General features: G+C 34.8%; 5 protein-coding genes, 9 long non-coding RNA genes, 1 other non-coding gene and 1 pseudogene across 24 annotated transcripts; 6 read left to right on the top strand and 10 right to left on the bottom strand.

Moving 5' to 3' along the window:
- Positions 1 to 10,324: 10,324 nt before the first annotated feature.
- LOC141449900 (noggin-like) lies at positions 10,325 to 99,064 on the bottom strand. The gene is made up of 4 exons (XM_074119837.1): positions 98,770 to 99,064; positions 16,459 to 16,721; positions 13,696 to 13,908; positions 10,325 to 10,570 (listed from the first exon to the last, which is right to left on the bottom strand). Exons 1-4 carry the CDS (start codon positions 98,770 to 98,772, stop codon positions 10,366 to 10,368), a joined length of 684 nt encoding a protein of 227 aa, XP_073975938.1. The 5' UTR covers positions 98,773 to 99,064; the 3' UTR covers positions 10,325 to 10,365.
- Positions 99,065 to 139,759: 40,695 nt separating this feature from the next.
- On the bottom strand, positions 139,760 to 172,723 carry LOC141446010 (noggin-like). Of its 3 annotated transcripts, none has more exons than XM_074112345.1 (5): positions 172,611 to 172,723; positions 157,861 to 157,935; positions 147,059 to 147,299; positions 141,563 to 141,831; positions 139,760 to 140,535 (listed from the first exon to the last, which is right to left on the bottom strand). In XM_074112345.1, the coding sequence occupies exons 2-5, from the start codon at positions 157,881 to 157,883 to the stop codon at positions 140,361 to 140,363; spliced, it is 708 nt and encodes a 235-aa protein (XP_073968446.1). In that variant the 5' UTR covers positions 157,884 to 157,935; positions 172,611 to 172,723; the 3' UTR covers positions 139,760 to 140,360. The 3 variants fall into 3 exon arrangements, with proteins under 3 accessions (XP_073968446.1, XP_073968448.1, XP_073968447.1); XM_074112347.1 differs by having other exon boundaries at positions 141,563 to 141,828; XM_074112346.1 differs by lacking the exon at positions 172,611 to 172,723 and adding an exon at positions 158,170 to 158,306.
- Positions 172,724 to 185,754: 13,031 nt separating this feature from the next.
- On the bottom strand, positions 185,755 to 186,251 carry LOC141451548 (uncharacterized). The gene is made up of 2 exons (XR_012456883.1): positions 186,036 to 186,251; positions 185,755 to 185,937 (listed from the first exon to the last, which is right to left on the bottom strand). It is a non-coding gene; the product is annotated as an uncharacterized lncRNA (long non-coding RNA).
- A 9,415-nt stretch (positions 186,252 to 195,666) lies between these two features.
- Positions 195,667 to 215,721, top strand: LOC141446009 (sodium-coupled monocarboxylate transporter 1-like). Of its 2 annotated transcripts, none has more exons than XM_074112344.1 (14): positions 195,667 to 195,765; positions 200,468 to 200,671; positions 202,749 to 202,908; positions 203,013 to 203,078; positions 203,168 to 203,216; positions 204,428 to 204,495; positions 204,791 to 204,945; positions 205,220 to 205,360; positions 207,151 to 207,259; positions 208,023 to 208,132; positions 208,426 to 208,609; positions 213,776 to 213,862; positions 214,075 to 214,229; positions 214,423 to 215,721. In XM_074112344.1, exons 2-14 carry the CDS (start codon positions 200,481 to 200,483, stop codon positions 214,751 to 214,753), a joined length of 1,806 nt encoding a protein of 601 aa, XP_073968445.1. In that variant the 5' UTR covers positions 195,667 to 195,765; positions 200,468 to 200,480; the 3' UTR covers positions 214,754 to 215,721. The 2 variants fall into 2 exon arrangements, with proteins under 2 accessions (XP_073968445.1, XP_073968444.1); XM_074112343.1 differs by lacking the exon at positions 195,667 to 195,765 and adding an exon at positions 198,573 to 198,885.
- Positions 215,722 to 218,098: 2,377 nt separating this feature from the next.
- On the top strand, positions 218,099 to 222,679 carry Pus10 (Pseudouridine synthase 10). Of its 2 annotated transcripts, none has more exons than XM_074119724.1 (9): positions 218,099 to 218,292; positions 218,373 to 218,504; positions 218,597 to 218,907; positions 219,005 to 219,216; positions 220,046 to 220,171; positions 220,789 to 220,981; positions 221,160 to 221,416; positions 221,510 to 221,649; positions 222,575 to 222,679. In XM_074119724.1, the coding sequence occupies exons 1-9, from the start codon at positions 218,155 to 218,157 to the stop codon at positions 222,635 to 222,637; spliced, it is 1,572 nt and encodes a 523-aa protein (XP_073975825.1). In that variant the 5' UTR covers positions 218,099 to 218,154; the 3' UTR covers positions 222,638 to 222,679. The 2 variants fall into 2 exon arrangements, with proteins under 2 accessions (XP_073975825.1, XP_073975835.1); XM_074119734.1 differs by having other exon boundaries at positions 218,122 to 218,292; positions 218,644 to 218,907.
- Positions 222,680 to 223,840: 1,161 nt separating this feature from the next.
- Positions 223,841 to 1,129,987, top strand: MESR6 (misexpression suppressor of ras 6). 3 transcript variants are annotated; one of them, XM_074119813.1, is made up of 8 exons: positions 223,841 to 223,930; positions 226,335 to 226,480; positions 230,413 to 230,562; positions 599,410 to 599,524; positions 672,843 to 673,022; positions 910,892 to 911,004; positions 1,127,857 to 1,128,072; positions 1,129,812 to 1,129,987. In XM_074119813.1, exons 2-8 carry the CDS (start codon positions 226,422 to 226,424, stop codon positions 1,129,930 to 1,129,932), a joined length of 954 nt encoding a protein of 317 aa, XP_073975914.1. In that variant the 5' UTR covers positions 223,841 to 223,930; positions 226,335 to 226,421; the 3' UTR covers positions 1,129,933 to 1,129,987. The 3 variants fall into 3 exon arrangements, with proteins under 3 accessions (XP_073975914.1, XP_073975894.1, XP_073975905.1); XM_074119793.1 differs by lacking the exon at positions 223,841 to 223,930 and adding an exon at positions 223,941 to 224,118; XM_074119804.1 differs by lacking the exons at positions 223,841 to 223,930; positions 672,843 to 673,022 and adding an exon at positions 223,941 to 224,118.
- Positions 281,714 to 308,865, bottom strand: LOC141449935 (uncharacterized). 3 transcript variants are annotated; one of them, XR_012455776.1, is made up of 4 exons: positions 308,359 to 308,860; positions 286,599 to 291,331; positions 283,150 to 285,803; positions 281,714 to 283,051 (listed from the first exon to the last, which is right to left on the bottom strand). It is a non-coding gene; the product is annotated as an uncharacterized lncRNA (long non-coding RNA). The 3 variants fall into 3 exon arrangements; XR_012455777.1 differs by lacking the exon at positions 281,714 to 283,051 and having other exon boundaries at positions 283,159 to 285,803; positions 286,599 to 288,014; positions 290,833 to 291,331; positions 308,359 to 308,862; XR_012455775.1 differs by lacking the exon at positions 281,714 to 283,051 and having other exon boundaries at positions 283,159 to 285,803; positions 308,359 to 308,865.
- On the top strand, positions 366,720 to 567,187 carry LOC141449991 (uncharacterized). The gene is made up of 5 exons (XR_012455832.1): positions 366,720 to 367,124; positions 412,852 to 412,906; positions 523,398 to 523,452; positions 564,078 to 564,135; positions 565,458 to 567,187. It is a non-coding gene; the product is annotated as an uncharacterized lncRNA (long non-coding RNA).
- On the bottom strand, positions 397,317 to 406,164 carry LOC141449961 (uncharacterized). Of its 2 annotated transcripts, XR_012455793.1 has the most exons (6): positions 405,342 to 406,164; positions 405,048 to 405,128; positions 398,683 to 398,851; positions 398,469 to 398,530; positions 398,207 to 398,378; positions 397,317 to 397,906 (listed from the first exon to the last, which is right to left on the bottom strand). It is a non-coding gene; the product is annotated as an uncharacterized lncRNA (long non-coding RNA). The 2 variants fall into 2 exon arrangements; XR_012455794.1 differs by lacking the exons at positions 405,048 to 405,128; positions 405,342 to 406,164 and adding an exon at positions 398,886 to 399,162 and having other exon boundaries at positions 398,683 to 398,806.
- LOC141446334 (U4 spliceosomal RNA) lies at positions 405,813 to 405,927 on the bottom strand (annotated as a pseudogene).
- Positions 541,949 to 542,021, top strand: TRNAR-CCU (transfer RNA arginine (anticodon CCU)). Its single transcript has one exon. It is a non-coding gene; the product is annotated as a tRNA-Arg (tRNA).
- Positions 588,565 to 597,363, bottom strand: LOC141449977 (uncharacterized). Its single transcript, XR_012455810.1, has 4 exons — positions 596,972 to 597,363; positions 591,630 to 591,845; positions 590,678 to 590,885; positions 588,565 to 589,300 (listed from the first exon to the last, which is right to left on the bottom strand). It is a non-coding gene; the product is annotated as an uncharacterized lncRNA (long non-coding RNA).
- Positions 621,519 to 695,011, bottom strand: LOC141449967 (uncharacterized). The gene is made up of 5 exons (XR_012455796.1): positions 694,763 to 695,011; positions 693,676 to 694,685; positions 627,834 to 627,983; positions 625,891 to 626,102; positions 621,519 to 621,860 (listed from the first exon to the last, which is right to left on the bottom strand). It is a non-coding gene; the product is annotated as an uncharacterized lncRNA (long non-coding RNA).
- Positions 695,512 to 699,369, bottom strand: LOC141449988 (uncharacterized). The gene is made up of 2 exons (XR_012455821.1): positions 697,733 to 699,369; positions 695,512 to 697,617 (listed from the first exon to the last, which is right to left on the bottom strand). It is a non-coding gene; the product is annotated as an uncharacterized lncRNA (long non-coding RNA).
- Positions 699,767 to 703,625, top strand: LOC141449974 (uncharacterized). The gene is made up of 2 exons (XR_012455808.1): positions 699,767 to 701,403; positions 701,519 to 703,625. It is a non-coding gene; the product is annotated as an uncharacterized lncRNA (long non-coding RNA).
- On the bottom strand, positions 866,953 to 869,735 carry LOC141449981 (uncharacterized). Its single transcript, XR_012455812.1, has 3 exons — positions 868,880 to 869,735; positions 867,229 to 867,319; positions 866,953 to 867,092 (listed from the first exon to the last, which is right to left on the bottom strand). It is a non-coding gene; the product is annotated as an uncharacterized lncRNA (long non-coding RNA).
- Positions 1,129,988 to 1,153,433: the final 23,446 nt, after the last annotated feature.

Genomic DNA, 1,153,433 nt, shown 5'->3' with positions numbered 1-1,153,433 from the left:
CTTTAATTAAATATTTTTAGGCCGTTTTCCAACATAGATAAGACTATTCACTCCTCAGCACCAAATTATGATTTCTGTTTAATTTCAGAATTTGGGTTGGTTCTAGAGAGAGTATATTTTCTTCCAATAACTTGTAAAAGTTCCCCAAGGAAGAACTTGGAAAAGCATGTAGCTGGCCAGCTTCTAGTAGAAGTTGTTTTGGGAGAATATTAAGGGAGGGCAAGATCAAGTCACACCTCAAATTTGTACTTATTTTATTTGTTTGTTTGTTTTTTTAATTATATTTTACACATTTCAGCCTACCCTACACACTTTTTGATGTCCTCTGTGTAACGCAAAATTTAATCTAAAAAAAAACGTGAAAAGTGCCTTAACTATTCACTCTCATCTGGAATTTGCTTTCTATTATTTAAACTATCTCTTCCTGTACGAGGTAAAAGAAAGCATTGCGATTATGTTAATAATTTTCCAAAGGGACTTTTTACAGGGAATATCCATTTTGAAGCTACTTGAATCCAATAAAGTGGGATTTACTCACTGGTCTGTATTTATCACGCTGTGGACTGGTCAGCAGAACTTAAAATATCCAAAAATCGCTCTTGAAAGCAATTTATTTGGGTCTGGAAAACTGGAGTCTCCATTATTCGGAAAAATGCGATACAGCAAAGCGTTGCTTTTTGGCAGCTTGGACAGAAAGTGTAAATTTTACCAATAGATTATTCTATGTGCTCAAAGAAAACAAATCAAAACTTTGAATAAACAATTCAAGGTGTGTTCAGAATAAATTTCTAAATACAGTTTTGACGGAGAACTCTTGTACTTAGTTTCAAAAGTCTATTGTTAAACCAAAAATGGAATCAGTCTTCAATTATTGATTTCTTTATTGAAATAAATTCCATTTCGTTTGAATGTAAAAGAACATGACTAATTATTTGTTTTATGTTGTAGTGATTTCCACAAATAGTATCTTTTTATGTTAAAGAAAAAAAAGTACCTTTATTTAACTTAACTCTATTCAGATTTCAGAGATGAGTAATGCATTAATAAATGATCATGGTAAGATCATAACAGAAATTTGATTTTAAGTGTTCACAGAAAATGTACGAGGAGATCGAATCAGAATCAAAAATTCGGTGCCAATATATTTAAAAATAACCCTGAAATTCAACTCCATTGGTTTCCATAAAAAAGTACCTTTTAGAAACTTTAAAACTTTTTAGAAACCACAGAAAATCCAGGGATTTTCCAGGAATCTTTTCCTGCAATAATTAATTGCATTTTCTAATCAACACCTCTTCTAACATACACTTTCATTAATTTCTTAATTGAACAGACCAAATCAATACTTTTTTTTTTCTTTTCTTCATATTTCCCCAACGTCTTCAATAATTTTTGAGTAATAAAGGACAATCCCGTAAAATAAAAGACTTAAAGTAATCGCTAATTCTTTCAGGCGGAGCTAATTCTTCCAGAAGTCAACTTAGGGAATACACAAGGCTTAAGAGTATCTAACGAACATTATGCAATAGCTGTCCTTGGTTATAGTATGATGAGGAACATTTATATGTAAGTCATTATATTGTATGTTTATCTGCTATGATATATAATATATATTTGTAGATTATTATAAATTTCTGTTGTCATTATTAAAAATAATATTTGCTAGATAGTAAATTGAAGTTTTAATAATATGTCCTATGTTCTTTATCTTTCATAAATCCTTGTCATTAATTTAATTAATAAAAATATCTTAGGCAAATATTAATTTAAATCAAACTTAGAAGTTAGTGTTTTGTTTGAATGTATACAAATGAATTCATATAATTATTTTTTTGTGTGTTTGGTTTTAATATAATCATTTATACACAACTGAAGTAAAGTCAAGTGAACCAGAAATAATTATAAATTCGTAAAGTGGGCGCACCCTATGATATAATTAGATTCATTTGAATACACTAATGTGTGATTGATGACTATCTGAATGGAAAATTTCAGACTGCCCGTCGCCACCGCATTGAATTTAATAGTATCATCCGAAGATATTAGTTTTTTTTTTTTTTTTCTTGACCACATTCTTGAATTATTGAAGTTCCATCTGATAATTGTGAATAAAATTGATAAGTCTCTTTAATTTAAGTAAAAATGAAAATAAATTCAAGCGAAGAGAGCATGGCTCAGTGGTTAATTCACTGGACTCCCTCGGGGAGATCCCGGGTTTGAGTAGCATGCCCTTCCTTACCTGTTCTCTTTTTAGTTCCAATTTTTGTTTCCGGCAGATCACTATCCAGACGTTTGTCTGGCTGTTTATCTGGCCGGCAGGGCATTGATACGGGCTCCAGGCACTAATGGCCTCACGTATCGACTTAAATAAAAAAAATAACACTAAATTTGTAAGGTAGATTTGATTTTATTCGACTTCAAGAAAAATACAGTCTAACAATTTTAATGTTTCTCTAAATTTCTCTTTTAAATGGGAAGAGCAAAGAAAAATGATGTTGCTTTTACGTTTTTTCGTTATTATTATTTTTCGTTTTGTTAAATATTGTTTGAACAGCTTTTGCTTCCGTTCTAAAGATGAAACGTAACTCGAACGTTCATGAATTACGATCATGTAGATTGATTTCCATTCGTGTAGGATGGCCTCTCCTAATCAAGGCTTGATTAGCATCTTGCATTAAGACATCTCGCAACAATTTGATTTGAACTATCTTACAGAATGCTCTATCTGTAACTGTTAGAGGCAGAAAGTGTGTTCATCAATCCGGTTTTATATAAGTGTGTAATATTACTACGTGTGTGGTTCAATTTTGTGCTACAAACAGGTGGGAAATAAAAATTAGTCCTCATGACAGGAAATTATATCATTAAAAGAAAATGAAAATTTAATTTAATCTATAAATAGATTCCATTTTCATGCTTGACGAGTCGCTCATCAATTGAAGAGTCACTATTCTACCCAGATTAAACTACCTTGCCATACTACTGCTTATTATAACGTTTTATGACCGTAGCATGTAAAGACGATTTAATGATTGTTTAATAACTAAAATGCTTAGTGACACAAATTCACCATCAACTTACCATAATAATCGTAAGCTCAACGTAATAATAATTAACGACAGCAATTAATTATAGACAATGGTTTGAATAACAATATCTACGTAGGTGGGGAATGATTGATGCTAAGCGCCTATTAACTTTAATATCTTCTTAACATTACTAGCCCTCACGTAGTATGACAACAATATAAAGTATTATACATATATAGTTTGGGCAAGTCAACGACACAAATGGTTGTTAAAACTTCGCCCAACATTTCTTATATATATATTTTTATGCATTAGTAAAAAAGAGTTATTATAAGCGTAGTGGGCAGTTCTTCTAAAACTTTGTAATGATTTTTATGACGACCCTATTAACGCCCTGTTTAAAGTATCTACCTACCTTCTTAGATTTCATCATCTTATTTCATGAAGTTAATGACAAACTCTCTTTGGGTGATCTTTCAGAACTTCTACTTGGATTATAAACGTCTGTTGATGAGAAATCTTCAAGTTCAACACTGCTGTGATTCCGCAGTGGGATACCAAAGATCAGCCAATTGCCAGTTGACCCCGTTGGCCAGAAAATAGATTTCGTTGGAATCCCGTACATCGCTTAAGTAGTTTGAGGTAGACTGTAGAGTTGTACGTACATTCCATGTTTGCCTGTCTTAAGTCAGATGGTCGACTTCTACTTGAAAGCTTCTCTCAGAACCTTCACATCCCAAATCTTACTTGGTCTTCTCTAAGCCTATTGCCTACAAGTGTAGCCCCTAGACGATCTTGCTAATTTCCTCTACGTTATTCTAGTAATTGTGGCCTTACTACCTTAACTGGTACTCTTTAATACCTTCTACTGGTTTCATATTCAGACCATCGTCTTTCCCATCAGTTCTCCTCGAATATTAATATCCTTTACTCCTCTAACAAGAAAAAAAAGCAATCCTTGGCCCCTGGGGTTGATTTCGCTGTTGGTACTCGAATAAATCAGTATGGTCGACCCTCATTTTCATTGACCACATTCTTTACATTTCACGAGACCTCTCCCTTACTTTCTTACTTATCTCATCCAGGATAAACAATTAGTTACATACCATCATCCTCATGTGGTGCCTAGAATTGCGGAGAATATTTTACTTATAAATTAATTACCGCTAGCACTAGAAAGAACTTATATCTTGTTATGTACTATCATCCTACCAAATTTTATCAAAATCGGGCTAAGATTTACAGAGTAATTAGCGATAATAATTTTGGAGGGGGCCTTACATAAAGGGGGCTAACTCCTCTCCTATTCGATGTACAGCGTCGAGACTCCCAAAAGGCACATCTATATAAAATTCCGAATCGAATGACACCTCATTCATGAAAATCGGTTCACGCGTTTAGGCGCTACGCAGTTTACAAAAAAAGGTAACAACAACAACAAAAACAACAAGAACAAGAACAAGTACATTTTTTGAAAAAGCCGTTTTTGATCATTTTCAGCATCTTTTTTCTCAAAATCTATCAGATCTAGGTTGGTGCAAAAAAAATTGCAGTTATAAAGGAGGGTTTGCCCTATATTATAAAGAAAATTTGAGAATTTTATCTTTTATAGAAAAAGAGAAAAAAATTGTCAAAGTTGGGTGTTTTTCAACGTTACGCTTTTTCGTGCAGTTTTTGACGATCAACCCTTATACAACTGTCCTACCAGACAGTTTTAATCAGAAAAATCTGCTTTTAATCTAGAAATAAACTTTACCGAAGATCTACACGAGTTTGGAATTAAAAAAAAATTTTGGAATAATAAGTAGCAATAAAAAATAAGTACAAAAATAATGCACGAATTTGTTTTTACTTTATTTTCCATTTTCTGTTTCTTTACTTCATGTTTTGTACATTATATTTATATTTATATGTATAAATAAAACATTAAATTTCAAAATATAACGATATATATCAACATCAAAAAAATACAATTATATTTATTTATTTTATTTTGTTGTTTTATTTTTCCGTTAGTTGGTTATATTTACAACTTATATAATACTGTATGGGTTTTCAAGTGATCTCTAAAAGTAATAACTGTACAATAAAATACATAATTTTTAAATACATTAAATATTTTTAAATTTTATTTTATTTCTCTATATTGGCACTTACAGGAATATTAGGAAGGTCATGATTTGCCAAAAAATAATAATAATTTCTTTTATAAATATAAATATCAAAAATAAAACTATACAAAAGTATTTACAAGGGTTAAATTAGTTTTGAATTTATTTCAAAAATAATTTGTTTCTTCCATTGTCTCTAGAAAGATTTAAGAACTTCTTAATCTTAGTTTAAACTATGATTAGTTTAAGAAAGAAGAGTAATAAAATTTGTTAAATTTTTTTGTCATGTTTTGAATACTGAACGAGAAAAATCTTTAATGGTAACAGTGATTATTTTTCTACTCATAAGTGCAACAATTTATATTCAATTTTTGTTTTATAAAATTTGTTTTGTCCTCAATATATAATTCTATTTTTTTATACAATCGGTAAAAGTATTAGAAATATATATATATTTAATTAACTATAATTTTGATTGTCGTAAGCCGATTGATTGCACAATAATTTTTGCCTACTGTTTTTTATAAAAGAAATCTCTAGTTTTTACAAGACTAGATTGTTGGGAATTTTGCAATTTTTAGCAAAAAAAGAGAATTTTCTTCTCTTGAAAAATGAATTCGTCAAAGCTAATATTAATCATGTGCTGGAGATATAAAATTTGTTACATAGCTTATGGCTTCCTCGTCACAACTTTTTTGCAGTAAAATATTGTGAAATGGATATTGGAAAATTTACGTCTGATATTTACAGAAATATGCAGGGAATTTAAAGTGAGGGACATCTTTCAGAGACAGTTTACCTAATATGTAAGCTTTACAAGCCTCTGAAAAACTGACCTCCTTTGGACAAGCAGTTGCGACGAAACCGTGGAACGTTGGAAGAGTTGAGGACCCAGTCCACAGTCTCCTCTGTCGGGTATTTTTCAGACCCACACAGCGTTTTACTATGAGGTGCAATGAATCCCGGGTAACTGCGTTAATTTAGGCAAAGAAACTAACAAAAAAAAAAACTTTAATATGCCTGCAGTTTCTAGTCTTTACTTCTCCCTTCAGTGCAAAAAATCAGTGGTCCCAAATTTCCAAGGAGGCAATCTGTTCTGGATCTACTGGATGTTGACTGGAATTCTGGGGGGGGGATGGGCATTTTTAAACTCAGGATTACAATTTGTTTGAATACAATCGGGCATTTTGAAGGAATGTTCCATTTCAAGTTTTGTTCACCTGGCCTAGAAAAAAGATCACGCAAGGACTACTGGCTAACGCTTTTGCCATTGGTGCGAGGATTTCAGTTTTGATTCCCGATGCGGACTCTTAACTGTGTTCGTGAGAAGAATTGAGGCAAGCCCTAGTCTTGAGTGGAGCTGGTAGAAACTAAGATAGGTGAGAATCGCGGCCTGCTTGATACACCTATTCCCTAATTCAGACAAATTAGCCATTTTGCAGATTGCTTTTTCGGCGTTTATAGGAACAAAGGTTTTTTTTTTTTGGTTTAAGGGTCACAAAAGGAAAATATCGATAAAAATCGGAATGTTTAGAGTATTTTTAATAATCGCTTTAGAAATTTTTCATGCGAATTTATCATTAAGGTCTGTTAAGATTTTGATATTATGCAAAGAAGCTGCGAGTCAGGATTGTGAAGAGGGTTGTCTTAATTTTATTTAAGATTTATGTTTAAGGTTGCAACTTAGAATAACATTCTCCTAATTTCTACAAAAATAAAATTTGTAATGAAAATATAGCCTGCTTCAATATCTTTTTCTCACCACGTTATTTTCAGTATTTTTTTTTTTTTTTTTTCATTTAAAGCTGACCTTTGAAAATGTTTGGTGATATTAATAAAACTGTTATTTTTTTCGGAATAATGTTGCATTAATTTTGGAATTAATGAAATATACATAATATCATACTGAATTAAAACACAGCGCTGAAAAACATCACAAAACTGATCTCTTCAAAATCTCCACCATAAATCTCGAAATGTTAACATCAAAGCTGTGTACTTACAATGTCCGTATCAACCCCACTCCTCAATTACCACCTGTTACTCATTTCCTTTGCAGCTTTGTAAAGGACGCTGCAGCCCACGATATAAAGGAATGAGAGGCCCACATATTTTATTTTATACATATATTGCTCACACACACGTACACACTTCGAGACGTGTTTCTTTTTGAATGGGTTTCTGTGTATTTTACTTTCACCCGATTCGTTTAGGTTTTTCTTTTATAATTTTTTCCCCCCACTTTTTAAGGTGGGTAATTAATTATAAACGCACTTTGTTTCTATTCTGATGGACAAAATTATACTACACTTTATTCAAGTATGTTTGTTTTAAATTCATTTAATTTTCCAGCTTGTTCTGCTAAGAAAACAGGTTCGGATCAAATGCTCATGTATTCTTCACTTTTTCTTCTATAAATTAGAGCGAATCGCCTCTGAACTCCAATCTCTCTTTTTAGCCAAACAAAGACTCTAACATACAGAGTATGTTTCTCTAAGACATACTCTTAACTATTAAAAAAAGTAGACCAACTAAGTTGTATGTTGTTTAAAAACTATCAATCACAGACCTTAAGAACTTTATGGCAAAATTCTTCCAAAGATTAAGAATTTGAAAGATCACTGACAAATTTTTATTTTTAAGATAATTTTGTCCAAGAGTATAATGAATTATAACAGTTCAATTTAAGTATACATTACTCATTTAAAAATTTGAAGGCACTTTAAAATTGATACGCATTATTATTATGGCCCAACAATTGTTTTCTTATTCTAACTGATCAACATAAAAATTTGCAATATCCTAGAAAGTCATAAATAAATTAGATACATTGCTTTCTTTGCAAAGAAGAATGATATTTGCAGTTAAATGTTAAAATGGATTCTAATATCTTTAAAATTATTTTGAAGTTAAACCAAAAATAATTTTTTAAATAACTGTACAATGATCGTACCTTTATTATAATTGCCAAACGTTTGAAATAATAATGTGTTATAGAGGAGGTGGATAAGTCACTCCTTCAAAGCTGTACTCGCTCACAACTCTAAACGTCCCTCACATATTAAAACAATGTTTCTATACTACAAATTATTTGTCTAATCGTTCATAAACTTATCGTTGAACAAATAAAAGTTTATTTCTGCAATTGACTTTTTTGGGGGAAAAAACGTTAAGCTACAATTGTGGTAGCATTGCTGTTATGCAGCATGATTTCTGTAAGTTAATTTAAGTCTGCTAGAACATTAAAGTCCATTCAATCTATAATTGGAATTAGAATAGTAATGACAGGTTGTTCCGTAGTTCACGTTTCTGCACATTGTGCAATTACCGCATAGCCCAACGTACTAATTGCATTGTGAACCAGATAGTGATTGTAATGTGTGACAACTCTACCAGACTTTGCAGAGTTATTGATGTGTGTACCTTTTTAGGTTTTGGGTATCCATAGGCAATCTCCTTCACACATTCGTGTACACCTTATACTGTGATCAAGAAAGTCTTTCAGATTAGATAAAAGTTTTTCAAATTGCTGTGGAAAGCCGTTATCTTTAACCATTTATCTGTTTAATTCATGTGATTGCAAATTAGGACATGTTCACAATTATCAACATAGAATTACATTAACAATCCACTCAAGGATACATGAACTTGAATGGCTGCTTTTTGCTGCTGCTGCTGCAAAAAAAAAAAAAAAAAACTGTTCTGATAAGATTGATTAGCCAAAGTTTTAAAACAGGTAAATTTTCTGAAATAATATTTCCCTAAGAAGAGAAGTTTCTCCCATATTTTGGGTATTCTTCGACGGAAGGAAAGATGCGAAGTATTCTCCCGAAGACTACATACGGAAAGCTTAGAAGAAGCTATCTTTTAGCACTAGATAGTAAGGGATTAGAGTATAGAAGCTTCGCTTTCATATATAACAAACTTTTTCAAAACGTTCGCAACTATAGGTAATACTAAAAATAGATTTTTTTAACAAGTATTTCGAGTTATTAAAACTTTCCGGTAGTACAGTTATTTAAGGGTTGATTGTAAAATACTTCTCGAAAAAGCCTAACGTTATATAAAACCCTTCTTTCGACAATTTTTGTTCCTTTTTCTGTAGATAAATGAACAGATTTTAAAGAGTATTTATAATACCTTACAACAGAAAAGAAAAAGTTCTGAATTCCTTATTTTTCTTATTCTGTTGTCTAAATATAAATTATTTAAATAATAATAAGTGAAATGTATATGTATAAAAAGCTGCTTAGAATTACACTTTATGGAACTTATCATGATAAAATATTTACACAATCAATTTGTATAAATTATTACATGATAATGATAATTAATTAATATTAGCATAAAAATCATAAACACGGATATTAAAAAAATAATAATAATATTAACAATATAAAGCATACAAGAATATTACATCATTTTACACAAGCTTTTTATTTTATATGATTTTCATGTTTTAATTAAAAAAATGACGTTGCAATTTAATTTAACACTAAAATATAATTAATTAAAAATTATTTTAAATATGTTAAAGCTTCTTCCAAATAAGGGGTACATTTTGGTTATTAAATTATAATTTTTTACTGTTCTGCAGTTTATGTTTTTTTCTTTTTTACTTCGGTGAACATTTAAGTTATTTCACAGTTTATTTTTCATATAATATTTTAACTCAACTTACACATTAATAATCCAAATATCATTAATAATCCAAATTGTACCACATACTCTACTTGCAGATCTTTGCGAGGTTAACTTTGCCCAGCCCACCCTTGACACCCTAACAAACTGGGTGTAAGTGTGAAACGTCGAATGGGAATATATTATGAAGAACTCTGATTATTTAAACATCTGGAACTTTCTTTTTTGTCAAGTTACAAAAGTAGTTGTTCAGATATTTTTATTCTTAAGTAGATTACACATATTTTGTTTTTGTTTTAAAAAAACTTCTAGTAGAGAGCTTATTTTAATATAGAAATATTTACAAATAAAAATCCAGCTGGGAAGCTAATATCATTACAAATACACAAAAGCTTGAAACGACTTCCCGGCCAAAGAACTGCTGGTAGCGCGTATAATCCGCTAGACTAGACTTCCTTCTCGCCTTGGATCCACTCTTTTATAACTATAATATATTTTTTAATTTTTAATGACCATTTCCATACTAATTCTTCAGCTTTTCCACTTGTCACACCCAATACTGTATAAAAGAGCACCATCCTGGGTTATGTATAGCCGCCAGAATGGTTACCGCCACCTCCACAACTGCAAGAACATTCTGACACTATTGGATATTGTACCTTTATCCAGCCGCAGGACTTTCTACAGTGCCATCTCAGCAATGATTTATGTACAGTAGCTGATGGCCGACATTTCATTCCAGCTGGCACTGAACATGAACTGGACGGGCAATGTCCTTCTTTCAACCACCTGTTACAACATATATGTTAATATTTAATATTTGGATTGTTAGAATTAATTGTTATTAATTTTTTTTTTTTCAAGGTAAATTTAGAGAACTTTAAAAATGTTGTAACTTCAAAAAATTTTTGCCAACAGTACCAACAGGAAGAGAAAGTATCAAATTTTTGAGATTGACCTTTCAGCAAATATCGTTTTGAGGTCATTGAGTATGAAACAAATATTTTCAGAAATTGATTTATTTGGAACACACTATCCCCACACTTAAAAATTGAGGAAACTTAAACTTCTCTAAGGAACTCTAATTTTACTAGATTTTATTTAATTTTTTTTGGATGATTTACTGAAATAACAATTTGCTTATAATTTCGTAAACTAGTAATACACTAAAAGGCATATAACTTTGGGTGAAAAAACCGATCACAGGGATATTTTTTAGGGAGAGAAGATCTTCTCCAGATACCTGATCAGGTTCTCTTGCAACCACATTAAGCTTCTAATAATCACCACTTGCTTAATACATCTGCTCCATCAGTTAAATTTAAAACCAAGCTTTAAAGTTAGAGGCACACTTGATTTAGGGGCAATTTAATAAGTCCACTTATTGCTCAGCTTTAAGAAAATTTGGATTTCTCAAGAGCAGGTCAAAATAGAAAAAGCTTTACTCATGAATTAAACAATATTAAACTGTACACTACTAAAAAACAACAAGAGAAAATAAAAAACAAAAGTTAGATGAGAGATTTGGTAAGCTTCTAGAGAAAGGCCTGCGTTTTCTAAAAACAAACGAAATGAAATAAGCCCTGTTATAAACCAGGTAAGTAAACGCTGTGAAAGTAGTATATATATGAGAAGAAATAACATAATTCAGTTTTATGTAAATACGGCAGAAGGGTGGGACCGAACTAAAGGTTGCATAGTTGTAGACATGCTGTAGAGTACTTGTGTGGGATTAACCTAATTTAAAGGTTGGGAAGGAAGTTGTAACTTTTAAAAAAAAAGGTGGTTTGTTTCGTGGTCCCATCAGTAACACCTCCACAATATATCCTGTATAGCGTTTCGATATCGAACACTGTGAAGATCTTGTTGTTGAGCAACATCACAAACCTCTTTAAACTGTCTCATTAAATAAGGGAAGAGTCTGATTTAACAAGATGATTGGATAAAATAGAATAACTACGAAATTTTAAAAAAGGAAGGGCTGCCCTTCATTTTGAGAGTTTTGTATAAAATTTAGAGTCTCATTTCATTTTAAACTTTAAGTTCTGAAACAAGTTAAGCACGTTAACAAAATTTAGAGCTTAGATTGCACATTGTAGGAAGACTTGGTTCGATCTAGAAGACGCTTGTCTTTTGGAGATAATGTTATAAAACAAAACAACACTTGGGTAACTTTGGTGGTGTCATGAAAATATAGTATTTATAGTCGGATTACTATCTAAATTTGGGTGATAATAGTTAATTTAGTGGCCGTTATGCATCCAGCATTAGCGAGAACCCAGAAGCGAAGATCTGGCGACTGTTCCGAGAGGCACCTTAGAAGTTTCTTAGAAGCAGCCTGCAATGTAAAAGTTTCATTTCACCAGCCTCTGCGGGTCGAGGCAAACGCTCCTAGTGGTCCTGCCGGAAACTGTACGCGGTTCTTCATCCAGACTAAGGCGAGTGCCCACACCCACTAAATCTGACTTAATGATTATTTTTGGGCATCATAGGCTTAGAAAACATCTCTAGAGGTTGCCCTACTGTGGATGGGTCCAGCTTCTGTAGAGATTGTGAAAGATAGGGGCAGGACATTCTGTCAAATAGCATTACAATCGCTAATTTGAGTCTGTCAGTAAAGGTAATACTTAAATTATGTCCAAAAAGGTCTTGCTAAGAAACCTAAATTTTAACAAGCTGAACTTTTTCTTAATGAAAGTTCTAGGGTCGGCACAACAACCACTTCTCTTCACCTGCAGCTAATAAAAAACCCATTGATTTTTGCATGTTTTTAGAGCAAGAAACAGTCTCTCATATCCAGATTGATTAGTGGAAAAGTCCCAGAACCTTGTAAAGACGGAAGGCTTTAATACTTGATGTTCATAAGACTGTTACAATAAACTTCTTAGGCGGCAATGATGCTTCATAAAATGAATGAAAATGATTCTAATTGAATGTTTGAACAATTTAATGACAGAGAATCATTCCAGAAAGATTCAGTTGGTTGGAAAGTGAATAGGTAGGAATAATATACTCCTAGATTGTGAGACTTTTAAATTTTACCATCTAACACCAGTAAATGAGATTTAGGAAGGTGTGATACAGGATTGTAATGACTTCCCCGTCCCAAATGCTGGAGATTATATCTTAAACTGCAAAAGAAAATTCAACAGCTGTTTTAAACTCACGCAAGTAATGTGGAAAAAATGAATACTAAAACAAGAAGTCTACATCCAAACCATACTTTAAGATAGCTTGTAAGGAAATGTATACGCTTTTATAAATTTCTTTTTGCATTTCCGCCAGGAAATGGAAAAATGTTAATTTAGATGAATCCGCAATTGAGAGGTGCCCCTTAGAAGTTCTACTTTAATGTAAAACACTTAAACATAAAACAATTAAGAAAATATTGTCTTTATAGAATAAGTAACCAGAGCTACACTATGTTACTTACTGGTAGATCAGTGATAATTAAGTCTCTAATCAAGTAGAAAGCAAATTGTTTATATACCGCAATCAATTATAAAACCCTGAAGCTTTTAAAGTAAGGTTTCTTCCATTACTTATTAACTTATAATCTGTTTTAGACTGGATTATGTAAATTAATACATAGTAGCCTTGAAATGATATTATGAGGTTTTTGAATACTGTCAAGTTTATGACATAGTTAAGCCATTTATTAGTGAAATAATTGAGTCTTTTGCAAAATGTTTTTGTTATTAACTGTTAGCACCTTTTTTTAAAGTTTTTAAAAACTATCTATTAGTCTACTTAAAGACTTTTAGTCTTTTTTTTTTTTTAAATACAGACTGGAACAATTGAAATAATAATTTTCAACATATAAAATGTTACTTTGATTCTTTTTTCTTTGTGTACACATAAATATCGACTCGCCTGGCTCGGTAAAAGAGGCAGACAACGGCAATATTATTTACCTGGGCCAGAATCTCGGCCCCAGATCTCGCCACCTGTGGCCCACGGGGCATGCTGTCAGCGCCCACAGCAGCTGTCTCAGCTTGCGTCGCAGCTTTGAAGGCACCCTAGTCTTCAATTTACTACCATCGCTCAATCTTACATAGCCCAATTCAACATCTTTTACATGTTTTGGCATTGAACCGATTGGTACCAGTCTTCCTTTGCGCGTTCTCCTGTAAAAATTGAAGTGACTGTAAGAATTTACTACTAAATTGAATAATATGGACCATAAAAAGTAAAGGAAGAAAGATTATTGCTATTCACTAAAATTAAAACTTATTTTACTTTTGGTTTATTAAAATTATATTTTTTACATTGTTAACATAAAAAACTTTCAAACTAACCAGTAAATAATTTGTAAAACCCGTTTTAAATCAATTCAATTTACATTGTACTCTCTGCAAAGCATACGTTCCACACCCCAGAAAATGACCTAGTCCCAAAATCGAAAGCTTGGCAAAAAAATAAAATAAAGAAAATTATGAATGAAATTGGCATAAGATTTCTTCCTTTTTGACTGAACAGTACTCTAAATAAATGGAATGATATGTTAATAATTAACTATTATTATTATTTTGTAAGGTTCAGAAAGTCAACTGTTTTTGTATAGTAATGAGCTCTATAATTTTAAAATGAAATTCACAATTAAATGCCTATTTAAAACTAATTCTATCCTTAACTCTATAATAGTACTGGTTGTTCAAATAGTTGAAATAGTAACTAAGAATATTCTACCTATTTGTGATACTACCGTTATCTCTCCCTGAAAGGAACAGTTTAAGTGACAAAGATCTTTCTTGATCATCGTTAAACCCTTTCGCAGAAAGACGATATAATTAGATCGCGGCGTCAAAATGGGCTTCCTCTGAGAGAAGGACAATCTTTTATAGAGGTCGCAGAAAAAAAAAGAGAAAAGAAATCAAAATTAACGATTAAATAGTGTTTCATTCACTAACAGTTTAATGGCCAAAATTGTTGCGCTCTTGGAAATAACTGTCCGCACTTATCTCATACCAAATCTTCTTCTTTCTCCTGTAATTGCTCTACTGTACTCGAAGTCTTGGCCTCTTCGGTCCTTAACCATGCTTCCCACTCTCCGCGAAAATCCTTCTCCATCTTATCTTGCCACCTGGGTCTCGGAGCTTTCTCCCCTTCTAGCCACTCCAGAGTGACCATTCAACATTCTCTTGGGAATCTTGGACTACCTCATACTTACTTTCATGCCCTAACCACTTATACTTTCTCCTCTTGATCAATTCCACTAAGTCCTAATCCTAGAAAGCTCTTTCAATTTGCAATTTTTATTCATTCTATGAATATATTTATTTCCCTAATCTTTGAGGCCAAAAAATGTTCTCTTGATTTTATTTTATAAGGATTTAATAACTTTTGATCCTTAAATGGAGTTGCTGGTTTGGAAGCTTATAATGAAGGTAGTCCCTCCATTAAATTAGAGGTCAAAGGGTTGATTAAAAGTGACCCGTAATTCTGAAATTTAAAGGATATGAAATCTCAATCGAAACAAGTTGTTATCTTATCCGTGAATTGACCAAACTAAATAAGAACAAATGTAACTAATTTAAAGAGCAAAAGGAGGGACCCTTCCACGAATAATCAATCTTTTTTTTTTTTTTTACTTTATTTGTCTCACCTGAGGGATGGTTCTGTGTGAGAAAACAGCATGAGTAGTTATTCAGGAAATGGTAGTTCGTGGAGACGATGAAGCAGGGTGCTGTGCCAAAGATTTTGTGTGACAATATTTTCTCAGAAACAAGACTTTAACAACAAAATTACTGGCATGTGACATTGTCACAGGTGATTGTTTTGGACTCACGGCTTTTTTTTTTCTCTGTCCATTCACAGAAACTTCCATGGTTTTGTTCAATGGTTCAAATAATTAACTAACCATATTGGGGGGAGATCTTTTTCTACGCAATATTATTTTCTAAGAATTACCACGCGCGCAAAATACCTGCTATTCTCCTGAATGAAGATAATTTAGATGTTAGATATTTTATGAATCACAATATTATTTCTCCTACGATTAAAAAATAAAAATAAATAAATTATGATTCTAAACTAAATAATTATGCTAAACGGATGTCACATAAAAAGGAAATTATTAATAATGAATTTAAAGTCTTTTTCCTTTGAACACAATAGCTCACCCACTTTCCAAGACATTCAAACGTATGGAATAGCATATATAAAACTGGATGAACGTCAACGAATATTATGTCACCCTGGTTGACGTATGAAGAAGATATTACTGAGCTGTACGAGATGAATAATAACTAGTTTAGCCAACCAGTGGCGTAGCTAGGAGTAAATGGCGCTCTGAGCATTGTCCTAATTCTAATTCTAAAGAAAATTGACCCATCTAAAGGTTTAATTAACTGAACCGATTTTTAGAATAGTCAGTTTTTAGAGTTTTGGAAAATGGTACCTTTAAAACAACAAATTTATGTAGTCAACTAATTTTCAGTACAATTGGTAAGTTTTATAAAATTGTTTTTATGTGAAATGTGTTAAAAGAAAGTTGCGTTTACTTTCATTGATGTAAGTTTTATGGAATAGAAAAATTGTAATAGCTATTGACTTTTGCAAATTTACGATTTAGGTTTAAAACGTGGTAAGTATGTTTACATAAGATTATTTAAGTAGCTCATCTGCTGCAGTAAAACAACAAAAAGAAGATATATACAGCACAAAATAAGTTTTACCTAAATGGAAAATGTTGGGTAACGATATCATTTACAGGTTTAGTCAAGCTAGAATATTCTAAATCCAAAGCTGGACCTAATTTAGCGGCTAATATAGTTGAATTTAGATCCTGCGGTCTTGGTTCGGTGGATGGATCTTGTGGTTCCATAAGTTCCACCTGGGAGGCAGCCGGGTTTGGCCGTAGTCCGCGCCCCTCTGGCGACATGCCGCCCCCGCCTAGCACTGTCGCCACTGACCACGTCATCATCAGCAGTAGTTCCATCTGTGAACACACGAAAAATAGTTCTGTCTATAATTGATTGTCTTACAAAGATAAATACAAAATTATAGTTTTATCTAGTTTAGGATAAACAGTGTGATGAACTATATGTTCATTCAGGAAATTATCTTTTGAGTAACTGATGATAATTCGATAACCTATTCTGATTTTTAGTGTATTCGCGTACCTGAAAATTTGGTCCATAGAATGTTTAGCAAAACTTTCGTACGTTGCAAATAGCCGGCGGCTGCATTGTTTTGCTCTCTTCAGGACAGTTATTCAGTCCGTAGAAACATTGTCCAAGACGGCGGTTCTCAAATTGAGTGCATTTCTTTACTCTACTAGAACTACTACTAGCGGCGCATAGCATGTCTAGGTCCTCACAATACATCTGTAAGTGCATCTCACCAAGTCTTGGAAATCTAACTGAACACTCACAACTTGTTCTACCTAATAGGTTACCTCAATGGCGGTAACCGTCTTCCTCGCAAATTTTCATAAACAACTCAAATGCAATCAGACCAGCTGATTTCAACACGCAACTGTGGCGCTGAACATTTATATTTCTATGAACCTTGGACTAGGTTAAATTATGCTTTTAAAATTAAAAGAGGATTGGTAATTTCAAATTGTAAACGCTAAAATGAACTGCAGCGAAAATTTTACAAACTGATTTAATCCAGAATTATAAAATAGAGTAAGGCACCTAAAAAAGACGCCAATATTTTTTGGCTTCTTTCCTTTTTCAAGTCATCCAGTCTCAAAGGCCTTCCTATATTTTTCAAATCCTTAAGTTTAAATCCTCGATACATTCCCATAATACCAGATCTCGCTCATCCGATCTCTCTCACCGTACCTCATCCTTTGGCAAATCCTTCATAATACGTGCTACCTCTCTCTGGAACTCCTTGCCATCATCTGTCCGCCATGCTCCTACCCTATCTATCTTTAAATCCCTTCTATTCAGTTATCTCCTTTCTATTCAGCTTCCTCCGAAATTTTAATTGTTTTAATTTATTTCCTTAATTTCGATTGTTATTTTTATTTTCACTTTTTGTAAATACTTATTTATTTATTTATTTTCTTGTTAATCACCGGCCAAACTAATAAAGCCTCTATTTGTACCTGTGTTTATTCTTAGGGGACAATTGTCCTAGAATAATAAATTAATTTTCTATTCTATTCTAAATTAAGGCACTCCAAGCTAAATTTACCTAACGGCTACAGTTATTGGAATTGTTTATTTCTGAATGAAATTTTCCTTTGGTTTCCTTCCAGTGAAAACTGCCAAAAAAAAAAAAGTGCTAGAAACATTCTCTACGACAGGAAATAAAAATATTCATACAGTCAGTTTTCTAGAAAGAGAACAGACACAATATTTATGACCTAGTAAATACAAATGACATACACGGAGCGTGGGCACAATAGGAATGCTTTGATTGCATTGCCTTAAAAAACTTCTTTTTTTTCTTTTTTACATTCATATTTACAAACTGGCGTCAACGCGACCCCAACAAAATGACGACCAAGTCGCCAGTGAATATAAAAACACGTACACACACACACACACACACAAATATATCATGTTTACATATTTTTAGCATGTTTGTTTTCCTTCTTTCCAGCCTCTAACACACATACACTCTCCTGGGCGAACCGTCGTCATCCAACCTCAATCGTCCTGCTTAGGCAGTTATCCTCACATTTAATATGATTATACAATTATTATGTTCCTGAATATTTTTTTTTTCTTTCTTTCTATCTTTAACTAACAAGTCTATTTTTAAACAACTCGTGATTTTTCCTCTCTCTTCTTCTTTAAATCACTCTTTAATCCGTTCATGTTTATAGCGGTAATAATTTTCAAATAAAACGTGAATGAAATTTTTAAAATGGATATATAAGAATGGCGCCAACTTTATATTGCATTCAATTGTTCCATTCAAAAAGCAAACTGAATACTAAATTATTATAAAAAAAAAATACATAAATTTAAATAAAGTATTACATACGAACGAGTATTGTGAATTTAAAATGTCCTCTACTTCATTATTACATTAGATGCGAACTGGAGTTTTGGTAACTTTTTTTGTTAATTTCCCACAGAAGTAAAATTTCTGGGAACTTCTTTTAAATACATATTCTGGTTACTTTCAAAGTTTTTTAGAGAAGCAGTCTTTACTTCTTTCAATAAAATTCAATTCCTGAACATTCAGTTATATTAGGACAAAGATAATTCCAACTGAAGATGATTAGAAAAAGTTTTTTCTGAATCAAAATATGTTTCTGCTCGGTAAAGTTTTGCTGAGATTGCTCTAAATAAGATACCACATTTTGACAGTTAAATAATAGCTGAATCATCCGATACAGCAGCAGTATTAGTCATGATCGCCAATCGGTTGAACTAGATTAGATTAGATTACCTGTGGTCCCACGGCAAAGAGGCTTATTGTGCCATCCCCTTTGGATCTAGTTGACAAAACCCCCCTCCTTGTACAGATGACTATGTGCCCTATGTGTACTGTGTAAATGTATTGGAGTGTTACAGTGTAATGTTGCTCATGTTCATGTTGTTAGGCCGCAGGGACGCCAAGTACCCTGAAGAAGTGGCTAATCCACTTTCCCCTACAGGATTGGTTGAACTATATAATATATTATATTATCATTAATTCAAAAATAATTTTTTTCATTTCATTGAACCCAGCAAAATGTTTTACAGATAAACGTTACGCTTTCTATTTTACCGGATAGTTTTGCGGGATTCCTTCCCGGGGTTGCCGGGATTTTAAATTCAGGGTTTTCTCCTTTAAAATGGCTGACTTCCCCATGCCTGAACAGACCCTCCTACCTATACTTATTTAATAACAACAATAATAATTGAGGTCATGATTCACATTGAAGACACTTCTTGTTCTCAGGAGTTAACACACCTTAATATTAGGAAGTGGATGTTTATAGTAATTTCTGATAGGCGAATGGTAATCTCCTTTTAATGTTCCATTTTCTTTAGACACAAGTATGATATCTAAGCTTTATTATGCACCTGATTCGTAAAAATCATTGAAATGGTAAATCTGATTGGCGGTGAAGTTTGTAACCGAAACTATCACTAGAATTATACAACTTTCATTATCCTAAAATTATTACACAATATTAGTGTTGTTATTTAATCGATTAAATATTTTTTCAAACATAACAAAAATGTATTCCAGCTTTTAAAAGATAAGTTAAATTAGATTATGGAAACTCATAAAAAGAAATCACCTAGCCGCCTCGGAATGATCATTAAACCTTCATTATAATAAAATAAATCTTATCTAAAATTATGTAAATGATGTTTTAAAACAATAATTATCTTGCCAACTAGAAAAATTACTTTGAATGACTTTCAATTTTCTGTAGTTAAGTTGGAACCAATAAATCACTTTTAAAGTTAGTTTTATTATAATTTGTCCACATTATTATTATAATTATAGATAAATATATTTAGTTATGGTTAATTGATATGTTTAAAAATGCTTGTGTAGGTGTTTTTCATAATTTTGGTCATTAATTTTTTTGTAATTCTATTTTATACAAATTAATTTTTTTTTTTAATTTACTACCTACGACTAATATTTTAAAGATTGCTCAATAGGCAGAGTAATTTCAATAAAATCTTTGTAACTGAATGGAGCAATGAGAACAGTTTGCATGTTATGTAGAAACATGCTATTAGGTGGTCTTACATCGTCTTAAAAACGAGTTGGGGCACCCACTATTAAGTGTCTTCGGCCCGAGACGTTGGAGGTAGTTGGAATCGATTGGAATTAGAATTTAATCAGAATGAAGATTGTGAATTAATATCCAGATTTTGTTAATAAAGTAATTGTATTGCACTGTTTGCGGAAACGCGATTTAAAGCACATGGATCTTGGATCAGGAGTTATCATAATTCATTCAAGTTCTAGTGTTTGTTTGAATTAGGGAATGTTGTGCCGTTCAAATCTATGAGATGCCTGCCAAGGATGCTACCAGTAATGGCGAATTTGGAAGTTTTTTTTTAAATTTATGACTTAACCACATAAAAGTTTAGATAAGAAAGCAAAAGCTACCTTGCAGAAATGGCGGGTAGATTACAGTAATGGTTACAAAGTTATGATTTATAAGTCCATGAAGGGATCTATGAAGGCTACACGACATAGTACAAAAGAGAATCCAAGTGTAAGAGTGTAGTTACGCCAGTAAATAGGTTGAAATCTAATCACACAGTTTGTGGCTCTTATCTGCATAGAATCAATAAATGGTCTTCACCGCTATGTGCAGAGCACAATGAAGAACTTTACTGTCATTTAAAAGGAACCAAAATGGTACTTGCTTACGTACAATGTTCTAAACAAAAAAAAAACTAGAAATTTTTCTTTTTCATTCTTCTTGACTTTCACAATCATCGTTCTTTTAAAAGTTCATTGTAAACTAATCTTAACTTTGTGAAGCAGAACCTAAGCAGCTCACTCTATCCCCATCAATAATCACCAAGCCACAATGGCATGAATGGAGCTACCATAATTTTTGAGTTCTATGAACGCTTTAATTTCTATTTTATCTGTGAATATTGCATATTATGCCAGAATATATAAACAGTCTTGCCGATGTAATGTGTTATCAATTAATAGATTATATAAATATTTTATTTAATTTTTTAAAAAGCTTAAATAAAATGTGTGTGGTATTAAACATGTCGTATTATTTTGACTTCCTGACTAACCAAAATTATGATCTAATTTTCTTAAATTTTCCTGCAAATTTATTTCCGGTCAGCTGCAGAATTCGCTGAACTATTCAATTGAAACTTTAAAAAAAAAATCATCTTTTAAAAAAGGTGGAGATGTGACTAATGCGATGTAATTTCACAGGCGATTAGGTAAGCGATGTGTGGTCTTTTGTCGTTTATCAATCTATTGAATGCTGACAGACAGGGAGGGAATCAATAGCCGAACGGTTTTTTAGCAGCTCCGCGGGAGGTAATAGATTGAAAAGATGCTTATAAAAATCCCAGGATTAAATATATTTAAATATGAAAAGAGATGGTATTTTATTTACGTTTGAATAGGCCACTATCCGTTTCCTGTTTCCTGTGCTGAACGTTTATGTGGCGCGTGGAGTAATGACGTTGCTGCGCGTTAGTCTGTCGCTACTTCCTCTAGACTTTCAGGTTAGAATAGTGTGAAATGTAGGTAGCTATGTGGAGCTAGAGCCAGCCAACCAACACATAGCTTGTTATTGGGTAATTCTTGGAAGTTGCTGCTGGTTGATGGTGAGCGGCTACAAAGGTATGTGTGTATAGAGGCGCCTCGTGTTATCTGACCGAGTTGATCAGCGCAACACATACCACTGTTGTTGTTGTTGCAGGAAGGCATGTACAGAAGAGCTACACTACAACATTGTTGTAGACAAAAAAAAAAAACACACTCTCTGGACGTGTTGTCTCCAGCGGCTTGGACTGGATGTCTCTCCAGTACAACACACATTTCCACTGGAATACATTAGGCAGTCTTCAAAATGGCAATCTTAAGGATAAAATGTGGTATGATGTTCATACGGAATTCTGTCTACGATTCTCCTGGTTTTCTTTAAATTCCATTTCAAATTTTTACCAAATATTACTTGGGCTGATTGTTAGTAGTCACAAAGTGGGCATGATGATCCAGAAGTTATAATTTTCATTAAAATGAAAGCGCTAAGTCTTCAGCTGACTAAAGATGTACGAAAGCTGATGAGCGACTCAAATTGCCAATTTTCTTGAAACTCGCACGATACAGTTTGGCCACCCCACCTCTTCCCAGAACTGTCCCAAAAATGAGTCATTAAAGGCAAAAAAAAAAAAAGTTTCATATGCTTTGTGATAACCGAGTTTCATTAAACTTAGTTTGACAGAGCTTTAAATTTAACAAAATGTAGCCTAAAGAGGCAAGACCTGCGACGGCGAGAGTTATTAATTTTCCTTACTATACTAAGTTACAGAGGCGCCACGATAGCCGAGCGGTTAGAGGCGAGAACTTTAAAGCTAATATGAATTTTTGGTAAGTGGGTTCGATTCCCGGTGTAGGTCCTTCGATTTTATTTAATGTTTAATATAAGAACTTTAGTTATTCGTACAGATTTTCAATTTTGACCGGAAACCTCCCCCAGTTTGTAATTAGTTTATTGCTGCCTTAAGATGAAGTTCTTCTTTCATTATATGAAACAATAAACAAAACATTTTAGTGGTTAAGGCCAAATTGTGATGCACTCTACTTTCAGGTAACAGGTGAACTATTACCTGTTCAATAACTAATGAATTAATTCTAATTTACAGTTAATTATCTACATAAAATAAAGGAAAAAGAAATTTGCATATCGCTGTTAAATAAAGGTTTTATCACAGAACGCAACAAAGCTTAACTAACAATTAAATTAAATTCTACTCTAAATAAAATTTTAAAAAAAGGCAAAAATAAGTTTAAAATGTTTTTTCAAAATGATTATTGACCTGCTGGAGATTGATTTAAAATCGGGTAGTCGTTCAGGCTTTTGATGCTTTAGACGCCTTTACAGGTTTGATCTTCTAGAATTCCAAAGGGAAACCGACTATGGGGGATCAATTTTCACCAGAATGCGATGTCCACTCAACCTGATCTTAGAAATTGTTTTAGAAGAAGGCAGCAGACTCAGAAAAAAATAAAATCTATAGTGCAGGATATTTAACTTTCAGTTTCTGCGGAAACTGTGGCAACAGGAATAGTGGAAAATTCCGATCTGAGTGCATTTGGCAACTAAAGATCTGAGAAGTTGTTGCTCAAAAAACTACGGACAGGAATGTCTGGTTATTTTTTTATAAGGTGCGTCAACATCTGAGGTTATTAGCGCCCGGAGCTTTTTTCAGTGCAATGCTGGCCTCCGTTACAGTGTTCTCTCGTTACAGACTACTCTGTCCATCACAGGACAGTGAGCAGCAAGAAGCTCCTAAGGAAGAGAAAAATGTAAGGGCCCAGCAGCTGGATTCGAACCGGGGATCTCCGCGTGGGAATCCAATACGCTAACAGAATAGCTAATCCCTTCCCTAATATCCTGTTTTATACAAAAAAGGATAGGGTTTCTTCTACTAGTCTTTCGGGTCTGTAAAATAACCATCTTCGCATGACCCAGACAGAGTAGTTTACCATAAAAACTAATATGAGTTTTAAAAAACCTGGGTTTTGCAAAAAAAGGCGATATTTCTACTGTAAGATCTGTGAGTTTGAGAGAGAATTGCTGAGGTAGGACTGCACTAAATCATTCTGAGACTAATTTAATTTAAACTGCTCTTAATTATCTTGATAATAGATTAATATTTTTAAGAAAATTTGCGGTATAGATTATTAAAATAAAGGATTTAGTTGCAACATGACCAAATGAATGAAAACTGATGAAAAAGGTATTGACCATTTACAGTAAATGAACTGAGCATTTGAACAAGTTAAATGAAAGGCGAATGTTTTTTTTTTTAATTGGAATTCTCAGTGTCTACAGAGATATATAGTACAAGACTTCTTGTGTAACAATGTACTACACTCAATCAGTAGGAAATCTTTATATGCTTGTAACGAAGGGCGAGAAAGAAAACAGAAATAAACTTGAAAGGAGGAAGGAAGATAGCGTACAGAGAATACCTATCAATAAGGCTGTGACCACATTCTTTTTATTGCAAGCAGAAGCATTTTTGTTTTCGAGAGAATTACATTCACAAAGCTTTCCGCGCAGATTCTCCAGTCTCTATATTTCTTCGTTTTGGAGGCAAAAAGATAAACACCAGAAAAGAAAAAAATTAAACAAAAAGAGAGAGAGAGAGATAGAAGACGTCGCAAAAACGTCGCGTGAACCAAAAAAGTAAAGAGTAACGCATCGGCGCCTGCGCGTACCATTTCTACTTTACAGACATGTGTTCTTTCGGACAGCGGAATGCCACTACGGGCTCCGGCAATGTTTAGAATTAATTCAATTTTTTTTCTCTTCTTGTTCTTCTTCTGCTGCTTCTTCTTCTTCTTCTTTTTGCTTGATTTTTATTTTTTGTAGTGGAGCCTTAGAGGCGCCGGGAGTGAAGAACTCGAGCCCCGTCGAGGTGGTCCTGCTCTGATGGTTATCAGACTTGCGAGTCTACATTCACACCCGGCACATGCAGTCTAAGGTTTTGATTTCAACCGCCGTTTGCCGCCTAGACACCGGTTTTTCTCTGTCCTCTTCCTCTCTGCACGTCTTCTTCAAACTCCATTTATCAACTTTATATTATAATTGGATCTGTGACTTATTAAAATAGATAAATCGCCACTTATTTCCCATTCTTTTTTCTGTTCTTTAAGCTTCATTCATTTTGTTTACACACAAAACAACTGAAAAAATTTACATAGATATTCGAACCATCTTTGAAATTTAATATCTACTTAATTTTTAACAGTTTAAACAGGACTTTTCTCTGTGTGTGTGATGAAACTGTTGAATTCCATTTAAACAGCAAAGAAAATATATTCTTTTAGATGAAGCCGTTCTGAAGGCTTCGCCAAGTCCAAGAGAGTACTTCAAACTTGATAAGAGATTGTAAAATAAGACTTAATAAAACAGGACAAGATAGAGAAATTATTCTTTTATGAATCTCTGATCATAAAGGGAATTCAAGATGAATGAATTTCCGACCAACTTAAGGCTAAATAAAATCCTTAGCCTCATTGCCTTAGATTCAGCGTTTTCCAACCTTTTTTTGGCTTGCGTACCACTTGGTAGTACATGATGCTAAATTGTACCACTTCGTAAAAATGATTGTATTTCGTGAAATTTGTTATTCTAAGTATGTTATTTTATTATTATAATCTTTATTTGTACAGAGATACAATGTTTCTGTTACAAAGAAGTTCATGTTCACTTTATATAACCTTTGTAAAGTGTAAGATCTTAGTTTTAAAACTTTTACATAATATAAAAAATGCGGACATATTTTTCTCTTCAAAATTATTAATTATTTTACGAAGTTCTTCTTTAGGATTATTATATTTGTGCCCAAATCTTCTAAATTAATTTCTTTTAAGCATTCAACTACCTGTAAGTACCAATTAAATTTAATGTTGCTTGGATAGAGCTTATTCGTTACAATAAGTTTCTAAGCAGATTTTACATAGTTATCATTTAAGTTCTGTCACATGATAATTCTACTAAATTTTCTTCATCTTTAATAGATAATGATGTAGCTTTTTCTAAATTTTCTTTATAGAAGGGGTTTGAAATCCAATTATCATTCGTGTTTTCGGGTTTTGGAAAATACTCCAAGAAAGACAATTTTAATCCTGGATAAATATGCTATTATATTTTCTTGTATATCTTGAGACAGACTAACCTTATTACCGTACAGATTAACTGTCCATATTAACAACTTTACTGTGTAAAATCAAAAATTAAAATAATTTATAAGATATTTTTATGATTTTATTTTTTTAATTTTTTATTTCCGCCATTGTTGATTATTTTTCGCGTACCACAGGTTGGGAAACGCTGCCTTAGATAGACATCGAGACTTAGGCTTTTACTAAAGCGGATAAGAACAGGAAATATTTAGCAGAACGTACGTTTTCTAATGCACTAAGGTTCTACGCGAATACGACCAAGAGATGATCCCCGGTCAGTTGTTAAACGAAGCACTGATTCACAAAAAGAAAAGGTGAACTGGCCAGAAGCTGCAGAGAAGACCAAGACGATAGGTTACGGTACCTTTAAATGTGTGTTAATTAAAGACTTTTTAAAGTTAACAGAAAAGATATTATACTAGGACATCAACTGTGGAAAGACGAAGCAAAGAGAACATCAGCTCTAACTAACATACTGGAAGATAAAAGAGCGGCATTTTACAAGATATACACCTATATATATAAAACGCACATAATCATTGAGCTGGATAGCAAGAGATAGCAAGGCTGGTAGTAAGTGGTTGGGTGCTGTTCTACAAATATATACAACGACAGTCAGACATATTTACAATACATAACCACCAGCAGAAGGGCACTGGGCAAGGTTATGTTGTTGGTTTACTACTGGTACACCTTATCTTCTACTTAGTTCAAACATAGACATGCTGTTCTAGTTTAGAAGTTTACAAGAGTAAACTGTTTACACAGTCGCATATCGTGTATAAACTATTGTTGTTATGTCACATTATTGTAATGCTATGTATACATTACTGGTGTTGTAGTCGTTCTTCTTGCTGATGGCTACTTTTCCTTTTACCTGGAATTCTTGTTTTTCTACAAGTATTATACGTTTCCATTACAGCCTGTCGTAGGAAATATTGGGTTTGTACTTCAGTTTTGGTTCTTCACATCTTCACCGGTAGTTTTAAACCATGAGAATGTCTAGTGTCTTCCTGATTGCTCCTTCCCTTACGTAATGCGAGGAAATCGCAAGATTTCAATCGATTACTTCTAATAAAATTGATTAGTACAATTAGAACTTCCTTGTACAATTTGACAATTTTGCACTCTACGAGGGTTAATAAAAAAAAATACTTATCTTGATATGATCCAGAAGATATATAAGAAGGTATTATACAGGGTGACCAAAGTTATATGCTACACCCACTTTTATTTTTAAGGCGGGAAATTTCGAAAAAATAAAAAACACGTATTTAATCATTTTTAGTCTAGTTTATTTTCAGTGATTGACCCACTTTTTGAAACCCCTGTATCTCGAGATACAGCATCCAACTTTTGTTTTTCAAATGGAACGATATATTTTTTGTTGCATATTTTTATAGTATTTGAGCTCCTAAAAAAATCAAAAAATTTTTTTTTGAAATCAGTTAGGTTTTTCAAAAGTTATGGTAATTTAAAATATGAAAAACAAATTTCAGTTTATTGTCAAAATTACGTTATTTTTTTTAAAGAATCTGTTCAAATTGGGCACAATTAACGGATAGGCAAGCCAAAACTCTGGACTCCCACGCTTTGCATCTAGCAGCACTTATGGTGGCAAAGTCAAGATCTAGGCAGGCTCGAGTTATTCGACGTTTCAGATCATCGACTAAAGCCACAGGATTAAGGTTACTGTACACTTTATTTTTTAGGTATCCCACAAAAAATAGTCCATTTGGGTTAAGTCCGGAGATCGAGGTGGCCATTGGATGGGACAATGAGTACCTAAGCAGTTTTCATGGAAATTTCAGTCCAGGTAACCTCGAACCACTCTCGCATTATGTGCCGGGGAACCATCATGTTGAAAATACATATCTAGCCGACTTTGTAGATGAACATCTTCAAGCAGAACTGGCAAAATGTCTCTTAAAAAAAGTTACGATACCTTGCACCAGTTAAGTTCTCTCTGTAGAAGTACGGGCCGATTAGTTGATTTCCTAAAACTCCACACCAAACGTTTGTAGAAAAAACAACCTGAACGTCGAATAACTCTAGTCTGTCTAGATCTTGACTTTGCCACCATAAGTGCTGCTACAAGCAAAGCGTAGGAGTCCAGAGTTTTGGCTTGCCTATCCGTTGATGGTGCCCAGTTTGAATAGATTCTTTAAAAAAAATAACGTAATTTTGACAGTAAACTGAAATTTGTTTTTCATATTTTAAATTACCATAACTTTTGAAAAACCTAACCGATTTCAAAAATTTTTTTTTTGTTTTTTTTAGGAGCTCAAATACTATAAAAATATGCAACTAAAAATATAACGTTCCATTTGAAAAACAAAAGTTGGATGCTGTATCTCGAGATACAGGAGTTTAAAAAAATGGGTCAATCACTGAAAATAAACTGGACTAAAAATGACTAAATACGTGTTTTTTATTTTTTCGAAATTTCCCGCCGTTTAAAAAAAAAGTGGGTGGAGCATATAACTCTGGTCACCCTGTATATCTGTATCTTGACTTTACAATTTTGTTCTTAGTTTTTTTTTAAGCGTCTCCAACCGTTTGTCTGTAATTTTTGACAACAAATTGCTACATCTAAATCTATAGTTCTTTTCTTGGATTGTTTCAAAAAAAGAAAACCTAATTTCAGTAAAAATATGCTAAAAATAACATAAATAACCCTATCAAGTTGAGCTGTTAACAAGCCGAGAATAACTCTCAGTAGGTAAAAATAACTGGAATTACTTTTTGAGGTAGGCTTAACGTTCCATTCAACAGCGCCGATCTTGTGCCTCAGTCGGAGGCGTTAATATATTACGAACATTTACCAATAAATTATTCATATTAATTACAACCGTATAAAATTCAAGGCCTTTGAACGAGGAATCAAACCTAGTTCAGCCCCACGCTTTATAATCTTAGACATCACACACAGAAACATTTCAACTTTTACAGGAAATCTAGTGATCTAATGGAATAACCAGGAATCATTAGTAAATTGAAGCTTATAGTTGACTGTTATCGCGATCTGAAGGACTTCATGGAATTAGCCGAATAGAATTCGTGCACGATTTGAAGAAAATTACGGCGTTTTGGTTATGTTGGGTCAATGTACACATGTCTTGGAAACTTTTAAACCACCATCCACTACAATAAACTCTCAGCTTGGGTAATAATACTCGTTTCCAACAAAGTAAACTGGAGTTCCAGGGTGACAATGAGCGAAAATCCAGTCATAAGACAACAAATTGGCATTAAATGACTGATTTTATAATTTAGACATATAATTCAGACCAGGGACACTGCTAGCAGGGAATAACGCGGAACTCAATGACTGTGTTTGGCCGCTCTTCCTTCACTGACCACAGCCATCTGTTGAGGTGGGAAATCAGTTGTTGACAAGGGAGTGCGAATAGTTTAATTTCAATCTTGTCTTCAGGAACTGAACGACAATTCTTGATTAAAAATTTGATTTACTCTTAAGTTTGGCAATATCATGACAAGATGTGGACCACGGGCTTTGTGCACCGCTGAAAGAGATCCTCTACAACCTTTTGTTTTTGTTTCATCTACAACTTTTAGTGAACTTACCTTTCTCATAGTTCACTTTTTTGCAACTAATCTACGGTGGCTGTGAACCATGTTCTTCCCTAATGAGTCCCAAATAAGTCCAAAAACTTGTGCCTAGAATACAAAAATAACACTTAACGATAACCAAGTTAATGAAAACACTGTTAGAGATTACCAGTAGGTAGCTACTTGAAAAGCGATAGACGTACACGTTTTGTGTGATGACAGGCCGGTCAGTTATCAAGATATCCTGAAGACGTTGCCAAAAGTCGGTTTTGTTCGTCGTTAACAGGTAGTGAGGAAAGAAATCAGGGAATAAATTGAACTTAATTACTTTGTTTAAAGAAAACAAGCAAAAACTGACGATATTGGTGACAATCAAGTTATCAATGAAGAATGACAGAACTTGAGATTACTTCACTAACTGCCTTACAGTTATATCCTTACATCATTTATCAAAGGATTGAAAACTTAAATAGATATGTTACTCCTGATGGAATTAATGTATGAATCAATACTAATTACATTGATGGGTCATCTGATGAGGGTGGGGAAGGGAATAAAGAAGAGCAAAGCATAGCTAGATGATGAAGAAGAAGCCGATAAAGCGAAAAGAAGTTCAGGTGCTTTAAAGCGCAGAAAAGAGACACAGCGGGAGACTTTGTAGTGCAGAGGCGCACCCACGCAGCAGTATGGGGGCGCGAGGCGGCCACCTCGACTTCCTCTCGAGATACGATCAGCGTAGGCTGGTCGCCACTCTTTCTCTTCAACATCTCCTCTCTCTCTCTTGCTCCTGATCTCTCTTAAAAAAAAGTAAAATAAATTCTCTCGCACATTCGATCTTCTTAAACTGCTTCTCTGCTCTGCAGAACTCTGCTCGATAGGAAGTGAAATCTTGTTTCTTTTTGTTTGTGACTACGGCACATGTTTTAGGTCAGTGCCTTTTCATACTCACTCGTTACGTGTTTATATATTTACTGTCACACACAATAGCGATCTAAACTATTCACTTTATTAATATCTACGTCATCTGGATTATAATTAGCGATTCAACCAAGTGTATTATTTTTCTAATCGAGAATGAAATAAATGATAAATTTCAAAAAGTGTTAGAAAAGATTAATTATTTTGTGGACAAAATAAATCTTCCACTATTTAGCCTTTAGTGATACCACTCAGTAAAATAGCGTAGTAATGTAAAGTGTATAAAAATACGTATACACCAGGCAAAGTGTGAATGGTACAAATACAGCACATGATGCGCTAAGCTCCCCGGCATAGCCGACGCGCACCGCAACCGTACAGACACAGGAAGAGAGAAATCAGCCAGAGCTGACACTCTCGGGAATTTTTTAGTTGCTGGAAAGGTCTAGGTTAGGAGATCACGAGGCCAACGTCGTTTTAGACGTCGTGGAGGATTATCAGGATGGGTTGATGAGGAAAGAGTTTTGAGCTGTTGAATTGGGATGGCAGAATAGGCTTTTGTGGAAATTGAGGAATCCGTGAATGGATTGATTAAAGTAAGTTAAGTAAAGTAATTGCCTATTTTTTCAAGCGGACTTTACATCCAACTACCAATTAGTTGTTGTGGTCAGAGGCGACTAGCAAACGTATCCTACTACAAAAGTTCTCATATTAAACATTAAATAAAACCTAAGGCCTAGACCGGGAGAATCGAACTCAGTGCCACACAATACGTGTTAGTTTTGCTGAGACTTGCAAAACCGCTTGGCTACCGTGGCGCCTACATAGCGCAGTTTATTCTATCAATGAAGCTGTGGTGTCGCTCAAATTGTTGCGTTATTTTTTAATACCGGTTTTAAATGGATTTAAACGCTTTTCAATTTACTGTATACTTTCAGAAATGACTTTTAAATTTCCAAAACAAGTGACCTAAATCCGTTAGTTGTAATTTTCACTTTCTTCCTCACAGTTAAACTGAGTAAAGAAAGAGGAAAATTCGATTGAAATATTAATAAATAATTTAGTTTTCAAATGAAGCTATATAATCTCGGCCAAAAACGTAAATGAATTCAATCAGAACTAATTTCCATGTCGATGTGTTCACTCGATTTCTTTCGATGTATTTCCAAAGACCTTCCAAAGGCGATTAAGACTAGGTCTTCATATATTAGAAAAGAACTGTGCATACAAGCGAGTAAGTAAAGTAATTGCCTATTTTTTCAGGCGGGGCTTAACGTCCAACTACCAATTAGGTGTCGTGGACGGAGGCGACTAGCAAACATACTTTACTGTAGAATTTCTTTTATTAACCATTAAATAAAATCCAAGGCCTAAGACCGGAAATCGAACCCAGTACCACAATACAAGCTTCGCAGGTCTCACCACTAACCGCTCGGCTACCGTGGTGCCTTTGCATACAAAGGATGTAATAGCAAGCTTTAAAGAAGCTGGCCTGCAGCCGTAGGTAGTACGTAAATGTATGGACTCCTAAGAGAACTAATTGCAAAATTATTTACCCATCTGGCAAAAGTGCAACATTTATTTGAGATGGAAAATAGTTTTTTTTAAAAAAAGTAAATACCTAAATGCTTTTTTGCAAATGAATAATTTTTGGATGGATTTAATACACTTCGGAGGCTGCGCGGACACCAAATAACCTTTTTTTTTTTTTTAAATATAAATCTCTCTCAAATAATTATGTATTTATCAAATAGTGGATGAACTTGAAGATTAATATAAAATCATTCAGGTACGCGTTTTATTTTTATTTTTTAATATTTTTTTTAAAATTTTTTTAATAAGATAAAGAGAAAAAAAAGTCACTGAGTATGTTTACATTATTTACAGCAGTTGACAGCATATTATAGTAAGTGTGCTTTAAATGGATGTTATTACCAAGGTCATAAAGTTATGTTGTTCAGTTGCCAAGAAACTGTCCCATGTACACATACCCACAAACACACACACACACATATATGTACATACATTTATATATATATATATATATATATTTATATGAACAAGCGACATTGATTAGATAAGAATGTAACGCCGCGTTCACCGCGTTCTTTCTGGTCTGTAATTCATTGTACTTGTCAGCCTCACTCCTCATCGCTCCATCTCATTCACACTCTCTCTGAACTCACACCAGAACAGACGAACCAAAACTGACACACTTAAAACTACTACTGGCCACTACCCCACTGATCTAGCCAATTAATTCGCTTACAAATTGATTTTTTTATTTTTTCTGATTCACTTTGTGTTTTTATTATTTGTATCTTTTCATTTCTTATTTATGGTAAATAAGTTTTCTGAACTAATACGTGGTTTACTAAAACCCGCCTGGATTGAACTGTGGGGTTCAACGAAACGCTCCAATCTTCAAAGAATTCAATCTCTTCAGTCTAAAATTCTCCGCACTATCGTTAAACAGCTCCATTTTACGTTTCAAATCTAACTATCCACCGCAGACCTGGAAATTCCGTTTGTAGAGGTCCAGATTGGCACGAACTTGCTATAAAAGTTTTCATCCAGAACTTGCACTCTCATTCCAATCCTCTTGTCCGCTGCCATTTATCATCTCATCACCATCCAGATCATCCTTCCAGGCGATTAAAATCAGCCAGTGGCCTCGCGATTTTCTCACTTCTGAAGAGAGTTGCTAATCCTGGGAGACGACTTAGGGAGTAACGACTGCGTATCTAGCACTGGTGTAACTTAACAAATAATTTTTTTTTAAAAACGTAGTTTTTTTTATCTACTTAAACGCTAAATGATAGTTCTACTTCTTTAATCGATAATAACAACCAGGAGACTCGATAGTCTTTTATCCAGGTTAAAAGGTTTAAACTAAGGAATCAGTGGGCAAAAAACAAAAAGGATCTTTTAAGGGTTGTTGTTGAGGATTTACTCAATGGGCACGTTGTGAGTGTCCTGTTTCGTAATATGGTCGGTCAGTAGCGAGCAACAGAATCGAGGGAATTAGGGGAAACGATGTGCTTTATCTGATGTTCGTTTATCCATTACTAAGCTTAATTCCGTCAGGAGAGACACTGAAGTTGATGAAGTACTGTTTATTGAATGAATCCTGATGCGCTACGAATTATTTACAAATTCATAAGAGGGAATAAAATAAAAATATAGGATGCAGCGAGACTCCATAGTTTCGATTTTAGTTCTTAAATACTCACACAAATATTATTATAACTTCACTACTAATTACACCATTCTAAGCTCACATCAAATAACTAAGTCACATTCAGAGACCATTGTGTTGTTCTAGGAAGGAATAAGCCAGTAGGCAGCGCTCAAGATATCCTTATCTCATGGAAGCCACGAAGCAGAATGTAGTAGAAGAGTGGCAGTCATGATGAAGAAAGAAGGGAAAGAGGCTGCGCTATTCCTCAAATTGTATATTGGGAAAGATAGGGCTGGTTTTCCACCAATATATAGGTAAATTGAGGCATTAGGAGCCAACTGTAACTGGGCATACCAATATGTTGGTTTTTCCAGCCCTCATAAACAATAATGGTTAATGTGCAAACAAGACCACAATAACAATAAATAAACAATAAATAAAAGTACTGTTTACATGATAATTACTGGTCTGCTTTGGCTAGGTTTTCTAATAAGGAGAATTAAGGAGACTTTTTTTTTCAAGATAAATTGTAAGTTAGGGAGGATTCTGTTTTGTACCATATAAAGAAGCACTCTCTTCTGGTTTCCGGACAAGCCTCTATATTTTAATCGATATCTCTAAATCTTATTCCCTCATTTCAATTGCTCCTAATAAATAGGTTTCCTCAAATTATTTACGCTCATCCCAATAATACTTTCTCACCAATGAACTTCTAGCCAGCTGATAAACAAAATCAGTATAAATAACCAGTTTTTATAAGTAGTTTTACAAATATAATAACTACTGAGGTAAAATATTCGATATTTTCACCATTCCGTTAAACTGAAATCTAAATTTAGAAATATGAACCCATCTAATACGTTTAAGAACTTAAATTAGTATTTCTATTATTTTTAAGCCTGTCCTAAGGCTACTGCCTTGATGCTCTTGTACCTTTCCTCCCTATAACAATTATTATGAGGTTATACTTAGTCTGTTCTAATAACTAGACCTTCTCTTCATGAATGGGTTACAATTCATTACCACTCTGTGATATATTTAGTTAACAGATATTTTGTAAACGGGTTCAAGTCTTACGAAGATCGGCGATTTAGTCCCTGCTGCCCCGAAGAACAGTAAGACCCAGAGACCTACTGAACGTATAGGAGGAGAGCAATATACTAATCAAAAAAGAAGATTACCAACAAAGAAATAAAAAAAAAAAATAAATAAATGAAAGTTGACTTGCAAGTTAGTCTTTGATTTCCTTTACTTCAGACATTTTCAAAAGAAAAAATAACATTTTCTTTCATTCATTTTTATTATTTGTTTTTATTTTAAGCTATATATTTATATATTTACAGCTTATTCTTTAAGTCCACGATAGACTAGACAGCAGACTGTTCCTTTTCAAGTCTGTTTCAAGGACATTATGGCGCCTTAGAATATTGGGACAATAAATTCTCGCCACTAAGCAGCGTAATAAAATGAATTAAAATAACTGTGACAGGTTCAATATGTATGCTATAATAAAAATGGTTTTATTTATAAAAAAGAAAAAAAATATCCTTTAGGATCAAAATCTCTCCCACTCCTTTAAGTCTATTTTGATCCGTCACCACTCATCCGAATTTAAAGCGATATATTATTCACCCCAAAAAGAGACCAAACTTGATTGTCGCATGACAAAACAGGGGTTCCTTTATCTATTTTATTTATTTTTTTGGATCCATCTCTTTAAACACAATACAAAGATCATAAAACAGATAATTGTAAAAAACAAGAAGAAAAGTATTTTGGATCAATATAGCGAACTCGTTTGATCTGTGCGGCACTATTAAGGAATTATTAAACGGACTGGTTTTTGTTAAAATAAGATCCGCAATACAGGATTTGTTCGTTTTTTCTTTGCTTTGATCAACTTGACTTTGATTCTAACAGGTTTCGACTTGTCATCCATATGAGAAGAGTGTGATATGTCAATGCAATAAAGAATTGCTTCATTGTGGTCCAATTAAAAGAAATCCTTGCGGCTAGAATACAATGTTGTTCTTATAGTATCTTCTATTCTTCTTTTCATTCAACTCCTAATTTCTTACTCCTTCAAATGATAGTGAAACTTCTAGTCCGAATAGTTTTCTACAAATTTAAATGTCCTTTAAAATTATTCGAATAGTATTTTTAAGTAAACTTAGCTAAAAATGAACTCTTTCGTCTAGCCTAGGACCAAGATTTCATCATTTCTGCGACTCTTTGTGCAGCCTTTACTTTGATGAATGTAAAGTGAGAAGTATGCCTTGCTGGAGAAGATTTCTTGAACCTTTGTGGTTCTATACGTGATCTGCTGTTTTCTTACCCCGAATTCCCGAACATTCATTCGCAAAAGATGTGTCTCGGCAGTCAATTCACATCAGAACATCCAAGTAGTTGTACACTAGTCTAGACTTCGTAGGCTATAATGCAACATTCTCTTTGCTGTTAAGGCAAGGCTATTGTTACTAACTTTGCCTAGGCATATATATGATAAACGATGATTATCTAGCCCTTTATTTCTCGTTTTCCACTCATTTCCTCTGTTTTCAAACCATCTACATATCTATGGCACCTCCTGGAATTATCCTATCTTCCTATCTTCTAAACCAGGGGTGTCAAACTGGCTGCCCGCAGGTCGCATGCGGCCCCCAAGATAATTTTTTATGGCCCACGATGTTCTAAAATAAAGTGAAAATATAAAAAAAAATTGTTAAGAAGAAAATAGCGCTTAGGGGAGATCGAGCCAATACCGCAAACACACAATTCCCTCGTTAACCCTTTAACTACTGAAACTTTACAACTTTATACTCGTGGCCCAGTGTCTTTAATGGGGGCCTGTGGGTGACTACATCCAGCGGTTGTTTAGAAACTCTCGGGGTCACGCCAAATGTGAAACTGATCTCAATAGCGAAAACCATTAAAAGAGCAATCTGGGTTGTGATGTGAATCACACTTATAAAATCAAATTTGTAAATGTGAAGTGGCTCGCGTGAAACTAGCCTGTTGCACCAAATTGTTCGACTGTTGCCTAGATTTCTACTTTTTCTGTCTTTGTCACCTACTTTTATGGACAAGGCAAAAGCAAGCATGAACGATAGCCTTCATTTGGAAAATAAAAAATAAAATACAAGGGAAAATCACAGAATTGGCTTCAAGTTCGTCTAGATTTCTACTTTTTCAGTCCTTGTTACCCATTTTTATGATCAGGGCTAAAATAAACATAAAGGGTAACCTACATTTGGAAAATGCAAGATAAAATACAAGGAAAAATCACCGAAATGGCTTTCAATTCGACTAGATTTCTACTTTTTCAGTCCTTGTTACCCATTTTTATGATCAGGGCTAAAATAAACATAAAGGGTAACCTTCATTTGGAAAATGCAAGATAAAATAAAAGGAAAAATCACCGAAATGGCTTTCAATTCGACTAGATTTCTACTTTTTCAGTCCTTGTTACCCATTTTTATGATCAGGGCTAAAATAAACATAAAGGGTAACCTTCATTTGGAAAATGCAAGATAAAATACAAGGAAAAATTACCGAAATGGCTTTCTATTCGACTATATTTCTACATTTTATGTCTTTGACTCCTTCTTTTGTGGCCAGGGCTAAAATAAACATAAAGGGTAACCTTCATTTGGAAAATGGAAGATAAAATACAAGGGAAAATCACCGAAATGGCTTTCTATTCGACTATATTTCTACATTTTATGTCTTTGACTCCTTCTTTTGTGGCCAGGGCTAAAATAAACATAAAGGGTAACCTTCATTTGGAAAATGCAAGATAAAATACAAGGAAAAATCACCGAAATGGCTTTCTATTCGACTAGATTTCTACAATTTATGTCTTTGACTCCTTCTTTTGTGGCCAGGGCTAAAATAAACATAAAGGGTAGCCTTCATTTGGGAAATGGAAGGTAAAATACACGGGAAAAATCACCGTACAGAATACGTACAGACCTTCTTTTGTCCATAACTTTGACTTTTATAAATTACTTACTGAAAATAGAAAGGTATCGAAAGACAGTATATTTGATTTATCGATTAATAATCATTTTCTTTTTTTCTCTCTATTTTTTAAATCAGACATTACTCACAATGGAACATACCTACTTGTTGTCACCTAATCGCATCTGGAATATTGATTGACAGGCGCCTAAATCCTAAGAAATAAATTAACATAAATGAAAGATAACTGCTTACGCCCAAGCAGGGTGATTACCCCGAACAGAGGAAATCCCACTTGTAAAGATTTGTTATTGTGAATGAGGTCGCATAATAATAATTAGTTCTTTTTGTTTTCTTTTATTGTTTCAAATTGCTTAAATTATTGTTTCAATAATTGCATCAAAACCTACATCATTAAATTTAATTTTATTATTACTATTATTGCTGTTCACAATTTACAATCCAAATGACGTATATTTTTTTAAATGGAGGTTTTTAAATGTATTAATTTATTGAAAAATTTGCAACTGCAAAAACTTGCATCTAGTAAATGTGATGATGGCAAAAGATGAGGGCAAGAGTGGAGCAGCTGTGCACTGAGAACCCTTCGAGATATTTACAAGTAGTGAGGGATGCAGGCGATTGATAGGGGAATGAAATGAAGGTATTTATCAGAGGGAGATGAGAGTAATTAGTAGAATAATAGAATAGCTTAGAGTTTATCTATTTCCGAATCGTAAAAGATTATATGTACTTTTTCCTTTTTCCTTTTTAGAATACAAAAGGTAACTAACATAAAACTGCGTTTTTCATGCTGGAATAAATAAAATGAAGATTGACAAATTAATTTCATTGTTTTGAGATAGTTTACTCTAGCAGAGAGTGTCATCATGCACTCGCATTCGAGAATAATTCCTAAAAATAAACCTTTTTCTATATATTTCCGGTCGGACAATAATATAAAATCTTTTGATTGGATTACTTTCTCTAACGGGCGCAATGAGAGAAGTAAAACAAACACACTTTCTCTGTTGATTAGATCTTCTATAACTTATTTGGTGGTCAACTCCTACACGAGTACATGGCAGCCCTTCAGCCCTAATAAGAGAAAGATATCCAGAGAAAGGCTGCCTTCATGCCTACACTGATAGTTCATCGGAAGTGGAGAAACTGGAGCAAAACTTTTTTGTTCACGTTGTTGAGGTTCCGGGGTTCGTGGGCGCTGTTATTTCAAGCAGTGTATCATTGTTGATGAAGCAGTTATTTCAAGCAGTGTAACATTGTTGATGAAGCCGTTATTTCAAGCAGTGTAACATTGTTGATGAAGCTGTTATTTCAAGCAGTGTAACATTGTTGATGAAGCTGTTATTTCAAGCAGTGTAACATTGTTGATGAAGCCGTTATTTCAAGCAGTGTAACATTGTTGATGAAGCTGTTATTTCAAGCAGTGTATCATTGTTGATGAAGCCGTTATTTCAAGCAGTGTAACATTGTTGATGAAGCTGTTATTTCAAGCAGTGTAACATTGTTGATGATGAAGCTGTTATTTCAAGCAGTGTAACATTGTTGATGAATCCGTTATTTCAAGCAGTGTATCATTGTTGATGAAGCCGTTATTTCAAGCAGTGTAACATTGTTGATGAAGCCGTTATTTCAAGCAGTGTAACATTGTTGATGAAGCTGTTATTTCAAGCAGTGTAACATTGTTGATGAAGCTGTTATTTCAAGCAGTGTAACATTGTTGATGAAGCAGTTATTTCAAGCAGTGTAACATTGTTGATGAAGCCGTTATTTCAAGCAGTGTAACATTGTTGATGAAGCTGTTATTTCAAGCAGTGTAACATTGTTGATGAAGCTGTTATTTCAAGCAGTGTAACATTGTTGATGATGAATCCGTTATTTCAAGCAGTGTAACATTGTTGATGAAGCAGTTATTTCAAGCAGTGTAACATTGTTGATGAAGCTGTTATTTCAAGCAGTGTAACATTGTTGATGAAGCTGTTATTTCAAGCAGTGTATCATTGTTGATGAAGCCGTTATTTCAAGCAGTGTAACATTGTTGATGATGAAGCTGTTATTTCAAGCAGTGTAACATTGTTGATGAAGCTGTTATTTCAAGCAGTGTAACATTGTTGATGAAGCAGTTATTTCAAGCAGTGTAATTAATAATTCAATACTTTCACTATAATCAAAAAATAATTACTAAATATTAATTTTTAAAAAATGATATCAATCGATATAATGTTTAAAAAATTTATTTTAACCGGATTTTCTATCATACTGTATAATACATATGTATAAAAACTGTTCTTACATAAATGACCTTTTTACCTCGGGAAGTCATTTTCAAGGTTCAAAATTCAGCCAAAAAACTAGCGCACACATACACAACAAATTACCGCTAACCACTACACACACACACACACACACACACACTAACCAAATAGTCTAACTTTCTTCTTACACTAATTGTCACATTTTTTGAAGAATTATTTATAATAATTTTAACCTGGTACATTTGTTTTTTTGAATTTTTTGGTATTAACCAAAAATTAAATAATAATATGTTTAACAGCAAGAGGAAGTCTAGCGTAAATGTTACATTTTCGAACTTGAGAAATTGCGTATTGTTTGAGTTATGAAAAAAATGTTAGTAAGATAGTACAAATCTGGAGTTCCGTTACTGACAATATCCGGAAAAATAAACTGTCAAAAATTGTATTAACTTCATCTTTTCTTTTCTTTATTATTTTTATGGTTTGAAATATCTAGGTGGTCAAATGAATGTCTTGAAAATTAGTTTCTCTCTAATGGCTAAACCTTTCGTGGCACAGATGTGTGTGCCTTCATCGGTGCCTGTCCATATGCTTTTTATGATTTTTGTTTTTAGATTTTTGGCAGTCCAAAAAAGTGAAGAACTTTGTCCTCTTATGGTGTTACATTCTTTTTGCAAATGAGCAGCCAGTCTCTTATAAATACTTCTGCAACAGACCTTCGTAGTTCTCTGATTGTAAACAAAACAGAGCATAACCTCTCTTTGTGCCATACTCTTCCGAAGATAAGAATGATTTTAAATTTTAAATTGATCATTCTTCTTCTTCTTCTTCTTCTTCTTCTTCAATGGCTTTACAACCCAGTATTGTAGAGGTTTTACACGGCCTCCTCAATTTGTTTCTTAACTCCAACGATCGCCATCATCTAATTACGGATTCATGCCAACGCTTAATCTAGGTCTTCACCCAAACCCTCCCCCTTTTCTATATCCGCTGTTCTTATAAAAAAAATTATCATTATTTTACTAAATCTTATCTGCAGTTTCAAAACCCACATCTTTCAATATATAGAGACCACGCAATTTCTATACAAGCAGTTGAAAACATAAATTATGAAAATAATTGCATTAAATCGAATAACAGATTGAAATCTATAATGATGGTTTAATCTAAATAATAATAACGATAAAAAAAAAATAAATAAATATAAATGCGGACAAATGTAACAGAAGATCGGTAGCGATCCTCCATTGTATGTTAATTTTCATTCATCGATATATTCACTAGCGTCGTTTAAATAGTAAAACGTTTTTATGTAAAATATATGTTCTGAAAATAAAAATAATCATTCCGAATAGTTGGTCATATTTCCAATAAATCTCACTTTTTATTGAGAAGTAGGAGAAAATATGATTTATATATCATTTTACAAGATCAGAATTAATAATGTATTTACTACATCTTGTATCTAAAGAAGATATAAATAAATAAAGGAGGTACTGATAGATAAATAAAGTAGATAATACAAAGCTTTTCAATGATTATGATTAGTTTTTCATCAGACTTTCATTAATTTGATTCTTTATTGAATTTATGATAGGAAAAGTGTATTAACAATTCATACAACGCATCTACCTTTTTTAATTCTTGTTTAAAAAAGTCATTTTTTTAATTATTATTATTTCATTTCATCAGAGCTAATAAATAATGGAAGAAATCTTCATTAAAGAACGTGTTGATGAAATTGTAAATAAATAAATAAAATAACTTTCTTATGTAATATCTTGTTTCCTTCGTTGAGAATTACTTTTCTAGAATTATTTATTTCTATCGTTCAGAAAGATGTGGTTACAAGTAAGCCAATAGAAATGTCCACTGACATGTGAACGATATATTGTGTCATACATGAAAGTACCACTACAAGAGCTTTGAGGAGATGGATAGCCGAGCGGTTAGAGGCGAGTGTCTTGCATGCTTGTAGTATTAGGTTCGTTTCTCCCGCTGTTAAGCTTTGGATTTTATTTAATGTTTAATATGAGAAATTTTTGTAGAAAAGAAGGTTTGTTAGTCGCCTCACGCTACAACACCTAATTCGGTAGCCCGCCTGAAAACTACGAGGGTCGTTTGAAAAGTCCGTGCAAAAATAAAAACTACTTAATTTTTTGGGGGTAAACCTTTTTTATTTTTCAACATAGTCTCCTTTTAGGCTTATACACTTCGTCCAACGCTGCTCTAGTTTGTTGATCCCTTCCCAATAATAGGATTTGTCCAAATCTGAAAAATAGCCATTCGTTTCTGCAATCACCTCGTCGTTTGAATAAAATCTTTTTCCCCTCCAGCCATTTCTTCATATTGGGGAACAAATAGTAGTCCGAGGGTGTTCTAATCGAAGGTGCCAGAGTCACCATAATGTTTATCAAGTTTCTCTTTAGTCTCCTGAGGCGTTTTGCCTTTCATAAAGTAGTGTTTAATCAACACACGAAATTCTTTTTCGTCCATTTTTTTGAAAATCACTCGACTTCCTCGATTCAAACGAATGCCAAACACAAAGAAATAGACCGATCTGGCTGAAACTTGGTGTGTGTTCTTGGTGTGCTACTAACTAAACATAACCTCGATACGCGCCAGTGGTGCTATCTCTCTGACTTTGCACGGACTTTTCAAACGACCCTCGTATACGCATTACTTGGACCTATACTTTTACAATTATTGTGAAGATGAGAGATATCGAGTTATTAGATTAGATTAGATTAAACTAGGGCGGCCCTTAAGGCCTACGCCACTGCGACCCCTTTGGATCTATTGTAGCTCCCCTCACTCTAAAGCTCACCCTCCAGACCTGTCCTTTTAATCAGACTCTTGATGCTGGAGAGCGGCTCTTGAGTAAAGCTCACCAGGCCTTGGTTTTTCCTCCCCGAGAAGTAACTATCGAGTTAGTAACTCAGCAAGGTTAAGGTGGTCAGCAGTAATGAGCTTTTCTTGAGCACTTATCTGTTAGCTAGAACAGATTTTGGTACATCAAAATACCCTATTTACCGTTCATAAATTGCTGAGCCCAAATTTCACAAATTTCTTTAGCTGAGAGGCGAAAAGCAATGACTCAGAGTAATCGCTAAAACTCAAGATAATTGAAACGAAACAATGTAGATAAAGAGAAACAAAAGACAAAATAAAACAATAATACTTAGCTATTTAACTATTTCCTCAGCTATTAACAGAACAATTAAACAAATTATTTACAATTATTAAAAGCCTTGGGAGAAGAAAAGAGAGTGTAAAAAGAATTGATGCTCAAATGAGTTAGCACATAGAAATTTGCAAAATAAATATATGCAAATTATGAATTTATGTAAATAAAATATATAGGTATTTCTAAATACTTGTTAATTGCTCTTTAATACACATAATGTTGCAATACCATAAACATGGTGGTAATTATTATAAAAAAAATCTATGTAAACAGTTTCTTTATTTTTTTTAAAATGTATTCACACCTCTGTTTATATGTAAATCAATCACAGGGTTTGAATATTCAGCACTTTTTACATCATGAGGATGGTACCTCTCATGTGATAAATAACTAGGTATTGAAATCATCGGTGCGATCTATTGGATGGGTTAATCAATATGAAGTCCATAATCTAGTGATTTAATTCTAATGAAGGAAAATTCTGAATTTTGACCCAATATGCAATTTTCATCTTTATTTTTTTACTCTGGCCTCTTGTGCAGTGTTCCCTCTAAGCTGTGCGCGTGTGCGCGCGCACATAAATTCTAAACAAAGTGCACAGGAAAAATATTCGCGAGCACAAAATTTTTTGTAAATTTAAGTAAGTTTATGCAGAATGGTTAAAACCAAAAGAGAGGAGAGAGAAATTATAAAATAAATGCCATTCATAAAAATGTAATCCTTAATTCTAAAATTGTTCAATAATAAGTAATTGTGAATTGTTGTACTTGTCTGTTTGTTTTGACAAATGTTTTAATTGTAAAAATTAGAAGCAGACAACGTTATTACATTGTAAGTATTTAAATTTTCTGATTTTTCATTTGAATTGAAAAGGGAAGCCACAGAAATCAGCTAAATTCTGTCTTCACGATCTAATGATTTGACTTGATTTTAGTGTAGATTTTTCGTTGTGTTCCGTTGTAATGTGTGGTATGCTGTAAGATCGAGTCAATGCGTATAAGTAGGAACAAAATTTGGCTGAATATTAACACTATTATTGTATTATCTCTTTTTTTTATTATATGCACTTTTTTAAATTGCCGCACAAAAGTTGTTTATTTTGGAAAAAACTGCACACACCTAAAAAAAAGCGCACACAGGTCACAAAAATTTAGAGGGAACACTGCTCTTGTGGAAGCTTAAGAATATTTTAAACCTGCCACATTTTATTTAATCATAAAATCTTACTTGTCCGACAGATATTTCCGAGTGCAAATAGGATCTTCTTACTCCCCACTTAAACATATCGACGCTGGAGTTCCACATTGCAGCATTCTGGGTCCTATTCTTTACTCTATTTACACTTCAGATATACCAACAGATCCTAACACTACACTTCTCACATACGAAGACGACACCGCCTTACTGTCTACTAATCATGATCCTGTCCTAGCACAAAGAAACCTGCAGTCACATCTCTCCTCCTTAGAACAGTGGTTCAAGAAATGGGCTATAAAGCTTAATGAAACTAAGTCGCAAAACATCACCTTCACTCTTCGTCGCATTACTCTTCCTCCAGTCTTCTAAAACCTAACACCTTTACCAGTAGTGAACGTTGCCCGGCTACCTTGGGCTTTACTTAGACCGAAGACTTTCTTGGAACCTCCACACTAGTCTTAAAAGAACTGAACTAAACAGACGCTGTCGGCTACTTAAAAGACACTTAGACGATAGATCAAAACTTTACACAACAAAAGACTGATTTATACTTCTATTTTGAAACCCACCTGAGCGTATGGAATAGAACTGTGGGGTTCAACCAAACGCTCCAATCTTCAAAGGATTCAATCGCTACAATCTAAAATACTTCTAACATATCTATCGTAAACGCTCCATTTTATGTCTCCAACCTGACTATACACACTGACCTTAACAATCCTTTTGTCACCCAAGTTGCTGAAAACACGATACAGAAAACTCCACCTCAGCCTGCAATCTCATATAAATCCTCTAGCTCAAAATCTTTCTTCTAGAACTCTTCCTGACAACTCGACAAGACGTCTTAAAAGACAGTGGCCTCATGATCTCCTCTCCAGTGAAGAGAGTGACTAAACAGTCTAATGTTTTGGAGTGTTACCACTGTGTAACTTCTCCACTCATTTACTTCTACTGTTCACTGTTATCATTGTTACTTATGTGCGCCAACGTGCTGATTGGAGCACAATAAACGCAAAATATATATATATTTTTTTTTACTTTGTGGTTCACAAAAGTTTTGCCAGATAGTTTTATAATACATTTAATGGGGAGCTTCAACGTGAACTTAAGCAATGTCTGTTATAGATCATGAAAACTGTATAGAGCTGGCGTTCTAAACTATGTGCAAACTACAGCTGGATAAGTAGATGATGTTTCTGTACAATTGGCACTTCTTTGTGATCTTCCACGTAAATGGATTCTATTTGTATATTTAAATATTTCTTGAGATCTCTAGGTTCGAATCTGAAAAGACTCCTCCTGTTAGAAGAAGGAACTGTCCCCAGTCAACCATAACCTTATAGATTATGTTCCTCACTCTAAGAAAAAGAATCAATATTCCCCACTAGTAATAAAAATAATATACTCGCATTCAGCTTGATGATGAATGATGAAATGATGCATCATATTCATCAATTTTTTTGATGAAAAGGAGGGAAAAACATAAATGTGAGCAAAAAAAAAAGATGAAAATAGTTCACGGCAACTTTTTTCCAGGTTCACAAAGCTCATCGAAGAACCTGCCCGGATGCTGCTCTTAAATTTTTCAATATTGAATCAGTAAAACAACAATTTGTTGTAATTGGTAACCCCCAACGCTGTGCCACCTCTTGTATGTTGAATGAAAGCAAAAAAAGGAGCACTTTATTTTAATAAATAAAAAAAAACAAAGTAATAAAGTAGAAATGAAAAATGATAAATAAATTGAAATAAACACCTCAGATCAATAAATAAATAAATACATAAATTTATATTATTGTATAAATCAATTAGTATAATTTTCTGTAAATATCACAATAATTAGAATGTATATCTTGTTATTATTGAAAGAATGAGACAATAAAGTGTACATACATTACATTACTAGTCATAAACAATAATTTAAAATGACGGCTATTAGTAATAATTCTCTGGAATAATGTCCAGTAATTAAAATGATGTTTTGAAGTATTCATAACATAAGAAAAAAAGTTATTTTAACTACAACAATTAATGAGAATTTATAAATCTAAAACTATAATGCACAAATCAGGAATACAATATATCTATAATCATGTAATAATAAATCAAACACGCCTCCACAATATACATGTGTATTTTTATACATATTACTTTTTATCAAGTATAAGTTCGCGGTTTTACTTTTTTTAAAGGCTAAAAAAGAAATCAATTTACCTCAGCTGATAAAAATAAAAGTGATCGAATGTTATTTACAAGATGTCTAGGTTGAAATTTAAATGGAACCCTTTGGATTGAAGCCAATATTTACAAAAATTTTCTTACTAAACTGTTGTTGATATTGTTTTTTCTTTTTCTTTTATTACTTCCTCTTACTGCTATAAAGAGGAAGTAATGCAATTTTTTTTAGGAATCTGCGCTTCTGTTATTCAATTTCCGGCCGTAAACTAGAAGTGCTTTAATCCGGAAAACAGTTCTAAAGCTTTCCGCTAAACTTGTAAAACTATCATGCACATGTATAAAACTACTTATCTGTGATTGGTAGAACTTATGTTAGAAAGAGTCAAAGAAGCATTTCCTAGCAGACAAACAACCAATCAGAGCGAAAAAAGACGCATATTGACTGCAAGACGCTGGCTAGTGGGGACCAGCTGTTAATCCCTATCATAAACAAAGCATGAGAGAACAATCTCACTGAATTCCAACTGTATGAAGCTTCAAAACTACTTCGCTTCTTGCTAAACAGCAAGAAGAGATGTAATAAAGTAATGATCAATTCCTTATTGTGTTTTATTTCGTTCTCAACTGCAGTACAGTGCTGCAACAAGTACAGCTGATACAACACGATACATATAAATACATGAGGGGAGAATTCAGCCAATGGTGAAACTCCTAAAGAAGAGCATAAAACTAGGCCATCCGCCTTATTCGCCTGACCTGGTGACTTTTATCTGTTCCCCCAAAATCAAATCTGCATTAAAAGGAACACGATTTTTCAGTCCGTTGAAGCTGTGAAAGAAAAAGCGGCACGCGTCATGCAGGAGCTCACAGAAAAAGACTTACAGTACTGTTTCGAATAATGGTAAATTCGCATGGAGCGTTGTAGGGATAGGGGAGGGATATATATTGAAGGTGATAATAACTAATTATGTATAAATTTAAAATAAAATGTTTTACAGCAATAGTCTTGTTATTTAATAGCCACACCTCGTATTATGCACATGGCAAGCGGCGCTTCAACTAACTGTTGTGGAGGATTTCTTGTCAAAGCAATAAGTTGGAAAACTAAAAAAGGACCAGGATGTGAGAAAACTGAGGCGTGAAACTTGGCATAATGGGATCTTGCAGCTTCCGAAACATAGGGAACAATGAGTTCTCGGTGCAAAATAGAGTTTGATACAAAGTAAGGAGTATTATCGATTCGATGGAGTGTTTTTGATTGGAAGGATTTGATTCTGTAGATATTGGAAGCGTTGGCTGAACCCCCAAAATTCAAATCTGTAACTCAGGATTGAACAGTGAAGATAGAAATAGAATGGGCAAGTATTTGATAATCAGAGAAGTCATGTACGAGACAAAGCTACCTTCTTGGGATTACCTGACCTTTTACAACTCATTAAACTCATTTTACTTCATCAAGGCAAAATTAAAAAAAATCTCCTGAACCCCTTAGTTAAAGTAACATTAAATACAGACAACCTAAAACATATTGGTAGAGAATGAAAGCTATGCAACAACTAATAAGGTCAAAGTGGCGCCGTCAATGTACGAAAGGTAGGGATATAACAAGAAGAGCTATGTGGTGATAGACAGAAAGGTAGATTAAGTTAAGATTGGTAAATGTCCGGTCTCCACGGATCACGGACAGACTAGCTATTACAAAATGTGCGCAGTAACCCAAGTGAGACAGAGACGACAAGTATTTTTTTTTGTATTACACATAACGCTGCTAATGTATTGTTAAAAAATCTGTGATAACGTTTATGCGTTTGGGTTAAATAGAAAAGATAAAATTAAAACGAATGATCCAGTAAATGCATTTATACACTACATAATGCAATTGAAGCTCTATGACCAACGATTTGCTAATGAAATTTCATCCGATCTTTTATTTTTTTTTTGATCTTGGAGAAGGTGGAAGTCTGAGGGTGTTTAATCTGGCAAAGAGGATGAATATTCTGAAATAATTCACGTACAGATAACGTTTTTCTAAATCCAGGACTCTTCTAAAGAACGTCCAGTTGGACAAGAAGATTTGCTGAGAATTTGCTAGTTGTAGTTCGTGAATTCTGAGAGTGTGATGCTGTAAATAGAAGAACTACATTTGAAGACGAACTTTTCAATCATTTTCAAGCATTTTTCAATCAATTTATGTTGCAGTAAACATAATAATTGTCTCTGGATGTACAATTTCTGAGCATGGACATGCTGAAAATAAGCATACTGCCAGCAAAGTTTGGAACTTCGCTCACTATTCAATTAAATATTAAAAACAATTAGATAATTCGACACAGAAGAAATTTGTCAGACATGATAGGAATGGCAGGCTGTGGTAGCTTAGTAATACTTACTTAATAATAATTATATGGCCACTTATAACCAACAATTTGAGAGCGACTGAGAGAGCGCATCAAGAACAAAGAGAGAGAGCGAATGGGCTCTAAATAATAGTGCGGTATCAGTGAATGGCATCATTAAGCATTGTTATCGCTGTTGATAATCAGTTAGTTTGTTTTTCGTTCCTCTTTATACAGATCTACGTTATGGCTTTTATATTAACGCATTAAAATAGATACTATGAACCTATAAACAAACAAAATAAAGGGATGCTATTAAATAATAATTCAGTATAAAAGTTTATCTCGAATTTTCACCCAAAGGTAAGCAATCTTATATTTTAAAATTTAAGCTTAAAAGTCTTTTTACAGCTTTATGCGTCTAATATAAGAGATTCCATAAAGGAGTTGACACTAAGTCCGTACGGTTAAGCAGGCTAATCTTAAGCGGCCTCCAAATAAATAAGTTAACTCCCAGCTTAGCATCTTCCAATTTGAAGCAGCTGGTCTTTAATCCTCCGAAATTTAAGAAAACTTTAATCAAAATATTTATTTAAAAAAATGATTCTATTTTATGATTGTTTTTTATTAATTCCACTTGAGTATTTTAAAAATAAATAAATTAAAAAAAAAGAAAACTTATTAAAGAAACAGTTTATTCTATAAACAATAATAATTGAACCAATTTAATTTAATATCATACCATTAATATAATTTTTGAAGTAATTATCAACATTGGCTGCAGTAATAACAATCGTATTAAAGACAATAACATGTTGCCTATAAGATATTTATTTGTGAAACCTACACACAAGTAATTTCATTACTACTACGTATCATTACAGGGCCTATCATTACTAAAATAGCATATAAAGAAACTGTATTACACTTGTGTAGGTTTCTCTCATAGAAATGTTTGTATTATGTAGTAATTACTTTTGTAATTTTCGGTCCCATTTGAATTGCCTAATATAACTAAGTTAAATTACAAACATGTAACAATAATATAACATGGAATTACAAACGAAGAAATAAAGGCAGGAGGAAATGTTTTAGTAGGACTACTCTGTAAACTATTTAATACCTGCTTAACAACGAAAACAATACCAGAAATATGGAAGAAAGGAAAATTGATACTGCTGTTTAAAAAGGGGGAGAGGCAAGAAATAAAAAACTACAGACCAATAAATCTTCTTTCAGTTGTCTACAAAATATTTATGGCTGTAATCACTAACAGAATAGGCGACACCCTGGAATCAGCCATAACACCAAACCAAACTGGATTCAAAAAAAACCATTCGACAAATGACAACATTTTAGTTATCCAGCAATTGATCAGGAAATCAAAAGACTACAACTTCCCGCTAATCCTGCTCTTCATCGATTTCGAAAAGGCCTTTGACCGTGTGAAAATAGATGTTATACTGAAAACACTGAAAAATCGAGGAATAGAAAAAATATACATGAATATATTCGAATGTATTTATGGAAAGGCCAAGTTGTTTTTTAAAATTGAAAATACTGGACGAGAAATAGAGATAAAGAGAGGCCTAAGACAAGGCGACGTACCATCTGCAAAAGTCTTCAATGTGATACTAGACGAAGCCTTTAGTAATATGGAAAGGCAGGGGAGAGGAGTAAGAATAAATGGAGAATGGTTGAATGTCCTGAAATTTGCGGATGATATTGTATTGATAGGGAAGAGCATATTGGAAATAAAAGCTATGTTAGAAGACTTGATTAGAGAGGTAACAAAAGTAGGTTTAGCAATAAATGGGAAGAAAACAAAAATTATGTATTTAAATTGTGACGAAAATACTCAAATACTGAAAATAGGAGAAGAAGAGATAGAGAGTACTGATAGTTTTATTTACCTGGGGCAGAAAATCACAAAAGAAGGAGAATGGGAAGAAGTGGTAAGAAGATGCAGCTTAGGATGGTCAGCATTTAATAAATATAAACATCTGTTTCGATCCAAGGTGGAAATAGAGCACAAGGCAAAACTACTCAGAACATGTGTGCTGCCAACTATTATATATGGTTGTGAAACATGGACCTTAAGTGCAAAAATAATAAAAAAACTAAGAGTGACAATGAGATCGATGGCAAGAATAATGCTAGGAATTACTAGAAAGGATAAAAAAAAGAAACAGTGGATAACAGAACAATCACTTCTGGTGGATGTCGGTAAAATAGTGACAGAAAGAAAATGGAACTGGGCAGGGCACATAGTAAGAACAAAAGATGAGAGATGGTCCAAAAAAATTATAGAATGGTATCCCAGAGAAATGAAAAGAAAACGAGGAAGACCATCCCGCACCTGGGAAGAAGAGTTTAGAAAAGTTTGTGGGGGAGTTACCTGGATGAGAGTAGCTAGAGATAGAAGAGAATGGGAAAGATTGAAAACCGTGTATTCGACAGTGTGGCTATACCAGGACTAACTCAAGTTATTAAATCAAATCAGTGTAAAGTAAATAGGTGATGATAAAATAGAAGAGTGTAAAGAGATAATAAGTGAAATAAGTAAAATTTATGAAAAATTCAATATATAAGTAATTTAAATGTATTCATGAAATTGAATTATAAATATGATTTGAATGTAAATAGGAGTAAAAATCAGTTCAATTAAATCAAAGCTAAAAAATGTACATAATAACAGGAAAGAAAAAATTATTTTATTCTGCAAAAAGGGACTTAACTTTATAATTTCTATTTTTTCACTTTATTGTTTATCTAACACATTTAACTAGAGTATTAACAGCACTCTAACCTTTAAAGGTGCCACGGCTTACAGCCGATTTGTTTATGTATTAGAACTGTGTAAAAAAAAAAAAAATAAAAAAAAAATGTCAATTTGTAAATCAAAACAATAAATGGCTATTATTATCGCTGTTGATAATCAGTTAGTTTGTTTTTCGTTCCTCTTTATACAGATCTACGTTATGGCTTTTATATTAACGCATTAAAATAGATACTATGAACCTATAAACAAACAAAATAAAGGGATGCTATTAAATAATAATTCAGTATAAAAGTTTATCTCGAATTTTCACCCAAAGGTAAGCAATCTTATATTTTAAAATTTAAGCTTAAAAGTCTTTTTACAGCTTTATGCATCTAATATAAGAGATTCCATAAAGGAGTTGACACTAAGTCCGTACGGTTAAGCAGGCTAATCTTAAGCGGCCTCCAAATAAATAAGTTAACTCCCAGCTTAGCATCTTCCAATTTGAAGCAGCTGGTCTTTAATCCTCCGAAATTTAAGAAAACTTTGATCAAAATATTTATTTAAAAAAATGATTCTATTTTATGATTGTTTTTTATTAATTCCACTTGAGTATTTTAAAAATAAATAAATTAAAAAAAAAGAAAACTTATTAAAGAAACAGTTTATTCTATAAACAATAATAATTGAACCAATTTAATTTAATATCATACCATTAATATAATTTTTGAAGTAATTATCAACATTGGCTGCAGTAATAACAATCGTATTAAAGACAATAACATGTTGCCTATAAGATATTTATTTGTGAAACCTACACACAAGTAATTTCATTACTACTACGTATCATTACAGGGCCTATCATTACTAAAATAGCATATAAAGAAACTGTATTACACTTGTGTAGGTTTCTCTCATAGAAATGTTTGTATTATGTAGTAATTACTTTTGTAATTTTCGGTCCCATTTGAATTGCCTAATATAACTAAGTTGAATAAGGTCCAAGCTATGTAATTACTTATATATTTACACATAAATATGCATAAAAGATAGTCATCTGCCAGAGTGAAAATTTAATTTAAGTATTCAGGAATAGAAAACAAAATTGAACACTTTCTCTAATAATTGGAACTAGCATACTTTCTTTGGATGAATTATTTACTAAATCGTAAAATTTAATTACTTCACGGTGGTGAAAATGCGAATTCCTGGAAAAATGCATTAAATAAGAGTAAATCAACCTGTCCTATTGGTGTTATCTCAACGAAAATACAGTCAATTGTAGTACTCAATTACCTATACAATTGAGCGATATCACTGCTTTCTAGCGGTATTTTTTAAGAAGATATAAGGTAATAAAGTTTGAGAGATTTACATTTGCTTCATATTTCGAATTATTATATCTCCTGTCCTATTGGTGTTATCTCTGCGAAAATACAGTCAATTATAGTACTCATTTAGCTTTACAATTGCCCACAATTCCAGCTTTCTAGCTGTATTTTCTAAGAAGATATAAGATAATAAAGTTTGAGAGATTTACATTTGCTTCATATTTCGAATTACTATATCTCCTGTCCTACCGGTGTAAACTCTTTGGGTCTCGGAGTTAATAAAATGACAAAAGAAAAAAGTAAGCAGAATAACAAGGCCGGAAGTGGTTAGAAATGAAAAGTTTCGAAAGCCGACACTTATTTGTACACAAGCTGCTGCTCCAAGAGATGGATTTATGCGCTATTGTTCTTCTGGCGCCTACACAATAGCAAGCCTCATTACAAGTCCGGTTTGGCTTCGATATGTAAGAGTCTGTTGGTCTCGATGTCCGTTTTTTTTTTTTTTATTAACGCGTGCTTGTTATAAGAGTTCGCCGTTAAGAGGTGCCTCGAACAAACACCTATCTCCTCTTTTCGCCACGTCCCTGCTTGTAGATTTATCACTGTCTACTGAAAGTCCTGTTTTTGATATAATTATTAATTTAAAATATTGATTCTTCCAATCTGTCATCATTGTTTTAGAAGTTATGTCAACAGAAAGAATATTAAAAATATGTTAAATAACTTTACTTTATAGTTTTGAAGATCTATTATAACTTTCTTACCAATTAGCACTCTCTTAGTGGAGAAAGATAGATGAGAAGAAGAAGCGTTTACCCCAGGGTCGCGTTGTTTCAAGGAAATTAACCATTTCAAGTATTAGACAATATTAAGATAAACGGCAGAGGTTATTGAAGGAGCCATGATCGATTACAGCATCCCTAAAGTAGTAAAGCTTATGTGAATAATAGCTAGTATTATGAATTATATTTGTAACCAAAGTTCTTAAAGAATAATTTATAGTCCAAGGATAAACAAGAAGCAGGTCTCGGGGGCATAGCCTCTCCTCTAACTAGTATACAAATTTTCAGCTGACTAGATTGGTAGACCGCAGATTGAATGAAAGTAAAAACCATAACTTATATTAAGCGTGAGAAAAATCATTTATCTAATCGACCCACACTTTTCCTTGGACTTGACTCAAACTAAACAGGTGATGGACACCAGTTTGAACGCTTCATTTGTCTTTCCCATGATTCCATCATGTTCCGGTATATTCATTTTCTGGATAAAGCCACAGTCCATTGACTGCAATTATTTTTATTTTTTTTAAAAAAATAACGCGGACAGTATTAAAATAATTTTTTCGGAGAAGGGCACTGAGGTTAGACTTAGAAGATTAAAATTACTTTTAAAAGAAACAAATCCTGTCACCAGATGAATCAGATTTCCCTCCCTCCTGTCACGAAGGGAAATGCCAAATTTTCCAAACATCTATTCCAGATAGGTCATCATTTTGTATAAATTGAATCCATCATTCGAAGCCCTTTACCAGGTGGTATCTTAAGAAAAAAAAAATCCATAGAATCCCATTTCCGCACACTCCCCGAGTTTTGAGTTTTAGACTGTAAAAAGTTGGCAATGGAACGGATTCAGGAGAGACCGGCCAGCATTCTCTCTAGCAGCCTAGGAATTTTGAATAAAGATATTTACTATTGCCCAGAAAAGGACAGAGTTTCGAACTATCTAGAATACTACTAGAAAAGAATATTCAATAATAAAATTGACTTTGGCGTATTTCATGCCAAAAAAAATTGGCATGTATTAACATAAAAAAAATAAAATCAATAGCAACGCCATCTCTGAGCCTGTCCGAGAACTTTTTCCTAAGCCTTAATATTTTTATCAATATTTGTTAATTAATTAAATAAATAAATAAAAAATACTTATGTATTCACCCCCCTTAAATTGTAAAGCAATATAATGGCAAACTAACGCGTAGAATAAAACAATATTAACAAGTTATGGAATAATTGTAGAATGAAAACATAGCGTGATGTTTACTTCGTTAGAGCAATAGTTATTTATTTAACAAGTGTGGAAAGTAGTACTTTTCCTCACGCGAGGCAGGGTTTGCACGCACGAGCGAGCGAAGCGATGCGAGTGCAAGTGCAAATTGCCGAGTGTGAGGAAAATACTTGACACTCGAGTTAAATATTATATTTTTTCTGCAACCATTAGATTTATTAACTAAAAAAATTAAAAATTTCATTTTTACAGTCTACAAAATGTAATTTATTTATTATAAACATTTATTGTTATATTACAATTATTTACATTACTTATTACATTTTCTGCTGTTTCTTTTATTGATGGAGGAGTGTTTTCTAAACAGGCATCACTAGAATCCATTTTAAATTTCTATAAGGTAACACTATAACCTTTTTAACTGTTATAATTAAAAATATCTAATTATTTATTAAAGTATTATTTTTATTTCTATATTCCTTTCAATTTTTATTTTATTGTTTAATATTCGTTTTTTAATTATTTAAATAAAATAAATTTAAATAAGCTTATTAGAGTTTTACAGAAAATATTTATGTTAATAACAAAACTTTTTATATCAAGGAAGCACAATAAAGTTTTTCCACTCACTTGTGCGGAAAGTGACACTAATGGGAATTTCCCCCCACTAGTGTGGGAAGTTGGGCATTACACAGCTGATTTTAATTGAGTAATGAGAACTTCCCTGCATGGTTGCAGAAAAAAGAAATTACCTAATCAAACAAAGCTATTTCAACCCAATCATTTTATAACCAAGCAAATGCATTAAATGTTATTTACACGTTCATTTACATGGATTATCATGGTTTTCTATAATTATTTAACTATTTATTAGAAAAAACCTGTGTGTATATAATATCTATTATTATATAGGTATTACATAGGCGAACGAATAAGCTAATAGATAATAAATACACAAATCACGTGTGTTCTTATTAAGTATGTTGGAACAGTTTCCATGCTATCAATGAATTATAAATTTATTTTTTCCATTGTGTCATCGCACAGTTATTCAGCTGATGAAGTAGTCAATGGAAACTGGTAATTATTTTATAATCTGCATGAGTGGATCGAAATAAATTTTGTACTTTTCCACAATGCCATGAGCTGTTTTCTTTTATTTTTCTTAATGCGACTTTAGAAATAAGTAACAGTTTAATTTATTTACAAAGTAAAAATATCAGAAACAATAAATCTTTCTTTATTTACACCTGAAAATGGATATAAATTCACAATTTTCTTTGTCTTTTTTCTGACAACCATTGTTTATTGTAACTGATTATAGATAGTCCAAGTGTATTATGTAACTCACGCGAACATTTATCACACAAGTGAGATATGTAGTTAAGATCTAAGAAGTATACTTACTATATGACTACCAGAATTTCAATAAAAGTAAAGTAAAGTAATTACCTATTTTTTCAGGCGAGCTTTACGTCCAACTACCATTTAGGTGACGTGGATGGAGGCGACTAGCAAACATACTTTACTATAAATTTCTATTATTAAACATTAAATAAAAATCCAAGGCCTAGGACTGGGGGATTGAACCTACTAAACCAACAATACATCTTAGCTTTGCGGGTCTCGCCTCTAACCGCTCGGCTATCGTGGCGCCTGAATTTCAATAAATTAAGATTATACATATTCATAAATTCTGCCTCTAGATTGCTTTTAGGCTCTAAAGAAGAAGGCTAAAATGGTTTTTACGTAAATTTAAATTGTGCTCTGTATGGTCAAATACTGCTCTAATGTTTTTCTAGCATTTCCTCGGTGTGTTCTACTTCTGTTTGATTAACAAATTGAAGAGTTCGCCGTTACCAAGACTAGCCTTCAACTTCTTTGGAAAGACGAAGCGCTTTACTAGTGAGTATAACGTTGTTATTTCGCATGTAAGTTACTCACCAAGTTTTCGCAGGAATTATTTTAATCAGTATCTTCATTGGTCCATTCCGGACGTACGGATTGGTTTTATTCTTGAGTTTATTTTTTTTTTGATGAAGAGTAAAAGAATTGTGATGAAGGTGCTGGGAGTATTGAAGTAGGTCAGCGTGTTCATGTCATTAATTCTATATTTAGTTTAGGAGAAGATAAACTTTGATGGGAATGACTGGAGAGATTCGGAGATCATAAGTGATATCTAACAATATTGTAAACAAACTGGGAGACTGCTTTAAATAAAGGTTAACAGTTTCTTTGAGGCCTTTTTTGAAAAGAAGGAAGGATAATAGCCGCAGAACCTTAGGCATCCGCTCTCTCGCTAACCAATTCCTTAAGTATTCCTTACCAGTATCTAAATGTTGATTTGCAGAAGGCTTTATCAGTATATTTTACTTAAGGTTCAGTTCAGATGGGAAGTTCAATGTGACATTTAGTTTTGAACCTTCCAATTTTTCTGGAAAAGTATTTCCAGTAAGGGGAACTAAGGTTGGTGAATAGTACATGAAGATTAAACGATGTCTTCTTTGAGAAGTAAACTTTGCTTTCTCTTGTCTGGTTGTGGCTGAAACAAGAAAGAGAGAGGAATATTCTGAATTAAAAGTTTGACTGGGTCAAACTTGATAAAACCACAGAAACAGAGGTACCGATCTTCACCACTAGAGTGAGACATTTTTTTAATTAAAAAAAACTGAAATAAATTAATAACAAAAGAAGCGCTCCAAGCGGATGAATCTGAAGGACGAGCATTTATTGTTAATTCAGACGCAGAGCGAATAGAAAGCGCAGTCGCCCAGATGATCTCTATTAAATTAGATTCTTCCCTTAACAAAAATCACAAATTCAATTCAAATAGTAAACTCATCCATCTTTATTTTACCGTTTCCTTATTAAATATAACAATGTAGAGTGATCGGTGACGATATTGCCTCACTTTATTGATGCACTGCAGTGTGGTGTAAGCTACAGCCCCTTAGCACACAGACACTTAGCCCGGCCATCATCTCTCTCACCCAATACCGGATGCAACACAGATTGTTCCTCATTATCGCCAGTTTCCTCTCTCGGCGAGTAGAGAGGCGCCAGACGTTTAAATTGAAACTGATTGGTATGAGCGCCACAATGGGATTATTTCCTATTATGCTATAATACACGAGTGTATCAGTTATATAGAAGGATAAGGGCCTACGACAGCAATAGCATCAGCCCTAGGGTAGCAAGGCTGCACGGAACTATTACAGGACCCCCAAGTTAATAGAGAAACACACCATTGGTGAATAACGATTTAACTTTGTATTTCCTCTGGTTATGTCTTCCGTCGAAAATACAATTTCATTCATGGTTAAATGTATTAGTTGTACATGGTAAAGTCTTGAAGAAAATTGCTTTCGACGGTACATAGACTTTTGCCTAAGTTAATCATCTAGCCTCACTCTGATAAGCCTGAATTAGGTTTAGAAGGCAGAGCGATTCTAAATGTCCTGCCCCAGGATTATGAGTTTAGTTCTGGGCCACCAATCAATATCGAATCGATCAGCTGCTAATTTTAGAAATTTTTTTTGTTAAATTGCCGTTTTTTCCCCCCGTTTAAAGTGACGAACCCGGGGATTCAATGCTTTTCCAGAAAATATCTATCATAACTTTTAACTGACAATCACTACCTTCCAAGATTCCATGTTCAAGGGAGTAAATTGTTTTTAAAAAACAGAATTAAGAATCTTTTCCTCACCATCCATAATGATCTCAAAATCCCTTTCATTACAGATCTTGCTAACACTCGTTTCTTCAAATTTCATTCCTCTACAGCAGCTCATCCTAACCCTCTCATAGAACCACCTATCTTCCTCCACCATTATCAGAGTAATCCTCTAAGGAGATTGAAGAGAAGATGGCCTCGTGATCTACTCTTATCGTGAGAGCAAAGCACGTACTGGAGTGGCATCACTGGATGCCTTCTCCATTCATGATTTTCTTTTATTTCTTTTTTCCTTCACCATATTTGCTTGTTGCAACAACTGTTGCAGTGGTAAATTACAATAAAAGATTTAAAAAAAGAAGAAGAATCTTTTCAAATTAAAATGATTTAATTTAAAAAAAAAAATGTCTATTACTGGACACAGATTGATTGAAGTATTTCCGGAACATATGTTTAAGTGATCTAATGTCCCCATTTTCAGTAATTTGAATGTCTTATAGCCGGGGCAACATGAACTAATATTGTTCAAGATGTTATTCTTACAATTTTGTATGAATAAAATTTGACTGAATTTTGGATTCTCCTTTAATTTATTTATTTTTTTAAATGGAATTGAAATATAAAAAGACCATTTAATGCCACTTCATTAAATTGCCCTTATCATAATAACAAGAAAAAAAACTAAAGCATTTTAATGAGACTTGTTATAGTAATAATATTTCTTTATTAAATAGTTGTGCCGATATTTATTACTAGAATTATCGTAAATATGAACAAGTTTTTCAAACGACTAATGGCGTTTTAATGGCTCACGCTTCATTGGTTTATAGATTTTGATTGGATGAAGCATAAAAATAATAATGAAATCCATACAGCTATTAAATATAAACAACTTGCATAATTATTTATTTATTAAAACTACTCCAGACTCCAGACTCTTTCTATCTCTCTCTTGTCTTAACATAAATTGATAACATATGTTATAGTTGCGGAATCTCCCAATGGCCTTTAAAGTCTATTAAATTATTTTTTTGTTTTTTTTTCTTTAAATACTTCTTCCCTACTTTTGAATTAATTATTTTTCTCATTCCTTTATTTATTTGTATGGAATTCTTTTCAGGAATTTATCGTGTGTGTTTTCATCATATGTTATAATTGAGCCGTTCACTACACAAATCGAGTAAGTACCTCTATTTGAAATATCTTAATTCAAGTGTCAAAGCACTTGGTTCAGTCACAGCTTTTTATATTTATAATATATTTCCCAAATAATAAAGATTAACACCACTAAAAGACAAACTTTTTCTGTGGCCATTGAATAATAAATAATTTATTTCTGGAGCCATTTTGATTAATTCCGCGCTTTAATGTAAATCGTTTCAATAATTCAATTCACATATAATTTTCCGATATACTTATTTATCTTAGAACTATTTAGGCAAAAACATACAAAAATAAAATAAAAAAAAAATGGCGCCTAAATATAGACGCGCACAATCTTCGTGCTAGTAAAGAACTTTCAAGACAATTTAATTAAATTTGTATTTCCTCTGGTTATGTCTTCCGTCTGGAATACAATTTCATTCATGGTTAAATGTATTAGTTGCACATGGTGAAGTCTTGAAGAATATTGCTTTCGACGGTACGTAGGCTTTTGCCTAAGTTAATCGTCACTGATCCTCACCCCACTCTGATTCATGATCACATTTTATTTAATACATATAACCATGAATGAAATTTTTTATTTCAGACGGAAGTCATATCAAAAGAAATACAAAGTTAATTAAGCAAACTGCGGTCCCAGTTCGCATGGAAAGTTCTCAAACTAAACTATAAAGTTTTAAGCTTCTAACTAAAAGGAAATAAAAACTTTTCAAGAAATGAATATATTGGTTTCGTGACCGTAAATAGCTAAACTTAGGATGGAAGATTTGCGAGGAATCGGTCAAATAAAACAACTCGTCTTTTTTGCCAACGTTTCGACAAAGATATTGTCCTCTTCAGGGCGTGGCTATGCGGGTTGGTTGAGTTACAGAAACTGACCGATTCCTCGCAAATCATCCATCCTAAGTTTAAACTTTTCAAGAAATTCAAACTTAGTTCTGGTCAAGCGATTTATTCAACGAGAAAATGAAGTATCTCATCAATTTTATCTTCATTAACATTGTATAAGTTACAGGTACTTTATCTATTACACTAAAATCGCAAGTTAGAGGCATTTCTCACTTTTCACAAACTGCCCTAAAAATTTGCCTAAAAAGGGTAGTTTTGGACAATGATGTGCGGATATGTACAGGCGGGAGTTTTTATGTAACGGGAATATTAACATTGAAATTATGGAGTTGAATCTTTGAAATGAATTCTTGTTCAGAACTTATTTATTTAGCAAGCGACAGGAGAGAACAAATCCTTGGAATTTTGTTCAATTCTAAGATGTTGGCTAAATATGTCTCGGTCTAACTAACATTCAACTATAGAAATATTTGTAATTATTTATACCAATTAAAATTAAAAAAGTACTAATTAAAACCTTCGAATTTAAATTACACAAATGATCAGCTAATTATTTGTAAACCATTAAAATTTAATTAGGTATTAGAACAATTTGCAATAAAAATGTATTTATTAGTTAACTAAAATCGTTAAGTAATAAAAGGAATGTCTCTTTCTCTTAAGAGTTATGACAGACTGGAGTGGAGGAAGAATTATAAAGTAAGTCATACCAGTTCCCGGTACAAAATCAGGTGCTATGAATAACTAAACAGGTAAATTATCTCTCCATTGACCTTGTCAACATTATATCAAGGGCGTTCTCTGTCTCACACTGTCGGTCTTTCTTTACAAAGGATACAAATTTTTGACAAATATTTTCACTTTTACTCATAAAAGGATAGAAAATAATAAAATTTTAATTTTTCCATTTAGAATACCTTATTTTAATGAAAATTCAGTTTATATTTTTCTTTTTTTAAGATATCTTGTTCTTTACCTTATCTTGCAATTCTATCCTTTATTCTCCTGGTAAAGAAAATACAAGAAAAGACAAGTTCTAGCAAAACCCCTTAAAGATTACTATATGACTTGACCCGCATGACATAAGTGTATTGCTTTCTAATTATTAGTATACACACTTTAGCGTTTTATTGTATGATTATTAATATTGTGCAGTAAAATCAAATAATATTGTATATTTTATTTGATTTTGCATAATAATTGTAAACTAAGCATTCAACAATAACCTCTATGTAAATTTCTGTTTAATGCGGCTTCATAATTTGTTGTAATATTTATCAACGAAAATATTTTTTTTGAATTTATGGTCGAGACTTATTATTATGTCATTAATAAAAATGTTATTATTGCTCATAATGTTGGGAAAAATTTTGTGATTCAGTTTTTGGGAACTTTAAAATGGTTTATTTCAGGGTGAAAATGTGAAAATGTTTAGTGCTTTCAAGTTGAAACAATGCTGATAATAAATCATAAATTATAACCGTGTGCACTGATCATATCATTTTGTTTTCGTTTTAGTTTAAAACTGAATAATAGATAAATTATAAATATTATATTTGTTTATACACTTTGTAAAGATTTATGTTAAAATTATTTAAATCAATTATCAAGAAGTATAATGGTTACCACAACCATGTCCAAGGTGGTTTAGAATAACCTTGATAAAAAATGGAAAAACTTTTGACAATGTCTAAAAAATTTATTAATAAAATGGAATGAAAAGTTGTATCCAAGGAAATGGGCATTCGTTCATGGTAGGCGTCTCTTATAAAGGAGTGATTTTCATCAGTGGAAGATTCACTTATCGGTTATGAATTTGGCAAATTCAAGTCATAGTTTCTATGTCTATGAAGAGTTTGAAGGTCCTTAATTCTTCTTACTACTGACTTCATAAAAGTAGTCAGGAAATACTTCGCGTTGCTAGATATCCTGAGATCCACTAGGGAAGTTTTATATTCTTCGCATTCTGTTATGTCGAATTGTCAAGGTGTAGCTGGCTCTCTTTCTTCGAGGAACAGATGTGTAAGGAGATTGTACAGACTAACAAGCAATCTGGTAATCACAACTTTGTCTCGCCGATATTCTTAAAAAAAAAGCCGACAATCAACTTCTTCAACTGTGCTCTCACCCACACGTCATGACAGTGAAGCGGTGCATCTTTTTCCAGCGCAATGATCTTCGCCGACCAATGGGAACATATCCAATAGCTACGTGCCTTTCATAAGCCTACAATACCCAAAAAAAGCAGATTCATTACGACTTCTGGAATCCTTCTGTCCTGGTTAATAAAAAGGATAAATCTCAAACGTAATTTCTTTGTTTAAAAAAAAAACCTGCGCAGGTTGTTAAAAAATAGCCATAGAAAAACTTAACGCCCTTACTTTATTGTAAACAAAGTTATAATTCACTAAATGGAAATTTTTAAACGTTCGTTTATTTGTTTTCCTTTTAATATGAAACACCAGCGGCATAATGTATGAAATATCAGAAGTGAAGGTTGTCTGCATGTTGAAGAAGTAAACAATACAGTCAACAGAAATGTGTCATCAATAAAATGAAGCGCCACACTGCGCTATTATCACTCACTAATAAAAAATGAAACTATGTAATTCTCAAAGAACTACTGAATTATGGATCAACTATTTTTTAGAAGGAAGAATTCTTTTAGTAATTTTAAATTAGTATGTTTTTATTTTTGCGTCAAATAATCTTAGCTAAGGATGTAAAAATCTTGTGTAAACCAAGTCTATAATTGGCTACTTATTTGTTTGTTTTTGTATTTTTTCCTTTTTACTTATTAGAGTATAGTTTTCCCCCACCAACTGTTTGTATAAAAATGGCACCAGCAATAAATAAATAAATAATTAGCTTGGCAAACTGGACTATTTATTAGCTACTTGATATCCTGCATCTCCTTTATTGGCTTAATAAAGACATTTATGGAAGACTTATGCAATTAGCTTCCATATCAAGGTTTTTAATGCTGTGATTTGTAGACGTTTGACATAGTTTTCTCTTGATTGTAATTTTCTGTTTTGAAAAGTAGCCATTTTTCTTTAGACTTTGAATCTTAGTAACTAACACTTTTAATGTTGTCTAGAATAATATTTAAACTATCAATCCTACCGCACAGTTTTAATTCAAGATTTAGTAAGATATTAATATAAAGTTTGTTTAAGAAAGTAACACAACTTGACTGTAATAATAAATGCTATCTCATCCAAGTGACCTTAATAAAATAACGTCTAATGGCAGGTTCGTCTAAAACATAGGAGAATTACATTACTCCTGTTAGGGAAGAAACGCAGACAAATAATTAAGAAACGAAGACAAATAATGCAGAGGAGTATCAAGAAGAATCGACCAGCCGAAAGATGCTGGATAGATCATAAATTACCAGATACTAGTAATAATATTAGTGGCACACCAGGAGCCAGGATGGTCCGGTACCCCCTTTATTTGATCTAAACCGTGAGGTTCTTTAAACCTAACTCTAGAGACCCTAACTTTGCTGAAGTCAAGAAATCTGGTTCTGCTGAAAGTGTAAATGAAGTACTGGCACGTTCCCATTAGAGTCTAAACTGGGATGGCCCAGTTACCCCTGTCCATCAATGAACCATCTCCCAAAATCCAAAAGGCGAATCGTGAAAGTCATAGGCTTTTCTTTACAAGCAGAAACTGCTCATTTGTAGAAACTGTAAACCAGCCTAGAGATAGCACTGGCCGAAGGACTCCCAAAGGGAGAGTAAAGCCCGCAATAAAGCAGGTCTCACAGATCCTAATCTGAGAGGGGTTTAATGAGCTCTTACATGAGTGTATCACGCTATGAAACCTTTGGGTCTTTGAGACCAAAGGAGATAGTAACGAAAAAAGAACTAGTAGGGAAAGTAGTCAAACTTTTTAGAAGGGGAGTTTTCAACTACTAGATCCAAAATGGGAAGGCACAATAAGCCTCTTGTGGCTGCGGTGCCGTGGGGCATAGGTCCCATCCCGTTTTTCTATTCTAATGAGTGTACCAGTCTGTTTATAAGGACAGGGTTAGCTCTCCTATTGGTCTGGAATCAGAGTGAGTTAGGGGTTGATTTCCTGAACACTTATTTCTCTTTTTCAATTTCCCCTTTGCTTTTCCTATCAACAGATTTTCCAACAGCTTTGAGTTTTTCTCACATTGGTTAAAAAAAAAAGCAGCTAATGTCCATTGATAGAGAGTGTTGTCTATCTGAAGAAAGCACTAACATCCCCGAAAAGGTAAGCCAGAAATGAAGAAGACATTCTTACGTTCTACGATTTATTAGACTAATGGAATTGATGCGGCTCTGGGGGAATTGCAAGACTCAGGTTTCAAATATCCTGATGAAATATGAGTTTCATTAGTCATCACACTGTTCCTATCCATTATAATTTTATTGGCGATTATTAAGTATAAAAACCAAGTTTGAGGAAATAAAATTTAGCATCTACTAAGTCCTGTGTACGTTTCAAAGACTTTTACCCCTTCTCTTTTTTACCTTCTTTTACGTAATTTGTTTTTTTTTTTTTCAAAACAAAAAAACCTTGAATTTTTGTGTCACCCATAGTACGGCTTTACAAGACTACCTCCACTGTTGTTGCTGTTGTTATTGTTGTTGTTGTATTATTGTGTTATTATTTGTTATTGTTATGGAATGTTTGTGCGATAATAAAGTCTCTTTTATATTCAGTGAGGCGCCAACCTCTAAGTTTCTTTGGCACACAACAAACAACCTAGTCTAGGCTAGGTACAAGTATTTTAAATGCTACACGGTAATATTGTCGAGTTATTGAGTTAGTTTTATTTGACAATGTAGTATTGTAGTAATAGTTGTTTAAAAATTAAATATAAATTCTGTTTATTTTGATATTTACATTAATTTTTTTTTTTTTAATTTGTATTTTACAGCAAGAGGAAGAACTGCAATCGAGGAAAAATTGGGACATCAAATTTCCACCGGCAATTCACGTTTTGAGGACCTCAGAAAAAAAACATGAATCCCAAAAAGTGGTTTTCATAAAATAATATTTGTGTAAATGTATGTTCAGCGTTACTAGAACGACTAGACATTTGTAGCGGCAGAGCATATGGTACTGTAACGATGGCTTCTGCGATGCTTCTTTGATGTATGATGCCATTTGAAGCAACAAGTATTAGTTTTAAAAGAATTAACCTTAATATGGCAAAATTCTCACCCTAAGATAGGTAAAAAATACAAACACACGACAATGCTGTTGTTTAAAGCTTCGCCCATCGCTACTTAGAGGTGTCTCGTTTATTTGGTAAAGCTTTTTGAGTGATATGTATGTGTGTTAGTAAAAAACCCCTTTAAAGCTCTGCTTTAAAAATTTTTTTAAGCAATGGGTACCCACCGTAACTTAGCAGCCAAAGTTCTTCAACCGTAAGTTAATAATTAATTGAGTGTATTTTTCCACTTTTCTTGAAAAGTAATTCTATGGTTTTCTAAAAAGTTTTTCGGTAGCATTACTTATTTACAAAATTATAAATTGGCATATTAAAAAGAGAAGGTGGAAAGCTCACCATTAAAGTGGCAATCTATTGTTATATTCTGTTGAATGTACTACTTAATGCCGGTAAGAACTAAATCGTTTTGACATTCGACTCTGCTTTATGCTGTATACATAAAGAGAATCTAGTAAGTGTAAGTCGGAGGTACACGCTCGATTATATTATATTTTATACATGATATCACGCAAATATAATTCTTAATGTTAGCAATTTCTAATATTGTTTTGAATTCGTCATATTTGCTTTGAAAATGATGTATTAAGTAAGGGCGCGGTTGAAGATAGCATTACTTCAGGATATACCATCATCTCTATAGTACAATTATGATTATTAATTTATAATTTGTTACTTTGATTCATTAATGACGCATTTCCAGACAGACTTTTATTCTGTGTTGGTCTTCCTGTGAATAAATGTAAAAGGAAGCCGAGAAGAGGCGTTAAGAAGACAATTGAACAAGAACTTATCACGCCTACTAAGTGACTATTACTATAAATTTAACTCATTAAAAATTTATTTAAAAAAACTGCAGATAAAATTATAAAGATGATGTTAAACAATCTATAAATAGTGTTTAATTAATGTAAATATAGTTCAATTATTTTTAGTCTAAAGTTCTGGCAATTTAAAATATTTTAATAAAGACTAGCCTGTAGATTAAACCATGCCTTGCAGCGATGTATTGTGGGGTTGCTAGACTTAAGGCACTTTCTACAGGCTACTGTATTAGATTCGTTTTGTTTTATTCTGATTATTCAGATCTTCAGTTTATTATTGTCAGCGTCTCTCCCGGGTCATTCACTGCTATCAACAAAGATATTGTCTACATCAAGCTTTTTCCTTTTCACATCAATTTATGGCTGTCAAGAAAATGTCTTCCATTATACACGATAATTTCTTTCTAATTTTCCTAATTACCCGAGATGATCATTGTGGGCTTGCCTAAGACCTGAATCTGGTTTAACCATCTCAGCCTCTTCAACCTCCTAGTTCAGCTTAGAACTCAAATTCTGATTCTTTTTTCTGGTGTGCTAACTGTCTTCTTCCATCATTAGGCCACCTACACGTCTTGTCTCTTAAGCAGTTCAATCTGTGCCATTTGCCAGACGATCTAGTTCGTCTCAACTATTCCTGCATTATATTTTTCTTGATGAGATTTCTGAGGATTGTTCTGGTTTGTACTGTACTGAGTCCTCAATGCAATACTATCATTTATTTAGGAAACTGAACTATTTTATGTATTCTTAGTAATCCATTATAGCCAGAAAGATCTATTTCATCTTTCTAGTCCACTAGAGATGGTTCGTGTTCTCTAATAAACCACTTAAACTGTGTATACGATGATGATGGACTAGAGTTTGGACGGTGGCAACTCTGAATCCAAGAAGTTGATGATTTAACTGCATTTATGTTCAGTCAGTAGGGTTCGTTTGTAAGCCTAGGAGCGCCAAGAATTGCACAGAAGAAATCAAAGGCCGGGATGTAATTCCACGATCTGAATAAAATGCAATTTGGAAAGATTTTTAGTCTATTGGGATAACACAAATCTCTTTTAAAGCCATAAGAGATTTGAAAATTTAAAAAAAGATTAAGTTTCACAAAACATCAATGGTTCTAGTGGGTAAAAGAAATTAAAGATTAGTTCAATCTGTAAATTGCACAACTTCTTGCGTAAGTCTTCCACACCATAAGCATAATCGATGGCTCTTTCACTATTAGCAATATATTAGAAAAATATTCAACAGGATTTGTATTAAAATATGTATCCAGCAACAAAATACATGAAATATCCCAGGTATATATCAAAAGAAGTGGAAGAAGTGGGGAGCAGGATAAGTACGTAGCCAAAAAAGGGAAGGACCAGTTAGAATAATTATTTAGCTCCCCCCTCCTACTCTAGATCGCTCCTTCTCCTGATGTTTTTCAAAAGAGAGATCCGTTGTCGCCGTCCTCCGTCGGCTCCGTTCGTCCCTCTTATAAGAAGAAATCCTTGGGCAGACCAGTAAGCTTCTAAGCACTATCAAACTCCGAAGGAATAGTAGAGAAAAGAGCCGCGCCGGCATGCACGGGGGATAAAGATGCCCGTTTTGGCCCTGTCGTTGTCTGTTACCACCTCCTTTCAGTTCCTTTAGTTATTGCGGCGTGTATAGAGAGTCCAGGCGTCAGAAGTATCTTCCCAGTGGCGTCCGTCTGGCCAGCTCCTAGCAGCTCGACCAGCCAGTATCTAATTTTAGAACTATATATATATATGTATATATATATATATATATTTACAGACATCACACACAACAGTTTGGCTGTTGCAAGAACAATCACTAATGCTTCACTCACTTGTGTTCTTGTGTCAGTGTGAGTTAGTTTCCCTCCCCGTAACCCCTTCACTCCTGCTGCTGCTGTCTGCAAGTATGATTTGGCGGGGCACACACACATACATGCACAACTTTACTATAAACCCCCTACCGCCTCCATTGCTAACGCCATTCTCGTGTTGTTATGATGTCCCTGCACATTTTATGCCGCTGATCTATCTACCGTCCCACTCGGCACACGGCCCACCCGATTTAAACAAGATTGCTGGGAGCAGGGAAAAGAGAGAGAAAGAAAGAGACAGGGATATTGGACATGACCTAAAGTCACTGGGCGGCAGTGACACAATACGGTCAATGGGCTCACATGTATCTACACAACACCCGCACAACATTTACTAACACTACAGGTCATAGGTCACGGAGGAAGGTCGTTCTGTACAATTATTGTTCGTATGAATGTTCAACGTGCGCGCATTTACATTTATCTACGCATGCTCAAGCAGAACCGGAACTTTGCTGCTGTGCTTGTCAGTGTCGCTCTCTCTTTCTATGATGTTATTCACTTAATTACTGCTTGAATTTATTGCGATAATTGCATCAAAAACAATAAAATACACCAATTAAATACATTTTTGCTAAATTACTTACTCATTCTATTAGTAATAGTGCCAGTTTTTTTGTAATTTTGTTTACAAGAAATACGTATTTTGAGGTCATTTAAATCAGAATTATTATTTCAGTCGTAGCACGCATGTTTTTCTTGTTTCTGACCTTAGTAATGATTTCAATATTTGACTTCCACTAGACTTCTGCCATGCATTTCTAACTTGCTGACTGGGTTAGGGAGGTGTCTGAAGGAGAGAGTGTGTTAAGCGCGGAGATCCTCTTAGTGAAGAATCAACCTGGATGAAGGTGAATCAGAAAAACCTGCTTCCTGTGGCGGATAGAATTAACAATAAATGTCCACTCGTCCAATACTAATTACTGCAGACCCAATTGCATTTTAATTGTGATGAAAACTTCATAATAGAATAATTGTTTGCCTTTAACTAAAATGTGAATGGTTGTGGGTTGCTAGATTTTGACAGTTTAGGATGGGGGTGGGGACCTGCTAACTTTTGGCCAATTTGCGAGGCTTTTTTTGCCAATTTGGTTGCTAGGCGACTTCATTCATTCGGATCCAGTAGCAATCGCTGTTACAAGGGACACCCCTTTAAGTTGATCGCTGTTACGAGTGACACCCGTTTAAGTTGATCGCTGTTACGAGGGACACCCCTTTAAGTTGATCGCTGATTCGAGGGACACCCCTTTAAGTTGATCGCTGTTTCGAGGGACACCCCTTTAAGATGATCTAAAGTGTTCAAGTTGGCTACAACGCATTCAGAACTAGAATTCAATTACTCCTTCTCAGTCACCAAAAGACTGCATTTCTAGGTAGAAACACAAAACAGGAAATCTGCACATTACGATAATATATTTTTCTTCGAATGAGATCATAAAAGACGCACAAAATTACGGCTGAATTTCTTTGACGGAAATGCTGAAATGATGTACGTAAAACACGAGCAAGTAGTTATTTGACTTTTCACAGGCTAGAGACTTTACTAGCCGTCAATACCTGGGCTTTGCAAGTTTGAATGCGATTGTCAAAAGCGTAACACATTCGAGGCTTGAACAAAGAATTTCTATCTTGAAATTTCTCACCCAATAAAGACTTCTTTATTTCGTTCAATAATCAACAAAGAAATGATTGAAGTATGTAAAAAAAATATATATATATTATATAATATAAACAAAAAGTATCATACACGGAAATCGCAATTACGCTACAGTTTCTCTAAGTAATACGTTGGGAAGACAAATTTTTCAAATCATATAGCACTCCCTTATTTTACCGGAAATGGCATCAATCAAAGATTTTTCCATCTAAATAATGAATGAAAATCGACCAACTATTTTTGAGGCTTGGCTTTTGATTAAATCAACAATAACCTTTAAGGAATGGAAGGAGTGGGGATGATGCAACGAACCATTGAAAATGTCATTTCATTCATCTTTTTTATAGAAAGCATTGCTAGGCCATCTGTACTATCTGTTCAGATTGTCGTTGTTTTGTTTTAATAACAGTGATTTACAAAATTTATTTATTTATTTATTTATTTTTACGTAAATTTTATTTAGTACGACTTTATACCTATCCATCTCTAGTTGGCTCCCAGCTGGCGAGTAATCATACAAATAAATCAATAAAAATAAAAAAACTTGATGACCCACATAATCCGACAAACGAGATTACACTACGCATCATCACATTACCTCAAAAAATTGAACTTCTGGAATTCAAAAATCTACTTGAGTTAAAACTTCTTTCACACACTCAAATTGCCCAAAACTCACTCTTTTGGATTACCAATTATTCCGATCCATGGCTCATTTTTTGTTGGGTAAAAAGTTTGATAATACATTATACAAAGATGAATGGAGGTTGAACTGAAAATCTTGTTTGTCTCCAAAGCCCTTTAGTGGTACCACAGAAGATTTGAATTACTGATACAAATATGGAATTGTATGGAATACACTTTGAAGAAGAAATTAGCTGCGTTTTTTGTTTTGTTTTCGACTGCCATTAAAGGATAATGCAACCATAAAAGCGAAGATTTTCGCTACATCCCCATGTTCGTAATAAGACCATGAACATATTAACGAAAAAAAAACTAGATAAGCACCAATAAAAATATTTTGATAGTAAAACAGGAAGTTAACCAGATGAAGGAAGTTATTGTTCAGAGATTTTAAAGTTGGATGCTTATCTAAATGGCTAGAAATTAGATGCTGTGCCATTTTTAAACTATAAGCGGGGCCATTCATCTTTGTAAATTTTTTGATAAGAACAAAAATAAAATGGTAAAGAATAAATTTAGATATTGTATTTGAATTTTTTAAAAAAAAAAACAGGAAACTAACCATCATTAGGTTTATATGAAATGCGAAAGATGAATTAAAAAACCAAGATTATTGTCAATGTTTTCAAAGCCTGCTACAAATTATTGAGAAGGCTTCATTAATCTTGCTAGTTTTAATTCTCTATTTTTAATTTATAAAATTTATTAAATTAAAAAAATTATAATAATAATAGTGGGGGTCTTCCAAAAGAAATAGTATTTTTAAATCGGCAAAAGTGCCTCTACAATTTATCCAAACGGCTGATGTTTAAGAATTTGATATTAATATAACACTTCCCTCTTGTCAAAGATTTCTTGGACATCCTAATTTGATAAAAGAGCTGTAGTATGAGAAGAATCGTCTCGAACCAGTCGTGATAAGGGGCACAAATAAACAGATATTTGGTGTTGAATGAACTACCGATATTTGGTGTTGAATGAACTACCGATATTTGGTGTTGAATGAACTACCTAAAATTATAATTAAACCTTGAAACAATGAATAGAATTTGACAAAAAAAATAAATAAAGATTCTCAAAAAAATGATCAGCTAAGTCAAAAAAAAAAAAAATAAAATAAATAAAAGACGGAAATGCCGCAGTAATATACTCAAGAAATATTAAGAATTTCTAAACCAATGAGTGAAGGGCAGTCTAATTCCAAAAACAAGACAACTCACTTAACGGCCACTTTTTTTTGGATGACTCTTTGTAGGCTGTGTTATTTCTAAGAAAAATATCGGAAGCTATGTAAATTACTGTAAGTCATAATTTAAAAAAACAATAATGACTTAAGACCAAAAAAAAAAAGAAAAGAAAAAAGTCCCATAAATCTCCCAGTGAAATGGTGTTATTGTTGTGTATATTCGGTGGCGCCGGCTTATTGGCTGACATGTTGTTTGTGTATTAAGTCGGCAACTGAACTAGCAATTATATTGAAACTGTAGCCACTGTCTCATACATTCTAATAAATGTATTAGCTAAGCAATGTCTGAAAAAAAGATACATTGTTTTCGCTTCATTATTTAGTAAGATCTATTTCCTATTATTTCTTAAAATCAAAGACTTCTGTAAGGCCGAACTAGCTTGTTAAAAACTATTGAAGTGTTTTAACAAATCAACTTAACATATTAGTCAACTGCTAAGATTAAGTCTCAAAATTTAGGCCATCTTTTTGAATAAATTGAATCTTTCTTCGAGCCAATGCATTCTGAAAGGGAGGGCTTAAGCCGCTATGACCAAGGGTGTATATTGCGAGCCAGTAATCGATGTTCTTCCGATACGCTACTCCAAACTACTCATGTACTACTCCTCAGAATTATATTTTATCATAATTTTTTCTCTACTACGAAAAAAATCGATTGTTTTTGGCACAGAGGGATGCCAGCTCTGGACTATAACCTAAATCAGAGAGAATCTCAAAATAAAAATTGGCGTTTGATGGTGTCTTGTTTAATGAATACAATTTTTTTTTAGATTAACCAAGGAGAGATCTTTCTCAATGAAAAACAGAGAGTTCGGCGTTCAAGCAGAGTTCTGGATATTCATTTGATGATAAGTAATAACTACAATTTTGTGGAATTATATTTACATAATCCAAAAGTCATCATAGTTGGGCATAAACATGCTGAACAATATTCTGGCAGCATTCTTTCATCAACCATTCTGTCTGCTGGTTGTAGCGGTTTTTTGGTTGAATAAACTGGCCTAATTCAGCTGAAACTATATTTTACGCGGTAGTAACAATTCATGTGACCACAGATGGCTCAGAATTATTGAATTTAAAGGCCTTAAATTTCGAAATTAATTGTTCAAAAAGTTTCGAGTACAAAAATTATTGTTGAAAAAACTCTCTTTGGAATTTGAACAACTTATTACAGAGTCTGGGGAATCCATCTTAGTTATTTTTTTCTTAACCAGCATTATTTTTTAGGTTTCCCAATAATCTTTAAGTAAATTATCAAGTTAAAGATTTTCTTGAAAAATATAGAGGTTTTCCCCTCGCCGCAAAACCAATTCTTACGTCAATAGAGTCCACTGTGAATCAAAATAATGAAATCAGTCAAGGCAGTCGACAAATATTTCTCAACAAATCTTTTACGATTCTCAATATCTCGCTTCAGATATTGGAAACAGCTGATATTTAAGGAACACCTTGTTTAGCATCTGACTATTCAAGGGTAGGGGTCAATTTAGAATTTTGAGGTTAAAATTTCTGTGTTAAACCGCTATTTTTTCGTTCTTTTCCAACTACTAATTAAATTACTGAAGCTTCTTTTCTTTTGAACTTTTACGAGGGTCGTTTGAAAAGTCCGTGCAAAAATAAAAACTACTTAATTTTTGGGGGTAAACCTTTTTTATTTTTCAACATAGTCTCCTTTTAGGCTTATACACTTCGTCCAACGCTGCTCTAGTTTGTTGATCCCTTCCGAATAATAGGATTTGTCCAAGTCTGAAAAATAGCCATTCGTTTCTGCAAACACCTCCTCGTTTGAATAAAATCTTTTTCCCGCCAGCCATTTCTTCATATTGGGGAACAAATAGTAGTCCGAGGGAGCCAAATCTGGAGAATAGGGGGGATGTGAAACGAGTTGGAACCCTATTTCCATTAATTTTGCGACCACAACTGCTGAGGTGTGAGCTGGTGCGTTGTCGTGATGGAAAAGGACTTTTTTTGTGGGCCAATCGTGGGCGTTTTTCTTGTAGCTCGGTTTTCAAACGGTCCAATAACGATGAATAATATGCACCTGTAATAGTTTTACCCTTTTCCAGATAGCCGATGAGGATTATTCCTTGCAAATCCCAAAAGACAGTCGCCATAATCTTTCCGGCCAAAGGAACGGTCTTCGCCTTTTTTGGCGCAGATTCCCCCTTGGTAACCCATTGTTTAGATTGTTCTTTGGTCTCAGGAGTGTAGTGATGTATCCATGTTTCATCCACAGTGACAAAACGACGCTTAAAGTCCTGCGGATTCTTCTGGAACAGCTGCAAACCGTCCTTGCAACACTTCACACGATTTCGTTTTTGGTCAAGCGTGAGCAATCGCGGCACCCATCTTGCGGATAGCTTTGTCATGTCCAAATGTTGATGCAAAATATTATGTACCCGTTCATTCCCGAGATGCCCACAGCACTAGCAATCTCACGCACCTTCACTCTTCTGTCATCCATCACCATATCATGGATTTTATCAATGATTTCTGGAGTAGTAACCCTCAACAGGGGCGTCCAGAACGTTCAGCGTCACTTGTGCCCATATGGCCACTCCGAAAATTTTGAAACCACTTATAAACTTTTCTAATCGAAGGTGCAGAGTCACCATAATGTTTATCAAGCTTCTCTTTAGTCTCCTGAGGCGTTTTGCCTTTCATAAAGTAGTGTTTAATCTACACACGAAATTCTTTTTCGTCCATTTTTTGAAAATCACTCGACTTCCTCGATTCAAACGAATGCCAAACACAAAGAAATAGACCGATCTGGCTGAAACTTGGTGTGTGTTCTTCCAAGAGATGCTACTAACTAAACATAACCTCGATATACGCGCCAGTAGTGCTATCTCTCTGACTTTGCACGGACTTTTCAAACGACCCTCGTAAAAAAGCATTGAAAAATGAATTAAAAGAAAGTAGTTTCACTTTACAAGATTTTTAATTTAAAATAGAGATAATTTAAAAACTAAATTCTTGCGGTTGGAAAACAAATTTTGACGAAAGAATCGTTCTCGATTTCGTTTGAAAATACGAAAAGAAGAAGAAAAAAAGAAAATTACAAATAATGCTAGAAGATATGATTGGGAAACTAATCTTTCCTTTTTTTAAGAAAGAAATCAAATCGTACGTCTAATTGATCGTAAATACAATCAAATATTTCATGACGCCCTCACTTCAGGGCGCCTATTACTTATCTCATTCATAACGATGATAACACCATAACAGTCGAATAAAAAATAAAAAAGTAGAATCATTCATTTTTTTTCCTTGTTTATATATTCTATTGTCCAATTCAAATTTAAAAATAATTTTTTTATTCCCATAAATTCCCAGAATATATCAAATAAGAATAATTAATAACTTTGTTTTTAATTTTTTTGAAATATTCTCGTGTAGAATGAAACAAATATCACCATAGCAGATAATAGTGTTCATAACGAAGTTATTTATATCGATCGTAAATTTATTATTTATTATTTATTATTTATTATTTATTATTTATTACGATTTTCAATTTATTTCTGTATTTTTGGTGAATTATAGGAGATAGAATCAAAGAATGTTTGGAATGTTAAAGATAGTATTCTTTATAGGGATATAAAAATTCCATTATGAAAAAAATATTTTTAGATATTAATGACTTTTTTTCTTCGCAAAATTGAAGTCGATCAAATAAATGAATTAGAGTGAAACATACGAGGGGGTACCCAAAAATAACCGGAATTGCGTTGCCGCGCATGGAGCTTATGTAGTACGCATTTCTGCCGCTAGACGTGTATAGCGCAATTCCTTGCCAGTTCAGTCCTGCCTGTGTTGTCTGCCTGGCTTGTACTGTTCATCTGCAGTGATTGTTTTTACCAGCGCTGTTTTGTTCTTTTTTCGTTTTTTATGATGGCAAGTTTAAGTGAACAACGTGCAGCTCTGAAATTTTGTTTTCTACTCGGCAAAAATACTGCTGAAAGTGTTTTAATGTTGAAAACAGCTTACAAAGATGACGCTATGGGAAAAACTCAAGTATACGAGTGGTTTACTCGGTTTAAAAATGGCGACATGTCGATTGATGACAAACCTCGTTCTGGACGTCCATCAACTGCCCGAATCGACGAAAATGTTGAAAAAATTCGAAAGCTGGTGTTCACAGACCGTCGACAGACAATTGATCAACTGTCAGAGAGTAGTGGGTTATCTTGGAGCTCGGTTCAGCGAATTTTAACGGAAGATTTGGGGATGTTTATGCCAAGTTTGTTCCTCGAGTTCTGACTGACAATCAAAAAGAACATCGAGTTGAAACATGTCGTGCTTTGAAACAACAGCTTGAAACTGATCCAGACTTTCTGTCAAAGGTCATCATTACTGGTGATGAGTCATGGTGCTATGGTTATGACCCAGAAACAAAGCAACAGTCGAGCCAATGGAAGACGTCATCTTCACCCCGACCAAAAAAATGTCGTCAAGTCAAGTGAAACATCAAAACAATGCTGATTTGCTTTTTTGATGCCAAAGGCGTAGTCCATTCAGAGTTTGTCCCCCCCAGGTCAGACCGTCAATCAAACCTTGTATTTGGAAGTTTTGAAAAGATTGCGCAATAGTGTTCGCCAAAAAAGACCCGATTTGTGGCAAACAGGAGACTGGTTCTTCCACCACGACAATGCACCTGCACACACAGCCATCTCTGTTACACAGTTTTTGGCTAAAAATGGCATGGTTCCGCTGCCCCACGCACCTTACTCGCCTGACCTGGCTCCGTGCGACTTTTTCTTATTTCCACGCATGAAAAAGGGCATGAAAGGTCACCGATTTGACAACATTGAAGAGGTAAAAAAAAAACGAAGAAGGAGCTGTCAGCTATTTCTAAAGATGACTACAAAAAATGTTTCGAACAGTGGAAGCACCGGTGGGACAAATGTATTTAGTTGTAATGGAGAGTATTTTGAAGGGGATAAGGTTGTTCTGTAAAAAATTTGTAAATAAATAGCTTTTAAAAAATAATTCCGGTTTTTTTTGGGTACCCCCTCGTATGGGCCGTCCGTCCGGTACAACTGCATACCTAGTATCCTTTATATGTACGCACCTACACCGAAAATATCTTGAAATGAGCTTTAAACATTTAAAAAGAAAGTCGTTGTCTTTATTGCTGGATTTTCCTGCAAAATAGAATTCTTGGTACAAGTTGGACTTCATTTATTGATGGATTTTTATTTATCGCAAAAAGCGGAAGTTAATGAAGTGTATTTGACGAGAGATGGTAAGAATGAATGTCCACTGATAAGAATTTGAACGTGAGCAGCGGAAATATCTATTCACAGTGTATTTGGTGAGACTTGAGACCAAGAAACGGAAGTAACAAGTTTTGCATGTATTTGCATGCAAGTTTTTTGTTTAAGCCTCAATGTAGGAGGGGCTGATTTCTGGATTGTAACGGTGAGGAAATGGTTTTTCATATCCTGAAATATAGTAGTACTTTGCAATCTGAGACCGCTGGTACCAAGAGATTGGTGGAAATATCCTCGTACTTTATTAAAAGCAAGTTTTCTTATATATTCGAGCGAAAAGATGATGTCACAATAAGCCTCAGCTGATGAACAGGAATGGGCAGTTCCATGGATTAATGGAGTATCTGGAACAGTAGGAATCGCTCAGTAATTGGAACTTTAAAAAAAAAGTAAACGCCTATTTTTTCAGGCGGAGCTTAATGTCCAACTACCATTTACTAGGTGTCGTGGACGGAGGCGACTAGCAAACGTATTTTACTATTTCTCATTTAACCATTAAATAAAATCCAAGGCCAAGACCGGGAATCGAACCCAATACCACAATGCATATTAGCTTTGCAGGCCTCGCCTAATTGGAATTTTATGTAGTTCTATAATTTTAATTCGTAAGTTCAAATTTTGTCTAATAATTAATAAATCTTAGTACATTTACAAAAAAGATTTTATTGATTAAAATTAGTTTGAATCAAATCTACATATCATTATTAAGAAAATTTTAAAGGTGCGGTTAGTTTAAGATAAAAAAAAATACTTATTGTGCCAGCCTCTTCTTTGCGGCCATTTTTTCCATCCCGGTTTTTGTTTCCAGATATATTTTTTGTTGGCGTTCAGAGACCAGGGTATGTATGCTGGTCTCACTGCCGACGTTGTGAATAGCGTGGATGAAGTGAGGGGATTTTTCATTAATGTTATGGGGTTTTGCATTTGGATTATCCACTTCTGCAGGAAATTGAGGCTGGACAAGTGTGAACTTGTAAGCGATATGAGCGCTTAATCAGGATTTTCAGGAGTAAGAGAGTTGGTGTTATATTCGATATAGAGGTCGACAGTGTTTAGAAATCGATAGGTGTAAGAATATAAAGTACATATTCGGTACTGTGCTGTTTTTTTAAATATCTTTTTGGGCAATAATCACTTAATTACTCTGTTACACAGATTGAGAAGAAAACTAAATGATGCAGTCACCTTTTAAGAAGCACATTAATGCTTTTATGTAGAAAAATATTGGTAATTCGATTATTTCTTCTATAAAAGCAGAGAATCGTGGCAATTTTAAAATTAGATTTTACAAAAATTGTTTTTGTTTATCTTGAGAATAGCAGGCGAGGCACTTTTCCCAATAGTGTTGGCAAAAATTCTTATCAATCCCCATTGATAAGAACCAAAACATTCTACATTCGTATGATGATTATACTCAAATTCTCCCTAACCCCCCCACTCATCCAATTTTACGGGCAATTAATGTGTTATCATTTATAAAATATTGGCATGACCTAAATACGGACTGATTAACATTTTGTTTTAATTTGTTTTGTTTTCCTGCAATCTTTCCCTAAAAGGCCAACTGTAATACAGGATATAGTCGAAATAATACAGGATAATACAGGGAAATAATCGAATTATTAAGCATTAACTTGCTTCTTAAAAAGTGACTGCAACATTTTGTTTCCTTCTCAATCTGTTGTAACATTGAAAAGTAATTAAGAGAATTAAGAGAAAATAACAGCACACCACCGAATATGTACTTTATATTCTTACACCTATCGATTTCTAAACACTGTCGACCTCTCTTATCGACTAATAACACCAACTCTCTTTCTCCAAAACGTCCTGATTAAGCTCATATCGTTCACAAGGTAGCTTCAATTTTCAATCAATAATGACTTAGTTTTTAATTAGTCGAAAACAAAATTATTAATCTCAAAATTTAAAAATAAATAAATTAACATCTTTTGATTAAAAATTTAATAGCAATTTTTTTGGGGAGCAAACTATGTTTTGAACTATTTTCAATTTGACAATACACTAAGTGAAAACTGCGATAATTAGTTTCTTTATGAAAATGAAAATAAAAACAATTTAAGATTAGTTCCAAACAAGCAAAAATTAGGACAAAAATTCTGGATGTAATTGTGGATTTTACTATCTATGTTTTGAGCTGACAGTCAAAGGATGCTGTTAAGATGTTTCTAGTTAGTATTCACGGATTTTTGATTCGTCTATAAAGAATTACACCAGTATTTAAATAAGTAAAAGTTAAGTAAGCGTAGATTTTTTAGATCTACAAGTCAGTACATACAAGGATTGTAGGAAAGGGTTGTTGTTACTAAACGATATTCTAGCCCCCAGTGGCGTGATTTCGGAGCCCCAAAGTGGTTCCTCGTAATTTGGGGGGGGGGGGTATAAACGCAGCCTAAACTTTAATTTTCATTACTATTGGTTTTTTTTTTTGTTACAGTAAATAAACGAAGATTTGTATGTACATGATGACTGTACGAAGTGAGACTTATCAGAAATGAAGATCTTGACGTAGTATCTGGTATAGAACGATATTAAATCCAGTCATGTGAGGAGACATAAGATGCTGCCCCCTCCACCTCTTTTTTTCACATACACACAGAGAATGATATGTAAAGTAAGACCAGTACATATACAAACTAGAGGTCATGTTTTTTTTTTTTTTTGAGATGGTCAGCGGTGGAATGGGGCGGGAAGTGTTATACAGAGGGGGGTCCTAACAGAGAAACATGTTGTATGTAACCATCGGTCTGTACACTGCCTCGAGCCAAAGACAAGACCCCCTGGAATGCACGTCACACATATGGACCCATCTTATAACTACATTTTATACCATTCATACCTGCAATTATTATTTTGAGGTTAGGTACCAAAAAAAAAAAAAAATCTGGTGCGACCAATCACACCCTTTCTCTTACTGCAATCCTCAAAGATGATGTAAGTGATATTCTTCATCTGAATATTAACTGACCTGCAATACAACGCGGAAGGGGAAAATGTCTTAAAACGGAAATAGCGCGTACGTTAAGGTGGTATCTCGACATATTTCCTTTTCCACCTTCATAAAACGTCACAAAAATATAAATTGAAAAAAGAATTAAAACGCTCTCTACCGGGAGTAGCTGGTAAACCAATAAAAATAGATATAGCTTATAATAAATTATTGTTACACCATTAAACACTATTAAACGACTACGAAAACAGCGTACAAAACACTCTGCAATTCCATAAAGATATTAAGGTTTTTAATGCAATATAACAATATATAGGCATATACAGGGAGTTCATTTTAAGACGGCTCAAACGCATTTCATGCTTAAACGGTTGATCTGAGCGAAAAATGGTAGAGGAAAAATTTGTAGCCCGTCACCTCTAGTTTCAGAATATGTGACTTGATTTTAGATTCCTACCCGCATACGCTGCTGACGCGCGATCAAAAGTAAGGGTTTGCAGTTGACCCCCATTTTCATATACACAGTTTTAAAGAGTATAAAAAGTTATGAAAGAAACCGGAAACCGCAATTTTATATCTTTAAAATTAAAGGTGCTAGGCCATTTCAAAATCTGGTATTTATTAACCCGTTGCCGCAAATGACGGCTATAGCCGTCCGATCTTTGTTGATATGTAGGCAAACGACGTCTATAGCCGTCGTGCACATTTTAATTAATAAAAAAAAAGTACAGCGTTAGTACGAAGTGTACTAACGCATACACTTGTTAATTATTGAATTAGTAAAGCAAATGCTGTATAGTCGTCACGACGGTCATAGCCGTCATTTGCTCTGGAAAGAGAAAAAATGACATGATGAGCAAATGACGGTTATAGCCGTCGAGAGTTTTTTTTGGAAAAACAGTGGCCAAATGTGATAATTTTTACTTCCAAACATACAACTTACACTTGATTCCATCTGGCAGTCATAAACAATTGAGAAAAAAAATTGCGTTTCTGAGCAAGATCATCAAAATAAAAGCGTGCGGCAACGGGTTAATCATATTTCAATTTTTTAACTTGTTATCAAAGAGAAAGAAGAGCACGCGATTGGTCATTTTCATGTATTTTTTCATCTCCTTTAAATGAAATGCATTTGAGCCGTCTTAAAATGAACACCCTGTATATTTATCAGGATGAATGTATTTATTAGTATGTATTTATTAGGATGAACGTATTTATTAGGACGAATGTACTTATTAGGATGAATGTATGAGTGTGTATATACATTTTATGTAAATAGGTGATTTTAAAATTTAGGCTAGATCTCTATGGGGTGCGAGGAATATCGTGTACTTCACCCCAACATTAGTTAGTTAGGGTTAAAAGGAAAGAGTTAGGACAACCAATAGGATAGTTTCGACAAGATTAAATGTTAAAGTAAATCAGCTAATATAGTAAAGTGCCTATTTTCCGGTATAGTTCAGGTGCAAAGGACCTTCGATGTTGCGCACCTTTCAGAACAAACAAAAAATTTAAACACTACAAATTCAGAAGCAAATACATTTTGTATAATAAAATATGATTTGGAGCTTTGAGGAAATGATTAAATATCAAGTTGTTTCTAGAAAATATATGTACTTAATTGCGAAAGAAAAAGTAGTAAAAGACGTCTTATTGGTTGGTCTAAGATAAAATTTCACATAAATTCTCCTATTATATGCGAAAAGCACCAATAAACATGCGTCCTTCGACGAATAAAGTAGAAGATATAATCCAGCAGTACTGCCAGACCTGACCACATTTTCAAAAGTTCTTAAATTGAAACGAAAACAAAGAACAAGCAGTACAAAGTAAAAAAATAAATAAAAAAAAAGTAATGGCGCTTAGTCCATAAATAGGCTGACAGACGAACAGACAAAACATTCAAGAAATGAAAATGCACCAATGTGCATTGTGATGATGCGTGCCAAGAACGATAATAATACAAGGGGATTATGGTCTACCATTGAAAGTTATAAAAAAAAAAAAAAAAAGACCCTACCGTGACAAGTAATGTCCGGTTTAGCGCCTCGTTTCAAAAAAATTGTTCTGCTCCAAGAACTTTAAGGTATAAGCTTTCTTTTTTTTGTAGAGGGTATTTAGTTTTATATCACCAAAGAAAGAGCTGGAAGAAGAAAGACCCAGTGGTTTTCTATTGACGAAAAGAAAGCCACCTCCCGAGAAATTGGTCCTACTCTCCAAACACAATGATATTTCTTCTCTCTTGGCATCATAACCGATTACAGACAAGGTACTAAACTCGTTAGGAAATCCCTAAGGAAACACGTACGCTCGTTAATATACTTTCTGTGTGAGTGTGTGCGGCGTAAGAAAGAGCAGAGAGAGATCACGTTGGGCTTCAGGTCATAAATGTCACTACAGATTTAGAGAGCAATATGTCATTCTACCACCCGCTAGGTCCAGCTCCCCCAACATCTTTAAGAGATTTTATGTGATACACTGTCTTCTAATTGAACCATTATTCTTTTTATACAACCATTCGTTTTTCTAAACAGATTAGGGATTATGGGGAAAAAAATAATCTTCATGTGGTAAAAAAAAAAAAAAAAATCTCATTTATTATTGCTGCTGAGTGTCTGAAAAAGATCTTTCCTCAACATCCCCTCTGAAATGATAGAAATCACTCGAAATTCCCTGGTCAGTCTGCAGATCTAAGTACAGTATCTGAGGTGGGCATCAACTGACCGAGATGCTCCCTTAATATCTGGCCAATACTAAATATTCTGAAGGTGGAAACTGCGCTGAATGATGATTGATACACAGCCTTCCGCACCCCATTAGCAATCACAGACGAGCGTTGGTCTCCCTTCCTCCAATCTTCGCCGCCTCCACAACTCTTGAATATTTCTTTTCCAGAGCCATCAATTCCTGTCCGAACTTAAAATTTAGGCTAGATATCAATGAGGTGCGAGGAATATCGAATATCGGGTTAAAAGGAAAGAGTTAGGGCAACCAATAGGTTAGTTTCGACAAAGATTAGATGTTAAAGTAAATCAAGTAATATAGTAAAGTGTCTATTCTCCGATATAGTTCAGGTGCAAAGGACCTTCGATGTTGTGCACCTTTCAATACAAAAAATAATTTTAAACTACCAAATTCAGACCCAAATACATTTTGTATAATAAAATATGATTTGGAGCTTTGAAAATTTATTTACAAAAATTATTACAATCAAAACATATTGATTGATAGACGAACTCCACAATGGCTAATCCCATTAAATCATTTTATATATATATACAGGGTGTCCCAAGGTATATGGATAACGACTTTTTCTCGGAAACTAAGATAGCTAGAAAAAAACTAAAAAATACGTGTTCCCTTAGTTTTTTGTTAGGAATCCAAATTTACTTTGTAAATTTTTTTCGGTGCTTCCAGAAGCGAGATACAGGCACCAACTTCATTTTTTCAAATGGGAAGGTGCGGTTTTTATTTAAGAAATAGATTTCTCTATTTTTTTTAAAGAAAAATTTACTTGAACGGTTTTTTTCTGTGAGCGATATTTTAGAAGTTATGAATGAAAACATGATTCTTATAAGAAATGTCAAAATGATAATATTATAACGGTATTTTGATTGAATAAGAAGAAAAGTACTATTTTATTATAAATTTTACTCCTCATTAATATTGCAGGTCATGCTCGAAATGGCCTCCACCATTAGAGATGCATAGACATGCTTTTCTTGCTAATTGTCCCTTGCTGCCAAAGAAATAGATTCGGCTTTAACCGAGTTACTGGCATCTATTATTCTCTGCTTTAGTTCATCTACAGATGCAATCCCGGCTTGATTCTGATGCACCTAGATTTAGAAATGCTTTTAGATAAGCAGAAATAAGAATAGAAAGAAAAAAGTTATGAATAATCACCTTGTTTTTCAGGTATCCCCAAAGGAAATAGTCCATAGGTGTCAAATCCGGTGAACGAGGTGGCCACTGAATAGCCCCCCGTGTCGATATAACACCATCAGGCATGTAAAGAGATTTCTCGGTAGGCTATTTGATGGGCATCTGTAGATGAACCAAAGCAGAGAATAATAGATGCCAGAAACTCGGTTAAAGCCGAATCTATTTCTTTGGCAGCAAGGGACAATTAGCAAGAAACAGCATGTCTATGCATCTCTAATGGTGGAGGCCAGTTCGAGCATGATCTGTAATATTAATGAGGAGTAAAATTTATAATAAAATAGTACTTTTCTTCTTATTCAATCAAAATACCGTTATAATATTATCGTTTCGAAATTTCTTATAAGAATCATGTTTTCATCCATAACTTGTAAAATATCGCTCACAGAAAAAAACCTTTCGTGTAAAAGTTTCTTACTAAAAATAGAGGAATCTATTTCTGAAATAAAAACCGCACCTCCCCATTTGAAAAAATGAAGTTGGTGCCTGTATCTCGCTTCTGGAAGCACCGAAAAAAATTTACAAAGTAAATTTGGATTCCTAACAAAAAACTAAGGGAACACGTATTTTTTAGTTTTTTTCTAGCTATCTTAGTTTCCGAGAAAAAGTCGTTATCCATATAGCTTGGGACACCCTGTATATATATATAAAAAAGCTGAACGAATACTTTTGAAAATTAAATTTTCCAAACAAATGAAGCCTGAGAATAATTTTCAGAAATTCCAATTTGCAATCAAAATAATAAATTAAATGAAATAAATAATAATTAAACAGAAAATAAAGTAATTCAAATAACAGAAACAAAAAAATACAAAAGAAATTTGCAATAAATATATACGAAGGGAAAAAAACTTAAAATTATATTCAACAAGACAAAAGTTGAAAGGGTCAAAATTTGGGGCGTGGTCTATTAATATAATTCAAAAAGGCAAAAAATTAATCAAAAAGATATTTTAAATAAATGCAATAAAATAATAATAATTATAATATTAAAAAAACAAACTGGTCCAAATCAGCATTCCTATAAATACAAATCATACATCCATTTGGCAAAATTTAAAAAGAATTAATCTCTCATTTAAGGTTTATTAAGTATGATGCTATTTTTAATGTTGTCATCAGATATTTAATTTTTTGTACGTAAACAAAAATAAAGAATATGCCATGTTTCTATAATTTAATTTAATTAATTTTTTTTTAAATATTTAATCCGCAGGTATTAAAAAATTAATATGCATAATTAATATGCAAGGAACATAGAATATGAGAGCAGGTATATTTAGACGTGATTCGCTCCCTAACCTTCTACTTTCAAGTGAGAGTTCTTTTAGTGTTTAAAATGTACCAGATTTTCAGCTAACATTGAATTTTAGTTTTCTTTTTTTTTGTTATACCTAAGTATTTAATTGGTCGCCAGTTTTTTGTGAAGTCCCGGTTAATTAATTGCATTCAGCTGGTTTTACATTGCTACCAAATTTAGCACTCTATTCTTCAAGTGGTTTTACACAGGGGGAACAAGGGACTCTATCTCTGTACAGATTAAATTTACAACGAATATCTAGGATGAATTTAAGGCGAGACGAGAGAATCTATCTCTGTATTGGCTTAGCACACTTTTCCAAGCTATCTGGGTGCTCTACACGGCGCAAATAATACAAAAAAAACGAGACGAAATTAGGCACAAATCATCTTCAATGTGCAATTTCATAGACGCTTAACAACTTAGCCAGGAGTACAACATCTGGAACAAATTTTCCTTTACAAGAAAAAATGAGTACCTGATGCTTTACTTTTCTCCCTTTGGTCTAACTGGCGGGAGCCAGCACCCGCTTCTTCTTCCTTAGCCATTATCTTCTCTATTTCATTGAGGAAAGAAAGAAAGAGAACAAAATCGACTAAAAGAACAATTGTTCCTTGGCCCGTTCGTATGCTGCACTATGGTGACAGTTATGTCTGTGGGTAAGTATGAGTTGCTGGTATTTGATACTTCTCAATATCCAAGTTCTTCTTTAGGGGGGGAGTGGGTCCCTAAAGTATATCCAAAGAGAGTATCAAAAAACTGTGGGGCCAACCTAGTCGCCAGTATGTGCACCTTGGACAAGATGATGATGGTACCGGGTAATTCCCTCATTGTTTGTTTTTGTTTTTTGGCGGCCCCCTAACATACAGCTGCGTGTGCCGTCGTATTTAGAAGAAGGCCGAACAGTTCATGAAGACAGGAGTCGCCTAAGCTGGAAAGATCTCAGTGAATGTTTCTCAGAGAGCAGGCAGTATAATATTACCGAACCGTGTATTGTTAGAAAGGGGACGGGGGCACACCACCACCACAACAACAACTGCACACACATACACCACCTCTACTATGGATCTTCGCTCTGTTCCAGCATTACTCTGGTAAATAGATACGGAGATAGCAGACTAGTACACACTGAAGAGAAGTGAGGTCTCTCTGTGGCGCCAGACATATTCCAACATGGTCCACACGTCTTCTTGATGCCTGGATGCTGTTGCTTGCTACTTACCTTTCTTAATTTTTTTTTTGTCCCTCTCTCTTCTTTAGATCTACCACTTCCTTTTACTAATATGTTAATCCATATCTTTATCTTTCACTTTTTTTGTTTAAGTTTTCACCAAAAATTCTGACTTTGTGAATTCAGAATACCAAATAGTGGACTCCGTTAAGATGGATTACTGCATCCAGATTCGCGAAATGATCCAACTTAAAGGCCTGCCACTTTAAACTGAAATATTTCCCTGAGAAAACACCGCCACCTATATAATTTTAGCACTGCTACAGTTCTAGATTTGCGGAAGGAAAGTTAAATATCAGCCATATCGGTGGTTTAACAGTTCAGTATAGAGTTTATCAAATCCGATTGTTTCTAAAAAGGAAGTAAACAGACTCACGTTTCGTATTAGCTCAATAAAAATTAATATTAAAATATTGTTTTCATTAATTAATATAACTGCCGCCATATACGATATAGATATACATAATATACATATATACCAGATATTAAGTTTAATTAAGTAATTAACAATATAATAATAATTATAGGTAATTATATCTGCTTTTATTTTGACCTTTATATCCTAGCATTTTATTATACTTAGATATCGAATACTTTATAGAATATACACTAAGTTTTGTATTACATAACTGAAGAAAGAATTTTAATGGTACCTAAGCCCTTTGTGCGCGTTTAATGGCTAAATTTTTCAATTTTGTTCACAACATAGATACGAATTTTGGGTGAAATGAGTTACAAAAGGGCTGCATTAACGTTTTGTGCAAGATCCAATCGGTGTTTAGACATAATAACGCAACAAAATTAAGTGGCCCATGTTTACCGGGACCCATAAATAGTTTCAAGATTGCCCATGTACTCGTGGTTAATAGATTTTGAAAGAGACTTCTTCTGCCTTGAACCTCTAAGATTAGAACCTCTAATGATGGAACCTCTAACGATAGAACCTCTAACGATAGAACCTCTAACGATAGAACCCCTAATGATAGAACCTCTTCTACTTTGAACCTCTAACGATAGAACCTCTTCTACTTTGAACCACTAACGATAGAACCTCTTCTACTTTGAACCTCTAACGATAGAACCTCTTCTACTTTGTACCACTAACGATAAAACCTCTGACGATAGAACCTCTTCTACTTTGAACCACTAACTATAGAACCTCTTCTGCCTTGAACCTGTAACGATAAAACCTCTAACGATAAAACCACTTCTACTTTGAACCTCTAACGATAGAACCTCTTCTGCTTTGAACCTCTGATGACCTTAGAATATATAATTAACCATTACAATCCTTTTTTAAAGAATCTGACAAAATTTGCAAATAATAAACTCTATTTTTTTTAATAAATAAAACCTGCACAAAAATCCAAATGCTATCAAAACAATCAAAGAAGAAAATTAAATATTTGCATGTACACTATGACGTAGAGAGTGGTCCCTGAGGCGGCCAAATTACACACGGAGAGACAAACTAGCAGGCAAGACACACTGGACGGGAGGAGGAGGTGGTGGCACGTTGGTTAGGCGCCACCAGCCTATTATTAGAACTGGTAACATATTTAAATTGGGCGATCAAACGTTTGTCCAATTTAAGTTGGATTAAAAAATAAAAATAATAAAACCTCAAATAAGCCGCAAAAATAAACAATACGCATGCGTGGAGGTAAAATTTTCTAGTGAACAGTTTATCAATTATGGAAAAATAAAAAAAATTATAATAAAATTAAAACCAAAAAATTAAGAGCAATTACAACAATTTCTTATTTTTGCGATTCATTTGATTATTTTTTGTTTACTTATAACTTCTTCTAAATATGTATTTAGTTGCATTCAATACTACGCAAGATGAACAGTTCTTAGCCGTCTCAGAGAAGACGTTGTAATCAATAAAATTTAGTTTCCTTTATATTGGCACACTTATCGCCAGATCGCTGATCAATCGTAAACAGAAATGGTTGGAAGCCCTTACAGTAAACTGCTAAAATACTTGACAATGTTAAGGACCTGCACTATCCAACATGCCGCTCCATCATGGAATTTCTAATGCCTAACCAAAATATGCTGGAATTTCCCAAGAATCCTGAATTAATTCTTGAAATTTGTAATTTTGTGATTCCCAAGTTACACAAGTTGCGTGCAAAGTAAAGTAAAGTAATCGGCCTATTTTTTTTTTTCAGGCGAGGCTTAACGTCCAACTAACAAATTAGGTGACGTGCACGGAGGCGACTAGCAAACATACTTTACTGTAAAATTTCTTTTATTAAACGATTAAATAAAATCCAAGGCCTAAGACCAGGGAATCGAACCCAGTACCACAATACAAATTAGCTTTACAGGTCTCGCCTCTAACAGCTCGGCTACCGTGGCGCCATCTTGCGTTGCGTACATCTTGGAGACGGGTCTGCCTTACATTCAGACTCAGAACTGAGCGAAAACCTAATAAAAACACGTTTGAATTGCTATTGTTATAAAATGTATTAGGTTTTTTTAAAATTCTTTTTTCTTTATATTAAAAAATGTTACAATTTAATTCTTGTAAGTAAATGTAACTTATGTTAAGAGATGTACCTCATGTAGAACTCTACCATTTATCTGCATAAATACGTACGAGGGTCGTTTGAAAAGTCCGTGCAAAAATAAAAACTACTTAATTTTTTGGGGTAAACCTTTTTTATTTTTCAACATAGTCTCCTTTTAGGCTTATACACTTCGTCCAACGCTGCTCTAGTTTGTTGATCCCTTCCGAATAATAGGATTTGTCCAAGTCTGAAAAATAGCCATTCGTTTCTGCAATCACCTCCTCGTTTGAATAAAATCTTTTTCCCGCCAGCCATTTCTTCATATTGGGGAACAAATAGTAGTCCGAGGGAGCCAAGTCTGGAGAATAGGGGGGATGTGAAACGAGTTGGAACCCTATTTCCATTAATTTTGCGACCACAACTGCTGAGGTGTGAGCTGGTGCGTTGTCGTGATGGAAAAGGACTTTTTTGTGGGCCAATCGTGGGCGTTTTTCTTGCAGCTCGGTTTTCAAACGGTCCAATAACGATGAATAATATGCACCTGTAATAGTTTTACCCTTTTCCAGATAGTCGATGAGGATTATTCCTTGCGAATCCCAAAAGACAGTCGCCATAATCTTTCCGGCCGAAGGAACGGTCTTCGCCTTTTTTGGCGCAGATTCCCCCTTGGTAACCCATTGTTTAGATTGTTCTTTGGTCTCAGGAGTGTAGTGATGTATCCATGTTTCATCCACAGTGACGAAACGACCCTTAAAGTCCTGCGGATTCTTCTGGAACAGCTGCAAACCGTCCTTGCAACACTTCACACGATTTGGTTTTTGGTCAAGCGTGAGCAATCGCGGCACCCATCTTGCGGATAGCTTTGTCATGTCCAAATGTTGATGCAAAATATTATGTACCCGTTCATTCGAGATGACCACAGCACTAGCAATCTCACGCACCTTCACTCTTCTGTCATCCATCACCATATCATGGATTTTATCAATGATTTCTGGAGTAGTAACCTCAACAGGGCGTCCAGAACGTTCAGCGTCACTTGTGCCCATATGGCCACTCCGAAACTTTTGAAACCACTTATAAACTGTTCTAATCAAAGGTGCAGAGTCACCATAATGTTTATCAAGCTTCTCTTTAGTCTCCTGAGGCGTTTTGCCTTTCATAAAGTAGTGTTTAATCAACACACGAAATTCTTTTTCGTCCATTTTTTGAAAATCACTCGATTTCCTCGATTCAAACGAATGCCAAACACGAAGAAATAGACCGATCTGGCTGAAACTTGGCGTGTGTTCTTCCAAGAGATGCTACTAACTAAACATAACCTCGATACGCGCCAGTGGTGCTATCTCTCTGACTTTGCACGGACTTTTCAAACGACCCTCGTAAATACGTGACAGAACGTAAAATAAACATACACAAGTAAAGGACAATAAATCGTACAAGTTTGGTAGCACCATATAGACCGAATGTAAAAACAAAATTTGGTACCAAACTTTTAACCAGAATCCAACTTTGTGGATTTAGCAGAAGACGAAACAAAGCCAAAAATAATAAAATCAGATCTTTTACTACCACATTTTTCTTTTTTTGTTCTTAAACCGTTTTCGTGAAAAACAGGAACTGTGAAAGAAAATTCTATAAAATAGCGGTTACATTTTTTCTCCCAAATTTTAAATTGTAGCACTATTGGATTCCGCAATGGTTCTGAGGTACTGCTTTAGCTGAACTGCTTCAGTAAAGTCTTACTTCCGGATTGCGACAAAAAAAAAAAAAAAATTATCTGAAGCTACATTAGAAAAGTTAATGCTGAAACCAGTTATAATTTTCTTTTGACTTTTCATTTTAAAAAGATTTTCTGTTAACACACATTCACAGACAGTTTTTCGCTTAAAACATTTTATGGAAATTAAAGCGTAGAAATTATATTCTCAGGAATTTATCGCTTATGTTCAAGCGATAAATTAGTGAACTTGATAAAGTAAAAACATAAATATAGTGCAAGGCTGTAGAGAGAGAATTGCAAGTCTAGAGGGCAACTCTGTACCCAGTATTGATGCGTCTGTATAAAGTTAAATAATAATCAAAAAAAGACGGCGACAAATTGGCCAGTCGGGGCGCCAAGATTAAATGCAAATCTTACAAAAAAAATCCTTCTGTCTAAAAAAAATTATCAAGCAAGCATTTGGATAAAAAAATTTTGTTTGTAAACATAAGTGAATTGCAGCGTTCAGCAATAACGAGCTCTTTTTTTATCATTACCCAACTAGAATGCCTATTTTTAAATCTTATGCCCCACCCGTCGTCCACTAGTACCAGCAACGAGAAACAAACACACATACATGCACGCACATACGCAAATAAAGGCATTTTAAAAAAACAGAATATCGAACTGCATGTTAACGGAAATATTTACGTCAAAGCGTAGTACAGGAAACGTCGCGACTAATGAGTGCATGAGTTACTCTATATCGAGAAGTTCGTTCTATTTTCGCAAGTTTTAAATTTCTTAAAATAAAACTTAAAAAAAAAAAAAAATAGTTCTTGCACAAACGTACAAAAAGCAAAAATTTAAAAATATAATCCTATAAACATTTCGCAGCTGAGTAAATTAACTGCTAAACTATTTATTTACATCAATTAAAACAAGAAAAAAAACTAAATATACTAACTTCGTCTTCTACACCACCTAGTTAAGTTTTGAATTGGCTCCACGAATAGGTCTCTTCCGGCTTTTATCAGGCGCTTGCGCAATGATACGTTTGAGTTCCGTTCAAATTTCAAGATTTTTCAATTATTCGTCCGCTGGTCTATCCAGAACTCCTCCTCCCAAAAAAACTGTTTTATGACCAATCAGAGCAGTCAGCAAACCGCAGCATGTGCCAACAGTTTTGGAGCGTGCGCAGTAGGCCGCTCCAAATTGTCTCTTTAACGTTACAAACTAAACTAAAACACAAATCGAAATCAAAACCAGTAAAGGATCGTACAAGCGCACTCAATAATCCAAAAATCAATTGCAATCAATCTCCATTATTATCCAGCAAAGGTTTGTAATAAAATTATCCGAAATAATACTATAAAACAAAACCTAGCAAGAACTACCATAAAATTAATGCATTTCCAGTCTATAAATAAAGAAACGATTGATACAAATCATAACAATGAAACAAGATTGAAAACAAATGATTGCGTGTCACAAAAAAATTAAAGAAATAAACTTCCTCTAAGGAATTTTTTAATTAAAAGAAAAAAAAATTTGAAGAATCCCATTTCTTGGTGAAGCAAGAAACTTGAAGTAACCATTTCTTTAAATAAAACGCATTTAACTTAAATAAAATAAAAGATAATAATATTAAGAAACCTAAAACAATGGAATCAGCTGTTTTATTAATAGTAATTAACAATCTGTAAATATTATAAAAGGCAAATGGTTACAATTTAAAGATCTTTGAACAGCGTTCAGTTTAATGAAATTAGAACGGAAAACCGAACTAGTTGCTTTTATTGTGTAGTAAATTGTGGCAAAAGGAAGTCGCCAAATGATCCCGAACAATTCTTTGGAACAACGTTAATTATCCATCTAAATTCCCCCTATAAAATTCTCATTCAGGGTGGTTCTACATGAAGGCGACCAAAATAAAGGAATAAAAATAATGAGCGATATATTGTGGAATCAAAACGCTAATAATCCAAGCTATCCTGTTTAAAACCGTTTGATATTATTTACTGTCTTTTAATAGGTCCCCCAATTAATGAGATTGTCGAAGTGATTGATACCGTGTTCTCATCCGAAAGTCCCAATTTTTGAGAGTGAGTATATCTCAAACTGAAAATCAGGGTAAACATTTTTACAACTTCAAATACACCGTTAGAACGGGGTAAATACTCTGACGATATTGTAAGATTTGACCAACTAAATCGTTATTTGTAAAAGGGTGGTTATTTTTTTTTAAAAAATTATTTGTAAAAATAAATAAAATTGATTTAATAAACAATAATTGAAATTTGATTAATACAAAAAGTGGTTTATGTAATAAGAAATTTAATGGCGAATTCGAATGCATGGGTTAAGATAGAAATAGATGCACCAGAATGACAGAAAATGTAATGTTATGGTGTCAGATCGATCTTTTTCTCAAAGAAACTACAGGAAAAAATCGTAACTTCAAAACAAATTGAGATATGATTTTAGGGTTGGTGGCGTTTTAAGGCGCCACGGTAGCCGAGCCGAGAGGTGGGACCTGCGAAGCTAATATGTAACATATTGTGGTACTGGGTTCGATTCCCGATCTTAGGCCTTGGATTTTATTTAATGGTTAATAAAAGAAATTTACAGTAAAGTATGTTTGCTAGTCGCCTCCGACCACGACACCTAATTGGTAGTTGGACGTTAAGTCCGCCTGAAAAAATAGGCGATTACTTTACTTTACTTTTACTTTTGGAGGCGTTTTATTCCATTGCCTGATTATTATTACTATTTTTTCCCGAAGTTTATATAAATGCACTTCTTTTTACGAGTAAGTAAAGTAAGTAATCGCCTATTTTTTCAGGCGGGGCTTAACGTCCAACTACCAATTAGGTGTCGTGGACGGAGGCGACTAGCAAACATACTTTACTGTAAATTTCTTTTATTAACCATCAAATAAAATCCAAGGCCTAAGACCGGGAATCGAACCCAGTACCACAATACATATTAGCGTCGCAGGTCTCGCCTCTAACCCGCTCGGCTACCGTGGCGCCTCTTTTTACGAGTATATTACATATAAATTTATTTTTCGCACAATTTTAGATTAGTTTAATTAGTTTAAAAATTATTGTAGTAAAAAAACAAAAAATCTCAAAGTAACTACCAACTTATTTAACATGAAAAACCTCTATAAAATAGTGAAAACAGAGAGAAAAAAAAATATATATATATAAAAGAACGACACTTTTTAACTGAGACGAAAAAAAGAAATAGAAGAAGACGAAGAGGAAGAAGACACAATTTGATAAATGATCCGCGAAGAATTTCTCCTGTCACATGTTAGAGGAGAAAAGCAGGAAATAGCAGTGCGTCCAACATCACCGGAACATCTAGCGCCGTTGCTAACATAGATGTTGGGACATTTTGTTTGGCATGATTCCCGCTAACTTGTTCTTATTTATTTATTGGTCCATTTAATTTGACCATTATATAAATATATTAAACGTTTTATAGTTATTTTATTGCTCTGTTTACCGACCTTTTTGCAGTTTCTGTCACTATAGTGGACTATAGTTTTGCAGTTTCTGTCACTATGATGATATGGACACTTGGGAATGTAAAATCTGATTTGCAAAAAAAAGACTATATCTTAACGCAGTTTGCCTAATTAAACTGTCTTTAAAGTTCTTTACTTGCGCGGAGAAGATTGTGCGCGTCTATTTTTTGGCGTCAATGTAGAGAAGGAAGCGACTAAAGTATGAAAACTACATTTGCCGACAAAAAGTTTCTTTTAATTTCCGTTGTAAAAAATATTCTGAACTCAAACAGGCAAATAAACATCCGCCATGTGCCGAAATATTTTTTTTGGCTACACAAATTACCTAAAAACATGATTTTAGGTAAAAAAAAACTCAAGTGCGAAAATGTGTCTAGAATCTAGACTCTAGATCGTAACATTTTTTACCAATGGTAAGAAAAAAGGGTCCCTTTGAAGAAGTTTCGTCTCTTTAAAGAATGGATCAAGGGGATGAGCAGTTTCGTGACAATTAGCAGAATGAGCTTTTGCATGAATCGGAAACTTTAGTTCGTCATCAAGTTGCAAATGGACCGAAATTCCGTTTTCCTCTTTTTATCTCTTTACGTAGGATGAACGCTGAAACAATGACTTTAATGAAGTTATTCATCTTTGGCCAATAAAAACCCTTTCAGTACTTCAGTAGAAAACTTAAGACAACTAAACTATCAACACTCTATCTGGTCCGATCCAGTTTCATCATAGAAAAACATTGCTTCGCTTCCTTGTAAAACCTCTTTAAAACGTGTATTGAAATCCCCCCACGGGCCGCAAAGGATTCAAAAAATTAAAATTTCAATTATTTTCCAGCTTTCATTGCGGTCATATTTCCAAAACCTGTTGTGTTGAAAGTTGTAAAGTTGAAGATCGATTAACAAAATTCGAAAAAAAAAAAATCAATAAAACGACTACTTCTACTTAATCGATTTTCTTCAGATTTTGAATTTTTCTCGCACGTACTACTCTCCCATAGTTTGAAAAAACGTTTGAGTAAGAATCGCGGGTTATTTTGTAGGAGCAAGTCGTCTTAGTAAATGTCAAACACTGAATAACCGATTTAGACTGCTCAAATACTTTGGTCAACAGAACAAAACTGATGGCACTAAATAAACGAGCAGTTTTTTTACCTGAGCCTACGAAAAAGAATTTATGGATTCAGTTAAACGTTCTAACCAGAAATGAGTTCAATCCCTTCAGCCCAAAATCCTTGGTACCATTATTGTTTCCATCCTCACCATCAAAAGCGACCTTAATATCATTTTTTTTTTTTTTTTACCTCATTTTATACTCTTCATGCAAGAAACTCCGCAAAACCGCTCTTTTGCTTCCCATAACCAGAGAACATTTACTAAATATTTTTTAGTTTAAATAGTTCGTTCAAACTTCATCAGTTAGCCAGAAGAAACTCTCTAATATTATCTTAATTACTATTATTTTAGTTTCAGATATACTCGTACTTGAAAGTTTTCTTTAGAACTCCATTTTCAACACCAAATCTTTTGTAGTTAATTGCTGCATACATCAAGCACTTCCGAACCAATGTATGTCAAGATCGGATGCTCTATTAATTGATTTATGTTTTGTATAAATTAGAAAGAAAAATAATGCAGACGTCAATGTGGTATCGTTAACGTTAGAGTCAATCCTTACAGCTTGCGTCATTCAAATAAATATTAAAAAACAGTAATTTCAAAAAATGTAAAATTTTAATATTCAGTTAAATCAAATAGAAATTTCCCGAAGTATCAGTCTTTATTCCTTCTCATATCTAAATTAGAAAGGAATAGATTTCAAAATAGATTTAAAATTAGCAAAAGATTGTAAGATGTTACTTTTTAAGAAGATAAGTTCTTAAAATCATCGTTTAAAGTTTCAAGGTATTTGAAAACCTCTAAAATTTAACCTCCCATATCTCAATTACTATTGTCACTAAAACATTGCAGTTTATATCAATTATACAGCTAACTTTTCTCTATAATTTGGTAAAAAATTCATTAAATTATGATAAATAGAAGAAGAGATATAATAGTTTAAAGTTTGAAGGTATTTGAAAACCACTAAAGTTTAACCTTTTATTTTTTATCAAATTTGTTTCATTTACCTTTTTTTTTTCCAAATTTTATCGGAAAATCGGAGCAAAAAGTAAATATTCTATTTTTAGCGCAAATCTCGCCTGAGTTTTCTTTGTATGAATTGATATATAATGGAATAAAATGTTATTATTTATTGTATTTTGATATTTAAATTATGACACTAGGAATGTACAGTTTATTCCTTATGTTTTTTATATAAATTTGAAAATTTTTATATTTCGAGAAAAAGGATGGAAAATAAGGGAAATGGATTTTCATAATGCGTAGCGGATGGCTCACATAGGATCTTGAGCTTTCGCTAAAGAAAATGGGAATTCAAATTGATGAAAACAAACCTCTTAAAAAGCATTCTTCAATCCCCACGGATTATATAAGGTACCTAGAACTATTCATGGACAAACGTTTAACCCTCGAATACCGGATTATGGTACTTAAATTGGTAAGAACTGGAACACAAACGTTTTTCTTTAGAGTTCACGAAACGACTACACAAACCCGTTTGGACATTCAAAATGGAACTTTAAAGCACCAGCGAAAGTTTCCAAATCTCTACAGTATCCAATCTTTTCAATATTCAAAAACACTCGACCGTCGAGAATCGTTTTTTTGGGGGGGGGGGAATACAATGCATCAAACTGTGCAACTATGCAAAATAGCTGAATATGTTTTTTTTTTAAACAAGTGAAATTGCGAGAATTTACAGTTTGACAAAAACCCGGATATGCGTCTTGTAATACTCTGCGTTTTCCTCCTAAAAAACGGCTCTATTGATCTTTTCTTGTTTTTAAATTGCAGCCACTAACTTAATGATACAATTTAATGTTTAAAAATCAAATGATTATTAATTTTTTTAATAAATTTTATTTTTTAATTACACTCTCTTTCTGAACTCTCCTCTCGAACACCGGCTTTAAATTTCTACTCATACTAATGGAATTTCAAATCAAGGCCGCTAAAATAGAATCTGTAATAATTTTAATAACACGTTCGAGGAAGTTGATTGATTTGTCTTTTAATATATTTAATATTATAAAACATCATAAATCTTTTTTCCCTACAAAAAATTTTTTGATTTTTTTCTTTTTTTTGATTTCAGCATTTTAATTTTCACGTAGAGATTTCTGTTTTTTTAAAATATGACACTCAAACACGTGTATAAAATGAGAGAGAGACAAAGATATAAGGAAGAAAAGGAAAAATATATGGAGCAAACTTGTATATATACATTAATATTAATTATCGCTGTACTTCGATAATTTTATGTCATCGATATATAATTTATTATCAGTTTAAATTTTTCAATAGTTTATTACCATCAATTTAATGTTTTTTAAATATTTTATTTGAATCTATTTATAATTTAAAATTTAATTAATGCTTTATTTTTGTAAAATCTTATTTCCTCTTTTGGTATGGGAGCATTTAAATTTTTTGTCTTTGAATTTATCCGTCACAGCTTCGCTAGTTTTCTTTAATTTTGATCAATTTATTGAGTGAATATTATTCATTCATCAACAGAGGATTTGCTCATTACGACAAAAGTACAAGAACTTGTATTCCACCTAAAGAATCTGCTCATCTGAGTCTAGTTTCATTCTGATAAAGTAATCGCTCATAATTAATGAAAATCAGCAAACAGATTTGAATAAAAGAAAACTACCCAGGCCGTAGCAGGTAAAATTAAAAATTATTAATCACCTCTTGAATTTAATAAATTTTCAATAAACAGCTTTTTTTTTCAATAAATCTTAAACAGTTAATACTTAAAAATGAAAACGTTTTATGAAATAACGTTTATAAAAAAAAATGACGCTATAAAAACATGAATTAATTTTATAAAAAGACATTAATATAAGTTTAAAAAAGTCCCAAAGCACATGCACAAAACCAGCATCTAATTAATAAATAAGTTGATAAAAAAATAAAGCGAAAAATTATAAATGATATAAAATTAGATGAAGATGTATTTAAAAATCCAAACTCACCATTTCACTGAAGTACCACAGTGCCTTGTCATACCACAATTTAAAGATACCATAATTACCAAAAAATAAAAATTATTTTTTCAAAATAAAATATTTTTTCAACTATCAATATATTTTTTCTCCAAAATTACAGCATCAAATAAAATTTAAAAAAATTAAATCAATAAATAATAAAGAAAAAGAAGTCACAATTTAAAAAATAAAAATAAAAAATATATATATATGTAAGAAACGGGTTAGAAATTAAACTGAAAACTTCACACCTACAATACGGTATCACGAACACGACTGGAGGCTGTACTGGACCGCTCCTCCTTAGGTAAGGGACAAGTAGAAATTATCGTACATTTAGGGGGAAATTATCGTATGAGTGTGTGTGGTGGATAAGGTCATACTGTTTCTTTCTCTTTTTTTGTTATTTTTTTGTTCTTTTTTCTAAAAAAAAAAAAAAAAAAGAACAAAAAATCCATTTCGCTCCTTTTTTCTCTGTCTATCATTTTTTCCCTCCAAATTCTAGTCCCCACCATTTTCTCATTCTCTCTCACTCTTCCTCTATTTTAAAAATACTATTTACCTACTTATTATTCTAGTTATATTTATTTTGCGGCTTATCACGTAATCTTTTTATCACGAATAAAAGTAAATTTTAATTACTTCGTAATAATATTATTACGGGGAATGGATTAGCTATACGATTACACTGTAATCATTACAGTATTGAATTCCCACGCGGAGGTCCCGAGTTCGAATCCAGCTGCTGACCCTTAGACTTTCTCTTTCTAGGTGCTTCTTACAAGCTCACTTCCTGTGATAAACAGTGTTGCCTTTAACGAGAGAACACTGTCCAGGGGCCGTCAGTGCACCTGAAAAAAAGCTCCGGGCGCCAATAACCTCTGATGCCTTAAATCATAAATAATAATATTATTATTAATTCAAAATTATATTCAAATTTTTAAAGGGGGGAAAATTTTATTTAATATATCGTGAAATTTTGACACCTTTATTTTTGGAAGCGTACCAACATGAAATATTCTCGCTAACGATCTCTCAGTAATTAATTCACATTAATTGAATTAAGAATGATGAGGATTTAACGATGCAGTCCAGGATTGCAAAGTTTTATCTTTTTGTTGACCATTATACGAGTATGATGCTGGTCCAAAGAGATAGGAGATCAATCGTTAATTTATGCCTGTAAAAATTGGGCCTTAAAAGTTGAAAACAGAAGGAGCCTAAATACTCAAAATTTATTTTAATATGAAAATAATTATTATGCATAAAATGCAAAAGTTGTATATATATTTCTTATAGTTTAGATTGATATATAAGCCGTTTACTGCACTAATCGATTTACTCCCAATTTTTGAAAAATTTTAAATTTAAGTGTTGAAGCATTAAGTGTCATAGCTTTTTATATGTACAAGAAATTTCCCAAATAATAAAGATTAACACCATTAAACGGGAAAGAACATTTTTGGCTATTAAGTAATAAATAATTTATTTCAGAAGCTATTTTGATTAACTCCATGCTTTAATGTGAATCTTTGCAATAATTCAACTCAAATTCAGTAGCAGGGGCTGAATCATAACGATTTATATTATTATCAGGAATTTTAAATAAACTATGTCCATTATTTCATTGCATTTCTCCACATTTTTGTTTTAATGGAGTTAATCGAGTTGTGCAGTGAAACGGCTCATATTTTGCTCCTGCCGTTTAATCAGAGTATGTACGACACGCATTGTATTGGTGTATTCCATGTTCCGCATACCCTATCTCAAACGCCGTTCTCATTTTTTCCGAAATACATTGGCAGGAAGTGAATCTACTTCTACGGAAACTGAGTATCGATTATTTTTATTTAGATACTTCCCCTTTCCTAGTGAGAGAAATTAATAAATGCATTTTTTTTTTTTTTTTTGCAGCAAGGAAAAAGGTGAAGAGCATTAATTTTTATTACTGCCATGAAATATACAGTCCAAACAGTGTGGTCACGTTTCTGCAGCTAAATGCACACTGTGCCCCTCGGCGTTGTCTCTATTGAAGGCGACAACATCAATGGCGCAACTATCATTCGCTTAATTATTCAACATCATCATGCATTCATGCATACATGATAAATTTATTATTATGATTATTTATAGTCGAATTAGCATACATTATTACTTCTAAAATACACAATAAATAAAAGAATAGAAAAAAAAGAACAACGAAAAACAATAAATTCTTTGTATATGTCACAAATTATTAAAAATATATGAATAAATAAATACAATTTGAATAGAAATTGAAATAAAAAAAAATTCACATTAAATCAAGATTATTTTATCATTTTTCTTCAGTTTTATTTGTATCTATTCTCTTTTTTTTGTATTCTATCGTAATAAAAATTAGCATATGAATTTAAAAATAACATGGCGCCACTGGTGACATAAACACACTTTAACCTGTATTGTATTTTCTATTTGAATGCAAAAAAAAAGATATGTAAAATATTCATTGTAAATAGATAGCCAATGCTACCTATATTTAGTCAGTGGCATTAAGTAGTAACTACAAACTATAATTTTTTGCTATTTCATTTGTCTATATCAAATAGAACACAATCTCTGAACATTATTGTTCCCAACTATTTGCAAGTCGAGTCTGTCTTTAGACGTAACTTGAGATTGTACGCTGATGGTTAAGCCCATAAGACGACCTAGGTACATTTGGACATATCGGACCCCTTAACTTCTTACAAGTTCTTAAAAACGTAAGACTGCCGGGCGAGTTTTAAGTGCTCATGTTACAAGTTCTTATGATAGTAAGCTCGTCACCAATTTCGTATGTTTCAAGTACATCGTGGATAAATGAGCATGCCATTACCAAGGGTCCATACTCCTTACTGCCGAAGGGCCTACGGGAGGAAGCATGGAACACATTCAGTTTCCTCTGTCATATCATCTGTCAGGTGCCAAACTGGTGGAAAAACTTAGAGGCAGCTAGTGAGGATCCTGTTCATAGAGTAGAGAAGCTGAGGGGCGCTAATGATCCTGGTTGTCGATGAGCTAAAAGAGAGTACAAAAAAAAAATTTTCTGGTTGTAACTCTGCTACGCAAGATGCACCAATAAAAAATAAAAGAAGTAAAGTAACCGCCTATTTTTTTCAGGCGAGGCTTAACGTCCAACTACCATTTACTAGGTGTCGTGGACGGAGGCGACTAGCAAACATACTTTACTATTTCTCATTTAACCATTTAATAAAATCCAAGGCCTAAATACCGGGAATCGAACCCAGTACCACAATGCAATATTAGCTTTGCGGGTCTCGCTTACCTTATAATTCCGGTAATTTTTTCGTTTTCTAATAATAACTCATTTGTTTTGACTTTTTATTTTTATTTTATTCAAAATCAAAATCCGATTCAGGCATCAGTTTGAAGTCTTGAAGCGCGCTCACCTCACGAATCGCTTTTTTTTTTAAAAAAAAATAACTGTTCAGTACGGAGCTGAAATTATTCAGCTTAATCTCTCAGAGAGCCAGTATGAGTTCACCTTGAGAGAGTTACGATGGTTGTTTAAAGTCAGAGGAGAGTTGTTGTTGTTGTTCCTCAATTTCTCCCCATTTTTAGAAAAAGAGAATTCGTATGTAACCAATGTGTAGTTTTCATATGCCAGCGAAGTTGTTGTTCATTTTATGGCCAATCTTGTGTCACAGATTCGTAGTTTTTATCTTAGTCATTCTTTCTTTACAAAAGCTCATCTCATAAATGCGCAGAATTCAACCAATAAGCAAATCTATTAAATTTGCTCTTAATATATATGATAACGCATATAATATCACCTCTGGCTTACTCAAGAATTTAATCCGATGTTCTATTTCTATTTATCAACTTATGCAAATGTTACCAGCCGATTGTTCTTTGCCAAATTCGATTTCTAAATATCGTAACTACTACAGTTTTATTTCTTCAAACATAAACCTCCAGGCCGACGGATATCCATGCAGTGATGTCTTTGGAAATTCTTCTTTAACTTGAAACTAGGCGAGTTGGTAGTCTTGGACTTTGACGTGAACTACTAGTACATTGCTATCGACCTTCATGTACTCAATTAGAAAGTGAGCACCAATAATAAATAGGAAATATTGGTAATCAATGTTGGAGCACGCTCTAAACTAAGATTTTGAATTGTAGCACCACTTTAAGAAAACAATTATTTTCAAAAAAATCGCATCAGCAGAACTAAGAACGTGAATTCCTGAGTTCCGGTGACACTGTCCGTCTTAGCTTTGCTCTTCCTAAAGCGGAAACCCTTTCACCATAAAATTTAATTTTTCTGAATTAGAAGTTGGAAAAATCCACCAATCAATATAGAAATTGGCCGGAAAGAAGATCGGAAAAGTATTGCAATTTTGGAGATAAGATTTTTTTAAAAAAATTTGATGATGATGATGAAGTGGGCGTTCGATAATCTTCGGATAATTTCGGCATAGGTTCGTTACTTCCATTCATAATAAGTATAGAGAAGAAATGATCTCATACTTGTTTCCTGTTTTGTTTCTTTTCTTTTATTTTTCTTTAAATTTGTTTTCGACAACTTTTACTTATTTTACGTTCACAATTATTATCAGAACTAATAATGCTGGAGGCACCTGTGATTTTATTTTTTTGTCCCCTTTGAAAGATTTATGTATTTATTTTTGGTTTATATAAACAAAAATTTAAATATACGAAATTAGTTCAGATTTGTACGTTAACACAACACCGATTAGTGCTATTACATAAATTTACATCATCAATTTTCAATTTTCAAGTTCATTTTGTTTTGTTTTGTTTCGAATATTGTCAAATTGATATTTTTGTGCCCTTGATCAATTAAAGTGTTTTTCAGAGGAGTGTTTTAATTATTTTTAATTTTTGTTTTTTAAATTTAAATCTTGAGGAATCAAAAAAAAATATATATAGATTTATTAATTTGATTTCCATGTATTTATTTATATAGATTATTTAGTTAATATTGATTTTTGTTTGCCTTATAATTTAATTAAACTTCTTTCAACATCTGTTCCAAAAATTCATTTGACCATTTTTTAACAAATTAATTTCCATTGACAAATATATGTAGGGTGAAGGGACCAGTAATTGACTGGGCACCAGTAATTGACATACCAGAAATAAACTGGTATTATAAGGGATATGAGCCGTTTTTAGTGGTGATTCTTTCAATTTCGTTATTGAGAAGCCTTTGGGCAGCAGTTCCAGAAAAATATTAATTATTGGAAGGTTCCTTGGTATCAGTGGAAGGTTATTTGTGTTAAAAGTTCAAAATCAAGGAAAAAACAAGCCGTTGCTATAGAGGATTGATAAGAAAATAATTTTTCTTTTTTCTTATTTTTCGTTTATTTGTTCATATATTCGTGTGGTTATCAATGTTCTGTTATAATTAGTATTACTTGTAGATTTCATTTATGTAGTTTTTTTTTTAATTATAAGAAGCATTGAGGATTTAAATGGGGCTGTCAATCACTGGTCCTTGAAACGGCAATCTGCCCAGTAATTGACATGTATGTCAATTACTAGTCCTACAGCTTTTTTGTTTGAGACCAGTGATTGACTTCCTGGGAAAATGGTAAGATAGGTTGATAAATTTTATTATAATTAAAAATTCAATCATTGTAAAATAAAATCATTGATAAAAATCGGCAAAATAAATAGTAAAACTTCCAACAAAATATGTTTAAATTAATGAATTAGCAAATGTACGCCTTATTTCAAGAGGGCATGCAAAATGATTATTCTGTACAGAACAACAATGTATGAACAACAAACTGGAATAATCGTGATCGCCGAACAGCTTTATTTATTTATTACTGTTATAAGTGCGAATGCTTACAACCTGTGGCGGGACGCGATGAACGTGCACACAATGTATAATATACATAGAGGTAACTCAGTAATAATAAACAATAAAATACTGAATAGATGCAGAAAGTAAGAATGAATTACATTCAGATAGTTTGGTTTCGAAGCAAATGACACTGGCAGCACAGATTGTGGAAAATATTAGCGAAGCGCTCCAAAAGAAGGGAAGCGTAGGAGAAATTTGGTTCACTAGAAAGCACCAACAACTCGAACACAAAGTCGCGTAGTTGCGATCGGTAGCAGCGTTATAGGCTGAATGAATAAAACAAGGATGTGACCACATAGTCTAATCGGAAGTAGAGTTTGGTAAAGTGAGAACCAAAAAAGTTCCCAAAAAAAAAGGTTTAAGTAACAAAATATTTAGCGGAAACTTGAAAGGATAAGAGAGCGGAAGGGTTGAGAGAAAGAGATAAAAGCGAGCCGACAGACATTGTGTACGATCTAACAAGCATGTTAGCTAATATCTCCTTGGTACTATTGAAAGAAAGGGCTGTTCTTCAAATTACCTGTCTTGGTTTAGATTTAATTAAAACTGTCCGGTAGGACAGTTGTGTAAGGGTTGATCGTCAAAAACTGCATAAAAAAGAGTAACGATGAAAAAATATTAGATTATTTAGGTTTGCCTATTTAAGAACTGATTGTAATTATTTATGAATAAGACTGATTTTTGCTATAAATCCAATTGAAAAAGTGATTTAGGTGATTTAAGAGATTTATTTAGATTTAAAAGTGATTTTGAATGCATACCTTATGTCGTTTCATGAATATATTTGTATGTCAATTACTGGTCCCACTCCATGTCAAACACTGGTTCCACCGAAAATTCGGTATGTCAATTATTGGGTCATTGACATACTTACAAATAAAGTCATTTTTGGTAGACATAAAGATCGAATTTACTGCTTTTAAAATATTAATAAAATAAAATACATCCTACTGGAGCGGTACAATTTTACAACCTACACCTGGAGCCAAAATAACGGAAGTTATTCTATCTTAAACTCGATTTTTTTCTTAAGCAGTCAATTACTGGTCCCTTCACCCTATATCGTATTTTAAATTTATTAAATCTTTCATCTTTCATTTACGCATCAATGAACTTAAAAATGATGGAAATGTTTTCATTTAACTATTAAGATTGTTTACTGTTTATTGCTGAATATTAAGAAGAAAAATAAAATAAATAACAACTCGAATTCAGGCTATAATTAAACAAACAGAAATTGAAAATGAAGATAGAATATGAAATAAGTAACGCTATCTAGTGGTGAACATTAGAAATTATCCATTTCATCATCAGTACCCAAATTAAAGAAATATTGATCAGAAGATATTTTTGCATAAAATTATTCTAGTGAATCTTCTTCTTCTTTTTTTCAATAACTTTAACATATACAAATTAAACTTCTGCCAAGAAAAGGGTGTTCCTTTAATTTTTTGAAACAAATTCTCTTTATTCAAAAAAAACGACAATATTTTTAAATTGTCGGTAACATTATTCTAAGTGATGGGGATGTTAACTGTATGCAGGGTAGCTGTTCTATCACCTGTAAAATTTCTATATTTATCTTCTCCTCTAAATCCCAGATTTACTGATTTTGGTAAAATCCAAAAAAAAAATCTGGTTGTAGTAAACACAATATGTAAGTTGTGGGCGCTTTTTGGTCGCAATAAAAGATACCCTTTAATTTTATAAAAAGAATGGGGCATTAACATCATAGGTATGGCCATTAAATAACGAGGCTGATGCTGCTACAGAAGAACTATGCATGCGCGCCTAATCCTAACGACCGACAGTTCTGCCGTGTAAAGCCTTCTCTTTCGATTGCAGCGTCTCACGTGCTTGTAGAGAAATCTGTCTGACCCCGGAACCGTCGTTTGTGTAAGTTTGTGTTAGTTTCGTTTTGCCGAAAACATGATAGTAGTAGAGCAACGGAATTGTCGTGAAATTTCACATGATACTTGGTAAAATCGCTACTGAAACCTATCTTTTTTTAAAAGAAGTTTATGGCGATGAATGTTAATCACGTTATCGCGAGTTTTTGAGTGGTTCAAGCGTTTCCAAGATGGCCGGAGAAGACGTCGGAGATGATGACCGCCCGGGTCGCCCTTCCACGTCCAGAACGGATGGAAATATCGATTATAATTAATCAACAATACTACCGAGAGGTACTTGCTTAACTCCGTGAAAGAGTAAGGAAAAAACGACCCGATTTGTGGAAGAACAAGTCATGGGTTCCCCATCAAGACAACCGGCGCCGGCTCACACTGCATTGTCTGTCAAGACGTTTCTAGCCAAGTACAACATCCCAGTTTTAGGCCAACTGCCTTATTCGCCTGACCCGGCGGCCAAATGTGACTTTTATCTGTTCCCTAAAGTCAAATCTGCATTAAAAAGGAATACGATTACAGTCCGTTGAAGGTGTGAAATAAAAAGCGGCACGCGTCATGCAGGAGTTCACAGAAAAAGACTTCCAGTACTGTTTCGAACAATGGTAAATTCGCATGGAGCGTTGTAGGGATCGGGGTGGGGTGTATATTGAAGGTGATAATAACTAAATATGTACAATAGTCTCGTTATTTAATAGGCACACCTTACAAATATCTGAAGGCGTTCAGTTTTTCATTTTTCTTTTGTTTCTCTCAAAAAAGCTCCGAAGAAGGTCGAAGGAAATTATCACTTTATCCGGAAATTCTAACAGTAAATTTGCCCGCAGCAATTCTCGCTCATTCGAGTGATAGGAAAAAGGTAATATTTATAATTTTTTCCATTTGCTCATCAATTAACTTCCGTGATTCACCACTTTATAATTGGTGCATCATGAAGAACAGTCTAGAGAGGTGTTGGTGCAGCGGTGAAGAGGCGGGCGCTATGCCACAGTGGGAAGCCCAATAATACTCTAGTAAACACTCCGAGTAAAACTATAAACAACAAAACCGAAGGGCTGTTTCAGAAAATAGAAATAAAAAGAATAAAATAAACTAATAAATAAACCCCACGGACTAAATACAAGAGATATAGCTGCATTTTATTTTAATGTCTATTTAGAAGGAGAATGTTAGGTAGTTAGGTCCTGTAATAATGTAAATAAGTTAAGGGGAGAGAGTATCCAGTCTCGGGATCCCCCTAAGAGGAGATAACCCTCTGGGTCCTGACTGGGAACACACACAGACACCTCTTTACAATTTATTATTTGAATTCTAAAAGAGAAAGAAAAAACGAATCCCACTTCCATGTAATTTTTCTTTTTTACGAGTTTACCAATTCAGCCGACAAATTCTGTTTTCATGTTTACAATGAAAGTGTTGTACCAGCAATGGTTCTGTCCAGTCTCGTCTCCAGGTGGCGTCCTAAACTTTTATTTTAGTGCCTTTGTTTGTTTCCATTAAAGAGATTAATTAGGAGTCCAAACAAATTACATAATCTCCATTTTTCTGTCTCTCTCGCTCAGATTTATTGAGCTTTCTTTCTTTATTTTAGTAGTATTTAAAACTAGGCCTCCAGCTGTACTAAATTTAATACTAAATTATTCTTAATTATCGTTGCGCCGCATAAGCCCCATTCTGGAAACTTGAAGCAATCTTTAACTTAATTTGGCTTTTGAAGTCTAAGGAGCACACTGACAGCTGTGTCATAGGATGTGCGCACCTACTGTTGCTCATTCTTTTTGAAAGAAACCAAAATCGCTCTGTTAGCTGAAGCCATCGACTGGTTTTGGCAGCCGGAATAACTACAGACTATGAAAAGAAAATTTCCCTTCAACTTAACGCAAAGATCATACTTAAATGTCCGATTCAACTAAATTAGCTGAGAGTCAGCTGAACCCAGGGCCGGATTTAGATGAAAAGAGGCCCTGCCACTTATGAGTCCCTTACACCTCACATTTTTTTTTTTTTTTTTTTTTTTTTTTTTTTTTTTTTTTTTTTTTTTTTGGCATTGGCTTCCGCCATACAGCCAGCATCGTCTAGGTGCTTATCACTAGAATATCACTCACTCTCCGTTCTTACCTACAAATACATTCGCTTCACACATTCATCCCTCTACTATATACAACTATTTACATAAAGTACTGCTAATGGATGGAGCAGCACTCTGTGCTCCTGCCATCCTTCTCGCTTAACCAAAATTAAAATCACGTAATCCTTCTCTAAGCATTTTGTTCCATTCATTCTAATTCGGCTATAGCTTCTAAATACATTCATATTTCATTGCTAGCTCTGCTATCGACTTAAGCACATAACTGTTGGTGGAGAATATAATGTCTTCGTAGCGAAATGGTGCATCTAAATACCTGTATATATCGTCAAACATTCGTTTCCTTTCTACCACATAACGTGGACATATCATTATTACATGTTTGAAATCTTCCTCCTCATTGCAATCTACGCAAAGAGGAGAGGACCTTTTGTTGATCCTGTGTAGATACGATCCGCACACCGCGTGGTTCGCTCTCAGCCTGCTTATTGTCGTAACAACCCATTTATTAGTGCCAGTTCCCTTAAACCATGGTTGTCTAGGTAACTGATCTGCCATAGTTTTATAGAATCTACCTTTATCACCATTATTGTAATCTGTCTGCCATTTTTGTAGTGCTGCTTTTGCAATTATACGCTTGATATCGGTGTGTGGTAATTTATAATTAGCCATTTCCCCACTATTGGTGGCTTCCTTTGCAAGTGTATCAACAATTTCATTCTCTTTTATACCACAATGACCTCTTACCCACAAAAAATTAATGCAGACTCCCTTCTCTTTAAAAATGGCAATAGTTTCTACAATCTCTGCGATAATGTGATTCATTCCTGCAGACTGGTTGTGTATATGTGATAATTTACACAACGCACTCTGGCTGTCACTAATAATGGTATATTTTTTCTCCGACAACGAATAAATATATTTTAAAGCCGTTAAAATAGCAATTAGCTCCGCTGTATAGATGGACGCCTCATCTTCTAATTTAATTATCGTAAAATAGTTCCGAACCGGATCATACACAGCACTTCCGACTTTATTATTGATTTTGGACCCATCTGTAAATAAACGATATGAGCCCGGATAATGGGAAGAAATGTAATCTTCGAAGGCCACAGTTCTCATCTTTTCCGGTACCTTTATCAAGTCGAAGGAAGTGTTAACACTTAATTCGCTCAATAAATGTTCGTATTTTAAGGTGTACACATCTAACTTATTATTCGAATATACCTTATCTCTAAAGGTAGAGATTCTAATAAAACTTTCTGTGTAAATGGGGCCTTTCTTTTTTGTCCAATATTTGTGAGTGAGGACTTCGGTATTTAATTGGCTTATTTTGTTATAAATTATTCGGTTCGTGGCTAATTTTTTTAAGACATATCGATCGGACAGTACTTCTATTCTATAAGCAAGCGGTAATTCGCCAGCCTCTGCGTACATTACGTCCACAGGTGTGCTGTTCAAGAATCCGAGACACAATCTGATACATTTATTTTGTAATACGTGAAGGGGTCGCATAACATACTTGCAGGCCTGACCGTACAGAAAACACCCGTAATCCAGTACCGCTCTTATTGTGGCCCTGTAGAACATTAGGGACACCTCCGGGTCCGCCCCCCACTTCCTATGGGAAAAGGCTCGTAATGTGTTGAAGTACTTTTCTATTTTTATTTCCATGGTTTCGATGTGTTTTTTCCAATTAAGTACTTTGTCCATTGTCAACCCTAAGAATTTTGCGGACATTTTTAAGTTTGTAAATTACATAGAGAGATAACAAAATACATCTCTACTGTGATATCTATCAGTTTGTTAAATGAAACATGTGGTTATTGGTGCTAACCTTTATAAAAAATGTGGCAGGGATAATGAATAAAAAAAGGCGAATTTGAAGGTAGGCCCTTCTTGATCTTAAGGGCCCTAGGCTGAAGCCTAGTTAGCCTATAGGAAAATCCGGCCCTGGCTGAACCTATTACGTCAGACGTCAGCACCATTCATCTAGCTCTGTCCATCTAACTTCCCGCCACACACTTAAACGAATTTGGGAATTGGAATTAAAAGAATAATTCTAAAATTTAGCCCTAAAACGATTTCAGCAGGCAAATTTATCGTTTTATCGCGATGCTTGACTTTCCTATTGACTCAATAACGCTTCAGCCAATTTGGTTTGCGATCTTGGCCTGTTTATTGACAATCGACTAAAGTGTAACGACTATACAAAACTTAGGTACTAAACAATACCAAAGGTATTAAACAGTTTACTTCTAGTGGAGACGTTCAAGGCTACCAATCGAACTCGAAACTACGCAATCTAATGTGGACTTAACATACGATCTTAAATTATTGATTTTTTTTTTTAACCAAACTCTTAATTTCTCAAATTAAAACATTTTATCTTTCCAATCGAATATTTTGCATCAAATTGCAGAAGCTGCATTTTATGTCTCTAATTCTAGTCTTTATATAGAGAACTGGCAGCTGAAATGGAACACAGGAAATAACATATATTAGTAATTTTATACTCTTGCAGAAGTTACCACAAATTCTAGAACTAAAATGAAGAAATAGATGAAGAATAAGAACATGATGGTATAAGCCTTCTTTTGATGAGGTTTCTTAGCACACTGTGAACAACGACTCGAATAGCGGTTCTTTAAAGATTGTCAAGCAACTGATCTACAATGTAGAGCTAACTTCAATTTTCCTTTTTTAAGATGAATTTTTCAGCAACACTTTCCTCCCAATTTTAGATCATAATTTCCAATAAAATAAATAGAATAATAATGTTAGATTATTTAGCACAGCATATTATTAAGGGCTGAAAATGATGATGAAATTTTATGCGTACAAAATAGTAGAAAACAGTTATCTTATTTCAAACTAAACAGTACCAACTGAACGGACATATGGCTAGTTCATCGCCTCTCTTCACGCCAAAAAAGAAATGTGTGTTTACACGTGTATAAATGTGTAAAGCTTGGCTAAACGATGACTCAAACGTTTAAAGGAGAACTGCTTTTCAAATAATCTAATTGTATACTTTAAATCTAACTGTATTCGATTACGTTAGAGACTGCAGCCTTCCATTTATTTGTTCAGCATCAAGTCTATTAATATTCATACTGCTGAAACGGTAGGAGAAGGAAATCAATTAAAAGGTGCAATTAGTCAACTTAAAATTAGTTACTTCAAAGAAAGCTCTAGTTTTCTGCACTTCAATTCACCTAGTTCTAACTGACAATGCTTAGGATTTGGAATTCCTCTAAATGCACCAGCTTTCAATTCTCTTAAATATAGATTAAGAGTCTAAATATTCTGAAATTGCCCTTATTTTACTGATTACTCTGAAACTCTAAGCTGAACGGTAATTTTAACTTAAAACTAAGTCTCAGAACTCTCAGAAGAAGGCACAAAGTGGGAAAAGGACAGTAAATGAATGAAGACACAAAGAAGAAGCAGAAGAATTGTTCTTCGCCATTTTTTGGTAAAGAAGAGGTTTGTTAATATTTTATCCGAGTGTTAAATTTGGAGAGAATTGGATTTATTTTCTGAAACTGATTCCGATTCAGCTGAAATCATTCACTTTAGTCACATCCCAGAAGAACATACATCATCCACGTTATTCATCAATCCTACGCAATATCATCATCGTATCTTACACTTCTTATCACTTCAAGCAGACATCATAACATGCAACAAAATTCAACAATTTTACGTTAAAAGATGCGTTAACATGAAATGAGGACATGAAATGCCCCTCTCTGCAATTTAAATTGGAAATCCTTAGACTTGTATATTTTCCATAAATTCATGGAAAATATACACAAGTCCACTTTTTTATTTAAACAAAAAAACTAATAATGTAAAAACTATTAAGTTAAAAAATAGAAATGACGACATTAGAGAAATAATATTTATGTTATTTCACGTTATTTAAAAGTATAAAACAGGAAATTTAACTGCAAGATGTTTAATTTATAGCGAATTATAGGTTTATAGAAGATATGTGTCTTATAATTGCCAAACTTATCGCCTTACTGATGCAGAATGAAATAATGAACTTATTACAGATGTAGATATTCCTTCTTCAGTGGTTTTACGTGATTTTATGTGATGTTAAGACCAATGAAGTTAAGACTATGTTGTACTTATATATAATTACGACGCGTTGGTGTAACACTATATAAAAACATGATCTTTCAAGACCTATAATTAATCTGCAAAATAAAGTTCAAAAGTGTAAAAGAAATTTGCAAGAAGAAATCAAGGTAAGTACATTAATGAACAGATCATAGTAGTTTCTCTCTCTGTTTCTTGTGCTATCTGTCTCTCTCTTAAATTAACCAAAACTATGTCTGTGAAGCGCTAAAACGTAAGGATTTTCAGTTTTTTAAAAAAATTTGGTTAAAAGAAACACGCTACTAGTATTGTGCCCTAGAAATGATCTAGAAGGAACACTGCAACTTTTAAAATTGATTGTTTTTTGCTGACCAAAAGGGACAGTACGCTATTCAAAGGAAATGAAGCAATCTAAAGTAAACTTTGGTCTTAGTAAATCGACTCAAACAGATGGATTTCAATATACTCGAATCATTCTAGTTTTCACAGAATAAGAGTTTTCTGTTCTTTTAATTACTTTTTATCACTCTCTCTGTTTATTTTATTTATTTTTATTAAAAGTAACACGATATTACTTGAAAGAAGGAGCGAATCAAATAAAGTAATGAAGGCTCTCATATTTCCAGGAGCGGGAAACCCGACAAGTTTACCAGTAACTACGTATTATCATTATCCTTATAAAATTATTAGATTCACTTTTCTTTTTTACTTCCCCCCTCTCTCTTTTAGAATATAATTGTTTAATTTATGTGATCGGAAAGGCTCGAAGACCTGGCATGAGAAAAGGAAGTGGAGCAAGGAGTCAAGGAGTCTGACATAAAGTGCATATATTGGAGCTATCAAAGACATAAGTACAAGAGTTGAAATAGATTTTTGTTTTATTGAGGTTTGCTAATCTAAGCTGAGATAACAAGGTTCTAAATGTTTTCCTTCTATCATGCTTATCCATTGCACACATCTTGATCTACAATTTTATCAAAATCATTATATGATTATTTATTTAACTTTAAACGCCATTGAAACCTTTGGGCTCCCCTTACAATATCAAATAAATATTTTTCTAACCAATAACTTGCAAAATATAAAGCTACCTTGTTTTGCTGTCATCTTTAACGACTCCCAACTCACTACTTTATTCCGGACGTACCGCGTACTTTTCTCCTTTCCTCTTTTATGAAGAAATTGATTGGAAAAAACGTTGCACTAGCATTGCATTCTATCCAAAATAGCAGTTATACCAGTATCCGACTTGTTGCGAACTGCAAGACTCGAAGAATTCAATACTTAGCTTACTATTCATACCTGATCTAACCTTCTCATCTTCTACTTCTTCTTCCTCGAGCTGTAGTCCTGAAAGGACCAGGGCCTCCTCAATCAAGGCTCTCCACTGAACTCTATCCAAGAGCGTATCCTTCTTTTACCCCTTTATTAAGATAAGATAAGATAGTAGATGAGACGGGACCTACGCCCCATGGCACCGCAGCCCCAAGAGACTTATTGTGCCAGCCCCTTCTTAGTTCTAGTAAGCGAACCCTCCCCTCCTCTTAAAGAGGTTGAGGACTTTCCCTACTAGTTCTTTTTGCGCTACTATCTCCTTCGGCCTCAGCGTTCCATAGGTTTCATAGCGCAAACGTTCGATTGCAACGCAATCGAACAGCAGGTGAGAGGCTGTTTCCTCCTCTTCCTTACATAATCTGCACAATGGTTTCGAGCTAATAAGCCCCAGCTTGCGCAGATGCTTCCTGAACCTACCGTGCCCCGTGAATAGGCCTGTAATCAGAGTTATCTGATTTCTATCCAAGCACAAAGTCTCTTTGGTTCTTTGCTTACACCTTTATTAAATAAATTACACTTTATGCGGTATTTGTTAGCTAATAATTTGTTTACAAAAAGGAAAGAAATGAATGTAGAGCGCGATGCATTCGATTGAAAGAACTGGAATCCATTAATACTGCAGGAAGTAACCAGATCCTGGATTAGAGCAACTGATTAGCAGGTAAATAGCGCAATATTGCCCAATTTTGGGGGGGCTGAGCCCCGCCTAATAAACGTAAGAAAATTAATAGAAAAAAAAAAGTCTTAGAAATTACATTGCGACAATAACTGCTTGCCATTTAGTTTGTTTTGTTTTACCATTTTCGGCGATGATTTAATCTGTGTCTGTGTGTGAATGAGCTTGTTTATTATTGTGCGTGTGTGTGATACTCATACTTCCTTTTCCTTTTGTTCTTTATAGTTCTTCTCATTGTGGTTACTCTTCTGCTGTAATGCTACGATCTGTCCCAGACAGCTTGGCGAGGCCGAGATATATATTTTATTCGTGTTTGTCTTACATATACAGCTCCCAGTCATTATAGTATTAGTGAAACCAATTTAATGATCTGAAAAAAAAAATTAGACAAGGAGAACCTGCTCTCTTTGAGAGACTATTCTCTTCTCTCTCGCTAGCTCACCCCCCAGCATCACTATTTCCTTCTTTCTCTCCAAACTCTTGTACTTATCTCTTTCCTTAATTTCTCTCTTTTTTACAAAAAATAAAAATTAAACACACACGACGTAATCTATGTGAAGATAATTAAAGGTTTTGGAGAAGGAATCTCACGGCCAAAGTGGTTTAGTAAAAGAGAAGGGGTGACCAAGAAGGAGGCAGGGGAAAGTAAGAACCTGGATTGGGGGCGGTGGTGCGTGAAATAGCGGATACTCCCCTCTCAAAACCTCCCCCCCCCAAAAAAAACAAATCGCTACTGTTTTGCAGCGAGAAATGTGTGCGGTAAAAACTTACAGCTTCCGCATTTTGGCTGCCACTGATTCAGAGAGAGATCAGGTGGCAGTTTTCTTCCATAATGTGAGCATTAATAACTACTCCGATTACTCCCTCTCTTCGAAAAGTGTGGGGCTGACTAAATCTCCCGGGCGGCTAGCACACCCTTCTCCCCCTCACACCCCTTTGACCTCACAATTTGACCCTCAATTAAAATAGCAGAAAGAGAGTTTTATGAGTAAAGCTAGCGTTTTTTTTGTAATTAGTACGTAGATAACTGTTCGAAAAGAAATATAAATTACAGCAGACTGCCTGGCTTTTAAGAGGAAGTCCTGAATTGGAATTTTTATACAAAGAGTCATTTCTTATTTTAAGTTATACGGTGTGTTCATGTCTATTTTTAGCTAATTATGAATGATTTTGGTTTTAGATTCGACTTTCTCTAAATTGTTATAAAAGCAAGTATTATTGGGCTTATTTCCGATTTTCTGTTTTCATTAAAAAATAATACACGTTTTAAAATTCTCGGAGGGCAAAAGAAAATGGTTTTCACAAATAGTTTTAAGTGTCTGTCAATCTGTCAGTTGTTATCGGTCTTTGTATTTGCCAATTCCTTAAAAAAAAAAAATTAAATTTTTGAGGCACCCACACACTCTAGACTTAAAATACAAGCAATGACAAAACGTGCGAAACTTCTTTACAGACTACTTGGACGACGCACTAAATTGCCCACTGAACTCAAACGATTAATATACAGTACTATCCTCAAACCTATGTGGACTTACGTACTAGTGCTGTGGGGTTCAGCCAAACCTACAAACATACGGACAGTACAGGAGATTTCAGTCAAAACTCCTCCGACAGATAGCTGACGCTCGTTTCTACGGTGACTAACCTCACTCTTCACAACGAGGAACATTCCCTTCACAGACCAACTCGCCAAGACTAAATATCAAAAATTCCATACTGCACTCTCTACTTGCTCAAATCCTCTTGTACAACCTCTCGCTTCCTCTGACATCCCTAACAATCCTACTCGCCGACTGAATCGCCAGTGGTCCCGTGACTTCCTTACAGTCTGAAGAACTAAATCTCTCCTCTCTCCTACTCATATTCTCCTCCTCACCTTCTCCTCTCTCATATAGAGAGTGCTACCGCTGGGTAGCTTCTCTCCTCCTACTCTTCCCGCAACAGTTCATCTCATTCACCTCCTATTTACTTATTGTAAATATTTATACAGATTGTAAATTACAAAATAAATTTAAAAAAAAAAAAATTAAGGCTAGCTTTACCTTCAAAATCCTGCATATATCTATCGTTATGCCAGACATCTAACATGCTTTACTCTCTATAAATTCTTATATCAACAAAATTAACCCTAATTTCGAAGCTAAACCCACAGATCTTAGTGCTGAACTCAAATTCATTAGTTTTTTTTTTTTTTAACGAAGCGAGAATTGTGCACAATTAAAGTATTTTTCCAAAGCTTTTATTGTGAATTTACAATGTTTTTTTCATTATTAAACACAATTTTATTAATTTTAAATCTGAACACTATTTAACGTCAGAGCACTGTCGTAAACTAAAGTAACACAAATAATCTAAGAAGTGAAGCAAGTTTAATTGATGGTACAACTAATTTTAATAAATAAGCATGATCTTTTATTGTAAAACATTTTCTTTAAAAACGTTACCATCATCATAAAGCATATGTTGTACAAATTTGAAAGTATCCACAAAATTGGGCATAGAAATGAAACATATTTTACTCCCACTCAGCTAAATACAATCAAAAATACAATTTGATTTGCTTTTTGGGGGGGGGAGGAGGGGACAAAAGGCTGAAACGCTAAACCAAACTGTTTATTATCTCTTTTAGTATTGTGTATATATCTGTAAAAAATATAACTTGTATGTCTGAAATAAATATGCCAGATAAAACATTTTACGTAATAATTGTTTGGCAATTCTCCCATTTACAACGAATAGGAATAATAATTTGAAACATATTATGAAGATAAAAATCCAAAAACTTCCAGTTCGATTCTTTCGAAGATTCGAGTACAAAGAAAAAGTTGGAATATTCGTCAATAATTAATTTGGCCTCTTCAAAGTGCAACTAACGCATGCCAGTGCAATGCAATTCATCGTCTTATCGATAGGATAACTTTCTTGTCTCTTTCATACCCTACGAGTATTAAGCTGGACCATTTGGCTCTGTTCTATGTACTTCATTCTTGATCTAATAGGAGCTTTCGGAATAGCGCAGAGCGGTGTAGAACGTTTGGTATGAACCCACCTTTAAATGAGATGTTTTTATGCTGGAAAAAAAAACCTAAGAGCCCATCCATCCTATGGGTAAAAGATGACGGAACGAAGTTTAAAAGTATTCAAATGGACTCCTACATCATTTTGGCTCATGAACTTCAAAGAAAGACTACCAGAGTTGCTGTGAGTTATCTAGAAGTAAAAGTAACTCCCATTTGAAATTACTGGAACATTGGAACCACCTTCTAACATTTGCTTCATTCTTGTATGAAAAACTGAATCGTTCGATATTCAGAATGGTAAAAATGATCAGGATGGACTAGACTCTCATGAAAACTCTGGATGTCCAGCTATGAGCGAGTATCATGGCTGAATCAAAATTTTAATCTAGCAGATGGAAATGGGAATGCAAAAGTCTAAAGTGTAGGAGGTTTTAACGGAGCAACTATAAAGAACTTAGTAGTGTCAATAACTAGCCTCAGACTCCCATGAGCCAAAAAAAAAAAAAAATCTTCACCAAATTAAAAACAGGGATCAAACCTACTGTTGTACTGTTGAGGAAACGAATGGCTCAGTCTTCTCAGTGAATGTTTCCCCGTTTTACCCGCCGAAGAAGGGGGTATAGGGTGTAATCACAACAAGATTAAGACCCGTTTACGGTGGTTTCATTTGGGAAGGCAAACATTTCCTACAGAGTGCTCGTTACTTGAAGCGAAGCGAGGCTTTGTTACTAGTAATTTTATGCAGCATTTATAATGGTTTCTAAAAACAACACAGAAAATTTCACAATGTTTATACTTCCGTTTGGTTACTTAACGATCTTGTCCGCCAAATGGAAGCCATTATTCAGTGGATTATTTTACTTTCATCAGATTTTCCGGAAAATAGCTGATGAAATACATTTTTTAAATTCCTTTTCTTTTTTTTTAACTTCGTATTTATTCGTGACTTATGTTATCGAATGAGTGATTTCATTATGAAGTACGTTTTTTTACTTTTGCAGTAAGTTGTGAAATGTAGAGTTTGTAACAAAAGCGTGAGTTCGAAACTCTGGGAACCCTATAAGAGAAAATCTAGCGGAGGGTTCAAACCATCTTTGAACGTTAGCTATTGACTTATTACTTTTGAAACTCACTTTACAATTAGTTGCGATAAAACAGAATGAAGCAGGAAACAAAATATAATCAAATGTTTGTTTAACCTGATCATGCGCAAAGCTGTTTTTTTAAAACAAGCATTTAACCTATATGAGTCAATCCAGAAATAAATTGAATTCAAACACAAACAAACCAAAACAAACTAAAACAAAAAATAAGGCTAATTTAATAGTAAAAATGTTTACAGCGTGTGGTGACGCCATTCATGAATCATTTCATCACTAGAACACTGTTTGCATATTGATTTTATTAATGATATTGGTCTAGAAAAACGGAATTATTACCATAAAGGTGTGTTATTGTGGAGTTATTTTTAATAATGGTGCCTATGTGTCAGAGTGTCAGTCAGTTGTTTAATGAATACAATAAAAAGATAGCAGAAAAAGGATTGAATATTGGTAATATATGATGGTTTTCTATTTAAATCAAACACAAGTAAATAGACTACTTGAAATACAGGGGAATATTTGTATAGTGGGTGTGTTCACATAAAACTGGCTAGATATTAGTACCATTAAATCATCATATATTATTTATACGTATTTAAATAGTGTTCATATATGTATATAATACAGAATCTTGGCTATTTACCAATTCTTAATTATTATATAAATTGAATGGATGCACCACATTGTTGAGATAGACGGAGTAGGAGTGCTACTTAATTTTCACATAATTAAATGTTCTCCCACTAGAAGAATTAGAGATCTTGGATGCTGTAAGGCTCTTGAATTGTCCAACCGGTCCACCTCTCAAGAACCCCGCATCTTTAACAGTGTACCCAGTACTTTCAGTCTCCTTACAATAAAGTCAGTCCGAAAGTGAATCCCTCAAGCCAACTCTCTTGATATTTCGAACAACACTCTGACAAAGATTGTTATAATTTAGTTGGAGCAAAAAAAAAAAAGGGCAGTGTTTGAGAATTGTGTTTCTGCCTGTTTAATTGCAGTTACCGAGAAAAGTAGGAAGTCAAACTAATGCCAACAATGTTGGCATCTAATGTCGCAAATTTATAGGTGGAGTAAAACAGCTCTATCTTTTCCCTTGTACATCTTACAGAGTTGTTGCTTTTGCAGCCTCTTTCACTTCTCTCTTCTCCAAAACTTCCACTTGTTAGAAGTGGCTTTCTTCCACTACTTTCTTCTTAGTGGCTTCCATGAGACAAGGGTATCTTGAGCGTTGCATGCAGTTCAATTCCTTCCTAGAAAAGAAAAAGCAATGGTAACTGAAAGATGACTTCCCGGTGGGTAACTTAAATACAAATAATTTTATACGTCAACTTTCTTTGCAGGTTTTGTGGGCGAGTATATGTGACTATTAGGGTGGGATAACAATAGGGACGGCAAAATCCGTGAAGTAGTGTAAGTTAACTACTTTAAACATTGAAAAAATGTTAATAGTGAAGCATGTGTTGGTATTAATTTATCCCAATCATCGTTCAAAATTCAGTCAAACAGTGCTCTTTGTTCGGCCGAATTTACGACTTCAAATTCAAATTTATTGAGGAGTTTGCTTTTATTCATTTGGAGGCAAAAGTTCTTGTGAGTTGACGCCCCTGATGCGGTCACCATATTGGTATTTTAATTTGCGGCGTAGTTCAATGTTAATTACTATTTAAAAAAACACAAAACAAAAACTATTTTCACTATAACAAACTGAGTCATTCTTTAAATGGCTACTTCTTAAACGTAAATTACTAGTTAGTTTTAATTTAAGCGCGGAAAAACTACAGTTTAAACTCAAAATTACACAGTTTGTACCATTAAATGCTTTTGATATTTATCTAACTTTCTCAACTTGCTTGAATTTCCATTCTGTTTTTCTCCAGACTGTAGATATTGGATACGGGTGGTAGAAAATTAGTCACAAGTTTCCGGCGGTGATTTATGATTGCAAAACTAGCCGGAAGAACTGCACAAAAATAATTTCACCTGAAAACTTGTTTTAAATACAGATAAGAATTGCTTCAGTGCTGTTGTTGTCTTAAGATTGGCGTTTATAAAATTTTCAATAATCAGAAATGCTAAATAGCTTTTTCCATGTTACTGATTTTCATAAATCTAGTATTTTCTAAATATTGCAAAAATTATAGGTAAGAGAAAACTACATTGTACTGAAGGAGCTAGAGGAAACCGTGGAAACCACTGTTTTTAAGCTTCTATTCTGAATGTATTTAACAAAATATAATACCTTGATAATATAGTTTGCATGATTTGTGACAATTTTATTGTTAGTCAGATTACATTGCCTGGATTAGCTAGAAAATGTAACAAAATAGTAAAAACAGATGTGAAAAATTATAAACTCAAAATATTTTAGGTGAGAATACCTTTTATAATTAGATCTTCCTCTACGTTTTTTAATTACCTCCAACAGCCTTCTGGGAACACTTTTTTACTAAGTTTATCAAAATGTCCTCTGGGATGTTTTCCCAAGCCTTTGTGATCCTTTCTTTGAGTTCTTTGACATTTTGAATCTCTGGCTTCTGAACGTCATAGACCTCCCTTGCCATGAGCCCCCACAAATTTTCAATGGGGTTAAGATCTGGACTAACAGCCGACCAATCCAAAAAATTGGGCCCGAAATCCTCAAGCCACTGTTTTGTGGACCTTGCTTTGTGAATCGGTGCATTTTCTTGATGGAAAATTATCTCTTCCTCTGCAGTTATGTAATAAAAGGCAAAAGAAATTCTTCCAACACTTTTTGATGACTAACTGCATTCATTTTGCCAGTGATGAATGCAATTTGAGACTTGCCCTTTTCATTGAAAACAGCCCAATCCATCACTCTTCCACCTCAATGTGACCTTCGAGAGAACATTTTTTTTTCCTTTCTTATGTCGAGCCAGTAATAGTTGAAACCGTCGGGGCCATCAAGATTAAACTATTATAATTATTATTATTCGTCACTGAAAATCACCCTGGGCCAAATTTCGCTTTCCTGGATGTGTTTTTCAGCAAACTGCAAGCGCCGTTGTAAATGATGTTTTTTTGAGGTGAAGTTTTCTTGTAATTTTACGATATTTTAAATACCTGGATTCAGCTATCCACTTCCGTATTAAGCTGGCATCACAGTGTAGGTTGAATCGCTTGCAGTGCTTCACAATCTTAGCAGAAGAAGCACCAATTTTTAAAAATTTCTCTTAAAACAGCGCGTTTCACATAACTGGAAAATCTTGGAGGCCTTCCAGCTCTTTTATTTTTACCATAATTTTCTTGGCCTAACTTTAAAAAGTTTTTAATCACACCTTGGGAGCGGTTTAGATCACTAGCGATTTACGTTTGTGTCATGCCGACTCTTATTAAGTCAATTATTCTTTGTTACTCAGTTTCACTTAATTGATCCCGCGTGGCATATTTTAAATTAAGAAAATCAGCACGAATACTTGCTCTTTGATATAAAAAGGTGAACTGAATTGATATTCTTTCAAAAACTTAAAAGTAAGTTAAAAATAAACCTTTATCAAAACATTGAGTTTTTATTTATTCACAGCTTCAGCGTACATAAGATATGTTTTCATGATACGGTTTTGTTACTGTTAGATTATCAACTAGAATAATGACCTTTGAGTACTTTCTGACATAGTATTAATATGAAATACAGTTTAAATAATAGTATTGTTGTACAGATTTCAAAATATTTCAATTTTATCTAGTGAGTTTATACTTTTTCACAGGACTGTATATAACGGAATCATTTCCAGGAACTGTTGAAGAAAAAATGGAAAAACAGCTTTTCTGAAAGGAAAGTCGCACTTTCTCTGACTGGATTTCAACAGAAATCACAGTTTCCTGTAAGCTATCGGTTACCAAACAGGATAGAATTTAGGTTATTCGGAGATTTCTTTATTTTTTGAGATAAAGGACTATAAACTTCCGTATTTTGGGATCTTCTCTCAAATATGCGTGCATTCTTTCTAAAAGGAAACTGAATGACAAAAAAGTTCGACCCCTATTGAAATATTTCAAGACTGTTGGACAAGAACTACACTTGAAACATCCAATTTTCATAAAGGTGTACAATATTTAATCTTCGCTTAACTAAAAAAAGCACGAACCAGGGCTCTGGGTTATTGAAATTCTTATATAAAGAAGTTTTACTTAAAGCTTCCCTTTCAGCCTGTACCTGGATTTCCTTTTAGACAATATTCTTTTCATTCCTTCAACAAATAACCCTTTTTTTAAATTCCAAGTCACGAAGCCAGGAATTAGAATTTTAACTAATCCGCGTAAACTAATAGTAAAACTGTTCTAATAGATCAGGCAATTACTTCCGGTAACCTGAATACTGCTTTAAAGACAAAAGAGAACCATTTAAAGCAGCTTTCAAATGTCTTCTAACAAACCTCACTATTTAGTGAGGTATTTATATTAGTATATTTATACCACACACCCTTGTAAGAATACTTCGAGTTAAATTGATGAAAAGTGTTTTTTCAGTTTCACAGGACAGTTTCAAATTCTGTGAACTATCTGGTAAAACTTGTTTTCAATAAAAACTAACGCAACTGTAAATCCATTAAAGAAATAAAATAGCAAATATTTGTGAGACTGGAGTGTGCGACGCCTTCATTTAGGCAACACGCTAGCAATAATTGTATGGCATGAAGTAGCTTTTAAGGCGCTCAGAATAAACTGCAAAGTGATGAAGGTTGATATTTATAAAAAAATTTATTATTCTAATTTGTATCTCCCTTATTTTTTATTTCTCTTAGAAAGCACCATTTCAGTATAATGTACGGTCCCATATCTAATATTAAGACAGATCGGTTGGTGTACCGATATAGAATAGAATTCTTCAACAGTAATCAACTGACTGTGTTTTCTAGTATGTTCTCAAAATTAGTTTTCAATTGGTTCCAAAAATTATTATTCTTTTATTTATTAATTGATTAATTATTTATTAATTGATTAATTATTTATTAATTTATTAATTTGTTAATCTGATACTTTCAATGCATTTATAATATGTACATCTGTAATTTTGTTTTTGCAAATAATTTTCTAGAAAAATTTAAGTTAGGATAGTTCTGTGTTTGTTCTTTAAAAGTGTTCTTTCGAAGGATTGTTCAATTTTCACAAACTGTTATTATGAGTAAGAATTAGATTTATTTCAAAATTATAAGTTTAACAAAACTTAATTAGTTTGAACTTGATAATTGCAGTATGAGAAAATTCGGTGACAGTTTTTTCTTCACTCTAAAGAAATTTTTATTATTTTCTCTTTATTGTCAAATGTTAAGTGAAGTTAGGAGGGGCTTAGAGTGAATTGGTGAGTAACCAACCTTAGGCGTTTCCTCCAGTTCTGACCCAGTGGCGACGATCGGACGGCTATTCAGAGGAACACCTCTCATTATGGTTCTAGAAGATTTTTATAGCTGGAGTGGTGAATAATTTGGACCACCATGCCATTCTGATAGTCCCATCTGGTCAAGATTAGTAGTAAAGCCTTAAGTATATTTTACTTAATGATCTGTGGGACAATGTTTAAGGTAATTCGCGCCGTGTGAACAGTGACAAGAGGGCAGGAAATGACTCCGTATACCCTTCCTGACTGCACTTTAAGTCACTAGTTGATAATATGAAATCCCTGGCGCTTGGAGACTAGTGGAGATGATGATAGGCCGACCCAGCACCTAGTAACTAGACTGTCTACTTCTAGAGTCTAATAGAGCTGTATAAGACGGCACAAGAAGTTTCTATTCTACAAGCGCGCCCCATGTTCTAATCCAGTGCCAATTACAGCCACTATCTGCTATTCATCTACTAGTCTTCACAATAATCCAGTCCCCATTACAGCCACTATCTGCTATTCCTCTACTAGTCTTCACAATAATCCAGTCCCCATTACAGCCACTATCTGCTAATCATCTACTAGTCTTCACAATAATCCAGTCCCCATTACAGCCACTATCTGCTAATCATCTACTAGTCTTCCTTCATGTTAATCCAGTCCCCATTACAGCCACTATCTGCTAATCATCTACTAGTCTTCCTTCATGTTAATCCAGTCCCCATTACAGCCACTATCTGCTATTCATCTACTAGTCTTCCTTCATGTTAATCCAGTCCCCATTACAGCCACTATCTGCTATTCCTCTACTAGTCTTCCTTCATGTTAATCCAGCCCCCATTACAGCCACTATCTGCTTATCATCTACTAGTCTTCCTTCATGCTAATCCAGTCCCCATTACTGCCACTATCTGATATTCATCTACTAGTCTTCCTTCATGCTAATCCAGTCCCCATTACAGCCACTATCTGATATTCATCTACTAGTCTTCCTTCATGCTAATCCATACCGTATTTTTATCCCCTTCCCAAATAAATCACACCCCTCTGCCGGATACCCATTTTTAAACATCTTTTCTATAAAATTTACATCTCAATTACACGCGATAATTACAGAAAATGACGTACCACTGTCTGTTATTTCTTTGCAGCCTTAATTTTCTCGTTAAAAAAAAAAACAAATGAACTTTTTTCAAAATAATTTAAGCGGCACGGCCACACCTTTAAATTATCTACACAATTGTTTCACCCAAGACAGTATGTAGATCTGTGTTAGCGGGTTTCATTCTTCTCTTTGCTTTTCTTTGTAATAATTTGTTTCTATTGAAGAAATAATACAAAAAAAATACGAAAAAAAGAAAAAAAAAAAAATTAAAACAGGTGTGTCTGTCCGTATGCCAAGTAGTTCTAAAAAAATTATTTCTTTTTTATAAATATTTATTTGTAAGAACGGAACATTTACTTGAATGTTTTCCTTTCAAATGTGTACACTTTAAAAATATTTCATTAAATTATGTAATCAGACAAATTGATTTTTAAATTAACTATAATATTATTTTACCCTCTACCAATTCAAATTGGAGGACGGCATTTTATTTTAATAAAAAATATATTATAAATTCTGTATTTATATGACAAATTATATTCCATTTATAGAAAAAGGGCAAACATATTAGTAGTTAAATCTTATTTAAGATTCTTAATAAAGACATTAGAACATATATACATATAACAGGATGTTTTATGTATATGGTAAATTTAGGTGGCCTTTAAAAGCTTATTTATAGAACTTGTATCTAACCAACCGGGCGACATTAATCAGTAAACATGCAAAACTAAATGTAAACAAACAACTTTATTGTGAACTTATAAGGTAAGTGCTAAACTTAAAAATCTCAAGTTCATTTCTCAATTTTGAGTGTGTATAAAATAGTGTTTTAAACAGTTTTTTTGAGTAGAAGATGAATTTCATCAGATTGTTTAATAACTCTTAAAGGATTCTCAACAACTAATGCACTCTAGAGTGTCAATCTATAGTGCCAATCTACAGTCCCAATCTATAGTGCCAATCTACAGCGCCAATCAAGTGCTAAGTCAAGATAGTAATAGCCTATTCTTTTCAGGCATATCTTTACGTCCAACGATCGGATTAGATGTTGTGCACGTAATAGTAGACAAGCACAGACAAACTTTACTACCAATTTCTCACATAAGCCATTAAAAAATAAAATCCAAGGCTTAGACCGGGCGGGAATCGAAACTAGTACCCACAACAATACACCTTAGTTTTGCGGGTCTAACCCTCTAACCCGCTCGGCTATCTTGGCCGAGAAACTATCTTGGTTAGAGAAACCTTCCCTTTGCAAGGTTTGGATTGTCGGTGAACGGATATAAAGTAAAGTAAAGTAATTGCCTATTTTTCCAGGCGAGCTTTAAGTCCAACTACCGATTAGGTTACCGTGGACGGAGGCGACTAGCAAACATACTTTACTATAAATTTTTTGTATTAACCACATTAAATAAAATCCAAGGCCTAAGACCGGCAATCGAACCCAGTACCACAATGCACATTAGCTTCGCAGGTCTCGCCGCTAACTGCTCGGCTAACGTGGCGCTTCGGTAAACGGACATAAAATCACATGAAAAAGTCACAATTCATTCTACGCTTTTAGGAGAAGCTCAGTTTGAGTAAAGCAAAATCTAAGAACATTGAAACCAACAATAATTATATGAACTGTTATTTTATTTTTTTTTTATTATTTGGCAAATTACCATGTGTTAAAACGAAAAGAAGAGCAAAATGCAAAAGAACCGGTCCTGTAATATTAAAATTAACTTCATTTTTAAAGTATTAAACTAAGGAAGTGTGTTTTTATTTGATTAATTAGTATAACGGTTATGACATCACAGAAATTCTTGAGTACAACTGCGGCTAACCGGCATAAAAAAGTAAAAATGGATTATATTTATTCTAAGTGGAGGGGCGGAGAAACTAATGCAACCAAATTGAGCATAACAACGTACTTTAATCATTTCCTGAAGTTCTCAATTTATTGTAAAGTCTTTATCGTAATAAAGATAAAGTTTTAATGAGATAATTACTGGTATGAACCACGCGCACTTCTTTCTCTCATTGCAACAATTCTTAATAGTTTTAATATAAAAATCTTCCGAATTTAAAAAAAGAGAAGATAAAGAGAGAGATTGGTTACAGTTTATTAACTAAAAGCTTTACTTTTAGTGATCCAAAACTTAAGTTTAAAGAGACAAGTTTAAACCGAAATTAATTTTTTTGGTTGAAACTATTTTGTAAGCGAAATCGCCAAAACCAGTTACATTCATTGTGGTACTTCCGCAAAACCGAATTCCTTCATATTTAGAATATTAAAATATTAAAACACTATTAATACATATTTCACAGGTAATAAGAGAGGCTGCTCATCACAGTAATGTATATGACTCTTTAAAGAAAAGCTCTATCTACTTCTTTTACATACAGTGACTCCCATTAATATTGGGACAGTACATACAGAAGTTAAAAATTGACGAAAATTAAAAGTGGCACCCATTTATTCAAATTTTTATAAATTCATTTCATTTTATAATTACTATTAATTAAATAAAAACTATTTAAATAATTACATAAAAATGTTTTGGTAGATTAAAAAATATATATATTATAATAAGTGCAAATTCTACCTCTCATAAATATTGGGACACTATTATAATTTATAGTTTGTCCAAGGTTTTGCCCGAATATTTATACAATTTGTAAATATTTACCTTAAGCATATATTCAATATGAAATTAATAATTAAATTAGTTTATATAAATCAAGCCAGGTGTAACATGTACAAATACAACGATTGAACAAAGAAATATTATAATTTCTTTGCACAAAGACAATAAAAAGTGTTAGAGGGACAGAAAAACTGATCGGACCTAAAACATCTACTGCGTGGAACATCATTCAGCGTTACCAAAAAGAAAAAAGAATTGTTTCAACCCCACAAAAAGGCCGTCCTCAACTGCTCTCTGAGAGAGAGCAGCAGAGAGCAGCGTTATATATTAAAAGAATTAAAAAAGATCACCGACTTAGTGCTCCAAAACTTCAATGTGAAATTTTTGACATGTTTAGAAAGCAAAAAAGGGGCAGAAACTGTTCGGAGAGTGCTAAGAAAACTCGACTATCATGGTAGAATAGCCTGGAAGAATCCTTTTGTCAGTAAGATAAATCGTGTTAAGAGAGTGAAATTTGCCGAAAAATGTTTTAATGGAAATAGTGACTTTTGGAATGATATACTCTAGCGATGAATCAAAATTTAATGTTTTTCAGTCAGATGGATGGGTTATGGGCTGGAGGAAAGCGAATGCTGAGCTCAAAAAGAAGAATTTACAGCCAACATTAAAGGGTTTTAAAGCTGCACCTCCGGGTGGAGGTGGGTCAGTTATGGTTTGGGGCTGGATGTCCGCATCAGGATTTGGAGAATTAGTGTTTATTGATGGAATGTTGGACAAAATAGTTTATAGTAATATATTAAAAAATAATTTGGAAAAAGTGCCAAAAAATTGGGTATTTTAGGGTCTTTTAAATTCTACCAAGATAACGACGCCAAACCTACGGCTTGGGTGATACGTCAGTGACTGTTATATAATTGCCGAAAAGTTTTCCAAACCTCTCCGCAGTCACCAGGTCTTAATCCCATTGAACAATTATGGCAATATTTAGCCAATGCTTTAAGTAAACACTCGTTTATCTAACAAAAATGAATTAAAACGATGTTTCCTGGAAGAATGGGAAAAAAACACCACCTGAATTAACTAAAAAACTTGTTTCATCCATGCCTGATCGTTTGAGGGCTGTTTTAAGTCAAAAAGCAATTATTAAATTATTACCAACCAAATATTAAATAGTATGAGATTTTAATATTGAACGTTTAAACTCTAGCACTTCTAGTGTCCCAATATTTTTGAGAGCCTTATTTTACACTTTTTCAAAAAGTGCTACCTAACAGTTTGGAATTTCATCGATTTATACTTATATATAATTTCCACAGATGTTGCTAATGTTATTTAAAAAAAAAAATTCCAAACTTTTGTATGTTGTTTTCATTTTCCTTTTAAATAATTTTGTAATAGGTGTCCCAATATTAATGGGAGTCACTGTAACTGCCTTTAGAAACATTTTTATGAGAAAATGTTTCGAATAAAATAATAAATTCACATGGTGAGCAATGATATGACGATTAAAGTAAATCAAAAAAGTTAATTTCCGATTCCCACGATTACGCTGATTCGAAATGTAATTCTCAGCGATTTTATTTTTATTTATTTATTTATTTATTTTTGGAGTTAAACTGACCTCAAAAATACCCAGACAGAGTAAAATAACAAAAAACCACTTATTACGCATTTTGAGGGCTTCAAACCGGATATTTCCTGTGAAAATTCGACTACAATACTTCCTCCTTACGAATGGTAAGAAGAGGAAGCTAAAAAAAAAAAAGAAGAAAGATGATGTAATGATATGTCCACGTTATGTGGTAGAAAGGAAACGAATGTTTGCCAACTAAACAGATGCACCATTTCGCTAAGAAGACATAATATTCTCCACCAACATTTATTTGCTTAAATCTATAGCAGAGCTAGCAATGAAATATGAATGTATTTAAAAGTTATAGCCGATTAGAATGAATGGAAGAAAATTATTAGAGGAGGATTACGTGATTTTAATTTCGGTTAAGCTATAAGGATGGCAGGAGCACAGAGTACTGATCCATCCATTAGCTGTAGTTTATGTAAATAGTTGTATATAGTAGAGAGATGAATGTGTGAAGCGAATGTATTTGTAAGTAAGAATGGAGAGTGAGTGATATTCTAGAGATAAGCACCTAGTCGATGCTGGCTGTATGGCGAAAGCCAATGCCAAAATGAAAGAGATAAAACTCATCACAGTAGAGGAGCTGAATAGTACAACTGAAAATTATTGGTATCTGAAGTAAATACTTGCTGTATTTACAAAACCTTTTAAAGTAACAAATTGTTTGGATGAAAGAGATTTTCTATCTTTGATGAATGAAGGTATTCCTAAATGGAAGAGGTTATACTATACCCATTACTAAACAGATGAAGCATGGCATTTGAGTCCAAAGAACACTGTTGTGGTAGTAGAAGGCGCCATGCTAACTGGGCTTCAACCTAAAGGAATTCCTTAAGAAGAAACTATTCTTTGCCAAAAAAAGGTTTATGGCTAAAGAAAATGACCAACCTCTCCGACCTTGGAAGTACAATGGAAATACATTTTTCCAATTGTACCCACCAAACTATTTGACACCTTTCTAAATACTAGACCACACACTCCAGAACTGGAGGCGCCGATATTCTTACTATTTCCATTGATTCACTTTTGAAAGGTGCTCTTTACTGTTGGGCTCTCCCTTTTTAAAAACTCTCCTTCAAATGAATGAATGAATGAATGCAGGGACTAAGAGTGATTCACAGGTAGGACAAGGTGAAAACACCCTTTTGTCCTTGTCCAGGTTATATTGTCTGCAAGTGTGAAATCTCACACCAATACCCTTCCATAGCTCTGGCACTCTCCCAAACCAAAAAAAAAAAGGAAGTGTCAAGCAAGAAGACCCGGGGCTTTGCCCCTTCCCCCGCCGTCATCACTTTTAGAATTTATGAGTAAGAACCTTGTTCTAGATTAAAGCACACCGAAATATCCACATTCTCACAGACACATAATATACAGCTTCGTTCTTTAAATAAAAGTTCTTGGAATGGAATGGTGGCGCCCACAGATTTAGTTAGTCTTCACCGGCTTCTTGGGCAAAGAGGCAGGGGTACACACATAACCATTTCCTGTCTTGCTGCGAAGAGAGAAAGAGAAAGAAATTGTTGGTACACCAGATGGCAACTCAGAATATCAAGGTAGTAAAGTTTCAAATTAAGCACTGCAAGGATTTCTTTTTTTAAAAAAAAGTTAGAGAGATATTAGAGATAACAACAGAATCAAATTCCCAGCATCGATGTCAGAGATTCCTAACCTTTTTTAATCTATCACCCAACATTTTTTCTTTGGTAGCCCACCAAAATAGATGAGACTTCATCTATTGATGTCTAACACTTCTTTAGATAAAAGAAGCTACAGAATGAGAACAATTAGTGCACATTATTGTATAGCAAAACAAGTGCATAAAGTTGGCTGGCTTTCTGATTTTCTGCGGCTCAGAGTCCTGTCTACCCTGGAAACGTATAGGACAAAGTAGGATAAAAGGAGGTAAAGGAGAAACAGGAAAGAGGGAATACAGAAAAAAAAAAAAAAACAAGAGTCCACGGACAGTTGACTCAGGGTCTCTCTTTTAGTCGCCTCTTACGACAAGCAGAGATGCTGTGGAGGTATTCTTACTCCCCATCCACAGGGATCACTTTTTCTTACATTTATTATTGTTTAATTAATAAGGATAATTTCGGGTTTTTCTTTTTTCTAAGGAGCCGAGTAAGAGACAAATATACGGAAAATAATTATGGGACTCCAGGTTTTTGCCGCTTGGCAACGCTGGCCCGGCTCTGCCACCCACTTTCTGAATGTATCATTCTGTGCATCTTCAAAATTGTGGCTAATGTATATTTAACAGTTACCAGATACTCGTACTTCATCAATGAACAATTTATGAAAAGCTGTGCACTTTTATTTCTATTTTCATGATGAAAACTTTAAAACTGATTTTGCGCAGCTTTGTTACCAAAGTATCTTTTCTTTTTTCTTAAATTTTCCTTCACAGTTTTGATACCTTAAAAACTTTATATATTATTCATTTATTGTTTATCCTGTCCCTGTATTGTTTATCCATCTTGTAATTAATTATTGATCCCATTTCAGGTAAGTTATATAAGATCGTTTAAACTCATAGGGGTGAACTGAATGGTAAATAATATTCATAAATTACAACTGAAATTAATTAAAGAAATATTGTTAAAGAATATCTCACAAAAATAAGAAATTTACCATTTACAGCAATATGCAGATATATTGGCTCTTTATAATATTTCAATGATCCATCTAATCAGTTCACAATCCACAGGTTAGTTCTATATTCCATAAGTTAAGAGTTCTGAGGATAAGAGATCAACTGGAGAAAAGGCATCATAAGAATGCTGGAATCTTTAAAATTAGAATAGAAAATATTTCTTCTCAGTTCCACAATTTAAACTTAGTCCAAAGTTACACCATAAGAGTAAAGTAATCGCCTATTTTTTTTTAGGCGAGGCTTACCATCCAACTACCAATCAGGCACCCTTAGTGTATTTAGAAAGACAAAAAAAAAGGTTGAATCTACTCATTGCAATTTTGAACTGTAATACGCTTGAACCAATATTTAGTTTCAAGTATGTTTACTAATAATAACTCTGAGTTGTGGTGACTTAATAATAACATGAGTTTGAAAGAGATAAGCCTTTTCCGTTTCAATTCCATTTATTTTCAAAAGAGAAATGTTCCAGAGCTTCTTAGAGCTCTTCGTTAAAGAGTATTAGGTCAATTGTTATAACTTCCCTTAGTCATGCTGTACCATATGCATGTTTTTTTGGAGTAATCTTTTATTTATGTATTTGAGGAAAATTCCATGTTTTCAACTAATAGTAAAATTTAGGAGCTCAAATTTTTAAATTTAATGATGATCAACGGCTATCGTATGAGTTGAAGCCGGACTCAAGAGTCATAGATTTGCCAATGAATGCAGTTAACGCTTGCTATTGGCTTCAATCTCATTACCTCCAATTAAATTACGTATGGACGTGTAATTGGTGTAACACTCTGAAGTAACTCTGCACCAATGAAAAAATTGAAAAAATAATGAAAATTAATAAAGTTAAAACAGCCTAAAACAATTTAAATGATTATTTGTAGTAGTCTTATAGTTATAAGATTTTAACTAAACTATTAGTTGGAGACACGGAATGTTTACCCCCCAAAAAAAAAAATTAGATTATTAAAAAAGTATAAGGGATAGAATGACTATGGAAATTACAATAATTGCCAAAGTCATATGACTTGGACTATTCGTTGTGATTGACTGATCAGAATGAAGATGAACTCCTGGAGACCTGACATGTTTGTCTTTTGAAAAAAAAAAAAAAAAATATATCTTGAAATGGAGTTGACAAGACTTATTATTCGTCACTTAATTGGAACCACTTCAAAAAGAACAACCAAACGATTCGCAAGAACTTGTTGGCTTTATTAATATCTTTTTTTCCTCCTGGTGTTGCTTAATAAGCTATGGTGGTTTATTCGATGCTACAATTAATATAGTGTAGTCTACTACACTGCTAATGCCCAAACTTTAAAAAGTATTACACCTTAACTAAATTATGCGTGAACTAAATAACTTAAAATTGGCCTAAAACAAACAATATATCAAGAGGAACAAACATTAGATTGTAGGTGCTTTTTACCACTGTTTTTTTTTTTTAGGCGCATCAACAGCTGAGGTCATTAGCGCCCGGAGCTTTTTCCAGTGCACTGCCGGCCTCCGGACAGTGTTCTCTCGTTACAGACAACACTGTCCATCACCGGACAGTGAGCTGTAAGAAGCTCCTAGGAAGAGAATTTTACCACTGTTCTTATAGATTTCATTACTATTAAATTCCAGTTTCGAAGATTTATTACTTAGTTCTCCAAAACTTCAATGTGAAATTTTTGACATGTTTAGAAAGCAAAAAAGGGGCAGAAACTGTTCGGAGAGTGCTAAGAAAACTCGACTATCATGGTAGAATAGCCTGGAAGAATCCTTTTGTCAGTAAGATAAATCGTGTTAAGAGAGTGAAATTTGCCGAAAAAATGTTTTAATGGAAATAGTGACTTTTGGAATGATATACTCTAGCGATGAATCAAAATTTAATGTTTTTCAGTCAGATGGATGGGTTATGGGCTGGAGGAAAGCGAATGCTGAGCTCAAAAAGAAGAATTTACAGCCAACATTAAAGGGTTTTAAAGCTCCACCTCCGGGTGGAGGTGGGTCAGTTCTGGTTTGGGGCTGGATGTCCGCATCAGGATTTGGAGAATTAGTGTTTATTGATGGAATGTTGGACAAAATAGTTTATAGTAATATATTAAAAAATAATTTGGAAAAAGTGCCAAAAAATTGGGTATTTTAGGGTCTTTTAAATTCTACCAAGATAACGACCCCAAACCTACGGCTTGGGTGATACGCCAGTGACTGTTATATAATTGCCGAAAAGTTTTCCAAACCTCTCCGCAGTCACCAGATCCTAATCCCATTGAACATTTATGGCAATATTTAGCTAGTGCTTTAAGTAAACGAGTAATATCTAACAAAAATGAATTAAAACGATGTTTCCTGGAAGAATGGGAAAAAAACACCACCTGAATTAACCAAAAACTTGTTTCACCTATGCCTGATCGTTTGAGGGCTATTGTAAGTCAAAAAGCAATTATTAAATCATTACCAACCAAATATTAAATAGTAGGAGATTTTAAATATTGAACATTTATTCTCTAGCACTTCTGGTGTCCCAATATTTTTGAGAGCTTTATTTTACACTTTTTCAAAAAGTACTACCTAACAGTTTGGAATTTCATTGATTTATACTTATATATAATTTCTACAGATGTTGCTAATGTTATTTAAAAAAGAAAAAAATTTATTACTTAGTTCAAATGGAAAAAGTCAAAAATATAAACTTACCCTAATCACTGGCTCATTTTCACAACAGTTGCTTGAATTGTACTAACCAAAAGAGAGGCGTATGTTGGACGATTTAAAAAAAAATTCGTAAAGAAAAGAATGTCGTAATTTGTTGGTATTTAAACGAATTCTATCCTCCACTAATTTAAAAATGTCCATCTTTAAAAGAAAATGGTAGAAGAAGAAAAAAAGAAAAATCAATCCAATCAAAGTGACATTAATATAGATGAGCAATGAACACGTCAGATAGGATTATGTGTCTGCAATAAATTATTAAAAAAGAAATAGCTTCAGACAAACCTAAGACTGATTATATGTGCAATATGTTCTTCAGGCACAGAGCCAACAGAGGTGAAGTCAAGTGGACTTTCATTCATCGCCACTCCTTATAAAAAAAAAATCAAATCTTTTCAACTCAATCAAAACGTATCTTTTACATTCACCCTGTTTGCATTATTTATGATTAAATATTTGTGTATTTATTGAAATCTATAAAATATTAAAGCCAAATGCAATTCACTAACTCGTAAAGGATGCATAAGGCCGACCAACTTGAATTTTGGAAATATTTTTCTAACAGAAATGCCCCTATTCATTTTATGGCATGTTCCCAGAGCTTTAAGCTGATTACTAACTGATAAAGTACTTAATATAAGGATGGAATTGATAAGCCTACGCTAGCCGCCCTGGCTCATAGCCCCTAACAGTGTTTGGGGATAGTGTTGGTTTTGAAAGAAGTATTTAAGTCCTTCGTTTTTATTCTGTGATTTGTCTCGTTTTAACACTATTCAAACATACTGTATCTTCCATTCTAGCACAGTTTTATGGACGGTTTTTGTTTTACAATTTAAATAAAATAGTATATTATCCCATATTTACTGCAGTTACCTGCTCATCTGGTACATAATATTGTAGCCCACAACGAAGCTCTCGGTTATTCGGGCTAATTTATTATATTCCTGATTTTTTTTTTATTTATTTTTTTCTCCAAATCTGTGTTTCTGGGAAGACGCCTTCAACAGGGTCACAATTTGAGCAAAACACTTCCCAAGGCAGTCTTCTGTACAAGGATTAATGCAGAGATAGTTGATGTATAACTACCATTGCGAATTAACTTGCCGACTTGGAGAGTCTAGCTAGTTTTTACTTAAAAAAGACGGTTATATCCTATAGAACCCACACTTATTATCAGGGAACGGATTCGTATGTATTTACATATTTTTTTCTAGGCAATTTACAGACGTTTTTCAACTAGAAGTATTCATACTGACACTTTTTAAGCCGTTTGAGTCTACTTTTATTTCACATATTTGGATGTTATCGCATATTTATACATATTTGATTAAAATAAATAAATATTTCTACATATTTAATAAAAATATGTACATATTTTTTATTTTGGGCATATTTTCATAATTGGGAGGTGGTTGACAGGAACTGTGAACCACAGACTGTAGGGCTGTGAATCACAGTGGGTACAATGGTTATTGTAATTTACACATAATGCTGCTAAACAGTGACGGGCACTTGTTAGTTCTTTGAAGTTGTCTGACGTTGTCTGTTCTTTCAGCTCGTTCGTTGAAGTGTCCAATTCATTTCGTTCGGTCACTTAGTGTATTCTTTTATGGGTGAAATGCCACGAAAATCGGTCTCAAACAAACAACTGGTTGCTAAATATTTTCGCGAGTTTCCAGCAGAACTTTTTCCTGGGAGTAAGGGAGATCTGATCAGATCAAAACTGGTAGAAGTACTGAGCAAGAACAAAGGGTGGGAGACCATCTGCCAGATTTCTGATATTATCAGTGGAACAGAAGTCACCTCAGAACATCGTGTACCCTTTACAACCAACGAGATAACTTCTTTCAGCAAGGCACCTATAAGATCTGTAGATGCTAAACGATCTTTTAGTCGTTACAAGTCCATCTTACGCCCAGTTCGTCGTCACTTTACGTTCCAACATTTGAAATTTCATGTGGTTGCAAACAATTTCGAAGAGTGAAGTTTTCAAAATTGAAAATTTAACACATCTTTTTATAAATAGTAAAAATGTTCTTTGTTGTATAAATCATTATAACTTGTAAAAACATTTTGTAATTATTTTGTTCCTAATAAATTATTATAAATTGTAAAAATGTTCTTTTCTTGTATAAATAATTATAACTTGCCCCCCCCCCCAAAAAAAATCATTTTCATAAAAAAAAAAGTCCATTTTACTTAAATATTCCAGAAAATATTTTAAGAAAATCACATATTTACCACATAATTGACGAAAATAAATGCATATTTTAATTAAATATTTGGCATTTTTAAATACATAAAAATCCGTTCCTTACTTATCATATAAGAGAACCCAAATGGGTCTAATTGGGGTAGATTTCGTAAACCATTTTTCACTCTATCTGCACACAGTAAAAACTTGAAAATATTATTAATATTTTGGGGATAAATGTTTGTTCTTAATATTGTTCAGTGAATTCGAATATGTTGAAATATAGTTGTCATGGTATGAACTAATACTCAGTGCAATGTAAAGTATAAATACAGAATAAAGGAGCTGAAAAAGTGATCGGATTAATTCGGAAATAAACGGCATGTTGAGGTCATTAAGGTGGGTATCATAGAAAGGAACATGGACGATCAATTTTGGGTTGGAAGAAGTTTCTTCTCTAGGTACTGGTCGGCTTGCGAATCCTCAATGTTCCGTTCTGTAGACTCATATCGGTCATAAAAGTGATTTGTAAATGGCCAATAATTCACTGTGGAATTTGGTCTAAGAAAGTCGTTTCATCTGGCTTTTCTGTTAGTAGTCTTTTCAGAAAGGCAATTTAGGTTCCAACTTAGTCTAGACTATCTAAGTGGAACACAGGTAGCGGACTTTCTCGGATATGGATATGTTCCTACTGATTCGGGCAAGTAACTTAGTCTCACGAGTAAATGTGCACTTATCAGCATTCAATTAATATTCAGGTTATTCAGATCTCAATAAACTGAACAATCTCAGAGAACAGGTAAACTATAAAATTATGTTCTCAAGCAATAAAGGAATTTTAGGAATAAACAACTTCTCCAGCAAAATAATATATTGCAACCTTGTGCCAATGCCATTCTACCTATTTAGTATACAACAATCGTACATTTTCAATTCACTTTTAAACTGATAAAATTTTGATGAATTAAGTGTCTTTTTTTACCTTGAAAATTATTTTTAGAAAAAAGGAAAGAATAATAAAACTGAGCATGAGATTGCTATTAAGCATTTTAAAAATAATAATGATGTCATTTAGAGTATGTGAGGATAAGTAGGAATTTTCTTTGTATTTAAATTTTAATGCTTTCAAATGATCCCCTTCGATGCAAAAAATAATACCCATTTCAAAGATTTTCAAATAATTTAATAACTCATCAAATATGGGGGTAAATTTAATTTGTTTTTCTGTTTTCCACTCCATTTTCTTCTTAACAACAATTAAAAGGCAATAAAATTAATGAAACCATTGTCATCAAGCTGCCTTAAAAGGTCAAAAATTAGATTGTATTCCGAAGCGGAGGCGTCCCCGAAAGAAGAGAGTAAGTAGTATATTACAAATTATTTACTTTTTATTCGATCATTTTGTATAATTTCACCTTCTTTCACAAAGTGATAAGAAAGCCCAGATATTGCCATTTTTAAAGAGAAGGGAGTCTGCATTAATTTTTTTGTGGGTAAGGGGTCATTGTGGTATAAAAGAAAATGTAAATTGTTGATACACTTGCAAAGGAAGCCACCAATAGTGGGGGAAATGGCTAATTATAAATTACCACACACCGATATCAAGGGTATAATTGCAAAAGCAGTACTACAAAAATGGCAGACAGATTTCAATAATGGTGATAAAGGTAGATTCTATAAAACTATGGCAGATCAGTTACCTAGACAACCATGGTTTAAGGGAACTGTCACTAATAAATGGGTTGTTACGACAATAAGCAGGCTGAGAGCGAACCACGCGGTGTGCGGATCGTATCTACACAGGATCAACAAAAGGTCCTCTCCTCTTTGCGTAGATTGCAATGAGGAGGAGGATTTCAAACATGTAATAATGATATGTCCACGTTATGTGGTAGAAAGGAAACGAATGTTTGACGATATATACAGGTATTTTTAGATGCGCCATTTCGCTACGAAGACATTATATTCTCCACCAACATTTATGTGCTTAAGTCGATAGCAGAGCTAGCAATGAAATATGAATGTATTTAAAAGCTATAGCCGAATTAGAATGAATGGAAGAAAATGCTTAGAGAAGGATTACGTGATTTTAATTTTGGTTAAGCTATAAGGATGGCAGGAGCACAGAGTGCTGCTCCATCCATTAGCAGTAGTTTATGTAAATAGTAGAATGATGAATGTGTGAAGCGAATGTATTTGTAGGTAAGAATGGAGAGTGAGTGATATTCTAGTGATAAGCACCTAGACGATGCTGGCTGTATGGCGGAAGCCAATGGCAAAAAAAAAAAAAAAAAAAAAAAACCCAGATATATTATCATAGCTTTTCACAAAGGTTCATCAAGCAATCGCGCATCCCACTAAAATTCTTCATTGCTCCCAAAAAGGAAGGCTTCACAATCGTCTACTAGTGTAAAACAAGATTACTTAGGAAACAGATGGATCAATAAGGATCTAAATTAGGTAAAGGACCAAAAAATCAGGTAAGAACATAAAGGTGGACCATGTTCTTTCCTTCTTCTAGTCCCTCTTTCTACTTTCTTGTTCAACAATCCTGCTTTCGTGAACATGGTGGAAATAAATGTAATTGAAAAAAAGGGAAAAAAAACCTAATATTTTATTTGAATACATACAAAAATAATTTACATACATAAATACAGTCTCTTAAAGCCGATAATAATGAGATTAACCACGTAAAAAGGAACAATTTATTTACAAAATAATAATTATAGTTTTCTAGCAAATTTTACAATACAAACCTAGGCGGAATGTAAATTTTATAGAGCAATAATAGTCTTCTTTGTTTTTTGAAAGAAAATTTGGGTATTTAATTACTAATTTTCGTAGATTTTTTTTTCAATCGAACGATAGCATTTCAATCGAACGATAGCATTTCAATCGAACGATAGCATTTCAATCGAACGATAGCATTTCAATCGAACGATAGCATTTCAATCGAACGATAGCATTTCAATCGAACGATAGCATTTCAATCGAACGATAGCATTTCATTTTAAAATATTTTTTTTTCTTAAATGCGCTAAAGATATTTTAAAACTGGAATTGAATCTTCTCCTCCTCACAATTAAGACCTAATAAACTGATTCGAGTGTAAACATTGAACTGGATGGAATAAAAACTGCATCTTAACAATTTAATCAATGACAGAACTTAAAGAAAAAAAGATGCACTGAATGCATCAACCACAGCCGCATACACAATCTCCTGGCACTGGATAAGAGGCTTTAACCCACATGCATCTATACTTCCGTCTTCGGCCTTTCCTCTTCTTGCTAGGCTCCGGTGCTTTCTTATCGTTACCAGTCCAAACGTTATTCTCTATTGGTTTCTTTTTACGGGAATTCTTTCTTAATCTGTGATAAAAAAGAAACAACAAACAAATAAGAATTGATATATATTTATTTTGGGCGTTTATTTTTGCTACAATCTATTTGGGCGCTATAAGTAACAGTGATAACAGTAACAATAAATAACAGAATTATACGAGTGGAGAAGTTACCCAGTAGTAACACTCCAAAAACATTAGGGCTATTAGTCGTTCTTTTCACTTCAGAGGAAATCACAAGGCCACTGTCTCTTAAGACGACTTGTCCGGGTTGTCAGGAAGAGTTCTTGAAGAAAGATTTTTAGCTAGAGGATTTATATGAGATTTGCTGGTTGAAGTGGAGTTTTCTGTATCGTGTTTTCAGCGACTTGTGTGACAAAAGGAATGTTAAGGTCTGTGTGTATAGTTCAGGTTGGAGACATAAAATGGAGCGTGTACAATTGTTCGAAGAGATTGACTCCTTTGGAGATTTGTGCGTTCGGTTGAACCCCACAGTTCTATTCCATACGCCCAGATGGGTGAATTTATATTAAACTGTTTTTGTAAGCCTTTGGTTTTGCCATGAATAGAAAATTATTCGTGGCGTTTTCGAGAAACAAAATATGAAATTCTAGTGAAATCCCAAAATGGAAATTCGAAATATATGTCTTTTTAAGTGAGAGATTTTTTTTTGGTAAAGCCTTCAGCTGGTACGCAACGTTTAGGTTTTCCATTCCATTCATGACGCTCGCTCAACGATGCTGAAGCTTCCGAGGGAGCTAATTAAACCATTCTCATGAATCCCAACACTAGACTCGAAGAACTCTTAGCAATGATGTCTAAAAAAAAAAACGAATTATTTTACAAGAACCGTCATCCATAAATGGCTGGGTATCAATGGCAGCATCCTGGTTGTACCAAATGAGTTTCCATTATCACAGGAAATAAGGACGAAACAATTTAAAATATTCTCACTGATAACTACGATAATCATACTATTACAGTTTGCAAAATGATATCTTTTTGCCAGAAAACCAATAGTTAATGTGCCAAAATTTATCAAATAAAATGATTACCTGCAATGCCATCTAAGTATCTGTAAGTTCTTTGGCGGCGCTGGCAGGCAAGACATGCCTGGTGGCCAGGAACAAGTTCCAACGGCCGGCCGAGGACATGTCGCTGTTTTGACATAACGTGGCCAGAAATCGTGTCCCAGATCGCTCCAAGTAAAGGAAACCGGACATGAAGCCCTGGAGACTAGCCACTCTCTCAGCGTGTCGCTAAATGGTAAATTAGCTGCCGCCTCTCTTAACGCTGCGGTCGAACGTCGTTCGCCTGGTTCCTGCTAAATTAATTGTACAATAGTCTACGTACCATTCATTACAAAGAAATTTAATGTTCAAACAAAGTTGTAATTAAAAGTGAAAACAAAATTAATTTCTCTGAACATTATTTGACATTACGTACGTCTAAAGAAATCGAATAAGCGTAGAATGAGTCGGAAGCAGAAGTGAAGTGGAATTCTCTACACTAAACTGATTAAAATACCCCTGATGACGGATGAAGACATGTATTCTCAATGAAAACTCGTTTGACATGATCTCGGAACCTCCCTTAGGAACAAGAGGAAGTTAAAACTCAAAAAAAGGTACCAAAAGGTTTAATCGAAAAAGATTGATTGTTTTTATCGACTTGATTACATTGCATTATTAATCATACTTTATAAATTGAGTTATCACACTCGAAGTACAAATTGGGAGGTGCCAACAGAGAGTTACTTAGTAAGGGTTATAGTAATTATTTCATCGTAGCCCATTGGGGCAAAATTATTACTTTCGAGGCGAACGTGAAATACAACGTGGTCATTGTGGTATAAAAGAAAATGTAAATTGTTGATAAACTTGCAAAGGAAGCCACCAATAGTGAGGGAAATGGCTAATTATAAATTACCACACACCGATATCAAGGGTATAATTGCAAAAGCAGCACTACAAAACTGGCTGACAGATTAAAGTAATGGTAATAAAGGGAGATTCTTTAAAACTATGGCAGATCAGTTACCTAGACAACCATGGTTTAAGGGAACTGTCACTAATAAATGGGTTGTTACGAAAATAAGCAGGCTGAGAGCGAACCACGAGGTGTGCGGATCGTATCTACACAGGATCAACAAAAAGGTCCTCTCCTCTTTGCGTAGATTGTAATGAGGAGGAGGTGGATTTCAAACATATAATAATGATATGTCCACGTTATGTGGTGGAAAGGAAACGAACGTTTGAAGGCATATACAGATATTTAGATGCACCATTTCGCTACGAAGACATTATATTCTCCACCAACATCTATGTGCTTAAATCTATAGCAGAGCTAGCAATGAAATATGAATGTATTTAAAAGTTATAGCCGATTAGAATGAATGGAAGAAAATTATTAGAGAAGGATTACGTGATTTTAATTTCGGAGTGCTGCTCCATCCATTAGCAGTAGTTTATGTAAATAGCAGTATATAGTAGAATGATGAATGTGTGAAGCGAATGTATTTGTAAGTAAGAATGGAGAGTGAGTGATATTCTAGTGATAAGCACCTAGACGATGCTGGCTGTATGGCGGAAGCCAATGCCAAAAAAAAAAAAATACATTTTGGCGATGAGAATGAAGTACTGTAAATTCTATTTTAAATAAAAATCGGATCAATAATCCAATTTACAAAAACAACAACATTAACTATTAATAAATAGTTCAAAGAAATAGTTGACATCTGACTTTATTTAGAAACTGTCAGTCAAAGAAATCTAAGTCAAAATGATTGGCTGTCCGCATCATACGAAAAATAGAGGAGTAAAAAACGTAATTATGCTTGCAGTACGGTACATTGAACTGAGAAGATGTAATACGGGATGAGAGATATTAAAAGAAATTAGAGAAAGAAGGTAAAAGATAGTCTGAAGTTTGCAGAGGAAAGAGAGATCATAATAAATTCTTCTGGAGGCAAGTGGAGGAATAGATACATTACAGATGGGTGGCTAAGTTGTCAGTTGCTCTCCCAATAGAAATACACTTTGTATTAAGTCTATGATGGCACTTATTCAAGCACTTACTACTTGCCACCCACGTTTTCATTCGTTAACTTGACAATTACTAGAAAATATTCCTCTAAATAAATTTTGTATTCTATAGAGTATAAAAAAAAGATCATAAATGTTTACATAAATCTATAATTTGTAAACAAAAAGAACAGAAGTAATAAAATACCACCTTCAGAGGTAATTTCATTGTTGCAATAAGTAATTCAATCTGTAAAAATGAGTTAATATTATTTAGATTGAAACGCGTAGGGCGTTTATTGCCTGTCCTTAAACATTTTTAAAGTCCTGAATATAAATTATGAAAAAGAAATAAATACGGTACTTTTATCTCTGCAAACTGTAAATTTATATTTAATCATCGCTTTGAGATATTAAAAAAAGATACAAATATAAAAACAAACACAAAACCATGCAATTCTATGCAATCATTTTTTCATGACAAATCAAATTTATTAAAGCTTTGTTTTGCAATTTAAAGATGTTTCAAATTTAACGGCGGAAGAAGGAACACTTTCCCATGTCCTGCTTATAGATTTTCTTCCTCTTGTAAAAGGGAAATACATTCTCTTCGTGCAGAATTACAATTTTTGAGGATTAAAACGGAACTACACATTTTAAGACCAATTGGATCCGAAAAATTAGGTGTTAAAGCTCAAAATTTATATAGTGAATATAGTCGATTAAAAAAAAAGAAGGATATTAAAGGATGCAGTAAAAAAAAAAATAGAAATCCATTCCAAAAAACAGTAGGGAAACAAAAAGGCTAATTATAAATTTATAATCGAATAAAAAGGGAGGCCTAAAGAATGCATTAAAAAGGTTTAGAAATCAACTACAAAAAAACAATTTCGATGTAACCATTAATTCTAATTTTAAACTTATAGTCGATTCAAATGGGAGTATTAAAGAATGCAGTTAAAAGGAATAGAAATCCACTCAAATAGAAACAATAAAAAGTAATTTTTCTGCAACCATGTGGGGAAGTTCTCATTACTCAATTAAAATCAGCTGTGTAATGCCCAACTTCCCACACTAGTGGGGAAAAATTCCCATTAGTGTCACTTTCCGCACTAGTGTGTGGAAAAACTTTATTGTGCTTCCTTGATATAAGAAGTTTTGTTATTAACATAAATATATTCTGTAAATCTTTAATAAGCTTATTTAACGTAACTAAATAATTAAAAAACGAATATTAAAAAATAAAATAAAAATTGAAAGGAATATAGAAATAAAAATAATACTTTAATAAATAATTAGATATTTTTAATTATAACAGTTAAAAAGGTTATAGTGTTACCTTATAGAAATTTAAAATGGATTCTAGTGATTCCTGTTTAGAAAACACTCCTCCATCAATAAAAGAAACAGCAGAAAATGTAATAAGTAATGTAAATACGTAAGTAATGTAAATAATTGTAATATAACAATAAATGTTTATAATAAATAAATTACTTTTTGTAGACTATAAAAATGAAATTTTTAATTCTTTTAGTTAATAAATCTAATGGTTGCAGAAAAAATATAATATTTAACTCGAGTGTTAAGTATTTTCCTCACACTCGGCAATTTGCACTTGCACTCGCCTCGCTTCGCTCGCTCGTGCGTGCAAACCCTGCCTCGCGTGAGGAAAAGTACTACTTTCCACACTTGTTAAATAAATAACTATTTAAACTGATAGTCAATTAAAAAAAAAAAATATTAAAGAATGCATTAAAAAGGTTTAGAAATCAATTCCAAAAAAACAATTTGGATGTAACTATTAATCGTACTTTTAAACTTATAGTCGATTAATATGGGAATATTAAAGAATACAGAAGAATAGAAATTTACTCCAAAAAAACAATTTAGGGAAACTAAGAAAGGTAATTTTTACCTTATAGTCGTTTAAAAAAATAATATTAAAGAGTACATTAAAAAGTTTTAGAAATTAATTCTTAAAATACAATTAGGGAAACAAAAAGGCTAATTATAAACTTATATTCAATTAAAAAAGAAAGATTAAAGAATGCAGTAAAGGAGAATAGAAATCCAGTCCAAAAAACTAATTTGGAATAACGAAGCAAGACAATTTTCTACTTTTAGTCAATTATAAAGAGAATATCCAAGAAAACAATTTGAAGAAACAAAAACAATATTCAGAACTTATAGTCGATTAAAAAAGATAAATAATACATTAAGAAGGTATGGAAATCAATTCCAAAAAACTATATGGGGAAACCATGAATGCTAATTTTAAATTTAAAGTCAATAAAAATAAAAAGATTTGGGAATACATTACATTAGAAATTAATTTAAATACTTTTTGTAGGATTCAAAATTAAAGAATTAACCAACACTGAACGTAGTCATGACGTAGCCCTAATATTAATTTGTAAGTAATAATTAAATAACATGCTATTTCATGCAAGAATAATAAAAATATAATTGAAATTTAAAATAAGAAATTGATAAGAAAGACTTACTGTGTTTAAATAATATAAAAGTCCATCAGCATCTCAGTAGATCACCAGTCCAATAGCACTTGACACTTTTTAAAATAATTCACAACACTATTCGCACTAAAACTGTATATCACGCACTAAGTATAACTTAAACACAATTTATAAAATAGTACTTCACTTTAACACGCACTAATATTCATTTAAAAAATCACGATAATAAAGAGACACACGAACGAGTTAAAGATGGCCGCCGGTAACTGATCAGCTGGTATAGTTAGGTTATCTAAGCAGAGTGACTCAACTTTATTTTTTATTTACTTTTTTTTTTGTTAATGAATGAAATAAAATCCCTCATTAGCTAATTACTCATTCTCACTAATTTCATTTTATTTTTGTAGATTAAGAATAAAAATAAATGAAAAAAAATGGGTCACTCTGCTTAGATAATCTTCATTTACCAGCTGATCTCACTGGCCAGTTATCGGCGGTAATTTTTAATTCGTTATTGGTGTTAAAGTGAAGTTCTATTTTATAAATTGTGTTTAAGTTATACTTGGTGCGTGATATACAGTTTTAGTGCGAATAGTGTTGTGAATTATTTTAAAAAGCGTAAAGTGTCAAGTTTGGAATTGGACTGGTGATCTACTGAGAGGCTGATGGAATTTTATATTCCTTAAACACTTTAAAGTCGTTCAGTAAATGAATTTTTGTAACATAAGTTTTTCAGTTTTTTTTTACTTTGTCTCAAATTCTTCTATTAGAACGTCTTTTTTTTATACACAAATGCTGAAATAAAATTAAAGAGTCCTAGTAGGTATTTAAGGGATACGCATGTTTTAGAATTGTAAAATGGAAGTTGTAAGAACGTTAGCGAGTTCACGCGTGAATAATTTGAGACGACTGCAATAGTTCCTGCTAGCACAGCACTTTAACGTTACGTAAGGAAACCCTAACCCCATATTATCCTGCCAAAATTTTATCGAAATCAGGATAAGATTTACACAGTTATTAAAAAAATCATTTACTCAATATTAAATATCCTTACATTTGCTGGTTGACGTTGTGGTTTGCTTAGGCTCATCCATTTTGGATCATAATGCGGTTGTAGGGCGGCCATCAATGTACTCTGATGTAGATCTCTAGATCTTGGACGAAGAACAGCTTTCCTAGCATTGGCCCATAATTTCAAAGGAACTGAGTCTAGCGAAGAAGGACGCGGGACTAATAATAAATCCGGTGAAGTTGTCCAAGCCGTTGTAACCACCACACTCCAAATGATATAACACCTGGAAAACCATAAAATTAATTAAAATCGATTTGTTTAGCCATAAATATGAGTAGAAGATCTTTTATTGTTCTTTAATATTTTTTTTTACCAATGCCCACCTCTTCTTAGTTAATTCAAGATTTAGTAGATTCATGTTAAGAATGAATCAGGAATTCAGTGAAGAAATAAAAATGCTTTTAAGAATGAAAATAGAGTAGACGGGAGGAAATTTATTCTCAACAACTTGGTGGAGCTGATTCAAGTTTGAATCATTGTTAAGTGATACACAGCTGAAGAGTTATTTTACTGAATGGACTTGAATCTGATTCATGGACGAGAATGTCCAAGCATTAAAGAAAAATACAACCCTATATACTAAGATAACCGGTCTATTTCTTAAACACACACAAAAAAAAAGAACACAGACACAACAAGAAATCTGGTTCTTGCAAATACGCAGACGATGCCCTTAGTATATTTGTGACAAACTACAGAACTTCGTGGGAGGCAGTGGAGAGGCGTTAAACCGGCTTTGAAACGATTTAGCGATTTAAGTAAAAGACTTGTTGTCTCTTAAATGAAGTAAATCTTAAAAAATAAAGAATCCAAACTAATATAATAAAATAGATTTAAGAAGTTTAGACTGGAAACTTAAGATCTGCAAAGATGACTTCTGAGGGAATATTATTAGCTTTCTAGACGTTGATAGTGACCATGGGGAATATATATGTATATATATGTGTGTACATTTATTTCTTTTAAGATTTAATCAAATAACAGATCAAGGAGAGAAATAAGCAGCTTGGGCGGAAATCAAGATGGAGAGGAGAGAGGATATTTTCTGGTAACTTGAAGAAGTAGAGTAACAGAAAGAATAAATAACAAGAAGAGTTCGTAGAGAAAAGAGGTAGTGGAATTCTAAAGAGAAACCTGGGAGACATCAGATCCTGTACATAAACTCCTTATTTATCGTTTTGTATAAAAATAATATGTATGTGTCCCAAAGTGTTTGGTTGGACAATTTGAATGTAAATAAACTACATCAAGCAAACTGTAGCTTTAAAAATCTTTTCTTTTAGCCCACGCTTTTACCATCCTGGGCACAACCACTAAAGGGAAATGAGTTTAACGTTTAGGAGTAAATGAATTTGATTGCTACTCCTTATTTATTTATTTATTTTTTTAATGAACGAAAAAGAGGAAGAAATTCAGGAAATAACTCTCTTTCACAGGCAGTTTTTTTTCCTTAATCCACTCCTTCAATGAATGAGTCAGAATTAAGAATACCAACGGGTCTACGTGGATAGGATTAACGATTCTCGGCTGTGCACAAAGATAATTTAAAGGTTTTTGATATGTTTGTAAAGTTTGAAATTCAAGTGGTCTATTGTCAATTTGGATGTATTTTGAGTACTTCGGTGAAGTCCAAAATTTGTTCTTTCTCGGCCGTTCATTGCCACAGGAAATCATCCAAATTTCCTGTAATTTTGTAATGAAGAAATGGGAAGGCGAAATTAAAACAAGCGTAATTCTCTTTCAAGTATTAAACTTAAGGGTGACCTCTGTAAGGATGAAACTATCTTAGGAGGTTAAAAGTACGATATTGAGCGATTGGAAATCGAAAGAGTACTGTACGTAAATTAGAAGAAGTTTTTACAATGATGGATTTTTGGTTTTTTCGACCGTTGTTGATAGATGATTTTTGGGGAATATCGAATAAAAACAACTTTTTTGCTTTATACCAACGTTTCGGTAATTTTTACCACCTTCTTCAGGGTCTGTACAAAAGGAATATTACACTAATACAGATAAAATTGAAAAAATAAAATAAATAAATAAAAATTATTTCTAAGACATAAAATTAAATAGATAGATAAATATAATAAATAATTTGGAAACACTTACATCATAAAAAAAAAAAAATTTGTGAAGTTTAATGTAGAGCTATATCATCATAACTGTTAAGGATTCACGGAAAAGCGGGTTTGTATAGAGGTAAGGGAAGGGTGAAAACAATAGGGCTGGAAAAACCTAAGGTATGTGGTGAGTAATTGTTAAGTTACTGTCTGAAGAATGTTATTGTAGAAATTTGAAAGATAAAGATAAGAAATGAATGTTTTTACGATAAGAACTATTCCAAAAAGGAGAAAGATTATTTGCATATTTCATTAATAATTTCTAAATTCATATTTTTTGCCAACCTTTTATCAAAGACTGAAATTTTGACTGAAATTGCCAATTATCTTTCTGCCTTTTAGAATAAAGAATCAGTCATCAAAAAAGTCACCAAACAAAACTCTACCCTAATCAAGAATGAAATATGTGCAAGCTTTTTGCAAGATGATGCATGCACACAAAGTACTCTTAAAACCAATTTGAACTTACGAAAGGATTACATGATTTCAATTTCGGTTAAGCTATAAGGATGCCAGGAATATGGAGTACTGATCCATCCATTAGTTGTAAGTTTGTATGTAAATAGTTGTATATAGTAGAGGGATGAATGTGTGAAGCGAATGTACGATATTTATAAGTAAGAATGGAGAGTGAGTGATATTCCAGTGATAAGCACCTAGACTAGACGATGCTGACTGTATGGTGAAAGCCACTGACCGCAGAATTAATCCGCCAAGGCCGTGGGGCCATAAGGAGAATTGCAGGCCTATTAACTGGCCACTGCAGGCTCAGGAAACACAGGCATCGCATGGGCCTGGCAGATGCTAGCCTTTGTAGGATCTGCCCGGAAGAAGAGGAAACGGCCCTGCACGTGTTGTGTCAGTGTGAGAGGCTCGTATGGCTAAGGATATTACTTCTCGGGGAGGAAAAACCAAGGCCTGAGAGCTTTACCCAGGAGCCACTCTCCAGAATTAAGAGTCTGATTAAGCGGACGGGTCTGGAGGGTGAGCTCTAAAGCCGGGGAGCCACTCTAATTTAATGGCGAAAGCCAAAGCCAAAAAAAAAGCCAAAACAAACTTACGAAAAGGCACAATAAGCCTCTTGTGGCTGCGGTGCCGTGGGGCGCGGTTCCGTCCACTAATCTATCTGTGAACTGGAGTTGAGGGGTTCATCTTACAGCTAAAACTTATACCGCCTCCAATACTTACAATGTTCCTTTATTAAGTACAAAACATGACAATTATTTCCGCTTCCCAGATCCTATTCACCCACGACCTAATTACTAACCTAGTCCAGGCATCTTATCTTTGGCCGGCCTATCCTTTATTTTCCCTTGGGATTGTAATCCTTTTTTTTTGCAGCCAGTTTATTTGCAAAAGATCTACCTATCGAAGTCTATTTATTTGGATGATGTTCTTTATTAAATCCAAATCGCCAAAAAATCATTCTTTTGTCCGTAAATTCTTTGCCGGTTCTTCTTTTAATTTAAACAACAAATCGATTCTTTGTTCGTCGGCATCATAATCCGAAATTCTGTTGTCCATATTTTAGGACTTACTGACGATTTTTTTTTTTTTAATAAAATGGCTTTTGTCTTCTTAGTAAGTAACTTTGATTTGAAAGAGTTTTGGTTAGCTCCCATTTGCGTCCTAGATTCTCTTTTAGATATCTTAGGCTGGAAACATAGTGGAGCGGCGAGCAAAGCGGCGATGATAGTGAAGAGCAAAGCGGCGAAAACAAACACTAGAAATAGATAGAGTTGCTCTATCTTCGCTTTGCTCGCCACTATGCGCGGTCCCATATGTTAACTTCTGTTTGATTTCGCCGCTTTGCTCTTCGCTATCATCGCCGCTTTGCTCGCCGCTCCACTATGTTTCCAGCCTTAGTGAGTAAGATTAAGATCTTTTCCAGCTAAAGAACTTTTATTATAGGGAACATAAAATATGAATAGAAGTTAGTAGTAGTATTTTAAACAATTTTTCTTTACTTAAACACTTTCAAAATGAACTTTAGCTCCAATTTAGAAAGAATTCGCTGTTGAAAAGAACTTTTCATACTGATTGAATGAATCAGATAAGAAAATGCAACAAACAAAACTGTACGTGTGCTATAAACAAACCAGTAAACTTTGACCCCTAACGGTAAAACCAAAATATAGATTTGTTCTTAAACATACCAGTCTCCCGTTTAAAACTAGGTGATTGAAAAGCATTACTTTTTGTTGTAAACACATCTGAACACACACACACACACACACACTAACATCGCCAGAGAAAGAAAATACTTTCGGCTATTTTTCATTCATTTACGTCCAGTTGGAATTTTTTCTTACGCAATACTAAGTAAGAAAAAATAAATGAAAACACAAAAGTTTAGACAGATAAATTACTTTTTCTGCCAAATATTTTCCAAAGCCAAATATGGGGGCGCTGACTAGGAATCACCAATGGTTTCATCATATGATTTAGTTTTTAATAATAGCCTTGCCCAGCTAACTGTGAAGGACACCCACCTATATTTTCATCTTGGCTAGAACTGCAGCAGATGTTAGTCACGTAGGGAAAAAAATAATTTCAACGCATTCATTTATTTTGAGAAGTTAGAAAGTTACTAAGTAATTACGTGGCAATGTCTAGGGTTAAAATTGCTCAAAATGCTTAGGATATGAACTGTGGTTTGCAGGAAATCAACTCGCGGCACTAAAAGAAGGGCTAGAAGACATTCCTGAGAACTGCGAAACAGGAAATGACCGCAGATTGAAACATTGAAGAGATACATACTTTGTAATTCTCAAATTGAAACTGATCTCTTTGATTAGACGAAACAAAATAGGTACTAATTTATTCTAAAGACAACAGATCAATCAGAGATCAACACATAAAATACTAACAATCCTCAGTGTCAATCAATATCTCTTTTAGGATTGCTACAATAACCCAACCGTGAAAATGCTAATAGTAAGCAAGTTTAGAGTAAAATCTGAACTCTATGTACGCGTGCTGCCCATTACGGTGCTCCTAGGAGCTCCTACAACAGAGACTGTATGAGGACTTGTCCCCGAACTGGGGCAATCCATAATCATTTACAACTTTTCATCTTATAGCTGAGGCATGGATAAATGGAACCCCTAGAATATCTAGGACAGGTGTTAGAGAGAACAGTTGATGATCTCAGGGGTGTCTCATCTCCTAAAACCATCTCCTTAATTCTTCCTGTGGCTGCTCTAGAGAGGCTAAATAGTTATTATCAAGTTTAGGAGGGGAATAAATCTCCCTACTACTAATTCATATACCCTTGCAATATCTGATTGCTCTCCCTTTATACAATCTCCCTGGAAATTCCAGGTAGGACTAGATATTTGAAGGCGATGACCCATTCTGGAGAGTGATGAGGGAAAGATGTAGTGGCACCAGGGAATATGGTTATCCAAACTAACTGTTCGCCTCTTAAACCTGAGGCTTCCCTCAAAAAACTGGATTAGTTTCCAGGCTGCTAAATTATTTGACAGCGTGATTCACCTACGTTAGAAATCTCTCACATTCAAAGTTGCAGGAGCCATCCTTAGAATTATTCATTGAAGACCTTAAAAATGGGCGGTGAACTGGTACCACCTGAAAGTGGTATCACCTGAAAGCGGTATCACCTGAAAGCCCAGTTCCTGTCTCTTTCCACAACTTAGGATGATTGTAATAACAAGAACAACCGGTTCCGGTACAAAAAAAAAAAAAAATGCAATGTACAAGATGAAAAAAAAGGCAATCATGCCGATTAAATGACCTGAACTATATTAAACTACAACTGAGTTTTTCAATCACACAAAAAAAGCTACGATATATGATTTATCGATATTTATAATATTGTGGTAATTGTTCCCAGCCTCCAACTTATGTTTCAAGTCCCTTTTTGTTCATCGAAAATGCTTTATCATTCTATCAAGAACTTCACTTTTGGTTCTTTCTCTCTTACAATGAAGCCCCAAGCAAAATCTAGAGCCTGATTAATAACTTAAAGTTTCAATCTTAATGGGAAAGATCGCGCTTAATTAGACACCCTGGGATTTATAGTAACAAAGAGACATGCTAAATTTACTAAAAGAAAAAAAAATTAAGATCATTTTTAGACTCACAAGTAGACGTCACTCTGACGTCAGTCACTTTGGGCTGCTCGCGTACATAAGGAGATAAATCTTTTATAGCTTTAAAATCAGCAGAGATTTCTTTGCATAAATATTTTAAAGATGGGAATGTATTTCCTTTGTGGTGAGGTACCACAGAGAGAGAAAGAAATGGAGCCATGATTGCGTTGTAAATCAAAGAATATCTTGGTTGCATTTCCTCAAAGGTTTATAGATATTTCCCTTTTAGAACTAGCTCTAGGTATCTATGTACAGCTATTTTCTTCAGCTTGTTTTATTACTCAGTGAAGTGAACAACCAGCCATCTGGAGTGTATTAATAGAATATAAATTTTCTTTTTGTTTTCTATTTTATCTACTGATTTTTTTACTTTAGTTTTAACTTAGAACCGCAAATAAATAGCAGGAAGCGATCTATACACCATGAAAGAAGAGGAATAAGAAAACTACCCAGACCTAGAAGATATCCAATATAAGCGATTAGTTATTACCGAAATAGGAGATTCAAACAGATGCTGGGAATGTCCAGAACGTAGTAGATGAATGTTGTAGCGAGCAAAAGTTGAAGATATTTGGACTTGACGAATTGATGAACCAAAAGTTATTGTGAGTGTAAATCTTCTACACTTTTTGGGAAGTAGAAGATACGAATAATTATGTAAGTAGGTTTTATAACATTAGCTATCAGGTTAGCCGAGCGGTTAGAGGCTAGACCCGCAAAGCTAAGATGTATTGTTGGTTTAGTGGGTTCGATTCCCGGTCTCTAGCCCTTGGTTTTTTATTTAATGGTTAATATGAGAATTTAATCGTTAAGTATGTTAGGCGCTTATAGGCTAAACCCGCAATGCTAAGAAGTATTGTTGGTTTAGTGGGTTCGTTACTCCGGTCTAAGCCTTGTATTTTATTTAATGTTTAATATGAGAATTTAATGGTAAAGTATGTTTGCTAATCGCCTAAGTCCACCACACCTAATTTATTAGGCCTGCCTTAAAAAAATTGGCATTACTTTACCACACTTACTATTTTCTATTTATCTGCTGATCATATTTTATTAACATTAAGTAATATATTTTGTATATTTACCGGTTTATTTTCCACCCAAAAGATATGCCGACGTTACCCTCATTTAGATCATTCTGCAGACCCATTAATTAGGAATTAATGAATAAAGAATGTACGCTTGTTATAGCTGCATTTCAATAGCGCATCTCCGTAGGAAGTGACGGTCAAGTTCAAATCATTGCGCTATGAGTCAGACGCGAAAAAAAACGTGTCTTGTGCGCTTAGCCTAAAACAGATTTAAACTTTACCAGCAATCCTTAAATTTACAGCTTGAAACCGCTTTACAGATCACAGATCCTAACCCGGAACTTCCTGACCAGATAATAAACCTGGTTATAAAACTCTAAACGCCCTGGTTGTCAATTAATAACTTTTTTTGTTTTTTTTTCTAAGGGTTTTCCCCACAGTGAGGACTCCATCGCCCAAACTCATTTAATTCTTTATTTTTCTCTTCCAAAACTCTCTGTTTTTTGCGTCTTCAACTGAAACGCCATATCCTCTTTAGCCATCTTTAGCCATGACAGCTTCGGTCTTGGAACCCTTCTTCTCTCTGGGACCCATTCCATGATCCGTCTTGGAATCCTCTGCTCTTCCATCCTTGAAACATGTCCAAGCCACTCCAAATCCTTTTCTCCCTAATTCTTTGGAGAATGTCTTTCTTTACTTCCATAGTCTTTCTTGTCACCGAATTTCTAACTCTTTCTAAACGAGATTTTCAAACGCAACTTCTCCAAAAATCCATTTCAGTTGCCAACAATTTCCCTCTCTCTTGACTTCCTGGAGTCCATGTTTTAACGTGAGTTAAAAGGTTGATACGAGTATATAATTCCATAGTCGAAAACATTATACTGTACTTTAGTGAAACATGGACTCCAGGACAATTAATAATAATAATAATAATGAAAATAACGTTTATTATAGGAAAATAAGCTTTAACTTCAATAAAATACCTACTAGATGAAAATGAAGTTTGGAAGCCAACTGAGGCTGCAAAGGAAATACATCTCACTAAACTTACTGCTCAAATAATCTCAAAAAAACTCTCTTCTCCTCCACAACTCAACTTACTGAAGTATAATATACTAATCCTTATATTTTATTGGTGGTAATAAATTTTAGGATTTGAAAAAGAAGGAAGATAACTGTCCTAAAAATAATTTCTGTTCCATCATGAGAGGTGTGGGTTGTGACGGTGTATTAACTTTTTTTTTAAAAAAAAACACTACCCTCTCCCTGAACTTAAGTAGGAAAATAAAGAACTTTATTAAAGTACCGCCGCTGTTTATACTTAAGTATATTAGGATTAAGAAAACTTGAATCAAGATGGGTGATATTTTTCTTTGTAAAAAGATTTAATATGTATACAAATTTATTTTAAACTAACAAGACTGTATTTATTGACCGCCTTTTTCATAATAAATAAATAAATAAATAAATAAATATAAATATATTTTTGTTATTAAGTAATTTAAATTTAAAATATTACTTCTTTTCTTTTTTATACAGATGGCGCCATATCAGCAATTTATTTCCAGATTAGAATTATAGAAATGAAGTGCATTAATGTTTACAATTTTTTAAATAGGCTGGCGAAGGCTTTGTCAGATTTAAGGTTTAACATTTTTGTTAAAATGATAAATATTTAAGAATTATTTTTATCCAAAACTAAATATTACTAAAATAAAGTGGAGGGAATTAACTGAGGTGATAGGGTATACTGGGATTTTAAAGCGGAGATCCCGGGTTCGAATCCAGCTGCTGACCCTTCTTATAGGTGATGGACAGTGTTATCTGTAGCGAGAGAACACTGTCCGGAGACTGGCAGTGCACAGAAGAAAGCTCAGGGCGCCAATGACGCACCTTACATTAAAATAATATATATATTTTTTTTTCAAATTTAATAGGTAATAATTTATCTATTAAATTGCCCAGGTTTAAAGAACTTGACTACAACAAGTTTTTGACATGTGCATTATCATTGCAAGACCCTCTAGAATGTTGGGATCCGAGTGCATTGAACTTACCCTATACCCAGGACCCAACCTATAGTCTATCCAAGCATTGCCATAAAATCCTGATTTTTTTTTTTGTAGAAAACAGTTTTTTTTTTTTTGCGTTTATTTTTGCTCCAATCAGCGCGTTAGCGCTATAAGTAACAGTGATAACAGGGTAACAACAAATAACAGAAGAATACGAGTGGAGAAGTTACCCAGTGGTAACACTCCAAAACAGGCTATTAGTCGCTCTCTTCACTTGAGAGGAGATCACGAGGCCACTGTCTCTTACGGCGTCTTGTCGGGTTGTCAGGAAGAGTTCTAGAAGAAAGATTTTTAGCTAGAGGATTTATATGAGATTGCAGGCTGAAGTGGAGTTTTCTGTATCTTGTTTTAGCGACTTGTGTGACAAAAGGAATGTTAAGGTCAGTGTGTATAGTCAGGTTGGAGACATAAAAAGGAGCGTTTACAATAGTTCGAAGAATTTTAGATTGTAGAGATTGAATCCTTTGAAGATTGGAGCGTTTGGTTGAACCCCACAGCTCTATTCCATACGCCCAGATGGGTTTTAAAATAGCTGTATAAATTAGTCTTTTGTTGTCCAGAGAGAGTTTTGATCTGTTGTCTAAGAGTCTTTTAAGTAGTCGATAGCGTCTGTTCAGTTCTGTTCTTTTAAGTCTAGTGTGGGGGTTCCAAGAAAGTCTTCGGTCTAAGTAAAGCCCAAGGTAGCGGGCAACGTTTACTACTGGTAGAGGTGTTAGGTTATAGATGACTGGAGGAAGAGTAATGCGACGAAGAGTAAAGGTGATATTTTGAGACTTGGTTTCATTAAGTTTAATAGCCCATCTCTTGAACCACTGTTCTAAGGAGGAGAGATGTGACTGCAGATTTCTGTGAGCAAGTACAGGATCATGATTAGTGGACAGTAAGGCGGTGTCATCTGCGTATGTGAGAAGTGTAGTGTTAGTATCTGTTGGTATGTCTGAAGTGTAAATGGAGTAGAGAATAGGACCCAGAATGCTGCCCTGTGGAACTCCAGCGTCGATATGCTTAAGTGGGGAGAAAGAAGATCCTATTTGCACTCTGAAGTACCTGTCGGACAAGTAAGATTTTATGATTAAATAAAACGTGGCAGGTAAAATATTTTTAAGCTTCCACAAGAGGCCAGTGTGCCATACTCTATCGAAGGCCTGCTGCACATCAAGGAAAGCCCCTGAACAACATTCTTTCTTTTCAAGAGAGGATGCAATTATGTCCACTACTCGATGACATTGCTGAATAGTAGAGTGGTTACGTCTAAATCCAAACTGATGATCTGGGATCACATAAGAGTTTTCGAGGATAGGAAGGATTTGTTTGAGAAGAAGTTTTTCGAAAATTTTTCCTAGTACAGGTAATAAACTAATTGGACGGTAAGACGAAGGATGTTGATGAGAAAACAGTTAACAATGTAAATCAGTATACTGCCATTGAACAAAATGTAAACCTACTTACCAAAGAACAATGTGAAACAACATCTGGGTAACCACAGTATCTTGCAACTTCTTAAAATTTCACATTAGTTGCTTCCTAAAACAAATGTTTTTGTTAATATATTTATCCTGGGCTAAAAGAAAATCTAGTCAAACATCTGACACATAAGAAATAAAAATGAAGAAGATAAATCAGAGGTAATACAATTTTTCCACTTAGTTGTTTAAGTTCAAATTGTAGCTTCTATTTTTTAATCTTATGCAGGTCTGACACTGGAAAGAAAAACAATAACAACTTATTTTTGTCTGATCGATAATCTAAATTTAACACCTCATTGTTTGCTGTAGGTTTTGTTAAACAGATAAGTCTAAAATTAATCTTGATCTCATCTCTTTTCTTAGATGTAATCTCATTCTAAATTGCATCAGACTTTCACAAACGTTACGGAGGAGCGCACACAGCAGAAGATATCTTACAACTGATTAAGATCTCTAAATCTCTACGCATGTTGCATTATTTTAAAATAAAAGTCGAATGGAACACTGACACGGTTTTAACTTATAGCACTAATTACAATTTTATTGATTCTTTTTAACAATTGAACTATGGTGGTATGGCCACAGGTTGTCACATAAATTAGTTCAGGTAAAAACTGATTGACAGTGTGGATGTGGTACAATTTTTGTCGCTAGGCAGCACTATCAATCAGAGAGCTAAGTTTTAATTTGGATTCTTTAGACTAGAATATCTATATAACCATTTTTTTTTAAATTAATTTTAAATACTGAATACATTTTAATTGCTTAACCAACTATCTCTTCCCAGAAGTGCAATTAAAGGAATTTTCCTAAAATTCAACAAAAGTTATAGAGCAGCACATGGACAATAAATCTTCCTAGTTAAAATAAAGAAAATTCTCGAGACAAAAAATCTCAAAAAAAGTGAAGAATCCATTCAACTTCGGTTGAGGTTTCTAGACAATTAAGTTTCTCTGAGGCAAAATCAAAATAAGAAGAAAGAGATTTTGAGTTATTGAAATATCTATAATAACATTTTATTGTTAATAAAAATATCTATAATCTTGAAAATAAAAAACCCTGTTCAAATAATAATGGTTTATCTAAACTCGAACTTATATCAACTCCAAACCAAATAAATTCCTAACGGAAGAAACTCTGTTATCAGAGATTTAAAAATAAAATAAAATCTTCTAAATTAAGTAAATATTAGGTACAATAATAACAAAATGATGAAAGTATGAAAACTGATCCAGACCAGATTTCTAATAAAAATGAAACATAGATCATAACAGGTAATACCTTTAAATTTCCTTTAAACGAAAACAGAAAGCTATTTATAAACTTCTTAAATACATTAAGCAAAACCCCTTACCAAGTATATTAACACTAAGCGCTCCTAGTGTTGTTTGCAGTCACTCCATATACTTCACGACAATTCCAAAATCATAAATGGGAGCAACTATGACAACAGGCAGTCAATAGAATAAAGACCAAGTTTTCCGCAGGATTATTAATTAGTTGAAATAGTTGCTACAACGTGACACAGTGCACAGACCTGTGTGCCCTACAATTGTGAACTAGCAGCAGAATTCAAATTTAGATTTCCTTTGCATGTTTAGCAGAGCTTTCCCTAAGTGAAGCTGTTGAGAAATAAGACAAAATATGCATTTATTTTTCTTTTAGTTAGGAATTGTGCAACTGTGCAAGCTTTGCATGAGCTACAACTTCCTGATTCCTTCAGAAGGCTTACGGTAAACCAAAAATCTGACCAGAAACGAGGTCGCTTTTAATAAAAGAAGACGGACAATGTATAAAGGTTCTCTAAGATGCGAAGGTTTGAGAATGGTGGGGCGCATAGGCGACCGAAGACAAGAGGAGGCAGGTGTTGTCCAAATCGTATGGTAAGTACCATTTCTTCTGTTTGAGAGAAGAAAAGAACTTAACACTGCTTCGGCATAAAAATAAGTATTTCTTTTTAAACAATTTTTTTTTTTTTTTTCATACATTGAAGTAATCCAATTTTGTTGGACAGCAAAAGTCAAAAATCAAAGCACACGCCGCGTATACTAGAATAATTAGTTGAACAAACTAATGGAACCAATCCAATAGATGCTTGCTGCTTGAGCTATTTGTCAAAGAAGAAAAAAGGGAACAAAAATATCCCAGCTGCCACCTAGGTGTAAAATATGCACAGGGATCTGGTGAAGAGAGAGAGGCAGGAACATAAATTGGGCGTAGGCGAGCAGTTAGCCTGGTGAGCGGATGGCCAGGAGTAGGGACTACCAGTGGTCGGACGTTTAACGCCGATACATCACCTGCTTTTCTACTTCTTCCCCGGCCGGTCTTCATTTCCACCACTACGATCCAGTCCCACCCACACGGACACTCTTCTGGACACGAAGGAAAAAATATAATAATAATAATAATAATCCAGGTATCACGTGGGAAAACAAGGATTAATACACCTAGGGAAGAGGCTGCTTCAGACAGCTGGTGGCAGCAACTCCTACATTGGCTACTAAATCTTACAGTTAGTCTGCCTCTCAGCAAGCCTCTGGTTCAACAATCGTGTTGCAATTCTTGTTTACCACCTGGCGCGAATCTTTCTCCTCCATTTTGGATATTAATGTATGTATCTTTGCCATCAACAGAAATTTCTGCTTCTTCACTTGCTGTGCCATTTCTTCTGTTTTCTCTCAAGTTAGCTAGTATACTAAACTAATATGTGACGTAATAAAATATTTAGCTGTACTGTTTACTATTAAAAATTGTCAAAGTTGGGTGTTTTTCAACGTTACTCTTTTTCGTGCATTTTTCTTAACGGTCCACCCTTATACAATTGTCCTATCGGACCGTTTTAATAATATTTATTAAAAATAACTGTACCGTGACAAATCTAGTTGTTCACAAAAGCGTCAAATTTGTTTTTACGAGATATAATCCATGAGAGATTTGGGATTTTAAAACTAGAAAATCCGTTCATCCAGCTAAGCTAGGGTAGCATATTAATGTTAGAGAGTCTGCTGGGTAGGTTTGTTCCCCACAACATTATCAAAACATCCTTTTTTGAGATATTCTGAGTCCAAAAAAGTGGTTTTAAAAACTCTATCCTAGAATGAGTTGTAAACTCAGGCTGAGTGTACTTATTTTTAGTAACTATATTGTCCTTGAAATTTTTTTTTTTTATTTAAAGCGCTTCAACATCTGAGAGTATTGGCACCCGGAGCTTTTTTCAGTGCATCACCGGCCACCAGACAGTGTTCTCTCGTAACACACAACTTATGTCCATCACCAGACGGGGGATCTATAAGAAGCTTCTAGAATAAGAAAATCTAAAGCTGTATTCGAATCCGGGAACTCTAATGCATTAATTGACTATTTATTATTAATATTTTATCAAATATTCCATTATCCCCTCGCTATAAATCTTTTATCTTACAACCAGTTAAATACATATTAAACTGTTAAATTTTCTGTACACTTCCCTCGCACTGTATTTTCTCCGAGAACACCGCATGAGAAAGACCGAATATCTCATAAATAATCTTGTGTTTGCATTGAACAAATTCAATCATTTGACGGCTGAAATGAACATTTAGAAGGCGCAAGCGGTTGGTAAAAAAAAGCCTGAGCCTTCACTCAAGGAAAGAAGAGTGTCTGACTAAAGTTAAACCTATACTGAGCATGAGCCTAAGTTACAGTAAGGTTCACTTTCTTTGGCTCTGTGATCCTTGGAATAGTTTGGCCTCCTCAATCACTTTTATCTCCTGTCACCAAAGTCATTATACCTAATTTTTCTGGTACATCCTCAACATCGACAAGCCACCTAAGTTCTCCTCTATTGATGTATTGATAGAAAAAAGAAAAAGCAAGCACATCAGCCAACCAAGAAGGCTATTAAAATGTTCTTTGCTAAGGAAAACAAAAAAAAACAATTAAAATTAAGCTGACTTACTGCAAACGTTGCAAACGAAGAGATAAATTAGGACAAGAGCACTTCAAGAAAATAAAATAAACTCTGTAATTGTTAAGTTTTTTGTTTTTAAGCTAAGGAATTATTGGATAAAGATACAAGAATATACCAATAAAAACATGATAATTCTGGCGCCAATAAACTTTTGAGTCATATGGTTGGATTAAGGGTGTTTACAATCAAAAGAGAGATCCACATGACATCATTACTGCAAGAATACGGTTACATAGTGTTTTATTTTTAATTCAAGTAAGTTATTTGAACAAATAATACCAAGTAAATACAATATTAACTAATAATAAAAATGTATCGATAGAATAATACCTGTTTCAACATATCTATCCATCATTTTTTATTTTTATCAATAAATTGAAATGCATCATTTTGTTTTTTAATGGAAACGTTTTAGTTTTTTGGGGGGATTTTTTTTCAGTAAACGGCTTCAACGATTAATAGTAGATATATCTACGATTGGGTGAAGATGAATGACAATAATTGCAACTACAAATCCGTTAAAAATATATTCCTGATTTTAAATAATGTAATTATGACCAAAAATGTAACAACACTCTCATTAAAAATGGCAACTAAATAAACGAAGCTTTTTGAAACAGTCCATTGTTACAAGCGTGTGCTGCGATCTATTGAGGAAACCGGTACTAAAACCTCAAACATCCTTGTCAGTTATAAATACTCGTATCCCCTAAAAAAAAACGTGTTAAATTCATTCAATAAATCACTGTACAACGGGAAAATTGATCTAGTATGAATACACTCAAAAGTAATAATTAAATTACTACATCAAAAATTATAAGATTCTCATTCAACATGGAATTTGATTGAACATGTTAGATAATATTAACTATGCAGTAACTGGTTGCAATAAATTTCTAACTCAGGTGTAAATGAGTGCATTTTAACAAGTTAGGATACATCGCTGCAAATTTATAGTTAAATCTAAAGCTGTTAATAACCTTTGTAATTAAGTGTAGTAATTTTCTTAGTAACATTTTCGTAAAATTATTGTTTTACAGTTCTGATTCTGGTTTTAATTAAACTCAGAAACTTATTCTGTTAATTTTTTGCTTTTTCATCCTACGTTTTTCAAGGGTGTAATATTATTATTATTTTTTTTTTTTTATTTATTTAGTAACTTACCATCTGTATACATGTACTTTTCGTGCACTTTTTGACGAGGAACCCTTATACAATTGTCCTACCGGACAGTTTTAATTCAATAAGTAAATATGAGATATGAGGAACTGGTGCGGGAAGAGCAGGAGGAGAGAAGCTACCCAGCGGTAGCACTCTCTATAGGAGAGAGGAGAATATAAGGAGAATAATGTTGTTTAAATCTTCAGACTACAAGGAAGTCTCGGGGCCACTGGCGATTCAGTCGGCGAGTAGGAGAGGAGGCGAGAAACTATACAAGAGGATTTGAGCAATTAGAGAGAGAGCAGTATGGAATTTTTGTTATTTAGTCTTGGCGAGTGGTTGTTATGAATATTATAATAATACAATGGTTTTAATATTTCCTAACTGGTAGAAGCACAAAGAAAATTTAGAGAGATGTGTACTACTAGAACCTGGGCAAGTATTTCGAGAGGCAGCTTAAATGTGACAGTATATGTGGGCATGCCTTCCATTCGGGGGCTAGGATAATCCTCAGGTTTGCTAAGGAAGAAGAGCAAACAAAGAGCCTTCCTCACCATTCGGGTGAAGTGAGTTGAAGTGGAAGGAGTGTACTGGCACAAAAGGAGTGCTGGGTTCCCATCGCTTCCTGTAACTACTTAACAAGAGCCTGGGCTAGGGTTCTAGGGAAGTTGCAGGGTTCTTAAAGTGGGTGCACCTTTTCTAGAAGCAGTGTGGAAGGGTTTGCAGTGTTAATAGCTTCAGGAATGAATGTTATCTCTGGAAACCATCTTCCTGCTCTTTCAACTTAAAGAGCCTAGGAATCTGCAACAGTCTTAGGAGTGTCTTAAAATCATTTTCATTTAGAAAAATTATCAACTTAAAGACTCTTTCTTTTTTTTTTTACACCAATTAGAGAAAGTTAAAAAAGTTCTATGTGCAAAAAAAAAAATGGTCAAAATAAAAATAAATATTATTTGTAGAATATTTCTTTAAGACGTTCATTTCATGTACACAGATTTGAAAGAAATAATATTTAAAGAACTATCTGTAAACATAGGAATCGGCCAGTTTGAGAAAATCAACATAATAAATAAATGAATACATTATGCACACCTGTTTTTCTGGTGTAATATTGTTACTGATGATGTAACCGCAAAGTGAATGTTAAACGTAGAAGAAGGTAATGCACGCGCGCAAGTAATAAAACAACGGAGAGCAGCGCTAAGTACTTGTTTGGCGAAAAAAACAGAAAGAGATTGTTAGCGTTTCTGAAAGTCAAGTTAGGTGCAGCTTTGCAATAAATGATATTCTACTATCCAAATATGGTTTGAAAATTAATACATAAAATATAGTGGTGCTAATCAAGAGTAATACTGGTTAGTATCAGACTACCAAATAGACAGAGTTGCAAGTAGGAAATATGTTAAAAACGGAAATGAAGGCCTGGAGTCTGTTTTGGAACAATAACACGAATTGCTGACACTAGAGTTCACAATTTTTGGTAGACACGTATATTTAATTGTAGAAGGCTAGAGTTAGCTTCTGATTTCGCTAATCGTAGACGTAATCATTATCAGTACTGCAGAAATAGTCATCGAATATCCTAGAACATTCTAACACTTAATCCATTTCTAGATAGCCAATTCAAGACTATCTACTACAGTAAAGATTTTTCAGTTCTGGTAGCTCGGGAATTCAGGCTATAATTCGAAAGGGGGCGCAAAGCGGTCTGTGATAGATAGATAGATAGATTAAACTAGGGCGGCCTCAAGACCTACGCCACTCCGACCCCTTTGGATCTTTTGTGGCTCCCCTCATTCTAAAGCTCACCCTACAGGCCTGTCCTTTTAATCAGACTCTTGATGCTGGAGAGCAGCTCTTGGGTAAAGCTCCTCAGGCCTTGGTTTTTCCTCCCCGAGAAGTAACATCCTTAGCCATACGAGACCCTTGCACTGACACAACATGTGCAGTGCCGTTTCCTCCTCTTCCTGACAGAACCTGCAAAGGCTATCATCTGTCACAAGCGGTCTGTGATAGTAGAAACCATCTTTGGATCAGAGTTCATCTTTCGGGAGAGTCCAAGAAGTCCTACGGCTATGGCCATCCCAGTGCATTGTTTGTAAGATCAAAACCATTCGCTTTATAAAGGCTTAAAGTTGCTCAAGACAACTTGCAACAATTCCTTCACTTTCTTGTAAGGTCAAAAGAGGTATAAGGAACTAGTCTGCGCAGTTAAGCTTTCTAGACTGTCTACGAGCTAATATTGAGCCAAAGCTTTGAACTCTTTGAAACGGTTGTGGCACGATTCCACGCACTCGAACCCATCGGCAAATGCCTAATAGATATTTGGAAGGAAGAATCCTCTCCACCTACGACTCTTACGAGCTTCTTAGCAGGAGAGGTAAGTTATTTAGTGCCAGACTGTGCTCTTCCTGGAATAGCAAACGACTCCCTTGGACAGATATGTCCCCAATTTCTTGTGACAGCTTAATTTTTCATCTCCACTGAATACTTAAGCTTCCACACACCATCACCATCTACAGCACAGTCTTCAGCAAAAGTATCTCCAAATGTAATATATTTCCGGGAAACCTGAATTTCTCTTTCTAGCAGTAAGAAAACTTCAAAGTGAACTCTGACATAGACCATACATTTCCATACAAAAAGGAGAGCTTAATGACAATTCTTCTAAGAACTAACAAACTAATAAATTCTATGACTCAACCCATAACAATACTGCAAGACAAATATATTTATATACAAATGCACTGTCATAATATAAATTGTCTTTTATAACAAACTAGATAAGTATGCAATAATCTGCCGGACATCTTTACTATATCCACATCATGTGCTATTTGTCTTTTTTTTATTTATTTTTAGATTTTAACGTACATAAAAAGTTTTAATGCAAATTATAATTTATACCGCTCATATTCATTATGATTGTGGCTATCTCTTAACAACAGGGAAGATGGAACCTATACTTATTTATGAGCTTACAGCTTTTTATTTTATTTTTATTTTTATTCTACTTATAAATGCCCACGATACATAAATATATTATTCTTTGTCCTTGTAGTTTTCGAGATACAGGAAATGTAATTTCCAAGTGTGCAATTTCTATTTATTTTTACATACCGTTAACATTTAAACGACTTTCTCTTTCAATATTTCTTTAAAACTTCTATTTTAAATAGATTTTGCAAAGATTTACCATTGATAACTGGGTGTTAAATGAAAACGCTAGTTAATACACTGTGCTATCCTAAACAGAATTAAGGTCAATACATATTTCATTAAGGTGTTGGTAAATAATTGATACTCGAACAGTAATTAGTGCACTATTTACTGTCAGTACACTTACAAAATGATGACTACCTGGGACTGATTGTAATCTATTTTTACATAGAAATAATATTTACATTTCAAGATGAAAATAACCATTCATTGTAAAGTAATTTAACACTTATGCTGGAATAAAGTGTTTTCGCGTCAATAATTAGAGATACTTAAAGGAATAAATAAGTCCTTTTACGAAGTAGAGCTTTGAAAGAAGCAGTAGAGTTGTGAGTAGAAGAAATATTAAGTTGTAAGCAGAGGAAATAAAGTTGTGAATAGAAGAAGTAGGCAGATTAGCCATTAACAACTTGGTAACTCCAATCACACTTGCGGTGCTAACCAGCATACTGATGAATTTCTCCGCTAGTCGCTAATCGATTTGAATTGTAAAGCCAATCGACTTCCAGTCCTCTTGGTATTTTATTTTATTCAAGCTCAGTGTTTGAACGTAAATGTGGAATACTACTGTTCAATTTCAGTTGGTAGTGTTTCCAATAGTTCTTCGTATTCTTTTGTTCATTATCTGAAGATCACTCTCGAGCTAATTTCTGAGGACCATTCTTCGTCTCACCATTCGCATAATTCATTTTCCTTTGCAAAGAGAAAAGTATCTTTAGACTCCCAGTTTTTCGGTGTACTCTAGAGCATTCTATAGTGAACAATGTAAAGCTCTTGACCCCAAATTGTTTCTATCTTTATTTGGTTTAAATCGTCTTAAGTTTAATAGCCACTTTTTTTGGTAGTTTCTGTCCATAATATTCAACTTCAAGCTTATTTTCCCTGAAGACATTGCTTATTCAGAGCAAAGTTCATTTAATTTTTCTTCCATCCACACCTGGACTACTGAACGACCTTTAACAAAATCTTCTAGAGAGAAAGTAGATAGATGATTGTTTTCTACTTCTACTTCTTCTTCTTGCTCTTCTTATAGTAATAGTAAGATAAAGTATTGAAATCTATCGTGAAGTTTTACGATTTTTCTGTTGTCAGTGGGAAATTCCTGTTTTCAAGTTTCAAGAGTCCGGAAAATTAGTTTTCACTATGTTATATATGTAAGTGTGTAGCAAAAATCAAAAGTGGAAACTCGCGGAAAGTTTAAACTTTTGAACAAAATCAGCCAATCAGAAGTTCTAAATATGATTTTCTCAAAAAAACTTATCCAATGATTTTTTTTTTTTGACTGAAACACTTTCCCGGAAAATGCTTCTTCTGGTAATCCTGTGTGTGTGTTTGAGAGAGAGAGAGAGAGAGAGAGAGAGAAAGAGTGAGAGAGAGAGGTTCATTAAGTTTTCCTCCAAAGAGTCAAGTAATTGAAATGAGCTGCCTTACACCACTGCAATATAATTAAACCGAAAAGCATGTAAGAAAATAAAAATTTAAAGGAAGTCAGTTGAACGGAAGTGGTAATTTTACTGAATAAATTTGATAGTTATTAACTATAGTTTCAAGAAAATTTTATAACTTCAATTGCGGAAATGGTAGGAAATAATTGAGTTTTTACACGCCAGACAACAAATTTCGTGCAGTAAAATAAATATAAAAATATATAATATATACTATATTTTTATATACACATACGAAGCTTAATTAAATTTGAATATGCATTTCTTGTGACCTTGCATACAAAAATTTTAATTTTAGCAATTACATAATATTAAGCTCGTATATGTTATATAATACTGCAGTTTAGTTAGTCTACCTATACCGGTATAATTATCTAGACCATATAATCTATACATCATCTTAAATAAAACCAACCAAGTTTAAATTAATATAAATATAATTAAATTAAGGTATAAACTTTAGGAGATGTCTGCGTGTTTGTCTTGTGTAAATGTGAGTATGTGTACAACTTGATTATCCAGTACGCGACAAGGAACAAACACATTGTGTTCCTGGTTTTTTTTTTTTTTATTACTTCCATCCTAAATCCAATTCAATATTTTGTATGTGAGTCAGTTCACTAAACTCGCATACTGGAGCGCGCAGTTATTGTCAACAATAGTTTGTTGTTGTCGTATAGCTATTGTCAACTGGACACACTCAACTATAATAGAGCTAGGAGAGTATTAAGTTGATTCTTTATGTCAATTAAATTTAAACAGTTAAATGTTATTGAAGAGTGTGTTCGAGCTAACCAGAAGGAAAAAGACATTACGGTTTCTTTTTAATCAAGAACGAAATAGAAACTGATTTTCTTCTTCGACAATTGAAGGTAACGAAAAATGCGAACTATTGAAGAAGCATTTAACAATAATGCTTGAAAAGGAAGTGATTAGCTCAATTGCTGGCTGGATTCCCACGCGGAGATACTTCCGGAGATCCAGCTGCCCGTCCTTAAATTTACTCTCCGACTGTACCACCTGCAATGAAAGAACACTATCCAGATTCCGGTAGTGCAAAGAACAAAAAAAAAAGCCACAAAAATGATATCACAACGCGACTTAATTTAATAATCATTTTCTCGCCAAAATTTTCACTTCTTCCAAAAAAAAAAATGTTCAAGTTTCCCTCGAATTTTCTTCTATTTTCTTTCGAGGTCCAATCTCCAGAATATAACACAAACAATCGATGAGTTTGTTACTTCTTGTATCTCTTGCACGGTTTCAATCCCATGTAACTTCTTTAAGTTGCAAACTATTCACTATTAATTGGATTCCAAACAATATTTCCAGGAAATCTATTCTAAACATACTTGAAAACTGTTCCAGAGGTTAAATTTTATAGATTGCTCTCCTTCTGCCTAAATATGTATTCGATTTCCTTCCTGGTTCTTAGTGTACTAAATGAAAACAAAGAATTTTATTATTATAATACAAACTGCAACTCTTGGCTGAGAAATAAATTTACTTTAATTTTCCTTTGTTTCAGACACCTTCAAGAACTGATTTGTGGAGGTAGAGAAGTTGGAATGGGAATTCTATTAAGAGCACAACCTGGAGAAAGGATATGGTGGAACACTCTAGTTTCTTTTCAATGCGATTCTCTTCACTTGTATAGTACTAATAAGAAATCATTACAGTCCAACCGCCTTCACTAAAACAGTGAGACAAGACTTCCGTAGGACCAGCAACGCTCTGAAAAGGCTTTTTCTATTATTCATAATTTCTGAAAGGTCCTGCATTTTCTCTAAAATGATCTAATCATCATAGGGTTTAGTGAAATTATTTCTTGTTTCGCCAGAAACGAGATTTCAGCAAAATCTTTTCTTTTTTTTCAGCAATTATCCTTTCACTAGATTTACCATGCTGGTGTCCGGTAGTGCACCGGAAAGATTTGAGTTATTAAAGTAAAATAAAGTAATGCCTATTTTTTCAGGCAGGGCTTAACGTCCAACTACCAATTAGGTATCGTGGAGGGAGGCGACTAGCAAACATACTTTACTGTGAATTTCTTTTATTAACCATTAAATAAAATCCAAGGCCTAAGACCGGGGAATCGAACCCAGTACCACAATACATTACTAGCTTCGCAGATCTCGCCTCTAACCGCTCGGCTACCGTGGCGCTTGATTTGAGTTATTAATGACTTTAGAAGTTGACGCGCATTTCTATTTGTAAAAGCAATATTATAATAATCATTAGTTAACCCTAGAAAGAGTAAAAGACATAAAAATAAGGTAAATAATGTACGGTCGTAAAAACCGTCACAGTAGTGCACAAATTACAAAAAAATAAATAAATATAAAACAAAATGACTTTTAAAAAATTGTAGTGAAGGCTAGACAATACTTTAATAGTTCTTGTAAACAACTATCAAAATGCATAGCTTTACAAATTTTAATTAGTAGAGACTATTTTCGCCATTGAACTGTATTAAAATTACCTGAATGGAGTACAGATTTGTTTTAAAAGCATTTCAGGCTGAATCCTCAACACAATGAAGCATCATCACCACGATTGCAGAGAGCAAACTAATTGCATCCATATTCTTTAAATGGCAAAGGTTCTTATTCCCCAAAACGGTAGAACGCTAAGATAAAGGTAGCAAAGAAGAGCACGATGTCCTGGTGGAAACACATTTGAAGGATATAAAAATTAAGTTCTGGAAAAAGGAAATACAAGAGAACTTAGGGTAGATTAAGAATAGTGTAATTTGGATCAACCTTTCTCCCAAATGCCTCCTCCATAGTCTGACACAAATAGCTAAAAATGGAAATCCATTTGTACTATACAGTGCTGCTATCTTATTCCCTTCAAGTGTGTGGCCATGCTAGTAGTTAAAGAGTTCCATGCATGTTTGGACATGCAATCTTGGCTGGCTTCTAAATGATTTTCTCATTCAGTAAATCAGAGAGACAGCTGTGACAGTTCTGACATTGGTATTCCGATTACTTTCTTATAACAGCCCTTTTTAAATAAAATTCTTATGAAGATAATTAGCAATTAAGGGATGCTAGTAATTCATTTAAATTCAAGCTTTGATTAAAGCGTCAGTATTATCTATTAAGATTTGCGCTGGATACATGAAGTAACTCCAATTCAAACTAAGAATATAATAAATTTGAATCCTAAATTAATTTCTCTTTGACAATGATTTGTTTGAATAAATACACAAAAGTGTTCTACATATAGTGAATATAATAGAACATGTCTAGCCATTTTGATGTAGACAAGCAAACTGAAATTGAGCGCAGAAACAAATGTATTTCTCATACACATAATTGTGAAGAGGCTTCTTTTTTTGCGCTGTAATCAATACTGATGAAGACAATCATTATTTTAAATGATTGATGATGGCCCAATTCATTCAATGTTACCCTCAATAATGGCAACCCAGTAAGCTGCCGTTATCAATTTGGTGGCTAGAATGATGACGAAAATAGTGCTAATTATATGTTCAATCACAGTGCATTAATTATACACAAATATTACGGGGTTTATCAGAAATGCTACATGGATAATTGATAAGAAAGAATTTTTAAACCAGAGGGAGATGGTTATACAATTCCTTACAAACTACATTATACTAAAAAATTTGATAAGAAATTTCTCTTACTGCAATTTTAATAATTTTAAAGGAAAAATTATCTACAGATTTCGATTTGTTATTAAACGTTTCACTTGTTACACCATATTTGCTAATTACTCTTTATCGTGACATTGAAAGTAGCGATTCATTAATAAATTTAGTTATCACAAGAAGTTAAAAAACAAAAAGCTGTTTGTTGTTATCCAGATAACATCAATAAAAGAAGTTGGCACTTTTTTGACAACCGATTTTCTTTCAAAATTTTGGTAACCTGTACATTCCCTGAAACGTTCAAAGAATGGTAAACATTATGTTCAAAAACTATACTAATTAATGTTCTTATCATGTGGTTCTATACACAAAAACAATTAAGAAAATCCATTCAGTTCACCAGATTGAAGCTGAATCATAGATGGAACTTGCTTTAAATTTAGCAGTTTATAAATACAAATATAACCGCACAAAATACTTGAAATACAATACTCAGTCTCAGCTCCTTCTTAAAACGTCTAAATATTGGCATTTTCCCTGAAAACTCAAGTTCATATCTCTTCAATCTTCAGTTAAGAAGAAAATAAAATGTAAAACCTACGGTACAAGATGTTTAGTTTCTTGGAGAGAGATGAATTGGGCTGATCTTCAAGTTACCCTCTTACAAATCTCAATGGTAACTTGCTGACAAATCAGCACAACAATTCATCAATAACCAGAACACATTTCAGTACAATTTTAATTAATAATCAGTCTCCAGTATGTGTAGTTTCTGAGGATCTGATCATTGACAAATTGGCTAGTAGGCCTGCTTCACGAAGTTCAGGAATAACTCGCGAATATGAATTAGAATCAGCACAAGAATACACGTTTTCAGCACAAATCTCTTTTTAAAGTTTCAGTACAGCTGAAATGATATATCAGATTAACACTGTAGTCATGTGTAGTTTCTGAGGAGCTGATCGATAGTTAACATTCTTTTGGATTTTAGCAACAACTCTTGCGAATACACGAAACAGCAAAACCCAGCGCAAAAAAAACTATTTCTTATTTTTGATCAAACCAAACACAGTTTATGAACTTAATGAGCACTTAAGAATTCAAAATAATTACTGATGTTACAAATTACTTTAGTTATTTTCACACTTTAGATTAATAATATAAAAAAAAAGTGAATTTCAAGATTTAGCAGCTAATTATTCCTTATTGTAACGTATAAAAGAAGAACGGATCCTAAATAAAGAGTGGAGTGAGGGGAAGCTATAATTTGGTAAGGAATACTTCCTATAAATGTATATATAGCCACTAATGGTTGGGAATGTATAAAAATAGCCACTTACCCAGTGATACGTAGTAGCTACAGAAACTGACTGGCGCAGACAGCTTGGCGTCTCCAACGTTGGAGAGGAGACTTCTTAGCCCGCCTATGGGTCTTTTTTTTACTGTCCAAGAGAGTGGGGAGGATTTCTTTCTCAGACACAGAGAGAGGAGAAGAAGAAGAGAAGTTTATTGTAGGCAGAAAGCATGTGTGTGTGTGTGTATGTATGTATACATATGAGATAGCCTTAGAAGGAGTAGTAGAGGGGCAAGTGGAAGTGTGTGTGAGAGAGAGAGAGATATATATGTATACATTCCAGTGAGAGGAGGGCGAACTGCAGCAGCAGGAGCAGGAGTAGGAGGAGGAGGTGGTCTACCTGGAGGAGTTCTTTTTGCAAAAAGAGGTACAAACTTCTTCAATACAGGCAAATACTTTAAACATAGGTGCTTATATACATACAGCGAACACACTATAATATGTTCCAAGGCTAGGTTGCATCGAAAACTACAACTATAACCTGCAGTTCAAAGAAGTGGCCAGTTCTGTTTCAAAAAATGCATCTTAAAGACAGAATACTAAAAATTAAAAAAAATCTGATTGGTTCACTTATTATTCATGTTCATAATAATAAAATGATTCTGTGGATTACTACCTTATCCCGTTGATGAAAAGCTATCACAAAGGTCGTTACTTTTAAACAAAGAAAGAATAGTAAAAGAGTAAGAGACCAGACCGAAGGACATTTCTAGACATGAATACAAGAAAGGGTGAACATCTTAGTCTCTTCCCAAGAGATCTAATAATAAAGGGGATAAATTGGAGTTGTAATTTGGTATTAAATGCATAAATAGCGGAAATAGTCCTGTAATTGGTTTAAAGATATTTTTATGGACAGGAATAAAAGACCAGAAAATACAGCAAAATTGCATCAATAAAGTGGCACTTTTAGGTTGACATAATTTTTTACCGAAAAATTACAATTCAAAAACGACAACAGGATCAAAATCGATTTGATATTCTTAGAGAATATTAGCTTTTAAAATTCTCACACTTACCACAAGCCAAGAATTTTGGTATTTCACGTATTCAAGCAACTGTAAATCACATTTATATTCGACGAAAACTCAATTTCGGAGTAAATCGGGGTCACTCGATGGGGAAAAGTTATTTTCTAAACTTTTAAACTTTTGCAAAAAAAAAAAAAAAAGTTAAAATAAAAAGGCCAAGTGTATAAAAAAAAAATCTAATTAATCAAAGTGCGCTATAATTCCCACGACACCTATGGTTGAGCTACAGGTTCAACTGCATGCCTTCCTTTCACCAATGTGCTTGGCTGGAAAAAAAAACAACAAACAACTAACCAGCATTGCATATAATCTACACAAATTATCAAACATTAAATAAATTTATTTTACTAACCTAAATACGAAGTTTTTCTTACATCATTGCACAATATAAATACATTTTTGGTTTGTTTTATACTATAAAGAAATTATACTCTATTACGAATTATTTAATATACTATGCATTCGTAACAAATTATACTTGATTTCTCAATATTATTATTTTTGTGCGTAGATTTGGAAATCAATTAGTCAATAACATCACTCTTGTACTTCAACGTGAAGGGGCTACAAGATCTACTCGACCAACCACTCATTCATACTTCTAGATAGTACATGATCGTATAACTTACTAGACGTACAAGTCCTGCGAAGCTAATATGTACGAGTATTGTGGTACTGGGTTCGATTCCCGGACTTAGGTCTTGGATTTTTATTTTAATAGTTAATAAAAGAAATTTGCAGTTAAGTATATTTGCTAGTCGCCTCCGTCCACGACACCTAATTTGGTAGTTGGACGTAAAGCCCGCCTGAAAAAAAAGGCAATTACTTTACTAGACGTACATACAACTGTTACCCGATTTTAAAACCTGATTTTAAAAATTCTATGTTCATTATGTGCAGGTCTATATAGAAATAAATAATCTAATTTAGATACACACGCTAATAAATAATATTTAATATATAATCTCTATTCCACATTTAAGTACTCGTAGTACCCAGGGGCGGCTCTAGCTCGTGTAGCGCCCGTGTACAATGAAACCCTGGCGCCCCTAGGCCTGACCCCCCCCCCCCGCGGCTATAACTATTAACTTTGCCGTCGTAACAAGAAAGTTTTTTCATATTAAACTTCTAAACTTTAAATACGTGAAATAAGGTTTATTTCGAGTTGAAACAAAATGTTCGAAAAAGAAGCCGCCAACTTTAAATGATATTAATCGAAACACAACTTTTTACCAAAACAAAGCGGAACTTTGCAGACAGTACAGCACCAGGAAGTGCGAATCTTGAGTGGAAGTCCAGATGTTGATGGTGCATTTGTTTCAATTAAAGTAATTAATTCTTCAGCGCACTGTTCTTTGAAATGTTTAGGTTCCATATTTTGACCCAATTTTTTATAAACAATTTATGAATTAACAAAAGAAGGGCGCTCGCGTTTGATAACTGCCGCCACCGCGCTGGCTGGCCGCTTCTGTCATATCATTGTGTGTACCATGATGGTCCAAGACGATGCTCTTAGCTGACTCAGGGAGCGCCCTGAGACGGCGGCGCCCGTGTGCATTGCACACCCTGCACTATAGGTTAAGCCGCCCCTGGTAGTACCTATTCAATCAGTCATGTAACAGCTCAATGTTGTCAGAAAATAAAATCATCTTAATACTGGAAAGTGTTCTCTAGGTACTTGATGAAATTGTTCCAAGCAGAATGCTTCTTTCTTTGTCGTATACTTACCAATCCATAGTTATGTGATTAAAGCATTATTCTATTTTATATTTCGTACAATTAGTTGACAATCTCTGACCGGTTCTGTACAGGTTGCTTCCATAAACAGCAAGCTTTGACTTTAACCTGCTTATCATAGTTACTATAAGCCTACTTCCATAATCAGCATGGACGTTTTGGAAGTTTAGGTACCAATTCCTTTATGAATTGAACTTTACTTTACTTCATTAAGACGTTTTTGATTATCTTAAAACTCTGCATTCAGTACCGGTATTTAATAGATTACTTTACCTTCGCTGCTGTTTAATGTTAGCTTTTGTTCCAAAATAAACGATAATTGTAATCTATCTCAAAACATTCAAGAAGAAAAAAAAATAATACATATAAGACAAAAACAAAACATACTCTATTATCAATTGTTGATGATAAATGCCTCTCATGAAGTCATACACTTTCAAAAATTTAATTGTAAATATGACTAAATCTGCCTCTCTAAAATTTAATCTCTTAAGGAGTAGATATTTATTGCCAGCTTGTCAATATTATTATTATTTTTTTTAAATAATTTTATTGTTCGAGCTTTCGACCTAGGTCATCTCCAGGGGCTGTGGAAAATATTTACAGATGCTCATAACAATTTACGTTGCTCAAAAATGACATCAAAAATAGTTTAACAATCTATTTGTACTTTATTTATAGTAAAAGGTTAATCGTTAAAATCGTTAACTATTTTTTATCAAAAAAATTAACGTAACTTGTAACATTTAAAGTGACTTTTAAATATGAATTTGTATTTGACCGCAAAATATTTATTTTAAGGATTCAATTTAGCGAGGAATCCTTAACGCAACTTGTAAAGCTTAAAAACAAAAACATTTTGACTCAAGCTGGCAACAATCTCTCTTCCCATTGATTAAAGAATTTGTCACCCAAAAAAGATGAAGACTTATCTCTTTAGGCTTTGGGATAACTAGTATACAAACAAAATATGTATTAAATCTTCAAAAGAATTCAGATTATGGAGAGTCAGAATGTTGTATTTAACATCATTAAAATATGTTGCGTAGTTTTACAGATATTATTACTTTTCCTTAACTGGTAGAAACACCATAACATTGATATTGGGAATGAATGAAAGAAAAACTGGAGCTAATCTGACTGGTCTTACTTATTCGGCCTGTTAGAAGAACTATTATGGAATTTTCACAGCCTCTTTTGCTACTAACAAATTGTTGTGTAATTGGTATTATTTCGAATCAAAATTATCAGCCTTTGTTTGGGTAAAGGCTGATCACTAATGGAATGAATGAATGAAATACTTATATTTAAACAAGTTTTCTCTTACCATTAATTATTGCCCCATCTAGTGGCCTAGCTTGAAACTAGGCTCCAATACTTAGCCTACTGAATTTTTTTTTTTTAAAGACCCATCAAATCTAAGGCCATTTGAGCTTTATTGTCGTGCAGATAGCCCAGTCCATCACCGGTCAGTGAGCTATAAGAAGCTCCTAGGAAGGAAAACAATCTAATAGCCAGCGGCTGGATTTGAACCTGTGATCTCCGCGTTAAAACACCTAACCCACTCAGCTAATCCTATTCCAAGATATTATTTTTTAAAAGAAGAAAACTATTAGTTTTTTAAAGCTAATTTTAGCATCTTTAATTAGATAAATTAGTTCATTACTTTATTAGTTTAAATTAACATACTTTCAATAACAAACGAAGCTCATCCATACTAAACGCTACGAGTTTTATCAGCATTTCACACCAACCCCCACTTTAGAGAATAGTCTAAAAGTGCCTCTGCTCTCTCCGGAAAAATCCTGAACTAAATTTCCACGGAGAAAGTTTCAATCAAATGTTATAGTCTTCTGAGTGAGCGGGGATAGTTTACCACATTTCAAGAAATACTGTTTTTCCTTTATGAAGAAAATCACAAAAAATTGAAACATTGACTTTGTGCTACTTGAGTCGATCGATTTTGACGAAGATCTTTTAAACTGAATGAAATATTTGATTTATTCAATCATTGCCCCTCTCATAACCGTCCACATCACAACCTCTCACCAAAGTGCTGAATCTTCTCTTACTGCACCTTCCTGTACAAAGTAAAGATAAGAGGGAGATAAAAAAATCTGTAGCCTACAACTAATGGATTTCAGGAAGTAATCATCACTGATCTCGACCAGCAGCCTATAACGTTGGAACTTTTTTAACTGTTGACATAATATACACATGTGGTGGGCTGTTTAGGATACAAGTTAGAAAATAGAGAAATAAACGATAAAAAAAAAAACAAAATCTGCATAAAGAAACAACTTAATTGCACCCATTGTAAGACTTGAATTTTGAACAGAAATTACTAAAGTTTGTGTTGTTTTTTCTTCCCTCATAAACTAGAAAATAGATTTGTTTGCTTTCTCTATTGCTACTATTCTTTAACAAAAAAGAATAAACCATTCGAGAAAGAAATAATCAAAAGGAAGCATTTCTTATTTGTTCTTTCTTTTTGCTTTAGAAAGTTGGAAGAAGTCTTTTAACAAAAAAAAAACTTCTGTTCTTGTTTTTTAATTTTTATTTAACTTTGTAGATTGTGTAAGTATAGTTTTTTGTCACTCAGAGCTAATTATTAATTTTGTTTATTTGTTACTTAAGTAGTGGGTTAGAATTTGTATAGTTTTGACTTATAACATTCTAGATCAGTGATTCTCAACCACTGTGCCGCGGCACTTTTGAGTGACGCGAAAGTTTTTGAAGTGCGCCGACAAATTTTAGAAATGCATGACAATAAAAATTATACATTAAATTGTAGAAGACGATATGAGAGTAGCATTATCAATTATACGACCAAATATAAACGAGATTATCAAAAAACATCAAACTCAAATTTCTCATTAAAAGAATTCTTTTATTAACTTGTTATTAATCCCTTACTAAACATATACTGTTGTTTTTGTAGTACATATTATTTTATTTTATATTGAAAATAAACAAACTATTTTACACAGTGTATTATGGATAAGTAAAATACTTCTAAGCTTATCTTATTGTTAGTGTACCGCCAAATTTTGAAATTGTTAAAAGTGTGCCACGACAAATAGAAAAGGTTGAGAATCACTGCTCTAGACCTACTAGACGGTTTTTTAGAGCAGATGCCGTGATTCATTCTTAATTTTTCTAAGATTGAAACAATAAACGCAGTTAGGGAAGATAGCGTTGAGTCTGCAACTTAGCAAGAAGAAAAACTGGGCAGTCCATAGTACTAATTCAAGGGAGTCAAGCTGGATTGAGTTAGGGCCTATTGGAACGAAACAAAGTCTGGTAAAACACTTACACGAAAATCTCTTACTTAAATCCTCCAGGTTCTAACATTAAAATTTAACTTTAAACTCCGAAATGTTAAACTGTACTCTGAAATGAAACCTTACAGGGAAACCTACCCCTAATCTTTCCCGAAATCTGCGCTAAATCGAATTTTCTTAGAAAAATTAATGTTTCAGATCTATAAGCGTGTAATCCAGGCGCAAATTACGAGAGATTTGTTAAGCCAGATGCGTTAAATTAAATAACAAAAATTAGAAAAATCCTCTTTGGTAAGCATGTAAGCGATAAGAGCCGTAGTTAATGTTGAAGGGGCATTTCAGCAGGAAAAGAATTTCAAAAATCTGAAATACAATAGTTTAAGTTGCTACTACTGCTTGTTCGGTACATCTGCTTATCATGACACAGCAAAAATCGTCCCGCGCTGTCAACTCAACTGCTGTGCCTCAACACATTATGATTTCTAGTTCAAACAATTGCAAAATTCTAGTGTAAAAGAGGCAGTAATATTATTGGGAAGAATTTTTATTTGAATAGCAAAAAGAATTCTCATTTTTATCAGGCGACAAAAATTTTCAAGATGGAATTCATGGACAGACAGACATTCATGCTAAAAGCATTCATGGTGTTGGCCATAAAGCTTTTTTTGTTCTATTGTGTTATCGAGTAAAAGCAATAATTAGAATTGGAATTTCTAGACTACAGTTTCGGCAAACTTGGCAATGAAATTTTAACTATTTCCGTCGATAGATTTCTTTGTTCTTGACATTGCTGAGAGTTCACTTTGGATAAGTGAGAGTTTTTGTTTTATTGTGAACCGGATGGAGGAACGATCCTGAGATAAGGACTTCTTCTTTCTTGGCATTACAGCCTATTAAGGGCTCTGGCCTCCTCAATTTCATTCCTCAACTCTCTCTCTGGCGAGCCACCCGTCTTCACCTTCTCACTCCTAACAACCTGAAGTCCTGTTCCGCGTTTCGAGCTATTCCTCTACTTCTCCCACTTCCCGGAAGGCCAGTAAAAAACTTTCTCGGGATCCTGTTCGGTTCTTACCAGATCAACCTCCCACGTTTCACCACTCCCAACAGGTCCTGTTCACCATATCGTTCTTTCAACTCCGGATTTAATCTCATTTTACATATTCCTACTTGTCTTACCGGGCTAAATATTTTCCTCAGGACCTTTCTTTTCTAAATGAAGACAAGCCGCTCGGATCTTCCCGAGTTAACGTCCAGGTTCGCTACCAAAGATGACAACCGTCTTAAACATTATCATGGGCTCCCTGGGGGGTAGAGGTTGAAGCGTAGGGTTTTCTGTAAGGAGCAGTAGCATTTAATACCGGCTAAATAGTGGAGTAAAGAACCTGTTAGATTGAACTTAATAACTATAAAAATAAACATAAATTGAAGCCAATTTTCCTCAAATTGAAAATTTAGATTACTTAAAGACCCCTTTTTTGGCGGGTATCCTACAATAAGACTTTAATTAGATCTTTTGTGCCTCCCCTAGTAGTGCCAGGTGATAAAACAAGTTACCCAGGTATTCTGGGGAAGATCGAGAACGATAAGTTGGAGCTGTCACCAGAGATAACCTTGTCTGGTGTCAAATCAACTCTTCCACCATTCTGAATCCTAAATATTCTGTGGAAAACTCCCCTAGAAGGATACTGCCACTTTTAAGAATGGCTCCCTCAAATGTGGGATCCACGCTTTCCAGGCAAGAAAATTTGTAGAAAGTGAGGGGAGCCGGTAGTCAGGTATAATCTCGTTAGTGTACTTTTCTCGTAAAACCCTTCTATGATTTCCAAAATTGGTATCAAATTAGAGAGTTTCCTAAAAGAGGGTAGCAGGGGGTTCCTGCTAACCGCCCAGTCTCTCTAGCAAAGATATTTTCTTTTGAAAACTCCTGACGAATTGTGGGATCGGTTAGCCAGTGCTTTGCAGCAGCACCTCACAGAAATAAAAGGACATAAGAAGACAACATTAGCTTTGTGCCCACGCGCTTAACTCCTCAAGAGAGGGAAAGAGAAAGAAAGAGAGAGAGAGAGAGAGAGAGAGAGTGAGAGGTCAGTGGTCTGAAAAAAGAAGAGAAAATCAATAAAAGAAAATGTCTGGTGGGTGCATCCTTCTCGACTCTTGAAGTGGAAAAGAATGGAAGAAAAAAAAAGGAAGAATTAAGACAAAGAGAGAATACGGATGTCTGTAGCTGAATAGTTCTGCAGATTGGTGAGGAGGTGTAATCTAATATGGTGATTGGATAAAAGCAATCCTCGCCAGCTCAACGGAAGTTAACCCAGCCTACCAATAAACTTGAGTAGGCGTACAAAGGTTGAATAGTTGTAAAACACTATCACTCTTTTAAGGCAAGTTCACGAGAGCCAGAAAATTCTATTGATCAGAACAAACAATACCAAAATTCTAGAGGAAAATATTTTTTAAATTAATAAATTTTATTAAGTAATAATTGCACTTACTTAAACTTTGAGAAAGTATCAAATTTCTAGCTTAGTTGTACCTCTGTTGAACGAGAAAAATAATTTTTTTTTGAATCACTAACTATTGTGTTAAGCTCGCGTCATGAAATTTTTTTAATCAGCATATCTCTACAACGAAAAGTGCCAGAAAGCACAAACTTAGTTTTCCGTTTTGTGACTATTGTCGCTTTCAGGACTCGAAACTCCAAATTCCAAACTTCGTCAATTATAAGATCAACTTTACTGTTATGATTTTTTTTTTTTTTTAACTGAAATAGAATTTGAACAAATGAACTATGCCATTATTTACATTCATTAGCTTTTCTCTCTCATCTCCCCTCTCTCAGTAGAGACAGAGAGTAAACAGTAGAATGACGTGTAAATCAGTTCATAGCAGGAAGTACTCAATCACTGCAAATAGTCTCCTGTATTACTGTAATTGCTATAATACCTCATCGCAGTTATCAACAGGTACTACAAGTGCGAGTGTTGGTGAGTACCATAAATGTAAAGGAGCATTAACACTTATACTAGCATCATCAACATCTTAAAAGTAGTTATGTAAATTTGAAAATGTATTTATTATCTGAATGATATAAATTGCAGTCCCAACGTATTAATTATTAGATACATAAAAATGTATCTTTAGTTTAAGAAGTTAAAAACTATATAATTTAGAGAAATGGCACTTAGAGACCTAAGATTAATTTCAAAACCCTCTCCCAAAGAACCACGCTTATTTATGAAATGAGAGCAATAGACCGACCAACAATTGAACCATATACGAAGGTTGGGTTCAAGAAAAACATTTGGGTTGTTTTCTAAAAATAGAAAGAAAACTGATGCATTAAAATAGGCTAGAGTGGTGCCTTTATGATATCAAGAGATTGTTTCAAATTTAAACTTATTGACTTGGGACTTACTTAGACCGAAGACTTTCTTGGAACCCCCACACTAGACTAAAAAAGAACAGAACTAAAAATAGACGCTGTCGACTATTTAAAAGACTTTTAGACGAAAGATCAAAACTCTCTCTGGACAACAAAAGACTAATTTGTACTGCTATTTTGAAACCCATCTGGGTGTATGGAATAGAGCTGTGGGGTTCAACCGAACGCACAAATCTCCAAAGGATTCAATCTCTTCAATCTAAAATATTCGTACTATTGTAAACGCCCCATTTTATGTCTCCAACCTGACTATAAACACTGACCTTAACATTCCTTTTGTCGCCACAAGTCGCTGAAAACAAGATACAGAAAACTCCACTTCAATTTCTGCTAATTCTCGAGCTCAAAATCTTTCTTCAAGAACTCTTCCTGACAACCCGGACAAGACGCCTTAAGAGACAGTGAGTGACCTCGTGATCTTCTCTCAAGTGAAGAGAGTGACTAATAGCCTAATGTTTTGGAGTGTTACCACTGGGTAACTTCTCCAATCGTATGCTTCATTGTTTCTGTTATCACTGTTACTTATAGCGCTGATTGTAGCAAAAATAAATACAAAAAAAACTTGTTGAGGTTCTGCGTTTTCTTTTTTTAGTTATAATGGATTGTCTAACACAAAGGACTCAGTATTCATAGGAACTCAAACAGTTCATTCCTGTTGTAAACTAAAAATGAAATGAAAATACCAACTGGTTTGCGATATTCCCTCTTATATGAGCTAGGAGGATGTCTGGTAACTCACAATAACAAATCTCATTTTACTAGCAACCAGTTACCGCCATTAACTTAGTAGTCAAGAGAGAACTATGTTGGCTAGACTCTGTGGACCCACTCAATCTTGCGTACACAGTGTACACGCTGAGAGCCTTGGAAGATGATGGGTTAGTTAACTTGGTGCAAGGATGCAGCTGTGTCTAATGGATTAGCCCACGGATATACTGAAAGAGTGAGACTGAGAGAGCAGAACGCTTTAGGAATTAACTGACGTACACGCACATTACCTAGAATCAGACAGGTTGGTGCGTACTCAGGTCTACCACAATTACTCGCCTGCTCTATTACTCAAACTGTCTCCTTTCCAGTTTATAGAAATACGATCTCCTTTACGATGGTTTTCCCTAATACAATTTGTATTAGTTAATGTATTTAACAGGAATGTAAAAACCGCAAATCTTTTATATACAACCAGTTACTCAGTAGGTAATTTTTAGAAATAAAAGGGGAATAATGAGCAGTTTGAAGAGAGCTAATTGCCAGATCAAATGAAAGGTAGAACATGCCCAAACTGAGCTTCTAGAGCAGTGCACTAAAGTTGATCTAGTTCTAACATACCAAGACAGGCGGAACTCTTTGCATGATAGCAGCTGATTGTGGATTAGAAACGTTGAAAATAGCATTTAGGATGACAGGACGATGAGGGAACGAATCCCACTGTATGAACACAGAAATGAACTTACGAAATTTAGATTAACCTATCATAAAAACTATTGAATTGAAAAGTTGTCTTGAACATATTTAAAAGAATACAGTGAACTAATTTTTGTTTACAAAGAAATGAGGCAGCTTAATTAATGAATTTGTAATTTGAAAGCCTGAAATAAAGAAACGAAAAAGAATTCCTGACACGAATAGTCCAGTTGGGTCTCAACTTGTATCTAAATATGCAACTTGAGGGCAAAGATTAATGGTTACTCAACTTTAAGGCCAATCTTTTCTCTTTTCAGGGCAAATTAAGTCTGAAATCTACATCCCCAATTTCTACAAAATCGTTCTTGATTTACTCATAGCAACCATTTAGGCACTTTACTCAAGAAAATGCACTAAAATCTAGGTTCAAACTCAAATCAAATATCAAAACAACTATGAAATCAAAACAATGTTTTAAATACTTTAAGAGACGAAGAATTCCATTAATATCTCTGAATTCACTGATAATTTTTTTTTTTTTTTTAATCAAATCATTATACAAATATTTAAATAACCATTCATTAATATTCACTCACAAACCGATTAGGATTTCCCTTGAGAATTTGTAGTTTTTTTTACCTAAGATAGAAATCTTGTTAAATGCATTGCTTATCTAAGTGAACACAGTTTAAATGCAAAAGCAAACTTTTCTTTGCAATATATTAACATTAAACTAGTGAAGTGAATTATTTAACCTTATCAATATTCAAGAGGAAATATTATTGGTGTGAAATAATCACATGATTTATATTCTACTGAGGTATGATTGAGAAAAATTCCGATAGATTTCAATTTTCTTTTAAAATATTAGCTTGATTATTTTTGAGAAAAGCGTGAAGCCACAAAATCTTTTAAAATCCATTTTCAAGAAAACAAAGTGGAATAAAGGCGATAAGCAGGTATTTATTTGTGTAGACGGTGTAGTAAAACTAAAAAATGATAATAATAATACTCTTTAGGTCAGAGGTTAGGGAATAGTGGATTCCAACGCGGAGATCCCGAGTTAGAATCCAGCTGCTAGCCTTTGGAGATTTCCTAGAAGCTTCTTACAGCCCACTGTCCGTTGATGGACAATCTGGAAGCCGACAGTGTGCTGAAAAAAAGCTCCGGCCGCCGATGGCCTAAGATGTTGACGCGCCTTAAGTAAATAAAAGATAAAAAACTCTTTCCTAGAAAACATTGTTACTTTCAAACCTATCATTTCAACCAATCATTTAATCCAAGTCAATATTGTGAATGTGCTCAACTTCTCAATTCACCCAAGTGACATTCTAGAAGGAAGTTCAAAATCCTAATCTTCCTCTCAACTGTCCTAAAATTAATTAATTCCAGGCAATTGTAAAAAAAAAGAAAGTGTAAATTAAAAATTGTAGATCTACCCAAAAGTGCTACAGATTTACTCTCCTTACGATCAATCCAGAAAATAAAAACCTATAATAATTCACTGAAAGTGTATTAATACTAACCAAAGCTTAAGTGAACTTTGCAAAACCCGTTAATTGATAATTACGGTTAGAGAAATTTACTGATAATTTGTGACTCGATCCAACGTAGTTTCAAAATATAAAATAATGTTCTCAAGCTTTAAATGATCCTTAATTTAGTTGGGGGCAGACAAGCAAACGTATCATTATTATTGATTTTGAAACGTAGGATAACTCCAGACTTTTTTTCCTATTTTTAAAAATTTCTCTTGCATTTTCTTGCTTTCCTTTCAGTCAGATAGAGAGAGAAAGAAATCAAGAAATTTTTTTGTAAGCTTTATACTTAGTTAGGTCTATGTGCTTTTTTCCTCAAGAGAAGTAGATCAGTTAATCGTTAAGTGAAAGGAAATAAACTTGTAAATTAAATATAGTTAATACAATGATCCCTAATAGTAAAAGTAAAACTTTAGTTTTTTCAACTCGTTTTTAAACTCTTAACTTAAATTATCTCCTGGAGTTGTGGTTAGCAAATAAACCGAAAGGTGTGAAAGAAATAAAATTGTATTAAAAAGTACAAAATAAAAGAATCGTAACTTTCTTTTTTCAAATTGTTTAAATTAATAAATTTTAGCTTGTATTAAATGTTTACATTTTATAAAAAAAAATAATCATGTTTAAAAACAGAATACATATAAAATGGTAATATTCTTTTTATTGGAATCTAAGCAATAGAAGAACTTGAAAAAACTTACTACAGAATGCGCCAGAAGATAAGGTCCCTTGGACTCTATGATCCATATAAGGTAAAGGGCTGACCTTATACACTTATAGAGTGAAATCCTAGGGATTTATGAACAGTTGAAGATTTTCCAAGCCACCAGAAAGGAGCGGCTTTGGTTGCCATGCATGGGAAAACCAGCCAATCCTGTATCTAATCTCATCAAGCCAAATAATAAACAATAAATGAAAAGCAAATACAAAATTATGCAAATCATACTTTACACTAATTCTTAAGAGAAAAAAACATACCGGAAAAGTCTGAAAAATTAACAAGAAAAATCTGAAGATGTGAAGCTAAAAACTTGGATTGAATTCACTACTCAATGTAGAACTTCCTAATGTTAACATAGAACTATCTTGCTTTTTTGTTATCTTCAGGTTTACATTTTAAGCATAGCACGATAACATATTATGATTGTGATACAAATTTATTCGCTAATGTTGGTTGATGATGACAGTTATTGATTGTTGATTAGGTTGCAACTTTAACAATAATTTATTACATGTTTTATTTATAGATTACAGATTTAAACTAAAGGGAAAACAACGAGGTCAGTTTATAAATGAAAACTATTGTCTGCTGTACAATAGAAACTATTTCCGAAACATTTCTTGCCAAAGTATGGAATAACATTCCAAGAAAACGCTTTCCAAACGCTGAAGAGATTTTGGAAAGTTGTTTCACAGCTCCTGAAAGATACTTCACAATATTTTTTTTTGTGAAATGTGGAGTTTTGGACTGGTTTTAATGGAAAGATTGAGATTTCAGCTTCAGTGACTTTAATGAGAGACCGAAACGCGAATCCTAGTATTTCTGGTGAAACTAGACGAGAATTCCTTATTTTTCCATTAATTTTGCAATCGTAAATCAAAATTAAGCCAACCCTGTGGGTACATTCTACCTCTGCCTTAATTATTAATAGACTAAAGTAGAAATCCTAATATTTACGGACAAACTAGACGAGAATTCCTTATTTTTCCTTTTATTTTGCAATCGTAACTGAAAATTCAGCCAACCCTGTGTATACATTCTACCTCTGCCTTAATTATTAATAGACTAAAGTAGAAATCCTAACATTTACGGTCAAACTAGACGAGAATTCCTTATTTTTCCATTAATTTTGCAATCGTAAATCAAAATTAAGCCAACCCTGTGTATACATTCTACCTCTGCCTTAATTATAAATAGACTAAAGTAGAAATCCTAATATTTACGGACAAACTAGACGAGAATTCCTTATTTTTCCTTGAATTTTGCAATCGTAACTCAAAATTCAGCCAACCCTGTGTATACATTCTACCTCTGGCCTAATTATTAATAGACTAAAGCAGAAATCCTAGAATTTCTGGTCAAACTAGACGAGAATTCCTTATTTTTCCATAAATTTTGCAACTGTAGCTCGAAATTCAGGCTACCCTGTGTATACATTCCACTTTTGGCTTAATTATTAACACATAGAAGAAGAAATATCTATCTTTCTAGTTAAACTGGTGGAGAATTCCTTATTTTTCCTTTTATTTTGCAATTTTATTCCAAAATTCTAGTTACCCTGTGTGTACAATCCAATTCACACCTGAATTTCGAATTGCTATTACAAATAAATTGTAAAAATAAGTAATTCTTGTCTAGTTTTGAGCAAACTTATTTGATTTCTGCTTCAGTGTATCAATAACTAAGACAAAGGTGGATTGTACAGACAGGGTCGCCTTTAATTACAAGTTACGATTACAAATGTAATGGAATAATAAGTAATTCTGGTCTGATTAAATTTTTTTTAGAGACAGAGCCTCAGCAGGCTCCTTTGTGGATGGAATCATGTGGCGACAGCCGACCAGATTAAAAATTATACAGGAAATAAAACGATCTAAATAAATAGGACACGCCCCCAGTCGCTATTCTGAAGATTAGCCGTCGTCTTCTTCTTTGGCAGTCATTCTGTTTAAAATCATGTACCTTATGCCCGGTTGATTCAGCTTCTTGATTCGCTTTAATCGCTCTCTCTGTGTCTTCCATTCGGAGGGCGGCAGTGCCGGTGGGCCCCGACACTTGCCAGGGTAAGCCTGGTGGTGACGCCGGACCTGTCAGTGGGCAGAGATGTGTTTTATTTACATTATTTTGTACTATAAATATATATATATATTAAAATATAGAGGTTAGTTAAGCCCACGCTACGTCATATTTTAAAGTTTGATTATACCAATAAGTATAAAACAGATTGATTTATCTAAATCGTGTTCAGTTGATTACTTTAAGCCTGTAAATGTCCATTTAAGTTTAATAATGCGTGAACACTAACCCACCTCCTCTTACCGCTCTGTTTTCAAGGTTTACAATCACATTTTTCTTTGGTTTTGGTGTTCAACTCAGAACATTTGAATCATATTTAGCTCTTAGCAACGTAACATAATTTGCTACTGTGGTGTACACTGATTTGAATACTTACAGAGCATACCCCTCCTTCCCCCGAGATCTGCCTTTTAACGATTTTTTGTTTTAAATGATAAATAAAAAATTTGTAAATCTTGGTGTTATGGGAAGCCATTTTCGAGAAAACGAACGATCTGCAGAGTGATAAGGAATTTTCTTCTAAATCGATATTACTAATATATTTAACGCTTATGAACTGTGCATACAAGAAATAGATCCGTACATTATAGAGATATAACACTTTAGAGGGAATCTACCAGATTCCCTTCCCCAGAAGTACCTTAAATCTAAAATGTTTATCTGCAATTAGTATAAACCACTTTAAGGGGAAGTAGTTTCCTGATAACTCAGTCTGGAAGGCCAAATTGAATAAATTGCCGTAGAATTTAGAACAGATTAAAAAATTAATCCAAGCAAATGATTTGCTCTGCGCTATTCTGAACGCTCCGATTAGAACAAAGATGAAGTAGAGCAGAACCTGATGGTTCGCGGTTATCTTGAGAATGGTGTAGCTGGAGAGGATGTTGCAGAGAGAAGTAAGCGCTCAAACCGTCCATGTAAGGAATTGAAGTGATCACATGGAGGAAGCGCAGGACAGAAACGATGTCCAAACCAGGGGAATTTTCTTTGACGTACCGACAAGGGAATAATGTTCGGAGCACGAAGTTGTTCAAAGTTGAACTGCTGTACTAAAAATGAAAACTAATTTGATTTTTAAAATCTTTTTTAATTGTAGAAAATAAAGCGCATCATAAAATAAGGTGGAATTATGCAAAAGTAAGTTTTTATTATAAGCTAAGTTTAGAATAGATCAAATATGCCCCTTCAAATAAAACTAAAGAGATAGGCAGCCAAGAGTAAGCTTACATAAAAACAAAGAGGAACTAAGAGCTTTCTGGAACTGGTTGTTCTGCTGCCGGAACAGCCAAGAAATATGGAAACTGTGCAGAGAAAGAGGTATGAATTTCTAAATTTAGTTTAAATAAACTCTTAATGTTAGATGTTGAGACAACAGAGCAAAGGATGAAACCAGGATGTCGCGAACTGACGAAGTTTATAAACGATACAGTTTTGAGGAAAATCAAGCATTTCAGAATAACTGGGTTGAATAATATGTTTGGCCATATTCAACAAAAAAGGTTCAGCAACTTATCTGATTTGTCGTGAGGCTAAAAATTACAAAAAAAAAAACAAACAAACAATAGCACATTATTGTGATCATTAATAAACAAGGCACAAATCAGTGATACTGCTGAGCAAAACGGAGCAAAATGTTTGCTGTGAGCTCACCTTGAGGAGCCCAAAACCATGTACTTCTAGACAGACCCACCCGTACTTCCCTAGTTCGTCACGAACACAGTTCCACGACGTACAGCTGTATGATTGTAATAATTGCCAAACAAAAACGTAATAAATACTAACTATTGTTTTTGTATTACACGTATTACAAGCGAAAAATACTAATTCAACAAAATCTTGTTTATTGAACAAAATATGTCCAAAAGTTTTGACACTCTGCTCTCCGTTCGACATATCTACAAAATAATTGTAGAACAAAGGTAAAGAAAAAGAAGGCATCTTTGTAGAGAAACAATCTAAGAATGCCCGAAAGTGCGCGGCCGTAAAGATCTCGGTTATGATAGGCGGTTTTTTCGGCCCAACTTGGGAAATGAACAAAAAAAAAAAAATTAAGAAATAAAAACCACTTGTTAGGTGTTTGAAATGAACACAGTAGACAGAGAGGCCCGATTTGATCTACAGCCACCTGATTTCTAAAGGCCGTGCCGACTGTTCATCTTTTTGTACTTGTTTTAGTTATTTTTCAATCCCTCTGAGTTTACACTTCATCCACAAGCGACTGAATGTCCAATTATTTCTTTTACATGAATCCACTTTTGAATATTGTCAACATCTACACGGGAAATTGAGTTAGAAGTAACGACCGTTAATTAATCATATCCGTTAGGTGTCTACTTCCAACAAGGATGTTTTACATTCGTTCCAAGTTAAAATAGATTGTATGAAAATACAATTAAATGGTAACGAAATGTAAGAAAACCAGAAACAATCAGAGGTAACCAAAAATGTTCTGCCGCTAACACAGGTAACTAGCAGTAAATCTTGATCAGATCTGACGAGATTGCCGTGCTGACTTGATTAGGTTTAATGTATTTTTCAAATGTCATTTCAGGTTCTGAAAAATCTTCGCGGCGAGTGGATGAGACTAGTCCTGAGTTGAAAGTGACCGAAGTAGGAGAAATACGAGTATTATCTCGTAGTATCTCATGTCCTGTCTGATTGAGATTTTATCGCTCGTTTACTGCGCGAAATCTAACTAACTCTAGGAGAATTTAAACCAAAAGAAACTATTGGTTAAACCTTATATATAAAAAAAAATGGTTACTCCTACTAGATCCCCCCAATTAGCGTCTTCTAGCTGGAGGACCTGTAAGACTGGGGTTCAGGAGCTTCCCAATTCTCTACATGTTCCAATTAATGTTTAAGAACTCTCTTCTAAATACGAGTGATACAATATATCTTCAGTAAGTAATTTATAAAAGCATGTAAAATCATATTACAAAAGAAAGGGTTACTTTCAAAAGCTGTAGTTTACAATTACAATTTCAATTTCTTTTCTAGGTATATTGTGATCATTGAGCCTAAAGATTGGTTTTCTCAGGGTTCCTACAATAAATATATTTCTTCGGCGCTTGGCCGGAAATGGTAGGAAACTCCCAATAACTAGTAGATTGGGAAAGCGGATGATTTCTTATACAGATTCTTGATTTAGTCAAACAAAGAAGAGAAATTAAGAGAAGCGCTCTAATGAGCAGGAAATCACAATTAGTGGGCTGCAAAATTTGTAGGCTTCAAGGTGAATTGCATATCCTTCTGTTAATTTATGTAAACAAAATAAATTTATATAAACAATCGTTGAATAAACAAAAAGGTATAAATTATTGCTGGGAATAGGGCGGAGATCAAATAGCATTTTATATAGTTGTGTATTTTACCTTTATATTCCAATATATGTCAGAGCATTATGCAAAATGAGCTCAATAAAAATCAAATTTGTCACCTGGAGAACTGGACTGGTCAGAACTTCAAGGCTTTCGGCTCCCTGCGGGTGTTCCAGCTTAATAACAAGAACTGCGCACAGCCCCACTCATGGTAAATTACCAAAGCCTGCGGAGATGGTAATCTCCGCTACTACTTGAGTTTTGCGAACTCTCAGTTGAGCTTTATAGTTACAGATTTGGGTAGATGAAAGTTCTAGATTAGAACAGCGTGTTCCTAGGCACTGAATCCAAATGAAGGCCTATTAAGTCAATTCCTTGTGCTTGTAGTGAATGAAACCTCCCTTTTCTTTTGAAGAATAATGAATTAATTTCTGCGACGTGATCTTCTTAAGGTACCATGGATCTTCTTTTAAACAGGATCGATTTCTTTCCTACTTATTTAATCATCACTTGGAATCCAATAGATAAGGTGTCTTTTGTCTCGTTTTCAGCCTTCAAAATTTATTTAAAAGATTCTTGCATCTTTTTACACACTTCTTAGTGTGTTCGGCTTTCCTTCGAAGTGCCATCTACTCGAATATACGCTATGGTTTAAACTCTTCTCTTTTTTTTATTGAAACCAGTACAGTTTCGAGACTCGTCAAAACAATAATAACGTCTCCTACGCTTCACTACGATCGTTGAAAAGGCCAAAATAGCGGAGTAGAGACCAAAATGTAAAACAATTTTGTAGTAATAGTTTTTAGATTTTCCTAAACTCGACTAACTTCTCTTTTTCCTAATACTAACCTAGACTAAGACTGTACAACTTTCAGATAGCTCTATTCTGTAATTAACCATCGAACACCTTCAAAACTTAAAAGCTCTAGATAGTTGCATGCATAGTGACTACGCCCCTAAGGCTGCAATGTATAATGTGCAAGTGCTCCAAAATAATGTTTTACTTATTACCTTTAGGACACCGTAGTTTATACAAAACGAACAAATCTACTGAGAACTGGAAATACTAAAATAGAATTTAAAAAAACTTATACTGGGCAATACACATACTTCTAAAGAACCTTCGAACTGCCGAGGCTTGGACAACACCCAAGACTCAGAGAAAAAAGTCAGTAGTAATTTTGTGACTGCATTATGTTGTCTTCTGTAAGGAGAACGAAACTGCCTGGATAAAGGCCTAAAGTAATCGCCTATTTTTCCAGGCGGGGCTTAACAATCAATTAAGAAATTAGGTTTCCTGGACGTCAATGAAGGCATGCTCTTTTCAATTAACATTTTTTCTGACAAAAATTAGCTACTCATGGGTTTCGAATTGAGGATCTCCAACTTACAAACCACGCTCGTAATCACTAGACCAACCGATTCTTAGAAAACTCATTTAGTAATTTTTAATCTGCTTTAAATATATATATGTACAATAAATAAATATGATGAAGATGTAAATGATGCGTGAAGAGCAGGAGGAGAGAAACTACGTTGTGTAGTTCAAAATATGATGATCTTCGGACCTCAAAGAAGTCGTGGAGGCCACTGACGATTCAGTCAGTGTAGAGGTTGTTAGCTGTAATAGAAGCGAAAGACTTTACAAAACGGATTAGAGCGATTAGTGAGAGCAGAATGGAACTGGTGTTATTTCGGAAAAGAGCATCAACAACTATTTGTTTTGACTGAAATATCTGCAAAATCTGTAAATTCGAAGGTTTACCTGAACCTCACAGCTCTAGTGGGCATGTCCACATAGGTTTGAGGATAGTATTATATCTCAAACGTTTGAGTTCTATAAGCAATTTGGAGCCTAAGTCCAAGTAGTCTGTAAAGAAGTTTGGCACATTTTGTCATTGCTTGACTTTTAAGTTCCACTTGATTCGTTTTTCTATGAAGAGCCCAAGGTAGCGCAACCAGATCTGTGCAAGGAAGAGGATTACTGTTGAAGACGACAGGTGGACTGAAGCCACGCCGGAGAGTTAGCGTAGGATGTTGGCATTTCTGTGGGCTCATTTAAATCCTTCACAGCTTTGCCCAACAGAAAACTAATTAATCTGTGGCAGTCAGAATCTTACCTTCAACACCTGTTGACGGAAGAGGTTAACAAGGTATAATTAATAACATAAATATATTAGAAAATTATTAAATTCACAGTAGAAGTATTTCTACCAAAATATATATATATATATATATATAAAAAAGTTAAATTTATTTTCTTACTAAAATAATGGATACTTGATTAATAGAGTGATTTAACCCACTTATATAACCAGAGATAATATATTCACCCGAGTAAAGCAAAATTTAGATACTTTTGGCGCATTGTGCCGTATCTCGTCATCATAAATAATAAACATGTAAAGATAGTCCATCACTACAATATAAAGGCTAGAATTTTCAGCCTTATTGTCCCGCATTCCAGTGTTTCTTTAAAGTGCCGCCTACGACAAATATACCAAGATAAAAAATTTATTTACAAAATTGTATCATATATTTAATACAAGTAGTTCTTTTTTCCTTAATCCATTGTGATTTTTTTTCTTTTTTCCTCCCAAGATTAGTGGGGAATTTTTATAGTGATTAGCATTTTTAACACCATCTTTATAGGTAAAATAGTTCTTAATGTAGGCGATACTGTAGGAGGTAAATATATGTTAATTTTCTTACTTAAAAAAGAAAAATAATTTCAATTTTTTCCATGAATATATTATAATAAAAACTTCCTATCTTATAAATAAATAATATTGTAGTTTCATGGCAGAGTATTGATGCAAATTATTAATTTTAATATAAATTATATGTGTCACGGCTTAAATAGATAGAGCAGACTAAAAATTACTCAGATAAACATTTTAAAAGATTCAGAAATATTGGCGTCATAAGAAATAAGAAATATCATCAAAAGAAACAAAGTGCGCTTGGCAAGACCACCATTGGATCTACTTTATCAGCAAAGTCTTCCTTGAGGGTTTAGTTTTACCAACCTTTAGGCAACTAGTAGTCAAAGTAGGCTATCTAACCACAACATCAACATCCTACCTGAATCTGAATTCATCCATAATCACTCTTATCCATTCATTCAATACTGCTCTTAATATTGCCGAAATTTTAACAATTGAAAGCTTTGTGCACACTACAGTAGTAAACTGGAAGGCAAGGAATAAAACTTCTATACTTTCTGACTACAAAAATAAGATATAATAATTACGATAAAGTGACTAATTTTTTGGTTCCTCTTCAGAACAGTACAGAAGACAAAATACTATGAAATGATTGTTTTTAAACAGCCCTTAAAATTAAATTAATTTGCAACATCATTAACTTAAGCATCTTAATATAGGCATTATTATTTTTTATTAATTTAAACTTACAAGTTTATTGCTCAAGATTAACGTAAAACTACAAAAAAATCAGACAGATTCATAAGTATTTAAAGACTACGAAAGAAGACCGACTATAATGAAGTGAACCTTTATAATATTTATCAAAAAACTACTATAATATGCAAATAAAATTTAGTATCAATGAAAGAAAAAGTTACCTTAATCAGAAATTACTCAGGCTCGCTGTAATTACATAAATGAACTATCTAACGTTATTAAACTTTTTTTTTTTAAATAAATTAATCCAAAACTATTTCACAACAGAAGAAAAAAATATTGTTTGACTGCATTATAGTTATACTATCATTGCTAGTAAAAGTCAAAGCAATAGTCTCTTAATTAACCCCTTTAAAAAAAAAAGTAATAACACTTACAGATCACGTAGAATACATTTATATTCTACTCTCCTGAAAAACTCCCTAATTGAATATTTTTTAGGCCATATTTCAACTAGGGCAATTAATGATTCAAACCATTAAATGGTTTCTATTTAAATCAATACTTAACTTCAAAACTTGCTGGGTTCAAATTCAGTCGTCTGATACACTGTTGAAAATAAGTTTAAAAAATAATTTTTTGTAAGCTATTATCGCCCAAAATCTGTGAAATACTCAAAATAATACAGAAACTTCCTTCATATTTCAAAATAAATTCTTGTCTTCAACATATTTAGGGCTCCATTTCAAACTGCACTAAAATGAAAGGACAACTAGATTAATGTAACTTATTTTTTATCATCAGCAAAAAGATGGCAATGAAAAACTGTATTTTATAAATTACTGTAGAGTTTTTCTTCATTTAATTCGTAGTCCAATATTTGATTAACTATCAAATTTCTAGTAGAAGAATAATAGATTTAGTGACTAGCTTAGATGTAGTAACATTTTAGGCAATTTGTTGAATTTTATAAAGTAACTTGACGCTACCGGTGACATATTGTATAAGACATGATTCTTATATTAATAATTTTGAATGTTATTAATGGCTAGATTTCCCCCCTCCTTTATCTTTTGTAATTTTCTATACGTTGGATAATCGAAATTAGCAATTATTCTGTCCATCAAACGTGTTTTAGCATTAGTTGAAAGAGGTTCTACAAAATTTATGTGATCATAATTAATACTGTGTTGAAGTTTTTTAAAGATTCTCACCGAGTGAGTTTTGTAAGTTGATATTTTTGCAATGATTTAGTTCCATTTAACTTTTATTTAGATTCTAGCAATATTCTGAGGTTCTATTTTACAGTTCCATTTTGTTGTGCCTGTACTGCCAATGTCTGTCCGTAAAAATGCCTGTTTTACTTGTTGTTCGTTACCAGCAGCTTGTTTACCTAAATTATTTAATACATTGATTGAATCACACTCGCAGTTTTCTTTTTTAAAAAAACATCACGTACGTCCTTCTACATTGTAGTTTTCAAACGTAGATCCTTCAAATTGTTTAGTTTGTTTTTTTTACATATTTCTTTCTTTTTTTAGTGCATCGTCTGAAATCCTTTGTTTGCTTTTAGGTACCATTTTTTGAAACCAACTTATTATGGGACTTTAGTTTTGCTTCTGTTAAGGAAGTATTGCGATTATTATATTAATGTAGACTATTTAGAGTGATCAAAAACAGTAAGGTGGAAATATCACTTAACTAAACAGATTTCCCTTCTTCGATATTTTCTAAAAACGACTGCAACGTTATTCTTAAATCTCGTTGTACAGGACAAGGGTTACACTCAGGTTGAAATATTTTTCTAAGAAAAATCAGGCGTTACTGTAAAAGAAAGACTAAATAGACTTCCTTCTAAAAGATAAAGGATAAAGTTTAGTCGTACCACTTATATACAATTAATATGGGTGAAATATGTTGGGTAAAATTCTCCAAGTACTATTTAATTTACTCCAAATGTTTTTAATTTTTTGTTTTGTTTAAATAGAATTTCGCGAAAACACCCATTGGTTTGATTTTGGTCAAAACTTTGTTCATTCATCCTACTCAAATTGATCAGCAATGTTTGTTTGAAAAAAAAAAAAACTAGCTAAAAATTCGTCTAAGAATTCTGAGAGGTTAGCTTCTCTCTAAAGTACTATTCCTGTTTACTGTACGTTCCTATGTCTTGAGAATATCCTTGAAGAGGATCATGTGTGTTGGTTTGAAACTCTATGTTGGAAGACTACCGGATGTTCTACTCTACTGAATGGATTTCCTCCTTTCTGGAACATTTTCGAATCTAGCTCCGACTATTAATACAATTGGTTCTGCAACTAAATTTCTGTTCGTTTATTTATTTATTTTTGAGAATATTGAATCCAATGGGAGTTCCATTTGAGCTGTGATGTCAATATTTATGTAATATTTAACAATAGTATTTTGTTGTAGTCAACACATATAACTGCTGAAGTCAACTGTCTTTATCAAGAAAATTCGATTACCTAATTCCGCTTAGAGCAAGTCGTGGGACTATTCATATCAGATACTTTTAAAACAATGCATTTTTCAAACTATATTTGACCCTAGTCTCTTCTTAACTAAGGTCTAAAATCTATTTCATGTCACACCAGTTTTAGTTGTCTCTGTTTTCACGGAAAACTATTGTTTTTGAAACGGAATTAATATTGTTTGTTAGGTCAGTTAACAAGAGTATTATTAACAAGACTCGTCTGCCAATCCACTCTCTCAAAAATCTTGCAATTCGTCCTCCAATAGTCAACTAGTGGACAACATTACCTACTACATTGGGAGCCAACTTCACTACAAACAAATGTTCTATTTAACTCAAGTTTGAGGCACTTTTACATTCTTCCAAATTTTTATTTGATAAGAATCTAATTTAAAAACAAAAATTCGAAATGATGTCACTATTATTTGTTATAATACAGAATTTAGACATTACTTTTGTTTGCAACTTGATAACACTGTTTATTTTGATACGTTACAGTATAGTGCATAGATATGTATATATAAATTTAATTTATTATTATTTATTCAACAACTGTTGTAATCCTTTTGAAATTGCGTAAGCTAAATCAAGCTTTGTCATTGACGGTTCCATTTCGGGCACTATTATCTTAGTAAATTGATATTTTATTGTTGCTAAAGCAATTTTTTTATAAAATTGTTGGCCTTCATTTTTTGAACATTATATTTTTTTTTATAAAGTACTTATCATTCTTAACGTTTCAACTATCAATGCATAATCTTTAGCACTTCATTTTAAAATAAAAATGTTCTAATTTTCTATTTATTTCTTTTAAATATGACTCACTATAGTAAATTCAATGTTAAAAAAAAAGATGCAACAAGCTTTTGAAAGAAGAATTCTCCGGCGGATCAACGGCCCTAGTCCAAGAGGGTACGTTTTGAAGAAGATAGAATCAGGAATTCCAGCAATTTTCCCATTAATAAAATGATCAAGCATGGCAGGCTTAAATGGACGGGCCACTCAGTTAGGATTTCTTCTGATAAGGAAGTGCCTAAAAGTTTCATGGAGGAAGAAGTATACCGGGTTAGGCGGGTAGGTGGACCCAAATTAAGATGGACGGATGGAGTAAGTGAAGATGGCAGGAAACTGCTCTATGAAAGAAACTGGGAAGGATGCTGCAACAAATAGAGATCACTGACGGATGCGGGTTGAGGTTACAGTAATGGGCTTTAGCACTAATTATTGCTACTACAATAAATAAAATAAACGAGATAAGTCTAACAATATGTAAACAATATTTTTTAACTAATAATATATTTAGTCATTAAAATTAATAATTAAATCACAAATAAAATTATTAAAGGGGTGATAGAATCCCTTCAAAATGTCATTTCAAGTAATCTAAAGCACCTATACACTAAAGTCCAATTTTAAAGAAAATTTCTGGAAATAACAATTTATTGAATGATTTTTATCCCTTTTTGGGGGGAGCAGAGATTTTTCGAAAGGGACAGCTGACTATTTTCTTTGAAACATTTTTCCAAGGATTTGTTTTAGGGTAATTCACGAAGTTTGGTTCAGCGAGGCCATTTTTTGACACAATTCAGGTCGCTTAAGGGCATCGAATAAGATCGTATTTCTTCCTGTGACACTGAGGTCAAAAGAGAGTAAAAAATAAACTATGTTATCTCAGTTTACACTATAAACCTAATATTTATTTCTCGCAAAACGTTATAATATTTACCTGTTCCCTCCTTTATTATAATTTACCCAAGGAGAAATTTATCTCAATTTCACTGTTATTTTTACAATTGTACTCATACGTCTGAAATATCTTTAAATTCGAAGAAAAACAGCAGGAAAGTATTTGCGGGTAAGTAATTATTTATCTAATCATCAAATTCATCTTCATTAAAATAAAAATCCTTTTTAGATTAAACTCAATAATCATTAAAATTATATTTGAATAGCACAAAAAATGAAGTGTGAACAATCTCTTAACAACCTCTCACTAAACTTTGTTAAAGTTCTTAATGTCTCATTTTCTAAGAACTCAATTTTAGAAATACACTATTTTTTTCTTCAAAATTATTCAGTTTGTAGCTCCTACTTTTCACCGCACTGAAGATTTATAGTAGGGTATTTACTCATAACCTAATCGACTAACTCTCCAAAAATTATAATCCTTTGAAAATAATTCAAGTAAAAGTTATATGTGTTTGTAAAAATTATGCTCAATGCTTAAAAGACATTTTTTTTTTATCGAAAAACTCTGATCAAAGCGAAAAATCTATTTGATAAAGTGACAGTAACACATTTAGTCCTAATAGAACACACGTGAAATGGTTAACACTAAGTTACAAGTGGCGCTTTTTGAACCTGTCTACCCAATTTTCCTCTTCTAGAAGTGCCGTTAATTGAATTTCCAAAGAAAAACTTACTTTGAAATAAAAGTTACAGATCTAGATTTGTCTAATTAGTTTGAAAATGTTGGAATGAGAAAAATTCCAAAAAAAAGTGACAATTTTTTTTGGCAAAGTGGTAATTCAGGTTAAGGAAGTTTACAGTGGGCCCCTCCTGGTATGTTTGAAGCGAAATATAAAGGATCAGTTCCCTGCGACTTCTCGTTCTGGAGATAGTTGATTTAAACAAACATTCAGTCACAGTCATGTTTTTATAAAAACCTATTTTTTTAGGGAACCTCAAAAAGTATCCTGGATTTTTATTAGAACCTTATTAGTTATTACACATTCACCCTATTCTGGATTTTGACCCAGAGCGAATCGAATACTTTACAAACTTTTTACTTATAAAGTTTTCAGTTTTCTATAAAAAAAAAAAAAAATCTTAAAACATCATCATCAACCTTATAGAGACTTTATCTCAACCTTCTTTCGAAACGCTATTCTAGCTCATATTGAATCCATAAAATGTTTAATTAAATTGTTACCAAGCATTCTTGGCATCTGTTTTAGCAATTCAATTACCTTGCTATGACGAACTCTGTAATAATTAATAATAATTTTTAATTCATCAGAAAGAGGTTCTCAAACAAATAATTAAGGCGGAGAGCACAAATTAAACAATTAAATTAAATATTTAATTAATTAAATTAAACAGTTTAAGAAGGTTTAAGAGTTCGAGAGGGATTAGTCGCAGACTAAATACTGATAAAGGCACTTGACAATAATAAAAGTATTAGAGTTCCGTAATTTTCGGGTTTTTCAATAATTCTAAATTTTGTCGAGTGATTGATTGATATTAATCTCCATTCTGTATAAAAATTCAAAATCTACTGATAAACAAAAATCATGGCGTTACCTATAAATAGGAGGCATCTTTTTTTATTTAATTATTTTCATTTGATTTTGTGAATACTATTAATCACATTGTCAATTTGTGACTGTGCACCAATCTCATTAATTTTTATTTGTATTTATTTTTTACAATTTAAGAACTCTTTGCACAATGGCTTCCAATGATCAACAGAGTTTCGCCTGGTATGAATATGTAGTATTCTCGTCAATGTTCGTGGCCACCGGTGCTATTGGACTGTATTTTGGTTTTACACGAAAGAAAACTGATAATACTGTAAAAGAATACATGTTTGGAGGTGGCAAAATGCCAGTTCTACCCATAGCTTTGTCGTTAATTGCAAGGTAAATATTTCTTATAATATTTTTGTTATTACTTGATGTTACCACTTCCCAATAAAACTAACTTTTTTTTCTCCGGGACAAGCTAATCATAAAGGATTATTTTTAAGATGTATGTTCAAAGTTAATTTCCATAATTTTAATTGCATTCGATTTATTTCTGATAACTATTATAAAAAGCATTCTTCAGATCTCCACTAATCTTGCCAATCTCAGGACAGTGGTTCCCAACTTCTGAATTGGTGCTACCTTTTTTTTTTTCTTTGTAAATTGTCGTGCCAATTATTTATGATAATTTAATGGATCATTAAGCAACATTGTATATTTTTTAAAGTTCTTAATAGATGAATACTGTATTTATTTATTATCGAGAAACTGGGTTATTCTGACTTATCAATATATCGGAATAAACTTCTATTTTACTTATCTCTCCAGCCTCCCTTGCATGTTTTATGACTTAATGAGGTAATGTTTACCATTTTAAGGCTTGTTAGTGCTAAAAAAATTGAAAAATTCGTGAGCTTGGAAATTGATTGTCCTACTTCAGAGAAATTGAAAGTTCCTAACTTTTTTAACAATCACTACTTTATGAATGGATTATTACTTTTTCTTATTTTGAGACTTGGACCAAAGTTGATGCTATTTTTCAGTTTTGTACCTAGTAATTACTTCATTTTTGATAAGAAGTGAAAAAAAAAATGTTGCAAAATAAAAAATCAGGAATTTTAGGCCACCTTTTAGTGAGTATTGCCTTCTAGTCTAAAGTTTACTCCACTATTTCTGCGACTCGTAATGCCATAAAGTGGAGGAGCTGTTTTTAGAGTTATGTATCCTAGTCTGGGATACTTCATACCTAAATTTGGGTTGATTTGGAAAGACTCTTGGGCGGTCGTTAGTATTTCAGAGCTGGGCAGTGACAAGCACCCAAGTAATGAGTAACTAGTGGCGATTCCGAGAGGAACCCTTCTTAAACGATCCTTGGAGCCTGCCGGATAGGTGAGGTTGTTATTTGCCAGCTACTGTAACGGCTAATTTGCGATATCAAATCTCTGGTACTTGGGAACCAGAAGAGATATTACCCAAATGTGGCTATTGGGATAACTTTGAGTGCTGTACAAAACGAAACAAAAAGTCGAACTAAAAGCCTCTTTTGGTTGCGGCGCCTGGGGAACAGGATCCCCTCTAATCTCTAGGCGAACCTGTATTCCCACTCTATCATATTAAGTGTAACATATATCCCAACCCCACGAAGTTGTTTAGGCTAGCGAATGTGGTGACAAAAGTGAAAGAACAAATCTAAAACCTAAAGGACTTTTTTTAAAATGTCAATTAAAAAAAAACAAAATTACTGTTTTTTGCAATAGATATTTACATTCCAATTTTTATTTCTATATGGAGAGAACTAATCAAATAGAATTTTAGAATAGATAAGTATAATTTAAGAAACTTAGAGAAAAAAAACAATCTTATTTTTATTATTGTTTTTACAAATTACATCATTTTATTTTCCAACAGTTATTGCCTATTTCACCTTCACGTGATTCATTATGCATTGCTTGCATATAAACTGCACTTATATGGAATATCACAACATAAGAATAAGCAATATTTAATTATAAATAAATAAAACATAAAAGTTGTTCTTGCAAAATCCAATTGCACATTTCTGGCAACGTGAAATCTAAACAATCGAAATACAATATACTTATTCTGAAGAGTTTGTAATTACTTTATTATCATTATTAAATAACTGATAAGGGTACTTCCATTTCTTTTATAGTTTTTGTTGTAATTAAACTGCAACTGTTTTCTGCCCCTACTTCGTATACCTCAGAGGACTTTGTGGGCTCCAAGACCAATTCCACTGTTACCATTAATCACCGTGACCTAAACCCCAAAACAGCCGGTATTATTCCCAGTTATCTGTGGCACAGTTATCTTTTTTTTTTTTTTGTCAACATCTTAATCCAACTAACAATCAATCATTATGAATATATATCTTATTTTAAACTCTAATTAATTTATTTAATTAAAACTTTCAAACTAGACAACTTCTAATTAATTAAATATATCATTTCAGTTTTGGATCTGGTCTGAACTTGTTAGGATTACCAGCAGAAGTATACGTATTTGGTACACAAATTGGAGCAGTTATGTTAAGCATTTTATTGGCTACGATATTTTTAAATATTTTTTTCCTACCAATTATCTACAATCTAAACGCATCATCAATGTTCGAGGTAATACAAAAAAGTAAACTACTGTAGCGAGAGAAAGTGATCATAAAAAAATATTGTTTTAAAAACTAAAAGAAGATTAAAGTAGGTTTTGTTTTTTCCTACAGTATTTAGAAATGAGATTCAATAAAATGGCCAGAAATATAGGAGCTATTTTGTTTATATTAACATTGGTAAATATTGGTAATTTTATTCAGTCTTTACATCCTTTTATTTTACTTTCGTACGTTATGACTCAAAGATATTTTTATAAAATTTTCAGCTCAACACGCCGACTGTAATCTACGCTCCCGGTTTAGCTTTCTCTCAAGGTACTAAAATTGTCTTTAGATTTTATATTCTAAATTAAGTTTTCATCAGAATTAAGGTGGTTTGAAGCCTGATAACTTCAGAGAAAAGATGTGATACATTCGCACCAGTTTCTATCATTTCCATTCTCATGGTTGGAAGTGACAAATATCCTGCAAGAGTTCCCTGTATAGACAATACTGTTCATCACTGTTCAATGAGGTATAAGAGGTTTCTAGGAATAATTACGGTAATGGGAAGCATCTGGATTAAAACCAGAATCTATGCTCGAGAGTCCAGTTGCACTAAATAAACCCTTCCTTCGCATAATTTGTCAGTAGGCTGTAAAATATTATTATTATTTATTTATTATTAGAAACAAAATTGATTTTACGAGAGAATGGCTTTTGTTTTGGTATAATTACAAAAGAAAATTATTCCTTATGTAATAATATTAGACTAAAAAAATCAAAAATATTTATTTCTTTTAACTATCTAAAATTGTCAGTAATAAACGTATATATATTGAGACTGCAGAGTTATGTAAGCTTTTCTTTCAGCAACGTTGCACAAAAGTTTTTCCTGAATTATTACGCTTATTTCCTTGATTTAAAGGCATGGATTTGTCTCTTTGTTTAAGGCTCATTTCCATTGACATTGCAGTGATTTTAGAACCCGTTCACAGTCTTAATTGTTTAATCTTAATTAATTAAGGAGGAACTAGTAATAAGATAACAGCTCGATGAAATATCTTTCCATTTAAAATGTATAAGTATACCTTGGGAGATGGATGATGTGTGTAAATTATTTCATTTAACTGTTAAAAAAACTAAAAGTATAACAGTATTGTTCATCGTTTTTGGTGACTGGTAACATGAGAAATATTATCGCCATTATTATCGCCATTTTCAATAATAATTTTTTATTATTTTTTTACCAAACTTTCGGACTAGGCATTAGGTCATCTTCAGGGCTTATACTTATTAATAATTATCATACTTTTTCTATTGTTCACGTTAAAACTTGGTGAATTTTCTTTCCTTATTGGTTAAGTACATTTATAAACCTAAACAGTCAGGACAGAAAAGTGAAAAATATTATAAGTATTAATAAATAATCATAATATTTAATTGTAATCAAGGTTGAAAGCTTAGCAAAAAATAAATACAAAATTACGCCCGGAATGAGCAATAATTTTGCTTCCTTTTGGATTAAATTCATTCTTTCTTTTTAGTATCTGGATTGCCATTAATCTACATAGTTCCAGTAATCTGTACATTCTGCGTATTTTACACAACACTGGTAAGTTTTTTTAAAAAATTATTTAAATATAGAAGTTTATTTTATTTATGAGCACTCCAAACAAACAAAAATTGTTCTAATGGTTCATTTTGCATTTTTTGGAGTGTTCTACGATTTACAGTTTTGGCTGTTATGTTCAATTTCTTCTCCAAGAAACAAAAAAAATTATAAACTTTGTAATCTACTACTTCGAAGGTAGACTAAAATAAAAAATAATTTCAATACTTTCACGCCAATTATATGTGAAAAGGAAAAATCTGAATGGTATTTAAAATCATCATTTACTTCTATCTAGGGAGGTCTAAAAGCTGTGGCATGGTCGGACGCTCTGCAAAGTATATTTATAGCTGCAGCAATGATCACGGTGCTAATCTTGGGCATTGTCCGTGCGGGAGGTATTTCAAATATTATGGCGACTGCAGGAAACGGCGAAAGATTGGAATTTTTCAAGTAAGTCATATGTAAAATATGGTTAAGTTTTTTAAAATAATAATTAGTTTTAAAACTGGCCGGATTGCAATTAACCAGTGTAAAGACTGAGTGTAAGAGCTGGATCCTGGATAACGGTTTTCTATCAGGCTAGAGAAGAGGCACATTTAGTTTCTGGTTTCCAGGCCTTAGAGTATCCGCCTCGAATTGATTTTATTAAAGAGCCCCATTCTTCCTGACAATCCCATCCTCACTTTAAATTAATTACTTTAACTACAGTTTAATATGTTTACAGTTTTGATGTGGATCCAACAAGAAGAAACACTTTCTGGACTGTAGTCATTGGAATGACATTTACTTGGGTGAAATTTTTGGCATTGGACCCAGTGTCTTTTCAGAGATACGCTTCTGTCGCAACATATCGTCAAGCCAGACAGTAAGGGAAAAATACATATATTGTAGGCCATTAAGTGATCAAGTTATATAGAATTAGCGGTTTTTTTTATCGAATTTTTATCCATCTTTAATGATAGTTGATAAAGTTTTCATAGAGATTATTAATTATATTGCTGCTATAATAATAATGTATGGTGATATTATTGTGTAGTAAGTATGAACGATAAAGAAGAAAAAAGTTATCATGATTGTGAAGCCGCGGAGAACAAAAATACAAAAAGTAAAAGTAAAGTAAAGTAATCGCCTATTTTTACAGGCGAGGCTTAAAGTCCAACTACCATTTATTAGGTGTCGTGGACGGAGGCGAATAGCAAACGTACTTTACTATTTCTCATTTAACCATTAAATAAAATCCAAGGCCAAGACCGGGAATCGAACCCAGTACCACAATGCATATTAGCTTTGCTGGTCTCCTGAATTTAACAAAAATACAATTAACTTGTATTTATTGTAATAATAACTTCCCATTGCACATTTTGTGAAAATGGGTCTACTATTTCGTAGAAGTATTGCAATCCAAAGTATTGAAGTGATGTCCAAATTTACTACACCACATGATGAACTAATCTCTGTCAATGGATGAATATCCAAAACTGGTTTGAATTAGAATATAGACAGGTGCTGCTGTGAATGAAATTAACAGAACTATCAATAAGAGAAAATTTCAACGCAATAATAATTTTAACACTGAACGGCATTAAGCGGTAGATAGTTCGCCGTCAAAAGAATAAAAGAAAAACCGGCAAAAAAAACATTACATTATGAAGACATACTAATGAAAAGGGTGGCCTGGTTCGAGAGAATTTAAGCAAGGAGCAACCCCATCCTCTTCAGAAATATTAAGGTATTGGTGAAGTCTATTTATAAGTGGAAAAGTCAAGTATCAAGCAAAGGGACTGGGACGAAATAGGAAACTACTAACTTTAAAGAAGGCAGAATCTCCTTAGATCTACTCGATGGCTTTGGCCTGCTTCAGGGCAAATACTAGGCACAATTTCCTGCAAAAGTATCTGCACCGTATTGCTTCCTTAATAGAGCATTCGCAAACGTAGATGTTGTAGTAGGTACTTGGTACTTATAACTCTTTTCATAAGTTGTACGGGGTTCTTAATGGGAAGCAAGGAAAATAGATGACGGAAAAGGAAATATTCATGGCACTTGTTGGAGCATTTTGCAGATTTATTCTTCATCTGTTTTTGGACCGTCATGCCTAAAAATCCAGTTTGCACAGATAAGAAGTTCAAAAGGAAAAAGGCATTGTAAGATCATATTACTCAATTACATGTATGGCTTTATAAAAAATTGTATTACCTAAAAAGCTTTGGGCCCTCCCTGGAAACTTTCGCTGTTACTGGGGAGGAGCACCGCACAATTTGAATGTATATATTGTAGTATCTAAAATATTGTTGGTCTGAAATAACCTCAAAAGATGAAAATGTGGCTGATTCAGCCAGTGATGCAAGTGACCATTTTTAGGTGGAAGTTAAATGCTTTTCAACCTTGATAAATCAACAAATTTGAAGATGGATAAATCTGAGCTCTTCTCTGAATTAAGAAAAACATGCCTCCTGCAACGTATGAAATCAACGATGTCATAGAAAAGATGTCAACGACGTCTGTACCAAAAATTATCTTCTATTTGACAGTTTGTGAAGTTTACGATATAATTTTAAACTAATATTTAGTTAATAACCAATAAGTGGTACTTTATGTTTTCAAAAATCATTTTTAATTAACTGAAGTGATAAACATTGGTAATTTATCTGTTAGAGTGTCTTGGATAATGTGTGCTGGAGTAATTGTCACCAAGATAATATGCTTGTCCAGTGGTCTGATTATTTACGCCTACTACCATGACTGTGATCCAGTAATGACAAAGGTATTATAGTACAATTGTAATTGTTCAACTTAACCAAACACTAATCTGGGAAAAACATTAAACTTCGTGTGTTATGCAATTTGCTGATTAATCTTGAAATAAAAATTGAAGCTAATAAAGTTCGGTTGAGGTTTTATTTATTTATTTTAATGTATTTATTGCACTTGATTCTATTTAACTTTAAAAGTACTAGAATTTTCTTTCTCGCGAAGTACTTGATACAGTACCTTAACTTCCAAATCTTCCCTGACTGGTGGAATCGCAGAACGGACAGAAGATGTAGTGGAGCCTCTTTCATCCTCCTCAGAATCTGCAAGAGACAGCTGCTTCTAGCTTAGCTCCTTCTAGGTGTTCCCAAATCCAAATGCACTGGAAGGAAAACCAGTGACAGAGCCTCAAGCTTGGATAAACATACGCTCAACATGATCTAAGCATCCAATACTTTCTGGATCCAATCTTCCAGACAATACAGTGCACCTTATCACCTGGAAGGAAACAATTTTATCTGGACTTCCTTCTCTGATCCGCAAAAAGATTTCTAATCCCAAGTTTTCGGTCTACAGCAAGTGACCTAAAAGCTCATGGATATTATAACAAGCTCCAAATTGAGAAAACCTCCTTTTCCCAATTTCTTTAAATATTTAGCACAGATTTAATCAAAACCTAAACATTTAGTATATAACTACTGATAGACCAACTTAAAATTAGAAAACACTAATATAAACAACAACATCTGAAGATATATATATTTTTTTTGTTTCAGAAAGTTTCAAAACCAGGTCAGATATTACCATATTATGCTTTAGATATTGCTGGAAAATATCCAGGATTTAATGGGATCTTTCTTGCTGGAGTAATTGGTACAGCTCTCAGGTATTAAAATACTTTAAAGAATACTTTTATGATTGCATTTTAAAATCATATAATATTATCCCACGTTAAGTTCTAACTTATTTTCCAATCAAATATCTTTTAAAAACAATAATTTTTAAAAATTTGTCTCAACACTACTGAAAGTCATTCAATATTTACTAAAATATAACTCCCACGAATAGTTTTCTTCAAGTAATTATGCTCTTAAAAGTGTTAGATATTATAGATAATGGTGTAATATTTGAAAAACTGAACTACTGGTATATAAGAGTAATAATTGAATTCAATTACAGTTCTCTGTCAACAAGTCTGAATACACTTTCTGGAACGCTGTTGGACGATTTTATAAGGCCATTGTCTCCGAAGAAAATCAACGACTCTTTGGCCAATATAATACTGAAGATGACCGTGGTTATATTGGGAATTGTTGCTGGGGCACTGGTGTTCTTGGTAGAAAAAATGGGTACCATTATGCAGGTAAGGAAGGAAAACAAATTGAACTAGTGATCACATTTTTGATTTACGTTTTCTTAAAGTACAAAGTCAGAAATCAATAGACCTAACCAATAAACCTAATGTGTACGATATAATATACGCTTGGCATTAAAGCACAATGTTAGGAACAGCAATTATGGAAATTTCAGCAAAACCAATGAAGATTTCGTATTTTTCCCTTTTTTCTGAATCTCTACATCCAAAACCAGCCGACCTAATGCATATAATATACGCTTGGCATTAAAGCACAAAGTTAGAAACAGAAATTATGGAAATTCCAGCAAAACTAATGAAGATTTTGTATTTTTCCCTTTTTTCTGAACTACTACATCCAAAACTAGCCGACCTAATTTGTACAATATATGCTTGGCATTCAAGTTCAAAGTTAGAAACAGAAATTATGGAAATCCCGGCAAAACTATTGAAGATTTTGTATTTTTTCCTTTTTTCTGAATCTCTACATCCAAAACGAGCCGACCTAATGTGTATAATATACGCTTGGCATTAAAGCACAAAGTTAGAAACAGAAATTATGGAAATCCCAGCAAAACTATTGAAGATTTTGTATTTTTCACATTTTTTTGAATATCTACATCCAAAACCAGCCGACCTAATGCATATAATATACGCTTGGCATTAAAGCACAAAGTTAGAAACAGAAATTATGGAAATCCCGGCAAAACTATTGAAGATTTTGTATTTTTTCCTTTTTTCTGAATCTCTACATCCAAAACGAGCCGACCTAATGTGTATAATATACGCTTGGCATTAAAGCACAAAGTTAGAAACAGAAATTATGGAAATCCCAGCAAAACTATTGAAGATTTTGTATTTTTCACATTTTTTTGAATATCTACATCCAAAACCAGCCGACCTAATGCATATAATATACGCTTGGCATTAAAGCACAAAGTTAGAAACAGAAATTATGGAAATCCCGGCAAAACTATTGAAGATTTTGTATTTTTTCCTTTTTTCTGAATCTCTACATCCAAAACGAGCCGACCTAATGTGTATAATATACGCTTGGCATTAAAGCACAAAGTTAGAAACAGAAATTATGGAAATCCCAGCAAAACTATTGAAGATTTTGTATTTTTCACATTTTTTTGAATATCTACATCCAAAACCAGGCGACCTAATGCATATAATATACGCTTGGCATTAAAGCACAAAGTTAGAAACAGAAATTATGGAAATCCCAGCAAAACTATTGAAGATTTTGTATTTTTCACATTTTTTTGAATATCTACATCCAAAACCAGCCGACCTAATGCATATAATATACGCTTGGCATTAAAGCACAAAGTTAGAAACAGAAATTATGGAAATCCCGGCAAAACTATTGAAGATTTTGTATTTTTTCCTTTTTTCTGAATCTCTACATCCAAAACGAGCCGACCTAATGTGTATAATATACGCTTGGCATTAAAGCACAAAGTTAGAAACAGAAATTATGGAAATCCCAGCAAAACTATTGAAGATTTTGTATTTTTCACATTTTTTTGAATATCTACATCCAAAACCAGCCGACCTAATGCATATAATATACGCTTGGCATTAAAGCACAAAGTTAGAAACAGAAATTATGGAAATCCCGGCAAAACTATTGAAGATTTTGTATTTTTTCCTTTTTTCTGAATCTCTACATCCAAAACGAGCCGACCTAATGTGTATAATATACGCTTGGCATTAAAGCACAAAGTTAGAAACAGAAATTATGGAAATCCCAGCAAAACTATTGAAGATTTTGTATTTTTCACATTTTTTTGAATATCTACATCCAAAACCAGCCGACCTAATGCATATAATATACGCTTGGCATTAAAGCACAAAGTTAGAAACAGAAATTATGGAAATCCCGGCAAAACTATTGAAGATTTTGTATTTTTTCCTTTTTTCTGAATCTCTACATCCAAAACGAGCCGACCTAATGTGTATAATATACGCTTGGCATTAAAGCACAAAGTTAGAAACAGAAATTATGGAAATCCCAGCAAAACTATTGAAGATTTTGTATTTTTCACATTTTTTTGAATATCTACATCCAAAACCAGCCGACCTAATGCATATAATATACGCTTGGCATTAAAGCACAAAGTTAGAAACAGAAATTATGGAAATCCCGGCAAAACTATTGAAGATTTTGTATTTTTTCCTTTTTTCTGAATCTCTACATCCAAAACGAGCCGACCTAATGTGTATAATATACGCTTGGCATTAAAGCACAAAGTTAGAAACAGAAATTATGGAAATCCCAGCAAAACTATTGAAGATTTTGTATTTTTCACATTTTTTTGAATATCTACATCCAAAACCAGGCGACCTAATGCATATAATATACGCTTGGCATTAAAGCACAAAGTTAGAAACAGAAATTATGGAAATCCCAGCAAAACTATTGAAGATTTTGTATTTTTCACATTTTTTTGAATATCTACATCCAAAACCAGCCGACCTAATGCATATAATATACGCTTGGCATTAAAGCACAAAGTTAGAAACAGAAATTATGGAAATCCCGGCAAAACTATTGAAGATTTTGTATTTTTTCCTTTTTTCTGAATCTCTACATCCAAAACGAGCCGACCTAATGTGTATAATATACGCTTGGCATTAAAGCACAAAGTTAGAAACAGAAATTATGGAAATCCCAGCAAAACTATTGAAGATTTTGTATTTTTCACATTTTTTTGAATATCTACATCCAAAACCAGCCGACCTAATGCATATAATATACGCTTGGCATTAAAGCACAAAGTTAGAAACAGAAATTATGGAAATCCCGGCAAAACTATTGAAGATTTTGTATTTTTTCCTTTTTTCTGAATCTCTACATCCAAAACGAGCCGACCTAATGTGTATAATATACGCTTGGCATTAAAGCACAAAGTTAGAAACAGAAATTATGGAAATCCCAGCAAAACTATTGAAGATTTTGTATTTTTCACATTTTTTTGAATATCTACATCCAAAACCAGCCGACCTAATGCATATAATATACGCTTGGCATTAAAGCACAAAGTTAGAAACAGAAATTATGGAAATCCCGGCAAAACTATTGAAGATTTTGTATTTTTTCCTTTTTTCTGAATCTCTACATCCAAAACGAGCCGACCTAATGTGTATAATATACGCTTGGCATTAAAGCACAAAGTTAGAAACAGAAATTATGGAAATCCCAGCAAAACTATTGAAGATTTTGTATTTTTCACATTTTTTTGAATATCTACATCCAAAACCAGGCGACCTAATGCATATAATATACGCTTGGCATTAAAGCACAAAGTTAGAAACAGAAATTATGGAAATCCCGGCAAAACTATTGAAGATTTTGTATTTTTTCCTTTTTTCTGAATCTCTACATCCAAAACGAGCCGACCTAATGTGTATAATATACGCTTGGCATTAAAGCACAAAGTTAGAAACAGAAATTATGGAAATCCCAGCAAAACTATTGAAGATTTTGTATTTTTCACATTTTTTTGAATATCTACATCCAAAACCAGCCGACCTAATGCATATAATATACGCTTGGCATTAAAGCACAAAGTTAGAAACAGAAATTATGGAAATCCCGGCAAAACTATTGAAGATTTTGTATTTTTTCCTTTTTTCTGAATCTCTACATCCAAAACGAGCCGACCTAATGTGTATAATATACGCTTGGCATTAAAGCACAAAGTTAGAAACAGAAATTATGGAAATCCCAGCAAAACTATTGAAGATTTTGTATTTTTCACATTTTTTTGAATATCTACATCCAAAACCAGGCGACCTAATGCATATAATATACGCTTGGCATTAAAGCACAAAGTTAGAAACAGAAATTATGGAAATCCCGGCAAAACTATTGAAGATTTTGTATTTTTTCCTTTTTTCTGAATCTCTACATCCAAAACGAGCCGACCTAATGTGTATAATATACGCTTGGCATTAAAGCACAAAGTTAGAAACAGAAATTATGGAAATCCCAGCAAAACTATTGAAGATTTTGTATTTTTCACATTTTTTTGAATATCTACATCCAAAACCAGCCGACCTAATGCATATAATATACGCTTGGCATTAAAGTACAATGTTAGAAACAGAAATTATGGAAATTCCAGCAAAACTAATGAAGATTTTGTATTTTTCCCTTTTTTCTGAATCTCTACATCCAAAACTAGCCGACCTAATTTGTACAATATACGCTTGGCATTAAAGTACAATGTTAGAAACAGAAATTATGGAAATTCCAGCAAAACTAATGAAGATTTTGTATTTTTCCCTTTTTTCTGAATATCTACATCCAAAACCAGCCGACCTAATGCATATAATATACGCTTGGCATTAAAGCACAAAGTTAGAAACAGAAATTATGGAAATCCCAGCAAAACTATTGAAGATTTTGTATTTTTCACATTTTTTTGAATATCTACATCCAAAACCAGCCGACCTAATGCATATAATATACGCTTGGCATTAAAGCACAAAGTTAGAAACAGAAATTATGGAAATCCCGGCAAAACTATTGAAGATTTTGTATTTTCGTTTTTTTCTAAACCTCTGCGAGACTAGCCAGCCTATTGTGTATACATTGATCTAGTGCCTCATTTTAACATTGTATTATTTTATTATAATACACGCTTGTCCAAATTCTCAATTGCTGGAAGTCGCTGGACCGGGCTTATTTAAGAAAGAAGCGTTCATCTTGATTGTGATAGTCTGCCTATCGCAGTTTCTTTAGATACGTTACTATACATACGGCTAAGCGCCTCCCACTCTTCGCGCTCTATCTTAAGAACGGTTGAGTGCATGAAAAATTGTATGGAACCAAATTTGTAGAGAATTTTATGCTCTACAACTTTTGTATTAACTTTAAATGTCATTAGTGAAAGAAAACAAGATATTAACACTAAAAAAATAAGATTTTCATGACCTTTGAGCATCGGTTTCCGGTGACGCGAACGCGAGATCTGTAAGACTTTTGAGTCAACTTATAAAGTGCCAAAACAAAGATTTATACAAGTTTATAGCTAATTATCTTCCATTCCGAGATTAAATCCTAATTTGACTGGGCTGTAAGTATACTTGCTGTTTCAGCAAGAAAAGATCATGAAAATTTTGTACTATTATGAATCACTTACAGTATTAATGGTTTTTTAGGGTGCTATTGCTTTAAATGGAATCGCCTGTGGAGGCACCCTCTTTATTTACATCTTTGGAATGTTCTATCCATGGGGTAACGCTAAGGTAAATATCAGCTTATCATAGATTTTATTCAATTTTTTTTACATTATTTTCCAGTTGGTAGTTTCTTGTGGTTTCTTTTAATGGCAAATTTTCGGAGATGTGAGGGATAACTAGCGTAATTTACGCTAAAAATTTATTTTAGTAGTTTGAAACAATCACAATACACTTTATGCCTACTGTAAAAGAAATTGAAAATTGACAAAATTTCGTAGGGTGCAATTTGTGGCACTCTGGCAGGAATGGCAGCAACTATATGGATAGCTACTGGCGCTCAACTGGCAATAATAAGTGGTGACATCAAGTATCCAGGAAAAGTGATGAGCACAGCTGGATGTTCCAGCAATCAGACAATTCCAGATGGACTGAAGTAAGTAAAATCTTAAAGCTACAGTTATCAAGTAGACGTATTTCAAATTTGTTTTTTACCTCGAACTTATAATTATTAGGTTAAATTATATAATAATACTATAATAAGAAATAATTTAAAATGCTACCAAAACTGATTATCTTCTCCTCGCGAAACCTTTGTCTTAATACACTCTTCTTTCTTTTTTTTTCAGTTCGACTTTTTCCGGTTTTCCTGGCTATGGAACCGAAGTAATTATATCAAATGATGTACCATACTTATACCGTCTTTCCTATCTGTACTATGGATTAATTGCACTAACATTCGGAAGTCTAGTTGCAGTTTTAGTCAGTCTGTTTACTGGAAATCAAGATCTCACCAAACTGGACCCAAAACTTATCATCCCCCAATTAAGGCAATTTCTTCCAAAGGATAATGATAAAGACAAGTTTTATATCAAAGAAATAGAAAATGATTGTGATAAACCACTCCAAGAAATTATTGATGAAGATTTGCCCAGTAACCAACAAAAATTGTTACAATAATGGCAAAATCTAAAGACATAAAAACAAAAAAAAAAAGAGTAAAGCTTCTATTCTTTTTTGCGAGAATAAAGCAAGCTAATTCTCCTACAAGAAAATACCAAAGAAAAATGTTGCTTCTTGAATGATGATCTACCAATTAAAAAATGAACGTTTCGTAGGTCTCCTTAACTAAGGATGATGAGAACACCAAAGTTAGAAATCTCTGAAATAATTGTGTCTAACAGAGGCGACCATCCAATTTATTAATCTAGTCAAGCTACAATAAAGAAGAATTTCGTTTCAATAAAGAAAAAGAAAACTAACGTACAAGCATTGGAGAAGTAATAGCTTCATTGAAGATTCTTTAATTTTATTTTTAAGTACTTCAGTTCCTCAAAAACTCTCAAGTGTTCTCTTACCACATTTTATGCATTGAAATTTTCTTCAAACTTTAGAGGAAAGCTTGAGCTCCAGAACACTCTTAAGTAAGAAGCATTTTCCTCGTGGGAAAAATGTTACAAATCTACATGAGTGCAGTAAGTGTAATATGAAACTTTAAAGAAAATCGTTTGCACCGTTTTTGAGAAGAAATAAAAAAAAAACTAAAAAATTCATTTCTGTAACTTGTCACTTGTCTAGTTTTGGAATTTTTATCTAAAACTTATTACCTGGAAGCTGAGTAATGATACCAAATTTTTAGTTTGTACGATTTCCTGGTTTTAGTTACCATGACCAACCTCAGACCAATGTGTATAAAACCTCTTTTCCGGAATGGTGGACTTCAGAACAGATATATTTCCTGAAAACATAGATTGTAAAATCAGCAAGAAACTAATACCTTCTTTTACAAGGTGTAAGAGATTTAAAAAATGTATATTATTCATGCTTAAATTGTAATTAAGAGATTTTATGAGTGGATGGATACATGTTTATTCTAGTCATGATATTTTGTACATAAATGAAATTTTCAAAAAAAATAAAAATTTGAACTATCATCCAGTGTGTTTCTTTTGAAATTTGACATACATTTTTAAATGCGCCTGGATTTTGTAATTTTTGCAAACATCAATCATAAAAATCAATTTTGAGTTACGATTGCAAAATTAATGGAAAAATAAGGAAATCTCGTCTAGTTTAACTTGAAATATTAGGATTTCTGCTTCAGTATATTAAAAATTAAGCCACAGGTGGAATGTATACACAGGGTCGCCTGTATTTTGAGTTACGATTGGGAAATTAATGGAAAAATAAGGAATTCTCGTCTAGTTTGACCGCAAATATTAGGATTTCTGCTTCAGTATATTAAAAAATGAAGCCACAGGTGGAATGTGTACACAGGGTCGCCTGAATTTTGAGACACGATTGCAAAATTAATGGAAAAATAAGGAATTCTCGTCTAGTTTGACCGTAAATATTAGGATTTCTACTTTAGTCTACTAATAATTAAGCCAGAAGTAGAATGTATAAACAGGGTCGCCTGAATTTTGAGACACGATTGCAAAATTAATGGAAATATAAGGAATTCTCGTCTAGTTTAACTTGAAATATTTGGATTTCTGCTTCAGTATATTAAAAATTAAGCCACAGGTGGAATGTATACACAGGGTCGCCTGAATTTTGAGTTACGATTGGGAAATTAATGGAAAAATAAGGAATTCTCGTCTAGTTTGACCGTAAATATTTGGATTTCTGCTTCAGTATATTAAAAAATTAAGCCACAGGTGGGATGTGTACACAGGGTCGCCTGAATTTTGAGTTACGATTGGGAAATTAATGGAAAAATAAGAAATTCTCGTCTAGTTTGACCGTAAATATTAGGATTTCTGCTTTAGTCTACTAATAATTAAGCCAGAGGTAGAATGTATACACAGGGTCGCCTGAATTTTGAGACACGATTGCAAAATTAATGGAAAAATAAGGAATTCTCGTCTAGTTTGACCGTAAATATTAGGATTTCTGCTTTAGCCTATTAATAATTAACCCAGAGATAGAATGTATACACATGGCAGACTGAATTTTGGTTATGATTACAAAATTAATGGAAAAATAAGGAATTCCCTAATTGTTTGAACGTAAATATTAGGATTTCTGTTTGTGTGTATTAAGGATTTTTAAATCTAAAAGAACTTTAATGAATTCATTTATTGATTTTGTATTTTTCCGGAGATACTTTTTGTTTCTATACATTGTCTTCAAATAAAAGTAAGAATAAAAAGTAAACCCAAAAACGTTATTAAGTGAAACCATTTCAAAGCTGTCATATTGAACCTACCATGCTATCTATCGGAAATATTTAGAACTAATCAATATCTCCACAAATTGCTCTTTAAAAAGTTGTGTAAGAGTTGAATTATTGACAAAAGCTACACAAATCAACTGAATCCCAACAATTCATTCATACTTCAGCTTATAATTTCAGCAAATTAAAATCGAAATATTAGGGTTTTGGGTTTTCTTTAAACTGAATTTTAATTTTTTCCCCATTTTTCTGAAGTTATTTCATTTTTAGAATTTGATATCATTTAACAATACTGCATTAAATTTTCAATGACACTGAATTTATTACAGGTAATAGGCCCAAATCCTGGAAATCTTCATCCATAAATTTTTGTTTTAGTAAAAAATAAATTAACCCAAGATCTTTTCCCTACAATGTTAAATTTATACTGTTTAACATAAAATTGATAAACATGGAAAATGTCGAAATTCTGGCCTAGATTCCCCAATAAAAGGTTATTTTTTTATCTGAAATAACCAATAAATAGAGCATGGTTTAATTTTACATACTGTATCGTCCTTTCTTCATTCTATAAGTTCCAAAACTACCTACAAAAGTTGGAATTCCGCCCTTGATATACCGGAAAAATAAATGTTCAATCTCATATAACCATCTAGTAGAGCAAGGATAGATGTTACATACAACCTCTTTCTGGTTTCATAGCATAGTTATAAAAAAAAGTGGAAAAAGACGGAAATTTATTTTTAATCTCAAATAGCCATTAATTAGAGCAAAGCTTGATTACACCGACTGTATAGTCCTTTCTACAGAGAATAAGTTCTATGATCCTTGCCAAATTCGGAATCCCGGCCTGGATTCACCAAAAAAAAGTGATTTTCAATCTCAAAAAACTAATTAGTAAAGCAGTGCTGGATGTTACATTCAGGCTTGTTCTTGTTTCATCATATAAGTTCAAAGTAAGGGGAACAAAGTTGGAATTTCTGCTTCTATTGCCGAAAAAATTATTTTTACTGTTAAATAACTATTTATTTGTGTAGGGCTGGATGTTACGGACATAATCATAATAGTTCATAGTTTACTCAATAGATAGAGCGCGCATGTAAAATTTGGTTAAACTTGATGCACAACAAGTAGATAACCTTCCGTCTATTAAAAATGAGGCGATGATGCGTAAATCATAGTTATGTCTTCAACTAGTGAGTGTGATGTAAAATTATTCGATTCTTTTTTGAAAATAGGTTGCTGCCAAACATGTTGCCTAAGATTATTAGGTGAAAGCAATCCAGCTATATACCAGAACGTCACCCAGCATGTGAAGCATGTAGGTTTTTTTATTAATTTCTTTAATTCCAGAAGTAATTGGGAACGGCGGCTTGGAAATAATTCATATTTTAATCTTAGAAAGGATACACTGTAGAAGAAGCTGTCAATTCCGAAGATGAAAATCATAAGTACAAAGTAAAAAAAGATAATCCTTGTATAGGTTGTTTAGGTTTATTACAAAATCCTTTTGAAGATGCAGTACTGGAGAAGGTGAGTAAACAGAAAATATTAAATCGCCTTTGGTTAATCATATTGTTGTATATGCTTCTAGAAGTGATTTCTTTCGTTCAATAATGTTGTAGGTCCTGTCTGAAATTGAACAATTTACTTACGATAGTCCTACTTTCAGTGTAGCACTTGTATTTCCAGTTTCAATGCAGCTAAGAGCCCATTCCCTCTTTTTGTACTTGGAAAAAAATTATCCAGAACATTGTGCAAATGTTAATCCACATGCACGGGCAATTAGTGTTGGAGTTAAAGAGGTATGGAAATGGAGGTGCATAACCCAAATAAAAAATAATTTCTCGAGTGAAAAGAAATTTACTGCATGCTCGCCCTTAACAGTAACTATTAAGATGAAATATGCAGATGAAGATAAAGAGTGTTCAGCTTTGTAAGTCTAAGTAATTCATTCCGTTTTTATTGTAACTAATATGAGAATTTCTTGATTTAAGTGGGAAGAAGTATATTTTTTTTTCTGTTATAAACAGGTTCAAAATGTTACCTAATGATTTTAGTAAGACCAAAAATCGTAAAAATCAAGGAAGTGTTGATGTATATTCAAGGAAAAGTGTAGAAAAAGCTCTAGAGACTGTTGGTGACAGCATTTTTAAAACTCATTTTCTAAGTCCGCCTGAAATACCCAGTGAACCGATGATATGTGAAGAGGTCACTGCTTGCTACAACTCCATTCACATTGCAGGTCAGAATTAGTTTATCTTTAGAGAAGATTTTATGTAAGTACATGCTCAACTTTAATGTTAGTTTAATGAGTAGACAATGTAGATTGAGAGATGAGGGTTTGCTACTTAAAAACACAGTCATGTTGTTTTTATTCAATTATTATCTGTAAATGCCACAAAAGTTCCTGAGCCCTTACATACTTATTTATAGATCTCAATCTATTTTTGGCTCTCACGTTCGCTTCAAGTCAGTTATCCAGGCATTTCGCAAACTCTCCAGCCCTAATATGAAGTTCTGCGGCGAGTCCGCAAAACAATCATGAGAGAGAAAGAGACTGAAGTATTGTTCAGTGGATCCTCAGTCATTGTGGCACCACTAATTACCGCTAGTACTCATTGTGACACTGCCCATAATAAAGCGTTTTTATCTCTTCGTCCATAAACAGTTAGCCAATATAGTGCCCTAAGGCACTCTGGGGAGTATTACTAAAAGGGCAAATTGAGAAGGCGGCTGGTAAATGTCGAGAAGTGCAGATAAGATAGCTTCTTCCCAAAACGCTTCTCAAGAAAGCTAGCTGCAACAATTTTTCCCTTCGGTCTGGCCATGTTTTCAACAGGCTTGTTCTAGCAGGATAGAAGTTTAAATATCTCTCACAGGTCCTCTCTGTCATCTTAGCAAAATAGTGGATTTAATGTTAATGACTTGTAGATGAACTCCGCAAATCACTAAACTGCAGGAAGCATGATGGCCGAAAAAACATTCCAAATAATTTAAAAAACTGACTTCCTTACTTATTATAATATTTTTGTATTCATTGATTGTTCGTTTCATCATTTAACTTTTATCAGGAAGATACAACAAATGGTCGAGAGAATTACCGCAGACACCGTGGATCATAGATGGTAAACGAAGGATGGAAAGCTCTGTACAAGAAATAATTACAGAACCATTGCTTAAGTTGACTTCAGCCCAAGGTAGGCAGAATAGTATGATGTTGACATTATTTGAGATGTAACAGGATTGGTGCCAAATTCACGGTGACTTGGCGAGTCCAGGTGTTCATCCAAAGAATGCGCTGGTAGCTAGCGTTTGCTTGTAGGTTCACCAAACCTTAATTTTACTCATCACTACCTCTGCAGATGTCTGTATCTTGTATGAGTACTGGGTGTTTAAGGTTGGGAGACGATCTGGGTCCACAAGATGTCTGATAAAGTAGATAAATCAAAACTTGAACATTAGTTTTTATTTTCAAAATGTAGAACAATTAGGGGTAAACTTCATCCAGTTTATCGAGTCGGTATTTTCAGTTTAATTGTAACCGCAGCGGTTCCAGAAGCGTATCAGCTTTAATAGCGAGTGACGCTGCTTTTAAGCAACACCTAAGCTCGCTGAACTGCTTCAAAAGCTAAGAATAGTTTCAGATCTCAGAGATATCCAAATTTCATTTTGCTGTAATGCTCTGCTACATGTACGTCCATTTTAAATTTGTTATTTCATTCCCTCAATGTTAACATTTTTATCTCGCAATTTCAATTTGTATTTCATATTAAATTATTAATGTGAAATTTAATTACAGTAATTAATTTTTTAGACGCAAGATTTTCTTCTTCTGGGCGTGAAGATGTTGATGTGCGAACTTTAGGCAGAGGACGTCCATTTAGTGTTGAATTGATTGATCCAAAGAAAACTATTTTCACGAATGAAGAGATGAGGAAAACGGAACAGCAAATCAATGAACTTGGTAATAATAAAGTTACCATCAGAGATTTGCAAATAGTTGGGAAGTATGTTTAAATAAAGAGACAAGAACTTATAGCTCCTAAATTGAAATAATTTTTTTCTATTGTCTGTCTGTTTGTTTGGTTTGTTATTATTGCAAATCATTGACTGATAAAGTTAGAAGAAAGTAAATGATTAACATCATTTCCAATAATATAGACCTGTTTTTTTCTATTTTTTCAGAGAATGTTTAAATCTGTTGAAAGATGGTGAGGAAATGAAGACAAAAGATTATAATGCTTTGTGTGTTTTACTGGGTAGAGTCGATTCTCAAAATAATCCAAAAGAATATTGCATCGAAGATTGTCTTCAAAAGATAAATAGTATCCAAACGCCTCTAGTGATTGATCAAGCGACTCCAGTGAGAGTGTTGCACAGAAGAGCCCTAGCCATCAGACAGAAGACCATTCATACTATGAGTGGAACAAAAATTTCTGAAAGTAAATTGAAATGAATTTGATGTTTTTATAAAAAGCTGCTTGATTTTAAAAAGTAAATGTCAAATTAAAGATTGTTTTTTTTTTTTTGCTCAGGTCAATTCGTACTACATTTGCAAACCCAGGCTGGAACATATATCAAAGAATTCATTCATGGAGACCTGGGCAGAACTAGTCCTTCATTAGGAGAACTGTTAGAAGGCTACCAAGTGGATATTTTGGCATTAGACGTGCAGGTTGTTTATTATTATTATTTATTATTGTATCAACCTTTGGTCATATGCCGAATCCCAACTAATTCGATCGCCAGTAATTCTTCCCTACTCCTTCTGATAGGCCTCTTTTCCGTCTCCTCTCTGGAACATAATCTAAAAGCTTCTTCAGCCATCTCTCTTGCCCCATTCTTCTGAGATGGCCACACCACTGCAGCAGCTTGGTCTCAATAGTGAGCACTGTGCTTGTGCCCACCTTAAAGATTTCTCGTATGGCCGAGTTTGTTACCCGCTGAGTCCTTGAAAGATTATTTCCAATGCTTGCAGCCTTTGCACGTCTCTCGTCCCAGCTACCCACATTTCCGAACCATAGAGGGGCTACGCGTTCAAGGAAGGAGTGGAAAATCCTTTTCTTAGTCTCCAACGAAACACGGGCTCCACAGTACGGAGTTCATCATGCCAATCACTTCCCTTTTTTTATCTTTTCATTTATACCACTCACAAGCCCATTCATATAAACTCCCAAATACTCTAAAGAGAGCATCCCGACCGAGAGATCAATTTTCTAAAGAACAGAAATTGTAGGAGTATTAAAGGCCAAGTATTTGGTTTTCTCTTTGCTTATTTCTAGGCTCCATTTAGAACATTCCTCTATTGTTCTCAGCATGTAACTAAGATCCTCTTAATCAGAAGAGTTGTTAATTAATTTTTTGAAAATAATCCGCTATTATAAGTCCAAAGCAAGCCAACAGCATATTCAGGACCTATAGCGGGAAGAGAGTTGCCTTATTTGACTAATCTATTCACTTTTTCATTTCCTGAGAAAGTGGCTTGAAATCGCGAACTCACAATCAAGAATTTCCCAATCCACTGTTTTAATTTATGATTGCATGTATGGAATAGATACGCATTTTATTTTTTGAAGTAATATAAAATTTCTTATTTTCAGGATATCAGCTTAGATTGGCCTCCACCAGTTGTTACTTCTAATGGAATTTCAGCAAATACATGAAACAAATGGTTGATTATTTTTAAAATAAAATGTCTTTCCTAATTAGTTTTTATTATTTCTCCTAAGAAGTTTTCCCACGAAAAGTCTCAGTCTCAGAAATTATCATTTTATTTATTTTTTAGCCTTCAAAAAAATGTTTACCAAAGGTGATCCAAACAAGAATTGGGATCACATTAAAATGGGTCATAGTAGAACTGCAAACATATTCTGTTGGACTGAGTGTAAATTTCATTAAATAAATTTATTAATAAATAAATATTACAATGACATTATTTATAGTTAAAAGTATGGGCAAAAGAAAAAAAAAAAAATATACATATATATGGTACAGTAATGTCTATATAAATTGACAGATAAGGCACCTGCTGATTGCAGTGGCTGTGGTTTTCAGTTCAAGTTACAATTTCGGTTCCGTACTTTTTTCGGTTTGTGATTTATTCATTTTTATTACAATATTTTTACAGATAATTGGATTTGAGGTTTGTCTTTTGATTACTACTTAGTTTTAACAAAATATGTTTAAGAAATCCACTTTGTGGACTTCTTATATGTTTAGTAATTCTAAGGCTTGCAGAATCAAGCAAGTTTCCTTTTGGTTTTTTAGTCATTAAAGTTTATGTATTTAGCATTTTAATGATTTGCCAATCATTTAGCGTGGATATTATTTTAAATTATTGTCCAATTAGCATCAAATTATGCTTAACTAATCTTAAATTGCGAATTAGGTTTTAATAGAGAAAATGATTATTGCAATAATAATTTCAAAGAATATTTTACAATACCCTTATTAAAATATTGCAAGTATTATTAGATTAGATAAATTAGAAAATAATCATGTGTAGATTAGCCTTTCTGCCCTTAAATAATTTAATGAAATGTAGCCTTAATCAGGTAATGGACTTTAAAAGTAGTATGAACTATTTATTTCCTTGGAAATTACCTAACATAGAATTACTTTATTATTAATTTTAGCTTCTTTTTTTTTTTATGAAAATTGACAAATATGTTTCATCACCCAAAGAGAAATTCTTTCTGGGTCGAAATGGCAAGGATAGACAATTATTTTAAAAACAAAAAGTTATCTTATTTTATAAGTTATCATAATCATAAGGTGATTAAGAAAAAGTAAAAAGCTAGTAACTGTTGGTTGCAAAACAAAAATAAATAAATTTCAATGAAACTGAACTTTACTACTTTAATCAACGAACAAAAATTAGAAATATTTTCGTCTAGATTCTTTCTTTATAATTTTACGCTGTTCCGTTAGTATTTTGAGCTCAAAACCAAACTGAGGTATGTTTTGAAGTACGTATGTATGCTCTGGGCTAACTCATGTGTACGGTATGAGTGGTTTGCTTTAAATTTGGGTCAGTGTGTTATCAAGTATGTCTGAAGAGGCAAGCACGTCAGGTCCGCGTCCGCGTAAAATTTTAAAAATTACTAACGAAATTCTCGTTTATATTGAAGAAGATCATAATGAGGTAAGTGATATGTTTTAAAGATTAAAAAAATAAAAATAAAAATCCATGTTGAAGAGGTTATAAGGTTACGGTTGTGGTAGGTAATTGTCTTGTTACCGGCTTGTACTGTTTTGTAGTGTACTGTAAATCAATGCAGGATTTCACCCTGTTAGATTTTAAGAAACGAAGAGCAATAATAATTTTGAATAAGAGTAGATTATTATTTATTAAATTATGAAATTGATTAGCTGGTCGAAATGAATCGATTGTCTGTTTGCTAAGTAAGTGTTGTAAGAAAGAAAATAACGAAACTTTTTTTATTTAACATGAAGTTTAGGTTTTAAGTGATGATCGAATATGACTGTAAACAATTCATTTTTCATGTAAAGGTCTCACCAGTTTTGTGTCTCTATCTTGTAGTACATTTAATCATTTTAGGACTTAAAAAACAGTATTTCTGCTACTGTAACTCTTTTAAATAAATCTGAACAACAATCCAGAATTTTAATGGCTTCATGTTCAATGCCATTCAGAAGTTCCATGAAAAAAAACTCTATTTATTTATCACTTCAGACGTTAGCACAGAATTACTACTGCATTATCACTACAATCCGTTACCACTTTTCGATTTTGCTTATCACTTAGCGCCTTCACAGAGATTCAAAAATCCATTCTTCTGCGCAAGTTCCTCGAGAAGCTTATTAATGGTATAAAAATATATATGTATTTTGCATCTTACAAAAGTCTCAAATAATGCCGTGAACCACTCTTTCTGCTTTCTTTTATTATAGTTCTTAAAGTTTTCACTTAAATTCGAGTTTTTGCTTTATATTACTTGGTTTTAAATAGGTTTGCTACTGTAAGGGGACTTTTGAGGAAGGCGTGATTTAAAATTAAATTACTTTAAAAGAATTTCAATGAATTCTGAGAGGTCTGCGGAGCGGGGCGCAATAGCTAAAACAAAATCGTTCGCGATTTCGAGACACTTCTGATAAAGCGATATTTCACACCCTTAAAATTTCAGTTTCTCTCGTGGTAAGACGTAACATACAATGGAAGCACGTTAGAGAAAAGCCTAACCGCACCACTATCTAGGACTGCTCGAGAATGAATTTTCCTTGAAAGACGTTTAACGTAAAAGTAGCTTTTCTTTCACGACTGGATGCAGTTGGACCTACTATCCTCGATCTTAAGATGATAGCGCCTATCAGGTCGTCTGCAGTTCGTGTATATTTCGTACTATTCCCTCAGATAACCTTCTTGACATATGATCGGTGCTAATCCCTCAATTTTCCGACAGGTGTTTTCTCCTCGACTTTTTCGAGAGTTGATTCTATGCTCGGAGGAGGAACGAAGTTTGCTCGCATATGTTAAGATTAAAAGAAATTTATTTGTATACCGCTTTTTGGGTTTTTTGAAATACCCATTTTGAGAGCATTTGACAAGACTGCTTACAGTTTTGAACTTTTAATTATTTTTTCGATCTTCAGTCCTTAATTCATTAAGCCAATTAAATTTTTGCGCTTGCTTTAATCGTGCCCAATTTAGCAAAAATTATTTAACCTCACAATTTCTTGATATTATATATATATATATATTTATTCATCTGATTTGAATGTCCTTCATTTTTAACCGTCTTAATTCTGTGCCAATATTTTTTATTTCTTCTTGGAGAATCTTTAGGTTATCTTGGGGGAGTTCATCAGTGAAGCGTGCATTCTACTGAGTATTTCTTAGTAGGATTAAGTTTCGGTAATTAAAGTGGAAAGATTTTATTCAGTCACAACTCTTATAGAGGGGTCCATAAGCTGTCATAAAAGTATGGGACTCAGACTATTGCTTTTGTGGATGCCTCGGTTACTTTCAAATAGCTTGGAAGATTTATTTCCTGATGGTTTCTATAGATTTCATAGACCGATTTCTACCCTCTTTTTTTTTTGAGATAGAAAAAGGGAGGAGACCCTAGAAGACTAGGGAACTCAATATGTTTTTGTTTAAGCAATTATTAGCTTTGCTTTAGAACTGCAGCTTTGAAATTACATTATTTCTTATTATTATTTAGAATATTTGTTTATCCTGTTCTATAACTTTTGACTCTGATATTTGGCTTATGATAAAAAATAACAAGTTTACTTTTATTTTGGCTGCACAGCCTCCTTTTTTCCCTCACAGAATGTAATCTATTGCAAAAAAACAATTTTTTTACCCAGAACTCACTAATATTTTGGTAATTTCAGGTACTCCCTCATATTTATCGGTTGATCGGTTCCAAAAAACTGCCTATAGAAGGAAACACACTGGTTCATCTAGATTCTCATCCAGATATGTTAGTGCCAAAATGTATGAATGCTGACGCAGTCTGGGACAAGCAGGAACTGTTCAGGTATTAAATTTATATTATAATTTTTAGATAGTAAAGAAATATTCCATTATTTTCTTTTATAAAATATGTTTACATAATGGCAATCCCTAGTAGACATTGAAAATTAAATAAGTAATTAAAAATTTAATAGTTAAAATGATTTATTCCCCCTGATTATGGTTCTTGAAAGTGGTGGTGCGTAGCGAGGAAAAGTATAACTAACTGCTTGTTTTAAAGTATAAAAATGTTTTGTCTTGTAGTATTATTAATACTAAATAGTTTTTATAATTTATTTAATTCAACCGAAGGGTTTTAATATATTGAATATTATCCGCGTGATAGATATAACTTACATTTATCTATCAAAGTTTTAAAACTTTACTTAAGTTTACTAAACATATTCTGCATATTTCTGTATTATAATCACAGCTATTAGTTGCCTTTGTTTTCTTAGAATAAAATTTAAATTCTTCATAATTAATTAATTTAGGGACGGGTTTAGCTAAGTGTTAGTTCTCACGCGGAGAAACTAGGTTCAAATCCAACTGCTGGCCCTTAGATTTTCTCTTCTGTCCAGTGATGGACAGTGGTGTCCTTTACGAGAGAACCTTGTCCAGAGAATATTTAAAATAAAAGCTCCAAGCGCCAAATGACCTTAGATGTGGCCTGGAAAAAAAATAAATAAATAATTTATTTCAATGATACGGTGTTGCATGTTTGGAGAATGTATTTTTCATTAGATGTATGTAACTTATGGTGCTACAAAAATGTGCCTCAGCTATGAAATTATTTTCATTTTTCTCGCAGAACGCTTTTTTGAAGTTTGTTTAGGATGTGAATAACTTATAATGGCGATAATCGAATTTTTTTTTGTAATTTTATTTACATAAAACCAACTACTTTATTTTCAGTTTTATTTAGATTAACTATGTTCTGATTTAAGTATTACGTGTTTTTACTGTCACTCATTAAATCTAAGTTTTCTATTTTTAGAAAAAAAAAAATAAACTTCACTCTTAGTGTACCAGTTTTGAGACTGTTTCCTTATTTGTAATTAATGAGACCCTACTTGGCTACTCAGTTCTCTTTACTAATCTCCTCCACTCAGTTTACATTCTACAGCTTAATTTAATGGATTTTACTACGAGCTGTAGGCGATCCATAAAATATTATTTTAAATGTATTAACTTACCTCTCCTGAAGTTAGTTTTTTTGTTACGTAAGTAATGAGATAATCTTTAGTTTTAAAAGTTATTTATTACAGTATTTTATGCATACATACTCATTGTGGGAAGTCTGATGCATTAAATTGAGGGTACTAGTAAATAAAATACTCAACGCAGAGAGTTGACTGAAGAATAAGCATACTGAAATGATTCTTAGTTTTTATTTCTTATTTCAGCATGTTACAAAATAATAATAATAATAATAATAAGGGAAGGGATTAGCTATGAGGTTAGCATACTGGACTCCCACGCGGAGGTCCCGGGTTCGAATCCAGCAGCTGACCCTTAGATTTTCTCTTCCTAGGAGCTTCTTACAGCTCACTGTCCGGTGATGGACAGTGTTGTCTGCAACGAGAGAACACTGTCCGGAGGCCGGCAGTGCACTGGAAAAAGCTCCGGGCGCTAATAACCTCAGCTGTTGATGCGGAAAAAAAAAAAAGTAAATAATATTTACCGACTAAATTTGCTTGCAACGTCCCATTAGTTGAACATGTCCTCAAGATCTATTAGATCAAAAACAATATACTGCTTGAACATTTTTGCTTTGAGGCAGTAAATCGGGTATTCCGACCAAATATTATGTCTTTTAAGACTTTAGTCTTCTATGTTCTTTCTCTGTATGTCGGTGATATTAATTCTCACTGTTTTTTGATGATTCCTTTCTATAAAAGTAACAATTATAGACTGTCTTTAGCCCCTTTAAGTCTAGTTTCCATTTGCGAAACCAGTCTGTTTTTTGTTTTCTAATGATGTTTGAAGGTTTTCTTTTACTCGGGGAAACCCTGTTAAGAACAGAAAGAGAATTTCGTCTGGGTAAGTTGCATGAACTTAAATGTTGAATGTTGCTATGTTGTAAACGGTAAATTGTAAAAGGTAAGATGTCACTGAGCATTGTAGCACTACCCTTCATAGTTCGTCGCATATTGTGGGTCGAATTCCTGTCTTGTACGTATAAAGGATTTTAGTGTTGCTTTTAGGTAAATAGGTTTTGAATTGTGTCTAGTTGGAAGAAAATTCTATCGCACCTTTCAGTGTAGAATGGTGAAATTGAATTGCTTTTCTTTAGTTACCTAGGAACTTAGCTTCTTTACTAAAAGCATTTTTCATTTTTGTAAATTTCAATCTGAAATTAATAAATCAGTAATAAAAGATAAATAAATAAAATGAAGAATACGTTGTAACTTTGTAGAAATTTCTCTAAAATATTTATGCCCGGATGATGACAAAATGAAATTGAGATCAGGTGTAAAAATTGGTATGTCCAGAACGCCTGGAGTTATGGAAATGTGAAGTTGTTGACGAATGTTAATATGAAGTTGTCACCTCAGTTTAGGGTGAAACCTGAAAAGTGTTCATACCTCAATGGGTTTAAGCCTTTCTTGAAGGTAACAGGTGAATGTGTTGGCAAAAAATACTTTTGACGATTAGACGTTCAATTAAGGTGATAAGGAGGCATTTACTTAGGTTCATCTTCAGTTTTTCTGAACAGACTTCAGAGAACGGAATGAAAGGTTCATCTTAGGGGGAAAAAAAAGAAAAGCGAAATAGGCATCTAATTTTATGTTCACTAAATAATAATGTAGAGATAAATTTGATGAACCATACGTCGTTTCTCGTTAAACGACACAATATTTCATCAGCTTTTGCTCCCAAATCATCCACCTTTCCTCAATAATTAGCATCAACATTTAGTAAGGCTTAAGTGATGCACTGATTGATTAGAAAACAAATACTAGCATACAGGCATAGGAATGCTAATACGGATGTTGGCCATAAGCATATTTTAAGTAAGCCAGAGGAGTGTCCTTTCAAGAAAATGGAAATGTGACCTTGAAAATAGTTTTTAATGCAGTTTAAGTGGGTTGCAGTCGAGAACAGAGAGAGTAAATATAAATAACATAGTCGCTTGTATCAATTTGCAATGCAATCCTCCATCATAACCTTGGTTATCTAATGAGTGAATTAAATTCATTATCCCGTTTAGTAGTTTGCACAATGTAGATTTTTCTTTTTATCATTGTTTCCGACAAGTTTAATGATATTTATTAAATTATAAAACTCAGTCAATCGGTTACATTTCAGTTTGGTTGGCCCCTTTCTTTGCAGCGTTCAAAACCTAAGAATTAGATGCTTTACAATATCTTTGTTTGTAGTGCAATAGGTAGTTAATAAGGTCTTATATTTTTAAGAAAATTTGGGAATTTTATCTTTTATAAAAAAAAAGAGAAAACCAATTGCCAAAGTTATGTGTTTTTGGATCTTACGTTTTTTTCGTGCAGTTTTTAACAATCAAAGATATTATCTCGGACAGTTTTAATGTACAACAAAATATTTACTTAAAAGGAGTAATAAAAATATCAAAGCACTGAAGATGAACTAAAAACTGTTCGAAACGTTGGCGTAAAGAAACTGACCAAAACTCAAGATTTCTTTCATTTCATAATTTTACTTTTACCTATTAATGTTTTCTAACATGACATTGAGAGCCACTTCAAAGGGAAGCCTGAACCATCCTAATGGTGTCCTTAATTTCAATTTTCCCTTGAACAAGTTTTAAATTAAAGTTTTATCGCTACCCTCCCATTATCTGGAGCGCCTCTGGGTTGAAGTTCATCAGATCTTAAGGTCTTAACCAAGATCTTTTTGGGTAGCCAATAATCCTCTACCAAAAAATACTATAATGATTGTTGTAGGAATGTTAGTGACTATATTTTCCTTTTATTGCAGCAAGTTGAGCATAGAGAACTGGATGATGCCAGGTGTATACGCGGGACACTTTACAAGGCTTGTCTGGATTAAGCCTCATTGGTCACATCAAATTGAAGATGGAGTTCATCCATTCACCATCGGCAAAGAAACGTCTACCAGCGAAATAAGGCAAGTGCATCCAAATTTTATTATTAATTAATACTTTACACTATTATTTTTCTAAATTTGATTGATTGATTGCCTGTGATAACTTCCGATATCGTCTTTAGCGATTTATAAAGCACGATGAGATCCCCCCGTTGCCAACGTCTCAACTCCTTCATTCCAAGGAGTATCCTGGAAAACTACGAAAACCATTTGTACTTCCTGAGCACAACCGAGACGTTTTTAACAGCAGAGCATTGGCACATCGATGATCCATACAGGATCGTCTTTCTCTAAAAGTTGCCTATACCTTTCACCCTCTTCTTGTAATCTCTTTATTTTTGCATCAAAGAAATTTGTGCTAATTGTTTACCATATTGGTTTCTACAATACATTCTAACTTCTCGTATATAAAGTACCCTACTGCCTAGGTCATGTTGGGGGGCGTGACCAATAAATTTATTCGTGATGTGGAACACTACTTGTAAGAATAATATTTCAACTAAGTGGAGAATAATTCAAGACAGCTGATAACTTAGCATGGTCACGTTGCAGGGACCCCGGAGGCCGGCAAGTAAGTTTGACATCATTTTAATGACATCATTAGCACACTAGAGAGGCAAATCTGAGTGTCATTAAATGAAGTGGAGAGAGAGAGAGAGAGAGGGTAAAAAGAGAGAAGACTTTTGTGCAGTAGGACCCTCCAAAGTGCAAAAAAAAAAAAAAAAATGCATGCACAGTCATTGCACATGTCCGATCATATATCTTCTAAGATAATGCATGTAACTTAAGAAGCTAGCTAATGCATTTAATGTTTTGCGCCTACTAGACGGAGGTTAAAAAGGAGTTCACGCCATATTATGCAAGAAGACTGTGATGAGATCGGACATCTATCAGTGCAATATGATTTCAACATTTTTTCAAAAGCATTTTAATAAAGGAGCGACGCCTTTAGACGGCTTCATGATTCACGAACATGAGTATACGCCATTATTAACAACAAAAATAAATAAATAAAAATTGGTGGAAATGCTCACCATAACTATTATATGCATTTCGATTTGTCTACTTTTTAAATGTGCAAGATGCAATCTCCCAACTGTGATCAGAGTTCTGTGCTAGTGTTGTTTAGCTAGATTAATCACATAGTCACTTCGCGACAATGTAGTTATTTTTCATGCTTTTGATTATTAATTTCTTTCTACTTCTCTCTCGCTGTTCTATCCATTAGTAGCATTAAATGATTTACCTTATTTGTTGAATTTGATCAGTTGATCATGCATTCTCGATTACGTAAGATGCTAATGAAGCTGTTCCATTGTATCCTCAAGAAAGAAATCTTTTGATCTCACAGTTCCCTTCCCTGCCTACAGTATAAAATTAATTAAAATAATTTTAATTAAGTAATTAGTACCTCTATTTACACCTTCGCTGATGACACTGCCATTCTCTCCACACACTCTGACCCTATCCTACTACAGTCCCACCTTCACTCAATAGAACCTTGGTTAGAAAACTGGCGTATAAAAATTAACCCAACTAAGTCTTCACACTCAAACGACAAACTCCACCACCTGTCTTCTTACAACATACACCTATCCCACCAGCCGACCATGTGCGGTACCTTGGAATGTTCCTAGACAATAAAACTTACCTGGAACCTTCATACGAGACTTAAACGTACCGAACTAAACAAACGATACAAACTTCTAGCCAGACTACTCGACAAACGCTCAAAACTCTCACTACAGAACAAACGACGACTCTATACAGCTCTTCTCACCACCAATATGGGACTTACGGACTCGAACTTTACGGAACAGCTAAAAAAATCAAACATCAATAGACAGCAAACACTCCAATGCAAAATACTCCGCCGCATAGTAGACGCTCTATTCTATGTTAGCAACCACACACAATACATACAGATCTCCAAATTCCACTCATCTCCGAACTTGCCAAAATTCGATATAAAAATTTTCATCAAAATCTCTCATTTCATCCCAACCCTTTAGCTGCAAACCTGTCTACAACTACGGCTACCCTCCAATCCTCGAATACGGCTGAGACGCCGTTGGCCTCGTGACCAACTGGGTGACTAATGGCGGCCATCACTGGATGACCGTCATTCATGTCTGACACGTTAATTATTTATACATTTATCGCATTTACTTATTGTGCCCTGTGGGTATAGGCGTAAATCTCAATAAAAGGATAAATAAAAGAAAAATTAAGTAATTAAAATTAACTGAAAATTTCCCGATATTATGGAATTGTTACTTTGCAGATTTTCCTTTTTCACATCACCTTCTTGCAACGTACCCTGCAACTTTTGTACGAAACGCTTGCAATAATCTAATTTACATTTTAGCCCCCCAAAAAACCCTGGTTTTAATTTAGATTTATGTTTAAATAGTTGTTCGATTATGTCTTCTTACCTATTATTTAAAATAATGTTTAAATTATCAATACTGCAAAGTAAATTACCAACCGCACTGGGTCAATTTGCCCAGCTTCACGTACTGTCTTCTAGAAACGTAAACAAAAAATACAGCTTGCAACGAATTATGGGATACTTCTTGAAACAATGTAAGAAAGAAACCCTCTAATTGTTTAGTTTGTGCGAAAATCAACAGATCTCACAAGTAGTCTTCTGTATAGTGCTGCTATCTGGAGAAGTTAGGAACATTGTTCCTGCATTCGGTTATAAAATTAGACAATTTGCATTCAGCCAATTTTTTCCGCGCTTCTGTACATTTTTCCCGCTACACTTGACCGCTGCATTTATTTACTATTTTTGAGTACTTAGTGGTGCTGATGTTCAGTTTGTTTGTTGAACTTTGCGCTCTTGTTAAATTTATAATTATTCTAATCAAATGTTCTGGTCATTGCCTCAAATTATGAACATTTAAAAATAAATTCTAGTTAATTTCGCCGAAAAATAATAAAATATAGAACAAATTTAAAGGCATCAGAAACCATGGGAGAGTACGCCCCTGGTTTTGGGGTCTTTCTCAAGTTAATACACCCGTTCTACCGTCGCTATACATTTCTCTTTTTCTTATTACCGCTAACAAACTCACTGACTCCTGGTTAGGTTGGCTGGAAATTGAATCAAACGGTGCTTGATGAAAAAAAAATAGACGTACATTTAGCACTGAAAAACAGACAGGACATTGACGATGCTGTACACCATTTAATCTACTCAAACTTATGTTTAACACTTAGTGCTACATTATTCTATCAACCTCGGACACTGAAAGGCATTAGAAGAACAACACTAATCAAATCCGCCAGCTGATATTGGAAAGGCAGCCTGCAAGAGCGACATGGCGCTGTTCTCGCTATCCAACAGACAGTCATACAACAGACTAGCTTCATCTCTTAAGGGCAGAATTGAAACTGCTTAATAATTAATAATTTCAAAATTATTCGTAGTCTACCGATCACAAGTTGTCTCGGACTTCCCTTACAAAACTATAATAGTCTTTCCTCTACGTCATGATTTCTGCTCTTGGGAGTTCAGCGTTAAAGTAAAAGCACTTTTTAAACTATCTCGCTAAAGTCTTTATTTCACGTCCTGACTTAGATGACCCGACTTTCAACTCCGTAGAGCAAAAACTTAATCATCTACTTGTTTTCTCTCACTAAGTCATTTACCCGTCAGATGTAGCGTTAATTATTAAGTACATTACTAAGCAAACCAAGTTTAATCCTTAACTTCAAAAAAATCCCTTTTAAAGAAGGTTTGGCTCTCTAACCACATTTTCCAACTCCTTAAGACCAAAATACTTCCTGTTCAATAGAATCATCCATTACAGGAATCATCCCACCTTCCAATTTCTTTATCCTTCTTCCTAAGAATCATATATATTACCAGTCCTTAATAAAATATTGAAATATTTTGCTTAAAACCGATATCCTTCATTTCGAAACCAAGCTCGTTATTCCTAATCATCAGTTTGACCTTTAGGAACTACAGTCCATTATCTAGCATTGCCATTATGTTTTAGACATCATTTCTTCTTATTTTGAGCGGTAAGAATTCTGAAACATAGATGTGAAGTAGTTTTGATGCAATGTGGGCCTTCGATCGTGCAAAACACTTTGGGCTGTTCTCGAAGCTGTACTGCGACTTCCCTGTTACACTCCTTAGTTCTATCTTTCTCTATTTGAAAGTAGTGGCCAAAGCTGGTGAAGTACCTAGTAATTTTAGCAACTTATTTAATTGTCACTAATGTTTAGTGGATGTTCAAATATCCATTGAGTTGTTTTCTATCATCAACGTCTTGTCCATTAACCCTGTGCTTATAGAGATGTGCTTTTTCTGCAAGTATAAAGTCTTTACTTATAAAGACTTCTGCAAACTACTTGAGCAACTACGTTTTTGGTTGTCGTGCCCCTTGGATCCAATTTATCTTTCCCCCAGTTCCTTATTGATCAGTATTAATAATGAAATAAACAATTTCTTGTCGCAATATTAACTAAATATGACAGATGTACTCTAAAAAATAAAAAAAGTAACCGAAGGTCAACAAAATAAAGTGTATAATAAGAAGAACCAGGCTGCAAAACATGTACTCCTCGTCTCACACCTGTACAACGACTTAACACAACACAGGATCTACTTACTCTGCATATCATCCTGCCCTGTTCCTAAGACAGCTGCCACGCCTTATTCGGATACAATACGGGATACAAGTTGTAGTTGGAACGAACGGCTGATGTGCATCTAAAGTCAAGAAATTGGCTATTTGTAGAGAGTGTGTGGAGGCTAGCTATATCCGGTGTTCGAACGCTTGTATTTCCTACTTTGTCCAGTTTAACTGTCTTCATTGCCGCCTTTTCTTTTATGTATTTGTGAAGTATAAATGTTATGCTAAAGGAATAACTGTCCTAGTATGGTAATTATAGATGAAAGCTTTTTGATTCAGTATGTCTGTTGCTAAAAGCTAGATGATATAAGATAGCGATGAAGAATGAAGTGACTTCTAGAAAGCTTGAGTTGAGGATTGTCATCAAGGCAGTAAAAAATTAATCAATAATCCTAAAAACTCAATCTCCTTGAAAATAAGTTTTATTTTCTTATATTCCTGTATCGCACAGGGAGCGTCAGTAAAAAGAAATCTACTATCGCCTGTAAAATGTACACAAGTTAAGATTAGAGCACGGTATAGGTTCTGCTTCTCAAGTCTTGCTGTGCCCTTATAGGTCTAGCATTCTAGTTCCTCTTTTCGTAATATCCCGGGCTTTTCCAATTAGTCCTCCAAAATGGTGAAAAAAGATATTATTTTTCTCAAACTAAGACAATAAGGAGAAACCGATTTTCCTTAGGGCTTTAAAGGATCATTTTTTGAACTCTCTCTCTCTCTCTAGAAGTAGGTTTTTTTTTCCCTTAAGCCCTTCGTTCTCCTTCGTTTTCTGTGGCTTAACTGAAATTCTCTACTAGCCAGATGCTACTCGTTTAGCGAGTGCATATCTTCGCTGTATTTTGTTAATAATATCTTTGCCGTAGTTCATGCATTATCAAAAATTGAGGCTTCACATCTATAATAGAACTCTTAAGAAGGCTGCTTAGTCTGAGGGTAAATCCGGCATCCTAGGTACTCTGAGGTTATTTGATTAAAGTGGACATAATCGTATAAAGAAGTTTTGTAGAATGTGTTTTCTTTAATGTCACAATATTGGGACAAAAGACTTTTCATGGATGAGTGCATTAACTGGGAAATTTGTTTTAAAGTGGGGCGAGGTTAATTAAGGTCACGTTGCAAAGTAACCCGCTAAAAAAAAAAATCGATCATTTCTCGAATACTCGATCGACGCAAAGCATCCTGTCTCAGGAAGAGGTTAGGATAGCATCTCTCTAAAATTTCTCATTATTTAGTATAATGTACACGTACAGTTTTACCAACAGAATTTTCTGTGTGAGAATTAGTGAAGGGTCAAATATTTTCCGAGTTTTAAGCATATTTTGAGTCAGAACTTTGGGAATAGAAGTAACAGAAAATCGTGGGAGTCTGCATACAGATATTTTTTCTGTTTCAAAATAAATTTTGAGGCGATGCTGATAGAGGATCATATCGCTCGGGTTGCTGCAAACTGGAGATCAACTCTTTCTCATTTCTGGCATTTAGTTTCTCTGTCCTTTTAATTGAATATCTTTTTCTCATCTAATTTAAAAATTTTTTTGCTTTTACAAAAACAATTAATGGAAATAGTTATTTTATCCTCGTTTACTTTTATTTTTTAACAAACTTCAATCTCAAGACACATATAAATAATGGAGGTACATAAAAGTTCAGCAAGTGGGTTTAATCAGATATAATACTGCAGACACACGTATGTACAGACCTAAGAATGGTAATTATATGTTTGTATGCATGGAGAGCAGGCTGAACTTATACGTATGACAGACAAGTGGGAGTTAGCTTTGGAAAAAACACGTGAATATGATGAGATGTTCAGACGGTTGGAACTTCTTTTTCCGCCTTAGATTTTTTGTATAATAATAATATTAATAATTGGTGGTCTTTCTAAAATGAGATATAATGTCAAAACTTGTCCCTTTCAAGCTGGCGGACATTCTCGATTAGTAGGTGGTTAGTCCGTGAGGTGCTTAAAAATGTCGGAAAGAAATTTGTTTCATCACTTGATCATCTATTCACTTTAATAAAGAATTAGTTCTTCGGCTGGCCATAATACATTTTTTAGAATATTTAATACCTTAGGCTCTTTATAGACAAATGCCTCCCGTGGAACCCACACACTGGGCTTAAAAGACAAGCAATAACAAAACGTGCGAAACTGCTTTACAGACTACTTGGACGACGCACTGAATTGCACATACGAGAACTTAGACGCTTAATATACAGTACTATTCTCAAACCTATGTGGACTTACGGACTAGTGCTGTGGGGTTCAGCCAAACCTACAAATATACGGACAGTACAGGACATTTCAGTCAAAACTCCTCCGACAGATAGTTGACGCTCCTTTCTATGATGACTAACCTCACACTCTTCACAACGACCTCAACATTCCCTTCATAGACCAACTCGCCAAGACTAAAATACCAAAAATTCCATACTGCTCACTCTAATTGCTCTGATCCTATCTCAACCCATCTTCAATGGCCCCGAGACCTCCTTGAGATCTGCAGACCATTACCATCATAATCGGTTTCCGGCCTAGAGTGCTACCGCTGGCTAGTTTCTCTCCTCCGTTGTCGTGATGGAAAAGGACTTTTTTGTGGGCCAATCGTGGGCGTTTTTCTTGCAGCTCGGTTTTCAAACGGTCCAATAACGATGAATAATATGCACCTGTAATAGTTTTACCCTTTTCCAGATAGTCGATGAGGATTATTCCTTGCGAATCCCAAAAGACAGTCGCCATAATCTTTCCGGCCGAAGGAACGGTCTTCGCCTTTTTTGGCGCAGATTCCCCCTTGGTAACCCATTGTTTAGATTGTTCTTTGGTCTCAGGAGTGTATTGATGAATCCATGTTTCATCCACAGTAACGAAACGACGCTTAAAGTCCTGCGGATTCTTCTGGAACAGCTGCAAACCGTCCTTACACGATTTCGTTTTTGGTCAAGCGTGAGCAATCGCGGCACCCATCTTGCGGATAGCTTTGTCATGTCCAAATGTTGATGCAAAATATTATGTACCCGTTCATTCGAGATGCCCACAGCACTAGCAATCTCACGCACCTTCACTCTTCTGTCATCCATCACCATATCATGGATTTTATCAATGATTTCTGGAGTAGTAACCTCAACAGGGCGTCCAGAACGTTCAGCGTCACTTGTGCCCATATGGCCACTCCGAAAATTTTGAAACCACTTATAAACTGTTCTAATCGAAGGTGCAGAGTCACCATAATGTTTATCAAGCTTCTCTTTAGTCTCCTGAGGCGTTTTGCCTTTCATAAAGTAGTGTTTAATCAACACACGAAATTCTTTTTCGTCCATTTTTTGAAAATCACTCGACCTTCTCGATTCAAACGAATGCCAAACACAAAGAAATAGACCGATCTGGCTGAAACTTGGTGTGTGTTCTTCCAAGAGATGCTACTAACTAAACATAACCTCGATACGCGCCAGTAGTGCTATCTCTCTGACTTTGCACGGACTTTTCAAACGACCCTCGTAATTATAATAAAAAAAATAATTTGAAGAGTTGCCTATATAAGAAATTATCCAAGTTATACAGGAATGAGCTCTAATCGATTACTGGCATAATAAATTGCGATTTAGAAAATTATTCCTGTACGTAACTATAATAATCGCCAATTATTTTGTAAATTAAATGCGAACATATCTTTTATTTTCTTGTTGGCTCAACTTTTCTTAAGAATATGCGGGAAAGAAGAGGTAGTGAAATTAATAAGAAAAAAAAAAAAAAAAAAAGTTAAGAAAATTGTGAGCGAACATGTAAAACTTTTGCCGCACTTAATTATACCATACAATGTCCGACATGTTATAATTTTAAACCGCTACTCCTATTCAAGCAGATCTTTTCCTAATCTTGGTTTTTCTATAATGATTACTGGCTGGGTTTTTATCTTGTAAACATAGAAATTCAATCTCATATTAAATTTTAATTTCTCGTTAATTTCAATACCAGAGAAGTTGATTCTTCTTAATGGTTTTTGGTCACTGCTTATCGAGATGTCCCTGATCGTTACGGTGACCATATTTGGGGGGGGGGGATAAAGGAGATATCGAAGAAAATACCTCATAAAATTGATAAGTTTATTAGATGGATTACGGAAATAGTGCAATACTACGTTTCATACATTAAAATTTTAAACTATCTTAATTATTATACACACACCTATATTGTAAAAATGTAAATAATATTAATTTTGATACTTTTCAGTAGAATCAATTTGTTTCTTCGGTTAAGGCTTTAAAAACTCATAAAATTCCATTACAGTTCAATTAAAAGTTGTATTTGACGGCAATACATGCTTCTAATGCGCTTACTGGGGGTTTTTTCATTCGTCTACGTATTATTCACCAATGAAAATATTCGTTCGTCGGGGGCATTAGATCCAGGGAGACATAGAGGAAATTCTACGAATGCACGACACGATGACATCACTGGTCGTGATGGCGTACACGATACTAAACTTGTTTAATAGATTATTGATTTTTTTTTTTTTAAACTTAGAACGACTTTACAAAATAAAGGACAAAATGCCTATTTTAGGAAAATAAATAAAGTTAGTGGGCAGTGCAGTGAAAATAAAGGACTGTCCCCTTAAATAATAAAGGACAAATGGCCAGCGTAATGATCGTATCTCTTCTAGTTTTACCAACAATCTCTTTAGCATTGATGACTTTTTAGCATTTTGTTTTAGAGTCCGAGACTCACTTGTGTAGTTCGGAATCGGGAGGAAAACAGTATCCCAATCTGCGACCTTTACCTTCGAGGGTACTTCATTCCTTTCTAGAAAGTTTCTTTTTGAAGATCGTTTGGTTTTTATTCTTCCTGATATATTTAAGTTGCTAGGTACTTGTATTTAAAAATTTTGTTAGGTCCACAGTGCTGAATAACATTATCCAGTAGTTGTATCCCTGAACTTGATGAAGTTCCATCAATTGAAAGCTGAGTCAGCAGCAAGTACGAGATTTGTCTATTACTCGTAAATAACGAGACTGATGCTGCTACAGAAAAACTATTCACGCGCCAAATCTTAACAACCGACAGGCTGTGCAGCTTAAAGCCTTCTCTTTCGATTGCAGCGTCTCACGTGTTTGTACAGAAATCTGACTGACCGGAACCGTCGTTTGTCTAAAGCGGTGTTAGTTTTGTTTTGCCGAAAACATGATACTACTACACATGTAGTAGAGCAACGAATTGTCGTGAAATTTCACACGAAACTGGGTAAAACCGCTACTGAAACTTTATCATTTATTAAAAGAAGTTTATGGCGATGAATATTTATCACGTGCGCAAGTTTTTGAGTGATTCAAGCGTTTCCAAGCTGGCCGGAGAAGACGTCGGAGATGATGACCGCCCGGGTCGCCCTTCCACATCCAAAACGGATGAAAATATCGATTATAATTAATCAACAATACTACCGTGAGGTACTTGCTCAACTCCGTGAAAGAGTAAGGAAAAAAAACGACCCGATTTTGCGGAAGAACAAGTCATGGGTTCTCCATCAAGACAACCGGCGCCGGCTCACACTACATTATCTGTCATCATAGCCAAGTACAACATCCCAGTTTTAGGCCAACCGCCTTATTCGCCTGACCTGGCGGCCCCGTGTGACTTTTATCTGTTCCCCCAAAGTCAAATCTGCATTAAAAGGAACACGGATTTCAGTCCGTTGAAGCTGTGAAAGAAAAAGCGTCACGCGTCATGCAGGAGCTGACAGAAAAAGACTTCCAGCACTGTTTCGAACAATGGTAAATTCGCTGGAGCGATAGGGGAGGGATGTATTTGAAGATGTTATTAACTAAATATGTATAAATTTAAAATAAAATGTTTTACAGCAATAGTCTCGTTATTTAATAGCCATACCTCGTATAGTACGAGAAGGGTCAAGTAAATGAAGTTTCTACACCAAACTGATTAAGCTATTTGTGTCCAAAACTGGTTAGGGATACCCAACTTGTATGATGAATAAAATCAAAAAAATGTTTTGTGGGTTTCTTAGTGTTTTTCACTCCAAAAACAGTTTGATCCACAAAAGTTGAACCAATTGTGTGGGAGTAAATGATTTAATGGTGTTCAAGGACAACAATTGGTGCGCTGCACGTTAAAGATTATTTTCTCTCCATTCATGAAACAGTTTTGGCAGCTAGTGCATTTTCTGAGGTCTTCTAAATCCAAAGAAATGGAAGGACCTTTCAAATCGAACTTGATGTATCTTTTAGGTACCACTAAGTTTTTTGTAAAAAATGGTTTTGAACATTAATGTGCCTTTATTTAGTCCCGAAATGCTATTTTGGCGTTTATTTTGCAATTATCTTTGAACATTGCATTTACTTTTAAGTAATTAACTGTTACATATATTAACAATGTTGTTTTGTCGAAATATATTTGTTGGGGGACGTTAGTGAGAGATAAAACTTTAGCCCGAGGAAGTCGTGGAATGGTTTTTCCGGGTTATCATTTAAGGATACAATTTGAATACGCCTTATATTCGGCTAGCTCTGAGAACAGTGTTTTGATTACAATACCCGGGCTCGAATCCAGCTGTTGGTCCCCTTACTCTTTTTTAGAAGCTTCTTACAGCTCAATGTCCCGGAGATGGACAGTGTTCTCTGTAACGAGAAAACAGTGTCCAAGTTCTGTCAGTACACTGAAAAAAAAATCTTCTGACGCCAAATAACCTAAGATGTTGGCGCATCTTAAATTAAAAAAAAATAAAAAATATTAATGTCTAGAATATCAGAGACTACATTTATAAACGTCTATATTTATAGGAATACATTATTTCTAAACTCTTTTAACCGTAAAACAGAAGCTTAGCGTTCATTCGTACCTGTCTATAAATTAGTTACACTATTTCAATATACAGGAGAGCGTTAGTTGCACGCTAGTAGCTAATTTTACAGCTTCCAGTAGCTGTAGCCATCGATCCTGTTCCAGAAGAGGTTCCTTTATTTACACCTATATTTACACCATATGAAGTGAAATTGAAAAATCCACAAAATATAGTTTTACCTGAGCGTGAAAAATTATTAAAGATTATTATGAATTATTGGAGAACATATTTTACGTCATACAAAATTTATTTATACTAGATGATGTATACTATCGTGTTCTTTTGCTTAATTATATCTATTTAAATATTACTATCGTTACTTGATCCTAGCTTTTTTAGCTATATTTCTTTGTATGTATTAAAGGTTACGACTAACTTGGAATCCTCAATCCTGACTGGAAAGAATGCTATTAAGACGACTCGATAAACGATCTAAATTTACTTTACAAAACAAACTGTGCTGCAACCTATATGGAGGACCTAAGGACTAGAAGCGTGGGATCCCGCGAAACATTGTAGTCTTTATCGAATCCAATCCTTACAATAAAAAAAAAAAAATCCTCTGAAATGCTCCTCATTATGTCTCTAATACATAATCCCTACCATAATCCATTTCATTGGTGACCGATCTGATAGAATTCCACGTGAATTCAACGAGTCCAAACCCCTCCTTAATATATCATCACAATTCATTTGTAAAACAGCATCATCTTACTCTAAACTCTCTTTAGACGACTGAAGAAGCGTCCATTGGCCTCAGAATCAACTTCACTTATTCCACATACCATGAATCGAATGAGTACCTTCTTCAGCGGTCATTCCTGCCATTCTATTTCTGGGTTCACAGTTGTTTGTTGTAAATTTTACAATTGCTAATCAATAAATGGATGATAAAAATAAAAAATAAATAAAGAAAAATTAATTTAAAAAAAAAAACGCTCTCTAGAGGATTCTGAGGTTAGATTTTGGTCATCTTGAAAGTGTGATTTCGATATAATGACAGTGTTTATTAAGTGTTTGCATTGATCGATTGGTAATTGAAGGAATTGATTGTATGTAGATAGATACTCATTACAAAAGAATCGCGTCCAATACCGGGCTTAAATAATAAATTGTTGATAAAATTAGTAAAAGAAATTTCAGTTTTTGTGATTATTTACTTAATTTTTTTTGTATAGTTTATTCTTTATCATTAGAGTAATTAGTGAGTTTGGAACAGTCAGTTGTGTGGCGCTAGTTGCGATGGAGTGATTAACGGGTAAATGAGGAGCCGCGTCTTGTTGAGTGCAGAGTACTCACTAAGGACCGCCATGTTTCCTACCAACTTTATGCTGATTCAGTTCACTTTTTTTTTTCTTCACCATTATTATGTTCATCATTAAAATAGCATGCCGCCATTTTTGTTTGTTTGTATAATTATAACTAGCAATCTTTAGGGAAACGAATAGAAGCATACATTCCGTCTTGTTGAAGTTGATATTCCATTTCCCAGGTTGTATAGATTTCTTTTGATTTTTCTTATCTTCAGCTGGAAATCCCCTTTTATCTTGGGAAATTACCACCTAATCGTCTCCGAAGCTAATCGTAGATAGATATTTGTTTCATACAGTTAAACAAATTTCCTCAAATTTCACTGAAACATTCATCACCCTTTCCAGATACATTTTAAATACTTTAGGAGACATAAAATAAAAAATACCTGCTTTAAAGAGGCTTCAAAGGATGCTGATAAAAGCTATCGTTTATGTTTGTGAGGAAGCAGCGTTAATATGTTTTCCAAAAATCGTTGGGGCCTTTTATGAGGAAATCTAGAAAAAAAATTACAATGAAATCTATTCCGGAAAGAGGCATTTTCTGTTAGCTCATTTTCGATGAGGTCTAAAAATTCCAACCAAATATCAAATCTGGACTTCCAGCAATTTTTTTCGTTTTTAAGCCATGTGCTCCCGTATTTTTAAAAACCACTTTTTTTGGACTTAACGAAACCACAGAGCGCATAATTCACCGTTGAAAATTTGCACCATTACACGAAACCTAGGAGAAATCTACGAATGTTTAGAATAATGGTTCCCAAACTTTATTGACCCATGGACCCCTTTTTATAGTCAAAACTTGCCCATGGACCCCTTTTTATAGTCAAAACTTAGGAGCCCCAAGTGAAAAAGCTACATAAATGCATAGTATAAAAATTACAAATTTAAAAAAACATTTTGTTGAAGAAGTATTTATTGAAATTATAACTTTTGTTTAAAATAAAATTTAAAAAAATTAATAATTTGGATGAACGTGATGAGATGTTATGAGTGTATGTATATCCGGCTCAATGTTTGTGAGTAGCTACCGCAAATCCCCACGAGTAATCTTTGGTTCAGGTCTGCATGAAGAGCCGTTAAGTGTTCGACAGTGAGCAAGCAAATCTTCATCTCTATTTTAGCAATTTCGAAAGATTTGAAAACTGAGAACATTCTCCTCTTCCCAAGTTTTGTATTTACAGAAAATGTTTTGCAATAAACACAGATATTACGCTTTTAATTTTGATTAAAAATTGATCACCTGGTTAGTTTCTAATTTCCATAATAATAAAAATGGATCACAGTTTTATTATTTTATATTGAACCTTGCGCGGACCCCCTGACGTTGTTCAGGAACCCCCAAATCAATTTTAATTTTCCACAGACCCCTGAATGATACCGGGGACCTCTGGGGGTCCGTAGGGACCACTTTGGGAACCACTGGTTTAGAAGGATAACATGGGATAAGACCGAACCACAGCTTATAGTTTTGCCCATAATAGTTAGTTAGTTAATAGGTAATTGTTTTGTAATCAAGTGTTCAAATTGTTCCATAGAAATAATATGAGCATAGAATACACTTCTTACAATAATCAATATAAACACTTGTACAAAAGCTGTCCAGGTGTATTTGTAAACTAATGGTTGTTATTAGTATTACTTTCAAAGTAAAAAGACGGTCTTGTCTATTAACTTTTTGACAGTATTGTAAAATGGTTGTAGATTTCAGCATTCTCCGTACATACTAGATAGTCTCCCTAATGTACACGGGATATATATATGTAAATTTTCTATAGCTGACAAAATGTTATGTATGCAATGACACCTCTCATATATCCCATTAATAAAGATGATTTATGGACGTCGCCTTATTCCTTTATATGAGTGTTACTTAATATCTAGTATAGATGAAACCTCCACCGCCGGCTATATAGGAGCTAAGGTTAAGGAAGGGAATTTTTGTATTCACCTGGAAGGTTATTAAACACATTTTCTTCTTATTTTTTTTCTTGGTAAAATGTAATCTCCACACCGTTTCGTAAGGGAAAAAAAAGCAAGAATTATGGGTCTTAGTTCTAATTAGTTTAGACGCTATTTTCAAAATATTACACCGAATGAGATTTATTCATCTTCCTTTAGGCTCTTCTTTGGCGCGTTAAATCCCATTTTCTGGTACCAAATTCTTGACTAAAAAATGCAAATTATGCACTATACATACAGGAACTAGAAAAAGTAATCGCCTATTTTTTCAGACGGAGCTTAACGTCCAACTACCAATTAGGTGTCGTGGACGGAGGCGACTAGCAAACATACTTTACTGTAAATTTCTTTTATTAACCATTAAATAAAATCCAAGGCCTAAGACCGGGAATCGAACCCACTAAACCAACAATACATCTTTGCTTTGCGGGTCCATAAAGGAACTATTAGATTATCTAATTTTAAAATCTGAAAAGCTATTTTTTCACTTCCTCGAGGAAAATATTAAAATTATAACAAATTGTTAAAAAAATAGGTCAGTTGTTTCAGAGTTGATCGTCAAAAAACTGCACGAAAAAGCGTAACGTTGAAAAACACCTAACTTAAACAATATTTTTCTCCATTTCTATTAGAGAGAAAATTCCCAAATTTTCTTTAAAATAAAGAATAGATCCTTATAAGTGTAATTTTTTTTTTTTTTTGCAACAACGCAGATCTTTGTTTAGGGGCCACCATCTACAATATGTGAGCTCATTGGAGAAAATTATCCAAACTGAAAAATGCCTCTTTTTATTGAAAAGCTTCAGTTTTTTTTCCCATCTCTTTTCGACAATTACTAAGCGATTTTTTTCAAATTTAAAAATCTCATCTAATTAAAAAGAAAAGAAGTCACAAGTAGTTTTAATAAGTCAAGTTCGTTTCTTGTAGAAATTTTAACGTGATTATTTAAAAAAAACTGTAAAGGTAAAATGTATTTGCCTTTATAGCTCAAATAAATTTATATAAATCCCACTTCTGTTCAAAGATGCAAACAGAATTGCTCTAAAGAGAACAATAATGTATCAGCGTATTTAAGATCTCTTTCAGATGAATTTGGATTAAATATATTTATTTTTTACTAAAAAAATTTCTTTTAAGTATCCCAAAGCATGTGATGATTATTTTGCTAATGTGTATAGTATAATATACTAAGTTGTGTGCTAACAAGGGCGATACCACAGGGGCTTTGAGGCGCGAGTTATTGTCCATTAGCGTGTAAAGTTCGTCCACCTCATAGATTCTGCTGCCCACTATAGATATATCTACACAATAAGAGTATATACCTCCATTCGACCATACTTGAAAGCATGAAGAAGAAAGTTTAGGCACAATCTAGCCCTTACAACCTTGTGTAATTTCTTTCGGTCACTGAGCTTTCGAAAGCTCTTCTTATTTTGTGTGTGAAACTTTTCTTTTTTAAGCTTTTTTTTTTTTTTTATTCTATCGTGTTTTTTTGCTACCTTATATTCTTGGATATTCCATTTTCTTTTTTATTTTTCTTGAAGGGAAAAGAAAATTAATCACCCATTAACGGTTTAATTTCATCTTAAGTTATTTATTTATTTATACCGCTCTTCTTAGCAAAAACAGCTCACCTGCAAATACATATTTATAGTCTGCTTTGATTATAGTTCTAATTATAGACCAATATTAGATTGTGATATTGTGCCAATGGAAAACTGAGAAGAAAATGATTCTCTTTTCCTCTCCATGACCCTTTGGATATTGATATATCCATTCGATACAATATAAATAATCTAGGTTAAAAAAAAGAGTGAATAATTTAATAGAAGTCAGAATAGGGACAACATGAGCTCAAAAAAAAGCTCCCTTTACGACTTCGGGGGACATGTAATAGCTTTTAACGTGGTCATCTAATTCATCCCTGCCTCTCTATCAAAGGTACACGACATTGCACAGAGCTCATCCCTGACGGCCTACATTAGCTCCTAGTAATTCTATTGCGTTTTTTGTTTTTCTGTTCTCTTTGTGCTCCTGTTGTAAGGGAGTGTCATAGTTTCCAAATAGTGTACAAGAATAGAGCTATAATAGTTTTTTCCAGGATAAAAATGGTTTAAAAACATTGTTAGGAGAGGAGGCTTCTATGTAGGGTGGCATTTTGGTGTATCGTTCAATTTTCACGAACTATGAAATACTGATAACTATTTATTTATTTTGGGGGTTAATTATAATATCTCTGAGGCCATTGGCGCTCGGAGTTCAATACTCTGCCGGCCTTCCAGTTCTTTTTTTTTTCCATCACCGGAGAGGGTGCTCCTAAGAAGCACCTAGGAAGAGCAAATCTAAGGGCCAGCAGCTGGATTCAAGCCCAGGATCTCCGCTACAAAATCCAGTAACCACTGGAAGAAGAAGCTAACCAATAAGTTAATTCCTTCCCTGCTGATAACAATTGAATATGTTTCTCTAAATTCTGGATTAGAAGGAAATGTGTAAAGTGAACATCTGAGGTTATTGGCGCCTGGAGCTTTTTTTTTGAGTGCACTGCACAGGCCTCCGGACAGTGTTCTCTCGTTACAGGCAACACTGTCCATCACAGTGAGCTGTAAGAAGCTCCTAGGTAGAGAAAATCTAAGGGCCAGCAGCTGGATTCGAACCTGGATCCTCCGCATGGGAATCCAATTCGCTAACCGCCTGGCTAATCCCTTCCCTGTTAGACTCTTGAAAATGGTTTTGAGAAGAAATGGCGCGTGCGGGTGGTGTGTTTGGGTCCACATCAGATTATTAAAGTTCAGGGAATACAAAAAAAATTTATTTACTTTTTTGTTTTTTAGCAATAGCCGTTTCTCTCTGGGATAAATCTTTGTCAAAATAAAAATTAAAATGGCCGAAATAAAAAAAATGCAATAGCTTCACTTTGTGTATTGGTTGTGTAAACTGTATGTATGTATGGTGGATGGATTTGTGGCGAATAGAATGACAAATATAAGCTGTGGAATATAGGGACCAGTCCAGAATATAACGGCAGACTATAAATGCTGTAGAGTTGATACACTGTACTGTTGTTATTGGGATATCTCTTTAGTTAGCTGACAGACACTGGGTACACAACTATGTATCAACCACTCCCCTCATGGTATAATACCTATCTTTGTCCAGTGGTTTGGTACCACGGCAAACACAGTTGGTCCATGAAAAATAAACAAACTGTTTTAGAGATTCTGTATTTGGTTTTTGTCTCGGGAAATTTACAACTCATCATCATTGCTTTCTAGTTTTGTTGTTGTTTTTTTTTCCACGCCCCCTCGTTATTTTGGAAAAGCGTGTATATTCATTACTTTTGGGGGGAAATGGAGAAAAATTGAATAAACATTGGTTTATTTAAAACAGTATCACGTAACTGGATCATGTTCTGGAAAACATGATTTGTATAAAAATTTTCTTTTTTTTTTATATTTATTTATCTCTCGCTTTGGTTAGAAGTATTTTTTAAATAATTTTTTTTTAATGGTTTAAAAAATAAATACATATGTACGATATTATGTAATTTGGGAGTAAATGTTGAAATGAATAATCCAAAAATTGGATAAAAAAGCATTTTGTAACTAAGCTACACAAAATTGATTCTATTCTTACAATTGGATGAAAAAAATACTCGTAACTGCCAATTTCAGTCATGATATATGTTTATTATGCCGGAGCTTTCGACCTAGGGACTAGGTCATCTTCAGGGCTAATTTACAATATACTTATTTTACATCATTAAAGGGTTGTTGTGTCTTCTGTCTTGTCTGTTCATTTACTGAGTGTGATCGGTCTGTGTGTGTAGATTAGATTAGATTAAATTTGGGTGGCCTCAAGGCCTGCGCCACCGCGACCCCTATGGATCTATTGTGGCTCCCCGACTTTAGAGCTCACCCTCCAGACCCGTCCGTTTAATCAGACTCTTAATTCTGGAGAGTGGCTCCTGGGTAAAGCTCTCAGGCCTTGGTTTTTCCTCCCCGAGAAGTAACATCCTTAGCCATACGAGCCCCTCACACTGACACAACACGTGTAGTGCCGTTTCTTCCTCTTCCTGACAGAACCTACAAAGGCTATCATCTGCCAGGCCCATGCGATGCATGTGCTTTCTGAGCCTGCAGTGGCCCGTTAATAGGCCTACAATTATCCTTATAGCCCCACGGCCTTGACGGATTAATTCTGCGGTCAGCCTCGGCGAGTAGCCTCTGATGAACTCCTTCGCCTGTCGCAGCCCAGTGGTAGCAAGCCACCACTCCTGAGCCTTACTCTGCACCCATGCATTGATGGCCGCAGACTTAACACATTTCGAAACCCCAAAGCAGGGCTCCGGGCCAACGAAGTGTCCCGCAGAGCCTTCCCGGGCCAATAAATCTGCCACTTCGTTCCCCTTGTGTCCTGAATGTCCAGGTACCCAAACTAGAAAGACCATATTCTGGTCACTAATTTCCTTCAGGGCACCCAGACAGTCCCAAACCAGCCTTGAATTGACCTGGTAGGAACTAATTGCCCGTAGAGCAGCCTGACTATCCGAGAAAATTACGACCTTAGAGTTAATAATTCTTCGCCCTTTAATCTCGGTAGCACAGAACCTAATTGCAGCTAGCTCAGCCTGAAAAACTGTAGCTAGTTTTCCTAGGCTAACCGAAAAGCTACATTTCGGTTTCGCCCCGTACACTCCCGCTCCTACTCCCTCCTCCAACTTGGAGCCATCTGTGTACCACATTGAATCTCCCACAACTGGGGGTCCACTTTTCCAAGCCTCCCGGTCCCCAATACAGACTTTGAAAGGCTTGTAGAAGTTATATTTGGGAGTCATAAAGTCCGAGGGCAGGCCCAGAATTGGGTCGGCCTCCAGCTCCTCATATAACTCTTGATACGCTCCTCCATGCCTAACGGTAATAGGAGCTTGTCCTTTCATAAGCCTAATGACAACGGCCTTTGCAACGCCTTGAATATATATGTGCAATGGGGGCAAATTTAATAAAACCTCCAAGGCCGCAGTAGGGGAAGTCCTCATGGCCCCAGTGACACTCAGGCAAGCCAGCCTTTGAATACCACTGAGTGTTCGGACTCCCCCCACCTGCAAGGTTTTCGCCCACCACGCCACCGCCCCATGTGACACCATGGGTCTAACCACACTTTTATAGATCCAGAGCGTCATCCTAGGGCTTAATCCCCAACTTTTCCCACACAGCCTTTTGCAGCATCCTAAGGAAACCTGTGTGTGTAATATATGTTTTATGAAAACATTTTTGTTTTTCATCCTATTGAAACTATGATTCAGTCACCGAAAATAGTAAAATGAACAGTAATCTGATTCTTACTTTTTAAAATTTTTATTTAGAGGGGTTTTGTTATTAATATTATGATTTGTAATGGGTGTAGCCTATTTATAAGTCTTTTTTACAGGCTTCTTTTGGATCGCTCTCCAATTTTTTTTTTTGTATATAAAGTAAATGGCTCATTATTTTGTGAGTAAGTTTGGACCTGGTTCTTGAAATGGTTACTTTGTGAGATCTTAAGTTGGACTTTAATGGCTTCTTTTGCATTTTTCTCATACTTAAAAGCTGTTGTACTTTTCTTCTTCTTCTTTTTTTTTTTTTTTAATGAAAGTAACGTCTGTACTTATAGTAAAATTGTGTAGTGAACTGATATTAAAACGTCCGGAAGTCTTGGTAGAAAGGTACTTCGATAGAGCACCTCAGAAGGCTTGGCCTAAGAATAGCCTCAAATATAAAATAGAGGAAAGTAAAAAAAGCCTATTTTTTTCAATATAACAGCCAGATCAGATGTTGTGGTCTAATAGTTAACCATAAATCACCAGAAATCTCCAAATTTACACATTAAATACAATTCAAACCCGCAAATTGAAATTACAACCATCGAATACATCATAGCTTTGCTGTACTCGCCACAAACGCTATCGGCTAACGCTTTATTACTCGTACATCAATATCATCTTGGTACTGCGCATACAATCACAATCTTGTTTCTAAAGGATTTCTTGTAATCTCCCTAGGGGTTTACAATTTGGAATGTCCATTTTGAGAAGGATAATAAAGTTCTAATCTTTTTAAAGAAATAGTGTCCTTTAGCGCTGGGATTTATGGTCTTATCTTTTAATCAGCAGGATTGGCATCTCGTATCCTAGACCTAAATGGCGATGTCTATAGATACTTTATTTATACCTAGCCACAAGATATCGTAACAATGGAGATGCTCAGGGTACCAGTAATAAGATAGAGGATAGTAGTCGGAATTTGTTTTTAAGTTCATCTTAATAAGCACTTCAATACGGCGGTGAACTTTGGAGTTCTTCCATTTTGTCCAAAAAATTACCAGCAGAAGCTGGTGAATGTTCATCTTGTTGCCGGCCTTAGAGGGTACCATTTAAAAAAGGATAAAAAATACAGCAAACTAAAGCTGCCTGCCACGTACTAAAATTATGTGGTCATTAAGCTGGGCCATTAATTATCCTACACTATAATTTACTAATGATTTGTAATAGGTTTTTATAGTGTTTGGTTTATTTATAAGCCTTTTGGGGGGGGGGGTTCTTTACTAAGTATGCTTCTTTTTTGCGCTTATTCAAATTATATGGGTCGTTATTTGGTGGTAATTTTTGGTCTTGGTCTTTAAAATGGTTGATATACTAGTTTGGTAAGTTCGGCTTCGTACCTCGTACAATTATTTTTTTTAATTAAAAGATAACTCTTTGCACTCCCAATGTTTGGCAACATATTTAAGGAATCAAACTTACAGTTCGAGAGCTTACGTACGACGGACAGAAAACTCGCATTACAAAATTGGGTTGTCCGGGAAATAGTGGAAGAAGTTCTGCCCTTGATGATGATGTTCTCCGAGCTTTGGTGGAAGAAAATCCCAGAACAACTGTTCGAGAACTGGCAGGAAAATTCGAAGTCAGTAAATCAACCGTCGATGGCCATCTCAAGGCGATTGGGAAGATAAAAAAGCTTGAAAATTGGGTTCCTCACACATTAAACGACCGCCAAAAAGATCAGCTGTATGAAATTTGTGCTGTAGTTCTTTGCCGAAACAACAGCGATCTGTTTTCTGTCCAGAATTGTGACTTGTGATGAAAAGTGGATGCTCTGGGCAGTTGCTTGACAATGGAGAAGCAGCACGACATTTTCCAAAGCCCCCCATATCATCATCATCATCAAAAAAAAAAAAAAAAAAGGTGATGGTTACTGTTTGGTGGGCCTAATTTGGTCTGATTCATTACAGCTTCTTGCCATCAATGCCGAATCGTATTTTAACCAAATTGACATAATGCTTCAGAAATTGGCAATAATGAAGCCATCTTTAGTCAATCGAAAAATTTCTTTCCATTCTGTTGCATGACCACGCTCGGCCACACATATCTCACGTTTAACTTCCCTGAAAATTGTTGGAGCTTGGCTAAGAGACTCTGCCACACACCCGCCCTACTCATCGGACCTCTCGCCTACTGATTACCATTTCGTTTTTAGACACCCTGGACCGCTGTTTACAAAAAATAAAAAATTTATTGACCAAAGAACATTAGAAAATGCGTTTTCTCAATTTATAAATTCTAAGTTAGGCTGGAAACATAGTGGAGCGGCGAGCAAAGCGGCGATGATAGCGAAGAGCGAAGCGGCGAAATCAAACACAAGTTAACATATGGGACCGCGCATAGTGGCGAGCAAAGCGAAGTTAGAGCAACTCTATCTATTTCTAGTTTTTGTTTTTGCCGCTTTCCTCTTCGCTATCATCGCCGCTTTGCTCGCCGCTCCACTATGTTTCCAGCCTTACCCACACGTTGGCAGAAATATGTAGAAAGTAATGAAGACTATTTTGATTATTAAAAACAGTTAAAAATAATTAATTTGTATTATTTTCTTTTAAAACCATAATCCTGCATTATTTTACGGACAACCCAATAAATAGTCAAAAAAATTATGTTCCTTAATTTTAGATTCATTATGGGACACATCTAAAATGATTGGTCAATGTACGAGAGTCGTTTGAAAAGTCCATGCAAAAATAAAAACGACTTAATTTTTTGGGGTAAACCTTTATTATTTTTCAACATAGTCTCCTTTTAGGCTTATACACTTCGTCCAACGCTGCTCTAGTTTGTTGATCCCTTCCGAATAATAGGATTTGTCCAAGTCTGAAAAATAGCCATTCGTTTCTGCAATCACCTCCTCGTTTGAATAAAATCTTTTTCCCGCCAGCCACTTCTTCATATTGGGGAACAAATAGTAGTCCGAGGGAGCCAAGTCTGGAGAATAGGGGGGATGTGAAACGAGTTGGAACCCTATTTCCATTAATTTTGCGACCACAACTGCTGAGGTGTGAGCTGGTGCGTTGTCGTGATGGAAAAGGACTTTTTTGTGGGCCAATCGTGGGCGTTTTTCTTGCAGCTCGGTTTTCAAACGGTCCAAAAACGATGAATAATATGCACCTGTAATAGTTTTACCCATTTCCAGATAGTCGATGAGGATTATTCCTTGCGAATCCCAAAAGACAGTCGCCATAATCTTACCGGCCAAAGGAACGGTCTTCGCCTTTTTTGGCGCAGATTCCCCCTTGGTAACCCATTGTTTAGATTGTTCTTTGGTCTCAGGAGTGTAGTGATGTAGCCATGTTTCATCCACAGTGACGAAACGAAGCTTAAAGTCCTGCAGATTCTTCTGGAACAGCTGCAAACCGTCCTTACACGATTTCGTTTTTGGTCAAGCGTGAGCAATCGCGGCACCCATCTTGCGGATAGCTTTGTCATGTTCAAATGTTGATGCAAAATATTATGTACCCGTTCATTCGAGATGCCCACAGCACTAGCAATCTCACGCACCTTCACTCTTCTGTCATCCATCACCATATCATGGATTTTATCAATGATTTCTGGAGTAGTAACCCTCAACAGGGGCGTCCAGAACGTTCAGCGTCACTTGTGCCCATATGGCCACTCCGAAAATTTTAAAACCACTTATAAACTGTTCTAATCGAAGGTGCAGAGTCACCATAATGTTCATCAAGCTTCTCTTTAGTCTCCTGAGGCGTTTTGCCTTTCATAAAGTAGTGTGTAATCAACACTCGAAATTCTTTTTCGTCCATTTTTTGAAAATCACTCGACTTCCTCAATTCAAACGAATGCCAAACACAAAGAAATAGACCGATCTGGCTGAAACTTGGTGTGTGTTCTTCCAAGAGATGCTACTAACTAAACATAACCTCGATACGTGCCAGTGGTGCTATCTCTCTGACTTTGCACGGACTTTTCAAACGACCCTCGTAATGTGCTTGCTTCTGTAAACTGTGTAAAGTTAAAGGGTTATATTTGAATGAGCTGCAGTTTTGCCTGTGAAAATAGTTGCTAATCTAATTCTGCAGGCTGCATCTAAATTGTGGTCCATATTGAATGCTGTTTTGTTTTAAGCTGAGATAGGGGCGCTAAGATTTTCATTACTTCACATGATGGAGTCAACAATTTCTTCTTTTTTTTTTTAGCAACATTATTTACAGAATTTCTGTTGAATTCTGTACCAATTTAAAATCTTAAGATGGCTGATGTCTAAGAAAGAACCAGCTGTGAAATCGTTTTGTCTATCTAATCTAATAAAATAATTTTTTTTTTTTTCAAATAACTAAACTGATTTACCACTGAATTAATTAGTTATTAGAGTTGTCAAATAAAATAAAAATTGACGTATCAAAAAAATGAATATAAATTTTTGTTATAAATCAATATGGAGAAATTTGCATGCAAGGGTGTGGCCTTAAATACCGTTATTGTTGTTGGTTAGTGACTGTTGAATTAATATTTGTCTGTGTGTGTGTCCATTTTTTCTTTTCTTTTTTTTTAAATAAAAATATTATTTTCCAAAAACAGCTGGTAATTTTTTATGTTTTTTTTGTTTAATACTCACGTGTATATCCGGTTTTAACTGCAGCCGGTTATTGTATTGCAGTTACTCTCTTGTTCTAATGTTAATTTTATTAATTCTGCCCAGTTTTTATTTAGTTTAAATTATTATTATTTTTTTTTAAATTCTATAATACTTAGAATGACTGGAAATTTATTGCAAAATATTTTTGCTTTATCCATTATAATGGGGGCGGAAACTGAATAAAAAAAAAAGATTGCATTTTCGTAATAAAATCTTTGAATTAAGGGAGCATGTTATCTTGTGGATTTTTTAGTATTTCAGATTTTCTTGAAAACAGCTTCTACAAGTTTGTTTTATTTATTTATTCCTTTAAAATTAATTTATAGTATTTTACGAAGAGAAGGGATTTTAACTATGCGGTTAGTAAAACTAACTTCCCGCGCGCAGATCCCGGTTTCGAATCCAGCTGACGGCCCTTAGATTTTCTGTTCCTACAAGCTTCTTACAGCTTGACAAAAGTAATTTACGATTTCAATCGTACGTGAGTACAATTGGCAATTATTAGGTTCGTCCAAGTAGTCTGTCAGGAAATTGTGCACGTTTGATTTAATTTAAACTTTGTAAAACCATTGTTACCAATATATTAATCTAAAAACTTTCATTTATAACGTTATCCTAGAAAATTAAACTGCCACTAAATTGTCATTCCTGTGTGATATATTGTCTTATCTCTTGTATTCTGTTTGGGAAAAATTAATTCGTTGCTCAAATTTATGAGTTTGGAAGAAAATTCTTTTTTGTTTATTCAATGAATTTTCCACTTATTTGAAATTTTCCCGAACATGGCTGCTACGTTTCACTTTAAATCTAGTGGATACTGCATGTACTTTTATATCTATGAATTACATACACATAAACCTACGAGGGTCGTTTGAAAAGTCCGTGCAAAGTCAGAGAGATAGCACCACTGGCAGGTATCAAGGTTATGTTTAGTTAGTAGCATCTCTTGGAAGAACACACACCAAGTTTCAGCCAGATCGGTCTATTTCTTTGTGTTTGGCATTCGTTTGAATCGAGGAAGTCGAGTGATTTTCAAAAAATGGACGAAAAAGAATTTCGTGTGTTGATTAAACACTACTTTATGAAAGGCAAAACGCCTCAGGAGACTAAAGAGAAGCTTGATAAACATTATGGTGACTCTGCACCTTCGATTAGAACAGTTTATAAGTGGTTTCAAAATTTTCGGAGTGGCCATATGGGCACAAGTGACGCTGAACGTTCTGGACGCCCTGTTGAGGTTACTACTCCAGAAATCATTGATAAAATCCATGATATGGTAATGGATGACAGAAGAGTGAAGGTGCGTGAGATTGCTAGTGCTGTGGGCATCTCGAATGAACGGGTACATAATATTTTGCATCAACATTTGGACATGACAAAGCTATCCGCAAGATGGGTGCCGCGATTGCTCACGCTTGACCAAAAACGAAATCGTGTGAAGTGTTGCAAGGAAGGTTTGCAGCTGTTCCAGAAGAATTCGCAGGACTTTAAGCGTCGTTTCGTCACTGTGGATGAAACATGGATACATCACTACACTCCTGAGATCAAAGAACAATCTAAACAATGGGTTACCAAGGGGGAATCTGCGCCAAAAAATCCTTCGGCCGGAAAGATTATGGCGACTGCCTTTTGGGATTCGCAAGGAATAATCCTCATCGACTATCTGGAAAAGGGTAAAACTATTACAGGGGCATATTATTCATCGTTATTGGACCGTTTGAAAACCGAGCTGCAAGAAAAACGCCCACGATTGGCCCACAAAAAAGTCCTTTTCCATCACGACAACGCACCAGCTCACACCTCAGCAGTTGTGGTCGCAAAATTAATGGAAATAGGGTTCCAACTCGTTTCACATCCCCCCTATTCTCCAGACTTGGCTCCCTCGGACTACTATTTCTTCCCCAATATGAAGAAATGGCTGGCGGGAAAAAGATTTTATTCAAACGAGGAGGTGATTGGAGAAACGAATGGCTATTTTTCAGACTTGGACAAATCCTATTATTCGGAAGGGATCAACAAACTAGAGCAGCGTTGGACGAAGTGTATAAGCCTAAAAGGAGACTATGTTGAAAAATAAAAAAGGTTTACCCCAAAAAATTAAGTAGTTTTTATTTTTGCACGGACTTTTCAAACGACCCTCGTATAACTTCCATCTTTTGAAAGGAAAATTCCTTTTTCTTTTTTTGGGCAGTTCTGGGAAAATAGTTGGGAATGACTACCTGCAGACTACCTGGAGGACTGTAGATTAGATTAGATTAACCTATGGCGGCCTTAAGGCCTACGCCACTGCGACCCCTTTGGATCTATTGTGGCTCCCCCTCACTCTAAAGCTCACCCACCAGACCTGTCCTTTTAATCAGACTCTTGCTGCCTGGAGAGCGACTCTTGGGTAAAGCTCACAGGCCTTGGTTTTTTCCTCACCGAGAAGTATTATCCTTAGCCATAATGGAGGACTGTAGTAAAAATAAGTCGTGTGGGTCCAGGCCGGATTTTCAGTTTCCTTTTCCCGACTAATTAGTAGTGGACCTTGAAATCCTTTATTCATCAATATTGCTTTTTAAAGGAAAATTTCAGGGGTGCCATGGATTGGTCGGAGGATGTTTATATTATTGTCAGCTTTTATTATAAAGCAGTTTACTGTTCAATAAGAATTCAATGTTTAAAAAGAAAACCTTTAGTATTGCAATAAAAGAAAAATTATTTTAAATAATGCACACAACTAAGTGCTTGAATGAATAAGCTACAAAGAAGCTACCTCACTTACTGGTAGCATTCTCGATCTTAAAGGGTCATGTGGAAAAGTGCCACGTGTTCCTTTTTGCATAATAAAAGAAGCTGCCCTTCATTAAAGATGCGCCCTTTCGGTTACCGGTTTCCAAGCAAAAAATGAGTAAAAATCATTCTTCCACAGTTTGGGGGGGGGGGGGTAGGGGGAATTTAGCTCCTCTTTGCCAACCATCCGACCATGTAATGATGTGATAATCGTCAATCAATATTAGTATCTTAAATTATACTTTACTCACTCAGATTCGATAATTGCATTATTGCATTATAGCTGAAAATATTCTAGTCTGAGATAGTTTGTGAAAGAATTAATTTAGATAAAGTTAAGACATATTTATTGTTGAAATATTGATTAAAAAATTACTAATTAAATAATTTCTTCTTTTTTTTTTTTGGTATTCAGAATGTTTAGGTGACTATTCACCCGGGTGTCTTCCTTGACATATCTCAGGCATTCGACCGGGTATGGCACACGGGACTGCTTTATAATCTCAAACGCCTACTGTCTTCTACCTCTTACCTCATTCTTAAATCTTATCTCTCCGACCGTTTCTTCCAAGTCAAACAAGGTTCTTCATCTTCTCTTATCCTTCCAACACTCGCTGGAGTTCCTCAAGGAAGCATTCTAGCCCCCTTTACTTTATATTCTCTATACTGCCGACTTACCAACTCACCCGACTACAATTACTTTCACATTCGCCGACGACACTGCAATCCTTTCTCCTCATCTAGATCCTGTAATAGCATGCCGTGCCCTCCAATCACACCTCAATCTTCTCGAGCCTTGGCTGCAAAAGTGGAGAATCAAAGTGAATGAAATGAAATCTAAATACATAGTATTTACCTTAAACAAGAAAACTCTCCCTCCTCTCTCCTTCCACAATACTTCCATACCAATGACTAACCAAGTACGATATCTCGGACTACATCTTGACAAACGACTAACATGGAACCCACACACGAGACTCAAACGAACTGACCTCAATCTGAGGTATAAAATGTTGAAAAGACTACTCGACAAACGATCAAAACTGACCCTGACAAACAAACGAACACTATATACCGCTCTACTTGCCCCAATATGGACGTACGGAATACAACTTTACGGAAGCGCCAAAAAATCGAACATCAACCGACTTCAGACCTTACAATCTAAAATTCTAAGAACAATAGTTAACGCTCCCTTCTACGTCTCCAATCATACTATACACTCTGATCTCAATATTCCTCTCGTTTCTGAAATAGCCCAAACTCGATACACAAAACTCCATTCAAATCTACACGGTCACTACAACCTTCTGATTCACAACATGTCTACCACAACACTTCCTTCTAATCCTCAACGCAGACTAAAGCGGCGGTGGCCACGCGACCATCTCAACACAACGCCGACCTCCTAGGATGGTTGCTGTGTAAGCTTGCCAATCTGGCGAACTAACGGCTTCCATCACTGGATGGTCGTCGTTCACTCCAATCACGCCCTTGGTGCACATGCATGTGCGCGTATGTGTATGGATATGCATATACGTGCATGTGTATTTGTGCCATCCCTTTTCACTCATCACTTTTGCTTATTGTACTGCATACAGTTGCAAAATAAATAAACAAATTAAAAAAAAAAAATAATAATTTCTTATTAAATAGTTTTTATTAATATGAAATTATAAATGATGCCTTTTACAGCCAACCTCCTTACACACATGTGACAATAACTCTTCTTATAAAGTAACTAGTTATTTCTGTTACAGGTGAGTGGTGTTTCCGTTATTAATTACATAGTGGTAAGTGGAAAATTAGTTAGTTCATTCATAATTTGATAGATTTGTCAATTAAATTTAATTAGATGCAGCATTTTTACGATTCTATAGACGATTAAAAAGACTGGAAAACTAAGATTTTCACTTTTCTCATCAGTTTTCCGATGACACTGATTTATTCATATTTACTTAATTTTTTTTTTCGCTTCAGCAGCTTACGTCATTAACACCTTTCGATATATATATCTTTCTCCCCACGAACCGTTTCTACTCAAACTGAGGTGGCATACAGTCTGATACCTGTATGACATCCTTAAATTTTGATTTGCGAAATGTGAAGGAGCGTCAAGGTACCGAGCGTTGGTAAGTTCTTCTATCATCTGACACTATCGTACCAATCGGTGAGGAGGCGTTTTTTTGACTATTACTCTATTGTTTCCAGATTATTTTCGTTTGGTTATCAAAATTCGGTTGCTTTAACTTCCGTTTTGGTTTTAGCGTACTGGTTAGTAAGGTTAGTTTGTTAGAGGAGTGTTGCGGAAATGAATGTAAGTTATTAATTGAATTTTGGTTGAATGAAATTGAAACAGTTTTTAGGTGTTAAAAAATCCTTCCTCTTGTACAGAATACTAGGTGAGGTTAGGCCTATTGCTAGTTCAAAGAGGAACAGCTGAAGTCCTAGTTCTTGCCACATATCAGGTGCAGATTATACTCCACGTGCTGGCTTGAGGAAACTACTAGTAGTCACTTGCATATGCCAAGGGTTGATTAAGCTGCAGATTTAGCGCGAACTAGTTGGTACCCTTTAAACAATGCCCCTTGGTTTCTTTAGCTTCCTAGCCGACATTAGTCTTTAACATGCCCAGCCATCTACATTGAAGACCTGCTCATATTAAGTACTTTAAAAGAGCGTCAATCAAATCTCGAACGATTTTAATCCATATGAAGAACAGTGATGTGATTTTGATGGGAGCCTGTGGATAGCGCTTCTGGGAGTCATTTGTTTCATTTAGTCCACAGTAGTCTGCGTTGTAAATCTTTTAAGCAGTTCCTTAAAGTAGTGAAGGACCATTCTGAGGTTACCGGATATAACCTTTACAGTTAATTTTTTGTTTGATTGTTGACCTTCCAACAACAACCTTTTAAATACAGAAGTTTTAATTAAATAATATCTGATTTAAGTAGCGAGGAAAATGACGTGGCATTTCTTGAATATAAAAGTTAAACTAATAACAGCGCTGGCTTCAATTGATTTGAATGTGTTTAACAGACATATGGATTAGGAACTACATTTAAGAATATAATTTATGGCTTAGTAAATGTTTCCTTCTCTAGATAGGCCCATTCAAGATCATTTAACTCGTACTACTTAAGCGTGATGCTTTGCTTTAGATCAAGTTATCTAAATCGTTGAATTATTGCTTATAATCTTGAATTACTTGATATCTGTGTACACCTCCTTAAATTGTAATTATATGCAGTTTGCCTTGATGTCATTTCTATTTAGTAATTCCTGATTGTGCCTTTTATTGGCCGGCACTCATTAGAGTTGCAAGCCACTGATATGATACTATGGTCGGTTAGAAAACAAATGAGGATTAGTGCGGAAATAAATGATTGTCCTATGAATTGAGGAGATTTTAGGTTAGAAACATTTGAAGAAGTTTCAACAATTTGTCAGCGAAATACTTGCTGGAAGGATTGCTTTTCGGTATTATGGAATCATTTACAGTCTCACAGTTCCAGTCGGCTGCCCTTATAGCAGACATTTCCTTTTTTGTCGGGTGGTTTCAAATTAATCTACCATTAAACTTGATCATCCAGATTGGAGTCTTGGTTGGTGGTAACTGTGTTTTGGGATAGCTATGCATTTCGTATTAAGTTAGTTATTATTGTTCTACTGTAACAGGGGCTCATTTCACTTCCTTTTGAGCACGCATTACTCTTTGGATTAGGAGAGGCTAATGGATGATCTTGGCATCACAGTCACAATACAAAATATTAACTCAAAACTGATTTCTGTGTTACTGGTTTTCTAGAGATGTCGTTGCTGGTTTACTTCCGAAGAACAACAGCTGAATAATAGATTTTTGTTTTGTTTCGAAGTAGGAAAACCTTGAAACGTTCTTGTCGTTCGTTTCCTTTATTCTTCTTACTTTCAAACTCAGATCCTAAGAATTTTTTTTACTATTTCTTTACAACGCTTTCCTTCTTATTACTAATCAAGGCTGTGGAAAAAGGCGGATAGTAGATTATCAATTTTTGTATTAAATCATTAAATTAAAATGTAAACTAGAAGGTGAATCGAGCTCAGTGCAATATATCTTAACTTGGCAGTCCACGCCCTTAACCATAACTTAGTATTAGGACACCTAAATTATAAGTTAATTATTTGGCTTGTTTAATGTACGCTCGCGTCTGGCTTTTAATAATTTTGCCGTACATTCTACGTGTAGGTATAATAATACTTACATGTAATGTATCTCTTACAGTCTTAACAACTTAGTACTTGTATTATACATAATACTTTATTGGGCCTATAATCATATTAGTTATTTATTTTTTCTTTATGGCCTGCAATATAGAAAATGTTTACTTCATTACAGTCAATATTAATTTACTGTAGAAAAAATATTCTTTCATTCTAGACTGAAAACTCCGCCCATAATCCTTCGTCTTTAATATTCCAGTGGCTTTAATTGGTTATTAATCTTTTGATTGCTTTCATTGATTGATTGATTGATTTCTTTCTTAAATCTGCTTATAAGGAAATAATTGTTTTCTTGTAATACTATTTTGTGGTTTTGTTTTTAAATTCAGTTTTCACTGAAACTATTTTATTATTATTAAGACGCGTCTGCATCTGAGATTATTGGCTCTCGATGCTTTTACCAGAGCAGTGACATCCTCCATGCACCGTTCTCTCGTTACTATCAATCACCGCAGCCAGAGAGCTGTAAGAGAGGCTACTTAGCAAGGAGAAATCTAAGGGGCAGTCATGACTAAAACCTGGAAAGAGAAGAGTTCCTCTAATACGCATCTAATCACTTCTTTATGAAAAATATTTTTGTAGATGATCTTTGAGTTCGACGAAAAGATTTCTCTATACCCTTACTAACAGTTACCATCGAAATCGGGGCGATTTTTTACCTTTTTTCGGCATTACGTTGGATTCTGTGATTGTTTCTCAAATACAATCATCTCTATTGTTGACCAAAACTTTTTTTCGTTTTTTTTTTTTTCAAGTGATTCCGGAGGAGAGAAGAAGTAGTGAGCGGGGTATACATTTTCCCCTTCATCATTTCCCAAATAATAATAATAAAACAAAGAACAAAACAAATAACCGAATAAGCAGCATATCCAATCCTGACGTCTGTACAAGGGCTCAAACTGTCTGGAGTATGGGGAAGACAGGTTAGCTGGGCTCTCTAGAGTGTGGGTGTTGGGGGTGGCAGAGGCGGACGGCCATGCTTGTGGTGCCGCCCCTCCATATAGTCGGTGAAAACTCAGTACTTTGGCCACGCCTATAACGGAAACAGACTTCCCTCCGCACTTCCGTGAAATGTTCTCTTCTGTTATATATACCTAAATATGTATGTATATAAATATGGGTATGAGTATGTTTTGTGGTGGTGGCAGCGATGCAGAATCAAAAAGTAAGGAGAGGGGGGATATCATTACTATGCATACGTACCCACACCTACTTTGAATATTTGGTTTGTGTGTGTGAGTGTGTAGGTCTGTCTGGGTCTGAAACTGAGAACATAATGTGCATCCACCCTGACCAAGGATAAGGTGACCACTGTCTTGTTACTAGAGGGTTATCCGTAGCCTGAGCCTCCCTTACTCCTATTAATCTTCTAAGAGGTCAGGATGCCTCGGACAGTATTTTATTGAGGTCATTCCTGCCTCATGCTCACTATTTCTGATTTAACTAGGACAACTTCCTTTAAAGTAATTTTATTTAATAGAAATCTGCTTTTCTTCAAACTCCTCCGTTATTTAATTTCACTAATTTCTAATGGGAAGAGGTTTCATCAAATCTTCGGAAATAGGTTTTTTAACCGGAAATACTGAATCCGAATATGAGTAAACTATTTTTGTCCTGAAGTAGTGCAGGAAGTTCCTCCTTCGCGTCATCAAATTACTGTCCAGACTGAAATCCTTGAGCGTCGTGATAAGAGGCCTCTTTTCGCTCGGACATTCATATAGTGTAAATTGATTAAGTCAGGTTTCTACGCTGTATTTCGCACGAATCTGAATTCGTTTAGTTCGGCCAATTTATTAACATAGAAATAAACACAAAAATGGATTCTTATTTTAAAAAACAGCCAATCAATAGAACTTAAATTAACCAAACTTCTTTTTTGTTCTTGTTACATTGGGGCTTCGGTCCTGAAAGTACCAGGGCCTCCTAAACGATTCGTCGCCGCTAATCCCTATCTCTCGCTTGCCATCTCCTCACTCTCATCCTTCTCAGATCTTCCTTACCTGGTCCATCCACCATAAGCGAGTTCTTCCTAGTCCGCTTTGCAGCTAACGTCTGGAAAATCTCCCGGTACCTTAGCCTACCTTTTTTTAATGATGGTTTTAAGACGTCTTCATCGTCGAATATTCGCTTCAGTTCAGCATTAGTGCGGATCCTCCATTGCCCACCCATTTTTAAAGGATCCCTATATATTTTTCTAAGCACTTTCCTTTCCGATATTTCTAACACTGTAAGTAAGTAAGTAAAAGTAAAGTAGTCGCCTATTTTTTTCAGACTATCAATTAGGTGTCGTGGACGAAGGCGACTAGCAAACATACTTTACTATAAATTTCTTTTATTAACGATTAAATAAAATCCAAGGCCTAAGACCGGGAATTGAATTCAGTACCACAATTCATATTAGCTTCGCAGGTCTCGCCTCTAACCGCTCGACTACCGTGGCGCCTATATTTCTAACATTGTTTCATTTTCTTTTGTAATAACCCATATTTCACGAGCATTCAGAATAGTGCACTCTGAATCCTTGAACATTTTGAATAGCAAACAAAGCATCTACTGTAAGCGGATAATCTAACTTTAATTTCTGTACTTACATCGTTCTGAGCGGTCACAACTGCTGCCAGGTATATGGAAACAAAAATGCACAATTTCTCAGCTATCCCGGCTGGTGTGTTAGGCCTAGGTTCTTTGATGACTTCAATATAGCTTGTCTTGTTCTGGGTGATACGAAGACCTAACTCTTTTGCTTTTGCTTTAAGCTTGTGTAATGTCCAGAGGAAGGTTTCTGTTGTCATTCGTAATATACTAGTGGTTGGGGCAATCTAGCTTCTCGTACACTTTTTACTTCGAATTCTTCTACAACTTAACCCTGTACTTCTTCGTATTACTCAATTTCATCTTTATAAACAGTGTACCAATTACAGACCAACTTCCCGTAAGCTCCTCTCTATCTATACTGACGTAGACATGCTTATATTCTATAAATAGATTTTATAATTCTATGTTGTACGTTATACGTTTCAAACATTTGTCTAATAGAGAATTTGTATTCGTTTCGACACTAGTTTAGCTTCCTATTTAATCGTTTCGCCGAAATTCCATCAAGAACTGACGTGTGTTCACATTTACATTGTGAGAATCGTTCAGTTAGGTTTGTCACGATTACAGTAAAAGAAAACTCTAGATATTGTTTTAAATTACAGTTTTTTAACTTCAATTAAAATCTCTGATGTAAATGCGGTTCAGTTTCCTTGACCTATTATGATTTTATATTGTTATTACTTAGGTTTGTTTGTTCTAGCTATTTTATTATCCTTACTTGAGAAATGTTATTGCATATAATTGTATGTAGTGCAATAAAAAATAAGAAATACTGAATCATGTAACTAACTAATTGCCGTTTTGTGCGCTGCTAACTTCAATTCTCTATGATTATATCTTTTTTATTTTTTATATTGTTTATTTTATTTTTATGTATTTATTTATTTTATTTTGTTTGTTTTGCGTCAGGATTCTTCTATATTACATTCTTTAGTTCTTAGTATTTTATTTTTGTTGTTTTAAAGATAATGAATGTTCTAGTAGATAATTAGTCATTGTGGATGAATCAGCTGGGTTCTTTATAATATCATGAGGCTTTTTCCGCTGTTGAGTAAGCAGTGCATATTTAGCTGCAATCTCCATTTGTGAAATAATATATCAGTTTAACTCACATCTTAATGATGAATATTACTAAGAAAACCATCAATAATTATAATAAACAATTTCTGCTAAATTATAAGCTTTTTAATGCAACAGTTCTGGATTCTTAAGTTAAGCGTATCAAATCTTGGATTGGGATAAAACGATGAGTGAGTGGGGGGAAAACGCTGAGACACCCAGAATCCCGAAAGTTGCCTTATTCAGAGTCCCCCTTTGTATTCTTTATCTTAAAATTGGTCAAAATCTTATATCTTGCATCACTTTTCACTTAAATCACCTTAAGAGGCGCTTGGATCACTAAAACTGGACGATATTGTTGATTGTATGCGTCATTGCATGCTTGTTACTGACCAATTTCTAATTTTAATCCATCACCAGAGGTTAATTCATTTATTTAGCGTTGAGGATTTGATTTCAACATATGTTATGTTTCTGACTCCAGCTACTATTGCTGACTAAGTGAGACGGGTTTTATGGAGTTATGTATCACAGTACTAGCGAGTACTGCGAAGCTAATATGTATTGTGGTACTGGGTTCGATTCCCGGTCTTAGGCCTTGGATTTTATTTAATGGTAAATATGAGAAATCTACAGTAAAGTATGTTTGTTAGTCGTCTCCGCCCACGACACCTAATTGGTAGTTGGACGTAAAGCCTGCCTGAAAAAAATTGGCAATTACTTTACTTTTACTAGCGAGTAAACAGCTGTTGGCAGTTTGAATTACTAAAATCTTATGAGCAGCAGACGTTTTCTTTGGAGCAATTTAAGGAAATGATGATTTCGAAAATGTTAAATTGTTCATTCTACCTCATTTCCTTGGAAGTTAGTTGAGGATGAATGAACATGAAAATTAGTAATGGATAAACGAGGTTGGCTAGTGGTTAATTTCTTGTATCCCGGTGTAGGGACAAAAAGGGATTACCCATTGACAAACCCGAAAATTTCCTAACTACGATACCACTTACGAGGTATGGCTATTAAATAACGAGACTGATGCTGCTACAGAAGAACTATGCATGCGCCAAATTTTAACGACCGACAGCTGTGCAGCGTAAAGCCTTCTCTTTCGATTGCAGCGTTTCATGTGTTTATAGAGAAATCTGTCTGACCGGAACCGTCGTTTGTGTATGAGGTGTTAGTTTCGTTTTGCTGAAAACATGATACTACACATGTAGTAGAGCAACGAATTATCGTGAAATTTCACATGAAACTGGGTAAAACCGCTACTAAAATTTATCTTTTATTAAAAGAAGTTTATGGCGATGAATGTTTTATCACGTGCGCAAGTTTTTGAGTGGTTCTCTCAAGCTGGCCGAGAAGACGTCGGAGCTGATGACCTCCCGGGTCGCCCTTCCACGTCGAAAACGGATGAAAATATCCAATTATAATTAATCAACATTACTACCACTGAGGTGCTTGCTCAACTCCGTGAAAAAGAAATACGACCCGATTTTGCGGAAGAACAAGTCACGGGTTCTCCATCAAGACAACGTGCCGGCTCACACTGCATTGTCTGTCAAGTCGTTTCTGGCCAAGTACAACAACCCAATTTTAGGCCGACCGCCTTATTCGCCTGGCCCGGCGGCCCCATGTGACTTTTATCTGTTCCCCAAAGTCAAATCTGCATTCAAAGGTTCACGATTTCAGTCCGTTGAAGCTGTGAAAGAAAAAGCGGCACGCGTCATGCAGGAGCTCACAGAAAAAGACTTCCAGCACTTTTTTGAACAATGGTAAATTCGCCATGGAGCTTTGAAGGGATAGGGGAGGGGTGTATATTGAAGGTGATAATAACTAAATATGTACAATAGTCTCGTTATTTAATAGCCACACCTCGTACTTGACCCCCGATACCTGATCCGTACTGATCATCCACAGAAATGCTAAGAAAAGATTAGTTACCGAACTGATCATGAAAGCAACAGATACCCTAGGGCACTTTTCTATATCTAAAAAGAAAGAAGTAAAGGCGTCCCACACCCCTGCTGTTTACGTAATCAGACGTGTCAACTTTACTGCGTTCTTTGGCACAAACTTGAGCTTTCAACGCTTAAATATGAAGCTCATATCTTGTTCTTTTGGTGTTGATATCTTAAAAACTGGCTTCGCGTCTAGCAGCGTACTATTCACTGGTTTGTTCCACAGGAACAAAAGATAGATGCCACTGTTTATGATGAATTATCCTATCTTTTTAGCCTTTTCATAACCCTGTATGGCCTGGATAAGCACGCTTGTCGCGATGTAATATTTTGAACTAAAATTTGTGGATTAACTGTATTTAGACAAAATATAAAAGAGATGTTTATCATTTTTTTATGATACTTGACTTCCCCAAAACTAAATTCCTTGCACTAAAGTTTAAAATCTCGGACTTATTTTCACCAAAGAAGTAAGCAAAGTCTGGCTATTAAAATAAAAAAAACTAGAATCACAAATTTCTCCGTTTAATATATAGTAACCCATATTTTCTACTTTGTGGGACACGCAACCTATGTAGGGCCTATCTTTAGTTCCGTCTCACTCTCTCGCCCATTCTCCCTCTCTCTCACTAATGAGTTTCTCTTTTTTAAGTCTTTACTTGTGCGATAAGTACCAACTTAAGGTGGTGTCTAGTAGTAAATATATGTACAAAAAAAAAAAAAAAACTTGGTATTATAATATACTAAAAAGAGTAGAAAAAAAAGGCCACATTTACCGTAAAATATATATCTTTATGCCTACTTTTTGACATTTAACATGTTCCAAGTTCTTTGGCCTTAAAACAGGTTGCTCCTTCACCTTAATGCCTCTCTCTTGCTACTGCCGAGAACTTTTATAATTCTAGTTTTTTGTTTGTTTTAGTTTATCAATAAATTAAACATTTTTTTTTTTGTCGACTAGTTGGGTATTAGATATTCTTTTTTCCCCTGTTTTAATGGATAAGAAATATATTTTTAATACAAAATATTATATTAATTTCCCTCAATATGCGTTTGGATCGATAATACCGTGTTTTTGCCCGCTAAATATTCTGTAGATTTAATTGTGGAAAGTGCTGCACTCGGTGGTCATCAATTTCATTAAAAGCAAAAAAACTAAAGTAAAATCGTATCAGGCGAGCTTTACGTCAAACTACCAAATTAGATAGCGTGGACGAAGACGATTAACAAACATACTTTACTATGAATTTCTCATATTTAACCATTAAATGAAATACAAGGTTTAGACCGGGGAATCGAACCCACTAAACCAACAATACAGCTTAGCTTTGCGGGTCTAGCCTATAACCGCCTAACATACTTTACTATAAATTTATTATATTAATCATTGAGACCGAGGAATCGAACCCACTAAACCAACAATACATCTTTGCTTTGCGGGCCTCGCCTTTAACTGCCTAGCATACTTTACTATAAATTTCTCATATTAAACATTAAATAAAACCAAGGACTAGACCAGGGGAATCGAACCCACTAAACCAACTACATCTTAGCTTTGCGAGTCTAGCCTATAACCACCTAACATACTTTACTGTAAATTTCTCATATTTAACCTTTAAATAAAATACAAGACTTTTTAGAGATGGGAATCGAATCCACTAAACCAACAATACATCTTAGCATTGCGGGTCTAGCCTATAACTGCCTAACATACTTTACTATAAATTTCTCATATAAAACATTAAATGAAATACAAGGTTTAGACCGGAGTAGCGAACCCACTAAACCAACAATACATCTTAGCTTTGCAGGTCTAGCCTAAAACTGCTCGGCTACCGTGTTGCTTATACTTAAACTACAATACAATAAACAATTTACTTTTTCAAGAATAATTTGAGTTCAGCTTTTTAAGTTTATTTTATTTTACATTTGTTATTTTCAACTTCACTTTTCTTACTTCTTCGCTGCAGTCGGTCTCCTGCCAAGAATTACTTAATTTCTCTCTCTTTGCGGTATTCCTAATTATAAATAATATCTCCTTAAAAACTTGCAGTTTAAGAAGTTAAACATAAGGGTCGTTTAAACGCCAAAAGTACCCAACATTTCATTAATACTTCATTGATCTCCTTAACAAAAACTTACAGTTTAAAAAGTTAAGTATAAGGGTTGATTAAACGCCAAAAGGTACACAAATCAGCAAGTACCCAACATTTCATTCAAGCTTAGTTGATATAATTTAAGTAATTTTGCTGCATTAACTTTTCCTTCACATTTTTTAGAATTTATTAGATGTCACAGACCCTTATGCTGGCCAGTTCGTTCATAATATTATTTGGTTATAATTATGATAAAATGTATATTATATCTTCGTTTTTAAATAGGTACTTTATTTTAACTCTATTCCAAATTATTCTTCTGATTTATCTTTAATATGCCCTTTATTCTGAAGTTGTCACATCTTATACATGCATGTTAAAGTAGAAAAAGACAAAGTTAGAGTCGGCTACTGTTTAATTTTGAATCACGGAGGATTTAAAACAATATTTCAGACTTGAATTCGTCTTACCGAAATATTCGTGAGCACAAATAACACACAGTTAATACCAAGTAGATTATTCAACAACAATTATTCATTTCTCAATTGTAATTTAATTTTACTTACAGTAAAATACTGGAATAATTAGCTGTCCTAAAAGTATGCAATACTTATTTATTTTATATTACATAACATATATATAACATTGTGAGAAGAACAGCTACATTGAGAGTGTGATTGAAGAAAACTATATTATTTGCGATAAAGCCAGATAATTATTACCTATTATTATAAACGTTTGACTACTACATAAAATAACAATTACTTTAATCGAAGAATAAACTTAAACAGACGATTTTTATTAAAAATAAAATAATCGAAATCATTGATGTATGTTGGTGTAAGCATTTTTTTAAAAAAGTTTTTAAATTTTGTAGCCTCGTATTTTTTTTTATTTTTTATAACGTTTTCTTTTTAACCTGTAATTAATAGTTTGATTATTATAGATTAATAGATATTACAGTCAATCTACAGTGCTACTTGAACAAATTTTTTGTAGATGAAAATGGCCAGCATAAGGGTCTGTGACATCTAATAAATTCTAAAAAATGTGAAGGAAAAGTTAATGCAGCAAAATTACTTAAATTATATCAACTAAGCTTGAATGAAATGTTGGGTACTTGCTGATTTGTGTACCTTTTGGCGTTTAATCAACCCTTATACTTAACTTTTTAAACTGTAAGTTTTTGTTAAGGAGATTTTTGTACCTTTTGGATAGATTTTCATTTTTGTCTATTTTGCTAAGTTACATATCTGCTTTACTGTTTTTTTTAAATTTGGAATAAGCAATTCTATCATTATAACCTGATAAGGTGTTAAGTAGGAACCGTAACTACCACTGGAGAGATCTTTTTAAAGAATGATTATAGTTGCGGTCCCCAAACCATCCTCAATAACAATTTTTTTGAGAAAGCCTTTTTATATAAAATAGGAAGGTATTTGTACGTAAAAAGCAAATTTAAACTGCGATTTCAGACCTTCCTTTTAAGAGGAGTAAGAAAAATAAACGGGCGATTACAGTACTTCTCCCTAAAAGGCAAAGAGGCAAAGATTTTGAATCGAACGACAATTCATTAATGTAAATAGTTTCACCCATTGATAATTTTAACGATTTCAGTACTTCCTCTTAGTAGGTGTAAGAGCATGATGGCACTTCACAGCCATGTAGAGGAGCTTTAATCACTTCTTCGTGCTAAATTTTATCAAAATCGGACAAAGCGTTATAGAAATATTGGTAATAATAGTTTTAGAAACGGCCTTACTTGGGTGGGGCAAACTCCCCTCCATATAAGGCGTAGCGACGAGACTTTTAAAGTGCAAATCTGTACAAAATTTCGATTCGAATGACACTTCATTCATGAAAATCAGTTCACTTGTCGATAATTTGAAACGTTTGCTATACTTCCCCTTAACTAGTGTAAGAGCAGATCGCCGCTTTAATGTTACGTAGGGGAGCCCTAACTCTATCATCCTACCAAATTTTATCAAAATCGGGCTAAGATTTACAGAGTAATTAGTAATAATAATTTTGAAGGGGGCCTTACATACAGGGGGCTAACTCCTCTCTAATTCGGTGTACAGCGTCGAGACCCCCAAAAGGCACATCTACATAAAATTCCGAATCGAATGTCACCTCATTCATGAAAATCGGTTCTTGCGTTTAGGCGCTACGTAGTTTACAAAAAAGGTAACAACAACAAGAAGAAGAAGAAGAAGAACAAGAACAACAACAATTTCTGAAAATGCCGTTTTTGCTCATTTTCGGCGACTTTTTTCTCGAAATCTATTAGGTCTGGGGGGTTGCAAAAAAATTACAGTTATAAAGGAGCGTTTGCCCTATATTTTAAAGAAAATTTGGGAATTTTATCTTTTATAGAAAAAGAGAAAAAAATTGTCAAAGTTGGGTGTTTTTTAACGTTACGCTTTTTCGTGCACTTTTTGACGATCAATCCTTATACAACTGTCCTACCGGACAGTTTTAATATCATTTAAATAATTTTACTATATTAATTTTCATTAATATTTTTTAGAATTTATTAGATGTCACAGTCTTTATCTGGCTATTTTCATTTACAAAATATTTGTTCAGTAAAATGTAGCAACCATTTAATTTAGATTTGATTGTACTCGTAATAGGAGGTAGCAAACTATTAATCATTAAATCTTTAAAAATCGTTAAATAGCACCCCTGTAAAAATTAAACTACAAAATGGAGAGGAATAATAGGTACACATGAAACATGACCCACAATTTTATGTTTTTTCGTACTTCCCAAAAAAATAACCTTTATGCCCATTTTCTGATTATTACTTTCTGAGCCTTACATTATTAGTTTAGAAATCAAAACATTTAGCAAGAAAAGTCTTTTATTTTCCTTTTGAGGCAAAATTTTATTGTGTAGTTTGATAGTTCATTAAATATCTACGGAGAAAATATTAGTAAACCAAATTAAATTTTATTAAAAATAGTTTTATTTTTGACGATCAACTGTTTTACAACTGGAGAGATTTAATACAACTTATAGGCAATATAAATAACTATTCCGGAAGGAAGAAAGAATATTACCGATTTCAGTCATTGTATATTTACTGTTTGTATATTTCTATTCTTTCTAAGTCGTCCATATGTCTTTCTATCCTTACTGTATGTAGCAGCGTCGTTGTGTTCTTGATAATGTCCGATTGGTGACTGTTTGATTAGGTGGTTTGCGGAAGTGGAGTCTGTTTTGTTGTATATGTACGAACGGACGTTTTCTTGGTATCAATCTTTGACTTTTCTCCCGCTTTAACCAATATAAGTACTACCTCATATTTTAAAGTCAGCTGTTGACATAAGGGTTTGTCAGTTTCGGTTTGTTCACTTATTCTATTTCCTAAACGTGGTTTTGAGGCCCAGATATTGCAACACCTAACGATCGACAAGAAATGACAGTAACATTACTATCAAATATTGAAGAAGTATGCGCAAGGACATTTAGCGACTGACATTATCAAAAATATTAAAAAACTGAAGACACAGAACAAAACAGATAATCAGGAACTACGCACAGCTAATAACCTAAGGAAGGAAGTGAAGAAGAATACTCTCATATAAACTTAAGAGGGCAAGGGCAACTCTGCGGTAATTTTAACACCTCAGACTATGTTAACAAAACGACTTCATACACAAAAACGGACAAACCCAACTTAAGAACGACCTGACAACATGAGTCCAGCAGCAAATCTAGACATCTTTAAAAACAGCTACCTTTATCGAGTACTCAAATACTTATCCATGAATCCTACAGCACCTAACCTGAGAACAGTTCCCAAAGTTATTTATAAAATATACACAACACATTATCCATTTATCGAAAGACACAGAACTAACATTCTCATCACGCCTCATATCGCTTGACATTACAAACCTTTACACTTCTACCCTGTCAGAGACTCTTTATTACAAAAAAAAACTAAAAGCCGAAATCACACTACAGTACATTGACCAACTAATAGCTCTAACCGAAACCGAACCTAGCTTCAAACCAAATTACTTTAGATTTAACAATAACTTTTACCTTGCTATTGACAAATTAAGGAATGGCACACTACCCATTGGCTGGAATTTTCTGAAATATTAATGCATCATGAACGTGCGTTCCACAATTGAAGAAAGAATTCGGTGCATCATTTTACGCACGTTATGTGGACCATTTAATGTAGACCACTTACTAACTTATACTCAAACTAGATGTAGACATATGTAAATTATTTTCTTAACTAACAGACATCGCCCTAACACATGAAAATGAGAACTACAGAACTCTTAACTTCCTGGATATGACACCCGACTTAGAATTCGGAATATTCAGAAAGCCCACGTTCACTGACACTATTATACACACCAACTACCAACCTATTCTACATAAACTAGTCGCTCTCAGACACCTGACAGATCGAAAACAAAACCTCTTGTGCTGACCAACTGTGAGGGAGAACATTCGCACAAATAACAGTTATACCACCAACATTATTAATAAATTACTAAGTACAAACAAACATTGCCCAAACCGAGACCAAAACAATAACCCACCAAACATATTCGCGACTTTTACTTACATCGGAAATGAGACAAACTATGTTACCTTTCCAAGAAACTAGGCCTCTAAACCGCGCTTAGGGCCAACGACAAACTGCGAAACTAACAACCCTTACGATAACAGCGATATTTACAAACTAGTTTGTCCAGACTATGATAGTACCTTTATTGACCAGAGCGGGAGAAAAATCCAAGACAGATACAAAGAACACATCCGCTCGTACAAACACAACTTAGCAAACCTCCTTATAAAACACAGTCACCAACTGGACAGTATCAACATCACAATGACTCTGTTACATACAGGAAAGTAAGAAAACTTATGGACATCTTGGAAATATGCAAACAGAAATCTATTCACATTATGAAAGACCATATTAACTATAACTCTGATACACTCTTTAAAGTCATTCTGTACCACACACACACCGACACAGCTGAGCAAACCTAACGAAAAAAAGTATAAATATAACCAGCGTGTAGCATGTTCTCTGCTATTAAAACAGTTCTATTAAGATTTTATTTATTTAAGCATCATTTGCGATATGATTAGAATCATATGTTCATCAATACTTAATTTAACAACAATTATTTCCCAGCACAAATGAACTAGGTATGATTCAGTATTTCCAGCTTACGTTCTCACAACTTCCATTTTACAATTCTTAAACATCGCCTAAGCATAAAATTTGCATATCCCTTAATTACCTACTAGGATTCTTTAATTTTCACCAACTACTTCCGTTAATTTACAAAAACGCTAATCGACCTTATAGTCGATTAAAAAGAAAAGATTAAAGAATACCAAAAAGGATTACATATCAATTATAAAAGACGATTTGAGGGAAATTATGAATGTTAATTCAGGACTTATTGTCTATTAAAAAAAAGGAAGATAAATAAAAAAATGTGAATAAATTAATACCAAAATACAATTTAGGGAAACATTTTAAACATATAATCTATTAAAAAGGATAGTCTAAATAATACATTAAAAGAGAATAGAAATCCATTCCAAAAAACTATTTGGGGAAACAAAGAGAGGGAATTTTGGGGTTACAATCAATTAAAAAGTTAAGGTCTAAGTGTTCACCAAAAATAAAATTGGAATACTTTTTTGAGAAACAAAAACGCTAATTTAGAACTTATAAATATTAAAAAGAAAAGAATTAAAAAAAACATTAAAAAGGATTGGCTATCAATTCAAGAAAACAACCTGGGAAAAACTAGAATACTAATTTCGAACCTATAGTCGACTATTATAATGAAAAGATGAATGAATCCATCAAAAAGGCTTAGAAAACAATCCAGGGGAACCAAGAATGGGAATTTTATACTAAAAAGGAAGGATTATAGGATGTATTAAAAAAGGTTAAAAATCAATTCCAAAAAAACAAATTGGGAAAAAGCAAAGAATACATTACTTTCGAACTTACGAACCTATAGTCGATTAAAAAGAAAATATTAAAGAATACATTACAAGGGATTAGAAATCAATTAAAATACTTTTTGTAGTATTCAAAATTAAAGAATCAGTCAACACAAAATGTAGTCCTATTAATTTGTAAGTAATAATTAAATGATAACGTGCTACTTCATGCAAGAATAATAAAAATATAATTGAAATTTAAAATAAGTAATTGATTATAAAGACTTACGGTGTTGATAGAAGTATATAGAAGTCCATCAGCATCTCAGTAGATCATCAGTCCAAACAGCACTTGACACTTGACACTTTTTAAAAGAATTCACAACAATATTCGCACTAAAACTGGTATATCACGCACTAAGTATAACTTAAACACAATTTATAAATTAGAATTTTACTTTAACACGTACTTAAATTCGCTTAAAAAAAATCACGATAAAAACGAGACACACGAACGAGTTGAAGATGGCCGCCGGTAACTGGCCAGGCCGATCAGCTGGTAAAGGAAGGTTATCTAAGCAGAGTGACCAACAGTTTTTCATTTATAATCTACAATAATAAAATATAATTAGTGAATTAAATATTTTATTTCATCGATTTAAGGCGACTTTAAAATATCAAAGATGATATGATTAAATCAATGAAAATAAAGAAAAAATTGGTATGATTACTTTATTACAAACTACAGCTTTAATCACTCTGCTTAGATAACCTTACTTAACCAGCTGATCTGCCTGGCTAGTTACCGGCGGCCATCTTTAACTCGTCCGTGTGTCTCTTTGTTATCGTCATTTTTTATATGAATATTTGTGCGTGTTAAAGTGAAGTTCTATTTTATAAATTGTGTTTAAGTTATACTTAGTGCGTGATATATAGTTTTAGTGCGAATAGTGTTGTGAATTATTTTAAAAAGTGTCAAGTGTCAAGTTCTGTTTGGATTGGTGATCTACTGAGATGCTGTTGGATTTTTATATTATTTAAACACAGTAAGTCTTTATAATCAATTACTTATTTTAAATTTCAATTATATTTTTATTATTCTTGCATGAAATAGTATGTTATCATTTATTTATTACTTACAAATTAATATTAGTGCTACGTCTTGACTTCGTTCAGTGTTGGTTAATTCTTTAATTTTGAATCCTACCAAAAGTATTTAAATTGATTTTTAAACTTATTTGATGTGTTACTAAATCTTTTCTATTAATCTACTATTAGTTAAAAATTATCATTCTTTGTTTCCCAATATTGTGTTTGGATATGACACCTAAATTCTTCTTAATCAGCTTTAGGTTCAAAATTAGTGTTCTTGGTTTCCCCAAGTTGTTTTTGCAATTGTTTTCTAAAGCTTTCTGACGTATTAAAGTTAATAAGTCGAGAAATCTTATCAAAAGCATCACCTTACACTTTATAAGAAGAAGTAACTTCTAGTCAAGTCTAGTCTTCTTCTAAAAAGTCAATTACTGCTAACCAAGTTACCAAATTATATCAGTTTCTTTTAAGTGTAATGGTTGTAAAAAATTCGAGTACATTGTTAGAAGACTATGTTTACATTCAATACAACACGAAATCTGTTACATGAATTTGTGTGTTTCTGGTGAACGAAGAGACGTTCAGTTGAATTATTTTGAGTAATGTCTTTAGTTGTTTGGTCAGTCGTTTACAAGCTATCATCCAAATTTGTCAAAGGTACGAGGGTCGTTTGAAAAGTCCGTGCAAAGTCAGAGAGATAGCGCTACTGGCGCGTATCGAGGTTATGTTTAGTTAGTAGCATCTCTTGGAAGAACACACACCAAGTTTCAGCCAGATCGGTCTATTTCTTTGTGTTTGGCATTCGTTTGAATCGAGGAAGTCGAGTGATTTTCAAAAAATGGACGAAAAAGAATTTCGTGTGTTGATTAAACACTACTTTATGAAAGGCAAAACGCCTCAGGAGACTAAAGAGAAGCTTGATAAACATTATGGTGACTCTGCACCTTCGATTAGAACAGTTTATAAGTGGTTTCAAAATTTTCGGAGTGGCCATATGGGCACAAGTGACGCTGAACGTTCTGGACGCCCCTGTTGAGGGTTACTACTCCAGAAATCATTGATAAAATCCATGATATGGTGATGGATGACAGAAGAGTGAAGGTGCGTGAGATTGCTAGTGCTGTGGGCATCTCGAATGAACGGGTACATAATATTTTGCATCAACATTTGGACGTGACAAAGCTATCCGCAAGATGGGTGCCGCGATTGCTCACGCTTGACCAAAAACGAAATCGTGTGAATTGTTGCAAGGACGGTTTGCAGCTGTTCCAGAAGAATCTTTAAGCGTCGTTTCGTCACTGAGGATGAAACATGGATACATCACTACACTCCTGCGGGGGAATCTGCGCCAAAAAAGGCGAAGACCGTTCCTTCGGCCGGAAAGATTATGGCGACTGTCTTTTGGGATTCGCAAGGAATAATCCTCATCGACTATCTGGAAAAGGGTAAAACTATTACAGGTGCATATTATTTATCGTTATTGGACCGTTTGAAAACCGAGCTGCAAGAAAAACGCCCACGATTGGCCCACAAAAAAAGTCCTTTTCCATCACGACAACGCACCAGCTCACACCTCAGCAGTTGTGGTCGCAAAATTAATGGAAATAGGGTTCGAACTCGTTTCACATCCCCCCTATTCTCCAGACTTGGCTCCCTCGGACTACTATTTGTTCCCCAATATGAAGAAATGGCTGGCGGAAAAAAGATTTTATTCAAACGAGGAGGTGATTGCAGAAACGAATGGCTATTTTTCAGACTTGGACAAATCCTATTATTCGGAAGGGATCAACAAACTAGAGCAGCGTTGGACGAAGTGTATAAGCCTAAAAGGAGACTATGTTGAAAAATAAAAAAGGTTTACCCCAAAAAATTAAGTAGTTTTTATTTTTGCACGGACTTTTCAAACGACCCTCGTAAGTTGTAAATTGTTGCTTTTGATTTTTCATTGTTTTCCAAGCTTTTTTGAGATATTTTTTGATCCTTTTCTTGTTTTAAAATTGACTAAAAGTTTTGTATTTTGGAATTGATTTCTAATTCTCTTTGGTGTTTTGAAGTCAAAATCACAAATCGAGAAATCCTACTATAAGGTGTATCACCTTCAACTTTACAAGAAGTTACTACTAACAGCAAATCAATCAAAGCAATTACTGTTAAAGAAATCTTATATCTTCATTTCGTCACCTTCTTAGAGAGAACATTTTTGCTTACCTTTTCGATCAGTTTGAAATCAATTACCATTATTTTGGTTTTTATTAATGTTTTAAGATTAGTTGATGTCTGTAAGTCGGGTGATAGTTTTGTTAATGTCTGTGTTGCCGTCTTTTGCTTATAACATTGTGTCGTCAGTAGCTAATACCGGTATATTAGGTATAGGTCGGTCCATAGAGTAGAAACTGAAGAGTATACTCGTAGAACTTGCTGCTCCTGAGGCAGACTCGCGAGAATTGTCGTCGAGTACTGTAAGTGACATTGAATCTTACCCAAATAGTTAGATCTTGTAAAAAGGGATCGTATGATTTGAATTATATTTGTAAATTATTTATTGTATTTAGTCAGGAAAATAAAATAAAATCTAGGGAAATGAATGAAGAACAGAGCAATCAACCGGTGGGAAACTGGTTTACGAATTATTTTCAAATAATAAAACGAACGATAAATATTAAAAGACAAAACATTGAAATGGTGGATACAAAATGCACGACAAACTTCCCTCTCCCCCCCTCCAAAAACGAGTCACAAAACAAAATTAAAAAAAATAAATCATCAAAAAGAAAGAAAGCGAACGATTTGTCAGTTTTATTGTGTACCAGTTTCTCTGTACAAACGGTAATTTCCCATTCATCACTTTTCTATATCCATTTATCTGGATCGTTTTCGGCGGTAAGGCGGGAGGATCTGTATATTATATATAGCCCGCATCACTAGCGCTACCGTCGGTCTTCTTTATAAAGACAAAAAAAAAATTAATTTTTTTTCCCCCAAAAAACAAAAGCTCAAAACAAAAATTAATTGTTATTTTCATGGAGACTATATACTACGTCACGGTATCAGTATTCGGTCATTACACGTGATTAACGATCATGTGCTTGATTGTTTCTATTCACATTGTCTATAACAATAGATAAGGTTAATTCTCTTTTAGTTTAAAGCCGAAAGTTGGTCCAAAAAAGGCGACATCGAATTTTTATAATTGGTTTCTAGTCAGTTCTATAGATGTCAGTTCCGTTTTGTTGTATTGATCATTTCTTTTATTTTTTTGTTTGCTCTTTCAGTATTTTTCGTTTCCGTTTTTTTTTCAAATTTATATTTGGGGGATGTCTAAAAGGGAATTCTTGAAATTAAGGAATATTTATTGATACGTCATGCACAAGAATCTTTCCAATATATGCTAATATACGAGGGTCGTTTGAAAAGTCCGTGCAAAAATTAAAAACTACTTAATTTTTTGGGGTAAACCTTTTTTATTTTTCAACATAGTCTCCTTTTAGGCTTATACACTTCGTCCAACGCTGCTCTAGTTTGTTGATCCCTTCCGAATAATAGGATTTGTCCAAGTCTGAAAAATAGCCATTCGTTTCTGCAATCACCTCCTCGTTTGAATAAAATCTTTTTCCCGCCAGCCATTTCTTCATATTGGGGAACAAATAGTAGTCCGAGGGAGCCAAGTCTGGAGAATAGGGGGGATGTGAAACGAGTTGGAACCCTATTTCCATTAATTTTGCGACCACAACTGCTGAGGTGTGAGCTGGTGCGTTGTCGTGATGGAAAAGGACTTTTTTGTGGCTTTTTTCTTGCAGCTCGGTTTTCAAACGGTCCAATAACGATGAATAATATGCACCTGTAATAGTTTTACCCTTTTTCAGATAGTCGATGAGGATTATTCCTTGCGAATCCCAAAAGACAGTCGCCATAATCTTTCCGGCCGAAGGAACGGTCTTCGCCTTTTTTTGGCGCAGATTCCCCCTTGGTAACCCATTGTTTAGATTGTTCTTTGGTCTCAGGAGTGTAATGATGTATCCATGTTTCATCCACAGTGACGAAACGACGCTTAAAGTCCTGCGGATTCTTCTGGAACAACTGCAAACCGTCCTTGCAACACTTCACACGATTTCGTTTTTGGTCAAGCGTGAGCAATCGCGGCACCCATCTTTCGGATAGCTTTGTCATGTCCAAAGGTTGATGCAAAATATTATGTACCCGTTCATTCGAGATGCCCACAGCACTAGCAATCTCACGCACCTTCACTCTTCTGTCATCCATCACCATATCATGGATTTTATCAATGATTTCTGGAGTAGTAACCTCAACAGGGCGTCCAGAACGTTCAGCGTCACTTGTGCCCTGATATGGCCACTCCGAAAATTTTGAAACCACTTATAAACTGTTCTAATCGAAGGTGCAGAGTCACCACAATGTTTATCAAGCTTCTCTTTAGCCTCCCGAGGCGTTTTGCCTTTCATAAAGTAGTGTTTAATCAACACACGAAATTCTTTTTCGTCCATTTTTTGAAAATCACTCGACTTCCTCGATTCAAACGAATGCCAAACACAAAGAAATAGACCGATCTGGCTGAAACTTGGTGTGTGTTCTTCCAAGAGATGCTACTAACTAAACATAAACTCGATACGCGCCAGTAGTGCTATCTCTCTGACTTTGCACGGACTTTTCAAACGACCCTCGTACAGTTGACTTCATCCCTACATAAATTCCAATAAAAATCCTAAGTACTAACTATTTACATAAGTTTTGTAAATAAAAATTGTAAAATAGGAATTTATATAAATAAAAATATTTGAAAAAGCATTTCTACAGGACAAATCTAGATATCCGGTTGATGGGAATTCTATTTTTATCATCCTTATTATTATAATTATATTTGGACCTACAAAAGCCTTTAGATACATTAAAAGATGCATAACCTGCATCCCTAACTGGGCCGTTTAAGTAAATTTTCCAAGTATGAAGAAAATTCTTGGAGCCGCTTTCGAGAAAAACCCCCAAAAAATCTTCTTTTTTTTCTGCAATGTACCACTTTTGGTCAATCGATATTCTTTAAATTTAAAACTTTGATCCCATAATCGATTTCTTTTAATATAATATAGTACAATATCCTAGAAATTATGCCTAATCAAATTATTGTACTTAATTGAAATAAATGATTTTCTTATGTCAATGGGAGTATTCTATACTGCGATTTTTTTTTATTGCATCTATTGTGCCTCCACTAGTGCCAGATACAGGAAATTGCTTTAGCGTTCCTGGTGATGAAACAATTAATTTAAGGAAAGTTTGTGAAGGAGAAAAGGCGCCACGGTAGCTTATGCGGTTAGAGGCGAGACCTGCAAAGCTAATTATGTATTGTGGTACTGGGTTCGATTCCCCGGTCTTTAGGCTTTGGATTTTATTTAATGTGTTTAATGAAAGAAATTTATAGTAAAGTATGTTTGCTAGTCGCCTTCGTCCACGACACCTAATTGGTAGTTGGACGTAAAGCTCTCCTGAAAAAGTAGGCAATTACTTTACTTTGAGAAGGAGTACCGTCAGTTTGGCGTGACCACTCCTCGAGCTCCTACCGTTGCCCGTCGTAGGTATTCTGAAGAAAGTACCTCCTATTAGTATTGTTTGTACCATTTTTTTTTCCTAATATCTAATGGAGAGACACCACGAGAAGGAATATAGAGCTCCTAATGCTGTAAACAGTAATGAACTGTATAAAGTCTAAAGAAAACTTCTTAACCAATTGAAATTCGCTTCAGGAAAGTATGGTTCTTCCGCTTAATTGATTTCGACCGAAACATTGTCGTTTTCTCTGGTGGCTCCTCACCAAATAAGAAACTTAAACTTTTTTTAGATTTTTTTTTGTTTTTAAATTGGACACACATACACACCCACAAAATTGCAATTTGTTTAAACACTTTTATTTTGTACTCCTGGGACTTTTAAAACAACCATTTCCAGTAAATATTCAAGACTGGAAATATGCGGCACCATCCTCTTGCGGCTGGAAAAAGAAAATAAGAATTTCAAAATTCAAATTTATCTCATCAATTTAAAATTGGATGGATTAAAGTAAAAACTGGTTTATGGAATTAATCTTACCTTTTTTGGGGGGGGGGGGGTTGGTGTTAAAGTAAAGACGGCGGCCGTCGTGACATTGTCCACTGTTAATTCATGAAAAAAGGAACTCTTGGCACCAAAGGGGAGAGCATATTGTGTATCCAAAGTGTTTAGGGATCCAATGTGGATAAAGATTAAATTGTGTCTTTAATAATTCATGTGGGAACCAGCCTCTGGGCATATTGTTATAAAAAAAATTATTTCTTTTTCTTTTAAAATAAGATTTTGTTATTAATACGGCTATTTCTGACATGTTTATTAACTTGTTTAATTTTGTGTCTGTTCTATTAAATAGTGGAATTAATTTAATTAAAATTTATTATTAATTGCTTTAAAATATTTGGTAATTTAAATTTAAAGAATATTTTTATAGTAGTAAATGAGTTATTTTTATAGCGCTGATGTAATAAAATGTTGAATTAGGACATTTCACACACACACACACACACACACACAAAATGAAATGTTTAAAAAAAAGGTCGTTCAGAAATATGCTACGGAATCACAAAACTCTGAAGGGTCAGAATAGTGAAAATGGAGGGGTCAGACAGGATGATTCAGGTTTATCGATTCTATGCCGGTTTCAGCTACGAGATGAATTAAATACGAACTTTAGGTGGGCAGTATAAGTGCAAAGAAAAAAAAAGCCTAAAATTGGGTACCAGTATTTGTAGTTAGTTTCAAAAACGAGGTCCGACACAATGTCCCCGATACTCATGTAAAAGAAATCCCACTGTGGATGAAACATGGATACATCACTACACTCCTGAGACCAAAGAACAATCTAAACAATGGGTTACCAAGGGAGAATCTGCGCCAAAAAAAGGCGAAGACCGTTCCTTCGGCCGGAAAGATTATGGCGACTGTCTTTTGGGATTCGCAAGGAATAATCCTCATCGACTATCTGGAAAAGGGTAAAACTATTACAGATGCATATTATTCATCGTTATTGGACCGTTTGAAAACCGAGCTGCAAGAAAAACGCCCACGATTGGCCGACAAAAAAGTCCTTTTCCATCACGACAACGCACCAGCTCACACTCTCAGCAGTTGTGGTCGCAAAATTAATGGAAATAGGGTTCCAACTCGTTTCACATCCCCCCCTATTCTCCAGACTTGGCTCCCTCGGACTACTATTTGTTCCCCAATATGAAGAAATGGCTGGCGGGAAAAAGATTTTATTCAAACGAGGAGGTGATTGCAGAAACGAATGGCTATTTTTCAGACTTGGACAAATCCTATTATTCGGAAGGGATCAACAAACTAGAGCAGCGTTGGACGAAGTGTATAAGCCTAACAGGAGACTATGTTGAAAAATAAAAAAGGTTTACCCCAAAAAATTAAGTAGTTTTTATTTTTGCACGGACTTTTCAAACGACCCTCGTAATGTTAACTACTTCATATTAACCTCCTGCGGAATTATTTTTTGGGTCAGAATTTCAAATGCGCTTACAATGCATCTGTGATTATGGTAAGTGTGCAGTCTTCACATCTTTCAATTAGAACATTTTTCTAGGCATATATTCGACTGAGTAGATTTTGAGGGCAGGGATTAGCTAGGCTTCTCTGTAAAGTGGTTAGAGTCTTATCTGTAATACATTAATCAAATTTAAAATGATCAATTGATCAATTAATCAATAAAATGATTAATAAAATCATTTGACCATAACTCTCTGTACAGTTTTTTCGTTTTAGTTTTGTTTCTAATGGTTTCAAGAATATTTGTTCAATTTACAAGCATCGTACATACGAGTATGTTTAGCACCATTCTTGTAGTTCATTTATTTGAAATATATTTCCGGTTGAAGTACTTGAAACAGAATTCATTGGGTGTTGTAAAGTTAAGCTCTTCTATCAAGACAGTTTCATTGTATTGTTCATTTCCTATAAATGTTCAATGCCCTTAAGAAAGGGCATTTATTACCAAAAGGGAAGTAGCGAAGGGCACGAAAATAACGGTTTTTAAAATTACGACCTATCTCCCAATAATAACCTACGGCAGCGTATCGTGGGCTCTAACTTCCAAACAAAGCAATCAGGTACAGGCGGCCGAAATGCGTTTCCTCCGAAAAATAGAGGGAAAGACGAGGAGAGATAGAATAAGAAATTCTACTACGTATAAGGTCTAATCTCGATGTCAGGCCAGCGAAAGAGCTGCTGAGAGAACACACAGGCTAAGATGGTTTGGGCACATGATGTGAGGATAGACACAAGCCGTATAGCAAGACTTTGGTGATGAGGTTAAGATGCCAGGGTGAAAGAGGCAGGGGCAGACCGCGCACAACATGGGAAGGGATAGTGAGAGAGGATTTCAGAAAAAAGGAACTTGGATTGGAGAAGAGAATAGAAGTTTGACTGAGGATAGGGATAGTTGGAAAGTTTTAGTAAAGGCACCTCGACACTGAAAGGTAAACGAGGTATGATTAAGAAGAAGAAGGAAAATATGATAATAAGTGTCTAACAATAGTTCCGAATTATTAAAAAAAATCAGTCCACCAGGGGATCTTTTGTGTTCCTGTAATTTTGTAGTCAGCCGCATCTGGATAACATGGACGATAGCATCGTTAGGCCAATCAATTTGGCTGGAAGATTTTGATTTTAATTTGCCTCCAGGGAGAGCTGTGACAACTTAGTTCCTGAAACAGTAACATTTTATATGAGCATATTACAAAAATTTTAATTTTGGATCCGGTGTACATTTCACTTAATTCTTTTCGAATCTTACAATACATAATATTATATATTTACGATAAATAGAAGGTTACCCTCCCATTTGTTTCAATAATTTAATAACATTTAACGTTAGGCAGTTATCTATTTTCTCCATCCCGTGAGAGCAGTCCTTTGGGAGAACGTCATCCTGCAATATTGTATGCAGAAGGGACAGAAAGTTAATTTGTTTTCCCAAATTTACCCCAACAGGTAATTAGAGTGAAAAGTAGAAGGGTTTCCCAGCTATAGTCTGCCTAGAAGAGTGGGGGTTGGTCCTTTAGAAAAAAAAAACAGGTTTTTCCATCCTTTTTTTTGTCCTCTGTAATGAAAACTCTATATTTACATTTTTTTCCCCCCATAATTCTGCGGGAAGACTGGACAGTTGTAATAGAGTTATTTGTAACACCTGTTTCTAACAAGCTATGCAAACATTCTGCACTGTTTTATTCATTTGGCTTAACTACAACTGCATATTACAGGCTTGGTTTTTGTTTGTTTATTCTGAAAGCAATTCCTTCTTCCTGCTACAGTTTCTTAAACGAGATTTGTTTATCTGAAATCAAATTCAATTGATTCGTATCAAACCTAATGATTGCCTACCGGATATAACATATTCCATGGGAAAAAAAACCTTGATCTACCAGGTCTATAAATTAAGTAATGAGACTGATTTTTTTAAATTTTTTTATTCAAAAAGAATTACAATTCTATATTGTCACCTTCAAAATACGAGTAACTTTCTTCTGAAGCCACACAGCGCTGGAGACGTTTCTTCCACTCCTCATAGCAGTGCTCGAACTCCGATACTGGAATAGCCTTCAGCTGGTCGGTTACAGCCGTTTGAATGTTTTCGACTGCCCCCAAAATGAGTTCCCTTGAGGTGATTTTTCAACTTCGGGAAGAGAAAAAATGTCACACGGACTCAAGTCAGGCGAATAAGGAGGCTGAGGAGTGACAGGAATGTTTTTACTGGCCAAAAACTCAGTTTATTGAAATTGCTGTATGACAAGGAGCATTATCGTGATGCAACACCCAATTTGTTCTTGAAGTTTGGTCTCATACGAATGACCCTTTTTCGAAGTTTTTCAAGAACCTCTCGGTAAAAGTGTTGATTGACCGTTTGATCTTGAGGTAGAAACTCTTTGTGGACGATTCCGTGGATATGGAAAAAACAGACCTCGTATTACTCTCATGCCTTCCTCTTTCTCCATTCTTTAAAATTTGAAGCTTCCCAATTTTTAGATTAGCTTAGTGTTTAGTGCATTTCACTCCTAACTAGGAGATTTTGTCTTTGTAGGATTTCCTTACAGTTACTCTCCTGTAATGGACTGTGCTTTCAGCGCTGTGAAGACACGGTCTGATGCTCCGCAGTGCACAAAGCTATTACTGAACTGTGTGGCTTAGTCACTTAAATTTAAGATATTTCAAATAGTGGGAGTTAATCGATTTGTGCATTGAACGGCTCGTAAATAAATTAATATAATGAACTGCATTTATTTTTACAGTTTGTTTAATTTCAAATTACGGATAGATTTATGTATTTTTTTATTTTTATTCTTTTCGTCACGACTTTTATAAACTTCTTCAGGAACAAATTAAAGGTGAATGATGAATTTTTATAAACTATTTCTACAAAGATATTCCAATAAATAATTCAAATAAGTACGAATATATGTATAGGTTTCTTGACCGTAAATTATTCAATTAAGGATTCAAGATTGCGAAGAATCGGTCAAATAAAAAACAACTTGTCTTTTTGCCAACGTTTCGACAAATATATTGTCCTCTTCAGGGCGTGGCCATGCAGGTTGGTTGAGTTACAGAAACTGAGGACAATATATTTGTCGAAACGTTGGCAAAAAGACGAGTTGTTGCTTTTATTTTACCGATCCCTCGCCAATTTTGAATCCTTAATCAAATTAGTACATTAGAATTACAATTATAACACAAATTAAGTATATTATTGAAATTATAAAAATTTTTATTGAAGGTTTTTCCGAGCTTACCTTTTAAATTTTCATCAGACTCTATTTCCCAAAATGACCAGCCAATCAACAAGTTCTTTTAATAGTTCTATATTTTACTGCATCTCTGAACATTAGTTATGCCAATAATTATTTACTTACAAAATATGTCTGTAATAAAGTTTTTGACATTAATAGCTGAAAATACGTATTTCCTTATAAATTCCTATTTTATTATGATTATTTATTTATTGTATTTATTTATTTTTTTATTACTTTTATCCATATTATTAATATTGCATTTAAAATTGTGAAACAGAGTTTTGCAATTTTGCTATATTCGAACGCCCTGCTTATTTGATAAATTCTCACATATTGATGCAATCTTAATGTTGGTGGCAAAACGCTTCTTTTTCCTGTCATAAACTTAAACATTGTCTGAATAATAATTAGCTAATTGAGCGTGCAGAGCTCGTAACCAGCTGCTTTCATAGCCTTCCATACATTTAGCTGACGCTTACGGTTTTGTTTAATAGTTTACGCAGAATTTATGTTTTTTTACAGCCATCTGGAAAGTCAGACTTTTATTGGTGATATATATATATTATATATACATATACTCATGACTTTTAAGAACGTTTTTTGAAGTTCTAATGGTTTTGAGTAGTTTCTTTATCTGATTTAAGGAAAAAAAATACGTGTGGAGAGATTTGATTTGTTTTATTTTAAATTATCATCCTTGGTCCCAAAGATTACTTCATTTCTCCTAATGATTCATTGGCCGTTCATCCGCTTCAGTTTCACAGCGGAAGAAATGGTTTAACCATCCAATTTTCGTATTCCAGGCTCGCGATTCTGTTTGTAATTCTCGTTTAAAAATTGAAGTGGTTGATTGGTCGGCGTATCACTAACAAGAACTTGGTTGTTTAGACTTTCTACCCAGAAGACCCGACGGCTGGACAGATTTTTTCTTTCTGTACTACACCAATCTAAGCTTTTGGATTGGTAGGTTAATTAAGGCCTGCATGCGAATTATACATCCAACCCTCTAGGCTCTGCTGATTAAGACAAATGACATATCGCCTCTAAGTTCTGCTAATTAGTGGCACTGCTGAGTGCTAATGCCTTTTTACAGGGCACGATCGCTTATAATAAAGATCTCCATAAGCTGTCCCAATTTTTCCGCCCTTTCAGCCCTTGGATAAGTACCCATTCAGACTTAGACGGATGGAGAGAAGTCAGCCTCTTATAGCCCCTGTTTGATTGCTCGGCTACTGCAAGCTAGTTTCCTGTATTTTCTTGTATTTTTGGCTCTTGGAGATCAAAGAAATTAGCGCACAAAAGTACTTTTTGGAAGTAATGACGAAATTTCTCCCACCATCTTTTTCTGTATGTTGTCGGCATTATAAGGTGTTTTTGGCTGCACCGCCTAGGAAACTAAAGCCCGCTTTATGCTCTATCCTAGATCGGGATTTCCTCTCTAACTTATTCGACCGAGTACGACCTTAAAGTTATTTTTGACCTGGATCGGGTTTTTAAATTCATAGTGAAAAAAACAAGGTGGTTTACTGTTGCATAATTATTCCTTGAAATATCATCCCAAAACTCAAATTATCTTAATCTTTCTTTTCTTAATCTTTCTATGGTCGGCTCACATACCGTTCATTGGCTCTAGTTCCTAGAATATCCATCTATTTCTTTAAGCAATCTATAATATTTCTTGCAGGCCAATTGCGGGCTAAATTGGCAAAACATTCTTTTCCTTAAACTAAGAAAAATCAAGATGGACGGACCCAAGACATGTGTGCAATTATGGAGGATTTGCCGCTCTTATGTTACTTAGGTATTCGTCATTTTTTGGCGTATAAACTCAGAATAAAAGACAATGGTTGAATCCATCCTTTCAAAAACGTTTAATTCCTTTGTCTCTACAAATAATGTCTTTTTCCATCCCAGTTCTGCAAGCTCAACTTACAAATTTTTTCCTCTTGAGTTGGGTGGATATTTAAGTGGCGAATGACAAACGTAGAGCTGGTAATTCGGACGTTTTAGGCTCATCAAGTTCAGATCCACTGGTCTGAGTAATAACTTTTGGCTTACATCATCCAATGTTAGACAATAGCTACATAAGAAATAGTATTACATAGAAAATACATTAACGAATCGCTATAAAAGTGTGTCTTTCAAGGTAAATAAAATGTCTAATCGTCCATTTCGGATCCCTGTAATGCGTTTTAGTAGATCCTTATCTTAATTTATTATTGAAATAAAGTAAATACTTAAATAGAAAGTAACAAATCAAAGTGACGAAGAGCGTTGGGGTCTTGTTCAAGCATTGCCGTTACTAAGTAGGATTTAAGGATAGGATATTTTTTTATTCATTTTGAGGCGCCTTCTTAACTTTTCTCTAGTTTGGAATTAAGAGATTTTTTAGAACTTGTCAAATTGTTGAGATGGATTTTGGACCGGAAAAGGCTTGTTTTGGAGAACTCGTGAATACGAAAAATATGACTCTTTGTTTGTGCATACGTTTGTTTGTGAATGGATTATCTAAAACGAAAAAGCCGCTTTAGTCTCACATCACGTGGTACTCCGCTATTATGCTATTTTCACACTTTTAGTACTCTTTGGTATCCGGAAATAATTTAACAAATCCATCGGGAAATCCAGGATTGCGAGACCGTAGAATTGATTTTGAACAGCCAAACTTACAGCAATTTCAGTGGAAGTGTAGCGAATTATTTCGTGAAAAAGGTAATTTTAAATGGAAATTCAGGTGTTTTTTTGTTTTTTTTTGAGAGGAAAATGACGTGATAAGTTAAGTCTATAAATTTGAATCATTTGTGGTCTACTTTTCTTTCTAGTGATGGTTTTGAAACAGTAGAATATATCTCATCATCTAATCACCTAAATGACTTATTTTGATTTTTTTTTCACTCTTAATACTTTTTCGACTTTTTGTAACTAATTTGCAGCCCTTGAAACTTACTAATCAGTTGCGCACACAAAATGTCGGATCATTATCGCTGAGGTCTAATTTTTGAGATTTTGTGATTACTTTTGGCCAGCGAACTTTTGGCTGTTTAAAAAACTGTGGTTAGGTCTGTCGTAGCACGCATGTTTATTGTATCCCTGACTGGTTTAGAACATTCATCCATCATTAGAGGTAGTTTAATAAATTTGGTGCAGAGAATTCGACTTCACTTATACTTCCGGCACGTAGTACGTTTGTTAACTGAAACGGAAACAGAAGTAAAGTCAAAACCTCTACACCAAAACCTCTCTGATGATGGATGGAAACCCTGCAACGGTCAGGAAAGTAATAAACGTGCGTGCTGCGGCAGATAAAATCTTAAGATTTTAGGCTGTGGGCGCGCAGTAGCGTGAGGAGGGTTTAACAGCGCCTCTAGCGATACTTCTCGATGTGATGCCATTACACTGCTGCCTTCCTTGGTCGTGGTCTCAGCTGTTGTATAAGATGTTCATATCTGAAACACAGTAAAACTACATTGCAGGCTATTCCCATCATTTCTTTTTTTAATCATACCTCTTTTGTAAGTGGTTAAAAAAAAGTTTACGCATTATGCTGTTGAAGGGAAATACATTGTGCAGGAAATATTGAATCTAAAGAAAAACAATGGCGGACGATAACAAAGGAGTGAGTTCTGAATGGCGAGTTATAGTTGGCCAATCAGTATTGAACGTTTTACCATATTAGTGCTTTGGTTCAACGTGAATAAAGGGTAAGAATAGCACACGAATTGGACGAACTCGTGTTAATTATGATAAGTTCTTCGACAAGTAGTTGAGATTTCAGTTATTTAGGAAATGAGAGTCAGAATTCTTCGATTTTAAAGTATTGATCCTTCTTTTCGGAATCTTGGTCTAAAAAACTGATGCAGGAACTGATGCGCATTGAATTATGTATATCCAAGTTCTGTTGGACGAGTAGAATGCCCAATGCAATATCACACATTCAACTTAGAAAAAGTGATGGAACAGATGTTCACTTAAAAAGTAGAAAATTGCAATACTGCGGACTTCCTTTTCAGAAATAACTGGAGAGAATCTCACAAGAGAAAATCTTTGCTGTAAAGGACGACCTCACTGCTGAAGAACCTACGGCAATTAGTTTAGTGGGGCTACTTCTTCAATATTTAGAAAGATCACAAATAAAATCCGTATATAATGTAGTTTCCACAAATGAACGTGGCACATAAAAAATACATTATTTTCTGCGGAAATTTCTGGTTATATCGTAAAATATAATTATCACGCAAATTAAAGAAATATTTATTTAAAAAATAAATTAAATTAAAATGATCCCTTTGAGGTACAATTATGGATTTTTATATCAAAATGATTTGAACAAGTGATGTGAAAAAAAATCCACAGAATCTACATGTATTTACATCTGCATACATATATTTCCTTTATTTTAATCGGTCCATACATTTCTTTTTTGTATCCACATCGATCTATTCCTGAGTTGGAGGGTTCTTCTTAGTTGAGGAGGTGACTGTATTCATGTATACAAAATGGGAAATAACCCAGTAGGAGGTGGTAACAATGCGGATTTCCGCTTGAACGAACTGTTGTCTGCTCCTCCTTCTCATCTTCCCATTCCTAATAGATCGGCGCGCTAACTCGCGGCTCCATGCTTTACTCCCACAAATCTCTGTATTTGTAAAAGGAGCAAAACAAAAATAGTATAATGTTTATTTCTAAACATTTTTACATATTGTTTCCCGAGTCCGTTTGGTTTTGGCTATTCTATCAACAAAATACTGATATAAGGTGGAATATTTTCTACTTGTTTGATCTAGACAAGATAAGAGGGTGTATTTTCGGTATGTATGTAAGTTCGGTGGAGAGAATTGAAGTTTAAATAACGCTTGGCAAGCCACATTGAGCTCATTTTATAGAGGCGCTCATATTAAAAGATTAATTCATATTTTTCTTAAAAGTACTTTGTCTAACATTTGTTGAAGCTGCATTATAGCGTGATTTTTGTTTTCATCGCCTCTCTACTTTGATGATCTAATCTCTAATTCTCTGGGTTATCCAATCTTCCTCTCTTTTTCGCTAACTGCAGGCGGTTATCTCTTTCTCTTCTTCGATGATCTAATGGAAGCCGAACATTCTCTAATTCTCTGTGTTACCCAATCTTCCTCTTTTTTTGAGATAACTGCAGGCGGTTAACTCTTTCTCTTCTTCGATGATCTAATGGGAGCCGAACATTTTCTAATTCTCAAGGTTACCCAATCCTCCTCTCTTTTTCACTAACTGCAGGCGGTTATCCCACTCTGTTCTTCTATGATCTAATGGGAGCCGAACATTCTCAAATTCTCTGGATTACCCAATCCTCCTCTCTTTTTCGCTAACCGCTGGAGATTATCCCACTCTGTTCTTCGATGATCTAACGGGAGCCGGACATTGATGTCAGCTAAGATACATAGTAAACATTCCTAGTCTAAAAAAACCTGTTAAATAGTATAAGGCTGACAGAAGAAGGGTAGACATCACAGGTAGATTTCAATTTCACCTTTACCATCGCGTTACGTTCGCTGACTGAGTGAGCAAGTGTAGTGCGAAACGTAAGTGAAGTCGAAATCTCTTCTGGACCAATCTGATTAATGTACATCTAATAGTGAATGAGAGTCTGAAGTCCCGGGCAGGGTTAGTGCACTGCTAACCTAATCACATCTTCAACAATTTATAATATAATGAGTGAATGAAATTGATCAGCAATCCTGGCCAGAATCGAATCATAAATATCAAGTCTGCGACGTATCCCATACCCACTACCATACGAAACACTTCTGTTTTGCAATTCACGTCTTCAAGAGGTTAGCTCCATCGTCGCCTTATAGATTTAGATAAAGTTTTTTGTTGTCGTTTTCTATGAAAATATTTCTTAACGATTTTATTTACGTACTTATTAAAAAAAAAAGGCTTTTAAAATCCGATCGTGATATTCGGCTGAACTTTGTACAATCCTCTTACTATCTGTCCATTTCTACACATCCAGTCACGACTCTTCACTTTTCTTTCTACACTAAGCATCGGTTAAGAGAGTTTTAGTGCTGAAACCCAACTTAGATAAAGCTTAATGGGTATGCATGCCTTGCTTCTGTATCTTTTAGATGGAAGGAAATATGAAATAGTGGTGATTATTTGCATCTGAGCTAGAAGATTAGTAGATTTGAAGTGTTGGTTTTGTGTAATGTACGGTCCTAACTCTTAAAGGAGCATTAAATTAAGTTTTTGAAAAATGTGGGTTGCTCAATTTTGGCAATGTTCTCAAAAACGACTTCTAGGTTTTGTTTGTTTTTTTCTTCAGTAAACTTTTAGGATAGTACCTAACGAGAGGCTGCTGGGATTGGCGTCCCTATAGGTTTATAGTTCAGTCTAATTTATGGTCTTACAAATGTTGTGAGTTAGAAGGTTCGTAAGTTAGAACCTTGAAAATACTAGTAAGACGTGTAAGTGATCTTATCAGATTTTATTGTTAAGCAATGCCAACGTTACAACTTCCAACCTGCAAAACGTTGTAATTAAATGGCTGATTGAATTGCAATATTTTATAAATAATTGAATCATTTCTCAACTCCCAATAATCAGATAAAAACTGCTTCAAAAATCTGGAGTATTTTTTGTTTGCTCCATTTTTGTGTCTTTCTCGTTATCTCCAATATTCTGGTATAAATCACTCTCATTCGGTTAATTCTCCTTCTGCTTTTCTTTACTAATTCCTCCTTTAACAGATTATAAAAATAAATAAACCTGAGCTGATTCCTTTCATCTATTACCTAACCTCTTCTTTATCTTTTGGTTTTTAATTACTGAAGATTATTTTCAGTTTATTGAAGAAATTCTTAATGTTCTCTTTTAATGCCTTTCAAAAGAATTTTGATAAATTTTTTTTTTGTCAATAAGGAATAAAAAAAAACAAACGGAAGTTTATACTTCAAAAACGATAATTTTTTTTTTCTAAAAGATTTAAAGATAACCAAAAGATAACTTAATCCGTACTTCTCATATTCTGATGAATTTATTCATTTTAAATATTACTTCTCTCTTTAGCTTATATTTTTTACTTTATAATCGTTTATCTTTGATTAACAAGGGTGCTAACGTTTGATCCCGTTTTCTCAAGTAAAAATCATAGTAACTGCCTGGATTAGTAGGAATCCAGCAGCTGGTTCTTAGATTTTCACTTCCTAGAAGCTGTTTAAGCTCACCGTGTGGTGATGGACTGTAAAGAGTGGGTGAGAGAGCCTGTAACGAGTGGACGCTCTCCGGAGGTCGGCACTAAAAAAAGCTCGGTGTGCCTTTGATTGCCACTTGTTAAGCGCCTTAAAAACAAAAGTCCCAGGTTAATGAGGAGTGGTGTAGGCTTCCCTCTGAAGTTATTTAACATTAACATTTCAAGAAAGTATAAAAAAGTACTTGTATTAAAGCATCATAAACGAATAATTACACGGGTACTTTTCACACCCATCTTTTCTGTTTGTATTTATTGTCCATGAGCTTCTAGATCACAAACAACTGAGGATAATGTATTCAAACATGACGTAAGCATGCTGCCTCCTTGATAATGTGGGTTAGATTAGAGCCACGTGAATCTTCTGTCCGAAGGACCGGTTTTTCTTCTTTTAAACTTAACTTTAAATTCAGTACACCATAAAAGAGATGACACTCCTTTTGTCAGTTTTCAAGTGGTACAAAATCTCTTGTTTGATTAGTGATACAAAACATTTAATGTTCCCAAAGGAAAAAAGATTATTGCCAATGTCATTAGGCGCCACGGTAGCCGAGCGGTTAGAGGCGAGACCAGTAAAGCTAATATGTATTGTGGTATTGGGTTCGATTCCCCGTCTTAAGCCTATGGATTTTATTAAATGGTTATTAAAAGAAATTTACAGTAAAGTATGTTTGCTAGTCGCCTCCGTCCATGACAACTAAATTGGTAATTGGACGTAAAGCCGGTTAGAAAATTAGGCATTACTTTACTTATTTTTTTATTGCCAATGTCACCCATAATTTTGTATTTTTTTTTCTTGTCAAGCTTTCTACCAAGGGACTAGTTCATCTTCAGGGCTGTGGATCACATTTTACAGAACAAGATTACAATTTATATTGATTTGATTTTAAGAAATAGTTTACAACAATTATTTACCTTATTTACAATTGTATTTTTTACATTGTTACATCTAAGGTTTCTTGTGTCTTCTGTACTGTACTGAATGTGGTTGGTTTTAATTGTTTGATTTGTAAAGAGATCCTTGTTGCTAATTGTCAAGATGTTCTTAACATGTTTTATAGTAAGTTGGCGAATATGTGGTTTAGATTGTTCTGTACCTGTTTTGGAATTTTAACTGTTTCCAGGATTAGTTTTCCAGTCTTTGATGTGTAAATGTTGTAGAGTAATTTCCTTTCTTTTTTTTTCTGTTTTTCTCTGATTTTAATATTTTTGTGTTTGGAAAATCTAGCCTTTGATGGTTTTCTGTGCTGATGTATGTAAGGAAAGCGCTGTACTGTTCTGATAACTTGGTGCTCTTGACGTTCCACCTTGTTGGACATTATGGTCACTTATGACTGAATAAATTTATTGTTATCTTTGATTTTATCCGCCGTAACACGCAAGTTTTATTGTAAATCTGATCGGATCCGGATTCACCATACACCAACACAGGTAGATTCAATTAGTTTGCTTTTTAGATTTAGATTTCACCTTTACCGTCGTTTTACGTTCGCTGACTGAGTGAGCAAGGTAGTGCGAAACGTAAGTGAAGTTGAAATCTCTAGACCAATCTGATTAATGTACATCTAATAGTGAATGAGAGTCTGAAGTCCCGGGGAAGGGTTAGAGCACTGTTAACCAAATCAAATCTTCAACAATTTATATAATGAGTGAATGTAATTCGAGCGGTACAAGAAAAGCGTTACAAAAGTAGATGTTGCTCAAGAAACTCATAAAATTGAGGATACCAACTCTTGGTCATTTCGTGTGTTGGTTTGAAAATTTCAGAAAAGGAAATATAAGTTTTGCAGTTAAGACAAGTTCAGGGGACACCCACATTCGCTAGAGCCAACTTTTCCTAGAGAAGCTGCTAATCCTCGAACAAGAACTAGAAAATTTCGGCAAGTTAGGAATATCTCACTGTACTATAAATAGGCACTTCCATGAAGTTGGTGCATAGACGAAGTCAAAGTCTTCTTAAAAATTTGTAAGATTTTTTTTTTATCGATTTATTAAAAATCAAATTGTCACTTGCGATAAAAAGCGGGGTATACTTTTAGGACCAAAAACCCTAGCGATGTCTCGAAGGTCAAGTTTCTTGCGGAAAAGGATAATACTTAGCGTGTGATGGAACTTTGAAGGGGTAGCACAAGTTCTATGGGCGAGCAAATCTGGTACTCTAATTTTGCAGAATTTATTAGGGTTCATCCGGTTTTGTACCCAAAAGTAGCACACTTTTCGCACAGTTTGAGTCAGGTTGCTCTAATATTAATGGGCTTGAGCATGATCTTCTTCTTCACCCTGTTCACAGCTCCTACCTCGCTCTTTCGGACTATCTGTTAGACACATTTTTTGTACGGTAAAAGCTTTACGACAGAAAAGAAGTTAAAAGCAATTTTATTGAGTCCTTCGCCTCCAAAAAAAAGCTTTGTAAATAGATAGAAGGAATGGATTATTATTAGTGGATAGATTACTTTGTGAGCCCTAGTATTGACCAATCATGCAGCTAAACCGCAATAACTATTTCTTTTTTTTTTTTATCCAGTAACTGATTTACCTCGAATATGCATATTTATATTCCAATCAAATCCTTCTTAATGATTTATCCCTGATCTCGAATCGCGTATAATTTGTGTTGTTCAGTTTTTAATCTAGAACTGAAAACCTACTGCAATTCATTGTTTATTTAAGAGAATGCAATGTCAATCAATCTATTACTTTCGTAATTATTAACTATTAAAACGTAAATATTTCTATTTTATTAAGTATAGAGGAGACCCCACCCTTGAACTCATTATTATGCAGGCCAAGTAATAATTGCCTACACAGGGTGCTATAAAAACTTTGAAACCACATATGTAGGTACACTTGTGTAAGCTCGCTCTAAACTTAACTTGTCTCCGCCTCCGTCTTCTTGTAACTCATTTTTCTCCACTCCCTCCGGCCATACACTATGTCGCCAGGTTATTACACTACATTACATCGAGGTTATCTCGATCTAACTTACTATAGAATTAAAGGAAGGGTGGTACATGTTTTGAAGAATATTTGGTAGAGAGATGATCAGGAAAGTTGAGACTTTCAGTTAGTTTACTACAGTTTCCTTTGAAGTGAAGCGGGTGTCTTTATTTTTGGGTTTCACTTATCAGTAGGTACAAAGGGACATTGCATGTTTGGGAGCCTATCATTAATGTGACAATTTCTAATGTGGTTTGATGTTTTTTAAGCACTTTTTATTGGTACAAAGTTTGATTTTAGTGTAATGGCGAACTTGGATGTGAGGACCAAAACTACATGGTATTTGACAACTATTCCAAAGACCTTAGACCAATCGCAAATACTCCATTCTATTTTTGCGAACAACCTTCTACCAATACCTTTATCCGAAAGTCCTTAGACCAATCGCAAATACTCCATTCTATTTTTGCGATCAACCTTCTACCAATACCTTTATCCGAAAGTCCTTAGACCAATCGCAAATACTCCATTCTCTGTTTGCAATCAACCTTCTACCAATACCTTTATCCGAAAGTCCTTAGACCAATCGCAAATACTCCATTCTCTGATTGCAATCAACCTCCTACACATACCTTTATACCAAAGTCCTTAGACCAATTGCAAATACTCCATTCTGTTTGCAATCAACCTTCGATCTGAAACCTTTATCTAAAAGAAAATAATTGGTTCTCGTTTCTTTCTACATTAATCCATCTAGTTAAACCCTAGTAATCTAGTTAATCCATCTTAAACCAGGTAATTTTCTAGGCCTATCGCGCTCTGTGAAAAAAGACAAGAAACTGCTTTAATTCTGGATGATCAGCTTGTTTCGGTCAAACATGCGATCAATTTCTGGCTGGAAAGCAGGGATTTGCACAGTGGTTAGTTCATTGGACTCTCTCGCAGGGATTTTATATTCTAGTCTAGCTGTCCGCCCTTCCCTTTTCATCTCTTCTCAGCAGTCTCTTTTAGCAATTTTTTTGGAATGTATATGTTTTCTGTATCGGCAGAACCAGAGGTTTTTAATTTTTTCTGTAAAAGGCTTCGATTGCCAAGTGATGAGTTTTAATTAAATCGAAAAAATTACCTACAGATTCTGTATTACAGAACTTAGGGGAGTAGTTCCGTTTGTCTTTCTCAGCTGTGGCTCCACTCCAAGGCCTAAACCGGAAATCGAATCCAGTACCTTAATAAGCTTAGTTCGGCTAATATTATATATCGCATTCTTAACACCTCCAAAGGTCTTAAACAGCTCATGCCTCCGCTATTGGGCATGAAGAAACCTATCTTCTCTAAATATTAGGCTCTTTTACTTCTTGATGACACCGCCACAGTCACATTAAAATTAGGACACGGAGTCTCACCCTACATTAACTAGATGAAATAAACAAATAGTATAACAAAAATATTACAGAAATCGTTTTACTGAAATGATGAATACAAAAACAGTTAAGGTATAAACAAATATATCGATAGTAATTAGAGAATTGATACAGCCACTTATAAGATAAAAATAAAAGAAATTAAAATCCCTAAACCTATAATTAGCTGTCAATTAAGAGAAGCTGTTTTGTGGTGGAGTAAAGGTTTATTAGTTTAGGTCTCTACCGTATTGCATGAAGTTAGTTTGTTAGCCGGAGAAGTTAGGTGGTGCTTAAATTGTTCGCTGGAGAGTTAGCGAGAAAGTTTGCTTCATTGCACATAGCTTTTCACTTTGAAGGTCAATGGTTAATTTTCCCTTTTCCTAAACGCTTATTTGGTTTTCTTTTCCCCCTAATTATCATTACAAAGAATATGGAAAGCATATTCACTATTTTTACTTAAATTTGGATCTCAGATTTCTTTTTAATTATCATATAAATTTTTTTTTTGTATCGAACTCTTTGTTTTCTACGCTTCTCCGCGGTTCTGCGGTCTCCTTGGTCTGCGGTTAGAGATATGAGAAGGGTTGTCTGCCAAGTAAAGAGAGGGTAAAATGATATATTAGAAGATCCGGATAGACAGCGTACGGTAGCGAATCGTATAAATTCATTGTAAAAAAAGTTAAAAGTAAAGTAATGCCTATTTTTCGGGCGGGCTTTATATCTTAACTACCAAATTAGATCTCATGGACGGAGGCGACAAGCAAACATACTTTACTATATAAATTTCTCATATTAACCATTAAATTAAAACCAAGGCCTAGACCGGGGGAATTGAACCCACTAAACCAACAATACATCTTAGCATTGCGGGTCTAGTCTCTTAACCGCTCGGCTATCGTGGCGCCTATGGTAGAACATTGTGGTTGGAGTGGTTTATAGCTTTGTATGGAACACACAAGGTTACTAACATACAGATGGATTCGCTTAAGATTTTGGATTATAACGATTGCATTTGTTTGATAATTTGGTATGTTTTGTTGAGTCCCACAGTTCTGCTGCTTGTGTTCTGCAGTTGGTTTTAACAGTGTTTTCTTAGACGGTTAGTTGGTGAGTGGATATCAATGGTATAATTGCAGCCTAGTGGTTTTTATATAATTAATGTTAACCCCCATAATGTTTTATTGCTACCATGTACAAATATTTTAATTATTCAGATTTTTTTTTTTGGTTAAATCCGTCAACCCAAATATATATCTCATATTTTTCCAAACTTCAATCCTGCTTATTATTAGTTTATGCATAATGTGTGCTTGTGTGAGTGTGGTGGAGAGTGGAAGAAGCGTGTTTCAATTTTACTCTGAGTGAACGGCGGAGGTCCCGAACCAACCGCCAGCAATTGAGCGGCCATTTTGAATTTTTCACGCAGGGTTTTGTATGTGTGTGACGGTGTAGTGAAGAGTGTGCCAGCCACCCCTTTTTGCTACTACTCTGTTCGCTCATGGAGAGTATGTATTGATTGTCGAATCCCGGTGCAGGGATGGGGACGACGGCAAGGTAAAGAGACCGCTGGTTGGCCCATAGTTCTATGTTCACGGAGGGGTGTGTTCACTTGCCGCCGTCTGCTGTCGGATTTTTCACTCTTTCTTTGATATAAATGAACTCATTATTTTTACTGAAAAGTTTTATCATTATGAAAATTGCTAGCTGGAAGGGAAATCTTTGAATACGTATCATAGTTATAATATGTCAACAACGCATGGAACCAATTATGGTCCTATGCATGCTATAGGTGCCTATGCTTTGGAAAAAAATCCTTCAATATTTTATTTTTTGCCGTTTTAGACCTTATTCGAATGCCCATTGGGGCTGTTGGAAATAAATGAAGAAAAATACCAAAAAAATGAGAGTAATCAATCAAATAGCAAGTAGATTCGGTAACTTAATGGATGTGCACCTATTAAAAGCTGCCAAAGATTCAAGTGTTTGACTACTACGAATATCCGAGATCTATGAAAGCTTATAATGATAATTCAGTGGAAAGCTAATAAGAAAAGCTAACAAAGTGTTAGTAGGTACGGTTTCAAGCCTGTCCAGTTGGACAGAAGAAGTGAAACTTAGATATCTGGAAGAAGAAATAATTTAGAACTGTAAGGATTACACCAAGTAAATAGAGCAACAATGTAGGACCTACCTGGGCAACATCAACATTGCAATTTTTAGAGCGTCTTCATCGTATAGATGGTATTCGCAAATCGTACGAAACTGTACGTAGGACAACAAGGAGGAAAAGCGAGGCTCCATTTGAAATGTTCTTCTGGATGTGAAAGAACGATTCTAATAAATTAGAGTGAATCTGTGCCGAATTGAAGACGAGGAACAAAGCTCCTGCATCAACCACTTTTGGCTAAAGCCAAGGTCCTTCAGGGAACATAGAGCTAACATGCAAACCGACGACGGATTGATATTATCCTAAGATGAGGAGTTGTTCATTACTTTAATTGAACAATATGGCTGGAGACATGAATTAAATATAAAAAAACCACTTATTGGAAAGTGCAAATCAGTTCTTAATTGAAGCGATAGAAAAAGAATAATTACGTAAAGGAACAACAAGGATATTAGCATCTGGGGCTACACTCAGCGGTGGTGGACAGCAAGAATTAAAACTGTTATAAAATAAATGTTTGATCTCAAGCGTTGACTGTATCTTCTAGGATAAATAGGTAGCCACATTATGCCGTAATTCTACAGTCGTTTCCACAAAAACATTATTGGCTTTGTACTGCTAGAATGCTGAGAGACGAAAAGACCATGAATCTTTTTATGGTTTGGAAGTTACGTTCTATGGTAGTTTAGGTTTTTTACTGTCCTATGTAGTAGGTTCGCTCTCTGTGTCTGTAGATTTTTTCTAGCCTCTGTAGGTGCTCTAGAAATATCCCTCTATAAAGTCTTTTGTTGTGGATACTGTCAGCTTCCTGTAGATTTATTTATCCCTTTAGAACATACCAGAGTTCCTAAAGGACGCACAGAAATTCAATCGGCGAACCTAAATACCCATTTCTGTTTATTTCCAGATAACTACGACTATAATAGCATTATTATTGTTATTATTTTTTTACTTCAATTAATATTTTGTGGTGATTCATGAATATTTTCCCTCTCCAAATAATGAAAAAAAAAACTGATGTTGTTTTTCTTGTACAAATATTGACTGAGATCACGTTCAGATGCGATATGACGTGACTACGGTACATTCATCATTGGAAGTCACGCACTTACAGTTAAGACTGTAGCTCTCTCCAGTTGCCGCTAGTTATTATTATTTTCCATGCTGCTATATTTGCAGCTTTTGTAATGGAGGCTTACTTACTAAGAGTTTTCTTTTTTCCATAAATACGTTGCATAGAAAGAAAATCATGAAAAATGTAATGTATCTGCTTTAGCATGCACAAGATACTGGGGAAATTTGAACCTTCTCCTGTTATTATATTACGTTGTATTCCTTAATACGTTTCAAAAGGCTTCTTCTGCTTCACATTGAGCGATAAATAGGAAAGTACCGGAGTGGGTTCCGGTTTAGGAAAATCTAAAACTGGCTTCTTAAGACGGCGATAGTGTTCCAGATTTCTACTCACCACCTATTCACCTGATTTACGGTTTCTGATTTTGGATACCTCACATCGATTACTTTAACGATTTTCTGTCTGTTAGTTATTCTTTAATGAAACGAACACATCACACAGATGGTGTGCATTAAGAAATGCTGTGAAAACTCAGATTCGTCAACTAGAGGAAAAAGAACTGCAAGATGGAGATAACCAGTTTTCCCCAAGTAGTAACCATTTCGTTTTCTTGGACATATCTTCTTCCCAGTGCCTGATAATTTTTCCCGAAAAATTTCTTTTCCTATTAGAGTTATCATTGATCTGCATGAAAAATGATAATCACCTTTCAGATTAAATATCCAGCAATGCTCTACAGAGCTAATCATAGCCTATTTATGTTAATAGCGCTTCTATTTTGCAATCTTTTTCATTTACATAATTTTTCTAGTTTAATTGTGAGAAAAAAAAAACTTTTCATTATTTCGTTTAATTGTTAAATGGTAGCTCGGAAGAGCACTTGTAATTTAGGCTATTTTTATTCAGGATTAATTTCCACATAAATTGTTCTTTTTCTATTTATTTCTTCTTTGATATCTGAATAAATAATCGAACATGAACGGATTTGAGGTAATTGAAGTGTGGAATTTAATGAGGAACAAGGAAATCTCGGTGCAAGATAGAGTTAGAAACAAAGTAAGGAGCAGTTAGCGGTTCGACGGAGTGTTTTTGACTGGAAGGATTAGATTCTGTAGATATTGGAAGCTTTGGCTGAGCCCCAAAGTTCTATTCCTTAAGTCCAGGCAGGTTTCACAGTATCATTGTGTAGCTAAGGCGTTTGTTGTTTAATGATAGTTTAGATCGTTTGCCTAGAAGTCTAAAGAGAAATTTGAATCGTCTGTTTAGTTCTTTTCGTTTAAGTCTAGTGGATTGCAGTTAAGAGATAATTTAATATGATAAAAAAGTTACATCTCACACCCAACTTATACATTATAACTTACAGTATTAATTGGTACAATATTTCATTACGCAAATAATGATGAAACTCCAGAAATGCATTTATTTTTTTGTCAAAATAAAAAAAAAAAACCCGTTCTTTACAAAAATAATTAACGTTAAAAGGATATCTTTATATACTTAAATTAATTAAGTTAGAAAAGCTAGTGATGTCGTTGATAAGGATCTTATCTGCAACCAGAAAAACGATGTCGGCTAGAAGTTGTGCGAGATATATGTATATATAGTTAGGGATACGTGGGTGTATATTATGCAATATAATGCATAAATTCTCCTCCTCCTCCACCCTGTGCACTCTCTACAAGGACACATACCTGTTATTCATTAGAGTTTAAATTATTTTCTTGAATTACAGTCCACTATTTCTTGTAGGTAATTATTTTTCTTTCACATTCAAATAATATTTCATTTACTCCCTTTAGGCATAAAGAAATATTATTATAATAATATAAAATAAATAATCTACAATTAAGACATGTTTTATCTGTAAATTTATAAATGTCATTGTAAGAAAACTCGTCGTAAGATAACTACTATTTGAAATCAGGTGGTTTAATTAATAAGTTATTGTGATTATAAATGATTGTTATTAATCAATTCTTTCATTTCTTTTAAATCGAGATTACAGCTGGGGGGAAAAAACAGCTATAATTGCTAGTGTCTCCAATCTGTGAATTGTCTTAATTTCTTGATGCCTATCGCTGCGTCCAAGGGGTGTACTTGGCTTCCTTTGTAAGATTGGCTATCTCTTTGTAGGGGGCCTTGAACTTTTAGGCTATCTTTTAGGGTAGATACCTTTTTCACAAATTCCACTTTGTAAAGCAGATTCTATACTTTAGATACATTCCGGTGGTACTAGGCCCGGCAGTTGGCAAATTATTGCTATAGGGATGGCGTACGATTCGGTAAATTTTCTTTTTGCATTCTGTTGCTATTTGTTTCGCAATAACATAGGTCAATGGTTGTGTGAAATTTAAACTTTTAAGCTTTTTGGATAAGCCCTTGCAACTTTAAAACAGTAATTCTTTTAAATATTTATAGCCTGGCATAACTAGCTATAGTAGAAGATATCTTAAATAGCTATATTTTGAAATTAACTAAGGCTCGGAAAACGGAAGTTCATGTCAGACATATCAGAAGTTTACGCAAGATTAAATTATCATTTATTATTTTTTTAGTCTGATTAAAAAAACCTACTGTGAAATGTCTAAACCGTCAAGCTTGAATAAGACAAAGATGGACAACAACAACAACAACAACAACAACAACAAAATTAATAATTCTAAACATGTTTTGTTAAAAATGTCCCCTTTTAGACGTATGTTAGAATGGATTTAATCTGTAATTATAAAACACAAAAGACAATGATGGGAGAATGAAGGAATCTAGACAGCTTGATCTGTGCAATTGATACAAAAGGAGTTTCCAAAAGGAAGAAAGAAAATTAAAAAAAGAAAAAGAAAAAGCTACTGAAGAAAATTAAATTCTCTGTGCTGAGGGCTCTTTTCCGTCCAGTTTTGTAGTTGAAATAATGAAATTTGTTAATTTGGCGTAGGCAACAAGTACACTGGCAATGGGGAAGTTCTTATCTGAATCCTTTTATTCCCGTAATCATAAAAATAATAAATCAAAAGAATTGAAAAAGAGGATGATTAGAAAATTGGGTTGTATAAATGCAAATAGAATGTCCACAGCCTTAGCGATGTCTTACTAGGGTTCTTCTTCCGGTGTCTTAGCATCTATTTGCCCTAGTTGGCTGAATAGAATATTTCCCCTTCTTAGCAAAAAATACGTTCAGCTTAAAATCATTTTTCCTGAATCCTTTCTTAAATAGCTGATAGGGTTTGGTTCATTTCGAAGAAGAAGATATTTGCTGGACGTAAAAACTTTTTGGGTTGCTCATGGCCTAAAAAATACCCCATATCAACCAAAACAGGGTCCTTTTTAGAGCTGTTATGTTAAACGGACGGGAAGAAAGCCAGAGGTTGAACGATTAATAGTTATAGTTGAGTAGACCTTCCAAAATACGTACATGTCGAAGAAGAAAACAGAGCAATTCAGGAAATAGATAATAAAGTTCAATGCTAGACGCTCTGTAAGTCAAATATGTATTGAATATAACACACTCACATGACTTTCATTTACGCAAATTACGTAAAAAAATATATTGTATTTTTTCAGTTCAAAAAAAAAAAAAACGCTAAAAACCAAAACATTTATTCCGCACACCTGTCGATTTTTCTCAAGATTGAAATTTTCCTTGCAATTTTTTTCTTTTATTATTATTTTAATATTACACAGAATAAAGAGGCTGATCAACACAACTTAAATTATACTGTAGTTGGAAGCCAAATCACTTAACTTCCAGAACTGGCTTAATAAGCAATCATTACCTGGGCAAAGATTTCAATAGATCTACATGAGTTCAATGGGCGTACGAAGTATAAAGGAAATCGTTGCTGCCGTTTTCGAGAAAATTCTAAAAAACAAAAAACTGGAAAATGGATTTAGTAAAGCGGTCAGTTTCCGGTTGACTGATTTTTCCCATAAGATTTTCCAACCGGGTGAGTTGCATTGATTCAAAATTTTCTGCGATTTCCCATATTTTAATTTATGGTACCAACCCAACTCAGACTACTTAGCCCAATTTATTATTAGTATTTATTTATTTTAAACACTATTTCCGACCCCATTGGATGTCAAAGTAGAGATTTCTGATGAACACTCAAAAAAATAGAAGATTTCGACGTTCGTGAAACGTTCTCTAACTAGATTAAGAGGAAGTAAGATTTAAACAATAAAAATTATTTATTTTTTTAATTATTATTATTATTTTTTTTTGAAGGCGCCACGATAGCCGAGCGGTTAAGAGACGAAACCTGTAAAGCTAATATGTATTGTTGGTTTAGTGGGTTCGATTCCCGGTCTTGGGCCTTGGATTTTATTTATTGGTTAATAAAAGAAATTTACAGTAAAGTATGCTAGGCGGTTATAGGCTAAACCCGCAAAGCTAAGATGTATTGTTGGTTTAGTGGGTTCGATTCCCGGTCTTGGGCCTTGGATTTTATTTATTGGTTAATAAAAGAAATTTACAGTTAAGTATGTTAGCCGGTTATAGGCTAGACCCGCAAAGCTAAGATGTATTGTTGGTTTAGTGGGTTCGATTCCCGGTCTTGGGCCTTGGATTTTATTTATTGGTTAATAAAAGAAATTTATAGTTAAGTATGTTAGGCGGTTATAGGCTAGACCCGCAAAGCTAAGATGTATTGTTGGTTTAGTGGGTTCGATTCTCCCCGGTCTAGGCCTTGGTTTTTATTTAATGGTTAATATGAGAAATTTACAGTAAAGTACGTTTGTTAGTCGCTTCCGTCCAAGGCACCTAATTGGTAGTTGGACGTTAAGCCCCGCCTGAAAAAATAGGCAATTACCTTACTTACTTTACTTTATTTATATTTTTTGAAGTAGATATCGTAAAATTTTGTATCACCCCAAATACTAATTAAATTGAAATAGTGGCCAATTTGAATTTACTTATTCTCATTCTTCAGTAACAACATTTATTTTAACCATTTTACTCCATAAAAATTAATTTCCGTTTGCTCCCCTTCTCCCAATAAAATAGCTTAAAAGAAGCTATTTTAAACTGGCGACTTTAATTTGCGAAAAATCCTGACTAGATTAAAAGGTTAGCTTTAATTAATAGTCTTCGGTTAGTCTTAGAAAAAAATTGCAACAATTTAGAGTCTACACGTCCTTCTTTCGTTAGCACACTTTTCAAGAATTTGATACCTTCTTTCACGTTTCTGTAGAAAGCGCATTCATTTCTATTATGACAGTCTTTTGACTTTCATCACAAATTCTTTAATTGAATACATCATGAAAAGAATTCTTTTGAAAGTGATGAAATCAATAAAAAAAAAAAAGAAGAGATTAAGTTGTCGGTCATAGACGAAAGTGGTGTTGCCACTTCTTCAGAGGATTTGGCGCCTTTGGTGTGTACCTCAATCAACACAGATTGGGGTGGGCTTACATTCTGAGGTAAACTCGAGCGGTGCTTATCTCGGTTGTTGAGGAGCATTATTTATAAAACAGTAATAAATAAAACTACAGAGATGTATTATTTATTGTTGGGTCTACCTTCAGTACAAGTTGAAGGTTATGTTGCTAATTACACGGAAACTGGGCATGAAGTAGAGTGATAACAAATTAGCACAATTAAAAATCATTCTGGATAGCCAACGGGGTTCTTAATATAAAGAAGATAAAGAAAACTTAGAAAAATTACGTACCTTAAAGTTAATTAATCTGAGTTGATGACTCTCCTTGCACAGAACACAATTGTAGGATGGAAATGTAGGACGAGAAGGATGTAAGTGAGGTGCGATGTTGACCACACCAGGTCTGTAAGATGTATGTTTATTGGAGAGAGAGACTGATGCACGTGTCCTGTCTGAAGACATTGTAGTCTAGCGAGTGAGAATGAGAAGAGAATTCGTTTGTACGGTGTTCGTGTGTGTGTGTGTGTGTAAATGTGTGTCTTTTACAGGGACTATATAACAAGAGCGCTTCTGTTCGCCGCTTTGACCGAAACATAAAGTAAAATAGAGTACCACCTGCTCTTTTAAAAACTTGAACAAGAATGGTAAGACCAAGAGAAGGAGAGTATGTGTTAGTGAGCGTATGCATGTGTAAATGAGGAACCTGTCTTACTTGTGTATGTGTGTGTGTGGAGGCCCTTCTTTTACATGCATAAGGCACTCTCTAAGAGACTGGCTGGTCTGGCTGCCGGAGACGCCCTATATATGACCCTTTATATGTGGTGCCGTGTGTATGTTTTTAAACCTTTGTCTGTGTGCACCAGAGGTATGTACCAGATCTTTAACCAGAACCTTGTGAATAGCTACCAGTGATTAAAACTTATAAAGGGTTGTCTTTTTATATGAATATATGTAGATATATACATAAAAAAAGGGAGAAAGGGCTACCAAGGTTGTTTTTTTTAATTTTAAGGGACTACCGTGTAAGAAGGAAGGGTTGAATAAGAAACTAGTTGACCATATAAGACTGCTCGCGTTCAATCTGTGGGTACATAAACGTCCAGATTATAATGTTTTTTAATCATTACTTTTCTTAAGATTTTTACCAACTACGCAGAAATAAATTGCTACAAATAAAACAAGATGACTTGTCATCCGTCCATAAGTGAGTGCGCTGTTGGGCTGAAGGCCAACTAGCACACCCTGACATGATCAGCGTGAAAGATGGTCATCCAGGCGATGGTCTGGGACTAAAGGCTTCGCTTGACTGGGTAGTTGTAAATTGAACTTTGAGTTGTAATGAGATTTGGCGATGTCAGAGACGAAAAAATCATTAGGTTGTTGTGAATAGTGTGGTTAAAGATGTAAGAGTTTGGATTGAATGGATTGGATAAGATATAGGTTCAAATGTTTGGCCACATAGTTCTATTTTGTTAATGACCATGTGGAGGCTTTATTCCAGCGCACTGCCGGCCTTCGGACAGTGTTCTTTTGTTACATACAACACTGCCCATCGCTGGGCAGTGAACTGTAAGAAGCTCATAGGAAGAAAAAATCGAATGGCCAGCAGCTGGATTCGAACCCGGGACGTCCGCGTGGAAATCCAATACTCTAACCGTGAAGCTAATCCCTTCTCTTATTATTATTTTTCTCAAATTCTGGTAAATTGAAATGTTGCAAACGGATTGAGAGGCACCACAAGGATTGGAGAGAGATAGGAGGTAAAATTTCAGAAACAGAACTCTGTCTAGAGTGAGAGTACAGTGTATGTGGCAAGGCACTTGGAAGCTGAACATTAGAATAGTTCCTTTACACTTCATCAGCATTCAACAGTTACTTAGCCAATCACCTTGACAGACACGCGTGTTGATCAGCCAGATTAATCTATAAGCATAAGCACACTCAGTTAGCTTCAGTATTGGCTCATACTTAGATATTATTGATTCAAAGTGCATTTTGTTTATCCATTCATTCAGGGTTTAGGTTCGATAATCTATGACCTTATAGTTGATAACTATCTTATTCATCGTATAACAGTGAAATTTCGTTATCTACTTTCGTTTTTAAGTTCTTCATCTTACAACAATTAATCAAGAAGCATTTTCTTGACTGGTAGAATCTCGTAACATTATTCTGTCAACTTTTTCTCTATTATTTGGAATCTCCTGAGAATTATTTTGACCTGATTCAACCTTGTGCTGCTTAAGTATAAGAACAACAATATGAACAAAATGCTGCATTGTTCTGCTTACCATAAGTTGATGAACAGCTGATGCAGCATTTTGAAGCTGTGGAAGGGTGAATTCTTGAGGAAGAACTCTAAGAAAGAGAAAAGGATTAGAGTCTTGAAAGTGGGAACATAATCGCCAACAACAAAAAAAAAGAAAGCAACCAAGAAACTTGGGAAATAAGGAATTAAGAAACAAAGTGAGAATTTCAAGGAAACAAGTTAAAAATAAGCTCATTTATTTTAGAGGACGTTTTTAATATCTTTACACTTAGATATGAGATAATATAGCTGCCTAATTTGGCTTTAAAACCTTCTTGGAATTCTCTTTTAAGTTTTAACAATCCATTTTTAGAAAAATGACCAAAAAAAGAGAATGCAGTACTTGTCCAAACAGTGGAATTCCGCAACCAACGCTGAGAAAAAACGAGTAATCTAAGTAGAGCAGACTAAAACATAATAAAAATAAGAATACTATCCAGAGATTACCTCATTTAAAGGAGAGGCTTTATTATCTTATTCTGAGTCCAGGAAACCTTGAGTGGATTGCTTCTTGTTATAACATTTCTTGTGGCACCCTTGGCACTAAGTAGTTATAATCTGTGATAAATAAAAGAGGAAATCATGTAATGAAATCACTTAGAATGAACGGTTTATCCAAGAAATCATCTCATCACATCCAATGTGTAGTTTCGAACTTATGTAGGCTAACTCCTCTGCACTGAGGGGCACAGCTTTAGTTAACATTCACATCAATACAATGAGGCTAACCAACTTGATGGACAAGATATTTAGACAGAAATGGGGAGTATCAAGATTAGTGACCCGCAAAGCTAAGTTGTTTTAGTGGGTTCGATTCCCCTTCGATTTTAGGCCTTCGATTTTATTTAATGTTTAATATGCGAAATTTATAGTAAAGTATGTTAGGCGGTTATAAGCTAGACCCGCAAAGCTAAGATGTATTGTTGGTTTAGTGGGTTCGATTGCCGGTCTCTAGGCCTTGGATTTTATTTAATGGTTAATATGAGAAATTTATAGTAAAGTATGTTTGCTAGTCGCCTCCGTCTACGACACCTAATTGGTAGTTGGACGTTAAGCCCCGTCTGAAAAAATAGGCGATTACTTTACTTTACTTACATCTGTTATCAATTTGAGATTCAGTATTATATCAGTTAAGTGACTGACAAGTTAAATACAAAAAAAAAACGTTTTCTGCCGCTAAAGTACAGTTTTGGTCTCTAAAATTGATTTAATAATTGTCACATTATTGTACAGTTACGGGAAAAATTATTATTTACAACTGTAAGAATTGCAGTGAGAGAAAGAGGCGTCACTAAGTTCTCACAAAGGGTAAAAAGTAAACCCTTTAGACATTACTACAACAGTTTACATCCTTTGTTATAAATTCCCTTTAAATGCGGAAAAAAAAATCTCCCTTCACCAAAGGGTTACCTACTGGTTTCTTAAACTGACCCATAAATGACCTAACTTCATACCCAACCCTTAGCCATTTCTAAACAAGTAGCGCGACTAGTTTGGTCACACGCTTCTCAGTTCCTTGCTCAAGTTCTTGTAAAGATGTTAACTTTACTTACCAATATGGGTATTGACCACTCTCTACTACCCCGGAGTGTGAATATTTAATTCAATGATTACAGACCTGTGACACACAAACTATCTAAAAAATAAACATAATGACAGAATAGAAACTCATCTATCAAAGAAATAATGGCTTTGCGCTTCTAGAAGGAATGCTATTAATATGCAAGTAGCATCTGTGAAATGGCTGTATACTTGAATACCTGAGGTTAAGATGGTGTCTGGAGATTAAATGTTATTAGCATAACATTTTTTTTTTTTAGCCCACCGATATTTACATATTGATTCTCCACCGAGATTGGTACTTAGTGAAGAATGTATTGACGATGAAACCAAGGGTAACGAACCGTGTTAAGTATCTTATCAAATGGTGCTTTTGTTGGGAAATGAAATAACGTAGTATTTACCCATTTAATAAGGTGGATTTTTTTAATAAACAATTATTAATACTTTTATATTTATGAATAGGATTATGGCCGCAAAAGGTTGTGGAACTGTTTCAGTAGACAATGACTGCAAGGTCAGGAAATATGTATCAAAATAAACTTTAATGTAACTCAAGTTTTCCACCGATATGAACATTCCCTTATGGTTTTTCTCTCAAATTTTGCTTTTAATATTTTCTAAGATTTCCTTCTTATCTAAAGATGTTTCCGTTCTTTGGAAAGACTCTTTTAAGAATGAAAAGTGATCCGGATTGTAAGTTTTAAGATTGATTATTATTATTTAAAAACAAGAATTATCCCCAGATAAGCGCGCTAAGTGGTAAGCATACTGGATTCCCACGTGTAGTTGCCGGGTTCGAATTCAGCTGCTGGCCCTTAGGTTTAGTGCTGCACGAGAAACGAGACAAATCTCGGTCTCGGTCTCGGTCTCGGTAAAGTAAGTAAGCAAAGTAAAGTAATCGCCTATTTTTTCAGGCGGGGCTTTACGTCCAACTACCAATTAGGTGTCGCGGACGGAGGCGACTAGCAAACATACTTTGCTGTTAAATTCTCATATTAACCATTAAATAAAATCCAAGGCCTAAGACCGGGAATCGAACCCAGTACCACAATACACATTAGCTTCGCAGGTCTCGCACCGCTCGGCTACCGTGGCGGCCCCCGTCGAATTACCTAATTTTTACATAAATTCACTAAATTTCACTATTCATATCATTCATTTATTCAATTTCATAAATTTCACTATTAATAATCTAATACTTTGAACTTAGATATTATTTGAATTATATTTTAGAATTAGTGAATATATGAATTTGAAAAAAAACTATCTATGCACCTAAAAAATATTGCCACAAATTTTCGTTTTTAAGAAACTCTTTGCCCAAGCAATGATACTTAAAAGAGCTTTTACTGAGTCAGAAGTTAGAGAAGATCTTCTATTGGTCATTATCATCGCAGCTTGCGAAAATAATCTTTCCGATGGCACTGAAGTTGCACAGATACTAAAAATATCTTTCGCCATTCTAGACAAATTTTTGAAGGAATTCTCAAGTGTTTTCCACCATTCTAAAATCTCAACGTCTACTGGTGCCTGGTCTAATTTGGTGTAATTAATTATTTCTGTCTTCCATGCTTCGGTGATATTTGCTGATTTTTGAGCAAATGGTGCAAAAATATTGATGCAGTCGTCGTCATCGTCAAAAGGTGAATCATCAGATTCTTTATCTTCACCAACAGCCGTAACTAATGGAGCGAGAAGTTTGTTGGGAGGTGTATTTTTTATTTCAAGAATCGACTTGTCATAGCAGGCAGATATGTTATTTGGGTCTTTCCTTTGGCGCGTTTTTAACATCTTTTTGAAATTATATAAAGATATATAACAGTAATAGTAACATATGATGCATTGAAGTGTAAGTAGTTGTCTTCTTTTACACACATTTACATTACCAATATATAAATTAAAATAATTATTAGAAAATAACAACATTTTTTGAAAAGATTATTAATAGCAAACCGCTTTTAATACTTAAACAAAAATTCAAAAAAACCGAGACCGAGATATCTCGACGAGGCCGAGACCGAGACCGAGACTTGAGCGACCTAGACCGAGACCGAGATCGAGACTGCATAAAGTCTCGCCTCGTCTCGGTCTCGTGCAGCACTACTTAGGTTTTCCTAGAAAGCTAGGAGCTACTTAGGAGCTGACTGTCCGCTGATAAAGGGTATTGTCTGTAACGAGAGAACGCTCGGCTAGAGGGCCGGAAGTGCACTAAAAAAAGTTTTAAAGCAGAAGCTATAAATTTACTAAATAAAAATGAGTATTACCTAAATGGTTCTTTGCCTCTGGGTCTCTGGTTTCAATTTTCATTCTGTTTCGTTTAAAAAGCTCTCTTATATTTAAAAATATCTTTGAATGGCCGTTGTCAAAGACATAAATCCATTGGTTGCTAAAAGTAACTCTGTAGCTATTCCCAAATTGTGGAGTTTTTTTCTCCGTTTTTGGCTGATTCATTAATCCAAAAGAACGAAAGATTATTGATATGGCCAATTTCAGTCACACAGCCTGGAAGATGACCTAGTCTCTTTGGTCGAATGCTTGGCAAAAAATAAAAAATAATGACTGAAATTGGCCATATTCTTTCTTCCTTTTAAACATTCTCTAAGTTACCCTCATTTTCCTTAGGTGAAGAGTCTCTGCGGGATACTTCGTTGGTCCGGAGCCCTGTTTTGGGGTTCCGAAGTGTGTTAAGACTGCGACCATTAACTTATGGGTGCAGAGTAGGTCTCAGGTGTGGTGGCTTGCCACCACTGGGCAGAGACAGGCGAAGGAGTTCATTAAAGGCTATATTCGGCGAGGCTGACTGCAGAATTAATCCGTCAAGGCCGTGGGGCTATCAGGATGATTGTAGGCCTATTAACTGGCCACTACAGACTCAGAAAACACATGCATCGCATGGGCCTGGCAGATGATAGCCTCTGTAGGTTCTGTCAGGAAGAGGAGGAAACGGCACTACACGTGTTGTGTCATTGTGAGGGGCTCGTGTGGCTAAGGATATTACTTCTCGGGGAGGAAAAACCAAGGCTTGTGAGCTTTACCCAAAAGTCACTCTCCAGCATTAAGAGTCTAACAACGCAGTGGCGTAGGCCCTGAGGCCGCCCTAATCTAATCTAATCTAATCTAGGTGAAGAGTCCCCGGCTGAGATGGTATGGCCATTTGTTTAGGATGATGTTAAGATTTCCTCTGCCATGATTGTTGGAAATAGTGGCGCGGCAGACCTACACGGACTTTGAGGAAGCAAGAGTTAAAGGAAGCCTTGCAGCGAAGAACGTTGGATTAAAATTGACTTGAGAAATGCATCCAGGATCGGGTTAATTGGCCAATATATACTCGGTACAATAAACTACATAAATGATTTAGAGGGGATTCGACTATGATTAAGCACCCAAAATGTAACTTTACTTGTTAATGGACTTAGATCGCCCTATCAAAAGAAATAACCAAACTATAAAACACACCTTAGAACATGTTCTTTCTGCAGCCTTTAACGGAATAATAACCGTAGTTTAGCCTGAAGTAGTTTTAATTACAGTTTTTAAAACGTTTCTCCAGCAAAATTAATATCAATAAAATTAAAAAATATTACCTATCACATAGGAAAAATTATATTATATATAGTTAGAATTGGTTTTATGTATTAAAGGCTTCCATTAGTGGTCAAGAGCCATCAAAGTATAAGATGTATGGAGGGACACAGGAGTGTAAACTAAGTATAGTATAGTAATTTGCGGGCGGCCTGTGGCAGGTGTTTTGCCTTTTTAATTTCTTGGTAATTTTTTGTTCTTCTTGTTCTGTCCTAAAGTGGTTGCTTTTGAATAGTGGCTACTTACTGCTGCTTGAACACGTCTGGCATCTCTACTACTCTGAGACACTGCCTCATATTATTATTATCATTGTCTTAGTTATTATTTTATAATTATTAATTTGTTTTTCATTTCATTCGATATTTAATTGTTACTTGTTTTTATTTAATTTAAGGTTTTATTAATTATTATTACTATTATTAGTTTTCTTTCTTTCTAACTTAGTTATGAGTTTCGATCCCTCCATGATATTCGTCTATCTTTAAGACAATGACAATAACTTTTGGATATATTCTCTACCAGAATTACATTTTTTTTTTTACTTTGCTTGGACAGATCATGTCAAATTTTCTATTTCTAGTTTTTAACACTTACAAACATACGGACAGTACAAACATTCAAACAAATCAAAACTCCTCCGACAGATCGCTGACGCTCCTTTCTCACCCTTCACACCGACCTCAACATTGCCTTCATAGACCAACACGCCAAGACTAAATATCAAAAATTCCACACTGCTCTCTCTACTCGCTCCAATCCTCTAGTACAGTCTCTCGCCTCCTCTGACATCCCTAACAATCCTACTCGCCGACTGAATCGCCAGTGGCCCAGCGACTTCCTTACAGTCTGAAGACCTAAATCTCTCCTCTCTCCGACTCATATTCTCCTCTTCACATTCTCCTCTCTCCTATAGAGAGTGCTACCGCTGGGTAGCTTCTCTCCTCCTGCTCTTCCCGCACCAGTTCATCTCATTCACCTCCTATTTACTTATTGTATATATTTATACAGATTGTAAATTACAAAATAAATAAATAAAAAGAAGTTTTTAACAGAACCATACGTTCTCAGTTTCGTGAGTCTGAAGTGGTTACTTTTAGAAGTACTAAAATAACAGTGAGATGATACTTTAGTTATAAATCAATCCGTCTCATCCCTCAGAAGTGCCTTGAATCAGTGCCTTCCTGAAGACTAACATGTGTACAATGTAGAGTCAATGTTTGCAGAAGTTTGTTGGAAGTATTTTGGGAGAAAAATCTTTTAAAAAACCATTCAATAAATTTGTACTTCCGTTTCAGAGATGTTGATCAGTAAATCCCAATAGAAATAACGCTTCCGTTTCACGTGATTTTCCGTTTTTGAGATATTTTGTTCACTCAAAAAAAAAAAAAAAAAAAAAACCTCAAAAATCCGTTTCTACAAACCACTTTTTCCCGAAACCTCTAAATGGGTATTTTTGTTGAAAAGTCCATTTTGTTTTTTAGAATATTAGAATGTTTGTGCAACATCTACTCCTTACATGCATTAAGTAAAAATGGGGAGAGGGGGAATACTAAAGAGAGAAAATATATCGCGGTTAACGTTGGTCTCATTCCAGGGGTGAAATAGTTCAGTGGAAGTTGTGCTGGAGAACGGCAAATCTGTGCTATTACTTTGAGCACAATATGAATACTATGGTGTGGCACTGGCTGCAGCATAGACTCCGCATAGAGCTGAGCTTTACAAGTGTCTGTGTGCCCTTCATTTCGTCCTTGTGTAAAATATGTCCTTCAGCTGGAGGGTTCTGCCCGGGCTATGTGTGAGAGAGAAAGAAGCATGTCTCTTTTTATTTCTATTTTTTGTTTTTTGTTTTAAATAAATAAAATCTCTGAAATTGCTTTAACAGCAGCCGTTACTTCCACTAATGCCCAGGCTATGCACAGTTTGCTTCTAGTATTTCCTAGTTACGACCGATGTTCTGCAGCACGTTGGGTGGAGAGCGGTTTAACTCTTACCGCCCCATAGCCTGCAGCCGCCTCTAAACATTCTTTTTTTTTCCAGTCGTCTCTCTCTCTCTCCAGCACTAGACTGGTATATGTGATCGATCAGAATCAGTGACGTGGCAATATGGCTGCCGTCCTGGTGCACAAAGTTGTCACGCCTCTTTTTTACACACTGAAAACAACTAACAACCCAGCGGCTCAGCCATAGCCCCATGGCTCGCTGCTACCCACTAACATAAACCCCAACCAAATATACTTGACGGGTTTTAGTAGTGGATGCTGCTACTTTTCATTAGAGAGGCAAAGCCGGTGGAGAAAGGCTGTTGCAGGCGGATGAAAAACTGCATTTTTTTTACTCAACAAGTGCATATACTGAATTTAAAACAGGACAAAATTACACAAATACCTAATATTTACCTGCAAGGAAAAATGACGTTTCCGGTAAAAACATACAGATGTTAGAAGAAATTAAATTTGAAGCTGATCAGTTTGAAATTTAATAGTTACTAGAGAAGCTGAAGATCATTTTATACAAATCATTCTCGGAGGTTGTCATGGTAATAAGGCCGGTGTCTATGAAGGGTGTAAGGAGATGACTTTGTGACGAAGACATAGCAGCGAGACGATCAAGATATGAGAGTAAAAAGAATCCTCGTTAGTGGGCGGTCACATAATTATTTTTTTTTTTTTAAATTAAGGTACTTCTTATGTTGAGGGCTAGTCAAAGAAATATGGGAGAGCGATACCCTTTATCTGTTAACCCTTAAGGTCCAAAAGGGTTTTCAATTGGCTAAGTAGTGAATGTTAGGAAGTTGCTTTCTTACAAGAACCAGGTTTCTTCTTCTCGTTTACGTGGCGAAATGATCTCCTCTGGCTACAGAAAGCCGAATACGTCATACCACGAACACGTCACGTCAACGCAATCAAAAAGGAAGGTGAAAAGTAGTTTCCTTCACTAGAGTCTAGACACGAGATTTAGGGGTTAAATAGCCCCACCCTGGGAAAATGTTTTCTGAATTTCTGAGTCTGGGCCACCAGAATAATCTGGTTTCTATCCAACTTCAAGGTCTCCTCAGTTTTGATTTTATCCAGATCGTACTTTTTAGATTGTATCTCCCTTCGGAGAACAACTTTCTTAGTTCTGGATTTCATTCAAGAAATCATATATCTATGACTTATGTCGCTGATTTCATCGGTCGTAGCTCTTATGTTTTTTTTAATTCCTGACCGACTTGAAGACTTTGATTTCTTCATCAGAAGTTGTTTAATGAGTTGGCCGTCACACACTCCGAGTCAGCAAGTGTAACTGTGAGACGGAGTGACTCTTGTTGACTCGGAATGATATAAACATAATTGAAATCACTGTTTCATCAACTTCTGACCATGGATTATGTATATAGTTTAACATTTATGGTGCTATTTGTTGATAATAAAAAAAAAAAAACTACAAGAACAGAAACAATTAGAGACAGGATTAGATCAATGGCCAAAGAATGCTGGATTCCGACGCTGAGATTCCGGGTTAGAATCCAGCTGCTGGTCCTTAGATTTTCTCTTACTAAAAGCTTCTTATGGCTCACTGTCCGGAGGCCGGCAGTGCATTAAAAAAAGCTCCGGTCGGCAATGAACTCAGCTGTTGACGTGCCTTAAATAATTTTTTTTTTTAAAAAAAGGAACAATAATTTTGGCCTATTTTTGGGAACTTTTTCCTCTAAACCTATTAGTTCTATGTTGTAAAAAAAATTACAGTTATAAAGGAGGAGTTGCCCTATATTTTAAAGAAAATTTGGGAATTTTATCTTTTATAGAAAAAGAGAAAAAAATTGTCAAAGTTGGGTGTTTTTAAACCTAACGCTTTTTCGTGCAGTTTTTGATGATCAACCCTTACACTCGTACAACTGCCCTACCGGACAGTTTTAATTAATTCAGTAAACAAGCTTGTTGCCAAAGTATCTATCTAATGTAGTAACATAATTTCCATTCCGGTTCCAACTAGAAAATGTCCTTTTTCTTGGACTATTTTCCATTTTAAAAACATCCTAGAAGCTTGAATGATACTACGTATAATGTGCACATAATACTTTGCTCAATAAATATAAATGAGTTTAATTTAATCTTAATTAATCAAGTTTTTCTTTTTCTGTTTCAGGTAAGATTTTCATTACTCTGCTTCTGTGGTTCCGCTATTCCGCACATAAAGAAAATTATGTGAGTTTTTTTTTTCTTCTTCTTCTTCTCTAACAAATTTCTTTTCAAAAAAAAGATTTTTGGAAGATCGGAACCTCAATGACGTAATTTACTACGTCAAGCTGAAAAATTTGGTGAAAATAATGGTTGAAGCATGGTATCAAATTATCTTGGGTGCGACAAATAAAATAGAGTACCACGAACCCAAATTTGGGGGGGACATCTTTCACGTTCCGCCTTCTGGGACCAATATTCTTTCCGCATGGTGATTTATCAGTTTCTATATCTTCTGATAAATATATATAAATCGATAAATACATTAAGTATAAATACGAGGGTCGTTTGAAAAGTCCGTGCAAAGTCAGAGAGATAGCACTACTGGCGCGTATCGAGGTTATGTTTAGTTAGTAGCATCTCTTGGAAGAACACACACCAAGTTTCAGCCAGATCGGCCTATTTCTTTGTGTTTGGCATTCGTTTGAATCGAGGAAGTCGAGTGATTTTCAAAAAATGGAGGAAAAAGAATTTCGTGTGTTGATTAAACACTACTTTATGAAAGGCAAAACGCCTCAGGAGACTAAAGAGAAGCTTGATAAACATTATGGTGACTCTGCACCTTCGATTAGAACAGTTTATAAGTGGTTTCAAAATTTTCGGAGAGGCCATATGGGCACAAGTGATGCTGAACGTTCTGGACTCCCTGTTGAGGTTACTACTCCAGAAATCATTGATAAAATCCATGATATGGTGATGGATGACAGAAGAGTGTAGGTGCGTGAGATTGCTAGTGCTGTGGGCATCTCGAATGAACGGGTACATAATATTTTGCATCAACATTTGGACATGACAAAGCTATCCGCAAGATGGGTGCCGCGATTGCTCACGCTTGACCAAAAACAAAATCGTGTGAAGTGTTGCAAGGACGGTTTGCAACTGTTCCAGAAGAATCCGCAGGACTTTAAGCGTCGTTTCGTCACTGTGGATGAAACATGGATACATCACTACACTCCTGAGACCAAAGAACAATCTAAACAATGGGCTACCAAGGGGGAATCTGTGCCAAAAAAGGCGAAGACCGTTCCTTCGGCCGGAAAGATTATGGCAACTGTCTTTTGGGATTCGCAAGGAATAATCCTCATCGACTATCTGGAAAAGGGTAAAACTATTACAGGTGCATATTATTCATCGTTATTGGACCGTTTGAAAACCGAGCTGCAAGAAAAACGCCCACGATTGGCCCACAAAAAAGTCCTTTTCCATCACGACAACGCACCAGCTCACACTCTCAGCAGTTGTGGTCGCAAAATTAATGAAAATAGGGTTCCAACTCGTTTCACATCCCCCCTATTCTCCAGACTTGGCTCCCTCGGACTACTATTTGTTCCCGAATATGAAGAAATGGCTGGCGGGAAAAAGATTTTATTCAAACGAGGAGGTGATTGCTGAAACGAATGGCTATTTTTCAGGCTTGGACAAATCCTATTATTCGGAAGGGATCAACAAACTAGAGCAGCGTTGGACGAAGTGTATAAGCCTAAAAGGATACTATGTTGAAAAATAAAAAAGGTTTACCCAAAAAAATTAAGTAGTTTTTATTTTTGCACGGACTTTTCAAACGACCCTCGTATAACTTTATAATGCGAATCGAGTTATGCTTAAACACGGACAGACATGCAAACTAATTAAAAAGAACTTCTTTGGTTATTTCCTGAAGAGTTAAAACGGATTAATACAAAAAAAAAAACGGTTATGTTCAATGTTGTTGTAAAAGGCTGAGAAGGAAGAAAAGAGTTGAGTATTTAAACAATTACTTATCAAGAATTGCGGCAAATTCTAAAAAAATCCTATAAAAAATTTAAGCACGAAATCTTTAGTAAATCTAGTTTTCACTCTTTTAACAAATTATTATAATAATACCAGCAGTCTTTTTAACACCTAGTTGTTAACAGTTCATTAAATATGTACGGCCACAATTAGAGAAATCTTATTAATAATTAGTGCTAACCAAAAGCTCTATTTTTTTTAATTCAGTATCGATAGTTTTTTTTTTTATTTCGAAGTTTTATGCCATCACTTTGTATGATACTCATTCACCTTTTACACCATTAATTACAATTAAAAGATAGAGTCACGTCACTATTATACTCAAGACAGGTTAGGTATGCAGTTCATGGAAATAAAAAGAAAAGGTTGCCAACACTGTAAAAGTTGATAGGAGTGGTCGTGTTATTATAATAAGGAATGGTTTTTGCACGGTTATTCTCTACACGATATCAATACCATTTTAATGCTATCCTTGGTTATATTTAACAACATAATTGTTATACCGTGTAAACTGGTATAATTGTAAGTACATTTCGTGTCTATAACAGTTTAACTTTACAATCATTCCTAGAGAAAAGACATACGATATAACTATATATATATATAACCAAAATGAAAAAAGAGTTAATAAATTATCAGATTTCACTAAATATACAATATGATTTTTTTTATTATTATTTCATTTTACTTTATTCTTTTCCCATTTACAAAATTCTGAAAATAGTTTTCACGGGGAACGCATCTTTTAGATCCACTTGAGAGAAAAACTTCTTAGCAAAATCGTGTGTTTATATTTATTTTTTTATTTTGGTTTACTTATTTATTTGTTTCTTCTCCTTCTTCTGCACGTAACTGTACAAGTCATTTACATGCACTTCTAAACGTGAATGATTGTACATATAATGCACAAAAGATATGTCAAAGCAAGATGATGGACAATGACAAATTTATAATTAGGGATAAATAGAAAGTAGATTTTTTTTGTTTAAATTCATTTATTTTCTACCTGTATAAAAATACATATACACCAGGCAAAGTGTGTTATACAATAAGTACAATACAGGATGCGAAAGCTGCCCGGCATAGCCGACGCAGACACAGGAAGAGAGAAATCAGCCAGTGTTGACACTCTCGGAAATTTTTTAGTTGCTGGAAAGGTCTAGATTAGGAGATCACGAGGCCATCGTCGCTTTAGACGTCGTGGGGGGGGGATTATGAGGATGGGTTGATGAGGAAAGAGTTTTGAGCTGTTGAATTTGGGATGGCAGGATAGGCGTCTGTGTGGAAATTGAGGAATCCCGTGAATGGATTGTTTGCAGTGACAAAATGAATATTTAGTTCTTTGTGAAGGATGAGGTTGGTGACATAATAGGCAGCATTTACATTACGGCGGAGGACTTTTAATTGGAAGTATTGGACGCGGGAGATATTGGCGGGTTTAGTTGAGCCCCACCAGCTTTGATCCGTAAGTCCAGATGGGTTGAAGTAAGGTCTTGTAGAGAGTTAGTTTGTTAGTTGTGGTTAGTTTAGATTTGGGTCCGATCATACGTCTTAGTTGTCCGTACCTTTTGTTTAGTTGTAGTCTTTTAAGCCTCGTGTGGGGGATCCCAAAGTAATCGCCTATTTTTTCAGGCGGGGCTTTACGTGCAACTACCCCAAATTAGGTGTCTTGGACGACGGTGACTAGCAAACATACTTTACTGTAAATTCCTTTTATTGGGCATTTAAAAGAAAAATATCCAAGACCCAGTACACAGTTCTGCATTTCATATTAGCTTTGCTTCATCTGCTCGATTACCGTGGCGCCTAATTAGAATAGAATAGAAATAGAAAAGAAATTTATTATTCTGGGACAATTGTCCCCTAAGAATAAATACAGGTACAAATAGAGGCCTTATTAGTTTGGCCTGTGATTAAACAGAAAATAAATAAATAAATAAGTATTTACAAAAAGTGAAAATAAAAATAACAGCAGAAATTAAGGAAATAAATTAAAACAATTAGAATTTCGGAGGAAGCTGAATAGAAAGGAGATAACTGAATAGACGGGATTTAAAGATAGATAGGGTAGGAGCATGGCGGACAGATGAAGGCAAGGAGTTCCAGAGAGAGGTAGCGCGTATTAGGAAGGATTTGTCTAAGGATGTGGTACGGTGAGAGGGAATATAGAGATGAGCGAGATCTGGTTTTACGGGAATGTATCGAGGATTTAAACTTAAGGAGTTGAAAAATATAGGAAGGCCTTTGAGACTGGATGACTTGAAAAAGGAAAGAAGCCAAAAAATATTGGCGGCGATAGACAGGAAAAAGCCACTTCAACTCATCGTAGCAGTGCGAAATGCGAGAGAGTGACTAATATTAACAAATATGATACTGGGTTCGAGCCCCAGTCTTAGGCCTTGGATTTTATATAATGGTTTATAAAAGGAAGTTATAGTAAAATATCTATTGCTCTTTACCTCCTTCCACGACACACAATTGTAGTTGGACGTAAAGTCCGCCTGAAAAAATAGCCATTACTTTATTTATTTATTTTTTTTTTTAATAACACAGAAAGACAGATTTGTCTGACAAATTTGATAAACATACAAATGTTTATTAAAGGAGATTAGCCTAAAAGCATTTTTTTCAAAATCTAATTCATAAAATTAGGCTAATAAATGGAAAAAATGAAATAAGTATACAGAATACTGTCAGTAACCAACTGTGACTTCTCTAGCGATCACGTGAATCCTCTCAGATCAATATCCCATCTTACAACGGGCTCGTTTTACTTCAAATATCCTTATACTTGAAAAGATCTGATGCCAAGTTGGACTGGTTGAGGAATTCCATTGATTGGTTAGATCTTACAGGAAGTGAAATGATAATGGTAGCTCTTATTTATTTTTATGTCCGCTTACGACGACTTGATATTAAACCAAAAATGTCCGACTACAGGTTCAGGAAAGTACACCATTGCTGACCACCGTTCTTGAACCTATATAATGTCTCCAGACAGAATACTGATTTCTGACAATAACTCAAGTGACAAATTATTGACCCGTTCAGCATCTTTTTTGTGAGAACGTAGCCCATTTATTATCCAACATTACTCTATGATCTACGCGACTTATAGCTTTGAATAATTCCATGATGAATATGCTGGATAAAAGATTCTGGTTAGGAAAAAAGGACTAAATGATAACTAATCTGCCACGCATCTCTAATTAAAAGTAGCACAAAATCTGCACAGCTCAAAAGATAGATGTTTCTTTTTTCCGCCTGTAGTTTAATCCATAATATTCTTGCCTGTATCTTTATATATTTAATGTATATATACATAATTTCCTTCCTCTTGACATTAATTAAATTATCTTTTTCTTTTCAAGTTTATACACACTTTTTTAATTAGAATTTTCTTTTATTTATTTTCTCCTCGCTCAGCTAGAGTTGACGCTGCAGGGAAAAGGAATAGTTGATGCAAAAGTTTTTCTTTCTTTCTCTTGAAAAAGGAAAAGAAAAATATGAACTGTATACAGTTGGTGCTTTGCAAAAGGAAAAAGTGAGCATAAAGGGCAAAAAAAGTTCTGGTGTGAAGATTTTCTTTATTAAAAATAAAATAAAAAGTGAGGAAAAGAAAATGGCTAGGGACCGGGAGATGGCGCTGTAAGGCTTGAAGAGGATGTGCACATCACTTCCTGTTACTGCCATTACACTGGTGACAACATTCAATGAAACAAAAGATTCATCCAACTTGCTTTGCTGGCTGTACCCTCCTTTCCAAAGTTTTCGCTGTATGAATGTATAAAAGCTGCTTCAGCTGGGAGCGGAGGAATTGACTCTTTTCTGCGCCCTCAAGAGAGAGAGAGAGACAAGCTGAATTACTGTATTCTAAAAAAAAAAAGAAATGAAAGGAGAGGGTTGAATATGATGAGGTCGGAAAGCTCGAAGGAGAATTGCTCCTTCTGCTGCAGCTAAATATGGAGAGCGTTGCACAAGCTCTAATCATCATCATCATCATATTCGTAGTGATGCTGAGCAAAATCTTCTCTCCTGCACAAACAAAAAAGGAGCCAAACTGGTGGGCAATGTGAGAGAATCAGGGAGTGTAAAAGTGCAGAATGACTGGAGGGTGTTCGAGAGTGTAGAAGTCTCCTGTTGTCATGGTAACGTTGAATGTTAGCCGCCCCACCACAGTATGCTCTATTTTTCTGCCATCCACATGCTGCTGCCCCCCAAAACTGCTCCTCTCTTTTTGTGCTCCCTCTTTTTTCCCGGCTATCCCGCTGAACTACCCCATCCTCCCTGGCTTGCCTTCTCAGCTAAAACCACCTATATGCTATATACATATATATATATATATAAATAAAAAACAGTGATCCAATCACAAACGTGTGACGTCCCTCTTATAGATTTATCAGCATAGCGACGTAATTGGAGGGGATGATACTTTTTTGCTCTATATCTCATTCCCGTTACACCCTACAAAGATCATGGCCCCAGGTAGATACGTTTGTCATGGTTTTTCATTTATATTTCTGTAAAAGATTTATCATAATTCTCTTCACATGAGGATTGGGAGTAAATCAATTGAAATAACCAAACTGATAAGACCTGTTTCTGTTTTACTTAAACGTATATTATAAAATTAAATTCGCTCCTTTTCCCAACTCTATAATGAAGAGAATATTGGCTTAAAGCTTTCTCTTACAGTTTTAAGAGTAGTTATAGGGGCTATTTACTTTCTATTACTGCCTTAAGAGAAGTTATTTGGGCTATTTACTTTCTCTTACAGTCTTAAGAGAAGTTATTGGGGCTATTTACTTTCTCTTACTGTCTTAAGAGAAGTTATTGGGGCTATTTACTTTCTTTTACTGCCTCAAGAGAAGTTATTGGGGCTACTTGCTTTCTCTTAATCTATTAAGCAATTGAAGGTTTAGGAATCGTGCAGATTTTCAATTTTTAAGCTTTGATCGGAAATATCCGAAGAGTCCAAATAACAGGGGTTTTTAGGTAATGTTCTTTTATTTTTTCGGGTTATGACAGTACACTGCAATTGTGGTTCACTTAATGATGACCCCTTACAGCACCCATTGCAGTCTTAGATGCCGGAGTAATCTCAGAATCTGAGAGTATTTTATGTAGCGTAGGTCCTTCTCTAGCACCTGAAAATCAGTCAACAGGTGCTTTGGAAATTCCTCTATCTTCCCACAAAATCTGAAAATACCTACACGGTATTATATACTTCTTCAGGTATTATATGAACCAACATAGCTCTATGAGGAAACAATTCATTTGCCAAGGATGGCTTTCCCTGTCCAAAAAAAGGAACCTAGCCTCCAGAGAAGTTGATGCGGAAATTTTGGGGAGCCGAGAGTCAGGTTTAATCTCCCGAGTGTCACTTGTATCCCTCATCGCAGAGCCCTTTCCCAGATGTTTCAAAATTAGCCGAAAATTAAGCGTGTTTTAAGGAGGACGTACGGAGGTAATTAGAGGCTTAGAAAATGTTTATGAGAACTTCAAAATAGATTTATTTTTTATATTATCTCTATTATTATGGAATTAAGTTATCTATTTATACGATAATTTTTTTCATCCTCACTCCTAAGTAAATAAATAGAAATAGAAATAGAAATAGAAAAGAAATTTATTATTCTGGGACAATTGTCCCCTAAGAATAAATACAGGAACAAATAGAGGCCTTAACAGTTTGGCCTGTGATTATACAGAAATTAAATAAATAAATATTTACAAAAGTGAAAATATAATAAGTGAAAATGAAAGTAAAAATAAAATAATGAAACAGCAGAAATTAAGGAAATAAATTAAAACAATTAGAATTTCGGAGGAAGCTGAATAGAAAGGAGATAACTGAATAGACGGGATTTAAAGATGGATAGGGTAGGAGCATGGCGGACAGATGAAGGCAAGGAGTTCCAGAGAGAGGTAGCACGTATTAGGAAGGACTTGTCAAAGGATGAGGTACGGTGAGAGGGAATATAGAGATCAGATGAGCGAGATCTAGTGTTACGGGAATGGATGGTGGATTTAAACTTATAAAGAAGCCAAAAAATATTGGCGGCGATAGACAGGAAAAAGCCACTTCAACTCATCGTAGCAGTGCGAAATGCGAGAGTCTCTGGAAATGCTGAAAATAAATCTTATGAAGCAGTTCATGAGGCGCTTAAGCTTAGCTTCAATATCACCAGAAAGACCGCCATACACTAAACAACCATAGTCGAAATGGGAGAATATAAGAGAGGAAACTAGGAGTTGCCGGGTCTTAATTGGAAAAAGGTGACGGGAACTATTAAACTGCTTAAGGATATGGATGGAACGACGAGAGATTTGGGAAACATGGTTTTTCCAGGATAGGTTTTGATCGAAAGTGATACCAAGGTTTTTCACAGAGGAACAATATTTTATTGGGGTATTGTAAAGGAAAAGATTAGGAAGAGGAGCCAATGATTTAAGGAGTGGGTTGGAGCCAATAACTATAGCTTTGGTATTTTCTACATTCAGGGTAAGCTTATTGTTCGTGGCCCATGCTGAGATATTATTGAGGTCTTCTTGAAGTTTAAATACAGCTTCAAACAAATCCGACGGGGAAAAGGATAGGTAAATCTGAAAATCATCAGCATAGAGGTGATACTGGGAATGAGAGATGGAAAGAGGAAGGTCATTGATGTAAATTGAGAAGAGGGTGGGAGATAGGGAAGAACCTTGAGGTACACCGCGTGACAAAGGAAGAAGTGAAGAAGGGAGTGACAACGAATTGGGAACGATTAGACAGGAAGGATTGGAACCAACGGAGGGTGCTATTGGAAAAAGAGAGGGGTTGTAGTTTAGATAGCAGGATATGATGGTCAACGGTATCAAAGGCTTAAATAGATCAATCCCACAGTTTTTTGGGGGAATTTCTAGAAAAAGAAGTGGGACACGACTTATAGAGGTATGGTTCCAAAACACTACTCTTGAAGAAAGCTCTCCCTCCAGTGTTAATGCCCCGTTAGAATGGGAATCAGTTTAAGAGTTTTAGGACTTTCTACAGCACTCAGCACTCCAGATGTTCTTTTGGATAACTTTCCAGAAACCAGAATCTCTATAGAAATTCTAGGAAGATAGGAGAGCTAGTTGACAAGGATAAATATTCTTTGGTCTACTGTACACTAATCCGTGCATCGCCTTCCCAAAAAAGCAATCTTATTCCATAAGCTAGGCAGGATGTGAGCATGTATCTGGGTGAACACCATCTCTAGTATCCCTCAACTCCTTTCTTGCACTTTGGTTTTCTTTCCTCCCCTGGTAAACTTTGGACTTCTCCTCTTCGTCTTTCGGTTTCTTCTTTCTCTCTAATCTCAACAACTTTTTAAACAATACTGATGAAATTAAAACAAGAATTTAGAGACGCAAAATACAAAATAATAAAAATGAATTTCTACGTGAATTATCGTTTTATAATATTAAGTTTTAATAATCTCTTGGCTGGGTAAATAATAGAAAGGAAAAACAAAAAACAAAATGGAAAAGAATAAAATAAACGTAAAGAGAAATTAATACGCTGGCGAGAGATGGGCCAAGTTTGATTGTGAGCTATGTATACACAACTTTGCGAGATTAAATTTACATTCATATATGTGCTGCGTGTATACTCGTATAGTATACACTGGTATAAACAGACTGGACCATACTTTTGTGGATATTTCATACTGAGGATATTATGAACGTAGAAAATGTATTTTCTCCATGTGTGGATATATATATATTTTTTTTTTTTGTTGGATTATATATTTGACCATTTCGTTGTCCATATATTCTCTATATACTTTATGAGAAATTTTATTGTTTATTCTCTAACAGACGGCCATCTTTTTTTTCTCCCTCACTTTTCTCTAGATTGTTATTAAATTTACTTATTTATTTATTTATTTATTTTTTGTAGGTAATATACCTTTATTACGGTTTCACCCTTTTGAATCCTTGGGAATCAGATTCAATCCAAGGGACTACAAGAAAAATTCGAATTATCGAGACTTCGAATTATCAAGAAGGCGGGAAAAAAATCGAATTATTAAGAGTTGTTATTACGTATATATATGTATGTACATACGTATATTGAAAATACATGTGAACTTACCTAAGTTTTAGACATACGAGTATATAGCCTCAAGTAAAAAAGTAAAAATAATGAAAACGACAAAAAAGAACAAAAAAATTACATATGTATTAACATTTCAATAAATAATAATATACATATGTACCTATGTACCTAATTTAAAAAATGAAGAACAGTTTTTTGTTTCAATGTGGCTTGACTTAGTCAAGTGACTTAGAATTGTAGAAAGCGTTGATGGTGGAATATTGAAAGTTTTGGCGATATCTTCTTTTTTTCGAACCACTTTTCACGGCCGCGATAATTTTTTTAAGTAAGTGAGACGTACTTCCCATCATGAAAAACTAGGACAGAGAATTGGAAAGTTAAACTGGGCTGAAAGGAGGGAAACATTACGCAGGAAATGAACAATAAGCGGAAAATGAGAAGTAAACATTACTAGGGAAAATTCGAATTATAAAGAGGGGAAGGTGGCCTCGTTCGAATTATAGAGCCTTCTCTCCCCCTGTTGTTAAGAAAAGGATTTCGAGTTATCGAGCGCATCTAAATACACTGAATTTTTTCGATTTACCGAAGTTAACAGCTGTAGAGTTCGAATTATCGAAAAATTCGAATTATCGAGTTTCGAATTATCGAGAGTCGACTGTATTATTATTTGTTTTTAAATTAGTGTATTACTCATATGTCTGTCTCTCACCGTAGATAATTTAAGTTTATTGAAATTTAGAATATGTACCAAAATAAATAAATAAAAATCTTGACTGAACCCATGCACTGCACTTCCTCTTCCGGCAATCCTCGAGCTTTTGGCTTATAGCGACATTTTGGCATCTCAAAATACCTGAAGCTTTATTTCCTCGGGAAAATTATTCGAAGCAAATACTCTTGAGACAGCTTAAAGAAAATTTAGAAGACATTTTTGTAAAATTAAATCTCAGGAAGATGTAAAATTCATGCATAAATATGTGACTTTCGGCAGTTTTCTTGGATTTTTCTGAGTATAACCAAGTACCAGTGGTATCAAAAGTACCAATATGGTGCTTTACAAGAAAGAATTTTTTAACAGATATTAACTCTTTTCTTTTTTAACAAAGTAACTTTAACAAAGTTTCCAAATCTCTGTTAAAAAGGTTAAACAATAGTTTTTAGTGAAATAAGTAATGTTATGTGCTTTAACTTTTAAAGAACATATAGGGGAAGGTTGCTTAAGTCTTACCGGTGCTTAAGTTGTACCTCAGTGATTTTCAGGAAACTGTGTACGCTATACAACTGGTAACACTGAATTTATACAGTGGTAGGCCATACCTAGCGCGTGTCTCCCGCGGAATAAAGGTAGAGAGCTATTTTCTTTGTAAATTCGTTTTGCAACTCATTCTTCTTAATTTTATCAAGTATTTGTAATCTTCTTTGGATAAGTACAAGGTAGATGAATGCACCATTGAATGTTAAATTTATTACTTTGTAAAAGCTTACTTCAGCATTATTTTGGGGTCATATGAAGCAGATATAACGTTGTACCTTAAGTCGTACTCCCATACTTTTCCTAAGTCGTACACCGGAGGTACGATTTAAGCATCGGTATATTATATTGGCATGGTTTTTACTGGTCTACCGCGCTTCAATGAGAAATCGCGCACACGCACTACATATACTAAAAAATTAACTGCTTCTCTCGAAATGATGAATGATCTCGAAAATAATGAGAAAAAAAAAAGCAAGATATTGTTAAGAAATACATCAGAAAAAGCACGTAATAGTAAAAGCGTGAATATTAAAAAAACTAGTTTTGCAAAGTATGCTTTGGAGAACCGTGAAGAAAGCATGATTCAATGTTTGAAATGCAAGTTTTGGGTACATGATGTACATGATTGTGCTGGCGTATCCAAAATAACTAAAAACTCTTTTTGTATTAATTGCAAATAGGTAAATGTATTTTTACATTTATTTTTATCAAGACTGCAGCCGTCTTTAAAGGAAGTCTTTTAGGGTGGTTAGAATCTCGCAAAAGCCGGTTAACCATTTTCCAAATTACAGTTTATCCACTGTGAAATTACCATTGAAATTTGTGTGAAGCTTGCTCCCTGAAGATGACTGTACAGAAGAATAAACTCTTTTGCTTGGTGGTCATCAGGTCGATGTTACTCTATCTATGCCTGCTCCTCCTATAACATTAAGAAACTCCAGACAATACAGAACAACATTCTCAGACTTGCTCCAGACTCTCCTCGGACATACTAAGAAATTGGCTCACTTCCTGAAATTTCTTGCTTCCCCTAAAACTACTTTACCCCAAAACTCTCTGGCTGATACTCCTTTTTCATTCGTTTTTTCTGTCACAATATAGCCAACCCTACGATCCTTCTGTTCCCTGCAGACACAAAAGATTGAACATATCCTTCTCTAACTGCTGGTTAATTTTATTGAAGATCTTTTTTACGACAGGTTCCATTTTGGCCACTAAATCCAAACATAAAATTTGAACTGTTGCGGTTTTCGGTTTTTGATAGGCTAATAAGTTTATAGCCTTCAGTTTATTTTAGTCTATGCTACTTCACTAACAAAATTTTAACTTAATTAACTTACAACTTATAATAAAACATAAGAGGGAATTTCAAATTGTTATATTCCATCTAGTTAACAATGAATTCCTTTGATTAGCGCCGTAAGAGCGTTAGGAAATGTCCCAGGAATCGATGTAGTACGGGTAAACAATGGTGTTGCATGAGAAGGTGCCTTTGTTTCCTTCCTTTTGGCTTATCTCACTGATAAGGCTGCCCTTTTTTTGTCCACCTCACTGCTGAAAAAAATTGCCATTTGAGCAAGAATTTTCTCGTGAAAAAATTGACACTTTTTCGATTGAGGCCGCTTTGAAAAATCTCCTGAAAAACCTGACCTTATATTTACATCTGATATGTCTTGATTATTTTCCACTCACACGAATTTCTTTGGCAATATTTTCCACAATTATGTGCTACGAATTTTCTTCACGCTCTTAAATTATATTTAAATCTCACTCACCTTAAAACGTATAACGCATCCATAGAGGTGACCAAATACTATATCCTCCGCGGCCACAAAATTATTTGTGGTAATCTAAAAATAGCTTTCGTCAATTTTAAGGCCCTTGCTTGTCATATATATATATTTTTTTAATTTCTATTTTAAAATATAAATAGAAATTCGAGCAAATCCGAAATGAGGCGGCATTATCTTCCTATTGATTCCTTGATCGTGATAGCGACAAGATTACTGGTACTGATTACAGCCGAATTTCCAATGATCTTCGTTACGGTGTAGACAAGGTTTCTACACACCAATCTACATTGGAAAGAACAATAAAGGAAATTTCAATTAAAGTAGACGCTACTAAATCACCAATACTAGTGTATCAACCGCGTTAATCTTCATCAACGCTCTAAGATCTTAAAGAAAACAACTAAAAATAGTAGAAAAAGCGGTTGCAACAAAAATTAAGGGTTTACTTCCTTTAAATAAAACGAAAAAATATCTTTGAAAACCACTTATTGTTTAAGAGATCAACAGATGGTACAATTAGCCGGCTGTCTTCAAGCTAATTATTACTGTAATTAAAAACTTTGTCATAAGTATGCGGTTTCCAAGTTACGTGCGTTAAGCATATTTTTCCCGGATCTTTAGCTTTCCGTTCAATTGACTCAGCGTGGCAGGTTGATATCACCATAATTCTAGGAGGATATAGTGTCACACTGGAAGTAGTGACTTCTTTTTTTGAAGAAATTGAAGGATAAGAGAGTGCTTTAAATAACGGATGTTGAGAATCGTGTACTTTGCGTAAAGATGTCGTAGGAACTGATTTCATAAGTTTATTCTGAAATTATTGAACTGGGTTTGAGGGGATTTATCCCATTGACTTTATTTAAAAAGTTCCTTTTCTTTATTTCCAAGGGATCCTCGTTCCCTTGAAGAGCCTGGGTGTTACTACCAGGGTTGTGGATCCCTAATTTATTATTTTTGGGTCCCTGTATGGAATATCTGGAGTAGACATTGCGTATTGTAGAGTTGCAATGGATCCTAGGGAATGGTTTTATTTAACTACTGGATCCCACATCTCTTCCTAGGACCGTACATGTACTCCTTAATCCAAATTATGGAGGGTAAACTGGACGGATCAGTACCGGAAGGGAGGCATTTGGTTTACCGATGGCTCCAGGATGGACTGTGGGACTGGGTCTGGAGTGTATGGGGTCAAACCCGAGGTACTCATTGAGAGATCTCTTGGGAGATACGCCACAGTCTTCCAGGCCGAGGTTTTTGCTATTAAAATATGCGCTGAGGAAAACCTGCGGATGGAACCTAGAAATAGGGAGATTCGCATCTTTTCGGACAGCCAGGCTGCACTGAAGGCTCTCGTATCCTTCAGAATCACCTCTTCCCTGTTCTGGGAATGCAGGAAGGCCCTAGAACTACTGGCGCGGCACAACAAAGTTCGGTTGGAATGGGTGCCGGGTCATGTGGGTATTGAAGGGAATGAAAAAGCTGATTATCTGGCCAGGAATGGGGCTAACACTCCTTTCATCGGTCCAGAGCCTGTCCTGGGGATCACCAGGGGTTCGGTTCGCGCGGCTCTCAGAGATTGGATCTGGAGGGAGCATGAAAAGAACTGGGTGATGTGTCCTGGGGTTAAACACAGCAAGACCTTGATGCCTTGGCTGTGTAAGCAAAGATCCAAAGAGACCCTGTGTTTGGGCAGAAATCAGATTACTCTGATTACAGGCCTATTCACGGGGCACGGTAGGTTCAAGAAGCATCTGCGCAAGGTGGGGCTTATCAGCTCGGAGCCGTTGTGCAGATTATGTCAGGAAGAGGAGGAAACGGCCTCTCACCTGTTGTTCGATTGCGTTGCAATCGAACGTTTGCGCTATGAAACCTTTGGAACGTTGAGGCCGAAGGAGATAGTAGCGCAAAAAGAACTAGTAGGGAAAGTCCTTGACCTCTTTAGGAGGGGAGGGTTCGCCTACTAGAACTAAGAAGGGACTGGCACAATAAGTCTTCTGTGGCTGCGGTGCCTTGGGGCATAGGTCCCGTCCCATCTACTATCTATCTATCTATCTAATCCAAATTGGAACGTCACGGGTTCTTTAGTTTTTGTGAATATTGGAAGATAGATACTTCCAGCCACACAACCCAAAAACGGGAGAACTCCCATTTTAATTCTCTTGGCTCTCCTCCCCTCAAAATGTATATTTTCTGTAAAAATTCCAAATAGAAAATCCGCATGAATACACTACTTCCTCTTATGAGCGGAAGAGAAAGTAAAAGAGAAAAAGAAAACTCTCTTTTCCTTGGTTTCAAACAATTCCTCAGTAACAACTCTAGATATAACTGCGAGGGATAGAAGTTACTTTTTCAATTTATCCACTTTTAGTTTTCCAAATTCTTTTTCTTTTCCCACTTTATTTATCATATTTACAACTGCAACAAATATTGCATCAAGTAAATTTGATGAAATTGGTTAAGTTCTCATGAAAGAGTAACCACCCATTGATGGAACTCACAACAGTAGCTCCCTAGGCCACCTCCGCTTCAAGCGACAAGGAGGATTGTCTGGAAGGTGAGGAGAGGAGAGTTGTTGGATAAGAGGATTAGGATGGAGAGCTAGGTAGGAGGCTGTGAAAGTTGCAGTAGCGAGACTTTATTAGGTCAGTGACTAAAGGGATGTGAAGGTCAGTGTGAATGGTAAGGTTAGAAATGTAGTATGGAGCATTCAGGATTTTCCGGTAGGATTTTAGACTGTAGTGTCTGCAGGCGTTTGGAGTTACGAGGGTTTGGTTGAGCCCCACACTTCTGCTCCGTATGTCCATATGGGTCTTAACAGTGTCTTGTAAATTGTTAGTTTGTGATTCAAGTCGAGTTTGGATCTGCGGTCAAGTAGTCTAGTAAGTAGCTTGTAGCGTCTGTTCACGTCTTGAAAGTTTCAGTCGAGTATGTGGGGTTCCACGTGAGTCTCTTGTTCAATGTACAGTCCTAAGTATCGTACTACTTCAGCTGAAGGAATCGTTACACCGTTCAGTTGAACTGGTGGACTCGCAGATTTTCGTAAAGTAAAAGTAATGTGCACTGATTCAAATTCTTATTATCAAAAAAAGTTGATCGTTAATGAATGTAGATATAAAATATTGAATTGCATTTCAGACAATTATTCAATTTTATGTATTTATATGCAAACCATTTTTCTCGCTTTAATTATTAATCCTCATTCCACCAATATATTTCATATAGCAAAAATACATTTTTTTTTTCTTCTATTTGTATGTAGATATTGCGCACGAATCAATACCATGTGTAACAACTTAGCCCTTAAATTGGTTATTTTGTAATATGTATGTGCATATTGTGAACTGAACGAGATTTTGATCCTATCCAGAAATACACCCAAGAGAAACAGTGGCCTCCCCTGAGGCTAGCGAGCCGCTGTATTTTATTGCATAAATATAGGTTTGTTCGTTGGTTAGTTTTTATTTTTATTTTTTTTTTTTTGGAGTTTCTGTCTTCTTCTACCATTGGATTGTAAACTAAAAGAATATCCAATAAAAATGCTAACGGCTTATCGACAATTCACTTGATAAATGGCCAAAATACTTGTGTATTTACGGTCTTACACTCATTCAACCAGAGTGTTGTGTGTATCAGAGAGAGATTACACACACACACACACACACACAATCATACTTCTACGTGGTCGAAAAAGCTGCATCCATTCCCTGGTATGTATATCCCATTCCATAACTCGTATAAACAATTGGTTTTTAGAATCTAGATGAGGACGGGCCCACCACTGTGTTAGCAGCCTATATGAGGTTTTTCCAATGGTGGTTTTTAGATATGGTAGATTTTGTTAGTGGGATAAAGGGGGAAACGTACAACAGTGAAAACGATTCATTTTCTATATTATTACAACCATAGGAAGGACGTAACGGACGGGCAAGGCTAATGCAAAAGGGTAGGTGGTATAGAGAATATTGACGCAGTGTTTTCTGGTTGGTTGGTTTTGTTTGGTGGTTTTATTTTATATGTATATATATATATATCGCTCGGATGGTGTGTGAGTTTTATAAGTAAATGGGCGTTTCACTTATATTACCACAAAGATTTATTAGCATGCTATTTATTGGTTTCAGAATTATAATAAAAAAGAAAGAAAAATGGGGGAAAAAAACAGTCTTGGTTGATGGAAAAGTGAAAACACGCGAAGTTTCCATCAAAAATTATAGACTTCTAGTTTTCCTGTTAGTTTTTAAATTCTAATTCTTAAAAAAGAAAAAGAAAAGAAGATAAGAAAATGAGCGTTATAAAAACTAGAGGAGTAAAAAAATAAAACAGAAAATCTTTTAAAAAATTTAAATAATTATTTATTTGAGGTGGGAGTAAAAATAGTGTTTTTTGTATTGACTCGAGTTTAATATGACACTTGAACGAGAATTGAAAAATATTTTACTATTTTCTTTGTATAAATATATTAACTTCGAGCGGTTATAGGCTAGACCCGCAATGCTAAGATGTATTGCTGGTTTAGTGGGTTCGATTCCCCTGGTCTAGTCCTTGGTTTTATTTAATGTTTAATATGAGAACTTTTGTAGTAAAGTATGTTTGCTAACCGCTTCCGTGCATGTCACCTAATTTCGTAGCTGCGGACGTAAAGCCCGCCTGTAAAAGTAGGCATTTTACCTTCACCTTTTTATATTAACTTCATTTGAAATTTACAATCTGTGTAATTTAATATAATCACCAAAAATCACCGGTGAAATGTAGCATTCAATGATCTTGAGGAGAGTTTACGACATTAAGCATTAAGCCCCGCCTGAAAAAAATTGGCGTTTACTTTATTTAGTTTTTCCACGTTCATAGTTTTAACAAACTAAAGAAAAACACAACCTCCGGAAACAAAATTTTTCTAATTATATGTCACCAAATGGACGTTTCATTCTTGAAGGATCCATTGTCGTTCTCTCAAAAGATACCTGTAGTTGTTCCACATCTGACCAGCAAAAATGCTTCATCTAATAGCCAAATTGAGCAGTATCTCTTCCAGCTTGCCGTTTGTTCTGAGCCAATGTTCCATGTTTCCAATTTTTTGATTCAAAAGAACGCTTAACTTTTCGTGGAACTGTGAAAACTCGCATGATTTAAAAAAATAAAATAAAATATTGTTAATTGATATTTGTACATTACACGCTAAACCTAGCTGTGTTTAGTACACGAATATATGACGAAGTGCCCCTATATGTCAAATATACGAGAACTACATTGATGTAAGAGAGAAATAGTTCGGCAACTACGTTACCTTCAGTCTTAATTCGCAAATTAAGAAACGAGGGCTAGTCTTGGACACCAATTTCATTACTTATCAAAATAATTTAACAATAAAATCTATCAATAAGAAATGTTCAGCTACATAATCGTTATATGCTGTCATGAATCTTTGAAGATACTCGTATGTCTTCAGTTTAACGGATAACAATGTCTTTCTAACCAACTTTTCAATTTGTAAATGAGTATTTCATGTACAACCTGGACTTTGTTAAACTTTCAGATACCTGTTTTCCGATATTACACAATCACTCTTTTGTGTGTGTTTGCTAGTTTCTGATAATATATTGATTATGGTAACGGTAAATGAAACCTTGGTAACCAGTAAGTATTGAGAAACGTTGCTTTTGTCCGTTTATTTATATAATTTTTTTAAATACAAAAAAAAACCATCCAGTTTGTATTTCTTCAGTAAATAAAAGAATATCTATTCAATCATAAATGTATTTTCCTAAAGTATTTTTTTTGTAGGGGATGGGTTTTAACCGTTGGGTTGATATTTTTTTACAATTCTCTCTATTATTGCCCAGACTATTGTGTGTCTAGTTTATAGAATACTCAACTAGACACTAGACTAGACAGACATCACTGAACTTAGACCGACTGGATGTGTGAACAAAAAAAAATGTCCATTTAATAGACTGGCTAGACTATTAGTATTTATAAAAAAAAGAAAAAAGACTGCATACTGACCAAACCAGATTGTTTGTCTAAAGTTTTAACGGCTACTTTTATATTCTAGGATCTAGTTTGGTCCAGCTGGGAGCGTCCTGTCTATGAGAGGGTGGTTTTACACAGCGGCTAGACAAGCGGCTAGACAATCATTCTAGTTTTTATTGAATATATCAATTTTTTTTTTGTGGGTGGCGATTGCCTAAGGTTACACTCAATGGAATGGTTATGTGATAGGGTGTCCCTCATACAACCGGTTCTCTAATAATGGTTTATGTATGCACAATAATCACAAAAGGGCCTTGAATGCGATCGTCCTTTGAAGGTCATCTTATTGTAGGCTTTTTTTTTAAAAAAAAAAAAGTTCCGGTATAAATATATACAGGGTGTTCATTTTAAGACGGCTCAAATGCAAACTTTACTCAACTTGTGAAGCATGTACTGTCTTGCTAACCTGTCTTGCGAGCCAGAGAAGGCACCTTTGAAGCCACAGTACACGCTTCAAAAGTTGAGTAAAGTGCATTTTTTGATAAATTAAGGAATAAGTTTGATCCTTTACATGAAAGATATTTATCACTTAAATATGTGGCAGGAGGTTTCCATTTTTTTTGGTAATTAAACGCAACTCTCCCAAAATTACCAAATAATTATTAAACCTTCTTGTTTGTAACAGATGTAAAAATTTTTTTTAGCCATTTTGAATATGTTTGAGAACATCTAAAGCTCTTAACATTTGATTTTTCTTAGAAAAATCACTCAGAAAACATACTTATTTCCCGATATAAAGAAAAATACTAGCTTTACTGCCTTAGCAATATTTTCAGTAGAAAGGGGATGAAAAAAATACATAAAAATGACCTATTTCGTGCTCTTCTTTCTCTTTGATAACAAGTTAAAAAATTGAAATATGGTTAATTAATACCAGATTTTGAAATGGCCTAGCACCTTTAATTTTGAAGATATCGAATTGCGGTTTCCGGTTTCTTTCATAACTTTTTGTACTCTTTAAAACTGTATATATGAAAATGGGGGTCAACTACAAATCCTCACGTTTGGTCGCGCGTCAGCCGTGTATGCGGGCAGGAATATAAAATCAAGTCTCATATTCTGAAACTAAAGCTGACGGGCAACAAATTTTCCCTCTACCATTTTTCGCTCAGAACAACCGTTTAAGCATGAAATGCATTTGAGCCGTCTTAAAATGAACACCCTGTATATGTAGGGGTACTATTTATAACTAAGATCATTATTGCTTTTTTTAAATTTGCAATAAAATTCACTGAGAGACTTGCAGCAGTAAACAAATAAAAAGTAAAGTAAAGTAATCGCCTATTTTTTCAGGCGGGGCTCAACGTCCAACTACCAATTAGGTGTCGTGGAAGGAGGCGACTAGCAAACATACTTTACTGTAAATTCCTTTTATTAACCTTTAAATAAAATCCAAGGCCTAAGACGGAGTATCGAACCCAATACCACAATACATATTAGCTTCGCAGGTCTCGCCTCTAACCGCTCGGCTACCGTGGCGCCCAGCAAACAAATAAAAACTAAAGAGGAAGAAAAGCTGGTATGAAGTTATTTCGTAACCGGATATCAGAAAATATAAAACCAGAAGAATGGAGTTTGGTACCGTTAAAGTCTTCAAATTCGTTCATTCTTTTTAGTGATTGATTCATAGTTTCAGTGAGATTGAAAAAATAACGGCCATTTCAGTCTAGAGAAATTTATTTTGCCGAACTTTAGACCTAGGGACTAGGTCATTTTCAGGGCTAGTTTAGAAAGTAATACTATTACATTTCAGGGTTGATGTGTCTTCTGTCTTGTCTGTTCATTGGACTGTTCGCAAGGTGTATTATCCTTCAAGAAAAAAGCAGTAGGAAATCCTTTCTTTTGATCAAGAAAATGATTTTTCAATTCTGTCTTCTTAAGAATGTATAGATTCATTTCCCATGGATCTGTCTCACATTTTTATCTGTCTTTAGAGCTAAAAAAAAAATTGGAAAACTCTGGACAAGCTCAGATAAATTTTCACTGGTTGTTGTAGCGAAAGTTTCTTTGTTGAGAACCTATTTTAATGTAATTTTTTTTTCTTTTAATGAAATTTCCTTAAGTTTAAATTTAAAATTTAGCTTTTGATTCTTAAATCTCATGCCTTTTTCTTTTCCAAGGTGTTCAAGGACCACCGTGATCAAGTTATGCATTCCAAAACCTTTTGTATTGTACAAGTAGCTTTTGCAACTTGCATCTTTTTGCATGGATCAACTAAAAACATGGGAAAATAATAAATGTTATTTTATTTATTTAAAAAAAAAAAAATATGAACATCCGTTCTCCACTTTGGCTAGAAAACAAAAACCCAAATTGGTAAACTATGCATGCTTGGTGATTGCATTCAAATTCTACTGTGAACATCTGTTATGTTCACATTACGCCGGACGTTGAAACAAAAGAAAGGCGACCTCTACTTAACAGGGGCTGCACTTATTATAATGTCTATTGCTGTGTATGGGTTTGTGATTTGAATATCTCGCTCGCTGCCAGATGACAGTCTGTAGGCTGTGCATTTGTATTTGTTGTTGTTGTTGTTTTTTTGAATGAAAGACGCACACCTAAAAACTAAAAACAATACAAAAAAACTAGGTGTACATATGTTTGTGTGAGCAAGATTGAATTTTTATTTTGTGTTTGTCTCAGTGTGTGTGTGTGTGTATACGTGCTTAAGCGGTATAAAAGCGGGAACAATCCCAGGACTGAGTGTACACTATGCTGGGTCTGTTTTGTTACCATGACTACTGGGATATTGTACAATGGTACCACACGATCCCTCTAAACAGCAGCCCGGCTACTCTGCTCTATATTTCCCAACCATAGCCGGTCGCTACACCCACGCACTTGCACGCTGACAAAAAAAAAAAGGAAAAAAGTTTTTACTGGTTCTGCCCAGACCAATTTTTCTCCAGTTTTCCGTCCATTTTGTGTATTTACTTGAACAACACAACCTACAGTACAAGAGTAACGCGTACATCAGTTATTGTTTTGTGGGCTCCCCCACCTCCCTTGCTCCAATCACTTGTATACTGAACCATCCCCACTACAATTCTAGTGCCTCCAGAGTAAAAACCATTTTCCCAAACCCGAGACATGCCCGGCAGTATGATACCCCGGCTATTGCTCGCGTTATATGTTGCCTCACCCTCTGCTCCAAGAACAATTGTTTATGTGTTTTACCGTGACGCAGTATGTACCCAGGCTATATGGATGTAGGCGCTCTCTTTTTTTCCCGCTCCATCTATTTCACAAGGAATGGTACGAGAGATTTTTCCCCGAAGAGGGAATGCGGGGGTGTCCAGTAAACAGCATTGAGCGGTCGGTCGCTCTGGAATGGCCGATCTTTATTCCCTTCCGCCTCTATCTATCTCTCATCCCTCTCAATCGAATTTTTTTTCGTGAAAATGATTTATGCATGTGTATGTAAACTGGGTGGAGCGCGTGCGGATATCAGCGCAGTCATGCGCCTCCCCTTGTATTCCTATCTGTCTATATATATATTTACAAAATATATAGTAGCCCGTTTGATGTCTATCATTTTGAATATAGATAGAATGACATACAAACGACCACACCCTGGTTTGGTTTTTTGGGCGATATGATAGCTCAAATGGAATGGAGCTAAAGATTGGGGGAAAAAATCAACATTCCAAGGATATAAAAAAGAAAATGAAGCATTTTAACCATTTCCCATTTCCCATTGATCATTGATCGCTTTGCTATAACTTGGCTGAGTTTTTGATTATCTCTGAATATAATCTGATTGGTAGAACCTTCTATAAATTTTTATGATTTTCCCTCCTATAACCTAAACTTGAAAACAAAAAAAAAGCAAAAAAGCTATGCACACCTTAATATAGCCTCAGCTGACGACATGCGTTATATTGGACAATACCTAGTCAATAGACTTACTTCGAACTCCCATGCAAGACTTAAACGTCCTGAACTTAACAAACTCCTTAACTTTTAGAGTACCTGTGCTCAAATCATTGACGCTTTTTAGAGCCCTTTCTTGCATCCATTTGGATTCATGAACTGGATCTGTACAGTGCATAAATAGAACACAAACTTTACAGTCTAAAATTTTCCAAATCATTGTAAATCCTACTTTCTGCGTCGGTAATTTAGATATTCATTTAGGAATTAGTAGAAAAAGTCACAGTTATGAAAGAACAGGACAACATGTCTACCATATGCTTATTCAGGGTGAACCAGTAAGTAATGTCCATAGGCCTACTGTGTGTAGTACATCTAAAGTGGAGTTCCATGTCGTATTGGCCAACTTCATATTTTCCACTGTTCTTGAGAGACGTCACTTTAATTTTTTTTTCTAAAATCATTACTTTTTTCCAATAAAAATGTTATTACTCAGAGAGTTTTAGTCTGAATTCGATTCTGATGACACGGTTAGAAAAACAGATAAATTTTCTAAAAATTGATACCATTTCGAAGCATATTGTATTCTCCAAACAGCCTCAATCTTCCTCCGAATGCTGGACAAAATAAAAGTGATCGAAATTTTTTACGAAAACTCATTAGGCCCTTATGTGATCATTATCAGACCTAGGAGCTGGCACTTTTTATAAAAATTTCCTTGTCTAATGGACTTTCTAAAGGGTATATCATTTTCCAGGATTCCTTTTATCTTCGTATGAGAAATTACATTTTTTTGCAAGAAAACGTGTTCACAGCACTCAAGAGTGTTAGTTTATCAAGTTGTTTAATTCATTGAAAACTCTTTTTGATGGACCAGTAGTCAATTTTTTTACTAGATTGTCTTAAAATAAGGAAATCAAAGGTTACAAATTGCACTTTAAACATTTACTTCTTATCTCACGGAAATATTTTAGAAAATGTTAGGAAGTATTTCAAACATTCAAAAAAATTGAATCCACTTCCTTTAGTACCTTTAACGATAGCCGAGGCTCCCTTGACTTCCTAACAACTGGATTCATCTGTGTAAATGAAGTTCATCGCCATATTTACATATCTCAAGTTGTGTATCCCAATTCTAATTTACATTTGCTTTTACTGCAGCTATTTTGCTAAAACTCAAAAAACTGGTGCCAAAACTGAGTAAACTGGATACATTGTACTGTTGACCACAAGATCAACTTCATCTTACTTCGATTCAGAGGTGGTTTTCTGGTTGGAAACTTCCTATTAATCCCAACCAGACGCCTGTTTTAGTGGCCCATCTTAGAAAAACACCCCTATCTCTAAGTCTTAAATAATCTGCTCCAAGTTTTCTATAAATTAACGGAATGACTGTTCTCCTCTTTCTTGTTCAGAGTAATTACTTTCCCTTAGAGACTCATGGTTAATACAACTCTAGTGTTATTCTCTGTATTTCCTTCCGTTCATCTAATTCTTTTTGAGCGTAATATTCTGTGAAACGTGTTGTGAGTAATCAGAAAAGTATACATCTGGAAGTAGGTGGGCAACAAATTAATTCTTCACTTCCTAAAATCTCAAATGTTTTCTGAGAAGCACAAAAAGGATACAGCTTAGTTCTCTCTCTATCTCTCTCAACCTCTCTTTTTTTGTCATAACTGTACTTTTAAAATGACGGGTAGATAGTGCTGCCGGCTGTAACTGGTCCTGTGATTATTGGAGACGGGGTAATTGATCCTTAATCTTCTTCTTTTTTTTCCTTTTCCTTTCTTGTGAGGGAATAAAATCCTTCAAACACAAGAAGTAACTTCTTAATTCACTTAAATTGCAGAAAATTGTCCTTAACCGCCCAGGTTTTTTTTTCGTTTTGTTTCCGTTCTCCAGTAAGTGCGGCCTCCAGTAAAACGTTCTTTAACTACCTTACAAAATGTTTGCTTTTAGCTTCAATTCTTGAGATCAAATCTTCTTCAATTATTGATTGTTAGCTACAACTTCCGGTCGAAGTTTTATATTGCTTTTGATTTAATTTGACCTAAACATTTCCTTTCTTTTATCCTTCTTGCTTTTTTTGACCCTCCTTATTTAATTTACTACTGCCTGTTCGCTACCAGTAAATGTGATTGTGAATCCTAAATTAACGAAATAAATTGAAGTAATTGAATGAGGTCTAACCAACAATAACAATCTCCACGGAACACAGATAACGATAGAGATATGGACCGATTCATCGATTTATTATCGTCGTGAAGCCATCGACGCTTCAGCCTTCGGTAGAGGATTCGGAAGAAGAGTAGTCTGGGATAGATTGAGCGCGGGTTGAAGTGTTGAGAAAATTTGGAATAAAATTTGGTATTACGGGCTACAAGAACAGAAGGGACTTTTAGGTCAGCATAATACAGTCTAATTGCGAACGTAGAAAGGTGCGTTAACAATGGAGCGTAGGATTTTCATTAGAACAGAGGGTCTTCAACCTTTCTACACTTTTAGGAACCCTTCGAGTTCATGGTTTTTTTCTTGAAGAAACCTCATGTTTAAGTAGCAGATAAAATAGTTTATCAAAACTTTATTTAAGTAATGCCTATTTTTTCAGGCGGCCTTTTCGTCTAGCTAACAAATTAGGTGTCGTGGACGGTGGCGACTAGCAAACATACTTTACTATAAATTTCTCATATTTAACCATTAAATAAAATCCAAGGCCTAACGACCGGGAATCGAACCCACTAAACCAACAATACACCTTAGCTTTGCAGGTCTTACCTCTAACCGCTCGGCTATTGTGGTTATTTTTATCAACCAATCAACTGCCTTTTTTTTTGTATCCAATTTATATTAATATTGTAATTTATACTTTAATATTATATTAATCTAATATTTTAATAAGACAGTCTACTACCCCCGTTCCTACATGAAAAATTCCTTGTACAGATGAATGTTTTGGCTGAGCAAATAGTGATCACTTGCGGAACCCCTGCCACCGTTCCAGGGAACCCTAGGGTTCCGCGGAACCCAGGTTGAAGACACCGTGCATTAGATTGATTGGTTGTCAAGTGCTTAACTGTAGTTTTCTTTTTATCCTTAATTAATTTTTTAAATTTAATTAGATTTTAACGGAGTTTTTGTTTTTTTTCACTTCCTTTCGGAGCTTGGAAGTGAACATTTAGCGTACTTTCACCGGAACCCTATGTTTTTAAATCTCTGAATGAAAAAAACACATGAACATTAGAAGGGCTTGTATGTAGGTCTTTCCTCTTCTTTCTTCTATCATGTGGAGCGTCTAATCTGTGTCAACTACTTAATTACTTAAGACGGTAAAGCCTATCGGTTGCTGGCCACAGAAGTTTACTACAGACCTGCTGAAGTGACCTCTTGCTAGCATAGTCAGAGGAATCCCATGTACTAATGGTTCTGAAATAAGGGATACTCTGTAGGTTTCATCAATCAAGGATAGGGAAACATCACTTTGTGAAGGGCACAACTGAGAGTTCGGCACTTCAGATGAGGAATATTTCTAGAGATTTCCTTGAATCTTTAGAGAAAGGAAAAACAGTCAGTACTTTAGTTGTGACCTGTTGGATAACAGTGGCCAACTGTTACTAAAGTAAAACATTTTGTTGTTTATAAGAAACGTTTTGAGGCTCTATATTGAGCAGATTTATGAGCTCTTTCGTTTGGAATAAGCAGATTTGTTGTTGGATAAAGGATAGAAAAGTTACGTCCGTTTTTAAGATGGAAAACGCGAATATCGACGGAAAAGTTAAAAATTGCAAATGTCTTGGACACAATCGAGAATCAGGCTATAGTGAATAGAATATTTTTTCTATTGCATTTGAGCTGCTGAATCACCTCCAGAAGTTTCGGCCTCTCCTCCGTGTACACCCTGCATACACGTTTGTTTGGCGAGATAGAGACAGTTGTTTAAAATAGAGAGAGACAGAACTTATTGAGAGAATTATGTTAAACTACTAAATGAGAACTCCATACGGCCCTAGGTAACTGCTCACTAGAACGGAGGCAATGATGTCAAATTCTACAGAATCAAGTCGGAGAAACATTGTCGCATTGGGCTACTAATGTGTAATCGTGTTACATCTCTTTGATTAAACTACCTCATCCTTATTTTGTTTTTGTGGGCGTGGTTTGCTCACAGGGCTTTTTTTTTTCCACAAAGAAGATGAACATTAAGTTATGTACAATGTAATGATTATGAACTTTAAGTGAGCTTTATTATTGGTGACCTTATATCAGTACATTGCCATATTTGATTTAAAAAAAAATCGGATACAGTTATTTTGGTTTTATAAACTACTTCAAAGTAAATATTTTGTATTCTTGAAAATATTATTTCCTGTCAATTATTTGTCATACTTTCTAATTTGATTGGTATAAGTGGAACGGAAATTTACTTCATTACTTCCTGTTAATTTGCTGGTAGGATCGCGACAAGTTTTCTATAGAGAATTCTCTCCAGGGATATCCGTTTTGTTTTTTGTAAAAAGAAAAAAAAGAAAATGATCCGTATATATGTTAGTGTTAACTAAATATCTCCAACCTAAAACTGGCAGGAAGTGGAAACTTTACATTTCACAATTGGTCTGTCAATGGAGAGCCGATTTTGATCAAAGTCAAACGGAAGTAGCTCCTTACTGAATGGTTTATCCTTTTCTCTTTTTTTTTTTAAGCAGATTTTCTTTAAATTTTATATTGGAATAGTTTTCCTCGCAGAACCATTTTATGCAATCTGAAGAAAGGCCAGAGTTTGGAGTGCCGGTTAGGAACAGTTCTAAGTAGAGGAATCGATCTCCTTCATTCATCTAATTCTTATCCTAGTCGTTGTTAACCCAGAACTTATCGAACTAAGGTGGTCTACAAATATGAGGCTAGCATAATAAGGAAGAGCAATATGAAGGCTTTTTTTTTCTTTTTTTTTTTTTTTTTTTTAAGAGGGGGAAAATGCCAACAGGCACCGTCCACCGAGGCGGGTGTGTGGGGCTTCACCCACTAAAAAACCCCTCTTTTCCAGGTGAGTTTCCTCCACGGCACCACCATAAGGTATTTCTTCGGGGAGGCACCTCGTATATTATTCGTCACCTTTTACAAACAGATAGTTCTTATCTTTCGATCCTCTCCAGATCCTTCCTCTTTACCCTTAAAATCCTCCTAATATTCAAGGCGATGACATGCCAATTTTCTTTGCGTCCCAGCATTGCCATCATCAGCGTTTCAGGGACAATAACTCCTGTAACGTCCATAATGTTTTTCCTTTCCACCTTCCACCGCACGCAGTCAAAGAGTGTGTGCTCAGCGTCGTCTCTGTGTGAGTCACCGTATATACAAGCACCATCAGGGCGTTTTCCCATGCGGGCTAAGTATGCCATGAAACAGCCATGTCCTGTAAGGATTTGGGTCATGTAAAAGTCGACCTGACCGAACTTCCTTGTGGCCCATAGTAATGGATCTGCAATCAATCTGGCCGTCCATCTTCCCCGGCTCTCGTTGGCCCATCGGGCAGTCCACTCCTGTTCTACATGAGCTTTGGCTAATTCTTTAGCAGTCCCTGCATCCACGCCTTCTTCCTTTCTCAATAGATAAGCTTTCTTCCTTGCGGAGGCCATTAGATCTATTGGGGTCATACCTGCCAGAACTAAGGCAGCTGGCTCCGATACTGTCCGATATGCACTGATTACTCTAAGGGCGCCTTTTCTCTGCACTGCAGCCAATATCCTTCTATATTTATCTTTAATATGAAGGCTTTAATTTAAAATTTTAGTAGCTTACGCCAGTGTGATTGATTTGCCCGTACTTGTCTGATTACCGCACTTCTTTGGCATAAATTGTGAATTATTTTTGAGAGTTTTCCCTACCGACCTCCTATTTATGAACTTTATTTTCAAAATACTTACAACTTTTATTATATATATTTCTTTTTTTAGTTGAAAAATTAAATTAAAACGAACATTAGTCGTTCCTTTTATAACCAATGATACTTACCTTGAAATAAAACATTAATATGAACATATTTATAGCTATATATGGGTGTAATAACGATTTACCAATAAAATTAATTAATAATAAAAAAAATATATAAATATTTCACTTTTACCGTTATTTTGAACTTACATGAGATAATAAAAACTTGTAAGAGACAGCCGTTGGAGAGAAATAGAGACAGAAGAGGGTCACGTAGTATTGCATATTAAAACTGGATATATAAACATCTTTTGATTTATTGCAACATCATTAAACAATAAAAACTTAGCAATAAAAACTAACGAAGATAATAGAATGACCATTGTACAGATAGTTTTTTTTTTTTTAGTGTAATTAAAACTTTTTATTATTTTACAATTTTTACAATATCTTAAAACGATTTAATGTAATTTTTTATTAAATGTAATTCTCTACCCTTCTTGGATAGAGAGGGGTGGAGGGAAATTAACTATATTTTATTACATTGGGTTTACAAGTTATATAAGTAATCTTTATTTTAGTTTATTGGTTTGTCTTGGTTTTATGGAGCTTTTAACTAAACAGATTGGAGTTTTTAAGTTTTCAAGAGATAAAAATTAATAATTTAGTGAAATTATTGCTGTCATGTAGTTTCTGAATTAATATCTACACCGGAAATTCACGTTTTGGTGGCCGCTGAGTACAAAACCAAGAATAGAAAATTTTTTTAAGAATATGAAAAAGAAATGACGCAATTTTTAGTTATTCTTAAGGAGAATTTAAGGAGTCGCAAAAAACTTGAAATCCCAGAATAACTCTCTACCGGAAGTAATGGCGTCTATATTTTCTCTTCGATCTATTTACCTTTATTTGAATAAATGTGAATATTCATTTCGAGTTCCCCCAGAGCTCGGAATTTGTGTCTTTGCGTGAATAGGTAATTGTTAGTAAGTGAATAAGGCGCCACGGTAGCCGAGCGGTTAGGAGGCGAGACCTGCAAAAGCTAATATGCATTGTGATACTGGGTTCAATTCCCGGTCTTAGGCCTTGGATTTTATTAAGGTTAATAAAAGAAATTTACAGTAAAGTGTGTTTTGCTAGTCGCCTCCGTCCACGACACCTAATTGGTAGTTGGACGTAAAGATCCGCCTGAAAAAAAAAAATAAAAAGTGAGTAACTACTGCTACTCAAAGAAAAAAAAAAAGAAGAAAAACTACTAAAAGTTCCATGCCATATTTGGTTTAGGTTTACCACAACCATGTTTTAAAAAACCGGAAGTACAACTTCGCTGAAACAATTTTTCACTTTTATAGCATTTTCTCGAAAAAAAAGAAAAAGTCCTCTAACGATAACCGGTAAACTTTTCTGAACTAGTTACACATAATAAGTAGTTCTATTAGTTTGTGAAGCATTTATTTAGAAAAATTCCAAAGGATAGTTTTGTTAGAAAGATTGAGTAGATTCTTTCTAAGGTGATGAGAAACGTTCAGAGTTGGCAGGAAATTAGAACTTTTTTTAGAAAACTGTAGTCAGAAACATTCGTGTGAGTGTTTGCACCAATTTTCTTTTTAATAAAAAAGAGAGAGAGAGAGAGAGGTTGTAGCAGAAAAAGAGAAAAGAATTTATCTTTTAATTTCTATTTTATGTAATAATAATACGAATTTAATTAAAGACAAGATATTTAATTTAGAATATTTATATTAGTAGATTTAAATTCTTCGGCAGGCAACATTCTTACAGTAATTGAATACCTGTATGTACACAGATGGGTGTAGCCAAAGGTACCTGGTGTGAATGCTAATCAGTTTAGATCCATCTATATGATAAGATTATCTTGTATTTCTTACAGTCCATACAATAAATATGTCTTTCTTTCTATCATACATTTTTAAAATTATTATAAACGATAATAATTAATTTTTATTACACTATTTTGCATTTTGCGAAGCTGTGCTCTTGTAGTAATTAACGGGAACCTTTTTTTAGCTTTATTTTAGTCGTGATTTAAATCAAAACATATTTACGAACTTGAATTAACAATTTGGTAGATTTTAATATTAATATAATTAAATAATATTGACAGCTTTATTGCTGTAATAATGAAAATAATAATAATTTATTTTATTTTTATTTATTTATTTATTTATTTTAATCTTTTATTGAAATTTGCAACTGCAACGATTGTTGCAACAAGCAAATGTGATATAATATAACAATGTCGTGAACGAAGATTGGAGAAGGCACCCAGTGGCGACACTCTATTAACGTAAATAGATGCACTATACTTCTCTTATGAGGAGAGTAGATCGCGGGGCCATCATCTTCTCTTCAATCTCTTTGGAGGATTACCTGGTAATGTGGAAGAAGATAGGTGTTCTATGAGAGGGAATGAAATTTGAGAAAACGAGTTTTAACAAGATCTGTAATGAAAGAGATTTTGAGGCCATTATGGATGGTGAGGTTAGATACATAGAACGGAGCATTAAGAAGTTTTCGAAGTATTTTTGACTGTAATGTCTGGAGGCGTAGTGAGTTGGAACGTAGCGAGTTGGAATCGATGCCGTATGACCAAATAGGTCGCAGTAACAGTAGATATATAAGAGTCTTTTGATAACAAAAGTAGGTTAAGTTTCGAACGTTTGTCAAGTAGTCTGGCGAGAAGTTTGTAGCGTTAGTTAGTTTTTTGTCTTTTCAGTCTAGTCTGGGGATAATAATTTATTTATAAAAGTAATTACATCAATATTAAAAAACAAGTATATTCGGCATGGCTACAGCCGCCTGCCCAGAGTTTACTATAAATGAAAAGAAAACTTTCTAAATCAAATAAAAAGAAATAGTTTTAAGAAATAAGAATATAAAATAATAATAGTAATAGTAATAGTAATAGTAATAGTTTTTTTTTTTTTTTTTTTTATTTTCCCCGGGGAGTAAAATCTAATGGATACCAGGTGGGCCAGTCCTGGTGATGTGGGACTCACACCCACTAAAAACCTCCCCGTCTCCTAGCTAAACCTTCCACGGAACCGTTTACCACATTACTTCGTGGAAGGCCTTCGCTATTCGCCCTTTCGGGCTTCCGCATCTTTAGGCCACATCTACTCTCTCTCCCTCTCAAGTGGCACGGGACACTTGCTGGTGAGGGTGTGTGCTCTCCACGAACTTCTTCTTTCTCAGGACGTCCTCAACAAACACAGCCACTGCTGCCCATCCTCTCTCCTCGCGGAGCATTCTTTGAGTGACGTCATCTGGGCTAAAGTCGCCTATTGCATCGGCCGCTCGTCTTCTTTCCGCGCCCCACCGACTGCAGGCAAAAAAGACATGGTAGGCATCCTCCTCCACACATTCCTCGCAGTGGGTACATTGAGGGTCTTCTGCTTTTCCGATCCTATGGAGGTACTTTCGGAAGTACCCATGCCCCGTTCAGGAACTGGGTGAGGTAATAGTTTACCTCCCCATGTTGCCTCTCGACCCACGGTTTGATATTTCGGATCAGTCTCGCTGTCCAGCGTCCCCGCTCATCCGCATCCCAGCGTTCCTGCCAATCATCCATCGTCCGGGCACGTTCCTCGCGCTTTTTTCTGGCCTTTGGCAATACCTCCGCTTTCCGTAGATAAAGGCGCCTACGCTCGACTGCCAGTAAGTCGATTGGGATGGTGCCCGCGACCACCATGACCGCTGGTTCAGACACCGTGCGGTAGGCGCACGCCACTCGCAAAGCGCCTCTACGCTGCACTCCTGCAATCCGCTTTCTATACTTCGTGAAGCGAAGTGCTTCAGCCCATACCTCCGCTCCATACAGCAGAATCGAGCTCACCGCTGTCATCAGTAGCTTTCGCTTGCTCGGTCGTGGGCCATGCGTGTTTGCCATGAGCTTCGCCAATCTGCCTGTCATAGCCGCCGCCTTGTCCGCCACATGCGCTATGTGGGGCCAGAAACTCAACGTAGTGTCTATCATGACCCCAAGATATCGGATTGCCGGCTTTGTGAAAATCTCCACTTCACCCACCATTACTATTAGTAATAGTAATAGTAATAGTAATAGTAATAGTAATAGTAATAGTAATAGTAATAGTAATAGTAATAGTAATAGTAATAGTAATAGTAATAGTAATAGTAATAGTAATAGTAATAGTAATAGTAATAGTAATAGTAATAATGAGCTGAAACTGAAACAAAAAGTAGAAAATAACTTTAGTAACAAATTAAATTTTAGTAGATTTGCAATGACACAAAAATAAATGTAAAATACATGATAATAGATTATAAATAGAGAAAAATAAGTAAATAAGAGTTGAAAAATACCTTATTGGTACAGATACTAGATCATACCTAAACATACTTAAGTTTTCTAGGATGAATCTGTGATCCAGATGTACCTAACTCTCCAAGCGGATTAATGGGCGAGGATTTACTTGCTCGGAGCTTTCTTGCTGTAGTTGATATGGAGTTGGGTTTCTAGCTCGCTCTGTCCTAAGTAGCGACTTGACTCCCTCCGTCTCCTTAGCTTTGACAGTCTTTTTTTTTTAATAATTCGTCTTGGAATAGCCTCATTAATAACACCGGAAGGGCCCAGGAGCAGACGGCTAATCAAACAAATTCGTCTAATCGAAATGATTACTTTCCCAGTCATTCACAATTTTCTTGGAAGATATTCTCAAAATTCTTTATTGCCTTTAAAGTTGGCGAAATTTCCACAAATATGATGATGTTCAGCTTTTATTTTTAACATTTAGCCATTAAAATTTTGATGTCAAGAAGCAATCACGATTTCTGTCAATGGTAATCAAAACTTAAAATGTGAATTTCAAAATATATTTGTTAGTATTTGTAGATTGGAAACTGTTTAAACTACATCTCCATAAATACTTTTTGCTTTTTTTGGTCTCAAATATTTAAAATTGTATTAGCTAATAATCGAGAAATTTCACCATCAAATTAACTTTTCACATTTTCCTTTTTCCAATCAGTTTTTCCAATTCTATTTTTAGTTTGGTTTTGTGTTGGTGTCACCAGTCGCAGTATATGTACCTTGTCATCAGTTGTCATTTTCGTTATCAACTTTAGAAAGTGAATGGAAAATATTGAACATTACTTCAATGGGAAATTTGAATCAGTGAACGTTTTGTTTTACAAAGTGGACATTAGAATGAAAGTAATAATACAGAAAACAGAAAGATGGGCTTTTTTGGAAATTGCGAAAATATTAGTATTAGAAATAAAATAATATTGAGATGGAGAAATCTAACTTTATTCTTTGGAAACTCGCTAAAAAAAAGTTTCCCTGGAAAAGCTATACAAATTTCGGGATAGTTCTGCCAGGATAGCCGAGCGGTTAGTGGCGTGGCCCTCAAAGCTAAGATCTAGTATGTGGTTCTGATCTATAGGCCTTTGATATGAGAAATTTTGGAGTAATGTACTAGTTCCGTCTCCGTCCACGATACCTAATTTGGTGGCTGAACGTCAGACCTGGCTTAGTAAACAGGCCTTAAGATGGACTTCCTGTAAGTCTGGCTAAAAGTTTGTAGAAAATCCAGTCAAAAGTGCTGTGTAATATCTCTGACCGGTTTCGAACTTCATGCATCATCATAGCTGTAGATTAATCAGTTGGTTGTAGAGATTTCAACTCTATCTTTACCTTTCGCTCTACACTTGCTGTCGACTGAATGAGGGAGGTTTACAGGGTGCCTCTAAATAAATAGCATTGACCGATTTGGGATTCAATAAGCATACATTCTGCGGTGGATAAATTCAGCGATGTCATCCAGTCAATCGATGTTTCTTAAAATTTGCGATTTCCGTTTTCTTGATTAAATAATAAACAAATATTAGAACCTTTTTTATACCTATTTATATACCTCCCAGAAGACGACGATTTTACGGAAGAAGAAAAACGTAATCCTCACAAATAACAGTTGAACGTTTGTAACACCAATTGTCGATGTATCAAATTTGAACTTACTGTGATTTCACTTTTTGAATTATTCACACCACATTCACAATGCATAGATACTCAGAAACAAACAGAGAGGAAGAGAGGTGGGGGCTAATTGGAAAAATCCATGTTTTCTTGTTCGCTGCATCTTAAACGTTGAATCCTCGTTGAATACTTAACATAAGAATAATGGGATCGATTGCAATGCTTCCTGTTAAGAACGTATTGACCCCCCTCCATTAAGATACAAAAAGAAAAATCCATTGCATAACCGGAAGTGATTGAATGAAACTTCAGGGGTTTAGAGTATCCAAAATGGCGAACTCTTGTTAATAATCAATGAACACTCTAACATTTTAGACAACCACATCAGATAGGTATTTTAGATCACTATAGATTGTGCTTTTCATTCACTTCCTGTACACAAATCTAGATCTACGAGATCTAACCCACTTATGGAGTTTCTATAAACATTCCAGCCTACTTGTATTCGCTTCGGCAGTTACAAGTAGGCTGGGATGTTCATAGAAACTCCATAATTGGGTTACATTTATCCATAACTCATATAATACATAAGTGGGTTAGAAACATGCCAGCTACTTTTTAGAGAGTGCTTATAATGACGCTAAATCCACGGCAACCTAAATCAAGATGTTATTAAAATAAAATTAACATTTAGATTAATGAATATCCAATATTAATAATGTGAACGAAGTTTGCTCAATCAATCATTGTTAAGTCAACTTAGTTCATGCAAAATTATTTTTTTTTTAACATTTTCACCTCCATCAAGACGTGTATATATATATATATATAATACATACCTTTATATATATAATTGAACCCTACACACTACATTATATACTGAATCATTCTGAAGAAAGAATTATAACCAGTTTATGGTTGCCTTTTTATGTTGCCGGGACAACCCTTTTATCTAAGACTAAGACAGATGTTGGTCTCACAACCCAGAGGTTAACAAGTTATCGTAGTTGCATAAAGGTCATATTCTAGGCATTTTAATTTTTTTTTTTTTTAACTGAACATTTTATAACTGTAATTTTTTATGACTTGATCATTTGCTACTTTCCCATAGCCTCTGCAATAATCTTTTTCTCACCTGAGTGTGTGTGGTTACAGTAGCTACTAATTCCCATCAGATCCTATGAATTATATGGTTACCTTGTTAATAAAAAGTGGTTTTAATTTTTTTTTTAAAGTCATGTTTGGTATGTTTTATTAAATTTATTGTCTTTTTAGAAACTTTCTTAACGTTTTGATCAAGGCAAATTAATTATTTTTAATATAAATGAAAGTCAGCATGATTGCAATACTTGAGGGAAGAAGACGGAGCAAAAATGGACTTGTTTTTCTCCAGTTCTTCAGATTTCCCTTCTTTTTTTTCTCTCTCTCTTTTTAAATTTTTTTTTCCTTTTTTCACTTTCTAATTACTGTGAGGTTCATTTTTAGAGGATCAAGGAGAAAGAGCTTTTATCCTTGTCGAGTGTTATATTCGTCAAGCTGGAAGAGTAGTGGGAGAAAGAGTCCTCTTTTTTTCTCATGAAGAAGGGAACAATAGCCTGGATATAACTAGTCTAGTACCTCATTAGAGCAAACACTCCAGCCGCTGATGTCGCAGCAGCCTTGGTCCTGGGGGAGCCCCTATTGTCTTTACTTTAATCCATATGCCACCCTCATTCACCTAGCTTGCCTTTCTATCGCCTTCTGTCAGCCTCTTTGCCGCCTCTCAGGCTTTTTTTTTTTTTATTCTGTAAGTTCTGTTCTTTTATACCGCCTCTCATTTTGCGCTCTTTACCATTCAACACTAAGCATTTTTAGTTTTTATTATTTAAAAATCTTTATTGATGGCAGAATATACGTACATTAGTTATTTATAAACCATATTTAAATTTTTAAGATTACTGTTTTGTTTATTTTGTGTAAAAAATGTCAGAAGTAGTAGCGTTATCTGAAGTCATTAGCGCCTGGAGCTTCTTTCGGTGCATTGCCGGCCTCTGAACTGTGTTCTCTCGTTAAGGAAAACATTGTTACTTACAGCTTCGAAGAAGAGAAAATCTGATGGCCAGCAGCTGGTTTTGAACCCAAGATGTCTGCGAGAGAATCCAGTTTGCTAGCCCTTGAGCAGATGCCTTATCTCACAATTAGTAATTGTGAATTTCTTTTTTGTTTCACATCTAATTAACGTGTAAATTTTCTAACGTGTTTATAGTTACTTGTAATTTTTTTTTTAAAACTTCCTCAAATGTTGTAAACTTTGGCAGGAACTTTCTCTTATTGAGTTCCAGATTTTCAACCAACTTCCGTTATATATCAGCAAAGATCTTTAGCGGCCATTGGCTGAGTCCAATCAGGAGGGATTCTTTTTTGTTTTCGCAAAACTCTCCTAGAGTTTATGTAATGTAATAGCAACGCATGGGCATCTTCCATCTCTGATGTCTATCCTCGCATTTTCTGATCGCCACAAAATTGAAGACTGTTCACAATCACATTCTGCTCATTGATTCTAGATTAGATTATATTCTTAAAGAGGGGGGCCTTAAGGCCAACGCCTCCGCGACCCCATGGAACTATTGTGACTCCCAGTACTCTATAGCTCCTGGGAAAGCTCTTATCTCTCCGAGGAGTAACTTCCTTAGCCATACATTCTAACGTGGTCCTATAAAGTGGCTGTACTGTCTGGCGTAAATTCCTTCTTCTATTTTATGACAATGGTGGAGGAAACAAGAAGAAAGTAGCAGTGAGTAATTTTTGGAGGCACGTTTCTTATGTGGTCTAAGGTGTGTAGATGTAGGAGCCTCTGGTGTACAACTGCAGGCGAACTCTGTCTATCTTGTGGTTACTTCTAGTTACTGTGGCTCCTATAGCTTTTGAGCTATAGGGGGATTAGTGAACCATCATAAGTTGAGTCACAATTTGAATTACTTCGCTCACCGATAAAAAGTAAAGTAAAGTAATCGCCTGGTTTTTTTTTTTCAGCCGGGGGCTTAACGTCCAACTACCAATTAGGTGTCTTGGACGGGGACTGAAGCTCATACTTTACTATAAACAATTTTTCTGTAACAAATAAAAAGTAGCTACACGCGGGATTCGACCTGGGGATCTCCCACATAAAAAGCCACGCTCTTGTCCACTAGACCTCGATAATTAGCAATCAAAATTTGATATGCTCGCAGTACTTTCCTATAGCTAGAAAGTTAAAATCAATATTGGTTACACACTTTACTTCCGCAATCTTCAGGTTTGAATTGAAATATTTCAAAAATTAATTTTATAAATGCCTATATTTATGAATCTAGCTAAAGGTTTGCGTGTATAAATATCAGAGGTTATTGCGTCCGTGATCTTGGTTAATAATTGTCTAATAATAATATATACATTTTTTTTTTTTCTGCAAACCAGTGTTTTATTTTTCTGGTAGCACATATTTTTGTGCATATTAAAAACATCTGGCAGTGCCTATGGCCTAAAATCCACTAATTAACATTTGGATTTAAAAAGAAACAATGGTTAGCTTACGTATGTTAACAATAATTAGGTTGACAGTAATTGTGACATCTCATATTTCCTAATTCGAATATTATAATTAGAGCGGTGATTCTAAGGAGGACAGAAACGTGGCTATCTGATTAAAACTGTCCGGTAGGACAGTTGTATAAGGGTTGATCATCAAAAACTGCACGAAAAAGCGTAACGTTGAAAAACACCCAACTTTGACAATTTTTTTCTCTTTTTCTATAAAAGATAAAATTCCCAAATTTTCTTTAAATTATAGGGCAAACCCTCCTTTATAACTGCAATTTTTTTGTAACAACCCATATCTAATAGGTTTCGAGAAAAAAGTTGCCAAAAATGAGCAAAAACGGCTTTTTCAAAAAATGTTCTTGTTCTTGTTGTTGTTGTTGTTGTTGTTGTTCTTCTTCTTCTTCTTCTTCTTCTTCTTCTTCTTCTTCTTCTTGTTACCTTTTTTGTAAACAACGTAGCGCCTAAACGCGTGAACCGATTTTCATGAATGAGGTGTCATTCGATTCGGAATTTTATGTAGATGTGCCTTTTGGGGGTCTCGATCCTGTACATTGAATGGGAGAGGAGTTAGCCCCCTTTATGTAAGGCCCCCTCCAAAATTATTATTACTAATTACTCTGTAAATCTTGGTCCGATTTTGATAAAATTTGGTAGGATGATAGGGTTAGGGCTCCTCTACGTAACATTAAAGCGACGATCTGCTCTTACACTTGTTAAGGGGAAGTATAGCAATCGTTGCAAATTATCGACACGTGAACCAATTTGCATGAATGAAGGGTCATTCGAATCGAAATTTTGTACAGATTTGCACTTTAAAAGTCTCGACGCCGTGCCTCATAAGGAGGGGAGTTTGCCCCACCCAAATAAGGCCCTTTCTAAAACTATTATTACCAATATTTCTATAACGCTTAGTCCGATTTTGATAAAATTCAGCTCGAATAAGTGGTTAAAGCTGCTCTACGTTGCTGATGCTCTTGCACCTACTAAGAGGAAGTACTGCAATCATTTAAATTATCAATGAGTGAACCGATTTAAATCAATGAATTGTCGTTCGATTAAAAGATCTTTGCCTCTTTGCCTTTTAGGAAGAAGTACTGCAATCGTAGTTTATTTTTCTTACTCCTCTTAAAAGGAAGTACTGAAATCGCAGTTTAATTTTGCTATTTACGTACAAATACCTTCCTATGCTATTCAAAACGCTTTTTCAAAAAAATTGTTATTGAGGATGGTTTGAGGGAACGCAACTATAATCATTCTTTAAAAAGATCTCTCCAGTGGTAGTTACGGTTCCGACTTAACACCTTATCGGATTATAATGATAGAATTGTTTATTCCAAATTTTAAAAAAATCTGTAAAGAAGATATGTAACTTTGTAAAATAAACAAAAAGGAAAATCTATCCAAAAGGTACAAAAATCTCCTTAACAAAAACTTACAGTTTAACGATACACAAATCAGCGAGTACCCAACATTTCATTAATACTTCATTAATAGTTAAGTAATTCTACTGCATTAATTTTCATTAATAAGTTATTTTTTAGAATTTATTAGATGTCACAGACCCTTATGCTGGCCACTTCATTTATAATATTTTTTTGTTATAATTATGATAAATCACATAAATATGTACATGCATGTTAAAGTAGAAAAAGACAGTTAGAGTAGGCTACTGTCTTGAATTCGTCTTACCGAAATATTCGTGAGCACAAATAACACACAGTTAATAACAAGTAGATTATTCAACAACAATTATTCATTTCTCAATTGTAATTTAATTTAGTCCCCCTAATTTTACTTATAGTAAAATACTGGAATAATTAGCTGCCCTAAAAATATGCATATCTTATTTACTTTATATTACATATATACAACATTGTGGGATGAATACCTAGATTGAGAATGTAATTGAAGAAAACTATATTATTTGCGATAAAGCCAGATAATTATTACCTATTATTATAAACGTTTGACTACTACATAAAATAACAATTACTTTAATCGAAGAATGAACTTAAACCGACGATTTTTATTTTTAAATAAAAATCAATAAATAAAATAAACAAAATCATTGATGTAAGTTTTTTATAAAAAAAAGTTTTGAATTTTTTAGCCTCATAATTTTTTTTTATTTTTTATAACGTTTTTCTTTTCCACCTGTAATTAATAGTTTCATTATTATAGATAACTAGATATTTCAGTCAATCTACAGTGCTACTTGAACATATATTTTGTAGACGAAAATGGCCAGCATAAGGGTCTGTGACATCTAATAAATTCTAAAAAATAACTTATTAATGAAAATTAATGCAGTAGAATTACTTAACTATTAATGAAGTATTAATGAAATGTTGGGTACTCGCTGATTTGTGTACCTTTTGGCGTTTAATCAACCCTTATACTTAACATTTTAAACTGTAAGTTTTTGTTAAGGAGATATGTAATAGAAATGTAATGATATGTAAGAGAGATAGGAACCAGTTAAACTGTAGAATAATTGGAAATATGCCTTGTCTAAGGCAAGACTAAGACTCAACAAAATAATTCCAATCTGTGCTTACAATGGTCAAAAGATATCGATTGAAATGATGATCAATTCCACAATAATTATTAAATTTGGTTTTTACACTGTTATCGAATCAATCGTAAAGATATCGGGCATCGGTGAAGATCCGCCTCATGTCGAACAAAATAGAAATAAGAATGTCCACATTATTTATTATTTTTTTCTGAATGAAATTAATTACGGAACTAATAAAAACTATGACTGGCCAAGTTGAAGCCTGAAGTCACCTGGTTGTTAGCGATGGTTGTCACCTGCTATTTTATCATTTCTCTTTAATATATATTAAACAAAGCACCTGCCACTGGCTACTCCATTTTTCTTTGTTTAACTTAATTGCATTCCTTTTTAAGTAATTGTATAGTTTCATAAATGTTTTAATATAGAGTCTTCAAAGAGGTATTTTCTAGAGATAAATATATTGAATACAAACAGGGGCGCCACTTTAATTAATACTGAAGTTTTGTTAGCGGCTAAGAATAGTTTGTTGAATGTTCTTAGTTTAATGTTTTGAAATGGATGTTCGTGATGATCTAGCCATATAATAGACAAAATTTAGCTTAAGATCTGGAATTTTTACTGAATACTTCCGGCGATATAGACATAGATAGACTATTCAGCCTTACGGTTGATTAAACTGGAGTTTACGTTCCTTGGCCACGTATTGACCGCCGTTTTCCTGAAATCTGCATGATTCGAATCTGACCATTCGGTGTTAAGTTATCCCTGAGACATCTCCATGCCATTCCAATCTCTGGTACTTCATAGAAGAGTCTTCTCCATCTCAAAGCATACAGTTTCCTATTTGTTCTTCTTCTTCTTCAGCAGCCATTCTCCTATATCGGTTATTCTCTTGAGTAAAAACTACTTAATCTTAGTGACGATTATACTCATGTATACCCATCGATAATACCCATGTGTTCTTTACTGATGACTCTTCATCCTTGGACTGCCCATGCTTTCGCTTTTTCTTCTTTGTTTCTAACAACTAATAGAGTCTAAAGAAGAAACGTTGAAGATTGAATAAAATAAGTTTCTCAAGTGATTTCTGCCACTTCCGTTAATTATAAGGTACTGTGACTTCAACCTTCAAAAGGGTTTAGGGTCTCTTTGATTGAACGATACCTATTAATATTTCTTCTGATTTACCTACAGCATCAGGTATCTACACTCTTTTAATCACTGGTTTTACCTAATTCTCGCTGTTTTCCTCAGTTTTTCTTTTCTTTTTTTTGGCCTCCTTTCACTCAGTGGGCTTTACTTCAAGACGTAGAAATCAGCTGCCCATTACTTTACATTTTAAAATGAAGGAAAATGCTCCTTAAAAAAAAAATACACCAAATTTAGATCAATTTTCCCATTAGCGTTAAAATCGTTCAAAACTAAGATTGACTTCTCCATATTCCAAGTATATTATCCATGACAACGAATTGTACACCAAACTTCTGCTTTACAAAACAGTATTTTTAGAAATCTATTCTATTATTAAGTTAAGCAGTGACAACGCCATCTATATGCAAGTTTAGCAACTCTTTTCCTTAAGTCTAGATTTCCGGTCAAAATATAAATTAAATTGTTAGATAAAATCTATTTTAGGAATCAGTAGATAAATATTTCATAAATAAATCGTTATTTATCAACTATTTAAATACATTGGCATCCATGTATTTTCCCTTTGCTAGATCCTTTTTCTTTATTGCTAGTCATTACATTAAATTGGGTATTCACTTTGCTACACAATGGTTATAAGAAATAATAAATAGCTCACATCAATTTACTTGATCACCTCGTTCTGCCTACGTGATATTTGTTTGCGTATTCGGCCGGAAGTCTGAAGAAGATTGAAGGATATTTAGGGAAGTTATTAATAGTTAAATTTTAATCAATGACATATTGAAGCAAAACGTGTCAAAAAAAGAAGAAGATGTTTCTAAGAACTTTTGGAACCATTCAATATATTGATGGACGGAGATGCTTTTCTTCAAGGTTTCTTTTTTATTTTTATTTTAATTACCTTTATCTTTGACGCAGTCGGTTACCTTTTAGGGCACTCAGGAGAGAACTGGTTCCAAGGAAGGTGCGTCACATCTTTTCTTTTTTTCCCTTATTATTCATTGACTTTTTCTCTTTAATAAATGGGTACCGGGAGATAATGCTAGCACCCCAGGACTAATAACTCATCTACCCATCCATTAGAAGGCTATTAGTAGTTTGGGTAATTAAACGTTAAAGGGGAATAGAGAGAGAAAGACGGAGGGCAAAAAAATTCTTACTCAAGATTGTAGTAACTGATCAATGATGCTTGTTGATTGACTAAAGGGTTATTTGTTTGCTTTTCAGTGCTAATTAGCTTGCTCATCTAGATAGATCTTCCCCAGTTATCTGTTGGTAATGTCCTCCACTTTGCGTAGATGGATAAAGCAACTACATGTTTGTAAAGTAGTTGATAATACCTTAATATAAACAACGTCATTAAGAATCAATTTATCCAATTGTGTGTAGCAAGGGAAGTTGCTACGTCTGTCCGTGCTTAAAAACTTCTCAGCTTACTTCCGTTACGATGGTGGTGCTAAAAAAAGGAGAAAGAAGTACTTAGAATATTATTGGCTGTACCTATTTCCTGTTGTTATCTTATTCTGTAACTATAATAGTTTTGCAGTTAGGGTATTAAAACTGTCCGATAGGAGAGTTGTATAAGGGTTGATCGTCAAAAACTGCACGAAAAAGCGTAATGTTGAAAAACACCCAACTTTGACAATTTTTTTCTCTTTTTCTATAAAAGATAAAATTCCCAAATTTTCTTTAAAATATAGGGCAAATCCTCCTTTTATAACTGTATTTTTTTTTTGCAACAACTCAGATCTAACAGATTTTGAGACAAAAGTTGTTTAAAATGAGCAAAAACGGCATTTTCAGAAAATGTTCTTGTTGTTGTTGTTACCTTTTTTGTAAACAACGTAGCGCCTAAACGCGCGAACCGATTTTAATGAATGAAGTGTCATTCGATTTGGAATTTTATGTAGATATGCATTTTGGGGGTCTCGACGTTGTACATCGAATGGGAGAGGAGTTAGTCTTTGGTCTAAAAGTTAGGTAATGCTTATTTTTATATTTTGGGAAGGTTTTGCAAAACCCTTCAGTGCAGTTTTATTGCCGATCAGGTCGAGGTCAGAATCAGGTAGTGAACATTTTTATTAAATGTGAATTTCTCGTATTATTACGATAAAATAAAGAAAAAAATCCCTTGGCCAAGTTCTTGGAATCGAATCAAGTGCCACAAAAAATATTTACTTTCATGCCTCTAACCACTCTAATATTCGACTCTTCAATTATTTATTTTGCAAAATCTTTGTACGAAATTCAAGATGCACACAGATTCTTGTGGCCCTAACAACATCAACTTCTTTCCTGAGAATCCTAGGCTTTTCTTGACGTTCAACTTTCTCTTTTACCTGTTGCAAAACGACTATTGAGACCAATAATGTCCTTTCAAATAAAAGTAAAAAAAATAATAATAATAATAATAAAATAAACTCTACCTGTTACAATGTTCTGCCAATCTGAAATCTACCAATTATAATTCAACTTCCACCTTAAGTAATCGGAAGTAAAGCTTTGATTACTTCACAATATTGAATTCTCAATTTCCCAAAGTATTCCGTATCGTTGGATTAATAACATAGAATATACATTCTCCAAACAATTTTGCCAAGCAGCGTTATTAATAATGGTGGTTAAAATAAATTGAGCGCGATTTGCTCTCGAAACATGAATTTACTGCTCCTTTACTCTTAAATTATTGATTAATCCTTCATTATAACTAATATTAAATAGATTTTTAAAAATTCTACGGCTTTTCAGTGAATTGAACAATCAATGGTACATTTGATTTTATCAAATCTTTCTCCTTTTCTTATCTGTATTCATTTAGTAAACATTTTCTAGAAATACGTGTCTGAAAATGAGCAAAAATGGCATTTTCAGAAAATGTTTTTGTTCTTGTTCTTCTACTTCTTCTTGTTGTTCTTTTCTTGCGACCTTTTTTTGTAAACAACTAGTTTTAAGGAATGCAAAGATAGCTCTTTTTTGTTCTTTTTTTTTTTTTTAGCCACAAATTTGGTAATTTATTTACAGGACAGATATACTAATTTCGTCACTACTCCAGGCTATCATGGTTCATTGCAACATCCAGAGATCGGCCTCCTTCTTATTGGCCAGATAACCCCTATGTCTTGTCCAATCCAGCTATGTATTTCCACTTGATAGTCTGCGCTACAAGCACTTGCAGCTTAAACTGGGTTAATAATAGCATGAATATGTTCAGCTAAATGCTGAACCTTTCATTGAATTTCTCCAGAATCTTTTTTGAAATATAAATCATTCTTGGAGATGCCCGTATCTTATTTAAATAATCCATGTAATTAGTTAGCTTGTTGGCTGGCCGGTGAACCATTTTAAAAACCAACCGTTACTATTTTAAAATGAAAAGATTCAGTATAAAATTAATCCAAACAAATGTAACTTTAGTTTTTTTGGAGGTTGTGCTTGTTTCACATATCAAAAACCAGTCCAATTTGAAATATAAAAGAACTTGATCAAAATTAGTACACGAGTTTCAAGTTGGATTATTTTTTTCTTAAAAGAAAAAAAAAAGAAATTATGCCCGGAAGGGACTATTAACTGTACTACGTACGGCCCACTGTTGACATTTTTAGCGATATTTTCGGCCTTACACTAAGGAAACTACATCTAATTTATAGCCATGATCTTACGCTTCCATTGGCCTATTTATAATCCATTTTTTTTGTCATAAACCTTTTTTTTTTTGTTTTAAATTATTATTTTGCCATTTTGAATAAAATTTGGGCGTGTGGCTTTCCCTCGTCACTGAACCTATTTTAGTGTTTTAATATGCGACCAATAATTACCCTCATAAATAATGTTCAGGTCGATTCTTTGGATGTAGTAGATAGCCATCGAAGTTTCCATTTTGTTCAAAAGGTTTTGAACGGTTGATCATCTCTTTCTAATCGACCGTTCACTTTAATATTCATTCTAATTCTTCGGATGTTAATTTATTTAATACAATTTTTCTCCTTCCTTCTCTCTTCGTGAATATGTAATTAAATCTATGACGTTAAACAAAAAAAAAAAAATAAAATAAAATAAAATATCTCTCGTGTTTGAGACATCCATAATTAATTATTTTATTTTTTATATACAACTTTGTCTTAAGCTATTAAATTATTATTGTTATAAAACAAATCTTAGGCGGCAGAAAATTCAATCTATTTTATCTTTAATAGAAAACCTATTGTAATTAGTCTGGTAATAGAGTCTTTTGAGACCTAATTCATTTATGAACTCCTGTTAGAGCGGCCAGGAGAATATAAAGATTTGAGGAATATATACAGGGTGTTCACTTTAAGACGGCTCAAATGCATTTCATGCTTAAACGGTTGATCTGAGCAAAAAATGGTAGAGGTAAAATTTGTTGCCCGTCAGCTTTAGTTTCAGAATATGTGACTTGATTTTATATTCCTGCCCGCATACACGGCTGACGCGCGACCAAAAGTGAGGATTTGTAGTTGACCCCCATTTTCATATATACAGTTTTAAAGAGTACAAAAAGTTATGAAAGAAACCGGAAACCGCAATTCGATATCTTCAAAATCTGGTATTAATTAACCATATTTCAATTTTTTAACTTGTTATCAAAGAGAAAGAAGAGCAGGCGATAGGTCATTTCTATGTATTTTTTTCATCCCCTTTCTACTGAAAATATTGCTAAGGCAGTAAAGCTAGTATTTTTCTTTATATCGGGAAATAAGTATGTTTTCTGAGTGATTTTTCTAAGAAAAATCAAATGTTAAGAGCTTTAGATGTTCTCAAGCATACACAAAATGGCTAAAAATTAATTTTACATCTGTTACAAACAAGAAGGATTTGGGAATTTTGGGAGAGTTGCGTTTAATTACTAATAAAATTGGAAACCGCCTGCCACATATCTAAGTGATCAATATCTTTCATGTAAAGGATCAAACTTATTTCTTAATTTATCAAATAATGCACTTTACGCAACTTGTGCAGAATGTACTGTGCCTTCAAAGGTGCCTTCTCAGATACAGAGAGCAGTTGATAACCTCCAGGCTTACCTGGCTTGCGAGCTACAAATTAGGATATGAATGAAGTAGTGGTTTTAACACTTCTTGCGCAGTAGAAGCTTTAATGGATATTTGGATACTTCCGATAGAAGACATCAAGAGCTGTGAACACGAATTCTACTTTTTTAAGTTTCCCGCTTCACCAATACTATGTTTATTTGTGCGGGAGGGAGCGGGATAATCTCAATGGAATGTGATTTGGTCCATAGTGTTGGATAAGTATCTGTGATTTCGTCCGTCGTAGTGCGCATGTCTGGCCAGTTTCGAATTTTCATGCAACATCACAGACAGATAGTAATCAGTTTGTTGTAGAGATTTCGACTTCTGTTGTGTTTCCGCCTTGCACTTCAATTGTGTTCGTGTAGAACGGTGCGAAAAAAGTTGGAAATAAGTCCTTTTTTACACCAAAAGAAAGTAAAAATTGGCATTTTTATTCAATTATAGTAGATTATAATTGCTGTAGAATAATAAGTACTTCTTTTCCAGCTTCTAGATAACGGTTATCTAATGGTGCATTCTTGTTGGGATTCTCATAAATAAGATAAATGGAACATTATCTGTGTTTAAACTTCCTCTTTGTACAAGATTTATTTTTCTAGCCTGAAGTTCATGTTTTATTGTTGTTTAAGTAATAAATTAAACTTAATTCTGACCTTCCCAAACAACAGCAAGAACAACAACAACAACAGAAAGGTTAAAGTTTAAAGCCTAAATTGTATCTCTTATCAATCTTGGGTTCGTTACAAGTTTGGTGTATAAAACAAGAAAGTTTTAGCGTCATATCCGTCGTGTTACAATCTTACACGTGTACACTTTGGCACAAAATTCATTGGAAAATGTTCTTCCGCAAGGAGAAGTCAATATTGATGAAGTGATTCTATGAGAGTCAAGGTGTCAAATTTATGGAATAACTAAAGATACATTCATTCAAGATAAATAACTAAAGAAATGTGACTTAAAAAGAGATAAAAAAACGGATCTTATCTCTTTACTCGCATACCCAAGCCAATATGTGCGAGTTTACACACGCTATATTCTAACACGCACTTACTCTCAATGAAAACAATGGCGTTTGGAATAAAATATAAAAAAAAAAAAGAAAAGAAAAAAGTACATAACTTTCGTCCCTCCTCACCTGGAACTGCTAAACCCTAAATCCATCCGGCGCCCAACTTGGTGGGATAGATTAATTATAGCTAATGTGGGATACTTAGTTTGTAATTGGCTCAATGTTAGTTATCACACTCTGGTGGTGTTTATCTGTAGCTTTTGGGAAATTATATTTTTAGCTATGTGAACCTCAAGAAGTACTATGTATTGGTTTAGAGGTGAGATTTCTGCGAGTGATGTCACACGCCAACTATACTTTACAACAATGTTTATGTTTCACAAATTTCAAACTCCAAGTATGACGTATAGTTACAGCGTAGATGGTAGCCATGTAGCTAGAGGATTTTGGTGTTAACGAGTCGTAATTATATAGAACATTGTTTTATGATCCATTAAATTATGAAGGCTATTCAGCAATTTAAGCACGCAAGCTAATAATACTTAGCCAATGCAGAATGGCTGTCGTCAAGATATTGTTACTGTAAAAGAGGTGTTCTACCATTATAATCCTTCATATGGCACAACGGGCAATTGGGCTAGCGAGTTACACAAGTTTTACGGTGTTGATACTAGTGAAATCATAGTGATGAGCCTGAAGTATATGCTCATTGGCGGTTCACAGAGAGTCGCTTCTTTCGGTCAAGAAAGACAACCAAAAGTTAATCCTCGCCTTGCTTCCTTGTGTTCTTCAAAGAAAACATTGCCAGGTGGGCTGGTTAGCAATATTGGTGATTCGGTCAGTAGTTGGACGGTACCAATCCGCGCCCGCTGTTTGTCATATTTCCCATTAAGTGGCAGAACCTACTAAGAAAACATCTCCTTACCAAGATGCTGGTAGCTTCAGAAAAACCAGAGACTGTATAAGCAATTGCCAGTAATCGCAATTAGTGTCTGTTCTTGACGGTGATAATGTTGCTATTTTGTTAAAGTAATGTAAGAATAGTATTTTTTTAAATTAATTGTTAAAAAATGTCACGGGTGTGACAGTCGTTATGAACCAGGAGGTGGCGACGACCGAAAGTTTGGAAACCACTGCATCACCATTAAATTTAACTTTACTGCACAATTTACACATTATGGTCAGATCCACAATCGATCTAAGTACTTGGGGACCATATTTAGTCAAATAACTAGTAGATCGCCAGTATATTTCCGATTTATCCAGTTTCTGAATATAGTGATATTTAAATAAATGATGTAATTAATTTTAAAAACGCGCCTTGATTGGTTCCCTTTATCTGAGTCATCCACTTTCTTAGCCTTGATCTTTTCTTCATGTTTATGGAAATTGCAATCATTCATATCCGGTCTCTGATATTGACATTTTACAAAAGTTAATTTAAGTTAACTTAAAAATTGAACTAATTTAGTCGGATCCTAAAATTTTGGACAATATCTTCTCTTTTTTTAAGGCGTTAATCACGAGAATCGCATCGCCTTAGATTTGTATGGTCTGTATTGTGTAAAGTTTGTCGGTTTGCCTATTAAATCATGTTTTAGAGGTTAGTAGTTTTGAGAAAATCAGATATTGTTTCTTTGGGGCTGGATTCATCGAGTAGAAGAAGTAGATCATATCACTTTGACAGTGCTTATCAAGTACTAAGTGATTTCCAAGAAAAGCAGTTTGTTAAAATGTGGTTAATAGTGAGCTTTGATTTTATCTATCTCGTTAAGTTCGGTTACTTCATTTTTAGTAGATTGAGACTATCTTGCATCTTCAGATTTGTTCTTCAGGTTTGCCTAGAGAATTTAGAGTAGCATAGAAGTAAGTAGGAAATGTGTAACTCAAATTTCGATTAGAAAAATATCACTCTAACGTTTTTTTTATTTCATTATTTTATTTTTTATTTAAGGCACGCCAACATAGGATTAATAACAATAATAATTATGTTTATTTAGAAACAAATTCAAAAACAAAATATTGTCAGAGGACCCTGACTAAGTATCAAAATAATCAAACATTCCTTCAATTAAGAAACGAAACACATCTTAGGCATGGTCTTAGTCCGCCTGCCAAGTTGACTCTAATCTATTTATTAAACATACTAAATTTACAAATATTTAAATAAATATATAATAAAACATTTGCTAAACTTCGGAACTGAACATATTATTTCAAAATTAAAAATTAAAATGATCTATTAAAAATTGCCTATGATTCCAAGCTGATACTGTATACAGTTTGGACCAATCAAGGTCATTCAACTAGAGAATAACATTACTTTTCTCGAGTTTTCTATTTCCCAAGAACTGTACTCTGAACTCCTTTGGAGTCGGATATTCCCTAATAAAATGGATGATATCTTCAACCGCTCCAAGATTACAGGAGAGAACAATCAAGGCCTATTTTCATCCCTGTTTACACTAAAATTTTAGTTAAACAGTGCGCCTCTCAGCTTCACACTGTTTCCAACATAGGATCATTGGAACTTTTCCCAGTGCACTGCCGGTCTTCTCACAGTGTTCTCTTGTTACTGACAACACTTTCCCCTTGCCGGACAGTGAGCTGTTAGAAGCTCCTAGCAAGAGGGAAAATCTAAGGGCCAAGCAGCTGGATTCGAACCCATGATTTCCGTGTTGGAATCCAAAATTCGCTAACCCACTCAGCTAATATCTTCCCTATTTTTAGTTTTATTTATTTTTTTTGAATTGCCTTATAGTTTTATTTGGACTTGGACATAATGTGTGAGTTTGGTTCTGTCTGACACTTTTATTTAAAACTTTTCACAGAGAATCTTGATCTTGATGAGTTTCTGGGGCTGCAGGGAGAGCTGTGATATCCGCTTTTTTCAACATTGTCCTTTTATTGTAGTGACTTTTATTGTAATATTTATAATATTAATGTCACTATCTATTTATTACATGTTACATGGGAATTTAATTATGTTAATTGCGGTTAAACAGTCGAGTGAATGCTCGCACCAGTTTATTAATAATTTAACAATTGAGTTGTTCTCTTTTTTTGTTTTTGACAACTCAAATTGATTACTTTTAATAATTTCATTTTGTTGTAGACAGGAAATGTTAAGCATTGCACAACTGTTGCCAACCATTTCCTCTCTGTATACAGAGATCGCTGCAGGCAATGAACACTAATCTTATACGGTCACCATTGGGCGTGGACCTATAACATAACTGATGGTTTCATAAGTCTAAAAAGCCTCTAGGCTTAACCTCCTCTGTTCATTTGCCTTTTTTTTTTATTATTTTTTTTTTTATTCCAAGTAAATTGTTATTATGGACAGTTGACGTGTATATTATTTAAAAATGGTAACAATAACAATGTATAGTCTTTTTCTGCCTTTATTGTGTTTGCGAAGTTGAACTTTATTTTCTGGTGCAGTTCACAAATAGAAATTGTCTTAAAGCAGTTTCACAATAATCATTGCATATCCATTCATCATGATTTCCACATGGTTCTCAAAGTATGATCAACTATAATATTCCGTTTCACTAAGCCGATAACCGTGGACAATTATGCCCTCAATTTCCTTTTTTAGTGACCTCCGCCACTAATAAATTCTGTGGCTAAAATTCCTGACAGTATTCCATATTAAATGTTTTTAAATCCTGTAATGTGGATTAAGGCTTGGCGTCCAGGTTTTAACTGTAGTTCTTATCGTACCTCCGGCGAACGAACTTGTGGCCATTTTTTTTGCCAGCAATTCTTTTTGCAGCGCTTCAGCAGCATGGAACTCGAACAGCCAGTCTCCTCGTAACTGTATTTAGGAAGATTAACGTTACTAATTTTCTGGGTATACTTAAGTTAGCTGCAAATTGTTATGAATAAGGTAGCCAAATTTGCTATGTAATTCAAGCCATATTCATCGCTATATTGAATTACAGTTATTAAAATTATTCAAAGTTATTTTTTAGGTAGATTTATAGATGCATGTTTAACCATAATAAAATGAGATTAGTTCAGAAAATGGCCGTTTATATTGTACACTTTTTTGGCCACCTGCACCATAAATAAAATATACACTCTCTTATTTAGACCACATCATAACCTAACTTGATCCTATTTTATATTCAAATCGAAACGTTTCATTTAAAAAATAAAATAAATAACGTTATTTTATGCCCTATCCTGTTTTCCTTTCCTACTTTGCCCAATTTTTATAGAATTGTAATTTAGTTTACATTTTTTACTTCCGTTCTCCTTAAAAAAAAAAAAAATTAAAAAACTCAAAAAATGATATTAATTTGACCGACTTTTTCGGTCGTTTGAATTTCATTAACATTTTGAACACGTAAAAGGAAAAGTGATACAAAGAATTTATATATTTTACTGGTTTCGGCCAGTCATTTTATTTATTTATAGCAAATACAGTTAAAGGAACAGGTTATGCTATAGAAAAGCGGAAATAGTAAGGGATTTTTTTAAAAAAACTTTACCGTTTTGAATCTGATCTATTCTAACTTTCTTTATTTACTTTTTGATTATTTGGCATTGGAAATCAAATTGAAGTAAAGAGTTCCAGTTTCCTTCAATGTACTCTTTTTAGATATAATTTTTTTCAAATATACTCCGACAATAAATCATTCAGCACACCGAAAATCGGGGTTTTTACTTACGCTAAAAGGCGCCACAGTAGCCGAGCGGTTAGAGGCGAGACCTGCAAAGCTAATATGTATTGTGGTACTGGGTTCGATTCCCGGTCTTTAGGCCTTGGATTTTATTTAATGGTTAATAAAAGAAATTTACAGTAAAGTACGTTTGCTAGTCGCCTCCGTCCACAACACCTAATTGGTAGTTGGACGTTAAGCCCCGCCTGAAAAAATAGGCGATTACTTTACTTTACTTACGCTAAAAGTTCTGCTTTAATGTCAATGCTAGCGGAAATGGTAAAATTAGGGATTATGGATTAATTTATTGAAAAATACAAAAGAAAACTTTGTACGATTGTTCACTTAAAAATTCTCCATTGTTTAAGATTATTTGGCTGTTATTTAGCAATAGCTGTTTAAAAATTTAAAGCAGAGCAAATTTTGTTTGTACGTATACAGGGTGTTCAGCATAAGACTTCGGGAGGCGATTCTGGGCATCATTTGCAACAAAAAATTCTATATAAACTATGGCTCAATTCGGCTCCATTTTATAGATATTTTTAATTTTATGTTTGTTTTTTCAAGGTATTACTACTTTTTAGCAAACAGTTGTCTATATTTCTCAAACTATTAAAGCTACAGCAATTTCAATCAGCTCATTAGAAAGAAGGTTAAATTTCCTTTTAAATAAGCTAATTTATATTTGAAAATAATCATATTAAGTACTTCACTTTGTGGCCCAAACATAAGAAATAGCAAGTTTCTAATTTTTTTTTTCAAAAAAGCTTTGACTTCATTTTGCTCAAAAATATTGTATATGTAAAAAAACGTGCACTATTCATTAAAAAAAAAAAAAACATCTACAGACAATCACCTTTCGAAAGGTATACAATGCATTGGGGTTATTTTAAAAAATTGATGCAGAAATCTGTGATAATTTGCAAAAAAAAAAAGTAGGCGTCAAAACAGCGTCGGCATTATGAAAGGAATTCGCCTACCATAAGAAGTATATAAATTGATCAGAATCATCAAATCCAGTACGATTTTTTATTTTTTTTTTTGCAGATGTGTAATTTAATAATTAATTTATTTAAGAACTATATTCAAAAGTATAGAATTTCTTGTTGCAAATGATGCCCAGAATCGCCTCCCGAAGTAATGGTTGTCTTATGCTGAACACCCTGTATAATGTTTATTACTCAAAATACGAGGAAACGTTAATCGAATCTACTGATAATGTTTTTCAATCGAAACTAGAGTACTTTATTTTCAATTGCTGTATTATTTAAGTTTTAGATCTGTCGAAGAAATCTCAAAGTATTTGGTCTGAAGTTTTCTTTTTTAAACAAATCCCAACAAATTTTTGTAACTAAGGAAAAAAAAAATAGATTGTTACATATGCTGTAAATATCAAAGTACCCTCATATACGCCCAATCATGTGGGTGATTAGTAAGGTATAAATATTTAATACTGATGCATAGATTATAGACGGACAAACATATACAGAACTTCTTCTTGTACGAGGGGGTACCCAAAAAAAACCGGAATTATTTTTTAAAAGCTATTTATTTACAAATTTTTTACAGAACAACCTTATCCCCTTCAAAATACTCTCCATTACAACTAATACATTTGTCCCACCGGTGCTTCCACTGTTCGAAACATTTTTTGTAGTCATCTTTAGAAATGGCTGACAGCTCCTTCTTCGTTTTTTTCTTGACCTCTTCAATGTTGTCAAATCGGTGACCTTTCATGCCCTTTTTCATGCGTGGAAATAAGAAAAAGTCGCACGGAGCCAGGTCAGGCGAGTAAGGTGCGTGGGGCAGCGGAACCATGCCATTTTTAGCCAAAAACTGTGTAACAGAGATGGCTGTGTGTGCAGGTGCATTGTCGTGGTGGAAGAACCAGTCTCCTGTTTGCCACAAATCGGGTCTTTTTTGGCGAACACTATTGCGCAATCTTTTCAAAACTTCCAAATACAAGATTTGATTGACGGTCTGACCTGGGGGGACAAACTCTGAATGGACTACGCCTTTAGCATCAAAAAAGCAAATCAGCATTGTTTTGATGTTTGACTTGACTTGACGACATTTTTTTGGTCGGGGTGAAGATGACGTCTTCCATTGGCTCGACTGTTGCTTTGTTTCTGGGTCATAACCATAGCACCATGACTCATCACCAGTAATGATGACCTTTGACAGAAAGTCTGGATCAGTTTCAAGCTGTTGTTTCAAAGCACGACATGTTTCAACTCGATGTTCTTTTTGATTGTCAGTCAGAACTCGAGGAACAAACTTGGCAGCAACCCTTTTCATCCCCAAATATTCCGTTAAAATTCGCTGAACCGAGCTCCAAGATAACCCACTACTCTCTGACAGTTGATCAATTGTCTGTCGACGGTCTGTGAACACCAGCTCTCGAATTTTTTCAACATTTTCGTCGATTCGGGCAGTTGATGGACGTCCAGAACGAGGTTTGTCATCAATCGACATGTCGCCATTTTTAAACCGAGTAAACCACTCGTATACTTGAGTTTTTCCCATAGCGTCATCTTTGTAAGCTGTTTTCAACATTAAAACACTTTCAGCAGCATTTTTGCCGAGTAGAAAACAAAATTTCAGAGCTGCACGTTGTTCACTTAAACTTGCCATCATAAAAAACGAAAAAAGAACAAAACAGCGCTGGTAAAAACAATCACTGCAGATGAACAGAACAAGCCAGGCAGAAAACACAGGCAGGACTGAACTGGCAAGGAATTGCGCTATACACGTCTAGCGGCAGAAATGCGTACTACATAAGCTCCATGCGCGGCAACGCAATTCCGGTTATTTTTGGGTACCCCCTCGTATGTCATATTTAATAAATAATAAACCATTCTGATATGTGTCCCTTTGAGGCAAACATTCTTTATGCTTTAGTTTTATTTCCAAACAGTAACAGAGCTTTTAAGCTCCGTTAAACTTCTCATCTTAAACCACTATAATTCTTTTTTTTTTACTGTTATTATTATTATTATTATTATAATAGCCTTCATCTTAGATAGTTATGTCATATAATTTATGTTCACCTGTTTAGCATATTGTATGCTGAGGAAGAAAGTTTAGATAGATAGAAAGAGATGTATGATTTTTTGAGAGAGAGGGAACAATAAGCCAGTTTTGGGGGCAGGGTCAGGAATATTTGTATTATTTAATTTTTATGGTGGTTTTTAATATGGAATAAAACAGCTCCAAATATATGCATGCGGTTTTCCATTATTCTATTTAATTATTTCTTTTAATCAAGATATTTAGGCATGTGTTTGTATAATATAATAACCATCAAACTTGTATTATTTTCTGGACAGGTCCGACTTTTGTCAAGATGTTTATCTTTGTCTGTCAGTCTGTTAATTACTTTTTTTTTCTTCCCGGTTGGAGGACCTGTGCTTTCTCATCTCGTTAAGTTTGCTTTTGGTTAATTTTATTCTTTGTTCTTCTCTGAATGTATTTTTAATACAATTTATCAGGGGGGGATCTTTGTTTACATAGTCATTATTGCGGCTACCTTCAACAGTCTTGGCAATTCAGCTAAATCACAATTTGGGCAAAAACCTATTACTGCACTCTAGTAACTGCTGACCGCAAGGAAATACAATTTTTAACTCATTCAATCACAAAAAGAAGTTTCGACAATTTGTATTTGTATTAGTAGAATGTTGGTTGTGTTTTATTTGTATCAATTTTCAGTGTTGGGAGAACTGTGCATCAACTGAGATTCGCAGTTTTTGATCACTTGGTTTAGATACTTTTACTAACTAACAGGTTGCTCTTTTAAATTTTGTTCCTCCATTTAATAATTGCTTCTTATGACTTAAAAGATACGACACATGGAATCATGTACGTTTTAATTCATTGCCTTTTCATTGATCATTTGCTAGATCATTTATTTATTTTTAAGACACTTTCCATTTACTCTTTGCGTTGCTATTCTCCAGACACTGTTCTCGACACAGTTGAAACTGTCGATCACCCTTTACAATTAACCCTCCAGCCGTCACGTCGGGTCATATTGACCCAGCTCATACTTTCAAGTTTTTTATTTTAATATCTATAAGGGCTGGGTTCGCGAAATTTTTGTTAATCTCTTTTTGACGTATTTTGATTGAGATGGCATAGGATTTTTTCCCGCTGCCTGCTGTAAGGGCGCTAACCCAAGGTGACCTTTTGTGCCGTTCATTTCTTAGGGTTTTGACCCAAGGTGACAGTGTGTGCCGCATTACTTTTCACTTTTGCATTTCTCTTAGTTCTTTTTTTGAAATAGCCTGAAATACGTGTCAACAAAAGAGAAAAGGAGACTCAGATGTCCTAACAGGTCGCAAATTATTTGAAAGTGATCACATCAAAGACAGCACTTCGCACGGTGTTCGTGCCATATCAGCTGTAATTTATAAGAATAACTCAACAAAGGAAAGGGAATTAGCTGATTGGTTCGTGAATACTGGATTCAAACGCGGAGATCCCGGGATCGAATCCAGCTGCTGGTCCTTAGATTTCGTCTTATAAGGAGCTTTTCCGGTGATGGACAGTGCACTGGTAAAAGCTCCGGGCGCCAGCAACCTCAAATGTTGATAAAATAACTCCACATTCAGTTGTAAAATATTTTATTAGTTACCTACCCAAATGAATAAATTAAATCGCGTATAACTATTTGGGTAGCGGGTCGGACATTACTAATTTAATAGATAATATTTCCACAAGCCAATCAGTTTAATTTTCCTGAAATTATCCAATTGAACATCAATCGTGCAAAAGATTTTCTTCGTTATTTTTTAGTAGACTTTTTTCAACTCTTACTTTTTTTCGGTTTTGTGTAATCATCTAGGAATCGAAGAAGTCCGGTAATCTACTGAAAATTATCGGAAAATTATCTGCATTCTTAGTGTTAGGGATGATAATATTTGATGTTTTATTTTAAGCCTATTTTGAATGATTTCTTTTTGTTTTTTTATGTGATTTCTATGTTTTTTAAGTTATTTATTAGCCTTTAATTTCTCTCATTGTTCTAATTGGTGTACAAATAATTGGAATTATAAATAGTCACGAAGAAGGTGTCAGTTCTGTTCATCTAAGTCAAACAACATCTTTTTTTTCTCTCCCTCTCTCAGTTAAACATGCAGAATGCAGAATAAGAATGGGGTACACGTGTGTTGTCCATCTATTGTCCAAGATATGTTTTATTGTGGGTGTTTTTGTGGGCCACGTGTCCACCATCTTCTTAGACAGTGTGACAATCCTCTCCTTTCTTGTTTGTCCTCGGCCGGCTCAATTCTTCTTCCCCCTTACTCAATCTCCATTGTATCTTTGCTCTCTACTATAAGCTGCTGCAAGCTTTCAATGTATAAGTGTGTGTTTGTGCATATATAAAGAAAATTTATTCACACAGAAGGCAGGCACACGCTACTGCATTACTTTGGCAACTTCATCCTTCTTTTGCTCCTTGGTCAGTCCTTAACAGTTTTTTTTTTTTTTTTTATTCCTACTTTCCTTTCTTCTATTCTTCTCTTTATCCACGCTTCCACACTCGGTGGTTTATCGCTACCGAATTGTATCAATGGCGTCATCTTTTTTTTGTTGTTCTTTCTCTTACTCTAATATTAAAAGAAGTATTCCAATCGTGCAGCGTGATATTACCGGAAATTACCGCTTTCTGAGTCGGAAAGAATCGTTTGTGTGTCGCTCTCATAAGGTTTTTTTGTTAAAATCAGTCAACTGAAATCCAAGTTACTGAATTATTTTGTCATTTCGTTTAAATATCTTAAAATTGAAACTATACAAGGAAACAGACATTAAAATTATCAATAAATAAAAGTGTACTCGTATACAGGGTGAACCAGTAAGTATTGTCCATAGGCCTACTGTGTGTAGTACATCTAAACTGGAGTTCAATGACGTATTGGCCAACTTCATATTTTCCTCTGTTCTTGAGTGACGTCACTTTAATTTTTTTTTTTTCTAAAATCATTACATTTTTTCCAATAAAAATGTTATTACTCAGAAAGTTTTAGTCCGAATTCGATTCTGATGACACGGTTAGAAAGACAAGATAAATTTTCTAAAAATTGATACCATTTCGAAGCATAAGTTTATTCTCCAAACAGCCTCAATCTTTCTCCTGGATACTGGAAAAATAAAAGTAATCGAAATTTTTTAAGAAAACTCATTCAGCCCTTACGTGATCATTATCAGATCTAGGTGCTGTGGCACTTTTTATAAAAGTTTCCTTATTTAATGGGCTTTCAAACGGTTTATCATTTTTCCAGGATTCCTTTTATCATCGTATGAGATTTTAGAAAAAAAAAAATTAAAGTTACGTCACTCTCAGTGACGGAAAATATGAAGTTGGCCCCAATATGTCATTGAACTCCACTTTAGATGTACTACACACAGTAGGCCTATGGACAATACTTACTGCTTCACCCTTTATAGAAATCAAGGACAAAATCATATTATTTATTTATTCAGTTATAAAGGAAAATACGCGTGCAAAATGGCGCACTGCAATCAAATATACTTCATTAAGAGCATATTTCAAAAAATATTTTTGCATTGTCGCTCTTTGTATCTCCCACAACTCAATAAAGGAGATACTCAGTGAGAGGAGCACATCTGTTCTAAATTTTCAATGAGCGGCCAGCCATGTTAAAACCTACTTTATAAATATTAATACTGCTTTTCTTTTTTCCCTTCTTTTAATTTTATTTTTTTGTTACTCTATTATTTAATTTTCAACTTCTAGTTTTGTTTCGCGCACACAATGGGGTTTTGGGCCAAAATCAGTGGGTAATTGTTTTATTTAATTTATGCTGTTTTTTATATTTACAAAAAACGGGTAAAAAAAATGAACCCTTTTGGTTAGTTTGGATAAATTACACAGCATCCACTATAATATACTCGTTTATAGTTTTTTGTTTCTAAATTTAGCACTCCCAGCTGCATTTCAGCTGGTTTTCTGTACAAAGTCTTATTGAAGAGGAAAAGATTGCATTCAATATAAACAGATTGATAGATCCGTAACGCTAGATCTTATTGTTCATCTGACATAGCACGCTTGTTCGGTTTTAGAATTCCATTTAAGGGGGGTTATCACTGGTGCTGGGGAATGAGAAATAAACCTTGAAATAGCCGCTGTGATAGGCGCTGTGTGAGAGGGTACTGGATCTCTTGGATCACAAGATCTGTGGAAATTAAGGGTAATAAGTAAGTGGAAGAACAGTCAATGGGGAGCTCAATCATGTATTTGCTCAGAACTGGCTTTAGCTGTTTTGGAGAAATTTGGGAATATGAAAATTAAGGAATGGGATCAAAAGAGGAAGCCGACGGCTTCTGATTTGTGCTCAGATTCTTAAATAAAGGTTTCGGATAGATTAAATGGTGGCACACAACTTAGGTCACTGCCCTTAAGTTTGTAAAGCTAGGTTGAGGATATAACCTGTGTGGGAACAGCTGTAATAAGTAGAGAGAGAGAGATAGACTGTTGGCCTCGTATTCATTTGAAGAGATATATTAAGGTTATCGGCAGGTTTCGACGTTTCGAGATAATTTGGCCATCTTCGGGCAGGGGTGCCCAAACAATGGCCCGCTGGCCACATGCGACCCGCTGAGGACATTTATCCGGCCCTCGCCGCACTTCCGGAAGGGACATCTCTTTCATTGGTGGTCAGTGAGAGGAGCACTATATATGTGGCGGTGCCGCAAAGCGCTGCGCTGCTCATGTACAGTACTACTTCCGATGACGCGGGATGCACGCGTCACGGCTCCGAAAACTGTGTAAAATAACAGCAGAAGTAGGTAGAAAGGCAAAGCACTATAACTAAACCGGACATTGACCATCTCATTAGCCAAAAGCAGGTCCATAATTCCCACAGAAATACTGGGCAGTTTGGTGATTTAAATTTACTTGTTCTTTATTTGAAATATTCTATTTGTTCCCGTTTTTTTTGTTTTTTTACTTTAAAATAGTTTGTTTTATAGTCCGGCCCTCCAACAGTCTGAGGGGCAGTGAACCTGGCCCCCTGGGTAAAAAGTTTGGCTTCTAAGACTTAGAGGTTTCGTTTGCAATTAGAGTTTGGGTATTGTTTGGATGGGCTTTGAGTTGGCCTTTAGACCCAACTTGAAAGAGTTTGCTGATGGTTTAAGCTATAAGACGACCTAGATACACTTGGACCTATCGGACTGTTTATTGTTTAGATAGGACTAGATCCTGTGCTACAGGCGGCCATTTTAAATAACAGAATTCCTCTCTGGCTCTTAAGTTTGAAACCATTATCATTATATAAAAGAATTCAGGGCATTTTAGTACTATCAGTTACATAAATTAAAGGATCGTTAAGGACAGTTCAGGATTGTCTTAAACTAAGATAGCTATAACAAATATGCCTCATACACCATTCTTTAAGAGAAAACACAATTAAACAGGTTTTAGTTACCAAGCTGGGTTTGGAAAATACCTTAATTGGATTGAGTGCCGTTGTTTACGCATCCCATATATATATGTACGTCATGTTGAAATCCTTGTTTAGTGCTGGCTTCCACATTATCATAAATCCCTTCCTATATCTGGATATCAGATGGTTTCTTCATTCGGTATCTTCTTCTTGCTGCTTCCTCACAGGTCGTATGATGTGCAGTTAGAGTTACGGTACTGAGCAGTCATTGAACATAAACTAGCACTGAGCATCCTGCTCAATGAAAAGAAGCGGTACTTAGATATTCAACAGATTGTCTCCGTAAGTCCATTGACCCATTAACTGGAAGGACTACTTTTCAGTTTATTGTTTCTTTTTCGAAACTGGAATGTACTCAGTTTTCAGAATTAAATTGAGCCCAAATCCTTTAATCTTTTTAACGTTATTCTTTATAATTGTAATTAATTACTAATATTGGTTTACAACTTTTATTTAAAACTTTGAAAAGCGGATTATGGACACGTCCGGGATAGAGGGTTTCCTTTTACCATTTAATTATATCATACTTTGTCTTTATATTATTAATGAGGGTTAAATATATTGCTACGATTCAGAGTTCAAAGGAAAATCTACAAACGGATTTTCTCCTTGGATCTTTCACTTTTCACGTACTTTGCCGGAAATGGCTCTTATAAAGTCCGTAATAAATCCACTTAGACCTATTATATCATTTATTTAAATTACTGATTAATTCATTTTATCGCTCTCTGGGAGGTGCACCAATCTCACTTTGGTTTAATGCCAGATTCACAATCTCGTAAGAATTTAAAATAGTTTACAAATTTCGAGCTTGAAAACACGTATAATTTTAACACGCAAATATTTTATCTTCTTTTGTTGTCGGCAACGAGAGAACACTTCCTGCAGGCCGGCACTGCACTGGAAAAAGCCCAGGGTGCCAATAACCTCAGATGTTTTACGCGCCTTAAATTAAAACAGTCTTTTAGCGAAAAGTTGGCTGTTCGAGTGCAGCTGCAATCGAGTGAGTGCGCTAAGAAGCCTTTGGAACCTTGAGACCAAAGGAGATAGTAGCGCAAAAAGAACTAGTAGGAAAAGTCCTCAACCTCTTTAGTAGGAGAGGTTTCTTCTTCTTATTTGTGTTCTACATTTCTAACGAGCAATAGAAGTCTAATATCGAAAAGTGGGATATTTTTTCCAGTAATTTTTGCAACAACTTTATTTTAGATTTACTATCCAAAACTGGAATTTTCCAACGTTAACATTATAAAGATAGGGTGTGGGCTGATTCCAAATATCTTGTATAATATATTAGGGTATAATACAATAAATAATAAATAATAATGCATCTGCAGGTAGGTGCTTAATGCATAACGCGTTCCCAGTTATTATTATTCTAAGGACATGGCACTTATTTTAGCTAAAAAATTAAAATAAAATGTTATTTCTTATTTATTAATTTTCCTTTATTTTATATTATTCAAATAAATATAATATAATTTTCTTTCGTAACTTTACAGTAATATTTTATTTATTTGTACATTTATAAATCATAGTTTGTCATTTATTGTTATTTATTGCATGTATTAAGTAATAAAAATTATGGATTCAGATACATGTATAAATTGAATATTTAGGAAACATGGGGGGGTAAATTAAATAGAAATAAATAAAAACGTAATTAAAAATATAATCATAAATTAATTTGTGTGCAATGACAGTCCGGTGTTACCAATTTCTCTTGCTCCCCTCCATCTATTTTATTTATTTATTTATTTATTTATTTTACTCGTGGCCTCAATTATAAATGGGTGTGATATAGTTTGGTATAAAAATTGAATTGTAAATTATTAATTTCATTTATTAAAAACTATTTTTAATTAAATAATTCTATTAAAATATTTATAGGCGTCAAAACCAAGAAAAATTACCCTAATATTAATGGGAATTTCAAATTACTTTTTCATATAGTATGTAAAAATGCCAAATTTACAAATTCTGCCTAATTGACCAATTTATTTTCACCAAAGTTCTGGTTTTAATAGTATTCAAAGTCTAATAGACTAGGTGATTAATCAAAGTCTGGATTTTTGAATATTAATAGAAAAAAATTCAGTATTCACTCATCCCACTTTCTCTTACAGTAATTGCCTAAGATTCCTGTAAATTTGGATTGTTTATTGAGTAAATGTTCTTTGCTTCAAGGCTCGTTTGCTGCAGGCAGTATAAGAACTTTTAATGGCACGGTCGCAGAACTCCTCTTACAATAAATCTATGAAAACATGATTCAAATAAAAGTCATCAGCGGTTTAATTGAAGAAATCATTCCAGATTCAACATATTGCAACTTCCCCTCTTTTACGAAGGCTCTAAAATTAAGTTTCCTAAAATGGAATTTGAATTAGAATTCTACATACTCTGAAGCCTATCCTGGAACACTGTAAATATGCGGAAGAAGACTCTCTAAAGAGGCGCCACGGTAGCGGAGCGGTTAGAGGCGAGACCTGTAAAGCTAATATGTACTGTGGTACTGGGCTCGATACCCGGTCTTTAGACCTTGGATTTTATTTAATGGTCAATATAAGAAATTTTTAGTAAAGTATGTTTGCTAGTCGCCTCCGTCCACGACACCTAATTGGTAGCCTGAAAAAATAGGCAATTACTTTACTTTATTTTAGTTTATCACTTAAGAGGATTCTAGGGAAGGTATATATCTTTGCAATGCCTGTTAGAATTGCCTAGGCTCTCCATAGAAGCCTCAGTTAGAGCGGGGAGTTGGCAGTTAGATACACAACTGTTCCCTGTAGCTAATTCATTCTTCCCTTCTTGAGTTCTCTCTAGATATTGGGAAGAAGACTCTCTAAAGGGGATTCTAGTGAGGGTATATAGCCTTGCAATACCTGTTGGAATTGCCTAGGCTCTCCATAGAAGCCTTAGTTAGAGCGGGGAGTTGTCACTTAGAGACACAACTATTCCCTGTAGCTAACTCATCCTTCCCTTCTTGAGTTCTCTCTAGATATTGGGAAGAAGACTCTCTAAAGGGGATTCTAGGGAAGGTTATAGCCTTGCAATACCTGTTAGAATTGCCTAGGCTCAGTTAGAGCGGGGAGTTGTCACTTAGAGCACAACTATTCCCTGTAGCTAACTCATCCTTCCCTTCTTGAGTTCTCTCTAAATATTGGGAAGAAGACTCTCTAAAGGGGATTCTAGAGAAGGTATATAGCCTTGCAATACCTGTTAGTATTGCCTAGGCTCTCCATAGAAGCCTCAGTTAGAGCGGGGAATTGGCAGTTAGAGACACAACTGTTCCCTGTAGCTAACTCATCCTTCCCTTCTTGAGTTCTCTCTAGATATTGGGAAGAAGACTCTTCCAAAACGATTCTAGGGAAAGTATACACACCCGCAATGCCTGGTAACCTTACCCAATCTTTCCAGAGAATCCTCAGATAACTCTCCTCAGGAGAGTCTACATTTTGGGATGACTATTCCAAGATGCCACACTAAAGTGGCTAACAATAAAGTTTTTGTTATTCCAGTTGATTTTATTAATCAATGTTGTCCAAAATTTTGCTATGGCGCTTTGCATCCAATTCCATCGAGTAAACAACTTTGATGGCTTTTCATATTCTAAAAAAAGAATGCTAGCCTTTAGAAGACACGTCATTCCAGCAAGTTCTTCAACCTCATTCACAAGCTTTGACAAAAAAGATGAATAAAAGCAATTTCATCCAGTTTTGATTGAAGGATACGTTAGATGAAAAAACCATTAATACAAGATGAACTAAATTGCTCTGACGTTGTTTTATTATTATTATTATTAAAATAAAATTCATAACAAAAATACTAAATTTAAACAATTAATTATTTAGAGCGATAAATTTTTCTATGTACCATATTATTAGTGACAAGAGAGTTGATCAATTTTGTTCTCTTCTCTTTTAAACTAATTTTATTTTTACTTTGTAAGAAATATTGGCGACGACCGTTAATTATGTCTTGTGCTCTAAAGGAATCAGATTTATGGAGTAGCCGGGTGCCGCTGAGAATTATAAACAGTTTGCTGCCTTTTTTTAAACCTGTTTTAATTAAAAAAATATACACCGTTTATTATTGGCTATTATTAGGCGGTTAGACAAAATTAAATCAGCCATCAAAGTTTTGTCACTAGTGAATTAAATAATTTTTTTCACCTCGAACTTTTCCAACATCTTATTTTTTATTTATAAGTAATGATTTATTTTTTTAAAAGAATACCCCAGAAGAGGCCCAAAATAATTTCACTTGACTTAAATTTTCTACTGCGTGCCAGCCTTTACATTCTGGCTTAAGTAATCATTTTAATCTAATCCTAAATGAGATCTTAATTATCTGCAAACTTTTTGTGAGCTAACAAAGTGAAAACTAAAATTTTAACGAGAATTCTTTCGTCATAATTTTGGGTTCTAGGGAGGGTACATCCCGCCAAAATTAGATAATACTTAAGCTCTCCAGTGAAACCCCATGTAGCGTCACTAAGCTCCACGTACCTTAGTCTACTTATATGTACTAAGTTTTTGTTTTGAAAAATTTTAATTGCCGATTCAGACTTAATTTTTGAATGATTTAAGACGCGTCAACATCTAAGGTTATTGGCGCCCGGAGCTTTTTTCAGTGCACTGCCGGCCTCCGGACAGTGTTCTCTCGTTACAGAGAACACTGCACCGGACAGCGAGCTGTAAGAAGCTCCTATAAAGAGAAAATCTAAGGGTTAGTCAGCAGACGTGATTGGTTTTATTGGCCAAGATTTCAGGCGTCACTGATATAGGCTAGACCCGCAAAACTAAGATGTATTGTTGGTTTAGTGGGTTCGAGTCTTACATTACAATTATGATTTTTTCACGTTCTACTTTAAGAAGCAATTTAATTTTAGTAACCAATTCAAAAAGTTGTACTTAAATAATTGTTATTTCTGTTTCAGGTGAGTTACTTCCGTCATTGATTACTTAGTTGGTGAGTGGTAAAATTTATTTAAATTAGTTTTACAATCTGTAAGATAAATTTAGAATTAATAATGTTAGGAATTCATTTCATATTGCCCAGCACTTATCATTGATTAAACTCGCGGGCAGTTATTTCTGTTTGGTTATACTTACTATACGAGGGTCGTTTGAAAAGTCCGTGCAAAAATAAAAACTACTTAATTTTTTGGGGTAAACCTTTTTTATTTTTCAACATAGTCTCCTTTTAGGCTTATACACTTCGTCCAACGCTGCTCTAGTTTGTTCATCCCTTCCGAATAATAGGATTTGTCCAAGTCTGAAAAATAGCCATTCGTTTCTGCAATCACCTCCTCGTTTGAATAAAATCTTTTTCCCGCCAGCCATTTCTTCATATTGGGGAACAAATAGTAGTCCGAGGGAGCCAAGTCTGGAGAATAGGGGGGATGTGAAACGAGTTGGAACCCTTTTTCCATTAATTTTGCGACCACAACTGCTGAGGTGTGAGCTGGTGCGTTGTCGTGATGGAAAAGGACTTTTTTGTGGGCCAATCGTGGGCGTTTTTCTTGCAGCTCGGTTTTCAAACGGTCCAATAACGATGAATAATATGCACCTGTAATAGTTTTACCCTATTCCAGATAGTCGATGAGGATTATTCCTTGCGAATCCCAAAAGACAGTCGCCATAATCTTTCCGGCCGAAGGAACGGTCTTCGCCTTTTTTGGCGCGCAGATTCCCCCTTAGTAACCCATTGTTTAGATTGTTCTTTGGTCTCAGGAGTGTAGTGATGTATCCATATTTCATCCACAGTGACGAAACGACGCTTAAAGTCCTGCGGATTCTTCTGGAACAGCTGCAAACCGTCCTTGCAACACTTCACACGATTTCGTTTTTGGTCAAGCGTGAGCAATCGCGGCACCCATCTTGCGGATAGCTTTGTCATGTCCAAATGTTGATGCAAAATATTATGTACCCGTTCATTCGAGATGCCCACAGCACTAGCAATCTCACGCACCTTCACTCTTCTGTCATCCATCACCATATCATGGATTTTATCAATGATTTCTGGAGTAGTAACCTCAACAGGGCGTCCAGAACGTTCAGCGTCACTTGTGCCCATATGGCCACTCCGAAAATTTTGAAACCACTTATAAACTGTTCTAATCGAAGGTGCAGAGTCACCATAATGTTTATCAAGCTTCTCTTTAGTCTCCTGAGGCGTTTTGCCTTTCATAAAGTTGTGTTTAATCAACACACGAAATTCTTTTTCGTCCATTTTTTGAAAATCACTCGACTTCCTCGATTCAAACGAATGCCAAACACAAAAAAATAGACCGATCTGGCTGAAACTTGGTGTGTGTTCTTCCAAGAGATGCTACTAACTAAACATAACCTCGATACGCGCCAGTGGTACTATCTCCCTGACTTTGCACGGACTTTTCAAACGACCCTCGTATGTCCGTGAATATTTCGATAATCGAGAATTCACTTTTCCACTGAATAATCGTTCTTTTTAATTGCTATTAAACGCTTTAAAGATTTTAATATTTTCATTCTGAGTAATTTGTATATTTATTCCGGCTTGTTTCTTAATCTTCTCCCATCTTTGCATCATCCTCCGCTTGTTCCATGTTATATAGTTATTTATTATTGTTATTGTAAAATAATGTTTATGTTTATTGTAATTATTTTTTTATGCAAATTATTACATCTATTAAGGATTTCTTTAGAGGTAAATTTAAATATTTTGCATAGTACTCAATTTATGGATCTTTCTTAATCGAATCGTAAATCACCTTGGGTTGTTGTTTCTAGAGATAATTTAAATGATCATGTTGCTTGGCAAATTCTTATGTAGTGAAAGACTTTCTTAACATCAAATATATAGCGGGATTTGATCATCCAATACGGCCTTAGATTTTGTTTTCTAAAAAAAGTACCAGACTATGACTTTCTTAAGTGGCTTCAAAGTTCTCTTCTCATGCTTCTTCTTTTGGGCACTTTATCCGCTGATTTCTTTTTACTGATGCCTACAAGGTTATCATCAATCAGGCGATTTTCACTACTTCATCTCTCTCTTATTCAATTCAATAACTTGAGGTTATTGGTGCTCAGAGCTATTTATACTCTTTCTACAGCTTTATTCAATCTCCGGCCAGTGTTTAGTGAACAGGGTGATACTGTTAGCAAAAGATAGTCAGTCTGCTAGCAGCTGGGTTTTTGTACCTGGAAATCCAAATTGAAACTTGTCTCATTATTAGCTGCAAAAATGGTATTTTTTTAGTTTCGGCCAATCGTCATTTAGATCCCCAGTCATCTAAATCCTCAGCATAATTTTCTAATGATATATGAGATGTAAAGATGAAATCTTTCTTCCAATAGTCAGGGTACTGCCATTGAAGCGAAGCAGATATGGTTTGAATCTTTTTTTTTTTTTTTGGCATTGGCTTTCGCCATACAGCCAGCATCGTCTAGGTGCTTATCACCAGAATATCACTCACTCTCCATTCTTACTTATAAATACACTCGCTTCACACATTCATCCCTCTACTATATCCAACTATTTACATACAAACTTACAACTAATGGATGGATCAGTACTCTATATTCCTGCCATCCTTATAGCTTAACCTGAATTCAAATCACCGTAATCCTTCTCTAAGCATTTTCTTCCATTCTTTCTAATCGGCTATAACTTTTAAATATATTCTCTGCTACAGATTTAAGCACATAGAGGTTGGTGGAGAATATTATGTCTTCGTAGCGAAATGGTGCATCTAAATACCTCGTATATGTCGTCAAACATTCGTTTCCTTTCTACTACAAAACGTGGACATATCATTATTATATTGTCTTGAAATCCTCCTCCTTGGCTGGAGTCCAGAAACGTAGATGACTTGAATAATCAGCTGGCAGTTTGGTGTACTAAGTGCTATACATTTTTCCTGTTCACCCTACGGGAATATCCAACGATAGTGCTCCTAGTGAAAGTCACTGTGGACTAATTGAACAAAATATTTAGCCTATTTTCACTTCTTTTTTTTTTTTTTTTTTGTTTTAACTCAAAAGAAACAAGAAAATCTACTAAGAGAACAAAAACCTTTACCCACGCACTGACCACCCAAGGTACGTCTGCAGCATCTCTGGCTGCAGGAGTCTCTCAAATGTTTCTTGCACAAACCCATCACCCTGCATTTATATTCTACTTGTCACATAATAACGACCATATAAATTGATGTAGATTTCTTATTATAATTTGCAAACATGGTTATTGTAAAAAAAAATTGTAAATAATTTTAAAGAAAACAGAAAATAATCTAAGCTGTTAATTATCATGAAAATTAGATAATTTATCATGGAAGGCCATTAGCATTCAGGAAAATGTTAATACATAAGGAAAAATAATAAATAAAGTAGAAAAGCAAGGACAAAAAATAAAGGAAAGAGATACTGGTATTAGAAGGAGCAATGGAGAAGAATTGAATAACAAATGTAGCAAACTGGGAGGAGCTGCTCGTAAAGTATGGGCCGCAGGAAATGCTCCTTCTGTGAAGAAACCACAGGAACAACGCTTACAGAAGAGTCATTAGTTGCATTAATATTAACTACCTACTCTTAATGTTTAATTTATTTTATTTTTGAATTACACATGCATATAATGCTAGTACATAACTACGTGCAAGGTATTAATAAATAATATATATTTTTATATACAAATTATCTATTAGGCATATATTATTTATGTATTAATAAATACTAAATATGTTAGAAAACATGTCTCAACAACTAGAGGGAACTTTAATGTATTGCAGAAGAAATGTATGTGCAACAAACTGCATTTAACTATAGAACAATTTAGTTGCAACAAAATAAAAAGGGAAATTAGCCTTCCATGAAGTATTTTTAAGTATAAATACATAAGTATCTTTTTTTATTTTAACTGATAATATTGTATTATGGTAAAGTTGATTTTCCCAATTTTCAAATAATTTTTTTTTTTAATTTTCTTCCACTAAGGAAGGAAAGTATCGTGAGAATTTCAAATTTGGTTATTTCGAATTGTAACAGGAAATGCGCGTCTTGAGATCTCCAGAACGGAAACAGTTGCTTTTTAGAAAATCTATTCAGAAAATGTACTCAGAAGTTTATTTACAAAAATATCTCACTTATTTATTTATTTATTTATTTACAATCATGTACGTAAAATAAATAAGTTGGATGGTGATATTGTAAATGGTGCGTGAATTGCGAGTGTACGAGTAGAGTGACTACCCAGCGGTAAAACACTCTCCATAGGTTATCCGATGATAATAATGGTCTTCAGATCTCAAGGAAGTCTTGGAGTCACTGGTGATTCAGTTGTAGTGGATTGCCAAGAATTACTGAGCTGGCAAAAGATTCTACGAAAGGATTAGAGCAATTTGAAATTTGCGATAGATTGCTGTGTCTAGTTTGTGGTACGAATTGGATATCGAGGTCCGTTATTAAGACTAACGATTGTCAAGTAGAAAGGGGTGCCAACTGTCAATGGATAGTACGAAATTACTCAAAAATTGTATGAAATTTTTATATTCCAATGTGGGTCTCACCAGTGGATCTGACTGTAATATTATAGTGATCAACCTCCACAGGAAACACCCATTACACTGAACGGACTTTTCTGAACTTCCGGTTTCCATAGTATATTCGACAATTTTCTTGAAATTTAAAACACACCAAGGTAGTTATCTACAACTTCTATCCGAAAAAGTTTGTTCATAGAATTTCAATTAAGAACACTTACTAGGTGTCTCTTCCGCTAAAGGAACAATTCAGTATAACTTCCTGTTTAAGTTGAACGCAGTACTCAAAAGTTTAAAGGACAATCTACAACCGGAAGTACAAAGGATTATCCACTTTTCGGTGATTTATGTTTTTCGAAAAACCTACGAGTAGGTTTTTGAAATTACTTATCGACTGTTATATCCCAGCGTTTAATTAGATTCAAATATATCCAAATATTATAATAAAGTTGTACCCACGTGTCGGTTATTTCCGTTTTTTTTTTTTTTTTTTTTTTTCGTAATACTGAACTTGACTTGTATAGAAACTTTATAGCTGTAAAACTGGCTATACTCACAAGTTCAACGGTTTTGATACAAACGGAAGTTCTAACCATTTTTACATAATATATGATTAGAAGATATTATTAATAATAATAGCAGTTAGCGACATTTAAGCTTAGTCAACCTTTTTTTTTATTTTTCATTATTAACAAAAATTATCCATGTTTATAAGTAACTTTCCGGCTCGAAACTAGACACTATCTTTAATACTAATCTAGCGATTGTATACTCGTGTAGATACCCTGCAGCTAAATACGTCCAAACACAGCAGTTCCGGTCATATTTATACACTTCCTTAGAATACTTACTTGGTCAGCGTGTGTGCATTTGAAAGGTTTTAGTATATATATATATATATATATATATATATATATATATATACATATATAATAGAATTCCAACGCACACTGGACACATAATTCTGACATACAAACTGCACACATATTAATATTGTCATGTATTAACATTTTATTGCTTCAAAGTATTTTATACCTACAGGATATATTCATTGAACATATGTTTAAGTTTTCCATCATCTGGTTTATTTTTTTTTTTATACACGTGTAGATTTTGTATATCTCGTTTGGAGAGGCCTTTTTTTGGAGGGAAACTTTTCATTTTATTTTGTTTGTGGTCATTAGTTATTAAGCTTGTGTGATAGTTGTGATTTGTTGTTGGTGATGAAATATTTTGTTCAATAACTACTCTTACAGTAAGTAATACGAGGTGTGTTCAAAAAGTAACGGGAATTTTTAAATTTCGCGGGTTTGGAGAGTCTGATTGTAAAATTATTTTTTTTATTATGTTGGTACACATGCCCCTGAAGTACGATAAAATTTTCAGTAATATTCATTGTTTACTTCTTAAGTGGCAGCCGTTAAGGTTAGACGTGTTTTTCGAGCTTGGCGATTTTTGTTTGTTAAAAAAAATGGATCAAAGAATTTGTATTAAATTTTGCGTAAAAAATGAAATAAAGTGTGTGAAATGTTAATAAAGGCATATGGTGAGTCTGCTATGAGTAAAACAAGGATTTACGAGTGGTATAAGCGTTTCCAAGATGGCCGCGAAAACGTTGAAAATGACGAACGACCTGGACGTCCAAGCACATCAACAACCGATGAAAACGTGAAAAAAGTGAAAGAAATGGTAATGAACGATCGCCGAATCACAATCAGAGAAGTCGCTGATGATGTTGCCATATCAATTGGCTCATGCCATGAAATTTTTTCGGATGTTTTGGGTATGAAACGTGTGGCAGCAAAATTTGTTCCAAAATTGTTGAATTTCGAACAAAAACAGCGGAGAATGGAAGTTGCTCAAGAGTCACTCAATGAAGTCGACAACGATGCGGATCTACTGAAACGTGATATAACAGGTGACGAAACATGGGTTTACGGATATGATGTCGAAACTAAGGCTCAATCGTCCCAGTGGAGGCATTCTGGATCGCCAAGACCGAAAAAGGCTCGACAAGTGCGGTCGAATGTGAAAGTTATGCTCACTGTATTCTTCGATTTTAATGGCATAGTGCATCATGAATTCTTGCCACAAGGTCAAACAATCAATAAGGAGTACTACCTACAAGTTCAACGCCGTTTGCGTGAAGCAATCCGAAAAAAACGCCCGGATTTGTGGCAAAACAATTCATGGATTTTGCACCACGATAATGCACCTGCTCACACTTCATTGCTTGTTCGTGAATTTTTGGCCAAAAACAAAACTTTAACGATGCCCCAGCCTCCATATTCGCCAGACATGGCTCCATGTGACTTTTTTCTATTTCCAAACATAAAGAGAACATTAAAAGGCCGTCGTTTTACAAGCATAGATGACATTAAAAGCGAATCGCTGAAAGAGCTGAAAGCTATCACAAAGATCGAGTTTCAGAAGTGTTTCGAGGATTGGAAAAAGCGCTGGCACAAGTGTATTGTATGCGAAGGGGACTACTTTGAAGGCGACAATATTAATGTAGATGAATAAATAAATATTTTTTTCAAAAAACGAAAATTCCCGTTACTTTTTGAACACACCTCGTATGCACTAACAGTGTGCAACTATGATCTATTATGTTCAATGGAACAGTCAGGTTTTTACGTAATGCAAAACAAATCAGTAGAATCTCTAGACAGTATCGAAGAAACTCTTCCAATGTCAGTTTCATTGATCTTACGGAACCTTAGAGATACTTCTATGTAAAAGCTTGAAGCTCATGTCCAAAGAGCCGAACTACAGTAAAACAAGTCCTTCACATTTACGCAGCATAATAGTAACAATATCGATAATTAATAAATAATAATAAGATCGATAACCAATGAAGGGAAGTGTAAACCTAGGTCGAATTACCTGGGGGCTCCACCAAGCCTCACTGGTTTGAGATATTGGTTGAAGGCTAAACAGGTAGAGAGACATATGCCATTCTAGTTCGAGAAAAGGACATTGTTCTAGGGGCGCTAATGCCCACAGTCGTCGATGCGCCAAAAATAAATAAATATTAAAAATAATAATATATTTATCGCATATTAGGTTACCTGACTTTTTAGCAAGGAGTTTGCGTTTGAAAATATTTCAATAAACAGAAATAGTTGTAAATTAAATATCAACTTTAGGGTAAAAGAAATGAACAGAAATAACTACCAGTACCATTAAAAAATTATAAAAATAAAAAAATAAAAAGGCAAATTACTGAGCGATACCAAATCTAGTAATAAATGAAAAAAAAACTTATAAATATAACTGAAATATAGACTTTACAAATAACTGTATAAATGCTATTGGCTAAGAGAGCTAGGAGATATTGCTGTATTATAAAATATATTCAGCATATTTATATATTAAATACAGTTAAAAGCTATCTGTTTATTAAGTAATATGAGCTATTCGTTAATAATGAAAGTGCGCAACTTAAAAGCTCCAATAGTATAATAATACAGATCATTTGCTTTCAACAAATTATCCATAGTAAGAAGCTTGACAAGACCATAATTGGAACCATCTATAATATTTATTGATATAATATTTTCTGAGCGAGCTATAAATTGGGCAATAGAAATTGCATGTGTTGTACTATTTAACAAAAACTGCCTAGGCCAGCCATTCTCAGGCTTTTACGAGGAACGTCTATTTTCTCGGTCTGCAAGGTGGTTTCAAGTGAAAACCTAGAACCTACAATAGAACTATCGGAAAAACCATTTCCAGAACATCCATTAATCGATGTTAATCAACTTCACAGTATTTGACTATTTATTTTTCTTTAAAGAGTTGAGAAATTGGGCATTCTTCTTCTTTCTTGGCTGGCCCTATAGCCCTAGAAGAACCTTGGCCTCTGCAACCACTTTCCTCCAAGGCTCTCTATCCTGAGGCCTCAGTTCTTCTGCAAGGGAAGGGATTAGCTATGCAGTTAGCGTACTGGACTCCCACTTGGAGATTCCGGGTTCGAATCCAGCTGCTGTGGCCCTTAGATTTTCTCTTCCTAGGAGCTTCTTACAGCCCACTGTCCGGTGATGGACAGTGTTGTCTGTAACGAGAGAACACTTTCCGGAGACCGGCAGTGCACTGAAAAAAGTTCCGGGCGCCGATAACCTTAGATGTTGACGTGCTTTAAATCATTAAAAAAAGTTCTTCTCCATCTTCTCACAATTCAGGATCTCTTCCACATCATCCAGCCAACATAAACGGTGTCTTCAACGTTTCCTTCTGGCCCCCTGGATGGCCGTTGACAAGCTTCTTGGGTATTCTATCTTTCACCATTCCTTTTCAACTTGGCCCATGAGTACCAGTATGTGTTTAAATATAGTTAAAGAGGGCAGGCACATATACTATCAGTACTTGGGGCTAATATCTTCCCTTTTAAAGGTACTAACTTCATATTAAAGGGAAAATTTAAAAAAATAAAGAAGAAAGAGAAGAGAAAAAGGGAAAAAACCTTTGTGTCAGCCATTTTCGCATGTTTAACAGACCGTATCAAATGGTGTGAAAGTGGCGTCCAGCGAGCGTTCGGTTTATCTTGATGTGCCACGCCTTCTACACCCGAAATATAAGGATATTTTCTTCGAGTCTCCTACTCCTTCTCTCCTGATATCACACTTAATACAGTGTACACACTAAACAGTCTTTGTTTTGTTTTTTATTATTTTTTTATATATACTTTTTTCCTTTTCTAAACGTTACGCTACGTTGCTTATCCATGCTTCCGGCAATTCGGTATTTCTTACATATATATAATCATAACTTTTAAAGAATTAGAAGTCCCCCTTATTCCTTTTCTTTTTTTACTATTCTCCAGTCTTTGTTTAGTCCGGCTATTATTGTTTGGAATCCAGGGAGCTGAAGAGATTGTAAAGGAAGTAGATTCGATTTATTTATTACTCTACAATATATCTTTCTCTCGTTATGTTTCCTTTTAGCGATTCTAATAATGTATAATTGTAGGGAATGAGGTGTATAATCTACCATATTCAGATCAGGGAGTTCTCAGAGACTACTTTGCAAACAATAAATTAAACTTACTGCAATTTTATTACCAGAATTTAATATCGTTCGAATTGATTTAACATCCGTTGAGATCTCTTACTATCCAGTTAAGAGTAGGCGCGGCCTGTACTCTTGGCCGTCACATTTGCACTCAGATAAATCTACGTTTAGCATATTTATGGCTTCTAAAGAGTTTATTGGTAACGCCCCAATTGCTGATCATCACATTTAAACAGATTATGATATGAATAATTAATGATTAATGCGATTCAATGAAAGAGATCCTAGAGGCTAGGTTTACTGTGTGCTTGCGCTATCTTGCAGGGCATTTATACTAAAGGTAGTTCGGGTAAATTGAACTTCTAGATTTATCTTATATCAACGCGCATATCTTTGATTGTGCTTCGAGTGAGGCAAGGAAGGAGTTTCCAACTATGGGGTCGACGTCATTTCCCATTCCGTAATGGACTTTAGAGTAGCTTGGCGTGATTTATAACGACTTTTCTTTAAAAACCAATCTCAAAGTTCTATTCTTCAAAATCGGGAATATTTGACCCCATATTCATTTTTTAAGAACATTATAGTTTGTAAAACTGTGCACTTTGACCTTTGACAGAGAAGCCTTCCACAACTCTTGCCTCCTAAAAGACTGGGAGCAATTTTTCGGATGTTAACTACACTTTGAAAGAGGAGGTACTTCTAGTTACATCATTCTCAATTTTAGCAATTCATTTAACCCTTTTGAACTGTACACAAGGGACGGGGACCGTAATTTACACAAAATGTCACTTTAGAGAGAATCTATCCACAAAAGTATCATTAATCGAATTTCCCTGGAAGAAAAATTACAAATAAAAAAAAAGTAAAAAGTAAAGTAATCGCCTATTTTTCAGGCGGGGGCTTAACGTCCAACTACCAATTAGGTGTCGTGGACGGAGGCGACTAGCAAACATACTTTACTGTAAATTTCTTTTATTAACCATTAAATAAAATCCAACGCCTAGACCAGGGGAACCGAACCCACTAAACCTACACATCTTAGCTTTGCGGGTCTAGCCTATAACCGCTCGGCTACCGTGGCGTCTGAAAAATTACAAATATAAGTTGTAGATTTATGATTTTAATTACTGTACAAAGTTCAAATTAAATCATGTTAGCCGTTTCTGGGGAAAAATCGTTTCAAGAGAACTGTCACTTCCGTTCAGCTGATTTAAATTTGGCAATTCAGTGTGCCACTTGTGATTTTTATTGAAACAGTTAAATAGGTGGACCAACTGTGGAAAGCCCTCCGAAAAAAATGGCATCCAAGAAGGAAGTCTACCTCCATCACCCCCAAAAGGGCCCTCTTACTTGAATTTTCCTGGACAAATGTTTTTCAAATCTATATATTTACATTTAGTAGGAATAGTTTTTCAAGAAAATCGTTGGTGTCATGTTTCAGAAAATTAAAAGAAACTGAAGAATTGAATAAAATGGTATTTCCGATTCATCGTTCTTAACCAAAACCATTATTATGACGTCCTCTGTTAGCACTTAGGTGAATTATCTTATTAGAACTTTCTGTCTATTTTCTTTTCTGAGTTATGGATGTTGCGGATAGATTGTCTAACTGAGAGAGAGCGCAAAAGAATTTTCTTGAGCTTAGTGAATCTATTAACGGATATACGAAGAAGTATTTTGCAAAACTTTCTGAGGATTATTTTTAAATTTAATTTCGTTGTAGGAGTGTGCGAAAACAAAAAAGGAATTGACTAGTTTACTGATAGTTTTTGTGACAGGAGAATTGCACGCCATCAAATCAAAACTACTAACTAAAGAATCTAAGCGAACAAAAGAAAAGAATAATAATAAATAGGTAGCGATTTAAAAGAAAAAAGAACTGCAATTTGACCAGAAACCTTGTGTTAAGGCAGAGACTAAAAATCTTCCAAGTGGGCCTTGGTTGAGAAGAATAAAACATTGCCGCGACTTTAACGTCACGCAACTCAATTCCAGAAACTATAGAGTGGAAGACCAGAGGAGGATTCTAGCACCTAGTTATTAGCAACTGGAATTCTAATTCATTGAATATCCAAGTGAGGAAATTGAGACCTGTTTTTTCTTCTTCATATAAAATGACCGGTTGGCTTCTGTAATAAACTATGAGCAAGGAGAACTTGATGCGAGGCAATAGCCTCGAGTGAATGGCCTAGCTAAGAATATAGTTATCACGCGGTTAACTTTAGGCGCGAGTTAAGCCTAGTTTACTTCGTGGCGGCTGTTCTTAAACCTATAATCTTTCATTTTATTGTTAATAAGATGGACTTATTAAAAGTACTCCTGGTTTATACTTAGAAGGGGCACGATGGTAGAACTTATCTTAATCTAGGTTCTAGTAGACGAAGAAAGGGAGAGGCTAAATGAAACCAAATAGGAAATAAATAATAACGGTAATAACAATTTAATAGGAATTAAACAGGTTGTGATTCTGGTTGCTCCTTACAGGTGACTTCTCCCTTCGAATTATAACTTCTCCTTTCCTGTAATTGTGAATACTGAATGAGTTATATCTTGAGAAATATATAACCCATCTTCCTCCTATTCTTACAGCTCATAACTTTTTACAATTTATGCTTCGTACACAATAAATCTAGCTTGAAACGTTTAATAAATACATAAGTAATTATTTAAAAATATATATATGTTTAAATGTAATTAGTAATAATTGCATATTTCCTGCGTATAATGCACAATATATGCAAAATATTACAATAAGTAAAAAACAAAAAAGTTATTGTACTTTTTATACTTAATAAAATAGCTTGTAGGCGTTAAATTACCTTCAATTTGAATGTAATTTTTAATTGAACGTCCAATTTTGTTGGGATGGTCGAATCATTCCGACTCATTTTGCAGCTATTCATTCAAATTATTGTCTCTATTCTTTTCAGTAAGGATGGGGGTATACCACCAGGGGCGTATACTTGGTTCCATATTAAGCGCACAACATACCTGTACAACCATTCCCTTTATTCGGCACAAATGCCGATGATTGGCGACAATTACAATCAATGTAATAGCTTCTCACAAAATTCTACTCACAATTTACACTTGGGCGTGGCCAGCTTCCAAATTAGGAGGGCAACTTAAACATTTTATATAACCTAGAAAGAAAAAAGCAAACAGATCTTAGATAAACCATTTTTTATTGCAAAGAAAATAATTGATAATTATTATTGGAAAAAATAAAATAAAATGGTTCCTATTTCATGGCCAATTTTTTTGTTAAACTCTAAAAAAATTAAAGCGATCTTACCTGTCTGTCATTCTGTGAGTCCACAATCTTTACTCATAGTAGCCAATCAGTTTAATTGAAGGTTGTACAACCTTTTAAGGGCCAGAATTTCTACACAAGTGTTGAAAGGCCACACTACACCGTCCTAAAATGTCCTATATCAGCCTGCTCCTCATGAGATCATTTATTACTGCAATTAAATTATTTACGATAAAATAACTCACCTTATTCGTTGCAGATTAATAACTGATGATATATAATATTGTTTGTGAACGTTGTTCTTGACAATCAGCCCTTATAGAAGTTTCCTACGGGACAATTTTAGTCTGACTAAAATAAAGCATAGATATAAATATATTTTTTTACATTAATTTGAATTCTTGGTCACAAAAAGCACTGTTGAAATAGTAGTTTTACGTTTTACTATAGTTATAACTTTTGTGGCAGGACTATAGAGAGCTTAAAACAATGTAAACTGCGTACAATGGACAATTAAACATATTTCAAGCGTGACGGAGCCTCTATACATACACTGAGTACACTGTTCTCTTATTGGGCCTGCCTTCAACATATTATTCGCAATGCACATGAACATTGTTACATTAGAACTCTCACTTAATTTAGTTACGGACTTAAGTAACGAAGTTTTATAAAACTTGTCATCTCATTGCCGATAGCTGTTAGCGTTATTTACCCAGCCCAAAATTCAAGTTTTATAAACTTCCTCAAAATCAGCAGAAACTTTCTCTTTTTGTGTTCCCGATTTCCAACCAACTTCCGTTACATATTGGCAAAGATCTGCAGTGGCTATTGGCTAAGTCCAATCAGGAGGGCTTCTTTTTTGTTTTCGCATGATTGTCCAAGAGTTTATGCAATGTAACGCAAGGGCACCTTCCATCTCTGATGTCTATCCACGGATATCCTGATCGCCTGTAAATTGGAGACTGTTCATATTCTGCTCATTGATTCTAGGACAACATCCGTACAAATTTTTCTGCAACCCATCAATACAGCTGATTGCCAAGAACTTTGTTCATAATACAGAATCATATCTATCTTTGTTGTATACTCGTGTATACTTTTCATCTTGATATTTTTATTTGTAATCTCTTAATTAGAATGAACATCGTAAAAAGAGGTTATGTAGGGTGATGTCGTACTTTGACAACGAGGTAAACAATGATACAAGAAGAGTAGAATACGTGAAATAAATTTTAAGTTTTAAAATAGAGCCTACCCCGCGACTATTTTTATTTTAGTTTAAACTATTGCACGAGTGTTTTCGCGATGATGCTCAGGCTTTCGATCGTGTCTTTCATCCGGGATTACTTGCTAAACTGGAGAGCATCCTATCTATAGCACACTACGTTTTATAAAGTACCTAAGACTCATCATTGGCAAACGCCTAACCTGGAATCCACGTAATAGACTTAAAAGGAAAGAACTAAACAGTCGATAAAAACTTCTCTCTAGACTTCTCGACAAACGATAGAAGCTACCACTAAACAACAACCGACTTATCTACACCATGATACTGAAACCTGTCTGGAAATGCAGAGAATGGAACTTTGTGGCTCAACTAAACCTACCAATCAAAAAAGCTCCGCAGATTCGGTAATGCTCATTACTTGGTTTCTAACTCTACCTGGCACCGAGATCTCCTTGTTCCCTAACTTACTGCTACAAGATCCCGTTACATCAACTACCACGCCTCAATTTCCTCTCATCCTAATCTTCTAGTTTACCAATTTACTGCTTAACCAAAAAAAAACTTCCAAGACGGTTGGTGAGCTCCTTAATGAAGTAAATGCCAATACATAGTAGTGCAATGCGGTTCTTTGGAAGATTCACCATTGGGTAAATACTCCCCTCACGTTACTCACGTATTTATAAACTGAATCAGCTTCACTTGAACTCACGATGTTTGAGCGCGTTTTTAGTTTTCTACAGCCAGAACACTTTGCTCTACAAGTATGTACATTGACTCCTTTGACTTTTCTTAACTGATATCATTTTCACTAAAGTTTTAAGCTTCTATAATGGGATTAGAGCTTCTCCAAAGTTTGATTTGTTCTGGTGTTGTCTGCTTCAACTTTATTCAGTAAACAATGAAATGTTACTTTTAAGTTGCGGAAATATTTGAACATTTAGAGGCTTGAGACTTATTTTAGTTCGTAAATTTGCTGGCCATTGGTACTTTCTAGCTGTAACTGTTCAGCTGAATTTTACTCAATCTCTACCGACTTCCGTCTTTTGTAGAATTTTTATTCCTTTTCTGCAAACCAATAAATAATCTTGATTGATAAATTATTTAGATTATAGATAATACGTGAAGCAGCATGATTTATTGAAGTTGATTGATTGTTGATGAAGATTTTTTTTTAAAAAACAGGTTTTCAGAAGGGTTATAGGGTTTTCTCTCGAGTCCATTGTCCTAAAAACGTAAATTACCTTTAATAATACTAAGTAGTGGTCATTTATTTAACATACTCCACTGTCATTACAGATTGCCAAAATTACTAGAAAATTTCAAAAAAAAATAATCTCTCGTAATTTCTTGTAAAATATAAAAGACAATTATGAATTTACATATTCAAATGAATAAAGATGGCCACAGTTTGTTAAGTAGCTACTTCTGTTTTAAGATAGTAGTCCCATTAGCTCAATATTTTCTTGTGATCATTTGAATTTTTATTATTTTTAATTCAAACTAACAACCGCCGGGGTAATTTTAAAGTTAATCCTGAATTTATACTTAATCTGCTACTAAAAATAATAAAAAATATATTCATCTTGACCATTTGAGATATCCTGTTATTAACAACATAATTCTAAATAAAGACTTAGCTTGAGGATTGATTATACAATCAAAATTACTGTAGTTACTTAGCAATTTAAATAATTACAAATAGTCATTAACTAGACAAGCGTATTCTTTAGACATCCGTCACTAACAATTAGCTGATAGCGTTTTATTTTACACCCAAAAAAAAAGTATTGTTTAACGGTTTCTCCATTATTTTCTTCTATTAGTTTTCCTTATACACTGATAGGTTATTAACCGGATTTTCTATCGACACTCTAAATGGAAACCAAGGTGTATTTGCGTCCAAGTGAAGCGGCGGAAGTGCAATCGGTGAAGCGCTTACAATAGTACATTTCCCATTACTTAGCGCGTTAAGTAGAATGCCGTGTACTTAACTCAGTTAACATTATTTGTACATTTCAATTAAGATGTTACTCTTTGCACTTATCAAGGTCGACATTCTTTTTGTTTCCCCCACTCCATTAATAGATTTTATCATCTGTCTTGGTTCTTTGAAAGCCAAAAGACTTATTCTGATTAGAAACAAATAAATGCCCTAATCGATGTGCTGAGGGTGCTCTAGTTGAAGGTATATACCATACTCTTGAACATATCAAACTGTATAATTACGATGTTGAAATAGATCGAAGTTTCGTACAGAAATATTTATTTCTACACTTGTACTGTACGATGCTGCAAAGCGTCCCAACGTCAAACCATATCCAATCCCTTCAATCGAAAATCCTATGCACAATCCTTAACGCTCCTTTCTACGTAAGCAATCACACTATCCACACTGACCTAGCCAAATTCTGTTCGCACCAAATTTAAGCTTCCGTTGCGTGTGGATGATATCGCACTGATTACGGGAGGTACAGATCACTGACGTAAAGGTATTTCTGTTTCCGATTCCCGAGATCTCAAAACAGATGTGTTTCCGGTGGGAACTTAAAATCTATGTTAAAATTCGACATGATCATAACACTGTACTTATCAAGTAAGAGAAAGTTATAAATTAGCTGTGAAAATGTAAAGCTTATCTAAAATACGTAATGGATTTAGTTGTGAAATTGAATCAAGTTTATTTAGCGAACGACTTTTAATGATGTGCTGGGGGAGTGGTAAATTTCTTAGGCTTCATTTTGGACGAGCTAACTTTAAAAATTTCCTTTTATTTTAAATTAGTGCCAATTTTGAGATGCGGTAAAATTTAATTAGGTAAATTGCGGGAAGAATATGGTGATTATTATTCTCAACGTTTACATGGTAGGCTGCATATATATCTGGAGGGGCGATATCCAGTAGCTGGAACTAACTGGGAGCGCGGAATTGTTCGCGCAGTTTAACTCGCCCATAATTTACTAGATCGAGGATCCTTTATTGCTCTGTTTCTCCTTGTTTGTCTATCCTGCTCTCTCACTGCATTCCCTAGTAAGGTCCTTCTTCAGTTACTTGTCTTCTAAAGGACTTAGTGAAAAAAGTTGTATCAATAAAATTTGGTTTCTGTTGGGTAACAATACCTGAGGTCAATGGACAACAGTTTTTTATAAGTATACCTTTGTGGCACATACACCGAAAAAACGTGTATTCATTTTCTGGAAACCCTGGAAACGGTGTTCTCTTTTAAAAACTCAATTTAGAAAATTTAGGAATTTCAAAAATTCTTTTTAAAAGAAGTAAGTAAATCAAAATAACATTCTTGGGACATTTAACAATCGAATAAATTTAATTTATTAAAATAAGTAATTTAAATGTAGTGGCGCCCTTTTTGAGCCTATCAGTTTAAGTTAGTTACAGCTTGCTCCTATAGGGGTTAGTTGTGTACTTTAGTAAGTGCTGCTGCCCTACTGTAAGCCCTTCAACTACATTAGTACGCCTTCTGTTCACAGAGTGCAGTTTTGAGCACTTCTTTTTTGTTTTTTTTAAACTTCATTTTCAAATTTTTTTATTAAATTAAGAAAAATTCATTTTTAATGATGCTTTTGCTCTGTAATTCCCAATAATGGCCAGTAATTCGTAAAATATTCTTATTAATAACAGAAAATTACTGCTACTATTTAATTATCAATGGTAATACCACACGTGGGGATAATTTTTTCAATACTGTTGAGTAGATTAAACGATTGCCTGGTTTCAATGATAATTGCAAGAGTGCTGCTCAAAATTAACGAAGAAAAATTATCGCATGAATTTAATTGGTTAATTTCTCAAACACACAAATAATTGGAGTAAGGAAATCTAGCTGTTTATTAAATTGGCAACATTGAACTATTCGGTACATTTCTAGATAAAAAACATTTTTTATAAATTTTAATTTCATTTGTTATCAATTAAAATATTTAAAATTAAATGTTGAATTATAATTATAAACTACAGCTGATATGGTAGTATTATAAATAATCTAACATTAGTATCAGCTGATTTATTGGAATTACTGATCTCGCTGATTTATCTTTGTAACATTCTCCTAATTGGTTGAAATCACTGATTATTTTTTTTAATTGATTAGTTAATGAGAATTAAGTAAAGTAATGCCTGGAATTTCTGACCGGCTTTTCGTCCAACTACCAAATTAGGTGTCGTGGGCGGAGGCGGTGACTAGCAAACATACTTTACTATTTTCTTTTATTAACCATTAAACCAAATCCAAGACCTAAGACCGGGAATCGAACCCAGTACCACAATGCATATTAGCTTTGCAGGTTTCGCCTCTAACCGCTCGGCTACCGTATTGAGAATTATATAAGTAAATAAAATTATGATTTCAAAATCATTTAAATATAATAGAATTATCCATGTTAGAAATGTAAATGCTGTAATTATTCAGGGATTAACCAGGGTTCACTTCCTGGTTTTCCTTCCTTCTTTCTTCACTTCCTTTGCGAGACCTGCAAAGCTAATGTGTATTGTGGTACTGGGTTCAATTACCGGTCTTAGGCCTTGGATTTTATTTAATGGTTTAATAAAAGAAATTTACAGTAAAGTATGTTTGCTAGTCGCCTCCGTCCACGGCACCAAAATTTGATGGTCGTAAAGCCAGCCAGAAAAAAATAGGCAATTACTACTTACTATTTATTTTTGTTCCCCAGATAAGGCGATTTTTGTCTGTCTTGATTTTTTTTTTTTTTGCCATTTTTAAGGAGTCTATGTCCCATAATTAAGTTGTATTTCCAATTCAATACATTTCATTTCTTGTAAATGTTCGATTTATATCCTTTTGTAGTCAGAAAGCCTATTGCTTAGCCCTTTTTATGATTATTATTGTTAATAATCTTACCTTTTACATCATTAACGGTTTTAAAATATTAATAATTACTTTCATTATTGTGTTTAACTTTGTAGCAAGAAAGGTAGTGTATAGGACCAGTTCATTCAATGTATACACCAAGGAATAATAGCTCGCGTCTAGGAGGAGTGCTAAATAGGGAGCCAACAGGGGACCCTTTCAAAGTTCAGTAGTGTGACGCAACAACCCTTCCATGGCCAGCATTCACACACACACACACACACACACACACACAATCGCATCAAGTTATCACATCAATTAATCTAAAAGCATTCTATTTTTTTTTTTATATACCTTTCGCTAGGTAGTAGTACCGCCCTTTGCCTGTTCACCTCCGTCCCAACTTCTTGTTCCTTAGTCTGTCGGTATACCGCCCTTAAAAAAGAGGCCAAAACATTACAATACAAACTGTTTCTATTTCCTACTTGCTCAGTCTGACATTACTGTTAATGCTTCAAGTTCATTTATTTCTCTTTTCTCTAACTGTCCTCCCATAATTCATTAAGTAAAAAAACCTTTAAAATAATTTATTCCTAGTTGTAAATTTAAGCTTTATATACAGGTACTTGTTAATAATTATTGACTTACCCGCATTTGGGTGTGGTAATGTCCAATGAATTTTTTTTTTTTTTTGTACGCATGCTTTTTTTTTCTTTTATTAAATTAATTTTACTCGTACGTTGAGGCGATCTTGCTTGCCATCTTCAGGGAAAATATATCTTTCACCTACAGAAAAACAATTAATTTTTCATGACGTCAGTTAATAGTAATTTTTTGGGAACAATTAGACTGGCTGGATCCGGGATTAGCTGTGTAGCTACAGTAATTAATACAAAAATTCCACCCAAAGTCAAAGTCTGTTCTCAGGTGGAATTTCTTTTTGCTGGGACTTACAACGAAGTAAAAGTAAAAGTAAAGTAAAGTAATCGCCTATTTTTTCAGGCGGGGCTTAATGTCCAACTACCAATTAGGTGTCGTGGACGGAGGCGACTAACAAACATTCTTTACTATAAATTTCTTTTTATTAACCATTAAATAAAATCCAAGGCCTAAGACCGGGGAATTGAACCCAGTACCACAATACATATTAGCTTCGCAGGCCTAGTTTTCAACTAGCAATAATCGCAAGTTCAGGAGACCTTCATTGGTTACGATATTGCCACTGCGCAAGGTTAACAACGAAGTAATTACAACAGCAATTTATTTAATCACGTGATAGTTTAAGAAATAAGTAGATAGACACAGATTACCAGATATGTTTTAATTTTTTGTTTTGAAAGGTGCGCAACATCGAAGGTCCTTTGCACCTGAACTAGACCGGAAAATAGACACTATACTATAGTACTTGATTTACTTTAACATCTAATCTAATCGAAACTAACCTTATTGGTTGCCCTAACTCTTTCCTTTTAACCCAACTAACTAATGATGTTGTGATGGAGTACTCGATATTCCTCGCACCCCATTGAGATCTAGCCTAAATTTTAAAATCACCTATTTACATAAAATTTATATACGCACTCATACACTCATCCTAATAAGTACATTCGTCCTAATAACATAAATACGTTCATCCTAATACAGTCGACTCTCGATAATTCAAACTTCTTGATAATTCGAACTCTCGATAATTCGAATTTTTCTTGTAGTCCCTTGGATTTCGATTTATCGAGAGTCGACTGTAAATACATTCATCCTGATAAATATATATACATTGTTATATTGAATTAAAAACCTTAATATCTTTAAGGAATTGCAGAGTGTTTTCTTCGCTGTTTTCGTTGTCATTCAATACTTCTTCCAGTTGTGAAGGAATGTTAAACTTTTGCCCAAGCTCTGGAATACTTGGAACATTCTCAAGCAGGATATGGCGTACAGTTAAAGGAACGTTACACCAAGAGCAAATAGGTGGTTCTTCTCTTCTGAAGATGTGACCATGGGTTAATAACGTGTGGCCAATCCTCAACCTGGCTAACACAACCTCCTCACGGCGATTGTTTCGGACATGATGTTAACCACTTCATTGGTGTGGACTTTATATTCCTCAATTTATTAGTTAGAGGAAATTGATTTCCAGTCTTTTATCCAGTCTGAGGGCAGAATAATTTCATACATATTGTCCAGTAACGTGGCATCTTTAGCAGTCCTATCAGCGGTTTCATTGTTACTTATTCCAGTGTGACCCGGGATCCATAGAAAAATGATTGATTTGTGACTGCGTACAGAAAAGTATAGCAGCGTATTTATGGACTGGATCAACTTGTCCGTTTCTAATTTGCATATTGCCTCCAGAGAGCTTCTTGAATCAGAACAGATAATAATTTTCTTTTCTTTACTATTCAATAAGTACTCCATTGCTTTTTTAATGGCAAATAATTCGCGCCGTGAATATACTGGCGACATTTTTCAAAGAGTATCCATGTGCTACACCATCGATCACAAAAGCTGCACCTATACCACATTCGATTTTAATGAAGAAAAACGAAATAATAAAGGTGAATTGATAATTCTGTCAAAACTATTTAAGAATATGAAATATTTGTGTAAGAATAGCCTGGAGATTCTGTCTGTTCGTAGCTGTCCGTCCAAGAATCTGGACAATTGCTCTCAGTATAGGGTATGAATCTTTAGTGGATAACAGTACTTAGATTTCTCGGCTACTAAGAGAGAATACAAAGGTAGTCAAAGCCGTGCGAAGAATATACTTTTGTTCGCCTATGATTTCCCTTTTTGCCATTAACATATAAATGCGCAAACTTGTATGATTTATGAGAGAATGATGCGCAACATAATCTATAAAGTGAGTTTGTGCCTGTGAAAACCTGTCTGCCACATCACCACCTTATTAACAAAACATAATTTATGTTCTTCTACCTCAGTATAGAATCAATAAACTGATAATATTTGGCTGTATTGATAATAAACTTCCTTTGTACCCAGAAAAAAAAAAGTTTTGTGATTCCCTGCACTAGACCCCCACCTGGGGAGTTCAACCTAAACTGTACTGGGTAGCCCTAATATTCGCTGTTTTATAGTTTCACTCGTTGTATTAGGGTTCAATTCTTCAACCCTTCTTTATTTAGTAAGGCGGTCATATAAATACATATATGGTAATGGAAACTCCGTGAACTTTCTCATTCATATTCTAATGTTGTTTGGTTTTGTTCTGACGTCTGCACACAACATATAACACCTGCCACAGTGTTCAGTCTGTTTAACCAGAACGTTTTTTAACCAATACGTTAAGTGTCGCCTACTTCATACGATATAACTAGCGGACTACGCTCAGAATTCTTGTTTAATAACTATTTACTTGAAATATTAATGAACACTGAATGCTTAAAACAATTTATTATCTAGTTTCTTAATCTTCAAACATCTTCACTTTGATCATTTTACTTTATTACCGTCGAATTAAGCGAATCCCGTAATTCGTGTACCTAAAATTACTCTTCTCGCCCAGTTCACGATTCTGTTGATTATCACATCCTCAGGGCTATCAGTAATCCTCATTTTTTTCACACTCGGGAATGTGATCCTTCAATAATCTGAACTTCTTCTTGCTGGACACTACAGTCCAAGGAAGGACCTTGGCCGCCTTAATAATGTTGTGCCATTCATCCCTTTCTTGGGCCGCTCTTCTCCGTCTTCTTACGCCCAAATCTCTTAGATTCTGCTCAACATTGTCGAGCCGCCTCACCCGGGGCCTCCCTCTCCTTCAAGCCCCTCCTGGATATCCAAGAAATAGTTTCTTGGCTATTCTTTCCTCCCCCTATTGGTTCCAAGTGACCCAACCATCTAATTCTTCCTTGTTTGATAAGGCCTAGGTCCTGATCAGCATAAAGCTCACTGACTTCCTTGTTGGTCCTTATCCTTTATCTGTCTCCATCCAGAATGGGGGCCATATATTATTTTCAAAATCTTTCTCTCCCAGACACTGGAAAAACGTTCATCCTCCTTAGTAAGAGCCCACGTTTCGCTCCCTATACATCACAATTGGTCGCAAAATCGTCTTGTAAGCATGCAATTTGGCTTCTCTCGATAGAGTTCCAAAGCGCAAAACTTTCTTTAAGGACCAGAAGCTCCTATTACCTGTCATTCTCGCTTGTATTTCCTTGCTACTATCATTATTACCCTATCAAGCGTATTTGCAACTGTCCACACGCACGTATTCATGTGAGCCGAGGCTCATTTGATCCTCTACGCTGTCTCCAGTATAGTGTCTAGAACTCAGCAAATACTTAGTTTTTTCTTAATTGTCTTTAAATAAATTTCAATAATCTGAACGCAACTTTGATTAATTCATTCTTATTTGCAAATAAAATAAGCTGGGATTTTTAACGTTTTTTCATTTATACGTAAATATTATAGGTCTATTATTTATTCTTGTTCTTGCAGCTCTATTAAGTTCCAATGGGTCATTTAAACACATGTTTTGTATCAAGAAAATTACAAAGTTTAATGTGATACAATAGTAATCATTTTATTACGAGTCATTGAACTTGAAACATTATAATAAAACATAATAAAGTAGTGCGGAGTACACCATAAAAATAATAGGGAATATTCCTCCTTAATCTCTCTCTCCTTCTCTTACCCCTCAATGTTTCTCCTACCCTCAAGCTCGAGGAAAACTTAGATTTATAGCGGTAATGATATGTATATGATATAGAACGTCCTCTCTCTCTCTGTTGGTGACAGTACCAACTGGATAATCTATACAGCGTGCAGACCAAGGTAACGGTGGTAAGTAATCTTTAAAAGCATCCCATAAAGGAATATGTTCCAGTAGAGCAGCTACAGCCCTAGGGAACTTTTTTGTTTTATTTTATTCTATGAACATCGTGTCTCTTGGCGTGCTCTTGTGATACTTATATAGATTCGATTCTGTCGAAGTATAAACAGATGGGAGTCATTTTGTTGTTTGACTTCCTAATAAAGATTTTACCAAAATTTGTTAAAGGAAGTAATCTTTCTACGATTCTACGATACTTGGTAACCTCTAGCAAGAGTTGCTACACTTCTTCTACATTTTCTGAACCTCAGACCGTCCCAAATCATTGACAGCACCTGCCACAGCTCATTCTAGGTTATCTAAGACATCTATAGAGAGCATAAAGTTAGAAAGATTTAGCTGTCAGGGCTACTTCCGTTGCCCAATCACTCGCTTGACTGTCTCTTATCGCAGTTCATGGAATACAATTTTCTTTAACTTGGAGTAACTAAAAAAAGATAGTTAACTTGTTCGCTTTTAAAGGTACAATTTCAAGTACAGCCTCCGCACAGTTCAAAAGTTCACAATTACAATAAACAGAAAACTGGTGTTGACTCCTATGTTCTCTCTAATTTCTCAGGTGAATTCCTATTTATTGAACCACCAAGTTTTTTTTGGTCATTTTTCGGTTCAAAGGTCATTTCTTTCACCTTCCTTATTAAGTCTTAACCAACTTATTGGATTTTTTGGTTTTTATTCATTTGGTTGCCCTTTTAAGTTCTTCTTCCTTACAAAAAAAAAAAAAAATCTTCATAGGTGAGTCGAAACGTGTTGCTTTTTCAGAGGTGGGCTTATGGAGACAAATTTAGGAGCTGGAGATATGGTAACATTACACCGTTCCTTTAGTTTCATTGAAAAGAACTCCAATCTTTTCTTAATGAATGTGTAACTGAATCCTGAATCTTACCTTTAATGTTCCTAAAGCTTATTTCTGATTGGATCCATATTTTCATCCATCTACTTACTGAATATGGTTTTTAAATTTATCTACATCAAGTTCCCCAATCAAATCTTACGAAGATGAATCTAAAAACCTCTTAATTAATTGCTCCAATCTTAGAAGATGCGCACGATTTGTTTATTTGAACGGAAATTAGAATGCTAGGAGCAAACTATACCAAACAACTATAGTAAGATAGGCCCCGCCCCCCCGCTAAACTATATTGGAAACTTTTTGCATAATAAATTTAAGCAGAATTCCAAGGACTACTTGATATTCATGAAATGAAATTGACAGGGTAAACTCAATTTTAGAATATCTCTCAAGATGAAGATGCTGTCTATACAGCACCAGTGTACATATAGCCTTGGACTAGTCACCCCCTTTTCCCAGCCGTCTCTTAAGAACTACTCTTTTACCCTGTCCACTTCAGCTGGTGTATCCTACATCCTTGGTACAAGATGGTAATCCTTCTCTTTTTTTTTTTACTTTTATCCCCTTTTTTTTATCTTATGCAATATTCTTTTTAGAATAATTCAATTTCTTCATTATTGGAAATGTGGCAACGCGCACGTTGGTCACCCCATGAATACAGGACACTTCTTATTTGTTTATTTGTTTCCCCCTCCTCATCTTTTTATTTTTAATAAATTTTTTTTCACAATTAGTAACTGGCAAGTAGAGATCGCTTCTCTCTAAAAAGTGCCATTTTCGGGTAATTTGCCGGCGTATCATTTAAATACTGTTCAGTATAATTAAATGTTTTTTTTATAGAGGTTCTGGGGATACACCGTTCTAATTCTTGTTCAGCAGTTAGTATTCCACTTTTTTGACCGGAATTATTTTGGTTTTAGAATTTTGAACTTGGATAAAATCTTTTTAAGAAAAGAATTTATTAAGTGGGACAAAAATGTATTTTTAGGAATTCCAATTTATTTAAAAATTACGTTCAAGAAATTATTTCATTCATTATGGTTTTATTATTCGTTAAACTTGGTACCAATTTAATTGGGATGCGAACAAAAGTTGGTAGGTGAGTAAAAAGGTATTTTATTCTCGTTCAGGGCTCTTACGAGCAAATTGAGTAAATAACGAGATGAAGTACAATAAACTAGTTAGAGTAAAATATTAAGGAAAAAATAATCCTTAATTATATATATTTCTTATTTAATCCTTAATATAAATATTTTACGGAGCCGAACGGTTAGGGGGCGAGACCTGTAAAGCTAATACGAGTCAATCGGACCGGAGATACCGGTCAATCAACACTTTTACCGAGAGGTTCTCGAAAAACTTCGAAAAAGGGTCATTCGTGTTAGACCAAACATCAAGAACAATTTGGGTGTTGCATCACGATAATGCTCCTTGTCACACAGCAATTTCAATAAACCGAGTTTTTGGCCAGTAAAAACATTCCTGTGGCTCCTTATTCACCCTTACTTGAGTCCTTCTGACTTTTTTTCTCTTCCCGAAGTTGTAAAAAAATCACCTCAAGGGAACTCATTTTGGGGGTAGTCGAAAACATTCAAACGGCTGTAACCGACCAGCTGAAGGCTATTATACTATCGGAGTTCGAGCATTGCTATAAGAGTGGAAGAAACGTCTCCAGCGCTGTATGGCTTCAGAAGGAAGTTATTTTGAAGGTGACAATATAGAATTGTAATTCTTTTTGAATAAAAAAATTTAAAAAAATAAGTCTCATTACTTCATTTACAGACCTCGTATGTATTGTGGTACTGGGTTCGATTCTCGGTCTCTAGGCCTTGGATTTTATTTAATGGTTAATAATAGTTATTTATTTAACAAGTGTGGAAAGTAGTACTTTTCCTCACGCGAGGCAGGGTTTGCACGCACGAGCGAGCGAAGCGATGCGAGTGCAAGTGCAAATTGCCGAGTGTGAGGAAAATACTTTACACTAGAGTTAAATATTATATTTTTTCTGCAACCATTTATTAACTAATAAAATTAAAAATTTCATTTTTACAGTCTACAAAAAGTAATTTATTTATTATAAACATTTATTGTTATATTACAATTATTTACATTACTTACGTATTTACATTACTTATTACATTTTCTGCTGTTTCTTTTATTGATGGAGGAGTGTTTTCTAAACAGGCATCACTAGAATCCATTTTAAATTTCTATAAGGTAACACTATAAAAAGAAATTTACAGTAAAGTATGTTTGCTAGTCGCATTCGTTCATGATACCTAATTTGGTAGTTGGACTTAAAGCCCGCCTGAAAAAATAGGCAATCACTTTACTTTACTTTACTAAATATTTTACGTTCACCAAAATCTAATACAATTTCACAACATACTGAAACAAACCCTTTAACTGTTGGTTACACAAAACTTACATAACTATTACTTCTGTTTCAGGTAAGCGATTTCGAGGCTTTCTGCCATTGATCATTCATTGATTGATTACTCAATGGTGAGTTGTATTCTAAAAATTTTTATTAATAGAATTTATTGACATTCTTAGAAATGAATTATCTGCAAATTTAAAATTTTGTTCTATCGTTAAATTTTTTCTTAAACCCGCTGATGAAATAGTAAAGCGGATCTTGCAGATTTTCTTTTTGAATTTCAACAGGATAATTTCCGTTTTGAAGTCTACTATGCCTCCCCCCCCAAAAAAAACAGTGTTTTTAATAGTTTTTGTGTTTGTGTGCGTAAGAGAGAGAAAAATCCAAATTCTAAGATTGAAGAATACTATTTAATTTTCCATTAATTACATTTACGTAAACAACATTGCATATAGTGAGAAGAAAATGCATTTTATTTTAATTCAATCTGATATTTATTTTTTGAGTGAATTTATTTCGATTTAGTCATTATTAGAATAGAAAAGAATAGAATAGAAAAGAAATTTATTATTCTGGGACAATTGTCCCCTAAGAATAAATACAGGTACAAATAGAGGCCTTAATAGTTTGGCCTGTGATTATAGAGAAATTAAATAAATAAATAAATATTTACAAAAGTGAAAATGAAAGTAAAAATAAAATAATAAAACAGCAGAAATTAAGGAAATGAATTAAAACAATTAGAATTTCGGAGGAAGCTGAATAGAAAGGAGATAACTGAATAGACGGGATTTAAAGATGGATAGGGTAGGAGCATGGCGGACAGATGAAGGCAAGGAGTTCCATAGAGAGGTAGCACGTATGAGGAAGGACTTGTCAAAGGATGAGGTACGGTGAGAGGGAATATAAAGATCAGATGAGCGAGATCTAGTGTTACGGGAATGGATGGAGTATTTAAACTTAAGGAGTTGAAAAATATAGGAAGGCCTTTGAGACTGGATGACTTGAAAAAGGAAAGAAGCCAAAAAATATTGGCGGCGATAGACAGGAAAAAGCCACTTCAACTCATAGTAGCAGTGCGAAATGCGAGAGTCTCTGGAAATGCTGAAAATAAATCTTATGAAGCAGTTCATGAGGCGCTTAAGCTTAGCTTCAATATCACCAGATAGACCGCCATACACTAAACAACCATAGTCGAAATGGGGGAATATAAGAGAGGAAACTAGGAATTGCCGGGTCTTAATTGGAAAAAGGTGACGGGAACTATTAAACTGCTTAAGGATATGGATGGAACGGCGAGAGATTTGGGAAACATGGTTTTTCCAGGATAGGTTTTGATCGAAAGTGATACCAAGGTTTTTCACAGAGGAACAATATTTTATTGGGGTATTGTAAAGGAAAAGATTAGGAAGAGGAGCCAATGATTTAAGGAGTGGGTTGGAGCCAATAACTATAGCTTTGGTCTTTTCTACATTCAGGGTAAGCTTATTGTTCGTGGCCCATGCTGAGATGTTATTGAGGTCTTCTTGAAGTTTAAATACAGCTTCAAACAAATCCGACGGGGAAAAGGATATGTAAATCTGAAAATCATCAGCATAGAGGTGATACTGGGAATGAGAGATGGAAAGAGGAAGGTCATTGATGTAAATTGAGAAGAGGGTGGGAGATAGGGAAGAACCTTGAGGTACACCGCGTGACAAAGGAAGAAGTGAAGAAGGATTACTATCGGGAGTGACAACGAATTGGGAACGATTAGACAGGAAGGATTGGAACCAACGGAGGGTGCTATTGGAAAAAGAGAGGGATTGTAGTTTAGATAGCAGGATATGATGGTCAACGGTATCAAAGGCTTTGGAGAAGTCTAGGAGTATAAGGATGGTAAGTTTTTGGTCGTCAATAGCCGTCTGCAAGTCATGGGTAATTTTCAAGAGTGCAGAATGAGTGGAATAAGAAGGACGAAAGCCAGATTGGAGTGGATTAAGGAGATTGTTTTGTTCGAGGTAATTAGAAAGCTGGGATTGCACTAAACGTTCAAAGGGTTTGGAGAAATTTGATAAAATAGAGATGGGACGAAAATCAATAGGAGAGGTGGGTGATCATTATTTTTGATTGAATCAATAAAATTCAAAAATTGATTTTATCTGGCTTATCAAATGGCGAATTAAAACTAACGTTACGAAATCAAAATATATTATAATATATTTACTCTTAGACGAAAAATCCTACCTCCCATCTTCATGAACTAAACTTCTGTATCAACTATGGACAAAGTACGCTACCTTGGACTGTACCTGGGACAAACGGTTGACATGGAATCCCCCATACTAGACTGAAAAGACTAGAAACAACGCTACAAAACTTCTCGCCAGACTACTTGACAAACGTTCTAAACTCAACCTACATAACAAAAGACTCTTAAACCTTCTGTTACTGCGACCTATTTGGTCAAACAGCATCGAAGTATGGGAATCGACTAAGCGTTCCAACTCACTACGCCATTACAATCAAAAATACTTCTTAACTCCTTACTTCTTAACGCTCCGTTTTATGTTTCTTAACCTCACCATCCATAATGATCTCAAAATCCCTTTTATTAAAGGATCTTGCTAAAACTCATTTTCTCAAATTTCATTCTTCTGCAATACAAGGTGATCCTCCAAGAAGATTGAAGAAAAAATGGCCTAGCGATCTACTGTCATTTATAAGAGCATACTTATGTCCAAGATAATGGAGTGACGTCACTGGGTGCCTTCTCCACTCGTATATATTCACGTGACATTTTTTTTGTTATCATGTACCACATTTGCTTGTTACAACGAATGTTGCAGTTGTAAATTCAATAAAATTCAATCAGGCATGATTTTAAAATTTTATTGATAAAAAATAATTATCGATTTCACTATTTGTGGGGGAAAAAATAATTATCGATTTCAAACCCTGTATTTCAGTTATACGAGTCTCGTATTTATTATATGATATATTCCTGGTTGGGTAACTGGATTATATTTTAATATAGGTAGTAGCCGAGTGTGGGAGAGTTGATTATCTGGTAGCGTGTCTAGAGTACATAGCCAGAAGTTGTAGGCTAGCCCGGTGTGCAGTGATGGCCGGCAGTGTACAGAGCCTAGCTATGCTACTATATAGTTCAGTTTGACATGAACATGACTATGCACACAGTGAATGGTTAGAGGATATTGGGTGTGTGATGGTAACACAGTATGGCCCTGGGTTCTATCCAAAGCGGCCCCCTAAACTAGCAAATGAGCTCTCCAATAGCAGTCATTCCTCTAACCGTTCGTCTATCGTATTTCTCTTTTCTTTGAAACACGCAATCTCTATGAAACAATGTTGTTGTTTCTAATTTTAACATCTCATACACTTTTCTTCATTGTAAGTGTGTGTAACTAACTAACTATAGCTGCATGGAATACGTTCGTAATAATAATTGCTTACTTATTAAACTGGCATTAAACAATAAATCTTCGCTTTAAATAGGTGATTATCGCAACAACTATTTCACACCGCTCTATTAAAAGAATAATGTTCGTGTTCAACATTTAGATATTCATTTTTTTTTCTTTTTATTGTCGTAATTATTATTGTTTTAGATTTGAATATGGGTAAAACTTTTTCAATTATATAGTCGTCACAGTAACCGAGCGGTTTGAAGTGCTGTTGGCCACAAAGCTTTGGTTGGAGTTGGTTTTACTTTTTACTGGATATCGGCCTTGGAATTTATCAATTATTGTAATAAAAAGAAATTCTTGAATCAATTAATGCAAGTGTATTACAAAATGTAATTTTTGTATTAGTTTATTGCGTTAATTCCAAACATGTCCGAGCATGTCGGACCGAGAATCGTTTTAATATTCAGGGGAGCCAGCGAGTACAAGAACAGAAAGGATGGTGCCAACATTTCAGTAAATCTCTTCTCTCCGTCGACTGGAGTTGATGGTCCAAAGGGGTTGAAGAGGGAGGATTAGCTCCAGTGTCCCTCGGCTCCATCACTGCTTTCCGACGAAAGCTGTGAAGGTTGTAGTGAGGGAGGAGGAGGTGCCATCCGAGTACGAGAGGTTTTTATGTGAAGAGAAGGAGCTAATGACCTACCGTTGCGCCGAAAACCAAAAACTTATTCAAGGGGATGGAGGGTGACATCAAGGTAGAGAGAATGTACAATTCAAGAAGAATGGTGCTAAATCGCTACATAGGCTAGACCCGAAAAGCTAAGATGTATTGCAGTACTAGTCTAGACCTTGTATTTTATTTAATGGTTAAAATGAAAAATTTATAGTAAAGTATGTTAGGCGGTTATAGGTTAGACCCGAAAAGCTAAGATGTATTGCAGTACTAGTCTAGACCTTGTATTTTATTTAATGGTTAAAATGAGAAATTTATAGTAAAGTATGTTAGGCAGTTATAGGCTAGACCCGCAATGCTAACATGTATTGTTGGTTTAGTGGGTTCAATTCCCGGTCTAGGATCTTTTAATTTTATTTAATGTGTTTTTAATATGAGAAATTTATAATAAAGTATGTTAGGCAGTTATAGGCTAGACCCGCAGAGCTAAGATGTATTGTTGGTTTAGTGGGTTCAATTCTCTCGGTCTAGGCCAGGGGTCGGCAACCTATTTCAAGTAGAGAGCCATTTCTCCTTAAATAATTTTAGTAAATCTTACCAAGAGCCGCAAGGATGATAGTGTAAACAACTCTGTAGATCATTTGTATTCAAAAATTATAATTTGATATATTCAATTATTTGATGATATTCAAAAAAATTTAAATGTTTTATGTATTTATTTTCACATATTGCAAAGTAAATAAACAAATAAATATTTAAACCTGTGTTTGAATGAAAATGGCGGCAGTCCTGTATATTACGTACTGTATTTTAATATAATTCTATTCAATTTCAAACCAATCACATTTAAAATTCTTTTTGAAAAAATATCTTTACTTTAATAAATGAAAATTTCATTTGTTTCAATAAAATTGAAATATACAATTTATTTTGGACAGGCTGAAGAGCCACAAAATTTGGATGAAAGAGCCGCATGCGGCTCGCGAGCCGCGGGTTGCCGACCCCTGGTCTAGGCCTTGGATTTTATTTAATGTTTAATATGAGAAATTTATAGTAAAGTACGTTTGCTAGTCGCCTCCGTCTACGAAACCTAATCGTTGGACGTACATTCCGCCTGTAAAATAGACATAACTTTACTTCAGTGCATTCACAGCTTGAAAATGGAACTTATCCACCGCCTAGATGTAGACCAGTTATAGCTGAGATAAAACAATTCAAACCTTAATTTAAAAAATCTCTATGAAGTTCAATTAATCGGAGCCATTAGAGTTACCGCATACGGAATTGACAGTTCGCTTTAAGTTTCTCTATTTTATCTAATAACTGATCCGTAAAGAAAACACAAATGGGTTAAATACAAATTTCAGAGTGAAAACAATCTATAAAAAGTTCAAACAAATAAACTTTCAATTTTATTTAAAGCAATATTTGGTAAACTTTATTCGATTTCAGGACTTGAAATGAGGCTTTAGGTGCATATTTCCGTCAGATCTATCCTCGCCTTTTGTGCGCCATTATTATTCGGTGAAGCTGAGTAAAGTAAAAACTAAAAACAACTTGCCCATAAGGCGAAACTTTTTTTTTTGTGATATCGATTGTACGTTTAAAGAAACGGAAGTACGACATTTGTTTAAACAATAACAAAATACAGGTAGTTGCGTAGCCCTCATTTATGACTCTATTTTTTTTTTATTTTGAACATACATCTGTATGTAAATTATATATTTGCAGAAAAATTGATAACTAGTTGAAAACACTGGGCAGATATTATTGTGTATAGCAGGGTGCCAGCACTATGCAGGGTAACCCAAGAAGCGTGAAACCTGCATAAGGGGGGAAAGTGTATGGAAACGGATGTGCGAGTGTTTAAAAAAAATTAAATAAACGCTTGCAGAAGTGTAGTGGCAGCAATGGCAGAAGGTTAGTTGGTGCGTTCGGGTATGGTAAAATGCAACCAGCATCACACAGCCCGGTGTGTTGCTTAGCTTCATTTCTCTCGTTTGCACTCCTTTATAAAAATATGCGCATATTTAATGAGCATGGTTTTGAGTTAATGGCTGTATAGACATCGACTTCTGTTACTTATATATATAATAATACTCGTGCACACGCGTTCCTACACGCACGAACACATATATAGACAGACAAAACAAACGGGAAACAGAGGGACGTGCTCATCAATATAAACATACCTTTAGTTCTATTTGGAGGGATGGCTGGAGAGAGGGAGCGATAATGGTTGGGGAGATTTCTCGTTCCCAAGTTACCCCCGCTTTATATTCACAATTATCGCATTGGATAATATTTGGTTATTCGATGAGCCGTTAGCTATTAGCCAGATGAAGCTCTCTGATTCTTTCTGAACAAAAAGGAGTTTGTATATGTCTGACCCATGTAATAGGACATCTTCCAAGAATGAGGCGTCCTAGTCAATGAATTATCCTTAAGAAATCTGTAAACATCCGTTTTGTTCTGCTGTTATTGTCTGAAGACGATCATCATCATATTGTTTGTAGCTCTTTCGCCCACAGATTCCCGTTTTCGCTTTCCATTCCTTCACAAGTTCTTAATGTACCATCCTACACAAATTGAGGCATTCCCGGCCACTCAACACTCAGCTATGTCTGCTTTAGCACTTACGCAGAATCCACTTTCTACTTATTCTCCGTTCTTGGTTCTCAGAATATCTGTTACTCTTACAACCTTTTTTCTTTTTTTTAATGTTATTGTTCCGTTGGAGGAGTTTCTAGTTTTTAGAAAACTATACTTTCTAGTCGAATGTTGCGTACGTTACACTTTATCATCGTAACATCCCCATTACTTCAATCTGATTCATTTTTTTTTGCCGCAGGAAATCCTTTTTAGATACTTTTTAGAATATAGAGTACTGATCCATCCATTAGTTGTAAGTTTGTATGTAAATAGTTGTATATAGTAGTGGGATGAATGTGTGAAGCGAATGTATTTATAAGTAAGAATGGAGAGTGAGTGATATTCTAGTGATAAGCACCTAGACAACCTGTTTTAAGTAGAGAGCCATTTCTCCTTAAATAATTTTAATAAATCTTACCAAGAGCCGCAAGGATGGTAGTGTAAACAAACTCTGTAGATCATTTGTATTCGCAAATTATTATTTTACGATATTCAATAACATGTAAATTTTTTATATATTTATTTTCACATATTGCAAAGTAAATAAATAAATAAATAATAACGAATGAAAAGGCGGCAGTCTTACAATATAAATCAAGTACTTTATTTTGATATTGTATAATTCTAGTCAATTTGGAACCACTTTAAATTTATTTTTGAAAAAATACCTTTAATATTGGAATTTTCATTCGTTTCAATAAAATTAAAATATACAATATATTTTGGGCAGGCTGAAGAGCCACACAATTTGATAAAAGAGCCGCATGCGGCTCGCGAGCTGCGGGTTGCCGACCCCTGACCTAGACGATGTATGGCGAAAGCCAAGCCAAAAAAAAGAAATCTTTTTTAATATAGGACATTGCTAGAACACGACTTTGCTCTAACACTGAAGGATTAGAAAATATCCATAAAGAAACTCTATGGAGAGATATACGATCTGGGTTGGACATTGTGTTTATAGGTACAGAACTGACCGTTTTATCGTATTTGTTTTTGGTTGTTTGTTTTCTTTTTTAACTATTAGCATTTCTTCGCAACATTCAACTCTCAAAAGTTATTATTTCTCAGTTTTCATTTGGCCTCTGAGAAAGTGGCATCCAACTAGTTTTGAAACTTTAAAAGCGGAAGATTATTTGGAGTTTATGGTTCTATTTGGTGGAATTCCTTCTCATACAAATCTATTTCGTGAGGCTTACTAGAACTGCTCATATCCCTCAAACGAGCAGTTTGTGTTTCCGTTTCATATTACTGTATTTTAAGGAGTAGCGTCATTCGTTTATTTAAATTTTGTATCGTAATAGCTTGCTACTTTTGATGTGCCTACGATAGATTGGACCATAGTACAGAGATGAAAGCTGGGAAATTAAAACTTCACGTCATCCCTTATGATCTAGACAGCTTCCGAAATGTAAGAAAGTTTTGTCTTCTCAAATCGGCTATTTTCTATTTATGTATTGCTTTTTTCTCTAAGTGTTTTCACAACCATATAAACAGTGGTTACCATATGAACAAGTAAACATGGCTAGAGAAAAAGTGGAAAGACTGCCTCCAATACTTACAATTGGGGGCGGGATATTGAGTCAATGGCCGATCACCTCTTTGTCTGCCATGGAGCCCTCCTAGAAGGTTTTTAAGGCTTCTAACACACATGCTTGTCGTAGGAGGTTTTTTTTTCTGTTCTTCACCCCACATATCGCCCCTCATTTGTGGGGTGGAAATCCACACATATTCGCTCGTAGGGGGGTGCGCATATTTTCATGGTTGAACGTTATCTATGTGAATGGCGTTGGCATGGATCGTTTCCCCTTCAAATAGTTCCATAGTCTCATCTTTTCCTTACGTTTGTACTATTTTTTTTTTTTTTCCAAAGTGTAATTTTTCCATTTTCAGCGTGCAATTACAGTGATAATAATTTTCGTTTGTTTTCACTTTTGGTGCAAAAAGAGATTTGGTATATGCAAATATGATTTGACAAACTATCTAGTTCACTTTAGTGCAGTTTAAAAATAAAAGCTTTTTGTGCTCGTCTGTGATAAGGAAGTTAGGATTAACTACGGTTTAGGGCATTAGGTTCATCGCACTTCCGGTAAACTGTTATCCTTCTAGCTTGGAATTATAGTTGCCCATTCATAAATATTAACTGTACTCAATAAAAACAGCGCTTAATTAAAGTTTTCAGAGAAACGTTCAAAATTAAACTAATTTAGTATTCACCAATATTCTTTTCTTATGTTTTATTTATTAATTTATTTATTTGCAACTGTACAAAATATAATCTAGCAAATGTGTATTTACAGATAAACATTTGATTCTGTCACAGAGCTGGCTCAGTGCCACAACCAGGATGCGGGATGAGAGAAACCAGCCAGCGCTGGAACTCTCTAGGAACTTATTGGGGTTTAGGAAGCAATGAGGTCACGTGGCCAACGCCGTTTTAAGCGACGTGGAGGATTGTCAGGATGAGACGATGTGGATAGTGATTAAGCCAGAGGATTTGGGTGATCAGAGAGTTTGCTGTGGAAATTTAGGAATCGGGTGTGGATTAATTCATTTACATACGGGAATATTGAGATCATGATGGAGGGTACGGTTGGAGACATAAAATGGTGCGTTAACTATTCGGCGGAGGACTTTAGACTGGAAAGATTGGATAGGTTGGATGTTAGATGGTTTGGCGGAACCCCACAATTCTGCTCCGTATGTCCATATTGGTTGTAATAGTGTTTTGTAAAGTGTAAATTCGTTTTGTACGTTCATGGAGGATTTCGGTCCAAGGAGCCTCCTTTGTAGTCCGTAACGTCTGTTCAGTTCTTGTCTTTTAAGTCTTATGTGAGGGTTCCAGGTTAGACGGCTGTCTAGATAACGAACCTGTGTGGAAGTCGGTAGGTCATTATTGTTAATAGTTAGTGGAGGGCAGGTCTGTCTTCGTTATGTGAATGTCACCTGTATACATAACCAATATTCAAAATTTAAAAAATACAGTTTTAGTAAGAAAAGAACAAAACCACAAACACAAAAAGTGAAAATCTAATTATTGAAGCGTTACTTCCGGTTCAATGCGTAAATGTTTATTGACGGGTCTCAAATAAAATATCAAATTTAGCGAATTTCCTTCTTCTTTTTCTGGTTATTCTATTATTGACAGACAGATAAACAGACAAACGGGGACCCACTATTTGTAAGAACAACTTTTTTCCATTTTGCGAAAAGGAAGTCAAAAAATTCCAGGTATTTTCCGTTTCTCAATTTGGTGAATCCTTTAATGATCTTGTATTCTAGCTTTGGCTGGTGAAATTGTGACACAAGAGCAGAGTGGATCAGTATCAGTTCTGTGCCTAAGTCAGCTTGACATATTAAGAATGAAAAGTTTTAGTAACCTCGCTCGAATAGGAGCTTTGGTGAGAGGATAGGGGCTAGAAGCGGTAGAATAAAGTTTGAGATCAATTTCCGTAAGATCGGCAGGCTTATTGTTGATTGCGTCGTTTGCCAAAGCCCTGACACAGCTCCAGTAACAACGCTGAGTACTCTTGCTCTACTAAGGAGCATCACTGGCCTCGTTGGGTATATAATACACCCAAGCCATGGTTCCACCTTCTTCAACCAACCTAACTTTTTCTCTTGGTAGTCTCATCTAAATGCAAACGAGCCGCTTTTCTTCTTCTACGTTCCCTTCGTTATGCTTATCCTCGAGTTTTTTGGTGTTCCCGTTCACAATTCTTCCTGTTTTTCTTCCACCTCCACGTGTTTTCTAAGGATGCATTTGAATTTATTTGTAAGTAGTGTATACCTACTAAGATGCTGGTTTTGGAAGTTTATGTATTTTACTTGATTATTATCGTTCACTTAATTTAAGTTTCAGTGTCCTTCACTTTTAAAGCATAAGTACCCCTAATAACATCCAATTATTTATTTATTCATTCTGTTACCCGGTTATTGTAAGTATTAACTAAATATTAGGTTGGCCGCAGGAGTGATTCTGCATGTTTATTAAGAATGAAAGGTCAAATCGTAACCGTTTAATAACTAAAGACCATTTTATCATTTTTGTGACAATCAAATCTTTCATCGATTCACCTAGATTGAGGAAGGATTCTGGGATCGATTACAGGGAAAGGGTTATGTTAAATCGGTATACTTCAAAAAGACTTACTCCAAAGCTCTAGGCACTAACTTAATATATTATACTTCACACGCCTAATTTCGGTGGCATTATCGATTTTGAAAACTCTTAACGAGCGCTAAAATAACGTTTGAGAGGAAAAGTTCACACTGATTTCTCTCTAGAACTAAAACAAATGAATGTTACAGATCTTACTAAGTATTATTAAAATACGAAACTAAGACAAAGTCGAAGAAACAATTTGTCAAGGAAATTTTCTTATTTTAATTTATTTTACAGCATATTTAACCCTCCATCATTGCCTAATTCGGAGACGGCTCAGAGTTACCTCTTCCTGACGTTAAGGTCCAAATCTTGACGTCACTTTTAATTTCTCTTAATTTATTGTCGGTGATTGCTAGCCATCTCTGGCATTATTACAAGATCTGACAAACAACACTTACTACACAAAGGACATGAGATGAAACGCGAAACCCTCACTGACTTGCCATTTTTAATAGTCTTGCTGCTCACTTAGAGTCACTTAGGACTCCATACGGACTACCCCACAGTTTGATCGAACTTCTACTCGATGAATCCAGCCACATAGAAACAATATTTGATTTCCTCAAAACTAATAACCTCTACAACATGATTTAACTGACGAACTAACATATTACGCATAGTACTGTGTACACAGATAAAAGGCTGTATGATTTGGTGATCAATGCCTTATCTATATATGTATAACTCCTTAATTATGCTAAAGATATTAGATACTAATGTGGCAGTTTAGATGAAATTGAGCCTCCCAAATTGAATTTCTCTAGAAATAAGTATCCAAATTAAAGCAGTAGATCTTCAAGTTGGCAATTAGTGCGTCAAGTTTAAAGAAAATCATTTTCCACAATTTTTGAGATTTTCTCAATTTATTCAGAACAGTGGGGGTCCTTCGGGAAGAAGGATTCCAACTGCCAAGACGGGTCTTTTGGTTGGATCCATTCGAAATATGCTACAGCTTGCTGTAGTTTGTGAGATTTTAGGTCCAAAATGGGTGGTTTGGTCCACAGTGCTGTTTATACTGAATGTTTTCTGATAACCCTCTTTTTCCTCCAGAATTCGCCATGTTCGCAACATTTCCTGTTGCCTTAAAGAAGAAAAGAAAAAACTTTTCCATCTAAGAATTAAGAATAAAATGTTGTGCAATAAATATAGAAACTGTGATTACTATAATGTTCGAGTGACCTTGTCATGAAAGTGACTTAGTTAGGCGATTGTCCTCCCCACCTATCAAGTGATTAATAAAGGTGTTAGTAGTGTTAGTCGGTTGGTATGTAAGGCGAGTTTAGGTGTTATAAGGGAATCAAATGATAAAGCCGGCGGCAAAACGACGACGCTACTAACCAAGTGAGATAGAAATGGGTGGGTGTGTTTTTTAAAGATTTGTACGCTTGAATGAGGGGCTGCTCTAGAGCATGCGCTCTTAGCTAATGAGAGAATGAAATGAAGATAGGAGATATTGCTGGCCATTCTCTCTGGAGAAGAGAGAGAGAGTGAGAGGGACTGAAGGTCTTCTCTTCCATTAATTGAACTTGGCTGTTGTACAGCGCACGAGAAATAACCTCCATTCTCTTCTCCTAGTGGGAGAGTATCTTCTCTCGCTTCAAGGAATTAATTCCTCTTCCACCACTACCACCCCCACTTATCGCTCCTTCTCTATCCTCCTTCATCTACATCAGCCAAGTACGAGAGAGAGAGAGAGAGAGAGAGAGAGAGAGGGAAAGAACAAGAGACCTCAGTTCTTCCCTTTGTGTTGCTGAGAGCTCTCTCGGCTCGGTGTTCTGTTGCTAACTAAGAGTCATTCGGTCGGTCGCAGTCACCGCCTCCGTTTTCTTGTTCCTTAAACTCTTGTTGATCGTCACATTCTCTCAACATTTAGTAAATATCTCACTTTGTAAACTCGTCTCATCGTTCGACTTCTCAGTCCCAAACAAACTTCAGTAATAAAAAACTTACGAAAACTAAAAAAAAAAAAATAAATAAATAAATAAATAGAATAGTGATATTTTGTGAAATTTCGTCAATTTAATTAATTTTTGCCCCCCCCCCCCAAAAAAAAAGTCAGTTACAGTCAAAAAAAACGTGTCGGCATTTTCATCGTTTTAATTTACGTAAAGTGATAAGTTTATAAAAAGTGTTAAAAACAAAATTAATTTAAAAAAAAATTAAATAATATAAAAAAATAAATCTTTAATAATAGTGCATAAATGGTTTCTTTTGTAAAATAACCTGTTACTATATAACCTTCTCATACTTCCTTTTTATATGTATGTATATAAAATCTTCTATAAAATAAGGTGTAGCTAACGTTAATCTCTACATTTTTATGACCATCGCTACTTTTTTTCAAATGAAAAGTAAGTAAAGTATTGCCCACTTTTTTTTTCACGCGGGCTTTACGTCCATCTACCTGATTAGGTGTCGTGAAGTAAATTAAATTCTCTCTTACAATTTTCGATTTTGATTTGATTATAGTTAGTTTTTAATTTTAAAACTATTTAGTTTAATAGTAAAACTATTTCTCTTTTAAATGTGTTAATTTCTGCGTTTTTTTTTTTTTTTTATTTTTAATTTCCTTTTTAATCAGTCTTACCATATTTCCCCTTTGTTAGATACATAAAAGCATTTTTCTATTTAACTATGGGCGCGTTTTCTTTGTGAATCGACGCAGAACATTTTAAGAGTGTTTTTTTTAGTTCTATTTTATCTCGCCTTTCCCCCTTTATCAACTTCTCGTTGCCAATATTTTCGGTATGAGTTGGTATTCACTGATAAATTATCTTTCTATTCATGTATATTCGTGCTAGTGTTTGCTCGTTACATTCTATTCCAATAATTTTGAAATAATAAAAACAAATAAGTGTGAATAAATAAACGCGAGGTACATGATTCGATAATAAATAACCGATGCTAGTCACTTTAATTAATGAAATACCAGATAATTCTTTTGATGAAGTTCAATTAATTTTTGAGAATATAGTAAGAAAATAAATCGGAGTTACATGATAAAATATATAAAATAGCTTACTCTGTATGAACTTAAATACTTTTTGTCACTTATTCTTAGGAAATTGATCCAACTTAGTTAGGACTTTATTTTGAACGCTTTCAGATTAGCTCCATATACTACTGAGATTTTTTCTCAAGTTAGTGCAAAGAATTACATCACGTTATCTCTCGATTTTTACTCAATTAAAGTTTTTTTTCTCGAAAAGATGGCTTCAATTTCCATTAATATTCTTATTAACCCACCTAAATACCTATTAACTTTATTTTATGGGGTTTTTCTGGGAATTAGAACTTTTCAGCATCCCTTTGAAGAGCTTTTTAGGGCTACAGTTTCACAGCACATCCAATGAAGTGATAAATGCTCGGTTAGAATATCATTTTTGAAATTTTTGAAACGGAAATGTGGCCTTGATTAAAAATTTAAGTTGGTTATGATAATTTTTGTCACATCTATTTGAACATTCTCCTCCTCCCCCAAAAAGGCGGAAGTGTGGTATTAGAGACTAATGATTCACTTTAGCAAGGACTCGGTTCAAGACAAAAAAAAAATCCACTCTGTCTTTTTGTCAATGTTTTACCGCAAATTTATTGTCTTATAATTTTAGTATGATGTATTAATATGTTGTATTTGAATTCCTGTTGTTGATCAATATTCTAAATTGTTGGTATTTGTCTTATTTGTAATATTTAGGCCCTGAAGAAGCATTGGTAGAAATGTTGGCAAAAAGACGGAGTTGTTTTGTTGTTCTGGACCGATTCCTCGCTACATTGAATCCTTAATATAAATATTTTAGGGCCACTAAGATCTAATATAAATCCATATTCAAAAATCTAATGTGAGGCTGGATTCCCAAAAATTTAAAGAAAATCTTCTGACCAGAAATGACAACTTTACTAATTATATTTCTTTTTATTTTGAAATTTATTCGCAATCAGTTCTTATGTTTTTAATTAAACTTTGTTTAATGATTAATTATACACAAAAATTAGCAACTTTTGCTTAAAATATTTTTACTAAAAACTCAAATAAGGGTTCTTCTTGAAATAAAGAGTGGATGTGAGAAGCTTCTTTCTAAAATGAAAAGAATAACTCAAAAGTTAGAAATTTTGTAGAAAATTTGTGAGTTAGAATTTTGAGAATTAGAAGGAAGAGTCGTGTGAAGGTCCAGTTCAGACTTTTCATGCAGAAAAATAAAGGAAAATTATTTAAATATCGAAAAAGAAATATTGGAAATTCATAAATGATCGTGAACTAGTTGAATAATTGATTTGACTTATACAAAGCTTAATGAATTCTCAAGTTTTTAATTGGAAAGTCAATTAAAGTATTTTTAATTCAATTATTCATTTCAATCTAAAGTCCTTCGGCATATCGTCAACGCTCCTTATTATGTATCCAATTTAACCCTCCACACAGACCTCAATATCCCTTTAGTCAATGTCCTAATCCATTCTCGCTTCCTTAATTTCCATAATAGCCTAACCATACATCCTAATCCCACAGCACAAGCCTTATCCACAACATCCCATCCAGACAGTCCTCCACGACGCCTGAAACGACGTTGGCCCCGTGACCTTTTACCTATTTCCTAAACTTCCTTCCAACCCCTAGAGAGTTCCAGCATTGGCTGGCCCCCTCTCACCATGCCTTCCCGATTGTGGCGCTGGATCCTCGGGTTCAGCCTACAATCTGTGCCTAACAAAATGATGAACACATTTACTTGATGTATGTTATATGTATACAGGTTGTAAATAAATAAATATATACTATGTACAAAAAAAAATTCAATTATTTGTTTAAAATAACAATAAAATACATTTATAATGCAAAGCTTTATGAATTTGAAATTATCTATTAAATATTCTTAGTGAAAAAGGTGGAAGGGGGGTTAGTAGTTTAACGGGGCAGAAAACTGAAACGACCCAGTCCCAGTGTGTTGAAGTTTAAAGTGGGTTAAGGGCGTCTTCGCGAGCCCTAATTGATATTAAGATGGGAAACAGGCCAGCGCCTGTTCGGCTTTTCCCTTACTATCCCCCTACAGTTACCTCTGTCGCTCTTAGTACATTAATAGTGAGCCTAAGCGAGAGGGAGCTGGCTGGCCGATATTGCCAGACCGCTGTAACACTCCCCCAATGAACCAAGGTCATTACCCCCGTTGCTGTTTGGCTTGATGAAAATCAATAATGACACGAGAGGATCCTAAATTAGATGTTTAACAGTTTGGCCTCTCTTGTTCCTCCACTGCTGCTATTCCACTTCATGCAACCCCCACACTCCTAACAATCACACCGCCTAATATCTAGCCAGCCCTTCTTCTTCTTTCATTCCACCTCCTACCCCCTTCCTCGTGAAGAGAAAACAGAGCAGGCAGAGAGGAGAGAGAAAAAAAAGTTCTCCTTAACCACTGATATATTTGGATAACAATTTAGGAAGATTATTCTTTTATTGTTTAGATAGTTTATTATCAAGTACTCCCTGCTTCCTGATTACTTTACGCCCTCTGTTTGCTTTTTCATTCAACCATCAGACAATGATTAGAATACTTTATTACAACAATTAAAAATCTCAACATTTTACACGAGTTAAAAAAACGAATTATGATCATTTACTTAGGACTTTCAACAACTCAACTGAGCAGATATGCCGGATACAGATTAGACTAGCGATCTATGTTCATCTTGGTTCACTTCCTGGTTTTCCTTCCTTCTTTCTTCACTTCCTTTGCGAGACCTGCAAAGCTAATGTGTATTGTGGTACTGGGTTCAATTGCCGGTCTTTAGGCCTTGGATTTTATTTAATAAAAGAAATTTACAGTAAAGTATGTTTGCTAGTCGCCTCCGTCCACGGCACCAAAATTTGATAGATGGTCGTAAAGCCAGCCAGAAAAAAAATTGGCAATTACTTACTCAGGATTTTCAAATTTCCAAATATTTAATTCTATCCCGCGTTATCCTGTTTTGGGAAATCGTTCATTTAACTAAAATGTACCACTCAACTTCTCTACAAAATTTCCATTAGACCAATTTTAGTAGTTAAATTATTCAAATAATTGGGCGCCACGGTAGCCGAGCGGTTATAGACTAGACCCGCAAAGCTAAGATGTGTTGTTGGTTGTTTAGTGGGTTCGATTCCCCGGTCTTAGGCCTTGAATTTTATTTAATGGTTAATAAAAGAAATTTACAGTAAAGTATGTTTGCTAGTCGCCTCCGTCCACGACACCTAATTTGGTAGTTGGACGTTAAGCCCCGCCTGAAAAAATAGGCGATTACTTTACTTTACGTTTTTATTCAAATAATTGTTAGCATTATTAGGTATCATTTAATGAGTGTGATTGTATATATTTGGATCAAAGTATTTAGGTGTATGCATGAGTCTGTTTTCATTTATTAGAACGAGTACTTTAGAAAAGATCTGAATAATTCTTTGTTTTCCTCTTTAGTGCAATATAGGGAACTATTCCTCATCATTCGTAAAGGGCTATTATAAACCCTTAGTGGTATAAGGATAGTGGTATTCTCAGGCCAGTAGATGCTATAAGCGTTACGTTATAGTGAGACTGACTAGTGTAGGGTCTTTCAGAAGCATTTTAAGGTGCCAAGGTCTCTAGATGTTGAACACCTTTAAAAAACACACACACAAAAAAATAATCAATTGTTATAGATCATGGTTAAGTGATAGTTTTAAATGAAAATCGTATGAAAGTCTCAAAAAAAAAAAGTAAACTCAAAATCAAAAATAAGAAATCTATTCTGTGAACTAATACTTCCTGTTTCGAGATTTTAAACGAAAACTTTTTCCGGATATCCAGGAAGACACCCACAATTTACATAAAGTTTAAATTTTGGTATTTCATTATTCATCTTTAAGCTTTATACACATAGACATACGTATACATATACAAATAGACTATATTGTAAAAAAAAAACTACATATTTTTGGATTAGATCCAAAAACGTGTATTTTTGGGTAAAAAATATCGATTATTTGAAAGGAGCGCTCGATACTTCTAATTTTGCTCGTAGTTTGGATACCATTTAGAGGTTATATCATCCATGAAATACTTGGCTGTGTTGCGGGTCTGCACTATTTACAAGTAACACTCAAATTTGTGTGCGTCTATTAAATGTTTTGTAGATTTCATGTAAATTAGCACTAAATCCACAATCGGCCAGCGTGATGGTTGGGTATGTTGAAATAAACCTAATATAATTATCACTCGCTGAAATGTCTTTCCACTCTACCGCCATTTTACTAACTGAGCTTCTTTAAAGGTGGTTCAATTTTATATAGCGCTAATACCAGTTTCAAACCCCTCTTACACATTATTCGATGAAAAGGTTTCACATTGTTACGAGACATTTAATTAATTGCATCCAAATATAAATTTCTAGAGTGTGTCTAAATAATACATAGAAAAAAATGAAAACATTTATTGAATCTGAATTCAATTAAACATTTATATTTTATTAAGACTGCAATAATAGAAGGAATAATAGAAGTTTGAATTGTTATGTGTCCAGTCAGAGACGATGCTAAACAGAGGAGATGGCTGGACTTAGTTTTTGAAAAGTGGCCTAGAACGTACAACCATACTAAATGATTTGGACTTAGTTTTTGAAAAGTGGCCTAGAACGTACAACCATACTAAATGATTTGGACTTAGTTTTTGAAAAGTGGCCTAGAACGTACAACTTCCTACTACTTATTGTTATTTTTTTTTTATTAAAGAATTTTTATTTATTCTTTTCAAATTCAACATTAAATTAACTTTAAAGTTATAACGAAGGAAAATTTAGTCGTTATATTGTAACTTTTTTTATTTTTGTTTTGTAGCTGAACAAAAGGCTAGGACTATTTCAAACATTGTTAATATAATGAAGTTGTTTGGGAGTTTTAAACAATTTTTTCCCTCCATATTTCCAGCCTTTGGGTTATATTTTTCCCTTGTTATTTTGGATGAAACTCGTACACTCGGCTATTGTACCAAAAGCGGTTGCACTAATCATCGCAACTAGCTTTTTTTTTTTTTTGGTAATAATCTCACGATACTGCAGTTTGAATTTGAAAAAAATTCTCGAAACGTCCAATTTGAATTTAACAAAAAAAATAATGTCCAGTCAATTGAAACGTCCTCTAAAAGTTTGTCCTCTAAAATTAAAACTTATTTCAAAGAGAATTCTTTCAATAAAAATATTAAAAATGTGCCACAAAAATTATACTAATCGCGCATTCTCCATTTTTTGGGCATAATGGAAAGTTTATATATGTTTACATGTGGGAGAGGAAACAGGTCATAGATTAAGTTGGGGAAATAGATAGGTATAATTAATATAGGGACAAAGGGCATTGGTTTAGAGTTAGGGCAGGTGAAATTACATTAGGTAATTACACAGCGATAATGATTTATAAATTAATATAGAGGAACAATGTCTAAACATGAGAATTGTACCAAAACAGAAAAAGAAAATGAAATCTGCACCCTTACTTCAAGAAAAGTTGCTCGAAGAGTTCTGGCTACGGAGATTCGTGGTTCTTGAGCTTGAGTTGTCAACTCCAGAGGAACATGAAAGAAGTTTTTTTTCTACAATGCCCGTAACGACAAGGAAACTGACTGAGACTGATTGCAGACTAAATTACTGTGGATGCCTTAAAAATAAGCATTCGGCTCGCCAATCTGTACATAATGCAATCTAGGTTTTTTTTCTGTATATATCGTATGTACGAGTAAATTTATAAATCCGACTTCTACCGGAGCATTTCCAGGCAGACTCTTCTCGGCGCACTAAAATTGACTCACTCCACGGAGACTGCGTCCATTATCCCCCGTACACTCCTATATCCAAAATCATCTGCTAAAACTCCTTTCCATCCTAGACTACCATCCTAATCCACTCTGCCACGACATAGCCTCCTACAGATTCTTCTATTCCCTACAAAAAAAGGCCTAAAACACATCCTTCTCTAACTTTCTACACTAGCTGCAGGTTTTTCCTTCCTTTTTCCTTGCATTCTGTAGCTGTAAGCCTTCACATCCTAAGCTTTCCGCATACAATTGTTATGAAGGTATAATGTATTGTTCATTGGAACTTCATATATTTATTTATTGCATATACTTGTAATACAGATTATTTATCTATCTATCCAGGTACATATGATTTTATCTTTCAAGAGTATAAGGCGAGAATTAGGGTCAGGTTTTAGCGAGACATTAATATGTGTGTGGTTATACTTGGGATTGTAACCGCGGATTGATAATCCGTCATTTTATTGCGCCATGTTTAATTCAAACTTTACTGTGGTGGCCAAACTGATAAAAAATAACACCTTCAGGAAGTTAGTAGCTAACGGTGAAGCGATTTCCTGTAAACATGGAGTTTTAATATCAGTTAATATTGTAAAAGTGTCATGATTATACATAATATTAATATAACACTTTTGCGGAAAGGCTAGCCGCTTTTCTCTCAGGACTGCCCTAATACAAGTTTTCCTGGGGGATAAAAGTCACCCTCTAGAAATGCTTAATTATTGAAAGGACTTCTTTTATTTCACTGTCCATTTCAGCCCTTTTATAAACCATAATATCTTTGTTTTGGACGGTCTACAGAAACAGGAAAGATTGAACTCCCCGCCCCGCGATAAAAATGAAGAAAAAGGAAAACAACACGTTAAAGACAAAACTTGAGTAAAAGAGGAATATAGCTTCTTGCATTTTTCCTAACCATTCTTTCTTCCTTTCCTTTTTTGGTTGCGTTGTGAAGTGTTATAATGGAATACCCATAAAGCTGTGGAAGGTAGGCGAAAAAAGTAGAAGGGAGGAGGAGCCTAGAAGACCCCTCTGGTCTTTCTTGGATAGAGGTCCTTGATGGGACTTTTCTGGAAATACAGACACTGTTCGTTGGGTGAAGAAGTAGAGGAAGGAAGAAGTTTGGCGAGGAGGTAGAAGTGGCGGAATACAAGCTGGGCGTTAGAAGGAGATAGAACGATCCAAGTAAAAGATAAAGTTAGAAGGAGAAAGAGAGATCCAAGTTGGTCGAAGTGAGAGAGAGATATATATAAAGATATCGACCCAATCTTTTGTGAAGGATAACTGTGCCCCGCGCGCGCGCCTCCTGCCATTGCCCAGAGCGCACTGCCTGCTGGTACCGAACTTGAGAGTCGCCGACTCCTCCTTATTCCTCTTAGGTTCCCTCTTCCCTCTTTCCTCTCACTCTTTTCCTAAACTTTAACAAGTTTTCCCATTCTCTTTTCCATCCAAGGAACCGTTGCTCCTTGTTACTCTTTCTTCACTATACTAGGACTACATCGCCTTGCGCCACCTCCGCTACCACTCTTGCTTCCCAACACTGGCAGAAAGTATATACTCACGCTATACAACACATACACATGCACCCTAAAAGTAGTATAGAGTTTTCTATAACTAAGCAGAAGCATACACAATTTAGAAATCATATTAAATTCTTAGAAGTATCGATTACAAATAAAAGTTATGATGCTTTAAAATAACATTTACAACTAACATTATCCTCAAAATGAATAGGCAGTTTAGGGCAACAAGAACTGCCCAATTTACTTACCACCGTGAGGTTTAGGACAACAAGAGTATGCTTCTATGGGAGAAATAGATTTAACAGTACAAAAAGAGGATTCTTTGACGAATAGTTTTCAATAAAGTGAGAATATAATCATCAAAATCGAATCTATTTACGTCAACATCAAACGGAAACCGTTCGTTAATGTCAGCCTCTCAGCTGTGCCAAAACTTGCTCTAACTCTATCATTCGCCATTATTTCACATCGTCATCAAATGTATCTTTTCATAAGTAATCATTTTAGTTAGTTCGGTTAGTGTAATTTATTAGTTTTTACTATGTCTAGTGAATTTATTAATTTGATACATTTTTAAGATAGTTTTTTATCGAGCTATTTTGTTCACTACATTAAATATTACTATCTCTTGTATTAAATATTCTCTATGCACCAAATCTACTTCTCAAACCTGTATTATCAAATACAGGTTTGCGAGAAGAGTGGATGAACAAGTTAGGAGTGGACTTTGGGAGGAATATTAAGACAAGCACGGCGGCCTAAGGGCGGTGGCCATAGCCATCTTCAGGATGGGGAGCAATCAAGGATTTCCTGCAAAAATACCAACAGCGGGCTGAAGTAGCGTGATCCCTTATGTGAGAAACACGTCGTCCCGCAGAACAGAACAGCTCAGTTCGTCGCTGGTTAGTAATAGATCGGCCGTAATATTGAACAGCCGAGGGAGAGCCTAAGATGAATAGCCCAAGTCGAAGGCCTAAGCGCTAGAAGAATCTTTCTTGGTTTATTCTAGAACTTGGTAAAGCTGAACTTGATAAATGTGCTGTGTGACTTTCCAAAAGGATACGTCATTTTTTTTTTTTCCAATTTCTGAATGGACAGATGCCATCGAATTGTTCCTGTAGCTAGTCTTGCGAAACTTCATCGTGGTAGATGCAGCATAGAGCCAGTAACTTCAACCGCTCAGCTAGGTGTTCAGTCGATGGAAAACGGATGTTTCCTTTTTTGGAATACATTTTCCGTTTATTTTTTTGCGATTCCCTCGAAAACAGTTCCAATAAAATGCATTAAATTCTGTACGGTAAAGTAAAGTAATTGCCAATTAGGTAATTGCTGACTTTACGTCCAACCACTCAATTAGGTGTCGTGGACGGAGGAAACAAGCAAACATCCTTTACTGCATATTTCTCATATTAAACATTAAATAAAATCGAAGGCCCAGACCAAGAATACAGCCTAGTACCGCAATACATCTTAGCTTCGCTCGCCTAACGTAGTGCCTAATTAAACTTTGTATACCCACTACGCAGAAATAGATTTTTAATATATGTCAGACATTTTTATAAGAGCAGGAATGGTGAAAAGATTTGAGAGTTACCTGAAGCACACAGCTGTTTGGGCATCTCATTAATAATAGTAGCCAATGGAAAGGACCATGCTTATACCATTTTTATATTCAAGGTTTTTCATTTTTAAAATTTCAAAGACGAGACCATTTATAAATTCAGAAAGAGAGAAAAAAAAGAAGAAGTTATTTCAAAGAAACACTTACTAAGTGCATGTATTGAAAGTTGCATGTCTTCAAGTGAAGGTAGTTATCCTGTTGCACAGTAACTAAGGAAACTCCTTCCTTCTCTCCTCCTTCTTTACTCTTTGAATATAAATAATGTTTTTAAAGGAAAACGGGTCAAGTGGTCCCATTTTATTATTTCCCTAAGCTTTTTAGATATTTTCCTTTTCTAGTGGAAACGTTTTTCCACTCAGAAATTTTAATTGGTCTTTTAGAAAGTGCATTGTAGGATGTGATTGGTTATACAAAAAGGTAAATCTAGAATGATTATGCTTTGAATGTATTTTGAGAAAGATGGCCCAATTTTTTTTTACATTAAAGCTGCAGATATCACTTTCAGGTTAAAAATTAAAGATTTAATTAAAAACAAAAGACTAATTTATACTTCTATTCTGAAACCCATCTGGGTGTATGGAATAGAGCTGTGGGGTTCAACCAAACGCTCCAATCTCCAAAGGATTCAATCTCTACAATCTAAAATACTTCGAACTATTGTTCACGCTCCTTTTTATGTCTCCACCCTGACTATACACACTGACCTTAACATTCCTTTTGTCACACAAGTTGCTAAAACAAGATACAGAAAACTCCACTTCAACCTGCAATCTCATATAAATCCTCTAGCTAAAAATCTTTCTTCTAGAACTCTTCCTGACAACCCGACAAGACGCCTTAAAAGACAGTGGCCTCGTGTTCTCCTCTCCAGTGAAGAGAGTGACTAACCATCCAATATTTGGGAGTGTTACCACTGGGTAACTTCTCCACTCTTTACTTATCATTTATTACTCTATTGTATCATTGTTACTTATAGCGCTAACGCGCTGATTGTAGCACAATAAACGAAAAAAAAAGAAGTTTTAATTTCCAAAATAAATATCAATACAGAACAAAATACTGATGTACAAGACGTAATACTTATCTGGATTTACGGAATTTGGCTGTAGGACCCAAGCAAGCGCTCCAATTCCATTAGGATCCAGCTGCTCCAGTCCAGAATCCACCAAAATAATCGTACCCTGGTTTGTATCAAATTCAACTCTCCTCACTCTATCATTTTTATAAAGAAAAAAAAAATGTTCAGATAGTCAGAGAAGGAGATCAGTAGAAGATTATTTCGAAAGTAGAGTTTTGGGACCCCATATCCGAATTCAGACTGCGTAGCTTTTGGGATTTCGGGATCTCTTAGGCGCTAAAGACAAGATGGATTTACGTGGTCAAATTGCTAGTGACGGAAAGTGCTCTACTGCTGTCTCGAGAATCCACGACTTCGAGGAATGCTCCCTACTCTTTATATAATATTCCTAGAGAATGTAGTTGAGTGGTTGCATTATCTGGCAGCTTTTTAGGAGGAACGGAACTTGGCCCAGTGAGGGTAACCTTTGTGCAGTTCATCCTTTTTACAAAAAGATAAAAATAAATTTTAATTAAAATACAATCAAATTTGACCGTCCCCTTTTTTTGGAAGTTTCAATTTCATCACTATTTAGATTCTCACTTGGCCCATCTACAGCTTTTGAAAGGTCACACGAAATATATATATATATAAAAAAAAAAAAAAACAGAAAACAGTGAGAGAGAAGGAAAATCAAATTCAGAAGCATTGACAAGTTAGTTTGACAAGCCCAATTAGCTTTTGAAGTGGCCGCGCCGCTGTTGTGAAGCCATGTTGCTGTGGAGAAGCAGCACAAGCCGCAAACTTGATTACTGCCAGTACCGTCCTGGGTTTGGAGGCCGGATTTGGACTTGTCTGCCTCCAACTTCCACTTCCACTCTCTCTGTCTCTCTGTTCTTCCCTCCCAACTACAACCACTCTGCGGGTGAAGAGTTTTCCACAAGAATTAACGCCCTTTCCTTAAAGACCAGAGGAGACGGACGTAGACTTTATCAACTTATAATAAGTGAGTAAACTTGAAGAATATTTCGCTACTGACTTCACTACTTCCTTTTGAAGACCCATTTTTGACTTTAGCAAGTTAGAGAATTTGGAATATGTAAGAGAAACTTAGCAGCTTTTGAGAGATTTTAGTCTAATTTTTCAAAAATTATTTACCATTTACATTTAACAGCTCCAAATTATATTTCGAAACTTTGTTGTTCAGGATCCGAAAGGTCCTTATTGACATATTAATTACACGGCCTTCAGAAATTATGGGGTGCCACTTCCCAGAGGAGAAACTCCAAGTTTAACTTTAGTTTCATATCCTAAATCTTCCAATAGCCACCAAGTAGGATCCAGCTAAATAACTGATTATTTGTACAAAAGAGTTGTAACTTCCTTTCTATGATCTAGAAATACAGAACCGTTCTGTACCATTAAATAGGAATATAGTAGAAACAAAACTCACAAAAAAACAGAAAGAAAATGGCTTCCCAAATATATTTTGCCACCCTCTACCACAAAGGGATTGTCCTGATAGAAAAGCTTTAAAGATTATAGGTTGGACAAGTGTGCCGGCGGTAAGGCGTGTAGGAAAGAGGCGGCAAGCTGTGGTTGGAGGCGGTTCACACATGCTCCATGTAAGAAGAAGTAGAAGAAGAAGAACGTAGAGTTTCTGGGGGGTGAGCTCCTTCCCTACATGACGTACACAGGCGCACATATACACGTACGAGCGCGCGCACACCACACATGCACATTCTATTCTCCTGGTATAACATGGGTTACATCTAACTTTATTGGAAAAATTCTGCGAGAGAGAGAGAGAGAGTAGATATTAGGAAGTTTCAGATTCTTTATTTGTTCGCCTTCTAGCTCTTCTATCTTTCTAAACTTTCTCGCTTATCCCATCCTACCTTGGCTTCTTTGTGTATTCATATCATACAGCTTGGCTGAGTTGATGAATTCCTCCTTAATTCCATTCTGCGTGTTTCTGCTTAAACTTTATATTAAACTTATATATATTTTTTAGAAACCCTGATAGAAATAAGGGGATTTTCTGTGCATAAATTGAAGGGAAAAAAATATTTAAACTTTTTCTCTCTTCGCAATAATGATGCGTGTGGTGTCGTATTAAATATATGACGTTGCAGATTCTTCTCATAGGTTTTGTCCAGTTTATAAAATAAGTTTTTATTACGTCAGGCTTAAGCTTATTTTTTTCTAAAAAAAAAAGTTCTAGTATTTATTCTTATTATGTTAAAAACAACATTAGAAACTTTTTCTATCTCCTTCAGTATATTTATTGACTCCTTTATTGCACCTAGGATGCTACATCCCTTGATAGAGAGTTTGTCTTGATTACAGGTGTGCAGTTACAGATATAGTTCTTATATTAAGAACTGTGTCTCTATAAATTAGGATTCTAATCCTAAGGCCTACGCCACTGCAACCCCTTTAGTGGCTCCCTCACTCTAGAGCTCGCCCTCCAGACCCGTCCGTTTAATTAGACTCTTAATTCTGGAGAGCGGCTCTGGGTAAGCTCTCCAGGCCTTGGTTTTTCTTCCCCGAGAAGTAACATCCTTAGCCACACAAGCCCCTCGTACTGACACAACATGTGCATTGCCGTTTCCTTCTCCTCTTCCTGACAGAACCTACAAAGGCTATCATCTGCCAGGCCCCCATAGAGGAGTAACGTCTTCTTGGATTGGATATGAAGTCTGTGCAGGGATATGGGAAGCATTATGGACGGCACAGAGAGTGGCGGAAAGTCAACAACTCCTTCTTCACCACTCTTCTGTCAACCCTGCTGCAATGCATGTGTTTTCTGAGCCTACAGTGGCCAGTTATTAGGCCTACGATTATCTTTATAGCCCCTCGGCCTTGACGGATTAATTCTGCAGTCAGCCGCGGCGAATAGCCCGTTATGAACTCCTTCGCCTGTCTCTGCCCTGTGGTGGCAAGCCACGACTGAATACACAGTAATACAAGTCCTTGCTCTTGAATTGATTCATTTTCTTTTACTATGAAATTCTTCTAAAAACAAAAAGCTTTTCCAAATCTCCAAAGATAAATTGGAACAAGACTCTAATGAAGTACGCCACAGATTCCTGGAAAAGTTTCCATTTAGATAGGGAGCAGGTCCTGTTTGCCAGGAAAAGAAGAGGCTTGCTGGGTCTTTTAGGAAGAGAAAACTCATCTTTCTACAAAGTCCAGAATTAATCTGGTTTCCGCCAGTCGTTATTTTTTTCGGTATTATCTAATCTTCGTTTATAAAAGTGGCGATTGCAATGTAAAAGAGGGCTAATTTCAATCTAACACTATTCGGAAAATTGTTGGCTATATTTTTGCTGCGAAAATACCTGTGGAAATGTTTTCACTTTAGTATTCCACACCTATTACGTTGTAATGAATTAAAGTAATGTATGTCTTGTCAGAGGCGAATATGCTATTCTTTACTATAAATATCTCATATTATCCTGTAAATAACATTCAAGGTTATAGCTGGGAATCGAACCTGCACGATTCGTCTTATCTTTATGATCACTTGGCTATTGTAGTGGCGACATTGAAGAAAATTAAATATAATTATAAGTGAAGGAGTATTTCAGACAGATGTCTTTCATTTCTAAAAAATAAATAATTATAGTGGACAATATTTCTTATATAAAAGAGACTATATAAGGGGAATTTATATAAAAAAAAAATTCTTATATAGACATATATATACGTATATAAGCAAACGACATATATAAAATTACAAAAGTCTAGTAAGAACGATTCCCTCGTCCATCTTCTCTATTTCTTACAGCCCTTATTCTTTCTGTTCTTGTCTACGTCTTTACTGTGATTGATTCTACCTTCTGGTGATCCATCACTGTTTGGATAGAGAAGGGACTTGCTAGACAGATAGACAATCAGGTGGGAGGAAAGAAGAAAGATTTCCTTGGCTCCCCTTTCATCTTGCACTACCCACTACTACGTACTTACTGACGCAGAACCAGCGGTGTTGGTAGGAGCCCTCATCACCTACACAGCAGCAGCAGGGTTGCCAGAAGAGTGGTGAAGAAGGAGTTGTTGACTTTCCGCCACTCTCTGTGCCGTCCATACTGCTTCCCATATCCCTGCACAGACTTCATATCCAATCCAAGAAGACGTTACTCCTCTATTCTTGTTGCCAATGCCATCTTTCTTCTTCCTTTCTTTCTTCTCTGCCTTTCTTTCTGGCTGTTCCTCTACGCCGTCTGATCCAAACTCATCTATCTATCTATCTATCCATCACCTCCATTTCTTACCTCTTTCCGCCTCTTTTCTCATCCTTGCGAAATTCATCTTGTTTTTCAACATACATCAATCTATCCCTTTTTTTCCGTCATTTTCTTGTACTTTTTCATTCGGTCCGCACAAACCAAACACTACTTTCACCTTCAGTTTCAGACTTTTAAGAACTTTGAGTATTTTTTTAATTTCTCTTACCAATCAATAGAAGAAGTATTGCGATCTTGTCAATGTTTCATTCATGTTACACTAGAAGTGCAATTTTAGTTGGATCGTATGTCTGAAAAATTGATTTTTTCATTAGAAGGGTGTGTTTTTGACAAATCAAATTAATATAATATAGTTTTAAGGCTATGAACAGGTTGAAAGTTAGGAAGGAAATTTGATTTAACGGGATTTGGCTAGGACAGGAATAAGAGGAATGTGTCAGACTAAGTCATTGGGTACAGTCTGATTGCAAAGTAGAAAGGTGCGTTTACGATAGAATAGAATAGAATAGAAAAGAAATTTATTATTCTGGGACAATTGTCCCCTAAGAATAAATACAGGAACAAATAGAGGCCTTAACAGTTTGGCCTGTGATTAACAGAAATTAAATAAATAAATAAGTATTTACAAAAAGTGAAAATATAATAAGTGAAAATGAAAGTAAAAATAAAATTATAAAACAGCAGAAATTAAGGAAATAAATTAAAACAATTAGAATTTCGGAGGAAGCTGAATAGAAAGTAGATAACTGAATAGACGGGATTTAAAGATAGATAGGGTAGGAGCATGGCGGACAGACGAAGGCAAGGAGCTCCAGAGAGAGGTAGCACGTATTAGGAAGGACTTGTCAAAGGATGAGGTACGGTGAGAGGGAATATAGAGATCAGATGAGCGAGATCTAGTGTTACGGGAATGGATGGAGGATTTAAACTTAAGGAGTTGAAAAATATAGGAAGGCCTTTGAGACTGGATGACTTGAAAAAGGAAAGAAGCCAAAAAATATTGGCGGCGATAGACAGGAAAAAGCCACTTCAACTCATCGTAGCAGTGCGAAATGCGAGAGTCTCTGGAAATGCTGAAAATAAATCTTATGAAGCAGTTCATGAGGCGCTTAAGCTTAGCTTCAATATCACCAGAAAGACCGCCATACACTAAACAACCATAGTCGAAATGGGGGAATATAAGAGAGGAATCTAGGAGTTGCCGGGTTTTAATTGGAAAAAGGTGACGGGAACTATTAAACTGCTTAAGGATATGGATGGAACGACGAGAGATTTGGGAAACATGGTTTTTCCAGGATAGGTTTTGATCGAAAGTGATTCCAAGGTTTTTCACAGAGGAACAATATTTTATTGGGGTATTGTAAAGGAAAAGATTAGGAAGAGGAGCCAATGATTTAAGGAGGGGTTGGAGCCAATAACAATAGCTTTGGTCTTTTCTACATTCAGGGTAAGCTGATTGTTCGTGGCCCATGCTGAGATATTATTGAGGTCTTCTTGAAGTTTAAATACAGCTTCAAACAAATCCGACGGGAAAAAGGATAGGTAAATCTGAAAATCATCAGCATAGAGGTGATACTGGGAATGAGAGATGGAAAGAGGAAGGTCATTGATGTAAATTGAGAAGAGGGTGGGAGATAGAGAAGAACCTTGAGGTACACCGCGTGACAAAGGAAGAAGTGAAGAAGGGAGTGACTACGAATTAAGAACGATTAGACAGGAAGGATTGGAACCAACGGAGGGTGCTATTGGAAAAAGAGAGGGATTGTAGGGATAGTGCGTAGAAATTTCGATTGGAGGGATTGGATGTGGTTAAGATTGGAGTTCAAGACCGTAAGTCCAGTTTAGAGCTAGTAGGGTTGCGTAGGGTTTCTTTTTTATTCATTGGTGTTAATTTTTGTTTGTCGAAAAGTCTTTTTGATCATTCGGTAACGTAAGTTAAGTTCATGTTGATTGAGTCGGTAATGGGGGTTCCTCGTAAGGCGTTTGTCAAGGTAGGAGCCAACATATCGCATTTTGTCTGCCGAAGAATAGGAGTATGGTTCAGTTACATTAGATTAGATTCAACTAGGGCAGCCTCAAGGCCTACGCCACTGCGTCCCCTTTGGATCTATTGTGGCTCCCCCCACTCTAAAGTTCGCCCTCCAAACCCTTCCTTTTGAATTAAGACTCTTAATTCTGGAGAGCGCTCTGTTGGGTAAATCTCTCAGACCTTGGTATTTCCTCCCCGAGAAGTAATATTCTTAGCCAGACAAGCCCCTCACACTGACACAACACGTGCTGTGCCGTTTCCTCCTCTTCCTGACAAAACCTACAAAGGCTATCATCCGCCAGGCTCATGCGATGTGTTTTCTGAGCCTGCAATGCCCAGTTAATAGGCCTACAATTATCCTTATAGCCCCACGGCCTTGACGGATTAATTCTGCAGTCAGACTATGGGTTCAGTTAGATTGAGTACTGATTGAACGAAAAGATTATTTAGTATGATTTGGCCTCGTTGACCTTAATTCTCGATTTGCGAAACCATGGTTCGAGGATATGTAGATGTGACTGGATGGATTGGATGACAATTTCGGGATTTGAATTATGGAATAGGATGGCCAGTGTAGTCGGAATACAAATAGTTCGGTTACCTAAACTTGGGCAGTTGTAGGCACTTCTAGGAAGTATTTTCTGGAAGTTTGAACAGAGGCCTAATTTTACCCTGAAGCAGGATGGACAGTTGCGTCATAGGACCGCTGCTTAGAGATGATAACTTCTCACTTATATGTGACTTCCCACTTTATCTTATTGCAGTAAGAGTAAGTAATAATGCAAACAGGAATTTCAAAGAAGAGGAAGAATGAAGTCTGGGTTAAGGGAATTACAGTAAGAGAAAGGATTGTGTGGAGGGGATAAGCAGAAGAGAATGGGCACTAATATCAAACAAGATTAAGTACTGGTTGCCATGGTTACTAAATCTTATTGGATTCACAGTACGATTGTGTGCGAGCCAGTTACCTTTCATACTTGTTAATTCGGAAACCCCACCCATCTTTATGTACTACCATCATTGAATTTATTGCAGCCATTTCTTAAGAAAAACATTCTGAAAGAAACCACTTTAATCGGATTGTTAAGCAAAAAAAATAATTTATCCATAAATAATTATGGCTTAACTTTATTTATAATAAATCATTGACGGAAGTGGAAGGGGGAGTGGTTAGGTAGATTCTTTGCAATATCACCACTTCAACACCTTCTTAATTGCGTCACGCGTCAATAGTATGCCTTCCATTCACTTGTAAACAGTGGAGAGTGGGTGGACCATTAGGATGCTATAAATTTAACGAACCTACGTTTTCAAATGATTTATGAAAATAATATAAAAAAAAGGTATATATATATATCTATATATATATGTACGATAAAATCCACTCTTTATATGTAAGAAAACGACTTCGTTAGAATTGAGATCGTAGTTCGCACACCCAATCCTGTCCAGGGTAGAAAAAAAAATAATAATAATAACAAGGGACTTGGAAGATTGTGAAGTAGATTGTCGCGTTGCACGGTGAGAGAAGCTGCGTCCTATCTGTGATTAGCTGAAATTGTTTGATGAGCTGGACATTTTATTTTCTTTGTGAGCAGTATGCTGAACATAATTGGCAGTTGGTACAGGAAATGAACAAAGTTTGCAGTTTATTTATTTTTTTTTAGGGACTTGCATCCAACTGCAGGTCAGTTGTTTTGGTTTTAGGGTGGTCTTTACTTGGCTCTGTCTATCTGGAATCGATTTTACTGGTAAACAAATCAGGCAAAAGGCAGAGATCCAACACTTGGAGAGAAGAGCTGCAATTCCAGAAGTAAAAAATTGAAGGCCGACTTTATATTTAAATCATGAAAAATTAATTATGAATTCGATGTAGTGTGATTTGGCTCCGTTAACTTTTATTCTCCATATTTGCGAAACCAGGGTTCGAGAATATGAAGGTGAGACTGGATGGCTCGATTGGCATTTAGAAGATCCTGAATTATGGAATAAGATGGCCGTATATTCGGCCTAAGAACATGGCTATGTACCAAATTTAAATCGAAGAACAGCAGAAAAATAGCTTTAACAGTACTTAAATAAGAGCTTCGAGCTTATACGAATGACAAAACTACTAGATCTAGAAGAAGGAAACGATAGATGATAAATCAACTTAGAAGTATAGTCCCGGAAGAGAACCTACCTTGCTTGTAGATTTCCCCACTTCTCTGACTTACCACTTCTTTTCCCGAGCAGAACACTTTTCTTTCTATCCCAAAAAGCATTACCACCGAAGCACCGATTGCGACTCTTAAGACCTGTACTTTTAATTACGACTCAGAGATGCGGTTGTTGAAAAGAAATGAGTTAGCGACCATTGAAGAATGATAAACACTTCTAAGGAGTACCATATGAGCGTTTTCTGGAAGCCCAGACTGCAGGTACAGATGCCTTAAAGATTTAATTGCCCTTAAAGTTTTGTGTTATCAAACATTCAGTATTTCTGTAGTGATATGTGTTGATTGCCAACAAGCGATAATCGCAAATGTGAGAGGGGGAAAGCACTGAAGATGAGGAGTGAAATAGCCAAGAACTGATTGAGAAGTTTAAAATTGCGGAGTGTTACCGCCAATTAGAGCAATGGTGGGTGGTTGTCGGCCGCTGTGAACTATTCAGTCATGCCAAAACTGATAACACCCATCTAAGAAATGAATTTGAAAGCACTAGTTATATTAGCTTATAGTTTATATTACAGTACTATTTATTACTTTTCGATGTCAAAAGTAGGAGAATTCCAGGTGTTTCGTGTTCTGCAGATAGCTGAGAAATCTGCGGTCAATTCCAGGGAACAGGTGCCGGTACTTAGCGGTTAGCCGACAAATTATTATAGCACTATGAATTATTATTATTACAAGTAGTTAGTTATTGTTCAATGTACAGTTACTTAGTTGATTATTAAGTTATTAATGTTTAATTATATTTCTTAAATTTTATTGAATGATTTCTTGCAACCATAAGTTTGACGATACTACTCAAAAATGCGCTGTACTTGGATGATATTTTTACAAAATAGATTAGGGTTTAGGGCGAGTACGGTTCTCCGGGGCACGGCAGCCAAAAAGGGGATTATTGGATCGTACCCTGGTGGATAGTCTTCTCTTCAGTGATTAAGGAACATGTATAAGTTAGAATGTCGTGAGAGTGTGCTCACCGAATTGTTTATTTTATAAAGTGCACTGGCTGAGGACTGTGATTGCAATGAGTAGTAGATCAGATAAGAACTTAGTATAATAAGTTGTAGGTAAGCAGTATAAACATGCTTAGAATTTCATTCATATAATGCTAATGTTCAAACAGAGGGAGCGGTTGTGAGGCGAAGAGGTAATGGTCTCTTGGTTCCATTCATTAATTGGACCTTGACCAAGGAGGAGCAAGTTCCAGTGATTCTGTTTAACTCTTAGGAATGGGGGTGTACCAAACTACATTTCTATATAGGTGCAAGAAGATACATGGAGAACCGTTTGGTGGGAAAGTTTACTTGGCGGGAAAAGGGCGAGTTTAACCTTCGCTTGCCGCCTCCAGGCTCGCACACATGCACACGCCGCTATCCTCTCCTTCTTGTTGCCTTTGCCTCTCTCTCTCTCTCTCTATAATCTCCTGCTGGCTACACAACCTTGCTTTGGGACATAAAACGTTGAGAAGGAGTTGCACGTGTAGCTCTGCTGGTCTGCGAGATGAATAAGGGCCGCTAGAGCGAGTAAGTGAGAGGACAAGGGCGAACTAAGTGAGAGGTGCTTAGTACTACGCGCTTGCGCACAAACTTAAGTCAATACCTAGCATGTGTATATCCCTCACACTCTGAAGACATACACCTTAGGAAAGGGTATCTGCCTGCCTACCCCGTCACCATAGCTTTTTTCCTTTCACCCTTTATATTTTCTTCACCCTTGCAGATCCACCCTCTCACTTGTACCTCCTTTGTGTACTGAGTAGGTAACATGTAGATTTAGGCGTTTAGAGCCTCTACCTTAATTATAAACATTTCTCATTGTGAAAACTCCCAGAGGAGACTTATTTATTAATTTAATTCTTTACAAATTAATTTCCTAACCCAACCGAAATGTGTTAAAGCCAGTAAACATCTTTTATTTTTAAATTGTTAATGAAACCCAGATCTTTAGCCGTCTCGAATAGGTAATCAATAACCACCTTAGCGCTTAGAACTTAGTATCTGATTAGCATAATCACATGACCAGTCATCTAAACGAGAATCTTCATTTAGGAAGTGTAAAGTTGCAAGCTAAATTATTCCCACAGACTGCGTTTGATATACTGGGGAATTCCCTTTAAATTAATACGTATTTAGGGCTATTAATTTTCCTTTTACTTTAGCTTGCCCTTTAAAGAAGGAAGTATTTCAATAGTGCAGATATTCGAGTGTGTGTTTTCACCTAAAAGACACCTTTAGAATCACCCTGTACTCGAAAAAGTGGTAAAAACTTATTATAGAATTAGTGCCGAGTCTGTCCGCTTCTCCGTTTGATGTCAACATGATTTTTTTAAAAAAACATCGCGAATTATTACTCATTTTTATTTCATTAACGCGATATCTCCGTGGAAATCTGTGATAAGATTTTACTCATTTTCATGATATTTTCTTCTTTTTTTTTTTCCAATTCTTCGACTTTCTTTAAACTGGATTGCTCACTTGTAAGAACTATTTCTTGTTACAGTTTCCCATTCTACTTTAATTTTAGGACACTTTGAAGTTGGGAGTAGTTACGCTTTTCATTAAAGTGCCATAATTGCTGGTAATCAGGGATAGTTCCTGTTTGCGAATCAAATGCATTTGGAGACCTGCGATGCTAATATGCATTGTGGCACTGGGTTCGATTCCCGGTCTTGGATTTTATTTAATGGTTAATAAAAGAAATTTACAGTAAAGTATGTTTGCTAGTCGCCTCCGTCCACGACATCTAATTGGTAGTTGGACGTTAAGTCCCGTCTGAAGAGATAGGCTATTACTTTACTTTCTTAAATGCATTGATCAAATACCAGAGGAAGTATTCATTTCCCAAAGGTTTCTTTCAGTTTCCGGTGGTTTTCTTGAAAATCACCCTTGTAGATTTTTTTCATATACTAAGATCTATTCACACAAATAGTCTACATTTCTATTTGAAACGTTTTTACCAAACAGTTATTTTTTAGTGTATCTAGTAGTGAGTCGAAGTTGCTTCATTCCTTGTGAAGAGTATTTTTGACAAGTGTACTGCATTACCACCACTGCAATATTGGCTAGAATTAAATAAGTCCCTAAAATTCTGGACCAGAAGCGTAAATCTTTAGAAAGGCTACTTTTGTAGATTTTTTCATATACTATGATCTATTCACACAAATGGGCTACATTTCTATTTGAAACGGTAGCTTCTGTTGCCGTTTACTCACATAAATTTAATTTTATTTTTTCAAGATAGATTGAATTGTGTATTTTACGAACTATGCGAACTATAATAAAATTTATACCACTCTAGATTATTATTTTTTTTTACTTTAGTTAACAAATTGTGGAAATATGAAAAATATTAATTTTATTTGAAAGTTAACTGAAAGAAAAACTTATTGGAGTGTTATTAATTTTCCACGCTGTGAAAAACTGTCTTTGAAGTGTCAAATAAGGAAATTTTCATTTAATATAAAAGCGTTTAACCTGATCTTGGGATGGGAATTTATTGAAAATTATATTAGTACCCCCGCTCCGCCCTCTATCGTTCTCTCGCATTTCATGGTTCAAGGGGGGAGGGTAAGAAAGCACTTCCTGATAATACTGTTCAGGAAATAACATCCGCAATATTTAATTGACGTGTTCATTAGAAAAGCCCAATTAGAATTAAGAATCACCAATAGTGTTTATAGTGTTAGTTCTATTTATCTACGAGGGTCGTTTGAAAAGTCCGTGCAAAGTCAGAGAGATAGCACTACTGGCGCGTATCGAGGTTATGTTTAGTTAGTAGCATCTCTTGGAAGAACACACACCAAGTTTCAGCCAGATCGTTCTATTTCTTTGTATTTGGCATTCGTTTGAATCGAGGAAGTCGAGTGATTTTCAAAAAATGGACGAAAAAGAATTTCGTGTGTTGATTAAACACTACTTTATGAAAGGCAAAACGCCTCAGGAGACTAAAGAGAAGCTTGATAAACATTATGGTGACTCTGCACCTTCTATTAGAACAGTTTATAAGTGGTTTCAAAATTTTCGGAATGGCCATATGGGCAAAAAGTGACGCTGAACGTTCTGGACGCCCCTGTTGAAGTTACTACTCCAGAAATCATTGATAAAATCCATGATATGGTGATGGATGACACAAGAGTAAAGGTGCGTGAGATTGCTAGCGCTGTGGACATCTCGAATGAACGGGTACATAATATTTTGCATCAACATTTGGGCATGACAAAGCTATCCGCAAGATGGGTGCCGCGATTGCTCACGCTTGACCAAAAACGAAATCGTGTGAAGTGTTGCAAGGGCGGTTTGCAGCTGTTCCAGAAGAATCCGCAGGGCTTTAAGCGTCGTTTTCGTCACTGTGAATGAAACATGGATACATCACTACACTCCTGAGACCAATGAACAATCTAAACAATGGGTTACCAAGGGGGAATCTGCGCCAAAAAAGGCGAAGACCGTTCCTTCGGCCGGAAAGATTATGGCGACTGTCTTTTGGGATTCGCAAGGAATAATCCTCATCGACTATCTTGAAAAGGGTAGAACTATTACAGGTGCATATTATTCATCGTTATTGGACCGTTTGAAAACCGAGCTGCAAGAAAAACGCCCACGATTGGCCCACAAAAAAGTCCTTTTCCATCACGTCAACGCACCAGCTCACACCTCAGCAGTTGTGGTCGCAAAATTAATGGAAATAGGGTTCCAACTCGTTTCACATCCCCCCTATTCTCCAGACTTGGCTCCCTCGGACTACTATTTGTTCCCCAATATGAAGAAATGGCGGGCGGGAAAAAGATTTCATTCAAACGAGGAGGTGATTGCGGAAACGAATGGCTATTTTTCAGACTTGGACAAATCCTATTATTCGGAAGGGATCAACAAACTAGAGCAGCGTTGGACGAAGTGTATAAGCCTAAAAGGAGACTACGTTGAAAAATAAAAAAGGTTTACCCCAAAAAATTAAGTAGTTTTTATTTTTGCACGGACTTTTCAAACGACCCTCGTATTACACCTGAAGTGCCAGTCTATGTATATATCAACATCGCATCGAGTTCTTTTAAAGAAATCAAGAAAAATTAAAACCGTTTTTTAATTCCAGTCAAACGAATTTCTAATATTCTATTAACATTATACAGATGGTATATGATTATATCATCCTGAAATAGCACACTAATGCCAAGTATAACTGTGGCTCTTCCTCATGAAACCGTCTCAAAAAACAATTTTCTTAGATTAGATCTACAATTAACACGAAATTATTATCGTTGTAAGCACATATATCAAATGTAGTTACGGGACTTATTGGTTGAAACAAAGACTGTCTTGGCTATTTTCAAGATGGTAATGGTACATTAATAAATCAGTGGCTTCGTATAGAATGATTGACTTCTGCCACTTGGATTATCGTATACAGCGAATATTCCTAAATGTGCACCTCTTTCGTGTGGCAGAAACGGAAATAGTGGACTATTTGGCTACAACGGCCAACTGGATATCGGGCTACCCAGCGCTAAATAGAATTGATTTAAAGCGCGGGGGTGTTGAGTTCGAAAAATGTGAATGGTATTTGTACAGCAAAGTTTTACTTCCGGTATAGCGACAAATAGTTCTGATGGATCCCTAAAAATGTAGTGCAAAGGGCTTGTATGGCTAAGGATGTTACTTCTCGGGGAGAAAAAAAACCAAGGCCTGTGAGCTTTACCCAGGAGTCGCTCTCCAGAATTAAGAGTCTGATTAAACGGACGGGTCTGGAGGGCGAGCTCTAAAGTCGGGGAGCCACAATAGATCCAAAGGGGTCGCAGTGGCGTAGGCCTTGAGGCCGCCCTAATTTAATCTATTCTAAATGTAGTGCAAAATTCAAGCACCCCCAGCAATACACGTGCAGACATAAATACCTACGTTCATATATGCTGGGTTCATTATTATTATTGTGTTATAATTTTTGGGGCCAAAGAAATCTTAAAACGTATATATCCAATGAAAATTAAATTAAATTTGGAAAAGCTTGCAATAGGTTTTTTTCTAATTTGTCTGGCATATATTTATTCCAGATTATAATGAGGTACCTTAGCAAACTCTTGAATAAATTTTCAAATGTCTCCCCTTTTGTAGAAATATTTCCATGAAAACTAATAATATCGCGTTTAGAAATAAGAATGGTTGAGATATTTTATTTGAGTAATTGAACATAATGAGCACCATGTCGGACCTAGTTGGCCATACTTAATCAAAAGGTGCTTTAAAAAGTCCTTTTTTCTACCTACAAATACATAGTGCTTACTTTCTACCCCTTGTTTAAATGAACTATTAGAGAAAGAGAGATAGAAAAAAAGCACACCTGCTATTTATTTCTTATCTTCAAGAAATATCTATTATTAGATAGTTATCATTACTATTTCTATGTGCTGATATGACTATTTCCTTAACTATTAGAACTCAATGGATTACCTGTCTAACGTACAATTTTAACCATTAATTTCTTACCTAGAGTTGAAGTTTTAAAATGAATGATTTCCTTTCTAGTCGATCTATCGTGTAAGAGAGGGATAACTGATCTAATTCTTTAAGGATCTTGACGGTTCAAACCTGAGAAAACCACTTTTATTCCGTCAAAAATGTCGGCTACAATTCTTCAAAGTGTCGTTAACAGTTAAGTAACAGAATTACAGATATAGGTTCAGAATTTTCGTTTCTCCGGCTTGTTGCAGGTCAATGCTACTGCCAAAAAGGGCCCCTATAATAGTTTTTAGATCCTGAATAGTTAGCTTATTTTTTGTTTTAAAGGTTCTATCGTTACTGGCAACATGGTCAGGACAGTGAGCTGTAAGAAGCTCTTAAGAAGAGAAAATCTAAGGGTCAGCAGCTGGATTTGAACCTGGGATATCCGCGAGGGGTTCTAATAAGCTAAACGCATAGCTAATCCCTTTACCCTAGTTAGCTTACTGAAAACAAATTATTAAGTATATGGGAAGAACATTATTTCAGATACAATCAAAAGATGCTTTTAATTGGCCGTAATGAGAGGAAATGCCTCATATCTCACTTATCGAGGAAATTATTAGTAGACTGCTAGGTCATTTCTTCATTGCCCTGATGAATTCAAGGAAGCTTGAAGACGGTAGGCCTCAAGATCTCTATTCTGTTCTCCACATCAACTAACTGCCATGCATTGTCTTTAGAATATTCTAAAACTTCTTAAAAAAGCAATCGTTGAAAATTTCTTTTTACTCAAATACGAGTCCCTTGTTCTTCTCCTTTTCTTCGTATAGTTGGTTTCGAAATAATTTCCAAATTGACTTACCCCTGTAGAATTGATTTGACCGACAGCTAATAAGCATTTGAGATTAATTACGAGAAGCTATAACCATGCTTCGAATTCTGGGCTAATGAAACAAGTTGAATAATATGTAAGATCGCATTTAAGTCATAAGTATTATCGCTTCCTAAGTCCATTATAGTCCCATATCCCTTATAATCATCCTGGGAGTTATTCTCAACCAGAAGCTAACGTTTATTCCTCATTTAGGCGCCACGGTAGCCGAGTGGGTTAAGAGGCGAGACCTGCAAAGCTAATATGCATTGTGGTACTGGGTTCGATTCCCGGTCTTGGCCTTGGATTTTATTTAATGGTTAAATGAGAAGTAGTAAAGTACGTTTGCTAGTCGCCTCCGTCCACGTCACCTAGTAAATAGTAGTAGGACGTTAAGCCCCGCCTGAAAAAATAGGCGATTACTTTACTTTACTTTTACTTTATTCCTCATTTAAAGGACTGGGCCAGCAAAGAAAGCTGGCCATTCGGACATTATTTCCGTTGCTTTGCTGGGAGTCTTTACAAGGAGTTATGTCGCGTAGAAAATAAACTACTCCCTACACTGCACTGGCTAGACGGATATTGCCCATCCAGAAGCTTGGCTTCTTGAAACAATGTCGCCTTGCTGCAGATGATGAGGTATAAGAGTTGCTCAGATTGAAGTCACCTTTTACCGATATACGCGCTTTACGGTTCTACAGATTGCTAACAATTCTGAGTGTATTGGTCGCCGTACATTTGCAGAAAGATTAGAAACTAAGTCTAAGGCACCGATTACAGACATAGAAGAATGAAGAACGCTCCACTATTGACTGGCCTATTGATGAGCTGATCTATTATCCACTTATCTGTACCATTCTTCCTTGTTTCTCTTAAGTTACTCATGCACGCCCCCTCAACAGCTTGCTCATCGATAAAGGTGGTAGCCCCAGGTTCAGTCGTTTCTACCGGTCATCGCTGTTATGCTCGTCCAGCTATGTCGTGCGAAGCTTGAACTCGATAATTGCTATTGCTGTTATTGCTATTGTTTTTTTTTTTTTTTTAATTTGCTCATCAAAATATCATGCCATTGACGATTCGTGCCCAATACAGTGCACTTCCAGCTAGAGATAAATCGAAGGGCATCACGCCAAGTATCGCACACAGACCTTCGGCTTGCTCATAACCACGCTAACCTTCCATTATTATATTTTTAAAATAGATTAAATAAATAAATATTACAAATAAATACAGCGATATAAATAAAAATATACTTAGTGTACTTGGCCGCCTCCGTAAAGTTCAGTCTCATTACCGACAACGATGTTTCCTCTAGCTGAACATCAACTTGGGACTTAAGCGTCTTCAGTCCAGCGTTGTGCTTAAGCTTTAATTGGACATGAGTAGACTCCTCAAGATTGAAAAATATAATATTTTGTTTAAAATACTCGTAATTTGATATATAAAGTATTCCCCCAAGGAAAATGAACAGTTTTTTATAACCTTCAGGCTGATCGCAGTTGATGGGAACTTAACTAAAAATAAAATTAAATAAAAAAAAAAAACCTGAGACCTAATATAGTGACTTGATAAAATGATCTTTTACAAAATATAAAAAAAAAGCTGATCTGTTAAGATCAGAAATTAGCAATAAACATAAAAGAATCGTCAGTGAATTGGGTGCATGTTTTGTAGTGTCAGTGTCAGTGTGTTGTTCATGTTGTTAGGCTGGGTTACCCACCGGTACGCCATGAGAGCGAACAGATAGTTACTTCACCTAACTGGTACTTCATTTTTTTGCTAGTTGCATGATAATTTTTACACTTCTAGGGTCAACGTTTTGCGGATATTGTTGTCAGCAAAAGGAATTCCTTCCTACGTCTGTTACATGGGAAATATAAGGGACAACTCTTTAACCATTTTCACTGCAGGAACTACCATTCTCAATAATAAAGTAATAATAAATAATAAAATCTCAATAATAACATTGCTCACGACTTTTTGCTTTAAAAATAAATAAATAAATAAATCTAATCACCGATTTGGCTTTAAACGTAATTTCTAAATGACGAAGAGCGTGATAAAAAAAAAAAAAAAAAAAAAAAAAACTTATTTCAAAAAAATAAGAAAAAAAAAATATTAATGTGTTCAGGAAGGAAAGAGCGGTTGTAAAGTCATGGGCCAAGTTTTTAAAAGTAACTTTCAACTTTTTAGATTGTTTATCAGCAGGAAAAAATTCCTACAGTAAGTCTCTTTTTTCTTTCGTCTTTCGCTCGCTTTTTTATTTATTTTTTCACTTAAGACACTTTATTCTGTTTTCAAAAAAGTTTAGAAGATAACTTTGGGATTTTATTTATATAAATTATTTAAAATTTATTGAATTTACTTTATTCGCGTAACTATTTTGGCTTGAGGAGGCGCTGGAAACAGTAATTGATTAAGAATAATAATTAAGAGAATAAACTATTTTTTAAATTAATTTAAGATTGATTAAGAATAATAAAATCGGGCAAGTGTACTCTCAAGACTTCCTGTTATTATTGTCCTCAAGGTTCGAACTCATTAATATTCTACAAACTCGGGAATATTTGGCCCTTTATTAATTCTTACCAACATTATAGTTTGTAAAACCTGTTCACTACACTTGTAACTTGCAATGTAACTTTGTAAGAGAAGCTTGCCCAACGAATATGAAGTTTACAGAAAAAAAGCCTGGGAGCTGTTTAAGCTAATATGCATTGTTGGTTCGTAGTTCCGATAGAGCCAAAGTGACTCTGTGCTCAGGAATCAGATTACTCTGATCACGGGGTCTATTCACGGGGTTCAGAAAACATCTGTTCAAGGTGGGGCTTATTAGCTCTCGGAACCTTTTGTGCAGATTGTGTCAGCAGGAGGAGGAAACGGTATATCACTTGTTGTTGTTCGATCTGCGTTGCAAATCGAAGCGGTTGTACTATGAAACGTTTGGATTTTTGAGACCAAAGGAGATAGTAGTGTAAAAAGAACTACTAGGGAAAGTCCTGAACCTCTTAGTATGGGAGGTTTCATCTACTAGATCCAAAGGGCCTCTTTTGGCTTCAGCGCCGTGGAGCACAGGTCCCCCGCCCTGCTAAGATGTTGTTGGTTAGTGGGTTTGATTCCCCTGGGTCTAGGCCTTGGATTTTACTTAATGTTTAATATGAGAACTTTGTAGTAAAGTATGTTAGGCAGTTATAGACTAGACCCGCAATGCTGAGATGTATTGTTGGTTAGTGGGTTTGATTCCCCTGGGTCTAGGCCTTGGATTTTACTTAATGTTTAATAAGAGAACTTTGTAGTAAAGTATGTTAGGCGGTTATAGACTAGACCCGCAATGCTGAGATGTATTGTTGGTTAGTGGGTTTGATTCCCCTGGTCTAGGCCTTGGATTTTACTTAATGTTTAATATGAGAACTTTGTAGTAAAGTATGTTTGCCAATCACCTCCGTCCGCGACACCTAATTCGATAATTGGAAGTAAAGCCCGTGTGATAGAGTAGCCATTACTTTTACATTTTTCAAACGAATAAATACGATAGTATAGTATGGGTGGGTGGATCCCTCACTTACAATTCGGCACTCACAACTACTGCAACAAATTGTGGTTCATCATTGGGCAACCAAAACTGTCATTAATATTTTCTAATTATTATGACCGAATTTTGGTTAATTGAAATGAATAATTACTCGTATGTTCATAAAAAGGGGAAAAACTGCTTTTTTGAGGGGGAAATTATTGAATATTTTTTATTTTCCCAAATAATGGGCAACAATGATGTGTACGTCACTTCCCCAGAAGAGTTGCAGGATTAGTTGAACCCTTTTGCAATTTAGTGTAATCCCTTTTGTGAGCCTGGGCTTGATTAGATTAATGAATCTCTAACCCTTTGAACTCTGCGATGTTCAATATTGCGTTCTAGCTTTTTTTTTTCTGTATAAAAGTATTTTACAAAATTAAAACCTTTAATTTTTGATGCATTTTATAAAATTAAAAACAGTATTGTCTAACTTATAATCTTTTCAGACATATAAAATTTAATTTTTACCTCATTCCATTGCAGAAAACCTAGAAGGCTCTGGTATCCACTTAGCCTAATTTTCCTGCTCAATCAAAAAACCACTACCTCTTGGAGCCACTCATTTCCAATCTTTGGTTAATTTAGCGAACATCCTCGCATCAAAATTGCTTGCGAACACAGGGATTGAAGACTTATTCTAACCCAGCATCATTCTGTTGTAATTTTTCCAGACTAGAATAGGCCTCAGTTCTGCCTTTGCTTGGATTCAATAGTTCCCCTATTTAGATCTTGTAGCATGATTAAAATTTACAAAAAGAAGAACGGTTAGGTCAGTGGTTCTCAACCCTTCTTATAACGTGTTACCCCGCAATACAGTTCCTCATGTTGCGGTGACCCCAAACCAAAAAATAATTTTGGTGGCTACTTCATAACTGTAATTTTGCTACAGTTACGATTCGGAATGTAAATACCTGATATGCATTATGTATTCTCATTGCTACAAATCAAACATAATTTAAACGTAGTGATTAATCAAAAAAACAATATTTAAATTATATATTGAGAAATATTTCTTACTAATTCCATTAAATAACATTTCACCATGGGTTTAAATTTAACAACAGTAATATAACAGTATGCTGTCAAATTCAGTGAGATGGTTGTGGTTGCTTCTTGCTGACCAATTCAGCAATTCTTGGTACAGTCTTTGCTAGGGCACAGCGAAGATCATTTTCCACAACAAGCCTACTTCGGTATTTAGACTTGATTACCAGCAAGCTGGAAAACCCTTTTTCGCAAAGATATGTATTTTCCGATGGCTTTAGGCGACCCCTATGTTTTGGTCGTTCGACCCCCGCCGGGGTTGCTATCCCACAGGTTGAGAACCGCTGGGTTAGATAATAGTAATAATATTGAAATAGAAAGAAGTAAAAGAAAAAAAGAAAAAGCAATCATCGAAATGTAAAGATCTAGAATTCATAACTTCTTTTTCTTTCTCTGTAATGTGCACACCCCCTACTAACCGACAGAGCAAAAACGGGAAGGGTGTTGGGGAAAAAGAAATACATTTAGCCGTGAACTCATTCTAAAACGGGCCGAAGGATGTAACCTAATTATTGATTAACCAACCAGTGAGGTCGGACGGAGGCCTAAAGCACCAGTTTCCTGTTTCACTTTGTTGCACGTCGACTCATTCTCCTCATCGAGCTCTTCTTCTTCTTCCTGCTTCACCGCCTCTTGTGCAAACATTCTTCAGCTCCTTGTCTGTGCGTACTCTCTGTGTGTCTGTAGCCAAAGAACTTGCTCTAATTTCTAACCACAGGGCTTTGTGTGAGTGACTGTCTGTGGTAGTACACTGTCCTAATGCTGGCCTGGCCGCCTCACCCTGCCAGTCAACACATTAGCCAAGCAGTCTGACTTATTAAAAAAGAGGGGTTCTGTATTCCAGGACTCTCTATATCTCTTTCACTCTTTAATTCCTTCATGACCTCTCTCTCTTCCTACCATCCCCTCCACTGCTCTCTTTTTTCATTTTTTTTTTTTTAAACTTTTCAGACCTTGTTTAGTCTTGCCCTGCCGCACAGTTCCGGAAGTTCCCCTGAACACCAGACGTTAGAGAGAGTCAGTCCAATGACACAATTAAAAGTCACAACCTACCACAATGTACCATACTGAGTGTTATCCATACTTCCTCCTGATTTAATCCTTTCTTTTTTTTTCCTTTTTTACATTTCCCTTTGATTCATTTCCTTTTACCCTCGCTATTCCACTATCAATTGGAGATTTTGCGAAAATTCTTTAGTTTTAGTTATGACCGTTCTTTAATTTAATATACTTATATTTTCTGGTCTCAAAAAAAGCAGTACGTATAATCGATTGCCACATTCAACACATGATGAATCTAAAGAGAAATTGATTTTGTTCTGTTTAATTGTGATACTGCCAAGAGGGAAAAAAAGGGCTTAAATAAATAAAACATCACGTAATTATTCATCAGGTTATAATTGATTAAAAAAAAAGAAAAAAACAAAACAGAAAATGGAGATTAGTTCGTGTAACTCAGCTTTGCATTTGTTGCTCAGCAACACTGTAAATAAAAAAAGTAAACTGTCATTTACCATTCTGATAGTTTAGTGAAGTTGACAACTAATCAGAAAATAGATTTTTCTTTAATTAAAGTGAGAACTCAAGCACCCATCTTAATTAATAGTTAACTTGATTTCTTAGTTATACTACAAGATTATCCTTAGCGCAATCACTGCAGGAAGTATCGATCTTTTCAATTTCCCAATCAGAGCATAAAGAAAAGACTCCAGTTTTCCCGATGAGCACCACTAAATTTATTTTCATAAAATTTGCATCCAAAAAATAACTGTTGCTCTGGACCTAAAGTTTTACTTATTTTAAGTTTTTATTTTGTAATAATTATTTCTGTTTTCGGAACAAAAAATGAAACATTCATTTTCCGGATTTATAAAATTGATTTAAATTAAAGTAATAAACAAAGTTCTAGATTTAGATTTTATTCGAACGGGTATTCATATGACCAAAACGTTCCAACGTATGAAAACAACATTGGTCAGAGAACCTTACTGAATTATTTAAAGCAACCACTAAACTGAAGCTGTCCAGCAGATAAGGCCTGACAGTTCTCAACTTGAATGTACAATAGACTTTAATTAAATTATCAAGTGCTTTTATTTAATAATAATTATTTTTTATTTTATTTTTTAGAAGTCTTAAAAGACAAGCAATGACAAAACCTGCGAAACTGTCCTACAGACTACTTAGACGACGCTCCGAATTGCCCTTAGAACTCAAACGCTTAATATAAAATACTATCTTCAAACAGACTTACGGACTGTAAGGTTCAGCCAAATCTACAAACATACGGACTGTACAGAACATTTCAGTAAAAACTCCTCCGACAAATACCTGACGCTTCTTTCTACGATGACTAACCTCACTCTTCACTACGACCTCAACATCCCAATCTCAGAAACAACTCGCCAAGACTAAATATCAAAAATTCCAAACTACTCTCTCTATAGTAGCTCCAATCCTCTCGTACTGCCTCTCGCCTTCCTCTGACATTTTTAATAATCCTCTTCGCCGACTGAATCGCCAATGGCCTTGGGACTTCCTTGCAGTCTCAAGAGCTAAACGTTATTATTCTCCTATCTCTCCTCTCTCCTCCTCATATTCTCCTCCTCACATTCCCCTATCTCCTATAGAGAGTGCTACCGCTCGGTAGTTCTCTCCTCCTGCTCACCCTGCACCAGTTTATCATATTTACCTCCTATTTACTCATTGTATACATGTATACAGATTGTAAATTACTAAATAAATAAATTTAGTCAAATTCACTGTACATACGAGTATATATACAAAATTCCCAAACATTAGGACGGTTACAACTATAGACCAACTTCTTCAAGAAAAGCTACGTTCAATAAAAAAAATCCGTTTGTAATAAGTAACCGATTCGTTCTATTTTAAAATTTTGATCCACGGAATCATACTGTTTGATACAGATCGATTACTTCTTTATAAAATGAAGTAATGCCTATTTTTTTCAGGCGGGGTTTACGTCCAAGTAACAAATTAGCTGTTATGGATGGAGGCGACTAGGAAACATACTTTACTGTAATTTCCTTTTATTAAAACCATTAAATAAAATCCAAGGCCTAGACCAGAAATCGAACCCCGTACCACAATACTTATTAATTCTTTATAATTATAAACTGTGATTCCACAATTGGCTCAAACTAAACGACGTTGAAAAATCATTGGGGGCCTAAAGGTTGTATATTTTCTACAAATTGTAACAAGTATACCCATTTTATGTCTGAGGATATTTTCCCCGAGTTACTATGGTAACCATATAGACGGAGGTACATCTACCTTTTAAATACGCCTTACTGGGTAAGTTGTTTGGTAGAGAGGCGGTTTTGGTAGAGTGAGATAGAGCGGCCCGCCCGTCAGTAGGAGGCGGCCAGTAGCTAGAATTTATCCCTCCATCCGCTCCTTCGGGAAAGGCCATAAATTTTTATAACTCCTGAGCTCTGTGCGCACGTTGCTCCTTGGTTCGACCCTAGATGTTTGCTCTTTGTGTTTTAGTGTATTCCAGTAAGTGAGAGAGCGAGAGAGAGCGAACGTTCTATATGTGATTGTTGGGAATAAAGTGAGGGGTTAAATGTTGTGGGGTGAGGGGGACCGCGGGAACTTAGTGCCGTAAAAATACGCTACATTTAATAATCGCTTCCCTTAGATATCCCAGTTGGCAGGACAAGCTGGAAAAAAAAAAAAAAAACAGAAAAAGAAATTGCAGGGCGAACATTTCATTCTGGATAAAGTCTTATGCGTCTTGCACCATCTTATTTCCGCTTTAATGTGCTGCAGTAATTGCAGTATTTTCTCTTGGACATATTTTCTCTTCTGGGAAATTGTCCCTGTTTTTTTTGTTTTTTTTTTTTTTTTTTTTACTGTATCAAGAAAAATAACTACGCTATGTTTTCCTCCATTTTCTTTTATCCTCCATCTTAAATTTTTCTTTAATTTCTTTAAAGCCGAGCGATTCAATTGTGGTTTCCCCTCACATTCGAACGGCTTAAAATAACCGTTTGAGTTTTTCCCAAAGACCGCTAAAAAACGTTACAGACACCATTGTCCTCCACTATCTTTTCTTGCATTGCAAACACGGGCTAAGATTGAATTAGCCTACAGCGGCTCACCATCTTCTGATTTCTAATCCTATTTCAATCATCCGTCCAGATTTTGAGTTACTGGTTGACACTAGGAAAACTCTTTAAAGATTGTCTATGTTTAAGAGTGAACAACATACGTGAAAATCGGAAAATCCAAGAGCCTAAAACATTGTGTATTTCGATTCGATCCGTCCATTGGACTCCACAGTTATTAGCAACCAAGCGGGAAGTAAAAACCACTTGAATTTTTTCGTATTTTTTAAAAATATTTTTTCAACAATGGCTCCGTTTTCTAATTTGGATGCACAGATTCAGACAAACAAATTTAATTAAGGGCACGTTATTAGAAGGGATTAGTTGCAGGAGGATTCCCCCCTTAAGTTCAAGTTCAGTGTAATGCACGTTGCTCTCTCTACATATTCCTAAAATATATAAGAAATTATAGAATTGTCTTTAGAGAGTGTGTAGATTCACTTTTTTTTGCCTTTTATTTTTGGCATCGGCTTTCGCCATACAGCCAGCATCGTCTAGGTGCGTATCACTAGAATATCACTCACTCTCCATTCTTACTTAGAAATACATTCGCTTCACACATTCATCCCTCTACAACTATTTACATACAAACTTGCAACTAATGGATGGATCATTACTCTATATTCCTGCCATCCTTATAGCTTAACCGAAATTAAAACACGTAATCCTTCTCTAATCATTTTCTTACATTCATTCTAATCGGCTGTTACTTTTAAATATATTCATATTTCATTGCTAGCTCTGCTATAGATTTAAGCACATAGATGATCTTGGAGAATATTATGTCTTCGTAGCGAAATGGTGCATCTAAATACCTGTATATGTCGTCAAACATTCGTTTCCTTTCTACTACATAACGTGGACATATTATTATTATATGTTTGAAATCCTCCTCCTCATTTGCAATCTACGCAAAGAGGAGAGGAGGACCTTTTTGTTGATCCTGTGAAGATTTGATCCGCACACAGGCGTGGTTCGCTCTCAGCCTGCTTATTGTCCTCGTAACAACCCATTTATTAGTGACAGTTCCCTTAAACCATGGTTGTCTAGGTAACTGATCTGCCATAGTTTTATAGAATCTTCCTATTTTTTTTTGGTTTAATTCCGGCTTGCGGCTTAAGAGAAGCTTTTCGATCATGATGATTTTTGTAAAAATTAGTTTATTTTGGTCGATTATTCCCATTCTCCCTTTGGGTTTATTCATCGAAATTATGAGGATATACTATCAAAATTATACCAATATTTAGTGATAGTTGCCATCATTCCTGTGTTACTGTTTTCGTTGTAAAGTCATGACGTTTCCTAGACATAATTAAGGATTAAAAAACAAAACAAAAAATACTTTTAACTTGTTTTAAGAATAAAACTTTTGGCAAAAACTTTCTTTTATGTAATTTAAAAATATAAACTCTTCAAAAATTTGTCCCTTTTAAAATTGAGGGTTAGTGGTAAGCTATATCTTCTCAACTTCATAACGAATTGACATTCCAGAATTATCTGTTTACTATGTTATGTTGGCTTTATAATCAGTTTAGTTTGAGTTCTGAGAGAACACTTTGCATAATACTTCACCTATAGTACTTACTTAAATTAAGCAAATGATTATGATGTTTTGAAATAGTAATGAGACTGATGTTTACTATCATGAAACATAATCATGTCTCGCTTTAATAATGGAATGTTTAACTTGTAATTTGCAATAATTAACATAAATTTTCCCAGATTTAATATTTATCTCTAACGGAAATGATGGTAAATACTGGCAAGAAGACATTCCATAGAGACCCAATATTGGAGGATAATGCCCATACAGTGGAGTAGGTTCAAACATCGATCCAACATGGCGCACAGTTTGTGTACTACCTCATCCTCCTTGCCACCTCCTCTCGCAGCCCCTCAGATCCCCAAACTTGCCCGCCCCCGGCCCCCGCTGGCTGCAACACCCTCGGCCCCCCCCCAACATGCCACCTTGCTCTCGTTCACCTACTTCACCTTTCTTTTATCCCAGGGTGTGCGCGCCGTCGAGGTATCGAACCGTAATATCTTTCCTAGTCCTTTATTCCCTCTTCTTCTACTTCTTCGGCTACCTGCTCCTTCTCTTCCTCCTTCTTAAACATTTCTACTGTCTTCTTCTTATACTTCTTTCACCCTTGGATTCAACCTCTTCGATTTCTCCTTGTTTCGCTTTATCATAGAAGGTTTTTTTTTTTTCTGCTTTCATCATTTACCTTCCTGGTAGTACATATATATATATACATATATATAAAAGGTACATTATTTAGTTCTTACATTATTTTACCTTTTCCGTAACATTTTGTTTCTCAAACGTCTGCTTTCTCCTTTCCTTCTTCAACAAACAATAGTTCAAATCTTTCTACTCTTATATTCAGGTATTTTTTTTTTATATCTTTGAGAATGTAGACATATTTATAAATACTTATTAAGAAAGGATCCTCCAGGAAACCATAAAGACTGACCTCCCAGAATGATCTTAAGTTTAAAGATGTGTTTACGTGTGATTGGTGGAAACTTCATTCTTTGATGTACCACTTTTTGAGAAAAGAATTCTGTTTTTTAACTAAGGAAATTATGAGGATATATATTATCAAAATTAGACCAATATTTAGTGGTAGTTGTCATCATTCTTGTGTTGCTGTTTTCGTTGTAAAAATCATCACAAGTTTCGCTTTCAGCTTCTGAGCAGAATTCATTCAATCAGACTGTACTTTCCTGTTGGAATTACTTCAAAATATGAAGTTCTCTAATAATGTCTTACCTAACAAAACTATTTGTCCAAATAAAGCTGTTAAAGCATACTTATCTAAATTAGAACCCGGGATGCCCCCTGGCCCTTTTGGAATAAGACTTGGTCCAAGGTGAACAAAGAAGTTACACCCTCATCATCACATAGTTTATTTGCTAGTCAGGTTTATTTATCTACTGGTGGATGGATCAATGGAGCGATGTCAGTGAGATTAGTCTTGAAGTTGCTCCTTCAGGAAGAAGAAGAACATTAATTCTATGTCTTCAATTATGAAAAATTCACAAATCTTCAGATCAGATTGTTGAATAAGTTAATTAGTATTTTTTATCATCCTTAATAAATCCAGTTTTTAGCCTCCTTATCTATATTATATTTGTACTTGTGCTTGTGGTATTATCAAGAACTATTCTACGATTCGTCTGGGCAGAGATTTTATTACAGACACCATTGTCCGCCTTTATCTGTTCTTTGCATTGCTAACACGGGCTAAGATTGAATCAGTTTTTTTAACACGATATCCGTTAAAGAAAGTGCTGTTATCTTCTACAGCAAGTCACCATCTTCTGATTTCTCTCCCTAGCCCAATCATCCACCGAGATTTCAAGGTTACTGGGTTAACGCTAAGAAAACTCTTTTCTTTTCTGAAAGAAATTATTCGAAGAACATGATAACTGAGAATTTGAAAATAATCTTATTCATAAAATTGCTGTAGTAAGGAACAGTGGCCAATCTGGACCTAGGCTATTAAGTATTAAAATATTGGTAAATTAAAGTTAAATATAATTACAAGAGTATGGCCATGCAACAGGTAGTAGATTAGAGAAATTACAAATCGATTTTTTTTTTTTTTTGGTGTTTTTTTGCCGGCTAATAGCCGCAGATAATCATTTATTAGACGTTTTCTGTTTTACTAATTTCTTATTTTAATCTGTCATATTTAATTGGGTTCACTTGGTTTAATGGTCTGTTAGTATATTTTTGATGTCCTTCCAATTATTTGAGTGACGTGGTTTAATTAAGTAGGTATAGAATCGTTTGAGATAAATTGCTGATATAATTTATTTTGCATTTAGAATTTAAAGCGATATTTTTATTTGACAGTGCTGTTTCTGTAAATCGCTCTTATTTAATTTTGTATGCTATTTATTTATTTATTTATAATTTAAGGCGCTTCAAAAACTGAGGCCATTAATGCCCGCGATCTGTTAGATACACATGTGAATATAATCTTTCTGACTAAAAGAATAACAGTTCTTAAAAATAATAATCGACTTGTAAAATTTAAATTAAAAAGAAATAGAATTATAAAGCAACTTGCTCTAAAAAGTGGAAGTAGCTCACAATGTAGCCTAGGCAAAGGATGACGGGTGTAGAAGGTTGCGCAGTCAGGGAGCGCCCCCACAGGAGCGAGGGAATGCCCCTCTAATTTTTTTAAAGCAGAAAAGTTACCAACTTTATGAACTTTGAAACATGAAGTTTAGTCCCACCCATTAAACCCCGGCGTTCCACTATATTGCCTCCTGTTGCCTCAAGTCTAGTCCAGACCAGACCCCCCCAGACCTTTTTTGGCAATAATTGAATACAACTATGCCAAAGTTTGCCCCCCGGTAAAACGTTTTCTGGGCCTATAGGATAGGATTTAGGGGGTAGAAGAAATGAAAAACAAAAAAAATGGCGCTTTCTATTGGGGTTTGTATCCACTAGATTTTGTTCTTTTTCTCTAGAAAAGCTAGAAAGAGATGAAAATCTGCAATTATGGAAACAGGAGTTTTCAGAGGCCTTGTTGCTTGCTATAAGATTTATTATAATGACGCTTCATGCTATTTTCTTTTCCAATTTTTGGTAACAACCCTTCTAAATTTTATCACTAAGATATTAACTGTTGGCAAGCGGCTATTAAACTTCGAGACCAGCCGTACCAGATGGTAGCACTGCTTTTGGATTCATGCTATCCATTGAGAATGGTGTCTCGCTCCCAATAATGAGGATCAGTGGGACTCGGGACTGTGTACCATTCAAGGATTTCTTCGGCCCAGTAATTGAATTCACATATACAATGTGTGCCAACACAAAGTGAATTAGTTGATCAGAAATTATTTAATGAAGCAGTTATGTGATATGTCGTCTCCGGAGAAAAGGAAAAAGGGTAGGCTAAAAGTGATTCGGAGAGCAGAAATCATGTAGATGATGAGGGTACCTTTAGCGGAAGGCTGATCATGCGGAAATAGAGAAATTGGACAATTGTCCCCTAAGAATAAAAACAGGTACAATTAGAGGCCTTAATAATTTGGCCTGCTATTAAACAGAAAATATACGTAAGTATTTACAAAAAGTGAAAATAAAAATATCAATAGAAATTAAGGAAATAAATTAAAACAATTAGAATTTCGGAGGAAGCTGGTTAGAAAGGAGATAACTGAATAGACGGGATTTAAAGATCGAAAAAAAAGGAGCATGGCGGACAGATGATGGTAAGGAGTTCCAGAGAGAGGTGGCACGTATTAGGAAGGATTTGTGGAAGGATGAGGTACGGTGAGAGGGAATATAGAGGTCAGATGAGCGAGATCTAGTATTACGGGAATGAATGGAGGATTTAAACTTAAGGAGTTGAAAAATATAGGAAGGCCTTTGAGACTGGATGACTTGAAAAAGGAAAGAAGCCAAAAAATACTGGCGGCGATAGACAGGAAAAAGCCACTTCAACTCATCGTAGCAGTGCGAAATGCGAGAGTCTCTGGAAAAGCTGAAAATAAATCTTATAAAGCAGTTCATGAGGTGCTTGAGCTTAGCTTCAATATCACTAGAAAGACCGCGTCATACACTAAACAACCATAGACGAAATGGGGGAATATAAGAGAGGAAACTAGGAGTTGCCGGGTCTTAATTGGAAAAAAGTGACGGGAACTATTAAACTGCTTAAGGATATGGATGGAACGACGAGAGATTTGGGAAACATGGTTTTTCCAAGATTGGTTTTGATCAAAAGTTATCAAATAGTGGGCTGCCACCAAGAATTACAAACTAATATAAAAGATGATTTCCTTATCTTTGAAACTTTTATTTTAGCAATATAAGACAAGCATTAGTTCTGCTAGAAATCTCTGAATATTCAGCAAAACAGTGATGCTGATGAACAAGTTTGTTTCATCTCCAAACATCTTACAAAGGAAAAATAATTACCCAGTTAATTGAATCACTTCTCAGTGGATTGCCCTCATATCGGTAGGTCCCTAGGCCATTTCCGTTTAAGTCGACGAGGAGGATTGTCTGGAAGGTGAGGAGAGAAGAGTTGAATCAATTCAAATAAAATCACTTGAGTGTTATTATTAACAACTTAACGTTAACATTTTTCTTAACACAGTATTTACTTTTCGTGTTGAAAAATCTTTTCGCGAAAACTGTTTTGAATTTAATTTCTTTCTTTTTTTCCGATTAAAAGTTTGGCGAATACTATGAGATCATCCATGCATGGAAAACTATAATAGTGCAGGCGAAATGTTGTTGTGATAGTGTAACGTACACATGCAAACAGCGCTACAGCCAGTCAGGTCGATAGAACTATTTTATAATTCAACAGATGTTCCTTATTATCCATGGTCGGGTATCTTTTAGGAACAACTCTGTGTTGTGTATTTAAGAAAGGGTTTCTATCCTTCCCGAATAGGAAACACTGGCCTAGGAGGTTGCAGTTTAGCCTTCCTCTAAACCCTTTTCTAACCCGGCAAGTGTGCTGGCTGCTGTCCTACTGGCCCTTTTCATACAGATTCCTTTGGTAGGTATAAAAAAAAAAAAAAAAGATTACACTTTTTTAAGACACAATAGAAATGGAAAAATCTTTAAGTACCAGAAAAACAAAACGAAATAAAATAAATGCATCAATCAAAAAGTTTATATAATCTGTTGCATGCTTTATTATACTCGTAATAACAGAAGAACGCGTAACAGATGTCTGTTAGCATCTGCATGACGGTCTGTTTGGTGGTACTTTCAAACTTCTCTTCCAGACCTTCATTTATCTTCTTGATAATTAGTTTACAGCATTACCTTGCAACCCATTGTAACCTGCAAAATACTAACTTAACTTGTATTTTAATTGTTTTTTGTTTTTTTTTTACAGGTAAGACGTCATCTTTTGTCATGGTAAATTAGACTGCACATGCAGCACAGTGAGTAATATGCATTGAGTACTCTTTAGAACATTCTGATCATTCCGGCCTGAGGGGTGATTTTCATATTTGCAGGACTCTCTTGACCTTCTTGGCGTCAAGAATCGCCAGTTACCCTGATTCTGAACTGCCACCAAACTGTTTTTTTTTCTCGTAATTTCTTTCTTGGAATTACAGTTCATGAAAGGCTCCTACCAAGCCTTTCAATTATAGACTATTTCCATTTGTCCATGACAGCAATTCCTCTTTGCTACATCACGCGAAATACTCTTTGAAAAATGATCCTTGTAAAGAGAATCTGGAAAGCGATGAGCCCTCAACGGAGTGCAATAGGCCATTCAATATTATATCTGGAAGGGCCCACAGACAAGATGAGCACAACCTACTTTTTTGATTCAATTTTCAGTCAATCTACTGTGTCTCCCTTAATTGTCTTGAGTAGTTCCAGATGATCACATTAACCATCTTTGCAGGGGCCCACTTATTGTGAATGTTAGAGATGTCAGTATTGCTTATCCAGTTCGGCTGGATCCTCTGAAGAAGTGGCTGATCGATTTCTTTCTTCGGGATTGCAAGATTACTTTCTCCTTACTGATCTGGAAATGTGTGACCAAGGAAACGAAAATTCATTTTACCCTGTTACCCTCATAAACGATTCCTTATATACAACGTTCAAACGGTTTGGATGTTGCGAGTTCTCGGTTCTGACGATCTTAAATATTAGTTGATGATATCTGTTGCATTTCGGGGCGTGCCTGCTTGTGCTCTAAGAAAATGAAGAAGCTTCTCTTGATCAGTTTAGTTAGATATAGATCCAGCTATATTGCGTACTCCTGAATATCTATTTTGGTGGTTTTATTTAAACAGTTTTAACTTTAAAAAGTAGTCGTCTTATAATCTAGGAAAAATACAAAAAATAAAAATTAATTAATTCCTAAAATTAAAAGGAGGAACAGTGCACCTCTCATTATTGTTGCCGTCAAACTGTGGCAGTTAGTTACCAATTCTATCTTTGTTTACAATGACCCCCTTCTAAACCTGGGACATTTGTTTTTTTTTTTTTATTTGGAATATCAAAGGGTTCCACCTTGTTAGCATTTCTAACGATTTCTTTTGATTCTCCCCTTTTTCCCTAACTGTGCTATATATACTGACAGAGAGCGACTACACATAACCCTTCTACGCTAAGTGGCGGACAGTGACGTTAGCAGGCGATACGAAGTACACGATGTTGCGTGTTTCAACGCAATTATTTCCACCAAACATTGGGGGCGGGCACATAAATGACCAAGTGTTCTTTTGCTCTTTCCATCCCTTCACCGCCCTCAAGGTTCTGCATAAATATGCTGGCCTTCTTGGATATTCTTCTTTATGTGCATGCATATTTCCTTATTTAATGCATTAGTGCAATTAATAGATCTAAACGCAACTTATTTACTCTTCTTTTTTTTTTGAAGAGTCCATTTGTTTTTGTATTATTCTCTTTTTCGTTCTTCTTCTTTTAACTGTCTGTGTCTTAGTTAATTACCCAGTTTTCCTTGCATATGCTGAAGATGTAGGGGAAATGCTTGGTGCAATAACACCAGCTAAAAAAGTGCGATGTAGTTCATTAGCGGATCCTTCGTAAAAGGATTCCTTCGTATCCTTCAAACTCATCCCAGTGATTTTAAGGTTCTTACTTAAGACGCTATAGAGTTTTTAAAAAGTTATGAGCTTACGGACCTGGATTATGGGTTAAACAGCGACAGAGTGAGATGTCTCAGTATGTGGAAGCTAAACGGAAGCTGTATTTTGAAGGTTTTCGGCTTATAAGTACTGTGCCTATGGAATGTACTGGTAGGCATATTTCTGCTACATTTTTGGAGCCCTCATTAGTGTCGAAAAAACCCGTTAGCTCCAGTTTCGACTTGAGTAGAACTATTCAACTAGAGAGTTGAAGGTAGAGACCGCAGGTGAAAGTGACAAGAATGAATCAAATAGAAGTTCACGTCTTGGCCCTAATCCTGACCTCAGAATGGTTCTTAAAGTACGTATATCTTTATCTTCCAGTACGTGTATAGCTGTGCCCTTATCTTATAGAAAGAAAACTCGTCAACATTGTCTTTTATCTCATTACCCTCAGGCGTAAAAAGCTGATTGACTAAAATCGAACCAATGAAACTATCTCAGCATTTAGTCGTTAAATACGTTTCTCAACTGACATCATTTGCGGTAGAATTTGAGTGTCAAAATCTTCCTCTAAAGTGGCAACAACGGACTTTCCGCCTTTCTCTCTGGGTTTCTTTATTTCTTTTTTTTGAAACTAGCAGATGGCAGTTTTGCTAATCAGGAACTGAAAAGGTAGCTAAAGTATTTGGTCTATAGTTTTTGATTGCCGATTTAATAATTGCTTAATCACTTAGTTGTATTGAGACTATAAGATGGTTCAACTCTTTATTCTCAATTAACATCTCTAGCCTTACATCAAACTAAACCACTGATTATGTACAAACTTCTAGATGATCAGCTGTAGAACAAGCCAAAAAATTTATCTCAAACCACATATTTATTTCTTTGTTTTTAAATTTTGAGAAACTGTATCACCCAAAACTATACTCATAACCGCCCTCCACATACATATAAACGGATTTTGTAATGCATGAGACAACACGACGTTACAAACATGTTAGTTTGGCCTAGCTTTGGCCCTGGTCTCCCGTCAATCTGATCAACCAACTTGGCTGGAAATTAACTATTGATTAAAGTGTCATGTGTGTGGCGAGTTAGTAGGACATGTTGAACATGCAGTTGGTGAAAGTACAGTGTGAGCAGGTAGTTTCAAGCCAGATATTTGAACTAAAGTGACACTCATGAGTAGAAACAACTGGCAGATTTGAGCTCAAGATACCTACTTTGTGAGTGTCCTAAGTTTTTTTTTTTTTTTTTTTATTCTTCAATCCTCTCGAGAGCAGCTTCAATGATTTGATTTAAATTTCTTCATTTGACAACGTCCATTAAAAACTAAACTTGCCTGCTTCGACGGATAAAATCAGCGAGCTTATGTTTTTCTCACAGTGTTTCTTCGAGAACATCAAGAGAAATCTTTTTTTGAAAGGATTCCTGAAACTCAAAAATATTTACGTTGGTCTCATTCTTTGTAAACAGATTTCTATTTAAATTTGGTATTACTCGTATGTAACCGAATATTAGATTAGATTAGAGCAAGCTTCCTGTAACAAAGTGGCTTACAGTGCCAACAATTTTTTAGCGTTGCTAAGATTAAGATTTGAACCGAGAAGGGGCCTACGCCCCACGGCTCCACAGCCACTAGAGACTTATTGTGCCAGCCCCTTATTAGATCTAGTAAGCGAAACCTCCCCTGCTAAAGAGGTTGAGGACTTTTCCTACTAGTTCTTTTTGCGCTACTATCTCCTTTAGTCTCAATGATCCAAAGGTTTCATTGCGCAACCGCTCGATTGCATCGCAATCGAACATTTAGCGTTGCTAAATAAAACCTTTAGTTGGCTTTCCCATCAATCCAGCATTTTTCCGTGCTAATTTAAGTTGACAATGAGTAAAAGTTTTTCATCAAAGAATGTGGTAGTTAATTTCAAGATGTGAAATCACGATATAAATATATACCAGTTCTTCAAAAATTAATAAACTTCTTTTAAGAGTAAAATCACGAAGACCTGGCTGAAGAATAAGCCACCGAAACAGAACTAGGTAAGCAGAACGGAAAATTGCTGATGAGTGTGCTTAGTAAAGTAAGTGGCAGTATAGGAACTGCTGAGAGAGTGGTGTGGTTGGTAGGACGAAGGGACACGAGTGTTTTCTCGCCCTTAAGCTTTGATGGGTCGTCGGGTTTGTAACAGCGATTAAGGGAAGTTTAATCAGTAGAGAAGTATTCTGTAGCTTTAAAGTGATTGGGGTTGAAATGAATTTGTAAGGCAAGCGTTTTCATTGTACAGGAAGGAGGGAGAAGTCTTCAACAGTTGCTTGTGAGTGTATTGGTGGGGAAACGAGGGCCCAGTGAGTTAGGTCAGTGCCTCATTTCCCTGGGCACAACTTGGTCATTAGGGCTCTCCAAGTTCAGTCACGGTTTACTAGCAACATCTCTTGCCATCCCCTTACTTCTTTAATGGTTTTATTTTTTTTTTTACTGTTTTTTTTTTAATTTTGGGTTTACATTTTAAAATCGTTCGTAAACAGAGGTGTGATGGAAATAATGAAAGATGAACCACTTTAAAGATATTTATTGCTGATTTCCTGATTCTTCTTCTTCTTCTTCTTCTTTTTATTTAATGTCCAGTCAGTAAAGATCGCCCACTCTACGATCTAATTATTCTTCTTGAGATACAACCCATTTTCTTTAGTTCATGTAGATCGATGTTGATTTCATTATTAGTCTTTGGAGTTATTTCAACTTATTACGTGCTGTTAGTACTGGGTACCTGGCGGTACTTAAGATATTTGTAGACTTGTGGCTGTAAACCGAAATATTTCAAAAATGGTCAAAACAAACTCGAACTTGCGTTTACGCGACTTTATCGGGAGGTCGACGACACTGATCACCGTTATGAAGATACATCTTAAACTCAACCAGCTGCTTAGATAAGAAAAAGTAAACAATATTAGTAGAGGATTCTCATTGAAATTGTTGATAAGAAGGAAGTCTAGAGAGTCTACTCCACATTTTTACTTCCTCTAACTAGACAAGGAAGTGTTAAGATTCTGTAAAAATTTTCTAAACTGAGTTGTTACTAGAGATAAGCATATTGAAAATCTGCCTAATTAAGACGAAATGTGGCTCCGTGTCGTATCAGTGTATTCTAAAGTAAAGTAAAGTGATAGCCTATTTTTTCAGGCTGGCTTTACATCCAACTACCAAATTAGGTGTCCTGGACGGAGGCGGCTAGCAAACATACTACTGTATAATTTCTCATATTAACCATAAAATAAAATCCAAGGTCTAGACCGGGGGAATCGAACCCACTAAACCAAAAGTACATCTTACCTTTGCTGGACAGAATCAAGTCAATTCTGTATTCCCAAAATGATACATAACTTCTGGCATATTTAGGTGATGTACACTTATAAGAAAATTGAGGCGCCACGGTAGCCGAGCGGTTAGAGGCGAGACCTGTAAAGCTAATATGCATTGTGGTACTGGGTTCGATTCCCCGGTCTTAGGCCTTGGATTTTATTTAATGGTTAATATGAGAAATTATACAGTAGTATGTTTGCTAGCCGCCTCCGTCCAGGACACCTAATTTGGTAGTTGGATGTAAAGCCAGCCTGAAAAAAATTGTAAAGATTACTTTACTTTACTTTTACTTTATAAGAAAATTTTTTAGGCTAAAATTTTAAATAATTTCCGTAAGAGTGTTTCAACCATTTCCAGATTTTCTTTTCTCGTTTTTAATAACGTCGGTGCCTTAAAGAAGTACTATTGGAATAATACCTTTTTTAGAATTCTCTGGATCCCTGACTTTTTGTACTTTCATTTTGGTGAAATACGAGATTGGTAACAGAGCCAGCATCTGTTGAAAAGAAGTGTAAGCGAAAGAAATGCGTATTTTCCGCCAAGCAAGAACGCGGATGGGTAAGTTTAACGAAAAAGAGTTCCTTCTTCCTTTTTCTGTGCTTTACTCCTTGCCTCCACTGTCTGATGCTTCCTTTGGAGCTCTCGGTTCCTGCTTCCTTTGTGTTGATCACCTCAGGCGTGCTGGCCTGTTTTTCCCCTTAATATTACTTCCCGTACTTTTTTTATATATGTCTAACCTGCGTCTCACCAACCTTCTTCCTATACTTCTTTCTTTTCACTCAACTCTCTCATACCTCTTTCCTCATGGCCATTTCCCTTGTGTGAAAAGATGGCAGCAATTTTTCTAGATTACACTTCTAGTGAAACCCGGTTCTCCTCCTCCTCTATAGAAGGAGTGTAAGCTGAGAAGATGAATATTTATTAGAAAGTGTAAAACTAGACAAGTGAAAGATATTTCCTACATCGAATTCTCCAGCTACCAGAGAATGATTATTCTCCTCCAGACTATAATATTCATCTAGTAAAACTACTTCCTCTTCAGCTTCATTCAAGTCTTATCTTTATTGCAAATATTGCATTCGAAAGATCCCTCTTGTTTCCCTGAGTTTGTGAGAGGGTTTTTGAAAAAATTTGAGATTACGTGCACTTTTTTACCGTATCTTGAAAAAGAGAAGTAGCTGATAGTTCAAATTTGATGAGCCAGTAGAAATAGAATAGAATAGAATAGCTTTATTGGACAGTAATATATATACAATCATACATTAAATAAAAGGCTACTGAAAAACAGAAAGCATTTTCGGCTTGGTAAATTACCGTCAGCCTAAAGAGCCAGTAGGAGACATGAAATGGGTGTTTTTTTTGGGACAAAATCACCCGAAGTGGAGGAACTAAATTTTTCTGTTGCCATTAAATTAATTTTGTTTTCTTATCTTTTGAGAAAGGAAACATTGCAATCGTGCAATTATTCAAGTTTGTGATTATGACAGAAATACAAGTTTTGATTAAGGGACTTGTTACCAGGTTCTTGTAAGGCCTTGGTACGTTAACTGATTGGTTTTCTATGTTCTTTACATTGGTCTTCATTGGTTGGCGATATCCGTAAATTTGTACTTTTATTCCCATATATGCTGTTTGGATAGAGAAAATTGCGTTACTTTTTCACTAATGTAGAGGGTTTACTTCTTCTTTACATTTTTCCCAAACTCTTAGCGCCCTGTATTCTTCGACTAATTTGATCAACCAGAAAAGAGGTAATGACGATCTGATCATCTGCAATGTATGGGTTGTTATTCTCGATTTCCCTTACCATAACGCCAATTTTGTCATGGCTTTTCCTAAGAATATATATTTTGAATAATAGAGTAACCACAGAAACTTAAGCAACCCAGCTTGAATCCACATCTATCTGAGAGCTAACATTGAGCACTCAGCACTGCATTTAGCGTACCACTGTAATTTTTGTATTGAATTTTTAAAAAATATATATCCGCTTCTACCAAATGTTCCAACTCATTCTTAAATGTTAATGAATGCATCCACACTTTTACCTCTTCTTTTTCAAGTATAAATTTTTATCAAACAGTAATTCTTTATCAAAAATTGCAGCGAGATAAAGCTAGGTGGGTCTTCTAACAGATTTTTAAAGAGTTGCAGCTGTGTTATGTCAGTGATCTATCAAGTTGATCAATTCCTTCCTGCCTTTAGTACTGCATTTCGCTAGGAATATTGCAGTCGTGATGGTATCAGTAAACAATAAACTGGCTATAAGATTAAGATTTAAAATCGTTGTACTATGTCCAACTATATTTACATGATGAGACTTGTGAATTGGAATAATGCCACGGTAATAGAAAAATAAATTTCCTTGTCTTATTCTTGAGCTAGCAGCTGTTTTTAAGGTTCAACGTCTTTGCTTTTTTTTTTCCATTGTTTTGTCTTTTGCTGTTTTATTCTGTTTATTTCCCACAATTTCTTTGGAAGACCCATTAAGCAAAATGATAGTAAAATGTTATCATTTTAGATTATTGTTTAAAAAAAAAATTTATTCAATAAAAGAGCTTTTTGATTACTCCATTTAAACTAAAAACAATAAATTAAAACATCGTTTCAACAAATACTAATATGTTTATATTCTTCTTCAGATTGTTGGAAAGTATAAGGTGGAAATCCTATACCAATTCTTCCCTCAAGTCCATATTTCATGTTATTGTTCCCTATAGAAGTGTCCTTCAGGAATATTAGTGTTAATGTGGATACCCCAGCGTAACAATATATTACTTCAAAGAATAAATTCTTCTGAGGAATGTTTGTTTTGTACCAAATAACTTTTCTGGTCTACTATCTCAAGCTTACATTCAGAGCCAACAAAATGACTATGAATTGCGCATGTTGTACGAGGGTCGTTTGAAAAGTCCGTGCAAAGTCAGAGAGATAGCACTACTGGCGCGTATCGAGGTTATGTTTAGTTAGTAGCATCTCTTGGAAGAACACACACCAAGTTTCAGCCAGATCGGTCTATTTCTTTGTGTTTGGCATTCGTTTGAATCGAGGAAGTCGAGTGATTTTCAAAAAATGGACGAAAAAGAATTTCGTGTGTTGATTAAACACTACTTTATGAAAGGCAAAACGCCTCAGGAGACTAAAGAGAAGCTTGATAAACATTATGGTGACTGCACCTTCGATTAGAACAGTTTATAAGTGGTTTCAAAATTTTCGGAGTGGCCATATGGGCACAAGTGACGCTGAACGTTCTGGACGCCCCTGTTGAAGTTACTACTCCAGAAATCATTGATAAAATCCATGATATGGTGATGGATGACAGAAGAGTGAAGGTACGCGAGATTGCTAGTGCTGTGGGCATCTCGAATGAACGGGTACATAATATTTTGCATCAACATTTGGACATGACAAAGCTATCCGCAAGATGGGTGCCGCGATTGCTCACGCTTGACCAAAAACGAAATCGTGTGAAGTGTTGCAAGGGCGGTTTGCAGCTGTTCCAGAAGAATCCGCAGGACTTTAAGCGTCGTTTCGTCACTGTGGATGAAACATGGATACATCACTACACTCCTGAGACCAAAGAACAATCTAAACAATGGGTTACCAAGGGGGTAAATCTGCGCCAAAAAAAGGCGAAGACCGTTCCTTCGGCCGGAAAGATTATGGCGACTATCTTTTGGGATTCGCAAGGAATAATCCTCATCGACTATCTGGAAAAGGGTAAAACTATTACAGGTGCATATTATTCATCGTTATTGGACCGTTTGAAAACCGAGCTGCAAGAAAAACGCCCACGATTGGCCCACAAAAAAGGTCCTTTTCCATCACGACAACGCACCAGCTCACACTCTCAGTAGTTGTGGTCGCAAAATTAATGGAAATAGGGTTCCAACTCGTTTCACATCCCCCCCTATTCTCCAGACTTGGCTCCCTCGGACTACTATTTGTTCCCCAATATGAAGAAATGGCTGGCGGGAAAAGATTTTATTCAAACGAGGAGGTGATGGCAGAAACGAATGGCTATTTTTCAGACTTGAACAAATCCTATTATTCGGAAGGGATCAACAAACTAGACCAGCGTTGGACGAAGTGTATAAGCCTAAAAGGAGACTATGTTGAAAAATAAAAAAGGTTTACCCCAAAAAATTAAGTAGTTTTTATTTTTGCACGGACTTTTCAAACGACCCTCGTATCTGATATTGCAGTCGATTAAGATATTTTTTTTTTTGCAAAGAATGAAGAGTAAATAAATTGCTTGCTTAGAAAATTATTAAAGAATGCTTCAGGTGGGGGGAATGGAAGTAAATATTTAAAGTAACAATTATTGATTTCTGTTTTGACTGAATTAAATTGACTAAAATCACGCTCAAGGAAATTAATAGATAAAAATTAAATAATATAACCTTTCGTTAAATATCTGGGTTCTTATTTTCCATTTAGACGAAACCTGGGATATGGAAAAGAAAGTGGTATGTACAAGAAAAGTAATTGGGTCGTTGAATTCAATCAAGAAGCAATCGAAATTAAAAAAAAAAAAATGCATATTAGGGTTTAAGAAAAGAATTTAATATTTTTGGGATGAAATTAATTTGATTCGGAGCCTCGGAGCCTCGGAGCCATAATAATACCGGTCAACTTTGAAGATCAGATAGCCTTTAATCTATCTTACAATGAAAGAGTTCTGATTAAATAATTTTAGTGTGACACGGGATATCTCTATATCAAACCGACGGATCAACCTCTGACCATGGATGAAAGACCGAAGCCGGTCAAGGATGCAAAATAACATTCGTATTACGACGGATAAAATCAGCGATTTCCACAGTCTGTTGTTGATCTCCACAAATTTGCAACGATTTGGTTAAATTTAAATTAGAAACTCTTGAAAGTTGAATATAAAACACAATCTTCAGCTAAATCAAAATCAAACCCTGCGATAAAGGATCTTGTGGGAGTTCAGGAAAGTAATATTAATAATAATAACATCTAGTACTCTAGAGAAATATGTATACTTGGACTATTCAAAGAAATTGAAGATGAAGACGAAGAATGCAATATATCCTCATTTGGTGTATATGTATGTTGTTAAGGGACAAATAAATGGGATGTAGGGAGATGCTATGTAAGCCCCGTGCTCAAGGCTGCCAGGAAGAGTAGAGAGAGACTCGAGGGAGTGTTGTAAGAAGTCTGCAGCGATGACAGCCCTCTTGCCATTACTGTACGGAGCAGAACAAGAAGAACTACTCCAAAGGGTATAAACACTGATGAGATCCCTGCCTCTCCCTATATCTACGGCCCTTCCAACCTTCTATTCTCTTCTGAACGCTTGTTCGCTCACTCTCTCTATATATATATATTCCGTTCAAGTAGGTTGCTAGTCCGCTGGAGATGCTGCCGTTGCATATTTCCTTGTCGTACATTTTCTCTCAGCGGGAAGTCAAGTAATGAGGAAACTGGAGGCTGTATACATATATTTCTTGGTATGTAATCAGATGTCTACTAGTGAACTCATTGGTAGGGGGTGTACGTATACCTTTGAGGCTCAAGAAAGTTGAAAGAGGAGTTTGTCTCCATTCTATTCTTCTATTATGTGGGTGGTCGTTTCTTTCTCTTTCCTTTACACTATTTTTATCTGCTTCTTGTATTGTCCCTAATAAATGTCACTATCATCGTATGGATAAAATTATGTTTTGATTCCTAATACGTTCTTGTTCATATCTAGTTGTTTTTCATTATTTTAATGATTCGATAGAACCATACCAAGCCATAACAATAAATTTCCCCCTTCTTCGTGGTCCGAAGGGGAGGTTATTTATGTGGATATTACCAGTATAAGCGGTAGCCATCTGAGAACGTCTAATGCAAGTCTTGTTGGTCTACAAATAAGTAAGCTAGTTATTAGTCATAAAAATATCTTGTCAAACATAACAACCTCATAAAAACCATTAATATGAAACCAATGCAATGGTTATTATATCGTAATTATTTTTATTCTTTTAATGATGCTGCAAAACTCGTTAAATAAGGGGCCCATTATTGTACTAAATTTAGTGAAGGGAGTTTACATTTTGTCTACGTTCAGAGTTTCTGGTCTGGATTATGGGAGCTAATGCAGAAAATAAGATTAAGCATTTGTGGGAAATGATTTCACACAATCGTTCATTAATTGTCCTGTGTAAAATTTACTCATCCCTCAATCGTTAGATAAGGGTAATGTGAACGAGGGAAGGTATTTAAGATATCTGATAGTGCCTTGGACTAATATGGGGAGAACACGGTGCTTTTTTTTTTTCTATAAAAGGTGAAATACCCAAATTTTCTTTAAAGTAAAGGTTTATCCTTAATTTATTTCGAAAAACACAGAAAAGATTTCGAGAAAACCATTGCGGAAAACGGCCTTAGCTAAGTTACGGCTCTAGTGGGGCAAAATAAACGGAAACAAAACAATTGTTAAGTAAATTTAGCATTGTACCCTTAATATACCATTTTTGTTTGTTTTTTTTACAAAAAGCTCATTTGTTAATAAATCTCACTTTATCCAACAATGCTTTGCTATTGCCATACTTGAGGGTCTGGCAGTTTTACTTTATCTTCCTTTAGTACATCTTCTTGCAGTTACTAACCATTCCTTAAGGAGGAAAAATGTGTATGGGGTTGAAGAAGATAACAGTTAGAGAGCCTAGTAAGGAGAAGGGCGCGAAAAGGAAGAAACGCCGAGCTGGTAGTTGTAAAGTCTGTCATATTTTTAAGGGCGAATTGTGGAAGGGCTCGAGTTGGGTTAATACAACGGAAATGATTAAACTCTGAACTGTCATCACCCATTCTACATTTCTCTCTCTCCACCCCTCAGGACCCCCTGTATTTACTTCTTTTCTTACTCTCCTTGTATACAGGAAATTCCTTTTCTTGTTTTCTGTCTCGATGTAATATTTTCATCAAAAATTATTAACTTACAGCACTTTTCTTTTTGTAACTTTGTCATTATGTTCCAATAAGGACCTAACATTTCCTGATTCTCTGTTTGACCGTAATAATTTTTTGTAAATAAATTTCAATTCAGTATATTATTATAATTCTTGTACAAATTGTAAGTAATCTCTCATGAAGAGCCACATCAGCTAGAGGCACCATACTTAGTCCAGAATCCTTATTATGTATTCAATAGCCAAAGTTGGGTCTTGCGAACAGTCGGTCGCCAATATCCATATCTTCGAACTTCTCTCTACAATTCATTACGAGCTTTGTTCAGTCGTCCTCGATTACCTTCAACCAAGACCCTCAGAGGCAACCAATTTGTGCCAAATATTAATGCAAGTTTTCTTTTAGGCCCTCTTTTGTCCAAAATTCTAAAAATTTGATGACCTGAATGCTGAATTCATTAGTATTATTCATCAACAGAGGCAGAAACCCTACTGGGTTCAAAGCCCTTTGGCCCCCTACAACTAGTCCAAAGAAAAAGAACCAGCATCCTACTTTGGATGAAAATCCAGACCTAAGATCTATCTAACCTAAGTACTTCGTCGTGCTTTAATGACCTGGAAAATAATGCGTATAGTTTCTTATTGATACTTATTCTTCAAAGATGATTTCCTTAGTCTTGCATAAATTCTTTGCTGTAATGCTTGGGAAAGTGCAGGGAGTCGGCTGAATAAATATGCATTACTTGAATTTTTACTCTTTTATTGAAAGATTCTCATGCCCAATAAGACAAGCCGGTAAGCTGAACTCCATATTTCGACAGATTGTAGTAGTTGAGAGTCTTTAAAAAATACAGTTGTTTATATGAATGCTGGACGCTAATACTAGCAACGTCTTCAGATCAAGCTGCTCTCATGAGAGCATCATCAGTGGCTGCAGTGCAATGGATTAGCCACCTTTATAAAATTTAAGACTTGATGCATGTGCCTTCTAAGTAGAACTCATCACTGATCAATTTAAAATTAGCAAATAACTATATAAAGTTCAGGGTTATTTGAGGTTCAACTGGTCACAGTTAATGCTGCACCAAATTATTCAAATGATCTTCTGTATTTTTAACATCTATTTTCTATAATAATAATCTTAATTATTGTTTAAACAGAAATCACAGTTTGTATATTTATGAACGTAGTCGCATATTTGCCAAGTTTTGTATTCTCTTGGTGCTGCACTACTGCATCCATGGATACCTTGATGGTTGTTATATCGATACTCCGCTCCTATGTAACTATCTGCTTCTTCATTACCATAAACTTCCTGGCTTTTTTTTTTATCGATTCTTGGCCAATTCTCAGTTGATCGATTCTCGGTGGTCATAAATTTAATATTCGTAATTAGTTTTTTGCATATTGTCTTCGTTTTTTCTTAAATTAAAAATGTTCCCCCACAATTTCTACTTATTGCAGTCTTTAATAGGTATCTTGCTGTTTCTTTTTTAATAATGTTTAATTCTTAGATTTTAATGTTTATACTCAACGCAGTGCTCGGATTTTGTTAGAACAGTAGGAGTTGATGTAGAAAAAAACATTACTGCTTCCAAATCATTATCTTATTATACCTTACTTATTTATGCGAATATTTTATGATCAATGAAAATCAAAATAGTGAGGATTTGTACAAATGGTTCTTGAAACTATTTCAACTTGTGGACTCGAAAAATATGGTTGTTAATACATCATGTTCAATATACACATTGTTATAGCGCCAAATAATCATATAAGGACTCTTATTCTTAAGAAAAATTCAACATCATCAGCGAAATGAATGATGTACCAGAGAAACAAGAAGAAAGCATGTGTCACTCCTGAAGAATATTAGTAGATGACAACTCACTGATCTCTTAATACAATCATTCGCCTCGATAGCTAGGTACCAAGCACTCTAAGAAGGAACAATTGTTCTTAGCCCAAATTATACTTAGATTAGTCATATTGCTCTTAGACGGGAGATATGGCTGGATTTGAAGCTGGGAGGTTGTAGTTTGAGACCTGCTTATTGTTTCGAACATTTATTTTTTGTCGGGAAAATTGTGCCTACTACTAATTTGGGCCGCCTGAGAGATTACCTCTATTCTGCCGAATGTAGACTGGAGTAACAACCTCCGGACAACGTTAGTTTCATGAAGCAGTATTTTGCTAAGACTGTACTCTTGTGAAGTGGTCTCCTCACTACAATATCTCTATTACCATCACTGTGTACATAGGAGTTGCTCTCATCTGGAGTGCTCTTCCTTGCCATGATTCGCTCATTTATTCCCGAGCACGTTCCGGCACTCTCACCTTATCGACCCATCTGCTTTCTTCAAGTAAAACCTCGCAAGAATCTTTTTGGTCAATCATACTTTTTCTCTCATGTTGACAAAATAACGGGAAAAAAATTGGATATTCTTGAAAGATCATTTTTACTGTCGCTTTCAGTTCTTTAGAGGAATTATTTCATTTTATTTCCAATTTATGGAAATAGATTTTCCATAAATACTTTCAGTACTTATAATGCAATGCGTACAACAGGAAGTGGCGCTTTCCATCGAAGTGCTATTTTATGTAATGTAAGTGTCTGTCTCTTACGTAATATCAATTTATTAAAACTGTCCGGTAGGACAGTTGTATAAGGGTTGATCGTCAAAAACTGCACGAAAAAGCGTAACGTTGAAAAAACCCAACTTTGACAATTTTTTTCACTTTTTCTATAAAAGATAAAATTCCTAAATTTTCTTTATAATATAGGGCAAATCCTCGATTACATAAAATTTACAGTATTCGTCGGCAATTCTCGCTAGCCAACCTCTGAGAGCAATAATCTCTAAATTCTTCAATTTCCTCTCTATGGACAAACCTAAACCGAGTATAACGATGTTAGCTACTTACGACACAATGTCATTAACAAAACCATTACCGACTTACAGACATCAACTAATTGGTTCAAAAGAAAAAAAAAAAATCTTCCCTCCTAAGAAGGTTACGAAATGAAGATCTAAGATTCCTACAAATTACCGAGTAATCTCTTAGAATCAGAAAGATCAAGGAGTGTGCTAGCTCGACGTAACTCTGGACGTCAACAAACCAACAAGAAATTGCAACAATCATAAACCAACTGAAACAGATACAGCCACTTATTAACGTAAAAAACACTACTGAAACCTATTCTGACATACCCCTGTCTAAAGAGGATAACAGCTAGTAAACGACTAATCAAACAACAATTCACTGAACGTCTCATCGTTCACCAGGAACCCACAAATTCATGCAATGGATTTCGTGTTGTATTAAATAAAAACTCAGTCTTCTAACAATGTACTAGTTGTATTGTAACAACTATTACGTTTTAAAGAAACTGATTCCATTTGGTAACTTGGTTAGCAGGAATAGACTTGTTAGTAATTACTTCTTCTTGTAAAGTTTTAGGTGACGAACTTGATAACACTTCTCGACTGGTTACTTATGATTTTAAGACATCAAAAAGGTTTAGAAAACAATCCTAAAAACAATTTAGAGGAAACCATGAATGCTAATTTCAAACTAATAGTACATTAAAAGCTAAGATTAAATACATGAAAAAGGTTTAGAACATCAGCTGGTAAATGAAGGTTATCAAAGCAAACTAACGTTAGTGTTTGTTTTTTAATTCACAAAGTACCAAAATAAAATGTAATTAGTGACTTTTTATTGCGATATTTTAAGCTGAATGAAATTCTAAGTCATGTGATTTTTCTTTATTTTCATTGATTGTTCCCTGATATTTTAAAGTCGACCTTTAAAATAAATAATTCACAATTACATTTTATTCTTGTAGATTATAATGAATATAAATAAATAAAAAAGTTGGTCACTCTGCTTAATATATTAAGTTATACTCGTAAGGTTATAACCTTCCCTTACCAGCTGATCTGATCTGCCTGGCCAGTTTCCGTCGGCCATCTTTAACTCGTCCGTGTGTCTCTTTATTAACGTGATTTTTTAAGTGACTTTTAGTGCATGTTAAAGTGAAGTTCTATTTTATAAATTGAGTTTAAGTTATACTTAAGTGCGTGATATACAGTTTTAGTGCGAATAGTGTTGTGAATTATTTTAAATAGTGTCAAGTGTCAAGTGGTGTTTGGACTGGTGATCTACTGAGATGCTGATGGACTTTTATATTATTTAAACACAGTAAGTCTTTAGTATCTATTACTTATTTTATATTTCAATTGTATTTTTATTACTCTTGCATGAAAATAGCATGTTATCATTTAATTAACATATTACTTACAAATTAATATTAGGGCTATGTCTTGACAACGTTCAGTGTAGGTTAATTCTTTAATTTTGGAAAGTAATTAAACCGATTTCTAATCCTATTTGTTGTATTCTTTAATAATTTCATTTTAATCCTCTAAATGTGCAGTATTATTGTTCCTTTGTTCCCAAAATTATTTTTGGAACAGATTTTTGAACTATTTTAATGCATTCTTTAATATTTACTTTTTAATGAACCAAAAGTTCATTTCAAATTAGCATCCTTTGTTTCCCCAGAATGTTTTGTAGAATAGATTTCTAATCCTTAAGGATTATTATTAAAATGTATTCTTTAATATTTCTCTTCTAATAGACTAAAAGTTGTAAATTATTCCTTGTTTTTTTCTTCAAATTGTTTTCTAAGCCTTTTTTTTAAGGTATTTTTTGATTTTTTCTGTTTTAATCGTCTACAAGTTCAATGTTAGCATTCTTTGTTCCAAATTTTATTTTGGAAGATATTTAAACCTTTTTAATGTAGGTTCTTTAATATTTTATTTTGACAGAGGTGTCAAAGATCAAAGTTCCGATTTTAAGTTTTCCTTCTATTTTAAATATTTCATTTGATTCACACATTAGCGTTAAATAAAAAACATATAACTAGAGGTTAAGTCGCCTGATTAGAGGGAAAAAACTTTGCAGCTGTTTTTGAAAATCTTTGCTAGAATTTGGTTCAAAATGGAGTAATTAAGTTTGGGGTTTCCTTAGTTTTCTACTGATTTTATCCTATAGTTTAGTTACACGTACAAACACATTCACAACCTAAAATTTGTCAAACCCTATTCGATTTCTAAGAGTTAAAACTATCGAAATACTTCCTTTTTTATGAGCAGTTTGATTGCGTATCAAATTGATTATTCGTATTCCTCAGCTAGTTTGAATCGCACTGAACATAAAGTATAAGTGTGTTATAATTCTTGCAGCATTGGCACAGTTGTTTGAATTTATATGTACACACTGTACAGTGCTCGCCTGCATGAACATGCAGTCCTATTTCATGCAGTCGAGTATTAGTTTATTGCTTGCTAGATTGATTGACTGTATCCCAAGCAACTGCACCACCCGCTGATCCAACATATGTCTTGGGGTCTGCCCGTATATCCGTCTCACTCTTTCAGTATTTCTTCCTGCCTGGAAGACATGTATCCTTTGAAAGCCGCTGTTATATGTCTGTAGTGGTGCCCTTCTTTCCTTTTTATTAATCTTAATATCACATTCTCCAACTGTCTTCCGTGGCAGTCGTCGCTGTTCCTTGTGTCATTTGTTACATTTCTAGAGAAGTCCCACAGCTCGCCAACATTTCTCAAACAAATGCATTGCTAACCAACTGTTATTTCGAATAATAACAGTTTTTTTTTCTCTCTTGTTCTTTCTCTCTCATTCAGTTAAAGATCGTAGCGAGGTGGTTAACAAAGGCAGCTAACTACTGAACTGAAGAATCCAGCTGATCATTAGCAAAAACAATCCAGCTAAAAATAAGAAGTTAACTGTACCATATATCTGTTGCAAATGATTGGTAACTTTACGTTATTTCTCGCTTAACATAAAAACACTTAACAGTCGCGAAATAGCTCTCAAAGCTCATGATTATCTCTTCATTTTAAGAGATATCTAAATACCAAGTGCTAGCGAAACATAAGATAACCTTCCTTCAAAGTAAACAAAGAAATTTTGGCAATAGTGAACAATATAATCAGAGCGCCAGCTCTTGGGTTAATCCCTTAAAGAAGGCAATGAGCCACCTTCTAAATAAATACGGGACTTCGTCAGCTAACGTAAGAGTCTATTTTCAACCGTTAACCACGCCGTTTCGTTCACCTATTTATTAAAACTGTCCGGTAGGATAGTTGTATAAGGGTTGATCGTCAAAAACAGCACGAAAAAGCGTAACGTTGAAAAACACCCAACTTTGACAATTTTTTTTTATCTTTTTCTATAAAAGATAATATTCCCAAATTTTCTTTATAATATAGGGCAAATCGTCCTTCGTAAGTGTATTATTATTTTTTTTTTTGCAACTACCCAGATCTAATAGATTTCGAGAAAAAAGTGGCCGAAACTGTGCAAAAACGGCATTTTCAGGAAATGTTCTTGTTCTTATTGTTGTTGTTACATTTTTGCAAACAACGTAGCGCCTAAACGCACGAACCGATTTTCATGAATGAAATGTCATTCGATTCGGAATTTTATGTAGATGAGTCTTTTGGGGGTCTCGACGCTGTACATCGAATGGGAGAGGAGTTAGCCCCATATATGTAAGGCCCCCTCCAAAATTATTATTACTAATAACTCAGTAAATCATAGCCCAATATTGATATTGATAAAATTTGGCAGGATGAAAGGGTTAGCGCTCCCCTACGTATCATTAAAGCGACGTTCTGCACTTACACCTACTAAGAGGAAGTATTGCAATTTAGTTGTGTTAATGTGTTCTTATAGCCCTTAGTTTCCAATTCTGTTCCTTAAATAAAGTACAGCTTGTGTCTACTTCCTTGTGGCTGTTATTAAATACTTAAAGCAAGCACAAAGCCACACTGTAGGTATTACAATATTTAAGTTTAGACCGATGCAGTGAACCTCTTCAGCGGTTATTTGTTATTAGAAAAATATTTTATTAGTTTCTTTGTTTATTGTCAGTAACCTCTTAATCTTCAGGGTTAAGGAGTTCTCCATAGATTCTTACATATTGTCTTTCTTTCCGTCAATCTACCTCTACGATTCCTGTCTGTTCACTTTTTTTAGTAGAGACTTCCCAAATGCTGTTCCGATTTTACTATATGTCTCTGTTTTTTCATTGTGACACATCTTCTTAGCCACTCTCCCTCGTTCGATGATTAAACCCTCTCTGCTTATTGTTCCTGGACACTTCCTACATAGTTAATAAGTTTAAACTAAGGATTCAAAATTGGCGAGGAATTGGTCAAATAAAATACAACTCGTATTTTTGCCAACGTTACGACAAATGACATATTGTCTTCTTCAGGGCGTGGCTATGCAGGTTGGTTACCGAAACTGACTATATATTTGTCGAAACGTTGGCAAAAAGATGAGTTGTTTTTTATTTGACTGATTCCTCGCCAATCTTGAATACTTAGTTTAATACTTTACGGTCACGAAGCCTATATATTCACGTCAGTAGGTGTTTTTTTTTTTTTAAATAGAAATATTAGCTGGATCCTTTGAATATAAGAGAGCTAAGTAAGTTGTGCTCATTCGACACCGATGTTTCGACTTAACCTAACGGTAAGTTTTAATGCCTGAAATAATGTGCGCAGAAGAAATTCCCTGTTCCACCAATGTACAAATCATTGGCGTTATTCTGTGAAAACAACCGCCATGTTTGCTTTTTTTTACCTAGAAAAATTGTTTGCATAAAAAAAACAGATGCATGTTAAATATGAGGGCTCTTTATGTTCGAATGCAATGCATTTATAGTCGTAGTACCCTGCAGCGTAATGCTAAAAACGTTTGTAACAACTTACACCTTACTAATTACTTTATGTTAGTAAGTTACTCTGAGTTAATCACTTCAACTGTTATCATCCTACCGCCTCTAACAGTGTGACCAACGATTCAATTAACTCGCTCACGTTAAAATAATAAAGTTTTATAGCATTTTAATCATTTATAGCCTATCCACAATTAAGCGCTATGCATTTTTATAGTATAACCTGGCTTCCAGTGCAATATCGGCAATATTTAGGAATCACTCTTTATATATATATAGGCCTTAAGTCGCAAGTTTTTAATTTCACTTACGTCATAAAAACCTGTCCCCCTTTTGACAATTAAAAGTGTTGACAATTAAAAACAAAATAGCAATTAGACTGTTTTGGGAACCCTGGGATGCAAGTAAAACATTGATCAATTTTTTTCTTCTGTTCCTTACGTAAAATTAATTAATTCTTTTTCTGTTCGAAAGCTCGAGCTAATTGTTGGTAATTTGATAAAACTGCCAATTATAAAGTAGAAAAATGGAAAGAACAATAAAAGAAGGTTATTGAAGTTTACTGAAAATAATGGGTCGATGACTGGGACTTAATTAGAAAATAAAATAAAAAAATTTATCTCAGGAATGAATCTGTAATATTATCTTCCAGATTGTTGAATCTATCGATATCCTTTTGGTTCTTCAGTTTTCATGTATATACAGTCGACTCTCGATAATTCGAACTCTACAGCTGCTAACTTCGGTAAATCGAAAAAATGCAGTATATTTTGATACGCTCGATAACTCGAACTTCTTTTCTTAACAGAGGGAGAGAAAGCTCTATAATTCGAACGAGGCCGCTTCCCCTCTTTATAATTCGAATTTTCCCTAGTAATGTTTACTTCTCATTTTCCGCTTATTGTCCATTTCCTGCGTAATGTTTCCCTCCTCTCAGCCCAGTTTAACATTCCAATTCTCTTTCTTAGTTTGTCACGATAGGAAGTACGTCTCCCTTACTGTGTCCCACAAAGAAAACAGTATCGCGGCCGTGACAAGTGGTTCGAAAAAAAAAGATATCGCCAAAACTTTCAATATTCCACCATCAACGCTTTCTACAATTCTAAGTCACTTGACTAAGTCAAGCCACATTGTAACAAAAAACTGTTCTTCATTTTTTTAATTAGGTACATATGTATATTATTATTTATTGAAATGTTAATACATATGTAATTTTTTTGTTCTTTTTTCTCGTTTTCATTATTTTTACTTTTTTACTTGAGGCTATATATGTCTAAAACTTAGGTAAGCTCATACGTATTTTCAATATACGTATGTACATACATAAAACTCTTAATATTTCGAATTTTTTTTCCCCTTCTTGATAATTTAAACTTCTTGATAATTCGAATTTTTCTTGTAGTCCCTTGGATTTCGATTTATCGAGAGTCGACTGTACTTCCTTATGTAAAATTTTCTTTAGTAGTTCTTCAGCAAAGTGATTGTTTTGGTTATATTTAAACCAATCATACTTAGCAATCTTTTTTTCTTCAAATGAATAGAACGAAATATGGATTAAGTATGACAGTATGGGAATTTTAAAGTTAGTCTACAATTGTCGGGCGCCTGTCAAGATGCTACCCGCATAACATTGTAGTCTAGCGCCTTGCTGATCCACCCGCTTTTAACAGATTTGTTCTTTATCTAATTTCAAATTTATTGTCTACTCTTGGCACTTTATTACTGCCATTAAGAATGCAGAGCTTAAAAGAAATCCATTCGGAAGAAAGAGATAATTTATGATCGGATCCAATCAGATTTCAATTTAAGCATCTATTAGGGTAAAAGTAAAGAATGTCGGTTAATTTGTAAGACTGTAGGAAGATTACAGCAGATTTCTATAAAATTAATACTGTTATAATTTTCTTTATTTTTGTATTTTTTGTATTTTTGTATTTTGTAAATAAAAAAAAAAATATAAAATTAATCGGGCATGCGCAAAGTATTAATGGTGAACCAATAGAACTTAAATTCAAACAAGTTCGGGAATCACGCATATTATAATAAAATAATCGCTAACTGGCAATTGATCACAAATTGGCTGTTAGAACAAAGCTGTACTCTATAGAAGCATAAGATGGCGATGTTTTTTCCTTTAATATGAACAAGAATCATATTCTCTTTTGTTTATCTTCTTAATAATTAATGCTTCTACTTCTGAAAATTAACCATCAAGAAGTAAATGAATAAAGAAGTAATAAAATAAATGGGTTAATAAGTTATAAATAAATTTTAAAAAATAAGTTCATTGAAATATGAAGGTCACAATTTCTTCATGTAATTTAAATTGGCTATTGTACGAAGTGCATTGTAATTGAAGAATCGTGCAATTGAATTGTAATTGTCACACTCACACCTGCATAAGATGTAGAGTTTCTAGCCAACAACAAAGACCACACAACACAACAACAACAACAACAACACATTAACGATAAATAGAAATAATAAGAACGGTTTTAATGGTGTCTGACAGGAGGAGTTGGCCAAATTTGGTTACCCCAAGGACGTTTCCATAGTCTGGTATATATAGTGTAACATAGTGAGCGCAGATGTTTGGTACTTTTAATGTTCAACTTCAAAAAATAAAATAAAAAAATAAAAAAAACAAAGAAAGAGAGAGAAAAACAAAGTACTACTCCTTTTTTGCAATTCAGCTGTACTTCGTGACTTCCTTTTACAGAGTCTTACCTTCTGACCGAACCAACTGCCAATAAACACCCAACATAACTGTTACTTATTACTTATGACTGCATGCTATGCCACCTACTTACTGCATGCTATGCACAACAGTCATGTTCAGATATTTTATAGTAACTTACTACTATTGACCGCTGTACATTACTATTTTGTATATACAACATTGCCACTAAATTAGTATTAACACGTTAATCTTATATCTTTCATCTCAAGTTATATACACACATACATATATACAATATAAGTATGTATTATGTAATATTATGTATTCTATATTATTTATATCCACACATAATTTTGAATGGAACATATGGCCTCCCTTTCATACGTATCCTTTATAGTGTTGTTGCGAAATCGCTGAAGAAACACGCGTCTGTATGTGAAAGAGACTAAAGTGTGTTGCAAAAATTTAATCGTTTTTTAAGATGTTTCATTGTTTGAAAGATTCAATGTGGTTGTAAAGAATGTTTCTGCAACAAAGATGAGTTTGAACATGAATGTGCTATGTCGGGCTTTAAATATCATGCCATTAACACAATCGAGCAGTCTTGAAAGATCAGAATGATGTGACAAATGGCGTGCTTTTTTTTTCCAGCGGAAATCGACGTTGATTGAGCAATACTAAAACTTCATGTTTTGGATCTAAATCCAGATAGCCAAGGCGCCATTGCTCCCATTTTTATCGCCATGGAATTTGATTTCCATAATTATATGGGTAGAAACAATAGAATATCCCTTATTTTGGGCGCCAAGTTGGCGTGCGAGTCAATAAGTCGCTTGAGACTCTGGCAGAGAAAGTCGTAGCATAAAGTAATTGAATGACGTTTTAAAAATACTTCTGAAGATTTTTGGAGTACATGGGCTCCTTCCTTTTGTCAGATAGTGGCGTTTCCTCCTGAATCAACTCGGAATCGGAATGCACTCTTACTTCAAAGTTTTACGATTAAATGTAAGAAAAACCTCAAATATTTTGTTACTCTATTTTGTGATTCTGATAGTCAATAATTAATTAATATCTGCTTAATTCAGATTCCACTAAATTCCTATTTGAAAAACTAATTTAGAAAAAAATTGCTTTATTTCACAAGTTGAAAACCTCTTTGTTTTACTTTGGGACAAATCTTGATCGTAGTTGGTGAGTGGAAGTTCTTCCTGATCTGTGGGTGGAGTTCTTTATAAGTCAAAAAAGATGTTCTTGGAGTTCTACAACGATCAATGTTACTATCATCGATTTGGCTCACTTTATCTTCAGGGATTCCATTTTGTTTATTAATACTGCAAGGTCTTATCTTGGCAGTTTCTCTGGACTCCTTACTTTTTCTCGAAATTATCCTGTGAGACTAACTTAGACTGCTCTATGGTTCAGGTTGGAAACCTCTGATCTACAATAATGATGGATCAAATCTAAATGCGAGAGTTTATAAAATTGGTTTACTTTAGCCGGAAGTAGCTTCAATGTCTGCAATTAATTTAGTTTTTAAGTTAGTTAATTTCTCTAGGTTTCCCTTTGTCTAATGCACAGGGCTATTGAAATATTGAACAGTATGGGAACTGTTTGGAAATAGCAACTTGTTTATCTATTATTATACAGTCCGGCGTATAATAATCGATTTATACTAGACGAAATGTCGATATTTTACTTGTTCATTCACTATAAATAAAATGTCTAACTATCTGACGTAAATATCATTCGTGTATTTTGTCACAGCATAAAATGTGTCCTCCTCTCTGCGTGACGTACCGATGTAAAATAATATATTTTTAGTTACCATGGAAATGGGTGTCTTTATTTTGTTCATCTATCGGCTAAATTTTTATTAAGACGAGTACTCAATACCTTGTTAGGCCTCTAGTTCGTATCGTTGCTCCACTCGTCTATATTTCGGCGTACTTGCAAGTTGCTATTGTTTCCGTTCCGGGGCCTTTGCTTCTTTTGTTTTTGTATAGGGTATGGACGTTGTTGTTCTGTGGAAGAAAGGATCGGCAGTGAGAGCACAGTTGTTGAACTATGCTGCGAAATCTATTGTCTTCAAATCCTTGTGAGAAAGGCTGCCAGTTGCTAACACACAGAACCGACTCTCTCAGTTCGCTCATTCTCGCTGCGCTATGTCCTTCTAACACTACCATCAACCAGTGAACACCAACCCTCTGTGCATAGACCTTTTCTTCTATTCAGTTTAAAAAGGAAACTACGGAATCGACTTCCTATTCTATTCTATTCTTCCTGTAATTACTATTTTAAACTTTGCTTGAAGTAAAAAGTGTGCATGCTTAACTTGATATTTAAACGAAATTAAATGGTTGATTGTTCTAATGGTTAAGGGGAAAAAAAATCCCTTACGTAGCGAAAGCCTGTCCAAATTTTTCACCTTATAATTAGGTTTAGAGCTCGAAATTTAGGCAATAGTTTCTAGGACTTGCACTTATTTCTTGTCCAATAGTTCCATTCTCTTTTCGTTACTTTTGGCGGCAAATCACTCAAAACGTCTCGCTTTCTCACCTCCGTAATTGTCATTGTGTCATCAAGTAAAAGAACTGTGCCTTAAGCTGGAAACATAGTGGAGCGGCGAGCAAAGCGGTGATGATAGCGAAGTTAACATATGGGACCGCGGATAGTGGCGAGCAAAGCGAAGATAGAGCAACGCTATCTATAGAGAGTGTTTGTTTTCGCCGCTTTGCTTGCCGCACCACTAAGTTTCCAGCCTTAGAGTGGCAGGTATACTAAACAGTATAAAGCTTAAGCTGAGTGTAGTTTGGGTCTAGGTTGTAAACTAGGCGAGAAAGTATCTCAAAATTCAAATTTTCTAATACTTAGAACACTTGACTTGAGGACGTGTGAAAATAAAACACTGGATGTAATTTTGGTACGAGAAGGAACCTGCGCACGGTTCATATTCTTCTCAAGAAGCCAAACCTGCGAATCAGATCAGCCACTGTTGCAGGGAGGTACACATCTTGTGAAATGTTAGGCTTATAGAGAAATACAGTCGACTCTCGATAATTCGAATTTTTCGATAATTCGAACTCTACAGCTGTTAACTTCGGTAAATCGAAAAAATGCAGTGTATTTAGATACGCTCGATAATTCGAAATCCTTTTCCCTTAACAACAGGGGGAGAGAAGGCTCTATAATTCGAACGAGGCCGCTTCCCCTCTTTATAATTCGAATTTTCCCTAGTAATGTTTACTTCTCATTTTCCGCTTATTGTTCATTTCCTGCGTAATGTTTCCCTCCTTCCAGCCCAGTTTAACTTTACAATTCTCTTTCTTAGTTTTGTCACGATAGGAAGTACGTCTCCCTTACTGTGTCCCACAAAGAAAATAGTATCGTGGCCGTGAAAAGTGGTTCGAAAAAAGAAGATATCGCCAAAACTTTCAATATTCCACCATCAACGCTTTCTACAATTCTAAGTCAGTTGACTAAGTCAAGCCACATTGTAACAAAAAACTGTTCTTCATTTTTTTAATTAGGTACATATGTATATTATTATTTATTGAAATGTTAATACATATGTAATTTTTTTGTTCTTTTTTCTCGTTTTCATTATTTTTACTTTTTTACTTGAGGCTATATATGTCTAAAACTTAGGTAAGCTCATACGTATTTTCAATGTACGTATGTACATACATATATACATAATAATAACTCTTAATAATTCGATTTTTTTCCCCCCTTCTTGATAATTCGAACTTCTTGATAATTCGAACTCTCGATAATTCGAATTTTTCTTGTAGTCCCTTGGATTTCGATTTATCGAGAGTCGACTGTACTTATTATCACGCTCAATAAAACTGAGTCCAAACCATAAAAAATACCAAAACAAGGTCAATAACAAGTAAGCGAAACTCAAATCTGATTAATAATATCTTTTATAGAAAAAGAGAAAAGAAATGTCAAAGATGGGTGTTTTTCAACGTTACGCATTTTCGTGCAGTTTTTGACGATCAATCCTCTTATACAACTGTCCTACCGGACAGTTTTAATGTAATTGAATGTCATTCGAATACATACTTTTTTGTACGTCTTTGCCCAAAATTCTTAACCAATTTATTCACAGGCAATGTCATTTTTTGAGCTAATAATTTACTCCTTCTCGAACAACTTCCGGTTAATTCTTTCTTCGCGAGAGATCCTTGTGAAAGTTAGCAATTATTTGACCACTGTTTACAAAATGAAATTCTAAATGTCTTGGCTGACATCTTTAAAGATCAGAACTTAAATTATAAATTAATTATCCAACAACCTAGAAGAAGGGGAGAGGGAAAAGTCTGCACACAATTATTTGTGAATATAATTTGTGAAATTTGTTTTCATTTTTGGTTTTGTTTCTTTGTTCTGTCTTAAAAATTGTGTGAAACATGCGCTAAATTTGTTTATTGAGTCCATAGTAATAAAACTTGTCATAAAGCACTTTATGTCGAGTTTATTGTGTGGAATGTGTCAGTTAGCAGAAAACTCTCGAATTCACTGTTATTGGTAAATGTTGATATGAAGATCGCTAAAAAAAGAAGCATTCTTTGAGATATTTTAATTTTTGGTTATAATATCCAGCCATATTAAAAAGGAAGACCTTGATAAGAGGAAATAAGTAAAACATCTCAGAATGATCCCATATGTGTCATATTACACTTCCGACTTAGCTCTTTCTTTCAGCATTATCACCCTCTCTCTCTGGTAAACTTGCAGCCACTCGCCTCCTCTTCTCTCATTCGCTCTTCTCATGCCTCCCTCCTGCCCCCTACGCAGTGCTATTGCTTTCAGTAATCGGATACATGGAAAGAAGTATAATTGGATTCCCATCCTACCAGAAGTGAATTAGCTTTGGGCTACGTTTCACTTTCCGACAAATACCGTTTGTATGTTGGCACAACATTGGAACTGGATGCCAAAAAGAAGTAACCTAAAACATCGTACGCACACCGAAGAATATCAAATTCATTGTTTGAAATATATATATATCTATATGGAAATATACCCAGTAAAGGAGAAAAAACAGGGCTTATCAGATCAACAATTTACAGAATTCATTCTCCAAGTTCAGTGGAACTTCTTTACAATAAAATTTAAATGTGTTTTATGAAAATTAAGAAATGAATCCAGCATTGTATTAGAATTCATTTACAGCTCTTCATTCCTCATGAAGATGTGTTAGGTCTACAGTGCTGGATAGTACAGCTGATTTTTTTCACTCGTAGTTAGAATTCCCTACTGGACTTTCATCTACCATCAGAGGTTTGATTAATTGGTTTGTTGTGGAGACTTTGATGATTTCTTTACTTTGATGACTTCATTTTAGCACGATTCTAATAATTTTTCTGTGACATCACTTTGATTCGTGTGACATCACTTACATTTCCACCTACCTAATGTGTAGTTGGGCGTAAAGCCCATCTAAAAAAGAAAAAAACTAATGCCTATTATTTCAGGCAGGCTTTACGTCCAACTACCAAATTAGGTGTCGTGGGCGGAGGCGACTAGCTAACATACTTTACTATTTATTGTTCATTCTTCTTGGTGACTGATTCATAGTTTCAATAGGATGAAAAAATAATTGCCATTTCAGTTGAGATAATTTTATTCTACCGAGCTTTCGACCTAGTAGGGACTAGGTCATCTTCAGGGCTAGTTTACAAAGTAATATTTTTACATTACAGGGTTGGTGTGTCTTCTGTCTTGTCTGTTTATAGACAGTCCATAAACAGACAAGACAGAAGACACACCTACCCTGTAATGTAAAAATATTACTTTGTAAACTAGCCCTGAAGATGACCTAGTCCCTAGGTCGAAAGCTCGGCAAAATAAAATTAACTCGACTGAAATGGCAATTATTTTTTCACCCTTTTGATACTTTACTATTAAATTCTCATATTAACCATTAAAGGCCTAGACTGGGAATATAGCCTAGTACCGCAATACATCTTAGCAGTGCGGGTCTAGTCTGTCTAACCGCTCAGTTATCGCGGCTTATCTGGAACTTTTTCCATGTTCTTGGACCTAGTGTAAGAAAATCTTATATTTGGAAAGATAAAGAAGATACTTCCTTCATTTTCGTACTCTAAATGTCAAGATATCAATATATTAAACTAAAGAAATTGACATGAGAAGTTATTTTTAATGTGCTGTTGAAAACATTACATTTACAACCGAACTGAATATGCCCTATATTCTCTAGAAAATTTTAAAGCTTCCCAATTGAAAGAGGATTAAGACAAGGCGACCCACTTTCTCCCTTGATATTCAACATATGCCTGGGAATGGCCATAAGAGCCATTAGGACGAACCAGGGGGGCACCATATACAACAGGATGACCCAACACTTGGCATATGCGGATGATGTGTTAATCATTGCTAGGTCAAGGGCAGCATTAGGAGGAGCATTTGAAGAGTTTGAACAAGCGGCAAAAAAAACGAGGCCTGGAGATAAACCAAGAGAAGACTAAGCTCATGCGCACCTCAAGGCTCCAGAGCCAACGAGAAGAGCAAGTTCAAATTCTCAATTATACCTTCTCCACATGCGACATATTCAAATACCTTGGCTCCGTACTGACAGCAAATTGTGACATAACCGCTGAAATAAAAGGAAGAGTAACTGCAGGAAACAGGAAATGCGTTACAAAAAGTTTTGCGGTTTAAGAATTTGTCACATCCGGCGAAAATTATTATTTATAAAACAATAATAAGGCCGGTAGTGATGTACGGTAGCGAGACTTGGGCAATGACACAAGAATGTGAGAATATGCTGAGGATTTGGGAGCGAAAAGTGTTGCGGAAAATCTACGGCCCGGTTTACATTGACGGTGAATGGCGGCTCCGAAAGAACGAAGAACTCAAGAAACTATACGGAGAACCCGATATAGTTTCTTGTATCAAAAAAAGGCAGGCTGAGATGGCTCGGCCATGTTGAACGGATGCCCCATCACCGAGTTCCTAAAAAAGTACTATATGGACACCCGGGAGGCGCAAGACGTAGAGGTCGTCCCAGGATAAGATGGCTAGATGACGTAGAAAGAGATCTGCGAAAGGTGGGTCTAAGAAGATGGCGCCTAAAAGCCGAGGATAGGGAAGAGTGGCACTCACTCTTAAATGAGGTCCAGGTCCTATTATAGCACTGTAGCACCATGGGAAGAAAAAGTTTGTTGATCGTTTGTAGAATTTATAGGAGCATGCGTGTGATTCGTCTAGCTACTAAGTAAGATCCCTTGAGTCATTCCTTTGCTGGAATTTATCTACTTTTAAATTAATCTAAATAATTTTATTCAGAATGAGATTTCTGTGAATGTATTCTGGTCCATGACAATGTTTGAGCTATAAACTTCAAAATGAACCAAGAAATTTTGACAAGCAACTATATGAAATAAATAATAAATAAATTGAATTTATTGGGCCTATCATATTTCTACATTGGAAAATAATATATATAGTTCGTTAAGAATGGTATTTAGTAATAACCATTACACAATATTATCAATGGTCTATAATATTTATATATCTATAGGACACTAATCTCGGACACTCAAATACACATACAATGGGACCATAAAACTTCATGAGCTTTATTATCCTGGACCGAATTAATCTTTCTATTTTACATTTCCATTCGCCATCCTGGGATTTAATTAACAATAATTCCAATACTGCAGCGTGCATTTGAGTTTTTATTACTTTTATTTCAATACACCAATCATTTGAAATATATGGAATTTTCAATATTTAATATGAATAATTGAAAAATGTAAATTTGTTTTGATTATTTAAATTTTTAACTTCAGATATATGAATTACAATTTTCTTTTTTCCTATTACTCTAATACAGGGCCTTAGAAAGAAAGAAATTTTGATTTCTAAGGCTTCTTATCTGTAGGGTTTGCAGGTTCCTCAGGGTAACTCGAATAACATTTATGTTAATTACTCGTATTCACCTGTGACCTGCAGGTCATTATTGTTAATCTTGTATAATTATTGTTAATTATATTACCTATTAATAAATAATTATTGTTATTATTGTTAATGAGGTATCTTGTTACGAGATTCAAACTAATTGAACGCCAATGTAGACTGCAAAGATGGTAGACTAGTTAAACGAGATAGATGTTAAAAATGTTATAGTTTCTATGTGACCTTGGGATGTACGAGGGTCGTTTGAAAAGTCCGTGCAAAGTCAGAGAAATAGCACCACTGGCGCGTATCGAGGTTATGTTTAGTTAGTAGCATCTCTTGGAAGAACACACACCAAGTTTCAGCCAGATCGGTCTATTTCTTTGTGTTTGGCATTCGTTTGAATCGAGGAAGTCGAGTGATTTTCAAAAAATGGACGAAAAAGAATTTCGTGTGTTGATTAAACACTACTTTATGAAAGGCAAAACGCCTCAGGAGACTAAAGAGAAGCTTGATAAACATTATGGTGACTCTGCACCTTCGATTAGAACAGTTTATAAGTGGTTTCAAAAGTTTCGGAGTGGCCATAAAGGGCACAAGTGACGCTGAACGTTCTGGACGCCCCTGTTGAGGTTACTACTCCAGAAATCATTGATAAAATCCATGATATGGTGATGGATGACTGAAGAGTGAAGGTGCGTGAGATTGCTAGTGCTGTGGGCATCTCGAATGAACGGGTACATAATATTTTGCATCAACATTTGGACATGACAAAGCTATCCGCAAGATGGGTGCCGCGATTGCTTACGCTTGACCAAAAACGAAATCGTGTGAAGTGTTGCAAGGACGGTTTACAGCTGTTCCAGAAGAATCCGCAGGACTTTAAGCGTCGTTTCGTCACTGTGGATGAAACATGGATACATCGCTACACTCCTGAGACCAAAGAACAATCTAAACAATGGGTTACCAAGGGGGGAATCTGCGCCAAAAAAGGCGAAGACCGTTCCTTCGGCCGGAAAGATTATGGCGACTGTCTTTTGGGATTCGCAAGGAATAATCCTCATCGACTATCTGGAAAAGGGTGAAACTATTACAGGTGCATATTCTTCATCGTTATTGGACCGTTTGAAAACCGAGCTGCAAGAAAAACGCCCACGATTGGCCCACCAAAAAGTCCTTTTCCATCACGACAACGCACCAGCTCACACCTCAGCAGTTGTGGTCGCAAAATTAATGGAAATAGGGTTCCAACTAGTTTCACATCCCCCCTATTTTCCAGACTTGGCTCCCTCGGACTACTATTTGTTCCCCAATATGAAGAAATGGCTGGCGGGAAAAAATTTTTATTCAAACGAGGAGGTGATTGCAGAAACGAATGGCTATTTTTCAGACTTGGACAAATCATATTATTTGGAAGGGATCAACAAACTAGAGCAGCGTTGGACGAAGTGTATAAGCCTAAAAGGAGACTATGTTGAAAAATAAAAAAGGTTTACCCCAAAAAATTAAGTAGTTTTTATTTTTGCACGGACTTTTCAAACGACCCTCGTACATCGACAAAAGGCTAACGTGGAATCCGCACACTAAACTTGAAAAGACTTGAACTCAACCGACGAAACAAATTACTGTTACGACTAATTGGCAGACAATCCAAACTACCACTGGAACATAAAAGGCTAACATACAACAGCTTACTCAAACCGATCTGGACTTACGCACTCGAACTGTGGGGTTCAACCAAACTTTCTAATTCACAAAAAAAAATACAGTCCTTCCAATCAAAAATACTCCGTCAGATTACGAATTCTCCATTATATATCTCTCTAACTCCACCCACCATAAAGACCTCAAAATCTCATACCTAACTGACGAATCTAAATCTAAATATAGAAAATTCTTTGACTCTCTTCCACTCTGTACCAATCCTCTTGTTCGAAATCTTGCCTCCAAAATGATTCCAGATCGTCCTCCACGACGATTGAAACGCTGGTTAGCCTCGTGTCCAACTTCAGTAGGGTAAGAAACTCCAGCGAGAGTGTTGCCGGTGGGCAGCTTCTCTCCTCAAGCTGATCCAGCTATGAAGTTTTCTTTTATCATATTCACTGATTGCATTTTATCCTTTTTGTAGATTGTGGACAGCAAATCAATTTTTAAAAAACCAACAAAAAGGTTCTATGTACCACAATTTAACTGGTTTTGTGGTTTTTTAAATGATTTTTGTTCTATCCTTCAAAAACTCTCAGTTTCGAAATTATTAAATTTGGTTAATTACGTAATAGAAGTAGATCTATACAAATTGATCTATATTGCAATGCTCTGCGACCAACTCATGTCTATCGCGCTAAATGATTGGCTATAATTTTCAATTACAATTTCTATTTTTTAATTATTATTATGATTCTGTCGAATTAGTTAATAAGTCAACATTAGAAGACAAATACAAACAAAAAAAAGCGGTAGAATCATGCAATAAAAGTAATTAAAAATGCATTATAATCTAGCCAGACTTGAATTAGATATTTATTGCAGATGCACTGCCAGATAGATAATACTGCAAGAGTTCTTTATCTGGCTCGTGGGTAAATGATTGTTATTTGTATGATGTAATACACCATGATATCATCATTAGCCAGCATGCACTAACACAAAGGAGACCACTCACTAAACAATTAACATCTCCCATTATAATATTTAATTGTAATAAAGACGACACCCCATATTTATTGTACATCTTTCTCTGTTTCTCTCGCTGAATCTCCTCCCCATACCCCCTCTATCGCCAGTTCACTCTACCCACTAATTAACAACAATTGAGCAAATGACAATGACGTAATATTTTCGACTGTGGCGCTTACCACAATCATTCTCCCTGTGTTCTAAAACTTCATTGTTTTTTTAAATTACAAACATTAAATTTTCTAAATTACCAGAAATTACGTCGGCTACACCTAGAGGGCGCTCCTCTACCTAAGTATTAATTAAAACCGGCGAATGAAACCTTTTAAATTTCATTGACTTCTTTTTTATACATACATAGTTTAAAACTATTTAATTGCCCAATTTTGGTTAGTTAAACTAGCGCCACGCCATATAGTTTAGGGCGCTATCCTAGTAGTTTTCCTAATTTGAGTAGTTATTTTATCTGTCCTGTAGTGATAGTCATTAAGCTCAATCAAATGCTAAATTTTCTTCTTCTTCTTCTTCTTGCTTGGCACTACAGTCCAAGGAAGGACCTTGGCCGCCTCAATAATGTTGTGCCATTCATCCCTCTCTCTTGGGCCGCTCTCCTCCATCTTCTTACGCCCAAATCTCTTAGATCCTGCTCAACATTGTCGAACCATCTCACCCGTAGCCTCCCACTCCTTCTAGCGCCTCCTGGATGCCCAAGAAATAGTTTCTTGGCTATTCTTTCATCCCGCCCATTCGTTCCAAGTGACCCAACCATCTAATTCGTCCTTGTTTGATAAAGCCAAATAGGTCCTGATCAGCATAAAGGTCTCTGACTTCCTTGTTGGTCCTTATCCTCCATCTGTCCCCTTCCAGAATGGGGGCCACATATTCTTTTCAAAATCTTTCTCTCCCAGACACTTAAAAAACGTTCATCCTCCTTAGTAAGAGCCCACGTTTCGCTTCCTATACATCACAATAGGTCGCAAAATCGTCTTGTAAGCATGCAATTTGGCTTCACTCGATCAGAGTTCTAAAGCGCAAAACTTTCTGTAAGGACCAGAAGCTCCTATTACCTGCCATAATTCTCGCTTGTATTTCCTTGCTATTAAATTTTCTTTTTATAATTGTTTACGTCTTCTCTGTTCTCTAGTACATGAAGTGTACCCCACCTTGGATTCCCACTTACCTAGAATAAGAATCGTTAAATAATTGTTCTAGAGCAGCGGTTCCCAATCTTTTTTCATTAGTGCACCCCTTTACCTGATTGTTTCCTTAGTGTGTACCCCTAACATGTATATATTATATAAATAAAAAAAATAAATAATCGTATTCTTGATTTTACGTATTGTAACTTTAAATTAACAGCAATCTGAATATCGGTATCGAATCATTCGATATTATATTGGTACCGAAAAAATACTGCAGTATCGAATGAGTACTTAATTCTTGTCAATTTGTATGTTATTCAGTTTTATTATAATAATTTTGTAATTAAGTTGTAGGAATCATTTATTATATAATTTTTTTCTCATTAATAATATATCTGTATAATTTTTATATCTTCCGCCATAATAACTTCTTTTTTTTGCGTACCTCTAAACAATCTTTCGCGTACCCCAGGTTGGGAACCGCTGTTCTAGAGGAAAGCATTCTTTGGCCAACATTTAACGAGTTTAAACCGTTAAAAAATAGATGTATTCTTGATGTTTTTCTATGTCCAGTCTTTATAATCAGCTTTTAAACTCGAGTTTAACCCCCAAAAATGCAAAAAAAATCAAAATGCAGTGTTTGAAATTAAAATATTAGGTCTAAGTATGTCCTTATTAGATCTATGTTTAAAATTCATGTATTAATTTTGAAAATATTAATTATTTATTATTAATTTAATAATAATTAAAAGTTAGGAGGTTTTTTTAGTTATTGTCGTTGAAAAATATCGAAATCGGCCTCGATTCTAGAACGTCTTAAGAAATACTCTCTTCAATATTTAGTAGCATATTCGATTTTTCCTCCCTCTAGGTTTAGTACATCCATGCATCACTTTTTCCATCTTTCTTATCAAACTAATCTCCAAGGGTTATAGTCTGGCTGCTGTTTGCAGAATAAGGTTTAGGGTACCACACAAAGGAGGCAGTAGATCAGCCGTGAAAGAGTAGGGCCTTGGTAAGCCGGGTGGGAAAAGTCACAATGTTTTCCAGTTGTGTAACAACGCGCTGTTCTTTCGGATGTTCATTGTTTTTATTTTTTCTCTTCCGGATCTCTCCACTTCCTGTTGCGAGTACAAAATTATTTTCCACCAAAAATGGTTTTTCCCCTATTTTGGTTTTGTTTTGTTTAAAGATTATAATATAACAATGTGGTTTACTTTTGCTTTTTTTTTATGATAAAAGAAAAGATGTACGCAGATATAATAAATATAAAAAATGAAGTAAATAATTTACTCTTTACTGGATGCTGTAGACGTAAAATGCATTGCATCTAATATAATAGTAATAATTAGTAATAAAATATTTAATGAGGCAAGTGTAGATTCCTTTGTGGCACGCGTGTGAATGCTTTGTTACAAGATTCATCTTTCTTAACTTATTTAATATATTGGTACTTGGGGTAACATAAGATAGTCCACGTTCCGGGCACAATCTGATGGCATGATAATGAGGAGGCCGTGTTTATCTGATGGATATGACATCACTTCCGGTGGCAGGTAACCTGACTCGTGCTTATGGTAACATGGAGGCGAATACGATCACGGACCGGGGAGATGCACCTCTTGAAGAAATCTCCTGTGGGAAGTATCTTCGGCTATCGTACAGGTGTTGCGGAGTGAATAATAAGAGTTAATTTCTTAAATCTCCAACAAATTATCCACATTCGGAGGATGTACCAGTTCTTGATGCTTCATGGAGCCATGAATGTTTTTTACTACTGGACCCTGAAGGTTTGCTTCTATTTTACTCTGAAGATTCATTTAAGAATGGGCTATTAGTGTACCCCCCTAAGTAAATATCCCAAGTAAGCAACCTTTGCCTGCTTTATATCTTTCTACTCTTGTCTATTCCTCCTGCCAGTCTCAACTTCTTTTACATTTGTCAAATACTGTCGTAAGAGATCCGTAACTGAGTTTCTGGCGTCTCCGTTTCGTCTTTTCCAGAGATTTCAAAATTAGTCCAACATTAAAAGGTAGATGGCGTCTCAGAGAGAGAGAGAGTGAATACAATCCTAGTACCACCCAGGGACCGGTGAAGCGGCAGATTAAACGAACCGCTCCCAGGTGCCTATGGGAGAGACCATATCTCGCTCTTACATACTTGGTGACCACACAAAGTTAATAAGGGATCTTACCATTCCAGGAGGTAGTACATCCTTCTCCGCATCAACAGACTTTCTGGGTAGGTCCCAATGCCTTCCCCGATTGTGAAGAGGAACTCGAAGGCTCCGTTTTCAATCCATCATCCAATTGCCAACCATTCTTTGGTAGAGGCGGCCTGACGCCTTAGATTGGGCTACTAGTGCTGGTATTCTTGTAGCCTCATGCTGCTTTCACATTCTCAAACATCCCCAAATATAGAGACAAGACAAAACCAAATTTACCACGAACTGAAACTATAATTTTAGACTGTTGTAGTTATTACTAACAATAGTTGTTGCTACAAGAAATATGATTAAACCCACTGCAGGGTTCACTTTTTTTTGTCCTTAGCTTGGCCTTCAAGTATCAGGGCGTGAACCAAACTCGTAAATGAGTTATGACTTATTGTTCATTCTATAATTGATTTTTTTCTGGTTTCTTATAACTGTTCCCACGTGTACACATGTTCTCGCTGGGTTAACATTTTTGTTTTTTTATTAATTAATAATTAAAGGCAAGTTAATTTAATCTTAATTTTCTAACTGCAGTTAAACATGCATTTAATTTGTGTTGAATCATATTTCTCATTTTCCCTCTCATTTCTACACTAACCCTCTTTCTCTCTACAGAAGCTCATGACTGGAAGCTAATTACAAATCATTATTTACTTCACCAGCCAATAATTAATTTTATTAATTATTTATTTAATCCATTAATTAATATTTAATTTTACGTTTAATTAAATTTTATTTTTAATAAAAATTCTAGAATTCCTTTATTAAATATACAAAATAAAAACATTTGTATTTCGTAGTTAGTTTTTTAACAATTAATTTTTAATTTATTATTATTTTTTAATTTAAGACGCGTCATGGCCATTGCCTTTCGTAACATTTCTTACTGGGCTCCAAACAGTATTCTCTTTTTACAGACAACACTGTTCATCACCGACCAATCACCAGCCGTAAGTAGTTCATATCAAAAGAACATCTAACTGATTCGTATCCAGCATCTACGAAGAGATATCCTTAGCACTAACCTCTAAGCTAATCTCTTCCCTATAAGTTTTTTATTATCATAATCCCCCACACTAGACTAAAAAGGTCAGAACTAAAACAGACGCTATCGACTACTTAAAAGACTCTTAGACGAAAGATCAAAACTCTCTCTGGAAAACAAAAGACTAATTTATACTACTATTTTAAAACCCATCAGGGCTTATGGAACAGAGCTGTGCGATTCAACCAAACGCACCAATCCCTAAAGGATTCAGACCATTCAATCAAAATACATCGTACTATTGTACACGCTCCATTTTATGTCTCCAACCTGGACTATACACAATGACCTTAACATTCCTTTTGTCACACAAGTTGCAAAAACAAGATACAGAAAACTCCAATTCAACTTGCAATTTCATATAAATCCTCTAGTTCAAAATCCCCCTTCTAGAAGTCTTCCTGATAACCCGGACAAGACGCCTTAAGAGACAGTGGCCTCGTGATCGATCTCCTCTCGAAGTGAAGAGAGTGACTAACAGTCTAAGTTATCCCTGGATAACTTCTCCACTTGTATGCTTCATTGTTTCTGTTATCCTTATCACTGTTACTTATAGCGCCAACGCGCTGATAGTAAATAAACGCCAAAAAAAAAAGGAGGAAGACATTATTATAATCATTAGTAGTAGTAAATTGCAGAACTTTTTAGGATAGTAGCATTTCTTGATCAGCCCTTGATGAGATATTATTTTTGAGGAATCTTGAAGTTGCCCAAAACGGACAGAAGATTGAAGAAATCTTTACGCCAACGTTTCGAACTGTATTTAGTTCATCTTCAGGGCTTTAATTTTCAAATTAGTAGAATCTAATCTGATCTAAAATTGTACTTTAAGTTACGTTTGGGGTTTTCTGGGTTGTTTACCTGCTTTTTATGACAGGATCAACCCATACATAGATAACTAAACACATCCTGTACCATTCAGTATTCTTATCAAATTGTTAGATATATTTCAAATTATAATAATTAGAGTAATCGGGTCATATGTTCAAACTAGAGTTTTTAGTCCTCGCGGAAGTGGAAAAAGTTATGCTCAGACTTCACTTCTAATATGCACGATTACAATACTTTCTTGTCAGGGCGTCAGAAGATGGTAATAATTGACTGTAAAAATTGGGTACAAGCTCCAGTAGATAAGGTACTGCCCATGCATTAGATTGCATTGATAGTAGGACCAGAGCCTTGCAGCCTACAAAGTTGAAGTTGCAATTGTAATTGACCATTTCATGTTTTGAGAGGGTCACATCTGTATACACGTATGCTGAAGATAACTTAAATGGTTGTAGAGGTTGTAGAGATGGACTGGATGATTGTTGTGAATGATGCGGGTGATGATCAATGTTAACTGCTGTTACGCACAATTGATGCTAACTGTACGTTATGTGTTGCACAAGAATTGTCCCTTGACATACATTTCTTTTTCTACTTGTGCCAGCATGATGCTTGTCCACTTTCAATGCTCCTCCGGTCATATTCTACTAATTTGTAGATACTTCTGCCCCGCTAAATGACTGAATCAGCTTTATATTTTTGTCCACTACTAAGCTCCCATAGCTTTGACTTTAGGAAGGAAAACCTCCTGCCACCTTGTTTACGCAATAGTTTAAACAAAACTTACTTAAATCATTTCTTTTTAATAAGATTTCTTATTAATTTTAAGGCCGGTTTACATGCTGTAACTTTTTAAAGTTTAATGGGCAAATCGCGTACAACTTAACATATCGGAATTTAATCGATTATTGGAATGAATAACCAGGGGATATCGATCAGGGGGAGATCTAACTAGAATTAATTTTGTTTAACGTCAGTTGTTCCCTGATATAGAATTATTGACTTATTTATCATTCTTTCTATTGACTCCCTCCTGTTTTTGCTCAGTTTTATTCTGTGCCGGCTTTTTTTATCCTTTATTTGTGTTACAATCAAAGCATTGACGCTATTAGTAACAATGATAACAGTGAACAGTAGAAGTAAATGAGTGGAGAAGTTACCCAGTGGTAAAACTCCAAAACACTGAACTATTTATCACTCTGTTGATGAGATGAGATCAAGAGCCCATTGTCTTTTTGTGGGTTTCTGGCGAGGTTATCCGGAAGGGTTTTAGGCTAAAGATTTTGAGCTAGAGGAATTGCTTGTGACTACCGATTGAAGCTGGTGTTTCCTGTATTGGGTTTATTTAATTAATTAGCTAGTTCCCGCAAAATGTTGAATCGGGCATGTTTTTTTAGGCCTTATTCTTGTGGCTTCATCACTTTATAAGAGACTGGAAGAATTGTAAGGGCAAGAGGGCTACCTCTAATGTGTCTTTTCAGTGTAGATTACAGTTTTAATTACAATTTAGCGGATAGCTAATACTTGCTTAACCAAGTTAACCTTTTCTATCGTTTTTTTTTTTTAAAAAAAAAGAGCAATAAAAAAAATGCATTAAGATAGTCGCAGCAATTATTTAAGTGGCCATCCATGTCTTCTTATTTTTTTAGCTTCTCTTATCTTTCTCATTTTGAAGAAATGTTATATTAAAAGCTTAATGGCAATTCCTTGTTTACAACAAAGGAAAACAAAAAATATATGCATGATAATGGAAAACTATATTTAACTGCTGGCATTTCCTGCGTAGATTCCCCATGACTGACCCCCTTTTGATGGAGACTCTCTGCTTTATTTATCATTTTTCTTTACTTAGGGAACCCTAGTTAGCTGGTATTCCAGGAATTACGTTGGGTCACTAGCGACTTCTTCAGGGATCTTCTTTTGGTACCTGTGGCTATCACAGACGTACAACACTTACTTCTAACAACCGGACATTCACATAATCAGGGCCATCCGAGTGTAACTGTTTGGGTTTAGCGAATCAAACTCGAGCACTTCAACACATACTCACACTCATTCAAATTTACCCATTGTTACTTCTTACACACGCCCAAATTTCGTAAACTTAAAATGGAGACGTACAAAATTTTCCAGATTACAAATCTGATCTTCTAAGTTAGATGAGATCATATTTTTTCACTCGATGGCTTTTCTCATGGGAAAGCATGGGTGAGATGTAAGTTTAACTTTTGGTTTTAAGTTATGACTGAAGAAGAAATAGCTGGAGATGTTGATCCAGTCTGTAGCCTCCTAAGCCCATATTCTCTCCACTTCTTCCGACTGCATCTGTTCTCTGCTACAATTTGCAGTACTCACAGCAAAAGACAGTCCCGTTAGAGATTACTTCACATTTTTTTCCAACCCAATACTGTAATTGTGATAAAATATTTCCAGTTTATGGAGAGACGGTATAATGTGGGTATTGATAAGATAGAGTTAGAAACAACCCCAGATACGGGCGGTATTCCTCGTCAATCTTGGTTAGCCCCCTTGTACCCTTCACCACCAGCACTCAACTGGCCCCCATCATCTACCTAATATAAAACTATATTGACCTATACAAATAAATCAATCATTTTTATACTTTCAATGAACCAATCACAGTTTCTATCTATCAAGCATCAGTATTCCAGCCATTGATATATCGATAATCAATTTATATTAATTAAAAATAACTATATATTATAAGAATTTATGAACAAAACGATAATTTATTGGACTCAGTACATATCGAGAATTTGGTCCAAAGCACTCTACCTTTTAAATTATAAACTAATCGCCCAAGAAGTCTTCTTCAGTTTTTAGATGCAGATGTTTTTAGTTATTTAGTAGAATTTATGCTATCGTGATTGATATATTAAAACTCTCATTCACTTTGACAAATAACTGTATATGCTGCTGGCGTTTCGAACCACATACAACTACAAACGGAAGTCTACGAAAAAATGAATATACGTATTTGTTAAAGGAGAGGGAAATATCGCGTTTTTCACGTTTACTCCATTATTTAAGAATATGTGAATTAAATTTTGTGAGATAAATGGAATTCTGATGAAGCGCTGATCAAACAGCTGGCCACTACCTTCAGCACAATTTTTGCCGTACGTAGAAACATTTTCAAGAATGTGGTCTTCAAATTACACGCGATCCAGTTTGCGGCACCACTATTCTTTAGAATATTGTATAAAAAAAGAAGGCGAATTATGACTATTTTTATGAACATTATGCTAGAATAAATTAATGATAAGGATGTATTATCAACTTGAGAACGATGGGAGATAAATTATTTCAACGAAAAGTGGCTATCTTCAGATTAGGGTAAGCCTTTTTGTCTTCTTTCTTCTCTGTGGATTCCACAAGATGGGATAAGCACCTTCCACTTTTTTCTTCTCCGTTGGCTTCTACAAGGTTGGATAGGCCTCTACCTCTTCTTTCTTCTCCGTAGGCTTCCACAAGGTTGGATAGGCCTCTTCCTCTTCTTTCTTCTCCGTTGGCTTCTACAAAATCTTTTAAGCCGCTCCCCTATTCTTTATTCTCCGTGGCTTCCTCTTTGGTTAAGCCTCTTCCTCTTTTTTCTTCTCCGTGGCCACCATAAGGTTGGATAAGCCTCTTCCTCTTTTTTCTTCTCCGTGGCTTCCACAAGATAGAATAAGCCGCTCCCCTATTCTTTATTCTCCTCTTTAGTTAAGCCTCTCTCTCTTCTTTCGTCTCCGTGGCTTTATATTCTTCTTTTTTTTTTAAGTCCGATACTTTTTTTTTGCCGATGTGTACTTTAATTTAATAGTCAGGTGGTTTACCCAATTTAGCCCAGTTATTTTCCTAATTATTGATATTTTTCTTTTGTTTATCATAATTTTCTCTCCTCAATATTTCCTGTGTTAAAGGGAATAAAATAACAAAAAGTAAGAGATAAAGAGCAGAAGAAAGGTACCAAATTGCTACTTCCTTGTTGAATAATTCAAACCGGAAGAGAAAATGAAACAAAAAAAGGAAAGCTGGATGGATGTGGTAATATAAAGGTTATTGGAGAAAATTGTTACAGGTCGGCGCTACCTCTCTCTGTGTTTTTTGCTCTGAGGGACCGGGGTGGAGCAGCCTGTTCTGTTCTACTGATTAGTTATCATGAGAATCTAGGGGCGGAATTAGGTTGTTATCTGTGTCTGACATGTGCAAGGGATCATATCCATCAACTGGGCGAATCAGCTGCAATATACTTTACACTGCACTTTATATAATTTGGTGATTAGATCGATGACTTTCCATATCTTTGTTTATTGTTTTTATTCTTATATTTTAAATAAGGCTGCTCTTAAAACTAGAAAAAGACTAGTAAGAAAAAGAAGGAAGCCGTTTGAAGGGAGTTGCCGCACAGAATGGTCTTCCTGTGTCCTATGAAGTAGGCCCCAAAGCTCTCGGCGATTGTTCAGGCTACTCAGCGATTCGAATCCTTTTAATAAAGGATATTATCCAAGATCCTGGGTCTAAGCACCCACAAGTTACGGTCAGGCAGGGCGCAAAGTAGTGGAGTCTGTAGAAGGAAATAAGCAGAGAGAGAAATGTTTTAGGTACTCCACAGATAACTACGTTATCAGGAGCCCTAAGATTTTTATAGTTTTAGAAGAAGCATATCAGACAGCGAAAGTAGATTCCTTAATTGTAGTAATTAGGTACCTTTACTAACTCTTACCGCTCCTCACAGAGTGCATTTCTTACAAAACGGCTTTTGAAGGTAGAAGATATTTTGGTCCATAATGATATTGGGCCCAGCATTTCTGGTCTTTGTAACTCTTAAATTTTCTATCAGATTAACGATGGAAGAGATTAAGGCAGTTACTCCTTAAGATTATACTTCAATTTGTTCGGACAGCTGTGATTTTTAGGTTGAACTGATTTTAATCCTGGTCTGGGATTATTTTGCTATGGTGGGATACCAACTAGCGCCTAAAGAGCTTAGTCCTTTCTCGCAGATAAATAATAATTATTAAACAATGAGTCTGAAAAGTTTAGACATAGTCGATTGAGCAAATTGCGTTCGTTGTCAACCGCAGGTTGTTGAAAAAGTTTGACTTTATTCTTTGATTTAAATAAATCCCCCCCCCCAAAAAAAAGCGGTCGACGATTCTACTGGAAAGTCTAAAGGAAACTAGAGTAGGGCAAATACGGACGTGGAGTTAAGGCGATGTTATATTATCTCCTGCGTTTTTTTCTTTGACATCCGATAGTCCCGATATATTCTCCTTATTGATCTGTTCGCAACGTGTCTGAAATGTACTTTTACCGTACTATGTTTGCTCCAAACGGTTCCTAAATCTATTTCTGCACTCCTCTGTGAAAGAAAAATGTGGCTCTTCTCAAAACAAAGACTTTTATGAAAATATTTGACGTAAAAACTCTTGTACAATATAAAGAAATCCTCATAATTAAAGAGGAATGCTTGATGGAATAGTTGTATAAAACAAAAGAGGAATAGGGCATTTCACAGTAAAGCCCACCATGGCTTGCTGTCCTGCGGAAGAATGAACTTGTATTACATATTTGCATGTGAACTAGTAAGAATTATCTCCCCTCTCTCTTTCTCATTTCAACTTTTCCCTTTTTGTATTCCTATCTCTTTTTCTCTCTAAAGGCTTCTTCTTTTTTTTATAATATTTTTTGTACGTGTATCTGTCTGCAGGCCCTTTCTATTGCGCACGGAATACCTGGCTTTGTTCTCTTCTACCTTCTACCTGCCATTTAGTTACATCCTCCCCAAACAGGAATACCACCTTACTTTTCCAATACGGCTCCCCCTCTATACGATATTCCGTAATATTTTCTATAAATATTTTTAACTAATGTTAGTTTTTTTTTGTTTTGTTAAAGCCAACAATCCTTGTTTTATCTTCCACATTTTCAATACCTAACTGTAGAATAATACAAGTCTATCCTTTCATTGAGTCATAAACATCGCCTTAACTCCACTTCCGTGTTTCCCCTACTCTAGTTTCCTTTAGTCTTTCCAGTAGAATCGTCGACCGCTTTTATTCGAGATTTATTTATATCAAAGAATAAAGTCAAACATTTTCTACAGCCTGCAGTTGACAACGAAGGCAATTTGCTCAATCGACTTTAATTAAACCTTTCAGACTCATTGCTTAATAATTATTATTCATCTGCGAGAAAGAACTAAGCTCTTTGGGCACTAGTTGGTATCCCTCCGAAGCAATATAATCCCAGTCCAGGACTAAAAATCACATAGGTGTCCGAACAAATCGAAGTACGAGGGTCGTTTGAAAAGTCCGTGCAAAAATAAAAACTACTTAATTTTTTGGGGTAAACCTTTTTTATTTTTCAACATAGTCTCCTTTTAGGCTTATACACTCCGTCCAACGCTGCTCTAGTTTGTTGATCCCTTCCGAATAATAGGATTTGTCCAAGTCTGAAAAATAGCCATTCGTTTCTGCAATCACCTCCTCGTTTGAATAAAATCTTTTTCCCGCCAGCCATTTCTTCATATTGGGGAACAAATAGTAGTCCGAGGGAGCCAAGTCTGGAGAATAGGGGGGATGTGAAACGAGTTGGAACCCTATTTCCATTAATTTTGCGACCACAACTGAGGTGTGAGCTGGTGCGTTGTCGTGATGGAAAAGGACTTTTTTGTAGGCCAATCGTGGGCGTTTTTCTTGCAGCTCGGTTTTCAAACGGTCCAATAACGATGAAGAATATGCACCTGTAATAGTTTTACCTTTTTCCAGATAGTCGATGAGGATTATTCCTTGCGAATCCCAAAAGACAGTCGCCATAATCTTTCCGGCCGAAAGAACTGTCTTCGCCTTTTTTGGCGCAGATTCCCCCATTGTTTAGATTGTTCTTTGGTCTCAGGAGTGTAGTGATGTATCCATGTTTCATCCACAGTGACGAAACGACGCTTAATGTCCTGCGGATTCTTCTGGAACAGCTGCAAACCGTCCTTGCAACACTTCACACGATTTGGTTTTTGGTCAAGCGTGAGCAATCGCGGCACCCATCTTGCGGATAGCTTTGTCATGTCCAAATGTTGATGCAAAATATTATGTACCCGTTCATTCGAGATGCCCACCGCACTAGCAATCTCACGCACCTTCACTCTTCTGTCATCCATCACCATATCATGGATTTTATCAATGATTTCTGGAGTAGTAACCTCAACAGGGCGTCCTGAACGTTCAGCGTCACTTGTGCCCATATGGCCACTGCGAAAATTTTGAAACCTCTTATAAACTGTTCTAATCGAAGGTGCAGAGTCACCATAATGTTTATCAAGCTTCTCTTTAGTCTCCTGAGGCGTTTTGCCTTTCATAAAGTAGTGTTTAATCAATACACGAAATTCTTTTTCGTCCATTTTTTGAAAATCACTCGACTTCCTCGTTTCAAACGAATGCCAACACAAAGAAATAGACCGATCTGGCTGAAACTTGGTGTGTGTTCTTCCAAGAGATGCTACTAACTAAACATAACCTTGATACCCGCCAGTGGTGCTATCTCTCTGACTTTGCACGGACTTTTCAAACGACCCTCGTATAATCTTAAGAAGTAACTGCCTTAATCTCTTCCACTGTTAATATGATAGAAAATTTAAGAGTTTCAAAGACCAGAGAGACTGGGCCTAATATCATTATGGACCAAAATATGTGGTTCATTAATTTATTATTTTAAAATCTTCTAAATTCAAAAGCGGTTTTGTAAGAAATGCACTCTGTGAGGAGCGATATGAGTTAGTAAAAATACCTAATTACTACAATTAAGGAATCTACTTTCACTGTTTGATATGCTTCTTCTAAAACTATAAAAATCTTAGGGCTCCTAATAACGTACTTATCTGTGGAGTACCTAAAACATTTCTCTCTACTTATTACCTTCTACAGACTCCACTACTTTGCGCCCTGCCTGACAAGTAACTTGTGGGTGCATAGACCCAGGACCTTGGATAATAAGGGGATCAAGTGATTCTCCCTTGAATCACTAATATCAAGCACTCATAATTAAACACAAAAAACGATTAAAATTAATGGGAAGCTACAGAATTGAGAATTACTATAACATAAATTAGAATTGGGTTGCACAGTTACACCAAAACATAGGTCATTAAAAGCTGTTAAACCTTTACAGATAATTTTATTTTACATTGTTCACACTGTGATTGATAGATATGCTGATGAGTGCATCATTTCTGTTTCACTTTATTGATGATTCCTTCAGTAAAAGGGCTGCATAAGCTTTCTTGTATCATCATGCTTCTACGTACTAGCTGAGCGAGTTTCGTAATATGTGTGTAATCTCTTTAATCCCTTGTAATTTAATTTTTTAAAATCCGGAAATGAGTCATATCTGCCGCATTTCCTTATTGACTTCTTGAAGTTCAGGGTCTGTACAACATTTTGCTTTTATTGTTCTGTATCGTATTTCTAATAATAGGTATCTCAACTCTGGAAAAGATAAGGTTTTCTTGAGAAAATTTACGTATTTATGAGCTTTTGATAGATAAGGTTTTTTTTTTTCCAATGATTAACCTCTGTGGTAGTTTATTTAGATGTAATTTTGTAAATTATTTGTGATATTTATAATATTCTTTAAGGAATTTTCGGCGATGTCTTCCTCACTGCAATCTCCAACGCCTTTTCCGGTGTAATTTTCAAAAAAAAAAAAAACGTGAAAAATTAGTTGGATCCCTAGGATTTTTTACTTTCTCTCATAATCCGGAAGTAGTACGTAGTATTTCTTGCGTGGCACTTCAAAAACGGAAATCTGAATGATTACAGCAATAGCTCTTTAAAATAAAAAATAGTCCTGCTTTGTCAGACTGGCAGTTAACCTCAAAGTGTTATCTACTTTTTGAGATTTGATCGAACTAAAGTAAATTTCAGATTTCTACACTACTTTGAACACAAAATGCGATCAATTACACGATAATTTAATCACAAAACAAAGCCAAAAAAAGTTTTAGATTTCTCCATTAATCAACTACAATATAAAAGTTTGTGTAAAGGTCATCCGGTTAATGTAGGTCCTTTCTAATTATCCAATTTACCAAGCAATGATTATTATTATTACTAGCTGAATTTATCTCATCTAGCTGCAATAATATAAGGTTACAAACAGTTGGTCCAATTAATTAATGAACCCGTTCATTTGCGGTTATCCACAAGTTCATGACAAAATAAAAGGAAAGCTAACAGAGGTTAAAACAAAAAAATTAATTTAAAAAGAAAAAAAGAATTAAAAAAACCACAAAAAGAGCAAGTTTAACAATTCACTGGTAGAGGCGATACGCGATAGAAATATCACATTTCACGTATTCTGTCTCTCGATCACATCTTGCTTAACTGTCTTCATTTATTGTCCCTTAAATTGTTAATTTTTATATGCGAGAATGTGTACATATATTCATGAGCTTCATTCTAGTTTATATATAAATATAATGTACATACGTACTGCTTTGAATTACAAAAAATTTATCTGTCTTTGATTTCTCTACACCACGTATTTACCGTTAATTTGTGATAATATCTTCCCGTTTACATTTATTTTTTTGCTGTCATTGATTAAATATTTATTAATGAAATCAAGTTGATATTTATTTTCTCCTTCCCAGCATAAGGAATCATTGTAATGGAGAACATTTCCTGTTTTCGTCTTTTGCACCGGATGTACTCGATTTATAGGCCAACGGACATGATAAAGTATTTGGGCTTGTCTTTGGTCTTTCAGTCTGTAGTATATCGTATTTGTAGTAAGCATAATTCATCACTGAAATATCATACTTGAAGCTAGGCTTAACTTTAATTTTTCTAGAATACAGCTGATATGATTCTTTTATTCGAAGGGAGGATATTCTGGGTGAGATTTAAAGCAATACATGATTCTAACACTTTTATAATTCTAACATGGAATAGATGAGCTGCTTAATTAAGAGAACAGCTTGATAGGGACTGGCTAAATTCATTACCGACTGTAAATATTTAATATCCAATATTTTTTGCGTAAAATCGATCGCTCACAATCCATATCGCCCGATACCTAAAGTCCATTCTTCTGGATTTAAATAGTTCTCCTCTGTAGGTGCTCTCTCTCTCTCTCTCTCTCTGCTATTGTCAATCTCCATCTTTTTCAATTATCTCGGGATTCACATTTCAATTTGGGGCTAACCGTTTTCTACTTCACTTCTAGTTGATCGAATCTCTACCACCATCTCGTTCGCGCACTTCCTTAATTTACAACGTGAGCAAGACCCTCATGGTAAAAAAAAAATTCCATCTCATTGACCAGCAAGCATATTCTTTTATTCCTCGACAACGGATATATTCCTTATTCTTAACAAATGGCAGTTATGTTTACCACAGATAGATCTATACAAAAACTAATTTTTATTGTAGAGTTAGGTAATCCATTGCTGGATTATAATTGAAGTAGATTACTCTATACCATGATTAATCTGTTCGATTAAAATGTACTCTGTGAGGAGCGGTATGAGTTAGTAAAGGTACCTAATTACTACTATTAAGGAATCTACTTTCACTGTTTGACAAGCTTCTTCTAAAACTATAAAAATCTTAGGGCTCCGGATAACGTAGTTATCTGTGGAGTGCCTAAAACATTTCTCTCTCTCTACTTATTTCCTTCCACAGACTGCCTTACTTTGCCCAGCCTCCTTAGTAACTTGTGAGTGCAGGCATAGACCCTTTACCTACCGACTGCTGCCGTACCAGCGTCTAGACAGCACACCAGACATAGGGCCTACTCCTCTCTCTCTCTCTCTCTCTCTGTGTGTCTACCCCTTTTGTGTTATTGTTGTTGTTCTTTAGTGCTGTGCGTGTGTAAGTGTGAGACTGGTGCGGCCAACAAGGAGAATAGATCAGAGGGGGTTGTTAAGGAGGATCGACTGGAGGGGCTCAGCGGGGGATGTATATTCACAAAAACTGAATACCTGCAGCTTGAACCCTGGGCTCTTGGTATAACTTCTGCCTGTTGAACTCCACAACAGCCTTCTCAAAATCTCTCCTTCGTACTCTTCACTATAGTATTCTCTAATTTGCATTATTATCTTTTGTTTAATTTTACTTTCTTTTTCTTTAAATAGTTTCTTTTTTTTTTGAGATTTCGACTTTGAATTGGAATATATCTATCTTGACTGCCGAAATATCCCTATAGACTACACCCAGTGCGCCAAAATATTTCTAAGATTGGCGCTTCCTTTGAGATTAAAGGTATTATTCACCATAAATTTGTTGCATGAGGAGAAACTATTACTGTTGAGTATCGTCTGAATGTTTTGAAACGTTTAGTGGACGCTATTCATCGCATTCGTCCAGTATATCGACATGAACATAGTTGGAGTCTGTTACATGATAACACGTGCAGTGACTTAGTGACAGTGATGCTCAACTTCTCTCTCATTCATTGTTCGTAGATTTTTGCAAAAATAAAAAAATCTGTGTGTCCAATCAGCCACCATATTCTCCTTGATATGACTTCTATTTTATTCCTTAAATTTAAAATAAAGGATTCAATACTTAAAATTTCATTTCCTAATTCACAGCTCATCTTGGCCCTCTCCAACTCTCATCATCCCTACAAACCCGCGAATACTTCTGAGGCGTCATTGATCCGCGCGATTATCTGGAAGACTGACGATGGTTGTCCAAAAAGGTAGCAGCACTCCTAAACGTCTTAATGACTGCCGTTCTCGAATCCAAGTCATTTTTGTGTGTATTGGCCTTAAGCTAATGCACATATTTATATTAATATCTATCTATTTCATTTGGTTACATGTTTTACAGTGCTAAAAATTCATAAATAAATAAAAAAAATGATGATATTCCAATCATATAACCATCTTTGATGCTTGCTTTGAAGGCTATTCCTCAAAGTGAAGTGAAACAAGGATTTTAATAATTAATATAATTGCTGTAACAAGTTCTGAAATATTCTTAAACTTTTAAATGAGCTTTACGTTTACCTGTCGTTTCATTTGGATTCTATTGCAGAGGCTCAGCTTCGAATCCAGATTGTTGCCGTTTCTAGTTACTCCTAAATGTCTGGAATCTCATTGGATTGTCTGTTGAAAGGCCTGCTGCAATGAGTCGTCAAATAGTATCATCCCTCTAGGGTCATCTCAGATCAATTGTACAGCCTTCTTGAAGGATGCAGAGATTGGCTTGATGATTTAGTGGAACGTTTACAATGTAAAACTTGGTTGATACATAATTGTTCAGATGGTCCTTATACTATTCTCAGTCTAACTGGACTTCAATTAGGAGTCGATTCTTTTAGGAAAGTATTCTGGTGAAGCCACAAATGAAAGAGGCTTTCCAAATCCAAACTAACATCTTACCTACAACAAATACAATTTTTGTTCAGCACCTTGTATTCCAACATCTTCCCTTCATATCCGTACAGATACACCTGTCCTCTTCAGACTATGTTACCAGTCTGGGCCAATGAAGCCGGTTTTACTCGTACTTCCTCTTGTACACTTGTTCTCCTGCAAACCGGCTTCTTTCTCACTCTAGCTGAATAATTCTCTCTTCTTTCCTCTCTACGAACAACTCGTCATATTTCTAGAGACCAACACCAGATATTCCATTAATTAAATTTTAAAAAAATTAACCTTTAAAAAGAAAGAGAAATCTTTTTTATACCAGTACCTGGTAAATCATTCATCTTCACACTGGGCATACCTTGAGCAACATGTGGAAGTAATTTGTTATTACTGCCTAGTTTGTTTAGTAACTAATTTGGGGAGGAAAAAATCACCGTATTTAACTCCGATGAACTGAATAAATCAAATAAATGATTCAGTTTTGTATTCTGTATCTTTGAATTGAGACTACATGGAAAAATTGTTATGCTAGCCCACACAATATAGTCAGTCATTGATTACAAATATAAGAATATAATTTTGAATTATTTATTGCTTATAATCAGACAAAAAAAAAATTGTGAATAAATAGGTACATTTTTTTAAATTTAAGGTTTCTCAACATCTCAGATCCGTTGGTTTCCATATTTTATTATCGTCATTAAAGACTTCATACTAATCGAAAAATATAAAATTCCTTCACGTCAGCGAAATTAATGTAAATACATTTTGCTTAAAGTACGATTGCTCAAATAACAAGGTTTCAAATTAAGATAACACATTCTTTTTATTATTATTTATTAAATTCAATTTATTGTTACCTTTTAATTATTTTCCCCCTATAAAGGTAATACAACTAAATAAATTCTTATTATAAAAAGACTATTTCATTATTAAATTATTATAAAAATGTGTATTTATTTTATTTATGTATAATTTTAGATACATAAATTTTATTTAAAACAATTTTTTCCGGAAAATTCAATTGAGAGCTATCATGAGAAAGTGGGTAGTCAGGCATTCCTCTAAAGTGCTATTTCTGTAAATTGAACCATCTTTAAGACAATAATAGGAATCAAATGTGGTAGAAAATTTCAAAAATTAGAGGGAAATACGCTAATCGGGAGTTATTGTTGCAAAACATATCATTAATTTGATTAAGAGTACTTAGGGAAGGGATTAGCTATGCGGTTAGCGTACTGGACTCCCACGCGGATGTCCCGGGTTTGAATCCCAGCTGCTGACTCTTAGATTTTCTCTTCTTAGGAGCTTCTTACGGCTCACTGTCCGGTGATGGACAGTGTTGTCTGTAACGAGAGCACACTGTCCGGAGGCCGGCAGTGCATTGAAAAAAGCTCCGGGCGCCAATAAACTTAGATGTTGTCGCGCCTTAAATCATTAAAGAGAAAAAAAAAAGAAAAAAAAAGAGTACTATTTGGGAAAATGGCGACTAGTTAACGTCTAAAGTACCATTTTCTGTGTAATGTACGGTCCTATGTACTGTAAGGAGGATTTAAAGTGTTGGTGAAATTTCGGATACCAAAAAAAATACAATCTTTTTAATAATAATTTTAAAAAAATATATATTTTGTCTGATTACAGATCTTCCATTTTATCTGTTTAACGCTAATTCTCCTGGATGATTTTCCAAAATTTGCATTTCTTACTGAAACGATAAGATCCAAATATCGAAAATTCTCCTTCGACTCTCTCCTTTACTGGCTCAAATCCTCTGCTTCAAAATCTTGCCTCTAACACGCTTTCAGTTAGTCTAACAGGTCGATTGCGTGAGAGGCCATTGTTTCACTCATGAACACTTACAAAAATTCGCAAACTTCCAGCGAAATTGTTGCCAATGTGCAGCATCTCTCCTCCAGTTGGTCCAGCCCCCTCCCCCCCAAAAAACTACTTTACATCAGATTTCCTCAGCTGGTAACTACGTCTTTACAATTTGTTCGCTCACTTTGTTGAGGTTTTCACTAAGACGGCTTCTAGAGTTTTCTGTGGATCTCCTGCATTACATACACATGAATTTAGAAATTTTTATGTTTTTTTTTAGAGGGGGGAAAAAGCCAGTTTTAGGACAGTTCTTGGGCTGGGGTTTGGGTATTTAAATTTTAAAAATAATTAAAACTCTAATTAAAATGAATATAATAGGTATCGTGACCGTAAATTGTTAAACTAAGGATTCAAGATTGGCGAGGAATTGGTCAAATAAAAAACAAACTCGTCTTCTTGCCAACGTTTCGACAAATATATTGTCTTCTTCAGGGCCTGGATATTACAAATACAATACATTTGTCGAAACGTTGGCAAAAATACGAGTTTGTGTTTTATTTTGACCGATTCCTCGCCAATCTTGAATCCTTAGTCTAATTAAAATATTAAGAGTTAAAAGGAATTTTGTGAGTAGTTAGATTATAGTCGGCGAGTGTTCAGACTAGCAGTTTTTCGATTCTATGACAATCAGAATTAAAGTAAACCGACTATTTACAGTCTAGCAGCCAGTTGTAAGTCTTAACAATCGTGTGCGCCATGTTTACGTTAAAGTAACCCCGTAATTTGTAATTTATTAAAATTTATATTTCAAAGTTATTTATGATAAATAAATAGATGTCAAATGGACATTTGTTATGGACTTTTGCTTAAAATATTTTGTCTATTGTATTGTTATTGTACGGAGCTCGGCTGACGGTCTTCGACCTAGGCATTCACGTTTGTTAGATTTTTTAAAGTACTTTTTCTGTTGTACAATAAACGTTTAAATAAAATAATAATTTGTGGTGGACATTTTTTAACATTAAAACTGGCCCAGTACTTTATTTTGGACCGTTTTAATTTTTTTTTTTTTTTTTTTTTTTTAAATTTCTATCCTGTAACGTTATTTTATCTTTTAATTTTTTTAAGAGGGCAATTTAACATTTTGATAAACACTGGTTGGTTCATCAACATATATTTATCAAAATTCGGTCTTAATGATTGGCTCGCAATTATGATAATCTCCTAATTATACAGGAAATCGGGAAAATAATATTTAACTTATTAAAAATAAAAATTCAAAAAAATTACCTACTGGTTAAATAATTTCATGATTGGCGACCGGAAGTTGCATTAATATCTGAGATTTTTATCCCAACTGGACGATCAGTTGTAACCGGTTTGAGACTTAATTCATTAATAGCGATTTAGCGAGGATTTCCAATCTCTTCCAAGTTATTGTCACAGTTCCTCGAGTCTTAACATGGACTATTAAAATCATAAATAGATAAAAAAAAAACCTGTTTATGTTGAATATCTAATATTACTGTTAATGAAAATGATTATCGATGTATCATCTTTTACTTGATTCAATCTCTTCCCTTCGTGATGTTTATCGATGCAGAATGACTGCATTGTGCTTCTAAGAAGTGAGATTCTGCCATATGTACGAGGTCTGTAAATTAAGAAATGAGACTAATTTTTTAAAACTTTTTTATTCAAAAAGAATTACAATTCTATATTGTCACCTTCAAAATAACTTCCTTCTGAAGTCACACAGCGCTGGAGACGTTTCTTCCACTCCTCATAGCAGTGCTCGAACTCCGATACTGGAATAGCCTTCAGCTGGTCGGTTACAGCCGTTTGAATGTTTTCGACTGTCCCAAAATGAGTTCCCTTGAAGTGATTTTTTAACTTCGGGAAGAGAAAAAAGTCACAAGGACTCAAGTCAGGCGAATAAGGAGGCTGAGGAGCCACAGGAATGTTTTTACTGGCCAAAAACTCTGGTTTATTGAAATTGCAAGGATGGCGAAGTCGAAGATCATATGCATGCTGATTTGTTTTTTCGATATCCACAGAGAGTTTCTACCACGGTCAATCAACACTTTTACCGAGAGATTCTCGATAAACTTCGAAAAAGGGTCATTCGTGTAAGACCAAACATCAAGAACAAGTGGGTGTTGCATCACGATAATGCTCCTTGTCACAAAGCAATTTCAATAAACCGAGTTTTTAGCCAGTAAAAACATTCCTGTGGCTCCTTATTCGCCTGACTTGAATCCTTGTGACTTTTTTTCTCTTCCCGAAGTTGAAAAATCACTTCAAGGGAACTCATTTTGGGACAGTCGAAAACATTCAAACGGCTGTAACCGACCAGCTGAAGGCTATACCAGTATCGAGCACTGCTATGAGGAGTGGAAGAAACGTCTCCAGCGCTGTGTGACTTCAGAAGGAAGTTATTTTGAAGGTGACAATATAGAATTGTAATTCTTTTTGAATAAAAAAATTTAAAAAAATAAGTCTCATTACTTCATTTACAGACCTCGTATGTATTGTGGTACTGGGTTCGATTCCCGGTCTTAGGCATTGGATTTTATTTAATGGTTAATAAAAGAAATTTACAGTAAATATGTTTGCTAGTCGCCTTCGTCCATGACACCTAATTTGGTAGTTGGACTTAAAGCCCGCCTGAAAAAATAGGCAATTACTTTACTTTACTAAATATTTTACGGTCACCAAAATCTAATACAATTTCACAACATACTGAAACAAACCCTTTAACTGTTGGTTACACAAAACTTACTTAACTATTACTTCTGTTTCAGGTAAGCGATTTCGAGGCTTTCAGTCATTGATCCCTCATTGATTGATTACTCAATGGTGAGTTGTATTCTATAATTTTTTATTAATAGAATTTATTGACATTCTTAGAAATGAATATTTATTTTTATATATGTGTTCAGCCTTCAGTATTTACTTTGATTTGATCGATTTACTGAACGAGATTTTTAACTACCAAAAGTTTATTTTACGCGAATTTCGATTAATGAAAGTCGTGAGGTGCTTGTTTTGTTAAGTTGCTTTTTTGTTTTGTTCTTTTTGTTAATTTCTTGTTTGGATTCAAGAATTATGAAACAAGAATTTCCTGCGTAACGCAGTACCGACAAGTTCGCGATCCTTTCTGGAAGCCAGAGAGAGAGAGAGGGAGAATAAACAGTAAATTTGATTAATAATATATATATCAAAGTATTTGATGATAGAAATTGAAGTTCAAAAACATTTAATTTGAACAATAAACATGGTTTATGTTTTAGCGAGTATACAGTCTGATATTCTACAGCTATATAATTTGTGTTTATACATTAAGATATACAAAAGGGACGCCCTTTTTATAGAAATATTTCTCTATTGTATATAATTTGTGACTCTCTGTATTCAATGTAAATATATAACTAGATTGGTCAAGTTACACTCTGTGTATATTTTCACAATGTTAGTATACGGTGTACAAAATATAATGTTTACACAATATAGTATTTATGTACAAAATAGTGATTGCTATGTGTAATATTTAGTTAGATAAATATATAGACTTCTGTGGACCACTCTAACTACTAATTCTAATCACAAACATGTGTGTTCTTCGCTTTACGTTGCACTTTTATCTCTTCTGATAATTGTGTGCTACACATTTCTAGAGCACTTGTACATTCTTGCTGTTTTGTTATCCTGTTAGGAAATTGTTTGCATTTCCTCGCAACGGTGACACTTTGCTGTTTCTGCTTCACTCGGATATTCTTTCATCTTTCAGGAGGCAACCTTATTTGAATGTTGTTTTAAAGTTGAGAAATGGGATTTTTCATTTTGAAAATAATTAGTAATCCGTTCATGATTAGAAAGTGACATTTCTGCGTTGCTAATATTGTTAATAATGACATGTCTTTGCTATTAAAACCTGTGCTGAGGAAAATCTGCGAATGAATCTTAGGAATAGGGAGGTTCGCATCTTTTCGGACAGCCAGGCCGCGCTAAAAGGCCAATGCCTCCTTCAGAATTACCTCTTCCCTGGTCTGGGATTGCAGAAAGGCCCTGGAACAATGAAGTTCGGCTGGAATGGGTGCCGGGTCATGTGGGGATCAAGGGGGAATGAGGTAGCCGATCTACTGGCCAGGAATGGAGCTAACACTCCTTTCATTAGCCCGGAGCCTCTCCTGGGGATCACCACAGGTGCAGTTCGTGAGGCTCTCAGAGACTGGATCTGGAGAGAACACGAAAAGAACTGGGTGATGCTTCCTGGGGTCAAACACAGCAAGAGTGATATGCCCTTGTTGTGCAAACCAAAGAGACTTAAGGCTTAGGCAGAAATCAGATTACTCTGGTTACGGGCCTATTCTCAGGGCACGGCAGGTTCTCAGGCAGCACAAAATAGGGCTTTTTAGCTCGGAACCGCTGTGCAGTTTGTGCCAGGAAGAGGAAGAAACGGCCTCTCACCTGTTATTCGATTGCATTGCAATCGAGAGAGTGCGCTACGATATCTTTGGTACTTTAAGACCAAAGGAGATTATAGTGCAGAAGGAACTGGTAGGGAAAGCCCTCAACCTTCTTAGAAGTGGAGGTTTCACCTACTAGACTTAGACAATAAGCCTCTTGTGGCTGCGGTGCCGTAGGGTATAGGTCCCGTCCCGCCCGTTAAATCTTAATCTTAGTAATGACATTTTCTGAAATAAGCGAGAAGTTGCTCATAGGATAGTGATGAAACAAAACAAAAAAGAGTAAAACCTAATTAAATTGTCGCTTAAATTGAAGGGCAGATTTCATAAAATGTTTGTCAGTTTTCTACGCTATCCAGGAAACTACGTCTGTCTTATTTCTCTGCGAGTGGCATCAATTGCCACCATCATCAATACTAGTAAAACTGATGGTTGTGGAAAGTGCTTTCGATTTGAATCAAAGAAATGGATACGGCAGAAACCGAGAAGAAGCGGATACCTCTAACTTAACCTGTGTCTAGATCAAGAGAGATCACACTCTCTACTGGATGCTGTGTAATGGACTGAGAGACTTGGAGAGTAACCCAAGGACTATAAAGTTAGTATAATGTTACATCGAGGAAGCAAAACCTTAATTCAAGATTACCGCTTTGACTGAGGAATAAAGTTGTCTTTATCCAGTTTTCTGCGCTATTCTGGAAACCATGTCTGTCTTGTTAATCTTCCAGTGGTGTCTATTTTCGTGCTTGGATGTTCTGCGAATATTCAGGGTTTTTGCGAAATTAGGGATAATCTGGTTGGGATAGTTGTTTCGCTATCAAATAATTTTCGTTTCGTGGAGGTTTATTAACTAGATGCAGTAATTTTCTCGCCATTCATAAATGGAGACAATATATATTAGCCAACAATTCTGTCTGAAGATATTGTTACCATTGGATGGTTGATTGCAGATGAGCGCAGACATTGCGGATGTTTCATATTAAATATTTTTGAGTACAAAAAAAGAACTCATTTGTTTTGTAGAAGAGAATTTGTCAGCGTGGAAGCTTAGCTGGCCAGAGAGCGTGACAGTTTCATTCCAAATATTCTTATCTTTATCCATAATGTACTTGAATTAGGCTTGGAGAGATAATGGTACATTATTGATGCGAGTCAATTTATTAGAAGCGAATAATTGATGCAATAAAAACAGAGGTACTGGACACTAGCCCCACAGTGGGGAGCCCAGTTTTATAGTGAAGTAAAGACCCGCTAGGAAAGATTATTGGGCTGCTGGAATCGTGCTATAGTTGACCTTGGACTAGCCTGATCGGAGCATGCGCTGTATAAGCACGCGTCGTCTCTCATCTCTTCTTCTTTTCTACTCCCTACATCTCAACGAACACATTGAAGTCACGCACATGTTACCAAGAGAGAGAGACTAATATATAAAGAAACTCTTGCTTAACTCTATCACACTTACGCGCAACGCCACCAAAACACTCAACAGTCAAATCAACAATAAGGAGATTTGTAGATTGCAACGTATGCCTCTTAAACACACCAGATATAAACAGCCTTTTATACATTATTCTGAAATGGTGCTGTTCTCTCATTTACAATTTAGCCTTAAATTAGAAGATGAATTCTTAAAATAAAATAACGAGAAATGGCGAATAGAAGGTTAGACCTTGACTTCAAAATTTGCTTCAGTTTCATGACAAATGCTAGCTGTGTATAACAATACTCACATCTTGCACTTTAAACAGTTTCTTTATAAAGACCCTCTAGTTTCAAAATATGTGACTTGATTTTAGATTGCTGCCCGCAAACGCGGCTGACGCGCGACCAAAAGTAAGGGTTCGCAGTTGACCCCACTTTCATATAAACAGTTTTAAAGAGTACAAAAAGTTATGAAAGAAACCGGAAACCGCAATTCGATATCTTCAAAATTAAAGGTGCTAGACCATTTCAAAATCTGGTATTTATTAATCGTATTTCAACTTTTTAACTTGTTATCAAAGAGAAAGAAGAGCACACGATAGGTCATTTTTATGTATTTTTTCATCCCCTTTCTACTAAAAATATTTCCAAGGCAGTAAAGCTAGTATTTTTCTTAATATCAGGAAATAAGTCGTTTTCTGAGTGATTTTTCTAAGAAAAATCAAATGTTAAGAGCTTTAGAGGTTCTCAAGCATACACAAAATGGCTAAAAATTAATTTTACATCTGTTACAAACAAGAAGGTTTAATAATTATTTGGTAATTTTGGGAGAGTTGCGTTTAATTACCAAAAAAAATGGAAACCTCCTGCCTCATATTTAAGTGATCAATATCTTTCATTCAAAGGTTCAAACTTATTCCTTAATTTATCAAATAATGCACTTTACTCAGCATGTGAAGCATGTACTTTGCCTTCAAAGGTACCTCTTCAGATACAGAGAGCAGTTGATAACCTCCTGGCTAACCTGGCTTGCGAGCCATGAAAGCATGAAATGCATTTGAGCCGTCTTAAAATGAACATCCTATATATTAGTCGAGATCAAGATGTTTGACGAGCTCATAGCAGACTGACTTCTATGACCGCAATGTACTTCTAAGACGAGTGTTCTATGTGTCTATTGTAAATCTTTATTTGGTAAGCATAAGCACAAAAACGGAAATCGTAGTAAGTTCAAATTGGATTTCTATTCAAGAACCATAATCGACGCTGCAATAAGTTTTTGATTAAAATCGCTAAACCGGAAGTGACACAAAAACGAGCAAAAAATGCTTTAAAAAAAAAGTTTCTTCGCACTTATACCCAAGACAAACATGAAAATATTTTCTTAATTTTTATTTGTAACATTTTCCCGAGAAAAACAAAAATGAGGCTGCCTAGAGTACTATGGTTATTTGATCAGGCGACTGACCTACTTACTGATTGATTACACAAGAACTGAAATCACCTTTCATCGTGCTCTTCCCATTCAGCAAATACATGTGAACTGATACCTGTGGATAAGTTAACCCGTGGCGATACAAGTTCGGCGGGCAAAAAAGAGATTGGTGGGATATGATGCGTAATAGCATAGGTACAAGCATTCGCGAATCATTTGCCAAGGAAGACTGGGGGCCGCAGGAGGAAAGTGGAAGATATGTCGCCACGCCAAAAGGAATCCGTACGAGATTTAGAGGAATTCGGACAGCCAAATTTGGTAGGATTAAAACTATGTTATCTGCTGTTTCTTTGCTGTAAATGAGTTACTGAAAAGAGGCTGTTTAATTGTTTTAAATTGTGCCACCATTCTGGACCATTTTGTTAACAAAGTCTTAAGAAAGTATCTGAACGGAAGTGAACTATATATAGTTATTTACTTTTTTTTTACGCCGTTCCACCTGTCGTTTTTATTTGAAATTCATTTCATGAAAATTGATATAAAGGAGGGGTTCTGGTAATAATTATAGCGAACCTATATTGAAGCCAACTAAACATCTAGTAGTAAGTAAGTAAAAGTAAAGTAATCGCCTATTTTTTCAGGCGGGGCTTAACGTCCAACTGCCAAATAGGTGTCGTGGACGGAGGCGACTAGCAAACGTACTTTACCGTAAATTCCTTTTATTAACCATTAAATAAAATCCAAGGCCTAAAGACCGGGAATCGAACCCAGTACCACAATTGGACATCTAGTAACAATTATAAGTTTAAGAAAAAAAAAAAAACTTTGAAATTTGTTGTAAGAGAAATTCGTGTGAGTCACATTAGATTACTTTGAAAAAAATTTAGAGAGGGGATGCACAGAGCGACATTCTCTTTGAGTAACATTGGGTAGAGTGGGCCGATTCAGGCGATATTATGTACCTTCAATGTTCTACCTGCATGTAAAATTATAAAAACTAGATAGACAATAATAATGTAAACTTTATATTGGTACCCAATTCGTGAGTAAAGTTCCAAAAACGTGCCCCAGGCTTTTCGTGGCATAAAAATGACTTTTATATATTTATATCTATGTATATAAATTGTTTACCATAAAAATGTGCCCTTGACTCTTAAGTTCGGCTGTACATTCGAGGGTAAATCAGAATATATATATACATTTTATGCTCAACTATTGTCACCATCCTTGTTCGCCTAGTGACTAGTGAATATTTAGACTTGCAAGTCTTTCCTGGATGATGGCTATCACTTGGCATTCGTAACCCTTCATTTAGTGCAATTTTATGTTATTTGCTAGCATTATATACATTTTTAAAGCATTCAAATTCACTTATGAGAGCATCTTATCTAGTTACGAGATATATGAGGAGGCTACCTAGTTATGAGTTCATTGTATTTAGTGCATTGTTTAATACTTGGCAGAAGTCAACCTTCTGCACCTCTCAAAGAATCTGTAGGCTATCTATCTTCTTCTAGTCTCACCATTTTTTCCAGAAGTCCTCGCTAGTCCATGAAGTTATTAAGGTGGAAAACTTATCAGTATGTTGCGTCTTACTGGACAGCCAAATACGTTTACAGGCAATTGATCCCTTAGAAGTCCGTTCAAGGCTAGAGTGTGACACTTTAGAAATAAGCCTTTTTATTATGATAATGAGGCAGAAGATCACTTGATTCGGGTGGATTTCTGCGGAGTTTTCGTGGTTCCTGAATTCTACATTAGTATGAAACGGAGCCGCTATAAATTTAATTAAAAAAATAAATAAATATAGCTTGCAAAAATATAGATACCTGATTAATCTTTCGCTTACAAATGAGTAATTAAATAATGTACAGTTATCACATTTCAAGGCTTGTGATGCAGACTCACAACCCAAACAGGAAATACAGCAATCCCCCAACAGGTTAACAGGTGAAAAAGGTCTTCCATTTTGTAGGGCCTGTCTTGAGAAACCTTTCCAATCTTCAACTGTTCTTCAGCAGTGATTGCTTTTTACCCTAAACCATTCATTCTATTTCGTGTCTTATTGTGCATGCTTTGCCACAAAGCTTTCACACCTGCCATTCTTTGATGATGATCTTTCCACTAGCCTGCTTTCTACGGCCGTCTGGTCTGTCCTTAGGTCCCTGACTAGGCAATAGCATGAAGGAAGTGTAGCGGGGTTGACGGGGGCAACACACACAAAAAAAAAAGGAAGAAGGAATAACATCTATACAGAAGGTCTATGAAAGGGTTGCTGCAGCGGGTGGTTGAGGTCTGTTATATGTTATTTCGTCCGTTCCTGGGATTAATGTACTCCAGACCATTCTTTAGGGCAAAAAAAACAAGTTTTGGGTTTATCTATTTTTTTTTTGTGGTGTCTCAACGTGGAATGATTGTGTAACACCTGGCTCAACTTTCAGTGAAGTATAAAGTAAAAATGCATATTTTAAATTAATGATTTTTATTAATTTTATTTTTTATTCACAAACAGTTAAATTGTGGTACTTATTCCATTAAAAATCTGTGGCTAGTTTTACTTTTAGTCCCCAGAAAGCAGTGGTCAATTTTAATACCAGTTCTGCTAAACAAACTGAACCCTTAGATCACTTCAGAAATAGTTTTACCTGGAAACTGTTGCAAATAGAAACTATAGATTTCGAACTATGCAACTGTAAGAGGGCCGTTTGAAAAGTCCGTGCAAAAATAAAAACTACTTAATTTTTTGGGGTAAACCTTTTTTATTTTTCAACATAGTCTCCTTTTAGGCTTATACACTTCGTCCAACGCTGCTCTAGTTTGTTGATCCCTTCCGAATAATAGGATTTGTCCAAGTCTGAAAAATAGCCATTCGTTTCTGCAATATTGGGGAACAAATAGTTGTCCGAGGGAGCCAAGTCTGGAGAATGGGGGGGATGTGAAACGAGTTGGAACCCTATTTCCATTAATTTTGCGACCACAACTACTGAGGTGTAAGCTGGTGTGTTGTCTTGATGGAAAAGGACTTTTTTGTGGGCTAATCGTGGGCGTTTTTCTTGCAGCTCGGTTTTCAAACGGTCCAATAACGATGAATAATATGCACCTGTAATAGTTTTACCCTTTTCCAGATAGTCGATGAGGATTATTCCTTGCGAATCCCAAAAGACAGTTGCCATAATCTTTCCGGCCGAAGGAACGGTCTTCGCCTTTTTTGGCGCAGATTCCCTCTTGGTAACCCATTGTTTAGATTGTTCTTTGGTCTCAGGAGTGTAGTGATGTATCCATGTTTCATCCACAGTGACGAAACGACGCTTAAAGTCCTGCGGATTCTTCTGGAACAGCTGCAAACCGTCCTTGCAACACTTCACACGATTTGGTTTTTGGTCAAGCGTGAGCAATCGCGGCACCCATCTTGCGGATAGCTTTGTCATGTCCAAATGTTGATTCAAAATATTATGTACCCGTTCATTCGAGATGCCCACAGCACTAGCAATCTCACGCACCTTCACTCTTCTGTCATCCATCACCATATCATGGATATTATCAATGATTTCTGGAGTAGTAACCTCAACAGGGGCGTCCAGAACGTTCAGCGTCACTTGTGCCTATTTCTCCACTCGGAAAATTTTTAAACCACTTATAAACTGTTCTAATCGAAGGTGCAGAGTCACCATAATGTTTATCAAACTTCTCTTTAGTCTCCTGAAGCGTTTTGCCTTTCATAAAGTAGTGTTTAATCAACACACGAAATTCTTTTTCGTCCATTTTTTGAAAATCACTCGACTTCCTCGATTCAAACGAATGCCAAACACAAAGAAATAGACCGATCTGGCTGAAACTTGGTGTGTGTTCTTCCAAGAGATGTTACTAACTAAACATAACCTCGATACGCGCCAGTGGTGCTATCTCTCTGACTTTGCACGGACTTTTCAAACGACCCTCGTATTATCTCACCTTTTATAGAAAATCCCTTTTCTATTCAATTTTAAATCAATCGCAGTTTTTAATAATCGATCTCCATTAATAGTGGAAATTTACCGTTTAATATTGTCGTAATGAATGTCTCTGGTGATTCCCAGTTCGCGATTTTTAATTCCACCTGATGGATGATTACTTATACTTCTATATAGTAGGGGGTAGTAATACATTAGGACCTTTGTATGCTGAGAAACCCTAAAAAATCAATTTTCCTATTTAAATGGTACATTCAAAAAGTTTAAATAAAATTCGAGAAAAGCACGAAATAATTGAAAAATTACTGAATTATGCCTCTTTAGAGTGCCAAATTTCGCCCTAAATTTTCTGACAGGTTTACAAAGCTATGGCTAATTATATGTGATGTAAGTCAAGCCGATCAAATATTCGTTCTTTTTCAGTAAGTTTTTCATATCAACTTTTTTTTTCTTCATTCAGTTCGTGGCATTCGAGAGATTAGATTCACTATTTCCTCGTGAAAATTCGTGATTAACCAGTGAAAATGGTTAATTAGAAAATGGGTAAGCACCAAAAAGAGTCTTGATGAGATAGATCGAAAAAAAAAGAATAGGTAAATGCAAAACATGTCTTTACATGTTTCATTTCGTCGAACAAATTTCAGAAAATAATCTTCTCTTGTTCATTCGGTCAGTCAATCCAATCTTCAACATCATTCCATTACAATGAGACGTATAGATCGCTCCGGTTTCCTAGGCACGTTTTCTCGTAACCGATAAAACGTACAAAAACATCGTTGCGTGTAAAACAGGCTTCTTCCAAAAGCGATATCCAGTACCTAAATCCAAATAACCAAGTAGAAACTTGCTAGACTTTTAGTTTTTATAAACCTATGTAGAACCTGCGATACCAAAATGTTTCGTATTTGGGGACCAAAAAACAAGTATTTCTTTTTTGTGAAAACTCAATTTGGAAAATTGGGCACAGTTTTCCTCTTATTAGGAGAGAATAAAAAGTGACCTCAATCGTACTTGGTAGCGGTTATTATCCACGTATAGGTGGCAAGTAAAACATTTTAGAGCAATTATGAGTTTGAATAAATGTCGTCGTGTGAATGCATTCACATTCAATATCAATTTTTCTTTTTTTTAAATTAACAGAAATAGTATGACTAAAAATAGATAAACGAGGCGCTATAAACTAGGACAAATGTTAGGTACTGAATGTGGCTAGTTTTACAATAAAAAGACACCACTGTTTATTTAGTTGTAGCGAGTAGTTAGGTACCAACGAGACAGGAAACTACCAATTATCTGTAACATCTTGATCTCAGGCGCCTCATAAGTTAATAGGGAAGTATTCTGACTTATTCAGACAATCTTTACTCTTTTTTCTTTTTCTTTTTTGTTCTGTCTTTTATATAAATATTTATTTAAAGTAAAAATAAAGAAAAGAACAAATAAACACGCTGTGTACAAACATTCTTTGTTCTTACAGCTTGAAATTTACGTACGATCTCATCAAAATCGGGATACACCATGAAGAATAGTGCAGGCTAGAAGGGAGCGTCCCCTTTCTGAGAATGGAATTGATTTCTGGCGTTAAAAGATTTTGATATTATTCTACGGTCTCGATCTTTTCACTATTTTGTGTGTTTAGCATCTCTTATAAGGCGTTGTCAGATTTGGACTAGCGGCTTCCTGCTGGAAATGTTTGAATTCTGGACTTAGTAAGAAAGTTTACAATTCCTTGAACAGAATTTGAAGGCCAATATCACGAAGCTTCTGTGGTGAATTAAAAAGAAAGAGAAATCCTCAAATTCTCGGACCCCAACTCCTGGATTGACAGTTGAAATACAGTTAGTCTTAAAAAATACAGGAATGCCTGTAATGACTTACTTTACTTAACTCGGTCCTGCTTGGAGAAGCATTCTTGGTTGAACAACTTAAGCTAGAGCTACCACTTAGTTTTCTTTATTTTCATTTTGTTTTTCCGGGTACTTTAGAACCTATTACAGTCTTATCACTGATACCCAATAGCCACTGTACTCTATTAATTCTCCTCTCTTAATTCCCTTGCAGCCATCGCTCATTCCACATCTTCCTCAGCCTCCTAGGTCTGCCCCATTTTCTCCTTTCCCGTGGGGAAAAGCTGTGGTTCTCTTGGGCCAACCGCATTAGGTGACCTTACAATTTTCCGTCTTTTTGTCTCTAATGCATAGAGAATGGTCTTCCTCGACTCAAGCTTACTTGAAGAGAAAATTTTTCATTTACTCTTATCATTTTCATCTAAATAAATTCTAAATTTTTATTTACTATTAATAAAAATTAATTTACTATTAATTAATTAAATTAATTAAATAGATCGTTTAGCATGTGGGTTTTGTATTCTGAAAAGCCTTTCACTTTGAGAATCCATGATTTCAAGTATTTATGTGGATGCTGGATAATTTTGCAAGGTGAACTTGTCCTGTCATTTTCACTTACGGAAAAACTAACTGTATCCCCACTACAAGGAAGTCCACTATAGAAATCGATAAGTCGATCGATAATCATTTTATTGTAATGAAGGGACAGAATTTAATGCAAATTTGAAGTTCGAAACCTTTGAAAATTTAGTAAACGAAAGTCGCGGTGTTGATTCGTTTCGAGACCCTAGATTTAAACTATTTTAAATGGCATGTACCTCTAGGTGAAGTGGCTTTCTCACACTTTCCTTGCAAAAAAATCGATTAAATCAATGAGAAATTCGCAGTAAATATCCACAGAACACAGTGAGATATGAGAGGAAAAATCTTGAGTAAAGGTAGGTCGGCAAGGGAAAATAAAAAACTGCGTGGGCAGAAAGAGGAAGACAGAGCGAGTGTTGGGTCAACAGTTGGGGACCGACCACCTGTGGCTTCTTCTCCACTTTGGGACAAACTCTAACAAATTTACGGCCCATTAAAATCATCAAGCTGCCCATTAATAATGCTTACGTCTACACTGCTTACTCTGCTTACTTCTCTCTCACAGCCTCTCTATCGGGCCCATTCATGAATCAATTCTCCCATAACTGGCCTCAAATAGATCAGTATAATAATAGATTTGTTTCAAATATAGTTTGTAGAGTATTTTGATTGGTTAAAATTAAATCATTCTCATTTAAACATTTTATTCCTTTGAATAAATTATTGCTGATCTTGAAATTTGACTGCTCTGAATATTCTGTGACTCAGAGAATAACAGGAGAATCATTTATTGTGATTCGATACTTATATTAAAACATTTTAGTTGCAAGCTCAGCATCACGAAACAATTAGAAATCAATAGGCAAATAAAACAAAAGGTGTTTATAAAAAAAAACACTTCAAATTTACTAATTTGACGCATTAAATTGGGTTAGCTACGTATATTTACATTGGATTAAACCCATGAATCAGCACATTGCAACATTTCGTCCAGTGTAGTTCAACAAGACGGCATTGCAAAACTAATTATTCGTCACAGGGCGCTACAGAACTCCCCAGGATCAATGTTGATCGCTGTTCCAAATGGTTTATTTTCTCCCTGGTACCTTCTTGGCCAAAAAAGAACATGTAAGTCGGTTGAATGAGGAGTTCATTGCCTGTTTTGTGTTCTCTGATTGGCTGCCCCACTGTGAGCTATGAGGATTAATTAGAGCATGTTCTCTCTCTCTAGGCGCCACGGTAGCCGAGCGGTTAGAGGCGAGACTTGCAAAGCTAGTACATATACATTGTGGTACTGGGTTCGATTCCCGGTCTTAGGCCTTGGATTTTATTTAATGGTTAATAAAACAAATTTACAGTAAAGTATGTTTGCTAGTCGTCTCCGTCCACGACATCTAATTGATAGTTGGACGTTAAGCCCCGCCTGAAAAAATAGGCGATTACTTTACTTTTCTCTCTAAAGACAAAGCAACGTTGGATAGTGGATGACCAAAATATGAGCACGAAGGGAAAGATTACGCCAGTCTAGCCCGATAGAGTTTTTAGAGCTACAGAAGAGCGTTTTCCAGATTTACTGTTTTTATGTGATTGTCCAATGAATTTTTTAGGTAACCTGACGAAGAATGTCAAAATGGAAAATGTGTCTATATAGAATTGAACACCAATCGCTTCTAAGTCAAAAGAGTGCCTAATATTGCTGATTTTTATCAGTACCAATGTTTATTCAATCCCTGACCAGTTTCTGTAGTAGATTAATCAGGTGTAGAGAATCCGACTTCGTTTCCATCTCACCCTAGATTTGCTGACTCAGACATTTCTTTCTAATAGCTGGCAACTTTTTTATTAGACACAAATATTTACGAACTTCCTATTAATTTGAATCCGAAAGTACCTCCTTTAGCTCTATTTGCTTATGATCTGTTACTAATTTCTGAAATCCACTTAAATCTTGTTAGATGGAAACAAATCGTTTGTTGAACATTTGTCTTTAAAACTATTGAAGTTAGAAAAAGACGTTAGAGAGTTTTCACATCCGGGCTTATCATTTTATTTCGTCCTGCTGAAAGTATGACGAGTAACAAATTTTGGAAATATAACGGTGGCAATTCCCTTGCAAATAAGCACCAAATTGCATTTAATAATTTCCCTCCTCCGCATTTATGTCGAAATCTGTGGAGATAAAAAGAAAAAACAAAAAAAAACTTGATCAATTAAAAGCCAACTGATGATCAGCTGACAGCAGGAAGTTGTGTCGGTCATGGTGACACGGTGTATAAGACGTCATGATTTCCTGTCATTGTGTGATTAACTGACCTGCGCAAGTACTTATAACAATAACTACGATAATGATGTTCTTTTATTGTGTATAGCCTAACCAGAAAAATTGATAACCTTTTCTGGCGTGATTGAAGATTGATTTATCATTGAATTTTATGCTTCAAATACAAGTTCAAATTTGACGAAAATTAAAAGTGGCACCCATTTATTCAAATTTTTATAAATTCATTTCATTTTATAATTACTATTAATTAAATAAAAACTATTTAAATAAGTACATAAAAATGTTTTGGTAGATTAAAAAATATACTCGTATATATAATAATAAGTGCAAATTCTACCTCTCATAAATATTGGGACACTATTATAATTTATAGTTTGTCCAAGGTTTTGCCCGAATATTTATACAATTTGTAAATATATACTTTAAGCATACGTATATTCAATATGAAATTAATAATTAAATTAGTTTATATAAATCAAGCCACGTATAACATGTCGCGCAAAAATACAAATACAACGATTGAACAAAGAAAAATTGTAATTTCTTTGCACAAAGACAATAAAAAGTGTTAGAGAGACAGAAAAACTGATCGGACCTAAAACATCTACTGTGTGGAACATCATTCAGCGTTACCAAAAAGAAAAAAGAATTGTTTCAATCCCACAAAAAGGCCGTCCTCGACTGCTCTCTGAGAGAGAGCAGCAGAGAGCAGCGTTATATTTTAATAGAATTAGAAAAGATCACCGACTTAGTGCTCCAAAACTTCAATGTGAAATTTTTGACATGTTCAGAGAGCAAAAAAGGAGCAGAAACTGTTCGGAGAGTGCTAAGAAATCTCGACTATCATGGTAGAATAGCCTGGAAGAATCCTTTTGTCAGTAAGATAAATCGTGCTAAGAGAGTGAAATTTGCCGAAAAATATTTCAATGTAAATAGTGAATTTTGGAATGATATACTCTAGCGATGAATCAAAATTTAATATTTTTTAGCCAGATGGAAGGGATATGGTCTGGAGGAAAGCGAATGCTGAACTCGAAAAGAAGAATTTACAGCCAACTTTAAAGGGTTTTAAAGCTACACCACCGGGTGGAGGTGGGTCAGTTATGGTTTGGGGCTAGATGTCCGCATCAGGATTTGGAGAATTAATGTTTGTTGATGGAGTGATGGACAAAATGGTTTATAGTAATATATTCAAAAATAATTTGAAAAAAAAATGCCCAAAAATTGGGTATTTTAGGGTCTTTTGAATTCTACCAAGAGAACGACCCCAAACCTACGGCTTGGGTGATACGCCAGTGACTGTTATATAATTGCCCAAAAGTATTCCAAACCTCTCCGCAGTCTCCAGGTCTTAATCCCATTGAAGATTTATGGCAATATTTAGCTAGTGCTTTAAGTAAACGAGTAATATCTAACAAAAATGAATTAAAACGATGTTTCCTGGAAAAATGGGAAAAAAACACCACCTGAATTAACCAAAAACTTGTTTCACCTATGCCTGATCGTTTGAGGGCTATTGTAAGTCAAAAAGCAATTATTAAATTATTACCAACCAATTATTAAATAGTAGGAGATTTTAATATTGAACGTTTAAAACACTAGCACTTCTGGTGTCCCAATATTTTTGAGAGCCTTATTTTACACTTTTTCAAAAAGTGCTACCTAACAGTTTGGAATTTCATCGATTTATACTTATATATAATTTCTACAGATGTTGCTAATGTAATTTAAAAAAGAAAAAATTCCAAACTTTTGTCTGTTGTTTTCATTTTCCTTTTAAATCATTTTGTAATAGGTGTCCCAATATTAATGGGGATCACTGTATATGCAGGGTGATCCATTTAAAATCGCTAATAACTTTTTAGGATAGCGGAAATCCGGGAAAACCAATTAAATAATTTTAATTAAATAATTAAATGGTTTTTTTTTAGACTAGTTTTCGAATTTTACACTCCCGATCTTCATTTTTGGCGGAGTTACGGCCAAAAACCCGATTGGGGTTTCATGAGGACTACTGGTTTTAACAATGGTTATAAAAACTACATAAAAAATTGTGAAAAATGACTTTGACTCCCTTTCCATATCCCAAATATTTGTCGAGATATTTTCGATCAAAGTTACAATTTTATCTATTCCCGGCCTAAACTGTGAAACCGGAAGTGACAATGTAAATTAGAAACTTGTTTCGTATAGAGCGGACAACAAAGCATTTATTTCCGGTATAAACTGAATTTCACAAATTTACGCGATTTTAATATTTCCTTTTTATTAGGCGAAAATGTTCTAAAAGCAGTAGTAATCACTAATAGCAGGTAACTTAGTTGTTACAAAACTGTTTGTGGTTTGAAGATACCAAATAACTATTATTTCCAGTTCGACATTTCCAGCTAACTGTCGCAAGTGTGGATTTTTAAAAATATTAACATTCTAACAACTACCCCATGTGTTTTCGTCTGTTTATCTTAAATTTGTTTATTATGAACATGCTCGTAAGTTTTGCTAACTTGCGTTGTTCAAAACTGTTGGAAAAAGTGGTCTTAGTTTGTAAAAAACTAGTTATAGACTGACAGTAGATTGACAGATAGCGTTCATCACAATAAATTATGAAGTTTAGTTATAATAGTTCTGTTTACTTGAGCTCCTATATAAAGAAGTAGAATTTAAAATTACTAGGCCTACAGTTAATGGGGATATCAGCTGTTTTACGTTGTATGCAGCAATAGCTCCGCCTTTTAAAAAACCAAACAAGTATGTCATCAAATACATAAAAATAATTTCTTTATTAAAGAGGCCGTGGTAATAAATATAAACGGAATTAGTTTTATAGCTAAAAGATAAAGAAAATGGTAAACATGTATTTTTTTATTTGTTTTTAAATATGTTTAATCAAAACTGAGATTAAGTAATGATTTTGGCGGTACGTTGTATGCCGGAAATCGGTCTTAGACATTAACGTGAGTTAGGCTATAATTGTCTATAATCGAGCAGCCCGAATCCTTCGCTGGGCATCTTTAGTAGGAGTGATCCAGCAAACTTGACTTTAATTAAGAACCTTATTTGCTCAAGTTGCGGCCCTAGGGAACTAATTACCAATATTTTTTATCTTTTTTGTTTTACCATACTCTCACAAAAGCCTAATGAGAGCCAGTAGCAACGTAATCGTGGCGCTCTCTTGATGAAAACAACTTGTGTACGTATTAAGACATTTTTGAGAGTCTAAAGCCTTTTTTTTAAGCGCCTTCGAGATGGATTTCAAGAGGTGATATTAAATGCAATATAGACGAACAACCAGGTGGTTGCAGTGGGCGAACAGGTGAAGAGAAGTTGAACCATGAATAACGGGATTTGGCTACGCCAAGGACAATTGGGGATTTTAAGGTTTACCTGCTTGTAATTGGTAACATTGGTAGAAACCATGCCGACAGCCGTACTAACTTTGTCCCGTACTTATTCTGTGTCCTGAATATGGAGAATTCGAGGGGTGCACTCAAAATATAAACCTTTAGGAAGAAATTATCCTATCTGAAATGAGTGTGTGACACAAGCACCGGCTCATGAAAGGTTGGCTTAGTTATATTTCCAACTGTAACTTAACTCGTTTAATTCGGCCAAACTTCAATATTATAAATAAATTCGTTTCTTTGAAAAGTGCCAAAAAAAGAAGGTTTTTCTCAATCTCATTAATAATATTAACTTAACTTAACTGGAACATTTTCCATCAATAAAAGAATTAAAGAAACTCATAACTTTCTTGGAAGTTCTTAACGGTAGCAGACACCCACATTTGGACATCTCTGCAATAAACGCAGTTATTTGCGGCGCGAAAATCCGGTTGAAGTCCAAAAGAAGGAAATAAAGAAGCAACTTTCAGTCGTTAAACGCTAGATGCTTGAAAACAACTGCGTTTTCTTTGTAGCCGATAAAAGGAATATACGATAAGAGACACTTTGTAATCAATCCAAGAAGTTCTAAATCAGTCCAAGTCAGTTCTATGATTAATCTTGTACAGTTTGTGTATTGTTACAATTTCAAGTATCCCTTTTGATGTCTCTATTTCCCACAGTTAATTTGCCCTTTAAATGAAGGGAAGAGATAGTTTAAAAGAGAGAATATTTATTGCTTTATGACAAAATCAGTTTTTTTCGCTAAAACATTGGCAGAAGTAACCGCAGGATTACTGAAGTTGATCTTTTTACAGGGCACACGCCCTTATTTAGGTTTTATTTTTTTTAAGGGAATTGAGGGGTTCTAAACCTTGATTGTACTTAGTACTTGTCAAATTGTTTTGGTTATTTCTAAGGCTTTTTTCTTACGTTATTGTGTGCTTCAGAAGGGGACTTCCGAGGAGATTGTCTATGTGGTAGTACTGGCAATAAAATCTATATAACCTTTGTAATAAACCTCAATAGGCTGTCAATAGGCGGTGTGACGTGTGAGTGAGGGTTGTACCCTCTTCTCTCTAAGTACTATTGTAGGTCGGCGTATTGTTGTGCGTAACAGACCCCCTGTTTAACGTGTTGTTCCCGGGGGCACTTCTTTCTGAAACTGTTTGATGTTCCTTTCTTACAAAAAAAAAAAATAATAAGTATGTGTGTGAGTAGATATACCTGATGCAGTTTTATTATATTGATTGTTGTTATAAATACTGAGGTGTTTATTTATCACTGTCGCAAATCGCCAGCTTACCACTTGTTATTCTCTCTGTATGCAGGTTAACTCTTTTTTAAAAAAAAAAACTCAATAGACTTAAGAGAGCTGTATAGATTGTGTAAGTAGATGTTACAGAGGGTTCACGCCACAGCGATCCTAATTTATTGGCTGTCAATTAAACAAAACCAACAAGAAAAAGTTCTGGAGTATTATTTATTTAGTATTATTAACTATTGCGGTTATGTTAGTGTCTTGAATGAAGAGTTTCTAAAAAGCGAATTTGGGACATGTTCAAATTTCAGCTTCTTATGATATTTTTGGAGATATTTCGTTCACTTGCACGAGACTACTTACTAAAAACTACTTTTTGGTTTATTTCTAAATAAAATTCGAATATTTCTGGCGAAAACTTAAAGACTCAAATTAGATAACGAAATCTCTCTTTCCTAGGTCGTGATTGAAAGTAAAGATCAAGTAAATGAAACTGTAGAATTTGATGATAGTTCCATTTAACCTTGTAAAAGAAAAGAAAGTGAAGGATATTTGACTATTAATGACGCGTAACTAACCAGTTAATTCCTCTAATTATACATATTATTAGTTTGTTAATATCGTAAATCAGATTAAGTATTGGATGAATGCTAAACCGTTTGTTAAGAGTGGAGTAGAAAGAAAAACGGAATTTATAACCACTGTACGTGATGGTAAACACACGTGGCGCCCCTGTGGCCTAATGGATAAGGCATCGGTCTCCTAAACCGGGGATTGTGGGTTCGAGTCCCACCAGGGGTACTGTAAATTTTTTTTTCCATTTTTTTTTTTAAATTCTTTTTTTCTAATTATTTTGTATTAAATTTTTACTAAATACATTCTGATTGGATATATTCTTTTAATTTATTATTATATAAATTATTTTTTATCTTGTTAATCGTGACGCTCTAAAAATAATAGGTTTATAAGTTACTTTTTTTTCATTTAATTGTTTTTTTTTTTAATTCTCTGTATTTCTAAACTTGGGCTACCTATTTTCCTCACTTCACTTAAAAGCGGAATTTATAATCCGATTTGTAATGCTTTGTTACGTTTTTTTCCCTCCCACTCTTCCATGTAACGTGTATATGAGAATATCCTTTGAGAGGATTAAAAAGGAAACAAAAAAAAAGTACGATAGAAAATCCGGTAAAAGAATAATTGAAATGAAAAGAAAGAGACGCTGCAGCGAATATGTCGGATTACTGAAGACTAATCCCCTTTTTTCGTTCATTTAAGTGCTCCAAGAATAAATCTGCTACTAATTCGTCAATCAATACATTACTTTGTTCTGTTAAATTTTGTGGCCTTATGTTTTGAAAATTTTGCAAACAAGTATTTGAGGGATGTTACCGAGTAATCAATAATAGACATGAAATCATGATTAATATGGTTTGCTACCATCATCCTCTTCTTACATTATCTCTTGTAAAGTTCTAACTCTACCCATTAAATTCATCTAAATGTATCTTTTCAAAAAGTGAAACTGTTTATCAGCCAGAAATTACACGGAACAAGGAAGGAACAAAAAAATACCTGCATACCATGAAAACTGCTCTTTGAAAACGCCTTTGCCTAGAAAAAGGAAAAGTTATGTCGAATCAAAGTTAGCAGAAATTAACAAATAAATAAATAGTTATAAAAACTAGATCTACGATTGCGTAAAATACACAGCAAGTTTCTAGGAAAAATCTTCGAGACCAGTTTCGAAAGAATTTGTTGATATTAAAGTGAAGATTCCTATTCAGTAAACAGCTACTTCCCGATTGGGTGCTTTGCTTTAAGCTTGGAATTTCAGCAAAGCATTTAAACTTCCTTTATAGTTCGTGTTTTCACTATTTTTAACGGGTACTAAAATTAAGGATAATTATAGCAATCTGCACTAAATAATCCAGCATCAAGAATCGTTTCACTAAAAACTTACTTCTGCAATAAGTTTCGGAGCGGGGAAATAATCACTTTTTCTGACTTAGGGACCTGAAATAGGTATTTCCGAGGAGAACTCTATTTTGAAAGCAGTCTTTACTTAGGTGAACCGATCAAGGTGGTGTGTTCGGAGGCGGAGGATAGCTAGCGTACCTTTAATATTACGTATTATGTCGAGCCTGGAAATCGTACGCAATAAGTATAGAAGATAATAAGTCTTCCTTACAGATACTTGCTACTTCAAATCTAATCTGTTTATGTTTATGCTTTTAGGCCATAAGTGGGCCTTTTTTTTGGAAAAAAAAGTAAAGTAATCGCCTATTTTTTCAGGCGGGGTTTAACTTCCAACTACCAATAAAGGTGTCGTGGATGGAGGCGACTAGCAAACATACTTTATTGTAAATTTCTTTTATTAACCATTAAATAAAATCCAAGACCTAGACCGGGGGAATCGAACCCAGTACCACAATACATATTAGCTTCGCAGGTCTCGCCTCAAACCGATAGGCTACCGTGGCGCCCTATTTTGGAAAATTAATCCCCCTGAGTCATTCAAGAACACTGCGGTAGTCGAGTCTAGATCTCTAGCATACAAGCATCAAATTAGGAATCGATCTAATAACGACAAAAAATTGCACTTATTTATAATTTGGGCCAGCTCTCAACAGTTTCCTTGATCTCTGGAGATAACCACAGTTTCCTTCCTCCCAGAGATTTGCTTCTATATAACCCGATACATCTCAGAGACCTTCCAAGTTATGTTCTTTCTTGTTTCTCTTTTCTCTTCCAATCCGGTCTTTTCTCCAATCCTCTTTTCAGCTTACTTTGGCTATACAATTTTAATTATAATTGTATTTTTTTAATACAGTCTTGCAATGGCACCCACCTGTCCCTAATCCTCTCTTTCCAATCCTGGCAAACCTCTCCCTCGGCGAAATTTTCCTTTAAAAAAGAACTTAATTTCCACCGCCTATAATCTACTTTTTGTTTTTATCTAAGATAAACCAACTACCAGCTCTTACTACAATCCATTCTCAGATGGTAATTAATCTCACGCTGAGAAGTCTTACAAAATGAAACTGGATGCTATAATTGTGAACTTGTTGATTACTTCAACAATTAGCAGATATGAGCTTCCCTGCACCGATTTAGCGTAATTATCTTTTTGTTTTACATCAAATTAATGCAATCAATAGATATTTGGCAGAATAATGAAACTGAGGTGCAGTAAATATAGATTTCTTGCGCATAATCTCAAATATTTTTATTACTCTATAAATTCGATTGTATTTATTTAAGATTATTTCGCTCGACTTATTTTATGGACGCAAACTGATTGGTAGGATTATATTTGCTTTTTTTGTCTATCGTCTCACAGCTTCTAGATCTCCATTATTTGAGGTATTATTAGGGCGGATCTGTGTTCTAGTTCGGCGCCGTTTAAGGAGTTATGAGTATTGCAAACATATCATTAAAGAATTAAAAAAAAAGTCGATGCTCGAGTTATTCGAAAAAGACACTTTGTTCTTTAAAAGATACATTTGAAAGAATATCTTATTTAGTCTTGAAAATTTTAATGATTGTGATGCTGGTTTTTTCTTAAACGATTTTACAAATGAAATCATGACTTTCTCCCACCACAAAAATACCGATTTCTTAAAAAAAAGAAGAAAAAAAAATGCATAATTTCTTTAAATTTAACTTACTTAATAACTGTATTTCATTACATCATCAATGTGTAAACAGTATGGGCTTATTTTCAATCCAGTACATGTTAATAACTCAACAACAGTAATAACGACAGTATTAAGAGTTTAAAAAATAAATTCATGCTCTCCTTGTATTTATGTTAAATATAATTATTTGTTTAAAAGAGGAGTCTTATTAAAAGATTTACATATATATACATTAATTTATAACCTTATATATACATTGCAAATTGAATTAGAAATATTTATACATAAATCTAGGTGTGTTATAACAGTTAGTAAGTAGATATTTATATGATAATTATAATTTTTTTTTAATCTGAGGAGAAGTAAAATATTTACCAGATCTACAGTAACATATCAGTCGATCTACTTGCATATACATATCATTAAAAATGAAAAACTATCACGCTTTAGTCTAAGAGACAGTTAGTGATTTTCCAACTTGACATTATAGTTATGTATTACTACAATTTTGAAGTTAAATTATTATTTATCTAAGTAAGATAAATGAATAATTCAGATCGCCTACAAGGAAGTCTGAGAAGGAAGAAGTATTTTATGTTAAATAATTGAAAATATTTTCTAGCGTCTGTATATATAGAAGGCAGGTAATTCATCAGGAAATAGCTATTGGCGCCAACGTCCTCAAAAACTTGTATTTCTTGGTGAAAATTCCAAATAGCCGACTCTTTATGATTACTTGGGAATAAGAATTAGTAAGGGGTCTGGATGTGAACAAAGAGATCGTCACTTTTTCTTACCACTAAAACTAAAATAACCTTTTAAAAGTTTTTCTTCAAATCCGCCATTAATCTGTTTTCTGTAGGTTTTAAGTAATTTTAAGACAAACTCTGTGGACAGTTTTCGACAGTATGGTTGGAAATTCGATAATTCATTCAATAAAGAAGTCATTTTTTACTTTCACCTACTGCTATTTCAGTCGATTACTATTTTTTTTTTATCGATATAACGAGTTGAGTACGAAAATCTGATATGAACACTCATACTAAATTCATCACCACGCAATTTTTGTAATAAATTTTTTACATAACTTAGTAATTGTACCAAAAATGTGGTTTACTCGTACTTCAAATATTTTATGTATACCTACACTGATGATGTACATACTTCTTTCTTTATGGAGAGACATAGAAAATTCAACTTTAAAGTATGTTTTCTGTTTAGGCGCTAGGAAAACCAATTTGTGACTAGAGTTATTTGATAGATACAGAGGTTGAACCTATTCTGTAGATATGAATTACATCAGATACTGATTAAGTTCAACATATGAGTATTACTTATGTTCCATCTCAAACCAGAACCAATAAACAACTACAACAACAACAACAGCAGATACAAGTCCCAGAGTCTGACACAGTAATTGAGAATTACACCATAATTCACCGTCAAAACAGTTTTTAAAAACGTTTACCCTATAATTAGTCTGGAAGAGTTTCCTGCAGGTTGCTACGGCACTGCCAAATAATGGGAATAATACAACGTAAAACTCAAGGTAAGACACTTTGAACGTGAAATTTATGTGAGCGAGAAGCTGTACGCCCATAAAAATATTTTCGTGTGAAGAGAGGCGAAAGGATTTTACACCGAATATAGTAAGAAAGAGATACGCTTTACCAGAAATGGTGGTTATAAGAGAATTAGATAACGTAATCAAAAGTGACAGAAATGGTGGGGACAAATAAAAAATTCAAGCACCAGAATCACATAAAATAAATAATGACCTTATTAAATATTTGGAAACTTAGTGGAGCGCTGAAACTGATAATAAAACTGTAGAAGAAGAACAAGAAGAAGAATGAACAGACCCGCCCTTAAAAATAGTAATAATAAAAACTAGATTCTAAAAATATATAAACATATTAGGTAACTATACTGTTTATATACTAGCTGATAAGAAGCCCTTAAAAGAAAACATACTCTACAGAAAACAGATAAATTTAAAAGAAAAAAGAAAATATAAAACAAAGTTGGAACTTATATATATAACAAAAAAAGAAAAATAATAATAATAATAAAAGAAGATTTCAAAGAATATGATAATTTTTATAACCTTCTCATTCTATAGCAGTTTTCTCAACCTAATATAAACTCCATTATTTTACGATCCATATAAACAGAACAAAAGAATAAAAAAAAAAAAGGCAGATGAAAACAAAGTATTTTTATTTTTATTATTTTTTTTTTGTTTCCATGGTTACTAAATGGAGAGAAAGAGGCCACTACTGGACTGGGTAACATGATAACGTTGAAGAGAAATCTTTACGATCTATCCTACCCAAAAGAGAAGAGTAAAAAATGTTACTCTTTAAAGAAGGCAGTTTATGAAATTCTTAACATGATTAGACATGAAAACCGTTATTATTGTCATTAATACTTATTTTTTTTTTTGTTGTCTTCTTTTATTACTCATTCTCTCTCATACACACCTCTATCGCTCCTTTACTTTTTATTGCTTGAACAGTTCTTTGTTTTTTTATAAATTTTCTCTTTACTGTGTTATACTTAATTAGGCCTATGTTAAAATTTAGGAATTACTTAAATAAACAATTAGTTTTGGTTCTTTTAGGCGAGAGGCAGCAATCTCTCTGTTTTTACATTTTGTTTTCCCAAGACTTCTTTGGTGACTTCTTTTGTCACTATCCAAGGTGGATAGTTTGTAGAGAGATAGGTTTCTGTTTTGGGATGCCTGCTACATAAATTTGAGGTCTTTTAGGGTTTGTGAGGGGGGGGTAGGTAATCAAAGGAAGGTCAGGTCAATTCTCTCGCACACTATTCCGAAGATATATCGTATGCTTTGTCATTAAAGTGCCAAAACGCCTTGCTGGAGTGACCTAGAGGATTGTGCTCTGGATTCGCTCCTATTTATTATTGTTATTTGCTGGAGATTCATCATCGCCATCATCCAATGGCGCTACAACTCATTGCTGAGTCTTGGCCTCCTCAACCAGTTTCCGGCCAGTCAGTACTACTCTTTGCTGCCGCTCTCCAGTTGGTGATATTCAACAACGACCTCCGTATCACCTGCAACACCGTCCGTCCAGCGCAGTTTCGGCCTCCCAACTCTCGCTAACTCCATGGAGGTGCTCATCCGTCACCTTCTTTGGGATGTCCTCGTCCCTCATTCTAACCATATGCCCGGCGGCCCACTGAAGTCTAGCCAATTTCATGAATTTAACCACATCTATTTCTTTAAACATTACAAACAGCTCCTGGATTCGTCCGAGACCTCCATTCCTGTCCCACGCGTATTGGGCCGAAAATTCGCCGCAGTATTTCGCCTTTCGAAGACTAAGAGGCCTCCCCTCATCGGTCTTAGATGTGATCCTGGTTTCAGAGCTGTATGTCAAGACTGGGCCGGATCAGGGTCTTGTACAATCGCAGCTTCGTCTGCCTCCTTGATATTAGGTGACTTTCCAGATGCTTCCGAAGCCCAAAGTAGCATCTATTAGCCGCTACAATCCTTCGTCTTATTTCAGCTGACACGTCATTATCTTCGTTCACCAGGGAGCCCAGGTAAACGAACTCGTTCACATTTTCGAATGTGTAGCAGCCAATTGTCACCTGACTCGTGATTGGTGTACTCCAACCATGAACTTAGTCTTCTTTTCATTGAAGACGAGTCCCATCCTTCTAGCTGGGCCTTCCAAAGCTAGAAACGCTTCCTTTACGGCTCTGAATGACAATTGCTGGAGATTACTAAAAAATAATCTCGAATATGGACTGAATACAATAAAAATTGGTTCTGTAGAATATAATGTTTCCCATAATAAAAATGTATTTGTATTTAATTTAAATACATACAAAAATATATATATTTTTTTTTTTCAAAAAATGCTACTTTCTTTTACTATTTTAGTATTCTAATTTTGCCCAAATTTTCTAATACCTACTGGAAATACCCCTTTAAGATGCTGAGAGTTCGAGAAAAATAGTTATTACATGAGAATATAATATTAAATTTTGTTTGTGAACCTGGCAGTGGTTCCTGGCCGTCATTTAGTGAACGAATTTCCTTTAGCGGAAGTTACACTTTGTAAAACGATTTTTTTTTTCTTTTTTAAAGGCGCCACGGTAGCCGAGCGGTTAGAGGCGAGACCTGTAAAGCTAAAGGTACTGGGTTCGATTCCCGGTCTCTGGGCCTTGGATTTTGTTTAATGGTTAATAAAAGAAATTTACAGTAAAGTATGTTTGTTAGTCGCCTCTGTCCACGACAACTAATTTGTAGTTGGACGTAAAGCCCGCCTGCAAAAAATAGGCAATTACTTTACTTTTTAAAGATTTTCCTTTACACTCGGTTAGCGCATGACACTCGTATTGGTCTACAATGTTTATTGGGAACATTCCCCCCAAAATTTTGACTAAGGGAACTTTTAAATAGAAGGAGGGATTGGCATAACTTTAAAGTACGATTTCAATACAATGTACGGTACTGTGACTTACATACTTTAAATGTGATGCGAAAATCCCACTCAGAATAACGGAAATAACGCTTTACTTAATTGATTTTTAACTTTTTTTAAGATTTTTTGTTCTCAGTTTATTATAATAATCTCGCCTATTACTCTGATTACATGACTACTATATTTTTATAATGAATATAAAAAATAATTAAAGAATCAGCATTTATCTACAAAACTATAATTGACCTATAAATCTGGCCTATTTTATATACAATAAATGACCACACCATAAATATTAACTAATAAATTTAAAATAGATTACGTAAAATTGTAACCATCTGTTGATCTGTTATATTAATATATAATACGATATACGATGGCTTCGTTAAAATTCTAACCACTATAAGTAACATATTTTCAAGCTAACATTATTCTTATTACTATAACAGTATTCTTGAGAAAACAAGCTGGCCGACAAAGGGACTTGTCTACGTTACTGTGCTGTTATTGTAATTGTGTGATTTGTAATTAATAGTCATGATTATATAATTATACATGTAATCAAATTGAAATTTATATTTATTTCAGCTGACCCTTTCAACCTTTAGGTTGTTCGTTCGAATGGAATTTTTTTTAAAAAAAGGGAACGAATTGTGAGGTTATTTGTTATTTCAAATTGTTAGTAGTGCTGCACGAGACCGAGACGAGGCGAGACTTTATGCAGTCTCGATCTCGGTCTCAGTTACTCAAGTCTCGTCTCGGTCGCTCAAATCTCGGTCTCGGTTTTTTGAATTTTTGTTTAAGTATTATAAATGGTTTGCTATTAATAATCTTTTCAAAAAATGTTATTATTTTCTAATAATTATTTTAATTTATATATTGGTAATGAAAATGTGTGTAAAAGAAGACAACTACTTACACTTCAATGCATCATAAGTTACTATTACTGTTATATATCTTTATACAATTTCAAAAAGATGTTAAAAACGCGCCAAATGAAAGACCCAAATAACATATCTGCCTGCTATAACAAGTCGATTCGTGAAATAAAAAATACACCTCCCAACAAACTTCCCGCTCCATTAGTTATGGCTGTTGGTGAAGATAAAGAATCTGATGATTCACCTTTTGACGACGACGACGACTGCATCAATATTTTTGCACCATTTGCTCAAAAATCAGCAACTATCACCGAAGCATGGAAGACAGAAATAATTAATACTATACCAAATTAGACCAAGCACCAGTAGACGTTGACATTTTAGAATGGTGGAAAACACTTGAGAATTCCTTCAAAAATTTGTCTAGAATGGCGAGAGATATCTTTAGTATCTGTGCAACTTCAGTGCCATCTTAAAGATTATTTTCGCAAGCTGCGTTGATAATGACCAATAGAAGATCGGTTAGAGGCGAGACCTGCGAAGCTAATATGTATTGTGGTACTGGGTTCGATTCCCGGTCTTAGGCCTTGGATTTTATTTAATGGTTAATACAAGAAATTAACAGTAAAGTATGTTTGCTAGTCGCCTCCGTCCGCGACACCTAATTGGTAGTTGGACGTAAAGCCCGCCTGAAAAAATAGGCAATTACTTTACTTTACTTATGTAATTCGAAGTCAAATAGATGTAGTAATATTGAACATGTATAATAAAATCGTATCTTTTAATAATTAATTCAATACCCGTAATGACTATTCATTAATAAAGAACACAATTTTATAATTTTGTAGCTAAAAATTAATATTTGAAATACCGAGACGAGACCGAGATTTCTCGACGAGATATATATAATGTCTCGGTCTCGGTTGCTCAAGTCTCGTCTCGTCTCGGAGACCGAGATTTGTCTCGATTCTCGTGCAGCACTAATTGTTAGTTAATTTATTGTTTTGTTCCTAATTGTTTAGCAAAATTGAAATTCTTCTTCTTAAATTAGCCTCTTCTTTGTTTTAAGGGCTAACAATGCGGCCGAGGCACTCCTCTACTTCTTCCTGTCATGCCCAGTCCTGTTCAGCCAAATCGTGAACCGCTTTCCTCTCCAGGATTCCTTCCTCATACGTCTGTCTTAGTAGTCTTCCACTTCTTTCTTTTTTTCCGGTGGAACCCATTCGTAATTCTTATTTGGCCAACTAGTCGGAGCTATCCTTCTCATCGTGTCCGAAACCCACTCAATTTCTCTTTTCTAGATTCTTGGCCATGTCCAATCTTGCTTTCATCATTTCTCTTCTGTATCCTTTTATTTCTCATCTTATCCATCCTTGCCTTTCACAGAGATCTCTTACAAGAATTCATCTTCATACTCTTCTTGTGTATGTGTTTTAATTCATTTTTAGATAATTTTAATTTGGCACTTCAAATTCTGTTAATCAATATAAAGATATGTGGATAAATAATCTATTTAAGTGCTCCCAATCGAATAATACAACAGATACCCTTAGTAGGTGTCCCAAAAAACAACAACAACAACAGCAAAAGTGTAAGCAGTTAGCTCGGATAGGTTTATACTGGTCCATTGAAGTGTCACTCGGAGACCAGCGCTACACTCGACAAAAATTCCAGGCGCAATAACCTTAGATGTAAACGCGTCTTAATTAATTATAATAATTAAAAAAATAAACACTTTAAAAGAAGAAGAAAAACTAGCTGAAATCCAGCTAATATAAAAAATTAACTTAGCTAAAAGTAGGACGTTTTAATAGCTGGGCTACGTGTGCGCAATACCTCCCAGGCTGTTTTATTAATGCTAGTATTAATCAAAGAACAACTTATTAAAAATCTCAGCTATGAGAGCTATTAATTAATAGTTTATCATGTTAGAATTCGTACTCTGATGGTCTACCGCCCCATAGAATTAATTTATTGTATTGTAGCAACAGATAGGAGGAGTCTGGATACGAAGATTAGTTTGTAAATACAGTAGAGTTCTTAATGTATATTATGAGCAACAATCTTCTTAACAGGGAAGGGATTAGCTATACGGTTAGAGTATTGGACTCCCTCGCAGAGGTCCCGGGTTCGCATCCAGCAGCTGGTCCGCAAGATTTTCTCTTCCTAGGAGCTTCTTACAAGTTGACTGTCCCGGTAATGGACAGTGTTTTCCAAAGGCCGGCAGTGCGCTGCAAAAAAAAAAGCTCCGGGCGCCAATAATCTCAGATGTTGACGCGCCTTAAATCATTTTAAATCTTCTTAATTGGAAGCTGTAGTTATTAAGGGAAATGTGAAGGGACACCCAATTGAGGTTTTAGAAAATAGCAAAAAAGATCAGGATATACTGTCGAAAAAATACAGAATTCTGTCCTTGGACTAGATCGATTGTTAGGGATGCAATGTTCACATTTATCCATCTTTCCTTCTCATGAAAGACTCGTACATCCCCACGCTTCCAATTGGTTCAGTTAGGAATCTCTCAGAGAGAAATTTTAGGCTCCATCGAATGAAAAATCTAATTAGGAAAGATTGGACAAGGCTCATGAAACGATAAGTAGCATGAAGTCGCCCGAACGATAACCTGTGGAGGTAGAGCTAACCAAGGCCTGCGAACAATCACGGCTTGGGCTTAGATCATTATCTATCAATAAATCTTTTTAGATTGAAGCCATTTTTTTTTTTTATCAAATTTCGATCATGGTACTTGAGCGCGTTTTAGTTTAATTTGTCTCCATGATTTATATTTCCTTTTCTATTTGTAGACATTTATTTATTTAGTTATTTACTAGAGCCACTTTATTTCAGCTTAATAAATAAAAAAGATTTCAGTAATAGATAGTAAAGTTACCACCTACCCAGTATTGAGACTATAGTTTTGTAACAGCTGTAACCTTCATTGTATCCTTCAATTTGTTGCATTGTAGAGAAGGAGCGACGGTTGTGACCTTCGCCAATATACTTCCTGCTTTCTTCGCCAATGGTTACTCTTCTATAGTGTATTGGAGCATAATAACAAACGCTACTGCAATCTGGTGGGAGTCGACAATAATGAATCTACTGACAAGATGGAAACATTGTGTTCTTCATTATCGGCTATTTATGTACGCGAACTGCATCTTCTAGGCTTGAACTCTTTTTTTCTTTTTATTATTGTAGATCTATCTTGAAGTAGCATTTGTTGTACGTAACAACAGACACAGTTAGCAAGTTCAGTGGCATTATGTGTGCTATTAGTTTAGGCTGAATAGCCTAGTTCTAGTCAAACGCAAAATATTTTCAACAAAGAGAAAAGTTTAGCGTAAAAGCATTGATTTCTGTTTGAGGCTTAATTTTGTAGTGCATGCTTCGGTAATAAATGAAGTCTAAATGTTCAGAACTTTATCAAAGGCTGTGTGGCGTCTTTTCAACCTCTTGCATATGTGCACTTCCTCCACCAAGTGAACTCCTCTGAAGGATGCGAAGGCCTCTTAGGCCATTTTCTACGAAGGTGGAAATGTTTCGAAGGTTTTTTTAAAGGTAGTGGACAGAAACTTACTTATGGTTATGGTGAGGACCTTTAGAAAGGAACTAAAAGAATAGTGTCTCGGCGGAAATATCCCTAAAATTATATTTCCGGGTGGGGAGATGGTTTAAGGCTAGTGTGTAGCCATAATACCACCCGGTTACAAATAATACAAATATCGCTAACACTTGATTCAATGCAATAACTGACACTACAAATTGTTCAGTTGTTTGCAGCAGTTTGTGCTTACCAAATAACTTTAGCTCCATCATACACTTTGCTCTCTTGCACAATGTACTCTTTACAGATATCTACGATTCTACAAACAGTAAACTTTAATTAATCATAATAATTCTTCTAAACCCTCCAAAGGTTTAGTCTTTACAGATGCTCGATCTGATCTTAAACAAAATGAAAATATCGATGCCTTCATTATCAAATAATCATAGCAAAATAATATCGGAAGTTATATGGTTGGGTTTAAATAGCACTTCCTTTATATGAATGATGGCCGCGATCTTAATGTCAGATGGCATCTGAAGACTTACTCGATTAAACTACGGTTAGAGTGAATGCGGGTTCACACTTTAATCGAATCCACCAGAACAGATCAAATCTCTGCGACAGAACATAGTGGTTACTCTATGACCGCATTCTAGGTACCACTTTCCTCATAGCAGGGATGATTTTTGTTTCCTTAAATGTCCGTTCATAAGTTATTTCTAACGAAAGTGAAAAAGTAAAACACAAAACCAATCTGCACCAATAAATAGTCCTTCTTCAGTTAGCCATAAGTTGACTAAACGAGACGATGAAGAAGAATATGTTATTTCGAAAACGATCCAAAAAAGAAGGTTTATGAGCCTTTCAGATTGTACTAGTAACGTTTATACGTACACTCAACGGGATCAGAAGACAGTTTTTCAAGACATTCAGATTACCATGCTGTTATTTTAGCAGAACCGCAATTTAATTGTCATGAACAACAAACACTGTGCTACTGGTATCGGCTCACGCACTTTCATAGCATTACCTTTGAATGTTTTTATGTCAGATTTCATTTCCGTGCGAATTTGCACCTTTAGATTAGTTTCTTATCATGAAAAGTTGTAAAATTTACGAGTAAGAGCTTAAAGAAAACCGCATGCTATTTGGTTAAATAATATTTAGTTTTTCTTAACAGTCTCAGATAAAACAGTTGCTAACCATTGCCCAATAAGCTGAACTGATCATTATGGTCTTACCAATCCATTCATCAAAATAAAAGAAAGAAATTCAACGAATTGTTTAGCGTTAGTAAATATTTCAGCCCACTTGTTAGTTAACAAACTGTAGGCCTTGACTTGATAGTAACATATTACAGATTGATGAAGTATTAAGCACCACAAACATAGTATGGTATTCAGTTAGAAAATGGCCTTGGATAAGGCGGCGGTATATCCCTCTTGTAATCCGGCGAACAGATGTCAGAGAAGTAGGCGGCACATATGTAACCATTACTTGGTACTTAGTGTACCTAAAGTAATCCGTTCTCCTAAATACAGGAGAAAACTTATCGAATGAGAGAAAAATCAGGTAAAGGTCAAATCGAATTTTCCTTTTATACTAAATATATGGGTTAAAACTTCATTTTAGAATTGTGTTTTCACTTGAAAAATCGGTTATGAAGGCCTCTGAACTTGAAAAATTATTTTAAAAACAGATTGCTCTGTCTTGTCTGTAAGTATGAATTTTATAACTCAAAAACGAGAAAACTATTGCAAATTTGATACTTTGAACCCGTGCCTCTTTGGGATCCGGTAATAAACTTTGGGATAATAATATTCTTTATTCTGTAGAAACTATAAAATAACTCAGTTTCTTACAGTACAACTGTACTATAAGTATAGTAAGGCACAAGCCTTCTGCTGGAGTTGCCGCATGATTAAATTAAATAATGACACTTTTAAATGATTAATAATATGTATGCAGTATTATTAATTATATTTCGTGTAAAATTATTATACAGGGTGTTCATTTTAAGACGGCTCAAATGCATTTCATGCTTAAACGGCTGTTCTGAGCGAAAAATGGTAGAGGAAAAATTTGTTGTCCGTCACCTCTAGTTTCAGAATATGTGACTTGATTTTAGATTCCTGCCCGCATACGCGGCTGACGCGCGACCAAAAGTGAGGGTTTGCAGTTGACCCCCATTTTCATATAAACAGTTTTAAAGAGTATACAAAGTAATGAAAGAAACCGGAAACCGCAATTCGATATTTTCAAAATTAAAGGTGCTAGGCCATTTAAAAATCTGGTATTTTTAATCATATTTCAATTTTTTAACTTGTTATCAAAGAGGAAGAAGAGCACGCGATTGGTCATTTTTATGTATTTTTTCACCCCCTTTCTACTAAAAATATTGCTAAGGCAGTAAAGCTAGTATTTTTCTTAATATCGGGAAATAAGTCGTTTTCCGAGTGATTTTTCTAAGAAAAATCAAATGTTAAGAGCTTTAGATGTTCTCAAACATACTCAAAATGGCTAAAAAATAATTTTACATCTGTTACAAACAAGAAGGTTTAATTGTTATTTGGTAATTTTGGGAGAGTTGCGTTTAATTACCAAAAAAATTGGAAACCTCCTGCCACATTTTTGAGAGATCAATATCTTTCATGTAAAGGATCAAATTTATTCCTTAATTTATCAAATAATGCACTTTTGCAGCATAAACTGGGTCTTGAAAGGTGCCTCCTCAGACTCGCAAGCCAGGTTAGCCAGGAGGTTATCAACTGCTCTCTGTATCTGAAGAGGCACCTTTGAAGGCACAGTACACGCTTCACAAGTTGAGTAAAGTGCATTATTTGGTAAATTAAGGAATAAATTTGATCCTTTACATTTGAGCCGTCTTAAAATGAACACCCTGTATATAATATACAAATAATAATAATAATGGTTGATATGATGATTTAAATGGTGGTAATTTGTTTACATCTATAACACCATGCTTTTTTTTAGCAAAAGAAATAACTTTTTGGCAGTTTTCCAAGCAGAGAAGATTCGCAATTTGGTGTGGTGATATATTTAGAACCAAAATATTCTGTACGGAAATTGGGTAATGTTGGGCAGGTAATGAGAAAATGAAAAAGTTCCTCAGGAACACCCTGCAAGCATAAAGGACAAATCTCCAGTCTCTGGATCCTTCATAAGCCATTAGGGACCTTGTTCAGCGCCAATAATTCTGCCCTCTCTAAGTTTAACCAACCACTTGGAAGCGTCAAACTTCAGGTTTACGTATTTGTCCACTTTGGTCAAATTGAGGTTTAATATCCAATCAGCGTTCTGAATAATATCAGTATCTGTTGCTCGTTTCAGAGAGAGAGACTCATCACGGGAAGAAAGCTTTCATTTTTATTAATATATCTGGGTGCTGAGTAGGCCTAGTTGCCAAATTGTTTAGGGAAAGTTCAAATTTGAATATTTTGAACCCGTACCTCATTGGGATCCGGTAATTAGCTTGGAGATAAAATCGAATCAACCAGGAATGTCATATTTTCCAGTTCTGTGCGATTTTCTCAATTATTTTATTTTAAACTTGGTATTTAGCAACAATTTCTCCTTGAAAATACTTTATAAATCAGTTTTCTGGGAAAATGGATTTTCGTACTTTAAGCTCCTTTTAAGGATAAAGAGCGTCTTCATCAGCTGTGTAATTTAACCCAAATTTGAAGGAAACTGGTTGAGGGAATATCTAAATTTATAGAATAAATTTTGTGACTTTTAGGAATGTTATCACTAGAAATAGTTGCAAGAAAATTAGATTAGATTAGTAATTTGAAAAAGTGATAGTGCTTCCCACGTGCCTCTTTTTGTGTTCATTCATTTTTCCAAACTATCTTGTTGGCATATAAACCCTTTTCTCAAATCCTCTCACTTACAAATACCACATTCTCTATCCCACTTTTTTATTGTAACTGTTCTAATGGGTACAATCTCAAAACTAAACATTTATTATAGAGATGACATTTTATTAAAAGACAAGAATTTTTTGAAAAGAAAAATACATTTATTTTATTGCAAAATTTATTATTTTATCGCTAGATATTATTGTTGAAATATAAATTGTCATGACGTTTCTTCATTTCCTTCTGGCGCCATACTAATGTTCACATAAATTGATCCAAATCTGACGTTTAAGGATAAAATAACAGGAATACATTGTACAATTTTGACAAGAAGTAGCGTTGTATGCGGAGACTAAGTTTGATTAAGTCGTAATTTGATAAAAGATTATTTTTTTTAACAATCAGACAAAGAACTTTTGGTTGGAGAACGATTACATGCAGAAAATGACATTTTATTTGTCAGCATCATAAGATGGTATCCAATAACATGGATCAAACAGAAATACCTCTTATGATATGTCCCGCTTATGGTAAACCAGTTTGAAACTGGTTTAGGAATGCTTCGATGAACTGTAGCGAGATGCTAATATATAAAACTTTGGACTTGGCAAAATGAAGTTATCTTATTTGGGGTGCTAGACCTTTAGGCGTAGAAGGTAATGAGGTAGCCGACGTCCTGGGAACGCAAATCGCTATAGTCCCTATATGGGGGACCTGCATTCACTTGTGTAATGAGTAGCAGAGCTCTCCTAGGGAGATCCTTAAGGACAAAGTCGAAGATATACATTCTAGGTTAAACTTCCAAGATTGAAGCAAGCCAGGATTTGTCCTGCGCAGTATCACCGTTGGGAAACAGAAGCGCGTCTTTGGCATTGTATTGCCGGAAAGTTCTCGTGGACTGCAAGTTAGGAGTTCATTCCAGGTCAACTTACAATTTGTAAAATATCAAGATCTATTTGAATGTGTTGTTACAGAACCAAATTTAATAACAGCTTTACATATCGCTGGAGAAATGTTAATACATTTTGCGTTCACGGTGCGATTTCTGTTGTTTTAAATTTCAATTAAGGCGCGTCTACATTCGAGGTAATTGGTGTCTGAAGCTTTTTTCCAATGTACTGCGCAGCTTCTCTCGTTACAGACAACACTGTCCAACACTAAACAGTGAGCTATAAGGGCCGAGCTGCTGGATTCGAACCCGGGATCTCCGCGTAACTTCCCGGGAACACAGTATAGGCTACACACTCAGCTAATCCGTTCGTTCCCTTAATAATGGCTTATTAACAGTAAATTTAAATACAAATCCCTTCCAGCGACTTGCTCTGTACCAAGGTTAGAGCCTTACATATGTTATAAATGCAGCTTCATTGAGCTAAATCTGTCCAGTAGAGTTGCTGGCCTGAAAGTTTTACTTGTAACGAGCTACTGCAAGGACTTCTATGTCATTTAGGGCTGGTATTTGTCCTGCTTTAGTCAACTTCTTTCTTTTTCTCTCTTTTAATATGATTTATTTCTTATTTACTTATATTTAATAGTTTATTTTTATAATTTTTAAACTTTTATTTCGTGTTTCATTTTATTAGTAATATTTACAAACTGCAACTAATGTTTTTGATCGACAACAAAGTCGGATCTTATTGGCTCTGTTCACATGTAATGCCGTGCAAGAGTAATCACCCTAAAATGAAATTTTATCCTGGTGCACTACGGACTCACCGACCCAGACTGTTGCAATTTAATAATAATTCAAAATTTTGAGGATAGAGATATTTAGAACGTAGAAATAAGAAAATTTTGATAGCGTGATTAACAGGACAGTTGGAATACGTTACAAAAAAAACAAAGTGCAGTTACTGAGACTCTTCTAGCCCAGCATCTAGAATGAGTTTTTATTTAAACGGGCCAGAGGGTGGGTTGGGGGGAGAAGCTTAATTTAGTGGAGCATTTGTGCTGAGATGATGTCACCAACTCTTTAATGTACTGCTGGGTTCAGTAGACATATGAAGGTCTGCTATTTGTTAACTGCTCCTTTACTGTTCTTAATTCTTATTATTTATTTCTGTTATTTTTTTTCTTTTAATTGTGCGAAGCCTGTTCTATTTAATTAATTATTTAATATGATTCCTTTAATTTAATTTGTTTTTTTTTTAAAGTAGGCCCAAGGGATGAAGAGTAAACTTTTCCAAAATTATAAATAGAGTAAGTTTTATTGTAAAGTTTACTTAAAAAAGGTGCAGACCACGTGTTGCAATGCATAGCTCAGAAACTCCAGCTGAAGTAGATCCGAGATCCTAGATGGCCATGTTAACCCCAAATTGAGGATACGAATTGCGCTAGTTGAATAAAAACTTAGAAATGTTAGGGAAATACTAAGTTGTAAAACGTGTAAAGCCTATGAAGATACCATAGAAAGTAAAAAAAATGCAAACATTAAGAAGTCCGACCGGATAAACCATTAAATTTGACCAGTGTTACCAATATAATTGCAAACACACTAAACTCTGCTTGCTTTTAAATGGGAAATAAAATTTAATTTTAAAGAATAATTTATGACTATCAGTTGATAATTAATTTCATTTCAAATTATTTTTAATTAACTAAAAATATCGGATAACATTCTAAATAATAAATGTGACAAAATTGACGTCTAATGAAGTATCCATTTTTTATTCAGGTATTTAAATAATAAATTTAAATTATGTTCAATTTAAAAAAAAAAAAACATATTCATTAACCAAAATGTAAAACATTAATGCCTGTTACTCAGGTCTTAATTATTGCCGAAGTACATAGTTTGTAAGTAATGTTAATAAAATTGTTCGCTTAAAACTAGTTCTGTAGTTTAATATTAGGCTCTAATATTGGGTCTAGAAGGCGCCACGGTAGCCGAGCGGTTAGAGCCGAGACCTGTAAAACTAATATGTATTGTGGTACTGGGTTCGATTCCCTGGGTTTTAGGCTTTGGATTTTATTTAATGGTTAATAAAAGAAATTTACAGTAAAGTATGTTTGCTAGTCGCCTCCGTCCACGACACCTAATTTGGTAGTTGGACGTTAAGCCCCGTCTGAAAAAATAGGCGATTACTTTATTTACAAGCAATTTTTCTTTTTCTTTTTTTCTAGACCCAATAGTAAAAGTAAAGTCTCGGTATTTCAAATATTAATTTTTAGCTACAAAATTATAAAATTGTGTTCTTTATTAATGAATAGTCATTACGAGTATTGAATTAATTATTAAAAGATACGATTTTATTATACATGTTCAATATTACTACATCTATTTAACTTCGAATTACATAAGTAAAGTAAAGTAATCGCCTATTTTTTCAGGCGGGGCTCTTAACGTCTAACTAGCAAATTAGGTGTCGTGGACGGAGGCGACTAGCAAACATACTTTACTGTAAATTTCTTTTATTAACCAATAAATAAAATCCAAGGCCTAGACCGTGGGAATCGAACCCACTAAACCAACAATACATCTCAGCATTGCGGGCCTTGCCTATAACCGCTCGGCTACCGTGGTGCCTAAAATTGCTTATATTCGTTTTAATTAAAAAAAAAATAATTACATTATTTGCAATCGACCACTTACTGCAGAAATGATCCTGTAGAAGTAAGGTCTTCTTTGTCAGGGATGAGTTGGTAACTGAGGCGAGGGATTTTGACGAAAGAATTGTGTGTTTAGTTCGAACATGACACAAAAAGTGGTACATTTTTCTTTTCTTTCAAGTAATGTGGCGCTTAGAATCTATCATAGATTTCGAAAAATAATTTTAACCAAATGAGTGCATGGAAGAAATAATGTAAAAATTAATGAAAGAAAATCAAAAATCAATAGAGGAAGCAAGAAAATGGTCTTAACAGTAAAGGGCATAATAACCACCTAGGTTCATTGCCTTTAAAAAAAAAAAAAATTGCATAAAAATGTATCCATTATTTCGGATTAAAGGAAGCCCGAACTTACACAAATCTCAAAACAAAATTGCTGGCTACAAAAGGCTGGCCATCGGAAATGTTCGGATGTTTTCGAAAAAACGAGACATGCTTTGTGTTTATCACATGTTCATTTAGAAATGAACAACTTTACTTAGAGCTATAAACCTTACAGAAAGAGAATTTCAAATAATTTCACCAAAAAAAAACTAGTACGAACTTGGAAATAGTCTGTGTTATGTTCAAAAAAAAAAAAAAAATAAGTTAAATTATAGAATCTAAAAACAGTAAAAAAAATATAGGAATTGAATTTATATTAAATGTACAATGTATGTAAAATGTAACTTCACTCACACGGATTGCTAATAAAAGTTCCCACGGTGTTAGTAGTGTACAGGGTATAGTATATTGTAGTGGCAATCGGTACGTAACTATTGCCATGTAGCTGAGGTTGGTAGTACCAATCTGGAGTGCAGGTCTAGTCCTAGAAAGGAGAGGCCCTCTTGGAGTTTAAGAATTGCGCAAACGGTGAAAGTAACCTCAAGTGAATAGACCTTGACGTATTGCATACCACACAAACACACTTCTCTGTATACTCGTGTATGCACTTATATTTTACATTGGGCTTCATTTGATGGCGGCCAATGTCAAAAAAAGGAGGGAAAAAAAGTTAAGGCTTATTTTAATTTGAAAAATGATTGTCAGATTTTCCTTCAGTAGTTTGTTTATAAAGGTCCATCCAGTTTCCTTCGTAGATTTTCAATTTTAATGCTTACTTCTTATCCTTGCATTATTTGATTTTTTATGTTGTTTCTAAACCAATCCTGATTGCTCTATGGAATTGCAGTTTTTTACTTGTGGCGAAATGATTTAAAGCAGGGATGGCAAACCTTTTTGAGACGTGGGTCAAATTTTGTTCAGTTTTTTTTTAGTACTAGCTCTTGGGTCACTAATGCCCATTTGCACAAGAGTTAAGTTTAAAAAGTTTAAACTGAATATTTTCAAAACTAAACAAACATCTTTAAAATTCAGTTGGCTATAGATGAAACAAGTGCTATGGAAGTCTCTATTTACAAACATAACTGAACAAAACCTTACAAAAGTGTGTTTTATCAGAAGAAAAATCTAAATATGGTTATTTGCTTTGGGTTGTCGATTTTTTTTTAACAAACAAAATATGAGTAAAATTATACATTTTATTTGATATTTTGTAAACACTTTTACTTTATTTCAAATACTATAAAAGCATTTGTCATCATTTGCGTTTTAGAACTGTAATGATCAAACTAAAGGTTATAGATAGCATTTAAATTGCTTTTGTGTCAATGCGTGATTGAAAAAAATACAGATAGAATATAAATTATCCACCACAATTAGAAAATCTAAATCAACCCGCGTAAACAAACAATTGGTTGCCTAGCAATTGTGTGGGTCAGTGAAAAAGCTTGTGCGGGTCAGTCACTGCCTGACCCGCGGATCATAGGTTCACCATCACTGATTAAAGGCTCACAATGTGATGGTACAATGGTGAAAACCGCAATTTTTGGAGTTTATTAATCAAGGATTTACCTATGGGGTGCAATTTGGCGTAAGGGTTTTAAGTCACCGGTTTTTTTTTCCTAGATAAATTCATCCCTCATCTGTACTACGTCTACAGAGTCTTTAGAACAGTTTTGTCATCAACCATCATGCGGTTGCCCCAATTTCCCCATTATTTATGTTTCAATTATTTTGGATTGAACCAGCTTTGTAATCAAAGGACTTGATATGGGCCAGCGCTTAAGACGTATATTAGCGAACAACTTAAACCCATTCCAGTAGCGTCACTTTTAGCAAGCTTAGGATTATGATTCCCAAGGCATGCCCATCTTGTTAGAGATGCTGAGTAGAGTAATGATTAAATTGTTTTTTATATCATTTCTCCACCATTAAAATGATTTACTCCCACAGCTTGTGTAAACTGCAACAATTCAAAGCTCCGACTAGTTTCAAGAGTTCTAACATATATTAGCACGCGGTTTATTTCCATTGATTTACTTTGAATTTAAACTGCACCTAAATAAGTAACCACATTCATTGTTACTTCTCACTGTCAGCTTCATTAAATAAGCTGCACTTCATCGCATGCCAAAAAATAAGAAATAAAAATAATTCTTGCAGCTGTGACTCATTAGAATATAGCTGCAATTAAGAATTATGGGAAGTTGGTGTCAGGTACTTTTTACTTTATTCTATTTATATCTGTAATAATCTATCAGCTGTTCTAAATAAGAGCTGATAAAAAAAACAAGTAATAGTGCCGTATAAATGTCTTGTCTCCAAGTTTATTATTTTGTTCTTGTAACACTCTCCACCTAACTAGTTTTATATTGAAATTTAAAACCTGATAGAAAATTTAAGATATCTACTTGTGATAATTACTGTCAACTAATATAAATTCAAGAAATACTGCTATTTGAGTTACCATATGTTATTTTTAAGTTGTATTTCAACTATTTTTTATTTTTTTTGTTTCAGGTGACTAATAAAAATTTCAACCATTTGAAGGATAGTTCCTTTTAGAGAAAAAAATAAGGTACTAATTTCATTAAATTTATTTTACGAATAATAATTTATGATCAGGTTAAAAGTGCAGGTGAACATTTAATTTAGTTTAGATATTTCTTTTATTTTACATAACATGCTGGAACTTTAACCTTTAAGTTAGTCTTTCACATTTTCATTGTGGGTTTCAGAGATATTCTGTTCAACAGTCTCCATACATAGTCTTTCAGCTATATTTTGTTTCCTTCTAATTTCGAAGCTTGCACTTCCGATTAAACTTTGAAGCTTGCACTGCTGATTAAACTACGAAGCTTGCATTTCCGATTAAACTTTGAAGCTTGCACTGCCGTTTAAAATTTGAAGCTTGTATTTCCGATTAAACTTCGAAGCTTAGATTAGATTAAATTAGGGTGGCCTCAAGGCCTGCGCCACCGCGACCCCTATGGATCTATTGTGGCTCCCCGGGTTTAGAGCTCACCCTCCAGACCCGTCCGCTTAATCAGACTCTTAATACTGGAGAGTGGCTTCTCTGGGTAAAGCTCTCAGGCCTTGGTTTTTCCTCCCCGAGAAGTAACATCCTTTGCCATACGAGCCCCCTCACACTGACACAACACGTGCAGTGCCGTTTCCACTTCTTCCTGACAGAACCTGCCAGGCCCATGCGATGCATGTGTTTTCTGAGCCTGCAGTGGCCAGTTAATAGGCCTGCGATTATCCTTACAGCCCCACGGCCTTGACGGATTAATTCTGCGGTCAGCCTCGGCGAATAGCCACTGATGAACACTTGCACTTCCGTTTAAAATTTGAAGCTTGCACTGCCGATTAAACTCCATTTCAGAATTCGTGTCACGATCGAAAAATTTCCTTTTCAAGAACTAATAGAACATACAAATTTGGGAGAAGGTACACGAGACTTCCTCTTAAAGATTGCATACATTTTGACGAAGTTTTGAAGATTTAGCTAGTCTTGGCAACAATAAATACCAATAAACATAGTAGATTTGTACACTGTCCCATCTATGGACACCTTTAGCAGCACCTCTAGCAGCGCCTTCCACATATAGATCCAGAATCTCTAAGGAATTAAAACTCTCTCAATCTCTCATCCCTCACCTTCCAATGAAATCCTGTGAAATCAATTTTTCTCTGTAAAACGTTTTCCAGTAACGTGATTGTTTATAATTTTTTTTAAAAACTGTTTTGCGAAATAAATTAGAAAAAAGAAACATCTTAGAATTGCATTCGAGATCAACTAATTCTCTTTTGCAATTCTTTTGGAAATGCAATCGTTTCTATAAGGTAAAATTTTAGAGTTTTTAAATAAAATTGGCTTAATAAAATTAATAATTTTAGGTAGTATAAAGAAAATGAAAGATGTTGGACCCATTTTCGTGAAAAATATAACTGAAAAAAAGAAGACTTAATCGGATTCAGACAAAACAAAAGTATCGGAAGCAAGGTTCTATTCAAATGGAATGTAAAATTTCAACTTCATGTCCACTTTTCATTTTTGAAATTTCCTCTTTTGTGTTCATATTATGCGCTAACACTTTTCTCGTTCCCGAAAATCGTAAGGAGACCTCAGAACTATTTCTGATGGAAACTAATTTTGAAATTTGACTTCCTTTTGCCACTAGTAAGAGAAAGGAGCGAATTTTTATGGTTTTCCATTTTCTTTGTAATGAAGAACTTCTAATACTCATTTCTCACCTAAATGTTAAGATTTAAAGAGTGGTAATGTTGGAAGCACCTTGTGCAATGAAAATGGAACAATCTATGTTCCTGAGCCTCCCAGAACTACCTTCTCTTCAACTAGCTAGAGGCGTAGTACTGATTGCAAGGAGAGTCTAGAGACGAAGGCGTCCTTAGAAATAGTTTTATCGAAGAGTTGCTCTTAAGCAAGAATAATCTCCTCGAAGAGAAGAACACTTGTTCATGCAAGAAAAATTTTCTTCTGCAGTACCGCCTTCAGAATTTATTTCGACAGCTGTTAGTGATGGTCGTTACACTGAATCTGTAGCTACCATCATCGCTATTATCATCATCGCTATCAATCTTCATCCGGCTCGTTACTTCTAATTGCACAAATAGAGGCAATGTTATAAAGTTTAGCGTGCGATTATTAACTTTTTACTATCATAGAAGCTATTCCAGAGTGATCATAGTTTGAAATATGAAATATGCTTCTTATTTTTTTTTTCTTCTATAAATCAAAAGATAGGTAGAAATATAAGCATTCCTCTTTCTAAGATATTGCGGATTCTGTTCAAAGAAGAAAAGATCAAAGAGAATTCTTGGTATGTTCTTGGTTGTAATTAAGGATAGTTTTCTCTCACATACTTCTGCCATCTATAGACAGGAAATGGTTTAGATTTTATTTTTTTTTCTTACCTTTCATCTTCGGTAACTATTCGTAATTCGTCAGATTATTCATAAAGAAGATTTTCTAAGGAGGCTTGCATTATAGATATTGACTTTAGAAATATTCAGGGGGTTTTGCTGGAGTATAATTGAGGTGGCAAACGTAAGGATTCTTTTTATTTTAATACAATGATCTTTTATTTGCAAGCCACCTAAAGCGAAATAGATTTCATATTTTCAAAATATGAAATAATAATTTCTTCGTCATTTACACATCCAAAATGTAGTAAAATATCGGCGTCTGGTAGCTGATCAAAGTGAGATATATCTGAACAAGTCAAATAATGTAAGGTCATACAGAACATTTGTACAAGTTATCTATATAAATAACATTGCTCTCTCCCACATCAATTGTACAAGATTTATTGGCAATATAAACGTTAAATATTGTATTGAAGGTTAACACAATTTTAATGAATATCGAATTGGTCTTTTTATTACTATTTACTAAATAGCTGTGCTTATCTTTCTTTTTTGAATCTTTTCTTATTACTTTTATTGTTATTTTTTACCCGCATAAAAAGTTTTATGATATTTTAATTATTTGGGAATGCAGGTTATTAGGTATTAACGACAAATAAGCTTTAGGCAAAGCAGAGAAATGATATCCATCTTTATACACACCTCGGTGAGAAGCAGTTGCTAGGGATAGATAGCAAAGCACTTGTGATACGAATATGTTTGATTTGGCATCTTTCGTACAGAGTTTTGTATTAATAGTTTCCTTTCAAATAGAACGATTTACTGAGGAACACTGGATGATTTTTGCTCAAAATCTTATTCTGTAAACCGTTAACTGTATGCGTGAAGGAATTCCTTGCAAAATGTGTTTCATTCTCGTAATTTCCCTCAAGAAATTATTAAAATACAAATACATGATGGATGTAAGGCCGTATAGTAAAATAAATAAACTATGGCCAATCAATAAATGCTTTGATTAAGCCTTAAGTAAGGTCTAAGTAAAGCTTAGTAATTTAAAAATGTTTTGAAAACACTAAAAGAATCGTATATAAATTGTTTCGTAAATAAATGGTAAGAGAGACGAAACTAACTTTGCGAAAATATAACCTCTTACATCTTTTAGTTCTCCTAACAAATTGCTATCTACAACCTTGGATTTTCACATAGATATGGGTCTCAAGGATATATTGACATACTCAAAACATCAGAGTACGTGAAGGAAGGTGTATGGTTGGCATTAGGAAGTGATCAGTGCCTAGCTGCCGCCTTTACTTCCTGATACTTCCTTGGAGATGCTGAGTAGTAGCCAGGATTAGAGGAGCATGTTTCTGAACCTAGAATCTTCTAATTTCTGTACACTTTGGATTATCTATCAAAGAATATCCTGGGGAGAGTATTGGAGAAAAGAAGTGGGTCCGCACAGGGAGTGATTAGTCTGGCTGCATCCTAGGAATTACCTGGATATCCAGAAATGGGAATGGTTTCATTAGTTATTGGTTCTGTTGGTTGGGTGGTCTCATCTGATGCCAGCGGGCGCATAGTTGATTTCTGTGGTTGCTGTGCAGAACTCTCCGTTAACAGAAGAGGGAGAAGGAAGAGAGGAAAGAAAAAACGCCACAGTGGTATTGTCCCCTTGGCAGCTCTTCCGCTCATAAATAAGCATGCAAAAAAAAATGTCACATTTGTGTAGCTCTAGTTGTGGACGTTGTTTCGGCTGATCCACTCTTAGGTGACAAAAGAACGATAACAATTGCGGAGAAGAAAGTGAAGTATCATATCAGGAGAATTCTAAAAACGCTGTAGATAATAATGTTATAGTTGAGCACATGAAACTGGAGACTGCGGGCGGCTCGTGAACATCGGACCTGCTGCCTGCTGAAGAACTCCTAGCACATACTCCACATTGATTCTCTACGCTCTGTCACGCTTCTTCTTCTTCTTCTTCTTCTTCTTCACCTCCTTTCTCCTGGTCAACAGCCAGCCTTCCCCCAAGACTTTACAAGGTGGCTTGTGCTTGTTGATATAAGAAATACGTCTAATGTCTCCATACCATTGTATTGTTAGTCCACTTCTTCTTCTTTTTGGCCTAGTTCTGTTTGCTATTATCTGTTTTTGTTTACTTAGTTTTCTATTCACTTTAAGGTGAACATCTACGGATCTTTTTATTGAAAATTGTTCTTGTGACGAGCATGGGTAATCTCCTTTTTGTTGTTGTTAATGTCACTAAATTCAAAGCTTAAAGAAAATTGATTTTAGAGTCTCTTGTACGACTTTGCTAAATCGCCTTCATTTGAACTTTTTTCCATGGGAATTGATTTTCAAAAAGAATTTTCAATGATCTCTGATCCTTCGTAACTATGGTTTTATGTACTGTCATCATCCGCGACTGATTAACAAAGACAGGAATGAAGTATTAGGATCGAAATGACTGAGTACCGCAAGCTATTTAGGAATTATCTTGCCGAACAATGAAGGAGACTCAGGCCTACACAATAATCCGGTACAAAAAGATACTTGGAGGATAACCGGCATGGAGTGCAGCGGATTCTAAGTTAAATCTGTTTAACTTGTAGCTAAAATCTCATTGCTAGGAGTATAGTAACTGCAATTATCAAATATGGGGTCTAAGCCCTAACTTAGAAAGCATGCCAACTATCTTAACCTGCCAGTTGTGGACTAAGAAACGTCTATTGCTGGCACATGGTTGGTGAGCCCACTTCTGAAGGAGAAACCTTGGAGTTCATGACGGTAATTCAGGACCAGGCCATCATCAGTTGAGAGTTGCCAACGTTGTCTACCAACATCTGAGATCATGATTGGGAAATATGTGTCCAATTTTGCTGCCTTGGTGCAGCAAATCACCAATTCGCATAATCTTTTTTAGAAAATTCTTCCCCAACAATTGGCCTTCAAATTTGAATTTATAAGCGGCTAACTTTGATCCCTATTTTAAGTATGTAGCTTGAAGAGTCTGTGTACTTAGTGAGAATCAGGTCTATCGCTTTTATGTGACAGTTAAATGCTAGAGTGTACTTGAGGTCAGGCTGAAGAAGAGGAGCCTCAGAACAATTCGACCACTATGACTGAACAATGAGGAACTGTGTCTGAGGATGTAATTGAGAGCATTGCTAGCGCGTAATGCAGAGCCAGCAGACATTCCCAGTTATTTCAGATACATTGTGTGGTCCCGAAGACCCTGATTTATGTTTTAGACGAAGCTGAAATACACTCCCACTTTGTTCCTGTTATTGCAAAAAGCGTTTACTCTAATACTTACTGCATCGTCCGATTAATTTTGAAATAAAACGAGCATATAATCATGTTCTATGATTGGTTTCAAAACCGGATGCCATTCTGAGAAGAAAAATAAAAATAATAAATTCCGTATTCTCGAAACCTCAAAAAAAAAAAAGAAGAAGATTATTTTGCAGTACGTAATTTACTACTCTTTGCAGGCCACCATCTTGTCCCAGTAGTCACGAAGTATTAAATGCCATAAAAACTAATATTGATTGCCCTGTATTCAATTCGCCAAAATTTTATCTATTTCCAGAGGTGGTTAGAGCCGTTAGTATCATTTCAGAAGTATTTATTTCAATTAAAACTGTTATAATTATGGTGATAAATGTATGAGTCGCTTTATAAAAATATTTTTTATGAATTATGAATTAGCTTTCTGAAAACAGAAAGTTGTTTTATCTCACTTCCGACCTGCCAACGGAGACACAATAAATATTTTCTTTTCTCGTTTGACAATTTATACGATAAAACAGGCTTTCGTGGTCATAATGGCAACTTTTTTTTCTTTTTTATTGTTATTGTTGCTATTATTTAATCCTTAAAATCCCTAAAGAGAAATGTTAAAAAAAAAATGGAGAAAAAGTATATATAGTTTATTCTCACCTGCGCAGGTAATTGCGGCCAACACATTATCCAATTCCCAAAGTCCAAAGAATATCAGGCCGCCATCGGAGGGGAGGAAATTAGCATATTCTATATAAATGCTAATTGTAAAAGACTCTCCGTGTTGTTCGGAAGGTAGGCAGTAATTCTTGTTGTAATTAGATAGACTAATGTCCCGGGATCACGACAATAGTTTGGCGACATAGGCACGCAGCTAGAGTTCGGGACATGCAGAGAGTAAGAGAACAAGGTTAGCTGATATGCAGCAGTTCAGGAAGTGGATGCGAACTTCCAGCCGTTATTCTTATCACTGATATTATAATAAGAACATTTTATTTTAAATGGAAAATACCTGAAATGGTGAAAAATCATACGAAACATACGGAAAGCTCTCTTGGGTTTTCCCCAATACACTGCCCTCACCCAAGCTACCCCAATAATTCAGAGAGCCAAAGAGGAGCACCTCTTTTCCAGCTAATCTGCAAAAGAAGAATCTGAATCAAAGAATCGACAGTATTAAAAAAGAAAAATGCTCCTAACGTTCTAATACTGCCGAAAGTCACTTAGCTAAATTTATATTAGCATAAATCGCTTTTAACAGCCACTGCCTATTTAGCCAACAATCTGAAGACAATTAAGTTTAAAAGACCCTTTGTTATCTTGTAACAGCACAGCCATCGATGACCACAAAATCTTAAACATTCACAGCTGGACAGAAAACCGTTCAAATAATCTGGTGCGATCACACGGTGACTTTCTTTTACCGCAGTCTTTCTGCGCAGCTTAAAAGATTAGACCAGACAGGTTCTGGAAAGGGATTAAGATTAAATAGAGGAGCGGGACCCAAGGCCCCGCGGCACCGCAGCCAAAAGAGGCCTTCCCCCTTCTGGATCTAGTAGACGAAACCTCTCCTACTAAAGAGGTTTAGGACTTTTCCCACTAGTTCTTTTTGCGCTACTATCTCCTTTGGTCTCAAAGAACTAAAGGATTCATAGAACAGCAAGTAATAGGCCGTTTCATCCTCTTACTGACACCTCTCTGCAGGCCACTATCTTGGCCCAGTATAGTCACAAAGTAAATTTCCCAAAAACTAATATTGATTGCTTTGTTTCAATTCGCCAAAATTTGTATGTATTTCCAAAGCTGGTAAGAGCCATTAGTATCATTTCAGAAGAACTTTTATCAATTTAAATTGTAATAAAGTATGAGTCGGTTCCGAACTAATAAGCCCCAACTTGTAAAGATGCTTCTTGATCCTACTATGTCCCGTGAATGGGCCTGGATGAGAGTAATCCTACCCAAGCACAGTCTCTTTGGCTCTTCGTTTATACAGCCAAGGCAGCATAGTCTTGCTGTGTTGACCCCAGGACACATCATCCATGCTGTCTCCAAGCTTCTTGGAAAGAAAGAAATGTTTCGAACACTCTTGATTATGAGATAAATGTATTTTTAACTATTGGTTTAAAAAAAAAGTCGGTAAAATGTTTCGGCTTACCATTTTATCTCGGCTCAATTTAAATGTCAGTGAGTTTCAAATATGCCAACAGCATATTAATACCTTAAAGTTATTTCTAAATTGTATTCGGTATAAAAAATTCAATTTCGTTAAGCAATACTATTGGTCAAACCAGAATAGAGTAATTAGCATTTACAAGCAACAAACAACAAATTAAACAACTGAATGCTATAATAAGGTGATAATCTATTTGGGGAATCACTGCGACTCATTGGCTCTCAATTCGGTACATCTATGTGGGTAAATTTAAAATCTTATGTAACAACTACCACGTACTGTTGCCAAATTGTTATTTCTTTTTTGCCGCCTATGTGACGCCATCGTTTATTTTCTGTTTAGCAACCATATAGAATTTCCCCAGTTGGTTACTTATTTCTTTTTCTTTTTTATTGGCTAAAATATTCTTACCACGAAAATTCCAAATTGACCATCATCGTCCAGGCATTTAGCATTTCTACAACAAAAGGAGTATGGAGGTGGTTTCAAATCCTAGAAATGGAAGTTTTAGTGGAAACACATGTTTTGACGGGACTCGCTGAGTATGAGAAATTTGTTTTTAAGAGATCAGTGAGTTTGGCGTGTGTCTGTTAGTATGTAGCCGAACATTTCGTACACAGATCAGTAAATTAATTCATTATTGTTCGTAAAACATTCGGAATCTTTATGGCCTAATCTTTTAAGCAATGTAGATGTGATTGATGAAACCTAAGCACCATAACATGAATTTTACGAATTGAAATTGTGGGTGTTGGAGCAGGGGCATCACAACTCAAAAGCGCTACAATGAGCCCCCCCACAATTAAAGTTTTTAACGCTGTTTCTTTTTTTCGGACTTCCGTTTTTTTTACAGTATCTCAGTTAATCTTTCCTTCGAAAGTTCTAAATATATCTTGTTAACTGGAAAATAACCGAAATTACCTTCGAAAATAAGTGGAATTTTTACTAAGTACGCATTAACTTTATCTTAACACGTCAACAGCATATCCGGCGTTGTTTTCCTTGTTAATTTATCAGTAGAAATGTGCCATTAGTTGCCCTGGGAAAGTAATGTCTAAAAGTGTTGCCTGCGACATTAAATGTCATCAAAATATTTTTAAAATTCAGTTATTAATAACTTGTGAAGCAAGAGGTGAAGAAGATCGAGTGTGGAAGGTTGTACTATACTCTTGGACTTGATGCATCATTTTCCTATTTTCTTTATATAAAATCGTTCTTGTCCAATCGATATTGCAAATCGGTAACAGGCTTATAGGCGAGAGACTTGGAACCCACGATTAAAATAAAGAACTCATAAGTCATTTCTGCCAGTTGAATTGGCTACCTTGACGTCAGATCAGGTCTCGATCAAAAAAACATGCGAGCATACGAGTATAGTTCAATCACTAACCAATTTCAAGGGTATTAAAAGTAATAGTAAAACTTAAGGAATTAAGAATGGAGGCTTATTAAAGCTCGTATATCATTAAAATCGGTAACAGGCTTATAGGCGAGAGACTTGGAACCCACGATTAAAATAAAGAACTCATAAGTCATTTCTGCCAGTTGGATTGGCTACCTTGACGTCAGATCAGGTCTCGATCAAAAAAACATGCGAGCGTACGAGTATAGTTCAATCACTAACCAATTTCAAGGGTATTAAAAGTAATAGTAAAACTTAAGGAATTAAGAATGGAGGCTTATTAAAGCTCGTATATCATTAAAATCGGTAACAGTCTTATAGGCGAGAGACTTGGAACCCACGATTAAAATAAAGAACTCATAAGTCATTTCTGCCAGTTGGATTGGCTACCTTGACGTCAGATCAGGTCTCGATCAAAAAAACATGCGAGCGTACGAGTATAGTTCAATCACTAACCAATTTCAAGGGTATTAAAAGTAATAGTAAAACTTAAGGAATTAAGAATGGAGGCTTATTAAAGCTCGTATATCATTAAAATCGGTAACAGGCTTATAGGCGAGAGACTTGGAACCCACGATTAAAATAAAGAACTCATAAGTCATTTCTGCCAGTTGAATTGGCTACCTTGACGTCAGATCAGGTCTCGATCAAAAAAACATGCGAGCATACGAGTATAGTTCAATCACTAACCAATTTCAAGGGTATTAAAAGTAATAGTAAAACTTAAGGAATTAAGAATGGAGGCTTATTAAAGCTCGTATATCATTAAAATCGGTAACAGTCTTATAGGCGAGAGACTTGGAACCCACGATTAAAATAAAGAACTCATAAGTCATTTCTGCCAGTTGGATTGGCTACCTTGACGTCAGATCAGGTCTCGATCAAAAAAACATGCGAGCGTACGAGTATAGTTCAATCACTAACCAATTTCAAGGGTATTAAAAGTAATAGTAAAACTTAAGGAATTAAGAATGGAGGCTTATTAAAGCTCGTATATCATTAAAATCGGTAACAGGCTTATAGGCGAGAGACTTGGAACCCACGATTAAAATAAAGAACTCATAAGTCATTTCTGCCAGTTGGATTGGCTACCTTGACGTCAGATCAGGTCTCGATCAAAAAAACATGCGAGCGTACGAGTATAGTTCAATCACTAACCAATTTCAAGGGTATTAAAAGTAATAGTAAAACTTAAGGAATTAAGAATGGAGGCTTATTAAAGCTCGTATATCATTAAAAGCTCGTCAAGAAATGTAGCGATTTAAGCAACGGGTGTTTCGAGGAGAAAATAAACAAAATATCAAAAAAAAAAGAGAACAGGATAACCGACTGAGGCACAAACCGGAAGTTTTTACATGTACTTGTTTATTGATGTGCTGTGAATACGAAACAATCTCGCTCGCTCTTTCTTTGTGAGTGTGGAGTGAACAAAACACTCTCACTTTGAGAGTTTGACTGAACAAAATATCTCGCTCTTTTATTTTGTGAGTGTGGGTGGACAAAACATCTCGAAAGATCAAGGGAACTTAGGAAGCTAAGACTCAGATATTTTGTCCATCAAATTATTTCCAGTTTTTCTATGAATATAATGATTGTTACCTTTTTTTTAACAATTTTTTACCTTTTGATTTCTTTATATCTTTGCACGCTAACTTCTATCATTTGTATTCGATACGAATTTCCAAGAGTGATTATACAGATAGTGCATCGCACCTTTAAAATGTCAAATTAATGCAATCTAGAGAGTCCAACCAGCCATTCTAATATTAAGGTTCTTTTAATGTAAGCCAATAAATTTTAAATTTGTAGAGAATGATTTAAAGAGATGCACCACTTCCGCTGTATTGAAGTATATTTTTATAATTTGAATCTCTGTGAAGCGATACTATTGGCCAGCCAGTATTTAGGAGTGGTAATGAAGTAAGGCAAACCAGTCCGCTGATGATGTTGATGCTGCCGTTGTAAGATAGACTGCCAAGGTTCACATCTTCGCGCAGCCGTGTGTGTGTGAGCAAGAGTACAGTAGGCGATCCTGCTGTTAAGCCGCGCAAGAGGAGGGTACGGCGATTGGAATAAAGGAAAGGCTACTCGGCCACCTATTATTATTAGCATTACTATGCTAATCGACCTCCATGCTTCCTCCAGACTTGATACGCCGGTCGCGTAATAGCTACTGTATACACAGCCACCATTATCTCCGGCGTTAAGTGTAAAATAATAAAAACAACGTCATTACTTCATTTAATATTTCATTAAGAAGAAGAATAATTCCAATTATAATTTCATAAATATATTTCTCCGCAAGATGATGTTATTTCTAAGTTAAAACTATTTGACATTTCCTGTAAAATAGTTTTAATCCGCCGGAAAGCTTGACAACTATAGTGTTAGGGTTTGCGGATTACAACAAATTCTTTCATATTAAAATTTTCGATTTCCGCTTAAAAAGTAGCACTGTGATATTCGACTTTATTTTCTTCTTGGCTGGCTCTATGGCCGTAGAAGAGCCTTGGCTTCCACAACCACATTCCTCTTTCTTTTCAAAACTCTGGCACATGTATATCAGAGGAATTAGATTTCCCTGAAAAGTATCAATTTACTGTATTTTGTTTGGTACTATCACTAGCGGTATAATTAAGATGGTTAAAGATGTTTCAACAGTTTCGATTTTGAAGTCAATCACTGAACTGGAACTACCATTTCTCATTTACTACGCAGAGATCTCAGTAAATTATCAAAAAAAAGTTTGTTATTTGAAGTGAATCGCTTGACGTGAGGCATGAATCTTTAAAATGATTAATTTGGTTCTAATTTAGCGCCCGAATGCTGTTTATTTAGATGGAGGACCTTCATTTTTATTGAAAGGGCTAGTTGTAGGATGCTTTCGTCCTTTTTATTATAGTAAACCTTCGATGAAGTTACCCAACATTTAGAAGTTATGAAAAAGAAAACCGTTCAGGATTCAAGAAATCATGTGAATATTCCGCCAGATCAAGGCGCCACGGTAGCCGAGCGGTTAAGAGACTAAACCCGCAATGCTAAGATGTATTGTTGGTTTAGTAGGTTCGATTCCCCTGGTCTAGGCCTTGGATTTTATTTAATGGTTAATAAAAGAAATTTACAGTAAAGTATGTTTGCTAGTCGCCTCCGTCCGCGACACCTAATTGGTAGTTGGACGTTAAACCCCGCCTGAAAAAATAGGTGATTACTTTACTTTACTATTCCACCAGATTCCAGCTTCACTCGGAGATCTAGTAAACGGAATTAATCTGAATTGCGTACTACCTGTAATCAATTGAAATAAATAATTTTGTCTTATAAGTAAACCAGTGAATCGGCTTTGCTTTCAATGGTAACTATTGAACAATCAATCGATTGCCTATTAAATTTTGATTTCCATTAGGTTATCAATCATTCCAAGATCGTGAGTCAATACGGTCGTAACCTTTTTTTTTTCTACGCTATTTAATATAATTCCATTGGCTCTACCAAAGGCAATAACTATTTTTTTTTTTTACGACTTAAATGATGTAGTTAATTTTGATAATGTTCATGTCCACCCAGCCTCACATAGTTCGTTCTGCAAACTATTAGTTGTAAAAGAAGAAAAAGAACTAGGAGAAGGAAGGTTTTCTACCTTTAAAAGCCAATTAAAAGAACATGTCAAGTTAAGCTGGCAAAATAATCCAGCATGAAGATGGTGTATGTGCATGTATATATTATGTACGTAACTAGTATGAGTTTTATAAACGTTTAATACTCGCCACAGCCGCATGGAATATACTACTAAATAGATGTCTATCTACCAAACTAGGAATATATACTCTGTGTATATATATAATACATAGAGAACAGTTTTGTTTCATTTAGGAAGAGAATTTATCCGCTCGAATGTGAACACGCAAAGAGCCACTGTTAGGACATAGTAGCCTATTGCATTCCTTAAATAATCTTACTAAACACTAAACATGTATACAGAGAGACACATGAATGTATAGAATGTTAGTGGTACTGTTATAACTTTGGGTCCAAAGCGCTTATTACCAATGCGTACAAACGCGCACTACATTTAACAGAATATTTATCAAGTTTTTACACCAATTTAATTTTTATAATTAATTGTAAAAGTTGTATTTCGTTGCTATAGTGATAAAGTGACAAGAAACATTAAGGCGAGCTCTCTCTTCATATATCCACAGTCAACTATTAGGATCATTATATATATATATATATATAAAACCATAAATTTTTATTAATTAAGTACAATTTGTGAAAGTCGTTAATTAAAATTAATGAGACTCTTTTTCTGGCCTTCATAGTTACGTACATTAGTAAAATTAGGTTAATTCACTTTTTTATTTTTTTGTTTTTTTTTGAGTGTTTTCATTTATTTTGTTAAGTGTTTTCAAATTAAATTAACTTTGGGTTATCACAAAGAAATTCTCACTTTATTCTCCCTAATTGTCATATTAGGAAAAAAAAGACACCAATTTCTAGCAAATTCTGAATTTAAGCATCTCATGTAATGCCCATTAATCTGGTTTGATCATACACTATTTTTGAAATGGTGCCTTTGAAGTAGACCTAAGCACTTTTTATCCCATTGTAGCTGTAAATAGAGATTGTGCAGATTGTGTCAGGAAGAGGAGGAAACGGCCTCTCACTAGTTATTCGGATTGCGTTGCAATCGAGCGAGACTGCGCTACGATATCTTTGGAACTTTGAGACCAAAGGAGATTGTGGCGCAGAAGGAACTTGAATCTGGTAGGGAAGGTCCTCAACCTTTTTAGAAGGGGAGGTTTCATCTATTAGACTCAAAAAGGGAAGGCACAATAAGCCTGTTGTGGCTGCGGTGACGTGGAGCGTAGGTCTCCTCCAGCTTCTAAAAAACTAAATAGAGATTTCCTGAAAAAAATAAAAATCAAATTCTGACAGTGGTGGTAAATCTAGAGGATCCAATGAGTTCCTAAAAGTGAATTTAAATGAAAATAGTTGAAGGCGTTCATTGAGGAGTTCTCAAGAAATTAATTCAGTAGTATTTCCTGCCTAAGACCTGATTGGGTGCGATAACCAAATATATTGTTCAAACTTCCTTTATGGGCTAGATTGTTTAAATGAATACCTATATTCATTTGGAGCATTTTTCTTTTCTTTTTTTCACTAAAACCACAAATCATCTAACAACGTATACTTCCGGCAAGTAACTTGAACGAGAGCTGTAGACGAGTGGAATCGGAAGGAATTCTGAATTTGAAATGTTGAACTCGGTTACACCTTCTACGGTGGCCTTGGGAATATTTTGCGCGATCAATTGGTCAGTTGTTTTTATAGTTCCATATCTTTTTTTTGAATATTCCTTACAAACTATGGAACTATGGCAATTCATTGTTAAGTAGATAATTAGTAGTAAATATGGTTTGTAAATTGGAATTTATATTATTATTTTTAATGAGGCTGATCAGAAAGCGTGTATTCCGGTCGTAGTTTCTCATTAAAATTGGTGGTAGACCACTGGTTCTAGTTTAATCGTAAAATCAATCTTAGACCGTTGAAAAGTACGTCTTATCCTTATATCATTATTTTTTCTAAATAAATTAAAGTTGGCCCTCTAAATTTTAAATTATTTAAATTTATATATTTTAAGTTAAAGTTGTTTTAATTAGCCCAGCTAGGTAGGCTTGTTTGGTAAGACTAAGGAAGTTAGAAGTATGTCGTTAGGCGAAGGAGTGGCCGGAGTTTCCGTTAAGGATGACCTGACCCTACCCGGCATAGAGCGCTTCTTCTTCTTCTTCTTCTTGTTTTCTAAAGTGAGAACCAACAAGCTGCGAGGACAATGTACTATCTTTTATTTCTATAAGGAGTGTCTTCCAAACGGTCGTCTGCTTGCTGACACAGCATCACTAAAAGAATCCCTTTAATGCCATATCTGTGTAAAGTGTATAAACTTATTGCTTACCTCATCTTCTTCTTATATTGATAGATTTTCACGGATTACACCATATGGCTGGCTGGCATTTATACCTTTATGTTCTTTCTTTATTTTAGACGAAATTACCTATTATTTTAGATGGAATTTTCATTTCTGTTTCCTTCTATTCATTTGTCTAGCACACCGGAGAAACAGGCAAGTCATATTATTGTATCTCCTTTGCCAAATCAATGAAAAAATGATATAGTCAAAGGTGATTGTTCAATAATCAGATCAATAATCACGATAACACTGAGGAAGTCGAATAAAAGAAATCAATCGTCCGACAACATTAAAAGCGTAAAAATCAATAATCTCTACATAATTTGTTTATTGAATCTCTGATGAAGGAATGAATACTGTGAATGCCATTACGGTGAATTTTGCGCAGTAGTCAATGATTTGAAGAGGGCATTTAACTATTTCCAGTTCTGTTCTGGAATTTACCATGTTCACGTTTCCATCGTAATATGTTTATAAGAAGTATTTGGTTGTTTGAATTAGTAACATTAATCGGTAAGTACAGCAATCGCTTTACCACTTCCTGTAAAACAAAAAATTTGTATGGCTATGTGCCGACAAAAAGATCGTTAACTTGGCCCAAAGCAAAGGTGAATATGTTGGCGTACTAAGAGAAAAGAGAGTGAATTATTGAATTATAGGTTATCTGCAAAAGAGACTTATTCCAAGCAACAAGAGCTTTTAGGCACCAAAAAGGTGCCGAATGACGGAATATCAAGTTCGAGTTATAACTCATTTTTATTTTATAGCGGTATAATATGAACCGTTCACAGCACAACTCTACCGACTCCATAAAATAACATTTTTCGCAGTCAGAGGACCTCCCAAAACGTGTATTTCTGGTGGAAATTTTAATATTGAAAACCGATCATGAATAGATAAAATTGTAACTTTGATAAACAAATATTAGGGATATCGAAACGGGGTTAACGTCATTTTTCACAATTTTTTATGTAGTTTTCATAATTATTGTCAAAACCAGTGTTCCTTATGAAACCCTAATCGGGTTTTTAGCCGTAACTCCGCCACAAATAAAGATACAGCATCGGGGGTGAAAAATTTGAAAACTAGACCCAAAAAAACATATAGTTTACTTCGTGGGTTTTTTTCGAAATTTCGCTTTGATCACCCTGTATAAGGATTTGTCATTGAGTTTACAAAATCCTTATATAGCAGATCATAATAATTTTAATTTAATGGAAAATGTCCTTATGTAACCTCGGTCTGTTTTTTTGGCCGTAACTCCGCCAAAAATAAAGATACAGCACCGGGGTTGGAAAATTTGGAAACTAGACTAAAAAACATATAGTTTACGTCATGGGTTTTTCCGGATTTCCAGTTTTCTATAAGGTTATTAGCAATTGGTGCGTTTTAAAGGATCACCCTGTATTTTTAAATAAATTTACCGTTATCATTCAGCGGCTGCTACTGAATTTGAGTTGAATTATTGCAACGATTTGCATTACAGCACTGAGTTAATCAAAATGGCTTCTGAAATAATTTATTTGAATTATTTATCATTCAATGGCCACAAAAAAGTTTGTCTTTTAGTGGTGTTAATCTTTATTATTTGGGAAATTAGTTATAAATATAAAAAGCTATGATTGAACCAAATGCTTTGACACTTAAATTTAAGATATTTCAAAAAGTAGAGTTAAATCGATTTGTACAGTGAATGGGCTTATTTCTGAAATCTTTTTAATAAAAATTTATCAGGTGAATCAATTCAAATCAATGAATAGTTATCGGAAAGATAAAGAGAAGACCATGTACTGTCAGTGACTTGGATGTCAGAATGTTTGTTCTCTAAAATTGCCGACCATTCACCCCAAAGATATTGTTGCCACTTTTAGTAGTAACGGTTTCTTTAGCAACATCTACGCTGTTATTAAGCTGTAGTTTGTTTTCGGCAATTTATTTAATAACGATATTTTCTTAGCTACTTTTTTTGTTTTTTTTCTTTTTTTACATTCATTACAGTTCTGCAAATAAGTGAAAAATAGTTGTTAATGATTTCCAAGTAAGACGATGAGTGTTGTGAACTGCCAGTACGTTTACTTTTCTTAGAACAATGGTAAAGCTGTAGGAGATGTCATTCCTATAGAAAGAGACAGAATTTTCCCTTGTTTGTGCTGCCACTGATGGTGGTGACGAGCTGGCCGTTTCATCTCCTGGTGCTCTTTTTTTTTATCTACCAGCAGACGACAATTAAGGAAGCTGTGACTTCCTATCTCTAACTCCGCGCTAAATGATTCATCACGTTTCTTTCTATTGTTGTGTGCCTATTGTTGTATTACTTTTTCTGTTTAAATTAAAAGAAGTTAGTTTTCTTCACATTATTATAAATAAATTTTACAGAAATCTGTCTTAAACTGAATCTTGAATTTTTAAAGTGCAATTTAGTGCCACAATATCCATTATCTTATTTCGATTTAATGCGAATATGTAAGTTACTTTCTATTTCTGTTACAAAATTTTCCTGATCTACGGGACCTGCAATGAAAGTTTCAAGTAAATTCACAACAGTGCTACGGTTTGGAAAACTGAATTTTTCCTAACTAGATTAAAACTATAACAAAGAAAAGTTGCAAAAATTTTAGCCAAATATTGCATGATGATTTCCGCCTTCTTACGGACATATTTTATTCCCAGGAATCTAATTGAAGATTGCCTTAGGTATCGCTGGCTATTTCTAGGTTCACAAACATCTGGGGAAAAAGATAGGGTTCTGTCAGGAAAATAATGTTAATGGTCACTCTTAACTGGAATTACGATTTCGCACATGTGTGTATATATATATAAATGTTCGCTTATAGAATGGAAAGCGTACTAGCTGTGTACGAATATGTTAAAAAAGGAAACAAGATGGCATTCTGTCAAATGCGGTTCCAGGTTTTTGATTGTAAGAAGTATTTCAAAAAAAAAAAAAATTAAAAAGGAAGAACTAAAGTTAAGGAATTGATTGTAATGTCCAATGAAGCTTTCTTCTCTTAAAGGGGTACAAAAAAAATTAAACGATTTGTCTTCATTAGCCATTTTATATACGATATACAGGAATCTGTAGCCTCAGTTTGTCACTGAACGAAATATATTCTGATAGACTTATCTTCATTTGTTTCCACCTTTTTTGTGGTTCATTCTCTTACATTTTGTGAGAATTCAAGTTCGCGTCTACAAAAAGGCTTCCAAGGAATTCGAACATTATTATTTTTTTTTTTATAACGGGAAAGAACTGATATAACTTTTTTATTTATATATTAATAATACATTATAATTGGTAGCCGTGGCAACAGGAAATGATACATGTTCTTATCGTGTTTTTATAAAAGTATGGACTTATTTTGCATTTTACATTTTTTAATTTATGGAGGGAAGATTTTTTTTTTCATTTAGGATATTAACATTTTTTTTGGTGTGTGTGTCGTACATTGTACAATGAATAATAATTACTACAATTATTCATATTCTTAATAAATAAATATTATAAATTGGAAATGGCAATAAATCAAACGATACAAACTTGTGATAGAAACAATAAATTTAAATAAAAAAAAATTAATATCATCCGTGACTCTCCACTTTCCCTACTTATCTACCTATCTCACTGCTTAATACATATTCAAATATTCCTTATATAATTTAGTCGTCTAAAATATTGCCTATTTAATAAACATTGGTAGTTACCAACTATAATGATGGAGGCGCCACTATTATGCTACTGTACAAAGAAACGTTTTTCTATATAATACTCTATTAAGCACTTAAAAACGTCCGGCGTGTTTTAGCGATCAGCTCTGGATAAATTTGGTTATCTGGTTAATGGCAAGTCTAAGAAATACTTATTCTGCTTTTTCTTATTTATTATTTTTTGCGTGATCAAGTTTTGGAATAGCAATTAAACTATAGTGAAGTTGGTTATGTGGGTTGGATAGGATGCGATGCCGCTTGAAGCTTTAGGAAGAAGAAGTAGGACGTCAAAGCTAAAAACGAAATCGCAGGGAGTTTTATGTCCATGACGGCATTCCAGGCTTAACCGAACTAACAGTACCATCAGCAGAACGCTTCAGATCTCCTATAAAAACCCTTAAATCCTTAACTATGAATTCTCACATTCGAACTTCTTAAGTTCTGTAAAGAAAACGTACTTAAAAGTGAAATCCTGAAGCTGAGTTCCAAACCAAAATAGATCTTTTAGATCGCAGGAGCTCTGTCACTTTACCGTCGTGCTCCTTTACACATCTCTCACAATTAGAAATTCAATTCAAAATGGCTGAAACAGTTTTACTGATCTTTAACCTTCGATCATCGCACGCCATTCTTGGCCTCATCTGTCCACGAAGCAGATTTCATATATTCGATACTCGATTCTGAAAAGGAACACAACCTTTTTCTGCCAATTTAGATACAAATCTACAGCCCTTTTTTAGTAAGTTGCCTTGATAGTTCCATATTTAATACAAACTTCTCTCCCCTCCATCGCGACTAATATTAATTTTAATTGCAACATTGTGCACAATAAAAAAAAAAATGTAGTTACCATATTAGAAATGATTAATATTTATAGCAGTATAGGAGGTTATACTGCCATGTTAGGTTATGGAACACATGGAAATGAGAATAGTTGACGTGATTGAGTGTTAGCGCACGTTTCTACGCGCTCCCTATCATATCAATGATATTTCTTATTTATTCATACCGTATCTGACTATAAAACTATATATGCAGCTCCACTAGTGACGTAGTGAATAGGGAAGTACTTGGACAGCCCTCTCTTGCCTTCAAGTAATCATCTGAAGAGTTATTCCTCCTTTAATAATTCCTTTCAAAGTTCTTGAGTAACTAAAAACTGCGAAAAACTATGATTCTAACTGTTATTCTTATTGCTTCCACCAAAGTTTCAACCTATAATATTTTTATGAGTGTTGGCTTAATCAATCGTTCCTAGATTCATCCTTCTGGTAAAGCGAAATTCTTCAAATTGGGAAATTCAACAACATATTCAATTCCCACCAACGCTAATTATTAATTCTTTAGCATGAAAACACAGTAAAATTGAGTAAAATGGTACTTTAGACTGAAATAATTAAAAAGGAAATATTTTTTAGAAAGGGTTGCTGAAAACTGAAAGAATCTTTCATAAATTTACACTACTGTTCAAGCCATTTTCAAGCTTGGAATTTAAGCTACTCATTTTACCCCCTTTTAACTTTTAATATTTAAAAGCGTCTCATTAAAAAACAAATTGTAGAATGAAACCTAATCATTGCCATCTTCCAGAACTGTGCTGTTAACCCAGTTTACCTGGACAAGTGTTTCAAATGGAAGTTGTTGATCCGCAAATAACTGCGGAGGAATTTAGATTGTCGGGTCCGTGGGGTGATATAAAATAGGATATCTGCGTGTCTATGTAACCTAGGGGAAATGAGCTTTCTAATATTTTCCATGAGAATCATTTAAGACTTATAAGAATTGGAGGATGAAGTGATGGCTAACATTGTTCTATTTTTGAATAAGTTAGCCTGTGCTGCAGGCCATATACTTTTAATGCCAAGTACACATTATTTATTTATTTATTTATTTATTTATTGTATTAGACATTAAGTCGTTACAATGGAATTATGTTTACAAACAAAAACATAAAATAAAAGTACACTTTTAACTTAAACATATAAAGAATAACTAAAAATCGTTCTTTAAGAAATAAAATACTTAATATAAAAAACAAAACAAAAAAATAAAATAGAAGTAATACATTTTGCAATAACCAAATTTATTTATTTATTTATCTTTTAAATTATATTTTTAATAACAAAAAAAACGCACAACTACTAATAATGAATACACTACTAAAATATAAATAAAATAAACAAAAATATAAGGTTAAGAAATAGAAAATAATAATAGAAATTCTCTTAATTTTAGGGAAAAATTCATGTATTTGTACAACAGGAAAAGGCTTTCTTTGTTCTGATTCGTAACTACTCTCTCCATGCTAAACTGGCCATCAAAAGCTTCCCTATAAAAATATCCTCTTGCTTCTGAAAACACAGGGCAAACGGCCACCATATGGGTGCCATCTTCCACCTCTTTGTTGCACAGCTTACAAACATTTTGACCACTAATTTTAAAACTTACATTGTCTATAGTAAATTTTGAAAAATGTTTGCCATTTAATCTTAGCTGAGCATATAGGCGTTTATATTTTAGAGGAATATCCAACAGGAGATAAGGTTGGCACAATATTTCTTTAGGAATTATTGCATGCAAATGTTTACTATAATTAGAATTTCTTGCTCTGGCAAGATCTTCATTAAATAAATAAGCCCTATATCTATCAACGATAGAGTCTAGATCAGATTTACTAAAATTATTTGGCCACACAAAGGATGGAATGAATTTATTAATTAAAGTTCGCAATTGTGAGTACCAGTTGAAATTATGATTCATCCTTTCACTGTGAAGGTTCACCAATGTTGAAAAACAGATTTTCGGATACCTGGATCTGTCCATTTTTTCTATTTTTAACAACCAATTTAACGTCAATTTCAGAACAAACAGGCTTAAATGGACAACACCAGTTTCTAATCTTATGAGAAAATGAGGAGTACATTGGTTAACGTTTAAGGTTCTTTTAATAAATCTACATTGTACAGCATCCAAATCATCCAGATATCTAAGGCTCCACACGGGAGCACCATACAGCAGAGTATTTCTAATTATTGAATTAAAAAGATACATTCTTGATTCCCAAGATTTTAAATTATTTTTGTAAAAAATATTAAACAATGAGCCCATTGCAGAGTTGGCCTTCCTAACCGCTTCATCTTTAGCCTCTTTAAAAAGTGAAGATCTAGAAAATGTAATGCCCAAATAATTAAAATAGGAAACCATCTCCAGCCTGGAAGAACCAAAGTAAAAATTTTCACAACTTTTAAGTTTCCCTGTACCGAACTTCAAAACTTTCGTTTTGGCCGTATTAACCTGCAATTTGTTTAAGCTTGAATAGGACTCTAATACTTTTAATTTCTTTCTTAAATCGGAGGGGCTATCTCCAAAAATTACCAAATCATCGGCATAAGCCAATAGAATAATATCGTTTTTCTCATCAATTCGAATTCCATATAAACCCTTAGTTCTGAAATAACCCTCCAAATCGGATACGAATAGGTTAAAAAAAATGGGACTCAAAATTTCTCCCTGAATTACTCCTTGGTTCAGCTTCACCTTTATAGAATATTCATTGTTATCTCTAATACTCACAGTTGCCTCCTTATATAATTTTTGTAAAATTCTGAAGCATTTTCCATAAAGACCCAGGTTTCTAAGCTTTTCCCAAAGAAGATGGTGACAAATCGAGTCAAATGCTCTTTGGAAGTCTACGAAAAGACAATAAAGATTTTTCTTTTTAATACCATAATTTATCTGAGCTATAGAGTTCAGAATAAAAGTGTTGTCTAGACATCCTCTTCCAATTCTAAAGCCAGATTGAAACTCTGGAACTACATTTTCCAAGTCAGTCCATACCTCCAGCCTACTTAAAATTATCTGAGTGAAAATCTTAACCAAACAATTAACCAGACCAATACCCCTGTAGTTATCTGTGCACATTTTATCCCCTTTTTTATGTAACATAAACATGACTATTTTAAACCAATCATCAGGAATATCTTCAGATTCGATTATTTTATTAAAAAACACTTCCAAATAAAGTAGCCAATTTTGAGGTAAATTTATAAAAAAGTCATAATTTATTTGATCTTGCCCAGCAGCTTTACCCAGTTTACATCTTTTTAAAGAACCTGCGATTTCATTAGCATTAATAGGATTGTCTAAGAGAGGGTGACTAACATCTAAGTTCAAGCAGTAATGGTATTCAATATTAGGAGGGTATGAATTTAATAGATAGGTATTCCAAGCTTCCATAGCAATGGGAGAAGGCATTTTAACTTCGTATCTTCTAGTATATTTTATTGTTTTCCAAAAGTCTGAACTGTTCCTACAATCTGAAAGTTTGTTAGAAATATCTTCGTAGAACTGAAGTTTTTTAAACTTTATAAGATTCCTATAGTTTTTTTTAGAAATAATATACGCTTGGAAGTTATTATCATCAAGCTTATTAGATTTCCAGCTTCTATAATTTTTGTGAACTAAAGTTTTAGACTTATAGTGCCAAGTACACTTAATTTCCCTTTATTTATGTTTACTTCATTGTAGTACATTCCTGCAATAAGTGAAGCTGTTCCAACACGATACATATAAATAAGAGGTCTGTAAATTAAGTAATGAGGCTGATTTTTTTAAATTTTTTTATTCAAAAAGAATTACAGTTCTATAATGTCACCTTCAAAATAACTTCCTTCTGAAGTTACACAGCGCTGGAGACGTTTCTTCCACTCCTCGTAGCAGTGCTCGATACTGGAACAGCTTTTAGCTGATCGGTTACGGTTGTTTGAATGTTTTCGACTGCCCCAAAATGAGTTCCCTTGAGGTGATTTTTCAACTTCGGGAAGAGAAAAAAGTCACAAGGACTCTAGCCAGGCGAATAAGGAGGCTGAGGAGCCACAAGAATGTTTTTACTGGCCAAAAACTCGTTTATTGAAATTGCTATGTGAGAGAATTCAACCAGCGCTTCAACCATCTTAAGAGGATTTCCTGACAATTGCAGTAAGTTGGGAAACTAGAGGGTTGGAATGTGAGGAAAAAAAGAGGCGGGGAACTTTTCATAACGGGATCTTGTAGTTTCAGGATTTATAGGGAACAAGGAGATCTCTGTGCTAGGTAGAGTTAGAAACAATTGTTAGCGCTTTTGATTGGATTCTGTGGAAATATAAAAAGATAATTTCTTTTGAGGATACCAGTGAGAATACAAATTTTTAAATCAGAGAAATTTTCCGAAAAGATAAGAGACCAATAAAGACGGAGCTTTAAAATCGGCCAAGTTTAATGGAATCTCAAAGAAGTAAATATAAATAAAATAACGAAGAAAAAAAAGAATCAAAACAGAAGAAATAAAATCGTCCTTTAAAGATAACAAAGAGAAGTTGATGGACGAAGGAACTTTGGAATTTCTTTTTCTTTTACATTTTACTATCCTTCCTTCTGCTCGCTTCCTGTTGTGAAAAGAGAAATAAAAGGAGGAGAAAGAATAAAATGACTACAAGAATGTCCCCTCCACCCAACGGAGCCGTTTGTCCAGCATAGTCACCAATCTCCACTGGCCAAACCTTATACCCGGGGACCCATAGCCATATCAGTATGCTAGAGAGCAACGTTCAGGGCAGTAAACTGCGGTCCGAGAGGGGGATGGGGCCAATAAAATCCGATGAGAACTTGGAACCACATATAATGTTGTTGGTGTGTGACCGAGGGTCACACGAGAGGAAAGAGCTGGATTGAGTACGATATTGGGATTCAAAGAGATTGAGAGAGAGGAGATTCAGTCTCCGCGGCTGTAAAATGGTATTTCTTCTTCTTCTTCTTCTTGTTTTATTGGACCGTCCTACCTGGTAGCCTCAGTAAGGAGAGAGAATTCCAGCTCTCAAGATTCCCTCTTCTCTTTCTCCTCTTAATGTTCACTCACACTCAGACAGACGCATGCCCAAAACAACACTTCCTTTTCAAACCTACCAACCTGTCCACAACTATTAGGATAGTAAATTTTGAATTTAACCAACTACGTCCATCTATATATATCTTAACAGCTAGCAGACCCTGATGCTTCTTTAGTAGGATTTGCGTGGGAAAAATGACAATTTTGGTTTTTTTGGTAATCATTAAGAAATAGGCCTAAATCTTTATTTTATAAATTTTTTGATAGTTTTTTTTTTTTAACCTTGGTTATATTTTTATTTAAATCAGGTACGCCATTAAGAGGGCATTGTCCAATTCTATCTTGCACTCCTGGCAAAAGGAAGTACTATAATCGTTAAGAAAAAGTTCCTGAACTTCTAGACTAACAATTCTTGAAGATTTTTTTTTTAGGGTGTGGCATCTTCTTTTGAGAAAATCTGATCAATTGAACAATAATAAATTCAGTTATTGTAAATTTCAGAAAGTTTTAAAAATTTCAGACATACTAAGAGAGCATACAATTTAATTAATTGAAAAAATAAATAAAAGCTCGGTTAACTAACCATCCTAACTACAGTTTGCGTATAAATTAGTGAATATTAACTAAATAAAACTTCCTAGTTCAAAAATTAAAATAGCCTAGTGGCTATTAAATAACGAGACTGATGCTGCTACAGAAGAACTATGCATGCGCCAAATCTTAACGACCTACAGCTGTGCAGCGTAAAGCCTTCTCTTTCGATTGCAGCGTCTCACGTGTGTTTGTAAAGAAATCTGTCTGACCGGAACCGTGTTTGTGTAAGAGGTGTTAGTTTATTTTGTCAAAAACATGGTACTACACATGAAGTAGAGCTACGAATTGTCGTGAAATTTCACATGAAGGTGGGTAAAACCGCTACTGAAACTTATCTTTTATTAAAAGAAGTTTATGGCGATGAATGTTTATGACGTGCGCAAGTTTTTGAGTGGTTCAAGCGTTTCCAAGATGGCCGGAGAAGACGTCGGAGATGATGACCGCCACACGGTCGCCCTTCCACGTCCAGAACGGATGGAAAATATCGATTATAATTAATCAACATTACTACCGTGAGGTGCTTGCTCAATTCCGTGAAAGAGTAAGGAAAAATCGGCCCGCTTTGTGAAAGAACAAGTCACGGGTTCTCCATCCAAGACAACGCGCCGGCTTACTGTGCATTGTCTGTCAAGACGTTTCTAGCCAAGTACAACATCCCAATATTTTGGGACATCCGCCTTATTCGCCTGACCTGATCCCATGTGACTTTTATCTGTTCCCTAAAGTCAAATCTGCATTAAAAGGAATACGATGTTAGTCCTTTGAAGCTGTGAAAGAAAAAGCTGCACGCTTCATGCAGGAGCTCACAGAAAAAGACTTCCAGCACTGTTTCGAACAATGGTAAATTCACATGGAGCGTTGTAGGGATAGGGGAGAGGTGTATATTGAAGGTGATAATAACTAAATATGTATAAATTTAAAATAATATGTTTTATAACAATAGTCTCATTATTTAATAGCCACATCTCGTATAATATTTTAAATGAAGAATTACGAATGCAGAGGGTTTAATATAATACTAAAGGTTAATGGGATATTTTTTTTTGTTGCGCACATATATGTTAGTAATGTAACATTGCACGCATGTTTGTAAGTATGTATTTATATAAATTCAATGTCGAACATTACCATTCTCCCTGACCTTGTTCAAGGTCATATTTATGCAATGAACTATCAGCCAATCTCATGCAAACATATGTTCAAATTGATATATTAGCTAAGTAACTTCTAAAATACATACCTTATGTGTAACTCGTACGCATATTATTTTCAAAATGTGCACTATAATTTTCTATTATTAGATATTGTAATCGGATTATAATTACTTTTTTTTTTGTATGTGTACATAACGTTAATTGTTTATTTACATTTTTTTCTGTGCTGCATTATTAATAATTCTCAATATTTAAAATTTAATACCAAAATTCAATTTCCAAAATAAGGGTCCCCTGTATCCAAAACAAAATGGTTTACAGTAAATAATCTTTCTCCCTCTTGTGAATTTTAGGGCTGAGAGTTTATTGATACCAATTCCACAATTTAAATTACGTATTTTAATCTCAAATTTTCCACCAATCAGACTATTGATTAGAAAAATCTATTTTACGAACAATCGTTTCATTTTCCCTAATCGCAATTTACGTTATGAAATTTTCTTGAATCAATTCAGGCGAAAAAATTGCCTCCAAAAAAGTAAGTTGTATAAGTATATTGATCCTTTACTTCGTCAAACGGGGCTTGATGTCCACAACTACCAAATTGGGTGTGAACTAGATAGTTCCACTTGGTCGTGGATATAGCCTAATCAGTTCTCGGTCATATGGCCACCTGGAATGGGTTTCTTTTTCACTTTAATGCTCATCAGTGCTTACCTCGGAAAATGGAAAATTATTGAGGTTAAAGAAAGCCGTGTGAAAGATACCAGATGGTTTGTTGTGGATGAACTCCAAGCTCTCCCTTGGCTACTGGGGTCAAACAGAAAAACACCTTTACTTCCTGGACAGAAATTCCCCCTAACCTCTTCATAATTGTCCTAATTAGGGACGTTGCCCTTTATGGAGATTATTAAAGCTATTATTTCAGTGAATTTAAATTTTATATTAAATGTACATGCACTTTTACTTTAAATAGATCCACTATAGTAAATAATATGCCCATTATAGGCGTCAGTCAGTTATAGGAAATGACATTACCTGCCTATTAAAGTCAAAACTCCGTATAACAGAAATAATGACCAACATTTATAGACATTTTTCTTTTGAACTTTCAACAGTTTTACCATTTTCGATGGTTTTCTTTAACATATAAACTGTTTGATTTAAATACAAGTTAAAAACATTGTCACCTGGAGACATGATTCCAAAATGGGACTTTTAACAAGTACCCTGTTAGTTGTTGAAAAGTTCAACCTGTAAAATATCAGATAACTATCAGATTTGTTTGAAATGTCACTGGTTTCTTTTTTTATAATTGGTAAGAATTTTATTTGAAAGTACACGTTTCTATTGTGACTAACGGTGGTGCCCTTAGCTCATCTGACAAAGGGCGTTCGTGCATATCATTACTGCTAGGTGACAGAATTTCTAACTGAAATACATCTACTTCACTTTCTGTAACTGATGTGATGTTATACTTCAAGTAAATTGAAATGTTTCTCCTTCATGTTGTTTGTGACATTGTGCAGTATCATCACGCTTACTAATTGTATATTATACAGGTGTGAATTTACGGTAGCCGAGCGGTTAGAGGCGAGACCTGTATAAAGCTAATATGCATTGTGGTACCGGGTTCGATTACCGGTCTTAGGCCTTGGATTTTATTTAAAGGTTAATAAAAGAAATTGCAGTAAAGTATGTTTGCTAGTCGCCTCCGTCCACGACACCTAATTCGGTAGTTGGACATATTGCCCACCTGAAAAAAATAGGCAATTACTTTACTTACTTTTCACAGGTGTGAATTTCAAAATAAAGAAACAAATTCTTGTAAATTTTGTAAATTAGTCCATTTGTATTTGATTGTTTAATCAAGAAACGTAAAACTGAAAGGTCAACGCCTCAATAGAGAAGTAGTAGCCCTTAGGCTGAAAGTGGTTCATTGAGTGCTCCCTAGATGAATGGGTGAGACCGTCATTTAGACGCCCGCTCCTGCACTGGTCCTGGGAGCCATCTGTCTTGGCCACGATCTGATTTCTGCTCGGGAACGAGTTATCTTTATAGTTAAAATCCCCCGTCTCGACTCCTTATTCTGAATCATGCTTTGATATGATGGGTGGCGATCATCAGATCTTCTCCCACACATAATTGAGCGATTTTTATCCAAGTCCTCGACTATTTCTTTTTCCGTGCTTCTCCGTCTCTTTGTGAACGAGAGATAGGTTATTGATGGTAATTAGTAGGTTTAGCTGTAATTAAGGCCTGTTGGATCCAATAGAAAGAGGCCAAAGTATCTACTAAGGCCACCATGGCGTTGGAATAGCTAGACAATGCATAACACCACCGTCATCTCCAATAACAAGAAGGTGATCCAACAATCAAGGCGCGCCCCAAATCAAATCACATAAATAATCTCTTTTCTTTTTTTTTTATTTGATTTCAAAAAGCTAGCATTGTTTTATGCGACTCATTAATAATAAATCGAAATAACAAAGATCTATGGACAAACATTAATATACACATAGTGTTTTCTCTATACTGACAAACACAGAGCAAGGAGGTTAAGGGGTGGGGAAAGTCGAATTATCCGCCAAGTATGCATTCAAGGTCAGTGTTGTAATAATCTAATGACAACTATAACGACTATGTAGCAATTTGCTTACACATCCCACCAATCACAATGAACATCAACATGCTTCTTTAACTTACCAGTAATCAACATATGTTCCACTCTTTATTTCAACTTTAATCACCTTTTTTTCTTTGCTTAATTTCCATTTGAAATTTGCCATATGGCTAAGACAGCTGATGTAGCAATTCTTTCATTAATAGGATAATTATTTATTACAATTATTGATATTGCAACTGCGGTATTTAGTGATGTCGGCAAGGTGGAATATTGCCTTTATTGCATATATCTTGGATTTTAGGGAACCTTTTTGCGATTTATTATACCTAAGACGAAATCAGCGTAAAGATTAGCTTGAATACCTAGCTCCCTAAAAAACACTTTAAAAACATGCTCAGTAAATGTTGTACATGAAAATTAAAGAAAATCGCTGGAAATCAAAGAAAATTGTTTAAATTTGAAACATCGCTTTAGGAAAGTGAAGAAGTTGGATTGGGTCGAAGAGTCTCCCAGATTCCTCTGCTAATCTTTGAAGCAAATGCTCCGTTTAGAAATCCATGTCCCAGAGTCAGTTGGAGGCGATAGTTTGTGGCAACGTATTTCTTACGCTAGCCTGGAGGAAAGATGTGATTGATTGAAATTCTAGCATTCCACCAAATATATCTATCGTGCCCCCGAGTGAAACAAGTAGTACGTCCTAGAGAACGAGGAGCGGCAGTTGAGGATAACCATTCCTTTTTCAAGATGCTGCCAAAATATTCTGAAGAACATTCTTCCAAATTTATTTATACTAGGGGAGGCAAACTTGGCCTCGAAACATTGCAGCAGGACGTCCTCAGTCAGGAATAACCACTCCTTAAAGGCAACATACTCTTTAAACTATAGCCTCAAGATATTCCCAAAGATAGTCCGTTAGAAACGGAAGTTATAGCCTTTCATAACAGTGACTAATGCACACTAAGTTTAATGACATCAGCTGCAATTAGCAGGAAACTCCTCAGGAATTTGGACTTCCGATCACGCCATGTACTTCAGTTTTGCGTGTCAGTTTAGGTGTTACTCCATGTTATTACACTAGTTATGTAATCTGCAAGAATGCCAGAATTTCTGAGTAGGTGGTCAGTCCAGTTCATACGGGAAACATAGATATCATTTATAAGATGAGAGAACGCTTGTGGACATCTAAAAGTATTTTTCTTCAAGTTTCCTTCTTTGAAAAAATATTTTTTTCAGGGGGGCTGAACGCGCCCTACTATCTGCCGCGATTGCTCACGCTTGACCAAAAACGAAATCGTGTGAAGTGTTGCAAGGGCGGTTTGCAGCTGTTCCAGAAGAATCCGTAGGACTTTAAGCGTCGTTTCGTCACTGTGGATGAAACATGGATACATCACTACACTCCTGAGACCAAAGAACAATCTAAACAATGGGTTACCAAGGGGGAATCTGCGCCAAAAAAGGCGAAGACCGTTCCTTCGGCCGGAAAGATTATGGCGACTGTCTTTTGGGATTCGCAAGGAATAATCCTCATCGACTATCTGGAAAAGGGTAAAACTATTACAGGTGCATATTATTCATCTTTATTGGACCGTTTGAAAACCGAGCTGCAAGAAAAACGCCCACGATTGGCCCACAAAAAAGTCCTTTTCCATCACGACAACGCACCAGCTCACACCTCAGCAGTTGTGGTCGCAAAATTAATGGAAATAGGGTTCCAACTCGTTTCACATCCCCCCCTATTCTCCAGACTTGGCTCCCTCGGACTACTATTTGTTCCCCAATATGAAAAAGATTTTATTCAAACGAGGAGGTGATTGCAGAAACGAATGGCTATTTTTCAGACTTGGACAAATCCTATTATTCGGAAGGGATCAACAAACTAGACCAGCGTTGGACGAAGTGTATAAGCCTAAAAGGAGACTATGTTGAAAAATAAAAAAGGTTTACCCCCAAAAATTAAGTAGTTTTTATTTTTGCACGGACTTTTCAAACGACCCTCGTACTTGGTTAATAATTGGATCGTAGCAGCACAGATTGCCCTGCTGCAGTATTCTATGTTTAATAATGTTTTAGTAGTTTGTCTACAGCGTTTTCTACAAATAGATGAAGCAGTAAGTATACTCGTATATGTAAATGTAGAGATACGTTAGAAGAAGAAAAAATAAGCGTAAAATATCTACAGATAAGCAAAGTAACATTATTTGCATAAAATTCTAGAAAATAAGCAGGAAAATTGATCGTATATTAAATATATGATATGCATTCTTATTTGTTTTAAATTTATTACATCTCATTCTTTATGATAGTACATCGAAATATGATAATTGCATTTTATGGTAATTTGGATTTTTATCTTGCCTGATGCAAAAAATATAAATGAATGAGTAAATAAAAATACAATATTGCTAGTTTAGTAAAAAAACAATATATATATATATGTAATTTATTAGCCAGGACAAGTTATATGCATTGTTTAGTTATGGACTAGGACTTATAACAGTGGGCAGCGGATCTCTCCTTTTGTTGTCCGCGACTTGGCTACAGGCGCCGATCTGCTCCATTCATTCTCTTTAGTCATAGTATACAGTTGTGGGGGGGGGGAGAAAGATTAGAGAGCTAGGTGGGGGCAAAGCTGAGGGCGTCACCCGGCCGGCTTGGTCTATTGTCGTCGGTCAAGACGCTGAAGTCATTGCCGGGCTAGCTGAATTGGCGCCCAAAGTGATAGAGCGGCCCCAGCCGAATAACAGAGAGGTCGGTCCTCTATTATGAATACCGTTAACAATTCAGCTTTAGAGAGAACAGCCGTGCAGTACCTTGGCCTTGATGTCCAGATTTGAATTGATTGTGTTACTTGTTCAATATTAATCTAACCTATCTTTTGATATGTAAGTTTGGAAAGCTCATCAATTTCTCTTACAACTTTGTCTTACGGGGAAAGAAGTATTACAAAACATCCTCCGGAAATACATTTTCTTAGAGAATAAAAAAGGTATTTTTAGATATCACACATTATTCAAGCAAAACATTCGATTAATCTTCAAATTTACAACTCAAATTCCTCTTTTCCACTCCATTTCTTTCACATCAATTCTAGATTAATCATCATCTGACCATCGGCGACCTGAAGCTAGCCACTATTCCTGTCATTCTGTTCTAGAACTCTGACCCTAGGTCAGCTTCCTCTCATTACAGACACATTCAAACCAAATAACTAGAACTTTGGGGCCGAGTTTCTGGCAAATCAAAATTTAACCCCAAACAAATGCCAACAAATATTATTTTCGTTCATGCTGCACACATAAAGTCCTCCTGACAAACTATATTCAAATTCCTCAGCCTCCTGTTAACTTGGTTCGCTATAAAAAAAAAAGAAAAAAAGGATAGTAATTGCCTATTTTTTCAGGCGGGGCTTGACGTCCAACTACCAATTAGGTGTCGTGGACGGAGCAAACATACTTTACTGTTTTCTTTTATTAACCATTAAATAAAATCTAAGTCCAAGACAAGGGGAATCGAACCCAGTACCACAATGCGTATTAGCTTTGCAGGTCTCGCCACTTAATCCGCTCGGCTACCGTGGCGCCACTTGGTTCGCTATATTGTGCTGTGCATCGAAAAAAATACTATCATGGGACTCAAAAAACGATTTAGACTTAAAAAAAGATGGAACAAATTAATTCTGTACCTATCAGGCAAACGATCGAACTAACCCTAGTACAAAATCTACTCAGGCTTACTCAAACTGTTGTGGACTTACGGACTTAAATTGTGCGGTTCAACCAAACTCTCAAAATTCTAACAAAATCCAGTTTTTCCAATCAAAAATTCTTCATCAAATTGGAGATGCTCCAATTTTATGTCTCAAATTTTGTAATTCATATTGAACCTTATTTTTATTTTCGATCAGGTGTAAGTCATAAAAAGTTAACTGCTCAAAATTGCAAGTTTCGATAATTAAGTTAGGCTTTCATTAAAAGTATGGAGACCAAATAAAGCTAAAGGCAATTTTTCAAAGGTATCACCTTGTTAATAAAATTTACTGAGGGTTTTTAAAAAATTTTTGCACATCCTGTAAAATCACTGAATTGAAATTACTTCCCGGCTAATTCTGACATATTGATATTGTCCATTCATTTTTAAATTATAACAAAACAGTAATATAGCTATTAGTAATATTATATTTTAACATATGGTAATAAAAATATCCATAGTTTTCTTACGAATTTATGTCATAACATTTTGTGGTAGAATGCTTTGAATGGCCATGACATTTCTTTGATAGTATCTACTTTCTTTCGCTGTAAACTTGTTGATGATTGGCCAAGCGACGACAGTACAATTCTCCACAATCGCCCAGCTCTTGTCTAGTACTAATCTTTAGCATTGCAGAACTCTGCAGAACTAAAATTTTTTTTTTTCTTAGAAATCAGTTTCTTGCTCATATTTCCCGTTTCTTCTTTAATTTTATGAATTAGGCATTACTTTGAATATTATTGACGAATCTGAGAATAAGGATTCACATTAGTAATCAGAATAGTTAGTACCATTTGGGTGTAAAATCATTGATGGTGAAAATCAAATGCAATCTTTTTTTTAAAGAGATATTACTTCCAAATCAATTTCGACTGAAATAGATTAAATAAATAAAAAATAACGGAATAAACATAATCATTAATAAAACAAAAATATCGATGCCCTACTAGTGCTGCACGAGAAACGAGACAAATCTCGGTGTCGGTACCGAGACCGAGACCGAGACGAGACTTGAGCAACCGAGACCGAGACCGAGATCGAGACATGATATATATCTCGTCGAGAAATCTCGGTCTCGTCTCGGTTTTTCAAATATTAATTTTTAGCTACAAAATTATAAAATTGTGTTCTTTATTAATAAATAATCATTACGGGTATTGAATTAATTATTAAAAGTTACGATTTTATTATATATGTTCAATATTACTACACCTATTTGACTTCGAATTACATAAGTAAAGTAAGCAAAGTAAAGTAATCGCCTATTTTTCAGGCGGGGCTTTACGTCCAACTACCAATTAGGTGTCGCGGACGGAGGCGACTAGCAAACTTACTTTACTGTAAATTTCTTCTACTAATCATTAAATAAAATCCAAGGCCTAAGACCGGGAATCGAACCCAGTACCACAATACTCATTAGCTTCGCAGGTCTCGCACTATTTTCGTTTTTAAGATACTCTTTGCCTGAGCATTGATACATAAAAGAGCTTTTACTGAGTCAGAAGTTAAAGAAGATCTTCTATTGGTCATTATCATCGCAGCTTGCGAAAATAATCTTACCGATGGCACTGAAGTTACACAGATACTAAAAATATCTTTCGCCATTCTAGACAAATTTTTGAAGGAATTCTCAAGTGTTTTCCACCATTCTAAAATGTCAACGTCTACTGGTGCTTGGTCTAATTTGGTATAATTAATTATTTCTGTCTTCCATGCTTCGATGATATTTGCTGATTTTTGAGCAAATGGTGCAAAAATATTGATGCAGTCGTCGTCGTCGTCAAAAGGTGAATCATCAGATTCTTTACCTTCACCAACAGCCGTAACTAATGGAGCGGGAAGTTTGTTGGGAGGTGTATTTTTTATTTCACGAATCGACTATTATAGCAGGCAGATATGTTATTTGGATCTTTCATTTGGCGCGTTTTTAACATCTTTTTGAAATTATATAAAGATATATAACAGTAATAGTAATATATGATGCATTGAAGTGTAAGTAGTTGTCTTCTTTTACACATATTTTCATTACCAATATATAAATTAAAATAATTATTAGAAAATAATAACATTTTTTGAAAAGATTATTAATAGCAAACCGCTTTTGGATACTTAAACAAAAATTCAAAAAACCGAGACCGAGACCGAGATATCTCGACGAGACCGAGACTTGAGCGACCGAGATCGAGACTGCATAAAGTCTCGCCTCGTCTCGGTCTCGTGCAGCACTATGCCCTACATATGCTATTTAGGGTTTCTTTGAATAGTACGCAATTTCGTAGAATAATGATGACGCATTATCTTGGTAAAATAAAAACGAAGTATTGCTTTCTGTCTTTTAGAGGTATAATGGCAATGATCAGGTTTACGGAATGAGGATCAAAGCCAATATCCGAATAGCAGAAACAGTTCACTAGAAGTTCATTGTCTCTCTCTTTGTTGCAGGCTAACCTGTCCTGTTGGTTACTTCGTCAGTGAAGCTCTCTATACTCCAGTCCACAAATTAGAGAATACCAGAGATGTCGTTCTAGAAGTTGCCACGTTCAATGGAAAACCTGAGGTAACTAAAATGAGTATTTTGTCTATCTCATTGTAGTCTAGATTTATTTAATATTAGGAAAAAGTAAAAGGAATGTGTGGATTGGTGTTCCATGTTGATCAAATTGCCTTCTTGTGTATATCCACTTTGAATTCAAAGCTTTAGTGGATCTCAAACAAGAGGGAGAAATCATAAAGATCTTATTAAGAGATCCATTGTCAGCCTTCAAGTTATCAACATGTACCACCCGCAAGAATGTCTCGAGGATTATTCTTTTAATGTCTCCAATTTCCGCAAATACGAAGTAAATAAAAAAAGAAGATGGATAAAGGTGAAACTGCTGCGTTTCTATGGAGCAAATTAAAAAACTACGGCCCGCGGGCCACATGTGGCCCCCTGAGGACATTTATCCAGCCCCCGCCGCACTTCTGGAAGGGGCATCTCTTTTATTGGTGGTCTATGAGAGGAGCACTAAATGTGGTGGTGCCGCAAAGCGCTGCTTCGCTCATGTACTACTTCCGATGACGTGGAATGCACGCGTCACGGCTGCGAAAACAGTATAAAATAACAGCAGAAGTAGGAAGAAAGGCAAAGCACTATAACTAAACCGGACATTGACCATCTCATTAGCCAAAATCAGGACTATAATTCCCACAGAATTACTGGATAGTTTGTTTATTTAAATTTACTTGTTCTTTATAGTCCGGCTCTCCAACAGTCTGAGGGACAGTGAACTGAGTAAAAAGTATGGGGACCCCTGAACTAGACCATTGAAAAGAGCTATTTGGAGATGAAATTATCTTAACCTAATTTTGTCTACCTGGTGAACTTGGGCCTCCACAATCTGTCATTTTTCCTTCAGATCTTCTGCTTTTTAAACCAAGTTTTTGAAACTTTTTGATTCTGTATCGTAAAAAACGTTTTTGCAGTCATGTATGTGCTTCCACTTCTTGCCACTGCACCTAATCATGTTGTTGAACATTATTAACCAGCTGGAAAAAATAGCCATTACTTTATTTCACTGTAGAGTACAGTCAGTGTGATATCGGTGTTCTTGGCTTGATTAGCTGGAGGAATGAAGCTGGCCCATACTCGCTGCTGAAAGCTGAGAACATTATAACTTCTGTAGAGTAAAGTTTTGGACAAATTAGGCCGGTGGCAAACTCCAATAAAGTGGCAGGTCACTTATAGGATTTTAGATTTTTTTAAAGTTTTTCCTTAAAACTTGTATGCTTATTGCACAAAGCACATATATTGGCTTCAATTTAAGGTTGTTTTTTTTTTTTGTAAAACTTTGCACAATTTTCCTGTGTAAATGGTTGTCAGGCAGTTTTACATCCCCTGTAAGGTCATTTTCCTGTAATATAAGGCCTCATTTCCTGTGTATTACTAAAGCGAATTAATGTGTCAGTAATATTCTAAACTTTAAGAAAATTTGCACGGCCGAAAGTATTTTTTTTCTAAATAGAATTTTAGTTTTTCCTACAATTCTTTCAAGAAAATTTCATTACATAAGTGTTCGAACCATATTTTATAAAAATAGAATTACCATAATGGTGTGAGTGGTTCAGTAGACGAATATTCCTCGTCACTGTGTGCTCTTATGAATATAATATATGTTTGAGTGTGTGTTGTAATAGTGTGAATGTTGGCTGTAAGGCGGTTAACCTTGATCTCTCATTCCATCTTTGTTATCGCAGCATCTCACTGAAAGCGGCGCTCCTAGACAACAGCTCTTAGCTCTGTATTTCTGTTCATTGTAGTTATGTGTACGAGTTAATGCGAATGTATCGGCGGACCAACTGACACGATCTGTCATGTAATTTACTAGAAAAATTAAATAAATAGAATTATATTCAATTTTTCCATCATCTTTTGTGGTGATCTGTTCATGATCTGTAAGTTTGATGTTTTGTAACATAATTTAAGATAATGCCAAATTAACAATTATACAAAGGAGTTTGCATAACCATTGCTTAATAAAAATGCAACAACTTGCATTTTTCTATTTTAATTCGTAATTTATCAATTTACCGTTTTTATGATTTACTAGAACTCATCGAAAAGTGCATCAATGCAATTTTTTTTTGTTTCATTATATCGTTTATTCGAATATATTTTAAATGAGCAATTAATATTTTGTAAATCTTGTTAATACTGGAGTTACAGGAAGCTCTGTTTCTTGTAGATTAGCAGATCAGGAGAGTTTTCGGTTGTGCACTGGGGAGTAAGAGAAATATCTTCTTTTTACAGGAACCAAGGTATTCCCACAAAGCGAATATCTCGTCTAATCTCTTAGCGAGAACTAAAGTGACTCTAGGTTTAGGCAGGAATCAGATTACTCTGATTACAGGCCTACTCACGGGGCACGGAAGGTTCAGAAAGCACCTGCACAAGATAGGGCTTATTAGTTCGGAACCTTTGTGCAGATTGTGCCAGGAAGAGGAGGAAACGGCCTCTCACCTGTTGTTCGATTGCGTTGCAATTGAGAGACTGCGCTATGACATCTTTGGAACCTTGAGGCCAAAGGAGATAACAGCGCAGAAGGAACTAGTAGGGAAAGCTCTCGACCTTCTTAGGAGGGGAGGTTTCACCTACTAGGTTTAAAGGGGAAGGCACAATAAGCCTCGTGTGGCTGCAGTGCCGTGGGGATAGGGTCCAGCCCCGTCTTTTCAAAATCTAAAAAAAAAATCTAATCTCTTAGCGAGAGAGGTCTCATACCGCGAACTTGAGATTTCGTTTTTAAAATAAGGTTAAGAGAGATCTTTATCTCAATCTCCTTCACAATCTGCACTAGGGGCTGGGCTCATCCTTTGAGGGACATTGTCGGGAGTAGGTTTCGGTGCTCTACAAAAAAATAATTTTGTTCAAATTAAATCGGCGTTAGCTTTCAGCCTTTCTAAGTGAAGAACTGAGACCAGTAACCGTTCTTGGCAGTTTCTTGACGGAAGGAATGCTATAAGCCCTGCGTATTCAACACAAAAACCTCTAGGACTATAGTAAAGCTCGGAAGAGCCGCTGGTTCAGCGTTAGTGGGGTAATCGCCGAGCCCAACCAAGGGCTAATCCTGTACAGGCTAATTTTTTCTCTCTACTGAGCAAAACAATACAAAGCAGGCCAGTTTTTCACAAATTCTTTGTGCTGAACCTTAATACGATATCACAGCTTCCGCGTTTATCTCACCATAACTTTCAATCTCTACTTTCTACTTCAAACTTCTAGTTGTCAATTTGCCCATTTGATAGCCTTCAATGTAGTTAGGCCCGCATTGATTGATAATATCGTGGTTTTTGTCTGTTGTATTATGCAAGCAAACTGATTAATCAAGTCTGAAGCCATTTAGGAATATAAAATACTACTTTTTTGTTTCTTGAACTCGTTAGTTCTCTCCACTTCTTCAGTATGTGATCGTAATTGAAATGGGACTCGTAATTTGAATTATCATCATTGAATGTAGATATAAATCATAACTTATTCTTTAAAAAGACAATGCACTCAGTGCATTGCTCTCTTTTTAAACAGACTAGAATAATAATATTAAAATAGTGTAAATTAGCCTGCCATCGGGTTCGAAATGTAGGATTTGGTAATAAATTTGTTCATAATCGCAACATACTCAACGCATTTTTTTGTTTGGTTTAACAAAAAACTGTGAAAACTACTGTTTTCTGAGAAAAAGCAATATCAAAATATTGGAACTGATCACAGTATTTCTAAAAAAGAATAAAACAAAAAAAACAGAGAAGAAAGTGGGAAAGAGAGAGAGAGAGACAAAGAATGATGCAACCGAAAACATTTGCTTAGACATTCGTTTTGTACAAAAATATTGAAAATCTGCCAACAACCGGTAAAACAACAACAAAATCTCCCAACGTCATTGCCCATTATGATCTGGTCTTCATTGTCAGACTGTTTGTTGTAAACAGGACGAGCAGTAAGCCAATCAATCCAGTCGAATCTCTCTCTCTTTCTCTACCAAGTATCAAGGTAACTTACATACTTACAGACAACATTTCAAATAATTCCATCAATTTGTGTTCATAATATTAAGTAGAGTTAAAAGTTCTTTTAGTTTTCCATTTTGTAAAACTCGTTTTGCAAGAACTGCACCAATCCATACCATATTAATAATTTTTTATTCTACATTTCAGTAAAACAAAAAAATTAACTAAACTCGTAATTTAGTTGCAGATCAATAAACATCTTATCGATTTGCTAGCAAGTTTAAGATGAACACAAGTCCGGTATATACGCCTTCATTTCTATATCTCTCGATAGTTCTCCTGTCGAGAGAAATTTTATTTTTTCTAATTCTACTCGTAAATCATGAGAAAAAACTTTATAATTATTTATTTCTGAAAGAATAATTTTAGAAGTCAACTTTCTCACTATTACCTGAGCAAAAAATCTCTAATTTTCTTCTTCATAATCTACAATTCGTCTACTTCCTTGGCTGTTCTGTAACTGATCCAGTTGCTTCTATTCCCGTACGAATCCATAACTCCAATTCATCTCATTTCGCCTGGAAATGTCCTATACCATCATATCGCATCTCCTTCTAGACTTCTATTCAAACTCTAGCCTTCACATGATGCGCTGCAGACTTTTATTTCCCATCATGTTCTCTTCAAATGCTGCTTAGTTGTTGCTTTTTTGTTTGTAGCCTTCCTTATTGTTGAGTAACCAATCTTGTCTTGTCTTGCTGAAATTTTCCCCCAGCTCGGTTCTTTATTACACCAGTGCCTGTTGGTTGATTTGATTCGAGTAATAAGTTCTACTTTACTGTAAAAATGTCCACAATTGTCATGACAACGATTTGTAAACCGACAGACTCCTACACCTTATTTAAATTAGGCTGTTAGAGAAAGAATAGCTCTACTTTGCTGGCGATTAGGCGTAAGAGAAGTAAAAAAGAAGTTCATATTTCTAGACAGCGTTGGGCCGCGTAAATGGTTAGACTGATTTAGGACGAAGACCCTAGAAATATGCTGGTTGCAGTGTTTCCAAATCCTCGTTAGATCAGATAAAAAGATGCACGTGCTCTCCTATAGAGTGTGAATCGAAGAGAATAAAGTCAGTTGGCAATATAAGGGCCTAGGATGGGCTTTAGTGGCAAAGAAGAAGATGTAGCGCAAAGGATATGTGGGCCAATGATTCGAAAATTTAAGGAGAGATTATTTTAGATAAGGGTACCTTCCTATCTTTTTCAATCAACCTTTTGATTGTCCTTATGTTTTTAGTTTATTTTAAATAAACCAAAATAGTAAAAAAATCAGCGTATATTTTTAAAACTTCAAGACTTGAATAAGATGTCTGCCGTTTTTATTTGGTACAATTGGAGGTGGCGTGGTGATGTACAGTGACTTCCTTATTGCAAATACGTGACTCTTCTTGTCGCCCAGCTCCTACTGCCACGTCACGCCTTGACTCCAGCCTTCCATGATGCTACTAAGCAACACAAAACAAAACAAAAATTAAAATGTTTAAAAATAAATAGAATGAAAGCAAAAAATATCTGACTCATATTCCAGCAACAGGGAATTTATTTATAGCTGACTATTCTTCTTTTGTTTAGAGTTGTCAAGGTTTGGAAATGAACTTATTATTTTTACTATAAGCTTTTAGAAAACCACCAAGTTTTCAAAGAAATTTTCGATCTATTGGTTTTCCTCAGTTACTAGTGACTAAAAGTCATTTTCTTCTCGAGATTTAGACGCCACAGAAGCTGAGCGGTTTGCAAAGCTGAGTTTCATTGGTGGTACTAGGTTCGATTCTATCGTAAAGCATGTTTACTAACTGCCTCCGTTCACGATACATAATTTGCTAGTTAGGCGTAACCCCGCAAGGAGTAGCTGTTGCATGCAGCTACTTGAGGTGTAGCAACCTCACGGGGTAACCTGAGCTCACAGTACACCATGCACACTCACCAGAACAGTACACTAAACATATCCACAAACACTCCTACACTACAGACAAGGTACTGGCAGTACACAACTTAGGGCTACCGTCCCTGAGGAGATATGGCTAGCCTGATAGCCATAAGGAGGCAGCCCCTCCATCAGGATAGGTTGCTATGAGCCAATCCCTCATACGACTGAAAATTTATAGATCACAAGTAACACAAGAATGACGGATGGATTTTTGAGGGTTACGACTAGGCGAGGAAAACAGATTATCCGTTTAGGAACCACCTCGACACTGAAAGGTAAACGAGGAATGATTAAGACGAAGAAGAAGTTAGGCGTAAAGCTCGCCTGAAAAGTACGCATCTCTACAATTTTTCTCCGCGAGAAATGTGCAGATGATTTTAAATTATAACTCCAGTAACCCCTTCAGGCTAAGTTTCTTACAAAAAATTTAATTTAGTTCCTTAAGATCATACTGAACATTTATGCTACACTATGTCCCACTTACATTAGTGCTTCTTGGAGATAAGCTGCTAAATACTAACGAAGCTACAACCATTTATAGTAATTGGTCTGGACAAGCCTGTATTATTTATATGTGGCCAACCTTTTCTTCTTTGCGCAAAAAATATATCCATTTAATCCATTGTGAGCGGGTAGTTCTTGCTGGATTTGTGGGAACATATCCAGGTAATCGCTGGTCGTGTTAATGGACTAACCTCAACTTTTTTTAACATCAAATGTCTGCCCTAGAAGAACTCTACATTAGGCCACATTTGAGTAGGTGGTACCCAAACAATGATAACAGTATACTGTCACGGAAGTGACGAGTGAATCTTAGGAAAGAGGTGATGAAGCTCATTCCCGCTTCATGGCATGCACATATCTTCGATTTTTAAACTCAATTTTTCAACCAAACTTAAATTTTGATTTTTTCACATTGGGTAGCAGGTTTCGGTTGGTTGGTACCTGTCTGTCTGACCTCCCGCTCCCACGAATAAAGAGCTAGAAGATCACAAAGTGACGATTCTTCAAAGCCACAAAGTTTCCAATTCTTTGAATTACCGTACCGTTGAAGCCTCATTGCAACAGTTACGAGAACAATGAATACAAAATCAGTGTTTATTGAAAATGCATTGCAGTAAATAGGTATATTACTCGAAAATTATTGCCATTAATAATGAATAGAAGATGGTAAAAAAATTATTCCATTGAAGTGTATGCATTCATAAAGGAAACATTCAGCTTGGTGTGCTATACAGGAAGTCGTACTTTAGTGCGTGGGACATACATACGTACAAAATAGATAGACATACACACTCACACACACACATATATGCAATTGTATGCTAATGCAATACACCCCTGCAGAGAGCCGGCTAGAAAGATGTGAATACCTTTGCATTGTGACAGCTATCTCATTCACTAGATAATGCATTCACTTTAATGTTACGTTTATCTTTATTTGTTATTTAATTCTCTGGTGTCTTTCTCAAATCTAGGAAATGGTTTTTCCAATTTTTCCTTTATTACACTTTTTTTTTGGATATGACGAAATTTAGTTTTTATTTAAGTTTCGTAAGGACTTAAAAATGATTAATCCCATATTCATCAATCGGAAGTTGTAATTGCATGCAAGAACATCCTCAGCTAGTCTAGTGACACTCCTCCAAATGGTCATTCCAGTAGCCTCAATATACTTACTTACTTACTTCTCGTAGCCTGGGCCTTGCCCTCTCGAATAAAGTCATTCCAGATATCCCTAGTTTTTGCTTTTCTTCTCCAGTCATGCACTCGAACGGTCTTCCTCAACCTCCTGGAGCCAATGCCTGCGTGGTCTTCCAATTCTTTTTTTTGGCCAAACAGTGTACCAAACAGTAATCTGCACGGCATTCTGTTTTCAGACATTCTTTCCTCGTGACCCAGCCACATCATTCGTCGGGCTCTTATAAAGTGCGTTTCGCAGACTGATAGAGCTCGGAGTTCCTTCGTATTCTCCAACTATCAGTTTCATTATCATAAACTGGACCGAATATTTTCCTTAATATCTTCCGTTCGTACATCTTAAGGCTGTTGCCTTAATATTAAGTGTCCAAGTTTCGGCGCCGTACGCCGACTGGTCGTATTAGAGTTTTGTATAACCTTACCTTTGTGGTCCTTGACAAGTTTGAAGTTTTAAATAGCTTGTAATTGGCTAAATACGCCCAGTTAGCTGCCATAGTCAGCTCAATATGGTCTTCATTTTTACAAAGATTGAGATTACGCTACTCAAATCGTGCCAGTTCTTTCCCAAATTGGTTTTCATGGGAAATATGGTTGATTTCCCCTGAAAAAAAAAAGGTTTTAAGCGCTTTGGTTTTTCTACTACTTGAAGAATGGGATTTATGGTTTCTGTCTCTCTCCTTCCTCTCCGCTCTTCAATCGGCCTCTGTGAACAGAATATCTCAAAAACTAAAAGTAAAAAAACACGTGCATAACTTTCTTTCAATGCGCGCTATAAAAATCAGATTCAACGGAAGGACATATGGGCCTCGAGAAACCAATGTGGGTCTCCCTCAAGGAGCAGTGTTAAGCCCAATATTATTTAATCTGTACACAGCTGACCTCGGTGAATCGTTAGGAACTGAAATCCATGTTTTACAATTTGCGGACGATATAACACTGTATTGCAGTAGTAAGATATTGGCGGACGCGATTAACAAATTGGACAGAATAATGAACACATTCCATGAATGGTGTACCAATATTGGTCTTTCACTCTCACAGAAGAAGAGCAGTATCACCATTTTCACACGGAAAAGGAAGTTTATGATTCGCTCTCCTGTGAAAATGGGAGGATTTCAATTGCGGGTGGAACCTGTAATGAAGACTCTGGGAATGCACATTGATGGAAAACTACTCTGGAAGCAGCACATAACCTACGTTATTAAAAAGTGCGTACAGTATGTAAACATACTGAGATATATTAATCACAGGCATTATGGCGCCGAAATAGCAGTATCTTTAACCCCTTAACGTGCACGCTCGAGTTATCTCGAGCGCGCTAAACTGGCCAAACTGTGCACACTCGAGATAATTCGAACGGCGTTTTACTTTATGCTGCTATAATTTTTCACACTCGAATATAATCGAGAATTGAAAATAATGTGAAAGCAAAGAAAAACAATCGTTTTATTGATATTTATCATTTACATGGGATTGCAAGCTATAACACTTACTTAATCGTATAAAATATAGCGGTTTTTTTCAAAAATACTGTGCATTAAGGGGTTAATGATATACAAACAGCTGATCTTATCAAGAATGGATTATGGATGTTTTCTTTATGGAGATGCTGCCAGCACTCACCTAATGCAAATAGATAAAATACAGTATAAAGCTTTGAGGACTTGCCTGGGTGCTCTTAGTTCTACTCCAACTAATGCACTCCTAGTGGAAGCTAGGGAACAACCCTTGGCAATTAGAAGGAAATTATTGGCTTCACGATTCATTATTGAAAGATTGCATATCACAAGACAACCTTGTGTGCAAAAGATCAGCACAATTATTACTAGAGTGCTAACGGAAAAATTTTGGCACAAAAAGAAGGTCCCAATTCTAGTGGAACAATTCAGCAAACTATCGAAGTTTTCATTGCAAATAAAACGTTATAATTTACTTCCGATTTTTAGTTTCGATATCCACTGCCAATTGGACAATCTAAAGAATATCCATACAGATTTTTTTCATTACAAGGAATGCCTACCAAATTCTGCCAACAATGCATTGCTTATAGATAGATTACACCACATCTTTCCCATTGCCTATCAAATCTTTACAGACGGCGCTAAGAGTCAGGAGGGAGTCGGATGTGCAGTCTATGATGCACAAATAAAAACTACATTGCAGTTGAAACTAAATAAGTACGCATCCATTTTCACTGCTGAACTATTTGCCATATACCAGAGTGTACACTATGTTCAGACAATAGACCAACCTCTCGTTTTGATTCTTTCAGACAGTAAAAGCGTCCCACAAAAATTAAAAAGTCCGGGAAGTAAAGCTTCACCACTCATCTTGGAGACAGTTAACCTGCTAAATAATATTTTAAATAAAAATAGATCGGTACATCTAATCTGGATTAAAGGTCATACGGGACTAGAAGGAAATGAAATAGTGGATAAATTGGCAAAAGAAGCTATTGCATTGCAAGTTGTAACCCCCAACTCCTTGCAAAACTCAGATATATAGAATTATGCAAAAATGATGAGTTACAGTGAATGGCAAAGGGAATACGAACTGTCCAAACGAGCCAAGGGGCAATTTTATGCAGCCATACAACCAAGCATACCCAAAGCACCTTGGTTCAACAAGTACAGCAATTTCAACAGGCAATTAATTCTACACCACCATATGCAGGTTAAGATTTAACCACAATTATTCACCACAACATCTAGCTAGAATTGGCATAGAGATCAACCCAAACTGTTCATGCTCAGCAGATACCATAGCTGACAGTAATCACTTAATATTAGACTGCAGTAAACATGGTAAGGGCAGGGACCGATTGATGTCCACAACCCTCCAATTTGCACACTATATTATCTCATGACGATGGAAACATATATACCGAAATTTACAACTACATAAAATATAATGATATATGTGTGTGGAAAGAATGAGAATTGATGGGAGCATTGTAATTAAAACTGTCCGGTAGGACAGTTGTATAAGGGTTGATCGTCAAAAACTGCACGAAAAAGCGTAACGTTGAAAAACACCCAACTTTGACAATTTTTTTCTCTTTTTCTATAAAAGATAAAATTCCCAAATTTTCTTTATAATATAGGGCAAATCCTCCTTTATGACTGTATTTTTTCGTAATAACATAGATTAATTAGTTTTCGAGAAAAACGATGCGAAAAATGCACAAAAACTACATTTTCAAAAATTGTTGTTCTTGTTGTTGTTGTTGTTGTTGTTGTTGTTGTTGTTGTTGTTACCTTTTTTGTAAACAACGTAGCGCCTAAACGCACGAACCGATTTTCATGAATGAGGTGTCATTCGATTCGGAATTTTATGTAGATGTGCCTTTTGGGGGTCTCGACGCTGTACATCGAATAGGAGAGGAGTTAGCCCCCTTTATGTAAGCCCCCTCCAAAATTATTATTACTAATTACTCTGTAAATCTTAGCCCGATTTTGAAATAATTTGGTAGGATGATAGAGTTAGGGCTCCTCTACGTAACATTAAAGCGGCGATCAGCTCTTACACTTGTTAAGGGAAAGTATAGCAATCGTTTCAAATTATCGACACGAGAACCGATTGTCATGAATGAAGTGTCATTCGAATCGAAATTTTGTACAGATTTGCACTTTAAAAGTCTGAACGCTGTGCCTCATAAGGAGGGGAGTTCGCCCCACCCAAGTAAGGACCTTTCTAAAACTATTATTACCAATATTTCTATAACGCTTAGTCCGACTTTGATAAAATTCAGCTCGAATAAGTTGTTAAAGCTCCTCTACTTGGCTGTGAAGGGCCATCAAGCTCTTGCACCTACTAAGAGGAAGTACTGCAATCGTTAAAATTATCAATGGGTGAACCTATTTACATTAATGAATTGTCGTTCGATTCAAAATCTTTGCCTTTTAGGGAGAAGTACTGTAATCGCAGTTTATTTTTCTTACTCCTCTTAAGAGGAAGTACTGAAATCGCAGTTTAATTTTGCTTTTTACGTACAAATACCTTCCTATTTTATTCAAAACGCTTTCTCAAAAAAATTGTTATTGAGGATGGCAACTATAATCATTCTTTAAAAAGATCTCTCCAATGGTAGTTATGGTTCCGACTTAACACCTTATCAGATTATAATGATAGAATTGCTTATTCTAAATTTTAAAAAAATCTGTGAAGCAGATAAGTAACTTTGTAAAATAGACAAAAATGAAAATCTATCCAAAAGGTACAAAAATCTCTTTAACAAAAACTTAAAGTTTAAAATGTTAAGTATAAGGGTTGATTAAACGCCAAAAGGTACACAAATCAGCTAGTACCCAACATTTCATTCATGCGTAGCTGATATAATTTAAGTAATTTTGCTGCATTAACTTTTTCTTCACATTTTTTTAGAAATTATTAGATGTCACAGACCCTTATGCTGGCCAGATCATTCATAATATTATTTTGTTATAATTATGATAAAATGTATATTATATCTTCGTTTTTAAATAGGTACTTTATTTTAACTTCATTTCAAATTATTCTTTGGATTTATCTTTAATATGCCCTTTATTCTTAGTAGTCACATATACATTCATGTTAAAGTAGAGAAAAACAAAGTTAGAGTCTGCTACTGTTTAAATTTGAATCACGGATTTAACAGAATATTTCAGTCTTGAATTCGTCTTACCGAAATATTCGTGAGCACAAATAACTCACAGTTAATAACAAGTAGATTATTCAACAATTATTCATTTCTCAATAAATTGTAATTTAATTTAGTCTCTCTAATTTTACTTATAGTAAAATACTGGAATAATTAGCTGCCCTAAAAATATGCATATCTTATTTATTTTATATTACATATATACAACATTGTGAGAAGAACAGCTACATTAAGAGTGTAAGTGAAGAAAACTATATTATTTGCGATAGAGCCAGATAATTATTACCTATTATTATAAACGTTTGACTACTTCATAAAATAACAATTACTTTAATCGAAGAATGAACTTAAACCGACGATTTAAAAAAATAAATAAAATAAAATAAATAAATAAAATAAACAAAATCATTGATGTATGTTGATATAAGCATTTTTTAAAAAAAGTTTTTGAATTTTTTAGCCTCATAATTTTTTTATATTTTTTTTAACGTTTTCTTTCTAACATGTAATTAATAGTTTGATTATTATAGATTAATAGATATTACTGTCAATCTACAGTGCTACTTGAACAAATATTTTGTAGATGAAAATGGCCAGCATAAGGGTCTGTGACATCTAATAATTTCTAAAAAAATGTGAAGAAAAAGTTAATGCAGCAAAATTACTTAAATTATATCAGCTACGCATGAATGAAATGTTGGGTACTAGCTGATTTGTGTACCTTTTGGCGTTTAATCAACCCTTATACTTAACATTTTAAACTTTAAGTTTTTGTTAAAGAGATTTAATATATGTATCTGGCTGATTCGCTTGGCACGAGAGGCAAAAAAAAAAAATCCATTTTTTGAATTCATTTTGTTAATCTGGAAAAAGATGGAAGTGTAACCAATCATACACCTATATTCTATCTGATTTGTTGTTGTCACTAGTTTCAAAAAGAAACCACTGGTACCTAAAGACTAGAGGAGAGGTTATATACCATATCCATGAGTATTTAGCTAGCTCGAACTCAGCATACATAAAACTGTACACTTTACTTGTTGCCTACAGTCTGTGTACAAAAACTGAAGTGAGGCAAAATAGATTTCTTACGTTCAATATTTTTGCTTTTCAGCATCTCCCAAAGAAATCTAAATCAATCTATAGCAGTTCTGGGGAGAAGAGAAGATAAGCTTCACACTTAATGTGTAATTAGCAATGTTATTACTTTAAAAGTACTTAACTTTAGTACTTACTTTAGTAACTTAACAAATTACTCACCACATTCCTTAGGTTTTTCCAGCCCTATTGTTTTCACCCCTCCCTTACCACCATATAAACCCGCTATTCCGCCGTGAATTCCCAATAACAGTTATGATGATATATACTCATAGCTCTAAATTGAACTTCACAAACTTTTTTTTTATAATGTAAGTCTGTCCAAATTATATTTATCTATCTATTTAATTTTATGTTTTAGAAATAATATTTATTTATTTATTTTATTTTTTCAAATTTATATTTATATTAGTGTAATATTCCTTTTGTACAGACCCTGAAGAAGGTAGTAAAAATTACCGAAACGTTGGTATAAAGCAAAAAAGTTGTTTTTATTCAAGACCGCTCCTCGATATTCACCAAAAATCATCTATCAACAACGGTCGAAAAAACCAAAACCATCTTTAAAAGTACTATTACAAAATCAAAATTAAAGTGATTCAAATCGATAGAGCGGAAATGCTATTTTACTGAAAATTTTCTTATGTGGTTTTTAGTGACTACGGTGATTGTTCAAATACTTTACTTTAAAAAATAAAAAAATTATTTGAATCATTTCCTTGCGCATGAGAATTTAGGAATCGGAGAGTTTGAGTTAGATCCGATCATAAATCTTGCCAGAATCTTTGTAACTAGAGAGTTATAATCTTCTTCGACTGTACTTAAGTGTTGTTCAGTGTTATACTTTGGTCCAAGTGCAATTATTGGAAGACTTAAAGCAAGTGAAAGTTCTTGGATTGTTCAAGAGTATTATTAGCTGGGAAGGGTGCTTAAAACGTTGTTTTAGGAGATGCATTTAATTTGATCACAGTGGACGGAATGTAAGGCATGTCAAACTGACTGGTTGATCCGACAATCGCTTGGTATTACAGCGAATCTATAAAAGCCATTAATTACTTTTCAGGATACCCAGCTATCTCCATCCTTTGGTATTCAGGTGAAATTCCATCATATTACTGTTTTTTTTTTTTTAAGATTCTCTCTATCGCATATACGGTCTGCTGATAGTATTCCGGGAAGTATTAATAGGGGAAAATAGACTACCATATATGGGTTTAGTTGGAGATGTATAGCTAGGAGTCACAGAGAGAAGGGAATGTTGCCATGCAAGCAATGTAATGTTAGTAGGTATACTTTGTTTTTGTTCTTGTCTTTGTTTTGTTGCTTTGTGTGTGTATAATATTGCGGTTACACACATACCTAACCTAACAACAACAACAAACCTGACCGTCTTTTCCATTTTACAAACTTCACTACTACTTGTCTTCTTTAGCACAGATATACGCGCCGGCCCCTATGTAAGCCAATTCCGCAACAACGGCTTTATGTAGAAACGTTTGCTGCATCTCCAATTGGAGTCTTCTTAATCTAGAATAATCTACTATGTCTCCTATAGATATTCAACTGGCCGTGTGTGTGCGTGTCTGACTTCCTTTTTTTATACTTATTTATTTCTCTTGATATAAAGGTGTGTAGTAACATATTTGTGTGGAGGAACATTTGTATATTCAGCTGCTATAAATTCTCTTCGGCAGCCGTCCGTTATATTCTTCTGTTAAATTTTTTTCTTCTTAAATTCCTTCAATATTATAAATTGCAGGATGTATTTTGGATGAATCTCTGTAAAAACGTTACAATCTTCTTTTCTTGCATCTTTTTTTGCTCCTCTTTTGAAGCTTATTCTCGGAAATTTCATTTTTTTCGGGATTTTTTAAGCTTATGCAATCTTAAGCTTCTCTCTAAAGAGACCCTTAATGATGAATTTACTCTTCTTCTTCCATAAAACATCTAAAGACATAACTTTTTTTTTGGAGAGTTCTAAGATCTGAGTATCGGGTTTGATAAGGAGTGAGAGTTTGAAAAGGGAAGAAGACCAAAGGCAGTTTCAAGAATAATATATTCATTAATAGATCTTAGCCAAAAACTTCTAACTTCCAATCCCTACCAAGAACAAATAATTAGCAAAAACTTTTCTAAAGTTTTGAGGAGTAAGTTCGTAAGAATTGCAGTAAGAGGAAGATGTAAATCCGAACTTGGAGTAAGTTTCTCGCCAGATTCCAGACTTGAAGGTTTTGTTTCCGGCGTTTTAATTTTTATATTAATTTTTTTGTTTGTAATTATTTGGTTGTTATTATGGATAACCAAAATCTGTCATTAATTTGTAGGTTACTGGCATAGTACACAATGATTTTACGAGAAATAGGTTTATGTAGGACATTGTCTGACAGGCTAGTCCATTGCCAAAGCTTGTTTCTAAAGTCTGGCCATCAGACTTCTAAAGTTTTTGCACCCTCTGCTTTAAAACTATCAACTCTTGACTTCATACTGCAGTGCTTATAAGTTTAAGACTAGAATTTTTCATCTACACCAATGATTACTTGTAGAATAAATATTAAGTCCGTAAGTTTACCCAGATATTTGATCTTGTTTTAATTTGAAATGGATTTGACCATTTTAGGAAGAAACTGTATAAAACATAATATATATATAAAATAAATAAACGCGCATGCGCGATTTGAAACGGTCAGAGGTTGTCGACCGCTTAGCCACCTGTTCTTTGCTATTTGTCCTACAAATAAACATGTGAGCAGGTATTCCTGAAGAGAATGAAGCACCAAGCCCCTATCTGGTGTACTCCGGTCTGCCAGCTACTTCCACGGCCTCACTGTTAAAGGCAGAAACCAGTTTTGTGGCCGCCTCTTTCTCGCTCTCTCTGTCTCTCTCTTTCTTGTAGCTGTGGTAACTGTTCATCTTCTGTTTTTAAAAGCGGACGATCAACACTGTCTCCGTTGTTTCTACTACCACTACATTTTGACAACATTTTAAATTTTGTTGTACTGTTACTTACTTTATATCTGTCTCGTTTTTCTTCTTTTTATTGCTGAAATTACATGTAGGTTTTGGCCAGTTCATTGTCTCCCTCGTACATTCACCGTTCCTAATTATTTAGATGAAACTTATTATCTTTCATTTTATTCCTTTTTTCGAATAATTTATCCTGTTTATTTGTTTCTTTTGGCAAGAAAACAGTTGTTGATACCATTTGCTGGTCCCACAATCCACAAATTTATTGTATAGGGCGAAGTTACTCTTCCTATCCACCCACTCATCATTGGCGAGGGAGTTATCATGGGAAGATCTCTTGAGCGGTTGTTGAGCATCCAACACTGTGCGATTCCTCTTGCTCTTATCCAGTCGCAAAGACGTGGCGGCTGTTCCGAGCGATAAATCTCCTTCAAGTATTTGAGCTGGGCGTAGGCTCTGGCCAAGACCAAACTAAATGCCCACGTATGTAGTCTAGATCTTTGCCTCAAATTGTTGTGAGCTCAGCAAACTTCTAAAACACATGTGGCATTTTTTGCTGACTGTTGCCGAAAGAAAGAAAATTGATCATTTATTTGTAAAATTCGGAAAATAGCATATGCGGTTTTCAAAAATGACGTTGGAAGAACCCCGGATCTTATAAAAAGAAGATATCCTCCTTCTAAACTTACAAAGGATGAACATTGGCTACAAACATCTGACACCGCTATGATCTAATCTATTGCAGAAATACCCATTTCTGTGACCCAGCAGGGCGATGGAAGTACATTTTCATCTTTAAAGTTTATTAAAATATTCTCGAAGAACCGAGTAAAAGAGTGTTTCGAGTGTTAGCTTGGCGAAGAGGTTGCAGAAGACTGTTAGAGATAATTGTGGATACTAGCTTTTGAAATAAAGATATAAGCTTAGAGGTTAGTGACTGAGGGTTCGAATCCAACTGCCAGCCTTTAGATTTTTCTCTTCCTTGGAGCATTTTTACATCTGACCTTCCGATAATGGATTTCCATGGTCCGAAGGCTGGGCTCCAAAGACTTCAAGTTGTTGACGCATCTCAAATAATAATAAAATTTTGAAAGAAATAACAGTTTCTACCTAAAGAAAAGTTACAAACATCTGACACCTCTATGACCTAATCTATTGCAGAAATACCCATTTCTGCGACCCAGCAGGACGATGGAAGTACATTTTCATCTCTAAAGTTTATTAGAAGAACCGAGTAAGAGTTTTTAGAGTGTTAGCTTGGCGAAGTATTAGCTTGATGAAGTATAATGAATATCTGTTACCCATATCTTGCTAACTAGTTTCTGGAACCTTCTGGTGATCTTTTCTGAAGACTTTGGGTTCAATTTGTTGTAGGTGAACTTAATATCTGGCTTTTGCTGTACTGGTTTTTTAAGTGTTTTTTTTTAATATTGTCCTGGATATTTCCTATAGAGACATCCAAAGCTTAAAACTTACAAAAGTTATTTGCGGATGATTGGCAACCAAGCAAACAGGTTTGCTCAAATTTCCAGACGGTAGACCAGCTTAGATAACCAAGAGCGTTGTCATGGCAAAAAAAAAATAATAATAAATGTGCATTTTAAGAGATAAAATTCCTTGCAATAACTCAAAACCTTCCGGTATTTAATTACTTACGTTAATGAATTCGTCGATGCCATTTTTCGGTCGATGAGTATTCAGAATTTTGTCCTCCTCAATTGAGTTGTGTAGCTTCAATAGTTTAGAAGACTTCACTTCTCCAAGATTTTTATGTTAATGCATGAAGTGCAGTACGTTTTAGACTATACTGAGAAAGATTTAATTGCACATTCGGAGCAAAGAGCAAATTATTCGATTTTTATTCATGTCCAACATTTTTTGTCGAAACATCCTTTATTTACTTACTCCACACCTCTCCGGCTGGTAGTCCATTAATAGTGCGCTGAACTCGTACTACATTATTAAAATTCGAGAATACACCACATTGAACAGAAACAAGCCTGTTCTTTCCCTCTCTATATTTTATTTCTAATAACTTTTAAATTTACAAAAAAATAAAATAAATAAATAATAAAAATTCACAATATGAACTTAAATTCCAAATACTAACAAATGTCTTGAATAAATCTATGCAAATATAAATATTATAAATGCTGAAGATCATTTTAAAATGGAATATATAAGTAAATTAATATGGCATAGTTTCTAATTACCACTTCACTTCATTAATGTGTTTCATTCATCTTCTACTGCGGTGTGTTGCTGTATTTATTTTTTGCAATATATTATGATTCATTTATGTTAACATAATTGATTATTTAAATTTACATAACTAATTTTATTCTTAATAGCCTATCAGTTGCTTATTTTTTTTAAATTTACATTATTTATTTAATAAGTTATAGTTCAATTCATTGGGATGGAATTTAATTTTATTCTTTAAGAGTAAGTGATAAATCTGAAGATTAGCAAACTGCTTTCGTTTGGACCAAAAACTGTCCTACTTTTTGCTTTTATCAAATTACGAGGGTCGTTTGAAAAGTCCGTGCAAAAATAAAAACTACTTAATTTTTTGGGGTAAACCTTTTTTATTTTTCAATATAGTCTTCTTTTAGGCTTATACACTTCGTCCAACGCTGCTCTAGTTTGTTGATCCCTTCCGAATAATAGGATTTGTCCAAGTCTGAAAAATAGCCATTCGTTTCTGCAATCACCTCCTCGTTTGAATAAAATCTTTTTCCCGCCAGCCATTTCTTCATATTGGGGAACAAATAGTAGTCCGAGGGAGCCAAGTCTGGAGAATAGGGGGGATGTGAAACGAGTTGGAACCCTATTTCCATTAATTTTGCGACCACAACTGCTGAGGTGTGAGCTGGTGCGTTGTCGTGATGGAAAAGGACTTTTTTGTGGGCCAATCGTGGGCGTTTTTTCTTGCAGCTCGGTTTTCAAACGGTCCAATAACGATGAATAATATGCACCTGTAATAGTTTTACCCTTTTCCAGACAGTCGATGAGGATTATTCCTTGCGAATCCCAAAAGACAGTCGCCATAATCTTTCCGGCCGAAGGAACGGTCTTCGCCTTTTGTGGCGCAGATTCCCCCTTGGTAACCCATTGTTTAGATTGTTCTTTGGTCTCAGGAGTGTAGTGATGTATCCATGTTTCATCCACAGTGACGAAACGACGCTTAAAGTCCTGGGGATTCTTCTGGAACAGCTGCAAACCGTCCTTGCAACACTTCACACGATTTCGTTTTTGGTCAAGCGTGAGCAATCGCGGCACCCATCTTTGGCCTGTCCAAATGTTGATGCAAAATATTATGTACCCGTTCATTCGAGATGCCCACAGCACTAGTAATCTCACGCACCTTCACTCTTCTGTCATCCATCACCATATCATGGATTTTATCAATGATTTCTGGAGTAGTAACCTCAACAGGGTGTCCAGAACGTTCAGCGTCACTTGTGCCCATATGGCCACTCCGAAAATTTTGAAACCACTAATAAACTGTTCTAATCGAAGGTGCATTGTCACCATAATGTTTATCAAGCTTCTCTTTAGTCTCCTGAGGCGTTTTGCCTTTCATAAAGTAGTGTTTAATCAACACACGAAATTCTTTTTCGTCCATTTTTTGAAAATCACTCGACTTCCTCGATTCAAATTAATGCCAAACACAAAGAAATAGACCGATCTGGCTGAAACTTGGGGTGTGTTCTTCCAAGAGATGCTACTAACTAAACATAACCTCGATACGCGCCAGTAGTGCTATCTCTCTGACTTTGCACGGACTTTTCAAGCGACCCTCGTATAATGATTTTTTTTTTTTTAAATTAAAGTTTAATGCCTATTTTTTCAGGCAGACTTTTCGTCTTACTACCAAATTAACATAGGTCGAGGACAGAGGCGACTAGCAATCATACTACACTTTCTCATATTAACCATTATCCAGTTAAGCGTGTTTACACATGTATACACGTCAAACCAAATCTCTATTACGGTGCGTTCCACTGTATACTCGTTGTGAAAAATATAAAATTGCCATTAACTATAAAAACTCGAAATTTTAATAAAATACATTAAGAATATTATTTGGTGGGATGTTTCCTTTAACTTTACCAATAGAACTGCCGAGTATTTTATACGGTGGGGGGTGGAGGGAGTCAGCCAAATGATAAGTGGTTGGTACATGTTTGGTCTCCGCATTAGAGATTGGGAATTACGCACACATATAGAAGCTCTCAACCCTTGTGCAATGCCGTTTTTACCTTAGATAGAGGTTCAGACCTCAGTATGAGCATGATTTCATTTTGCACAGAATTCAAAGCTCTTTTCTACCTTGTAAAAGCTCTTGCGTCTCTAGTTAACTAGAGCAATGCATACGTGAAGCGGTGCAAGATTTTGAATGAGCACAAAATGCTCTGTAATCTCAAGCCACAGAGATTGCAGAAAAAGTCGCTTGCAGTGACTATTACGACTATTGTAAACTTTTGGTTGTTTTGCCCTGCGTTCGACACGTGTATACACGGTCATTGTCTGATTTTAATTCCGCACACTGTGGGTTTTTTTTTTTAAATAAATTCCACGCTTAACTGGTTAAATAAAACTCCAAGGTCTAGACCAGGTTTCTGTTCACAACACCCGCACCAAATTCTCTTGGTTATTTTATATTATTAAATTTGGGTTGCCTGATGGGGCGTAATTCTTCCCCTCCAAATACAGGGCGCTGACGCCTAGAAGAAGCCTTAAGCTCTGCGAGCTTTTCCAAAGACTACTTCTAAATATCCCAAAGCTTTATCTTGTGTGAATGATTCTTCCTTAACGTAGTCCATCCTGGCATATATTCTTCTCTCAATTGCCTGCTGTTCACATTGTAGCCAATTCTTTTTGTATTAGTCTTAACTTATTTCCGTCTATGTAACATTAGAAATTAGTTCAGTGCATTATCTTAATTTTATGTAACCATTTCTATACTTTGATCATGCCCTTTCAATCTCTAAATCGGTTATCTTAATCCTCATTACCAATAAAGTAGAGTTTGCTAATCTCAAATTATTATTTTCATCGGCGGAAGTCCAGTTCGTATTGTTTGAATGTTCCAGGTACCAGAGTAGTTAGATTGCAAAGCCGTCTTAGAGGATCCTACAGAAATGGCTGCTTTTTTTCTATGAATGGAATTTTGTAATGTTCATCAATGAAAATTTAGCCTTTTCAAACTAACCTTTGATGTTATTCAATATAGTTATTTGATACTTCCTTTACATGAGCATAAAGTAGTATCAATTTCATCTTACCAGCATTTTTTTTTACTTATATTTTTAAAGCAAGGAGATTTTTATCTCCTATAATTTTGGAATGTTTTTTTAATAAAATTGTCTAAGCTATATTATCAAAACACGTAAAAAATTTGTACATAATTTAACGAAAAACGTTAATAAGTTAATACAAATAAAATATTTTTTAAAAAAAATTATGATAAATATGCCTTTAAGGCTTCTGTTACTTACATAATAATAATCATATGTATAAGTATTATCAATAATCTTAGATAGCTACTGTTGATCACAGCATCCTCACTTTGATTATCTAGATAGGAGCAGAACAAGAGCCCAGTGGACTAGTTGGCCCACTATCTTGTAGTGGGCGTTCGTAGACTTGTAGCACTAGAAGGAGTTTAAAAAAAGAAAAGAAAAAGAGAGAGAACATTATACATACATGAAAGTGAGATGGAGATGCTGTGATGATTATATATGCATACCTCTGTGTTAGTGTTGTGTGATGTGGGCGGATAGGGCGATAGGGTGTGACTGGAAATTAATTTACTATTTTTTGTGTTTTTAATTTGTTTTATATTTTGCCCTTCTAAGATTACGTTCATTGGTCAGTCTGTGCACATATTTATTTATTAGCTATGAAGCCATCTTCTTTATGGCTTACGTCATTACGATATTATGTAAACTGTATGATGGAAGTTTGTTGTTTTCTGATTTTCGTAACTCGAACTCATGACCAAACAGGACCCATCATCCTGAAATTAAGACAGGCTGTATCAGTCTCACAGTGGCTCACTCTGATTATCCGACGGACAAGCTGAAACCTCAATTATCTAGACTGAATATCATCACTAATATCTGCATTTACCTTCGCTTGACCTGTTTTTTTGGGGGGTGGCTTACTAAGACTGTAATGAATAAACTTTATTTTGCATGAATAAGCTAAGTTTTCCAAAATGATAAGCCTCATCCAGAATTAACAAATCCACAGGGAAGTTTAAGTCCAATCTATGGACAGGAAATCACACATATCTCTAGAGAACCCACGCAACAGAGAGGCTAGAAAACACCACCGGATAGAACTTAGAACAGATTGATTAAGGCTAAAATCTAACCTACTACAGTCAGTGATAATATTAAAGGTACAGTTCGAGTATTATTTTCTTGTGTTTGGATTATATCGAATCTTGCAAGGCATAAAAACCATCGTGCGAGTAACGAAGATATATTTCAGTAAATTTTATGGTCTTCTACTTTCTTCTTTTGCTGACAGCGTTACAGAAACTTGAACATTGATGTTTATAGATAGTGTTTTGGTTTTCTAAGGAGCCAATTTGGATTTCTAAGGAGTTTTAGGTGACGTAGAGAGCATGATAACTTTTCCCGTTTTAGGCTTAGTTCCTCTCTGATGCAACGTTACTTTAGTTCGAATCTAAACTTTTTTACTCTCCATTCTTTACTTATAAATTCATTCGCTTCACACACATTCATCCCTCTACTAAGTAATTGCCTATGTTTCAGGCGGGGCTTAACGTCCAACTACCAATTAGGTGTCGTGGACGGAGGCGTCTAGCAAACATACTTTACTGTAAATTTCTTTTATAACCCTTTAAATAAAATCCAAGGCCTAAGATCGGGAATCGAACCCAGTACCACAATGCATATCAGCTTTGCAGGTCTCGTCATCCCTCTACTATATTTACGTACAAACTTACAACTAATGGATGGATCAGTACTCTGTGCTCCTGCCATCCTTATAGCATAACCTAAATTAAAATCACGTAATCCTTATCTAATCATTTTCTTCCATTCATTCTAAACTTACACAAATTGATGATCTTTGCCAAATAATTGCAATAAACTGTTAATTTCTAACAAAAAACAAAAAAATCTTCTGAGAAAAAGCTTGTACATGTTTCTAAGAAAATGTTTGCTAGCATCCGAACAGAATTTTGGAAATATTCACCGTCCTAATTGCCCTCGGATTTTGGTCGCCTGACTCATTTATGTAGTTGCTAATCTTGTATTTAGCCGCTCTCACACAGATTCTTAGTCACTATGGCTGCTAATAAATTATAAACTTGTACTAAAATTTATGAATCATTTTTTAGTATTTAGTTTAATCTTACGTAATTTCTTATTGCCTCTTTATCATATTTTAGTGCTGCCCTGTTCCTGTCGTTTTGTATTTAGTTTGTCTGCCGGAAGTTTGGTGCATTTAGCAGCATCATAATTTGTTAGGTATCACGAAATGACAGTTGTCCTTGCTTTAAATCCCCTCTTAATAAGTTCTGATGATTCCAGCACATATTATAAAGCTGTTTCCATTCAAATTTTGTTTCCATTATAATAGAAAGGGTATTTGTGCATAATGTCAGAGCAATGAGAACTTGTATCGTAGCTTTTTTTCACATTTTAGTTGAGGGAATATGAGGAACCCTTTCACAGTACATGTTTGCAACAGCATTTGACCCGGAAATGTGTGTTGTCTCCAGTGCAGGGTTATCCCTGATATCGCTGGAACTTCATAGGAGTTAGAACGACCAGGAAATTCTTTTTTAAGAATTTGTTAATTGGAGCTCCAGAAAAGAAGCTTTTAAATACCTTTCTGCCATTAAAGAAGATGCCTTAAAGGCATGAGAACCTCTCAGCTGGCCGAGGTTGAACTGTTTAGGCCAAGACCCAGCTTTCTGGGGGGGGGGGACATGTGCTCAAATTCCCCTTTAATTATTATGCCTCTATTTAACCTGGACAGAAACTATCGGAATCAGGAGATAGTTATCCTATCCGTGGGGGCCCCGGATAAAGAGAAGCCTTTAAGAGCACGGAGTTCACATGATAGCCGCCCTAAAATGGCTTGGTAATATGAGGTAAAGCCAATAAGGTTACCTTATTTTGGATACCAAGACAAGTTTGACGTAGAAGGAAATGAGGTTACTGTTTGCTTGCGACTTAGAAGATTGATCAGAGATAAAATTATTATTTTTTTATATAAATTAATAAATCTGTCATACAGAACATATCTATTCTGTCATATATTTCACGTTTCTGTAGCTTATTAGAATATTGTGTTTCTATTAGTGGTAATATATATAATTTGTTGTTCTTGTATTAAAAATTTATTATTTATTCATTTTTTAATTTATTAGTTAAATTATTATGATAAGTACTTAGTTATTTTTTATTAACATTATTCTATTTTATGTTATATTCAAGTATATATCAATTCTACTACAATCCTTGAAAGATTAAAGAAAAATATTGTAAATAAAAGTATAAATCTTGTAATTTAAATGATAATAAAAGATAATATATTATAATTAAGTTATAGAATAGGTGTAAACATCTGGTATGCGAGAATCTTTATCTTATTCTCTAAAGCATAGTTTATGATACCGTAGGGAGAGCTTAAGAAATACATAGCGGAGAGAAGTGGGAGGCTGTAGAAGGTGACAAGTATGCACGTATGTACACATAGGTATATCACATCGTGTACACTGAATGAGCTGGATTCGTGACTTACCGCTAGTACAACGGATCAAAAGAGAGCACCATAATACTGATCTAGTCAGCATCCAAACTGTAGCTGATTATAATAGCGGGTTTGTCAGTTTAATGGGACACTAATCTGCGCGCTGTATGCACTGATCTCTGGGGATGTATGGCGAGGTAGTATTTCTGTTGGTGACCTTATTATTTTTCATTAATTTTATTTTAATTTATTAATAACTAGTTCAGCTGAGGAAATTCTAGAATTAACTCTTCCTTGTTTTCGTAGTTTTTCCGCTCAACTTTGAACAGAGAAAAGTTGGTCGCTAATAATAATAAAAAAGGTAGTAAATCTTTAGTTATGTTTACATCATACTAAAACGTGCATTTATGGGAAAACGCAATTGCAATAATATCACTCGCTGGCAGTAAAAGAAAACAGAAAATACAATGATTTCCTACATGAGAGTATTTTCTCTATTTGAAGGCGTGGCTTAAAAAAAGAAATCATATATGCGTTAACTGAAGCATTTCTATTGGTTTGGAGAAATACAGTCCCTCTTTCCACATGTGTAAAAGTGTATGCGTGCTAGATAAGGTTGCCAAGGGGTAGCTGCGTGTCAGGACGAGCGGTTTACCCACTGTGTGTACGGAGATGATCATTCTGGTAAGAATATATGTGATGTCTTCGGGGTTGAGGCCGGAAGTGGAGAAGGAGTACATCCATTGGTTTCCTTCTCGCACCAGCACACTTCCTTTTTTTCTCTGTGGAGGCGGAGAAAAGTGCTAGTTTCTATATGAAGCTCTAGGGGAAAAGAAAGCTGGGGGCGCAGAAAAGAGAAGGAGGAAGAAGGAACTAAATCCAATATGTCACGCGTGCCGCCTCCGCTTGTACTTTGCCGCCTACTACTGTATATATATCTCTTTACTTGGGCGACAGTTCACTGCATTTGACGGCATTCTCTCCCCCTTATAGCGCAAGCAATCTTTTTTTTTTCTTCCACTTCCTTTTATTATTTGTGTTGCTGTAAAAGTCAGCAATGTCTTGGAGATGTGTACACATTCAGTGAGGAGAGAAACCCCAGAAATGCTTTGGGCTCGAAGGGGAGGAACATCATCGACCGTAGACACACAACACGGCTTATACGCATCACTTGATTATCTTTATTTGAAATCAAAATCATTATTTTCAGATTAGTCGCCGATTGTTTGTTTTCTGTTATTTGCTTTTGTTTCTTTCCTATCATCCCTTACTTCTTGCAGATGGAAAGATGGAAATAATTCAAAACCACTTACATTCAAATAGGATTGGTGCTTCCAATTTCTTTTAAACTTCTTTCTTGTTCGTCACATCCAAGAAGGTTTTGGCCAAAGAAAATATTGAAACCAATTTCTTTATTAATTAATTTCTTTATTAAGAAAGTATATTCGGCATGGCTACCGTCTGCCAGAGTTTAATAAAGATGAAAAGAGAACTATCATTCTTAATGAAACAAACAAAACAAGACCTAAAAAATAAGAATATAAAATAATAATAAAGAGCTGAAACTGAAACAAAAAGTAGAAAACAACTTTATTAGCAAATTAAATTTCAATAGATTGCAATAATACTAAAATAAATGTAACTATACAAGATGATAGATTATAAATAAAGCAAAATAAGTAAGTAAGAGATGATAAATACTATATTCAGATAATAGATGATACCAAAGCATGTTTTTTAAGATGAATCTGTAATCCAGATATACCTGATTCTCCAAGCGTGTCGAGCGGATCAGTGGACGAGGATTTACTGAGATAAAGTACCCGAAATTCTGCCAATAGAGGACACTCGTCCAGAAACAATTTCTTTGTTATACCTCTACGTTTCGGGAGTACCTACGGGTGACCTTCATCTGGAGCTTTTTTTTTTTTAAAGGGGGTTGGATGATATCGTCGCTACCACGCCAAAACCACGAATCTGCCAATTTGGCCATTTTCACCTAAATACAGATTTTTGCTTAGCTTTTGGTCAACTTCACTCTGCCAAAGACGCGAATCTGCAGCACCAGTCGATGTTGCTGAAATCGTAACTCATATTTTCACGAGTCTGTAGAAAACTAGAGGATCCCCACGCCAATTCACGAATATGCCACTTTCGCGAGTTTGCCATAGTGTTTCTTCAAGAGTACTTCACGAATCTACCACTTTCGTGTTTTTCGCATGGTAAGATGAACTAATTGGAAAAAAATCGTTTTTTTTCCCTGTAGACCGCGCTGGTCTTTAGCTTTAATAATGTTATGTTTACGTCATTGTGTTGATGTTGTTTTTGATAACGCTTAACCATGAGTGAAAGAACACGGAAGATACTTTCTATGTGTGCTCCATTAGTGATAGAATCTGAATCAGATGAATCTAAAGATCCTTTTGGTGATGTAGATATTTTCGACCAGGATAAAAATTATGTACCTTCAGAAGAAGACAGTTCAAGCAGTGATGATGGCAATCGTGATGCAAATATAAAACATGTTAACGTTGAAGGCATCAGATTTTCAGAGGGATAATTTGCCGGAACCTGATGCAAGTGAAGAGTCGGAATATGACGACTAACAATTAGCGTATAGGAATTGTACATTAATCTTGATCTGAATAAAAAACATTTTGAATTCTACCTAACAACAATGGTTTTATAATAGTTCCCTTTTACTTTATCAATTCCTTACGAATGTGTTTCCTTCGCAAAAATCACAATGCCAAAATCACGAAAGTGCATTTAAGCCCTAATATATGTTGTTTTAAAATAAACATTATGAACGAAAATAACATCATTAAAAGCTATTCTTTCGAATAAACAATATAAAATAAAATTTACGTTTTAAATTTGAAACCCTGATTTTTCAGAGCTAAAAGAATCTTTAAATGTGTTTTACTCAAAACTTACTTTTTGCAGTTTCGTGGTTTTGGCGTGGTACCGACGATATGTCAATATGACTCAATATACACCCTTACACATATCACAGTTTAACTCCGCTGCCTGTGGGCAACGCTTTTCCAAAATTATGTCACAAGGAAACTTCCTTTCACGTGAATTAAATTTTCTTCTCCGGGTCACTTGCTCAAGATCTGCAACTTTAGTAGACTTTGGAGCAAAATCTACATTTAAACTTAATTCGTTATTTTCTACTAATCTAAAGATTTTCTTCTTTGAACACATGGTTGTGTGCGTGAGAATTCAAAGATAAGTGAAACAACTGTCTTACTGTACTGCCAAGAGGGACTCCTTATCTCCTTAGTATTATCACTTTCATGTCCTGAGTGTGCTGCGGCGAGTCACGTGGGGAACTAGTTCACCAGTTCGTGCTTTATTTCGCATACTTCTCCTCTAACTTGCAATCTTGGTCGTGTAATACCTGTAAAATACAAGACCAACACATTCTGTACTATTTTATAACTTACTGTTATAAACAGCTGTCAAAAAAAAGTAATTAAAAATGTAAAAGTGTGTATGATTTTAAGTCTTAATTAGTTGTAAAAGAAATTGGACTTTTATTAATGGTAAAATTTTTATCTTTAACTTTTTAAATAATTAACTTTTAGGCAAACGACTTCAGGGGTATGTCCCAATTTAAATTGGGTCTCTGAACTATAATTGCATCTGTTCTGTCCTGCATCAATGAAGGATTTTGGGCACCTGGGCCGTTCGAAACATTTTAAAGAAATATAAGTAGTGAAATTGGATAAGTAAATAACCTATCGTAATGTTTTGACTAAATAACCTCTCACACGGTTTTACGTAAATTTTCCTAATTTAGGCATACTTTGGATTTAATCTCATTGTGTGCACGAACTGTGCGGCGTTAGAGAAGAGGTTTTTTCATGTGTATTTACAAGTACATTCCACGGAATCGAAAGAATTATGTGTGTGTATATATATTGTATTTCTAATATTTTTGAGTGAATACAAGTGTTTAGTGATGGGTTTTATGGAGGAAGAGTCTGTCTTGCGATGGGAGCAAGACACTCCTCCAGGCGGCTGAGCAAGTCCAGTTGGTGTTGATTACATAGCACATCACTTCCTGTGACGTAGACGATCTCTGTCTTTCTTCTCCATTCTTCATTCTCTGTGGAATTGTAGCGACTGTTGTGGTTCTTTGGGGTTCTCACCAAGAACTATGTTTTAGCCGCAAAGACATCCTCACAGTACAGTTTTCTGTCTCCCCCTTGGACAGATGTGGCCACCTGCTGCATATCATCTCATACACCTTCATTCTTAATCTCTCTCTCTCTCTCTCTCTCTCTCTCTCTACAATCCTCACATCACTTAGATTTTACAAAACTTGCATCATGAATGCGCAAATCGTGATTATCAGTTCCTATCTTACATCTACTTAGAAGAAGCAATGTATACTTCTCTGGGAGTACATGTTTTGATGGTCCGCTAGCTTGTAAAATAATTTTTATTTACAAACCAGAAATTCTACTTCTGAGCATAGCGAGTAAGGCACCCGAATGGGTGTGCTCTAAATTATTTTTCTTTTCTGAAATCGTTTTACTAACTTAGAAGATAAGATCTCTAAACTTTGAACATAAACACCGTCTTCCGAAGATTAGGTTAATTTAAAGAATGTAGGATTAATTAAGTAGTTTTGTATTTAAAGCTCATTATATATAAATTACTATTATTGATCTCAAGTTTTTACGAATTATTTTTTTATATTTTATTTTATTTTTTTTTACTCACTATAAATAGTTTCCATAGCTGGCAAAGTAGGTAACCTTGTTGATAATTAACTGGTAGATAGTAACTATTAATTAGTTTAATGGCTACCAATATTATTCGAGATATTATTTACTATTTGATGAGCCCAGAACCTGTCTGCTCGGAACCTATTGGAAGATTTCTCTGATTCATAAGGCGGTTCGTTTTCACTTCAGTAGGAAATGTCAGAATCGAGACGAGATTATTATCCTATCTTTCGTTAGCCGGCTACCTGTAATGCGCATGAGCTTTAGCCTCATCAATTTGAAATTTTTTTTTGGAAATCTCTCTGTAAAACTCATTGAGTTGAATAGAGAAAACAAACTCATCCTATTCAGGGCCCGGAACAGCGTGGCACAAAATGAGATGACTAACAAACTGATTGGACTTTCTTTATTTAATGCGAAAGAGGCAACAGATTTCTCTCAGATAAGTTTCTGGTTTTAAGTAAGGATCTAGAGAAATAGTTTGAATCACTTCAGAGTCTGAGCGATCTGTCTAAGCGAGTATTTCTAGAAGTGATCAGAGGAACAACTCGTCTTAGTAAAATAAGCTTAGCATGCTGACCAGGTTTCGTCAAGGAGTATTTCAAAAAGAAGCTGAGCCTGAAACGTGATGGCATCTGCAGATTTCTGTAGAGGATGGAGGAAACTCTAATCCATCAGTCATATTTGGATGGCTGAGGTACCCGAAGTTGAAGAAGAAGTCCTAACTTATAGAAATCAATTCTGGCAGAGTCTGTGAGAAATGTGGTTAAATAACCTTAAATAAGGAGATTACTCAAAATTCTGTCTCAACTGATCAAAATCGTAAATGCATAACAGGTCGCTTTGATTTGTAAAGTGTCGGCAGATGTCCTGCACAAGGCATCTGAGCATGATGCTCTGGAAATAATTGTTAATTCTTCGTGTCGTGCCTCAAGAAGTTTTTTTTTTTTTTGTTCCAGTTGATGAATTGTCTGCCAAAAACGATTATGCAAGGCAGCCAGCTCTTGGATTCTTTTGAAACGCTGTTGAAGATCCAACACTCGGTCTTAAAATTCACGAGTCAGCTCCGACTCATGAGAGAAGTTAATAACTAAGTGTAGAAGAACTACTTATGTTAAAAACCACATTATTTATGGATTGGCTAAGTGGTTAGTTAGTTCAAACAATGCAACTGGCTGTTTTTAGGATTACTCGTCCTAAAAAACCACTACAGTCACTTTCTTGTTGCTCTCTGGAATTGTAGAGTGGCCAACAGAACTCCGAGAAGGCTCCTGGTATCAACGACCTTAGATATAGACGCGCATTCATCCAGATAATTATCGAAAATACTTTTAAAAATAAATAATTTACAAACTTTACTTTTAAATTTAAATAATTTACTGTACCGAGGCTGGCGTACAGGCGCTCAAAATGTGCTCTTTAATGATTAATGTGTATCTTGCCACAATTTCATTCAGTTCCAATGGGTGCTTTGCTAATACCAAGCCCAGGATCTTAACGTTGCATTTTTCACCGGAATGCACTTGCCTGATCTTACTCGTTCAACTCGCATCATTTAGCAACTTTCGACTTCATTTCTTGCTTCTAATCCAAGCATGTACTCCATACTAAATTTTGTATTCACAGACAAAATTCAGTAGGTTTCTCAGGGTCACCTTGCAGTAACCGAGTATAGAATCATTGTTCTTCCTTGCAGCAAGCCACAAGTGGGTAGCCATTTTCATTCTGGTATCGTTGCACTATTAAAAGTAAATTAACCGATAACTGCGTGATTGTAAATCTGGACCACAATAATGTAGCGCTTAATTTTTCCTCTCATTTCATTTGCGCTTTTCCTCGGCTAGTCAATTATAAAGGAGGAGTAAAAAAAATAAAAAAACAAATAAATGCCTGTGCATTGCCATTAGGGGGAAAAGTGCTCCTAGTTCAAGCAAAGGGAGCTCCTGTTCGTAGCATGATTCTTCCGGTAACCAAACTTCCTTGCATTACCTTATCTTCTAATGCCCATGTCGTTAGCACAACCGATCTACTATGTTTCCTAAATCAGCAAAAAATGGAGATACATTCTTATATCGGGTGATAGGAGCCAGCAGCGTCTATCTCTCTCTCGCTTTGTTATTTTTCCGCTTTCATCCTCTATTTTACGGATGCTCGACGAATCGATTTTACAATTTATTCGGCCTCCCTAAAAATTGGGGGGAGACAGTATTTTTCTTACAAATGCTCTTGCTACCTTGAATAGGGAGCTGTACCTTCTTCATGTTCTTTCCTTCTGTATGCCTGCCTTTCTCAGATAGGAAGGATGTTACACTGTTCTCTACCTCGCTTGCTACCTCTCAGATAAGAGTAGTAATTTGTACACACGCGCGCGCACACACACACACACACACACACACACACACACACACACAAACCTCACTTAACTTCCTTTCCAGTTTCCCTCTTACAGTTCCAATCTATTCCAAGTATGTACTTAGTAGAGAAGTGAAACAGTACGAAGACTCCCAGCAAGGTGTGCTGGCTGGCCTCCTAAGCTATCTTGAGTACTTGTGTCTGTGCTAGTGTAATTTTCGTCACCTTCCTCCATCTTTGGTTTGAATACAAATCGCTAAATTTTCTTCCCTTCTGTACGGATACTTTGTTGGAAAATATTCGAGACCTCTCTCCCGTTTCAAGCACAACCTAAACTCCATAGTCTGACTGGAAAATAAGAAAACAGGTTCCAGAAATAGGCGGATATTAAGAAAGGCGATAGCTTTTCTTTTTTGTGTCTACACGTGTATAAATAAGCATAAAAAAGAAAATTTCCGGTTGGAAGTAAACCATTTCCGTTGTAAAAATAGAAAACAAATTTCATTATCAACATAAAAATATAAATTTAATACTTTGTATATAAATTTTATTTATTTACAGAAGAAAATTCTATTTAATGTGTTGGTAACTAAGTTCCTGACATTCTTTTAAATTTTTTAAAAGTTTATTTTTCGATAAAAATTAACGACTAATTAATCAATCATGTATGCTCCCTTGTTGTTCACATCTTCTTCCCAGCGCTCAAAAAGATTTTCAATACCTCGTTGGAAGATATCACCTAGTTTCGACTCGAAAAATTCATCCAACCAAGCTCTCGATTCTGCATCAGTATTAAATTAAACTCCGCGCACAGCTTTTGAAAGAGGTGTAAATCCGTCGGTGCCAAATTCGGGAGAGTACGGCAGCACTTCCCAGCTATGCGATTGAACGGAATCCATGGTCATATTGGCGATATGAAGGGCGGGCGTTGTCGTGCAACAAAAAGAACTCCATGCTGCCGATTAGGTATTTTTTTCTTGAATGGCCATGTTGAGTCGTTCCAGTCGTGTTGAACACACCAGTTCCGCGTTGACTGTTTGGTTCCGTTCAAGTAATTCGTAATGGATAATCCCTTTTCAGTCCCACTTGCATCGGATGAAGAGCTTGTTTAAAGCGCGGTGTCCAGGCTAAGACGTTCCATGCGCTGTTTCATACTTATGTAAAGGCACCATTTTTCGTCGCCAGTAACGATTCGCTAAAGAAATTGTTGCTCGCGTATGTGTCGAGCGAGCAAAAAGAAAGAGGTGTCGAAAAAAAATGCTCATTTTTTTTCCATGTTAATGATCTGAAAATTAACATAAATTAACTCGAACGAAAATTCTGATAGAACAAAACATCCCTTTTCGAATGATTTAAGACATTATGCCAAAAACATTTAATGAGAAGCGAGTCAAAGAGATGATGAAAACAAGTATCTGCATTGAAATCTGTTTGGCTAAAAGGTTATAGCATCCGCGGTGGCACGCTTGCTTTTCGGATTCAGTTATTACGGAATTACTTACAAATGTCTTGACCAGAGTTTTTGTTTTTTATAATTTTATGGAAAACGTTTCTCCTCGGGTCCCGGGTTAGAGATAAAAAGAAAGAGGAGCTACTCCACGAAATCTAAGCCTTCATCTCTAGATGTTCTCTTTTTAATCAAATCTTTGTGTAAGAATTCGTGGTTCTTTTTAAAAGCGCAAGTACATCAGTTTGAATTCCTCTTCTTTTCGCTCACTTACTCCGTGCGCACTCTCTCTCTTCGGACCAAGATTGCAAATAAAGATAAAGATGGCCATTCTATGTGTCCACAGAAAAAAAAAGGAGTGTTTAGTATAAAAAAAAGGAAAGGGTCGTGTCCACAAAAAGAGAAAAGAAGGAGATCACTTCTTGTAGCTGTCCGATGACTGCCCTGGTCCGTACCCTCTTCTTCGTCTAAATGATCAGAATATCTTCTCATCAGCCTGCCAACTCTTTCAGCTTCTATATGTTTCCCATTACAGAGTAAAGAGCAAGTTTGTTTCCTTTTCATCTCCACTCTCTCTGTACGAAATGTTAATCTTTATCTCCCACCTTGAACACCTGTTTATCACTTGACCAGAAATACTTATCATCACTTTGTGCTTGATTTTCTCAATAATTTATCAACAGAACGGTCATTGAAAACAAAAACAAAACCAAAAAAAAAAAGCACGTTTTGGTTTTGAAAAGTTACAAATGACCATTGCTTTTGTGGTTTAATAAATTTATCAAAAGTTGTCTTCTGGTCTCGCAGGACGCTTCCTGCACTTTCTCAGGAGCCACTGCTTTCTAGGACGGGTGGGTCTGTGTCGGGATTGGCACTCTGGCACGTTGCGTGAATGTAAATAGGTTTAGGATTGTAAATGAGTGAGAGGAATATAGAGTACTCCACTCAATGTATATATAGGAATATATCTAGTAGGAGGAATGTATTTATTAGGATGAATGTACTTATTAGGATGATTGTATGAGTGTGTGTACATAAACTTTGTGTAAATAGGTTATTTTAAAATTGAGGCTAGATCTCTATGGGGTGCGAGGAATATCGAGTACTCCACCCCAACATTAGTTAGTTGGGTTAAAAGGAAAGAGTTAGGGCAACCGCTAGGTTAGTTTCCATTAGATTGACTAGGTGTATATTAGGCTATTTAGTAAAGTGTCTATTCACCAGTATAGTTTAGGTGTAAAGGACCCTTGATGTTGTGCACTTTTCAAAACAAAACCAAAAAAAAATTATCAAAATCTAGACTCAAACGACTTTCTCTAACTACTGTTCCCCCCCTCCTCAGGTACTAACTCTGAAATTTCACTCAAACTTTGAAAGTTTTGAGAAGGAATTTCTCACAAAACTCCCCTTATTGAAGTTAAGTAACATTTTCTGAGAAAATCTGAACAATTTAAGTGCCATCATTCCAAGAGAAATCATCTCACTTGAGGAGTAAACCATTTGGTTTCCAAAATACCAGTAATATTAGCCTAAATTTGGTCCTATTAATTTTAAACATAAAAAACATGTATGTATTTTTATTCCTTTATAAAAGATTCTTTAAATTTACCCAAACCAACTCGAGTTAATGAACTTGTTACACAATTTTAAAATATTTATTAATAAAAAACAAACCAGTCTCAGTTCCTGTTTTTATCTTCATTCGATCACAATTTGAAATACAATTTGAAAATTAAAATTAAATTTAGTATATTGGTGTTTTTTCTTTAAAAATAAAAGATTAATTAATTTTTTTATTGTTTCTTGGAATTAAAAAAAAGAACATTTGTCCACTTGTATGTGAGTACATCTCAATAAATACACAATACCAATATATTTTACGATTTCCTGAAGTTTCCCGAATTATGTGATGAGAGCTGCACTAAGTTGTTGCATTTAAAAACCGGGTTATTAAACCGGTTTATGGGGGAATTTTAATTGGATAAGCTGGAGACAGATTCCTCTGGGATTCTTCAATAGCTGTGCTGTCGTGGTTTTAGTTTTTGTTTTTTGTTCTATAAATGACTACTATTTTTTTGTATAGATAATACATACATAAAAATGTATTTTTAACTTTTTTGGTTTTATTAGACTTCAAAAAAATAAAAAATTTAAAGAAAAAAGCGTATTTTTATTTAAATTAAAAATTTAAATGTTATTATATTTTCTTATTAAATCAAAGTCATCTGGTATTAGATTAGAATCAGCTGTTATGCTAGGTTTCTTGTACTAGTTTTTTTTAAGCAAGGCTTTACTTATATATTTGTGGTAATATTTATCCATTAGTACTATTTTATAGCTCCGGTTGTGTTTAATAGGTAAACGGTAAGAATTAAATGTTAAAAAAAAATAAAAATCAGTGCACTGTAAATGGGAATTTCATAGAACAGTTTTATTTTATTTATTTTTTTGCAGTTTACCTTCCTGGGCTGTTTCTAAGAGGCTAATTGGCATTTCGTAACCTTCCGTAAGGTCACTGTTGTAGCCCACACCGGGTATGTTGGGTTTAAGGAGATAACTTTACGAAATGGGGGGCCACCTTTGTTGGATTTGAGGAGGAAACAAGTGCTTTACGTGGCATGCGAGTCTGATGTTCCCTATCAACTTACAACAAAATATTGCCTACTGCTATAAAGTTCTTTCCGTTTGACTAAAATTACTGCGCCTTCCTTGTTACCCTCTGCTACACTGATACTATTGGGAATATTGGACCCCACCAGTACATAGCTGATAATCCCACAAATTCCACAGACCCCATCCAATGATTTTTCAAGGAATAATTTTAAATTATTTAAGATCATTAAAGTAAAGTAATGCCTATTTTATCAGGCTGTCTTTACATCCAACTACCAAATTAAGTATCTTGGACTGAGGCGATTGGCAAACCATACTTTTACTGTATAATTTCTCATAATACCGTTGATGATTTTGGGGAATATTGAGGTGCGGTCAATAAATTAAAAAAAAAAACACAAATTTTGTTTCTTCATACCAACGTTTCGGTAAATATATATTACCTTCTTCAGGGTGCTATTAAATTTGTCAAGTTTAATGTTAAGGAAAATATTTGGTCCAGTTTATTACAATAAAACTGTTAGTTGGAGAATAATTGCGAGCTCTATGAGTTGTACAAAGAAGTCTGCTTATCGCGCTTTATAAGAGTCCGACGAATGGAATAGGCTGGGTCACGTGGATAACTGTGAATGACTGAAAACAGAATGCCGCGCAGAATACTGTTTGGCAAAAAAAAGAGTTGGAAGACCACGCAGGCATTGGCTCCAGGAGGTTGAGGAAAACCTAAAGACCGTTGGAGTAGATGACTGAAGAGGAAAAGCAAGAGATAAGAATATCTGGTGTGACATTATTAGAGAATCCAAGACCCACATAGGGCTGTAGAGCTACAAGAAGGTGAAGAAGAATTTAAAGCTACATCATCATAACTGTTGTTAATAAATACCTCTCCTAATTTCAATGATAGTTTTGGTATGACGAAACAATATTTGTGTTTATGAATTTATTGACCGTACCTCACAATATTCCCCAAAATCATCAATTAACAACGGGGGAAAACCCAAAACTATCATTAACCATTAAATAAAAAATCCAAGGCCCAGACCGGGGGAATCGACAGTGTTGTCCATAGGAATGTTATTCTAATGGGAATCCCATGGGAAACGTCTCATGGGATGGGATGGGACGGGACAGCACACATTTGTATTTCCCATGGTAGTCGATAGAATGATACTGAATTGTCATACTTAGATTATAATTTTGAGTGTTAAAGTTAATAAAGTTAATAAATTTTGTCGTTTTGCATGACTCTTAGTACATGTAGTCCTATTTAGTAGACACTAAACGTAAACTTTCATAAATTTATTAATTTTATTTGAACTGTATTCCATATTAATATTATAATGGGAATCTCGTGGGATGGGATGGGATGGGACAGGCATAAATTGCCATGGTATGGGATGGGATGGGACAGAAAAATATGTCCCATATGGGAATCGAACCCACTAAACCAACAACACATCTTAGCTTTGCGGGTCTAGTCTCTTAACCACTCGGCTATCGTGGTGCCTCTGAATTTAGTATTTAAGATCATTATTATGCCATAAAACTGACGGATTAAAACAAAAAAAAAGCACATTGTATGATATATCTGGTTTTACTAGGCAATATTTATTCCTTGATAACTTCATGCTAATTTTTGGAGTCAGCTGAAGAATTTATTACTTGAATGAATGAATTGCTTTTTGGAATAGTAAATTAACTGAGAAGGGTTATTTATTGTGAGTCCATTATTCACTAGGTAGTGTTAGTGGTTGATCGAAGACGTATATGTCCAGTATTTTTCTCTCCTCCAACGGACACAACTGAAGGAATTAATTATAAATGTTATTTCAAATAAATCAAAAGCTTTTAAAAATTATAAGATTTTAATTGGCGATCATTTAGAAGAAATGCTCTGTTATTTCGTAAGTAGAAGTCTTTGTAAAAGAGTTTTTACTAGTTAGTCATTAATTTTATAAGTTTTATTTAATTATTTTGTTAATCTTGGACAATTTCTTTTTAAGGAGCTTTTTTAAAATTTATTTATTTTGGTTCATAATTAATTGGCGTGCTGTAATTAATTTTAAACGCTCAATTTTCCCAAATTATCTGACGGCAAAGGCCAAAAACTGTAAAGAAGCTTGGAATCTTGTAACAAATTTATCAGACGGTAAACAGCTTCTAGTATACGATTCTGTACGTACGAGGGTCGTTTGAAAAGTCCGTGCAAAGTCAGAGAGAGGTAGCACCACTGGCGCGTATCGAGGTTACGTTTAGTTAGTAGCATCTCTTGGAAGAACACACACCAAGTTTCAGCCAGATCGCTCTATTTCTTTGTGTTTAGCATTCGTTTGAATCGAGGAAGTCGAGTGATTTTACTCCAGAAATCATTGATAAAATCCATGATATGATGATGGATGACAGAAGAGTGAAGGTGCGTGAGATTGCTAGTGCTGTGGGCATCTCGAATGAACGGGTACATAATATTTTGCATCAACATTTGGACAGGCCAAAGATGGGTGCCGCGATTGCTCACGCTTGACTAAAAACGAAATCGTGTGAAGTGTTGCAAGGACGGTTTGCAGCAGTTCCAGAAGAATCCGCAGGACTTTAAGCGTCGTTTCGTCACTGTGGATAAAACAAGGATACATCACTACACTCCTGAGATCAAAGAACAATCTAAACAATGGGTTACCAAGGGGGAATCTGCGCCAAAAAAGGCGAAGACCGTTCCTTCGGCCGGAAAGATTCGAAAATATTCTTAAAAAAAATAAATATATAAAATATACAATACAAAACCCATGTAATAAGATAAAAGAAAATATTCTTGGACTTTCTATGCTAGCATTAAAATAGGAGACATTTTGAATAATGATTTTATACCGCCGGAGGTTGATGACGGCTAGAAATTCTAAGATGAAAACTATAACAAAGACAATGAAGCAATGCAAAACAAGTATTTCTTAACTATAAACCATTTGTAGTATAATTAAATATAAATTCCAGTCGGAGATTTATTTAAAACTGTCCTTCAAATTTTCTTTCACTTGTGATGGCGCCACATCCAATACACATTAAACTGGATTAGAAAGGGATTCATCACTCTTCGTCCTCCTTTCACCGGGCGATTTATTTTCCTCCCTTATTATAATAGAAAATAGGGCGAGGAAATAAAATTATGTAAAATAAAGCTGGAAATTCTCTTCTCTAGCATTCTTTTGCCGCGGATAGAACGAGCGTGAAAATGCTGACAAAAGAGAAAGAGAGGGGCGCCTAAGAGAATGTGAGAAAATAGGGTTGTGTAAGGTTCTCTAGGGATTTCCACGAAGCAATTCAATTTTCCAACCAAATATCCAGAATAAGAAGCGCTAACGCTTATGGAGGTGGAATATAGGGTGCAGTCGAAGCAGAGAACGCATAGAGGAGGGAGTAAATAGAAGAAGTCTGCGAGGGGGTGGCAAAAACTGACGTTTGATTTTTTACTTGTTACGGAAGTCCAGGAGGAAGGGGTAAAGAGGAGCAAGGAGGAGGCGGTCCCGATTGCGTACTTGGGACCATTGTAAGTCGAAGAACTCACTAAACCATTGTAAAATTTCTTGTAATATTGTAGAGCGGAAGTAGATCTACGGAAGACGGCGCAGTAGCCATGGTAATCCTTAACAGTAATGAGAAGATCAGGAATCATTAAAGGGCCCTAGAAGTGTACAGAAGGGATGGTTTATGTTCAAGAACAATAGGGGGAGACCTGCCGGCAGGATGATTGACTGAGTGTCACTACCTTTAATACTGTCTTCTGTCTGTTCGCTTGATCAACCTAAAGCACTCCTGAGATTTTCAAGCAGGCTGTTATTACTTCTTCTATCGACTTTCTACCTAACACAGAAATTGATATTTTTTTTCATCATGTTTTCTGTAGCTCCATCTTTACGTATGCTTTGTAAGATTGTGATGGCATGTTGCAAAGAAATACTGTTTTTAGTTTGAAAATGCATTTATTTTTACTGCGCTTTCTCACAATTTTTACGGCTTCGTCATCTCTTCATATCACTCAAAAAAGTTTTTTTTTTTATCAAAAAAGTGAAAATATCTGTGATCTGGGAAAATATGAAAATCTGGAGGTGCCAAATCTGGTGAATAGGGTGTTTATTCCAACAACTTGTTCATTAAATCCTTACTTTTACCGCTTCCAAAGCATGTTTTGTGGATTGTCCTGATTAAATATGATTCTTTAATTATTTTCTTTGCCCGAAGGCATGCAGAATACCGTTCTGCTGCTGCTTTAACCTCTTTGACGCAAAATAAATTTCTATCACAAATTTCTTTTAAGAAGGAAGTGAGAGAGTGCTAAATTTGGTGACTAGGTGGGCGGTGCCTACAATTCATAAATTCAAATCCCTCAGTTTTCCATTACAAAAGCATTTTTTGGGGGGGGACAGTTTAATTGTTCTGTTGAGAGATTGTTTTCTTTTAGAGCAATCTAGGCCTCTCCCGTCAAATTTTACTCTCTTTCTTTTCATCCACAGAGGAAGCTACGAGGGTCGTTTGAAAATTCCGTGCAAAGTCAGAGAGATAGCACTACTGGCGCGTATCGAGGTTATGTTTAGTTAGTAGCATCTCTTGGAAGAACACACACCAAGTTTCAGCCAAATCGGTCTATTTCTTTGTGTTTGGCATTCGTTTGAATCGAGGAAGTCGAGTGATTTTCAAAAAATGGACGAAAAAGAATTTCGTGTGTTGATTAAACACTACTTTATGACAGGCAAAACGCCTCAGGAGACTAAAGAGAAGCTTGATAAACATTATGGTGACTCTGCACCTTCGATTAGAACAGTTTATAAATGGTTTCAAAATTTTCGGAGTGGCCATATGGGCACAAGTGACGCTGAACGTTCTGGACGCCCTGTTGAGGTTACTACTCCAGAAATCATTGATAAAATCCATGATATGGTGATTGATGACAGAAGAGTGAAGGTGCGTGAGATTGCTAGTGCTGTGGGCATCTCGAATGAACGGATACATAATATTTTGTATCAAAATTTGGACATGACAAAGCTATCCGCAAGATGGGTGCCGCGATTGCTTACGCTTGACCAAAAAATAAATCGTGTGAAGTGTTGCAAGGACGGTTTGCAGCTGTTCCAGAAGAATCCGCAGGACTTTAAGCGTCGTTTCGTCACTGTGGATGAAACATGGATACATCACTACACTCCTGAGACCAAAGAACAATCTAAACAATGGGTTACCAAGGGGGAATCTGCGCCACAAAAGGCGAAGACCGTTCCTTCGGCCGGAAAGATTATGGCGACTGTCTTTTGGGATTCGCAAGGAATAATCCTCATCGACTATCTGGAAAAGGGTAAAACTATTACTATTATTCATTGTTATTGGACCGTTTGAAAACCGAGCTGCAAGAAAAACGCCCACGATTGGCCCACAAAAAAGTCCTTTTCCATCACGACAACGCACCAGCTCACACCTCAGCAGTTGTGGTCGCAAAATTAATGGAAATAGGGTTCCAACTCGTTTCACATCCCCCCTATTCTCCAGACTTGGCTCCCTCGGACTACTATTTGTTCCCCAATATGAAGAAATGGCTGGCGGGAAAAAGATTTTATTCAAACGAGGAGGTGATTGCAGAAACGAATGGCTATTTTTCAGACTTGGACAAATCCTATTATTCGGAAGGGATCAACAAACTAGAGCAGCGTTGGACGAAGTGTATAAGCCTAAAAGGAGACTATGTTGAAAAATAAAAAAGGTTTACCCCAAAAAATTAAGTAGTTTTTATTTTTGCACGGACTTTTCAAACGACCCTCGTATAAGGACCAATGTCCATTAATAGAGTAACGTTGTGCTTAAAGGGCTGTACTCCTTCGGCGTAATAAGTGATAGGCCTTTCTAGTGGGAGTTCAGAAAGGTAAAGTGGACAGATCTCCCAGTCTAAGGCAAACGAGTATCTACATAATATTACAGATCCATGACGTTCATCGTTCCAAATAAACATACACTTCGTTTGTTGACGAACATACTGGCTATTTTAGAATTTTGTGCAGACGTGGAATTTACTTCACTGCACCTTCTAACAGACTGAGTGGCCATCAAGAGCTTGGATATTTACTTTTATTACTTATTTCTGAGATATTTTCGTTCAGAGAGGATGCTGTAGGAGAATTGTCTCGCATAGTACCTGTAGCGGAGCTCACTAGATCTAATGAAGGTCGCCAACTATGCCCTTTAAAGTACAGCCAGAAATTGGAAGAGGTTAGCCACGTCACACAAAAAAATAAAAAATGTGTAATCAGATAATTATTTAAATATTTCGCAACATGACTATTTCCTGAAGTTCTGGAGAAGTCTAAAGTTATCCAAATTTTTGTAATTATTTTATAATTTTACAATTATTTGGATGATTTTGTACAATCTCAGAGTATGCAACGTTTCATCAGCATTCATCGAAGTACTTGGGCTGTATGGCTCAACATTATATGTAGATAGCTCTGACATCACCTGCTTCTTACTATGCACCGCGCGAACTGCATAAGATCCCCATGCAATATTGTTGTATTGGTCTTCGTGGTAATTGGACAGGCATTATAAACCATTATCTTTGTTGACTTTATAGCTTTTTCTTCAACCTTATGACCCCCAGACCATCCTAGACTCTTAACAATCAGATATACTCGTAGATCAATGTCCTATCACCAAGAGATGTGCTGAAATAGCCTTTAGCCAATTTATTGTTAACTTCTATAGTTGGTTTTGCCTATAATTTATAATAACTTCATTCTAGTAGTTACCTAAGATAATCTAGGATTGTAAAACTTGTTTAATTTGATTGATAAAAGTTTTCAGGTGGATTTATTTTAATGATAATAATAATAAATTTATTGCTTTTAAGTTTAAAAAGCTCTTAGCTTATTTTAATTGCTGTAATCAATCATTTGAAATTGTTAATAAGCGCTCTTGACCGATTTTAGTACCTGTACCAATTTCAAGTCCTCAGAAGTCTCGAAAGAACATTGCACAATTTATATAACTGGTTATTAATTGAACAATTTAATTTCTTGAATTGTTGGAACCATTACTAGTACTTTATTTCTTCAAAATAATAGATTACATATTGGCATCTTATAAAAAAAAGCAGTTGGAATGATTTTTAATGTTCTTTGTTTGACATTGCAGCTGCAGTTGGTAGAACTGTAAATTGTCCTGAATGAGCACTTTATTTAGAAGCCTAACAGGAATAGGAGAACCTCCCTCTTTTGATATATATAAAAAAAAAACAAATTTAAAAAGTTCTATGGAAATAGTTAGGCCTTGATTTGTATTCATAGTTTAGACGAGTAAAGAAATCACAATTATTCCGTTTATGAGGCATATTCAGTTTGCACGTTCATACACTGAAAAGTGGATTATTTGAATCTGGGACTGGAGAGGTCGCAAATCAGTAGTTTGATTAAAGTACTCGTAGAGGGCTGAAGCCCAATTCAATTTAAATTTCAAACCATATATTGTTGGAGGAAATTACAATTGCTGGATATGTGGTGACCTTAGGGAAGCCGTGGATGTTTTCCATTTCTTGGGGCCGTTGTAGAATTCTTAAAAAGATAAGATTGAGGTTCTTTGGGGGCGCAGTCCTTATCGGAAGAGGAAATGTTGAGGTATTTGAATGGTGCAAATTGGGCGGTGTTGGCTGGCTTTATAAGAAGACGCTCTAGCCCAGTGGTGGGCAAACTTTTTTAATGGGGGGGGGGCCACAAAGTTTAAGAAATTCTAGAGGAGGGCCAGAATTATAGAAAAAATGCATTTTGTGTTAAAGCTTTTAATTATAATATTATAAAAACATTACAGCATTACACACTTGTGTAACTACGCGGCTAGTTTAGCTTCACCTATAGGTTATGCATCTATTATTCTACTAAGTAGAATGTACTTTATACTTCTCGACCGTCAAAACGTAATTATAGCGGGCCATATACTATCCATGTCGATGGACCCTCGGCGGGCCGGAGTTGGCCCGCGGGCCGTACTTTGCCCATCACTGCTCTAGCCTATCGTTCCTTTTTGGTTAACCACTTCAATTACTAATTGGTGGATAGTTTAATAATTCAGTTACTTTTTTATTCTTTTAATCTTGTTGTTTTATTATTTACAATTTTATTTTACAGTTTTCAGTTCAATGTAAAAAAAATATACATCCTTATTTGAAATTAGCACTCCTGACAGACAGCCAATGGCTATGTCAGCTATTACTTTTGTTAAATTCTTTTTTTGTAAACTATCTATGGTGTAAATAAAAGTTTATCTATTTATCTATCTATCTATCTATCACTGAAATAATTATATCGAATTCATAAAGACCTAAAAAAATGTATTTCCGTTAAAAGTCAGCTTTCCAAAAATTGATAACTTCTCGGTGATTCTTATTGGGTTTACGAGAATATTAAAAAAACTAATGTAACAGTTCGGTTTTACTATATTTTCCGATAAAGTTATATAAAGAAGATATATATGAGCTGGCTCCCTCTCTCTTTCTAGCTTGAAGTTCACATAATAAAAAAATAAAAAAATGGTAAAACTAGTTTAGGCTTGTTCAAATAAAATTAATTATACATGCAAATTGTGCTGGAATAACCTTGAAGCTTGCTTGCCTTGTTGCAGTTAATATCAACAGTGGGTTTTTGCGTAAGCTAGAGTTCTAGGCTGTGCTGCCGGCTGCTTGCTTTGCCAGCTAGCCAAACCAACCATACACGTACCGCATTTGCAATTTAAATTAAAAAATTTTGAAACTACATTGAGAGAGTGAGACAGAGAGAGAAGCGTATACGTTATTTTAAATGCAATGATTACGTACACTGGATACTAACGCGGAGATCGCAGGTTCGAATCCAGCTGCTGTTTTAGATTTTAGATTTTTCTAAATCTTAGATTAGATTTTTCACTTACTGGGAGCTTCTTACAACTCACCGTCCGTAAAATGTTGTCCCTTACTAGAAAACAACTCAGCGTCTTGAATAATAATAATTCAAAAAATATCCAAAGGGAAGGTTGATTGATTATTAAGTCCAGTAAATAAAATAATAATTTTTGCTCGTTTTTTTTTTAAAATATTTCCTGTTTCTCTTATATCCGGCCACCATAAATGAATTGTGCCTTTTTTTTTTTAAAGTCAAAATTATGACTTTTTCCCCAGCATCCGTATTTTGCCGGTCACCACGTAAAAGTTTTCTTTCCGGCAAAAATTTGACATTAATAGAACTTCCACTTTTGTATGTGAGTGTGTATGTAGAAAAGAGAAAGTAAAAAAGATTGTGAGCGGGAGAAATTTGGTTTTCAAAACTTTTTATATTCATTGAACACGTACTTATTTTTAATTAGATTGGACTTGAAATTTTTGTTGGCAGCCAATAAAAAATCAATAAGAAAAATCAAAATCGTCTCAATAAAAAAAAAAAGCCAAAAATGGTCACGTTATTTCCTTTTATTATTCCAAAACCTAAGACATGAAAAGCGATCCGGATTCATCATCATTTTCGAAACAGTTTCTTAGGACAAAAAAATGCTGTGATTAATTTCACCAGTAGTTATATTTTTGGGTTTGGAGTAAAAACATTAAGGAGAGAATACCATAAACGGATGATGGGAATGGAGTATGTATCACCATTAATTTCTTACTACGAGGGTCGTTTGAAAAGTCCGTGCAAAAATAAAAACTACTTAATTTTTTGGGGTAAACCTTTTTTATTTTTCAACATAGTCTCCTTTTAGGCTTATACACTTCGTCCAACGCTGCTCTAGTTTGTTGATCCCTTTCGAATAATAGGATTTGTCCAAGTCTGAAAAATAGCCATTCGTTTCTGCAATCACCTCCTCGTTTGAATAAAATCTTTTTCCCGCCAGCCATTTCTTCATATTGGGGAACAAATAGTAGTCCGAGGGAGCCAAGTCTGGAGAATAGGGGGGATGTGAAACGAGTTGGAACCCTATTTCCATTAATTTTGCGACCACAACTGCTGAGGTGTGAGCTGGTGCGTTGTCGTGATGGAAAAGGACTTTTTTGTGGGCCAATCGTGGGCGTTTTTTCTTGCAGCTCGGTTTTCAAACGGTCCAATAACGATGAATAATATGCACCTGTAATAGTTTTACCCTTTTCCAAATAGTCGATGAGGATTATTCCTTGCGAATCCCAAAAGACAGTCGCCATAATCTTTCCGGCCGAAGGAACGGTCTTCGCCTTTTTTGGCGCAGATTCCCCCTTGGTAACCCATTGTTTAGATTGTTCTTTGGTCTCAGGAGTGTAGTGATGTATCCATGTTTCATCCACAGTGACGAAACGACGCTTAAAGTCCTGCGGATTCTTCTGGAACAGCTGCAAACCGTCCTTGCAACACTTCACACGATTTCGTTTTTGGTCAAGCGTGAGCAATCGCGGCACCCATCTTGCGGATAGCTTTGTCATGTCCAAATGTTGATGCAAAATATTTTCTACCCGTTCATTCGAGATGCCCACAGCACTAACAATCTCACGCACCTTCACTCTTCTGTCATCCATCACCATATCATGGATTTTATCAATGATTTCTGGAGTAGTAACCTCAACAGGGCATCCAGAACGTTCAGCGTCACTTGTGCCCCCGCATGGCCACTCCGAAAATTTTGAAACCACTTATAAACTGTTCTAATCGAAGGTGCAGAGTCACCATAATGTTTATCAAGCTTCTCTTTAGTCTCCTGAGGCGTTTTGCCTTTCATAAAGTAGTGTTTAATCAACACACGAAATTCTTTTTCGTCCATTTTTTGAAAATCACTCGACTTCCTCGATTCAAACGAATGCCAAACACAAAGAAATAAACCAATCTGGCTGAAACTTGGTGTGTGTTCTTCCAAGAGATGCTACTAACTAAACATAACCTCGATACTCGCCAGTAGTGCTATCTCTCTGACTTTGCACGGACTTTTCAAACGACCCTCGTAATTCTTCCATAAGGACTTATGGACAGAAGTTGGGAACGAATTCTTCCCATTTGTAAAAATCATCTACTCAACAGGACTGTTGTATAAGGGTATTATCCTCAAAAACTACAAGAGAAAGGTTAATATTAGGGAAAAAAACAACTTTAACAATTTTTGTTTTACTTTTTTTCCTAAAAAAGTCAAAATTTCCAAATTTTCTTTACAATAAAGGGCATATTCTCGTTTATAAGTGAAATTCTTTTTGCAGCCATAAGTGGGAAAAACGGCTTTTACAGAAATTTTCTTGTTCTTGTTATTCAACTTTTCTTTTGGTTATCTTTTTTAGTTACGAAACGTGAAAACCGATATTTTTTTGTTTTAAATTTTGATGTTAGGACTCAAAACATTAAACAATAATTATAATACTACCCTTTTTGCACTAATCTTTCGTAAAGAAGTTCCACTTTTTGTATAAAAGGGAAAAAGGGTCACAAATGGGCAATGTAACATTTTTTGGAAGAATCAAAAAGAATCATTAAGTCTGTTCTGGCTTTTCTGGCGTTGCCTGCCAACTAAATGTCAATCAGGAACAATTAATTGTATTTTTAGCCGATTTTTGTCACTTTTTCATGCGCCGAATTTATGGTTTCAATAAATGACCAATTTCCAGGCAAATCTTTCATCTTCTTGGAAGTGGTTATATTGTGTTGGTTAGCAAACACACTTTACTGTATAAACACAATCTAAGGTCAAGGTTGTAAAAATCAAACCCTGTGCGCAGTTCACCTTGGACTTGGAAGTATCACATTACTTGTGACTAGAAAAGCCGCACTAAAAAAGAAAAAAAAAAAAATCTCTTAACAGCATCCGCATCCACAGAAGTGAAGTGACGTCACTGCTTTATCTCCCTTCCTGGGCCCCTTTCTTAATATGCATCCCTGTTCTCAACTACAAATTGTTTTTTTTTTGTTCCTGCCTATTTTTTTGTCCAAAACTGTTTTTGTCCTTTCACTTGGTGACTTGGGCAACCCTTTCTCTACAGACCCTCCCAGTCATCGGGTACACCACGTGGTCACCCCTCGACTCTAGTGAGTTTTTTTTGTATCCCTTCCGAGGGTTTTTTTTTTAATTTTATTTTTAAATTCTTTTATAGTTTTTTGTTTCTATTTTTTTGTTTCTTCGTCTTTCTCCTGACAGCCCTCCCGAACGCTGCATGTTCCTGAGGGCCATGTGCCTTCTGCGACTTTACATATGAATAATACAATTTTTTTTCTCTCTCTCCTATCAACTAACTTCACAATTCAAATTATTCATTATCAATTTAATTCGGTGTCATACGATAATTTTTTACTATTATCATTTTTAACCGGCAGTTGGCAACAATACATTGCTGCCACGAAATATATAGAACAATATATTAGAGTTGAAATTTTATAATATAATTATACGCAATTCATGGTTAATTGGAGCGTTTATCTTTTATTATTATAATCGTTTTTGACTGCCAACTCTGTTAAAACTTAAGTTCAAAGACAAATCTTGAATTGTGCACATACAGCTAACTATGACTGTTTGAATAGCTATTTATAATATGTGTAACTAAAAGCTGTTTTACTCGAACAGATTTGTTCTCTAAGGATCAAATCATAAGTATCAGGCTCCATTTTCTTGTAAAATGGAAAGCGTGTTACAGTATGCAGAATTTTCTGTAGTTGGTCGCTGGAGTTGCTCGAAAACGATCACCCTGGCTCAAGACTTGCAGCAATGGAGATCAGCTTTCTGTACTTCAGTTTCCGCAGAGCGTTAGAATGAATCCTGTTGAAATTAATCGAAGAATGCAAATAATGCTTTGGTGTAGAAAGTTCCGACATTATTGCTCTCCTGAACCAGGAACAACCGTTCGTAACTCCAGAAGAACTCTTGAGACAGTTGAAGCCCACCACAGTGATCGAAAAAAATCAGTTGCTGAAGTAACTGTCATCTGAATGGAATTATTCAATACAGAAGCTGGATTCACTTTTCTCAATTATTTTCATCAAACACTAAAGAAATTTTGGGTATACAACTATAAAAAGGAAGAAATAGAATCATGCTGACACTCTTGCGGGACTAAGTAGAAATCTTCTTGGAGTATGGCAAGCTTGGTAAGACAGTAGTTCCAATGAATCATACTCAGATCTATGTCATAGGAAGGAAGTTTTCGTTAACTGATTAGAAAACAAAATTCTTAGCTTTGGGATTTCTTTATATACATAAGACCAAGCCTTCTTTCTAAGTGGTTGTTTTTAACAAAATACTCTTGTAATGACTTTCTTACTAATTATTGAAAGTAAAAAGAAAAAACAAAACACTAAAAATGAACTAAATTCCACGCTGACAAACCTATAACGTGAACGGATCGTGCAAAAAACGAAATGTTTCACCTATTAATTTATCTATATCATTTTATGGCGTAAAAAAATAAAAACCGCAACAAGCCTTCCGGTAAAAAAACAAAAATTGGGCCATATTGTAAACAGACCGGAAGAAGACCTTGTCTATCGTAAAAAAAAAGAAAAATTAATTGAAAATAAAGTTCTACAGATGTTCGTCTCTGTGTGTGTACGGCAAAAAAACAGACCATTTCTAAGGACACAGTAGGAGACATCATCAAGGAGTGTGTCCCAGGTAAATATATATATAACAAAATTACAGGTGGAAATGAGGTGACATTAGCAACAGCAGTTATCCTAGCAAACTAATTCAATTAGAACTGTTCTACTTCATTTTTTCTGATACTCCTAACTACATCTCGCTCTCAAACTAACTTAATGAGAGAATAATATTAAATAATTAATTTACAGCTGTCTTATCTCTATCCAGAATCTTTTTTTTTAATCTTTTATTGGAATTTACCACTGCAACAGTTGTTGCAACAAGCAAATATGGTGAAAGAGAAAAGAAATAAAAGAAAATCATGAGTGGAGAAGGCACCCCAAGTGGTGCCACTCCAGTAACGTGCTTTGCTCTCACGATAAGAGTAGATCACGAGGCCATCTTCTCTTCAATCTCCTTAGAGGATTACCTGGTAATGTGGAGGAAGATAGGTGTTCTATGAAAGGGTTAGAGTGGAAAGAAATTTGAAGAAATGAGTGTTAGCAAGATCTGTAATGAAAGGGATTTTGAGTTTCATTATGAATAGTGTGAGGTTAGATACATAGAACGGAGCGTTAAGAAGTTTTCGAAGTATTTTTGACTGTAATGCCTGGAGGCGTAGTGAGTTGGAACGCTTAGTCGATCCCCGTATGACCAAATAGGTCGCAGTAACAGTAGATATAAGAGTCTTTTGTTATATAGGTTAAGTTTCGAACGTTTGTCAAGTAGTCTGGCGAGATCCAGAAATTAAAAATTCTTTTAATGATATTAATGATTAAATAAAAAATATATTGATTGAAATGAATTAAATTCAAATCTTCATAGATCAATCTAGATAAATGTTGGATGTATAATATAATTTCTACCCGCAGCAGTGACTATGTCGATAATTACTTTAACGCTTCTTTTAAAGTTATTAGATAACCAATGACTGATTTATCATTGATGTCTTAAGATATTAAACTATTTTATAATAATTTATCTAATTTTCCTTTAATATCGTAATGCGAAGCAATAAGATTGTACAATCATGTTTATACGTATTAAAAAATGCATTTAGAAATAAAGTAATTCACTTTATTTATTATGAGTTACATTAATTGCTGATCGCACCTGTTAGTAACAAGTTTAACATGTGGTATTCTAGATGAATCTCTAAGTTATTTTTCCCTACATAATCTACTTGTTTCCCCGCAGGAGGTGGCTGTTGCTTGCTGCTTCCTGGGTGTTGCAATCCCACGGGTTCCTAGCGCAAGTACTCCATGCACTTTCACTGCACAATCTGGACATTACTTTGCATTCACTTAAACAAGAAAACCAAGGCAAATAGACTACACACCCAAAGGCTACCTTCCCTTGGAGACAGGTTCGTCGGCAAAGGGAGTAAACCCTTAAAAAATCCAAGGTTCTCCATTGTTTCAGGGGGATTGGGCTGTAAGGCCGACCAATCCTATCCTGCAAAATCTTAATACATCTTGAAAAACTCAATTGGAAAATTGTGCAGGCTCCATGGGGCTGTTATGCCAAGAAAGAAGAAGTAGAAGATTCTACTTGTACCGTTTCTGAATCAGGTTATTTTGTAAAAACGACCTTAATGATCACTGGGCCATATTTTGGGCTACATTTCCAGACTTCAAGTGAAACGCTTTTAAAATCGCGGGAACTAAAAAAGAAAGAGGCATCGAATAACTTAAATAAAGTACCAAATATATGCATAAACACTTATGGGAGCCGCAATTAGGTCTTAAACCTTGCAGTTGTTTTGGTTCTACATCCTCTCTCTACAAACAAAGCTGTAATCACAAAAGTGGAAACAAATTAGTGTACTGAAAGGCAATACTGGGCGAAGTAATACCTAATAGTTGGAAGATGATAGATTTTAGCTAGGGTAAAAGTAAGGGTGGCTGAACATGTTTTATGTTTAGCTAGGATAGACAAACTAGGAGGGCATCCCCTACTGAGATTCTAAGGTACTGTAGGGTAACTTCTACCTCTTCTTTTTTTTGGGGGGGTCCAACTCTTGGGAGCCTCTCCTAGTCGCACAGATAGGGGTTGATCTTTGTTCTTTATTTTTATAAAGCCCACCACCTTAGAGAGGAAATTGTAATCAACGCGATCTGTACTGACTAATAATCGCTGAGTAAAAACAGAGTTCCCTTTTCTCAATTTTAACTTAAGGGCACAAATCTTTTTTTTTTTTAATTTTTCTTACAATAAGAGAAGTTAGTGAGTGATTCTGAGGTATCAGAGGAAACATCTGAGATCGCCTGAGCGTCAAAAAGTGGTTTACCGCCAATTGGTCCATGTGTATGTATGTATACTCGCCGAAACTCGGATATTAATATCGCTTAGGTACCACTCGCTAGATGATGCAATGTAAGATTTTGGTCACATTATTCAACCAGATTTCTTTATTGAACTGTTTTCCAGTTTTGTATTTCTTTTTTTAAGAAACATGGTATTCTTATTGCTCGCACTCATTTCAAAACTTGTTCGAAATTTTTTTCCGAGATAATTCGTTTATAGGCATTTCTAAGCGAGAAGGAGATGTTTGAGATTTCCTCTGAGTGCCTCTTTTTTGTACTTTGTACTATTTCACCACCTATAAAATAAGAAAGCTATTATTAGAAAGATATATCATTATAAAGTGGTACTAAACATGTTTACCTTTTGAAAAACACCTGATTTTATGAACAATATAAAACGTATATTTGTGCTAAGTTTTATTTAGCTAATTAACGTAATACAAAACATTATGTTTAATTACCGTTTAGTTTAGATAACGCTAGATTTTATTAATGGTTTAATAAACCGGAGGCATCTTTGGAAGGAAAGTGTTACAGCAGGTCAATGTGTGGCTGTATTGCAGCAAACAAGTCTTTGTAAGAAAGGCACATCCGGAGAAATCATTATGGCTGTTTAATTTAGCTAGAAAGGTGTAATTTCTAAATAATTTTACAGTTATTTTGGTCGCCAAGATCTTTGCAGGAACCTCTGTAGCAAGAAGCCACTTCTTAAAAAGTCATAATGAAACTTAGAACACGGTTTCTCTGCAAAGCTTGAAATTCTAGTATTGTTTTTAATTAATCTAGTTATTTTACAGATACTGATCAGGAAATTGTTCTGAAGGGTCCCTTTTAAAGGGAAGCTTAAGTATTGCAGTTCATTAGAAATCCTTAAGAAATCAATCTTCTATCGTATGTAAAACTTTTATCATTGAGGCGCTACGGTAGCCGAGCGGTTAGAGACGAGGCTCGCAAAACTGGCAAGGATTGTGATTCTGGGTTCGATTTCCGGTCTAGGCTTTGGATTTTATTTAAAGTTTGATAAAAGAAATTTATAGTAAAGTGTGTTTGCTAGTCTGCCCACGACACCTAGTTAGTAAAGCCTGCCTGAAAAAATAAGCATTACTTTACTATTTTTCTTACTTTCAATCATATAGATGTGCCTAAATCTGCGCTAAGGAAAGAGAAATTTAAAGAAAATACAAAACAGGAAAGATCCTAATAAATTGCAAAAGTTTGAGCGTCTTTAGACTTAACGTTGCATCTGCAAGTAAGAGCTGTCGGTCTTATCAGCAAAACAACTAACAATTTATTTACCTTTTGTTAGTACAGTGGTTTCCAACCTGTGGGGCGCGCCCCCCTAGGGGGGCGCGAGACTGTTGCAAGGGGGGCATGCAGCTGTTTCCAAAATATCATTTTCGAATACAAACCAAAAAAGTCGAATAGGTGTCAAAAAAAAAATGAATCAGCAAAATAGGTATACGTAATCCACAATCCTCGCCGCGAATTTTTCGGGTACAAATGCTAGAACATCCATCCATACACTTGCTGGAACGAAAACATCTCGTTTTTGCGTTTGGAGCCGAGCGCCGGCGGGGCGATTAGAAACCCGTTAGTGATTGCAAGATATGATGATTTTGGCCTTACGACAGCAGAGCAGGAAATGATAATTGACTAATCTAGTGATAGCACATTAAAGCAGATGTTTCAAGACGAAAATAATATTGTTACGTTTTGGCTACGAGCAAAGGACGATTTTCCTACTTTGGCAAACAAGCTTTAGAAATTTTATTGCCATTTGTGAAACTGGTTTTTCTACAGTAGCTGTCTTAAAAACAAAGTATCGATCTCGCTTAGTGATTGAAAAGGAACTGAGAACCGCGATTTCTTCAATGATACCACGGTTTGAGAAAATTTGTGCTGAAAAACAAGACCAACCGTTGCATTAAATTTTTATAATGTATTAATTATACATTTTTTTTTTTTTTGCATTGGCTCTTTTTTTTGCATTGGCTCTTTTTTTTGGCATTGGCTCTTTTTTTTTGTAAGATTTGTTTTTATTTCATTTAAAATTATCATTTCTTATAATAAATAATTATTTTTTTATGTATATTTTTACATAATATTGTATATTATTTTGTAGCCCTTTAAATAAATTATAATATCAGTTGAGTTTTTATGAAATTAGATTGTTAGAAAAATTAAGGGGGCGCAACATTTTTTTTTTTTAAGGGGGGCGCAGGTACAAAAAGGTTGGAAACCATTGTGTTAGTAATTTATAAAGTAATTTCTTCCGACGTACTTTAGCTACTTTCCATACAGCCTAGAAGTCGCAGTTTCTTTATATGGGGCATCTTCTTCATTGGTGAAGAGGAGTATATTGGGCACCAGGAAATGCCCCCCAACTTTCGACTTCCTCCGCACATCCTAAAACGTCAGAACCTGGGTGTATGATTTGATGACCTACGGTGGACTAGACTATACATAAGATCTCCCATTCGTATCTATCTGATCGCAATGCAGTATATTCTGTTAAATCAGTTAAAGTCAAGTAATGCCTAAATATTCGTAGATCTTATAAGAAGGGCAAGTGTAATGACAGAAACCAGACCAGCTTACGAAAAGTTAAGCATCTGGTTCCAGGGAGAAGAAGAAGATGTCCGAGTACATGGACAGATGACCAACTATCTCAGAAAACTAGTCCTAGAAAAGGCCCTTACCCGAGCGAAAAATGTCACATCCTGTTACTCGAATCGGAAACTCAGCTCCTTGCATAAAGTATGACTAAATCTAGCGTTCATTTAAACAGATGATCCTTCAGAGTTTGATTTTGCCATTGTCCGGCATTCTAGAAAAGCAAAAAACTGTTCCTCTTAGAAGTAATCCTTCTTTACTAGTTTAGCCACACAATTAGGTCAGTGATAAGTGGTAGTTACTCTGGTGATAATGTGTTGATCATTGTAAAAACAACTAGTCCATCTTTATCCTTAATTACAAGGCTGTAAGTTATACTTAACATTCACTGTTCCTGAAGAACATTAATAATTTTCGACGTCTCAGGAAGTTTCTCTATATAATTTCCATCACCTTTTTCGTTTTCCTCACAACTTTAGTGGAACAATTAACAGGTATGTTTGATAATAGTTGGCTACTGCGCACTGTACAACTAGTTACAATATCTGTTTGGGTTTTTTTATTCAATAAATAGGTTTCCTTTGCTCTGACAACGCTGTAATTAGTCAAACTGCTGCATCCGACCTACGATAGTGATCTGTGACTTCCGGACCCGAACAGGTGTTCTCTTTACTGTCCACAGTCTACTTGTCTCCATTAAACTGAATCTTTTCTTGAGAAAGTTTCGTTGTTCTAAGTGACCAACAGCCTTGCCGAACATTGTTCTAAACTTATTAATAACTGAATGGAAGTTACATATTGTTGAAACTTGCTAAAAGATTCACATATTGTTACGCACTCTTTAGGGCGAGAACGTAAAGAATGAGTGTCGCCAGCAATCAGTGGAGAAGGGGGTGGGTGAAAGAGAAAAAAAAGACAAAACCCAAAAAAAATTGAGCGCCACGCCGTTTTTTTTTCGTATGTGGGATATACGACGAAACCCAATCTGAATAGAAATAAAACCAAATAAACCCCCCCTCAAAAAAAATAACCAAAAGATTACGATACAAATTAGGCCTTATATTCAATAATTACTACAAGGATGAACTTACAAACAAAAAAATTAATAAAAGTTATTGCTAATTAAGGTTCACCAACAGTTCACACACTAAATAAAGTAGAATAAATAAATGGAAGAGCGTTTACTCCTTTCTTCGACTGACCAGCCTTTCCTTCGCAGCCCCTATCGGGAATTCTCTCCTTGGACCCTTCTTGGATCTGGGGAATAAGCAAGGCTCAGAAAAGTCAGTTCGCTGTCTCAGACTGGTTCTTCAGCTAGCCAAACCTTGACTGACTTCTCTGGTGACCAAAACTCGACTCGTCTCTCCTGACGACCAAATTCCACTCTCCTTTTTTTTTTTTTGCGTAGTTTACATATTTTATATTTTTTTTTATCCAGGTGACTTTTTTTTTAAAATAAAAAACATTCCCACATGATTTAATTGATTCCCATACGGCACTGAATTTTTTTTTTTTTTTTTTAATTTATTTATTTTGCAACTATAATAGATATAACAAGCAAAAGGGATGAGAGTAAAGAAATGGCGCAAATACACGTGCACGCACGTATATGCACTTACATACACGCGCACGCATATGCATGTGCGCCAAGAGGCGTGAGTGGAGTGATCGACGACCATCCAGTGATGGAAGCCGTTAGTTCGCCTGATTGGCAAGCTTACACAGCAACCATCCTAGGAGGTCGGCGTTGTGTTGAGATGGTCGCGTGGCCACCGCCGCTTTAGTCTGCGATGAGGATTAGAAGGAAGTGTTGTGGTAGACATGTTGTGGATAAGAGGGTTGTAATGACTGTGTAGATTTGAGTGGAGTTTTGTGTAGCGAGATTGTGCTATTTCAGAAACGAGAGGAATATTGAGATCAGTGTGTATTGTATGATTGGAGACGTAGAAAGGAGCGTTAACTATTGTTCTCAGGATTTTTGATTGTAAGGTCTGAAGTCGGTTGATGTTCGATTTTATGGCACTTCCGTAGAGTTGTATTCCGTACGTCCATATTGGGGCAAGTAGAACGGTATATAAAGATCGTTTGTTCGTCAGGGTCAGTTTTGATCGTTTGTCGAGTAGCCTTTTCAACATTTTATATCGGAGATTGAGGTCAATTCGTTTGAGTCTCGTGTGTGGGTTCCACGTCAGTCGTTTGTCAAGATGTAGTCCGAGATATCGTACTTGGTTAGTCGTTGGTATAGAAGTATTGTGGAAGGAGAGAGGAGGGAGAGTTTTCTTGTTTAGAGTGAATACTATGTATTTAGATTTTAATTGATTCACTTTGATTCTCCACTTTTGCAGCCAAGGCTCGAGAAGATTTAGGTGAATTTGGAGAGCACGGCATGCTATTACAGGATCTAGATGAGGAGAAAGGATTGCAGTGTCGTCGGCGAATGTGAAAGTAATTGTAGTCGGGTGAGTTGGTAAGTCGGCAGTATAGAGAATATAAAGGAAGGGGGCTAGAATGCTTCCTTGAGGAACTCCAGCGAGTATTGGAAGGATAAGAGAAGAAGAAGAACCTTGTTTGACTAGGAAGAAACGGTCGGAGAGATAAGACTTAAGAATGAGATAAATGGTAGAAGACAGTAGGCGTTTGAGTTTATAAAGCAGCCCTGCGTGCCATACCCGGTCGAATGCCTGAGATATGTCAAGGAAGACACCCGGGCAATACTGCTTTAATTCAAGGGAAGTAGCGATTATATCAACTACTCGATGTGCTTGGAGAACAGTCGAGTGGCAACTCCGAAAACCGAACTGATGGTCAGGAATGATATTTAAAGGGGCTATTTCAGTTTGGAGGCGGAGTAGTAGAAGTTTTTCGAGGACTTTCCCCAGGATGGGTAGAAGGCTGATTGGTCGGTAAGAGCTGGGGAAATGAGAAGGTTTATTTGGTTTAGGGATCATTGTTACAGAAGAGAATTTGTAGAGAATAGGAAAGTAAGTGGTTCGAAGTACGCACTGAATTTAACAAAATAAATAGAAATAAGTAAAATCTTTAGAAGTTCGAATATTTTATAAAAATGAACTCAAAATCTCCTGAACCTCAGGTAGCCACTATTAAAACAGTCACAAAACCACGAACAACCTCTATTCCGACATTTTTCTTCCCCTTAGGTAATATACTAATTTGAAATTAGTAACAATATCCCTTGTAAAAACCAGGAATCGGCATTGTTCAAAGGATTCAAAAAAACTAATAAATTTCTTCTTTCCCCCCCCTGTCTTTGAACACTTCCCTTTCTTAGCAAAGTGAATCCCAACTCAATAATTAATAATAATAATTATACCAATAATTACTAATAATTAAATTATTAGTATTATTATTATTTTGTAGATTATGAATGAAAATAAATGAAAAAGTAAAGTTGGTCACACTGCTTAGATATAACCTTCCCTTACCAGATGATCTGCCAGGCCAGTTTCCGTCGGCCATCTTTAACTCGTCCGTGTGTCTCTTTATTAACTTGATTTTTTAAGCTAATATTAGTGCGTGTTAAAGTAAAGTTCTATTTTATAAATTGTGTTTAAGTTATATTTAGTGCGTGATATACAGTTTTAGTGCGAATAGTGTTGTGAATTATTTTAAAAAGTGTCAAGTGTCAAGTGGTGTTTGGACTGGTGATCTACTGAGATGCTGTTGGACTTTTATATTATTTAAACACAGTAAGTCTTTATCAATTACTTATTTTAAATTTCAATTATATTTTTATTATTCTTGCATGAAGTAGCATGTATCATTTAATTATTACTTACAAATTAATATTGGTGCTACGTCTTGACTACGTTCAGTGTTGGTTAATTCTTTAATTTTGAATCCTACAAAAAGTATTTAAATTAATTTCTAATTATTTTTGATGATGTACTCCTTAAGCTTTTCTTTTAAATCGACTATTACTGTAAGATTAGTATTCTTCGTTGCCCAAAATAGTCTTCTAAACCTTTTTTATTCATTAACCTTCCTTTAAAACATATGGAGAATTAAGTTTTCGTCTAAGATTGTGTATTGTTGCTTGAAAGTTTTAAGTAGTAACTTCTAGAATCTAAGAATCGTTTAGTGTAATCTAGAATTTAATTGAAAAATACTGCAGAATTATTTGATGAAGGTGATTGACTAGAAAATGAATGTGTCATGTTCAGTGTTAGTTCTTAGCTCACTCAGTAATAATAAAAAGGCGGTGTTCCCTGTAGAATGCTGGTGTAGATTATCGACAAAGGTGCCGACAATTACGAATATTCATTAAACTTTATGTTTTCAAATGACAGGATCACATTAAGGGATAAGCTAAGATATTATAATGGCATAATCCTGTCCGCTTTAATTGTCGCCTTAAAGATTATTTAATAATAAATGGAGTTTAGTCAAGAGGTTTTGTGAGTAGAGATGTTGGGAGTTGGAGTTTGCCTAGTATCTATGCTGTAATCGCTCTGCTGCTCCTCCTCTTGGCGCTCTCTGTTATTACAGTTTAACTTAAAACAGAAATGCGTCGGCATCCTTTGACATGCCTAATAAGTATTGTAAAGTATGGGATACCTTTTAAAAGTAAATAGGCAGTGAGTTCTGTTCAATTCAGTTCAGTATTCTTTAAATTTCTTTGCCTACAACATCAATCGGCACTTGTTCTAACGCAGTGGTAAGGATGGCTCTGATTTTTCAAAGCGCACTCTTTGCGCTCTAAATAGTTATGGAGAACTTTGGGCAAATTCCCTAAATTCTGCAACAGAGGATTCATCAACCACATTCCACTCTGGATGGCGTGGTAACTACCACTTGAATCTGGTCACCAGAAAGCTTCCATTGTGCCGAAAAAATTAATTAAAAAAAAAAAATTGTTTTAAACACGCCCACAACTTTGTCGCACTGTAATTCTCAAAGTTGGCCCTTTAAGATTTTCTCTTCCTAGGAGCTTCCGGTGGTGTCCCAAATTTTCTGTAAACTTCAAAATTCCCCCATAAATTTTAATTCACACTAATAATGTTCGTATTGAAATGTTTCTCACTGGGAAAGCATTTTCTTTGTGCTTTTCTTGGTACTTACTTACTGAGTAAGAAAAGATATTGAAAATCATGCAGACTTTCTATTTTCCGTGGCCACCGGAAATAACTGTCCCCTGAGACACAGGAAAAGTAATAATTTTCTTGAAAGTAGCATCAACATTGGTCCCAGAGGGATTTTTACTTAGCCCTTATAGTTTGAACCCCCTCTTTCTTTGATGGGTAAAATTTTTTATTGAGAGATAGAATGAATTTGTGGTTACTTCGTCCAGCTATGTGGTTACTACAACAGAATACAGAACAATTATTTCCTAACTTAATTAACAATCCTTTAATAGATTCTTATTGATTTATATTTTTAAATATCAATATTAAACCCTGTCTTTTTTGATAACATCTTGGCTTAATTCAATTTTCTTGGGGCCCGCTTTCTGTTCTTAGCCCATGTACCAAACTTGACTTCTAAATCACTCGGTTTCTTTTTAGTACAACCTCATGGTTAATGAAATTTACTTTATCTGCCGTGTAGGAGGAGTTTTCTAATGAGCCTGCAGCGCGCCTACAATATTTTAAGAAGAGGATGGTTAATTTATAAATGATGCTGATGATGCAGATCTCCTTCCCTTATACATGTGCGACTGTTGATTAATAGCTTTACGTATGCTCTGTTCGATCGTGTTGTAATTAAACTTCTAAAAGGATATTGTACATTGAAATGAATTAATATGTACATTTGTTTTTGTTTTGTGTTTTCTCTCTCTCTCGTAATGATGATGATCATGTTTTAGAGATGATTCGACACCTATGGACCAGCTTATCTAGCATCATTTAGCAGACTCATTTTAGTCTGATTCTTGAATAAGTTGCACTGTAGGCGGATTCTGTTTTTACGCTTCTTAAAATTTATAAAGCAGCAAACTTCATCTCGTAAACTATATCTACCTTAATTATTTTTATGGCTACATCTTTCCCCCGCTCGAGTATATCTTCTTCATTTCCTGGGAAGCATAGCAAACAATAAGGAGTTTCTCAAATTGAAGGCTCAACATCATTCTTTTTGTCTTAACGTTATCTAGGTGGTTGTCTTAGCAAACATTTGAAAATGTTTTAAAAACCAAGCTTTCTCTTCATTCTATTTCTTTGTCAGCATCACTTTCTCCTTCTAACTAGATATTGGGCTAGTGATGTACTCCAATTCAGTAGAGGATCTTTGCTACTTTCAACTTCTTTGGCACAGTGCCATCCACTTCCAGACCTATTCCGGAACTAGAAACCATTAAAAGAGAGAGTACCAATACATCTCACGAGAGATGGACCAAATTTTGTGGCTTCCTTTGCATTCTTGTCGACAGCGCGAACCCTAATCTCATTGCACTCAGTGTTCTTGCGTTTAAAGAGCATGCACTCGGAAAGATTTGGATCAATAGCTAGCGTAGTCTATAGTTACATCAAAGGAACTATATTGCAAAGCAGAAATTAACAATACTTTTTACGAAATTGAGTGCACCTTGCATTTTTGAAACAGCTTAACTTTTACTCTCTTTTATAGATAGAATGAAAAGGGTGTATTTCTTTGGTGTCTTTATTTGTGGCTTTAAAATATTTCAAAATTTTAGCAGTCACCAGAAGTGGGTTTTGAAGTTACATTCACATTAGCTTATAGTCTTCGAGTGTGTGTGTGTGTGTGCATAAGTGCGTAGAAATATAAAGGATACAATCACTTCGATACCAAGGTTTTCGATGCCAACCCTAAGTGAACCTTAATAGAATGTTTTTTATTTTTCTTAAAAAATTACAAGGTTTTTTCGAAAAGACCAGCGATTTTACAGAATATATCTCATTTATTAAAACAGTTTCCAGAATAATCTTCATTTTTCTTTTTTGGTGCGATGTTCAAGAATTGCTTGCTATTTTTAGAGAGCTCATTAGTAAAAACTATACCCTACTGTACTTGTATATGGTATTAGGGACATCGAAAGTATTCTTGTAATACCAAGTATGACAGATAGCTAAATTTTTCGCAGTTAATGTCAATAATACGCCCAAAATTTAATGCTCAAAACCTCGCTACACATACATCTGATCATTATGAAATCTTGAACAGTTATGGACTGTATCATTCCCTATAAATATCTAAAAAGAAAATTCAAACGATCAATTAGTTTAGGAGAAAAATGGCAGCTAAACTTTTCTAAGTTCAAATTTCTCCCTGAATTTAATGCTCAATATCACGCCTCTCATTCACGTAATCTTTGTCAAAATTTAATCACTTACAGACCTTACCAGTGTCTACTTATGATTAAAATTTAAACTCTTGCAATTCATTAGTTTCAGTGAAATTGCAGCTAAATTTTTCAAATTTCAAAACTCTCCCTGAATTTAAGCTCCATATCTCGCTGTACATTCTTCTGATCATTATGAAATCTTGAACAGTTATAGACTGTATTATTCTGTATAAACGTCCAAGAGGAAAATTCAAACGATCAATTAGTTTAGGAGAAAAATGGCAGCTAAATTTATTATTTAATTTTATTCAATAAAAGTTAGAATTACATTAAAGTCGTCATGTGCTATGTCAATAATTATACTTATTTTACATCAATTTATGTTTTAAAAATGTAATATAAGACTTGTGCAAGTAGTGAGGAGAGGGAAAATGCAATATCTCTAAGAATGATTAGCATTAGACTAATTGTGCGAATAGTCAGTCTTATACTTTGACAGTTGGGATAGTCTTCTTGCAGTGGCAGCTCCAATAGTCGGGTATACTAGTTCTAGATAGAGTATAGTTGTTAGTTCATTAGGTCATTGCTAATAGATAAATCTTTCAACTAGCTAGCTCTACTTTATCTTACCTAGCACACTAATAGACAAATGTATCTCGGACTATGTATCGTCTTTACACGTATTCTATGTGCTACTACTGTATGCAGTTTTAATGGAGCTGTCAAATATTTTAAAATATTTATTTTATCAATTTATTTATTTTATTGATGTGGCAAACTTATCTAGTTGTAAACAAGTTTTTAACCAGCGTTGATATGTTAGCTTTTTTTTTTATCATTTGATTCTTTTAGTTACTCTTTAAGTGGAGAATCATTCATCTTTATAATTCATCATCATCATAATCTATTCCCCTTCTACCACGTCAGCAGTGTATGGGCCTTGCATAGCTTCTTCCATTCGGCTCTATCGCTGGCTAGTTCCTTCCTTCTTTCCCATTCTATTCCTCTTGATATCAGACCGGCCCTCACTTCCTGCTCCCATGTTCTTCTAGGACGGCCTCGACGTCTTCTTCCCTCCACTCTGGCCTCATATACAGTTTTCGCCACTCGGTCCTCCTTCATTCTTGTTACGTGGCCATACCAGCGGAGTTGGTTTGCTGTAATTGTCTCTATGGCCGGTTGTACACCCAAGTCTCTTCTTACTGTTGCATTTCTAACTCTATCTCTTCTAGTCTTCCCTATAACTTTTCTCAAATAGCGCATCTCCATCGCTTGGATTTGGCTCTTCAATCTTGTTGTAAGGGTCCAGGACTCACTTGAATACGTTAGAATCGGGAGAAGTACAGTTTTGTAAACAGAGACCTTCGCTTGCGTGGAGACTTCCTTTTTGCCAATGAAGGTGTTTCTTGTTGCGTGAAAGAACCTTCCTGCCGCACCTATTCTTTCTCTTATTTCCTCCTCCATCCTTCCTTCCTCATTTAGATGGGCACCCAGGTATTTAAAGCTTTTCACCTACTCCAGTACAGTTCCCTTGGTTTTCACTTCTAATCTCCAACCGCTGTCACCAATTACCATTGTCTTAGACTTCTTTATATTCATTTCTAATTTCATTTTTGTCAACTCTTCCGTTAGTATATTTATATTGAACTGGAGGTTCATATAAATATAATCTTTATAATTAATTACCATTATGTGAATAATTGCGTTGAAGTAATTTTTGCGAAAATTTTAATAAAGTAAAAACTAAATTCTGTAGAATGGTGTTTTAGGACTAGAGATTTTGATCGTTAAGTTACAATCAAATCTCTTGGAGGGTCCAGATCGAAGTATAGGGTTTCATCGATATATGTTCGGTACTGGTGGCTCAAATTGAATTTTTGAAATTTGATCCACCTTATCTTGTAATTTGAATGAAATCAGCAGCTACTTTTTGCAACTCTTCGTTTGATCCTCGTGTTTATGGTAGAAGCAATCCTTTGACTAAAGCCTTCGTCGTTCATTCCATAAAAAAATCACCATCCTCTAGACTACTTTTTCCTATAATCCTTGTTTCTTGTTCTACACTAGCTTGCTAGTTTATTTTCCTCTAAGTTTATGTGGGTGTAAATGAACATTAAATCTTGGTGTCGTAAATTCAATACGACAGATATTATTGCTATTTCAATTTATGTCGTCCTGGGCCAACACAATGTTGCTAATCCGTCGTTGTTTTTTTTTTTTTTTTTTTTTTTTTTTGTAACACCACAAATTCTGCCAGATGTTTTGTAAGTAATAGCTGTCGTCTGTTCTTATTTTAACAATGTTAAGTTTACTGTTTTCGATTGTAACCATTTCCACGTGGAAAGTTTTCCAATAATCCTCTTTGTTGTTTCCCAGAAGGGATGTAGCTATTTTTTTGACCTTGATACACTGATTAGGCTGGCTAGAATCTTATTACCCTTGGGATCTGAAAGACATAATATCTTCTCCCAGAATTCCTGAAGGTTCACAATATCGAATAGCTCTCTTCCTAATTCGGAAAAATAAAGAACCGCCTCCCTGTATCGATCACGCAGAAAAAGAAGAAGAAGATTTCAGACAGCCCTAAAAGAGAAAACAAAGATCATTTCCTATAAAGTTTGATACATGAAAGTGCTCTTAAAAAAAAAAAAAAAAAAAAAATAGCACCACCTTACCACAAAGAATTAGATGACCGTTTCCGTGTAGACTAGAAATGTCGTAAAATGGATACTAAAACTTAAATGGAACTGAATTGATAAAACATTTTTTAGATTCCATAAAAACTTTTTAAAACATGTTGACCTTTTATTTGATAAAACCACTTGTATTTTTTGGTTGACGATTTGCATAAAAAAATAGCAGTAAAACTAGATTAGTTTGTCAAATTCATAGTAAGTTCTCTTAACTTAAAAAAAACAAAAAGTTAAAGCCCATAACTTAAACATTTTCATGCCCATAATAATAATAAAAAGAAAATTGTACAAAACTACAATAAACTACAGACCTGGTTTGCTATTAAAGAACACAAACGTTTTAACTGATCAAATTACTATTGATTGAAAAGTTAAATAAAACGGAAATACATGTGTTTGTATGTTTGATTAATTTTATATAAAACTGAAAAAAACGAAAAGCCAGGGAAAAGAGTGGCAAATTGGTTATTAAGAGAGGGGAGTTTAAAAAGAAAATTACTGAACATTTCCAGCATTATTATGGAAAATTATTCATAGCTTGCCCCTTTGCTCATCCCCTCTCAATCTAACCATTCTGTTTCAAATACAAGTATTAAATAATGTAAAATAAAAAATAAAGACGAAAACAACAAAAAAGAAAAAGAAAAATACATCTTATTTTTCGATAAAAAAGAAAAAAAAATGAAGAGTAAATTAAGTGGGTTAACTACCCACTTTTTATTGCAGCAGGTTTTTCACCAGAATTTTTCTTTCCTAAAATATAGAAATTTGCTGGGAAATTATATAAAATTACTATTAGATTTTATTCTGATTCATAAAATTTCTCTTTCCACGAGAAAGTGAGCAGGGGTACAATGAAATGAGAAATAATAATTGACGAATCAGATGATTGTAGAAAAAAAAAGTTTATATATAATACTGAATATAAGAAAAGTTAATACAATTTTCTGACGATTGCCCTTGTGCTTAGTATTCAAATTTATTATTTTTATTTAAATTATTGAATAATATTAAGAATTCAAATAGTGAGCATTCGGTCTAAATAAAAACAAACAACTCGCGTCTTTTACTCAACCAATTCACATAAGCACTTCCTGAAGAAATCAATAAATTTTCAATAGGATGAAAAAATAATAGCCATTTCAGTCGAGTAAAATTTATTCTGCCGAGCTTTCGACCTAGGGACTAGGTCATCTTCAGGGCTAGTTTACAAAGTACTATTTTTACATTACTGGGTTGGTGTGTCTTCTGTCTTGTCTGTTCATGAACAGAGCTTTCGACCTAGGGAATAGATCATCTTCAGGGCTAGTTTACAAAGTAATGTTTTTACATTACAGGATTGGTGTGTCTTCTGTCTTGTCTGTTCATGAACAGAGCTTTCGACCTAGGGAATAGATCATCTTCAGGGCTAGTTTACAAAGTAATGTTTTTACATTACAGGATTGGTGTGTCTTCTGTCTTGTCTGTTCATGAACAGAGCTTTCGACCTAGGGACTAGGTCATCTTCAGGGCTAGTTTACAAAGTAATATTTTTACATTACAGGATTGGTGTGTCTTCTGTCTTGTCTGTTCATGAACAGAGCTTTCGACCTAGGGACTAGGTCATCTTCAGGGCTAGTTTACAAAGTACTATTTTTACATTACTGGGTTGGTGTGTCTTCTGTCTTTCCTATTCATGGACTCAAGTCAATGGAAGTGTCCATGAACAGACAAGACAGAAGACACACCAACCCTTTAATGTAAAAATATTACTTTGTAAACTAGCCCTGAAGATGACCTAGTCGCTAGGTCGATAGCTAGGCAGAATAAATGTATCACGACTGAAATGGGAATTATTTTTTCATCCTATTGAAACTATGAATCAGTCGCCAAAAAGAATGAACAACAATCAATAAATTTTGTAGAAATTTTGACAAAAAGACGGAGTTCTTGCTCTTTTTTTTTCCCCATTTTAATCGAATCCTCGCTATTTAAATCTTAACTATTAATAGTTTAAGATGGCTAAAAAACTAATTCAAATTCGTATTCAACAATTTTTCCTAAAACAGGCGTTCAGAAACTTGACTAACGCTTTTGGGATGGGGAAAAATGTGAATTTTCTGAATGCGAAATTTCTGAATTTGATGGTGAGCGCTGTCAAATGTTGGCGGAGTTTACATTAACTTACTAAAATATTTTTTTATGGCTGGCCTAATCAGCTGATTAGACGACTGTAACTAACAAACTTTCAGTATTAGCTGAACTTACTCAGTAACTTACTTAGCTGGAAAATTGATAGAATTTTAAGACTTGCAGTAAAGAGAGTCTTTAAGATCTTTAAGGAGAAAGATTTAGAAAAATAGCTAGCATAGTCTTGTTTTTTTTGCTTTAAAAAAATCAAACTCCACCAGAAGCCATTGGACATTGGCGATTGTCAGCAGATTGATTAAAAAAGTTAAACGCATTATTTGGGAAACGACTCGAGTTTGAAGAGGTGGCTAAATCCAGGGTTCCTTCCGGTACATCAGTGACGACACACTGATGTCATTAATAAAATATTCTGTACGTTATCACTGAGTTAAAAAAAAAACAAAATAAATTAAAATAAAAAAAGTACCTAATTATAAATAATTGATGGAAGATTTCGAAATTTTTGTGGCAATTATCGCGGAGAGATAAATAGTAATTCGGTTTGGGTTAAGTTCGTTAGTCCAGGAATTTATTTCACATTCAACATTTCGCTGCCATAAAAGTCAATAATTATCATCCTGTTCTATCCTAAGAACAGTTTACTACTTAGTTTTATGGTGCGGATTTACAATTCTGTAACTTACGCAAAACTTGTAGTTGTGTCCGTAGTTTTACATTTATCTCATTTTAATTAGTAAAATATGTGAAAGTAGACGAGCTTATAATTAGTAAGTTTTTTTAGAGTCATTTTTTTTCCCCCTGTTTCTCAGAACTACTTCAGCTTCAGATGACGTCTTGTTCTCCTGTTTTCAGTAAACCTTTTTCAAACTAATTACCTGAATTTCCGTTAATTGTTTTAATTAGATTGTATTATAACATTTAAGCTGCTTAGGAGTTGTTCTTAAAGCTCTTATTAATTGGCGAATGTTTAATAAAGTGCTTAGCAGTCGCCTAATTGGTCTAAAAGGAAATTTCAAATAAGGATTTTTTTTAATATTAGGAAAATATTTCCTGGTAAAAGGAGATGGGCTAATGAAAGGAAAGGGGAGAGCCTGATTGCGATGGGTGGGGTTCGTGTCCATAAGCTTGCAATCTCCCTAATGGGAGGAACCCAAAAGTTAATACTTTTTATTGTTAATCCTTAATAGGACTGGTAAGAATGAAAAAAAGAAAGGGACCATACCAGGGTAGACCATGTGGAAAGCGTCAAAGCGATGTCATGGCTTCCGAAGATTAAAGGTGAAAGCAATGGAAAGGCAAGGTTTTGCCGATTTTACTAGTTTGGTGCGGAATCGCTGTTATTGCACTGAAGCAAGGACCTTCGTCCATCATACGAATTAGATGTCTCTTGTCCGAAGTCCCTCTGGGCCCAAATAGTTGTTTGAAAGAAAAGCATACGTGACACACCTACAGCGAAAATCAGAACTGGGTTTCCTAAGTTATTGCATCCTTACCAAACAAACTTAACGCAGTGAAAAAGCTTAATTTCTTCCAGCTGTCTATCAAATACTGAATATTCCTCACAGCTCCAAATGGGCTGTCGTGATATAAATTACTGTTTCATCCTCTATCTTATCGATCGAATTTTGGCCCCACTTTGTAAAGGTGCCTCATAAAATCATAATCCGTTTAAGACCTTACTTACATCTTACTAACCACCCAAAACAGATGGCCAGCTAATAATTTGTCTGTCGATAAACTCTTAAGTTCATCCAAGGAAGGTGAGGAAGCCTTCCTATTTGGCTCCTCTTAACCATAGGAAATCATATGTTCCACCACTAGACCATTCCTTAGCAGATGATTCTTCCAGTCTTCTAGTGAATTACAGCTCCAATCTGGTGATGAAATCAGAAGAATTTAGTGCCTTCATCCTTTTGATTCAGATAAAAATTATCGCTCCAGACTTTTCATTTCTTCTGGAATCATATCAAACGAGTGCTCTCGGATAATCCCATCCCTTTATTAATTTACTATTTACTTCGTATAAATCACAAATTCTGACTATTCCTGCTTTTCGCCAATTGCTTAGCTGATTCCCTCGTCGAAGAATTAAGGATTAAAGCTCTTTCTCAAGACCTAAAAGATTTTATCATGCTACTGTACAAATATTTCCGGTTTATTTATATCAAAATCGAATTGATAGAATGGGATATCGTCCTGATATTGATATGCTACGCTACGATGTTTAGTCTTGCGATTATTTTAGGGTACTTTAAGTATTATAATACTTACATACCCGCCTTTTTTTTTATGTTTTTAATTTTCTATTGTATTTTGAAACAAAGATTCGGTCATGCTTATAAACTCGAACGGAAAACGGAAATAGGAAATGGCAGATTGTAGGTTAGTTGTGGAGGGCAATTTAGAAAGCAACTGTTACGGGACGATATTATGTCCCCTTAGAATCGTTGAATGACGTCACGCTAGCAGATCTAAAAACACGTGCAAAGTGAATTTTTTTTGATTGAGTTGAGTGAGCAAGCTAGCAATATAGAAGACTTTTGGTGAAGTATTATGTGATATTCAGCGTTTTTAGCTGAACATCAGTGGCCTGAATTTGTTCAGCGGTCATTATTTAGGTGTGGGGGAGGGGACAGTGCCCCACACACGAACACAAATATCACGTTCTACTTGAGATATATTTTATTACTACCACATAGTAATTTGAACAAGCAATGGTAGTTGTTCTGTTACTGTTTTAAGTTTTTTTTCCTTTTACAAACTAAAAATAGAATGACTGATCTAGCCATTACGTGATGTCGTCACTGAGGGCCAGTGCAAGCTGGTTTGGGCTAAAGCTCACAATGGTTGATCCTTCCCCCTCACCCAAAAGCGTATTTTATTACACCAAAAAGCACAAACGTTTATTTCCTTATCCAACAATTTCGGCTTTCTCCATTTCGCATTTAACCAAAATAGGACTGTTTGTTTCCCCGTTCCGTTCTTGTCCTCCTCAAGAATTATTCCCCCAGATAAACACCTGAAAGGCACAAGTGTGAATATTTCCCTAATAGTACACCAACATCTTGAAACTATAATATTTTGTGGAGAAATGTCACGTAATAGCTGCAGTTAGATTATAAATCATCCTTTCAAATTATATTTAAAGCACGCCATGTTTTATAAATGCACAAATCAACCGAAAAGGTAATAATTGTGGTGGTAACGTCTCCTGCATTCATCGCACACTTATTATTCATGAGTTTTTGCTAGGATCATTGGAACTCACCTGATGACAAATTTTAAGTAGGTTTTGGTTTTATTTTATTCATCCTTTTTTTATAAGCTCAAGATTTATTGGTTTTGCGTACGTGAAAGCAGTGAGCTAGAAGCAAAGTGATGTGCTTAATAGGATGCTGCTACAGGTCCGAGGACTTAATCCTGATGAACCTCCTTCAGAATATTTAGAAGCGGATGTACCACGTCCTTGTCTAGGAAAAGGTTAGATAATAATTTCAAGATTGTGAGGACAAGGAAAAATTTACTCAGTTTGTCTGAGATTGGCTGATATTTTACTTGCAATTTTGTTTATTTGCTCAACTCCAATTTTCAGTCTTTTGTAGAAAGATTTGCAAAATATCCATCTATGGCTGATTTTGTCTCTTCAAATGGCCTCAAAACTTATAATGGTTTCATCTTTGAGGAGGTATCTTACCCCTCTCTTTTAAATTGATTAAATTGAAACAGCTAAATATCGCCAATATATTTTTTCTTCTTTCCTTTTTCAAGTCATCCAGTCTCAAAGGCCTTCCTATATTTTTCAACTCCTTAAGTTTAAATCCTCCATCCATTCCCGTAAAACTAGATCTCGCTCATCTGATCTCTATATTCCCTCTCACCGTACCTCATCCTTTGACAAGTCCTTCCTAATACGTGCTACCTCTCTCTGGAACTCCTTGCCATCTGTCCGCCATGCTCCTACTTCCTCCGAAATCCTAATTGTTTTAATTTATTTCCTTAATTTCTGCTGTTATTTTTATTTTCACTTTTTGTAAATACTTATTTATTTATTTAATTTCTGTATAATCACAGGCCAAACTGTTAAGGTCTCTATTTGTTCCTGTATTTATTCTTAGGGGACAATTGTCCCAGAATAATAAATTTCTTTTCTATTTCTAAAAATAGTCTTTAAACTTGCTTTCGTTCTTGCACCTCGTTAAGTCATGTATCCATGCATTAAAGTTGTCAATTCGTGAGCTGTTAATCCTAACTTAATTTGGTTTAATTTGCGCTATAGAACTAATCGTTACGCTAAGATTTAGCAAAGACATCTAGGGCTTTTAATTATTTTTTTATGTTGATGTTCTCCAGCAAGTTATATCAAGTCAGGTACACTATATTTCCTCTGCTCTTTGTAAAATCCTTTTCTTACAGCTACTTCACCAAAGAAACTGACAGGGTACAAGTTCGTACTTACCGTTAGTCTTCTTTTCTTTTCCTTTTTTGACAGATACTTTCTTGAATTATTATTATTTATTAGGCAGTAGAAATTATTGTTATTTTTAAAAAATTTTGATGACAGATTTAAGAGCAAAGCAAAATAAAAATGTAAAATTTTTTTTGAATATTTAAGACAAATCAACAGCCTTCAATGTATAAATTATCACACAAAATAGCCTAGCTTTCTTTAAAAATGTCTACTATCCATCAAAATATCACCACTACAATCAACTTCATCTGGTTGTTGTTCATTTCCATAATTACCACCATCAGATACTTGGCACACACACACACACACACACCAAAATCTATCTTTTTTTAAAAAAGTTGTACGATAAAAACTCAAGTTAATTGGTTTGTACGTTCAAAAGGGTGATTATATTTCTGTTTCTTCTTTAGCGAGCTATATTTAACATATTTTGAGTAGGATGCGAGTCAATTTGCAAAACTGTTTGGCTACACTCTATGTGCATCTTTTTTTTATCAGAGAAAGAGAGAATTAGTTAAAAGTCAACTATTTTTTTTTATTTTGCCTTTTAATAATAACTGAGACAAATTTTCTCTTATTAAGACAATAAGCGCAATTTTACGAAGTTATTGTTCAAAATACTGGATGAGAGTTTCTTTGTCCTTTTCTCTTTCTCTCTCACACACAGCCTCTCTTTTATTGATGCCAATTGAGTTCATCAACGCTATCTATCTTCTGCTAATGCAAATTTTTGTAAAAACTGCCTTTATTCTTTGCCATCTTCAAACAAAACAAATCATTTGCCTAGCATATTCACATCACTTAGATGCCCAGAAATCAACGTCAATATAAAAGCCTCCCGAACATTCATACACTTACCGTTGCATCATTTTCTTTTGTACAGAAATTATTGCTGAAACGAATAAATGAACTATTTTTTTTTGTAGCGACATGACTCATCCTTTCTTATTTATGAATTTGATTTTTTACAGCATCAACACTGTAGAATTCAGAAAAATGGTGGACGCCTTTGCTATTTGATAACTAAAAGAAGTAGATCTAGAGCTTTCCACCTCACCCGACTCTACAATCAAGCAACCAGGATTATTGTAGCGTTTGGCTGTTTTTATCTTAAAGAATTAAGAGTGTCTTGCGCCACTGAAATTTTTGTTTCTCGAACAAAAGTTTTTTCTCGCAACCCCAGTATAATTTGCTAAGTTGTAGCAGTCATCATCATACTTGAGTAAGTGGCACAACTACCAAAACTCACCACTAGTCGCAAGTTTTGCGTTAGTACGAGTATTAATGTCCAGCAGGAGATGACTACTCTTTGTTGACTACTCATTTCTAATTAAGCGCTTCTGGAGGTAGTCGAGCCAAATTATCATTTTGACTATCATATTATCATACACGACTTAATGAGTATGGCAATGGCTTTACTGGAAGTCTGAACAATTTGAGTTTGATCTAAATACCATCTCCTGGAAGAATCTTTGCGTTGATATTGCTTTGATGTATTATATTCTTTAAAGTAATAATCCATTGAACCCATCTTTGAGCCGCTAACATATTTCCTCTTAAGGAAACATGAAGTTTCTTTGGAATACAAACTGCTTTTACCACCTTTTCCGCGGAATGGTCCCGAAGAAGTGAGATCAGGGCTACAAGCTAATTCGAAAAAGAAGTGTCATGGTGTTGTGCGCATTAATTTCGGAGGCTGTCTGACGTGAAGATAGTTGACTTTGACTTTTCAATGCACTACTTTTCTTCTGTTGTCAAAATTGCGAGTACTTTTCAGCAGATTAGAGTGGTCTTGATCCAGTTCCGTTCCATACAACTCTTCCATTGTCCCGGAATTGGCACTGTACAGGTACTAAAGTTTTGTAAATAAGATAGAAGAAAATCCGCAAGTACTTTGCTACAGTGCTAGGAATGTCTCCGAAGTGGTGTGACTTCGTCTAGTCTTCCGGATCGTCATACCCCAAGCATTTGCTTTTGCTCTCTTCTTCTAACATCTCACCACACTATCCATATTCTTTGAAGAACGCGAATTATTTTAATACTATCTCATCTTTTGTTTTGTTCTAATTTACAGAACGATGCTGCAGTAATATCCAAAATGAATTTGGATGCACCTCAAGGCTTAATACTAGACATTGATCTGGATTTCTTCAGCACCATGAATCCGTTTAAATCTTTATATAAGAATGCTGATCTCTATGAATCGCTGAAAGTTTTATACTGGTTTGAATCGCCCACATCAACTGAAACGCAGGTAAGTGATGCAATAATAGTTTTTCTCTGCTTGAGAACATTTTCTGGATGCTGGGTCATTTGCAAGGTCAGCTTAAACCGGAAGTGTTAAATTTAAATCAATCTTTCTTGCTGCATCAGCAAGAAAGGGAAACAAATATTAAAACTTTTACTTGTTTCTTTATGATTTTTATCAGTAGTCTTTTATACATAGGTATGAACTTACAGAAACCAGGAATTTCACTGTTGTATACAGTATTTATTGTAGTAACAAGTTATAGAAATGTCTTGAGTATAACATCTTGTACTTTACTTGTTTAAAATGAACTAATAATTTCTTTTATTTTTTTAAATTTAAATAATCATCTCTAAAAGGCGGTGTAAATCACTAGTTGACTTAATAGAGTGCTGGCACTCCCCTCACGTCACTTGACAATCACCCGATTTATTTGATTAGTAAATTAAATTGGTATTAGAATAATAATAATTGAATTCCCATCTAGTTTCTTGCGTACTTGTTGACTGAATGTGTACGGTAGATAAAATCAAAGATATTTTATTTATTTCATTTTTTAAATCCCTAATATTATCTGTCAGAATAAATGAACACCTCCACAGTTAAGAGGAACTGAAGAGAATGATTAGTGCATTGGCTGCTTTGAAATCACTGTCTTTGGTTTTGATTGGCGCTAAAACCTGCAGAGTGTGTCCGTCGGTGGTGAGGCATACACTGTGTTGCATTCTGCATACTAAAACTAGTGTAAATATATATGTAACGCTGGGTATATAGCTAGTTACCTACCTTTGGCTCTCTTGATGATGCATACCAACAGCGCATGTCTTTCTTTTCTTCTTCTTCTTCTTCTTCTTCTTCTTCTTCTTCTTCTTCTTCTTCTTCTTCTTCTTCTTCTTCTTCTTCCACTACTGCATCTTCTGACTTCTTAAACAAAGTTGTCAGTGTGTTTGAGCGTATTTGAACAATCAGAGTGTGGAAGGAATGTGTTACGTGGATTGACTTTTTGATTTGTTTCATCCATTTATTTATTAATGATTTGCATTCCTCCTCTTATTCTCCACTTTATCGAAACTTACCAATTAATCATCTCCTACTCAGCTGTAATAAGTTTGGATTAAATTCCTCTCCTCTTTCTACTCATTCTTGTCCTCTTTTTGATGTTTTACATAATTATTATTTTTAGATAGGAGATTTGAATTATTAAAGATCCTGGTTTGGTCGTTTGGTTAGTGGTGCTAAAGAACCTTAAATGTTAAGGTGTTCTAGAATCTGATCTATGTTATAAGAACCCACACTTTACGCCTAAAATTAGACAAAGGCTTTGCAAGCGACAAACTTTAGGAGCGTAGTGCTGAAGTTTCCCAAAGAAAGTGAAATAGGGTTTCGGCCCTTGTAGCAGCTTCTAGGGCTAGAACTAGTTTGGAAAGTGTGGGATAAAATTGAAGGGCTCGTGACACATTCATCATTTCAAATCATTTGGGAGATACTCAAAGCCTTTTTTTTTACTGTTACCTGAAACTGAAACCAAACTTTTGAAAAGTCTTTTTATAAATTAAACACCCTCACACTATACTGCTGTAATAGAGCTGTGGGGTTCAACCAAACGCACAAATCACCAAAGGATTCAATCTCTTCAGTCTAAAATACTTCGAACTATTGTAAACGCTCCATTTTATGTCTCCAACCTGACTATACACACTGACCTTAACATTTCTTTTGCTACACAAGTCGCTAAAACACGATACCGAAAACTCGACTTCAATCCTGCTAATCCTCGAGTTTAAAATCTTTCTTTTAGAACTCTTCCTGACAACCCGACAAGACGTCTTAAAAGACGGTGGCCTCGTGTCTTCTCTCAAGTGAAAAGTGGCTAATAGTTCAGTGTTTTCGAGTGTTATCACTGGGTAACTTGTCCACTCGTTTGCTTCATTTGGTTACTGTTATCATTGTTACTTACTTATAGCGCCAACGCGCTGATTGTAGCACAAATAAACTAAAACAAATAAATGAGATCTAGAAATAACAACAGAGAATGCCCAATAAAAGCTTCAGAGACCCCGGGTTCGAATCCAAGCTTCTGGCCCTTAGATTTTTCTCTACCTAGGAGCTTCATACAGCTCACTGTCGGGTAATAGAGTTGTCCATAACAGGAGAACACTTTTCGGAGAACGGCAGTGCACAATAAAAAGCTTCGGACGTCTTGAATGATCTTAGATGTTGACGCGCCTCAAAATTTAAAATAAAGTTAAAAAAAAATCTTCTAGTACCTGTGCTAATCATGCTGCACGAGTCTTGGCCTCCTTTTTTTTTACCATTTAACTCTGTCTCCCTTGCGCTGCTATCCTACGGTCACTCATTCTATGCAGCATTCTTGCGCATTCTCTCACCGAACCCATACAGCCCAAGTTATTCTAGGGATTTCATTACCTAAGTCATCCACAAACAAGAAACTTTGAGCTTTGATTGTTCAAATGCCATTAAAAGTCATATGGTACTCTTAGAGGTTACCAAATTTGATGAAGCTCACGACGTCAGTCTCTTTAACAAACAGTCGCAGTTATTTATTCGTTCTTCAAATCTCTGACCATCATTGTGGATCATCATTTTCTAGACATCTTTTTAGTACAACTAAGGTGCAATTTTCTTAGCGAACATTCTAAGCTGTGAGTTAACAACTGGTCTAGCCAACTTCTCTAAAGGCTATTCTTGGTAAAATTCAAGCCCAAAAATTAATGTGCAGCAATAAAAAAATGTTCAGTTTAATAAATGTTCTTTCCAAATTAGTAGTACGTAAAGTTGGAATTTCAATTACAACTTAAGGTAGATTTAATAAATTATTAAACATAATTAATAATATTTTTAGAATTATTTTATTAATTTTAAATGTGAATAAGGTGATAATGGTTATTTTTAATTGTCAAATGAAGGAACTGGTAGTTATAATCTTATCACGCGTTTAAATTAGTTGTGTGCATTTTCTTTTTTTTTTAATTGTCCGATTTATTATTTTTTAATTTGTGCAAAAAAAGACTTAACGTCTTAGTAGAAAATTAAGGATTTTATTTATTTATTTTCTTTTTTTTAAAAGAAATATTATGTATTACTTTATTTCCCGTTACTGGAGTATAGTGGCACGTAGAAAGCGGTGCTCAGTGTGTGTGTATGATGGGAAGGCCGGTAATGTTACCGCCAGGAGGATAGGGCGTGTCTCCTGGGCGAAGGAGCAAGGGTCAGGTGCGGCACGTAGTCGAAGACTCCGCTGGCCGCTGGCTTAATACCTTGGCGACCTCCGGGGGGTCATCGCCAGCAAACACTACTTTGCCACTATGGAGACTGGAGACGTTAGAGAGTTCTTCCCAGTTTCGTCTGTGCTGTTTATATATGAACAACCGGTACATGTCTTCTTGATTATCCTCTTTCTATATTCCTTGGAACATAATAGCCCCGTGCTTCTCACAGACGAAAAAGAGATTTCATGCTCTTTTACTTAAATGGTTCCTACATTTTGTATGCTTCTTCGTTTTTAATGTATACTTTCTTTCTTTTTTTTATTTTTATAATCTTCAATTTGTAGGTTTGTGCATTTTGCTGTACGGGATGAATAAATAAAGTAAAGTAAAGTCTATTGTTTCGGGCGGGCTTTACTTCCAAATAACGAATTGGTGTCGTGGACGGAAGCGATTAGCAAGCATACTTTACTACAAAGTTCTCGTATTAAACGTTCAATAAAATTTAAAGATTTAGACCGGTAACCAGATCCGGTACCACAACAAATATTACCTTTGCAGGTCTCTCCTATAGGTTGCCCTGGCGCCTGAATATTATTGTTATTACAGATTGTGTCGTAGGAGAAAGAGAAGGCATTTCCTGTTTGAATGCAACAAAAGTCCTCGATACCCAATGAGATGCTTATTGAGAAGACAAGTGGAAAAACGCAGGCAATACGAAAAAGGAGAGGTTTTTCCAATGAGAGACCTACTGAGACCATCACAATAAGCATCTTTTGGCAGCATTGCCTGGGCAATAGCCTTCTTTACGAGGGTCGTTTGAAAAGTCCGTGCAAAAATAAAAAACTACTTAATTTTTTGGGGTAAACCTTTTTTATTTTACAACATAGTCTCCTTTTAGGCTTATACACTTCGTCCAACGCTGCTCTAGTTTGTTGATCCCTTGCGAATAATAGGATTTATCCAAGTCTGAAAAATAGCCATTCGTTTCTGCAATCACCTCCTCGTTTGAATAAAATCTTTTTCCCGCCAGCCATTTCTTCATATTGGAGAACAAATAGTAGTCCGAGGGAGCCAAGAGTGGAGAATAGGGGGGATGTGAAACGAGTTGGAACCCTATTTCCATTAATTTTGCGACCACAACTGCTGAGGTGTGAGCTGGTGCGTTGTCGTGATGGAAAAGGACTTTTTTTGTGGGCCAATCGTGGGCGTTTTTCTTGCAGCTCGGTTTTCAAACGGTCCAATAACGATGAATAATATGCACCTGTAATAGTTTTACCCTTTTCCAGATAGTCGATGAGGATTATTCCTTGCGAATCCCAAAAGACAGTCGCCATAATCTTTCCGGCCGAAGGACCGGTCTTCGCCTTTTTTGGCGCAGATTCCCCCTTGGTAACCCATTGTTTAGATTGTTCTTTGGTCTCAGGAGTGTAGTGATGTATCCATGTTTCATCCACAGTGACGAAACGACGCTTAAAGTCCTGCGGATTCTTCTGGAACAGCTGCAAACCGTCCTAGCAACACTTCACACGATTTCGTTTTTGGTCAAGCGTGAGCAATCGCGGCACCCAACTTGCGGATAGTTTTGTCATGTCCAAATGTTGATGCAAACTATTATGTACCCGTTCATTCGAGATGCCCACAGCACTAGCAATCTCACGCACCTTCACTCTTCTGTCATCCATCACCATATCATGGATTTTATCAATGATTTCTGGAGTAGTAACCTCAACAGGGCGTCCAGAACGTTCAGCGTCACTTGTGCCCATATGGCCACTCCGAAAATTTTGAAACCACTTATAAACTGTTCTAATCGAAGGTGCAGAGTCACCATAATGTTTATCAAGCTTCTCTTTAGTCTCCTGAGGCGTTTTGCCTGTCATAAAGTAGTGTTTAATCAACACACGAAATTCTTTTTCGTCCATTTTTTGAAAATCACTCGACTTCCTCGATTCAAACGAATGCCAAACACAAAGAAATAGACCGATTTGGCTGAAAGTTGGTGTGTGTTCTTCCAAGAGATGCTACTAACTTAAACATAACCTCGATACGCGCCAGTAGTGCTATCTCTCTGACTTTGCACGGACTTTTCAAACGACCTAATCAAATCCTAATCTCTCTCATTCTATCTCTCTCTTATTAGTTTATTTTTCCCCGCAAACATATAGAGTTTTAGCGCTAAAATAACCTTATCCTGCAGCTGATGACTACCACTCGTTGGATTTACTTACCGCAACTATAGAAAAACAATAAAATAACTCAAGCTGACCAAACATCGTATTCTTTCTCTAATTCCAATTTGCGAACACACATTTCATTCTTACCCATGCTCTTAAATTAAGGAGCTTGAGCTTAGTTAGTTTCTGCCCGCAGTAAGCCCCTGTCCGCTATTATTAGCTTACCAAAAATTTTTTTTTTGCCATTTTCAGTCCAACATTACTCGTGTGCATTCATAATGCTGCTTGCTAAATTTAAATATTTAAATATGTACACGATTAATCGTCGAATCTTTATACTTATAAGTAAGTTTATTTTAACGAAATTATTATTATTATTTTTAAATTGTAATTATCTATAATTCATGATTATATGAATTTAAGTAGGATTCTTTTTGTGATTAGTATTTACTCATTAAAATTTTTTAAAAAACTTATCTTATTATCAAATATAATTAAGTCTACCCTCTTAATAGAAGTTTTAATAATTTAAATCATATAAAGACATATAATTTCTGTTTTTTTTTTTTTAATAACCATCCGACAGTAATAATTATTACGGAAAATTGAATGCAGTTAGTTACCAATTAAATATAATGTTGTTTACATTTACGGTTATCCGGTTATTGTATAATAATTATGGACACCCGTTGGTTGCTTGTAAAAAAAAAATATTTTCATCATTATTAAATACTTAAAACATAATATATTGTGGTCAAAAGTTTTGCTTATAATAGCAGTTTTAAATTAGTAGACATGAACTAGATCACTGCTTCAAAATAATTCCAATTTGGAAAGATGAAATTTTAGTTTAAGAAATTCCTTTTAATATCCAATTAATCCAATGAGGTTTTGAATTAAAATGCTACTTTTATTCTTCAATTTTAGTCTGGCTGACATTTTTGCTCACCCTCTTAGAAGCACGAAAAATTGTAGAAAAACATCCAACTTTGACAATTTTCCCCTCTTTTCCTATAAAAGTTACAATTGCTAAATTTTCTTTAAAATGAAGATAATATCTTTCTTTATAACTGTATTTTTTTTACAAAAAAAAAGAAAGTCAATTAAATAGATTTCGAGAAATTGTATATTGAAAACTGTATTGAATATAATGTAAGCACTTTGTCTAGCTTAATTATGAATATGTATCAGCTTTTAGTGGCAGCAAATATTTATATTAAGGATTCAATTAGCGAGGAATCGGTCCAGAACAAGAAAGAACAATTACAAATACAACAATGTATTCAAACTATAAGAAATAAACTATGTTTTATTTGTAATCCTTTGGTTCAATATCCTAAATTGTTGGACTATTTGTAAAAATCCAGGCCCTAAAAAAGGCAATATATTTGTCGAAACGTTGGCAAAAAGGCGGAGTTGATTTTTGTTCTGAACCGATTCCTCACTAATTGAATCCTTAATATGTTTGATTAATTTTTAGAATCAAGGTGAATCATAAAAAGGTCGAATGAATAAGAACAAGATGGGCGTTCGATTGCTTTTTACTTAATCACACAGGTCTACGGTGATTTTGCCGTGTTGAGTTTTTGAGTCATTTTGAAGTAATATGCATGTCCTGATACCAAGTATGATACCCGTTTACTTCTATCACATACCATTGTTTTTTTTAGTCATAGTTCTTAATTTTTCAGTCTTAGTAGCGTTATTGTATACTTCACACTATCTTTTATTTTTAATATAATATACTCGTATTTTGCTAGATGAATGCTATTTGTTGGACCTAAAAACCTGTGGTCGTAGCACTGCAGAATATTGTTGAACTCTTTGCCAGATGGCACTTAACTTAATTATCATTCAGATAGGAGTATTTTTACATTGGTAAGAGTCACTTGAGTATCAATACCAAATCACCACTGTGAGGGAAAGTTCGCAGCTATAAGTAGGTCCATAGACAGAACTAGATAGCGGCATTGGAAGAAGTTATGGCGAGGGAGCCGCTAGTTCTAGGTTTAAGTTTAAGTCAATCAAAATAACCATGTTCTTTACAAAAGAATGCTTAAAAGTAGCGAGCAGCTAGTTTCAGCCCTCATTTATTGACTATTCCCAAACAAAATCAATCAATTAAGCGCTTTACGCTCATTAAGTCCCAAGATTTGAATCTCCAGCATCCAGCCCAACAAAATCACCGCTACGATTATTCCACTATTATAGCTACCTATTCGTCCAACAAAAAAAATCATACCTTAAAATTAATTCTTTATTGGTTTATTGAATTTCTATAAAATTTAAATTCTCCTCTCACTATTCTAATCTATTCATCGGATTCACCAACTTCTTCTCATTAAAATCCTGAAGTAAAAAAAAAAAAAAATAGAAATTAGTGCAAGTTGTTTAGGAATTGGACAGCCAATTAGTGGAATTAGTAGTCTTCTGTGTGATTGTCTGGCTTAGACTAGGCTAGTCCTATATTTTGGGAACTTCAGCTGATTTGAGATATTGCTGGATTGAATTTCAGTTTAAAGTAGATTAACATTACTAATTAAGGTATAACGCTATTTTTTAGATGAGATCATTAAACTGATCAGTGAAAAATGGTTAAGTCTGCAGCCAATCTTAGTGGAAAGACTTTGTCATTTGACTATTGGCTATAATTAATGAGCCATAAAAAAAGGAAGTCGACTAAAAAGTCGCTTCTGAAATGGCATTGATCTCGAAACTGTTTAAAAACATTATTTTGAATAACTTTTAAAAAAAAATGTAAAGCCAAAATAAAAGAGCAAATTCGATTAATTTACTTCATAGTACCTTCTCTATCGTTCACAATTATTTGTTCAAATTGCCTTCTTCTATCTTTTTACCATACGTTTGTGAGTGTCCGAAGTAAAATAGAGGAATAATATTGAATAACCCAAAAAAAAAAAAAAAAATTGGGAAAAAAGACCAGCAAGAAAGACAGGTGTACATTGTGAGGCGGAACTGGGCGGCCCTGCGGCGGATAGCGTGACACCGGCCCAATGACAGCAATCACTACTGATTACATGTCCTCTTCGGAGGGCGCGAGAGATAGTCTAGTAACGGAGCCATTGTCCTTCGGCTCTCCAGTCTTACCAACACTCACATTGTGGGAAATTTTTTTTTATTAATTTCTTCTGTATAATTAGATCTAATTATTATTGAATATTTCGCGTCTTCCCTCGCTTGTTTTTTTTTGTCTGTTTTTCTTTAATTTTTCAGTGAAAAAAAGGGGAAAAAAACCTTGAATACTTTTATTTATTTTTAAATAACGACCAATTAACTTAAGCCCTGCAAGTTACTGACGTACTTCGCCACGGCAGATCTGATTTCCACAAATATTCTTTGGACACCTGTTCAATAAGATGGGGAAGTCGAATGGGGATGTATATCGTGCAGCTTCAGTATTTGTGTTTTTTGAATTTAGTCGTCATGAGAGAGATAGATATTTGATATAGCTGAGCTCTAGGGGGATTGCCTATGATTGGCTAGAAACCATTAATCTAGTTGCACACAGAAACCAGAGGTCTTTCCAAGTGTTTGCTTGCACGTTTTCCTGCGCCGTTTATTGGTTAGAGACTAACCTTGTAAAAGTGTCAAACGTAAAAGTTCTAAAATGTAAAGTGGCCATTTTTATTGACTTTGATAGAATGATAGATTCTCCTAAATGTTTTCAAGATATTCCAAGTCATGCTGGCCAAAATTTTGCTTGCTGCGGATTTGAGAGCTTACAATTTAACTATTATAATAATTTTTTAAATTTGATCATACGTTTTTCGCCTGGAATATACAAGCGAATCTGAAGAGGATCTAAAGCCCAATAATTGAATAATAATTTTTTTTTTTTTTTTTTTTTTCGGGGAGTAAAATCTAATGGATACCAGGTGGGCCAGTCCTGGTGATGTGGGACTCACACCCACTAAAAACCTCCCCGTCTCCTAGCTAAACCTTGCACGGAACCGTTTACCACATTACTTCGTGGAAGGCCTTCGCTATTCGCCCTTTCGGGCTTCCGCATCTTTAGGCCACATCTACTCTCTCTCCCTCTCAAGTGGCACGGGACACTTGCTGGTGAGGGTGTGTGCTCTCCATGAACTTCTTCTTTCTCAGGACGTCCTCAACAAACACAGCCACTGCTGCCCATCCTCTCTCCTCGCGGAGCATTCTTTGAGTGACGTCATCTGGGCTAAAGTCGCCTATTGCATCGGCCGCTCGTCTTCTTTCCGCGCCCCATCGACTGCAGGCAAAAAAGACATGGTAGGCATCCTCCTTCACACATTCCTCGCAGTGGGTACATTGAGGGTCTTCTGCTTTTCCGATCCTATGGAGGTACTTTCGGAAGTACCCATGCCCCGTCAGGAACTGGGTGAGGTAATAGTTTACCTCCCCATGTTGCCTCTCGACCCACGGTTTGATATTTCGGATCAGTCTCGCTGTCCAGCGTCCCCGCTCATCCGCATCCCAGCGTTCCTGCCAATCATCCATCGTCCGGGCACGTTCCTCGCGCCTTTTTCTGGCCTTTGGCAATACCTCCGCTTTCCGTAGATAAAGGCGCCTACGCTCGACTAATTGAATAATAATAATAATAATAATAATAGTGCATTTATTAAGAAATAGAATACATTATACCAGGGGCAGCTCTAGCTCGTGTAGCGCCCGTGTGCAATGAAACCCTGGCGCCTCCTAGGCCTGACCCCTCCCCGCGGCTATAACTATTAACTTTGCCGTCGTAACAAGAAAGTTTTTTCATATTAAACTTCTAAACTTTAAATACGTGAAATAAGGTTTATTTCGAGTTGAAACAAAATGTTCGAAAAAGAAGCCGCCCATAGGGCGCTCGCGTTTGATAACTACCGCCACCGCGCTGGCTGGCCGCTTCTGTCATATCATTGTTGTACCATGATGGTCCAAGACGATGCTCTTAGCTGTCTCAGGGAGCGCCGCGGCGCCCCCTGACACGGCGGCGCCCGTGTGCATTGCACACCCTGCACTATAGGTTAACCCGCCCCTGCATTATACAAAATAGATAAACATAAATCAGTAGCACTTATCAGCATGGACAGAATCCGTCTGCCGAGTTGATAATTCATGTATAATTACAAACAACCTTTTATTTTAGCAAAGAAAAAAGAGATAGAATAAAAACAAATTTATAGCTTTAGGAGATGAACACGGAAGTTAATTAAACAAACTCTTCCAGCAACTATTTCCTGTAATGTAGGGCATCTTTTAGATATTTACAGAGTAAAGTCCAGTCCTTGCCATCGAGATATTTGCAAATTTCATGTATTGAGAGTACATTTTTTCCTAAATATTGCCGCCTGTAAGGGGCTAGCCATCGGGCACATTCCGACAAAGTGCAAAATATCTTCTGTTTCTTTTAAATTGCAAACGGTACACAATTGGACAAGCATCTGGAGTTGTGGAGGTTTATAATTTAGATAAAATGATAATTGAAGAATATTTTAAGCGATTTGGCAGCTTATTGATGATAAAAAATCACAGATTCGCTGCCGTTTAAAATTTTATAAATGATTTCATTTCTTTAATTTTAAGCTATACGTGCAATAAACTTTACCATTTCTTATAATATTTCACAAATAACACATCACATTTGATTGAAGTAATCAAGATGGCTTTAATTCTAGTTCTGAACTAAAAAAATAAATAAATAAAAAACAAAAAAATATAAAAAATAAAAATAAACTCTGAAATATTTGAGAAAATGTTAGGAAATAAGTTAAAAAAGTACTATTTTTATAAAAAAAATAACATTTTCTCAAATATTTCAGAGTTTATTTTTATTTTATATACGGGTACGTAACCTTTGACTTCCTTATTTTAAGACAGCCTACTTTAAAAATTAACTATTGGTCCATCCAAAAGAGTTTTCAATGACTTAAACAACTTGATAACTAACACTGTTGAGTGCTTGTGAACACGTTTTATTGTAAAAGAAACGTAATTTCTCATACAAAGATAAAAGGAATCCTGGGCAAATGATATACCGTTTGAAAGCCCATCAAACAAGGAAACTTTTATAAAAAGTGCCACAGCACCTAGGTCTGATAATGATCACACATAAAAGGGCCTAATGAGTTTTCTTCAAAAATTTCGATTACTTTTATTTTTCCAGGTATCCGGAGACAAGATTGAGGCTGTTTGAAAAATAACTTATACTTCGAAGTGGTATCAATTTTTAGAAAATTTATCTGTCTTTCTAACCGTGTCATCAGAATCGAATTCGGACTAAAACTTTCTGAGTAATAACATTTTTATTGGAAAAAAGTAATGATTTTAGAAAAAAATTAAAAGTGACGTCACTCAAGAACAGTGGAAAATATGTAGTTGGCCAATACGTCATTGAACTCCACTTTAGATGTACTACACACAGTAGGCCTATGGACTATACTTACTGGTTCACCCTGTATATAAAAAAAAAGGACAGAATCTATAACAATTATTAAAATTTTCACGAAAAATGATTGGATATTCAACCAATCCCTTCACTAACTACCAATTCAAGCTGGCTACAAAACACCCAGCTGTAGTTTTTAGCTGAGAGTCGATAGAGATCACGTTATATTACATAAAGGAATGTTTTTTTATTACTTTTAGTGGGAAGGGCGATTTAAATATTTCCTAGTCGTTGGCAATTCGTTGCATATATAATGTAAAGAAATGTATTATACATTGTCTACAGTATGAGTTATAAATAAATAGTTATTACGTCATAAATTATCGCCTATTATCGAACTATAGAGAAATAGCATGTTAATCAGTTGTACTAGCGCGGATTTTGTATCAATATGGCACACATGCGACTGTAGTTTTTCTAATAAAGTAAGTAGTAAAGTAAAGTAATCGACTGTGTTTTTTTGTTTTTTTTCAGGCGGGGCTTAACGTCCAATTAGGTATCACGGACGGAGGTAGAAGCACATACTTTACGAAATAAAAAGTAGCCGGAATCGAATCCCGAACCTGTACTTCCGGACTTAGTAACCCACTGAGCCCTCTATAGTATCAAAACCATAACGATTGTTTTAATATAATTTCATGTCCTTTTTCTCATTTCCCAAACTCTACGACAAAAATATTTTTTCGACATAGCACCATCTGGCGTAACAATATCAGCGCGGAATCCAACAGCTGGCCTAATGGTGGGGGGGGCTTTACAACCAAACAATCCCAATGGCCTACATTCTCAACTTTAATAGAAAGTTTGGTTTTTTATGAAAAAAGGGTCATCTTTTATTATCATTACCGCCATTATTGTTATTTTACCTTCTTCGATCTTCATCGATGTGGCAATAATAAATTACTTACTATTTTTTCTTTTCCAAATCTTTTGTTTAGATTTTGAAATCAATAAGTTGCCTGATATCTGACAAATATCCTATAAAACTCCGCCATTAATCTTAAGCCTTATCTTTCAATTATACTTCAAGATCTCTCCACACGAGAATTTCAAAATTATTACCATCGTGACCAGTTTTTCTTAATATTTATCTTTTAAACCATTCTCAGGCTCCTCCTGGCGGAATTTATCGCTAATTAAATTTGTTTTTCTCCGTTCTATCGTTTTCTTGTTTTGCTTGGTTTACTTCTTAAGCAGAAATCTATTCGGTAAATCATTTCTACAGCCCATAAAAGTGTCCAGTAATAATAACTTTGACTATAAATTGAAGTTACTAGCAAAAAAAAAAAAAAAAACTTCAGAAGTAATTGATAATTTCTGGTAGTATTTAAATTTTCTTTCAAAAACTGAATAAATTCAAACTTATCAGTTTGGAAACCTGGCATTTACGGAGTAACCATGTTTTTTTTTTTTCTTTGCAAGACTTTCTTCCAACTGGACATTGTGCTCAAGTCAAAATTGACACAATTGAATTTTTATTGGACATATACGAGGGTCGTTTGAAAAGTCCGTGCAAAGTCAGAGAGATAGCACTACTGGCGCGTATCGAGGTTATGTTTAGTTAGTAGCATCTCTTGGTAGAACGCACACCAAGTTTCAGCCAGATCGGTCTATTTCTTTGTGTTTGGCATTCGTTTGAATCGAGGAAGTCGAGTGATTTTCAAAAAATGGACGAAAAAGAATTTCGTGTGTTGATTAAACACTACTTTATGAATGGCAAAACGCCTCAGGAGACTAAAGCGAAGCTTGATAAACATTATGGTGACTCTACACCTTGGATTAGAACAGTTTATAAGTGGTTTCAAAATTTTCGGAGTGGCCATAAAGGGCACAAGTGACGCTGAACGTTCTGGACGCCCTGTTGAGGTTACTACTCCAGAAATCATTGATAAAATCCATGATATGGTGATGGATGACAGAAGAGTGAAGGTGCGTGAGATTGCTAGTGCTGTGGGCATCTCGAATGAACGGGTACATTATATTTTGCATCAACATTTGGACATGACAAAGCTATCCGCAAAGATGGGTGCCGCGATTGCTCACGCTTGACCAAAAACGAAATCGTGTGAAGTGTTGCAAGGACGGTTTGCAGCTGTTCCAGAAGAATTCGCAGGACTTTAAGCGTCGTTTCGTCACTGTGGATGAAACATGGATACATCACTACACTCCTGAGACCAAAGAACAATCTAAACAATGGGTTACCAAGGAGGAATCTGCGCCAAAAAAAGGTGAAGACCGTTCCTTCGGCCGGAAAGATTATGGCGACTGTCTTTTGGGATTCGCAAGGAATAATCCTCATCGAATATCTGGAAAAGGGTAAAACTATTACAGGTGCATATTATTCATCGTTGTTGGACCGTTTGAAAACCGAGCTGCAAGAAAAACGCCCACGATTGGCCCACAAAAAAGTCCTTTTCCATCACGACAACGCACCAGCTCACACCTCAGCAGTTGTGGTCGATAAATTAATGGAAATAGGGTTCCAACTCGTTTCACATCCCCCCTATTCTCCAGATTTGGCTCCCTCGGACTACTATTTGTTCCCCAATATGAAGAAATGGGTGGCGGGAAAAAGATTTTATTTAAACGAGGAGGTGATTGCAGAAACGAATGGCTATTTTTCAGACTTGGACAAATCCTATTATTCGGAAGGGATCAACAAACTAGAGCAGCGTTGGACGAAGTGTATAAGCCTAAAAGGAGACTATGCTGAAAAATAAAAATGGTTTACCCCCAAAAATTAAGTAGTTTTTATTTTTGCACGGACTTTTCAAGCGACCCTCGTATACGAGTGGAGAGTTAATGAACAAAGTACCTCAAAACAAAAACCACATTTTAAATCGGTGTAAAAGTAATCGCCTATTTTTTCAGGCGAGCTTTACGTCCAAACTACCAATTAGGTGTCGTGGACGGAGGCGACTAGCATAACATACTTTACTGTAAATTTCTTTTATTAAACATTAAATAAAATCGTAGGCCTAGTCAGGGAATCGAACCTACTAAACCAACAATATATCTTAGCTTTTTGCAGGTCTCGCCTCTTAACCGCTCGGCTACCATTGCGCCTCTAAATCGCGTATTGTTAGGATATTTGACGTTTTACTATACCGCGTTAGTGTAATGAAATCGTCACAGGAGGCCGTTGGTCCAAAGTATGCCAAAGTTATTACTAAGTAACAGGGGTAACAGAAGCAGAACAATGAATAACAGAGGTATACGAGTGGAGAAGTTACCCAGTGGTAACACTCCAAAACATTAGGCTATTAGTCGCTCTCTTCACTAGAGAGGATATTACGAGGCCACTGCCTCTTAAGGCGTCTTGTCGGGTTGTCAGGAAGAGTTCTAGAAGAAAGATTTTTAGCTAGAGGATTTATGTGAGATTGCAGGCTGAAGTGGAGTTTTCTGTATCTTGTTTTAGCAACTTCGGTGATAAAGGGAATGGAGTTATTACTAAATACTTTTTTTATCAAGTAATAAAAAATTAGTTTTATTTAAATAAGTTAAAGGATATAATTTATTATGCTGCACCCCACATGCCAATTCATTCTCACGAGCTGATCACTTCCTTTCTGGCACGGAAATGTTATATCCGCTGACAGAGAGACTTTTTTAAGAAATATCTTCGATTAATAAAAGAGACTAATCTTGTTGCATTAGTGCATACAGCAATTACATAAAAAGAAATGCACAAAAAAATTAATTAAACCTAGACCGGAAGAATAATGCAACAGGAAATTTTTTTGCAATTATAATTTGTTACAGGCTTGCTGTTTTATTTTTTTTTTACTATTGCACTACCTTTTCATTTTAATAAAGTTTAAGTGGTTTTATGTAATATGTTGTTGGTATTTAGGTGTGTTATGCACTTAATGTATGTGGGTATCTATCGTGCAAGTGCACCGGAAACCGTTGCTAGAAAACTTGATCTAGTTTCTATTGCAATGCGCCGCCCAATTCTCCCACCCCTAATACGGGAAACTTATCTAGATAATATATTATTGGTTTTTCTCCAACGTTCTCTCTCTCTCTCTTTATAATTGCAAGGAAGCCAGTATGGTGTCTAGTAATGCATACATTAAATGAGTATATTTAAATTATAAATGCAAAATTATCATGCATACTTATTTTATAAAGTGGATTGATATATTGTATATATTTATATTTAAGAGGGATTTCAAAATAAGAGTAGTCTTATTGCTGGGAGATCTTTGGAATTCCCGTAAAGTCCTCAGAAAAGACTGGCATGTCACGGGAAACCATGTAACTAAAAAAATTCTATTGTTAAGCAATATTTAGATTAGATTAGATTAAATTAGGGCGGCCTCAAGGCCTACGCCACTGTGACCCCTTTGGATCTATTGTGGCTCCCCGACTTTAGAGCTCATCCTCCAGACCTGTCCGCTTGATCAGACTCTTAATTATGGAGAGTGACTCCTGGGTAAAGCTCTCAGGCCTTGGTTTTTCCTTCCCGAGAAGTAACATCCTTAGCCATACAAGCCCCTCACACTGACACACAACACGTGCAGTGCAGTTTCCTCTTCTTCCTGGCAGAACCTACAAAGGCTGTCATCTGCTAGGCCCATACGATGCATGTGTTTTCTGAGCCTGCAGTGGCCAGTTAATAAGCCTACAATTATCCTTATAGCCCCAAGGCCTTGACGGATTAATTCTGCGGTCAGCCTCGGCGAATAGCCTCTAACGAACCCCTTCGCCTGTCTCTGTCCAGTAGTGGCGAGCCAGACCTACTCTGCACCCACAAATTATTGGCCGCAGTCTTAACATACTTCGAAACCCCAAAACAGGGCTCCGGACCAACGAAGTGTCCCTCAGAGCCTACCCTGGCCAATAAATCTGCCACTTCGTTTCCCTTATATCCTGAATGACCAGGTACCCAAACCAGAAAGACCTTATTTTGGTCACTAATTTCCTTCAGGGCACCCAGACAGACCCAAACCAGCCTTGAGTTGACCTGGTAGGAACTAATTGCCCGTAGAGCAGCTTGACTATCCGAGAAAATTACGACCTTGGAATTAATAATTCCTTGCCCTTTAATCTCGGTAGCGCAGAACCTAATTGCAGTTAGCTCAGCCTGAAAAACTGTAGCTTGTTTTCCTAGGCTAACCGAAAAGCTATATTTCGGCTTCGCCCCTAAGCAATATTTACATTTGCTTTGAATAATCTACTTGATCACAATTTTAAGATTTCGGCCAGAACTTAACCAGAAAGAATTTAAATCAAAGTTCTCGCCCTGACGCATCTAAGGTGAATCGTCCTGTCAAAATAGATGCCAAGATTTCCCAAGGCGTGCTGTGCAATTATTAACTTAAAGCGGTTGGCTAGAAGTATTCATATTAAAAAGATTTTAATAAGAAAGGAGTAAGTATAAGCGAAGCCTTTCTTGTAGAAGAAGGATTCATGACCTGATACTAAATAAAGTATTAGAATTGCTTTTGCTGCTAATAGTAATTAAAAACATGAAAGATGGGCATTAGTTAGCATGGTTTTACAATTAAAAAGAGGAAAAAAAGAAGAAAGTATTCTTTCATCAAGGAATCTCCCCTGACCACTTGGGCGGCGAAGCCGTCATAAAAAGGGAATTGAAATAAGTAAAAATTTAAACAAAAAAGAATCGTTAAAAAAGGATGTTCCTAACTACTGTCGTATAAATTGTCGGATTAAATTTAAAGCATCGGCATTTTGTAGTCATCATATTTAATTAAACGACTATACCTACATGCAGTTTTTAGATTAGTTGCATACTGATTTGTGATTGCTGTTTGCACGCATGCGCATTCTCACATTGTTTTTATTGGTGTAAAAATTTTATAAACGAAAAGTTGCCTATATTAATTAAAGTGTTAAAATTTAATTTTGTTGCCTCTCTTTCACTTGCTTATGTTAGAATTAAAATCTTGCGCTGCATGTTGGTACATGTTTTCGTCTTCTAACTGATGCAACTAACTCGCAACTAGTTCAAATCTCTTAGCACGCATGTTTATATTCTGTTTCAGTCCAATTTCAAGAAGGATGCATTCTGAGTTTAGGGTATCACTTTGAAGTTTCTTCTCAAATCCATAACTGAAATGATCGTCACAATTCATTGGTCATAAATAATCCTAATCTCTTCGTTTACCACAATCCAATCAAATAATGGATCTCCTTTTCTTGCGCAGAATAAAAGAGGATATCACTTCAAAAAGAAGATTTCTTCGATCACCTTTACGAGGAGCACCACCAACTTATGCTTTGTCCAATTTCCACTTTGCTAGAAATGTTTTACTAGTCTCTAACTTCTTCGACCTCTTTTGATATAGTTTCTTATAAGAGTAGAGACCCATTTTGAACTTGTTTCAATTAGGATTTGCCTTTCTTTAGTTTAGTAAAGCTAAATAAACAAAAAATAAATAGTAAACCTGAAAGGAGAAAAATAGGTTGACAAAGGGTATTTGAATTCTTTCTATTTACTTCAAAACAGTTACTATTTTGAACTGGGATCTTTAAATGCATTAATGCTCAGTAATTTTGTAGATAAAGACAATGCAAACACAAAGAATAACCAACGCTGTACCTACACCAGGTGCTTTAAAGCACACTAAGAGCTTTTAATGAAGATCTTCTCTGCCATTTAGAACTTTAAGGAATAAAAATGACTTTTAAGCGTCAAACGTGGAAATCTTGAAAACAAACTTTTCCTTCTCTTTATGGGTACACTTTTCAGAAAGAAAAAAATATAATCTTGAAAACTGATAATCACTCTAAAATTGAACGCTTTCCTTTAATGTAATCTGATAAGTACGAGAATTACAATAACATAATAAAAAACTTTTAAAACATTGTTTACAATTTACTAGCATTTATCTTGTGAAAAAAACAATAATTTGTTATTTTCTCAGATAACTATACAATCCCCAGCAACAATAATATATAATTACAATAGTTGTTGTTGATAATGTATTATCTAATAGTTTGCGGCATTGTCTCATTGATAGTATTTTCATTTTACTAAAATTATTATTTAATATTTATCTACGTTTTGATATCTGTCACTTGTCTCGTTTTCCTTTTTAATATTCATTACTTTCGCTGACCAGAATTTTTCTTCGTTACCATTGGACGAATCTTAAAGACAAAAATTCACTGACTACAGCCTGTAGCAGATAACAGCTGTTAAGTGTTAAGAATGTTAGTAATACTTGCCAAGTTAAAAAGACTTAACCCTAAAACAATATGTGTGTGGTTATTGAAATATTTTTAGTTTTCGTCGAAAAGAGCAGGTTTTTATTTGTCTTTGGAGTAAATGTGAGGAAATAAAGTGATTTCGGCTACGGTAAGTTAAAAAGAAGACTGTGTATTGCACCTCTTGGTTGCTGATTTCTGATTTTTTGCTCTTTTTCGAGATGAACAGAGCCCAGGGATATGAGGGCAGGCGACTAGGAGTCTTCACTCTCCTTAAATAAGATGAATTATTATTCTCAGCGACTTAACTATTACTGTTTCACAAAAAAAGAGTCACCCATTAAGGTCGATTCCCACTATTATATTATTAGAAACCGAAATCCTTAAATTTAGAGGGAAAATGGCGGATCTGGCGCACCTAAATTGTGCCAGATCCAAACATCTCCAAATCTGACCGGGTAATCATCGAGTTCAACGAAGCTGTGAGCCATACCCATCAGCACCATTCTACCCCCACCTATCATCGAATTTGACGAAGCTGAAATCCGCACCATCACAAAATAAAGAGGAATCGTTTTAAAAGATCTAAAGATTTAAATCGGTATAGATATACTCTGATCTCACAACTGTTAAATAATAATTTTGTTCAGAATAATGTTTGAAATAAATAGGTTTATGACAGAGAAGTTTAAAATAAACAACAGACTAAAGGGTTTTTTTAAGCGTATGCTTATTTTTTTCGAAAAATGAGTTTAAAAAAGCACTCAAGTAGAGGGAAAATGCGGGTTCTGGCGCACTTTTTTTGTCGTCGAACTGGACGAGCACTTAGACCACGCCCCTACCCCCACCCCTCCCCTTTTTGACCAATCATCGAACTCGACGACCACTTAGGCCACGCCCCCTACCCCCACCCCTCCCCTTTTTGACCAATCATCGAACTCGACGAGGGCTTTTGACCACGCCCCCTACCCCCACCCCTACCCTTTTTGACCAATCATCGAACTCGACGAGGGTTTTAGGCCACGCCCCTTCCCCCACTCCACCCTTTTAATCGACCAATCAGCGAATTCGATGACACCCCTTTTACCCCCCACTCCTACCCCCACCCTTCTTAATAGACCAATCAGCGTATTCGACGACATCCCTTTACCCCCACCCAAGCCCTACTCCTATCACATGACACCTACCTTTACCCCCACCACCTCTAGGTCGTCGTATTCGTTGGCCTCTTAAGCTCCTCCTACAAGATGGCGGCTCTCCTAACAGCTGTAGTACACAAGATGGCCGACCTCGTACCAGCTGATGACCACAAGATGGCGGACCTCATACCTCCACCCCCCTCGCCCATTGATAGACAGGAGGGGATTTTTTTTTTTAATTATTTTTACTTACCTGGGATTCGATCCTACAACCTTCGTACTGATAGACACGTCATCTGCACCAGTCGGCCACAGTGGTAGTCTCGCTTACTCTAGTTTTGAATGTTCTCTTATGTTTTAACATGGAATTATTTTTTAAAAAATCTAACCCCCCTCTCCAAGAATTTTTTTTTTTTTTTTATTTAAATTACCCCCACTATCACAAAAATATTGAACTTAAATAAAAATGGATAACCTCACTTTAGGTAATAGAAAAAACTATTTACTTACCCCCTCCACCTGGACTGCTTCCGCTGCTGATGACGCGACCTACACTCACTGAAAACTAAACCCGAACTGACACTTGGACTGCGATACTAGCATTAACCCCCCCCCCCACCACAATTACGTCACACTCTAACTAGCCAATAGAATTGCATCTTTTTTTCCAAATGATTACCTCTCTGGACAGGTCTCTGTAGCAAGCCACCCCCTTTCCCTTCCACATCTTTTATCATACCTGTTAATTTATATATATGCCAACATAGCTGAACATGCTCCAACAAGTCTGGACATGTAGCCAGCTGTTTGAACAGGCAAGTAAAAATAATGATGACTCATACCATTGTCATATCCTCAACGAGCACAAACATGCTCCAACAAGTCTGGACATGTAGCCAGCTGCCTCTTTCGCTTTAACCGTTTTTTTTTTTGTTATTATGAAGTTAAAAGTAAATTGAACTTTGAACTTTCATATATCTTATTATTATTTCCGTTTACCAACTATACAAACCTGTATGAACATATCATCGGTGTAGTCTCAATATGTGTGATTACCTGAACATGCTCCAACAAGTCCGGACATGTAGCCAGCTGCCTCATTCGCTTTAACCGTTTTTTTGTTATTATGAACATGCTCCAACAAGTCCGGACATGTAGCCAGCTGCCTCTTTAGCTTTAATTATTTTTTCACATTATAAATTTTATTTAAATTCTATGTCATATCTTCCATTATTAAAGCCTTTGTACATTATTAACAGTTTTTTCTTTGATTGTTGGTAATCTTCCACCATTTCATCAGTTATCACTGCCGCAAATCTGCGTGGAAGGAAGATCCTCGTTGGGTAGTCCATTGTCGGGCCAATATAATGTAAATGGGCAACGATGGCATCTCCAAATTTAGTGTTGATTCTTTCGAATTGCTTCACTTCGTATGAGTATCCGGTTCTTAGATCTGATAATTTGCCAATGCCCACAGACCTTGTATTCACATCATTCAAAAAGCTTGCCAACTTAGACATCTGAAAGAAGAATATTATATGAAAGTATCGCATCATTATCAATATATTGTTTCAATAAAAAAAGTATTATTACTTACCTTTGAAGTATGAAGTTAACCTCTCGAGCTGTGGGCAACGAATGACGAATTACCTTACAAGCTTCACTACTTTACCGTTACGGATGTCCCCCCCCCCCACTCTAAGACGTCACTTATAGTTAGCCAATAGAATTGCGTGCTTGTCTTCCCTCTCTCTCTTGCAAGTGTCTCTCTCTCTAAGGTGAATCATACCTCCCACCTTTGATGCAGGACTCAACCTGTCCGTTAACTTCATATATGTTTCTTAGAAAAAACAATATTTTTCAAACTGAACTTTGCCCTTATTAGCTTTTATTGCTTTATAAATAATAAAACTTTGAATGTTTGTAGACTTAATAACTTACTTTTTAAAAAATGTTAACACGCTTGCACAACATGTTTGAACAGGCACTTAATAACTTACTTTTTAAAAAAATGTTAACACGCTTGCACAACATGTTTGAACAGGCAAGTAAAAATAATGATGACTCATACCATTGTCATATCCTCAACGAGCACAAACATGCTCCAACAAGTCTGGACATGTAGCCAGCTGCCTCTTTCGCTTTAACCGTTTTTTTGTTATTATGAAGTTAAAAGTAAATTGAACTTTGAACTTTTTAATAAAATATAAATGTTTTAATTTACTTTTCTTTATTTATCACATAATTTGTATATGGCTTAATATTGCTCAACTTGCATGTCTGAGCTTGCCCTGTTTGAATTGGTCAGTAACTAACTGATGTCTCCCACCCTTGGGCATGACGTCACTTATTGTTAGCCAATAGCATTTCGTGTTTTTATGAAAATGTATTAATTTTCAAATTATCTTCAAGAGAAAAAAAAGTTAAATTACCTGTAAAAAATATAAGTAAATCTATCTTCGTATTATTTATATTCTTATTTGTTTTTTATTTTTAGTATCTATATTGTATATCAAATATGTATATGTAATTGTTTGTGCAATATATATAACTTGATATATTTTGAAATATCGGAGCTCCGAACGCTAAGGAGTCAAGATTAAAAATGAACTATATTGTGCCTAGCAAGAGATTAACATGCCTGCACATGCCAGGCAAAACATGCAAGCGCAGGTCTGATAAGTTTTGTGTCTGTGCTCCACTAAAAAAAAGGCCTGCTCTGACATGCCGTTTTCAGACTTTTCTTTTTAAATATCATTATTCTTTTAATAATTTATTTTATTTCATTATAATGTATTTATTCAAATATTTTATTATTTTATTTTCATGTTATTCATTTTTTTTTTTTCAATGTATATTTTTTTATATAAATTATTTTATTTTATTATTTATTATTTTATTATCATTAGCAAGAAAACAGGGGAAGAAAAAATGAAATAAAAATTTTCTAAATGCAATTTTTTTTATTATTAAAAAAAAGAAATTAGAGATATTCACAATTTTTTTTTTTAATATAATCATTTACATTATCAGTTTAACCATTACTTATATACAAACATCTTTTATACAAATACAATACATATATTAAAATTAAATTTTTCTTAATACATTTGAAATTAATATCCAATGTGAAAGAGCATATACATGAAAATGGGTACACATCGTCGGAGTCTTGTTATGAAGAAGACACTGAGTGCCATCGTTTAATGGTCTTAATTGAGAAATTTGAGGGCAATCGAATTCTTCTAGGTTGATTACGTTTCCACAATAATGATTTAAAAATTGTTTTTTCTGGAGTCCTTTTACAAAGATTTTGTTGTAATGGGTAAGATGTTTGTGTAGAATAGCATCTAATTCCACATAGTCCACCTCTCCTTCTTCCCATTTAATTTGATGAAAATTTCTAGTTAACCATGAATTTACTCGGTAACTGAATGCATTTAATGACAGATTTTCTGGCGGTTTAAACAACCAGTGTCCACTTGAAAGATTCTCCATGTCTAAAATAGACAATTCTTTCACGATATACAGTTTTGAGTTGTCTATGAGGCACTGCATGTCTACGACACACGCACCCGACGAGGTCATGATTGCAATTGATACAACTGAATGAAATTTTTAATCGAACTGGCTTGTCTTAACATGTCCCAACGTGCACAAACATGATATTGCAATTGATACTTCTGAATGAAATTTATAAGTAACTGGCTTGTCTTAACATGTCCCAACGTGCACAGACATGGAATTTATTACATTTTCCTCTAAATAATTAAAATATTTTTTTTTTATAAACTTAATTTTTCTTTCATTTTTTTTTTTTAACTAAATTATTTTTTTAATAATTTTATAACAGAAATCTTGCACTAAAAGTATTATTTAAAAAAAAAAAAATATATATCTTCCAGTTTTACATAAATTAATTTCTTTCATTTTTTTTTTTAAACTAAATTATTTTTTCTTTTTTAATTTTATAACAGAAATCTTGCTCTAAGAGTATTATTTTTAAAAAAATATATATATCTTCCAATTTTACATAATTTCTTTCATTTTTTTTTTTTTTTTTTTTTTTATATATATCACATAAAAATAAAAATAACTTAAATAAAAATAAAATTAAAATAACACTTAAAAGAATTCCAAATCATATCGGCGATTTTTTATTCCTTTATAGAGCAAAGCTATTTTTCTGTTTGTAACATCATAATCGTCGATAATTTCTTTCGTAAACATGTCGGTGAATCTATTTGGCAGGAAAACTATATTTGGTTCGTCCTCAAACTGTGTAGGTCCAACATACGATCTGATGTGTGCTATTATGGCTTTTCCATATTTAGTGTTAATCTTATCAAATTTAACTATTTCATAGCTAACTCCTACGCGAAGGTCGGCAAGCCTACCAATCTGTGAGGAGCTTTGGTTAGCATCGTTGAGGTACGCTGCCAAAGTCGACATCTGAAGGGAATTTTGAAAAAAGTACATATGTAATTAGAAAAATAATATTTTAATTCAATCACTGTGAAGTGTATAAAGATTTATGTAAGTATAAAATAGTAGTATAAATACTTACTTTTAAGTATTGATAAAATTTAATTTAATCCGCCTGGGTCGAGTTCTAGAGAAGAAATGATGTTGAATCCTTTATCCTATACCCCCACTACCAGTCACAAAGCCGACATGTCAGTGCAAGTCTAATAACTAGTTCAAAATTCAATTGCTAATACAGTTGTGCATAAACATGTTTACACCTGCATAGACCTGATTAGCTTCAGTAATCATTTAATGCATGGGTTTTGTAAATTGTACGGAATACAAAAGTAATGATAGTAGTTTTAAGCACTCATTGTACATAATTTATTTTGTCTCTCAATTAAGATTACAAAGTAGAATATAAATATAATTACCATTAAAACTTGAAGTTGCTCAAAGAATAAAATAATGTTATTATCCAGAATATGGTCAAATATTATGGAATTTTGTACAGATTCTTAAGATTTAGCAATAAATGCAAGTGCTTATCATCGTCGTTGAAGGTTAATACTACTTTTTTCATGTCTCACCAGATTTTATTATAGGTGCTTGGAAAAAATTATGATTATGAGTTTTTTAAAAGAGGGTAGGCATGAATGAATACATAACTCAAAAGGTAGCGTACTATTTTTTCATATCTTAGGAAAAAACTGTCGCTAAATATTTTCTTATTCTTTTTTCTGGTGTTCGTGTCGTTTATGGCGAATGAAGAAGGATGGATGGATGAGATCTAGCAGTTGTTGCCTAAAGGTTGGAAATGATTCACTCTTAAGAGGACTCCATCGAACTTTTTGATTGTCCATCCACTTTCCTTAAGTGAGGATTCCTCCATTTCGGAAATCATCTTATCAAAGCCTTCTCTTAGAGACTTTTCAATAGAGGAGTCTTTGCAAATTATCTTGTTTTTTTGTCTTGAATGCGCAATTAGTTGTTTCCTCTTTCATATTTTCAAATGTAGCCTCCAAAACCAAATTATATTTTATTGCGGTTTTATCGCCATCCATGGCACTTTCAATCAGTCGATGCAATGTTTCTTGCTTACCTGCTAGAAACTCCATTACATCAACTTCTCCAGAGCACGGTATGAAGAAGGTTCTCAGAGTTCCACCAAACGACGATTCCACTTCGTATAATTGTCCTTGTGCGGCGTCCAATCGTGCTTTTTTGGTTAAGTTGGCCGGCGCTTTCTGTCCACAGCTACCAATGTGACAGTTTAAAGTTTTCTTAGTAGAATAAAACTCGCCGCATGCCACACATTGGAAACGAGTCTGACGCTTCAGATATGTTTTTTCATGGCGTTTTTTTTTTTTTTTTGGAAAATGCTCTTGAAAATATTTTATTGCAATGGCTGCATTCAAAAGACATAATGATAGAATTATTTGAACAAAGTTTAAAAATTAAGAAACAAATCTGTAACAAATTGTATGCTCAACTTAAGAATGTATGAATGCTGTAGCTTAGTAGATATAATTGCGGTTCTTGAAATCAAAGGGTTTAAGTGTACAAGTGTCTAACGAATTAACAGCTTGCGCACAGTCATAGAACTAATAAAAAAAAAAAAAATGCATACTTCGCAACACTTTTATCGTGCAAGGGATTAAAATCGATATTAGCGTTTCTGTCGGCAAAAAATAATAAATAAATCTAAGATCTGAACTGGTCGTAACATGCATGTTATAGCCCCCCCCCCCAACCACTAACTTAGGTTAGGTTATGATAGTGTAAGTTGCGTTTGATTAGGTTAGGTTAGGTTAGGTTAGGTTAGGCTACGTTATCGAATTTACAATTAAATACAATTTAGTACTGTTAAATTCGATTAGGTTGGGTTAGGTTAGGTTAGGGTTAGGCTAAGTTATCGAATTTAATACAATTTACAATTAAATAGGCTAAATTCGATAACTTAGCCTAACCCTAACCTAACCTAACCCAACCTAATCGAATTTAACAGTACTAAATTGTATTTAATTGTAAATTCGATAACGTAGCCTAACCTAACCTAACCTAACCTAACCTAATCAAACGCAACTTACACTATCATAACCTAACCTAAGTTAGTGGTTGGGGGGGGGGGCTATAACATGCATGTTACGACCAGTTCAGATCTTAGATTTATTTATTATTTTTTGCCGACAGAAACGCTAATATCGATTTTAATCCCTTGCACGATAAAAGTGTTGCGAAGTATGCATTTTTTTTTTTTTTATTAGTTCTATGACTGTGCGCAAGCTGTTAATTCGTTAGACACTTGTACACTTAAACCCTTTGATTTCAAGAACCGCAATTATATCTACTAAGCTACAGCATTCATACATTCTTAAGTTGAGCATACAATTTGTTACAGATTTGTTTCTTAATTTTTAAACTTTGTTCAAATAATTCTATCATTATGTCTTTTGAATGCAGCCATTGCAATAAAATATTTTCAAGAGCATTTTCCAAAAAAAAAAAAAAAACGCCATGAAAAAACATATCTGAAGCGTCAGACTCGTTTCCAATGTGTGGCATGCGGCGAGTTTTATTCTACTAAGAAAACTTTAAACTGTCACATTGGTAGCTGTGGACAGAAAGCGCCGGCCAACTTAACCAAAAAAGCACGATTGGACGCCGCACAAGGACAATTATACGAAGTGGAATCGTCGTTTGGTGGAACTCTGAGAACCTTCTTCATACCGTGCTCTGGAGAAGTTGATGTAATGGAGTTTCTAGCAGGTAAGCAAGAAACATTGCATCGACTGATTGAAAGTGCCATGGATGGCGATAAAACCGCAATAAAATATAATTTGGTTTTGGAGGCTACATTTGAAAATATGAAAGAGGAAACAACTAATTGCGCATTCAAGACAAAAAAACAAGATAATTTGCAAAGACTCCTCTATTGAAAAGTCTCTAAGAGAAGGCTTTGATAAGATGATTTCCGAAATGGAGGAATCCTCACTTAAGGAAAGTGGATGGACAATCAAAAAGTTCGATGGAGTCCTCTTAAGAGTGAATCATTTCCAACCTTTAGGCAACAACTGCTAGATCTCATCCATCCATCCTTCTTCATTCGCCATAAACGACACGAACACCAGAAAAAAGAATAAGAAAATATTTAGCGACAGTTTTTTCCTAAGATATGAAAAAATAGTACGCTACCTTTTGAGTTATGTATTCATTCATGCCTACCCTCTTTTAAAAAACTCATAATCATAATTTTTTCCAAGCACCTATAATAAAATCTGGTGAGACATGAAAAAAGTAGTATTAACCTTCAACGACGATGATAAGCACTTGCATTTATTGCTAAATCTTAAGAATCTGTACAAAATTCCATAATATTTGACCATATTCTGGATAATAACATTATTTTATTCTTTGAGCAACTTCAAGTTTTAATGGTAATTATATTTATATTCTACTTTGTAATCTTAATTGAGAGACAAAATAAATTATGTACAATGAGTGCTTAAAACTACTATCATTACTTTTGTATTCCGTACAATTTACAAAACCCATGCATTAAATGATTACTGAAGCTAATCAGGTCTATGCAGGTGTAAACATGTTTATGCACAACTGTATTAGCAATTGAATTTTGAACTAGTTATTAGACTTGCACTGACATGTCGGCTTTGTGACTGGTAGTGGGGGTATAGGATAAAGGATTCAACATCATTTCTTCTCTAGAACTCGACCCAGGCGGATTAAATTAAATTTTATCAATACTTAAAAGTAAGTATTTATACTACTATTTTATACTTACATAAATCTTTATACACTTCACAGTGATTGAATTAAAATATTATTTTTCTAATTACATATGTACTTTTTTCAAAATTCCCTTCAGATGTCGACTTTGGCAGCGTACCTCAACGATGCTAACCAAAGCTCCTCACAGATTGGTAGGCTTGCCGACCTTCGCGTAGGAGTTAGCTATGAAATAGTTAAATTTGATAAGATTAACACTAAATATGGAAAAGCCATAATAGCACACATCAGATCGTATGTTGGACCTACACAGTTTGAGGACGAACCAAATATAGTTTTCCTGCCAAATAGATTCACCGACATGTTTACGAAAGAAATTATCGACGATTATGATGTTACAAACAGAAAAATAGCTTTGCTCTATAAAGGAATAAAAAATCGCCGATATGATTTGGAATTCTTTTAAGTGTTATTTTAATTTTATTTTTATTTAAGTTATTTTTATTTTTATGTGATATATATAAAAAAAAAAAAAAAAAAAAAAAATGAAAGAAATTATGTAAAATTGGAAGATATATATATTTTTTTAAAAATAATACTCTTAGAGCAAGATTTCTGTTATAAAATTAAAAAAGAAAAAATAATTTAGTTTAAAAAAAAAAATGAAAGAAATTAATTTATGTAAAACTGGAAGATATATATTTTTTTTTTTTTAAATAATACTTTTAGTGCAAGATTTCTGTTATAAAATTATTAAAAAAATAATTTAGTTAAAAAAAAAAAATGAAAGAAAAATTAAGTTTATAAAAAAAAAATATTTTAATTATTTAGAGGAAAATGTAATAAATTCCATGTCTGTGCACGTTGGGACATGTTAAGACAAGCCAGTTACTTATAAATTTCATTCAGAAGTATCAATTGCAATATCATGTTTGTGCACGTTGGGACATGTTAAGACAAGCCAGTTCGATTAAAAATTTCATTCAGTTGTATCAATTGCAATCATGACCTCGTCGGGTGCGTGTGTCGTAGACATGCAGTGCCTCATAGACAACTCAAAACTGTATATCGTGAAAGAATTGTCTATTTTAGACATGGAGAATCTTTCAAGTGGACACTGGTTGTTTAAACCGCCAGAAAATCTGTCATTAAATGCATTCAGTTACCGAGTAAATTCATGGTTAACTAGAAATTTTCATCAAATTAAATGGGAAGAAGGAGAGGTGGACTATGTGGAATTAGATGCTATTCTACACAAACATCTTACCCATTACAACAAAATCTTTGTAAAAGGACTCCAGAAAAAACAATTTTTAAATCATTATTGTGGAAACGTAATCAACCTAGAAGAATTCGATTGCCCTCAAATTTCTCAATTAAGACCATTAAACGATGGCACTCAGTGTCTTCTTCATAACAAGACTCCGACGATGTGTACCCATTTTCATGTATATGCTCTTTCACATTGGATATTAATTTCAAATGTATTAAGAAAAATTTAATTTTAATATATGTATTGTATTTGTATAAAAGATGTTTGTATATAAGTAATGGTTAAACTGATAATGTAAATGATTATATTAAAAAAAAAAATTGTGAATATCTCTAATTTCTTTTTTTTAATAATAAAAAAAATTGCATTTAGAAAATTTTTATTTCATTTTTTCTTCCCCTGTTTTCTTGCTAATGATAATAAAATAATAAATAATAAAATAAAATAATTTATATAAAAAAATATACATTGAAAAAAAAAAAATGAATAACATGAAAATAAAATAATAAAATATTTGAATAAATACATTATAATGAAATAAAATAAATTATTAAAAGAATAATGATATTTAAAAAGAAAAGTCTGAAAACGGCATGTCAGAGCAGGCCTTTTTTTTAGTGGAGCACAGACACAAAACTTATCAGACCTGCGCTTGCATGTTTTGCCTGGCATGTGCAGGCATGTTAATCTCTTGCTAGGCACAATATAGTTCATTTTTAATCTTGACTCCTTAGCGTTCGGAGCTCCGATATTTCAAAATATATCAAGTTATATATATTGCACAAACAATTACATATACATATTTGATATACAATATAGATACTAAAAATAAAAAACAAATAAGAATATAAATAATACGAAGATAGATTTACTTATATTTTTTACAGGTAATTTAACTTTTTTTTCTCTTGAAGATAATTTGAAAATTAATACATTTTCATAAAAACACGAAATGCTATTGGCTAACAATAAGTGACGTCATGCCCAAGGGTGGGAGACATCAGTTAGTTACTGACCAATTCAAACAGGGCAAGCTCAGACATGCAAGTTGAGCAATATTAAGCCATATACAAATTATGTGATAAATAAAGAAAAGTAAATTAAAACATTTATATTTTATTAAAAAGTTCAAAGTTCAATTTACTTTTAACTTCATAATAACAAAAAAACGGTTAAAGCGAAAGAGGCAGCTGGCTACATGTCCAGACTTGTTGGAGCATGTTTGTGCTCGTTGAGGATATGACAATGGTATGAGTCATCATTATTTTTACTTGCCTGTTCAAACATGTTGTGCAAGCGTGTTAACATTTTTTTAAAAAGTAAGTTATTAAGTGCCTGTTCAAACATGTTGTGCAAGCGTGTTAACATTTTTTAAAAAGTAAGTTATTAAGTCTACAAACATTCAAAGTTTTATTATTTATAAAGCAATAAAAGCTAATAAGGGCAAAGTTCAGTTTGAAAAATATTGTTTTTTCTAAGAAACATATATGAAGTTAACGGACAGGTTGAGTCCTGCATCAAAGGTGGGAGGTATGATTCACCTTAGAGAGAGAGACACTTGCAAGAGAGAGAGGGAAGACAAGCACGCAATTCTATTGGCTAACTATAAGTGACGTCTTAGAGTGGGGGGGGGGACATCCGTAACGGTAAAGTAGTGAAGCTTGTAAGGTAATTCGTCATTCGTTGCCCACAGCTCGAGAGGTTAACTTCATACTTCAAAGGTAAGTAATAATACTTTTTTTATTGAAACAATATATTGATAATGATGCGATACTTTCATATAATATTCTTCTTTCAGATGTCTAAGTTGGCAAGCTTTTTGAATGATGTGAATACAAGGTCTGTGGGCATTGGCAAATTATCAGATCTAAGAACCGGATACTCATACGAAGTGAAGCAATTCGAAAGAATCAACACTAAATTTGGAGATGCCATCGTTGCCCATTTACATTATATTGGCCCGACAATGGACTACCCAACGAGGATCTTCCTTCCACGCAGATTTGCGGCAGTGATAACTGATGAAATGGTGGAAGATTACCAACAATCAAAGAAAAAACTGTTAATAATGTACAAAGGCTTTAATAATGGAAGATATGACATAGAATTTAAATAAAATTTATAATGTGAAAAAATAATTAAAGCTAAAGAGGCAGCTGGCTACATGTCCGGACTTGTTGGAGCATGTTCATAATAACAAAAAAACGGTTAAAGCGAATGAGGCAGCTGGCTACATGTCCGGACTTGTTGGAGCATGTTCAGGTAATCACACATATTGAGACTACACCGATGATATGTTCATACAGGTTTGTATAGTTGGTAAACGGAAATAATAATAAGATATATGAAAGTTCAAAGTTCAATTTACTTTTAACTTCATAATAACAAAAAAAAAAACGGTTAAAGCGAAAGAGGCAGCTGGCTACATGTCCAGACTTGTTGGAGCATGTTTGTGCTCGTTGAGGATATGACAATGGTATGAGTCATCATTATTTTTACTTGCCTGTTCAAACAGCTGGCTACATGTCCAGACTTGTTGGAGCATGTTCAGCTATGTTGGCATATATATAAATTAACAGGTATGATAAAAGATGTGGAAGGGAAAGGGGGTGGCTTGCTACAGAGACCTGTCCAGAGAGGTAATCATTTGGAAAAAAAGATGCAATTCTATTGGCTAGTTAGAGTGTGACGTAATTGTGGTGGGGGGGGGGGGTTAATGCTAGTATCGCAGTCCAAGTGTCAGTTCGGGTTTAGTTTTCAGTGAGTGTAGGTCGCGTCATCAGCAGCGGAAGCAGTCCAGGTGGAGGGGGTAAGTAAATAGTTTTTTCTATTACCTAAAGTGAGGTTATCCATTTTTATTTAAGTTCAATATTTTTGTGATAGTGGGGGTAATTTAAATAAAAAAAAAAAAAAAATTCTTGGAGAGGGGGGTTAGATTTTTTAAAAAATAATTCCATGTTAAAACATAAGAGAACATTCAAAACTAGAGTAAGCGAGACTACCACTGTGGCCGACTGGTGCAGATGACGTGTCTATCAGTACGAAGGTTGTAGGATCGAATCCCAGGTAAGTAAAAATAATTAAAAAAAAAAATCCCCTCCTGTCTATCAATGGGCGAGGGGGGTGGAGGTATGAGGTCCGCCATCTTGTGGTCATCAGCTGGTACGAGGTCGGCCATCTTGTGTACTACAGCTGTTAGGAGAGCCGCCATCTTGTAGGAGGAGCTTAAGAGGCCAACGAATACGACGACCTAGAGGTGGTGGGGGTAAAGGTAGGTGTCATGTGATAGGAGTAGGGCTTGGGTGGGGGTAAAGGGATGTCGTCGAATACGCTGATTGGTCTATTAAGAAGGGTGGGGGTAGGAGTGGGGGTAAAAGGGGTGTCATCGAATTCGCTGATTGGTCGATTAAAAGGGTGGAGTGGGGGAAGGGGCGTGGCCTAAAACCCTCGTCGAGTTCGATGATTGGTCAAAAAGGGTAGGGGTGGGGGTAGGGGGCGTGGTCAAAAGCCCTCGTCGAGTTCGATGATTGGTCAAAAAGGGGAGGGGTGGGGGTAGGGGGCGTGGCCTAAGTGGTCGTCGAGTTCGATGATTGGTCAAAAAGGGGAGGGGTGGGGGTAGGGGCGTGGTCTAAGTGCTCGTCCAGTTCGACGACAAAAAAAGTGCGCCAGAACCCGCATTTTCCCTCTACTACCTTAAATTTAAAGGGAAAATGGCGGATCTGGCGCACCTAAATTGTGCCAGATCCAAACATCTCCAAATCTGACCGGGTAATCATCGAGTTCAACGAAGCTGTGAGCCATACCCATCAGCACCATTCTACCCCCACCTATCATCGAATTTGACGAAGCTGAAATCCGCACCATCACAAAATAAAGAGGAATCGTTTTAAAAGATCTAAAGATTTAAATCGGTATAGATATACTCTGATCTCACAACTGTTAAATAATAATTTTGTTCAGAATAATGTTTGAAATAAATAGGTTTATGACAGAGAAGTTTAAAATAAACAACAGACTAAAGGGTTTTTTTAAGCGTATGCTTATTTTTTTCGAAAAATGAGTTTAAAAAAGCACTCACATAAAACAAATAGGGTGAAGGGACCGGTAATTTAGAGCTTAAGAAAAAATTCGAGTTTCGTTTAGAATATCTTCCGTTATTTTGGCTCCAGTTCTTGGTTGGTACAATTGTGCTGCTCCTAATCGGTTTTTAAATTGGCCTACCTAAATAATGTAATATTTTTCAACATTACGCTTTTTCATGCAGTTATTGACGATCAACCCTTATGCAACTATCCTACCGGAGAGTTTTAATTTCGTTCAAACCTTCTAGGGCATCTGCGTCATTCAATTATCGAGAAACTTCATTATACAAAACGTTCAAACTAGTATTGGTTACTTTGGCACAAGAAACAGTTCGCTTATCCTTCTTGCAATGATAGGATGACGGTTCCGGTATGCTTTCTACCAAGATTTACCTGGTAGGTTATTATTGAAAGGGTTCAGTATATCTAGTTTTTTAATAAGTTGCCACACACTCATCAGTAGAAGGCTTTTAGTGATGGGAAACCCAGCTCTGGCAACGGACGTGATACACAAAATTAAAAAAAATCCTCTTCCGCAGAGGAGAGTACTGTACATGGCTACATTTCGTCTGCTGAATGTAGATTTACCATTCACTTTGTGCAGTAGGGTAAGTCCAACGACTTGGTGCCTTTTTGGCAGCTTTACTAATTGATGTTCCTTGACCTACAACTACCTCCCGCAGTTAACAACACATTATTGGCATGAAATTTTGTTCACTTATATACTACACTTTACTGAGTTATAAGATATATACTGTAGTTTCCTTGGGTACAGATCCATAAGTTGAGAAGATATTGAGGGTTGAAATTTTTTTGGGTCATGGTTTTGCTGTGAAATGGGACCCTTATAACTCCCACAGTAAACAACATATTATTCGTATGAAATTTTGTGCTCTTACACACTCGGTTTTACTGAGTTGTATGCTATAGTTTTCTTGAGTACAGATCCATTAGTTGAGAATATATTGAGAGTTGAAATTTTTTAGGGTCATAGTTTTGCTGTGAAATGGGGCCCTTATAACTCCCACAGTAAACAACAGATTATTCGTATCAAATTTTGTGCTCTTACACACTCGGTTTTACTGAGTAGTATGCTATAGTTTTCTTGAGTACAGATCCATTAGTTGAGATGTTTTTGTGAGTTGAAATTTTTTGGGTCATGGTTTTGCTATGAAATGGGGCCCTTATAACTCCCACAGTAAACAACAGATTATTCGTATGATATTTTGTGCTCTTACACACTCTATTTTGTTGAGTAGTGTGCTATAGTTTTCTTGAGTACAGATCCATTACTTGAGAAGATATTGAGAGTGAAATTTTTTTGGGTCATAGTTTTGCTGTGAAATGGGGCCCTTATAACTCCCACAGTAAACATCAATTAGTAAAGCTGCTAAAAAGTACCCAGTCGCTCGAATTACCCTACTGCACAAAGTGAAAGGTAAATCTACATTCAGCAGACGAAATGTAGCCATGTACAGTACTCTCCTCTGCGGAAGAGGATTTTTTTTAGTTTTGTGGATCACGTCCATTGCCATAGCTGGGTTTCCCATCACTAAAAGCCATCTACTGATGAGTGTGTTGCAACTTATTAAAAAACTAGATATACCGAACCATTTCAATAATAACCTACCAGGTAAATCTTGGTAGAAAGCATACCGGAACCGTCATCCTATCATTGCAAGAAGGATAAGCGAACTGTTTCTTGAGCCAAAGTAACCAATACTAGTTTGAAGTTTCTCGATAATTGAATGACGCAGATGCCCTAGAAGGTTTGAACGAAATTAAAACTCTCCGGTAGGATAGTTGCATAAGGGTTGATCGTCAATAACTGCTTGAAAAAGAGTAATGTTGAAAAATATTACATTATTTAGGTAGGCCAATTTAAAAACCGATTGTTATTAATTATGAATGAGACTGATTTTTTTGTTAAAAATCTAAGTGGAACAGTGATTTAGGTATTTTGAATTTTTTAGGTCGTTTCAGGAATATACTTGTTGTCAATCACTGGTCCCACCCCATGTCAAACACTGGTACCACCGAAAATTCGGTATGTCAATCACCGGGTCATTGAAATACTTAAAAAAAAGTAATAATTTTTGGTTGACATAAAAATCGAATTTACTGAATACATAATACAATCTAAAGGAGCGGCACAATTGTACCAACCAAGACCTGGAGCCAAAATAACGGAAGATATTCTAAACGAAACTCGAATTTTTTCTTAAGCTCTAAATTACCGGTCCCTTCACCCTATTTGTTTTGTGTGAGTGCTTTTTTAAACTCATTTTTCGAAAAAAATAAGCATACGCTTAAAAAAACCCTTTATTCTGTTGTTTATTTTAAACTTCTCTGTCATAAACCTATTCATTTCAAACATTATTCTGAACAAAATTATTATTTAACAGTTCTGAGATCTGAGTATATCTATACCGATTTAAATCTTTTAAATTTATATCTCTTTTAAAACGATTCCTCTTTTTGTTGTGGTGGTGCGGATTTCAGCCTCGTCAAATTCGATGATAGGTGGGGTAGAATGGTGCTGATGGGTATGGCTTACGTACAGCTTCGTTGAACTCGATGATTACCCAGTCAGATTTGGAGGTGTTTGGATCTGGCACAATTTAGGTGCGCCAGAACCGCCATTTTCCCTCTACTTTCGTCAATCATTTGGGCTGGTCATTGGGTTTCTCTTTGTCATTAATCCGTTGCGAATCAATCTTATGCACTTGCTGAATACCTTGACGTCACCTCTGCGCCCAACTCGACCACTTCCTCATAATCTCTTTCACTTTTTATACTCTTAATCATGTTAACTTACGAACCAAAGCAGATGGGCTGGTGTTTCATGCGACAGATATGTCCAATAACTCACGAAGACTGGCTGAATCTTAGGTGAACTCCTCATTCCATTGTTTACGCCTTCTCATCAATCCCTTTGTTAATATTTCCTTCAACCAATGTAAAGTGTAACCTTTTTTCCTGGGCATTGTCACAGGAAGTCTTTAATAGGATTCAGTGTCTAAACCTGTTTGGATCTTTGTTTGTTTTGTTTTAATAAATCAACAAACATGCAACTTCCATTAATGCTCTCTTCATTTGTTTCCGATGCGCTTAATGCATGCCGTTCGTATAAATGATGACCACCAATCACCTTATAATTAATTGTTGATTATCTGCAATCACTATCACAATAATAATAATAATAATAAAAAAAGTGTCATTAAAATGCAACACACTCTATGTTTAACATTAATCATTGTATATTTTATATTCTGTAAATGGTATTTTATAATTGACAATTAATTTTATATAATATATGGTGGGGTGGATACAATGGTGCAAGAAAGTGGTATAGTAAACCTCTCTAGGAGGCTTATTTAGCGCGTGATTACCTATAATTACGTGCATGCTGTCCGTGACACCGTAATTGCCTTTCTGTTTAGTAAAACTTTCAAAGAATATGTTGTCTAGCTTGCAGTTTTACTGGGGAAGGGCCTCTATCCCACTATTAAGAGAAATTTCTCTTTTTTTTGGCTGAAAAAAAAAAATCGCAAATATTTTATAAATTCTCTTGCTGACCTTAGAATAAGAGAATCAAGCAAAGTGTTCCGCATATAATTTGATATTTTTTTATCTGCTTACTGAATGTATTTATTTTCAATATATCAATAAATTACTACGTTTTTAGGCATCATTTTATGTTGAAACTCGTTTATAATTTATAAATCTTTCCGGTTCTGTACGGTTTTGAAATTATTTTTCTTATGACAGAGAGAATATTGCAATTGAGTCACATTTTTTATACATATTACATAGTCTTGGTGCATATGCGGAGCCCAGTAGAATAGAATAGAAAATAAATTTATTGTCCTAGGACAGGGGTCGGCAACCCTCGGCTCTTTTATCCAAATTGTGTGGCTCTTCAGCCTGTCCAAAATAAATTGTATATTTCAATTTTATTAAAACGAATGAAAATTCCATTTATTAATGTAAAGATATTTTTCCAAAAATGATTTTAAATGTTGTAGGTTCGAAATTGAATAGAATTATACAATATTAAAATAAAGTACATGATTATATATTGTGAGATTGCCGCATTTTCATTCGTTTAGTTATTATTTATTGGTTTATTTACTTTACAATATGTGAAAATAAATATATAAAACATTTAAATGATATTGAATATCATAAAATAATAATTTGCGAATACAAATGATCTACACGATCATCCTTGCGGCTCTTGGTAAGATCTATTAAAATTATTTAAGGAGAAATGGCTCTCTACTTAAAATAGGTTGCCGACCCCTGTCCTAGGACCATAGTCTCCTAAGAATAAAAACATGTACAGTTTGGAGGCCCTATTAGTTTCGCCTAACTTTTAAATATTTATAAACAAAAAATTAGTATTTACAAAAATAATAATAAAAATTAAGGAAATAAATGAATTCAATTATTATTTCGGAGGAAGCTGGATAGAAAGGAGATAATTGAACAGAAGGGATTTAAAGATATATAGGGTAGGAGCATGGCGGACAGATGAAGATAAGGAGTTCCAAAAAGAGGTAGCTTGTATTGGGAAGGATTTGATAAAGCTCCAAAATTAATAATCACTGGACGCTCTTAAATTCTTATCTTGAACAAAACGTATGGATAGATAGATAGATAAATGTTCTGTATTTGGTGTTTAAATATACACATTACAGGGGTTCTGTGCTATATTTCAATAGAATGAAATAAAAATCAATATACGAAACTGCGTGCAATACGTAAACTTAATTAAACTAATTTATATATACGTATATTAAACTAAAATTTAATAACAGAAAATAATACCTATTCGTTAAGGCAAAATGATCTTATCTTTAATGCTTCTATTGTAAACAAATATATTCTATTTAGGTGGTCCTTATTTTCAACACATAGAAATTTATTAAGAGCATTTCCGTTGACAAACTCTGAGAGATGGTGGCGCCTAATTGGTTGATAAATAGGGCATTCTATTAAAAGGTGTTCTAGAGTTTCGTACTTATTCAAATTAAACATTGTGCAGACAGATTGCGTATCAATAGAGTGGTAGCCTCCACTTTTAAACCAGACTTTTACAACCAAAACGTATGGAAAATAATGGATTAAATTAGATGTACTTGGAATGCACTAAAAATTATGTTTAATGTTTAATTATGTTGACTGTCAGTAAACTTCCTGCGAAATTAGACGCATCTGCTACAGCAGAAGTTTATTTGTAAACGCATGTAATGTTTATTTGAGGAAAATACAAAAAAAGAAAAGTTTTAGTAGCAGAACTTCATAAAAGTTAGGAGCTATATTACTATCTAGTACTTGATTTGTAGAAAATTTGTAGTTTTAGTAGCAGAACTTCATAAAAGTTAGGAGCTATATAACTATCTAGTACTTGATTTGTAGAAAATTTGTAGTTTTATTAGCAGAACTTCATAAAAGTTAGGAGCTTTATTACTATCTAGTACTTGATTTGTAGTTTTAGTAGCAGAACTTCATAAAAGTTAGGAGCTTTACTATCTAGTACTTGATTTGTAGAAAATTTGTAGTTTTAGTAGCAGAACTTCATAAAAGTTAGGAGCTCTACTATCTAGTACTTTAAAATCTTATTAGCCATCCATTTCTCTTAATTTAAATTGCTTGAATATAATTTTTTTTGACTACCAACAGCCAACTGGTACCTAGAGGCAGTTTTTACTGGAAGGCGCGTTAAACAGTACACAATTCATGGGCAAATATTTAGTCATGGCATACGTTGCCTTATACAAGCGAAGAATTTGCTAAAAAACTATTGCCTAACTCCTAGCCCAGTTACTGAACGCTTATTTATTCAAATAGCTATGGCTAGGAGTTTCCTCCTCACGTCTCTCCCTCATATACCACACACACACACTCTTGCGTCAACAGTGTCAACAATTCAACACTAATTAGTAGACATTCTGCGTAGGTCATCATAGTCGAGCGTGCTGCTGCTACCACAGCTAGCTAAAATAACAGCCCATCCTATAGTTATATTTACTTTAGTTGTTAATGGTATTTTTACACTCACCATTTTGGCTTCCTCATCAGAAATACTAATATTATAAGTTTTCGGAAACTATAAACTATCTATAGCGAACTCCAAGCGAACCTTTTCTTACACTACGTCCCTGTAGTTGGAAGTCATCAATATTCTGTGGGATGTCTCCAGCAAACGTAAAAGTTTTAATACCTCTTTTAGTCCAAAGTAACAATTATGTTGGTGGTAAAACCGTATAATTGCCAGAAATGGCACATTAGAAAGTGGTTTAATTACAAAAATGGCGTTCTCCTCTTTTCTGGAGGAAATCCCTTATTTAAAGAAGGCTGATGACTGAAAAAGAGATGTTTGTCCTCCGTTGAAATCGCTCTTAGAATTTTAATTCAATGATATTGTTTCAAATTTTACTTATTTAGCTCTAATATTCATTAAAGGGAAGGGATTAGCTATGAGGTTAGCGTACTGGACTCCCACGCGGAGGTCCCGGGTTCGAATCCAGCTGCTGACCCTTAGATTTTCTCTTCCTAGGAGCTTCTTACAGCTCACTGTCCGGTGATGGACAGTGTTGTCTGTAAAGAGAGAACACTGTCCGGAGGCCGGTAGTGCACTTAAAAAAGCTCCGGGCGCCATTAACCTAAGATGTTGACGCGCCTTAAATCATTAAAAAAAAAAATATTCATTAAAGTTATTGGTGATGATATCTTTCAATAAAGAGTATGAATTACAAATTTCATTATTTGGAAATTTCAATAAATGTAAACAAGCACCTTGATTCTACTAACACCTGTTTCAATATTTTACTAGAAATTGAATAATTAAATTTAGGAAAATTGACGCGTACACGATAGGAATTTGTTTTCCATTATTATCTTACTAGAAAAGCATTGCAATCGTAACAAATTTGTAAAAATTGATTTCCCAGGCTATTCATGTTTTAAGTTCCGCTGCACCAAACGAAGTCATTAGAGCTGGGGTTCCAAGAGCCCAGGATAGCCTCAGGAAGAACAAGAAGACGGCCAGTTTATGATAACTACTTCCAGAAGCCCCCCAGAAAAGAGGACAGGCAATTTTTCTCTCGAGCTAAATCCTCTCCTCCACCGTCCCAGGATGGTATATCCTATCTAAATCCTGGTTACCATAACCGCTAACTTTCTCTTTCACCAAAGATAGTAGCATAAATGTTCAATTTTAGTGCAAAGTTGGTTTTCCTCTCTATCTACAAAATACCATCTTGAAAAATCTAAAAATTCTATTTCAATTGGGGTGGTGCTTACTTCAGGGCTAAAGTTGATAAATCCGTACTTCTTGCAAAAGACGTAACTGTTAACTTCAAACAGAAGCAAGTGCATTTATATTACTGCAATAAGTAAAGTAAGAGAAAGACTTACGGGTGATAAAGTCCTTAAAGTGCACGTACACTCCATAGTGCATCTAGTTTGTATGCAACTTAGTGCCTTATATGGCTAAAGATGGTGCAGAGCTATTGTTCCGGCGAGTGTCAGCCCAGTGGTATTGTAGTATCCATTCAATGATTGTCTATTCATGCAGTTAACTTCTCACACAACTCCTTGGCCACTAACTGAGATTTCTTCTTCATATTCTGCTGCCTACTTCTTCATCTGTCATTCAAGAGTGATTTCTTTGATTGGACTCTTTGATTGTGTACATATGTATGTGCGTGCTTTGTATGGCGTTCGCTCTACTCACTTCAACCATAACTAACCCATTCATTCACCATGAATGTTCCTGTTCTGCTATCTGTTTTGTGTCCCTTGTAACGTCCATCTCGTAACCTCCCTAGCCTTATCTTCGTCTGACTCTTCCACTTCTTTCTTTCTTTATTCTTTATTGCTTTATTCACTTGTTCAAAATAGCGACAATAGTGTATTTAATAAACGATGGCACTTCCGGCAAATCTTCCATCGATCTATTTTCCTGATTGAACTGAGACTCGCCGTACACTCAGGGTCACTGACCCTGAATTTGACTTAAGACTTGCAGTCACATACTTTGCAAGCTGTATGATAAGACTTCAACAGTTCCTTAGATATAAATAATTATATAATGCATTGTCAATCAGAATCAGTGCACGCCTCTTTCTTATAAAGTTCATTTAAACCACTCCTCCTAAACACCCACCGACTTACTTTTAGGCAAGGTGGGAGGCAATAAGCAGTGACGCTTTACAGCCATAAAAAAGAAACAAGATTCAATACATTACAGGATCAACTAGAATCCCAAGTTTGCCTTCCGGAAATTCCGCCTAACCGGAGAAAAAAACAAAAAATACCATTACTAAATAAATCGTAACTATTCCGCTCAATGTAAAGCCAACTTTTGATGACAAAGACCCATTTCCCATTCATTATTTACGAATCGAGAAGTTGGGAAAACAATGTAGTATTAGTGGGCAATTGAAATTGTTACCAGTTCTTCACATATTAATGGAGAAACATGCACGTTCTTGTGACATGCAATGTATGACAAAACAATGCCCTTATCTTAACTCCTTTGTAGAGTACTTAATCTACCATAATACCGGCTGATAAAGACAGTATGTACTTTTCTTTTTTTTTTGTCGCATGTAGCAATGCTACATAAATATTGAAAATGTTGATCACACTAATTTTCTTCCTTCCGTGGAAATTTTGAATATTCATGCTTTTCCCGATCAAATATTCTTTCCTCCTTTTGATTAATCTTTTGATCGTAAGTTTAATGGCTAAATTAATCATTCATTCTTTAAATTTCTCAAAATATCTTAATTTTTAAAACAAAATTTTCAAACTTATGCCCCAAAAACAGTTTGCAGTGGCTAATTCTGGAATTCGATTGGGTGCTTTCTTAAAAAAGAGTAAAAAAGAGTTTAACAGGTTTAAAATTGTCGAACTATTTTCCAAAAACCGAAAACACCAATAATAATTGGATTTCAAGCCCCTTCTATAAAGAAAATTTAGGAAAAGCTACATCATTATCAATAAAAGATGAAGAAAATTTAACAGAATTCATGTGACAGAACTTAAAATATGCTTAAAGAGACTGATTGTAACGAGTAAGCTCTAACCAAGCAAGATTAAATTTAATTGGTACTTACAGGTAGTTGAATGCTTAAAAGATATTCATTTAGAAGATTTGGGCACAAATACAATAATGCTAAAGAAGAATTTTGTAAAATAATTAATAATCTTGAAGAGAGAAATATGTACGCAATTTTTAATTATTTAAAAAAAGTTTTAAAACTAAGATCTTACACTTTACAAAGGTTATAAAGTGAACATGATCTTCTTTATAACAGATACATTGTATCTCTTTACAAATAAAGAAGATAATAATAAAATAACATACTCGGAATAAAATGCAATCATTTTTGCGAAGTGGTACAATTTAGCATCACGTACTATCAAGTACGCGAGCCAAAAAAGGTTGGGAAACGCTGTTCTAGAGAAAAGTTTCGAGTCAAAGCTCAAAGCAGATCGTCGCTGATTGTATTCGTCGGGGCAGGTTTATTGCTTATTTAAATCAATAATGAAATCAATCGATAACTGAAATCGAACTCTCTACACCAAACTGGAATAATCTACCCGTGATAATAGACGAAAGCCTAAAACCGGTCAGGGAAATAAAACAAGTTAATAAACGTGTGCCTGCTAGGACGGATACAAATCAGCCACATTCCTTATTCTTGAAAGTGGATTTTTAATAATTAATTAATCTTTATAGAAATATTCCTGAGTTCGATGTGGTGTAGCAAACAGAAATACGAAAGGGTATTTAGGCTTATTTAAGGTACGTACATTTTATTGTAAAAAAGTAAAGCAATCGCCTATTTTTTCAGGCGGTCTTAACGTCCAACTACCATCTAGGTATCGTGGACGGAGGCGACTAGCAAACATACTTTACTGTAAATTTCTTTTAATAACCATTAAATAAAATCCAAGACCTAGACCGGGGGAATCGAACCCACTAAACCAACAACACATCTTAGCATTGCGGGTCTAGTCTATAACCGCTCGGCTACCGAGGCGCCTTACATTTTATTGTTTACCCATATAGCTTTATTGCTTACGAAACATTTCAGCCTATTAAATTAATATTGCGAATTTCCCGGAAAATCCGAAGAAAATATTTGCGCTCACTCGCGAGATTTGTAGTTAGAGGAAATCGTTTAAGAGTGTTAGGCACCAATATTAGTTAATTGTCCGGCAATCATGGACTTATTCTTATGATACGTCATACCTGCTTTCATTTCAGTTTTTTTTTTTTGAGTTCATTCACTGACCCATTGTTAGAAGCCTTGTAAATATAGCCTGATAATTCTCTGAAATTATATGAAAGTTCGTGGCTCGAATATTAAGTTTTGTGAATAGATCCACATGTTCATTAATGCGTTTACTTTAAATTCAAAGTACCCTTCAAACAATGTAAAATCTATTGAATTTAAATAATTCCTTAGCTCTGGATTACGATTGGGTTAGAGGGAGCCAAGTGCGTGAGTTTAACACCTGTTTCCTTAACAGCTGAAACAAAACCAAACAAAAAAACTATAACATTAAAAAAAAAACATCTGTAATTACGAATGAAGTAATCTGAGGCTGGAGGATGCTGAATCACCACAACACGGGACACCACAACACGGGACACCACTTTGATTCCATTAGCGTCTTACTTGTTGGCTTTCTCTTCTGTCGCCCTTCATTACCTACCCTTCAGATGACCTTATTTACATATCATCTTGCCTGCACATAGAAGAGCCGTCCTCTGAGAAGCTCTGAGGTGCACAGAGGTTATGTATACCACTTTTGAAGGCTATAAAACTTCTGGTGGGAAAGAGTTGCTGAAGCTGCTTTCTTCCTCTTCTTCCTCCTTCTTTATTCATTCTAATTCTGGTTCATTCTTTCTTTCCTTTTTGAATCTAATTAAACAAACATAAAGGCGTAACTCTCTGCCTATTGGATGCACAGCCAGTCCAAAAGTTCCACCTGTAGAGTTAGTACGTTTAAAAGGTGACCCTATTAAAAATTCCCCGCAGTGTTTGATGGGAATTGAAAGGGTTTAAGGGCTGCTACCCAACAGTTTGTGTTTGTGTGTGTATGTACGCCCAAAGGTCCATTTTCATGAGATTTATTTTATTTTTCCCATTGTTATTTAAAATTATTACGAATACATTACAATAGAAATCTGCATTTAGTTTTGCTATTCCTTATTATTATTATTTTCATTCACATCAATCTTTTTCCTTCATAAATATTTAATCCAATAATATAGAGTTGCCTTTTAGCTAAGAAATTTTTTCCCACATTCTAAAAATAGAGACTCTCATTTGCATTTAAAAAAAAAAAAAAAATCATCTCAGATGTGGTTTTTCTTTGGAGGGCCACTTTTGTTGGAGGACAGTTTGGAAAGACGTTACTTTTATTAAAGGTGATTGATTTTTAATGAGATGTGCATTTCTAGAACTAGCTATGAAGTTGAATCTAACTAGGATTAGATTATGGTTCTACATTACTACATCTGCAGATGGGCTGCACAAGCAAATGAGACCGTGAAGTTACAATAAAGTAATAAAAATTAATAAATGAGTATTGTATTGTAAGCAGCTTCATATCCAAATTAATAAAAAATAAATAGATACATTGCATTTTCTAAATATTTTATGACTAAATTTCGGCATATAAATGCATCAGTGCATTTTATGAAGGGGCCACGGTAGCCGAGCGGTTAGAGGCGAGACCCGCAAAGCTAAGATGTATTGTTGGTTTAGTGGGTTCGATTCCCCTGATCTAAGTCTAGGATTTTATTTAATGGTTAATATGAGAACTTTGTAGTCAAGTATGTTAGGCGGTTATAGGCTAGACCCGCAATACTAAGATGTATTGTTGGTTTAGTGGGTTCGATTCCCCTGGTCTAAGTCTAGGATTTTATTTAATGGTTAATATGAGAAATTTATAGTAAAGTATGTTAGGCGGTTATAGGCTATACCCGCAATACTAAGATGTATTGTTGGTTTAGTGGGTTCGATTCCCGGTCTTTAGGCCTTAGATTTTATTTAATGGTTAATATGAGACCTTTGTAGTCAAGTATGTTAGACGGTTATAGGCTAGACCCGCAATACTAAGATGTATTGTTGGTTTAGTGGGTTCGATTCCCCTGGTCTAAGTCTAGGATTTTATTTAATGGTTAATATGAGAAATTTATAGTAAAGTATGTTAGGCGGTTATAGGCTATACCCGCAATACTAAGATGTATTGTTGGTTTAGTGGGTTCGATTCCCGGTCTTTAGGCCTTGGATTTTATTTAATGGTTAATATGAGAACTTTGTAGTCAAGTATGTTAGGCGGTTATAGGCTAGACCCGCAGTGCTAAGATGTATTGTTGGTTTAGTGGGTTCGATTCCCCTGGTCTAAGTCTAGGATTTTATTTAATGGTTAATATGAGAAATTTATAGTAAAGTATGTTAGGCGGTTATAGGCTAGACCCGCAATACTAAGATGTATTGTTGGTTTAGTGGGTTCGATTCCCCTGGTCTAAGTCTAGGATTTTATTTAATGGTTAATATGAGAAATTTATAGTAAAGTATGTTAGGCGGTTATAGGCTAGACCCGCAATACTAAGATGTATTGTTGGTTTAGTGGGTTCGATTCCCGGTCTTTAGGCCTTGAATTTTATTTAATGGTTAATATGAGAAATTTACAGTAAAGTATGTTTGCTAGTCGCCTCCGTCCACGACACCTATTCTGTAGTTGTTCGTAAAGCCACGCCTGAAAAAATAGGCCAGTTACTTAGTGCAATCTAAGAACAAACCATAACCGTTCTTTCACCAACAACAAGCATAGACTGCCAGTTTTCTTATACTTTTATACAAGCCTCAACTTCTTTGGCAGAAATCTTAGTTTTATCGTCAATTCATAACAAGAGCTTTTCTTTTTATGCTTTTCTTTCTTCTTCTTCTTCTAATTGATTTGCGAAAAATCTTTATTGGATTCAGATAACCTCAAAATACTATATATATCTGTTGACAGCTCACTATCGACAATGTAACTCGATGGCCATGGTTACCCTTACAAGAAGAGAAAGTAAAAATCAGCGAAATCGCACTTCCGATTCATCGAACTTCCTTTGTATGCATGGTGACTAAATTAATGGTTTGCAGTTTTCTAGATTCAAGATTTACTAAAAAAACTATTCAACAATTTTATTTTAAACATCAGATTACAATAGAAAGTGGTGAATTGAATAACGATAATTGGGTTAGGACCTGCACACGGATATGTAACCAGAATTATATATATATGTATATATATATATATATGTATATATATATATATATATATAAAACTTGTATGGCTTCCTGTAAAGCCCTGAAATGGCTTCACATTCCTATGAAGTACCTCTTATTTAAACAATATAATTTCAGTATACCTACACCGACCGACCTTTGCATTCTATTGCAGTTAAATGTAATTTACTTTAGCTAATATTAAGGACAATTCTATTTGCTCCATCTAGTATCATAATTTAAATGTATTTATCTTTTTCAACAACTTTTGCTTGGGGTCCCACATAAAATTATCTCATTTCTACAAACATTATCGCTTAAAACTAGTCGTCATACAAATAGATTTGGTTACCTTATAGTTGATTTAAAGACATTTTCTCATAAATAGAATTATAAAAGTAGTTAGCCTTTATCTGTTTGCTTAGTACAGGAAATTTGAAAAAACCGATTCATTTTCCGAAATGGAAAATATAGTTACAATTCCTGGTTCATCTATTTCGGTTTCCTTTGATTTTTAAATGCTCTATGAGTAGGTTTGAGTAACTTGAGTAACCCAAACACCCACACACTGAAGGCAGGCTAGAAGTAAGGCTTTCTTTTTGTTTCAGGTGATCCCTGTAGTGAATTGTAATTGGTAACTGGAGCTCCTAAATTGTTCATGTACGGAAGCCATATATAGTAGTTCTCCTGCTACTTGACAACCCCTGGTGGGTATCTTGAGGTGCATTCTTCTAAGTAAACTTATCTGTGAAACCACAATAGATATCAATAGAAAATTTACTGACGCAGAAGATAATTTTTTAACTTAACAGTAGACTTTTGGAATTTTTTTTGCAGCGGCAACATTAGAGAAGGTGTTGTCGGTTTGTATGATGTAGATCTTTTTCTAGTCTAGTGGGCAGTTCTGGTTTTAATTTTACACTGACCATTAGTGGACGGTGAGATGTAAGAAGAAGCTCCTAGATATATATAATCTAAGGGGCCAACAGCTGAGGTAGCCGAACGGTTAGAGACAAGACTAAGATTTATTGTGGTTCTGGGTTCGATTCTCTGTTTAGATCTTAGATTTTATTTAAGAGTTTATATGAAAAATTTAGAGTAAAGTATGTTTGCTAGTCACCTCCGCCCACGACACATAATTAGGTCGTTGGACGTAAAGTGCACCTGAAATAATAAACAGACATTACTTTACTGGTGTTATATTAAAGTCAACTAAAATTTAGAGTAGGCACGTGAAATTTGGTAATTTAATTATAAAAGTTGTAATAAAAAGTCGAGTGATCATCCTCAAAAGATTTTTTGGTATTGTTCGAAGTTTCTTTCCCCCCAAAAAAAGGACTGTTAGAATTCATCAGGAGCGGAACCTGTGGAATTATTGACATGATGATCAGAATAAATAAATAACCCAAGAAAACTGTGTTGTTTTAGTAGATGTTTAATTTCACAGAACTCCGAAACGTGTGGGAATAGCAAGCACTTAACACGGTTGACAAAGACCAGGGTGAAGCGATATTAAAATAGAGAGACAGAGAAAATTAAGTCCAGGTGCTCTTCAAAGGTCCAGATGGCAAACTGTGGAGCGTTACTGCTATGCAAATCTTACTAAACCCTTTACGCCCGAACCCCACCATATTCTCTCACCTACCTACCTACTAGATGCAAATGAAGCTGTGCACCTTAAACCCCTTGTGCGAGAAGATTCCAACATCTCCTCCCTGGCCTCATCTCTGGCTATTTCTGTTACTTGCTCCCCCCTTCTATTTATCCTTCAGATCTCCCTTGCAGTATAGAGCGAGAGAGGGAGAGAGACAGAACAAGAAATATGCAAAACAAATTGCACTCAACCAGGAAGTCACGTGAGAAAGTTGTCACCTCAAGAAAGAGGATAGAGTTGAGCTCTTGAACAATCATAAATAAATCAGATGCCAAGAAAATGTCATATGTTTTGATTACATTAAAATTCAAAACAGCGGAACATTTTTTTAAAAAAAAGGGGGGGTTATACTGACGTAACAAAAGGGTGACGGTCTTATAGTGACGTAGCAAAAAATATTTTAAAATTAATGAATACATTAGGTTAAAAATTTTATTTAACCCATATTTCAATCTTCAGTTCTTCAGATAAATTAAGGAACATAAAATAATAATAATCGAAACCGGAAATACACATTTGAGCTTTCTGATAAGAAAAAAAAAAATGTTTTAACACATGCGTGAGAACAGATTACCACAAAAATCAGATGGAGGTTCTGGTTCCGCTTTTGAAACAGTTTCAGTTGAAATCCGCCAATCAAAATTGCACCTTAACAGTTTTTAATTTTCCCTCTTAAATACTGTGATTTTCTTCTACGTTCAATGCAAATAACTACACTGAACATAAAAGTGGATTTACCTGAATCAGGGTGAAGGTGAACTAGCCATTTCTTCAGGAATCATGTAGGGTCCCCTGTTTAATCGTGAACAATACACTAGTGCCCAGCGTGGGTACCAAACCCAATGAGCAAAATCATCACACATAGAAAATATATCTGGTATCTTCTCTCTAATCTATAACAGTGATAATTACGCGTAGAAAGGATTATCTCACTGGATTCTCACGCGGAGGTACCGGGTTCGAATCCAGCTGATGGCCCTTAGATTTTCTCTTCCTAGGAGCTTTTTACAGCTCACTGTCCGGTGATCGAAAGTGTTGATTGTAAAAGTAGAACACTAAAATCAAAATAAATAAATAAAATACACATTTTGCTATTTACGTAGCAGTAATTATTACTTTGTGTAAAAAGAAATAAATTAATTAATACATAATACATAAACTATCTTATTAATACATAAAATACGATACATTATGACCGATATGTTACTGGCCACCTTGATTTTGAGAATTTATTAATAACCTGTCCGCTCTGAAGTTAACCAGATCGTATACTGGTGCTTGCTGAATGCAATATCTATTTGTATGTAACTGTACATGGGAGGGATACATATGTATTTAGATTGTAGAAATGTACAATTGCTACTGGCGGCGAGGTGTGGACCGGTCGAACCTTCAGCCAGCCGTACCGCCTTTTACAGATAAAAAAAAAAAAAGTCAAGGACGTTTTTATACAATACTTGTACATAAAACTAGGCTATTTCTGCTTACATTTTATGTATCTATGTATTGTATACGTATCTATTTAGAGGTAGCAAATAGATTTCTTTGTTTTAATCACATGTTGCGCAGTTATTTATTTAGGTAATATAATTTATGGAGCTATCCATTGGTCACCCACTAAAGGAGTGAATTTAAAAAAAAATCATCAATAACTGAGCTTGCTGAACATCCTCAGCTTCGAAGATTTTGAAAGGACCATCTCACTTCCAAAACTGAAAAGACTTTTACAGTTTATATACAATCAAACTTAAGAGGAACACAATAGCCTAAACAAGAATGGTTATATAATCTTGTTTTGGGTGCTAGGATTACGATGGTATAAAAAAAGTAGTGAAACTGCTTTCATTCTAACAACAAATAAAAATAAAATAAATAAAAGAGGTAATAATCTTAAATCTTCTTTTCAGGACCAAATGTCTAACTCAGAAATCAGGAAACTAAAGATCAAGTGAGGGTTCTTTCGAGAGACAAAACCACTTCGCGAGAAAGAATTCGTAGGGATTGTAGTCGTCAACTCAGGGGAGATTAAGAACTAAGTCTTACGAGTCACTTTTGATCAATAATTATCATATCTTTCATTCCTGATAAGTCAGAGCCAATCTTAGCTCTGGAGGGGAAAAAAACGAGGATTAAATACTTATCAATCAATTAAACATTTACTTTGTCTTGCTTTTTTTTCATTTGCTGTTCACAATCTAAAATAAAAAATAAAATGTAATCAACGAATCTGATGTAAGAAGTCTTCATGACTGGATCAGCTGTAGGAGAGAACTCTCGCTGAAGATTCTTACATTACTGTCGGAGAGGATCACACGTGGCGAACAGCTATTCAATCTGCGTGGAGGCAAGATTTTCAATAAGAGGATTCGTGCAGAGTGAAAGACAGTCGAAGAATTTTCTATATTTAGATTTAGGTTCTTCAGAAACACATGAGATCTTGAGGTCTTTATGGAGGATAAAATTAGAGACAATAAAATGTAGTATCCTCAATCTGACGAAGTATTTGATTGAAAAGACTGGATTTTTTTTGTGCATTTGAATGTTTGGCATAAACCCATAGTTCCAAGTCCGTTAAGTCCAGATCGGTTTGAGTATGCTTGTTTGTATGTTAATCGTTTATGTTCCCAGTGGTAGCTTTGATTATCTGCTAATAACTCGCATCTGTAAGTTGTTCCGTCGGTTAAGCGCAAAGAATTACTTTTATTGAATATTCTTTGTCAAATGCGAAGTACCCGAAGTACACGTCCGTTATAGTGGTCTCTCTCTTCTTTTAAGTCACGAGCGTTCTTGTAACTCCAGCTTTGCAATACTTCCATCAACTTGAAATAATTTTTCTCTTTGGATTATTAATATTTAATTATTTGAAGACGGCCTTTGTTATCTACAAAATTGTTCATCAAATATTACGCAAATACTGCATTAAAGTATGCATATACACTTTCTCACAATAGCTTGCATATATGCAATTCTAATTTAATTGATATTTCTTATTTTTTTGCAAATCACAGATTATTGAAGTGATTAGCATTAAAGGTTATAATAATAGTTATTCAGTGTTCAACTGAACACACTAGCGTGAAACTAATAGAATAATGGTTATTAGAATAAAAGTGATAATAATAAAATAGAGAAATATCAAATATCTAAAGGAAAAAGAAATTATAGAAGTATGGTTAAAATATTCTCAAGGTTAAACAAAATCGTGAGTTGTGCTAGAATTTATCGTTAAAACATTAGCTCATCCGTTCTTCGTCAGTGAAGTATTTTAAAAATCAACAGTTTTTACTATTTAATGTTTGATCATTAGAAAATGAACATAAATTTTGATTAGCAGGATGCAAGTTGACCAAGGAACTGAGGAAACAGAAGTGTTTTGTTTTGTTTTTATTGATTCAGTCTATAGATTTCGAAACTAGACATTTCGGCCTGTGCAGTTAACCAACATCAGACGTTTATCAAATTAAGAGAATTCTCTTATTGACTAGTTAATGATTGAACTCTCAAAAGAGCTGTGAGAAGATTATATTTACTTTATGTTTTCTGGTTCTCAAAAGACGTTAACATGTATATTGACCCATCTTTCTATTGAGGAACGGAAATTCTTGCAAAATTTAAACCCAGCACTTTGACACATTGCTATCACAATCTCATACGCCTCTGCGTTGGATTATTTTTTGGGTTTGGCGCACCTAAATAGTCTTCAAGTAAAAAAAGTATTTCATAAAAAGGTAAGACGACGAAATTTAAGTATGAAGGAGGCTCTAAAGAGTACTAAAGGACTTAAACTGATAATCACGAACGTAAGTCGGTATAACTTGGTGTTGACACAAAGAACGTATTAAGTCACTCCAATTAAAATAAAACGATTCAACCAGAAAAGCTTTCTTAAAGAAGAACATACGTATTCTTGGAGGTTGTGAAGTCAAAGAAAGTAAGACCATTCTTTTTTGGCTAGTTCTGAGTTAACTATCCTCAGCTTTGTAACAACGGAAGATCACTAAATATGTTTATAATCTAAAAATAAAGAGGTATCTTCTTAGGATCCCATTTATTTATTGAGAAGATTCATTTATGTTAAGGCACGTCGAAATCTCAGATGATTGGCAGTCGGAGCTTTTTTCAGTGCCCTGTTGGCCTCTCTCGTTACAAAATAATACTGCCCATCACCGGGCAGTAGAGCTGTAAGAAGGTCCTAAAAATTAAAAAAAAAAATTAAAAGTGATAACTGGGATTTGAACCCAGGATTTTCGCGTGGGAATCAATTACGCTAACAACTTAGCTAGCTCTTCCCTTTTTGTTAATATTTTTTGTTTTTTGTTTTTTTGGAGAAGTGCTTTCCCATGCTGTTTATAAGCCATTAAAGTTAAAATATAATTGTACCATTTTCAAGACCTGAACCGAGGATAACTGCTTCCTTTCGTCATAGCCACGATATTCTTTAGATCGAATAATTTTTTGCAAAATTACACTAACTACATCCATATAAAGATATGTGAAACCTCTTTTTCATCCTTTGTAGTTTTACAAAATGATTCAGGAAACAGGAAAGTACCCTAACCCTGGATAATTGTGAAATGTTCCAGAGAATAAAGCGGTCCGCGTCTCTGGGAACGCCATTAAATTGTATCAGAGGTTCCAATCTATGTGTTATTAATAACAATATATATGTAAATTTTCTGTTTTTTCATCCAATAAGGGACCTTTATAATAATCGCTTTAACAAACTGGTCTCTATTTTTTTATTTTTTTTTGTATTTTGTAGAAAATAATTTCATCTAAATAAAGTGCATTGTGACTGCTAATGGGTTTCAAGAGTTCAATTGTGTATGTGGGTCTACATTGCTAAACCACATCAGTAAACCAGGCGTGTATACACTGCTCAGTAGGTTGCAGTTTTGATTGATGCCTCAGGCGCCATCAGAAACTCCCTGTGAATGATCCCATTTCATTTAACTATTTTCTCTAGCACAATGTGTTCTCTCACTTTGCTCTACTCCTGTTAATGTTACAACCATTCTATTAATCACTAAGTATCGATTCCTTTAAAGCAGAAGTAGTTCGGCCTAATTTGCAATAGAAGAGTAGAAATGTAAGATAAGTAAGCGAGTGTTCGCAGCGAAATTGCCCACTGAGTTGTCAGAAACTTTCTTACGTCCTGAAGGTGGGTGTATGGCGACGAAGGCCATAAGAAGAGGAATGTCAACTCAGATCACAAAAGTAGGAAATAGTCATTCGCCTTTAGTCCGCAACATCCAGATCCATGTTTTTTTGGAACGTTTTTCAAAGGCGTCTATTCATTTGTTGTAAGACGAGATGCCAAAGATCTCTTAAGGCACCCAAGTCATACTAACTAGGTAATCAGGATACGAGAGATAGTTTCCTCCACTTCTGATATACACTTTGCAATGGTTTCAAATAAGCTTTAGGTTAATGAAATCCAGCGTATAAAGAAAAGTCCTTTTGTGCCGGAACCCCTGTGGTTCATGACCTTCAGGAAGTCTAAAGCATTCCCAACAGTCCTTTTTCACTTATTACCTCCTCTAGGCTACAAGTGGCAGAAGCCTCATAACCGCAAACTAGTTTAATTGCAACACAATTAAACCGGATAGCTTCCACAGCGGTTGACATAAGACCAGTATAAGTCGACAAAGAGCACTCGGTCAAATTCTGATCAATACCCACAACGGTTTTATCGTTGGGTGCGCTAAAGAGTGTCCTGTTTTCCTTGATCATCAGATACTAGTGAGTTGGGCTTGTACCCAACAACAGAAGATATATTTAACATCCTTAGGTGCCACTGGTAAGAAGCGTAACCTGCAAAGTTTAGTTGTATGTGGATTTTTATTATTATTTTACTAAAATCAAAACTTCTTACACCTATTTCTTCGATGTGGCCATGAACTTGGATACTTAAAGGGAGAAGACGGAAAAAAAAAAAAAAACAAGAAAAAAGTATATTAAAGTCTGTTCAACTTTGTTTTATGCGTGCACGAGATTAAGTTTGGGTGGTTTTCTATATTAGAGTATATTGGAATGCGGCTACCCACCGGTAAGGTTATATAACCTACCTCTAACATAATCCCTCTACACTTGCAGTCCCCCTCCCTAGATTGCCCTACCCCTCCGCACTGGAGCATTGTGGTCACGATTTCCCTCTTTCAAAAAAAAGGAAACGGAGCAAGATCTAAAGTTTGCAGAATTACGGCACTTGCGCACACTTAAATCAAGTATTAACATTATTTAAGCATGGTATTCTTTATTAATTTAAACCGCTGAAGTAGCATTTCATTTTGTGAATAATTTAACCGCTTCAATTAGTGGTAAACCCTGAGTGAGAGAATCTGAACAGAAATAAGGGCCCAGGGAACTTGTTAATCTCATTCTTTAGTTGATTGGCTCCTGGAAGTCTTTAGATCTCCCAAAGAACTAAGTTCACTAAGTTCCTCAAATATTGATGAAGACATGAATGCCTAGTTCGAAAAAAAAGTTCCGTATTTTCCACTTTTAAGAGATTTTCTTTTTTAATCGGAAAATGGCTTTTAAATGAACTTTTTCTAAACTTAATTCATAATTATCTTCACAAAATAATCAATAATAATTTGTATTAGGGACTAGCCCAGCGTTTATTGGATTTCCCGCACGGAAATGTTGGGTTCGAATCCAGCTGCTGGCATTTAGATTACCTCTTCCTAGGAGCTTCTTCAGTTCACTCTCCGGCAATAGAGAGCGTTGTCTGTGACGAGAGAACAAACTCAGGAGGCCGACACTGCTCTAAAAATAAAGCTTTGCGCCTTAAATTTGGAAAAATTTCTTAAAATTTTCTATGAAAACTTGCTTTTGCAGTTCTCGGGTTGAGGAACGCTTAGGCGAGTTCACCTTATTCTTTACGAATTATTCATTCAAAATGAAAATTTTAAACAGTAAATTATCGAAAAATACCATCTAGGATAACAAATGAACAGAATAGAGATGTTTTCATCCTTTCATTGGCTATTAAAGTGAATCGTTTAAACTCAAAAGCGGATCACTAATTTTTATCAATTCATCAATATTCAACAATCAATCCTTCGACTACTTTTGCTTGTCTTGGAAAACTTCGAAGATTTTAGAATTATTTACGTTAAGACGGAACTTACATTACTTTTTCTTCGTCTAAGTAGAAAGTTGCTAGCTCTTACGGTATTAGTGAATCATAACTGTTACAAGCGTACAACGGAAACAAAGCTTAAGATGTAATTTTAATGTACGTAATATACGATTTACTAACAATGTACTAAATTAAATGTGATTCAAATTTTCGGAGTTCGACGAACATTTAAGATAGAAATCTTGAGAATGAAACTGTTGGTACTATGTTATTGTAGTAATAGAGATTCTGTGAATGTTCTGATGAAAAGATGATACCTTGAAGTCCATAAATATTGTATGATACAAATTATTTAAATATAACAATCGTTTTAACATAGTTCTGTTTACAATAAAAGGAAAATCTAAATAAATTCCCTTTCCTAAGGGCCTCTCTTTGACCCTTTGGTGATTTGCATGTATGTCTCAACATACATTAAACGTCCCCTTGGATAAAGGGGGTCTCTCTCTCTCTACTGGGCGCTGAAAGGGTTGTTGCCCTTCTTGTATACCAGTAGATTGGTATTGTGCGGCAGGCAGTAAACTTTCTCAAGGGAATTCCCTGCTTCAATATATGTATATACGAGTATATGCACATAGGTGCACTCTCGTAACTCTTCATGAATATGTGCAACCCTCCCTTCATGTCCAATTGTCCAATATATGAATGGAATACACCTAAATGGACCCCTTCACCAGTAAGTAGTAGAAAATCACTTCACTTGATTAAACAAATAATTATGTACCTAGAGAAATTAAATAATAATTTAAAATCAATTATTATTCATGCACCTACAAAATGTTTTTACTAATTTTGATCATTCCAAAATTTTAGAAATAAGTAAGTTTATGAAAAAATTAAAATGTTCTACTAAATGGACTGGACCAACTTTCAACGGAAGCTTTTTTTAAAACGGAAGCGGGGGATATATTCAAATAGAAAATATTTTGAAATTAATGCGAAACTTCACACGCCAGAACTCCTAATCCTCAGTATAAACCAAACACGATTAATATTCTACCAAACCAGCAAAATATTCACAAATGTGATGTGTTAAGAAAAAAAAGTATCTTAGAAATCAAACGCACAAAAGGACTTTTCTTCAGGGTCATTTGCTAAAAAAGAACTCTCTCCATTTATTGACCACTATTCACCAGTGGAAAACCTGTTTCTAAAAAATTACTCCTGGAACCGGTTTTGTGTTTAAAACAAAATAAACACTATTACCAAAAATATTTGATGAAATAAAATTTATAAACACATAAATTACACTTGTCTTAGTGCCGCACGGTTTTCCAGTGATATTATTATTATTATATTTATCTATCAAGGTAGGTCTGTAGAGTATTTTTGGGTAAACTTTTTTTATGTATGCTGCGTTGGTTGATCGTATTGGAATTTGCATGAGATAGAATCAGATCATTTTTGAGCTCACTATCAGTTTACCGAGTCAACGAGAACATTCTTAAGGAGTAAGGAGTAAATAAAAACAAGGATATATGACCCCGTTCATTGCACAACTCGATTAACTCTATTTAACCAGTTTCCTACTCTACCAGGGTTTCCTGGCCCTGGTTTCTCCACAAATTATTTCTGCGTGTTATCCGCTCTGATCTCCAAGAGTCGAAGGTCTAACGCAATCAGAAAGGATGAACAACTCTGTTCCCTAGGGCTGAGAAAAAAAAAAGAATCTACCGGTTGTGGACATCTAGTGAAGATATTTTACATGCCTATCATGTTCTATTCAACGGCCATTCCACGTTGTACACACCGGTTCTTCCGTTCAATCACCGAATTTAAGGAACGAAAGGGAGTTAGTAGCTAGATGGGAGACCAGCCAGGGAACGCGTCCTGCTGTTGGTGTAGTAGTTAGTGGACTAGTGGGAGATACCCAGTTAGAATCCCGTGTGAGGCTAATTTTTATTTGTGAGAAAAAGTGTTAATAGAGTAGAGTAGGTGCTTCCGGCCTTGTCTACAATACCTAATTACTATCTGGACTTAAGCCCCGCCCGAAAAAACAATTAGATTACGTTACTTCTTGTCACCAAAGCCACCAAATCTCGATACAAGAAACTCCACTTCAACCTGCAATCGCAAGTAAATCCTGTAGTTCAAAATCTTTCTCATAGAACCATTCCTGACAATCCAATAAGACGTTTTATAAGACACTGGCCACGTGATCACCTCACAAGTGAATAGAGTGAATAGTTCAGTGTTTTCAAGTGTTACCACTGGGTAACTTCTCGTTTGCATCTATCATACTTCCAGTGTTCTCATTATTACTAACGTGCTGATTTTAGCATAAATAAGCCAGGCAAAGAGGACTAGTACCTTCAACCTGCCCGTTACATCCACCACTTCGCAGAAATGATGATCGACTATATATAGTAAGTAAAGTAATCGCCTACTTTTTCAGGCGGGGCTTAACGTCCAACTACCAATCAGGTGTCGTGGACGGAGAGCAGAAGCTCATACTTTACTATAAACAATTTTTCTGATAGGTAAAAAGTAGTCATACGCGGGATTCGAACTGGTGATCTCACACTTACAAAGCCACGCTCTTCAACACTAGGCCAACACCCGCTCATTGAATATTTATACATTTTAAATTATTTATTTTATTTTGAATTTCAATATTTCTGTCCTTTAGAGAACCAAATAGTAATTTATTATAAACAAAATAACATTTATTGAGAATAATAATCACAAATTGTCTTTACATTTGGGCAATTTCTATTCTCCAAATATCATATTCAGATCATTTACTTACAAATTTTATGGCTAGTATTTAAATGAATGCTGCATGTATGCTGTTTATGGAGGGATTATTTATCTTTAGCAAAGATCAGGTGAATTGTTTAATAGCATTCATAAATTTTGATCAGTGATTGCGCGTGCACAATCTATATTGTTTAGATGCAAAATAGTCTGATGAACTAAATGTCAACTTCATGATTACACCAGGTGGTCACACAGAAAGTGACTCTGATGATCTTCCCAGCCTCTTGCCTGGCCATAAATACTTGATGATTATGCTCGCATTCTTTATTGACGATTCAGTTAGAATTTTATTTTGAACGGTATGACCTTAATAATTCTTAGCGTTGGCGATTATTATTTTTATCTACATTATATCTTCAATCTAATAATAGAGACACTACTGAAATAATGTATACTTGATAACGCCTGATAACGGCTGATAACACAACGTACTTCTGCCGCTTCTTACCACTTGAAATTTATTTACTGATATGTGCATACATTATAGAGTATTTGTTACTGTTTACTCTGTTTAATATTTTTATATTTGATCAAATAAATAACCGAAAAGTTAGACATTATGTTAAATTAGAATTACCGATGTTTTGAAGGTTTCTCGTTAACGGATTGCTGTGTCGCTACCATAATAGATCTATAGTATCTCCCACCGCTCTCAGATGAGACTACTGGTGGTGCCCCTTGGTTTCGAAGGCTCTAAAAGAGCCGGGAGCCAGCTGGCAAGGATAGCCCGCCATACTTCTCACTGAAGAAGACTCCCTTCCAATCTAGAAGAACTGGACAATTCTAGATACTACAATAAACAGGTAGTATCCAAACTTAGCAAGAAAAGCTGTGGGAAGCCAGCAGTTAGGCTTAACTACTCCCCAATGATGATGCGCCCAATCCCCTTTCATTCCTGGATATTCTGAGACTGGCTTCCCCAGATTAAGAGAACCAGGCTTTCCACGGGAGTAGCTCTTCTATTAGATAATTTAAGGATGGTCCAATTTGATAACTTCTTAACCACGAGGTGAAGTAGAAGATTAAGGATTTACTTAATCCCAGCTATGGAAGAACTCTTACTTGAATGAGTAATCTTGAAGATTTTAAGTCTTATTAATAATAATTTAGACTCTTTTCTGTCTGTGGAGAGCATCCTTTTTTTAATTCCCCAATAACATTGACTTTTTGGTTTAAGGAAGTTAGAGGAAAAGGATTAGCTCAGTGGATTCCAATGTGGAGATCATGGGTTCGAATCCAGCTGCTAGCCTTTAGATATTCTTTGTCTAGGAGCTTCTTAGAGCTCAGTGTTCGGTGATGGACAGTGTTGTCTGTAAAAAGTGCACTTTCAGGAGACTGGTGCAATGGAAAAAGCTCCGGGCGTTAATGACCTCCAATGTTGACCAAGGCTCTATTATGAGGTAGGGGATATATTCTGACCCGTCTTGGTGGCTTGGTGTGATTTCCAGAGATAATTCTTTCTTGTCAGGTAGAATGAATTACGCTTAACACAGCTTTTCACTTATGGAAGGCAGACAGCAGCCCAGAATCTTGGCCAACTATCTAGAAAAAGGCTGTGCTACTGGTAAGCATGGCTTGAAGGAATAAGCTCTGGAAAGGACATTCCAACTTAAGCTGGTAGCTACCAAGACGTAATATATTACCTCTCCATGTTTTTAAAGGCGCGTTAGCCTCAGAATACTGACAACCTTACGCAAATATGCACACAGCAAAGTGTAGGTTATCACATTTCTACACATCTGGCGGAATCCGTTTACGTTTCGGTTAGAAATCTAACTTGTATCATATGCAGCTTAGGACTTAATTCAACATTATATTTCCATAATTGCATTCTCAAGAACAAACTCGGGACCAGCTATTTCCGCGTACTTATAAATTTTTCCATCAAAGATGTGTTAATTATGTAGCTTATGCGTATTTACTATCCGCGGTTAAAAAAAATAAATAAAACAAATAATCTTTTAAACGAAATTGCCTGAATGAAATCTGATTCCTTGATAAAAAAAAAAACTTTATTTGTTAATTGATGTTATTATCAGTGCAAATAACAAAGAACATAAACTTTAGAAACTGTAATTGATTGTTAATTACAGATAACATTTGTATTTAATTAATATAATGTTCGGCGTTTTATTAAAGAACTGAAACAAGTTCTTGTCTTGACTGAAGCACCTTCTTTCTTTTTTTATTCAACTTAGTACATATACAAGGGGAAATTGTGAAAATCTTTCAATTTCTCTTTCTGGGGCGGTAGTAATGCGTGAAAATTTTGGAATTTGTCGTTTTTTTTCGTTGCTAGGAAAAACAAAATTTGACATGGACAAACATGTTTTAATAGCCTAAACATGTGATTTGAAATACTTTCCACTAACATGCAGTCACTTACCATTTAAGTTTTTCCATTGTTAAACTATTTCCAATAACAATTTTTCCGTGACTATCACAGAATTCCGTGGACTAACTCAACCAACTGTTTTTTTTAATTGACGGAGAATGTTTATTTCTCAAGGAGTTTCCATCTTTACAAGTTTTATTTGTTTCCATTTTTGTTTTACTTTCGTAGAGCATTCGTGAAGATTTTCTAATTTTAGTTTTACCGGAAATATATGTTTTTACATTTCCTTAATACGAAAAAAAGTGGTTTTTACAAATTGAATTGTTTATTTGTATGTCATTCTGTCAGTTAGTGATCTACTTTGAACTATAGGAAAATCGCTTGGGAATTATATTTCGTTTAAGTAATCCCAGACGTTCCTGAAATAAAGTTTTAGTCGAAATCGATCGTAGTACTAATGTCCCGTCGCATATGAGAATGTATACTCGAGATTAATGTGCTCTAAAAAAGTGTAGTTGGACGTAAAGCTCGCCTGAACAGTTAAACATTTTGCTTAATTGTTTCCCCTACTCTTTCTAATAACCACTGCAAAGAAACCAAAATAGGGCCAAAGAACCCTTTTCTTCCTCTTCCTCTAATAGGCGTTCAGTGAAGCGCCCCGTGGAGACGTTCTTCTATGTACTCTGCCCTAAAGAAAAGCTTGAGGCAGGAGTAAATCAGCAGAGCGTTCATCCTGGTCCAGCCAAATACCTGCAGTCTTCCTTGGAGATGTGCGATTTGCTTTGATTGGCAGAGAAAGCTACTGGGAATGGACTTGCTATGGGCGCAAGTTAACCCTAACTGGCCAACTATCTGCAGATATCAGGATATCTTCCGGTAAGCTCCCAGCCAGCTAATCTCCCAAAAAACCAACGCTGTCCGAGCCCTACTTCGGCCCAAATTCAAGTAGTAGCCATCCTATGGCAATGCTCAAAAAAAAAAAAAAAAGAACAATGCCCAGCTGTTCTTTCGTTTCTCCATCTCTGTCTCGCAAATGAAGTGAGTCTTTCCTGCCATTAATTTCATGAGTAAAAAGTTCTAATTTTGCAGAAAAGTGCAAAATAGGAAGATATTTGGCGTGCTGCTTTTTGACATGTTGAAATCTGCATTTATGGATGGATTACCACGATTTCTTTGTTTAATGGTGGTTGTTAAAGGCTGCTTTTATGGTCTATCGTAACCATCTAGAGACTTCATAATCATATAATGCCATCAACTTAAGTCAGTACTATGGACGCACGTAGTATTTGAGATCTGTAACAGAAATTTATGGTTGCAATTATAATGGATAAAGTAATATAATTTAATAAAAATATTAACCAATTCATATAAATAAATATACGCAAACCGCTTATTATTTGTGGTACTTCAGTAACGAGTCTTTTTTAGTTTGGATGAGTTGAAGAAGAAGGGGCCACATCTGAGATGTGTTTGGATACTGCGACGTGTCACATGACACCCGGAGCGAGTCACACATCGAAGCTTTTACTAGAGAAAATGTTTTAGTAATTTTTCGAAACCTTACCAATCTTTGTTTCAAAATTTCAATTTAAAAATCTTAACGAATGAGACTAGATTATGCCTTCAGACTGACTCATTAGTGATCGTAATTTACTTCTGTTGCTTCACCATTAATTTGTTTACTTAAGAGATTACAGTTACTGCTATCAACTTAAATCTACCATATAGGCGTATATTATCGATTTTTACTAGTGAACAGTCATTTGTAAGCAGAATAAGTTAAAACATCGTAACTCTGTTTTATTTTAAATTGTACTTTATTAGCATATTCTTTTTTTTGATTTTTAATTAGCATATTTTGAGTCCAAAAACTTTGAATTGAATATTTTGAATTCTACAATGAATCCTTTTTATTTTTTTTTTTTTTGGAATTTCATGTTAAAAATATGATGAGAGATTATAATAAAACCGGTTTGACAGTTTCTGGACGAGCGGTCGATGACAGCGGGACAAGTCTTCAGACTTGAAGAAACAGATATCTTGTGAAAGAATTCGACAAGGTTTCTTTGTTAATTATGTATTTATCTGATCTTTTATTGCTGAGCCTTTTTATTTTTCTATAGAAGATGTAGGGTTGCAAATCATTTCTTGCCTGTCTCTGAATTTATTATTTGTATTATTTTCTTTTTTCATTTATTTTTTTTGTTTTCTTTTTTTTTTTGTTACATCTAAGGTCATTGGAGCCGTCATGATGCCTAATCAGTAAATCTTATTCACGAGTCCTACTCAGATTTTGTAGAGCTATGTTTGATCAGAAGTCATGAAGTGAGGAGCACAGTTAACATCCTTTACTTTCATTGGCGGCTTGTCTGGCTAAGGATGTTACTTCTCGGGGTGGAAAAACCAAGGCCTGTGAGCTATACCCAAGAACCGCTCTCCAGCATCAAGAGTCTGATTAAAAGGACAGGTCTGGAGTGTGAGCTTTAGAGTGAGGGGAGCCACAATAGATCCAAAGAGGTCGCAGTGGCGTAGGCCCTATTAGAATCTTAATCTTACTTTCAATGACACAATAAATAAAATGAATGTTTTTTTTTTCGACCGTTGTTGATGAATGATTTTGGGGAATATCGAGGTGAGGGCTTAAATAAAAGCAAAAAAAAAATTGTTTTTATTTAAGACCTCACCTCGATAATCCCCAAAAATCATTAGTTAAATAAAATCCGAAGCCAAAACTGGAAATCGAAACTAGCCCTGAAATCTAGGCTAGCTCTTTCTTACTTATTGTGGTATCTCATAAATAAAATTTAAGTTGCTGACTCAAAAAATCCCAAAGGTCCAGTGTAATATTTGTAGTCCTCCATCGTAGTTTGATTTATTTAAAAATACATTTTGTAAGATTTGATCAATACATTGTCGCGTCCTTCTGAGGGTAACTAGCCAAATATAAAATTTAAACATCCTTACTGTTTGCTGTTTACATTTAAATATAGGGTTGTCATCCAGAGAAGACAATGTTCATATGTCCTATCTTGGTAGACATTTAGAGCGCTACACATTGCTATTCGTAGTTTAACTTTGCCTAATTTAAGGTAACTTCTAAATTCGTTTTAACTGTCTAAATCTTATTAATTCTGGTCGCTCTGCATGATTGATTGTATAGAAACCAAATGATTCAAGAATTTAATTATTAGTTTTTTTTGTTTTTTTTTGTTTGTTTGTTGGCTTTGTTGGTTCATTAATAAATAAACATAAGTTAATTTTATTACTACTATTGTAACTTTATTTTTAATATTCTTTACCCTTGAACGTTTAATAGATCTATAAGGCTGCAATTCTTCTTGATTACATTTACAACATAATTGTTTTCTTCCTTCCTCATTAATCAATGGATTCCCATTATTCTAATCATATTTCCGTAGAACTAGTTTTGAGAGTCTTTTTTAGTTTCCTTCTGACTTTATAATGGTATTTAGCACTTAATTAGGCGCCACGGTAGCCGAGCGGGTTAGAGGCAAGACCTGCGAAGCTAATATGTATTGTTGGTTTAGTGGGTTCGATTCCCTGGACTTAGGCCTTGGATTTTATTTAATGGTTAATAAAAGAAATTTACAGTAAAGTATGTTTGCTAGTCGTCTCCGTACATGACACCTAATTGGTAGTTGGACGTTAAGCCTGCCTGAAAAAATAGGCAATTACTTTACTCTGGTTCTGCGAGACCTGCAAAGCTAATATGTATAGTGGTACTGGGTTCGATTCCCCGGTCTTAGGCCTTGGATTTTGTTTAATGGTTAAATAAAAGAAATTTACAGTAAAGTATGTTTGCTAGTCGTCTCCGTACATGACACCTAATTGGTAGTTGGACGTTAAGCCTGCCTGAAAAAATAGGCAATTACTTTACTCTCGTTCTGCGAGACCTGCAAAGCTAATATGTATAGTGGTACTGGGTTCGATTCCCCGGTCTTAGGCCTTGGATTTTGTTTAATGGTTAAATAAAAGAAATTTACAGTAAAGTATGTTTGCTAGTCGTCTCCGTACATGACACCTAATTGGTAGTTGGACGTTAAGCCTGCCTGAAAAATAGGCAATTACTTTACTCTGGTTCTGCGAGACCTGCAAAGCTAATATGTATAGTGGTACTGGGTTCGATTCCCCGGTCTTAGGCCTTGGATTTTGTTTAATGGTTAAATAAAAGAAATTTACAGTAAAGTATGTTTGCTAGTCGTCTCCGTACATGACACCTAATTGGTAGTTGGACGTTAAGCCTGCCTGAAAAAATAGGCAATTACTTTACTCTCGTTCTGCGAGACCTGCAAAGCTAATATGTATAGTGGTACTGGGTTCGATTCCCCGGTCTTAGGCCTTGGATTTTGTTTAATGGTTAAATAAAAGAAATTTACAGTAAAGTATGTTTGCTAGTCGTCTCCGTACATGACACCTAATTGGTAGTTGGACGTTAAGCCCCGCCTGAAAAAATAGGCAATTACTTCACTACTTTACTTAATTTTCGACGACATAGCAACAACCTGAATATGCTTTTCTTCTATTTTTCCTGCTTTCCATTGTAATGAATGTACCTTATTAACATGAATATGTATTCATACCTAAAAACAGATTTACCCATTAAAACAAAATAAAATATGAAATATTCTCTTAAAGCCTACAAAATTTTGGGATGCAGAATCCTTTTATTATTTTGGTTGTTCATTTTCAAGAAGTTTTAAAATTAGAAAAGAATATTCATTTCAAAAAAAATGGTTTTTAAAAATGAATACTTACTTTTCGTGACCGCAAATTGTTAAACTTAGGATGGAAGATTTGCGAGGAAGCGGTCAAATAAAACAACTGTTTCTGTAACTCAACCAACCCGCATAGCCACGCCCTGAAGAGGACAATATATTTGTGGAAACGTTGGCAAAAATACGAGTTGTTTTTTTATTTGACCGATTCCTCGCAAATCTTCCATCCTAAGTTTTTAAAAATGTTAGCTGTACGTGACGGTACCAGATTTAGACAAAAACCACAAATACCGTGCCTTCGCTGTTAAGAAAGCAACGTAACTAGACGTCGATCATAATTCTATTCTAAAACATTAAACAGTAAATTTTTTCGTTTTTTTTTTTTTAAAAAAAAAAGGTCAACCACCTAATAGTACTATTTATTTAATGGTTTCGAGATTATGGGCACTTTGTTAATGTAGGCACTTGAGAATGGTAAACTATAGCACCGTTATAATGGTTCAAAGGGCCGCCATTATAAAGAAATTGCTCTCTTTTTCTAAATATGTCGTAATGATTTAGATGTGGCTAGAACCAATAACTACAAAAAAAAAACAAAACATGGAAATAAAAAAAAATCGAAATAGCCCCGCGATAGAATTATCGACTAAAGTGTGCCGCGTAGTTGTAACCCTAATTATAGGTTTGTAGACTCACTCAATATGAATGAAGTTTGAAACGTATTGGCTATGCTTTAATAATGGAGATCTACTGTCTGAGTTACTTAATTTTTTTTTGTTTTAACTTTTCCGTACGCCTGAAGAGCGGACTGAGTTAAGAGTAAGTCGATTGGAGTTAGTGTTGCTCATGATGTATTTGTGGTACACTCATTTCGACTAAGTGTAGTCAACAAAACCTTAAAAACCAAAAAAATTCGTTTAGCTTCTACCAAGGGCACTGGACAATTATTTCTTTTCTGTCAAAAACGGAAGTGAATCTCTTTGATGAAAGGTTCTTTTTTTGTTTATTTTCTCAAAAAAAGGCTCCTAATTTCTTAGTACTCCCAACACTTTTCAATTAAAGTAATACCTTTTTTTTAGGCCGACTTTACGTCTAATTAGGAATCGTGAACGGAGGCGACTAGCTAACATACTTAACTGCAAATTCTCTTATAAACCATTTGAAATTGTTGAGATTGAAAAGTAGATGCTGACATCGCGTCTAATCACGCCAGATCCACATTCACGGAGTGAAAAACGAAAATCTGAAACCTAATAAATCATCCAATATAAATAAGCACTCCAATAAATAGATGGTACTAAAAATATAAAGGAAATGACCTTACGGGATCTGCACGCTGAAACAATGGAATGCATAACTCGTAACATTGCCGCCCGACAGGGTGTTTAGTGGCTAGCCGTGCTGGGCGCAGTGTACAAGAAGACCAGAATCATGAAGCGGTGACCCGGCGCAAACCGTTGTCCCCCACTACTGTTGTCGTAGCTGCGTGACGTCACTCTACGCGCCATCTTGCCTCGTTGCCTTGTCCTAGCCTCTCTCTCAAACACCAAAATAACGCGCTCACTAGCGCACTTGTACCGAGTTGTATACATTGTGTGTAAGTATTTGGGAATGTGAGTGACAGAGACGGACTGACGGCAAGTTCAGTGTGTTAGTATGAGAGGGTTAGTGTGGCGGCGCGGGCCCGGGCGCGGCGGGAACGGCGGTAGGCGCGCACAACACTGTGGGCACAATTCACCCGCTCATTTAATTTTCTAATTTCAACATTCCCGCCAATTACCGGCTCTAGAGAGAGCAACAAGTCGTCCTTTTTCTCTCTCTTCACTTTCTCACTCGATCTCAGTCTGCCTTTCTCTCGCACACATGCTCACTTTTAAACCTTGTGTTTTCCACACTTTTCTTAGCGTCCAAGTCCTTCTATCTCTTTCCAGTTTCTCTCCTGCCCAAAAAAGGGCTCTCTCCCGCGCGCGCGAGAGAAAGAGAGACGACCCGCTATTACACGTCTCCGCCTATCTTCATGTCCCCTTCTACCCTCCTGGGTACGCGCCTAAACTCTCTTCGTTTTCTCCCTCCTTCTCCTTCCCTCTCACTCACCGTTACCCCCTCAAGTTCATCCTCCCTCTTTTCCGCATCTTCTGGTCGGAACTTTTATTTATTTTTACTTTTTATTTTTCATTTTATTTTGTTTAAAACACTTATACACTTAGGGACAGACAAAGTTAAGAAGTCTCAGTGTGAACTGACTTTCTTCTCTAAAAGAGAGCCTTACACAGATAACTGGACTATCACAGAGGAGCTTCTCTTTTACTTTGCCTCCCTTCCTCCAGCATAATGATTGCGGGTTATAAGTTCTAAAACTTGAATGCTTTAATACTTTAAAATATTAATTTTTGGGTTGATGGGGAAGTTTTTTTTAAATTACTGCTCTCCCGGATCCTCCATTTGATTCATTCATTCGTACTTAATAAGATCAGATTATAACATAATCTGTCTGAGACGCTCTGTCTTTATTCAGATCGGTAGAGTTTGTTCTATAGAATTACATCTCTATTCATTATTTTACTTCTTCCAGTAATTTTCGACAGAATATTTAGTTTTTATGTGGTCAGGAAATCAAAATTCGAAAACGAAATATATTATTTGTAAAATTTTCCCAGGTAAGCGCTTATTTAATGTAGTTCTGAAGTAGAAGATAAGAGGTTATGGGCCTTAAGGTTATCTCTGAAGGGCCATTTCTAAATAATGTACAGCTCTATTTCATTTATCTGTACTAAAACCGAGATAGAAGGCATTGACATACCCTGAAGTGCGCATTATCAGTGGTTGGCTACTAATCCAATCATCTAAAGTCTAATCATGGAACTTTTTGCCCTGAAAATTAACTTCAGGCAAGCCCGTGGACTTGGGGACTTATCCTCTCCGCTACTGTTTCCAGGTATTCTTCGTTTTGGCCACAAGAATAAGTTCGGAGCAGGGGTACCATACTGTAAATTGAATGATGCTTTAATTAATAATTAAAATCTCTGTTCCTCCATTTTGACATCGTTCGACTTTCACTCCACCATTGACAATCTCTTCATTCGATCTCAGTCATCTACTTGAACTCTTGAACTCTAGGCGTGGCCTAGGTGCTTTGTTACTATATTGACCTTTACTAAACAATTATAGTAAACATAGTAGAATAACTATTAACTGGTCAAGGTCAAATTTGTTTGACCCTTGAGCATCTTAATAATGATTGCGCGGATAGTTTCTAGGCTTTTGATTACACTGTAAGAAATTTGATACCTCAATTGAATAGAGAGTGTAATGGCGCGATAAAATCGGTATTTTAATTTTGAAATGCGGAAGTCATTTCGGCGTGAAGCATCCTCTCGCTATATAGACAGGCTCATCACTCAGGGAGCTGCAGGATTAGTCAAGCAGCTTCTCCTAGGAAAATCGCATTTTCATCTGCCAAATTTTGTTAGCTGTACCAAAATCATTATACAAAGCTAAGTTCGGAATGAACTATTCTGTAATACTCTTTTCTGTCGATTAGGTTATCGATGAGAGCAGGATACTCGAATTCAGAGCCATTATTCCCGTCAATTGATCACAACAATTCAATTACTTTCGCCAGTTTCATTCAACCACGGCGCTAAGACCCAGGAGAGATGCCCTTAATTCAAGTTGGCTCTCGAGTTTGGGTACTTCTGGTAAAGGAAGAGAAGCCATTCCGGAAGCCATTCGGTAACCGTTAGTTTACCCCAGCTAGATCTCCTGTACTGGAAATTTCCGTTTTCGAATCGTTGTCGAATATCCTGTTATTACGGTGGATATTCTTCAGAAGAACCCCTCCTCCATGGATTTTATTTTGGACCAAGTCTAGCTTCGCTTAAGTTTTCATAGAGGTGGCTACATCATAGTGGCGGATACTGTGAAGACTCTCTTCATAAGAGTGTTACCAGCTATCCCAATTCGTTGCAAGTGCTTCTGTAAGCAAGTATGGCCAATTATACTTGAGCATAACAGTTCAGAGTAAATTTTGTGGTACCCACCAGGTTTGGGGAAGTTACCATTCTTTTCTTCAGCTGCTTGACCTGTCGAGAACCTTGCAAAGAGCTTGGAAAATGGGCGAATAGGTTGAAGCAAGAGTAAATCCTTCTTTTGCCAGCTTGTCCACTCCCCAACAACTGAACATACTGTGTTATTTCTCCTTCAAAATTTGTGCTTTCTTTTCCGGCAGGTTGGACTATTTGCGATTCCGAAGAATAAATTAACGATCGCTTACTTGTTATATGGGTCGTCATTTTATATATACATATACGTGCATCTATTGGGACACTGTTCATGACGCCGTTAATTCTAGTTCACTCGAAGAAGATTTCATTACTAGCGATAACAAAAACATATGTTCCAATGCCATCTGTATACCCAGAGATTAGTTGGAGCTTGAAGGGCCTTTCATAAAGAGATAGTTGGAGACCTTGAGCTGTCTCGCTGAATTAATCTTTTCAAAGGTGCACTTTGTAAAGTCTAGTAAGAAACATTTATCCTTTATAGAGACTTGCATACAAATGTACAAATAATGGTGATTACCATTTACATGGGCCCTTAAAAGTGTTGTTGGCGGAGCAAGTTTGACGCTTCGCTGACGTTGTCGTCTAGGTGGCCACAGTGGCTTCCATGGGGTACACCATAACTGGGCAATAAAAATATCTTGTGAAGCTCCCCCCATTTCTTGTGTTTATTATAGATTATCCCAGAAAAGAATTCACTTCAAATGAGGTTGCACATTTGTTTAGAAGTCAAAAGACTGTTTATTGTAGCGAACATTCCTTTGTAGTCAATTATTATATAGTAAAAATTGAAATTTAAAAACAAATTAGAGAATTATGGCTAGCACAAAAATCCATCGATTATCGATACGATCTCTTAAGTCTTAAGCGATTTTTAGAAATTTAGTAAAGTCAGATTTTGTATACAGCAGCATTTAACGTAGTTTTTTAACAACAAATCTGTAGTTGAAGGACCTTGGAAACTTTTCGAAACTACACTCTCTCTCTCTCTCTACCTCTGTCTCTCTCTCAAAAGAGTTTAGTCCCAGAGTTGGGTGGTATAAACACCGGTAACCACATATGGGAAGGTAATTTCAAGTATTTCTGTTTGGTCGATTTATCACCAGAATTCCTTATCCGTTCGCTCGAACGTTCAAAGAGAAAAAGAATGTGTTTTCTCCTTATTTCTCTCGCTAACCACTCACACGTTATTTTTTTCTCCTTTTTTTTTTTTTTTTTTTTTTTTTTGAAGCCTTGTAATTACGTAGTAAGAGAGATTGTTTTCTTTTTCTCTCTTTGTCTCTGCAGAAGGGAACATCGCAGTAGGATAGCCTAGGAGAATGGCAATGGAATATTCCTTGTAAATCTGTTACTATAAAACCCTCTCTTTTTGTAGTTACCTCTTTCTCACACCTCGTATATAATTTAGCATCACTGTATTCACAGTTTTATGAAATTATAACGTTAGCCTGCTAATAGCTTTAGGAACATTTCGTAATTACTAGTTTTCGAGGGGGGAAAAAAACATAACTTTAGAATTTTAGGTTTCCATCCATATCTAGATAGCCATATTTAGAATGGCGATTCGTATCAGTGTGCTGAGAATGGAATTAGATACCACTATTTCCCGGGTACCAACCATAAACTTTATAAATGTTTCTTGAACTGGACGGACTCTCCTATAATCATCCACTTTCGAGAATAACTGATCGCGCACATACGATGATGCAGTAATACTTTATTTAAATGATACTTAAAGATCTGATCCTTTTATCTTTATGTGCTAAAAAAAGCGGCCGCTCTTTTTCTAAAACACATATTTAAGCTTAATAGATTTGTGCGTACTTCTGTTACGCTCGAGTGATGAAGCCTGCTATTACTAAGTAGAGCATGTGTGGTTGGCTGGATCTGTTCATTAGATGGTATTTGAATTCTTTTTGATTTATTCAATGAGATGGTATCTATTTATTCGTTTTCTGAACAATTACTCCCGACAAATGGCTTAATTTTGCTAAATTCTCTTTAATGGCTGTCAAGAAGTAATATGTTGTTGTTTTTTTTATGTTCACGTTTAAAAGAGCGATCAAAAGTGGATGCTAGTTGTGTGTAATGATGGAGGTATCCTTAACAAAGCAATGTAAAGTGCTCGCTGATTGCTCTATCAGACAGCGCAAGAAATCAGCGAGAATTATGGGCACAGGGCTCCGGGTACACTATCATCACAGCTAGTTTTCAGTAAAGCCTTCATCAGCCAGCCAAGTGCATTCAGCTAAGTATTATAAAGATGTTCTGTTGAAACGGATCAGATTTGCAGAATTATATGCTTTTTAATCAAGAAAACTGCACTTACTAAGATACGTTAGAAGTTCGACTGGGTGATAAATTCGCCAAAGATTGCCAGGGCATCAAAACAGCGAATGGTGGCTTCAAAGTTTATTGCCAGGTGGTATCCATAACTGTGACTGTGTTCCTGAGTCACTGCATCATCCACTTCATCATGATTGGATGAGTACAATTAGCTCTAGCTTTTACTTCTACCAATGATTTAGACAGTAAAACTTTCCGATCATAATGACGTGAATTTTTAGATTGTAGAAACTATAACAATTTCCGACCACAAAATGTAGTTTATATTTACAAGCTGTTAGCTCTACAAGAGACTAATAGTGTAGATTTAGCGAGGTAGCTAGTGATTTTAGCTTAAACGAGAGGTTTAGCGATAGGCACTAGCTAGAAGTTGAAATTATAATTAGAAATAATCAAACTGCACTGTAGGCATTAACTTCTTTGCATCGTAATTTCATTTGCAGCTTCCGTTTGACTTTGTTTTGCGTCTTGCCGTTGAATTCTGTTTCCTCTACTCTTCACTAACTTGGTGTAGAGAGCAGGCTACTCTTGTGAGAGATTCAGTTGTTATAAACGTAATCTAGGCTTTTGTAAGTTATTTATTTGTTCTCTATCTCACGTCTATTTTCAAGTCACTTCCAAGCTTCATCAAACAATCACGTGATGTACTACTATAAATATTAAAAAAATACACTCATGGGAAATTTATCTAATTTAAACAAATAAGCATACATGCTAATATTAAATTACGAAATACATATTAACTAATTCAAAGGTTTTTAATTATTGTTATTGTTAAAAATTGTGAATATTATTTAATTTGAATAATAAATTCCCACGATTTTCAGATAAGACGTCCCTCATATATTTGAGTTGTTTAACAATTACAAAATAATACAATATAAACGAAAATCTGGACGACCTACGGCGGCACTGTCGGTCCCATGGTGAAAGAATAGCGCAAAGATAACATTCTTAGTCTACCGTTTGTTTAACGGTTCCGTTAGACATGACACAATTTTGTAACGCGTAACTTAAGAAAGAAAGAGAAGATATTGTTTATATATATTGGGCAATAACGGAAGAGGTTGGTACTATTTACTTAGTTGATGAACTAAAAGGAAACTTGGAAGTACAACCGGACGTAAGAGGGTATTGCAGCTTCACAAGGAAATTAAAATCGCGATGCAGGGTAACTTAACGGATTCAAAGTAAGGCTCTTTGCCCGATCAGTTTGTGTAATATCAGTCACCATAAATGAACACATCGAATGGTGCCATAATAATTTGGTCAACCCAATGTAGGAGCACAAGTATCTAACAGCATACACAAATCAATTGTATTTTATAAAACCCTCTGAATTAGTGCAAAGTTTTGTTGTGATCTATAGATGAAGCTCGTCATATTCCTGCTCAATATGAACATCCTAACACAATACAATGAACCCAGACTCCCCTTCTAAATGGAGCAGCAGTCTCTATTGTATATATTCTGTAGTATTTTTCAGACCTACATGTTATATATTGATTTTTTTTTTTTTTTTTTTCTATTTTCATGTATCAAATAATTGAGAGTACTTCTCTTGTCAATGGAGAGAATTCACCGGCCATTTTGTTACAAAAATCTTTTCTAATTTATTACATCCACTTTTTATTACAATCGGCTCGAAATTATTGGCAAGTTTAAAGCATATTCTGTGCGTTTGCAAAGAATCTGTCTAATACGAAAGCTCTAATAAAATAGCTCAATATTTGGATTCCATTTTGATGCTGTTCTTGCTTCCATTTTGAGGTGTTTATACTGCTGCTTCCATAGGTAACAGATAATGTGGTTAGGAGAGTAGTGTTGGACAACATTGCTTATTTTGTCCTTCATAGTATGCATTTTTTTTTATATATATACTATATATATTCGGATTTTCATCAATTATCGGAGATTGATTGATTGATTAATAAGTTTAAAGTAGAGAATTGAACCAATCCACTCACTCAATCAGAAAGTGTGAGACAGAAACTTAATTGAAGTAAATTTCTTTACACCAAATTGATTAATCAATCTCAGATTAAAAGAAGCAGGAAAAATTTTGATGCACATTTACAAATGGCTTATGAACCAGAGGCACATTTAATTCTGCCTACCATAGTTCGTGAAGAGTACAGTGTTCAGGGTAGTGGATGCAGAACATGGAATGCACCAAAACGTTGCATACATAATGAGATTAAGAGACAGCTGAGCAAATTATATCTTTTGTAATCTGCTAGAAACTAAAAATCCTTGCATCTTATGCGTAAAAATTAGAGTAATCTTAATTAATATTGTTGGATTAGATCTAATGCTGTCGAAGGGAATACGAGATGCTGTGTGAGTTTGCATGAGAATGAAGAATCGCTGGTTGTTTGAGTGGTCGCTGAGAAATCAAACCTCATTTTTCAGTTTTTCTCAACAAAAAGAAAAAAATCATCTCCTAATTCGTTTCTGTGAATTAAAGTTATTAGTTATTTATTATCCTTCTAATTCTGCATTACGATCACAAGACTAGCATCAGCCAGCTGTGAAAAGTAAGTAAAATCACAATAAGAATGAAAATATATCCAACTGGGTTGAATATTGAAGAAAGTTAACATAAAATATTTAAAAATAAAAAAAAATCATGTTGTTTGATAGAATATTGCCGAGCTCAGTTAGAAAAGTGTAAAGGCCGGATGGCTGGCTGTTCAGAATGTTGAAGAACCCTTCTCAGCGGCGGCAGCAGGAAATCTTCTTAGTCAGCGTCGTCTCCAACACTCTTCAGAGCACTTCTCCGAGGCCGTCCTCACTTCAGACTTCTAGAGAGTTTCATCAGCACTACACTACCTTTTTTGTTATTTTTACCTATATATATTTTTTTTACACTTTCTATTCCTTAGCTTTTATAAAACTTAAAATATAGTAAAATCTCCCTACTCAGTAATCAATAAGTTTATGATTTCATGGATGGTAAAAAATAAGATTGAGAAGCTCTGGTATTCTTCAGTCCCATTCTGAATCTGATTATTACCATTATTCATGATTTCCTGTAGGCTACAAGACATATTTTGCCTCTTCTACTTCTTGACCAACATAGGGACAAACTGAAAAGTTCTCGGTACTCATCTTGATTTGCCATCTTGATATACCATCACAATACTTAGTTTTACATTAAAAGACAAATTATCTCGCAACTCTTTGTCCTTCTTCTGCTGCTTCTTAAACTTCTGCTGTTTTTGATATGAATAGTCGGAAACAATTTGGATGTTCTGCAAATCTCTATTTCATATGGAAAACTTGTGACTTATTCGGTAACATTTACAGTCTAATTGGGTCCTACTGGCATAAAAGTATGGGTTATTATAATAATTTGAGGATAACTTCTTTTAATTACTGTTCATTATTTTTGGTTACTGAATAGGATGAAAAATTAATGCCAGTTTCAGGCATTATAAACTTGATTATGCCGAGCTTTCGACTTAGGGACTAGGTCACATCTTCAGGGCTGTGGAAGATATTTACAGTATGTTAACAATTATATTACTAATTTTACTTTACGTAGCACTGAAAATCATCACACTTTCGATTTCCCAAACACAAAGATACTTAAATCAGTAACCAACACACAAAAAAGGAAAGTGCTAGAAATGATATACATATCTAAGATAGAAAACAGTTTAAATTTCAAAACTGACACCAACAATTTAAACAACATATACGCCAACTTACTTCAAAATACTTGACCATTGGCAACACTGACTTCCACACAACCTAACACAATCGCACACATGGACATTCAGTCCATGAACAGACAAGACAGAAGACACGCCAACCCTCTAATGATGTATATTGTAAATTAGCCCTGAAGATGACCTAGTCCCTAGGTCGAAAGCTCGGCATAATCAAGTTTATAATGACTGAAACTGGCATTAATTTTTCATTCTATTCTTTTAATTATTTTTATTTCTATTACTTTAATCTTATATTGAAATTCATAACTGCAACAACGGTTACAATATAAGATAACAATATCAGGATTATGATCGGAGAAGGCATCCAGTGGTGTTTACTCCATTATCTTGCTCTTATGATGAGAGTAGATCTCGAGGGTATCTTCTCTTCAATCTCCTTGGAGAATTACCTGGCAATGAGAAGAAGATAGGTGTTCTACGAGAGGGTTAGGATTATTTAAAGTAAAAATTTAATTTTTTTTTTTTTTAAGAAGATATTTTTTGGCTTTCAAAGTTTTTTAATAATTTCTGATATCGCATATTTGTTTTGATAACCTGAAGATGCACGTTAAGCTGGTGAATGAATCACCTCTCGCCAGAAAGCGGAAATACTAACCTGAGGCGAATCTAAGACAGTTTCTCAAAAAAAGCATTGACAAAATGCTTACGCGCTGTTTGTCAGTTTTACCCCAAACCCAATCTAAAGCAAATGTTCTATTCTAAAATGACACGAATTAAATTCCAGCATTCCAAGGCATCTTTCATTCTCAATTTATCCAAGAGATTATTACCGAATTTAACTCTGAACAAATCTGTCGTATTCTTCTCCTTCCGTTTTATAGTTTTCAAAAAGTATTAGCTACACAACTCAAAAACAGCAGTATTTCCGGAAATAAAGAACAATGTTCTTCAATACTGAGTGTGCAGGTGTGGAGGAATGAATTAAGGCTACAAACTATGTAGCAACTAGTTCCTAACAGTCTATAGAATCAATATTCCCAATTGTCTATGGACAGACAACTGCATGATTTTTTTTTCATCCAAAAATGCAAAATGTATTTCCTCGGAATAGGTTAGCTATTAAATTGTTACGTTTGTAATTTCTTTGTTTAATGAGCGATTCATTGTGAACAGAAATACATCCAAAGTTGGTAAAGATGTACATGAAGTCCTGTGTCTTCATTTACAATAAATGTACTTTATGGACGGCTAATTTTAAAAGTACTCTACTTCTCTCGATAAAGGATGGCCCAAAACAGCAACCAACGATGCCGCACAGGCTGTGAACTCTTGGCGATTAAAGCTGTAAGAGCTAGGCTGTCATCTTCTGATACTTCAAAAGAAATAGTACTATACATTTTACGAATTATGAGAAGCATTGTGCAAGTTGGAGCCACATGCAAACAAATACGAAAACCAATTGCCCCCTGCAACGTTTTAACCCTTTTAAAAATAATCTAAATCATTTCATTCACCGAAAAAGACTTACGGCTAAATCCTAAATTCTAGAAACGAAAACGATAGTTGAAAGCCATAATAGATTTACATTTGTCTGCAGGACATGACCAGTAGAAGTGAATTCGTCCAGGTTCTCTTTGACAGAATAACTAGCTTACTCTTCTTTAAAGAGAATACTAGTGATGACATTGATGAATATTGGAATTAGGAGTATTGTTTTTATCTCTGTACCAAAAATTGATCCCAGTACGCATTGTTTGCACAGGTGGAAGGTAGCGCAAGTAAATAATTGAATCAAAACTATTCTTACAGCATTTTATTTTTTTATATTCAATGTTTTATTTTTTCTGCAAATCTATACAGCTTCGTTGAAAGAGATCATCTTTGGACAAATTTCAAGATGAATATTATATTTACGAAGATTTTGAAGTGTTAAAAGTTGCAAGCAAAGGTTATAAAGTTAAGTAAATTATTTTTTTAAACTCCTTAAAATTAATTTCATACATTTTTATAAATCATATTCATGATCTCAGCTATGTGGATGACTTATAATCCAGAATACTTTCTTCGTCTAAATTCCTGTTCGTATTTATTTAAAAAAAAACAACTTTTTTTTCCTTTTATGGTCAGTTATTAATTTTTAGCGAGTTTTGGATAGTTTTATAAATTATTGTTAGTAAGTTGTCGGAGCCAAGGATTAAGTTAATAATATCTGTTATGGAAGTTTGTCCGTATAAAATCTCTTTATAAGTATTTACTATCTTCACTGCACTCTCTGTATGCAGTAAATTATAATTTACACACTAATACCTTGGTGAATGTGATTATAGTGGAGTTAAAGTAGCGGACAGCATGTTAGTAGATGTGTACATAATGTAATATAACGGTCGCTAGCCCACCGTGTGCCCTTTGCAAGCTTACACGCTGTAGTCTTTCCCATGGGGAAGTCCTCTACCCAAACTACCTCTTAGAGCTTACTCAGGACTCAATATTAACACATTGCCTACCCACCAAAAATTATGTCGTTTTAATTTTCGGTTATCATTGGTTCAATTTAAAAGTCAACATGGAATGCTTTTGTTTTTTTAAATATTCCTTAATGAAATATTAAATTTTGGAAAATGTGGTTAGATGTGCTGAGCTGGATAATCTCTTTGATTTTATCCCTGACTGAGTCAGCAATTATTTTGTGCACGGTAACGTAAAATGAAGTAGGAATCCCAAATAAGCAAACTGATTAATTCTATCTCAACATGTCTTGACATAACGCTGGGATCGCACGACCTCCGTGCTTCATAATTTTGGAAAATAACTTTTCCTGATATTGAATTGTATCAGCCGAAATAAGGTGAAGGATTGTAGCGGCTAACAGATGCTACTTTAGGCTTTGGAAGCATCTGGGAAGTCACCTAATATCAAGGCAGACGAAGCTGCGATTGCACAAGACCCTGGTCAGGCCCAGTCTTGACATACAGCTCTGAAACCTGGACCACATCTAAAGTAGATGAGGGAGGCCTCCTAGTCTTCGAAAGGCGAAATACTGCGGCGAATTTTCGCGTGGGCTGCAGAAATCGAGGTCTCGGACGAATCAGGAGCTGTATGTAATGTTTAAAACAAATGGATGAGGTTAAATTCTATGAAATTGGCTAGACTTCAGTGGGCATGAGGGACGAGGACATCCCAAAGAGGGTGACGGATGAGAGCACCTCCATGGAGTTAGCGAGAGTTGGGAGGCCGAAGCTGCGCTGGGTGGACGGTGTTGCAGGTGATGCTAGCGGTCGTTGTTGAATATCGCCAACTGGAGAGCGGCAGCAAAGTGTAGGACTCACTGGCGGATGCTGGTTGAGGAGGCCAACTCTCAGCAATGAGTTGTAGCGCCATTGGATGATGATGATGATGTTGATATCGAATGACGTAAAAAACTTATACCAAAAAGAAACTCTTCCTAGAATTTGAAATTCAGGTGCACTATTACCAACCCATGATTATAAAAAAAACAAAATATACAAACACAATTAATACACATTACCAATTATAAATAATAATTTTATTATTATACGCTATTTTTAAGCATTATCTAGTTTAAATAATTGGCTGTCATTATTATTGTTTGTTGTAAAATAATGCATTTAAATATTTAAATTCTTTATAATTAGATGTTAATTGGATTTTAAATGATTTGATTATTGCTAGACTTGAGACTAGTTTTGATTTTTTAATGAGTAGGCGATAACATGAATTAATTATGCATCAGATTTCCTTTATTTTTTGATTCTTAGTAAAAGGATTGAGAGCTAGTAATCCAGAGATCAAATTTTCTTAATGGAGGAGAAAATGAAATATTTAAAAAATAACAATTTATCTAATTTATTCACCTATGGGCCCGTCAATTAAGATATGACTGCCGTTATTTTAATGAATAATATTTTTGATATAAGGGGTAGACTAACCTAAATAAAAATAAATAAATAAATAATAAAATGAACTCCAGCCGAGAAGCGATCTGCCAAAATATTTTATTGGTCCTCTATAATAATAAAACAAAAATATATACATATATATTCCAGCTGTCTCATGAGGTGGATGTCAGCCAACGCGTAAAGGAGAAGATTTTTGAACAGGTAACAAAGAGCGCCGAGAGATCCTATTTTGATATTCAAATATTCATAGTTCCCTTCTTCCAATACAGACAGCAGCAGTTTCGTATTTTAAGATCAATTCTTCTCCACCCCTTTTTGCCTTTACAGTTTTAGTTCATTTTATTTTATTATTTTGATTCGTGTGGGGGAAAAAAAAACAACCAAATATTCATCTTCACACCTGCAATATAAGTTTAACCAAAAATAAGTTTCAATCTTTACAGTTTCTGATTGGTGGTCTTTTCGTTTTACTTCATTTTCTTTTTCTTAAGCCTTAGGCTTATTATTCTTATGTTTTTATTTTACTTTTTTCCTGTAAATCACGAGTATTTCACCAAAAAAAAAACAAAAAAATGGGCAGAAGTTGTTAAGATCGACAGATTATTTATTATTATTTTCCTAGTAAATTAGTCGTTTTCGTTCAGAAAGCTTCAAGATTCACAAAGGTTAGCCGAGGATTCTTTTATTCTGGTACATTTGGCATATGACCTCTGGCTCTTCCGAATTCTTTATCTTCGTAAAAGCTGCTTCGTCATTACTCCCTCTATGTTCGTAACCAAGTATTTCCTAGTTTTTTTTTAAAAGTAATATATTCCTGCCTGAATAATGTGGATATGTTTGTGTCAGAAGTTTCTCCGGTATTGGCTGAAGATCAGATTACTGTTGTTGAAAAAGGAAGTTCTTAAAAACGGTTAAAGAGAGGATGATAGAGTCCCGACGTGTGCTTTTGTCCATTGTATTTTGAGTGTGTTATTTGTGGCGAGAATTGTCTGTCTGATCTGTTCTATTAAGTGGCCAGTGTATGTCTCTGTTTTTAATACTGTCTATTGTCATTTTGCTGTCAGTCTTGATTATAGCAGTGCAGTCTGGCTCTTGCATTCTGTGCTCCAGAAACCATTCCACCGCTTTGAGCACCGCTAACTGTTCGGCTTGGTTGTTACTACAGTTAGCACCCAGGCGGTATTTAAAAGTTTCAAGGAGATCCAATTTGCTGTACACCACAACTGCACAGCCTACTCCGTCCGATGTCTTACTTCCGTCAGTGTGAATTTCGTAATTATAGTCCCTCCCATCGATTTTTTCAGTTGTGTACGAAAGGACTCATTAAAATGATTTATATGCACAATGGATCATCAGGTCGTTGGTCAAAAAACAGTTGGCTTGATCGCTTTGAAATAAAATCAGGGTTAAAACTGTTGATTAGGGCAAACAAACCAATTCTACAGTCAGCTGTACTTCTGTGATTCAGCTGATAAAGAAAATTCATAAAACTTTATTACTGGAAATCAAATTTTCTGGACCAAACTGTTGATTCATCTTCTGATAATGGATGAAAATCCAAAACTAGTGGGAAAATGGGAAAAAGCGTTCTTTAATTGGGTAACCTAACCAGATTTTCAGCAGAAGCATTAAGGAGCATTTTCTGCCCGACAGCAAGCACAACTTTAAAAATAAGGGCTTCCAAAAACTATAGTTTTATACTTAGAACTTAGAAATAAGTCCCTTAACTGAGAACAAGTCTACTTTACACTTGCTTGATTCGAACGCCCGGGAAACCTAGGTGCTGAATCAACAAGACAACCATCAGTGTTTGAGCGAAGAAATTAAGTCATTTAGTGCAACAAGTATTGTGTGGTTCGATTCTTGATATAGACTGCCTTGGATTGTGTTTAACAATTAATGTGAGAAACTTATAGTAAAATAAATTTTCTAGACCCATCTGGCCACTACATCTAAAAAAAACCTGCATAAAAAAGTAGCCATTACATTGTGAGGCTAGTAGAGTGACATCACGTGGCGCAGAAAGTTTAAGGAATTCTTCGTCACCGATGAAGGTGATAATGCTTCCTTGACGAATAGACGTGCAGCGATTAAAGTGATTCGGTTATCTCAATTACCAGAAGAAATAGGAAGATAACTCGCAGAAAGACCATCGGATATATGTATGAACAAGAGCAATGATGGTACAAAATATCAGTAGAGAAAATTGGTCCGCAACCATTGAGTGAACCATGGGGCTGCCACATACGTCAGCAGAAGCAGAAGAAGAGGAGTTAGAAAATTATTGTTAGGATGTAGAGATAAAATTTAAAAAAATACGGTGCATTTAAAATCCACGTTACTTGCCCCATCTTTATCTACTAGATTATAACTAGAAGTTATAAAATGTGATACAAAAGTAGTCTTAATACTTAAATTGCTGGACACGTTAGTAGCATGATAATACTTCAAGGAAACCGAACCCACCTGTATATAGTCGGCTGGCAAATTACTTTCTTAGATTTCTGCCAAGATTCGATCAATAAGTGCAGCTATAAAAACAAGACTATAAATTCAATGTAATCCTAAGCTTATCGACTAGTACTAAGAACTGATTATCATAAGATAGCTGAGATAATTACATATGTTAGTAATGTTTGTTGATAATCAGTATGGAATTATTTGCTGATGAAATCAAATAGCAGCCACTTTGTCATCTTTGCTAACATTATAGTTGTGCACTTTATTAACATTATTCATAAGGGAAATTTTAAAGGTGTCAGTACCTTTACATTCTCGCTTACAACTGGAGATAAAGTATCGCCAGTAATTTTTGATATATCGATATTTTGATCAGAAATACCTTCTTTTTTTTTGAGGTGAAGAGAGTATTTTGACAGAAATAATCTGTTTCCGTCTGTGTTTGTCTTTAAGTGAACATAATATCTGGAAAAACGAAAATTCGGATGGAGCAAAATCTTGATTGTTTTCCGACTTTAATCTAACGATGAAAATCACTCGACCAAAAGTGCCACTTTACTGAATGAATTCTACCTAGAACTGGACTTTCTGAGGAATTATAAAGGTAACCAATGGTACTAACCAAGGCAACCAGCGGGAGCCCAACCTTTCTTTACGCGAGCGATTTGTTCGTCTTTCTTGTACTGTTGGTGACAATTCTACGTTTTACTTGATGTACTATTAACCATTTACTGAATGTGAGGCTAACGTTTTTTTTTTTTTTGACAACAACCAGGCTACAACTGGTCTTATTATGATTTTGCAAGGCTTTGGCGAATAGTGAAGAACTGATGCGATAACCTTCTGTTTTTTTCGAGCTGCTATTTTATTACTCTTTAATCTCATTCCATTTCCGTTCAACACGATAACGCGCTGATATTTCAAACTCTTACTGATTAATTATGCATTTTTTTTTCGGGCATCACAGTATGGCTTCTGGATGGATTCGTGTCAATTGTTTTTGTGTACATTGAATTATAGGTCCAGGAGTGGTTGAATTTCTTTTTTGAACTCTTCCAAGATTATTTTAGCGTGCAGTAATGAGTTCATCGTATCGCATAAGCCTAGGTGTTTTGAGACAACCTTTCTAAAAATTTTGCTAGGATAATATTGGACAGTACTTTTTAATCTTCTTGCTTTAAACCATTCGTGATATGGTAGCTGTTCTGAGAGTAGTGCTATTACCTTTGCTTTCGAAACTTTCAGCAGTTCTTCTGTGTGACAAGAATGTAACTTGTGTTACCTGAAATCAAACATTACGTGATCCAAGTCTATAATGTGTTCGAAACAAAGATGTCTGCCTTACAAACTATCTCTTTTTATATTTATCTATCTATTTACTTCTATAATAGATCCTTTATTACTACATCTATTTAGTTCGTGTAGATGTGGTGCGGAGAATCGCTTTTTAATTAATTATTTAAGTTCTGGATAATGTTTACAAAAAAAAAAGAAGGTCTCAGCCACAATTTCTAGCCCACTCTCTCAGAGAGTAAGGCGGAGACTAAAGCAGAAGATCGAGAGAGAGAGAGAATGATCCATTGGTGGCATCAAACACTCACACACGAGCGATGTGTCCAGATTGCTGGATCATGACTGGAAGTAAAGAGGTGTACTAAGAGTGCGTGCAAGTTGAAGAAGCTAGTCCTGCTCGATGGCGAGAGGAGGAGATTTGGTGCACTCTGGACAGTTTAGAGAGCTGACAGAGATAGAGTGAGCGGGAAGGCAGGCAGGGGGAAAGAATGAAGCCTTCTGTTTTGTTGCCTAGGCTAATAACTGCCCTGGAGGACAATTATCTGGCCTGTTATTATGAGTAATAAAAAATAACTAAGACTTTATAGGTAATTCGAAGATAAAAAGTGTACTTAACTACCACCACTTCTGGACACGGAGGAGAAGTTGCACGTACAGACACAAGGACACGCACAATGCCATTCCTACACACGCACACCCTGAAATGGGCATTCATCTACAAACTAAGTACCAAATCACTGTAAAGTATTAAAAAAAGCAGAAATACTTTTTTTTCCTTGAATAATTGTTTTTCATTTTTAAAAATTTATTAATTCAAATAAAAAATAATAATTCATACCAAACCTGCTATTGTCTCTTTAAAGTTCGCTCTAAGGTTTACAGAACACGGGGAACACCGTATTTTGGTTTTAGCGTTCCACGAACGAAACGCAACGAAGCTCTAAGCAAGTACTGTTTTCTGGGTAAAATATAAGAAACGATAACTAGTGATTTTTAGCTTCGGCTAATACTAAGAGTTTCGTTGTTTCAAGAATTGGTGTTAATGGTTTTTTGGGTTTCAATGAATGGAAACTAGATCGAACGGGCCTTCCACTTGTATGTATAATTGGGTGTAATAGATTAGTTTGGGGAAGAATGATGGTTTTAGTTTAGTGGTAATACGTAGATTGTCAAATTATTGAGGTGCGGTCAATAAATATTGTAAAGAAATTGCTTTATTTCACACTGACGTTTCGGTAAATATATTACTTTATTCAGGGTTTTATGAAGTTTAATGTTGAGCTACATCATCGTAAACAGTTCACCATTAAATCGCCCATTTTTTCAGGCGGGGCTTAACGTCCAACTACCAATTAGGTGTCATGTACGGAGGTGACTAGCAAACATACTTTACTGTAAATTTCTTTTATTAACCATTAAATAAAATCCAAGGCCTAAGACCGGGGAATCGAACCCAGTGCCACAATGCACATTAGCTTTGCAGGTCTCGCCTCTAACCGCTCGGCTACCGTGGCGCCTCTGAAGAAGGTAATATATATTTACCGAAACGTTGGCGTGAAATAAAGAAATTTCTTTACAATATTTATTGACCGCATCTCAATAATTTCTCTAGCATAATTTGGGAAAGAAGATTTGGCTACAAGCTTCTGATTTGAGTTCTGGCTACTGCAATACGTAGTATTTTTTTTGAGTTATTATCATTTTACAGATAACAAGAGCTAACTTTAGAGCTGCTTAGAAAAATCTGAAGAGATGCATGCAACATGTTGGCGGGCCGCAGCAGTGATGCATTCAAATTACTTTTGCCACAACCCACTTCTTAAGATAAATGCCACTTAATCTTTCCCTTCATTCTGGAGAAAAATTGGTAGATCATTCAACAGGTGTGGTCAAAATATGTTCTGTCGATCAAAAAGAAAAAAAAACATATTATTTCTTAAATTTTATCGTTTCAAACAGTTTTTGTGGTTGAATTGTTTCAATACTCTCGATAGAATATCAGCATCGATATATTCCTTGCAATATCTGGTTTTGAATAAATGTTACTGACTTAAAATACAATTTAGGAATTGAAATTTTAGATTATATAATGTTATTAAATTAAAATTAATTTTTGAAGATATTAAATAATTTTTTTTCTAGTTTAAATTTATTTGTTACCTTAATAAGTTTAGGAGCTACGTTTGTAACTTTTTTTTTAGAATAGAGGTAAAAGTTGAATCGTACAGAGATCTTGAGGATGCTGCAGAGCGAGGGACGGATGCTGTGAGCTGAGTATCTTTAGTGAGACTCTTTTTTTTTTGTATTTCTTACTCTTTTTTTTTTTTTTAGTATATCTAGGAGGCTTGGTCTGTACCCTTTACTGGCAACCGGTTCTTCCTGGCAGTGTGTGAGTGAGGTAGAGGCCCTGCGCGCATTGAAACACCACGCCGTGGCTAGTAGAGGCATTTTTTTCGGCTGGCTATGATCCTAGTTCAAATTGTTAGGTTTATCTTCTAGGTCATACTCTAAGGCTGGCTGGATACATGTTCTCTTTAGAGGATTTCGTAGATTAACTTTTATGGGAGCATGATCTGTTTTTTTTTTAAATTTTTCATCCTGCCCAATTTTAGTAGCAGTTCCAGGAGAATGACAGCCAAAGCGATAAAATTCCTTAAATGCAGCCAAGCTATTCCTTGTCCACTCTCCTCACCTACCTGTTCTTCTGGATCGTTCTCTTTTTTACACCATTTGCTGCTTTCTTTTCCTCCGTCATTCCTTCTTAACTAGGCATAATTTGATATTACGCTGCATTAATTTTTATGACTAAACCTTCAACTTAACATGTAACTATTTAATTCATCACTGTTATTATAATTTCTATATTCTTTTTTTTTTTGTTTAAGCAATTAATTTTGTGACGTGCTCTAATGGAAATAGAAAAGCATCCTGTGAATAATTTAACAATTTCCTGTGGCTGCATTTGACGGAAGTTTTAACTTGAACTTTTTTTCTCTTTTTTCAAAGTACGAATTTTGGAAATATTATTTAATTTTAAATAACAGTTCGCAGATAATAAAAATCAGCACATTATGCCTAAGAGAGAACATAAATCCTTCAAAATGCTTCAAGAAAATTTGAAAATTTCTCTTTCAGAGACGGTTCATCTTCAAAACTAGGAGTTTCAGCATCACATTGTTCTCTCGCTTCATAAGACTCACGTTCATGAATTATACAAAACTCATAATTTCGAAAGAAATCTATCCGACCTCTCTCTCTCTCATAGTCCCTGTTCTTAATCAAACTCATTGGACCCAAAAAGAAAGTCTGAACGAAATTCATTCTGGGTATTTCTTGTAAAAGAAATTTTTGAAGGTTACACGGTCTGGAGAGCCCAAATGGAATCTCAGCAATTTTTGGGTTTGGTTTTTTAAATTATTTTGTTCACACTCACCTACGAAGTAAAAACATTTTGGGGCTTAGAGGACCCGAAAACCGCTTTTTTTTTTTCCAATGAAAAGTTTGAATCAGAACTACAGCATGGTGGCAATGCTTTCTTTTCCTAATAAGAGAAAATGAAAAACTGGTGTGACTCCTCACACTACTTACTAACACTCGGAAAAGTGTTGGAAAACCTAATTTTCCATTAAGTTTTCTCATTCGAGTGAATGATTTAATTTGATATTAATTATATACTACACTGGATGTACGAGTATGATAGATTCTGTATTTGTGATGCCTAAATGATTCGTACCCTAAAGCATTCATACGTTTGTCAGTCTATATATGTTTAGATAGATTTATTAGGACTCTAAAAACTTTATTATCCCAATCCCCAGTTCCAGCTGATCTAATTACTAGTTCTACACTACATTAATTAAGATCTATTCTAGGTAAACAATTAATACACCTGTATTTTGTGCGTGCATCAGTTTGTCTATATTTCACTCTCTCTAGTTTTTTTATTACTCTCTGCTCCATTTTGAACACCCTGCTGACGTTAATGAACACTGTAATAACATGTGTTTTAAACACGTGAATCCATTACTAATATAAGACAGAAAGTAATATTCTTTCTTTTTTTTCTTTTTCTACTTTAAATCAATTTAAAACATATCCCCGTTTTGTAGAGGATCCTTTTCTGCTCCTTTGGCGAAATGGAGGATTTGAAGATGAGACTCGATGTATCGGGTGGCAATTATGGAATTTTTTTAGATAGATAGATACAAATTTTTATTTCCCATATAAAATACATATATACACAGTGGAGTGCCAGTTAAGAACTATAACCTCCAGACAGAGTTTCTTACAATAAATTTATTAAATTATATTACGTACTAAGGGGAAAACAATGGAAAACCCCCAGCTTATAAGAGAGATTTCATTTCAGGGAGTCCCTGACTCTCCTGTGCCTGTGCACCGTGTCCACATTATAGTCACCTATTCGTCTGCAGAGGTGGTTGTGACTGGATTCACACTTACTGAGAAAACCAGTAGCGAGGTAATTGATGTAGTGATCTACATAGTCCGTGTTGGTGTTGGCGTGTAAGTCTATAATAGGCGTGTAGCGGGCGGAAGTTGTCACCAGTCTGAGGAATTTATTTTGGATTATTTGCAGCGAGGCGATATTGGATCGACATTGTTAGACTCCAGGAGGGACAAGCATAAAGTAACATGGGCCTGACCACTACCTTGTACAGCAGGAGTTTATTCTCTGGAGACAGTTCTTGAGTCCCTGTAGAACAGCGGGAATAGTACTCGAATGGCTGCCTTGCCTTTATTGACTCTGGTCCTTTATGTGGGGTGGGGTAAAGGTCAGCCCACGATCCATTAATACCCCAAACATACTTGTTAGTGGTAGCCGACGGCACAATCCGTCCTCCCGAAGTGGACATGTCGATACAAGAATTATGGGATTTGAATTAAGGAGTAGAGTAGAGTATTTCGGCTTACAAAATAGAGTTTTTGGGATGAAAGAAGCTGTATTTGTTCTCTAAATTATTCAAATCAAACCATGGTTTAATTTTTAAAGTGTGAATTGCAAATAACTACAAATAATTTAAATAAATTTACGTTAAAATATCTTCTTCCCTCAAAAACGGTGTGATCGGTTGTATCAGATTTTCCTTACTGAACAGACAGGGCAGAGGATACACCAACTTTATAATAACGATGTAAGACAATATACGAATAAACAATAAACATTTGGAGATGACAAAGCTATCCGCAAGATGGGTGCCGCGATTGCTCACGCTTGACCAAAAACGAAATCGTGTGAAGTGTTGCAAGGACGGTTTGCAGCTGTTCCAGAAGAATCCGCAGGACTTTAAGCGTCGTTTCGTCACTGTGGATGAAACATGGATACATCACTGCACTCCTGAGACCAAAGAACAATCTAAACAATGGGTTACTAAGGGGGAGACGAAGGCCGTTCCTTCGGCCGGAAAGATTATGGCGACTGTCTTTTGGGATTCGCAAGGAATAATCCTCATCGACTATCTGGAAAAAGGTAAAACTATTACAGGTGCATATTATTCATCGTTATTGGACCGTTTGAAAACCGAGCTGCAAGAAAAACGCCCACGATTGGCCCACAAAAAAGTCCTTTTCCATCACGACAACGCACCAGCTCACACCTCAGCAGTTGTGGTCGCAAAATTAATGGAAATAGGGTTCCAACTCGTTTCACATCCCTCCTATTCTCCAGACTTGGCTCCCTCGGACTACTATTTGTTCCCCAATATGAAGAAATGGCTGGCGGGAAAAAGATTTTATTCAAACGAGGAGGTGATTGGAGAAACGAATGGCTATTTTTCAGACTTGGACAAATCCTATTATTCGGAAGAGATCAACAAACTAGAGCAGCGTTGGACGAAGTGTATAAGCCTAAAAGGAGACTATTTTGAAAAATAAAAAAGGTTTACCCCAAAAAATTAAGTAGTTTTTATTTTTGCACGGACTTTTCAAACGACCCTCGTAAGTCCTGAAGAGGTCGAAAGCTCGGCACAATAAATAAACATCTGTACTGTATTTGGCATTAATTAATGCATCAGCCATCAAAAACATTTAACTATTTTTCTTTACTTTCTTCCTAAATTTAGTTTTAAGAAATTAAATGCGGTCTATGGAGGAGAAGCAGTTCGTTGGTGTTGAAGATCTTGATGAAGGGAAAAAGTAATTTAAGAAAAGAAAACAAACGTTATCTCCGGGTATTCTATATCCATACATTTGGAGGATCCGTCCACCTGGGACTAGGCAAGTTGCACAGTTGTTTTTCCTTACTGGCCGACTCTCAGTCTATTCTAGACACTTACCTGGGAGTGCCTGGGTTGTTATCAGATGTTGGGCGGGCAGCAAACCCCTGCCCAGAATTCGGTGCTGGCCACTAGGAAGCGGTTATCTGTGACTAAGGGCTCCTACCGTCCTTCATAGGTCATCCATAGATAACTTAGTCAACTTGAACGCCTGGGAGGGTAAAAAAATCAAGATTTGGGCACTTACCGTGAAGTGTATCCTTGCAAGAAAAGAATGGTTAAGTTGCTGAAATTCTGAGTTTGGGAAAAAAGTCCTTCGCAAAAGTGAGTATTTCCTTGAAAGGTTTTTCAGTTTCCTGTGATTTTTCTCGGAATTTCCTAAAACTAGTCAACACATATGAAGGCCCAAAGTTGCTGTTCAAACAGAACAAACCCGAGATAAATTGTTCATTTACAATTATTAAATACTAGTAAGAAAATAAATGGAGTTCATACCAAATATGTTTGTATAAAAATATTGCGATTTCAAAATTTATCATCAGAATTTATAGAATTTAACTCGGCGTTGAAATTAAAATAAACGAGATAAAATAAATAAGCAAAAGCAAGAAACTCTCTAGCTAAATATATAATTCCGTATTTTGAATTTTTATGTTTGCACGCGCAACTTTGCACCAAGGTTATCTACTAGTGGTGAAATAACATACATTACTTGAAGACAGTGTGTGTGTTTGTGACGTCATTGGTGGGCTCGTCTTACAATCTGTACAGCTTTTTATTATCCACACAATAACCATTTTCTTCGCCTAACTTGTTTATATTTCTCGGTTTTTTTTATTTCTATTTTTTGGTTTGTTTTACAAATTTTTTTTTCAAATTAATACCACCATCTTTATGGAAAAAGTAATAAAATAGTAAATATTATTGATAGCTGAAAATTAGTTTTCGCCAATAAATAATTCTTTAAGTTATGCACTTTCGTATTATGCACTTTGTAAGTTACATTGTTGTTTGCAACAGTGTTTATTTGGATTTCTTTGAAAAAAAGTATTTCTTAGTTTGAATACATTCTTACTTTACTTTTGGTTGAGTTACATATGTACTTAAGTTCTATTTGAGCTTGTTTTTCTCTTAATTCGCATGAAGCTAATACTTATTCTCTTCTTGTCTTCCTGCACTTTCTCGGGAGCCACTGCTTTCTATGACGGGTGGGTCTGTGTCGGGATTGGCACCCTGGCACGTTGCGTGAATGTAAATAGGTTTAGGATTGTAAATGAGTGAGAGGAATATAGGGTACTCCACTCAATGTATATACAGGATGACCAGAGTTATATGCTCCACCCACTTTTTTTTTTAAACGGCGGGAAATTTCGAAAAAATAAAAAAACACGTATTTAATCATTTTTAGTCTAGTTTATTTTCAGTGATTGACCCATTTTTTAAAACCATTGTATCTCGAGATACAGCATCCAACTTTTGTTTTTCAAATGGAACGTTATATTTTTTGTTGCATATTTTTGTGGTATTTGAGCCTCTAAAAACAACAACAAATTTTTTTTTGAAATCGGTTAGGTTTTTTCAAAAGTTATGGGTAATTTAAAATATGAAAAACAAATTTCAGTTTATTGTCAAAATTACGTTATTTTTTTTTAAAGAATCTATTCAAACTGGGCACAATCAACGGATAGGCAAGCCAAAACTCTGGACTCCAACACTTTGCTTGTAGCAGCACTTATGGTGGCGAAGTCAACATCTAGGTAGGCTAGAGTTATTCGACATTTCAGATCAACTACTGAAGCCACGGGATACTTTACACTTTATTTTTTTAGGTATCCCCACAAAAAATAGTAGTCCATTTGGGTTAAGTCCGGAGATCGAGGTGGCCATTGGATGGGACAATGAGCCCCTAAGCACTTTTCATGGAAATTTCTGTCCAGGTAACCTTGAACCACTCTCGCATTATGTGCCGGGCAACCATCTTGTTGAAAATGCATATCTAGCCGACGTTGTAGATGAACATCTTCAAGCAGAACTGGCAAAATGGCTCTTAAAAAAAAGTTGGATACCTTTCACAAGTTAAGTTCTCTCTGTAGAAGTATGGGCCGATTAGTTGATTTCCTAAAACTCCACACCAAACGTTTGTAGAAAAAACAACCTGAACGTCGAATAACTCTAGCCTGCCTAGATCTTGACTTCGCCACCATAAGTGCTGCTACAAGCAAAGCGTGGGAGTCCAGAGTTTTGTCTTGCCTATCCGTTGGTTGTGCCCAGTTTGAATAGATTCTTTAAAAAAAAATAACGTAATTTTGACAGTAAACTGAAATTTGTTTTTCATATTTTAAATTACCATAACTTTTGAAAAACCTAACCGATTTCAAAAAAAAAAATTGTTGTTGTTTTTAGGAGCTCAAATATCACAAAAATATGCAACAAAAAATATAACGTTCCATTTGAAAAACAAAAGTTGGATGCTGTATCTCGAGATACAATGGTTTTAAAAAATGGGTCAATCACTGAAAATGAACTAGACTAAAAATGATTAAATATGTGTTTTTTATTTTTTCGAAATTTCCCGCCGTTTAAAAAAAAAGTGGGTGGAGCATATAACTCTGGTCATCCTGTATAGGAACATATCTAGTAGGAGGAATGTATTTATTAGGATGAATGTATTTATTACGGATGTACGAGGGGGTACCCAAAAAAAACCGGAATTATTTTTTAAAAGCTATTTATTTACAAATTTTTTACAGAACAACCTTATCCCCTTCAAAATACTCTCCATTACAACTAATACATTTGTCCCACCGGTGCTTCCACTGTTCGAAACATTTTTTGTAGTCATCTTTAGAAATGGCTGACAGCTCCTTCTTCGTTTTTTTCTAGACCTCTTCAATGTTGTCAAATCGGTGACCTTTCATGCCCTTTTTCATGCGTAGAAATAAGAAAAAGTCGCACGGAGCATTGGGGTGAATGTACTTATTAGGACGAATGTACTTATTAGGATGAGTATATGAGTGTATATATAAACTTTGTGTAAATAGGTTATTTTAAAATTTAGGCTAGATCTCTATGGGGTGCGAGGAATATCGAGTACTCCACTCCAACATTAGTTAGTTAGGTTAAAAGGAAAAACGAGTCAGGCCCACCGCTAGGTTAGTTTCCATTAGATTGACTAGGTGTAGATTAGGCTGTGTAGTAAAGTGTCTATTCTCCAGTACAGTTTAGGTGCAATGGACCCTTGATGTTGCGCACCTTACAAAACCAAAAAGAAAAAATAAAAATATTACTTATTCAAACTTAAAGTTGATCTTATTTTATTTTCTTGGCCGATTTAAATTAAAGATTATAGTTTTTGTGGAACAGCCTTAAGTTCAGTTTAAAATTGCATGGTAAGTTCTACTAAAATCTGATGATGAGTTCTTAATTTTCTTTTATTCAGTGTAGAGTAAGATGCTTAGTAACTTGAAAAGTGTGCAGCTGATATGCTTTAGAAAAACTAGCACCTTATTAAAGCTTAAGTAAGTTCAGTTTCTCACCATTTAGAATGTTTTTTTTTTCTTTTTCAAATATTTATTTTCATTTATGATGTAAGTGTTGACGTAATTTTTTAGGAATTTACTTTTTTTTTTATATTCCCTGATCACTTCTTGATTCTTTGATATTATGTAATTAATTTATTGAAGCAAATTTATTTTTAATTTGAGGTTATGGATTTTTGGGGAATTTTGAGGTGCAGTCAATTAATTCAAAAACAAAATTTCTCTTTCTTGATACCAACGTTTCGGTAAATATATTTACCTTCTTCTGGGTATTGTAAAATTTGTGGAGTTTAATGTTAAGCTATATCATCATAACTGTTTTTCAAACAGTTTTCTCTCAGAGTAACAGATATCATTGTCCATCACCCGGACCGTGAGCTGTAAATAGCTCCTAGGAAGAGAAAAAAATCTGAGAGCGAGCAGCTGGATTCGAACCTATGAACTCCGCGTTGGAATACAGTATTCGCTATCACTCTAACCCATTTCTTTGAGCAAGTTTATTATTATTTAAAACAGTTTGTTTGGCTAGAATTCTGGTTGAACCTGGAAGTTGAATCCTCAATTCTAGGTAATATCCTTAATATTCTACTCCTGTGACTTTACGGCTTTCATTAATTCTGTCCTATTCTCACATTCCTCCATTTTCAGAGATCATTGGTTCATCGGTTTCTAGGTAAGAATTGAACATCTACTTTCTAAGTTACTGGCATACTCTTCTTTGAATATTCTACTTCGTATTTTTATTAACTGAACAGAGAAGACCTTCTTTTGTTGGGTGTGTGACTGAGATTCAAATCTCTTTTCAACATTATTCTTGAGGACTTTTATCTCAAATTAAATTTTATTGCCCTGAATACCTAAATTCATTTATTTAAGGCTTTACGTCCAACTACCAAAGTTCTTATATTAACCATTTAATAAAATGCAAGGTCTAGGCCGAGAATCGAACCCAGTACCACAATACAACCTAGCTTTGAGGGCATCGCCTCTAACCACTCGGCTATGGTGCCACCTTTTTAGTTTAAGCAAAAGAACAGCTAATTTGTTATTAAAGCAGCTGTTTGTTTTTTTTTTTTTTACCCAACCTTGCCGCCCACATTTGAGATGTATTTCAAACAATGCACCTTTGTGTGTGTGAGTACAGATCTAGTAATTTAAAGATAACTGAGACTAGTGTGTAACAGATAAAAAAATATTTACATTCCTGAAAGAAAGTGTTGTGTAAGTGAAATATAAAAACAAAGATAGGCCAGTTGGTTGTTTTAAATATACCAGAGATATTGTCAGAATGTAGTAGTTGGCAAAAATGAAGTTTACAACAGCGAGGCCTAGCGACAGCCGACAGTAGCAATAAGTTGACTCTGTTGACAATGTCTACAAGTATGTCATAAGAATGTAGCGCGCCCACTGGCCAAGTCACACTTTCTGCTACACTGTATTTACTGCCATGAATTTTAATGTAACACTCTTCCTACAATATCGTAATAAAGTCATGCTAATAAATATCCTTTCACATTACTTTAATAACTAATTCAATTTCCGGTATTAATTATGCTTATTTTTGAATATATTATCTATTATTTACTACCGGTAAAATAGCTTGGTATTGAAAGTGCCATATTGTCAAATTTTCTTTGCCGATTTTTCACCAACAATATTGAGTTACCCTCATTTCAAGGAAACTACATGTTTTTCTTATTAAGGCGAGTCCAATATCTGAGGTTTTTGGCGCTCGGAGCTTTTTCCAGTGCACTACCGCTTTCCGGACTGTGTTCTCTCATTAAAGACTTCACTGTCCATCATCGGATAAAAAGCTCCTTAAAAAAAAAAAGGAAAAATCAAAGGACCAACAGCTGGATTCGAAACCCATGATCTCCGCTTTAGAATCTCAGTATTCGCTTACCAATCCTTCTTAATATTTGTTACTTAGTGCAGCTCTAACTCCAAAACAGAAACCAAACAGCAGAAATTGGGCTTGGCCGCAGCATCAAGACCTGACGAAAAATCCTTTAACTCTAAATAGGATCACTTCATCGAATGCAGTTATCACTTTGTGGAGATTTTTTCTTGGAAATGGTTGCTTTAATTCGTCTTAGTAATGCATGTTTTTCTGCATCCATGACCCGTTTCGAACTTCCAGCCATCAGCAGTGAGGTAGAATACTGAGTTTGGTATAGAGACTTTGCCTTCACTTACTTTATTGTCTTCACACTCCTCCAATTAGCTCCGTGAGTCAGCGAGCGTAGAGTAATGATGGATAAAAAATTAAAGATTAGTACTCTGTCATTGGACGGGTGTAGATCTTTAAATGGTTATTGTTTTAACTGTTTCTTTTCTTTCATCCTACTTCTGCGTAAAGGTGAATGGGTAAAATTCCCATTTATACAATAATTCTTCCAAAGAGGATTATTAATTGTGAGGCTAAAAAAAACATCTGTATTATTCAGATATGAGCAAAAAATAAATAAAATAAAATCTTACGATATGGTGGTGATAACCTCCCAATAGACTTGACATTCTCCGATAACTCGTGTGCACCAATCAATCATCTTCAGATCGAAATGCAAATCATTGTTATATTTAATTCTGTGATAATCTTTACTTCTTTTTTTAATTAAAAATTATATTATTATTGTAATTATTAATAATCTTATCAATTACTTTAAAATAAAAAGCGGTTAAACTTGGTAAGTGAGGTAACTTGGTTATTTTTTACTTCACAATCTGTGAGGGTACATTAATATAGTGACGTAAGTATATAAATATATTGTGAGCAATGTTTTGTTTGTAATTTCCGGGCAAATAAAGATGTTTTTCTACTTTTATAAAATTGAAATTTTGGTATAAAACGAAAGGATGAATTTTGATTTATTTATTCGTTCTTTTTTTTAAATTTTTGGAAATATTCAGGCGGTTGTAAATAAAAGAAATAGCATTTAATATTGATTATTTGAGGGTGGAAACATCTGAATACCATCCTTTACATCTTAGCTGATCCTTCTGCCATCCTATATCCTCATTCCGATCCTCTTACCACTACAAGGACTCTTCAAATACACCATTAATCACTTACAGGACTGGGGCTTAACGAATAGTGACTCAAAACTAATGTTGCCAAATCGCAAAACACCATCAACTAAACTCGTAACTATGGACAAAGTACGCTTACCTTGGATTGTAACTGAACAAACGATTGACATTATATCGCCCATACTAGACTGAAAAGACCAGAAACTAAACCAACGCTACAAACTACTCGCAAGACTATTTGACGACACTTGCTGGAAGCTCCAACTAAATAACTAGAGACACTTTTACCTAAGAGTTACTCCGGCCGATTTGGCCATGCGGCAACGAAGTATGGAGACAGTCTAAGCGTTTCAAATCTCCCAAACGCATCCAGTCCATTACAGTCAAAAACTACTTCAGAAGATTTTTAAAGCTCCACTTTCTATTTTGTGTATCCAACCTCACCATCCATAACGACCTCAAAATCCCTTTCTTCAATGATCTTTCGAAAACTTGTTTTTCAAAATTTCATTCCTCTTCAGCAGTTTATCTTAATTGTTTAATCAAACACCTAACATGCAAAACCCTCCAAGGAGATTGAAGAGAAGATGTACTTTTTTTTGTAAGAACAGTTTAATGCGTGTTCCCTGGGTGCCTTCTCCAGCCCAATATTCTGATATTGTGTAATCTTGTATCGTATTTACGAGGGTCGTTTGAAAAGTCCGTGCAAAGTCAGAGAGATAGCACCACTGGCGCGTATCGAGGTTATGTTTAGTTAGTAGCAACTCTTGGAAGAACACACACCAAGTTTCAGCCAGATCGGTCTATTTCTTTCTGTTTGGCATTCGTTTGAATCGAGGAAGTCGAGTGATTTTCAAAAAATGGACGAAAAAGAATTTCGTGTGTTGATTAAACACTACTTTATGAAAGGCAAAACGCCTCAGGAGACTAAAGAGAAGCTTGATAAACATTATGGTGACTCTGCACCTTCGATTAGAACAGTTTATAAGTGGTTTCAAAATTTTCGGAGTGGCCATATGGGCACAAGTGACGCTGAACGTTCTGGACGCCCTGTTGAGGTTACTACTCCAGAAATCATTGATAAAATCCATGATATGGTGATGGATGACAGAAGAGTGAAGGTGCGTGAGATTGCTAGTGCTGTGGGCATCTCGAATGAACGGGTACATAATATTTTGCATCAACATTTGGACATGACAAAGCTATCCGCAAGATGGGTGCCGCGATTGCTCACGCTTGACCAAAAACGAAATCGTGTGAAGTGTTGCAAGGACGGTTTGCAGCTGTTCCAGAAAAATCCGCAGGACTTTAAGCGTCGTTTCGTCACTGTGGATGAAACATGGATACATCACTACACTCCAGAGACCAAAGAACAATCTAAAAAATGGGTTACCAAGGGGGAATCTGCGCCAAAAAAGGCGAAGACCGTTCCTTCGGCCGGAAAGAATATGGCGACTGTCTTTTGGAATTCGCAAGGAATAATCCTCATCGACTATCTGGAAAAGGGTAAAACTATTACAGGTGCATATTATTCATCGTTATTGGACCGTTTGAAATCCGAGCTGCAAGAAAAACGCCCACGATTGGCCCACAAAAAAGTCCTTTTCCATCACAACAACGCACCAGCTCACACCTCAGCAGTTGTGGTCGCAAAATTAATGGAAATAGGGTTCCAACTCGTTTCACATCCCCCCTATTCTCCAGACTTGGCTCCCTCGGACTACTATTTGTTCCCCAATATGAAGAAATAGCTGGCGGGAAAAAGATTTTATTCAAACGAGGAGGTGATTGCAGAAACGAATGGCTATTTTTCAGACTTGGACAAATCCTATTATTCGGAAGGGATCAACAAACTAGAGCAGCGTTGGACGAAGTGTATAAGCCTAAAAGGAGACTATGTTGAAAAATAAAAAAAGTTTACCCTAAAAAATTAAGTAGTTTTTATTTTTGCACGGACTTTTCAAACGACCCTCGTACTAATTAAAACAATTGTAGAAGTTGTATAACTTCAATAAAAGAATTTTTGGGCTGATTTATACATTTTATTTAATTGCACTTGTAAAAGTGCATTTAAAAAGTTGGAATGTGAAATGAAATACTGTCTAGCTGTATTATAATGTAGCTAAAGATGATTCTGCTGGATCGGAACATTCAAAGTAATTAAAAATGAATAATTGATTTTTTTTTTATAATTAATGGTTTAATTTTAAAATGTAAAATAATTTTTAAATAAGTACTTCAACGAATAAAATTTATTGTGTTTAAAATTGAGGTTAAGTTTTCGGCCATATTATCATTACTTTAACTTCTAATCTATGAGGAAAACATGTGCCAAAAATTACTGGAAAAATTAACCAGTAAAAAAGAATCAATTAGTCATTATGAAAATAAGTAGAATTTAAATCTATTTCTGGAAATAATGAACTAAAAATGTAAAGTGATAATTCTTGCTTTTGCTCCTGATAGAAAATTTTGTTTGCGATAAGTTAAGGGGCTGCTTTAAAAAAAAAAAATCGTATCTGATGCTCCTCTTTTTTCTGTTTTCCTGAGGCGTGCATTATCTTAAGAAGTCCCTCCTAATCTCCCAAGTATTAACTTGAGAGAATCCAAATCCTGAATACGCGGCATCTAGAAACTGGGCGAATTGGGCATTCTGACCTAAGTAGTGGTTGGCTGTTCTCCAGTTCCCTCCAGTCCATCTTGTATCTTATATCCGAGTTAGGACAAGAAAAAGCTTCGAATTTCCTTGGCTAACTCCTTCTATAAACCTTCTTGATTATACGTGTCTATCACTAAACTTCTTAATTATCCAATCCTTGATCACTGGGACACAAAATTGTTTTCTGACAGTTAACTGCTGAATTTGCTAGCACTAAACTGTGTCATGGGTACCAGATCTTAGCTTGTTCATACTCTGCTGACTAACCTGGCTTATTCTGCTACTCTTAGAAATCTCAATCTGCTTCTCTGAGCAAAGCCGTTGAGTCCTCACCAAGAATCTCCTACTAATTTGGAACTTGGACACGACTTGCTTCAACCATGTTACCTTTTAGAATTAGTGTACTGATTGGTAAATAGGAAAATATTTTCTTTCATGGTGTTTACTGAATACTTAATAAGTCTTACAACAGTGGTTGAAGCCGTTTTTTTTTTAGTAAGGTATCAAATAATTTAAAATTTAAAGTTAACTTAATTTTAAGTTCATTTGAAATAATGTTGGTCCATTTTTTTCAATAACACTTGAAGGGTGATAGCAAAGAATTGTGATGCTGATAGTCACGTATGGAGTTACAAGATATTTAAAAATGTATTTGTACATAATAAGATATTATGATGCACAAATATGAACCATTTAAATTTGTATAAATGAACTATACAATCTATAGCAGAGAAGAGTCTAATTTTACTGCACATGTGGGCCACTGCATGATGCATGTAATTATTCACATGATTGAATAACACCTTAACTCCATGATGTTCTCTCCCTAGTTCGGCCAAAGTAGATTAAAGAAATTGTTCAACTTATTACGTATAATTATTTCATCAAAATTTGTCTTTAAGTTAAAAGGAAAATGAAAAATTTAAAATATGAAATTAGGTTGATTTGGTTGTGTTGGATCAATGTTAAAGATGTTGGTCTCAATTGTTAGATCAACATGTGAATGATGTAAGTTATGACCTTACCTTTTTCTATGAACAATGATTGTTCTAGGACTGTTTTAGGCGAGAAAAGACTCGTAGAATTGGGCTTCCTTTGACGTTTAAATATAAGGTTTTACAAATGTTTAATTTCGTAACCTTTAGAATCGTAAACTACTCCAACAGTTGACGCTTCTTTCTAAGTGACTAACCCCTTACTCTTCACAGCGACCTCAACATCCCACTCGTACAAGACAACTCGCCAAGACGGCAATATCATAAGTTCCATACAGCTCTCTCTGCTTGCTCTAATCCTTTCGTTCAGTCACTCGCCTTACCATTTCCATTCCTAAAAATCCACCTGTCCACGTCAACTGAATCGCCCTCAGAGGCCCTCAGATTTCCTTGAGGCCTGAAGATTATCGTCAACATCATGAATATCCTGCAGTGAGTGATACCATCGGATAGTATCTCTCCTCCTGCTCATCACGCACCCATTTAGATCATATCCATCGTATTTGCTTATTTGTATACTTATTTGTGATGACTAAATAATCTTCTTCTTTTTTTTTAATTGTAAGAGACGTGTGAATGTTTAATCTAGATCTTTTTTGAATTCAAATACTCGTATCTTGAGTAAAAGAGAATAAACTTTTGAAAGAATATTATAACAATCTAAGCAGTCTTTTGGAAGTTGTGTATTTTGGTTTGGACCCTGATTGGGGGTCGAGTTACGTGGGCCTAGTCACACCGGTTTACCTTCCAGCAGCGCCTAATGAAGCTATTCCTATGCGACCCTAGAAACGGGCAGTTTCTCTCTTCCCAAGTGTCTTTACCCGTATACAGGACACAAAGAGAGTCCAACTGAGGGCACTATCGCTTCTCTACATCTCCTTCTCCATCTCCTCTATAATTAATCCTCTCTTCAACTCTTCTCCCTCTATTCCCCCCTCCTTTAAATGTTCTTTTTCTTTTAACTTTCCTGTCCGTTTAGGAGTTTCGTGTGAAACCAGTTTTGTTCTTTTTTTGTCTTTACAGAATTTTTCGTAAGTCCTGCTAATTGCTAGTTTAATAGAGTTGGAAGTCAAACTTGGTGATGTGGTCGTTCGTTGTAGGTAGCTAACAGAACTGGCAATTTGCAAAAAAAAAATCCCAACAATAAAGTGGGGGGGAATAATCTTATCCCATTCCTTTTTCATCTAAAAAGCTACCTTTTCCTAGACGTTATTTTTTAAATTCTTATTGGATATCTTTCTTGATTTGTTTCAAACTATTAACATGTAATAAATTGTGGGTTAATTTGTAAATGAATCAAACTGACTGGATAAAGAGGCAATCAAGGATAGCTGGAAATTAAGGTTCTGATTTGGAGGCAAAGGAGACATATGTTAACAGACGTGAACAGAAAACAGATTAGCAACGGACTTAATCATATCTTTCAAAGCTGGCAAGATAAATGAGTGTTGTAAGTTACTGGTAAAGTAAGAACATTGGATTCCAGTTGCAGAAGTTAGTGGGGAATGCAAGAGATCTGATGTAGTCCCAACATACCGTTCTCCTTAAACGTCACCTGTCTATGAAGGCTATTGGACTGTGGTGTACAATTGAGAGGTAAATATCCAATCGTATCCCAGAAAGAGCAATGTGAATAAGATTAAGTGAAAATAGAACCTCTTGGAAATTACTGTTCAGTGATTTACAAGTTTTGGGTCTCCAAGGATCAATTTTCAGTCCTAAATATCTGAGGAAGAAACATAACAGCAATCAGACTTAAGGCCTTAGAGACCAGACATAATCTAGCAATTAATTCAACCACAAGGGAGTGCAGATTAATATATTTTTCGGACTGTGCTCGCCATGCCTTGTTGGGTCTTAACACTGTCTGGTCAGGTCTATTTTCAAATGATAGCATCCCTCTTTCGGCCAAGTTCGATATTTTCAGATCTGTGTCACGATCTGTCCTCACTTATGGTTGCCAGGCCTGGGGGTATCAGCATGTGGAAACCATTGAAAAAGTGCAGAGGACATTCATCAAAAAGTTATTAAGACTTCCAAAAAATACTCCTAACTATATGATCTACCTAGAGACCAAATGTTTGCCTATCCACGTCTTCACTTTCTCTCTTCATTTTAACTACGTGTTAAAGACCTTAAATTTTGAAGATTTCCGACTTACCAAATTGATAGCTCAGGAAGTAATTCAAAAGAAAATTTTGTGGTTTAATGATTGGATCAATTGGTCTAAGCAAAGAAATTGTTAATTTGGGCAAGTTTTCGTGTCCATAGAGCAATGGAGGAAGGAGCTGAATACCCTGAAAAGTAATCTAACGTTGGTTATCGGTCGGATTACCGAGATAAAGCTTTGAAAGGGGTATTTCATAATATTTACAAGCAACTTTCCCTGGATGTAGACTATATAAATTTGGGTATGCGTGTCTCCAATATTAGTAATATATTCAAAATAAGAGGAGAACTTATTAATTTAAATTATAAACCTTACATCCAGGGAAAAGACTACTCCTGCTCTATGTGTAGCCTTCGTGAGGACGAGGATGTGCACCATTTCTTAGGTCGCTGTAGGGTTCTTGCGGGAATAAGGAAAAAGTGTTTGGGTGGCCTCACCTTAACGAGAGACGAAATGATAGCATGGTTGAATGGTTCAGATTGGGCAGCTCTGACCAGATACCTAAACGAAGCTACACTTTACCGGTCATATTTAGTTGGAAATTTCAATTTTTAATTATACGACCTAAAATAAAAAATGTAAAATAAACAAAAAATGTATTTGTTAATTATTTTTTCTTTTATATAGAATTTATTCACAGTTTTCCTTCTTTGTGTTAATGTAAAGTTTTATTTTCTTAGGTAAACTTTCTTTTTCTTTTTCTTTTCTTATTTGTTGTATTAACAGCACTCCTGACAGACAGCCGTTGCTGTCAGTACAAATATTTTTATGTAGAGTTCTTTTTTTTGTTTCATAAATGAATTGTAAATATTTTCAATAAATAAATAATAAATAATAATTAACGTGTAATAAATTGTGGGTTAATTTGTAAATGAATCAAACTGACTGGATAAAGAGGCAATCAAGGATAGCTGGAAATTAAGGTTCTGATTTGGAGGCAAAGGAGACATACGTATGTTAACAGATGTGAACAGAAAACAGATTAGCAACGGACATAATCATATCTTTCAAAGCTGGCAAGATAAATGAGTGTTGTAAGTTACTGGTAAAGTAAGAACATTGGATTCCAGTTGCAGAAGTTAGTGGGGAATGCAAGAGATCTGATGTAGTCCCAACATACCATTCTCCTTAAACGTCACCTGTCTATGAAGGCTATTGGACTGTGGTGTACAATTGGGAGGTAAATATTCAATCGTATCCCAGAAAGAGCAATGTGAATAAGATTAAGTGAAAATAGAACCTCTTGGAAATTACTGTTCAGTGATTTACAAGTTTTGGGTCTCCAAGGATCAATTTTCAGTCCTAAATATCTGAGGAAGAAATATAACAGCAATCAGACTTAAGGCCTTAGAGACCAGACATAATCTAGCAATTAATTCAACCAAAAGGGAGTGCAGATTAGGTGTTCCTGGAGGGTGACGCCCCCTTGGGAACCCCCTTGGGTATCAGCACACCCATACCACATGCTCTTACATACAACTCACACACAAAAACGTACACCTTAATACTCACACTAGGGATGTTGAATAGTTCTTCCACGTGTTAGACCTTGCGTTTCAACCAGTACCAACAGAAAGTGGAGACATCTAGCGCTGAGGAGGACGGAGATCTGCTGACTCTTAGCTCCAACATTAGTCTCTTGTCTTTGCTTAGACTCCTGGAGTGGTTGGACGACATCCCTAGTTCGATTAATCGGCTTAGAATGACCAGAACTTATGTGTGAGTCCTGTAGGTTAGAGTGATAGTAGTGTAAAGTAAAGTAAAGTAAAGTAATCGCCTATTTTTTTCATGCGGGGCTTAACGTCCAACTACCAATTAGGTGTCGTGGACGGAGGCGACTAGCAAACATACTTTACTGTAAATTTCTTTTATTAACCATTAAATAAAATCCAAGGCCTAAGACCGGGAATCGAACCCAGTACCACAATACATATTAGCTTCGCAGGTCTCGCCTCTAACCTCTCGGCTACCGTGGTGCCCATAGTGATAGTAGTGTTGTTCCTGGTTCTTCTTAGATGGTCTGCCATGGTCCCTTTTCCTATTTTTTTTTATTTACTTAATTATACTTAATAGTAAAAAATAAAGTACCTGAAAACAATTATTAGAGGATGATCTTGGTAACAATCTTCAACTGAACTAAAACATCCTATTGGTATTCGTCCATTGACCAGAAGTATTTCCACGGATATCCTTTTTTTCTAATATGTTTTACTTCCTATAATTTCTTCAATAGTATCTTCATTCCAATAGCATGTCCTCAGAAAATTTCTAACTTAGAGAAATGGGTTTTGAAAAAGACAAAATGTCCTATAAGTTGTCCCATTAATTGATTAAGAATGTGCTTATTCAACAAACAAATTTCTGGGCCCTAAACTTATATTTAGGCTTCTTTCTTCACTATGGCTTACCAGTCAGTTTCTAAGAACGCCTATTTCTTGCCGAAATTGATTCCAAACTAATTCTCTCAATGTAGGCGCCACTGTAGCCGAAAGCGGTTAGTGGCGAAACCCGCAAAGCTAAGAAATATTCTGGGAAACTGGGTTCGATTCCCCCGGTCTATGGCTTGGATTTTTTTATTTAATGGTTAACATGAGAAATTTATAAATAAGTCAGTTTGCTCCGTCGGCTCCGTCTATGACATCTAATTCGGTAGTTGAACGTTAAGCTCGCTTGAAAAAGCTTGGCCACAATGAAGGGAGCTTCATCATACCATTCACTTGCTGATGAGTCTTTTCTTTGGGATGGATAAGATCACAGAAGTATTGGCGGTGCGCTTCATTTCCTATGAGGCCAAAACTTCCTGCATGAATTCTGCTGGCCGTAAAGACTGCATCCAATCTTTTCCTCATCCAATTTTCCCAGTTGTCAGTTGCATTTTATTACTGATTCCTTTCCATTTTAAAAGGAGCAACTAATTGTCGAAATTTGATTTCCTTGACTTTGTTTTCCTTGGCACTAGCATTCTTTCTTTTATTATTTTTTGTGTCTTTTCAGATGTGTGGTTTCTTCAGTTATTACAAAATAAATTCTGAACCATAGCAATAGATGCTCCCGAGAATCTTAAGTTGTTTCTATGAATGCAATTAGGAACTGCATTACAAATGCATGCGTGGCGGAAAAAAATAATTCTTTCAACCCCCCAAAAAAAACCTTCAAAATATTGTGCTACATTTTTAATAATCATTCGCCTTCTACTCCCAATTATGAGCAGCAAGACAAGTTAATTTGAGCTGGAACAATTCCTTTGCTGTCACGATTCTATTTAAAACAAAAAAAAAAGAAAATATCTTCTCCATGAAGGAAAAATTTGTCGATGCATCATTTGAAAGCATCTTGAAAAGAATAATAATGAATCCTCACATGAGAGGAATTTTAATAATTGTGACTGTAGTTGCATTACAAGTAGAATCTTGATGACTACGCCTCGAATTGAGAATTACAATTAGGAATACCTAAGAAAATCTTGAGTGTGCATAAAATAAGTACCAATGAAATTAAATCCAACTCACAAAGATTATTAACTTTAAAAAATAGTTTAATTACAATTTCGAAATAAAATGTTGAGCTCATAAATTTAAATTCTTAATGAAGGAAGTGGTTAAAAAATAATGTCAATTTTTTTCAGACTGGCTTTTTGCGTTCAACTACCAAATTAGGTGTCCAAGGCGGAGGCAACTAGCAAACATTCTGTTACTATACGAGGGTCGTTTGAAAAGTCCGTGCAAAGTCAGAGAGATAGCACTACTGGCGCGTATCGAGGTTATGTTTAGTTAGTAGCATCTCTTGGAAGAACACACACCAAGTTTCAGCCAGATCGGTCAATTTCTTTGTGTTTGGCATTCGTTTGAATCGAGTAAGTCGAGTGATTTTCAAAAAAATGGACGAAAAAGAATTTCGTGTGTTGATTAAACACTACTTTATGAAAGGCAAAACGCCTCAGGAGACTAAAGAGAAGCTTGATAAACATCATGGTGACTCTGCACCTTCGATTAGAACAGTTTATAAGTGGTTTCAAAATTTTCGGAGTGGTCATATGGGCACAAGTGACGCTGAACGTTCTGGACGCCCCTGTTGAGGGTTACTACTCCAGAAATCATTGATAAAATCCATGATGTGGTGATGGATGACAGAAGAGTGAAGGTGCGTGAGATTGCTAGTGCTGTGGGCATCTCGAATGAACGGGTACATTATATTTTGCATCAACATTTGGACATGACAAAGCTATCCGCAAGATGAGTGCCGCGATTGCTCACGCTTGACCAAAAACGAAATCGTGTGAAGTGTTGCAAGGACGGTTTGCAGCTGTTCCAGAAGAATCCGCAGGACTTTAAGCGTCGTTTCGTCACTGTGGATGAAACATGGATAAATCACTACACTCCTGAGACCAAAGAACAATCTAAACAATGGGTTACCAAGGGGGAATCTGCGCCAAAAAAGGCGAAGACCATTCCTTCGGCCGGAAAGATTATGGGCGACTGTCTTTTGGGATTCGCAAGGAATAATCCTCATCGACTATCTGGAAAAGGGTAAAACTATTACAGGTGCATATTATTCATCGTTATTGGACCGTTTGAAAACCGAGCTGCAAGAAAAACGCCCACGATTGGCCCACAAAAAAGGTCCTTTTCCATCACGACAACGCACCAGCTCACACCTCAGTAGTTGTGGTCGCAAAATTAATGGAAATAGGGTTCCAACTCGTTTCACATCTTCCCTATTCTCCAGACTTGGCTCTCTCGGACTACTATTTGTTCCCCAATATGAAGAAATGGCTGGCGGGAAAAAGATTTTATTCAAACGAGGAGGTGATTACAGAAACGAATGGCTATTTTTCAGACTTGGACAAATCCTATTATTCAGAAGGGATCAACAAACTAGAGCAGCGTTGGACGAAGTGTATAAGCCTAAAAGGAGACTATGTTGAAAAATAAAAAAGGTTTACCCCAAAAAATTAAGTAGTTTTTATTTTTGCACGGACTTTTCAAACGACCCTCGTATAATCCTCATATTAACTACGATAAAATTTTTGGTCTAGACTGGGGGAATCGAACCTACTAACCAACAATAGATCTTAGCGTTGCGGGCCTTGCTTCTAACCGCTCGGCTACAATGAGCACTGATCATCTTGTGAAAAATACTTTTATTTCATTTTTAAATCTACATAACTCACAAATGAAAAATCGCCTGAATCTTAAACTTGTTTTTCTATTAAAATTCGCCAACAGCTTCTGATTCTAAAGATGTTGGGGAAAATCAATCAACCGTTTTTTGCTTTTTTATTGATCTTTATTTTTGGCTTTAATAAGATTTTACTCCAACTTTTATTTACTTCTTAAAAGAGGAACTGGACTAGCCACCTGCTTCAAGATCTTAGCCTCCCTGAAGCCATTCTTGGCTATTAAAAGAATTTCTTTCTCTGTTCCTGGTAAAAAAAGTCATGGTAGGTTTTTTTTGCCTTTTTTTTTGGCATTGGCTTTCGCCATACATCCAGCATCGTCTAGGTGCTTATCACTAGAATATCACTCTCCATTCTTACTTATAAATACATTCGCTTCACACATTCATCTCTCTACTATATACAACTATTTACATAAACTACAGCTAATGGATGGATCAGTACTCTGTGCTCCTGCCATCCTTATAGCTTAACCTAAATTAAAATCACCTTTGCAAGTTTATCAACAATTTCATTTTCTTTTATACCACAATGACCCCTTACCCACAAAAAAAATAATGCAGACCCCCCTTCTCTTTAAAAATGGCAACAGTAGGTTTCTAAATTGAACCATATTATCCTGTAACAGTTAAACATGTTGCTTAAATATCCAGAATTAAAGGAAGTATGGATTTCCTATTATACAAAACATGTTCTCAGCACACTTACTTTGTCTACTTAGATGAAGATCAGTGGCTTCAGTTTGAAATTCATGAAAAACTAGATTTCCATGAAAAAAAAAAAAAAACTCTTTAAGCAAGGATTTAAGGGACATTTCGCTTCCCTTCATGGCCATTTTATAATTGTGAAACTACATTTAAACCAATTAAACATTTAGTAAGAGTTTCAAAGTTTAAATTGAAAAAAAAAATCTTGCAAGACGTAGCCACTGTGAGGCGTGTGACTTGTTCACACAGTTTTAATTTTCTAAATAATTAATAAGATTTCTACAGAAGGTTATGGCCAGATGATTTTTATAAGAAAATTAATGGCGTATATGTGTTGTATATTTTTATATTTTCTATTCGCTGTTAAAATTATCAAGCTTTCCTTTAGTGGCTTCATTATCTCCATACGTGTAACACAGTTAAGGCGTAAGTGAGGATTTAGTAGCCAGGGTGAGCTGTTACTGCTCGTGGCGCGTATGAGTCTATTATTTATGTAAAATAATTTAATATATTCGTGGACTTTTTTCGGTTAAGTTTACAGTTGTATTCATTATTCATTATTATTAATTCTTTCATTTTTTTTTTTTTTTATTCACTGCACCAGCGACTAGAAGCATGGATATAAAAAAAGTTAAATATTAAAATTATTTAATATTAATTATATGTAAGCTAATTAATATTCCACCTCATTGTTTTAAGTTATGGAAATAAGAATAAAATAAAAAAAATAAAGCGAAACGAAACAAACAATCTCGTGGAAATATTTACCCTTCTGAAGAAAACAAAAAAGTTCTCTTGCGTATTATTGGAATTAATTTCGGTACAAAATATGAAATTATAGGATAGATTCCTTGAGGATTGGTCAAAAAGCTTTCGCTACAGCGTACTAGAGGGCCTATTGTGGCAGGCACTGGGTCCAGTCCGATTAATCAGACTTAGAAGTCTGGTAGGTATGCAATATAACTGCAGTAAAACATTCTTATCTATCCCTTGTACAGTTTTTTAGGGCAATTCAGACCAGGAAAGGGGTTAGCTAGCGCCTTTCAGAAAGGGTAAATGGGTAAATGTGAACTTCAGAATAAGGGCTTCACAAGAAATTGGATCTTGAAGCTTTCTTTTTCTCGGATGAAATGGGCAGAGTTCTTATTTATCCCTTGTACAGTTTTCTAGGGCAATTCAGGCCAGGAAAGGGGTTAGATAGCGCCTTTCAGAAAGGGTTAATGGGTAAATGTGAACTTCAGAATAAGGGCTTCACAAGAAATTGGATCTTGAAGCTTTCTTTTTCTCGGATGAAATGGGCAGAGTTCTTATTTATCCCTTGTACAGTTTTTTAGGGCAATTCAGGCCAGGAAAGGGGTTAGCTAGCGCCTTTCAGAAAGGGTAAATGGGTAAATGTGAACTTCAGAATAAGGGCTTCACAAGAAATTGGATCTTGAAGCTTTCTTTTTCTCTCGGATGAACTGGGCAGAGTGTCTGAATAGTGTTCACTGAATTAGTGTGGAGAGATATCATTGGACGATTTCTCCTTCGATGTCATTTAAGTTAAATTGCAATGCCAAATTTTGATTAAAAAAATTGTATTAAATTTGTCAGCAAATTTTGAAAACCAATAAAGATCTTATAATTTTAAAATATCTTCCTAGAAAGTGATTTATAGCTGAATAGAATAAGGGTAATTACAAAATCATATTGGAATCTCGAACGATTGTCCAATAAGGTACATTCATTATTTCTGTTGAAGAGGAATGATTGGTGTTTTGCTTAAACCGCAAACTATAGGCCAGATGGACCAGTCGCTGGAAATAAAACAAAATTTCACATTATTAGAAGTTAAACAAGAAACAGTGATTGGCAGATGCTATTTACTTTCTCTTAGCAGTGGTAAGGATTTGGCGATCGGGGCACAACATAGAGTAACTAATTAGAGGCAGTTTAGTGAAGTAGTTCTCGAGGATGATCCTTTTATTGCGATAAATAAATATTGAAAAGGAGATTCGGCCATATTAACCGCCGATAATCAATCTCGTACTAGCCAATGCTCACAAGCTGGACCCTTAACGGCTTGAACTAGCGATTGAACGCTCTGTTGGAGCAACATCTCTTGTAAAATTCCTTGAATTAACACAATCCTGGATAGGTTCCTCTTTATGAGCTAAGCAAAACCTGCAACTCAGATCATGTTTGGAAAAATAACAGACGATCTGCCTACGTGTTATTGGTACCCGCTCTTGGACGACGAAGATAGAGATGCTTTTGACAGGAAAGCTGGAAGTATTCGACAAAGTTCGTTTTTAGCTAACCGCAATTCGATCAGATGGCCATTGAAATCATGGTAACTCTTTTTTATGAACCACTATAGATTGATTAAACATATCAATTGGCAAAGATATGACAATGGACAACCATTATAGGCTTTGTCTGGAAGAAGAGGAAATGGCAATGTTTGATTTGTGCCACTGTAAAGGGTTTTAAGGAAATGAGATACTTATGGCTTCAATTTTACGAGGGAGCCCCTTTCCAGATCCTAAAGGAGTACGGGTTACTCTTAACTAGTGAGCGATCTGGCAAACCTTCTGTCTATAATCCATGTGTGAATGCTGAGTTTGTCATTGGGTTCCTGGGGACGTTTAAACGTTTAGTTTAACTCAAGTTCCTTTTAATGGATTCAAATTCTTGGAGAGTTATCAATTTTTTTGGAATTATGAAAAGTACCTTCAAGCTTAGCTCTGAATGTCCGCCAAGTATAATGTAAAAGCCAACTAAGAATTGGAAAGTAGGTTTTATTTTTCTGTCAATTGGCACGTGAACTTGAAAGCCAATAGACCTGGGGCAGTTACCTTGAATTTAGGACAGATTTTCACAGCTTACGTCTTCAACGAGATAATACCCTGGAGGCCGGCAGAGCCCTGAGAAGGCCGTAAGTATAAATGAGTCCAAATGTAGAGTACAGGCGCTTATTTTTCAATAATAATATAAACCATTGATGTCACTTTAATTATTATTTTTTATTTTTGAATTATTTGTAACGTTTTATTACCTCCAACACGTTTTTGTTTACCGTAACAGAACAGCTGTACAAATATAATACCAGAAAGCTGTTAATTAGATGTGGGTATTAGCATAATCTATAATCCCACTCCTGCGCCAATTATTGTATTTTTAATGTCCCATAAATCTTCAGTTTGTAGAAGATTATGAAATAATTAATTTTATTTCCAGCGGAGGAGGATTCTCCATTTAACCTTGTGCATGCAGTATGGTGGGTAGGTTGTTAAAAATTATCTACATTAATGATGACGTACTGATTTACACCATATTTTGAGTTAATTCAGTACTGTTGAAATACAACGGAGCGAAGAAATCTTTTAGAGAGTCTGACCACATGGAGAGGTTGTGAAAGAGCCAAGGATGGCCGTATTAATTGTGAAGTTTGACAGCAGCTCTTAGAACCTTTTTTCTCCTTCTTTGAGTGCTTGCCTTCAATGAACGTTAACTTAATATTATAATGCAAGAACTCGTTCTGAATAATCCCTCCAAAGACAAGTCTGTCAGATGTTCTACAACCATCAGTTCTTCAGTTCATTATCATCAATCTTCCTTTCAAAAATGGGTTTTGATAAGATGGTATTTATCATACCCGCAGTATGTAGCCAAATTATTTCATTTTTCTTCTTTTGGGATGGCTTTTAAAATTTCATTATCTTTATTCATTGCTCTTGAAGAAGGATTTCATTTATAATTACTACGGTTATTCTAGAACATGCGTCTCAAACTTGTATAGCTAAAGGTTTGGGCCATTTCCTAACTTACAGATCCAAATTTCTCTATCAGAAGTTACAATTGCTGGAGTGTACCTTATTTTCAAAAAAAGATCAATCTATTCTGGGAATGCTAGACCATACAAGATATGTGAACAATGAGAATTCGGACGAAATGGGCTGAGAAAGTTCTATAAAGCTCTCATGGACCCCGAACCCGTCTACTAAACTGCCAATCCTGGGTCAGCAGCCAATTTAAAGTCTAATCATTTTGTACATCACCGTTCTGAAGAACCGAAGTTTACTTATTGCCAAAGTTAACGGTGCTAAGTCCCAGGGACTTGGTAGGTTTTTTTTTTTTTTTTTTTTTTACTTTGACAGAAGAAAACATTGCTCCTCTTCAAAACTATTGAAAAGCTGCTGCGAGACTCCACAAAATGGGCGCTGAACTGGGTTCGAGAGCACTGGGCTTGTAACCAGTAGCTGAACCATCGGTTACCTCAGGCTATCCTGGAGATGTTACAATCGAAGAGTAGCGACGACAGTGGGTCGTTTGACTAACTTCCTCTTTTAGATATTCTATTCTAAAGATTTGGGCCCCTTCCTAACTTACAAATCCAAATTTCTGCCATCGGCAGTTACCATTGCTGGAGTGTTCCTCCATTCCGTTGTTATTTTCAAAAAGGTCAAAATTTGCACCAAAAATATATTTTTTTAAATTTTTTGAAATTCTCGAGAAATTAGGTCTAATTGTTTTCTTTAAATTTCTGTATCGACTCTTCATTTATCGATTTAGCATGAGCGAAACATTTTCTGAAAAAAAAAGACAGTCATTTCAGGCTGGTTCTGGGGAAAATTTGGGAAATAGGCTTTCTCGAAATGGTAAATTTAAATCTAGTAGAATGTAATTATTATCATCAGTAGGGTATTCACGAATTTTTACGTATTGCCAAGATTTGCAAAAAATTACGTGAATAGAAATGCAAACTTTAACAGTTAGTTTTTTTTTTTTTAAGTTCAGCGAAGTCCTCCAAAAATAAAAAGCTACACCAGCATTTTTATTCTTAAAAATGATTACAAAGAATGAACAACAGGTGTTTAAACAGCTTCTTTTTTTATAATTCTCTAGCTCATTCTTTATCCCAGATCAGCCAATTTTGGCTTTTGTATCCTGCGTGTATATATCTAGCACAATGGGGAAGACGGAGGGAGCTGCAAGAACCAAAACTGAGAAGAAAGGAGCCCACAACAAAGGAAGAAATAGAAAAACACCACGCCTTTTCGTCCTTCGGCCGCATTGTCTTGCTCCCATCCAAATACCGCCTACATCCAAAAAGGATTGTCATAACAACTTAAAGGGAGATACATGAAAGACAATACTAGCATTATATACATTTAGATATATATATATACGTGTATACATGTACACAAAATTACCATTGTTACAAAGTATTGTCTGATCTTTAAATTTCTTCATAAGATATACCCTTCTCTTCATTCTATTTCGCACTGTATATATACACACACACACATACAATACATATCTTTGCGTGAATATATACATATTAAATATGTGAACAAACAATTAGTATTCACACACTCAAAATAATGTATGATTAAATGAAAAAACATGATATTCTTTCAAGTGGGCAGTGTTACATATATAAATATCACAAAACTACATTGTAGCACCAACAATAGACTATAGTCTGACCAAAAAAAAATGGTATTATTGAGTACGCGCATACTATTTATTAATTGTAATTGATTAAAATGATATTTTTCTCTTTTATTATTAGAGACAATAATAATAAATAAAGGTTTATTTAATAAACGGTCTTTTATAGTGATTCAACTTAATTAACAAAGTAATTAGATTTATTTATATATGTAAACTATGTAAACAGTTCAACAATATTGCGTTTAATTATCTTTTTATTTAATTATTATTACAAAATGAGGTGCTAATATTGTTATGGTGTAATTTTAATATTATTATTGTTTAATTGTATAAGAGAAAATTAGAGAAAAACAACACAGCTTTCGCTTTTCTAAACTTGTGAAATAATGTGACAGTCCTGTCTTAGTCCTGTAAGCTAAATATTGCAGTCGTATCAAATTATTATAATCATTTTATAATAATTATAATACCCGAAATTGCGGTGTTTAAAAAATAGTCTTTGAAGAAAACTGCAAGTTTAAAGATTACATTGAATTGTACCAGAGTTTGAGTTCTACTAGAGAATACTTCAGAATCTTGATGGAAATACATTAACTTGAAGAGCCTCTTTGCCCACTAAATTTCTATTGTGTTAGAAGATGAAGATCATCTTACTCAGTTTCTTTAGATTTTGCGAAATGATGGAGTAATTTTTGGTCCTTGTAAGGGAGGAAGTAGTCCCTACCTCAGGCGGGCTTTGTGTCCAACTACCAATTAGGTGTCGTGGACGGAGGCGACTAGCAAACATACTTTACTGTAAATTTCTCATATTAACCTTTAAATAAAATCCAAGGCCTAAAAAGACCGGGAATCTAACCCAGTACCACAATGCATATTAGCTTTGCGGGTCTTGCCTCTTAACCGCTCGGCTACCGTGGCGCCTAAATAGTCCCTACTCACACTTGAAAAGCCTTTTTGCCCAATGGATTTCTATTATGTTAGAAGATGAAGATCATCTACTAAGTTCCTTTAGATTTCGCAAAATGATTGGGGGTATTTCTGGCCCTTCTAAGGCAGGAAATAGTCCCCTCTTACTCTTCCCCTAAAATATCATTTTAGTGCAGTATTAATAATAAAAGGAAGTCACTTAAAAAGGAAGTAATAACAGAAGAAACGGAAAGAACTGTCGATTCAAACGTTTCTCTAGACTTGTTCTGGGATTTTTTCAATTTCCAGGACTGGTTATACCACAATTAATGTGGCGTCTAATTCTAAGATTCGTAATATTTTGTTTTCCTGCTGCTTCTCCACTGACGGTAATTCGTACTGTTCAACCAAAAGCAGAGACTAAAGTTATACTTACAAATTTACTAAATGATAGAAAGTGAAGACAACTTTGTTTGAATATAAGGTGATTGCTACAATTGCTGTATTATTTGTTCATTTGAAAAATTTTGGAGTAGTGCATTTTTTTTTATTAAAAAGTAAGTGAATAATGCCTATTTTTTTTTAGGCGTCCAAATATTGATCAGGTGTTCTCTCCGGAGGCACAGAGTGTTTACAACTTCATCTCGGATACTAAAACATTATTCATAATTTACGTTAACATAATGTAAACATAATTTACATTAAAACCATAAAAAGTAACTCGAAAATTATTCTAGACTGATTATTGCCAATGATATATTTGTAACTAGTACTTATAATTCAAATTCTAAACTTATTTTTGGGTTTTTCTTTTTTACGCTATTCACAAAAAAAAACTACAGAAAATATACATAAGTATACATAGATATGCATAAGTATAAAACTAGAGGAAAGAAGCTGCCTATTGGCCTATTCTCGTCGCTTTAGAATTGTAGATCGGGTCACAAACCCACTGGCTAGATTTGGATGCTTCAGTTGCTTTGTGAAGAAAATCATTAGAGACAATGGAGCATCTGTTATCTGACGGACTATTTGATTGTTAATGACTGGACCTTTTTTTTGAGAATTTAAATGTTTGGCTGAACCCCACAGTTCCAAGTCCGTTAGCCCATTTCGGATACGAGCACATTGTTATAATATTAGTCGTTTGTATTCTCAATGGTAACTTAGATCGTTTGCCTATTATAGTGGCAACAGTAATTTGGTGCCGTCGGTTGAGTTCAAGTCCTTTTTTAGTCTAGTGTGCGGATTTCACGTTAATCTTTTGTCGATGCAGTACATGCCCAGGAATCGTACTAAGTTAGCAGAAAAAAGAGGAATTAGGTTTTAGACTTTAACAAGGGAGACAAGTGAGTTATGTCGTAGTGTAAAAGTAGTTCATTGCAATTTTTGCGTATAAAATTTGATTCACCACTTTTCGGCCCATAGTTCTAGTTTATTTAAATGAGCCTGCAGTTGGAGGAAGCTGTTCTGGCCTCCGAGCTAGAAGAGAGAATGGCAGTATCGTAAGAGTAAGCAAATTCCAATAAGTAAGTCTAATTAACTTCATCTAATAATGAAAGAATAAGTACAGTAAGCCTGTTTTTTTTTAAGGCGGGCTTTACGACCAACTACTTGTAGGTTGTGAAAGGAGGCGACTAGCAAACATACTTTACTACAAAGTTCTCATATTGACCATTAAATAAAATACAAGGCTTATACCGAGAGGAATCGAACCCACTAAACCAACAATACATCTAAGCTTTGCGGGTCTAGTATCATAACCACTCGGCTACCGTGGCGCCTTCATTTGATTAATATATTTACTTCTTTATTTCCTTTACTCTACAAGTTTGAGAGGGTAACTGCGATCATGCAGGTCTTGGATTTGGAGTTTCTGCCGAAAATCTCTATTTTTGAAGTCTCTAGAACCCAAAAAAGTTGTTTTTTGTTTTTTAATTTGATTTGCTTCTACGTGTGAGATAGTTGATAAACGGAAAATTACTGGAAGTTAAATTTGCTATTGCAACCCGGTAAATAAGCATTTGGACTGAATTAACTAATCGATAGTGCTCGAAAACGGCACCATCGATTCCCTCTTTAAAACTCATACCATCATCGAACACATTTAAACCTTTAAACTTTAATTTGAAACACATTCCCAGTTAAATATTTCATAAACCCGCAAGGGGTGCCTGTTGCAAGCAGGCACTTGGGGAGTAGCGACCCCACGGGTTACCACAGCCATAGGTACACCATGTACACACACACTAGAACAGTACACGCACATATACACGAAGGACACATACAGTACACAACATAGGGGCTGCCTCCTCTAGGAAGTGATTCTTTTAGAAGAGTTTGAAAGAAGGCGTAGTGGCCTGAAGGTGACATCCCGGCCACTATGCTAACAAGGGACTGTGGGAGACCAATCCCTCACATCCTTTTGTGTCCTTGTTTAGTCCTTTTGGAAAATCTCAACACCTTAAGGCAATTCTAAGTGAAAAGTGGGTTAAGGTGCTCCCTAACGTGTCTTTTAACAGTAATGATCGGTCACTTTATCGATATAATATTTAGGGAAATTATAAATTTATAGATAATCGATTGCATGAAACCCACCAAATGGTTGAAAGAAATAAAGAAAGGTAATTGTTTACGTACAAAACATCTTTATCCAGGATTTAAGCCAATCTTAAAGAAAACAAAAAAAAAATCCGTAAAATATTTTGATCAGTTTATGTCGGCAATCTACTTTATTTCACACAAAACTGACTGCGTATATTATTACAATCGCCTCCTTAGAATGCTCATATATTCTGTGATAGTGTGTTATATTTAAACTAAGCTGTTAAAGTTCTAACTAGATCCCATCCTTACTAGTTCTATTTTCTGACAGACCAATTAATTATCTTTAAAATGAAAAGAAAGAATACTTTCTAAAAAAAGTAGTAAAAATAGAACTAATTTTAAAGTCAACTTTAAGGAACGATTTAAAACAAAAAAAACCACTTGTATCTTAGAAATATGCACAGGCTGTTCAGGTTTCTGCCTGTCTTTCTCTGCTAATAAGAGAAATTATTGTAATCTTGCCAAAATTTTTGAAATTCTCTTTCCACCCAAAAAAAGGTACACTTAGTGAATTTTTATAATTACTCTCTCTTTTCAGATGAGTCGTTCACTGCACAAATTGGTTAATTTCCACTTTTTGAAGTATCTTAAATTTAACTGTTAAAGCACTTTGTTCAGTCATAGCTTTTTGTATTTATGATAAATTTCCCTAAATAATAAAGATTAACATCATTACTGCCATTAAATAATAAATAATTTATTTCAGAAGCTATTTTGCTTAACTCCTTGCTCTGGATGTAAATAGTTGCAATAATTCAACTCGAATTCACTTGCTGCCGCCGAATGGTAACGGGTAAATTTATTTGAATTTATATTATAAACAGGAATTTTTAAAAACAATGTACAATTATTTCATCGCATTTCTCCACTTTTTTTGATTTAAGGAGTGCACGGCTCAAATATCCTTCTTTTTATTTACTCCTTACTCCTTAAGAATGTTCTCGTTGACTCGACAAATTGATAGTGAGCTCAAAAATGATCTGATTCTATCTCAAGCTAATTCCTATACGATCAACCAACGCAGCATACTTAAAAAGATTCCCCAAAAATACTCTAAAGACCTACCTTGATAGATAAAAATAAAAGAAAATAATAATATCACTGAGAAAACCGTTCGGCACTAAGACAAGTGTAATTTATGTGTTTATAAATTTTATTTCATCAAAAAGTTTTGGTAATATTATTTATTTTCTTTATTTTTTAACTCAAAACTGGTTCCAGGAGCTGAAATAAGAAAAAAACATCCCATGGTTTTTCATTGGTTTCGTGACTGTATTGAAATTTTCAATAGATAACTCGTAAGTTTTGAGATTGCGTGTGTTAAATAAAACAGTTTCATATTTTAGGCGATATCCACGAAAATGATATCAATTTTTTTTTTTTCTTTTTAATCTTAAGAATAAGAGGTATAGTTGAGAAGGTTGGTGAAAGGAAATCGCCGTGTAAGTTGTTTACACTTCCAAAGCGCACACTTCAGTGTTTAATAAGGCACTGTTACAGGCAGATCACGTTCCTATCTTCCATTTTTACGACCATCCAACTATCTTCTTCTGCTTGTGTGCTTCTTCTTTTTATTGCGCATGCGTCTATGACTTCAAAACTTATTAGCCCTGATTTTTACCATCATTCAACTTTTATTCTGCTCTCTTGCTTTTTACTTTACTCGCTCTTTTATTTAAAACTCTTTTATTTTTAATTTTCCCCCCACCGAGTTTACGTCTCGTTTATATATCATATCGTAAATGGAAAAGTAGAGAAGCAAAGTAAGAATAAATGACGCACAAAATGTGTTTATTGCTTTTTTACCAACTTATTTCTTCGTTTATTTTGTTGCATCTTCATTCTATCGGAAATTAATGATTTTAAAACAGATATAAAGAAATCTTTACATTTTCTTAGTCCTCTAAGCTAAATATTGCAGTTGTATCAAATTATTAAAATCATTTTTTAATTTTAATGTAAGATTTCATGCCTCCCGAAATTGGGGTTTCTAAAAAATAGTCTTTGAAGAAAACTACAAGTTCAAAGATTACATTGAGTAGTACCGGAGTTTGAGTTCTATGTACCAGAGAATACGTCAGAATCTTGATGGAAATTCATTAACTTGAAGAGCCTCTTTGCCCAATTGATTTCTATTTTCTTAGAAGATGAAGATCATCGTACTCAGTTTCTTTAGATTTCGCGAAATGATGGAGTAATTTTTGGTCCTGCTAAGGCAGGAAATTGTCCTTACTCAGGCGGGGCTTAACGTCCCACTACCAATTAGGTGTCGTGGACGGAGGCGACTAGCCAAACATACTTTACTGTAAATTTCTTTTATTAACCTTTCTATAAAATCCAAGACCTAAAGACCGGGGAATCGAACCCGTTACCACAATGCATTTTAGCTTTGCAGGTCTCGCCTCTAATCGCTCGGCTACCGTGGTGCTTCTGAAGAAGGTAATATACATTTGCCGAAACGTTGATGTGAAATAAAGAAATTTCTTTACAATATTTATTGACCGCATCTCAATAATTTGTCTAGCATAATTTGGGAAAGAAGATTTGGCTACAAGCTTCTGATTTGAGTTCTGGCTACTGCAATACGTAGTGTTGCCTCTTAACCGCTCGGCTACCGTGGCGCCTAAATAGTCCCTACTCACACTTCCCCTAAAATATCATTTTAGTACAGTATTAATTATAAAAGTTGAAGTCACTTATAAAGGAAGTGGTAACAGAAGAAACGGAAAGAACTGCGCAGACGATTCAAACTTCTCTCTAGACTTGTTCTGGGATTTTTTCAATTTCCCGGACTGGGTATACCACAATTAACGTGGCGTCTAATTCTAAGATTCGTACTATTTTGTTTTCCTGCTGCTTCTCCACTGATTAGGTGGTCTCGGTTAATCTGTGTTCCTGGACCCAGTTTCTGGATCACTTTGGTTTCATTTTTTCTTTTTTCTGGGAATATTGTTTAATGAGGGTTTCTAGGGGGGCTGTGGCATCAAGATTCCTTCACATTACATCATTTCATTGTAATTGAAAGACTTGTGTATTCACATAAGTTTTATTCACGGAGGTTTTGTTAGCGTGTAAATAGTTCCGAGGAGGAATGTTCAGCTGGTGGCTGCTGAGAGGTGGGCACATAGAACTGCTTGCCGCAGAAGTGGAAGAACATGCTGCTCCAGAGAATGGTACAAATACTGTAATTTAATTAAATACATGTTTTTTTTTCTTCTTCTTCTTTCTCTTTTTAACTTTTCTCCGTCTCTCTCACTCGGTCTTCTACCATCCATTTATAAAAGGTTTGTGTGTGTGTGTGCGCGCACGGCAGGAGCAGAGTGAAGTAGTGGTGAAGAAGGTTGGGCCTAAGAAGTGTGTGGAGGCAGAGAAGGTCAAAGAACCCAAAGGTGAAACAGGTTTTGTAAAGTATTGTGGTCCACAGGCTGCATACGTACACCGCCTCGGCCACTTCAACTTCATATATCTGCGGAACTTGTTCCCTCTCAGTCTTCTTCCACTCCACCTAGGCTGGGGGCCGCGCCACACAGCTGCTTCCCGCCTCTAGGCGGTCTAACCTTTTCCCGCCTCTACCATACACATACACACACACTAACATGGAATATACACATATATATATGACTGGCCAACTTTTTAGCTTTCAAAAGCTTCATAAAAGCTTGGCCTGATCAACAGCCCGCATGTTGTTTCAGTTAAGCGTATTTTTATTTCAATGACTCTCCACTCATATACAGACAAACTGTATCTCCTTGAATTTATATGTACAATTAGGAAGGAGATTTTCGTATGATACAATAATTATTTCTCAGTCTTGTGATAACTGCTTTATTGAGCTATTAATTATTTTCTATATCTTGAACGTTTCAACTATGCTTAATCATTTTCATCATAAAGGATCAGTAATGTTCTCTCTATTCATGTAGTTTTTACATGTTTTCTCCTTTTTCCGTTGCAATGACGATCTGAGTAACATTGCCTTACACTACTATTCATTTTTCATAGTTTGAATAAATTTAGTTATCTTTTAATTAACAATTTTAATTTAATGTCTTGTAAACTGCAGTTTATATTGCGTTTTGTCATATTAGTCTCTTTTAAGTTTTTTATTTTGCTCTGGCATCACTTATCATAAGATTAGCACCCTGTTAACTACCTTAATTGCATCTTAATTGAAAGAAATTTCATTTTATTTCAAAAAAAATAAAATAAAGAAAAAAAAAGTCTCAAGATTGCATTTATTTTCTCTTTATGTAGCGGCAAAATTAAATCGTTCGTATATTTTAAGTAAAGAAATTTAATATGTTCACACACTAGGCACCTTGCAATTATTATTATTATTATTTTTTTTTAAATTTATAATTATTACTTTTAAAAAGGCCTCGTCAGTATTTTACACTAAAGGCGACAAGCTCAAATGCCTACTTGAGAGACAGCAGTTAGATCTTTTTGTACGGTGCGGGAGTTAAATTTTGGTAAAATTGGCATTACTTTACTTTTTTTTATTTTTAACTCATTAAACTGAATTAAAAAAATAATTTAAAAAAAACTAAAAAGTTAGCTTGAAGTTCACTTCTCTTTTAGCTAGCTAGTCTTCGCTTCCAGTTATCCTAGATTTCCTGTGGTACCTCCCAGAGATAAAGAGCTGGTAGATTCCAATGCCCAGTACGGATGACAGTATTGTTCTTCCTTCATAGTCAGTACTCATAGTCTTATTCTATCAGAAAACTATGGCTACCTCCCTCACAGATGTAGGCTATTGTTGTTCTAAAAAATTCCCTTTTGGATCCGGAAGTTCGGAAAACGGTTTTTCGATTTACCACGGGCGAATATTCAACACCAACTTCCTTAGCTTATTGGCCACATTTTTACTTATATCGAGTGATCTCATTCTTTACTGTGTACCTCTTTTACAATTCTTCAGTTTTTGAATGACCTCCAGAAGTGAAAAATGAATACGAACTTACATTCTAAATATTTAAAGGTAAATCTCTTGCAGCCAATAATATCTATTGGCTTCTTCGTTGATAAAGGCTAGAGTGTAGCCTTTCTAGATTTGTTAAGATCACCTTAGAAATATTTAGACCACTCTGCTTCCTGTAACAAGTAAATGCAAATAAATTAAGTTCACCTTTCCCTTATCTTTTTTTGCATTTTCTTTATTTTTCTCCATGTTGTTCTTACCATCTTCTACAATCACTTTTACAAAACTCGTACTTAATTGATTTATTATGTTTTTACCTTTATTATAATTATAATTGTTCAGTAAGGCCAATTGTGAAATCTCTACATACCAATCAAATGCCATAAAACTAAATAAGATAACGAGCAGTAGAATCCTTTCACACAAAAGTTATATTATTATCATTATATCTTCTTTTTATTTATTTTTTTGCTTTTAATTTTTTTCTTTATTACATTCACAAAGTTATAAAACATTCAAGGACAGGTTAAAGGACGGTGCTTGAACTTACCCTGCTGCATTACACCTCGATATGTAACCAATATGTTGTTTAGACTGGATTATATTTGTGACCTTACCGAACTGTTATTTTTTTACATTTTATTTAGTGTATTTCTCTTTTTCAAGTCGTAGTCTAATTAATTCTTTTCTTTATTATTATTAATCTGTCAAAGTATTAGCTATTATGTTCACTTACTCCTGGAAAGATCGTGTCTAAGTTTTGAAAACGATTTTTCACTGTAAATAACATTTATATGGGAAACTGTCCTTAAACGTCAGTTTCCTCAAACAGATAAGGAGGAGCACTAAGATTTCTCGCTGATCTTTTTAGTTCTATACTTTTCTGAAGGCGCCACGGTAGCCGAGCGGGTTAAGAGGTGAGACCTGCAAAGCTAATATGCATTGTGGTACTGGGTTTGATTCCCGGTCTTGGTATTGGATTTTATTTAATAGTTAAATGAGAAATAGTAAAGTATGTTTGCTAGTCGCCTCAGTCCACGACATTGGTGGTTGGTTCGTTACTATCTTAGTACTCCTCCTTATCTGTTTGAGGAAACTGACGTTTAAGGACTGTTTCCCATGTAAATGTTATTTACTTACTTTTACTTTTCTGATAATTAAAGAGGACGTAAACTAATCAAATTAGTTGTTAATTGTAGTTATGATATTAGTGGTTCATCTGTTAAATAAGTGTTTTATGCTTGATTACATTTCCTTCTTAAGTTGTTTCTTGTAATGTTTGGAACTCGTAAATTTTCTCTTAATATATTCATGTATTTTTAATAAAGTGACGTGTCCATGTCCTGCTCGCTTTTGGAATTTCCGGTCCTAGCATTCTTCCTTCAAAATTTTACTCCATACTCGTCAAAGTATTTACTAAAAGTAAAGTCATGTCTACTAATATTATTCAGGCGAGCTTTACGACCAACGGACCAAATTAGGGTGTCGTGGACGGACGCGACTAGCAAACAAAATTCTCATATTAACCATTGAAATAAAATTTTCAAGGCCCCCTCCTAGTCCGGGAATCAAACCCACTAAACCAGCGTTTCCCAACCTGTGGTACGCGAAAAATAATCAATAATGGCGGATATAAACAATTTAAAAAAAATAAATAAAGCATAAAAATATCATAGTAACGTTTTTTCTTCTAATACTTAAAAAATTATTTTAATTAATAATATTATACAGTAAAGTTGTTAATATGTACAGTAATAAGTTTGGCCTGTCTCAAGATATACGAGAAAATATAATAGCACATTTAACAGGTTTAAAGTTGTCGAAATATTTTCCAAAAACCGAAAACACAAATGATAATTAGATTTCAAACCCCTTCTACGAGAATATATAAAGTAAATTTAGGAAAAGCTACATCATTATCAATAAAAGATGAAGAAAATTTAATAGAATTATCATGTGACAGAACTTAAATGATAACTATGTAAAGATCTGCTTAAAGAGACTGATTGTAATGAGTAAGCTCTATCCAAGCACATTAAATTTAATTGGTACTTACAGGTAGTTGAATGCTTAAAAGATATTCATTTAGAAGATTTGGGCACAAATACAATAATGCTAAAGAAGAACTTTGTAAAATGATTAATAATTTTGAAGGAAAAAAAAATTTACGCAATTTTTAATTATTTAAAACAAGTTTAAAACTAAGATCTTACACTTTACAAAGTTTATAAAGTGAAGATGAACTTGAACTTCTTTATAACAGATACATTGTATCTCCTCTATACAAGTAAAGGTAATAATAATAAAATAACACACTCGGAATAACATATTCAGGAAATACAATTATTTTTACGAAGTGGTACCATTTAGTGGTCTAAGCGAGCCAAAAAATAGTTGGGAAATGCTGCACTAAATCAACACAATACATCTTAGCTTTGCGGGGTCTCGCCCTCTATCCAATCGGCTAAATATTTACTGTTTGGCTAAAAATTAATACTGAAATTGGTAATAATCAACCTTCTGCTTGCAATAAGAAAATCATTTCTCTGCCTCTGAAGCTTCTTGATTGAAAATCAGCTAAATCTAGTATAAATTCTGCTAAATAGAGCTGATGGTTAGATTAAATGATAATGGTATTCCAAGCAATCTCTTCTTTGTGATTGACATGTTCGTAAGATTGTGTATATTGCAAAGGGAGTTAACAAGAGGAATTTTATTGCAGTTCTTAATGTTAAACTTGCCGGAACCTGTTGATCTTGCTGTGAATTCTCTACATACAAATAATATACAATCATATCCTCTCCTCTTCACTTTGATTTTGCAAGTAGGTGCTTTATATATATATATATATATATATAAATTCTCTGATGAGTTTTTGAAGAAGAGAGCCAGTTATGGTGCTAGAAGAGTTAGAGAGAGAGACCACTCCCTGTAGAGTTGGGCTGTGTTCTGTGGCCAAGGACACCACGCTGTAGCCAGCTTCAGCGTGGCCGCATACTAACGCACACCACCACTATATACACCCTTCTAGTACTATATGTACACACATACGGGCGCACACATAGCCACATACTAACGCACACAAACTTTTTTCAACCGCACACTATCACACGTGTTTAATACTACAAAAACTACTATCCATTCTGAAGATATCTTACCTATCTTTATTTTCTCCCACTAAGTCGTCGCCAAAAAAAAAGAAGTAATAAATACATTAAATAATAATAAAACTATTGCTACTATCTTTACAAATAATTATTTGGAGGGAATACAATATTAATATTGCGGTGATAAAAGAGAATTTTTGATTTAGGAGGTCCAATCCAATTTGAAGGCAGCTCAGCTCCAATGATTACCAGTAATTACCAATAATAAATATCCTGTTTCATTGGTTTAGAACCAGGTACATTGCATACGTAAGATTTTCATTGGACCAATAATGTGAAATTGTAGAATTCACCACACTCTATTTGATAATTTATCAGTACAACAAACGAAGTTATTATTATTGTAAGCTGTTAGAATACTTAACTAAGTAAAGAAACTACAGAATCTGAAAACTGGTGCATCTAAAAACTACTCACATACAAAAACAGACATAGAATTATATAGTGAAGATATAGTGCATGATGGGGGAGCGTGCATGTTGCATGTGTACACGTTCTATAGTAAATCGTGCACGAAATGCTCTCAATATCCAACATACACAGACACCACAGTATACATAAGTCTGATTATATAAAACTGGTCCACTTCCCAGCCTCCTTCTTTACAACAGCTGGCCGTCTTTATAATAATATTTAAAATAAAATTCAAACTCACTCTCTTTTAATACTTATTCTTTTATCTTGTATTATTTTCCTTTTTTAAATTATTTAATTAATTATTTAATGAAAGTTTCATTTCATTTAATAGTCAAAAACCGTATTATATGAACCCAGTTAATTTAGATTAATAAATAACTCATTGATACGGTATAAAACTAATATCATGAAATGATCAGATAATTAATTTACTTAATTAATTAATATTATTTAATTTAAAATGTTTTTTAATTATTAAAATTAATACGTAAAGGTTTGCAGCTGTTACAATTAAAGGCTGCTAATTCTCTAACTGTCACTCAATTTCAATTAATTTACTTTATTAAACTTTAAACTTTACCTATCGGAATCGAAGGATTCTTTGAATGAAACCTGGAAAAACTATAGGGTCGTTGCGTGACAGCTTTTCTAATTCTGGATAGTTTTATAGACTTAAACTTCCATAAAATATTTTGCGTAAAACATTATTATTTATCAGATCCTTATAACTATTGTAATGTATCAAAGAAGACAGTTTGAAAAAATGACACCGAATGCTATGGTAGTAGGAAGAGATGAACCTGTAAGTGGCGATTGAAGAAGAAATAAGGATAATCAGCTTTTTGGGTTTGGATGAGAGAAGTTAATTTAATTGATGTGGGAAATGATTGGTCTAATGAAGGGTAATTACTGTCAGCATGCAGGCTGTGAGAGAGAGGACTCGATGAAGAAAATAAGAGAGGGAAGATAGCTTATTAATGTAATTAATCTACTTCTTCCGTATTACTACAGCTTTATTTCGATTAAATATTTAATATTCTTGTTAATTCTGTTATACTTATTTAATGATGGCGTTCACAAATGAGGATTTGATGAATGAAATAAAAAGAAATTTAAATGAAACAAAGGAAATAAAAACAACTGTCGAAAAATCTCTAACATTGATGGAAGACATGGTAAGACAATTTTCACACATGAAAGAAAAATGCAAGGCTTTAGAGGAGCAGAATTACCGTTTAACTGAGGAAGTAAAAGTCTTAAATAGGCAGTTGAGAAGAAATAATTTTATTATTTATAATGTGCCGAATGCTGAAAATGAAAATGTTGTTGATAAAGTGAAGGAAGTTTGTGCTGATGCTGAAATTAATATAAATGAACAGAATATCAATAATTGCTACAGAATGGGGAGAGGAGGTGATCCAAGACCAATCTTGGTGTCTCTAAATAGCAATTTACTAAAGCGGAACATATTCGAGAAAAAGGAGTTATTCCAACAAAAACACTACCGCCTGAGTCACGATCGTACTAGGGAGGAGAGGGATGAAGGAAAAAGAATTTATGACTGTATAAATAAGCTAAGGAGCCTTGATAGCAGAGTAATTTACGCTAGGAAAATGTTTAAGTTCAGGGGGAGCTATTACAGTTTAAAGGAGGCAGAGTCGCTGTTGGATGGGTGTGAAATCGGTGCTCAGTCTGATGAAGAGCAAGTCAAGAAAAAGCAAAGAGTAGATGAAATTAAAGAACGCTTAGGCCAGTTTCGTTTTCGTCCCAATTCCCCCAGTTCCTCTTCAGTTAAATCAGTCTCCGCCTGACTATCATAAGAAAGATACCACAGTCAGTAAGAAGCAATTTTCAGCAAAAAGTAATAGCCTAATTCAAGATACCCTGTGTTCTGTCGTATTCTGGAATATTCAGGGGTTCACTAACTTCAAGCTTAATTCTCTTTCATTGTCTGAAGAAACTATTTATTGCCTTTCTGAGACCTGGATACCTTCGGATATCATCAGCCTAACTTCTACTCTGTCGGAATTCTCTGTGTTAGTATCACCAGCCGTTAAACAGAGGAGCAAAGGACGAGCTAGTGGTGGCTTGGCATTCATCTATAATAATAAATTATTTACGCTAAGTATATTAGAAAAATGTGAATATTGGATGTTTGTAAAGGTTCTGTTGACAGAAACTAACCTGGTGTTTATTATTGGTTTATTTTACTTTAAGCCCTCCCTTGACTTAAACAACATATTAATGATTCTCTTAATAGAATTCAGTCTGAATTCCGTAATAGATTGGTAGTCCTGGGGGGAGATTTTAACTGCAGGGTTGGCCATTTAAATCAATATGATGCGGAATTTATAAGTAATACTTTTCTTAGCGGAACTCGTAATAGCTTGGATACTATACACAATAATAGGGGCCTATCCTTAGTTGACTTATTTGAAAGTAACCAATTTCTACTGCTTAACGGTAGATCCCCCGGTGATAGCCCAGGCAACTTTACATCTATTAACTACAATGGTCAAAGTATTGTTGATCTCGCCTGGTGTAAACTACAATTTGCTCACCATATCAATGATTTCTGTGTCACATCTAATGTATCGCTCTCAGATCACCTTCCTGTAACTGTATTCCTTAACTATTGTTTAAGAAAAGCCAAAAGAGATAAATCGAATGAAATAATAACTAAGGATGTACTCCTGTGGGATCCTGCGAGGGCCACGCTATTCACAGACAGTTTAAAGCATTCCCCTAAAGTAGGCAACATTAACCAAAATATAAATGATTTATACACTAATTTAGTTTCTGCATTTAACGAAACTGCGAACTCTCTAAACCTTTCATTGAAGAAGAAAATCAGTTTAAATAAAACTTATAATAATTACCATCCCTGGTATGATTTGGAGTGTAAAAATGCTAAAATTGTTATGAAAATCAACTTTAAATTATTTAAAAAGAGTGGCTATGATGATGTTCTTAAAGTGGATTACATGAGTTCCAAAAAGCAATATAAAAACTTAGTTAAAATGAAAAAAGATAACTATGAAAAAGAATTGATGATAAATCTTAGTAACTGTAGAAATAGCAAATTATTTTGGAGTAATGTAAACAAATTCAGATCTAAGAAAATCTATTCGAATTACGTTAGTTTGGAACAATGGATGATCTACTTTGGGAATTATTATGGAGAGGCAAACATAGGTGATGAATTGGTTTTTAGTGTGTCCTGTCCAGTCCTTGACGGACCCATTTCATTAGAGGAATTACAACGTTCACTATTTAAACTGAAGGGTGGCAAGATGCCTGGCCAGGACAGACTACCTAATGAATATTTTAAAAACCTTCCTCAGAATTGGCAATTATATCTGGTCCACCTCTTTAACAAAGTTCTCGAACAGGAAAAAGTTCCTGATATTTGGGCGAAATCTATAGTTTCTATGATATATAAGAAAGGTGATAAAACAATGCCGGATAACTATAGACCGATTTCTTTGCTGTGTGTTATATTAAAAATATTCACCCAGATAATATTGGAAAGATTGATTGTATGGGATGAGAGTGTGTTTGCTTTGCCTGAAAGCCAGTGTGGCTTTAGAAAAGGGCGCTCATGTGTAGACAACCTGTTTGTTTTAAATACCATGATTCAACTCAAATTGGACTACAGAAAATCTGATCTATTCGTCATCTTTGTAGATTATAGGAAGGCATTCGATTCTGTGAACCATAGCAGACTATGGCACAAGTTGAGTCAAATGGGCATAAGTGGAAAGTTAATAAGGATACTTAAAAGTATCTATGATAATGCAACATTACGAGTTAAAAGTGGTGGGATTGTATCCGATGAGGTACCTGTCACTAAAGGGGTGCTGCAGGGCGAAGTCCTGTCTGGGTACTTGTTTAGCCTCTTTACAAGTGACATAGAGGAATTCTTTAGAGCGAGAGGTGCCTCTGGCATCCCAATTTCCCCAGGTAAAGATATACTTCTTTCGCTATATGCGGACGATAGCGTGTTTTTTCGCTGATTCGATGCCTGACTTAGTGAAAAAGCTTGAAATCCTTGCCTGCTATGCCAGTATTAATCATCTGGAAGTAAATACAGCTAAGACAAAAATTATACACTTCCATAAAGGCCGACCAAAAAAGATAAAAAAATTGTATTATTTGGGTGAGGAGGTGGAAGTTGTATCAGCTTTCGACTACTTGGGAATTAGATTCTCAAATTCTGGTTTGTTCCACCTCGCTTCCAAATTAGCCGCATCTAGGGCCTCATCTGCTGTTGGCTCAGTGTTAGAAGTATGCCGCAAGGGTAAATTTAGATCAATGGAATGTAGAAGTAGGGTCAATGATGCTATTTCCATGAGTACTCTCTTTTACGGGGTTGAAATCTGGGGGTTGAGATATCTATCTGAAATAGAAAAAGCGCACCTGGAGTTCTACAAAAAGCTTTTTTCATTGAATAAAAGTACTCCTGCCTGGCTTATCCGAACTGAGTTTGATCTGCTTAACTCCAGTTATAATGTGGTCAAATCAGCACTGTTCTGGATCTGCAAGCTCCTTGAGATGCAAGACCATAGACTTCCTAAGTTGTGCTTTTTGAAGCTAAAACATATCCATTTTAGTCATAAACCCTCGATAAAGTACAACTGGTTTTCGCAGATGAATTATTTATTGAGTCTGATTGGCTCAAATGACATCCTTCTTGAAAGAGACCCCACAGCCTTTAAAAACTCTATCTCTGGAACATTAAATAGATATAAGGAATTCCAAAAGTCAAAAGACCTAGATCTAATGCACTCAGCAAAGTACAGCCCTATTTACAACGATATACTTGCCACAAGTTCGGTCTGCCAATATTCTAGCGAATTGAATTTGCCATTTGGTATAGTGAAACTAGTCACACAATTGAGGCTTTCGGGCAATTACCAGATCAAATTGTCAGTGAAAAATGTCACACACCTAATAAAACCTAAGGAAATATGCACAATATGCGGGCGTAATGATGCGGAAGATTTGTACCACTTAATAGTAGTTTGTCCGGTTTACGAATCTCTTCGTAATCAGTACATACTGCAGGTTAAGAATGTATCAATGGAGCAGTTCCACAATGTCTTTGTTTTTAGGTGCGAAAATGAAATTAAACAATTATACCTCTTTACAATTAATTGCCTCAAAACACGATCATTTATACTAAATGAATAGTTTACAGTGTGAGAGATTGATTACATACTTATATCGCCACTTTTTGTCCGTTTATATTCTTGTATTCATAAATTATACATCTGCTACTTAAAATATGGATACAATGCAGTGTGCTGTATATTTACTGTTATTACTCTAGATTTTATGTTTTACTGTTATTGTATTATTTATATATTCTGGTCTCTTTTTTCTTACCATGTTGTTCACTATATTTGACCAGTCTTCATTTGTATGGGGTATGTCCCCAAGACAAATTATTATAAATAAAAAAAAAAAAATAAAAAATGTAATTATTGTTGATAGGTTCATTAAATTTTTTTCCTCCAATTGTTTATTAATTTTGCAACTCTATGTACAATAATGCAAAAGAGATGAGAGATGCTGCAGGAAATGGTGCAAATATAATACATATGTATGTAAGTATACATAAATACATGTGCACCCAGAAGCGTGAGTGGATTGAACGACGACCATCCAGTGATGGAAGAGCCGTTAGGTCGCCCCGTTGGCGTTGCTTACACAGCAACCATCCTAGGAGATCCGGCGTTATGTGTGTTGAGATGATCGCTTGGCCACAGCCGCTGTAGTCTGCGTTGCGGATGTGTCCCAGAGGACATTTAGTGAATCAGACGGTTGTAATGACTGGTTTAATGGTGCCTAATTGAGAAAATAATGTTTGAGCTTTGGCAGATTTTTTAGGTTTCTGGTAATAAGCGTGTTCAAGCAAATGTTCAAGAATATTTCTGGTGGAACGCCTATATTGAAAACCTGATAAGATCCCTTCTATTTATCAATAGCAAAGTAATTGATAGTAAACAAATAAGATGGTAACAGCAAAATGTACGTACAGATGTCCTCTTCTAACGCAAAAGAACAAAAAACACATTGATATTATCCGAGGAGTGTGGTTCGTTAGGCAATTTTTCTTTTCTTTTCTTTCTTTAGAAAAAGTCTAACCAATAATATAGATTCTGGTTAACCACAAAAAAATAACTCAGATGGTCTTGATCATAAAATCTATTTTGTGAAATCCACCGTTATCGAAAGAGATAAATTGCCTATAGTAATTTCTTGTGGTCAAAACAAGAAATGTCGCATTCATAATCAAGATTGGATTATTGTTCTGGATTGACCAAAAATAAATAAACTGAAAAAGAATAAACAAATATATAGGATATAACTTGGTAAGTCTTAAATTGGTTGGTCTCCTAGAACCGCTGCCATTCTTGTGCCAAATCTAAAACCAGAAGTGGTTTGAATTACTTTCAGTATTAATCGTATATGGACGGAATATTTCGAGTTACTATACTGCCAATCAATTTGCACCATTCTGGTGATTTTAACCAATCAGGTACGTAATAAATTATAGTACAGTTCTACTAATCAGCTAATTCCAATTTTATTCCTGCCATATCAGCTGTGATTTATGAAGTTATTCACTAAATATTTTATTAATTAAAAACTGCTTAAAATAATTTCTATCTTGAAAAATATTAATTTTATAAATATTTCCAATTTAATCAATAATTTACTTACTTTAATCATTTAAGCGTTCGTGAAATTATCCAATTAAAGACCATAGTGCAATAATTTAGCTTCGATAATTGTGAATTGATTATCAACTCGCATTCTTGCCATTATCACGTAAACAAAACTCAAAATTATCAGCTCTTCAGGTATTACTATTCAGTCGCTTGCAGTAAGTAGAAAACGGTACGATAGAGTTATACGTCCATTTATTTGATATTCTCCTACAACCAGAGTGTTAGCGATACCCTTAATTATTATCATTATTATTATAGGCAGTAATTCTATCTTGTCACTTCCCTAAGGATTCTCATAACAAGAATCCTCGGAAAAAAATGTTCCAAATATGCATTAAATTTGGGACAATTTAATTGCCTGTCCCCTTTCCAAAAAGGTCCTTAGATTCATTGCTGCAGGCAAACAATCGCCCTTATTCCAAGTGAATTTGATATCTTCCGGTGAAGTACAGGAACCACACCTAGGCTGCCACATAAAGTAGTGGATAATACAGATTCTATATGCCACATTTTACATGACCAGCGCAGTTCAGCGTAATGGTGGATCAAATGTTCTGCGAATTCTGGCCGAATTCTAGAAACTGTAAAACATTGGATTGGAGAGGAGGATTGAATCAAAAAGGTGCTGTTGGGTGTTGGACCACCTCGATCTGCCAGATCCAAAACCTTTTCTGCTTCTTTCCTACAGAGGATCTTGAAGAATGAAATTTTATCATTTTAAAAACCAGCTGCAATTAACATTCTGACGAGGCAGATTGGAAGCGTCGTTTTTCAGATATCACGCAACAGGCTTGCTGACAAGTCGTAGTTCAATTAGCGTTTCGATTGACTATAAATGGGGAAAGCATCATAGTGGAATTAGTAAAGTTGCTTTGTTTTATATTAAATATGATAAATAGCCACGCGATGGGTCCGATAAGCTGTATAGAGGTTCCTCAAAATGACACGCAGTACGATAGGGTTGTAATCGGGAAGGCTGTGGTGACATTTTCCCGTTTCTTTGTGAGTCAGCCTCATTGGTTGATTATGGCAATGTTGTGGAAATATTCTGTCGAAGGCATGGGTGGTAAGTTGTCTACAATGTTGAGGATTTCTGTAATTGAAAGTCACCTCAATAATTTTCCATCAACCAATGTATTCCATATTCCTGTAGATCGTGAAATGAAGCGAAGTACAAAACTGCGATATTATTACCAGCTGCAAAGACATTTAAAGTATTTCCTTTAAGTAAGAGCTAGTTATTATTATAACAAAAGTTATAATAAATAATATACCTTTACTGCACATAACTTAGGACCAAACACCTCAAATAGTTAAAACGTATCTGTATTCAATGTAGTATATAGAATCAACTTCACTAATTTATATTCGATTCTCATTCAATACAAAGCCATCGCGTAGTCTCTTGACTGCCATATATACATGGCCATATGTATGACGGTGTGCATGTATTAGTGAATAGCGCGCAGGGTTCACCTATACACAGTCCATGTACTAGATGGGGTTGTTGGAATATCTAACTAAGAAAGAATACATATATGTACAAAGAACCACACAATAACACACTGTTCAGTAAGGATAGTTCTTGTGTTGGCTAACAGTTTGGAATAGTTAATGTTACATTGTACCCCCAACCACTCTATGGTCTATCCCGGTCTATCCCTGTAGTCTTGTCTACGTGGGAACCAAGTATTTATAAGTTTTTCTACATAGCGCAACTCTAGTTGGATACTTCTTTAACTATTTTAATTTATTTTAAATATGTACAAAAGAGGGCCGTTACCGGTAGAGACATAGATTGGGATGGATGCCTAAGGCGCCGATTGATTAGCTTCACCTTTTTTACTCTCTTCTATTGACGCGTTATGTTATGCAAATTTATCCAACAATTTTTGAATTTATCGTTGTGTGCCTTTATATATATATACAAAAAGAAAAAACGGCCCATTCAATAATTTCATGGCGTGTTCTGAAAAACCGCTTGAGATATCAAAGAGTGAGCTAGAGATCACATCCTGAGGAACTCTCTGTAAGTGAGAGCACTGCATATAAAGTGGTCGCTTTGATGAGACCTCAAAAAAAAAAAAAATTCATGTCTTTTCCATTAACTGGGAAAGGAAGTATGATCGGTCTGTATAAAAAAAAAAATATTCATAAATCTTTAGCGAAGCGGAAGTACGCTGAAAATTGGCATCAAAGTAAAAAAATTAGGCATGGTGTAAACCTCGCAATACTTTTTCTAACCGTTTGAGAATTAATTTTAAATTAATAATAAACTCCCTGACTTGCTTGACTTTTTCATCTGCTCTAACATCTCATCATTTCATACTCACTCATTCACCTTAAATGAACTCTCCTCTGATCATAGTCCAGTCATCCTCACAATAGACATCCACCACAAACTTAGACCACCAAAACCAACGCTAATAAACGGACCTTTAGACTGGGACTTCTTCAGAGACTTACATGAGAAGAAAATTGACCTCAAAATACCTCTCAAAACACCCCAAGAATTAGACAATACCGTTGATCACTTCACTGCCGCCATCCAGCAGAGTATCTGGCAAGCGACGACTAACTGCACCGCTAAACCAACCTGCTCGCATACCTTATAACTTACCCCTCTATTTGCGCACACTCATAACTAACAAACGACGAACGAGATCTCTCTGGCAACGTACAAAATACCCATCTCATAAACAACAACTTAATCACCTGACAAACCAACTTAAAAAAGAACTCCGTAAATACTACAACAAACAATACACCGAATATACCAAATCTCTGACTACTGAAGACAACTCCCTTTGGGCTGCCACTAGACGTATTCTAAAATTTCAACCTACCTCCTCTTCTCTTCGTACTACTGACGGTTCCTGGGCTAAATGTGACTCGGAAAAAGCTGAGCTATTTGCAACGCACCTTTCAACTGTCTTCATTCCGCATCCTGACGTTCTCAACTCACAACATTCTCAAGACGTTATTAGGGACTTAGACATACCTTTACCTCTTTCTATGCCTCCAAAACCGTTCACACCCTCCCAAGTCAAGCAAGTCATTATTAATCTCAATAAAAAAAAGAGCCCTGGTTACGATCTAATTACTGCCAACATCCTACTCCAACTACCCAAAAAAGCAATAGTCTTCCTCACTACCATTTACAACTCTATTCTCAGAACTACTTACTACCCTATACTCTGGAAATTTTCTACAGTTCGAATGATACCCAAGCCCAACAAACCGACTCAACTACCTTCTTCCTATCGACCGATAAGCCTACTGCCTCTCTTGGGCAAAATATTCGAGAGACTTCTGTTACCACGCCTCTACGAAATTACAGAATCTCTCGAAATTATACCGGACCATCAGTTTGGTTTCAGAAGCTGCCACTCGACGATCCAGCAGGCCCATCGTGTTGTAGACACCATCGCTTCTTCACTCGAGCGAAAACAGTACTGCGCTGGAGTATTCCTCGATGTTTCGCAAGCCTTTGACCGAGTCTGGCACGAAGGTCTACTGTGGAAACTAAAACACATCCTTCCTAGCACTTATTACCTCATACTCAGCTCTTACCTCTCTGACAGATTCTTTCAAGTTCTTCAAGGCACTACTCACTCTTCCATCTATCCCGTCCTTGCTGGTGTGCCACAGGGAAGTGTCTTAGCTCCTCTTCTTTACACAATCTACACTGCCGACTTACCTTCTAACCTTAATACCTCTATTTACACCTTCGCTGACGACACTGCCATTCTCTCCACACACTCTGACCCTATCCTCGCAGTACGCTCACTACAGTCCCACCTTCACTCAATAGAACCTTGGTTAGAAAACTGGCGTATAAAAATTAACCCAACTAATTCTAAATACATAGTCTTCACACTCAAACGTCAAACTCCGCCACCTGTCTTCTTACATCACACACCTATCCCACCAGCCGACCATGTGCGGTACCTTGGAATGTACCTAGACAAGAGACTTACCTGGAACCCCCATACGAGACTTAAACGTACCGAACTAAACAAACGATACAAACTTCTAGCCAGGCTACTCGACAAACGCTCAAAACTCTCACTACAGAACAAACGACGACTCTATACAGCCCTTCTCACACCAATATGGACTTACGGACTCGAACTTTACGGTACAGCTAAAAAATCCAACCTCAATAGACTACAAACACTGCAATCCAAAATTCTCCGCCGCATACTAGACGCTCCATTCTATGTAAGCAACCACACTATACATACAGATCTCCAAATTCCACTTATCTCCGAACTTGCCAAAATTCGATACAAAAATTTTCACCAAAAACTCTCACTGCATCCCAACCCTTTAGCTGCAAACCTGTCTACAACTACGCTACCCTCCAATCCTCGAAGACGGCTGAGGCGCCGTTGGCCCCGTGACCAACTGGGTGACTAACGGCGGCCATCAATGGATGACCGTCATTCACGTATGCCACGCTATTGACATACTTTCATCTCATTTACCTATTGTACCTGTAGGTACAGGTGTAAATTTCATTAAAAGGATAATAATAATAAAAAAAAAATTAATAATAATTTATTTTTTGGCGTTTATTGTGTTACAATCAGCGCATTAGCGCTATAAGTAACAGTGATACAATCGAGTAGTAAATGATAAGGAATCAAGTGGAGAAGTTACCGCAGTGGTAACACTTCTAAACATTTTATGGTTAGTCACTCTCTTCACTTGAGAGGAGATCACGAGGCCACTGTCTTTAAAGACGTCTTGTCCGGGTTGTCAGGAAGAGTACTAGAAGAAAGATTTTGAGCTAGAGGATTTATATGAGATTGCAGGCTGAAGTGGAGTTTTCTGTATCGTGTTTTCAGCAACTTGGGTGACAAAAGGAATGTTAAGGTCAGTGTGTATAGTCCAGGTTGGAGACATAACATTGGAGCGTTTACGATAGTTCGAAGTATTTCAGATTGTAGAGATTGAATCCTTTGGAGATTGGAGCGTTTGGTGGAACCCCACAGCTCTATTCCACAGTATTGTCCATAGGAATGTTATTCCCATGGGAATCCCATGGGAAACGTCCCATGGGATGGAATGGGATGGGACGGCACATATTTGTATTTCCCATGGTAGTCGATAGTTGATATTGTAAAATAAATTCAGGCTAAAATTTGCAGTTGCGTAAGTGCAACAAAATTGATAGTGTGCTGAATGAGCAGAGTGACTTAGAAATAGAATGAGAGTGTCAGAATGATACTGAATTGTCATACTTAGATTATACTTTTGAGTGATAAAGTTAATAAATTTTGTCGTTTTGCATGTCCCTTTGTACATGTAGTCCTATTTAGTAGACACTAAACGTAAACTTTCATAAATTTATTAATTTTATTTGAACTGTATTCCATATTAATGGGAATCCCGTGGGATGGGGTGGGGTGGGACAGGCATAAATTGCCATGGGATGGGAGGGGATGGGACAGAAAAATATGTCCCATGGACAAGCCTGCTATTCCATACGCCCAAATGAGTTTCAAAATAGAAGTATAAATCAGTCTTTTGTTGTCCAGAGAGAGTTTTGATCTGTCGTTTAACCCGTTGCCGCAAATGACGGCTATAGCCGTCCGATCTTTGTTGATATGTAGGCAAACGACGTCTATAGCCGTCGTGCAAATTTTAATTAATAAAAAAAAGTACAGCGTTAGTACGAAGTGTACTAACGCATACACTTGTTAATTATTGAATTAGTAAAGCAAATGCTGTATAGTCGTCACGACGGTCATAGCCGTCATTTGCTGTGGAAAGAGAAAAAATGACACGATGAGCAAATGATGGTTATAGCCGTCGAGAGTTTTTTTGGAAAAACCGTGGCCAAATGTGATAATTTTTACTTCCAAACATACAACTTACACTTGATTCCATCTGGCAGTCATAAACAATTGAGAAAAAAAAAAGTGTGTTTCTGAGCACGATCATCAAATTAAAAGTGTGCGGCAACGGGTTAAGAGTCTTTTAAGTAGTCGATAGCGTCTGTTTAGTTCTGTTCTTTTAAGTGGGGGTTCCATGGATTTTCTTAATTTTCCATGGAAAAAAAGGATTTTCGTAATTTTCTTTATATGGCTGCAAAATTCTACAAATTTGATTGCTTCACCATCATAAAATGGTACTGTATAGATGAGACGAGATGTCGAGTTTTAAACTCAAAAGAGCAGAATCTCAGTGACATGCACCAATCGTAAACAATCCTCCTACTGGCTAACCATAATTGCAATTTGCAGGTTTATTAAGTGCTCCAGTCTAAGTGAAGCCAAATCAGTCCACTATTCTGACCAAAGTTATTGCTACTTGGTATCTTTAATGTCAAAAATTGGCAGCCAATAGAACTAGAACTTTTTTAAAATGTCTGAACTATAAACGTAAACAACATAAGAACGGAAAGCTAAGATAATAATGAAGTTTTAACTATATTGAATCACACCACTGCTGACTAGACACACGCCATGGAAATGCACAGGTTATTTATATATTCTTTGCAAAGATGAATCTGAATTTCCTTTGTAGATACTAATGATCCGTCGCATGGAAAATACAAAATTATGGCAAGATGGAGGGGAAAGAGGGAGTGAGATGGAGGAGATGGTAATAGATAATAACAAAATGAGTGCACAATTTGCATGCCCCAGGACCTCACCATTTGCACCACCTACACATGGGGAGCATAAATAGTTCAAAATGAAACTGGACTTGACTTTGAGTTTTACACATTCACAATCTCTCTCTAGTTCTCGGCTGGAGGGGAGCAGCATCTGGTCCATAGGCGGGGAGTATTTTAAATGTAAGAAATAATGTCAGTATATTTCTTTTTCATTTTCATTTTTCTACTCTCTCTCTCCAATTTTTTTTGCATTATCTTTACTAAATTCCATACTATTATCATATATTAGCAATCCGTCGCGCCTGATGATAGCTTATAATAAAGACAGAAAACGTATCATTCGATTTATTGAGCAAAATGTCTGTGCGTATAAAAATCTGCAACATTTTAATAGATATAATGGATATACATAAATTTTTCTAGCAAAAATCTATTTCAGTAGATGCAAAAATTAAACATAAAAAGCTGCTGGTTCTTCAAGAAATTAGTTTATTTTCTGTTTCTTAATCCACGTTAATTTAAGTGGATTACTTCATCAACTTCTTTACTCTGTATTATTATTTTATTAGAAGGGATCCTACAACAGGATCTGCTGGATAATTAGTGGGTAAAAGCGGGTTTGTAACAGATAGATAGATAAATAAACTTTATTATAAATATATACAATAAATACAAGTATGAAGTTTCAATGTGTAATTACATTACAACCTTCTTTGCGTGGTATAGAGGAGAATTTAGGATAGGAAGGATAATGAATGCAGCGGAAAGAAGAAAGGGAAAAACCTGCAGCTAGTTGAGAAAGTTAGAGTAGGATATTGATTTGATTCTTTTGTGTCTGAAAGGATTAAAAGGATCTGTAGGAGGCTATGTCGCGGCAGAGTGGTTTAGAATGACAGTCTAGAGTGGAAAGGCGTTTCAGCAGATGATTTGGGATATAGGAGTGTGCAGGGGGATAATGGATGAAGTCTTGTGAAGTGAGTCAATTTTAATGCGCCGAGAAGAGTCTGTCACAAGTCTGAGAAATCTGTTCTGTGTTGTCCTGAAGTTTCTTGATGTTACCTGCTAGAAGTCAGAGCTCCAGGCGGAGCAGGCGTAGAGTAACATCAGCCTGATGACCACTTTTTGTAGAGCAGGAGTTTCGTGTCATGTGAGAGTAATGGGAAAAAGTAGTCTAGTGGACCACTTTACCTGAGTTAACTTTGTCCTGAACGTGTATTGCGAAAGTAAATTTGTTGTCCAAAGAGTTAAGCCTAGCTACTTGACGTGGTTAGACCACAGGATCTAGAGTACTGTTATGTCCGGGTGTATGTCATAAGAGGAATTAGAGTTGGAGAAATGGTCATTGATTTTGGGTTCTTGACGTAACTATAGGTAACAACAATATTTTGGAAATGTAAATGCCTCTAGTACTCTCCCATTGGCTACTGAGTCTGTCGCTCACCTTGTCACCTTACTTACACCTGATTACCTTCTTTTAGGTAAAATTTTAATTGCATAATCCGATAATTTATCAAATACCTATGGGGTAAAATTAATACAAAAAACTAAACTATATTTCACTATGAAAATAATTAATTAGTGGTAAATATTAACTATTTTTTCAGATAATCTTAATTTTACTAAAAATTTGAGACTATCGCTATACTTCCTCTTAGCAGGAGTAAGACAATCAATAAAAAGAAATCATAGTTCCAGATGACATTTATCTTAATCTGAATCGAATTGTCTCCTGTCAGTGCAGCTGTTTCACTTAATTTACTTAATATCAACCACTTTAATTTAATTTTAAATTTTTTATTCAAAATTTAATCCAATTACGTATTAAATAGCAAAAGATTTAAGCGTTAAGTTATGCTGCTAAATATTGTCCGAACATTTAAAAAAAAAGCAGCAATATGTCTACTATTGGCTGAAGTTTGCGTGAAATATCGTACAGACACGTTGTAATTTATTTCTCAGTTGCAGAGATTAGATTCATTCCATTTATGGTAACTGAGATACAAGCCAAAATGTATTTGCAGCTTCCACGCAATCTTTATTCCATCCTTGAGATACAGTATTAAGAGCTAATCTTTTCTTAAAAGTACATTTTCTTTGGCCCATTCACTAATAGTTCGTAATCTATTCTTTCGTGAGACGGAAACGGAGTAAGTTATCTGAAAAAAATTACACCAAAAAAAAAGGGTCCAACCTAATCTCTAAATTTCAGCTTCCGTTGACTTCCAGTTTTGGAAATATTCTGACCCAAACTCACAGACATTGGCAAAAAAAAATAAATTATTCTTTTTCAGGTGGACCTCTAATCTTCATCAAACATACCAATTTACCTGTAAAATTTGAGGCGATCATAATGCTGTTACTAAAACTTTTTTTTTTTTTGCTCTAATATCTGAGATCAGATCTGAATCTCAGAACTGGGAAATATAGCAGTGAACCTCAAGATCTGTACAGCTGATTTACAATAGATGTAGGTAGCGAGCAATGTTTAAAGAAAATCAGAGCATATATGCAAAGAAAAAGTCGGCTATCTTCACATAAGATCTTTTAAAATTAAGTATCACTTACTAAATGTATTTAAATTTAAATTTAACCTGTAATAATACTTAATTATGCTTAGTTTGATTATCAGAAACTCGGTGTTTCTTCCAATGATTGTTGTTAATAAATATTTATTTGATGATGCAGCGAAAAGAGAATGATGTCAGTAATGACTGCCAAATGTAATCATCAATCATCTTGTAGCAAATCATTTTCTGACCATTTCTATTTTTATCATAATCACCGTCCTTTAAAAATCATCTCTGATAATAATTTAATTTACAGTTTTCTTCAAGACTTTGAAATTGAGCACATTTCTAAATTAAAAGTAACTGTTTTGTGCAGTAAAACTTGTACTGACGTAAAGGATTGCTTGCAGGTTTAAGGCAAACACAATTTTCTCCTCAAGTTTTGAAATTGATTATTCAATAACTTCTTTCAGCTTTTTTCGTAACGCTAAGGAAGTATTACGTCCCGATAAAAGTAAAGGAAGTATTGCAGCGCTAATAAAGTGAAGAAAGTATTGCGGCTCTATCAAAGTGAAGAAAGTATTGCGGCTCTATCAAAGTAAAGGAAGGATTGCGGCTCTATCAAAGTAAAGGAAGGATTGCGGCTTTATCAAAGTAAAGGAAGTATTGCAACGCTAATAAAGTGAAGAAAGTATTGCGGCTCTATCAAAGTAAAGGAAGGACTGCGGCTCTATTAAAGTAAAGGAAGTATTGCGTCCCGATCAAAGTAAAGGAAGGATTGCGGCTCTATCAAAGTGAAAAAAGTATTGCTGATCTATCAAAGTAAAGGAAGTATTGCAACGCTAATAAAATGAAGAAAGTATTGCGGCTCTATCAAAGTAAAGGAAGGACTGCGGCTCTATTAATGTAAAGGAAGTATTGCGTCCCGATCAAAGTAAAGGAAGGATTGCGGCTTTATCAAAGTAAAGGAAGTATTGCAACGCTAATAAAGTGAAGAAAGTATTGCGGCTCTATCAAAGTAAAGGAAGGACTGCGGCTCTATTAAAGTAAAGGAAGTATTGCGTCCCGATCAAAGTAAAGGAAGGATTGCGGCTCTAACAAGTAAAGAAAGGATTGCGGCTCTATCAAAGTGAAAAAAGTATTGCTGATCTATCAAAGTAAAGGAAGTATTGCAACGCTAATAAAGTGAAGAAAGTATTGCTGATCTATCAAAGTAAAGGAAGGATTGCGGCTCTAACAAAGTAATGGAAGTATTGCGGCCCTACCAAAGTACTAATTCTGTTTCAAAAATAAAAAGGACGTTAAAGAAACTAAGAAAGCAGGAAGTGTTTCAAACTGATTTTCGAATTATTATTCCGGCGTTAAACTATTCCTTTCTTAGTTTTATTGGCGGTAGGGGTTGCCAGCTGGAAAGAATGGAAGGCGCAGGATGAGGACAAAAAATAAAGAAAAGAATTTACCTAAACTGCCTTAAGCCTATAATGTAGAGGCAGTAGTGGAAGGATTAAATAGTCTTATTAACAGGGCTAGAAGAAGCCGACCTGTTGCATATGTAAATTTTCATATGGTTCCTTAATCGGTTATTGTAGAGGGTAGAAAGAACCTGGATCCTTCTTTCGGACAAACATTCCCAGAGTTTCAACCAAGAAGATATAATCTTATACATGGAAAGCATATATACAATGTATTATAACAGAAATATTTAACTATTTACCATGACAGAAATACCTATTACAAGTTCCCCCCACAGGTTAGGTTGTAGTATGATTCAACATTTCAACTGTCGTAAAGTTACTTGATTTTATATCACCGCAGTGAGTATGCCTCTTGTTATAAAATCTGTAAAGAATAGTTTATACATAAGGCAGATTATTGGTCAACAGAGAGTCATAAAACAAAATTTTTAAGTTTATAAATTTGTCAAAAAAACATTGATGTGCATTCTTTCCACATAAATGCAACTTTCTAAATTCTGTGTATGTTTAACTTTATATGAGCGAAACACCATATCACAGCTCCATAACTGGACTTAATATTCAGCAAAGTCAAGAATAATTTATCTCCCTAAATATTATATCTGGAGAGTTGCTTTTTTTACTCAATTATAGAGCTAACTATTGCCCACAATTGAACAAAATTTCATAAAGTTCTGATCGTTAAAATGTGAAATATTTATAGTCGAAGTTTGAATAGATTTAAAATTCGACAAAGTTCAATATCATTTATCTCCGTAACTATTATATCTGGAGAGTTGCGTTTTTACTCAATTGTATAATCTTAATACAAGTTTGTTAGCTTTACATTGAAAATTGTCTATCGCGTAGTTAGTGCGGATTCTTGTCGCCTTTGTGAGGTCTCGCTCTTAATGCCTCCAGATTACCAGTCTCTTCCAGTCTAGGCTCCCATTAGAAAGTAAAACATGTGAACAAAAAGCTGGGTTCTAGAACTTGAAAACTTTGGCTTTTCGCTCCAGGACACTAGAAGTGAGTTTACGCTCTCTCTCTTCATGAAAGCTGCAGGACTCTTAAGGAATTTAGTTTGGACCAATCCCACGTGGTAAATATCAAATAAATCATAAAAGTATGTTTGTTTTGGTATTCAAAAACCTATTTCAAAGAAACAAAAAAAAAAGTCAAAAGTTCGAAAGTCAAAAGTTCTAGATTTTTTAGCAGGGTATAATCAAGATTACGATCATAACCTTTTACTAAATTAAATCAGCTGATTTGTATTTATAATGCCACATAGATCGTGAAAAAATGCTCGCTCTTTGTTTCCTATCGCCCTTGCTTTTTTTTTTTTTGTTAAATTTAATTTAAATAAACAAGGCATTTTTCAAAGTTTAACAAAATTACAAAATTATTTATAAGTTAAATAAATAATTGTAAGGAGATTCAGAATAGAAGAGGTCTTTTTTTATGTCCGTCGAAGAAAGGTGAGGCACTTGTTTTTCTGTTGCATCACAATATTGGAATGTCACACACACTCTAAACTTATCCACTCATCCTCAAGACATAATAATAATAATGGAAGAATGGGAGTTTGCTTGCAATAGAGAGCGCAGCAATCTTGTTTGGGAAAGGTCAGATGACGACAACACCAGCCGCGATGAGGATCCGCGATCTGGTGAGGTGAGAGCTCCTCGAATGAGTGCAATGTTACTCACGTAAACAGGTACTGACTGGCCTTGTCATAAAACAGCTCATGCAGTTTCTGTAGTTGTTTTACTGTCCCTTCTTATATCTCTGAAGAAAAAAAGCTGGCAGATTTCCTCTTAGGAGTTTTCACGTAGCCGTTTGAAAGTCCTCTGAGATCGAAAGCAATAGGTCTGTTTAAGCGCGTACATATTTCTATCATAGCTAAATTAACTGTCAATTCTGGATATCAGCTAGTAAACGGCTGACCAAAAAACAACTAAAGACATTACGAAAAATATTCACTAAACGTCTCTTCGTTCACCAGAAACACACAAATTCATGGAATAGCAACTGGCCTGGGAGATCAGCTGATAAATGAAGGTTAAAATAATGTAATTAAAAACCAAAATAAAATACAATTAGTAACTATTTATTATGATAATTTAAGCTGAATGAAAATTTGAGTCTCGTGAGTGTTCCTTTATTTTAATTGATTTAATTAAATTTTTTTTTGATATTTTAAAGCCGACCTTTAAATAAATCGATAATTCACTAATTACATTTTATTTTTGTAGATTATGAATGAAAATGTTAAAAATAAAGTTGGTCACTCTGCCTAATATAACCTTCCCTTACCAGCTGATCTGCCTGGTCAGTTACCGGCGGCCATCTTTAACTCGTTCGTGAGTCTCTTTATTAACGTGAATTTTTAAGTGAATATTAGTTCGTGTTAAAGTGCATTTCCATTTTATAAATTGTGTTTAAGTTATACTTGGTGCGTGATATACAGTTTTAGTGCGAATAGTGTTGTGAATTATTTTAAAAAGTGTCAAGTGTCAAGTGCTATTGGACTGGTGATCTATGGGGATGCTGATGGACTTATATATTATTTAAACACAGTAAGTCATTATTATCAATTACTTGTTTTATATTTCTATTATTCTTGCATGAAAATAGCATGTTATCATTTAATTATTATTTAAAAAAAAAAACCATTAATGTTACGTCTGACTATGTTCAGCGTTGGTTAATTCATTAACTTTGAATACTACAAAAGTATTTAATTAGATGACTAAACCATTTTGATGAATTCTTTAAAGTTTACATTTCAAGCGACTATAAGTTCTAAAATAGAATCGTTTGTTCCCAAACATATTTTCTAATATTTTTTTTATGTATTCTTTAATCAATTCTCATTCCTCGAATTTGAGTTTAAAATTATCATTCATAGTTTCCTCCTAATTGTTTTTTGGAATAGATATCTAAATCTTTTTAATGTATTCTTCAATTATTTTTCGATGTTTTTGGTGACTTATTCATTGATCCATTCAGAAAAAAGAATAATGCCAATTTCTGTCATGATTTTTTACTGTTTTGCTGCGTTTTCGACCTATGGAGTTGGTCATTTTCAGAACTTATTGGTAACATAATATATTTACATTGTTATAATAAAGTTGGTGTATCTTCTATCCGCGTTGCTTATCAACTAAGTGTGATATAACACAGCGTTTCCCAACTATGGTACAACTATAATATTAAAAAGAAAAGAAAATGATTTCTATACCAAAATGTTTTCTTCTTCGTTTCGAATTCGGTAAAACTTTTAAACGCTTATATCTCTTTTCTTATTCATCAGATTTCAATGATTTGTTTACCAAAATGTAGACAAATGTTAGTTGTATAAGTAATATAAATTGCAACATTCTAGCGATAATAGTTCATGAAATATTCAAGATTGAATTTTTTGGCATTTCCAAATTCGTTTCGAATTTGGTAAATTTTAAACATTTATATCTGTTTTCGTATTTATCAGAATGCTATGATTTCTACACCGAAATGTAGAGAATAGTTAGGTGTATAATTGGTAGAAATGGCAATATTCTAAAGATGATAGTTACTGAGATATTCAAGGTTAAATTTTAGAGGTTTTTAAAATCCTACAAATTTCAAACGTTTATATCTCTTTTCTTATTCATTAGATTTCAATGATTTCTTTACCAAAATGTAGAAAAATTTTAGTTCTATAAGTAACATAAACTGCAAAGTTCCAATGATAACAGTTCATGAGATATTCAAGATTGAATTTTTGACATTTCCAAATTCGTTTCGAATTCGGTAAAATTTTAAACATTATATCTGCTTTTGTATTTATCAGAATGCTATGATTTCTATACCGAAATGTAGAGAAAAGTTAGGTGTATAAATGGTAGAAATGGCAATATTCTAAAGATGATAGTTACTGAGATATTCAAGGTTAAATTTTAGAGGTTTTTAAAATCCTACAAATTTCAAACGTTTATATCTCTTTTCTTATTCATTAGATTTCAATGATTTCTTTACCAAAATGTAGAGAAATTTTAGTTCTATAAGTAACATAAACTGCAAAGTTCCAGTGATAATAGTTCATGAAATATTCAAGATTGAATTTTTTGGCAATTCCAAATTCGTTTCGAATTTGGTAAATTTTAAACATTTATATCTGTTTTCGTATTTATCAGAATGCTATGATTTCTATACCGAAATGTAGAGAATAGTTAGGTGTATAATTGGTAGAAATGGCAATATTCTAAAGATGATAGTTACTGAGATATTCAAGGTTAAATTTTAGAGGTTTTTAAAATCCTACAAATTTCAAACGTTTATATCTCTTTTCTTATTCATTAGATTTCAATGATTTGTTTACCAAAATGTAGACAAATGTTAGTTGTATAAGTAATATAAATTGCAACATTCTAGCGATAATAGTTCATGAAATATTCAAGATTGAATTTTTTGGCAATTCCAAATTCGTTTCGAATTTGGTAAATTTTAAACATTTATATCTGTTTTCGTATTTATCAGAATGCTATGATTTCTATACCGAAATGTAGAGAATAGTTAGGTGTATAATTGGTAGAAATGGCAATATTCTAAAGATGATAGTTACTGAGATATTCAAGGTTAAATTTTAGAGGTTTTTAAAATCCTACAAATTTCAAACGTTTATATCTCTTTTCTTATTCATTAGATTTCAATGATTTCTTTACCAAAATGTAGAGAAATTTTAGTTCTATAAGTAACATAAACTGCAAAGTTCCAGTGATAACAGTTCATGAGATATTCAAGATTGAATTTTTGACGTTTCCAAATTCGTTTCGAATTCGGAAAAATTTTAAACATTTATATCTGCTTTCGTATTTATCAGAATGCTATGATTTCTGTACCGAAATGTAGAGAAAAGTTAGGTGTATAATTGGTAGAAATGGCAATATTCTAAAGATGATAGTTACTGAGATATTCAAGGTTAAATTTTAGGGGTTTTTAAAATCCTACAAATTTCAAACGTTTATATCTCTTTTCTTATTCATCAGATTTCAATGAATTTTTTACTGAAATGTTGAGAAATGTTAGCTGTATAAATAGTATAAATTGCAACGTTCTAGCGATAATAGTTCATGAAATATTCAAGATTAAATTTTTGAGTTTTCAAATTCGTTTCGAATTCGGTAAAATTTTAAACGTTTCTATCTGTTTTCGTATTTATCAGAATTCTATGATTTCTGTAACGAAATGTCCAGACAATATGGCCGATTTGTGTACCCTTTTCATAATTTGTCATTATCAAGTTAAACCTTATTGTTAATTCTAATTTTAATTTAAGATAGTTTCAGTTTTAAATAATTCGAGAATTTGAAATTACGGACAATAATAATACCTATTTACAAACGAATATTCATTTACTTTGAGGTTGTTTCTGCATTTCTTCAAAATTTGAAACAGGTAAAATATCGATTAAGTAAACAGGGAAAAACATCGATTACCGTTAAAAAAAACAACATATGTTTCGTAATTAGGCACTAAATAGCAAGCTCTCCGCCATTACCTTTTTTAGCACGTCAAATCCATAAATAACCAGCCATATTTGGTCAAATAGTCTATCTGTAATCGAATGTGTATATATTTAGATATTTTTTTAAATAAAAAATACCAACTTAATATTGCCAAACCTAGATAATTAGTAATATAAATTAGGAATATATGTTATATATTTTATAAATTAGCTGTTGATTACAGCCAGCTATGTACTTAATAAAAATGGTATGGTCAAGTGTCGAAATCTATCCAATTAGATGTATTAAACATCTAGCCATTAAACATTAGTGCTGCTTGGATGCTGGTCGCCAGTTATTTTTATTTTTTATCTTATCTGCTTACTTAGATTCAAATGGGTCTTTAATTTTTACGAACGTGTTGTTAATTACTTCTAGCCAACAATTAATGCGCTACATAAGTTCTAGAGGTTAAGTTTTACTAACGAGATTTTAATTAACACTTACTTTTACTTACTCCTTTTAAAGAGGAAGTACAGTGATTACGCCAAATTGTCACTTTTTAGTTTTAACCGGAAATACACAATGTCGGGTTCCTTGAATCAAAACAAAAAAATAAATAAATAAAAAGAAGAGAAAAATAGTGTGCAGTATGTTTTTGTGCTTAAACTCAAATACAAAAACAATAAGATTGCATGAAGCTCAAGCTTAACTGTTTTCGTTTAAGTACCCATCAGTAACCAGCTATGAAAATCGCTTCATAGAAATGTCGTTTTCCTTCAAAGAATAGACATTAATCGTGGAGATTGTCAAGCTGCCTTCAAAACAGTAACGTTATTATTATCTACAACTTTAAATAATATTAATGACGGTTAAATGTGATGCTAAGTTTTTCAGTTTAATGAAAATTTTCATTTTCCGAAGTGAACATTTTTCAAAGACTATTCTAGCTGTAAAATAAGTATACCTTATACTCGAAGTAGGCGCCACGATAGCCGAGCGGTTAGAAGTGAGTCTTGCAAAGCTAACAAGTATTGTTATTGTTGTTCGAATCCTGGTCTCTACCAGGTCTTGGAGTTGAGAGTTATGTTGTTCTTATTATCATGTGTGAAATTTATGTTAGGGCGATGTTTGTTTAGTTAAGAAAATAACTTAGATATGTTTACATCTAGTTTTGAGTATGTGTTAGTAAGTGGTCTACATTAAATGGTCCACATAACGTGCGTAAAATGATGCACCGTATTCTTTCTTCAATTGTAGAACACACGTTCATGATGCATTAATATTTCAGACAATATTGCCAATGGGGAGTGTCCCATTCCTAATTTGTCATTAGCAAGGTAAAAGTTATTGTTGAATCTAAAGTGATTTGGTTTGTAGGTAGTTTCAGTTTGGGTTAGGGCTATTTGTTGGTTAATATACTGTAGTTCTAGTTCTAGTAGTTTCTAGTTTCTGTTTTATAATATTTAAAGAGTCTCTGACAGGGTAGAAGTGTAATATGATAGTTTGTAATGTCAAGGGATATGAGACTTGATAAGAATGTTAGTTCTGTTTCATTCAATAAGTGGATAATATGAGAAATTTATAGTCAAATATGTTTACTTAGACGTTTAGACGTAATTTGTATTTGTGTCAAAAACAAAATGTGATATTTTAAAAATATCAATCACTAGTTACGTGTGTTTTCAAAATTTGTAAACCTAAGTGGTATTACTTAATGTTTGCGTAAATGAAGGTTTATTTAATATTACATTTCTGTATTAAATGCAGTATCAAAACAAAATAACATTAATGACTGTGCCGTGATTTTGTTTTTGTTAATATTTGACCAACATCTGTACACAGAGTGACGAACACACAGATCTTAAAAAAAAACACTTATTTCTTGTAAAAGTTGTTTTCTGTGGAAATTTGGCCAAATTATTACAGTCATTATTGAAAGACAATCTTGCGACGAGATATTTATAAGTTCATTAATCAAAATTATTAATATCATTTAAAATGGTTGGATGGAAACAAAATGCAAATAAAGTTATTGAATTTCATTTTTCATTAAGTTAATGTCAGACCAATAGAGTTTAAGCTGGCGTTATCACTTTAGTAAGCATGATTACTCGGACTAACCTTACCGTATGATCTCATTTCAAACTCGGATCTCCATGCATGCACATCTCCTTCAATTTTATTGATTCTCTTTCTTTTTTGGAATGGGTATCATTCTTTGGAGTATTATTACTTGGTTTTGAATCTCTTATTCAGAAGAGTTTTACTCACACTCTCGGCTGTAAAGTTTTTTTTTTTAGAATAAAATGAAAATCACTATTGTAGTTTGAAAAGAACTGATAAGACGCTAGAATCATTAAACTGTGTGTAGCTTGCAATCAATTGAAGAAGGTCCCTACAAGTTTGCTGAAATAATTATTTAAACAAATAATCAAAAAAAAATGGCCAGAATTTTTATCCACTTTTTTTTACTAAATTTTGTCTTTTATTATGTATGATAACATTAAGTAGACAAACTAATGTTAGCGATAGATGTTGGAGCCATAAAATTCTCTATCATAAAACTAACCGGCTGAAGTAACTGTGAAATCGCGAGTAAATGCAACAAATACGTAGTAGTAAACAAGTTATACAAGATTATAATGCTAAATAATACTTGTAAACTGTCATGATTCTGATTGGCTAGTTTAGACACGTAAAAAATGGGTATAAAAATTTGTTAAATCTGTTTCTAGTCGCTTTTTTTTTACTTTTTCTTTCACACTACCCACTAGAAGTATTGTAAACGTTACAAATTTTTAAAATTGTGTTTTTCTCTGTGGAAAAGCGTTTTTTTTCCCGAGGTCCTTTGGGTTATAAATAATCTGATCCTTTATTCTCTTTGTTCCTGTGTACACAATAGTGGTAGACACGTTTATGAATTTAACAATATCTGTTTAAACAAATGAAATTCAATTCTTAACAGAAAATTGATAAAGTTAATTTGACTACAAATCATCAGCCTTACTATCCTCCCTACTTATCAGATAATCTAAGAGCGATATAATTCTATGAAAATAACCAATTAAACTCACACAGAATAGTAAGTATTGAAATTTTGGGGCTGCACCCACAAAATTTGTTGTAGCTACTTCTTACATTTAGCATCTTTTAGACATGCTATTTGATAATTCCATCTAAAATTCAACCAATTTCAGCTAATCAAGTTTGCATCATTTCAATGAATTCCACCAATTAGGTGCTTAATAAAAGCATCATGCTCCTCCAAATTTCACTAATCAGCTGATACAAGTATTAGGTTAATCATTATCAGCTGTTATTTAAAAATTAATTTACTCGTACTGAACATTATATTTATTTATTTTTTAACTTTAAATATTTTAATTACTGAGTAATTTCGGAAGCCCTGCAACCAGGCAACAGTCTAAATGTACGGGATACTCGGTCTCATCTGTATACTTAGCAGTTATTTGTGTAAATGACCAGCTCCAGGAAGCTGACCACAAAGAGGGGGCTCTAGAAAGTGTAGCAGCTTACTATTCCGCTTCCAATTGCTTATCTATTAGTAGTTTCACTTGGGTTCGCAACTCTCCTTTAATAGCCATTTCGCGGAAAAGTTAGTTAACCAATTGAATGTTCCAGAGCCTTCCTGGGCCAGTCTATCTGCCTCTTCATTACTCCCACAACTCGTAATGTCCTGGAATTCTCTGAAATTTCAGATCTCGTTCTCGCTTTTATTTGTTTTGTATTTGTTTTAAGGTGTTCATGTGCTCTTCATACTCTCTTATAATGTTCTTTTCCAAATGTTCGTGGACTATGGCCAAAATTGTTGGCTGGAAGTAAACCAGCAGCACGATCTTTTCTTACGACCGACTCCCTAGAGTTTTTTCTTAAATGCGAGAAGTATAGTGTACTCTTTTTTGTAAATTGATTAGATTCTTTCCCTACCTAAAACTCGCTGGAAGAGTCCCTTGTCCTCCATTGTCTTTTAATCTGTACGATGAGCTATCTATATAAACGTGGAAGTGATCCGATTCCTGGATCTAATATAATTATAATTTGTCTTGAGATCGTCTTCAGATATTTACAAAATGATGAAAAAAAAGGCTTAAAAAATTAATTAATTATATATAAAATAAAAACTCGTTAAGAAACTCTTTCAATGAATGCTCCATTCTGTTTTGAATGAACAATCACTTTGCAATTATTTATTTATCGATTCTATTGATCAGAAAAATTGCGAAGAAATACCAGAAGCTGGTGGTTGTTAGTCACACGTATGTACGCATGCGAGTACCGTTAAATAGATAAATTGTTGCTGATTTTAGATTTATTCTCTCCTAGTTAGAATTAATTACGTGCTGTCTTGAACTTCCATAAATATTTAATAGAAATAGTTCTTTTATTGTAAAAATGAGGAAAGCATAGTTTGCACTAGTTTTTCTTGCTCACACGAGCGTAACCATTCGGCTTTTGGTTGAGAAATAACTGCAAAGTGACAGTAACGGCTGCTATTGTCTTCATAGCTCGTATTCCTTGCTAGTAGACGGGAGTTTTTTCGATTATAAAGACACGTCTGACGAACATTAATGAGCAAAAGAGGTTCAGAAATAGCTTGGCACTTTGTATAACTTGACTGGGTTTAGAAATACCATTATCACAAGTGAAGAAGTTGCCGGTTAGCCACTTCTTTTAGAAACCCAGGATGTTGCAACTAAGATCTTATGCATTTCGTTTCAGTTTTCTGATTTAATGTTAGTTTATGATATTTTCCTCAGTAAAGAAAAAAAACTACACTAGCAACTGGTGATATTTAAGTTCAGATAAAAGTGATTTTTGTCTCTTTATTTACACCAGTAAGAGAAAATAAAATTTAATAAGTCTATGCTCTTGGAAATCACCATGCGAATCTTCTCTCTCTCTAACACCGCTGAACATTTCACAAATCACAGTAGTCAGAATATAACCATAAAAACTTATAAAAATTTACAGACAAATTCTATTGATGCATCATTTTATTGTGCTGGGACATACTATTTAGGTTAGGGCTGATCCCTATGGGACCCATTCAAAGGATATTAGATATCTATACACTGTGGGGTTCCAACGGGTACAGTACCGGATAAGATTTAGCACCGTTGATTTAGCTGCCATTTGAGAGAGACAAAAAAAAACAAGCTGTGAACTTGGGTATTCACTTAAACTTTAGCTATTCAAAAAATGAAGTAGTTTGTGCCAAGTAGCGTTTAAATTAAAATATTCTTTTTTGCATTTAAGGCCCTTTTAGTGCTGCACGAGACCGAGACGAGGCGAGACTTTATGCAATCTCGATCTCGGTCTCGGTCTCGGTCGCTCAAGTCTCGGTCTCGGTCTCGTCGAGATATCTCGGTCTCGGTTTTTTAAATTTTTGTTTAAGTATTAAAAGCGGTTTGCTATTAATAATCTTTTCAAAAAATGTTATTATTTTCTAATAATTATTTTAATTTATATATTGGTAATGAAAATGTGTGTAAAAGAAGACAACTACTTACACTTCAATGCATCATATATTACTATTACTGTTATATATCTTTATATAATTTCAAAAAAATGTTAAAAACGCGCCAAATGAAAGACCCAAATAACATATCTGCCTGCTATAACAAGTCGATTCGTGAAATAAAAAATACACCTCCCAACAAACTTCCCGCTCCATTAGTTATGGCTGTTGGTGAAGATAAAGAATCTGATGATTCACCTTTTGACGACGACGACGACTGCATCAATATTTTTGCACCATTTGCTCAAAAATCAGCAAATATCACCGAAGCATGGATGACAGAAATAATTAATTACACCAAATTAGATCAAGCACCAGTAGACGTTGACATTTTAGAATGGTGGAAAACACTTGAGAATTCCTTCAAAAATTTGTCTAGAATGGCAAAAGATATTTTTAGTATCTGCGCAACTTCAGTGCCATCGGAAAGATTATTTTCGCAAGCTGCGATGATAATGACCAATAGAAAATCTCTAACTTCTGACTCAGTAAAAGCTCTTTTATGTATCAATGCTTGGGCAAAGTGTATCTTAAAAACGAAAATTTGTGGCAATATTTTTTAGGTGCATAGATAGTCTTTTTTTTCAAATTCACTAATTCCAAAATTCTAAAATATAATTCAAATAATATCAAAGTTCAAAGTATTAGATTATTAATAGTGAAATTTATGAAATTGGATGAATGAATGATATGAATAGTGAAATTTAGTGAATTTATGTAAAAATTATGTAATTCGAAGGGGGCCGTGGCAGCCGAGCGGTGCGAGACCTGCGAAGCTAATGTGTATTATGGTACTGGGTTCGATTCCAGGTCTTAGGCCTTGGATTTTATTTAATGTTTAATACGAGAAATTTATAGTAAAATATGTTTGCTAGTCGCCTCCGTCCGCGACACCTAATTGGTAGTTGGACGTAAAGCCCCGCCTGAAAAAATAGGCGATTTCTTTACTTTGCTTACTTTACTTATGTAATTCGAAGTCAAATAGATGTAGTAATATTGAACATATATAATAAAATCGTATCTTTTAATAATTAATTCAATACCCGTAATAATTATTTATTAATAAAGAACACAATTTTATAATTTTGTAGCTAAAAATTAATATTTGAAAAACCGAGACGAGACCGAGATTTCTCGACGAGATATATATCATGTCTTTTATCTCGGTCTCGGTCTCGGTTGCTCAAGTCTCGTCTCGGTCTCGGTCTCGGTACCGAGACCGAGATTTGTCTCGTTTCTCGTGCAGCACTAGGCCCTTTTGATTCTTGAACATTCAGGCTCCCTGGATGTTATTCAAAATGATTTTTTTTTTTTTTTTCAATTAAAGTATCGATTGATTGTTGGAATATAGGTAGTTATAGATGACTGATTAAAGCAATGTTTTCTTTATCGGCAAATAATTCGGGTATTTCATCCTTGGAACTAAAAGGGAAGCTACGTCATTGATTGCACAGGACCTTGTAAATTTCTGGGGTTTAAACCTGTAATTTATCATTTTCCGATTTCTAGAAGTAAGTGGACAGTAGAACTCTTAATAAGAAAGAAGCCAGATACCCCTGGAATACCCATGGATCCATTCCCTTATTAGTCCCTTACTAAGTACCCATTTTAAGGACTTCAGCAATCCCCATATTTAGGTATAAGCAAAAACAACTTATTTTGCCCATAAGTTGGCAGCTAAATTTCAAAAAATTTGCAAAAAATAAAAGGTACAGAATATTTAGGTGGCTTACATTAAGCTCTGGGTTTCTTTAAGTAATAATTCAATTTGAATTTTATGTTGCCGTATTCAGTAAATGAAGATCAAGTTGAAAAGCACCCCCAAAAGGTTTTCCACCTACAGAAAAGTTAATTAATTTTTACAGCAACCACCATAACAATTTTTAGGATATTTAAAAAAAAATAAAGGCAATTTAAAAGCGATCTATATATTCTTATTTATTTATTGGTCTATTTTCAAAACTTAATTATATTGTTGTTTGATTGTTATTCTAAAGTAAAAAGACTTCAATTTACTTTTCGTTTATTTTTTGCAATAATTTTTTATCTTGCTAGTTTTTTTTTTTTTAGATATCATTTTGAAAAACAAACAAGTCCTTGGATATGATCCAATCGACTGTATTGTTGATTGTTTATTAATGTGACACAATGTCCCACAATATGTTGGCTGTTTTAAATGAAAACTGGTTTTTCTTCTTGGTAATTTTCCTTTCACTGTTTTAAATTAAATTCAGTTTGCAAATAATACGTACAATAATAGTTATTTTCAAATAATGGAAAAAACAAAGCATTTTTATTTATTTTATTTATTTATTTTTAGTTTTTAACAAATTCATTTTTAATTAGATTCAATCAGTGTCTTAATTGGGAATTAATAGTTGATTGATTGATTTCACAAAGTTCAGGTCTTGATTATGAAACGAAAGCATGATTGGTCAGTTTCTTTTTACATTCTTTACACCTCTGTTCTCAGATCTTTACTTAGACGGTTGTTTCAAATGGTTGGTGGTTAATAATACTTTAATGAAGAAGTTGCAGGTGCCCTTATAATAAAATGCTGTTTGTTCGCCTTGGACCATATGAATCGAAATTAAAACTGTCCGGTAGGGCAGTTATATAAGGGTTAATCGTCAAAAAAGTGCACGAAAAAGCTGTAACGTTGAAAAACACTCAACTTTGACAATTTTTTTTTTCTCTTTTTCTATAAAAGATAAAATTCTCAAATTTTCTTTAAAATATAGGGCAAACCCTCCTTTATAATAATAAATAGAGATCTACAAGTGGTCACAATTAAAGACTTCTTAAATAGGGCAGCTCTTTCTTAGTTTAGAACTGACTGACAATTACTAGTCCAGGTCGTACTGCATTACTTGAGGTTCGCGCGTGAATTCTCTCTCTAACTCCTTGTGCGAAGAAGCGACATTGGTTCCTTGCTGAGTATCGATTTGGTCATCATTCCACCACATAGCTGTGCCATCAAGTTATAGATAGTATTTCAACCTCGCTTGAAAAGTAGGAGATGCTGTTCTGGAATGATCCTTTAATCTGAAGCAGGCCTTTGAATTGGATAAGAATATATCCTAGAGTGTTCAGATTTTCCATTCACTTTAGATACTACCATGAAAGCTGTGCCCTTCAAAATGTTTATCGAGGAAAAACACCAAATCAGTAGTTCTAGACTTCTTTGGTTTTTCCCAATCAAGTTTTTCACATTTCTATTAAAACTTTTTTTTTTTTCCAGTAAACACAGGAATTTCTCCTAAAAGACTATTTCTAAACTTAGATAGTATTTATAAGTATCAAATGTCATGGCCAAAATTCCGAGTTGAAAGTTCATTCAGTTGTCAAAAAGTTTTATTTGAACTTTCACCATAACTTGAGTTAGGCTTATTGGTTTAAAACTAGTTTTCAGAGAACTCTTAATAGTGTACTGGAGAAGTGAAAAGGAAGTCTTAATTCCTTCAACAGAAAGAGGAATTCCTGTGTGTTTACACGCCAATTTTTTTGTTATTATATTTTTATTTTTTAAAAAGACAGAAATTAAGCTTTTTGGCCAATATAAGAACATTGTTTCTTAAGCAAAATTATTACTTTGAGCTCACAAAGAATGAAAGCACTTTAAGTTTAGCATTAAAAACTGATGGGGAATAAAACTGTTAATTATTGATTGTGAGTTATTTAAAAAAAAATTAAAACAGAAGTACTAAAGTTTTGTACTTTAAATTACAATTACAATTACAATTAAATTACAATAATTTTAATTGGTCCTTTAATGAAAAACCCCCTCTGATATCAATTTTCTATTTCTGTCTAATGATCAGTCAGTAGTCAGTCAAACTGAGATATAATGTAATGTAGATATCAAGGCTGTTGGTCATCAATTGCTTTCTATCTCTCTCTCTCTTTCAACTTTTAGAGATAGAGAGCCCTCCCTTGAATAGATAAGATATTACAGGTGAGTAGCAGGTATAATCAAGAAGCGGCTGAGTCATCTCCGTAAATTATAAAGCTTTACATCTGGATGTTATAGACGCCTTTATAAAACTGTCTGAAGATTTTTATTGATAGCTCAGGTTTTTTTTATCTTTGTCCTTCTCAAAATAATTTTGAGACTGAGATTGTTTTCTGATTTTAGACCATTTAAATATAGATACAGCCGTAAATAGAACTGCAGAAATGTACCGAATATTTTGCTAATTCTTATTTTGGTTAAAGTAATTTTCTTTTTGTCTTTCAAGTTTTTCAAGAAAAGTTTACTCTCGTGATAATCTATGCTTTCATGAGTGTTCTGGCTTTCTAGAGAGTTCACCTATCTCTTTGCTATCCTGTACCTCAATTTTCATTTAGCAACGATGTAATGTATTGGGTGTCAACCTTAGAAAGGTCAATCTTTCTTAGAATTTTATCCGTCAAAGTATGCATCTCGTATCCCTGACCGTTTTTTTTCGAAATTTCCAAGATGAAAACGTGAGTGAAGTCGAAATCCTCTTCACCAAACTGCAATCTACCAATGTTGATGGATGAAAACTCGAAACCGGTCAGTGATACAATAAATTTAAATCGATAGATAAAATCGAAAGATATTATCTAGAACTGGTGCTGGTCTAATCACATTTTCTGCAAATTTTTTTTTCTTAGATTCTGTGCTTTGAGAACTTTTTATTCATGTTATTTATTTTTGTACATTCTTCGACTTTTTTGTGGAACTTCATCCACTAAAAAGTTTGGCTTTTTAGGCGTTTTTCGAGCTGTTGGTACCCTTTTATGTTTAGCATTATGTGTGGAAAGCCTTTTTAGTCTCTAACATAAATCTATCCAAATTCTGCTCACAAATCTATTCTAAAGCCATAACCAATCAGCAAGCACCTAAAATTAAGCTCACGGGCCACTTACAGTCAGCAAAGTAGTCTAATTTCTCAACTTGAGAAGTATTACGATAAAAAAAATCTTCTTTTTTTGCGTTTATTGTGCTACAATAAGCGGGTTGACGCTATAAGTAACAATAATAACAGTGAACAGTAGAAGTAAATGAGTGGAGAAGTTACCCAGTGGTAACACTCCAAAAAACATTATACGAGTATGGTTAGTCACTCTCTTCAATTGAGAGGAGATCACGAGGCCACTCTCTCTTAAGGCGTCTTGTCCGGGTTATCAGGAAGAGTTTTTGAAGAAAGATTTTGAGCTTGAGGATTTGGGTGTGTTTGCAGACTGAAGTGGAGTTTTCTGTATCGTGTTTTCAGCAACTTGGGTGATAAAAGGAATGTTAAGGTCAGTGTGTATAGTCCAGGTTGAAGACATAAAATGGAGTGTTTACGATAGTTCGAAGTATTTTAGATTGTAGCGATTGAATCCTTTGGAGATTAGAGCGTTTGGTGGAACCCCACAGATCTACTACTTACATACGCCCAGATGGGTTTCAAAATAGAAGTATAAATCAGTCTTTTGTTGTCCAGAGAAAGTTTTGATCTATGGTGTAGGAGTCTTTTAAGTAGTCGATAGCGTCTGTTCAGTTCTGTTCTTTTAAGTCTAGTGTGGGGGTTAAATAAAAAAATCTAAAATTAAATTAGAATATCGGCACACAGATGAATAATTTCTCATACGAAGTCTAAAAGAGCTCTTAAACATTAAAAAAAGATCTAGCAAATTTACCACCTTGATGTCAGCTAGAAATATTAGCAACACACCCAAGGATCAGCTGTGTAGGTGCCAGATAAAATTAATTGCTACAACTATTTCAGCTGATTCATCTTAATTAGAATCGTATCTAATTTTGCACAACGGAGGACATTAAAAAATAAATAAAAAAAATTAAGTAAATATGTATTTTTATTTCCTTTATCAGTAATCTGATAATGAGTTTTTAAGATCATCAAGGCAAAACTTGATAACAACATTAAAAAGAAAAAGTACCTATATCGGAGGGAATCCTTGTGAATTGACAGCAAATTATCTAGAGGAGTGTTTGCGACTTTGAAGAAGGGAGACTCTGAGATCTGAGAGGTTTTGCGGAGAAGAGAGATAGCACAGCGAGGAAAGAGCGGTTTAAAGCGGAAATGATTATTGTACTGGGTGGTCCATACAACTCACTCACTTCGTATGCAGCTTTTAAACGCAGAGAAGAAAGAAAACCTGAACTTCTAATCTAGTCTTCATAGAATTCGATTTTAAAATTGCATATACACATGTTAATCGATGTATTTTATATTATACAAACAACGTGGGCACTTTATTGCATTATAACATTTTACAGCCCAATCGAATTTCAGTACAGTTTTAGTTTTTTTTTTTGTTTATTAATTAATTTTTCTTATTTCTACTAATTATAAGTTAAGCACGGCCAACTAAATACCGCTAATTATTAATCTGTAAGCATCTTTCAACAAGATGAAGAGAAAATTGCTGTACCATTTTCTGCTGTTTTCTTTTTTGGGATCTAAATTTCCGCCCTTTTCTAAGACGCTCATAAAATTTAGTTGTAAATTTTAGAATGAAATATTATATTTTCTTTTCAACGCTACCACCTTAATATTTAACACATGGGCTGAAAAGTCCCGGGCCTAACAAAGAAAACACGTTTTTTTTTTGTTTTTTTTGTTCAAAATTAGCTTTATTCATCAAGGTAATTTCCATGAAGAACAACGCAATCATTCCAGCGCCGCTCTAACCTTTCAATACCACTTTTGTAGAACGATTTATCTTTTGCCTCAAAACAGGCCTCAGTTTCAGCGATAACCTCTTCATTCGAGCGAAATTTCTTACCGGCGAGCATTATTTTTAGGTCTGCAAACAGCCAGTAGTCGCTGGGAGCCAAATCTGGCGAATACGGTGGATGTGGGAGCGATTCGAAGTTCAATTCATGTAGTTTTGCCATTGTTTTGATTCTCCTTAGAAAAATGGAAATTAATATGATAAATCTGAACTGTACATAAATAGACATAATCATGGCGGGGACGTAACATTGATGTGGTTTAACTTTAAACATTTTTTTAACGTTACGAAAAGTCGTAGAATGATTCAAATATATGGCCTTCTTGCTGAAAGAGGTTGCGATGCAAATTGATACGATCAAAATAGGTCGTCTGGAAGTATGCTATTACTGAATGGGGCGACAAAATCCAATATCTCAGGAGGTCTCGCGTACAACCTCAATTTTGCATTACTTAAGTGAACGAATGGGGGGGGGGGGAGTCATGATCCTAAATTCAGGAAGAAGATGTTTAGTGGAAGAGTAGTGGAGCGCGCTAGGGAGCAAGACATCTCAGTTTACTGCTCCCCTCATTGCCCAGCAATTCCTCAGTCCAATCTGAGGCGTCATGAGACCCCCCCCTTGTCGAAAGGTGGCTATCTCAAGAGTGATTATGTTTAAAATGGAGTCTCAAAGGTATAGGGCGCCACTTTGGAGCAAGTGGTCTTTCCTAGCCTGTGTACCTCTTTCTTTAGGGTTAACAGTGAGCTGATATCTACTAGCCTATAGTCCGATTAATAGTATTCAGGGTAAATCTTTAGCTATATTCGTACAAAGTGGGCGTTTTCAAGCTTTACGTGAGTTCCGATTTCTCAACTAGGAATCTGTCGATTCACTAAAACCCACACCCGTTTTAGACAGCCTGTTACTGGCATTTGGGCCCTTTAATCACCTAATAACTCATTCTGACCAGCTGGAGTAATTGGCATTCCTAGCGATTACCACCACTAAAACCGCAGAGATGGGTGATTTATTTTTTGCCAATTAACAACGTTTATTGCAGGTGCGCGAAGTGTTACTATATTATTTTTTTTGAAGTTCAATTTTTGAAAGAAAAATTATGTGGCTAATATAATTTACCTTTAAAGAAAATACCTACAATTACTTGAATGTGTACACACATATTCTGAGGAATTAATATTTAAGTATCAGTAAATTATGGTTAATAGGGTTCCAATATTTAACAGTTAAGTTTTTTTTTGAAATAAAAAAAATATGCGAACATTTTAAATAGATAATGATAATAAAGGAATATGTAGACATTGTAATTAATCTTTACTTTTTTTCTTCTTCTTCTGGAAGATATTTGAAAAGATTTTTCATTAAATATTTTAGCCGAATCCTGCTGTTTGTTGACGTCTGTCTGTCAAACTGAATATCTTGTAGAAACTTCTTTACTAAATATCTTGGAAGTTGAACTAATGGAGTCGTGTTTTAATACTCTCGCTAAATTATGCAGTATATGTGTTTGCTTTTTTTTTCTGCCAAAAAAAGAATTTAAAAAGAAAAAGTTTATGAAAGAAGTGTATAGTTTGAAAATAGGCATGTTAATGACGTCTCGCGCCAACTAATGTGTATAACTCTTTTTTTTTTGGTGTGTATATAATATACAGAAAGGCAGTGCCTGTTTAATTTATTTTTCAACTAAAGAAATGGCCTTTTAGCTTTAGTGTATAGACGGGCGGGAATATTTGAAACGGTTTGTATTCTCTTTCCCGCGCGCGCTCGCACCACTATCTTTCTTCCCGCATTTCAAGAATTATATTTTGTAACGGTTTAATATAATAGCTTGTTATTTTGAATGTTATGGAAAGTTTTTTTTTATTTTTAATTAATTCATATCTTTAGGAATTTTTTTTTTACTCCATCTGTTCGTCAAAGAATCAAATATTCAAAAAAAAAAAAAAAAAAAATTTGTAGCCTCGTTAATTAAGAGAAAAAAAGGTAAGTTGAAGCATCCAACTAAGTCAATCTTTCCGCCCACTGACTTGATAATAGTTGTGAATAGAGACGTGTAAAGTTTACATGAAGGAGTAGACATTTGAAGTAGATTAGGAGGAAATTAAGTTAGACAAGTGAAAAACCTAATTAAAGGAGCTCGTTTACTCCTTTTTTTTTTTTTTTTGAGCTGAATGTTTGAATTATTAGGATGTTGATAATAATGAAAGCAAAAGTCTAGGATATTATCTAATAACAGAATATAAATATAAGCCTTAACAGTCTCGAAAATCCTGTTTTTATTTTTTCCAAAATTGGAAAGCGTTTTGGTCTTCCAGGGCGTCTTAAAACTTCATAGTTTCTTTTTATTTCCTTTTTTTTTTTGGAACTAACCTTTATGATATGATAAAGTATTGTTATCGTGCAGATATTGCACCGGAGATATCAGTATTGATATCTTCTTTTGAGTCAGAATGAGTTTTTTTTTTTTAATCTTTTATTGTAACTTACCACTGCAACAGTTGTTGCAACATGCAAATATGGTGAAAGAGAAAAGAAATAGCAGGAAATCATGATTGGAGAAGGCACCCAGTGGTGTCACTCCAGTAACGTGCTCAGCTACACTGCTCTCACGATGAGAGAAGATCACGAGGCCATCTTCTCTTCAATCTCCTTAGAGGATTACTCTGGTAATGGTGGAGGAAGATAGGTGTTCTATGAGAGGGTTAGGATGTGCTGCTGTAGAGGAATGAAATTTGAAGAAACGAGTGTTAGCAAGATCTGTAAAGTAAAGGGATTTTGAGATCATTGTGGATGGTGAGATTAGATACATAGAACGGAGCATTAAGAAGTTTTCGAAGTAATTTTGACTGTAATGTCTGGAGAAGTAGTGAGTTGGAACGCTTAGTCGATCCCCATACTTCGATGCCGTATGACCAAATGGGTCGCAGTAACATTAGATATAAGAGTCTTTTGTTGTCTAGGTTAAGTTTCGATCGTTTGTCAAGTAGTCTGGCGAGAAGTTTGTAGCGCTGGTTAGTTTCTTGTCTTTTCAGTCTAGTATGGGGATTCCATGTCAACCGTTTGTCTAGGTTCAGTCCAAGACAAACGGTTGACATGGAATCCCCATACTAGAATGAGTAATTTTCATTAAATGGTCTGTATAAATGTGTTTGTGTGTTGGTATCCATGGTAACTCAAAAAGTACGAAGTAACAGGAAGTCCAAATTTTGATATTTCGTTTAGATTGCAACAGAGGAAACCGCAATAAGGTTTTTGTTTAAAATCGGCCAATCAGAAATGATCCTACATTACTGTGTTGATTTTTCTTTTCTTATTTTTTTAAAGATTTTCATAAAAACGGCTCTAAAGATTCCACCCTCTTGGTGTGTGTGTATATATGGATCTATATTTTTTTTTATTAATCATTTTTCAAGGTAAATTCTATTAAGGACAATTTTCAGAAAGCAGAAGATCAGGCTCTCCTGTAAAGAGCCTTATTTATTAAGAATTACATTTGAGGATACGTTTTTCTAGGAAATTCGATTGAGGATAGTTTCAGAAATATGGGAAGAGTAGGATAGATTCTCCCCAAAAAATCTTGGTCTTTGATCTCACTGGTTCAGTTCACTTGTAATGTCATGGTTAGAGCAATCACCCATAGGTGAAACTCTTTCACAATGATTTAATCACAGCAATAGATCTCTAGGCCACTTCCGCTTCAAACGACGAGGAAGATTGTCGGGAAGGTGAGGAGAGGAGAGTTGTTGGACAAGAGGATTAGAATGGAATGCTAGGAGGCTGTGTAATTTGCGGTAGCGAGACTTTATTAGGTCAGTGACGAAAGGGATGTGAAGGTCCAGTGTGTATTGTAAGGTTAGAAATGTAGTACGGAGCATTCAGGATTTTCCGTAGGATTTTAGACTGTAGTGTCTGCAGGCGTTTGGAGTTAACAGGGGTTTGGTTGAGCCCCACACTTCAGCTCCGTATACCCATATGGGTCTTAATAGTGTCTTGTAAATTGTCAGTTCGTGATTCAAGTCGAATTTGGATCTGCGGTCAAGTAGTCTAGTAAGGAGCTTGTAGCGTCTGTTCACGTCTTGTCGTTTCACGTGAGTCTCTTGTCCAATGTACAGTCCTAAGTATCGTACTACGTCAGCTGGAGGAATCGTTACACCGTTCAGTTGAACTGGTGGACTCTTCAGATTTTCATAATGTTCTATATAAAATCCGTTTTCAACTGGTTTTAGGAAATGTATCTAGGCATCCCTAGTAAGTTATTAAATTTTAGGGTTTTACAATGGTATTTATGGTTTTACAAACTGTATTAGAGGAGAATATGATAAATGGAGAGGAGCAATTTGTTCCTTAGTGCTATCTGAGCGGCTTAATCGAATCTAATCATTGATTAAAGCCGACAGAATCATTAGACAGAGCCATTGGTCTGAAAATTAAGGAAGAAAACTAAAGATCATTCTTATAAAATGTTTTTAAAATTCTAAACGTTTTGCAGAATTTAGAATAACTAAACTTTAATTTGAGTTTTAGCTGGTTACAATCACTTGAATTTTTAGTACAGTTTCTGTGGTTTTCCTCTTTTAAATGCCCTGTAACACTTAGAATCAATTATTTTTTGATTGCATTACTTTATTTTATTAATTTTAGTATCCAATAATTTATTGTGCATAATAATAAATATGTGTACTAAAATCATGTAATTTATATTTTGCTCCCAAATACTAGTAGTAAGATAGTGAGAGGTCTGGGCGATAACGTTATCAGTGTTTTGGTGATAGGCCCGTTATCAAGTGTGCCTCATTGCCGCGATAAAAAAAAAAACCTCCTGCTGTTCTCTCCCGGACATTGTACATTATAACGTTTAATTATTTTCTAAATCTACATAACTGACCACTTAATTTATTTTTTAGAACAATTTTCTAAGGTTTAGGAGAATTTGTGCTTTTTTATTGGCTCAAAATTGTGTGTTTGTGTCATTTCATTGGATTAAAAAACATTTTCTTCTACCTGAAAAATGGTACTAACTTCGAATTTCCCACGAGTGGAATATTTGACGTTGCAACGTCCTATTCCCTCTACATCCTGAATATTGACAAAGATAAAGTTGTAAAGTGGGATAAAGTGGAATAATATTTTCTTTAAAGAAGTAAATAATGTCAATATCGTAATCCTAACTAATCCCTGGAATCTAGATTTAATTTTAAGGTTTCTTTTTAAACCTAAAAGTGCGACATCTATTTTATTCGTTTATTTATTGTAACCAGACTAGATGGTGGACAGTATATCTGTTTTATGCAGATATTTAAAAATAAACGAAATTATATTTTATTAATACACTTTAAATATAGATTATCCCCTTTTATACCCACATTCATAAAGTATAGTTCATATAGATTTATAATAAGTACTTGTGCTATTATATGTCTTCATTAAATCATTTAGAGCTGATTCTATTGATTTTGCATAAATTTTCAGTTACGTTCAATCTAAAAGATTCCTTTTAATAAATTCTTCCCTATGTCAGTAATAAATTTGTTACTTAAATCTAGAAATTTAAATTCTGACACTGATAAGTTGAAATATTTCTTACCAACCTTCTGTTAATTTGTATTGGTAATGGAATACTTATATGAAATAAGACTTCTATCCAGCTTAGTGCTAACAGACTGGAGTCAGTTCGCTTGACAGCACTAAAGACTTGTGCATCAGTGATTCCGAATTTGGTGTAACTTCGTTGATGAAGTCCCAGAACGTTGGAGTTTGAAAACGAATTGGGTCATTAGTGGCTAGTAGAATAACTTACTTTGGATGGGCCCAAGAACGGAGTACGTATTTCACCATTTTGTTTTTAATTAGGTATCCATCTTAATGCTTAGTAAAAAATTTTAGTTTCGCTTAAAAAAATAATTGTCCCTGAAACAACTTATTTTTGATGTCCGTTTTGTGAAAAAAAAAGGAAGTAATGTTCATAAAATTCTTTCTCCAAAGTCTTAAGAATCACTCACCTCAAGCTGTCCAGCCAGTGTCCTTGATGGCTTTGGTTTCACTGTTTGACAATAAGGTTTTATCCCGATTTTGCGTACAAAGGGGCAGAAATTACTAATTGTACCCAGTGATCAGTCTAACATTTGCCAGTAGTTCTTTTCTGTACAGGTCTGATGGAACTCTATCTTCCCTCATGTTCTTTCATTCCTCTTTGGCAACCACTTCCTACCTTCCTGTGTCCAAGTAATCAGATGATCGCTCGGGTGGTGGGAGCTTGCATTTGTCCTTTAGCAATTAGTCCTTCATTTCATTTCCAACTAGATCCGCTGGCAATCCACAACTGTACAATCTCTCAGTCTATCCTAAATAAATCTATCTACTTCTCGCTTAGCATTCCTTATGAATCCATAACTTGGGACCAGTGTAGAACTCAGAGAGCTAGAATTGCTGCTGACAGAATTATGATGACGTATCTTTAAAGTTGTTTTGTAGTTTAGTATACTTTAAGATCCAATATTCATGCGAAATATTTCGATTAGGCACAGTTCTTGAGGTGATCTGAAAAATTAATTGAGTAAAGGGGCACTTTTGATTGGATGATTAGGCCGAAAAGCTTATCCCGCAGTAGTACGGCTTAAGTTTAAAGACAATGATTTTTAGTTTATAGGTTATTGTGGATACAAACTTTCAGAGAGACCAAAGAAATGAGACCAATCTCGGTTTTGTTTCAGGGAAACAAATATGGTCTGGTAAAAACCCAAAAATCTAAAAATTTTCATCCTGCTGCGCCCAATCCTCAATAAAAAGGGTGAAATTTCTTTTTTATCATCCTTCTAAGATATATTTTGGTTTCTTCAAAAAATCAATGAATTAAGTTTGAGACACTTTAAATGGGTCTAATTTCCAACTATGTCTTTTTTTTTTTAAGAAAATAAGTTGCCAGAGGAGTGCGTGGAGATCTTGATGTGGTCAGCGAATAGAATGCAAAGGAGGCTGACAGCTCTTCAGTTGTCCGTCCAGCTTCATGATTTCAAGTTTAAATATTTTAGATAACCAATAAATTAATTACAAACAATTATGTTAATAACTTAAAGAAAAAGAAAAAAAAACTTATGCATGATATAAGATTGATTAACTATAATTATTATAAATTACCATTGGTTAACGCAATTATGGTCATCTGTTTGTGGTTACTACGGTCTATCTACAAACTATTTCTTTTATAAAAGTAATACCTAAAGATAACAATAATTAAAAGAAAAAAAAAAATTTCATGTAATTTTGTCATTAAGAAATAATTAAGTATCTGGACATATTTAAATTGGTATTCTCTCCAACATTACGTACATTAAAAATTTTATAACTGGTAATTCGATCGAATAGTCGAATAAAACCAAAAATTTAATTTTTTATAACTAAGGCTAATTTGTAAATAATTTAGTAACAACCCTCCGCCTGCAGCAACCTCCAAAATCAGTACCCATTTTCACTATTTGATTTTTTAAAAAATGTGAGCTCATTAATCAATAAAAACAGGTTTTTGTAAATCTTTTCAAAAAAATAATTAATAAATAACTATATATAACAGTTGTCAGTTAATGAAAATATTCAAATTCAGTTAAAGTATTTACGGTATTATGTGTATATTAGTGAAATTTGATATCAGTTTAATAGAGAATAAATTTGTCTAGTTAATCTAGTTCTAGCACAGTGTCCTTAATAGTTGTAGGTAAATATATTATACTCGTACTTTACTTGGGAATTTGAATAAAAAATATGTAAATAATGAATATACTTAAATAAATAATGTAAATAAATGAGTATTACTTAGATTCAGGGATAACTGAATTCAGTGCAGTATATGCGGACGATATAAATGTATCCCACTTGGGTTGCTTCTTCCCAGCTTCCTTTCGGAAATGAGTTAAAATCTACTGCCATCTTGTTCCCTGGTACCTTCTTAAGCAGTCTTCAACTTGTTCATAAACACTTTTTTCTGGCCATCTAGGCCAAAATTATGCAATTTTCCACTGTTCTTTTATCTTTAAGGACGATCTAGACCTATGACCCGCGGGTGTTTTCTAATTGTGTGGATAATTTATACTTTATCTGTATTTTTTTCAATCTTGCAGTCACAAAAGCAATTTAAATGCTATCTTATAACCTTTAGTTTGATCATTACAGTTCTAAAACGCAAATGACGACAAATGCTTTTGTAGTATTTGAAATAAAGCAAAAGTGTTTACAAAATATCAAATAAAATGTATAATTTTACTCATATTTTGTTTGTTAAAATAGTCGACAACTCTAAGCAAATAAACCATATTTAAAGTTTTCTTCAGATAAAACACACTTTTGTAAGGTTTTGTTCAGTATGTTTGTAAAAAGAGACTTCCACAGCACTTGTTTCGGTCCCGTTTTACCCGTTAAGCCAACTAAATTTTAAAGATGTTTAGTTTTGAAAATATTCAGTTTAAAATTTTTAAACTTAACTCTTGTGCAAATGGGCATTAGTGACCCAAGAAAATGAACAAATTGACCCACGTCTCAAAAAGGTTCGCCATCCCTGACCTAGACTGTAATACCCAGTCCTGGTCTAGTAAATAATAATTTGACATTAGAAATTATTTTTTTGGGTGAAACTAGGCTGGAATTCTGCCTTTTTCCATTGCTTCTTTTCTTATTTTTAATGAAATTATGACGAAACTCGAGTCTTGGTCTAGAAAATGGTTATTAGAGGTCGAAAAACATATTTTTGGGTGAAGCTAGAGCTGCTTTTCACTGTCTACCAATGATTGGTTAATTCTTTAGCCTAATTTACGGTCGGCCTCTTGTGGGACTCGAGCGGAAACGAGCCAGGACCGTCATCTTCAGCATAGATTATCAAAAGTAGTAAGTTTGCTTTTGTGTATAAAATACAAAATGCCAAGTATTTCAATATTATTATATCGTTCAATAAATTTAATCATTTTATTATTATTATTTTGGACATCGTTGCCAGTTGGATACGAACAAGGCGGTGGAGCCTAGATAAAAAGCGATAAGTGTTTACTGAGCGTATTGTCAGTGGAGGATAAGGCAGGAAGATAGTACGGCCAAGCTTCTATCACTTCTTCCCTGTTCACTTCGCTTATCTTCTTATTTTATTTATTTATTTTTATCGCGTTGATTTTATTTGTTTGCTTTTCTTTTGTTTTAATAACTTTTGCATTTTTTATTTTTTATCAAATTTCGTAACGTAAAAACCCTAGAGCTACTATTTTGCGACTGTATATGGTCCAGTTGATATTGAAGAATAAATTATACTAGTCAAACATAAATTATATAATGAACGACAGAGCAATTACCTTGTAATGACTTGGGTTTAGAAATCTGGTGCATGTCCGTGGGGAATTGGAAGAAAATACGAGGAAGTAAAACATGGTGCATAATAAAGGATGGATACCGCTTTAGAATTAGAAGAGACAAGAAATTAAAGGGATCAAGACTAAGTGATACTCCTAGGACGAGAAATCTATGGGCAGGCTGCTGGATTCGAAACCGGAATATCATTGCAAGTGCAGTCAACACTGAGATAAACCCCTCCCTAATACCATAAAGGGTTTAGTCGATGTTATCTTCTCCAAAGATCTATATTACCAATAAGTTTTGAGATGCAAAAATGATTCTTTTTATTGATCACGTAGTAACGAAAAAAACAGTAACTGGTTAATACGTACTTCTCGGTTCAATTTGAACATATTCTTAGGCTTTGGGATTTGCATCAGAAAGTTCTTGAAATTGTAACTTCCGTTAAATTCACCAGATAAACCCACCCCTCAAATCTGAAGTAATTTTAAATTTACAAACCGAATCATATTAAGAGGCAATTTCTGCGATAGATGGTGGGTATATTGTATCTACTCCTTCCAGAATCGCACTTCGGCGATGGGGATCTATTCGTTGGAAGAACGTTACACAAAGTACCTTCAACTAAAAGAGGATCAATTAAACATATAAAAGGCCCTGTTGAACTAAAGCACAGTCCTTCAGCAGGTTGAGAACTTAGTGTATTTTCCCTAATAATAATCTGGCGCATCCTTTGCCTTCGCCTGTTGTGGTCAGGTCCTTTTCCTGCCATCATCTCCTCAATTTAATCCTCCTGAAACTCTCTTGGTTATCCTTTCACCATCAACACTCCACCTCGGTGTCCATCATCAACTTAAGTAATCTTTCCAAACTTATCCTGCGCAAATGTCCGCTCGATGTTGAAGGTTTTGCTTGAAGGAGCTTGTCCTCCTTCGTCTTCAGATCGTTTTTCTCCACTTCCACATGATCGTAGAGTTGACTTCCTCCACTTCTTATTACATTACATCAGATCTTTAACCAATTTATCACCCAGTTACTTAAAACTATTAAACAGTATATTGTATAGTTTTAAGGAGTCTTGTAAATGCGAGATATAGCTGCCTTTTGTAACCCTAGTAAATAGTACTTACGCGATTAACTCAGAGGGTAGGAATTGAGTATTTAAGAATTTAGTAAACTTTTTTCATATTACATGACAATTCCTCTTTTAGAACTGAGAATTGTAGCAAGACAAAATCATGTGGATGGCTGAGCCTTACATCATAGTCTCTCGCATATATCGGGGCACCCTTGGTCTTCCTAATACCATAGAACTACATCTTCTTACAACTCAAGATTTCCTAGCGTATGTCTTTGTTTACTAGTAGTGCTCTGTTTGTTTATTTACTTATTAAAGACTTGCACACTTCAACAAACCTTCTTTACAAGCCAAACAACTATCGTACCATAAATTCAATCTAGATGGGCCCATATCCTCTCTGTCTGTTTTGTTGGTCCCTCTCACTCACTCTTGATGGAACACTCTGCACTAACGGATTGATCGACAGCAATGGGTGACACTGTGAGTCACGTGACCTAAACCCGGGGAACACTATGTGACACGTGTCCCTTTTGCCACTACTACTCCTACTGCTACTGCTGCTGTTGGCGAACCTCGCAGTGCCCCACCTCTTCTTGCCAATCCTGAGGGGACAGCTGTCTCACCCTCGTGTTATGTTGGCTGACGTTCGTTCAACAAACACTCCATTATTCTATTACAACCAATTTTAATGGAAGTACTCATCATTTTCAATGCCGATATATAAATTATAATAATGATATAAATAAATATTATTTGAGGACATGAATTTGAGTTGTCTGTAAATTTAGAATTTTTATTAATAAATCTATTGGTCTGTGGCCTTATTACACCAACCCTGTAATGTAAAAATATTATTTTGTAAACTAGCCCTGAAGATGACCTAGTCCCTAGGTTGAAAGCTCGGCAGAATAAATGTATCACGTCTGAAATGGCGATTATTTTTTCATCCTATTGAAACTACGAATCAGTCACCAAAAAAATGAACAACAATCAAGTTTTTAAGTTCTTTAAGTAGAAAAATCTATCTATTCCTGAATAAACTGGGCACAATTATGTGGGTACTATCTGAACAAGCAAATGGTTAAGTTCCATTTCGGTGTAATTCTATTTCCCAATAAAGTAATTAGTCCCAGATCTAGGTAGCATTGGATTTCCAGGACGATAAGAGGATTAACATTATTAAACTTAGTGGTAGTAATACAATTTAAAAGGAAGAAATGAAACGTATGATTAAAGTAATTGCCCCTTTTTAAATTTTGAGCCTAGATTTACACAATGGGGGGTTGAAGAACTCTCATAAAGGGGGGATGGAAAGATAGATACCTGCGCCCTTCCGGCAAGTTCATACACTTTATGCTCCAATGTGTAAGTATTCTTCATTTCCGGAAGTAATTCTCAAATAACTTTCACGTAAGTTTTGTACACAAGTGTAACACCATCCAAAAGCTGGAGTTTTTGAAACCATTGGTAACCGTGGTAAACTGATGAAAAAAAAAGAAGATAATTTAGAGGGAAGTGTAACCACCCTAGGGCAGAGGTCGGCAACCTATTTTAAGTAGAGAGCCATTTCTTCTTAAATAATTTTAACAAATCTTACCAAGAGCCGCAAGGATGATAGTGTAAACAACTTAGTAGTTCATTTGTAATTGCAAATTATTATTTTATGATATTCAATAACATTTAATTGTTTTATATATTTATCTTCACATATTGCAAAGTAAATAAACAAATAACCTGTGTTTGAATGAAAATTACGGCAGTCCTAGATAATTACTTACTGTATTTTAATAAAATTCTGTTCAATTTCTAACCTATCACATTTAAAATTATTTTTGAAAAAATACCTTTAATAAATGAAATTTTCATTTGTTTCAATAAAATCAAAAGGGCGCCACGGTAGCCGAGCGGTAGCTGCAACGCTAAGATGTATAGTTGGTTTAGTGGGTTCGATTCCCGGTCTAGGCCTTGGATTTTATTTAATAGTTAAATATGAGAAATTTATAGTAAAGTATGTTAGGCGGTTATAGGCTAGACCCGCAATGCTAAGATGTATTGTTGGTTTAGTGGGTTCGATTCCCGGTCTAGGCCTTGGATTTTATTTAATAGTTAAATATGAGAAATTTATAGTAAAGTATGTTAGGCGGTTATAGGCTAGACCCGCAATGCTAAGATGTATTGTTGGTTTAGTGGGTTCGATTCCCGGTCTAGGCCTTGAATTTTATTTAATAGTTAAATATGAGAAATTTATAGTAAAGTATGTTAGGCGGTTATAGGCTAGACCCGCAATGCTAAGATGTATTGTTGGTTTAGTGGGTTCGATTCCCGGTCTAGGCCTTGGATTTTATTTAATAGTTAAATACGAGAAATTTATAGTAAAGTATGTTAGGCGGTTATAGGCTAGACCCGCAATGCTAAGATGTATTGTTGGTTTAGTGGGTTCGATTCCCGGTCTAGGCCTTGGATTTTATTTAATAGTTAAATATGAGAAATTTACAGTAAAGTATGTTTGCTAGTCGCCTCTGTCCACTACACCTAATTGGTAGTTGGACGTTAAGCCCCGTCTGAAAAAATAGGCGATTACTTTTTTTTTTTTTTTACTCAATAAAATCAAAAAATAAAATATATTTTGGGCAGGCTGAAGAGCCACACAATTTGGATAAAAGAGCCGCATGCGGCCGCTCGCGAGCCGCGGGTTGCCGACCCCTGCCCTAGGGCAGCATAAAGCCCTAAAATGAACTTATCTAGAAAAATGTTACTAATGTAAGTTATATATCTACTATAATCGTGATCAGAGTTGGCAATTTTAATTAAGTTTCAGCACTTTTTGAGGTAATTGCAAGAAAACTAAAACATCTGTATCAAATATCAAATTTGAACTAAGTGCGATTTCCTGTTCTTTATTTAAGCTAACTGTGATTGTCTCAAACAGATTTAAATAAAAATTCTAAATTTTACAGGAAATGTAACAAATAGTACTCTAAATAAATGTAGCTTTTTTTATTTTTAATCTAGTTTACGAGAGAGTTTCGTGAAGTTTTTTTCCATTTTTTTACTAAATAAAGTTTGTGGAACAGCTTGTATCAAAAAGCTGTGCTTGGTTGACGTTACGTCAAAATATTGCGTATATTCATCTAGTTTTTTTTCTGCTAATTCAATCAGCAATAGTTTTCCTTTGATGGGAGAGAATATTTGTTTGAAAAAACGAAGAAGAGAACTGCATCACTGCCACGCCACGGGAAAACTACTCACGCCATTTTGCCTGCCATTGACATGCCTGCGACAGTTTGTGGAGGGGAAGGAACACTAGGGTACATGTATAGTGCACACACGTTTAGAAATTCACTTATCGATCACTCACACATTCCAATTCTCTCATCCTTTCCTAGTACGTACATAACTAGACCAGCCAGCCTGTCAACGCAGACAGTTCTGACAATGTCTTCCCCTATTCTACGCCTCCAACTCCACTAGCATACTGTCAACTATATTGTACAATCCACCTCTGTCTCTCTTTCTCTCTCCGGTTACAATCGCAGAAAACTATTCTCCTAGTTTTTCACTTTCTCTTAATGGCCTTAACAAAATCAAGTCTCGAGAACTTGCTCAATTTTCAAACTGTTCATGGAAAGGCACTTTTTTTTTTTTTAAATTAATTAATTTATTTTCTTGAAAGAAAATGACCTTTTTGTGTGCACCAAAGATTGAGGAAAGTTGGAGCCTTTAAAGACAAAGGCTATTATACGTCCAACTACCAAATTAGGTGTACCGCGTTCGAAGGCGGTTAGCAAACATACTTTACTATAAAGTCATGCACAGGTTTAAAAAATAATAAAAAAAAAAAAAAGATCAACAAGAACCAGTTTTAAAAATGCCGTTTTTGCTCATTTTAGCAAATTTTTTCTCGAAATCTATTTAATCTACGTTGTTGCAAAAAAAAAAAAAAATACAGTTATAAAGGAGGATTTTCCCTATATTTTAAAGAAAATTTGGGAATTTTATCTTTTATAGAAAAAGAGAAAAAAAATTGTCAAAGTTGGGTGTTTTTCAACGTTACTCACTTCTGTGCAGTTTTTAGCGATCAACCCTTATTATACAACTGTCCTACCGGACAGTTTTAATTGCCTATATTAACCATTAAATAAAATCCAAGGCCTAGACCGGAAGAATCGAACCCTCTATACCACAATAGGTACATCTTAGCTTTGCGGGCCCTTGCCTCTAAACCAGTGATTCCCAAAGTGGTCCATACGGACCCCCAGGGGTCCCCGGTATCATTCAGGGGTTCGCGCAAGGTTCAATATAAAATAATAAAACTGTGTTCCATTTTTATTATTATGGAAATTAGAAACTAACCAGGTGACCAATTAAATTTAATCAAAACTAAAAGCGTAATATCTGCGTTTGTTGCAAAACTTTTTCTGTAAAAACCAAACTTGGGAAGAGGAGAACGTTCTCAGTTTCCAAATCTTTCGAAATTGCAAAATAGAGATGAAGATCTGCTTGCTCACTGTCGAACACTTAACGGCTCTTCATTCAGCCCTGAACCAAAGATTACTCGTGGGGATTTGCGGTTGCTACTCACAGACATTGAGCCGGATATAAATACACTCATAACATCTCATCACGTTCATCCAAATTATTAATTTTTTTTAAACAAAAGTTATAATTTCAATAAATACTTCTTCAACAAAATGCTTTTTTAAATTTGCAATTTTTATACTATGCATTTATGTAGCTTTTTCACATAAATGTCCGCGGGCAAGTTTTGACTATAAAAAGGGGTCCATGGGTCAAAAAAGTTTGGAACCACTACTCTAAACGCTCGTATATCGTGGATTAATTTACATTAAATAAGTTAAGCATTATACCAGTTTTAGGACCGTACTTTTCAATAAATTAAGGGTTTAGAGAGAAACACCCCATTATACAGCTATAAGACGAAGACAGAAAATCGGAGAGTTCCATCAAGGTTACCTGACCCAAAAGATGTTTGATCAAAACTAGTCAAACTGAAACTACCAGTTTTTGCTGAACAAATTTTTCACCTTTTTTTTCTTTTAAAGATAATATAAACTATTTTCCGGAAAACTTTATATAAGTTTTTTCTTTTCAATCTTGCTTTTCTCCGGAAAAACCAAAAACAAAACATTTAGTGCGAATTTGTGAGCGAGGTAAGTAGCCTTACTTGCGGAACTCTCATTTCAGTATTCTGTACGGTTATACTATCTAATATTAACCAAAATCTGATTTAGTTCAGGAAAAACACAAATAGGTCCCTCGTTTTTACTTGGGCTATTTTCCCGAGAAATAGCGATTTATTTTTGAGGCTGAAGGACTAACATGTTTTCTGTGCTTTTGTAAATTTAAAGCTTGTGGATAATTGAAGAAAGATCTTTGATTTTGGTTCGGAAAATTTTGTACGATTTTTTATGTTGTGAGAACAAAATTTTCTGGTACCAAAAGAAAGAGGAAATTGGTACTTTGTTTTTGTTTTGTTCTGCCAGTGAGAGAACACTCCTTATAAGTTGTCTTTGGAAAGAGAGAAACCTTGAACGCTTCTCTGTTCCTGACTTTTCGTGTTACCAGAGAGACCCCTATCCATGTCTAGTGGTGGCCCAACCTTAAAATAACAAGATATTACCCGCACATGTTGACCTTAAAAAAAGGTGATATTAAATAAATTGGGTATTTCTGTAGATTTACGTCCAAATTATAAACTACCACACTTTTACAATTTATCTTTTATTTTTTTGTCAGTTTTCTGGAAACTTAAAATTTTTTACTGAAAGTTTTGTTGACGTCAATGAATTCTGTAGAATCACAAGGAGCTCACTCAATGAGTGGGCAACCCATTTGAACACAAAACAATTTGACAGTGAAAACCAGCCTTTTCCATTCATGATATCTGTTCCCCTGTTAATTGTTCATTCGTGAGCCATTTCGCTCTTACACCAGTCAATCTTGGACAGAAACAGATAAAAGTGATAAGCTCTATTAACTGACGCCGAGTGTCTCCCATATTACAAGAAAAAGATGAATCTCCATAATGTTTATCACAACTGCTCACTGCTCTCATATTTCACCTCGTATGGTCCCAGAGAGAGCTTTATTAATTAGTAAGGTAGACTTAGAATTTGTACTAAGGAATTTAGTTGAGCTTCAACGTCTTCTGTAACATCACAGTGAGCTCCCTTTCTCTCTATGATTGCCAAAGCCATTGTGGCAAAGAGAGGCTTTTGAAGGCCTCAATTTTTTTGTGAACCTATGCCCCCAGCCCAGGTTTGGCCAGACTAGAAAATTTGCTTGTGTAATAATTTCTAAGTTTGGATGTACCTACTTGAGTTGAGCACTTATTTAAGAAAGAAAATAAATCTCTTGTCAGCGCTAAAATTTTAACTGACATGCACCTTGCTGGCAGAAAAGTTGCTAAAAGTGCCAGAATGGAATCATTAATTAATTTTTGACTGTTACTCTTAACATAGATCGCCTTTATTTGGAACTGGTTCGCTTTTAAGATTGACAAGCTAGCTGCAGAACCACTGATCTTTGTAGCACCTGAAAAACATATCCTGAGCAAAAAAAAAAATGCAGAAATATTTAAGATCGTAGTTTTTAAAAACAAAAATTATCTGGACAAGGTTCTCTCGTTACAGATAACATTGTCCATCTCTCGGTAGTGAGCTGTAATAAACTCTTAGGAAGAGAAAATCTGAAGGCCAGCAGCTGGATTCGAACCTGGCATATCTAATCCCTTCCCTTACGATCGTTCTTGCTTTTATTACAAAAACTAAGAAAAAGAAACTCAACTCCAAATTTACATTCAGTCTAAATCGTTTGCACTGTTTTTTTTACCCAATTAAATTTGTCACTCTAAAAAATATAAACTATTTAAATCTAACAAATTACAATGTTTCACTTTTTAACCACTTAATTTCAAAACTAAATGCATGGAATTGAACAATATTATTAATGTCATATGTTATTTAAAACTTTATCTATCAGCTGTTTCGTATTTTGAGAAATACGGAACATATGTTTCTATTTATATTAGGGTGATGAATTTTAATAAAATCTTTTAACAAAAATAAAACCAGAAGTGAACTGTTCCTCTTTGCTTTCATGATGTTTCAAATTTAATTGAAATAGTAGTGAAAAAAGGAAAAAAAATCTGGCGTGTATCCTCTCACGCCTTTCTAGCATAGTAAGAGAAAATATAAGAGAAAGTAAGCCTAATTAGCAGTATTAATTTCAAATAATTAGGAAATTTCCATTAATAATTAGATGGTCAATTCAGAAGATAAGAGTTATTTGTTCAACATATTAAAAAACGAATTAAAGGTAAACACACTTTGGTGAAAAATAATGAAAAAACTTTTTCTTTTTTTTTCAATATTTTGGTCACAACCATCAAATGATGAAATTTGTATACAAATATTAAATTTGAATGAAAAATTACGTTATTTTATGAATCTATTTTAATGCACTTATTCTTTTAATGATTTAAGGCGCGTCAACATCTAAGGTTGTTAACGCCCGGAGCTATTTTCAGTGCACTGCCGGCCTACGGACAGTGTTCTCTCTTGTTACAGACCACCTCTTACCGGACAGTGAATAAAAAGCCCCTTAGGAAGGGAAAATTCTAAGAGCCATCGGCTGTATCTCCGACAAATTATCTCAAAAAGTCTCGATAAAATTTGCGTTAATTTAATATGATTTTTCTGCAACCATGTAGGGAAGTTCTCATTACTCAATTAAAATCAGCTGTGTAATGCCCAACTTCCCACACTAGTGGGGGGAAATTCCCATTAGTGTCACTTTCCGCACAAGTGAGTGGAAAAACTTTATTGTGCTTCCTTGATATAAGAAGTTTTGTTATTAACATAAATATTTTCTGTAAAACTCTAATAAGCTTATTTAAATTTATTTTATTTAAATAATTAAAAAACGAATATTAAAAAATAAAATAAAAATTGAAAGGAATATAGAAATAAAAATAATACTTTAATAAATAATTAGATATTTTTAATTATAACAGTTAAAAAGGTTATAGTGTTACCTTATAGAAATTTAAAATGGATTCTAGTGATGCCTGTTTCTAGTGATTCTGTGAGAAAACACTCCTCCATCAATAACAGAATCAGCAGAAAATGTAATAAGTAATGTAAATACGTAAGTAATGTAAATAATTGTAATATAACAATAAATATTTATAATAAATAAATTACTTTTTGTAGACTGTAAAAATGAAATTTTTAATTTTATTAGTTAATAAATGGTTGCAGAAAAAATATAATATTTAACTCTAGTGTAAAGTATTTTCCTCACACTCGGCAATTTGCACTTGCACTCGCATCGCTTCGCTCGCTCGTGCGTGCAAACCCTGCCTCGCGTGAGGAAAAGTACTACTTTCCACACTTGTTAAATAAATAACTATTTAATTAAGTGTGATGTTCTCTTGGTAATTTAATATTGAGGTCTTCATTTAATATTTCAAAGAAAAACAAAAAACAACTACTTTGAATTTGGGAAATCTCAAAATAAGTATTTCTGGAGAAAAGTGTGAATTTAGAAAAATTAAAATTCTATTCTTTAAACAATAATAGCGTTAGAGAGAGTAGAAATTATCCATAAAAAAGGTTTTGCTACTTGAAATTTTTTGTCATTTAATTGATATGAAGTTCGAATTTGACAGAACCAATGGTTCTAATTGGGGCAGCAGTACGAGTATACCTAAACATAAATAGATACCCTCTTCTGTTGATTTGATTGTTGTGAACAATACCAAACTTGTATAAATTGTTTCATGTGTATTGTAGGAATGAATTGGGAGTGTACGACAGCAGCAAGTGCAGTGCAGGGTGTTCGGTTTTGGTATAATTAGAAGGACCGAGCTCAGCCTGTACCTTCGAGCCAAAAATAAGGAACGATTCAACACTTTTACTCGCAACCAACTGCTAGTTCACTGTTAACAAACTTTTGTTAGAGTTCCTTTGTTCCTTTGCATCCACTCTACAGCCGAGTTGTTTTTTTTTTGAGGAGGCTCTTCAATTTTCTGTTTGCTTACATTACATAAATTCCACTTCCTAATCAAGATGGTTGCTTTATTGAAAACCTTCACACAAGATATTTTATTGACACGTTAAATATTTTTCCCTATTTAATAAATTACGTAACATAAAACATGTCTCGGAGGATTGCAAAAACATATTAGTCGTAACGAAATATTATATTTTATCGAAATCACGTTTTACTCTCGTCGAGAGGCCTGGGCAGTCTGGGCCTAAAGGGGGCATTGAGGAGGGCGATCGCCTGGCATGAGTGGATCAGCAGGAAACTTGTAGTGTTGCAGGAAATCTCAACTGCAGCCGTTAGAATACGGGTTGATCAATGTTAGATTCAATTTAGTATAATGATGCACTACGACCTCCTTACTGATGCTTACTGTAACGCTTACCCCCTTTCAGTCCAAGATATCTCAGGATCTGTAAAGGGTTCTAAAGAGATTATATCTTCCTGCAGGACCTTGTAACTACCCAGGTTTCTAAGAATAATACTCTAACTATTCTAATAATAAAGGATGTAGCTTATAAACACACGTTCTCCACCTACTCAAGGGCCCGAACGCTAACTAGAGATTCTAAGGATGGCTTCCGCAGATATCAACGGGAACTAGACTCTCCAGGGAAGATCTAGGAAAAGAAGGAAGCCGTTAGTCAGGTGAAATTTCCCTGCTGTCTCTTATAAAGGAGTGTATGTGCACCATAAACCCTAATAAACTCCCAGAATCTCTAGGGTGTTCCGAAGGAATAGGCAGATGGTGAATAACTACTCTTCGGCACCTTCCCTAATTACTCCAAAGAGGGCATCCACCAAGGCTTTCTGGATATCCCGAGGAAGAGCAGTAATCAGCCGTTTAGAATGACCATTCGCTATATAAAATAAATTTTACATGTCTACGTGTTAAAATTCAACTTTTGTTTCATGTTGAATAGAAAATTTTGAATAGAAGGGCGCCCTATCCCGTGAAATGTCTGAGGATACGGTTCTTCGTCATTATCACCCTTATCGGTCGGCGCTTTAACTTCATCACGCATTGAACATAATTGTACTAATTGACCGTATCCATTTCGGCAAGTTCAGCCAAGTGAGTAATCAAGGCGAACGGGTGGAAGTCGTTGTCTCTCGTCAATTGCAATTCAATCAGCACTTAATGCATCGTTAAAATGAAAGCGCAAAAAAAGCATCGTCCTCAAAAAGACTAACATGAAAGAAAACCTTCTTTTACCCGGTATATTTTCGACTCCCATGACCGGAATGATATTTTTCAAACATGGGAAAGAATTTTGTAGGCTTTCAAGACCCAAGGCATCTGCTTTCGAGGCTTAACTATACCGGACCTTCACAAGCTAAACAGCATGACTTCAGTTTTTGCGTTTTGGCAATAATTAATCAGAGCTTTAAAATCGGTACCATTTAAATAATCTCTTAATTCTAATAGTGTAAGAACAGCTTTTTTAAACCATTTCACGCGATACTCTTTTAGTATTAGACCAGAATCCCTAATTATATTTTTAATATTTATCCAACATTATTTCTACAATTCACAGTTTTAATTAAATCTATTGAAAGCACTTTGATTTTTTTGGGGAAATTACACAAAATAAATTAGAGATTTACGTACGATATTACTGTGGAACTACTATTACTTACTACCAGCCTATAGCGGTTGTAATAGTATTAGAGGAATACTTGGTATAGTGTATGAGATCACCAAACTAATAATAGTTACAATATATGTCGGTGGGTTTGTGTTAGGCAACCAGAGCAAGCTTCACAGCATCCATCTGATCTCACTATATGCTCGTGGCCACAGCATTCTCATCTGTGTCGCTCTCTAATTTTTAAGAATTCTCGCATCTCAATATGTGAGCCCGTTCGATGCACTAATCGATTAACTCCATTTTTTTTTTAAATATCTTAAATTTAAGTGTCAAAGCACTTGGTTCAGTCGTAGCTTTTTTATTTTTGTAATAAATTTCCCTAAATAATAAAGATTAACACCATTAAACAAACAATAAATAGAATTTTGGCCATTGAATAATAAATAATTTATTTCTGGAGCCATTTTGATTAACTCAGTGCTCTAATGTAAATCGTTGCAATAATTCAATTCAAATTCCAAATTCAGTTGCAGGCGCTGAATGAACGGTCAATTTATTTGAATTTACATTATAAACAGGTTTTTCAAAAAACAATGTACATTATTTCATCGCATTTCTCCACTTTTTGTTTTAATGGAGTTAATCGAATTGTGCAATGGAACGGCTCATATATTACAATTATTATTATTTTATTATTACTATCTTTATTGATATTTATTTTAGTACAAAAATAGGAACAGCAAACAACTTAACTTCAGACAAAAGACTACTTCTTGACCGATTGACTGTCAGAAAAGTCGTCAATACGATGCTATTACAAATTAAAGACACGGAAAATTATAACAAAATATATTTTCTAGCCAATGGAAGACAAAAGAATAAAAATACAATTTCATTAAGTAGTAATTCTTTTGGCTTGAACCCCCCAAAAAAAATTGACAGGGAAAACCAGTCTTCACCAACTAAATAAAGATCTCATCATCTCTATTTCCGTTAATTGTTCATTCGTGAGCCACTTCCCTTTTATACCCGACAATCTTGGACAGATTGGCGATAAAATGGTAAGTTCTATCAACTAACTTGTCACTAATCACAATAGATGCTGTCTTCATGACAAAAAAAAAGAAAAAGTGGACTTAAATTCGCCTTGGAGAAGAAAACTCTGAGGGCTAGCATTTGGATTTGATCCTGGGATTTCCGCGAGGGAATCCAGTATGCTAACCACTGTGCTAATCCCTTCCAACTTGGGATTTATTGTTAGAGAATGTCATGCTAGTGTTCATACCAGTATCTTTTTTTTTATTTTAATTCTTGAGCTACATTGCTATTATATTTCAAGATCTGCACAGTTTTGCTGGAAATGTATTGAGAAAATATCAATTATTATTGCTTTATCACGATTAATCGTACTCGACGTGTGTGAAATGGTGATATTCTTTTAGAATCTAAACGGAATTGATTGAACCCAACCGGTGCATTAATATATTCTTATTTATCGTTCTGCAATGCAGCTTCTGCTAAAAATTTAGTAAATTTAGAATGAGTACTGCAATTTAGTAAAGTAATGGGGTTACTATAGATTTGGGGCTTAACCTCATACTTACGTATCGTGAAAAGGGGGGGGGCGGAATCAAATAATTTACTATTAACATTTTTTGAATTATTTTCTATTATAGTTAAGCTCTTTTTTCCTCATATTGGCCTTGAAGCTGTCAGCTTTCCTGAAAACAAGAAGTTTTCTTTTACTTTGGCTAGAATCCGCTTTTGTTTTTGTATTGTTACTCCAGCCTTTGTAATGCTGCAAATTTTGCTAGCATAGAATGCAATCTTGGACATGCATACAATTACGAGCACATGCTGACTCCGAGAGGAGAAGCTATGAAGCTACGTAGGCAGCGATAACAATCCCAATTGCTGAGCTAATTGCTCTTGTCACACTATCTTGACCTTCCTCTTTCCATCTCTCATTCCCAGTATCACCTCTATGCTGATGATTTTCAGATTTACCTATCCTTTTCCCCGTCGGATTTGTTTGAAGCTGTATTTAAACTTCAAGAAGACCTCAATAATATCTCAGCCATATCCATCTTTAAATCCCGTCTATTCAGTTATCTACTTTCTATTCAGCTTCCTCCGAAATTCTAATTGTTTTAATTTATTTCCTTAATTTCTGCTGTTTTATTATTTTATTTTTACTTTCATTTTCACTTATTATATTTTCACTTTTTGTAAATACTTATTTATTTATTTAATTTCTGTATAATCACAGGCCAAACTGTTAAGGCCTCTATTTGTTCCTGTATTTATTCTTAGGGGACAATTGTCCCAGAATAATAAATTTCTTTTCTATTTCTATTTCTATCTGGAAATCGGGAAGCTACTGGCGTTTTAATCGCCTGAAAGGGTTATCTGGAATGGTGCTAGATGAAAGAGGGTCTGGTTATAGTAGGATTGCAGGGATTGGTGGGTATTTGTTTTGTATGTTTAAATTTGTAACTTAGAAGGAACCATTTACCATTTTCACGGCGGATTTTGCGTTGAAGGGATTGTAAACTCTGGCGGTTGGAACATATGATTGAACCCGCTTCCGTACATTCAGGAAGTCTAGACTCGTGGACGCTTTTTAAGGGTCTCCCACTGCACAGCATTGGGTTATCCTCCTAGCGTCGCCAAGCCGCTCTTCATCCTAAGAATGAGTTTTCCGCCTTTTTTTTTCCTAGTAATTTTTGAATTTTAAAACAACTGACTGCGATTATTTCTCCCACTGTGATGGGTTTTTCTTTACCAGTTACAGGAAACCAACAAAGCTTTGGAAACTGTTTAGAGTCAGTCAAACAAGTTTTCTTCTAGTGTATAACCTCTCTAATCCGTTGATACCAAGCCATCTTATTGCTTAAGGAAAAAACCTTCTGCGATTAAGTAATTAAAATCTGAAAAAATAGAAACAATTAATACATTACAACACAAAAACAGACAACTGGGAATACTGAATCCTCAGTAACTCCACAAGCTGCTGTGGTCCACAAGTTTGTTGTTGTTGTTGCTGTTGGACATGATTGGTTTAGTTGACGCTGTTACATAACATGAATTCTCCATACTTTACCACCAATATCTGCGTCACTCCCTCAACTAGCAATACGTAGTTTATTTCAGCTTTTTTTTCTCCATTTTTTGCAGTTTTTTTGTTTTCTTTTTTAATATTCATTTTTTCATTTTATTTTTACCGTGAACAACTCCACTCTCCCTCTCGGCCTGTCTCACTTGATTACACTGTCATTCATCACGATTCTCAAAACCATCAGCAGTCCAGAATACATCCAGGCCCAGCGGGACCAAAAGGGGGCTGGCGGTACGAGAGAATAGAGAGGCTAGTAGTATCTGTGTAACGGCGATTTCAACAACAAAAAAGGAGAGAGAGCGACAGAGAGAGAGATAACTGATAAGAAATGGAAAAAAAAAGAATAAAACAAAAATTGAAATAAAAAACTAGAATGCGATAGCAACTGGCTTCCTCTTATCAATTCTAACCAACATTCCTCTTTGATACAAGTAGTAAAAATTATTGTTATTATTATTATATTCGAAAATTAATGTAACTTTTAAAATCATTCCCGTTGTTATACAAAACTTTAATGTTTATTTCCTAATTTCTCTTATTGCTTGCAATACGGTATTGTAATTGGTTTTATTACAAATGGAACTTTAAGTGAAGCCATAAGCTTTACGTCAAAATTGCTTAACCAAAAGAGGCCACATAACTGGAACCGATTTTTTCAGTATTTGAATTTTCTTTTTCTCAGGAAAAATCTTCCTTCACAAGTTAGTTACTTACAAAGTCTTAAAAACTACTTAAATGACAAGAAATGAACACAGCACTTACTGTCTTCTAATAAAAAAAAAAAGTCTTAGACAGATCGAAACTGTTACCACCTAACAAATACAGGGTGTATAACGGAGGAGAGGACAAAACTTCTGGGAGGTGATTCAATTAGCTCAAATGCAACAAAGAATTAATCTATTCACTTTGGCCCGATTCTCAATGGTGTCCAAGATATTTTGCATTTTTAACTTTTCCGTCTCGATATTCGCGTTTTTCACCATAAAATAAAACGGCCTTATCTTTTCTATCCTTTATCCTACAACAAAATCTATTTATTCCAAACGAAAGAGCATTAAATTTCCTATAAATTTGCTCAATACAGAGCCTCAAAAAACGTTTCTCATAAACAATGAAATTTTGTACTTTAATGTCTAAAAAAATTCGTCCACGATGATTTTTTTGTTAAAATTTTCAACTGCATTTTTTTTTGCAATGATTAATGAATCAAGGAGTCACTTAATTTCAGAAAAAGTTGCGCATTTATTGAGCTTCAGGACCATGTTTTTTTTTTTTTGGATTTTTAATAAAACCCTACCCCCGAACAGAGGGGTGTAAATGCAGAAAACTGGGATTTTGCGCAACCGACTTTTCACTACTAATTTACTGAAATGTCAATTTTTTTGGAGAAGGAACAAAAAGAAAAGTAACTATTTTAGTTTTTAACAATTATTTTTTAGTAAAATGGAAATAGAAAAACGCGAATATCGACGGAAAAGTTAAAAAGGCAAGTATCTTGGACACTATTGAGAATCGGGCCAAAGTGAATAGAATATTTTTTGTTGCATTTGAGCAGCTGAATCAACTCCCGAAGTTTCGATCTCTCCTCCGTGTTACACCCTATATATACATCTCTCTGTCTCACTCACACACAGCATTTATCAACCCATTTTGGAATTACGCCTTTGAACTGCGAAGCGCCTTTAAAAACTCCATAAAATTTACAAACTCTACAAAATCCATAATCGAACGCACATAGTCGTTTAGTTTAACCAACAGCGCCGTACATCATGAGCTGAAAATCTCTTTTCCCACAGAAATAAATAAACTTTGAAACCGGAATCTCTACAACATTTTGTCTTCACACCCAAAACCTATTTGTCTGTCATTTTGTGCTCTTCTGGATAAGTAGCCTTTTGTCTTCCTTTCCAGCGGTAGGGCTGATTACAGAGAGTGACCAGGTAATTAGGAGTGCTGACATTGGCTAGTTCCTCAACGCAATCTTTATTATTATTAATCAGTTCTTTGGGGGGCGATATAAGGTTTTCACAAAGATGGGTAAAAAAAAGTAGATACAATTTTTTATCAAAGCTAAATAACAAAATTCACTCGAACAATAAAGAAATTGTTCTTAAAGAATACAAAAAAAAATTGATGACTGTGACATAATCAAACACTTTGTGGACCAATTGCGCTACGTGAGCAACTGGACCCTAAGTAAAGAAAAGATAACTCATAACGTAACATAGAGTTATTGAATATACCCAACAAAAGCTGACAGGACATCCTTGGAGGTTTTGCAAATCTAGCCGATACCATACCTCAAATTTGCCACGAAACCAATTGGTTTCAGAAGAGCCAATTTAATATATCAACGGAAGTGATACTACTGCGTGATGACCATGCAATACCATTGATTGCGCGGTAATTTTTGGATAGAAAAGAAATCCTTAAAAAACAACGACTGAGGATGTGAAGTTCTTATAACACTCATATGTTCGCTGAAACTCCCGAATCTCCCACCTTTTAGTTTGGAGCTCTCAAGGAGTCAAGCAACTGGCCCCCCAATTTAGGAGAAAGAATTTTTCAAACAGCAAAATAAAAAACCTTGACAGCTGATACTTGATAACCTCTGAAACAGAACGGAACTGGTTAGTTCGAACCACCCTAACAGAAATCCAATAAAAATTAACCAACTATGCGGTCGGCCAGAGCTAAAGGTTCTTTGAAGTGAATCATGAGAGGATCAGTTCAGCCTCCTTCTCGTGGTCCTCAAACTTCCAAAGAGAAGCAGAGGACTGAACGAGTGACACGGAACATACCACTTAACTGCTTCTATTAACGTTTTAAGACAAAAAAAAAACGATAAGCGGACTTGGTCTTCTTTTTTGATTGGCTAACATAACTTTGACAGGCTTAGTTTTATTTATTTTAGGAAGTATATTATTATTTTATTTACTTTTTTTTTCTTGATTTGCAGGCATTTAATTTAGATAATTAATCTAAAAAAAAATCCATTCTTGGACTAATTATTTATTATTTTCGCTGGAGATTCAGTTTTATATTCTGAGATATTTTCCTATTAAGAATGCTAACTTTTTTTGAACCATGCGATGACATTGTTTGGTCACGCGAGCCTCCCGCCAAAAGTTAAGAAAACAATAACCTGTGCGCGAGTTTTTATAAATGGTAGCTAATTTATATTACGTATTACGAGAGGATGTGACTTCAGGCTAGCGATAAATATCTCTTAAACGGAAGTACCTCTTTACAGAGGGGATTTTCCAAAGCTTTCTCTTTTTTTTTCTTTAGGTTTTCTCGAAAAGGGCTTCAACGATTCTCTTTAAACCTTTATTCGAAACCTTTTCCCTAGGAAAACTAGATTAAGGGCAGTTCTGGGAGATCAGGGTGAAGTACGCTTTTCTCTGCAGGACTCTTTGAATACTATCTACAGGTTTTGAGCCCTTTATAGTACAAAAGGAGAATTGAATGCGTTGCTGTACTCCTAAGTTTGACAGAAATTCTATGTCAGGTGCGAACGGCTGCAATTCTCGCAATATCCCGGTCAATCCATCCGAAGTTTCGTTAACCTGGGAACACTAATTATTAATACACTCCAAGATATGTATCCATTTTCCCGTAACTAAGCTCACAAAAAAGTTTATTGCATAATTAACCTTTAAAAGAGCAATAACATCTTGAAAATGTTTCCTCTCCAAAAATCGAGAAAAAAAAAAACGCCCAATACTTAATCGACATTCAGCCAACCTGTTGCTTGTCCATCGTTTCAAGCGGTTGTTGTGATATTAATCACGTGTTATTGTCCTACTTACAAACATGAAATTAATATTGTGTTTAACAATTAATTAATTTGTCTTTTAAGTGGCTCTAAATAAAGTTTATTTTTTATCAGTTTCTATTTTTTCTTTTTCTTTTTGTTATCTCTAGTTATCGAAGACCACACTCTTATCGTAGTTACTCTTCGTCTTCTAATTGCCAAGAATAGCGCTACAATGACATGTATAGTGAGCTCACTAATAGTGTAATTCCTTAATTTATCAACTCTATTAAGGCTGTCAAAATTTTACACTAACAACTTTACTGATAATTTAACCTAACTTAGTTTTTAATAGTTTACAAACTTTGGCTAACTAACTAGTTTCCTGTGACTATTTCAAGGAAATGGTTTTTAATTTTTTGAATGGAAAATTTTTATATTTGGGAAAAATTAGCCTTGTCCAAGTTTTTCCTTTCATTCCCGTGACTGACGGGGGGGGGTCTACGAAGAAATAGCATTGTCATTTCTTAAAACGAGTTTATCGTTAACTATTTGCGAGTTTTTGTCCCAGATCGTGGCCTAGTGCCTACGCCGATTTAATCTAGCCTTATGTGTTTTCGTGGCGCAAGACAGAGACTCAAAAAAACATCTTCACAAAAGGTGGCGCCAATCGCTTTAGTGACTGCGACAAGAGTCGTTCAGTCTTTTATTCCTGAACTGTTAACATTTCGCTTATTTGCCTAGCGAGACTTCCTGGTATTTGGAGATCAGAGAAAGATTAAGAGCATCACTGGCTTTGTAAAAAGTAAGAGCATAAGACGCCTGCTAGGGGTTTGCAAAGCGTCCTCTAAAGGTCTATTAATAAGCACCTGTAAGTAATTTACTGATGCTAAATAGGACCCACCAAAAACTTTAAAAATTTCAGAATCTGAAAGGATTCTAAAGAGCGTATGTTCTACTTCTTATACCTGTTAACTTTCCAGGCGTTCTCCTTGAACGATGGAAATGCTGCATTGCATTCCTCCAACTACCCATAAAATCTGCAGAAATCATACGCTCTACCCCAGTCTTCTCCAGAGAGCATCTGCGTCGACAATGCCCACACTTGGTGGCCAACCTCAATTTCAACTTCCTCTACATTCAAAAAAATCTCCTTACAATTCAGTCCTCCCACCCAAATCCTTAGCCGAGGGAACAACACTCTTCTCGAACTCTCCAATAACCACCAACACTTCCCTTCGTCTTAAGGCGTCAGTGACCTCTTGATTTCCAATATACAAGTGGCCATGCACGGCAGGGAATGCTACCACTGGCTAGTCCCCACTTAGTAGTTCCTTTCTTTTATTTTTCCTTTACGATCTCCTTAAAAGTGGCCATTGACTGGCTTTGCTCTTTACAGGCAGGTTTCCTTTTGGAAATATTTTATCTACAATAAAAAAGTAAAACGTTTATCTCCTTTAGGAGTATTTCGAATTAAATATTCCATAAAATATCCCGAACGAAACCTGTTAGATAATTTGGGTTTATATAAACATTTGAATGTTTATTTATAATCAAATTTACAGTTACTTTCTCTATTTATATGCATATCTCTTTCAATATATCAAACGCAGAATCCATTTAATTTTAATATATTCTCTTCTATGGCATTGAAAATATATGTATGTATTTTTTTTTTCTTCGTTATTAAATCAGAAAATAATTTATTCATCATTATTAATATATAATTTTTACAGAAGCTACCAGAGTTGATGATAATTACAAAAAAAAAAAGAAGTATCATCTACATACATACGCGGGCCCTTTAATAAGCATACTACTGAGAAGGATAATATATCTTTAGACGCAATCTTCTGAAATAACCGATTACAGGTTTAGAACGAGAAAAAAACAGAGCCAGTCGCCTCATTTAGACAATAGAAGTGCCCCAAGTAGTCAATTACTTTGCCTCAGGCCTTAACCATTTTTAAGTCCTTATCTAAATGGATTAAAAAATAATGCTATTCGATGAGGAAAGAAACAATATAAAATAATAAATAAAAAAAGCAAAATATAAATATCAAGTATAAACAACAGTTTGAATATAATGTAAAGAAAAAAAAAATTGTTTAATATTTTAATATTTAGGTACATACATAACTCGGCGAATGTAAGCAGGAAATATAAAATAAATAAACACTTTTATTTTTAAAAACACAAGTTCTAAAAATATTTTATCAGCTGATCAAGGCCTTCTAAATATATCAGCTGCTTATTTGTTATAAAATAAATTTTGTAATGTTTTTTTTAAAAACGTTTTGACTTAAAATTAACTTCTCTTGTTCCGCCATATAAATATCGGCAAGTATTGCGATCGTTCAAGATTTCCGGTTTTCAGTTTTTTTCACCGTAATTTCTGTTTTGTGTTTTACAAAGAAAAAGTGTTTCTACAGAATTGATGTCTGTCTGTCTGTCTATTTGTTTGTACGTATTTTGGGGGGGGGGGAATGTGTCCAATCTGATTGTTGCCAGGCATAAATGAAAATCGAAATGGCGTGGGAATTCCAAATGGCTTTCCTGCAGGTCTTTTAGAAGTTTTAATTTTAAACCTTTTTTCCTGGGGGTAAATCTTAGTTCTTGGGAGTGGCAATATTAAGCGTCTCTCTCTAAAGTATCATTCAAGTTTATAATGTACGATCTCATTAATATATTAAATATAATGCTGATAAGGATTTGATAAGTTTTGATAAAATAACAAATTACACATTCAATGAAAAAATTTTTTTAAGGTGAAGAACCACTTTAATGAATAAATTTAGCGATTTTAAGCGTTTTTTTTAAAGATAACATTCTCAAGGAATTCCAAGAGAAAGACAATTTCCTCTTAATTGAATTGGTGTAATACGGAAAATGTCCACAATACGTAAAACCGTCGCATTTAAGAACATATTACAACAAAATGAAAAAAATATTTGTGTTACAACCAACAAATTGGCCAACACTAACCAACCTCAACACTAATTTCTTGAATATGTAATAGCAGTAATAAAAGAAATGGTACTAAAAATAATTTAAATGATTTTTCCAAATTAATAATAACAATCTTTTTATTGCATAATTTTAAGATATCATGTGATTATCAGTTATAAAAATAATAACTATTTATAATAACTAATAAATAATTGAATATAATCATTAAAGCAATAATAACAGTAATAAAACTGATAATATTCCCGCTTCTCTCAGTTATAAAGAGAAAATTTTTTCCCATTAAATTAAGTTTTAAAGGACGTCGTTTAAATCAATTAACCTTGATTGTGTTCATTAATTAGTAGAAAATAAAAGAAAATATGAATTTCAATAATAGTTTAATGAATAAAACTAACGATTTCTATTTAGGTAACAGCTACAACTTAAACGCAACTAATTGAAATCGCCCAAATTAGGTAATAGAAATCATATCAGAAGTTCCAATGTGTAGGTATATTGAATTGTAATCAGATGCAGCTCCAGCATTTGAAATTAACCTAAATCCATTTGTTTTTTTTTATCTTTAGGGCAATATTTTGCCAAATATTGTTGATTGTAACAATCGAGCCACATTCTCTTCTTCTGGTAGTTTACCACAACTCGAATCAACAAATGTTCTCTAACTGGTAACTATAGAGTTTCGGTCTGAAAATGAAAGAGGCTTAATTTTTTTCTATAGATTTTTCTTTTAAGTTCGAAAATTCATTTATTTGTCGTGTGTAGGTCCTCATTTTTGTATAACTTTATCCTGATGTCCTTGAAGTATAATCCTATAAGGATAGCAAAGTTCCCAACTGAGGCTGCTTTACCTCCTCTTCGTTTGACTTTCAGGCAGTTTTTCAGCCAGAAAAGTTCTTCAGATTTAGGAAGATCTATTGAATAACGGCTAAACTAGCCAAGATTTCTTGACTTCTCCTGCTGACCACTTAGATGCCAAGTTACCTACTCACTTTCTTCGACATCCATATCCATCTTTCTAGGCCCAATCCTTTCTGCAACAGTTATTTGGGATGAAAGTGTTCGCCAAGAGGACCAATCTAATCGCCCATAAATCCCAAATATCGCGCAACTTCACAGATAAATGACAAAGTAGCGATGTTTTGTTTTTTTATTTATTTATTGAAAAATTGCCATCTGCAAAATTTACGTCTAGTAATTGTGATGTAGGCAAAAGATGAGGGCAAGAGTTGAGCAGCTGTGCACTGAGAACCCTCCGAAGTATTTACAAGAAGTGAGGGATGCAGGCGATAGATAGGGGAATGAAATGAAGGTATTTACCAGAGGGAGATGAGAGTAATTAGTAGAATAATAGAATAGCTTAGAATTTAACTGTATGAGAAGTGAAAGGGATATTTTACATATTCTCAATTATCTATGGAACACTTTTATTCCCTGAGTAGATCTCTTGACCACCGGCGTCTCAGTCTTCTGTTGGGAATCCCAGGATTGTAGTGGGAAGAGAGTGCTTGGGATTAAGGGATTGTAGTGGGGGAGAGAGAGAGAGATTCCTGGTCACGTAGGTAGAGATAAGGTCGCGTACAAAAGGAACATTAAAGTTGTATTGGACGGTCTGGTTAGAAACGTAAAATGGTGCATTGGTGATTCTGCGAAGAATTTTGGATTGAAGTGCTTGTAATCGATGATAATTAGAGCGTTCGGTAGAGCCCTAAGCTTCTGTTCCGTGAGTCCATAAAGGTTTCAGTACAGTATTGCAGACAAGAACTTAAGAGTAAGGTGGGAGAGAAGTTTGTCTAGTAATTGTAAGAGCAATATGTGTCGTCGGTTTAGTACCTGCCTCTTGAGTTTAAAATGTAAATTCCAAGTGAAACTTTTGACCAGATAGCATCCCAAGTATCGGAACGAACTATGACAACCGAGAAGGACCGTAGGGAAAGTGGCGCTCCGAACAGTGAAGGTGATATGATTAAATTTTTGTGGGTTTATTTTAATTCTCCATTTCTTAAAACAATTCATCAAGAAGTCAAAGATGGAGCCGAAGCGTTCGATGACAGGATCTTCGTGACGCTAGCAGAGGAACATCCGTAGTTCTCCAGAAGTTACCGCAACTTCCTTTAACAGCTTTAGTTTTCCACTTTCAAACTGTTTCCGGCCAGCATCTGTTCCTTCAGGACACTTCCCACTCAACTAGCCCGGCCTTCCTGCAGGTCTAGGATACCTAGGTCTATTCATCATTCTTAATTATTTTTATAAATATTTATTGAGCGGAAGGAAGTAAAAATTAAGAGATGACGGAGAGAGGGATTTGAATGGAGCCACTTATTGTCTACAATAGACACAAACCGAGCTAAATTATTTAGTGAAAAGAAAGACTCAGCTGCTACAATGTTTGCTTTAATTTATATTTTAAATTTAAAACAATCAACAAAATGAACAATTCTTAGACTTTCTTCTGGTTCTTGTTCTTCTTTTATATTTTTTCCCCTTTTTTAATTTTGTGTGTAACAAAATTACATAAATACTTTAACATTAAATATAGATTTATTAGAAAACAGGTGCACACATATACACATGTACCAGCATATATGTACAAGAAGATAGATTGTTGATCTGAGGTGGGGTTGAAGTAGCGACCAAGTCTGGCTGAATGCCCATCTAATGAACAACAAAACTTTGTCTTGATAGTTCAGCGCTATGTGAGTGAGCCCGTCCTATTCTATATTGTATACAACAATAGTGTTGTCTTATATAATTATTTTTTTTTATAAATATATGTTAATGTTAATTTATAGAATAATATCTACTGATTGTTGAACGAAAAAAACATATGACAGAAGTTGGTTGGAACTTACATTCTTTTATTTGGTAAGTTAAATGTTGTGATTGTGAAAACATTTTCAAAATTGAGCTTTCAATAGAGGAACATTTTTGTTTTGGAGTTCTCTGAAACAGAAAAATTGTTTTTAACAAATTAGTGAGCATGTGGCAATATCATAACAATGAAAGTTAATATTTGGATTATGGGTGGATCTGTCTATATGTTTGAGTTCAAAATCCAAAGTGCGACGGATTTTCCACTATTTTAAGGGACGAGCTTTCCCTGTAGTTATCTATAAAGTTCCATTTCTCGTGGAACGCTCTATCCCGACATATGTATATTCAGACTGTTCCTTGTACAACTCAAGGAACCACAAATGTATTGTCAAATTCCTAGTTTAAAGAATATTCTTCCACCGGAAATGAGGCTTCGCATTTCACTTTTCTTTTCTTTTTTTAGGTTTTCTCTAATTTACAGTACAACCTCGATTAACCGGGCTGAACTCCGGCTATACCCATCCCGGAAAACTGAAATCCCGGAATACACAGTATTATATAGTAATACATTACTGTTTCATCCCAGAGATCGACTCCTATCTTAGACGGCAATCCTTTTTTAAAATTTGTTTCTCTTTTCTTTCGTCTTTCAAAAATTTTTCATTTTTTTGCCGTCAACTTTTTGAAAAATACTTTTCAAGTGTTGTTTGCTTTTTTTTGTTTATCAAACGGCCACTCTCTGATGAGTGTACGCAATTTAAAAAGCACAACTTTGTCACTGGTTGGAATGTTCTTATCGTGAAAAAAATTCTATCAATTCAGCAATTGAATTTGATGCTGCTGCATCCAGGGATATTTCTGGGTGATCACTCTCTTCTTTGTCGATTTCATTTCCTTCTTCCGGTTCCATGAAGTTGAAAATCAACCATTTAAGACACGTAAATCCCATGGTCTTTTGTAAGATCTTTTGTAAGACTCGTGGTAAATCCCAAGAAATTCAGTACTAATTGCACCATATTTTGGGTTTTTGCATACACACATAATGACCCTTCAAGGAAAATCAGGTATAAAAGAGTTGCTGCCACGCATACAATTATTATGTTACATCGGAAGACAAAAAAATTTTCCTGTCGCCACCGAAAATTAACTTTTGTTTCAGCGCCGATCCAGGTGTTCTTATGATGACTCAACATGATTCCGGTTAATCCGAATCCCGGTTAACCGAGGGCCGGTTAATCGAGGTTGCACTGTATTTACTTATTTTTTACTCTTTTTTTTTAAATCTCCCATGTTTATATGAACAATTTTTATTGGCCAATTTGTTTAAGAAAATTTCTGTAGACAGATTTCCTTCTAACTAAAGTTTATTTTAGTGCATTGTACTTTCAACATTATAATGTTATGAAGAAAGAAATAGCTTATACTGGATTCCAGCGCGAAGATTCTGGGTTCGAATCCAGCTGCTGGTCTTTAGATTTTTCTCTTCTTTCTTACAGCTCACTGTCCGGTAATGGACAGTCTCGTCTGCGACGAGAGAACACTGAACTGTTGCCGACCATTTGTGCACTGTCAATAGCCACAGATTAAAAATTTTAAGAGAAAGTTCTGTATTTGTTCTTACCAGATTTTTTTAAACTATACAATAGGCAGCATACAAAATTAGGAAATTAAAAAAAAGAGAAATAGTACCTGCAGACTGATGACATCAACCTTAGATTATACATAACTTCCAACTAATTATAGTTTCCAAACTAATTAACCTATCTAGTTAATCATGGATTCATACATAACTAAAATGGAACGTAAACCAAAAAACCATTCATTAATTACTCTAACCACTAAGATAATAAAGTGTGCTAATTTCATTCTAAAGAAAAAGGTGGTAAAAAAAATAATATATAAAATATTCTCTCGGCTAAATAAATTGTAATAATAAACAAAAAGAAACCTACAAGTTATATTATATGAAGAATATGTAATAAAATCATATGTAATGAAAACATAAAAACTAAAAAATAATAATAAAACGAAAATATTACGAGCCTGTGGAAAACAATTAGTTGTTTCTCATGTGTAACGATTTAATTGCTCGAATATAGTGATTAGAAGAAGAAGAAGTAGAGTTGGAAAAGAATAAGACTCTAATGAGAATACTGGAACCTTCGATATATTAATAAACAATTGCAATCTTATTGTGGTGGTTAATTAAAAATAATAATAAAAATAAGTAGGGCAAAAAATAATAAAGAAAAGATTATAAATTTTTATTGTGATTATTTATTTGATATTAGACGGAATTGAGACTTTAAGGTCTTAGCGATATGTATACCGCTATTTCCTGTGACATTTTCTGTGGGTACAGCGTTCTGTTTCAGTAATGGGTCACTTTCGGGGGGGGGGGTGACTACATTTTTCTGCCCCCCCCAAAAAAAAGCTAGTCCAGGTTTTTTCGCTGGCATCTAAGGCTACGAGGGTCGTTTGAAAAGTCCGTGCAAAAATAAAAACTACTTAATTTTTTGGGGTAAACCTTTTTTATTTTTCAACAACGTCTCCTTTTAGGCTTATACACTTCGTCCAACGCTGCTCTAGTTTGTTGATCCCTTCCGAATAATAGGATTTGTCCAAGTCTGAAAAATAGCCATTCGTTTCTGCAATCACCTCCTCGTTTGAATATAATCTTTTTCCCGCCAGCCATTTCTTCATATTGGGGAACAAATAGTAGTCCGAGGGAGCCAAGTCTGGAGAATAGGGGGGGATGTGAAACGAGTTGGAACCCTATTTCCATTAATTTTGCGACCACAACTGCTGAGGTGTGAGCTGGTGCGTTGTCGTGATGGAAAAGGACTTTTTTGCGGGCCAATCGTGGGCGTTTTTCTTGCAGCTCGATTTTCAAACGGTCCAATAACGATGAATAATATGCACCTGTAATAGTTTTACCCTTTTCCAGATAGTCGATGAGGATTATTCCTTGCGAATCCCAAAAGACAGTCGCCATAATCTTTCCGGCCGAAGGAACGGTCTTCGCCTTTTTTGGCGCAGATTCCCCCTTGGTAACCCATTGTTTAGATTGTTCTTTGGTCTCAGGAGTGTAGTGATGTATCCATGTTTCATCCACAGTGACGAAACGACGCTTAAAGTCCTGCGTATTTTTCTGGAACTGCTGCAAACCGTCTTTGCAACACTTCACACGATTTCGTTTTTGGTCAAGCGTGAGCAATCGCGGCACCCATCTTGCGGATAGCTTTGTCATGTCCAAATGTTGATGCAAAATATTATGTACCCGTTCATTCGAGATGCCCGCAGCACTAGTAATCTCACGCACCTTCACTCTTCTGTCATCCATCACCATATCATGGATTCTATCAATGATTTCTGGAGTAGTAACCTCAACAGGGCGTCCAGAACGTTCAGCGTCACATGTGCCCATATGGCTACTCCGAAAATTTTGAAACCACTTATAAACTGTTCTAATCGAAGGTGCAGAGTCACCATAATGTTTATCAAGCTTCTCTTTAGTCTCCTGAGGTGTTTTGCCTTTCATAAAGTAGTGTTTAATCAACACACGAAATTCTTTTTCGTCCATTTTTTGAAAATCACTCGACTTCCTCGATTCAAACGAATGCCAAACACAAAGAAATAGACCGATCTGGCTGAAACTTGGTGTGTGTTCTTCCAATAGATGGTACTAACTAAACATAACCTCGATACGCGCCAGTGGGGCTATCTCTCTGACTTTGCACGGACTTTTCAAACGACCCTCGTATGTAGTAAAAGACCTGACTTAAATACCAATTGTATAAAAACTACTTTTTTTAAAATGAATGCAAAATGAAGACAATGTATGTCTACATTTTATTATAACAAGGTATTAAACATTATGACTGCATACGCGGGATTCGAACTGGGGATCTGCCACTTACAAAGCCACGCTCTTGATCACTAAACAAACACCCTGGCAAGATATTCTCAGTTACGTAATCGTAGGTCAAGAAGTCTTGCATACGGGGTACATTAACATGATTTGATGATTGCTTTTATTTGATGATAAAACAAATTTATCCTGACTCACCCATAACCATTACATTATACTACATGTTTTAAAATCTTCAATTATTATTATTTTTGTTCTTTGCGTCACAAATAACATTTTTTGCAGTCAGAGAACCACCCAAAACGTATATTTCTGGTGGAAAATTAATATTGAAAACCGATCACGAATAGATAAAATTGTAACTTTGATCTTAAATATCTCAACTAATATTAGGGATATCGAAACGGGGTCAACGTCATTTTCCACAGTTTTTTATGTAGTTTTCAGTTTTTATAATCATTGTCAAAACTAGTGGTCCTTATGAAACCCCAATCTGTTTTTTGGCCGTAACTCCCCCAGAAATGAAGATACCAGCATTGTGGGTGGAAAATTTGAAATCTAGGCCAAAAAAAAAACATACACTTTACTTAATGGGTTTTACCGGATTTCCGCTTTCCTAAAAAGTTATTGGCGATCGGTGCGTTTTAAATGGATCACCCTGTATGCTATGGTCAACTACTCGTATATTCTAGGTACAGGCCAAGCTAGCGAAGTACAATTCTTTTTCAAGTCACTATGGGTATGTCTTCATAGTTCCATAAGTATCCTCCATCATCAACTATCTAAATGAGATTGTAACTAGATAAAACATCTTCACAAACAATTAGCTCATAGTTCAATTTAACCACTTGTTACTTTAACTTGTATTTTAATAACTTACTACAGTAAGAGTAATTACTATCACTTTGTAGATCTAAGCTTACTTAGCGATAAGCCAGCACTGTGTTGGGTAGATTTGGAAGCAGTCTACGTCCTCCCAACCATGTATGGCTGCCCTCTGTGGATAACAGCCGTCAAATGGTCGGCCCAAATGCCTTAATGTCACATCTTACTTAAGAATTGACTATTCTCCTAAAATAACCCTTTTGACGTCTCCTGAGTCAGTAGGCTGGTTTTTAGAAAGAAAGAAGAAAGAATTCTTTATTAAGTTAAAAAGATACATAACTTATAAATTGCTTAAATTGTCAAAGGCAAGAAAATGCCAATTTTACACATCCATCCAATGTAGTGTTCCCCAAAAGACCTTGGTTTTTCAGATATAAGAACTACAATAGGTAGTTTATAAAATTGCGTTTTAATCACAAATTATTCGCCGCACCATCTAGCCAGGATTGGTGTGGAAACAACGCACAAATGTTCCGAGTACTTCTGGAATAATAGCAGACGCCAACCACCTAATTCTGGAATCTGCTAACAACACCCAAAAGGAAGAGAAAGATTGTAGAGGGCTGTTCTAGCGACTGGATGTCCCTTTACCTGCCAATCTAAACACTATTCTTGCATCTGATGATGGCAACATTTACACAGAACTCTTTGAGTTCACAAAAAAAAAAACAACAGGATAACTCTGTAAATATTCAAAATGCTAAAGAAGCTTCGAAAGAAGAATTTAAATGGTTGATTGGCTAAGCTCAAGAGGCCAAAAACGAGGAAAATAATGATAATAATAATAAGGGAAGGGATTAGCTATGCAGTTAGCGAACTGGACTCCTATGCGGAGGTCCCGGGATCGAACCCAGCTGCTGGCTCTTTAATTCTCTCTTCCTAGGAGCTTCTTACAGCTCACTGTCCGGTGAGACAGTGTTGTCTGTAACGAGAGAACACAGTCCGGAGGCCAGCAGTGCACTGAAAAAAGCTCCGGGCGCCAATAACCTTAGATGTTGACACGCCTTAAATCACAAAAAAATAATCGTAATAATAAGAAAAACGAAAAGTAAACTTTAATTTTAATTTATCTATTTTGAATTTGAACTTATATTCGGCCATAAAGACGTTGGTACTCCTCTGACTGTGAGAGGAGTCTGTTTGTTCAGAAAGAGTGAATTCATTTAGTACATGGCTGGCTTTTACGAAATGTTCTTTGTGTTTGTACGTGAAGAAGATGTTTCAAAACTAAAACTCGCGGTGAGTTTGAAACTCCATAATTGGATTTGGTTCCTCTCGCAACCGGAAGTATTCAATGGTTTTTCTTTTTACACTGTTTTGTGTTGTTTTTCGAAAATAGCTACAACATATAGAACGTCTATAACCTTTTTTTGAATCAAAAGTCCTAATGGAATTCCCCAATAAGGGCTGTAAAATTCTATAAAACTGTATTTCATTATAGACAAGTGTATAGATTACAAATTCTGTAAAGTCGCTTGTAAAATAAAACTAAAAATAAGATAAACACAGTTGGTGTGATATGTCGTCACAGTTTACAAATCGAACCACTTCTGGTTTAACGATGTCTACAAAATAGGGAATAAATGAAAACTTATTCACCCAAAAGGATGAATTCAACCTTTCTATTCAGGGGGAGGGGGGTAACTTATATGGTTAGGTGTGACACAACTGTTCATCCAACTTTGTGTGTGTGTGTGTGTGTGTATGTGTCTGTGTGTGACGAGTGAGAGAAGAATGAGAGCATATGTAAGGGAAAGAGAGCTCAATGTCATATCGACCAAAAAGGGACTTTTAGAAAGGAGGGGCGCGGTGGCTGACGGTGGCGGGTAAAATGGCCGCGCGCGCGGGAGGGCCAACAAGCATGGTGTGCCCAACGTGCGCGCCAAATGTTGCAGTACTCCCCGCCCTCTTCGTTGTCTTCCTTCAACTTCCCGCCCTTTACCATTCTCAACATTGCATACGCACTCTCAAACAAGGATGCATCCATGCATTTTCCTCCCTTTCCAAGCCCTAAAAGAAAAAGAAACGTGCATTCGAGCTGGAAAAGAACATCTATCCATTTTTCTTTTTACATTCTCTTTACTGCTTTTGCGTAAGTGCCATGGTAGCCGAGCGGTTAGAGGCGAGACCTGTAAAGCTACTATGCATTGTAGTACTGGATTCGATTTCCGGTCTTATGCCTTAAATTTTACTTAATGGTTAATATGAGAAATTTATAGTAAAGTATGTTAGGCAGTTATAGGCTAGACCCGCAATGCTAAGATGTATTGTTGGTTTAGTGGGTTCGATTCCCCAGATTTAGGCCTTGGATTTTATGTAATGGTTAATAAAAGAATTTTACAGTAAAGTATGTTTACTAGTCGCCTCCGTCCAAGACACCTAATTGGGTAGTTGGACGTAACGTCCACTCGAAAAAAATAGGCAATTACTTTACTTTTACTGCTTCCGCATGGCGTTGGACACAATCCCCAATTTTTGAAAATTGAGTTTAATTGGAAAAGCACGTTTTGACTTCTAGGATCCGGAAAAGGTGTTGTTAGCGAATAGTCTAAATGTCTGTGAGCGTATACAGGACCGAGGATGCTTACCACGTCATTTCCAGTTATAGGCTTTCGGCAAAATATTTGCCAATCACAATTAAAGTGTGAAATTATTAAATACTTACATGGTTATTCACTAAACTGTTACCCTCTTAGAAGAGACATATATTAGGAAAATCTATTTTACGAGGATTCTAGAAAACTAACCAGTTCAGAGTTTTCTCTGAAGTTTTCCTTTATTTTCTCTTCATTTCCTTACCTTTAGAAAATTCGATTAAGTGATTAAATGGTTGAGCATCCCTCTTGGAATATACCTTTACAGTACACACGTAGCATATAGAAATTATCCATCTTTATTTTAGTAAAAATTCTAAGATTCAAAAATTTAAATAAGTAAAGTGTGGTCAGAGAAAGATATGCAAGTCTTTACAGCAGATCTTTGGCTTTACATGGACGCTCATTGCTTGACTTGGTCGAAGTTAATCTTACATCTAACTGTACATGAATCTACTCCATTAATATTGTATAAATACTTGTAAGATGTATTTATAACAATTACAAATACATACTTAAATAGAAATTTTTTTGTTAGAAACAGTATTTCTTTCATTTGATTTATTTGGGTTTGGCTACAAGGATGTACCGCGCTGTTCAGTTGACAGTTACGTCACCGCGTAGTTCATTGCTAGAATTAACATTGCTGACACAATCTCTAACAATAGAGTGTTTTTTCTTTCTCTGAATCTTATAATTTTTAATTAAGAAATAATAAATAAATGTAGATAAGTAGGCTTTTTAAAATGTTTGTAATATTCAATTATTAATGAATTATAGTTTTAAAGAATTTGGAATTCAGTTAATAAATGCGCGCGTTTAGATCAAGGCAAAATCCGATCTCTACAACCTTGTGTTGCCTACAGGATAACCGCTCCTAGAAGCAGGCCATCAGAGATCTTGTTCTGTAGCCGGGATTGAGGTACTCCACAATCTCACACACCTACAACCTGGCTGAAAAGTGGGCGAATGAAGTTATCTTCAGAACTCCTTTGTACGGTGTTTGATGGTAGGGAAAGATGAAAGGCAACTCTTGGCGTTAGGGAGCTAGATATTCCAAACTGCTCTCCTCTCTTTTCATGTTGTTCCTCACAGAGCCTCTTTGAGCCTTGGGATTCTCCTAGAGGTCCTGAACGGTTTTCAGCGTTGCAATAATATATATCCTCCTTATTTAGACCAATTTTGGTAGTGTTTTACAGGGAAGCTATTGCAAGGAAGATTATTCCAGACTAACGGCTCCCCTCTCTTTCTAAAAACATTACTGGAGAACCTGGCAATTAATATTAATCCAAACTTCACGTTTTACTCTTTTACGTTGAAAAAATTATTGGTTATCTTACCAAGCGAACGAATAAGGTTCTAATCCTCTCCTATTCAGAGCATTCTTAAAATAATATTGGAATGCTTGCTAAAAAGCGTATAAGATCGCCAAGCCTAGAGCTTGACCTAGAATATTCTATACAGCTGTTCATTCATTTTTTATTTTCTGTCAATCATCGTTCAAACGTTGTACTTTAAACTTATTCCCAAATCACTTTATTTTCTAGGATTTAAATTAATTTAGGTTATTATTATTATTATTTTTTAATGAAACAAATTATTTTAACAGCCGCTCACTAGGCAGCGAATGTGTCGAAACAGAATTCTCACTAGAAATATCAATTTTGCGATTCGCTGAGCCCAAGGAGAAGGCTTCTAGAAAATGATTTGTGATTTCAGTATGTCCTACTGGAGCACAAAATGAAAAAACGCAATGAGTCCCTAACATTATTTTTCGACACCGTAAAACCTGACCGGAAAGTTAGCGATCAAAATATTGTGGCAAGCGGAAATGACCCTTTTCTGTAAGGGAGTTTCAATGATGTGCACTGCAGCAGGTTAATTCCGGTTGAACCATGTAATGCGTAATTTTTTCAAGTAGTATGGGTTATTATTAAACGGTTTTCGTGTTAAAAGCGAAGAAATTTTACATCATTTCTTTCAAATTGACTACCGCCATCGTTTAAAAGAAATTTATCATGATTTCAATAATTTTGAGATAATGAAATGTAAGAAGTGATTCAAAACAATGTACTACACAAAGCATTAATTTTCCTCAAAAGATTACTGAAGGTCACAGATTTGAATTAAGCTAAAGGGGGGGAAAAACAACATCAACTGTTTAGTAGAAATATTTTGATTAGAAAATGTAATGGCGATGTACATGTTGTTTTAATGTACATACTTGCTTAATCTGTTCATTGTTTATTCATTTTGTATTTTATTGCTTACTCTTACTGCCGATATGAGGGAGTATTGCCATCTCTCTAGTGAGTCTTTTCAACATCCCACACTTGATCACAGCTAAGTCCAACAATAGCGCGTGCCCAAAGAGATACCTGAGATTTTACAATTTTGTTATAGAGTGACTAATATTCTTCCATCTCGTTATTCTGTACGCATAAATTTAGTCTAAAGGAAATATTAATTAGTGAGAATAGAACTTTTCATCAACATAAGATCACAAATAAGTTACCTGGAAAATTGTTTCAATTGAAAAATCCAAAGCTGTGCACTGCGCATACAAAGTGTACAAAAACAAAGAAAAATTCAGAAAAATCAAAATATTTCCGGCTAACCATTTTCTTCCAATTGGGAAATTCGATTCGAATTCTTATTTCCTATTAACTATGTAGCATAGAGTATTATTAGACCTGCAATGCTAAGATGTATTGTTGGTTTATTAGGTTCGATTCCCGGTCTTAGGCCTTGGATTTTATTTAATGGTTAATATGAGAAAGTATACAGTAAAGTATGTTCGCTAGTCACCTCCGTCTGCGACCTAATTTGGTAGTTAGTTAGACGTTAAGCCCCGCCTGAAAAAAATAGGCGATTACTTTACTTCCTACTACTTTTTCATAGAGAATTAATAATTATTAATAGTTTATCCCTTTCATTTCCCCTATAAGTGTCCTTAAATGAACTTTTCCTGGCTGTTACAAGTACAAGTATTCCAATTAAAGTACGAAGTACTTACTAAAGAATAATTAAAGCCTTATCAAGAAAATTTCCCTTCATCCCTAAAAAAAAAAGCTGGAAATTCTAGAAAATTTTATTAGATAAAGTGAGAGTTCAGACTATCCAAGTGGTTAATATCACTGATTCTAACAGACCTTCACAAACGTATAGTTATTATTTTAGAACCTTTATCAACTTTTCGATTAGTGAAAATTCGATAACTAAAATTTGATATTGATAACAATATATTTTGTGGTTATCTTTTTTTCCCCCCCCCCAAAGTTTAGATCTTATTATAGGTTAACCATCGAATATGATGTCATTAATGAAAATTCTATAGAAATCTTAAAAAGTCTTTCAAATTTTTAGTAATCAATAAAATCGATCGATCATATACAACGTTGACATCATATCTGTTTTTTTTTTTGTTTTTTTATCCCCTCTTCCGTTAATAAAACTTGCTTAATGTAATTTTATGATTTTAGAAGGATTTCTTATTTCTCTTTTAATACTATTTATAGTTTAATTACCACAAACTAATTTTTCTATTTTTTTTGATCTTGTTTTAATGATATTATTTATGTGAGCGATTTTGAAATCAAATCAAATCAAAAAGCTATTAGAAATATTTTCCACTAACCTCAACCCATTTCTCCCGCCAAAAAAAAAATTGTTTTTTTTTCTGGGAAAAACTATAAGCTTTCATGTAAATATGTAATGCGCTAAATTTTCTGAAAATCATTGCGCCATTTTTGAGGAAAAAAACAGAAAAATCACCTTTTTTTAAAATCGCATTTCCTGTTCTTGGACTATATTTCGAAAATTTGACAGAGCAAGAGGATGTAGAAAAAAGAAACTATTAAGACGGGTGCTTATGCCAAACTACATTGATTTATGAAGTTTTTGATATGTTAAATACAGGGTGTCCCAAGCTATATGGATAACGACTTTTTCTCGGAAACTAAGATAGCTAGAAAAAAACTAAAAAATACGTGTTCCCTTAGTTTTTTGTTAGAAATCCAAATTTACTTTGTAAATTTTTTTCGGTGCTTCCAGAAGCGAGATACAGGCACCAACTTCATTTTTTCAAATGGGAAGGTGCGGTTTTTATTTCAGAAATAGATTCCTCTATTTTTTTTAAGAAAAATTTACTTGAACGGTTTTTTTCTGTGAGCGATATTTTAGAAGTTATGAATGAAAACATGATTCTTATTATAAACGTCAAAATGATAATATTTTAACGGTTTTTTGATTGAATAAGAAGAAAAGTACCATTTTATTATAAATTTTACTCCTCATTAATATTACAGATCATGCTCGAAATGGCGTCCACCATTATAGATGCATAGACATGCACTTTCCTGCCAATTGTCCCTTACTGCCAAAGAAATAGATTCGGCTTTAACCGAGTTACAGGCATCTATTATTCTCTGCTTTAGTTCATCTACAGATGCAATTCCGGCTTGATTCTGATACACCTAGATTTAGAAATGCTTTTCGATAAGCAGAAATAAGGAAAGAAAGAAAAACGTTATGAATAATCAACTTGTTTTTCAGGTATCCCCAAAGGAAATAGTCCATAGGTGTCAAATCCGGTGAGAGAGGTGGCCACTGAATAGCCTCCGTGATGGATATAACACCATCAGGCATGTAAAGAGATATCTCGATAGGAAATTTGATGGGCTATCAAAAAGCATTTCTAAATCTAGGTGTATCAGAATCAAGCCGGAATTGCGTCTGTAGATGAACTAAAGCAGAGAATAATAGATACCTGTAACTCGGTTAAAGCCGAATCTATTTCTTTGGCAGTAAGGGACAATTGGCAGGAAAGTGCATGTCTATGCATCTCTAATGGTGGACGCCATTTCGGGCATGATCTGTAATATTAATGAGGAGTGAAATTTATAATAAAATAGTACTTTTCTTCTTATTTAATCAAAAAACCGTTAAAATATTATCATTTTGACGTTTATTATAAGAATCATGTTTTCATTCATAACTTCTAAAATATCGCTCACAGAAAAAAATCGTTCATGTAAATTTTTCTTTAAAAAAATAGAGGAATCTATTTCTGAAATAAAAACCGCACCTTCCCATTTGAAAAAATGATATAGTAAGCAATGAAATTGTTTAAATTATTATTAAATTTTTACAAATGTGGGTAAATATTTTTTATTTCCTTGCTCAGTTATGTTTATCTTGAGGTTAAATCAAATTAACTTTTTGTTTAGTTTATTAATAAATAAATAAAATCAAAATTATAAGATAAAATTTTTTATCATAAACAAAGTGGGAAAAGATTACGTATGAATCAACATATATTTCTTAATTTGTTGCTTTTGATGAGTTATTTATTAATTTTTGGGAATATAATTGTTAATTTTTCTTGAATATTTGGGAAATTTGAAAAAAAAAAAAAAATCTTGGGTATACACTTTCAAGATCTGCTTTACCACAACTACTCGAAGTAACAACGTACTTTTCTTACAAAATTGAAATTTAAAAAATATATAGGTATATATATAATTCTTGCTAACATTATACAAATTGTAAAACTGAACATTACATTGATTCTTTAGAGGAAACGGACCACCCATCTCTTTTCATAGAAAGACCTGAGGTACATGGCAATGAACATACCTGTTAGGAAAATGCGTATTTTCCAAAAGAAATCTTAGGAAAGAGAAAAATCCATTCAGAAAAGTTATTGTAGACTTGCCCTAAAAATCGGAAATTTCAACAATTCATTTAACCCACCTTTATCAAGATTCAAGACCATACATTAACTGAAAGGTATTGGGTACTATAGCGGGAAACATAGAAATATGGATGTAAAAGAAAAGTACCAGCTGACAGACTAACTGTTTTCATCATACGAATATTTAATCGTATAAGGGAACGGATTAGCAAAGCGTTTAGAGCATTAGATTTTCACGCGGAGATCCCAGGATCGTATCCTGCAGCTGAGGCCCTTAGATTTTTCTTTTCCTAGGAGTTCCTTTACAGCTCACTGTCCAGTGATGTGACAGTTTTGATTGAAACGAGAGAACGCTGTCCGGAGGCCGGTAGTGCACTGAAAAAAGCCCCAGGCGCCAATAAACCTCAGATGTTGACGCTTCTTAAATCATAAGAAAAAAAAAGTGTACCTCAAATTATTATTTACTTATTTTAATCAACATCCGTGTTGTTCAGAGGGTTTTTTTTTCTTTGCACTGCCGTTCTCTCATTACAGATAACACTATCCCATCTCACGACAGTGAACAGTTAGAAGCACCTTCTAAGAGAAAATCTAAGAGCTAGCAGATACGAAGGTCGTTTGAAAAGTCCGTGCAAAGTCAGAGAGATAGCACCACTGGCGCGTATCGAGGTTATGTTTAGTTAGTAGCATCTCTTGGAAGAACACACACCAAGTTTCAGCCAGATCGGTCTATTTCTTTGTGTTTGGCATTCGTTTGAATCGAGGAAGTCGAGTGATTTTCAAAAAATGGACGAAAAAGAATTTCATGTGTTGATTAAACACTACTTTATGAAAGGCAAAACACCTCAGGAGACTAAAGAGAAGCTTGATAAACATTATGGTGACTCTGCACCTTCGATTAGAACAGTTTATAAGTGGTTTCAAAATTTTCGGAGTGGCCATATGGGCACAAGTGACGCTGAACGTTCTGGACGCCCTGTTGAGGTTACTACTCCAGAAATCATTGATAAAATCCATGATATGGTGATGGATGACAGAAGAGTGAAGGTGCGTGAGATTGCTAGTGCTGTGGGCATCTCGAATGAACGGGTACATAATATTTTGCATCAACATTTGGACATGACAAAGCTATCCGCAAGATGGGTGCCGCGATTGCTCACGCTTGACCAAAAACGAAATCGTGTGAAGTGTTGCAAGTACGGTTTGCAGCTGTTCCAGAAGAATCCGCTGGACTTTAAGCATCGTTTCGTCACTGTGGATGAAACAGGATACTCCTGAGACCAAAGAACAATCTAAACAATGGGTTACCAAGGGGGAATCTGCGCCAAAAAAGGCGAAGACCGTTCCTTCGGCCGGAAAGATTATGGGCGACTGTCTTTTGGGATTCGCAAGGAATAATCCTCATCGACTATCTGGAAAAGGGTAAAACTTATTACAGGTGCATATTATTCATCGTTATTGTACCGTTTGAAAATCGAGCTGCAAGAAAAACGCCCACGATTGGCCCACAAAAAAGTCCTTTTCCATCACGACAACGCACCAGCTCACACCTCAGCAGTTGTGGTCGTAAAATTAATGGAAATAGGATTCCAACTCGTTTCACATCCCCCCCCCCTATTCTCCAGACTTGTCTCCCTCGGACTACTATTTGTTCCAAAATATGAAGAAATGGCTGGCGGGAAAAAGATTTTATTCAAACGAGGAGGTGATTGCAGAAACGAATGGCTATTTTTCAGACTTGGACAAATCCTATTATTCCGAAGGGATCAATAAACTAGAGCAGCGTTGGACGAAGTGTATAAGCCTAAAAGGAGACTATGTTGAAAAATAAAAAAGGTTTACCCCAAAAAATTAAGTAGTTTTTATTTTTGCACGGCCCTCGTAGAGTCAACCCAAGATCTCCTCGTATATACGCTAATCTCTTGTTATTAGTTTTTTAAAAAATATACATTAGTTTCAAGGTTTGGTTTTTCGTATTTATCAAAGAAAACAAAACTATTTAAATATTAATGACACAAATATTTGGCAGTAATAGTTAGTATTTTTCCACTAGCAATGGGAAATATATATTTACTAAAGTTCATTGTCCTGCATGTTTGTTAGTTGGTGTACAATTACACACACTGTAATTTTAGAGCCATAAAAACAACAGCAACGCATACAATTAAACGCAACACGATTATTTCTACACAATTGTTTAACTAAGAATGTTTGATTACCAACAAATAACGTTTTAAATAAAATTTATCTTTAAAAATAGCTTTAACCATTAATAATATGACGAATGGATAACAAATTGTTTTTAATTTAGAAATACAACTTAGTGGTTAGCGTACAGTGTTCTCCCACTCGGAGATCCTGGGTTCGAATCCTGTCCCCAGCTTCTTAACAGCTCTCTGTCCGATGATGGACAGTATTGTCCGGAGGCAGGTAATGTACTGAAATTAAGCTTTGGACGCCAATGATCCGTTTTTACTTTAAAATAAACAAATAATAATGGATTAGACCAAAAAGTTCTTCAGCACACCCTAGTGGGTGATTAACAAAACTATTTTATAATTCATTTAATTGCGAAATCAATAATTCAGTCGGTTGAGGAAAGGCACTAGGGCGATGTAAGTTGTCTGCCTGTTGATCAACTAATACATTTTCTATTATATTTTTTACTTTATTTTTGTTCACTTTCTCTTACTGCTCAAAAGAAAAAGTTCAGCGATCGTAATGAATTATCGACTTTAAGTTCGAAAAAGTGGTTTTCCAAATAGTCCTGCGTGAATGTCAGTTTTTTCAGTCTGGCTGAATTTTGTTTTTTAAGTGATGTACCGCAGGGCTTCTATTTAGACCTATCACAATCCAATGGATCTGTGAGATCACTTGAAAACGAGTATTCAATAGGTTGGAACCTTTGAATTAGATTCTTTACTGCTCTGTCCTAGGGTTGGAATTTCAACTTAGAGTTTTCTTCTTCTTTTTTCCTTAAACATGTTCGTCCGGCTAAGAAAAAGCCTTCTTTTCTTACGCAATATTACAAAACTAGAAACCTGGAAATAAGTTCATTCCATAACCAGTCAATAATCGTCACAGGAACAATAATGGCCCCTTAACTAATCTTCAAAGAAAGTAGTCAAGATTAGAAGAACGTGACTGCAAGACCTAGTAGTATACACAGCTGATGTAGCGAATGTTTTCCAATGGCACAATGCGGTCTAAGTTGTAATTCCACTTTCTTGTGATGTCTTATTAATTCTTACACTTCGGACAAGACACTAGACAAGTACTTTGTACCCAAAATGGAGAATGAAACATGATTTTGAATAACCGATTCTCGATTAACTGACTCACATTATAGAGACCCGAGGGGTACAGCGCTTCAGTTGTCCCTAGCCTCCTTAATCTTTGTAGTATTCAGTGCATTTCCTGGGTTTAAACTTCATTGATGGCTTCCCTCCAAGCCTTCCAATTTTATGGCTAAATTCTTCTGAGGTCTTCCTTGACCCCTCCTTCAACATAATTTGCCTGACTTTCCTCGATGATCTTTCACAGAGCGTTCTCTTCACATGAATAAACTATAAAAGTCTTTTTGGGATCAATCAACCGCTGTTCGTGCTAACATTTCTATTCGTATACTACGAATAATAATTTAAAAATCAGCCATTTTATTTTCAACTCATAAAACTATCGGCAAACTGAGAAAAATTTAGAGATATAACTCATGAAATTTACTTAATATTGCTTAACTTGAGGAGAATTTTCTTAGAGTGAGGATTCAGCAAAGCATTCATCTCGAGACGGAGCTAGAAAGAATGGAGTTCAGCGAACAAAGAGCCACGATAGAGCCGCTCTTAGGAGATGATATTCTTGGGGAGGCTAAAGAACACAGTAGACTCACGAATTGACAGAGCTAAAAAAGAACATGGACGCTACCAGCGAACCAGATACAACAATGCTCTAAGAGAACAGTTTAGAGACGATTACCGTATTCTGAAACTAAGCTACAATAGAAGAAATTGAAAAGTCACAATTTAAATTCTAGAAAGTACACTGTTCAAGCAAATGTTAAAATAATCCCTGGGGAATAATCTAAACCAGCATCTTCCCTAGATCCTACTAGTGAGAAGCTTGTTACCCCTGATCTGTGTACCTCAAGTGTATCCTCAAAGACATTGAAGATGAAGATCACCCCGCATTTCTGAAATGAGTTCAATTTCCAAAAAAACAAAAAAAAACAAAGGCACTCCTTCTCCAATTAGTAAGCGAGATATCACTTCAGTAAAGTAATCGCCTATTTTTTCAGGCAGGTCTTAAAGCCCAGCCACCAATTAGTTGTCGCGGACAGAGGACGGAAGCTCATACTTAACTGCTGACATTTTTTTCCCACCAAATAAAAAGCACTACAATGTAAGTAGCAAAGCGGAGCTTCATAACGCGCTTAAGACGCACACGCCCCTCTTTTGATTACCTTAATATGTAGGCATTAAATTTATTAATCATCTTAAGTAGATGATTAAAATTAATTTTAAAAAAATTATCTCTTTACGACCCTAGTAATAAATATAAAAGAAGAACAACGATAGAAGCATAAAAATTCCCCACAACACTTCTGTATTTATTTAACGTAATATTATGATTCATATGAACTTCATGACTCATACACAGTTTCAGTCATTGCTTTTGGTTTTTTATATAATCACTTGGAATTATGGGTAGAAACTTTGGCTTTGAACAATAGTGAAACTATTTTCTGCCATAATAATAAGATGGGCATTTCAAAGAAATAAAGATTCCGGGACTAACTTTCCTAAATCAATAAGGAAGCAACGATATTAACACAAAACACAAAATAAGACGTGGAAATAACGTATTGCGACAGTGACGCATTCTTAGGTGAAGTTATTACAAATAGAGATTGATTAGAATGCAGTTAGTTGTGCACTGTGAGCGGCCAGAAAGCTTAGCTTTACAAACAAGGTGCGGGATATATGGAGCTCTATAGTGAAGGAGTTCTGTAGTCGATGCTTCTAGGCACTGAAAATAGAAGAACTTCAAATCACATCTTTAATAATAAATAGCGCTTTATTGTGGAGCTTAAGGCGGATTAAAATCGTTTGTTAAGAGAAAAGCCCAACTTAAGCTTGCTGCGTTGTTCCGTTTTAGAATTAAGCTAACTTCACATACATACAGTAAAGTTACTAAGAAACGTAGAGTAATTACTAAGGTCCAGGGAATAAATGCTCAAAAATCAATTCACAAAAGTACACACAAACTAATTAAAAAGCACTAAAAGAAAAGTGCATCAAAAACAAAATGAAATAATTGTATGATTTGCATAATGGATGAGAATTGCAGATCTATTGCCTGTTTAAACGCAAGGCTTTTCCTATAGAATGTGTCCGAAGTATTCGTACCATTACGAATTCAGACAAGCCAGTTCTCGACATTAGCGTTTTACGTATGCTCTAGTAATCGTTCCAATTTAAGGCATATGTACCGCTGAAACGAGTACATACGAATAAGTCTAATGCAGAAATTCAGACCTGTTTGAAGTTCATTAATCTGTTCAGCAGTTTTATGATTTTACAACAGTTATCAGTAGTTAAGGTATCTGTAGATAACATTTGCTTAGTATTATTTTTAAGCTGGTGGTAGTTCGTATAAAGTCTGTTTGAACTCTCCTGAATATGGTATTAGTCGAAGAAAGCGAATTGGGTAATAATCAGATCCAAACTACTGGCAGAATGAACGAGAGAAATAAGTGCACACTCTATTTGCATCTATTAGTGCCTTAGTATGAGAAAATTTAATCTAAAAATAATTTCCCTCTCAGAGAAAGAGAAGAGTAACTTCGAGAAAAATGGCCTGGCACGTAAAAATACGAGGGTCGTTTGAAAAGTCCGTGCAAAGTCAGAGAGATAGCACTACTGGCGCGTATCGAGGTTATGTTTAGTTAGTAGCATCTCTTGGAAGAACACATCCCAAGTTTCAGCCAGATCGGTCTATTTCTTTGTGTTTGGCATTCGTTTGAATCGAGGAAGTCGAGTGATTTTCAAAAAATGGACGAAAAAGAATTTCGTGTGTTGATTAAACACTACTTTATGAAAGGCAAAACGCCTCAGGAGTCTAAAGAGAAGCTTGATAAACATTATGGTGACTCTGCACCTTCGATTAGAACAGTTTATAAGTGGTTTCAAAATTTTCGGAGTGGCCATATGGGCACAAGTGACGCTGAACGTTCTGGACGCCCTGTTGAGGTTACTACTCCAGAAATCATTGATAAAATCCATGATATGGTGATGGATGACAGAAGAGTGAAGGTGCGTGAGATTGCTAGTGCTGTGGGCATCTCGAATGAACGGGTACATAATATTTTGCATCAACATTTGGACATGACAAAGCTATCCGCAAGATGGGTGCCGCGATTGCTCACGCTTGACCAAAAACGAAATCGTGTGAAGTGTTGCAAGGACGGTTTGCAGCTGTTCCAGAAGAATCCGCAGGACTTTAAGCGTCGTTTCGTCACTGTGGATGAAACATGGATACATCACTACACTTCTGAGACCAAAGAACAATCTAAACAATGTGTTACCAAGGGGGAATCTGCGCCAAAAAAGGCGAAGACCGTTCCTTCGGCCGGAAAGATTATGGCGACAGTCTTTTGGGATTCGCAAGGAATAATCCTCATCGACTATCTGGAAAAGGGTAAAACTATTACAGGTGCATAATATTCATCGTTATTGGACCGTTTGAAAACCGAGCTGCAAGAAAAACGCCCACGATTGGCCCACAAAAAAGTCCTTTTCCATCACGACAACGCACCAGCTCACACCTCAGCAGTTGTGGTCGCAAAATTAATGGAAATAGGGTTCCAACTCGTTTCACATCCCCCCTATTCTCCAGACTTGGCTCCCTCGGACTACTATTTGTTCCCTAATATGAAGAAATGGCTGGCGGGAAAAAGATTTTATTCAAACGAGGAGGTGATTGCAGAAACGAATGGCTATTTTTCAGACTTGGACAAATCCTATTATTCGGAAGGGATCAACAAACTAGAGCAGCGTTGGACGAAGTGTATAAGCCTAAAAGGAGACTATGTTGAAAAATAAAAAAGGTTTACCCCAAAAAATGAAGTAGTTTTTATTTTTGCACGGACTTTTCAAACGACCCTCGTATCATTAAAATTAAAATACACAATTAAAACAAAAAAACTCTTATTTTAATAGGAGAAAAACAAACTCCAATTATAGCTATGAAAATCAATAATTATGAACATCTAAGATTAATTTAATAAATTAATAACTAATTAGCATGTTAAATATATGTATATATTGTTCTTAATTAATCTAATTTTTTCGTCATAAATATTTTAATTTTAATAGTTTTGAATAATTCATTTTGGTTGTTGGAAAACATGAACTTTTTTCTTTCATTTTTAATTGTTAAAGTTCTGTTTGTTTATTTTTTGATATAATTGATTAATCTTATTTAAGAAAAGTAAAAGAAAAATTGAATGTGTAAATAATGAATATTTAAATAGAGTGGAAAATTAAATAATTTCACCGATCATTAAATTAAAGACCAAAAAATTAAAAATTAAATTAAAAAAAAAAGCTTTTATTTAAAAATATAAAATAAATTAATAATTAACTATTTTCTTTCATATTCATAAAGTAAATAATTAAAACGATTTGATTAAAATTAATATGGATGCCTTTTGTTTATTAAAAAAGGTTAAATATTTTATACCTAATCGATTATTATTTACTTTTTTTAGTTTGTTATAAAATTCATTAAAAATATCATGGCCTTTTATAATCATGAAATACAGCTGTTTTATTAATCATATGTTTTTATTAGCAGTTTTAATTAATTAAATAGGTTTTGCTTAAAATTGTTATAATTTTGGATTTGTAGTATGGATTATTAATTTACGCTATATTTTGATTATAGTATATAGGTATTGATCATTCAATGATATGATTTATTCAACTTTATTTTCTATTCGCAACCACAGTAATACGTTATTAGAACGCGTTCCTTCAAATCCTCTTTTTTAAGAGACCAAGAGTGTACCCTAGTTGATCCATCTGGTATGAAACAAAACGAAGAGCTATTCATCTCTTACTATAATTTTCAAGTTACAGAAACTTGAAGAAACAAATAATCTGACTTTCTCCTTCACCCAATTCGTGTAATTTAATTTCCTTAAAACTTAAGATGTGCTGAAAAGATGTTCACACATGCTTCAATGTTACTACACATGGTGGTCACTCTTTATACATGAAGAATGATTCACATTCTTCCCCGAGAAACCTAACTGAAATGTGGCACTCCCTTTGGCAATGTTTCAAAGCCAAAATGATTCCTAGTTCTACGGGCTAACAAACAACCTTTGTTGGCCCGTCTAGAGAACTTGCATTTTGGTAGAAGGTATTCTTCAATCAGAGAATTTTCGTTCAATATTTCGTATCAACAATCTTAGGTATACAGGTCTAAAGAAATGGCAACTTTATCTCCAGTCTAAGAATCCGCCTAAATGAATTTCAGTACCAAATAAAAGTATTATACCCACAAAGATAAAAGAGAATCTATAGAACTGGTTTCGAAAAATTTAAAAAAAAAACAGCAAACATTTCAAACATCTAAACAGTAAACTAACATTTCTGGTACTATATTGCCTTCAAATTAGGGATTTTGCTTATGTTTGAAATGTCTGTTAATATAATACAGATTGTGCATCCAAAATGACTCGCAAACTAACCCCTTCACTTCACTTAAAAGAACCCTTAAATAGGTTTAGCTGGAAAAAAAAATGTGACAAATAAAGCTAAATAAAGATTGTCTTGAAATCAATAATTAATGCTTCAACTTAAAATAAAAAAAAACAAAAAATCGTGGTTTCCGCTTTTCGAAACTACTGTTTTTTTTTCTCTCCAAAAAAAAAAAGCTAACTTTCGAGACTTCCATAGTTTCTCTAAAACTAAATATCCAAAAAAAATTTTTGAGCGCTCTTAATATTATTCAGTTTTTTAATTATTTGTGGGTACATTTGTAAAAATAGTTTTGCAAAAACTCATAATCTTTTTTTATTGCAGGAGTAAAAGCAACCATAAAAACGGATTCCTGAAAGAAAACTTATTAATAAAATTAAAAAATAAAATAAAACAGTAATATGTACCAAAAATAATGCCCCCTCTAAAAACTAAACAAACGTCTGGTGATCAAATCTAAAAAAAAAAAAAGTATTATCTGGCTGAAAAAAATTGCTGTTTAAATTAAAATGCATCTTAAATAGTTTTTAATTTTAATTAATCAAGTAATTACAACTAATTGTTAACAATAACTCTAGAATTTAATACAAAAATGTAGTAATAAAGCTAAAAATAAATTAACAAATAAAAGCCCTTTTTATTCTCTGTTGAAACAAAAAAGGTAATAATAAATATTACTATTTTAAAACAAGTGACATGGAAAATAACCTAAATTCTGACCATAAATAGAAACCATAAACTAATTATCTCTGTTCAACATTAACAAAAGAAACGAGTAAATTGTATTGGACATTAAATGTCTTAGTTATTAAAAACTAAATGTGTTTATTTATTTAAGAATTCTCATTAATATGGGGGAAAATAACAAATTCTCTTAAATATAATTAAAAGAAGCTGAAGTAAAAATTAAAAAGTATTTTCTAAGATATATATCTAGCCGCGCATATTTGAGCATATTGTTTAAATTAGTTAAAAGATATTACAGATTAATTAAAATAAGGCAGACATCTTTGCTTCTTAAAAATAAAAACAATGCTTAGTAACTATTGTTTAACACATGGAATTGTTACTGTTTTAAAATTTCTTAAGATGTTTTATTAAAAATGTGTTTAAAAATAGAAGAATTTGAATTAAACAATATTAAACAGAATTTGGAAATAAAAGTAAATTTAACAGAGAGATAGAGAGAGAGAGGAGCTCTTAAAACAATGTGAGAGAAAGAGAGGAACTACGAAAGAGAAAATTTGAATGCAACGTAAATGTTCCACCTTTTGCTTTTTTTAACGGTCACATTTTTGTTTTAATTTGTGTACATGTGTAATTTTTTTTGGCGCCCTAGGGTGAGGGGAATCGAATGGGGCGGGGCTACAAACAAAAAAAAAAACGTTCTCTAATGTTTAAATTATTTCTAAAGTTAATGAAAATGATTAATGAAAAACAATGTACGTTTAGTTGCTTTTTACAATCAATATTATTATTTTAAATAAATTTAAAAACAATTGGCGATATTATTAACTAAAAAGGAGTCAGCGATTGTAAAAATGGGTTAAATAATACGTAATCTCTAAAACGAAAATTATTCCGAAATACTGTAAATTATATATTAGCGAACTAACAACGTTATCGACTATAGAATAGGTTACATAAATATAATTATCAATTAATAATTAAAATGTAAGCAAAAAATATACAAAAATAAAACAGAAATATAAAAAATGATTGATAATAAAAATTAAGATTAAGAGAGCTATTTATGACGAAGTGTAGGAGAAGGTATGAACTATCATTCTATGTTTCGGGTATAAAGATGCTCTTTATTAAGATGTGTTTAGTGTTTATTACTTAGAAAGGAGTAACTTCCAACTGAACAAAAAAGAGAGGCATTCTTCAACTGATGTAAATGGAGCACCGTCAGTGATTAGCTGTGAACCTCAAGCACCTCAAATGAACTGCATCACCGGTATCCCAAACTACCATAATAGTTTTAGAAAAGACTTGCCTTGGTCATCGTTGAATAAATAACCTTCTTCACCTAATTTAAAGCTCGACTAATTGCAAACATATTTAGCATAAATTCTGTTATTAAAGCCATGCAATATCGACACAAAAAAAATAAAAAGCGGTATCGCGAAAGGTAAAGCTAAAAAAAAATTATTGTTGAAGCTAACTCTATACTAAGACTTAAATTAAATTATCAAAAATTTTCTCGTTCAAAGTATTATTTTTAATAAATAATACTAATTATTAAGTTTACTAATTCGAAGCATGGATTTTAAGCAGAAAGAAAGAACTTCAGTGAGAGGGCAGCTGACTTGTGCAAGCAAGGATGCGAAGAGGAATGATTATAAGCTGGTGAAACTATTTTCGACATCATGAGAGCCGACAGCATCTCTCTCTCTCTCCGAAAGCAACATTTTGAAGTTTATAAATATTCCAACAGGTAAATAAAAAAAAAAAAAGCATAACAAGAAGAAGAGACAACGATCGTTGAAAACATGATTTGGAATGAATCCAAGAAATAGATAATCTAAAGAGGAATACATTCAACAATTTGAATAAGCATCAAATTTTTAGATCGTGAGAAACTTCTTAAATGATTGGTGAAAGCAATAAATAAAAAGTATCTTAAAGTAAAATAGAATACATTCTGCTTGCACATGAAGGTTCAAATTAAAAAGAAAAACTTGAACAAAAAAACTTCAAATTCATAGAATAATGAATAATTTCTGCACCCAAATGAAATTGGCGAAAGTAAAAAAAAAACTTCTATCAACTCTAGATAAAATATTTAATTAATGAATATGTAATTTAAGAAAACAATGGAAAAATTAAAATTTAAAAGAGCTGTAGATTTAAAAAAATGTTTTACAAAAATTGTCAATTCGCTGCTAAGGTGTCTAATAAAATTATTCATTATGTACAATTAATACTTGATATTATTATTATTATTATTTAATAATTTATTTACAAATTATTTAAGACAAAGAATAAACAGTAATTTTTAGTTCAATGTTGACAATGTTAAAAGAAAATGAGAAATTCTCTAAATTATTTTTTAAAAAAACAATAGGATTAATGTTATCCATATTTCGTACATTTTTATTGTTAAATTTGCTTATTTTCTTTTTTATTTCTCTTTAAGTTTTTTTTACTTTTAACAAAAGAAAAAATGGAAATAAATAAATGAAAAAGTAATTTCTATTTGTTTACAACTATATAAATGAACAATTCGTAAATAAAAACATTTCACTTTTATTTAACAACTTTAATTTAATAGCGCTGTTTTGATCCGTACAAAAGTAAAAAAAAGAAAAAAGCTTTCAATGCTATCACGCGGTTAAGCTCAATCTCAAGATTAAACCAAGAAGAAGACAAAAAAATAAGCTAAAATAAATTTAATAAAATTTAGAATTTTAAAGAAAACTTGGATGAAGTGGTAGTTTTAATAATAATCCGTTATTGGGAATCAAAAATATTTCTTAGGTCCTTCATAGGGTTATTTATATGAAATAATGTCGAGTGAAGAAAGGGCTGCGCTAGGTTTACCAGTAGAAATTACAATAACAATAGAGGAGAATCACTCTTCGGTACCCTATTTCTATAGTAAGGTTCTTTACAGAGACAATAGGGCTATTTTATTATAAATATATATACATATACGGGAACGGTGGGCCTGTTTTGCATATACAGACTTCACTCTCGTAGACCATATGGTGTTTAAAAAAAAAAGTATAGGTGCGTCCAAGTTAGAAAGAGAGATCAAAATGCACAATGCAAGATAGCAAGGGCAGGGATCAATTGTTTTCGGTTACAGAAAGAGTGCATTTTGTAAAATAATTTCCTTAAACAAATGTTTAATAATTATGAAAAATAAATTTCAGAAAGATGTCATTGAATCATTAATGCGGAATTTTAGCCGTAAAATATTTAAATGAAAGACAACTGGGTGAGAAATAAAGGAAAGTACGGGAAAACGGAAATATACATATTATATATATACAACACGCTGGAGTACACCACTCAGCAGCACGTGGTCCAAGTTCTTCCGTGTCAGTGTGTTTGTGTGCTGTTTTTTTAAATAGCGGATGTGCTAGGACCAAGAGCACGGTATGAAGTTCCTACCGGAAATTAATAAAACAACGTAGGAACTCTATACCTCGCTTCCGGTCCTTCGCCAAAAAAAATTAAGTAGTATCTTCTTTCTTGAAGGTCAAAGTGAAAAAAAAAAAAAAAAAAAAATACAAAATAAAAAAGCGATCGACCAGATTTTTTAATTTATTTTTTAGAGGGGGTACTCAATTTTTGATTTTATTATTTTTTTTTTTTTTGAACAATAGATGGAAGTGTACTTACTCGTTTGTTGCGTTTTACTGGAGGTGAGCCCATGTTGTAACGATGGCCGTTAGTCCTCAAGTGAAGGAGTGAGTCTTCTAGAATGTGGAGGGGAGGAGTAGTTTAGTGAACGGTGTACCGAGGAGGGGCAAAAGTTTTTAGGGACTCATGAGGTTTTATTTCTTTTTTTACTTCGTAGAGGGGATAGCCGGCTGAATATGTTTAGGAGAAGTTTAGGATTGGAGGGGAAACTATGAAACAAACCAAGCCCGACCCTGAATACATATGTGGCGGGAAAAGACGACAAAAGTCTTTCTAGAATAATCGCGCGCTTTTCCTAAGATTTCCTTTTTTTTTATTTAAGACAAACTTTTTGTTTTATTAATTGTGTAAAAAAACAAAACATTTTTTCAAAAAGTCCCTTCTTGATTATATAAACGCGATATTACCGCACTTACACACGGACACAAGGCCTTAGGTTTCTTTGGATATTATTACTTTATAATCTCTTTTTTATATACATATTTATTTTTTATTTAAAAAAAAAAACCCTCGAGATACTCTTGCTTATATAAAATAAAATAACTACCCTAGACTATTATTTTACTTAAAATATTATCAAGAGAGAAGATTAGTACACAATCACTGCCGAATGTAGACTGGCAAGGTTTTAGCTATTCCACTTGCTTGTAGATTCTGAAGCATTCCTAAAAAAGTGGGAGAAATGTTTCACCAATCATTTACTAGTTAAGGCGGGGACAAAATACTGTTGAAACACAAAACGCAAGCGTTCTATATAACGCTCCGCCTACTGTGCTGTTCCCGTGCATGCACATAACAACGCATTTTTACCCCATCGACTACATAGGGCGCCTCCCAGCACTCCCGGTGGCAAACTGGTAAACTATATTTAGTTCATTGGTTGTCTCCGCTGAAGCAGCAGTTAGGTTGAACTAGACTACAAATAGCCGTAATTTTTTTTTTTGTAACAAATGAAGTTCAAAATTAATAAAAGAAAAAATAATAAGTACTTATGTAATCTTACTGACTCTCCTAAAAATAATAATTTCGATTTTTATACTCACTCAAACACAAAATAAAACCTCAAATACTCTCTAACCGAACGTAAATTAACGAAAACACTTTTAACAGAAAAATTGAAATACAAAAAATTATAACTTCAATTTTGTTTCTTTAAAAAAAAAATAACTTTTTTTCTAACAAACACAAAGATTATATAATAATAAAGAAATATATAATAATAAATACCTATATAACTAAGAACACGTAAGATTAACTTATGCACGTGATACGCGGCGTATAATTGACTAAAGCGAGCAACAAATGTGTAGGTAGAATTGTGCACCAGTTAGATAGGAATGTTCAAAAGGGGTGTGGCGATATCTTACAGCTATCTGGCCAACTAAACAACCAACTCCATCTAGCGGCCGCGCACTGAAACAATTTCCTATAATATTAAGTTTCATTACTTACTGTCCAATTATTGAAATAGCTATGTACACGGTGTGCATTTATTTAATTTGTATAAATTCAAATAATTTTTTCATACCTTTAAAATAGTTGTACATTTTGCTCCGTTGCTTCTCCTTTTGCTTCCATTTCTTTTTTATTCACTGGCACAAAAATTAATGTTTGCCGAATATGTATTACATTACACTTCAAATGACAGCCCAACTGATCTGCAAAATTATGACTGGAGCACCTGCAATCAACTGAAATGTTTTGCACATTGGGAACATTGCAAATTAAGTTTGTAATAAAAATATTTGCATTCTTGCTATTTTGCTCTAAGAGGATATAATATTATAGGGACACGGAGACTGGTCCTGTTTCCTAAGGTATTGCAACCAAGAAGCAATTGTACCATACCCTAGACTAGATAAACTAAATAACCTGAACCTGTTTCTGGAATCTGACTGAGGTGGCCGTCACCAGAATAATCAGATTCTTACCTGATCTCAGGATCTACTTAATTCTGATTTTACTCAGATTGGACATAAGTCTTTTACTATATTTGATTCCTAAAGTAATTGCTTGAGAGTCATTAGCACAGAATGAGTAAACACTCAATACACTTTAATTTCAAACTCGGTTGATCTATTCTTAACCGTCAAATTCACATCAAAACCACAAAGTAAAATGAAATATGTCGCTTTTCATGATATCTTTAGAACCGCTTATAAAAGCACATAAGCCTGAGGTATCTTAACATTTTTGCGACACCTGATCTTAAAGGTCATCTCCCAGGAAACAAAAGTACGCCTACAGAAGCTTTAAAGCTGCAAGAGGACCTTCAGCTTTGGCATTCTCACTTAGCCTGGTTATTTAATCTTCATTACGGAAGTGCTCTAGGTTATCTGAGCACAAAACTGAGGAGAATTGGTTACTGCTTGACTCCCAGGAAGTCATACAGGCGCATTTCTTTCCAGAAATTTCAATTAGCTACAGATAGAACATAGTTCTAGCCACTGTGAGATGTTCAGTTATGAGCTGGGTGACCTCCTGACTGGAGAGGACCTTTAGGAACCATCTGATCCACCAATCCCTTTGAGATACAATTAAAATATCCTAGTTTTCTTGTCCTTACTTAGACAATTAAGGATAGCCCAATGCTTGAAATAGGCAGTTGGCAGGAAATAGAATAAGTGGCTCGCTATTAATGATTCACAAGAAAGGAATCAAGACTTTCCCTCGTTCGGAAGTTTGATTCCGAAGGCCAATTGGCTTTACCTACTGCAAAAGTGCCTGCACAACATAGAAATGCTGTTAATTGTCGGACTCCGTTATCCGCACTAAGAAATCAAGAAGATAGGAGAGCACTTATCTCTCTGCCTCAAATTGAAAGATATTACAATCTAACCAAGTTCAAATTTTGAAGCCCACATTTTTGAAGTAACTGCTGGAAAATGGTCGAAGGGTCAAATTATTGGCATCATAGGAAAGTGTTTCATCAATCATCTTCATCAATCAGATGAGTTTCTTCAAGCTAATATTTAAAAACAAATTTTTTAAGTTAAACAAGTTTTTGAAGTAAATGAAAATAATTTAACCACACTTTTTTCCCGTTAAAAAAAAAATTGTCCGTATCCCAGAAAATGTTGTTCAAACTACAACTATGTAGCCAAATGAATGACAACTCAAAAACTAAAATTATAAAGTGAAAGGGAAGTTTAACGTTGTTGTGTCGTCATTTAATTACCAAGCCTAACCGTTTATGCTCCGGAAGTGCCTAAATGCATGTGGGTAATTTTTGTATTATATTTAATGGATTTTAGTGTGTTTGAAGAAATGTTTTCATGTTTAGGATGTCATTAAACCAAAAAGTTAATTGTTTATTATAGTTATTAAGGAACTAAAAATAGTGAAAATAGTTTTGCGTTTAATTATTAATGAATTCAATTATTGAATTGAACTATTTTTCTATTTTAGAAAGGTTTACAGAAGAATTTTTACTTTTTTTTACTGTTTCTTGCTGGACTATGTTGAGACTAAACTGGACAATATGGATATTTTCACATCAATATCAGTGATATATCTTGCAAAAAGAGAATCACTGATTTGAAACCTAATTACCCATTGCTTTCAACAAAGTACTCTTAAAATATAAATCAAAACAATTTTACTAATTTTCTATTAGGCATTTAGTTGTTTATCGTTGAGTTTAGTCAAAGTTCTATAAATAAATTTTACTGATCAGATTTAGATTCGCATCTTGAAAGTAAAAATCTGGTTCAACCACACTTTCACGATTTTCTGTAACTGACATTTTCAACAATTAAACTTGATCAATTTTCTTGTAATATTGAGTTTCCAACAACTAATTATAGAATGAGTCTAGGCTTGCAGGTGCATTTCGATAAACGATGCCCATCTCCTGTAACTCTCTTGAATGATTTAGCAGTCTAATCACGTCTCTAGAAGTATTGAAAACATCGTAGATTCTTAAGTATGCACATAAATAATCTTTTAAAAATTGCTGTCTACCTTTTTAGCCATCGAGATTTCAGGTTTAAAGTTTTTGCCAGAAATACGCGTTTAATAAGATTCTGACAAAACGTTGTATCGGAAATGCCAAGTGGCTAAATTGGCTATATTGATATTTCGTTAACTGACTATATCCTTATGGTTCTATTACTTTCATTCGAAAAAATGTTCCTTGCTAAAAATTTACTTTCTAGAAGCGGAGGGTGCTTACTTTTCTTTCGGTCGCTAACACAGCCTCCCTGACGCTATCATAGCCACTCGTTCACTATCATAGCCTCTCATCACCAATCATAGTCTTTTTTTTTTTATAGTCCCAAGAAGTTTAAGGTTTACCAGTGTATAGTCTAACCTATTCACTTTTCTCTGAACTCAGATTTCACCATCTTGCATGACCCTCCGCGGAAACTATCTAACCCTGCACTCTCATTTCAAAGTGAGTCTACGATTTTCTTATTGATTCACACTAAGTGCGTGAGCTGGATCTACTGGGTGTAGAAGGCTGAGCCATTTTAGTCTGTTTTCTTCAATACAAATCACAGAAGTTTTGACGTTTAGGTTCTTAACAAAGTTTTAACTTGTTTAGATATCCATTAAAGTGTAGTGCCTGATCAGACATTGTAACCTTCCTCAATCAGTCAGAAAGAGTACTGTTGGACGGAAATATAACTAAAGTCGAAATCTCTACACCAAACTGATTAATCTACCTCTGACAATGGATGAAAATTAGAAACCGATCAGGAATTCAATAAACATGCGTGAAATATAAAATCAACAATATTAGCCACCACTGCGGATCTAACCACATTAGGCTGAGAACCGCTAGAAGAACCGCAGCTTCTTTGAATCTTCTTTGTGTGAAGCAAATAAATTAATTGGATTATGCATTTAAGTGACAGAATTCTGGTTAATCGACTTTCTTCTGCTGGTTCAGGATGTTTTTGCAAGACGAGAGGTTTTTGCAGGCATCTTTGCGGAAGATTTAAGAAAATGAGGTTATTAACTTGAAACAATAACCTTAATAGTTACAGTGAAACTAGACGCGGAAGTTAGTAATTTCTTGAAATACCCCTAAAAAAAAAACACACTTTTAACTTCACCGCACTTATTATATTGTATCTTAAGACCATCCTTTTCCTTCAGGAAAACAAAGCCCTAAGGGCAACTATTGGTCACCCAAAACAGAAAACAGGCGCTGGAGATCGAATATTTTTGAACCTGGTTCTGGCCTTGTTTTATGATATCACCCTAATTATACAATATTTTTCTGTAAATTTTTATTGTTAAATATTTTCTGTAAACTAGGCGGAAGTATAGGGTGACTAAAACTGAGTAGAGGGAAATGAACTTTACAATATTTTCCTTTTACAATTTCCTTATAGTAATTAGACACTCTTAGATTAGAATAATTAGAAACATATTGACTACGTGGTCGCTAGAATGGCCACCTTATTAAACAAAAGGCACACCAACTATGAAATTTATATATATATATATATATATGAGGGTAGGATTAGTATAATTATTAATTACAGCCGGTATTATGTATGAGGACAGTGGCTCAAACTGGCGGACTGCGCCAACATTACAGACCCCATATGTTGAAAGGCGTCCCAACTCAAAATCTAATTGCTTTACAATTAATAACAATCTAATCACATGGTTATATTTTCATTGCAACAGTCTGTATAATTCATTCGGCTTCTTTACAGTTCGCTCTCTGTCTCCTTATTATAATTATATTAATTGTAACATTTAATTCTATCAAGAATAGTTATTATACATTAATACATGGAACACAATATATTTACAATAAACTAATAACCATCTCTAATAAATATGTTTTTATCAAAACTCACCGTTAGTGAAATTCATGTAAAACGTTTTACGAGAACCTAAAAATGAATGTAATCTAAAATTTTTACTTTTGTTAACTAATTTTTTGGATATTATAATACACGATAAAAATAAACAAATCTGCCATGTATTAAATTTTTTGTTAATCTTACAATTTGTTTTAAAAAGTGCTCTTCAGTATTATACAGATTCGCTTTAAAGGTGCCATTATCTCTGAAACTAGAAAATTCTATTCAATGTAATGGTGCTCCCGTTCTTCTAATTTGGAATTCTAGTAATTTATTAATTCTTTATTTATATTTCAAAAGAGATTAGAATTACATAGATTACACTTAAATGACACTTTTAGCGGAAGGGATTAGCTATGCGGTTAGCGTAATAGGTCCCGGGTTCGAATCCAGCTGCTGACCCTTAGATTTTCTCTTCCTAGCAGCTTCTTACAGCTCACTGTCCCAGTGATGGACAGTGTTGTCTGCAACGAGAGTACACTGTCCGGAGGCCGGCAGTACATTGGAAAAAGCTCCGGGCGCTAATAACCTGAGATGTTGACGCGCCTTAAATCATTTTAAAATATTAATAATAATAATTATTATTATTATTATCAATAAATGGCATCTTTAGCGGAAAACTTAGCCACTTTTTCGCGTTTTCGGAAGTGCATTTTGATCTACTCTTGACGGGAAATGGTTTCAGGGTCAAGTTGAGGAACTACTTATGGACATGAGGATAGCCACTGTAGCCGAGCAGTTAGTGGCCAGGCGTGGGTCTTTGGCGTGGTATTGGGTTCGAATGCTGTACTATAGTAAAATCAATACTTAAGCTAGTCGCCTCCATCCTGAAGATCCCCTCTCTAATTTGGTAGTTGATTGTCAATCCCGTCTCAAAAAATAAGCATTACTTTACTTATGAGCAAAAATAACATTATGTTGAAAGAGTCACGCTGATGCCAACGGTTTTCTTGGACGATAAAAAAAAAAAGAAAAATCAAGAACCCCTAGATCCCAGACTTAGCGGTTCAACCTACAATTTCTTTAGTTTCTTGGCAGCCTTTCTTTGCGGAAGAGAAAGCTTCAACGTGAAAGAAAAGCGTGGTAGCCGCTTTCTTGGGAAAGTCACTGAAATATATTTAATAAAGTGACACTTCCCAGATAACAGAATTTGTTTTCTCATGGTCGTACACTGGATCGAAATATCCACGTTTAACGTTATTTAAATTTCCCGTTTTTGAGTTTGTATGGACCACTCGCAGACTGATTGAACTGAAATAGCACACAGCACACAGAGGGCTTTAGCAAAAATAGCTTTTACTTATTCAAGGTAACTCGAAACGTTTTTTGCCGATGGTAATTCAAAATAGAAAAACTCTACGATTGCAAATTCTTTCTCTTGCAAATAATAAGAAAGATTGAAACAATTCGAAGCAGAAAAGGAAACACGATACCCTAAAACACATCACTTTACCAAGAAGTTCTGCAAGGATGACATAAAAAAAGAACTGACTGTAATGAATCATGGAACTGGTGATGCCGAATGTTCCCTGAAACGCAGTTGCATTAAAACAAAGAAACAAATACATAATTATTAGTTCCGAGAAATTAATTTTGATAACTCAATAGCATTGATAAGATAAAAACTAACACCGACCTGAGGAAGGGAAAATCAGAGATGTACAGATAAAATGAAATGGAATAATTTGAGAAAAAAAAGTTACAGGGATATCCCCTTTTTTTGGTTGGGATAAAAAAAAAAAAAAACAGTCTTCCTTTTTTGCAAGGGATTTCCAGTTAGGTAAACTGAAATGTTTACCATTAGAGGTCGTCTTAAGAAGGTTAATAAGTTTGTAATTTATTAAAAGAGAAACGGGTAAAGCCCTTCCAAAAAATGCGTAGTTATAAATAGAACTTTATAAGCCTCTAAAACATTGCATCAATTTGGGTCAAAATAAAACATTTGGAGAACAGAAAAGAGTAATAGTTAACCGAGCGGTTAGAGGCGAGACCTGTAATGCTAATATGTATTGTGGTACTGGGTTCGATTCCCCGGTCTTAGGCCTTGGATTTTATTTAATGGTTAATAAAAGAAATTTACAGTAAAGTATGTTTGCTAGTCGCCTCCGTTCACCACACCTAATTTGTGGTAGTTGGACGTAAAGCTCGCCTGAAAAAATAGGCATTACTTTACTTTACAGAAAAGTGTAATGTTACTATTGATCTGCAAAAGCAAGTTACTAGGCAAACTCTCTGATTTTTTCGTTTCTCTTTATTAGGCTTTGATGATCCCAATACATGAATCTAAATGAATTGTTTTACAGTCCTTAAACGAAACTCAAATTGATTTGATTAATCAGAAAACGAGCCTTCCCAGATTAGCCAGACTACAGCCTCCTAACCTGTATCGATTGAATGACCGGACAACCAAATAAGAAATGTCTAGTTTTGGCTAGTTATCATCGCAACCAGTCCTGTCAGTAAGTCTGTAGCTTGACTTCTTAGACTTCCCCAGATAATAAAATAATAATCACGGTTTTGTCGGATTCATTTAAAGCTAATCGCTCGTTTCTTTACAGATATGAGTACGTGAAGCAGTTCTAGTTCCTCTATGGCAGAATGGTTTGAAGGGATGAAAGAGGATCTCTATTTTACCATCGAACTATTACCATCGATCTTTATGAGCGATTTCTTGGGCTGCAAGTTTACAAGAGCCTAGAGGTTGAGCTATTAATTACAGATGAAGAGTAATCTATAAAATCTGCTTAAATGGGTAAATGGATTCATATGCACCGCATTTCACTTTATTATTTTGTTTTGAGCCGTCTGTATTCAGCCCTATGGATTTTTTTGGTGTGTTGAGAATTCTAAATTAAACCTATAAATAATCGCCCACTTTTCTACCATTATTTCAGAAAATCTCTATTTAAACTTGAACCAAATTCTGAAGGATGATGGCCTTCTTCAACGGCTCGGTTTGTTGCACAGATACACTGTGCTGTGGAAATTATACTGTGTTGTTACAGATCCAGGAGTGTAGCCACTTAAAACTTGATTTGAAGTTTAAATGTATTGTATGGTTGTGAATCGCATTTAATCTATTTTATGAATTCATTTCTGAGAGATGTTTATTTACTTCTTGGATTTGACCAAGTTTAATTCCTCACTACACTTACTCTACGTTGTAACTTACCCCTTACTTACCCTTGCACAATAATAACCTTCCAGAATTCATATGTATATGCCTGCAAGGATCAGCATTGACAACAATTCTACTGGCAGAAAACTAAATCATGTCCACGATAAAACAACAAAGTCATAAAGAAAATTAAAACAAAAATTAAAAAAGAAAAAATCATAAATAGCATACAATTAACTTAAATATCACCTGACAGCGTCTTGATTCACTACATAAAATAAAAAATATTAAGAAAGAATTAACTGTCAGAGTAATCAAGAATCGAGTGATGGTAGATAGCAGCACATGTCCATGGCAAAGCATGTGATTATTAATAATGATAATAATAAATGATGTTGCAAAAAAAAAGAAAAAAAAGTGTCTTTTTTTTTGAGCGAGGATCATCTTACATTAAATCTGTCATTCAATTTTGATGTGAAGATGCTGCGCTTCTAGTGGGGCGTCACCTGGTGCACATTCTACTTCTAGCATTTAACAGTTCTGGTTCCTGCCATGTCTCTATCAGTTCAGCTGCATTCCATTCCTTCTTATCTGTAACGTAAATAGTACGAAATGGTCATTATCTCCTTGAATAGCCAGCGATAAACTTAGAATAACAAACTATTATGTTTAGAAATTATCTGTTATCTAGCTATTATTTATGCTCAATAAATCGAAATTTACAAATGAGTATCAATAAAATTTTTTCTATTTTCTATAACTGTTAGCTAGGGAGGGATCATTAAAAGGGCATTTAATTTAAAATAAAAGGCTCTATTCCACTAATATTTAACAATAATTGGTTAATATTTAACAAATAATCCGTGTTTGTTAATAGGTTACAAGCTCATCTATAATTGCTCAATTACTTGAGTCTTGGATAGTTCCCAGACTGAAGAAGAGAAAGGGAATCTGGGTTGTCCCCGGACTAATGCCAACTTTGATATCTTGGCAAGTCTAAGAAGTCAAGCTACAGACTTACTGACAGGACTGGCTGCGATAATAACTAGCCAAAACTAGACATTTCTTTGTTTGGGTGTCCGGTCTTACAGGCGATACAGGCTATGAGGCGGTTGGCTAACCTGGGTAGGCTCTTTTGGGACTTTAAGAGACATGGACCTATTTTTGGTATAGAAAAATGTCTTATTAGGGCACCCGATAAAGCTATAAAAGTTAGGATGGAAATAGACAAAATTTTCATTATTAGGCTAAGATATAAGAATATTCCGGCAAGACAAAGCGGCCATTCAAATGACAGTGGGCTTTCTTACGCATCACTTGTGCCTGCCATCGAACTGTCTAGATCAGATTTAAATGTGAAGAGGAAGATACGGATCGTATCTTAAAAAGAGTTCACTTTTTCGGCTCTTCAGAGAAGAAAAACCCAAGCCTTCAAGGGTTAAACGGGGGTTCCTTCTCAAGTTTCCATTATAATTAGAATGGAGTCATATTTCTACAAAGAGCAGCCCCAAGACTCTGGGCAAGTAGGACAGTCACCTCAGGCTTAAAAGATTATTAATTTAATTTGAAAAAAATATTATTTCTTTTTAGTTTATTATTATTATTTAGTTTAGCAGCATTCAAACTAAAGGATGTCGTTGAACTTAACAGTAATTTTTGTTTAACTTATTTTCTTGTATCAACCCCTAAAACTTCCTGAATACACCACTGCAATTCAGTCATTGTTTACATAACTTGAAAAAAAAAATACTGAAGCCCCTGTAACCGTTATTCTCGTAGTAAAAATTTGAGTTTTCTATCATTAGTAACAACTAGTAGTAAGTAGTTTCTCCTGCCTTTCCACATTACTTAGCGTGTTTAAATTAAAGTAATGATATAACTACCATTATAGACAGGTGTATTGCTCCATATAGATGTTGTTTTTCCATCTTGACTAGTCAGACAGGTGGATAGAAGTTGGTAAATAATGCCTTCATTTTTATTTTTTTCAATTAGGCGTTTACTTATCGGATAGACCCTTTTTTCTGTTTTTTATTTTAAAGAAAATATATTTATTTAATTCTAATTATTACTGAAGAATGGCTAACACGTTCGTTTTATCTTTTGTGTATAACAACACACACGAAATTTATATTATATCATACAGCTTAATTGAATAATTAAGTTTTACTTGTTATTCAAAAAAATTATCTGATTGAATTACAATTTTAAAGAAGTATTTTTTCATTAAGATTTGAAGAAGGTAATAAACGGAGTTATAATTATGCTTATAAATATAGTTGAAAATGTTTCCATCTCTAAACAATTTAGAATTAAAACTTTTAAATTAAAAACTTGTTTATCTCTTTATTAGTTAGTAAATCTTCGCTCTGTGAGTAAATATTAAAAAATATTGTTTTAACTTCATAAATAAAACATTATATTAAAAGAAAAAAAAAAAAAGAATGTTTTATCTTCTCAAGGCAACACAACCCAGAATGAGTTTTCAGAGTTGTCCATAGAATGCGCTAAACTTCACTTATTGACGTATGGCTACTTAGATAAGTCTTGAACCGTATTGTAACAATTTAAAACTAAGTATATTATTTCACTGTTATTATTTATTTATATTTTACAATTTATTTTGATGAAAAAAAAAATATGTAGGAGAATCTGTTTAAGATGACAGCAAACGAATGATCTTTAAGGTAGGTAAGGTTTAAATTCCTTTCTGGGGATATTTTAATTTCTATTAAGTAATAAGTACTTTACCAGTAAGATTAATGAAATAAAAAAGAAACTTGATTATTAGGAAAAATCAGGAATAAATGAAATACTCGATTTGATTAATGGTTAGCTACAAAATTCATACTCCTTAATACAACACAGGTGATAACGCTATGCATTGTACTGTAATGTTTCATTTGGAGGAGGCTTGCCTAACTTAACCCTAAAATTAGCATTATTTTACTGTTCACGCATAATTATACTATCCCGATTATGTTCTTATCGCTAAAAAATGATTCTGGAATCGCTTTCAGTCACTTCTCTCTGAAATTTATTTTATTTATTTTTATTCAATTATTCAAATCGTTTTCATTAATGTTGTATTTTGAGATAAGAGAAAAATTCAGATGAGTTACATGTCAATGATTCTTTGAGTCACACCTAGTGTCAAAAGTGATATACGTATACAGGGTGTCCCAAGCTATATGGATAACGACTTTTTCTCGGAAACTAAGATAGCTAGAAAAAAACTAAAAAATACGTGTTCCCTTAGTTTTTTGTTAGGAATCCAAATTTAATTTGTAAATTTTTTTCGGTGCTTCCAGAAGCGAGATACAGGCACCAACTTCATTTTTTCAAATGGGGAGGTGGGGTTTTTATTTCAGAAATTAATTCCTCTATTTTTTTAAAGAAACTTTTACTCGAAAGGTTTTTTTCTGTGAGCAATATTTTAGAAGTTATGAATGAAAACATGATTCTTATAAGAAATGTCAAAATGAGAATATTATGACGGTATTTTGATTGAATAAGAAGAAAAGTACTATTTTATTATAAATTTTACTCCTCATTAATATTACAGATCATGCTCGAACTGGCCTCCACCATTAGAGATGCATAGACATGCACTTTCCTGCCCCTTACTGCCAAAGAAATAGATTCAGCTTTAACCGACTTACAGGCATCTATTATTCTCTGCTTTAGTTCATCTACAGATGCAATCCCGACTTGATTCTGATACACCTAGATTTAGAAATGCTTCTAGGTAAGCAGAAATAAGAAAAGAAAGAAAAAAGTTATGAATAATCACCTTGTTTTTCGGGTATCCCCAAAGGAAATAGTCCATAGGTGTCAAGTCCTGTGAGAGAGGTGGCTACTGAATAGCCCCCGTGTCGATATAACATGCCCATCAAATTGCCTATCGAGATATCTCTTTACATGCCTCATGGTATTATATCGACATGGGGGACGATTCAGTGGCCATCTCGTTCACCGGATTTGACACCTATGGACTATTTCCTTTGGGGATACCCGAAAAACAAGGTGATTATTCATAACTTTTTTCTTTCTTTTCTTATTTCTGCTTACCTAGAAGCATTTCTAAATCTAGGTGTATCAGAATCAAGTAGGGATTGCATCTGTAGATGAACTAAAGCAGAGAATAATAGATGCCTGTAACTCGGTTAAAGCCGAATGTACTTCTTTGGCAGTAAGGGGCAATTGGCAGGAAAGTGCATGTCTAATGCATCTCTAATGGTGGAGGCCATTTCGAGCATGATCTGTAATATTAATTAGGAGTAAAATTTATAATAAAATAGTACTTTTCTTCTTATTCAATCAAAAAACCGTTACAATATTATCATTTTGAAATTTCTTATAAGAATCATGTTTTCATTCATAACTTCTAAAATATCGCTCACAGAAAAAACCGTTCAAGTAAATTTTTCTTTAAAAAAATAGAGGAATCTATTTCTGAAATAAAAACCGCACCTTCCTATTTGAAAAAATGAAGTTGGTGCCTGTACCTCGCTTCTGGAAGCACCGAAAAAAATTTACGAAGTAAATTTGGATTCCTAACAAAAAACTAAGGGAACACGTACTTTTTAGTTTTTTTCTAGCTATCTTAGTTTCCGAGAAAAAGTCGTTATCCATATAGCTTGGGACACCCTGTATATACTATATCCCGCTTCAAACGATTCTTGACCATGATTGCCAAAAAAGATCTTTCGCATCAACAGATGATACCGACGTTGGAAAATAGTCAATTCTATTGAGCCTAAAAAGCACCGTTTAACGGTCAGTAGAATTTGCTGAAGAATATTACTTCTCAAATGGCTAGAAGTACTATGGAAAAATGAGACATGTGTTGCTGTTTTGTTAAGATGTATGAGCATTGTCACTGGACTTTTCTCATTCCTGCTGGCTCAATATTGGCAAGATTATTAAGAAATAGTTAAAGCCGTAAAAAGTCTAATTAGAGAAGTAATTAAAGCGAATCCAGAAAAACGTTTTAGAAGTGTGTCCAGCTAAGAATTCGTCCGTGTGGAGACTTCTTAGATGGTGTGAAAAACATTAGCTTGAAAATATATTTTTAAATATATATTTAAATTTCCATTTTGGGACATGAACTAGTCACTTTTAACTGTAGCTCTGCCGCTCTTAAATTTTTCTTTTAAATTTTTAAATTGCCATAACTCTGAAGATAAGAAGTAATCTTGTTCTTTTTTTTTTTGTTTCTATTTCATAACTTATCCAATTTACTGGAAAGTCTGCAGCACAGATTAAGTTTACTGATTACCTGCAGTTCAAACAAGCAATTAAGCAAGTTACAAAAATAACTTTCAACAAATTCCATAACTAGTACTTTAATAGGGATTTTTTTTAAAAAAAGGTTTTATTAAATACAGAATTCTCGTTTCTACCGTAAAGATTTTAATGATACACTTATGAATTATTTAATAATTTTCTATTTCGCTAAAAATAAACCAAAAAAATAGAAACTTCTGATAATTGTATATTTCTGCAGAACTTTTTTACCAGATCTTCTTACATGTTAAAAGTAAATCTGGATCTATAAAGTTTAGAAATGTTATCTAGAATTCCTAATTTTTTTTTTTTTATTGAGTTTAATTTTAACTTCCTTTAAAAGATCACTTTGCACTGATAAATTCCAATCTTAAATTTGTTTCAATTAAGAATGCTTTAAACATTGCATTAATGCCAAGATTTTTATCTTGTTTGAAAGGATATATATTTTTTTTTTATGTATATAGTATATAGTTTAAGTTATAATTTAAATTTTTGAATAATCTAACTAGCTATATATACATTTTTTTCTTACCTATCAACAAATTAATGTCTTTATTTAAAATAAAACGGGTGTGAATAGCGTTTAACCTAAAAGAACTAAGGTTAGACAAAATTGTTTACCTTCGTATTTTGTTTTATTTTGAATCCATCAGTTCACTGCCACAACCAACAGACCGTTAAATTTACAACGGTTTGAAACACATAATACGGAATAAGCATACTTTTCGAGATTCTTGTAAAATGTTTTATTGGAATTCCACTGTGAGAGCTCAGCTGCACCGCAACTTCTGCAATAAAAAAATAGAGAATTGTATCAGAGAAAGGCAATTTAGCTTTTATAGATTTAACTTTACATCCAATAAAAATATGTTAATGAAAAGTGGATGTACTGTAATATTTTTGTTAAAACATTACTGGCAATTTTTCTAATTCAACCACAATGTGTATCTATTCAGATATTATTAAATTTAGTTATGTCATAATAAATTATTATTCCATTATTAGAAGGAATTACTTTTAAAAAAAAATCTGCCAATCACCTACTACTTCTAAATCTTTCGGACAATCCGTTCTTTAAAACCAGCTGATTTGCTAGGCTTTTTACAAAAAGAGCTACCGAACTTATAATAAAATGTGGCCAATCAGCTTAAGCACTCCAAAATCTAAATAAGTGGTTAGAAAAGATATTTCCTTTACTTCTGCGCTTTCAAAGAATACCCAGATATCTGAAACTTTCAATGAATGGCAAGAACGCAACTCACAATCCGTCTTTAGGCGTATCTACAAAAAAAAAAAAAAGGAAAAATTTGAAAAATCTTCCCCAGTTTCAATAGAAATTCTTTATTTTCTACTTCTTGAATTCTATTCTTTCTCGCCCTGTAGATGGGGATTTAGAATACATCTTCAGTACTCCCTGCTTGTCGTAAGAGGCGACTAAAAGGGTACATCTACACCTAAACCCATTTACAGATCTCATTAACATTAAATATTCCTACATAAATAAACCATTTAAGCGTTCTCAGTACACATCCTCCCCTAGGAAATAGCCTCTAATGGGGGAGCAAGTCTGGAGGTTCCAAAGAGGCATCTCCTCCACCAGACTGGGGGCACTGAGGACTAATCAACAGATAATACACAGTAGGCCGAATAGTTTTGGAAATAGAGATACAAAAAAATAAGAGATAAAGTGAAAAATCTCTATTAGTTTTACCAGTAATTCCTTAGTTTCTCCATCTAACATACTATTTTAATGCCAACGCTAAATAATACACAGTAGGTCGGCTAGTTTTTGAAGTAGAGATTCAGAAAATAGGAGATAAAATGGATAATCTTCACAAGTTTTACTTAAAATTCTTTATTTTCTACTTCTAACATTCTACTTCTTGTCAGGCCAAGAGATTATACAGAATTTCTTCAAATTCTACACATTCCCGTGAGGACTTTGGTTAAATAATTCCCATAAAGTAATTTTATAAAATTCTTCTCGCTAGTTTTTATTTTTTTTAAAAAAACATATTATTTTTATTGTTTATAGGTCTTTAAAATTCTTCAACTTCATTGGACTTCATTGGTACTTTTCAATTCTGAGTAATCCATTGTTTCCCGAAACTTTAATTTAAAAATATAAAAAACGAAAAGAAAGGTATTTTAAGTAAAAATAATTAAAATAAAATAAGTTATGTTTACTGACAGAGATTAGTGCAAATGTCATACAACTGGACAAATTATTTTAACATCCTCGTAGGCAAGTGTGGAGTATTATAAAACTGAATGCTCCTGACATCTAGCGGCTAAACTTCTCACTAACTCTCACTTTAAACACTATCCATTATTGCAGATCACATTTTCAGTAGAAATGAATTATTTTTGTGAATTAGTTGGCATTTGATAGATTTAAGAATTTAAGTATCAGCAATAATTTATATTTCTTTTTTATTTTCTACCAAATTCCAAAATTAAATTCCAATTGTAAGTCATGATTAAATGATATGTACTACTAAATATTCTTTAATAACGTGTATTTTTATTTGATTCATTTTATTATTCACTATTGCATTTCAATTTTAGCTTAAACTATGATTAAGTAAGTGAATTTTAAAGTTTCTTCATGGTTTTATTTTACCCTATTAATCTATTCCCCAGAGTAAACACATTTTTCAAACCGTTGGAATTACTCTTACTTTAATAGAAAGGACATATTTTCCTTTGTTCCCCCTAACCCACCGGTTAAAGGAAAAGTTTTGTTAAGTTTTCTTGGCAAGATTTTCACTTTCTTACCAAATCTTGTTTTTGTTCCGCCGAAAGTTTTTACTTTTCTTAATTAGAAAATTGAAATAAATGTAATTTGTGAATTGTTATAGAAGTAAAGTCAATTCTCTTACTCCTCTGTCTTATTTATTAGTACATTTTTATTATTTTCTTATTTTACTGCAAAAATCCCTATAAAGGGACAGCTTTTTTTGCTGCAACACACTTCAATTATTGAAAACAAGTTTAAATGATTTATATTTATTAACTTTGCAGATAATTTCTTATTTAATGTCGCTTGTAAAGAACTTTAAGTAAAGCTACCATATATTGCTTTTTTGTGAATCTGCAGTCACTTTTAAATTATTTATAATGATTTCTAAGGTGCGTAATTTTTAAATAGAGAATTTTCTTATAAGTTTATTGGTGAAAAAACTCGCCAATATTTTTTTGCAAAACGTGATCCTCTCTATGCTACTAATGTAACTAGTCCTTAATTTTGGATACCGTACTTACTGCATTTTATTATTACAGGTGTTAGAAGAAGCTGTCGAACGTAGAAAACAACAGATAGCTGATTTAGAGAGATTATGGAAGCATGTTGCAGAAAATGGTACAGCCCAAGACCCATCACCAACATCAGAAAGGTGAGCAAGTTGTTTACGTTATTATTATAATTATTTTTTCAAGATTTGAAATTATTTTTGATGGTATTTATTTTCAATGGTTTAAAGTCGGTATTTCATTTGAGCGAATTGACTACTACCCCGGCCATCAACAAATAAATTCAGTTCTTTAAGGAGATTTTTCTTTTGGTGGAATAAAATTGGGTTACAATCAAGGAGCGTAAATCATATTGACGGTGAAGGTGTTTTCGGCGAGATAGTAGCGAACATTTCCTTAACACCAGATTTGCAATACATATATAAATGGAGAAAAAGAAAGCAGGGCCGAAATAGAAGAATGTATAAGAAGTTGGACGATCAAGTTATCCTCCACGTGTTGACTTCTTCATTTTGTGCCATCTCTATCTCTCTTCCGCTAAACCATCGCCTTCCTTCATATCGGATATTACACTGCGCCTGCCTGCTAACACACATCGTCGCCTCATGCCTGTGTTCAGCTGATAAAAGAAATCCAAGGTTCCATTTTCCTTGCTTGAAATGGAAATCTCGCTAGCCGAAATTGTATTCTCCAATTTGTATTATATTTGATTCGCTTGTGATATCTATTCTGTACATTTACAATTATTTTATTTTTCTACTTTTTTTTTTTTGAATTGACTCAGTTTTTTGTTCACAAAGTGGTGCCTCACCTTAATAAGACCTGGCCTCTTCTACATAGAATCAGCTACACTCCTGATTGAACTGGCTCTCCTTACCCATATTCTTATCCACTAACTGCTTGAGGTCATCCTCAACATCTTTCAAAAAACTTTGCTTCAGTTTCTCTTGTATTTTCTATCTTCTGATCTGTTAGAAGATTTCTCTCAAGAACGATAGTATTTGCTCTATTATTATGTCCCACTAGGCTGGTGATACAGATATCTTAATCTGGTCTAATTTTGTGTGACCATGACACCTATTGGTCTTTAAGTTCCGTCTGAAAAGATTAGACACTACATTACTTTATCTTCGGGTGACGCAGCTTCTGTTTTGTTTTTGTCATTAAAAAAAAGTTAAAATCCTTACTCTGGAGCTTCCTTTTCCTGATTTTCAGAATTTCACTTGTCTTTTCTAGTAGCTGGCAGCTTTCACTCCCAAAAGTAACGATATTTCTAATAATCGTCTTGCAGCACAAAAAAAAAGAGCATTATTTATTGTTCTTAAGAGCTTCGAAGTCTTTCAAATCTTCCTAAGTATACCATGCACTGCCAATAATATGTTCTTCACGTTCCCTGCTTAGTATTTACCATCAGGCTAGGATTTGTCAAAACAGGTTGATAAAGTATGGGATATTTAGAACAAATTCGTCCTGTAGTTGCCCGTAGTTAAGAAAACTATTCCTTCTGTGTTTTACTTATAAGCATTTCTGCTTTTAATTAATTTTTTCCTCTCTTCTTGATCAGTTCAATTGTTTTCCTGAATCAAACTAATGCTTATCAAGGTCTCTACTAATGTTATTAAGATTTTTGTAACGTTATCTTTCAGATTTTCCTTCTAAGTTCTCGTAAGTATAGATGAAATTCGCTAGTCCGAAGATTTCCGTACATCATCTATCGCTTTTTTTTTTTTAATTCTTTTTTATGAAAATTGATTTTAGGTATAAAAGATACCCGTTCTCCATTTAAAGAAAGAATAGGTTTCTCTTTGTATTGATATGTTGTGTTCTGAATTAATTATTAATTAGTCTTAACACAGTTATCTTGGTTCTAATTTTTGGTAGGTGGACCAGATAATTGCTGATTATCCCGCAATGTAGGAGGAGGTGGATCTGTAAGTCTCTGGTTTTTTGTTTTTTCCAGTTTCTGACCAGATATTAACATCATCACCGATAAGTTACTGCCTCCATTGTTAAGCAATATAGTAACAGTTACTGTTCGTAATAGGAGAAACATCAAGGACCGTCTGACTCCTAGGCAATAACCACTCTGAATCATAGAAGTATATTCAGTAATTGGATTATAAAACCGTGGCTTAGAGTGAACTGATGATAACCTGTAGTTACGGCTTAACTTCGCCGTCTGCTAGTCTTTTCACAGATCTTTTTGAATTGATAAGCGCCTATATTAACTAAGTAATTACTATGAGAACCCGCACCTTTTTGTTTGTAACTACTCTTACAATTAGTAAGAGGAAGTATTATGCTCATGATAAATTTTGGATATTGAGCTTTTGATTTGTGAAAACTACTAGGTCTAATTAGGTATATTATTTATAGGTGGTTCTTTGGCTTATAAGGTTTCTGCTAAACTGCCTCAAACGGAAGTTTGCATGTTCTAACCATTAATAAAAAAAGAGTTCTTGGAGTGTTAATCCCTGATCGCCCGACCTGGAGTATTCTAGTCAATTGCGAATTCAATATGTTCTCAGCGTTGACTCCAGCCCCTTTCTTTAATAATTCCCAGACTTTTATTTTGTTTGTAAGTTTTTCTTTTCAGGATTTAATTAAGTTTAAGTAAGTGCATTTTCGTCATTTGTGTAATTATTTTGAAGTTTTAAGTAGATTTTAGTAGCTGGTAGAATAGGTCAATACTGTTATATCAGTTGTGCAAATGTTGGCAAGGGTCGTGCGGCATGACAAGATAACCATGGGCTTTCAACGTCGCCATTGCCAGCCAGTGACGTGGTCAGACAGCTCGCTCACTCTCTTACTCGTCCTATATCGAGCCAGCCATGATGTGTCTCTATGGCGTTTTTTTTTTTCAGTCCTAACAAAGTGGGATCGAATGACCGAAACTGAGAGATATTGACAGTGTCTCCTTTTCTCGCTGAAGAAGAACTGCAGACTATATACAGTCCATTATCCTGGTCGCTAGAGCATGCTGCAGGTGGTCATTTCCGGATTCTACTGTCCGGACACAGCTAGACAGTGGTTACTGGAAACTCTTCAGTGTTTTAGCTTTACTATCTCCTTATTGACAGTTTTAATGTTTGACAGTGTAATGTGCGCGAGTTTTGAGTCTCCATTTGGGGCTTTGTTTTATTGCCAAAAAAGGGCCGTTTGATGCAGGAGTCCCCCACAACGAAGAAGTCACCGATCCATCCTTCGTAGTGTCTGAACGGTATTCTGGTCTCAATGATCTAGGGAATTATGTTTCAAGGAAATGAAAGTCTGGCCACTCTTTTTATACAACATTTTTATTAGAACCGGCTTTGGTTTATTAACAATCAATCTTAAGGTTCAATTTTATTAACAAATCGATGGATAAATTAATCAGTGGGATCGAAAATTGTATAGAATTTAGCGTTATCATGATGGAACTGAGGTAACCATAATCAGTTAACAGTTAACCTGAGAGATAACCTGAGTTTAACAACAATTGTGATACGTTTGTTAATCCATCCATCCTTTTTTTAAAATAAAGTTTCACCTGATGAAGGTTTGTTAAAAAAAAAAGAAACTAGTTGTAATATATACAAAAGAATGGCTCGATACATAAATACGAGTATTCAATTTCATTGGAACTTTTTCATTAATACCGTGATAACGATCAGACTCTACGAATAGATTAGTTCACAGTGGATACTCCTGCCCCAAATCTAAGAAAGAGAAAATCTAAGGGTCCACAGCTGGGTTGCTACCCGGGATTTCTGCGTGGAAATCCATTAAGCTTACCACTTATCTGTTCTATTCCCACGCCATTGAGAAGTTAAACCAAACTGAAACGTTTAGAAAATGATCTGATCTACACAGTTCTCAATCGCCGTAATTGGTAGTAGATTACAAATATGTTCAGATCAGAATATTAACTGGCTGGGAGTCTTTGGCAGGAGGCGACTAGAATATCTTCCCTTTACCATCGATATCGCTTAATTTGCATGACCCAAAAACCAAGGGATCTTTATTAAAACCAACGGGCGGAATAGATATATAGTTTAGGGAAAGTAATTTTGGTTCTTTATAAACTACAAACTCAATGCAGAAGCAATTGTTTAGTTATCAGAAATAAACTAAATAACTTGCGCCTTGTAATGGATTACACCATCTAACTGCTCTACCAAGTTTACTACAATAATAGTCCCACCTTGCTGTAATTAAATTTCAACATAATTGATCTGTTAATTGTGATAAGAAGGAAGGAGGTAAACTATTACTAGAGCAATAAACTAGTTATAATGGAGTGGGGTCGGGCGTTTAAGGAAGTTGGCTGCCACTGTTTCCGCTTTCTATGGTGTTGTTATTGTCAGCTGATAAACATCTTTTCTACCTTAACTGAAAATTATATCTACAGCTCTAGGTTGCCTAATATAAGCGCATTAGTAATAGTTTTGATAGTTACGGTCAATAGAAGGGGGGGAGAATACGCGTGCCCCCTACTTTTAGAATATATTGTCGGTGTCAGACTGACATTGCTACCCACGCACAAAATGTTTACATACTAACGTTATAAATGAATTGAGAAAGTTCAAATGTTTTTGTTCGATGTATTTACAAATATATTCTTAATAAACAATAAAATATCGATTTTAATTATCGTATAACTGTTAAGTAAATTTAATAGGGCAAAATAACGTGTGAAATCACGTAATCTTATCAAATTTCAATTAAATAAAGTCAGAAGTCATTAATTAATAAAAACTATCCGGAAATATAGTTGATATCCTACTACTACGTAGCTCTACAGCCCGGGGTGGGCCTTGGCTTCCTTAATAATGCGACTCCAGACATCTCTATTGACTGTTTTTGTCCTCCATCCTGACACTCCAAGTCCTCCTCAACATCATCAAGCCAACGTCTTTACGGTCGGCCAACTCTCTTCTTCATGCCTATGACGGTACCACGCAGCAGTCTGCTCGGCATCCTGTCTTCTGGCATTCTTGCAATGTGGCCCCCAGCCATTCCAATCGTCGAGCCTTGACCACATTCTCATCCCCATACAGAGTATAAAGCTCACAGTTCTTTCTGAGTCTCCATGTGCGAGAAGTAGTGTCGAAAACTGGACCATAAATCCTCCTTAAGATCAAAAACATTGAGACTATTTACCTTGGCAGATGTAAACGTCCATGTTTCAGCACCGGCCTGATTAAGGTTCTATAAAGCCTTGTCTTCGAGGTTCTGGACAGATAGGAGGTCTTAAACAATCTCATTTTAGCAAAGTAAGCTCGGTTTGCAGACATTATTCTCCCATTCACTTCGCTTATCAGTCTATTTTCCTCGTTTAGTTCAGACCTAAGGTAGGTGATGCTTTTAACACGTTCCAACGTAAATCCTACTACTTTAAATTCCTCGCAGCTGCACTCTGGGCTAGTGCTCATGTATTTTGTTTTCCATTCGTTAATACTTAGCCCCATCTCTTTATTCTCGTCATTTAGATTCCTAAATGTTTCCTTAAGTGCTGGGACACTGCGAACTATCAGACAAATGTCATCTGCATACGCACACATCTGACTGTATGGTTGAAGGGTGTTCCCGCAAATGTTCAGCCCTCGTACAACCCTATGAAAAGCCAGATTGAAGAGAACAGCTGAAAGGGCATCGCCTTGTCTCACTCCCGCCGAGATAGGAAACGTCCTACTCAGCTTACCGCCAACTAGCATTCTTCCGTCATTATTGATATCTCCAGATATTTATTATTATCATTACTTCCAGACTAGACTACTGATTCTTTTCTTATATTCTCTTAATAACCAGGAGCTTTCAGCACAATCTGACTCTCTGAAAGCATATATTCACTTCTTCCCAAACTGGCCGCTACACCCACAAAATGGCAACAGCATTCAATGCACCAATCGTTTAGTCACCATTCACAACATCCTTATCGGGAGCTAAAAACACTAACGTTTTTTAAGCTAATGTTGAATAATTGAAGAAGGTGGCCAAGTATATCGATTAGCTGAGACCTATTGTCTACAGTTTATTCTATAATAACAATTGTTACAATACATGTAACGGGGTATTAAAAAAACAAACAAATAAAACAAAACAAAACGAAATAAATATTACAATTCACCAATTTGCAAACATTGCGTAAACAATTATCAGATACCAGCTGGATGAACCATTACAATATTTGTATTTTTAATGTATATAATTACGAACAAGCAGACAAAGGAAATTAAGATAATATAATACACATGTTGGCTACAGTTAAAACTGCCATACACCAACAATGATTATTAGCGATATTATTATTATTATTTTTTAAATTGAACATGATATAGAGAATAGCCCAGTGTACAATACGATCTGTATGGCGTGTGTTTGTAAAAAAAAAAAAGCACATGGGTTGTTGTTATTCTTATTCGATAAAATATCATCTGTTGTAAAATAATTTCTACGAACAATAAAATATTACACGTTCCAAAGATATTATTTAACAATGCACGTGGTGGTATATTGTGTTTTTGTAAGTGTGTTTATGTGTGCAAGTTTTGTAAAAGAAAAGAATGTTTTGTAAACAAAATAGGACACGTGGGCTCGTGGCGGTCTTAACTCTTCTTCCATTACTTGATCCCATAATACCTCTAAACGCTATTCAAACTTCTTTTTTTAAAGAAATATATTGTTTAGGGTTTGTTATTTTTAAGTATTCTCTCTTAACTCTTATTCCAGTTAGTTCTTTTCTTTCCTTAAAACCGTTTATTATTAAATAATTATATTGATTAACTATTTGAAGAAAGAAATTAGTCAACTTCAGTCCAACAGTTGTTCAACTATTATACTTAATCATCCAAAGATAACACTTTAGTTTGCTTATCGGCACGCCCATAAATGTTCTATTGATATATTTAAGAACCTATAAATATCATTACACATTGTATTCAAACATAATTACGGGTGGTGGGGAAATAATTATATATATTTTGCCTCTACTAGAAGAAAAAATTACTATAAAAATATTTTATCACAATATATTGATAAAAATTCACAAACAGTAACTTTGGCCTCAGTATTGTACTATATGAACTTATCGCTATCGAAATTTTACGGCTTTCATTGTTATATAAAAAGTATTAATAAACAGGGTTAACGATTTATAGAACTCTACAGTATTGACAATGACTCTTAAACAATTATACGTACGAGGGTCGTTTGAAAAGTCCGTGCAAAAATAAAAACTACTTAATTTTTTGGGGTAAACCTTTTTTATTTTTCAACATAGTCTCCTTTTAGGCTTATACACTTCGTCCAACGCTGCTCTAGTTTGTTGATCCCTTCCGAATAATAGGATTTGTCCAAGTCTGAAAAATAGCCATTTGTTTCTGCAATCACTTCCTCGTTTGAATAAAATCTTTTTCCCGCCAGCCATTTCTTCATATTGGGGAACAAATAGTAGTCCGAAGGAGCCAAGTCTGGAGAATAGGGGGGGGGGGATGTGAAACGAGTTGGAACCCTATTTCCATTAATTTTGCGACCACAACTGCTGAGGTGTGAGCTGGTGCGTTGTCGTGATGGAAAAGGACTTTTTTTGTGGGCCAATCGTGGGCGTTTTTCTTGCAGCTCGGTTTTCAAACGGTCCAATAACGATGAATAATATGCACCTGTAATAAGTTTTACCCTTTTCCAGATAGTCGATGAGGATTATTCCTTGCGAATCCCAAAAGACAGTCGCCCATAATCTTTCCGGCCGAAGGAACGGTCTTCGCCTTTTTTTGGCGCAGATTCCCCCTTGGTAACCCATTGTTTAGATTGTTCTTTGGTCTCAGGAGTGTAGTGATGTATCCATGTTTCATCCACAGTGACGAAACGACGCTTAAAGTCATGCGGATTCTTCTGGAACTGCTGCAAACCGTCCTTGCAACACTTCACACGATTTCGTTTTTGGTCAAGCGTGAGCAATCGCGGTACCCATCTTGCGGATAGCTTTGTCATGTCCAAATGTTGATGCAAAATATTATGTACCCGTTCATTCGAGATGCCCACAGCACTAGCAATCTCACGCACCTTCACTCTTCTATCATCCATCACCATATCATGGATTTTATCAATGATTTCTGGAGTAGTAACCTCAACAGGGCGTCCAGAACGTTCAGCGTCACTTGTGCCCATATGGCCACTCCGAAAATTTTGAAACCACTTATAAACTGTTCTAATCGAAGGTGCAGAGTCACCATAATGTTTATCAAGCTTCTCTTTAGTCTCCTCAGGCGTTTTGCCTTTCATAAAGTAGTGTTTAATGGACACACGAAATTCTTTTTCGTCCATTTTTTGAAAATCACTCGACTTCCTCGATTCAAACGAATGCCAAACACAAAGAAATAGACCGATCTGGCTGTAACTTGGTGTGTGTTCTTCCAAGAGATGCTACTAACTAAACATAACCTCGATACGCGCCAGTGGTGCTATCTCTCTAACTTTGCCCGGACTTTTCAAACGACCCTCGTACTGATAAAAATTCACAAACAGTAACTTTGACCCCAGTATTGTACTATATGAACTTATCGCTTTCGAAATTTTACGTCTTTTATTGCTACCCATATAATGGACAGGGTTATCGATTTATAGAACTCTACATTATTGACAATGACTCTTAAATAATTGTATATTTCAGGCATTCTAATCTACTTACAACCGCAAAAGGAAGTTTCAGTTCGGTTTTAAAACTTGGTTTCGAATTGTCCTGATTCGTAGTGTTACCGTATTTTTTTTTTTTTTTTTTTTTTTTTTTTTTTAATGATTTAAGGCGCGTCAACATCTATGGTTATTGGCGCCCGGAGCTTTTTTCAGTGCACTGCCGGCCTCCGGACAGTGTTCTCTCGTTACAGACAACACTGTCCATCACCGGACAGTGAGCTGTAAGAAGCTCCTAGGAAGAGAAAATCTAAGGGTCAGCAGCTGGATTCGAACCCGGGACCTCCGCGTGGGAATCGAGTACGCTAACCACATAGCTAATCCCGTCACGTTGAAAAACACCCAACTTTGACAATTTTTTTTCTCTTTTTCTACAAAAGATAAAATTCCCAAATTTTCTTTAAAATAAAGGGCAAACCCTCCTTTATAGCTGTAATTTTTTTTGCAACAACCCAGATCTAATAGGTTTCGAGAAAAAAGTTGCCAAAAATGAGCAAAAACGGCTTTTTCAAAAAATGTTCTTGTTCTTCTTGTTGTTGTTGTTCTTCTTCTTGTTACCTTTTTTTGTAAACAACGTAGCGCCTAAACGCGCGAACCAATTTTCATGAATAATAGATAGTTTATAATTGTGAATTGTTTCAGCCGAGTGATAAAGTAATCGCCTATTTTTTTCAGGCGAGGCTCAATAGGGATCAATGAATTTCCTTAAGTTTCAGCTGAAGGAACTCAAAAGATCAGCATAGTATTTTCGTATTGCGTAAGCTTACTCATTCTAGCGGCACTTCGAGTAACTACCACTTGAAGTTACCATCCTATCTTTCCCTATGCCCTAAGAAGGGTTTTATTTTATGGTTTTTAGTTTTTTTTTACAACCAACAGTCGTTTATTATAAGTTAGAAATTTTTATTTTTATTTTCTCTTTAACATTCGTAAAAATGGTTTTTTACAAAAATATAAACTATGGTGTTAGGGCCCGTCAATGGTGAACATCACTCAAAAGCAGAAAGTAGCAAATAGTTCCAATTTGATAGTTCAGTTACGGGGGGCGCAGAAACCAGGATTTTATCAAAATCAATTAGCCGGAAATGCCGCTTTATTGATACTTTATTTTGCGAATTTCTCGAAAAAGGGTCCTATTTTTTTTTTTGAAAATTGGTACACAGAATTTTATATGTAGATCTGTTACTTTTGTATGAAACATTTTCCTTCCCTTAAAACTAAATTTTTTAGATAACTTTCTGGTCGGGAATACGATATTTTTACAATTTCTTTTAAATTTCTTTAGTGAATGAAGTATATGGATGTTCATCACTTTTAAGAATTAGAGAATCAAATGAGGTGCTAGAATTGAAAGTATGAAGATGCTCGCTTAGCAGAAAGAGCGAAATTCTTGAACAACTTGCGAGATTCTCGAAGACCATTCTCATTCTAATTGATGTCTTTAAACGTTCTAGATTCACTCCTCGTTTTTGAAAAAGGTTAATAGCTATAACTTCTGTCTTTATCTCTCATTGATACAATCTTTGAAATATTTTATTTTCATTAAAAATTTCGAGTTAAAAGAATAACTTTTGATTCTAAGTGGGTATCACTTCAACGATTTTTTTTTTTAGCTCTGGGTAACCAACAATAGAAATAAACCAAAAACCTATTGGTTTTAGGATTGTCTTAAAAGACGTAAGAGAGATCCATCTTGTTTTCCACCCTCTATCTATACCATTTAATTTTACACATTTTCAATTTTTTCACTTTGAAAAGTGTTTTTACAAACATACGTGTACGAGAGTCGTTTGAAATGTCCGTGCAAAGTCAGAGAGATAGCACCACTGGCGCGTATCGGGGTTTTGTTTAGTTAGTAGCATCTCTTGGAAGAACACACACCAAGTTTCAGCCAGATCGGTCTATTTCTTTGTGTTTGGCATTCGTTTGAATCGAGGAAGTCGAGTGATTTTCAAAAAATGGACGAAAAAGAATTTCGTGTGTTGATTAAACACTACTTTATGAAAGGCAAAACGCCTGAGGAGACTAAAGAGAAGCTTGATAAACATTATGGTGACTCTGCACCTTCGATTAGAACAGTTTATAAGTGGTTTCAAAATTTTCGGAGTGGCCATATGGGCACAAGTGACGCCCTGTTGAGGTTACTACTCCAGAAATCATTGATAAAATCCATTATATGGTGATGGATGACAGAAGAGTGAAGGTGCGTGAGATTGCTAGTGCTGTGGGCATCTCGAATGAACGGGTACATAATATTTTGCATCAACATTTGGACATGACAAAGCTATCCGCAAGATGGGTACCGCGATTGCTCACGCTTGACCAAAAACGAAATCGTGTGAAGTGTTGCAAGGACGGTTTGCAGCTGTTCCAGAAAAATCCGCAGGACTGTAAGCGTCGTTTCGTCACTGTGGATGAAACATGGATACATCACTACACTCCTGAGACCAAAGAACAATCTAAACAATGGGTTACCAAGGGGGAATCTGCGCCAAAAAAGGCGAAGACCGTTCCTTCGGCCGGAAAGATTATGGCGACTGTCTTTTGGGATTCGCAAGGAATAATCCTCATCGACTATCTGGAAAAGGGTAAAACTATTACAGGTGCATATTATTCATCGTTATTGGACCGTTTGAAAACCGAGCTGCAAGAAAAACGCCCACGATTGGCCCACAAAAAAGTCCTTTTCCATTACGACAACGCACCAGCTCACACCTCAGCAGTTGTGGTCGTAAAATTAATGGAAATAGGGTTCCAACTCGTTCCCCTCCCCCCCTATTCTCCAGACTTGGCTCCCTCGGACTACTATTTGTTCCCCAATATGAAGAAATGGCTGGCGGGAAAAAGATTTTATTCAAACGAGGAGGTGATTGCAGAAACGAATGGCTATTTTTCAGACTTGGACAAATCCTATTATTCGGAAGGGATCAACAAACTAGAGCAGCGTTGGACGAAGTGTATAAGCCTAAAAGGAGACTATGTTGAAAAATAAAAAAGGTTTACCCCAAAAAATTAAGTAGTTTTTATTTTTGCACGGACTTTTCAAACGACCCTCGTAGTTTAAATTTTTTCTAGGTCCAGAAAAATAAACCTAAACTTTCAGAATAGAGTATAACAATATTTAAATTTTATTATCTACGGTTTTATTTAAAATTAACAATTTTATTAATTCCACATCTATCAGTAGAATTGCTCTCAAGCCGGTAGCCAACAAGCAAGACTACCCTTAACCGCTGGCTCACCCTTTCGGCCGTTTATAACACTAACCTAACTTCATATAACCATTTGCAACCCTTCTACTTTTTTAATCATTATTCTATCACCCTGTGCAGAGGTATGTACTACATCATCTACTTATATTCATTTATTTATTTATTTCTGTTGAAAGATTTTTTATGAATTTATTTCACCAGTATTTGTTTATCTCTCTCTTATTACTGTTTTTGAGCTACCAAAAGTATTGGTTTTATGACCTCTTAGTATCCGGAAATTACAGATAGTTTCTATTTGATACTTGAGGTGGTATTACCCCCAAAAAAATCTAATATTTCTATAAACTTTATCCAACTGTTTAAAACTTGTATATTTTCTCTAACAACTAGTGAGAAAAGATTTCCTATTACAATAGGGCAGCCTTGATTATAAGTGTTAATTTTTTAATATTGCGAGTTTTCATTATTGTGTTTTCTGATAGATTATCATTTGTGAGGTCTGCTGAGTCCGGTTAAGTAATTTTACAATGTACTTGTGCGGAAAATCGTGGAAAATTCAAATTTGATATTTTGATTCGGTAGAAAAACAATAAGTTTTTTTGGATAAAATCAGCCAACCAGTAGAGCTACATCACTAAATGTATTTTCCTGTTTGTTTTATAGTTTTTTTTAAAAACTGCGCATGCTTATTTCCCACATGTAGAAATTTTCTTTTTAAACTTTTTAAAGGAAAAACTTTCTCAAAGCAGTTCTGGAGGTGAAGTGGAGTTTAAGCTTCTTACTAATGCATCACTTATACACTCCATTATCTTCATAATAATTACAGGAATTCAAAATACAAAGCAATTCCAAATTTAAAAAAAGTCAGTTTAGCTTAAGTATCATTTTATGGAATAACTTTTGCGATATTTAACTTTTTTTCACATAAATCTTGTTTCAATAAAATTGTACTACGTAAATAGCGCTAAGAGACTCAAGAGAAGGTTTGCGCTTGATTTATATCATTAAATTTATCCTTTAAATTAAGTACATCATCAATACAATATCCGGTGAAGAACAAGGACAACAGCTCTCAAAACAAGTAGGCCATCTATCCAGCATCAGAAGCTTGTTACACCCTCAGTGAATAGTTTTTCCGTATGGACATTTCGATTATCCCTGGAATCTTTTAAGTATTTCGATCTACAGAGTATCGATTATCCAATTATTTAACTCTAAAAGATTGCTATTCGGCTGTCCTGATTATCTTATCGTCTTGCTGCCTTTTGTCACCAATTCTCCTCAGAAGCGATTGTCACATCACTTGGCCTGTTTGTTTTTTGTTACCTGGGACGAATTCAAAGCATCATATGGAGTATACTTTCTTTTTCTTTTTTTTATTCTTTAATTAGTTGACTTCCTTATATTTGTTGGGCACAAATCCTCCAGCACGCAGATTAACGGAAGTGACAAATAGTTATTGGGATGTCGCATATATTGAGAGAGAGAGAGAGAGAGAGAGAGTGACAGAGATTGGAACAGCCCCTCAATCATCAAAACACCACCTGACTGCCATAACAGACGACCACCACCACCACCATGGTGGCATGTGACCACCATCAGCTGGCCATCAAGGCCGCAAGAGTTTGGCAGCCATGACCTCTGGCACTGCTGAACAATGACCCTCCTCCCACCACCGGACTAATAAATTGCACATAAGAGCAAACATGTGTGTGTTGGGTGTACCTTCCTGTTTAGGGTCACCCTTCTGCTGTTGAGGGGGTGGATGCGAGCTGCATGCAGAGGTCCATTATGTCCAACCCTCGTTTGTATATTGCATATGGTGGGCGTGGCTGTAAAACCATGGCCGGACTTCAAACTTATATACATATATATATATATATATATATATATATAATGCGCCATTTATATTCAATTTTTATGAACACATATGACAGGCTCGTATTTGCACATATATCAGACTTTGCTTGCTCATTTTAACAATTAATAAAGAATCAATTATTACATTATATCAACATTCATTCTCCTGGATTTGTTTTTAGTTGATTGTTAATTTTCATTAATTATTGTTTGATTTATTCTTGAAATTTTGATCTGATTAAAAATTACAACATCATCATTCAAGTTCCCTATTTTAGTAAAATTTATTTATTAATATTTTCCAAAATGTTTCCGTCCTCTGAATGTTCATATATTTCAACATTAATTCGATCTCTCCGTAATTAAATTTGTCGTTTCCTTTCCAACTAGCTGAAGTACCCAGCTCGTGATTGGGGTGTTACTTGAAAAGAAAAGCAAGTACCTAAATCCAATTATTTATATTTTTTTTTTGTTAATTTTTCAGTTGATTAATTTATTTAATGGTGGTCACATTAATTAGCTTTATATCTTTTTGCCATCATCTCTAAAGTTCTAGTTGCGTACCTAAATTGCTATTGTTTTTACAACGCTAGGAAAATTTTGCCGTCATAGGCCGGAAGGATTGAGAGTAGATTAGCAGTTGAGGGACTTCCTGTATTAATATTGATCTATCACAGTTTCTTCCACCCATTTCTAAATTTACTTATTTTGATTCTTACAGAGCAACGGTTTAAAAACTCGAAGGACCTTAAGACGCATCATTTTTCTCTAAAAAAAAATAGTAATATTAATAAAATAGTCCAACTACTTCCCTTTAGATTTTCACTTCCTAGGAGATTAAAGAAACGCTTATGCGACTAAAATGTAGCAGACTAAACTTAGTATAATAAAATGGATTTCCACGTCTGGACAGCCAAGTGCACATGACCGACTTCGAAGGGTATTTCAGGCTGAAAAGTGAACTTGAACACCAAGATCATGGGCGAATAAGAAAATCAAAATAAATAATTACAATCTTTGTATTTTTATAAAGGGCATAATTACATTAATGCCACCTGAATGACAATGAATTACGCAATGCATTTTTAAATTTTGTTTAAATTTCTCTAATAGTTTGTGGTGGCTTTGTTTGTGCATGTGTGATAGTTTTATATATATAAGTGTGCATGTATTTGAGTCTGTATGTGTTACAGAATATGCAAGATGAGAGAGGTGTACAGCTGTCTGATGGATATTGTCAAATCGAACACTAGAATATTACGTAAACCTGTAAGACGATGGACAGGTTGTTACTGGTCCCTTTCCTACTTTAGTTCACTATATAATGCATGTTTGCATCTGCCCATAATTTATTTTTGTCCTATGTTACCTTCTTTAGCGATTACACCTGGTCTTTTTTTTTGTCATTAATATTAAAATGTTAAGAGGCAGACAGGTAATTATATATTATATATATTTGAAAAAAAAAAAATTATACGAAAGACACATTTATATAATATAGTGTCTGTGGTCTTTTATTATAAAAATAAAATGATAAAGGATACGTCAATAGGATTGGTAATAGCTCGTTATTTTGGTCATTAATGACTTCAATAGAGAAGTATGTTTGATTAGTGTCTTTCTTTTTCTTATTGTTAGCCAGGGTCCTCTAATTCTGGACATATGGGCAGTTCTCGATCGTTTAGTTGGCACCTGTATCGCAACAAAGTGCGGCAATATAGTGTGTTCTTACAGCTGGAGTATAGTGTTCTTAAAAAATGCTTCTTTTTGGGACTCTTTCCACAAAACATCATCCAAAGTTGAGAAATGAGATTGCTCCTTTATTTTTTAGTCTGAATTTACTAGTAAAATAATCAGGCACAACTGAATTTTAAAAGGGTCCTACCGCTCTCGTAAAAGGGTTGACCTAAAACTGAAACTATTAGAGAAAGTTTAATATAGGAACGATTTCCTGGCACTGTTTGGACAACTTCAAAAAAGAATCCAACTAACTTTTTCTGTACCGTTTTACTTCTGTTACCGTCGATTATGATATTGGGTCCACCAATATACGCCAGGAACAAAAATAAAAATCAAGACAAATCGGTGCAAGCTATGGCCCTGCAAAAACAAAAATAGGCATAGAATGCAAAAAAAATGAGTCTTCCTTGGGATTTGTTTTTTTTTTTTTTTTAAATAATTACCTTGCTAAGGATAAAGCAATAACTGGGGGAGTACCAGGCAAGTCTTCTGATCCAAATGGATGAAAATTTGTGAAAAGGAGGCCTGGATTATAAGAAGGATGAGATGAAAAGATACCACTTTCAGTAGGACAATGTTCTAGTCGAAGAAGCTTTGGGCAAACTGAGCGGTTTGGACTAGACCAAATTATTGGTACAGCGACTCCGTACACCAGATCTAATGGGAAGGGATTAGCTATGAGGTTAGCATACTGGACTCCCACGCGGAGGTCCCGGGTTCGAATCCAGCTGCTGACCCTTAGATTTTCTCTTCCTAGGAGCTTCTTACAGCTCACTGCCCGGTGATGGACAGTGTTGTCTGTAACGAGAGAATACTGTCCGGAGGCCCGCAGTGCACTGAAAAAAGCTCCGGGCGCCAATAACCTTAGATGTTGACGCGCCTTAAATCATAAAAAAAAAAAAAAAAAACAGATCTAAAACTGTATCATTCACTATTCTGATTTAAAAATAATTTTTGCCTGATATAGGTATTGAGTTGTTAGCAGACATTAATGGCATATACTTTCATAATCGCACTTCAGCAATAGTATCTATCCATTGTGAATAAATTTAGCCAAAGTTCATTGAACTAATAAGTGATTTGAATGAATTCCCTTTTCATGTGGATTCTTTTTAGTTTAAGGCGCGTCAAAATTTGAATGCATTAGCGCCCGGCGCTTTTTCACATTTATTTTTCTCCCCTCTCAAAGAACGGATCATAGAAAGGAATGTCTTTACAAAATGAGTACGCACCAGAAGACCATGTTTTGATATGCCCACTGAGTCCCGACAAAAATCATCTGCCGACTCTACCTTACTGCAGTTAACAGCACCCATCATCCCAGAACCCAGTTAAAAAAAAAAAAATGACTGATTAAACCCATTACCATTAATGGCTCCAGTAGTCATCATTAGTTTGAATAGTGTATTATAGTTCGTAGTAGTGTTGAATAGTGAATGATGAATTCACCTTCTGTAAGTAGCGTATACAGGTGTAGCTTCTTTACCTGTTATTAAAAAAATACGGCATAATGATTAATTGCGATTCATTCTAATTATTATTCAGTTGTCAGCTGATCTTTCAAAAACAGATATTTCGTCACTTAGCTAACGATTTTGTAATATGTATAGTCAAATTTTAAATATTTATTTTGGAGCTCCACAGAAAATATTTCTGATCTTTATTTAGGCCGTTATTTACCCCAAATTGTTCGCACTTCCTTAATTCGTGGATTTACAAAAAAAAAAAAATCCCGATTTTTCCCTTTAAATTTTGTTCTTCTTGTTGCTATAGTTAATATATTAGAAGAAATACTTTATACGTACAATAATAAATATGATATTTAAATAACGCCATATATATTTATATATAATTCACAGGGTATATATTTCGCCTGCTGCGCGCTCGCAGCGTTCAGCATTCTCTCTGTAAAGGCTTCTTTTCCGTTTTATATTTTCTCTCCCTTTACCATCAGCTGCACCCCCGTTCCTCCGGTTTCAGCCAAGTTTCCTGTTTCCATAGTGTACTATGGTTCCTTTCCCAGGAGAGATTCTAGTGCTTTCACCCGTTTCCGTCCTTCTTCCTCCGCCATATTCTCCTACTTCTCCACTCTATTTCCACTTTCCTTTCCATCTGACAACCTATTTCTCAAACACACTACATATAAATATATATTTTCCTGCAGTTTTTCCTCTTCTCTATTTCTTTTTTCTCGGTACTTCTCTTTCTACAGTCTTACTGTTAACTCATACCAATTTTTATTTCTTCTTCTTCTGCTTACCTTCTCTCTCTCAGTTAGGGTTTACCCAAACTTCATCTCTCTCTCTCTCTCTTCAGCCCTTTAGCTGTACGCCCTTTAGACTAGTATGCGTGTGTGGGTGTTTTGCCCACTTTCTTCTCCTCCATCTTGTGTTTGAAAACATTCTATCCTATTTCAGTGTGCTTCTTCTTTTTTTCTTACCCTATTTTGCCCCTTTTCCCTTAGCCATTATTTCCGGCCCTTGGGAGAAAGGAAAAACGAAATAGACGCTGCGAGAGACGGGAGAGTGTGAGCGAAGTAGATCCCCGACTTAGAGGAAATTGCTAACTCATTTCGTTTTTCAACTCGTTTTTCCACTTACTCATACTCAGACAAACTTACAGACGGATAAGGTCGCCTTATGCCCGATTATTATATATGTATACTCAGACACTATACTATAACCAGATAGGAACTTCTTCAGTTTAGTGGTGTTCTCTCTCAAACAGCAAACAAAGATATAGAAAATTGTACTATCACAAGCGAAGAAGTGAAGAACTAATATCTAGCTCAGACAGTTCCCGTAACAGTAACTGGTTCCCTAGGCAAGAGATATGTGATCAGAAAGGATACAACGCAACATGCTGAGGAATGAAAGTGATAAAGGGAGATGGAGGGAAATAGTTTACCCTGGAAGAGGACTTCCTACACGTTCAGCGTTCGTGTCATCCTCTACTGCTGGCACGTTACATACGGCTTGAATAATGCCTCGCGGTTATTTATGATTTAAATGTGACATCGAGGATACATGAACACAGCCACCAAGATCTAGGGAAATATATGGAAAAATAAAAGAAATAAATAAATCTGCAACGGATACATTTTTCTTCCAAAGGTTGCTTTGAATTCTCATTTGAATTGCAATAATGTTGTTCACTTCTTTACCATGGAGAACGTCTACATCCGTCTCTTCTTGCTTTACTTCTCTTTTCTCTGGCTTTATATGAACATGGCCAACTTCTTACTTTCTTCGTCTTTTTTTTTTATACTTTTTGTATATTTATTTATTTTTGAAACTGCTTAAATTTTAAAGAAATTAGGAAACAAAAAAGTAAAATAATTAAACTAAAGTAATGCCATTTTTTTTAGGCAGGCTTTACGTCCAACTACCAAATTTGGTGTCGCTGACGGAGGCGACCGGCAAACATACTACACTATAAATACCTTATATTAACTATTAATTGATTTCCAAGCTATCCGAGACGGGAATCGAACCCAGAAACAAAAAACTTACTGGAGAGTCACGCCTGGCCCGCGGGCCGCCAGTTGCCAAGGTCTGGTTTAGAGCGTATGCCAAGTAGTCTTTTCAGCATTTTTTTATCTGTTTTTGCAGTATATTCGTTTTAGTCGAGTATGAAGGTTTCATATATAGATAGATCGCCAGATAAAACTTTAATACTAATAACTCTGTAAAACTTAAACTGATTTGGATAAAGTATACAAAGAATACTAAATAAAGTATGTATAAGGAATTAACCCACACTGAACGTAGTCAAGACGTAGCATTAATGTTAAATTGTAAGTAATAATTAAGTTATGTTATTTGCATGCAAGAATAATAAAAATAAAATTTAAATTTAAATTAAATAATTGATTATAAAAACTTTGTGAGGTGTTTAAATAAATTAAATAAATGTGAGGTGTTTTGTGTGGGCCACACAAAATTTTTCTTTATTTGCTTTGATTTAATTAAATCACCTTTGATATTTTAAAGTCGACTTTAAAATAAATCGATGTAATAAAATATCTAATTCACTAATTACATTTTATTTTTGTAGATTATGAATGAAAATAAATGATAAAAATAAAGTTGGTCACTCTGCTTAATATAACCTTCCTTAACCAGCTGATCTGCCTGGCCAGTTACCGGAAGTCCATCTTTAACTCGTCCGTGTGTCTCTTTATTAACGTGATTAGTGGTGTTAAAGTGAAGTTCTATTTTATAAATAGTGTTTAAGTTATACTTAGTGCGTGATATACAGTTTTAGTGCGAATAGTGTTGTGAATTATTTTAAAAAGTGTCAAGTGCTGTTTGGACTGGTGATCTACTGAGATGCTGATGGATATTCCTTAAACAAAGTAAGTCTTTATTATCAATTACTTATTTTAAACTTCAATTATTCATGAATTATGCATGAAAATAGCGTGTTATCATTTAATTGTTACTTACAAATTAATATTGGTGCCACGTCTTGACTACGTTACAAAAGTATTTAATTAGATGACTAAACCATTTTGATGAATTCTTTAAAGTTTACATTTCAAGCGACTATAAGTTCTAAAGTAGAATAGTTTGTTCCCAAAAATATTTTCTAATATTTTTTGATGTATGCTTTAATCAGTTCTCATTTCTCGAATTTGACTTTAAAATTATCATTCATAGTTTCCTCCTAATTGTTTTTTGGAATAGATATCTAAATCTTTTTAATGTATTCTTCAATTATTTTTCGATGTTTTTGGTGACTTATTCATTGATCCATTAAGAAAAAAGAATAATGCCAATTTCTGTCATGATTTTTTATTATTTTGCTGCGTTTTCGACCTATGGAGTTGGTCATTTTCAGGGCTTATTGGTAATATAATTTATTTACATTGTTATAATAAAGTTGGTGTATCTTCTATCCGCGTTGCTTATCAACTGAGTGTGATATAACACAGCGTTTACCAACTATGGTACAACTATAATATTAAAAAGAAAAGAAAATGATTTCTATACCAAAATGTTTTCTTCTTCGTTTCGAATTCGGCAATAATTTTAAACGTTTATATCTCTTTTCGCCTTTATCAGAATTCTATGATTTCTGTACCGAAATGTAGAGTAAAGTAAGGTGTATAATCGGTACAAATGGCAATGTTCTGGAGATTATAGTAGACGAGATATTGACGGTTAAATTTTGGAAGTTTTCACATTCCTACAAATTTCAAACGTTTATATCTCTTTTCGTATTTATCTGATTACAATTATTTCTGTACCAAAATGTAGAGAAATTTAGTTGAATAAGTAGTAAAAATTTAATTGGTGTTTCATTAAATATTGATGGACATTTTATTCGAATCATTTAACAAATTGTTCGTAAATTAATAAACTCTTAAAGAGAACACATTAAATATTAGAGAACATGCTACACGCTGGTTATATTCATGCTTTTTTGTTGTTAGGTTTGCTCAGCTGGGTCGATGTGTTTGGTAGAGAATAACTTTAAAGAGTGTAACAGGTTTCTAGGTAATTTGGTCTTTCATAGTGTTTTGGTGGATGGTTTTCTGTTTGTATATTTCTAAGATTTGCGTAATTCTTCGTGTTTTTCCTGTATCTAACAGTCATAAAATAAGAAAATTATACTGTTGGGATAATCCAATATTCCTTAAATAGTTAATTTGCAAATTTATTATCACCAATTCCTTAATTATATCTTGAAAGAAATTGTAAATGTTAACAGAAAAGTTTATTTTGAAAGGTATACTCACTGCATAATAATAGAATTTCATCACATTTTGCAACACATCTCAATACAAACATGCGATGGCAAGAATACCTACCGATCGTCGTAATTAAGAATTGTTTAGTGGGTCACTAAAATTTTCCCAGTGAGTCACAGTTCATAGTTGCCTAACACTGTTCTAGTCGATGACTGTACGAGTATTTGATAAGGAGGTTTGAGTAAGTTGTGTTTTGTACGAGCGGATGTGTTCTTTGTATCTGTCTTGGATTTTTCTCCCGCTCTGGCCAATTTAGGTACTATCATAGTTTGGACAAACTAGTTTGTAAATATCGCTGTGATCATAAGGATTGTTAGTTTCGATTAGTGTACTGTTTCCCAGTTTGTTGTTGGTCCTAAGCGCGGTTTTGATTCCTAGTTTGTTGGAAAGGTTACATAGTTTGTATGTCTCGTTTTCGCCGTAAGTACAAGAGGCGAATATGTTGGGTGGGTTGTTGTTTTGGCCTTGTTTTGAGCAATGATTGTTTGTACTTAGTAATTTATTAATAATGTTGGTAGTACAGCTGTTATTTTTGGCTAAATGGCTGAAATAACCAACTGAAGTATGAATGAAATGTAGGGTACTTGCTGATTTGTGTACCTTTTACGGTTTAATCAACCCTTATACTTAATTTGTTAAAGTTTAAATTTTTGTTAAGGATGTAATATGTTGAAGTTAATACTTTAAGTTCCAAGTTCAAAGATAATTTTATTTTTGTACTTTTAGATTAAAACATTCTATGCAGATTGTTGGAATTATTCAGCATGTAACTTGAACATTATTTGGTCTTTGTTTCCTATTCAAGGCTCTGGGTCTGGTGACTTAACCTACAGCTTTTTTAACCCTTTTTTTTTTTAGTAACATGTGTAAATATGACATACACAGGCCCTAATATATCAGCGCCGTAAGGGCGTGAACTAGACTATCTATTTTATTTGGGATGGGCATCACGTATATTTAGCTAGATTCTATGGGACAATAACTATTGGAAGTTCCGTACAGAAGCTTTCATAAAATGTTCACGCACCATATATTTCATCTCTTGCGCATGTGACTGTGTGTTCACTTACTGAGTGGCTGTTCTGTTATTTTTTTATTTTTTTTATGAACATCCCTAACTGAGGAGTCTCGGCAGTTACTATTCAACAATCAAGCTCATCTGCATAGATGCAGATGTACCCACAAATCATTTTTTTTTTTTTTTTTGCCCCCTGCAACCCCTTGCGCTCTCTTGCTGTTTACCCTTCTCTTATGCAGATGGGCTGGCGCTCTCTTTCAAGGACATACACCGGTTAACAGGGTTAGGCCCTTCTATAGTGTGTGTGTGTGAATGTGGGTAAGTTGGCCCAAAGGGTTTATTACCTGGAACTCTCTCTTTCTCTCCCGCTCCCGCTTTTTACTAACTTATTCTCATTACTACTCCTCGCATGATTAAATTACATCACTTCCCTTATAATATTACATGGCCATATGTAAACAGTGCCTTCTTTACCAACGTTCAATCTATACGGCCGTGGTAAAAAAAAAAAAAAAAAATTAAATCGAACTCTAGAATTGTTTCAAGCTAGAAATTCTAAGCTTATTCGAATCATTCACAACTTTAATCTTTAACTTTTTCTGAATTTCGAAACTTACCGAACATTTATTGATCTTAGTAATTAATTAAAAATTCATAAGGTTATATATGTTTCTGGAGTGATTCTTTAATGATATTTGCTATCAAACAATCTGTACAAGACAAAATCTGGACAAAATGACTTAAAACAAAAGTTCATGACAGTGTCAAACGGTTTTATTTGTTCATAACGCATTTCCCAGCGGATATTGATTTCAGTGAAGTTCTGGGAAAGCATTAGCATTGATCCGCAGTCTTCATCAAAGATACCATTTTGTATTAAATGAATATAATATAGAATATTGAAGACAATTCTTTCTGTATAGATTCCAATTTATTTTTTTTTTTCAAATTAAAATTGATGTACGTAAATGACAGTAAAAAAATAGTTGGAGCGATTTCCTGTAAAAAAAATCTGTCTATAAAAAAGTGCTCTACTTTTTTCTAAACCAAGTATTGAATTGGCAATTTTAAGATATTTTTCCGTTTTTGCGATATGATGTATGTACAGACGAACAGATATACCTGGCAAAGATTTTAAATGCTATACAGAACCCCAAATCCCGAACTAGTACACATGCCAAAACGTGGAATGAAATAATGAAAAAAAAATATGCTACCTATACACTTCCACGGGCTTCAATTAGCTTCCGCTCCCGTCCACGTAACCTAATTGATAGTTGCGACGTTAAGACCTACCTGAAAAAAATAGGCGATTACTTTACTTTGCATATAGTGCTGCACGAGAAACGAGACAAATCTCCGAGACCGAGACGAGACTTGAGCAACCGAGATCGAGACATGATATATATCTCGTCGAGAAATCTCGGTCTCGTCTCGGTTTTTCAAATATTAATTTTTAGCTACAAAATTATAAAATTGTGTTCTTTATTAATAAATAATCATTACGGGTATTGAATTAATTATTAAAAGATACGATTTTATTATATATGTTCAATATTACTACATCTATTTGACTTCGAATTACATAAGTAAAGTAAGCAAAGTAAAGTAATCGCCTATTTTTTCTGGCGGGGCTTAACGTCCAACTACTTACCAATTAGGTGTCGTGGACGAAGGCGACTAGCAAACATACTTTACTGTAAATTTCTTTTTCTTAACCATTAAATAAAATCCAAGGCCTAAGACCGGGGAATCGAACCCAGTACCACAATACATATTAGCTTCGCAGGTCTGAATTGCTAGAAGTATAATGAAGACTTTGCATCATACATTAATGACCCTTTAAAGGGAAACTGAACCCTGTGTATCAACTGCTGAACTAACTTAAGCAGAAATTTTCTTGGGAAAAATTATATCTGTGGCTTGGTGCAAGAATCGGTATTGATATTTATATTAACCATCAGAATTTTTCTTGCAAGGAGTGCCGAAGTCAATTTCAAAGTAGTAACTGAGTTACTAAAACTTACCAGTGCCAATGTCAAAATTTAGCATCAATATTTCCCTCCCCCCCTCCAGGTAAACCAAAGAGGACGTACACTCGTAATCCTTTTTTTGACATTGGCACTTTTTGTACTATAAAAGTTTATAGAGCATAAAATGAGTACATATATGAAGTTTAAAGGGAATTATTTGGAAAATGATTGGCCATTTTGGGGAAAATACCTAAGAAATGAAAAATTTATATAGTCAACTAGCTTTTCCGGGTTGGTACCGATTCGAAACAACACATTTTAACTATCAGCGATTTTCTTTTTCTTCTTTTTGAGTTTATTGCTCCCCGCCCCCCAAAAGACCACTTTTATTCGGACCTCACAAAATGGGATATTTCTGGTATAAACCAAAATTGGTGATCTAAATATCCAAACGAAAATCACCAAGACAACTGTAACATCCAAATTCAAGAGTTTATTTCTATTTGTAAAGTTCCGGCGGTAATTTTTCACTTATATATTACATTCTATTGAAATATATAATTCCATGTTGATCATATGTGTCTACACTGACATATTATCAAACAAGAAGCGAAAAAGTGGTAAGAAAGTTATATAAAACATTCTTTTAGGTCTTTATTATTATCAACCACCAAATATCTTATCTTGAAGAAATTGGGTTCAAACCAGGCCCTAGGGTGTTTTTTTTATATTCCTAGCTAAGGGTTGAAAGACAGGGGAATGGTGAACAGAAAAAAAAAAAAAAGTGCTTATTCCTGCTACAGAGACAAGGGTGAAACCTTATATTGAGTTTGATGGGTACACACCCAGGAGTACAACAGGGAATGATATATTACTTTGTTGGGTATGTGAAGACGAAGAAGAAGAAGAATAAGTGGAAGAAGATTGTATGTTGGGATTCTGGGACTGTAGTTAAGCTACTCTCAGATATCACTATCTTTGGAAAAGGTATAAGAATGGAAGTATTAAGTTTTAGTAAATCGATCCCTTCCCCTAATGTGAGGGTATTGAGAAATATGTGTACCTACAATGCGGTTTGTTTGGTTACCAGGCTGACTTTTAGTACATCTTACGGAAGAATTGTTGTCGTGGCTGATTTTAGGTTTCGAGTATTCCGGAAATACAAATTTTAAGGGTTGACTTGAGTGTCCGATTGTCGAAATTTTAACTAAAATAAAACGAATCGCTAAATGTTCAGGTGCTGCTTCGTTTGAGTGTCTCCATGACAATCGTTAAAAGATTAGCAATTACCGGAAGTAACAATATTCATTCTCAATTTTGTTTTTCTCGAAAACTTTCTCATCGAGTATTTTCGATTTATTAAAACTCGATGCACACGAGTGGAATCTACATTGAATTTAGCGGGAATATTTTCCCTCAAATAACGGTGGCGCACACCTGGATGGTTTATGCTCATTTTTAGTGGAATTATCTGATAAAGTTCTGTAAGTTTTCGCGATTTTCCTGAAAAATGTCTAAGCTATTCACTTAATTACTGGTCCTCGAACTGATTGGAACTTTTTTTCTGAGACTATTATTTGTGAATTCAGTCTTTTACCTTAAGATGTGTTTCGTCACCTATAAAAAACGTTTGAGAAGAATTGAAAATGTTGTTTAAACTCCAAGTTCGCAGGGAATCTGTAGAATAATAGTCACTTGCAAATATGTGGAGGGTATGCCCTTACGCTCAGGGATATTTTTAAAAGATCAGTGTTATCTACTAGATACTAAGATGATGGTAAGAAGACGATAGTTGATCTGCTAAAGCAAAGGAAGTGAGTTGAAGGAGAAAAGAATTTAGGAATAGCCAAGGGTGGCTGATAGAGGCGGCTTGTCGCTTTGGCAAGGAACACCCTGAGTACTTGGGTATTGTGCGAGATGTGGGCGAAGAGAATGGGCTACATCCTAGTACCAAATCTCTTTCTCTTTCTCTCTCCATGCTCAATTCTCCATGCTGCCGCCTCCAGGACATGGATATATGGAAGCAGTCGACTTCGTCAATCCATCAACCAGAGTGACATGGTAATACCGCTCGCTGCCTGCTAGCGTTCCCCGTATGCTGCTATCCGGCACCGCCCGCTTATCTCGCCAGAGAGGCAGAGAGAAAGATACGGGTTGCTGGATCTGGGACATATCCTTCTACTTGCCTAGCACATCTATACTGGATGTTATATCCCATTCTTTTTTTTAACCTCCCTTATAGTAGTTTCTTTTTTCTATTTTTTACATTCTGCCTCTTCTTCTCCTATTTCGGCCATGTTTCTCCTGCTACAACATATCTCTCGTTTTCTTTGTAATCTTAACCTTTGGCTTAGAGAAATTATTTACAACATTAGAAAAATTATTTTTTCTGTAAATTATACACGACATCATCTTAATGAAACTTTTACTGTTAATTTTTCTTTAAAAAATAAGTTTATACTAAACTTTGATTGCTTTCAATCCACTATAAAGTTGCCTTCTACTTTCTCTTACTATAAACTTGGTAAGACTTTAGTCTTGCCTTCTACTTTCTCTTACTATAAACTTGGTAAGACATTAGTCTTGCCTTCTGCTTTCTTCTACTTTCCCTTAGTATAAACTTGGTAAGACTTTAGTTTTGCCTTCTACTTTCTTCTACATTCTCTTACTATAAACTTGGTAAAACTTAAGTCTTGCCTTCTACTTTCTCTTAGTATAAACGTGGTAAGACTTTAGTCTTGCCTTCTGCATTCTGCTACTTTCTCTTATATAAACTTGGTAAGACTTTAGTCTTGCCTTCTACTTTCTCTTACTATAAACTTGGTAAGACTTTAGTCTTGCCTTCTGCTTTCTTCTACTTTCCCTTAGTATAAACTTGGTAAGACTTTAGTCTTGCCTTCTACTTTCTCTTACTATAAACTTGGTTAGACTTTAGTCTTGCCTTCTACTTTCTTCTACATTCTCTTACTATAAACTTGGTAAGACTAGTCTTGCCTTTTGCTTTCTTCTATTTTCTGTTACTATAAACTTGGTAAGACTTAAGTCTTGCCTTCTACTTTCTCTTAGTATAAACTTGGTAAGACTTTAGTCTTGCCTTCTACTTTCTTCTGCTTTCCCTTAGTATAAACTTGGTAAGACTTTAGTCTTGCCTTCTACTTTCTCTTAGTATAAACTTGGTAAGACTTTAGTCTTGCGATCTTGTTGAATGTCAATTTCGATAATTTATTGGTAATACCCATTTTGAGTTCTTCCGAGACAAAGAAAAAGAACATTTTTTTTTTTACAAATCAGTGTTTACCTGATCAGTGTACCTGTCTATGGATGTATGGTCAGCATACATTCCCCCTCTCCTAAATCAAATTTTTTCAACAAAAAATTTTCGAATAAACTTTACAGAACTGCGCAATAAGTGGTAATAGTTTCAAGAAAACAAATTGGGTTTTCTTCCTGCGTAAAACGTAGAATTGTCACCATGTTAAACATTCATTAAGATTTATTGATATGTACACAAACATTTCAAAATTGCCAGATCAGAAGTGCATTTTACAAAACAGAGTTTTGAAATTTTGTCTTTTCTGACAATAAAGAACTCAATTAATTTTAAGTTGTGAAAGAGTAAATTGAGAGATGAGTCTCTAAGTGAATGAAAGAGTGGAAAATTGGCATCACTTATTTATGATTTAGTTTTCTTTAGATTCTTGATTTTTATCGCTGTAAGCAATCGCTGAATATGCAAGGGAAATCGCTGAACGCCCTTTTTTTTTTCTTTTTTTTTTGTTCAGCATCTTAGAGTAGGTACTTATAGACTTGCGGTCTGCTCCTGCCATCATTAAAGTCATACACTGGGCTATTCAGTGTCCCTAATCTCCTCCTCTTTAGGGCAGAGAAAAGAAAGGAAAAAAAGTCCTCGTCTATATATTTTCCACTTTTTGTTTGTTTGTATGTATGTATGTATATTCACGTAAATATGCACTGCTTCAAGAATATCTGTATATATACATATATACTTTGTTGTACGTATATACAAGTAGGGAGAAAATAAGTAAATAAAAAAGGAATATATAGTCCAAGTCGTATTATTTTAATGAGCATCCGGTTTCTAGAAACTTGTATTTCCGCTTACACACTCCATTTTTTCCTTTCCAAATGTCATATTGCCTTCTCCTGTATTCATTCTTTCCCTTCTTACAAAGCTTCTTACTTTTATGCATACCTATAATTTTTATAAGTCATTCACTCGAGTGAATTACAACAAGTTTTCTTTATTCTCTCACTCTTTCTCTTCATGTTCCTAACGAACATACAAAACTCACTTCACAAAAAAATACGGTGAAGAAATGCAGAAAAGCATTTTGAGTTCACTAACAGTGTATAAGAAATATCCATGCATATACGTACATGTTGATACAAGCACAACCCCTTCATATTTATAGTTTCCATGGCGACAACTGATAAAGGTGAACCCATGATTTATGCATGATCGTTTTCTCTATCAATTCCCCTTTTTTGAAAACCCAGGGGGGGTCTTCTCTAGTGTCGCCCCACCAATTTCACCCACGCACGCCAACATATATAGTTAAGCTTACAAAATAATCTATCATGTAAAGGAAAAATTGTCGGTTAATATATTTTTTTTCCTCCTCTCTAACAACTTCACAAGTTGATAAATATTTTAAATAGACATTCTGTTCACAAAAATGGGAGCCGAGTAGTCAAGGTTTTCTCCATTCTTCATTAAGAATAATGTAATTCATTTCAAACCACAATCCTTAACAAAAACTTTAAAAAAACCTACAGTTTTTGTATTTAAGGGTCAAGTTTTATTGAGTTATTAGTAATAATAATTTTGGAGGGGGCCTTACATATATGGGGCTAACTCCTCTCCTATTCGATTTACAGCGTCGTGACCCCCAAAAGGCACATCTACATAAAATTCCGAATCGAATGACACCTCATTCATGAAAATCGGTTCGCGCGTTTTGGCCCTACGTTGTTTACAAAAAAGGTAACAACAACAAAAACATTTTTTGAAAAAGCCGTTTTTGCCCATTTTCAGCGACTTATTTCTCGAAATCTATTTAATCTAAGTTGTTGTACAATATTTTAAAGAAAATTTGGGAATTTTATCTTTTATAAAAAAAGAGAAAAAAATTGTCAAAGTTGGAGGTTTTTCAACGTTATGCTTTTTCGTGCAGTTTTTGACGATCAAACCTTATACGTACAACTGTCCTAGCTAATGAATAACTCATACTTGTTGGTAGCCGAGCGGTTAGAGGCGAGACCTTCAAAGCTAAGATGTATTGCTGGTTTAGTAGGTTCGATTCCCGGTCTAAGATTTTATAAATTTTATTTAATGTTTAATTTGAGAAATCTTATAGAAAAGTGTGTTTGTTAGACGCCTCTGTCCAGGACAACTAATTTGGTAACCGGACACAAAGGCGCCTTAAATAAGAGGCATTATTCTTGGTCACTTTAAATTTAAAAGCTTCTAACTCACTGTTACTATCAGAGAATATGATATCTTCTTAGACGGAAAGAACGTCTTAAATTTTTGTATAATTCAGTAAAAAAACGTGCCTCTTTCTTTTACACAGGAAGTGGGCACGTCATAACTATAAGTTGACGTAATCTGCATTTAAAGCTCCCTAGTTTTTATTATATATTTTTTTTAGTTTAAACACATCCAGGGCTTAGATAATAATAACACTGAGCTAAATGTGGTGAAGAGCACTTAACGACAGACAGCTGTTTTTGGTTGGGAATTCTTAGTTAATAAGTTTTGTAAAGGTTTTCCCCATTAGGTCTGTAGCGGCGTAGATTGGCCCCACTTAACTTAATCTCCAGGTAAACAAGGCCAGATCGAGATTTCATCTACTGTTGTTGTTGTTGTGTGTGTATTACACGAGTAGAGAATCCAGCAGCAGCATCCCTACCTGATTTCCTTCTCTCTCCTCAACATCGCGCTACCCCTAATATTAACGCCCGGTGATGCTGACTAGCTTCAAGGGCAATAAAGACACTCTCCGCTCATCATTGCTGTACCAATTTCTCTCTCTCTTTACCCCTCTCAGTCTAGCCTTCTCTCTCTCTCCCCCCCTTCGGCCAATGAAGGCACAAATTTCTCTCCCTTCTTCTTCTCCTTTTATTCCAGGCCTTCTTTCTTTATTATTTAGTTTAGTAGGACAATTGTTTATCGGTGCGCCCTTCTTGCAGTAGATGTTGCGGCTGGCCTAATTCACTTGTTCATTTCTTCCTTTTGTCAGCTTGTCTTGTGCAACTCATCTCTCCTTCTCTTTGTTCTCCTTACTCATGTTCATTCAAGGTGATTACTTTAAGTATAGGGATACACTTAGGAATAGAGCTAATCTTGCTTGAACTCACTTGTTGAAATTTAATTCAAATTTCTTGAAACTTTAAAGTTATACTTAAAATAGTTTGTTTCAACATTATACATAAGATAAGAAAAGATTCTAATAGGGCGGCCTTTAAGGTCTACGCCACTGCGACCCCTTTGGATCTTTAGAGCTCGCCCTCCAGACCCGTCCGTTTAATCAGACTCTTAATTCTGGAAAGCGACTCTTGGGTAAAGCTTACAGGCCTTGGTTTCTCTTCCCCGAGAAGTAACATCCTTAGCCAAAGACAAGCCCCTCACGCTGACACAACACGTGCAGTGCCGTTTCCTCCTCCTCTTCCTGACAGAACCTACAAAGGCTATCATCTGCCAGACCCATGCGATGCATGTGTTTTCTAAGCCTGCAGTGGCCGGTTAATAGGCCTACAATTATCCTTATAGCCCCACTCGGCTTTGACGGATTAATTCTGCAGTCAGCTTTGGCGAATAGCCCTTCCTTCGCTTGTCTCTGCCCTGTGGTGGCAAGCCACCACTCCTGAGACCTATTCTGTACCCATAGTTTAATGGCCGCAGTCTTAAGACACTTGGAGACCCCAAAATAGGGCTACGGGCCAACGAAGTGTCTCGCAGAGCCTTCCCGGGCCAATTAATCTGCCACATCGTTTCCTTTATGTCCTGAATGACCAGGTACCCAAACCAGAAAGACCTTATTGTGATCAATGATTTTCTTCAGGGCACCCAGACAGTCCCAAACCAGCCTTGAGTTGACCTGGTAGGAACTAATAGCTCGTAGAGCCGCCTGACTGTCCGAGAAAATCACGACCTTAGAATTAATAATTCCTCGTCCAACAATCTTGGCAGCCCAGAACCTAATTGCAGCTAGCTCAGCCTGAAAAACTGTAGCTAGTTTTCCTAGGCTAACCGAAAAGCTACATTTCGGCTTCACCCCGTACACTCCCGCTCAGACACCTTCCTTTGTTCTGGAGCCGTCCGTGTACCACATATTATATATACTAACTGTCATACATGACGTCACTGCTTATCCAGAACCCCACACATTCCCTATAAAAATACTATCCAGAAAATAACACAAAAAAACACAAGGTAAACAGTTTTATTCTGGAGCCAAAATTCTGGCGAATTTATATTCTTCTAATCAGTATTTTAGCAAATATTTGATGCTCCTAAAAGATTTTCAGGTACTAGATCGACATGTATTGTAATGTTTAAAGGAAAACATTGGAAAAATATAATAAAATAGTAAAAATCACTATTTTTATAAAACCAAAAATAATCTATTTAAGAAAAGAAGTTATTTTTTTGGTTAAAAGCAGATTCAGCTCAGAACATTCAGACTAATAAGATAAATTCAGCAAGTTATTATAGTTTCTATTATTGCTATTATTTTTATCACAAATTTATTTTAGTTTTATTATGATTAAACATAGCTAAAAAATAAAAATAAATAAAACTAAAATAAAATACAAAAAAATAAATAATGTTACACCAGAAATTGAATATTCTGCGGAATAGGGAACCTAGAGAGATTCTGCTGCCGCCGCCGCCGAGTAGGTTGTATAATACATCGGCTTAGGCGGCAAGGGTGTGGAAGAGTAAGAAAAGAGAAAAGCAGGAGATCGTTGAATTTCAAGTATTCCTGAGTTTGTGGGTATGAGTTGGAGGCGTCCTGTCCTCAGGTGATAACCTGCCATATATTCCCTGAGCAACAACATCCCGAGGCAGTTTAATCTTACCCAGAGCCTGGGATAGGTACCTAGGATATATATATATATTCTTTCTAGGTTTACCCTTCAGAATAAGTTGGTATATCCACTTCTTTGCATTTGTGTGAATTTTCACTACTCTCGACTACTTCGTTTTCTTCCACTATCTTCTTTGCACACACACGTGTGTACCAGTGAAGCGGAAGTAGAGTAGAGAAGTGACGTTCTCATACGCTTTCCTTTTATACATTTCCTGCCACTCTTCCTTCCTCCGAGCATGCCTTCCTCTATGAGACTTGCTTACCATATCACCTCCACAAGGCCGCGTCCCTCAGTCTAGCTGTCCTGTTTCTACACTCTCTCCGGGGGCGTTCAGCGTTTAAGGGAGAATGTCATTCACATGTGTGACGTGCCGCCGCACACTTGTACACGTATATATTTACTGGCTGGTTCTCCCCTTTATAATAGAATCGTCTCGAGGGCACTACCATCACATCAACCACCCTTTTTGCTAACTGTATAAGGAGGAGGAAAAAAAAAATTGTCAAGTACAGAGTGAGCGAATGTTAGGAAGGGGAATCCAAGAAGTACATATACGTGGTGATAGTCAAACGCATGGAGTTAAGGCATGCTTGTTGGGGAAAAAGCAAAGAGAATATTTCTTGTATGGCAGGAGTAGGTATTGTTCGTGCTTAGGGGGTCGAAATTGTTCGTACAACTAGACAACAGAAGATTGGATAATCCTGTAAAGTGCGGGGTTTAACTGTTTTGTAACAATTATTTACCTGACAAAACCGTTTATAGACTCAAGAAACTTTCAAAATACTGCTTCTAGCTGAAATATTGAAAAGCAATGGCAAAAGTAAAGTAATCAAGTCATCAAATGGAAACGGAACCAGTAATACTCGATTTAGCAGCCCAATTCTTTTTTTGTATTCCCGCGTCTTTGAGTACTGCTCATTTGGATGTATCATTTTAATAAAATTCTGGTCATGTTAATATTTATATCATCATTGGCGACGCTGTTGACAAAGAGAGACCTCTGCTATCTTTATCCTTTGCTAATGTCTCCGCTGGTTGCCAATCCAGCTGCAGTCACATCTCTCTCCAAGGATGTTGAGTACAGATTTGTACAGAAAAAGTGGCCATTGTTCCTTTTTCTGTTTGTCTTGTGCATTTCTCGTAACTTCATCACAACCGCTACCAACTACCAACAGCTTCTGAGACAGTTGAACGTACCTGCTCCGGAACATCTGTGTTGGCCGATTTCCATAATTATGTGAAATTAGTTTGCGGCGGATTACCTTTCATTTACAGTTTCTCATGGATGAAAGAATAAGCGACGATAAGTTTGCAATAACGCGACTTTTTTCGAAATTCTATTCCGTTGGAAAGGCACACCCTGAAAGCACAGCTTAGAAGCTATAAATCTCCATATAATAAATATTTGAACATATATCAACGTCCTCTATCTCCAGCTTTTACTCTTAACGGGCTTCATTACTAGTTACTGACTACTTTTAGGCGCCACGGTAGCCGAGCGGTTAGAGGCGAGACCTGCGAAGCTAATATGTATTGTGGTGCTGCGTTCGATTCCCGGTCTTAGGCCTTGGATTTTATTTAATGATTGATAAAAGAAATTTACAGTAAAGTATGTTTGCTAGTCGCCTCCGTCCACGACACCTAATTGGTAGTTGGACGTTAAGCCCCGCCTGAAATAACAGGCGATTACTTTACTTTACTTTTACTGACTACTTTTAACATACACTTTCCTTAACTGACCCTACAGCGAATCAAAGAGCTAAGGGCGTAACTTTCCAATGATATTTTGGCCATGACCTATGTATGGCCGGTATTTTCGGTAAAAATACTCATTTTGTTATTGAAAAGAATTCAAATCTTTATATAAGGAGAAAAATTGTCAAACAACTCCAGATGAATTAGAAAACGTTATTTGATTTTTTTCCAAACTTACAGTAGTTGTACGTGGTTCGGAGTTAATTGTCTTGAGCAAACTTTACAAATATTTAGCTAATTTTGTAGTAGGGGAGACACGTTCTTTTAATCCCCTGTAAAAGTAAATATCTTATGTTTCGACTTTAAGTTATAAAGCAGCACTTAAATTATTGAGCTACTTCGTTCGCGCTTTTACTGAGCGCGACTAAAAGAAAGTGCAAAATTTATCTTTTGTACTTTCTCTGGATCTTATTTTTTTAAAAAAACAGTTTTCTTTCATTTCTCCGTATCTCAACAAATATCGCATTGTTTTGTTTTGTTTATACTCTTATAAAAGTAGAGAATAAAGAACGGCAGAGATTTAAACAAGGAAAAAGAGATGTGAGGAGGAAAAAAGACAAAGCTGAGATGTGCGAGACGAGGGCATCATTCCATAACTAACAAGCCTGCTGTGTTGCCTCTAATTGGCGGTAGTAGCAACCTCCGTACACTCTTCTAATTCTTCTTGGAACGATGTGAAGATGTGGAGGAGTGAAGGCAAGGAGTATAAGAGAAAGAAGGTTGGGGGTAAAAAAGCATTGTCATTGTTATATTGAAAGAGATTTTCATAGAGGAAAGCATGAGATAGAAAATCTTCTTCCTGGAGATGGTGAAGGGTTGAGGAAAAAAAAGAGTTGAAAAGGACAAAAAAAAAAAACAGGACGATGAATATATATATATATTTTTCCTTAAATTGGTGAGTCAGAAGATCAGACGGTCGATAGAAGTTGAGCAAGCGATGGCAGCCTGTTTCACTTCTTCTGGTGTAGTCACAGGTCCTTCCTTTTTTTTCTCGAACCCCATCCAAAAACCCCCATCGTAATACTTGGCAGTCGTTACAAGTTGGCTTTGTGACGTCTATATTCGCCTAACGACGTCGTTACGAAGACATTCGCTTTGCCGCCTCCATCCTCACAGGGCGACATGCTGACGCCCGCCCGCCAGCCTTCCTCTCAATCAGCTTCACTCCCTTGTTCCTCCTGTGTATATATACAGGAGAGCTGGAGGAGAGAAGAGATGCTTGCATGGTTGGAAGAGCGACTTCACTAGCAAAATACACACAGCATACAGGTAGTCTGTCATAGAAGGGTGCTTGCTGCTTCTCTTCAAGTGGAGTTAGTTGAACGTTGCTTTTTCTTTCTTTCTTTCGAGGCACGTTAGAGCACTACAAATATCTTAAATATTTATATATAACATAAGATAGAACATGTTTCTCAGGGCATTCGCTTCGTGCATATCGCTTAATCGGGCCCAACGATTATTTCGGGGACTTACGTTGATAATTAAAGTTTTTCTTGTTTTTTTAAATCTTTTATTGTAATTTACCACTGCATCAGTTGTTGGAACAAGCAAATATGGTAAAAGAAAAAATAAATAAAAGAAAATCATGAGTGGAGAAGGCACCCAGTGATGCCACTCCAGTAACGTGCTTTGCTCCCACGAAAAGAGAAGATCACGAGGCCATCTTCTCTTCAATCTCCATAGAGGATTACCTGGTAATGTGGTGGAAGATAGGTGTTCTATGAGAGGGTTAGGATGAGCTGCTGTAGAGGAATGAAATTTGAAGAAACGAGTGTTACCAAGATCTGTAATGAAAGGGATAATTTAAGTTGAAAAAAAAAAAAAAAAAATCATTTATTAGCAATGCTCTTTCTAATATACTACCATAAAACTAATGGTTAACTTATTGTAATTAACAAACATATTAAGGCATTCGATCTGTCAACAATGTAGGAGAAAAAGCATCCATAAATAGAATCGACTTGTTTAAAGTACTACAAATATTTTGTGCTACATTGTTGTCTGAACATTGCTTAACTTCATTAAAATATCTTGTATTAGGGGAATTTTTCGTCCCTCATTCAAGGTGAATGAGAACAAGAATCGTACGGAAAACTACACTTAACTTCCTAAAATGATTGTTAAAAAAGTGGAAGAACCCAAATTTTCAATTGGAGATCCTGATTTGCTAATTTTTTTAAATGAAAATTCGATTCTGATCGATAATAAAGACAAGCCCATGCATGCGGTTCTACAGAAGCTTCTGACAGACTCTCTCAATTTCATTTTATTAGATCCAGCTGTAAAAACCTTGCTTTACTGGATTACATCATTATCTAGTGATGTCATTGGCTTAGTTCGGCTGACATCACTAACTTTAATCGGAAGTCAACTAGGACTACTGGATCTTCTGATTCAGGATATTGCTACTTCCTGCTTTACCTCTCGCTTCCGACCTTTTTTCAGCTAGTTTTACATTCTCTACATGTACACAGTAATGTATTGTATTTGCATTAATAGAAATTTATATGCGAAATAAAGTGGTGCCATGAAAGATAAAGAAAGTGCAATGTAAATGGGAGGCTGCTGGACCAATTGAATGGAAACTTTAATGATTGTACGAAGGATAATAGTGGTTGGTTAATTTTGGAAATGTCCCTGAGAAAACTTTAAGGATTATTTATGTTGTTTATTTCGTCCTTATTAAAGGACGAAGCTTCATTCCTCTTTTTTTTATTACATCATCTCCCTGGACAATGCGGAAAGCATGTTGGAATAATTGGTTCATTAGTCCGGGAATAAATAAAGTCTATTTCGTTTAGTTTTCTAGCTTAATGTGTACCCAAGGCGACTTGCCTTTGTTTCTAAGCCTTACAATTAAAAGTGATTAAATTTCCTTCAAACATTTAGTGCCCTTCAAATAAAATAGCCTGTAATTTAATTGCCAATGTGACGACATAGGCGTCCACCCTCTAAGTGTTGTTTCAAAACTGGGAAACCTTTTTGCCAGGCAACTATATTAGTGTTCGAAGTAACTTAAAAATAAATATTGGTCACAAAGACTCATTTTTGGATTATTTTATTGTAATTTTTAATTATCATTATTTTCAACTTGTGCTGCTGATTTTAAGATGGAATTTGTTAAATTATAATTTATAAAAGGAAACTCTTATTTTCTAAGTTCATTCGTAACATTTTTTTGCCTTTTTGGAAGATTTGTTGAAATCAAAATCTATCAATATTATGTTTGGAGAATTGAATTTTTTTTCCTCGGAAAATATAGCTCATATTTCAGTTATACATGGAAAAGAAAAATATTAGAATTTTCCTTAAAAAGAAAAGTGGAAAAAGCAAAAAAAAAAAAGAGTCAAGTTACCCAGGCACTCATCCTGGATAAGAGGAAATATTTTTTCTCAGAGCGAACCCAATTTTTACTTTCTCCTCTTTTCCATGTATTACATCCCGGTTCTTGCTAACTCTTACAGGCGCACTAGCTTTTCCGCTTATACCTTCTATCTCTCTTATTTTTTACCCATTTTCTTTTCTTTTTTTTTTGTTTTTGTTTTGTGTTATTTTGCTTTCACATAGACTTGTGTCTTCCAAGTTTTCTTCTTCATCTTCTTCCTTTAGTAGCAAGCTCTGATAGGCTTTTACCACTTTCGAACGGGGGAATTTCATTTTGTGTGGGAGTAGAATGTTCTATGGAAAGACTCAGAAGAAATGGTTGGTGTGGAGAGGATAAAAAAATGGAAAGAGAGGATAGAAAGAAGGTGGAGAGGAAGGTGCCAGGCACTAAAAGGGAGGTTGTAGTTGATGATGAATCAAACTAGCGCTATTATTACTTAAACAGGATATGTGATTAATCCTTTTCCTTTAAGGAAAGACTGCAGAAGATATGATTACCTTATTCCGCCTTAAGGAGAGACATGTGAAGACGTGATTACCCCGATTTCGTCCCAACGGAGAAACTTGAAAAGTTGTGATTACCCCTTTTTGCCCCAAGAAAAGACTTGAAAAGTTGTGAATACCTTTTTGCTCTAAGGAGATTCTTAACAAGATGTGATTGCCCCATTTAAAGTTCAGCTCAATACCTGTAGGACTATTGCTTTTATTTGAAAATATCGAGGCTACCTTATCAGGGCTCTTAGGCAGCGGTGAAGATTGGCTCCATTCTAGATGCTGCACTATTAGACACTATTCTTTCCCTATAATACTGGTTATGAAACGTCACCGGAAATGACTTTAAGTAAGGTTGTTTCCTGTATTTGTTTTCGAGTTACCTAAGGATTTGTTTGCTATCAGTTTTGAAATCCTCTTCTTAGAGAATACAGTCTCGGCTAACTAGGGTGTTACCTGTTCTTCAGCTGTAACACTTTATTACAATCAACATGCACCACTTATTGCTCACACCAGATTGGATTTTCTATTAATCAATTGTTTGATTCAACGTGTTCAATCAATAAAAAAAAATATTTTCCCAATTTTTCCACGAAGCCTCAAAGCCACGAAGAAAAAGAGAAAAAGATCACAGAACCATTGCACTTAGGCTAATCTCTTCTTCTACTTCGGCAAATAACATTCTACAATGGTTGACTTATCAAAGGAATATATATTTTGTGAGTCAACAATTTGAACGCTGTGGAACATATGCACTGTTTGCCCATTTCATTCCTTGGATGTTGTCAACCGTACATTGGTCGATATATCAAGTTAGCTCTCTAACCAAGGGGCGTGCACACTACATGTGCATCTCCACTATTCCTACTTCTTCCCACCCACAATCCTGTCTTATTCACTTAATGCCCTAAGACGACTTCCCCAAGTACCCTCATGTTAGACTCAGAAAAAGAGAATTTATTGGGTTCAACATTTTGTCATTCCAGTTGCTGGATTTTACTTTGCATCTGTTTCTATTTTCACTTCCAGCCTTCCAGGCTACTTCACTCTCCTTGAATAAGTAAGGGGGAACCAAAATTCTCCTTGCACTCTATCCTTTACTACAGCATCCTTTTTTTTTTTATTTCAATGACTGTGACAACTTTCCTTACTTCCAAGAGTATCTATTTTTTAAGCTTTAACTTCAAAAATCTTATTTTCTGACTAAAGCTATAAGGGTCGCCCGGAGTAAAGTTGACACACTCTCTGCCAATCCTGGTATTATTTTGGAAGGAAGCCAGTTTTGAACTGGAGAGTCTACGTTGATAGGTTTTTATTAGCCTCATGTACCAAACTACATCTCTTACTTCTTTATAGAATTTCTACCAATCTTTCTTTCTTTTTATATGTTTCCTCTTCGTCTGCTGGCATCTCTTCAACCTATTACATTCTCCATCTTTATCACATTAGCCCTACTATGTTTATTTGATGTGAAATCACTGAGAAAATTGTCTCCTTCTGTCTCACGGATATTCATATAAATCTCTTTTTATAAAAATAAAAATTTGTTTGATTCCTTTTTCTCCCTAATTATCTTTGGGTTAAATGTTTGTCCCTACTTTCTCATATTAGATAAAGAAAGTAATGGGATCTTTTAAAACTTTTAATTTCGACTTTCTGCAGGGAATATCTGTTTTCAGGTCTCCTAAGTCCTTTACATCGATTATGGATATAAAGCTTGTGCCTTAAAATGGAATTTAACTTCAATGAACCAATCAAAATCCTTCTATCAGGAGCACCAATTGACTAATTGGATTTTTCACTGTTTTAAGATTTAAACTATGTTTTGATCCAATGCCAACACAATGGATACCACTGCCTAACGCAAAAAATGTTTATTCACTGAAAGTTTGGAATAAATCTAAATTTTTGTAGTTAGACTCAAAGATTTAGAATAATTATTCTGTTTAAATTCTTTTTTGGACATTTTAAGGTGCAAGTTATATTGTTTTATATAAGTCCTTCAGCAATCCAACAATTTAGGACAAGACATTTGAGGGTTCAAACTTGATTGATGTAATACATATACGGCATTGTTCAATTGCATCAATTAGCGCATCGATGTGCCAACTTGTGTTTTTTTTTTACAAGAAAACCGCGATTACTTGAACTGGATGATCTACCGCCCGTCAGTAATTCCAAGGTGTAGATCTGAAACCCAAGATGCAGATAGCTGGCGGTAGTGTAAGATGCTTTTGTTCGTTAGTTCTGGGAAACCAACATGCTCGCTTCAATATATTATAAAGAGTATTCCCTCTAAATTAATACTGAAGTCTGCATAATATTATGTAAAGAGAAATTAAAAAAAAGTAAAGAATCCAAAAATCTTTACAAAAGTAACATCATATTGTGAAGTTCTTACATACTTTTATAAAAAGAAATATTTGAAATGATATAGAAAAATTCTAAAAGTATGACTGTGTTTGACACACACTTTCAGAAAGAAATGTGTGTTGTACGTCATCACTTGCAAGTTATATGAATGTAGAATTTCTTTTTCTCTCTCTCTCTCTCTCTTCCCTACATTCTTTCCTTCAAATTTTCCTACCCATACTTCCGCTCGGAAAAATTCAAATATCGCTGACAGTCAAACAAGCAGACAGCACTTACCAACTCGCGGACAACTCATACAGTTAGAAATCTAAAAGAAATTTTTCTTGAAATATACTTGTGGAATAGAGTACAGAAAGAAAATATTCAACAATGGAATAAATAAAAACCAAAAGGGAATAGCAGGAAGAAAAGGTTAATATATATAGTTGGCGTTTGTCTTGTTGGAAAATCAACTACATCCAACGCAAAGGAAGGAGGAAAATATAATTTTCAATATTGTTTGGCGCTTGGTAACTTGGAAAATATGGAAATAAATCAGTGGGAAAAAGAATGAAAACAATATATCATGAGTAGAAATAAACTAGAAACAAGTTACTGGTGAGCAACTTACAAATCATAGAAATACAATGAGATCTATATTGCAGTTGTCGTGCAGTGTTAGTATTTTGTGCGTATGCCGAGTTCATCTGTCCTATCGTAGACTTGAGTAGAAACGTAGGCTACGTAACAAAGTTGCTTTACACATGTGCTTTAATATGTGCTTATTTTGAAATTAATTCTTTTGTTTAATTGTTTTCCAGTCTCTGTTTACGTTTCGAAGTTCTGTTAGCTGGATTTGGTTAGTTTAGTGGTTTTGATCTTTGATTTGATCTGTAGCTCTCATGTACATTCCATCGCTGATCGCTTCCAGACTTCCATAGCTATCACAGCTTCCTTGTAGAGACTTCCACACGTTCAGTTATCCATCAAGTGTTTTGCGAGAGATAGTAAAGAGATGTTGGATGATTTTATCCTCCATTCCTTAATCTCCCTGTCCCAAAATTTGTAGCGAGCTAGTCCGTTCCTTTAATTGCCTACTTTTCCGAATATCTTCACTTTACTCTGTTCGAACAAAGCCTATTGAATCTCCTCCTACATCTTCCCACTAGCACAGCTCAAAGGAAAAGCCTTGTGCTACGATTTGAGTATCTGAACATTTCCCACCTCCTTTATCCATTTTTGTCAGAGTCCTTAAAACATGTATTTTCCCGATGAAAACTCAATTTAGGAAATTTTTACACGAGTAAGAGGGAAAGAAAACAAAAAGAAAAGTGCATGGAAAATGTAATAAGGAACATGGTCATCATTCATCACGGTAAGAGGAGTAGATGTATATCTCCTGTACGGCCATAAGTGACATGATTATAGGAGAGGATACCCAATATCCTTTGGGAAAACATTGTGATATAATGTATTATCCATCGAGTAAACATATCAACACAGATCCTCTTCTCCATTTTTTCCTCATAATACATAAACTGATGCTACTTTTCTATTAAATGAGTTGAATAAGGTTGTGTGCCAACATTATCAATATGGAGACCGGCTGTGTGCGCTTTAGGCAAACATGTATGCTTGGTCTGAGAGAGGAAAGTCTGTCTACTCACTTTACCACAAGAGTAAGCCAATATTATCGCTTCTAATAATATATTTTTGTTTGTCTGCGCATGCGCTTTCTCTCAAGCTTAACTTTTTTCTCTCTCCCCTCTACACTGACACCGGGTACTAAAAGATAAAAAACTCTTTCCCATCTCTTGAATTTTCTCTACCTTCTACATACGTTTATCATTTATACGAAGCAAGGTCGAATGGCTAAACAAAATATTTCAAAATACAAAGGCTATTTTATAAAGAACGTGAACTCATTTAATTATTTAAATCTGGTGGCTTCCTCTTATTTTCTGAATTTATCGTCCGTACATTATCCGCGACGAAAATTATTAGAAGAAGGTTGCCAGTGATGGAGCTGGAATAAGTGAGGATGATCACCGAAGTCACTGGCGATTCAGTCCTTTTATCGGAGTATTTGGTAAGGTTAGGCTTGGAAAGCTGTCCTAAAAGAGGATTTTGATGATATGATAAGGAGTTGTGGAATCTTTGATAGCAGAACTGTATCAGATAGGAGTCGAAGTGATATTGATAGATCATTAAGTAAAATTTTGTTGCAGTCATAAATAAGAAGCAGAGGAGATTTTTCGATGGATTTTTGGATTGTAAGAAATGGATTTGGTAAAGATTTTAATGCTTTGTGTAGGCCTAAATGAGTGGTTTGTGCATTGAACTCCCACGTGGGGGCTCTCAGGCTGGATTTAGACTGTTTTTCCGAGTAACCTTTTACAGCTCATTCGAGGTACCGGATTTAAAGCCAGATTTCTGGTAATTTTAGTAAAAATTTCTGGATTTTTTTCCAAAACACGTTTCATTCATTCATTTAAGTTATTAATTAATTCTAACTTAAAGCAGCTCGTTTATCGTTCTAACAAAGTATTTCTCAAATAAAGTCTAAATAAAAACTGTCTTAAGTTAATAATAACCAAATTTTTGATCAATGTGAATTATATCACCTAAAAATTTACATTTACCTACTATGGAACAAAACTAAGTGTGGTTAGAACAATGGAACTCAGAACGTCTGTGTTCGAAGGCTGCCCTTAGTTTTCTTCTTCTAGAGAACCTTTTAGTTCAGAGGAACAAAGTTTTCTGTAAGGAGAGAACATTTTCCAAAGTGCGGAATGCTCTAAAAGTACCCAGGTGCAAATGGCAGAGATATTGACCAATAATAATTATCAATGAGTGTAGTGCATTTAATGAAAATATATTTTAAAATGTTTAATGCATTTATTGATAACGTTAAGTAATTCTTTTCCTTTTTTTTTATTTCTAAATGGTGGTATGTGTGAGGGTTCATAAGAGATTTTTTGTAATTGATATTAACAGATAATAATTTATAGTAAACAATTTCAAAATTAATATAAAGATACAGGTAAAAAAAACTGCCGAAATGCTAAGAGCCAATAGGTGTGCTCTTCTCCAAACAAAGTAGAAAACAAGCAAAATACTACTACTAACCACTAAACCACAAAGATACCTAAAAACCAGCAAAGACTTCAACAAAGTCACAAGATTGGGTCAAGATTTGCTTAAAATAAATACACAAAGGGTAAAAAGCAAGGAAGAAAGAAATAGGGTAGAGAAATAGAATGTCTTCAAAACAGTAAATCTGTTTGAAAATTCTGGATAGAGTATGTTGTTAGGGTGACGTCACAAATTAGAAGGATGGGAGTTGGGATGCTGGAAGTGGTGGCTGGTAAGGAATAAATTAGTGCGCGCCAACCCAGCTGCTTGGCTATGGCAGGAGTGCTTGTAATAGCGTTAGCGGTTTGACCATAAAACACCTAACCCAAGGGATGAAGGGGCGGTGAAGGCGGCACGTTTGTAAAATGTGACGTCATGAGAAATGCGCGCGCACCCACCACCGTTTGCTCTACTTCCTTGTCTACTCGCTTAATTATTACTCAGTGACGTCACACCGCCAACAGAGAGAGAGAGAGAGAGAGAATCGTGCCGCCTCCCTTCTCACGGCCATCACTGTTACGTAACCGTATAGTATTAGTGGTGGCAGAGTGGGAACAGCAAGAGTAAAGAGAGGTTGTATAAGACTAAAGGCCCTGCAGCTTTTTTTTTTTTTTTTTTTTACTCGCTGAAGAGTTAAGAGCTTTTGGTGAAACGCTAGGGCGGGGCAGGAAGTGCTACAGCAACAAGATGATGATTGCGTCTGGGTTGTTGGGTTGGAGTTCGGGGGCCGGAGAAAAGTTGTCAGTGATAATGACCTACTTTAAAAAGCTCATCGACCCACAAATGCTTCATTCCATCATTCCACTGTTGTTTTTTTACACTTTTGATTCTTAAGTCTGCTTGATTTCATTCACATATTTCTCCTTCAGCTTTTCATCATTATTTTAATCTTTTCTCTATTCCGTATATTTTTTTTATTTTTATAGTAATTAATATTATCATCCGTTTCATATTAATACAGTTTTCTCTCTTTTGTTTTAGGTAAATGATCTGCAAAGTTCAACTTGGTTCTGCACGGTGGAGAATGGTAATTGAAAATAAAATTTTAAATAAATCAATAGTTCTTTTAGCAACCCATCTTGGGTATGTGGATCTTTCTAAGAGTGGCCACTCTTTGGTGGATCTTGACCGCATAATCCTAGCCTAACATCATCATCAAAAATCTTTGCAATTTTTTCTTTCTCTCTCTTTTGGAAAAAATTTAATTTAATTTATTCTCCAATTCTATATATCGTTAGCGCTCTCATCGGGGCTTTTTATGAGGCTAAAGAATGTCTAAATATTTCTGTATTCCTAAACAATTAGCGTTTTAATCTAACGGAAGTGACAATCGCTTAAAACAGTGACTGTCTGAAACTACTAAACTAAGGCGAGCTTTACTGCAAGAAGGGTAGATAATGTTTGCGATATAATGCAGTTTTTTTCGTTAAAACTGCATGCCCGAAGTAATAATTAGGATGGAGGTTAATAACTAATCTTTATCTTTTGAATGCTATTCCGTAAGTGCGGTTCAAGTCACTTATACTTCAGCTATTATGGTTCTTTAACGGTAATCTTTTAACAAAGTTTTATCTTTTGAATGCTATTACGTAAGTGCGGTTCAAGTCACTTATACTTCAGCTATTATGGTTCTTTAACGGTAATCTTTAAACAAAATTTTATCTTTTGAATGCTATTACGTAAGTGCGGTTCAAGTCACTTATACTTCAGCTATTATGGTTCTTTAACGGTAATCATTTAACAAAGTTTTATCTTTTGAATGCTATTACGTAAGTGCGGTTCAAGTCACTTATACTTCAGCTATCATGGAACTTTAACAGTAAACTTTTATCAAAGTTTTATCTTTTGAATGCTATTCCGTAAGTGCGGTTCAAGTCACTTATACTTCAGCTATCATGGACCTTTACCGGTAATCTTTTAACAAAGTTTTATCTTTTGAATACTATTCCGTAAGTGCGGTTCAAGTCACTTATACTTCAGCTATCATGGACCTTTACCGGTAATCTTTTAACAAAGTTTTATCTTTTGAATGCTATTCCGTAAGAGCGGTTCAAATCACTTATACTTCAGCTATCATGGACCTTTAACAGTAAACTTTTAACAAAGGTTTATCTTTTGAATGCTATTCTGTAAGTGCGGTTCAAATCTCATACTTCAGCTACCATGGAGCCTTAATTTATATGTGTAAATGCTTTTGAATGATTTTCATATATGTGGTTAATACATGAAGTTATTTTTTATACAGAAAGCATTTGGTAGCGATTAACGATGAAATTCCTCAAATTTCAAAAAATATAATCTTACATTATTCTTTATTACTCACAAAACTCATGATGCCTAACAAACCTTTACATAGTCACATCTATAGCCAAAACAAAACAAAAACTCCTAATTTTATGCAAAAAAAGGAGACAAAGTCAACGATAGGGGAACGTATTATTTAGAAAAGCCAACCACGTGTTTACAAAGTTCATTACAGTAAAAACGTCAAGATACACGTCCACGCATAAACGAATGTTGGCTAAAAGAGAGTGGCTAGAAGAAGGAGGAAGGGAGGGACAAGTATTGAAGAAGAGAGATCCGGGCAAAGTCCTGGGTCCAGGTTGACAAAAGCAAGTTCAATAAGAGGTGGATGGGGCAAAAAAAGGGAATGGTAAAAAGAAGAAACGTGTATTGAATAAGTCAACAGTTAGGAAGAAGTACTCTAGCGCAGGACGCATGTACGGGGGTACACTTGGTTACCACGGTAATCCAAGAATGAAGAAGATGCTGCAAAGATCTACTGGGTTTGACATGTGCAGAATATAGAATTGTTTCATTCTTTACAGATTTGATTCTGAATTAAAACGAATGTCTTTCCCTTGAAGCCTTTACCTAATCCCGTTTCTGCCAACTGGAGAACCGATTCAGAGTTTAGGTTTTCCCTTTTTTATTTGTTTTAAAAAACTGTATCCCTTTTTTGTTTAGCTTTTCGTACCTTATTGTGTTTTAGCTTTTTGTTTATTCTACTTAAATCGTACTGGAATGTTTAATAAGAGGTTCACTTCTTGCTGGAGGCATTTTAGGTATTTTACAAAAATAATCATTTTGATTAGTTACCTTGAACATTTTTATTTTTTTTAAACATTTTCGTAACATCCTTGATAGTCAAGGGATTGCATTATCTTATAACAATGCGGTTATTGGAAAAATCCATAATGACAGCTAATCTACGAATCCATAAACTTGTGAGTATTTTTTTTTTCCTTTAAAGAATCATTTCAGAAAATCATAAAATTTAACCAGCTACATAATGTTATTGGAAAATATGAATATATAGGTTTCGTGGCCGTAAATTATTCAATTAAGAATTCAAAATTGGCGAGGAATCGGTCAAATTAAAAACAACAACTCATCTTTTTACCAAAATTCCCGTGTAAGTCCTTGTATGTATACCTGTTCTCCAGTTCTGGCTCTTGGTTTCTGTAACTCAACCAAACCCGCATAGCCACGTAAGTTCTCAATAATTATAAAGAATTTATTGTGTTTAACTTTTTAATTTTATATATAACTGATTTTTACTGATGTTCTATGTTACTGATTCTCTATATTGTTTGTATTTGTGTATTTGTAATATCCAGGCCCTGAAGAAGGCAATATATTTGTCGAAACGTTGTTTTTATTTGGGCCGATTCTTCGCCAATTTTGAATCCTTAGTTATTGGAAAATTCATTAAACGTATAGTAAAATTTTGTTACTGGAAATTGTATTGTTTTTCTTCTTCAAGAAAATTGATTTAAACCATGTTCTGCGTAGTTTTGTCATCAATATTACTGCGGAAGCAGTTATCTCCTTACTTTTTGTGTAGATCGTGAGCATTGTAGCAAGGGAAATCGGATGCGTTTTCCTAGTAGATTAAAGGGAAATCCTGCGTCTTTTTACGCAAAATTTATTTTGATTTTTTTAAACTTATGAACCATCTAAATTAATGTTCTTTCGACTAAAAAATAGTTTTACACATAATTCAAACTAAAAACTTATTGTGTTAATCAAATAGAAGTGATAATTGAAAATAAAAGTAAATAAAGGAAACACCAGCTATTCTGTGACAAAGTGAGTCGAGATTTACCTGCAAAAGGCGAAGTCTTTCGCTGTAAATTCACGATATACTAAAATACAGTCTTCTAAATTGAACTCAGAGAATTCTGTCAAGTGGAAATTGTGTCAGTGGTTTTTCTAAGTTTTCTCATGGATAATTTTAATTTTCTGGGAAAAACAGAAATAAAAAAAAAAAAAAATTAGAACTCTTTTGATGACAAATAGAACTCGTTTCTTATTGGCTGAAGGAATATAATATACATTTTCTTGTCTCTCACTTCTAAGAACATTTCTTCACTTCTCTTTCATCTCTCCCACTCTCAGAGGTCGATTCACAGTTACTGTGGAAACCGCACAGCAAGGTAAAATAAGACAACTATACGTTAAGAGGTGGGATATTAACCAGAAGGAGTCATATTGCAAGAACAGATAGATGAGCTAACCCCCACTACCTTCGCTGTCCTACGACATGTATGACTCACATATTATTTTATCACTATGTGTGCAGGTAGTGTTACTTTTCTTCTCAATAAGAGTACATTAATACTCGTACATATGTGTTCCTGTAATGCACATAGTATGTGTTATATATGAAAAGTGAAGTTCTTTGTATTTGAGAAAGGGGGGTTGTTTGTGAGAATATTTTGCTTAATGTATCTCCTCCTTACATAATCCAGTAATATCTTCTCCCGTATAATATATATTACTACAACTGGGGTATATCCATTAAATTTTATGGTCTGAGATAAGCAGCTTGTATCTGTTTGATGTTGAGATAAAGAGATCGTACCAACTACATTTCATGAAAGTTGGAAATTTTACTGAAAATGATCCAAACATGAATTTACCGTTGTAAATAAATACTGGCCACATCCGTACTTCGAAAACTAATCTACGAAATTTAAATTTTGGGTTCAAATTTTTGTGTTTTCACGGGTTGATCTATGATTTCCCAGAACAGGAAGTATAAATCTAATTGTAATCACACTTTTCACATTTTTACGGTAGAATCTGGGGAGATTTTTTGACAATTCTTTTCTAATTTTATTAGAATTTTAAGCATTTTCATATTGTGAACAAATAAGGTTCACTTTTTTCGATCACTATTTCTATCTCAGCTTCTTTTTATTTCCCCCTTGACAAAAGATGTCGCTTTTTACAATTTGTTTTCTCCATTTTTACGTTTCCTAAAGCGTCGTTCTTTTTTCTTTTTTTTTTATCCATATCCCTTCCACTCCATCATCTCTTTTAGTCCTTCCATTTTTTTTTTTTTTTTTGTATGTTGCAGACTTCAAATATTTGCCAAAGTCTGCCCCGAACAAGATGGCACCAGTTCTACCATCTTTTTTTGTCGTTATTAATTCTTTTCACTTCGATTTATCAGAACTTTCGATTCTATCATCCTAGAAGGCGGTGAGAACGAGGTAGGAATGGGTGTTTGGGGGCGGAAGAAATACGTAATAAATGTATTGTGCCTTGCTGCCTCCGCGCTACCTTCGGTGAGCACTCTCCTAACTCATATACTACTCTCTTTCCATCTCTCTCTTTCTGTCTCTCTCTCTCTCTCTATATATATATATATATAGAGCCCAATATAGGGTTTGTTTCCATGGTTACGGTTCGCTCTGTAAGTTCGTTTTGACGTCTACGACTATACCAGGTTCGATATATATATATTTTTTGTTTTGTTACCAACATGTATTCTTCAAACCAATTCTTTGAAAATATTTGCTATGTTTTTCACTCATTGTTATTAGAATATATTTAATTTTTTTCTTTTGAGGGATGCTTTTTAAAAAATAAATATTATTTTCGAATTTCCTGTGTAATGGTACTGACGAACTGCTATTGATTTATTTAAAGAAACCGCAGGAAGCTCAGTCTGTTAAGGATGGAAGAGAGTCAGTCAGGTACGTTTCTAATGTTTACATCGCACTGAAATGTATCGTCCACTTTTGCATTATTTATGAGAATTAATTTAGTTATTCGTACCGAACTGAATAAACGATACAAACTTCCAGCCAGACTACTTGACAAACACTCAAAACTCTCACTACAGAACAAACGACGACTCTATACAGCTCTTCTCACATCAATATGGACTTACGGACTCAAAACTTTACGGAACAGCTACAAAAAAATCAAACATTAATAGACTTCAAACACTCCAATCCAAAATACTCCGCCGCATAGTAGACGCTCCCATTCTATGTTAGCAACCACACACAATACATACAGATCTCCAAATTCCAGTCATCTCTGAACTTGCCAAAATTAGATATAAAAATTTTCATCAAAAACTCTCACTTCATCCCAACTCTTTAGCTGCAAACTTGTCGTCTTCAACTACGGCTACCCTCCAATCCTCGAAGACGGCTGAGGCGCCGTTGGTCCCGTTGACCAACTGGGTGACTAATGGCGGCCATCACTGGATGACCGTCATTCACGTCTGCCACGTTACTAAATACATTTATCTCATTTACTTATTGTACCCTGTGTAAATTTCAATAAAAGGATAAAAAAAAAAAAATTGTTGCACTTGTCGAGCTTAAAGAAATGGAAAAAATTAAGTAGTGCGTTATTCTCGGGAGGAAAATGCCGTTTCATGCGATTTTCTTGAATCAATACTGAACACTAAGTTATTGAATGTTAAAATACTAGTCAGTGTTTGCCACAACAGACTTCTTCACAAATTTGGTTCAATAAAAATACCTACAAACACTGATTAACATCCTCTTTTTGCAGGACAAATCTTTGAGCAATTCGTAGGATTCGACCTTCAGTATCGAATTTTACTCACGGCATAGCTATCATTAACACATAGACGGACTTAGATGTAGAATGTGATTAAACAAAGTTTTGTCCAGTTTATAAGGGGTGGTCGCCTCCTCTGGGATCCACGCTGGTGGGGTTACAGTCGGTAAAAGATGTTGTAAATGGTGGAAAGAAGGCCGCCACATTTCATAAGGAGAAAAGCCACATACTCAATCTTTCTAGTAAGGAATCCAATTTTCCGCTGTAACACATCTCAATCATAATGGCTGTGGTAACCAATCTGATTACATTTCTCTTCTTCTTCTTCATCTTCCTTTTTAGAAATGAGAACTTTCTCAGGCTGTGTTCTGTCAGAGATAAGTTGGTGTTGGTGGAAAACTAAAGGATTGAAGGAAGGCAACGGTTACCAAGTGTGGAAGGAACAAGAAGTGAAGAAGGCCGTCAAAGCGTGTATGAAGAGGTTTGTAGAGGAGAGCAGGGTTGTAGAAGGTCGGCAGCTGTATCGACGGCTCTCTCTGGTGGAAGAGCAATCGCTCGTGTAATTTCAGAGTAATGAAGGAGTTTTGGTTTGTACGTGTGGTCTGTACGATGTTCTGATGGTGGTGCTGCTGGTTTTTGTAGGTGCGGCGAGTGTGGGGGGGCCGGGGCAAAAAAACTCTTACCATGGAAAATATGGAAATTCGTTTTTCCCAACAAGGATTATGCAAACAGGATCTATCTCTCTCTCTCTCGTTTCCACTCGCTCACTCTGCCATTCTCTGTCTACTCCTTTAGCTCGGCAACATAGTTTGCAAGAAGTTTTTTGTATTCAGAGAAACCCGGGGGTTAAACGATCTGGATGAGGTAAAATTGGTGAATAGTGGGTACTTAGAAATAATCTGTTCCAGGCCTTTTTTTTCAGCTTCAATTACCGCTCGCAAAAGGTAGCATTGGAATCGTGCAGAGTGCAGTTTTTAACTTGTTTTTTTCATTGCATTTGGAACACCCAACAAGGGGCATAAGTGGTATCCGAAGAGATTTGCACACAGCAGCCACAGTGATTGTCTGGTAGTATCTCGCTAAATACTTATTTAGAAATGATTTTAACTGAAAGGCTCCGTAAATTAAGTATTTAAACTTGATTGTTGGGGTTGTGGCTTTGCTCTTATTTTGATGCCGCATTATTCCCCTCCAAAATTTTGCTATTCCAGATTATTGGGATAAAACAGTCAAGATGTGTTTAACCTTTAACTGGATAAGCAAAATTAGTCTATTTGATTAGCTTGGATATCCAAGAAAATAAACTTGCTAAATTCTAGACCAGCGGTTCCCAACCTGGTGTACGCGTACCCCTAGAGGTACGCAAAAAAAGTTATAATGGCGGAAGATATAAAAATTATACAGATATATTATTAATGAGAAGAAAAATTATATAATAAATGATTCCTACAACTTAATTACGAAATTATTATAATAAAACTGAGTACTTAATTCTTGTCAATTTATATGTTATTCAGTTTTATTATAATAATTTCGTAATTAAGTTGTAGACAAATATAGATGTTAGGGGTACACACTTAGGAAACAATCTGGTAAAGGGGTACACTAATGAAAAAAGATTGGGAACCGCTGTTCTAGAACATCAAGTCTTTTGGTTAAATATAAAAGTAATTCGCAAGGATGTGAATAGATCAGAAATCAGGATTTAAATCAGAAATTTCTTTTTATTGGTTAGGAGAATGGATTTAAAGACGCAGTGAAGAACAAAGGCAGCAGTGGGCGCCAAATACCATCCACTTGTAGTGTCGAAATCCAAGCTGACATGCAGCAGAAAAAATAGCGTCTTTCCTGGCCCCTTTATGTCGATATTTCTATCCTCTATGTTTTCAGAGTTCCGTACTAGCACCCATTCTTCAATGCATTTTCTACCTCATTTACATACACTCACATGCATGTATATCCACACAATAACTCCCAGTCACAGTCACATAATAAGCGCATACTACCCATAATACACTGCTCGTACTGTATGTACGTGTACATAAATAGGTTTGACATTTAACAAAAGCATTTTTTTTTGTATGTGACGCTTAGAAGTTGAGTAGGGTTGTAAGAGATGTAAATTTTTTGGATAGGGAATTGTGTGATTTTTACCCCCAATATAGGGTCGGATATTGTGTAAGAGTTATTTGAAATTGGCCTAGCTTTCTATGTTAAGTGCAGAGATCTGGTTTTGATAAGACTGAACCACAATCTCCTTTATTTGATTAACTGCTGCAACACTAGTAGCTAGGAGTGCATGGAAGTTTACTGCAGAAAAAGTGAAATTATAAATGCGTTCTAAGTGGATGAGAAATTGGCTGCCCTGATTAATATGGGACCTGTTTTGTAGACGGCTCTATTTTATCAAGTTGAAGGTACCGTAGCCGAAGGACAAGGGATATCAAATGTTAGGGCCGCCCTTTTTTTCGGTGGTTTGGTGCGACTGTAATAATTTCGTTTGCGAGTAATGCACTGCGATCTGTTCTCCACAATAATATATTTATCATTAGACCATTATGGCGAGAACATAGCCTTTAATTCGCGAACTCATTTTGGGACACGCATCGATAGAGGCAAAAAATTATAATATAATTTTAAATAATACAGCGATTAGTGGGAGTACTTTGAAGAAATTACGGTATTTATTGAGAATAAGGATCTGGCAAACTTTCCTCAGATCAATTATCATTCTATATGCGACACGTCACCAGAGTTAAGTTAGGGTATTTCAAAATTTTGTCACGCCGAGCTCAAAAGAAACGCCAACACTATCCTAGGAGAAATGTAACTAGCAAAAACTCCTAAATGTGCGAACCGATTTTCATGAATGAGGTTTCATTCGATTCGGAATTTAATCTAGATATGCCCCCTTGGGGGGAGTCTTGACATCGAATGAGAGAGGAGTTATCCTCCATGTATGTAATTTAGTAATAGTTACTATTACACTGATAAATCTTTTGCCATAAATAATTTCACGAAATTTGCTAGGAAATTTGCGAAAAGTTTATCCAAGAAATCTTAGTGTAGTAGGTATATTTCTTACGTAAAAAAAAAAATAAATGAAATTTAGCCGACACACAGTTACAATACAAAGCTACCCTATTTGTCTTTTACAATAGTCAGTTATTTCAAGTAATCATTTTTGACGGAGTTATGCTGTCTTTAACACTTGTGTACATTTTTCTTTTATATGTATATATACATGAAGTAAAAATGTTCACGCACACAGTGAAGTTAGTAAAAGTAATAACAGCCGTCGATTATTACACAGCACTGCAATTTGTTTCATAAAATTGGCCGTAGTGTGCGGAGATGGCAGGCGAAAATGGGAAAAAATAAAAAAAAATTGAAGGATTACTGGGCAAAGTGGGGAGCGATAGGAATTCTGCAAAAAGATTTATAGAGCGTGAGATTGTGTAACTGAGAGGCTAAATAAATATTTTAAGTTGTACTTGAAGTTGTACTTAATGCACTTAATATTTGTGTACAAAATGTGTGTGTAGGTGATGAATATGCTGTAATAAATTGCAGTTATCCGAGCTGAGTTTACAACTGAATGCAGTTTTAATAACTTTCGTCAAAAAAATACCTAATTGTATATTATACGAATCATTTAACTTGATGTATAGCTAGCTACTTTAGTGAATAATTTTTTATATTCTTTTAAATAAAATCAGGCTCGTACGTCAATTTGCAGTTAATCTGTGATTTTTTTTTTTTTAAATCTTTTATTGCAATTTACCACTGCAACAGTTGTTGCAACAAGCAAATACGGTGAAAGAAAAGAAATAACGGGAAATCATGATTGGAGAAGGCACCCAGTGGTGTCACTCCAGTAACGTTCTTAAGATAAGAGAAGATCACGAGGCCATCTTCTCTTCAATCTCCTTAGAGGATTACCTGGTAATGTGGAGGAAGATAGGTGATCTATGAGAGGGTTAGGATGAGCTGCTGTAGAGGAATGAAATTTGAAGAAACGAGTGTTAGCAAGATCTGTAATGAAAGGAATTTTGAGGTCATTATGGATAGTGAGGTTAGATACATAGAACGGAGTGTTAAGAAGTTTTCGTAGTATTTTTGACTGTAATGTCTGGAGGCGTAGTGAGTTGGAACGCTTAGTCGATCTGTGATTAAAATTCTAATTGTAACTACAATTATTAATTATTATTCAATTTTATTAGACGTCTGTCAGCCATCTAAGCATGCAAACTATCAACTTGGCCTATCATAAATTGCTGAAGTTATACGATAAACTGACATTTACACTACTTATCTAATCTAAACGTCGAATACCAATAGGCACGACGTAAATATAGCAAAGTTTAAATGCACATAACGTTTTCTAACCATCTTAAATCATTCCCCTCTTTGCAAGACAGTTCTCTGAGAGCAGAGGGGGGTTGATGAATCTAACCTCTGCTACGAGCAATACGAAACGGCCCATCATCATACCTAACCATCTATTTTGCATAATATATTTATTATAAAAGGTGCACATAGTTCAGAGGTAAGTGTCAAGCCCCTTCACCCCGGCCGCCCATGGCTGTACAGCATTCTCATGCTAATTCCGTTTGAATCTCTCTTGATAGCGCATGTGCTAGAAGATTTTGTATTGTCTGCGACAGCCCAGTAGTTTGTTCTATTCATCTTGCCTACATGTAAAATGTGTTTTCATTTTTTTTTGCTTTGTTTTGTTTTGTTTCTCTTTAGTTCATTGTCTACTAGTTCAGGTAATAAAAGGAGGGGCAGAAAGGGTTGTCATAGGGTGACTGATTTGCATGCTTTGTGGGCTATAATGGTTCTCACGAGTGATCTATAAAATCGGAAGAGTAAAATATAATTCCAATAAGTTTTTCTGAAAAAACAGAAATCATTTGAGTGACCCACCAGCTGATTTGTTAATCCATCTTCTTAAACATTCCTGACCTCCCACAATTCCTGATTATACACACTTGATTGTGTTATATCTTGTGGCTTATAATCGCTAGGGTACTCAATTAAGAAATCCTGAGCTTCCGATAAAGAAAAGTAAAAACGGAACATCCTCTTTCTAATTAATTGTTCAGCTTCAGGATGCCATGAACAGTACTGTAACTGTTTCCTGTTAAGAGCTTAACTTCCATTCAAGTACAAATTAACGAGCTTACAAATTGCATGTAGTGGGCCTTTGATGCATTGATATCGAATTTAACCTTAGTAGCACCTTTCTGTTTCTGGCTGGCTCCGGATTTTCATCTATCGATCAGATCGATTTATTCATCAATTTAGAGGGTAGAATTTGATTTTCAGCTCTCCGTTTTTTTCTTTTATTAAGGTACAGGAAGTGCTGTAGTTGAAACAAATCAAGATTTTCACGGAAATACCCGGTTTTTTGAGGATTTTTTTAATTCATAACCGTGAATTTTTAAGAGAAATTGTTAGTAATAGAATATATTGTATGAGTGCTGGTGGACAACCTTTCTTTTTAGGACAATAAATTGCAATGAAGTTCTAGCATTATAGTTTTTTTTGGGGATTTAGGAGCAGACTGAAAGTTGGTGGCCAACTTGTTGGACTTCAAAGTATCGCTTCAATGATTTCTTTTTTTATTTTCAGTTTTTTTTTCTGAAATTTTCCCTAAAAATGGCTTGAAGGTTTTTACCTTGAACTTCTCAACACTCTGCACTTCTAATTAAAGTACCTCACAGCAGTGGTTATAGTATAGCCAATAGCAAAGGCCACAAGTGTTTTAATTAATATTGAAAATGTGATTAAGTCCACAGTGCATTTTGATTTGAAAGTATGTTTACTGTATCCCGGACCGTTTTTTTGGATTTGCATCCATCATGAGTGGTAGATAAATCAGGTTAGTGTAGTAGAGATTTCGACTTCACTTACTGGACCGTCTTGCCAATACACTTGCTTTAATCAATAATTAATAGTAACGGTAGAGTAAGAATAAAATAAATCCTAGAGAAAAAAGCGGAACTTATACCAGACGACTTGCTTTCCTTTGAGTGCAAGAAATGATAAGAATTAATTCAATATTGGTACCTCATGCCCAATTAGGCATTCAAGTTTATTTTCGTCAGTTTATTAAATCAACAAGTTTTCTCCAAAACTGAAGCACGGAACTAACGATGTTCTTCTCTTTTTTTGCTTTCTTTCTTTTGAATTTAGTTTTGTTAATCCTTCATATTTTCCACAATAATAGCCTCTGGGCTTTGTACTTTACAAGCCCCATTGTGCGCTGATTAAAGAGTGTTAGGAAATAAAAGTAGTAATACAAAGCAAGAAATGGAATTTGCATAGGAGAATAAAAATAAAAAATTACCAGGTGGAAGAGTTTAACATTTTATTTCATTTTGTACGTGTGAACCTCTTTAAAGTTCATGTGTGTCTTGGAGGCCCCCCCTGGGGTGTTGTAAAACTTGTTTAGTGACAATTCTTTAAGGGCGTTTTACCTTTATTTAATGACAATGTGTGCCTGTCACCCTTCATTCAAACCTACTTTACTATGCATATTCAATTAATCAATGGCTGTTAGAAGATGTCCTTCGCCTTTATTCATTTGAATGTAGTTACATTTGAATTCATCCATCCCCCTTTGTAGGAGAAGATGTGGTCCAAGAAGCTGTAGTGAGATTTCCCTTTTTTTTTTCTTTTTCTTTTGTTTCGGTTCTTATTAGTGAACGGATCACATTGGTACCATGTGTAGAATGGATTTAGGTAATGAATATATCAATTATTAAGTTAGATTAATGAGACCCTCAGACCCTAACTTCCCTATCTTCTCGGATAGGCTGGCTGCTATTAAGCTGTAAAGAAATCAATTCAGTTCACCATCCGGTGATGGACAGTGTTGTCTGTAAACGAGAGAATACTGTCTGGAAGCCGACAGTGCACTGAAAAAAGCTCCGCACGCCAATAACCTCAGATGTTGACGCGCCTTAAATCATTTAAAAAAAGAAAAAAAACAATCAAAATAGGGTTATTCTTGTCTGGATGCCTGACTTTCAGGGTTTACAAGTAATGAGGAATAGACTTCTTCAGCTTTCCGCAGGTATTCTCGTAGGATATCTAATTACTTTGCTGCAAATCATAGGAAGGATTAGAATTCGGGAAACAAAAAGGATGACTAGAAAAAAGGCAGGTTAAAAAAAAAAACAAATCCTGAGGTTCACATCTTCTGGTATCCTCTGTTGAGCCCAAAGCCAAAATATCAAATTTGGGTTTTCAGTGGTTCTCTTTTTCGGATTTGAGTTACAAACACAGACCAATTTGTAAAAAAAACTATCTGAAAACTCGAAAATCAGCTCAATTACAATAGTAGAGTAAGTGAACCAATAGAAAAGAGTCTCGGAAGTTGATGCGATAGTTTCGTATTCTCGGATATCGAGTTATCAACAAAAATATTCGTTTTGAGATTGCTGAGTCTCCAAAAAATAGTTTAAGAATTGGACAATCAAGCTTGTCGTTCTGTGTGTATGTAACTACTCTTGCTAGATCTATTGGAGAAGTCGCAGTGAGCTCAGATTTTATATATCAACTGCAAGCTTCCATAGTACATTTACAGGAAATAAGTTATGCAATCTGCCTAACGAGGAGAACCAGTTTACTGAATGGTCTTTTCATTTTGTTGAATTTTCTTTTGAGTTGAGAGTATGCTTCCGTATAAACGGGCCATTTTAAGAGTAATGTACGGTTCTGCAAAAATGTAATTAATATTAAATATTATTCACATATTGCGAACTTGAAGTTAGGAACTTTAAGAAAGTCGATTGTGTGGGTTTTAACCAGATTTTTAAACTCTGCATTTTCCATCCGCTTTTCTTTTTTTAATCGCCTTGCTTTAAAAATTTAAATAAGACTGCAGTCTTATCAACACTGACACCTGTTGATAGTTCAATCAGAAAGCTAATTTCCCTGGTTACAGTTTTTTTTTTTTTGAATATTTTGTCATTTCATTCATAATGCAGGCGCATTTGTGCAGCAGCTAAAGTAGGAAAAACAAAGGCTATGCAGTTTTCACTTCCTCTTTTTAGTGGTAAGAACAAAATAATGCGGAAAAAATTAGTGTTTTATAAATCTGTATTTGTGTATGAGTAAATATTTACAGCATTTCTCAGGAAAGCGGGAAAAAGAATCACTGAAAATTCAAATTAGATGTTTCAAAATCTGTGCCATCATTGGAATACACGGTAATTTACTTTTGGAAACAAATTCAGGTAACCGGAAATAAACGGTTTTCGGAATTAATTTGTTTTTTTCTCAGAAAAACGGTTTCGACGAGTTTCCATAAAAAAAAAACTGAATGCTCTTTGTGTACATTAAAAAATTCTTTCCTTCTCGTATGCTAGGCCTGGCCATTGCCTCGAATACCGTTATCGCCAGTTGTGAGTTACCTTGTATTTAGTTTTATTATTATTTAGTATATGAGGCCGAGCGGTTATAGGCTAGACCCTCAAAATAAGATGTATTGTTGGTTTAGTGGGTTCGATTCTCCTGGTCTAGGCCTTGGTTTTTATTTAATGGGTAATAAAAGAAATTTACAGTAAAGTATGTTTGCTAGTCGCCTCCGTCCACGACACCTAATTTGGTAGTTTGGACATAAAGCATGCCTTAAAAAAATAGGCATTACTTTACTTTAGGTTTTTTTTATTTACTGTATGAGTTTTCTCTTATTTTTGTATTTAGTATAATTATTTTTTGTATACTTCTCGTTTTCGTATTAGGTTAAGTTTATTAGATCATACATTTTTTTCCTGTTATTTTGAGTTGAATACAGTTATTTCTATGTTGAATTATAGCACAAGAGAGAATTTTATTTGGCTCTCTGTCACCCCGTGTGATTGACTACCGGACCCCTCCCTTCTCTTAGGCTTGAGCTATCCCGCCCAGAGGCGTCCTTAAGGGTATTTATATTCTGGGGCTGGTTGGGAGTATCGTCTCGGATAGCCTAGGCCAGGGGTCCCCAAACTTTTTACTCAGGGGGCCAGTTCACTGTCCCTCAGACCGTCGGAGGACCGGACTATAAAACAAAATATTTTAAAGTAAAAAAAAAAAAAACAAAAAAAACAAAAAAAACGGGAACAAATACAATATTTAAAATAAAGAACAAGTAAATTTAAATCACCAAACTGTCCAGTATTTCTGTGGGAATTATTGAACCTGCTTTTGGCTAATGAGATGGTCAATGTCCGGTTTAGTTTCGGTGCTTTGCCTTTCTTCCTACTTCTGCTGTTTATTTTACACTGTTTTCGGAGCCGTGTAAATATTACCATCCCTGAGAGAAGGACCGAAAGCGATATCTCTCTCTTCCTTCCTAGCCGCTGGCTTTATTTTTAAACTAAATCTGTACAAAATATTTCATATTTATTTTATTATATTACTATATTATAAAGTTGACGTATCATAAGTAAGATTTTAAGAATGTAAAAAGAGGGGCGCGCGTATGAGAGAAAGCTGGAGAAAATGAAAGAATATGAGAGGACAAATTTGTTTATAATACATAACATTATATTTGATTTTATGTATCTCTATTTGATATAATAATTTCTAAAATGACGTATAATAAAGTAAAAATGGGGAAGATGAAAAAAAAACAGGGTTATAAAAAATAAAATAAAGTAAAAAATGATAGTCTGGAGAATTTCGCGTTTGTGAGTTTATGTGTAATTCGTGTATATATATACATGAGCGAATAGGAACGTAGTAGTGTATAACAGTAGCCTGTGCGATGGATTTAACCCACACAAGTGTGTTGTTACTCTCATTGGAGAAATTCTTGAAGAGATTATGTGTGCCTGTTTGTGTTTGCACGTGGATGTGTACGAAGGTAACGTCAGCCTTTTAGTAGAAAGCCTGGAGCAATATTAGAACCCCCAGAGGGTAGAAGACTTCTTACAGATGAAAGAAGAAGAAGAAGAAGAAGAAGAAGTAGTACACCAACATCAAGTCCCCGGTTCTACTTCTGTGTGGGTTTGTGTGGGATATGATTGAAAAAAGAGAGCGTATTAGGTTATAACCCGGAGAAAGAGAGCTAGAGCTAGTAGAGACTGATAGAAAAGAAGCAGTAAGAAAATATTCCTCTCCACGTCGTCGCCCTCTACACTTGCCGCCGAAGAAGATGATGATGACGAACTCTCGACGAAGATGGGGAGCGGGTAGAGAGAAAGAGACAGAGAGAATAAGCAAGAAGTATAGTGGGAAATTTCAACCCCACGTTTGGAGCTTTATTCGAGGTCGGCCATTGCCAGTGTTGTCATAGTAACCGGGGCGGTTTTTTTTTTTTGCCACCCCCGACGGGCGGATATGTCACTGTGTGTAGAGGACCTAGAGCGTGCAGAGTCGCAATGCGGTGCCAAACCTTGCTTATAACTCTAACCTTACTTACTGTTACTATTCCAAACATACATATGAAGGCTGGTTTTTTTCTCGTTTACTTTACTCACAAGTGGGAGTAACAAGCACTTGAATTAACCACTAAATATAAATAACATGTTCCTTCGACTTTTTCCCCGCCAAAAAAAAATCAATACCGTCTACTGACTGAAATATAAAAACTCACTGTGAACAATCACATCACTTTCTAAAACCTTTAGAAAATTAGGGTTTACATAATTAAATGTTCTATAAACTTGGTATTTATACTAAAAAATTAAAAACTAAAAAAAAAATCTGTCCATTAAAATAGGTTTTTGGTTAACCAAGTTTGGTTTGGTTCCGTTTTGAGATTACGATAACATATTTATCTTTAACAAATGGTAAGTCTTTACATTACACTGAAAAGAGACAGTGGAGAGATCCCTGTCAACATCTTAAATGTAGCAAGAACTACTTTTGTGGTGCAGCGAGTGTGACGATTTAAAAAAGGTAGAAAGAATACGAAAAACTGAAACTATCTATTCAACTAAATAGTATTTCCGGTGAGTAATTTTGACATGAATCGCCCACTGGTGATTGGGATAAATCAAATATTTCAATTTTCTGCGATTAGATTGACACATATACCGACAGAAAGTGAGTTTACTGACTACCCACAAAAAAAAAACATCGATCTATGTCCAGAAATCAATCGGAAATCATATTCAGATCTAGGAAATTGAAACTCTTCAAGATGGCGGTCTTATCTCTTAAGATAATCCAAAGAAAATTTTAAATACTGCTGACTTCTCTTTTATTATAATCTTTTAAAAAGAATTTTTTATAAATAAAATTACAATAAAGATGGTAATTGAGAGAAGCGCTGTGGATTAGCAAATCGGAGGCCTCGGATTCAAATCCAAGGTGCTACCCATGATGGTTTTCTTCATACGAACCACTTCGGATCGTTGTTAGGTGATGGACTGAACAATCTAACCTAGGGAACACTGTTTGGAGATTGGCATTGCACTGAAAAAGCTCTGGGACGTCTTCGTCCTCATTTGAGGAACTAGAAAACCAGTTATTACACTCTTGTTGCCTGTTTTAGAAGGAGATGACTAGCCGATTATTTTACTATAAATTTCTCACGTTTAATGTTAGATAAAATCGAAGGCCAAGACCCTGGGGAATCGAACCCACAAACCAACAATACATCTTAGCGTTGCGGGCCTCGTCTCTAACCTCTTGGCTATCGCGAGCGGCGCTTAATAAAAATAATGTTTTAAAATATAGTACCATTCTTCAAATGTGTGCCATCCCACACTTTTGTTTCATTTAAATTCTCTTACGTACTTTCTATCTCTTACTGTCTTACATATACATTCACACAAGTCCCTGTTCACTTAAACAGTAATACTCAATGGCCTACTTAATCACAAAAATGTACTTCTTTTTTTTTTATATAACTGCCTCATTGATAAAGGCGTAATTGCTCCATAACCTAAATACAAAGGGGGTACGGGATCTAGACTAAACTTCAGTTTTATGAATGAAATTCATGAATGAAAGTGAGAGAATACTATTGCGCTAAGTGAGAGGCGGCAGAGTGCCCCCAATCTCCTCTGCCTCCTCTTCGTCATCATCGTCTTCGTCTTCTTTGCCTCATCCTCACGCCCTGCTACAAGCGCCGCTAATGAGTGAAGTTGCGCGCGCACCCTATTGCCGCCTCCACTTGAATCACCTCACTTCTCCCCCGAGCCTTGACAATTCACTCTCTCTGTCTTACCACCTTCACTTGACCTAAAACTCTACCATCCTCCGACTTGGAAATAGCGGAAGGGGTGTTTGTAATTATCAATGAAGTTTCACTCACTAAGACTACGTAGTTCTCACCCTGCTCTTTCGGTCCTTCCCTTTACGTTCATTAATGGAAAGTCGAGTAACGGTTTTCTTGTGTGCCCTCATTTTACTCGTAATTCCTGCCTCTCTGGGTGTACTTAATTCCTTAGTACCCTGGTCCCCACCTGTTTTCATACATTTATTATATGAGTCAAAAAAATTCTGTCTATCTTAATGCCTCCAAAATTTCGTTAACTACTTAATCAACTGCTACATAATTGACCTTATAGTTTAATAATCTTCCCTATTTCGCTTAACTCATTTAACTTTTGGTACTTTTTATTTATTTACCACGGTACAGTGTACGATGAGTAAAATAGATTGCGAAGAAATGCACACGATTTTGAAGTGCCTTCCTAACTAGAAACTCGCATTATTGTAATAGATGATAGCTAGGTCACTTACGCTTCAGACGGCGCCCAGCGTTTTAAGGAATAGTGGTAGATCAGGAGATTGAGATAAATGTAAAGGCTAGAGTGAAATTTACCGTAACTAGAAGTAACCAGATTGGAAACGAAAAGATTTTGGGGTCATCATTGATGATAAGGTTGTTGGAGACATAAAAGAGAGCGCCCGCAAGTTGGTGGAGAATTTCGGTTTGAAATGACTGGTTGCGGCGAGAATTGGAAGGCTTGATTGAACCCCATCGTTCAACACCTAACTACTTTAGATCTAATATACATATACCAATGAACAACATCATGAACAACAGTATAGTCAAATATGAAGAAGGATTACCTAGACTGCAGCTTATCAAAGTTTGGTAATTTTCAGGTGATGGCCTTCTTCACAAAAACGGATGTAAGTTTACTAATTTCTTGTTTAGCAAAAAGTAAAGCCTCTTTCAAGTATTTTCTAAATCATCCGATTGACGATTGAAAGCACTGAAATAATCCGGTAGGGAGTTTGAAGGACCAAGGATAGAAGGAAAGTTATGTTATTGCTGAACAAATGGACCATCGTCAGGAGGAACTGAATGAGCACTTACTAAAGAGTGGGCTCCTAAACGATGTTTTCAGTTCCTATAAGAAAATATTCATTAAGTGATTCAAAGAAAATATCGGATAGTTCGATTTTATGCATGATTGTTTTTTGGAGAATTCGGATTTTTGTTTTTAAATTGTTCATTCTTAGGGGGGGTGGGGGTAAACATCTTCGAAGGATCTAGGGAGCCATTTTGGATGGCAAAACATGGAGACGGAAAAATAACGTGGAACTAAGGAGTTTGTACTGGTAGGTCGACATGGTAGTGTTTGATAAAGCTTGGACACCTTCATTGGGCAAGACACGTAGGCAGAATTAATTAAAGAAAAAGAAGTACAGAAGTAATTAAAGAAAATATATATATGGCACGCTTCGAGTGGATAGACCGAGATCGGGATGGAGTGATGTGTTTCTTAGGATGCAAGAACTCCTCCTTGGTGTCCGAAACTGGATGGTTTCGAAGAAGAAACTGGACTGTCACATTAGAGCGGGACAACTGGCGTATTTTGGTTAGTGCTGCACGAGACCGAGACAAGGCGAGACTTTATGCAGTCTCGATCTCGGTCTCGGTCTCGGTCTCGGTTTTTTGAATTTTTTTTTAAGTATTAAAAGCGGTTTGCTGTTAATAATCTTTTCAAAAAAATGTTATTATTTTCTAATAATTATTTTAATTTATATATTGGTAATGAAAATGTGTGTAAAAGAAGACAACTACTTACACTTCAATGCATCATATATTACTATTACTGTAATATATCTTTATATAATTTCAAAAAGATGTTGAAAACGCGCCAAATGAAAGACCCAAATAACATATCTGCCTGCTATAACAAGTCGATTCGTGAAATAAAAAATACACCTCCCAACAAACTTCCCGCTCCATTAGTTATGGCTGTTGGTGAAGATAAAGAATCTGATGATTCACCTTTTGACGACGACGACGACTGCATCAATATTTTTGCAGCATTTGCTCAAAAATCAGCAAATATCACCGAAGCATGGAAGACAGAAATAATTAATTACACCAAATTAGACCAAGCACCAGTAGACGTTGACATTTTAGAATGGAGAATTCCTTCCAAAATTTGTCTAGAATGGCGAAAGATATTTTTAGTATCTGTGCAACTTCAGTGCCATCGGAAAGATTATTTTCGCAAGCTGCGATGATAATGACCAATAGAAGATCTTCTCTAACTTCTGACTCAGTAAAAGCTCTTTTATGTACCAATGCTTGGGCAAAGACGGCAAAGTGTATCTTAAAAACGAAAATTTGTGGCAATATTTTTTAGGTGCATAGATAGTCTTTTTTTTTCAAATTCACTAATTCCTAAATTCTAAAATATAATTCAAATAATATCAAAGTTCAAAATATTAGATTATTAATAGTGAAATTTATGAAATTGAATGAATGAATGATATGAATAGTGAAATTTAGTGAATTTATGTAAAAATTATGTAATTCGAAGGGGGCCGCCACGGTAGCCGAGCGGTGCGAGACCTGCGAAGCTAATGTGTATTGTGGTATTGGGTTCGATTCCCGGTTTTAGGCCTTGGATTTTATTTAATGGTTAATATGAGAAATTTACAGTAAAGTATGTTTACTAGTCGCCTCCGTCCGTGACACCTAATTGGTAGTTGGACGTAAAGCCCCGCCTAAAAAAATAGGCGATTACTTTACTTTGCTTACTTTACTTATGTAATTCGAAGTCAAATAGATGTAGTAATATTGAACATATATAATAAAATCGTATCTTTTAATAATTAATTCAATACCCGTAATGATTATTTATTAATAAAGAACACAATTTTATAATTTTGTAGCTAAAAATTAATATTTGAAAAACCGAGACGAGACCGAGATTTCTCGACGAGATATATATCATGTCTCGATCTCGGTCTCGGTCTCGGTTGCTCAAGACCGAGACCGAGACCGAGACCGAGACCGAGATTTGTCTCGTTTCTCGTGCAGCACTAATGGTGGTCACATTAGAGCGGGACAACTGGTAGAGCGTATTTTGGTAGAGGAGGCCAAGATTCGCGCTAGCTAGTTTTAGCCCCAATTAGGATAAAGAGCTAGTAAAGATATGACAATAAACTTAATTTATTTATAAAAAAAAACACAGAAGCCAATATTTAAATTCAAAGTATGAAATTTATTCCACACAAAACACTGCAAACAAATTTGTGGACTAATAATATTTCCAAATACAATTTTGCTCCTAGACAATTCGTGTCTTCACCACAATGGTCGGAGCTAAAGAAAGAGAAAAATATGGTTATATTCAGTGTATTGAGACTAACAAAAATTCTTTTGTGAATTTATTTTCTTTCCCGCATTTTCAATAGATATAAGGAAATATATAAAGATTGTTTTTTTTTGTTACAATTATATACTTCTATGCATGATTTCCTTGCTATTTGTATGGTAGATGGTGGGCGTCGATGTTTGTATTGTTACAGGTGTATCTTACATACTGTATCATTACATGATTAGTGGGAGAATTCTTTATTGTACGTGTCGCTAACATACAAGAGTAGAGGAATTTTGCCACGTGTTCAATAGAATTACTTTTTTCCTAAATAGAGGAGAGACTAACTCCAATTTTTCTTTATAAATAGTCGGGAATAATAGAAATATGGGGGGATGAAGGAGTTTCCGGTTCATAAGAAGATACGACTGATAGGGGAAGTGTCAGCATGTCTGTGCATGTTGACGCAACCACTGCAGTTATAAAAGTTTTTTTTTTTTTTTAGAATTCTACAAGAGTTGAAAAATAGAGCAATTGACACGGGCTATTATTATTGTATGCACTATGGGATTCCAACAATGCACATATTGCCACTGAATGTGGATGGGTAGATGTTTGTGTTCACTCTTTAAGGATGGGCAGGTTTATTTTACTTTCCCCACTAGAGAAATTTTTTTTTTTTTTAGAAAATTCGCGTGTCTAGGCGCAACTCTTTCTTCGCAATATGTAACTTTACTTCAGAAAAAAACTTTTCACTACTTTGCTTTTATTTTAAGCAGAGTAAGTTTTACTAAATGCAATCGTACTTAGGAATCCATGGTGTTACTAGTGTGTTTAGACGCCAGGTTATTGGCGAGGGCCCCGCAAAGCTAAGATGTATTTTTGGTACATTCCCGATCCAAGCCATGAATATTAATTGATAGTTAATATGAGAATTCAATAGTAAAGCCCCTTTTAGGCGCCTCAGTAATCGAACGGTTTGAGGCGAGACCAGTAAAGCTAATATGAATTGTGGTACTGGGTTCGATTCCCTGACTTAGGCCTTGGATTTTATTTAATGGTTAATAAAAGAAATTTACAGTAAAGTATGTTTGCTAATCGCCTCCATCCACGACACTTAATTGGTAGTTGGACGAAAGTCCACCTGAAAAAGTAGGCATTACTTTACTTTTTTTTTCAGTAAAATCCATTTGCTAGTCGCCCCCGTCCACGATTAGTTGGACATCCAAATCGATAATAACATCAACTTGCAGCTTTCTAATAAAATAGTGATAAGATCTCAGGAGCATTCTTAAAGTTCTTCGAAATTGACCCAAGATGTACTAGTAGAAAGTGGTGAATCTGAAGCAAATAACCTCCTAATCGATAGTTGGACTTTAATAAAGCCTGCCAGAAATTAAAACTGTCCGGTAGGAAACTTGTATAAGGGTTGATCGTCAAAAACTTCACGAAAAGCGTAACGTTAAAAAACACCCAACTTAATACGCTATTTCATTAATTTAAGAATTGTATAAATGTTTTGATATTGCCAGCCAAGTCCATTTGGTTATCGACATACAATATAACTTTCTATTGTTATTTCATGTTGTAATTCTATTCTAAAAGTCGAAACCAAAGTTATCGTTGTATGTAGATAACCAAATGGACTTGGCTGGCAATATCAAAACATTTATACAATTCTTAAATTGATGAACTAGGTTATTTGTAATATTTACTAACCATTAAGATGTAGAAAATTGCCTAAAATTTTTGTTTTAATGCAATAATATAACCAATAAACAGCAGTTTACTTCTTGTATATCAAATCTCATTCTGGCTGACACCTATTCATCGTATTGGTTGCTGATTGGTGGAGAAATGTAAGTTTTAAAGCCAACCGTAATGGAACCACCCCCTTCTAAAATACTGCAACCTGATTGGCTGCCATATTCTCCAATTCGGTGCAGGCCAGCAGACCAGGATTGTAAGCGAAGCTCCTACCGTATTATGTTACCCTGATAGAAATATTCAATTTTACCCACTTTTCCTGGACTTTTAAACGTCAAATTTCGAGTTTTTCCTTTTATTTCTTTTATTTTCGAGTTAATAGAAGTCCAATTAACCATATATCGCCACAAAATACTTAATTATAAAAAGTATATAGTTTGTAATTAAAATATTAAGGGACCTGCTAAATAATATGATACTATGATAATATGATATGCGATGATAAGAAGTACGGAAATATTGGGTACTTGCTGATTTTTGTACTTTTTGGCGTTTAATCAACCCTTACACTTGACTTTTAAAACTGTAAGTTTTTGTTAAGAAGATAATATTACTTTACCAGTGCATTGATAAGTTCTGGGCCACAACCCAGTACGGAAGTAATTAAAAATAGAGATAGAAAAACTTCAACTGAAATTAATAATTACTACAAGTTTAATTAGCAGACAGATCCAAACTTCTTTCAGTGCCTAATAATGACTTTTCTCAGGTCATCCTCAACATCTTCCAGTCATCTAAGTAGAAGTTGTCTTCGCTAACTTTCTCCACAAGGCCAAAAACTTGAAGAAAAATTTTGGGTTCTCTTTTGCTATCTTTCCATGAACATTCAGTCTGTATTTGATCCAGGAAATTTCACTCGTTTTGTTCCAAGTTAATTTGATAAGTTCCTTCAGTTTCTTACTGCTTCAGATTCGCCATTTTCCGCTTCTCGCATCTCGGATCCCCATAAATTTAGAAGAAAACTACTGAGAAAGCTTTTGCTTATAACTAATGTATAATTTTACTGCAAAAAACTGCCATTTTATATGTTTTTTACTGAATAATAACTGATTCTTCCAGGCCGGTTGTTTAAACATTTTTTATGAAAAGTTATTAAGGTATTTCATATACCATTCTCCAGTAATTAGTTCCTTTATTCTTAATGTTGCTTTTGCGGTATGAATTCAATACAGTTCTAATATTCCTTCTCATTAAGCACGTACCATTCTCTTGCGGATATATTGAGTACTGTACAGTGTAATTTCCTTTCCATGATGTAGTAACAGATGCATCAAATGACTAATAATTTTATTTGGGAACATTATATACACTTGGCAGCCATTTAATGTTAAAAAAAGGAAACTCTATTGCAAGTTATATGTTCTCTAAATCTATCCATAAGTAAATTTTTGTGCATATGTATGTGTTGTAAGGTTTAAAAGTGAGAGAGAGGCGGATACGGAAGGGAAAAAAGTTGAAATACACAAGATGTGTGACTTCGATACTTTGTCAAGTGAAGTCACTCAGAAATAGGAAACTTTGGTGCTGATATGGGGGTGCTGTTATATCTCTCTCTCTAACTTCTCTCTCTCACTCTCTCTCTCTCTACACTAACCTTCGTTTTGTATAACCATATGACTATAAGAACGGAGATGATTGTAACGTATAGAATGAACCAACAGGAAATATTACTATGTGCGTGTGTAGGTAGATCTAGTGACTGTATGTCGTATGTTCGTAAGTTTTTCTGGAAGTATGGAAAAAAGATTGTGTGGCTAACTTTTCCTTCCTCAAAACTTTCCTAACTTAGTAAAGTTTACCTCACAACCAGCTTCTTTAGCCAGCCGTATCTTGTCACTAGAAACACTGATCTGTGTCGTAAGTTTTATCTAAGTTTGTGGGGAGCGGGAATTCAAGAATTTCTGTTTAAGAAAATCTGGAAATGAAGACTCATAGGACTTTCTCTTACTGGAATAATTACGAACATTCTTACAACATTGATTTTTTTTTTTAAACAGCTTCAAAAATGTTTATGCCCGAATTCTATCTGCTCCATAATTAGCTATTACTTCTAGAGAAACTGGTTCTGAGAGAATCATAGCTTCTTAACGATAATATCCTAAATTAGTGTTTCTGATCTTTAATTCAGAAAGCATTCTACTGATGTAGATATCAGTCTTTGAAAAGAAACTCTATATTCAGCCACGTATTGTTTACTATCTCTAAAATAGCACTATTTAAGATCAAATGCTCTGATAAAACTTCACCCTATTTGCTTTAACGTTGCGCGCTTTCATTCACAATCTTTGATCGAGCTTATTTCTAAATACTTTTATCTAAATTGGTTCTACTTAATTTTATCAGATTCCTTTTTTAGGATTCATTTAAGAAACGTCTTTATTTTTAACTTTTGTTCATCACTTCCAATCAATTAGTTTTTGAGTAATTCTATTCGTTACTTAATTTCTTCATTTATCCTTGATCAAGTGTTCAAGTGCTCTTTAGAGCATATTAAAGCTCCTTCTCAGTCGTCTTCTAGATCTTTCACCTTCTTCCTTTACTCCAAAAGTCCTTCTAGCTAGCGCAATGTACCTCATCCCTGCTGTAGTGCCCAAAACACCTTAACTGATGTTCCTTAATGATCTTAGCAGCAAGATTCAATTCTGGCTTAGATTTTTAACTTCATCTTTCTAGGTTTCTCTTTTCCTCCTGGATTTTTTGTTTATCTATTGTTCTTAACAATTACCCCTCCGGAGTTGAGATGTATGTACGTTCATCAAGAGATAATATTATGCAATGGCACCTAGGGAGAAAGAAATCTAAGGGTGGCAAGTTGAACTCGGAAGTCAGTAACCTCAATTTTCTAAGCCTAGCTCACTGTCACTGTCAAGTAGCCAGTAACTTCCCGGAATAAATCTTTAAGGAACCTGAAAGCGAAGGCAGAACTCATCCGAGAATCTGGTCCTCCGAAGGAAATAGCTTGCACATTCGCAAGCACAAGCTCGCTAAATTTTATTGCACCTATGTTTTATTTTTTATCTAAAAATAAATTAACTCTCAGAAATTTACATGGTAGAATAATTTAATGGATATAAGTTGTTAATAATCAAATTAGATACGAAATTTTGAATCAATTTGGAAAAAAAATAATAGATCAGTATAAAGTCACACTTTTGTTTTATTGTTTCGAATTTTGAGTTTCCGTGTTTGAGATATTTTGTTAAAAAAAGAAGAAAAAAAAGTCAAATTATTTCCATTAAAACTTGAATTTGACTATTTGAAAATAAATTTGTAATAATTTCTCTACAAATAAATTTAAAATATTATTATAGGCTATTTTTTTAAATTGTGAATGTTTAGCTTGCTATAGAAAAATTTTAGTCCAAAACCATAATTATATTATTATGTTTTTAGCACGCATTAATGAAAGATAATGGACTAAAATTAAATTATTATAAGAAATGAGCAGGTGTAGCTCTCTCAGGTTGTTAACTAATTTAGTTATTATAATAATGATACATAATCCGCCAGAAATTGGGGAATTCAGATCCTTAATTAGCATACCTTTTTTTTTTTTTGGCACCCCGGACGGAAGTGAAGGCTAAGCGGAAAGGTTTGAATCGATCAGCCAATTAAATGTATTTAAAATCGAATAATAAGTATATTTTGTTTTGTATAATTAAGAAGAGACTTGAATCGCTACTCCGGAGAGATATAGTAAGTGCTGATTCTCTTTAATGTGTCTACATTCCCATTTTCTCGCTGTACAGACAGCATATAATGTGATAACTAGGGAACGGATTCGTATGTATTTACATATTTTTTTCTAGGCAATTTACAGACGTTTTTCAACTAGAAGTATTCATACTGACACTTTTTAAGCCGTTTGAGTCTACTTTTATTTCACATATTTCCACATATTTGGATGTTATCGCATATTTATACATATTTGATTAAAATAAATAAATATTTCTACATATTTAATCAAAATATGTACATATTTTTCATTTTGGGCATATTTTCATAATTGGGAGGTGGTTGACAGGAACTGTGAACCACAGACTGTAGGGCTGTGAATCACAGTGGGTACAAATGGTTATTGTAATTTATACAGAATGCTGCTAAACAGTGACGGGCACTTGTTAGTTCTTTGAAGTTGTCTGACGTTGTCTGTTCTTTCAGCTCGTTCGTTGAAGTGTCCAATTCATTTCGTTCGGTCACTTAGTGTATTCTTTTTTGGGTGAAATGCCACGAACATCGGCCTCAAACAAACAACTGGTTGCTAAATATCTTCGCGAGTTTCCAGCAGAACTTTTTCGAAGTGATGGAGACATTTTGTACTGTACAGCTTGTGACAAGCGCGTTTCTTGCTCTCAACGTTCCCAAGTCACCCAACATATTGCCACCGGATCGCACATAGGAGGACGTCCTATCAAGCCTTCCTTACATCTCCATCATCAAGTAAGTCTACTCTGAGTACAGATCTGTGCGTTAAGGGGTTAATCGATTAAAGTTTTGATATTCTATCGATGTTTAAAGATTTTTAGTTTTGATTTTTCCCATCTGGGAGCTCATAAATTCTACAATTGTATTCCGTCAGGGATTTCCCAAAGTTTTTCTGTTAGTTACACGGAGTTTTCTCCAATCTTCAGCAAGTTTAGTGTTTGGTGGTAGTTATAGAGAATCGATTCTGTACATCGAAACTGATTAGTCCAATATCTGAAGATCAGAAACTGGTCAGAAATAAAACAAAACAAAAATGCGTCGTTCTTCGACATTAGCGTTGCAAACCTAACCTAACCTAACTAAATTTGGTGTATTACGCAAATTGTAAATAATTTGTAAACAAAAAATATATCTTCTATATTAAAGAAAATGAAATAAAATAAGACGCTTATTAAAAATTATATTTATATAAAATAGCGACAGATGTTTGTCAGATAGTGGGCTGTAAAGCCATTGGCAATGTCGGACGGAGGCTTGCATCGGACATTCTGCCAAACACAAACTCTTTCTGTTAAAAGTATGCACAAAAGAGTTTAGAAAAAAAAAAATAGGAGGGTATACCTATATATATATATATATATATATATATATATATATATATATAGCGCTTATAAATTATATTCTACGCTAGAATGGATAACTGTCGGGTTTTATAGTGTATTCTTGCAGGAAGTAGAATGTATGTGTGTGTGTTAGTGAGTACCGTGTGTGTTAGTAATACCGCAAGTCAGTAAAAAGGCTTATGTGTTCCATTCTGTTACAATAATGGGCGAACCGGTTAATGAGGTGCATATTATGGAATATTTTTTGTAACAATAGCACCATACTTGGCTTAGGAGATAGGGGTTACCCATCAACCGATATATCGTACACACTTCAAACATGGTAGATTACAGCCTGGCTACAACATGGCATGTTTTACACTAACGGAAGTAGTGTCCCTGAATTTTTATTTTATCTTACAAAAAAAATTTTGAGGCCGCTTAATAATATGAAACAAATTTTGTTGTATTTTTTTTAGCGTGTCGCCTGAATTTGTTTTTGTATGAACGGTAGAAGCTAGACGGGAAGAATTTCATGCGAAAACGCCATCTAGTTGAACTGACAATCAGTAATACTTAATATGACGAAATCTGACTTTAATTATTGAGGTGGTAAACGGATATGACTACTGCCCGCCAGGAACGGCGCCATCATCAAACCCTAGAGTATGTTTCAATCTTAGACTTATCGATGTCTCCCAGAACCGATCTGGAATCTACTTTCCCACAATAGTGTTTTAAATAATTTAATTAGATTAACAAATCGCATTCAATGTTTAAGAAATTAAGTTGTAAATAAATACTTAATACGGTTAAGTAATTTGGAAATTTCAGCAAAACGTTTAGTATTATTTAATAAAATTCTGCTGTCATAATTCTACGTAGTTCTTGTTGTGAACTGTAGAGTAAAAGTAATCGCCTATTTTTTCAGGCTGGGCTAAACGTCCAACTACTAAATTAGGTGTCGGTGGACAGAGGCGACTAGCAAACATACTGCACTATAAAGTACTCATATTAACCAATAAATAAAATCCAAGGCCTAAGACCCAGGGAATCGAACCCAGTACCACAATACATATTAGCTTCGCAGGTCTCGCCACTAACCTCTCAGCTACCGTGGCGCCCTGTTGTGAACTGTAGAGGAGTATTTTTTTTTTTTTTTTCGGATTTTAGCAACAATTTCGGGTCAAAACGTTAATATTATACGTCACACATATTACCCAAAAGGACATAGTTTCCCCAGTCCGTGGTCTTTCTGCGACATTTCGTTTTGTGATAATTTAGTAATTGACACACACTTAAATAAATTTTCTAAGCTAAAAACATGGTTTTTATGTTTAGATGTTCTGGATTTCTATGAATTTTCGGTTACAAAGATCACAGTATTTCCTCCATAATAGGTAGTTGCAGTTAGGTTTCGTGACCGTAAATTGTTGAACTTAGGATTCAAGATTGGCGAGGAATCGGTCAAATAAAATAACTCGTCTTTTTGCCAACGTTTCGACAAATATATTGTCTTCTTCAGGGCGTGGATATGCGGGTTTACAAAATATAGTTGTCGAAACGTTGGCAAAAAGACGAGTTGTTTTATTTGACCGATTCCTCGCCAATCTTCAATCCTAAGGTAATTGCAGTAACAAGAAATTGAGTGACAGTCCACATCAAAAAATTTACAACGTTTATACTTAAATAAATACAACCGACAGGTTTTATAACTTAGTGTACTAATTGGAACTAATTTTTAAAATATTTTATTTTTCCCCTGTAAAATAATTAATTTTATGGAGTTTTCTTGGCGATTTCCGGTTTGTCTAAAGGTTTAAAAACCTATTAGAGCGTTTCCTCCTCAATGTTTTGAGTAAGTTCGCTAAGATGACTTTCATATTTTTCAAATACGAGTACCTCGTATATTACGATCAGATATAGTGCACATCTTATGCGGGCAATTTTTAATGTGTTACAATGGAAACCTGATTAACGAAATGTTATCTCTCCTAAATGAGAAAAGAAATTAAATCGAAACAAAAAACTTGAACTAATCGGGTCTGGAAAATATATGATTAACGGTTACTGGATTGACTGATAGTTCAGTGCATGCGCTTGCATTAATTAAGGCTATTAGTGAACATCTGCGCATCTGTCTATTGTGCAACATTAATAGCGGTGGTTAGATTTTTTTTAAAAACCAATATATCTACAGCTAATCAAAATGTATTAATATTAATTATTGTATTCATATTTTTAAGGAATTACTGTCAGGGAAAATCTAACTCATAGTGAAAGTTTTCCGTGACAGACTCCTTAGTGAAATTATCAGGATCGTAAGATGGCATTTTAAAGGATGTCTATGCAATGAGGTGGCTGGAAGAGATGGAATTAGTTTTCAGATTATTTTTAAAAAAGTGATTAGAGGGAACAACAACAAAAAACAGGGCTGATGATGAAATGTTTACTGGGTATTTTTGGGCAACATGTATTTGGGTATCTGGTTGAATTCTTGGGTACTTCGTGTGAGAAGCCATTTCTGTAAAATGAGACTCTCTCTTCTTTATTTAAAATGTTTTTTTTATCTAATAACAGAATTTTAGTGATTAATGAGAAAAAAATAAAAAAACGAATCACGTTTCAAGTGATTGCCTCAAGGTAATCTGTGGTTTTTCCAAGATAGGATGGATAATCTTTGGAAAGTCCAAACTGCTTACCTAATCCTCAACACACACACACAAAAAAACATGTCTTATTACGAATCTTAGGCATACAAATCCAGTTTAATCTTCGTTCTATTTTTGAGAAGATCACGAATTCAAGAACTCCAACTGAATTGATCTGTTTATAGCATTATTCAAATTTTATGTTCGTAACGTCGTCAAATACGCAATCTGTTTCATCTAGCATTTCATTTAGATTTTCTATTATTGTTTTATTTTATTTCTTATTTAAGGCGCAACAACATCTGAGGTTCATTGGCGCCCCGAGCTTTTTACCGTCAGCCTCAGTAACTGGGGTCATTTTTTTTTGGACATTGCCAGCCACTCGGTGAGTGTGTTCCCTCCTTATGGACAATACTTTCCATTAATGAGTTGTAAGTAACTTCTATGAAAAGGAAAAAATCTAAGGGCCAGCAGCTGGATTCGAACCCAGAATCACGGAGTTGGAATCCACTATTCAGTTAACTCCTGAGCTAATCCTTCCCCTCCGAATTGTAATTATTATTTACCTATTCGTCTTCAAGAGCAAAGCCCCACATAAAGCGGAAATCCAGCGAGTTAATTATCATTGCTAGGATTTATTTATACTTAAACATTGAACTTTTTAAGTTTGAACTTATTTTTTGTATTTATTATCACTCACAAAAAAAAATAAAAGTAGTTTTACTACAACCATCTCATAACATTATCGTTTATTAGATGGGAAAATGACAGCGTTATAAACATTTTTATTATCGATAATGTCTGGCAGCGATGATAACATTTAAGGGAAATAGCTTGGGTAACTTCAGATTCTTCAGCTGGGATCTGTGTCGATAAGTGAAGCCGTTCCTTTAACAACCAGCCATCCATTGCTTAGAGATTATTTTCACATTTTTCTTAGATTTCTACGTCCATTTTTATTTTTTTTCCTTTTAGTATACTTCAATTTTTCAATTCTTTAATTGAAAGTACTATTTGATATCAAGGATTATCTTCCTTAAAGTTTGTGTGAACACCAAAATCTTGTAGGACGATCTTTGTCTTTAGTAATCCATTGTTTTAGGAGGGATTCGGAGCTTTAGGTTGCTTAAAACAACTTTTCTGAACACTCACTCTCTTAACTGTAAATCTCAACGTCTTCTTCAAACATGGATCTTTTACTAATTTCAGTTTGCTGCAGTAAAGTAAGTAAAGTAAAGTAAAGTAATCGCCTATTTTTTTCAGGCGGGGCTTAACGTCCAACTACCAATTAGGTGTCGTGGACGGAGGCGACTAGCAAACATACTTTACTGTAAATTTCTTTTATTAACCATTAAATAAAATCCAAGGCCTAAGACCGGGAATTGAACCCAGTACCACAATACATATTAGCTTCGCAGGTCTCGCCTCTAACCTCTCGGCTACCGTGGTGCCCTCAGTTTGCTGCAGTATAGGTTCACTGTTGATGCTATTGACTCCTGTTTGTAATGAACCCCCCAAAAAAATATTTCGAACAAAATTTATACGATTTTTCTTTAGACCAAACCGGACGTTTTATTTAAAAGGAAGTGATACTTCCGAGTCCTTTAGTAGAAACTTATTTATTGTTACTCATACAGTTGGGAAATAGCTTTTGCTACCATTTAAATAGTTAGAACTGGCCAAGTAATTTAAGAACTGTGTGTAAGTTGTAAGAATAACGACTCCTAGGACAGGATATAAATGTGAAACGTCATTAGTAACATATTATAATCGGCTAGGTGAATAATATAACGGTAGATTATGTAAAAAGTTTCTCATGGGATGCGCCCAACAAAGAGCCCATAATTATGAATGTGGAAGATGCACCCCTGCCTAGTTTTTTTGCATCATCATAACCCTTCATGCCCTTCTTTATCATATCCTTCCCTCCTCGTCCTGTCGCCCTACAACATAAATGTGTAATATTGAACAATACCTATACAGGTAAGGAAGGTACTGCGTGTTAACCCTTTCAATTTACAGCAGGTATTCTCTGTACTTTAACAATAAGAGTCTTCCAGTGAACTAGTCTGGTTGTCTGAATATCTCTTGCCTTCCAGTTCACTGTGCTGTCTGGAGGATTCTATTCTGTATTCATCAGTTATAATTAGTTATTTCCTTTTTCCTACTCTCTAAATCAAAATATCTCATAAACGAACGCAAGAGGGTTTAGTTTATGAACATAATTTTCTCTCAAGATGTTTGAGAATTCGATAATCTGAAATTTTCGATACAATTTCTGTTCAATTGACACCACACTTTGACTGAAATGAAATAATATCAAAGCATGTGTATTTAGCAATATTCATGTACCATTATTGAATAAAATGTCACGAAATTATTAAAATTATCTATAAAATTCACACTTTCTTTTAGTAATAAAACTAAAGTAATGCCTATTTTCTCAGGTGGGCTTTACGTCGTGGTCAGAAATGGCTTGCAAATCCTTATATTTCTTATATTAAACATTAAATAAAATCCAATACCTAGTCAGGAAACCAAACCCACTAAACCAACAATACATCTCAGCATTGCGGGCCTTGCCTATAACCGCTCGGCTACCGTGGCGCCTACCTTTAGCAATAAGCTGAGTAGCATATTATGTAACTAAAATGGTGCAAACAAAGTAAAACTTAGAACACTTTGTGTTCTACGAAATGTAATTTAAAAGAAAGAGTTTTGATCCTTGTAGAGTATTGTTCATCTTTCTTAACAATTGATTCATTTATCCAAAAGATAGATTATTGCGAATTTCAGTTGTAACTTGATAATGAACAAAATCAATACAAATTAAATTGGCTATAAATCTTTCTACATTTTAGTTTCAGGGACACGCCTGCCACCAAGACGGGATGTACGCTTTCCTTCTGTCGAGGGTTCTCTTGGTCATGATGCTGTATCTTGTTGATAACTAAACGAATTTCGTTCACTCAAACACACATACAAAGACCATTGCATAAAAATGAACTTGTTGAAGAGCCTCATAGAATCTCAAAACTTTAAGTAAATTGAAAAAAAATCGTTCGAGCTACATTGAAACTCAAATTTAAAGATAATAGCCGTATTTTGGCAGCTTTTTTTGACTTTTACGGCAGTCTTGGTCCAAATTATTCGACGCTGACGATGATGGCACCTTCACCAAATATCAAATTTGGTGATTATATAAACTGTATTTTGTTTTTGAGTTTTTCTGACCCAAAACTCTATCACTCACGCAAACCAAATTTTAAAAACCACCCGGAAAGCTCTAAACGGATATTTCTGTGAACACTCAATCGATCTCTTGAGGAGCAACAGGAAGTAAAAGAGACAAAATCTTTTTTTTTCTCCCTTCAAAAAAAAAAAAAAAAAAGATAAAAGAGTAACTACGAAACGGAAACAAATTTTCTAGTAAATTTTACCGAATTTACTAAATAATGAAAAGCCGCGTGACTTCGACAACAATGACAATCAGACTCCTCTTCCTCCTGCTCCTCTTCTATGTGACTCTTTTCCACTTATTTCGCTCTTGAATGTGGATTGTTAGGTGATAATAAGCATAACGCTTATTCTCTATTGGGTTTGAATCGTTGATCTCTAGGGTGAATGATCTGTGTGCTATGTTAGACGGTCCCGCATCATTGTACATGTTCACAATTGGCACATATATATCAAGTAGGGTGATTATTATTTGTGTCCTAACACACATAAATATATTCGTACACACACTTGATATTATAGGATTTACTGTCACACACTCACACACATACACTCTCTTAACAGATCTATACGTACTTCTTCATGCGCGTAACAAAAAAATTACCTTCCCTATTTAAATCAGGTTCTGTTTGTTATTTTAATAGCTTCAGTTGTTAGATTTGTTGGTAAAAAAAAGAAAGACCTTTTTCCCTTAACTGCTCTCACAGCATCACTTAGATCTCCGCAATGTTGGTGGGGAGAGTGTCAAATTCTCAGAGATCTCTCACAGGTATAAAAATGCTAACTTCCCCTCCAGGACTACGTAAGCACAGTATCCCCTCCACTCTTCGGGGTTAACTCTCTCACTCTTATTTCCTTTTCATATTATTATTAACCCTTTAGCTTCATCTGCATAGAGCATCTGTTAAGCCTAGCGAAATAGTTCTTCTTTTTTTTTCTTTCAGTAACCCAGGCGTTGCCATCAGTATAAACCAGTTTAGTTAAAACTACAGAAGTGTACGCATGTCTTCCTTGTATTTAGTGTATCCAGGTTAATTTTTTGTTGTTGTTTTTCAATATTTCTTATTCATCTTATTTTATTTTAGAAAAGAACTTTATTTCTTCTATTTTATATCTTGTTTAATTTCTAGGATCAATCGATACTAAGATGTTAAATGTTTAATGAATTAATTACTTGAAATTAGTCGATGTTTGCATGTTTATCACCTGTTGAAGTAAGTAGTTATTCTTTTATGTTGCGAGAAGTCTTTTTGGGTTGTTCTGTCTTAGATGAAGCTCAAAAATTTACTTTTTCTTTTTTTCATGCAATCATCGCGTCTGTTGCTACTTTTTTGGGTCCAAAATCCGGCTGCCGGAAGTATGACTAGATCGAATCTCTCCTAAATTATACGGATGATTTGTTTTTTTTTGATTTTTTAAGTTCTGTTTTTTCCTTATAATAGCTGTTCATCTAATTTCATTTTCTAAAAACTTTTTCCCAAGAAAATTGATTATTCTGTGGAAATTTCTTTCAAGGAATAAAGTGTTACTTCAGTTAAATTTTGGTCTTTCCCCCTCAGATAGATCAGTTACGGAAAAACTAAGTGTGCATGGTGGAAATTACCATCTTTGAAGAACAACCTGGATTCATGGTACGTGAGTTTCTTGTACTTAAAAGGACACAATTAATTTTCTCTGAACTTCATAATCTAATTAATACTTAACAAACCGTACTTATTTTAAAATCAAACTAAAACATACTAGACCTTAACTGATGTTGATCTAGATTTGCCAAAAAAAAAAAAATTCATAATGTGCTTGTAAAAGTAATTGCCTATTTTTATAGGTCGGCTTTACGTCCAACTACCAAATTAGGTGTCGTGGACGGAGGCGACTAGCATGCATACTTTACAATTAAATTCTCATATTAAACATTAAATAAAATCCAAGGCGTAGGAGACGGGGAATCGAACCCACTAAACCAACAATACATCTTAGCTTTGCGGGTCTAGCCTATAACCGCTCGTCTACCTTGGCGCCAAGGTGTTAATGGTATCTATGCCGCGAGTAAAATTCGGTGCTGAAGGTCGAATCCTACGAATTCCTCAAAGATTTGTCCTGCCTAAAAAAGAATGTTAGTTATTGTATTTCTATTGAACCTGGTTTGTAAAGAAATCCGTCGAGCCAAATTCTGTCGAGTATTTCACCATTTAATAACTTAATAACGGCTTTTTCCTCCTGAGATTTTTGCTCTACTTAATTTTTTCCAAATTTTCCTTAAGCTCGACAAGTGCAACAACTTTTACCTTTACGGGACTCGCCACAAACCGCTCGGCTACTGTGGCGCCTACATAATGTGCATGTTAAAAAGAAAACTATTGTTTTGACCTTGAGAAGATAAAGAAAAACCTCAGATTTTCTCTTATTGCAATCCTCAATTTTCATAAATTTTCATCAAACTCCGAATTTGACTTCAACATACTTAAAATTTTATTAGCATTTAACACTTTTAAAATTGCTGAAACACGCTAAAATTATTGTTTAAAAGGAAATTTAAACTCTGACTTATTACTAAAAATTTAAATAGTACTTTAAAATTGGCCCTTTTTTCAATTTTCCTGAGCAAATATTTCCAAAAACAAAGATCGGCGTTCGTGCAATATTATTTTTGCAATTTAAAAAAAAAAAAAAAAAAAAAATCATTATATCTGCGTACAAATTTCAAAAAAGTTAAACAAATTAATTTAGTGAAGTTGTACTTCCGTTTGGGAGACTTTGACCGCAAACTTTCAGTCAATAAGGTTTCTTGGAGCGATAAAAACGAAGTATAAACTTTAAACTTCCGGTCAATTTTAAAAATTTTGTTATTTTCGTGATAAACTTAAGTACAAGTAAAGTAATCGCCTATTTTTTCAGGCGGGGGCTTAACGTCCAACTACCATTTACTAGGTGACGTGGACGGAGGCGACTAGCAACTTTACTATTTCTCATTTAACCATTAAATAAAATCCAAGGCCAAGACCGGAAATCGAACCCAGTACCACAATGCATATTAGCTTTATAGGTCTCGCCTCTTAACCCGCTCGGCTACCCTGGCGCTTAAGTATTTTATATTGACAAACACTAAAAAAAAAAATCAACTTTTTGAATTAAAACTGTCTGAGTAATAAGGTTGACCGTCAGAAACTTCGCGAAAAAGCGTAACGTTGAAAAACCACCCAACTTTAATAAGTTTTTCCTCTTTTTCCTATAAAAGATAAACTTTCCAGTTGTTATAGATTTTGTATTCGTTATAAAATAAAGGCGTATTCGTTATAACTAAAGAAATATTGCAAAAGACTTGACGGGGAAAAAAAGTATTTAATTTTCAAAGTAAAAGTCCGTTTTGAATAGTGGACACGATCTTTAGGTAACAAGTTAACTAAAAAAAACAACTTAACCTTAAATAATGTTGAACTTTAATAAGACATTGCATTGTAGTTGCTTTTAAAATACTAAATAAAAGTTACATTATTACTTTCTTGTATAGCTGCTGACAGACCACAATTATTGTGTTACCTTATAATTATCACTTTGAATTGTTACCAATTTTCTTGTGAAAATTCTTCTTTTCCCTCCCTTGCCCTTCTACCAGGGGTACCATCATAGCAAAATAAAAAAAGAAAGAAACTCTAGCAAGAGGGTGGAACCAAACATGACATACTCCAACCACCCCCGCATTACTAGCAATATTCCCTTCAAGATGGCGTCCTCCTCCACGATCGATAATATGTGGATATGTGGTGACGTTTGATCATATTCTCTTTCATACTAACTTTCTTCAAATATTTTCTTTCTTTTTGTGGACAAATGAGAGGTATGTGGATGGTTTGAGTGTGGTCGGTGTGTAAATGGAAAAGGACAATAGTTTTTTGTTGTTTTCTTTCTTTGATTTATTTATTTTGTTTCTTATTCATTAGATATTCATTGAAATAAAGCAGGAAGTAATTCAGTTATATTAGTATTTAAAGAACTTAATTATAACCAACGAAAAGCCAGTCACTGCTTTTTCTCTCATAATTGCCTTCATTTTAAGGTTGAGTTTATTGCTTTTAGAATCAGAATATTCATTGAATTTTCTTGGTTAAAATGTTTTCAGAAAATGTACTAAGTTTGGAGGAAAGTTTTAGAGTTTATTTGGAAAAAGTAAAATCAAAAACTAAAACTTGGATAAATTCCTGGGATAAATTCTCTTTAAAATGGAATTTTAAGTACACTGAATTAAGTATACTGATGATTGTCCCAAAATGGACTTAGTACTACAACAGAAGAAAAACAACATGAAAAGCCATTTTTAAAATATAACAATGAAGTAAAGAAAAGTAATGGTGCACTTTTTGTTGGCTGGTTTAGGCCAAAACTTTAGAATTAGCATACTTCAGAAACTAATACAATATAAACATGCAAACAGAAACTATTTACTAAAAAAAAATCCCTTTTTTTAAAAAATTCAGAGACTTAAAAGATAAATTGTGGTACTTGGTTCGTTTCATTGGCTCTTTTTTTTTTTAGTTTAGATTCTATTTTAATTAAAACTATCCGTTACTACATTTGTATAAGGGTTGATCGTCAAAAAGTGCACGAAAAAGCGTAACTTTAAAAAACACCCAACTTTGACCATTTTTTCCTCTTTTTTTCTATAAAAGATAAAATTCCCAAATTTTCTTTAAAATATAGGGCAAATCCTCCTTTATAACTATAATTTTTTTTTTTTTTTTTTTTGCAACAATCCAGATCTAATAGATTTCGGGGGAAAAAAATGTTGCTGAAAATGGGCAAAAACGGCATTTTCAGAAAATTGTTCTTGTTGTTGTTACCTTCCTTTTATGTAAACAACGTAGCGCCTAAACGCGTGAATCATGAATTTAATGAATATTTTTTAATGAATTAATTATTGGCCGAGGGAAGAAACTAGTCCAGTGGCAGTGGTCTGGGTTCGAACGCAGAAGGTTTTCGACTCGAAAAGAGGTTGCTGCCCTTAAATTTACTACCAGTGATAGGTTCTTACCTCTGACTGTCCAATATCAGAAAGTTACTTATTTGCAACGAGATGACTTTGTGCAGATGTTAACATTGACTTTTGATCTATTGCTGAAATATATGTTTCGAAGCTTTTAAAACATATGTTTCAGATCAAAATTAAAAAATTTGAAAATATCACTAGATAATTGAACCTCTCAAGAAATGTTTGAGTAACTTAAAATCATTGATTATTTTTACTAAGTAGTTGATTAAGTTATTCAATACAAACTTAAGACTTGTTATGGTGTTAACTTAGATTTGGAATATTAACATGAATTGTGCTTTATTGTTTAAATGCTGGTATATCATTAACCAACTTGAATATCAAAGGGAAACAGTAATCTTGTACAAACATAGGGTTACAATTCTATTGCTTTGCTAATTAAATGGTATCTTCCCTAAATCGATAAGTACATTTGTCTTATATCTGATTGCTTATTAGTAATGTAAGGAGGACTAATGAGAAGATTAGTGGAAGGTTTCAATACTAAAGTTGGATTCTTTTTCTGAGCGTAAAAATGTTTTTTAAGTTTTCAAATTGTTTTGTGAGGGTTTTTGAAAACTGTGTCGAGAATTCGAACTTTTTCGAAGATGCTTTTAGTTACATAAAACGGTTTTATTCATTTCAATTTCAATACTTTAGAACTCATAAACGGAAATGGGATAATGTTTATCCTTTATTTTTCTAATGTAACTTAAATTTTATAAATATTTCCCAACTACTTGTATACTCATCCATTATCTACATTGGATGGACTGATATTGATGTGTAAAGATCGATTTATGGTGGAAGATCCTGTGTGTAGATAGTAATAATCTGACGGAATGGGATTCAATGGTATATGAAATTGGTATAGACAGGGATTGAGTGGGACTGTTCGATAAAATGATTGGGGATCTCGGAGTGTGCTGCCCCCAACGTGCTTTATTGGAATGTTATATATATATATAACTGAGTGTAGTGTAATTGGTTTCTGTCGGCATATATAGAATGCTAGTTGTTTAATTTTATGTGGATAGAACTTATAAAATTAGTTTGTGCTTTACGATTCTTTTGCTGAACTTTTTTGTTCATATATATAATACATAAATAAAAGTTATATTATTGTTTGTCTTCTATTTAAATTTTGAAATATTGGATCTCGTTAAAGTTGGGAACAATTTAGGAGGACCGTATATCCCACTCAAATTTTAACAGGCTGAGATCAAAGCAATTTGAGTTTCCGACTCTATATTCAAACTAAAATCCCACTTTTTTGGCGTAAATATTTTACTGTCTCTCGTTTCCCTCGTGAGAGGGCGTACTGTGATCGTATCACATATTTCCTGATTTTAAGTTTTCAGTGGCTATATCCGGTGTTTGAAGGCCTCAGGAGTCTGAAATAAAATATTAGTAGAAAAACAGCTTTGTTTGTTTGTAAATATTTCTGTTTTTCTGAATTAAAAACTAGAAAACGTTATATACTTGTATACTCATCCATTATCTACATTGGATGGACTGATATTGATGTGTAAAGATCGATTTATGGTGGAAGACCCTATGAATGTGTAGCTGAGTGGTTGAATTAATACAGTCGTATTCGGTCAGTTTTCTGTCCAGATACTACTTCCAGATTCTGTCAAGCTTCTGTAGTTTGTAGATCATCTTAGAAATGTGTGTACTGCTTTGTCTATGAAGTCTTCGTCTGTCGGAACTTCTATTTTGAATATTTATACTTGATATTGTTCTCTGAGTTTTGTATGAACAATGGTGCTTACTTTATTTTAAAGTACCTTCAATTTGTTGATTGCAATCTTATTGGCATCCCCCGCTCATTCTGGAAAAGCGTATGTAAGGGTTAGAATAAAGGAAATCTTTGATAATAGAATTAATTTCAGTGCTCTGTGTGCCCTGGTTCAATGGAACTGAAGGTTCCTTTCGTTTTTCCAACTAAAAAACTAGTTTTTACAAATTTCTTTGTGCATGATCAAAAAAAAACTTCAGAAAAACAATTTGACATTTGATTCACGTGCCATCTTAGGAAGCAACTATAAAAGATTTTAGAAAAAAACAAAAAAATGCCCTCCGGAACTTCCGTTTTTTTTTTTTTTTGGAGATTATCTTTGAAAACGGCTCCAACGATTTCCTTTAAATTTAATGCACTCATTGCATATGCATTATTCTATTTGAAATATACATTTTTTTTTTTTTAAGGTAGTTCTGAGAGACTGGAGGAGCTAAGATTTCCTGCAAAGTGCGGCCCCATTCTCTGTTATAACAATAAAAGTAGATAGGATTGTAAAATTTCAAATTTCGAAAAAAGGTTTACTGAATAATTTGTCTTTGGTTTTTACACTATTTGTTAGTACATGTTCTATGTTTAGAGATTTCTTTAGCTATAGTTTCATTTCCTTTCTAATTCTTTAGTTCATCATGAGGATTTTTTTACATTCAACCGAACTGTACTAGAATACCACTTGTATAGGCAGTGACATACTGACGCTACATTCTTCATCCCCCATACATCCAATATTACTCTTTAGATATAAAGAAATGGTTGTGGAACGCTTGGTAATAATATGTAAGACGAAGTAAGAGATGGGAAGGCGGAAGGAGAGGAATTGAAGAAAACACACTTCTATTTACTTCACAATCGATCTTCGTAGGTCTTATAGTCTCGTAGATTTGTCTTCTTCTCCTTATGCGCGTATGTGTAGACATACGTTGAAGATATAGAAGGACGGGTGGATATTCTGGTTGTATGACGACAACATAACATTACATACACGGGTATAGTTGTGGTAGCAAAAGCTGTGTGTAGTGAGTTGCTCGTACGTATGTGGGGAATAGTAGTACGGATGATGTTCGTAGTAGTGGATCAATGTTGATAGGAGAGTGTTGTGCAGGGGAGGGTGAGAAGGAGAAGGGTGTGGTGGTAGAGCAGCAGCAGCAGCAGACGACACTGGAGGAGTGGTAACAGGGTGCGCGATCTAACCCCGGGGATAGAAGCGATGGTGTAGAGAAGAGCCGCCCGAGAGAATTCTGCTGCGTCCGGCCATCTTGTACTTGGCGTTCGATATACGTGGCATTGCCGCTCCCTTCTTCGCCCAACGTCACCAACACACACACAATCCTTATCTAAAACCCTGCACTCACTATTTCCCAATATCTCCTTCACCAAAAGGAAGGAGAAAGAGAGAACATCCTTGTTGCTATCTTTAGCTTTAGATAGCGCTACGTGTCTTTTAGATCCTATCTTACCACAACTCTAACCAACAGCTTTCTACTTTGTACCATTTTCCGCTGAAACTAAGTGGTTAGCTAATTCTTATTTCAATCTTTAGATTATTACTCACTCCCGGTAAGATTAACCTAGTTTTATTTTAGTTTTTTAAATACTGGCTCATTACAGAGCTTAAATAAATGGTAAAGTAAAGAAAATTTAGCCTCAACATCAATAAAATCCACTTAAACAGCTTTTCACGAAAGTTTTCTCATAAAAGCTCTGTGGATTGGTGCAAGAAGTGCCATTGGTCAGATTTTGGGCAAAAATTGAGTAAAAATCTGTTTTAATATATTAACCATCAGAATTTTTCTGCCAAGAAGTGCCCAAGTGAAATCCAAAGTAGTAATCGAGATATTGAAACTTACTAACTGCCAATGTCAAAATTTAGCGTCAATATTTTTGTTTGCCAGAAAGAACCAAAGAGGACATTAACTTGTAATCCTTTTATTTCCTTTGACACTTCTTGCACCAAGCCACAGAATTATTATCTGGGTGTCTAATTACCCTTTTAAGTTTAAGTGAAATCTCAAGTTTTTTTTTTGAAGAAAAAGTAGAGAAGAAACTCAAAAGTGTACTTTTGTAATGGGGCAATTATGGATCAAATTCGTTATTGGATTTTCTTCAAATTCATGAATTTAGAAATAAATTGTAATTTGATATTGTTTAGGCTTTCACGGAAGGGGCATTCCAAAGAATTAGCGTAAAATAGCAGTTCTCTCCCAAAAGAACCTCGTATAAGCCTTGCAGATCATTCAGTACTGCAGGTCCATCATTTTAGATAAGATGCTAAGATACAATTTGGCTCCTAAGCAGAGAAAGGTAATCATACTAATTTTGAACAATACATAGTTCCATTACAATGCTAAAATTCTAAAATTAAGAAACATTGAAGGCTTATTTAGGAAAGTAGAGAGAACAAATTGATGGATTTCACCATAATCCTGAAATTTAAAAAGATATCCTAGTATCCAAAGGGAATACTACGCGTTATCATGTTCAGATCTCACCCAGTGACAGAAAATTTTATTTTAAAGAACCTTTTCTGTCCACCAAGGACTTGAACACTGCGTTTTCTAAATTTAGAAAATTAGTCATGATCTCAATATTGGTTATATGTTCATATTTGTAAGTGAACAAAGAAAAAAGATCTAAAGTGTAATTTTAATGTATTGCACACACACTGAGTTGACAACTCTTTCGGCGGAGGATATAGGGAGCACTCGAGTGACGTAGTAAAATGGCAGTTGTGCGGGTCAGCGTCCGAGACAATGGCCTTGCCCGTTAACGAGGGTGTATATAGAATGAAGACCAGGGGTAGCAACACATAGGTCGAAATAACGGAGAGGGGCCTCTATAGAGCGGGGAGGAGGGTAGTGTGGAAGGTTGTAGTAGGTGTGGAGGTGATGAGAGTAACACACAGTGTTTACCAGGATACCCTGATCGGCGAGGGCGACCGGCAGCCGCTGAGCAACTGAACCAGAGTGGTTCACTGGAGGGGATGAATGAGGCAGTCCTGCTATTGGCCTTCTTCCACTCCCACCACCGACCGCCTTCCTTGGACCCTCCAGGCTGTGTACTGGGTCTGTCCATCCCCACTAGGGTCTCCGTGCTGTTGGGCTCCTCATGCCCTGCACATTGCCACCCTTCTTCTTCTTCTTCTTCTAACACACTAATGGGTGAGTACACGCAACCTAATCAACACCTCTCTCATTTTCTCTCTGTCTGTGTGGTGTTGCGTTCTTCGGAGCCCATTCTAACACGAACACATCCTCATTTACTCATCTCTCACCCCGGCTGCAGTCTCTTCATTCATTCATTCACCACTACACTGGCAACCGCCGACACAACATCTCTCTTAGTTGTACACTAGTGCCGCCTCTTTCCGCACCGCCTCCGTGCTATCATCTTCATTGCCTTCATCCTAAATGTTCATCGACCCCCTTCTTATGTGTTTGCTTGTCTTAACCTACTTTCCTTTTTTTTTTTTTACTGTTTACGTTCGCCCTTGCACTGCTTCTCATTAAAAACATTGCACTTATCGATTCTTTGCCCTTGGTTATTACTTTTACACCTTTACGTCACTATTTTTCTTTTCTTTGTTTTTACTTTCTCTAACTCATCGTAAGATAACGTTTTGCTGGCGTGGTAAATTTTCAAGTCTAACTTTTCAAGCAATCATTGTATAAGTTACTAAAATTCTGTTTTGAGGCAATTAACAGGGTAAATTTCCCAGTTTTTTTTTTTGTTGTTTTCATATAAATTTTGATTTTATAAGAGGTTTTCAGGAGAGGAGATTGTGCAATTTTTGTATTCTAAGGTTTTCCCAATCTAAACAGTTTTACTGCATAAATATCTTTCATTGCTGAAATTGTGGGTTCGCAGACAATCTGAAGAAAATTTGAGCTAAAAGAGTTTCAGTATGTATTTCAAGGGTTTTTTCTTAAAATTTTATTCTGGTTATTAAAGATTTAGCGATTTTTAAAATAGTTATTCTGTACTATGAAACATAATTACTGTTCTTTAATCAATGACTTCTTATATTGAATGTTATTTCTGTTAAGAGTAGGCAGACAATAACAAACTGGTCAAAAACACACTGTACTTTTTTGAAGTAAAATCAAAAAGCAAGTTAGTCACCCACGCGTTGAAGTCGGCCGGTGGCATTAAAGAAGTCACGTTTTTTTTGGAGGCTGAATGTCCAAGAATAATATTCCAGTCGAATATTGCGGTCGAACTGTTTGAAGTGGATTTAAATGGATCTTTGAGACATCTATTAGGTAAAAAATTTAAATCAGGTCCTTTAAGTTCTTTTCGGAACAAATATATGAAGTGTTGAAACTATTTGACTAAAGATTTTTGATTGGATTGTTTAGGAGTTGAATTGAGACTCACATTTAGTTCCGCACGTTCAGTTTATTCTATATAGTAGTGTTGGATTGATCAATAGTAAAATAATAGTTTTGTACTAGCTCATCGTTTTTGGTGATTGAATCATTAATCCAAAAAGAAGAAAGAATATTGCCAATTGCATTCATAATTTTTGCCAAGTTTTGAATCTAGAGACTAGGTCATCATCATCAACAGGGCTTTTGCTTATTAACAATAATAATGTTTGTACATTTCTATTATAATTGTCTACAAGCATAAGCCCAAAAGATGACCTAGTCCCTAGATTAAAAGTCCCTAGTCAAAAGATTAAAAGCTTGGCAAAAATTATGAATGAAATTGGCAATGTTCTTTCCTTGTTTTACCCTAGGTTTACTTCTCGCGTTTCCAGAAAATTGTTTCTAAGTTTGTTGGCTCCAGGAAAATTTCTTCATTATCTGTGAAATTAAAGTATTAACTGAACGACTGATTATATTTATGTTAACTAGCTTTATGGAATTAATTGAACTAGTCGTTTTTGAACTCTAGTAATGAGATGGGACAAACTGGAAATGAATTTTAATATAGGGATGGTTCAAGTAGCTATACCATGAAGTACCGGGATTTTGGGACAAATAGTATCTTTAAAGAATCACAGAAAATGTTTATTTTCCTACAATCATAGAATTTCATTGAAATCTATCTTAATTCGTTTGTTTATCTAGTGTATCGATTAGAGACTCGTTTTTCTTATTTAAAAAATAGTTTTAATATTTCAGAGAAAGGAACTGTGATGTTATTAAGAAATATCTATAGGAAGGAGAGAAAAATGGCATGGAAAAGACGTAAGATGGTTTTGGAGACTCTAAGACATTCCACCACTTGAATCTGTGCACAGCAAAGAGAAAAGAGAACTACTGAAATAAAGTAGTTGGCAAGAAATGAACAATAATGGAAATCAGTGAATGGAACCGTCTTTGCCTGAATCTTGGAGTTGATAGTTGGATGCGTTTCTTTACATTGTTTGTGCTCTAATTTCTTGAAGGACCTCGTATTAGGATTTATAATTGATCTGGAAAAGAAGGCGATGTCCTTTTACCCGATCAGGGGTAATAGGGAAAATGTCTAAGGATGAGAGGCCTCCATGATAAAAGGGATACGATGAAGGTTTCAGCGTCCATAAAGAAGAATAGGTAAACAGATAAGTGGCTTACAGCTGTTCTTAACAGATCTACTGAGTTCGGAAGGTTTATTCGTTGTTTTGTTACCCTTAACATGAATATAGCTGGAGTGGGACTCTTCTATTCGCCTTTCAAGGCAGTTCCAATAGATTTTACTTTCTTGCAATTCCATTTCTTAAGCCTGATATAGACCAAAAGATTCCAAATAAGAGCAAAAAGTCAATAGATTCAGATTCAGCTGTAGAGGAGGGTGCTGCGTTTCTTGCTGATATCTAACAATGATAATCTCATCCGATTGAAGTAAGACCTGAAGAGGTAGCTGATAGGCAACAACCTATGAATTATCCACACAAATCTTACAAGTGCACATTCTAAACTTTACGGATCTTTAAATTCCATGGATATCTGAGAGAGAACTAAGGAAGTTACAGCGGATTTTTTTGAATTCCATGTATACGTCTAACAATTTTTTTTTTTTTTGCCTAAAATTTAAAAAATTAAACAATAGTTTAATGTACAAAACTCGGCGTCTCTTAACCGGAATAAGGAATAAATGTAAGACAAAACAATGGCTGAAATAAGGAAACAAAAAAACTTATCGATAAATACCTTGTTTATAATTAAAAAGATTACGAATTATCAGAGCTAAGGTTTAATTTACCCAAAATTTAGATGTAATAAAAAGAGAAAATTAATTATTGAACCCAAATCAATTAATATACCCAAAACTTTGGAGCTTATCAAACAAGAATTCATTATTTAAACTTTAAGTAGATTTTTTTTTTTTGTTTAATCAATCTAAAATGAAGAATATAAATTAAATAAATTCATTAATTTTAAAAGATTATTGCATATAACATTAAAATGATAATTGTTAACCAAAATTGAACTAATTTTTTTAAAAATAAGGTTTAATTACTTACGTACTGACATAAGAATTTAATCTTAAAACTTTAATGAAGTTCTACTTGTTTTTGGTTACATTTTTTAAAATGTTTTTATCGGAAAATTGTTGCAAAACCGTACTAATACATAATCGATAACCAAAAATATAAAATTAAATCGAATTTAAAGATATTTGAAATGTAGTACTTGCACAAATTTGGTTAAAATTCCCATATTACTTGCTAAATGAAAAATCATGTTCTTTTATTAAAAGCAATCAAGGAATTTTTTACCTAAGTTCACTGTAAGTAAAAAGAAAAACACTTCTTTAAAATTGTAAAGTATTAATGGACAGATTTCATAGTTTTTCTCAAATTTATGATTTTTCATTTGAAAATAAAAAGAAAATGTACATTGGTTTCCACTTACCTTAAAAATGCATTCTTCTTTAAAAAACCTCATGTGCATGAATTATTATTATTTTTGTTTTTCATGAAACCTCTTCAAATAGTTTTCATATAATAATAGGCAGTGAGAGATCTTCTCCTCAAAAAGAAGTAGGTTTAGTAGGATGGTGATTCTGAGAAGGCGGCCAGTCGTCGAATGGTTGTATAGTAGACCTGGCGCCGCTCCCGGCCGACACACACATAGGATATAGACTTCTTTGATTATGCGCAGGCGTATTGTATTTGGAGGCGGCAACAGCCACCAACGGCAATGTTATATGTTAGAGAAACGTTGTGTGTATGTATATGTCTATATACATCTATATATATGTTGGTAATCAGCCCCAAATATATATATATATATATATATATATACCGCATGATCATATGATTGTCACACAGCCTCCGTAATCTGTTCTCTACCCGACTGTAATGAATACTACCTCTCTAATGTATTATCTTCATTCTCTATTTGATTCCTTACCACTTTCTTGTTGCACCCTCCTTCCGCTCCCGTCATTTAGCCAATTTATTTTGTTTTACCGCTTTTTTATTTTATTTTATTTTAAGAATAATTTATTTCTTTCCAGGACGTTCTCTAACCCTTCTAAAAAGAGAGTATTGTATTCCAGCAAAAGTTCTATTTTGTGTTTTGCACCAGAAATACTCGTGAGCTCATTTTAAGGGTGGGATAGTGTTTTTTAAAAGTTTGTCTTGCCTAGAAGTAGGTATTTACTATTACTCCAAAAAATTATTTGAAAAAAACGTCGTTAAGTGTTCGTTAAGTATTAATATTATTATTGTTTAATGGTCCTAAATCGCTGAAATGTTGGAAAAAGAAAAAGAAAGAAAAACAAGAAATGATATGAGAAAATAAGAAAAATTAATGCGCGTTAAGGCATCCTGAGATCTTTGGTAACGGGAATTTTCTTCAGGGCACTATCAGCCTCTCGTTACAAGCAATAAGGAAATTATTATCACAAGAAAACTTTGTTGATTTCATACTCTCTTTGTGATAAATCAAATTTGTAACTAGTAAGTAAAGTAAAGTAATCGCCTATTTTTTTCAGGTGGGGCTTAACGTCCAACTACTAATTAGGTGTCGTGGACTGTGGCGGAAGCTCGTACTTTATTATAAACAATTTTATTGTAACAAATAAAAAGTAGTCATACGCGGGATTCGAACTGGGGATCTCCCACTTACAAAGCCACTCACTTGAATTTGTAAGTAATAAAAGAATTGCCTTATTAGGACTCATCGTTGACTGTTTATTTTTTGGTAAAACGCACTTTTACATGTTCAGAGAATCTTTAAATGTGTATTTCCTCTATATACACAATTCCGGATATCTGCTCGATTGCGGAAATCCTCTTGATGAAGTGTGAGAGAATGTGAGAACAAGATGATTACAGTAACCCAATTAATAGGTACTTAATTTGAAAATATTCTCCACAAATATTATTTTCCTAAATATGCATATATAGTACGTATGTACAAACACAATCTTGAAGATTATTGTTGATCGAACTATCCCCGGTATTGGGGTATCTCTGGAACGGTTACCATGGTAACCTGCAGCTCTCCAGGAGTGAGAGAGAGAGAGAGAGAGACCTTGCTTTGCATCTTTCTGTAACCTTTTTTTTTATTCTTATTCAGTAACTTGATCTATCTATGTACCTTCAGGTTACATATAAGTATTGTCTCCCTTCATATATTGTGCTAGTTTTGAAATACGTTTTATGAGTTTGAGTTAAATTTTGATTGTCTTCCCAAAAAAAACCTTCATTTTACTAAGAAGGTAACTTCTCTGGGTACTTTTTTGTGCCTGGCTGCCAGGTTATGTAAATATATACGGGTGAACTGACCTAGAAATGTTCAAATAAAACCTTAATGAGTTCGAAACACTTCTGAAGACTGCCTAGAACCGTGTGAAATTAGCTTTCAGTTTCAAAAAGTTTTGTAGGACATCTGTTTGGCTAAAGACAGTCCTAGAGGAGCGCCTTTTTGGTAGATGGTAGCAATATAGTTTCAGCTAAGGGACACTTCTAGTGGGCTGAAATTGTGCCAAGGCTTATAATCAGGTTAATCTTCTTTTTTTTTTATTCAGAGGTGTTCAAATTCGATACTTAAGTTGAAAACTTAAAATTGCAATTCTACTTGATAGCAATATCTTAGTATTAAGAGATTTTTAAAAAATGTTTAAGAAAGAAATGTCTGCAGAACTTTAGTTTTAGAGTATTGTATATAAATACATTGTCAGACATTAATAGTAATTAATATAAGGTTATAGTAACAGATTAGTTATTTCAGTGATTTTAGTACACTGAATTCCCAAGCTGAGTTCCAGGGTTCGAAACCAGCGGCTTGCCCTTTGCCTTCTAACAATTTACTATTCGGTGATGGACAGTGTTGCCTGTAACGAGAAAAACTCCTCCCGGAGGCCGACAGTGCTTTCAAAAATATTGAAAAAATAAAGACTTTATTAAATTACATATTACCTCATTATATAAGTATATTTGTTTGAGAATCTATCCCTTGTATAAGCTCACTAAGACTGCCTTTCCCAGAAAGCAAATTCCCATTTCTTGAATTATTCAACTACTGAAAGTTATTATTTTCAAATTACTTTTATATTCTCACATAACCTTACCGAATGCACGATTTTCTGACTCAACATTGTAGTACATCAATAATAAAACATATGTTTTCACATTACCCTCTCCATTTTAGCAAAATTATACAGCAATAAAATATTGATCTTAACTATAAACTTGTGGCCAGTGGTGAGTATCTAACTTAAATTACCTTAAATTTCGATCATCTAAAGGACCTCTTGCAACATTAACAAATCTTTCATCTTGCCTCGTCCTTTTTGGTCACTACCATTTGTGGTAGCGGAGGGGAGAGATGGTATTCTGGTAGAAATACGAGTATAATAGACGGAAACTAAACTTTATGAATTATCTAGAAAGTAGATTCATGCACGGCATCATCATAAAGGCAACATAAATATGGTATTACTCTGTTCCGGTTCTATATTTTGTAATACTATGGCTATACCTATCGATTACCAATAGTATTATAAACATTATATGTATCGACATTAATTCACCTCTTTTGAATTTATATATTATTTAATAATAACGATATTCAGGTGAATATCAGGCACTCAACTTTCTCGTTATATTTATTTATTTATTGTGTTTAATTTAAGGCACGTCTGAGTTTTTTTTTTCAGTGCACTGCCGCCTTCGGAAAGAGTTTTCTCGTTACAGACAAACACTGCCAATCACTGATCAGTAAACTGTAAGAAGCTCTTAGGAAGAGAAAATCTAAGCGCCAGCAGGCTGGATTCGAACCCGTGATCTCCGCGTTAGAATCTCAGTATTCGCTAATCCCCCCCCTTCCTATTTCACTTCAAAATGAGAAATTCTATATACCTGAGAAATGGGGATAAATTCGATTTCTGCCTGAAAACATCGCTGCTGAGGCGTTCTACACTGGACTGATTCTCTCCAGATGATTCTTTTCTTAAGATTATCCCATATTTTTTCAACGGGATTCAGTTGATATCCTGCTGATATTCTTTTCAGTACCATAAATCCATTTTGGTTTGGTTTTCCCCAAAAATTTGGTTACAGTTAACTTGCAAAGTATCATTCGAATAAGTAGTAGCATTTTCAATTAATTACTAGAGGAACTTGATCGGCTCCATCTAATACCCGTCTAATTAATAATATGGAAGGTGCTTGCGTTCTTCTTAAATAGTCCCTCCTCTCGTCTCCACAATCGTATCCGCCGAATCACCTTGAATGATTCTTGATTTGGCTACAAACAAATAGAGTCCACTGCCTATGATTTATATCCAATTCTAGTAGTCGTCTTCTTCCATTGAGCTCGCTCTATGATTGTATCTGATGAATGAATTTTGTAGCTCACAGTGAATTGATCAGGTACACTTCTCATTCATTGTTTGTGAGAAACGCCTGATTTATCTCCTCTATGTTTAATCTTGATATTGGAACATAAACATGAAAAAACAACGCTAAATAAACAAACTTTATTAATAAAATATGAGTAGAATTGAAATTGAGAAATTGATTCGATCAATTTAAAAAGTAAATATTTCATTGATCGAAAAAAAGTCTGATTGCAAACCAACATTAATTCCAAGAGTCGATGTTATTTACACCTGTTTTATTTATTTAATAATCATAATATTAGAATCCTCAGTAATAAAAATCTATGAAATGCATTTTGAACTTTGAGCAATGTTGCTATATCTCTGTCATTACTCATCAGCATGTGGGATAACTGCAGGAGACTCTTATCTGCATTAGCGTTTCTTTTCTGTATCTTCTGTATAGTGCTGCACGAGAAACGAGACAAATCTCGGTCTCGGTCTCGGTCTCGGTACCGAGATATTAATATTCAAATTAATATTTGAAAAACCGAGACCGAGACCGAGACGAGACTTGAGCAACCGAGACCGAGACCGAGATCGAGACATGATATATATCTCGTCGAGAAATCTCGGTCTCGTCTCGGTTTTTCAAATATTAATTTTTAGCTACAAACTTATAAAATTGTGTTCTTTATTAATAAATAATCATTACGGGTATTGAATTAATTATTAAAAGATACGATTTTATTGTATATGTTCAATATTACTACATCAATTTGACTTCGAATTACATAAGTAAAGTAATCGCCTATTTTTTCAGGCGGGGCTTTACGTCCAACTACCAGTTTGGTGTCGCGAACCCAGTAACACAATACACATTAGCTTCGCAGGTCTCGCACCGCTCGGCTACCGTGGCGGCCCTCTTCGAATTACATAATTTTTACATAAATTCACTAAATTTCACTATTCATATCATTCATTCATTCAATTTCATAAATTTCACTATTAATAATCTAATACTTTGAACTTTGATATTATTTGAATTATATTTTAGAATTAGTGAATTAGTGAATTTGAAAAAAAAAGACTATCTATGCACCTAAAAAATATTGCCACAAATTTTCGTTTTTAAGATACACTTTGCCCAAGCATTGATACTTAAAAGAGCTTTTACTGAGTCAGAAGTTAAAGAAGATCTTCTATTGGTCATTATCATCGCAGCTTGCGAAAATAATCTTTCAGATGGCACTGAAGTTGCACAGATACTAAAAATATCTTTCGCCATTCTAGACAAATTTTTGAAGGAATTCTCAAGTGTTTTCCACCATTCTAAAATGTCAACGTCTACTGGTGCTTGGTCTAATTTGGTGTAATTAATTATTTCTGTCTTCCATTCTTCGGTGATATTTGCTGATTTTTGAGCAAATGGCGCAAAAATATTGATGCAGTCGTCGTCGTCGTCAAAAGGTGAATCATCAGATTCTTTATCTTCACCAACAGCCATAAATAATGGAGCGGGAAGTTTGTTGGGAGGTGTATTTTTTATTTCACGAATCGACTTGTTATAGCAGGCAGATATGTTATTTGGGTCTTTCATTTGGCGCGTTTTCAACATCTTTTTGAAATTATATAAAGATATATTACAGTAATAGTAATGTATGATGCATTGAAGTGTAAGTAGTTGTCTTCTTTTACACACATTTTCATTACCAATATATAAATTAAAATAATTATTAGAAAATAATAACATTTTTTGAAAAGATTATTAACAGCAAACCGCTTTTAATACTTAAACAAAAATTCAAAAAACCGAGACCGAGACCGAGATATCTCGACGAGACCGAGACCGAGACTTGAGCGACCGAGACCGAGACCGAGACTTGAGCGACCGAGACCGAGACCGAGACTTGAGCGACCGAGACCGAGACCGAGACTTGAGCGACCGAGACCGAGACCGAGACTTGAGCGACCGAGACCGAGACCGAGACTGCATAAAGTCTCGCCTCGTCTCGGTCTCGTGCAGCACTACTTCTGTACAGAGTAATTTTCATAATAAATTTTTAAAAAATCTTTCTTTTAGCCACAAAGTTTTGCAGATCATTACCTCAGTTGTACATTAAAGTATATTTGGACCAAGTCCTCATTGTAAATGTTGTGATTAACGTAATCTGTACACAGTTCGGTAGAATGTTTTCTTAATATCATCATTGGCAAATCAATCTCTAATATCTTTCACACAGGATTTTTGATGTTGTTTACCATTATTTGATGGTTCCATTCTATTCCTAATAAGGCACAGAATATCTGCAGGCTTTTTAATTAATCTCAAAAGCTTTTATTCCTGTAGACCAGTTTAAAGTATGCCTCTATTACTTTTAATTCTTATCCATGTTCCACATACATTCATATATTCACATTGTGACATGATTAAAGTTTTTTATTTGGCTGGATGGTCCAAGAAATTGGCTTTCGAAAGGGTTGATGTCGATTTTCACACAATCATGAACAGATTTACTTTTTTTTTTTTTATCTGTACTGATCAGGTTTATCACTACTCTATTTGGATTCAAATTTGACAGAATCAATGAAAATAGAAGCTTAAACAAACCAAGAATACGATATCTTTGCAAAATGTTTGTTAGGTCAGAAGTTGTTCAACTGAGCTTGCAAACCTTCTTGTCGTAAATGCAGCTCTACAGCATCTTTTTGGCCACTAATTAAATCTTTACCAATAACTTCTTAATCAAATTCATATCTGATCGTTTTTTCTTCTTCTTCTCGTTGAATAACATCACTTACTTTATTGATTCTTTCAAAAATTCCAGAGATCCACAGAAAGAGTGTAGACATCTTTATTTCCGATTGTATTTACCTCAACCTTACGTTTACCGACAAAATGCTACTCCATAGTTTCTTTGTCAAACAATAACCAGTGTTGTCCATAGGAATGTTATTCCCATGGGAAACGTCCCATGGGATGGGATGGGAAGGGACAGCACACATTTGTATTTTCCATGGTAGTCGATACTTGATATTGTAAAATAAATTTAGGCTGAAATTTGCAGTTACGTAAGTGCAACAAAATGGAATTCATTCATCATCTATGCAACTGCATGGTGCTGTGAGAAGGATTTCGAGTCTAAAGAATAATTCAGGTTTTCCTAGATAAAAACTAAACTCTGTGTATATCAGATTTGCATGTAAGATGAAAATTGTGGAAATGGTTCAGGGATTACCTGGATTAACTGAATTATTAGAAACGGTCGATGAGCAGCAAATTGATAGTGTGCTGAATGAGCAGAGTGACTCAGAAATAGAATGAGAGTGTCAGAATGATACTGAATTGTCATACTTAGATTATACTTTTGAGTGTTAAAGTTAATAAATTTTGTCGTTTTGCATGTCTCTTTGTACATGTAGTCCTATTTAGTAGACAGAAAAATATGTCCCATGGACAAGCCTGACAATAACTGTTTACTTTCTCTTACTCCTGATGAAAGGAAGCAAGTACAGCGTTCATCTGGAATTTTCTAAATTGTCTTTCCGCCGGAAATATATTCTGAGGATCATTGATGTAACGGAACACATCAAAATGGTTTTTGGCTACTTCTTTTAAAATATAATTTAGATAAATGAGTATTGTTTATTATTATTTTGTTTTCTTTATATTTTTGCTTATTCTTCCTTTTAAAATATCCTCTCTTATTTGGCTCTTTATACGTCTATTTGGGTGCTCCTTATTTTGTGTCTGCCAATAAACTTCTAGTCTATCTTTATACATATATGTCATTCCATCTCTCTCTGTTATATATGTATTATCTGTATGTGCCTTGTATTCCTTGCCCCCTCTATTTCTTGAAGCATGTGTGATATCATTCCTCGTTCTTATTGATCTGGGGGACCGACTCGCTGCAAGGACTCCCTCTCTCCCTGGCTTCTTTTTTTCCCTTATCCTCTTTCTATCTCTTTCGCTCTTCTTCTCAATATTCGTTCGCATGTGACTCTCTTCACATGTTATATGTTTCCATCCCTCACTTTTCCCTATATTCTTTTTACTCAATGTTCTCCTTTTTAGCTGTACCCACACTATATATATATCTATATAAAACTGTGAGAGCTCATAGCTTCATCAACATCTTCATCATCATCATTTTTCTTTCTCTCTCTTTTATGCTGCTACGTCACATACAACATGCTCACCAAACAAAGAAGATCTATATAATACTTTATCATAACTTTTAACCCTTAACTTTATAACTAACTTATAGGATGAAAAAATAAATGCCATTTCAGTCAGTAAAATTTATTTTACCGAGCTTTCGACCTAGGGACTAGGTCATCTTCAGGGCTGTGGAACATATTTACAGATTGTTAACAATGATTCTATTAAAATGAATAAGTATAATAAAACGAAATTTACAAAAATTATTTACCTAGTTTAGAAAGTACAGTCGAACCTCGCTTAACGAGCATAATTCGTTCCAGAACCTTACTCGTTATGCGAAATACTCGTTAAGCGAAACAATTTTTTTATATAAATTAAAATAAAAGGGGATAATTGCTAGATCAGCCACACTTACACCATTTTCTCGTTTCTCAATTTTACGTTTCAATTCTAACGTTATTTTAATTCTTTTCGAAGCCATTTTGTTAGAGGGATAACAAAATATACACAATAATATTTAAACACAAATGTCACTATATGGACTTCCCCTATACACCACTCATTCGGTGAAGTTCGGTTTCGACTGTATCAATGCATTAGATACGTGGAGAATATGAAACGCATATGCGTAAACAGGAATGACAAATCGAAGAATGCGCAGTTTTCGATGAGTAAGCGAAAACTGCGCAGTCAGCGAAATGTCATTAGAAAACTATCGTTATGCGAAACATCGCTCGCTATAAGAATCAATTTGTTTTACTCGTTATGCGAATTACTCGTTAAGAGAGGTGCTCGTTATGCGAGGTTCCTCTGTAATACTATTACATTTCAGGGTTGGTGTGTCTTCTGTTTTGTCTGTTCATGGACTAAGTGTGATCGGACTATGTGTAATATGTGTTAGGTTGTGTGGAAGTCAGTGTTGCCAATTGTCAAGTATTTTGTAGTAAGTTTGCGTATATGTTGTTCAAATTGTTCGTGTCTGTTTTGAAATTTAAACTGTTTTCTGTCTTAGATATGTTATATCATTTCTAGCACTTTCCTTTTTTGTGTGTTGGTTTCTGATTTAAGTATCTTTGTGTTTGGGAAATCGAAAGTGTGATGATTTTCCTGTGCTGTGTAAGGAAAGTGCTGTGGTGTTCTTTTTTATTTTTGTGTCGTAAGAGTGTTGGTACAGTCTTTTTTTTTTAATATTTTTTTGTGACAGTCTTTGTATTATACATATTTGTTTTATTATACATATTCATTTCAATAGAATCATTGCTAACAAACTGTAAATATGTTCCACATCCCTGAAGATGACCTAGTCCCTAGGTCGAAAGCTCGGTAAATTAAATTTTACTCCACTGAAATGGCAATTATTTTTTCATCCTATTGAAACTATAAATCAAGTCACCAAAAACAATGAACAACAATAACTAACTTATGTTGGTTCTCTTTACTTCGGTATTCTTCCTTATTATCCTGAAATTGGAAAATTATATTAAGGACATTATAAACATTTTAGATCTAAAGTATCCAACATTTGAGGAGACTGGATGGCACTGCTTATAAAGATATATTGTGTGATATTGACTTTGATTCTTGTGTATTCTGATCTGTGATTTTATTTGATTTGCTGATTGTGAATCTAGAAGATTAGCAGATGCTCACAAATGCCGGGAAATGGTGATAAAATTCAATATAATTGAGTATACGGTGATTTCTGGAATTATTGTCATACAGCATACAAGATTTTATGCACTTTTTGATGATCAGCCCTTATACAACTGTCCTACCGGACAGCTTTAATAAGAGATATTAATATTAAGATATTAATTCAGATATTATAGAAAGAATAGATTGCTGATCGGTTTGGAGACATATTTGAAGAGCAGGCTTGAATAAGGTTGTTACGAAATAGATTAGGGTTATACAAATAGAAATAGATATTTTGGAGAAGGAATACAGGCTCTTTCGAGCTATTCAATCAATATATAAGAATTCGCTACAAGTTCTCTTACAAAATTTTTTACTTTAAACACCTTTTATTCTCCGCCAATTTTTGTTTTTTTAGCGCCATAAAAAAAATAGACCGGAAGGAAATCTTATACGAACAGGAACTATTTTAATTTAGTTACATCTTTTTTACGTAGCATATGTTGACCGGGTTACATTATATCATCGCTTGACATCTGCATACTTAATTGCTCAGGTAGGCCAACAAAAACTGGGTAAAAAAAAATTCCTCTCTTTTAAAAGAATAGAAGAAAAAAAATAAAATTGTAAAAAACTTTCACATATGCTAGTTTTTATACCTGACTCATTACGCGTAATCCTTTGTCAGATAGGTGTTGTTTTTTTGAGCGCTTGTCAGTTAGGGCTGGGATGGAAGCCCAGATATGGCAGCACCGATATAATTTCATGGCAAATTATATTGAGATTATTAGTTAAAGGAAATCATACAGCTGTTTAAATGATCGTTTTTATTTTTAAACTAATTACGTAATTTCATTTAGTTTAATACGTAATCACCTGTAGAGTTATTTATTTGTATCTTCAGCTCTTTTATTAAGAGTTTAATTTCGTAACTTCAGGTTTTAGCTTTTGAATTAGTAGACCAGCGAGTGGAAGAAACATTCACAGGGTTAGTTAATCCCTTAATTCTAACAGGCTAAGGAAAATAAAGGGATTAAAGCACCCTGTCTCCATTTTCTTCACCAATCATTAAACTGATTTCGACGGTCCTGGGTTAGTGAAAGGGCAGTCAAGCCTTTCGCAAAACCAGGGTTCGAGGATATGAAACTGATATCGATTGGATGGCAATTACAGGAACTGAACTGTGGGATAGGTAAAGCCAGATTCTTCATCTGAACCTTTCCAGTTCATCTAAATTTTACTATATTTTTTGTTTTTTATGTAAATGATTTAAGGCGCATCAACATATGAGGTTACTGGCGCCCGGAGTGTCCATCACCGAGACAGTGAGCTGTAAGAAGCTCCTAGGAAGAGAAAAATCTAAGGGCCAGCTGCTGGATTCGAACTCGGGATCTCCGCGTGTGATTCCAATATGCTAACCGCATAGCTAATCCCTTCCTTGCAGCGTACTTTTACAACAATCAATATTTGCATAAAAAATACTATCGATTATTATTCCTGTTTGTTACTTATTCTGATTGCTTTGCCACCCTTATATAAACTTCCTTACTTACCTTGTGTTTCAAAGATTATCCTGTTAGAATTTAGACCTCTTCCGTTTTAAGCACGTAGATAAATTTCTAAAAAATTATTTATAAATATTTATAATAAAAAATAAGTAAATCAAAACAGCAAACAAAAAAATCATCAGCTTAAAAGTTTTCTAGTGAAATGATGACAACCGCTTGTGGTTTAAGGTTTTTCTAGCACAGTATAGCACAGCCATGGCTATATGAAAGTACCAAGCCATATAATATAGCACTATTTCACCAGCCAATAATAAACAGTAATAAAGTGGCCACAAAAACATGAAATGAGAGTTAACAAAAAAAAAAAAATATATATATATATATATATAGCTACATCGCTGCTAACTTAATTTAGCACCGCTATCATGATATCGCCACATACAGGACTACCAACAGACCTCTCTAAGTTCCCACAAGTCTGTTTTATTTCCTTCAATAAACTGAACTCACTTCAAGATGTATTTATTTGAATGCATGTTTCTTATATGTATATAAAAATTTTCTCTTTTATTCATCTTTATTTCTTCTGTTTTCATTCACGTTCTATTTTCATCTTTTATTTTATTTTTTTATTATTAAATTTTTTCTTTTGCATTGCGGGGAAATAAATAATCAGGTTATGCACTGTCCATGTGTATTAGTTTTCTTTGTACGTACGCCTGTAGTTGGTAAATTTGAAGCCAACTGGGAGAGTTTTGGGTAATATCTAGATTAGATATTTAGGTGGTTGTTTAAGAATGTCTGATTATGCCTAACACGTATAAATTTTACAATAAATAAGATTGCTCACGTAATTTAGATTTCAGAACACTTTAGGAAAGAAATTAGAATTTATAAGAATAATCTGAATGAATTAGAAAGAGTTGGTAATGGCAACGATAACGTATTCTTGCTGCATTCCTTGGAGAAGTTGCAGTACCTCCTTAGACTGAAAGAACAAACCTTTTTTTTTAGAAAACTACTCTTCCAGACTTCTAGAACAGTCTAGCGTCCACTTAGTTGTGATGGGTGCCACTTAACGTTATACTATTCAACGAGGATTTCTAAACCTTTAGTAAATTTGTACTGCAAAACCCTTCGGACAGGATCTCTTGTTTACACTGCACGGTCACTGACATTGAGCTGCTGCAGGAGGCTTCTAGAAGGAGAAAATATAAAAATCTGCATGGAATCCAGTACTCCCTACCCGCATAGCTCAATTGGATTCATTTTTGGGGGATTCTTGTTGGCCCACTCTCTATTGCAATGATCTGTCGCTTGTTAACTGACTAGAAACAAAATTTACAAATGAGCTAAATTTTCTACGCTTCCAAAATTCTTGAGGCTTACTCGTAATGGCAACGATCACGCATTCCTTGGAGAAGTTGCAGTACCTCCTTAGACTGAAAGAACAAACCTTATTTTAGAAAACTACTCTTCCAGACTTCTAGAACAGTCTAGCGTCCACTTAGTTGTGATGGGTGACCAAGTATTGAACTTGGTCTCAGCGAACAGCATCCGGTCCTGATCATCACCCTCTCTCTCTCTCTCTCTCTCTCTCTCTCTCTCTCTCTCTCTCTCTCTTAAGTCATAAATCTTAAGGCAAACAATGGTCTTTTTATACGATGCTGTTTGTTGAACTTGGGTAGGTTATGAATTCTCAGATATATATTTATTAAATCTTCTTCTATCCAAGCGTTTCTTAATGCTGAAGACTCTGAGGGATAACTGGAGAGAACTTTGGTCAGTTTTGATGACACATTACGGAGGAATTATGAGTATAAAACTGTGTCATCTCTTGCTGAAGAAGACGAATCACAGTTTCTCCAAGGACAAATTCTTCTACACCTAGAATTACAGCTGCCACCGCTTCTGAATCATTGAACTCTCTTCAAGGCATTTTATTTCTAATTTTTAGTCAAAAAATACGGAGAGACTGTACCAAAATAAAGGCGATAGGTAACTGTAAAAAATTAAATTTATAGCTTGTATATAAGAATCACTTATCAAAGTCTCTACGACTATGATCAGCTTAGCTGACGGTCTACTAAAATCGAAAGGACTATTTTTAATTTAAAAGGAGTCAACATCAGCGGTTATTGGCGCCCGGAGCTTTTTTCAGTGCTCAGCCAGCCTTAGAGACGACCCTGGACAGTGAGCTGTAAGAAGCTCCTAGAAAAAAAAAAATATATATGTATCTAAGGACCAGGAGCTGAGTTCGAACCGGTAAACCCTTTCCTGAGAAAAGACTTGCATGCAAGATTATTCAATTGGTGTTTGAGTTTACTATTTAATAGCCTACCACCTTCAGAGGAAGTGATAGTTTTTGATAGTTTCATATTAATTTTCTTTTACCAAATAGTGTCCTTTGTATTTAATAAATTTAAATTTGATTAATTAACCTTCAAGTGATAAAGCAAATCATTAATATAAAAAATACACGCAACATACCTCAGCCTAATGCAAAGATCAAATCTAAGAAAAAGGGAATATTCTTTCGGCTTCTGGATGACCTTGTCAGCGGAAATGGCAGTTACGCCCTAGCCCTGTGCAGTATGTGACGTCACGAAACCAAACCAAAAAAACCTTTCATATTCTTAACCCTACATACGTACACCCTTTCTATATGCTCATACATTAGCATATCTACAACCTGGCTTCTTTTTTTCCCTAAACACAAAGTCCAGGTGTTAGCTGCTGAACGAGTAAAGCAGGGTGTGAGGAGAGTTAATGTTATGCAAGAACCGTTTTACTAATCCTGTAGCTCGTTCTGGTTATTTGCATAAACATTTTTTTTTTTTTCTTGTCTCACTTACATTACTTAGCGTGGTTTACTCTACGAACAGACAGAATTGCACTCATAAACATATGGCCTGGTTTTGAGTTTTCTGCTCACAGAAAAAATTGATACTTTTGCTGTCCATATTCTATTATTTCGTCATAATTCTTTAAAGAAATCAAACGAACTTTAAAGAGTTGTTTGGCCAAAAATAACTATCTGGCATTAACTTTAGCAAAAGCAAGTCCAATATTTTTAGGGCTTCTGAGGCAAAAACTTTATACTAACCAGAATTTCTTTTTCTGTTTTACTGCTATGCCCTGTGATGCCCTTTTTTTTTATAGATAAGTGCACTCTTTACGAGAGCATAAATCATCATTTTACCCCCTTCAAATACAGCACCGATTGTGTTTAGTTTTTGCATAATAAGGAGCATTTGCATATCATTATCATACGCATTAACCAAGCCCCTAGCTTCGAAACACCTGTACTTTGTAACAAGGTTACCCAATTTCTTTTCGTTGCTAGCAATGTGTGCCAGGTGTGTTTTGTTGCTTTTTGAATGTGCTTTTTTTCTTTTGCTGTCTGGTTATTGCTTGTTGACTGATGTCAATGAAGGTTTCCCTGGTTAAGTGTGATACAATTTGGGATCAGTGATACTGAGAGCCACATTGGAAGCGAGCGAAGTACTGCTTGCTGTTAGCCCACTCCCCACCAACACGCATCGACATATGTGTTCAGGCTGTATCGAACTGTTCGCCTGTCAATCCTTCTCGTTCGGCTTTTTCTTTCCCCGTACTTATTTCTGTCTCTCTCTCTCTCTCCGTTTCTGCCAGTCTATCTGTCTGCCAGCTCTTACTTTCTTCATTCTCCTGTTCTCCTTAACATGGCCCACTACCACTTCCTACATTCTCTTGAAGCGCTGGAGAGGCCTTCCCTTTCTTTTTTTTTACCTCTCTTGTATTCACCGCCTTCGCCGCCTCACAAAAAGATCTACACTCAATAATTCTCAAGCGTGCAGTTCTGGGTTCCACACACGCGTCATCATTTCAGCTCCAAATTTATTCCCACGCGCCCTTAGATTACATCCAACCATTGGCGCTCTCTTTCTTTTGCTATTTCGCTTTAACGAACTGTTCCATAGTGTCTTCCATCATTCTTTTTTGCAATTCCCGTACCAACACGAAATTCCAATCAGCTTCCTTCCTGTTTGGTCACTAAAGAGTGTTGGTTTACCCTTCTTTCTTCGCCAATTATCAATTTTCTAAAGTATATTTGTAAACAGACTTCTGTTCGTGTTCACGATTCGTAATACCTACCATTGCTGATAGTTGTTATTCTCTCTTTCCGTCCCGAACCTTCCGCCGCTTTCATTTATCTTCAAGAACATCTCTCATAATAAGAAAAACAGAGGCTTTTCTGGTTCAATTTCATGACATCCTCCACTGCTGTAGTCAATGATGACTACCTCGAAACAAAGACAAAATAACTTAACCGGGGACCCTTAAATCAGATCGAAAAAACAAAAGAATAAAATAAAGGGAAACTAATTCGATTTTGCCTGCTTTTACGTTTTCTCGGCAAATGATCTAAACTTACTTTAAAAACCAATCTTACTTTGTACGAAACCTTTTTTTTTAGCCTTTGTGGGACTATAAGATAAAGGTGTGCAAATAGTTATTACAATCTTTACCAAATCCAATCCTTGCTATCCCAAATATTTGGTAACACATACCGGTAGCCACTTATTCAACCATTTTGGCATTTCCGAGGGTATCGCGTCCTAACATATGAGTGCTACCTTGCTCAAAATGGATTTTTTTTAAACCATACATTCTCGATCTCTAGTCTGTAATGCTGCTTATTATCTCTGTCCAGTATTTTAGTACAATATCTGATAAAATCTCTCTATCCCATTGATTCATCAGCTCTTTCTTGCGAATCTCTTTTACACTAGCTAAGTGCCTGTGGCTGCTTGATCATTTAATTCCAACACCAAGGAGTTACCACTGGATATTTTATTTTTGTTGTGATGCATGTTATTTGACACGAATGTTTATTGTACTATTACAAATAAATAAAATAGTTTATACAAAAAGAAATGTATTTCTCAAAACATTTGTGAAACTATTTATACTTTATTGCCTCCAGAACCTAACTCCTTACATGACCAACTATCGTACTTGTCAAGAAGAGGAGAATTCTCTGCAGGATTTGTTGAGTAAATCTAAAGAAGAGTCTTGGGCTCTTTATGGTAAGCCTGAATGGTGATCAAAGGCGCTGCAAGAAAGATTAAGATGGACAAGTCTCTGCGTCAATAGCCGTGACCCTTAAAATACTTTAGAGAACGGGCTTTGGAGAATAAGGCCGAGAGCGGGTTCTCCTAACTCCTGTATGGATCATTTAGTGGAGTACTTTCAGGGACATGAACGTCAGAAGGTGAAGGATGAGAGCTTAGATTAGATGTGAATGGTAAAATACAAAGTTTCTGTTGAAGACCGTCGAATCTTAAAGAAGAATGTATTATTAATTACTTCTTGTGTGGTCTCAGAAGATGAAAATTTTTTTGTAACAAAAACTCTTGCTTCTTTTATTCAAAAAATTCTTTATTACATTAAATTGGTTGTCTAGTTTTATTGTTTATAGTCAGTAGAACAATAAAAACTATGGCGTTGCAGGTACTTGGAATGCCTGAAAACAAGCGGCGTTAGGGTTCATCTTAAAACTATATCCTGTTCAAGCGCCTACAATAAATTTCTAACGATTAAAAGCTTGGCTTTTGAGCAAAATTTCTTTAATGCAGTTAGATCTGAGGATTAGAAACTTTAATAACGTCAGACTTTAGGTGAAGTCTTTCCTTCACCTTTCCAATAATCCTGATTTTCCCCTGAATCGAAGAGACAGAAACCCATTAACTGTCCCTTAATATTGTAAATGCGATTTGGAGGAATCATTGAGCAGAAATACAATGAACTCCCTCCCTGTTCCTGATAAAAATTGGTCAGTTATTGTTGGGAGCACTTTGTGATTAAGTTTTAAAATTAAATTTCCAAAACTAAAGCCATTTTCTACGAATTCTTTGCGAGCTCGGGCGAAATGAGACAGAATGGGCAACAATTCCCTGTGCTCCAACTAATTGTGATTGAACAAACTTTCTGCTTTATGGAACACTTTTAAACACGTCTATTCTCTCAGGTCACTCACTTGAAGACGGATCAGGATTCGTTTACATTTTAAGTGGGCTTAACCCTCAACTGCTTGCTTTAGGTGTTGACATCAGATGAGAAGCAATAATTTACTATCATTATTTTGCTAACAGTTCAGTATAAAATTAAGTTGTATATAAGCCTTAAACTTGGGACCTCCCAGTTTCAAATCCATGCTAATAACCACTAAATCAAATGTGCTGCAATAGTCTTCTTTATAGTTTTAGAGCTCAATAAGTATGCTAATTCCCTGCAATCTTTTGTTGACAATTCCTTGAGCAGGTTTTCCCAAGGAAGTGGAAAGCTCATGGTGTGCGATATATTCAAGAGGTGGTCTTTTTTTTGTTCTTCCTTCTATCTTGGTCTTATGTTTCTTGCAAATCATTCATTGTTCTGTGTTTTTCATAGTCTATATAGTTTTAAAATCGTTGTCAGTTTGGTTGTGAAAAGCGCATTATATTGTAATTTTACTAGTTCTTATGTGGTGAGCAGATCTTAGCGTGCTAATAATGGTCAAAGATTATCTTTGTTAGAAGTTGATTGGTTGATTCTAGCCTTTAATATAGCTGACTAGATGAAGTTAGTTTCTTTTCTTATGTTGTAAGAATGTAAAAAAAAAAGGTTTGGAATAGAGATTAAATTTAATAAAAACCCATTTAAAACCTAGAACCCAACGCTAATAGAAAGTTGACCCACTGGCACCTGTTTTTATCCCTGAAAACAACTGGGAAGAGATAGCCTAGATATAGTCAATTTTTGGCCTCTCTTTTTCTCCACTCTTCAACGAACCGGAAGTTAGTTCACAGGCTGAACAAAAGTGTTTATGTGTAGGCTCAACGGCAACTTCCTTTTTAGATCGGTGATGTTGTTTTTGTGTAACTTCCTTCCCTACCAGAAGATTCCCCTTCATCCTTTTTTTTTTTTTACCTCTTTGTATCTCTGTCGTAACATGGACAACAAAAAACATATCATCTTTTTGATTAAACTGACGAGAGGAAAAAAAGGCAGAGAAAACAACAACAGCAACAACAGAAACAAGGCGTGTCTCCTGTCGATTAACCTGGGACGACACAAGCTGTTCTTGCAATATATATACGATTAACTGTTAAACAGATGTTCAATAATGTGAAATTAAAGAACAGCCAAAGAGAACTACGGACGAAGAAAGAAGTTCAAGTAGAGAAAAACTTTATATATTTAAGAAAAAAAAAAAAATTGGATGTTGACAAAATGTTGAGAAATTGAAGAACATTTCTTCTTCAAATCATTTTTGTTTCTTCATTTCGTGTTAAGAGCGAACGTTTCAAGTTTTCCACTCAATTTGCAAAGATTTACAATCTCGAAGAATACTCATCACTATAAAATTCTCGAAATTTAGTTTCTATGAATAGTAAAGAGCATTTTGAGATTTTAGTTATTTTTAGCGTTTTCTTTGATGAATGGCATTTAATTGGTATCAAGGATGCATCCAAAAGCGCAGATGATTTTTTTTTTGAAAGCTAGTAAACCAATTTATTGATTAAAGCGAAAAATAACGCTAACTTAATCACTTAAAGGTTTTGAAATGAATTGATTATAAAAGTTTAACTTAACCTACAAACAGGGTAAGTATCCAGTCTTTAGATTTGGCTTCAAGAAAGGAAAACAACAAAATTTCCTCTAAATTTAAACTGGATGAACAAGGTAATCAAAGGATGATTGGCTGAAACGATGTACTGGCCGAGTTGAGCATCATCAGCCGGTTTCCTCATTGGTCAATCATCACTGCTTTTGCAGGCTGCGATATTTTCATCCCGCTTCCTCTTCTAGTCTTTTCGTAAATCAGATAAATCTGAGCTATGATGTGATTTCGAACTAAGAACTTACATAGTAAATGAAGTAGCATTTATGATTTGAAGATTAATGTATTCAAAAAAAAAAGTGAGATGATCATTATAAATTTGGAAGTTTTGTGCTTAAATCAGGTTTTCAAAGTAAAACATCTAGTTTAGGTGTTTGTAACTAAACGATTATTCTTATAAATGTAGTTTTCCTCAGTTATTATGCAAATTGAATTATTTAAAAACAACTCTAGGTCAAAAAATAAAAATTCATCTGAGAGAAAAATAGCCGTGAATGTCCAGATTTAATTATCTAAGTTTTATGAAGAGGTTAGGAACAGTCAGAATAAAAAAAAACCCACGTGAATGAGACATATCAGCTGCATCTAAGTACCTCCCATTTACACCGCTGATAGAACTTTCCAGTCATGTTATCCTGTGTGTTGTCTAGCATATCTTTACCGAAAGATCCCCCCCCCCCAAAAAAAGTGCTCAAATGATATTAATAACATTAAACACTCATTGTAGTCATGTAAAAGTCTACTACCTAAACCACAGCATCTATCCAGAAAACTTTAGGGAGGTGAGATCTGAATTAAACTCTGCTTTAAAGTGTATCGTAATTTCAGTTTATCGTATGGCACTTAATACCTATTATTACAAGTATTGCAAAAATTACGAGTTGAAACATGTTCTTCTTTGGCATCTGTTCAGAAAGAGATTTTACCTAAATTTATAGTTTTAAGATGATTTTAGACCAGAAATATAATTTTTAATCCAGTGAACATCCATGATAATAAAGTCAACTAACTTTTGATAGTTTCTTTTTATTGGATCCTAATTTCCGCATCCTTGGAACTTCCGCTCAAGTACGGTTTTCCGCCTCTTCAAAGAAATTGTTTTATAATAAGTTACTCTTTATTAATTACGCAATTAAAAGTAGATAATTAAAGCAAGATATTTAGCTTATTATTATTTGTTAGGTGTAAAACTCAATTAAGACTATATAAGCAGCTTAAATAATAAATTGAGGAAAATAAAAGATTTTTCTTCTTTTCTTAATTATAAAAATAAAATATCTCAGTTTGTTGGCGTCAGAAGAGAACCCATAGTTTCATTCTCGACGGACGAATGGTCCAGTATGGACAGAAGTGACGTTTGTAGACTGAGAGGAGGTCGGTAGGGTATTGTAAAGTAGTAGAAAGGGTGGTACCACAGTGTTGTGTTAGTAAGAGATAATGGCCCTGAATTAATGAGTTCAAGGTAAGTTCAAGGTCGTGCCCAGACTCCATCAGGTCATAGCGCGGTGGGCGTGGGTGTGAGACTAAACGAGTCTACAGCGAAAAAAAGGAGGATGATGTCCGGATTATACAGGACCAACCAACCCATTAAGGGTTGAAAGGTTTTTTTTTTTTAATTTTTTTTTTTTTAAAGTTTAGAAGGGTAACCAGGAACAACAGAGCCAGCACGCAGGATTGGGAGTGGTTGGCTGGCTGGTTGAAAGGGTGGTTTGATTGCATAGTTAGGGGGATGCTGAGTTAACTTGACTCAACCACTATAGCGCTACTGGTGTCCCCATCTATGCACAGCAGATCGTAACTAAACTCTTTGCTGATGTGCTGCTATCTTTTGCCCTGATGTTCAACTTACTCGACTTTCTCACAGTTAGGCAATTCGCAAAATGGTGCATTTTCCCCAATCTTAGAATTTTCATAAACCAAAATTACCTTCAGTATTGTTCAAGATTAGATGAATTACTCCTAAAACCAATGGACCCAGAAACATTAACACTGCTGTTACCCTTTGCACTTATTACTCTTCTAATATTCGAAATAGAACTATACATTACAAAAGAACTATCAGGGAATGGCGAAATATTAGGTGTACTGCTAGTGTTTGTATTGCGAAAATCTGTGCTAAAATTTTTAAAACAATACGATAAAATCACATATTTTCTATTTGTTGAAAACTGTGGAGTAACATCTGTACAATTGGTAAGCTAAAAAGCGAGAATAATGCAAAATTGCAATAGTACAGGAATATTATAATTGGCCATATTTTCGTACAGCTTAGACCAATAGTACGAGTACAAATGATACAGAAATTCGAAAAATAAAAGAACTGTAAAACTCTCTAACTTTATCACCTTATATCTCCTTAAAAAAGACAGCTAGAAAGATGGAATTGTGGGCAATTGTAAAGCTAAATGAGTACTATAATTGACTGTATTTTCGCAGAGATAACACCAATGGGACAGGAGATATAGTGATGCGAAATATGAAGCAAATGTAAAACTCTCAAACTTTATCACCTTATATCTCCTTAAAAAAGACAGCTAGAAAGATGGAATTGTGGGCAATTGTAAAGCTAAATGAGTACTATAATTGACTGTATTTTCGTATAGATAACACCAATAGGACAGGAGATATAGTAATGCGAAATATGAAGCAAATGTAAAACTCTCAAACTTTATCACCTTATATCTCCTTAAAAAAGACAGCTAGAAAGATGGAATTGTGGGCAATTGTAAAGCTAAATGAGTACTATAATTGACTGTATTTTCGTATAGATAACACCAATAGGACAGGAGATATAGTGATGCGAAATATGAAGGAAATGTAAAACTCTCAAACTTTATCACCTTATATCTCCTTAAAAAAGACAGCTAGAAAGATGGAATTGTGGGCAATTGTAAAGCTAAATGAGTACTATAATTGACTGTATTTTCGCTGAGATAACACCAATAGGACAGGAGATATAGTAATGCGAAATATGAAGCAAATGTAAAACTCTCAAACTTTATCACCTTATATCTCCTTAAAAAAGACAGCTAGAAAGATGGAATTGTGGGCAATTGTAAAGCTAAATGAGTACTATAATTTAATAGTTTACTTAATTAAAAATAAATAAAGAAAGCCAATCACTATCGCCTATGATGTGGAATAATATTACTTGTAACAGTGGAACTCATAAACTCTGAGAATTTTAAGAAAACTCGACACTTTATTTAATTAAAGTAGGAACATATAAAGCTAAGGATTGTTTAGAGACTTTCAAGAATTCAGCTAGAGAGCAGCAGAGAATAAGGAATAGAAAAAAGTTGAGTAAAATATTATATAATAAAATGAAAATGATGTGACCAAAGAATTTTGCGTTGAATACGTCCATCGTTAATACAAAAAAAGAAAATGGAGGATTTTTAGAAGAGACTTTTCATTTTTTTTTCTTTTTTCTCTTTCTTTAAAAAATTCGTTTTCCCTTGTTGCCGATAACCGTGACAGAGTAGTGGATATTGAAATCTTTTCCATATTGTTGGAGCTCTTTCTTGCACTTAAGATTATTATAATAATGTATATATATATTAAAAATAAAATAAAAATCGGTCCAACATTAAGATGCTGGAAATATAACATGGTGTCTGTTCGCTCTACCAGAACTCTGAGAACTGCTCTCCCTCATTCTCTTTCTCTTTCTCAAACACACACAAGAACACTCCATCGCTTTCAGTCGCTTTCACTCTGTTCAGCTGTCCTATTTAATATAAATTCTCTGGCACGAAGAAGAAAACTGAAAGAAGTACTACAGCTTTTAACTTGAATAGCACAAATGGAATTGAACTGTGGTAAGGAAGAGGAAGTGGGTGCGACGGAAAAGGGATATGGCAAACCCAGAATACAGTGTCTACGTCATTGGAATGCTGCTTCAGTTATTACTTGGAAATGAAAATTATATATATATATAAAGCTGGACTACAAGAAAATAAGAGTGTAGATACAAGAAGGAACTGTCCTGAATGAATGAATCTATGATTGTCAGTAGAGCTAATAGATTTCCATTTTTCTTTACATGCTATCCGAGGAAATATTACCACCAGTTCTTACCAATATTTGGTCCTAGAATTGGCTAACCGCTGTGTTTGTTCACAATCTGTGTGTAACATACTCATTTCAGGCAGTAACTGACCTTTCTTAAATTAGGGGAGGTTACGTGGATGATTGAGGAATGGAAGCCCATTTTAGAGTGCCAGGTACTTCGAGAGATATGAGGAATCAGTGAAACTGTGGTGCAGATAGCTAGGAAAATGAACGCTGATTATCGGCACCATGTTCATGTAGCCTGCCAGCTATTCACTACAATCGATTACATCAAGAATACTGTTTATCATCGAGCCTTATTTACTTGACGTTGCTCTTGATAGAAGAAAAAGTGTGGTAAAATAGCCTAAAGATTGCAGATAATCTGTGTCTTTCTATTCTATTGTTTTGCTGATGATCACATCCACTGTTGCAAAAAATGGAAATGATCCTTTGGCTATATGCCGACGAAGTTAATGGAAAAGTAGGCTAAATGAGAACTGGGTTCAAATTTTGAAAGGAAGGAACCACGTGCTCACCTCGAAGGGTGACAGAAGTACAAATGGAAAGCGTTTAATGAGTGGAATTTTGCTTACGATAAATGGTGGTCTGTACCCCAACAATAAAGTAAAGCTGGGTACTTAATGCAGAAACTTTTGTCCGCAAACAAGATGCTCATCTTCTCAACCATCTGCTAGAGTATTGCCTATATTTCAAGGCGCGTAAACATGAGTTCTAAACTAGAAATAATGCGAGAGACCCATGAAAGTAAAGTTTGATCAGCAGGATACTCAAGGAAAGAAATTTATAAATCTTGAGATAAGGAAGTGGATGGCGATGAAGAGAAGAGTCGCTAGAAGACAAGCGCCTAATATGGTTTAGTTTTGAAAAAGAAGGCCTGAAAGATTGGAAGACCATGGGAGATGTGGAGAGATAAGATTAAGGAAATAATGATGAGGTATGGGCTTACTGAAGAACTAGCAAGAGTTTTGGAACGTGGCACTTTAACTTCTGAAGATCTTCTAATGAATGAAAGTCCGCAATACCTTGTTCATCAATAGTGTTTCTTCCTTGGACACATTTAAGATAGATGGGTAAACATTCAAGAACATTGCACATTCTTAAGGGAAGTTGACATACCAAGATTGTCAATCACAATCAATGTAGACAATCTTGATCGGCGAATTCAGTTTTGTGATTGATTTCAACACTTTAGTAAGGTTTGTAAAGCATATTTTGTTGCTTACCATATGATCAGTGCATTGAAATGGTAGTTCTACTGGACTCCGGGAAATATTCACTTACATGATGACAAACGAGCAAGAGGTTTCCCGGAACAAGGGCAGCTGGCCATTTTTAGCCAAGGAAAGCTGGTCGCTTTTCCGGAGGCTGTACTTCCTCTTTAACTAACCAAGTTTAACGGAAATCTGCACGACAGTGGTAACAGAACTAGGAGATTTGGTTTCATTATTTCTTTTTTTCAACGATCTGAATGCACTTCAACTAAATTAATTCCTTGCTAATTAAAAAAGAAAATATTTATACTGAAAATTATTATAACAGGATGATATTGTTAGACATTTGATCTTTTAAACTGATTTAGAAAGTCTCTTTGAATTAATCTCGAATTCTCCCTCACGCAAAGAACTCCCAGCTTCACCCTAACTACTTATTGTTTCCATGCAAATTATTCCAAACAATACGTCACTTTTTTCACCATTTTTTTTTTTTCATTTATTTTAGTTTATATTAAACGCAATTCTTATTACATAATTAGAATCAGTGATATATATGTACCACTTTACGTTCACAAACAATACATACGTACATCTGTAGTCCAGGTGCCAATACTCTGTGCGTTGCCATAGAGCTGGCATTTTTTGCTATATTTTTTTTATGGCCAAAGAATGCCATGAATTGAAACCCTTTTATTTTCATATGTCTCTCATTTATTTTAAAACTCTGACCTTATTAACTGTTTGGTTTTTGTTAATAATATGCAAATATTTTGTACTTAAATTTCTCAAGCTAAAAATGTAATACAATCAGCCAAGAGGGGTCAATTTTATCTGTAGATGTTCCAAGCATTGTAAACCATTCGGCAGTCTGTTGTTAGAAGAGATGGAGAGTAGATTGGTAAAAAGTATATAGAGGAACTCCTAAACAGATGAGTTCAAAAAGCAATGGAGTTTTTAGAAGCATAATTAGGTTATTTTACTCCTTTAGGAGCAGAACACTTCAATTGTTAGTGGAAGATAGTCACGTCAAGTTTAGCTGTTACTCTGAATGTTCCAGACAGGAGAAAGCTGATTTGTCTTAAGCTGGAGCTTGGCTGGAGCCAAAATTTTAGATAATAGTAAATTATTTCAATTTGAGACGGTATCAATCAACAAACAGCTATATAGACTACAGGTAGAATTCATATACAAACAAATTAGGTTTTTTGTGTAGGTTTCCCGCCAATAAACACATTCCTTTGTCTAGGATTTCATGAGAAAGTGGATTCACTGAACTTCCACGTAACCAAAAATTACCAGGAGTTAGCGTTCCACGCTGTTAAACTACATTCAACTTGGAAGAAGTTTCCGTATGAATACGGTAAAAATCACTTCCTGATAAATTACACATAATTTGGAAGTTAGCAACCATTCTTCTATTACGGGGGAGGTTTCTGGTCTGAGAAAGGCATCCAGCACTGCTGTACAGGAAGTAATCAACACAAAGATCGTCGCTGCTCAGGTGGAAGTTTCGCCCTACAGCTGCCCCTACATCCTTAAATAGAAGTAGTGTCAGAACTATTGTCAGACATGTGAATTCTCTAAAGTGTCAGATGGTAATTTTGTATACGTAAGATACGTCATAACTATAAGTGACGTAAAACTTATACATATTAATTCATGCATTATTAATAAATTATTCTTTATTATTATTATTTATTCATAATAAATAATATATTAATTAATGTAAAAGTGGAAAATAAAACTTCATACTTCTAGAAAGTTCGAAAGATGTATAAAAGAGAAGAAAGATGTTACAAAAGTGAAAGATTAATTAGTGCCTCAATCAAGTAATGCAGGTACTTCAAAAGAAAATATATAATTAATTATTTTAGAAAAATAAAAAACCTTCTTTTGGCCAGTTTTGATCATTACTGTCATCTCAATTAAGAATTATAAAAGAAGAGAACTCTTTTTAGTTTTTAGGAAGAGTTTGGTAAAGCTCTTTAAGATAAAGTGAGTTCGTACTCCTTGCTTGTTAATACATAAGTTGAAAAATGTTTTTAGTTGTCCAGTAATTATCAACTGAAATTTTAATTGATATAATATTAATTAGTAAAAAAAAAAACGAAAAAGTAGAGAATAACTTTTTTCTTTGAAGAAGAATATCTTTTTTCCTTACTTTTACAACTGCTAAGAAAAGATCGCAAACATGTAAATTTTTTAATATCCAGTTTTCAACGTAAATGTCCATTTTGAAATCTGCTAATTTTGGAAAAGTGAAAGTGGTAACCACAAAAACGGAGAAAAAAAATCATTGGTAGCCAATAAACCTTTTTTTATTATCTATATCAGGAAAGTGTTCTCTCGTTACAGCCAACACTATCCATCAGAAACTTCTAGGCTCTGATTCCATGATTTCTGCCTAGGTTCCCCACTGCGCTAATCCCTTCCATATTTAGGTTATTATAATCCTTATTTTCTCAGTTTGTAAGTATTATAAGTGATTTACTTGTTTATAAATTTGGCAGGTATTTATATTGTATGTAACAAGTGAAGTAATGCCGTATCTTTTCAGGCCAGCTTTACGTCCAAATACCGTTTAGGTATCGTGAACGGAGGCGACTAGCAAACAAACTTTACTACACATTAAATATATTAAGCATTAAATAAAATCCAAGGCCTAGACCGGGGGAATCGAACCCACTAAACCAGCAATACATCTAAGCTTTGCGGGTCTAGCCTCTTAACCGCTCGGCCACTGTGGCGCCTTTCATTGTATGTACAGTACACATGCAGTTCACAAAAAACTAAACAGACATCTTTTATTAAAAATTTAAAAAAAATAATCATAATTTATTTCTTTCCTTAAATTATCACAACAGACTTACACTCAGAGCCTAACATTAGTGATACTTTATTCCTTCATTTTAAAGTGTAACTAAACATTTGTATCGTATAAATTGTAGCATTTGTAAGGCGATATCTATTGTATTTAGCCTTTATTTTGTTTTAAAACTGAAGCCTGTACAAAAAATACTGCATCGTTAGAATTAACAACCTTAAATGAAAGCTGGTTTTCGGCCGACACATGTTGGGAGTTGCTCAACGATACAGGTGGCACTGTAAGTAGGATTGTTAATTAGGGCAGAGGATGTTGTATATTCCGTGGATTTCTATTATTTAAATTCAATACACATAATATTCATGTGTTTACAAGAAAAAAAAGAGAAGTAAGTACTGCTGACGTGTTCTATTGATCCAAGTAAATGTAGGACATTGAGAGACCAGCTTTTAGATTTATCACCAGACTAAAGTGAAATCTCGTTTTCTTTTATAAATACGTATGTTATTTTTTAGTAGTGTAATATATAAATGGATTAACCATCGCGGAAAGCGATTCAAATTATTGTAAAAACAATAACAGCTGCAAGGAAAGGGATTAGCTATGAGGTTAGCGTACTGGACTCCCACGCGGAGGTCCCGGGTTCGAGTCCAGCTGCTGACCCTTAGATTTTCTCTTCCTAGGAGCTTCTTACAGCTCACTTCCATCACCGGACAGTGTTGTCTGTAACGAGAGAACACTGTCCGGAGGCCGGCAGTGCATTGAAAAAAGCTCCGGGCGCCAATAACCTTAGATGTTGACGCGCCTTAAACATTAAAAAAAAAATGACAGCTGCAGTTAGAAGCTGATGAAACGCTTGAAGATCTTCCTTGGTAGAAAGTGGATGAATTCTCCTTTAGAATGATGGTTTGGCTTTCGACCGTTGTTAATAGATTATCCTTGGGAATTTTGAGAATAGGTCAATAAAATTATATATTTATATATACCGTCTATACGGCATTCTTCAGGGTAATATTTTCTTTTTAACTCTATTTATTTAATTTACAATTGCCTATTGGCAACAATTAAATCAAATTGCTTACAATATATAAAATAAAAATGGCTTGAAAGATCTGAATGATGGTCATCCAATGATGAGTCGACTAACACAGGATACCATTGAAGTGAATTCGAAGGATGCCCTTTTCTATCATGCGATCAGGTGATCACGAGGCCAACGGCGCTTCAGTCTTCGGCGGGGATTTGAGGGAAGAATAGACTGGGACAGGTTGTATATGAGCGGATTTGGAAGTGTTCGGAAAGATTGGAATGAAATTTGGTGGAACGGGATTTGGCTAGGTCAAGGACAAAAGGGATTTTTAGGGTAGTGTAGATAATGTGATTGCTTATGTAAGAGAAAGGAGTGTTAATGATGAAAGGGATTGGATGCGGTAGAGATGGAGCGCCTTGCCGTACCGTACAGTTCAAGTCCGCATGTCCAGATTCGGGCTGTGTAGAGCTCCTTATTGTTCGTAAGAGTCAATTCGTAGCGTTTGTCGAGGAGCTTTTGGTCATTCGTTGACGTAAGTAAAGTTCAGGATAATATAAATTTGTAGAGTTACCTATATGTTTAACTACATCATCATAACATAACCTGCTAAACTGTAGTACGATTCCTTTCAATCCGAGAAGGTTGTACTTCTCCAAGCGAGTTCTTGGTAATGTACAACGATGTTCAATGTATTCTTATAAAATTAACAGAATAAGTACGATCATCTTTCTTATTATTAGAAAGAACTAAAACTATAGACTGAAAAAGCTCTCAGAATGGAGGCTGTCGCACAGAGGACAGTTGAAACAGAGAAAGTATAACGACTGCACAATGCATTCACGATATCTGCTGGTGTCAAGCAAGTTATTCTTCACTCCAAGGTCAAGACTTACGCAAGCGAGTAAAATAGCCCTTACCAGCTGAAGAAGTAGAAGAAGAAAGAGAGAGAGACAGAGATAGACATCTGCCTGACCTCATAAAATATGCTGATAACAGTATTGGAGATTTTAATTATTTTATTAAGTGGCTATACATGCACGGTAATGGCCGTTATAAAACAGGATACTCCATGTTGGTCCACTCTTTGACCTCCACATCCTTATTACGGCTGGACCAGGTTTTTTATATAGACAAACCACCTGTTGATAAAACGTTTTTTTACGAGACCACTTTTAACTTCATTGAATAATCACCTTTCTCACCTCTAACTGTTAATTGCTGTTTTAGTTTCAATAGGAAAAATAATCTATTTGTATAAACGTTATTCATTAAAACAGAAGGAGTTAGGTTCCATTTATTTCTTGCTGAATAGTGTTCATTAAATTAATCTGTTGATTTAATTATCTTTTGGTACTCTCAAAACCGTATGCATTTCCTGAAAATTTTAAAAGAAAAACTATTCTGAATTCCTCAAAACATTTAGGTAGGAAGTCTTTTCTTTGCTGCTTCCTAAATAATATATTGAATTTTAAATTTAATAAACTTTCATTGTTATATAAATTTTTGCTCAAGTCAAGCTCATTCTGCGCACACTCGAACAGTAACATCGTTATCACTCACTTTATCGTGTGATATTATTGATCCAGGTAATGAAACAATTAGATTCTGTATGTAATCGATATTGGAGCCAGAAGTCAGTATAGTCGCTCTCAATTTCAACATACTTCTCTTCTAAAACGCTTTTCCAATCTTGGAGGATTCTAGGTAAGGTATATTCTCCTTTAAAACCTGGCTTCAAAAAAAAGTACTCTAAAGGAGACCCAGGTTGAGTGGAATACCAGTACTTAGCGATAACCACTCCATAATTTGGATCCCTTCCCTCTCAGTCTGTTCCAAATGTTCTGAAGATAGAAACCAGGATCTTTGAGAAAACTACTGGAAATACGAGACAACCACTCTCTCGTTCTAACTAATTCCCTCCATTCTCCAGTACACCCTGATTCTAAAGATGGCAAACTATATGAAGAATTTGGGAGGCCATAGTGAAGTAAACACTTCTCTACCTGATGCCAAAACGCCCCTCCGCAGCGAACCCAAGGTTTTCTCTCTTGTGAAGCTCTATGAAGATTGGACAACAACAAGTGCTTTCTAGCACCAAATGCTATTCTATCCAATCTATCCTCCCCAATATATTATAGCAACTTCCTTTTTGTGGTACTTGTTCTGTGTTACCAAAAAATGTTGATCTAAGAATGAATTCCCTTTTCAGATAGCCCGTCTACATGATGTCCATTCTGGAATCACTTTGTTGGAAATTCTTAGCACGCCTAAGAGTTAATAAAAGGCACCCAAAGCTGATGGTCTTTCTTAACACATAAAGGATGAGAGATCAACGCAAATTCGGGACACAATTCGGGCTTAATTGTGGTTTATCTTATTCCTTAATGTGGTCCCAGTTTTAGATTAATACCTCAGTTATTTGAAATGATTTTTCTAGAGAACTGTGATAATATATTTTAACTTTGAGAAACCCTAGACAAAAGTGTAATTTCCTGGCATCTCTCAAGACCTTTTTTTTTTGTTGGCATCTTTTAGGAAGATCTTTGGTTGGCTTATTACTCAACGGAAATATGTAACAGTAACATTTCATTCAAGCACGCCTAATTAGAAAAAGAAAAAAAAACCCTTTGATAAACAAGAAAAATAACCAATGGTAAGCAAATTCCTTTTCTTTCTTTTTGAATTTTCATTTTCTTGTCTAAGGTTTAGGAAACTCTGGGAGTTTTCCATACAAGCCAAGCGAAAGAAAATGACAAAAAGACTTTGTGAGTAATAAGGCTTTCATTAGCCTCATACTTAAGTTGGTTTGAGTTCTTTTTCCGGGCTTTTCCTTCTTTAAATTGAAACAGAAGTTTTCATTTGGCGAAGCATGTGTATTTTACGTTCTCATTGCCTTCATCTTCTATTTAGGAACATCTTTTTAATTAAGAGTTGCTTTTAAAAAAAAGACTTAATAGAAAGCAGTAGCCATACTAGGTAATTAGCATATCCTTATCGTCAAATTAGAACCAATGTGTTCAACTTCTAAAATAAAGGAATTGACAGAACATTGTTGGAATTGTAGTGTATTTAAGAAACTTCAGTTTTAAGATTTTAGAGACAATAACTCCAATGACTTCTACTTCTTCAGGGATGTTGTCCAGTCAGTCCAACTACACGAACAAGCACACCACCCTCACGAAATACTGTAGACATCGTTGTTTGGGTTTAGCAAACCCAGATGAATATTCTACCTCATTATCTCGCAATTAACAGCACACCCATTTATTTTGACGCTTTACAGACCAAACGTCGCTAAATTCAGAACTTAAGTGAGCCATATTAGTTATATTTTAATCTCTGTTTGGATTTGGCTTATTATTAGCCCATTCCTGTATAGCTGACATCTTAGATCCTTTTATGCAGTAGACAAATGTTCATTAATTTAAAGCTCAGTTCGCCGAAAATTTAAATAAATGTAGCTTACTCATGGCTTTCTTGTCGAACTCGAAATTTTAGCGTTTGTTTTAATTCTGGTCGATAAGAGCTCCATGTACCCTCATAGTAAACTAGATTTCCAGTTTATTCAAGTTTATCAGCGAATGGTTGATTCCGACTTTCATAGATTAATTTAATCAAAGCAAATAACAGTCCAGTCTATTACTAGAATCATATTAATAGTCAATTAGTAGCTTCATAGAGTTACAAATATTTTTTTAAATTGAATTGTTTGTATTTTTTTTACTCATAATTTCTGTTTTATTTTACGTTTTTTCATTATTCTTTTATTTCCGTCAATCTAAAAGTAGTTAAATATTCACATTAAAAGAAACATATTTGCATTATTTTCTTTCTTTCGTAAATACTTTGTTCTTCTTTGTTACTTTTAATTTTAAACTCCACATGCAACGGGTTTGATTCCTTGCTAAATGTACTTACTTACTTACTTACTCAAGGTCCATGAAGGACCCGAGCCTCAGCCACTACAGCTCTCCAACACTCTCTATCTTCTAACTATATATGGCTGTTTCATAACGAGAAAGATTTTTTTAATGGAGGGGGTGTCAACCCCTCGCCAAACCCACAACCCAGTGAGTTTGTTTGGAGTCCCCTCTCCTAGATGGCCTGCCTTCACTACGGCTCTAGAGCACCATCTACCCCTCGGAGTAGTCATCTAACTAGACCGAAAACGCCGCCGTTGACCGCCAAGCAGTTCCTCCGCCGTCGCATTAGTAAAGTAAGTGAGCCCTGCTGCCAGCTCACCTCTCCCAATAGGCAGAACTCAGTTTGTTCCCAAGCTGCCGACTGGGTTCCTTTTAGTCGCCTTCTACGACAGGCAGGGAATACCCATGGACCTATTCTAATCCAGCTCCACACGGGTATTGCTAAATGTACTTGAAATAAATAAAGAAATATTTAATACCGATAAGGATAATCCCATCTCAGCTACTCGATATATCGATTCGTGCTACCTGGCTGTATTTGCTAGGGGTTTTGGATGTGGGTGAGTGAATACACTATGAGGATATTGCACTCTCTAGCCTCTATCTCTATCTCCCTTCCTCTCTCCTACACTTACACTCCTCATCACTGCATAATAGAAAAGTGAGAAAGTAGAATTTAGTTAGTGATGATATTGGAGTGGGGTGATAGTTTAAAAAGTATGGGAGGGGGGTCTAAAAAGCGACGTGGGTTTGGCTGGGTTTGCTATTCCCCCCAAATCAGGAAATCAGGAGTGTCAGAAAATTACATCCTACAAAAATGACACTCTTAGAGTGTTAAGAAGTGCCTTAAAACCAAAATTCTCTAGAATGTCAAATTCAAATTAGAGTTTCACAACCTGTATGTTGTTAACTAAATGATTTTGTCTTTCGCTAAAGCATAGACAGACTAACGTACAGACCAATTTATGATGACCTACTCAGGGTACCTCGAATGAATAGATAATGGGGGAAATTAAAGAAAAAAACAAAAAATCTGCACGATCCCAATACTTCCTTTCAAGAGGAATTAGAAGAAGTAGTTGAAAAAACGAACCACTGGAACTCTTATCGGTGCAACGATATAACCTGCACTCAAATAGCGATGGTAGATAAACTGCAGTATAAAATATTTTGCCTAATTGTATGCGCTAGAACTATGTCAGCTACTGGGTAAAGCCTAACCACGACATTGCCTATATTAGGCTCTACAAAATAATTTAACGTTGAAAACGTTTCTACCTTGTGCTCCCCAGCGTTCGCATGTTTACCATACTGTTCGGCGCTTATATGTATACGTACTCGTATATATTATATTTGCGTGATGTTTGCCATGGACTACACACGCCGACTATAATATATAATGCAGTTATTGTAGCCCCACCATCTCAGCTACTCGATATATCGATTCGTGCTACCTGGCTGTATTTGCTAGGGGTTTTGGATGTGGGTGAGTGAATACACTATGAGGATATTGCACTCTCTAGCCTCTATCTCTATCTCCCTTCCTCTCTCCTACACTTACACTCCTCATCACTGCATAATAGAAAAGTGAGAAAGTAGAATTTAGTTAGTGATGATATTGGAGTGGGGTGATAGTTTAAAAAGTATTGGAGGGGGGTCTAAAAAGCGACGTGGGTTTGGCTGGGTTTGCTATTCCCCCAAAAAAAGACTCACAGCATCCAGATCCGTGGGTTCTATCATGTACTTCCCCCCACTATTCCATTCTCTGGCCCGTCTGCAACATTACTGTCCTAAAAACAACCCTTTATCACTACCATTAAAAGAGATCTCCATGTATATACTCTCCTGTACACATGAACACATATATATATTTATCTGAAAAACAATTCCAAACCGCTTTTAATGAGCACCCTATTGGTTTATTAAATTAAACTCGCTAGAGCCTTTAACAATAAACCCTATATCCCTCTCCAATTGTTCCAAGCCTCCAGATATATCCTCATATGCCCTGTACATATATTTAAGCATGTATAATACCCTATATGGTATGTGCATTAGCGCTTTCAATAGTAAAATTATAAGCGTGAGCTTTATGAACTAAAAAAGAAAATGTGATACGAAACCCACTTAAAACTTTCATTCAATACGTTCAAAGCTCTACTTTAATATAGGTCCCTATAAAATAGGTACCTTGTGTGCAAGGTACCTTTACAGTACTTTAAACAGGCCTACCTGAACAGTCAGTACAGAAGAAGACACATCATCCTTTGATGGTAAAAATGTAGACAAAATATTATAGTTGTTAATAAGCGCAAGCCCTGAAGATGACCTAGTCTGTAGGGTCGGAAAGCTCGGCACAAAATATTAAAAAATTATGACTGTAATTGGCAATAATATTTAGTAATAAACTTTTATAGTATTTTTTTTGTTTAATTATTGTTGGCAAGGCCCTCGTGAGGGACGAAGATTGCCGTGTCATCGAATAGTGTGAGGATTGGCAGGGATATTCTTGCCTATCGATCCCTTCAATCCCAAGTAGAATTTCTTGGAACTAAAGAAATAGAGAGTTGAAATCAATAAAACAATTGTAATTACGTTACATTCTTCTTAAGGCGAATTATCCTAATACCCGTTTCCCTAAAACACCTCTCCCCATAGCAGATTGTCTTAAGTATCTGGGAACCGACATACTAGACTTAAACGGAAAGAACTAAACAGACGATTCTTTAGAGTTCTCGAAAAAAAAAAACGACTGATCTACACCTGTCTAGACCAGGGGTCGGCAACCTATTTTAAGTAAGGGAGCCATTTTTCCTTGAATAATTTTAATAAATCTTACCAAGAGCCGCAAGGTTGATAGTGTAAACAACTCTGTATATCATTTGTATTCGCAAATTGTTATTTTATGATATTCAATAATATTTAAATGTTTTATATATTTATTTTCACATATTGCAAAGGAAATAAACAAATAAATAATAACGAATGAAAAGGCGGCAGTCTTACAATATAAATCAAGTACTCTATTTTGATATTGTATAATTCTATTCAATTTCGAACCTATCACATTTATAATTATTTTTGAAAAAATATCTTTAATAAATGGAATTTTCATTTGTTTCAATAAAATTGAAATATACAATATATTTTGGGCAGGCTGAAGAGCCACACAATTTCGATAAAAGAGCCGCATGCGGCTCGCGAGCGATATACGAAATAGAACTTTAGGGCTAAGCCAAAGTTACCAATAACTATGATATCCAATCTTTTCCAATCAAACCAGAAACTCTGGTTTCTAACTCTACCTTGCACCGACCGAGATCTCCTTGTTCTAGATGTTTATGAAGCTGCAACATCTCGCTACGTGCCTCAATTTCCTCACATCTCACATTCTTTAGTTTCCAAACTTACTGCATTACCAGGAAATTCTCCAAGACGTGTGTCCACAATTATTGCAACTACGTAACTCTGTTCTTCACTTGTTCCATACATTTGATCATTCTATGTATTAGAAAATCTTATGGCTTTACTCACCAAATTTTTTTTACATATGTTCACCTTACTACTACGTGAAACGCAGAAATTTCTAGTAAGAAGATAATTTATAATAGAGGTATAAAACGAATTTAATACAGAACTATAAAACGAGAAGCTGTTATTCATACTTATTAGGTGTAGATTACTTTTGTAAATTAACTTGTTATAATTTCTTTTAAAAGATATTATTTTTTCAAAAACCAAGAAAATAGCAATCTTGGATTGTTTTATTATTTACTATCGTGTATTGGTAAACGTGAGCAATAGTGTAAGGTCGAAAATTTTGGCAGAACATGCGACATGCATACTGCAACAGTATTCCGACTAGTGAAAGTGCTAGGATTTGTTTTGCATGAAAGGATACATTTTTAAATTACCTTCCTGTGGTTTTCATGATTGAATCAACAGCTGGCTTATAATATATAGACGGATTTTCCCGTGAATTATGTTTTTTTTTTATAATTCAAGGTGTTCACGTTATTGGTGATGTAATACTGATTCGTTTGAATAATTGAATCCTATGATGACGATTGAATCCGCTTAATGTTATCCAACATTCTGGCAATAGAAACTGAAATAGGATTTTTGTTTTTCCAGTTTTGTCTTTTTTTTTTTTTTTTGCTTGTCACGTACTAGTCAGTCACCTGTCAGCTTCACCTAGTTCCGATCTGTTTACTGAATGATATGCAGGAATATTAGGGCAGGAATCCTGGAAATGCAAAGTCGTGTAATTGCAGGCTTCTAAAACGGGTGCTTCACTATTTGGCTTTGGTTTTCTTAAAACTATTATCATTCAACTTTGAATGCTTACGTCTCCTAATAATATGCTACTAGTTTAATTCAAAATATTGATACAAAAAATATTTTTTGGGAGGCTTAACTATAAAATTGAATCCAATGTAGATTTGTTCTCATATCAGTGAATTATTTAGTTTCTGTTTGAGTTTTTTAATTTGACAAAGTATATAATAATTTTTAAATAACATTTAAATTTTGCAGCATTTTGGTACATTGACAAAACAATACCAACGGGAGAATGAGAGCATGATTATCACCATGGCAATTATCAGCTTAACCAACTCCCACTACTCAGATCGAACATTTTTTTTTTTTTTTCAATAGAACGCGCTCATCGATTGTTTTTTTCTGTTCTTTTTAAAACCCTCAACCCTGAGTACTTGATATTTTTTCTAAAATTTCCCATGATTGTTAATCCTGAATGACGTGATCTTATTTGTATTTTCATTTCAATCGACCCTCGTAAGATTTTTCCAATTTTGATCATCCAACGGAAACTAGTTTTCAGATCTTCTGAGAACGAAAAAGGATTTATTTTTTGGACGTTTGTTGGTCTATAGTAACTAAAACAGTAACTAATTCAAACTGATATTTCGCTTGGGTGCCACTGGCGAAGGCATTATGCGTACAATACTTTTAATTATTTATTATTAAATTGTCTTGATATTACTTTTACTCTCCGCCGCATCACTCTTCCTCCGATCTTCTATGACTCAGTTCCAATTCCTCCTGCCAATGTTGTCCGTTATCTTGGGCTGTATTTAGACAAAAGACTGACTTGGAACCCGCAAACACGACTTAAACGAACTGAAGTTATCAGGCGTTATCGACTACATAAAAGACTACTAGACCAACGTTCGAAACTCTCACTTAATAAGAAAAGACTGATTTACAATTCTGTACTAAAACCCGTCTGGACGTACGATATTGAACTGTGGGGTTCAACGAAACTCTCCAATCTTCAACGAATTCAATCGCTTCAGTCTATAAACGCACTATTGTTAACGCTCCATTTTTACGTTTCAAATCTAACCATCCACACAGACCTGGAAATTCCGTTTTGTAGGTCCAGGTTGCTCGAACTCGTTACAAAAGTTTTCATCCAGAACTTGCACTCTCATTCCAATCCTCTTGTCCGCAGCCATTTATCATCTCATCACCATCCAGATCATCCTCCCAGACGATTGAAACGTCTGTGGCCTCGCGATTTTCTCTCTTCTGAAGAGAGTAGCTAATTCTGGAGACGACTTAGGGAGTGTTATCACTGGGTAGCTTCTCCCCTCAATTAGTGAGTTTGATGTCAGTTATTGTCATTGTTACTTATAGTGCATCTAGCGCTGGTCTAACTTAATAAATAAATAAATAAATAAAATAAAATTGTCTTGAAGGATTCAACAATTTATTCTGAAGGCAATAAATAAAACAAGAATAATTTTTTATTCAGTTTAATTTTTAATAATTATTTTTAGAGGGAATGAGGTTATTTACCTCATTTTATTCAAATTTATCTTTCTTCTAATTCATTTAAGATCTACAAAAACTACGGAAAAAAAAAAAATAATAAACAGATAGAATTTTAGATATTCTAAGCTATAAAAATAATTCTTTAAAATATAAATTAATTCTTTTATAAAAAGTTGTAGAAAACAGACTCTTCAGAACTGGTTTCCTTTCCTCTCTGATGGCTCCAAACAGCTTGTAACTATTCTTCATTGTCACCTGGCTTGTACATATTATTTTTTTAAAAAGTAAAAAACAAAAAAAAACCGTTATATCTTCATTAAGAATTAAACTTTTGCAAAAATATTAATTAACATTTTATTCTTGAAGACCCCAGCCTTATTTAGATTTGCCGTTTATCTTGCAAAATTTTGACAAGCTGCTTTTTTTCGTTCCATAATTAATGACTTTTTTTATTTAAGAAGGAGAGGCGAAAGAAAAATAAATTACTTCTCTTATTAATATTTATCTAGCAGAATATCTTTTAATTACTTCTTACAAGAATATATCGAATAATAACACTTGGCTCACCTATAAAAATTATTGATTTTTATTCATTTATTTGGTTGATATTAAGTTTCTAAGTTGAGATAATTAATTATTTAATTAAGTTTTGAAGAAAAGCTCTGCTAACACTGTAATTTTGGTTTTAAAATGTCAAAACTATTTCTCATAAAACCAATGATTTTAATAACTATTCTGATCTAATAATTGTTCTTCCGGCTCATACAAGTTCAAAACTATTTACTGTTTATTTGGTGTACCGCGTTTGAAATTTGTTTGAGAAAGATACATTAAGCTTGAATCCATTCTGAGACTGTAAATAACTTTAAAGCAATTTGATTAATCATACTGTTGAGAATAATGAATATTTGACAAGATAATTAACTTTAACACATGATACTCACTTGGCTTCCAGGCTTATTAACTTACCTTTTGTTTTCTTTTACGTCATATTCAATTGAGAGTTAATGAAATCCCGTCAAATCTTTTACATCCTTCAGTGGCCTTAATTCGCTTGTAATGTGATATGAACTCTGAAAAATTAAATACAGATTAAATTTTAGACGCATTCAATCACTTTTATATGTAAATTATATATATATATATATATTTTTTTTTTTAACATTCCATTGACATGAAATCCCCGATACTAGACTGAAAAGACAAGAAACTAACCAACGCTACAAAACTTCTCGCCAGACTGCTTGACAAACGATCTAAACTCAACCTACATAACAACTCTTATATCTACTGTTACTGCGACCCATTTGGTCATACAGCATCGAAGTATGGGGGATCGACTAAGCGTTCCAGCTCACTACGCCTCCAGGCATTACAGTCAAAAATACTTTGAAAACTTCTTAACGCTCCGTTCTATGTTCTGTATCTAACCCTTTTTTTTTTCTTTTTTTCACCCTACGCCTTCACGGTCAATGGCTACTACGGCCATGCGACGTCTGGCAGCCCAATATAAAATACTATTTTTTTTGTGTGGGTCCGTGGGTATATTGTCCCGGACATCCTGCAGTTGGGAGCATGCTAGCAGGTGCGGACCGTTCATAACATCTCCACCACAAAGCACACAGATACTGTTGTCCTTAATGCCAATTCGGTGGAGATGCTTCTGAAGGTAATCATGCCCCGTCAATAATCTAAAGCATGCCACAGCTGTTGATCTAGGCAGATCGGTGGGTAGTCTTCCTTTGATATTTTCAAGCACCTCCCACTGCTTCCCTTGTGCTTTTCCCCTTTGTTCTTTGGCCATCTTCGATCGAAATCGGAGCCGGATCTCTCTCTTAGCAGTTCTAAGCGTCAGCGGGGCCTCGAACTGAACTTGATTCGCCCCCTCTTTTGCCAATCTGTCAGCTTCTTCATTGCCCTGGAGTCCAACATGACTCGGGATCCACTGCAGTGCAACTTGCTTCCCTTGCGAAAGTAACCTATCTATGAGAGCCCTGCATTTCTTTATAATGATGTCGTCTTTATCATCATAGCCGGTTACTGCTGAAATAGCTGCTTGGGAATCCACAAGTAAAGCAGTCTTGCAAAAGTCCCTTTTAGCCACCTCTTCCAACGCTATGGCAATGGCGTGCAGTTCTGCATCAAAATTTGATGCTAACTTTCCAACAGGAACACTCAATTGGAACTGCACTGCGTAGACTCCTGCGCCAGCATTACGGTTTGCACCTTCGGCAAGTATCTAACCCTCACTATCCATAATGACCTCCAAAATCTCTTTCATTATAGATCTTGCTAACACTCGTTTCTTCAAATTTCATTCCACTCTACAGCAGCTCATCCTAACCCTCTCATAGAACCACCTATCTTCCTCCACATTACCAGGTAATCCTCTCTAAGGAGATTGAAGGGAAGATGGCCTCGTGATCTTCTCTTATCGTGAGAGCAGTATAGCAAGAGCACGTTACTGGAGTCGCATCACTGGGTGCCTTCTCCACTTATCATTTCCTTTTATTTCTTTTTTCCTTTACCATATTTGCTTGTTGCAACAACTTTTGCAGTGGTAAATTACAATAAAGGATTTAAAAAAAAAAAAATTTAAGTAAAATTCACGCTTGGAGGAATAACAACTTATGTTTAATTTTAAGTGTTTGCAACTTTTTATTTATTTATTTATTTGGATGATACATTATTTATTTTTCTAACATCGAATACTTTTCTTCCATAAAATTGGTGTTTTACTAGAAGTTGGCTTCAACAGCTTTTTTTCTGCCTCTCTTTCTATGCAATGCCTGGAAAAACTAGACCTCCGCACTACAGCCTATCTATTCCATACTTTCATTGAATTTTTCAATAGAAAAAACGAATAACTAAAGAACTGTAAAGAACTATTATTATAAATCAATCAATTTTCGTTAAAAACATTTTGACAAAAAAAAATTTCAAGTTAGTGGATTCAGTTGAAGTGGAAGCTATGCCATTGTTAGGGTATCCTTTTACAAGTAATTACAGACTGGGAAAACATAGCGAGAAATGGGCATAAAATTACTCATACTAACTCCACTTCCATCATTTAATAACTTTATTAAGTAAATGTTTCCATCAGTGCAGGTTCTATCTTTACACAAACTTAGAATCATGATGATGATGATGATGAGTAGAGAGTGAAAATAAAAATGAGTAAATTTGGTTAAAAGCTATTGAAGAAAAACTCAATCCAATATCTGGCTGCCCTAAAAGTTATTTTTTAAAAAAAGGGAAAACTTATTTACATTGCAAGTTCCATTTTCATTATGATGATTATTTTATTCTTTATTACCTTAATATATTTTATTAATTTCCACATTTCTTTTATATTTATTTTTGCTGAAAAATTTGATTATGAGATTTGAAAGGAATTTTTGGAAGTTGTACCCTGGCTTGATTCTTTTGATTCTCCTTGTCTCTCCATTGTGAATATTTCTCTTCTTGTGAAATGGGTGTACAGAGAACAGTATCATCCAAGCTTGATCACTCTCCTTAGCGCTTGAACTGAACAATGTACTGAAAGGCAGTTTAGAAGTTGAACTCAAATTCTTGTTAGATGAGATCGTGAATCTGTTGCTCACTTTTTTTTTAAAAAAAAAAAGTTGCTTTATGAAGTAGGATATAATACTTTCTCAGCAGCTTCTCTCTTTCTCCCACTCTACCATCATGTAGGCTGGAATTTTTCATTTGTTGCCCTTGGCAACAGATAAACTTCAGATGGCTACTGGGTGTACTGTAGCAGGTTAGCCGAGCTGACCGAGTTAGAAGCATCAGGTGAGTGTCAATGAATGCCCATAATAAATCCTAGAGCCTTTTCCCTGACACTTGTTGATGTCGGGAGGAGATAGAGCCAGGACATTTTGACTGGAAATGAGAATGTTAAATGTTTGATGCTGTGCTGGAGAGTTTAGCCCAGTATTCTTAATCTCCATGCAATTCAGAGATAAACATTTCTGCCCCTAGTAGATTTCAGTATCATTCCTTGATATTGTCTCCCCATTTCGTGATTATAGTCAGATCTTTAAAACTATTTACTAAATTTTAGTAATATTTACTTTTCATTACAACTATCATAACTGTCGTAAATAGAAAGTTAATTTCGTCTTTTTAATGAAGTCATTTTTTTTTTAAACTTCCTCTTATACCTCAATGTTTGTCCATTGAGGAAGTCCGTCTGTCGGTCTGCCTATCTGATCATGGTTGTAGATAGTTGAATTGATCAACTTGCTCCCCAAAAAGATGGCCGTCCTGGAAAAAAATATTCACTGAGTCAAATAAATGTCTTTATGCTAAAATGTTTTGACCCCCAAAATCTGGTCAATGAATATAATTTAACAATAGATTTTCTGCTTATGAAGATCTTTCCCCCAATCACTGGCCAGCTTTCAAGAATCAAACTATCTTTTCTTCATTCCATGTGGTCGAGAATAAAGCAGCCTTTTCTTGATAATAATTTAATATAATGGCAATGTATAATATTTTATTCTTTGTACCTTAAATGTCAATCTAGTTTCTGATGTTTGAGGGTTGTGAAGACATTTTCTATCTAAGGCAAGAAGATTGTGGAGAAAGGTCATATGTCTCATATAGTTAGCTTTAGGCACCGATCCAACGGATCCCTTTATGTTGTTCCTAAACGTGATATTTGTCTTTTTAAAGAAATATATTGGGTACAGTTTGTTCTGGTTTTCTCTTTCTATTAGTTTAATATTTTTGACATAAACGCGAGGTTTCAGCAATTAGTTGGTTAACATTTTAAACATGATTAGTGATAGGATGAAACAATAATTGCCATTTCAGTCGTGATACATTTATTCTGCCGAGCTTTCGACCTAGGGACTAGATCATCTTCAGGGCTAGTTTACAAAGTAATATTTTTACATTACAGGGTTGGTGTGTCTTCTGTCTTGTCTGTTCATGGACATGACTGTTCACGACTGAAATGGCAATTATTTTTTCATCCTATTGAAACTATGAATCAGTCACCAAAAAGAATGAACAACAATTATTAGTGATTATGAACTTCTGAGGGGAGGTATCGCCAGTTCGAGAGCCTTCGAGTAACTACTAAGTTTTATTTGTTAAACAAAAAAGTTAAGTATTGCTTTAATTCCCGTCCAAGACATCTAATTGGTAGTTGGAAATTAAGCTTGCCAGAATAATGTAGCATTTTTTACTTTTTCCATCTCATGATGTGAAGTTTGGAGAAGAGAAAGTGCTGCTTGCCCTGTGGAGAGTATTCAAACAAGAAATGAAGTAGAAATAGAGTATAAGAGCGTAAGAACATCTGCAATTGTAAGTTAAGGCGTGCTATCTTAATGCAATTGAACCATATTGCAGACTTTAGTACAGAAATTTCAACTTCTTCCATTTAATTGTTAAAAATATATTGATGTCATTAAGATGACGAAACATCAGGAGGTGCGCCTCACAGATTGAATAGCTCTAAGTTGAAACAAAAAAAGAAATAATAATAATAAATTGGGCGCTAATGGCCATAGACGTCGATGCGCCGGCAGAAAAAAATAAAATAAAATAATAATAATAATAAATAAATTATTTAAAACATTTAGTAAAGAGGGCGGCGCTATGGTAGCCGAGCGGATAAGAGACTAGACCCGCAAAGCTAAGATGTATTGTTGGTTTAGTAGGTTCAATCCCCCAGTCTAAACCTTGGATTTTTATTTAACGGTTAATAAAACGAATTTATAGTCAAGTAGGTTTGATAGTCGCCTCCGTCCATGAATAGCTAATTTAGTAAATGGACGCTCCGCCTGAAATTATACGCATTACTTTACTGTCCGAAGATTGACAGTGTTGTATGTAACGAGAAAACACTGTCCGGTGGCCAGCAGTATTGCATGGTGGGAAAAATAGCTATGGATGCCAATAACCACGTAGATGTTGAAGCCATTTAAATTAAAGAAAAAATTAGCCACAATCACACAATTTTTGGTTTTGACAGACAAAAGTTCTGACTACTCTCAGAAATCTTGTTTTTTCCTGTATATTTTCATTATTTGTTTCTTATACACAATAAATAGTGTGAGCGTTTATGACTAGTTTTAGGATTGTGAAACTAGCTGGACGATTCCTCATATGAGGAACCAACAATAATAATGTGGCGACTGAGGGAGAATATAAAGAAGGAAAGAACCAGATAAGAGTTAGAATAAGGGGTAAAGATGGTGGTGAATGGTGCTTAGTAGTAGTACGCATGCGTCCTTTATGTATATATGTATATATATATATATTTTCTTATATATACATATTATGTGAATGTGTGTGTGTAAAAGTGAGTATGAGTCCACTTTTATATATATATAAGTACTTGGGGAGGCTGATCAATAACAAGGCAAGTGAGCGAACAGAGAAGCCATTTTTATAAAGCTGCACCCTCCCTTAGAGCCTGCTTCCTTGCTGCTCCCGTCCCATACCTACATTCCAAACACTCCCCATATAATCTTTTTCCTCCTCTTAGCATCCCTTCCGACCCCTATTGCTGCGATCATCCCCACTCTCTGGACAACAAGAAGCACTCTTCTACGCACCCTCTACCAAACTATTTTTCTTTTTCTTTTTTTCTCCTGAAGGTTATACAGGCGCCTAAGACACGTTTTCTTACCAGTTGTGGTGTTTCCCACATTGTCCCATAATTCTGCATCCAACAATCAATACATGCAAAAATTTTTTTGTTTTATCTTTGTTCTGTTGTTAGTGATTCAGTTATGAGAATATGTAAAACAAAAATTTCTAAATTTCTTGTCATGCACACTGAGCTTAACTCAGTTAAAAGCTATAGTTGGTTTGTGTACAGATCCATAAATTAAGAAGATACTAAGATTTCAAATTTTATTGGGCCATAACTTGCCCAAAAATTACGTACCGCATACTTCCCTTTCTAAACAACATATTAGTATGAAACTTAGTTCCCTTGTACGCACTACTTAACTGAGTTATATGCTAAAGTTTCCTTGCCAACAGATCCATTCGTTGAAAAGATATTGAGAGTAGAAATTTTTTTGTGTCATGGTTTGCTGTGAAATAGTGCTCTTATAACTCCCTCACTAAACAACAGATTATTCGTATGATATTTGGTTCACTTATACACTTTGTTTTTCTCAGTTATATGCTGTACCTTCCTTGCCAACAGATCCATAAGTTGAGAAGATATTGGGAGTTGAAATTTTTTTGGGTCATGGTTTGCTGAGAAATAGGGCCCTTATAACTCCCTCACTAAACAACAGATTATTCGTATGATATTTTGTTCACTTATACACTTTGTTTTGCTCAGTTATATGCTGTACCTTCCTTGCCAACAGATCCATAAGTTGAGAAGATATTGAGAGTTGAAATTTTTTTGGGTCATGGTTTGCTGAGAAATAGGGCCCTTATAACTCCCTCACTAAACAACAGATTATTCGTATGATATTTGGTTCACTTATACACTTTGTTTTTCTCAGTTATATGCTGTACCTTCCTTGCCAACAGATCCATAAGTTGAGAAGATATTGGGAGTTGAAATTTTTTTGGGTCATGGTTTGCTGTGAAATAGGGCCCTTATAACTCCCTCACTAAACAACAGATTATTCGTATGATATTTTGTTCACTTATACACTTTGTTTTGCTCTGTTATATGCTCCAGTTTCCTTGCCAACAGATCCATACGTTGAGAAGATATTGAGAGATGAAATTTTTTTGGGTCATGGTTTGCTGTGAAATAGGGCCATTATAATTCCCTCACTAGACAACAGATTATTCGTATGATATTTTGTTCACTTATACACTTTGTTTTGCTCAGTTATATGCTGTAGCTTCCTTGCCAACAGATCCATAAGTTGAGAAGATATTGGGAGTTAAAACTTTTTTGGGTCATGGTTTGCTGTGAAATAGGGCCCTTATAACTCCCTCACTAAACCACAGATTATTCGTATGATATTTTGTTCACTTATACACTTTGTTTTGCTCAGTTATATGCTGTAGTTTCCTTGCCAACACATCCATCAGTTGAGAAGATATTGAGAGTTAACATTTTTTTGGGTCATGGTTTGCTGTGAAATAGGGCCCTTATAACTCCCTCACTAAACAATAGATTATTCGTATGATATTTTGTTCACTTATACACTTTGTTTTGCTCAGTTATATGCTGTAGCTTCCTTGCCTACAGATCCATAAGTTGAGAAGATATTGAGAGTTGAAATTTTTTTGGGTCATGGTTTGCTGTGAAATAGGGCCCTTATAACTCCCTCAGTAAACAACAGATTATTCGTATGATATTTTGTTCACTTATACACTTTGTTTTGCTCAGTTATATGCTGTAGCTTCCTTGCCAACAGATCCATACGTTGAGAAGATATTGAGAGTTGAAATTTTTTTGGGTCATGGTTTGCTGTGAAATAGGGCTCTTATAACTCCCTCACTAAACAACAGATTATTCGTATGATATTTGGCTCACTTATACACTTGGTTTTGCTCAGTTATATGCTATAGCTTTCTTTCCAACAGATCCATAAGTTTAGAAGATATTGATTGTTGAAATTTTTTTGGGTCATGGTTTGCTGTGAAATAGGGCCCTTATAACTCCCTCACTAAACAACAGATTATTCGTATGATATTTGGCTCACTTATACACTTTGTTTTGCTCAGTTATATGCTGTAGCTTCCTTGCCAACAGATCCATACGTTGAGAAGATATTGAGAGTTGAAATTTTTTTGGGTCATGGTTTGCTGTGAAATAGGGCCCTTATAACTCCCTCAGTAAACAACAGATTATTCGTATGATATTTTGTTCACTTATACACTTTGTTTTGCTCAGTTATATGCTGTAGCTTCCTTGCCAACAGATCCATAAGTTGAGAAGATATTGAGAGTTGAAATTTTTTTGGGTCATGGTTTGCTGTGAAATAGGGCTCTTATAACTCCCTCACTAAACAACAGATTATTCGTATGATATTTTGTTCACTTATACACTTTGTTTTGCTCAGTTATATGCTGTAGCTTCCTTGCCAACAGATCCATAAGTTGAGAAGATATTGAGAGTTGAAATTTTTTTGGGTCATGGTTTCCTGTGAAATAGGGCTCTTATAACTCCCTCACTAAACAACATATTATTCGTATGATATTTTGTTCACTTATACACTTTGTTTTGCTCAGTTATATGCTGTAGCTTCCTTGCCAACAGATCCATAAGTTGAGAAGATATTGGGAGTTAAAACTTTTTTGGGTCATGGTTTGCTGTGAAATAGGGCCCTTATAACTCCCTCACTAAACCACAGATTATTCGTATGATATTTTGTTCACTTAAACACTTTGTTTTGCTCAGTTATATGCTGTAGTTTCCTTGCCAACACATCCATCAGTTGAGAAGATATTGAGAGTTGAAATTTTTTTGTGTCATGGTTTGCTGTGAAATAGTGCTCTTATAACTCCCTCACTAAACAACAGATTATTCGTATGATATTTGGTTCACTTATACACTTTGTTTTTCTCAGTTATATGCTGTACCTTCCTTGCCAACAGATCCATAAGTTGAGAAGATATTGGGAGTTGAAATTTTTTTGGGTCATGGTTTGCTGAGAAATAGGGCCCTTATAACTCCCTCACTAAACAACAGATTATTCGTATGATATTTTGTTCACTTATACACTTTGTTTTGCTCAGTTATATGCTGTACCTTCCTTGCCAACAGATCCATAAGTTGAGAAGATATTGAGAGTTGAAATTTTTTTGGGTCATGGTTTGCTGAGAAATAGGGCCCTTATAACTCCCTCACTAAACAACAGATTATTCGTATGATATTTGGTTCACTTATACACTTTGTTTTTCTCAGTTATATGCTGTACCTTCCTTGCCAACAGATCCATAAGTTGAGAAGATATTGGGAGTTGAAATTTTTTTGGGTCATGGTTTGCTGTGAAATAGGGCCCTTATAACTCCCTCACTAAACAACAGATTATTCGTATGATATTTTGTTCACTTATACACTTTGTTTTGCTCTGTTATATGCTCCAGTTTCCTTGCCAACAGATCCATACGTTGAGAAGATATTGAGAGATGAAATTTTTTTGGGTCATGGTTTGCTGTGAAATAGGGCCATTATAATTCCCTCACTAGACAACAGATTATTCGTATGATATTTTGTTCACTTATACACTTTGTTTTGCTCAGTTATATGCTGTAGCTTCCTTGCCAACAGATCCATAAGTTGAGAAGATATTGGGAGTTAAAACTTTTTTGGGTCATGGTTTGCTGTGAAATAGGGCCCTTATAACTCCCTCACTAAACCACAGATTATTCGTATGATATTTTGTTCACTTATACACTTTGTTTTGCTCAGTTATATGCTGTAGTTTCCTTGCCAACACATCCATCAGTTGAGAAGATATTGAGAGTTAACATTTTTTTGGGTCATGGTTTGCTGTGAAATAGGGCCCTTATAACTCCCTCACTAAACAATAGATTATTCGTATGATATTTTGTTCACTTATACACTTTGTTTTGCTCAGTTATATGCTGTAGCTTCCTTGCCTACAGATCCATAAGTTGCGAAGATATTGAGAGTTGAAATTTTTTTGGGTCATGGTTTGCTGTGAAATAGGGCCCTTATAACTCCCTCAGTAAACAACAGATTATTCGTATGATATTTTGTTCACTTATACACTTTGTTTTGCTCAGTTATATGCTGTAGCTTCCTTGCCAACAGATCCATACGTTGAGAAGATATTGAGAGTTGAAATTTTTTTGGGTCATGGTTTGCTGTGAAATAGGGCTCTTATAACTCCCTCACTAAACAACAGATTATTCGTATGATATTTGGCTCACTTATACACTTGGTTTTGCTCAGTTATATGCTATAGCTTTCTTTCCAACAGATCCATAAGTTTAGAAGATATTGATTGTTGAAATTTTTTTGGGTCATGGTTTGCTGTGAAATAGGGCCCTTATAACTCCCTCACTAAACAACAGATTATTCGTATGATATTTGGCTCACTTATACACTTTGTTTTGCTCAGTTATATGCTGTAGCTTCCTTGCCAACAGATCCATACGTTGAGAAGATATTGAGAGTTGAAATTTTTTTGGGTCATGGTTTGCTGTGAAATAGGGCCCTTATAACTCCCTCAGTAAACAACAGATTATTCGTATGATATTTTGTTCACTTATACACTTTGTTTTGCTCAGTTATATGCTGTAGCTTCCTTGCCAACAGATCCATAAGTTGAGAAGATATTGAGAGTTGAAATTTTTTTGGGTCATGGTTTGCTGTGAAATAGGGCTCTTATAACTCCCTCACTAAACAACAGATTATTCGTATGATATTTTGTTCACTTATACACTTTGTTTTGCTCAGTTATATGCTGTAGCTTCCTTGCCAACAGATCCATAAGTTGAGAAGATATTGAGAGTTGAAATTTTTTTGGGTCATGGTTTCCTGTGAAATAGGGCTCTTATAACTCCCTCACTAAACAACATATTATTCGTATGATATTTTGTTCACTTATACACTTTGTTTTGCTCAGTTATATGCTGTAGCTTCCTTGCCAACAGATCCATAAGTTGAGAAGATATTGGGAGTTAAAACTTTTTTGGGTCATGGTTTGCTGTGAAATAGGGCCCTTATAACTCCCTCACTAAACCACAGATTATTCGTATGATATTTTGTTCACTTAAACACTTTGTTTTGCTCAGTTATATGCTGTAGTTTCCTTGCCAACACATCCATCAGTTGAGAAGATATTGAGAGTTGAAATTTTTTTGGGTCATAGATTGCTGTGAAATAGGGCCCTTATAAATCCCTCACTAAACAACAGATTATTCGTATGATATTTTGTTCACTTATACACTTTGTTTTGCTCAGTTATATGCTGTAGTTTCCTTGCCAACACATCCATCAGTTGAGAAGATATTGAGAGTTGAAATTTTTTTGGGTCATGGATTGCTGTGAAATAGGGCCCTTATAACTCCCTCACTAAACAACAGATTATTCGTATGATATTTTGTTCACTTATACACTTTGTTTTGCTCAGTTATATGCTGTAGCTTCCTTGCCAACAGATCCATACGTTGAGAAGATATTGAGAGTTAAAATTTTTTTGGGTCATGGTTTGCTGAGAAATAGGGCCCTTATAACTCCCTCACTAAACAACAGATTATTCGTATGATATTTTGTTCACTTATACACTTTGTTTTGCTCAGTTATATGCTGTAGCTTCCTTGCCAACAGATCCATACGTTGAGAAGATATTGAGAGTTAACATTTTTTTGGGTCAAGGTTTGCTGTGAAATAGGGCCCTTATAACTCCCTCACTAAACAATAGATTATTCGTATGATATTTTGTTCACTTATACACTTTGTTTTGCTCAGTTATATGCTGTAGCTTCCTTGCCTACAGATCCATAAGTTGAGAAGATATTGAGAGTTGAAATTTTTTTGGGTCATGGTTTCCTGTGAAATAGGGCTCTTATAACTCCCTCACTAAACAACAGATTATTCGTATGATATTTTGTTCACTTATACACTTTGTTTTGCTCAGTTATATGCTGTAGCTTCCTTGCCAACAGATCCATACGTTGAGAAGATATTGAGAGTTGAAATTTTTTTGGGTCATGGTTTGCTGAGAAATAGGGCCCTTATAACTCCCTCAGTAAACAATAGATTATTCGTATGATATTTTGTTCACTTATACACTTTGTTTTGCTCAGTTATACGCTGTAGCTTCCTTGCCAACAGATCCATAAGTTGAGAAGATATTGAGAGTTGAAATTTTTTTGGGTCATGGTTTGCTGTGAAATAGGGCCCTTATAACTCCCTCAGTAAACAACAGATTATTCGTATGATATTTTGTTCTCTTAAACACTTGGTTTTGCTCAGTTATATGCTGTAGCTTCCTTGCCAACAGATCCATAAGTTGAGAAGATATTGAGAGTTGAAATTTTTTTGGGTCATGGTTTGCTGTGAAATAGGGCTCTTATAACTCCCTCACTAAACAACAGATTATTCGTATGATATTTTGTTCACTTATACACTTTGTTTTGCTCAGTTATATGCTGTAGCTTCCTTTCCAACAGATCCATAAGTTTAGAAGATATTGATTGTTGAAATTTTTTTGGGTCATGGTTTGCTGTGAAATAGGGCTCTTATAACTCCCTCACTAAACAACAGATTATTCGTATGATATTTTGTTCACTTATACACTTGGTTTTGCTCAGTTACATGCTGTAGCTTCCTTGCCAACAGATCCATAAGTTGAGAAGATATTGAGAGTTGAAATTTTTTTGGGTCATGGTTTGCTGTGAAATAGGGCTCTTATAACTCCCTCACTAAACAACAGATTATTCGTATGATATTTTGTTCACTTATACACTTTGTTTTGCTCAGTTATATGCTGTAGCTTCCTTTCCAACAGATCCATAAGTTTAGAAGATATTGATTGTTGAAATTTTTTTGGGTCATGGTTTGCTGTGAAATAGGGCTCTTATAACTCCCTCACTAAACAACAGATTATTCGTATGATATTTTGTTCACTTATACACTTTGTTTTGCTCAGTTATATGCTGTAGCTTCCTTTCCAACAGATCCATAAGTTTAGAAGATATTGATTGTTGAAATTTTTTTGGGTCATGGTTTGCTGTGAAATAGGGCTCTTATAACTCCCTCACTAAACAACAGATTATTCGTGTGATATTTTGTTCACTTATACACTTGGTTTTGCTCAGTTATATGCTGTAGCTTCCTTTCCAACAGATCCATAAGTTTAGAAGATATTGATCGTTGAAATTTTTTTGGGTCATGGTTTGCTGTGAAATAGGGCTCTTATAACTCCCTCACTAAACAACAGATTATTCGTATGATATTTTGTTCACTTATACACTTTGTTTTGCTCAGTTATATGCTGTAGTTTCCTTGCCAACACATCCATCAGTTGAGAAGATATTGAGAGTTAACATTTTTTTGGGTCATGGTTTGCTGTGAAATAGGGCCCTTATAACTCCCTCACTAAACAATAGATTATTCGTATGATATTTTGTTCACTTATACACTTTGTTTTGCTCAGTTATATGCTGTAGCTTCCTTGCCTACAGATCCATAAGTTGAGAAGATATTGAGAGTTGAAATTTTTTTGGGTCATGGTTTGCTGTGAAATAGGGCCCTTATAACTCCCTCAGTAAACAACAGATTATTCGTATGATATTTTGTTCACTTATACACTTTGTTTTGCTCAGTTATATGCTGTAGCTTCCTTGCCAACAGATCCATACGTTGAGAAGATATTGAGAGTTGAAATTTTTTTGGGTCATGGTTTGCTGTGAAATAGGGCTCTTATAACTCCCTCACTAAACAACAGATTATTCGTATGATATTTGGCTCACTTATACACTTGGTTTTGCTCAGTTATATGCTATAGCTTTCTTTCCAACAGATCCATAAGTTTAGAAGATATTGATTGTTGAAATTTTTTTGGGTCATGGTTTGCTGTGAAATAGGGCCCTTATAACTCCCTCACTAAACAACAGATTATTCGTATGATATTTGGCTCACTTATACACTTTGTTTTGCTCAGTTATATGCTGTAGCTTCCTTGCCAACAGATCCATACGTTGAGAAGATATTGAGAGTTGAAATTTTTTTGGGTCATGGTTTGCTGTGAAATAGGGCCCTTATAACTCCCTCAGTAAACAACAGATTATTCGTATGATATTTTGTTCACTTATACACTTTGTTTTGCTCAGTTATATGCTGTAGCTTCCTTGCCAACAGATCCATAAGTTGAGAAGATATTGAGAGTTGAAATTTTTTTGGGTCATGGTTTGCTGTGAAATAGGGCTCTTATAACTCCCTCACTAAACAACAGATTATTCGTATGATATTTTGTTCACTTATACACTTTGTTTTGCTCAGTTATATGCTGTAGCTTCCTTGCCAACAGATCCATAAGTTGAGAAGATATTGAGAGTTGAAATTTTTTTGGGTCATGGTTTCCTGTGAAATAGGGCTCTTATAACTCCCTCACTAAACAACATATTATTCGTATGATATTTTGTTCACTTATACACTTTGTTTTGCTCAGTTATATGCTGTAGCTTCCTTGCCAACAGATCCATAAGTTGAGAAGATATTGGGAGTTAAAACTTTTTTGGGTCATGGTTTGCTGTGAAATAGGGCCCTTATAACTCCCTCACTAAACCACAGATTATTCGTATGATATTTTGTTCACTTATACACTTTGTTTTGCTCAGTTATATGCTGTAGTTTCCTTGCCAACACATCCATCAGTTGAGAAGATATTGAGAGTTGAAATTTTTTTGGGTCATAGATTGCTGTGAAATAGGGCCCTTATAAATCCCTCACTAAACAACAGATTATTCGTATGATATTTTGTTCACTTATACACTTTGTTTTGCTCAGTTACATGCTGTAGTTTCCTTGCCAACACATCCATCAGTTGAGAAGATATTGAGAGTTGAAATTTTTTTGGGTCATGGATTGCTGTGAAATAGGGCCCTTATAACTCCCTCACTAAACAACAGATTATTCGTATGATATTTTGTTCACTTATACACTTTGTTTTGCTCAGTTATATGCTGTAGCTTCCTTGCCAACAGATCCATACGTTGAGAAGATATTGAGAGTTAAAATTTTTTTGGGTCATGGTTTGCTGAGAAATAGGGCCCTTATAACTCCCTCACTAAACAACAGATTATTCGTATGATATTTTGTTCACTTATACACTTTGTTTTGCTCAGTTATATGCTGTAGCTTCCTTGCCAACAGATCCATACGTTGAGAAGATATTGAGAGTTAACATTTTTTTGGGTCATGGTTTGCTGTGAAATAGGGCCCTTATAACTCCCTCACTAAACAATAGATTATTCGTATGATATTTTGTTCACTTATACACTTTGTTTTGCTCAGTTATATGCTGTAGCTTCCTTGCCTACAGATCCATAAGTTGAGAAGATATTGAGAGTTGAAATTTTTTTGGGTCATGGTTTCCTGTGAAATAGGGCTCTTATAACTCCCTCACTAAACAACAGATTATTCGTATGATATTTTGTTCACTTATACACTTTGTTTTGCTCAGTTATATGCTGTAGCTTCCTTGCCAACAGATCCATACGTTGAGAAGATATTGAGAGTTGAAATTTTTTTGGGTCATGGTTTGCTGAGAAATAGGGCCCTTATAACTCCCTCAGTAAACAATAGATTATTCGTATGATATTTTGTTCACTTATACACTTTGTTTTGCTCAGTTATACGCTGTAGCTTCCTTGCCAACAGATCCATAAGTTGAGAAGATATTGAGAGTTGAAATTTTTTTGGGTCATGGTTTGCTGTGAAATAGGGCCCTTATAACTCCCTCAGTAAACAACAGATTATTCGTATGATATTTTGTTCTCTTAAACACTTGGTTTTGCTCAGTTATATGCTGTAGCTTCCTTGCCAACAGATCCATAAGTTGAGAAGATATTGAGAGTTGAAATTTTTTTGGGTCATGGTTTGCTGTGAAACAGGGCTCTTATAACTCCCTCACTAAACAACAGATTATTCGTATGATATTTTGTTCACTTATACACTTTGTTTTGCTCAGTTATATGCTGTAGCTTCCTTTCCAACAGATCCATAAGTTTAGAAGATATTGATTGTTGAAATTTTTTTGGGTCATGGTTTGCTGTGAAATAGGGCTCTTATAACTCCCTCACTAAACAACAGATTATTCGTATGATATTTTGTTCACTTATACACTTGGTTTTGCTCAGTTATATGCTGTAGCTTCCTTGCCAACAGATCCATAAGTTGAGAAGATATTGAGAGTTGAAATTTTTTTGGGTCATGGTTTGCTGTGAAATAGGGCTCTTATAACTCCCTCACTAAACAACAGATTATTCGTATGATATTTTGTTCACTTATACACTTTGTTTTGCTCAGTTATATGCTGTAGCTTCCTTTCCAACAGATCCATAAGTTTAGAAGATATTGATTGTTGAAATTTTTTTGGGTCATGGTTTGCTGTGAAATAGGGCTCTTATAACTCCCTCACTAAACAACAGATTATTCGTATGATATTTTGTTCACTTATACACTTTGTTTTGCTCAGTTATATGCTGTAGCTTCCTTTCCAACAGATCCATAAGTTTAGAAGATATTGATTGTTGAAATTTTTTTGGGTCATGGTTTGCTGTGAAATAGGGCTCTTATAACTCCCTCACTAAACAACAGATTATTCGTGTGATATTTTGTTCACTTATACACTTGGTTTTGCTCAGTTATATGCTGTAGCTTCCTTTCCAACAGATCCATAAGTTTAGAAGATATTGATCGTTGAAATTTTTTTGGGTCATGGTTTGCTGTGAAATAGGGCTCTTATAACTCCCTCACTAAACAACAGATTATTCGTATGATATTTTGTTCACTTATACACTTTGTTTTGCTCAGTTATATGCTGTAGCTTCCTTTCCAACAGATCCATAAGTTTAGAAGATATTGAGAGTTGAAATTTTTTTGGGTCATGGTTTGCTGTGAAATAGGGCTCTTATAACTCCCTCACTAAACAACAGATTATTCGTATGATATTTTGTTCACTTATACACTTTGTTTTGCTCAGTTATATGCTGTAGCTTCCTTGCCTACAGATCCATAAGTTGAGAAGATATTGAGAGTTGAAATTTTTTTGGGTCATGGTTTGCTGTGAAATAGGGCCCTTATAACTCCCTCAGTAAACAACAGATTATTCGTATGATATTTTGTTCACTTATACACTTTGTTTTGCTCAGTTATATGCTGTAGATTCCATGCCAACAGATCCATACGTTGAGAATATATTGAGAGTTGAAATTTTATTGGGTCATGGTTTGCTCAGAAATAGGGCCCCTATAACTCCCTCAGTAAACAACAGATTATTCGTATGATATTTTGTTCACTTATACACTTTGTTTTGCTCAGTTATACGCTGTAGCTTCCTTGCCAACAGATCAATAAGTTGAGAAGATATTGAGAGCTGAAATTTTTTTGCGTCATGGTTTGCTGTGAAATAGGGCCCTTATAACTCCCTCACTAAACAACAGATTATTCGTATGATATTTTGTTCACTTATACAATTTGTTTTGCTCAGTTATATGCTGTAGCTTCCTTGCCAACAGATCCATATGTTTAGAAGATATTGATTGTTGAAATTTTTTTGGGTCATGGTTTGCTGAGAAATAGGGCCCTTATAACTTCCTCACTAAACAACAGATTATTCGTATGATATTTTGTTCACTTATACACTTTGTTTTGCTCAGTTATATGCTGTAGTTTCCTTGCCTACAGATCCATAAGTTGAGAAGATATTGAGAGTTGAAATTTTTTTGGGTCATGGTTTGCTGTGAAATAGGGCTCTTATAACTCCCTCACTAAACAACAGATTATTCGTATGATATTTGGCTCACTTATACACTTGGTTTTGCTCAGATATATGCTATAGCTTTCTTTCCAACAGATCCATAAGTTTAGAAGATATTGATTGTTGAAATTTTTTTGGGTCATGGTTTGCTGTGAAATAGGGCCCTTATAACTCCCTCACTAAACAACAGATTATTCGTATGATATTTGGCTCACTTATACACTTTGTTTTGCTCAGTTATATGCTGTAGTTTCCTTGCCAACACATCCATCAGTTGAGAAGATATTGAGAGTTGAAATTTTTTTGGGTCATAATTTGCTGTGAAATAGGGCTCTTATAACTCCCTCACTAAACAACAGATTATTCGTATGATATTTTGTTCACTTATACACTTTGTTTTGCTCAGTTATATGCTGTAGCTTCCTTGCCAACAGATCCATACGTTGAGAAGATATTGAGAGTTAAAATTTTTTTGGGTCATGGTTTGCTGAGAAATAGGGCCCTTATAACTCCCTCACTAAACAACAGATTATTCGTATGATATTTTGTTCACTTATACACTTTGTTTTGCTCAGTTATATGCTGTAGCTTCCTTGCCAACAGATCCATACGTTGAGAAGATATTGAGAGTTGAAATTTTTTTGGGTCATGGTTTGCTGAGAAATAGGGCCCTTATAACTCCCTCAGTAAACAATAGATTATTCGTATGATATTTTGTTCACTTATACACTTTGTTTTGCTCAGTTATACGCTGTAGCTTCCTTGCCAACAGATCCATAAGTTGAGAAGATATTGAGAGTTGAAATTTTTTTGGGTCATGGTTTGCTGTGAAATAGGGCCCTTATAACTCCCTCAGTAAACAACAGATTATTCGTATGATATTTTGTTCTCTTAAACACTTGGTTTTGCTCAGTTATATGCTGTAGCTTCCTTGCCAACAGATCCATAAGTTGAGAAGATATTGAGAGTTGAAATTTTTTTGGGTCATGGTTTGCTGTGAAATAGGGCTCTTATAACTCCCTCACTAAACAACAGATTATTCGTATGATATTTTGTTCACTTATACACTTTGTTTTGCTCAGTTATATGCTGTAGCTTCCTTTCCAACAGATCCATAAGTTTAGAAGATATTGATTGTTGAAATTTTTTTGGGTCATGGTTTGCTGTGAAATAGGGCTCTTATAACTCCCTCACTAAACAACAGATTATTCGTATGATATTTTGTTCACTTATACACTTGGTTTTGCTCAGTTATATGCTGTAGCTTCCTTTCCAACAGATCCATAAGTTTAGAAGATATTGATTGTTGAAATTTTTTTGGGTCATGGTTTGCTGTGAAATAGGGCTCTTATAACTCCCTCACTAAACAACAGATTATTCGTATGATATTTTGTTCACTTATACACTTTGTTTTGCTCAGTTATATGCTGTAGCTTCCTTTCCAACAGATCCATAAGTTTAGAAGATATTGATTGTTGAAATTTTTTTGGGTCATGGTTTGCTGTGAAATAGGGCTCTTATAACTCCCTCACTAAACAACAGATTATTCGTGTGATATTTTGTTCACTTATACACTTGGTTTTGCTCAGTTATATGCTGTAGCTTCCTTTCCAACAGATCCATAAGTTTAGAAGATATTGATCGTTGAAATTTTTTTGGGTCATGGTTTGCTGTGAAATAGGGCTCTTATAACTCCCTCACTAAACAACAGATTATTCGTATGATATTTTGTTCACTTATACACTTTGTTTTGCTCAGTTATATGCTGTAGCTTCCTTTCCAACAGATCCATAAGTTTAGAAGATATTGAGAGTTGAAATTTTTTTGGGTCATGGTTTGCTGTGAAATAGGGCTCTTATAACTCCCTCACTAAACAACAGATTATTCGTATGATATTTTGTTCACTTATACACTTTGTTTTGCTCAGTTATATGCTGTAGCTTCCTTGCCTACAGATCCATAAGTTGAGAAGATATTGAGAGTTGAAATTTTTTTGGGTCATGGTTTGCTGTGAAATAGGGCCCTTATAACTCCCTCAGTAAACAACAGATTATTCGTATGATATTTTGTTCACTTATACACTTTGTTTTGCTCAGTTATATGCTGTAGCTTCCATGCCAACAGATCCATACGTTGAGAATATATTGAGAGTTGAAATTTTATTGGGTCATGGTTTGCTCAGAAATAGGGCCCCTATAACTCCCTCAGTAAACAACAGATTATTCGTATGATATTTTGTTCACTTATACACTTTGTTTTGCTCAGTTATACGCTGTAGCTTCCTTGCCAACAGATCAATAAGTTGAGAAGATATTGAGAGCTGAAATTTTTTTGCGTCATGGTTTGCTGTGAAATAGGGCCCTTATAACTCCCTCACTAAACAACAGATTATTCGTATGATATTTTGTTCACTTATACAATTTGTTTTGCTCAGTTATATGCTGTAGCTTCCTTGCCAACAGATCCATATGTTTAGAAGATATTGATTGTTGAAATTTTTTTGGGTCATGGTTTGCTGAGAAATAGGGCCCTTATAACTTCCTCACTAAACAACAGATTATTCGTATGATATTTTGTTCACTTATACACTTTGTTTTGCTCAGTTATATGCTGTAGTTTCCTTGCCTACAGATCCATAAGTTGAGAAGATATTGAGAGTTGAAATTTTTTTGGGTCATGGTTTGCTGTGAAATAGGGCTCTTATAACTCCCTCACTAAACAACAGATTATTCGTATGATATTTGGCTCACTTATACACTTGGTTTTGCTCAGATATATGCTATAGCTTTCTTTCCAACAGATCCATAAGTTTAGAAGATATTGATTGTTGAAATTTTTTTGGGTCATGGTTTGCTGTGAAATAGGGCCCTTATAACTCCCTCACTAAACAACAGATTATTCGTATGATATTTGGCTCACTTATACACTTTGTTTTGCTCAGTTATATGCTGTAGTTTCCTTGCCAACACATCCATCAGTTGAGAAGATATTGAGAGTTGAAATTTTTTTGGGTCATAATTTGCTGTGAAATAGGGCTCTTATAACTCCCTCACTAAACAACAGATTATTCGTATGATATTTTGTTCACTTATACACTTTGTTTTGCTCAGTTATATGCTGTAGCTTCCTTGCCAACAGATCCATACGTTGAGAAGATATTGAGAGTTAAAATTTTTTTGGGTCATGGTTTGCTGAGAAATAGGGCCCTTATAACTTCCTCACTAAACAACAGATTATTCGTATGATATTTTGTTCACTTATACACTTTGTTTTGCTCAGTTATATGCTGTAGTTTCCTTGCCTACAGATCCATAAGTTGAGAAGATATTGAGAGTTGAAATTTTTTTGGGTCATGGTTTGCTGTGAAATAGGGCTCTTATAACTCCCTCACTAAACAACAGATTATTCGTATGATATTTGGCTCACTTATACACTTGGTTTTGCTCAGATATATGCTATAGCTTTCTTTCCAACAGATCCATAAGTTTAGAAGATATTGATTGTTGAAATTTTTTTGGGTCATGGTTTGCTGTGAAATAGGGCCCTTATAACTCCCTCACTAAACAACAGATTATTCGTATGATATTTGGCTCACTTATACACTTTGTTTTGCTCAGTTATATGCTGTAGTTTCCTTGCCAACACATCCATCAGTTGAGAAGATATTGAGAGTTGAAATTTTTTTGGGTCATAATTTGCTGTGAAATAGGGCTCTTATAACTCCCTCACTAAACAACAGATTATTCGTATGATATTTTGTTCACTTATACACTTTGTTTTGCTCAGTTATATGCTGTAGCTTCCTTGCCAACAGATCCATACGTTGAGAAGATATTGAGAGTTAAAATTTTTTTGGGTCATGGTTTGCTGAGAAATAGGGCCCTTATAACTCCCTCACTAAACAACAGATTATTCGTATGATATTTTGTTCACTTATACACTTTGTTTTGCTCAGTTATATGCTGTAGCTTCCTTGCCAACAGATCCATACGTTGAGAAGATATTGAGAGTTGAAATTTTTTTGGGTCATGGTTTGCTGAGAAATAGGGCCCTTATAACTCCCTCAGTAAACAATAGATTATTCGTATGATATTTTGTTCACTTATACACTTTGTTTTGCTCAGTTATACGCTGTAGCTTCCTTGCCAACAGATCCATAAGTTGAGAAGATATTGAGAGTTGAAATTTTTTTGGGTCATGGTTTGCTGTGAAATAGGGCCCTTATAACTCCCTCAGTAAACAACAGATTATTCGTATGATATTTTGTTCTCTTAAACACTTGGTTTTGCTCAGTTATATGCTGTAGCTTCCTTGCCAACAGATCCATAAGTTGAGAAGATATTGAGAGTTGAAATTTTTTTGGGTCATGGTTTGCTGTGAAATAGGGCTCTTATAACTCCCTCACTAAACAACAGATTATTCGTATGATATTTTGTTCACTTATACACTTTGTTTTGCTCAGTTATATGCTGTAGCTTCCTTTCCAACAGATCCATAAGTTTAGAAGATATTGATTGTTGAAATTTTTTTGGGTCATGGTTTGCTGTGAAATAGGGCTCTTATAACTCCCTCACTAAACAACAGATTATTCGTGTGATATTTTGTTCACTTATACACTTGGTTTTGCTCAGTTATATGCTGTAGCTTCCTTTCCAACAGATCCATAAGTTTAGAAGATATTGATCGTTGAAATTTTTTTGGGTCATTGTTTGCTGTGAAATAGGGCTCTTATAACTCCCTCACTAAACAACAGATTATTCGTATGATATTTTGTTCACTTATACACTTTGTTTTGCTCAGTTATATGCTGTAGCTTCCTTGCCTACAGATCCATAAGTTGAGAAGATATTGAGAGTTGAAATTTTTTTGGGTCATGGTTTGCTGTGAAATAGGGCCCTTATAACTCCCTCAGTAAACAACAGATTATTCGTATGATATTTTGTTCACTTATACACTTTGTTTTGCTCAGTTATATGCTGTAGCTTCCTTGCCAACAGATCCATACGTTGAGAATATATTGAGAGTTGAAATTTTATTGGGTCATGGTTTGCTCAGAAATAGGGCCCCTATAACTCCCTCAGTAAACAACAGATTATTCGTATGATATTTTGTTCACTTATACACTTTGTTTTGCTCAGTTATACGCTGTAGCTTCCTTGCCAACAGATCCATAAGTTGAGAAGATATTGAGAGTTGAAATTTTTTTGGGTCATGGTTTGCTGTGAAATAGGGCCCTTATAACTCCCTCACTAAACAACAGATTATTCGTATGATATTTTGTTCACTTATACAATTTGTTTTGCTCAGTTATATGCTGTAGCTTCCTTGCCAACAGATCCATATGTTTAGAAGATATTGATTGTTGAAATTTTTTTGGGTCATGGTTTGCTGAGAAATAGGGCCCTTATAACTTCCTCACTAAACAACAGATTATTCGTATGATATTTTGTTCACTTATACACTTTGTTTTGCTCAGTTATATGCTGTAGTTTCCTTGCCTACAGATCCATAAGTTGAGAAGATATTGAGAGTTGAAATTTTTTTGGGTCATGGTTTGCTGTGAAATAGGGCTCTTATAACTCCCTCACTAAACAACAGATTATTCGTATGATATTTGGCTCACTTATACACTTGGTTTTGCTCAGATATATGCTATAGCTTTCTTTCCAACAGATCCATAAGTTTAGAAGATATTGATTGTTGAAATTTTTTTGGGTCATGGTTTGCTGTGAAATAGGGCCCTTATAACTCCCTCACTAAACAACAGATTATTCGTATGATATTTGGCTCACTTATACACTTTGTTTTGCTCAGTTATATGCTGTAGCTTCCTTTCCAACAGATCCATACGTTGAGAAGATATTGAGAGTTAAAATTTTTTTGGGTCATAATTTGCTGTGAAATAGGGCTCTTATAACTCCCTCACTAAACAACAGATTATTCGTATGATATTTGGCTCACTTATACACTTGGTTTTGCTCATTTATATGCTGTAGCTTCCTTGCCAACAGATCCATACGTTGAGAAGATATTGAGAGTTGAAATTTTTTTGGGTCATGGTTTGCTATGAAATAGGGCCCTTATAACTCCCTCACTAAACAACAGATTATTCGTATGATATTTTGTTCACTTATACACTTTGTTTTGCTCAGTTATATGCTGAGCTTCCTTGCCAACAGATCCATAAGTTGAGAAGATATTGAGAGTTGAAATTTTTTTGGGTCATGGTTTGCTGTGAAATAGGGCTCTTATAACTCCCTCACTAAACAACAGATTATTCGTATGATATTTTGTTCACTTATACACTTTGTTTTGCTCAGTTATATGCTGTAGCTTCCTTTCCAACAGATCCATAAGTTTAGAAGATATTGATTGTTGAAATTTTTTTGGGTCATGGTTTGCTGTGAAATAGGGCACTTATAACTCCCTCACTAAACAACAGATTATTCGTATGATATTTTGTTCACTTATACACTTTGTTTTGCTCAGTTATATGCTGTAGCTTCCTTTCCAACAGATCCATAAGTTTAGAAGATATTGATCGTTGAAATTTTTTTGGGTCATGGTTTGCTGTGAAATAGGGCTCTTATAACTCCCTCACTAAACAACAGATTATTCGTGTGATATTTTGTTCACTTATACACTTGGTTTTGCTCAGTTATATGCTGTAGCTTCCTTTCCAACAGATCCATAAGTTTAGAAGATATTGATCGTTGAAATTTTTTTGGGTCATGGTTTGCTGTGAAATAGGGCTCTTATAACTCCCTCACTAAACAACAGATTATTCGTATGATATTTTGTTCACTTATACACTTTGTTTTGCTCAGTTATATGCTGTAGCTTCCTTTCCAACAGATCCATAAGTTTAGAAGATATTGAGAGTTGAAATTTTTTTGGGTCATGGTTTGCTGTGAAATAGGGCTCTTATAACTCCCTCACTAAACAACAGATTATTCGTATGATATTTTGTTCACTTATACACTTTGTTTTGCTCAGTTATATGCTGTAGCTTCCTTGCCTACAGATCCATAAGTTGAGAAGATATTGAGAGTTGAAATTTTTTTGGGTCATGGTTTGCTGAGAAATAGGGCCCTTATAACTCCCTCACTAAACAACAGATTATTCGTATGATATTTGGCTCACTTATACACTTGGTTTTGCTCAGTTATATGCTGTAGCTTCCTTGCCAACAGATCCATAAGTTTAGAAGATATTGGGAGTTGTAATTTTTTAGTGTCATTGTTTGCTGTGAAATTGAAATTTAGAGAAAGAAAACTCCAAATAACCCTTTTACAAAATGGCTTTATCCTTATTCTACTTCTTTGTTACCATTTTTGGCTCTAAAAATGAATAAATTTGGCGCATCTTAGTTAAACAGTTTTTCATTTTTTACTCTTAATTTTAAACTAATTTGCTATTGGTAACCACAATTTTCCAATATTCTGCCCGTTTGTAAATCCTAAGGTGTTTAGTATGCAGTAATAAAGGAGACCTGAGACGACTTAGGCAATCCGTGAATCGGTGCCGGTCCGCAAAATATGTAAACCTGACTAAATCGTTACACGATTTTCCTATGATTGATACGAGTGTAGACATCAAAATTTACATTTTCATCCCGACATTTCTAAAGATTAAAATAAAATGGGAATTATAAATCATTCATGAGATCTCTTTTTATCGAATTCATTCATAATTTCTTAGAAAATTTGAACGTGCTCATAATACTGATTGTACAATATAACTGATGAATATTTGATGATTGTTATATATATATATGTATGCTTGGTCGATTCTCCATTGATAGGTCATGATGATATTTTGCTCTCTTGTGCTTCGTAATATTTCTCTTGTAAAATTATTGAGCATTTTCCATGGAATAGTTGAGCGCTTCTAAGGTCAGTGTAATTTCTAGGTTCTGTTAAAGAATATCTCGCTAATTTTCGGTATTGACCACAAAATAGGAAGTCGAAGGAAACGATATGAGGAACACTAGCTTCCGTTTCCGTTTCGTTAAATTATTTGAGGGTGAATGTGAGTTCGGTTGAAATTAGTGCAAATATATGAATTTTTGAAGTTAGAAATCCCTGCTATTTGGCCATTTATCCAAATTTTTGGTCAAAAATTAAACTTAATTTTAAAATTTTCTCTTTTTTTGTCTCGAATTAATTTATAATTTTGTTCTTCCTGTGGAGGTGGTCATACTGAGTTAATTGAAAAATATACTAATTAAATGGATCCATGATTGCGTTTGCCTGTTTTTTGTTTTTATATTGCATTTATTTATTTTTAATGTTGAGGCCAAAAAAACAGTCTAAAAACAATAAAAGGGGAACTGAGGGCAGATCCCGTTGAACTATTTAGTAGCTCCCGTGTGACCTGGTTAAAAAACTTCCTTTTTTTTTCTCTAATAACGGGTTATCCCATTTGGGATGACCCTCTTTTTGTTGCTGGTATTACTTTGATCGATTCATTTTTATTATCTCTGATTCTCTTTTAGTTACCATTTGCATTTTAAGGCTCTTTTGAGTCTTAGAATAGTAAAGCAGCTCATTTTACTTTTCTTTTTATATATATATATATATATTATTATTATTCCGAAGATATAAGATTTTCTTTCAACGGTTTTCCATTATTTTCCGAAGGTTTTCATTAACTTTAATTGGAATTTAAATTGCTTTATAAAATCATCATGTGAAGTTAGATTTCAGTTGGAATCGTACAGTTGTTTGCAGCCAATTTTGAAGACAATCTACACGAATCTTTCCTATTTTACCCTTCTCTCTCTCTCCAATTTTATATTTTCACGCATGTTTTGAGGTGCTTTGAGTTAATAACAAGTATTTTTTCTTTCTTAACTGAACTACCGGAAGTTTGAATTATATTTATCAAAACGTAAAATGGTTTAATAGCAGGGACTCTTGTTTTTAACTTCCGTCAAAAGAAAGTGCAATTTTGCTCAATAAATGTTTTCGTTTATTTTAGCTTTTATTGTTTAGAAAATGGGCCTTAACGATTTTGTTAAAGCTACGTAGCAATGACTCTTATATCTCCAAATATCTCACTTTTAACATTTTGTTTGGGAAACTTCTGGAAAGTTCTGGTAAAAGAAAATCACACTTTCCTATTTTTTTTTTTTTTTTTTTTGCGCATCAACAGCTGAGGTCATTAGCGCCCGGAGCTTTTTCCAGTGCACTGCCGGCCTCCGGACAGTGTTCTCTCGTTACAGACAATACTGTCCATCACCGGACAGTGAGCTGTAAGAAGCTCCTAGGAAGAGAAAATCTAAGGGTCAGCTGCTGGATTCGAACCCGGGACCTCCGCGTGGGAGTCCAGTATGCTAACCTCATAGCTAATCCCTTCCCTCACACTTTCCTATTAAGTTCAATATTATTGTAAAGTATATACTGGTCTCAACTTTTATTGAGATATTGAAATTAATTGTCCAAAATTTTGAGATTAAAGATACGTGCAAACAATCTTCGATAGAGTCCCCAAATATGGTTATAAGGAAAGCCGTCGGTATAGATAAAACCATAGTCTGGATAGAGTGGACGAAAGAAGGCTGTTGTGGGTTTTGGACATGTCCTTCGCATGAGCCGATAAGCGCCTCCCAAAAAAGGCTCTCTGTTGGCAATCTGCTGGCAGACAAAGAAGAGGAAGGCCTATGAATAGCTGGGGCTCGCGCAGGTAAAGGAACTAATGATAGCGCGAGGTCTATGCGAAAGCGACGCTCAGAATAGGGAAGGCTGGATGCTTGGCGCAAGGAACCCTGGTTAGGGAAACACCTTGAAAGAAGAAGAAGAAGATACGTGCAGATTAGCCGACTGGTTCTTTAAGTTCAGGCCTGACTTAGTTAAATTGTTCATTTCGATTAGACTTATCGACCATAATTTCTCTTTGTTTAATGATTTCTAGAAAAATCTTACAAATCATTAATACTAAGAGTTTTTTAAAGATCTATAGAACAACACCACAAGCATCAGATAAATTAATTGTGAAAAACAAATTAGCCAATCTTCTATTTAATTACCTCCAGGATATAATTAGTGATGTTAAAATTTTCTTTTTGTAATGATTTTGTACTTATAATGTGTATAAGGGAATTATTTTCGAGCCTTTTTTATAACACCTTTAAGTGGTTGTTTGCTTTATTCTAATTGGACTGTCTTTTTTTTAACTTTTTTTTTTTTTTTACTAGCTAATAGGGGCTGTTGAAGGCTGCTCCAGGAAGAAAATAATAAGGTGAGTATGGGGTGGACAACTCACTGAGATGAGGAAGAGGGAGATTGAAATGATGTAAATGGTTAGGATGAAGAAGAGATATGTAGATAATTGGAGAACATGGAAAAAAATAATAATAAAACAGAGTTTGAGGCAGTTCTCTCCAACGAGAGGCTGGTTGCCAAGCGTTAGCCTAACGAGAAAGAAGAATATGGGCAAAGCATAAATAGAGAATAAGCACGGGATCCCTCTTCCGCTTCCTCCTTCGCCCTCTATTTCTTTTCCCTCCTCCTCCTCCTCTTCTACTCTTAATGGTAGTGATTGGCGGACGGCATGAGGTAATGCTCTTTTAACATCTTAAAAAATTCCCAGAGAGTCTATCATTGAAATAAGGGCAAGGATCTTCTTAGCCAATCCCCCATCTTTGTTTTGTTCTGTACGCATTTTCATTTTAAAAGATCTTTTTTTCTGTTCCCTTTACGACTGTAGTACACAATTCCTTGTTCTTTTTCTTTTACAGTCTGTGACTCATATGTTTGTTGCAACTAAGGCCTCAAGAATATAAAGAATTCAATATCCTTTATCTCATTAAGGAATCAAGTACTTCAGTCTTCCTTTCTTGCTTATCCCTTATCACTTCACTTGGTGGAGAGGGAACACTCGTCTCTCATTGAGCAGAACAAAAATGCGCAGGAAAAAATAAGATGGCCGACATCGTCTTATAGAAATTATATTTCCTAATATGAGAATAACCTCATAAATATTCTAACACATGAAGAGTTGATGGCATCTTAAGACATGTTCAGTGAACTTGGGGGTAGTAAATCCTGGAGATCCTAATTTTAACCAAATGTAATTCTCGCTCATTATCTGTGACATCTCTTGAAGTACTTTTAGTAATAATGGACCAATAACTTCTTCGGTCCTGAACAACTGATGACCGTCACTCTCTTGCTCTCTTTCTTCTAGGTTCTTCGAACAACTTCATGTTTTAATTAAACGGAGCGCTTAGCTGAAGTTCATGCTCTATGATAAAAGTTATCTGTAATTTCTTCAGAATGTTTAGATAATTCAAAAAATTAGAGTTCAGAAAATTCGTTTTATAGGAATGTAATTTCTTTAGGTAGATTGTGGCGCCTTCTAATTAAGTTCATGCTGATAATTCGGGATACTCTTGGCCGCCCGCTTGGTATCCCTGAGGTGTTTTATTCCCTAAATATTCTAACAGAGGTGTAATTTTGGCTGTAAAATGTGCGAATCTTTCACAATGTTAACTAGTCAAATTTTTATCTGAAATACGAGGGTCGTTTGAAAAGTCCGTGCAAAGTCAGAGAGATAGCACTACTGGCGCGTATCGAGGTTATGTTTAGTTAGTAGCATCTCTTGGAAGAACACACACCAAGTTTCAGCCAGATCGGTCTATTTCTTTGTGTTTGGCATTCGTTTGAATCGAGGAAGTCGAGTGATTTTCAAAAAATGGAAGAAAAAGAATTTCGTGTGTTGATTAAACACTACTTTATGAAAAGCAAAACGCCTCAGGAGACTAAAGAGAAGCTTGATAAACATTATGGTGACTCTGCACCTTCGATTAGAACAGTTTATAAGTGGTTTCAAAATTTTCGGAGTGGCCATATGGGCACAAGTGACGCTGAACGTTCTGGACGCCCTGTTGAGGTTACTACTCCAGAAATCATTGATAAAATCCATGATATGTTGATGGATGACAGAAGAGTGAAGGTGCGTGAGATTGCTAGTGCTGTGGGCATCTCGAATGAACGGGTACATAATATTTTGCATCAACATTTGGACATGACAAAGCTATCCGCAAGATGGGTGCCGCGATTGCTCACGCTTGACCAAAAACGAAATCGTGTGAAGTGTTGCAAGGACGGTTTGCAGTTGTTCCAGAAGAATCCGCAGGACTTTAAGCGTCGTTTCGTCACTGTGGATGAAACATGGATACATCACTACACTCCTGAGACCAAAGAACAATCTAAAGAATGGGTTACCAAGGGGGAATCTGCGCCAAAAAAAGGCGAAGACCGTTCCTTCGGCCGGAAAGATTATGGCGACTGTCTTTTGGGATTCGCAAGGAATAATCCTCATTGACTATCTGGAAAAGGGTAAAACTATTACAGGTGCATATTATTCATCGTTATTGGACCGTTTGAAAAATCGAGCTGCAAGAAAAACGCCCACGATTGGCCCACAAAAAAGTCCTTTTCCATCACGACAACGCACCAGCTCACATCTCAGCAGTTGTGGTCGCAAAATTAATGGAAATAGGGTTCCAACTCGTTTCACATCCCCCCCTATTCTCCAGACTTGGCTCCCTCGGACTACTATTTGTTCCCCAATATGAAGAAATGGCTGGCGGGAAAAAGATTTTATTCAAACGAGGAGGTGATTGCAGAAACGAATGGCTATTTTTCAGACTTGGACAAATCCTATTGTTCGGAAGGGATCAACAAACTAGAGCAGCGTTGGACGAAGTGTATAAGCCTAAAAGGAGACTATGTTGAAAAATAAAAAAGGTTTACCCCCAAAAATTAAGTAGTTTTTATTTTTGCACGGACTTTTCAAACGACCCTCGTATTTAACACTAGTCAAATTTGCGACATTGCTATAGTTGTAATTACGAATGATAATTCAATTTAATACCAGCAGATATCGGACAAACGTTTCTTTTTTAAAAATCTAGTTCTCGTGTGTTCGTAATCTCTACAAATAATGAAAACTACTAAAGAATACCCGGTAAGATGTGTGAAACAAAAACCTTAAGTAATTAAATTTTGTAATGACCTTTCTCGCTATTGCCCTAAAAACTGTATCTTTTTTTTTTTCTTTTAGAGGTATGCCCTGTTCAAAGGACGCCACGTAGCGTGTTAAAGGCGATAGTGGTGTAATTTATAGGCAACTGTCATGCGCTGAATTATATCGCACACAAAACGCAGTCAAAGCGTTTTTTTAACTTTTTTTTTTTTCCTGTCTCCATGCGACCTCAAAACGGTTTCGGAAATTTAGCGTGATCGTCAAATTTCTTGCTTTTATTAAGATTATTGGGAACCTAAATACTATATTGTCTAAATTCAGAAATCTATTCAATTGATACAATTGGTTGTTATAAATTTAACAATAATTACAATTATACTGTTGTAAAATGTTAATTAAAATTCCATCAGTTCAATTAGAATTTGATTCTGGAATACAATGGTAGAAAAGGGAACAAAAATTAATAAAATATATTAATGAATTCAACGTAATATAAAACTGTGCATGTACACCAACCAAAATATATATTATACATCTATACTAATATAATTTGGCCCAACATGACAGGTTTTTAATAATGAACATTAAACAAATGTTGGTTTTCAATTACAAATTGTTTTATGATATTTTCTTTATGAAAATGGGATACATGTTTATTTTTCCGCTAGGGGAAACCTTTTTAAAAATTACGAAAAACATAAAATAATTTCATATTATCTTTTGCCCGTTTAATTAATGCCAAACTGGGTTTTGTTTTTTAGGTATAATATATTTCAATTCACTTTAATCGCGCATCATTATGTTTTAATTAGAATCTCAATTCCACAGGCTGGGAAAGCGAATCTAGGGAATCACCTTTCAAGAAGACAGTGAGTCGCGACAAACTAAATAAAGTAAATGAAGCCACAAATTCAAGTTGAGAGATTTTTTTTTATGTAAAAGGCATCAGAAGTAACAACAAAATTTAAAGCAACCTGCGGGGATTTTTCAGTCGCCTTAAGATAACTTGCGACAAGAGACTGCCTTTCCTGAGGAATGCACTAAAATATAAATGCGTACCTCCTTACCTGATGAACGTAAAGATGCTGTGATGAAGATCCTTTTTACACATTCAACTAACTAACCCATTTAGACGAGCCACAAACTGAAAGTGCCGTACTGAACTCCCTACTTCAATGTGAAGAGTTCCTCACATAACCGGTTCCTCAACACTCTAATGCTCGCGCACAAATACATGGAAACACCCAGTGTATACTATTATATAGTCCTTTTTGTGTATATGTAAAAGGGGGACTAGTGTTCTCAGAGTGAATTCACTTACATATCCCGTTCAGTCGCATTTAAATTACAGATTAAGTTTACTTAACTTAAATTGAGTTCTAGCATTTTACTAATTATCTAATAATAGTCCTAGACTTGGGATGATGTTGATTTATTACGTAATATCCATTTGGTCCATTATAAAATAACATTAAAGTTGGTTGATCATTTCTATAATAATTTTTCAAGTTCATAATTATGTTTAGACTTCCATAAATTTGTCCATATATGATTATTATGTAGATAATCTTGATTAAGTTTGAATATTTATTGTAGTAATAATTTCATGTATATTTTTTAGAATTTCATTTCACTTCAGTCTTACGATGAAATATTACATTCTTTTTTTTGTAACGCATTTTGGGCTATTCAAATTTTAAGCTTTTTATAATATCCGTGAATTTTAAATCGTCAGCTTGCCGGAAGTTGTTATTAAACATTTTTAATTAAAATATGTGGAGCAAAAACATACAAAAATATATAAAAAATATAAAATATGTTTATCAAGTGGACCAACTAACTTCTTGGCTGATCATTTGTCGAACAATACAACTGATACAAAATACTCAGATTCTGCAGAGTTAGTTGGTGTTGGGCTACTATTTTAGCCGGCCAAAGGCAAAGACTCTAGCCTCAACATTACGCATTCAAATATACCGTGTACACTACTATGAGCAATCACTATTCGTGGAACTTCAAGGTTGTACGATTAGGGCGCATTGTTTAGGTCCTTAAGATGAACGGTTATTGCCTTTATAGGCTTCTACATTGATGCAATATTGTTGATATTTGTGATACTTTTAATATGAGATAGCCAATACCCAGGTACACGAAGTGGCAAGAACTGTTTAGCCAATCATTTAAAACTAACCTGAATCCTTCGAAATAGAACTGGTTCTCTAGTTTTGTCTTTAGCAAAATGTATAAGTACGGTTTTACCGGAGGTATGTAATATACAATAATTTTAAAGAAGCCGAGCGGTTATAGGCTAGACCCGCAATGCTAAGATGTATTGTTGGTTAGTGGGTTCGATTTCCTGAATCTAGGCCTTGGATTGTATTTAATGGTTTATAAAAGAAATATAGTAAAGTATGTTTGCTAGTCGCCTCCGTCCACGACACCTAATTTGGTAGTTGGACGTAAAGCCGGCCTAAAAAAATAGCCAATTACTTTACTTACTAACTCTAATATTAGAGAAGAGATTAGCTAAAGTGCTTAAATTTTCGCTGCCAAAAAGCCTTTACTATCCAGTAGTTCGTAACTAGAGAACATGGTCCCAAAATGGGCAGTAAGTACGTACATCAAACCTTTGGGCACCAACGATCTCAATTGATGACGCGCAATAAATTTAAATTAAATGGTAGAAATGGAATCACTGCGGCAGTAACATACCCATCATTGAGCTCATCTAACATTGTTTTTTTTTGTTTTTTTTTATGATTTAAGGCGCGTCAACATCTAAGGTTATTGGCGCCCGGAGTTTTTTTCAGTGCACTGCCGGCCTCCGGACAGTGTTCTCTCGTTACAGACAACACTGTCCATCACCGGACAGTGAGCTGTAAGAAGCTCCTAGGAAGAGAAAATCTAAGGGTCTGCTGCTGAATTCGAACCCGGGACCTCCGCGTGGGAGTCCAGTATGCTAACCTCATAGCTAATCCCTTCCCTCCTAACATTGTTATTTCTTACAATTAACATTTAGAGATATGAGAAGAAAACATTCAAGTGTTTTAGACTGATTTTTAAATAAGTTTTATTTATACGCTAAATGATTTAAATTTGGAATAATATAAACTTGAACAAACCAACTGTCCATGTTCAGGCCAATGTTTACCTAAAAATAGTATTTAAATTCATTATTTTTTTTTCATATTTAAAACAAAAATATATTTTCATAATTAGTACCTTAATTATAAAAATGGTATCCTCCCTCTACACTCTGTCTCAGTGACATGTATAAATTTATCTATTTGTTTGTTCGTCATGTTGTCTTTATTACGTCATTTACAAAACTTCAAAACAAGTTTTTTTATACTTAAATTATGTATACAGTTTATATATTCTATTCTTAGTATATACTTTTTTACAGGAACATCTTCCTCTCTCACTCTGTCTAATTTAATGTTGCAAATATTCTGAAGAGAGTTTCCTGGCAGCTGTTTAACCGTATTTAGCAACATGTTATTAATAACACATCCAAAACGGAAGGTAACTTAATTTTAAAAAAATACACTAATGGAAAGGTTCTTTTTAAAGGAAAGAGTAATGTTTACAACTGGCAGCAGGATTTACTGGAATAAATATCGCGACTTCCCATTAAGAAAAGTTTGCCCTGAAAATGGAAAATTAAAAGCATAAAATAGGCACCAGAAATTTCATGTTTCATTAATTTGCCGAAAAGAAAAAATTGACAGCTTGGTCTTTGTTTTTCCGCCACAGGAAGTTTGTAGAAAAAGGCTTTCTCAGGGAGTCTTTGGTGCTCACTTCAGCGACAGTAAAATGTTAGTCTTTACTCAGTATTTAGTCATCACAACTTGTTTGGCTAAATCTTTAATCTTTATTTAAAATCGCGGCTATTTTTAATTAAGACTGTCCGGTCGGGCAATTGTATAAGGGTTGATCGTCAAAAACTGCACGAAAAAGTGTAACGTTGAAAAACACCTAAATTTGACAATTTTTTTCTCTTTTTCTATACAATATAAAATTCCCAAATTTTCTTTATAATGTAGGGCAAATCCTCCTTTATAACTGTAATTTTTTTACAACAACCTAGATCTGTGAGATTTTGAGAAAAATGTTGCTGAAAATGAGCAAAAATGGCATTTTCAAAAATTGTTCTTGTTGTTACCTTTTTTTTGTAAACAACGTAGCGCTTAAACGTTCGAACCGATTTTAATGAATGAGGTGGCGTTCGATTCGGAATTTTATGTAGATGTGCTTTTTGGGGGTCTCAACGCTGCACATCGAATGGGAGAGGAGTTAGCCCTATGTATGTGAGGCCCCATCCAAAATTATTATTACTAATAACTCTGTAAAAGATTGGCTAGTTATTGATAAAATTTTGCAGGATGAAAAGGTTAGAGCTCTCCTATGTAACATTAAAGCGACTTTCTGCTCTTACACCTCTTTTAAGGGGAAATATGGCAATCGTTTCAAATTATCGTCGCGTGAATCGAATATTTACTTAAAAGAATTGAGAATAAGTGCTATCAAAATTAAGGAATCCATTTTCTCTTTGATAATGTAATATTTTTTGCAGGTTTGCTAGAATTCTTAAGGATACTGGAATTATACTTGTTTGGAAGAAGGTGAAATGAACTAAGTACCAAGTAATGATTAAAGTCTAGTAAATTTAGGATGTTTTCTAAAATTTGGCTTACGCTTGCAATATTTGTTCCTCTTTAGAGCAAGTAAGTTGAAGAAATGTTATCTCAGTTAGATTGTTTGTTACCTTTTTCAGTTTAATGAATTCCTTCATCTCACAACTAGTAATATACTAACCATATTATGCATTAAAGAAGCTGTAGATGTAAAAGAATAAAGCAATCTCCGAGTTAACACAATTACCCCATTATTCTTCTAAACAGTAGTCTCTCTCCCTCTCCCTTCACTTGCATATTAATAACTACATAAAACTAACACTAACAGAAGAATGCACCACCTGAACATGGCTAAGAGGAATGAGATGGGAAAGCTAGCGGAGAATGGGGGATAGCTAACAAAGGAGGATAAGAAACGATTGTGCTCTGAACATTAATTTACATATAGCCACTTACAATATTCCATCTTTACCATATATTGTTTCCCACAGCATTATCTTACCCCTTTACCTAATTTATAAAACCATATTATGTAGATTAATGTCTAACTAAGCGGCTAACATTTTGTAGGGCGTTTTTCTATGAGAAAATTGTTTTTAGTAGGCATTTATTTAATTATTTTAAGTCATATAATGGTTTATTTTCTTTCTTTCCATCTGACTCTCCGTCTTCAGTCTGTTTTGTAGAAATAATTTAATCATATTTTCCACTTCGCTGGCTTAAGAGAAATACGATTTCAAATCTTTTTCTTTTTCTTTTTTAAACTGGAACTATTGTGCATAATTGTTGAACCTTGACAAAGTTTCTGCAGGATGTGGTGGAGATCCTGCGTCAATATTGTGTTCCTGAGTCATTCTCCCCCTTAAGAACAGATTCTCTTCTTTTTGCTATTATACTTTAAGACGCGCAAAATCAAAGGTTGTTGTTGAGCCTTTTTGCAGGGCAATTCCCGACTAAAGTCGGGTAACATTGTTATTATCGGCAAAACGTTTCTATCACGTTTGCTTGATGGCAAGAGTAACCGACAGGCTAAAAGCAGGCAAGGTGGTCTGCTGTGCCGAAATAAGTAGGGTACTGATTGACTCCAGACTTCAAAGAAGTCTTTTTACTATGTGTGCTGTTCCTAACATCACAGCCATCTGTATTCTTAGGATATGCCTTCTTTTATGACTCTCTGCGGAAACGAAGAATTCTGTCAGGGCGAGGCTGTTCGCAGAGATGATTTCAGCAATCATCTTGATGCCCACAAGTCCCATATTGTTTATTATTAGGCGCCACGGTAGCCGAGCGGTTAGAGGCGAGACCTGCGAAGCTAATATGTATTGTGGTAATGGGTTTGATTCCCGGTCTTAGGCTTTGGATTTTATTTAATGGTTAATAAAAGAAATTTACAGTAAAGTATGTTTGCTAGTCGCCTCCGTCCATGACACCTAATTGGTAGTTGGACGTTAAACCCTGCCTGAAAAAATAGGCGACTACTTTATTACTTTACTTTACTTTTTGTTTATTATTATTTGATTTATTTTACAACGGTCTGCTGGTAATTGTGAAAAGATCCAGCATTTGTGAAGCACATTCTTTTAATCTTGTTCATTAATCTCGGTCAACTAATCAACGGAAAAATTAATGTAGGCTTAAAATTATTGATATTCGTGATGTTCCGCTGTTTGAGCTAAACCGAATTTCGTTTTAGAGCTAAACCATTTCGCTATGTACGCCATTTCAGTCACGACTTTTTTAAAGCACATAACAGAATTTCAATTTACTTTTATTTATGAAACTCTTACATCACTTTTCACTTTATAAAGAAAGCAATAATTTGTTATCATTTATATGAGATATAAGTTTTAAGGAAGTCCACCACGACAGCCGAGCGAGGCTAGAGGCGGGTCCACAAAGCCAATGTGTATTGTTGGTACTGGGTTCAATTCCTGGACTAGACCTTGGTGGATTTTGTTTAATGTTAATAATAAAAAGATTTTTTTAGTTTGCTATCCGCCTCCGTCCACGACAACTAACCGGTAATTAGGCGAAAAGTCTGCCAGACCAAAAAAATTAGGCATTACTCTACTTTTTAATTTTAAAGATTCTTGGTAGAGTAAGAAAACAAATTACAAATTCGTACTAAAACCAACCTCTACTTTTACCTTCGCGTTTCTTTGCTTGAAGGACCAAGCAGAACTTCTGGAAAACGATAACAATAGATAAAAAAAAAAGAAAAGTGTCTTTTTCTTTTTTAATAATAATACATCTTTGCTGATATATTTACTTTATATTGTCAACAATAGGCGCTCTGTAACAAGAAGTAAACACTATTTTATGCGCAGAACCAGACTGGCCTAACAATGTTGATTCAAAACACTATTTTCTTGGTGCTCTCTTTATTTATAATTGACGGACTTTTCTCGTTTAATTTTGCGCTCCGGCCCCCCTTAGAGTAGATTTATTTGGCCGTTTTTAGTATGTATTGTATAAAAGTTAAATTGCCCCCGGTCCATTCTAGTTAGCCAGGAATTTCATATTGAATGTTCTTAACAATTGTAGAATAGTTACTTCTTAAAATATTTACTGAAGTTCTTCTTTTTTTTTGTACCACCCACAGTGCTGCTGATTACAGGAATAAAATTGTCTTTCACCATTTAACGATCCCCGCTAATTTCAGGGATAACTGTTCTAAAGTTGTGTAGGATTTGGCGAGCCATATCTTTCGGAGGGATGAATTACAGAGTTACCTTATTCTAAGACGTCAGGGCTTTGTGGTGTTATCAGATGGCAGGAGAGATCCCAGCAATCTTTTGTGACCAGAATATTTTCTTATAAGAACTAACACAGGAGGAGAAGTCTTACTAGAAGCCTCTTCTGTCCAGTTATGGATTTCTAAAGTAAAATAATGCCTATAGTTTCGTTCCATATTTGATAAAAATCCAAGGCCTAGAAAGGGAATCAAACACAACACCCAAACAATACATCTTAGCTTAGGCGGGCGGCGCCTCTTCTGAAATGCCATCAAGTAAGTTCGCACTTGGGCAGATTCAGTATAAAACATTTTTTATTTTCAAATTCCATGATGGCACCAAAATCGGACAACCAATTTCTCCTCTCCGTTTTTTGACTAACACGTGAAGATCATTTTTCCGGAATCATTGGACTCTGAAACGGAAATCATGCTGGAAAATTCAGCAAGATCGCCATGAGCTGTTAGAGAATATTGTAATTTCTTTACTAAATAGTAGCGCAAGAATCTCATTGAGAAACAGTGGTACATACTCTATTCAAATTCGACACCTGCGTACAATACTCTCATGCAGGGTATACACCTAGACAGAAGGGCTACTAAGGGTAAGAGTAAGGTTGCTCTGCTCCTCCCCAATACTCCGGGACATCGTCTTGTTTTGCATAAGAACACTGAACACTATTGTCTAGTTTCATTCTCAGACTCCTTTAAGCTCTTGTTTTTTTGCTTTGTTTTCTTTCCTTTACTTTTTCCACCTCTCTTTCTCTTTGCACCATTCATCTCTTACAGCTTCCTCTCCATTATCTTTTAGCAAAAACCCATTCTCACGGCTATCACCATACAAACTGATATTAGCGTACTTATTAATTCATCAACATGTATCAACATGTTATTGCCACCCTGCTGGTTTCATTTTTTTACTCTCTCTGTCCTTCTGTTTGTTCATTTTCTTTTAATTCACTTATTCATTATTCATTTTTAATATTCACCTCGTAATATAAAAACTAATTGTGTCACTCTCGCTATTTCTCATTATTTCATTTTATTCTATTTACTTGTTTTATTTACAATTTTGTTAATATAATTTCTGTAAGAATACATATTTATGAACTTAATTGTTAATCTCGTTACATGGATGTACTCTTAATGGAAAACTGTTCAATGATATTTATGGACTTATCACCTGTTAAACAAAAGAGTAATTAAATTAAGAGATCAAAAGAAAGAACCAAAACTTTGGATCAAAAGAAAATCAGCAGAACGGAAGGACATGTTTACTAAAAATATTTCGAGCAATAATTTTCTTTTAATTCTTTAAAAGGTTCAAGTTTCAAGAAAAGTAAATTACGTAAACTACGTTAATAAGAGCAAGTTGTATCCGAGTTTTTAAAATTTTAATTAGAGTAAAATACTAGAATCTTAAGAAGCAGCATGAAGTCTCAGAACAAATTCATAAAATCAGGAAAAAAAAAAAAAAAAAATTCAATTGAGATCGGTTTTGATTTGACGAAAATCTTAAGATCGATCCCCTGATCGTATCTAAACAAAATATCATATTTTAACTAACTGTGAATTCCCGTATTTGGGTTGTGTGCTGGTCAAGACAGACCGGCTGAAATTTTAAATTTATAAGTATACCGTTTCATAGTCTGGAGAGCAGAAAACATTCTTTTTCAGCGAAAACTTGATAATTTACCACAATAACTATACTTCTTACCTATACATATAAATAAAATAAAATAGTTTATTATAAAAAATGGTAAAAATAAACGGTTAGACTTTCTCTAATTTGATTATCCATTTAAAATACCAGAAACGTTATATTACGTTAAACATAGAACATATCAACTATAACTTTTATAAATATTTAAACCAGAAAAAAAAAAGTTTATTAGATATGCAGAAGTAGAAATGGTGAGAGAATATTAAGGGCCTCCTTATGAACTTTAACCAAAACTAAAGGGTGAAAACAATCCTATATTTTGTTATGTAAATATCTTGTAGTAACAACTGTTAGTGTGAGCAAGGTTATCTTTTAGTTAAGGGAATGGGTACAAGGAAACCCAAACAAGAAAGGGAATGAACAAAAAAAGCAGAAACAAAAAAATTACAGGTTCCTAAAGGCTAGACTGGTAATAATACTCACTAACTAGGGCGCTAACACCGGAGTGGCAATGGGAAGAGGTTTGTTAGTCCCTAAAGAGGCTGCGCCCTTACCTTACTCCTGGGTGTCTTCTCTCATTCGACAATCTCTTAATGGGGGGTTTTCTGGCCAATAAACATAATCTAGGAATTTCTTTTTTTATTTTATTTTATTTTTTTCTAAAACCGTTCATTTTAAATTAGATTTATAAATACATTATGCGAGCTTCGTGTTACCTAAGTCTTAGTTACTCCCCATTATACTGCAGAACAGCGTGCTTATATCAATGCTTACTTTATTAACTTTACTACAAAAAAAAATATTTAATTTGTTAACTTCTTGGCGAGTGAACTTACCACGTCCAGTAATTTCCCATATACAATTTTACATGTAAATTGTCATTCAATTTAACTGTAGTTTATTACCTATTCTTATCAGTGGTAAAGAGGAAGTGATGTCGTTTTTATTTTGACTTTTAACCCGGAAAATGAACGCTCTGAGGTGCTTTGAACTCGAAGAGTCACTCTCTGCATGCACAAAAATCATTTAATAAAACTACTTCCGCATTTAAGTACTTTTTAAAATTTTTATCACTCATATTTTCCTTGCCGGAAGTAAACATGATAAAGTTCACGTCAAGTTTTAAAAGCTAGAATTTACTCAATTTTTTTTTTTTTAAATCTTTTATTGAAATTTGCGACTGCAACGGTTGTTGCAACAAGCAAATGTGATATGATATTGTGTCTTGATTGAAGATTGGAGAAGGCACCCAGTGGCGACACTCCATTAACGTGATCAGATCACTATACTGTTATGAGGAGAGTAGGTCGCGGGGACATCTTCTCTTCAATCTCCTTGGAAGATTACCTGGTAATGTGGAAGAAGATAAGTGTTCAAATAAAGGATTAAAGGATGAGCTGCTGTAAATGAATGAAATTTTAAGAAACGAGTTTTAGTAAGGTCGTTGATGAAAGGGATTTTGAGATCATTATGAATGGTGAGGTTAGAAATATAGTGGAGCGTTAAGTAGTTTTCATAGTATTTTTGATTGTAAAGTCTAAATGCGTGAAGAATTGGAACGTTTAGTCGATCCCCATACTTCAATGCCGTATGACCAAATAGGTCGCAGTAACTACAGTTATAAGAGTCTTTTGTTTTGTAAGTTGAGTTTAGATCGTTTGTCAAGTAGTCCTGGCGAGAAGTTTGTAGCGTTTGTTAGTTTCTTGTCTTTTCAGTCTAGTATGGGGATTCCATGTCAACCGTTTGTCTAGGTACAGTCCAAGGTAGCGTACTTTGTCCACAGTTGGTATAGGAATTTGGTTCAAGATGATGGGAGGTAGGATTTTTCGTCTTAGTGTAAATACTATATATTTTGATTTCGTAACGTTAGTTTTAATTCGCCATTTGATAAGCCAGTCCTGTTAGTGGTTGATGTGCGTTTGAAGAGTTCGTGTAGCAATAGGAGGATCTTAATGAGGAGATAAGATAGCAGTATCGTCAGCAAAGTTGGAGAGGATAGTATTTGGGTGTTGAGGTATATCTGCTGTATATAAGGAGTAAAGAAGAGGACCTAGGACTGCCCTGAGGAACACCAGCTCGAATTTGATTAGATAATTCACGATTATTTGTATATTTCATGAAATTTATAGAACTCAGAGATCCTGAAATGATCTGATTTCAATTGTAAATTGGAAGAGTTTTATTGTCTAGAACTTCTAACTAAATTATATATTTCACTTATCCGGGATTGTTAACTTTACAAATATATAACACAATTAATACTTTGTTTGCACGCCATACATATATATATTTAGCCTTGCATATCTATGCATTTAAGGTTATAAATAGAGATAGCATGCCACATATCTATTTGACTGTATGATTTACTATTTACTGTTACCTATTCCGATATACGTATATATATATATATAAGCACCTACTACAAAGTCAACTAAGTCATCGTGTGCAGTTGACAATCACAATAACAAATGGCTGCTATACCCACAAAGTTCTGTGCAATAATATATGCCTTTATAACAAACACTCCAGTACTGCACTTAATGTCAACTGTAACTATTCAAACGTACATTGAATTTCTAATAACTTTTAGACTATATATATGTAAGATAATTTACAAAACTTTCATAAATCTTTATTAATTTAATAAATATTAAGTTTTATTTATTTTTGTGAGATAGAAATGTGGTACATCTCTTAAAAGGTCTAGCACAGAGGACCCACCCGGCTGTTTAGTTCAGTCTGAAGACCAGAATTTGTACACAAGACTATCCTTCCGAAGGGACATTAGAAGGAATCTTAAGATTGCAGTTCCTTAAGAATGCACCGAGTCCTCGCTTGTTTAATCCTAAACAATAAATCTCACTCACAAATATTGGACAAAAAAGAAAGGCCCCATTTACACAGAAAGTTTTATTAGAATCTCTACCTTTAGAGATAAGGTATATTCGAATAATAAGTTAGATGTGTACAACTTAAAATACGAACATTTATTGAGCGAATTAAGTGTTAACACTTCCTTCGACTTGATAAAGGTACCGGAAAAGATGAGAACCGCGGCCTTCGAAGATTACATTTCTTCCCATTATCCGGGCTCATATCGTTTATTTACAGATGGGTCCAAAATCAATAATAAAGTCGGAAGTGCTGTGTATGATCCGGTTCGGAACTATTTTACGATAATTAAATTAGAAGATGAGGCGTCCATCTATACAGCGGAGCTAATTGCTATTTTAACGGCTTTAAAATATATTTATTCGTTGGCGGAGAAAAAATATACCATTATTAGTGACAGCCAGAGTGCGTTGTGTAAATTATCACAGATACACAACCAGTCTGCAGGAATGAATCACATTATCGCAGAGATTGTAGAAACTATTGCCATTTTTAAAGAGAAGGGAGTCGGCATTAATTTTTTGTGGGTAAGAGGTCATTGTGGTATAAAAGAGAATGAAATTGTTGATACACTTGCAAAGGAAGCCACCAATAGTGGGGAAATGGCTAATTATAAATTACCACACACCGATATCAAGGGTATAATTGCAAAAGCAGCACTACAAAAATGGCAGACAGATTACAATAATGGTGATAAAGGTAGATTCTATAAAACTATGGCAGATCAGTTACCTAGACAACCATGGTTTAAGGGAACTGTCACTAATAAATGGGTTGTTACGACAATAAGCAGGCTGAGAGCGAACCACGCGGTGTGCGGATCGTATCTACACAGGATCAACAAAAGGTCCTCTCCTCTTTGCGTAGATTGCAATGAGGAGGAAGATTTCAAACATGTAATAATGATATGTCCACGTTATGTGGTAGAAAGGAAACGAATGTTTGACGATATATACAGGTATTTAGATGCACCATTTCGCTACGAAGACATTATATTCTCCACCAACAGTTATGTGCTTAAGTCGATAGCAGAGCTAGCAATGAAATATGAATGTATTTAGAAGCTATAGCCGAATTAGAATGAATGGAACAAAATGCTTAGAGAAGGATTACGTGATTTTAATTTTGGTTAAGCTATAAGGATGGCAGGAGCACAGAGTGCTGCTCCATCCATTAGCAGTAGTTTATGTAAATAGCGGTATATAGTAGAGGGATGAATGTGTGAAGCGAATGTATTTGTAGGTAAGAATGGAGAGTGAGTGGTATTCTAGTGATAAGCTCCTAGACGATGCTGGCTGTATGGCGAAAGCCAATGCCAAAAAAAGAAAACAAAAAAAAAAAACAATAAATGTATAAAGTTGATTTATTCTTATGTTTGAGAATGTGGAGACCGAGAAATGGGACAGGCTGTAGGGGAGCTAGGAAAAAATTTGTCCCTCGGGCCGCATGTGTGCTTTGCTGATCTATAATTAATTATTTCATCCACTATTATTTCTTCTTTTTTTTATAGAAAAGTAAGTACAGTTTCTTTATTTTTATTTACTTTAAAATAATGTAACTTCCTCTTAAGAAGGTTATCTTTTAATTTGTAATGTACAAATACTGTTATTGTCAAAGTTCTCTTTAAAATAAAGACTGATTTATTGCTATATTTATCTAAAAGTAGTTAGGATCAAGTGATGTAAGTGTTTTACAACAAATATCCTTTATGAATATTGTAGAAACTGACAGAGAATATTATCTAAAGAAATAAATTATTTGCTTGAATATTTTACTACATCACAGCAAACAGCTTTAAAGCAATAAGTTAAAAGATGGTGAAAAAGAGAAAGAACTTGAGGAAAATGAATAACATGATAAACCCGTTAAAACAGTCATTGACAGATATTTTGTCGAAGAGAGTGAAAGTACGATGATAAGGGGTTGGAGGTGGTGGTAATAGCGTCCAACATTCGAATCAAATCATCACAGATTCCTGATTTATAAATCAAATTCTTTTCCTTCAACTCTATTTCCATCGGTTTTCTATCTGAACAGTCTCCCAATTTCCCTAGCAGTTACTACCACCTGCCCCTCTCCTCACTGTACAGCTCCATCATCCTGGGTTCCCATCCATCCAACACCCATATAACTTAGCACAGCCTTTTTCCTTCCCCCCCGATACCCCTTCTCCTGGCTGCTATTTTCCCTTTTACCATCGTTCTAATTTTCACGCAAGATTTGCCCATTGCCAGTTTTTCCTGTCAAAGCAATATTACTAACACAATAATAAGATATTACAACTTACACTGTGGCACTACTTGGAGAGCGTTTTTCCTCTTTTACCCATTCCACTGTCAGGCCAAAATCGTCCGTCTTCACCCCAATCGTCCTCTCAATCCTTGGCCCAGAAAAAAAAAAAAGAAGAAAGAAACAGTACTTTACTCCCGACCGTCCTACAATGTCGTAGAGCGAACGTTCCCCCTGAATTATTTCCCGTGGAAAATTAAATTCCGGAAGCTTAAGGCAAAGAGGTGGAGTCACAGATATATATATATATATAAAGAGCAACAGACGGACAGAGATAAAGATAGAACTTAAAGACTTGTGATAGCGGTGGAGGTGCTAGGGTGGGAGACCAGAGGCGGCCTTCCGGTTTGCCAGGGTAATTGGACGAATTTTGCATAATGGATGACACTCCCTGTCTCTTCCCTAGTTTATCTTACTCTTATTTCTATTTCTCATCATATTTATCAATCTTTTCTCACAGATACACAAATTTTATAAACTATAACTTTATTTAATGTATAAGTAAGTATACTCGTACATGTAAATACCATTGGAGAAATACTTTATTACTTTTTCTATATAAATTTCATCTTAGAGTCTTTACAGATTTCATCCTTCAGTATCTGACTAAATATGGACGCTGTAGTATTCAATACTTCCACATTTTATTATCTCTGATACAGATTTAAAGAAAGAACAATTCTATCTTAAGAACAATAAATTTGCCAATCGTAAACTGAAAATTTCACATGCGCCTGTTATGATTTTATATTTGTTGTCTACTTATTCTGCATTGTCTGAAACCTAACGATGGAAGTAGAACCGGTGATGCCCCTGTGGGAAAGTACGAGGCGCGTTTTTTAAGTAAGTACCGTTTAGAAATAAAAGAAAAACAAGTATTCTTTCCTTGACAATTTTATTGTCATACGAATACCTTGTACCTTAATCTACATAATTGTCACTATTGTCATAATTGGCACCTGTACAACCACCATCCTCATAGAAGTCTGCCACCTGATTTGCTTACTACTGCAACATGGTAATTCGGACCTCATCACCGACATTGTGGCGCTGATGACCACCCAGATGTATCTTCAAATGCAGAAACAGGTGGTAGTCACTACTAGGCGCTAGATCGGGACTGTAAAAAGGGTTATGAAGTTGTTCACAGCCAAATGATTTTTGTTTGATTTCACATTTTCAGCACCCAGCGTGAACTCAATTTTCGATAATTTAAGCATCCGGCCACAGTTTCAGAAAGATACAATTCTTGACCCTTCAGGAAACTCTTTTGATAACGATGAAATCGTAAAGCATCTGTTCTCAGAGTTTTTCGTCAACTTTCTGCACCAAATTTTCAGCAGTTTATGATGACTTCCAATAGTTAAACCTCTCATAGCTTTTCTTTGGTAGGATGAATGGCATCTCTCGCTCGAATAAGCTTAGATAGGAGAAAGAAAAGGTGCTATGTTCTAAAACAACACCCGAAGACTAATGAGAAGACTTCTCTGGGAATTATAGTTGAAAGAGATAAGCATTAGTCTTATCGGGTTAGAATTTCTCGTAGATCAGCCAGCCGATTTCCTCGAAGAACCATTGTCGACTCTTGAGTGCACTTGAAAAGACTATGCAAAAAAACGTGGAAGCAATTACAAACTTCTGTGGGACAATCAAGCAAATATTTTACCATCTCCTAACGACTGCAAGACCATCATCCAAGAATTATTTGAATAAGTTACCAGGTATTGGAAGGGGTTGTATATGTTATATTCGGGAGATTCTAAATGGTATTTACAAAAATAAGTTATTAAAGATAATTATAAAGATACATAAATAGCATCTTCGTGGACGTACAATTGTAAAATGTAAATTCAAAAATAAATAATGTAGTAATAAAATTAGCGAGGACAATGAAGGAAGAAAGAAGTTACAGCTAAGAGGAAGAAAGCAAAGCTCCAATCTTTCATTAATGGTTGGTCTGAAAGGGATACTGGGGAACTGTAATCAGGAAGAGTGATTAGGTTAATCTCCCTCTTAAATATGAGGTGGGTGCGTACTTCTCAGCAGTCCTCTTTCAAGATGCACCCTCGACAATTACACTGACCTGATAACTTGTCAGGCATTAGGATGCAAATTCTTTATTCCGAGTAATTCTGTCTTCTTTTCTTTTCTTTTTTTTCCTTTTAATCTTGTCTTTATAGTGTTAAAAACATTCTGGAATATTCTCATTCTCTTATTGCTACAAGAGCAAGAACAATTCTGAGTAAAGATTTGGCTCGAGCAAGGATAAATTCTGCAAGCTGACTGGTTTCTTAGCGATAAAAATTTCGACTCAAAGAGTATCTGAAGAAGTAGTTGGTATCTGGAACGCGCTGTCACCTGCAGACTCTGGTGGAATGGAGAAAACAGCATCTAACTGACTGCGACGCCATTATTCAAGAACGCTAGAGTAAAACTCTCGCAGATCTTGGGATTTGGTTGATCTGAATTGATGCTGTAGAGATTATCCTTATTTTAACTAAATCATAAAAACAAAGTTGGCACCACTGTAGCCAAGCGGTTATAGGCTAGACCCGCAAAGCTAAGATGTATTGTTGGTTTAGTGGGTTCGATTCACTGTCTCTAGGTCTTGGATTTTATTTAATGGTTAATATGAGAATTTAATTGTAAAGTATGAAATAGTCACTATGCTAGTCGCCTCCGTCCATGACACGTAATTTGATAGTTGGACTTAAAGTCCGCTTGAATAAATAGGCATAACTTTACTCTTTCTTAACATTAAAGAAAGGTTGAATGAAATAATCACTTAATCAGTCCTCTAAAGAATTATCTGATGAAGTTTAACGTTTAAAACTTGATAGTTATCCTGCAGTAAATTAATTATCAGTAGAATTAGAAAGTAATCACAAGAGTAGGAACTTAGGGGTCCTTCACAGCAGCTCTAAGTCCTTCTGCAGTTTAGATTATTTCTTCTTCTTCTTAAGGAATTAGTCGCTTTCCCAAACAACATAAACAAGAAAACACAAGAACACTACAAAAAAAAAAGAAGCGGAAGTTCCTACTAATAAAAACTTCATCTAACCCCTCAGTCAGGGTCTCTGGCGAAGAGAAGGTAAAAGTTGTGTTGCTGTCTGCTGCAAGAATTCACCCTCAGTTGTCCTGTTCTTGGTATATTTCCTGTGGGTTAGGATTCTTGGCTTGGTTGCTCATTATAGCCACTCTGGTCTGTACAGGGTGGCTCTACTACCACACCAATGTAGTACTATACCACTACACTAACAATACTACCAAACTTAACTCCAATACCATCATCTTCTTCTCACAACCTTGAACCCTATTCATTCTGTCTCTCTTTTTCACCCTGTTCAAGGGGCGGTACCTTCTCCATCTCCACCCACACACCCGAAAAAAAAGGAGGGGGGTTGAAAAGTTGAGCACTGGAACTTTTAATGGTCATCTATAAAGTGTTTAGAGTAGAACTCATTCAATTAGGAACTTGGGAAAACTCTGCTAGATCTCCTTCTCATGCTTTCCCTTCAGTTCTTCTGCTTCTTTCTTCCTCTAAAACTCCCCGGTGATTATAAACTTGTTTTTTAATTTTTTTTTATTCATTTTATTTATTTAGTTAGTTTTGTCAGAACAATTTAATTTCTTATACTTATGTACGAAAATAGCTTTAAATGTATTTTCTTCCTTTCAGTTTTCTTTATCCAATTTCATTTTCCAGAATATTTTCCACAACTTCCTTTTATCAGCTGGTTATTTCCTCCATTGCTTTTTGAAACGTTATTCTTTGATTAACAACAGGGTGTTTGTTTTCTTTTAGTTTTCTTTTAATTTTCTTCTTTTTCTCTCCTGGAGCAACCAATCATTTTCCTTTGTTTAGGATATCTCTAAACGTTCTTTGACTCACTCATTTATTGGCTTTTCAAGTTCAATATTATGATGAATCCTGGCATGGACTTGATTAAGTGAGTGTTACGGAACGTAAATGGCCACTTCTTCAGAGATATAGTTGTTTCTGTTGCTGGCATAACCGCACTTATTTATATTTTTTTTTATATTTATTTATTTTTTGCCTGTGTACATAAATACAATATAAAAGGCACGTCAAACATAAGAAAAACAATAACAACTATATGCCACTAATCTAGAATAACGGACTTCGCACTGTGTATTAAAACTAACTTTATATTTTATATTAAAACTTTCAGTCTTGTTTGAAATGTTCATCACTCCACTCTGCGTTTATAAATTCTTTTATATCATAAAAGCAGTTCCTCATCAAAAAAAACGGGTGATGGTTCGTTTGAAGTGATTCTCACTTAACCGTCTTACACTTAAGGGAATTTTATTAAATACTTAGTTCATCAATGACGAATTATTTATTTGTTTTTTTTTTTTTTGGTCATTTTACGATTTAATCCGCTAAATACAGTCTGACCAGCAACAAAATATACTGTCTAATTTATCTGCAAACAAGCAGAGGGTTATAGTTTGTTTCTTCAAAAACAACTATAGTGGTTTATTGTTTAGTTTTTCAACTATCAAACGACTAGAAAGTGCGAACTATCTTGTCTCGTTTCCCCATCAGGATAACTTTGTTTACGTTCGATCTATATTGCCATCTCTACAGTTAGCGTTACCTCTTACATAAGCAAATATGCTTCAAGCTCTTTAGGACGAAATAATTTCCCAGTACCATCCTTGCCCTAAATCCTTAACCCTTTTTTTTGTTTCAAAAGTTTCCAGCGGCATTGTACGATTGTTAGCGAACATCTGATTGGGCTTGAATTTCCGTCACATCTAATTTTCTTTAAAACTAGACACCATACAATCAACCAAACTTCCGGATTTGAGCATCTTTTTACGAAAAATCAATTCTTCAGGTTAAGTTTATTTTAAATTTAATTACATTGTTCGAAAGGAACCGTTTATTGAACTGACGGAAAACAAAAAATGAAAAAACTCAATAGTACTCTATACACAGAGACGTGATTAGGTATCCTGAAGAAAGAAGGGAAGAAGACCTGTAAAGTTAATATGTATTGTGGTACTGGGTTCGATTCCCGGTCTTAGGCCTTGGATTTTATTTAATGGTTAATAAAAGAAATTTACAGTAAAGTATGTTTGCTAGTCGCCTCCGTCCACGACACCTAATAGGTAGTTGAACGTTAAGCCCCGCCTGAAAAAATAGGCGATTACTTTACTTTTAAAGAAGGTAAGAATAAGCTGTCTACGATTTTTGGTGAGGATGGATACCGACGGAATGCTCTTTGTAAAATTAGACAGAAGAAGAATTACTGACAAGGTTCTTCTGAGATGGTTAAACGATCAGACGGAAGTGCCAGGAAATGATATACCACTGGTTAGGATCGCGACCAAAGGAAGTTACAGTATATTGAGTAGCGCTGTTTTTTCGCTGATTCTCTTAATCCACTATAGTGTGAGAGGATATGGCAAACGTGCTACTTTTCGATTTTGGGAATTATCCATTTTGGGTTACCTGAGTCCCAAATTGGTCTGCTTGCCTCCCTGAACATTGGGAATAGTAGTAAGCGAGTCAGAGATCACACCGGATCCTTTATTCCATCATTGGTTGCGCACCTGGAAGCTAAGCCTTAAGGCTAATAATAACGGAAGAGAACCGTCTTTATCTTCTACATTTTGTCCAGAAAAATCAAACTTCCAGGCCAGTGCATTCAATGCACCTAAAATTTGCATAACAAAACTATAGGAAAACTACATTTTATGACATGCACTCTATTGCTTCAAACGCATATTACGGTGGACTAGTTTTTATCAAGGGCGATCTAAATAAATTTATTTTAAAATATTAGTGGCATATTAAGTTTAATGAAATACAACATGCTCTCAATTCGTGAGCGCTGTAGCACAAGCGCCAAGCGAAGGGCGCAAGCGAAAGAAAGAAAATAAGGGCTAGAAAAACGCGACGAAGGAAAATGGAAATAAGGGATGCTAATCTATCCGATACCATACAGACTTCTGTGTGTGGAGGAGTGGTTGGGCAATACCACTTCCTTGCGCAGTTTTTGTTACCTGTGGTCACGCCACTGATGTCATTATTTCGTGCTCACCTGTGAATTTATTTACCGTTTGGCTAAATTATAGAAATCTTAGTTTTTCTTTTTTTTACAACAAAAATTAAACTCTTAAAGTAGCCAATGTTTAATTCTTTAATTCTCCCCTATTATTTGCAAAATATCCCCAACAGAAATCACGACTGAGGAAATTCATAGCTCTTAGTTTGCCAGTGTTACTTATTCTTTGTAGCCTGCAGCATAAGATTGTAAATCTACAAAATAAGCTCCAGATGTTCACTGAAAGAAACAGAAAGTTACTTATTTAACTGTAGTGGCTTAGTTATTTAAGTTAGACTCTAACCAAAACTTTTATCCCAAAAAAGATTACATAGTGCCTGTATTAGTTGTTTATTGTAACTATTTCTCTACATAGAAATGTAGCTTTTATTACATAATAGTTTTGACTTTAGTACTTTATGAGTAAATTAATCTACGATGTTGCAAAAAAAAAAAAAAAAAAATGCAATTATAAAGGAGGATTTGCCCTACCTATAGTTTAAAGAAAATTTGGGAATTTTATCTTTTATAGAAAAAGAGAAAAAAAATTGTCAAAGTTGGGTGTTTTTCAACGTTACAGCTTTTTCGTGCAGTTTTTGATGATCAACCCTTATCCGGACAGTTTTAATAAAGCCAGAATATTCAGAATCTTCTTCAAAGACTCATTTCTTCTGTGAGAAAGTAAAACAAACTCGGTTCTCCATTCCAGTGAGATAAGATGAGATTCCAGTGATTTTAGTGCTTTAAAGGTATCAAGGCTAGCCCACAATCCAGCTTCTGAAGAACTACCCAGTTCTAAAATTGTTCTCTGACTAAATTTGAAACCAACGAGTTTAAGTACAACAAAGTTTAAGTCCAATGCTCAAATAAAACCCTTTGGCGAGTCTCTTGGACGATTACACAAGACTTCATTGGGCCTAACCGCAATAGCCTAGACCAGTTTTGGCGGAACCTATGACCCGCGGGTCAGACACTGACCCGCGCAAGTTTTTTCACTGACCCACAATTGCTAGGCAACCATTTGTTTGTTTACGCGGGTTGATTTAGATTTTCTAATTGTGTGGATAATTTAGGTATATTTTATCTGTATTTTTTTCAATCACACATTGACACTAAAATAATTTAAATGCTATCTATAACCTTTAATTTGTTCATTACAGTTCTCAAACGCAAATGACGACAAATGCTTTTGTAGTATTTGAAATAAAGCAAAAGATTATATCAAATAAAATGTATAATTTTACTCATATTTTGTTTGTTAAAAAAAATCGACAACCCAAAGCAAATAGCCATATTTAGATTTTTCTTCAGATAAAACACACTTTTGTAAGGTTTTGTTCAATTATGTTTGAAAATAGAGACTTGCATAGCACTTGTTTCGTCCCGTTTTACCCCGTTAAGCCAACTGAATTTTAAAGATGTTTAGTTTCGAAAATATTCAGTTTCAAATTTTTAAACTTAACTCTTGTGCAAATGGGCATTAGTGACCCAATAGCTAGTACTAAAAAAGAAAATGAACAAAATTTGACACACGTCTCAAAAAGGTTTGCAATCCTTGGCCTAGACTGATAATGTTCCAAAACGGACTTAACACTTTATAGAAGCTTAACTTAATCCTTCTGGAAAATATTTCAAATAACATCTTAGGAAGGGTTTACGAGCACAACTCAAAATAACGAAAAGACAATTGATTAAAGTAGTACTGCTTTGATTGATTTTGACTAAAATCTTATTTGTCATATCTTTAGAGGTGTCAAATAAGGGAAATAAATGCTAAATTGGAACTTTCTAGAAGTTTTTGAGTTTCAATGGATTTAAGAAAACTCTGAAATAAATGTTTAAAATTACAGTTTTACGTACGTTAAGGATCTCGCTCATTTCCGGTTTAGACTGAAAGCCAAAAATCTACCAAATTAGAATTACAATCTTCTCACGAGCAGTATGAGAAAAGTTAACATTTTCTGTAAAAGAGAAAATAAAAAAATAAATTAAATGAGAAAGAGTGTGGGTTAGTGAGAAAAGAAATAAATAAAATAAAGATGGATATCTAGTTGAAAAATAAATTGAATTATTAACGGAACCAGATGTTTGCAGTTGATGCCATAATTTTCTTTTCTCCTTCGTCCTGCAGCTTCCCTCTCATCACCCGCGTTTCTGCACCTTTCCAACTTCATATTTTAATGATATTGCTAATACATTTAAGTACCTTTATTTTAAATGTTCAACATTAAATTTAAATAAACACCTGCCACTTTTAAAGTGGTTTAAATTAACAACCAAGAGTATATTTATAGGTAAATTTTGCAACTATATTCTTATTTATAGTTTGAAACTGTTGAGCTTCTAACAGTTTCAAGGACAATGTCACCTGGTGGCTGCATCTCCATTATGTTAGTCATCATATCACGAAATCGAATGTTTCCAGGACATATAATTTCGATATTTCGATTAGGTTTTGTCAGCAGACCCAATGTAAGGGAAGTTGGTTAACATACATCAATTAGATGTACCATTAAACCATTTTTTTTATTGATTGCTTTTGGTAGAATTTCCGTAAATGTCTTGTACGGCTTCCACTAAATACGGTGCACGTCTAAAATGCAATATTTCGCTGAAATTAGGAGATTGAAGATAACCATTTGAATGGAAGAATTCTTATATTCTCCATTACCTACGTAAAGACTTCGATTTTTTTTAAAAGTTATGTTAAGAGCACTTCTCCGACCATAGCGATCTTCTTTGACCGTTTTATTATAGTTTAGATCTAAATCTAAAATTTTTATTGCTAATATTTTTTACTCTTATGGACCTAAAATTCTTGTAACATTTACAACGGATTCAATGAGTTCTTCAAATTTCTCAATAACTTCGAAAAATCATTCCAGCTAATTATTTTAAATGTTTTCATTTAACTGCTTATTTAAGGAAGTTAGAGGTACAGGAATTCCTGAGGACTTTTCTCTAACTCTAATGTGTCATTTCAGGGAATTTTACGGTTTATAACCTCAAATAATGAGTGAGAATGCAATATTTCGCTGAAATTAGGAGATTGAAGATGACCCATTTGAATGGAAGAATTCTTATATTCACCTTTACCCACGTAAAGACTTCGATTTTTTTAAAAGTTATGTTAAGAGCACTTCTCAGACCACAGCGATCTTCTTTGACCGTTTTATTGCAGTAAACCTGTTTTAAAGAAGCGAACTAACATCAATTCTACACAATTGTACACAGACTAGAAGCACAAAGAAAAACGACAGCGTTAGTTTATGCGAGAAAATGCAATAGAAGTAAAAACTCCAATTCAAAGAAGAGCTACTTTTATCGTAATTAAGAAATTTTGTTTTAACTGGGAATTTCAAATACCAATTTAATCGTCCTGAATAGTATCTACAATGCCAGCTGTCACACATCTCGTCTAACAACCGAACTATTTGAGCGCTCAAAAAATCTAATTAATGGTTCATCCGCCGTACAGTCCTGATTTGGCACCAAATGACTTCTTTTTGTTTCCGAACTTCAAGAATAAATTACGTGGACAACGATTTTCGTCGGCAGAAGAAGCCGTTGATGCATTCAAAAACCATGTTTTGGAGGTGTCTCAAGCGGAATGGAAAAAATGTTTAGACAAGTGGTTCGAACGCATGCAGAAGTGTATAGATCATAAAGGAGAATATTTTGAAAAACAATAAAGTCATTTTCAATGACAAATTACTGTTTTGTTTTTTTTATTATTAGGCTCAAAATATAAATAGTGCCCCTCGCCCCTCGTAGTCATTTATAGAATAGTACGTAGCCACGAAATAGTATTTAAAGTGGTACATCCCGATTCTCCTCTCTCTCAAACGTTCCTTTAATCGAATATTTCTGGAAAAAGTTTGTAGCTAAATTTGTGGGTATCTTAATACTTCCGGTACCAGAAGGGGGAGTGGAGCTGGAAAAAAAAAGAGGAGAGAGGCAAATTAACTAGCCACTGTGTAGCACTCAGTGAGAGAGGCTCAACAGGTAAACAATTAACAAATAACAAGAAGCGCTCTGGCTAACAAAAAAAAGAAAGAAAATTAGAGTGTCAGACGGTCCATGGCTGAGAAGAGTCCATGGATGTGGGCGAGCTTGGAGAGAGGCTGCTCTTATGCTGCCAGAAAGCACAATCAGTCCTATTTATTGATCACTCTATATGCAGCGACCGGGCAGGCAGGGGAGTCGCTTGCTTCATGATGAAATTATATATATATATATATAGAGAGGGGTGTGGTGGTACCACTGAGCCGGGCGAGAAGGATTGAGGGAAGAAGTTTTTTTTTTCCCGCCACCGCCTCAACCATCATGTGGCGCACACTTGTCCCGCCAAAGCTGTCTCCCTGCTTCGCCTCTTCTGTCCCCTGGAACTTTTAGTGAAGGAAACTCAGCTGTGTGGGGTAGCCATTTTAGTTTTTTCATCATTTTTTTTTCTCTCTACCGTACACCCCCTTCACAGGCTCTTACCCTGAGAATTCCCTCCCTCTCCCCCGCTGACTGGGGCTATTGCTCCTCGATTTTGTGTGTATATACACATGTGTGCTCGTGTACGTGTGTGTGAGTTGGTGTATTTTTTTTTTTTTTCTAAGTATATGTGCGTAACGAATGAATAAGGCGGCGGAGGGAGATTTTTTGTTAGGGCGTCACTATGGTTTCAACGCATGCGCTCGCTTCCAGATCACCCCTCCTACTGGGCTTAGATCCTACTTTGTCCCACCACGGAAAGGACTCCCTCTTTATAGAACTGGGCACGCTACGGTACGCCAGGTTTTTCCAAGCTTTTTCCCTTCTATCCCAAGGCTTACCACGGCCACTGGCTTCTCTATTCATCTCTCTCATTCTTCCTGTTCTATCCATTTTTCTTCTCAGCACATGTTTTTTTTTTTGACAGTAGAGGTAGACTTTACCTCTACCCCTCACTGCCATACACCTTCTTTTCAAAGTCATGGCTGTGAGGAGGAGGAGAGAATCAACCGTCAATATTAATAAAAATTCGACTGGTGACGTCTCTGGGAAAAACCTTTCTCCTCTGACTGAAAGATACCATAGCTCTGTGTGTGTGTGTTCCTGCAGGTATTAGGGGAAAAAAAGATATAGTGTATGTCATGAAATTTTTCCTACATCCATTTTTCTCTTTTCTTTTTTTTTTTAACAAGCTAATAAGCTTATGTGTCTGTCTCTATATACTCGGAGGTACGCGTGTATGGCTGTTGTAAAGGGGATTACTGAGAGAGGAGCCAAGTGGTTTGGGTATTGCTGGCTAGGTTGTTACTGGAAGGGAAGACTTGTGAACTCCTACTGATGATCACGATGAGATGGGAGAGAATTATGTTGGAAAAAAAAATAGAGGAATTGAAGCGAAAGGAAAGGAATATTATTTTAAAAAAAAATTCTCCATAATTTCCTTGTTCACTACCAGGGTTTGGTCGGTTGGTACATTCTACTACATCTACCTAGAAGATAGATTGGAAAAGTGGGAGCGATAAAGAAGGGGATAATTGAAAAGGTTATACTGTGCCTACAACCTGCGCTACTGTAATCGTCTCCTCTACTTCCAAGGTCTCAGTCTTTCTCTTAGCTGTTATTAAACAAAAGGGATTTCTAATTTTACACAATTGACATGATGATGGCCACTTTCGAAAGAAATTTTGGTAACATTTACAATCTTTCTTTCTGTTTTCTATTCTCTCTTTCTTTCGCCACCCAAAACTAGTTCTTGGTTTCTCAGCAATATGATCTGCTGAGTTATGAAGTTCAATGCAAATTAGCTGGGCTACAGTTAGTTTTTCTTTTATGGGATCCAACATTCGTTTAATCTGTTTTTCGTTTATGTCAGTTCTTTCTTAGCAGTAGAGTAAAAAGGAGGCTTTTGGCTCAGTAAAGATGGCGGACTAGGATGAAGTAGTGGTGGCGGGTGCAGTTTATCCCTGGTCTATCCTTCTCTCCACACTATAATGGTGCATCTTTCTCTTCTCTCCACACTATTAAGGTGCATCTTTTCTCTTCTCTCGCCCTATCTATGTCCATATTAGTTAAAACTAAATAATAGTTGATTTGTATTGTGAAAATAAAATATTTAAATGGGTGAATAACCTGAAAAATCTCAACTAGCCTGCGTGAACATGCTCAAACTCTCTCTCTCTCTCTCTCTCTCTCTCTCGTTATACTAACTCGTGCAACAAATGTTACTCACGCACGGTGCGACAAATGCAATCTATTGTTTCATTTGGAGTGTGTTGGCTTCACACCTGCGGATTGGTCCACGTTAAAAGATTTAAATAAAGCATGGTTCTGTAATGCTTGTAATAAAGAAATGCGAGTTGCTCGTACTGATTCCACACCAGCATCTCCAGCTCCCACTAAAATAACTTCTGGCGGTGAAATGTCTGCGTTAAATGAAGTACTCAAGGCGATTCAGAATAACACCTCTGCACTCAATAATTTTATTGAGAGTCAAAAGGTACAAAATGCGGACATTTTAAAGTCGTTAGATGATTGTCATACCTCTATACAAGAGAATACGACCACTGTAAATGTTTTACAGGCAAAGGTTGATTCTCTCATTGCTCAAGTAGATGTACTCACTTCGGAGAAAAAAGCACTTGAAGGTAAAGTGTCAGAATTACTGGTGACAGTTGAGGTGTTAAAACAGGCCTCAAGAAGTAAAACCGTAGAAATTCATAATGTGCCACTGGTTCAGGGAGAGAATGCGAATGATTTGTTAAACAAAATAGGAACAGCTCTAGATGTCAATGTTGGAGAGGTCGATTTTGTTTATAGAGCTAAACCAGGTCCAAGTATTGTTGACCCCCCTCGACCACCTCCCATCATAGCTACTTTCCTGAGGCAGTGCACTAGAGATGACCTTATCACTAGAAGAAAAGTAAAAAGGGACTTCTCTACTAGGCACATCGGTTGGGCTACACAAGAGAATCATATTATCTACATCAATGAATCCCTCACTCCGTACTTCAAGAAACTCTATGGTGCGGCTCGTGCCGCGAAAAAATCAAATATTGTAAAATATGTGTGGGTGAAAAACGGTAGGGTGCTCATTAGGAAAGCTGATGGTGCTCCTGTGATAGTGGTGCATAAACTAGATGATATACCATCTCAATGAGATCGGATGTCTGTTAAATTTTGTATTGCAATGCGTATTAATTCAGCTCTCTCATTATGTTACTCTTTCATTTACTATATGAAATTAAATAAGGAAAACTTCAGCTGTCAAAAGTGTTATTTCTCTAGCAACAGAAGGTTTTATTTTTATTGTATCAAATTGTATTCATTTTATTTTACTAATATTTCACGTTATGTTCTCTTTAATTTTGATTTGTATTTTTATTTAAAATTAGACACACAGGTACAACACTTATATATTGTTTACATTTACTTCTTAATTAGGAATGATTTTGGAGTTGATTTTTACAATGATTATGGTAGATAATTTATTAGTATGTCATGTTAACTGTCAATCATTGGTTGCGCATATTGATGAATTTCGTCACTTTTTCGCAAAACATTTTTATCATATCATAGCTCTTTCAGAAACCTGGTTAAAACCACATATTAATGATACGGTTGTTAGTTTACATGATTATAACCTTATCAGATGGGATCGTTTGGGTAGGGTGGGTGGAGGTGTTGGTCTGTTTGTTCACCACTCATTGCACACAAAAGTATTAGCCACTTCTCCAGCGCTCTACTCTTCTCGCCCTGAGTTTCTTGTTGTTGAGATTAAGGGCCATGAAGCTTCTAAATTACTATTCACTGTTCTATACCGTCCCCCTAAAATAGGATTTATTTCTGATTTTGAGAAAGTTTTCTCGCAATACAATCAGAATTATAAGCATTTAATTATTGTGGGTGATTGGAATACTGATATGAATGCAGTTACATTCGACAGTAGTTATGTCAGTAATTTTATACATGAGTGTAATTTGTTCCTGGTTCCATTCTATCCTACCCATCATACATCATCCTCGCACACCTGGCTAGATATATTTATTGTTGACGACCCTGACAAAGTTATAGAACATTCTCAACTTCCGGTTTCTTTTCTTTCGAATCATGATTTGATTCAAATAAGGTATTCTTTTAAAGTGACTCGTTTACTTAATGGGGTAATTTCCTTCAGAGATTTTAGACATTTTGTCACTGAAGAATATTTAATTGACCTTCAGAACTGTGACTGGAATTCCTTTTATCAGTCTTCAGATATAGATGATAAAGTACAATTCTTTAATAACTTTATAATTGAGACAATGAACAATCATGCTCCTTTACGTTCTGTTAATATCAAGCGACCATCAGCGCCTTGGCTGTCGGATGAAATTCGTAGTTTGATGCGTGAACGCGATAAGTTACGTAGGGCATTTATTAGAACGCGTGATGATACTGTCTATTTGAAGTATAAAATTAAGAGAAATCAAGTACAAAATATAATTAGAAAGGCTAAACGGACATTCTACTCCACTAAATTTTCAGCTATCACTGACTCCAAGGTAACTTGGAATGAGTTGAGGAAACTTGGATTAATTAAATCTCAGTCACAACAGACTAATATACCGTTCAGCTGTGATGAAATTAATAAATACTTTGCCAGCTTTGTTAATGACACTAATATCTGGGATCTCTCCAATGTAGTGTATCCGGTGGCCAGTGTCAGTCAAGAACAATTTTATTTCAAACACATAACCCTTGATGTACTTATGTCGAACCTTTTTCACAGTAAGTCTAATGCAAAGGGTGCAGATGAAATTCCTATAGACTTTATAAAAAAATCAATGCCGTCCATTATATCTCCTTTACTAGAAATTTATAATTTTTCTCTAACATATTCAAAATACCCATCAATATGGAAACAATCTCTCATTCGTCCTCTTCCAAAAATTAAGCTTCCTTCCTCTCTAAATGAACTACGTCCTATATCTTTACTTCCAGCAGTTTCCAAGCCCTTGGAAAGAATTGTATGTAACCAGATGAAAGAATATTTAAAAACTAATAATTTATTAGATCCATTCCAGTCTGGCTACCAGAAAGGACATAGTACACAGAGTCTGCTATTGAAGATAACAGATGACATTCGTTTGGCTATAGACAAAAGAATGGTTACTATTCTCGTGCTTTTTGACTTTTCAAAGGCCTTTGAATCAGTCAATCATTCCTTATTGCTTCACAAATTAAAACTTTTAAATTTTTCGTATTCTGCTTTGTCGTGGTTTGAGTCATATCTCTGTAGCCGAAACCAGTTAGTGATTGGTGGTAATGGAGAAAGATCTTCGTGGGAGTCAGTCAATTCCGGAGTGCCTCAGGGTTCTGTTTTGGGTCCTCTTCTGTTCTGTTTATATGTTAATGATCTATGGAATGTAATGAAAAATTGTAAACATGCGCTTTATGCAGATGATTTGCAAATATATTTACACTGTCTACCGTCAGAATTAGAAGATGGAATAGAAAAAGTCAAGGCGGATGTAGAAGCTATCTATAACTGGACAAAGTGTAATTTTATTTCATTTAATATTTCTAAATCTAAAGCAATGATAATTGGCAGTAACAGATATATAAGTTCTATTAAGCTGGATATAGTACCGAAAATTATTGTAAATGATAGCATTGCAATACCTTATGTGGAGTCTGCTAGATGTTTGGGAGTGACTATTTCGAATACACTGTCCTGGAATAATCATGTCAGTGATATTTCAAATAGTATTTACAAGTCACTGTACCAGCTAAGACTCCACAAAGACTTGCTACCTGTACCGCTCCGTAGACAGCTGGTCAGTACACTGATATTCCCTTATTTGGATTATTGCTGCCTAGTGTACGCTGATTTGACTGCGGAACTCAACTTAAAGCTAAAACGATCACTAAACTCATGTGTCCGTTTTATATTAAATGTGCGAAAAGACGAACATATAACAGCACATTACCATGAGTTGGGGTGGCTTAATGTTGAGTTCCGCAGGAAATATTTTAAGGGCAATTTTCTATACCAGTTGTTTAGGACGCAGACTCCACGATATCTGTTTGACATGTTTACTGCTAAGGGTGTACTGGACTTACGGACTACAAGGACTGTCCACACCAGACTGTACATACCAACTTACAGGACTGCTACCTATCAGAATTCTTTTTTCGTTACTGCCTGTAGACTGTGGAACGACCTACCAACGGACCTTACGAACAGGAAAACAATTTTTAATTTCAGATTTTTATTTTATGACTACTTATTACAGGAATTTAGGAGGAAATAGTTTATTTATTTATTTTTATTATTTATTCTAGTTGTGAAAGTTATAATTTTTTCTTATTAGTTTATATTTATTGTAAATAATTTTTTGTGAACAGTTGTTTGGATTTTATTTTATATTTATTATTTTAACCGAGAGTTTTTTTCTGTTTATCATATAAATTTTATTTATTTTTGTTGCCCTTAAGGGACATGAGTCCCAGGGCATAATAAACGTATCTTTCTTTCTTTCTTTCTTTCTTTCTCTCTCTCTCTCTCTCGGTTAGTTTCTCTTGCTCCAGACATCAACTACCTATATAATACTCATCATGTGCAGCGGTATAGTCCCCACACATTCTCTACTTAGAGAGGGGCCGGTTTTAAAAGACTATATAATAATACTCTTGCAAATACGACACAGTCAGTCAACTTGCTTTGACTCCCTTGAGCACTTCCTGCAGATTCTTCTATTATTAATTTATTTGATCTTAATTATGTCTGTGTTCTACAGTTTTTATATTCATTTATCGTCAACATTAAAATCAGTGAATTCAGCTAATTATATTTCTTATACCAATACCATATTCTTCATCTGTGGCTTGGCTGCGAGCAGAAGACTTATGATAACCCAAGTTACCTTTAATCGTATTTTCAATATTGTTCAGTCACATTATTCGGCGAAAACTTCTTGACTGACTTCCTTCTGGAAGTGCTTCGAAGAATGAATGAATTCTTTCGGATTACATGTCGCTACCAACGCAATTACAATCTGTGAATCCAATCTAGCAGAATCTCGGCTTTAAAATTATTTTGGTTGATCTGAATTTGTTCTCTGTCACGCTGTTCTTTTTTCTTTTACTACCACACTTTTGGATACCTCTCATTTCTTGAGCTTCATGTTTAGAGGAGAGTGCTCATGGCATGTAGCCTTAATTGGTAAGCTAAGGTATAAGATAATTCACTGAACTGTTCATGATTTGAGCTACGAATTGTTGGGGAAGGCTAGTAAAAGTAAAGTAAAGTAATCGCCTATTTTTTTTCAGGCGGGGCTTAACGTCCAACTACCAATTTAAACTACTACTTTACTGTTTCTCATTTAACCATTAAATTAAATCCCAAGACCGGGAATCGAACCCAGTACCATAATGCATATTAGCTTTTGCAGGTCTCGCGGGAAGGCGAGTATTGAGAACTATCATTGGTACAATGCAGAAGATAACTAAATGCTGATCAGAGAAAACTTTTTAAAGAAGTGGAGTATCTTGAGTGTTGCCGTTTAGATAGGCTTCGGTGGCAGGGATGCCTTCACCAAATGGAAAGAGATCTTGGTCCGAAATAGGTATATGAAGCAATCCTTTTGGTGGTAGTCGATATAAAGGAGAATTTTGGGCTGCAATGCAAAAGCAGAAGATGTAACTCTGTAAAGGATAGGGAATAATGGCGTCAAGACCTTTCAAGGACAGAAAAAAACTTGGTAATAATTAATTGAAGACATGAAATTGTTGGATCTTTATCACGTAATTAAAGCTGGATAGTTCCAGGAGACTGGAAGAATGATGTTCTAGCTACTAAAATGTACAAGCAGATAAGTCGCAAGTTTTTTAGTGAAAAGATAAAGAAATAATCATATTTCTTAAGGAAGAGTTCATCACCATAATATATAAAGCGGTGCCTGTTAGAACTTGTTTACAATAACGTCCAGTAAACAAATATATTCCTCATTCTCCTCAAAGAACGTTTCTTTGCGTTGTCATTAGTATTGTAATTATGAGTAATCCGGTTTACTGTCGACTACACCAGGGTGGCTTACTTCGCCAGGGTGGGGTTACTGCACCAGGCTAAGCTTAGCGTTATGCAATCTTTTTTATTTTTTCGCTTTCTTCCTTATAATGTACTTGTTTATACTGGTGAAGGAAGTGAGTTGTTTTTCAAGGATTAATTATACATTGAACAAAACAGGATGAGGATTTTAGGATTCTCAAGTTTCTTATTGTATAACACAAAAGATCTGTACAAAATATCTTCCATAGTTACTTTACGTATTATTGTTTTGAATGTTCTTTTCTCCACAAGTCTTGTTTTGTGTTTGCAACTTCCAGCCTCTGTTTATCCCCTTGGCTTTTCTGCTTCATTCTTCTTATACATAATTTACTTAATAGAACGTCATAATTAGAGCGATGGAGACTCCATTTTATTCTTTCTTTTTTATTAACCTATATCTAGCTGAAAATAACTAATCCATTTTTTAAAAAATAAATTTATCTCTTTAATATTTTAACACTAGCTTCCAGTATTTTGATTACAGCTAGAAGCAGAAAAGAACGTAATTGATACTGTTATTCTCCTAGAGTAATAATTTTGAACTCTTTGAAGTCTTATTTTGGGAATCGTTGGTGTTTAAAAAGTGTTCTTATTTTATTCACAAATATTTCAAAGATGTTGGTCCTCAACAGTGGTTTTTATATTTATCTATTTCCTTCTTTCGTGGATCTTGACCACAACAATCACATCTTGTTATGTACTTCAATTGGATGGGCTTATCGTCCATCAGACTAGCTTTAATTTCTAAGGAGCTTTTCAAAACATAAGTTTAAAAAGCTTCATAATTCCTCAAAGGAAATCGTTAAATTGAACATTAGTTTTCAAATGAAATTATTAGTTTCACCATTAGGTTTCTATTTCATAATTTATTGTTCTTGGGTGCTGGGGGCGGTAACTAAAATTTATGCGGGAGAAAATGAGAGAAAGGTATTGAGTCATTAGAGGGAGTCAATTTTATTAAATTCATCGTCTCCTTTATGCAACAGACCATGCGTTATCCTGCACGTAATCCACACCAATACACCTGTGTTTGCCACATAAATCAAAAAGGTTGCAACACCCAAAACTTATGCCACAGCTAGTGGAAGATCGTAATGTTTTAGTACACTGGTGTGAGAGCTAGTCTGCGAGAGGGCTTCACTGGTGGACAAATTAAACCATAGTGTGTTGCCTCAGGCGTCCGGCCTTGCAGCAGTACCATGTGCTTTCCAACTGGATAACGTGCAGAGCGTGGTCAGGCTGGTGTGTGCACACTGTTGTTTACAACAGAGTGGGTGTATGTGTGTCCGAGGGGGAGAGAGAGAGAAAGACTCCTCATTCGCTGCCGCCGTCGGGATGACGTAATATCCGGCGGAAGTGGCTTGCCATCGCGTTCCCAGTTACCACACACTACTGGTTGGTTGGTTGAAGCCATTGGGAGGTGCGGAAGACATGGTTTTTCCACGGTTCGTCTCCTCCCATAATACTGCGGAAGTGATTCTCCCACCATTATTAATTCTTCCAAAAAAAAAAGAACTAGTGTGAACACACTTACACTACCTGCTCTTTCTGCCATTATGAATTTAATTCTACTGAATCTATTAACTATCCTTGTATCGGCCACAAACCACTGAAACTGAACTAAATATGGACTCCAAAGGTAATACCAGCCTTCTTCATTTTCTTGACTTTGTCTTAAGCTAATATGGGTTTTGTTAGGTGTAATTCTTCAATGCTTTTTCTATTTACCTTTGAGATAAGAGCTAATTATTTGATTTAATTTTCCCGATTGTGGAATTCTACTCTCCTTCTCTCACAGTTCGTGCAGGTGTTCCCCAGGGAAGTGTCCTTGGGCCTCTACTCCACACCAGGAACACCGCTGATAGTCCTACCAATCCTCATACCTACTTTTTTTACTTAAGCCGATGATACGGCGATCCTCTCTCCTCATGAAGACCCCGGTCCTTGCCTATCGCTCCCTTCAATCCCAATTTAGACTCTCTTGAGCTTTGGCTAATGAAATGGAGAATTAAAATCAATGAAAGCAAATGTAATTGCATTACATTCTCCCTAAGGCGAACCATTCTTCCACCCGTTTACCTAAAGCTCACTCCTCTTCCCACAGCAGATTGTGTTAAGTACCTAGGACTGTTCATGGACAAACGCCTAACCTGGAATCCACAAACTAGACTTAAAAGGAAAGAACCTAAACAAACGATTCAAACATCTCTTTAGACTTCTCGACAAGCGATCTGAGCTCTCACTACAGAATAAACGACTTATCTTCACAATGATACTAAAACCCGAGATTTCCTTGTTCCTTATGTTTCAGAAGTTGCAAGATCCCTTTACATTAAACTCCACACTTCAATTACCTCACCATCCTAATCCTCTAGTATCCCAACTTACTGCATTGCCTGGAAATACTCCAAGATGATTGAAGCACAGGTGGCCACGCCATCTTTCCAATGAAGTAAACGCTAGTGTACAATAGTGAACTGTTCTTCTTTAGGGGTTTAACCATTTGGGTGAATTCTCCCCTCATGCTATTCATGTATTTATTCTATGTATCATGCTGTATCCAGCTTCACTTATTGCAGAAATGTACTGCAGTTGTGAAAATAAATAAAGTAAAAAAAAAAAAAAATCTCCGTATCCCAGGTTCCAGAACGTCTTCTTTGACGTTTTTATTCGAGAAAAGGAATTTCCGCTAAATGGAAGATGTTCTTGTTCCAGGAAGGCCTCGCGGTTATTCCTTACCTTACAGCCTTCAAAGCACCTCCGGTCAACAACCTTTATTGATACAAGAAAGTATTCTATCTGTTCTTTAGGATCATTTTTTCAGCCACGAAGCAGGTACTCGGAACCTGAAAATATATTTATTTCCTGGATACGATCAGTAAAATTTTAAATAAACTTCTCTGAAGCCATGCTAATTTATTTTGTCTCGTTTATTCCTTTATGTAAGCTGGTTCTCCCCAACCCATGCTCTTAAACAACTTATTTCCCTTTTCTGATATTGAAAGTAGAGAAAAAAAATATCAGAAAGGAAATGTCTCTCGCGAACAGAAGAGATGGATGATTGCAAAAAAGAAGCGGCAGAGGGAGGCTAGGGGAAAGTATAAGAATGGCTCTGGAGAGATGGAGAATGAGGCAAGAAAATTGATAAAAAACTCATAAACATAAATAGGCTGAAGGCCAAGGGAATGCCGCTTCCACTGTGTGCGTTCTTGTTCAGGCGAATGTTGCCCAAAGAGATACACCAGAGTACAAAGATAACCAGAGGGTTGAGAGATCGCATGAGTCTAGGCTTATTTTCTTTTTTTTAATATGTCACTTTAATATCGAAAGGGAGGTTATTACATTCCTATCTTGGAGTGAAGAGAAAGGGAGAGACGGAGTAGAACACAGAGAAGCGGCCGTCCAACTCCTGCTGCTTCCCAAAGTAACAAGGGAGCAACTAACTACCAACTGAACTAGCTGAGAAAATGAGCAGTGTAAATAAAAGAAAAAAAATAAAGAAATCCTCTTTTTTCGTCCTGTTCTCTCCTTGCCACCCACACAGACCGTCTGCTCTTCACGTCGCAATGCCTGGCGGCTGGTTATTAAATCTTGGACTGCTTAGTACGTCTTAGGGTGCGACGGTATAACCGGCTTTCAAAAAGCAAGTATTTACTAAAATAAAATAAAGTTTCTCATAATGTTACAATAGATATATATTCTTTCTTTCTATTGCCCCTGCTGCTGAAGGGAGATGCTGGGTGAGATCGCTGCTGAAATTCGAAATTGAATTTTCTCCACTTTGATAAGTTCTGTTTGGGTCAAAATAGTGTAAAGTAATCGCCTATTTTTTGTAAACGGAGCTTAATATCCAACTACCAATTAGGTGTCTTGGCCAGGGTGCGGAAGCTCATATTTTTCTATATAAACAATTTTTTCTAACAAATAAAAAGTAGTCATACTCGGGATTCGAACTGGGAGACCTCTCACACACAAAGCCAAGCTCTTGACCACTAGACCAACACCCGCCACTGATCAAAATAGCGTTAAAAATATGTATATCTATAGTAATTTCTACGTAAGATTTGTGCTGTCCTATCTTACAACATATTGTTTGCCAAGGCGGTCGGAAATGGGATTTCTCCTTCCCGGTAGCCGTAGGTTAATCTAAATTTCTAAAACTCCTGCAACCCACTGTTGTCCTAGATTGCTTGGAAAAGAGAAAGTTGATTCTCTTCCAGCTACCTTCGCCGTTAGATAGTGGTTCTTTTTTCACCTTCTCACATTAACACCTTGGAAAAACACGTCTCTTGTTGGGAGCAAAAAAAAAAGAAGAAAATTCATATATGGCACAGCGAAGAGAAGAAGCTAATAAAGTATGGTGAAAAAGTAAGATCCTGAGCCCTGTGGTGTGTGGGGGGGGGCGGAGACCTGGAAAAACCGGCTAGAGAAAACTTTACAAGTTGGCCAAACGGTGAACATACTTTAATACCCAGTGTAGACGTCAGTATCAACCTTCCCACATCTTAGGATCTACAGCATCCCAACTTTAATGGATATTTTCCAAGGCAATGGCTGCCTGGGCCGCTACCGCCGACGATACAAGTATTAAAATAGGTGAGAAAAATATAAGATACGGCCCACCAACATTTTCTCTTATTTTTTTTTTTGTTATTTTTCTCTTTAAAAAAGTTTAAGATGGTGGACAAAAAGAAAAGAGAATGATTTATGATTGTATTTTTGTATCTAGAGAGAGAGGGAAGAAGAGAATGGATGCTGTACTCTACGGAACTTTATTATAGAGTGATTATTAAGTTTAAATTTTTGGTTGAGGAGATTATAATTATTTGTTATTGCTTTCTTTCATCTCGAATGGGGATGTACTGTTATAGTGAATAAGTCTAGATACTCCCTTGTTAGCAACCTACTCTCTGTGAGGTCAACAATGCCAGGAAATTCGATCTGAGTCACTCACACTAACTTCTTTTCCGATGAGCTTATGAGTTCTCTAACCAAAATATTAGTTAGAGAGCGTGGATTAGTTAGCGAGAGATCCCCCAGTTCGAAACCCTAATGTCTAGCTAATTTAGTTAATAGTAAAGAACCTGCTTCTGGCTCTCATTTAACCTCTAAATGTTAGTTGGTCGTTAAGATTCGCCTGAGAAAAGTAGACATTACTTCTCTTTTTTTTATTAATTGATGGTTTTTCTTCATTACAGTTGTAAACAGCTGATGCTTGGAATTTTCAAACTTCTCTTGAATCCTGTTTTTGGAAGTTACCGAAATCCCCCCCCCCCACCAACTACCAAAGCAATATTTCAGGTGTGAAGATTTTGATTGCCAACTTCTGGCAAATTTCTTGTATAGTATTCACCGTTTCCTGTAGATCTGTTTTAAAAGTGGTAAAACTTGGTGATTGTTGAAAAGTAGGACTATGAAGCATAAGTCCGCCACTTAACCTGGAGGAAAAGAACCTCTCATTAAGGACATTACGAAGAGATTCTATTAAAAAACTATTAAACTAAGGATTCAAGATTGGCGAGGAATCGGTCAAATAAAAAACAAACTCGTCTTTTTGCCAACGTTTCCACAAATATATTGTCCTCTTCAGGGCGTGGCCATGCGGGTTGGTTGAGTTACAGAAACTGTAACCCTGAAGAATCCTTAGTTTAATCGTTTACGGCCACGAAGCCTATATATTTACATTAAAAAACGATGTTGATTCGCTGAATACACTCAAACTTCTGCTATTACGACATTAGCGTAACTATACTAAGTATTAATTTGATAAGACAACATGATAGACAAACGAACAAACCAAAAAAAAATTTAAAATTAAAGTAACCAGATATTTTGCTCGTCTAATAACTTAGCCTCATAATCCCTTTGTTTCCTATATCACTCCCTGAAGGCCTTCCCTTTCCAGAACTAATATATATACATGCTTATTCTTCTTCATCAGCTTTAATGGCACTTTTATGATTTATAAACGAGCGGAAGTTATTTACGTTTAGGCCCTTCACCAATACCAACATTAAGGGGTACCCTAGAAAAAAAGAACCTTCAATAGTTGGGTTTTAGTTCTATCCGCGCCCGCCCCCTAGGAAACCCAGCCGGTAGTGTTAGAGCAGTTCTAGCAGTTCTCAAACTCATGGTTATATCAGCATGACGACATTAACCCCTTCCACTTTTGGAAATGAGGGTTCAATGGCGGTGCCCCCTACTACAGTATTTTGTTTTTTTCTCCTAGACTATATTGTATATATATATATACTGGGGGTGTGTGTTAGTGAGGGTGGGTGACTGATATAAAAATATAACTGGAGAAGGTTGGCAATGCTGCCATGGATGCCGAACGAACAGTAATGCGACCTCTCCATTATGTTGCATGTAAAATGCTTGACTACCGTGGCCTTACGTATCGATTGGCATGCAGGAGTGCAAACCCTCTGTTCCTCTCTCTCTCTACCCCAGCCAAAAACCTACTTCCCGGCTAGTTCCTTTTCTAATGAAACGTACATGTGGGAAATTTCTACCCTGAAATATATAAAAGAAAACTTAATACCAAAGATATTTGCAATTTTCCCACAAAGAAATCTCTGGTGAACACCTACCATTACCTTCTCTCTTCTCAGTGTATGGAAATAGAGTATTCTTGGAAGTTAGAATGTCGACTGAATAGTCAATAAAATACTTGGTTACAATATTATATAAGTTACTACTTTATCATTTAACTCAGCGTTTCCCAACCTGCCGCCACGGGTGGTACGCGAGTTGCTGGTTGGTGGTAAGCGGAAAATAATCAATAATGGCGGACATAATAAATTTAAAAAAATTAAAACATACAAATATCGTAGAAACGTTTTTTCCTATAATTCATAAAAATTATTTTAATTAATAATAAATATTATACAGTAAAGTTGTTAATATGTACAGTAATAAGGTTAGTCTATACAAGTCTGTATCAAGATATACAAGAAAATATAATAGCACATTTTACAGGATTAAAATTGTCTTTCATGGAGTATTTTCCAAAACTCGAAAATACAAATGATGATTGGATTTCAAACCCCTTCTAGAATTAGAATTGCTAAGATCTTACACTTTACATAGTTTATGAAGTGAAGATGAACTTGGAACTCCTTTGTAACAGATACATTGGTATCTCTATACAAATAAAGATAGTAATAGTAAAATAACACACTCAGAATAACAAATTTCACGAAATACAATCATTTTTACGAAGTGGTACAATTTAGCATGATGTACAACCAAGTGGTACGCGAGCCAAAAAAGGTTGGGAAACGCTGATTTAACTTTTTAATTTAGTATTGAGAATCAGAAATTACAATATTGTTTTTTTTTTGCTTTTTAAATATAATTCAAGCTCTAAATAACTCTCAACAATGCACAGGAACAGTTAGAACAGTCAGTGACGTTTTCTGAATTTTGCCTCAAGGAAAAACAATTTAAAATACTTTGTGCAGCATTTTCGCTGAAGAACTTCTACTTCGTCTACAGTTTTCTAAATACCTCTATCTAGATTTATTAGGTGTCTTGCAAGTCACTTATTCGCATTTTGAACTATCTCTTGTTAACTTAGAAAACTATACAAACAGAAGTTTCAGTATGAATGAATTTAATTCAGTTCGAAGAGAAAAAACAAAATCGTTTTCTCAACATTTTAGAAACTGGCTTGTCCTGTTTTGTGCGAAGAAAATTCTGAGGCAGGTATAGAAATGAGTACGTCATGAAGTGGGATAATCTTCCCTGTTAATTCTCCATCGTTTTATCGACTTGATTAACTAGTAAAAGGCTACTCAATTTCAAAGAAAATAAACGCCAATCAATCTAAAATACTGTAGTTTGTGGCAACTTACTACAACCAACCGCACTATATCAGTTTTCACAAGTGTTGTTTAACCCTCAAACCACAAGATGAATTTTCGTGACACGAACACTAAGGTAGGGTCGGATCCGACCCGATACTATATTTTCTTACTTACAGTGAAAAACTCAAATATAACTCAAAATAACACATTTATTTCTATATAAAATGTATAAATTTTTTAATAAATTGTATAATTTTATGGCACAATTAACTTAGAATAGACTAATACATGAAGAAATGAACTTGAAAAAGGAACTTTGTTTCAATAAAAATAAAACAGTTTACAAAAAGGTTGAATGAAAATTACAGTAAAATAGTGGTGTGGTAACAAAATTATCGCATCGTTATGGAAAATAAATCATTTGATTGTTCGCCATTATCAGTGGGAACAAGTAGGACATATTTTCCAATCGTAAGGAGTAATTCCTTTGGAAAACGCTCGTTTTTCAGTCTTTTTCCTACAAGAGGTTGCGTCAAGGAAAACGCAAGAAACGTCGAACGTGCATCTCCAGAGTAACTTTCTTCATTTTTGTTCCACTTGTACAGGACGAAACGTATAACGTTAATACCAAGGTCGGGTCGGATCCGACCTAGAATCTGACTTACTGACAAAAATAAGAACCTAGAGAGCGGAGTGACACTTACCGAATCGGCGGAAACAGTGTGGGCTCTTCCTAAGGACTCACAGAAAGGGTATACCGAATCTAATCGCTAAGAGTTAATTGTGGGAGGAACAATGGAAATATATTTTTGCCTCGGGTCGGATCCGACCCGCATCTTGTGGTTTGAGGGTTAAGAGCTGAGCTATAAGGTTATAAGTTCGAGCTCTAAGGACTCAGCGAGTGGCTCGAGTCAGAGCACGAGCTGAAGCCTCACAGAGAGCTCGGTGAGCCTCCAAGGCTCGGCTCAAAAGGCTTGAGCTGTTTTTTTTTGTTTTTTATATGAAGCATTTTATTTGTACTAATTAATGAATTCATTTCCTAAAATAAAATCAAGCTACAGCAGCTAATGAATTTTTCTACATATTTTTGTATAAATGAATACAATAATTTTTAAAATGTTCGTTTTTCATTGATTACTCGTCATTCCATAAGAATTTAAAAAGGTTTGCACTTTGTGAGCCTCCAACTTGAGCTTCACGGCTCCAGCTTCGAGGGCTGTGAGGCTCGAGCTCTGAAGGCTCAAGCCGTAAAGGCTTAGTTTGAAAACATGTTTAAACATGATGCCCGTATATAATTAGATAAGTCTGAATTCTGTCTTTCATGTATACAGACATGCATATATTATTACAGCATACCTAATAAAATAATTAAACATTTATGATGAAAGTGTGTATGCCTTTAGCTCGAACCTCAACTGAACAACACCCTAAAAATCAGAGAAAAAAAGGGTTTTTGCTGAACACCTTTGTAACTGAAGTAACATTCCCAAGTACCAGTTCGAGACCAGTAATTTTTAAATATTCTATTCCCATTCATAAAGACTCAAATAATGCAAATAATTCCCGTCAAGTCCCCCCCCCCAAAAAAAAACAGTAAAAGAGCCATATTTACCATTTTGCACCCAAATTATTGCATTTTCCGAATTATTCAACTTATTGAGTCGCTCCAATGTATCCATCTGTACAATAGCAATTATTTCCAAACATATACATGATGTATGAAGTTTTGCCATTAAATTTCTATGAGTACAAATGGATACCTAATTAGTTTGAAAACATGTTTAAACATGATGCCCGTATATAATTAGATAAATCTGAATTCTGTCTTTCATGTATACAGACAAGCATATATTATTACAGCATACCTAATAAAATAATTAAACATTTATGATGAAAGTGTGTATGCTGTGAGCTTTATGGAAACATTGTGGTTGTTAGAAGCGTACATAGTTACTGTAGGAAACAATTACCGCGAAAACCACTACGTCTAAAGAACCATTGTGCTAGGTCAAGTATGGTACACGCTGTTCTGGCGTCAATTTCAAGAATGTTTGTCGGTCGATCAAAGAAAATGTTGAACAGTTTAGCATTTCAGGAAAGAATTATAGACACAGGTTTATCTAAATTAACTATATTTTTCTTATTAAAAAAAGATAATTGTGCTCTAAAATTTATTCTTCTTAAAATAAAAGAAGTTAAATTTGCAGGTTAATTCAATCTATGGCACAGGAAGTCGTTGAGAGTTTACGCCATACTGATCGTTTTCAGATCTTCATCCATCTTCAGAGTGGTTACTTAAAGTTTATTATGCTTGTTTCTGACTCATTGTCTCCACATTTTTTGTCCAAGTATCGTTTAATACGGATCATCTTCTTGGCTATAATTTGTTCAAAAACTTAATGTCGAATGCGATGTTTACTTTTAAAAAATGTAACTACGAGTGTTCACTTAAAGCTTTCCACGAAAAAAATAACTATTTTTTATCTTCTTCAGAAAACAAAAAAATAAAATAAATAAAAAAGAATTTCCGCTGAAAAAAAACCATACTTCCTCTTTTACAGAGTAAGGAGGAAGTCATATTTTCATTTGGGGAAAATTCCTTTATTATTAACGAGTTTGCAGCGTTCTTGTCAATTCCACCACCTTTAAATCTCTCTCTCTCTCTGCCCAACAGATAACAGATAAATCCGATAATAGATTTAGCAAGAAAAGATAAATTGGAGTCCTAAATATTAAACAATTATTTCGTGTTTTTGTAAAAGTAGAAAAGAAGTATTAATAAAAAAAGAAGCCAAACTTGCGGTTAAACTTTGCTCTCTCTCTCTCTCTACATTTTCCGCTTTTCTTTCCTTTTTATTAGAATAACTGAATTTTTTAGAATTTTCCCCTGTCAAATTAGTCGCTTAATTCAGAAAATTGAAGGCTGAACTAAAAAGAAGATCAAAGATGATTCTAATAAATTTATCACTTGATATTTTCTCCAAAATGTTATTTTATTAAACAATTTTAAGTATTTAATAAATAATGTTCACTAAAATGACGAAATTGGGTTCAATAAAAATAAAAACACGATTTGATCAATTTCAAACTTTCTTTAGAATTCATTTTCAAGGTTTTTTTTTGTTTAGCTCATCTTCTTCAAAGTTCGACAGGAACCAAAAACCATGCGCTTCCTTGCAGGTTCAACGTCTATCGCTTGACACCTGACGTGGAGAGGCATCATTGCATTAAGTTGAGAGAGAGTCCAGGATATGGACTGCTTGTAAAAATGTTTTTCACCCATTTTGCAGTGCCAAAAACTTTTGGGAACGAGAGACGGGAAAGTTTCTTCCCGAAATCGAGTAAAATGCACACGACAAAACAGGATGTATATCTCGCAAAGTTGATGGAGAATGTGTCTAAAGACATTACTCCTGTGTATGCATTTAAATGGCGGGTTAACAATGGAAAGAGGAAGGTTATGAACGCTAGAGAGAGGTTATTTTAAATTGTTTTTGGAACCGTATGTAACCAATTTATTTTGTTTATTTGTTTCTTCTTTTAAATAAAGATTTGTTTATTACTATTATTTGGTATAATTAGTATTATTTGGAATATTATTATAACAGCATTAAGATCACTTCAAAAAGATCAAAATAAACCTATCGTGGTAATGGTACCTCTTTAACCCACTCGACGATTCGGCAAAATCAATTAATCAAATAGAAACGCCAGGATGAATGTTTTTCAGCGCCCGAAAGGGCAGATTAGCATCCTTATTTGTTGGGGGAAATCACAGCTGCAGCCTAGGTTCTCGTTTTTATTCACAGCGTTGTTGTGGTTGCCTTAACAACGAAACTGACTTAAGTGCGATTTAATAGCCATAAGTATGTCAAATTTCAGGGAGGAATCGCCGGACTCGGTATGGGGACAAAAAGAGGTTGATGAAGAAGGCAGTAAAAATGAACAACCAGATGCCCCCGAAGAATGTGGTACTATAAAGAGAGACATTCAGAGGAGAACTATTGAGATGATGAAAGGAATACAGGGAAGCAATCGCTTGACAAGTAATGTTCTACCATTCTAGGGAAAAATGGACAATCACCGACTGACGAAATGAGCAGAATCATTGTTCATGGGCAGTTTTCGCATTGCCATGAGTGGCAAGTCCACGAGTTAAATTACGGTTAATGACGGTTAAAATTGAAAATGTTTTTCCAATAAAATGATCTAGTAGACAAAGAAAACTTACATTAAATTAAAGAACCACAATTCTTCTTTTCGCCATAATGAACAACCAAAAACTACCGAAATCCTCTGTTAAACTATGCAACACCGTCTGTAATTAATACTGGCACATAATCTAAGGTACGATAGAACACTAAATCAAGTTCACGTAAGCACAGAAGAAGTTGAAGGAGGGGATGATACGACTAAGTACCCCCCAAAATAAAATTGGAGCCCCTGATCTCACATGTCCGTACCCTCCTTTCACATATATGTTGTGTGTGTGTAACTGGTTTTTAACCAGGCTGATAGATGTTGCCCCCAATTGTTTCATCTTAAGGTTCCATAATTTGCATATTCAACTAGTTATAATACTGTTTTAGGTTTGAGAAAAAGAAAAGGGTTATTGCGGCTAACCTGATTCTATATGGCAGAAGGAGAAAAGGAGATGCTGTTATTGTGTAAATGAATTGTATTTATTTAGCACAAAGAATAGCGACCCCTCCCTCGGCTGATGTTTAGTTTCAGTTTTTAATTAAACCATTGGTGAGAAGGTTTTAAAAAATTACCTGGTATCATACACTCACCGACAAGTTTCTCACAAACTTGGGATTCTTACCAAACTATCTGCTTACATTTCTCAAAAAATATAAGGGCCGAATGGAGAAGAATAACCAAAATGGATTAACAAAGGCTCTCTCCTATATCAATATTCAACTTGATCAAAATCATCAATTCTCTCGGAAAATCTCAAATATATTAGGCAAAGTTTGCCACCGATATTGCCTCATAAAACGGAACCTACTGCACCATTATTGTGATATAGAAATTTATCTAAATCCTACATTCTTCAAAATTCTGTCCAATATCCTTTTTTTTTTTTTGAGAAATTGCTTCTGACTGTAGAAAGCCTGATAGGCCGATGTTGATGCAATCGATCCAGATAGCTGATAATGCTGGAATCGATATGTCCAGCTTGGTATCATTAACTGACTTTCTGATCTCCATTAAACGATGGTCATTATCGCAAAGATTTTCTCAATTTCCAGTCTCAATTTTCAACTATAACGATGTGCAGTTCGACAAGACCGGGACCAAATGGCTGTAATAGAGTGACGGAGTTTTTCTACTTCAAAGAGAGGCCAAGTACCAATAGGTCCTTTTGTAGCTGATGACAGTGCTCGATTCCTGTTGAGGAATCTTTTCCGTGGAAGAACAACAAGCTCGCTATCCGCTGCTATGACTCGCTCTAAGTTCAAAGCTGTGTTCTTGAAAGGATTGGAGGCTTTGCCTATCTTGGGTCACCGTAAATTTCACCAATAATGTGACGCTGGCTTCAGCAATGTGTTTAGTTACTGATTTTACTGTGAACTTTAAAAAAAAAACTTATTAAGACACGTAAGGCGTCTAAGGAGTCAATAGTTAACCCTATTTATAAAGCTACTACAATAAATGTAATATATGATTCAGAATGTATGATGACTTGCCTAAATTGACGACAATAACTGGGGAAGGAAGGTGATTGGCTGAGTGGTTAGCGAATCCTGGATTTCGACGTGGAATCACGGGTTCGAATCCAGCTGCTGGCCCTTAGATTTTTCTCTTGCTAGAAGCTACTTACAGCTCAGTAATCCGTTGATGAACAGTGTCGTCTGTAGCTTTGAGAACACTGTCCGGAAACCGGCATTGCACTGAAAAAGAGCTGCGGACGCCAATAAACTAGATTTTGTCACGCCTTGAATAAAAAAAGAAAAAAAAAAAAATAGGGACATTTTGAGGGTGGGACTCTAAGGAACACATTTATGACCCTTTATGGAACACAATTCCTAACAAAAAGCACACAATTGTACAGAATTTTTGAACTAACCAAAGTGCCGCCCATAGCAATGTTCGTGAAAATAAGTAAACTTAGATTGGCAGGTGCTAGATTGACTAAATTGGATAGAACGCTACAAGAAAGAGATGCAGTGATAAATTAAAGCGGGCTGTCAGGAGCAATGGATGCAATTTGTTGAGAAGAAAAAGGTACAACTGGGATGCAGCGACTAGGGTGGATAAGTGTTCAACTGTTCTCTGGCAATTCTCCGATCACATCACGTTTCTCTAAAATATCTACTGAAAAATAGATTTCAGGGTTGTTTTGGGCAACATGTAAAGGACAGTTTCCAATTGGGCAATGAGACTTAATAAATTACCAAGATGGGAGGTGCTTCATTGTGTGTGTTGCACATCCAGATTCTGCATTTAATCTTAATTTTATTCTCACCCGCAAAAAAAAAAGCGTGAAAACAAAAAAATTAAATAGTTAAACAAACACAATTCGCACAATCCAGCGTAAAGGTAATTTTCATGAAAAACCGCTGGATTTTTTTTCTGTTTTTTAAATATTATTACATGAGTGCCATTAGAGGGCGAGCGACCTAACGAATCTCCACCAGTTATAATCCCACATTAACCTGGAAAATACTCGTATATAGGGGAGGCCCAAAGTTGGTTGGAAGGGAGAAATCCATATTATTTTACCCGTTTTAACTAATCTACAGAATTAAACCCAACATGAAAGTGGCCTCAATCAATAAACAGGGTATTCTAGTAGTCGATTGTATTTAGTACCAAACCAATGGTTTTTTTTGTAAACAAGTTTTTAAAGTATGGTTGATTTTGAAATAATCAACGGATACGTACGTAAGTCTATCTACGCATTATCCCAACACAAATTATCTACGCATCCACCCAACACGACATCTTCTTAGTCTGTTGGGAAGAAGGTGCTAGTTCTTTAGTTACTTTAAAGTCAGAAATTGTTGTAATTAGGGGCAGAAACCACATAACAGTTTTGATTTTTTTTTTTTTTTAATCTTTTATTGGAATTTACCACGGCAACGATTGTTGCAACAAGCAAATCTGGTACCTGATAAAAATAAATAAAAGAAAATCACGAGTGGAGAAGGCACCCAGTGGTGTCACTCCAGTAACGTGCTCTTGCTATACTGCTCTCACGATAAGAGTAGATCACGAGGCCATCTTCTCTACAATCTCCTAAGGCTGGAAACATAGTGGAGCGGCGAGCAAAGCTGCGATGATAGCGAAGAGCAAAGCGGCAAAAACAAAAACTAGAAATAGATAGAGTTGCTCTATCTTCGCTTTGCTCGCCACTATGCGCGGTCCCATATGTTAACTTGTGTTTGATTACGCCGCTTCGCTCTTCGCTATCATCGCCGCTTTGCTCGCCGCTCCACTATGTTACCAGCCTTAGTGGTTTACCTGGTAATGTGGAGGAAGATAGGTGTTCTATGAGGGTTTGCATGAGCTCAGCTGTAGAGTGGAATGAAATTTGAGAAAACGATTGTTAGCAAGATCTGTAATGAAATGGATTTTGAGGTCATTATGGATAGTGAGGTTAGATACATAGAGCGGAGCGTTAAGAAGTTTTCGAAGTATTTTTGACTGCAATCCTGGAGGCGTAGTGAGTTAGAACGCTTAGTCGATCCCCATACTTCGATGCCGTATGACCAAATGGGTCGCAGTAACATTATTAGATATAAGAGTCTTTTGTTATCTAGGTTAAGTTTCGATCGTTTGTCAAGTAGTCTGGCGAGAAGTTTGTAGCGTTGGTTAGTTTCTTGTCTTTTCAGTCTAGTATGGGGATTCCATGTCAACCGTTTGTCTAGGTGATAACTAGTAATAAGTTTCTTTTCAACAAAGAAGACGGTACTTAATTAAATTTGGCTGGGGCGATCTTCAATTCTTAAAGAGGGAAATCCTTCTGCAGTAATTGGACATGTTACCTTATATTCCTGGAGTTTCAATTTTGAGGCAATATCCCAATTTGAGGCACTCCATAACTATTATTAATAGGAGTTCTTGCAGTATCTCTATTAGTTCTAGCACTGTATAATAAATGAGTTCAACTTCAGGGCGTGTTAATTAACAATTATGCAAAATGTATTAATTCTTCCCCTTTTTCTTTTAGATACACGTAGATAATAACATCGGCACTTACAGACGTTTAGATGAGTTAAAAACTGTTCTATTAACGCTTGCCTTGAGTCAGAATTCAGAATGGACCACTGAAATTTTGTTAATTGTTACTTGGAAGAAGATAATTGTTTTCAAAAAAAAAAGATTTCCCGAGATCGAAATAGCAGTTTCTTGCTAATACAATGCTATAAAACTACAATGTAGAACCTTCCTTTTTCAAGATATTTGCATACGCCCGCCTTAATAATATGGTGCACAGTCAGTCAGAGGCGAGAGACTGTGAGACAATGCTGTCTCATGCAGATTCACACTTAAGGCAGGACATATACACAGGTAAATAACTGCCAGCCCTTATTAGCATATATGGTCCCTATGACACAATACACTTTGTCCTAGCCTTCTCATTCTGTCTTCTTTCTTTGTGAACTTCTTTTTTTATATAAAGGAACACATACAACACTTAAACAATTAAATTTTCTTTTCTTTTCATTCTTTTTTTATTTCAGTTTCTTTGGCTGTTAGTTATTTGCATAGTTTTAAACTATGGTAACGTCGCCTTCTCTCACGCATATATTAGAAACCCTAAGGGCTATTAGATTTGCATGTCACCCTATGAGACGGAACTTCCCTTCATCATAGTTTTATAACAATGGGACTGTATAAGAAACAATATACAAAACGGAAATGTCGTCTTCATCCTGCTAAAAGGAACAATGCATCTTCTTTGGTGATGGAGGTGGTACCAACTTTTATGAATATGTAACCAAATCTTTTATTCTTATATTGCTACGTCTTTTTTTCTTGTTCAGAGTTTGGTTACCTTCGTAACGGCTCTCTGCCTTTAATTTGATCGTAAAAGTTAAAGACAGAAATATCACTTAGTCGTCTTTTCCTCTCTTACTGAGTAATTGCTAAAAATTTAGTAATCTTCCCTGAGAGCTAGTTTACTCTAATGACATTTGTCAAATCTGTGTGCAAAGTAGTTTCGAACCACTCCACTAAACAAGGGTAAAAAGACGCTAAAACTTTAATAAGGGCTTAAAAAGACCACTCTTTCCTTTCTTTCAAGAATGCGCCGCCGCGCTTGAGGCGGCGACTCTTGCAACTTAAAAATATAATCTCGAAATGTCTTCAAGCAGCCTTCAAGGATCATCCAGCTCCAATTTGGGGGATAAAGACCACTTAGACTGACCATTTAGGTGCCAGCTCTCTTAAGTACCGTCAACCGTCTAAACTTCAGCCAGGAAAATGGTCGCTAGTTTACAAGAAGCGCTACCAACAACTCTTCTATCAAGATAGAACAGAGAAAATGAACATTTCAAAATATGTATTGACAATTATCGTTTCCAAAAGTGGCTTTTTGGCAGTGGTTCATTTATTGATTATTTCTCAATAATTAAGTATTGAAGAAGTTATCTATTGGATTTCTAAAATGTGTTTAATTTCAAAAAAGAGTTGACGCTTGAAGTAGTTCCGATGTCGTGTAGTTAGGCTAAGAAGTTATAAGGATTCTCTTAAGGTATTACAGACGTACTAGAAATTTCATATAGTCTTTAAAAAGATGAAGGTAACTTAATTTTTTGTTGTATCAGTGCTAAATTGTTATTGTAAATTGTAATTGCTAAAAAGTAGTCTCGCTTAAAGACTAGCAAAACTGTTTGAAAGTTCTTGAGAACGTTAAAATTCCTCAAGAAATTATTTAAATCTATTTCTAATCTCAGCTGTACCTGATTCTTGCTTTGGCTGTTGCACCTTCTCAAATGAAGTTGCTGACGTACTCTTTTATTAAAAAGTGGGTAACCTAAATAATATTATGTTATCATTATTTTTCAATTTAAGACGCATCAACATCTGAGTTCATTGGCGCCCTTAGCCTTATTTTCAGTGCACTGTAGGCTTTTGGATAGGATTACAAACGAACATTGAGTATCACCAGACATTCGCAGTCTTCTAGTAAGAGGAAATCTGAGGGAAGACAGCCTGGATTCGAATCTGGGGTTGTTAGAATTACTTTCAATTACAGGCGTAAAGTATTAACTTCCCTAAATTCCTAAATTCAATCTAGTAAAATTGACTACCGGTTTGATTATTAACATTATACAAAAATATTGTTTAATGATCGCAAAGAAATGATATTTAAATTTCTTTGATTTAAAGTTCCACTAAAACCTTTTAGAATAATCTCCATGCAAATACTGGGTATATAGGAACTCTTTATCCCCCTATCAGAGATAGACCAGTATTGATGTATACGTTAGTATTGTATACTTTGGACTGTGGAATAAGTTTGATGGTGATGAAATTGTAAACTCCCGTAAAAAGATTTGCAAGAAGGCGTACCCACTCTCCACCACTTCGCGTCTCCGTCCTGGAATGGAGGTCTTTAACTACAGTAGAAGACTGACTCCACCCATTTAAGTAAAACCAGTTAGATAAAAAGTTTGATTTATTTCTGTCTAAAGTATCAGAGGTGCTCTGTTTCCTATTCTACATGGAGATCGATAATCGCAAGATTTAAAGAAGTACTCTAGAGAGCGAGAAAAGTAAGGAGAGCGAGAAAGAGAGCAGCTTTCTGTCGTTATTTTAGTCCGAGTCTTGCTTTCCGCTCTCCTCTCTACATTCGGGGCGCCCTTATGCCCTTCGCTCAGCCCTGCTTGAAGTTGAAGAAAACATTATCGACATGTTTGTGACTGCTCTGTCACATCGACATAAACTAGCTAGATCTTGGATTTTCATTTTATTCCTTTCTTACGGGAAATAAAAACTTTTTTAAAAAAATGAGGAGAACAGGACTTACCGTAATTAAGTAATTTAATAAAGAAATTTTCTTTTAACGTTCAGTTTTCATCAAAGAAATTAGCTGGAAGAGGCTGGTCCTCACTTCCGTCACAGTTACGAATAGATAAATAGATAACTTCATTCAAATTTAAACTAGAGTTTAAGTATACAGCAACTACGACCCTCAAATACCATTATGTTTTCAGATCATTGCTATTCAGTTTTTAAAAAAAGGCTCTCTTATTGCTAACCCACTTGGTCCCTGTACCTAATGTCAGATTTATAGAGGCCAATCTCTATTTTTTGGCCAATAAATGTGAAAAAAACATTGCTCTGCAAACTGTAAATATTGTTTCCTTCCACACCGTATCCACATTACCCGGTTTAGCTCGAATAACCCCAGGAATACTTCATAAAGCCTTTGGCTTAAACCTTTGGAACTTATTTTGGGTTACCTGAATGTTGAAATTTTGGTATTACAAGCAGCAATGGGCGTACCACCATCTTTTAGAGCGAGAACTCTTTTTTTAAAAAAAAAAAGAATCCCCGTTGAGTAGAGTTGAAACAGCTGTTCTATAGATGCCTTATTTCTATCAATTCTGCCCTTCACGTAGATAGTGAAAATCAACTTGAGGAACCCTTAGGTATCTTATGGTATCTGAACGTGGCACCGTTCGTACTTTTTGAACCCAAGCTGTCTGTATATCAATGGTCTATATAAAAAATATTCCTCAGGTTTTGTCCTCAGAATTCCTTCTCACCATGAGCTGCACCATGAACAATTCATCAATTGTTTTCATCGCCTCAGACAATCGATTGGCAATGGAGTCCATCCTCCATGAAGTTATGAACGTCCACATCGTCTAGAAGTTGAATGAAGTTGAATTAACAGTAACAACAGAATAGGAAGTAGAAAAACTCTAACTAAATTTTACTAGGTCAACTAAAATGAACTATGAACTATGAGACTGGGCAAATTTGCACCAATAAATGGAAATAAAAGGAATATTTTAACGTTACTTTAAGAAGTATTTTGCAACTATCTACATTTACGTATATCTATCTATTTTCTATGAAAAATATTTATTCTTCAATTTGGGTGGTCATTTTTCTGGTTGGAAAGTTAATTTGATATTTCTAAATGATGACGGAGAAAGTAACAAGTAATTTCAGTGGATGATAATGACGAAATGGATTGAATATATTGAGTATTGTGCATGACGATGCCCTCCATAGTTTGGATAACCTAGCTTGAAGGTAGAGTAAGAGAGAGAGAGATTGAAATATTGAGAGACAGAGAGAGGAGAGGCTGTACTATTCCAGATAGCACGGCTATACAGGTGGAGAGAACAAAACATGCATTGTTTACCTTTAATAATTAACACCATGTATAGGAGATCTAGTTACCCTGCAAGCTTAGCTTTAGAAAGCATTCTCTCTCTGTACCGTTCAATCTCTTACAGCTACTGTTGCCAACCTACAGCTACCAATAGTATAATACTCCACTGCTCACTGTATTCAACAGAATTATGTTTGTATCGAACTGCAACATAACCATTATAAACTTAATTACTTTATTAATAACTTATTTAATTTTAAATAAATAAAATATTAATTAAATTTTCTCTATGTGATTTTAGAATGTTATATACACAATACAATGTATATACAATAGGTAGTATGCCTTAAAAAAAATAATTGTGGTTTTTAATTATACATTTATTTAAAAGAACAAAATTAAAACTTTACTAGTAATGAGAACCTGATACATTTGCCTGCTGTTATGCATTTAACATCAATTATAGCCTAGTTGAAGTTATTTGTAACAATAGATAATGCATTTATAAAATATGTCACAGAGAATTAATTGAACTTATTTCAAGTTACAATGATGATTCATTAATTCCCATTTATAGAATTACATTGGAATTCCACCAATATTTGAATTAATATACAACATAATGCTGTAACCAACTTTGTGATTATGAAGATCGAAGAAAAAGGAAGGAAATATTCAAACTTCTCTTATCTTGAGAGATAAGATTATTGAGTTAAGTGCTGTGTGGCTATGCTCATCGCTTTGAGTAAGTCGAGTTGGTGCTTAAACTTAGTGGGCAATAGTAGGAATGAGTATCTCCGCTCAGAACAGTAATCTGTAGCTCATTTCTTTGTCAACCTGTTTTACAGAGATAGAAGGCAATTGAAAGTGGCGAATAGATAGGCTCTAGTGGAACCGATATAGCGATTAACCTTCATGTAGCAATTTTGTGATCTGGAGATTCATGATTAGAGGAATAAGGGAAAAGCAGAAGGCTTGGACAAGTTATTAGGACAGGAAGGGTTCCATTTATTCTTGAGTAAGCCACAATTTAGCATTGTAATGGGCCAGCAAGATTGGATACACTAGGATTGGTTAACCTGATTTTCCTGAACATTTTGTGCTCATTTCACTCGTTTTGTAAAATACTAAGTTGAGAGTATTTGAGTAGGAAATCAATTCACCCGAAATACGACTCGAACAACAGTGAAAAACATAAACTTCCGCCTGGAAACCAGTGGTCTATCCTTCCAGGTGATCTAAAGTGTCAAAATAGATCGCAGCTCAAAATCTGCATCCAAGTAGCACCTGAATTAATTATCTGGTATCCCATCACTCCAGCACCTACTAGCGAATTAATAGCTAAATAGCTTTTACTTTAACAGGATCATCTCACTAATCGCCTGGTCAGAAGCTAACTATCAAAGTAAAAGATAATCATTCCTAAGCTAATCATTTGCTTAGATGGTAGGAAGAAGATGATGATGACAGAGATCAGTTAATTAGATGATATTATTTGGTCATTCACCTTTCTGGGTATTTTAATTATTATGACAGCCAATAAATTAGTGGCCTAAGACAGGTGTACTTATTTAAATAACTGGATAAATAACAAAGTATAATTACACCATTAGTAAACAGTCTAGCAACGTCATTACTTTTTCCATCACCGGACAGTGAGCTGTAAGAAGCTCCTAGGAAGAGAAAATCTAAGAGCCAGTAGCTGGATTCGAACCTGGGACCTCCGCTTCGTCCGTTATGATTCCAGTTTTGTTATCAGTATTATCTCTTATACAATTCTAGGATGTCAATATGGATGGATTAGCTGTTGAAAACTTCCTCCCAGTTTACCCTAAATTCAAATTATAAATAAATCATGAAGATATTCTTTTATAAGTGGCAGAAATGAAGATGAGAACGTTTAGTTGAACTTGCTTTATGATACATATAATCAAGATAACGAAGTTGAGCTTTATGTGTGCTTAATTTTTTTCTACGTTTCCTTTTTGAACTTCTTTTACTTTTTGAGCTCTAGTTTAATGGATCTTCAAAACATGTTTTTGTCTGTTTGTTAAAACGCTTGACTCGGATATGTGTCCTTACCCCTTGTATATCTGACCTGATACAGTGGAGAGCTCAGAAGAGAGTGTGATTCTTTCAAGAGGTTATACTCGGTTTTGGAAGCAATCAGGTGATTGCCAAATGCCTACTTGATTAACTTATTGTATCTATTTTGAAATTAATTAAGATAGGATCATTTTGTCGAGTTTTAAGGTGAGCTTTAAGGGCCAACAGCTGGGTTCGAACCTGCTTGATCTCCGCGTTAACCTTAGATTCGCTAAACTTAAAGTTGTAGTTATTTTAAGTGGTTACCATAATTCAAGATTTGTTGGTGTTGCGGCGATGATTGAGGGTTATGGCAGGAAAGCTAGCGCAGCAGTATTCTCCTTTCTCGCTCGTTACAGACAACACCGTCCATCACCGGGCAGTGAGCTGTAAGAAGCTCCTAGGAAGAGAAAATCTAAGGGTCAGCAGCTGGATTCGAACCCGGGACCTCCGCGTGGGAATCCAATACGCTAACCGCATAGCTAATCCCTTCCCTTCTCCTTTCTGTAGTTTTTTTTTCCGGCCCATCATCTTCTACGGTCATTAACGCCTCCTTTCTGTTATGTCTATCTCACTTCTTCTTTGTATTTTATTCTTTCAGCTCCAATGTTGTAAAGTCTGTCCAGAGAACGATGCTAGTCAGTTGTTGCAGTTAATCTTGTATATTAAGTAAACTGGGCTCAGATCTAGCATGATGCTGAATTAAAACATTTTAACTCGCAAGCAAATTGAGCCTGAATTCTTGCACCAAATGCCATTTCCATTCTAGCGATTTGACTAAGTCTAGGCTTCAAAAAACCCACTAACAATCACAGAAATTCTAATTAGAGACTTGAATGAATGTTTTAAATAAATCCCAATACAAGCAGAAGATTTAAACTTCTTGATTCTAATATTTAGCGAGCTAGATCATTGTCATCGCTTTGTTAATTTTGATAAATAACACAAACAAGTAGAGGAAAGCCAATAGAAATTCAATATAAACCGGTTTCTGTGCTAAACTAATTACGATCGAAGTTTTTGTGAAAAATTGTAGTTCAAATGAAGAAAGAAGCCTATTTTGACACTAAAATTCTTCCAAATTTTTTTGGTAAATTGCTCAGTTTTTTTTGCTTCATCTTTTGTTACAGATGGCCTCATGTGAAAGCGTTGGCCGAAAGAGTGCGCCAAATGTACATTCCACCTCAGATAGACTGGGAAATGATACACGATGCTGGCTGTACCTGGGATAATACAGATTTACCTGAACATATTTCAACTGTTCCGGAAATTGAAACTTTATTGCAAAGTCTTAGAATGCTAATTTCTAAGCTACCTTGTAAGCCTAATGTTATTACTATTTCAAGGTGAGTATTTTACAGCTGCATAATGTGTTGCATTTTTAATGATTAATAAAATCAGGTTTTTCTTTTACAACTAGATTGGCTTAATATGCAATGCACAAAGGGATGATAAATTTTTAATTTTCTCTTGGAAACTTCCGCAATAGGCCAAGGGAAGGTTCTTAACGATGCAACTTATTATTATTTCTTTAAAAGATTATCATTCTACTTAATTATAGCAGGTCAATAGAACTGTTGTTAATTTTTCTTGTTACTTAAATATTTTTTATCTCTTTATTCCTCTTGATCTGGATCGATCTAGATTTATCGATTTAGCAGAAAGTTGCGCCTACAACTATAAAGGTGATAATGATATATATCTGTAAATCTGTTCCATCTAGGTGCCTTCGATACCTTCTACATCGATTAAAGTTGAATTGGAAAAATTTCGAAACTCAATAACTGGAAGCCGATACAATTCTTTATTTCTGCATCACCCATTGGTTCATTTGATATCAATTTATATAAATTTGGTGTAATATTCAACGATAATAGAACGAATTCTGATAAGATTTTTAGTATTTTTGAGTAGGATAAACGACTGTTTTTTTCTATGATAATTGCACATGTGCATAAAGGATTGCGATTGTAAAACAACAAAAAAAATGCATGAGTTAATTATCTAGTAATTATCGAATAAAAAGTTATCGTACAATAAGTATTTAATTGGATAATTTCACATCCAATAAACTGATTGCAGTGTGGCAATTACTTATTAAATTGATAATTGATAAACAAAAAAATAGATTCTTTTCAAATAAAAAATTATTATTTTGATGTATTTTTATCTACTTTTTGGAGTGATTGAAAAATTGCTCCTTACTCACATCAGACAAAGTAGTACCATAAACTACCAGACAACCAGCTGATTATTAGAAATACAGGACGAAACTGAATGTCGATTGGTGGATTAATTATTAAATTTAAATCTATGTTCATCACTGAATCTTAAACTTTCGTAGAAAAAGAAGTAACATTAAGGGAAAGGCGATTGGGGCAGCGTAGGCGTGTTAGACTGATAAAATCGGAAATCTGGGACATAAGCCAATACTTCCTTCATGTCCTTCACTTCAGAAGAGCATCTCTGCTTTGGTTCATGAGGAGCAGTGGTTTCTTTAATGAGATAACAAAGTCCAGAACGGCATGATTCCAGTCGCCATTGAACAGTGAAGAACCAGTATGATCTGCAATAATAATAATTTTTCATTATAGATAAATCATACTCTTCTCTGAGGCAGAAGCAATCACATGGTCTCTCAATTCCTCACTGAGCACGCAAAAATCGTCCTCCCTGTACTACGATTGATTCCAAAGACGTTTGAAAAACGTATCTTGCTTTAATCGATCCAAACCTGGATATAATGGGAATGGCCAGATGGACAAATGCCTGCACAAGTGTTTCTTATGTTTTGGAGATTTTCAAAGCAGAGCCACTTCTACTTAGATATTTGTTTCTTTTTTAAAGTCGGTCTTAAGAGGCTCAAGTCTTTTCTTCTTGAGGCTCTAACAATTCGTAAGGATTTCACTCAGTCAATAAGGTTTATTTTATTGTGGCAAGCAAAGGCAAGTTTTTAGCTGGTGCATTACATAGTTTGGGTCATGCGCAGTACAGCAACTGTGTAAGACTGGTAAACAAAAAAAAAAAAAAAATTAACATTTTGTGTATGCGGGATAATAATAAGTATATTTTCACTTAATTTCAGATCCAGTTTGGACGACTATTGCCCTCAGGAAGATGTTGACTGGATCCAGGAACAAGTATTAATGATCCTTAAGGACAGTTTTGAGATTAAAGTTAAAAACATGTATTTGGAAGAAAATTGATGACCTAATTTTTTGTATTTCTTTTGGTTTAAATAAAAGTTAATTTATCATTATAGTAATTTTAATAATTCTTCAAGATAGTCCATTTGAGCCCTTCAAGATCTCTGATCTCTGCAAGGCCTTTTGCTGAAAGAGACGGGACAGATCCTCCTTGTTGCAGAAGTAACAATACCGTTTCAGACAAATAGACTACCAGTGAGTATTCAAAAATCCCAAATTGTAAGGAAAATTGGAACCATTAAAAAAAATCGTCGAGGATAAAAGGCTTATCAGTGGATTTCCAGTATCTTTCTATCTGGAAGGATATTCTGCCGAGAGCAAAAATATTCCAGTTATTACGAACGAAAATATTTTTTTTTAATTAATAAAGATCAAAATACAAAATGTTAATTAAGCTTTCTTTATATTGCACTCACAATTTGGTACTTTCGCTTCCAGATGTTACTGATACAATACTAAAATCCAAATATAAAGTATAACATCACTATTATTAATAAGTATTTGTATTTAGTACTTGAAGATCTGTTTCCTTCAATACGTTTTACTCATTTAATTGTCTTTCATTTTCTTCGTTCATTATTTTTTATCTAATTTTATATATTTTGCACACAAACGGCTGTTAACTGTGCAATTCCAACTATCTAGAAACTATCAAGTATCCTAAAACAATGTATAACTTGTATCATTTTTAATGAAAAAATCAATTATTGCTATTAAGCCTATTATGTAACAATTGCGGAACCCAATTTTATTTGCTCCTACCGCCGAAACGAGTACCCAGTTTCTTTGATATTTACTATGTCTATTCAAATTTGGCGAGGACTTTAATGTAAAACTGTGTGGACATCATGAGCCAACCCCTTCCTCAAAGTTGAAACTAGTGAAAGACAATCTGAAGACACTGGAAAGTGAGAGAGAGAAAAAAAAAAAGAGAAAATAGAAGACAATTTTTATTGCTTTCTCACTGAGATAGTCGACCAATCTCATAGGGTAGGTGTCTTGGAAGTTCTAATACTACTAGAGTTAGGAAAAAGCGATAAATTTTTTCTTTTCCTTTTTTCCCTTTTTTATTTTTTCTTCCAACTATCCTGGAATAGAGAGGAGAGCAAGGAACGGCCCTCTTGTATATAAGATGTTGAATGTGCAATGAATGTAAATGTACGATTTTTATATTCCAGTCAGGAAACCATTTAAGTGCTCTCTTCTAGCTCTGTTTATCTCTCCATCTCTGTCTCCCACTCTGGAAATAGTGGATCACAAATATATATATATATATATATAAAAAGTAAAGAAGAACAGTAAAGAAATGGCAAGTTGCTGGAGAGAAATACAATTCCAGAAGATCCCAGAAAAGTAGAAGTTGTAGATAGGAACGCGATGTGAATCGGATGAAGGAACGACTAAAATGGATGGAAAGTTATTTCATTTAGAAGAGATGCTTTAAAAAGTCCAGTCTTTTAATTGTCTTCCAAAAATATTCTTTTTTTGTCAAACACATCATCGATATGTTTTTTCTTGAAATAAAACTGTTTTTATCGATAATTTTATTAAGTTATTCTCACATTTCTGTGGACACACTGAAGCCGCCTCTTCAATTGTTAGAATCGTAACCTCTCCTAAAGGTAACCTCTAACCTCCGAATAGAACAATCTGTAAGTAACAATGCTCAATTTTCTGGAAGAAATACTAGAAAAATTGTTTTAAGAAATAATCAGTAAAATTTCTGTCCCTATTCAGCCAACGTAACTTACAACTTGTTAGCCTAAAAGTGAAAGATGCACGAATAGAAACCAGCTGTGTTCCAAATTGATTCTCAAGAGATATTCTTGACTGACGAGATAAGAAGATGATAAGTTTGTATCAGAAGTAGCCATCGAACAAGCAACAATATGAAGTGGCCGGAAGAATTAAGTACGTTAAGTTTGCACAGACAGTCAATGTGTAGGTTGAAGGGCTTTTATGCAGCAAAGAAAGCTCCTTCTTAAATTTATCACCTTATATCTCCTTCAGAAATACAGCTAGAAAGCTGGAATTATGCACGATTGAAGAGGTAGATTAGTACAATGATTGCCTATATTTTCACAGAGATCGCACCAATAACACCGGGAGGTACAGCAATTCGAAATATGAAGGTAATGCTAAACTCCCAAACTTTGTCACCTTTATATCTCCTTAAAATATACAACTAGAAAGCTGCAATTAAGAACTATTGTGGAGTTAAATGAGTACTACAACTGTACATATTTCCGCAGAGATTTCCGCAGTAGGACAGGAGATAAAGCAACTCAAAATATGCAGGTAACGTAAAGCTGATATTTCTAAAATGTGTTTTAGTTCATGATTACATTGTAAGGCAATCAGTTCCATTAGGAGATTAATAAACAGATTTTGTAAAAACTAGGATGAACTTCACGGGCCGAGGGTTGGCAACCTCTGGTTTTGAGTTACTATGGAATCTATTATATATTAACTAAATTTTTGGTTTGTGATCTGTTGTGATCTGGCTGGAAAACTTCAAATTTAATGATTTTCTTTGCAACTTTCATTTTAACAATTTATTTTCACATTTACTCACCATAAATTTCTAATAAACTTTTGGTTTTTTTATTTTTCTTAACTAAATGTTTCATTGCTTAATGTTTTTGATAAGAATATGAACTGAAGATGCTTGATCAATCAATTTTTAATCAGAATAGTTCTAGCAATAAAATTAAAGGGCAAAAAAAACAATAATTTTTGCTTTTCACAATATTTTGATTGCTGTAATGCTAAAGGAGGAATAAAATATGGAGGAAATGCCCCCAGTGAGAGCAAAAGGATCGAAGAAGTAGGCATCTCCTTACACTCCATTACAAACCCTCTGGAACATCTCCGGTGACCCGACTGTTCCAAATGATGCGTGAGATTCTTTAAAATGATTATTTCTGAAACAGGTTCTCCAGTTGATCTTTCGGTTATTCCTAATATTTATTATTTATACGGAAGAAGTAATTCTTTTCTTAAAGGACACGCTCTGCGAACTATTGGACTCCATCATCTCCAACTTATGTGATTAAACGGAAGTGCTCAGCTACTTTTTGAGCTCAATGATGATCCCAATAACTCCATAATTATCGATACATCAACTGGAATTCTTTTTTTTTACTTCCTGTTACTGCACGGAACTTCAATTTTGCAAGAAAAGTAACTCAAAATGGAAAATCTGAAATCGAATATAATAATTCAAATATTGTATTTCATTTAGGTGATAGCAGGTGATCATTTTAATAAGAATTCGGTCAAACCAGAGATGGTTCTTTACTCGATGGTTATAGAATAGAATAGAACAGTTTATTTACAGAAACAAAAGACCTTACATTGATACATCTAACCGTATTGCATAAACTACGTACTGCATTGGTATCTTCAGCATTGGTATACTCGATGGTTATATCGTTCCTATAACCGGATCCAACAATTCTAAACTTAGTATTGTGACGTATAGATCTAGACTTGTATAACATTAACGAAGGAAAACTAAAGAAAATTACAGTATTTCACGATCAGTCCTTCTCTTTGAAAGTTTCTGACAGTCACTTCCGGCCATAATGACTTCCTATTACGAATAACTCCCACCTTTCTACCACATTTTTCTGGATATATGGAGTTGGAACCCTTAGATCATCTTTCAACCACAAGTTGAAGATCACTGATGTTACTCAATCCCCGCTGCGGGAAAAGTTCTCCACATTCCTCCTGTCTTGCATAAACTGGCTAGACGTAGAATCTCACTGGTTTTTCTGTCCAGGTGACCGATAACTCATAAAACTGCTTGAGGTTGCTGCTTGAGGTTTTTTGTTGGACTAAATTAGATAATACGGAAAATATTTTCTTCATTCGCGAAGAAAGACGTCCAAAAGCCAGATGAGATTTTTTTTTTTATATACAATACATTATCAGCATCAGTTTTCCTTGATATTTGTTGGGGATCTTCAGTGTCTGAATTTCTTTGTTCTTTTAATACCATATTAGCATTCGAAGTTAGCCGTAACTGAAAAAGAATGTTGTTCCGAAATATGATTTAAAACTTAAAAATGAAAGCAATATTTGTTTTTTAGATTTTCTTCCAAAACAAGTAGTTGCTGCAGGCAATAGAAGATATATGGTTAGACCTGGAGGAATTGTTTCCCAAGGGACACAAGCACAAACCAGATCCGTATTCCCATTGTTACTGGGCGACTACCTAATTGGCCGACTTCCGCTCTCCAGTCACTGAGTACTTCGTCTTCTTCACATTAGAAAGGAAATACCCTCTCATTTCTCCATTCACTGCTCCCAGGATAAACTTCGCTTCCAATTAGTCCTCTACTGGAGTACCCCATAGCCTTCCAGCAAGAGCTTCTTAGTACAATACTCTTCGTTCTGTTGTATCTATACTTTCTTCACTCTACTTCTCTTCCTTCCGTTCTCCTTTAGAGGGGCGGTTACTGCCTCCGGCCCCTGCCTCTTTCTTCTGAGCCCCCTCTGCTTCTTCACTTGAGTGAGAACTCCTGCCCTGCAATTTACTTTAAAAAAAATACTCCACACTCAATTAGCCCTAAATAGTACGCTTGCACAAATAAACACCGATCTTTCCTCTGCCCTTCTCCTTCCTCAAGTTTATTCGCCAATAAAAATACTTCTCGTTAACCAATTAATTTCCTCTTTTTACCTTTTTATTATCTCCTTTACAAACTATCACTTGTTTACTTAATTATTTTACGGCTTATTGCTTTTTATGGTTGTTTACAAATCATTAATTTTTCTTTAATCTTTCATCTGTTCTTTCTTAAGGATGTATTGTGATCGTGCCAAAGTTCTTAAATAGAATTTTCAATGGATATAGATTGGGTGAAGTCCCTTAAGTAAGACAAAAATAACAAAGAAAAAATGTTTTCAGTTATGTGAGATTGAAGAAACAGAACATTTGATGGAATGGAAAATATTAAATAAAATACAGTGAAAAATGTTCAAAATTTAGATTCAAAAAGACCTAAATATATTATAATATACAAAAAACTTAAAAATTTGCTTTCAAAAGCTGGTACTTTTAACGAACAAAGAAATCAAAGAAAACCGAAATGAAAGACACACAGTACAGACTAAGTATCGGCTTGGAAATAAAAGCAAACCGTTTTGTAGCACCGCAAAGATAAAAGATTATCGATCAGAAATTGTTGAAGAATAAAAACAATTATACTTTTCTAGAAGAACTCCAAATACTAGAAGAATACTTAACTCAGAATTTAGGAGAAACATTCAGGCAACAATTCAAGATGGCGAAGTATATTTTTCAAATTATTTTAAATGAAACGTGCAATGAAAACTGGCTTTTGCTCAACTATTTTATTTTATCATGGAGATAATGGCTGATTTTTAGTTCTGCTAGGAACTGGTTTTGATACGCTGGATGGAATATCAAGATGGAAGCTGCAGCTCTTTTGTTCAACGAACACATCAAAAAACATTTTAGTTTTAACTACAGCTTTTTTTCATTTTTTTTAAAAAAACAGTAGAGTTTTGAGATGCTCCAACTAATTTCACATATTTATGGTTAATTTGGGCCTTAATATTTGTTTGTATTTTCTCAATGCGTTGATACTAAATATTGCAAAACTTGTTTATCTTTTACAATAAACAGAAAATTATTCATCTCTTAATTGGGTAAAGATGCGTAGATTATCTATGAATTAGCTTGCAAAACAGGAACCCAAGAAGAACTTCAAAGCATTTTGGAGAAAAAAAAAGGTAATAGTAAAGAACCATCAGTTCTCAAAACCAAAGCGATAGGCCTAAGTTACAACCAGGATGCCTCTCCTGGGATTGAACAAATCCACTAGCAAGTACTCTTAGACAATCATGTTACTATGATCTGTAAAATTAGAACCTTTTAATAATTAATTTTTCACAAAAAAAAATAGAAAACAAGCTTTAATTTGATTAATAGTTTTATTAAATATTTACTGCAGGTGTTTTGCAGATGGTTAGTGGGATGTTGGGTTCTGTCTGATCGTGAATAGTCTGAATTACACCTATTTTACCCCTAAGAAAAGTTGCAAATCCTATACAACAGACTACCATTGCATCTGATTTGGAATTGTTCTGACTTCAACCAGAACATTTTCTACGTTCAAGCATCCTAAAGTATATTTCCTGTTGATAACTAAAAGATTAAAATCTTGAACAATCTCAATGTTTCTATTGAAAGAGTAAAAAGAGATTTTTTAAAAAAAGTTAGAATTTATACACGTATTTTAAATCGAAATAAATTAATTTGTAAATGTCTGAAATAGAAGTAAAACTGAACAGAAATCATACCAAAATATACATAAAACTTGTCTCTTACTAAAATCGCAATCAATATTCACTTCATATTAATATCCGGAGGAATACAACAGAAATTGATTCTTACTACAATTCTTTATTGAACGATGGATTCCATCGGCGTAGGATTTATCGGCTTTCTAAGCTATTAGGAACACAATAGCAAGCACTTCAGTTAGCTTGATTGTTTGTGTCTGATGGCAAAAAATGTATTAATAATGCTCCTTCTTCAGGCTTATCTTCATTGATCTTTTAATCATGTTCTTACGCTTCAGAAAAAAAAAGGAGACAATGATAAGTTATTTTGTGGCATGTTTGATGTTAAGTACCACTCCAACTCAAAAGTCTTTTGTTGAAAGGGGAAATCTTTCTACCTTTGCCAAAGAACAGTAATGGATGGCTTTGGCTTTCCAATATCAGAATGTTGGGCGCCAAGAGCCGCCTTCCCGTTGATAACGGAGGTAATAGCTGTCCCAAACTAGCTACTAAACTTTAAAAACTAATCCTACATGTGACGCATGGATGTAAAAGTTGTACTTTAGACATCTAGAAAGTAGTTATCAGCGCCTGGTAGGACAGAATCTAAACCGGAGAAAACCATCATGTTGTTTTAGGTTTAGATTTACATGTATATTGCTATTTCTTCCTCTTTTGGCAAAACTAACAAAGGGTTACCGTTGCGATGCTAGTGATTCCCCAGTTTGCAATGGTTCTTACGGAAATATACATATCCCCCTTGGACGCCCTTGTAGGGTAAATCTGCAGAATACCTAAGAAAATCTGTTCATTGATCTCTTACACAAGCCACATACCAGGGGTACCTATCTCTCACTACTCCTTTGACTTCTTTATCTGAGCTAGGAAAGAGTTCAAGCCATAATGGGGATTCCAATGAGTCTTCTATGACTAGAATAATATAAGAATACTAATAAATTAATAATATACAAATCCAATTGAATTATTAAAACATTTTTAGTAAGCTGATTAAAGTAAAAAAAGAGAAGAAATGAGAATCTCAGTGAAACCGTTTAATTGAAGTTTAGCTCAGTAATGTAGGTGCTCCTGCCATCTAGCGTGGATAGTAGAAAACAGCCTCAGCCTTTACTAAGTATTATTATTTCAATACTAATTATTTTTCATTCTTTTATTGAACAACAAATCTTTCTACTATCCCTCGCAAAATTTATATGCATGCATAGACCTGCTATGTTCCAAATATTCTGCTAAATAGAGTTCTGATAATGTTGCAGAAGTAATATCAAGTGAAAACTGGTCAAAATTAAGCCTAAATAAAAAAAACAAGCGAATAACATTTTAACGAATAACAAGGTAACGAATAACATTTTATTCTTAAGAAGTTCTTTTATTCTAAGCTTTATTTTTATTCACTTCATTGGGTTATTCATTAATATTCATTTATTTATTTTTTTGCAACTATAAAACTAAACAAAACATAAAAAAAAACGAAAAGATCAGAATGATCACAAAATCAGGAGATGTAGTTTTTGTTTGTACCTTATTTTTATTTCTTTTCTTTAAATGGATTTAAATTTTTTGTGACATAGCTCTCAAATAATTAATTTGTTTCTATCTCTCATTTGACCAACTTCTTGGTAATATACAGTTTGTCACAAATAAATTAGTAAAATAATTACTAATATTCTCAAGGTATTACCTCACAAATTTTCTTCAAAACTCTGAATTCGTGTGTGTAATATTAAATATTATTTAGTATTAAATTCTTAATACTTTAGATGGAATTAACCCAACTTCCCTCTTAGAAGTAGCACCTATAATCGAATTCCGCGAAAATGTTTTGTATAAAAGTTGTAGATTTATGATTTTGTAATTACTTTATAAAATTTTAATTAAAAAAACTTAGGAGCTGTTTAGCGAGAAAATCTTAAAATGCGAAAAATACTGTTTGGTTAAGTGGCACTTATGGTCAGCCGATTTTCATCAAATTTGGAAATTCTGTCTCAAATTTGATTCTCATTGATATTATACTGGTGGTAAGAAAGTGCAGTAAACAGTAATAGCACTTTAGAGGTAGGTAACTCTAAATGCGTTTCCTCCTAGAAGTGCTTTTAATCGAATTTCTGCAGGAAAATGTTTCGAATAAGTTAGTTATAGATCTTTAAATGAGAAATTAAATGTATTTAATTGACAACTCTTCATGGCGATTTACTTTGCAATTAATGAAAGAATTTTTAATACAATTTACTCATCATAAGTGAATGGTTTCCACGCTTTTCTACCCACTTTAAGAGATGTGTTCTGAAATAAAGCAGGGTTTGCTATCTAGCGGTGAACAATGTAACTAAAATCCCTCTATTAGAACTTTTTTTAAATTGATAGCAGCAAATCATTTTTAAATTATGAACAAAAAATTAAATTAATGAAGTTTAAATTAGTTTATCTTAATAAGATACTCACACACTTTTTAAATCATATTTACAACTATAACAATTGTTGCATTAAGTAAATTAAAGATTATTATAAGATTAAAGTGTTTGCACTTCTAAATTCAGAGCCCTGAGACTTTTTATTTACTACAGGATATAAAGATTTTCATCCTTTATATAACTTTACATAGCTTTAAGAACTGGAAGGCTGAAGCAAGGATTCACAATTGGGCTGCAGAGCCTAAAATTCGTTGCAGGAGAACCAGAAAGCAAAAGCCCATGTAAGATGTTTACTTCCAGCTTGGCTGTAACTTGTCAGGTCTGAATTACCTAAAAGCTTTATTCTTTCTTCGTCCGAGGCTTAGTTAAATAAAAAATGGGTAAATAAATTAATGAAGTAGTAACTGTACGTCTTCTCTGAGTGTACACTTACAATACATGTTTTGCTTAGTTCTTTAATAGACTAATGCCAAATATTAAGTTTAAAAGATAGCTGCAGCTTCCTCATTATGCGAAATATATTTCGGAAAGCATGAAAATATAGTTTGTAGAATAATTTTCGCAGTTAGTGCAAAAAACAACTAACTGTTCTACTTGAGCAGAGAGATCAGTTAAGATAGTATACTTACTATAAGAGCAATTAAATCAGATCGCTGTAGTTTATAAATCTATTTATTTTATTTGAAATAAACGAATTGTAGAGCACTGTTGCAAAAAAATAAAATATTTATTGTTTTAACTGTGGAATGATCATTATTAAACAGTGATCCACAGTGTGGAGTTACCCAGACAACAAGAGAAATCCTCCTGCCATAGTAATAAGCAGTTTCGGAAGATCCACTATTTTCAGCTCATACCTAGAACTAACTGAGTCCAATATCAAGTATATTGAAGGTACATCAGCCAATATTTCACACACTTGCACAGAATACATGCGCAATTGTGTGTTAAACATTTAAATGTTTAACCTGCGCACAAAGTAATTGTAGTTGCAGACAAGCAAGAGGTTTAGAAAAAAAACTTATGAAAATACACATGGGAGAAGAAACAGATAAATTATTAAGTGATTCTAATTACACCAATTCACAAGTTTCTCATTTGTAACTGCATATGAGAGTAAAAACTGCTGAACGCCTAAAAATGAATTAAATACCCACAAAGCAATAATGAACGATTCGGTTAGGTAACCTTATGTGGCACCACCATAAATTCTTTAACATACTTATCTTACTGGGGTCTTTAAACCTGATTTTCTCTTATTTCAAGCAGGCAGAGACCAAGGAAGGATGGCGCTGTAGCGTCGTGCCTATACTCTGCCGTCAATGACAAAGATGATTAATAAGCTGTGTGTTAATTAATGTTGTAGTCTTGACTGCAGTATTGTTAATTACAAAGTTTATTACTATATCATCATTATGTCTTGATGAGTAAGAGGGCCGCGGCGATGAGCGCAGAAGGGTCTGGGCGAGAGCCCGCCTGGAGCCGTCGCTGGTGCAGATCTTGGTGGTAGTAGAAAAAGGAAGCCTTTTCCTTCTCACACATTGTACAAAACCATTCGGTACGAGCCTCCATTTCGTAGACCATGTGTGAAATGAAAACCACATTGGCCAGCAAGGAAACACTTCAAGAAACTGAGAGATGTCCGTGTTAGACAAGCTCCGAACTATCATAATAGCGTTTTGATTGCATAGACTACCCAACGAACTCAACGGCAAAGATGAATGGTGCAGATCTACGAGCCTCGTTCGGTGGAATCTTAATTTCGGCAATGCCGATGGCAATGCTCATACTAGAAAGTTGAAAATGAAGTTTTTAGTTAAATTAAACAATAAAGTTATGTAATCATGTTATAGTAAATCCCTTGATTGAAATCTGACTTACTCCAGTGTTTGACAATGCTGGACCCGAGCATCGTAGTAGCGGTAGGCCACAACGAATATATGGCGAACTGTAGGATGTACACAGCTATTCTAGACTCCTGTGATAAGATGGCTAGTACTCCATTATTCTTTTTAGTTTGTGGATAACCTGTTGAAAACCATCAACCTCAATCACTTAATTAGTTTTAGACCCTGAAGATGAACTAGTTCTTAGGTTAAAAGCTTAACGAAAAATATCAATAAAATATTATTAATGAAATCGCCAGTAAGCTTTTTGCTATTTGGATTAATGAATCAGTCACCTATTACGATAAATTATTTGTGGATATAGTTTTCCAACTACATATCAGTTTCATGTAATGTAATTAGACTGATGATGGAACTAGAAAGATCCGAAACGTATCGGAAGTAAAAATACGAGGGGGTACCCAAAAAAAACCGGAATTATTTTTTAAAAGCTATTTATTTACAAATTTTTTACAGAACGACCTTATCCCCTTCAAAATACTCTCCATTACAACTAATACATTTGTCCCACCGGTGCTTCCACTGTTCGAAACATTTTTTGTAGTCATCTTTAGAAATGGCTGACAGCTCCTTCTTCGTTTTTTTCTTGACCTCTTCAATGTTGTCAAATCGGTGACCTTTCATGCCCTTTTTCATGCGTGGAAATAAGAAAAAGTCGCACGGAGCCAGGTCAGGCGAGTAAGGTGCGTGGGGCAGCGGAACCATGCCATTTTTAGCCAAAAACTGTGTAACAGAGATGGCTGTGTGTGCAGGTGCATTGTCGTGGTGGAAGAACCAGTCTCCTGTTTGCCACAAATCGGGTCTTTTTTGGCGAACACTATTGCGCAATCTTTTCAAAACTTCCAAATACAAGGTTTGATTGACGGTCTGACCTGGGGGGACAAACTCTGAATGGACTACGCCTTTGACATCAAAAAAGCAAATCAGCATTGTTTTGATGTTTGACTTGACTTGACGACATTTTTTTGGTCGGGGTGAAGATGACGTCTTCCATTGGCTCGACTGTTGCTTTGTTTCTGGGTCATAACCATAGCACCATGACTCATCACCAGTAATGACCTTTGACAGAAAGTCTGAATCAGTTTCAAGCTGTTGTTTCAAAGCACGACATGTTTCAACTCGATGTTCTTTTTGATTGTCAGTCAGAACTCGAGGAACAAACTTGGCAGCAACCCTTTTCATCCCCAAATCTTCCGTTAAAATTCGCTGAACCGAGCTCCAAGATAACCCACTACTCTCTGACAGTTGATCAATTGTCTGTCGACGGTCTGTGAACACCAGCTCTCGAATTTTTTCAACATTTTCGTCGATTCGGGCAGTTGATGGACGTCCAGAACGAGGTTTGTCATCAATCGACATGTCGCCATTTTTAAACCGAGTAAACCACTCGTATACTTGAGTTTTTCCCATAGCGTCATCTTTGTAAGCTGTTTTCAACATTAAAACACTTTCAGCAGCATTTTTGCCGAGTAGAAAACAAAATTTCAGAGCTGCACGTTGTTCACTTAAACTTGCCATCATAAAAAACGAAAAAAGAACAAAACAGCGCTGGTAAAAACAATCACTGCAGATGAACAGAACAAGCCAGGCAGACAACACAGGCAGGACTGAACTGGCAAGGAATTGCGCTATACACGTCTAGCGGCAGAAATGCGTACTACATAAGCTCCATGCGCGGCAACGCAATTCCGGTTATTTTTGGGTACCCCCTCGTATATCACGAAAAAGTATTTTGCAAACCTAATTAAAGCTTAAAGTTTGCAAATAAAGCTTAAAATTTAAATTAAAGTTTACATTGGCCGAAACAAATAAAATTAAAAAAAAAAAAAACCTGAGAATACTGGCTGAAAATTCAAAGTAAAGAAGCTTCTTTTTCTTTTTTTGTGGAAACCCTGAACCGAATGCTCCATTCCACGTAAAAGAATACTTTTCGGGAAGAACTTCATGTCAATTTTTTGCAACAAATCTTGTCCTCTTCAGTAATATATTTAAGAATAAATTCTTACATTGTCTTATAATGGTACTTAAGAGGAAGGTGTGTTCACCCCAAATGTTGTAGATTAAAGTATGTGCAATGAATGTTTGGAACTTAAAAGAAAATCATTGAAACAATTTTCCAACCTCAGTAATAATGACAGTGACGGCACCAACTATGGCGCACTCTATACGATTTCTCCTGAAGTAAGGTAGATTATCCCCTTTACCTTCTTTTGTTTTTTGTATTTTTTAAATAAACGTTTGTAATAATTGGGGCCAGAACTCTAAAGGGTTGTGTGGATACTTGCTACTGCATCTTATATCTACATGATTCACCCCTATTTTCAGTACAAAGTTGCAAGGGTGGCTCTACCTCAAGAGGGTTCTTCTTGCCTTAATTCCTACTCGGTAATTGAGTACGGCCCACCCTAGAATATCTTTGACTGTTAATGGACACCACTGTCTTTTTATTTATCTTTTCTTCTCCGCGCTCTCTTTTTTTTCCTCTCTCGCTTTAGTGAAATAAAAGATAAAATGTTTTAATTGTATGCATAAGAAGAACTCAATGCAATATGCAACAGTATTCAAATTCGCTCTGTGTTTTTTATTTTTTTTTTTATTTATTTTGCTAGAATTCCTTCAGAAAATAAGGGATGATTTCTTTGTTAGTTTGCATTATTTCATTCTTTAAAAGCTAGTGATGGAGAAGAGAAATATAAGGTTCGACAGAATTACATAGAAATCGTCTTAGTCTAAAGAAGAGGTTCAAAGAAGTGCAATCAACGATGAAGTGGGCAAGGATGAGAAGGTTACCTGCAATTAACACAAGGAAGAATTTTCCATACCAATTTTTCTTTAATTTCTTTTGTATTCTTTTATATTTCTAAAAAAATATTTATTTATATTATTTACTAGCTCAATCAGTGAAAGAAGTAAATTCGCTAAATGAGTTCTCTGAAATGGCTGTAGAGAAAAAGATGGCTGTAGGCGCGCGAAGACGCCTACACCCAAAAGCGGAAAACGCGATAGTTTTAGAGAGGGTTAATCTCTAGTGCCCTTAGTGCGTAAGCCCCACCACCTCGACAAGGTTGGACACCAAGTGGGGTCAAGGCCTGAAGGGCCAGGGCCATAAAGAGGGCAAACAAAAGACACCGAGATAACCCTGCAGATGTAGATGGAGAAAAAAACTGATGCTGAAGAGAAGTGTGATGTAAAGGATACAGGAAGGCGGTTGTTGCTCCTTCTTCTTGCCGGTGACGAGATGCACTGTAGCCTGAAAGAAGAGAAGTGAAAACACAATGAAGGTTACAAGATGCGAGGCTACAGAAGTTTGGCGGGAACCAAAACGCGGGAAAAGCATGGCGCGAAATTTAAAAGAAGAGGGCGCCGCGAAAAGATGAGTTCGAATGAACACGCGGGAAAAGCATGGCGCGAAATTTAAAAGGAGGGGGCGCCGCGAAAAGATGAGTTCGACTGAACATCAAGAAGGGGGCGCCGCGAAAAGATGAGTTCGACTGAACAATGGCCATTACCACCTACTTGGACAAGTTACTTGTTTGCTGCTTTCCAAATTGATTGGTTTCTTCCCTAATTTCCAATTTATTTCGTGATTGCTTATCATTCTTCCTTCTCTTCATCAACATTTTCAGTACAAATTATCTCATATTTTTCTTGGTACCATTTTTTCTTTTCTGTCCCGTTTTTTCCTTTATAAGTTTTCATATTCAATCCAATTTCAGTTTTTTTTACTTGCAGTTCTTGTTTTCGCTCAACCCTAAAATTAACAATTTTTTTTTTATTTTTTTACTTTTATTAAACATTAATCTGTTCACTTAATTTTTTTTTTATTTTTAAACATTTTTACAATCACGAATAGCATGATGGACAATTTGGAGCTACCAAATAATGGCAAATTAGGGTATCGTAGTTAGAAAAAGAGCAGTTGAAAGTCCATGACTGAGATCCTGTCCTGAGAGGGAGGAGACTTACAACAGAGACCAGGCCTCATTAGTAGGTAGCTGAGTTTAACAATTAGTTAAACAAGCAAAGTTAAATAGAAAAATGAATTAGACGAAGAATTAGAAGCTTTATTTAACGGCAATGATGCGTTCAATTAACATCTAATCCAATTAAGCGTACTTCCAAAATATCTAATTAGAAAATTAATACCTAATTGAATTAAAAAATGTTCGAAGCATTTTACAAAAATAATATTAACGCTTGCATTTATAAGTTCATTAAACACTTACCCACTGGTAATGAAAGATACAGACCTATGTATGTACTGGAGGAGACGAAGAACTTAACTAAATAGGGTGAAGATGAGGAATTGGAGACACTAAAAAAAAAAACCTTTTCAAAAATAAGTAGACATGGATTAAGACTTTAAATAAGTATTCAAGGGGAAGGGCCTGCCATGAAGGGGACGAAGTTGCAGAACTCATGAAGGCGAAAGTATGATGTTGGTTTAGAAATAGCTTGGAAGGAGGCAATTTCTTTTTTCTTTTTTAACGAAGGGAAAGGCCCTTTCCAACAAGGCGAGCAAAAGACTGCCGGGGGCGGGTGGTAAAGAAGTCTGCCAGTGCGTTAGGCATGGAGGCAGTAGAGGCGGCAAAGGATTAGTCATGTTTGATATTACCATTGCGGCAGTCCTCTTTCCTATGCCACCCTGCCAACCCCACGGGTTTCCATAGTAACCCATCATGGCCGTCAGCTAGGAAAAATATGGTTGTTCTAAAAACACCCCCGCATTTTTTTCTCTCTTTTATTTCCCAAGCCGCTGGTTGGACGCCTGGCCATTCGATGCACCCTATTTAACCACTAGATTAATAATGGCTACAAGATGCAATAAATAAGTATTCCTTGTACTGTATTTATCTGCTCATTTAGGTTAATGAGGTACAATGAGTCATAATTAAAACTAATTGAATGAATACAAAGTATGTCGTTAAATCATTAGGTACACGCAACTACCTTCTCTTCACTCCCATAGGAGGAAGTATTGTCTTCATGCGTAATTTCAAAGTTAAGTTCTCACCAGTGAAAAGTCCATGTTTTTGAAATCCTCTAAATTAATAAAAATATAAAAAAGAAATAAGATGTTAAACACAGGTTCTCGTAAGACAATCATTTATTTACTCCGTGCAAACATCACGATTCAAAATAACTGGAGGTAATGGAAATACTGAAGACTATTCTGATCAATATTGAAGGAACAGCCGCGCAGGAATTAGAATGAAAAAAGTTAATTGTCGAAAGGAGCATTTATTTGTCTGGGAAATTTACTGGATTGGCTGGAATCTATTAAAGCATCTGCATGGCTAAATTGTGAATGTTTACATCATGTTGGAGGATGAGAGCACATCTTCAATTTGAACGGCGGAGTTACTCGCGTTAAAAGCAAGAGTTCTATTTAAGCATTTGCCAATTACTAATGTCTTCTATGTTCATCAGTCACTCCTTAGTTTGAAGGTTGAAGATCTTCTTTTGGAAGTCATGCTGACTTTCTGTTTGGACTTACAGTTTTCTTTCTGTGCTGGAAATTGAGCCTTAAGGGAGAAAGGGTTTATGTTTATGCCGCGAGAGATTCAGAGAATGGGCAAGCAACGAACTAGATAATTTAGACAACACGCTGATTGTAATTAATTATCTTATTTGGCAAGAGTTTATGACACCCTAGATTCTGATTTCCGGGGCGTTTTCTCCACGTTGCAAGTTGTCGCACAACTCTCCATCGCCATGGCCTAGTTTCGAGTGGTTTAGCAAGAATCCATGTGTATTAAAAGGGTTAATACGATCCTCATTAAAGTGTGATAAACAACCATAGCTTGAAGAGTCTTGATGCCAAAACCAGCCGTTTCAGAATTGGTTAAATCATTTCCGGGCAATACTCGGAGCAAGATTGCTCTACACATAGGCAGTATATGTTTATCGAGTAATTCTGAGGCTGAGGATCCCTTATTGAACTCGTACAAGAGACGATGTTGAAGGAGTAACTTCTGGTCCACTTTACATCACATCTTCAAGCCCTGTAAACAAACAAACTTTAAGCAAACACAAAACTTAATACACAATATTACCAGCTAGATTATTATATCAATAAATTTTTATTTGATCTTATAGAACCTAGTTTGTTAACCATTTTAGAGGTTCTTTTCCTTTTCTTACTGGTTTTGCGATTTTTAGTCTGGTATTTTTTATTTGGCTGCCGGTTATTTTGTTATCTTTAAAGAAGCGTATTAAATCTGTCCATGGTTTTCAATTTTTTGTCATTTTGTATTGTGGATACTTTTTGAACGTTATATTGTATTCCATAGAGGATGGATGGATGTGTTGGATACAGTGACTTCTTTAATGGGCACCGTACATGCAGCATTCTTTTCTAGCATAACTTCTTAATAGACAGGATTCTGGAAAGAGAGATTTAGGGCAGTAAAACTTGAAGGAAAAGATTTTTCATTTTAAATACGATTTCATTTGATCATTGCATTTCACAAGACGATATTCTAAACCCTCTTACAATACACATAGGGCCGGCAAAGATGTAGTTATTGTGTACAATATTTGTTGAGGGTGAAGCACATTTTTTGTGGACATCAAAAGGTTAAATTTGCTGAAAATTGGTTGTCACTGTTTACCACTCTGATGAATAGAGTTTTCAGTTGCGATTTTCTTTGGATTTTTTTTTTTTTGTGAGCTCTGTACACACACACAAATAGGTGTAATACATTTATTGGAATCATTTTCCCTAGAAAATTTCATTTAAACAAGGTTCTTTTGGAGGGGACGTGTTATTTTAGCTCTCTTCTAACGTGCCATGGCTGTATAATGTATAGAACTATGTAACATCAATTGGAATGGAAAGTCTAATTAACATTTCGAGTTGGAAGAATACCAGTCCACCAAAGTACGTCAGAACTGAAAGGCTTGTTCTATGTTTCTGTAATTTTACATACGATCGATTCCATTAACGTTTTGTTAGGTCTATCACTTTTGTTTCAAACGTTTTCTTAGAGAACATCAGATTTTGGTGAACTTTTGAGGAAGCTTGGGTCTTCACGCTTCCGTCAACAATAACATTTTATTATAATTAACTTCTACATAATTAAAGTCAACTAACTTTTGTGTCAGATTGTATTTATGTCAGTTTAATAAGGTATTATATGATTTTATTTTATTTAACCAAATTCCATTTGTATAGGGTAGTACCATGAAACGAATAAAATTATTATATTCTATTCTATTATAATCTATTTATGTCAGTTGAGAAATTCACATTGGATAATCATGTTTATTTTTCTCTATCCCTTTTTTGTTTTGCTTTGTTTGTTTTTTGTTGTCTATCCCAAATTCAGTAAAGTTCATCTATTACTAATACTATTCTTTATTCACAATTCACAATGAAGCATTATCTAATTATATGAAGAACTTATCAAGTTCCATTACACTCCCACATTACAATTACTGTTCTACCGTAGCCATTTGTTCCTGCAAAAGTAATTAGCAAAAATTATACGTGTTACTTTAACATTCATACTGACCTTCTGTCAGTTTACCTGTTAATAAAAGAATCGTTAAGCAACGTAGCAGAATATCTCTTTTGGTATCAGCTGAATTAAGTTAATAACTTGGAATGAAGTTTGATATCATATTTTAGTAATTATAAATGTCCCGTACCCCACGTCAAAGCATTATTTTCTCTGCCAATGAGTAAGGGGGATCCTTGCACAAAGGCTATCTAAATCGCGAAGTGAAATTTGGCACTTTTCAATACTTTTGAAAGTCAGCGAACAAATATATATTTGCCCTCTGACACGTAATATATACTTAATGACAATGCGATAAGTATGTCGCAATTGTGCACTGAATCTTCCAGCACCGTACTCGGAGAAGCGAGTTGAGAAAAACAAACCCAGCACAGGAATCTCTAGAGATAATGAGTTAATTGTTTAGATGGTCGCGTAGCCAGCATCAGTTTGAGCGACGTAGAGCATTGTCTGAAGAAGTAAATACAGAAAAACCTTTTTTGTTTAGATTAGAATTGACAGCAAGATTATTGAGGAAATTGAGAAAGTGACGATGAATCTTGGGTAACAAAAAGGATTTTGAGGACTGAATGAAGAGTTGAAAATTAGAGAAATAGTACTTAGCGTTGATAATATGGCGAACGACATTAAATTGAAAGGCTTGGATTCTCTGGATTTTGCATTGTTTTGCCCTAAAATTTCGGTTAATTAAGTTCAGCTAGGTATCAGCTATGTTTTTGTAAAGAGTTAAGTTTGTTTTGTATGTATATGGTTGACATCTGAAAGAAGTTTCTACAATGTCTGTTTAATTCTTGTCATTTTAGCTTTATTTCTTCGTCTCAAGTACTAATTAGAAACATGAAGGACTTTGAGTTATTGAAAAATTTGTCGTACCAATAAAAAGCCAATGAAAAAGGAATTACTATTGGTCAGTCAAGCATTGACTTGAAATTAAAATATTTGACACCTGAGTGTTCTCTTGTTAAAATTTCCATGGATAGTGAAGCCCCTAGGAAGTGAATACCTCTCCTCGATCGAACCCAGGAAAACCGTGTTCCTACTCCACAGCTCTTCCACTAATCTCTTTCCCTTTTACGGTTATTTTTTTTTTTTTTTTTTCAATTAAGACGAGTCAACATCTGAAGTCATTAGCGCCCGGCGGAATTTTCGGACTTTAAAGACAGAGTACTTTCATTTCATCAAAGGAAAACATTGTAAAGAGGCCCCTAGGAAGAGATAATCTAAGGGCAGGCAGAACTCGAACCAGGAGAGTCCAGTGCTGATCCCTTTTCTTTTTTATTATTTTATTGCCCTTTGTGCATATTTTATTGTAGGATATGTTCTATATGGTCAGGATAACGCTAGTAGAATCTGTTACCAGTTTTACTTCGAAAACTGCTATGAAATTAAATTGATTTACTTTATTTTCGGTCCCCCAAAAAAAGATCATTTGGCTTTAAGTATTTACTAATTAACTAATTTCAAAAATCAACTCTTTAAAAATTTCAAATATTGAAAGTATTGAATAAGAAGAAAGGAAATAAATACAACTTGTTAGAAAGTGAAGTTAATTTGAGATGCGCTCTTGTTGCATTTTCAGCTCTCAGACTTCAAGAGTTTCACAAGAATTTTCTTTTCAAAGAAAACTTTATAGGATGAATTTTTTTTTTTTTAAATTTAGAGTCCAACACGTTACAGAAATTTCCATCTTAACATACAAACACATCACAATTCACTGGTACAACATCTATCTTCCAGGACATTTCCAGACAACACTTCCAGACGTCTTAAAAGACAGTGGCCTCGCGATCTCCTCTCTGATGAAGAGAGTCAGTAGAAAGTAAAATGTTTTTGGAGTGTTACCGCTGGGTAACTTCTCCACTCTTTTATTCTGTTATTTATTGTTATCATTGTTGCTTATAACGCAAAATGCGTTGATAGTAACTAAATAAATGATTAAAAAAAAAAAATTTAGAGTCCAAAAAAGCGATATTAATTTGTGGTTCATTTTTTTGCTGTAAAACACCACCTTCAATAATTTTTACAAAATGCACTTCAAAAAGTAAAAAAAAAGCATGTGGCACTCTCTCCTTTTCTTTTTATTGAACATGAAACAAGTGTTTGTGGGTGGAGTCTTCGCTAGAAAGCAATTAGTTTATTAGGCGCCGGTTAGAACTTAATTGTGTTACCCAAATGATACACCCTGAACATAAACATGAAGCTGGATAGATCACCACTATTACCCTCACTCTGTAGCTTCTATCTTATTCCGTCACCTAACAATTTTATTAAGTTTGAACTATTTATTTATAAAGTTTTTTTTTTTTAAGGAACTCCTACATTTTAACTTTCAAAATCATTTCTCTACAAAATAAACTTTTCTTAAATAAATAAGATAGTTTTTCTAAAAACGAATAGCCATTCTTTTAGCATCATTCTGGCCACCTTTTCGTTGCTAACCAGTTCTATCGTACAATATCTGATCGGCAGTTGGGCTTGAAACCTGTCTGGAAACAAAGATACCATTATTTTTATTTGTCATCGCAGTAGAGCTTCAAAAAAAAAAAAAAAAAATTATAACATTCCAGTCCCCAAAAGTATTGTAAATTGAATCCAGTACCCATTCCTTTGTTTTATTTCCAACAGTAATCTATTCAATACTGAAACATGAGCAACTTTTTTTTTATCTACTTTTCTAGTTTTCCTTCAAGGTCGAGCCTCAGAACCGGTTTCATAATTTCAAACAATAAACTTCTGTATTGTAAAAAAAAAAAATTATACAAAAAAATAATTTGGAGCAAATGCTTCCCCACTTTAACTAAACTTATTCTTTATCTAAATGAATTGTTCTAGAAATCTCCTTCTCCTCTCCCGCTCATTGTCACCCCTACTAATATTAATAATTTTTTTTTCCTTCATACTAGAACAATAATAATTCGGGTGAAATAATTATAGAACCAGTTGGTATAAACTAGTAGGGTGGTCTTCATGGGAACTATTCCAGTCTATTGTTTCTGTAATATTTCTAAACACCTGCAGATCGCACTACTAGTTCTCTCCTTTTGTCTCTAAATCAACTAAAGTGAAATTGTTTCAATTTATTTGTTACTTGATTTTATATTCATAATTTTTTATTTTATCTTGTAGAACCTGGTTTGGTAACAATTTTAGAGTTCAGTACCCTTCTTTTTTACGTTTTTTTGTAATTTTTTGACTAGTATATTCTCTATTGTTACTGGTTATTTTTTTATCTTTATAGAAGCCTTTTCACATGCGAATTAGATTTGTGCATGGTTTTCAATTTTTTGTCATTTTGTATTGTGGATACGTTTTAGACGTTATATTGTATTCCATAAAGAATGGATGACCAGTGTTGGATACAGTGACTTCTTGAATGGCACCGTTCATGCAGCATTCTCTACAAACATAACTTTTTATTAGACAGAATTCTGGAGAAAGATTTGGACAGTAAAACTTGAAGGAAACGTTTTTGCTTCTTTGTGCAGGTAATGGTCTTAATAGACAGGACAAGATACATATTTCTAGAGTATCAACATAGGCTAGACGACACCACGTCTTGGAGAGAAAACAGACCGCAATAAGATGATGCTTCTGCTTGTTAATTTTTAGTGGCTAGGAAGAAAGAAACATCCCAAATGATTTAGCAGTTATTTGTAGTAGCCGAGTGAACGTACTTTTTTGCCTTGGATTTCTACCTGCCACCCCAAGCTAAAAACACTTCGCTAAGTTACAAAAGAGGCCATTTCTGCGGATGAAATTTCAATAACGAGGTCTGCTTTCTCAGACAATGATAAATGTTAATCTTATAAATCTTCTTTCATACCATGGAAAATGGGTATAACTAATAAATCATCAGAACTATTGTTTATTAGGTAGATTATTAAGAAAATAACTTTTAGAATATACTGAAAGTGTTTTTAGCATTAACAATTGCTAACTTCCTCGTGACAAATGAAACTCCTTGTTTCTAACACAAATTATTAAGTGGATTGTAAATGTTTTTCAAGAGATGATTGATGAAGTACTGAATTTAGTAAACAGGCGGAAAAACAAAGGGAAATTGAGGTCAATGAGCGAATTGATTTACATCAGGTCAAAGCGCAAATAAAATAAAAAGTTATCTTCAACAGTAAGACACTTCTTGCTAAGATTCTTCTCCAAGGAGAAGAGTCGCAATAAAAAGTGGCTTTACTACGTGAACGGAATGAATGACAGCAGGTTTGTTAAAGAAAATGCTGTCAAAGCTTAGGAAAAGGTGTCTGTAGTTCAAGGAGGCAAGCTGTAACCTTCAAGATGAAGAGAATGTCCTAGATTTATGTACAAATTACATAACCTTCTATCATTTGTCCAGTAGGTGAAGTATGTCAGTAATGAAACGAGTTCAGCGTGTTAGCAAGAGTTATAGGATCCTTTTAGGGAGTTATTGATGCGTGAAATGGTGCAGGAATTCCTTATGTGCATTTAGTAGCCTTTCTGGTCACATTAGCAGCTGATAGAATCAGCTTTATGTTATAGATTGGTTAAAGAAGCAATCATTAGATGCCTTACAATTACTGCAAAGATACATACTTTTCTATATGATAAGAAGCTGCCCATACTATGTTGACGGGTACACTGCTGGTTCTGACGGCAAGACCTTTTAGTAATAAAGAGAGGATTAGAATGTCAGTTGAAGTCTAGAGGTACAAAGAATTGTTATGGTTTCATTGGTCTTCAGATAGGCACACTTAGTACAGAGCAAAAGAAAGAATTGTTCACTGTCTAAACCAATCATGTTAACCAGCCAATTTAGCAAGATACCCAAATATCCAAGGAATCATTGCGCATTCATTTCTGCTTAAGGTGCCTATATATATCTTGAAAGTTAAACCAGTTACGCCAAATCTAATTTTGTATTTTATTCTTACTAATGATTATTCATTAGCTTAAAGTTTAAAAGCTTTGCCTTCAAACAACCATTGCGACAGTGGCGAGGAAGTATAGTATCTTGGAAATATGTATACTTCACGTGCCAACATTATGTAGAACAAGACTGACTTATTTCGCATCGTTAGGCATAAGAAACGGTTTCTCTGGTTGGTTGGATGGTAGACAACAACTTCGTTACAATGCAACTATTTGCTGCCTAAGTTTTGAAGAGAAGGTATGAGCTTAGAACTTCAAAAACATGGTAAGTTGAGGAAGCTTGTGGTTAAATTAAAACTGTCCTGTAGGATTTGATTAGTTATTTTGAGTTTTACGAATTGTGAACAAGTTTCCACAAAACCATTTTTGTTCTTCGACCAATTATTCCCCATTTATGCCAATCTGTCGCCACTTTGTAG

Source organism: Rhodnius prolixus, unplaced genomic scaffold (genome assembly GCF_049639745.1).
Source record: "Rhodnius prolixus isolate KJV_2025 unplaced genomic scaffold, Rpr scaffold_1, whole genome shotgun sequence".
NCBI lineage: Eukaryota > Metazoa > Arthropoda > Insecta > Hemiptera > Reduviidae > Rhodnius > Rhodnius prolixus.
The sequence above is the reverse complement of the archived record's forward strand: the minus strand, read 5'-3'. Positions and strand labels throughout refer to the sequence as shown.

What these genes read in the sequence shown, in the direction of transcription:
- MESR6 (XM_074119793.1), top strand. Translation starts at nt 224,023, where the DNA reads ATGTCTGAAGAGGCAAGCACGTCAGGTCCGCGTCCGCGTAAAATTTTA. An exon ending in GACAAGCAGGAACTGTTCAG is followed by an intron (nt 226,481 to 230,412) that starts GTATTAAATTTA and finishes CTTTTATTGCAG; the next exon opens with CAAGTTGAGCATAGAGAACT. An exon ending in CGTTCAATGGAAAACCTGAG is followed by an intron (nt 599,525 to 672,842) that starts GTAACTAAAATG and finishes TCTAATTTACAG; the next exon opens with AACGATGCTGCAGTAATATC.
- Pus10 (XM_074119724.1), top strand. Translation starts at nt 218,155, where the DNA reads ATGTCTTCAACTAGTGAGTGTGATGTAAAATTATTCGATTCTTTTTTG. An exon ending in CAACTCCATTCACATTGCAG is followed by an intron (nt 219,217 to 220,045) that starts GTCAGAATTAGT and finishes AACTTTTATCAG; the next exon opens with GAAGATACAACAAATGGTCG. An exon ending in TTTTGGCATTAGACGTGCAG is followed by an intron (nt 221,650 to 222,574) that starts GTTGTTTATTAT and finishes TCTTATTTTCAG; the next exon opens with GATATCAGCTTAGATTGGCC.
- LOC141446010 (XM_074112345.1), bottom strand. Translation starts at nt 157,883, where the DNA reads ATGTTGTTTCACATTGTTCTTTG. An exon ending in CACAACGTCAACCAGCAAAT is followed by an intron (nt 141,832 to 147,058) that starts GTAAGGATATTT and finishes CAATTAATTTAG; the next exon opens with CAGGAACCAGGCGAACGACG. An exon ending in ATACTTAGATGGCATTGCAG is followed by an intron (nt 140,536 to 141,562) that starts GTAATCATTTTA and finishes TTTTTATCACAG; the next exon opens with ATTAAGAAAGAATTCCCGTA.
- LOC141449900 (XM_074119837.1), bottom strand. An exon ending in ACCCAACATTTTCCATTTAG is followed by an intron (nt 13,909 to 16,458) that starts GTAAAACTTATT and finishes CAATTTTTACAG; the next exon opens with GAGAACGCGCAAAGGAAGAC. An exon ending in GGGCCGAGATTCTGGCCCAG is followed by an intron (nt 10,571 to 13,695) that starts GTAAATAATATT and finishes ATGTTGTAACAG; the next exon opens with GTGGTTGAAAGAAGGACATT.
- LOC141446009 (XM_074112344.1), top strand. Translation starts at nt 200,481, where the DNA reads ATGGCTTCCAATGATCAACAGAGTTTCGCCTGGTATGAATATGTAGTA. An exon ending in CGGTTTAGCTTTCTCTCAAG is followed by an intron (nt 203,217 to 204,427) that starts GTACTAAAATTG and finishes CTTTCTTTTTAG; the next exon opens with TATCTGGATTGCCATTAATC. An exon ending in ATCCATGGGGTAACGCTAAG is followed by an intron (nt 213,863 to 214,074) that starts GTAAATATCAGC and finishes AAAATTTCGTAG; the next exon opens with GGTGCAATTTGTGGCACTCT.